At 44.1% G+C, this 1153433-nt stretch overlaps 1 protein-coding gene and 1 non-coding gene across 2 annotated transcripts; both read right to left on the reverse strand.

The window, feature by feature from the left end:
* Nucleotides 1-143382: 143382 nt before the first annotated feature.
* DDAH1 (dimethylarginine dimethylaminohydrolase 1) lies at nucleotides 143383-772994 on the reverse strand. Its single transcript, XM_086954084.1, has 6 exons — nucleotides 772577-772994; nucleotides 424629-424728; nucleotides 359662-359735; nucleotides 327647-327766; nucleotides 224956-225099; nucleotides 143383-145592 (listed from the first exon to the last, which is right to left on the reverse strand). Exons 1-6 carry the CDS (start codon nucleotides 772874-772876, stop codon nucleotides 145476-145478), a joined length of 855 nt encoding a protein of 284 aa, XP_086810210.1. The 5' UTR covers nucleotides 772877-772994; the 3' UTR covers nucleotides 143383-145475.
* TRNAH-AUG (transfer RNA histidin (anticodon AUG)) lies at nucleotides 479070-479142 on the reverse strand. Its single transcript has one exon. It is a non-coding gene; the product is annotated as a tRNA-His (tRNA).
* Nucleotides 772995-1153433: the final 380439 nt, after the last annotated feature.

Below are 1153433 nucleotides of genomic sequence, written 5' to 3' on the forward strand. Positions count from 1 at the left end.
GAATATCCAATCTGACTTGCCCGCTCACACTAATGACAACAGGAGGCCATTGATTTCAACAGGCCACAGAAGGAATTCTGCATCGTTTAGAGACACCGTGGTAGCAGCATTGTTTTACTCAAGGCCACCTTGAAACCGGTAGCATGTTCCAGAACCGTATGGAAGCACTTATATTGTCTATAATCTGGCCCATATTGAGGTCATATTAAGGGCCTGGGTCGTGTGCAACTTGTATACCCAGATGCCGGAACTTCTCAGTTTCCCAGGGTAGTGACACACTCAGGGAGATCAGTTTTCAGTGAAGCCGCATTGTCTGCCAAGGAAAAGAGGACCGTATTATGAGTATAGACACGCAGTCCAGACACCCAGCTGAAGTCCTCCATTATCGCCATCATCACCGACAATGAGCTTTTTTTGTCAAATTAAGTAAAGGAGGGTGTCATGGCATACATCAACCGGCAGCTCCATTGCCAAAGCAAAGAGGAACCCTGTTTCATACCGCTCTCTGTATAAAGAACTTCAGATACCATGCTCCCAGTCCATCCCCTTGCACTGGGCGCTGTGTACAACAGTCACACCCAGGATAAGAAACCTGGTCCCAATCCCATACATCTCAATACTTCCCACAGGTATTCCCAGCCTTGGGTGTCAAAAGGCATTTATAAATATCTTCTGCCACTAGTGCCACTTCTATGTCCATCCCCTGAACGAGCGCATCTCATGAGACAGCCATCGGAGGATCCTATCCAGCTATAAATCCACATGGGTCATCACCTACTAGGTGCATCATGACACTACTCAATCGCATCACAAGCAAATAAAAAAGTTTCTTCAAATCCACATTCAGCATGAACAGCAGCCTGAAGGATCCCTGGTCTCTCGGGTCCTTGCATGGCTTAGGGATCATCACAATTGGGCTTTGCACATAGGCGGTGGTAGTGTACTTCAGTGTTCGGCCTCCAAAAACCTGAAGCCAGAAAATATTTCTTTGGGAGACCATCAGGACCTGGGCACTTACCATGGTCCATATTGCATATGGCTGTTAGTATTTCATCCGTCCGTAGCTCCACCTCTCATTCCTCCCTCTGGGCCTCTGTAAACCTGTACACATCAACTCAATCCAGGAAGGCCAACACTCCATTCATCATGTCCTCTACACCCCGCTAAGTGATCACCCAATAACGTATTTATTGCAAGTTGGCCCTCTCTAAAAGTTCTGTCCGCATGGGTCAAGGAGACAATAGTGGAGGGGGGGGAGGTCTCTCCTTTTTAAGCAGCCATGCCAATAGCACCCAACTTGCCTCCCTCCCTGTGAAGCCGCTGTCTATGCTCTCACCCCGTGTAGCAATCCAATCTGCCCCATAGGGTTGCTACCCTAGTAGTTCCAGGTTCACTATCTGCTGGTCCCTACCTATGTCAATAGCTCCTCGCCCTCTACCCTGTCCTGTTCAAGTCTCGTGCAAAAAGACCCTAGAGAGGCACTCCCCCCTTACCACCAACTTCTGGGCACCCCACTATGTTCTCCCCAGCATTGCAGAGTTCCAGTTGGCCTCAAATTACCCCTTTTTGACTGTCCAGATTTCCTCCTTAGATAGTGTGTCTCGGAGCAGCTCTGGTCAAAGTATAAGAACTATATATTACCTTTCCAAATAATATTATATTTTAAAACTTAGACTTTTAATGAAAAAAATTATAAAACATATAAAACGTGCAAATGTAAAAACGATATAATTTGAAACAATCACAAACAATAAACCTAATACCTAAATATAGAATTAATGTTTAAATATAAATGAAAAGAAAAAGTTTTGAACACTAGGGAAAGTGTTGGACTTTGAAGGGGCCAGATTTGCTATTACAACTAATATTAGGGGGCAGTGTTGGACTTAGGAGGGGTTACATTTTTTATTGCACCTCCAAACTGAGCAACAGTAGAGAAAATATTGGACTTTGGAGGGGTCAGATTTACTATTGCTACTCCAAAGTAAGCAAAAGCATGGAAAATGTTGGACTTTGGAGGCGTTAGATTTACTATTCCCACTCTAACCTGAGCAAAAGTAGGGAAAATGTGTTGGGCTTTAGATGAATCAGGTTTACTGTTCCAATTCCAATTTAATGAACAGTAGGCAAGGTGATTGACTTTGGAGAGGTTAGATTTACTATTTCCACTCTGATGTAAGGTACAGTACGGATTTTCTACTCCTACTCTTTTACTTGGACAACCGTAGGGAAAATGTTTCGCTCTTTGGATGCGTTATGTTTTTTACTGCCCCTTTAAACAGAGCAACAGCAGAGAAAGTATTGAACTTTGGAGGCATTAGATATACCATTGCCACTTCAATGTAAGCAAAAATATAGCAAGTGCTGGACTTTCGCGGGGTTAGATTTATTATTCCCACTCCAATTTAATAAACTGTAGGGAAAATGTTGCACTTTACTATCTCCACTCTAATCCGAGCAACAGTAGGGAAACTGTTGGACTTTCGAGGGTCAGATCTGACTATTCCCACTCCAGCATAATCAATGGTAGGAAAAGTACTGGATTTTTTAATAGCCATTACTACTATTCCTACAGCAGCACAAGCAGCCGTGGGGAAAATTGTTGAACTATGTAAACCATGTAAACATAAAATACATTGCTACAAACATTTGAAAAATTATACTTTTTAACATGATATAATTTATATAAATAATTAAAAACTAAAAGCACCAAATTAACATAGAAAATAAAACATAAAAATAGATTTTAGAATTGTGAATCTAAATGTTAAACAATAAATTTAACACACTGCCAACCATATTGCCCTAAAATGTAAACAACCTCAAAAATAAATTAAATAAAAATTAGAAAATACAAATATACAGTATTTAAAAAAACTAAAATTAAACAAAATATCTAAAACTTAGTATAGCTAATTTATAGCCAGATTATTAAAAACAATTAAATAGTGTACAAAAGAACCCAACAACTTATCAAAACAAACTACTTAATATATATTACCAAAGAAAAAAAATACATTAACAAATAATTAAACATAGATAAACATTAAAATATTACCAACTTATAACACAGAAAATAATAAAAAGCAACACACCAAATGATATTATGTAGTATTAAAACCGTATTTAAAAAAGATAAAAAACACTTAAATATTCTGATCCACATGTACAAAGCCTGTTTGTGGTCGCAAATGGCCGATACGCAGAATCAGGCCATTTGTGAATGCAAAAATGCATGTTTGTATGTGCCAAGTCCAAATTGCGATTTGGGAATCTGTTACCAAATCTCAATTTGGGAATGCGAATCAGTATTTGGAAGGGGCGTCTTCCTAATACTTATTCGCAGTGGTGTGCACAAATGTTTTGTGACTGAAATGCTGTTGCAAAACATTTGCATTTTACCTCCAACACAAACTTGTTGATAACCATTTTTCAGTTGTGAAGGAGTTCCCAAGGACCCCTTTCCCCTTTAAGAATGTTTTATAACAGAAGACTATGGTCCCATGGACCACTGACTACTCTACCAAATGAAAAGAAAACTTTTTTTTTTAAAAACGAATCCTGTTTTTCTTTATGGAAAACGAGCTGCTTAAAAAGAGATTGCTTTATTTAAAAGCAATCACAGGCACATCCCATTTATTTTTGCGATTCCCAATAGGTCACAAACTGAGACCTATCTCTTTAATATTCATGAGTTAGGTCTATTTGGGACCCACTGGGAATCACAAATAGTGTTAAACATAATTTAATACATTAGTGTTTGCGATTACCAAATGGTGCAGTACCAAAATTTGCTATTTGGTTATCGTAAACACTAATGTTAGTACATATGCCCTATATTCTTTCCTTAAATAGCATGTCCCGCAATATTGTTGACACCACAATACTAAGGACACAAGATTAGTGTCAGTCGATATTTTGTCAAAATATTTTGGTTGAACGTCCTTGGTGTAGGCACAAAAGGCAATTTTAAATGTTTTACTTAGTGTATTCAGCAGTTGCCATTCACACAATATAAATATAATCTGTGCTAGAAAGCAAATAATAACAATAGTGTTTTTTAATGAGGCCACTATTTAGCGGTGCCATTGCCTGCGTCTAGAGTGTGGATCGACATGAGGAATTACTACTTTGGCATTTTCTTCTTTTTGAGGCTAATTGATTTTATGTATTTTGAATTTTTTCTTTCAAGGGCCTGGTTTATAGTTAGACATACAGTACTACATCCATCAAGAAAGTCCACAATAAGACTTGTGTCCTGAGGATTTCGGGAGATTGCTCAGGACTCAGGATAAACTTGCCAGTAGACTTCAGTGTTTTTGTGGATATAGTTGTTTTCTCTATATGCACTATAAGGCGGCTGTGGGCTGTATCTTTACACAGGAAGTTTCAAGCACCATCTGAGGCTGTGATTTTTGTGATCAATAATTTGCCTGCCTTTCCGTTATCTACCTTTAAATAAAACGTATACCCGTTAAAATATAGTGTCCTGACTTGACATTGGATTTAGTGTATGTGAGTACTGTTTGTGAATATTATGAGTAACTGGCATAGCTGGCTTATCTAATTGGAGGTCAATAGTACCTGTTGTCGTGGAGCATTGGTGTTAAATACGATATGTATCATGGATAATACTCAGTACCACTAATTTGGCCATGTCCCAAATTAAAGTTATCACTCCTGAGTAATGATCTGCCTGGGGATAAAATGTCAAAAAATGCATGTGGAACATCCTTGAATATGTGATCGCAGGTTATATTGTAGCATTTGCTGACAGTACCTGTACCTACATGGTTGCACATTGATGTATGAGTGTTCTCTTTGGAAATATATACTAATGCCCATAAGGCATAAGTGGGTGATTTTTGAGAGTGATATGAAAGAATTTAGCCAGGGAAGGATAGTACTTGATCATCTAAGAATGCTCTTGGAATGTAATGCTCCGCTCAAGCAGAAAAATAGTTATGCTGGACCTATGATTACTGTATCTTGTCACAGGGGACTGTGGCTATGCCTATGGTATTATCTGGTTACACAGTTGAAGCACATGATATCATGCATTAGGAAAACAATGAATGGGAGTAGTGGGACATACATTTTGAGTACCTAGACATTTGAGTCAGTACCTTCACATGTGATGCAGTAGAAGGACATGCAAAGATGTGTGAGAAAGTGGTTCTATATTTACTGGACCAGAATAAGGTACAGTGTGTATAGAGTCCACAAACACAAGAGGGAGGTAGAGCGAAGGGTTGGATTCTTGCTCCATTAGGATACTTAAATAAACACAAAGAATCCAACACAGAGGGAGGGAAGGGGGAGGAGTGATCAACAAATGTTGAAGCACTCAGTGTTCTGTAAAATACCCCTCACACACCAAAAGGCCCCTTGGTGTCATGCTTCATCATCGGGGTCTTCGCACCCCTCTATCGGGATGCGGTGTGCTGCGACCTACGACTACGCGGGAGCACTTATAGAAATGACTATGTGTGGTGTGAGGTGTGTGGGGTATGTTTTTATAAGTGAGTGGTGGGATGTGGTGAGAGACTAAAAAGTACCTGGCACATGAGTATAAAAGAAAAAAAGTTTTTATTCTGAACTCTGGCTGGTACTGTTAAAAGAAGTGCAGTGTGAGATTGAATCTGTTATATTAAAGAACAGGACCTCTGGTATGCATTGTCGACATGTTTCGGAGACAAGCTCCTTCTTCAGGACGGGGGCACGACCTCCCCACCTTACTCACGTCTTTTTAATTAATAAAAAAATGTGTATTTACAAAAAAGTGAAATATATAGGCTAAATGTGCCTACAGCGGTCTGCTACAAGTACAATGACCTGTAGAAAGACAAAAAAGAAGAACAAGAGGTCCGGTCCTGGGGTGTCCAAGCTACAACCCTGCATACACTCTGTCTGACACCTGGCGTTGCCGCTATCACGCTGCGAGGGGGACGCGGGCGCCATTTTCTACGCATGGCCTATCTGAATCCTTGCTGGTGCTAGAATCGAGACACTCCCTAGACGGTAACCCATCGGTCCCTTGACGTGATCTACCAACGTTGGCCCACCCCTGTCACTTAGGAGCAGTGAGAGTATGGTGTCTACCCTGATTGCGCCGCTGCCCTGTCTTCACCACATTACTGCTGCACTGTGTAGTTACTGGTGTGTCTTGGAGCGCGTTGGTGTGTGATACCTCGGTTGGTCCCGTGGTCTCGGCTGGGGGCCCGGAGGGTGGCACTGACCACTAGGAAGACCTCAGAACCTTGATGCTTGATGTGCGTTCTAGTTTACGAAACATAGACGCGAAGCTGAACGCACTCACTACCCAGATGGACCAGGTCAGAAAGCAGGTCTCCACCCACGAAACTAGGCTAGATGGGCTTGAGAACAGGGACACCGAGGACGTGGAGTGTCAACGCGATACGGAAGAACAACTACTCCAAATGGACAAGATGCTTATGATTATAAGGGCGAAGAATGATGATTTGGAGGCACGTTCTCGAAGGAACAACCTCCGAATCACTGGAATTCCGGAGACGACCAACACTGTAAAGATGGAGGACTATGTCACTAACCTACTCCACACACTGTTTGATCCAAGCCTATCCCCGGTCTTTGTGGTGGAACGCGCCCATAGAGCACTGGGCCCGAAACCGCCAGTTGGAGGTACGCCGAGGCCTATTCTGGCGAAACTCCTGAACTATCAGGACAGAGACTTAATTCTGAAGATGGCGCGTGAGGAAGGTCAAATAACCCACGACGGTAATAAACTGTCATTCTACCCGGACTTTACGCCTTTGGTGCAGGCTGCAAGGAAGGAGTTCATGCCTGCCAAACGTCTGTTGCAGCAGGAGCAGATTCCCTATGCGCTCCTATATCCCTCCAAGCTAAGGGTCACTCACAAGGGGTCGGCGCACTTCTTCACGGACCCTAAGTCCGCCCTTAAATTTGCAATACACATCTGTGGCACCAAGAAAAGGACTGCACGTTGTCGCCGAGACCAAGACGGAGATCAGCTAAGTGATAATGACTAAGACTCTATTCTGCCTCACTTATGTGCATTGCTAAATGTGACTGTTGTGGTTGCTCTGCTGGGTGCGGGGTTGGTGTCCGTGGTCGGAATGTCTCGCAGCTCAAGGGTCAACCTCAGGTAACTAAATACAGTAAGATGCCTGCTACAGGGGGCTGGCTGGGGCTACTGGTGCTGCCGACTTTACCCCATGGCCACCCTGTGCAAACAGGGGTGTATGCCTGGGGATCCTAGCCCACCAGGGTTTTTTTCCCAATGTTCGTATGTTTCCAGGGTATATTGCTCAACCTGTTTGGGGGGTTGGAGCAGGCGGGGGTTGGAGAGTTTTAGTTGGGGTTTGTTGTGGCTTCAGTCATTGTGCCAGTATATCTAGCCTAATATGTATCACAGGTCATCAGTTTCTTCACAGGGCTATTGATATGCGGATTTGTTGGGGAAAATATGGGAATGTCAAGAGATGCTGTCAGAATACTAACTTGGAACGTACAGGGGTTGAATGAAAATAGAAAGGCTAGACTGATGCATGCACAATTACTACGACACAAGATAGATATATGTTTCCTACAGGAAACCCACCTTAATTCCTCGCCTTCATCCAGACTTAAGCATGGTAGATGGGGATGTGTTTACTCTGCTATCTACTCCAACTATGCCAGAGGAGTTGCGATCCTAGTGCGTCGTGGGTTGGATTGGAGGGAATGCTCGGTGAACATAGACCCAGAGGGCAGATATATACTAGTTCATGGGAGATTGTACGACAGATCTGTGGTGCTGGTTAACATGTATGGTCCAAACTCGGATGTGTCTGAGTTTTTCAGAAAGGTTTGGGCGCACATTGGTCAGTTTGATTGTCCTACTGTTGTCGGGGGTGGAGATTTTAACGTGGTACTAAATGATGAATTAGATAGGAAGGGCTCATCTAGACAGCTGCATCCTCTTGCTCGCCAAGCTCTTACAGACATCATAGCGGAGGGCTGCCTGTCCGACATTTGGAGACTTAGACACCCGGAGGATAGGGAGGGCACCTGTATCTCTAGCCACCACACTGCCTGGTCTAGACTAGATTTCTGGCTGGTATCCCCGGAGGTGGCCACTTGGGCGGTGGATGTTCGACACCTTGCCGGATCACTGTCAGACCATGCGCTGTGCCTTCTTGAACTGACCCCACCAGACTCCCCGACACGTGCTTTTAGTTGGAGACTTCGCCTTATTAGATGGTGCCTTCAAAGAAGACATTTGGAACGACATCTCAGAATATTTCTCACTGAACTCTGGTGTCAAGGTGGTTATTCGGGGGCAATGCATCGCCAGACAAGCTGGCGTTCTAAAAGCTATCAGAGGTACACTGAGCACATTGGAGGGGCAATTGGTGGCTCTTGACCGCGCATTCTGCACTGAACGTAGCCCTGCAATTGCAGCCGAGATAAAAGAGAAGCTGCTGACCTTTGATGAAGAGGCCCAGCATGAATTGAAATTCTTAGGTAAACAGGCTGAGGCCCGGCGATACGGAGAGGGTGACAGACCAAGTCACACTGGCAAGCCTACTTAGAAAATCACCCGCAGCCCAGTTTATCCACACTTTTCAGCGGCCCGACGGCACTACCGTCATAGGTAAGAGTGAGATACTGCAGGAATTCAAATCTTTTTATTACCACCTCTACACCAACGCCCAGCCCGAGATCCCAGAGCACTTCGACGACTTCTTGGACTCCATAGAGCTGGTGTGGTTTAACAACACACATCGCAAGTATATGGACATTCCCGTAACGGTCGAGGACATCCAGAAAACAATTCAGAGTCTCCCGCTCAACAAGGCTCCTGGACCAGACGGCCTCACCACTGCCTTTTACAAGGCATACTCGGAAGAGCTGGCACCGCGATTACATGCAGTCTATGCGGAGTCTCTGGAGGCAGGCATTTTGCCGGCATCTATGAGAGAGGCACTTATTATGACGCTTCTGAAGCCGGACAAGGACGAAACATCACTAGACTCCTATAGACCCTTATAGTTAATAAATGTTGACATCAAAATTTATGCCAAAATCGCAGCCGACCGGCTACAGCCCCTTCTCCCGATAGTGGCGTTGCCAGATCAGTCAGGCTTCATACCCGGTAGATCTACTGCGCATATCCTGCAGACACTCTTTTCGGTGCTGCATTATCTCCACCCTACGGTGCAGGCCGCTGCCGTATTCTTTGATGCCACAAAGGCGTTTGATTCCCTAGAGTGGCCATATCTATTTCGCATCTTGGTGCGTATGGGCTTCAGCCCTATTTTCCTTGCCCAGATAAAACTTTTGTACACTGGCCCGCTGGCTCGGGTGAGAGTCAACGGTATGATTTCTGAGCCATTTGAAGTTACCCGTGCCACGAGGCAGGGCTGTCCCCTGTCCCCCCTACTGTTCGCTATCGTGATGGAACCACTTGCAGCCCGTATTAGACAGCACCACATGGCGAGGGGGATTGGTTTCAGTTCTTGCAGCTTGTTGATATCCATTTATGCTGACAACGTAACACTGTATGTACTTAACCCTTCGATCAATCTGGACCCCCTGCTGCGAGAATTCGTTAAATTTTGTGGATTGTCTTGCATAGCTATAAACTGGGCGAAGTCAGTTGTGTTTCCTCTGACTGACGGCAACCCTGAGGTGCGATCCGAGTTTCCATTGTGCTGGTCAGCTGATGAGATCAAGTATTTGGGGATTTGGTTTAGCCGCAATCTGCAGGACATCTGGTCCCTAAACTTCGGGCGTGCTATCGACTGGCTAGAGAGCAAAGTTGCGATTTGGTCCAGTTTGCCGCTCTCCCTTGCAGGCCGGATTGCCCTGACCAAGATGGTAATCCTCCCCAAGTTTCTCTACCTTTTTAATAATATACGATCCCGCTCACCAGTCATTTCTTCACTTGCCTTCGCTCCCATTTGATCTCTTTGGTGTGGGCTGGTGGTCAGGCCAGGGTCTCTTGGGCATTCCTAACTCTACCATTGTGCCAGGGAGGGCTGGGAGCTCCTGATAAGCACCTCTATGCACTCAGCTCGCAGGCTCAGTTTCTGCACTTCTGGGTGTACCCGACGCCCTATCAACCGCATGTTGCAGTAGAGCAGGATTCATTGTCACCTACTCCCCTGGCAGTTGCACTCTATCAAAAACATGTTCGCCCCTCATCGGGAACCCCGTTTCAGGAGATGTCCCTTTATCACCAGTTAAAACTAGCATGCCGCTCCCTTTGGGAAGATTTCCCTGAGGCGCCTCCCACACTTAATGCCTTGCAAAATATTCTGGCCCGTGCCTCACACAAGAAACTGGTGACACGCCTATACAACGAAATGCAGGCCCAATCCCCAGTGGTGCAGCCTCGGTCTATGGCTCACTGGAATGCTGAGCTGGACCCCCCTCTTACTGAGGAACAATGGTCGTTCTGTTGCAAGCAGTTAATGGAGCTTTCGCCCAATTACAGATTACACCTCATTCACTTCAAATTCTAGCATCGCTACTACCGCACCCCGATCAGCCTCCACCGTATGCGCCAACGTGAGTATGCCAGATGTTGGAGATGCGGTCTAATAATGCTAGTTTCTTACATGTTGCATGGTTCTGCCCTAAGCTCATTGACGTCTGGCATGAGATATTTGTTTGTGTGAATCAAATAGTTGGCAGAACTGACGAACCATCCCCACATCTGGGCCTGCTGGGGTTAGTAAATGAAACATTGCCTAACAGGAGGAAATTGCACGCTCTACTCTTGCTGTATGCTAGAAGACAGATTGCACTCAAAGGGGGAAGACGCAGGCTGCCCAAGATCTCAGACTGGCTCTCGGATGTTATCTATGGGCATACTCAGCTGCGTGTCTACTGGGAGTCTATGTCTGCTGCCTCTCGGCCTCGAGACATCTGGAGCCCTTCATACAGTGGGCGGCGACCAGGGCGACCTCCCCTGCCCCATAGGCTGGGTCCTCGGCACAAGATGATAGGGCGGAGCGGCCCGCTTAGATTGCTAATATTTATGATTAACGTGTTGATACCTAGATTAGATCTGTCCTTCCACCCCCTGACACGTGATCATGGGCTGAGCACCTTCCTGAACCTGGCCTCCGATGCCCCCCGGCTGTAGGTGACCCCTGTGTGTTCACATCCATGGTGCTTCCCTGTCCAACTTCAACGTGTTCTGATTATATGTAGACGCCCTGTGCCTTTTATACGCTATCCATGTTAGATACTGCTTGACCCAATGTCTTCAAATACTGATATCTATGCACTGACTGATGTTAAGTTGCTTGGTTTTCTCTTAATGTTTTTGCTCTAAGGGATCGTTGATTTCCCTTCTATTTTTGGGTATTCAGCGTATATGATAGGCCCAGTTCATACTCGATGCAATTTGTGTGCTTTACATAACCTATTCTTTAGGACCCCTTTAATCTTGTTTGGACTCATGCCACATAGTGTTCATTTTGCGTGAATGGGATGCATAGCTCCTTAATGGTCCACAGCAACTGCCTGCTATCATGTAATTCTGTTGTTTATTTCACCATTTGTTATTTTTAGTGCCGTCCAAATGCCTGATGTTGCTCTATAATTACCCTATACTATTTGCGGCCGGCCCTTTGTGGTTGTAGGCGGCTTGCTGTGTATAGATACAATCCTCTTTGCTTTTACTACTGTTGTTATGTATCGAACTCATATCGCTGCCGGCCACTGTGTGGTTGTAGGCACTAAACTGTGTCCATGGTTCTTACCCACAATAAAAACCTTTTAAAAAAAAAACTTTGTAAGCACCATGGGACAGATTTACAAGCCCATTGCGCCACTTTTGCGTCACTTTTAACATGGGAAAAGTGACGAAAAAGTGGCACAAGGGGCGTATAAATCTGCCCCCATAGGTACAGGGGTTGCAGTAGGCAACACAATTCTACACACAATTTAGCATTGAGCTCAATGGGTTTTTCTATATAAACACAGTTGATTACTTTGTAGATTACTTTGGTAGTTCCAGGACTGGATCCTAGATTCAGTCCTGGGGTCTAAGCTGAAAACAATTTAGTAAAAGCGTTTTAGTTATTGAAGTGATTTTTCAGGAATATAAAGCTATTTTAAAAGTTCAAGATGGCAATGTTATCCAATAGGAGAAAATTCAGGTTGCAGGTAAAGTACGATCTCGTTACTTTTGTAAGCCAGTTCTGGGCTCCTAGGTCCAGCACTGGGGTCACAGCTTAAAACAGGTAAGTAATTACGTTTCAGAAGTTGGTATGATTTTTAAGGAATATTTAAAGTTTTCAAAAGTAGACAGAAGAAATTTCACAGAAAAGCACACAATGGATTTCTATGGAGAAAATTCAAGTTACTAGTAAACCCGACTAGGATTACTTTTGCGGTTCAGTGCTGGGCGACAAGATGCAGTACTGGCTTTTCTCCTGATCACAGGTGAGTACTTCGGAATTCGGTTGATTTTATGTGAATATTTTAATTTTTCAAAAGAAGGCACTTAGAAGATTTTTCGAGTCATACCAGTCAATGTTATCCAATGGCAGGTAAGTGAGTTATTGGTTGCCGGGTGAGTACTTGGCTGGGGAACTTAGGGTTCTGGGCATAGACTCAGCGTTCCCCCAGGGTCAGGTAGGTACAGTTGGTTCACCCTCAGCGGCACATGGGCGGCCAGGTGCAGAGGTAGTTAGGCCCAATGTTATCCAATGAGGGGCAGGGGGCCTCCGGTTGGTGGCTGCTGGCTAGCAGGCCACCCGGCGGTGGGAGCTTGGCTCCTGGTCACTTGCTCAGGGCAAATGGAGAAGTAGGATAGGGCACAGGTTGTGCTGCCAGGGGCACTCGGGCGGCTGACTGCAGGGTGTCTTTGAGCCGTCGGGCGCTCAATGTTATTCAATGGTAAAGGTAAAAAGGGAACAAATGCTGCAGACTCGGGGACGGTGATTCTTCTGGTGCGATCACCACTTCGAGAGATAAGTTGGGATCCTGGAGAAGAGGTAGGTACCCCAAAGGGAGGCACAGGGGATCGCTGGGCGCCGGGTGCAGGGGTGTCTTTGGGTGTCGGGAAATCTTACCCTCCGCTGGTCGCGGTTGGAGTGGTCCCTAGTTCTGAGGCTGCAGGCGTCGTCTGGTTCATCGAGGAGGGTCTTTGGGCACTGAACTTCGGGTCCCAGTCGCCAGGGGGACGTCCTCGTTATCTTGGATCACTCGGGTGGTCTTGGCGGGTGCAGAGTGGGCAGGTCTTGAGCTTCCTGGCTGGCACCAGGGGTTGGTTGTTGAAGCAGAGCCTCTGCTTATGGGAGTCCCAGTCTTTAAGAGGGTCAAGGAGAGCAGGTCCTCTGGGTGTCCCAAGGTTGCTGTCCGCAGGAGTCGCCGGGATTAGGCAGGAGCAGGTTCCAGGATCGACAGGCCGGTAAGGCTGGGGCCAAGTCAGTGGGTGTTGTCCTGTCCTTAGCAGCTGCACGGCGGGTCTTCTTCTTCTTGATCTTCTTTCTTCTTTTCTTATCAGGATCTGAAGAAGGAAGGTTCAGCGTGCCCCTAAATACTACATTTAGGGGTGTTACAGGTAAGCAAGGGCAGGGACCAATAGGTCCCTGTCCTGGGGTGGGTACACCCCCTAGCCTGCTCCTCTCCTGTGGGCGGGGGGCAGGAGCCTAGCTGTGATTGGGCAGGGCTGCCCATATTCAAGATGGCCGGAGCCCGGGGTCGTGCTTCACCTCGCCTCTCCCACCTGAGGGGTGGGGTTGGCACAGGCTGGCACACCCCCCTTCCTGACGTAGGGTTTCCCGCCAGTGTTTCCACCAGAGTGGGGGTTAGAACTGGTGGGGACCAGTTGCTGAGTACAGCAAATGGTCTGGAGACGCTCACAGAGGTGGCATGCCTTTGAAGCTTCCCCTACCCATCCTGAGGAAGGAGACCTAGCTAAGTATGGGCGAAATTTGCAAACTCACGGTATGCAAATTCATGCAAAAGGGAATTCTCGGTCCCCAAAATCCACGAATTTGTGCAAATTTGCGGATTTTAAATTTTTGCGTGTGTTCGCGGGGCGCTTTGCGTGTTCTCTGTTTTTTTTCAGTGCGCCGACCGCAAAGTTACCCATGCGGTCGTACATGGGCGCGGCCATCTTGTTTTCAGTGCTCGCGTTGCGTATTTCCATTTCCGGGCGCCAGTTGCATGCTCGCATTGTGCATTTCCTATGTGCGGGCCGCAATTACATGTTCGCGTCCGTTTTTGCGTGTTCGCGGGGGAAATATCGCGCAAACTTACCCACGCAGTCGTAATTGCCGTGGCCATCTTGTTTTCCATTCACTGCTATGGTACTGGGCATGCTTTTTCCATCCTCTTTTAATCTCTGCAATCCTTTGCTTTTTTGAACTTAAAAAAAATATATTTTTTAATCATTATCTAGCACTTTATTTTTCTACATCTATATTTTGTGTTTTTTTCTACTTTTTCTTACTTAATTACTACTTTTAACTCTTTCTCTCTCTCTCTTTTCTTTTCTTTTCATTTGACCTTTTTCCTATTCCTTTTTTTGTTTTCCAGAACCATGGCAAAGGGAGTCGGCGCTAGCAAGGGGAAGAGTCCCGCACCCTGCAGCCAGCTCCCTTGCGGGCGCTTAAGGTTGGAGGATAGCACAGCCAGGGACATCTTTAATGCTGTGGAGGTAGCCTCACTTATCTTTTATGTGCAGCGCCACCTCCCGAAGACTATAGCAGCAGGCGGCAGGCCCGGTACAGGGTTTGGCATCCAGGAGCGTCACTAGCTCTGGGCTAAGGTATGCCGGGCCATGTTTAGGGAGTCGGGGGTCCGGCGCACCTACAAGCAGGCGATGCACCGGTGGTCGTACCTCCTTGACCGGGAGCAGGACCTGCTCGACATGCTAGGCGTTAAGATCGCTGGGCTTGGTGAGTAGCTATTTAATAACTACTTTGTTTTCTTCTGCTCTGTGTTATATTGCTAATATATGTTTTTCCTGAAGAGCAATACTGCTGCCGATTCGATTACATTGCAGGTAAATTAATGTTAAATAGCTTCTGTGATTGCAGGTGCTCGCCTGATCAGTGGCGTTGCTACTATGCCTACTTGTTTGCAACTTTGTGCTCATTTGGCCTGATTATGTATGAGTGTAGTATTTTACAGAACTACGTAATGCTAGAGAGACTAGAGACTCAAGTCTAGACCTTCCTTTGTGCTGCTGCTGCCACTAAGAAGAGATAGTGGTGGATTGATAGGTTGAGTATATTATGACTTGTTATTTAGTAGTACATTTTTTAGTGGTCTGCAATCATGATGACGGATTGTGTCTGTCACGTCGCGTGCTGCTGAGTGCTGGCTGTCGTAGTAGAACCTTTTTGTTGTTGGTTTAGTTAGTGATTTACATAACTTTCCAAGTAGACGGTCTGAGAATCCAGCAATACTGTACTAACCTCCTAGTTGACTAGATGAGATAGGTCAATACATGTAGTGCAATTGTTGGTAAGTTGTTTCCCCGTGATAATTTTCGATTGTGGTCAAAGAAATCAAATATTTAAAAAAAACAATCATCCATGTTTGTGTTTATTTCATGATCATCAGCACCTCCCAGGGGCAAGATGACGACAGAGACGCCGGCGGAACAAGGTGGGCAGAATCGGTCCTCCGAGATCTCTTCTGCTGGCCCCAGTAAGTTGTTCTGTTGTTAATATTAATAATTATACTTCCCTAACTTTTACAGCACCTATTCATTCCAAACTGTTTCCTAATTCTATTTTTTACAAAATAGTCTTTGATCTTCTTGTAGACTGTTTCTACATTCTTATCCTGCCTCTACTATCACTCTCTGTGCTACTACTATTTACTATTATTATGAGTCAGTCTGTGTAGGTAGCTAAGCTTGCCCAGTCGGCAAACGGTGTTAAACAAAACTCTGATCCAGCAATAGCTCTAGGCACTGAGTGCAGTCCTCTGGGTTGCCCTTGCTGTCTTTTCCAGTCTTGTCCACCAAGAATAAACTAGTAGTTGGCTTTTTGATTTGATAGGAGCACATACCATACCGCTAGTATTTCAGGGACTATTCTGCACATACAGAAGTATGGACAAGAGAAGTAGGACATTGTTGATGATAGGTGCAGTTCGACTTTCCACATACCTCAGTCAGAACAGAAGTTGAACCCCCAATCCCCTGACCGACTATCTAGTGTGTCTGACCAATGATTATACGACCCAGAAGAACAGAAGAAGACTACCGAGTCCCGACCTATCAGAGTCACGGAAGCATGCTTGCAAAGTGCAGTAGTGCAACTGCAAACCCTTCCGCTCACTCACTCGTGAACAAAAACCACACAGTGTTTTTTAGTTTTAAAGTTTTAATTTCAAACAAGAAATAAAAAAACTATTTCTTTATTTTTAATATCTCAGTATTCCCAGCGAGCCGTGGTGATAGATGACATTAAAGTTTAAACACCCTTCCCTAGAATGTACTTCAACTTAACACCTCTAATTATTATAATAACTGTGCGGGAGCCCTCACCTTGTTTGAACTTCATGTACTGGTGGTGATGAGGAGTAGGTGGTGAAAATTGAAAAGCTCTTGTTGGCAGAAGGGCAATGGAATCTTCTCTCTGTAATTAGAAAAATGATGCATGTTAAAAAGCAAGCATTCATCAGTTGTGCCAAAAAGTGTAGCATGTTATGGCTAAGCATATAAAAAGTTAACACCCTCCCCAAAACCGTCACTTTTTTTCAGTCCCTATAATTTAAAATTGTTTTTGTATTAACATTTTCTTCCATTACGAGACGAAATAGGGGGTGGTGTATGGCATCTAAAAATATGACATGTTTTTTCTAGGTGTCACAACATCGGATGCGGCACCTACCACTACCAGTGCCGGGGCCAGCAGCGCGGAGGCGTCCACTCCAGGGGCTGATGCGGTGGCGCCACAAGTGCCACCAGGAGGAGCTGCTGTGGGGGCTGGCTCAGCAGCGGTGGACGGTGGTAATTTATTATACTCCTTACTTATTGATATTTTAGAGTAGGCTCGCAAAGGGGTGTATGATGTACTGTACAGGAGACAGTACACTAGTACAAGTAGACTGTACTGTTCAGAACAGTCACTAATTTAGAACTACATCTTTGCCAATCACGGAGAAGACAGCCACCCTTGACTAAGCAATAGCATTAGCGGCGGTAGTTCTCGAGTAAGCAATGGCCCCCTCTATTTGACTTCAATTCAGCTGTGAAACTTTTATCGTGAAGCCAAGTCAGATGAACTTGAGGGATGTGATGGACTAAAAGGGAAAGAAGGGTGTAAGGAAGGACAAACGAGTTGTTACATTTATGACTGTAAGGAATGATACGTGTTTTTGAATGCATGCAGAGGTGGCTGATAGGAAGGAATCAGATGCATGGCTGCTTGAAGCAAGGACGGTTGGAGGAGAAAGAAAAGATGACTGCCTGTGTGGATGAATCAGAAAATACATGTTTGGTGTGCATTGCAATATATCATTTGGGTGAAACTCAAATGCAAGTCAAAACGGTGGTTTACCAAATAAAATAAAAGGGTGTTAGTTGGTTGTTGAGAAAAAGTAAAGTGGGTCCAGTTGAGACATTAAGAACAATGATAGACTTTTACTTTGGAAGCCTGAATGGTATCTTCTTCCTCATAGATAGCAGAGGTGTATGTAGAGCAGACGCTCAGTGGATGAAGAGTGTTACTTTGAACAGCATGTCCGTGCCAGAGTAGCAAAGCAGAGGAAATCCAAATACTAGAAGTTGTGATTGTTCAGAATACTCCCTTGACTAACAGTACAGTAGTCTACTTTGCAAGCACAGCATATAATGTGTATGTATTGTGTAGTTCACATTATATCAAGTCAAGTCCCTTCCTCCGGCAATTATGGGTACCACACTCACTCCCTATGTCAATAATTTTCTTTCAGCTGTGTCAATCATGGGTGGCCTATCGCTATTGTTCACTCAGTCTATCAAAACAAAGCACCTAAAGTCATCCATCATATAAACAAAGATCATGTGATTGGCTGGATATATGATCAGAAATGAATAATCTTCATTTTCCTTTTGTAGTAGTCAGTGTAGGCAGTGCGAAATATAAATTACATTGAGCAGTAGCCCTTGATGTGACCGAGTATGGCCAGTGCCACCCCTATACAAAAGTAAGAGCTTACCTATCCCCACCTCATGTACTGCTTAAAGTAATGCGAGTCTGCGTCATCGTGGCTTGTGTCTGTGTTTCTTGGGTGCAAGCTGACTGAGCTGGCATTATGCTGGCTACCACAAGTTCACGTACAAGTATTTTTTTTTCGCAAAACAAGAGAAAAAAGAGAAGACTAGTGTACGCTCTGACTCTCTGACTATGTAGTGAGTCCATGGTGCTGCTAGTAGAATTCCTGAAACTCCCACTAATGTTACAGGCCTACAAAGACGGCAGAAAGATACATGTCAAAATTTTATACTGTGCTTGCAAGTTGCTAGTGTTACTGTGAGACAACTTTCTGTTGAATTATTTTGTGTTATTTGTAAAGAGTATTGGTTACAGTATTTTTCTTTCTTTCTTCATATAGATGCTCCACAAAAACTCAGCCGAAAGGAGATGGCTGTCCGGGCCAAGGCCCGGAATCTGGAGGCCGTTTGTGCCGAATATCGGCGGCTGGTGGCTCAGGAGCAGGAGGAGGAGGCGGCAACAGCTGCATCCTCCTCCAGTGCCCCTAGGTCCACTAGCCAGCAGCCTCCAGTGGTACAGCTCCGTGGTCCGACAGCCTCCCGCCGCCGCCCGGAGCAGCAAAAAAAACAGCAGCTGCCCCCCCCCCCCCCAGAGCCTGGATGGCAAGTCAGCGCCGTCTCCGCCGGAGAGTGGACTACCTGGAGCACACGGTTGAGAAGCTGAAGCGCCAGCTCCAGGACCTCCATAAAGAGATGCGGGACCACCTGTCCACAGGACACCGCCGAAAGTGACTGTCTCTTGCCCCTTTTTTAAAGATTGTTGGGGGGTGGTGGGAATTGGGCGTTGGGGATTCAGAGGGACTTTTTGAGGGACATTTCTATGGACATTGGTTGGGGTTAGAGAGGGGGGTGGGTTGGGTCTTTTCGAATAGTTTATTTTTGTTAGGGTAAATATAATTATTTATTTTACATATTTCAGCATAGTGTACGCATTCAAATTATTTTGTGGGGTGGTGGGCGGGGGTTACTGTACGTTTGGTTTCCTCAAACTTACCAGAATGAATTATCTAAAACGTTCCAAAATATACAAAAATGCTACTAACAGAGTTAATGAATTCAATTGCCCTACTAGTACTTTCTTAGTACTACTGTCAGTCTCTCCTCTGAGTCCTAGCCCATTATTCTACCTCTTCAAAATGCTTATCTTACCTGTGATTCGTGTTTGAGAATAGAGCTAGGCACAGCGCTGGCTGCATGGCAAATGGCGATTACGGTTGCCCATGAAATCCATCCAGGACAGAAATTCATTGTTGTGGTGGTAGTAGGAGTGGTACCACACTAGCAGTAGCAGCATATGAAAAAAAAGGAAATGAGACATTGAGTGGCCTGAGAGGAGTATTAGAAGGAACAGTATATTTATAGCCTAAGCAATGCTGAAGATAAGTATGGGAAAAAAATATTTGCATGGATGATTATGGCTACAACAAGAACAGTGACACAGCAGCGTAAGCTTTCTTCACGTGTAGGAGGATGCGGTTAACGATGGATCCAATCGATGGTGGGCATGAAATTCAGAATTGATTTGAAAAAATACTCATTGGTGTTTTTTAAGCAGAATTCCAAAATCCTAGGATATATCTAGCTGCCTTAAAATTGATTTGAAGAGGATGCTTGCACCTTATCCTCCCCAGCAAGTGTGTGAAATTATTGGTGTCATTTAGTCACACCTCAATAAAACCACACAGCCCGGGGGAAGAGGGTTAGGGTTGGAAAAATGGATGGGAAAGGGGGTTTTTGGGAACGTTTTTTGAAGAAAAAAAAACAGTACGCATGGACAAGCAAAAAAAGAAGAAAAGAGAAACCCCAATCTTTGCAGACGAACGAGCCATAAATCTTTGAAGGGACATAAAGGAAATGCATGCATGAAGTGGTTTGCTAACTGGATGGGTTAGGTTACTGAAGTAGTACACTACTTACTAATAATAATAACTAGTGCTAAACAATTAGACAGTACAGGGCAGCAGTAATATTTACAGAATTTAACTTGCCTATCTGCCCTTAGAGAGAATACAAACTTAGGGCCTCATTAGGATGGCTGTGCATCCTCCCGGCCGGGGGAAGCCACCGCCGGCCCAGAGGATGCAGATTCACCGCCGCGGCCACATAAAACACCAACCGCCAGATTAGGATGGTGGTGGGATTGCGGTGGGCCCAGATGCGGATGGCAGGTCCGTCCGCCGCTGATCCGCGGGTTTTGGAGGGCTATTTGGTGGCGGTGTCTGCAAGACACCATCAGCCAAATTAGGAAGCATGTGTAAACATGCTTTTCGCAGCGTTTTTTCCCCCGTGGAAAAGCATGCGGACCTTTGGGTGAAGGGGGCGTGGGGGTGCACAAGGTGGGTACCTATGGTACCCCCCTGCATTTGCATGCACAAAGCGCCAGGCACCGCACGGTGCCTGCCAGGGTGGCGGTCACATCCTAATTGGCATGGAGGGTCCGCCGCTGCCCTTGCGGACGGTCCCTCCACCTCGGGGGTGGCGGACAGACGCAGGTCCGTCTGCCATCCTAATGAGGCCCTTAGTACATTAGTTTTAAAAATAGCAAATAAACATTAAATAGCTGCAGGGATGAATTAGAAGCAGAGAGCTAACACACCCAGTCGGGGTCATTGAATTTAAAAAACAATAACATTATTTAAAAGGTAATGAAATTGTTGTAGTTGTCCTGGTGAAATTGGTAATTTGCATGCCTCCATTCCTCTTATTCCAGGTACTCCTCCATTCAATCGGGCGCTCCGTCGATCAATCTTGGGTGACCATTGACACACTGTCCAGTCCAGTGCCTGCCTGGCGGTTGCGGAATTGTGGATTGCTATGTAAAGTGTGAGGTAATGTTTTCACATCGCAAAGGGTAAGGGACGGCCTGTAATGGAAAACAAAAAGAGATCTCAACACCCTGGATGAAAAAAATAAGGTACAGTGTGTAGTGCAAAACAAACACTTTCATGGGGAAACAGTATTACATACATACAAATACATGCATCATGTTGTCAGTGCCTACTCTGAGTCTCTCTTTCCAGGATACTTAGCACAGAGCAGGCCAAGAGACCATACGGTTGTGGTCGGCAGCATTGAGAGAACCAAGCTCAATGTAGCTTACCTTCTCTTTCTATAAGACAGACAAAGCAAGCAGATTTATTATTATTACTATTCGACAGCATAAATAGCACCAACTTCCCAAATTAAGTGACAAGGTTAATGCACCGCTGTCACTCATACCACTGCAGTAGGTCGACCACTCCATCTCACCACTGCACAGACACGACAACATGTAGGTCAGCAGTGCACTATGCTGTGGTTGTTGTTGACTTGTTTCTTTACCTGTTTGCCAGCCACTCATGAAACGGGCACGGCCATAGTTGGTTGGTTCTTCCTTCATTCACCCACGATACATCCAAGTGATTGACTGTGAAGATAATTAGTAACAGGGTAAGGTCCGGCCTGTAATTGTAAATGGGAAAACATAAAGGGATAATTAGATAAACACAGTAACATACCAAGGAGGAAACATTAAATATACGGTAGGGTGTGCAGTGCAAAAAGAACACTTTCAGAGGTGACACAACCACATACATGCATCGTAATTTCTAAAGTGCCTGCCTACTTGGAGTATCTGTTTTCAGGATAATTCTTAGCACAGAGCAGGCCAGGGCCATGCAGACGGTCATGGCAGGCACCAGTGAGTGAAGTGAATCAACCTCCATGTCTGTAGCATACCTCTTTCACAGAGACAGAGTCAGTGGTGGTGTCAGTACTAGATACCCTCAGAGAGGGTATGGACGTAGGCAAATCTCAGGCGCTGGTCCTCCTTGACTTGTCTGCCGCTTTTGACACAGTGGACCATTCCATCTTACTTTCCCGTGTCAGGGCGGCGGGCATAGGAGGCTCAGCCCTTATTTGGCTCTCGTCCTTTTTGAGGGACCGGACCCAGGCGGTTCATCTTGGGGAGTTTTCAGCTACCCCCTGCCAGGTCCAGTGCGGTGTTCCCCAGGGTTCTTCTCTGTCTCCTTTACTGTTCAACCTTTACATCTCGCCTCTTATCTTTGCTCTACAGCAGCTGGAGGTCACGGTATATAACTATGCCGATGACCTCCAGCTCATCTTTAACCTATCCTCTTCCTCTGACTCCATCTCTAACTTCCAATCTATTCTATCTTTCATCAGGGACTGGATGAACTTCAACCACCTGAAGCTCAATCCCGATAAGACGGAACTTGTGGTTATGGGTGGTTGTTCCAGTCCCTGGAATTCTCTATTTTGGCCCCCCTCCTTTGGTTCTCCTCCTACCCCAGTTTCCTCTGTTAATACTCTTGGCATCAAGCTAAATGACAAACTCTCCGTACTATCCGGTCTATTTCTCGTTTTTTTTCCTTCTCTGCACTTAAACTAATTATGTCCGCACTGGTCCTGTCCCGCCTGGACTACGGGAACATCTTGTTCAATGGCATCCCTCAGTACAGCCTGCGCAAACTGCAACTGGTGCAGAACCAGGCGGCCCGCCTTGCCTTCGGTCTTCCCAAATTCCATCATACCTCTCCCCTCCTGAAGACCCTTCACTGGCTCCCCGTTCGGGAACGCGCCTTGTTTAAATTAGGCTGCATGGCGTTTCAGGCCAGGACGGGCCTGGCCCCTCTTTTTATATCTTCAGCCATCAAAGCTTATGTCCCTGGCAGAGACCTTCGCTCCTCGGCACAACATCTTTTAGCAGTCCCTCACTACCGGAAAAAAAAACAGGGGGGCTCGAAATTTTCCACTCTTGCCCCCATGTTCTGGAATTCTCTCCCCTTCCACCTTAGGTCTCTCACCCAATATTCCATTTTCCGTAAAGCATTGAAAACATTTTTATTCACTCAGGCTTTTCTGTCTTAAACTCTGTTCCCCTTTTCAGTCTATGTCTTAGCGACTGACTCTGCCTAGCTGGCTGTTTGCTATCTCAGCGCCAAGAAACCGCTCAGGTGTATGTTGCGCTTAATAAATATTTTAAACTTAAACTTAAACTTACAGACAAAGCAGTTATATTTTTATACAGCAAGCAACATAGCAGAATTTTTGGAAATTCGGTGACTAAATGAACCGCTGTCTGGCAAAACTTTACACTGGCTCGACTATTCCTCCACACCACCACTAGACACTGACAGATAGACATCTCTGTCTGCTGTGGTTGTTGTTGACTTTTTTACCTGTTTGCCACTCAGGAAATGGCCAGACTTCTTCCGTTACTCATCGATGGTGATCCATCACAGTGAAATGCAATGTAGTAGTCACAGTGGCCCCTGCGGTAGAAGTAGAATTTGCATTAAACAAGGTAAACAGAGTAGACTTGAGTAACATTTAGTGTACAGAAGAGTAAATAATAATAGAACACATAGATTTCATTCCAGGCACAACAAACAAACAGCATTTGCTCAGAGCCAGACTGCCAGTGTCCAATGCATGGCATCTCAACATTCATTACCTGTTCCACTTCCGTGTCAGCATCATATTCTTAAGTAAAGGGCCACTGTGTGCAGCCACTTATTGTCAATTTCAGCAGTTGTCCTCAGCATAGTCATCATCATTCATCAACCATCCTGTCCCACTTCTTTTGTGGGGACTCGTTGAGAAGCAAACAGTTCGATTTCTTGATTCTTTGCAATCCGGCCAGCAACCTTGAGGGAAATTGATCAGGGAGGAGGATGGAGGAACTGGAGCATGACTGAGTTGTGAACTTGTGAAGGTCAGGATGCAGACAGCTGCACCTTCAATATGGATGGAAATAATAGGACGAAGACAGTGCTGCAGATGGATTTGTTGTGATTAGAGTTTTGTTGTGGTAAAAGTTGCAAAACAAAGAAAGACACCCAGAAATAAAAGTGAATAAGGATGAAAAAAAAGGAAGTAAGTTTCAGGCCTAGGTGTCAGGGAAGTCGAGCTCGTCCTCAAACTCTGTAAATTGAGACTGGAGTAGGTCAGCTAACAGAGAAGAACGTCTGTCACCTAAGTCGGTGTCCTCTTCTTCCTGGGTGGATTCACGTATTTTGTAATCTGGTGGTATGAAGTGCTGATTCACCTTGATGATTGTTAACCTCTCCACATTTTTGGGCGAGAGGCGGGTCCTTTTTGAAGTTACAATGGCACCAGCAGCACTGAAAACACATTCAGAAGACATGCTTGCGAGTGGGCAAGACAAATAATTTAGAGCCAGCTTGGTGATCAGTGGCCATTGACCCCTTTTCCCATACCAATACAGCAATGGGTTCTTATCAATGAAGACCTCTGTTGGGTCATCCAGATAGGCCTGCACCATCCACTCAAGGTCATCCAGGGGTACTGAACTTTGCGTACCATCTGAGGCATTTGCATCCACACTGGAACGAGCAAACCCTTGATGAGTTATCCAATCCGCTTCCGACAATATTATGGCTGGGCCTGTTGCAGGTGAGGATGATTATACAGTTGCTGGTGTCGGTAACAGCTGTGAGGGGAAGTAACTGCCTTCGGCCACAGAAGTGGACCTTGACGCCGGATGGCCTGCTGATTCAGTAGTACTTATGCTGGTTCCTTCAATTTCCTGATGCTCTTTTTTGAACCGCGTGGCTGACCGAGCTAGCCAATGTTTGTACTTTGAAACATCTTCTTCATAAAAGGAATGAATGCATTGCTGGCCACTGCCTTTTTGTACCGTGGATCCAGAATAGTGGCAAAAATGTAATGTTGTTCTGTATGTATTTTTTTAAGCCTTTCGTTGTCAACTAGGCGGATTAATAAGCTCTCCGCCAACTGATATGCGTCTTGCTTGTCAGTATCATATTTGAACGTTGAAGACGCCGCCTTCAGTTGGTGCTCTAGCATGTGCAACAATGGGATAGCTTTGCCCAAAGTACAGTCCTCCCTGCTGACTTCACGCGTGAAGACCTCAAAAGGACGAAGCATGTCTGTCAGGCTTTTAACTAGATTCCATTCCTCTAACTCTAGCCTCATGTCTTTCATAGAAAAACCACGTGAAAAGACATACTCATTGATTACCAAGCACTGCTCAAACAGACGCTCAAGCATGTAGAAGGTTGAGTTCCAACGTGTTGCCACCTCCTGGATGAGTCCTCTGACTGGCACTCTACGTTCACATTGAATGCTCCTCAGCTGCTTCCGGGCCTTAAAAGAATGGTTGAAGTGTGTGCAGGTGGTCAGTAACTGGCTGACTTTGTTTTATTTTTTCAAGAAATCTTGTACAACTATGTTAATACCGTGCTCCAAACACGGCACTCTGAAATAGCCACCATCATTCATGGCCCTAACTATATTACTTCCATTATCCGTGGAAACATAACCAATCATGCGCTTTTCCTTACTGTTAAACTCCTCCAAAATGTTTGCTGCAGTATGAGATTTCTCCATGGCAAACATGGCTACTGTTGCATGTTTCCGACTAGCTTGAAAAATTGTGTCACTGTGAAAACCTGCACACATCTTGTCTCTAACCCCTGCAAAAGATACCCAGTGTGCAGTGATGCACATGTAATCAAGGGCTTGGCAACTGGTCCACATGTCTGTTGTCAGGTGGATAGTGTGAGCAGCACTCTTCTGCAAAGCTGCCCCAATCCCTCCAGCACATCTTGATGTAGTGCTGGAACCGCAACTCTGGCAAAATAGGACCGGCTAGGAGCCTTCCATTTAGGGCAGACTGTTGCCACAAATTCTCGAAAACCCACCCCTTCCACGAAAGAAAAAGGGAGAAGGTCCAGCGCTAACATTTTAGCCAGCATTGCATTATAAAGACGTGTCGTTGGGTGGTTGCGTTCAAATGGCTCCTCCGACCAAAACATGCTTTTAATGGTGGTCTGGACCGTTTTACGTGATGATGATGATCCAGACTTCTTCAACCCAGTTAGGCTCATTGATGTACTTTTTCACATTGGTGTCTCTCCCAGACTCTTAGGGCCAGATGTAGGTAATCCTAGATTACCGATTCTTAAATACTGAATCATACCGATTCGGTATTTAAGAACTGGCAATCGGGATGTAGGTATTTTTACTGATTCAATTACCGAATCGGTAAGATTCGGTAATTACTGAATCGGTATTTACGATTCGGTAATTGCCATTGATTCCTATGGGCTTTGAGGCCCACAGGAATCAATGTGAATTACCGAATCGGTAAATACCGATTCGGTAAAATTACTGAATTTACAAGGGGGACAGGGTGTCACTTTGACACCCTGTTGCACCCCTGATTCTGGCTTGTGTGCAATGTGACACACATACATGCCGTTAGGGCATGTATGTGTGCCACATGGCACCGGTGTACATGTACAGATGTGCATGTACACAGAAATTCATTATTTACCACCAAGTATTATTTGGTGGTAAATAACGCATTCCTAAGGGCCTGTGGGACTGTTTTCAGTGCCACCTACATCTGGATTTACAGAATCTGTAAATTTACCGATTCGGTATTTGACCAAATTGGTAAATATACCGAATCTGTAACTTTACAGATTCTGTAAATTCAGGCCCCCTACATCTCAATATCCTAATACCGGTCGGTAACGGCCGAAATCGGCCGTTACTGACCGGTATTTGGCGACCTACATCTGGCCCTTAGTGTGCTCATAGATGTTGCTGGGGTAGAGGGTGTGGGCGCTACCACTGCAGTGCTGCTGCCAGGGGTACTGAGTGTACCAGAAAAAATGTCGCTCGCTTCGGAATCTTCACCTCCCCCATGCACGATCTGCTCATCGTCATCAAAATCAGATGCAATATCAATGGATACATTTGGATTTGTACTTTTGGCTTTCCGGATGTTACTTAGGTGCGCCTCCCACTGAATGATGTGGTGTTGTTGGAGATGACCTCTCTGGGCTCCGGTACTATAGTTGGTACCAAGCTCACCCCGACTACTGCTTTACAAATCGAACAAATTACTAGGTTTTCCACCTTTTTGATAATACTAAAGAAGTCCCAAACTGGGGAGTTGAAATTTTTTGCTGGTGGTGGCGGAGGTGTTACTTGTTTCAATGCCAGATGAAGTGGAGGATGGGCTTGGCCGAATTTGCCTCTGGTGTGCCCTTACAGTTACAGCACCCCTACTTGAGGTAATGGAGGTCGAGCTGGATGGAGGTCTCTGTCGGCCCTTCTGAAGAGAAAATATGGCAGCTGTAGGTCGTGTTGGTGTAGTAGTTACCTGTGTTGGTGGTGGTACCAGTGCCAAGCCACCCACATCCCGCTCAGCAGCAATTTGGGATAGGGTAAAAATGTCTGTCTGCTGCATGCCCGCTGGGGCTGGAGTGACGACTGTGATGACTGGGTCGTTGTCAGACTGTTCATCATCAGCAGAATACACCACTTCTACTTCTTGTTCGTGGCCATCACCCATAAGTGAAAGCCTTGCGGGAACCTTCCTTTTAGGCTTAGCTACCCTTGTCGGCTCATGGCATGCCTCACTCTCAGACTGCATTGGTGGTGGGTTCCAATCAAGATCTAGATCATCTGAAGGAAGGGGGCTTGAAGAAGAACTTGTAGTAGCCCTCCTTGACCTTTTTCTTGCTGGGGATCTGGAAGACAATGGAGGAGGAGGAGTGGCTTCCTCGGATGATACCTCCGCTTGAATCTCGATTTTCTGACGTGCCCCTATTTGTGGAGGAACAAGCATTGTAGGCAGCTGTGTCTCTCCAAACGCGCTATACTTGTGCCTCTCCTTGTGCCTCTCCTTGCACCTCTCCTTGCTCTCCCCCTTGTTGCACCCGTGGTTGTCGTTGCGGCTGTGGTTGAACACTCGTCAGATGAGTTACACTCTGCGTTGATTGGATGCAACTTTCTTGCGATGAGTCAACGCCAACATCACTGTTCGATGGTAATTGAGCAATTAAAGTGGCTGCCTCTGCGGCACTCATGGCCTAGGGCCTAACTTGGCGTGGTGGCACTGAGCCCAATGAAGCGGAGGTGCTGCTCCCAGCTTGGTCCCCGGCGGACCCCGCTGCTGCAGGTGTAGTTTTGTTTTCCCAAAAAAGTGTCTGTGGGCACACCAGTCTCCTTGGTAAGTGGAACCACTTGCTTTTTCTGCTCCTTCTTACTGGCAGTGCCACTGGCAACTTTCTTGGTAGAGGAGCTACGGCCACCTTTCTTTGGGCCCATCTTCTTCAGATGTCAGAACAGCAGGCCGCAGTTGCACGAGTTGCAGAGTTGTCTGTGGCCACACGTGACGTCACGTGACGTTGTGCTCCACACGCCGCAGCAGGACTTCATCTTGGCACTGATGATGAACGATGAGGCTGAATCGTGGTTCTCTTTGTGCACCTAAAAGCAAAGGAAGCCAGAGGAACATCAGTTAAATAAAAATGTTGCATATGCCGTGCTTCAATTAATATTTGCAACTAGGCATTTATTATCAAAACACACCCAAAAACCGAAAGACCAAAAATAAAAATTGCAATTATTTCTAATAAAAAATGGATGCTTACATTAATAGAAGAGAGAGAGACCACACAGAGAGAGTTGTTTCATGCACCACTGAGTACCCCTGTGCATAATGGATGAAAGCAAGGCATGCTGGGTGCAGGCCTATGGCACAAAGCACACTGCCTGGCTTCAAAATGGCCCCTTGACCCCACCCACATGGCCAGGCCCTGCCTGGACCAGGCCTCAAAATGGCCCGCAGCCACATGGCCAGGCTCCAACAACACCCCACAAAAGCGAAAAACACACAAAAATCACCCCAATCCAATGCCATCCATGCCCTAAATGATGTTTAAATTCAAGACACCCCACAGAAAGACTTGGTCCATGCACCACTGAATACCCCTGGGCATAATGGATGAAAGCAAGGCATACTGGGTGCAGGCCTATGGCACAAAGCATACGGCCTGGCTTCAAAACGGCCCCTTGACACCCACCCAATTGCCAGGCCAGGCCCTGCCTGGATCAGGCCTCAACATGGCCCCCACCCACATGGCCAGGCCCCAAAGACACCCCAAAAAAGTGAAAAACATACATAAATAATCCCAATCCAATGCCATCCATGCCCTAAATTATGTTTAAATTCAAGACACCTCTTGGAAAGAATTGGTCCATGCACCACTGACTACCCCCGGGCATAATGGATAAAAGCAAGGCATACTGGGTGCAGGCCTATGGCACAAAGCACACTGCCTGGCTTCAAAATGGCCCCTTGACCCCCACCCACATTGCCAGGCCCTGCCTTTCCAGGTCTCAAAATGGCCCCCACCCACATGGCCAGGCCCCAACAACGCCCCAAAAAAGCGAAAAACACACAAAAATCACCACAATCCAATGCCACCCATGCCCTAAATTAAGTTTAAATTCAAGACACCCCACAGAAAGACTTGGTCCATGCACCACTGACTACCCCTAGCCATAATGGATGAAAGCAAGGCATACTGGGTGTAGACCTATGGCACAAAACACACTGCCTGGCTTCAAAACGGCCCCTTGACCCCCACCACCATGACAAGGCCCTGCCTGGACCAGGCCTCAAAATGGCCCCCACCCACATGGCCAGGCCCCAAAAACACCCCAAAAAAGCAAAAAACAAACAAAAATCACCACAATCCAATGCCATCCATGCCCTAAATGATGTTTAAATTCAAGACACCCTACAGAAAGACTTAGTCCATGCACCACTGAATACCCCTGGGCATAATGGATGAAAGCAAGGCATACTGGGTGTAGGCCTATGGCACAAAGCACACTGCCTGGCTTCAAAATAGCCCCTTGACCCCCACCCACATGGCCAGGCCCTGCCTGGACCATGCCTCAAAATGGCCCCCACCCGCATGGCCAGGCCCCAACAACACCCCAAAAAAGCGAAAAGCACACAAAAATCACCCCAATCCAATGCCATCCATATCCCTAAATGATGCTTAAATTCAAGACACCCCACAGAAAGACTTGGTCCATGCACCACTGACTACCCCTGGGCATAATGGATGAAAGCAAGGCATACTGGGTGCAGGCCTATGGCACAAAACACACTGCCTGGCTTCAAAATGGCCTCTTGACCCCCACCCACATGGCCAGGCCCTGCGTGGACCAGGCCTCAAAATGCACCCAACCCACATGGCCAGGCCCCAACAACACCCCTAAAAAGCGAAAAACACACAAAAATCACCACAATCCAATGCCATCCATGCCCTAAATGATGTTTAAGTTCAAGACACCCCACAGAAAGACTTGGTCCATGCACCACTGTCTACCCCTGGGCCTACTGGGCTTTACACGCGCCCCAAAATTAAAAAAAAAATCCACATATAACAGTGAGCTAATCAATTCCATGACATAAATGATATTTAAGTTCAACAAAACTCACAGAAACAGTTGTATCATGCACCCATGACTAACCCTGGGCCTAATGGATACTGTGCCTACCCTGAATATATTTTTTTTAAGTTGTGAAAAAGTTTAAAAATTGTAGTTGCAGCAACTTCAATGCCCCAAACAAACAACACCAACTTACTTGTAAAGTCTCAAATCCAAAAGTAATCCAAAAGTGATCCAAACAAAAAGTCCTCAGATACAAATATCCAGCAGCAGCCACAAAAAGTAATCCTTCAAGCTCCAGATCCAAATGAAAAGTGACCAGGACATAGACAAAGCACTGGGAGGAGCCTGCTGGACAGGAACAGGAAGATGGAGACTCTGGGGCTCTTCGTTCCTCTCCCACCCCCCCAAAAATGGACTCCTTGCACAAAAAAGTGCAGCCAAATGTCAATCTGGGGACTTATTCTGATCCAAATCATCATTTTCAGAAGGTTTATGCTGCTTGCGGTACATTTCTTGTGCAGAATTGCAATTTTTGCAAGTACGGGAAAGCGAGCTGTTCAAATCTCCCGCCGGAAGTCAGCTGCACGTCGCATCTGCGTGTTTGCAATTGTTTACTCCCGCAATGCGTGATCGCGTGCCTTTATGACGTAGTCGCGTTCTCAAACTCTCGTAGTGCAAGATGGCGGGCCGCTATGTTGTTGGTATGAATTTGTAGAGCGCACGTTCACCACATGGTTTCTTGGTGCTGTGTGCCGCTGGGGAACCCATCCTGGCTTTCCCTGTGAGATGGTCCCTATTGGGCTGCCCCAAGGTGAAGCCGTTGACGTACTCGCGGTCGGAAAATCTTGCGAGATCACGCAGCTCGATCCAAAATGGCGCAGCGCACGCAAACCGGGAGGAAAAACAACTCGGCGAACTCAGAATCCCAGTAAGTCAACACCGCACGTGCGAGATTGTATTTTTGAAGCGCGACCAAGCAAAAAAATCTGCTAGCTTGTGAAGTGTGAATTTTTTTGACAAGTTCGCGCGATTTCCGGACCGCGAAAGTGCCCAAATTTTGCATATTCTTCGAGCGTAACGAATTTTCAGCCCATACTTTAGACCTAGCACCTCGCTCAGGATGTGCATTGTTGCAGGCCCAGGAGAGCAGGGGCTCTCCACCCAGGGGTACAGCAACATGTCTGCTGTGTGGCAGCCTCTGCAACCACTCAGCCCAGATGTGGATTATAGGTTAGGTTTTCTGGGGGCATCTCTAAGATGCCCTCTGGTGCATTTTACACTAAATCCCACACTGGCATCAGTGTGGGTTTAATGTGTTGAGAAGTTTGGTACCAAACTTGTCAGTCTTCAGTGTAGCCATTATGGTGCTGTGGAGTTCGTAATGACAACACCCCAGCATCATTTACTCTTAATGGCATCACTGCATTTACAGTGCCCAGGAATGGCCATGGGTAGTGTAGGGACACAGGGCTCCTGCACCTGTGCCCACACCTATGGCATAGGGCACCCAGCTAGAGGGGTGACTGAAGTATGCCAGGGCAGTGGGTTCTGCAGGCATGGCACACAGGGATGTGTGTCATGTCGACTATTTGTTTAGTTCTGCACTTAGACACTCAGCCTGCAAAGGCTGTGTGTGGGTGTCAGAGTACAGGGCCTCTGAGGGTGGCACAATAAGTGCTGCAGCCCTCAGGGGTCTTCTCTGGTCACCATGCCCTGGGTACCTAGGGTACCATTTGTTAGGGGCTGACAGGTGGCCAGAGATGCCAATTGGGTTTTAGTTTTAACACAGTTTTAGGGAAGGAAAACAGGCCATGGGTACCTGGTTGGCAGGAGCCCAGGGCACACGCAGTCAAAGCACATCAGCAGTTCAGAAAAAAGTGGGGGCATACCAATGCAAGAAAGGTGGTACTTTCTCACAAGATGTACCTGAGATAATGATGCTGTTTCTTAGCCTGTGCTTAACCCTCTGGTAGCCTGGCACAAAAGTGGTCAGGCTTAACTTAGAGCCAATGTATAAAGTATTTATGCAGCGCTTGAGCAGTAAGAAAGTGATAACGCAACATAAGAAAAATAACTCACCGGAAAAAATTGGAAAATAGAGTATAATTCAATAAATAATTTGACACCAAAATAATAATAATCCAACCAGTAAAACCTGAGTTATGCAATTTCAAAGAACTAAAGTAAGTACAGTGTCTAAAAGCACAAAGTTTCACTCGCAGTTATCTGGCTGTGCTTGACTGGGTGAACGTCACAAGTTCTTGCCAACTGTGAAAGAGTGCAGGCCTGATACAGGGACTAGGTTAGTCCTGCTGAAAAAGTTACCTTCTAAAGTCCAGCGTGAAGATTCGTGTTCATGGTGGAGGAGGCCGGGAGGAGATAGGAGAGTGACCCGGATGGTCAATGTAGTGAGAAGAGGAGACAGGGCATTGTGGATGATCGCAGCTGTATCTTGAAAACCTTGTTGGGCTTTACGGACTGTCGTTGGTGCTTCACATTGCCAAACTGCAGGCCGCGATGTGGGCCCGTCAAGTGCAGATCTCCCAATGCTGGTCATTGCTAGCGGTTGCTGCAGCGCGAAGAGTCAGGTTCACCAGAGCTTTGCGCTGGCAAGCAGCATGGGCGACAAGATCATGGCAGGAACAGGCCTGTTTGCTGCCGTGAAGAGGCTAAATCTTAAGGATTTCTCCTTTTCTTCTAGGAGGAGCTCATCTGATACAGCACCAAGGGTCCAGTACCTGGGAGGCACCTCTTGGGGATCAGGAACTCCATTCAGCAAAGGCCCGAAGGCAGGTCCAGTGCAGCAGGTCAGATGAGAAGTTGTAGAGAGGCCTCTGGAGCTCGTTATGTCCCTGTAGCTCAGAACAAGAGGTCAGTCAGCTGACCCTTGGAGTCACTTCAGCCTGGGATAAAGGGTGCAGGTTCAGTCTTCCTTTTCAGACAGCAGGGAAGGCTTCAGCAGCAGGGCAGTCCTCTAGCAGAAAGGCGGTTCTTCCTCTGTACTATCCACATGTCAAGTAGTGTACTGAAGAGTGGGTCTGAAAGTCCCATTTTTAGGTCTTGCGATAGGCAGCGCTTGCGCTGCCTCTCTCCGAGGCATCAAGTAATCTGTATGTTACCTGAAACCCCGGGTACTTTTTCCTACCGCTTGCCTTTTGTTTAAATTGGCATGTCTCCTGTTAGCTCGCTTTTAAGTAGCTGTTGATCGGATACAGCGTTTAAGCCAAACCAGTGCAAAAGTACAGTGGCATCCTAGAGTGAGACACCACAAAGATGAGTCTCAGAAAGCAAGTGGTCAAGGAATGGGAGAAATTAGCACACAGCAGGCGGGAGTATGAGTGGCTGGCTTGTCTGGGTACCAATGTAGCTCTTATGTGAGCTAGTTAAATGTATGGCTTAAAAACAGAATATGTGAGTACACCATGGTTTCCTATTGCAATGTTATACATAAAACACCTGACAGGAGTACACGGCACGTGTTTTAATTAGTGATGCCATATTTTACTGTATATGTTGCCCTATATTACTTTGTTGTGTTAATTCTTGTTTTATTAAGCTGCTTTCCTCCCGTCGCTGCTTCCGTCCTCCCACGGATAAAAATGCAGTGTTTAAACGTTGCGGTGTAATTTCTATTTTGCCGCTCAATACTGTGGTTTATGTGTGGGTAAACATGCTCACTTTAATGTGTTTGTTTTCTCCAACTTTGAATGTTAGGCATATTGTGCTCCTACGTGGCAACAAGCTCCTGGCTCCTCATATTGCTAGTTTACTGCCCAGTAAATGAAAGCTTTGAATGAGCTCTGGCAGAGGCACTGGGCTTTGTTTACTGTTTGAGGAGTGGAGAGCCTGGGTTGCTGTGCTCCTGTCCGCAGCGCAGAACGCTATAAGAATAGCATCTGCGGGGGGCGTGGCCACGCGGCAGCAAGATGGCCGCCTAGAAGGGGAGCTCCACCTGGACCAAGTCTCTCCCCCTTGCCAGCCGTCACCAATCCGCCCCGAGGCACACTACGAAGTGTTCCCATAGGAGCCCAGGTGACCCGCTGCAGACAGCAGCAATTTTGGGGGCCAACCGCGCTTCGGCCGACGAGGAGAGGCTCCCACAGGGCGGGGCCCGGCCGGCAGACAGAGGCGAAGGAATCGCACGGGCAGACGGGCTGACTACATGAGCTCCAGGCTTGAGGCCTGCCCGCAAGTGGATGGCGGGTGCCGGGGGCCTGCCTGGAGGGCCCACAAGGGAAAGTGGCCCCTGGGAGCTCTCTTGACCCTCATGTGAACCGGTCCGCGGCCTGGTGGCGGTGGCGCTACTCTGGCGGTGGGGGTCCCCATATCCCCGGAGAGACGGACTGAGGATCCTGATTGCCTGAAAAGGAGGCAGGGACTGCACACCTGTGGGGCCAGGCTCTGGGAAAACTGGTGCACTGCAGCAATAGCAGACCCAGTGATTAAGGGACATAACCGGTAGGCATGGCGAAAGGCCTTAACGCGGCAATTTGAGTGCGGGTACAGAGCGGCGCACCTGAACTGGCGGAGCATAGTGCCGGGGCAGACAGAACTACGTGGGGTGAATCGCAGCAGCTGGGCCCTTCCCCTGCAGTGAGGATGGGCTGTCTTTCATTGGGATAGTGGAGAAGAGGGAAAGCCGTGGGGAGACTGCCTGAGACTGAGATCGGAGGGCCGCATGAAGACCGGGGAGAGATAGAGGCGGTACAGGACGCCTTGGTGGAGATTGCACACGAAAAGCCCGGGACGATATTGGTCGTGGCGGACTCTTCGAAAAGACCGTGGAGGATATTCAGGGTGCGATATAAACAGGGATCGCCTCACTGCTATACCCAACTAGGAGATAGCTGTAAATAGCACTGCATCCCTCCTGGGCTCGGAGAGGGGCCTCCAGGGAAGTGAGACCCGACTGCTCTACCGCACTGGCACGGACCTGAGAGGGGTAAAGCCCGCAGGGTGACTCTCAACTCGGACGGACGAGCTACCGCCATGAGGCCCAAAACAAATATGGCTGCCCTGTTCCCATGATGCACTGGGCCAGGGACAGACTAATTTGCATGTAGCCAGGTTCTGAGCTGGGATGGTGCAGTGAGCTAAAAAACGGTGATGGATCAAGCCTTGATCTGTTGATTGGGTAGGAGTGTTCTGCTTAATTCAGATACTCTGTCCATCATCACCCTCTTTTCTGAATCAAAACAAATATGGCGGCCCAAACAAATAAGTTGGACAAGTATGCGGTCCCAGTGGGACAGGCCCACGCCGGTGAAGTATCCGAAGAACTTGCAGGCCCGAAGGAACTGTCCCTGGCCTCCATTATGTCGGCAATACAAACATTAGGCACCAACCTGGAGACTAAAATGGACAAAATATCTATTGAGGTCAAACTACTCCGAACGGATCGGGGAAAGACCACAGAAAGATCAAAGGCGAACAAGTCAAACATCCATGAGTTGCAGTCCTCTTCCAAAGCGTTGGAAAAACAGGTCAACTAACTGGTCTACCAACACAAACAGATGGCCCTCAAGCTGGAGGATCAGGAAGGGAGAGCTCGCAGGAGCAATATTTGTGTGGTGGTAGTACTGGAAGGAATGAAGGGGCCCAGTGTTGAGCTTTTCCTGCAGGACCTCATCTTTGTCCATCTCAAGCCAAAGCGTCTGTCCACCATATTTACGATTGAACAAGCACAACGCGCACCGGTCCCGAAACCCAAACCAGGTGCGCCACCAAGGACAATCATTGCAAAGCTTCTGAACTACAGGGATAGAGACACTTTCCTCCAGACAGCGAGACAGATGGGGACCTGCATCACGAAAATGCCACTATTCGTTTCTTCCCTGACTTCACGCTTCAGGTCCAGCGGGAGAGGCGTTCATTTGCAGGTGTGAAAGCAGCACTTCGAGAGCGGGGACTCAAATACATGATGTTGTTTCCGGCCAAATTGAAGGTCATCGCAGGGGGGGAAGTCCCTGTTTTTCACTACGCCGACTGCCGTCCAGGACTGGCTGGAGAGGGAGTCGTCGCAGCCGGGCAGAGGCTGGAAGTTGGAGAGATAATCAGGTGGCGTCGCCGGGATCTATGGATGGAGGATCGGGAGTGGACGCCCAGAGTCAGCGCTCCTGGCGATCAAGGTCGAATAGCCCAAAGTGGAGGTCTGTTCGAGAAGCTGCTGGTAGTTAGAGACTGCAGACATTGTCCTAGACCTCAACAAACAGTAAGATGTAACGTAATGGGTCTATAGATTTGTGGCCTGTCTTATATGGGTTGCTTGGGTACTCCGGCGGGAGGGGTGCCCTGAACAGCTCTCGGCGGGACACTAATTGTTGTGACTGCAACCACATTATGCATGAGTGTGACTTGGGTTGAAGAGACTCGTGCATTGGGGGGTGGGCTTTAGTGGCGGCTGGAGCTGGGGCTGGTGCACTCTTCCCCCCTTTAAGGAGTTCTTTGGGAGGGGGAAGTTTCCTCACTCCCGGGTTGGGTTTGGGCGAAAGGCGCTCTGCTAATTGCGATGTGGGTAGTTTGAAACCTACAGAGCAGGGAAGCAGGGAGGACAGGCTGGGGGGGGGGGGGCGATTGCCATGTTCGGGATGGGGAGGGTTGGGGGGTCTGGAGTTGGGGTGTGGGGGCCGGGGGAGGGGAATGGGGGAATGAATGTTTGGAGTGGTAACATCAGATTTGTACGAATATAATTGTGCATTGTACCAGGAACCTCAGGGCTGTTCTTGCAGTTAAGAGCGGGTGTCACTGTAAGGTGGGATAAAAGCCTCAAGATTCTGAGCTGGAATGTCAACAGGCTGAGAGATAAGCTTAAGAGGACCATCGTAGTGCAATTTGTTAAACGACACCTCCCGGGCGTGGTGCTCTTGCAGGAGACCCACTTATTGGGAAACACGTGCCACGCGCTGAACAGATGGGGTACTCTCTTGCGATACATGCCGGCTTCACCTCAGGTTCCTGCGGGGTGGGAATCCTGGTACGTCATAACTTTTCCCTAGTTATAGATCACACAGACTCTCACCCTCTCGGGCGCTATGCTGCTATCTCGGGAAAATGGGAGGGTCGCAGAATAAACGTAGTCACAAGTTACATCCCGCTTGGTCTTCAAACTCAGTCATATCAAGACCTGGGCAAGTTGCTTCTTTCCCTTCCGGAGGGGCAACTCCTAGTGGGGGGAGATTTTAATGCTGTTGTGTCGGGGAACCTCGACAGACACCCACCTAGGGACATACCACCGGGTCACATGTGGCTAGCTGATTTCACCAAGGTGTTTGGCCTTACTGGTCTCTGGAGTCTTTGACACCCAATGGACAAACAATACACTTTTTTCTCAGGCCCACACCGCTCCTTCTCACGTATAGATTACATATTAGCGCCTATACAGCAGGGCACCACCATTTAGGAAGCCACACACTTAGCAAGGGGCATCTCGGACCACTCCCCGCTGCTGGCCCACCTCACAATCGGAGATAGGCAGGAAGGATTAATAGCACCGATCAATGCTTGGTAGGTCTGCAACGAAAACACGAGGAAGACATTGACACTATTGATTGACCGCTCCTTCTCACGTATAGATTACATATTAGCGCCTATACAGCAGGGCACTACCATTTAGGAAGCCACACACTTAGCAAGGGGCATCTCGGACCACTCCCCGCTGCTGGCCCACCTCACAATCGGAGATAGGCAGGAAGGATTAATAGCACCGATCAATGCTTGGTAGGTCTGCAACGAAAACACGAGGAAGACATTGATACTATTGATTGACTGATATATATTTTTTTTTAAAAGTTTTATTGTTTTATTGCAAGGAAATACAGCAAGGCATTATACTAAACAATACACACAAAAAAACAAAAAAACACGTAGAAAATAAAGCAGAGTATCATCAGGAAAGAGCAAAAATTTTGGCAGAAAACAGATTGAAGGTAACAACTATAAAATACATAGAGTTAAATCAAATCCACTCGGCAATTGGTGCCCATATTTTTTCCCTCATGATTCTTTTTTTTGCCCCCTTGAGCTTATAGATAGCCGATTCCATATTAAACATAAATAATAATTTTTCCTTCCACATAAAGAACGTAGGGGGATCCTGGCTAATCCATTCTTTGGTGATACAGATCTAATTGCGGCCATACATAGAAAAAGAAAATAAGAAATTGATCTAGGCCGAGTAGTAGTATGATCTATACCAAGCAGTACTAATTCATTAGTTACCTTTATATTACATTTCAAAATAATAGACAAAAAAATTTCAATTTGTTGAAACAGCGATGATAATTTAGGACAAAAGAAAAACATATGCAATTCATCGGCTGCATACAATCCACATCGGCTACAATTCGTACCTGCCGACGTACTCCATTTAGCTACTTTTTTAGGAGTATAATAAAGGTTGTGAATACACATGAAGTGTTGGGATTTCATCATCCCAGTTATAAGACATTCTGCAGCCATTCTTATTGACAATAAAATATCAACATCTATTATGCCTAGACTGTTGGCCCATTTAGTCTGACATTGACCTAAATCATCACCAAATTCCTGCATTAGGCTTAGATATATAGGACCTATCCGAGGTTTTCTTTGTAAAAGCTCTAATAAAGAATTTTTAATCGGTGGAATAGCAGGATGGCCCTGTAGAAAGCTACAAAGTTGTAAGTATTTTAAAAAATCATTTCTTCCCACGGAAAAATTGGTCATTAGGTCCTGAAACAAAATCAATTGCCCATTACAAAATAAGTCACCCAGGTGCTTTATTCCTTTTTGCTGCCACCTATGCACAGTTAAATCATGAAAAACTTCTGGAAGCTCCGTTGATGTAAGAGGAGTGTAGAAATTTAATTTCGCTAATTTAATATGTTTTCGAATTTTCTGCCAGACTCCAAAAGCCGATTTCAAAGTCTTATATTTAGTTTTTTTGTGGTAACTGGGCTCTACTATTCTCAAAAAGCTACCCTTAACTTTCTCGCCCAAACACATTTGGTAGATTGATGGGGTCTGGCATTCTGCAAGTTCCGTTCTTTCACCCAAAATGAGAGGACCGATATATTGTAGGACAGCAGAAAAGTAATTAAAAAAAAATACGGTACATTCCAACCGCCACATTCCTTGCTAAGAATCATTTTTTAGCAGCTTTTCTATGGCGTTTATAACCCCAAAGGAAGCGAAATGTGGTTCTTTCTAAAATTTTGAGGGAATGTAGTTGAAAATCCAGAGGAATTGTGCGAAATAAGTATAAGACCTTCGGTAGAACCAACATTTTTAAGATGTTGGTGCGACCAAAGAGGGACAACCGCAGATGATCAAGACGCTGTAATAAAGTGTTAATTTGAGTGATAATAGGATTTAAGTTACGCTCTGGAATCTTTTCTATAGGTAACGAAATTTTAATTCCTAAATAAGTAACTTCTAAAGTAGTGGGGATGTTAGCTGGTGGGTTTTCTCCGGAACACAAAACTTGGGTCTTTTCTAAATTAAGTTTGTAGCCCGAAAAGTATCCGAACTGTTTAGCAATCTGATCAATAATGGGTAAAGCTGTTTGGACATCTGTAGTAGTGATCACAATGTCATCGGCATAAGCAAGGACTCGATAATTAATATTGGCTAAATGTATGGGTCTAATATCGGTTTCCAAAAAAAAACGATTGATTAAGGGATCAATATAAAAAGCAAAAAGTAAAGGAGAGCAGGGACATCCTTGACGGGTACCTCTAGAAATTAGTAAAGGTGAAGATAATTGTCCATTGATTCGAATATATGCTTTTGGGGTAATATACAAAGTTTTCAAAGCTTTAATAATACCCTGACCTAATCCCTTCCTGAGCAAAATTTCCCAAAGATAATCCCAAGCAACCCGGTCAAAAGCTTTTTCAGCATCTAAGAATACGAGTCCAATATTAGACCGAGTTGCTTGGGACAAATCCAAGAAAGAAATCACCCGTCGAATGTGATCGGCGGTGTCTCTAGCTGGGATAAACCCATGTTGGTATTTAGAGACTAAAGGGGAAATAATATTAGAAAGTCTACCCGCTAGGATTTTAGAAAAGATTTTGCTATCAGAATTTATAAGTGAAATAGGGCGAAAAGATGAGGGCAATAGAGGAGGTTTACCTTTTTTAAGGAACACCGTAATAATAGAATCGTGCCAAGATTGAGGGGAGTTACCTTGCTGTGCATTTAAACATAAATCCAATAATTCTGTTTTTAATACATTCCTAAAGAATTTATAAAATTCTAACGGAATGGCGTCAGGTCCTGCGGCTTTTCCTGAGGCTAGGGACATTAAAGAGAGTTCAATCTCTTCCCAAATAAATGGCAAGTCTTGTTTCTCCTTTTCTTCAGTAGACAGGATAGTATTCAATACTGGATCGACAAACTGATTGATCTGATCTGAGCACTCAGGACGAACTTCATCCGTATACAATTGGGAATAGAAATCTCTAAAGACTCTCAAAATATCTTCCGCTTTGCTAACTGTTATCCCTAGATGGTTATCTATTTTATTGATACTAGCAAAAGCTGCTTTCTGCCTTGCCCTCTTTGCCAAAATTTTGCCCGAGTTTTCTCCCACTTCATATAGCTCTGTCCTAAATGCAGAGATTTGTTGTGCAAATTTCATAGCATATCGTTGGTAAATCGTGTTTTTTAGAGCTACTAGTTTCTTTGTAATGATTTCCGTAGATAACCCTTGCTTACATAGCTGCATAAGTTGAATCTCTAAATCTCTAAGATTTTTAAGTTCAGAGGTTACCTGGCTTCGGGTCTCTTTTTGTTTGTTCAATGAATAACTAAGTGTTTCACCCCGAACCCCACATTTGAAAGCATCCCAAACTATTTCTAGTGATGTAGTACCTTTATTGTTAAAAAAATTCTGGAATCCAAATATTCATACGCTCAACATAACCTGGGTTATACAATAGTTTGCGATCGAAAGTCCATGTGCGGGTAGTATTAGCCATATTCAGGGCGAACTTAAGTATTAGAGGGTTGTGATCTGAGATAACTTTTGGAAGGACATCAAATTCTATTTGTGCTAAATCATCGTATAATCCCTTATAAACAAAAAAGTAATCTAATCTAAAAAATCTTTGGTGCGGTGCAGAGAAAAAGGTGTGCCCAAACATGCTTCCTCGCTTCTCATGCCCTACATCAGTTAATCTATACTCTTCGATGATCCCTTTAAGTGCTGCAAATACCTTCTTCTTCCTCCCCTTGTATGGAATTCTACTATGAATATCAAATGTTTCTTCCAAATGCAAATTAAAATCTCCACAGAAAATAATATTGGGTGACCATTGTGCCAACTCTATACTCAAAAAATCCAGTGCACTAGAATCATCCAATATAGATCCATACAAGGAGCATATAGTAACTATCAAGCCTCCAACTTTAAGTTCCGCAATTACCCACCGCCCAATTGGATCCTCTTTAACTCTTTTAACTTCACCCATTCCACGTCTCTTAAGTATTGCAACCCCGCGTGTAGTGGAACCCTGGCGAGTACATCCTACCACTTCCAGCCCAAGATCTTTTAGGGTCCCTCTATTGGACCAAGCAATATGGGTCTCTTGAATGCAAACTACATCCACCCGCATAGTTGATAGCATCTGGGCCATTATACCTCTTTTTCTTTTATCATTCAGCCCACATACATTAATGGAATATATTAACAGTTTAGCCATTATAAAGTATTTTTGAGTAGACTAGAATAAACACAAACATATGAGCAACACCTGCCAAAGTTCGATATCTGCCAAAAATAAACCTTAAACAAAAGTCAAATAGATATTCCAGCTGTATGACCTTGCACCCCCCAAAAAAAAATTCTTCCCACCCTCCCACCCCGTTGTTCCCCCCCACCCCTCCCTTCCCACACCACCCCCCCCACCAGAAGCGTAAGGGCTAGTGCCCTCATTGATGGAATGTGAGTAACAGCTGTGAGTTCCACCCGGATCTGACCCTCCTGGTAAAAATAGCCAAAGAAAATACAATTCAGAAAAAAGAAAATAGATCAGAAAGTATCTAGGCCCAGTACAACTAAGGGGATCAGCCTATTCGAAGTAACTGAATTAAAGCTAATTAGAACATAGCCTTGTTCCTATAGCATTTACTACATGTTCTCTAAGTATTGTTGAGCTTTTATCTCTGATACAAAAAAATGGTTCTCCCTTTATGCACAACTTTGAGTTTAGCAGGATTAAGTAGGATTGACCGATATTTTGAGAGTAATGACGGCACAGTAGACTCCTCAGTGGTACTGCGGGAGGCCTTCAAGACTGTACTTAGAGGGGAGGCCCTTTCGGCGATCGCGGGCCGTCGCAAGGAACGGGACGCGCAAATGGTCAATATGGAGATAGATCTCCAGGAGCTGTAAGTTGCAGCGCAGAATGATGGTGACGCAGGGGCAGCCCACCAGATGCAACTCAAAGTGGCAGAATATAAGGACTTAGCCACGGATACCGCTAAGACTATAGTGAGAGATAGGGAGGGCAGAATATATGACCAAGGAGATAAGGCAGGCAAGCTCATAGCATGGCTGGATAAAAAACAACAGGCACAGAAAGTGGTGGTGGAGCTTAGGACTGAGTCAGGGGCCGTGGTCACTGAACCCCGTGAGATAGTCAAGGAATTTGCGCTGCACTACCAGAAGGTCTATAGTAAAGGGTCTGAACGGTCGGAGGAGGACTCTGTCGATTTGTTAACGGATATCCATCTATCTACCCTCTCGGAGGCAGAACGGGAGACCTTGGAGGTGCCACTCACCGCTGAAGAGTTGGGCCGGGCTATGAGGGATCTCCGTCCGGGAAAAACCCTAGGGCCTAACGGACTACCGATCGAGCTGTACAAGCTAAAACCAGACGACCTTAGCCCATACTTAAAACGTATGTTTGAGGAGAGCAGGGAGAGGGGTTTTTTACCACGAGACCAGCGCATAGCCACAATTGTGGCCATCCCTAAGGAAGGAAAACCTAGAGACTCATGTGCCTCCTATAGGCCCATATCCTTATTTAACGCGGAGCCCAAGATCCTATCCAAGGTCCTTGCCAATAGGCTCAAACCAGTCCTACCGACACTGGTCCATCCGGATCAATCGGGCTTCATGCCCCACCGCAACACGGCGCTCAATCTCCGCCTTCTTCACGGAGTAATGAGGCGCTGTCACACTATCCAGGAAGATGCGGTTGTGGTGTTGCTTGACGCCGCAATGGCATTCGATACGCTGGAATGGCCCTACATGATGGCATTCCTTCAGAAACTGGGCTTTGCCCCTGGCTTCATTGGGTGGGTACGTCTCCTCTACTCTGAGCCTTTAGCCCAGGTTACGGTTAATAACAAAACCTCTGAGGTCTTTGCTCTAGAGAGAGGGACACGACAGGGGTGTCCCCTCTCACCCTTGCTTTTTGCCCTGTCTTTGGAACCACTCGCTGCCTGGATCAGACAAGACCTCTCCCTGAAGGAAATCCTGTGGGCTGATGGTTGGGAGGACAGGATTTCGCTTTATGCGGACGACATCCTCCTTTATCTCACAAGACCTTGTAAGTCCCTTATAGTGGCCATGGATATCTTCACTAGCTTTGGGAGAAACTCAGGGTATAGTATCAATTGGGGCAAGCCTTTAATGTATGTCCTGCATGGAGATCCTCCGGCGGTCCCCCGGGACTGCCCGATTAAGGTGGCCACGGATAGGTTCAGATACCTGAGGATTTTCATCTACAAAGAGAGGGCCACTAGATATGAGAGGAATCTCCTGCCACCTTTACAGCAGTTCAAAAGGGACTCTGCCTCCTGGCGGAAGCTCCCGCTGTCCCTATTAGGTAGGGTGGCACTCTTTAATATGATGGCGCTGCCAAGATTCTTGTATGCCCTACAAAACTATCCAGAACTGATTCCACAGTCCTACTTTACGTCTATCGAAGCCACAAAGAGAGAACTACTATGGTCCGGGACGCCCCGCATTTCCCTTCAGAAACTTACCATGGGATGGTTCGACGGAGGCATAGCGCTCCCGGACATTCGAAAGTACTACTGGGCTGCACATCTCTCGGCCATCAATCAGTGCACCTACTGCGACGGTAACGACCCGGGGATATGGAATGGATCGGTGGCTCCTTCTGGGCGGGAATTTTGAGGCGGTGCTCTACTCCAGGCCTGGCAGGTACCCACTCACTGGGCCCACCCAGCACTCAGTTGAATTGTGGCACATTGTACAGCATAAGTTGGGATGGGCCAACACCCTCACAATGGCTACCCCGCTATGGATCTCAGAGAGGTTGGGCACTCTGGGTCGCACCAAAGGATTCCGCAACTGGGACCTAATTGGAATCTCCCACATTAAAGACTTATAGGGTCCAGATGGCGTAGTGTCCTTTGCCTCACTTATTATCTCGCCCAAACAGAACACTTCCGATACCTGCAGGTCAGGCACTCCCTTTAGACAAACATCCCCTCAGGGACCCAGCCCCCAGGGTCCTCCCCCCTGGAGGATAGACTGTTAGATGGCCACCTCCCTGAGGATGCCATTTCACTCACATACAAAAAAATTATTAACAACTCTCCAGACCTTTACTACATCCTAAAGGGAAATGGGAGGCTGACGGGTTAGACATAGACGAGGAGGAGTGGAGAAGTGCACTTGCATCCCTAAGGAAGCAGCTATATCGGCCAGACTTAGGCTGATTCAGCTCAAAATTCTCCACTGAGTATATGTCTCCGGGACTAGACTGCAGCGGATGGGCCGAAGTGAGGATGGGCTCTGCAGGAGGGGGTGCGGAGAGGTAGGGACTTACTTTCACATAATATGGGAGTGCCCAGTGCTTCAGGCTTATTGGCACCGGTTGCATCGCTGTATGCAAGAGGTGTGCGATATGTAAACAGGATGCTGCTTTCATGTTTCCTTATTCTAATCTTGCTGTTGCTAATTATGCCATTGCCTGACGTGAAGGACAACACAGGGCGTAAACGTGTCTTTCTCCGTATTTCCCTTTGGAGTGGAGTTTTTGCACTTGTATATACCCATTATGAATTTTTGGGAGTAACGCTGTATTTTAGAATGGGTGCCTGCCCTCCCTCCTGCGCCCTCTCACGGCATGTTCTGTGCAGTCACTTCCTGAACACTGAGTGCTCTGAGACCACAGCCTCGCAGGGCCCTCAAGCATACCAGACGTGGCCTTTATAGGACCAGATGCACACAAGTTGTTTTCTGTTGTAACACAGAGGTTTAGTCTTAGCTTTGATCTATTGTATTAGCCTTTATTCATTTCTTCATAGCCCGACACTGTTTCGAAGCGCTTATGTGGGTGAATAACAGGTAGTCCCGGACGAAATTTCAGGAATGTCGAGTTGAGCTTTTTAAGTGAAATTAATAAAATCATGCCATCTCGACGCAGAAGCATTTGCTGCAAAATTGTACTGAGGGAGCATGGGAACACATTGTACGACCAAAACGCACACATCTATTAAAGCAGGCTCATCTTTAGCATTCCACGGTATGTGCAATCATTGTTTCTGATTGAATGTATGCCATGAGTCGTAATGCAAGCAAGAATAAGCAATGGCAAATTCAAAAGCTCATGCTACAGATTCTCTGGTCGGTGGCAGGAATAGGCTTATCACATAAAGTCAAGGGTTAAAAGCAGTGTACTAAAAGCCTCTTATGTATATTGTTAACAATAGTTCTTCAATAGTTTATTCTTTCATATGTGCTATCAATCAATCAATCAAAGCATTTATATAGCGCACTACTCACCCGGAGGGTCTCAAGGCGCTAGGGGAGGGGGGGGTCCGCTACTGCTCGAACAGCCAGGTCTTGAGCTGCTTCCTGAAGGCAAGGGGGTCCTGGGTCAGGCGGAGGTGGGTCGGGAGGGAGTTCCAAGTCTTGGCGGCCAGGTAGGAGAAGGACCTTCCTCCTGTGGTGGCTCTTCGGATGCGGGGGACGGCGGCGAGGGCGTGGCCGGTCGATCGAAGCTGGTGTGTGGGAGGGTAGAAGTTGAGGCGGCTGTTGAGGTATCCTGGGCCTTGGTTGTGTAGGGCTTTGTGTGCGTGGGTGAGGAGACGGAAGGTGATTCTCTTGTTGACAGGGATCTCTCAGGTGTCCGGAGATGTGGCTGCGACGGGGGATGTCCAGGATGAGTCGTGCTGAGGCGTTCTGAATCCGCTGGAGTCTCTTCTGGAGTTTGGCGGTGGTTCCGGCATAGAGGGAGTTACCGTAGTCCAGACGGCTGGTGACGAGGGCCTGGGTGACCGTCTTCCTGGATCCCGGTGGGGATCCACCGGAAGATCTTACGTAGCATGTGCAGGATGTTGAAGCACGACGAGGAGACGGCGTTGACTTGTCTGGTCATGGAGAGGGAGGAGTCCAGGATGAAGCCCAGGTTGCGTGCGTGGTCTGTTGGTTTGGGTGCGCTGCCCAGGGCGGGGGGCCACCAGGAGTTTTCCCAGGTGGAGGGTGAAGGTCCCAGGATGAGGACTTCCGTCTTGTCCGAGTTCAGTTTCAGGCGGCTGTTCATCATCCACTTGGCTACGTCTGTCATCCCTTCGTGTAGGTTGGCTCTGGCGGTGGCAGGGTCGTTGGTGAGGGAGAGGATCAGCTGGGTGTCGTCGGCGTAGGAGATGATGTTGAGGTTGTGTTGGCGTGCGATGGCTGCAAGGGGGCTCATGTAGACGTTGAAGAGGGTTGGGCTGAGCAAGGAGCCTTGAGGAACGCCGCAGATGACTTCGGTGGCTTCTGATCTGAACGGCGGGAGGCGGACTCTCTGCGTCCTTCCGGCGAGGAACGAGATGATCCATTCCAGTGCCTTCTCCTGGATTCCAACGTTGCTGAGGCGCTGCACTAGGGTATGGTGGCAGACAGTGTCGAAGGCCGCGGAGAGGTCTAGGAGGATGAGGGCTGCTGTATCTCCGTTGTCGAGCAGGGCTCTGATGTTGTCGGTGGCTGCAATCAGGGCGGTATCGGTGCTGTGGTTGGCCCGGAAGCCAGACTGCGAGAGGTCGAGGGATCCGGTCGTCTCGAGGAAGGCGGCCAGCTGCTTGTTGACGGTCTTCTCGATGACTTTTGCAGGAAACGGGAGCAGCGAGATGGGGCGGTAGTTTTTGAGGTTGGTGGGGTCGGCTGATGGCTTCATCAGCAGAGCGCTGAGTTCGGCGTGCTTCCAGCTCTCCGGGAAGGTGGCGGTGTCGAAGGAGGTGTTGATGATGTCCCGCAGGTGGGGTGCGATGACAGCGTCGGCCTTGTTGAAGACGTGGTGAGGGCAGGGGTCGGTCGGAGATCCGGAGTGGATGGAGTACATCGTGCGATGGTGTCTTCGGTGCTGATCGGAGTCCAGGCGCGGAGGGTGGTGGGGGGGCCGGTGGTTCAGTCGTGGCGTGCGTCGGTTGAGTGCTAAAGCTGTTGTGTATGTCCGCGATCTTGTTGTGGAAGTAGGAGGCGAGGGAGTTGCAGAGGTCTTGCGAAGGGGTGATGTTGTTGTTTCCGGCGTTGGGTTGGGAGAGCTCTTTAACAATGTTGAAGAGTTCCTTGCTGTTGTTTAGTTGTTGTCCAGTCGTTCCTTGAAAGCAGTTTTCTTGGTGGCGTGGATCAGTTGGTGGTGTTTTCGGGTGGCGAGCTTGAGGACAGTCATGTTTTTCGGTGTTGGGTCTCTGCGCCAGGCTTTTTCGAGTGCTCGGCAGTTCTTCTTGGAGCTCTTGAGTTCGTTGGTGAACCATGGGTCTTTCTTGCTGCTGGGTCTGCTAGGCGGGGTCTTCACAGGGGCGAGGTCGTCTGTGCAGTTGCTGATCCACTTTGCGAGGTTGGTGGCCGCCCGGCTTGGGTTCGTTGCGCTGGTGGGGGGGTTCATGCTCAGGGAAGTCGCGAGCTGGTCGGCTGTGATCTTGCTCCAGCTTCTGCGTGCATTCTGTTGCTGGTGGTGGTGGATCGTGGTCCTTCTGAAGCTGAAGTGGACGCAGCTGTGGTTCGTCCAGTGGAGTCCGGTGGCGTGGCTGAAGGTGATGTCCTTGCTGGATGAGAACACGGGGTCGAGTGTGTGTCCGGCGTAGTGGGTGGGGGTGGTCACCAGCTGCTTGAGACCGAGGTTGGCGAGGTTGTCCAGCAGGGTGGTGGTGTTGTGTTCTCCGGTTGGAAGTTGAGGTCCCCGAGGAGGATGTAGTCAGCGGAGAGGAGGGCGTGCGGGCTGATGAAGTCGGCGATGTCTTCGCTGAATTGTGTGCGTGGTCCCGGGGGTCTGTAGATGAGGGTGCCTCTGAGGGTGGTCTTGGGTTGATGTGGATCTAGAAGTGCAGGAGTTCGGCGGGTGCTAGGGTGTCGTCGGTGTTGGTCGTGATGCGGATGGTGTTCCTGTGGATGATGGCGATGCCTCCTCCTGTCTGGTTGACGCGGTCCCTCCGGATGATCTTGTAGCCGTCCGGTATGGCGATGGCGATGTCGGGCGCTGAGGAGGCGTTCATCCAGGTTTCCGTGAGGAAGGTGACGTCTGGGGCTGTGGTGTCGAGCAGGTTCCAGAGCTCGACGGCGTGTCTGTGGATGGAGCGGGTGTTGAGCAGAATGCACTTGAGGTGGTTGCTGCTGGTGCTCAGCTTGGATGGTGCTGGTGTAGTGCAGGTCCGAATGCAGGTGAACTTGCAGGAGTGGCAGCAGAAGGGTCCGTGGGTGCGTTGCGGGGTAGCTCGATAGCAGCCCTGGATTCGACCGGCGTTGAGTGCGTAGAGTTCGGTGGCGTCGTAGGTCCGGCGGGTGGGCTGGTGTCGGCGGGAGCCAGGGGTCCTGGCACTGAGCGCGGTCCAGGCACGGACGGGCGCAGACGGGCTGGCCTTTGGCGCGGCTTCGGCGCACAATCGGCGAGCCCGCTGCGTGTCAACGCTGCACGTACGCACGGTCGCCATTTATGGCGATGTGCAGGTAGGGAGGAGCAGCTGGGAGGCGGGAGCGGGGAGGGCACCGAGGGAAGGGGGCGTGTCCACACTCCCGGTGGCAGGAAACGGGAAGCGGGGAGCGGGGAGCGGGGCGGGCAGGGAAAAATAGCACAGGGGGAAAGCAACAATGCAAGCAGAAGGAAAACAATCAAAGGCTTTAAATACAAAATACAGTACAATTTAAACTAGACAACAGAATGGCACAAATGCAGGAGCACTAGGATCGGCGGCGGGGGGCGTGGCTAGAAGGAGGGAAGGCTCAGCGAGGCTGAGAGAAGCGGCAGGCGGGGGGCACACGCGACAGCTGGTGGCCGTGCGGCGCGGGGGTGTCCTACGACTAGGTCACACTCACCTGCGCCGCATGGTCGCCATTTATGGCCAAGTGCAGGGAGGAAGGAGCAGCTGGGAGGCGGGAGCGGGGAGGGCACCGAGGGAAGGGGGCGTGTCCACACTCCCGGCGGCGGGAAGCGGGAAGCGTGGAGCAGGGCGGGCAGGGAAAAACAGCACAGGGGGGAAGCAACAATGCAAGCAGAAGGAAAACAATCAAAGGCTTTAAATACAAAATACAGTACAATTTAAACTAGACAACAGAATGGCACAAATGCGGGAGCACTACGATCGGCGGCGGGGGGCGTGGCCAGAAGGAGGGAAGGCTCAGCGAGGCTGAGAGCAGCGGCAGGCGGGGGGCACACGCCACAGCTGGTGGCTGTGCGGCGCGGGGGTGTCCTACGACTAGGCTATCGAAACTAGACCCTGACCTCTGATTCGTATAATTAGGCTAAATGGAGGGCCCTCAAAATCTTGCACCACAGTTCAACTCCACATGCTTCCCTCATAATAACAACACCCTGGACTTTACCACCAGCAGGGGCGGCCTTAGGCATGTGCAAGCTGTGCACCTGCACAGGGCCGCCAAGCCCCAGGCGCCGCCACACCAATATATATCCTTAATATAATAATCCTCTGAGGATCGATACATATGTGCGTGGCGGCCCCTGGCAGGTATTTGGCGTCGTCCGGCTCTGTTCCACTTCCAAACACCCTGACCCCGGTCCCCCCCCTCTTCACTGGCCTCCGCGCCTGCGTTCCTTCTCTTCCGGGGCCCCCTAACTACGCTCCCTGCCCAGGGCCGCCATGAGCCTAGAGCCACCCCTGCCACCAGAAAAGGTAATAACTGTATGGTATGTCTTGCAAAGCCTTTATTTATAAGGTGTTCTCAAAAATTACCCTTTGACCAGTGTGAAAAAGTGACTTTCTTGAGGAGGAGTAAAATACTCAATCTGTCATTTCTTCAGAGCAATCTTTTATTTATATTTATTTTTATTTTGCTCAGTCAATCTTCAACTCTTGCTTGTGAGTGTAGTTAGCTTGTTTATTGATCCCAAAGTGGTGTTAATAATTTAGAAGCTTAGGAATGTACTCTTAGCCTGGTTTGTTAATTAAAGCATTGCAGCCGAATTTATGAAATTTCTTTTTTACAAGCATGACCAAGAGAACATTATCAGAGATCGAAGTTGTGAACAAGTTGCTCATGGACACCTTTGAGTAAATAAATGATTAGGGAAATAAATAGCCATTCCCCTTTCTCCCTCTACAAATGTAGAAGTTGTTTTTCTGTTCCCATTGGCAATTCCTTATTCTTAGTCCTATACACAGTGCTGCAGCTGTGTCTCCAGTCATAGTGGTATTTCCAAATTTGTAATCCTCTACTCAGTGCTGCAGCTGTGTCTCCGGTCATTGTGGTAATTCCTCATATTTAGCCCTCTAGGCAGTGCTGCAGCTGTCTCCGGTCATTGCGGTAATTCCTCATATTTAGCCCTCTAGGCAGTGCTGCAGCTGTGTCTCCAGTCATAGTGGTATTTTCAAATTTGTAATCCTCTACTCAGTGCTGCAGCTGTGTCTCCGGTCATTGCGGTAATTCCTCATATTTAGCCCTCTAATCAGTGCTGCTAGCTGTTTCTCTGGTTTGATCGGTAATTCCTCATTCTAAGTCCAAAGGCAATGCTGCAGCTGCATCTTTAGTCCTATCAGTAATTCCACATTTTAAGTCCTCTAGACAGTACTGCAGCTGACTCTATTCATACATCCACTACACTGCAAACCAAAACACATAGATAGCAGACATTGTCATTTACAACGGCAATAGCTCTAACTCTGACAAATGCGAGACCTATTGCATTGCAAATGCTTGTTATACTTGATGCCCCCTTTGAAGTTTGTGAAGCTTCTGGAGTTTTCTTCATACATAAGTGTCTGCAATTTCCTGCCTCCCTGCCCTGGTCCCAGTCTGTCTGGAAGCAAAATAGGCTAATGTGAAGTTCTTTATGTGTGAGCTGAGCCAGTGCCTTTGAAATGTAAGTTCGGTAGGTGACAGCTCCGCTCCCCTCTCCCCCATCAAGTGAGGATGCCCGATCCTGCCAACACTCAGACACTTTATAGTGATACTGCCTGAGAGTAATACACAAAGGCCAACTGGTAACTACACCTAGTCATGTGTCCCAGGATACAGGCTGCAGGCACCAAACGGTTAGGACAACAAAATGCCAACTTTCTAAAAGTAGCATTTTCAGAATTGTGACTTACAATTCAACTGTACCATTAAAGGGGCATGTAAATTACAAACCCTCAGACACAAAACATGACTTATTAAATGTAATAAGATAACTCAATGTTACTAGGGACTTATGAGTAAATTAAATATGCAATTTGAGGGTAAGCCAATTTTACCATGTTTATAGTAGTGAGCACTAGTACTTTAGCACTGATTAGCAGTGGAAAACTGTGCGGAGTCCTAGAGTCAACAAAAATGAATTCTGAAAAACAGGAGGAGTGAAGGCAACATTTTTTGGGGGAAAACCCCACCAAGGATGTTAGGGGCTAACAGTGATGCAGTTTTGTTGTATGTTGTTGAGTTTTACTGTGGTTAGTGTGTTGTATTCTGTTGTGTTTTGCGGTGCTGTATTTGTGTTGTGTTGTTATTTTGCTTTGCAGTATACTATTGTGTTGTATTATGTTGTGCGCTATAATTGCTTTAGAGAGGTTAAAAAATGCTGGTACGTTTCATTCCAAAACCAGCACATTTCTTTAAAATTTCAGATACAGACAACCGTTTACTATTAAGGAGGTGAAATAATGCTGATCAGTTCTGCAGCTTTTCGAGTCACCAGTCATCCTAAAACTATGCCAGCGACCGGTCCTATATTACCGCTACCACAATATTCATTTTATGTGATATTGCCCACATGCTGTCCATATGCGTCTGAATAACAGGTATTTACCATTTCCAGTAGATGGCGCAAAGCTTCCACATTATGATCTGCAAAAGGAAGAAAGTAAACAATTAAGAAGAATTCGATATAAGATTTTTCAACGCACTAAATAAAGCAAGATACATTCGCTTAGTTTGTATTACTCCCTCAATTGAGTACTGCATGGGCAGTGTGTGGGCGTGGCTTGTGATGAACAATGCTTATATTTGAATGCTCTACATAATGTGTGCTTTATGATCTATTTATTTCACTCAGTGCATCATTACATGTGCATTTCGTTCACGACATGCACTCTTTGAAAAGAAGGAACTAGTAATAATACGAAAAATATTAATTAGTTGCTTTACACCTTTTCGTGCGTGGTGTTCGGATGACATTTCATTGTTTTTGCTGTCTTGCACCGGTTTTCGAATGTTGACATTTATTTTCTCTGTAGTTGTGTTATCCTTGTAGCATTGAGACAGAGTCTTGAAGGAGAAAACATCGGCTGACTACATATGTGTGAAAAGTGACTGTAAACAAAGTACCTTTAAGAACATCGAAAATGCGCTTTAAGCGTGTGGTCCTGCTTTGTTGATAGGTAACTGCAGAAGAGGACAGCCAAGGTATGCATTATTCACATTTCACCACCATCTTTGGCCAAACCTAGATCCAGGGCGATGCTATCGATGGTGCAGGAGGTGCAGTGACTCTAGGGTCCTGGGATTTGAGGGCCCCTGTGCACCCACAATTATTGATGTTTTTACTAAAGAAGATCAGAATAGGGAGGCCTTTTAATTTTTCCATGACGGCCTACACCAGAGGCACCACTGGTACTTTTCTCTGGCTGTTTATTTAGGTTTGCTTCTTGTTACTTGTCCAGGAACATGGGCACAATAATCCAGATGTCAATTACCAAGTAACCTATGCAGTTGTAATGATATTATAACGTCTTACTGTCTCGTGCACCGAGTTGTCCTTCATCACATTACTTCTCTGAAGGATCCTTTACAGAGGTCTCGGCTATAGACGGCCTTAGCTACCAATAAACAGACCCAGGCGCGCAACACCCATTGGACTCGAAGGGCTACAACCCCCTCCCATCCCCGTCGTGTGTGGAAGCCTGGAATGAGACAGCTTTCCGGGCACGCACACAGCCGCCTAAGCAATTTACAAGTCTTTAAAAGACCATTAGCATGGTAATGAGGCCTTGCTGTTGTTTCACCCCTTCTAAGAGCCCCTGCAGCTCCACTGTGCATGTTGATTAAAGATTCAACTCCCCACCCCCAATGTATTTTTGCTGGTTCTGGATGCTTTGGGCACTGTGCCACTGCGATTCAGTGCCACAGTGCAAGTGCTCCCTATAGTAAATTGATGTACTAATCAGTGGTTCCATGTTTGGCTATTTGGTTTACTTGTCAGACCCTAGTCTAGTGCACTGAGTGTGCCCAGGGCGTGTAAATCCAAATGCTGCTGGGGGGCTTGCAGCACTGGTTGTGCCACCCACAGAAGCAGCCTGGTAAAATGACTCCAAGGTCTCCATTGCAGAGCCTGCGTGCAGTCTGGTACTGTCATACTGACTGGGCAAGTGCACCCACTTGCCAGTCCCTAAACCTTCCCTTTTCTTCATATCAGTCACACCTATGGTAGGCCCAAGGGCAGGGTGCATTGTAAGTATAAGGTAGGACCAGCCCTGATGTGTGTGGCATGTCCTAATAGTGAATTACAGCCATATTCGTTTTTCACTATTGCAAGGTTACCTGTTCTCCATAGGCCAGAATGGGCTGTTAGGTATTACATTTTATAATCCTAACTGTCTCAAACAACATGGTAGAAATTCGAGTTTAGTATGCCTGAACTCAGAATAATAAAACACTTCTTTTAGTAAAGTTTTTTTTACTATTCTGTGTTTGCAAATACCACTTTTAGAAAGTAGGTATTTGCTTGTCTAACCCTTCAAACCTGCCTCTGCTAGGTTGAGTATTCCTATGTCTGGTTTTGAGAGTGACAGGGCTGGGGAAGTCCAGGAGACAGGCTGAGTCACCCAGTGGTGAATAGAGAGAGCTGCCTCTAGATGGGAGGGAGAAGTTGCACCTGAACCTTGAATAGGGCTGTGCCTGCCTTCCCCATTGCTGGGTCCACTCCCTGGGGAGCGCCTGATGTCTCTGCCCTGCACACTGAAAGAAGAGAAGGAGTCCTGTAAACAAAGTGCTCCAGGACTGTACTTGCCTTCCACAATGCTGGCTCCAACTCCTGTGGGGCGTCTGAAGTGCATGCCCTGCACTGTGAAAGGAAAGGAGAAGTCTGGTAAACAGAGTACTTCAGAACTGGTTTGGACTGGGCAAAGGCCCCTCTCCCCTCAGAGAACAAAGGATTTTGGGGTATAAATATTGGGACCTTGATCCCCAGAAATTAGATCACTTTGGACTTCAAGAATAAACCTTTACTGAGGAGAGGAACCTGAAGAAAACTGAGGAGAGACTATTCCCAAGCTGAAGTGCTGCTTGGGGGATTGGCCTGCAGTGGTTGCCTTACTGCCAAAGGAAGTAGAAAGGAACTTTGTGTACTTTTCTTTTAACTAGTTAAGGATCTCCAAAGGCTTGGAAAAGAGCGTGCCTCCAGCTGAAGTCTCAGGGACAACAGACGTCACCCCCCCCCCCCAGCTCCCCAGAGTTCTTGTGGAAGTGCCTGCTGCTGTTTTGGGCCTTCTGAGGAACTGCGTGTCGCAAGGAGCTGGAAGCGCGACTCAACGAGAAGAAGTGTTTCGCTGTCGCTGTGCCTGCCTTTGCAACTCCGAAGGAGGATGTCGCTGCTGAAACTGTTGCACTGCACTGCATCGGAGAGAAGCCTGCCGCAACAAAGAGGAAGCGTGTCGCCGTCGCTGCTGCTGCCATCGCAGCTCCGAAGAAGGAGGGTGTCGCCGCTGTAGTTGTTGCACTGCACCGCATCAGGAGAAGAATCTTGCAACAAGGTCAGAGCATCGATCAAGAGCACCTCGCATCCCAGAGAAGCGTGCCTCTGCTGGAGCTGCTGCCGTCGCATCTTGGATGTTGCCGTTGTAGTTGTCGCATTGAGTGGAAGATTCACGAATCGTGGAGAAGAGCCTCGCCGCTGGAGCTGTTGCTGCCGCATCGTAAGGGTTTCACCGCTGCAGTCCACGCATCGAACCGAGGACTTCTCGCATACCAGAGAAGGGTGCCGCATCTGGAAGATCTTCACGTCTTTATTTCTTTGTATCTGAACTTTGCCGCATTTCCCATCACTGCGACATTGCTTGTCGTGGAAGCGCAACACAAATTAAGGTACATTGATGCAGAGTGTCGCATCTAAGAACTGAACTGAACTAAGCTTAAATCTACCATCTTAAAGTAATCACAGTGTGTATTTTTGTCCTTTATGGTCTTGTGGTAACTCTATATAAAGACTGCTTATTTTTTATATAAAACCTGTGTGGTGTCCATTTATAGTGTTGCCACTGGGTTACTGTATGTGGTCACAACTGCTTAACTTACAACGCCTCTGAAATAAGATTGGACTGCTCACGCCACGCAGCCTAGAGGGTGAGCAGGGGTTATTTTAGGAGTGTTATACCCCTTGTCCTGACTAGAGGAGCGGGTCCCTACTTGTCACAAGTACCTACCTGTGCCAACTAGAGACCGCCAAATTTAACATTGGTAGCCAGCGGTGAGGATTCTGGATTGGCATTTGTGACTCATGTACAGTGACTGGTGAACACTACTTAGTGAGTGCAGACCATAACGATACCACATACTTTTTGGGAGATTCCTTTTGGAATTTTTTGTTCTATTTTTTAAAGATGCCTGATTCAGTGGAGAGAGCAGAATCGGTGGCCTTCCTTCATTGCGAATGGGAAGAAGAGAGGCTGGAATGCTACACAGTAAAGCAGTTGAAGTACTTTTGCAAGAAATTCAAGGTTTCCACTGTTGGGTGCACCAAGATAGAAGAATTCTACGAGGCACTCTGGGCCTGGGTAGAAGCAAGAAAAACTCCTGAGATTGAGGAGGATGATGATGCAAGTACAACAGGAAGAGCAATTGGGCTTTGGAAGGAAGATAATACCTTCCCCTGCAGGTAGCAATGCTTCTAACAAAAATCTGCCTCCAGAGGAGCTGAAGGACAGAGAGAGATCAAGAAGGCATGAAATGGAGATGACCAGGTTCAAGGTGGATAGGCAGCTGGAATTATAAAATAGAGAGTTAGATCTTGAGGGAAAGAAAATGCAGTTTGAGCATGAAAAAGTTTTGAGGGAGTTGGAGTTTAAAACCAAAAGTTTAAAAGTTACTCCCTCTGGAAGCAGCATACCATCAGTACATACAGAATGTAGAGTGTATATTCCCAAGGATGTGATGAAGGAGTTTAACAAAAATAATGATATTGTTCAGTGGTTTAGAGCCTATGAGGTAGCCATGTCTTCCCACCGGGTCCCCGAGAGAGATGGGGGAGCGGGGTTGTGGGGAAGGTTCCTTACTGAGGGGTGGGATACATTGTTAGACTTGCCTTCTGAAGTCCACAATTCATACAGCCACCTGAAAGATGCATTGATGTCTAGATATGGTTTGACACCTGAGCTCTATAGGCAGAGGTTCAGGAAATGCAAAAAGGTAGAAAACAGTACTTGGGTTGAATATGTCACTTTCTTTTGCAGAGCATTGGATGGGTGGGTAAAGGGCAGCAATGTTCATGATTTTCAAGGTCATTTTGATTTGATTGCATGGGAGCATTTGTCTGATAATTGTTTTCCAGAGCTGCGCCAGCATCTAATAGATAGCAAGCTGACTAACCCTAGGAAGCTTGCTGAGGAGGCGGACCGCTGGGTGAGTACCCGGGTCCACAAGGGTCACATGGGAGACTCAGCCAATGGTGGGCAGGGTCCGCAGCAGAAGAGTGGGGGGACAAGGGTAAACAGAAGGAGTTCCGCAAAGAGCCCCAAAGTAGTTCCCAAGGAACCCGGTGAAAGGTTCCCAGCCTCCCCCTGAGAGAAAGCAAGTTTATTGTTTATAATTATTAGGAATTATTACAAAATGCATTAAAAAATTCTTCGGTAAAAAGAATACAAATAATGTGCTTAAGTTTTATCTTGTTGGTTTGATTAGTCCATACAATTATTAAGTTCTCACTTATTTCATTTCAGTTGTATTCTTCTTACTTGGCTGAACTTTTCAAAGTATGCACATTCTCTTCTCTGGACTACCCTGGCTCCGCTTGTCATAGGAGAGATTGTGCTTCCCTCATGTATTTGACCCCCCTACAGGCCAACATGGGCGACGATCCATCTACCCATCGAATTACAGCTTGCCTGCATGTTCTAATGTTCATTTTATTAAAAATGTTCTTTAAAAGCCGTCTCCTTAAGTCCATAAGAGCTGGGCAAACACATAGCAGGTGGGTTAATGTTTCATTTTGATACCCGCACAGACGACAACGAGGGTCCATGTGACTACCTTTCCAGGATGGAAACAAGTCCTTTGAAAATTGTAAGCCCAGCCGATGTTCTATATATCTTTGTTTTAGTGACATATTAAAGTGACTTTCTAAATAAGGCTGCGGCTTTATCCCGGAGTATGAATTTATCACTGTTCACCCGTGTTGTCGCTTTGAGATTCTTGATTTGTCTTCCAGATAGGATTTCCATTTGACAGCATTGTTTGTTATTTTGTCAAAACTAGTTCTATCTGGCATTGAGTCCCATGTTGATTCGATTCCTATACAACTCAAGGATTGGGTCAAGAAATCTCCCCAACTGCGAGGTGTATGCTGTTTCTGCTGGATTTCGATTTCTTTCCAACACAGGTTGTCCAGTGAGTCTTCTTCTGACAGACGTACTTTATGACAGAGTTTCGCAAAAGTACCCATACTGCGAAACTTCTGATTCAGCAGGCTAAATTCTAGCCGAACCTGCCCCGGTGATGCTGATTTTGGGAGGTTTAAAGCCGCCTTGTATAACTTTGTTTGTAGGCTATTTAACAACCCCGCCTCTTTGCCACACCAGGTCACCAATGCGTATGACAAGGTGGGTAATGTTTGCGATTTTATCACGTTCAGCAGGTGTATATAGTTTGGACAACGTAGTTTTTTCTGTAGTTGCCGGTGTGCGTAGATCAAGGAATGTGCTTTTGCCTTTAGATCTATTTTGTGTTCCTTGTTCGTTGGGCCTCGCCCAAGTTTCAGACCTAGGTACTTGTATGATACTTCCTCCTTTATTGGGGTGCTGTTTACGTACCATTTAAATGTTGTTTTTTTCGTGTCTACTATACGGACCACTTTGGTTTTGTCTTTATTTAGTTCTAAACTTTTGTGATCCAAGTAGGTTACCAGATTGTTGATCATCCTTTGGAGGCCTATTGGGGTTTGACTCAAAACCACAATGTCGTCAGCATACTGCAGGAAGGGGATTGGGGTTTTTGACAAGTACGGTGGGTGACCTTCACCGACCTGCATGTGACTGACGATATCTGCCATGTACAGATTAAATAAGCTGGGGGCCAAGACACAGCCTTGTTTTAAGCCCTGTTGTGTTCTAATTTCGGCCGTAATACTGCTACCGTCTCCCAATTTAACTCGTGCCCAGGTGTCACTATACAGGCTTATTATTGCCTCCAGTAGGTTCTTCGGAAGTCCCATGATCTTAATTTTTCCCATAATCAGGTTCGATTCACCCTGTCAAAAGCAGCTCGCAGGTCTATAAACATGTATACAATCTGGTCTTCTTTGTTTCTGCTTTTTCCTTCAGGAGAGCTAGGGTTATCAGATTTGTTAGTGTACCCATCCTTGGCCGGAAACAGGTTTGGAATATAGGTATTATCTTTTTGTCTTCCATCCAGTCTTGAAGGTGTGACAGTAAGCACGACCCATATAGTTTCACCTCCACGTCCATCAGCGATATCAGCTTATAGTTCCCCGGCTTATTATGGTCGCCTTGCTTGAAAATGGGGTGTATTATGCTCCCGTTCCAGGACTTTGTAAATTGAATTAAAAAGTGGTGTTAAGTATTCTGCCCAGAACTCGGGGGAGTATTTAAAAATGGCGTTTGGGAGCCCATTGGGACCTGCTGCACCCTCTTTTTTCAGGTGTTTTATTATTCCTTTAAGCTGTTTAGTTGTTACGAGGGTGTCTGGGACTGGGACTGTATCTCCGGCTTTTTCTGGTATTATAACGGGCCTGTTGCCAGTGTTCTCTTTTTCCAATTTTCGCAGACCAAAAATGGCTTCCTCATATCTTCCTTCAGAATTTTCAGTGTTCCAAGGATATTTTCCACGTGTTCAGAGTTTCTGGTGCAAATTTCGCACTCTATTTTGCAATGCCGCTTTTGGCCATCCTCCCTGTCAATAAGCATGTTTTGACATGTTGGATACACTTGCTTTCTCCAATGCCTGCCTCCTGTCTTAGTTAGTTGCCTTTGGTCAGTTTATTAATAATGCCCCAAAATGTCCGGCCATTTTTGTATTTACCGGCAATTAATAGTTTTGTCCAGATTTCTTCTTGGTATGATTTTTTTGCATTACCCAACAGGATCCTGTATCTTTTTCGCATGACTTCTAATTTCGCCTTATCCGTTTTTTTTCCATTTTTCATCGTTATTACCTGCTTCCGAACTTCGCGTGTGATTTTCCTTTTTTCCTCCCTCAGGGTAATGCTGTACCATGGCTTCTTCCCAGTATTGATTCTTCCATCGTTCTGTTTTATGGTTGGGGTGTTTCTGGTTAGGGCCTCACATAAATATTCCCATGTTTTTATAGGGTTTTCTTTTCTTCCAATGTGAGTGTGAGCAATTCTTTTTTGAATTTGTCCATTGTTGATTTTATATCCTTTACACCCCATTTCAGGTTACGTAGATTGAATTTTTCAGTATACTGAATGATGGTATTTAATTTTTCGTTTTTTTGGGCCTAGATTTTTATTTTGGTGATTAATGGGAAATGATCGCTTTCTGTGCGTTGCCCAACCAAGAACGAGCTTACCATCGGTGTCAGGTTATTGCTCATTATTGTGAAATCTATCGAAGACTTCCGAATACCGCTTAAGAAGGTTATCGGTATAACTCTGTCACCATTTTCATTCCTATTCAAAATTGAAAGGCCCAGGTCTCTGAGATATTTAGTTATATTGTCGCCTTTTGTTAAGTTGCTATTAAAATCTCCTGAGATGATCATGGAATGTAATTCATGAGAGCTTTGTAGTGCCCGGATCAAGGTCATTAGAGTTATCAGTTTTTCATTTTTCTGTTTCTTTTCCGGATGTATATAGACATTAAGCACTAATAGATTATGAATGCAAAAATTTGAGTCCAGTCTCTCTGTGAGTTTTATTGCTTGTAGCCAGTTTACCCCAGTATCTACTTCTTCCGCTTGCCATCTATACTGCTGGGTGATGTATGTTGTTAAACCTCCTCTCGGGTGTCCACATTTTGAGAATTGTAGAATATTAGGTCATGTTGTTCCAAGAAATTTGCGGTTTCGTGGTCTTTGCCCATACTGTTAAAGCCATGGACCTTCCAAGAACAGATGCTGATCGTATGTAGGTTCGAAGCGATGGATTGGTCCTTACATGTTAGTTTTTCTCCCAATTCCTTTTGGTTACCGAATGTTATTCGTAGCTGTAATTTATTATTCTCGCTTGTTTTTTTGGACTGGCTAGGAACATTATTACTCAAAACCTTTGCAACTCAGGACCAGTCAGTGCTCTGTTCCTGCATGCATCCTTGTTCCGCGACTTTTACCTGTCTCCTTGTAGTTTGTGATGCGTTTTGTGGGGTTACTGAACATGCACTCTTTAGGCATGATTTCTGGGTGTTTCACTCTTCCATTTCCGTTTTTTCTTTTATGATGTTTTTTTTTAAAAGGGGAAATGGATATTTATCCCGCTGATGACGCCTAAGCTCAATGCCCCATGCTTCAAAGGAAATGCTCATAGCAAATATTCTGTCTACTATGGCCTTTGACGACCAGGTAGTTAAGGACTCCTCTACCTCTGGATTGTTTTTAGAGATTTTAAATTCTACAGACAGAAGATCTTGGGATAATATGTTGTCTAATTCTGGAATTTCTCTCAGAAGCCGCATTATGTTCCCTCCGTTCAAGAAGTCTTGTCCCCCAGTTGACTGGTATTCCGGTACAAAAGACAATTTTTCAGTAGTTTCTCCTTGTGTTTGGGGTGCCAATTTTGTATCTTTTTCTTCTTGCCGTTGAGTATGTTTTATTGTTTCTCCCTTTGCGTTTATTGTTCTACCTAGCCCCTGAGTATTTATTGTTCTTTCTCCAATTGCGTCAGCTGTTCTTTTTGGATGAGAGGTGGGTACAATGGCCCTACCTGTACTCAGCTTATTCCCTTTATTGTTTTTATTCCTCGCCTTTGTCATCCTTTGTATATTTGGGTATCTGTGTTGGTCTGTTTGTTGAAGGCTGCAGGTTCGTCCATGATCATTTGAGCTTATTGTTATCGGCGCTCTGGTATTTTCCTGTTTGTCAGCTTTTTTAATGAAATGCCTTTGGATAGTTTTGTCGCTTACATTTTGTTTTGTACCCTCGTTCTTCGGGGAATTTTGGGTCCGCATGACTCGTTTTGCGTTTGTGACCTCAGGTATTTGGGTTTCATCTGTCTGGTGAATCCTAACTACCCGATTTACACCGTCCTCTTGGCTTGATACCCTATCATCACCCTCAACTTGAGTCCAGTCTTTATCCTGTATAGTTTTATCTTTTTGAATGATCACATTTTTGTCTCCTTGGTCCGATTTGACTTTGCGACGATTGGGTAGATTGATGATTCATTAATCGAGCTACACCCATTTTCTGCGCATGACTGAGATGATTGGTCTAGGGCCTTGTCTATATGCTTTGAAACTTTTTCTTTACTGGGTAGTTTCTCTTTCTTTGAGGTGATACGGTAGAAAATAGGATACGTATGAATGTTTGTCGAAGGTGGGTCCTTGAGCTGGGCTCTCCCTTTCCTGGCGCGCTTTCTTTGTCTTTTTGATAACTTTGTTTTTATATTGTCCGTTGCGCTCTGTGTCTCATTGATTTGGCGAGCTATATGATCCGAATGTTCCTCATTTGTCTTGCTTGTCTCTTGTTCCAGGTCGTTGTTTTGGTTAAGGACTCTGTCTTTATTTGGACTCCCAATTTCCTCTTCGACCTTCTTTACCCCGCTGGTGCTCATGTTTTTTTTTTTTATTACGACTGATGACTGAACTGCCCCTAGTATATCTTTTAGTATGTCTGGTAGATTTGACAAATTGTCCACTAGTTTGCCACATACACAACTTGGCTGGATGATCTCAGTATGGAGTCCCCGATCTGCCCTCCTCGGGAGCAGGGTTGCCATATGGTCCAGCCTGGTGTTTATACCTGAAATGTGACCAGCAATAAGGTTTATTAGATCGATTTGGACATCCATTTTGTCAGACTGGAAATTCAAGGCCTTAATTGCCTGGTCCAAGGTGTTTAATAGTGTTTCGCTCCGTGGGGCCTTATGGACCTCTATGGCCGGTATTTCCAGGACATCTGACTCTTCTTCTGACCTACTCATGGAGGATATCGTGATTGGAGACGTTAATTTTAGTTTTTTTGACCATCCTTTAATTTTTCTTGCTTCTTATCCCATTTATCGGGGTTTCTGTCCGAATGTAATGGTGTAGATTCCAACATTTCTATACCACTCATTCCCTTTTCCTGGTCTTGTACTGGTCTGTGTCTTGCTTGCGGACCCTGTTTGTTCCTAAGATCTTCTTCTAACTGGGATTGGTTGTGTTTTTCTATTTCTATTTGTCTGTCCCAACTTATGTCGTCAGGTAGGGAAAAGGAGTTTGACCATGTGTCCTCTTGTGTGGCTATGTGCTCAGCCCCCATTTTGTTTTCCATTATTGTTGATTTGTCCTTGCCCCTGTCCTTATCCATGATCTTTCTTTCCATATCTTTTTCCAGAATTTTGGAATTGATCTTGTGTATTTGGGCTAATACCACAAATGACTTACATGTGCCAGTATTACTTTTTAACTTGGCAAACGTCTGAGAAGTTTGTAACTGGTCTGTTGGATTATTTGTTGGATCGTTCTCAGTATAGGTTTTTCTCACTTCTTTTTTTTCCTCCTTCTTGCTATTTGGTTGCAGCTGCTCATTCTCTTTTATCCTTAGTGCTGGTATGATTGGGCTGGGTAGGTGGACTTGTTCCTGTGTTTGCCCGTAAATGGCCGCCATGGGGTCCTTTAGAAAAAAGAATTTTTGATTCCCAATATTGTTTTGTTTTGGACTAGTTTTTGATAGTTCAGGTGCAGACACTAGTCTATATATTTGTTGTACAACCTTCTTCCTTTTTCTTCCAGTCTTTTGTGTGCCCTAGTTATCTTCTTCGTTTCTTTGTGTCTCTTTGCTTTTCTCCTGCCGCACTTTCCCGGATCTCATTCTTACCAGCTTAATTAATAAGAGCCGTCGCGGTTACGTATTCCTGGCTCTCCGAATTTACCTCTTTCGGTTTGAAGGCTAGTCGTGTTTTTATTATTATTTTTCCTTTTTTCGTGCTGCTCCTCCGGTCTGCTTTAATTACCGGCCTTCCCAAGGCCCTCCACTGCGGCCGGAATCCTGTAACTTCCACTCCGTGCCATGCGGGTCCTGCGCGCCCTGATCTTCCCGCTCTTTGCCACTTGTACCTGTGAACACAGATCCGCACAGCCTCCCGCACAACCTCCCAAGCCTGTCTGCTCCCTCTGTGACCTGCCGTGTAACCACACATGCACAAGGTGGTGTGGGGCGGCTGGGACACGACACAGAGAGTTGAAGCAGCTGCCGTCAGGGAGGGACAGCAATGTGGCGTTAAGGAATGTGGCGATGTGTCGGCTCTATCCTACTCAGAGTTCAGTACTCTGTATTCTGTGGTCTGTGTTATGCTTTTATGCCGGTCAGATACAACTTCATACAACTACATGCGGCAGACTGTTTGTGGCAAGCGCCGCATATGCTGGGGGCTTACCATCCAGGCAGGCAAAGATGTTACCACCCCTTTATTCTGCTCGTGGCACCTGGTCACCAGGTCACCTGATCTCGTGTGCCTGCTCACTCTCACAAGTGCCTGCTAGTTCCCAGTAAGTAAGCTCCGAGCTCCGAGCTCTGCTGCTCCTCTCTGCTCCTGCTCCTCTCACCTGGTTTCAGGTGCTCTGATCTCCTGGACGCTCTGCAGATGCCACTAGTGCAGATCAAACTCTTCGGCGCTCCCACCGCAACTGGAAGCTTTTGCGGATCCTATAACTGCTGCTGACAGTCTTTTGCCTTTCGTGGCTCCAGCCGCTGCTGAAGGCTTTTGCGGCTCCGGCCGCTGCAAGGTGGTGTTTTTTTTTCTTCAGGAGACTCTTGCGGCTCCGGTCGCTGCTGGGAGGTTTTCGCGCGGCTCCGGCCGCTGCAAGACAGCTCTTGCAGCTCCGAACGCTGCAGACCGCTGTAGAATGCTTTTGCGGCTTTCGTGGCTCCGTCCCTTTCGTGGCTCCTGTGTTAGACAGCGATCAGCGCTCAGAGCTCGGCAGCTCGGCGGCTCCTGCTGCGGAAACTGCGGAAACTGCGGAAACGGCCTCACAGACGCGGACCCGACCACGTGACAACAACCAACTCGTGACCTCGAAAACCTGACAGAATTTCCATACAGTTTAGAGTTCAGATCTGTAGCCGTGACCCCGCGGGGCGGGAAATGTGCACAGTAAACAAAAGAGGTACCCAGTAGTACCGGCTGTGGCAAAGAGAAAGAGAGAAAGCAAGGGGCCCGACAGGTAGTCCTGTTCCTCAGGGCCCCCTGAAATGTTACAAGTGTGGTGACCTGGGTCATAAGGCAAATGATACCAGGTGCCACCTGTTCAATAAACAAGCACCCACTGGTGCTCCGCCCCGGCAGATGGCTAGTGTAGTCTTGAGGGAGGAGATTGATGTCCAAGGTGGGTGGGGTCCCGCACAGATGACCCCTGTCTCTTTAGGAGATTGTGAGACAGTCTCAGAAGCTCAGCTACCCAGGAACACTAAGAAATATGGGCAGCGAGTGACCGTCAATGGCCAAAAGGTGGAGGCTCTTAGAGACACAGGAGCCAGTGTTACAGCTGTCAGGTGTCACCTGGTGTCTCAAAAGCAGATTGTAACTCATGCATTTTGCTGAGCTGTTAACGCCGACAACACAGAGAGCCATTGTCCAATGGCTCAGGTTCCCTTTGATAGGGGGGGGTGTCTCTGGTTATCTTCAGGTAGCTGTGAGGCCCGCCATGCCTGTTGACTGTTTGTTAGGAAATTATTTGGAGCGCTCCCCTTTGGGAAAAGGTGGAGAAGACAACTCACTTGAAGATGGTTGGACTGCCTGACTGGGCGTGCGTGACCACCCGGTCAATGTCAGCCAGTAGGGGTTCTCATGAGGACGTGGAGCCTGAGAGGGAGACCCAGTACCCTGCCGGAGAGAGAAGTGGTGAGTGGTGCGGGAAACCGCCCGAAGTTCCCACGGCCCAGGAGGAGGTAGACCCTGAGGGGGATGCCCTGGAGCCTACCGGGGAGTAAGTAGCTGAACTGGGGGACCTGCCTGAGCTGACCCATTGGAAGCAAGAAGGAGGCCCCTCCAGGGAGGAATTTTGCAAGGAACAGAGAGAGTGCCCTTCTCTTGTGGGCTTGCGGCAACAGGCTGCAAGCCAGGCAGCAAGTAATCAGTCAGGGTCACACTTGATTTATTGGGAGAATGGTCTCCTGTATTGTGAGCTCAAGGTTGCTGAACCTGGGTCAGCCCGTGTGCTGGTGGTACCCCAGACGTTCAGAGCCTTCAGAATGAGGCTGGCTCATAATGTGCCGTTAGCAGGACATTTGGGGCAGGACAAGACCTTTGAAAGGCTTGTCACCTACTTTCATTGGCCCCAAATCCACAAGAGGTCTGATGCTCATTGCAGGACTTGTCAGACTTGCCAGGCAAGTGGAAAGAGTGGGAGGAAGCACAAGGCTCCTCTCCAGCCCTTCCCTGTGGTCAGTACCCCCCTTGAGCGGGTGGGGATTGACATTGTGGGGCCACTGGTCCCCAAGACAGCCATGGGCAGCAGGTTCATCCTGGTCTTGGTGGACCATGCCACCCGGTACGCGGAAATTGCAAACAAAACAAGTGATGGATAGAATGTGGATCAATGTCACACATTCACCCCAGTCCAAAGATCTGGGCCCAAATCCATTGTTTTTTTGCACTCCACACCACCCTGGGTTAGACAATGGCGATATGCAAATCAGCTCTGACCCTGTGCCCCATGGGAACAGTCCAGTCCGAACTACAAAAGCCATGTCCTTCCCAGAACGGAATCAAGCATCCGAGGACCGGACCGGTTTCGAGGTAACACCTCTCATCAGCCTGGCTAGCTTGACTCCAGTGGTGTGGAGTGCCTGGGACCCACGTCTGAGCATCCCCAGCACACTTATGGCGGCAATTGCAAACAAAAAAGTGATGGACAGAATGTGGATCAATGTCACACACTCACCCTAGTCCAAAGATCTGGGCCCAAATCCATCGTTTTTTTTGCACTCCACACCACCCTGGTTAGACAATGGTGATATGCAAATCAGCTCTGACCCTGTGCCCCATGGGAACAGTCCAGTCCGAACTACAAATGCCATGTCCTTCCCAGAAGCCATACCTCCTAGGACAGTGACGGCCCCCGTGATGGGATGAGCACTGATAGTAATTTTCCCCTGAGTGGGATTCCCTCGTGAGGTAGTGTCTGACCGGGGGACCAACTTCATTTCCAAGTATATGAAGTCACTGTGGTAGTAGTGTGGTGTAACCTATAAGTCCACCACTCCTTACCACCCCCAAAGGAAATGGGCTGGTTGAAAGGTATGATAATGGGTCTTGAGGAACCCATGAGGCGTAAGTGGGACGTCCTCCTACCATGCCTACTCTTTGAATACCGTGAGGTGCCACAGAAATCTCTAGGGTCCAGTCCCTTTGAGCTTCTCTATGGACACCCAGTTAGAGGACCTCTGAGTTTGGTTAAAGAAGGCTGGGAGCAATCTCCCAGGAAACCTCCCCAGGATGTACATAGCAACATGTTGGACTTCAGGAACCAGACTAGGCATTTCAGGCAACTCGATGAGGCAAGTCTGGAAGCCAGACAGGAGGAAATGAAGTGCTGGTATGACCAGAATGCCACTCTGGTAGAGCTTCAACCTGGCCAGAAAGTGTGGGTCATGGCCCCAGTGGAGCCCTGCGCGCTCCAGGATAAGTGGTGCGGACCATTTGGAGTTGTGGAGCGCAAGAGTCCAGTTACCTACTTGGTGGACTTGCGGTCTCCTAGGAACCCCCTGAGGGTCCAACATGTCAACCGCCTAAAGCTCCATTTAGAGAGGTCTGAAGTGGGCATGCTCTTGGCAACAGATGCTGGGATGGAGGAGGAGACCGAACCTCTTCCTGACCTCCTGTCAGCCTCAGAGCAAAATGGGTCGGTGGATGGTGCTAACCTCTCTTCCACCCTGACCTCTGAGCAACAGAATGACTGCCGCCAGTTGCTGGGACAGTTTTTTGATCTGTTCTCCCTGGTTCCTAGTGTCACAGATTGGTGCGTCCATGATGTGGACACAGGAGACAGCTTACCTGTGAAGCACAAGTCTTACAGGGTAACTGACAGGGTAAAGGCTTGCATTAAAGAGAAGGTCTAAAGAATGCTTGCACTTGGGGTGATTGAGTCATCTAGCATTCCTTGGGTCAGCCCAGTGGTCTTGGTCCCGAAGGCTGCAGCACTGGGTGCCACACCCGAACTCCGGTTCTGTGTGGACTACAGAGGGCTCAATTCAGTCACGAAGACTGATGCGCACCCCATCCTCAGAGCGGATGAGCTCATAGATCGGCTAGGAGCTGGACGGTACCTCAGCACATTTGACTTAACGTCTGGGTACTGGCAGATTGCCTTGACTGATGGGGCAAAGGAGAGGTCAGCATTCTCCACACCAGATGGGCATTTCCAGTTCGGTGTTATGCCCTTTGGGATGAGGAATGCCTCTGCCACCTTTCAGAGGTTGGTCAACCGGGTGTTGGTTGGACTGGAGGAATTCAGTGCCGCCTACCTGGATGACATTGCAGTGTTCAGTGCCAGTTGGGAGGAACATCTGTGCCACCTCTGGCGCTGTGGAAAGGAGGCCTTATGATCAAGGCGAGTAAGTGCCAGATTGGGCAGGGTTCCGTGGTGTACTTGGGATACCAAGTTGGGAGCGGCCAGGTGGCGCCCCTACAACCCAAGATTGAAACCATCCTGGCTTGGGAGCCACCCAAAACCCAGACAGAGGTGAGAGCCTTCTTAGATCTCACATGGTATTACAGGAGGTTTGTCAAGGGGTATGGCAACATTGTTGCACCCTTGACAGAGCTGACTTCCAAGAAGCAGCCCAAGAAGGTGATCTGGACTGACACCTGTCAGAAAGCTTTTGAGGCCCTGAAAGCTGCCATGTGCATGGCGCCCGTGCTCCTGGCACCCAACTTCTCAAGAGAGTTTATCGTCCAAACAGACAATTCAGAGCATGGTGTGGGGGCTGTTCTGTCACAGATGAATGAGGAGGGCCTAGATCAACCTGTAGCCTTTATCAGTAGAAGGTTACTTCCACGGGAACATAGGAGGAGTGCTATTGAGCGTGAGGCATTTGATGTGGTCTGGGCACTGAAGAAGCTGAGACTATACTTGTTTGGGACTCACTTCTGGGTTCAGTCAGACTATAGGCCCCTCAGATGGTTGATACAGATGAGGGGTCAGAATCCAAAGCTGTTGAGGTGGTCTATTTCCCTACAGGGTATGGACTTTGCGGTGGAACACCACCCTGGTACATAACATGCCAACGCTGATGGTCTGTCCAGATTTTTTCGTCTTAGTGAAGAGAACTCCCAGGAGTTAGAGTAGTTCTCCCCACTTTTCAGCTGCAGGGGACACATGTTAGACCTGGCACCATTGGCGTAGGTCTCCCTTCCATTTTTGCTGTTGCCTCATGTATTTTTGCTGGTGCTAGATGCTTTGGGCACTGTGCCACTGCTATTCAGTGCCACAGTGCAAGTGCTCCCCATTGTAAATTGATGTACTAATCAGTGGTTTGATGTTTGGCTATTTGGTTTACTTGTCAGACCCTAGTAACAGTGCACTGAGTGTGCCCAGGGCGTGTAAATCCAAATGCTGCTGGGGGGCTTGCAGCACTGGTTGTGGCACCCACAGAAGAAACCTGGTAAAATGTGTCTAAGGTCTGCCATTGCAGAGCCTACGTGCAGTCTGGTATTGTCATGCTGACTGGGCAAGTGCACCCACTTGCCAGTCCCTAAACCTTCCCTTTTCTTCATATCAGTCACCCCTATGGTAGGCCCAAGGGCAGGGTGCATTGTAAGAATAAGGTAGGAAAAGCCCTGATGTGTGTGGCATGTCCTAATAGTGAATTACAGTCATTTTCGTTTTGCACTATTGCAAGGTTACCTGTTCTCCATAGGCCAGAATGGGCTGGTATTTATTACATTTTGTAATCCTAACTGTCTCCGAGAACATGGCAGAAATTCGAGTTTAGTATGCCTGAACTCAGAATCATAAAATACCTCTTTTAGTAAAGTTTATTTTAATATTCTGTGTTTGCAAAAACCACTTTTAGAAAGTAGGTATTTGCTTGTCTAACCATTCAAACCTGCCTCTGCTAGGTTGAGTATTCCTATGTCTGGTTTTGAGAGTGACAGGGCTGGGGAATTCCAGGAGACAGGCTGAGTCACCCAGTGGTGAATAGAGAGAGCTGCATCTAGATTGGAGGGAGAAGTTGCACCTGAATCTTGAATAGGGCTGTGCCTGCCTTCCCCATTGCTGGCTCCACCCCCTGGGGAGCGGCTGATGTCTCTGCCCTGCACACTAAAAGACGGGAAGGAATCCTGTAAACAAAGTGCTCCAGGACTGTACTTGCCTTCCACAATGGTGGCTCCACCTCCTGTGGGGCGTCTGATGTTCATGCCCTGCACTGTGAAAGGAAAGGAGAAGTCTGGTAAACAGAGTACTTCAGAACTGGTTTGGACTGGGCAAAGGCCCCTCTCCCCTCAGAAAACAAAGGATTTTGGGGTATAAATATTGGGACCCTGATCCCCAGAAATTAGATCACTTTGGACTACAAGAAGAACCCTTTACTGAGGAGAGGAACCTGAAGAAAACTGAGTAGAGACTATTCCCAAGCTGAAGTGCTGCTTGGGGGATTGGCCTGCAGTGGTTGCCTTACTGCCAAAGGAAGGAGAAAGGAACTTTGTGTACTTTGCTTTCAACTTGTTAAGGATCTCCAAGGGCTTGGAAAAGAGCTTGCCTTCTGCTGAAGTCTCAGGGACAACAGACTTCAACCCCAGCTCCCCAGAGTTCGTGTGGAAGTGCCTGCTGCTGTTTTGGGACTTCGGAGGAACTTCGTGCCGCAAGAAGATGGAAGCGCGACTCAACGGGAAGAAGCGTGTCACCGTCGCTGCTGCTGCCGTTGCAACTCTGAAGAAGGAGGTTGTTGCAGCTGTAGTTGTCGCACTGCACCGCATCAGGAGAAGAATCTTGTGTCGCCGTCGCAACTCCGAAGGAGTGTGGCGCCGTTGGAACTGTCGCACTGCACCGCATCGATCAAGAGCACCTTACATCCCCGAGAAGCACGCCGCCGTCGGAGCTGCTGCCGTAGCATCTTGGATGTCGCAGCTGTAGTTGTTGCATTGAGCGCATTTTGGAGAAGAGCGTCGCCGCTGGAGCTGGTGCCGTAGCATCGTAAGGGTGTCGCTGCTGCAGTCCACGCATCGAAGCGAGGACTTCTCGCATCCCCGAGAAGCGTGCCGCATCTGGACGATATTCACGCCTATATTTCTTTGTATGTGAACTTTGCGGCACTTCCCATCGCTGCGACATTGCTTGTCTTGGAAGCGCAACGCAACTTAAGCTACATTGATGCAGAGTGTCGCATCTAAGAACTGAACTGAACTAAGCTTAAATCTACCATCTTAGAGTAATCATAGTGTGTATTTTTGTCGTTTATGGTCCTGCGGTAACTCTATATAAAGTCTACTTATTTTTTATATAGAACCTGTGTGTTGTCCATTTGTGGTGCTGTCACTGGGTTACTGTATTTGGTCACAACTGCTTAACTTACAACGCCTCTGAAATAAGTCTAGACTGCTCGTGCCACCTAGCTTAGAGGGTGAGCAGGGGTTATTTTAGGAGTGTAATCCCCCTTGTCCTGACTAGAGGAGAGGGTCCCTACTTGTCACAAGTACCTACCTGTGCCAACTAGACACCCCCAAATCTAACACAAACCATCAAACAGCAGCTGCAGCCACCAGACTCAGACACTGGTCTCTCAGCCTTGGAAGAGTGATGTTCTTTTTTGCATTTTACATTTGACTTGTTCTTGAATTCTCTTGCAGTGCGTAATATGAGCCTATGAGCTGGTGTTTGTGGGTGGGAAGCAGTGGCACCTATGTTTTGGAACTCGCAATTATTTTTCCTTATCAGACATTTCCGGAGAGCAAAAGAGGACAAACACACAATGGGAAAAAAGGAGGAAGAGAATGACGGACAAACCATCAACAAGCGAGAAAGCAAGAACTTGCAAGAGTGAGATAAAGGAGCAGGCATTTCCTGGCAAGGGTGAATAGAGGCCCGAAAGACAATGCTGCTGTAGTATTCGGTACACTGACATTCATTAGCGCTGATCGCAGGCTTCTGAGTAGCATGCTGGGCATCAGCACCTATTCCTTTATAAGCCAAGCACTGCCTAAGAGTATTTCATTTTTCCAAGATATGATTCTTTAGTTTTTTTATGCAACATTTTATTCTCGAATAGTACATACTCGAAAAAGAGTTCCCTCTATATGTTTGTTTGAGTTCTGGTTGTGGGTATTTGTTCACAACAGATAAAGATTAGGAGCTGTGGAGTTGAGGCCGAAGGCTGTGTGAATTTCTCAGAGTGCCCATCAGTACATCATAAAGGGCTTCAGAATAAATGCACATCCAATCCTTTTCCTCTCTGTAGAGCGCATTGAGTAATGGGCAGGGTGCCAATAGAAAATGTAATTCTGTGTAAAGCAGAGGCACAGATGTCAAAAAACTCAATTGAAATATATACATTGGAATGAAAAACTGATTAATATGTTAGATAGTGACTGCTGTTCCCAATTCAATTTTATTCCAATGTGTGTGGCCAACTCTTGTCCACTGTTCAAGCCATTGGGTATCCTGGTATTGAGATCAATATTGTATTATGATTCAGAATACACAATTGCTTTTCTCTGTCCCCTCCTCTGTTGTGTTTCATAACTCAGTCAATCCTAAAGAAACGCAGCACATTACAGTTGCTGTTCTGTGTTGAAGAAAAGTGTCTTGCCGAAGAATAATTAAAATCCCGATCAGGAGCTACGCGCGGGACCAAGATGGCCGCGTGAGACCTTAGTTCCGTAGAGCCCGCTCCTCCTTTAAGTCTATCTTGTCTTGATCCTGCCACCCGAGAGTGAACTTCGACGGTTGAGTCAAAAAGATAACAGTAGCTTAAAATTGGGACGAAAACAGACGTTTCTACCCCTCCGGAGCGACATCGGAAGATTTGGGCCTGACACCTTTGGAGTCCGGGAGCTGTGGTGTGCATCTGAGCCGGACGTTAATGCAACAACAGCGGCCTGCGACACCGGAAGCTCCGACTCGGTACGAGCGTGGACCTCCTTACCACCCATTGAAGCTGTGATATCGGAGTCGACCGATGCTGCACCACAGACACAGGCTGTGTATTGTATGCACGATTGAGGTGTGATACAAAGTCCAAGGTGTGAAGTCCTGCTTCGGTACTCGCAAGTGGAGGCCATCACGATCCCGCGCATGGCGTCAAAACCGGACAACGAAAAGCCCCCCTCGCGGGGTGAAAGATGGTCGAAGGCTGTACAATCCAACAAGATGGACAGATATGCACAGGCCAGGGGTTTGCCAGTGGAATGAAGGAAATCTCCGTCACTTGGGGGAGACTCCTTGGGAGAGGCAATTCGGGGCTACCCCAGGAGACTGGTAAAGACTGCATCCAAAAGGGCCTGGTATTGCCCCCGAGAGGTCCTCCTTACACCTAAGACACAGGACAAAACAGAGAGAATAGCCTCTGTGTTGGACCTAGAGTTGTCAGGTCACCTAGGGTAGCCTGGCCTAGGATAAGACTGTCATCTATTAGAGGTACATGTGTAAAGGTTGCACACCACCCAGCAGTAACTCCAAGCAATTCCACTAAAAAATGACACTACACCAATCTTTGTGTAAAAATACGAGCTGGTTTATAAAAATATTTTTGTTGACTTCTCTCTCTCTCAGTAGTTTACAATTAGGTACACTGTGCAATTTTTATCAGTTCTTTCCACATATCCAGTAAAATTAGGAGAACCCAGTTCAGCAGTGTTTAATCCTCCAACATAGACTCTAATAGCACCTTTTACAGTGATGGATTGTCCACCCAAGCTGAGGTTTTCTGGTTACACCAAAAGAACAATTACACTTTTATATTTTACCCACTTCAGCCTATTGCTTTGGGAATATCAAGGTCATAGGTCTCTGGTAGATTTCCTTTTCCCCCACTGTGTGACACCTTCCTCCCAATCAGTGAGTAACCCCAGTATTTCAGTTCTCAACTACTACATAAACAGCTCTGTTATCACTTATTCGCAAGAAAGCACAGGTTGAGGTCACAACGTCTTCTTCCCTTCCTCCCCTGTAAGAAAATTCCAAAATATACACCACTCTCAATTCTCGGTATCCTCAGTGCCTCAGGTTACTTTCCCAACACCGAGGTGATTCTCTGCTTTACTTATCCCTCTGAGCCTTTATCCCAACAGGACTTGCAAACAGACCTCCTTTTCCCTGACAGGGTAAGTCACAAAGTTAACCGGTGAATACAAAGGTGTGGGGAACCTCCAACAGTTTTTCTTGAGGGAAGTGACATGACAGAACTCCTTCCCAGTGTCTTAGCAGTTCCCCCGGACACCTGTTATTCTTCCCCCTCTTTCTGCACCTTACTTGGGATTAACAGAAGGCCGCTGAATCAAAACTCCAGCTCTCCCTTCCTCCAGCTACTCCTTATTCGGTAACCGACCCTTCGCTCCAGAGCCCACCAGGAGACGATTTCGGACTGGGGTGACTGGAGTCGTAGTCACCCGCGGGAGCCTCGCTGCTCTCTCCCAGACCAAGCGGCAGCGCAGGCGCGGGTGAGCAGTGTTCCCGCTAGGCGCCGCCTCCCTCGTGTGGAGATCCGCTTACCGCTACAGAGCCTGCGCGGGAGATCAGTGCTTCGCCGGCTCCCCGCCTCTCCTACAGCCGCACCACTGGGCCTGCGCAGGGATTAGCGCTTCCTTCCCTAAGTCGCTCAGCCCAGCAACACCTACGCCAACACACGCCTCCGTTTCAGTGGCTCTTCGGTGGCGTAGGGCGACGGATCTCGCCCTGGTCTTCTCTCCGGAAATACTGGTAGGATGGGTCCACGAAGGGAAATGAAGGGAGCAAGTTCCCAGATATTAGCTAGGAAAGTAAGGGAGAGGAGCAAAGGGGGTTCAGGGGGGCAACCGCCACAGCTGGACCGGTTCCCACAGAAAGTGAAGTCTGATGGGAGGGTTTGGTCAGGGGCCAGAGGGGGAACGTCTTCCTGAAGAGGTTGTCTATCCCTCAGACAAACTAACTGCTTCCAGTGCGTCCTCCTCCTCACACCACTGTCTCTCTCCTCCAACTCCCTGTACTGCACAAAATGGCCTCCTGACCTCTGCCCTTATATAGCCTGTCCACACAGGGACCAGTAGGGTCCAGAAGGTTCTGGAAGGCCTTAATGTTAACCTATGGGGCATTCAAGGATATGACATTTGTGGCAGTTAGTAGCCACCATTTTGTGGAACTGGGTGAATTCCAGTCATGAAAGGCACCTAGGCCTGAGGTGAAAAATCATGAGGGCAAAAGAACATCTATCCCCCAGGCCAACACCATAAAAATCTAGTGAACCCAAAAAAGATATGAAGGGGTTTGAGGGGCAAAAAGGGGACAAAATAAATAATGAATAGGAGGGGCTACGCAAAAGGCCAGACAGGTCTAACACGCGTCCCCCCCAGCTGAAAGTGGGGAGAGCTACCCAACCCCTTGGGAGTCCTCATCACTAAGGCGGAAATACCTAGAGAGACCGTCTGCATTAGCGTGGTCCACTCCAGGCCGGTGTTCCACCCGGAAGCCCATTCCCTGTAGGGAGATGGACCATCTCAGCAACTTGGGATTCTCCCCCTTCATCTGCATCAGCCAACGAAGGGGTCGGTGGTCAGTCTGAACCAGGAAGTGCGAGCCAAACAGGTATGGCCGCAGCTTCTTCAGAGCCCACACCACCGCGAAAGCTTCCCTCTCAATTGCACTCCACTTCTGTTCCCGGGGAAGCAGTCCCCTGGATAGGTTGCGATAACATTGCCCCAATGCCATGTTCTGATGCATCTGTCTGGACAATGAACTCCTTGGAGAAGTCTGGGGCCCTCAGGACCGGTGCTGCACACATTGCCTGCTTCAACTTTTCAAAGCCTTGCTGACAAGCCTCCGTCCAAACTACCCGTCGAGGTTGTTTCTTTGAGGTGAGCTCTGTGAGAGGCGCTACAATAGTGCCATACCCCTTCACAAAGTGACGGTAGTAGCCTGTGAGGCCCAGGAAAGCTCGGACCTCAGTCTGGGTCTTGGGGGGTTCCCAGGCCATGATTGCCTCAATCTTTGCCTGAAGGGGCTGCACTGTCCCCCTACCCACCAAGTGTCCAAGGTACACAACCGACCCCTGCCCAATCTGACATTTGCAGGCCTTGATTGTCAATCCAGCTTGCTTCAGGGCCTGGAGAACTGCTTGAAAATGTTGCAAATGGTCCTCCCAACTGCTACTGAAGACAGCAATGTCATCCAGATAAGCAGCGGAGAAACCCTCCATTCCGGAGAGGACCTGATTCACCAGCTGCTGAAAAGTGTCAGGGGCATTTTTGAGCCCAAAGGGCATCACACAAAATTGGAAGTGTCCCTCGGGTGTGGAGAAGGCTGACCTTTCCTTTGCTCCATCTGTCAGGGAGATCAGCCAGTACCCCGAAGTGAGGTCAAAGGTACTTAGATATTGGGCAGCTCCCAGCCGGTCAATTAATTCATCCGCCCTAGGGATCGGATGAGCATCAGTTTTTGTAACTGAGTTCAGTCCCCGGTAATCCACACAGAACCTCAGTTCTGGAGTGGTGCCTGGTGGAGCGGCTTTTGTCACTAGAACCACCGGACTGGACCAGGGGCTGCTGGAAGGTTCTATAACTCCTAGCTCCAGCATCTTGGTAACCTCACCATGGATACTAGCCTTCACCTTGTCGGACAGCCGGTAGGTCTTTGACTTCACTGGTGGGCTGTCCCCTGTGTCCACATCATGGGTACACAGGTGAGTCCTTCCCGGGACAAGGGAGAACAACGTAGAATACTGCTCCAGTATCTGGCGGCAGTCCTCCCGCTGTTCAGGAGTTAGGGATGGGGAGAGAATAACTCCCTCCACTGACCCATTCTTTTCTTGAGACGAGAACAAGTCTGAGAGAGGTTCGCTTTCCACTTCCTCTCCCCCATCAGTCACCATCATTAAGATGACCTCGGGCCTCTCATGGTGGGGTTTGAGTCGGTTAGCATGTAGCACCCGTAGGGGCTGTCGAGGGGTCTTAAGGTCTACAAGGTAGGTGGCCTTACCCTTCTTTTCTAACACCTCAAAGGGGCCTGTCCAGCGATCCTGGAGGGCAATTAGTTCTCCAGGCTCCAACTCCACCGGGTGAGCGTTGTGGTCATACCACTCCTTCATTACTGCCTGGCTGTCCTCCAAGTTGTCAGAAGCTTGCTTCCACAACTTCGCCATTTGGCTCCTGAAGGCCAGCATATAGCTCACCACATCCTGGGGGGGTTTCCTGGGAGACTTTTCCCATCCATCCTTCACCAGGCTGAGAGGACCGCGTACAGGATGCCCATACAGAAGCTCAAAGGGGCTGAAGCCCACTCCCTTCTGTGGCACTTCCCTGTAGGAAAATAGCAAACAGGGTAGGAGGACGTCCCACTTCCTCTACAGGCTTTCAGGCAGACTCCTGATCATGCCCTTCAAGGTCTTGTTGAACCTTTCTACCAGTCCATTGGACTGGGGGATGATAGGGAGTGGTGAACCGGTGGGTCACTCCACACTCCTTCCACATTGCCCGCATGTACGCTGACATAAAGTTGGTCCCCCTGTCGGACACAACTTCTTTGGGGAAACCCACTCGGGTAAAGATCCCCATTAGGGCCCTAGCCACCACAGGTGCAGTGACAGTCCTCAGAGGAATTGCCTCTGGGTACCGTGTGGCATGATCCACCAGAACCAGGATAAACCTGTGACCAGCTGTTGTTGGTGGATCCAATGGCCCTACAATGTCGATGCCCACCCTTTCAAAGGGGGTGCTAACGACAGGAAGTGGTTCCAGGGCAGCTTTCAGCTGCACCCCTGTTTTTCCACTGGCCTGGCATTATACACATGTCCGACAGGAGGTGTTGGACGCCACTTTCATCTGAGGCCAGTAAAAGTGGGGGACAAGCCGAGCAAAGGTCTTGTCCTGACCTAAGTGTCCTGCCAAGGGTATTGCATGAGCCAATTCCAGCAGAAAGGCTCGGTATCGTTGCAGGACTACCAAGGCCCTTGATGAACCAGGTAAGGGTAACTTGGGTTCACTGTAGAGGAGTCCATCCTCCCAGTAAATGTGGTAGTGTCCTGCAACGTCCCCTGCTGCCTGGGCTTCAGCCTGTCGCCTCAGTCCCTCAAGGGTAGGGCACTCCTTCTGGCCCTCACAGAACTCTTCTCTGGTAGGTCCTCCCTCCACATGCCACTCAGCAGGGATGGGTAGGTCCTCCAGAGAGACTACCTCCCCCTTCACGGACTCCTGGTCCATCACAGCAGGTGGCCGATCTGTCACATGGGGTGTGGAAGCCGAAGCAGGCTTCTCCTGTCTTCGGGTCTGTCCCTTTTTGGCAGAGGGTTGGGCCATTGTTCCAGGCTCCAACCCAGGTGAACTCCCTCTCCGGGCAGTCGCAGACCTTGTGCTTACACAGGCCCAGCCAGATGTACCCAGCATCGCTGAATGCGTCCGGTATTCCACCTCTCTCCAAGCATTGTGCTCCATGTCATTCCCCAGCAAACAATCAACTGGCACGGCAGGGCTTACGGCAACTCGAAGTGAACCTGCAACCCCTTCCCACTCAAAGGGAACCTCAGCCACGGGATAGTGGCCCATTCTGCCGTCAGCCATCGCGGCGGGGTGGAGTACATTGGGAACCACCTGCTCTGGAGACACCAGTTGACTTCTCACCATAGTCATACTGGCTCCTGTATCTCTCAGAGCCTCCCCTCTCTGGACATTGATGGTGATCCATTGCCCATACTTAGCAGTATTTGGGGCACCTGGATCTTAGGAACCATCTCCCGTTCTCCCAGGGACACTAAGGTGACACCCGCCCACTCACCCCCCTTATCTAAGGGCAACTCCTCCCTGAGCGCTACACTAGCTACTCCTGGGGTTTTTCCTCCAGTGGGAGGGGGTGGTCTCTTTGGGCATCTGACATCTGCCTTATAAAGTCCAACACCACCACACTCGAAGCAGTGGACAACCCTTGGCTGCTGGCTTTGGCCAGGATGAGGGTTTCTGGGCGGGTTAGCCTTAGGGGTGAAACCTGTTCCCTTTCCCTGGAAATTGTTTTGGGGACCTTTAGAGAACTCCCGCTTTTTATCTCCCCCTCCTTCTTCTGAGGGGCGCCCTGTCCTGCCTTTTGGGAATCCCCTCCAGTCCCCTTTGAGGACACCCAGGTACTTGCCCAGATGTCAGCCTCCTCTGCAAGCTTCTGGGGGTTGGTCAGCTTGCTGTCCACCAGGTGTTGGCGCAGCTTGGGAAAGCATTTCTCGAGTAGATGCTCTTTCAAAAAAAGATCATACAACCCCTCATAATCCTTCACCTCACTGCCCTATACCCAGCCCTCCAATGCCTTCCTCGCATAATCCAGGAAATCCACCCAGTTCTGGGTGCTTAACTTGTGGCTCCCCCTGAACTTTTGGCGATACTTTTCTGGGGTTAGCCCAAACTTCCTGATCAATGCTAGCTTCATGGTGGGGTAGTTGGTCTGCTCCTCCGGCTCTAAGGCTAACAAGGTGTCTCGACCAGTAGGAGGCATATACTTTTACAACCCCCCCCACCCCCCCAGTGCTTCTCCTGGATCCCATGGGCTCTTAAGGAGACCTCATAGGCAGCCTAGCATTTGGCTATATCATCCCCCTGACTATAGCTGGCAACTATGTCCTTAGGCAAGTAGGGTCTGGTCTCCCTGGTTGGTTCTCTAGATTCGCTGCCACCATTCGGAGTAGGAGAGGGTCCCCGTTGCAGGGCCTGGAGTTCTAACTCTTTTAGTTTGAATTCATGAGCCATCCTCCGCTCTTCCCTCTCCTGTTCTAGCCTGGCCAACTCCCATTTCAGGTGCCTCATTTCCCTCCTGTCAGTGAGTTCCGCTTCGGTCAAACTTCCCCCGGAGACACTACTGCCCCTCCTAGAGTAGGTCATTGGTCGTGGGAGTAGGTTTTCCACCTCAGGGTGGAATAATCCCTCTACCTCTATGACCGTGTCCCGGTCTGTCCCCTCATCCTCCTCCTTCCCTTCCCTGTGTGCTTCCACCCAAGCCCTCAAACTGGTCTGAAGTTCCCCCTTCTTGGCACCACGCTTAAAGAACACCCCCATTTGTTGGCAGAAGTCCTTTAGCTAAGGCCACAGAATAAGTGTCCAGTTCTTCCAGTGCAAATTCCATTTTGCTAAAGGCAATTCAAGGTCAAATACACAAAAAGAATAGAGTTACAAGGGCAACCTGAAGCTACCGCCACCCCACCACCAGGAATAAATTTGGAAAAAGCAAAAGTAAAAATTAGGAAGTCCGCCAGGAGAAAACTCCAGGTGTAGGTTAGTGGATTCCACTTAGTTACTGCAGAGTAGTCGCAACCACAGTTTTCATCCCACCGCTAGACACCAATATGTTGGACCTAGAGTTGTCAGGTCACCTAGGGTAGCCTGGCCTAGGGTAAGACTGTCATCTATTAGAGGTACATGTGTAAAGGTTGCACACCACCCAGCAGCAGTAACTCCAAGCAATTCCACTAAAAAATGACACTACACCCATCTTTGTGTAAAAATACGAGCTGGTTTATAAAAATATTTTTGTTGACTTCTCTCTCTCTCTCAGTAGTTTACAATTAGGTACACTGTGCAATTTTTATCAGTTCTTTCCACATATCCAGTAAAATTAGGAGAACCCAGTTCAGCAGTGTTTAATCCTCCAACATAGAATTATTCTTAGGAAATACTTTCTTAACAGACTCTAATAGCACCTTTTACAGTGATGGATTGTCCACCCAAGCTGAGGTTTCCTGGTTACACCAAAAGAACAATTACACTTTTATATTTTACCCACTTCAGCCTATTGCTTTGGGAATATCAAGGTCATAGGTCTCTGGTAGATTTCCTTTTCCCCCACCTTCCTCTCAATCAGTGAGTAGCCCCAGTATTTCAGTTCTCAACTACTACATAAACAGCTCTGTTATCACTTATTCGTAAGAAAGCACAGGTTGAGGTCACGACGTCTTCTTCCCTTCCTCCCCTGTAAGAAAATTCCAAAATATACACCACTCTCTATTCTCGGTATCCTCAGTGTCTCAGGTTACTTTCCCAACACCGAGGTGATTCTCTGCTTTACTTATCCCTCTGAGCCTTTATCCCAACAGGACTTCCAAACAGACCTCCTTTTCCCTGACAGGGTTAGTCACAAAGTTAACCGGTGAATACAAAGGTGTGGGGAACCTCCAACAGTTATTCTTGAGGGAAGTGACGTGACAGAACTCCTTCCCAGTGTCTTAGCAGTTCCCCCGGACACTTGTTATTCTTCCCCCTCTTTCTGCACCTTACTTGGGATTAACAGAAGGCCGCTGAATCAAAACTCCAGCTCTCCCTTCCTCCAGCTACTCCTTATTCGGTAACCGACCCCTCGCTCCAGAGCCCACCAGGAGACGGTATCGGACTGGGGTGACTGGAGTCGTAGTCATCCGCCGGAGCCTCGCTGCTCTCTCCCAGACCAAGCGGCAGCGCAGGCGCGGGTGAGCTGTGTTCCCGCTAGGTGCCGCCTCCCTCGTGTGGAGATCCGCTTACCGCTACAGAGCCTGCGCGGGAGATCAGTGCTTCGCCGGCTCCCCGCCTCTCCTACAGCCGCACCACTGGGCCTGCGCAGGGATTAGCGCTTACTTCCCTCAGTCGCTCAGCTCAGCAACACCTACGCCAACACATGCCTCCGTTTCAGTGGCTCTTCGATGGCGTAGGGCGACGGATCTCGCCCTGGTCTTCTCTCCGGAAGTACTGGTAGGATGGGTCCATGAAGGGAAATGAAGGGAGCAAGTTCCCAGATATTAGCTAGGAAAGTAAGGGAGAGGAGCAAAGGGGGTTCAGGGGGGCAACCGCCACAGCCGGACCGGTTCCCACAGAAAGCGAAGTCTGATGGGAGGGTTTGGTCAGGGGCCAGAGGAAGAACGTCTTCCTGAAGAGGTTGTCTATCCCTCAGACAAACTAACTGCTTCCAGTGCGTCCTCCTCCTCACACCACTGCCTCTCTCCTCCAACTCCCTGTACTGCACAAAATGGCCTCCTGACCTCTGCCCTTATATAGCCTGTCCACACAGGGTCCAGTAGGGTCCTCTAGGGTCCAGAAGGTTCTGGAAGGCCTTAATGTTAACCTATGGGGCATTCAAGGATATGACAGTTGTGGCAGTTAGTAGCCACCATTTTGTGGAACTGGGTGAATTCCAGTCATGAAAGGCACCTAGGCCTGAGGTGAAAAATCATGAGGGCAAAAGAACATCTATCCCCCAGGCCAACACCATAAAAATCTAGTGGACCCAAAAAGATATAAAGGGGTATGAGGGGCAAAAAGGGGACAAATAAATAATGAATAGGAGGGGCTACGCATAAGGCCAGACAGGTCTAACACTGTGTAACTACTTTCTCCCCTGTCTCTAACAAAATTCGTAAGTCTATCCTCAAAAATTGGCCAAGGTTAAACGCAGGCCCAATACACTTAGAGAGACCACTCTTTGCTTTCAAGAAAAGCAAGAACCTAAGGGACCACTTGGTCAAGCGGCCTTACCTGCCCCCACTACTAGGACAACCATTGAATCTAACTGGGGCCTTCCACCAATCTTGGGGCACGTTAAGTGTGGCTGCTGCACTGTATGTGAGTTCACGATTGAGGCCCGCAATTTTAGCCATAATGGTGTGACTGTAGCAATGAAAAGCTTTACCAACTGCAACAGCTGCAATATCATTTAAGCAATCCTTTCCCCTCGCTCCAAAATGTACGTGGGCCAGACCACCCAAAAAGCAAAGACTCGCATATGTCAGCACAGAAGTCGCATCAGATATGGGACCCCTAACGCACCTCTTGTTGAACATTTCTCTGAACTCAACCATACCGCTGACGACATCAAATGGACAATTTTGAAAGCGGTAAAGCTTCCACAAAGAGGAGGCATCCTGGGCCAACTACTAAATCGAGAGGAACTAAAGACAATCATCCAATTCAACACCATCCACACAGGACTGAACAGAAGTGAGGATTGGACAACTCTCCTGTAACATCAAACCTAGTAAAACAGTGGTTGCATTAGAATCACACACCTCTGATTAGTGCAATGAGGACTATGGACCCAGACGCAGTTTTGACATCTTAAATGTTTTATGATATATTTTATGTCACGTCCCAAACACTTCCTCCCCAGCACAAGTCACATCGTGTTACTAGAGACCTCACTCCCCAATCGGGAGCACTTGCGTCATACCCAGGTTTTTTTCTAATAATTATCAGGAAATGTACACAGTCGTAATTCCTAACCCTTACCAAATGCACCAGCACTAAACTGCACAGCCACTACAGCTTTACTGGCTTCCTTGTAATTGTGGACCGTTCCAAGATGGCGGCCATAAGAAACTGAAGCAGCACTGGCTCCCCTAGGGCTCATGTCACGTAATTGCCGGATGCCCAATAAGACGCCAGCATTTCATTTGTGTGGTAGCGATCCGGTAAGGCACAGCTCGCAATCGGCGTCCCGACATCTTTTCAACACTCGGTAAGTCTCTCTGCCACTGACCCCTTAGTAAACAGACTCGAAATCCGTTTTAACCAGTCTGTCATTTCCCCTAGCGATTAGTCATTAAACTGACCGCGCCTCCACAGACGATGCCAACGCTCACGCTGCCACCTTGGAACTCTGTTACTTGAACAGCAAATTGAAGCAAGAAACTTAACGGTAAAGCTGCCCACCCTATCTTTCGTGCTTTATTATAATCACTCCTAAGCTGGTATTAACTACCTCCTCTGCCCCCACAGCGGTGCAATTTCCGGATCTCAAACCATGCTAACTGAAGTCTGCACGGAACCGTATCCCCGGCTGTGCCCCCACAACGTCAACGTATCGGAACTCCGCCTATCCAGATGCCCCGAAGAAAATAACGGTAAAATTAGAGGCCCCATCTCTATCGATATTTAAATCCCTTCTCCCTTGGTTTTAAATATCTCCTCCTTTCCAACAGGGGCTCCCAACTTGCACCACAACCTGTGCGATTGGAACCATAATTCCGGCCACCCCGCCTCCCCGCCAGTACCCAGCCAGCACTGATGCAAACTTATCGGAAGTCCTCCAATTCGACAGCAATTGGTAGGGCCACTCCCCCCTGATATTACTTCCTTCCAAGAGAAACATGTAACACCACCGGACTAAAAGTCTCCACCGGTTTTGTTTCTGCACGGTCCTAAGTTGAGCCTGTGGCAACGTTTTATCGCCGCCCCCCTGGCTACAACAACTCCGCCCTGGCACCGTAATCGAAACACAGTTCCGGCTCACTTTCAACACCACGGTGTCACGCCAAATCGCCACTATGCCCCCCAGCAGATCACCATCATCGGCACATAACGACCATTCTTCTAGCACTGCGGTCAACTCACAATTTTTAAATATGTGTGCACTGAATGCCCACGCCATCAGGCAACACCTCTCACTGCGGATCCTAATACTGTAAGTAAATGGCTTGAGCTGATTGTCATTTCTAATCCTTCAAAAACTGACTGTATGTGTCTACCTTTTGCTTCCTTTCCTGTTTTTCCTCAACAGGCGTTTAATTCCCATTGAGGCAAAACCATTCTTTAAGTCCTGAAGATGATCCCTTTATAAATTGAGTGCGGGATCGAAACGTCGACTCCTTTGAGTAAACATATGTTTCATCCTATTATATTATTGTATGTATGGTTTACTCCAGGACACACTGCTAATTCAGATTCATGACTGTGGCCTGTAAGCTCACCCTGTTTGCCTGATATTCTTTCACTCTATTACTTCCTCACTTTCCCCTCCCTTGTACGGTACAGGACTGTGCCCTACTGTAACCATAATGCTTGTCGCTAATATGTACCCTTACCTTGAACGATTTGTTTGATCATTAAATTCCCTGTCCGGCTGGACAAGGGACTGAGAAATATATAGCAGCCTACTGTGGTCTATATAATATTGTTTGCATTTATTCCTTTATGCTGAGGACCGCTTGTTTCCTTCATAATAAGTAATGCTTCAGGCGGGACGTTCAGCGGACCCGCTTCGCTTTGAGAACACGACTTTGTCCTTCTTTCCGGACTTCACCCAGGCGGTACAACGGCAAAGACTAAGGGCCCGATTCACAGAATGAACTTAACACTCAATCCTAAACTTACTACTATTTTGGTATTCACAGAATGAACTTACTACTTTTGGTATTCACAGAAGTTAGGATTTTGTCTTAAGTTTGTCTTAAGACAGACTTAAGACAAACTTAAGACAGACTTAAGACAAAATCCTAACTTCTGTGAATATCAAAAGTAGTAAGTTCATTCCGTGAATTCCAAAAGTAGTAAGTGCATTCTGTGAATACCAAAATAGTAGTAAGTTTAGGATTGAGTCTTAAGTTCATTCTGTGAATCAGGCCCAGAGCTTTCTTCCTGTTAAAAGGAGACTGAGGGAAAAGGGACTGTGCTACTCAATGCTTTTTCCAGCGAAGCTTCGGGTGGAGGTGGATGGGAGGGCATGGTTTTTTGATCATCTGGAGGCGGCATCGGACTGGTTGGACAGCACCACACTGCCTCAAACTGAGGAAAGACAGGAGGAGGCGGCAGAGTAATAGTGAAACGGGATTTAACTGATCCGTAAATGTCGCAGAGGGAGAAGGGTTTTCAAATGGAACTTATCTATGACTGTGAATCGGGTGGTTTCATTTGGAGGGGGGGTGTAGGGGCCGGGGTCTGAGTTCCCCCTCGTACTAACTTTAGTTAACTTGTTGGGGTAGGGCGACGGGCACGCTGCGAGTTGGGGTTGGTACAGAAAGGAGGGGTCCCCGCAAAGGAGGTGTATTGTACATTACACACACAAGAAATTATTTATGAAATTGAATGAAAATACACAATTTTTCAGCGGTGTTGTAATTTATTAAACAAGACCGCGTGTTTGCCAAAAATTGCGAAGGAAAATCACATAAGATAAGTGCCCCAAAGTTGGGAAAGAAAGGGAGGGGTAGTGCTCGAGGGAGTGTCAGATCAAAAGGAAAATCAACACAGTTCCAAAAGAGATAAATCACAGTATTGCAAACAACATTACAAAATTCATAACACAAAAGCCTAAATTCAAGGCATGAAATAGAATTGATTCAATAAATATCATTCTACGGTCACATCCAGAATTCTGCAATATTGGGGCCATGTGCCGGAAAAGTCATAAAGGGAAAAACCGTTGACGTTTCGACCCCTATTTACAGGCTTCTTTAAGTCCTTTCACGGGGTCTTCATCAGGACGTGTGTAAGGGGTAATGGGGGCAAGGCTGTAAAAAAGTAAAAAGGGAAATTTTAATTTTACTGGGGACGGAGTTCATTATATCTATCGTCTGCGAAAATTAGATGATGAATTACCATGGAATACGGCCTGAAGAGGCTCTGTATATGGAGAGAAGGTGTGCCACGCAGGTAGTCGTGGTCAGTCTTTAAAAAAAATAAATAAGGAAGAGGGAGTAGGAGAGCTGTTTTGGGGTCTAACATAGCCGGATGGCAGAGCGACGTGGGGTGCTTTCTCGAAGCTCAAGGAGTTTGGAGCTTTGTTTGCTCATATATATATATATATATATATATATATATATATATATATATATATATATATATATATACAGCTCCACGGGGTGTCCATATTTCAAGCAGCACACAGACGCGGTTCAGCTCTTCCCCTTAAAGCTTTATTTGGTATGCAGGCAGCTTTCCTCGGTATTTTAAAGCACACGACCAAAGCCTGACGCGTTTCGTTATCCAACTTCTTCAGAGGCAAAGTCGAAAGAAGCATAGCGGGCCACACCCCCCTCCATTTAACCACATCATGCGCTGATATGCAGCTGCGCTAGATGAGCAAACATGTAGGTTTTCGTGTGCTCCAGCGTGTCTTTTAAAGAGGGACACTTTGTTTAGTGATATATATATATATATATATATATATATATATATATATTTATATATATATATATATATATATATATACATATATATATTCACTGAAAAAAACACAGGTTTCAGGCACGTTATAGATAGAAATTAAATTAGCATTTAAAAAACCTTAGAAATTCACTGAAAAAAACAAGTTTCAGGGACATTATAGTTAGTTGGACATTTCACTCATGCAAAACCATATAACTTGTGCCTCCGCAATGCACTGCTGATGATGTCACATATTACATCATTCATGACATGGTCAGTGACATCACTGATGACATCACTGATGACATCTCAAATGACAGCACTGATGACATCATCCAGTGACTGTGAGTTTGTTTAAAGTTTAAATATGCTTTATATATATGCCAAGGTGTATTGAAGAATGAGTGGGTGTATGGTTGGATGGAGGATTTAGGAGGTGCGTGATTGACTGTATAAGTGAGCGATTAAAAGTGTGTTACTGAATGCATGGGTTAGTGACTAAAATGTGTGAATATCTGTATCAGTCTGTCTGTTGTTTTATAAGCTGCTGCATGGGTTGGTAAGTAGCTACATGAGTATTTATATGGGTTATTGATTGTTTGCCTGAGTATTTGTAAGGGAGACTGAGTGTGTGTTTGGGTGGGTGGAAGGTGTGTGACTCTGTACATAAATGTGTGAGTGATTGATTCACTGGGTGTATGGGTTCAAGAGTGCAAACAGCTGTATGGGTGGATGAGTGTGTATATGGGTGTATTGGTGAGTGAATGGATGTCTCAGTGGTAACTACATTTGTAAAAGGCAGTGTGTATGAGAGTTGGAGTATATAAATGTCTGTACATGAGAGTCAGTGATTGTGAGAGTAGCTGTAAAGATGAGTTTCTACTTGTATCGGTGATTATATGTGAGTAAGTATGCATTAGTATCAGTATTTATGAATGAGTGAGGTGGTGTGTGTGTATAACTGTACAGGTGAGTAAATGGGAGTGTCTGTCGGGACCTTGAATCCTCGGAGTCGTATGATACTCAATGGGTTCCACCTCCTGATAGCCCCAAGGTCTGAGTGAAACAAAAGACACTTTGGGGAGGTCAAGTTAGGGAAGGAAAGGATGGGGACAGCAGGGAGGGAAACCTGTAACAAGAGTAACTCACTATTAGTACACAACTACCAATACCAAGATTGTACAGGAATGTTTTACATATATTTGCCACCCCTCGCGCCATTACCTGTAAAGGAAAATAACAATTCATAGATTCATGAACAGATGTTCATCGTGGAGCGCGGCCACTAGTAACCTATGGGTGGCACACATAAATCATATAACAATGCTCAAAAATGATCACTCAAGCTCTGTGATTCATGAAACAAGCACAAAATACCAATAGAACTCATTAGTGGCTTTAAACAGGGGGTAGGTGAAGAGCTGCCATCTGGAATGCTCAACAATCCCCTGTTATGGAAACAAAAGAAAACAAGCCAAGGCAATGGCACAGTCACTTAAAGGCATCAATGTGTTACTCACATTTCATGAAATATAAAAGGCTCCAATACTTCTTGAACCCTTTGTTATAGCAAGTAATTCCTTATAGTACAAAGTTTAGTTGTGTAAAAAAAATATGATCCCTAATAGCCCTATATGGTTCAAAAGAAAAGATTCCACTGGAAGTGCAGGGTTAATGTTCCCAACCCAGCTACTTGCCGATGCACATTCTCGGCAGACTTGGGAAGCAGAAATTACACCTCAAGAAAAGATATGTAGAGTTTTGCCGGCAGCCCCCTCCATGCGGACAACCGGTTCAGAGAAGAACAGAGTGTGCAGTGATTATCCTAACATTGTGCTGTAACAAACCCAACTGTTTGGAAGAAACGGGACATATGAGTCCCTCTGCAAGCCCCGCAAGAGCCGTAGGATAGCTCAAACAAAGGGGCTACACAAGAACGGAGTCCGGTCCCCACTGCTCAGCGGGGGATACAGAACTCACAACAAGGAATAGTAAAGGAAGAAAACGTGTTTGGTGCCCAAGGCACCCCTACCAGCCCTCCTGGCGTCTTCACAAGGATTTGGCGATGATACGGGAATCAATGGCACCCGACGGGCGCCCTAGAAGCCCTCATAAGCTTGCTTCTGGAAGCGTGGTGATTTCACATGCGTCACCTGCTCAGTGCCTCATGGGAAGTGTAGTTCTTCCTGAGACCGTCACAGATACTTGGCTGGTTGTTCTCAACAGTGTTCTCCGGCGGCCACCGTGATGCGCCACAACAGTACATCCCTCTCCCGAAGAACACTGGCAGAGACATGGTTTTAGAGGGAAACGTTTATGGAAGAGTCTTGTGTATCGAGGAGCATGAACCACTGTGGCTGGTTCCCAAGAGTTCTCCTAGTTTCCGTACCCCTTCCAGGCCACCAAATACCAAAGTCTAGTTTGGTATATCTTAGAGTCTACAATACCCCTCACCTCATACTATACCACCTTGTTTCCCAAGACCGGCAGAGGGCCCCTTCTTTTCCACGTATGAGCAAGTTTAACTAGGAACACATGGAAGGCAGGGTGTAGCCTCAAGGTGGAGGGCAAAGCTAGCTTAACCACCATCAGGTCGTCTACGAATGATTTAGCACCAGGTGCCCCACGTACATGCGGTACACTAAGGGCGATTGAGGCGGCCCCCTTCCGTCCGCGCTCCGGTCTCCAAGCGAGCGGCTCTATGCACCGGCCCCCTGAGGGAGGCGGGCTATCCCAGGCCAACCGAGTCTCCACGGCACTGTGGTATTGATTAGCTTGACCAATCTGTAGGGTCCAATGTACTTGGGATTAAAGATACTATATTTCTCAAACCTGATGTTTCTGGTCGATAACCATACGTAATCTCCCTCCCTGTTCACCGCCCCAGGCACCTGTTTTTGTCATAATATGCTTAATAATACGTCTTGGTGGCTCTCAAGCTTTTCTGCGCCTCCCACATGGTTTTCTGAATGTGGGCTATTCTATCATGTACCTCGGGGACCTGTATAGACTGTACTGGATGTAAGATGGGGGTGAAAACTGGATGAAATCCATATGTGCAGTAAAAGAGGGAGAACTTTGATGAAGTGTGTGTAGTGCTGTTATATGCTATCTCAGCTAGCCATAGTCTTTCAACCCAGGCTTCAGTAGAAACATCCATGTAACATCTAAGGTACTGCTTTAGAGTTTGGTTCTCCCTTTCCGTCTGGCCATCTGTCTGGGGTTGAAAACTAGTGGACGTATGTGACGCTATGCCCAACGCCGAACGACACACCCTCCAGAAATTGGCTGTAAACTGTCCCCCCCATCGGGGACTATAACTCTGGGTAACCCATGCAACCTTACTATGTGTGTCAATAGTAACTGGGCTAAAATACTGGCTGAGGGCATTTATTTACATGCAATGAAATTAGCCATCTTAGTTAAGTAGTTCACAACAACTAAAATAATCGTATGCCCTTTGTCAGCGGGCATCCCCACCACAAAGTCGATCGAGATGCTTTCCCAGGGTTGTTCTGGAGTGGGAAGCGGTTGTAGAAGACCCGCCGGTCGACCATGCGCTGGTTTCATTTGGCTAAAAATCGTATATTTGGTAACCCAGTTGGCTATATCTTTCTTTATGGTGGGCCACCAGAACTGACGCAGCACTCTGTCCAGAGTTTTTTCCCTGCACAGGGTAAGACGTGGCATCACCGAAAGGCTTGTTTACGCAGAGAACCAATAGGTAGCAAAAGCTGATTTCCCTGTACCCGTAGCCCCTTGATCACCTTCCAGTCCGTGTTCTTCCCCAACCATTCCTTCCACTTTTCAATGTGGATGTTATGAGCGATACTCAGATTTCGTGGGTCGATAATGGCATTTTTTGGACCTTCTTCAGGACACACAGGAGTGGATTGGCGAGTTAGAGCGTCTGCCTTCTTATTCTCGCTTCCTGGTCGATAAGTTACCACAGAGTGGAATCCCACAAAGAACAGCATCCATCACAATTGACGTGGAGTTAGATGCCTTGCAGCAGTCATGAACTGGAGGTCACGATAGTCGGTAAACACTGTTAATACATGCTTTGCCCCATCAGAAAGTATCTCTAATCCCGAAACGCTCTTTTTCAGCTATCGTATAATTCTTTTCCGCAGGATTGAGTTTCTTTTACATATATGCCATGAGGTGCAACTGGCCAGTTGCCACATGAAGTTGAGAGATAACCGCTCCCACCGCGGAGTCAGAAGCGTCTGCTTCAACGATATAAGGTTGTTCACGATCGGCATGTACTAGCACAGGGGCTGATACAAAGGGGTGCTTCAAAGCCTCAAACCCTCTTTGAGCCTCTTCCATCCACCGAAAGATGACCTTCTTTTTCAACAAGCGTGTAAGGGGAGCCACCAGGTCTGAGAAGTGATCAATAAACCGACGGTAAAAATTGGCAAACCTGATAAAACACTGAATGTCAGAGACGTTCACCCGTGTAGGCCAATCCTTCACGGCACAGATTTTCCGTTCGGACATTTCCGGTCCCCAGGGGTTTAATATCACTCCTAAGAATTCGCCTGAGGTTACGCTGAACTCACATTTGCTGCTCTTGCAGTACAAATGGTGTTCTTGCAGTGTTCGTAGAATTTTGCATACATGTTGAGTGTGTATCTCCAGGTTGGACGAATAAATCAGAATGTCATTGATATATACAACTACGAAGTGGACCAAATATTCTTGCAGGACATTGTTGAGAAAAACTGAAATTCCGCCAGGGCGTTGCACAAGCCGTATGGCATCACAAGGTATTTACACAACCCATATCGGGTTTTAAACATCGTCTTCCATTCATCCCCACTGCACAAATGGACCAAGTGATAGGCTCCTTTCAGATCCAGCCGGGTGTATATTACGGCCTTTTTAACTTGTTCTACTAACAAGTTGATCAGAGGGAGCGGATACCTGTTTTTTATGGTAATGGCGTTCAATGCTCTGAAGTCCACATAGGCGCGTAATTCCATGTTAGCCGTGGGAATAAAAAATAACGGAGAAGTGGCAGGGGACTTGGAGACACGTATGAACCCCAACGCCAAATGCTTATCCAGGTAGGCACGGATATGAACATTCTCAGGTTCTGTCAGGGGGTTTACTCTCCCAGCTGGTATAACCGCTCTTGGTACTAAATCTATCTGGCAGTCGTAGGGACGGTGGGGTGGCAAGACTTCCACTTTTACTTTGTTGAATACCTCTGCGTATTCTTGGTACTCTTCTAGTAACGTCACACCATGCTCAACTGCTGTTGCAACATGATGAATTAATGCCAAAGCAGCAGCCGGGTTAGTACGAGGTGGAATGCAATGGTACTGGCAGTAGTCAGACGTAAACCAAAGGGAGTGGCGCTCCCAATCCACCTTGGGATTGTGTAGTGTGAGCCAAGGAAGTCCTAAAATCACACTGTATTGGGGCGCTTGAATGATGTTAAAGGTTGTCTTTCCCAGTCATTGCACCTTGTAACATTACTAGGGCTCCGGTTTTGAGGCGGACGGGTCCTGAATTCAAACGCTTTCCATCTACTGAGAATACCACCTCTGGTGTTTCCTTCTCATGCAGGGCAATGCCCAAAGATAAAGTCTGTTCCTGGTCCATAAAGCAACCAGTGGCTCAGGAATCCAGCATGGCCCAAACAAGGTCCCACTCATCTTGGATCAGTAGATGTAGATCCATGTAAAAATTATGTTTTTCCTTCTTGGCTTCGCCTTCCAGTGAAGGGATGTAGACATGGCTTGAAGTGGTCCCGTCCTCCATCTTCAAGCTTGCTTGTTTCCTGTCGGAGGCTCAGATGTAACCGTAGACACCTTTTTTAAGTCCACCCTTGGATACTTTGGTCTTAGAGAGCATTCCTTTATGAAATTACCTTTTTCCCCCCGTGGTAAATGCACAATCCTTTCTTTTGCCGATTATCCCTTTCTTCCGAAGTGAGAGACGAGCATTCTGTCCCAATCTCCATCATGCTTCGGGGCCTGGCTGTTATTGGATGGACGAGTTTGATAAAAAGTGAGGAGTGTATCTATCCTTCTTCTTATGTTCTCCCTTTCGTTCACTGATACGATGATCCAACCGTAGTACCAGGCTTATGAGACCTTCACAGGAAGCAGATTGGGGATCAATCTGAGCCAAGACATCCTTCACCTCCTCACGTAATCCCTGGTGAAATATTGCTGCTTATTTAGCCTCTGGCCATTCCCTTTTCCGTAAGCAGTCCTTGAAAGTCATTGATGTAGGCAATCAGGTCCCGATTCCCTTGCTTCAGCTCTGGCAAGTCTCGATCGGCTGAGAGGGTGACAGCTCTGCGATTGAATGTTCTTTCGAATTCTTTAAGAAAAGAGCCCCAATCACACAATAAGGGATCGTCCCTTTTCACCAATAGCACCGCCCATTGGGCTGCATCCCCTGCTGAAGAAAGCAAGAAACCTTCTCAGGGGTCCCACTGATACTTGGTCCTTTTAAACCAACAAAGAAGAAATTGGCACAGAAGCTGTAATATAAAATAGATATTTATTAAACCTCAGATGAGGGAGACTACGTCACACAGAAGCCTTAGCAAATGAATGAGGCAGTCTAAGGAGTACAGCCAACTGGGGCCTTATATATGCTTAGGGTTACATAGTCAGCACAAGACCAAGGGGCAGTCCTGTCTCATGTGAGCATGCAAAATGCCTAAGATGGGCATGCAAGATCTGCTTGCTCAACAAAGTGGGAGGAGCTAACAGTGGCTGTTTTTGGCAAACACATCCTGACATTTACATAATAGGAACAGTTGCAAGGACAGCTGCAAGCTCAACTGAGCATGTGCGAAGGTGGAAGATGCTGAATATAGTTCGTTTCTAGGCAGATTACAAGAGTAGTCTGAGGGAGAACAGAGCACATGGCAAGCACGTGGCAGCACATGGCAAACAAGATGGCTGCCAGAATTACAAAATGGCTTTCAGCTCATGCTAACAAATTCATGCAATATTTAACACTGCCAGATAGTATATCAGAAATGCCACTCTGGCATGATCGGTGTTGAGTGCCTGAAGCTTACTTGTGTAATGTAGTAATACCTGTGTGAGAAACACCTGCACCTTACTACTATCCCCATAAAATATTTCTGGTTTTGGGACCTGTACTACCACTGGAGCAACATGGGAAGCGTGAGACGCCCGCACATCAAACAAGCTTCTAGCCATCCTATCTTTTGAGGCAAGACAAATTGTGGTCCAGGGACTGATACTTGCGAGGCTGGACTTTGGAAATGCACTTTATCTTGGGGCTCCAGATTCCACACTAAAAAAGTTGCAGGTAATTCAGAATTGTGCGGCCCGGACCCTGCTCCAGCTCCCTCGCAGGACCTCTGTGAGAACCGGATTGATAAAACTACATTGGCTTCCGGTGAAAGAGAGGGTCAGTTTTAAATCTCTTTGTGATGCCCATCAATCCTTTTGGGAAACTGGCCCACTGATCAGTCGCCCGTTAATTACTCCCTATCTTCCTAGCAGACAGCTCCGGTCTACTAATGCTTTATTGGCTGTTGTGCCAAAGGTTAAGAGGTCTAGATCGGGAGGTCGTTCCTTCTCTCTGAATGTGTCTAAACTGTGGAACAGTTTACCTTTCCATCTCAGGTCCAATCCGGACCTCACCTCTTTCAGAAAAAACCTAAAAACCTTTTTGTTCAATAAATAGCTGTCACCCAGTTTCCAGCCCCACTGAGAACATCTGTTAGCTTTCAGCGCTAGGACGCCTCAGGGCAGCTATTATGCGCTTTATAAAACACATTTTCATTTCATTTCATTCATTTCTACTGAGCCTCCAAGGTAGTGGTTTCAGCCCTGGAGGACACTAGTTTTGCCTCTACCAGAACTAAAGCCGCCATCACATCCTCTAAGGTGGCCATATCACCGTACGACCAGGAGGATAGCAATTCATGGGCCGTTGATTCTGTCAGGGCCTTGAATTCTCAGAGTCATACGATGCTCAATGGGTTCCACCTCCTGATAGCCCCAAGGTCTGAGTGAAACAACAGACTCGTTTGGGAGATCAAGTGAGGGAAGGAAAGGATGGGTACAGGAGGGAGGGAGACCTGTAACAAGAGTAACTCACTATTAGTACACAACTACCAATACCAAGATTGTACAGGAATGTTATATATTATATTGCTACGTCTGGCGCCATTACCTGTAAAGGAAAATAATGATTCATTGATTCATGATCAGGTGTTCAGCGTGGAGTGCGGTCACTAGTAACCTATGGTTGGAACACATAAATCAGATAACAATGCTCAAAAATGCTCACTCAAGCCCTGTGATTCATGAAACAAGCACAACATACCGATAGAAATCATAAGTGGCTTTAAAAAGGGCGTAGGTGAAGAGCTGCCATCTAAAACCTTGAATTTGTAAAACGCACAGCTACCTCCAAAGTGGTTTCCCAGCGCTGGGGGCCCTCGGGAAGATTAAGCTAGCTATTGCCCAGAGTCACATGGTGCTGGGCTGACCTGCCACCGGCGCCAGGGATCAAACCTTAAACCCTGTGGTCCAGAATCAAGCACCCTGCCCGCTGAGCCACACCTCTTCCATACCATTCCATTCCAGTTTGGACCCAGCCATATGCAAATCAGTCTTGACCCTGCACCCATTGGGAACAGTCCAGCCCGAACTGCCAGGCCAGGTCCTTTCTGGATTTGAAACAAGCATCCTAGGACCGGTTTAGGGCTTTCAGCCCTCATCAGCAAGTCAGCCAGGATCTGGAATGCTCAACAATCCCCTGGTAGGAAAACAAAATGAAACAAGCCAAGGCAATGGCACAGTCACTTACGGCATCAATGTGTTACTCACATTTCATGAAATATAAAAGGCTCCAATGCTTCTTGAACCCTTTGTTATAGCAAGTAATTCCTTATAGTACAAAGTTTAGTTGTGTAAAACAAATAGGATCCCTAAGAGCCCTATATCGTTCAAAAGAAAAGATTGCACTGGAAGTGCAGGGTTAATGTTCCCAGCCCGGCTACTTGCCGATACACATTCTCGGCAGACTCGGGAAGCAGGAATTACACCTCAAGAAAAGATATGTCGAGTTTTGCCGGCAGCCCCCTCCATGCGGACAACCAGTTCCGAGAAGAACAGAGTGTGCAGTGATTATCCTAACACTGTGCAGCAACAAACTCACCTGTTAAGATGAAACGAGACATATAAGTCCCTCTGCAAGCCCCGCAAGAGCTGGAAGAAAGCTCAACCAACGGAGCTACACAAGGACGGAGTCCAGACCCACTGCTCAGAGGGGGATACGGAACTCCCAACAAGGAATAGTAAAGCAAGAAAACGTGTTTGGTGGCCAAGGCAAACCTACCAACCCTCCTGGCATCTTCACAAGGATCGGGCGATGATACGAGAGTCAACGGCACCCGACCGGCGCCCTAGAAGCCCTAATAAGCTTGCTTCCCGAAGCGTGGTGCAGTCATGCGGGTCACCTGCTCAGAGCCTCATAGGAAGTATAGTTCTTCCTGAGGCAGTCATTGATACTCTGCTGTTTTTTCTCGACAGTGTTCTCTGGCGGCCCTAGTGATGCGCCACAACATTGTGATTGATTCTTTGCATGACTGACTAGGTGTGTGAGTAACTCCATGGATGAGTGGCGGTGTGTCAGAGTCTGTATAGGTGTATGAGCGCATATGATAGTGCTGTATTGAAGAGTGACTGCATGCATGAGTGTTTGTATTGGTGAATGAGTGGATGTGTGTGTAGACCTGGGAATCAGTGAGTGCATATATAGTAACTGGCATTGGTGTGTTGATGGTTTCGAAAACGATAAATCTGTATTTTAAAGTGGGTGTATCAAAGGTTATATTATAGTGTGAGATGGTGCATCAGCTTTTCACATGGATATTGTCATCAGTTTTTGTCATTTGAGATGTCATCAGGGATGTCACTGACCATGTCATAAATGATGTAATATGTGACGTCATCAGCAGTGTATTGCGGGGTCGCAAGTTATAGTTAGCTGAACTAACTATAACAGCGGAATTTCTCTGGTTTTGTACGAGTGAAATGTTCAGCGAATTTCTAACTATAACGTCCCTGAAACCTATGGTTTTTTCAGTGAATTTCAAAGGTTTTTTAAATGCTAATTTCTAACTATAACAAAGTAGTCGCGTTTGCAGAGTGATGGAGAAAGGTGAGCGTGGCCTTCAAACACCTCTTAGCAAACCTACTGTATGGGATTTACTGGAGGTAACAGGAGGAGTAGTTCGCCCCAAAGTCAACCTTTGGGACCAACTACCCGTTTTATTACCACCAGTAAGTCCGACAGCAGGATTGCTAACTTCTCATATCAGGCCCGCCCCCTTCCTGCACCACTGTGCAAACGCACCCCCTAGAACATTGTAAGTTGGGGCATAAAGTCCCTTGAATCCTGAGGGTCTCTGTGGGCCAACTAGCACACCAGGTACCTCCTGTGCGCCACAGAGCTGCTTTCCAGAGAGGTGGTCCAATGCCATGGCCCTTTTTACACCTCTCTGCAATGCAGCTCTGTGGTACTTACTGGAGGTACCTGGTGGGCTAGTTGGACCCCAGGGGCACTCAGGTTTCAAAGGGAGTTAATCCCCCAACTTACAACTTACAACTTGCCAGAGGGTCCGTTTGCACAGTGGTAAAGGGAGGGGGCGGGACCTGATGTGACAAGTGTGCAAACACGCCTGTGGCATGTTTTAAATTGGGGGATTAAGTCCCCTTGAATCCTAAGGGTCCCTGGGGGCCAACTAGCCCATCGGGTACCTCCAGTAAGTTTGAAGAGAGGTTGTCCAATGCCACACCCTTTTTTACACCTCTCTGCAACGCAACTCTGTTGCACTTATTGGAGGTACCTGGTGGATGAGTTGGCCCCCAGGGAGCATCAGGATTAAACACCTGAAGATTGGACTCTACCAAAGGGAGGAGGAGGAGACGCTTTGAAGGAGAGAGGTTTCTGTTTGCACAGCGCACTTTTGGCGGCATTTGAGGCTTCGAGGCTTCCAGCTAACGACTCGCCGCACCCGCTTCGCGGGTGCCGCTTCGCTGGGGAGCCTTACCTCCAGCATTCTTGAGGGCGGATTCCAGAGGCTGCTAGCAGGAAGGCGGTAAGGGGCGCGAGGCACCAGCGGGGCTGCGAGCGTGCAGGGACTTCATTTCCCAGAAGTCCCTGCGAGACCAAGGAAGAGCTTCCGGTCCGCTCTCCCTGCTGGCCCGCCCACCCGCCCATCTAATGACCATTTAAGCGCACCTGCAACCCTTGTACCGTGGGTCACTCACCAGAGGAGACGCTTTGAAGGAGAGAGGTTTCTGTTTGCACAGCGCACTTTTGGCGGCATTTGAGGCTTCGAGGCTTCCAGCTAACGACTCGCCGCACCCGCTTCGCGGGTGCCGCTTCGCTGGGGAGCCTTACCTCCAGCATTCTTGAGGGCGGATTCCAGAGGCTGCTAGCAGGAAGGCGGTAAGGGGCGCGAGGCACCAGCGGGGCTGCGAGCGTGCAGGGACTTCATTTCCCAGAAGTCCCTGCGAGACCAAGGAAGAGCTTCCGGTCCGCTCTCCCTGCTGGCCCGCCCACCCGCCCATCTAATGACCATTTAAGCGCACCTGCAACCCTTGTACCGTGGGTCACTCACCAGAGGAGACGCTTTGAAGGAGAGAGGTTTCTGTTTGCACAGCGCACTTTTGGCGGCATTTGAGGCTTCGAGGCTTCCAGCTAACAACTCGCCGCACCCGCTTCGCGGGTGCCGCTTCGCTGGGGAGCCTTACCTCCAGCATTCTTGAGGGCGGATTCCAGAGGCTGCTAGCAGGAAGGCGTTAAGGGGCGCGAGGCACCAGCGGGGCTGCGAGCGTGCAGGGACTTCATTTCCCAGAAGTCCCTGCGAGACCAAGGAAGAGCTTCCGGTCCGCTCTCCCTGCTGGCCCGCCCACCCGCCCAAACCGCCACCTACATAATTTCACCTCACTCCCGCAGCGCGGGACGCAGCGTGGGCGAAGACGGGGCAAAGACTGGGCCGTTTCAGGCCGTTCCAGACCGAATAAGACCGGACCGGGCCATCCCCCTTGGTTGTGGTTTATTCCAACACGTAGCAAAACTTGTCTATATTTTAATTTCTTAAGGGCAACATTGGAATCCTTCATCATGTCTGTTCGAGCCACACGAAGCAAAACCACAAAAAATGGCAAAAAGGTTACTGGGACACTTGATGATTTTATTACACGGACAAGCCTGTCTATAGATAACGAGATCACTAAACTCCAGCACAGAGTTTCCTTAGAGCTGGAGTCTGCTAGGAAATTGTCAATAGAACTGGCACTGAAAAAGAAATCATCCTTGGGTCATATTGCAACCTCTAAAACGCCAGAGCGCGTTACTGGCCCTGTCCCCATAATCGCCTTGGCTGAAATACACTCTATTAATGAGGGGGCAGCTTCTGCTGACATCCTAGAAGTAAGCAGTAATGATGTAACTGATAGCATAGTTCCAGAAAACACCTTACCCCCTGAACCCTCTATTGAATCCAACCAGGGGGTTGTAGTACTGGAGGGAACTGGCCCAAATGCTACTTGTGACAATGCTAAACCACCACCTAAACGCAAACGCAAAAACCTTTCAGTCTATGCTAGAAAGAAGGCCAAGGTAGCATCAAATCAAACTTTTTCGGGGGGTCTTGAACAGCCGACCATTAGCACAACTGCAGGGACTGATCCTATTGCCCCTATTAACCAATGTAGCACGGACAATACAGGGCTGTCCAACCCGATACAAAGCACGGATACCCAAATAGAAGAGGGTGAGAATATCTCTACATCTAGGTATTCTACACAAGGGGACAGGGAAGAATTTTTGAAAATAGTGTGGGAAACGCTTAAAGTATTGTTGAGGCCATTAGAAGTCAGGTTAGCTGGTATTGAAAATCAACTACTTGAGGTAGAGAAGAGGGTTATTACGTTAGCAAGTATAAGCCTTAATGGCAATGGTAATGACGGGCCCATACATGTTCAAACTTTACCAGTGGCTGCTACCCCAAATACTAACCCATTTAGTGTTCTAAAACAAAAAGAAGGGGTAGCCAAAAATAAAAATTCTAACTTGAAAGCCACCACCCAAGCAGCACCTATTTCTATAGTTCTGAATGGGCCACTGGCAAACAACACTGCATCTCAGTCTTCTGGGATTGCTCAAAGTAATAAACCACAGCCAGCAAATGCCTCCACAACTAATCCTCTGGCCACTAAATCTTCTGCCCCCCAGAAGCCAGTGGAGATAACCAGACCCCACCAGGGCTCTAAGAAACCCACGCACGATAGGTCCCAAGCACATAGAACTGACTCATACAACCATCAGACAGCGTACCCCAAAAATAACTTCAGGGGAGGATATATTGATTTGCCACCAGATGCCAGTCCATTTGTTATAGTCCTCACTGGTGTCCCCGAATTACAAAGTCACAATGAAGAGAACTTTGCTTCACTAAAAAATAAGGTGATTTATTGGTTAAATTCAAATAAACCGATTCCAAATTACATGAGAAGCAAAATTCTGATGGTACGCAGGGTACCATGGGTTGGACAAATGACTAAGTCAGTTCCGGGGGACTGTATAGTTGTCTCGTTTGAGGAACCGCATAGTGCGGAACAAATCTGTGCATGGAAATCTTATGGAGACACATTCCCTATTACAGCTAGACCCCTTTCTTTTTTCTACCCTCCTCCCAGAATCCAAAAGCAAGGCCCTGGTTGGAACACCCCTAATCTGTTTCATGGTTATGCACCAAATACAGCCAGACAAGCAGAGCTTAATGCGTGGTCTGGGGTCCCAACGTTCAATAGGTTTAGCTGTTTGGACGCGGTGGACTGACTGGAAACCATGCCTAACTGTATTCCTATGCTCTATGACTTGTATTGCACATTGGGAGTGGGGCAGGATCTTCATAGATCAGGGATAATTAATCCTCATAACCAAATTAGTTCTGAAGGAACTTCAGCCATGCCGATGGAACGTCATGGTGAAATTCCTACTCGCACAATAAGGGCAGTGGAATCCAATGTTGAGAACAAAATAAATAATACACACTTTACTACTGCTACACCATCCCTAGTAGTGCCCACAGCTAACTGTGACCCTTCCAATAAACCATTAATTCCTGAACTGAAATTTTTATCCTGGAATATTGCTGGAGTTGGAAAAAACTTGAAGGACCCTGATTGGGCGGATTACATTGACTCTGGTGAAATCTGCCTTTTGCAGGAAACATGGGCCATGGAAACCCCACATAGGATGGGTTTTAAAACTTTCGATAAAGTGGCAACTCAGTCAGAGAGGGGAAGACCTGCGGGGGGTCTTATCATCTGGATTAAAATCACACTATCTATAAAAGCTGAAAGCATAGATACAGGAACTCCGGATATACTAGCCTTAAAGATCACTACTGCAATGGGGCACCAATACTATATTATTAACATTTACAATAGACCCATAGGTCACTCTAGAGTTTCACCCACGCTGGAAATTTTGGATTCATTCCTTAAAACAGTAGTCGGTGATGTTCCCGTAATAATGGGGGGTGACTTGAATTGTAATTATGAACCGATTCTTGGCATTACTGAGGCTCTTGAGGATGAAGATCATGCCTATAACATCCCCCAGCTCGAGACTGCTATACACGTCAAGTGCACTACGTTAGCCGCTCAAATTCTAAGGCTAACAGTTGAACATGGTTTACGAGCTTGCAATGGCCGCCTTCCATCTGACCTATCCAAACAACCAACCTTTGTAAAATCTGTAAGTAGGCTTGATTTTATTCTTGTATCACTAAGCATTTGGCACTTTATGATGGACTTCAGAGTATCTAACAGGGTTGAGAGTGACCATTTTCCCCTGGAACTGCACATTGAAGCACGTATGTTTAGTGACTCTATGCCCACTGAAGTTGCAGATGCTCCATGCAAATCTGTTCACGTTAATAATAATAGACGTGCTCTAAAATGGCCGCATCTACTATCAGATGGCACAACTCTTGCAGCTGTCTATTCTCTCTTTGATTCAACCTTTAGCCCCATAGCTGGCACTCCCCTCCTATCTGAGAACTATGCACATTTTGTTGAATTGCACAAAACCTTCTTTGACAAACTCAAGATTCACATGTCTAAAATGCCAAAGAAGAACCAGCAAAATATAAGGATGGGCTGCCATGGGAAGCTTTGGTTTAATCGCTCGTGTAAGATGGCCAAAAGGAGTCTTCTAACTGCAATAAAAGAGGGCTCTAAATTGGATGTCAAACTTGCAAGGGAAGAATACAAGCACGTCTTAAAGGATTCCAAAAAAGCATGGGAAGAGCTTCTTTGGGCAAATATGCTGGCTGCTGCCAAAACAAACGACAATGTTGGTTTTTGGAGGTTGGTTGCTAATGGGGGGCATGCAGGAAGAGCAGTTAATGACACTTTCTTGGATGAACTAACATGGGTAAACCACTTCACATCCCTGTACAAACAATATGACAGTGCTGCTGCTGAGGACACTTGGTCACCTCCACCCCCTGAATGCCTTGATTTCACCTTGGAAGAAACCACGAAGGCAATTAATGACCTAAAAAGCAGTAAAGCCCCCGGTCCGGACAAAATACCTGGCGACCTTTACAAACATGCAATCGAAGTCTGGGCTCCTTACATCAATTATTTATTTAATGTTTTATCTATTGATTGCTCCTTTCCTGAAAGCTGGCGTGCAGCAGAAGTTGTGCTAATTTTTAAAAAGGGTAGTAAATCCGATCCCTCTAATTATAGACCCATTAGCTTAATGGACACCCTGCAGAAACTCTATGCCAAACATTTATTATTTAGAATGAATGATTGGCTGGAGGAGTCAAAAATATTCACTAAATTTCAGGCAGGCTTTAGGTCTAAGACCAGTACACTAGACCAGGTCTTCAGATTCTGTTGTATTTACTGGAAGTACGTACATGTTAGGAAGGGTCATTTGTATGTAGCATTTGTTGACCTTAGAGCTGCATTTGATCTTGTTCCTAGAAAACTGCTCTGGAGTTCCTTAAACAAAGCCGGGATGCCAGGGTGCCTGTTAAGCCAGATAATTGAGTTACATGCTAGAAACCACGCCAACATTAGATGGGGACCAAATGGCGAACTGTCCCGCGATATTCCAATCGAGCGCGGAGTTCGTCAGGGTTGTGTCCTGGCCCCCACTCTATTTTCCATATTTGTTAATGATGTTCCTGAACATCTAAATGCCTGTAACAACGATTCACCTCAGCTGAATGGAGAGAGAGTACCTGCGTTGCTCTTCGCAGATGATACCATCCTCATCTCCCAGACTAAGAGGGGCCTCCAGATACTCTTAAACTCATTCAGTGGTTACTGTGAAAAAAAAGGCCTGGAAATAAACACTAACAAAACTAAATGTATGGCATTAAACCCTAGCAGACCAGATAGAGGGATTTTAACTCTTAATGGACAAACTCTTGGGGTCGTTGATAACTTTTCTTACTTGGGGGTGGTAATTGACTCAAAGTTAACATGGAAGGCCCAACTTGAGAAGAGTAGGGTGGTATATGCTCAAAATGTAAAACCCATTATGAGTAAATTGAATGCCAGTGTAAGCAAGAGTGCAACACCTGCTCTTGAACTCTTCAAATTTAAAATCCAATCTGCCACTCTATACGGGGCTGAAATATGGGGTCCCTGGGCCAGAGAGTGTTTCCAAGGATTGGATAATAAATTCATGAGATCTATTGTAAGAGTTCCTACTAGCACCCCCCTAATCTCACTCCAATGTGACCTAAATTTTAAACGAACTGATCACTTTACAATTCTAAGACCCTTGATGTTCTGGATTAGAGTTTGGTCTACCCCAGAATTGTTGGACTATAGGAACTGTCTCCAAGAGGTACTAAACCCCGACACTTTTAATTCCATCCCATGGTATGGGCACATACAAAAATGGTTTAGACTGCTGGGGTTGCATTCCTTTTGGGAACACCCGGAGAACTTGCCACCATCTGCAAAAACCATGGTGAAGAGAGTTTTTTGGTCCTATATGAATAACAAGGTTGTATATGAGAGTAGAACTGGTACTTTAATCAACGAATTTTTATTGTTTAAAGCTGAACCTTGTTTTGAAACATTTCTGGACGAAATTGAGGCTCCTGTGGCTAAGACCCTTTACCTGAAATTCAGATACGGGACTCTTATGCTAACCTCTAACCTTGAACGATGGTCAAAGAAAAATGCTGAATGTACAACTGACAATAACAGAATATGTCCTATGTGCTCTGCTTCCTGTTTGGAGAATGAAATTCACATGCTCTTTGTATGTAACGCTTACACAAAAGCACGGAAAAAATGGTTAAAACCCATGTGTGCTCTCCTAGGAACTAGAAGCTGTCATATTGCATATAGGATTGTCAAAACAAATTCTGATCAGTTCATTGTGTTCAGTATTAGCAGGTTTTTAACTTCAGTTTTCTTTATTCGAAAAAAATTGGGTCAAATGCTTTGAAAATTATGATAGATTGTCCAAAGAGGTATACTCTGTGTGCATTTCTGCTGCTAAATTGAATCGTGCTAAATGAAATATTTTTGGTGACCCTTTTTAAGGAAAAAGCCTATGCATGTTTTTTATGAATTGTTAATTGGAATTCAAATTCTTTTAAATTCGTGTATGTATATTCATGTGTCTTTTATGGCTATTTTTGCCGAAATAAAGATTTTATAAATAAAAATTAAAGGGGACTTAATCCCCCAACTTAAAACACACCATGGAGCGCGTTTACACACTTGTTACATCAGGCCCCGCCACCTGCATTCACCACTGTGCAAGGTCAGAAGCTAAGTGATTTGTAAATGTCACCAGAACCCAAATGGCGCTAAAGGAAAAATGTTCACATATTATCCATTATGTACTTTTATGTTAGTTGCTTATTTTGTGGCGGCTAATTTTAAAAAAAAAACAGTTTTCTTCAAAGTGCTGCTAACAATGGGCACTTTGTCATTAGAATGTTAAGTTTTCTTGACCTTTCATAAATTGTTGATAAAACAATGGATAATTGTGAGGGCCAGTGGATTTTTGCAAAACTGCGGGTACAGTGTTTACTGTGTAATCATGCATTTATGGCATTTGCCACATAATTTGCCACCCAAGTTGCATACTTTGCAGATTTTCCTACAATTGTGATGAAACTAATACTGCAAGAGAATGTGCTGCATAATTTGCAGTTTACCTATAAAATTTAGATAACCTTATAGCATAATTTGGTCCTCCTTACTGCATATTTCTGTGAGTCTTGACAATGATAGAGCTCAGCAGAGTGGTTTGGGGGATGTCACTGTTTAGATGAAATCCATATTTCACAGGGAACAGTGACATATTTCAGAGTTCCCTGTGACAAATGAGTTTTTATATACCTCTAAATTGTATATAGATTTGACCAAGGTGAAAGCCAAACAGCATTGAGGATTCTGTATGTCACATTGGATTCAATTTGTCACAACCAAGCAGAATATTTAGTTATATATTTTTTCATTTAAAAAACAAAGGTGAAAGTGAACTTATGGTTACCTTTGGAATGGGCCATTTCTGTAGGGTCACCACTAATTTGTTTGCATTCTCTTACTTAACCAACTTTTGCTGGCATTCCATTTAATACTTATAACTCACCCCTAATGTCACCCCTGGAGGATAATAGGGCATGGTGCATAGTATTTAAAAAGTAGGACATGTATCCTTCAGATTTGCATGTTTTGACAGTGAAAAAAATCCCAAAGTCATTTTTCACTGTAGCACGGATAGCTTTCCCATAGATTAACACTGGGTTACCATATTACGACTTAGTATGAGATAACTTCAGTTTGCAAACAGATAGAAAAATGCTTTATCCACTCATTTGAATAGTAATTTAAAAGCCTCTTTAAAGGTAAGAGTTTCAGTTACTATTCTGAAAATGCCAATTCTTAGAAAGCTGACATTTTTCTATCTAAAACAAATGTGCCTTTCTGCCAGTGTTTAGGGTCACATGACTGTGAATGGCTCTCCTGTGGTGTGATGTACATTCCTTCCCTACATGGGCGAATATGACCTTGGGCATGGGGCATGGTGTTCCTCTCCTGAGCAGGATGTCCAGGTAGGATTTTACTCAGACCTTACTGAACTTTAAATAGTAGCCTAACCCTATTCCTGACTTCTAAGGGCTGTCTGACATACCACTGACAAATGCAGCTGGCACCTAGGCCTGCCTGCTTTTGTCACCTCAGACAGATTGGAGCCAAACTCAGGAAATGGGGAAGGTTAGGCAAAGAGGGCATCTTACACCCACAGACTGGCACTGGATATATGAATTGCACCATCAGAACCTCTCATCAGAACACTATTTTCACCTGAACATTTAAAAATGAATAACTCTTATTCTATTGACTGGATTTTTGTCATTTTTATGTTTTTTAATGCATTCAATTTTATTCAAGTTTTTTAAACTGGTTTGGTTTTATTTGTGTTGAGCGTTATATAATACTTTACACATTGCCGTAAGTTAAGTCTGACTGCTTTTGTTTGAGTGCTGCATAAATACTTTACACATTGGTTCTGAGTTAAGCCTGACTGATTTAGTGCCAAGTTACAAGAGGGTTAGGCACAAGTTTATTTAAAGACTTTAGTGGTTCACCCTGGCTAGGATTGTGTTTATTTCTTGACCACTGTCTTCAACTAAAAAGCCAGGGGCAGTTTTACAAGCCCCTTGCGACACATTTACGCCGCCGTTGTGTCACTTCTGTGATGCAGTGGCGGCATAAACCACGCGTCATGTTGTGCTGTATTTACAATGTGACGCATCTAGGCAGATGCATCACGCAGGGTGTGCGTTCCCTCACAGGTACGCCTCGTAAAAGTGACGCAGTGAAATCTACAAGATTTCACAGAGTCACTTTTACGGCCATACTGCGTCAAAACCCTGCGCCTGCTTGAAACAGGTGTAAGGAGTAATGCAACATGTTAGGCATAGGGCACCACCGAGCCTTGCTGGAGCCGCGTCACGCTTGTGACATGACTCCAGCAATGCAACTACTTTATGCCGGGGGATGCGACACGCATCTGCCCATCCGTGCTCCATGGCGCGCCGCATTCTAAATGCGGCGCATCAGTAGTGGCGCACAGGTGGTTTTTCGTGTCGCAAGTGTTCTGGCGCAACCCTGCTGATTTGCAAAGATGCCAGACCTTGTAAATCTGCCCCCACATTTCTTACAGTTACACATTAAAAACCACTGAAATTCACAAGTAATGTTAGGGCCATAATTCATAAATCACATAACAGCAATGAAAACCATGACAGGCACACTGAATGTAATTCTCATTCTCTCACCCTAAATGAAATGGAGGAGATTGCAAGTGTTGTAAATCATCTTACAGATGAGATTACATATCACATTACTCTTACCACTTTTACAGAGACTACTCTGAATGTAGTAGAATTTATTTGTTTGAGTATGTGTTGGTATTTATTTAAAGTTTGCTTTTAGGGGTCATTATCTATTAGTTTCAATACTGTGACGTTATAAGCATTGCATTTGGTGTGCGAGCTATGGTTTGCATGGCTATTGTCTGAGTTATAGCTTGTGGTACTAATCATAATATGCAAGTTTCAGTGGTAATTCCAGTTTCATTTTACCATAACTGCCCTTTAACTTTGTTTTTAAGTGAATTTCTGAAAAATGAAACTCTGGTAGGATCTTCTCATAGCCCACTCAACAAACCTCTTCTACCACAGATCTTACCTTTCTGTCTTTTCATTTATAGATACACCTGATTCGGAAGTGCCTATGAACCCCACCATAGGGATGTATGATGTCTGCAACTGCACCTTTCCCTTTGATCAAATCCCTGGAATACTCTGAGTCCCCTTCCCTTGGGCATTCTAAGGGTATGCCCTAAGTAACTGCATCTCCATAAGGAACTCCTGACCCTGCTATTATATGGAATCGTTAAAGAAGAGGGTATACCCAAAATCACAGGGACTTGGGTGTAAAGCAGTAGAGAACGTGGTGGTCCCAGTACTATTACATCCACACAGTGTAAAAGAAAAACAATACAGTTACATAACAAACAATGAATCAAAAAAAGGGAGAGTTAAATAGTGCTCAAGTGTTATTTAATCACACTGAACACATGATGCCATTGTACACTGTGTGGATGTAATAGTACTGGGACCCCTACGTTCTATACTCCTTCTATTATATGAACACAAAGATGGGTGCAAATTGCTGCACACTTTTGGTGAAAATACCCTGCACCATAAAACCCTCACACCCTGAGATTCATCTGTAGCCTTTGTGAATTGCAGAAGTAGCTCTACAATCATATGCTGCCACTTTCATAAAATGGACATTCCCCAGGATCTCAGAAACTGGGTACTAATGCCCACTGCACTGCTTAGGAACTCATGTAATATTATACATAGAATCTAAGCTGAACATCATTTGGCAGGACCTCCTAATAGCTCTAGATTGAAACAATCGAACATTCCTTATCCATCATATTAGTTCAGGAGACTATTAACATTCTAGAGCAAGCAGTGTAAGGGTCTTGTCTTTGCCACTCTCCCTTTAATGGAGTCCCAGGCACCATTTCGTAGCACACCCAAGGAGGTTCAGTACAGTAACAGCATCCCAGACATAACAATTGGCTGCCTCTTCTATAATTCAGCTGCCCCCTGGGATCGCATATGTTGGTGTAGATGCCACAATGCTCCTTTAGCACTTCCATAATATGACCCATTAAATCCTAGCTTAACAGTGTCCATGAAACTATCCTAGTAACCCTAGATAAAAACAGCAATCCTTCTCAAACATGATTTATGAGCAGCCTGTGGGTTTCAGAAGAGTTTCAGACAAGGCAGTTAAAGCATCTTTTAACTATATATATTAATAGGGTCATACCCTTGAATCACAAAGAGTGGGTGCACATGCCTTTTGCTCTTCCAAGGCATTTCTATTTCATGGCCCATGGGATCACAGGTGAATAAGATTCTGGAGAAAACTCTCATATTCATAGGAAAACATCTCTCACCAACCCTATGAGAAATTGGGGGGCAAAACCCTCTCAAGCAGCAATCACAATCCTTGTCAGAGTGAAGTCACAAGCAAATCCAAAAATTAACCTGTTCTCAATCCACAGGCTAACTTGGCAGAGAACAGTCAGGTTTAACTTTGAGGCAATGTGTAAAGTATTTATACAGCACTTCAAACAGTAATACGGTGAAAACACAACACAAGAAAGCACGCATATCAATTAGAGAGTAATTTTAATAAATAAATGAAGACCAAAACTACAACAATCCAATCAGTAGAATCAGAGATTGCAATTTTAAAGCTTTTAGTGAAAATAGTGCCAAAAAAGCACAAAGTGCCAACTGTGGTTATCTGGTTGCACCTGACTGGGATAAAGTCATAACTTCAGGCTGACCGCGATGGTGTGAAGGCTCGCTACATGGACCCACTTAGGTCCGCTGAACACAGGACCTTAATCCTGGTTGTGAAGAGATGCACAGTCCAGCGGTGAGGATGCGTAGCACAGCAGAGGCGATGCAAATTCCGGCAAATGGGATGAATCAAGCACCAGCGGTACCAGCGGCACCAGCAGCACCAGCGGTACCAGCGGCTGCGCGGACAAGGCAATGTCTTTGTGTGGAGAGGCGTCATGCCCCAGTGGTTCCAATAAGCTGCGTTGGGCGATGCCATGTCTTGCCTGGAAATACGTTATGCAGTGGCTGTTCTAATGGGCTGTGATGGGCGATGCAAAGCTTTTGCTTCAATAATGTTTGCACAGCAGAGGCGATGCATCAGTCCAAGGGCGATGCATCAAGCTGCAAAGGTGATGTGCCAGTTCTGTGGGGGATGTGCCGCACTGTGGCGGAGATGTGTTGGTTCTGCTGAATCCACAAATGGGCTAGCAGAGAACCTCTAGGCCCACCTCCAAGAGTCCTGAGCTGGGGTGGCAACTCTTGGGAGGGTAGGATTCACAGATGACAGAGTCCAGGTGCTGGGTTCAAGGTTGTTGTAAGCCTGTTCCGTCCCTGAGTCTTCTGGGCAGCATACCAGGAGAGTTGCCGTCCTTTTAGCAGCAGAGCAGTCCTTCTTCCTCGCAGAGTTTGCAGTTCCAGAAGCGTACTGAAGAGTTGGGTCTAAGGGTCTAATATGTAAACCTGGTGCCCACTTTAATGTAGGGAAAACCTCATGAGGTTTCCACTCCCCTGAGTTGCCAAGCCTCAACGCCTCCGTGTAGCACCTGGGATCCGGCCCTTTGCTCCTCCCCCTGCGAGGATGATGGCAGCGGCAGGCAGCGGCAGGTAACTGGCGTTTCACTGCCTCCCGCGCTCTTCCTGAATCCAGTGTTTGCAGCGTTTGCAGTTCCCCTGATGGACGGACGGAATCGGATGAAAACGGACGGGAAAATATAGGGGCTCTCTCCAGCACGCCTTAACACTGCGTTACACTGCTCGCAGGGAGCAAAAATATCTTCGAGATAACTCTCCTGGACGTTACCCCGCTTGCAGCTCGAGGCTCGTGATTTTTGTTTGGCCTACACCGGGTCCTCTGATCATGGACCCAAGCATTCGGTGCTGACACATACTCTACTCTTATTTTTCCTGTTCTGTGAGGATTTTTGGCAGGAGGCTTCTTCACAAGTAGTGACGGGTGAGTCACTTTTTTTCCCTTTTTGGTGCTACGAGCTATGAGTGGATAATAAGAGACAGTCTGAGGTCCACAGCAGGGCCTGATGTTAAAAAACGTTTATTCAAACAGAAACAGACAGCGCAGCACGCCCTTCCCTGCAGTTCTTAGGTTCCACAGTCAGACGGGCTGTGGAACCTGTTCTTCGTCTGTGGTGCGAGGGAACTCTTTTTCGCCACTAGAGCTGCCTCAATTGCTGACATCTGTTGCTCTAGGGCTATACAAACTTGGAGGTACAGAATTTTCAGTATGGGGAAACTACTAAATACTCTTTTGCAAGCCAAAGAAGCAAAAAATGCCGCTAAATTATTAAACAAAGGAGAAAAAGGTGATGAAGGCGATAAAGGCGATTTCAATGAGGACGTTACGTCAGGGAGCTCAGATGAGCTGAAGGGCTGTCTAATGGAACCTTCTATTCAGATCATCCCAAGGGAGGAGACAGAGTCAGCGAATATGGACTCAGTGGTCTCCCAAGTCACTACACCGGCTCATTCCCAAGAAGATGTAAATACAGAAAAGCAGACTATGCAGATTAAGATCCCTGGTGTGGTAAAGGGTGCAAAACAGTTCCCATTGTTTGAAAGAAAACTGGAGCGCACTCTACCTGTAGCACTACTCAAGCCGCTGTTACCCTTGTAACAAGCCAATCCTCTGACCCACTGGTTGTGACTGAAGCTTCAGGGAGTCTGCTTCCAACTATCAATACTAACGTTAATACTAACGTCATAGTTCCTGCACCCACCATGATTTCCCCCGCCGGGAAAAATCGGCCAGCACCCTCTGCTCAAACAGAAGATGTCTCTTTCATGGAAGTGCTGAACGTGGGGAACATGGCATCATTACAAGTTGAAGCTGAAGGAAACAACATAAGGGGGGCTTCACAGAGGCTGGGACTGGATACTATGGTTACTCCTCGAAGTGATGACATGCGCCGTAGGGCGAAGGAAAATGCAATTCTCAAAGATTATGTACCCCAGCCTAAAATTAATCTCCCCCCGGAAGCAACGCCTTTCGTTGCAGTACTGGTTAACGTCCCTCCCCTAGTAGCAGGAGATCGGGAATCTACAGACAGTCTGCTTATTAATATCAAACGCTGGTGTACTTCAAATTGTATTGGGGATGAGAATATCTCTTCCAGTATAAATATGGGCAGAAGAGTGGGATGGATAGGGCACACTAGAAAACGCCTGAAAGGGGATTGTATCGTAGTCAATTTTAACAATCCTGTGGCAGCCTCCCGTCTCTTTTGGGACGCGTCGGAAGTAAAAAATGATGAGGTCATGAGAGCTATCCCATTAGGTTTTTTCTATCCCCCCCAGAACTCGAACCCTAGAGGTAAAGGCCCCCTGGGAAGGGAGGGACAGGGTCCCAGGAAGATCTACAGAAATTATCCCCTTACCACCATCCCGAGAGCATCAGGCTACGTGGGTCACGCAGAAACCGGGTTCGTTATCAAAGCCATTTAGTTGTGATCCAAAAATGAACCAGGGGGGGTTGATCCTATCTAATCGTTTTTCCCCTCTATCACAGTTAGGGGAGATCGACTGACTGATAGACTCTCCCACCATCCCTCCAAATACAGAATCTAGTACTACAACGGTGACTGAGACATGCAGAGACATGCAGAGGGAATGCCAAGCTATTAATCTGGAACATCGCAGGGCTGATAGACTCTCCCACCATCCCACCATCCCTCCATTTACAGAATCTAGTACTACAACGGTGACTGAGACATGCAGAGACATGCAGAGGGAATGCCAAGCTATTAATCTGGAACATCGCAGGGCTTCGTTCAAAAAGGGATGACGAGTCCTGGCTTGGGATAGTTAAGGAGTATGATATCGTTGCTCTGCAGGAGACCTGGGACAGAGAGAGCAACTTCTGGGTTGATGGTTTTACATCTTATTTTCTCCCAGCTCGTAGCTCATTGGTGGAGAGGGACAGAGGAGGGCTTATGCTGCTTATCTCAGTAAAAATATCAGGAAAAGCTGTTGAGATAGAGACACCCTCTCCAAATTATTTAATAGTCGGAATTAACCATGATAAATAATTTCAAAATCCTGCTTATAAACTTCTAGAATTTCATGCAAAGTGTGCCCCTAATGAGCACCTCATATCATTGTCTAATTTTCTAAAATCCTATAAGGAGAACCAAACCACCTTCGCATATTTTGTTCTGATGGGAGATTTTAATATTCATCTCTGTAACTTAAATTGTCACCTGGGAGAATGTTGGAGTACTGAAAACTTAGAGATATCTAGAGAGAGGGTACCCCACTAACACCAGGGAACAGGGTACAGTGACAATCAGTCAAAGGGAAATCCCTGGGTACACACTCGGGTATGGACTACTATACTTCCGTACCTATCTGTCTAAGCATTCAATCATCAAAATTAGAGAACTCAATTAGTAAAGAATCAACAAAAGGGATTTAAATTTCCACACTAAAATTCGAATGTTCACAGTCTTTTTAATTAAAACATAGAAAATTTTACACCAATTGACAAATTAAAATTTCAAAGAGCGATCTTTGAAAGAATTATTTAAAACAAAAAGCAAATAATCATAACAATTCATTACAATTCATCACATATATTAAAAAATCGAAGTTAAGTATTAAACATCCAAGACATACAAGGTAAAAAAGGTCACAGGCAAAAATTACATTTTAGTCACAATAAGGAACATAAACAACCCCCTACAGAATGTGGTTAGCTGATATCTTTACCACCAATAATTACTGGATCCAGAGGTCATTAAGTGATCAAGGAGTGACGTCAAAAGTACCACTTATATGTGCATATCAGTTGCTCACTAGACCTTTCTTGGATTCTACTTCAAACAAAGTGCGTCGACGCATTTCGGTGCAAGGAACACAAAATACTGTAGCACCTTCCTCAGGACTGCCGTTTCTTTGGGGTCACCGGCTTCGAAGAATATTGCTTGACACCCTTTCTGTGGATGTATGGGGAAAAGCAAGATATAACTATTTTTGCATAGTTCATGGTACAATGACAAAATCTAGCGTTCTTACTACACAGTTGTATTCTTTCCACAAGTATTATAGTTCTACACATTCTTGTTTGTGCATTGATATTATCTTTTTATCTCCCTTTCTGTCTCCTATGTGATCTTTAGAGAGCATTCACTTGTTCCATACATAGAGCCATGCTCGACACGGGTGTTCTATTTTCCCAATTAGATCATATTAACAACCTCCCCATGAGTCATATAGATTAACTCTGTCAAGCATTTCTTAGTATCAAGTCCCTCCGTTTCCATTTTAGTGTGGAAAATAGAGGGGGATTAGGGGCTAAGGGGACCGTTGTGTGTCCTGTTTAGTATATTCCCGCCCTATACTCCATACCCCTTAACTCTTTTCAATTATTCAAGTTCTTACCGTAAGGGTTTAAAGCAGGGCACCACTTTTGGTGTGGTATATCGGTTCTGGTCCTGGCTTCTGAAAATGGGTTACCAGTTTTCCTAAATAGGGGCATAGGTGATATTCTCAATATCTTTATTTCATAAGAGCCGTCCCTGTCATACTTGTAAGAATCAGGTTTATTTACCTTTTTAATGTAAAGGGGAACGGTGATGGAAGGCCTCTTCTCTTCCTTGTTTGTCAGTAATAGTGCCACAACTTTCCTTATGACAGCTGTGTAAAAGTCTAATGCAAACAGAAACACATAATACTATTTAGGACTAATTCCCCCCTCTTGTTATGCCATTCTATCATCTTAAGTTTTCTTTCTTTTTGGCACATAGACCCCTTCTTTAGATCTATGTATTTGGACTATTTACCTTTAGGCAACTATCGGGTGTGTAGATGGTAGACCTCTCCGATCTTTGTTTAATATGTGGGGAACTTCCAGTTTCCTTGGTCAGTGTGCGTATTTATCTGTTTAAACGGGGAATCTCATATTAGAGGCATTGTGTTATTTGAGGACTAAACCCCCCTTAAGTTTGTACAAGTTAGGTTTAATCTTTTAAACCGCCATTGAGAGGTTGTCTCGTCTTACCTTAAAAAGTTAAAAACATATCTTGAACGGGCATACATCCACGCAGTATCGTCATTGAACTGGATATGTTCTGTTGGAGTAGATAAGTAAACATATCGGTATATGCGACTCACATGTAGTTCAGAATATCCCTTGTAAATGTACGTCTGCGTTTTGCTTTCTGTGGTTACTCTGGCTTTCTTTTATTTCCCGAGTATCTGGGTTAACGTGTATTGGGCTGCGTGTTTTTTTCTTATTGACATCACCCATGCCTTGCTGCGTGTTGTTATACTGCCTAGCGCGGTATAACCCTCCAGATTACGGGTAAGTATTCTGGGCACCCTTTACCTTCTCTGTTGGTATGCCGTCCCTCCTTCTCCCGGGGCTATTAGGATTTATCTTTCAATATTTCCTGGTCCACCCTATCTCACTACGGAGCAAGGGGTCCCCCCGCATAATGCGTCTATCTAGGTCCTGGATTCTCACCGTTTGCAGCGTAGATCCTGCTTCTGCCTCGTTCTCTCGCCTTGGGTACCGGAGATCTTAGAACGCGGTATTTGTATGGGTTTTTAATTGGGTTAATTAGTTACACCTGAATCACGCGCATGTGCATATTATCGGGAATCCTTGACAGATCGTGGCGCCATCTTGAGATGGTGTACTCTTTGTTTTATATAGTGGTTGCACACAATATAACAATGCAACCGGTACTTTTTTATCGGGACCTTTTCTAATGTTTCTTCACTGTAAGAGTTATAGGAGAGATTTCTATATTTGATTTTAATTTTATTTTAGACGTATTTCCGATCTATTTCCGATTATCCTTTAACCTATTACTACCCCCTCCCTTTGTTTACGGCGTTTTATTAGGATTCGATGACATTTGGAGTATATTGCATCTCGTCATGTGAGGGTTATTGTGGGCGGTGCCCCTTTCTTAGATCCCGGAGAACTTGTTTTCCCTATTTAACCCTGATTTTATTCCTTCCAAGTGACTTATCAATGGTCCCTTTACAGTTTCTGGCAAGAATGGACTATTGTCTACCGGAAAACTTGTTTTCTTTATTTAACCCTGATTTTATTCCTTCCAAGTGACCTATCAATGGTCCCTTTACAGTTTGTGGCAAGAATGGACTATTGTATACCTAGTATCAGTGTACTTATGGTACTAATTTTATTTTTATATTTAAAGGCGCATTCAGGAATTATTCTTTCTCTGTAATGTAGCCCCCAATCTGGCAATGATATTATTGCTTTTTCCAAAAGACTTAAGCGTTATAATATTAATTCTAAGATCTTTTATTTGTCCCATTTATGTCTGTTAACTATTTCATCAGACTAAACTTCTCTACTGTCTTTATATGTCATTTTTAGACGTCTCAAATTACCTCTCATTCTATAGCTTTTCTCTAGTTTCTTTCTTTTATATGAGCGCTTCCCACTCTTCTCTTGAGTTTAGGCCGCATTTGATGGTATTAAATTTTACCATAAACCATTGTTCCTGCTGTTTCCTCCTATTTTTGCTGTTTCCTAATCTGGTTTGTTCCCTAATCCTCTCTAAGATGACCCATCTCAAGTCCTTCTCAGTGTGTCCTTTCTCCTTCCAATGTGTCACCAACGGCGCATTCTCCTTGTTATTTTTGAATGCGGATTTATGTTCTCCTATTCGTAACCTCAGCTCTCTACCTGTCTCTCCTATATATGCCTGGTTGCATGGGCACAGGATCATATATATTACGTTCTTGGTTTTACAGTTGTTCAGCGTGGCAATTTCTTGTATGGCTCCATTGTGCTCTACCTTTTTGGTGACCATACATAGTTCACATATGCAGCAATTGCCACACTTGTGATTCCCTACTGCCTTGGTTCCTGTAAGGGTGGTTTGGATTTCTACTACATCGTCCCTGTATGTGTGAACAAGGGTCGACCTCAAGTTTTTATTTTTTCTTTATGCATACATAGGACGCTGTAGTGTAGTTTCAGTACCGTCATTCAGTATTTTCCAATTGTGGTTTATTATATTTTTCACCTGGTTGGCTATCACTGAGTATTGGCTCACCATTACTATTTTCTCTTGTGTTTTATTTTTTTCTTTCTTAGTCAGCAGGCAATCCCTGTCATAGTATCTGGCTCTTTTTAGAGAATAGTCAATCAATTTTTTTGGGTAGCCTCTGTCTTGGAATTTTTGCTTCATCTCTTCAGCGTGTCTATAGAAGTCCTCTATTTCGGCACAGTTTCTCCTAAGGCGGAGGAATTCTCCGAATGGGATGGAGTCTTTTTGACTTTTTGGATGATAGCTTCCATAGTGCAACAGTGTGTTGCGATCAGATTCCTTTTTATATAGCTCTACCTTCAGTTGTTTATCTTGGGTCTTTATACAGATATCCAGAAAGTTTACTTTGGTTCTACTATAGGCTGCTGTGAATCTTAAGTTCACATCCCCCAAGTTTAACCAAGAAAGAAATTCTTCTAAAAGTTCTGCTGTTCCGAGCCAAATAAAGAAAATATCATCTATGAAGCGAGCCCAACCTCGAATATTTTCGTAGTATGGGCTTACTTCGTTGTAAATGTGTTTGTTTTCAAACACACTCACATAGATGCAGGCCAGGCTCGGCGCACAGGTTGCGCCCCATGCTCGTCCCTTTACGTTGGATGTATAGGTCCTTTTTAAATAGAAAAATATTGTTAAGAAGTACCATGGAGACACACTGTACTATGAACTCCTTGTTACCTCCTACGATGTCAGTTTCTTCTATGAGGGTCTTGATCACCTTGATCGTATCTCGTTGAGGTATATTCGTGTAGAGTGACTCTACATCGAGAGTCACCATGAGTTCATTATCTTCATCAAATTCCATTCCTTCCACTTTGGCTATCATGTCAGCAGTGTCCCTAATATAAGATTTCTGATTCTCTACTAGTGGTTTAAGGAACCTATCAGCATATATGCTTAACGGTTCTAGCAGTGAGTCAATAGATACGACTAGAGGTCTGAGGGGAGGATTATCTATGCTTTTATGGACTTTTGGAAGTCCATAAAATGCTGGTGTCTTTGGATTTGTGTTGTGTAGAAATTTCCATTCCCCCTCCGTGATATCTCCTTTCATAAGTGCTTGTTGGAGCAGTGTCTCCACATCTTTTTTTAGAGTATTGAGTTTGTTCTGGGGTACTCTAGTGTAGTGTAGTTCATTTGATAAAAGGGTCATCACTCTTCGGTCATAGTCCTCAGTGCTGAGGACTACTACTCCTCCACCCTTATCCGTGGGTTTTATTGTTATCCGCGTATCTTTAGAAAGGGAGTCTATAGCATCTCTTTGGGCTCTGGTAATATTGTGATCCTGAAAATATTTTTTATTCAGTAGTGTCCCTATCTCTAATTTGACAATTGATTCAAAGATCTCAAGATTTTTGTCCACCATCCCTAAACTTGGGGTGAACGTGGACTTGGTCCTAAGACCTGAGTCCTGGGGTGTTCCCTGGTTGGTCTGTTCTCAAAGAAACGACGAAGGCGGATTTTCCGAAAAAAGGATCTCAGATCTTTTTCTAGTTGAAATTTATTAATACCTGCTGTGGGTACAAAATTAAAACCCATCCCTAGGACTTGTTGTTCAACCCTAGTTAGCGTTCTATGAGACAGATTTATGATAGGTGTTTTTTCTAGCGCCAGTACACCTTGTTGCTGGTGCGTTTGTATTCTTGAGGTGCCTGGTTTTGTTGGTACTCCTGTTCCTGTTCTCTTTGGGCTGGTCTTTTTGTATATTGGCCTCTCCCTCTGCCTCGAAAACCCCCCTGTGTTCTCTGTGGGCGCTCGTCTAAAAAAGCTTTTTCGTACTCTCTGTTGGGTCCTACGTAATCATCATCTTCTCTAGTGTGTATCTCTTCTTCGCCACTACTTTCCGATGTGCCCGAGAAGTTTAAGTGTCTTGGTCTCCTTTGCTGAAACCTTACTCTCGGGCCTTCGCTCTTGTTAGTGTCTGGCTTCTCTGTGTAATAGTCTTTTTTAAGAAAAGGATATACTACTTCCTGTGTAAATTTATTTATATCCTTCCTGAGTTTCTGTGTCTTACGGGTTGTTAGATTCTCGGAGTATCCGTTCATATCCTGGTTTATTTCTGCTATTTTCTTTTTCGCCTCCTCAACTACATTACTGTCTAATAGAGTTTTTTCTAGTTCTTCCATCTCTTGCATTTCTATGAGGATGGTGCTTTGGGCTGTTTCGATTATTAGAAGCATTAGATCTCTGCTCCACCTATTACAGATAAAGGTCCAAGTTTCTAAGAATTTTGGATTATCCACGAAGAGTCCTGGTTCGTTACGTATTTGGAGCCCTATAGGGATTGTGCCGGTCCTCACATACTGCGTCATAAACTCTGCATGTAGTTCAGTTCTAATTATTTTCTTTTTAAGGTTTACCAGTTGGTTCCATTTCTCACCCCCATTCGGGATTACTGTTATATTATTACCCCCTCTGTTGGAGCAGAGTATTTTGTTCAATTGTTCTTCACTGAAGCCAAAGGTCTTCAGTGTGTCCATTGTATGATTGGAAACTTGACTGGTAGTTTTATTTTGGGAGGAAAAACTGGTTCAGTCAACACAGCAAAAAAAACTAACTCTCCAGCACAAGGCTGTTCTTTAGAGATATCTAGAGAGAGGGTACCCCACTAACACCAGGGAACAGGGTACAGTGACAATCAGTCAAAGGGAAATCCCTGGGGGGTACACACTCGGGTATGGACTACTATACTTCCGTACCTATCTGTCTAAGCATTCAATCATCAAAATTAGAGAACTCAATTAGTAAAGAATCAACAAAAGGGATTTAAATTTCCACACTAAAATTCGAACGTTCACAGTCTTTTTAATTAAAACATAGAAAAATTTACACCAATTGACAAATTAAAATTTCAAAGAGCGATCTTTGAAAGAATTATTTAAAACAAAAAGCAAATAATCATAACAATTCATTACAATTCATCACATCGAAGTTAAGTATTAAACATCCAAGACATACAAGGTAAAAAAGGTCACAGGCAAAAAATACATTTTAGTCACAATAAGAAACATAAACAACCCCCTACAGAATGTGGTTAGCTGATATCTTTACCACCATTAATTACTGGATCCAGAGGTCATTAAGTGATCAAGGAGTGACGTCAAAAGTACCACTTATATGTGCATATCAGTTGCTCACTAGACCTTTCTTGGATTCTACTTCAAACAAAGTGCGTTTTAAATAATTCTTTCAAAGATCGCTCTTTGAAATTTTAATTTGTCAATTGGTGTAAATTTTTCTATGTTTTAATTAAAAAGACTGTGAACGTTCGAATTTTAGTACTGAAAACTTATCCCACCAACATTTCGAACATAGCATGAAGGGGGCAGCCCTAGAAGACCTTTTATCAAATATTGATCTTTATGAGCCAGGGTTCTTTGATAGGCAGGACAGGGTGGTGACATATAGAGCTAGGGACAGTGAAACTATAATTGATTACATCTTCTTATCCCAGGCACTTCTGAGTCATGTCCACTTTTATAATGCAGTTTTTTCGATAGTTAGTGACCATAACCCGGTCGTGCTGGAACTGAATAATGGTCAAAATTTCTTTAATAAGACAGTCCCTGCAGATCCTATAATTGGACAGAAAACCAAAGACCAAGGTTAAAATGGAGTCAAGTTATCCCGGAAGACCTCCTAGAGTCCCTGAATAGAAGTGTTACAAAAGAATTAAAACTATGTGCAGATCGCCCTAAATTGGGTCAGGACGTGATTACATCTGATGAAAAGATATGCGATCAGGTATCTAAGGAGCTTACAATTAAAGTTAGCACCAAAGTAAGACCCGTAAAGAGGTGGTTTGATCAAAAATGCTTTAGAGCACCTAACTTACTTTTAAAAGCCATTAAAAAGAAACCTAGAGACAGAAGTCAAGTTACGAAACTAAGGAAGGAGTATAAACACGCAGTACAGACCCGTAAAAATGAATAAAAAAGGGAGGCCGGGGAAACTTTCATAAATAAAGACAAATTGAGAGATAGCTCAAAATTTTGGACCACCGTCAACAATCCGTTGTTCAGTGACACTGAGAACTGGAGTTTAGAGGTCAACATCTCGGAGAAGGACTGGCTAGGCCATTTTGAAAAAATCTATGGTAGCCACGAGGTATATGAACCTTTTATGATCCAGGCCATTGATTACTCACCATCTAAACTCACATTCTCTGAGCAAGAGGTGGAGAAGGCAATACTGGGCACGGCTGGCCAGTAGGCTCCGGGCCCGGATGGAGTTCCATCCGATTTATATAAGGCCAAGCCAAAATATTGGGCCAAAATACTCACCAATTTATTTAATTCGACTGTTGCTACTGGGTTCCCGAAGTCATGGAAATTTTCAATCATTATCCCAGTGTTTAAAAAGGGTCAAAGAGGGGATCCAAGGTGCTATAGGCCCATATTGCTGTCAGACTCCTCGGTTAAAATCTTAGGAAAGGCCATATTAGCAAGAATTTCAGATTGGGTATCTCAGAAAGAAATACTGTCAAATGCACAGTATGGGTTCAGGACTGGCCGAGGTACGGAGGACCAATGTCTTAACCTCTACCTATTAATAAATAAGTATACCACTGTAACAAAAGGCTCCCTATACCTGGGTTTTATGTATCTGTCCACAGCCTTTGATCTAGTTAATAGATCAAGGCTGTGGACGGTCCTCTTGGACCTAGGGTGGACCCAGCCCTGGTGTACTTCCGGGCTGATCTACACCGGGACCTGCACGCTGTAATTAGGATGACACAGGAGGGCAATTGCACTAAAGGGTTCAAATAAGGCAGAGGGGTGTGCCAAGGGTGCATATTGGCCCCTATGTTGTTCACCCTACATATAAACTCTTTGGATAAAACTTTGGAAAAGGCATCACTGGATATCCCGCTTGTAGGAGATACAAACATCCCAGTACTCCTATACGCAGATGATACCGTGCTAGTGGCTCGAACTCCTTTAGGGCTCCAGAGACTACTTAATTCCTTTGGGGATTATATGAAATCTTTGGATCTTGTGGTGAATAACAATAAATCGCACGTTACTAAACAGAAGCTACCTTTTCCCTCCTGAGGCGGAAGCCGGGAGGTCTCTTGTCTTTACTTTACCTTGGCACTTCAGAATCTTTCTTTTTAGCAATTTTAATCGTGTTCAGACTATGCTTGACTAAGAAGCATTTTAAATAGCTATTGTGTATTTGACTTGTTTGCTTTACCTTGGCACTTCAGAATCTTTCTTTTTAGCAATTTTAATCGTGTTCAGACTATGCTTGACTAAGAAGCATTTTAAATAGCTATTGTGTATTTGACTTGTTTGCTTGACAGCGCTTGATTAAAAAGCGCCCGAGATTAGAGACTCCCTTAGCGCTCCTAAGCGCTTTGTGCTCCTTCCCCCCTCCCCTACCTCTGGACCGCCCTTGGCCGAGCATCGACGCTGAGGGCTGGGATTCGATCTTGGCGGCCATATTGGGTGTGGGCCAGGCGAATCGCGCGCTCTAGCAGAGCTATAAATAGAACGGTCATGACTCCGCGCAGCGGACGCGTACTGCCAACATTGTCCTTTTAGTGCAACTGAGGTGCCTCCTAAAACAAGACAGAGTCCTAAAACAAGAAAAGCGGAGGTTGCTTTAAAAATGGCATTGGTCAACTGCCGCTCCCTACCAAAACATGCTATCGAAATTTCCTTACTAATCGAAGATTTGGACTTGGATATTCTTTTCTTAACAGAAACGTGGCATGGATCCACTTCTGGCCCCGATATTGTCCGAGCTCTCCCCTCTGGATACCTGATCCAACACAGGGATAGAGGACCTAAGGTTGGAGGAGGGATTGCTATTCTCTATAGGGAACATCTAATTTGCCGTATGACTGACAGTTCTATCCCAGACTGTGGGAGTACACAATTCTCTATCACACTATCATCAGAACTGTCACTCTCTGGCCTTCTAATTTACCGTCCACCTGGCCCGATAGGACAATTTGTGGAAGGGCTAATCGAAACCACTTTGGAACTAGCCAGCACGGTCTCTAACTTCATAGTGTTAGGAGACCTCAATCTTCATTTTAATAACCCTTCGGATACCATTGCAATAGAATTAACTAAAGATTAAGCCGCCTGTGAACTAAACTTGATAGTTCTGCATCCCACTCATTCCAAAGGGAAGCTTTTAGACCCCATATTCTCAAACATTGTAGAACTGACCTCAGCTGAACCATACTCAATTCCCTGGTCAGACCATATGGTAATCCCTTTTACATGGAAGATAAATAGATCCAGCTCCATTAAACCTTCTTATAAAGCCTTAGGCAGGCGCTGGACGAAACTAGAACTGAATGGCTGGATAGAAACATTGAAGCAGAGCGAGCCTCTGGCCAACCAGAACATCGATAGGGCGAATAAAGACTTTAACCAATGGATTGAACAATCACTGGATAGTGTGCTCCCAAAAAAATGTATCACAAATAAAAAAGGTCCTAATAAACAGCCCTGGTTTAATTCAGACCTAAGATCCCTTAAACAGGAATGCAAACGGGAGGAAAGGCAGTGGCGAAAACACTTTGACGAGGAGAAGAAAAATAAATACAGATCTACTATAAAGAAATATAAAGCTGCCCTCAACATAGCCAAATCTACCTTCTATGCAGATAAAATTGAGAATTCTGCTAATGCTTCTAGAGAGATGTTCAAGATAGTTAAAACTCTCGTAAAAGCCCCGGACTCGCCATCATCAGTACTATCCCCCGAGGAATCTGGTATTCGTTGCAATAAACTAGAAAGCTTTTTTGCCACAAAAATCCAAAACATCCTTCTCTCTCTTCCTCCCCTATCTGTGGCTGAACTAATCCCTTCTCCGGTAGGTGATACTGATTTTATTCCACCTCGCCTCTCATTTTTCTCTCCGCTCAGTGCAGAACTTTTACCCCCTCTCTTTAGCTCCATAAAAAGCGGTTATCCGCTTGATCCTGCCCCAATGACCATTCTAAAACTGGCCCTACTCCATATCAGCAAGCATATTATCAACTTAGTCAACACCTCGCTGGAATTAGGTATAGTACCGCAAGACTGGAAGTTGGCCATGGTCAGGGCCCTGTTGAAAAAAACAAATCTCGACCCTGACGATTTCTCCAACTACCGCCCCATTTCCCTTCTTCCTGGCATCAGTAAGCTTACCGAAAAATGGGTGAATAAACAGCTGGCATTTTATTTGGAGACCCATGATCTGCTACACCCTACTCAAACAGGATTCCGGAGAGGACAGGGAACCGAGACAGCTCTGTTGAGGGTGGTTGAGGATTCCAGGAGGATTCTGGACGCAGGTGGCAGCCCATTATCCTCCTGGACCTCAGCGCCGCCTTCGACACGGATAACCACTGTGTCCTTCTATCTCGCCTTGAAAGGATTGGAGTCACGGGCAAGGCCCTTATGTGGCTCGAGTCTTTCCTCAGCGACAGAGTTTTTAAGGTTTTCTCAGAGACCAGCTGCTCCCTTCCAGTGCCATTACAGTGCGGGGTACCACAGGGTTCTTCCCTTAGCCCCACACTGTTTAATGTGTACATGGCGCCCCTGGCAGAGGTAGTGGCCCCCTTTGGAATCCAGTTAGTAAGTTATGCTGATGACACTCAGCTAGTTGTCTCCCTAAATCAGGTGGAACCCCTTCCGGCCAACCTCTGCAGCTGCCTGGAGGTGGTTGCGAAATGGATGGATGCGTCCCATCTGAAGCTGAATGGGGGGAAAACTGAGCTGATGCTACTAGGAAAAAAAGCCACATTTAACAACTCCACACTGTGGCCCTCTTGCATGGGGCTTGGGCCTACCCCAAAGTCCGAGATAAAAAGCCTCGGTTTCTGGCTGGATATGGAGTTGTCTTTTAAAACCAAGGCAAGAAAGACAGTGGCCACCTGCTTTGGCCTGCTGAAGACAATTCGTAAAATCCTTCCTCAGCTACCCAAAGCAGCCAAGAAAACCATAGTCCAATCCCTTATTTAATCTAGGCTGGACTACGGAAATGCGCTCTATCTAGGAGCCCCTGCTTCGGCTACTCGGCAACTCCAGATTGCCCAGAACTCCGCAGCAAGGTTACTTACTGGTACCAGCCGCCACACATCAGCCGCACCCTCGTTGAGGACCTTGCATTGGCTTCCAATAAGGGAGCGGGTTCACTTCTAAACCCTCTGTCTGGTCCATAAAACTCTTAATGGGATGGGCCCCCCCATTCTAAATGACATGATCAGGCCATATAAACCACTTAGGAATCTTCGCTTGTAGTGTAGTTCCTAGTTTCCCACTAGGCCCTGCGCATTGGAATAACATAAACAGTAGTATCGACGTAGAAGTGCGGATCTTCCAGGCCTCTACTGACTATGCTAAACTTAATTGGGTGTGTTACCAACTAGCTCAGAGGTCACTGGAAACTTTCTTGACTGAATAGGAAGTGATCAGCTTCCCTGGCACAGACAAGAAGGGATTCAGTTTTCCAACAACCGTGCAACATGACAACTTTGCTCCTCAGATCAAGAGTCAATCTCTAGGGTCGTGTGAAACAATAGACAGGTATTTCACTCAGTCAGATTAGTGCAGATTACTTTCACAATATGTAGAGAATAGAGAGACGGGCGTTTGTCAATAAAGGGTTAACATTTATTGAACAGTCTTTCTTCTCGTACAAGAGAAATGAATTGCCACAATTGCAAGACTTGTTATTATAAAAAGTACGTACAGTAAGATAAGTATTGAGAGATAATACTGTAAAAGCATTGATATGGTTTCTTAGCCATACAATGGTTTAAAAGTAATAAAACATATATACAGTCACATATACATTAGGCTAAAATACTCAACTGGTGCTTCTAACTAAGCCTACCCCGGTGTGCCTGACCTAAGCCTAACACGTGGAAGGGGAGTAAGTAAGTAGCTTTAAGTTAAGTTGGTTTTGCCAAGGTTTGCTTCAAGAATTCTCTTCTAAGGGTTTAGTCAACACCATACCTCTGAATAGAATGATGGAGGTCTGGTATCTCCTTCAGGGGGTCTCGGTATTCCAGTCACCCGCAAGGCTACACCAGAAACGCTGGAGCTGGATTTCTCAGCAGGAGAAAGGCAGCGTCTCTCTTCAGCGCGTCGAGGAGGAGGAGGGGGGACAGCGTCCGCGGGTAGCTGGCATCTGCTGGGCTTCTTCGCAGAGGGACAGCTGTTCAGCTCCTAAGCTCACCACACCATTGTTCGGACTTTAGCAGCGATAATGGTATCAGTAGCTTCACCACCAGCAACGGGACAGCAGCAGCATCAGCGTACTGCATACAGCATACAACAGCAATGGGACACCAGCAATTGCTTAAGGCAACGTTGGTAGTATTTATACCTGAAAGGTGCCTTGTTTGACGCAAGTTTGCTGGACATAAGACGTCAATTAAAGATGTCACTAGGAAGTGATAGCTATCAGTTGCTCATTAGAGTTCCATTACTAATCAAAACACAGCAAGCGGGGATTTCCAGGTTTGCTGAGTTTGTATCTTGTTGAAGAACTCGGAGTGTTAATCTAGGAATATCAGATAGTGACTTCTGCTCTGTCATTGCACTAATTGGTTGCAAAGGAAGTGGCAGAGAACTATTCTGGAATGTGGCTCTGTTCGTGTGAGGCCAGAGATGACTTTCTGAATATCGCACTTGAACGGTTATGCTAATATAGGGAATAAATGGATTTATAGCCGAATAGGGGCATAAGGTCACAGTATCGATCAGGAACCTAGATAAACACGCAACACGCTCAAACCAGCAAAACCTTTTAATAATTCCCAGGACCAACAGGGCCCGAACTGGGGGCCGCCTCTTTTCGCGAAATGCGGCCAAGTTATGGAATGCTCTCCCTCCACCACTCCGCCAAGAGCCTAACCTGCTCGCATTTCGCAAAAAGCTAAAAACTGTACTGTTCCCTAAGATCTAGATAAGTTAGGCCTCTGTATTTCGGTGGCCTGATATCTATTTTCCTCTGTTTAATATCAAGCGCTGGGATGCTATCGAGTAGCCATGCGCTATAGAAGAACCTTTACAATTACAATTACAAAACAATTATGTCCGTAGGACAGAAGAAGAGCAAAACTAGTGCTTTTTACTGTAATGGGACAGTGATAACCAGTGTAAAAGTTTTCACCTATCTGGGGGTCATCTTTGACGACAAAGGCACGTGGGAGCCCCAACTTACCGTCAAAGTCAATGCTATCAAAAGATCTTCTGCTGCGACACTTGGTGTTGCAAAACGTTTAGGCGGGAAACCGAGTGCAGCAATTTTAGCAATATATAAAGGGAAATCTATATCTACGGTCAGGTATGGGGCAGGAATCTGGGGTTACACACAAACTGACCGCATCCAGATAGAAGAAAATAAATTCCTTTGCTGCATCCTTGCCCTCCCTCAGTCGACACCTATGCGGTTCACCTTGAATTAGGTATGGGCTATGTGTGTGACATAACAAGCATGGGCCCTATTGTGCTGTGGATTAAAACATGGTTGAACCCTCAGCTTACCCTCGTTCATAAAATACTGAGGGACTGTATGTCACTTGAGAAAGCAAAAGAAATAAAGTGGCTATCTTACATAAGAGTAACCGCTGAGAAGCTGTGGCGCCCAGAAATATTTTCAAACCCAGAGGGTCTTTGGAGGGCTGATATAAATTGGGTAAAGTCCAACTTCCCTAGGTTTAGAGAGCAGGAGCGGGAAGCTGAACAGTTGAGGAAACCAATAGTAAGGGCCCACTACTTGTTAATCTCATGTTTATCAATTCAACTTTACCTTTGTATAGTGACCAAACCATTCCATCGATGGTTACTATCTAAATTTCGATTTAATCAGATGCACTTTATCATGAGTGAAACTGCTGGGTGGTGTAGACCAGAGGCTGCGGCCCGTGTAAATGTGATGGATTCTCTATCACATGTAAAATTAAAAATAGACAGAGACCCATCACCTTTGTTAGTTTTTACGGACCATTAAATGACAACGTCGAAGTGTACGAAGATCTGTTTCAGTCTTTGCTGATGGTGGCAGGAGATATAGTTATTGGCGGCGATTTCAATGTCGTTATGAATCCTAGGCTAGACTCAACTACTCAATTGAGAAAGCAGCATAAACCAAAAGTTATGCAAACTATTCTCAACTATAAAACAATACTTGAACTCTATAACCCTTGACGTATACAAAACCCAGCCAAAAGAGAATATTCATGTTGGTCAGGGAAATTCCCGGATTGACTTTTTTCTCGCTTCCCGAAAACTTAGTCTGCATCACCAAAGGTCCGTGCATAATGGGTTCTCTGATCACGTTATGCTGGTCATTGAATTCGTTCTAGGGCAAAATCTAAGGACTCCCAAACGTTGGGTATTTAATAAATCATACTTGAATGATGAAATATGGGTCTTTTCATTAAAATTAGAGATTAAAGAATTTATCTCTCATAATATTAAAACAGCCCCACTTCACATCGTTTGGGACGCTTTAAAGGCCTTTATCCGCGGTATGGTCATAGGGAAAGACGCGGCCGCACTGATTGCTGCTAGGTCTATGAAAAATGCATTGGAACATCGTATACAGGATCTAAGTATTCATAGGCAATATAACCCTTCGAAGAACATTAGAGAAGAACTGAATAAAGCTTAACGGGAATTCAGTACATATTTATATGATCAGAGTGAGGAGTTTTTTCGAAGTCAATCTCAAAGAATATATGAAGAGAGTAACTTCACGGGGAAATTCTTAGCCTGGCAGGTCAGAGAACAAGCTGCCACAAATTTGATTTGCGGTTTAAAGTGCCCAGTGACTCATGAGAACACAGTAGATCCGGAGGGGATATGGAAGATAATGCTCACTCACTTCAACAATATTTATAGTCTTCAACATACAATAAATCAACAAAAATTAACTGATTTCTTAGAAAAATCTGCTATGCCTTCCCTCTCCCATATTAAACAATCGGCAATGGTGGGCCCATTCTCACTTGACGAAATTGGGGTGGTAGTGAAGGATCTTCCGCAATTACTCAGTTCTATGCTGGAAGGAGGGCCTATTCCAGATTCTTTCCGGGAGGGCACGGTGGTTAGCTCTTTGAAGAAGGGGAAAGACGCTAAAGATCCTAACTCCTACCGATCAATTACTTTATTAAATTCTGATTATAAGATTGCCACAAAATTATTGTCAATTCGGTTTAACCATATATCACCCGACCTGATACACCCTGATCAGAACAGATTCATTGCAGGCAGACAATTGATAACAAACACTCATTATTTAATTGAAGCCTTAGAATATTTTGAGACATGGGGGATTTCGGCTTTAACTGTGTTAATAGACGCGGAAAAAGCTTTTGACGGGGTGGTTTGGGAGACACTTTTTATCATTTTGCAATATTTTAGTATTCCGGATATAATTATCAACTTAATTCGTAATCTATATACCGGTGTGAAAGCCAATGCCATTATAAACACAGCAAATGTAGGGTCAGTTTTAGTTAAACGTGGTACGAGACAAGGCTGTCCTTTATCCCCTGTTCTTTTTGCTTTTTTTATTGAGCCCCTTGCAATTGCAATTCGGGATTGCGCTGACATCTCCCCTCCTGTCCCGTCAATGTCTAAGATCAAGCTTTACGCTGATGACATTATGCTGTTAATTAAAATCGATTTACAATCTCAAGCTCGAGTACTCCTGCTTTTAGAAAAATTCAAGACTTTTGGAGGATATCGGATCAATAAAAAGAAAACAGAAATATTGGTCTGTGGAGGTAGAAATTCTGAAATGCATCCTGATTTAAGTGGTTGTATCAATGATAAACCGAAGAGATGCCTCAGGGGTTTTTTTCAGTTTCAGTTAAAGACCTGTTCAGTCTCAATTTTGATCCCCTTCTTCGAAAGGTTCATACAATGCTCACCCGGTGGAATTCTCTGCCATTATCAATTCTTGGACGTGTGGCCTTGATAAAAATATCAATTCTACATTTATTTAATTTTTTGTGGTAATGTAATGTAAGGTGGATTTGTAGAGTGCTGCTTGTCACCTCTAAGGGTATCCAGATGCTGTAGATAGGAGATAGCTTCACCCCCTCATCATCTCAGAATGCCCCATCCTGCCAACACCTAGCTTCCCTTTGTCTCACTGTTTGGGAGCAATACGCAAAGGCCAATACTGGCTATTCCTAGTTATGTAACCCAGGAACAGGCTGCAGGCACCAAATGATTTAGTCAAGAAAATGACCACTTTCAAAAAGTGGCATTTCCAGAATTGTGAATAAAAATCCGACTTTACCATTTAAGAGTGTTTTTAATTACAATTCTTTACACACCAAACTAAACTTGTCTACCAGCTCACAATTTAAATGTATCACTTAATAAATGAAATAAGGTAACCCAATGTTATCCTATTGGAGAGGCAGGCTTCACACCAGTGAAAAAAGAATTTAGGAGGTTTTAACTACCAGGACATGTAAAACTTAAACATACATGTCCAACATTTTAAATACATTGTACTCTGCCCTCTGGGCTGTTCATGGCCTATCCTAGGGGGAATTATAAGTATTAAAAAGAAAGGTTCGGACCTGGCAAAAGGTTTAATGAGCCAGGACTAAATGGCAGTTTAAAAGTGCACACAAAGACTACAATGACATTCCTGAGATATGTTCAAAGGACTACTTAAGTGGGTGGCACAATCAGTGCTACAGGCCCACTAATAGCATTTAATTTACAGGCCCTTGGTACACAAATGACCTCTTAACTAGGGACTTTCAAATAAAGTAAATAGTTCTATTGTGTATAAGCTAATTCTACAATGCTTTGAGGAGAGAGCACAAGCACTTTAGCACAGGTTATTGTTTGTGCCTTAATACCCCGTTTCCTTGTTTATTGGAGCGGGTGCCACCCCGTGATCTTGCCAAGTTTGCCACCCCTGACGGGTGCCCACCCCGCCAGGGACTTGATATTTAACCGTAACAGAAGCCTACCCAGTGTTTTCTTTGCTTAAGAATATCCCCCACCGTGGACACCGCAGGAGCCCCAAGGAGCGGGAGCTCCCGTGCAGCGACACAGCTGATGAGTCGTATTGTAGAGGGGGGGCGTCGGAGCTGATTGCCGGTGCCTGCCCCTCCCCTCCGGCCGGTGCTGTGGTTAAAGCTGAAGAGGCTCCACTGGTGCGACGGCAGTTCCCTTGAGGTAGAGCGGCCCCTGTTGGCAGCAGCCCTCCCCCCCCCCTCCCCCCCCCCTTCCAGTTAGCAGCAGCATTTTTATTCTGAGCCTGAAAAAGGCTCCTACGTGATTGGGGGCCATTTTAGTCAGAGCCCGAGAGGCTCCACCTGAAAGGGGACATTTTGTTATTTCGAGTCCCTCGAGCGGGACTCCAACAAAGGGGGCAGTTCTTTAAAGCCCCCGAAGGAGAGCCAGGAGGCACGCTGGTGCCAGGCGCGGTCCCTACAGCTGCCCAGAACTTAGTGGGCAGCTGCTTTGTTTAGGCCTGATCATTTGCACAATCTTCTGTGGCTGCCTGTGCAGCCTGCCCTGACATTTTGGACACAGGGCGTTTCAGCCCCTGAGAGGCCAGATTGGCCTGGGGGACAGTTTACATGTTTTTGCTCCATGTGATTTCCTGCCTAATGTGATTGTAATGTCATATGCAATGCTTTTATGCCTATACTCCTAAATTTATTTTTATGCATAGGAGGGTGTTTTCCTAGTATAGGTGATGCTAGTGAGTTCATGGTTCCCTGCGTGATATTTTCCTAAGGTGTTCAGGGTTGCATAGGTGGTACTTACCTTTTACCAGTAGTTACTGGTTGTGTGCTACATTTGTTATTTGGTGCTACAGTTATTATATGTTCTATGTGCTAAGCTTTATTCCTACAAAGTGCTTATTCCTGACAGTGGCCCATGTGACCCTATCCCCTGTACATAATCCCCTGTAAATTCTGCCCGTACCTATGGCACATTGTAAAGTGTGCGTTTATTATCTAATGACTTTGGTATAATACAAAGGCTATTTTTATATATAACCTTGTGTGGAGTTTCCTTTGTGGTGGGCCTTGGGTGTTGTTGCTGGGTGTGCGCGCAAACGTTTTACACATCACCTCCGAGTTAAGCATGACTGCTCATGCCAAGCCACCAAGGGGGTGAGCAGGGGTTATCTTGGTGGGTGACTTCCTTGCCCTGACTAGAGTGGTGGTTTCTGCCTGGCTTTGGCGCAAGCCTCAGCCAACCATAAATCCCATTTCTAACATTGTTGGTCAGCGGTGGGAAAATGACTTGCGTTTGCGCTGTACCGCAGCAGCAACTGGCTGCACCACAAAACTCTGCATTTTAGAAAATTACATTTTGGGGATTATTGTTCTTTGAAGTTCCATTATTTCTTCTCCTAAGAGTGTCATTTTTAGATTGTGTACCCTTGCTTCAGCTCAGACTGTCAGGCCCCCTGTGTTGCACGTGTCCCTGAGCGTACTGCCAAGATAGAGTCTGCTTTTAATTTCTGTGGTCTGTTTAGTTACAGTGTGGATGAGTTGGTAGAGTTCTGTGAAGAAAGAGATATAGCAGTGAATGGGTCAGACACTCCATCCAAACTGAGGGACAACCTGATCCTATGGCAGAATTATGAATGAGAAAGTGAGCGCAGTGAGGAAGATAGGGCCCGGGCCGCACGCCATGAGTGTGGTGGGTCTGAGGGGAGCCCTGAAGAGTCTGAAGAGGAGGAAGAAGATGACAGTGCCTGAACGTCGGTAGATAGTGAATACCCCATAGATAGGGAGTCCCTGCTGGGTCCAGTGTCAGGTGCAGCATCCCATCCCTTTCCCCAGAGGAGTGGGTAGATAGGAGGGAATAAAGGAAGCACCAGCTGGCTTTGGAAAAGCTCAGGTTAGAGCATGCCAAGGAGATAGCACAGCTGGATGTGCAGGAGAGGATTGCAGAGGCTGAGAGGGCCTTTGCCAGGGAGAAATTAGCCCTAGAGGGCAGATTATCCCCTGAGCGCAGTTATAGTTTTCTGGATTCCCCAGGGAGGGTTGAGTCCAGTGGTGGCAGCAATATAGAGTTCAGTGCAGGAAGTCCCATTCCCAGTCCCCAAAGTATGGTACCTTGTTCCCGAGAGGAGAAGTACAGGTTGAAGTTCATGGACAGTAAGAAGCTGTCTTACCAGGATTGGGGGGATTTTGCAGATGATTGTAATGATGCACTGATTGATTGGACAAGGGTTAACATGACGCAGGATTTTGAAGGACTGTTCAATCTGGTTATCAAAGAGCTGCTGCTCAGTTGTTGTTTTCTGGGGCTGCGCCAACACCTGTTGGAGTGTGGGTTTGCTAGTCCATGGGCCCTTGCAAAAGAAGCAGACCTCTGGGAATGTGCCAGAGGTTCTGAAGAGTCATTGGTGAGTGATCCCAAAAGTAGTGGTTCAGGTATCTTCCAGCCCAGAGTGGTGGAAGAGGTTCAGAGTAGCCCGGCTAGGTCCCAGTGTATCGAGAGGAGTGTAGGGGCTCACGTCTTGTCTCAGTGGAGTAGGAGTGAGTGTGGGACTGTGTGTTCCCAGGTGCCCGAAACCCCGTCTCAGAACCTGGATGGTTTCTTAAGAGAACACCAGGTTGGGGACCTAGGCTGTCCTGTTAGTCCATTTGAGGAGGATCTCCTAGTGTCTAGAGAACCTGGAGTGTCTGTAAATGGTGCTCTAGTGGTTCTAGTGTCCGGCAATGCCACTCCAGTTGGGAGGGCACAGAAGTCCGAAGTGAGGAGTGAATGGGGGTTGTGTTTCCCAGTGGCAGAACCAATGGGTCAGGGATTAGCCAGTTGGGCTACGTTCCCTTGTAGTGACCATGGTGACACCACTTCTGTTCTGGGGGATCTTCACGCACTGTCAGGTGGACAGAGGACGGGAGATCTGCGCCACACAGACAGTCACACAACATATGAGTCATTTGTTAGCCTCAGGGGGATGGTGTGTAAGTACCCAGAAGTCCTGGAGTGCCAGGCAATTATTCCACCGAAGGTTTTAGACCAGAGGTTGGGAGGCCAGGTTCAGGATCAGCCTGACCTGAAGGGTAGGACGTCTGTAACCAGCGTCCTGACCGGTTCATCTTCCAGGGGTACCACTCCAGTTGGGAGGGTGCAGAACTCTGGAAGGGGGTACAGAGGATGGGAGTGCCTGCCTCTGACCCCGATGCAACCTGAGGGGTTAAACCCTAGGTTGGGAGAGTGGTGTTCTAAGGGTACCCCTCGCAGGAGGAGGAGGGACCCTAGAAGGAGAGGTAGAGGGAGGAGAGCCTCCCCTGTGACTCCTGGTCCGCCTGAGGGTGTAGACCCTATGCTGGAGAACCAGTGGCAGTCTCGCCCTGTCCTACAGACAGGAAGAGTGGAGAATGGCTACTTTGTACCAGGGTTTACTACACCCTACTCAGTGAATAGGCAAGGACCAGTGGCACCTGGGTGGCCTAGGGCCTGGTCCTGGCCGGAGACAGCTTGGGTGTACCAGTGGGGTAGCCCAGTTGTTCCAGACAGTGGTTTTAGAAGGAATCCCATGGGTTCACCGTGGCGTAGAACAGGAGGGTGTGCCGGCAGTGGCGGGCCTGCGTCCGTGTTCTATCACCCAAAGCAAGGAAGCCCATCACAGTGGTGATTGGTTTACCCTGTGATTTGGCTGAAAGGGGGTTGTGTTGGACTTGGCCCTTCTGTCAGGTTCACCCCTAAACTTTTTGCTTTTAATTGTGACATGGTGTTAGTGATTTTTGGCTTCTGCGCACTTTACCACTGTGTCCCAGGGTAAGGTGTGTGCGTGTAGTGAGGTTGACCTGCCCTCCCATAGGAATGCATGGGGAATGTATGTGTCCATGTTAGTTCCTGATGCATGTGGAGTACAGGCTCGAGTTTGGTATGTGTGGATGAGGTGTGCGGCGTTATTGTGTCTAGTGTGGAAGTGCCACTTCTAGAAGTTGGCTTGTCTGTGTAATTTATGTGAATTGGCTGTTTGGCTTGTGATTGGCTGGAGCTGGCTGGTGAGCCTGGCTCCAGGAGTCAGGATGGGTCTGCCCCGGCGGTGAGTGGAGAGATCTGCATGATTAATGAGAGGTAGGGGTGCACCTGGGACCTGAATAGGGCTGGGCTTTCCCTACACAATGCTGGCTCTGCCCCCTGTGGTGCGACTGATGACCCTAGCCTGACTAGTGAATGGGAAGAGTGGCTGAGCACAACAGAGTGCTCCAGAACCAGCTGTGACTAGTTTTTCCCTTCACCCTGAAGCCTAAACATAGGGATTTGGTGTATAAAAGAGGGGCTGTGACCCCATGTAAATGTTCTCTTGCTGATCCTAATTTGGAGGGGGGCCTGCTGCTGCTGGGGGCCAGGAGGACCGCCACTGGGGACTGCCTCCATGACTGGAGGGTCCTGTGAGCTAGCCCCTGGGCCCAGCCTTTGCCCCCCCTGCCTGCATTCTTGTTTCAGACAAAGTCCCTGGACCCTTGGGACTGGGGTGGCCCACCAGCCTACCGAAGGCGCTGGCCTCCCCCTCACAAACAGCGCATTGGCGCCGCTGGAGCTGTGCTCCCTACCTCGAGGGATTCCCCGGCGTGGGGATCCCCCCTTTTTGGCTTTTGATTCAGCACAGGTGTCCACCCTGCGACTTGGGTATTGTTTGTGCCTTGATACGGGTGCCCACCCCGTTTCCTCGTTTTTTTTGGAGTGGGTACGACCCCGCAATCTTGCCAGGTTTGCCCCCCCCTGATGGGTGCCCACCCCGCCAGGGACTTCATATTTAACCGTAACGGGAGCCTACCCCGTGTTTCTTTGCTTAAGAAGATCCCCGGCTGGCTGCAGGAAGTCAGGCAGCCCCGCCGAGAACGTGGGCGGGGCCGCCATGAGACCGGAAACAGAGGAAAACCGGCCTGAGCTCTGGGGGAGAGAACCGAGGCTCGCGAGCAGAACGGAAGCGAAGGGGGGCTCTCATAAGGTGAGGAGAGCCCTGCACCCAGCAGAGATGCCGCAGCAGACACCGCAGGAGCCCCGAGGAGCGGGAGCTCCCGTGCAGCGACACAGCTGGTGAGTCGTGTTGTAGAGGGGGGCGTCGGGCTCATTGCCGGTGCCCGCCCCTCCCCTCCAGCCGGTGTTGTGGTTAAAGCTTAAGAGGCTCCACTGGTGCAAGGGCAGTTCCTTTGAGGTAGAGCGGCCCGGTTGGCGGCGGGCCGCTCCCCCCCCTCCCAGTTAGCAGCGGCATTTTTATTCCAAGACTGAAAAAGGCTCTGACGCGATTGGGGGACATTTATGTCAGAGCCCGAGAGGTTCCACCTGAAAGGGGGCATTTTGTTATTTGGAGTCCCCAGAGCGGGACTCCAATGAAGGGGGCAGTTCTTTAAAGCCCTCGAAGGTGACCCTGGAGGCACGCTGGTGCCAGGCGCAGTCTCTACAGCTGCCCAGCACTTAGTGGGCAGCTGCTTCATTTAGGCCTGATCTTTTGTGCAATCTTCTGTGGCTGCCTGCGCAGCCTGCCCTGACATTTTGGACACAGGGTGTTTCAGCCCCTGAGAGGCCAGGTTGGCCTGGGGGACAGTTTACATGTTTTTGCTCCATGTGATTTTTGCGCAGATGTGATTTCCTGCCTAATGTGATTGTAATGTCATATGCAATGCCTATACCCCTAAATATATTTTGATGCTTAGGAGGGTGTTTTCCTAGTATAGGTGATGCTAGTGAGTTCATGGTTCCCTGCGTGATATTTTCCTAAGGTGTTCAGGGTTGCATAGGTGGTACTTACCTTTTACCAGTAGTTATTGGTTGTGTGCTACATTTGTTATTTGGTGCTACAGTTATTATATGTTCTATGTGCTAAGCGTTATTCCTACAAAATGCTTATTCCTGACAGTGGCCCATGTGACCCTATCCCCTGTACATAATCCCCTGTAAATTCAGCCCGTACCTATGGCACATTGTAAAGTGTGCGTTTATTATCTAATGTGTTTGGTATAATACAAAGGCTATTTTTATATATAACCTTGTGTGGAGTTTCCTTTGTGGTGGGCCTTGGGTGTTGTTGCATCGCCTCCGAGTTAAGCCTGACTGCTCTTGCCAAGCTACCAAGGGGGTGAGCAGGGGTTATCTTGGCTGGTGACTTCCTTGCCCTGACTAGAGTGGTGGTTTCTGCCTGGCTTTGGCGCAAGCTTCAGCCAAACAGAGTTTAAATAAATGGTAGTGTTAGTTGATTATTATTCCAAATGGGTTTCTTATGATTTTTTTTATGTGAGGTCAGTATCCAAGCAGCTATAGATTTTCTGAGTAAGGTATTTGCTTTGAAGGCAATCCTTTAAAATTAGTCACGGATAATGGAGTACAACTTGTGTCACCAATAAATTGAGTTATTTTTAAAGAACAAAGGCATTAAGCATTAAACCGTGGCTCTTTACAGTCCCAGTGTCAATGGGGCTGTTAGGAGAATCAACAGATTGCTTAAAGAAGGAATCCAAACTGCTCTTACTTATGGAGTAAATGTAGAGGAATTTTTAAGAAATAAGGTTTGGGCCTATCACAATACACCCCACTCTGTCACAGGTGTTACCCTGTTTTTTCTACTCAGAGATTGAAATCAAGGTGGGCAATTGGCTTATGTTGCGTAACATGAATGCCAAGAAATCTAAGGTGGATTTTTGTTTTAATGGTCCATTTAAAGTTTGCAAGGTTGAAAGTACGTCAGTACAGTTGAGGGATGGGCGCTGGTGGTCTAAAAGAATTTGATTGTGTTGCAAAGATTTTTGAAAGAACATTATCTCGAAGAAGTTAACTATGAATAATGATGCTCTACTTCCTGTAGGAGTTCTGCAAGAGTGTGAACCTTTTAAGCAAATTAGTATTTCTCATTTGGAAGATCATAATTTGCAAATGACTTCTTTGACTGTGGCCACAGGTTTTGGAAAAAATCATGATGGCATATTTCAAACTTGTTCTCGTAATGATGAGTGTCCTGTTGATCAAGATAATGCCGTTATTACTACAAGATATGAACGTGTGTCAAGGAAACAGAGTTATGTGCAAGAATTTGATGTATAATGTTTAATTATTTTCACTTTTATCTTTGTTTCATGCAATTTCAATTATCAATTTTAGTTGTTGCTACATATGCTATAAATTAATGTTAGCTCTATTGTTTTTTCTTTGTTAATTGTAATGGGGGAGAAGTGGTAACCTTAGAATGTAAGTGCTCGTGCACTCTCTGCTCGAGACTGTTTTTATGACATTTGCTTTCTGGTGTTCTGGTTCCTGCATTTGGCATTTAGCTAGTTGACCGTTGGCGCCAGCCTTCCAGGAAGCAAAGTAGTGTCCTGCCTCCTCAACCCATGTACTATCTTGAATAAAAGTCTTTCTCACCTATTCGAAGGGTCCTGACCTCTTTCTACACAGTGCCTGCCGAAAATTGTTTGGAGGGCCATATATAAGATTCTGAGTTTTGCAGCTTGGTATTGATAAAAATGTTGTACTACAGCATAATAACTCGTTCTAACCTGTGGAAGAGATAATGGGAAGATTGTATTACTGAATATCAAACCCCAGAATATTGTGGTACAAGAATATTGAGGACAGAATATTGATGGACAAAATATCAAAAGGTTAGTGTATATAGGAAAGAATAGATGTATTAGCCCTACCAACACATCTAACAACAACTTGAAAACATACATATATGTGGAGTTAGGCATAGAAAGTTTTGACTTGCTTACCTGACAATATTATTTTTAGATATGTTTGTTCTCAATACTGTTTCCCATCAATTTTCAGGGGTCGATGTTCAGAGTGCACACCAATAGAAAGGTAATACTGCACTGGGGAAAACCAGAATCTCGCTCTTGTTAGTTCCCTTGGTGGTATTGTCTCCCAATACTATCTGACCCTAGAAATGAGCCCCAAAATTCAACCTCACATTTGTGGTTCCCATGTGCTGTGACCTGGGGTGCTGTAGCCTCCCCCGTTCATTCTGCATACTCCCAGTTCCAAACCTAAATATCCATTCTAGGCTGATTTGTGCAACTGCATGATCTACATTGACCCAACCGTGGATTCAAATCACCGTAAATCATTCAACTGTTTCATTGTGACCCAACTGGAATTAAAGAATTGTGCTCATTAATCCAGTATCGACAATCTTTGTCCGTCACACCATCGTTCATCATGTTATAATAAGGTACTGTATGTTATAACCTCTTTGGATAGATGCACATAGAATGCCTTTGTTTAACGCATGTCTGATGCTTCTGTTTACACACATTCCTAAACTCATGTTCTTTCTTTCATGCTCTGCAACAAGAAACAATTTCACAAAATTAGTATTGGGTCTCCTTACAACTGAAGCTTTATTTCACAATATTGTGGCACAAATATAAGGCCAGTGTACATTCACAGTAAACATATTCCAGTGTAAAAGGCGTTGACAGAGGATGCATTGGCACAAAAGTGAACGACAACGAACATTACATGGTCAGCATAAGTGTAAGAGAATAGAATAAAAGGTCTTTGTACATGGGGTGACCATCCATTAAGTGAAAGGTACTTATTACATGCATTTTAATATACATTACACCATTTGTCTTGACAAACACCCATTGGCGAGTCATAAATTTGCGATGGACATTTTATCACACAGTATACATTTCAGAAGGTGTCTTCTAAGGTTTAAGGTTAGCTTAATTATCAGAAGGAAAGGATAGTAAAAAATCAGAAAATTCCCGCCTTTATTCTTATGGTGCTGCAGTGCATCACAGGTCCCAGAATTCTTGCTTTAAGAATTAAGGCAAATAATATACAAGCCCTTTAATCTTTTGACTTTAGACATGTGGGTTGACACCTTGGGGACAATGAAATGGCTTTGATTTATTCAGAGTCAAAGCAATGGAACAAATAAAGAACGATTCATGACTTTTGTCAAAAGAGATCTTTGTTCCATCTCTCTTGTGAAGGCAGGTTGGGGAGGTTTCGTGAGGAATGGAAGAATCAGTTTATAGTACATCACTGAGAAATAAAAAAAATCTATTTGAAAAGAGAAATGCAGAGATCATTGCCGCTGAACATTAGCACTCAATGTTTATAGCATAAATGTAATTTTGCACACTTGAAACTCTGAGATGAAGGTCTGGATATTTGTTTTAGGATAGGGATTTTTTTTTTTTACAAATGCGCATGTAAATTACATACAAGTGTTAGGTTAGGTAGTTGGCATGGCACTTCGTTGATAACCTTCTAAGTTTGTGAATACCCACAAATGTGTCCTTTGGTGGGATTTCACAAACTGCCATCCACCAGTTTACAATCCTAAAAATGGGCAGAAATGTATTTCAGTAAATGGTTACAGAAAATTTTCTTCCAGTGTGGACAAGGGACTGGACCAACCTCAGTCTGTTTGCATGTGTAGCATGGAGGGGTTTACTCTGTGGAAGAAATGTTTTCCCTATAGAGAAAAAAAACAATATGTGCTGTGCTGCCTTTTCCATATATGGATTTGCACACAAGATAATTCTGCATTAGGCAAATAGCATTACTGTAAAAGTGGCAAAACTGCTCCAGTAGTATGCCTGGAAAGCTGTGGCTGCTGCTTTCCAGGTGTACTGCATAAAAGGTTTATGAGGAGGAATTGTGTATCTGCACACATCCAAGTGTTTTTTTCGGGTGTAAAATTTAGAATCCCTTTGTGACTCAGGTTTTTGGTGTGGGGTCTGGTACAAGAGCAAGATAGGCGAGACAGAACATTGCTTCATTCTTTTGATAAAAAAGTTTACTCCGGTATTTGTTGACTAATTAATTAATTTGTTACATTTTTTATAACCTGATTCTTTTCATTGGGAGAGAAGTGTGAAGACATGAATAAAGAATTCTTAGGTAAGATTGCTGACCCGATTTTGCTATGAGTAGGCCCTATGACTTTGAAGTTCCCATTGAGAGAGCATTTGCAAATTAACTTATTGTGCAAATATAGGTTTTGTTGTTGGAGTATAGGCATGAATCCTCTCACTCCAGAGGGGTTATGTGAGGTCGTTGATGAATAGGAAGAGAATATTGGGCCAGATGTTCTAAGCATTTTAATAGTTGAAAACGCTCTAACCAATCATTTGCGACCATTAAAACACTTTTTTATGTGTACTAATACCATTAGAGAAGATAAAAATTATTTTCTGCCTCCTATATTGGGATTTGTGATTGATACCGATTCAGTGTCTATAACGGGAGTGTTGTAGGCATCCATTCCAGATACTGAATCACTATCATATGTACAAATGTTTTGCAATTGAAACCTAATCGTAAAACATTGAGAGCCTCATTTATGAAAAGTGTTGCATCGTTGGGGAAAAACAGCGATGCAACACTTTTCACTGCACCCTTCTTTCAACACCATTGATGTGCCATATTTACACTATGGCAGTCCATGTCACAAGGATTGACCAGATACATGAGGAACTCGTAGAAGTGGCACACTGAAATCTCATAGATTTCACTGCGCCACTTTTACAAGCCTTTTTTATGGGGGAACGCCCACCCTGCATAGATTATACCTGAAGCAGGTATAATGTGGCGTAGAGGTTTACAAAGTGATGCATCTGCCTAGATGCGTCACTTTGTATAGATGGCGCATGGTGGCTAATTTTTTACGCTGCCACAGCGTCACAAATAGTGGCACAACTGCAGCGTAAGGGCTTCAGAAATAAGTCCCTGAAATGTTGCTGACACCTCAAAGAAGATTGTAATGCATTCACAAACGGAATGGGGTCCCTTTGGAACCACTTCCTATTTGTTTGTGAATGTAAAAAAAACATATTTTTTAAGAGTAGGCAGTTAGAGGACCACTGCAAACTCATAAACAAACTTTAGAAAAACACACTTTAAATGCAGCTTAATTTCCTTTTATGAAAATGGGCTGCTATAAAAATCTTGCTTTATTTAACGCTCATAACAGACATGGTAGTTTGCTGACTCCAGCAGGCCAACATCCTGTTATGACCTCCGTTCGTAGGGACTCACAATTTGTGATCTACCTCTTTAATTTCATAAGGAAGTGCAGATTGTATACCACTGCAATTCACAATTTTAAGAACAAACTTATTAGTATAAAAGTTGTTCCCTAACATTCTATAATAGTTGCAAAAGTACTGGACCCAAATTGCAACCTTATTTTTCAGTCAATAAAAAAGTGCATCTGGCCCACTGAGATGTTTTTGAATAGAAATGCAGTCAGTTGGAAAAAAGGTGGATTTTGCCAGACAAATTATGATAATGTACAAAGTTTTATGTATGCACTTTTTCAATATTTGATCATTTTGGACCCGCACGTGGGAAGAAGATGACAGAAGTGCACTCTCAAAGCTGTGAGAAAATGCTAATTTATTCTTTTGTATCAATTTGCTGCTCCATAACACAAAAATGCTGCACTGACCATAAGTGCTCCAACTTCTTCCCTTAACTATCTGGAAAATATTTGGATGTGAGCTTTAGAAAAAGTATTGATGGGTTTGTAATGCATGTGCCATGGCATTTTTTCTCATTAACGACACCTGCTACCCGTAGAGTTTAAATGTATTCTCAGCCTTTCTTCTCCTGTTGGAATTTTCAAAGAACTATAGGCTGAAATGCAATTTTTCACTATGCTTCACCAAATCTGCATTCATTGTATTCAGCTTCGCAAATAGACTAGTTTTATTAATATCTCGTAGGCAGTGGTTTAATGGTAGACTGTCTTTGATTATAAGGCTGCAGTCTGATTAGTATGCTTCTTGTTGTTGAAAGTCGCTAGCCTACTTGGCATGCATGTAATATAAAAATAAAAGAACACTTTTCAAAACGTAGTCTTATACAGAGCTACGTAGGAAAAGATGCATCACTTCAGCTTTGTATGAAACAAAATTGTTTCTTAATAGAAGACATAATCCATTTTAAACAAATTGGTCAATTGTGTTCGCTCAATAATATCCTCAATACATAACACTGTAATGATTGAGGTTACTGACTTTATGTAAAAAAATATTCATAGAGGGCAACAATAGCCTATTTATTTTTTCAAAATCTTCTGTATGCTTCTCTGTTCTCTATTAGGTGTTCTACACAATGACTAAGTTAATTCAATCTCAGCCCCCCAAAAACATCTATTACAAACATGAAGGTCAAAGCATCATTGCAAGTACAATATAACAAACAATAAAGCATGCAATTACAAAAATGAAAATATGAGGGTTTGGGCCACGGCTAGATTAAAAAAGAAATTTGTGTGTCAGCATTAAGGTTAGGCTAGGGTGATGATCACGCTCAGAGTTGGGGTTACGTTAGGATCTAGTAAGGATTATTGTTGGGTATATGTTGTGGTGTTTGGTGTTAGAATCAGATTTAGGATCAGGTTATAGATTAGGATCGATTACAGATTATTGTATTCTTTTTCTGAAATAATTATAACTGTAGTCAGGGGCATGTTCCTACGAGTTTATTAGTTTATAATTTCGACCTTTTATTATAAATGGGATGGCCTTTTCTATGTACAGTGTGAACATTAAAATAGTTTGCAATGTAGTTTTTGCCACAAGTTGAAATTTCTGTGCAAAACCGGCTGGTTGCTAAGTCATGAATGCCGTGTACACTTAAAGACCAACATGCAAAGTCTCACTGAGTTTACGGGAATCACACTGATTCGTCTCCTTATGCGCAAACCAGAAATTCACCCCAACGCACTATAAAAACCAAAATAATCACTGAAACTTCACCCAACATGCAACCATTGGGATATCAATATTTTTTTAAGTGGTTAACATATCAGAGGTTTGGGGCTTGTGAAAAGCAATGCCTCACCAAAGCCGTAAGTATTATGGAAGAATACTGTACACCTGCATGAAAGTGATAATGCTAATACTGGTTATAAAACTGACACTAGGGTGAATACAATAGATATGTTCAGCACGGAGTCTCCTTAGACCCAGGACTATACCCTGAATACTGTGGCCCGATTCACACAGGTAAAGTTAGACCAAAAGGCTCACTTAGACCAACCGTCTAACTTTACTAATTTATTGTATTCACAAAGGTAAGTTACTACTAGTAAATTTAAACTAGAAAAGTAAAGTTGCTAGTAGTACAATTACTAGTAGTATAGTTACTAGTAGTAAAGCTATTAGTAGTAACTTACCTTTGTGAATACCGAAAAGTAGTAAAGTTACATTTTTGGTCTAAGTTAGACCTTTGGTCTACATTTACCTTTGTGAATCGAGCCCTTAGACTTCAGGTCTGAATTTAGACTTTCAGGTGTAAAGTAAGACTTCAGGTGTAAAGGTAGACTTAAGGTGTAAAGTTAGACAGTATGTCTAAACTTAGACTTCAGGTCTAAAATTAGACTTCAGGTCCAAGTTTACCTTTGTGGATCGGGCCCTTAATCTTCAGGACTAAACTTAGACTTCAGGTCTAAAGTTAAACATTAAGCATAAACATAGGGCCTGATTCACAAATGTAACGTTAGACTAAAAGTCTAACTTAGACAAAAAGTCTAGCTATACTAATTTTCGGTATTCACAAATGTAAGTTATAACTAGTAACTTCACTAGTAGTAACTTTACTAGTTGTACGTTTACAAGCATTCCACCATTTTACTTCATAATGGTGGATGATGCACAAGTCTTAGGCGATTCTTCGACACTTAGGAGCAGATTTATTAATTTCTCACACAACGCACGGCAGCAAGCAAAGCTACGGTGCTGCGTTGAATGAAATTGAGATGACAGAAATGTGCCAAATCCACTAAGATATGGTGCATTTCTATTGTCTCCTAGTGCTAGCACATTGTGTGCTTCCTAGCCTTAATGCAGGAACCTTTGCACCGTGATGCAAAGGCGCCAGCATTGCAGGCAGGATTGTTTTTGTGCAGGAAGGAGTACCTTCCTGCACAAGATAATCTATAAAGGCAGAATTCAGCAAACATAGAAAAAGATAATAACAAGGAGATATAAAGATATTTCTCCTTGCCACATCTGCTTCAGGAAGGCGTAGCTTTTTGACACATTCCCAGGTTTACTGGCTTTAGTAAATCTGTGAATGCTGGAAAATAAAATCCACAAGTGGATGCATGAGAACACCACTGCTCCACCCATAGAACACCTTCCTAATGCCTTTTGGCACAAACTCACACAAAGCCGCTCAAATCTGAATTGTGTGGCTTTGTAAATCACAAATAACATTTTGTGCTGTGGCTGCGCCAAAGAAGTGGACATCCACAATGCAAATTATTAGTAAATGTGCCCCTTAGACTGGGTATTCTGCATCAAATTCTGGAGGGTTTATGGTGCCACATCTCCTGAGTAAGAGTACATATGCTTGTAATAATATTTTCTGACACACAATTAGAGCCTGGACCTATATTGTATATAGAAAGACTTGAAGCACAGTGGTAGATTGTCAACTATTCATTGCAATTGCAACTGGTAGCCACAGATTCTGCAGCCTTGCATGTATTTATTGCCAGTTACAGAGGGCAATTCTGCAAACTCATAGGCCAGACGTTTTATTAATCAGAACAGAGCAGCAGGTAAGTAAGCCGTCCACTTTATCCAGCTCTGTTGCAGCCACAGGAATCAGCATGTAGTCTTTCAGTTTTTCAAAAATCTAGAAAACAAAAACAGTTGACATCATGTTATCCCCATCAAGTATATTTCGCACCAAAGAGTATGTTATTATAATAAGCAAGATTTTTATCTGAAAAGGATCCATTACACAACATATTGAGAAACCAGCACTAAAAAAGTATTTTATACAAATCAAGTAAAGTTACATTTCTGAAGCATAATATAAACAGACTGACATCCACAAGACACTGTTTGAGTAAGATTTGTATCCCTTTTGATTTTTCGAACTTCATACTGCAAGTGTTAATACAGGCTCTAGAATGTAAGAATTTTCAAAATAAGAAACAATGCCTTAGAAATGTAATATGCTCATATCATCAGTGCATGACAAGTGTGAGATAACCAATCACTTTTATCATGCATCCTCCACGTTTATCTGCCTGGAGTGGATTTTTTAAGTGGGGGTGCTGCTCAATAACTTCACCTCAGTAAAGGCAGGGGGTATTTTCTACAGTGTTTCATTTAAAACACAAAAGTGATACCAGAAGAAAAGCCTTTGAAGGACCTCTGAACTACTCATTCTCCATCTAAATTCTCTCAGGTTTTATGGGTGTGATGGGGCACTTTCCACATCCAAAAATCCAGAGACACTACTGAAGTGAATATGCATACACGTCTTAGTACTGCCAAAGTGTTTATTTAACAAGCCCAAGTCACGTCTACTCCCACAAGGGCTCAAAGATCAACAGCCAAGCCTAGAATCCCATGATTTCAATGGGCAATCTTTGACATTACATCACCACACTTCTCCCGTTTTTCCAACAAAATACAGTTTTTAATATAAAATAAACAACTTGTACTTCTCTATCTAAATACATCCTTTTAACTGTGCCCTACTAGAAAGCACCGATATATAATGCATAATAACACTGCACCCTACATATACCCCTGTAAAAAACTACTGAAAAAGGGAGGAGAGGGTGTAAAAGAAACATAAACTACATACATCTATATATATATATGTCTATACAAAACAGTATCTCGATGTTACTGTGAGAGCATAAATCACTTACTAACAAAGTCTTGCCATTGTTTGTGCATCCCTATAGCAAGAACTTCTTTTCACACAGTTGTCCATTCGCTTTCAAAGGTATAAAGGAGGAAACAGTTATCCTCTGCTTTGGCCAACCTGACTCTACCAGTTGTAAGACTTCTTTTAACACTGCATATTCATCAACAACTCTTTCGCAATCCTTTTCCTACTTACAGATACCTACATCTCTATTGTGTGCTTTAAAATACTTGTCTCTTTCAGACACTCCCACTCATAATCACCAGAATCTTCACTGAGTAACCTCAAAAGGCAGTCTGCTCTGCTACTTTTCCCCTAGGAATACATCGCACTGAAAATGTGAATTCTAACAGTCTAGCAGATAATCTGCCAATCCTAGCAGTTAAGCATTTCAACGTTCTTTCGGACAAAATATCTACCAAGGGACAATTAATACAAATGGCCTTCCCCAAAGATACAATCTTAAATTATCCACACACAGGCTAGAAGTTCCTTTTCTATAGCTGAGTTTTGGCATTCCACCTGATTTAAAGTCCTACAAGCAAAACCTACTGGGTTTTCATGATTGCCATTCAGCGGGGTCAATGCTGCTCCCAATCCATAATCACATGCATCCACTGTGGCAATTGTTTTTATGCTTTCTACAAATGATTGCAGTATATGTACTGTAACTATCACCTGTTTGATTCTTTCAAAAGTGTTCTGGCATTGCTCAGACCATACAAACTCCACACCCCTTTTCAACAATACTGCAAAGCTCTTCATGACATTCGCAAAGTTTTTCATAGACTTTGCATAGAACTCGCAGAGTCCTAGAAAAGATAGCAACTGCTCTCAATGTTTTGGAGCTGGGGCATCTGCTATACTCTTAACCAGACTAGGTCTGGGTTTTGCCCCATGTTCCGATAAAACATGTCCAAGATATTCAAGCTTCCTTGTCTTAAATATGCACTTCTCTTTCCGCAGGGTAGCCCCTTTTCTCTAACACTCCCAAAACTTCACAAAAAATACAATAATGTTCCCATTTACTAAACCCTAGACTCTTGCCTCATAATACGTTGCTGGGCCTTTAGTTGGCTTTGTATTTTTACCCATAACTTTGCTTGGGGTGGTCCTAAGAGGATGGGACCACCACAATATTCGAGCATGATATGCTCTTTCTTTGCAAGGCACATGCTTGGTCCTCCCCCTGGGTTAGGGGGACGGGCAAAAATCATCACCTCTCTCATTGAATGATATTTTTCAAAGCTCAGTTTTGTGAATTGGTTAAATGCTTTGTAGCATGTAAAGGTACAATTGTTTTGTCAATGGAATTTGGATGCAGTAGTTCATTCCAGAATTTTTGCAAAAACTCAGTTGTCCTGTATTAATGAAAGTTTTAAACAGAAAGCACACATACCTGTAGTCAAAATAAAAAATAATTACCTTTGCATGCTAATATACATATAACCATCTCATGAAAATATAGAAAGCAGTGTCTTTAAATAAACATTAAATAAGAACACATCATGCTTAAATGATTCAGTGGTGGTCCTATCCTCCTAGGACCACCCCAAGCACAGGTATGGGTAAAAATACCATCCCAAACAAAGGCCCTGCAAAGCATTATGGGACGATATTCTACAGTGCAGTGAATATTATAGTATCCAATATCAACATTCCTCAAGGGGTAGGCTCTGGGGCTCAGCTGAGAGCTAATACTATAATATTCACTAAACTCTTGAATCTTACCCCATAATGCTTTTCTGGGCCTTTGGATGGCATTGTATGTTTGCCCATAACATTGCTTGGGGTGGTCCTAGGAGGATGGGACCACCACCAAATTGTTCAGCATGATATGCTCTTTGTGTTCAAGGCATCTGCTTGCCCTCCCCCTAGGTAAGGGGTGACCCCAAAACTATCACCTCTCTCATTGCCTGATGTTTTTCAAAGTTTACTTTAGTGAATTGGTTATATGCTTTTTAGCATGTAAAGGTAACGTTAATTTACCAAAGGGTTGTGGGTACAGTAAATAACTCCATTGTGTAACAGAGTGGGAATTCTTGTATGAATTCCGTGTTTTTAATGAAATACGTAGTTATCAAATCTCCGCAACTTCCGCTAGCGGAGTAGAATTCATTGCTCAGGTTTAATACACATATACATATATACATTCATACTTATGAACACACACACACACACACACACACACACACACACACATATATATATATATATATATATATATATATATATATATATATATATATATATATATATATGTATATATATATATTCTTCGGTTTGTCTCCTTGACACATACATACACATATGTGTGTGTGTATATATATATATATATATATATATATATATATATATATAAATATATATATATATATATATATATATATATATATATTCTTCGGTTTGTCTCCTTGACACATACATACACATATGTGTGTGTGTATATATATATATATTCACAGAAAAAACCATAGGTTATAGTGGATATATAGTTAGGAATTTGCATTTACAAAACCTTGAAAATTCAATGAAAAAACCATTGGTTTTAGGCCATATATAGTTAGGGATTTGCATTTACAAAACCTTATTTTACTCGCATAAAACCATTGAAATTCCATATATAGTTATAAGCGCTAACTATATATCGCGCACCCGCAATCCACTGCTGATGATGTCACATATTACATCATTCATGACATGGTTAGTGACATCACTGATGACATCACTGATGACATCTCAAATGACATCATCCAGTAACTGTATGTTTCTGTAAAGTTAAAATATCTCTTACATATTGAAGAATGAGTGGATATATAAGTGTCTGGATGAAGGATTTAGTAGGTGCATGACTGACTATATGAGTGAGTGATTAAATGTGTCTCACTGAGTGCATGGGTTAATGACTAAACTGTCTCAATTTGTGCATCATTATGTCTGTTGTTCTGTAAACTGTTCCATGTGTTGATAAGTAGCTATATGAGTAACTATATGGGTTATTGATTGGTTGCCCAAGTATTTGTATGGGATACTGAGTGAGTGTGTGTGGGTAGCTGGGAGGTGTGTGACTCTGTGCATAGATGTGTGAGCAGTTGATTCACTAGATGTATGGTTTCAAAAGTGCATGTGGAAACAGCTGTATGGGCGGTTGACTGTGTGCATGAGTGTATTGGTGAGTGAATGGATATCTCAGTGCTACATGTCAAAGTAAGTACATATGTAAAACACAGTACATGTGAGAGTTGACATATATAAATAACTGTGCATAAGAGCCAGTGAATGTGTGAGTGGCTGTATGGATCATTGTGAACTTGTATCAGGGATTGTATAAGAGAGTAAATATGTGTTAGTATATGTTTGAATAAGTAAAGTTTGTATAACTGTATATTTGAGGAAATGGAGGTGTGATTGATTCTTTGCATGACTGACTAGGTGTGTGAGTAACTCCATGGATGAGTGACAGTCTGTGAGTGTCTGTTTACACTGATTGTATCTAAGGTTATATTAGAGTCTGAAGAGGTTCATCGTATTATCACATGAATGATATCATCAGTGATGTTATCAGTCATGTCAAATGAGATGTTTTCAGTGATGTCATCAGTGATGTCATTTGAGATGTCATCAGTGATGTCATCAGTGATGTCACTAACCATGTCATGAATGATGTAATATGTGACATCATCAGCAGTGGATTGCGGGTGCGCGATATATAGTTAGCGCTTATAACTATATATGGAATTTCAATGGTTTTATGCGAGTAAAATAAGGTTTTGTAAATGCAAATCCCTAACTATATATGGCCTAAAACCAATGGTTTTTTCATTGAATTTTCAAGGTTTTGTAAATGCAAATTCCTAACTATATATCCACTATAACCTATGTTTTTTTCTGTGAATTTCATTGGTTTTTTAATAGCAAATATGAAAAGCTTAAAAATGTCAAGTACGTGATAAATAAAAACATTTTCGTATTTATGCACGCTGATGTGCTTTGAACGCTGCACCCCCCCCCCCTCCCCTCTTTTGTCTTAGTAGTACTCTCTCTTTGCAGATACTGAAGGGTAGTTAACGCAGGCCTTTACCCCCGTTGTAATCCGTCGTGGCTGCTTGTCTCTCCATTTGATTGATTGTTGTCCAAGCATTTACTGTTTTACAATTGGTTCTCTTTGGATCATTCTCTATTTACAAACAAGCACAAAGTCGCAATACTCTGTTTAGTCTTTGCAGATAGTGAAAAATCGTGTAAAAAAAATCAAAGTAATCGAGCAAAATCAGTAGGCCACTAATTGGATCTCTTTTTGACCTCGCTAAAATAGAAATATTAGGAACAACCCTTCATGAGAAATACAAAAATAGTGAGATGAACTGAGCTCCACACCATGAGGGCTGCAAGACAGCTCGGCTCCGTCACCCACCCCGCCCAAAATAACGACAAACCCTATGCAAATATTAAAAATATAGACAACACACCAGCAAAGAAACAGGGTAAAACATTTTATTAAAAAACTATTTACATAACGTTGGTTTATAAGATGATGTCAGTAGTGGACCGATGTGTGAATAGATCGAAAGCAGCACAAGGCTCCAAGATCCGGATGGCAAGCTCCTGGATGTTGGGTGCCATAGTTTAGAGTTCTGAATTTGAGCCTTTTTCAATGTCTGTGCTTTGTTGAATCAAATTTGCGGCTTGACACAAAGCTGACTCAAGCGTTGCTACTGATGCTATGCAGACCAAAACTGGTTTTCAGTTTGTACATTTTTCTAGATTTTTAATCCAAGTTTGGTTGACTTTGTAGAACGATGGCTTCAAATTTTCAACATACGGTGTGGTGGCGCTGACTGGGAGGGGGCGCTTCGCTCCTGCCCCCTCCCCAAGTAAGATTTTCATACGTGAAAGTACGTTAATGGTTTTGGTCCCTGAGATGCTTCGATGTCACTGCCATTCTCAAATAGCATAAGTTCTGGATGTTGGGTGCCATAGTTAAGAGTTCTGAGCAGCGCTTGTAACACTGTCTGAAGCTTATTTCCACCTACTGCAGCTTCACTATTCTCAAAGTAAGTGAGTGTCGTTTGTGGACCTGACAGCATTAGAAAACAATGTGATATGTTACCTTCCTAAACAGCTTGACGGAGGCCCCTGAGGGGCGGTGTGATGGCCATGGACTCGGAGAAGACGCTTGGCTCCGACACCCTCCCCAAGTCTTATAGCACTGGTGTAGCCTGAGATCGCCCCCGACATAGGCGGCCGGCTCCCGGGATCCGGCGGAACTTTTTGCCTTTTGATGACTCTTCAATTCTGAACCTTGTCCCATCTAGCTGAGTTGCGCCCACTCTTGCGGCTACAGCGTCTTGCCCACCATCCAGCTGAATTACGCCCACTCTTGCGGTGCAGCGATAGGCGGCTGCCACAGGACTCTCAAAATGGCGGCCGGCTCTTCGGTTTTGGGCCTGGTCCACTAAAATGGCCCTGGGACACCTTTGAACTCGGACGCTTCCCTGATAGGGCTTGGGTCCCATTCTCGAAAAGCCTCTCCTCAGCCGTGAAGATTCTACAAAAGTCTTGGGGGCCTCCGACTCCCGCAGGCTTCTGGTGGGGAGCGGCTGCCATGATTGCTCGTGGAATGGCCACGACGGAGCTACGAGATGGTAGTGGTCTCATGCTGACGCCAGCTTTAGTCTGAAACATCCAGAAACACTGTAGACTACCAATTCGATCAGTTCCGGTAGCGCCCCAACATGACCCGGAAGAGAAGAACTTGCCCTCCCCTCTTTGACTGATGGTTCTTGTTGCCTGTCCCCTCTGTTGTCATTTAACAGAACTTTTTGGACTGCTGAAAGGAGTTGTGTTCCGAACGCTGGTTGGTGGAGACATTTTGACTATATTCTTGACCTACGTTGTCGCGTAATGCGTTATATGACACGCCGCGTTACCGCACCCGGAAGTGATCCGAGGCGCGGCGCGCAGCGCGTAACGTCAGCATAACAGGACATGTGACTTGTTAATAAAACTTTTCATTGATTCATTTTACTTTTGTTAATTTAATGATGAAAAGCTTGGTCATATGACCTAAACATTACGCTTTTTATTGTTTTCGAACAATATATTTTTTTCAAACATATGTTATAATATTCCAGGCTAATGTACTTTCCCGGAAAATTTACAACTATCTTGTAAGTAAAATATATTCCTTTTTCGAGAAAAAGGGCGTTTCTTCCTTCCATGACGGAGCCGTTGAGTAAAAGAGATTCGGCCTGCTATCTTAGTCGCCGATACGCCTGATTATCAGATTCTTATCGATCACTTTATATTGCAGACATGAAAAACACAACTGCCCTTAAGCATTTATCTTTACTGCGTTCCTACATATTATACCTTTTATCCGTCATGTAATTGGACTGCTTTATTTCACTTGCCTTTACTGATTCGAAAACAGTGACTAAAAGTAAAAACTTTACCAATGTAAATACTACTACCGTGTTTTGTTTTAAAAACCTTTATTGGGAAAATGTCAGTATACAAATACGGGCCTATAACCACGTGGGCCGGCCACGGAGCAAACTGTATTCGTATATGATGAGGAGACATTTACACTGTAGAGGAACGTAACGAGCGGGCCATTAGGTTGCAAGAACAAAGGTGTCTAACAGTTGTGGAATCGGTGGACGTACATTTTGTAATTAAAATACGACACGGCCACTTACAATAACATTTTCTAGATATACATTTGCGGGCAAGGAGTTACGAGTCCCATTTATACCGGCGCCATTTTGGGCGAGGCCGGGCAGGTCCAAGATATAGTCAAAATGTCTCCACCAACCATCGGCCAGACCAGAACCCCTTTCGTCCCTTTATGCTACAAGATGGTGTCTTCCATTCAGAAAATATTGTTGGCAGCATTTTGAAAGGAAACAGAAACAGCCATTGTCCTAGTGAATTTCACATTGTTACATTTAGGAAGAATGTTGAAGAGTAGTATGTGGAAAATCTGAAGCCATTTTTCTACAAACTCTCAATCAGACTTGGATGGAAAAAAAAATCCTGAAGAATGTACAAACTGAAAACCAATTTTTGTCTGTATAGCATCAACAGTAACGCTTGAGTCAGCTTTGTGTCAAGCCGCCATTTTCATTCAATCAATAGCGTCCCCCTGCACACATTCAGGGACCTGGTCGTGTCTTCAGATGAAACGGATTGTAGGAAAAGAAGCAGAAAGGAAAAGGCAAAAAGTTCCGCCGGACCTCGGGAGCCGGCCGCCTATGTCATGTGCCACCTTTGGCCACACCAGGGCAATAGTGAAGCTGCAGCAGGTGCAAATAAGCTTCAGACAGTCTTACAAGCACTGCTCAGAAATCTCAACTGAGGCACTCAACATCCAGGACTTGCCATTCGGATCTTGGCGCCTTGTGCTGGTTCCGACCTATTCACACATCAGTCCACTACTGACATCACCTCATAAGCCAACGGGGCACCCCACGCCGACTTTCGGCGCAGCATTGTAGGATGGCCACACCAGTGCGGCCACTTGCTGGACACCACCTCGGTGCCATCCGGATCTCGGCGCGTTCGAGTCACTGTGCCGGAAGAGTGACCGGAACTCAGCTGAACACGCCGTCTTTCGGCGCAGCATTGTAGGATGGCCACACCAGTACGGCAATTTGCTGGACACCACCTCGGTGCCATCCGGATCTCGGCGCGTTCGAGTCACTGTACCGCAAGAGTGACCGCAACTCAGCTGGACACGCCATCTTTCGGCGCAGCATTGTAGGATGGCCACACCAGTGCGGCAATTTGCTGGACACCACCTCGGTGCCATCCGGATCTCGGCGCGTTCGAGTCACTGTACCGCAACAGTGACCGCAACTCAGCTGGACACGCCGTCTTTCGGCGCAGCATTGTAGGATGGCCACACCAGTGCGGCAATTTGCTGGACACCACCTCGGTGCCATCCGGATCTCGGCGCGTTGTGCTGCCTTCGGCCTATTCGCACATCGGTCCGCTACTGATGCCGCCTCACGTGCCAACGGATTTTCTACGCTTTTTGTAGCCCTATGCCGCATAACAGGTCATGTGACTTGTTTATAAAACTTTTCATTGGTTCATTTTACTTTTGGTTTCCTAAAGATGGAAGGCTTGGTCATATGACCTAAAAATAACACTTTTCATTGGTTTAGAACATTTTTTTTTCCCAAACGATGAAAGCCCCACCTTGTTTCTGGATCATTCAGACTGAAGCTGGCGTCAGCATGAGAGCACCACCATCTCGTGGCTCCGTCGTGGTCATTCCGCGAGCAATCATGGCAGCCGCTCCCCACCGGAAGCCTGCGGGAGTCGGGGGCCCCCAAGACTTTTGTAGAATCTTCACGGCTGAGGGGACGCTTTTCGAGAATGGAGCCCAAGCCCTAGCAGGCAAGCGTCCGAGTTCCAAGGTGTCCCAGGGCCATTTCAGTGGACCAGGCCCAAAACCGAGGAGCCATCCGCCATTTTAAGAGCCATGTGGCAGCCGCCTATCGCTGCACTGCAAGAGTGGGAGCAACTCAACAACATGGTGAGCGAGACGCTGTAGCCGCAAGAGCGGGCGCAACTCAGCTAGATGGCCGCCACCTGGGGAGGCCCGTTCACGCCGCCTCCCCCACCCCCGGGCCGCCGCACGCCAATTTTCGGAGCAGCATTGTAGGATACCAAAACCAGTGCGGCAGTTTACTGAACATCACCTGGGTGCCTGTCGTACATGTTGTGTCAGCCATGTGACACTGGACACAGTCCCATCAACATCTCAACGCGTTCTGCTGCCTTGGGACTATTCGCACAACAGACCGCTACTGACGAGGCCTCCCCCCGCACCACCCGGGACGCCCCACGCTGTTTTTCTGTGCTGCATTGTAGGATCCCAAAACCAGTGCGGCACCCAGGCGACATCACCTGGGTGCCGTCCAGAACTCTGCACGTTGTGCTGCCTTGGGACTATTCGCACAAAAGACAGCTTCTAACCATTGTTGCTTTTTGTGTTGAAAAATGTTTAAATGTTTTTAGTTTTTGTTCCGTTCGTTATAGTTAATAGTTAATAAAGTTTTATAATCTTACTTTGTTGGAGTGTTATCTATTTTTTTAAAAACGGGTGAATGGGGCCTTGAATCGGGTTATTGTCATGTGTGGGCTTTGGAAGTGTGCTGCTGCAGGATCGGACATTTCAAACTCAAATGCACGTTCTTTTTCTTACCTTTCCGAAGCATGGAGCGCAATAGCAGGCAGAGAAAGGGTGATGCACGTGTTGAACACTACCTGACCTGGCAAGTTGCTGGCAGTGCCCCCCCGCCCGCTCCTAAAAGAGGGCACACACACACCGCCGCCCCGAGTACTTCACAAATCTTTAAAAGACCATGCGCTTGTTCATGAGGCTTAAATGGTTTATCACCTCTTCTAGAACCCCTGCATCAACCCTCTGACGTTTCCTGGAAAAATTACCATGTAACACAATACCAAGCCCTGTCAGCTGAAACCCCCAAGGAATCGTGGGGCATATTATCAAGGGGGTTTATCTCCGCTTTTTTGGCTTTAAAAGCCATGAAAGCGGAGATAAAATTATCTCCCTATTACCAAGCTGTCGCTAACACCAGTTAGTGACAGCTAAAAGGAGATAGCGACCATCTTGGGCCCCGCTTTGCATGTCAGTGATACTTATCACTAATGACATGCAAAGTGGCGTACCAAGATGTTAGCGACTGGAAACAGTCCCTAACATCGCTATCTTCTATTACCAACTTTTGGAGATATTCACGCTAAGCGCGAATATCTCCAAAATCTAACACCTGCCCTGAGCAGTTCTTAGCCATGTTATCCAATGGGAGGTGGATAACATGGCTAAGAGCATTTGCTCGATAATACATGAATATCGCTGACTTTTCTGCGATAATAGCAAGGTTTATCTGCGATAAAAATCGCCGATGTGCGGCGATAATTTTTGTCTCTAAACAAGTTAGAGACAAAAATTATCGCTAGTTGTTCGTAATATGCCCCCGGGTTTTTGCTTGCAGAAATCGGGAGGCGGGAGACTAGCACTGAAATCAGTAGTCACACGCCTGAATCAGGAGGGTTGGCATGTCTGAATTCTCTACAGCTGGGGCCATAAACTACATCCGCAGGGGTAGGTGATAGCCTGGGACCAGCCTGGCATCTAAAATGGCTGCCGTGCACGACAAAATTGTGGCATTGGAAAAAAGGCAAGATGGCGCAGCCGCTGGAAGAGATGTATCAACATATATGAGCCTCCTCAGCCACCCTCAGGAAACATAGGGGATTAGGATACGTCTCCCGCACCCCCTTATACCTAGTAATTTAATTAACGAAACACAAAATGGCGAATTCCCGTTTCGCTACCAGTTTGCGGCCCAGTTCGCGGCCCGTGAAGCGCTTCTACCGTGAAAAATCATTTTTTTTTTCTTTTCCCCACGGGACCCTTTAATAACCCCAACAACATTCCTAGGGGGTCAAGAGGGGGATACCTTGCCCCCTTTCAATAAATTCCCCCTTAGTTTTTCACCTCTTCTTCTCTCTCGATCCTACCGAGAGACAAGATGGCGGCCGCTCCGGACTGTCACGCAGCAAAATAAAAAAAAGCTCACGCACAGCCGCTGGAAGAGATGTATCAACATATATCAGCCTCCTCAGCCACCCTCAGGAAACATAGGGGATTAGGATACGTCTCCCGCACCCCCTTATACCTAGTAATTTAATTAACGAAGCACAAAATGGCGAATTCCCGTTTCGCTACCAGTTTGCGGCCCAGTTCGCGGCCCGTGAAGCGCTTCTACCGTGAAAAATCATTTTTTTTTCCTTTTCCCCACGGGACCCTTTAATAACCCCAACAACATTCCTAGGGGGTCAAGAGGGGGATACCTTGCCCCCTTTCATTAAATTCCCCTTTCGTTTTTCACCTCTTCTTCTCTCTCGATCCTACCGAGAGACAAGATGGCGGCCGCTCCGGACTGTTTAGAATGTTGACAGACACCGGAGAGCCAATCAGCTTTCTGCGCGCAAAGTTCCGATAAGCGAAAAGTAAGCGGACCGGATCGCTGCCCGGAGCGCTGTTACAGATATATATCTTGATTTAAACGTTAATTTCTCAAAATCCACTGAAGCACATATATTGAGACCTAGCAAAGGCACATCGGGCTACCAGTCCCTACAATTTTGCCAAGTTTCGTGCAAATCCATTCAGCCGTTCGAGCTAAAAGTGAGGCCAAAGGCCCCATGGAAAAATGAATGGGAAAAACGCGTTTTGGGACCCCCCTTTTTTCTCGGCCCCCCCTTGACGAAACCCCACCAAATTTTCAGGGGCTGCTCAGAAACAAAATGTGCCATTTTCCTGAAAATTTCAGCCGATTCCGTCCACAAACGCCAAAGTTATTAGACATAGAATTTTCAAAAATCCCATAGGGAATTAATCCTAACTATATATACCTACTGGCGATAGCCAGTAGGTAATATATATATATTCACTCAAAAAAACATAGTTTTCAGGCCTTATATAGTTAGAAATTAGCATTTTAAAAACCATTGAAATTGCTCCTATATAGTTGTACTAACTATATTTCGCGCACCCGCAATCCACTGCTGATGATGTCACATATTACATCATTCATGACATGGTCAGTGACATCACTGATGACATCACTGATGACATCTCAAATGAAATCACTGATGACATCACTGATGACATCTCATTTGACATCACTGGTAAAGTAGTTAACTTGCAATCTGATAGACGCAAAAGCAATACTCCCAGTAGGACCTTTGAGGAAAATGCCCATTTGGGTATCATTATGAATTATCCCATGGCATGAAATCCTTAATGAGTTATGCTATATGCTATGACCTTATGCCGAGTTAAGATTGTCCATATAACGACAAACACAATTTACCCAAAAGGAAGCTCTTTGTGGCGATCTGCATTGCCCACTAGGGCAGTTTTATATGCCGCATAATCTTGTATATATGTATATATTTGTATATGTGTACATTTATCTATTGATATGCATTTGGGCAGAAATTGGACACAGGTCGTGAATATTTTCAATCGTGTGTTTAGCTCGGCAAGATAAAGACAAAATTAGTCTAAAACCATGTGGCTTGAAGGCTCGACATAGCAATGGCAGGAGTGACAATTATTGCAATTGGGCGCTTCATGGTAATTTATGTAAATATTGTAGATAGAATTATTTGCGATATTTAATTCTGAATTGAATAAGGGACAATGTATTAATACAATTAATTTGTGGAATTGATGCATTACGAAGGATTGAATATTGCACAAGTCTAAATTGTAATATAGTCTTTTTTCACTATCTACACTTGGGTGGTAGTCACATGACACAGAAATTGAATTATTTTTAAATGGCGTTTTTGTGAAGCTCACTTGTCGGTGAGCAGGGAGCCAAGAGCTCCAAAAAGCGTTCGACAGAAGCCAATTAAAAGATTCTGAATACACCCCACATGGCGTCGTCCTTTCCTGCCGGGAAACGCTGTATATATATATATACCTATATATATATATATATATTCAATGAAAAAAACATTGGTTATAGAACATATATAGTTAGGAATTTGCATTTACAAAACCTTATTTTACTCGCATAAAACCATTGAAATTCCATATATAGTTAGATGCGCTAACTATATATCGCGCACCCGCAATCCACTGCTGATGATGTCACAAATTACATCATTCATGACATGGTCAGTGACATCACTGATGACATCACTGATGACATCTCAAATGACATCACTGATGACATCACTGATGACAACACCCAGTGACTGTATGTTTCTGTAAAGTTAAAATATGTCTCACATATTGAAGAATGAGTGGATGTATAAATGTCTGGATGAAGGATTTAGTAGGTGCATGACTGATTGTATGAGGGAGTGATTAAATGTGTCTCACTGAGTGCATGGGTTAGTGATTAAACTGTATTAATTTGTGCATCATTATATCTGTTGTTCTGTAAAGTGCTGCATGTGTTGATCAGTAGCTATATGAGTAACTATATGGGTTATTGATTGGTTGCCCAAATATTTGAATGGGAGAGTGAGTGTGTGTGTGAGTGGCTGGGAGGTGTGTGACTCTGTGCATAGATGTGTGAACAGCTGATTCACTAGATGTATGGGTTCAAAACTGCATGTGGAAACAACTGTATGGGTGGTTGACTGTGTGTATGAGTGTATTGGTGAGTGAATGGATATCTCAGTGCTACATGTCAAAGTAAGTACACATGTAAAACACAGTACATGTGAGAGTTGACATATATAAATAACTGTGCATAAGAGCCAGTGAATGTGTGAGTGGCTGTATGGATCATTGTGAACTTGTATCAGGGATTGTATAAGAGAGAAAATATGTGTTAGTATATATTTGAATAAGTAAAGTTTGTATAACTGTATAGTTCAGGAAATGGAGGTGTGATTGATTGTTTGCATGACTGACTAGTTGTGTGAGTAACTCCATGGATGAGTGACAGTCTGTGAGTGTCTGTTTACACTGATTGTATCTAAGGTTATATTAGAGTCTGAAGAGGTTCATTGTATTATCACATGAATGATATCATGAGTGATGTCACCAGTGATGTCATTTGAGATATCATCAGTGATGTCATTTGATATGTCATCAGTGATGTCATCAGTGATGTCATTTGAGATGTCATCAGTGATGTCATCAGTGATGTCACTGACCATGTCATGAATGATGTAATATGTGACATCATCAGCAGTGGATTGCGGGTGCGCGATATATAGTTAGCGCATCTAACTATATATGGAATTTCAATGGTTTTATGCGAGTAAAATAAGGTTTTGTAAATGCAAATTCCTAACTATATATGTTCTATAACCAATGGTTTTTTCATTGAATTTTCAAGGTTTTGTAAATGCAAATTCCTAACTATATATGGACTATAACCTATGGTTTTTTCTGTGAATTTCAATGGTTTTTTTAATAGCAAATATCAAAAGCTGTCAAATGTGAAGTACGTGATAGGTAAAAACGTTTTCGTGTTTATGCACGCTGATGTGCTTTGAACGCTGCCCCCCCCTCCCTTCTTTTCTCTTAGTAGTACTCTCTCTTTGCAGATAGTGAACGGTAGTTAACGCAGACCTTTACCCCCGTTGTAATCCATCGTACCTGCTTGTCTCTCCATGTGATTGATTGTTATCCAAGCATTTACTGTTTTAGAATTGGTTCTCTTTGGATCATTCTCTATTTACAAACAAGCACAAAGTCGCAATACTCTGTTTAGTCTTTGCAGATAGTGAAAAATCGTGTAAAAAAATAAAAGTAATCGAGCAAAATCAGTAGACCACTAATTCGATCTCTTTTTGACCTCGGTAAAATACAAACATTAGGAACAACCCTTCATGAGAAATACGAAAATAGTGAAATGAACTGAGCTCCACACCATGAGGGCTGCAAGACAGCTCGACTCCGCCACCCACCCCGCCCAAAATAACGACAAACCCTATGCAAATATTATAAATATAGACAACACACCAGCAAAGAAACAGGGTAAAACATTTTATTAAATAACTATTTACATAACTATTTTATACTTTTTATTGCCCGATCCGGCTAGCTCAATCGATCGAGCATGAAACTCATGCACTGATAGCAAGCATTGAGAGTTTGTAGAACGATGGCTTCAGATTTTCCACATACGGTGTAGTAGCGCGAACTGGGAGGGGGCGTTTGGATCCTGCCCCTTCCCCAAATAAGATTTTCATACGTGAATGTTCGTTCATGCTTTTTGTCCCTGAGTTGCTTCAATGTCACTGCCTTACACAAATGGCATAAGTCCTGGATGTTGAGTGCCATACTTCAGAGTTCTAAGCAGCGCTTGTAACACTGTTTAAACCTTATTTGCACCTGCTGCAGCTTCACTATTCAAAGTAAGTGGGGTCCGTTTGTGGACCTGACTGCATTGGAAAACAATGTGATACGGTGCCTCCCTAAACCGCTTGACGGAGGCCCCCGAGGGGCGGTGAGATGGCGCGGACTGAGAGGGGGCGCTTGGCCCCTGCCCCCTCCCCAAGTCGTGTTGCCCTGGTGTGGCCTGAGATCGCCCCCGACATAGGCGGCCGGCTCCCGGGGTCCGGCGGAATTTTTTCCCTTTTGATGACTCTTCCATTCTGGACCTTGTCCCACAATCCGTTTGACCTGAAGACACGCTGTAGTGGGGCGCCCCTTTACCGTTTTAGTTGCCATTCCGCCCGCTTTTGGTACTCTGTGCCTCTTCCGCCATTCAGCTGTTTACCGCCCGCTCTTGCGACTACAGCGTCTCGCTCACCATGTAGTTGAGTTGCTCCCGCTCTTAAAATTTAACCGAACTTTTTGGACTGCTGAAAGCGGTTGTATTCCGACCGCTGGTTGGTGGAGACATTTTGACTATATTTTGGACCTGCGTTCTCGCGTAATGCGTCATATGACGCGCCGCGTTAGCGCACCCGGAAGTGCTCCGGTGCGCAAGGCACAGCTTCCCGGAAACGATCCAGAGCGCGCCGCGCACCGCGTAACGTAAGCATAACAGGTCATGTGACTTGTTAATAAAACTTTTCATTGGTTCATTTTACTTTTGTTTTCCTAACGATGTAAGACTAGGTCATGCGACCTAAAAATAACACTTTTCATTGGATTAAAACATTTTTTTTCCCAAACGATGAAAGCCCCACCTTGTTTCTGGATGTTTCAGACTGAAGCTGGCGTCACCATGAGAGCACCACCATCTCGTAGCTCCGTCGTGGCCATTCCGCAAGCAATCATGGCAGCCGCTCCCCACCGGAAGCCTGCGGGAGTCGAGGGCCCCCAAGACTTTTGTACAATCTTCAAGGCTGAGGGGACGCTTTCGAGAATGGAACCCAAGCCCTGGCAGACAAGCGTCCGAGTTCCAAGGTGTCCCAGGGCCATTTTACTGGACCAGGCCCAAATCCGAAGAGCCGGCCGCCATTTTAAGAGTCCTGTGGCAGCCGCCTATCGCTGCACCGCAAGAGTGGGAGCAACTCAACTACATGGTGAGCGAGACGCTGTAGCCGTAAAAGCGGGCGGTAAACAGCTGAATGGCGGAAAAGGCACAGTGTAGCAAAAGCGGGCGGAATGGCGAAACGATAAAGGGGCGCCCCACTACAGCAGACGAGCCTCCGCCATGTGCTTCAAAACTGCATACGTATCTCGTGATATCAAGGTTGGGCAATCAGTACACAACAAGCAGTTACGAGTCCCATTTACACCGGCGCATTTTTGGGCGCGGCCGGGCAGGTCCAGGATCTAGTCAAACATAACAAATGTAGCTGACGTCTCTGAAGCAGTTGACGCACAGCAGGACATAGCAAATAAACATGAAGTCTCTAAAGCTGTTAACTCACTGCAGGACAAAACAAGTGAACCTGAAACCTCTGGAATAATTGTCGCTCAAAAGAACAACACACAAAACTCTATAGAGCCTGAAGAAAGAAAAACAAAAGGGCACTGTAGTTTCAGACACACTTAACACTAATGACTAAACAAAGATATTGTCTGTTTATGAAGCAGTTATCATGTTCACAGAATTGACAAAGAAGTGTGCAGACACCAATGCTATTAAGAAACACAAGGAAATCCCTAACGCATCAGCATTCTCGGAAGAGGTTGACACAGATAACATCTTAAGGAACAAAAAAAGACAAAATAAGGATGAGGAAGTTATCACTTTAGTTTTTCTCATCAGCTAGCGACAGCAAGAAACATATTGTAATGGAGATTAGAGAGGCTACGGATGGATAAATAAATTATCAAAAGAAATAGCGACTCCCCCCTTTAGCAAATTAGCTAAATCTTTGCGTAATTTGGACATTAAAGTTATATTATTGTTGTTGTTGTTGTTATGGTTATAGTTTCCTTTTAAGTATAATTCACCAATAGTTTTGTTTGTAGATGTTTTCCCATTAACAATCCCAGTTCCATCACCCGCCCAGGATATCACCACTGTTCCCCATGTCATAAAACCTTAGGATGTTCAATAACTGAAACAGCTAATATGGGTTTACTTACAGGGGACATCTTTTGTTCTGTTTTGTAAAGTAAAACTATTGTGAACGCAAGTATTATACATAGTAAGTGTTTAATATAGCATTTGTCAGTCATTGATTAAGCAGCTAGGACCTGTTCACTCTTGACACCCCAGGTGCTGTGTATGTTGCACTATAGTGCTGCATCGGGAATACGGACAACTCTATTGATGTTGATTTTTCATTATTGATTATTGTAAAGAAATGGCGACTCCCCCCTTTAGCAGATTAGCTAAATGTTTGCGTAATTTAGGCATAAAAGTTATATTATTGTTGTTGTTGTTGTTGTTATTGTTATAGTTCTAGTTAATTTCCATTCAGAGTGTCCTACACAGCACCACTCTAGGTAAACACTACTTTATGTAAAACCTGGGACATAGCACTCATTGAAACTATAGTTGGTCACCATGGGGTTTAAAGAAGGGATGGTTCTTCACCTGGGTGCCTTCCACAACTCAGCACGTTGTGCTGCCTTGGGACTATTCGCACAAAAGACAGCTTCTGACCATTGTTGTTTTTTTTAATCAAAAAATGTTTAAATATATTTACAGTTTTTGTTGCGTTCGTTATATTTAAAAGTTAATAAAGTTTTATAATCCAACTGTCTTGGAGTACTATATATTTTTTTAAAATCGGGTGAATGGGGCCTTGAATCGGGTTATTGTCATGTGTGGGCTTTGCAAGTGTACTGCTACAGGATCGGACATTTCAAACTCAAATGCACGTTCTTTTTCTTACCTTTCCGAAGCATGGAGCGCAATAGCAGGCAGAGAAAGGGTGATGCACGTGTTGAACACTGCCTGGCCTGGCAAGTTGCTGGCAGTGCCCCCCCCGCCCGCTCTTGAAAGAGGGCACACACACACCGCCGCCCCGAGTACTTCACAAATCTTTAAAAGACCATGCGCTTGTTCATGAGGCTTAAATGGTTTATCACCCCTTCTAGAACCCCTGCATCGACCCTCTGACGTTTCCTGGAAGAATTAGCACGTAACACAATACCAAACCCTGTCAGCTGAAACCCCCGAGGAATCGTGGGGCATATTATCAAGGGGGTTTATTTCCGCTTTTTTGGCTTTAAAAGCCAAAAAAAGGAGATAAAATTATCTCCCTATTACCAAGCTGTCGCTAACACCAGTTAGTGACAGCTAAAAGGAGATAGCGACCATCTTGGGCCCCGCTTTGCATGTCAGTGATATTTATCACTAATGACATGCAAAGTGGGCGTGCCAAGATGTTAGCGACTGGAAACAGTCCCTAACCATCGCTATCTCCTATTACCAACTTTTGGAGATATTTGCGCTAAGCGCGAATATATCCAAAAGCTAACACCTGCCCTGAGCAGTTTTTAGCCATGTTATCCAATGGGAGGTGGATAACATGGCTAAGAGCATTTGCTGGATAATGCATGAATATCGCTGACTTTTCAGCGATATTCATGCATTGCGGCCGTTTTTTATTGCATTTGCGATAAACCTTGCTAATAGCAAGGTTTATCTGCGATAAAAATCGCCGATGAGCGGCGATAATTTTTGTCTCTAAACAAGTTAGAGACAAAAAATTATCGCTAGTTGTTGGTAATATGCCCCCGGGTTTTTGCTTGCAGGAATCGGGAGGCGGGAGACTAGCACTGAAATCAGTAGTCTCACGCCTAAATCGGGAGGGTTGGCATGTCTGGATTCTCTACAGCTGGGGCCATAAACTACATCCGCAGGGCTAGGTGATAGCCTGGGTCCGGCCTGGACAATCGGACACAGAGGAAGAGGAGTGTCAGAGGGTGCGATAGTGAATAGGGTGAAAGGGAGGTGTCGGGCGGGCACAGAGTGTGATTCTCAGGGAAGAGCAGCGCAGATGGGGGGAAGTATATGGCCGATGCATGAGAGAGAGAGCGGGGGTGACCAGTGCGTGGGGGAGATGCTTCCGAGGGTGGGGAGCTGTGCTGAGAATCGACGGCGTGCAGAGAGTGGGTCTGGTCAAGGCATCTAAAATGGCTGCCGTGCACGACAAAATTGTGGCATTGGACAAAAAGGGAAGATGGCGCAGACAATGTTTATCAATAAGGATTCATTTATAACAAAATATTTACTCGCAGTGACAAAATGGTGGTCAACACTTCCTGATTTCCATCGAATCGAACGTTAACAGACGTCACGCAGCAAAAAAAAAAAAAAAAAAAGCTCACGCACAGAGCAGTTTTTAGCCATGTTATCCAATGGAAGGTGGATAACATGGCTAAGAGCATTTGCTGGATAATGCATGAATATCGCTGACTTTTCAGCGATATTCATGCATTGCGGCCGTTTTTTATCGCATTTGCGATAAACCTTGCTAATAGCAAGGTTTATCTGCGATAAAATTCGCCGATGTGCGGCGATAATTTTTGTCTCTAAACAAGTTAGAGACAAAAATTATCGCTAGTTGTTGGTAATATGCCCCCGGGTTTTTCCTTGCAGGAATCGGGAGGAGGAAGACTAGCACTGAAATCAGTAGTCTAACGCCTGAATCGGGAGGATTGGTATGTCTGGATTCTCTACAGCTGGAGCCATAAACTACATCCGCAGGGCTAGGTGATAGCCTGGGTCCGGCCTGGACAATCGGACACAGAGGAAGAGGAGTGTCAGAGGGTGCGGTAGTGAATAGGGTGAAAGGGAGGTGTCGGGCGGGCACAGGGTGTGATTCTCAGGGAAGAGCAGCGCAGATGGGGGGAAGAATATGGCCCATGCATGAGAGAGAGAGCGGGGGTGACCAGTGCGTGGGGGAGATGCTTGCGAGGGTGGGGAGCCGTGCTGAGAATCGACGGCGTGCAGAGAGTGGGTCTGGTCAAGGCATCTAAAATGGCTGCCGTGCACGACAAAATTGTGGCATTGGACAAAAAGGCAAGATGGCGCAGACAATGTTTATCAATAAGGATTCATTTATAACAAAATATTTACTCGCAGTGACAAAATGGTGGTCAACACTTCCTGATTTCCATCGAATCGAACGTTAACAGACGTCACGCAGCAAAAAAAAAAAAAAAAGCTCACGCACAGCCGCTGGAAGACATGTATCAACATATTCAGAAAACATAAGGGGTCAGGATACGTCTCCCGCACCCCCTGATACCTAGTAATTTAATTAAACAAAACACAAAATGGCGAATTCCCGTTTCGCTACCAGTTTGCGGCCCAGTTCGTGGCTCGGGAAGCGCTTCTACCGTGAAAAATATATATTTTTTTATTTTCCCCACGAGACCCTTTAATAACCCCAACATCATTCCTAGGGGGTCAAGAGAGGTATACCTTGCCCCCTTTCATTAAATTCCCCCTTCGTTTTTCACCTCTTCTTCTCTCTCGATCCTACCGAGAGATAAGATGGCGGCCGCTCCGGACTGTTTAGAATGTTGACAGATACCGGAGGGCCAATCAGCTTCGCATCGCAAAGTTCCGATACGCGAAAAGTTCGCTAACCGGATCGCTGCCCGGAGCGCTGTTACAGATATATATCTTGATTTAAACGTTAATTTCTCAAAATCCACTGAAGCACATATATTGAGACCTAGCAAAGGCACATCGGGCTAACAGTCCCTACAATTTTGCCAAGTTTCGTGGAAATCCATTCAGCCGTTCGAGCTAAAAGTGAGGCCAACCGCCCTATGGAAATTAACATGGGAAAAACGCGTTTTGGGACCCCCTTTTTTCTCGGCCCCCCCTTGACAAACTCCCCCCAAATTTTCAAGGGCTGCTCAGAAACAAAATGTGCCATTTTCCTGAAAATTTCAGCCGATTCCGTCCACAAACGCCAAAGTTATTAGACATAGAATTTTCAAAAGTCCCATAGAGAATTAATCCTAACTATATATTCCTACTGGCGAGACGCCAGTAGGTAATATACCTATATATATATACCTATATATATATCTATATATATATACCTATATATATATATACCTATACATATATATATATATTCACTGAAAAAACCATAGGTTTCACACCAGTTATAGTTAGGAATTAGCATTTAAAAAACCTATTAAATTCACTGAAAAAACCATAGGTTTCACACCAGTTATAGTTAGCTTGAAATTTTACTGATATAAAACCATTGAAATTCTCACGTTATAGTTAGATGGACTCACTATAACTTGCGCGTGCAATGCACTGCTGATGACATCACATATTACATCACTCATGACATGGTGAGTGACATCACTCATGACATCACTGATGACACCATCCAGTGAATGTGTGTCTTTCTGAAAAATAAATATATTTTATATATGTATATGTAAAAGTTGATGGAAGAATAAATGTTTAAATAAGTGTCTAAATGGATGGTTTTTAAAAATTGATTGGTTAACTGGCTTAATAAGACATCATCAGCAGTGCATTGCACGCGCAAGTTATAGTGAGTCCATCTAACTATAACGTGAGAATTTCAATGGTTTTATATCAGTAAAATTTCAAGCTAACTATAACTGGTGTGAAACCTATGGTTTTTTCAGTGAATTTAATAGGTTTTTTAAATGCTAATTCCTAACTATAACTGGTGTGAAACCTATGGTTTTTTCAGTGAATTTCATAGGTTTTTTAAATGCTAATTCCTAACTATAACTGGTGTGAAACCTATGGTTTTTTCAGTGAATTTCATAGGTTTTTTAAATGCTAATTCCTTTGTATATCGAGTTTCTAACCTTTTTTTTTTTTTACAATTTGCTGTTTTTTTTTAAGTATTCATTTTTTTTATATAATTTTTTTCTTTTGCGCTCTGGGTGCGCGCTCCGGGAAGCTTTCAGCTAAGCTCTCCTGTAAGCTTCTCCGAGAGCTCATCTGAAAGCGCACCCAGAGCGCAACTGTCGTTCGTGAAAAAAAAATATGAATGAAAAGTTAATAATAATGCAAAACATTTCGTACCATACAAATAAAATTTGTTTTTTTTAATATGGAAAATGATTATGCATTTCTATAAAAGATTGATGACGTCACTTCGGCGCGCAACGTAAGTGCCCTCGGAAGCGCCTACGTGCGCGGCGCCTAAACGCACGCAAAAGCGCCTACGATCGCGCCACGTTTGCGCCCCGGAAGCGCCTACGATCGCGCTGCGTAAACGCACCGGAAGTGCTCCGGAGCGCGCAGCGTAAACGCGTCGGGTCATGTGACCCTAAAATAACACTTTTTATTGGTTGCTAACAGTTTTTTTTTACAATGAATGAAATCCCCACCCATTTCCTTCACTTCTTCTTTCACTTTTGTGACTGAAAGACCTGCCTTTTTTGCTGCTCCATATTCCTGGATTCATCATGGCTGCCAGACCATCCAGCAGTGAAGATGACTCCAATGATTTCATTGATGAAGAGCCTCCTCAGCCGAAGGTCAAAGAACATTTCATCTGGAAATTTTTTAAGTTTCCAGCAGACCAGAAGAAGGTGAATGCACCAAAAGTAGAGTGCAGGATCTGCAAACAGGTCCTGTCACGGGGTAACCCCCAAAAAAAATACTCTTTTGGCAACTTCACCATGATTCGTCATGTGGAGAGGAGGCACCCCCAGAATTTTGCCCGGGAAAGTGTCAGGGCTCTGGCACAAGAGGTTCCCAGAGATGGGGCCTCTACATCAACAGGAGGAGCAACTTCTTCTGGAAGAGAACAATCGCAGGGGCAGGTAGCAAACATTCAACCTGCATTTAACCATGGGGTCGTCAGATGCAGATACTGCAATCAACTCCTCACCTATGGGGAGCAAAGTGTCCTGCTCATGGTTCGGGCATTGGAGAACCATCACTGCCCTTCCCACCCCTAATTTTTTTCTTTTCTTTTTGCTCCTGTTGAGCAGTTTCTATTCCCTGTTTTTGTTCCTGTTCAGTTAAAAGAAGAAAACCAAAAGTTCTTTTCAGAACTACCTCCAATTCTCATCAAAGAGCTATAATCTTAAAAAATGAAGAGTAAGTGAAATATAGTGCATTGATAATTGAAAGGAGAATGAGTAAGAAAGAACAGAAATGTATGAGAGGTGAAAGGAAGTGAAGTAGGAGGAATGAAAGAAGGTGAGTGTTAGAAAAGAAAGTTATGACACAGTGAATAAACTGGAGGCCTCATTTCTGAAAAGTGACGCATCGCTACGTGAAAACAGCGATGCGTCACTTTTCTGGACGCACTCCTTATGACATTCCAGATATGTCATATTTAATATATGACTAATCAATTCGCAAGGAGTTACAGATATGTCAGTATTTCTGACATATCTGTAAACACAAAATTAACGCATTGCAGGAGTGCGTCACAAAAGTGACGCAACTCCAGTAATGTGTCCTTTCACATGGAAAAAGCACCATGTGAAAGGTTTGCTGTGAAGCAGGCGCAAGATTTTGGCGCAACTGCATCCTAAAAGTGACGCACTGCGTCATTATTACCAAGCTTTTTGCAAGGAACACCCCCTCTGCATGCATTATACCTGACACTATTTTTTAAAAAGTGACGCATCTAGGTACATGGGTCACTTTTTAAAACTCTGCGCCATATTGTATCTGCATCAGGTATAATGTATGCAGAGGGGGCAATCCCTCGCAAAAAGCTTGGTAATAACGACGTACTGAAATCTATGAGATTTCTCTGCGTCACTTTTAGGATGCTGTTGCGTCAAAATCTTGCGCCGGCCTCGCATCACTTTTATGTTTACAGATATGTCAGAAATACTGACGTATCTGTAACTCCTTGCAACATGATTCGTCATACATTAAATATGACACATCTGGAATGTCATAAGGACTGTGGACAGAAAAGTGACGCATCACACCAGCAGTGTAATAAAATGTGCCTCGTTGCACTATATTTAAAGGATGCAACAGCATCCTAAAAGTGACGCAGTGAAATCTCAAACATTTCACTGCGTCGCTATTACAAAGCTTTTAGTGGGGGAACACCCCCTCTGCATGCATTATACCTCACGCAGATATAATGTGGCGCTTGATTTTAAAAAGTGACCCATCTACCTAGATACCTCACTTTTTAAATATAACGCAACGAGGCACATTTTTTTACACCACTGGTGCGATGCGTCACTTTTCTGTGCGCACTCCTTATGACATTCCAAGTAACGCATTGCTGGAGTGCGTCACAAAAGTGACACAACTCCAGTAATGTGTCCTTTCAAATGTGGAAAGCAGCATGTGAAAGGTCTTGCCTCAGTCTAACACCTGCTGTAAAGCAGGCACAAGATTTTGACGCAACAGCATCCTAAAACTGACGCAGTGAAATCTCAAAGATTTCACTGCGTCGCTATTACAAAGCTTTTTGCGGGAGAACACCCCCTCTGCATGCATTATACCTGACGCTATTTTTAAAAAGTGACGCATCTAGGTACATGGGTCACTTTTTAAAACTCTGCGCCACATTATATCTGCGTCAGGTATAATGTATGCAAAGGGGGCATTCCCCCGCAAAAAGCTTGGTAATAACGACGTACTGAAATCTATAAGATTTCTCTGCGTCACTTTTAGGATGCTGTTGCGTCAAAATCTTGCACCTGCCTCGCATCACTTTTATGTTTACAGATATGTCAGAAATACTGACGTATCTGTAACTCCTTGCAACATGATTCGTCATACATTAAATATGACACATCTGGAATGTCATAAGGAGTGCGCACAGAAAAGTGACGCATAACACCAGCAGTGTAATAAAATGTACCTCGTTGCACTATATTTAAAAAGTGACGCATCTAGATAGATGCGTCACTTTTTAAATATTGCATAACAATGCGCATTTTTTTACACCGCTGGTGCGTCACAAAAATTGACGCACAAGAAGCGCAAAACTAACAGCGCAAGGCCTTCATAAATATGGTCCTGGATTTTCCCCGTGCTTCGCCGGTGCGCGTACCATGCGCTTCCCCCGCGCAAAACGAAAAATTTTTTTTAATGCCCTGCAGGACCCTATTTTAGTCCCTACATCAAACCTAGGGGGTCAGAGGGGGTCTACTCTTCCCCCTTATGGTCATTTGCCCCTTTTTTTTTCAAACCCCTTGTGTCTCGATTTTACCGAGACACAAGATGGCGGCCGCTCCGGACTGTTTAGAATGTTTACAGACAACTGAGAGCCAATCAGCTTCCTGCGCGCAAGTCGCGTGTCGCGCCTGGAGCGCACTCCGGTGCGCGCACGGGAGAGCGCCTATAGATATATATATTTTTTTGAACCTAAATTACTCAAAATCCACTGGAGCACATATCTTGAGACATAGCAAAGGCACATCGGGCTACCAGTCCCTACAATTTTGCCAAGTTTGGTGGAAATCCATTCAGCCGTTCGGGCTAAAAGTGAAATTGACCGCCCTATGGAAATTAACATGGGGAAAATGCGTTTTGGGACCCCCCTTTTATCTCGGCCCCCGCTTGACGTATCCCCCCCAAACTTTCAGGGAAGGACCGGAGCTCGACGAGGCCATTTTCAGGAAATTTTCAGGCAGATTCGTCAACCGGCGCCAAAGTTATTCCAAATAGAATTTTGAGATTTAACATTGAAAAAAATCCTAACTATAACTACCTACTGGCGACCGCCAGTAGGTAATATATATATATATATATATATATATATATATATATATATATATTACCTACTGGCGGTCGCCAGTAGGTATATATAGTTAGGATTTTTTCCCTATGGGATTTCTACTTATAAGTATCGGAACTTTGCGATGCGAAGCTGATTGGCCCTCCGGTGTCTGTCAACATTCTAAACAGTCCGGAGCGGCCGCCATCTTGTCTCTCGGTAGGATCGAGAGACAAGAGGAGGCCAAAACAAAGGGGGAAATTACCATAAGGGTGCATAGTAGATCCTCGTTGACCCCCTAGGTTTTATGTGGAGGTTTTAAAAGGGCCTAGGAGGGTCCAAAAAAAAAAATTTTTTTTTTTTTGCGTGGTAAGCGCCAAGTTCGCGAACCGGAAAGCGTTCTGGGCAGCGTACTATAAGGATAAAAGAATGATAGACTTTTCTAATACTGTATGTTAATTATTTGTTGTTTTTGTTCGTTTTTTTTAAATTTATTTATTTATTTTGATTTAAAAAAAATGTACTTATTATTTTCATAGTTCATTAAAACTTCCAGCATTACATCATCTGGAATCTCGTCAAACATGGATGTTTCTGTGTCTTGTAAGCTTTCAATAAATTGTTCATCAAAAGATTCATCCATAAAATCTTCATCCACATTTTCTTCAGTTAAAATGTCTTCTGTTGTAATGTCGAAGGAAACATTGGTTTTTTCGTGCTCCCCTTCCATTTTTTTGCTGTAAATTGCATAAAAAAATAATTATATTAGAAGAGTTAGGGCACTGTTGGGTTTAAGTTCAGACATGTAGTTCTGTTTTTTTAACAGTGAAGTTAAAGTAAGTAAATTCATAATTATAGCAGAGAAGTGTAAGTCAATCAATAAATGTAACAGAGGAGCTTATCTGTATCTATAACTATAGCAGGGGGACAGTAAATAATTATCAATAAACGTTTTTACAAATTAATTTAAAGTGCCACTTACAAATTATCAATTTACTTTACAGGGAGGTGAAAAGGCTCTTGAAATGTAGTTCAGGAAGTAGCAGTGAAAATGGCTGTGTTTCCTTCTCTTCCTTTATATATATTCAGGTATATAACCAATCAAATGTCAGGTAATAAAAATTGTAAATGAAAGTAAAGTTTTCATTGGTTGTCAATTCCAATATTTTAGATGTGTTTTGTGAAGTAATTTACCTCAGGGTATTTAGATAGGTCTACAGGCTAAATGGCTAAATGAAATTTCAATCAAATTTGTGAGAATGAAAGGGATTGTTATGTAGTATGAGCTAATCTATATTTGGTGAGAGTGTCTCTAGTCGTTTTTCTGTAAATTACTTTCCCACCTTTTTTTAGGACCGCTTTCTGGAAAGCGGCCCGGTTAGCGAACCTTAAGCGTCACGGGAGTCCACCATTTTGTGTTTCGGTCGCTTTAAGATACAAGATGGAGGGCAAATAATGTTCAGAATGGGTAGAAGGGGGCACGGTAGACTTATCTTGACCCCCTAGGTTTTCTGAGGGTGGCTGAGGAGGCTTATATATATTTTTTTTTTAAATTCCGCGAGGTTAGCTTTCGGTTAGCGAACCGGGGAGCGTATTTTGTGGAAAATTAGTGAAAAAAGTTAGAAAAAAATAATAATTGTGAGTGATTAGATGAAGGGTAGCTCTGAGAAGAGCTTTTAGGTTTATGGTACATTTAGGTACTTATAAGTAGGTACCAATGCACATTCTTAAATTCAGAATGAAAATTCTGTTGCCCTCATCTGAGAAGTGAACTCCATCTCCTCTGTAGATATCTTGCATGTAGTAACGCAAGTTATTGTTGTACAGGGAGCCCATTCCATGGTCTCTCATGAAAGCTGAAACAGATTTGTTTACATGCTTCCTCGACTTCTCAATTTGTGGACAAAATTGGTTGGACCACCTCCATTTCTGTCTTTGGCATATATTGGAATATACCAAGGCAGTTTGAGGAAAAAGTGCCATTAATTGCTCAAAGGTGTCCTTTAAAAGCATTTCCAGACCTACCCCTGTCAAAGTGCCCAAATCATTACCTCCACAGTGCACTATTAACAGGTCAGGTTTTGGCAAATGCATAAAGGTTTTCACCAATGGTATCAATTGGTGACATTTTAATCCTCTTTGGCCCAACCACTTAATTTCCACATCTTGTAAATTGCGGTTGTGTAAATTTCTGCTCTCAGCATACCTTTGAGCCCAGTGGATGTAACTATGTCCAACAATCCAGACGTTAAACATGGTGGGAGAAGGTTGTGCTGCAGTCAGATGAAGTGTGGTAATGAAAGGGCAGTTGAAACAGTAGGAGTTTGTAAAGAAAAAAAAACTGTGGATTTCCAATGCTAATGATTCATTAGCAGTGATTGGTGTATTTCCATTTCTGAAAACAGAAAGTTAGGGTGCATGGATGTGTTCTTTGAAAGATGTAATTTGAATGGTCAAGGAAGAAACTTTTAATGAAAGATTGCACTGGATACGCAGGTGCACTGAGAGTTCAGAGTTCAATTGAAACATTGTTGTGTGAATTTGCAAACATGAGAGGTCTTCCAGGAGGTCGTTGCTATGGAAAAAAGGCAGAGAGGGCAGAGGGGGGAAGGGTTTTGATTTGAAAAAAGTGAGGGAAGAGTTATGATTGGCTAATATGAGAGATATGTGAAATGAATATCTGTATTTCTGTGCTTTCAATAGCTGCAGACTCTGGAGTGCATCCTTTTTCTTCTGCTGAAGACAATTTGGTGTATTTCTGAGACTGTTTTCAAAACTCAAAAAGTATTTGCTAAGGTGAGAAAAGATTTATTTATTTTAGATAGAGAATAGTATGAATTAAGGAGAAAATGATGAAGAAAGCTGTGTTTTTAAACTGTGGCTTTGTCTGTAGTGATATAGAAATAGATTTTGTTACTTTGAGAAATTGTAATTGCATATTCGGTGTAGCATTCTGGAATGCAGTTATACAAGTTATTGTTGTATATGAAGCCCATTCCATGGTCTCTTATGTAAGCTGAAACAGATATGTTGTTTATAGAAATAATTTTTGAAATCAATTACATTTCTGCATATGTACTGCTAGAGCTTCATAGGTTGTTTTGGGTCATATTTATAAGGCATTTGAGTGTCTTTGATGTTATTTTTCCTTTTTAAATGGAAAGCATTCCTCATGGGGCAAGTGTCTTGTAAATACGCTCCCACCTGCGCTTGGCAAATTTAGATTTTGATTATGGGAGTTACATAGCCATGTTAATAATGTCGAAAAAATGGTGCTAGGGCATTCCAGAAAACGCTTTCATGTGTCTCAAGGACATTTTCAGTCATTTCCTCTTGAATGCAGGTATACAATTGATTTATATGCTGTGTTTAAAAACGATTCTTTTCTATGATGTTATTTTTTCCTTTTTAAATGGAAAGCGTTCCTCATGGGGCCCTGAGCAGTTCTTAGCCATGTTATTTAATGGGAAGTGGATAACATGGCTAAGAGCATTTGCTGGAAAATGCATGAATATCGCTGACTTTTCAGCGATATTCATGCATTGCGGCCGTTTTTTTTCGCATTTGCGAGCAGTTCTTAGCCATGTTATCCAATGGGAGGTGGATAACATGGCTAAGAGCATTTGCTGGATAATGCATGAATATCGTTGACTTTTCAGCGATATTCATGCATTGCGGCCGTTTTTTATCGCATTTGCGATAAACCTTGCTAAGGAGAAAATGATGAAGAAAGCTGTGTTTTTAAACTGTGGCTTTGTCTGTAGTGATATAGAAATAGATTTTGTTACTTTGAGAAATTGTAATTGCATATTCGGTGTAGCATTCTGGCATGCAGTAACACAAGTTATTGTTGTATATGAAGCCCATTCCATGGTCTCTTATGTAAGCTGAAACAGATATGTTGTTTTTAAAAACCATTTTTGAAATCAATTACATTTCTGGATATGTACTGCTAGAGCTTCATAGGTTGTTTTGGGTCATATTTATAAGGCATCTGAGTGTATTTGATGTTATTTTTTCCTTTTTAAATGGAAAGCATTCCTCATGGGGCAAGTGTCTTGTAAATACGCTCCCACCTGCGCTTGGCAAATTTAGATTTTGATTATGGGAGTTACATAGCCATGTTAATAATGTCCAAAAAATGGTGCTAGGGCATTCCAGAAAACGCTTTCATGTGTCTCAAGGACATTTTCAGTCATTTCCTCTTGAATGCAGGTATACAATTGATTTATATGTTGTGTTTAAAAACGATTCTTTTCTATAATGTTATTTTTTCCTTTTTAAATGGAAAGCGTTCCTCATGGGGCCATGAGCAGTTCTTAGCCATGTTATCCAATGGGAGGTGGATAACATGGCTAAGAGCATATGCTGGATAATGCATGAATATCGCTGACTTTTCAGCGATATTGATGCATTGCGGCCGCTTCTTATCGCATTTGCGAGCAGTTCTTAGCCATGTTATCCAATGAGAGGTGGATAACATGGCTAAGAGCATTTGCTGGATAATGCATGAATATTGCTGACTTTTCAGCGATATTCATGCATTGCGGCCGTTTTTTATCGCATTTGCGATAAACCTTGCTAATAGCAAGGTTTATCTGCGATAAAAATCGCCGATGTGCGGCGATAATTTTTGTCTCTAAACAAGTTATCGCTAGTGGTTGGTAATATGCCCCCGGGTTTTTGTTTGCAGGAATCGGGAGGCGGGAGAGTAGCACTGAAATCAGTAGTCTGACGCCTGAATCGGGAGGGTTGGCATGTCTGGATTCTCTACAGCTGGGGCTAGGTGATAGCCTGGGACCGGCCTGGCATCTAAAATGGCTGCCGTGCACGACAAAATTGTGGCATTGTAAAAAAGACAAGATGGCGCAGACAATGTTCATCAATAAGGATTCATTTATAACGAAATATTTTATCGCACTGACAAATTGGTGGTCAACACTTCCTGATTTCCTTCGAATCGAACGTTAACAGACGTCACGCAGCAAAAAAAAAAAAAAAAGCTCACGCACAGCCGCTGGAACACATGTATCAACATATATGAGCCTTCTCAGCCACCCTCAGAAAATATAAGGGATTAGGATACATCTCCCGCACCCCCTTATACTTAGTAATTTAATTAAAACGAAGCACAAAATGGTCTCCCGCACCCCCTTATACCTATTCCCGTTTCGCCAGCAGTTTGCGGCCCAGTTCGGTGTTCGGAAAGCGCTTCTACCGTGAAAAATATATTTTTTTTATTTTCCCCACGGGACCCTTTAAAAACCCCAACAACATTCCTAGGGGGTCAAGAGGGGTATACCTTGCCCCCTTTCATTAAATTCCCCCTTCGTTTTTCACCTCATCTTCTCTCTCGATCCTACCGAGAGATAAGATGGCGGCCGCTCCGGTCTGTTTAGAATGTTGACAGACACCGGGGAGGCAATCAGCTTCGCATCGCAAAGTTCCGTTTCGCAGGTGGGAGCGTATTTACAAGAAACTTGCACCATGAAGAACGCTTTCCATTTAAAAAGGAAAAATAACATTATAGACACTCATATGCCTTATAAATATGACCCAAAGCAACCTATGAAGCTCTAGCAGTACATATCCAGAAATGTAATTGATTTCAAAAAATCGTTTTTAAACACAGCACATAAATCAATTGTATACCTGCATTCAAGAGGAAATGACTGAAAATGTCCTTGTGATGCAGTGCTGGTGCAAAAGATTTTCTATGTTAAATAATAAGTAGGGCGTTAAGTTTTTGATGACTGTTATTCATTTACTGTTTGGTAATAGTGGTTAATAACATTTTTTATTATATTTTTCCACAGATTCAACTGCAGATCTTTTTTAAATTTGAAAAATGCCAACGAAAAATCGTATTAGAAAGGCTAGAAAACGTCAAAGACAGCAGGATGATGTTTTATTGCAGCAGTCCTCTTCCCCAAATACTTATCAAAACACCAAGAAAGCTCCGGGTAAGAGCACAAAATCATTCTTAAAAAATATTTTTAGTAAAAAAAGTATTTTTCGCCAAAATGTTTCAGTTCAGAAAAAGAAGAGTAATTTAAATGGAAAGGAAAGACCCATCAAAAATGTTACTGGTAGAGGAAGAGATAACTCTGTGCATGATAGTAGAAGGAAACAACAGTTTAGGGACATTCGAAAACGAATGTTCCGTAACAGGATAATAGTTAATTTATTAAGAAATATTAAAAAAGGCCAACAGAAAGCGGCATTTTATAAGAAGAAGAAAAATGTAGAGAAAATTATTGATCATGCTTTTGAAATTAAGCGAAAGTTGTTTATTTTGGTAATCAATAGAATTAGGAAACTAAGCAAGGTAATTTCTGATTTCAAAACAAACAGTAGATGGAAGAGAGTAGTAAATCGTAGTAACTTTTGTGAAGTTTTTTCCGGAGAATGGATGCATAGTTCAAGTTCTGAGGCATTTTTTAATGAGGAGAGTTATTTTCAGGATAATGATTTGATGTTTGCAGTTGACTCCAGTGGTCGAGCTTATGAAGTGAAGGATGGTTGTCCAGTTGAAAAGAAAAACTTGTGACAACAGAGACAGAAGAGGTGCTAAGTGATGAGGTTTTAGGAAGACGTCCTAAGGGTCCTGTGTACATTTGGAAGTGTAGTTCTATTTGCAGTGTGCGACAGGTTTTCATCAATTTGCTTTGTGATTTTATACGGACATTTAATAAGAAAAGTTTGAAGCAGAAAATGAAGTTGTTGCAAGATTTAGATCCTTGCAGAGTGAGACAAATGACAGGTTTGCCTGGTCATTCACTGGCTTGTCTTTCCAGGAGAGTATGCCAGAGTGTTTTTCATCATTTCAGGATGGTAGCAGTGCATCACAATAAAGTGAGAAAATTAGTGAGAATGTTGTATTATGCTAAGAGTCCAGCAATTATGCTTAAACAATTATGTGCTGCTCTTTTGCGTGGTTCTGAAATAGATGTGAAGAATATTTGTGAAGAAATTGAGTTTTGTTACTTTAGTAGTAAAGATGAGAATGTTCAAATTGACCCTGAAGTAGAGGGTAATGTTGAAGATAATGTACAGGTTTCCAGTACAGATAATTTTCAGAAGGAAATTGCCACGTTTCAGATGAAATCAAGTGAGAGGCCTAATTTCACTTGTGTATGTTGTCGACGCACTTATTATAAGAATCAGACTAAGGTAGTGGATTTATATGCAAAAAGTGAAAGGGAAAATAATAGTGAATGGAAGGATTTTGCCACATACTTGATGGTAGAAAATTATTTTGATTTAGGATCGGATCAACGTGTGTGTACTTATTGTTGTAATAAATTAAACCAAAACCAGATGCCTGCTAGGGCAGTTCATAATAATCTGGAATTGGTTGAGATTCCTTCTGAATTGAAGGATTTAAATACTTATGAATGTATTTTGATTCAAAGTATCCATCCCTTTCAGGCTATTGTAAGAATGGAGCCAAAGACAGGGAAGTTGCCTCCAGCAGATTTACAGAGAGGATTAAAGGGAAGAGTTGTTTATTTGCCTCTAGATTTGAACAAAAACATTAACACAATTGGAATAGAAAAAGTGGAAGAGGAACCTCTGGTTATCTTGGTTAATGGGGTTCCGACAAAGAATAAGAAAATATGGCAAGATTTAGTGGATGTTAGGAAAGTCAAAAAGGCAACAGTGTATTTGAAGAAAAATAATAAGTACTATAAGAATGTATATGTTGCAGAAGAGGAAGTAAGTGATGAAGAGGATAGCCATTTGTGTGCTGGCCAAATTGAGAAAGTAGAGGCCTCTAAAAGTGAAGAAATATATGAACATTATAGTGTTCATCCTTTGCATTCCAAGGAAGTCATGGGGAATGCTATTGAGCTGTTTCAAATGAAACAAGCCAAAGGGAGTCCCATTAGTGTTTGGGAGGAAAGTTTGGAAGCTCGGTGTTTCCCACAGCTATTTCCCACAGGTCGAGGAGGAAGATATGATGAGCGACCTCATCAAATTCCTGCGTCTGAATACCGGACTTTACGATTGTATGCAGAAGATCCTAGGTTTCGTCAATTCATTCCCTATTTGTTTCATCTCCTGTTTGAAAGCGATCTGTCTGGACTGTCATATGCAGTGAACCACATCTTAAAAAGTGGTATACAGATGCGAAATATCTCGGCAAGGGACTTTATGCATAAAGTCAATGTCCAAGACAGTATTTTGGATTCTCACTTAATTAATCTCATGGTGTGTCAGCGTGGTACTAATGAGTACTGGTACCGTCGTCATGGTGATTTAAAATGTATGCTGAGGAACTTAGGAACTCCGACATGGTTCCTCACTCTCAGCTGTGCCGAGTATGGCTGGGAAGACTTACTTGAATTTCTACGAGAGGCAAATGGAAATATTGAAAACATTGAATTCAAGACACCTGGAGAACTGTGTTCTTTGGATCCTGTGAATGTATGCAGGTACTTCAATCATAGATTTGAAGCTATGATGTCTTTCATCACAAATAAGAAGAATCCACCTCTTGGAGAGGTGTTGGATTTCTTCTGGAGAAAGGAGTACCAAGCAAGAGGTGCTCCTCATATACATATGTTGTTGTGGATCAAGGATGCACCTAAATTTGGAACAGATCCGGATGACTTAGTGATGAATTTCATAGAACAGTATTCTACGTGTGCTGTTCCAAATGCAACGGAGAAGAAAAGCCTAAGAGAACAAGTTCTACGTTTCCAAAGCCATCGTTGTGGAAAGTACTGTCGTCGTAAATTCAGAAACAAGGACAAGTTCTACACCAAATGTCGTTTCAACTTTCCACGACCGGTGATTTCTAAAGGAAAAGTGAACAGTTTGATGTCTTCACTGCGACATAATGTGACGAGAAATCACCCAAAAATACATACAATTTGAAAAGGAATGAAGAGTCCAAGTACATCAACGACTACAACCCAGTGATTTTGTCCATGTGGAATGCTAACATGGATATACAGTTTGTGGGTGACAACTGTATGGCTGTGGCTCGGTATGTGACATCTTACATCACCAAAAAAGAAAAGACAGAACTGAAGGATATGTGGGAGGACATTTCCCATGAAAAGAGCCTCAGCAAGAAGTTGTACAGTTTCAGTCTGAAGATGTTGTCGCATCGAGAAATCGGAGCTTACGAATGTTCAGATCGATTGTCTTCAGCAAGTCTCTATGCCAAATCCAGGAGTATTGTTTGGGCGAGTCTTGGTCTTGCTGCAACGCGAAATGGGGTTCTAAAACCTGTCTGGGAAATTGAATATTTGGCAGAAAAGGAACCAAACAGTACCGACATTTTGAAGACCAACATGTTGGATACATATTATCCAAATCGAAGCAGTCACCTTGAGAATGTTTGTCTATATGAGGTTCTACAAAATTATATATTCAAGAGAAACATCAAAGAAGATATTGAGAAAGGAGTGTATGCTGTAATTGGAAGTGAGGGATGCCTGGTCAAGCAAAGAAAATGCCAATTAGTAAACCATCGAAAATTGAGTGGCGAATCTTCAGAAAAAAAGGAGTTTTTCTATTTAGCACTTTTGCAACTTTTCAAGCCTTGGCGTGCAGAAGAGGAACTGCTTGGAGATTTCCTCTGTTATGAAGACTCTTTCACTGCTGCTAAGGATAGCATAGAATATCCTGCTTTTCCCAAATATCAAGAAATGCTAACTTTGGAAATTGAGCAGGAAGCAACGATTGCAGCCGAGATTGCCAGAGACAGTTCTCAGGACAGTCAGAGTTCTGTTTCATTGAGTCAAGATCCACTTGGAGGACCTATTATCGAAAATGAAGCTGCCACTGCTATGAATGAAGTGGAAAGAGCCATGGCACATGCTCAGGAGGATTCAGTTAACTTAGAAGACTTGGAAAAACAACTCAACGTTGAGCAGAGGAAAATATATGATGAAGTTACCAAGCAAATTGAGCATGGATTAAGTCATGAGAAGAAAGAGTGCTCATGTACATCGTTGAAGCCTGTCCTACTGTATGTGAGTGGAGAAGCGGGAACTGGAAAAAGTTTCCTCATTAAAGCAATTTCATGCTATCTGCAGGAAAGGACTGAGTCATCGCTGTCTTGTGTTGTCACCGCTCCTACTGGACTTGCAGCACATAACATTAAAGGTATTACTTTGCATCGTCTACTGATGCTGCCGGTGGAGCATGACAACAAATTACAATATCACAAGTTATCTGGGGATGCTTGCTGTGAAGTTTCAAGAGTCTTGAGGAAAATGAAACTACTTATCATTGACGAAGTAAGCATGGTTTCCAATGTCATGCTTGCCTTTGTGCATTTGAGAATGCAAGAAGTACTTAAAACTGAATATGATGTGTTATTTGGTGGCAAACACATCATTGTTTTCGGAGATCTTCTGCAGCTGACACCAGTAAAAGGAGAACCTGTGTTCAAAATACTCACGCATGAAGATACCAGGAAGTGCCTAGGGAGCATTGGCAACGTCAATATATGGTTAAACTTCAATTATGCTGAACTGCATGAAAATATGCGTCAGGCAAAAGATGAAGATTACAAGAATATTCTACAAGATATTAGAATTGGAAAAGTGACCGAGCATGGAAAAGAAGCTTTAAATGCACGATTACTTTCAAATTTATATCCCGAACAAGAGATTGTGGCTGAGAATATTTTTCAGAAAATTACTGAGAAGAAATCCGGAATATGTTTGATGCCAACTCTTGCAGAATGTGCCATCTTCAACAACAAAATGTTGAATTTAGAAAAGCAAGAGATTGTGAAACTTGAAGCTATTGACAAAATAGAGCACATGGGATCAACAATTATTTTGTCAGAAAATTTGAAATCAAAATTGGATTCATTAGAGAAGACTATATCTAAAACAGCGGGTTTTGAAAAGACTTTGAATGTGTGTTTAAATTGCCGAATCATTTTGAGAAGAAATTTACATGTTGAAAGAGGTCTGGTAAATGGATCAATGGGTAATGTTGTTGATTTTGAGAAGTACAGAAATAGAGATGGAATAGAATTTTTAAAAATTAAATTTGATGGCATTGAGGAAGTACAGCTAATTGGTCGTTGTTCTGCTAGGTTTTTGCTTGTTAAAGACTTATATGTTCGCCGTAAACAGTTTCCTGTTTGCTTGGCATATGCGGTAACAATTCATAAATCGCAAGGTTTAAGTGTAGACAGTGCATTGGTGAATATTGGCAGTTCTGTGTTCAAGGAGGGTATGGCATATGTGGCATTGACACGAGTTAGAACTTTATCAGGATTGTACTTGATTGACTGTGATGTCACAAACATTTGTGCGGATCTAGATTGTGTTAAGGAATACAATAGGTTAAGAAGAGAGTATGCGCCACATTTGCCTCAATATCCTTTGTTTGAGAAACGTGTGGTAGGCCGGAAACGTAGAAATATCAGTAATAGTAGGGAGGTTGTTGCAAAAAGACTAAAAGTCAATGAACCGAAAATTGTTAGCAGAAAGAAAGTGGATTCTGTTGAAGATGTTGTCAGTTTTCAATTTGAAAACAGTTCTGGTGTCAACTGCTATGCAAATGTAGTGGTTAATGTTCTCTTTTCACTAGAGAGTTTAAAAGAACAGATTCTGTTGAATTCAGAACAAATTTTATGCTGTTTGTTGAATTCTGTTTTCGAGAAATGTAGCACTGATCGAACAAAAGTAGAAAGTGTGTCTGAAGTTCGTTATCTGTTAGATGAATGTTCAGGTCAAACAGACTTCTCTGAAAATAATCAGCAAGATTGTCAGGAGTTTTTAATGTATATGCTTGATGTATTGCAAGATGAGGGTGTAGATGTAGATCACCTGTTTGGGCTTTCTTATCAATGGCAGCATGACTGCGAGAATTGTAGGGTATCAAGTACTACTAGTGTAGACTCAGAAAGATTTATATATTTAACTTTGCCAGACAGTAAATCAGTCTCCTTTAATAAGCTAGTAAATGCAGCGGATCACAACATGGAGTGTAGCCAATGTAAATCTGAAATGATGTCAACATTATTTATACGTAGATATGGACAGTATGTCATTTTAATGATTCAACGATGTAGGCCTGATGGATCAAAATTGTCAACTTTAATAAAAAAATTAGTGGCTTCTCAGCTTTCAATATCAGGAAGGACTTTTGTAACTGTAGCAATTATCTATCACGATGGTCCTTCAACAACATCAGGACATTATACAGCTTATTTAAAGTCTCGAAACGGCTGGTCATTCTGCAATGATTCCGTTGTAACTTTAAAAAAAAAATTGCCGTTTGACCTTAAAAATTCTTACCTGGTGTTTTTAAAACCAAAATTTTAATGAAAGAATCTCGGGATTTCCTGTGAAGAATTGCAAAAGGTTCATGAAGTAGAGGGAATGTAAGTCTGCAATGCTGTCTAGATTATTGGTCCAAAACTTTTAATTATAATGTCAATTTAAAAATCCAACCATATAAACCTGATGCAAGTAAGTCTGCTTCATAGTAAGCAGTATCAGTGTCATAGGAAAAGGAGAACATGAGTGACAAAGAAGGGTAAGATATTAGTAGTCCAGGATTGTGAAAATAATCTTAAATGTATTCTTTTTGAAAGTTGCGAAAATAGAAAATGTCGGGATTTGATTGAAAGAATTACAAGAGTTGCGAATCGCGGCAACATGATTTGGCCTAGTGGAAACATGTGATAGAATGAGAGAAGTCTTTTCTTCTATGTAACATATTTTTCGTATCGATGGAGGTTTTCTTTCAGAAAGTGGCGGGCTGAAAATATTTATAGCACAACAGAGTGGATGCTGTTCATAGGAGATCCTTCGACGTCATTGAAAGTAAGTTAATTTTAAGGAGTTTTGAAATCAGATTTCTTAGGTTGTATGGGTTTTTTAAACACAGTCATTTTGATTGTGTTTTTTTTTCCCCGCTGTTACATGATGAATACCTTCAAGTCACTGATTTAAGTGAAATTTGATACATTCTGAGAACAGCAAAAATAAACCATATAACATGTATAATTAATGTTCTTCTGTTTGTACTTATGATATACATTTAGAAATGTGAGGTAGATATGGAGAAACTGAGTCTTCTGTAAGTGTCAATTTTAATGCTTACAGTGCTGTACTTCTGGGTACTGTTTTTTTTAAAAAAAGGAATAGGCCTCACCTCAAAGAAAGCTCTTCGAAGCACACACCTTATTTGCATCCTGAAACTATCATTTAAAATATTAGACACAATTTTATGATGGCTTTACATCTTTTTTGCGCTGCTATTGCATCACTATTGTGAGACATCAGCAGTGCAAAAGAAGTACCATGTTCCAAAATAGGTCTCAGTTCATCAGCATGAAGATACTGTTTGTTTAAAATATATATCTTTAGGATTGTGTAGGGGACGTAGAGAAGCAGAGGCTTCTGTAAATGTCAAAATTGTTGAAAAAGTGTTTCTTCTTGAACCTTTTCCCTTTTCTTTTGTAATTTTTAAATACATGTTGTAATATTTTTGGAAATGTTTGTTCTCTCTTTTACAGATTGAAAGTATGAAAAAATATTTAAAAAAGGTAACAAGAATTATAAGGTAAATGTTTTCTACTCTTTTTACCCGCAATGCACTGCTGATGATGTCACTGACCATGTCATGAATGATGTAATAAGAGGACATGATTTACTTCATTGGTAGGCCTTCACATGCTTTATCTGCTCTGTATTCTTCAACAAGTGTAAAATTGATCTGTAACCCTGAGTAGGTCTCACCTTAAACAAACCTCAGGAGACATCACACCTTATCGTCATCCTGAATTAATAAATAGATCTATTAAACACTATCTCTGATTTACTCCCTATAGCTGTCTTTCTTTTTACATTACTCTCTGTTTACTTCCCTTATACTAACTCTTCTTTTTTTTTTTTTAAATATTTTTTTGGTTCGCTTCAAGTTCGCGAACCGGGCAGCGAACTTGAAGCGAACCAAAAGAAATAGAGCTTGCCAGAGTGCTAAACATTCTAGCAATTTTATTTGAAAGGGGAGGTAGTTCTGAAAAGAACTTTTTTTAATGTTTTTGTTGTTTTATTTTTTTTTTTTTTTTTCTGAACATTTTTTATTTTTTTTTATTTTTAGAACAGTTTTATGTTTTTTTTGTGTTTTTCATGGAGGGGAAACAACAAAAAAACAGGCATTGAAAAGGGCTCAACAGGAGCAAAGAAAAAATTACTGCTTGGGTGGGTTAGGGCAGTTATGGTTATCAAACACCAAGTTGATTAAGTTTACGCTCATGTTGCCACATGAGAGCATAGCACCACAATGTATGCACGTAAACTTCATGTGCTTGAAGTTTGGCTGTATGTTTGGCACAGTTTCCTGTGCCTCTCTTGCAGTCAAAGATATATTTGAAGTTGATTTGGCCACAGGAGTTGTCGGGGGATTATCTTGCAGGTCCCTTAACTCTGCCCGGCTGTAATTTAATGGATGCCACCTGACCATATGGCGATGCATAGTATAGTTGCCCATACTATACTTTTTCTCTGTGCCTCGAGATAATCTTTTTTTGCAAATTAGGCAGGTGGCATATTTGGCATTAACCTTCTTCTCCCCTCGAGGAATTGAGAAAAACTGCCAAATAAAACTTGTTTTCCTTCGGGAAACACGGGGCAACTCCTGAATAAATTCAGGTTCATCAGTGTCCTCTTCTTCTAAGTCGTCCTCTTCCTCCTCTCTGTTGGAGATGAATTGTGATGGTGGTCCTCTCTTGTCATGAGGAGGTTGAGGTGGTGGTGGGGGTCCACCAGCTGAAGCAAAGATAGAAGCCATTGCAATCAAAATGGAAAATGGTCTTTCTCTCACCAAGATGAAAGTCAGAGTGAGGAAAGAAGAAGGGGTTTACATGATTTGGGAAAAGCAAAAGTTCTGAACCAATGAAAAGTGTTATTTTTAGGTCACATGACCTAGTCATACATCATTTGGAAACCAAAAGTGAAATGAACCAATGAAAACTTTGATAAACAAGTCACATGACTTGTTCCGCTTACGTTACGCGGTGCGTGCCGTGTCCCGCATCGTTTCCGGTTCGCGGTCCCGAGCACTTTCGGGAGCGCTAAAGCGGCGCGTCATAAGACGCATTACGCGACAATGATACGTCGCGCTTCCGCGACGCGTCACAGTTCCGCTAACGTAACGTTTACCGGTTCGCGTACTAGATCGCGGCATCAAGATGAGCTAACGGAAAGCTTCCCGGTTCGCTTACCGGAAGCGAAGAAAAAAAATATTTCAATAAAAATTATCAATAAACATCTAAAATATATTTTGGGTTTTAAAGAAGAATACATTTTACAGCTACAGATGTTAGCTTTTAAAAAACCAATGAAATTCACAGAAAAAACCATAGGTTATAGTCCATATATAGTTAGGAATTTGCATTTACAAAACCTTGAAAATTCAATGAAAAAACCATTGGTTATAGAACATATATAGTTAGGAATTTGCATTTACAAAACCTTATTTTACTCGCATAAAACCATTGAAATTCCATATATAGTTAGATGCGCTAACTATATATCGCGCACCCGCAATCCACTGCTGATGATGTCACATATTACATCATTCATGACATGGTCAGTGACAACACTGATGACATCACTCATCTCGTTTGACATGACTGATCATATCACTGATGATATCATTCATGTGATAATACCATGAACCTCTTCAGACTCTAATATAACCTTAGATACAATCAGTGTAAACAGACAGTCACAGACTGTCACTCATCCATGGAGTTACTCACACACCTAGTCAGTTATGCAAAAAATCTATCACACCTCCATTTTCTCAACTATACAGTTATACACACCTTACTAATTCAAACATATAATAACACATATTTACTCTCTTATACAATCCCTGATACATATTCACAATGATCCATACAGCCACTCACACATTCACTGGCTCTTATGTACAGTTATTTATATATGTCAACTCTCACATGTACTGTGTTTTACATATGTACTTACTTTGACATGTAGCACTGAGATATCCATTCACTCACTAATACTCTCATGCACAGTCAACCGCCCATACAGCTGTTTCCACATGCACTTTTGAACCCATACATATAGTGAATCAACTACTCACACATCTATGTACAGAGTCACACACCTCCCAGCCACCCATACACACACACTCAGTTTCCCATACAAATATGGCTGAGATACCCGCCACCCCCTCTCGACGCAATCCCCAAGGATGGGAAAACGGAAACGGTTCTGAACTTTTGGAAGGCGGGAGGGAGTGACCCTCCCGGCCGTATTTAATAAAATATGAAACAAAAAACAAAACATTAAAATAACAGTTTCATATTATGTACAATTTCATTTCCACATTACGATGTTTGGCTAACCTTAACATATTTCTAATACAAAGGTTCTCCTAGCCGAACTAACATCCTGCAAAACATTTAACTTGAAATTGTTCATCCTAACGTTAAGGGCCAACGGCAAGGTCGTAACCGGTGTCAGATCCCTAAACCATAATTACCCCCCCCACTTGGGAGGGGCGACCGCACAGAGGCTGTACCTCAAATGCATCTACCAATTTCCCTTGACTTGACGGGGGCCCCAATGAACTCGACGCCATTTAAAGGTCGTCCGAGGACTCGTGTGAGGTGTCTAGAAGGTAGCGTAAACCCCCTCCCCACCCCACACAACTTACCACATCTGCCGTCGCAGGTGTCCTGGCCCCGGGAAATTCCCCAGGAGGGGCCCATAGCCCCTCCTATCAAGGAAGGGGCCTTGACCGCCTTTCCTTTTCTTTCGGCGGCCCATCCTTAGAAGGGACCGCCTCCCCGTTGAGGGGCCAATGGCCACCTCCCCCGGGCGCTCCAATCCGTAATGGGTGACGCCCCCACCATAGGGATCTTCCAATTACTGCTCACCGATCATGACCTTACCGCCCGACCAAAATAAATACGACAATTAACTAAATTACTAAATTAAAGACAACCATAACTACTTCACGTATGATTACTGATCGATACTAGTGCAAAACTTTATTTGAAAAAACTTAATCTAGATGATCATTCTCTTTATTGCATACACAAATAACACATCCATCATCGCAACCTGTAAGAAATAGAGTTACCACATCAAAACTTTATTTAAAAACCACTTGCTGTCTTCAGGGGCTGGTGGGTGGGTCAAAATTGGCTCTTCGTTCCGTCTCGAGCTCACGTGCAGCGGGGAGGTGCAGCTTCAGAGCACAGGAACAAGAGGATGCTTTCTTGGCTTGTTGCTCCTTTTATCCGTCTTCGGGCGGGCGTAAACCCGCCTCCGCCTGCCCCCCGGGGGCGTGGTCGGCGGCGTCAGCGTCTAGGACAACCCACTCCAGGGCGGGAAAAGGCGCGCCCCGGCTACGCCGCTTCGGGCATACCAGCCGAGACTCGCCTCCCGCCCAAGATGGCCTCCCGGGGGGATCGGGGTACTCCACCATACATTCGGGGGGACCGAGTGGTCGCCCCTTTCCATATGGCTGAGATACCCGCCACCCCCTCTCGACGCAATCCCCAAGGATGGGAAAACGGAAACGGTTCTGAACTTTTGGAAGGCGGGAGGGAGTGACCCTCCCGGCCGTATTTATTAAAATATGAAACAAAAATCAAAACATTAAAATAACAGTTTCATATTATGTACAATTTCATTTCCACATTACGATGTTTGGCTAACCTTAACATATTTCTAATACAAAGGTTCTCCTAGCCGAACTAACATCCTGCAAAACATTTAACTTGAAATTGTACATCCTAACGTTAAGGGCCAACGGCAAGGTCGTAACCGGTGTCAGATCCCTAAACCATAATTACCCCCCCCACTTGGGAGGGGCGACCGCACAGAGGCTGTACCTCAAATGCATCTACCAATTTCCCTTGACTTGACGGGGGCCCCAATGAACTAGACGCCATTTAAAGGTCGACCGAGGACTCGTGTGAGGTGTCTAGAAGGTAGCGTAAACCCCCTCCCCACCCCACACAACTTACCACATCTGCCGTCGCAGGTGTCCTGGCCCCGGGAAATTCCCCAGGAGGGGCCCGTAGCCCCTCCTATCAAGGAAGGGGCCTTGACCGCCTTTCCTTTTCTTTCGGCGGCCCATCCTTAGAAGGGACCGCCTCCCCGTTGAGGGGCCAATGGCCACCTCCCCCGGGCGCTCCAATCCGTAATGGGTGACGCCCCCACCATAGGGATCTTCCAATTACTGCTCACCGATCATGACCTTACCGCCCGACCAAAATAAATACGACAATTAACTAAATTACTAAATTAAAGACAACCATAACTACTTCACGTATGATTACTGATCGATACTAGTGCAAAACTTTATTTGAAAAAACATACTCTAGATGATCATTCTCTTTATTGCATACACAAATAACACATCCATCATCGCAACCTGTAAGAAATAGAGTTACCACATCAAAACTTTATTTAAAAACCACTTGCTGTCTTCAGGGGCTGGTGGGTGGGTCAAAATTGGCTCTTCGTTCCGTCTCGAGCTCACGTGCAGCGGGGAGGTGCAGCTTCAGAGCACAGGAACAAGAGGATGCTTTCTTGGCTTGTTGCTCCTTTTATCCGTCTTCGGGCGGGCGTAAACCCGCCTCCGCCTGCCCCCCGGGGGCGTGGTCGGCGGCGTCAGCGTCTAGGACAACCCACTCCAGGGCGGGAAAAGGCGCGCCCCGGCTACGCCGCTTCGGGCATACCAGCCGAGACTCGCCTCCCGCCCAAGATGGCCTCCCGGGGGGATCGGGGTACTCCACCATACATTCGGGGGGACCGAGTGGTCGCCCCTTTCCATATGGCTGAGATACCCACCACCCCCTCTCGACGCAATCCCCAAGGATGGGAAAACGGAAACGGTTCTGAACTTTTGGAAGGCGGGAGGGAGTGACCCTCCCGGCCGTATTTATTAAAATATGAAACAAAAATCAAAACATTAAAATAACAGTTTCATATTATGTACAATTTCATTTCCACATTACGATGTTTGGCTAACCTTAACATATTTCTAATACAAAGGTTCTCCTAGCCGAACTAACATCCTGCAAAACATTTAACTTGAAATTGTACATCCTAACGTTAAGGGCCAACGGCAAGGTCGTAACCGGTGTCAGATCCCTAAACCATAATTACCCCCCCCACTTGGGAGGGGCGACCGCACAGAGGCTGTACCTCAAATGCATCTACCAATTTCCCTTGACTTGACGGGGGCCCCAATGAACTAGACGCCATTTAAAGGTCGACCGAGGACTCGTGTGAGGTGTCTAGAAGGTAGCGTAAACCCCCTCCCCACCCCACACAACTTACCACATCTGCCGTCGCAGGTGTCCTGGCCCCGGGAAATTCCCCAGGAGGGGCCCGTAGCCCCTCCTATCAAGGAAGGGGCCTTGACCGCCTTTCCTTTTCTTTCGGCGGCCCATCCTTAGAAGGGACCGCCTCCCCGTTGAGGGGCCAATGGCCACCTCCCCCGGGCGCTCCCATCCGTAATGGGTGACGCCCCCACCATAGGGATCTTCCAATTACTGCTCACCGATCATGACCTTACCGCCACAGGCCGGATAGTTGACCGGCTATCCGGACCCCCCACAACAACTCCTGCCTAAAGGTCATGTTCTAAACTCTTTAGCCAAGCTATGAGGTCTCCTATGAGTAACTCATTCCCCACCCGGGACAAATGGACCCCATCTCCCAAATACATACTGTCCCCCTTGATACAACCATGCGGAATAGAATGCAGTGTACTCGACTGAAACAATCTACCCAACTTGTTATTTACTTTCTTCACTGAGTGATTCAGAGCAGAAACCGAAATCGCCCCCCGCCACACTTTTCGTGGAATCATATGGGACCATGCAATTGTGCACCCTGGAACTCTTCTCGCCAACCAACTTACAGTGGAAAGCATTGCCTCGAGAAGCAGTCGTCTACCATTGGTCACCAAATCATTACCCCCAAGATGGACTATGATTATAGACGGCGGTGACCTTGTCCGCCCTAACAAACCCTCCATAAAATTTTGAAACTGGTCAATACAGAGCCCGCCCCTTCCGTAGAAGGTCACCCTGTACCCGTATTCCCCAGCCACGTGAATCATGTCACCTGCTTTGAATACGTCCGCGGCACGCCTCACGTATGAGTGGCCCACGACCCACACCACTTTTTCCGCAGCCGGTGATGTTTGACCGCTGGTTCCCAGGTGTCGGGTCGACTGCACAGTCCGTCCCGCCTCGTAAGTTTGCGAAACTGTAAACCAAACAAAAACAGGAAGCGTGAGTACATGATAGCAGCTTCACAACATGTGCAACCGCACATACCTTTTGTAACAATTCGAGGACCAACGCCCCAAACGTTTCACTTTTTCTATACTCAGACCCCTGGCTGTAGCCTCAGTAGCAGCCCCTATCCGAAAGGAATGGGTCCCAAACTCGCCGGGGTTCAAGCCCTCGGCCGAAAGCGCCATTGCAAGCACCCACTGGAACTGAAACCTCGTCAGTGGGGTGGCGTCAGCGTGCCTCAACAAGGTCCCCCCCCATGATGACGCCCTCTGCGCTAAATATTCCTCTAAGCAAACAACAGGGCACATGGGAGATCCGGGAATCCGATGTATTACTACACAATCCCCTATCGCACCCTGATCGGCCTTGGACCTGACAAACGAGACAGTCATTGTCTCCCTCTTTACCTGAATGTGCTCTCGGCACAGTCCCCCCACCGTATCCCGCTTGTTCTTCGCCACTAGTTCGCTTACCCGCATTGCCCCATGGAATGCTAACGCAAAGGCGGCCCGGAATAACACTGTTTCATACCGGGATGAACATGTCGCAGGGAGTACGGATAATAACAGGGCCAACCTATCCAGACCTATCGGGTGCCTCTCATCTACTCTGCGACCCTCAAGGCGTTGCCACCCCCGTAGCGCTTTCTGTACCACAAAAGACGCTTTCGGGTCCTGGATCCCATGAGCCCTTGCCATAAAGGAAATGGCGGCCCGATGCCTCTGGGCCGTAGCTACTGATTTGCCTGCCTGATGTAAAGACAGCAAGAATTTTACAACAAGCTCTTCCTGGCCCCAAAGCTCCCCCCTAGCAGAACCCAAAAAGGACCAATAGGAACGGAACGCCCCTTCATATGCCTTCCTTGTCCTGGGTGCTAAACTCTCTCCCACGAGGTTTTGTAGTTCGGGGCACCGAGAGACCAGAGAGCTTCGGGAAAGGGTGCCGCCACCGGGTCCGCTGTGGGCAGAAAACCCCAGAAGGCCTGCATATGGAAACGAGAAAGCGCATCAGCCGCTTGGTTCAGCACCCCTGGGACATGTCGCGCCCTAAAGATCACATTCAACTGCATACACAACAATACAATTTCTTTAAGCAGTCTCAGAATCCATTTGCAACGTGCTGCCTGACTATTGATACACTCAACCACGGTCATGTTATCAGACCAGAACACCACAGAGTGATCTCGGAACCCCTCAGGCCATGTTTTCAGGGCCACCAAAATAGGGAAGAGTTCGAGGAAAGCAATGTTACTTGTCAGCCCGCACTCGTGCCACCATGTCGGCCATTTCCGAGCCGACCATTGCGTACCGAATATGGCGCCAAAACCTATACTCCCCGCCGAATCAGTCCACAGCCCCAGCTCCTCGGAGGACACCACCGGCTTGTTCCAGACAATTCGACCATTGAAATCCGCCAGGAATGCCAACCAAATGCGCATGTCCTGGCGAATCTCTGCCGAGAGCCTCGTGCGGTGATGTCCCTCCTTAAGGCCGACCATGGCTTGTGCAATCGAGCGGGAAAAGGGGCGGGCCATTGGGATTACTCTAAGGGCAAAATTCAACTGGCCCACTGTTTGTTGCAATTGATGCAGGTTCACCTTAGTCTCTCGAATACATGTTTCAAGGGATGCCCTGAATTTCAACACCTTCTCTTTGGGCAACCGAAAACAACCTTCCTCCGAGTCGAGCTCGATCCCCAGAAACTCGAGTGAAGTCGAGGGACCCACAGTCTTACCTGGTGCCAATGGCACGCCGAAGTGATTCATTAAGACACAAAACTCTGATAAAGCCTGCCCACATTCTGGATCCCCGGCTGCCCCCAGGAACAGAAAGTCATCGAGATAATGCATCACATGCTGAAAACCCGTCTTTCTTGTGAATACCCATTGCAGAAAACAACTGAACTTCTCAAAATAAGCACAAGATATGGAGCAACCCATTGGCATACATTTATCCATGTAATAGCGACCCTGAAATGTGAAACCAAGGAGACGCTGATCGTCTGGGTGTACCGGGAGCAACCGGAACGCTGACTCGATGTCTGATTTGGCCATCAGCGCTCCGGGCCCCAGGCGATTCAACATGGTGACAGCCTCATCGAAAGATGCGTACCGCACCGAACACACTTCCGGGTCTATCGCATCATTCACGGAAAGACCTCGTGGAGCTGACAAATTATGTATTAGCCTAAACTCACCCGGGTCCTGCTTGGGGACCACCCCTAAGGGGGAACAAACAAAGTTAGCAACCGGCGGTAAATCGAATGGACCGGCAACCCGCCCTCGAGTCACCTCTTTCCCAATCTTTACCTGTACCACCGCCGTATGCTGCAGGACCGACAGTTGGTTCTTACAACTTGTTTTACCCTGAAAATCCCCCACTGGAATGCGGAAACCATACGAAAACCCGTCTCGCAACACCCCTGCGGAGACATGATCCGGGTATTCATTGAGCCAAGGAATCATTGCCATGGTATCAACCGGGGTAGGTAAAGGCGCCCCTCGGACTATTTCAGACCTGTTTGGCGCTTCCCCTACCACCGTTATCACCCGTTTTGGCTCTGCACATGGTCTCGGGATGAGAGGACTGTCCACAACCCCCACATTCGTGTCTAAACTTGCATGACCCCTGAGGCCTTGTACATTTTCCCCTGTTAAAATTCCAACAAATCCCCCTTTTCCCTGCGTTGCCACTCGACTTCGAGTGATGCTCGTTACCTGCACCCGTCCGAAAGGGTGTCCCAGAGGTTTGGCGGGAAGACTCACCCCCGCTACCCCCCGACAATGGTACCTTTAACATGCCTGAGTTCTCCATTTTTTGCCAAGAAATGGAGTCATAACAATCCCAAGTTAGAGCTGGGTCGTGCTCCTTAGCCTTCCTAAAAATATTGTCATAACAAAACCACTGATTGCCCTCGTACGCTAGAGAATACTCCATAATACGTGTCTGATAAATAGGCAATTCCGTCAACAACTCAGGCCTTCGCTCACCCATAATAGAGGTGAAAATGCCAAATGCTCTGCCCCAAGTACCTATGTTCTCATCGACTTTAAAGGCGGCCATTTTTGCGCGCCAAACACTCGGATGCATAAGCTCTTTTTGGGCCTTCACATGCTCGATCTCGTAATGGTCAGTAAGCAAAGAAAACATGTTCACATACTTATTAGCCCAAATCTTTTCCTTAATTTCGAGTGGAACATGCTGGGCCACTTTCTCCCTTCGCGAGGGTACAGACCCCTCCCCGCAAACGGCAGTAGCCGCTTACCTGAACTAGGTGCTGTACTTGCTGCCGAACTTGCGCCTGCTGCGATCTCAGCCACCGGAACCTGCGGGGGAACAGAAGATGGTGCCTTCGCAGCCTGTCTAGATTCCTGCAATTGCCTCATTACTGCCCTGGCGTCGTCCGCCGTGGCGCCCTCGCTATCCTTTCCCAACCACGCTGCCAGTTGTGCAGCCAACTCGGGAGGCATATCTTCTCCGTTCACGGGGGTGACTACCACGGGGATCGGATGCCCCTCCTTCGGAACCAGGATTGGCTCCTCTATCGGTGTATCGGGAACCGGGGCCTCCCCCCCAGGTGCCCCCCTCTTGGACCTCTTGCCTCTCCCGCTAGGGACTACTCCCGGCAATGCTGGTCCGACGATTCGCTTCGGGCCTCCCTCCCCGTTCTTTACCGCCATCTGTTTCTTCAACTCGGCTACCTCCTTTATGAGCATGCGGAGCATCTGATCGGTACCGACCCGCTTTCCGACCTTCTTGCCCGGCATTCTCCAACGAAGATATCTGTAAAAACAAGAACAAAATTACAACGCTCAAAATTGGCTCTTCGTTCCGTCTCGAGCTCACGTGCACCGGGGAGGTGCAGCTTCAGAGCACAGGAACAAGAGGATGCTTTCTTGGCTTGTTGCTCCTTTTATCCGTCTTCGGGCGGGCGTAAACCCGCCTCCGCCTGCCCCCCGGGGGCGTGGTCGGCGGCGTCAGCGTCTAGGACAACCCACTCCAGGGCGTGAAAAGGCGCGCCCCGGCTACGCCGCTTCGGGCATACCAGCTGAGACTCGCCTCCCGCCCAAGATGGCCTCCCGGGGGGATCGGGGTACTCCACCATACGTTCGGGGGGACCGAGTGGTCGCCCCTTTCCATACTTGGACAACCAATGAATAACCCATACAGTTACTCATATAGCTACTGATCAACATATGCAGCAGTTTGTAGAACAACAGATATAATGATGCACAAATTAAAACCCAGTCACTAACCCATGCACTTAGTGAGACACATTTAATCACTCACTCATACAGTCAGTCATGCACCTACTAAATCCTTCATCCAGACACTTATACATCCACTCATTCTTCAAAATGTAAGACATATTTTAACTTTACAGAAACATACAGTCACTGGATGTTGTCATCAGTGATGTCATTTGAGTTGTCATCAGTGATGTCATCAGTGATGTCATTTGAGATGTCATCAGTGATGTCATTTGAGTTGTCATCAGTGATGTCATCAGTGATGTCACTGACCATGTCATGAATGATGTAATATGTGACATCATCAGCAGTGGATTGCGGGTGCGCGATATATAGTTAGCGCATCTAACTATATATGGAATTTCAATGGTTTTATGCGAGTAAAATAAGGTTTTGTAAATGCAAATTCCTAACTATATATGTTCTATAACCAATGGTTTTTTCATTGAATATATATATATATATATATATATATATATATATATATATATATATATATATATATATATATATATATATATATTCACTGAAAAAAACCATAGGTTATAGACCATATATAGTTAGGAATTAGCATTTACAAAACCTTGAAAATTCACTGAAAATACCATGGGTTATAGACCATATATAGTTAGGAATTAGCATTTACAAAACCTTATTTTACTCACACAAAACCATTGAAATTTCATATATAGTTAGTTGCACTAACTATATATCGCACACCCGCAATCCACTGCTGATCATGTCACATATTACATCATTCATGACATGATCAGTGACATCACTGATGACATCACTGATGACATCACTGATGACATCTCAAATGACATCACTGATGACATCACTGATGACATCTCAAATGACATCACTGATGACATCACTGATGGCAACATCCAGTGACTGTATGTTTCTGAAAAGTCAAAATATGTCTTACATATTGAAGAATGAGTGGATGTATAAGTGTCTGGATGAAGGATTTAGTTGGTGCATGACTGACTGTATGAGTGAGTGATCAAATGTGTCTCACTGAGTGCATGGGTTAGTGACTAAACTGTCTTAATTTGTGCATCATTATATCTGTTGTTCTGTAAACTGCTGTATGTGCTGATCAGTAGCTCTATGATTAAGTATATGGGTTATTGATTGGTTGCCCAAGTATTTGTATGGGAGAGTGAGTGTGTGTGTGGGTGGCTGCGAGGTGTTTGACTATGTGCATAGATGTGTGAGCAGTTGATTCACTAGATGTATGGGTTGAAAAGTGCATGTGGAAACAGCTGTATGGGCGGTTGACTGTGTGCATGAGTGTATTAGTGAGTGAATGGATATCTCAGTGCTACATGTCAAAGTAAGTACATATGTAAAACACAGTACATGTGAGAGTTGACATATATAAATAACTGTGCATAAGAGCCAGTGAATGTGTGAGTGGCTGTATGGATCATTGTGAACTTGTATCAGGGATTGTATAACAGAGTAAATATGTGTTAGTATATGTTTGAATAAGTAAGGTGTGTATAACTGTATAGTTGAGGAAATGGAAGTGTGATTGATTCTTTGCATGACTGACTAGGTGTGTGAGTAACTCCATGGATGAGTGACAGTCTGTGAGTGTCTGTTTACTCTGAGTGTATCTAAGATTATATTAGAGTCTGAAGAGGTTCACCGTACTATCACATGAATGATGTCATCAGTGATGTGATCAGTAATGTCAAATGAGATGTCATCAGTGATGTCATCAGTGATGTCATTTGAGATGTCATCAGTGATGTCATCAGTGATGTCATTTGAGATGTAATCAGTGATGTCATTTGAGATGTCATCAGTGATGTCATCAGTGATGTCATCAGTGATGTCTGTCACTGATCATGCCATGAATGATGTAATATGTGACATGATCAGCAGTGGATTGCGGGTGCGCGATATATAGTTAGTGCAACTAACTATATATGACATTTCAATGGTTTTGTGTGAGTAAAATAAGGTTTTGTAAATGCTAATTCCTAACTATATATGGTCTAAAACCCATGGTTTTTTCAGTGAATTTTCAAGGTTTTGTAAATGCTAATTCCTAACTATATATGGTCTATAACCTATGGTTTTTTCAGTGAATTTCAATGGTTTTTTAATAGCAAATATCAAAAGCTTTAAAATGTTAAGTACGTGGTAGGTAAAAACATTTTCGTGTTTATGCACGCTGATGTGTTTTGAACGCTGCCCCCCCCCCTCTTTTCTTTTAGGAGTATTCTCTCTTTGCAGATAGTGAAGGGTAGGTAACGCAGGCCTTTGCCCCCGTTGTAATCCGTCGAGCCTGCTTCCCTCTCCATTTGATTGATTGTTATCCTAGCATTTATTGTTTTGGAATTGGTTCTCTTTGGTTCATTCTCTATTTACAAATAAACAAAGAGTCGCAATACTCTGTTTAGTCTTTGCAGATAGTGAAAAATCGTTAAAAAAACAAAAGGAATCAAGCAAAATCAGTAGGCCACTAATGGGATCTCTTTTTGACCTCGCAAAAATAGAAACATTATGAACAACCCCTCATGAGAAATACGAAAAAAGGGAGAGAAACTGAGCTCGACACCATGATGGCTGCAAGACAGCTCGGCTCCGCCGCCCACCCCACCCAAAATAACGACAAACCCTATGCAAATATTATAAATATATACAACACACCAGCAAAGTAACAGGGTAAAACGTTTTATTAAATAACTATTTACATGACAGCCTGCTGCAACATCGATCCAAACAAGCCTTTGTATTTGGGGCTCAAAATCAACAAGTAACAGGGTAAAACGTTTTATTAAATAACTATTTACATGGCAGCCTGCTGCAACATCGATCCAAACAAGCCTTTGTATTTGGGGCTCCAAATCAACCATCAATAGATTTTCTTGGTGAGTGTAGGCTCATGGTTTTCCATCCACAGACTAAAAGCCTGGAGTGGGAGTGAAAGAACAATAACTAGGTAAGAAGGAAGGCAGAGGCTGTGGGAAGGACTCTGGATATGGTATGTTGCTTGGTCCCTGAGATGCTTCGATGTCACTGCCTTGCACAAATGGCATAAGTCCTGGATGTTGGGTGCCATAGTTGAGGGTTCCGAGCAGCGCTTGTAACACTGTCTGAAGCTTATTTGCACCTGCTGCAGCTTCACTATTCTCAAAGTAAGTGGGGGCTGTTTGTGGACCTGACTGCATTGGAAGCAATGTGATGCGGTGCCTCCCTGAACCGCTTGACAGAGGCCCCCGAGGGGCGGTGTGATGGCGCGGACTCGGAGGGGGCGCTTGGCTCCTGCCCCCTCCCCAAGTCTTGTTGCCCTGGTGTGGCCTAAGATCGCCCCCGACATAGGCGGCCGGCTCCCGGGGTCAAGCGGAACTTTTTGCCTTTTGGTGACTCTTCCATTATGGACCTTGTCCCACAATCCGTTCGACCTGCAGACACGTCCTGCGGCCTGGTCCCTGAATGTGTGCAAGGGGACGGTATTGATTGAATCAAGATGGCGGCTTCACACAAAGCTGACTCAAGTGTTGCTGCTGATGTTATGCAAACAAAAACTGGTTTTCAGTTTGTACATTCTTCAGAATTTTTCCATCCAAGGCTGGTTGAGAGTTTGTAGAACGATGGCTTCAGATTTTCAACATACGGTGTGGTGACGCGGACTGGGAGGGGGCGCTTGGCTCCTGCCCCCTCCCCAAGTCTTGTTGCCCTGGTGTGGCCTAAGATCGCCCCCGACATAGGCGGCCGGCTCCCGGGGTCCGGTGGAACTTTTTTCCTCTTCCTTTCTGCATCTTGTCCCACAATCCGTTTGACCTGAAGACACGACCAGGTCCCTGAATGTGTGCAGGGGGACGCTAATGATTGAATCAAGATGGCGGCTTCACACAAAGCTGACTCAAGTGTTGCTGCTGATGCTATGCAGACAAAAACTGGTTTTCAGTTTGTACATTCTTCAGGATTTTTCCATCCAAGGCTGGTTGAGAGTTTGTAGAACAATGGCTTCAGATTTTCAACATACTACTCTTCAACATTCTTCCTAAATGTAACAATGTGAGACTCACTAGGAGAACGGCCGTTTATCTTTCCTTTCAAAATGCTGCCAACAATATTTTCTGAATGGAAGACACCATCTTGTAGCATAAAGAGCTGCGTCAAGGGTGGTATTGCCCAGAATGTCTTGTTTTCTAGTGCTCGTAATGACGAAGCCAGAACTGCCGAAAGGGATTCTGGTCCTGCCGCTACTTATTGGAGACATTGAACTATACTCTGCACCTGCCTGGCCTCGACCAAAATGGCGCCAGTATGGGAGCGACTTGCAACTCCTTATGACATTCTAGTTACTTAGCCTTGACGTAATGGGGGATGTATGAAGTCTTTGTGCCCATGGCGGGCGGGGAAGGGTACTGACTGGGAATACGAACAACCCTATTGATGTCGATTTTTCATTATTGATTTTTGTATTAATAAAGCTTCGAAGTAATGTTACCCATGATACTCGCCCATGGTGTGCGTATGGACGATTTTATTGTAACTGATCCTGTTATACTTTCAATTATAAAATCAACATTCAATGATCCTGCAACCGTTTGGCACGTTTAGTTTTTTCAATTAAATGGCTCGCTTGTTACATTCTCCTATAACCCTGGCTTTTGACCCTTTCCTACGCACGGTCTGTACTACCGCCCTCGGGCGATCTATGTAATGAACAGACTACCATTGCCGAAACACAAGGGAATGCATCTCAGAGAGATAGGTCAAGTACGTGGTAGATAAAAACATTTTCGTGTTTATGCACGCTGATGTGCTTTGAACGCTGCCCCCCCCCCTCTCCTCATCATTTAGATTACCATCGCCCATTGCACAAAAGCATACCGGGCGCTCCCCACGCAAAAAAAACGATTTTTACAGATTCTTTACAGTTGGGGCCATAAACTACATCCGCAGGGCTAGGTGATAGCCTGGGACCGACCTGGACAATCGGACACAGAGGGAGAGGAGTGTCATGGGTGCAGTAGTGAATAGGGTGAAAGGGAGGTGTCGGGCGGACACGGGGTGTGATTCTCAGGGAAGAGCAGCGCAGATGGGGGGAGGTTTATGGCCCATGCATGAGAGAGAGAGCGTGGGTGACCAGTGCATGGGGGAGATGCTTGCGAGGGTGGGGAGCCATGCTGAGGATCGGCGGCGTGCAGAGAGTGGGTCTGGTCAAGGCATCTAAAATGGCTGCCGTGCACGACAAAAGTGTGGCATTGGAAAAAAGGCAAGATGGCGCAGACAATGTTTATCAATACGGATTCATTTATAACAATTATTTTTAACAATATATTTACTCGCAGTGACAAAATGGCGGTCAACACTTCCTGATTTCCTTTGAATCGAACGTTAACAGACGTCACGCAGCAAAAAAAAAAAATCCGCTCACGCGCAGCCGCTGGAAGACATGTATCAACATATATGAGCATCCTCAGCCACCCTCAGAAAACATAGGGGGTCAGGATACATCTCCCGTACCCCCTTATACCCATTTCCCACATTGTTTTTCCTCCATCTTGTAATTTAATTAAAACGAAACACAAAATGGCGAATTCCCGTTTCGCTACCGGTTCGCGAACCGGGAAGCGCTTCTACCGTGAAAAATCAATTTTTTTTAATTTGCCCCACGGGACCCTTTAATAACCCCAACATCATTCCTAGGGGATCAAGAGGGGTCTACCTTGCCCCCTTTCATTAAATTCCCCCTTCGTTTTTCTCCTCCTCTTGTCGCTCGATCCTACCGAGAGACAAGATGGCGTCCGTTCCGGACTGTTTAGAATGTTGACAGACACCGGAGAGCCAATCAGCTTCGCTTCGCAAAGTTCCGTTACGCGAAAAGTACGCGAACCGGAGCGCTACCCGGGACGCTGTCACAGATATATCTGTTTTTTAAAACGTTAATTTCTCAAAATCCACTGGAGCACATATATTGAGACCTAGCAAAGGCACATCGGGCTAACAGTCCCTACAATTTTGCCAAGTTTCGTGCAAATCCATTCAGCCGTTCGAGCTAAAAGTGAGGCCAACCGCCCTATGGAAAAATGAATGGGAAAAACGCGTTTTGGGACCCCCCCTTTTTTCTCGGCCCCCCCCTTGACGAAACCCCCCCAAATTTTCAGGGGCTGCTCAGAAACAAAATGTGCCATTTTCCTGAAAATGTCAGTTGATTCCGTCCACAAACGCCAAAGTTATTAGACATAGAATTTTCAAAAGTCCCATAGAGAAAAAATCAATCCTAACTATATATACCTACTGGCGACTGCCAGTAGGTAATATATATATATATCCGCCAGTAGGTAATATATATATATATATATATATATATAATATATATATATATATATATATATATATATATATATATATATATATATATATATATATATATATATATATATATTACCTACTGGCGGTCGCCAGTAGGTATATATAGTTAGGATTTTTTCCCTATGGGATTTCTGAAAATTCTATGCCTAATAACTTTGGCGTTTGTGGACGGAATCGGCTGAAATTTTCAGGAAAATGGCACATTTTGTTTCTGAGCAGCCCCTGAAAATTTGGGGGGGTTTCGTCAAGGGGGGCCTGAGAAAAAAGGGGGGTCCCAAAACGCGTTTTTAACATTGAGTTTTCCATAGGGCGGTTGGACTCACTTTTAGCTCGAACGGCTGAATGGATTTGCACGAAACTTGGCAAAATTGTAGGGACTGTTAGCCCGATGTGCCTTTGCTAGGTCTCAATATATGTGCTTCAGTGGATTTTGAGAAATTAACGTTTAAATCAAGATATATATCTGTAACAGCGCTCCGGGCAGCGATCCGGTTCGCGTACTTTTCGCTTATCGGAACTATGCGAAGCGAAGCTGATTGGGTCTCCGGTGTCTGTCAACATTCTAAACAGTCCGGTGCGGCCGCCATCTTGTCTCTCGGTAGGATCGAGAGATAAGAGGAGGCCAAAACAAAGGGGGAAATTTCGATAAGGGGGCATAGTAGATCCTCCCTGACCTCCTAGGTTTTATGTGGAGGTTGTAAAAGGTTTCTGCAGGGCAAAAAAAAAAAAAAAAAAAAAAAAATTATTTATGCGTGGTGAGCTCCTAGTACGCGAACCGGGTAGCGCTCTGGGCAGCGTACTATAAGGATAAAAGAATGATAGATTTTTTTAATACTGTATGTTAAATATTTGTTGTTTTTGTTAGTTTTTTTTTGTTTTCTTTATTTATTTATTTATTTTTATTATGATTGTGTTTCATACTTTATTAAATTTTCTAACATTTCATTGTCAGAAATGTCATAATTTATTATAGGGTGTAATTGTTTTTCATTTTGAAGCAAGTTGTCTACTGCTTCAACACATTGTAGAAGTTCGTGGTCTCTACTGTCATCCATAAAGTCATCAAGTTTGTCTTGGCTGCTCTCCTTCAGTTCAATCGAAAATGAAACTTGTTGTTCGCCTTCCATTTTGCCTGAAATTTTGAATAAGAAAATATATATTAGTAGAGATTGGGCACTGTTGGGATTAATTTTAGATAGGTAGTTTTTATCAGTGAATTTTTCTTTTGGCAGTGTATAGTATCAGAGTGGAAATAGGACTATAAAAAAAGTGTATCTAATTTAACGAAGAGAAGCCTAACTCCATTCCTAACTATAACAGAGAAGTCTATCTAAATCCATTACTACTACAGAGGGATAGTGTATATGTATCAGAAAAAGTCTACCATATCAAGTTATAGTGTTCAATATACAACTTACCTTCAGAAACAAGTTGAAGTCTTAGGTAAGTATTGAAATGTGATGTACAACAAGAAGTAGCAGTCAAAATGGCTGTGTTTTCTTCTCTTCCTTTATATATATTTAGGTATATAACCAATCAAATATCAGGTAATAAAAGTAGAAAATGAAAGTAAGATTTTTATTGGTTGTCAATTCCAACACTTCAGATGTGTTTTGTGAAGTAATTTACCTCAAGGTATTTAGAGAGGTCTACAGGCTTAATGGCTAAATGGAATTTCAATCAAATTTGTGAAAATGAAAGGGATTGTTATGTAGTATGAGTTAATCTATATTTGGTGAGAGTGTCTCCAGTCCTTTTTCTTTGAATTACTTTCCCACCTTTTCTTTGGGCCGCTTCCCGGGAAGCAGTTTAGTCCGCGAACTAGAAGCGTAACGGGAGTCCACCATTTTGTGTTTCGGTCGAATTAACATATAAAATGGAGGTTAAATAATGTTCAGAAAGGGTAGAAGGGGACACGGTACAAGTATTTTGACCCCCCAGGTTTTCTGAGGGTGGCTGAGGAGGACCATATGTGCGGAGAAAAAACATTTTTAAAATAATTTTGGGTGGTTAGCTTCCAGTTCGCGTACCGGGTAGCGCTCTTTGAGCGTAGTTTGTTGAAAATTACAGAAATAAGTTAGAGAAAAGTATTAATTGTGAGTGATCAGATGAAGGGTAGCTCTGAGAAGAGCTTTTGGGTTTATGTTCCATTTAGGTACTTATAAGTAGGTACCAATGCACATTCTTAAATTCAGAATGAAAATTCTGTTGCCCTCATCTGAGAAGTGAACTCCATCTCCTCTGTAGATATCTTGCATGTAGTAACGCAAGTTATTATTGTACAGGGAGCCCATTCCATGGTCTCTCATGAAAGCTGAAACAGATTTGTTTACATGCTTCCTCGCTTTCTCAATTTGTGGACCAAATTGGTTGGACCACCTCCATTTCTGTCTTTGGCATATATTGGAATATACCAAGGCAGTTTGAGGAAAAAGTGCCATTAATTGCTCAAAGGTGTCCTTTAAAAGCATTTCCAGACCAACCCCAGTCATAGTGCCTAAATCATTTCCTCCACAGTGCACTATTAAGAGGTCAGGTTTTGGCAAATGCATAAAGGTTTTCACCAATGGTATCAATTGGTGACATTTTAATCCTCTTTGGCCCAACCATTTAATTTCCACATCCTGTAAATTGAGGTTGTGTAAATTTCTGTTGTCAGCATACCTTTGAGCCCAGTGGATGTAACTATGTCCAACAATCCAGACGTTAAACATGGTGGGAGAAGGTTGTGCTGCAGTCAGATGAAGTGTGGTAATGAAAGGGCAGTTGAAACAGTAGGAGTTTGTAAAGAAAAAAAACTGTGGATTTCCAATGCTAATTATTCATTAGCAGTGATTGGCGCATTTCCATTTCTGAAAACAGAAAGTTAGGGTGCATGGATGTGTTCTTGAAACATGTAATTTCAATGGTCAAGGAAGAAACTTTTAATGAAAGATTGCACTGGATACGCAGGTGCACTGAGAGTTCAGAGTTCAATTGAAACATTGTTGTGTGAACTTGCAAACATGAGAGGTCTTTCAGGAGGTCGTTGCTAAGCAAAAAAAAGGCAGAGAGGGCAGAGGGGGGGAAGGGTTTTGATTTGAAAAAAGTGAGGGAAGAGTTATGATTGGCTAATATGAGAGATATGTGAAATGAATATCTGTATTTCTGTGCTTTCAATAGCTGCAGCCTCTGGAGTGCATCGTTTTTCTTCTGCTGAAGACAATTTGGTGTATTTCTGAGACTGTTTTCAAAACTCAAAAAGTATTTGCTAAGGTGAGAAAAGATTTATTTATTTTAGATATAGAATAGAATGATTTAAGGAGAAAATGATGAAGAAAGCTGTGTTTTTAAAACTGTGGCTTTGTCTATAGTGATATAGAAATAGATTTTGTTTCTTTGAGAAATTGTATTTGCATATTCGGTGTAGGATTCCGGCATGTAGTAACTCAAGGTATTGTTGTATATGAAGCGCATTCCATGGTCTTTTATGTAAGCTGAAACAGATATGTTGTTTTTAAAAACCATTTTGAAAACAATTAAATTTTGGATATGTACTGTTAGAGTTTCATAGGTTGTTTTGGGTCATATTTATAAGGCATTTGAGTGTCTTTGATGTTATTTTTTCATTTTTAAATGGAAAGCATTCCTCATGGGGCAAGTGTCTTGTAAATACGTTCTCACCTGCGCTTGGCAAATTTAGATTTTGATTATGGGAGTTACATAGCCATGTTAATAATGTCGGAAAAATGGTGCAAGGGTATTCCAGAAAACGCTTTTGTGTGTCTCAAGGACATTTTCAGTCATTTCCTCTTGAATGCAGGTATACAATTGATTTATATGCTGTGTTTAAAAACGATTCTTTTCTATGATGATATGTTTTCTCTTTTAAATGGAAAGCGTTCCTCATGGGGCTCTGAGCAGTATTTAGTCATGTTATTCAATGGGTGGTGGATAACATGGCTAAGAGCATTTGCAGGATAATGCATGAATATCGCTGACTTTTCAGCGTGATATTCATGCATTGCGACCGTTTTTTTTCGCATTTGCGAGCAGTTCTTAGCCATGTTATCCAATAGGAGGTGGATAACATGGCTAAGAGCATTTGCAGGATAATGCATGAATATCGCTGACTTTTCAGCGTGATATTCATGCATTGCTACCGCTTTTTATCGCTAAGGAGAAAATGATGAAGAAAGCTGTGTTTTTAAATTGTGGCTTTGTCTGTAGTGATATAGAATGGAAAGGGGCGACCACTCGGTCCCCCCGAACGTATGGCAGAGTGCCTCGATCCCCCCGGGAAGCCATTTTGGGCGGGAGGCGCGTCTCGGCTGGTATGCCCGAAGCGGCGTAGCCGGGGCGCGCTTTTTCCCGCCCTAGAGTGGGCTGGCCTAGACACTGACGCGGCCGGCCACGCCCTCGGGGCAGGCAGGGGCGGGTTTACGCCCGGCCTGAAGATGGATAAAAAGGGACGCAAGACCAGAAGACATCCTCTTGTTCCTGTGCTCTGAAGCTGCACCTCCTCGCTGCACGTGAGCTCGAGACGGAACGAAGAGCCAATTTTGAGCGTTTTAATCGTTCTTGTTTGTTTTACAGTTACTTTGTTGGAGAATGCCGAAGAAAGTGGGAAAGCGCATGACTACTGACCAGATGCTGCGTGTTCTCATGAAGGAGATGTCCGAGCTAAAGAAGCGGGTGGACAAGAATGAGGAAGGGGGTCCAAAACGTCCTTTGGCGGGAGCAGCCCCGGGAGGGAAAAACAAGAGGCCCAGGAGGGGGGCAGCGGGTGAAGACATCCCGGGTCCCAGTGCCCCGCTCGAGGCTCCAACTCCCGTGCCGGAGGAGGGGAATCCGATTCCCGTTGTGGTCACCCCCATGTCCGAGGATGATATGCCGCCCGAGCTGGCAGCACAATTGGCAGCGTGGTTGGGTAAAGGTAACGAGGGCGCCACGGCTGTCGAGGCGCAGGCGCTGATAAAGCAATTGCGTGAGAAACGGGAAGCAGCCAAGGTGCCCGTGCCGGCTGCAGTAGGGGACAAGACACCAGGGACGATTGCGACCACAGAGGCAGCGTCAGGTGCAGGTAAGCGGCCATTGCCGATCGCGAGGGATGAGTCAACACCCTCTCGGAGAGATAAGTTGGGGCAACATGTTCCTTTGGCAATTAAGGAAAAGATTTGGGCGGGGGAGTATGTGAACATTTTCTCATTGCTTGTTGATCATTATGAGGTAGAGCATGTAAAGAGTCAGAAGGATCTCATGCATCCGAGTGTTTGGCGCGCAAAAATGGCCGCCTTTAAAGTGAATGAGAATATCGGCAATTGGGGCAATGCTTGGGGAATCTTTACATCAATCTTGGGGGAACGTAGACCTGAGTTGCTTTCCGAGTTCCCAATCTATCAATCACGAATCATGGGGTACTCGACATCGCACCAGGGTAATCATTGGTTCTGTTACGATAATCTGTTCAGAAAGGAAAAGGAGCATAATAAAAGTTTAACCTGGGATTGTTATGATTCCTTGACTTGGGATAAAATGAAGGAGTCAGGAATGTTGAAAATGCCGTTGGTGGGAAGTAATGTTGGCGAATCCTCCCGGCAATATGCGGGGACGCCCTTTCGATCAGGTACGGGTGCCGACGATTACTCGAAACCTGCCGGCAATACCGGAAAAAGGGGTTTCTGCTTTAATTTCAACAGAGGTAAATGTACTAGACCCCAGGGATCATGTAAATTCAAACATGAATGTAGTGGTTGTGGGTCGTCCCATCCTGAGTCCTCGTGCAGAGCCAGAACGGGTGATAATGGGGGGAGAGGAGGTGCCAAACAGGTCTAATATAGTCCGAGGGGCGCCTTTACCTACCCCGATTGATACCCTGGCGATGATTCCCTGGCTCAGTGAATACCCGGATCGTACTTCTGCTGGGGTGCTGCGGAACGGTTTTTCGTATGGTTTCCGCATCCCGGTAGGGGACTTTCAGGGTGTGGAAAAGTGTAAAAATCAACTTTCCGTCCTGCAGCATACGACCGTAGTACAGGATAAGATCCGGAAAGAAGTGACTCGAGGTCGGGTCGCCGGCCCGTTTAGTGTACCCCCGGTCCAGAATTTTGTTTGTTCTCCCTTAGGGGTAGTCCCCAAGAAAGACCCCGGTGAGTTCCGACTGATTCATAATTTATCAGCTCCACGAGGTCTTTCCGTAAATGATGCAATCGATCCAGAAGTGTGTTCGGTGCGGTACGCATCCTTCGATGAGGCCGTAGCCATTTTGAATCGCCTGGGGCCCGGGGCGCTGATGGCGAAGTCAGATATCGAGTCAGCGTTCCGATTGCTCCCGGTACACCCAGACGACCAGCGTCTCCTAGGATTCATGTTTCAGGGTTGTTATTACATGGATAGGTGTATGCCAATGGGGTGCTCTATATCCTGTGCTTATTTCGAGAATTTCAGTAGTTTTCTACAATGGGTCTTCACAAAGAAAACAGGTTTCCAAGATGTAATGCACTACCTTGATGATTTTCTGTTTCTTGGGGCAGCCGGGGATCTTGAATGTGGCCGGGCCTTGGCCGAATTTTGTGTGTTAATGAAACAGTTTGGTGTGCCATTGGCGCCGGGTAAAACAGTGGGTCCTACGACTTGCCTCGAGTTTCTGGGGATCGAGTTGGACTCCATTGAAGGGTGTTTCCGTTTGCCAGCTGAGAAAGTGTTGAAGTTCAGGGCTGCGCTGCAAGTGTGTATAAATGCATCAAAAGTTACGCTGCAACAATTACAGCAGTTGGTGGGACAGTTGAATTTTGCCCTGAGGGTAATACCAATGGCCCGCCCCTTTTCCCGTTCAATTGCCCAAGCGATGGTCGGCCTTAAAGAGTGCCATCATCGCACGAGACTATCGGCCGAGATCCGCCAGGACATGCGTATTTGGTTAGCATTTCTGGCGGACTTCAATGGTAGAATCGTCTGGAATGAACCAGCCGTGTCTTCTGAAGAGCTGGGGCTATGGACAGACTCGGCAGGAAGCATAGGTTTTGGCGCCATCTTCGGCACGAAATGGTCGGCACAAAGATGGCCGACATGGTGGCATGAGAATGGTCTGACGAGTAATATTGCTTTCCTGGAACTGTTTCCCATCTTGGTGGCCTTGAGAACATGGCCCGATGGGTTCAAAGATCACTCGGTCATATTTTGGTCTGACAATATGACCGTGGTCGAGTGCATCAATAGTCAGGCAGCACGTTGTAAACTGATTTTAAGACTGCTTAAGGAAATTGTTTTACTATGTATGCAATTGCACGTGCTATTCAGAGCAAAGCATGTTCCAGGGGTGATGAATCAGGCGGCTGACGCACTGTCTCGTTTTCAAATGCAGGCTTTTTCGGGTTTCCTCCCCTCAGCGGACCCAGAGCCGGCACCCTTTCCCGAAGCTCTCTGGTCTCTCGGTGCCCCGAACTTCGTCACCTCGTCGGAGAGAGTCTAGCACCAAGGACGAGGAAGGCATACGAAGGGGCGTTTCGGGCCTATTTAGCCTTTTTGGGGAGTGATAGAGAGCGACTTTGGGGTCACGAGGAATGGGTAGTGAATTTCCTGATGTCCTTACGTAGGGCTGGGAAATCGGTGGCTACGGCCCAGAGGCATCGTGCTGCCATTTCCTTTGTTGCCAGGGCACACGCTATCCAGGACCCAACAGCGTCTTTCGTCGTACAGAAAGCGCTGCGTGGGTGGCAACGCCTTGAGGGTCGCAGAGTAGATGAAAGGCGCCCGATAGGTTTGGATAGATTGTCCCAGTTGTTGGCCACACTCCCGGCCACATGTTCATCTCAGTTTGAGGCGGTGCTGTTCCGAGCCGCTTTTACGCTAGCATTTCACGGAGCAATGCGGGTAAGCGAACTAGTTGCAAGGAACAAACTGGATGTGGCAGGGGGTTTGTGCCAGGAACACGTTCAGATCAGGGGAGAAACAATGACTGTCTCCTTTGTAAAGTCCAAGACTGATCAAGATGGGATGGGTGACTGCGTCATCATACGCAGGATTCCTGGGTCCTCCATATGTCCGGTAAAGTGTTTAGAGGATTACCTAGCACGAAGGGTGGCATCATGGGGGGGGACTTTGTTAAGACACGCTGACGCCACCCCACTGACGAAATTTCAGTTTCAGCGGGTGCTTGCGATGTCAATTGCCGCTGCGGGCTTGAACCCGGGCGAATTTGGGACCCATTCCTTTCGGATAGGGGCTGCTACGGAAGCTACAGCCAGGGGTCTGAATGTTGAGCAAGTGAAACGAGTGGGGCGTTGGTCCTCCAATTGTTATAAAAGATACGTGCGGTTGCACATGTTGTGAAGCTGTAATAATGTACTCACGCTTCTTGTTTTTGTTTGGTTTTCAGTTACGCAAGCCTACGAGGCGGGGCGGACTATGCAGTCGACCCTACACCGGGCCAGCGGTCAGACATCACCGGCTGTGAAAAAGGAGGTGTGGGTCGTGGGCCACTCATACGTGAGGCGTGCCGCAGACGTATTCAAAGCAGGTGACATGATTCACGTAGCTGGGGAATACGGGTACAGGATGTCCTTCTACGGAAGGGGCGGTCTCTGTATTGACCAGTTTCAAACATTTTTCGAGGGTTTGTTAGGGCGGACAAGGTCACCGCCGTCTATAGTTATAGTGCATGTTGGGGGCAATGATTTGGTCACCATCGGTAGACGACTACTCCTGGAGGCAATGCTTTCCACTGTAAGTTGGTTGGCGAGGAGAGTTCCGGGGTGCACGATTGCATGGTCCCATTTGATTCCACGAAAGGTGTGGCGGGGGGCTATCTCTATTCCTGCTTTGAACCATTCTGTTAGAAAGCTTAACAATAAAGTGAGTAGGTTGTTCCGTTCCAGGACATTGCATTCTATTTCTCATAGCTGCATTAATGATGACAGTATGTATTTGGGGGATGGTGTGCATTTGTCTTGGGTGGGGAATGAGTTACTCTTAGGAGACTTCTTAGCATGGTTAAAATCGTTGAAACATGACCTTTAGGTAGGAGTTTTGTGGGGGGTCCGGATAGCCGGTCAACTATCCGGCCTGTGGCGGTAAGGTCATGATCGGTGAGCACTAATTGGAAGATCCCTATGAGTGGGCGTCACCCAACACGGATGGGAGCGCTCGGGGGAGGTGGCCTTTGGCCCCTCAACGGGGAGGCGGTCCCTTCTAAGGATGGGTCGCCGAAAGAAGAGGAAAGGCGGTCAAGGCCCCTTCCTGTGTAGGAGGGGTTACAGCCCCCTCCTGGGGAATTTCCCGGGGCCAGTGACATCTGCGACGGCAGATGCGGTAAGTTGTGTGGGGTTGGGGGGAGGTCTACGATACCTTCTAGATACCTCACACGAGTCTTCGAACGACCTTTAACTGGCGTCGAGTTGATAAGTGCCCCCGTCAAGTCAAGGGAAATTGGTAGTAGTTGCACTTGAGTACGCCTCAGTGCTGTCGCCCCTCCCAAGTGGGGGGGTTATGTCTGGTTAGGGATCTTGACACCGGTTACGACCTTGCCGTTGGCCCTTAAACGTTAGGATGTACAATTTCAATATTTCAAGTAAATGTTTTGTAGGATGATAGTTCGGCTAGGAGAACCTCTGTATTAGAGAATCTGTTAAGGTTAGCCAAACATCGCAATGTGGTATGAAATTGTACATTAATGTTTAAATGTTTTAATTTTTTGTTTTAATAAATACGGCCGGGAGGGTCACTCCCTCCCACTTCCAAAAACTTCAAGAACTGTTTCCGGTTTCCCTCCTTTGGGGATTGTGTTGAGAGGGGGTGGCGGGTATCTCAGCCATAATAGATTTTAGTGTACAGGTTTGATAATATTTCCCTACATTCGCTTTGCTAGGTGATAGGCTGAGACCAGCCTGGCATGTAAAATGGCTGCCGTGCACGACAAAATTGTGGCATTGTAAAAAAGGCAAATTGGCGCAGACATTGTGTCTCAATAAGGATTCATTTATAACAATGTGGTATTTTATCAAGCCTGTGCGCTTCAATTATCGCCGCTTTATCAGCCGAAAACGACCGATAAAGCGGCGATAATGGGCTTGATAATATGCTCTATGGATTTCCAATCGAAGTACATGCTAGATGTGAAGACATCTAAAATGGGCTTCGATTGGAATTTCACAGAGTATATTATCAAGCCCATTGTCGCCGCTTTATCGGCGATAATTTTAGCGCACAGGCTTGATAATATATCTCGAAAGATTTTATCGTACTGAGAAATTGGTGGTCAACAGTTCCTGATTTCCTTCGAATCGAACGTTAACAGACGTCACGCAGCAAGAATTTAAAAAAAGCTCACGCACAGTCGCTGGAACACATGTATCAACATATATGAGACTCCTCAGCCACTCTCAGAAAATATAAGGAAATAGGATACGTCTCCCGCACCTCCTTATTCCTAGTAATTTAATTAAAACGACGCACAAAATGGCGTATTCTCGTGCAGTTTGCGGACCAGTTCGGTGTTTGGGAAGCGGTTCTATCGTGAAAAATGTATATTTCTTTATTTTCCTCAGGGGACCCTTTAAAAAATTCCAACAACATTCCTAGGGGGTTAACTGGGGTATACTTTACCCCATTTTATTAAATTTCCCCTTCGTTTTTCACCTTTTCTTCTCTCTCGATCCTACCGAGAGATAAGATGGCGGCCGCTCCGGACTGTTTAGAATGTTGACAGACACTGGGGACCCAAGCAGCTTTGCATTGCTAAGTTCCTTTTCGCAGGTGGGAGCGTATTTACAAGAAACTTGCACCATGAAGAACGCTTTCCATTTAAAAAAGAAAAATAACATTATACTCAGTCATATGCCTTGATTTGCTATGTTAAATAATAAGAAGGGCATTAAGTTTTTGATGACTGTTATTCATTTACTGTTTGGTAATAGTGGTTAATAACATTTTTTAATACATTTTTCCACAGATTCAACTGCAGATTCTTTCATAGTTTGGAAAATGCCTACAAAAAACAGAATGAGAAAGGCGAGAAAACGTCAAAGACAGCAGGATGATGTTTTATTGCAGCAGTCCTCTTCCCCAAATACTTGTCAAAACACCAAGAAAGGTCCGGGTAAGAGCACGAAATCATTCTTAAGAAATATTTGTCATAAAAAAAGTATTTCTCCAAAAAATGTTTCAGTCCTCAAAAAGAAAAGCAATTTAAATGGAAAGGAGAGACCCATCAAAAATGTTACTGGTAGAGGAAGAGATAACTCTGTGCATGATAGTAGAAGGAAAGAACAGTTTAGGGACATTCGACATCGAATGTTCCGTAATAGGATAATAGTTAATTTATTGAAAAATATTTAAAAAAAAGGCCAACAGAAAGCGGCATTTTATAAGAAGAAGAAAAATGTAGAGAAAATTATTGATCATGCTTTTGAAATTAAGCGAAAGTTGTTTATTTTGGTAATCAATAGAATTAGGAAACTAAGCAAGGTAATTTCTGATTTCAAAACTAAAAGTAGATGGAAGAGAGTAGTAAATCGTACTAACTTTTGTGAAGTTTTTTCCGGAGAATGGATGCATAGTTCTAGTTGTGAGGCATTTTTTAATGAGGAGAGTTATTTTCAGGATAATGATTTGGTGTTTGCAGTTGACACCAGTGGTCGAGCTTATGAAGTGAAGGATGGTTCTCCAGTTGAAAAAGAACAACTTGTGACAACAGAGACAGAAGAGGCGCTAAGTGATGAGGTTTTAGGAAGACGTCCTAAGGGTCCTGTGTACAGTTGGAAGTGTAGTTCTATTTGCAGTGTGCGACAGGTTTCCATCAATTTGCTTTGTGATTTTATACGGACATTTAATAAGAAAAGTTTGAAGCAGAAAATGAAGTTGTTGCAAGATTTAGATCCTTGCAGAGTGAGACAAATAACAGGTTTGCGTGGTCATTCACAGGCTTGTCTTTCCAGGAGAGTATGCCAGAGTGTTTTTCATCATTTCAGGATGCTAGCAGTGCATCATAATAAAGTGAGAAAATTAGTGAGAATGTTGTATTATGCAAAGAGTCCAGCAATTATGCTTAAACAATTATGTGCTGCTCTTTTGCATGGTTCTGAAATAGATGTGAAGAATATTTGTGAAGAAATTGAGTTTTGTTACTTTAGTAGTAAAGATGAGAATGTTCAAATTGACCCTGAAGTAGAGAGTAATGTGGAAGATAATGTACAGGTTTACAGTACAGATAATTTTCAGAAGGAAATTGCCACGTTTCAGATGAAATCAAGTGAGAGGCCTAATTTCACTTGTGTTTGTTGTCGACGTACTTATTATAAGAATCAGACTAAGGTAGTGGATTTATATGCAAAAAGTGAAAGGGAAAATAATAGTGAATGGAAGGATTTTGCCACATACTTGATGGTAGAAAATTATTTTGATTTGGGATCGGATCAACGTGTGTGTACTTATTGTTGTAATAAATTAAACCAAAACCAGATGCCTGCTAGGGCAGTTCATAATAATCTTGAATTGGTTGAGATTCCTTCTGAATTGAAGGATTTAAATACTTATGAATCTATTTTGATTCAAAGTATTCATCCCTTTCAGGCTATTGTAAGAATGGAGCCAAAGACAGGGAAGTTGCCTCCAGCAGATTTACAGAGAGGATTAAAGGGAAGAGTTGTTTATTTGCCTTTAGATTTGAATAAAAACATTAACACAATTGGAGTAGAAGAAGTGGAAGAGGAACCTCTGGTTATCTTGGTTAATGGGGTTCCGACAAAGAATAAGAAAATATGGCAAGATTTAGTGGATGTTAGGAAAGTCAAAAAGGCAACAGTGTATTTGAAGAAAAATAATAAGTATTATAAGAATGTGTATGTTGCAGAAGAGGAAGTAAGTGATGAAGAGGATAGCGATTTGTGTGCTGGGCAAATTGAGAAAGTAGAGGCCTCTAAAAGTGAAGAAATATATGAACATTATAGTGTTCATCCATTGCATTCCAAGGAAGTCATGGGGAATGCTATTGAGTTGTTTCAAATGAAACAAGCCAAAGGGAGTCCCATTAGTGTTTGGGAGGAAAGTTTGGAAGCTCGGTGTTTCCCACAGCTATTTCCCACAGGTCGAGGAGGAAGATATGATGAGCGATCTCATCAAATTCCTGCGTCTGAATACCGGACTTTACGATTGTATGGAGAAGATCCTAGGTTTCGTCAATGCATTCCCTATTTGTTTCATCTCCTGTTTGAAAGCGATCTGTCTGGACTGTCATATGCAGTGAACCACATCTTGAAAAGTGGTATACAGATGCGAAATATCTCGGCAAGAGACTTTATGCATAAAGTTAATGTCCAAGATAGTATTTTGGATTCTCACTTAATTAATCTCATGGCGTGTCAGCGTGGTACTAATGAGTATTGGTATCGTCGTCATGGTGATTTAAAATGTATGCTGAGGAACTTAGGAACTCCGACATGGTTCCTCACTCTGAGCTGTGCTGAGTATGGCTGGGAAGACTTACTTGAATTTCTACGAGAAGCAAATGGAAATATTGAAAACATTGAATTCAAGACACCTGGAGAACTGTGTTCTTTGGATCCTGTGAATGTATGCAGGTACTTCAATCATAAATTTGAAGCTATGATGTCTTTCATCACAAATAAGAAGAATCCACCTCTTGGAGAGGTGTTGGATTTCTTTTGGAGAAAGGAGTACCAAGCAAGAGGTGCTCCTCATATACATATGTTGTTGTGGATCAAGGATGCTCCTAAATTTGGAACAGATCCCGATGACTTAGTGATGAATTTCATAGAACAGTATTCTACGTGTGCTGTTCCAAATGCAAGGGAGAAGAAAAGCCTAAGAGAACAAGTTCTACGTTTCCAAAGCCATCGTTGTGGAAAGTACTGTCGTCGTAAATTCAGAAACAAGGACAAGTTCTACACCAAATGTCGTTTCAACTTTCCACGGCCGGTGATTTCTAAAGGAAAAGTGAACAGTTTGATGTCTTCACTACGACATAATGTGACGAGGAAATCACCCAAAAATACATACAATTTGAAAAGGAACGAAGAGTCCAAGTACATCAATGACTACAACCCAGTGATTTTGTCCATGTGGAATGCTAACATGGATATACAGTTTGTGGGTGACAACTGCATGGCTGTGGCTCGGTATGTGACATCTTACATCACCAAAAAAGAAAAGACAGAACTGAAGGATATGTGGGAGGACATATCCCATGAAAAGAGCCTCAGCAAGAAATTGTATAGTTTCAGTCTGAAGATGTTGTCGCATCGAGAAATCGGAGCTTACGAATGTTCAGATCGATTGTCTTCAGCAAGTCTCTATGCCAAATCTAGGAGTATCGTTTGGGCCAGTCTTGGTCTTGCTGCAACGCGAAATCGAGTTCTAAAACCTGTCCGGGAAATTGAGTATTTGGCGGAAAAGGAGCCAAACAGTACCGACATTTTGAAGACCAACATGTTGGATACATATTATCCAAATCGAAGCAGTCACCTTGAGAATGTTTGTCTATATGAGGTTCTCCAAAATTATATATTCAAGAGGAACATCAAAGAAGATATTGAGAAAGGAGTGTATGCTGTAATTGGAAGTGAGGGATGCCTGGTCAAGCAAAGAAAATGCCAATTAGTAAACCATCGAAAATTGAGTGGTGAATCTCCAGAAAGAAAGGAGTTTTTCTATTTAGCACTTTTGCAACTTTTCAAGCCTTGGCGTGCAGAAGAGGAACTGCTTGGAGATTTCCTCTGTTACGAAGACTCTTTTAATGCAGCCAAGGAGTCCATAGAATGTCCTGCTTTTCCTAAATATCAAGAAATGCTAACTTTGGAAATTGAGCAGGAAGCAACGATTGCAGCCGAGATTGCCAGAGACAGTTCTCAGGACAGTCAGAGTTCTGTTTCATTGAGTCAAGATCCACTTGGAGGACCTATTATCGAAAATGAAGCTGCCACTGCTATGAATGAAGTGGAAAGAGCCATGGCACATGCTCAGGAGGATTCAGTTAACTTAGAAGACTTGGAAAAACAACTCAACGTTGAGCAGAGGAAAATATATGATGAAGTTACCAAGGAAATTGAGCACGGATTAAGTCATGAGAAGAAAGAGTGCTCATGTACGTCGTTGAAGCCTGTCCGACTGTACGTGAGTGGAGAAGCGGGAACTGGAAAGAGTTTCCTCATTAAAGCAATTTCTTGTTATTTGCAGGAAAGGACTAAGTCATCGCTGTCTTGTGTTGTCACCGCTCCTACTGGACTGGCAGCACATAACATTAAAGGTATTACTTTGCATCGTCTACTGATGCTGCCGGTGGAGCATGACAACAAATTACAATACAACAAGTTATCTGGAGATGCTTGCTGTGAAGTTTCAAGAGTCTTGAGGAAAATGAAACTACTTATCATTGACGAAGTAAGCATGGTTTCCAATCTCATGCTTGCCTTTGTGCATTTGAGAATGCAAGAAGTACTTAAAACTGAATATGATGTGTTATTTGGTGGCAAACACATCATTGTTTTTGGAGATCTTCTGCAGCTGACACCAGTAAAAGGTCAACCTGTGTTCAAAATACTCACACATGAAGATACCAGGAAGTGCCTAGGGAGCATTGGCAACGTCAATATATGGTTAAACTTCAATTATGCAGAACTGCATGAAAATATGCGTCAGGCAAAGGATGAAGATTACAAGAATATTCTACAAGACATTAGAATTGGAAAAGTGACCGAGCATGGGAGAGAAGCTTTAAATGCACGATTACTGTCAAATTTATATCCCAAACAAGAGATTGTGCCTGAGAATATTTTTCAGAAAATTACTGAGAAGAAGTCCGGGATATGTCTCATGCCAACTCTTGCAGAATGTGCCATCTTCAACAATAAAATGTTGAATTTAGAAAAGCAAGAGATTGTGAAACTTGAAGCTATCGACAAATTAGAGCACATGGGATCAACAATTATTTTGTCAGACAATTTGAAATCAAAATTGGATTCATTAGAGAAGACTATATCTAAAACAGCGGGTTTTGAAAAGACTTTGAATGTGTGTTTAAATTGCCGAATCATTTTGAGAAGGAATTTACATGTAGAAAGAGGTCTAGTAAATGGATCAATGGGTAATGTTGTTGATTTGGAGAAATACAAAAATAGAGATGGAATCGAATTTTTAAGAATTAAATTTGATGGCATTGAGGAAGTACAGCAAATTGGTCGTTGTTCTGCTAGGTTTTTGCTTGTTAAAGACTTATATGTTCGCCGTAAACAGTTTCCTGTTTGCTTGGCATATGCGGTGACAATCCATAAATCGCAAGGTTTAAGTGTAGACTGTGCATTGGTGAATATTGGCAGTTCTGTGTTCAAGGAGGGTATGGCATATGTGGCATTGTCACGAGTTAGAACTTTATCGGGATTGTACTTGATTGACTGTGATGTCACAAACATTTGTGCGGATCTAGATTGTGTTAAGGAATACAATAGGTTAAGAAGAGAGTATGCGCCACATTTGCCTCAATATCCTTTGTTTGAGAAACGTGTGGTAGGCCAGAAACGTAGAAATATCAGTAATAGTAGGGAGGTTGTTGCAAAAAGACTAAAAGTCAATGAACCGAAAGTTGTTAGCAGAAAGAAAGTGGATTCTGTTGAAGATGTTGTCGGTTTTCAATTTGAAAACAGTTCTGGTGTCAACTGCTATGCAAATGTAGTGGTTAATGTTCTCTTTTCACTAGAGAGTTTAAAAGAACAGATTGTGTTCAATTCGGAGCAAAGTTTATGCTGCTTGTTGAATTCTGTGTTAGAGAAATGTAGCACTGATCGAACAAAAGTAGAAAGTGTGTCTGAAGTTCGTTATCTGTTAGATGAATGTTCAGGTCAAACAGACTTCTCTGAAAATAATCAGCAAGATTGTCAGGAGTTTTTAATGTATATGCTTGATGTATTGCAAGATGAGGGTGTAGATGTAGATCACCTGTTTGGGCTTTCTTATCAATGGCAGCATGACTGCTAGAACTGTATGGTATCAAGTACTACTAGTGTAGACTCAGAAAGATTTATATATTTAACTTTGCCAGACAGTAAATCAGTCTCCTTTAATAAGCTAGTAAATGCAGCGGATCACAACATGGAGTGTAGCCAATGTAAATGTGATATGATGTCAACATTATTTATACGTAGATATAGCCAGTATGTCATTTTAATGATCCAACGATGTAGGCCTGATGGATCAAAATTGTCAACTTTAATAAAAAATTTTGTGGCTTCTCAGCTGTCAATATCAGGGAGGACTTTTGTAACTGTAGCAATTATCTATCATGAAGGTCCATCAACAACATCAGGACATTATACAGCTTACTTAAAGTCTGGAAACGGCTGGTCATTCTGTAATGATTCCGTTGTAACTTTCAAAAAAAAATTGCCGTTTGACCTTAAAAATTCTTACCTGGTGTTTTTAAAACCAAAATTTTAAGTAGAGGGAATGTAAGTCTGCAATGCTGTCTAGATTAAAAATCCAACTATATAAACCTGATGCAAGTAGGTCTGCTTCATAGTAAGCAGTATCAGTGTCATAGGAAAAGGAGAACATGAGTGACAAAGAAGAGTAAGATATTAGTAGTCCAGGATTGTGAAAATAATCTCAAATATTTTATTTTTGAAAGTTGCGTAAATAGAAAATGTCGGGATTTGATTTGAAGAAATATAAGACTTGCGAATCGCGGCAACATGATTTGGCCTAGTGGAAACATGTGATAGAATGAGAGAAGTTTTTTTTTCTATGTAACATATTTTACGTATCGATGGAGGTTTTCTTTCAGAAAGTAGCGGGCTGAAAATATTTATAGCACAACAGAGTGGATGCTGTTTATAGGAGATCATTCGACGTCATTGAAAGTAAGTCAATTTTAAGGAGTTTTGAAATCAGATTTCTTAGGTTGTATGGGTTTTTTAAACACAGTCATTTTGATTGTGTTTTTTTTTCCCCGCTGTTATATGATGAATACCTTCAAGTCACTGATTTAAGTGAAATTTGATACATTCTGAGAACAGCAAAAATAAACCATTTAACATGTATAATTAATGTTATCGTTTTTGTACTTATGATATACATTTAGAAATGTGAGGTACATATGGGTAAGCTGAGTCTTCTGTAAGTGTCAATTTTAATGCTTATAGTGCTGTACTTCTGGGTACTGTTTTTTTTAAAAAAAAAGAAAAGAGGCCTCACCTCAAAGAAAGCTCTTGAAAGCACACATCTTATTTGCATCCTAAAATAATCATTTTAAATGTTAGACACAATTTTATGATGGTTTCACATCTCTTTTGCGCTGTTATGGCATCACAATTGTGAGACATAAGCAATGCAAAAGAAGCATCATATTTCAAAATAGGCCTCATTTCATCAGCATGAAGATACTGTTTGTTGAAAATAAATATATTTAGGATTGTGTAGGGGTCGTAGAGAAGTAGAGGTTTATATAAGTGTCAAAGTTGTTTAAAAAGTGTTTCTTCTTGAACCTTTTCCCTTCTTTTTTCTAATTTTTAAATACATGTTTTAATATTTTTGGAAATGTTTGTTCTCTCTTTTACAGATTGAATGTATGAAAAATTTTCGATAAAAATTAACAAGAATTATAAGGTAAATGTTTTCTACTTTTTTAACCTGCATTCCACTGCTGATGATGTCACTGACTATGTTATGAATGATGTAATAATTGGGCATATCTGTTATCTCGTTAAAAAAACGAACAGTAAGTTTAAGGATAGGAAACAGACAGTTATGTTACAAAAAAGAGAGCTATAGGACGTAAACAAAAAAAACTGTTACTCGCAATCCACTGCTGATGATGTCACTGACTATGTGAAAAATAGTGTAATATATGACATGATCAGAAGTGAATTGCGGGTCACAGTATCTTTTCTTTACTCACTATAGCTATCTTTATAGTAACATAGCTGTCTGTTTTCTTTCCTTATACTTACTGTTCCTTTTTTTAAAAAAAATTTTTTTGGTGCGCTCAAAGTTCGCGTACCGGATAGCGAACTGGGAGCGAACTAATAGAAATAGAGCTTGGCAGAGTTCAAAGAATTCTACCAATTTTTTTTAATAATGGGGAGGTAGTTCTGAAAAGAACTTTTTTTTTGTTTTTGTTGTTTTAAATTTTTTTATTAGTTTTCTGAACATTTTTTATATTTTTTTGTTTTTTTCTGAACATTTTGTATTTTTTTTTATTTTTTGGGGGGAGGGGGGGAAACAAAAATGATTCATCGAAGAGGGCTCAACAGGAGCAACAAAAAAAAGAAGAATTTATTTTTGGGGGCGTTTTGGACATACATGATTTTTGATGGCTCTAATGATAAGAGTTATACTACTTTCGCGGTAGCATAATGTTTGATTGCACCTCATACAAACTTGTTTGACTTCCCCCATGTCCATTTGAATATTTGGGATCAGCTCCCTTGCTTCAGGTCCCGTTATTTCTGGCACAACCGATCTTCTGGCTATTGCTGGTGAATTCTGTTGTTCGTCTCGAAGCTGAGCTGCACTGTAGTTATTTGGGTGCCACCTGCTCATGTGTCTGTGCATAGTGAAATTCCCATAACTATATTTTTTATCCGTGCCTCTAGAAAGACGTTCGTCACAGATTCGGCAAAAGACATACCTGGCGTTCACTTTCTTTTGCCCTGGTGGAAATTTGAAAAATTGCCAAATGAAATTTTCCTTCCTGTTGTATTTCCTGGGCTCCTCAGGCAAATATTCAGACTCTTCCTCCTCTTCCCGCTCTTCCTCTTCTTGAAAGATTGGTTGAGTTGGTGGTCCTTTCTTTCCATGAGGAGGTGGAGGTGGTGGTGGGGGAACACTACCAGAAGCTACAACAGAAGCCATTTCCCTGGATTGTGCAAAGGTCTTTCTCTCATCAAGATGAAAGTCAGAGTGAGGAAAGAAGGAGGGGTTTTCATCATTTGGGAAAAGCCAAAGTTCTAAACCAATGAAAAGTGTTAATTTTAGATCACATGACTTAGTATTACATCATTAGGAAACCAAAAGTGAAATGAACTAATGAAAAGTGTTATTATCGAGTCACATGACCTGCTGTCTTTACGTTTCGCGCTTTGCGCCGCTATCCAATCCGCTTTCGAGTCCGCTAACTTGGCGCGTCGGATAACGTATTACGCGACAACGCAAAACGTCATGATAACGTAACAGTCACGCTTAAGGAGCGATTACCGGCTCGCGCACCAAGTCGCGGCTTTGAATTCAGCTAACGGGAAGCTGACTAGTTCGCGGACTAGGAGCGGAACAATTTTTTTTAAAAAAAAATTGTATAAAAAAATGTACAATATATTTTTTGATTTAAAGAAAAATACATTTTAGAGATAGAAATATTTGCTTTCAAAAAACCATTGAAATTCAATGAAAAAACCATAGGTTATACTCCATATATAGTTAGGAATTAGCATTTACAAAACCTTATTTTACTCGCATAAAACCATTGAAATTCCATATATAGTTAGATGCGCTAACTATATATCGCGCACCCGCAATCCACTGCTGATGATGTCACATATTACATCATTCATGACATGGTCAGTGACATCACTGATGACATCACTGATGACATCTCAAATGACATCTCAAATGACATCACTGATGACATCTCAAATGACATCACTGATGACATCACTGATGACATCTCATTTGACATGACTGATGACATCACTGATGATATCATTCATGTGATAATACGATGAACCTCTTCAGACTCTAATATAACCTTAGATACAATCAGTGTAAACAGACACTCACAGACTGTCACTCATCCATGGAGTTACTCACACACCTAGTCAGTTATGCAAAGAATCAATCACACCTCCATTTCCTCAACTATACAGTTATACAAACTTTACTTATTCAAACATATACTAACACATATTTACTCTCTTATACAATCCCTGATACAAGTTCACAATGATCCATACAGCCACTCACACATTCACTGGCTCTTATGCACAGTTATTTATATATGTCAACTCTCACATGTACTGTGTTTTACATATGTACTTACTTTGACATGTAGCACTGAGATATCCATTCACTCACCAATACACTCATGCACACAGTCAACCGCCCATACAGCTTTTTCCACATGCACTTTTGAAACCATACATCTAGTGAATCAACTGCTCACACATCTATGCACAGAGTCATACACCTCCCAGCCACCCACACACACACTCAGTCTCCCATACAAATACTTGGGCAACCAATCAATAACCCATATAGTTACTCATATAGCTACTTATCAACACATGCAACAGTTTACAGAACAACAGACATAATGATGCGCAAATTAAGACAGTTTAGTCACTAACCCATGCACTCAGTGAGACACATTTAATCACTCACTCATACAGTCAGTCATGCACCTACTAAATCCTTCATCCAGACACTTATACATCCACTCATTCTTCAATATGTAAGACATATTTTAACTTTACAGAAACATACAGTCACTGGATGTTGTCATCAGTGATGTCATCAGTGATGTCACTGACCATGTCATGAATGATGTAATATGTGACATCATCAGCAGTGGATTGCGGGTGCGCGATATATAGTTAGCGCATCTAACTATATATGGAATTTCAATGGTTTTATGCGAGTAAAATAAGGTTTTGTAAATGCTAATTCCTAACTATATATGGAGTATAACCTATGGTTTTTTCATTGAATATATATATATATATATATATACATACACACACACACACACCTTTGCTTGCATGACCATAAAATAGAAAGTTTTGAAGATTTACGAGGATCTTTTTTCTTTCAAAAGGGTGATATTTCACACAAGTGGTGCTGAACAGTTAGTAGCCATTTGCATTTACCTTCACACTTTCAGGAAACTCCTCAGGAGATCGGTGCAGTAGCACATGCCCTTTATTAGGGATATTCAAGTATATGCAGTTTGCTGCATGGTCATCAGGTACGGTCAGTTTATCATACCGATGGTCACTCATCTGCTGCATGGTCTGCAAGAGATAAAATATCAATGTTAACACACATCTGATGAATACTTGGCCAATTGTGCTTATATAAGCATAAGTTACAAAGGGCCTAATTTCGGCTTTGGCAGAGCTGATCAAGAGTTCAACTAATGCAGGCGGACGATCCTTTTGCCTTTCCCACCACGGTGCCCTTAAAAAAAGGCACCAAAATGGGAACAGCAAAAATCTTCCAGCACGGCATGGACTGTGAAGTCCATGCCGTGCTGGGACTGGGGGTGCAAGCAGACAGGAGGCACATGTTGTACCCCCCGAATGGATCCCAATGATAGGAGGGGCCAACTAGAAATATGCTATGCGGGGCTGCGGCAGTCCCACTCAGCATATTTCGTTGCCCCTCCGCTGCACCAACACCAGTGGTTCAACTCAGAGAGACGTAATCCGGTAGTTGACCACCGCCATAGCATATCTGGCCGTCCATGGACCGCCAGACTCGTAATCAGACCCAAAGTTAATACTAGCATACCAAATGCTAAGACTGCTTGCAGCCCATAAAGCACCCGATTCTCAAAGCCATTTGTGCACACAAGTTCAATTTATGTAAGCAATAGATTTAGTTTTTAATGTAAATCACTGCTGACAAGTCTTAACACATAGATTTTCACTCGCAAAAAGATTTAATCTTATGTACTTCTAAGGGCCCGATTCCGATACGGTTAGGAAAGCATTCCCACCTAAGGCCAGATTACGATGCGGTTAGGAAGGCCTCCTAACGGCATTTGCTCCTTCCAAATTGGATCGGGAACGTGTCTTCCAGACCGAGGGCCAGATTATGATGTGGCTAGAAACATAGGCTCCCATAGAAGTCAATGGGAGTCAACCAAATCGTATCTGGAAGCATCCAGATGCATCATACTCAGTCGGTCGTTCTCTCCCAATCCGAGTTGGTCGGAAACCATTTCCAAACAGATGAGATCGGGAAGATTTCCTAACCGCATCAGAATCGAGCCCTAAATGTGAGTAAATCTTCCAGGGAGAGCGTGCTTTATAGGATGGATATACCATGGAAGGTTTCTAAAAACTCACAAAGTCACTTGTTGGTACGTATTCACAAAATGTTCTATGGATTATTCCCACCATGGACATGTTTAGAAATTTAGGCCCACATGCATCAATATCGGCTTTTGCGATTTCTAAATTGCGATAAATAGCGATTCGCAATTTAGAAATCGCAAAAACCTATGCATGATTATTTTTTTCATTTTTTATGCAATTCTGTAAAAATCGCTATTTTTACCGAATCGCATAAAAAATGCGATTTTCAAATTGCGAATTCGCAATTCCCATTCATTCCATTGGGCCAAAAGGCCCATAGGAATGAATGGGAATTGCGAATTCGCAATTTGAAAATCGCAAATCCTGATTGCATTTCAAGCGTGGTGAGGGGAGTTTAAAATGAACCCCCCCTGCACCCATGAAATGTTGTTTCCGCATCATGTTGCACACACACATGTCCTAAGGACATGTGTGTCCGTAACATGAATGTTTAAAAAATGCTTTTGCTGCGTTTTTAACACTTTTTGCAAATTTACCGAGTGGTTTAACCACTCGGTAAATTTGACACCCTAATTGCGAATTCGCAATTTTAAAACTAATCATGCATTGCTTTTAAGAAATCGCAAATTTGCGATTTCTTAAAAGCAATCGCGATTTTAGAAATCGCAAAAATGTTGCGATTTCTAAAATTGCTTGATGCATCTCAAAAAGCATTTTTGGAATCGCAAACGGCCGATTATAAGGAATCACACCGTTTGCGACTCCAAAAATGCTTGATGCATGTGGGCCTAGGTCCTGTCAAGGGCAGGAGTATATCCCTATCCAGGTTGTAAAACGGGAGGAAACATCCACAGATTTTGTGGCGTCAGGCGGATGAGGCATAGAAAATATTCTCCTCATAGAGAAAGCATTGTTTTGAAGTTCAAATGCATAGGAGTCTTAACATATTTCAATGTTTAAATGTACACTATCTTCAAATATACAAGCAAAATGATTTTTGCATTCATGTACAAAAAGAATTTTAAATATTATTTTTAGTGTACTGCAGGGAAACTGTGACTGTTGCAGCTTCCCAGATGCACTCCTCTACTCGGTTGTGAATGCCAATAAAGTGAGACATTTAGCCAAATAGTAGGATGATCTGTAAATGCGTACTTGGCTTTATTCTCATATTTTCATTTCTAACAATACATTTAGTAAGTTATATAGTACTCATTCCTGTACTACTGCTCGAGTAAAGGGTAATATGCATTTGTTTGGCCTTAATGTGATACTTAACACACAGACTTGATTCACAGGTTTGGTTAGTTATCATTTGTTGGGTCAGAAAAGTCCTCTGTATGGTAAAAGACATGTAGCCCTGACCTGAGTACCAACTGTACTATCTGGATCTCTAATGCTGATTTTGTTTATTTATTTTATTTGTTTTTATTGATTGAAATAAGTAACAGTACAGAATTCACAATTATTGCAGCAGTCAATTCGCCAGAATCATTGATGCGGAACCCATGGGTCAGTTTCATTAAGTAATCTCTGCCTTATGCTGATTTTTGTTGTAATAGGCAAACACGTATATTGTGTATGTGTTATTAAACAGGCCTGTCTCATGGATTGCAGTCTTGTTGGAGCCGGAATGATGCCCTAAAAGCTACCCTAGAGTGGTGGAATGCTACCACTTTCAACACTAGAGCAAGTATGTGTTAGTATCTGTATGAATAAGTGAAGTGGTGTGTGTATAACTGTATAGGTGAGTAAATGAAAGTGTGATTGATTCCTTGCATGTCTGACTATGTGTGTGAGTAACTCTATGGGCGGGCGGTGGTGTGTGAGTGTCTGTATAGGTGTATGAGTGCATATGCGGTATTGATGAGTGACTGCGTGTATGAGTAACTGTATGGATGAATGAGTGGACATGTATGTAGACCTAGGAATCAGTGAGTGGGTATGTAGTAACTGCTATTGGTGTGTCTATGGTTTTGAAAATGGTAGTCTGCATTTAAGAGTGGTGTATCAAAGGTTATATTAGGGTGGGAGGAGATGCATCAGATTATCACACTGATGATGTCATCAGTGATTTCATTTGAGATGTCATCAGTGATGTCACTAACCATGTCATGAATGATGTAATATGTGACAACATCAGCAGTGGCACGAATTATAGTTAGCTCAACTAACTATAACGGCCAAATTTCTCTGTTTTTGTGCAAGTGAAATGTCCAACTAACTATAACGTCCCTGAAACTAGGGGTGGGAGGAATGTACGTAGTAATGTTAGGCAAAGTTCCGCAAAACGGTTAAATATCTCTGCGAGCCAAGCACAATTCTACGAGCACACAGAATTGCTTGTTCCGCCCGTTCAGGATGCATTTTTCCTGTTCTGGGACGCTGTTTGCGTGCTCGGGGGGAAATATCTTGCGAACTTGTCCATGCAGTCGCCAATTGGCACGGCTATCTTGTTTCACTTGTCTCGCCAGCTCGCGATGCACTTTTCCTGTTCGCGACCAGAGATGTCCGATGGCGTGCCCAAATGATGTGTTCGTGATCGCACACGCTCGCAGGATCACGCGGCCAGCTACCAAAATCTCGTGGCGCACGCAAATGGATAGGAAAACTTGTCGGCGAAAGCAGGGATCCGGTAAGTCACTAATGCGCGTGCGAAAACATTTTGAAAGCGCAAACAAGGAAAAAATTCTGCTACGCCACGGATCGCGGAATTTTCGGCAAACTATAATGTCCCTGAAACCTATGGTTTTTTCAGTGAATTTCAAAGGTTTTTTTAAATGATAATTTCTAACTATAATGTCCCTGAAACCTATGGGTTTTTCATATATATATATATATATATTACCTACTGGCGGTCGCCAGTAGGTAGTTATAGTTAGGATTATTTTCAATAGGGAAATCGCAACATTCTATTAGTAATAACTTTGGCGCCGGTTGAGGAATCTGCCTGACAATTTCCTCAAATTTGCCTCGCGGCGCTCCGGTCCTTGCCTGAAAGTTTGGGGGGGGATTCGTCAAGCGGGGGCCGAGAAAAAAGGGGGGTCCCAAAACGTGTTTTCGCCATGTTAATTTCCATAGGGCGGTCGACCTCACTTTTAGCCCGAACGGCTGAATGGATTTCCACGAAACTTGGCAAAATTGTAGGGACTGGTAGCCCGATTTGCCTTTGCTATGTCTCAAGATATGTGCTCCAGTGGATTTTTAGTAATTTAGGTTAAAAAAAATATATATATCTATAAGCGCGCCCCGGTACGCGCACAGGGGCACGAACCAGTGCGCTACGCGAGTTCGCGCACGGAAAGCTGATTGACTCTCGGGTGTCTGTACACATTCCAAACAGTCTGGAGCGGCCGCCATCTTGTGTCTCGGTAGGATCGAGACACAAAAGGTGGCAAAAACAGAGAGGGAAATGACCAAAAGGGGGCAGGATAGACCCCCACTGACCCCCTAGGTTTTATGCGGGGGCCATAAAAGGGCCCAGCGGGGCAAAAAAAAAAATTTTTTTTCCGATTTGCGCGGGAGGAGCGCCCGGTAAACGCACCGGGGAGCGGACCGGGGAGCGTACCATGGGGAAAAAAGAATGACAGAGTTTTAAAAAAATGTAGCCTTTTTTTTATAAATTGGAGGTAGTTCTAAAACGAACAGTTTTTTTTCTTCTTTTTGTTGTTTTATATTTTTGTTGTTTTTTGGAACATTTTATACTTTTTTTGGCTTTTATGAACAGTTTTATATATTTTTTGTATTTTTTATGGGGACAAACAAAAAACAGGGAATTGTAAACAGCTCAACTGCAGCAAAAAAAAACAGGAAAAAATTAAGGCTTCTTTCGGCACCGGTGGTTGTCTCCAGCACGGTTTATAAGTTTTATGCTCTGCTCCCCATAAGAAATGGTGGTCCCACAAAATATACAAGTAATCTTGTAGTCTCCAAACTGGCGTTGGATGCATGGGACCATCTCTCTAGTTTCACGACCCGATGGAGTGGGTTGTTTAGAACCAATGAAAAGTGTTATTTTCAGGTCACATGAGCCGGGCTTTCATCATTTGGAAACCAAAACTGTTCTGAACCAATGAAAAGTGTTATTTTCAGGTCACATGACCCGACGCGCTTACTCTACGCGTCCCGGTGCGCACCTGGGGGCGCGCCCGACGGTACTTACGTAGTGCGTTTGTATGCGCGTGGATGCTTCCGGGTGCGCTTACGCCGTGCGTATCACGCGGACGCGGCTACGCGATACGTCACGATGATGGTTTTGTTTGCGGCAATAGCGCTAACGGGACATTCACTTGTACGCACCCTGGGGCGCGCCGCAAGACTGCGCTTACCGGTGCGCTCACCGGGACGCGCACCGGGAGCGCTCCAGGGCAAAAAAAATTAAAATGAAGAATATACATATAAAAAAGAGTATTACATATATATATACAATATAGGATTCATAAAAAAAATATTATAGTTCATAGCTATAGAAATTTGATATATCAAAAAACCTATGAAATTCACTGAAAAAAACATAGGTTTCACATCAGTTATAGTTAGGAATTAGCATTTAAAAAACCTATGAAATTCACTGAACAAACCATAGGTTTCACACCAGTTATAGTTAGCTGGAAATTTTACTGACATAAAACCATTGAAATTCCCACGTTATAGTTAGTTGGACTCACTATAACTTGCGTGCCTGCAATGCACTGCTGATGACGTCACATATTACATCACTTAAGACATGGTCAGTGACATCACTCATGACATCACTGATGACACCATCCTTGTGACAGAGTGACAGACCTCCTTTCAGTGTAATGTAACCCTTGAAACACATATTCAAAAATAGAAAAAAACATTTTCAAAAAAATGGAGATACCCATACCAGTTACAACAACCAATTCAGTAATACCACCATCTATATACACATCCACTCATTCACCAACAGTTCTATATAGTCACTCATACATATATTCACTCATCATATGTAGTGAAACACCTATACATCCTGTTACACACGACAATCATCCAAAAGTTACTCACACACATACTCACACATGCAAATAAACTTTTGAACATCCATTTATTTGCATATACAGCTATACACACACTACCACCTTACTTCTAAGGAAACTTACACATACTTACTCTCTTAAACAATCACTTATAGAAACGCATACTTGTCATGATTGATGTAATATGTGACATCATCAGCAGTGGATTGCGGGTGCGCGATATATAGTTATTGCAACTAACTATATATGCGAATTTCTATGGTTTTGTGCGAGTAAAATAAGGTTTTGTAAATGCTAATCCCTAACTATATATGGTCTATAACCTATGGTTTTTTCAGTGAATTTTCAATGTTTTTGTAAATGCAAATTCCTAACTATATATGGTCTATAACCTATGGTTTTTTCAGTGAATATATATATATATATATATATATATATATATATATATATATATATATATATATATATATATATATATAGATATAGATATAGATATAGATATAGATATAGTTACCAGTCTTTCTCCCTCCAAAAGGAAAAAGTATGACCATGCTCTGGGGGACTTTAAAAGCGGTTTTGTTCTCAGTGCACAAGCATAAAAAGGGTTTCTAAAATGCTCGGCAGACGCGTTTCTTCCTTAAAATGGATTCATCAGTGCCCGTTTCAGTTGACTCACTGAACACCAAGTGATGCCTCTAACTCCGGTTGGTCGGCGTACCACAACCGCTGCAGTGCGGAAGACAGGTAACAAAGTCCTCCTGGGTCCCCCTTATCAGGCAGATACGTGCTGCCTCCTCTCTCCCCATGCACTGAAACAACACTGGGGGGGCGACGCGAATGCTGTATCCAACAATTTGCCAAGAGGTTTGCAGGGAAATCGCGTAGCACCAGACCGAGAGGGCGGTCACATAGCCAGCACCTGCTAGTTGGTGTAACATAGTTACCAGTCTTTCTCCCTCCAAAAGGAAAAAGTGTGACCATGCTCTGGGGGACTTTAAAAGCGGCTTTATTTGTTCTCAGTGCACAGGCATAAAAAGGGTTCCTGAAACGCTCCGCAGACGAGTTTCTTCCTTAAAATGGATTCATCAGTGTCCGTTTCAGTTGTAAAGATGTCAGGGGTCCATTACTGTGGTGTTTTAACAGCGGTGACCACTCCCAGTCATGTGGTCACACCCCTCCTCTGCCTCACAGGTGCGAAGCTCCTTGTGCTGTGCCTGCTCCCCCAGTGCATTCTGGTCATCGTAGTTCGCTGCAGTGACCCATGCAGTGAAGGGATTTAAAACATGTGTTGATGTGGCTTCGCTACATCGACGGTCTGTTTATCATATGGAAAGGATCAGAGTTGGAAGCCCAAAGTTTTATTGAGAAACTCAACATCAATGATCAGAACATTGTTCTCAGCCGTACCATGAGCAGAACGGAAATTGATTATCTTGATGTAAAGCTGGAGATCAAGGAGAGTAAGATCCATACTTCTTTACATCGTAAGTCCACCACTGGCAACAGTGTCCTACATGCCCTTAGCAGTCACCCCGATATTCTTAAGTAGAGTATTCCATATGGGGAACTGCTGAGGGCAAAAAGGAACTGTAATACCGATGAGGCGTACCTGCTTGAAAGCAAGATCATTACAGAAAGATTCATGGAGAGGGGCTATCCTAATTGGGTGCTGAAGACGGCACTCATGAGAGCAGGAAAGGTAGAAAGGATACAGACCATCTCCCACAATCCACCTACTAAAGACAGGGATGATAAGGAAACCAGAATAATATTGACCTTCAGCTCTGATGCGCAGGCTATCAAAAAGATTGTTACCAAGAATTGGGGGATTCTTAAAAATAACACAGTGATTGGTGACAGTATCCAAGAGAGACCAAGTATCACGTATCGTAGGGGGAGAAATATCAGGGACATGCTTGTAAATAGTGACATTTTGACTTATCCACCAAGTGGCGTGCATGGTCTTGAGGGTTTTCATCCCTGCGGCCGATGTAAGGCTTGCATGTATAGTAAATGCCACAAACAGGTGAGCCACAATCGAGTAAACAAGAGCATTACCCAATTTCTAACTTGTAGCTCCATGTCATAGAGTGCACATGCAATCTGTGGTATATAGGAAGCACTACTTGTATGGCCAAAAAACGCATTTTGGAGCACAGCCGTGCCATAACGAATTATGGGTTAAATGACAGGACAGAATTTACTTGTTATCTGTAATGATACAGTAGAGCATGTAAAAGTTGGACGTTTTCACTCTACACGCCAATTAAGGCAGCGGGTAAAATGATAGGCAGGAGCTTGTTCTGCCACAATGACCATGGGAACATAGTGTAGCGTTCGTAGGTTACACCCTTATTTAAGACACTTTAAGACACTCTTTGTATTGTGAAGGCAGGTTAAGTAAGTTAATATTAATCGCAAATAATATGAAGGGAGAGAAATACAGCGAGCGACGGACATTCCTATAGATACATGTAACATGGAGAGGAATAGTTAATAAAGTTAGCTCTGATCGTAAATACAAAAAAACCACTGTTTACGCGTACGACATCAGCGTCATACGCTTTTCTGCGCATGCGCATGATATCACGTAACATTTTAAACCCGGAAACGAAAGCAGCGCGTAAACTGAATTGCATCAAGGAGCCACCGGACGAGCTTATGAAGGTGAGAGCACTAGAATGCATATAGAACAGAGCGTAGGGTTCATATCAGCGGCCAATGAACTTTTTAAATGCAGCGCGCAGGTGAATAAGAGGGGCAAGAAACCCAATGGTTATACTAACTTAAACAAGAAGGTTTCGCACAGAGTTGTTTATGGAAGTCAGCATACCCTAGACCACAGTGATAGCTCATGCACAGATAGCGTGTCTTTTAACAGTTCACCCTGTATCATGAAGTAATTTCGTCTCCCAATATACAATCGTGAGAACAGCACATCTAGCCCATTTTATCAACGAAACAGTGTTTCTCTTAAGAATTTATCATGTAACATAGAGGAAGATGTCTCCCAAGTTAGCGTCAGTTAGAACAGCCATTCTTATTAACTTTGTTAATGATACAACAATACAATGAAGGTAGACTCATAGTTAGCGAAGCTTACCATACAGAATATTGGTTATTTAACATGTAGATTGTGATGATTGAAGATGTCATAATGTTGTATGCTTAGCGATTATTGTTTGTTATTTGCAGATGGTTTCCCTGATGAAGGTGGTTTAACCACCGAAATGCATTGGATAAAATGTATTCTTTGGATGAAATTTAAACTCCTATAAATGAATATATGATGTGGATTGAACACGCAAATTCAATGAAATAAAATTGAATATATGAAACTGATTGTGAGGAAAGCATCACTTATAAGGAAAGCTGGATTTTTTTCAGCAACATACCCAGTGCCTAGGGGGACAGTTGTATATGTGTATATGACTGCTACCGACCAATTAATTGAATACACTCCTGGCGGGGAGTGATACCCCGGAGCACGGAATAGACAAGTAATTGCAGATTAAATAGGCTGTGCACAACCATAGACTTTAGCGAAATTGCCACATGTGTAACTGTGTCATGAGCCCTGAATGACACTGACCCCAAATCCATGATACAACCACAGCAGCAGACTCCCTTCGATCAGTGAGGCATATTTCCATATGCAACGTCGGTGACACGTGGTGCCACTAACCCTCTTTAACACAAGCGGATCCCACAAGTGTAACTGTGTACTGAGTCCTGAATAGCAGTGACCCCAAGTCTGTGGCAGCGACCAAAACACCAGACTCCCTTCGATCAGTGAGGCTTATTTCGATATGCAAGATCGGCGACACGTTGTGCCACTAACTCTGTTCAACTCAAGTCAATCCCACATGTATAACTGAGTCCTGAATGGCAGTGACCCCAAGTCCGTAGCAACGACCACAGCACAATACTCCCTTTGATTTGTGAGGCATATTTCGATATGCAAGCTGTCGACACGCAGTCCGACTAACCCTCTTTAACACAAGCCAATCCCACATGTGTAACTGTGTCCTGAGTCCTGAATGGCAGTGACCCCACTTCGTGACAGCGATCACAGCACCTGACACCCTTCAATTAGTGAGGGGTATTTGCATATTGAAGGCTGGCGACAAGTGGTGCCACTGAACCTGTACTACGCAGGCCGTGGGGGCACCAATGCATGCACATGGCTGTGGGCCCTTACTCACCACTACCTCTGGCCTACACTGTGGAAGACCGGCGACACATGGTGGCACTAACCGTCTTCAACAGAAGCCGATCCCACATGTGTAACTGTGGCCTGAGTCCTGACTAGCAGGGACCCCAAATCCATGGCAGCGACCACAGCACCAGAGACCCTTCGATCAGTGAGGCTTATTTCGATATGCAAGACCGGCGACACGTGGTACCACTAACTCTGTTCAACTCAAGCCGATCCCACATGTGTAACTGTGTACTGAGTCCTGAATGGCAGTCACCCCAAGTCCGTGGCACCGACCTCAGCACCATACTCCCTTCGATTTGTGAGGCATTTTTCGATATGCAAGCCATCGACACGTAGTCCCACTAACCCTCTTTAACACAAGCCGATCCCACATGTGTAACTGTGTCCTGAGTCCTGAATGACAGTGACCCCAAGTCCGTAGCACCGATCACAACACCATACTCCCTTTGATTTGTGAGGCATATTTCGATATGCAAGCCGGCGACACGTAGTTCCACTAACCCTCTTTAACACAAGCCGATCCCACATATGTAACTGTGTCCTGAGTTCTGAATGGCAGTGACCCCAACTTTGTGACAGTAACCACAGCACCTGACTCCCTTCGATTAGGGAGGAATATTTGCATATTGAAGGCTGATGACAAGTAGTGCCACTGAACCTGCACTACGCAGGCCGGTGGCGCCACCAACCTATGCACATGGCTTTGGGCCCTTCCTCATTGCTACCTCTGGCCCACACTATGGTCAGCAGGCCTCATAATTTTGATACAGCCCCGATTCCACATGATGCAGTCCTGTAGGACACACACATTACTCCCAGTTAAGCTGTCCACACCAAGCACCATCACAGGCTCAAACAGTTTCAATGATCCTGGTGCCACTAACCCTATTTAACACAAACCAATCCCACATGTGTAACTGTGTCCTGAGTCCTGAATGGCAGTGATCCCAACTTTACGGCAGCGACCACAGCACCAGACTCCCTTCAGTCTTATTTGTTATTCTTTTCTTTAAATAATTCTTTTAATATGTAAATCTATACATGACTAAGATTATTCCTTGTCCAACTACACAGGGAGACTTCCAGGGCCAAGAAGATTGTTGGTGGTATGTTGGTAATGTGGGAAGAGGGTGCATTACCTGCTAATGTGGGGAGAGGGAGCGTCAAAGGGGTATCTATCACAGAAAGAACTCCGATATGTTTTCACAAATGCCTCGTACAGATGCCAACTGACTAACTGAATCACAAAATGATTCTCCAATACTTATGTAGTGTTAGTTATGAACAGTTTGCACCCAGGCGTGCAGAGGGACAGCTGCGGCCCGTCTGCTCAACTTACAGACACAGTACTACGAGCCATCCGTGTCATTGTGACTATCCCTGCCCTGTTCCGTAGTACGCCACACCACTCCACTCCGATTACGTTTTGACGTTGGCCCCACATAGCTACCTGTCGCAGGCGTACTTGCTGTTGGTATGCAGGTCAGTGGTCTAATTCTCAACATCTCACTGCCAATCCCTGAGGGCAGGTTTGAACACACACCACACCCATCCGGCACATGGGTCACATGCCATGTGACCACGCAAATATTATAGATCCACAACCTCACAACCTTTATTGCCGGTGCTGACTGAATGGCGTACGCTCCACGGGTCTCAACAATAAAGAGTCCATGAAAAGTTGTGCAGAAGGTTAGTCACACCCTCAGCTTTAAGGCCGTCAGGGGCCTACCATCTCTTGGGGCGGACTTCGTATGCATAGGGTTAGTGCTACACAAAACTCATGTGGTCATCAGGGGCCTACCACCACGTGGCACGGACTTGAGTTCCACAGGCTTAGCGGCACCAAAGCCTTTGGTGGTCTCCACCATTGATGACTCAGGACTCAGCGACATGTGTGAGATCTGCCGGGCTGCGGAGAAGCTGATGTGGTCTCCGCCATTCGGGACTCAGCAATATCTGAGACATCCGCGGAGAAGCTGATGTGGTCTCCGCCATTCATGACTCAGGACTCAGCAACATCTGTGAGATCCGCAGAGAATCTGATGTGGTCTCCACCATTCATGACTCAGGACTCAGCAGCACCTCTGAGATCAACGGAGTTTTGAGGTGCACGTAGAGTTCCCACTGCTGCACACTCCGGTGGCACCAGGTAATTATTTGCTCATGGATGCGTTGAGGCGACAGTCTCTCTCTCTCTCTCTCTCTCTCTCTCTCTCTCTCTCTTCTCTCTCTCTCATCATTCCTTTCCTTCTATCTCTCTCTCCCATCTCCCTTTCTTTCCTTCCCTCTCTTTTTCTCTCTGGCTTTTTTTTCTTTCTCGGTTTCTCTCTCTCAGTCCTTTGATATGCGCATTACACACTTCCTTATTTTGTGCTCTATTTTAAAGGCTTTGTCGTCGACATCCATGGTCCCCACATGAGTCTTCCGCATTGTTGTTTTGTGTTATTTTTGTTAAATTTTGTTTATTCGTTTATTGTTTATATATATACTAGTAGCCCGTCCCGACGTTGTCCGGGTATGAATTGCTACCGGCCAGTAGTATATTGTTTTGAAGAATTTTGTTTTGATAGCATTTCTTATCTGTGACAGGCCTGTGAAACGCTCCGATTCACAGTGCACTGCTGATACACTTAAGAGTGCGCGTTCAGTAGTGTGTGAATTTGAGTTTCCCTACTTTATTTTTCCTTGCAATATTATATAGCACGAACTCGACAACATGGCATGAGCACAATTTACATTACAGAAGAACACATTCATTTGTGGTAGGCACGAGGGGACAAACGATTAGCCTGGAATCACAGGATGTTGAGCTGATGCTGAGATTGGAACGTAGCTCCCCAGCTCTAAAGTTCACAATTCTTGAACTTTTGGCAGGAGGTGTGTCTAAAAGTGTATGTCGGTGCTGGCCATCAATGAGAGAGACCTGTGCATTTTTCAAATCGGTGGTGAAAAAATATGAGTATGTTGCTGGAGATGTGGGCCGCCGTGCCACCAATGTACTTACCGGGGGAGGGTAAACACCCATTATTCCGCAACTTTCTTTCCGCATACCATCACTCCGCATACTTTCATTACGAAAGTACCATGACTCGGCAATGCCATTATAACGCATGGCATTACATTTTATATGCTTTTACCACGCATACATTTACAACGAAATTCGTTGTAAATGCATGAATGGTAAAAGCATGTTTTTTTTAATGTTTGGATAAGGTAAGTATGGGTATAGGGGTATATGTTTTGGGGTACTGAGGTATATGTTTTGAGGTGTTCGGGTACTTTAAGGGTTCAGATATAGTTTTGGGTTATGGGGTACAGGGGTAGTTTTAGGGTTTAGGGATAGGTATGGGTTTTGGGGTACAGGGGTATTTTTAGGGTTCAGGGCTAGGTTTGGGTTTTGGGGTATAGGGGTATTTTTAGGGTTCAGGGGTAGGTTTGGGTTTTGGGGTACAAGGGTATTTTAAGGGTTCAGGTCTAGGTTTGGGTTTTGGGGTACAGGGGTATTTTTAGGGTTTAGGGATAGGTTTGGGTTTTGGGGTTTCTTAACCAATCACAAAGATGCTTTTCCACAAAACAAATGTGCACCCTACTTTTAAAAAACATTTTTCATCTCCCAATCAGGTATCGTTTTGTAAGGCAAAAATAAAGTAGTTCCCCATCTTTAAACATATCTCTTATTCTAGGAAGGAACTGCATGAGCTACAGACATCTTTCCATACCTTCCAGCCATATCTTCAAAATGCTAGTGTGTATCGTAGGACATAGCTATAAATTCTGGTGCAAGAGGTATGCAGAACAGAGACGTATTGACTTAGATCTAGGTTTACAAAATGTGGATATTAAATGGTTTGCACAGAGAGGATTAAAGTGGCACCAATTGTTGCCTTTGGTTAAAACCTCTTTGCATCTTCCACACCCTGTCCTCATGATTGTACATTGTGGTGGAAATGATCTAGGCACATTGACTGGAGTAGGTTTAGAAATGCTTATGGACACCTTTGGACAACAGATGTTACCTTTGCCTCAAACTGTTTTTGTATATTCCAATATATGCCAAAGACAGAAGTGGAAATGGTCAAATCAAGTTTGTCCTCAGATTGAAAAATTTAGGAAGAAAGTCAACAAAGCTGTGTCTGCATACCTCAGAGAACATAGAATGGGGTCAATCTACAACAACAGCATACGTTTTGATATGGCTGATATCTACGGAAGTGATGGAGTACACTTTATAGATCAGGGAAATCTAGTTTTTTCGAATAACTTGAAGCTGTACATCCGCACGTATATGTAGCTCCAACTAATGAACATAAGGGCTCTTTTTAGAGCCACCCAATAACTGACAACTCAGGCCCGCTATTTTAGGACCAGGTAACAGCAATTCCCGGACGCTCGCAAAAATGTATTCTCCACACAGCTGAGGTGCAGCGGCCAGACCATCTGACTTTGCAGCACGGAGCTCTCGCTGTGATCTAGGGCTCTAGCGATTGCTCAGGATAGCTCCATGTGACTCTGGGCAATAGCTCACTCAATTTCTACGCCGGCTGCTAGGGCTCTACAGACCGAACGAGTAAGTAGTTTGCACTTTACAAAAACCGTATTGATTCGATACGGCACAATTGAACTCCACACTCCCTCTGTAGCACCCCCCAATCGCCTTACAGACGTCACACTGTTTAAAACAAAAGTTCCTCCTAGTACGTGCTGACACTACTTGGACAGGTGTGCCACAACGTCCAGAAAACATGAGTTTAGCGCACAGAGCTCACAATTTAATCCCCTGCTCCTGCAGCACCTCAGCTCAGCACAATGTAACTCTGGGCAATAGCTCACTTAATAGCTCACATAATTTCCACGCCAGCCTCAAAGCCCTTCAGACCCATACAGGTGAGTAGTTTGCGCTTTACAAATACTGTATTGATTTACCTTCGCACTCCCTATATAACACCACCTAAGCACCATATTCAAGTTGGAAAAGTGTGGCACAGCGCCAGAGCACTTGACTTCACAGCATAGGACACAGAGTTTGGGCTCACGCTTTCATCCCCGAGTCCAGCAGCAGCTCAGCTTAGCAGCATGAGACTCTAGATAATACCTCACATATTTTTCGTACCCCAGGACTTTCAGACCAGTACGGGTCAGTACTTCGTCCTAGTAGGTATAAACACATGGTGACACTACTTCCACTGCTGTAGTGCAGCAGCCAGGGCACAGGACTTCACAGCATAAGACACACAGTTTGGGCTCACTCTTTAATCCCCGAGTCCCACAGCAACTCACCTTAGCATCATCAGACTCTACGCAATACCTCACTACATTTCCGTAGCCCAGAACTTTCACACTGGTAGGGGTGAATACTTAGATTCGCACCCACTCTATAGCACACCCTAAACACCCCACAGAGGTTACAGTGCTCCTACCCTCCTCTTTCCTACTTTTTTTGCCCTTTGTTCCCCTTACTCGCTTCAACTGAATCACAAAATGGCAGCCAACACTTCCTAGTTGCAACCGCTTGCACCGCTCGCAGCCGATAAGCAGCAAGCTCATGCTCATAACGCCTCAGCCAATCAGATGGCAGAAGTCCCAAATATCGATATCTGTAAATTTCGATATTTCTCAAAAACTACAGAAATGATTTACACCAAATAAACAAAAGAGTCCTTTGTAGACCAATACCCTTCTCCTTGCCAAATTTGGAGTAATTCTGTGCACCCGTTCGACCTGTAGCCTTGTCTAAAGTTTCCTATGGAAATTAACATGGAGAAAACACGTTTTGGGACCCCCCCTTTTTTCTCGGCCCCCCTCAACCAATCACCCCCAAACTTACAACATAGGAGCTAATATGAACAAAGAATTAGTTTGGAAAACTTCATTCATCAACGACGAAAAGTTATAAGCAAAACAAAAAATGCCCTTCCTATGGAAACTTGGTCCTAACTATAATTACCTACTGGCGACTGCACTACGCTTTTAAAAAGACATTTGACTGCTGAGCATACTCGAAGGACAAAGTGCATCAGGGAATTGAGCGGAGTACAATCTTTCTGCCAGTACAACGAGTATTTTCTCAATGTCCACCCTTACCTGCAAAGAATGATGCACTGTGGGAGATGCCGGCTACAATCTGTCAAGTGCTGTGAAAAGAACTATAAAAACGTAAGCACAGATACACTTTGCTTAACTTCGTGTCCGTGAGCAAGGCTGCATGGTTGAAACCGGTCGGACTGTAGGAAGTGCTGTGCTGAATTCCCCAATTAAAAGCTTCATGTCTCTCATGTGTATATTCACGGGGAGTGGAATTTGGCGGTCTGCTCCATGCCCGTCTTTGAAGAGGCCGCCCTGCATGGTTGGTGGCTCCCTATTCGGAGTCTTTTCTTTGAGGAACAGAGAAATGGACACTCCTTTTTCTTTCAGTTGCAGGTATTTTTATTTTATTTTCTTAAGTGAATCGCATGTGCAAAAACAAGACGCGTTTCGGCGAACCCAAAAATTTTAAACACCAATACCCAATCATGTGCTAGGATGTCACCTGACAGGTAAAAAACATGGTGAAAAGACTTTGGACACCAAGCTTATACTACTCAGGGCACTAGCGATTACATATCATATTAGACACATTTGTATTATCGGTAAAATAAACCTGAGAAAGGGATAGTCTAAAGACACAAATTTGGACAATTACTATCTGTACAAATACATTAACAATATTTAATATTTAACAAAATTTAAAAAAATAAAATTTCCGTGTCCCTGAGAAAGTAAATCACAGCATAATACATATTAACTTCTCCTCCTTAAACTTAAATTATTGAACGATTTTGTCCATTCACATTGCATTAAAATTCACAATAATATGTGAATGACCCCAGTCATTCTATACCACAACCTACATATGATAATTGCCCTACAAATTTAGGTGACAACCAAAAGTGCAAGTGCTAACATGCTTATATCAAAATAAAAAAACATATTTTTAGAGTTAAAAAAAAAAACAATATTTTCAAAATATATATACATATTTTAAATTATCAAAAAAATTCCATCCGGGAAAAGTTTTTCGATGTTGGGCAGGGAGAAAGCGTTAGGAGCAATTTCTATTTAGGATGTTTCTACTATATATATAGAATTAGATAAGTAGTTGATATCCATTTTCATATTTCATAATCTGAATATAGAATGTAAGTGTAGTGACTAAAGGACTCCAAAAAACATATGCAAATTGGCCTTTCAGAAAGCAAATCTAATGTGGATCCAACCTCACCCCCGATTTAACATGCTAATATTTTTTGTTAATTCATAAGGTCAATAGATCTGTGCAAGTGCGCAAATAAATAGTATAAAACCACTCATTCATAAAATGTTATAAATAAATGGTAAACCACACATCAACTGAACACACATCAAAGATCTAAAAACAATCCTTATAAAAAAGCTAAAAGCATGATCTGTGGAATTAAAAATCAGATAAAACCAAAGTGCCACTGTGCTCTAAACTAGTTCTTCTTTTACTCTATGCATTGTCTAATGGAAGGTCTAGAGATAATAGTGCAAGTCTTCCCAAATATTAAGCCCCCTCAAATTTTTTGTGTCGAGCTCAATAATGTATTTATTTTCAAGTTGTCTGAGGGTTCTTTCCCTGTTGCCACTCCTTTTATTCGGGACACTGTCAATAACATAATATTGTAGAACATTAAGATTCTTATTGTTTTCTGCTTTGACATGTCTGGCGACAGGATAAGACGGATCCAAGTTAACTGTGGCCCTCAGATGTGGGTCCCGAGCTCACTGTGCCACTGGAATCAAGCTATCCTGGCTGTAGAGGGGTAAAACCACGAAACCGGTCCTAGGATGCTTATTTCAGCCCAGGGAGGACCTGGCTTGGCAGTTCGGACTGGACTGTTCCCATGGGGCACAGGGTCAAGACTGATTTGCATATGGCTGGGTTCAAACTGGAATGGCATGGTGAGCAAAAGAAATATGGATTTAGGCCCAGATTTCTGTACTGGGGTGAATGTATAACATTGTTCTGCATTCTGTCCATCAACTGTTGTTTTGCACTAGCACATATTAGGGCAGGGGGATTACAACTACATCTTAAAGCACGCTATGGGCATGTTTGCACAGTGGTGAAGGGAGGGGAGACTGAGGTGACGTGTGCAAAGACGCCCTGTGGCCATTTTAAGTTGGGAGATTAAGTCCCTTTTAATCCTGACGGTCCCTGGGGTCCAACTAGCCAACCAGGTACCACCAGTAAGCGCCACAGCGCTGTGTTGCAGAGAGGTGTAAAAAGAGGCATGGCCTGGCCTACTTCTCTGCAACGCAGATCTGTGGCGCTTACTAGAGGTACCTGGTGGGGTTTTTGGCCCCGATGGACCCTCAGAATTGAAGAGGAATTTATTCCCCAACTTAAAACGCACCACAGAGTATGTTTGCACACATGTCACTTCAGGCCCTGCCCCCTCCCTTCACCACTGTGCAAACGCGCCCTGTGGCGCGCTTTAAGGTGGGAGATTAAGTCCCCTTAAATCCTGAGGGTCCCTGGGGTCCAACTAGCCCACAAGGTATCTCCAGTAAGCATCTCCAGTAAGCACCACAGAGCTGCGTTGCAGAGAGGTGTAAAACGGGGCATGGCCTCTGAACACCTCTCTGCAACGCACCTTCCTGGCGCATACTGGAGGTACCTGGTGGGCTAGTTGGCCCCCAGAGACTCTCAGTATTCAAGGGGAATTAATTCCCCAATTTACAATGCGCCAGGGGGCGCGTTTGCACAGTGGTGAAGCGAGGGGGCGGGCCTGAGGTGAAATGTCTGCAAACATGCCCTGTTGCACGTTTTAAGTTGGGGAATGAATTCCTCTTCAATCCTGACGGGTCCCTGGGGGCCAACCAGCCACCAGGGACCTCCAGTATGCGCCAGGGAGCTGCGTTCCAGAGAGGTGTTTTGTTATTATTGTTTTCACCATAATGCACATTCATTTGGTAATGCAATTTAAATAATTGTAAATGAAAGGTAAATTTGCTACATTCACAATACTATTGTTGTTTTTCATGTGGATAAAAACGTTTGAGTTCTGGCATACCGTGACCTTTGTAATAAAATAATATGTACGTGCTGTATATACAGTGTGCTTTACATGATTAAAACATAAAAAAGACAAATAATGCCTTTATCAGTTTGTGTTAACTTGCGTTGTTGTCCCGTAATTTTCGAGTACATGCCCCAAGTTGGTCCTTGTCTGCTATGCTAAGATTAGGGTAGGACCATGTATTAATTACTTGTGTGATGCTCTTGACTTGTGTTTGCTGCTTAGTGCATTCATTGTTGGATAGATCACCTGTAGGCTTGTTCGACCTATGTTGCCCAAGTGGGCATGTGGGGTGCAGGTATCCAGCAGGTCAAAGACAATTCGGACCTAGCAGCTGTTGGATCTTTGGGCCACATATGATTTGTTGTGAGTGTGTGCTACAAAATGTGAGAACAAAGGTTTCTAGTATAACAGAATTAAGGTATAAATGTGTGTTAATGTGTGTTTGCTTCTGGCACTAAACCAAAGAAAAAATGTTACTAAAAGGTCTGCGTTAGGCACATGTGTTAAAAAATGTTAAGAGGAGTTAGTTCAGGAAAGGAGAGTCAAACTAGACTAATTACATCATACCAGTGTCAAGTGTGTTGCATGCGGTGTCAGAGATGCACACTCATTGCTTCGTCTGCATTCAGGCCATTTGGGGTCTTGGAGTCCAGTAGGAGAATATATCTGGATTCCAATTTCCTGAGCGCTAACTGTCTGTTGCCGCCCCCGGCATTTTTCTTCACACTGTCAATTACAAAGTACTTCAAATCTTCTGCTCTGCCCCCATGTTGAGCATTGATGTGGCGTGCCACAGGATATGCAGGATCATTGTTATTGATCGCACGTAGATGTTGCAAAATCCTAACATGTACAGGGTGTATGGTGACCCCTACGTATCTTTTGTTGCACGTACACTGTAAGACATAAATCGCAAAATCTGTTTTGCATGTAAAGTTCTATTTTATGTCTAAAGGAGTCTTTCTGAGTGTAAGCTGTACTTTGCTTGTGTTTATGCCATATCTGCAGGCTTTGCACTTGGTGCATTTATGAAAGCCATCCGCGCTCTTGAGCCCAAGAGTATTCTTCTCTTTGTGCGGTGTGTTGGACACTAATTCTTCTTTCATTGAATTTGCCCTTCTGAACGTAATCTTGGGCAACTTGGCACATGAGGGTCCTACTGTGGGGTTGCTACGTACCACTGGCCAGTGTCTGTATAGAATTTTACGTAACTTTTTTTAAAATTAGGTTCTCTCTACTCTTAGTGGTGCATTTTATCTCAGCTTTCATTTTGTTCTTATAAACTCTAGCGTGCAGTCTGCTAAATAGCTCCTGTTTGGATTTTTTGTAACCTTCTTGTGTGCTACAGTTGCGCTTCATTCTGAGATATTCTGTGTAGGGGATGCTAGTGATGAGGCTTGTGGGATGAAAGCTGTCAGCGTGTAAAATAGTGTTTCCTGAAGTTGGTTTCCTATATGTTCTGGACTGTATTTTGTTATTGTAGATAAATAGTTCCAGATCTAGGAAAACAATGGACTTTTTACTGGTTGTACACGTAAACTGCAAATTCAAGATGTTCTGGTTCAATTCTTCCGTGAACTTACTCGCACTTTCTTCACTATATATATATATATATACATATGTAATGTAATCAGAGTTTCTAACGCGCACTATCACCCCACGGGTATCCGGGCTCTGAATGACAGAGGTTCCTCTACAGACACTTGTTTACTCACCGGATGAATAGCCTGCACTACATCATTGGGGAAGAGATATGTTTCAAGTTTTTTCCTAAACTGAAGGTATTCTTCTATTTGTCTGATATACATATATATACATACACACACAACCACACATAAAAATGTGTTGCCAGTAGGTATTATAGTTAGGACCATGTTTCCATAAAAAAGCGTTTTATGACATGCCTATATCTTTGGCGCAAGTTGATGTACCAAAATGTTCCAAAAAAGTGTGCTGTGATTCTAGTTGTACATGGAAAGTGTTGGGGCGATCCATCAGGCAGGGGCAGAGAAAAAGGGGGTGTGAGAAGTGCATTTCCCATGTTAATTCTCAAAGAGATTTTATACACACCTACAGCCCGAACCGCTGGACTGAATTACACCAAATTTGGCAAAAATGTAGCTTTTGGCACAGAAAGCAAGCTTTTTGTTGTTTGGTGTTAATCCGTTCAGTAGTTTTTGAGCTATTAAATTAAATTCAAATGTGTATTTGAAGGGTCACAAAGTATTTACAAATAATGAAAAGCTTGTGCAAAGATCTGCAGAGCTCTGATTGGCTGCCTACACTTCTACCAGGAAATGTTGGCAGCCATTTTGGGACTCTGTGTTCACTGAGTCCCCGAAAAAACGTTTTTTTTAAAAAAGGGGCAAGGTACGAATACCCTAACCCTCTAGCCTTGGTCTTGGGTTTCACGTAGACCTTGGCACAGCAAAAAAGCATTTGTTTAAATTCACTGTGATTTTTGTGAATATTGCAGTGATTTCAAAAAATAAAACAAGTGCAGTCTGCTGCGCTTGTTAATATTGTAGCCTCTGGGTGGGCAGGTCCCGGTGGCATGCAGAGTTTATTTTTGAAAAAATTAAGGGAGGTGCACAGGACCTTGCTCCAGGGGCTTAATAATGCCCCAGGAACCACCACCTCTCTGGGGATGATGCCAATATTAATTGGGGGCTGCGCAGAACTCCAGGCCCCGGGAACCACCACCTACATGGGGCTATAAAGAAAAAATATTAAGGGGGGGCACGTGAAACCCCTGGTTACCGGGGAACACCACCACCCCAGGGCTAAAATAAACATTAAAGAGGCGGTCCCTGTGGACCCCTAGCCTGAGGGGCACCACATCCTCGGGCCAATTACTTTTTTAAAAAGGACGGTCCGTGCGTTCCCCCACCATGACCATATACAGCCCCTGGTACAGCCACCTTCCCGGGATCTTGGCCGGGCCCGTGCAGAACAAAGGCGGGGGCTAGGTGGCCCCCTTTTTGGAGCCATATATGACCCTGGGGACTGCCATCCCCCAGGGTCGGCTCCTGCTATCTCCCAAGGTGCCCACCCTGGGGAGATAGCTATTTGCTTTTGCTTGGCAGGAGCTGTGACAGCTCCCACCAAGTCAAAGCAAACACTCAGCTTCCAGCAAGTGGGAGGTGTCAAAATGCTCCTGCATGCATGGAGCTGTATTTCCAGCAGTTCCCTGCATGTGGGAGCAATGCAGGCTCCAGCAGGAGGTGGGGATTGGCTGGGCCAGTGAGGGACTTGAGGCTTCCCCTCAGTCCCCAACATGCACACTGGGTGCCCCGGGTGGTGCAGAGCACACAGGGAGATGGGGCTAGGCCCTGGGGGATGGGGTCCCCAGGGCCAAATCTCCAACTGTAGGATTATTCAGAAAGATAATCCATCACAGACTGAAAGAAAACACAGAGTAAGTGGGTTATCAAAGACTGAGACCAGACCACCATGACAAAAAATCTCATATAACAAAAACTAGAAGTAGTAACTAAGCAATTTGGGGAGCTAGTAACTATTTAATGTATGTAACAAAACAAAACTAAACTTACAACATCGTAAAGCCAGGTATTAGATCTCAGAAGGCTGAGTTACTCTATGTTGCATAGATTTTGTAAGCAACACAGGGCCTGACTCAAAAAGGTAAAGTTATACTTTGGGTGTTAGTTTTTTTACTCTTGCAGTTTAAGTTTACGACAAGCAACTTTTACATCAGTAACTGTACAAGTAGTAACTTTATGAGTAGTAAGTAATCCCTTTAAGTAAGTAATCACTTTAAAAGAAGTTTCTAATTCTATCAGCTAATGACTAATCGAAACGTAAAGTTTGTGGTAGTTCAGTTCAACTGCAAGAGTGAACTTACATCAAAAATGTAACTTTGCCTTTGTGAGCCAGGCCAGATAGTGCACACTAGTACTACCTATCCTGGGACAGACATTGTTTTGACTCTGCAATATGATGATATTATCCCTCTCATGTCGGGGTGGGTAAGCTTTCACCACATCTGCCCCACCAAGTGGATGAACCATTTAGTGTGTAAATTTGTAAGTCACACCGGAGTATATCACACAGCCTGGAGGAAGAGGCTTAGGGGTTTGATTGATGAAAGGGAATGGAGATTTGGGGAATAGTGTGAGAAATACAAACTCAAAATTCATCATGGCGATAAGCAGCACATCATCATCATGTTTGTTCTAGGAGGATCATCATATTTGTTCTAGGAGGAAACTAATGAATTTCATAGTTCGGGTAATAAAAGCGATGTGAACAGTTCTTCAGCCCAGTCCCAAGTCATTTAATTACTCTGTTGCTTAGGCTTGACCAAAAACAAATTAGGAAGGAGACCCACACAGTTCTAAAAATTGTGATTGTTAAAAAAAGAAGAATTATACTGTTTGTAAATGTCAAAATGGATGGTGCATCTGTATTTTTCTTCTTGGAATGTCCGTCTTGGGTGCAGGACTGAACCGGTCCAGTAATTAAGAAGGAGTGTTATTCATGCAGAAGAAAAAGAGGCCTGTAGATTGCAAAAAAGTAAGTGTTGCCGATATTAGAGAATCAAGGACATAGCAAGCTTCATGGTGGATGAGGACCAAGAGGGCAGAGCAAGAGGATAGACTAGTGCAGTCATGTACAGTTAGCTGAGAAGTGAGAACAATTCTGCAACCATACCAAGACAAGTAGGCGCATGTACCTGACTGATCAAACTCACAACTGTTAACTGTCATAACAGCTGAGTGCGTCCATCATCTGTCATGTCTACAGTTTCAGCCCCCTCACCACAACCACTTAATTAGAGGAGTTTGACATTTGAGCCAACACATATACTGTGACTGCTGTGCCATTTGCACTGAACACATGCTCGGAAGACACACTGGCTTCCAGACAAGCCAGATACTTTTTGCCAGCCTGTTGAGCTCTGGCCATTTGGGCATCTTCCCATACCAATAGACCAATGGGTTTTGATACAGGTCAAACTCTTTTTGGTCATTCTGATAGTCTTGGACCATCCTCTGAATGGTCCTTGGTGCTGCCATGTGCTCAACCTCTGATGCCTTCAGCTCTGCACTTGAAACCAAGCCATTGTAAAGGTTGTGTCATATTCTTCTGTTGATGGTGCTGTTGCTGGTGATGGCTGCTGTGAAACAACAGCACTGCCCTCTCTGAAGGTTGAAGGCTGAAAACTGGAACTTCTGTCTAGGCCTATAACATCCAACCATTTCTTTTCCAGTTCTCTTGCTTGGTCAACAATCCAAGTCTTGTATTGTGAAACATCCCCTTCTGAAAAAGGAATGAAAGTGCCTAATATTTTTTGCATAGATTAAGTTTTGTGGCACAGACATACTCTTCGGAGGACACAGTCTCTCTTTGAAGCCTTGCATGAACAGCCAAGCTCAGTATAAAGCACTGAACCAACTCGTATGCTTCTTCGTTCACACCAATGAACCTTTGCAACACCTTTTTAATTGGTCCTGTAGCAGAAACAACAACAACATCGCTTGGCTCATCGTACTGTCCTCCATGCTGAATTCCCATATGAAGACCTCAAAAGGAAGTAGCATTTGTATTAGGCATTTGATTAGCCCCTATTTTTCCATCTCCATGGTCATGCTTTTCCTAGTTGCATTCCTTCTTCTTTTAAGAACATAATCAGTGATCGGTTTGTACTGCTCAGACAGACATTGCAACATGTGATAGGTTGTGTTCCAATGTGTTGGTACCTCTTGTATGAGGGCTATGACTAGTATTCTGGTAGCATAGTGAATGATCCTCAGCTGCTTCTGGGCTTTGAAAGAATAACTGAAATGAGTGCAGATCCATCTGCATGTGGCCAATATGTTGCTGACTAAGTCTTTTTTTAAAAAAAAAGTCCTGCACAATCAGGTTGATGCAATGCACCAAACACAGGACCCTGAAACATATCCACCAAATGGCCTTGACTATATTACAGCTATTGTCCGTGGCAACAAATCAAATTCTGAAACCTCTGGGTCAAAGCTATTCAAACACCTTGCTGTTAAAGTCTTCCAAGATATTTGCAGCTGTCTTGGATTTCTCTATGTAATCATTGCGACTGTTGCAAGCTGCCGAATGCCCTCAAAACTTTCTTCAGTGCTGAGACCTGCAGATAGCTGTTGCCTAACCCGCACAGAAGAGATCCAGTGTGCAGTGATAAACATGTATTCAGTTACTTGACAACTGGTTCACAAGTCTGTCATCAGGTTTTTAGTGTGAACATCACTCTGCTGCATAGCTTGGCAAGCCAATTGCAGGACATCGCGATGAAGAGCTGGAATAGTAGCTCTGGCAAAATAGGCCTGGCTGAGAACCTACTATTTCAGGCATATGGCCACCAGAAATTCAAAAAATTCCACTCTTTCCACAAAAGAAAAAGAAAGGACATCCAGTGCTATCATTTTAGTCAATTTCTCGTTGTGCAAGCAAACCATTGGGTGGTTGTATTCGTAGGGCCCCTCCTGCCTAAACATGCCCATAATAGTACCTTGGATTTTTTTCATTTGTGATACCAGTGACATTGGAAACTTCCAGAGAGAACCAGGAGATAGTAGACTCAATGTGAATCTTGGGGGAATCATTGTATGCGGTGGTTTGTGCATCAGAGTCTTGTGACATTTGAAGGTTCCTGATGCGCATGATACTGGCACACTGCAGGGGATAGGGCTGCTTTGTGTAAAGCTTTCATCCTCTTCTTCCTCATCACCTCCTTCTGTCACTGTTACTGGAGATGCTTCCCCTCTCTCATAACCACTAGCAGCTAACTTATTAAGGTGTTCTTCTCGTTGGATTGAGTGATGTGTTTTCAGAAGGGAAGTTTGTCCTCTAGTACCATATTGGGAATCTGGTTAAAATCGATGAACATGTGCTGCAAATTAAACATATTGCAATGTTTCCCTCCTGCTTGCTAATCATAAAGAAGTCCCAAACTGGGGAGGATAACTTTTTTAGTGTGCCAATGCCTGGAGAACTGGAGGTAAGCTGGTCTATTGTTTGCCTCACTTTAGCGCGTACTTTGACTGAGGTAGTGGTGGATGCAGGTCTCATTGGGGCATTACAACTATTGAACCTGGTGGTGGTGATAGAACCAGTGGCATATCCATCTGAGCAGGGTGAACAGGAGGGGTAATTTTGGTGTCCTCTGAGCTGCTCTCCATACTGACAATCACTGGCTCATCCTCATCACTGTCTCATTCAATAATTCTAAGTCCACAAGGACCTTTCCTTTTCCCATGTCTCTTATGGCAGGTCTCGGACACATCTGTGGTCCAATCCATGTCCAGATCATCAAAAGGGGGGCATGGAGAAGATGGTGTATTAACCTTTCCTGTTTTCCTGTTCTTGCTGGATATTGTGAAGCCAATGGTTCAAGGGCTACATCTTGCTCAGCAGGAAGCTTAACCTGTTCTGCTCTTACGTCAGGAAGAACTGTTGCTGGCTGAAACTCCTATTACCCACTTTGATCAGTTTCCTGAGACAATTGTGTACTTTGCAACTGACACATATCCAATTCAGACTCACTGCTCACCGCCATGATTGCAGTGGCTGCCTTGCTTAGAGACATGGGATTGGGCTTAGGTTGGGGTGGTGCAAGTGCTGCTCCCAGCTTGCTGCCATGAGGACGGCATGGCAGGCACACCATGTTTCCTGAAAAAATGGAGGGCGGCATGTCAGTGGACGCAGTCTGCTTCTTCTTGTCCTCACTGCCTACTTTCTTTGCAGGAACACCTTTCTTTGGGGCCAGCTTCAAGCTCTGTCAGTTGGCATTAGTGACACAAGAGGAAGCAGAGGAGGACTCAGGTGGTGTTACTTTGTGCCGACCTTCTGTCATACAGTACTGTGGGTGATGTCTCTTGGCACCTAAAAGCAAACAAACAAGAAAAACATTCAGTGAAACGTGCCATTTTTGCAGTTTGAATTATTTATACAGACCATATAATTTAGTTAGGTTATCCCAAATAATTAAAAATACTGTATCAATTGTGGAGTGGTGTGGCTCACTGGTTAGAGGCGGCAGACCCGGAAGCAGAGGACGGCCTGGGACCAGGGTTCAATCCCCGACGCGGCAGGGTCGTGAACCAGGGTCAGCAGAGTCGATAATTCTCGCCTCGGTGCCTACTCTAATCAGGGATCACATTCGGCAACTCTGGGCATTAGCTTGCCTCATCTCCACAAAGGCCCCCCACAAAGGCCGGGGATGCCTGGTTTCACCTTGGAGATACCCAGGAGGGAACATCTCAAAGGGAAAGCCAGGACAGGTTCGCCAGCTGTCTATAGTGCCAGGACAACTCCGGGTAGCAGTGCGCTTTACAAGACACACACATTTACATTTACAATTCCAATCCAAACCATAACATAATATTTCAATGACAACATGCAGATTTAAAAGCTTATTTATGCACCTCTAAGATCTATGAGACAACTATGGCAGGCAGAGAGTGAAGTCGAAAATTGAATAATCCTTATAAAAAGTAATGCTGTTGTTTGACTTTGACAGGCGAGGTGCAGGAGGAAAGGAAATAATATTTTTTTTAAAAGGAATGATGGTGTGCGCCTATGGTAGAAAAGGGGGGGGCAGGGAAAAATGAAATAATCATTAAAAAATGTAATGCTGATGTGTACTCATGGTTTAAGAGACCTATGGCAGACAGGAGGTGCAGGGAAAAATCAAATAATGTGCAAAAGCAATTGCTGGTGTCTCACTAGGGACTATGAGAAATCATCTGTGAGGCAAGGAAGTGCAGAGGAAAATCGAACAAATGCATATATTATATAAACACTCTACATACATACTACAGTCATCCTGAAGCACATTAAACTGATATCAGGGAACAAATAAAAAATGAACAAAAAACAAAAAACAAAAAGGCTTAGCCCTTTTCTAATAATGTCCCTAGAAAGGGCTTTGAAAACTGTAAAAAAGGATTCAACACACTGGCTGGCTACACAAAATGGCCACCGGCCACACGGTCAAACAACAAGAAGCAAGATGGCGTGGACAACAAAGAACCCATGCTGGCCTATGGCAAAAGCACACTTGCTGACTACACAAAATGATTGCTGGCCACATGTTGAATCAACAACAAGCAAGAAGGCATAGACAACAAAGAACACATCCAGGACTATGGCAAAAGCACAATGGCTGGCTACAAAAAATGGCCGCCAGCCACATGTTCAAGCAACAACAGGCAAGGAGGCACGGGCAACAAAGAATAACATATGCAGAGCTAAGGAAACTGACTACACAAAATGGCAGGTGGCCACATAACATCGAGAACAAAGACAAAATGGTGGCCTACTGCAATAACACACACACACACTGGGAAGACAAAAAAATGGCCACTTGGTGGGCAAAGAAAGGTGGCATGGTAAACAAAGAAGAAACACTGCCATTCATTTTGCAATGCCAAAATGAAAATTAAGTCAGGTACAATTTTCCAACAACTCTCATCCTCTCAAGGCATCATAACATATTACCCCGCCAGAAGGCACTTTTTGCAGAAAAAAATGAAATACAAAAAAAACATATTTTGCATTAAATGCCATCTCTAAATCATGGATGTTTTAAAAGAACATATACCACAGAAGCAGGTGTTTCATTATCCAATGCCTACTATAACTGGCTGGATGGCCCGTAGGCAGACTAGGGCACATAGTAAAATAAATGACTAGTGCAAATTTCCCAAACATGGAGAAAAGGTGCTTAACGGTGCAAACATTTTCCCTTATAAAATCAAAAAAATGAATGCAAAAAATAGGCCCCTAACACAACTCCAGGCCACCCACCACTACCACAATCACATTTCAAAATTGACTAAAAGGTACAAATATATACTAATACATGCCCTCTATCAAACACCATCTTTATACAAAAGTTTTTTTACTTATTTTTTGAGTCCTTTAATTCCAATGGTATAAGCAGCAGAAATCGCACACAAAGAGAGGGATCCTTTCACCTTGAATTCCAAATGAAACGTGGCCAGGAGATGACAAAGTTGTGGGAGAAGCCTTCTGGACAGAAAGAGGAAGTTGGAGCCCCTGTAGCACATCCTTCCTGTTGAAAAAAAGTAAAATAAAAAAAATGCTTTTCGCATTAAAAACTATTTAAACTGTTCATTCAGGTAGAATATTTACTCAAATGTATTTGGAGTTGATTTAGCTGCTTCTCAAGTACAAAATCTACACTAGCTTTGAACTGTGGCCCCAGTAGGTCATTGTTTGAACAAGTGTGGGCCTGGCTGCTGTGGAAAGCAAGGCCAAATTTAGGGTAGTGTGACCTGTATTGTGCCAGTATTTGTCCCCTCTCGTCCTCCGCTGTGCCCCTGATTGAGTTAGTGTGACCCCATCGCCGTTTTCTCCCCCGCTCCCCGCTCCAAGCCGCTGCTCCCCGCGGCCCCACCCCGTCCCCTCCAGCATCCCAGCACCGCTCCCCTCCCCACTCGCCACCCCGCTCCCGCCTCCCAGCTCCTCCTCCCTCCCACAGGCTACTTAGGGTGGGTCCGCGAGGCGGGGAGCAGTGACCTGACCTGACCTGGTCAGATGCGGTCGCTCCACCCGCCGCGTGGCCCACCCTCAGTGTGCCCGGTATCCTTGCTGCCGCTGCTACCCGTGAGTTCTGCCTCACTGTTGCCCCTGATCTCGCCGTATCTGTATTTCGTAAGTTTGCCAGTATCCGCATTGTACTGTATTGTGCCAGTATCTGTATTGTCTTGTGCCTGCTCTCGCCCTCTGTCTCGCCTCACTGTTGTGCCCGTATCTGCCCGTATTGTGCCAGTATCTGTATTGTTTTGTGCCTGCTCTCGCCCTCTGTCGCGCCTCTGCCCGTTCCTACCCGTATTAGTTTGCCAGGACCTGTATTGTGCCAGTATTTGTCCCCTCTCATCCTCCGCTGTGCCCCTGATTGAGTTAGTGTGAACCCATCGCCGTTTCCTCCCCCGCTCCCCGCTCCAAGCCGCTGCTCCCCCGCGGCCCCACCCCCGTCCCCTCCAGCATCCCTACACCGCTCCCCTCCCCACTCGCCACCCCGCTCCCGCCTCCCAGCTGCTCCTCCCTCGCTCCGCCCCCCCACTCTCCATTTATGGCAGAGTCTGCGGGTGCGCGCCAATGCCGCGCCGAAGGCGCGCCAAAGGTAAGCCCGTCTGCGCCCGTCCACGCCTGGACCGCGCCCAGCATCAGACCCCCTGACCCCCGCCGATGCCAGCCCACCCGCCGGATGTACGACGCCGCCGCCCTCATCGCACTCAACACCGGACGCATCCCCGGCTGCCACCAAGCCACCCACGGACCCTTCACCTGCCAATCCTGCAAGTTCTCCTGCATCCGCACCTGCAACTCACCCGCACCGACCAAGCCGAGCAACAACAGCAACCACCTGAAGTGCATCCTGCTCAACACCCGCTCCATCCACAGACACGCCGCGGAACTATGGAACCTGCTCGACACCACCTCCCCGGACATGGCCTTCCTCATGGAGACCTGGATGAACGCCTCCTCGGCACTCGACATCGCAATAGCCATCCCAGACGGCTACAAGATCATCCGAAGGGACCGCGTCAACCAGACGGGAGGAGGCATCGCCATCGTCCACAAGAACACCATCCGCATCAAGACCAACTCCGGCGACACCCTCGCAGCCGCCGAACATCTTCACTTCCAGATACACACCGACCCCAAGGCACCCTCATCTACAGACCCCCAGGACCCCGCACAAAATTCAGCGAAGACATTGCAGACTTCATCAGCCCACACGCCCTCCCCTCCACCGACTACATCCTCCTAGGGGACCTTAACTTCCACCTGGAGAACAACAACGACAAGAACACCTCTAACCTACTGGACAATCTCGCCAACCTTGGACTCAAGCAACTGGTGAACACCCCCACCCACTACGCCGGACACACGCTTGACCCAATCTTCTCCTCCAGCAAGCACATCTCCTTCAGCCACTCCACCGGACTCCACTGGACAGACCACAGCTGCATCCACTTCAGCTTCAGAAAGACCACAACTCACCACCTCTCACAACAGGTTCCCCGCAGGAACTGGATCAGGATCACCACCGACCAGCTCACCACATCACTGAACCAGAACACTCACGCCAGATCAACGGACCCCAACCTAGCAGCCTTCAACCTGACACAGTGGATCACCAACTGCGCCGACGACCTCGCACCCCTGAAAACCAATCCCGGCAGGACCGGAAGCAAAAAAGCACCATGGTTCAACGTCGACCTCAAGAACTCCAAGAAGAACTGCTGCACCCTAAAGAAAGCTTGGCGAAAGAACCCAACCACAGAAAACATGACCACCCTCAAGCACGCCACCCGCAAACACCACCAGCTAATCCACACCACCAAAAAGTCAGCATTTAAGGAACGACTTGACAACAACGCACACAACAGCAAGGAGCTCTTCAGCATCGTCAAAGAGCTCTCCAACCCCAGCGCCGGAAACAACAACATCACTCCATCACAAGACCTCTGCGACTCACTCACCTCGTTCTTCCACAGCAAGATCGCAGACATACACAACAGCTTCGATGAACAAACATCGCACCCAACCACAGAACCAACGCCCCCCACCACCACCCTCCGCACCTGGACCCCGGTCAGCATCGAAGACACCATCCACACAATGAACACCATCCACTCCGGATCGCCAACCGATCCATGCCCCCACGACGTCTTCAACAAGGCCGACTCCGTCATCACACCCCAACTCCGAGACATCATTAACTGCTCCTTCAACACCGCCACCTTCCCGGAGAGCTGGAAGCATGCCGAATTGGGCGCCCTCTTTAAGAAACCATCAGCATACCCCACCGACCTCAAGAACTACCGCCCCATCTCGCTCTTACCATTCCCGGCCAAAGTCATCGAGAAGACCGTCAACAGACAGCTTTCTGCCTTCCTCGAGACGAACGGATCCCTCGACCACTCACAGTCCGGCTTCCGAGCCAACCACAGCACCGAGACCGCCCTCATCGCAGCCACTGACGACATCCTAAGCACCATATTCAAGTTGGAAAAGTGTGGCACAGCGCCAGAGCACTTGACTTCACAGCATAGGACACAGAGTTTGGGCTCACGCTTTCATCCCCGAGTCCAGCAGCAGCTCAGCTTAGCAGCATGAGACTCTAGATAATACCTCACATATTTTTCGTACCCCAGGACTTTCAGACCAGTACGGGTCAGTACTTCGTCCTAGTAGGTATAAACACATGGTGACACTACTTCCACTGCTGTAGTGCAGCAGCCAGGGCACAGGACTTCACAGCATAAGACACACAGTTTGGGCTCACTCTTTAATCCCCGAGTCCCACAGCAACTCACCTTAGCATCATCAGACTCTACGCAATACCTCACTACATTTCCGTAGCCCAGAACTTTCACACTGGTAGGGGTGAATACTTAGATTCGCACCCACTCTATAGCACACCCTAAACACCCCACAGAGGTTACAGTGCTCCTACCCTCCTCTTTCCTACTTTTTTTGCCCTTTGTTCCCCTTACTCGCTTCAACTGAATCACAAAATGGCAGCCAACACTTCCTAGTTGCAACCGCTTGCACCGCTCGCAGCCGATAAGCAGCAAGCTCATGCTCATAACGCCTCAGCCAATCAGATGGCAGAAGTCCCAAATATCGATATCTGTAAATTTCGATATTTCTCAAAAACTACAGAAATGATTTACACCAAATAAACAAAAGAGTCCTTTGTAGACCAATACCCTTCTCCTTGCCAAATTTGGAGTAATTCTGTGCACCCGTTCGACCTGTAGCCTTGTCTAAAGTTTCCTATGGAAATTAACATGGAGAAAACACGTTTTGGGACCCCCCCTTTTTTCTCGGCCCCCCTCAACCAATCACCCCCAAACTTACAACATAGGAGCTAATATGAACAAAGAATTAGTTTGGAAAACTTCATTCATCAACGACGAAAAGTTATAAGCAAAACAAAAAATGCCCTTCCTATGGAAACTTGGTCCTAACTATAATTACCTACTGGCGACTGCACTACGCTTTTAAAAAGACATTTGACTGCTGAGCATACTCGAAGGACAAAGTGCATCAGGGAATTGAGCGGAGTACAATCTTTCTGCCAGTACAACGAGTATTTTCTCAATGTCCACCCTTACCTGCAAAGAATGATGCACTGTGGGAGATGCCGGCTACAATCTGTCAAGTGCTGTGAAAAGAACTATAAAAACGTAAGCACAGATACACTTTGCTTAACTTCGTGTCCGTGAGCAAGGCTGCATGGTTGAAACCGGTCGGACTGTAGGAAGTGCTGTGCTGAATTCCCCAATTAAAAGCTTCATGTCTCTCATGTGTATATTCACGGGGAGTGGAATTTGGCGGTCTGCTCCATGCCCGTCTTTGAAGAGGCCGCCCTGCATGGCTGGTGGCTCCCTATTCGGAGTCTTTTCTTTGAGGAACAGAGAAATGGACACTCCTTTTTCTTTCAGTTGCAGGTATTTTTATTTTATTTTCTTAAGTGAATCGCATGTGCAAAAACAAGACGCGTTTCGGCGAACCCAAAAATTTTAAACACCAATACCCAATCATGTGCTAGGATGTCACCTGACAGGTAAAAAACATGGTGAAAAGACTTTGGACACCAAGCTTATACTACTCAGGGCACTAGCGATTACATATCATATTAGACACATTTGTATTATCGGTAAAATAAACCTGAGAAAGGGATAGTCTAAAGACACAAATTTGGACAATTACTATCTGTACAAATACATTAACAATATTTAATATTTAACAAAATTTAAAAAAATAAAATTTCCGTGTCCCTGAGAAAGTAAATCACAGCATAATACATATTAACTTCTCCTCCTTAAACTTAAATTATTGAACGATTTTGTCCATTCACATTGCATTAAAATTCACAATAATATGTGAATGACCCCAGTCATTCTATACCACAACCTACATATGATAATTGCCCTACAAATTTAGGTGACAACCAAAAGTGCAAGTGCTAACATGCTTATATCAAAATAAAAAAACATATTTTTAGAGTTAAAAAAAAAAACAATATTTTCAAAATATATATACATATTTTAAATTATCAAAAAAATTCCATCCGGGAAAAGTTTTTCGATGTTGGGCAGGGAGAAAGCGTTAGGAGCAATTTCTATTTAGGATGTTTCTACTATATATATAGAATTAGATAAGTAGTTGATATCCATTTTCATATTTCATAATCTGAATATAGAATGTAAGTGTAGTGACTAAAGGACTCCAAAAAACATATGCAAATTGGCCTTTCAGAAAGCAAATCTAATGTGGATCCAACCTCACCCCCGATTTAACATGCTAATATTTTTTGTTAATTCATAAGGTCAATAGATCTGTGCAAGTGCGCAAATAAATAGTATAAAACCACTCATTCATAAAATGTTATAAATAAATGGTAAACCACACATCAACTGAACACACATCAAAGATCTAAAAACAATCCTTATAAAAAAGCTAAAAGCATGATCTGTGGAATTAAAAATCAGATAAAACCAAAGTGCCACTGTGCTCTAAACTAGTTCTTCTTTTACTCTATGCATTGTCTAATGGAAGGTCTAGAGATAATAGTGCAAGTCTTCCCAAATATTAAGCCCCCTCAAATTTTTTGTGTCGAGCTCAATAATGTATTTATTTTCAAGTTGTCTGAGGGTTCTTTCCCTGTTGCCACTCCTTTTATTCGGGACACTGTCAATAACATAATATTGTAGAACATTAAGATTCTTATTGTTTTCTGCTTTGACATGTCTGGCGACAGGATAAGACGGATCCAAGTTAACTGTGGCCCTCAGATGTGGGTCCCGAGCTCACTGTGCCACTGGAATCAAGCTATCCTGGCTGTAGAGGGGTAAAACCACGAAACCGGTCCTAGGATGCTTATTTCAGCCCAGGGAGGACCTGGCTTGGCAGTTCGGACTGGACTGTTCCCATGGGGCACAGGGTCAAGACTGATTTGCATATGGCTGGGTTCAAACTGGAATGGCATGGTGAGCAAAAGAAATATGGATTTAGGCCCAGATTTCTGTACTGGGGTGAATGTATAACATTGTTCTGCATTCTGTCCATCAACTGTTGTTTTGCACTAGCACATATTAGGGCAGGGGGATTACAACTACATCTTAAAGCACGCTATGGGCATGTTTGCACAGTGGTGAAGGGAGGGGAGACTGAGGTGACGTGTGCAAAGACGCCCTGTGGCCATTTTAAGTTGGGAGATTAAGTCCCTTTTAATCCTGACGGTCCCTGGGGTCCAACTAGCCAACCAGGTACCACCAGTAAGCGCCACAGCGCTGTGTTGCAGAGAGGTGTAAAAAGAGGCATGGCCTGGCCTACTTCTCTGCAACGCAGATCTGTGGCGCTTACTAGAGGTACCTGGTGGGGTTTTTGGCCCCGATGGACCCTCAGAATTGAAGAGGAATTTATTCCCCAACTTAAAACGCACCACAGAGTATGTTTGCACACATGTCACTTCAGGCCCTGCCCCCTCCCTTCACCACTGTGCAAACGCGCCCTGTGGCGCGCTTTAAGGTGGGAGATTAAGTCCCCTTAAATCCTGAGGGTCCCTGGGGTCCAACTAGCCCACAAGGTATCTCCAGTAAGCACCACAGAGCTGCGTTGCAGAGAGGTGTAAAACGGGGCATGGCCTCTGAACACCTCTCTGCAACGCACCTTCCTGGCGCATACTGGAGGTACCTGGTGGGCTAGTTGGCCCCCAGAGACTCTCAGTATTCAAGGGGAATTAATTCCCCAATTTACAATGCGCCAGGGGGCGCGTTTGCACAGTGGTGAAGCGAGGGGGCGGGCCTGAGGTGAAATGTCTGCAAACATGCCCTGTTGCACGTTTTAAGTTGGGGAATGAATTCCTCTTCAATCCTGACGGGTCCCTGGGGGCCAACCAGCCACCAGGGACCTCCAGTATGCGCCAGGGAGCTGCGTTCCAGAGAGGTGTTTTGTTATTATTGTTTTCACCATAATGCACATTCATTTGGTAATGCAATTTAAATAATTGTAAATGAAAGGTAAATTTGCTACATTCACAATACTATTGTTGTTTTTCATGTGGATAAAAACGTTTGAGTTCTGGCATACCGTGACCTTTGTAATAAAATAATATGTACGTGCTGTATATACAGTGTGCTTTACATGATTAAAACATAAAAAAGACAAATAATGCCTTTATCAGTTTGTGTTAACTTGCGTTGTTGTCCCGTAATTTTCGAGTACATGCCCCAAGTTGGTCCTTGTCTGCTATGCATCTAAGATTAGGGTAGGACCATGTATTAATTACTTGTGTGATGCTCTTGACTTGTGTTTGCTGCTTAGTGCATTCATTGTTGGATAGATCGCCTGTAGGCTTGTTCGACCTATGTTGCCCAAGTGGGCATGTGGGGTGCAGGTATCCAGCAGGTCAAAGACAATTCGGACCTAGCAGCTGTTGGATCTTTGGGCCACATATGATTTGTTGTGAGTGTGTGCTACAAAATGTGAGAACAAAGGTTTCTAGTATAACAGAATTAAGGTATAAATGTGTGTTAATGTGTGTTTGCTTCTGGCACTAAACCAAAGAAAAAATGTTACTAAAAGGTCTGCGTTAGGCACATGTGTTAAAAAATGTTAAGAGGAGTTAGTTCAGGAAAGGAGAGTCAAACTAGACTAATTACATCATACCAGTGTCAAGTGTGTTGCATGCGGTGTCAGAGATGCACACTCATTGCTTCGTCTGCATTCAGGCCATTTGGGGTCTTGGAGTCCAGTAGGAGAATATATCTGGATTCCAATTTCCTGAGCGCTAACTGTCTGTTGCCGCCCCCGGCATTTTTCTTCACACTGTCAATTACAAAGTACTTCAAATCTTCTGCTCTGCCCCCATGTTGAGCATTGATGTGGCGTGCCACAGGATATGCAGGATCATTGTTATTGATCGCACGTAGATGTTGCAAAATCCTAACATGTACAGGGTGTATGGTGACCCCTACGTATCTTTTGTTGCACGTACACTGTAAGACATAAATCGCAAAATCTGTTTTGCATGTAAAGTTCTATTTTATGTCTAAAGGAGTCTTTCTGAGTGTAAGCTGTACTTTGCTTGTGTTTATGCCATATCTGCAGGCTTTGCACTTGGTGCATTTATGAAAGCCATCCGCGCTCTTGAGCCCAAGAGTATTCTTCTCTTTGTGCGGTGTGTTGGACACTAATTCTTCTTTCATTGAATTTGCCCTTCTGAACGTAATCTTGGGCAACTTGGCACATGAGGGTCCTACTGTGGGGTTGCTACGTACCACTGGCCAGTGTCTGTATAGAATTTTACGTAACTTTTTTTAAAATTAGGTTCTCTCTACTCTTAGTGGTGCATTTTATCTCAGCTTTCATTTTGTTCTTATAAACTCTAGCGTGCAGTCTGCTAAATAGCTCCTGTTTGGATTTTTTGTAACCTTCTTGTGTGCTACAGTTGCGCTTCATTCTGAGATATTCTGTGTAGGGGATGCTAGTGATGAGGCTTGTGGGATGAAAGCTGTCAGCGTGTAAAATAGTGTTTCCTGAAGTTGGTTTCCTATATGTTCTGGACTGTATTTTGTTATTGTAGATAAATAGTTCCAGATCTAGGAAAACAATGGACTTTTTACTGGTTGTACACGTAAACTGCAAATTCAAGATGTTCTGGTTCAATTCTTCCGTGAACTTACTCGCACTTTCTTCACTATATATATATATATATACATATGTAATGTAATCAGAGTTTCTAACGCGCACTATCACCCCACGGGTATCCGGGCTCTGAATGACAGAGGTTCCTCTACAGACACTTGTTTACTCACCGGATGAATAGCCTGCACTACATCATTGGGGAAGAGATATGTTTCAAGTTTTTTCCTAAACTGAAGGTATTCTTCTATTTGTCTGATATACATATATATACATACACACACAACCACACATAAAAATGTGTTGCCAGTAGGTATTATAGTTAGGACCATGTTTCCATAAAAAAAGCGTTTTATGACATGCCTATATCTTTGGCGCAAGTTGATGTACCAAAATGTTCCAAAAAAGTTTGCTGTGATTCTAGTTGTACATGGAAAGTGTTGGGGCGATCCATCAGGCAGGGCAGAGAAAAGGGGGTGTGAGAAGTGCATTTCCCATGTTAATTTCTCAAAGAGATTTTATACACACCTACAGCCCGAACCGCTGGACTGAATTACACCAAATTTGGCAAAAATGTAGCTTTTGGCACAGAAAGCAAGCTTTTTGTTGTTTGGTGTTAATCCGTTTCAGTAGTTTTTGAGCTATTAAATTAAATTCAAATGTGTATTTGAAGGGTCACAAAGTATTTACAAATAATGAAAAGCTTGTGCAAAGATCTGCAGAGCTCTGATTGGCTGCCTACACTTCTACCAGGAAATGTTGGCAGCCATTTTGGGACTCTGTGTTCACTGAGTCCCCGAAAAAACGTTTTTTTTAAAAAAGGGGCAAGGTACGAATACCCTAACCCTCTAGCCTTGGTCTTGGGTTTCACGTAGACCTTGGCACAGCAAAAAGCATTTGTTTAAATTCACTGTGATTTTTGTGAATATTGCAGTGATTTCAAAAAAATAAAACAAGTGCAGTCTGCTGCGCTTGTTAATATTGTAGCCTCTGGGTGGGCAGGTCCCGGTGGCATGCAGAGTTTATTTTTGAAAAAATTAAGGGAGGTGCACAGGACCTTGCTCCAGGGGCTTAATAATGCCCCAGGAACCACCACCTCTCTGGGGATGATGCCAATATTAATTGGGGGGCTGCGCAGAACTCCAGGCCCCGGGAACCACCACCTACATGGGGCTATAAAGAAAAAAATATTAAGGGGGGCACGTGAAACCCCTGGTTACCGGGGAACACCACCACCCCAGGGCTAAAATAAACATTAAAGAGGCGGTCCCTGTGGACCCCTAGCCTGAGGGGCACCACATCCTCGGGCCAATTACTTTTTTAAAAAGGACGGTCCGTGCGTTCCCCCACCATGACCATATACAGCCCCTGGTACAGCCACCTTCCCGGGATCTTGGCCGGGCCCGTGCAGAACAAAGGCGGGGGCTAGGTGGCCCCCTTTTTGGAGCCATATATGACCCTGGGGACTGCCATCCCCCAGGGTCGGCTCCTGCTATCTCCCAAGGTGCCCACCCTGGGGAGATAGCTATTTGCTTTTGCTTGGCAGGAGCTGTGACAGCTCCCACCAAGTCAAAGCAAACACTCAGCTTCCAGCAAGTGGGAGGTGTCAAAATGCTCCTGCATGCATGGAGCTGTATTTCCAGCAGTTCCCTGCATGTGGGAGCAATGCAGGCTCCAGCAGGAGGTGGGGATTGGCTGGGCCAGTGAGGGACTTGAGGCTTCCCCTCAGTCCCCAACATGCACACTGGGTTCCCCGGGTGGTGCAGAGCACACAGGGAGATGGGGCTAGGCCCTGGGGGATGGGGTCCCCCAGGGCCAAATCTCCAACTGTAGGATTATTCAGAAAGTAATCCATCACAGACTGAAAGAAAACACAGAGTAAGTGGGTTATCAAAGACTGAGACCAGACCACCATGACAAAAAATCTCATATAACAAAAACTAGAAGTAGTAACTAAGCAATTTGGGGAGCTAGTAACTATTTAATGTATGTAACAAAACAAAACTAAACTTACAACATCGTAAAGCCAGGTATTAGATCTCAGAAGGCTGAGTTACTCTATGTTGCATAGATTTTGTAAGCAACACAGGGCCTGACTCAAAAAGGTAAAGTTATACTTTGGGTGTTAGTTTTTTTACTCTTGCAGTTTAAGTTTACGACAAGCAACTTTTACATCAGTAACTGTACAAGTAGTAACTTTATGAGTAGTAAGTAATCCCTTTAAGTAAGTAATCACTTTAAAAGAAGTTTCTAATTCTATCAGCTAATGACTAATCGAAACGTAAAGTTTGTGGTAGTTCAGTTCAACTGCAAGAGTGAACTTACATCAAAAATGTAACTTTGCCTTTGTGAGCCAGGCCAGATAGTGCACACTAGTACTACCTATCCTGGGACAGACATTGTTTTGACTCTGCAATATGATGATATTATCCCTCTCATGTCGGGGTGGGTAAGCTTTCACCACATCTGCCCCACCAAGTGGATGAACCATTTAGTGTGTAAATTTGTAAGTCACACCGGAGTATATCACACAGCCTGGAGGAAGAGGCTTAGGGGTTTGATTGATGAAAGGGAATGGAGATTTGGGGAATAGTGTGAGAAATACAAACTCAAAATTCATCATGGCGATAAGCAGCACATCATCATCATGTTTGTTCTAGGAGGATCATCATATTTGTTCTAGGAGGAAACTAATGAATTTCATAGTTCGGGTAATAAAAGCGATGTGAACAGTTCTTCAGCCCAGTCCCAAGTCATTTAATTACTCTGTTGCTTAGGCTTGACCAAAAACAAATTAGGAAGGAGACCCACACAGTTCTAAAAATTGTGATTGTTAAAAAAAGAAGAATTATACTGTTTGTAAATGTCAAAATGGATGGTGCATCTGTATTTTTCTTCTTGGAATGTCCGTCTTGGGTGCAGGACTGAACCGGTCCAGTAATTAAGAAGGAGTGTTATTCATGCAGAAGAAAAAGAGGCCTGTAGATTGCAAAAAAGTAAGTGTTGCCGATATTAGAGAATCAAGGACATAGCAAGCTTCATGGTGGATGAGGACCAAGAGGGCAGAGCAAGAGGATAGACTAGTGCAGTCATGTACAGTTAGCTGAGAAGTGAGAACAATTCTGCAACCATACCAAGACAAGTAGGCGCATGTACCTGACTGATCAAACTCACAACTGTTAACTGTCATAACAGCTGAGTGCGTCCATCATCTGTCATGTCTACAGTTTCAGCCCCCTCACCACAACCACTTAATTAGAGGAGTTTGACATTTGAGCCAACACATATACTGTGACTGCTGTGCCATTTGCACTGAACACATGCTCGGAAGACACACTGGCTTCCAGACAAGCCAGATACTTTTTGCCAGCCTGTTGAGCTCTGGCCATTTGGGCATCTTCCCATACCAATAGACCAATGGGTTTTGATACAGGTCAAACTCTTTTTGGTCATTCTGATAGTCTTGGACCATCCTCTGAATGGTCCTTGGTGCTGCCATGTGCTCAACCTCTGATGCCTTCAGCTCTGCACTTGAAACCAAGCCATTGTAAAGGTTGTGTCATATTCTTCTGTTGATGGTGCTGTTGCTGGTGATGGCTGCTGTGAAACAACAGCACTGCCCTCTCTGAAGGTTGAAGGCTGAAAACTGGAACTTCTGTCTAGGCCTATAACATCCAACCATTTCTTTTCCAGTTCTCTTGCTTGGTCAACAATCCAAGTCTTGTATTGTGAAACATCCCCTTCTGAAAAAGGAATGAAAGTGCCTAATATTTTTTGCATAGATTAAGTTTTGTGGCACAGACATACTCTTCGGAGGACACAGTCTCTCTTTGAAGCCTTGCATGAACAGCCAAGCTCAGTATAAAGCACTGAACCAACTCGTATGCTTCTTCGTTCACACCAATGAACCTTTGCAACACCTTTTTAATTGGTCCTGTAGCAGAAACAACAACAACATCGCTTGGCTCATCGTACTGTCCTCCATGCTGAATTCCCATATGAAGACCTCAAAAGGAAGTAGCATTTGTATTAGGCATTTGATTAGCCCCTATTTTTCCATCTCCATGGTCATGCTTTTCCTAGTTGCATTCCTTCTTCTTTTAAGAACATAATCAGTGATCGGTTTGTACTGCTCAGACAGACATTGCAACATGTGATAGGTTGTGTTCCAATGTGTTGGTACCTCTTGTATGAGGGCTATGACTAGTATTCTGGTAGCATAGTGAATGATCCTCAGCTGCTTCTGGGCTTTGAAAGAATAACTGAAATGAGTGCAGATCCATCTGCATGTGGCCAATATGTTGCTGACTAAGTCTTTTTTTAAAAAAAAAGTCCTGCACAATCAGGTTGATGCAATGCACCAAACACAGGACCCTGAAACATATCCACCAAATGGCCTTGACTATATTACAGCTATTGTCCGTGGCAACAAATCAAATTCTGAAACCTCTGGGTCAAAGCTATTCAAACACCTTGCTGTTAAAGTCTTCCAAGATATTTGCAGCTGTCTTGGATTTCTCTATGTAATCATTGCGACTGTTGCAAGCTGCCGAATGCCCTCAAAACTTTCTTCAGTGCTGAGACCTGCAGATAGCTGTTGCCTAACCCGCACAGAAGAGATCCAGTGTGCAGTGATAAACATGTATTCAGTTACTTGACAACTGGTTCACAAGTCTGTCATCAGGTTTTTAGTGTGAACATCACTCTGCTGCATAGCTTGGCAAGCCAATTGCAGGACATCGCGATGAAGAGCTGGAATAGTAGCTCTGGCAAAATAGGCCTGGCTGAGAACCTACTATTTCAGGCATATGGCCACCAGAAATTCAAAAAATTCCACTCTTTCCACAAAAGAAAAAGAAAGGACATCCAGTGCTATCATTTTAGTCAATTTCTCGTTGTGCAAGCAAACCATTGGGTGGTTGTATTCGTAGGGCCCCTCCTGCCTAAACATGCCCATAATAGTACCTTGGATTTTTTTCATTTGTGATACCAGTGACATTGGAAACTTCCAGAGAGAACCAGGAGATAGTAGACTCAATGTGAATCTTGGGGGAATCATTGTATGCGGTGGTTTGTGCATCAGAGTCTTGTGACATTTGAAGGTTCCTGATGCGCATGATACTGGCACACTGCAGGGGATAGGGCTGCTTTGTGTAAAGCTTTCATCCTCTTCTTCCTCATCACCTCCTTCTGTCACTGTTACTGGAGATGCTTCCCCTCTCTCATAACCACTAGCAGCTAACTTATTAAGGTGTTCTTCTCGTTGGATTGAGTGATGTGTTTTCAGAAGGGAAGTTTGTCCTCTAGTACCATATTGGGAATCTGGTTAAAATCGATGAACATGTGCTGCAAATTAAACATATTGCAATGTTTCCCTCCTGCTTGCTAATCATAAAGAAGTCCCAAACTGGGGAGGATAACTTTTTTAGTGTGCCAATGCCTGGAGAACTGGAGGTAAGCTGGTCTATTGTTTGCCTCACTTTAGCGCGTACTTTGACTGAGGTAGTGGTGGATGCAGGTCTCATTGGGGCATTACAACTATTGAACCTGGTGGTGGTGATAGAACCAGTGGCATATCCATCTGAGCAGGGTGAACAGGAGGGGTAATTTTGGTGTCCTCTGAGCTGCTCTCCATACTGACAATCACTGGCTCATCCTCATCACTGTCTCATTCAATAATTCTAAGTCCACAAGGACCTTTCCTTTTCCCATGTCTCTTATGGCAGGTCTCGGACACATCTGTGGTCCAATCCATGTCCAGATCATCAAAAGGGGGGCATGGAGAAGATGGTGTATTAACCTTTCCTGTTTTCCTGTTCTTGCTGGATATTGTGAAGCCAATGGTTCAAGGGCTACATCTTGCTCAGCAGGAAGCTTAACCTGTTCTGCTCTTACGTCAGGAAGAACTGTTGCTGGCTGAAACTCCTATTACCCACTTTGATCAGTTTCCTGAGACAATTGTGTACTTTGCAACTGACACATATCCAATTCAGACTCACTGCTCACCGCCATGATTGCAGTGGCTGCCTTGCTTAGAGACATGGGATTGGGCTTAGGTTGGGGTGGTGCAAGTGCTGCTCCCAGCTTGCTGCCATGAGGACGGCATGGCAGGCACACCATGTTTCCTGAAAAAATGGAGGGCGGCATGTCAGTGGACGCAGTCTGCTTCTTCTTGTCCTCACTGCCTACTTTCTTTGCAGGAACACCTTTCTTTGGGGCCAGCTTCAAGCTCTGTCAGTTGGCATTAGTGACACAAGAGGAAGCAGAGGAGGACTCAGGTGGTGTTACTTTGTGCCGACCTTCTGTCATACAGTACTGTGGGTGATGTCTCTTGGCACCTAAAAGCAAACAAACAAGAAAAACATTCAGTGAAACGTGCCATTTTTGCAGTTTGAATTATTTATACAGACCATATAATTTAGTTAGGTTATCCCAAATAATTAAAAATACTGTATCAATTGTGGAGTGGTGTGGCTCACTGGTTAGAGGCGGCAGACCCGGAAGCAGAGGACGGCCTGGGACCAGGGTTCAATCCCCGACGCGGCAGGGTCGTGAACCAGGGTCAGCAGAGTCGATAATTCTCGCCTCGGTGCCTACTCTAATCAGGGATCACATTCGGCAACTCTGGGCATTAGCTTGCCTCATCTCCACAAAGGCCCCCCACAAAGGCCGGGGATGCCTGGTTTCACCTTGGAGATACCCAGGAGGGAACATCTCAAAGGGAAAGCCAGGACAGGTTCGCCAGCTGTCTATAGTGCCAGGACAACTCCGGGTAGCAGTGCGCTTTACAAGACACACACATTTACATTTACAATTCCAATCCAAACCATAACATAATATTTCAATGACAACATGCAGATTTAAAAGCTTATTTATGCACCTCTAAGATCTATGAGACAACTATGGCAGGCAGAGAGTGAAGTCGAAAATTGAATAATCCTTATAAAAAGTAATGCTGTTGTTTGACTTTGACAGGCGAGGTGCAGGAGGAAAGGAAATAATATTTTTTTTAAAAGGAATGATGGTGTGCGCCTATGGTAGAAAAGGGGGGGGCAGGGAAAAATGAAATAATCATTAAAAAATGTAATGCTGATGTGTACTCATGGTTTAAGAGACCTATGGCAGACAGGAGGTGCAGGGAAAAATCAAATAATGTGCAAAAGCAATTGCTGGTGTCTCACTAGGGACTATGAGAAATCATCTGTGAGGCAAGGAAGTGCAGAGGAAAATCGAACAAATGCATATATTATATAAACACTCTACATACATACTACAGTCATCCTGAAGCACATTAAACTGATATCAGGGAACAAATAAAAAATGAACAAAAAACAAAAAACAAAAAGGCTTAGCCCTTTTCTAATAATGTCCCTAGAAAGGGCTTTGAAAACTGTAAAAAAGGATTCAACACACTGGCTGGCTACACAAAATGGCCACCGGCCACACGGTCAAACAACAAGAAGCAAGATGGCGTGGACAACAAAGAACCCATGCTGGCCTATGGCAAAAGCACACTTGCTGACTACACAAAATGATTGCTGGCCACATGTTGAATCAACAACAAGCAAGAAGGCATAGACAACAAAGAACACATCCAGGACTATGGCAAAAGCACAATGGCTGGCTACAAAAAATGGCCGCCAGCCACATGTTCAAGCAACAACAGGCAAGGAGGCACGGGCAACAAAGAATAACATATGCAGAGCTAAGGAAACTGACTACACAAAATGGCAGGTGGCCACATAACATCGAGAACAAAGACAAAATGGTGGCCTACTGCAATAACACACACACACACTGGGAAGACAAAAAAATGGCCACTTGGTGGGCAAAGAAAGGTGGCATGGTAAACAAAGAAGAAACACTGCCATTCATTTTGCAATGCCAAAATGAAAATTAAGTCAGGTACAATTTTCCAACAACTCTCATCCTCTCAAGGCATCATAACATATTACCCCGCCAGAAGGCACTTTTTGCAGAAAAAAATGAAATACAAAAAAAACATATTTTGCATTAAATGCCATCTCTAAATCATGGATGTTTTAAAAGAACATATACCACAGAAGCAGGTGTTTCATTATCCAATGCCTACTATAACTGGCTGGATGGCCCGTAGGCAGACTAGGGCACATAGTAAAATAAATGACTAGTGCAAATTTCCCAAACATGGAGAAAAGGTGCTTAACGGTGCAAACATTTTCCCTTATAAAATCAAAAAAATGAATGCAAAAAATAGGCCCCTAACACAACTCCAGGCCACCCACCACTACCACAATCACATTTCAAAATTGACTAAAAGGTACAAATATATACTAATACATGCCCTCTATCAAACACCATCTTTATACAAAAGTTTTTTTACTTATTTTTTGAGTCCTTTAATTCCAATGGTATAAGCAGCAGAAATCGCACACAAAGAGAGGGATCCTTTCACCTTGAATTCCAAATGAAACGTGGCCAGGAGATGACAAAGTTGTGGGAGAAGCCTTCTGGACAGAAAGAGGAAGTTGGAGCCCCTGTAGCACATCCTTCCTGTTGAAAAAAAGTAAAATAAAAAAAATGCTTTTCGCATTAAAAACTATTTAAACTGTTCATTCAGGTAGAATATTTACTCAAATGTATTTGGAGTTGATTTAGCTGCTTCTCAAGTACAAAATCTACACTAGCTTTGAACTGTGGCCCCAGTAGGTCATTGTTTGAACAAGTGTGGGCCTGGCTGCTGTGGAAAGCAAGGCCAAATTTAGGGTAGTGTGACCTGTATTGTGCCAGTATTTGTCCCCTCTCGTCCTCCGCTGTGCCCCTGATTGAGTTAGTGTGACCCCATCGCCGTTTTCTCCCCCGCTCCCCGCTCCAAGCCGCTGCTCCCCGCGGCCCCACCCCGTCCCCTCCAGCATCCCAGCACCGCTCCCCTCCCCACTCGCCACCCCGCTCCCGCCTCCCAGCTCCTCCTCCCTCCCACAGGCTACTTAGGGTGGGTCCGCGAGGCGGGGAGCAGTGACCTGACCTGACCTGGTCAGATGCGGTCGCTCCACCCGCCGCGTGGCCCACCCTCAGTGTGCCCGGTATCCTTGCTGCCGCTGCTACCCGTGAGTTCTGCCTCACTGTTGCCCCTGATCTCGCCGTATCTGTATTTCGTAAGTTTGCCAGTATCCGCATTGTACTGTATTGTGCCAGTATCTGTATTGTCTTGTGCCTGCTCTCGCCCTCTGTCTCGCCTCACTGTTGTGCCCGTATCTGCCCGTATTGTGCCAGTATCTGTATTGTTTTGTGCCTGCTCTCGCCCTCTGTCGCGCCTCTGCCCGTTCCTACCCGTATTAGTTTGCCAGGACCTGTATTGTGCCAGTATTTGTCCCCTCTCATCCTCCGCTGTGCCCCTGATTGAGTTAGTGTGAACCCATCGCCGTTTCCTCCCCCGCTCCCCGCTCCAAGCCGCTGCTCCCCCGCGGCCCCACCCCCGTCCCCTCCAGCATCCCTACACCGCTCCCCTCCCCACTCGCCACCCCGCTCCCGCCTCCCAGCTGCTCCTCCCTCGCTCCGCCCCCCCACTCTCCATTTATGGCAGAGTCTGCGGGTGCGCGCCAATGCCGCGCCGAAGGCGCGCCAAAGGTAAGCCCGTCTGCGCCCGTCCACGCCTGGACCGCGCCCAGCATCAGACCCCCTGACCCCCGCCGATGCCAGCCCACCCGCCGGATGTACGACGCCGCCGCCCTCATCGCACTCAACACCGGACGCATCCCCGGCTGCCACCAAGCCACCCACGGACCCTTCACCTGCCAATCCTGCAAGTTCTCCTGCATCCGCACCTGCAACTCACCCGCACCGACCAAGCCGAGCAACAACAGCAACCACCTGAAGTGCATCCTGCTCAACACCCGCTCCATCCACAGACACGCCGCGGAACTATGGAACCTGCTCGACACCACCTCCCCGGACATGGCCTTCCTCATGGAGACCTGGATGAACGCCTCCTCGGCACTCGACATCGCAATAGCCATCCCAGACGGCTACAAGATCATCCGAAGGGACCGCGTCAACCAGACGGGAGGAGGCATCGCCATCGTCCACAAGAACACCATCCGCATCAAGACCAACTCCGGCGACACCCTCGCAGCCGCCGAACATCTTCACTTCCAGATACACACCGACCCCAAGGCACCCTCATCTACAGACCCCCAGGACCCCGCACAAAATTCAGCGAAGACATTGCAGACTTCATCAGTCCACACGCCCTCCCCTCCACCGACTACATCCTCCTAGGGGACCTTAACTTCCACCTGGAGAACAACAACGACAAGAACACCTCTAACCTACTGGACAATCTCGCCAACCTTGGACTCAAGCAACTGGTGAACACCCCCACCCACTACGCCGGACACACGCTTGACCCAATCTTCTCCTCCAGCAAGCACATCTCCTTCAGCCACTCCACCGGACTCCACTGGACAGACCACAGCTGCATCCACTTCAGCTTCAGAAAGACCACAACTCACCACCTCTCACAACAGGTTCCCCGCAGGAACTGGATCAGGATCACCACCGACCAGCTCACCACATCACTGAACCAGAACACTCACGCCAGATCAACGGACCCCAACCTAGCAGCCTTCAACCTGACACAGTGGATCACCAACTGCGCCGACGACCTCGCACCCCTGAAAACCAATCCCGGCAGGACCGGAAGCAAAAAAGCACCATGGTTCAACGTCGACCTCAAGAACTCCAAGAAGAACTGCTGCACCCTAAAGAAAGCTTGGCGAAAGAACCCAACCACAGAAAACATGACCACCCTCAAGCACGCCACCCGCAAACACCACCAGCTAATCCACACCACCAAAAAGTCAGCATTTAAGGAACGACTTGACAACAACGCACACAACAGCAAGGAGCTCTTCAGCATCGTCAAAGAGCTCTCCAACCCCAGCGCCGGAAACAACAACATCACTCCATCACAAGACCTCTGCGACTCACTCACCTCGTTCTTCCACAGCAAGATCGCAGACATACACAACAGCTTCGATGAACAAACATCGCACCCAACCACAGAACCAACGCCCCCCACCACCACCCTCCGCACCTGGACCCCGGTCAGCATCGAAGACACCATCCACACAATGAACACCATCCACTCCGGATCGCCAACCGATCCATGCCCCCACGACGTCTTCAACAAGGCCGACTCCGTCATCACACCCCAACTCCGAGACATCATTAACTGCTCCTTCAACACCGCCACCTTCCCGGAGAGCTGGAAGCATGCCGAATTGGGCGCCCTCTTTAAGAAACCATCAGCATACCCCACCGACCTCAAGAACTACCGCCCCATCTCGCTCTTACCATTCCCGGCCAAAGTCATCGAGAAGACCGTCAACAGACAGCTTTCTGCCTTCCTCGAGACGAACGGATCCCTCGACCACTCACAGTCCGGCTTCCGAGCCAACCACAGCACCGAGACCGCCCTCATCGCAGCCACTGACGACATCCGAGCCATGCTCGACAACGGGGAAACAGCGGCCCTCATCCTCCTGGACCTCTCCGCAGCGTTCGATACTGTCTGCCACCGTACCCTAGTACAATGCCTCAGCAACGTCGGAATCCAAGAGAAGGCACTGGAGTGGATCATCTGGTTCCTCGTCGGAAGAACCCAGAGAGTCCGCCTCCCCCCGTTTAGATCCGAGTCCACCGAAGTCATCTGCGGCGTACCACAAGGATCATCACTCAGCCTCACCCTCTTCAATGTTTACATGAGCCCCCTCGCGGCCATCGCACGCCAACACAACCTCAACATCATCTCCTACGCCGACGACACCCAGCTGATCCTCTCCTTCACCAAAGACCCCGCCACAGCCAGATCCAACCTACATGAAGGGATGAAAGACGTAGCCGAGTGGATTAAGAACAGCTGCCTGTAACTGAACTCAGACAAGACGGAAGTCCTCATCCTGGGATCATCACCCTCTGCCTGGGACGACTCCTGGTGGCCCCCGGCCCTGGGCAGCGCACCCAAACTAACGGACCACGCGCGCAACCTGGGATTCATCCTGGACTGCTCCCTCTCGATGACCAGACAAGTCAACGCCGTCTCATCATTGTGTTTCAACATCCTACGCATGCTCCGAAAGATCTTCCGTTGGATCCCCACCGAAACCAGGAAGACGGTCACCCAGGCACTCGTTACCAGCCGACTGGACTACAGAAACACTCTCTACACCGGAACCACAGCCAAACTGCAGAAAAGACTCCAACGCATCCAGAACACCTCCGCACGACTCATCCTGGACATCCCCCGACACAGCCACATCTCCGGACACCTGAGAGACCTGCACTGGCTCCCCATCAGCAAGAGAATCACGTTCAAACTCCTCACCCACGCACACAAGGCTCTCCATGACCTGGGCCCAAGGTACCTCAACAACCGCCTGACCTTCTACACTCCCACCCGCCAACTACGATCAACCAGCCACGCCCTCACCGCCGTTCCACGCATTCGAAGAGCCACCATGGGAGGAAGATCCTTCTTCTACCTGGCATCCAAGACCTGGAACTCCCTCCCCATCCACCTCCATCTTACCCAAGACCACCTCTCCTTCAGGAAGCAACTCAAGACCTGGCTGTTCGAGCAGTAGTGGACCCCCCCCAAGCGCCTTGAGACCTTCCGTGTGAGTAGTGCGCTATACACATTTCTTGATTGATTGATTGATTGATTGCAGCTGCACTGTGCACTGACCTGGAAGTGGGGCACCGACCTCAGGGGGCCATTGTGTTTAACAATAACTTATAAATAAATAACACCTGCTGCAGAGTTCCTTGGGCGTTCAGCTTTCAGGCAGCAATAAAAATGTCAAGATAGCTCTTGTGATTAATGTTCCTGCTAGAGAGAGAGAGAGATTGAAGTTGTGCATAGTGGCAGTTTTGACTCACCATAATGTAGCACAGAGGATTAAAATGCCTGCTACAGATATGTATTTTATGTGGATAGCTGAGTGGATTAGTAAAGCGAGCACTTTAAAACGAATGAAATGTATGTGAGAGAGAATACGGCACACTGAAGGGCACATTTGCTGGGTGGTATAGAGGGAATCGAGGAGGAGGCCATGGGAAGGAGGGGCCAAAAAATATTGTTGAATCAGGTACCAGGTGCCACCAGTTCCAAAGTCGGCTCTGGTGGAAAACAACATTTTAAAGTGGTAATAGAACCACTGATTGCATTTTGAAAACAGCTCCACTAGTCAAATAGCAATATTTTACTAAAAAGAGTAAATGTTGTAGTCTAATACCCATGAAATGCTTCATAACCTGAAACACACGGCTACAGGTAGAAGGGTGTGCAGCTGGTCTAATGTCTGGATTTCCAAAATGCAATCAAAAGGGCATTATCAACATTGTTTTAAAGAAATCTAAAGTGGATGCTATCCATTTTTAGTAGTTGATCCATCATGTAGGATAAGACAATTCGATAAGTCTTCAAAAGACTGGAATAGATTCTTATCAGACAGACCCAAACATAATGTATGTTGGACCTCAGAAAACCAGACTCTGCTTTTATCGGACTGGGACATAATGCAGGTCCCTCCCAGGATCTGATATTTTCTGGATGTCCAAGAAACAGAAGGAGGCCTAGAAAACGATACAGTTCACCTGATACAAAACTGCTAAAAATAACACATCATATTGAGGAAATGCAGTTGTATGAAGCAATATCTGAATTGTCCAAATTTGCAACACTGAATTAAGTCTTCGGTTCTTTCCCTCATAGGAAAGAAAGAAGAAGTAGAAAAAAACAATTTCTACCATTAGATATGTTTAGCTTTCGAGTTTGAGTTCTCCTGGAAATGTTTGAATAATGGTAGCTTTTAACTAGTACTCCAACTTCTCAAAATATACTCATGCACATTTTCCATTAGGTTCATAGTCAGTATAAAAGAATGATGCAACGATGTGCATTTTCACATTTAATTTTTGTTTTTTTCCGCAGGGAAAATAGGATCTCTGTGGAGAAACTCTTCTCTCTAACGCCCAAGAAGCATGGTTTCCTCAGCTCCCTTTTCAACTCTGGAAAGACACTGACTGACACATGTGTGTATTTCCAGGGATTGAACATGCATGCAAATGCTTGTTATTGCCCACAAATGTACAACTTTGTAAATGTTTGCTGCATTTTATGTGGCCAAAATTCCCACAGCCACCAGAACACTGTCTCTTCCATCCATAACCCTCAAGGTATCATACCGCAGAGCCCGAGTTTTACCCAGAGATTCTGACTGTTAAAACCAGCAGAAATGTCTGAGGAAGTTTGGTGGGAGAATGAGGCTGAACTGTTGAACAATTTGGGGATAGCAGCAATATTCAGAACGAAATTCATCCTAGTAGGCACATCTAGTAGCAAAGTCTGAACTATTGCACAAAACTGTGAACAGGAGCCAAAAAAGAGGAAAACCAATGATTGCAGAACAAGGACATTCAGAGTTTCAGCGGTTTGGTGGTGCTCACTTGAACACTTACAGATAAGATTAGTGATTGCTTAGAAGTGAATGTCCCATACTGTGTAGAATAATTTCATTGGAAACTAAAATTATTAAAGTGAAAGAATATCTGGCCTTTACTTGATTGGGCGTCAGCAGCCATCTGTGCGCACATGGCGTCTTGGCTTCCACGTTGGTCGAGTGTCCTTTCGGATGTGTATCAACCTGCAGTGTGCGTTTGTTCATAAACCTCAGGAATGGGTGGGGCAGATTTGCAGTCATTGGAATGTCTTGAAATGTAGCTGATGATCAGGGCAGGCAGGCTGTGCTTAATATGGTGTTTGGTTGTTGTTAACAGCCATGTATGATACCAATTTGATAATATCACTTATTTTAAACCTCATGAATAAAATACTGGCTCTGTTTCAAATAATGAAAGTTAGACTCTAAGTGACATTTATTAAAATAGTTTTCATTTCTTTCTTTCTTAAAAGCACACTTTAGGCCAGCCCGCTCTCATTGGAAGCAACATTTTTTGTAGGGAAGATTGCATAGCTATTAATGGAGTCTTTGTGTGAGTCAAACATATTATCACCCGCAGAAGGATAAATGGTGATTGCCCGATAGGATTCAACACCATGACCATGGGACTAGGCATAGATCCCGACAGTTGATGCATTAATCCACTGAATCCCTGGGTTCTAGGTAAATGAGTTTCATCTAGAATCATTGTGTGTACATTTATTTATGTAGATATCATGAAAATCGGTCAAGGGCCCACCTCACCTGGCCCTTCCTATTCTGCCTGATAAAGTGTTAAGTGAACATGTTAGTGGGAATGAGTACAATGACGGCATGGTTGTAAAAAGCAGGAGAGAGTGGAAGATGTCTTTTCAGTTCTGAAGGAATAACATGATTTTCAAGTATCCATTTGCATGGACTAGTTATCTGGACTAATGAATCTACATCAGGGATCTGTGATTGCCCTCATGGGCAGAGTTTGAAGTACTTGTGGATCCCCTCAGACCTTTATCCACTGCAGATTTATGAAATGAGTACCATTGGGTAATAAAATAAGTCTATTTTTAAGCCCCAAGATACTCAGTGATGAGCATACAAATATATATGTATTGGTACTGCTATAGCACCAACCTAATTATAAAGTGATGGAGTAATGTTCACAAGTTTACATTGCAATATCAATGTCCTTGAAGCACAGTGAGATGTCAGTTTTATGGAAGTGTTTGAATAAAGTGCCGGTCTGCACTTTATCTTTTTGCTGAGTGGCCAGGTTTACAAAGATTTTTCCAGACCCCACATGGATTGGCGACTTGAGTGACACAAGTTGGGGCAGCCCAGCAGCTCATATCCCTTCACTGGAAGCAGACTTCCTTCCCTCCGGTAGCCACGTGGTTCATGCGGCTATAGTACATCATGTCCTTGTGAACTCCAAATACACAGACTCACCCTTACTGATTCCAAGTTTGCCTGGATTTGACTATTTCACACGCCTGGAATATACATGCTTTAATCCCCCACCCCGGAAACTCAAGGTGCTACAACTTTTTGATTGAAGTATTTGGCAGGGCCCCTTCATGAGGACGCTGAACTGGACCCTTTACCCAATACCCCTTCGTAACTTCCCTCTAACTTACCCCGTTGGATATTCTACAAGCTCTCCCTCATTTATGCGGGCACGGACTGAAGAAATAAACCACAATTCGACCTGCTTAATGGTTGTTATGTTATTGTTTGAGTTTCATAACGTTGCTTGAACTGCACCTCTATGACGCATTGCTGAAACACAAGACACTCCCCCCTTCTGTACTACCCATTGGGCATACATTGAGCCTATTCTTAGTCACCTATTGGCATGGTACAGGACCTACCCAGCCTTATAGGCTGATCCATGATGTTTTTGCACCTACTTGCTATATATTGAGCTAATGTTTTGAATGATTTATAGCCATATGGAAAATTATCTTTATAAATAGAGTTTGTGCCAACTAGAGAACGCTACTTTTATGTAGTGATTTAGTCCGACTCCAAGATGGAAGTCACTGGCTTCTATGCAAGTGGTAAACGATACTGGTAGGAACTGTTTGATTGTTATAAAAATGAAGCATTCCTCAATGCATCTGTTGTTGCTCATCGTTTTTCCGAATTGGCCATCAATACTTGAATCCTGCATTTATGACACACTGTGACATATTATGTGATGGTTACTGTGTTACTTGGTTGATTGGAAAGCCTGAAAATTGTCCATGCCTCTGGACTATCTCTCTTATTAGGTATTACTTTACTTGTCTGCTCACACCAATCTGTATTATTGGCTTCAATTATGCAAGGTGAGTGGTTTTATGTAGTGTCCATAGGATTTGCTAAAACAAACAATGAAGAATCAATATACTCACTTCCGGCGTGCTCATCCCTTGTCGGATTTCTGAATCTGCAAACATCATTTCCCACTGGCGAAACATATATGGTCTTCCTCTCTTCCCTTTGAGAACCTACACCTCCATGTTTCACTTCCCGCTATCACCCTCTTAAGATTTTTCGCGCCCAGCAGACTGACAGTGTTTCTTGAGAGAGACGGGTGCCTCCTTTACTCCCATATAGTAATTCGACCTTTAATTGGCACCATATAGGGTGTCCCAAAAGTCCCTGATGGTCTTTTGTGCAATATCTGACACATGCCATTAGCCATTCTCGTAAATGAGCATGTGGTCACGCCTCACTCACTTCTGCCCTTCGTCTGTGGCCAGATGGGTATGATTTTGCGGAGACAGAATCTCACACAGGCACCACATTCCTTGCACGCTTTCCTGTTAAATGGTAGCCAGTATGTAGCAAGGCCTAGGATGTAGCTATTGCTCTGACATTCACCGCAGTCTACTTTTGTATTTTCATACGTTTATGCTGTTTTAAAAAGTATGAAAATCAATACAAATATATCTATTAAAAAAAAGAGAATTGACAAAATAATTACTTTTAAAGCTCACGCCATCAGTCATAAGGTAATTTAAGGCCCTGAAGCTACATTTGTCAAGATTTCTTCACTCCAGCTCGGAATCTGTGATCTTCTCATGCATGTCTCCTTAACCTCCCTAAAGTTAGAAGGGTTCGACAAGGAGGACTTTCCTTTTCTTATGCAGGGTCTCAGCTGTGAAATGAACTTTGTATGCGCCTATGCTTAACGAGTAACCATCTTTCTTTTAGGAGATTATTAAAAACTCATCTGTACATATATTTAAATAGGAAACCAGAACTAACTCCAGGTCATTTTCTGGGGGCAATTACGTGCAGATACAAATTTTATCATAAGAGAAAAGCATGCTTTGTTTGTTGCAATTAAAATCAGCCTTTATTGCAACACGCTTTAAAGTGGCTTACCAAAAAAAACTTAAGACTCCATAGAGCTAAAATTCTGCTGTACAGGCAATCACAATGACAAAAAATAAAGAACATTATTCATCTGCTCTTGGCTTCCCCCATTGGCACCCACAGCGGAGCACATTCTCTTTTACACGTGGTCTGTCTGACCTACGCATGCATTATCTACCTGGACCTAGGGCACCTGATACCATCAGTTTTCGTCTACACATTCCAGCGTACACTACATCCCTTGAGCGAGTTCCCTCTCAATGTTCCTGCCTTCAACCTCGTCACCAGCGGTGGAGGACTTTTTCTCCAATGGAAGTTAAGTGGAAGGTGTTTTGAAAGAAGCTCATAACTCAACTGTTTGGATAGATTATGCACTTCGATCAGCAGCAAGGGACCCCCACAGGATAGGCACTATACAAGGGCGCCATGTCACTCAGGCAGCCGGCCTGCGTCATCCACAGGTTTGCTTGTAATATATGTATGAGTACTGCAAGCTATTTATGTAGGTACAATTGTCATTGGGGTGGGAATCGATCTCTGAAGGAAAAACTCAGTTAGTAGAGATATTCTGGACTTCCGATATGTAAAACTGGTGAACCAATAACTGCTCTTTTTTAATTAGTTTCACAGATGTTAAGCATGCAACAATGTTTCATTTGTTAAATCAAATAAATAAATAAGGGTAGGGGGTCTGGAGCAGAACCCAGCCGTTGCAGAATACCATCTACCTACTTTTGATTCAACCTCAGGCCTCTTTAATCCTCTACCCTACACTTCCTGTCACTGTATCTCACACTTGTAGGTTCATTTTCTGTCCTGATTTCCCTCTTTGTCACTGTGTCCCTACAATTCTCTTCCTTCTACCTTTTATTTCTTCCTCTCCCTTGCCCTGGGTGAAGGTCTGATGATGGAAAATAGGTCCTGGTTCCCAACAACGAATGTTGGTGCCTGGCTCCTGCAACTACCAGCACAAATTAAGCACTGCATTGCTGCACTTCAACCATCACTATCTCTGTTGGCAGCAGGGCACAAGTCCTAAAAAATGAAGGGGGGGACTTACCTAGTTTGGCAGTATGCAAGTGACATCACGGCGTGAAACATCACGGCGCAAGACATCATGGGGGACATCATGGGGCACAGCATCATGGCGCATGACATCACAGTCCATGACATCACGGCACACGACGTACCGCACACATCACACATGGGATCACAGGAATGGACATCATAGAAAGTCGCATCACAAGCCACAACTTTACAGGAAGTGGCATCACAAGAAGTGACATCAGATCTAAAGCCCTCACATGTATGTTTAGCAGGTCTATCATATGTATGTTTGAGCGCATTGCGAGCATAGTAGCACAGTGAGCTATGGAACATGATATGTGACTTCTACACCTTGCAACCCTCCAGTTTTATGTAACACATCCTGTACATTCATTTACAAACTTATATAATTTATGGCACATGTAATATGCACCTGTTGATGTAAAGCCCTCTGACACCCTGAATTGGAATGAGTAGGGATATAAAAGAAAAAATAGTGGTAGGTCCGTCCCCGCCTGCACGTTGATGCTTGTTGCAAATGGAAAGCAGACAGCATGCAGGCGCTACTGAAAGTGTCCTGGTGTTTGGAAATTACACAGGGACGAGTTCAGCACATTATTCAGTGGGGCCCAAATTCTTGGCAGGGTGGATGGCGTTCACCCTGTGAAAAAAGTGGGTGGACACCGTCCACCCACGTGTAGCCCCAACTCGTGCCCTGGTCGGTAGCCTTTGCCTAACCTCTTCACCCACGGCGCTCTTTCTTCAAATAGATCCTGGCTGAGGTTAGAACTGAAAAGAGAGGGTTTCAGCACTCAAGATGTCAGTTTGCTGTGTGAACCCTGCACTCTATCTCTGATTACACACACAGAGCTCCCATGCGGTTTTCTTATTGAACTCTCCATCATGGCATGGGTGGCTAACATTCATTTTTGTCAGACTTTATTGATAGACAGAGAAACAAAGTATGCCTGGTCTGCAGACGGCTGCCAAGTCCTGTCAGACATTGTTTCACATGTTACAATGTGTTGCCTCGCGAATGCCAGAGACTCAAAAATGTGATGTGAAGTTCTGGGGATTACACTAACATGTCACAGCATCACTAGAGGAAGCCTGACATGTGGCACCGTTACCAGACAGCTCTTACCCTACTACATATCTGTGTTTGTTCAAATGGACCTTTCTCAGCCCCCCCCCGTGCTTATTATGAGGTTTTGGCGCTTCATAGTTCGCGTGGGGATTGCATTACCTTGAGCCGCCTTTGGTGGCGCAAGGGCACCACAAGGCCTTACTAAATCTGGTCCCCGGTTTTTAAAAAACTCTTTTCCATCCATGATTTCTCCATTTCTCTCTGTTTTCTTGTCCTTCTCTTCCCTTCCTTACTGCCTTCCTCCCTGTTGACCTGGTCCAAACCCAGTGATGAAAAACTGCGTCCATGAGCCGCCCACTTGAAGCCACAAGCGCGCATTCAGCAAGGCACGCGAAGTATTGAACTATTGGGTCTGGTAATTCTGGGAATGCATCAAAATCAATGGGAGTAGCATGGGAACATCCACTCAGCGCCCATGAAACGCCTTCCCAAGCAACTCAAGGCAGCGATCTGCTCCAGATCCATGAAGCCATGCAGGGCCACACAGAGTGGCCTTCCATGGCCTAATAAATGTCATTTTTGAGGAGCGTCGCACAAGCACCACATTGCGGGTGCAAGTGCGACTCAACTGGCCCCATGAATGTGGTCCTTAGTGTTTCAGTTTTATATATCAAAACCCGCGGTCTGGTAACGGTTGAACCTAAATCAATGAGCAAACAAAAGCAAGTAAAAGGATTGGCAACGCTTAATTAGTTTCAGAAAATACATGTTTTAATGTTTATAAATCAAAATCAAGTCATGATAGTGTCTTGGGACCTCCGCTTTATTCTTTACATGCAGCCTCACAATGATGGACGTCTTGTAAACTGTGAAATGGAAACCAACCGCAGGGCCAATCAGCAGAACCATATGGATGGGGGTCGCTGCTTTGAGGTGGCCTAGACTGAGCTCATTACATCACTCATGCTGGTGCTTTTAGAGTTAGTGAATGATGGCACAGAATGTTTGCCGCTTCAGGCATTTCAATCAAATGGATTTTAATTTAGCTAACGGAGTCTTATCAGCTATGGTCATTCCCACCCAACGAAAATCAATTAAATATTCACCCTAAATTAGAACCCGACCACTGGACACTTCATCTGCGAAAGTCGTCCATTGCAGGCTCTGTTTGATGGAGTTTGGAGGCGTTATTTTAGAAATGACTTCCTGTTTAAGCATGAACTGTAATTAGTTTTGAATATCCTGCCATTGCTGGAGGCATTCATGCATGTCAGACCCACCAACTTAATTACCTACTTATTAATTTAGAACGTCCATAAAATGAAAAGATATAAAGTTCTGTGGTCAGCTATAAGAACAGTTTCAGAAATAGAGAGATTATTTCTTTCCTGAGATAACATGAAACGTGCTTTTGGTGTTACTAGTTGAGGTCAGAATGTGCTACCGCAGGGAAGTGGCAGCAGCCCAAAGGTGTCAGGTGAGGTCTGCCTAGGGGCGATATTTATTGCAACTAATAAACAACAAATCGACAGGGGACGTCGTTTATCGGGTGAAACAACTGTAAATGTAAATGTATAGGCATTTATATAGCGCACTACTTACCCGTAGGGTCCCAAGGCGCTTCGACCGCTGCGAAACCCTTCCTGGCTTCCCTGAGAGTTGGTCCCTTAATGGGTATCTCCAGGGTGAGACCAGGCATCCCCAGCGGTCTGGTGGGGCCGTTAGTGCAGATGAGGCAAGCTAATGCCCAGAGTTGCCGAGTGTGATCGCTGATCAGAGTGGGCACCGAGGCGAGAGAATTATCGAGTCCGCTGACCCTGGTCCAGAAACCTGCCGCGTCGGGAATCGAACCCTGGTCCCGGGCCGTCCTCTGCTCTCGGGTCTGCCGCCTCTAACCAGTGAGCCACACTACTTCACTGGAGACTAGCACTTATTAGATGTTTTTCCCCTAATTAGGGGCATCACAAGTGGCTTTTGGTGCATACCTAACCAAACTCTGCATGTCCTTGTATTTTCTAGGTCTTGTCTTATCTCTTTTAATCCCGTCACATTTCACCAGCTGAAATTGGAAGTCAGTGGAGTTGAACTGTTTATTTTCAGGTGAAATATACTACCATTTGTAATTTTTGAATTCTGTAGGCCATAATGTCATGTACCAAATGCAGTTGTACTTCATGAATACCACAACACAAACCATTATAGTAGTCCAGACATCTACATATGGAGAAGGAGAAGCACGTGAACATGGTAAATAATCTTGGCACAGAAATGAGCAGGTTTTACTCCCTCTGAAAGGCCTACCCAGACTTTCTCAGATTCCTTTATTTTCCCTAATCACAGCTTTGGGAACTCCTTTTCCTTCAGCCTCCTTCCTACTCCATGTCTTCCCACCCTTTAAAAAGCGCAAAGCACCTGTTCTGTTTCAATAGCATATTCAGGGACAGAGTGTTTTTTCCCTCTATGCCATGAAACCTGATGGTCTCGCCAGCACTCAACAAGAAAATTAATCATTCCATTGCAATATAATGGACCAGTATTGGCATAATATCTACTTAGGGACGACCAGTTCTCCGATGGATACAATTATTTTAAATACAATGCTCAAAATTAACTTTAAATTGTGAGGTGAAAGGCATATTTTGGAAGCATGGTGTTTACTACATATTGGCTGGGTATTAAGAGCCTTTGCATTGTTTGGAATTCGCAAGACAACAATTATCTAGCCTCATGGTAGTCACATTTGCTCAGGTTTGGTATCATGTCCATTCAGAGAAAGAGAACACACTAAGTTACAGCCTCATTGCGTTGAACTCTCTTCCACAGTATGGCAGGAAATGGAATGTCTGCTTCAGTCTCTAACCAGATTTGTTTCTGATGCAAGAGAGGTGGGATTTGAACCAAGATGTGGGAGGTATTAATAAGGAAACAGAAGAGAGTCAATTGCTTTAAATGTATTTAGAATTGCATGAAGTATGCTTTGAATTTGAAAGTTTGGTGAAGCACAGTGTGCACTCTGGGGTGTTTTTGAAAATGGTCAGTACGTCAGCAGTAGGAGATATAAATCCTTCAGGTTGACTAAGATAAAAATAATAATGTGATGAACAGGTTTTAGCACTTTTGTCTGAACAAGGATTTGATTTAGGTGAGTATATTCGAGTCCCCTCCAGTGCAATGGTCTATTATTACTAAAGATTCATCAGGGCAACAGTTGATGGGTCCTAGATCCAGGGATTCTTGGCACAATATGGGATCCCTTTCAGATAGATTCCCTTGTCTATTACCTTAAGCGTAAACTTCTGAAGTTCTTCACTGGAGGCCGCACCCCTCGATGGCTTTCATAATCTGGATTTGAACATAGATTGGAATGTTCTCACCAGCCTTTTTGTATTCTATTAAGCTGATCTTGACAAAAAAAACTAGCTTTTTTTGGTTCTGGTAACTCAGTCTTGCCGACCCAAGGTTGGCTCCATTTCCTTCTGGAAGTAGGTGTAGATATTTCTAGGATGATCATGTGCACACCCCTCCTATTGATGGATCAGATTGGCAACCTATTCAACTTTAGTTTCTAAGTATCATATGGCACTGATAGCTTAGAGGATATCTTGGGGTCCTGAGATCTCGCAGGACAAGGCAAGCAACTCTCTTAGGTGGTCAGACATTCAACTCAATTTACTAATGTAATCATACATATGTCTCGTAAGTCTGCATTATTTGGTGTCTTGAACACTTTCATTCTGTGCTTTCCTCTACTGTGTTGCTAGTGGAATTCTTATTTCGCCTGGTCAGCGAGCGCAGAATCTCCTTCACTAGAGTGTGTGAAGGTTTAGATTCTGTTAAAGATACAGTGATTCATTTTCTTCGTCCCGGATCATTCATTATCTCAGTGGTTCCCAGAGAGATTACAGATTTTGGATGGCATGGCTGATCCTTTTTAAAATCAAAGATGGCACACATGCCTTTTGTAATTGTCTTAAACGTGGCTTAAAAGTGATCTTCGAGTTTGATCATTTCTGGATACACTTCATAGTTGTATTTGGTTGTGGATTCTTCTGGGCCAGTTCTAGGATCCACATTCTTTTTACAGGCTTGGGAGAAGTTTGGTATCAAGGACGACAAATCAAGATGGAGCCATTAGAAAAGGGCAACGTAACAGAGGGTTGGGCAAGTGAGGTAAGATTTGGAGTTAATAGCAATTTGCATTTTAAATGGAGCTATCACACAGACGAGCGGTGTGCAGAATATAAAAGCTGCCAAATCCAAGAATTCAAAGGTGTGATTCAAATGGTCAGCACAGTGGTAGTGGGGCAGTGGGGCCTGGTGGAGAAGGGGGTCTGCCTACCCTTCACCAGCTATAATTTAATTAACAGATCACCCCCTCGGAATATGCTATGCAAGTGAATCCATGTGGCCTAGTTCTCCTGGACGGCGCATGTGCCCTGGGCAGGCACAGGCACACACAGAGGCTGCGTCAGAGGATGTAAAACAGGCTCCTAATGACGATAGTTGCTTTGTCTGAAGTCCATTAATGAAGCAGCTCAGCTTAAGCCAGAGTCTTGTGTTTAAAACGATGGTGTTAAAATGTCAGCCAATGTCAAATTAGCCTCTTGTAGAATTGTTAGGGAGGGTGAGAAAAGGAATATGAAGAAAAGGAATTAAGGAAGAGTTTAACGAGGGAAAGCCATGATAAAGGAGGAGGGAAAACGAAGGGAAATAGAGAAGTGGCGGGATAGGAAAGGAGAAATGATCAGAAGGACACAAATAATTGGAAGAAACAGATGAGAAGGAGATATGTAGCGTCTTCCCCAGCCCAGGAGAAGGTAACAGAAACACAGCGCTCTGGTTTGCATGTCTTCATTGTTCAGCATGCAACCATTAATTGAACACACGGCATCACAAACTTTATTAACCACACCCAACCACGCCTACCAGATTACATAATACTTGTAAGAAGTCTGAGGAGGACCTCTAGAGGCCTCAAACACACAAAGGACACAACATCGCCCCCTTTTTTAAATAAAAAGTACAAATATATACACATAAACACATTATAACTCCTCGATGAGTCGTCGAGGTGCTCGCACCAGTCTTACAGATCAAGTTGTATGAGATAGAGGAGGGGAGCTTTCATCTGGCACATCTGGAGCAGAATGAGATGCTAAACTTGGGCACTCAAGGGGGATTGAGGTCTGGAGCTGATGAACATTGAGGCAAAGGCTTAAAGTTTGACGAGTCGTAGGTTATGGATTTTCCAGGTTGTTGGGCTGTTACCATATGTCCTTTGCTCGTCACAACTCTTAGCGGTTCAGCATCAAACAGAGCATCAGTCCTGCGTGTCCGATTTTGCTTGACAAGAATTAGGTGTCTCGGGCGCATCAGCAATGATTGGTGTAGGCCTTCATGATGCATTTGTGAATGTTTGATGTTCAAAGATTGAGAAAGTCTTTGAACTATCTTCTATTGAAGAGTGGACCATTGTCAAATTTGAGAAGGGAAGGAACAGTGCATGCAGTGAAAATATCATCTAGCCTCTAGATAACTCTGTCGTGTGTGACTGATGATACATCTTGCACTGGAGGAAAATGTGATCACTCATCGACAACGACCATGACATGATGATCATTATTTACAGGTCCCAATTAGGTCAACTGCAATCCTCTCCCAAGCTTGTTTAGGAAGATCAGACATGCCACAATGTCCTTCGTGTGCCTGTTCAATAAGTTGTTGCCTCAGGCTTTCAGGGATAACTATTCTGGCCACTCTTACTATGCTGCCATCACATGTAATGTAAATGTAAATGTATAGGCATTTATATAGCGCACTACTTACCCGTAGGGTCCCAAGGTGCTTCGACCGCTGCGAAACCCTTCCTGGCTTCCCTGAGAGATGGTCCCTTAATGGGTATCTCCAGGGTGAGACCAGGCATCCCCGGCGGTCTGGTGGGGCCGTTAGTGAAGATGAGACAAGCTAATGCCCAGAGTTGCCGAGTGTGATCGCTGATCAGAGTGGGCACCGAGGCGAGAGAATTATCGAGTCCGCTGACCCTGGTCCAGAAACCTGCCGCGCCGCGAATCGAACCCTGGTCCCGGGCCGTCCTCTGCTCTCGGGTCTGCCGCCTCTAACCAGTGAGCCACACTACTTCACTTGTAACATAAAGTTCTGCCTAAATATTCTTGAATTTCTGGTACAACACAAATGCGCACTAAACATTCATTGCCCTTTTTTACGACCACCAGAACGGGTAAACCCCACAATGTCTGACCAGCAGAACACTCTGTGGTGTCTAACTTTACCAGTCTTTCTAGTTCTTTTTCAATGGCTTCTTTTAAGTGGAAACTAATTTGAGAGGGTCACGGTGCAAAAGGATGAATATCTTCATTGATGTGAAGCTGCACCTTTACTGTCTTAAATTTCCCAAGCCCATGAAACAATGCTGGAAACTGACACTATTTCAGAATGGCCATTCAAGTTGTAATTATTAGAAATCAGTCCCATGAAAGCAACAGCAATATCAAAAATCGTTATCTTTTGCCGCATGGTCAACCCAAAGGATCCTTTACTCTACAAGGGCTTAGAAGCTGCCAGGTGCACACCTATGTTTTCGTAGGTGTAAGATGTGGTACTGGAGACAGTTCTTTGTACTTTTCCGCTGGCATACTTTTTAGCGACGCACCACTTTCTATAATAAAATTTGTGGGGTAACCATTCACCTTTTTTAGGATATTGTCACAATGACAATTTTCAATTTTCTATGTGTGCAGCACACACAGAAACAGCAAAAACGAGAAGTTAAACATTTCTCCTCTTTTCGCCATTTTAAGACTAGGTTTTCCCTGGTCTTAATTTTGGCGCTGCTCCATAGTTACGCCACCCTTGCAATTTGGTGGCAGCGCCAAAATCAATGAGTGTTGAGGCGGCATGCCCACGTAATACCCATTGCCCGCCTCTTTCACGCTAAGTGTAGCGTGAAAGTGTGCCTTATTTACAAGGCGGCGTTAGGCCACATTAAGTGGCTTAACGCTGCCTTGTAAATAAGGCAAAGGGATCACTGCCACAGGAACGTCGCACAAAGTGATGTTGCTGTGGCGATAGGCGCTTGTAAATATGCCCCATAGTCGTACGTGTATGTATAAATGTAAGTCAAAGACCGGATGAGACATGACAATGAACCAATGTAGCTTATAAAGAAAGCGGGGAGGCCTAAGGAACCCAGCAGACCTGCTTCACAAGTCAAGCACTAATGTTGGCTATGAACCAGGAGTACAAATCAAGAGCAAAATTCTCACCACAGGGTTTTTTGCCACATGATTTTCACAATGTACAACCGGATACTATTGGGGGGACAAATAGGACAGAGTTGGTATTTGTGCAACTTCGAACATGGCACATGTTTTAGCACATTATCGCCCGTTCTATGGTTCAGGACTTGGAGTGGTGCAATATTTATGCATATACAAAGACAACATGTTGTATTATCTAAAATGTCATAGTACGTCAGACACAAAGGTTTTAGTTGTAAATAGCAACAATGCAACACCGAGTCTAACAAACTATAGTGTGCAATGCTATATGTCTTGTATTATACAATTATTTCCAATCACAAATTATGTTTTAGGTGTGGTTTCTTAAATATGCGTTTGTGATTAAAAAAAACGCTACACGCATAATCATATGCTTATTGTTTTCGTACGATGAGATGAATATATCCCAGAATTACATAGATTTTGTATACTTCATGCAAGTTTTATTTTACAATGTCGGGTAAGGAATTTGCAGCGAAATATGTGGGCGGTTTTCATATATGATTGGTCCCAGTTTATTCCTTCCCATCTAGCATGCACTACAGAAAACCATCCATCTGTGCAACCCAAAAAGCAAACTCAGGGGTAGATTATTACACGTTTCTTGTCAGCACTTGGATTTTATATTCTTTTATAGAGACATTTTATATATCTACATTAATCTGACAAGTGTGGGATTATGTGGGGCTGATATTCCAGGGAGGGAGGCGATTGACTTTTCTGTGAACTCAAAAGCTTGCTTACTTTTGGGTAGATATTGGTCTCTTAGACATCGACATATTTCTTCACATGCCACACAAAGGAGCAAGATTAGGCCCCGCACAAAGCACAGGGACTTGGCTTAACTGTGGCCCCAGGGGAGACACATTCCTCAGGCGAACGATGCAATCAAGGCTTCTCATAACCAGAAGTGTTGGGACATTTACTAGTGTGCGGATATCATTAGTAGACATTGATGGTCTAAAATAACAGTTTCTGGTTTCTTCTCAATAATCAATTTGGGAAAGTGGAGAAGTTCATGCTCAAAAGAGACTGTCTGGGTTATTACTTCTAGGTTTTTATATACATTTTTCAGCCTTTCACCATGTAAATGCAGACATGGTGAAACATTAAACATTGAAAAGTTATTCGTCTGTTTCTCAAGTGATGATTTTCATTTGCTGGTTCTATCCACCTTTACCTCATCTGAATTTATGAAGACAGTCATTAAATTCCACATGTATATGTTATGACTATCAAAGCCTGTATCTTGAGGATTGCGGAAGAAACCACATTGATAATACTGCACTTGGAATTACCAATACTGCAGGGTATTCTATATCCTCATTGCAGTATTACCAGATTTTACCACTCGGGAAGGTTGTATTTTGCATTGATTTCTTTATGTATTTCCCTTACCTTTGGCCCTTTTGGAAATGTTGATTCCAACGCATCATGCAATCCTGAGTGGGTTTAGGTCAGAATTTCTAATGTGGGCCATTGTGCTAATTGTACAATTGTTTGTATGCCAGCAGACATTTCTCTCAGACCCTTGCATAGAATGTGCATGACGTAGCCTCCATCTATAACTGTATAGTGCTCAAAAGACAGGTAATTCGTATTCATAGTCCTAAGAGTAGGCCCTGACTCCAAGTTGTGTGGAATAGGGAAATTTAAGAAACAGAATTACTATTTGGAGTTGGTGACTACCCACACCAAGGAAAAACCACAACCCTTGGCAGGGTGAATACTCGAAGTCACTAAATTAACCTGAGCTCAACCCCTCTGTAGCCCTTGCAGAGCATATAGGCCTAATTTAGGGCATTGTGTAATGTATTTATGCAGTGCCAACACATTAATAAAATACAATGGCTAACAATAAAAAGCCCAAAGAAAATGAAAATAAAAGAGTAAAATGTAATAAACAAAATGATAAAACTCCAAGAAGGGGACGCAGATGTATGATTTACATTTTTTTAAAATATTTGCAATTATCACAAAGCACCGACTACAGTCAATGGTCGTGGTAAATTGGTGCCTAGGTGAGATTTAAGACCTAGGTGATGGAGCCTCGGGTCAGATGCACCAACCAGCTTCGACCTGGTCAAAGATTTTACCTTATTGCTTAGGACTGAAACAAGTTCAAGGCTAAATTAAGATCCCTCTGCATATAATTTGATCAATCGATCATAAATTCTTTATTGTTGTGGTTAATTAAAACCATAACAATGTTGCTTATGGAAACTTACAAATAGTTGGTATGTTGAATAAAATACATAAATATTAAGCAAAGTTTTATAAAATGTAAAAATTCTGATTTGTTAATAGAAGATAAAATCAGCACAAATTTAGATCCGTTAATAGACAATACAGTTTACTGATAAACTACAATAGTGCTATTGTCATACCACCATCTAATTAGTGCAAGTACTTATTATGAAGTTCTAACTAAAATTGACCCCAACGGTTAACTGGGTAATTGAGGTTAACCCTTTTAAACTTTTGACTAGCAGTTGTTAAAACTTCTTTTCACTGTCCGATCCATAGAAGTTGACCAGTCACCAAGATGGGATGTATGACGTTACAACGCAGGCTATTACAACGCCTGCCTTTACAACGCAGTTTTTACATCGCAATCCATTACAACGCATAGCGCTTTGGGGTGCTGGATAGTGAAAAGTTTAATTTACTATTCCAACACCAGTCCCCGTGGACACTAGGGAAGGTGTTGGATAGTAAATTAAACTTATTCCCTATCCTAGAGCGCCCCCCAGCGCAATGAGTTGTAATGGTTTGCGTTGTAATGACTGCGTTGTAATGGTAGTGCGTTGTAATAGTTTCGTTGTAAAGGTTGTTCACCCCAAGATGCATTTGAGTTCATTCCAATTTAAATTGTACTTATTTTTGTGTAGTAACAATATTTCATCTGCTTGCATGCGAGCACCATCTGGGGCTATTTTTGTCATCCAGATACAAGTGCATTTTTGTGGTTTTATTTACCACTTGCATCAAAGTCGAAAAGGGCAGATTCTTATTCCAGAACTCTGCTATATTCGTCAGTTTTAATGGCATATAGAGATGTTTATGATAAGTGTATTGAGGATCTTTTTCAAGGGATGACCATAATGAATTGTTTTAAAAGCTTCCATAATGTGACCTAATTTTGTGCCAGCACTTTATGGTGGTGTACATTCGCCCAAGTACCTGATTTGTGAGCCTAAATTCCAATCTGACTTGCACCAGATAGGCGAATTTAGGAAGCGTGGACACCCGCCTAAATCGAAGACTTGCAGTCTGTCCAAAAGGAATGCATCTTTCCCATGCATAGCAACACTTGCATATGCCATGTCGGTAGCAATGTGGTCGCTATTACAGACAGTAATGGCTTAAAAGAGGGCCCATTACATTTCCTGGCAGGTATGCAAAATGCAGTGTCTATATATACACGCCCAGATATTTATAACTGTTAACCTCTTCCAGCATTGTCTTGTCCAGTCGGATCTTGCACGAGGGCATCGATTGGTTCTAAATAGTCATTGTTTTCGTTTTAAATTTTCAGTTAAGAGACTGATCTTTGCAGTCCAACTTTTGTTAGACTAAGCAATACAACATCATCTGCTTAGGATAGGTGTGACAGATTTACGGGGCCCAGGCACAGTGGATACGAGTTTAACTTGTGACAGATCTGCCCTGAACAGGTTAAAAAGATGTGGCTCCAGCACGCAGCCCTGCCTCAGCCCTTTTTCCATAGCGATCTTCCTTGAAAGCCTTGCGCCACCTCCCAATTTGACTTGAATCCAGGTTTGCATGTATAATTGTTCAGTGGCGCATGGCATCTTGGCGGGGATGTTCTACTCACTTAATTTCTACACAGTTTAATGCTGCTTTGACATCCATAAAACAAAGGTGTAACTTTTTTTGCATTCATCTGCATTTACGAGCTATTGAAGAAACTGCTAAGATGTTTGTAGTTGTGCCAAACCTTCTTCTGAATCATGTCTGGTTGACTAGGACCATGTTGGTCTTGTTAGACCACGCAATGAGGTCTGCTAGGATTAGAGATGCATAGTACTTCGCTTCTGAGTCCATGTCTGAGTCTGTAGTTAGCTGGACTGGATTGATCTTCACCTTAGAAAACCAGATATATTATTGAGCCTCGCCAGATCATAAGGATGGCGCCTGTTAATTTGACTTCTTTAAATAAAGCAGATAGCGGATTTGCCCAGTACTGAGGGTCTAGTTTACAGATGGCTTGTGGGGTACCATTTGGTCCAGGCGCGCCATCTCTCCACTCGCTACATTTACTTTTTTAACCTCAATGACGGAATAAGACTTTTGCACTCAAGCAAACATACATTTAACTGGTTGTTTCCCATACTTATTGTATTACTGATATCATTTGATGTTATTTTTCTTCTTTTTTTGAGTACCTCATCAAACAACAGTGCTTCAGGGTTCTTGTGCATTTCACTTCCATGAATTACAATGGTATAGCCCCTTTTATTGCTTCAACATTCACCTGAGTCCGATGCCTCAAGATAGGGACCATGGTCGAACATCTTGGGCAGATACACAATCCATTCTTCCTCAGGCTCATTTGAGTTAATAATTGCATTAACAGCAGTGGTGGCTGGCACCAGTGTGGTGGGGCGGGGTGAGGGGGGATTTGGAGGGGAAAAGAAATCACTTATCTCATCACCGCATCTCTCTACAATCTCTCCCACTTCTTGTCTCTTCTGCTTGTCTTCCAGGAAGCACCCAGGCACCCCTGAACCAATCACAATGCTGCAATGTAGCTTTGTCATTGGTAAGCACCAATGCTCCTCAAAGCCAATCACAAAGTTGCAATGCAGAGTTGTGATTGGTCTGAGTGCCGTAGTTCAGTGCTCAGATGAGGAATGGGAGCCTAGACATGTTCTCCACCCAGGCTGTAAGGCAGCCTGGGTGGAGAACATGCAAAGTGCGCAGGATGTTTTGGCCGGCCTGATAGGAACAGCCAAAGGGTCATGCCCACTTTTGAGCACAGCGACCACTCCTACTCCTCGGCGTCAGGGGAGCCAAGCCCCGGCCCACTCTACCCTGACAATACTAAAAGTAAAATGATAATACCTTCAGTTATCATTTTAATTTTTCTTTTACACTGCTCGGGAGTAGTGGGGCAATGCTCCTCCGCCTTAGTGGGAGGAGCCGCCACTGGGTATCAGGTCTGCCTGCCTGTTAAGAATCACCCAGAATGACCTGGAGTTATTTGCTTTGCACTAAAAATTAGCTTTACCCAGAACACGTCTATCTTTGATTAACAATCATCTTCCCAGGGCTACTTTTTGTATTGCTTTCTCAATATTTTCACTTTTTCCCATGAAGTAGCTTGGGTTTTCATTTTCCTCAGTTTTCTGATTGACTTTCTTAGTTCCCTTTTTAAGGCTTGGCATTTGAGAGAGAGGGCTCTGGACCGCTTACCCACTTGCCACATATTGTTTTTAACTGGGGGTGCATGCGATATCAAGCGAGCTGTAAATTCCCTCCATGCATCCCTTTGATTGCTTACAGTCATAAGGATTGCCTCCAATAGCCTTTTTTGCTAAGGGAGACGGCTCGGTTAAGGAGTTATTCATCCACCTCAAGTGCCTTAAGTTAATTTTAATAGGCCAACACCCATTAGGGCACAGATGTGCATTGGAAGACTTATACCCAATGTAAGTAACTGATAAGAATGATCTCTTAGTGTTATATATTTAGTTGAATGTTGCCTTAAATATGGAATTAATGTAGGGGATATAATTGTGTAGTCTATAATGGATCATGACTTTGCACCATGATATGTGTTTTTTGGAGGGGTGACATTGTATAACCTTTCGATTTATGACTCTAATTCCTAGATATTCCAAGGCTGTTCCTAGCCTTTGTCCTTTAACAATGTGACACTTTAAAAGGGGGCACATCTGTGGTTGCATGTTCCAAAATTCATTTTCTTCTGGTAATTTTATATCTTCATCTGGACTATATATTAGGTTCCCATGATCGATATGCAGTTCTGGTTTCCGTTATCTTGGAGATTAGCATTGCATAAAGCGCTTGCTTTTTCTTTAGATTGGGAGGCACATAAACATTAAACTGCAGGACTGGATTTATTGCATGCTTGCTCCACTTGCTAAACTTAATTATTTGTAGGCCAGGATCCGAAGATGGGAGCAGTTCAAGAGGTGATGTTAGAGTTATTGATAGACAAGCAACTGCAGGCCCCCTTTTGGGTTTCCCATTACACTGCAATGTTATGGCCTTAACATGGTGAAGTATATAGCCTTCAAGTGGTAGAGTTTTAATTGGCCTGGTCTCTGCAATGCGATAATTTCATATTTCTCCTAATTCTGTTGAAGGAATCCGGCTTGCAGTATAGTTTTTGACCGTGCGATGTTCCATGGCTGGAGATATAGTATGTCTCCCGAGGTCTCCCTTGCTGTTGGTGGGGGAGTCACAATTTTCTTGGGACATTTACTGCAGGTGATAGCCAATTCCACTGATCCAGGCTCAAATTACTTGCCTGTTCGTTTTTTGTGTTAGCACCAAACTGGTCGTTGGTCCTCGAGCACTCTGCAGGACTGAGTGCACAAGGGCTGTTTCCAAGACAGCTTTTAAGCCGATTGTCCGCAACAAAAGAAAGAGGGGAGTGGGGCTTTGTATATTTTGAAAGTGTAATGCCTCATATTTCAAATTGTTCGAAATTCCTATTTGAAAGTGCTATATCTTCAGTTCTCCATGTGGAAAGGGTTTGCTCCTGTTGTTTAAGGGCTTAGTTAAAAATAAATTCGATTGATAGCAGGTATGATGATTTGAGATGCTCCAAACCAGGAATTTTTGTGAGTAGTCTCATTATGTTTCCTCTATTGAGGGTATCCTGTATGCCTTGTGAGTCATATTCTGGATTTAGAAGAATTTCCTGATTTTTTTTCTCCTTTAGAGGGGAGGAATTCTTTCCTTGAGAGAGGTTTTGGTGATTCTTTAGACTGGCTTTTGCTGATTTAAATTTTGATCCAGTCTTCCTGAGTGGGGACTCGTTATATGAGTGTTAATGTTAACCACTATTCTTTCAACTTCCATATTACCGTTTGAGTGGCCATCCTGCTCGCATGGTGGTGGAAATGATGCAGATTCATTTCTTGCTTCTTATTAACAATTATAACTTTCCGTCCTCAGCCTGTACTTGCTAATCGCAAGGAATGGGGCTGTCTGGTTTCTGGCGCCAATGGATTAGTTTGACCAGTGTCCTCTCACATCTAACACTACATTTTAGTTTGGAGCAGTTACTGACCTTACAACAACCACTGAGACAGTAATTTGGTAGGAAAAAAGCAGGGTTCTTCAGTAAGCAGAAAGGGGATCCACAAGAACTGTACAGGCATCCTGTTCTATCCCTTTCAAGTACATGACATGTGTTACATGTGGCTCAACTTACCTGCCAAGCAGCATTTGACAGTCTGGCATCAAAGGACACCTATTTAAGGCTCATCATAGGCTGAGAGCTGGCAGAGGCTTATGATAATTAGCCTTCTGACAATTCGAGAAAGTAAAAGGTAACCTTATAAAAGTTACTTTTCCTTAATATTTATTAGCATTCCAACTTCACCATTAATTTGGATTTCCAATAAGTATTAAATTATGATTAGATTATTTTTCTAGCTGGTCCCATTCCTGAGATACAGAACTAGTATTTTTATCTCAACTATGTTCTTCTACAATGGACAGCTAGGCCTGCCACAGTACAAATAACTTTTTTGACCATGTCATTGTAGGGACATGGTAATATTAATTTTTACATGTTCCACTGTTACATACCATGCACTCTACCATGTGGGTTTGAAGGCCTATTTAGGGTTGACTTACTAAAATTTAAAAGGGTTATTTTAACAGGTCGCATTGCAGGTTTTAGACTGCACCAGTCAGGCTTCAATAGTGGGCCTGCAGCCATGTTTTCTTTTGTCACTATAGGGGATGGCACAGGAAGTGATACAGTCCACAGGTGGCAGCTAACGTTTCATTATTTGAGTGTATCTCCACACCATATACTACTATGACTATAGAAAAGTTGAACATGCCTCTCAGGGATTAACCAGTCTTTACATGTTTTAGGGATTAGAGCACATACACTGAGTAATGGGCAGAAGTGCCTCAGTGTGCAGAAACTAAAAATCAGCAATAAAATAGGATTATCAAAAGGTGAAAATACAGTAGTAATCACACAAAAAATACAGATTTCCTATAGGAAGAATTTAGCACTCACGTTTAATATTGTTAACCCGGGGTTAAGTATTTACCAGGTGTGGTAAATACTGGCTTTTTCTGAGATTTTAACTTGGAAATGAGGCATAGCATGCATAATATGTATTTAACACTCTGAATTCCACATTTGTTGACTTTCTTCTGGACCTTTTCCTTTGTGAATGAAATCACATTTGATCTGGTGATATCTATTTAGGAAAAACAGAATGGGTGTAATAATGACTTCTGTTTGTAGAAAAAAAAGTATTTTCTATTCACATTTATTCTCCATTAATAAATCAGATTACAATACAGACCATCCCTTCATATAATTCCTGTGAAGCCTTCAGAGTTTGCTACACTTTTCATTACTGCTACAATTTAAATGTGTTTTATTAATGTGTAATTAGAAGCTTAGCTAAGAGCAGTGGATGCATGCCAGAAACTTTGTAAATACCTCAAAGGTATGAATTTCATTGCATGTCCTTAGGCAGACCTCTGTTACTGGTACAATCAGACCCTGTACAAATCTTTAATGGAACCACATTGCCGGAGAGGAAATTTATGCAAGCAGCGTTTCATGACCCAGCCCTTCTCCTTCTTCCAAAGGCTCTGAAAACTGGATGATCATCAGCCTTTGCTGAATTGTTCCTGATGCTCATGCTCAGCGAAACGCTGGTAGCCTACATATGCCAGGGTAAAACTCCACACTTTTGGCCAGTGACCCAAGCCTAATGCCCTTAAACCCTTCCCTAATTTCCTTATAGATCAAAAATGTTAAGTTAGATAATGGAGGATTTGCTGTGTTATATGTAACAATATGTTACCACTTATTTTCACTTTTAATTAAGACATTACATACTTAATAGGCAGCATTTGTTGTTACAGTGGGACATCTTACCTTTCAATTGGTTTTACACAATATAAACATTGTATGGGATTTTATGTAAAAGTTTAGAATGGTGGGTTTTGCAAACAAAATTCAAAATTTTCCTGAGGTGGCAAGTTTTGTAGCTAATTCCAAAACCAACTCACCCATTTGAAACCAAGAGCCTAACCACACTCCCCCAATGGCCCTCATTTCGCTGTTATGTTTCTTAATGAAGTAGGACATGACATTTAACTCTTATTGGCACCATTGTCAGTCAGTCAGTCAAATATCTTTATTTCGGTTAATTAAAACCATAAAAGCAACACACAGTTCATTATTAAACATACATACATTATACAAGTAAAATTTACAAATATACAAATATACACATGATTGCAATTCATACGTTCATTGTTTAAAACAATTAAAATCTTTGATACAAAGAGTAGATACTAAGCAGTACAGATTCAAAGAGGCCATCCCCGTTTCCCACTGTTCTTAATACATTTTCCCAAAACGTAGTTGACAGAATATCAACCTAGTTAATTGTTCGTCTGGGTGAGTCTTATTTTGTTTATTCGCGCTGCCGCTACCAAAAAACTGGCTACACTATATGTGACCTGCACAGAATTAAGCATTTGCAAATGTAAAAGTGCAGGCCTCACCTGGACAAAGTTAAGATCTTTCAAAATTGGATATAAGAATTTTTTGCGGGCCACCAGATAGTGTTCACAAAACATCACTAGATGAAGCGTGTCCTGTGTAGAAAAACTATCACAGGTACAAAGTGGGGTATTTTCTGGGGTCCCTCACTTTGTATAGGCGCCAAGCACAAGGTGAATGAGGTTGAACCTGAACCTAAGTAAAAGAAAACAATGGTATGGTTTAGTCACGTATTTTAAGTAAGGTCCCATGACTGGGGAGATTGATAATTGATATATTGATCTCACCATTGGTTTACTAAGTTCGACCTCCTCCCTTTCTGTCTCCAACAGATTTCGGAAATGCAACTTAACCGACCCTACATCCTCTTTCCTGAGGCCCTGTGGTAATGAATACATGTCCGGACGAACCCAGCCTCACGCATGCCGCTCTAACATACGCAAGCCGGGGTATACTATCCGCTTTATCCAAGACCATACAGTCTTTAAGTATGAGGTGGTTCAGCGTAATCTCCTCATTTGTCCAGGTTTTAACCCATCGTAGCAGAGGGGTCATTTTTAGGAGATCAGTAATATATCCCAAGCCTACTTCACAGTGAATTGAAAATGTAGGCGATGACTGTGGGAGTGACAAAAGAGATCGTATACATTTGTTTTCTATAGTTTGAATGCCTGGTGATGGTACATAGCCCCAAATATCCGCCCCATAGGATGCAATTGCTAAGCATTTTGATTTATAGATACGGATCATAGCCTCCATGGGTCTTGAGCCAAGTCTTTTAGAGAAATTCATAAGACCTGTGGTGGATCTTACAACCCCATTGCCCTTGAGTTTCAACTGAGGACCCCAGGTTCCCCTTTCATCAAAAGAAACACCTAAGTAACAGAAGAAAGGTACCCTGGAGATTGGTGTTTCATTACATCTAAAAGTTTTGATCTTCATAGTTTTCCTGCGTGGACCAGTTACCATGACGTGGGATTTTGATGTATTAATTTTTAAATCCAAGGCTTCCATAAAGGAGCCAAAATGGTCTAGCAGTCTTTGTAAGCCCGTGCCTGTACGTGCAAGTAGGACGGCGTTGTCCGCGTACAGGAGGACCCTCCCATACGCGGAACGTCCAGGGTGGCTAGGTTCAGAGATTTACCCTGGGAATTAATATAGAGTGTAAATAGGAGAGGGGCCAGAATACAACCTTGTCTGACCCCTCTCCCTGATCTGAATTGCTCAGTACACCTGCCTTCCCTTGTTACCCTAACAGAAGCGGACAAATTCTGATGAAGATCATGGAGAAAATTAACCAAAGTAATGTCCAGACCCATGTCCCGCAAAATAAGCCATAGTTTAGAGCGATTAACCAAATCAAATGCGGAGGATAAATCCATGAAACCTAAATATAACAGCCCCTCCTTCACCACTGTGTATTTACTAATAATAAGGTGAAGATTTAAACATTGGTCCATGGTCCCCCTAGGTGCTCTAAAACCATACTGGAGGTCAGAGAGAACCCCACTCCCCTCAAGCCAATCCCCAAGTCTTTGGAGAATGACTCTGCCCAAGATTTTAACAGCAGAGTCCAACAAGGAGATTGGCCTGTAGCAGGCAGGATCCCCCCTGTTCCCCTTCTTGAAAATCGGGACAATAATGGAGGTAGACCAGGAGGATGGGAAGCCTGCTGAAGGTATTGCATTAAAGACGTTAGTTAATATTTTGGACCGAAATTGTGGGTACTGAATATAAAGATCAGCAGGGACCCCATCAGGTCCAGGGGCCTTATGTTTGCTTGTATCTTTAATCGCCCTTTCCACCTCGGAGATATTAAACTTCATGGTCATGGTGTTTCGAGGAGCCGCTATAACTGGGGAAGTTGGAACCCCTGACTCAATTTCATAGATTTGTTTAAAATGGTTAAGCCATCTTTCGTCTTCGATCACACAGTCCATATCTGTTTTCCCATCCTCGGTGAAAAATGACTGATTAATAATGGCCCAAAATGCTTTGCTGTCTCTCAGTACGTCTGTGGATAATAGTTTATCCCAGGCTTCCTCCTTGATTTATTTCTTACGATTAGCAAGTGCAAATTTATATTCCTTACGAAGGCTCGCCACAAGTGCCTTATCTCTAGGTCTGTGTTTAAGTGCTTTCAGTAAGGCACTATGGGTGAGCGAGCATTCCTTATCAAACCATTTATGTGTCTTCTTAATACCTTGTGAGACATTCCTGGACTCCAAGTTCTTGGAGATCCTTGAGCATATCTCAACATAGGCAGCCACAACGTCAAGCCCTAGTGAAGTGGAATCAAGGCAGACTGCCATCTTTGCCTCGGTTTCCTGCGCTAATGTTATGAAGAAGTTTTCGGGGACAATCTTCTCCCATTTTATCCTCCTACCCTGCTCCTTAGTTGAAAGATCTCTTGGGGCAACCACACCTGTGTCTCTTCCGGTCAGGAAACAATCCAGGTCCACGGCCAGTAAGACAGGGTTGTGATCGCTAAAAAAAGCGGTCACTACCCTGTATTCCCGTGCTTTTGCTAGCACCCCAGATGATACAAAGATGTAGTCAATGATGGTATTTGCGTCTCTCCCAATAAATGTGGGCGCTCTGGTCTCATTATTGCCAAGGCCTAGTTCGAATAAATTTAAGTAGGCAAGAAGGCTCTCAAGCCCCTCACCCTCCTTAGTGTGTTCAAAGTGGGGAATCCCCTCAACCGGTGATCCTCCGTATATGTCATTACAACAGTCCCCCTCACAGGGGTGAATATTAAAATCGCCCAGGATAACCATCTCTGGGACGGAAGTGCAATTGTGTTTATAGACTGACAAAAAATCTGACAGGGCAATCAGGTGCTCATTCACAAAAGAGCCCTCCCTGGAATTGTAAAAGGTAATAAATATAAAGGTTTGATGGTCCGAAATAGCCCACTCGATTATTAGCGTATTCATAGGAGCAGGTTCTATTTTTTTTAAAACCCCAACCAGATTAAGTGAAAACAGTATGAGCAGGCCTCCCTTAGCTCTCCCTCTTAAACCCGATACTGCTGCGGTGGAAAAACTGTGAAAGCCACTCAGTGAGAAACAGGTTGATATATCCCATGTTTCTTGGAAGGCCAATATATCGTATTGTTTAACAAACCCCTGCCCGATAGGATCTAGAGCCTTAGCGGTTATTCCCGCCACATTCCAAGTAAGGATTTTACAGAACGTTTTTTGAGAGTTATGCACCCCCCTGACCTCAGCCACTACAGGACCCTTATCAAAAGTTGAAGTTAGATTTAACTTCTGCATGTCCAAAATACTATTTTCCTTTTGCAGAGGGGTGGGGGAGATATTAGGCCTCTGTCTAAATGGTGAGCCCTGTGTTTGTCAGTCGACCCAGTCCATGGTTGACAGACATTCATAGCGATTAGCAGTTGGAAAGTTGTGGTAATTATCATACCCATTTGCAGTCTGGTGGTAATAATATGGGTGACTATTTTGTGGCCCTGCGACAAACCCACCTTGAAGCGGTCTGCCTCTTCTTCTCCTGACCAAGTTCCATTCCTCATCTCCACCCTCATCCCAGCCATAAGGTTGCACCTCCCATGGGGGGTTAAACCTCTGTCTGGCTTTTTGGTCGTGTGGGCCCCTTAGCCAACTCCATCTTTTATCTACTTGATTCCAGGTAGGTAGAAATAGGAGAGGGGCCTAGCAGTAACAGTACTTGCTTGATATCTAGAGGATCCTCTACATATATATTCTACCACCTGTGTGTTCTCGAAAGTGACCACAACGCAGTCCCCTTGTAAGTTTTTTCTATTCCCTCCCACCCATGGGGTTCTCTCCACCATTAGAATGTTACTTGGAATATTCGGCGGTAGGGGATGGTTTTTGGAGAGCCAGTGGCACACTTTATTTTTCAGGGCCTGGTAGGATTCTACTTCAGATGGTAAAATTTCAGTGACTCCAGTAAGAATCACTACATAGGGGCAGGCATCTGGGGGAAGATGGATGTTTCTACGGGCCGCTACCTTAACTCTTGGGGCCGGGTCAGGATTTGGGGTCGGTGGAGTGGGATCATTAGATTTAACTTGGGGAGTTGTCTTAGATTTAGTTGAATTCTCTGGTTGTTTTAGATCCGGGGTCTTTGCTTTAGTGCCTCCCAGGTTTGGAGTGTTACTAGGGTTCTTGGGAACATTGTTTTTAGCCACAGTGACGCTTTTGCCAGCCAAAGATGACTTATTAGCTGTATTCGCGACGTGGGATGTCTTAGCATTCAAGGTAAAGCTTGGGGCACTTATGTCCTTATGAATGTTTTTCAAAATGGTTTCTAAGCAACGTAATCTAACCTCTATAGGTTCGAGTAGGCCTTTTAACATATTAAAAATATTATTATTAGCCGTGCTTGACCCACTCCCATCCTGGCTATGTTTGGCTAGATTAGTGACTTCACCACTAAGTTCCAGGATTTCCTCCAGACTATTGTCGATAATGGTGTTGTCTGGAAGACTTAGAGGCAAGCCAATTTTTGTCGAGTGCACCCCCCTGTATCAATTGCACAGACTGCCAAGTTATTATTCACAATTGCCGTGTCTAAGATGGTGTTGTCTCGGTTGTGGGCAGTTTGTGCTTTCTTCCCTATAAGGGTGGTGGATTTATTGGTCTTTTGTTTAGGGATTGCCCCTTCTTTCAAACCCCTTTGATTTGTGGCACTTGCCAAGGGTGGATAGTCTAACTCATTTCTGTCTAAGCCACTCTCTGTCAGAAGATTAAGATTAGGGGTAGCTTCCAAATCCTGTTGTGAACTTAAGACATCAAAATCCCCAGTATCCCCAGTGTTGTGTACCATGGCGAGAGTGTTGGGGCGGGACTCGGTGTTGGGCGTACATGCCTCTTGGCCATAGCTAGATCTTGGGACACCCTCCTGTCCATTAATACTATCCCCTCATCAATTAATGCATTGGTGCGAACAATAAAGTCGTCCAGAGTCCCGGTTAACTTTTTCGCTCCTGCCACAGCCATGCTTCTGGTCTCCCGACAATTCATGACAATCCCCAGTGCTAATCTCAAATGACCGTTAGAAATGTTCACAGTGTGATGACAGGCCCATGTACTTAGGGCTTAGCAATGAAAGGCAACTAACAACCCTGTATCATGTAATGAAAGATTAGCAGACTTACAGTTTCTGAGACCAATAGTTACTTGGGCTGAAGGAGATCGGGCAGGGGTAGTGGCCCAGGCCAGGCTCCTCAGGCCTCTGAGGGCCACAGAGGGCCCGCCCTTTGCCCGGGCTTCGCCCCGCGCTTGGTCCCGCTCGCGTCCCGCTACGCGGAGGGGGCGTTGTTGTTTTAAGCGCCTCCGGGCGCCTACTTGCGTGTCACTGCTGCGCGCCCCCGCAAAGCCTCCTGGGGGTTGGAGTCCCCCCGCTCTGCGTCCGCGTTGGTGATGAGAGGCGGCGGCAGGGGGGACTCGGCTCCTGCAGCCGTGGCTGTCCCGCTGGCAGACTCGTTCTCTGCTTTCAAAAGGTAGCGTTTCCTCCTTTAGTTACATGTAGCTTAATAAAGGGCTCCATTGTGTTGTGTTTGTGTGTAGAGCAGGAGCAGTCGACATAGCTCGCGGGTGGGGCGGTGGGTGTTGCTGGGGTGTCACGCAAGGGGGACCAGGGTTTAGAAATTTGCACACAAAAAATTTACCTCGAGGTTGGGACCCGAATTTTCTGTGCTCCTGCTCTCCTGAACCGCTTCCAGGAACAGGAATCAGGCAGCCAGGCTCCCTCCACTAAGCCAATCATAACGCTGCAGTGCAGCCTTGTGACTAGTCTGCATGCTGTGACATGGTGCTCAGCAAGTGGCTGTAGGGGGCTGTAGACCACTGGGCTGGCCCATGGACTGATAGAGGATTCAATCACCCCTAACACAAGCATCTTGGAGACCTCCTCCTTGATGCATGCACTCACCCTGTCAGTCACCCTGTAAGTTGTGTGCTTCACAGGAGGACTATCTCCAGTGTCCACATCATGGACGCACCAATCAGTGACACTGGGAATCAGGGAGAACAGATCAGAAAACTGTCCCAGCAACTGGTGAAAGTCATTCTGTTGCTCAGGGGTCAGGGTGGAAGAGAGGTTCACACCATCCACAGACCCATCTTGCTCTGTCGCCGACAGGTCAGGGAGAGGCTCAGTCTGCTCCTCCATTCCAGCATCTGTCGCTAACAGCATGCCCACTTCAGACCTCTCCAAGCGGGGCTTCAGGCGGTGGACATGCAGGACTCGCAAGGGGTTCCCGGGAGACTGCAAGTCCACCAAGTAGGTAACAGGACTTTTGCGCCCCACCACCTCAAATGGTCCGGTCCACTTATCTTGGAGCGCATAAGGCTCCACCTGGGCCATGACTTACACTTTCTGACCAGGCTGAAGCTCTACCAGAGTGGCATTCTGGCCGTACCATCGTTTTATCTCCTCATGGCTGGCTTCCAGATTCACCACAGCGAGTTGCCTGAAATGCCTAGTCTGGTTCCTGAAGGCCAGCATGTAGCTATATACTTCCTGGGGAGGCTTCCTGGGAGATTGCTCCCAGCCTTCTTTGACCAGACTCAGAGGTCTTCTCACTGGCTGACCATAGAGAAGCTCAAAAGGGCTGAACCCTAGAGATTTCTGTGGCCCCTTACGGTATGCAAAGAGCAGGCATGGTAAGAGGATGTCCCACTTATGCCTCATAGGTTCCTCAAGACTCATAATCATGCCTTTTAGGGTCTGGTTGAATGTCTCAACCAACCCATTGCCTTGGGGGTGGTAAGGAGGGGGGAACTTATAAGTTATCCCACACTCCTGCCACAGGGACTTCATATACTTGGAAATGAAGTAAGTACCTGGGCCAGACACCACCTGTCTAGGGAACCCTACACTGGAGTGCCCATCCCACCACAGGGGCCGTCACTGTCCTGAGAGGGATGTCTTCCGGGTACCAGGTGGCATGGTCCACCAAGACCAGAATGAGCATGTTGCCCATGGCTGTCTTTGGGTCCAGTGGATCCACAATGTCAATACCCACCCATTCAAAGGGGGTGCTGACCACAAGGAATGGCTGGAGAGGAGCCTTCTGCTTCCTCCAACTCTTTCCACTTGTCTGGCAGGTCTGACAGGTCCTGCAATGAGTGCCTGAACTCTTGCGTAGTTGGAGACAATAAAAGTGGGTGACGAGCCTCTCAAAGGTCTTGTCCTGTCCCGAATGTCCTGCTAAAGGCACATCATGAGCCAGCCCCAGTAGGAAGGCTCTGAAGCGCTGGGGTACCACTAGCACACGAGATGAACCAGGCTCAGCAACCTTAGGCTCACTATACAGGAGGCCATTCTCCCAGTAGATCCAGTATCATCCAGACTGATCAACTGCTGCCTGGTTTGCAGCCTGCTGCCACAAACCCACAAGAGAAGGGCATTTCTTCTGCTCCGCTCAGAACTCTTCCCTGGAGGGTCCTCCTTCCTGTTGCCAATGGGTCAGCTCAGGCAGGCCCTCCGGTTCAGCTACTTGTTCCCCTCTAGACTCCAGGGCATCCCCCTCAAGGTCTGCCTCCTCCTGGACCGTGGGAACTTCGGGCCGGTTTCCCGTGTCCCCCTGCCTCTTCTCTTTAAGACAGGCACCTGGGCCTCCCTCTCAGGCTCCAGGTCCTCTTGAACACCCTTATTGGCCTCCATTGATGGTGTGGTCACACACGCCCACCCAGGCAGGCCCAACATCTCCAAATGAGCACTTCACTCTCCCTTAGCCCAAGGGGATCTCTCCAAATCATTCCCCAAGAAACAGTCAACAGCCATGGTGGGCCTCACACTACTTGAAGAGTCTCAGAGACCCCCCACTCAAAGGGAACCTGAGCCACCTTGCAATGGCTCTGTGTTGTCAGCGGGAACAACTGGGTAAAATGCATTGGGACCACCTGCTCTTCAGACACCAGGTGACACTTGACAGCTGTCACACTGGCTCCTGTGTCTCGAAGAGTCTCCACTCTATGGCCATTGATGGTCAACTACTGCCTGTATGTTGTAGTGTCATCAGGCAGTTGGGTCCTGGGGACCACCTCACAGTCTCCTAAAGAGACAAGGGACATCTCTGTGGGACCCTACCCACCATGGGCACCCATCTCCTCCCCCAAGCCTACACTCGCAATCTGCCGGGGTGGAGCACCAGTTGGTGCTGTCTTTCAAAACTGTGGGCATTGGGGATCAACAGACTTATGGCCTACTTCACCATACTTGAAGCACCTTAGGGGTCCCCTGTGAACAGGCCTACCTGTTGGGGCCCCGGGCTCCTTCTCAGGGGGAGGCTGGGAACCCTTCCCTTGGTTCCCTTGGGGATTACTTTGGGGCCCTTTCTGGAACTGCCTCTGTTTACCCTTGTCCCCCCACTCTTCTGCTGCGGACCCTGCCCACTGTTGGGGGAGTCTCCCACGTGACCTTGGTGGACCAAGGTACTCCCCCAGCGGTCCTCCTCCTTAACAGGCTTCCTAGGGTCAGTCAGCCTGCTATGAATAAGGTGCTGGCATAGTTCTGGAAAACAATTACTTGACAAGTGCTCTCATGCAATTAAATCAAAGAGCCCATCAAAATCATTCACTTTGCTACCCTTTACCTAACCATTCAATGCTCTGCAAAAGAAAGTTACATATTCTACCCATGTGCTTGACTCCATCTTCTTGCAATTTCTAAACCTCTGTCTGTACAATTCAGGAGTCAACCCATACCTGGACATCAATGCTTCTTTCACATGGCTATAAGAATTATGAACTTCAGAAGGCAAGTCTAACAATGTATCGCGCCTCACTACGGAACGATCCCCACAACCCCGCTCTCCAATCCTTCTCGCGGACCCGGTGTGAGGACATGGCTACCTCATAGGCCTTGAACCACTGCCCAATGTCATCATTCTTATAAAACTCTTTAACCACATCCTTAGGAATATACACCCTAGCTTCCACAGGCATTGATGGTGTGCTGCCACCAGCGGGAGAAATTTCTAAGCTCCTGGCTTTCAACACCATCTCCCTCAAACTTTTTTCATGATCCAGGTGCATCCTCTTTTCCTCTAGGTCCAATTTCCTAGTTTGCAACTCCAATTCTCAACTTGAGCTTGGTCAGCTCCGTCTCATGCATCCTACACTCCTGCCTGTCCTCCAGCTCTTCTGGTGACAGGCCCTTGGCAGAAACACTGCTACCTACTGGGGAAGTTGCTCTCCTCCCCCAGACCCAATGGCCCTTCCAGCTGCTCCTCTGCATTTTCAGTCCTCTCCTTATTCTGGTGTATTCCTTGCTTCGACCCAGGACCTCAGCGCCTTTTGGAACTCCTCCTTCTTGGAGAGACCGGTCATAGCAACTTTAAATCTCCTGCAGAAGTGCTTCAGCTGTTTCACATTGTAGCATTCTAGTTTCTCCTCTTCCCAATCAAAATCAACAGATGCTATACATGCTGCTTTATCCATGGTGGTTAAACTTGGCAGTTCTTAGTAAAAATAGAAAATCCCAGGAAAAACAATCTACCAAAATGTATGTGGTCGCATTTGGTCTGCATTCACTAGTAGTGTTCACCCATCACTGTATATGAGTCACAAATGCAAGTCCGGAATCCTCACTGCTGACCACCAATATTAGATTTGGGGGTCTCTAGTTGGCAGAGGTAAGTACCTTTGACCAAATAGGGACCCTTGCGTCAAGTCAGGGTAAGGGGGTACACTCCTCAAATAACCCCTGCTCACCCCCGTGGTAGCTTGGCACAAGCAGGCAGGCTTATCTCAGAGGCAGTGTGTAAAGCATTTGTGAACACGTACAGTAACCCAGTGACAACACCACAGATGGACGCCACACAAGTTATAGTCCAAAAATAAGCATTTTCATATAGACTTAAAACAAGACCACGAACATAAATCCACAATACTGTACGTAAAAATGGTAGAAATAGCTTAGTTCTCTTTAGATGTAAAATGCGACATTTTGAGTTCAATGTACCTTTTGATGGGTAACGCTATACAACAAAAGTGTTGCAGGGAAGGTGATGCGTTGGTTCCTTACACGCAAGAACGGTGATGCATCTGGTCCCTAATGCTGGGTAGGAGATGCGTTGGTTCTTCTCTGCGTGGGGAGGTGATGCGTCGGTTTCTTACTGTGCTTCTGTGGCGATGCGTCCAGCAGCGCCGTGATGCGATCAAGATCCAGTGCAATGAAACAAAATGGCGTCTTCTTCTTATTGCGACACGATGTGTGCACGCCCAACGGCCGAGCGGCGACTCAACGAATCTTTTGAGCTGCGACTGACCCTGCAACACGCTTCTCCGGTGACGCGACGGCATCTGCTGCAACGGTGACACTCTTCTCTGGTGATGCGAGGCACTTCGGATGATGCAATGATGCCATCAGCAGCAGCGGCACGCTTCTCTAGTGATGCGAAGGCATCTGCTGTGACGGCGACACTCTTCTGCGGTGATCCGACAACAACGGCTGCAGTGGCGACACACTTCTCCATCTTGAGTTGCGATCCCAGTGACACACAGTCTCTCAGAAGGTCCAGCTCAACAGCAGGCACTTCAATTCCCAGCAAGGGAAGGCAGGGGTGCTGGTTGGTGAAGTCTGTTGTCCCTGAGACTTCAGCAGGAGGCAAGCTCTACCTCAAGCCCTTGGAGATCCTTTACAAGTTGATTTGAAAGTAGTCCTTTCTCCTTTCTTTGGCAGTCAGGCAACCACTGCAGGCAAATCCCCCAAACAGCACTCAGCTTAGGGATAGTCTCCTTATAAGTTTCTCTGGTTCCTCTCCTCAGCAAAGGTTCTTCTTCTTTCCCAAAAGTGATCTAAAGTTCTTGGGAATAGGTCCCAATATTTATACTAGCAAATCCTTTGTCCTCTGAAGGCAGAGGGTCCTGTACCCAGTCCGAACCAGTTCTCTGCAGTCCTGGAGCACTTTGTTGACAAGACTCCTTTTTTTCCATGAGAGTGTGGGCCAGGGACAACCGACGCACCACAGGAGGTGGAGCCAGCATTGTGGAAGGCAGGCACAGCCCTATTCAGGTCCCAGGTGCACTCCTCCCACCCATCTACATGCAGATAGCTCTATTCAGCCCTGTGCTGACTGACCCTGTCTCCTGGAATCCCCTAGCCCCTGTCAGTCATATTCTAGACAAGGAATACGCAACCTAGCAGAGGCAGGCTTGGATAGTTAGGCAAGAAAATACCTACTTTCTAAAAGTGGTATTTTCAAACACAGAATGTTAAAACCACCTTCACTAAAATATGTATTTTATCATTCTGAGTTCAGGCATACTAAACTCGAATTTCTACCTGGTTCCCTGAGTCAGTTAGGATTATAAAATGTTATAATCAAACTGCCCATTCTGGCCTATCGGGAACAGGTAGCCTTGCAATAGTGAAAAACAAAAATGGCTGTAATTCACTATTAGGACATGCCACACACACTAGGGCATGTCCTACCTTTTACCTACAATGCACCCTGCACCTGGGCCTACCATAGGGGTTACTAATATGCAGAAGAGGGAAAGTTTAGGGACTGGCAAGTGGGTGCACTTGCCCAGTCAACATGGCAGTACCAGACTGCACACAGGCTCTGCAGTGGCAGACCTGAGACACATTTTACAGGCTGCTTCTGTGGGTGGCACAACCACTACTGCAAGCCCACAAACAGCATTTGATTTACAAACCCTGGGCACACTCAGTGCACAGTACTAGGGTGTGACAAGTAAACCAAACCAGCCAATCATGGAGTCTCTAATCCATAAACCAATTTACCATAGGGAGCACTTGCACTGTAGAACTGGATAGCAGTGGCACATTGCCCAAAGCATCTATAACCAGCAAAAAAACATGAGGCAACAGCAAAAAATGGAAGTGAGACCCACGCCAAGGAGCCAGGTCTAACATGCATTACTACCCTCATGCCGTCCCCTACTAGGGAAGAAAACAGACATTTGAAATGCAATAGGTCTCGCATTTACATGAGTTTAAGCTATTGTTATTTACAATGACAAAAGCTCAAACTCTTGTAAATGCAAGACCTATTTTACTTCAAAGAAGCGGCCGCCATTAACCGGGGCTGCTTGATAGTGAAAGCCCCATGGTGAGGAAAGCACATCATGCCTGCAGTAGAAGAAATCCATTAAAGAAACAAGTGCTCACAGACTAAATAATAAATACTGTGTTGCAACCAAAGTAAAAGTGTCAGATGCCATGGGAGGTTACAAATGCAGACAAGGGGTACCAAGGAGGGACAAGCCTAATAACGACTTGCAAGCCAGCATTTACAAAGGTCAATGACACAAGCCAATGACAGATAGGGGCAGAGTGGGCGGGACTTCAAAGCCATAACCCAATAATGAATGCCTCGCAGCAGGGCATGCGCTGCCCAGGCTCGCCCTAAAAACTTCTGAGACTGCCATTTGACGTTCTGGGGAGGTTTTCACAGCCCATTATGTACGTCAGCTGTACAGAGCCTCCAAACACGAGCTGGAAACCCGCTCCTAAGGGTGGTTACAGCATACCTTGTGTTCCGTCATGTGATATTTGTACTCCAGCAAGTGATGGTTGTGCTACACACTGTGGCACTGTATGAGCTAGAAGGGCTGTTTCTTGTGCGTGTTTTTGTGTGTATATTTTGTGTCTTTTTTTCTCTGTATGATAGAAGATAACGGTTGTCAGATGTCACAGGCCAGAAGATCTCTATGGTACTTACGGAGGTTAAAATATGCTATTTTTTCAAATATCTTTTAAACCAAAACTAATATCCATCAGCCAAAGATATGCAACGCCTACAATTTACTACGGTATGAGTTAATGCTATTACATCATCTTCGACTGGCTGGTTTAATTATGCGAGACGGAAGAGAATGTTTCTTTATAAACATTAGACCAAAAGAAGTTCACATTTTTCAAGTTATATTCGGTCTTGTGACGGTTGCCAGAATCAATCTAAGGATTGTTTAGGCTTTTCGTGTTTATTGCATGTGTTCATCATTTTCATGTTCCTGTAAAATGTCCAGGCGGTTTCCAGATACAAGTTTGCTTTCTAACTCACTGATATATAGTTGCTCTGCAGTGGTTTTGTGAGCGCGCATCATTCATCATGTGAAAAAACGAATACGCAGAAATATAATGCCTGCACATGGTGCAGTATAAAATCACATTTATTTCACAACTCAGAAGTGAAACCCATAGTCTTCGTGGAGTCAGGAAAACCCTGCTCCCAGGGCTTGAATGAATCTATGAATTAATGTGTGTGTGTATATCAATATATAAAATACCCCATCTTATTTCAAAAGGTTATAAGTCAGATGACCCTCTCATAAATGTTGAACCCTTTGAGAAATTTGTACCAAATCTAGCACTATGGATGGTTCAGTTTTGGATGCAGTTTCCTTTAGGTTCAGTACAAATTCATAAAGGTGAGCCTAAGTTACTAAAGAGTACAAAATAACACATACACACACACACATATATATATATATATATATATATATATCATATATATATATATATATATATATATATACATATATATATATATATATATATATATATATATATATATATATATATATATATATATATATATATATATATATATATATATATATATATATTTTGAATTTCAAGGCTTTATTCGAGGAATATACTCATAACAGCACAAACATACATTTAAATTACATCACATTAAAAACATTTCCTTATTTATACAGACTTTTTAAAAACATTTGTACATACATAAACAATAAAATAAAATATGTAGTGTACATTTGCACATTTGCACAAATATCCCTTGATACCCTAATTATATTACATTGGTAGAGATTGTCCTCCGTCTAATGGACCAATTCCACCCCAGATACTTTGCTGTTCCTAGAACGATAGGCATATCAGTGGTGGTACAAATGATTCGTAGTGCCTCAACACCCCTGGATGTCCCTAGGTTTCTGCAAACGGGAGCTAGCCAAACTCTTCTTGGGGTGGCATAAGCTTTGCACACGAATAAAAAGTGACCTATGCTTTCCTTAATTGCACCACAAACCGGGCAGGACGAGGTAGTTACACTCCTCCACCTACCCGTCAATGGTCTCAAAGGGAGGGCACCTGATCTCAACTGGAAGAAAAGCTTCCTATCCTCTGGGTTAGTAATACTGTCCCAATATAGTTCCAGTATAGGACACAGTTTGATTTCTAGGAAGCGCCCCGCCATTGTATCTGACCTCGTTCTACTCCAAAGTTTACCATCTATCCAATCCCAATATAAACTTTTTTTTTTTAAATATATTTATTAAATTTTCAAATAATTTTTCCAAATATTCCAACATATGTTTACAGCACATTCCAATTTCTCTGGTGATTATATATACATTTCATTACTTTATAACATAAAAAATTCATCCAACAAACAGATGTAAAATACATGCTACCCAACCCAAAACAGCATTCAGAACAGCTAAAAGAAGAAAAGAAACAGACAGCTGCAATAATTATATATCACACTTTCTTGTGCTATTTAAGGTTTATCCTACTGTTTTTCCACCTCGTGATAGGTTGCCATATTGTATTGCCTAATGCCTTAGCCCTTCTGCCTTTCCTCTCGTATATTGCTTTTTCTAGATTGTATATAGTGAGAAGGCTGGCAATCCAATCTGAGAATAGTGGGGGAGCCTTGTTCAGCCAATTCCTTGCTATGCAGATGCGATACACTGCAATTGAAACAAAAATAAACTCTACTGGCATAGCTTCTACCGTGTCTACCACCCCTAAAATAATTAGTTCGTCTATGAGTTTAATCTTAATCCTAAGTGTTTTATCAAAAAATTCTTCGATGGCCATTTTCAAAGTAAACAGTTGTGGGCATTGCGAAAACATATGTACAATGTCTGCCCCGTTCGCATTGCATCGTGGGCATGTTGTTCCCGTCGTCCCACCCCACTGGGCAATTCTAGCCGGGGTATGATAAAGTGAGAACACTGTTTTGAAATGCTGTGATTGGAGGGTTGCCGAACATAACACTGTTCTGCCCAAATCCAATGACTCCTGAAAGGTTTCTGAGTCTGACCCCAGTTTTTCCATCCATTTTTGCGAATATTTCGCCCTTTCATCTGTTTTGTTTTCTTTCAGTTCAGCATATAGTTGTCTTATCGTACATTTACTAGTTGTTTCTATATATTCCATAATTTTGCATTGTCCCATCCCTGCCGTGCCACCTTGTTTTTGTGTTAGAAAGCTCCTGGTTTGAAGATATTTATAAAAACTATTATGCTCTAATCCAAATTTCGTTTTGAGCAACCCAAACTGTAACATATTACCCTGACTATCCAGCAAATTCCCTATCTTCACTATGCCCTTATTATACCAATCATACATAGTGGCATCCTTAAAGATCTCCCTCGGCAGTGAGCAGTTTGTATACAATCTTGTGTAATTGTTATATCTACCTAAACCAAATTTTTTAGCCACTCCTTTCCACACCCTATATGCCGCTTCCAAGGTCTTGAATCTCGTGTGTTTAAAATATGTGAAGTCAGTTGTATTTAAAAACCCATTCTCAGCCTCCTCACCCAATAGTGTAGTATAAACATTGGCTAATCCTACATCAGTTCCCGCTATATATTCTGAACCTCCCCCACCTATTAATACCCTACTATACTGTAATGCAGCAGCCCAATAATAAAGCCTGAAATCCGGTGCTCCCCAACCCCCTTTTTCCCTATCTACAGTTAAGTGTCTATAGGCTCTCCTTGTTTTCCCTTTAACCCAAATAAATTTATTCAGAATCGCTTCCAACTTGTTGAACCATATGTTATCAAAAAAAAGGGTATGGATCTAAATAAATACAAAACTTTAGGGAATGTTACCATTTTGATAACGTTAATTCGGCCCATTAAGGTCAGGTGTAGATTATTCATTCTTTCTGTATTTGTTTTAATTTTTTCTAACAGCGGGCTCATATTGATTTCTACTAGTCTATCTAAATCAGCTGTAATCTTCACCCCTAAGTATGTAACTTCGGGTGCTGTTCTTATATCATGATAGTTTACCCAATTATTTTTTATTATTTGTGTTTTTCCTTTGTTTAATGAATAACCTGCAAATGTGCCAAAGAATGCGGCCTCCTGTTCAATTTCTATAATAGCCGACCCTGGATCTGGTGTAACAACTGCCACGTCATCTGCGTATGCAAGAGTCTTATACTCATGTCCATATAATCCAATCGGGAGAATATTTGGGTTCCCTTCTAATCTTCGCAAAAGGGGATCTAGATATAAAGCGAATAACAATGGTGAGGCCGGGCAACCCTGTCTTGTACCCCGCTTTATGCGTATGCCCTCCGTATACCCTCTGTTTATCCTCACCTTAGCTGTTGGATCTAAATATAACGCCTTTATGGCCTTTATATAGCCTGTTCCTATCCCAAACCATTCCAAGACTTTCCACAGATAGCTCCAGGAGACCCTGTCAAAGGCCTTCTCTGCATCCAAAAAGATGGCCGAGGCAGGATCTCCTGCAGCACCCGCAGCGTCCAAAATGGTAACCATCCTACTTGTGTGTTCCGTAGTCCCTTTACCCGGTATGAAGCCGTGCTGTGTTGTGTATACCAGCCCCTCAATTACCCTGCTAAGCCTTTGTGAAAGGGCCTTGGAGTATATTTTTGCATCCGCGTTCATGAGCGTAATTGGCCTATATGAGCCAGGATCCAGATGCGATTTGTTCTTTTTCAGAATAACTATAATACTTGCGCCGGCCCATGATTGTGGTATGTTTTCCCCCATCTGTGCATGCCTTAAAATTTCTAGCATATCAATCCCCAAAGTGTCCCAGAAAGTCCTATAAAATTCCACCGGTATTTGGTCAGGTCCTGCGGCCTTCCCTGAGGGGAGTTTCATTACCGCATTATGTATTTCACCCAGTGTTAGTGGCAACTCCAAAGCCTCTTTATCCTCCAAAATCAATTCTTTGTGAGGAATGCCAGCCAAGTAATCCTCTATCTCCTCCTCCCCAATTCTCAAGTCTTGATCATAAAGTTCTGAGTAGAACTCCCTAAACACCTCCCTCACATCTTCCACCTTAGTTACAACATTCCCCCCTTTATTCTTAATTTCTTTAATTTCCCCGGCTGCCAGGTCTTGCCTAGTACGAACTGCTAACATATGCCCAACCCTCTCATTGAATTCGTAACATTTTTCCTTTTTTGCTAAATAATTACTCGCTGCTTTGTTAGCCAATCTTTCACCAGTCTCTGCCTTTTTCAACTCTATTTCTAATAAGATCTGCTCAAGAGGTTCTTGATTTATGACCGACTGAATAAGCTGTTGTTCTAAGTTCATTAGATCCTGTAGCCTACTAGTTAATTCCAATTTCTCTTTCTTACTCCTATGTAGAGTATAAGCCAGTGTTTCCCCCCTTACCCCTGACTTGAATGCGTCCCAAACCATGCCTGTAGCTGCCGTACCTTTATTTACCTCCCAGAATTGTCTAATCCATGCCTTCATTCTGCTGACATAGTCAGCTTCTTTGAGTAACCCCCTTTCGAATGTCCAATTATATTCTTTGTGACTGGCATTGCAATTCTGGGAGATAGTCAACACCAGTGGGTTGTGGTCTGAGAAGACTCGAGGTAGCGTTTCTATTTTCACTTCTGGTACTAAGGGACTAGAAACTAAGAAATAATCCAGTCTGGCTATACTTTTGTGGGGAGCAGAGTAGAAAGTGTTACCTGTCCCCGTAGGATTATATGCCAACCAAACATCTATCAACGCATTATTATTCATTAAATTAGCAATAGCCCTTCTTGTTCTCTTCTTGCGGTCTCCCTTCATCCCCCCTCCCGTCATACCCAACCCTGATAAACCATTGATATTAAAATCTCTACAGAAGATTACTGGTTCTGACCATAGTGCCAATTCGGTGTCTAGAAAATCAAATAAGTCAGAATCGTCTTCATTCGAGCCATAAACAGAAACAATTGCATATCTGCCTCCAGCTGTTTCTCCTTCTACCATTACCCATCTACCTTCAGCGTCTTCCTTCTTTCTCTTTACTAACATAAATCCTTTTTTTGCAAGTATGGCCACTCCTTTTGTTTTAACATCTTGCTGTGTGTGTGCTAAAACTTCATACCCTAACTGGTCCATAAGATATTTATCTTTTCCTCTCATATGTGTCTCCTGAAGACATATAACATCCAGTTTTAATAATCTACACATGGTCGCTACTTTCTGCCTTTTCCCGCCATCATTCAGACCACAAATGTTAATGGTAGCAAGTCTTATTGCCATTTGGTTTTGAAATAAAGCCCACAATCACTTTCCTCTAGATTTTTTATTGCCACCTGTTTGTGCCTACATATCTTCTTACTTTGTGCTGTACATACCCTTAATTCTTCGCCACCACCTTCCCACCCCCCCTCCCTCAGCCCCCCTATGCCCCCTCTCCCCTTGCTAACCCCCCCTGTTACAGGCAAATAGGTCAATCTTGACCTATGTGTGGCTGCTCTCTACTGTAGTGTCGCCTCCTTCTCCCACCCAAGTTACTCGCATTAACATACTCAATACTCTTGGTATCTTCGTATGCATCTTATGCTGGTTCTGATTCCCTACTCTTCCTGCCTTTCTGAGTCTCTGTAATCTCTGCGAGATATTCACCTGCCTTTATTTCCGAAAAGAACATTCTGGTGCGTCCCCCTGTGATAACTTTTAGCTTAGATGGATACATCAAGTATGCTTCAGAACCCTGGCGTTGGAAAGGAGTGATAAGCTGCCTGAGTTTCCATCTCCTTTCCACAGTCGTATGACAAAAGTCAGGCCTAGTAAAAAATGTAATCCCTTCAACTGACTTTTTCCTATCTGGTCTCGCAGTCTCCATAATTTCCTGCCTAGCCAAGAAATTCCCAAAAAAACTAACATTGCCCTGGGTAGGCCATTCTGATTAGTGCCTCTTCCTCCCTTCTGCATCAGTGGGAATCTATGCGCTCTCTGTACTTCAAGTTCCCACTGCCACTGCGCCTCTGGGTATGCGTCTTTTAGTAATTTAATCATAAACCCCCTTGGGTCCTTCCCTTCCAGTCCTTCCTCTAGGCCCAAAAAGCGTAGGTTGTTCCGCCTTTGGCGGTTCTCGAAATCTTCCAGCTTCCACTGTAAGTCCTCAATCACCTTTCCTTGCTCTGTTCTTACATTCTGCCAGTCTGTGACTTCATCCTCCAGTCTTCCAGTTCTCTCTTCAACTTGTTCCACCCTGCCTTCCACCTCCACATATTTCCTATTCATTTTCCTAATGCTCGCTTGTATTTTCTTAGTGTCTTGTCTCGCTCTTCTGCTTTCTAAGCGAGCCTCTAGGTGCATTTGTTTCAGCATGGAGAACATTCCATCCAAAGTCGCTTGAGGTGGAATATCAGTTGCGTCTTGAGAAGCATTTAAGGGGTAGCTCTCAGGTGCGTCACCCAAGTCTTGTTCCTGATACATTTTGGCGGTGCTACCATAGTCCCAGAGCAGCTTTCTATTTGTGCTTGACGCTGCTCTGTCTATATCTCTTTCTCGCCTTATCATAGTTCTTCTTCTTTTCTTTTGTGTTTCCTTGCTTCTATGTTCACTAGAGAGGGATCCTTCTGACTCGGTTCCTGATGAGAGATCTGTGGTAGTGCCCTCCTCCTCTGACCCCAACAGAGAAGAATCTGAGCCCTCAGTCACTGAGTAAAATTTTTCCACCTCCGGGGAACGTACTCTCCTTCCTTTAGCCCCCTTTGTTGTGCGGCTCTCTAAGCTTTTCATACTTCCCCAGTTAGACTGTGCCATGACATTCTTATCAGCACCGACTCCTTCAGCTGCCCATTGCTAAGCTTACCGGTACTGTTCGTCGTCTCTGTATCAGCATCTCCGCCTCTGTTCACGTCCTCGCCAGCCTTCGCAGTAATCTCCTCTCTCTGCGCGGCTCCCGCTTGAGGCGTACACGTCTGCAACCCCGGTTGCCTAGCAACCGCCGCGCTTGCGTCCTCGCGGTCGGCGAGAACAGTTTCCGCGTTTGCCTTCGTGTTTGGCTCTGAGGTGCATCCAGTGACCACAATTGAAGGCTGGCTTCTCCCCGCAAATGCCTCCGTGACAGTGGACTGCCGCAGATCTCTACTGGAGGCAGGTACAGTGCTCGTATGTTTTGGCGCTCCGCTGTCCGATTGAGAGCGCCTCTGTTGTTGTGCCTGTCCTTTGGCTCCAGGAGTTCCCGCTTGTGCCGCTTGTAACGCTGCTTTAGACTCGGCCTTAGACTCGGCCTTTTCCTTTTCTTTCGTAGATTTCTCTCCTTTTTTAGCCTGCATCTTTTGGGCAGCGTTGCTTGGTATAGTAGCTGCTGTGGCTCGTTTGCTCAGCGTGGATTTTGGGATTGCACCAGTGCGTTGCGACATCCTTAAAACTGTAGTGATACCATGAGCGAGCGCTTTCTTAAAATGTTCACCATAATAGAGTCTCAGGGTTGTAATCACCTTCTGCAATACCTTGATACCAGTAGCTCCTTTAGTACCTCCTTTAATGCAGAAAAATCTTCGGAAACTCAGCATATTTTACTCATACATCCAGCCTCATAATCCATGGGTCCAGGAGAAGGAGTGAGTGCGACTGCTCTCTACAGCAGCATAGCGGCCATCTTGCCCCCGACTCTGATTTCCCCCAATATAAACTTTTGATTGTATTTTTACTTGGAAAGGGTTCTCCAGATCGATTGTCACATAGATTAGAGAGGCCGAGGTCCCCTAAAGCTGCTCTAAGATTTTTTAACCACACTATTTTGTGGAAGGTGTCAGCTTTGATTATGGCAAGGAACCCCTCTGCGTAGTGCCTTATCTCCGGGGTAGTCCAGAGGCGTCTCCAGTAAAGGATCGGGCGCAATCGCGCTCGGTCACTAACTGATCTTCTCCCTAGATCAAGACCAAGCGGGATCAGTGGTGTACTCTGGGGGAGACCTGTGATTCCCCTTAGGAACCTATTCTCCGATATCTGCAGAGGGAGAAGCCTATTGAAGCCCCATAGCTCCGCCCCATATAGAGCAGACCCAATAGCCTTGGCGTCATATACTGCTAGGACTGGTTTTATGGGCTTTGATTTTGACTTTTTATGTTCCACCCGGAGTGCCCCCGAAATCTGTTGATGCCTCAAGACCGCCATTTCCACATGTTTGGACCATTTTAGATTATTTGCTATCTGCACCCCTAAATATGTAAATACAGAACAGCCTCTAACTCACAGTTATTCAAAAGTATTTTGGGCCGGGGTCTACGCTTAGATGAGAAGGCCATCAGCTTGGTCTTACCCACGTTAACTTCCAGGCCATGTTCCCCACAGAAGAGATCAAAGATGTTTAAGGCTCGCTGCAAGCCTGCCGGTGTTTTAGATAAGATCAACGTATCATCGGCGAACATCAGGATCGGAACCCTGACGCCCGCCAACGAAGGTGCATCGACACTGGCATCCAGCATCCTAGCCACAATTCCGTTAATAAATAGGGAAAAAAGCAGGGGGGCCATAGCACACCCCTGTCGTACTCCGCGTCCAATTGGGAAATCGGCAGATGATTCGTGCCCCACTGGACTTTGGCGAAGTTACATTCATGTAGCCTCATTATCAGGGTGAGCAACTCGGCTGGAAGGCCTATATCACTCAGAACTGCCCAGAGCTTTCTCCTTGGGACCAGGTCGAAGGCAGCCCGCAAGTCAACAAAAGCGACATACAGGCTGCCCTCGCCAAGCACCACCGTCCCCCACTGCAGCAGAGCAAAACGAAACACCTGATCGACGGTGCGTGTTGCCCGCCGGAATCCAGCCTGATATGGGGACAGGGCATTTTCCTCATCCACCCAGTCCATTAGCCTGTTTACCACCATTCTCCCCACCACTTTTTGGATAGTGGCAATCAAGCTTATCGGCCTATAATTGGCCGGAAGGGACTGATCTCCTTTTTTATATATGGGTATAATAGTTGCTCCCTTCCATAATTCCGGGACTGCTGTTCCCTTTGCAATTGCATTTCCTAGGAGAAATATATACCTAGCCCACCTCGCCTTGTCGTTTGTAAAAACATCAGAGGGTATATATATATATATATATATATATATATATATATATATATATATATATATATATATATATATATATATATATATTCCAAATGAAGCGCTCAAAAAGCGAATGAGCCACACACGTCGTGGATTCTATCCTCTTATTTAGGCAGGCAGCAGATTACAAAGTATCCTCTGAGCTTTGCACATCCTCATGTTTTCGCCATAAGCGTTTCGAGTGAATAACCTTGGTCACTGGTTCCACAATGAAAATAACCGGCTCAGCGGTGGTTATACTTGCTTTTAAAGTTCCGCCTCAGTGGGCGTATGCAGGCTAAGCATTATGGTATTTGTAGTTCTTTAGCGAAATCACAACCCTTAGTAGGTGCCGTAATTAATTTTCCAAGTATTTATCGCACATTTCTTACAGCAGCTGTTACAGGTAACATTGAAATTGCTAACTTTCTGACTTACCCAAAGAGGACCCGTCCATAGAAGTGTGTCCACAAATTACTGGACCTATCTTGGCTTTGAGCAGTGGTACCTACCTATAGCAGGGAACGCAGAGCTAAACATCAGGTAAGTTGCTGGTCAAGCAGCACAGTGGGGCGTTTGCAAGACTGAAATATCCAATCAGGCACAGACTGAAATGCGCTGTGATACCCCTTCACATCTTCCTGCTTTCAGTTAAGCAGTGGGCATGTCACAAGCTTTGCTCGACTGACTGACTAGATAAAGAAGGCACGTAGACTATAATCACCTGCGTTCGGCATATTTGCTGCCATTCGTTCCAGGAAGACCCAGGAAGCTGTCATTCGGATCCTTATCTGCTCCCACCCCGGTCGGTTGATTATTACATGCTTTTTATTACTTCCTTCATCCTCGAGTTAAAGGCATTTAGCCTTTCTGGATCAGAATTCCAAAACTCCAAAGCATGCAGTTACTTTGCGCCACTGTCTCAGATTGGGGAGATTAGGAATGATGCCACTAATCAGAAACTTTACAAATCTGTGATGGGTTGTCCTGATGACTGGCCGCATACTCTCCTCCTACGTCATGTTCAACTTCAGATAGCTAGAGGAAGAGGTCAGCATTGTCTTGGAGAGATGTAACTCAAGAATGTCTCCGGGTGCTTTCATAGTATCTGGACTTTGTGCTGCCTTTTTTTTGCTGACAGACATTTTGAAGCTTGCACTACAATGCCTACCTAAACATCGCTACTGTTGGAAAAATTACCGGGGGCAGTGCAGGGAGGGCTGTGCAGGCAGATGCGCAGCACAGGAAGGGTCTTTCTTTAGTGTGTGCTTGTGTGAACAGTAGGTTTTGAAATGTTTCTTACCCTGGCTTGACTCCTTGCCCTGCCAGATTGATCAGAGGCGATTTCTAAAGAAATATATATTTTGACTTAAATTTAGGACTAAGGGACTGAGATAGATCTTGGCGGACGGTTTACTCCACCACAAAGGTGATGGAAATGCCATTACCCGAATTTAAATCCCCTTATATCCTGTGAGATTTATATTTCAGCAGACAGGATATCTGTCACTGCTGTGATGGATTAACCAATTGCCAAGATCTAAATCAGGCCCTAAGTGTATAAAGGGGTTGCCAATGGAGCTGAGTGGTTGTGTAGGGGTACATACTTCACTTGCTTTGTAAGTAGAATTAGACAGATCCATTTTCTCTCTGGATTTTACAGTGTAACTGTGTACACTTCAGAACTCTTTATACATGATCTTTTACATTAAGTATAACAGATGTTGACTCTATAATGAACTCGGGCTTAGACTTACGGATTTTCATGCGAGTGGTGCATGACAAACAGCGCAGAATCAGATTTAACAAGTTACCTTGCAATATCATCATCAATGCCATTTTACTAAATATCGCCATTATGAAAATGGAGTGCTCTGGTGTGGGAAGGGTGAATAGAATTCAGACAATGTGGTAAAGGGAATAGTTAAAAATGTTCATTCATTAGACTGATCAAGAATTCTCAGTCTCTTTTCTACCTGGCCACATTCTTATAATTCCAAAGCAAATTACATTCAATTTTGAAATACACAATTCAATTCTTGTGTGGCACGTTTACAATAAGGGACTCGTGGAATGTAAACGTTTACAATCAGGGTCTCGTGGTCCAAGTTAGATGTATATGGGCGTTGCCCCTATACATCTAACCTGGACCCTGAGTCCCTGATTGCAAATGTGCCACACAAGAATTGAATTGTGTATTTCAAAATCGAATGTAAATTGGCATGATTGTTGGCTCTCACTGCCCCTGCTCAGCACAAGTGTTGACTTTCAGTGCAAAATAGATTTTGGGATTTAAAGCTCCTCGTCAGTCCGTTTTGGCTATGTAGCACATTGTGTCATAATGCATAGTACAAGCCTCAGCGCAAAACCATAGTAAATATGGCCCCTGATTCCATTATTCTTTGGAACTAACGTTACTTTGTTGAGACTTTGGTATCATGGCCTCAGCTCTTCAGATTAGGCCACTCTACCATACTGATTAAACTGTTTACACATCTTTCCTTACAGCAGACCATACTGACATGCTGACTAGCGGGTTTTATCAGGGCCATATGGAGCCCAATTATGAGGCAGGGCTAACTAAATATTGTGCCATGAAAGGCAAATCATGCAGAAAAAAAATCCAATTTTTGGGGATATTATCTGATTAAAGAAAACTTGTATCACAAGTTCAGTGACAATATTATTACCTTCTTTGACAGCGAAATATTGATCGAATTGATCTTGATGGCATTAAAAATACACTGGCTTCTTAATAAAGAAAACAATGCACCTTAAAATGTTTTACTAACATGGATAGTGTATGACATCCAAGCCCCAGAGTCCTACTTTGGTATTGATCTTTATCCTTCGCAGAAATAATATAAATATTGCTAATTTTAGAATATAACCCTACAGGTACACACTTCTTCTAATAAAAAGTGTCTTATGGATTTAGTACATTGCGAAAAAATACCTTCTGAATGTATTCTGTATTTACTCTGCCTGGCTTCTACAAATACATGTTGAACAGTACATTGCAGTGCATTTCATATTTGAGCCTTGGGATTCCTCTACAAGTAAAGTTCCTCATAGCTTATTACTATAAGTGTCCACAGGATACGTTCATCACATAATTACATATTAGGGTATGGGACTGGGTTGAGGATGGTCTTATTTTTACAAGAAACAAGCACTAGGAAAACATGTCAATTGTGCCTTGTAATCCTAGTACTGAGCTATTGGTGTTGCCAAACGCTTGTTTGCTTGATTGTAACCCACTGTTAAAATACTAAAATGAAGGAATAATTAAAAAAAAACAACGAACGAAAAGCAAACCCGTCATCAGATATGTAATTTACAAAAAGAGACTGAGGCAGCAACACTAAGCACCTTTCCCTCCAGCGGGAAAATATTAAAACTTGATTCTTGAACATGAGTCAGAAAGGCCAAGTCTCTTAGCCTTCAACCAGGATATGCTACTTACAGAATTAACAAAACTATTCACTCAGCCCAACTACTTGTATTGCTTATGACAGTTAGTAAGTCCATTCAAAGTATTAACATTAGTATATCACATAATGCACAGACTCCATCTTCATCAGTAGTGGAAATCACTTCTTTATTGATAATCATTTAAAATCATCTTCTTGTCTCTGGTCGTAGCCAATGCGTTTCGTCTACCCAGCCCTAAATATCAACCGATTACAACAGCTCATCCATTTGAAATCAATTAAAGTGATGCCGAGAGCGACCATGCTCATTAGATCAGAAGAATCCTGCCTGAAGTAAGGTAAATTGGATGGAAGATTGAAGTCATTGGTGCAATCACTTGTGGGACTGGTGGAGCAGTAGCTGGGACTTACAGGACCAAACGCCTCATATTTTGATTCACATACGGGCCTTCTCCAACCACCACGGACTGAAAGGAACGTTGTTATAATAGGTCAATATTTCAGGCCGGGTAGATGAAATACTGGAAGATGTAACATCTCTCGCTGTACAACCTTCTTGAAACCGTATCTTCTTTGTGCCATAAAGTGGGAACATATTATAAAGCTCTGAAGAAGTCCTTTTGAATGAAACACATTGGCTATAACCAGACACAGGAAGATAATGTTAAAAGATTAGAATAAAGAAGTGAATTCCACTAATGAAGAAGATGAAGTCACTGCATTATGTGATATACTGATGTTGATACTTTGATTGGACTTACTAATTGTCATAAGTGATACAAGTAGTTGTGCTGAGTCAATAGTTTTGGTAAACATCTTAAGATATCTCAAACACTGGACATTGATTTCAATAATTTCATTTTGTATATGTATATATATCATGGTATACTTTTGAATTATTCTCAAATGGAAACTTTGCCCAAGAATTTAAGAGCCTGTGGGACATGATCGAGTTTAAAAACAACACAGAGGACTAGTTCCAGATACTAAAAAGAACATATCCACGGTGCAAGCGTGTCATCGCTGCAGGCAGGATTGTTTTTGTGCAGGAAGGGACACCTTCCTGCAAAGAAAGAATCCTTAGTGGCGTTTTTCACTTTCTATGTATGCTGCAAAATACAGCACATGTAGAGTGAGGAAAAAACAAGGAGAAATAAAGTTATTTTCCCTAGCTGTGCCTTGCCTGGGAAGGCATACCTTTGTTGCACAGTCCCATGTGTACTACTTGCAGTATATCTGGGAATGTGCCAAATTCCATGGGTGGATGTGTGCAATAACCACGCTCCACCCATGGAACACCTTCCTAGGGCAGAGCAAAGCAAAGCAGTGATTTGCACTGCATTACACTAGATTAACTACGCCACGCAAGGTGGCTCTTCGTGGCATAGTACATGTCCCTCGAGTCTCGCCTTGCCCTTGAGTCACCTTGTGTGACAGAAGGGCACACAATCCTTTATTAAAGGCCCGTATTGGTTTACAGATTAAGCACTGATCTGCTACCCCTATTCTATGTTCATGTGTTAATGCACGCAAAAGTTCAAAGAGCAAAGAACACACTGTCTGGACGTCGTTAATAGCAGCGCATTACACGACACTATAAATCACGCACAGCAAGTTCCAGACAAACACAAAAATAATGAAGCAAGCTGCAAACGTTGCCATTCACAACAGCAACGCAACACGTTATAGTCGAAACTCCTGAAAAGTACACAATTGGAACCAAGCTTTTCAAGAAAAGTCCTTTACGAAACTGTTTTATGTTATCCTCTGGGACGATAATGGTATGGGAAATTGATTTTTATGACCTTAATTGTAAAAAGTAAATAACATTTCAGAGAACACAGCAGCCGGCCTCAGTGACCTTTCCTCTTTAAATGCTGGTGAAACATTCCGAAGATTCCATTCGGAACACGTCCTACCTCCCACGAGCCATTAGCAATGTCAGAGGCGCCGCGAGGAGGTGCATGCAGCCCTTCATGTTACCTTGAGGGCCTTCTGAGCGGCGTCGCTCGAGCCAATCGCAATCAGGTCGGGTCCGGCCATGCTGCAGAAGCTCTTCAGGTGCAGATAGTCTTGCACTGGGACTGTGGAGACGGCGTAGTCCTGCATGGAAGAAGAAACAGCGTGGCGTCAGAGAGACAATGGCTGCAGGTGCTGCAGAGTAGAAAGGAATCTGGTTTAAGAATAACGGCAGTACCTCTCGTCCTACTTGTTTTTGTTGTGAGCGTTTGCAAAAGTAAAAGTTTGTTAGAACCAAACTGCCAGGAATGTGAGGTGTGATTAAATCATTCAAACAGATGTCTGAATAATAAAAAGCCATGTGTGTAAGGTGCAAGCAATTAAATTGTATTCTAAGAAATAATGTGAAATAACTGTACAAAGGCTTACACGGTAATCTTCTTTGCTGCAACAGCTCTGTTGTTAGTGGTTTTGCAAACATTCTCTGCATGATTACTGCCATGAGAATTAAGCCATACAGTATTTAGTCACTGCTCAGTTGCCAGCATCAAATGGAAATCTAGCTGATGTGTACAGTGTCTGATTTTTGGTCTCACAAAGCTTACCTTCTTTTTCAATCACCACAAGCAGGCTTTGGTTTTGCATCCTTTTAACCACTAGCTTAATTGGGTGAGCCCCTTCATCCATTGACATGAAGTGAAATGAATAAAATGGCGTAGATTTATAAAGCGCACAAATACCATAGGGTATCAAGGCACTAAACAAGGGAGAGCTGCAGAGAGAAAGACAGAGGAAAAAGCTACTATCCTTAAGACAATCACTGACCAGGAATTAAAGAGTGAAACGCCAGGTCTTCATAAAACTGTTGTGTTCCTGAAGATCTCTGATACTGCATTGAAGAGAATTCCAAAGTTTTGATGCAGCCACTGAAAAAGCCTACCGCCACCTGGTCTTCCTAAATTTAGGCACAACTACAAAGTTGTAGCTAGATGAGCGAAGATGTCTAGTGGGGGTATATCTCTGGAACATTTTAGTCAGTCCTTAGGGACTGACATTTTTCACCACCCTATGAACAAAGCAGAAGACCTTAAAGATAATGTGCTTGTTAACAGGTAGCCAATGAAATTGGAGATCCCTGCTGAGATGCTTTGGTATTTAGGAATTTCATGTATTAGTCTTGCGGCCACATTTTATATTAACTGTAGTTTAGCAGTTGCTGATTTATTGATACCCAAATAGAGTGCACTGCAGTAGTCTAGCCTAGAGCAGATCAAGGCCAGAACTACCAGCTTGCAGGCTTCCAGAGAGAAAAATGGAAACCCTTCCTCAGGGTATTTATAATCCAGAAACAAGTGGATACTGTACGGTTAACCTGAAGGTCAAACAATATCTTGGTATCCACTAGAACGCCAATATTTTTGGCAGAGTTTGCCAGGATTGGCAATACCCCATGTGTTTCTGACATCTGGAACTATTCCAGATGGAGGGCTGGTTGCCAAAGATTGTGACGTCAGTCTTGCCCCTATTCAGTCTGAAATAGTTGTTACCCATCCAAGTCACTACTGCCTGCATACATTTCTTAAAGTTGGCAGCCGTGGCCTCCAGTTCTTGGTGATAGACACGAAAATGTGTGTGTCATCAGCATTGGATAGGGCCAGCAGCTCAAAGGACCACATCAACTTAGCCAGTGGGGAGACGTAAAGATTAAAAAGAATCAGGCTGAGGGAGGAACCCTGAGGCACCCCGCATTGGCAGAAGGATGGGATCAGAACTGAATAGGTTCATGATAACCATTTGGGCTCTATCCTTCAAGAAGGAAGTTACCAGATCTAATACTGACCCAGAAACCCCAGGTTCCACAGCTGGTCCACCAGCAAAACAGGAGAAATGGTATAGAAGGCTGAGGAGAGATCCAAAAGGATCAGTGTGGCAGCCTGGGCAGCATCAACCACCAAATGGATATTATCGACAGCCGATACTAAAGTAGTTTCTGTCCCATGGCTGGTTCTGAAACGAAATTGAGAGGGATCAAGCAGCTCATACTCCGCCAAATAAGCCACCAGTTGTAAACTGAGGTGCTTCTCCAAGATTTTAGACAGAGTAGGCAGAAGAGAGATGGGCGTATCATGTCTCAGATCTGTAGTATCCAAGTTTGTTTTGTTTTAAAAGAGTATTAACAGCTGCTCTTTTCCACAGATGAAGGTGAATTCAAGAGCTGATAGATTTATTGATCGTAATTGTCAACTGAGGAGCAACTGTCTTGGCAACCAGCTACAGGACTTTAGGAGGCCATGGTCCATAGGGAGAGCCCACCTTCAGAATGAGGAGATAAACCTCAACTAGGTCAGGACTCAAAGAAGAAAAACTCGAAAGTCCTACTATCAGATTGACACTTGATTCTCCAGGCTCTAAAAAGGAATTCTCCACATGCACATTCTCACAAATTGAATACCAGAGTCTGTGTTAAGTGAATCCCATTCTCTAAAGATATTTAGAATTTTGGACTGAAAAAAGCTCGCCAGTCTATTACAGAATTCTTGGGTACCTCCTATGCTGGTGGAGGGAGGTGGGGTAGAGAGCAGAATGATCAGATTAATTAGAGTCCGCTTGAAGATTTGCCAGACTTTAGTTTGTAAGTGAAGAAGCATGTTTTTTTGTTGTTTGATAACTGCTTAATATTCTACAATAACGGTCCTATAAAGATGTTCATCATGCAGGCCATAGCATTTACGTCATACCCTTTCTTGGCACCAACAGGCCAGTCTTAAAACTCTGAGCTTCTCAGAGAATCATGGGGAGGTAGGTAACTTCCTTCGAATGAAATGGGTAGTGCAGCGGCCAGAGCGGTTAACTACAGATCACGGGGCTCCCGGTTTGATCCCCGGTGGCAGCTCAGCACCCTGTGACTCATGGCAATAGCTCACGTAATCTCCCCCACTTTCCTCCAGCGCCTTGAGACCCCTGGGGGTGATTAATTCACGCTTTACAAATTCCAGATATATACATATTCTCCTTAATGGGTGAAACAAGATCAACAGCTGACATTAGCCACGACGCAGATTTAGCTGCCACTAAGTTGGCGTCATAATGGTTTGTCCAGTTACAATCATTCAGAGTTTGAAGGAGAGTTTCTTCTCGCAGCCCCTTCCAATTCCTAGTAGAATGACATTTGGGATTCACTTGAAAGTGGTGTCCATCCAGCAAAAGAGGGACAGCATAATGGTCAGACCAGGTTAATGGTAGCACCGACAACACCTTAAGTAGAGTGACCGACAACACCTTAAGTAGAGTGTCTTTGGAAGTGTAGTGTAGTTCCTATATTCCCAATAGGCTCTGCGCATTGGAATATTATACTCAGCAGTGTAGACGTAGGACTGAGGTTGACTAGGTCTCTACTGACTATATTAGACTTAAGGTTTGCCAGCTAGCTCAGAGGTCACTAGAAACTTTCTCGAATAAACGAGGAGGAGTTTAACCTCCCTGGATAAACAAGAAGGGATTAGCTCCTGACAACCATATAACATGACAACTTTGCTCTCTCAGAATAAGAGTGTATCTCTAGAGTCGTGTGAAAACAATAGACAGCTATTTCACTCAGTCATTGTGCATACTTAGTTTCACCAGAGTGCAGAGAAAAGAGAGACTGGCGTTTTCAATAAAAAGGTGTTATTTATTGAACAGTCTTCTTTCTCATGCAAGAGAAATGAATTGCCATTATTGCAATACTTAGTATAAAGTAAAGTGCGTACAGTAAAAAGAGTATTATGAAATAGTACTGTAAAAGCATTGATATGGTTTCTTAGACATAAGATACTTTAAAATGGATAAAATATATACATACATATATACATTGACTAACGTACTCAACTAGTGCTTCTAAAATACGCCTACCCCGGTGTACCTGACCTAAGCCTAATACGTGGGAAGAGTAAGTAAGTAGCAGTTTAAGTTAAGTTGATTTTGCCAAGAATCTGATTCAAGAATTCTCTGTAAGGGTTTAGTCAGCTCCGTACCTGGGTAATAGAATGCAGGAGGTCTGGTAACTCTCTTTCAGGACTCGATATCCCAGCAGCCCGCGAAGGCAGCTGAGCACACCGGAGCTGGATTTTCTCGGCAGGAGAAAAAGACAGCGTCTCTCTCAGTGCGTCAAAAGGAGGGGCAGCGTCCGTGGGCTCTCGCATCAGCTGGGCTCTCGGGCAAGTAGATAGCTGCTCTGCTCCAAAACCACGACCGTGTGTTTGCTTAAGGCAATGTTGGTATATTTATACCTGAAAGGTGCCGGGTTTGACGTAAGGGTGGACATAAGACGTCAATAAAGATGTCACTAAGAACTGACTGTTCCTTTAGTGTTCGCAGGAGTTTTAATGACAAATCAAAACAAAAGCAAATGGGGATTTCCCAGGTTGCTGGAGGTTTGGTGTGTCGAAAGAACTCGTTGTGCTTTCTAGGAATCCAAGGAAGTAGCTTCTGCCGTGCTTTGGACTGCAAGGGCTATTTACTTAAATATAGATCTGATTATTATGCCATTATAGGGAAATTATTGATTATAGCCGTACAAGGGCATAAAATAGCAATATTGATTCAGGTTCCTAGATAAAAACACAATACCCACTCCACGATCTAATGTCCATCATTACTAAAAACTAAGCAATAGTAAACATTTAAAGGTGCATGTGTATTCCAACCCACCCAAAAATACATTTTATGCATTTGAAATGGTGTATGCGAAATACACGAAAAATGATTATTGGTACTGTCCGCTTTTCAAGTGGTGTAATCATTCAGTTAAACATGCTTATATATATTAGCTGAACGATTTGCGAAAATTACACATGAAATGGCTCTTAATACAGAAAAGAAGGCCGAGACCATTCCATCACATATAAATATATTTGCTGTAAATGTGCCAGAGGCTGATGTAATATATTGTCTCTAGAGTTCCTAAAAATAGAAGCTCTGTTCTTTAAGAATAGTTCTATTTTAAGCAGAGTACATGTGCCAGAAAAAGGTAAATATTTTGGAAGTTGAAAAAAAAGAATTTCGCTTTCAGGGGAGAAAAATAGTTCCAAATGTTTTCAGTGGCTTTTGTTTATCAAAGCTGAAGGCCGAATTCAGAGTTCATGGGAACGCTGTGTGCTCGTTGCTTAAAAAGTTATTCTTTCTGTTCAGGGGAGAACATCATTTCAGACAGACTTGCAAAAATTTGGTCTACGTTTTCAGGTGAAAGTTCGACCAAGTTTGAAAGTGCTGCAATAGTGCAGTTGTGAGAATGATTGCTATCATCGATGTCAGGATCAGCAATGCTCACAGAAGGTCGTACCTGGGTGATGCTGCTCTCATCTCGTACTTCACTGCCACCTAATCGTAGTGGTGAAGTCTCAACGAATTCCGTCATCAGAATGGGTAGCCGCTGGGGACAACACAATGCATGAGCCGTTACAGGACTTAGCAAAGTATCTGTATCCAATGGTACTGCTGATGGTGGTGTAAGACAGACGTCCAACACGCATTCTTCTCCGCATAGCAAACATCGAAGCACAGCTGGATGCAATTTTGCCAGATAGGTCTGAATGAAAGAATCCAGGTCATATTCAGATCTCTTAGCCGGGATAATCCAAGGACTCTAGTTATGCGGTCCCGATAGCGTATAGCTAGGATCGTTTCTTCCATTGTTGCTGGAGTCTTGTCTGCGACTTGGCTTGCCATATCGAAGCAGAAGGACCAAAAATAAAATTCCTGCTACGAGTCCCAAAAGTAGTGGTAGGCCGCCAAAGACAGAATGGACAAAATTGGGAAAAATGCCCAGAACTGTTTCGAAGAGTGTTAACAGTCCCGAAAAAATTGTCTTAAATATATGTGGGATACCACTGGTATCAGACATATTTAGGATTTGGCTTAGCATTTCTCCGAAATGCACAGGGCAATTTGTTGATAAAAGGGTATGTATCTCTAATGTTGTCCTTGCAACTAGAAGATCATACGTTTCTTTTGATGACGTTAAAGGCACGGTTGTCTGTAAAAGAACAGACTTCATTCTGCTTAAAGTATCAATTTGAATAGAAGAGATATTCAAAGAAGGCCAAATTGTCGCCTCTGTGTCTGGAGTGCTGTTTGGATATAATACTTGCATACAGCAAGTGACCATGGAATTAACGCTTACGAGATAGGCTTTTCCTGGCACCATGCCACAACAGCTGTGGTCCACTATTAGAATGTAGCTCCCGTTAGAAAGCCGTCTAAAGAATGGCTCTTTTTGTGTTGCAGGTGTGCCGTGCTGGTGACATGAAAGGTTATTTGAGGTCCCCTCACAGGCCCCATGCAGATTAATACCTTGGCACAGAAGTATACCGCTTAGTGATTGTTTACAATTGTTACCACTAAGAAATACATTCTGTTTCTTTTCACTATAGCATGTGTGTGTGTAAGGCAATTTCCATGATGACTTAATGTACCCTTTACCCAACCTTTCATACTGGCCTGCTCGTATATACTCTTGGCAGTATTTAAATTGGAAAGTTGTTATCGGAATTGTAATTATTCTGTGTATTATCCATTCAAGGACAGGTCTTTCTGACATTGTCAATGGTAATCTCTCAAGTTTTTCAATGCTCAGAATCGTACAGGCTGCTCCTTTTTGTGCCAAACTGATTTGTTTATCAGTAAGGTTAAAGATAGAGAATAATGACGTTGTGTTTATCAAACGCCATGGCACGTTGCCTGAACGCAGATTTTGCAACGTCCAGCCTAGCTGTACAATAGAACGTAATTGCGACTGACCGTGTTGTAACATTAGTAAGTCCTGATCTAATATATCGATAGCAGATGATACAATACTGTCCAGTGAATATATTCTGAAGGACAGAGTCATTAACCCATTTTCCACAACAGAAAGTGATTTTTCCAAATTAATACGATCAATTTCTCGTATTTTTTCAACTGTTTCAATTTGCATTACTTTCCATGCTTCGTTGTACGCCGCGTATATACTGGCCGCTATGAAACGTTTTTGATGCTGTTTACGTGGTCCCATGATGAAATCACGCAAGTCAGCACCGTCTTTAAGTAAAGTCAAGTGTTGCTTAATTTCAGCCAGTGTGGATGTCTGTAGCCATCAAGGCATAGTTTCCCTACACTGTATGTTGTTATTATCCCTGGTTGTTGTCTCTGGGAGTATCTAGGGTCTGGTCTGGTCATTTTGAACCCCTGTATTTTGTTCAGGAATCTATCTTGACAGTTATTTGTGTCTGTTGGCCAGATCAACCAATGTTTCCAATCAGGATGTGTTCTGTTTTGGTGTAAAATATGGGATACGTCTATCTCAACATCTGTAGTGGTATTACTATCAGGTATTGGCTTTGGAATAGACGGTTTGTTTAAGTCTTTAATCTTAGCTAGGCCAAGACAAGTAGTCTGTTGAATGGTGTCATTCAAGAATATTATTTGCTCTGGGATCATGCAGGCTCTAAGTAATGCTTCTAAACCTTGGACCTGCCATTCTTTTGTACCCCAGATGGTTTTTGTTTCAATGTTGTTTTTCCAGAATTCAAAACCAAATGTAATCATTTTTTCATCAAATGTTTCAGAATAAATTAATTTAGTATTTGTCAACATTGTTTTTATCCCTGTCTTATTTAACAGTTTAAAGTAAAACGTTTCTGCATCACTTGTGTTAAACCCTGGGAAGTATGGGAATTTCTCATAAAATGTTTTCGAACTGCTTTTAGGTGGAGTTGCACAATGTTCCCATAGATTATACTTAAAATCATTTCTAGGTTGAGCTGATTTATGCAAATCGTGATGTGCATAGTGGTTGTAACAGTACATCTGTTCATAATTTGACGAACCCTGTAAGTAATCATGTTCTGTAAATTTTGCTGACATTACTAAATCTGATATCATATTATTTATGCTTTCAAAGTCCCAATCATCAGAGAATGTACTTGGTTTTACAAACTCACTTAATGAAACCTAGAACTGATGTGGATATTTCAAGAGTTCAACCGGGCCAAAGATTTCACAATCCGTTTTGTCCCAAGCTACCCCACCGGGTATTGGAATAGCTGTGACATTCACTGATGATAGTTCTCTTTTCTCAATGTGAGATGACTTGTGTGGCTTTAGGACCAAGTTGATGTTCTGACTTGCTGTGTCCATTGTACTGTATTTTCCCTCAATGAATTTCCCCAAACAAAGTACCATGATGAGCCAAAGCAGGAGGAAAAGTACACCTAACACAATCCAAAATTCAATCCATGGAGAAATCAGATAGGTTTCTTTGAGTTGATGAAAGAGTTCAGTTACTTTATCTTTGAAAGTTTTTGTTGTTGGCTTTTCTTCAGGTTTGCTTGGATCTTCAGAAAAGTTATCGAAATTGATGAAGTAGCCAGATGCAGTTCTGTCAATTGTTCGAATAGCTTCTGAATTTTCTTTTGCTTTTTCATTTTTTCTTTCATTAGCCTAGTCTGAGGCTACATCGTTGTAGACAGGTGTTTCTTGACGAACTGTTTCAATTTGGGTTTCCAGAGGCACAAGTTCCATGGCATTGTTGCATCGTCCTTTTTTATTCACTGCAGGTTTATCAAATGTGATTAGTCTCTAAGTTTGAACCTCTTGGATTGTAGCAAATTTTGGTATTCTGCTATTTCTTGGGAGTCCACTGGGCCTACTACTTATTATTGGCCACATGATTGTGGTTTTACCAGGTCGATGGATACAACTCGGTTCTCCTTTTTACCAGCAAGGGACGGTAGTACGACTGATCTTGTTCCACTGACGGCTAAGACAGGTACTGCTTTTCTGTAAGAAGGCCCAAATTCCTTCTTCACCGCGATCTTCTCTCTGATCAGATCCCCGATCTTTGGAATCCAGACAGGCCTTGCTGGGACAGGTGGTTTATCTTCAGTGGCTGTTGGCTGCTGTTTTAACTTTATGTTGCTCAGGGCTTTTCTTGTTTCATTTAAGTCCTGTAAAACTACCAAACGATCTTTGATGTCAAAGCTTTTTTTCTTATCTTCTACCACTGAAGTCTGACTATCTAAGTCCTGAATATACATTCTAGTGCTGAACAATAGTTCGTACGGGCTGAAACCTTTTAGAGAATTTCTTGGCAGATTGTTAAGACTACGTTGGACACTTGTTAATGTTAGACCCACCCATCACACGGACCTAATACCCTCGCCGTTATAGATTGCTTTATGTCCCGGTTTTTTCTTTCCACAATCCCAATTCCCTCAGGATGGAAGGGACAAGAGTACCGCAATGCAATGCCCATGCTGGTCATGGCCTCCTTTTAAGCTCAAGAGCTAAAAGCAGGACCCTGGTCAGAATGTAGCATGCCAATTGCGTATGTGCCGATAAAGACTCGCAAATCTTTTATAACAGTTCTGGCGTCAGCCGAACGCTGGGGTCTGCATTTTTAAGTGAATCTAGTCTTAAAAAGAAATTAATGGGACGCTGGAATTATAGATAGCCTTATGCTAACTACAATAATGGCCATGGCAATACTCCGGTCGGTTCACTACTGCGAACTCTGTTGCAGTTCGGACAGCTCTTTGCAAATTTGTAATGTTGCAGGCTCATCCCCGGCCACCAGTATTCTGATTGTAATTCTTTCAGAGATTCCTTAATCCATTGGTGCCTTAGACCCAATCCCATGTGTGCATCCGCTATTAAAAATATTCTCCTGTTCGTGTTTGGAATTGCTCTATCCCCCACTCCAGGGATTCGAGCAAAAAGAACGGAGTTTGCATCAATTATGTATGTATAATTGAGTGGATAGTTCACGGGTAGTGCTGCACAGTCGCCTTTTGAAGACGTTTTTACCGCCAGCATGGTTTCCCCGTCTATGTATTTTTCTGAACGCTTTTTTCCGGCTATGGAAGCCAGTTGAGTTGCTTCCGCTGTGGCTGTATTAGCCAATGAATTCCCTGCAACGTGAACGCCATCACTTGATGACTCAGTTTATGTATCACGTGAGTCTTTCGTAGTTCTTTCTGCAAAAGAACTACCTGTTCCCAAAGCTTCTTATGCTTTATTGTGGCACCTGTGTCATCTTTGTAATCGTTTTGAACCCAGCTCTGCAAGTCATTATAGTACGATTTGATGCAGAAATGCGAATCGCACACTATTAGTGTCGGGAATTCACGATCAGCATTTTCAAGCGCCATTTTTAAAGATCTGATTTCAGCTCGCAGAGCCGAACAGTTTCTTAATGATTCTGTTTTTGTTATTTTCGGTCTGAATTTTCCACAGCGCCAGCGACCTTTAACAATCGCTCGCGCTGCATTGTAGGATTTATTATCCACATCGTAATGTTGTGCAAATCTGTCCATATAGATTACACAAGAGTACTGTTGGAGAGGCAGAATTTCGATTGGCAGAGGATATTCTTCTTCATATTTTAGATCTTTCCAATTTTTCATGTTCGGGTCAAAATAGTATGTCACGTCTTCTGCAGCAAGAGAATTTTCCCATTGCATCCATTTTGGATATAATGCCACTGTTTTTAGATTAACTGGGCTTAATAATGCCTCAAGGGCTGATTCTGCTGTAAAAACAGTTATTCTTTTGCCTTGGGCTTGGGCTCTTTCTTTTGCTACAGCAGTCTGAACCGGAGTTAGAATTTTTTCAGTTGAACTGAATTTCATTTCAGCTTTTGTGTACAAATGTGATTTGTAAGCTATTGGTACCATTTCTCCCTCATTAGAGGTCAGGCACGTGAATCTGCATCTTCCTGGGATGATTCGTATTACAAGGTTGAGTGTGTTGTCGCGAGTTTGTAATTTTGTTTTAGCTAACATGTCTGTTTGCAATGATCTCAAAATTTCTGTGTGTTTCTGAGTCCAATTGATTGGTTTAAAATCAGGTTTTATTAATTCATAGAGAGGTTTAACCCTCTGTGCATAATTTAGAATGTAAGTTCTTCCGAAATTCAGGAAACCTAGTATTGATTGTAAGTTCTTCAGCGTTTTTGGTGCTTGGAGTACAGCGCACTTCTCTAAAAAGTTGTCTGCTAGGCTTTTGCTAGGCTTTTGCCTTCACTTGATAATTCATATCCTAAAAATAGGACAGTTAGATGGGCAATTCGTGATTTTTTAAAGTTGAATTTGTAACCCTCTGCTGCGAACCCAAGTACCCAAGTATTATGGTGTTCACTCTTTTCAAGTGGGTATCCAAGTCATCATCTGTGAGATAGATGTCGTTGACATAAGATAATGCCTCATCATCATATATTTGTAGTAACTCTGTTACCCATGCTGAGAATAATCCTGGGCTATTCTTGAATCCCTGTGGGAGTCGCAGAAATTTTCTGTGACCCCATTATTGAGAAAGCAGTTAAATACCTGCTTTCAGGTGCAATGTTTTGACAAAAGAAACCATTAGAGATGTCTAATGTTGTTTTGTATTTTTTGCGAACGATGTTATTCATTAGTGCTGAGTTTTGAACAGCAAATGTCTTGTAACATGAGTTAAGGTGTCTGTAGTCCAAGACTAGACGATATGAATCGTCTGGTTTGGAGACAGGAAACAAAGGATTGTTCATTTGAGAGGTGCATGTTTCGATCACCCCTTGGTATTCAAGTTGATCTAAGATCTCCCTGACCTGTTTTTTAGCTTCTTGCTTAATTGGGTACTGCCTTTGTGCAGTGGGTTGACATTTTAACTGGATTTTGTGAGGAGGAGAGTCCTCATCCCATCCTACATGATTTTTATATAATGCAGGAGCTTGGGCTACTGCCCATTTTATTGCATATATGTATTTTCTATGAATTGGAATATGATTTGTGAAGGCAGGCATAATCATTTCTTTGCCATGAGGGCACTCCCTGACAAACTCTGGTGGCCAGTCTTTCTCAGCTAATAGGATGTCATAGCCTTTTGAGAGGTTATCCCAAAACAGACCCCTTACCTTCCTAGTCTTATCTCCCTCTATACGCAATGTTATTTCGTATATTTTATGAGGTTTGCTAACTCTGGTATCTGCAGTTTCCACCTGAATGTATTCATTCGTGTCCACTGTCTCCAGATGATTCATCAGGATCTTGCGAGCTATTGTCACTTCTGCTGCGCTGTCTAGCATTTCTGGTCCCACTCCCCGTTTTTCAGCTGTGTCCTCAGTATCCTCGGCATGTTTGACTATTTTAATACTGGCTACCTTCTTTCTTGGAATTTGTAATTTTTTACTTTGATGAGCAGGTTCCTTGTCCTTGGACTTGACCTGCTCTTCTCTTTGTTCTGACCGTCTTTCTTTTTTCTGATTTCTGTGAGGAAGATCGAGAAAGATTGTATGAGAAGGATCTAGAGGGACGAGTATCAGTATCTTGATATCTGTCTGTTTTTCTTACTTTATCCCTATCTCTAAGGTTGTATCTTTTTTCAGAGGGCTCCCTTTGGGGAGACTTGTCTTCTCGGTCCGGAGATCTTTCTCTCCGTCGAGGAGACCTTCCTCTGGACTGGAATCTTTTCTCTTTGGGAGTGGATTGTTTATTTCCATCCCAGCTCTTTTTTGGAGTGTTTAGATTATTTTTAATAAATATCTTTTTAGGATTTTCAGTTAGTTGGGGTTTTACCGGTTTCCCACCCAAACTATCTCTACCTAGTTCTTCATAGGATTTTTCTATGATTCTGGCAAGTTCAATTGGTTGGTCTGTTATATCTGTTTCCTTTAATTTCTGGAGGTCTTCTATATCATTCCTTGCCATTTGAACTAATTCCCTATATGCCTTTGTTAATTCTTTTAGTTTGACTAGGAGTTGTTCGCTTGACATTATTTCGTAGTCTGGGTGTGTTGCATAGTTGCATAGGACCGGCCCCGTTTCTTCTGGTCTACCTAGTGGACTTAGCCTGGTGATGAGATTATTATGTTTTAGGGCGCCTTTAAACCAGAGCAGGTGCTCTTGGTATTTTAATGGGATCTCAATCTCCTCGAAAGGAGTGTATTCATCCAGAGGTTCCTCTATTTTGTAATAGTGGAAATCTTTTGTCGTAGCGTGTGCTGCTGGAAATTGTATCAATGAATAGAATACCTCTGTCTGCCGATATTCGTGTGCCTCTATCATGAATATGACTGTACCACCTTGTGGTGTCAGGCCATTTTCCTATAAGTTTTAGAGTTATAGTTCTTCTTAGATTGACCGCAATGAGTATTGCATTCGGTTCGGTTTCATGAAGACTTGTGTCTTCCTCTAAGAGTTGAGCTACTAGTTTTACTTGCTCCCTTTCCTCATCACTTTCTGTCATTTTACTGATTGAAAGTTTTCGGTTTCAGATTTAGTTTCAATGAGACAAAGATTAGGTGCACAATATTTTGGAACACTGTATCCTTCAACGTTGACTAGACCAAAACTCTACATAGGAATCTCTTCCTACTAAGTTCCGGCGGATTTTAACCTCTTACCCACTCCAGACGTCTTTTGGAGTATTTACGGGAAGAAGGGTCTGTGTGAAAAAGCACGACTGAGTTACTCTAACGTCTTGCGTTAGTTTTATCACCAAACGTTGGGCGCCATGTAGTGTAGTTCCTATATTCCCAATATGCTCTGCGCATTGGAATAATATACTCAGCAGTGTAGATGTAGGACTGAGGTCGACTAGGTCTCTACTGACTATATTAGACTTAAGGTTTGCCAACTAGCTCAGGTCACTAGAAACTTTCTAGAATAAACGAGGAGGAGTTTAACCTCCCAGGATAAACAAGAAGGTATTAGCTTCTGACAACCATATAACATGACAACTTTGCTCCCTCAGAATAAGAGTGTATCTCTAGAGTTGTGTGAAAACAATAGACAGCTTTTTCACTCAGTCATTGTGCATACTTAGTTTCACCAGAGTGCAGAGAAAAGAGAGACGGGCGTTTTCAATAAAAAGGTGTTATTTATTAAACAGTCTTCTTTCTCATGCAAGAGAAATGAATTGCCATTATTGCAATACTTAGTATAAAGTAAAGTGCGTACAGTAAAAAGAGTATTTTGAAATAATACTGTAAAAGCATTGATATGGTTTCTTAGCCATAAGATACTTTCAAATGTATAAAATATATACATACATATATACATTGACTAACGTACTCAACTGGTGCTTCTAAAATACGCCTACCCCGGTGTACCTGACCTAAGCCTAATACGTGGGAAGGAGTAAGTAAGTAGCAGTTTAAGTTAAATTGGTTTTGCCAAGAATCTGATTCAAGAACTCTCTTTAAGGGTTTAGTCAGCTCCGTACCTGGGTAATAGAATGCAGGAGGTCTGATATCTCTCTTTCAGGACTCGATATCCCAGCAGCCCGCGAAGGCGGCTGAGTACACCGGAGCTGGATTTTCTCGGCAGGAGAAAAAGACAGCGTCTCTCTCAGTGCGTCAAAAGGAGGGGCAGCGTCCGTGGGCTCTCGCATCAGCTGGGCTCTCGGGCAAGTAGATTGCTGCTCTGCTCCAAAACCACCACCGTGGTTTGACGTAAGAGTGGACATAAGACGTCAATATAGATGTCATTAAGAACTGACTGTTCCTTTAGTGTTCGCAGGAGTTTTAATGACAAATCAAAACAAAAGCAAATGTGGATTTCCCAGGTTGCTGGAGGTTTGGTGTGTCGAAAGAACTTGTTGTGCTTTCTAGGAATCCAAGGAAGTAACTTCTGCCGTGCTTTGGACTGCAAGGGCTATTTACTTAAATATGGATCTGATTCTTATGCCATTATAGGGATATTATTGATTATAGCTGTACAAGGGCATAAAATAGCAATATTGATTCAGGTTCCTAGATAAAAACACAATAGAAGTACCATCCAATGTATGGCCTTTCTTATGAGTAGAGTCATTGACCAATTACGAAAGGCCACAGCTTGACATCCCATCCCTAAATTCTCGTGAATCTTTACACTTCTTGCCCTTCAGGTGGACATTAAGGTCCCTAAGTCTAAAATAGATTCCCTTTGGGATACCTCAATAGCATACCAGAATCTTCTTTCACCACATTCAAAAACAACCGATCACCTAGAGAGTATACCAGTAGCCAAAGATCCCAATATGGAAATGTTTATTTAATAAAATAATACAGTATTTTAAAACGAATTAAAAAAATATTTTCAAAAGGTACCACTCAGAATGTTAAAATTACAATTTCATCAAAGATTTTTCATAGTGCAAAACAAAATATTAAACAACATATATAGAAGACAGTGCAAGTCACTTTGTATGACTCCAAGACCAACAATAATGAGAAATGTAACATCTGGTAATATTCTTCTCTTAATATATCCAAAAAGAAACCAAGCGGTTTACACAGAATAATTTTTTAAGTAGACCAAGCAGTGATGCGTTTCGGTGGTATAAGCAGGTCCATTCACCTTCTTCAGGCTTTAGTAAAAAAATATCCCTGCAATTTTATCTATATAAAAAAATTATTAAAAACAATCACATTTCAAATGTATTCAGACATATTTGCTTTAAAGATTTTTTCATTGTTTCTATATAGCAATGATTTAGTGCATCGACCTAAGAAAACACCCATATTAGACTATTGGCTCTGTCCGGTGATTCTCTACCATCTCACGACTCATACATATTCATTCACCAAAGTGTGGTTCTACACAGTACCATAAATGATACACATTCAATAAGAAAAGTAGCATATCTCTCATTAATCTCCAGGCTATAAGAAAAGCTCTGACCAAATAGGTATCTCCAGTGCATACAAACTCGCACTTGTCATTTCACAGTCCTAATAACCTCTTAACCAGACTATAAAAATTGTTGTGGAAAGAGTACCCACAGCAATCTGAACGTATAGGCTGTCTAACGGGGAATAATTTCCTCCAGATATGGTAATGGTATGCGTACTAAAAGTATGCGTGCTAACATCATATATCCCTATTCTCCACAGGCATAACATCAAAGAGTTGAAAGGGGAATCTCACCACTCTTTTAAAATAAACAAAAATAACGCCACTGTGGAACAGTTATAAACTTATGTTCAAATTATCTTATCGCTATAAACATACCAAGAGAAAACTACATACCCAAAATTGTGACAATAAATATCTGTCATGGCATATTGCTGCTCATCCCTTCAAATCATAAATCTGGTACGGGATATGGTCTACATGCTATATTTGAAAAGATAGCAAAAACCATCCAAACAATAATGTCCTAAAGTGAACAATAAAACAAGTATCTATCAATGCATGGTGATTATGCCATATTCAATCATATCTGGCCTTAAAAAAGAGTCCATCATTTGTATTAATTAGAACAATTTTACAAATTTTACAAAATTTCCTTTGTTGATGATCACAGGCACTTTGTTTTGTTTGGATGGTCTGCTTGATTAGGAAGGCAGGCTCGTTCCTATACTGCGCTACTATATCCACCTTTATTGTCAATTTTGCCACTACAATCGATTATGGGGCCCAGATGCCTACAAATAAAAGCGTAGTACATGTTTATGTTATCCTATCCATTCTTACTATATTTTTTCATTACTTTTAGAAACTATTGTTATCGCCTTCACTTCAAATCAAGCTCTATGCCGATATTAAATATATATGCAATGGTTGCAATGCATTGATTTGAAAATAGGGTGGGGAGAGACAATATCGCATGGACTGTTACTTAATGTAAAGAAGTCCTGTGGGATAAATCTTTGGGACCTATGCGGGCCTTCGGGGTGACTGTAATATCGTTGCCTGCTTTATATAAAAGTACAGAGGATCACATCTTGATAACCGGAGAGACGAAGCAGTCCTATTTAATATCGGCATAGAGCTTGATTTGAAGTGAGAGGGATTAAAATAGTTTCTAAAACTAATAAAAAAATTAATAGTAAGAATTGATAGGATAACATAAACGTGTACTACTCTTTTATTTGTAGGCATCTGGGTTCGATAATCGATTGTAGTGGCAAAAACCACAATAAAGGTGGCTATAGTAGCACAGTATATGAACAAAACAAAACAAGGTGCCTGTGATTATCAACAAAGGTAATTTCATAAAATTGTTCTAATTAATACAAAGGATAGACTCTTTTTTAAAGCCAGATATGATTGAATATGGCATAATCACCACGCATATCGATAGATACTTGTTTTATTGTTCACTTTAGGACATTATTGTTCAGATGGTTGGGATACTTTTTTACTTAAGCCTGAAGAAGGTGGTTGGACCACCTTATACCACCGAAACGCGTTGCTTCTTAGTCTTCTTAAAAAATAATTCTGTGTAACCCACATGGTTTCTTTTTGGATATATTAAGAGAAGAATATCACTTAATGTTGAATTGATCATTATTGGTGGTCTTGGAGTCATATAAAGTGATTTGCACTGTCTTCTATATATGTTGTTTTATAGTGTGTTTTGCATTATGAAAAATCTTTGATGAAAATGTAATTTTAGCATTCTGAGTGATACCTTTTGAAAAATATTTTTAAAATTGTTTTTAAACTACTGTATAAGTTTATTAAATAAACATTTCCATATTGGGCTTTTTGGCTACTGTTATACTCTTTAGCCAATAGGTTGTTTTTGAATGTGGTGAGTGATGATTCTGTTATGCTATTGAGGTATCCCAAAGGGAATCTATTTTAGAATTAGTGTCATTTTGGTGTCCTGTTCTTTTGGCGAGTAGGACCCCTCTCTTCTCATGAGGATATTAAAGTCCCCCAAAAGGGTAGTACTGCGCTTACCTGTATGAGGTTCTACCAGATATAAGAACTCCATTGGTTTGAGACATTAAACAGCCCTTACTACGAACCTGTCACCCCGCATTCAATTACAACGTGGTTGTTACAACAACCGCATTGTAACAACGTACACCATTACCCTGCAAGGCATAACAACGACTTGGGGAGGGAGGAGAAGGTGTTGGATTTAAAATCCAACACTTTCCCTACTGTCCACATAGACTGTAGTTAGAATAGTAAATTACACTATTCCAACATCCAGCGCCCCCCCTCCGCAAGTCGTTGTTATGACTTGAAGGATAAAGGTATTCGTTGTTACAATGCGGTCATTGTAGCCACCACATTGTAATCGCATGCAGGGTGACGGCATGCGCAATAAGGAGGCATATTCATCTGAGACATTGTAAATCGCCTCTTGGATCAGCCCAGAGGACTATTTTAGTCTCACCATCATGTTATTTCTTGTTTGGAATTATCCTTTTACCACCTATGAAAGGTTTCTAATGGAATTCCTGAGAGGCTATATTACTTCTGAAAAGCACACTCAATCACCATATTTTCATGTCACATTCAATTCTTAATCTCAAATTCATTGTATAAACAAATTAATCATTTTAAGGTCTGGCCTGAGAGTGCAGCTGTTTGCTGACCTATTGTTATAGATCCTAATGTGTCCCTAGCAACCAGTGAGCTGCTCCGCTTTGGATAGGAATCAGTATGCCTGACAGCACACCTGTTCTTGACACAGGACCACTGGTGAAATACAAATTCAGCATGCCAGGATACTTTGGCTAAGTCAATTGGTTTGATTTATAACTGAAAATGTAAGCCAGACATATTGATTTTGTCAATGCTTGTTTTTATATGTTCTCGTAGTGGTAATTTAACAGCAATACTGGGACTTGGATAGTATTACAGGGGATTTTTCAAGATATGGACCTAAGGGAATGAAGGTAGAAGAAGCTTCACATGTTATGCCGCTTCTAAGTAGCAAATCCGATTGTTTTGTCTATTTGTCGAAGCACACCTGGGTGTAAGCTTGGTGGAGTGATTATTTTTTTACAAATTGCTGCTTTGCCGCCTTCAACCGGAAGCCACTATGTTTGGCAACACAGCAGGTAAATGAGCTGTTCCCTTACAGTTCTTACATAATGAGGGCTATTTGCAGAGTGTGGTCATACACAATGGTCTCAGAAGGTAGGTGTAAGAAGCAGTGAGAAGCAGAGGAGGACATGCTACAACAAGCTGCCTATCCTCATGGCCATCTATGCTTTGCCTAACCTGTTTTTTATTTTTAAATAATTAATCTGTAAAGAAACCCGAAAAGAAACACTGACGCACATTTAAATCAGTAGCTGTCGACCTTCACTGTGTTTCAGACGCCCCCCCCCCCCCCCCAGTGGCAAGCATTCCGAAGGCCCTTTGCCAATCAGGTACTCCATCTATTTATGTCACTAGTCACTCTACTATTCAATGCAAGTCTCATACTGATACAGATGAGAAAAATACTAGAGATGTTTTGCAAGCAAGCAGCTGTGAACTAGCCTGAAAAGGAGCAGATACCAGCAATCTTACATGATAGCCTCTGTGCTGTATCAGTGGGTGCAGCAGATGAGGTGTCAACAATAATCGAGACAACAAGGAGAAAGTATTTTAATAACTCCTTCAAGAAGCTCTCTTTTGGCATGTCACTTATTTTTTAACCTCACCTTAACCACATCTCAAACTTACCGTTACCTCAGTTTATCAATCTTCACCTCATCTCCGCTCAATTTCATGTCACCTCATTCTCACCCATCTGACTTTAACCATACATCAAATTATTCTTTTATGAGCATAGTCACTTTTCAACTCAACCTCACATCAACATCAGTAGAGCCCCATCTCCTCTGCACATCACCTCAAACTTACTGAACGTCAACCTAACCACAGCTCATCTAAATCTAAATTCACCTTAACTTCTCAAAAACAAAATTAGTAGTAGTTGTTACTGTAGCCGATGAGTCAAGATCAAAAGCCTTTAATGAAGCAAGTATAGAATGATGCATTGAAGAGTGTAAGAGGTTTATCTACTGGAGTTCTTCTTGTTCAACCTCAATGTCACCTCATTTCAACCTTATCTCATCCTCATTTCACTGCAAATTAACCACAATGTAACTTAATTCTAAACTGATTCTCACCCCATCCTTATATCTTCCTGATCTCAACAGAACCTGATGTCACATTATCTTCACATCATTCCCAACCTCTTCCCAAATTCAAACTCCTATTACCTCATCGATACCTCAGCTCACTTCAAGTTCACCACAACCTCTTCATCTCAGCCTTACCCATGCTCACCTTAACTTGACATCACCCCAACTGCACTTTATCCGTTATCTCAACTTCAGCTTTGTCACAGCTCAATTTCTCCTAATTCTCACCCCCACTTCATCAGCTTCAATACATCCTCAACTCATTGCACAATAATCTCACCTTATTCTAAACCTCATTGTAACCTTAGCTCAACTTCAATTTATCTCAACCTTGGTCCATCTCAACCACATCTAATCTGGAATCCCCCATCAACCGACCCCACATTCACCTCACCCAAATCTCATCTCCAACCCCACTCAACTCAAGCTCACCTTAATATCATTACTTTGAAAGTACCTCAACTTCAGCTCGATCTCAAACCTCATCCTCTCCTTCAGCTCACACCTTTCTTACCCCACTTTCACCTCTACCTCAAAATCACTTTAACCTGACTTTAACTTTGCAACCTGATCTCAACTTCAAGTTCTCCCCGCTCCACCTAAACTTCAGTTCATTCTGACTCAATCTCATTTTAATCAAAGCTTGCTACAAATTTGTCTCAAAAGTAAAGTCGCTCACTTCAACAAATCAACCTCAAAGGCATCTGACTTTAAACTCATCTCAGCCTCGATATTACCTCAACGTCAAACTCTACATGCTCTCTTTCTTGCATCAAACTTGCCAAAACCTCAAACTTCCCTTATCACAAAGTTATCTTGAACTTCAAACTCACCTCAAATGACCAAACTTCGAACTTACCTCAACCTGGTCTCAAAATCGACTTCTGGATTTATTGAGGACGTTGTTTGGATAATGCAGACAGGCATTTGGGATATGTTCCCTCCGAAGCATTGCAAGTCCAAACTGTGACAATGTAAAACTTTTAAAATATATTTGTATTTTCTGATGAGTTTATTTTTTTTCTTATTCCACTTATTATTACTAATCTCAGGGAATGGATATTTTGATTATAAAATGTAATCTTAGGACAAGCCAGTTTTGATATTGAAATTTTATTAAATCAATATTTCTGAATTGCACACATTGAGCTTACACATTTTATAACCATTGTTTTCATTTCTTCAGGGTTCAGTTGTTCAAATGACTCTGATAATTTATAAGACATGCTTGAGTTGTACAGTGACATATTCATGAGTTAGATCATTGTATAATCCAGATGATGCACAGTAAAAACATCTATTCTCTGTTCCTGTCTTCAAATTTTATTTAAGGCTGTGTAGACTTAGACCAAGAGAACAACATCACTTCAATGTATAAAACACTGGCTCATCCTAACCTCAACCTATCTTTAACATCAGTGAAATCCAATATCGCTTCAACCTCACCTTGACCTAACCGCATCTCAACTTCACCTTAACATCAACATTGAGAGAAATGCCTACAAACCTCAAGCCCAACTCAATCTCACTTCACCTTCACCTTAATGTCACCTTACTTCAATCCCACATCAATCACTCATCAACCTTACCTCAGTCTAGCCTCAACATCAGGTTAACATCACCCAACATTTCCCCTTCCTCACCTCAACCTCACACTCAGCCTGTTATCAAGGTCACCAAATCTCATTCTCTCTTAAACCTCACCTCAACCTTCATTACACCCTTTCTGCAATGCCCTACCGCACTCCTTTACATCTCACCGCTCCACCTCAATCACATATATTAATATCTGTATGTTTACAGTGTTGTGCGTGAAGAGCTTACCACTGATTTGCCATACTGTTATTATCTTTTTTCATTTATGACACTTTAGGTGAGCCGCTCTTAGGTGAAAATTACGTCTTGAGACGACAATTTTCAGATTAGATCAGTATTTCGGAGTGTGGCATGTTGCTGCACCTAGGTCGCAACAAACAATCCTCAAATATCCAGGCATATCCGGGCTTCATATGTAAGGCTGCTTTGCATCTGTAGTAGACCCAGTTTATAGATTTGGATGTCAAGCCTCTTCTCCACACTCTCACATAATAGTTAAACATGAATATCTGTGATTCAACCAAAGTTTTTACAACCTTAGATAGAACTACATGTGAAGCTTGAAGGACTTCAAGCATCTCTCAACTGCGACCCACAAAGACGAACATATTGTATAGAAGGTGATCTTCAAACCTGCATACATTGCTTCATATAGGACCCCCAGCAATTAATACAATACATCAGAGAGGGCAACCCTTCTGGGATGCAGTGTCTCAGCGGTGGCCTCTGAAAGTTCTAGCAGGGCGCTAGGCGAGGCATTTAATTGCAGCAATTTTCTAGTTGGGGAATCAAGCATGTGACATGATACTCCCAGATGAGCTCTCCAGAACTGGACACAACACCCCCGATATGGGGTGCAATACGCCATAAATGTAGCAACAATGTTCGGCGTGAGGCATTGTGAAATTGGCACAATATTAGAAATAAACCCTTCAGAAATGCACACAATACTGTGGATAAAGCCTTATCACAGTTGTTCACACGATACACTTGTAACAAAAGCACCCTTTTCTGGTGGTCTTTATGGTACACTGACGCCTGCCTTCCGTTTACTCTTCCCACAGCACTGTTGTAGTGTTCATCCACTCTGAGGTAATCTGCTGCCCTTGCTGTAACTGTTCTGTGTATGTGAGGGAAGCTTGTACTGCTGCTGCACACAGTGGTGAATTTGTTTGTTCCCATTCCCACTGGGTCGGCAAATCAAAATGCTATGACGTTTTCCTTCTTGCTTCAACATATCAAATGGACACAGCAATCTTACTTGACTTTAGAATAGGGCTACAAAATGTCAGTCAAACTCTTGTCCCAGACTGCGCCCACTAAAACCTCCTTGAACGATCTCACATTCCGACTTAATGACGATGTTGAATAAGGCATACCTAACAAATCCTGCTGATATTTTAACAAAAACATTTTTAAAAATGGGTTACGAATGCCCGATCAAATTGTGCAAAGAAAAGCCAAGAGAGGTGTGGATGCACATTTTTCATTATGATCTTGGACTTCACCTGAGCTACAAAAAGCATGTAAAACACTTGTGCGAAAAGGGAGAAAATCGTATCACAATCAATAGGTAATTGGCACTCATATCCACAAAAATATTGCAGCACGTCATGCGGTAACACACAACTCAGTCTAGGGTAATTTCTTCGAGGTACTCAAGCGACTCTATCATAGATTTCTTTTTACATAAAACCTTTAAGATCTTTGGCAAATCGAACTGAAACTCCTATAAAAACACTTTTCACATGACAAAATGCACTGAAACGTGTCTTCTAGGGAACGTAAAATATACCTATCACTGTTTATTAAAATAAAGTGGGCGCAAACACCCAGGTAAGTAGCACTTTCATAGCACTCAGGGTGCTTATAGTTCTGTCCTGTTATCAAATACTCAGTGAAGGAAATCTATCCGGTGGTGCAAGGTGAGAAAGTCGCTTGACAGTTTGTGGGTGCTTCTCCTGAGTTTCCACAACATCTTTACCATGAACGTTCCAAAGAGACAAGACAAAGTTCTCCTTAAAGATTCCTTATTCATTATTTAGCAGTGTGGGCCAGAATTGTGACAAAAATATTATTTCCAATGGAAATTGCAAAACAAGGGGCCGATTTATCAAGGTCTTGCGTTGCCCTTGTGTCACACACATGGTGTCGCAAGAGCAACACAGTACCTTTACCAAGCAACGCAAGGTCACTTTAGTGCCCTCCTTTGCTTTGTAAATCTGGAGTAACGTAAGTCAGTGCAAATCACTGCTTGGTGTTATTCTGCCCTGGGAAGGCATTTCATGGGTGAAGTGTGGATGTTTCCACGTATCCACCCAAGGATTTTGGCGCATTCCCAGATTTGCCATTTCTATGCCTTCCCAGAGGACGTGCAATGAGGAGAAATATCTTTATTTCTTCTTGTCATTTCAAATTGATAAGTTGCAGCACACTTAGCAACAGGAAAAAGCCTCAGAGGATTGTTTTTGTGCAGGAAAGTGTGCCTTCTTGCACAAAAACAATCCTGCCGGCACCCTTGGAAGGCGCCAACCCCCATCGGGGAATGGCATCGTTAGTGGCAGCCAAAGGGCCGACCCGGAGCCGGGTCACTTCCGGGTTGCGTGACCCGGAAGTGAGCGTCGCGTCAGGACCAATGGGAACAAAGGACGAGGTACGCCCCGGAAGTGTTAGTAGGGCGCGAGGCTTAAAAGCCCGCGACCAGCCTAGATGCCCCCTCTTTGTCCGCTGATCATCCAGGAGTCGGACGTCTCCAAGAGAAGACATCGTGGGAGCATCGCGTTGGAGTATACAGCGAGAGTTACCCCGACTCGTGGTTTAGGTTAGCGGGTCTTGCAGTGTGTGCTAGATTTCCTTACAGCCTTTCGTGCTTAGTTTCTGGATTTAAATGTTGTTGGCAGGGGGGGGGTTTGCAGCGGTAAATCCTCGTGTCCGGGGGGGAGGGCGAGCGCTGGCGCTCGATCATCCGATTTCCTGGGGCCCGGGCACATCCGTGGCGCGGTGGGCCTAAAAAGCCGTTTGCGTCTCTCGATAAGTTTTTTAACGTTGTTTTCTTTAAGTGCAGGATGCCGTCGAAGAAGGTACCGAAGGGTAAACAACCTGCAGCCAAGAAGGAGGAATTCCTTGCCTTTACGGAGCTGCTGGAGTTCACAAGAGAGAAGGGCATGGATTGGGTACTTAAGAATATGAGAGATGGGGCTAAAGCAGATGCGAACTCTCAGGAGGAGAGGGGGAGAGGCAAAAGAACGAAGCAGACCCCAGAAAAGCTTAGAAGCTCGGCAAGATGCAAGCGATCTAGGCCAACGGATTCACGACCAGTATCACCAGGTGAGGAGGAGGCGCCAGAGGCAATTGATTCGAACTCAGGTGCAGAAAACGACACAGATGACGCCGATGGGCAGTATGAGGCAACTAGGCCTACGCAGATAGGAGGGTTCCCCGTCACTTCTGTGGGGGGGTCCGGTCCGCACGGTATGTTACCGCCAGTAGTGGCACAGCCGGGTAGCGGAGTGTCGCAAGTCTGGGTTCAGCCCGGGGGGGTCGCTCAGTTACCAGGGATGCAATTATATGGGTCAGATGGTCAGGCGATAGGTAGCAGCCCGGTAAGCTCAATGTTTCCTGCTTACTCAGCTCACGGGTCCCCCTTAGCGATGACCGCTTTCTCCAATCTAGGGTGTCCAAGTCAGGGCTCAAGGGCGAATGCAGTGGGTGAGGTTCCGGGTCCCTCTAATGGCCAGATGCATGGAGGGTTGGGGGGGCAACCAGCTGGTTCCCCATTATTAGCTTTCAGCCCTCTAATGTTTGGTTCTTCCTCGATGACCTTATCGCCATCCGCGGGGATAACTTGGCATGTGCCAGCAGATATGAAGGACAGGATACTCAGAGGCGAATACATAGAAGTGTTCGACCTTATCAACGCGGGGGTGGCGGCCGGAAAGCCCAAAGCCGGAAAGGAGGGAGATTACAATCAGAAGAAATCATGGGTAGAATGGTCCATGAAGAATTGGATCACGGGATTTGCAATATATGCCGCTGTTATGCTTGAAAAATATCCTGTTTTAGGCCCACAAATGATGAGTTATATATCATTGATACATGGAGCGGCAACGGAGTTTCCAGGCCAGGTTGTGGCTGAAATACGATAAAATGTTCAGGCAGATGAAGGCAGTTCACCCGGGTATAGCATGGGACCAACAGGAGATTAATTTGTGGCATACAGTCTTTTATTCCACCCCTTCAACGCCTACCCCAGTCCCCTCAACTCAGAGCCAGTCCTTTCGGACTGACAAAGGGGTCGTGAGAAAAAACAGGCCTGCTGGCAGTTTAATAGAAATGAGTGTACCAGGGGGGTCTCGTGTAAATTCAAACACTGCTGTTCCTACTGCGGGGGTACCTCTCATCCCGAGATTAGGTGTTTTAAGAAAACCAGTAACCCCAAAGAACAAGCCAGCCACAGTGCCCCAAAAGGAAAGCCAGCTAAGACCCATGAAAAAACTACCAACTCCAATTAAACGGCATGTCCTGACACACCTCCTCAGTAAATACGATAATCTTGGGGAGGCTCAATTCCTACTGCAGGGTTTTACAATTGGCTTTCGCATCCCGTCTTCAGCCCCACCTTCCATTGTCCCACCTCGCAATCAGAGCTCAGTGTTGCGAAATATGGAGGCAGCTCGAGAAAAGATCATGAAGGAGGTAGCGTTGGGGCGGGTTGGGGGACCTTTCACAGAACCACCTACCCATAATCTGGTTTGCTCCCCTTTGGGTCTAGTTCCGAAAAGGGAGGAGGGTAAATTCCGTCTGATCCATAATCTGTCGAGTCCCCCAGGGCTTTCAGTCAACGATAAGTTAGACCCGGATCTGTGCTCAGTGAAGTATACCAAATTTGACACGGCTATTGAGAAATTGCAGGCATTAGGGGAGGGAGCTCTAATGGCTAAAGCCGATATTGAATCAGCCTTTCGATTACTGCCCGTGCACCCGGACGACACCAGGTTCTTGGGCTTCACATTCGACGGTAACTGTTTTCTGGATTTGTGCATGCCTATGGGGTGTTCTATTGCCTGTGCAGTTTTCGAGACTTTCGCAAGGTTCCTAGAATGGGCGGTTGAGCAGTTTCTGGCCTCGGACAACTCACATGCGGTAGTCCACTACCTGGACGATTTTCTGTTCATGGGTCCCGAGGGTTCCCAGTCGTGCAGGAAGGCCCTGCTGGGCTTCCAGCGCTTGTCTGAGGCGCTCGGAGTACCTTTGGCGGCGGAAAAAACCGAAGGCCCGACCACGTGTTTGACCTTCCTGGGCATAGAGATTGATACGACAGCAGGAGTGTGCAGGCTGCCAAAAGTCAAGGTCGATGCCTTTAGGGCCGCTATTGATGGCTGCCTGGGGGCAAGGAAGGTAACCTTACATCAGCTACAAGTTCTTTTGGGTCAACTAAACTTTGCTCTGCGGGTCATTCCTATGGGCAGGGCCTTCTCCAGGAGTATAGCGAGGGCGATGTCTGGACTGCGGGCCAAACACCACAGAGTGAGGCTCTCAGCCACAGTTAGAGAGGATCTTATGATTTGGAAAAGTTTTTTGAGGGACTTCAATGGCACGGTATTGTGGCGAGCAGCCTGTTCTTCTAATACGGATCTTGAGCTGTTCACCGACGCTGCAGGTAGTATTGGTTTCGGAGCTATATTCGGTCAAAAATGGTGTATGCAGTGCTGGCCAGATGACTGGATCGAGCGAGGCCTGACTACTAACATTTCCTTCCTTGAACTTTTCCCCATAGTGGTGGCTTTGCACTTGTGGGGAGATCTGCTGGCAAACAAGAGTATAGTATTCTGGTCAGACAATATGTCCGTAGTCATGGTGATTAATAGCCAGAGGGCCACCTGTACTTGGGTACTCAGGTTGTTGAAGGAATTGGTTTTGCAATGCCTGAGCCATAATGTCCAATTCGCTGCTAAACATGTTCCAGGTGTCGAAAACAAAGCGGCTGATGCATTGTCTCGTTTTAAGTTAACAGAGTTCCGGGAGCATTGGCCCCAGGCGGAGACGTCAATGTCAGCCTTCCCAGCGGAGCTATGGAAGTTTGGTGCCCCACAGCCCCCGAGTTGATAGCTGCATCCTTGGCTCCAAGGACTATGAGTATGTATCAGAGGTCATGGGAGTCGTATATGGCATACCTGAGGGGTGTGGGTGTAGCGGACATCTTTGCCCCCCAGAGTGTATTAGGCTTCATCGTGCAGCAGAAAGAGCAAGCGAAGTCGGTAGCATTCATGAAAAGGCAGCTGTCGGCTTTAGCATTTTCTGCGGGTCTACGGGGGGTGTCTGATCCGACTAAAGACCAGAGACTTAGAAGAGCAATGAGAGGTTGGGAGCGCCTAGCGCCCGGGGAGAAAGATTGTAGGAGGCCGATAAACGTAGAAAAACTGATAAAAATCTTAGGAGCTCTCCCTTTCGTATGTTTCTCCCAGTATGAGACACAGTTGTTCCGGGTGGCCTATACCTTAGCCTTTTGTGGGGCTCTGAGAATTTCAGAATTACTCCCGGCGTCTAAATCAGATAGGGAAGGGGGTCTGAGGTGCTCTGATATAATCGAGTCCAAAGGTGTCCTACGGCTAAGGGTGCGGAGATCGAAAACGGATCCGCTGGGTAGAGGTACCTGGTTACAACTGGGTAGAGTAGAGGGTGAGCCCTTCTGTCCGGTCAATTTGCTGAGGGTATTTCTCCAAGTTAGGCCCCAGGGAACTGATGATAGACTCTTGATTCATGAGAATGGGTTACCCCATTACCAGGTTCCAGTTCACTCGGGTAGTAAAAATGGCCTTGGCACGGATCGGAGTGGATCCGGCCAAATTTACATCACATTCGTTTAGAATTGGAGCAGCGACAACGGCTGCTGGCCTAGGCCTACCCGAACAGGTAATCAAAAGGTTGGGTCGCTGGAAATCATCTTGTTATGAACGTTATATCCGCCCGCAATTAGTCTGACGTATCTTTCGCTTGCGTTCCTTTTTGTGAGAATCGACTGCCTGTATCTCTTCACATTTACTCTTCATATTTACTTTAGGTACCTCCCCTAAGAGAACCCAAATCTGTTGGTGCGGCCACTCCTTCATTCGCAGGGCCGGGGCGCACTTCGAAAAGACACTCAGGGACAGGGTGACCATGATGCGAGGTTGTGACCATCATTGGGTGGGAATAGGCGGGCAGCGCCTAGCGGACGTCCCGAGGGATGTAAAAGCGGCTCTGGCAAAAGGCATGCCTTCGCCAGACGTATTCGTGTTGCACTGCGGAGGCAACGACATGATTCCAGGCGGGAGGAGAGAAGTGAAGGAATCCCTGTTTTCTACCCTAGCAGCAATCAAAAACATTTTCCCAGAAGCTATAGTACTGTGGTCGGAAGTCATCCCGAGACTCGTGTGGGCTCGGGGCGCACCCATGAAGGCAATAAACAGATCTGTCAAAAGACTGAACCAATCGGTGGCGGACATCCTGAAACAATCGAGTATTAAAGCGATTCGCCATAAATTAATTCAGGCAGAAAGGCCGGAGTTATATGCAAAGGACGGAGTCCACTTGTCGGAGGCGGGTATGGAGATATTTATAGAAACAGTCCTAGGAGCCGTCTCCGAAGCTCTTGAGCGCAGGGGGGGGAGGTCGAGTCCGCCAGTAAGCTCCTCGTCCTGTGGCGGGGTTCCGGACAAGAATACCACGGGAACTTCTTGTCTAGAGACAGTTAACTCTGAACAGGTTTGCTAAATCAGTATGGACTCTGGGCTGGCGGGAGAGTTGGGGCCGACCTGCTGGTGGCCTTGGCTTTTCAGCCCTACCCCAGAGGCCGCTGGTTGCCCAAGTGGGCGCTTTCCTCACCTGCGGCTCTGTTGACCAGAAGGGGGTTAACGTATGGGGCAGGTGATCTGGATTGTGGCCTGCTGGCGCAACCCTGAAGTCAAATAAAAGGCCCAGTGGAATGGGTGGTGAATGTATATATTGTATTATAAGTGCAAGTTTATTCCTAAATACTGTATTTGAATATGTACGAATAAATAAAGAGATTGGTGGGTCAATGAGGTAATTGACCAGAGAACTTAAATTTTAATAAACAAGCAGCACACTGCAGAAAATCAAGTACGACTCCCGAGTTTGATGTGGGGTTGGGTCCTTGTAAAGCATGCAGTGTGGCGGGGGGAGAATGCACTTTGTCTGCCATCTATGGAAGGCGCCAACCCCCATCGGGGAATGGCGTCGTTAGTGGCAGCCAAAGGGCCGACCCGGAGCCGGGTCACTTCCGGGTTGCGTGACCCGGAAGTGAGCGTCGCGTCAGGACCAATGGGAACAAAGGACGAGGTACGCCCCGGAAGTGTTAGTAGGGCGCGAGGCTTAAAAGCCCGCGACCAGCCTAGAGGCCCCCTCTTTGTCCGCTGATCATCCAGGAGTCGGACGTCTCCAAGAGAAGACACCCACCCACCCATCCCTATTAATAAGGATTCGATTAGGGCAGTAGCGGGGTTCCGGACAAGAATACCACGGGAACTTCTTGTCTAGAGACAGTTAACTCTGAACAGGTTTGCTAAATCAGTATGGACTCTGGGCTGGCGGGAGAGTTGGGGCCGACCTGCTGGTGGCCTTGGCTTTTCAGCCCTACCCCAGAGGCCGCTGGTTGCCCAAGTGGGCGCTTTCCTCACCTGCGGCTCTGTTGACCAGAAGGGGGTTAACGTATGGGGCAGGTGATCTGGATTGTGGCCTGCTGGCGCAACCCTGAAGTCAAATAAAAGGCCCAGTGGAATGGGCGGTGAATGTATATATTGTATTATAAGTGCAAGTTTATTCCTAAATACTGTATTTGAATATGTACGAATAAATAAAGAGATTGGTGGGTCAATGAGGTAATTGACCAGAGAACTTAAATTTTAATAAACAAGCAGCACACTGCAGAAAATCAAGTACGACTCCCGAGTTTGATGTGGGGTTGGGTCCTTGTAAAGCATGCAGTGTGGCGGGGGGAGAATGCACTTTGTCTGCCATCTATGCACCATGGTGCAACAGTGACTGCACCATATTGTGATAGATATGGTGCATTCCTACCCTCTCCCTTTCACGCAGCGCAATGCAGCAAGTTGTCTTGCTGCGTTGCGTAGAAGAATGATAAATCTGCCACCAGTTTATAAACATTGAAATGTATTCATTATTGGGCACACAAAACTAAGGATAAATAAAATTAAGAAAACTTGAAACTAAACAGCTTCAACAATTTTCAGTACAGCATGTGGGGTCAATTGTTATTATGAACCGGGCTCAATATGAGAAGTTATCAGAATTCGCCACAATCAAGAAAAAAATCTCAGGGTTGATATTAAGGGGAATGGGTCAAAAGTTACTGGCCTGCTACATTTTCATAAAGTTAGGTCTATTAGTGACTTTTTAACCATGTGCAGCAGCAAGCCACTTATGCAGGGCAGTTGACCCCATCCTGCAACCACTCTAACGTGTTACCCTATCAGAGCCTTTCTAAACCTTCCTCCCCCACAAGCCTCCTCTAATCTCAAATTGCCCAACAAGGGCACAGGGCACTTTTGCAATGCCTCATAAACCCGTGTGCAATGGTCATGTGAACCCTTAAAAAGCCCCTCTAGCCAAAAAGAGCGCCCCAAGGACACCTACACACCGGCCTCCTCAAGTTTCCCAACCAGAACACAGCTCACTCTAAAGGTTTGACATAAAGCAACACAGAGAAATCACGTAACACCCCACTGCAACCTGCTGCAACCTGCTGACACCCAGTGCCGGTCAATCCGAGGTTACCACACAGACCTCCTCAAATTGTCAATTAGACCACAGCCCTCTATGGCAGTACATGGAAGCTTGGATGTGCAGGTCACATGATTTCCAAAGCAACCTTTCAAAAATCACCAGCCATTCGGGAACCTCCCTCATCTTCCTAGCATCCTGCAAGGGATCTGTCATCCATGCATCCTTGCCTCAACTCAACGTGCCTAGGACAAGGGTGATTCCTGTTGAGAGCTTAGAGCAAGAATGCCTGCTACCTGCACCTCTTTCTTCACTATCCCATCATAGTTTCAGTCATACCTGATGAAATGGCCCCAGTTACTCTACAGTTGTTCTTCAGGTGCGAAGCTCACATCACACACAAGACTAAGAGTGCCTGACATCAACTGACCTTACTTCATAAACTAGTAATGCGGCAATGCACTTGGTCTATGGGGAGCATGCCATAGATCCATTTGACTTCTGTAGAAGGTGTTTTCCTTGCAGAACTTTGGAAACTGCACAAGCTGATTGCTATTTCCAGAGACCTCAACTGGCTCCATCTACCCACCTACATTACCTTCAAGACATGCACAACCTAGAATGCAGTACACAATAGCTTCCCATTTTACCTGGCTTCTATGATCAATATCTCTGGAGGGCTATGCAAGGTCAAAACAGTGCCAAATTTGAGGCCACGAAATACAAAAAAGAGAAAATGTGACGCTAAACAAGGGCCTGCCATATGCCATCAGACCTGACTCATGCATCAATAAAAACAATTCATGTAAAAAATATAATTTAGACACAAATAGCTACAAACCTTAAATGTATCTGCCAAAATTTCAGCACCTCGCTGGTTTGTTCTTTTAGACAAGCCCACAAAAAATTCTTTGCCTGGAATATAACAAAAGTGGCAAATATTCAATAACAACCAATATATGGGTTCTGTAAAGTGAATGCACACAATATCAACAATGATTTACACACATTTTATTATCGCATAGTTCTTTACATTTAGAATTTTTCAACACTCACAAATTCACATGTGAAAACTCTGTTGTACTCCAAAAACCCAATAATAATATATATTGTTGTAAATCACAGAATTTAAAATAAATGATTTGCAGAAATGGATCATGGAAACACCACTGGATCTTGGAATGGCTATCTGTTGATGTGATTTAAATGGTTTACATGCAGTTGAACAACTTCATAAAGAAAGACCTTATTTGAGCAGCCCAATGTAATATGTCCCAGTGACAACCTACATTTTGGGAATAAAGTGTTTCAAATTTCTAATATGGTGATTCATTTTCGCACCATATGTTAAACGATTTTGAAAGCCAAACTGGAGTTAGTGTGCTCTATAATAGAACTTTGAACGACCTCGTATTTTTTTAATACATAGGTTTATTACTTTTATGAAGACATTTTTCTAGATGGGAAGAGACACATTCAGGCTACGCAAAACTTGATTGTGTACGGTGCTAAACAACATTTACACAAAAATGTGCTTACGCTTCCTATTAACTATGTCACCTAGCCGAAAATGTCCATCCACCCTTCAATTTCTGTCTTGTACATTTATGACAAGTAATTTTGATGACCCCATAAGTCTATATAGATGTACCTATGGCTGTCTTGGATTTTTTAGGTCTGAAGCTAGCCAGTACCTTTTAAACTTAATTATAAAGACTAGTCAAAAAGGACTGGCTAAAGGCAGACCTAAAAAAACCAAGGCAACCATAAGTACATTTATTAATGTTAAAGACTTTCAGCTAGCCCTCTTCATCCAGTCGGCTGTATCTTTCACATTTTTCTTATGTCCACTACAGCATTCAGCATGGCGCAATGGGTCAGCGACATGCACCATTGGCTAACTTCACTGTGAGTGATGTCATGCAGCTATTTCACAAAGAGCACAGCCGTCAAAGTAGTTTCTTTTGTGATAGTCACAGTGACAAACATCTTTCCTTTTATCTATCAAATGATATATTAGTTATGCTGAATCCAAATTAAGAAGGTAGTCCAGATATATATGCTTGACATTCTAGTATTGCAGCATCATTTTGACATTCATCTGCAATCTCACTAGAGTGAATGAGGGTACATGTTGGGTCACCATTACCTATTACTAAAAGAAACACATTTCAGGTAATTTGTGATATTTATTTATTATATAGGCTAACTTGATGATCCAAGGAAGAATTATACCCCACACACATCAGTGTGTCACATACTAGTGTATAACGTGGTTACTTCCCAACTCACTAATACATTTGTAAGATGTAAAACAATATTAATATAGATGGACAAGCAAGACCGTTCAGGCGCCAGATGTTTTAACTTTAAATTCTTATGTATGCTGCATCAAATACATTGCTAATAAGCGTTCTGGCATATTCTGGGACTTGACACGTATTTTTGAGTCAGGATTCTGCCGCCCAGACTGCTGAATTACTTTCTTATAATGACTACTTTGTTTTTGATGGCAGTTCTTTTTTACACACCAATGATGCAACCAGATCATGTTTTTCTCTGCCTTATGTCATTATAAAGATGGACTTTTGGACGTAAACTGAAGCTTTGGCCAACAAATTGAAGCAGTGGGCTGGGTGTGTGATTCCGTGGTTATATTTCACTGGTGACATCCTAATGATTGGGGAATGATATGCAGAGATCTAATGTCTTTAAGCATTGAACAATTGAAATATGATCAATTCTGCATATGGCAACAATAATATATTTTTCAGATATTAGTGTTGCGCACATTGGTAACAGTTTACAAAAAATATTGTGTAGGAAACAATCCTACACTAATTCCATACTTCATGCTTTCTGTTCAAAATCATGAAGTGATCCTAGCTATGTCTCCGCAAGAGAACCCCTTAAACAGCTCCATTGGCTCCCAATTGAGGCAAGGATTAAGTTTAAATCCCTCTGTATTGCTCATAGGGCCATAAATAACAAGGCCCCAGTAAAGCTCAGAGAGTTGGAAACCATTTAAGGTCCAACTAGACACCTGAGATCCTCGCATTTACTCAGAACTACCAGGGTAAAAAGGATGAGACGGGGAAGGAGATTGTTTGCACACATAGGAATGAACTTCCACCCAGTCTCAGAGCACTGGAAAATGAACTTTCCTTCAGGAAGAAGGTTATGACATGGCTGGTTCCCCATTAATGTACCAGAGGCCCTACTCTCAGCACAGTACTCACCAGTGCGGGGAACCCTTAGGGTAGATTTGCGCTTTACAAAACATAAACATGTCAATAGCATTCCTAATGGGTAGATATTATGTGATGTATGGAACTGCTCTAGAAACTGTGATTTTCAGAAAATAATATATTCATCAATTGTGAACAGCATCCTTCTGTTGTACATTTCGCAACAAAGATATGGTGGAACACATGAACACAATCTGACATCTACAAGGTGTAATGGAAAACACAGTTTGAAGTAGTTAATAAACCACTAGCCCCTACAATCCGCTTTTATAGCTGCAGACCCTGAAAGGAAATCTGCCGACACAAGACACATTCAAAGCTTTTCTTAAGGTACCCTCCAACAGACCTGAATAAACTTAACAACTTCTGAACTATCTCTGACTTCCTTGTCCTTGATAAAATCAAGTTGCGGTACCAATCAACTAAAATAATTATTGATGAAAGTATTCTCCTAAATGACTCATAAATAGGTTTCAGAGCCGACTGAAACAGCCATGCTCCAAATTGTTTTGACATTACGAAGGGCAGTGGCACAGCAACCTTTGAAATCATAATATGGCACTACTGTGAAGGAGGGGAATAAATAACAAAACAAGGACATAGTAGGGACTGAAAAAGGCAGCTTGCACAAAGGCACAGCATACACACCCAGTGATTCCCAGGTTGGACTACGGAAGTACAAGCCTCTGGGGTCTCCCAGATGTAAGCTGGCTCCTCTAAGTGCCTCTCTTAACTCTGCTGCCAGACTCATCACAAGATCTAAAAGAAACAATCTTGAAACTGGATCCGGTATGAGGCAAGAATTAATTTAAAAATTGCATGCATTACCCACAAAGTCACACACTTCAACACCCTGAGGTACCTTGCAGAACAATTGGAACTATCGGGTGGTTGAAGAGCTTCTTGAGGCACCTGCACCCTACTGCTTACATCACCGAAATTCCACAAAAAGAAAACAGAGCATTCTCAGGCATTGCCCAACAATTATGGAATGTCCTACCTCCTGAAATCAGACTGAACGCCACAACTGCATCATTCAAACAAGCATTTTCAATGCAATAGGTCTCGCATTTGGGAGAGTTTGAGCTATTGGCATTGTAAATAACAATGCCTTTTATTTATGTGTTCTGAAAATCTGCAAGCGGTACGTAAATAGAAGAATGGCTGGCAGTAACTTGCTTCTTTTACTGACAGCCTTGATTTTGGTAAGCGTGTTTACGCACTGCTTGCCAGTTTTTAAAACATATAAATGACAGGCATTGTCATTTACAATGCCAATAGGTCAAACTCTCGCAAATATGAGACCTATTGCATTGCATGTTATGTGATAAGTGTCAGGGGACGTCTTGAGTGTGCCTGTTTGTGATTTGGGGGAAATGGTACCTGGTGTGTATGATGCACAATGGAGTCATGGTTCTGAAAGGGCAGAGCTGTAGTCTTCCTGTGAGTACATGGGATAGGGAGTGAGAGGAGAAGCAGGTGCTTCTGTTAGGGTGAGAGCTCATTGTGTGTGTGTGTGTGTGTGTGTATGTGGGATGGAAGAGAAAAGGAGGGGTGTGTGTGTAATAGGAAGAGGAGGAAATGGTGGGTGTGCTCGCAATGGGAAGAGGAGGGCAGGTGTGTGTGAGAGAGAAAGAGAAATGTAGTGTGTAGACACAATAGCAGTGATGTACAGTTGACCAAGCACAAATGTATATGTAGTGAGAGTGAGGAAAAAGGAGAAAAACAATTTGATTGAGAAGTGACCTGAGTGCTTGTGAGGGTGCGTTGGGGGAGCATGTATATGTGATGGAGAGTGGAAGAGCCGGGTGTGTCTGATGACCTGGTCTGTGTTCTGTGATGGAGAGTAAGTCAAGACGGCATGTGTGTGGGTGTTTCTTTGAGAGGATGAGAGGCAGACTGTGCGTGTGAAGGCAGGTTGTGGAGATAAATATACTTTGTTACCAAATTAGTAGTATTTTAAGTAATTCTGAGACTGAGGGCCTGAGAGGACCAGATTCATTCATGCCACAAGGACTGATGAGATGGATGGGTGGTTGGTGGAAAAGAAGGTCTGAGAGAAGGCAGCATCTTTCAGGTGATGAGGGTTTGGGAGGCAGGGGGCACGCGATTGGGTTGAGGTACAAAGAGAGAACAAGGTAGGGTAGCAAGATTATGTATGTAGGGTGGACGCCGTGGAAGAGGTGGAGGCAGGGAGCCTGACTAGCACAGGCAGCCTCTTAATGTATTGAGGGCTGAGGAAGGCGCAGGGTGGAGGGGTCACGATAGAGAGGCAGAAGCTGAGACCATGGGGGGGCAACATCCGCAAGGCAAGTAGAGCTGAGGGCGCTGCGTGGGCTGGACAAAGGTACAGAGGAGAGCTGAAGGCTGGCGCCCTTACATGAACAGCTTCCTTAAGGTTTTTTTTTAAATGGTCAGTACAGCACAACCCAAATTCGAACTATTAAAGAATCTTGTACATTTCAAGACTGTATACACAATAGAGCTGTAGTATCCATATAATGAATCAACAAATTTCCAATTATAACAAGACAAGATGAACCAATTGGAGTATTGGTACATGTAGTTTTCTTTATTCTTGTATTCAAATTCAAGCGTGTGAGTCAGCCAACACGTGTTTCGTTTGTATAAAGTTGTAATTTCATACTTTTTCAAGGCTAAGACAAGCGGTTGTCACTAACCTCAACAATTCAGCTCACTATCTTGACGTAGGGTAGATAGCCCCAAAAATAATATCATATAGATGGGTCAAAAGTAGGATTACCCAAATTGTAACGTGCAGCGAGGAAACAAAAATCCCAATATCCCCTGTAGAATGAATTAAATATGACGTCCTCTCATATATCCATATCTCATTAGAAGAGTAAATCTCAACAGTTCAAAAAGGAAACCTGTAATGCTGCGGTCACAGGTGAGGTGTAGAAAGCACGCCCCAAAATGTACGGGAATATATATGAGAATGGTTGAGGAACCCCGTCCGTCGTAATCTGAATGTAACAGGATCCCCCATGCCTGATAACGCGGCAGAGCTTTTAGGGGACACCACTACCAAATTGTCTTAGCTTCCTTAAGGTAACTAGAGACAGGTATCAGAGCGTGGTGTTTATGAGGGAGAGATGGAGGGGCAGTTTTGAGAGACAATGGGCCCGTTCTGGATTAAAACGCTCTTTTGCTCTTCCATGTTATTAGCTGCGTGAGGAATGTGCAGAGCAGAGTGCAGCTGCAGGGTTATGAGGGGGACACAAGAGCAGTGCTTAATGAGTATAAAAAACAAGCATCCTGCTGGGGGTCAGAGGCTGTGTGCCTGGGGCTGGTGGGGGTTGAAGAATGTACTGTGGGGGTGGCATGGATGCCACTCTTTGTGGCAGGCTGACAAGGCAGGACAGGAGACTGATGGGGCATTGTTGCTGCAGCCTACGGAGGCCAAGCTGGCAAACCCCAAGGCAGGACCAGCCCAGGATTAGCCTGAGGCCCACCTGGAGGTATGGTGAGGCTCCGAGTGTTATCCATCAGTGCAGACTTCACTGCAGCACAAGGGGAATCTCCCTGCACCTACAGATGAAAATTAAAGCAGACTGGAACGGCGCTTGTCGCTCCTCCTCCTCTCTGTCCCCTCTCCCCACCGAAGCGGAGATGTTGGCATAGAGTTGGGTAAGCCAGGATTACATGCAGCATTAGTAGTGTAAAAAAGATAATATATATATATTAACAGTAATTAACTCCAAAGAAAAACGGGCGGCTGCTAAACTATTACATGTGGCGCCTGTGTTTTTAATGCTCAAAACCTAGCGCAAAGTGCTGTGCCTGTGTTGTGAAAATAAAAGAGGAGCTGTGGACATAGAGTTCAGCGAGCAGTGCAGCCACCATTGTTTGCTTAGTTTCCCGGTCAGCTGTGATTACATGCGGCGCAGCGTACTGTAAAAAAACTAGTCTGGGGCCGGTTTAACCAGTGGTGCGCACGCACCACAGAGGAGCGGGGGCCTGGGAGCCTGTCGTCTGTGCCGCGCTGATGCGCGTCCTAGCCACTGGTGGGAATGGGCAGAGCAAAGGCGGGACATGCGCCCACCTTTGCCCAATTGTGTGCTTTTTTTTTTTTTAAAGCACGCTAACCCCGTACAAGAGGACTCGCGCTGCGCGGGCATTGCTGTGCACTGCAACGCTAGGCGCGAGACCTAAAAAGACGTTAAAGTGATCCTGATGAACAAGGTAATTCCACAGAACCCATGATCTTCACTCTGGTACATTATGTGCCCCCTTAGTCCTGCACACATGCTTATTCCTTCACTCTGGATTTTTGCATGTCTTGGACTCTGCTGTTCTCTCTTGAGTGTTCTATCATAACGTGTTCCATCCCTGATTCTGATGTTGTTCTTTATAGTCCCTATCTTATTAAACAATGTAAAGTGCTCTGATTACCTCAAGGGTCATGTTTACGCAATATAAAACTTTAGAAATTAATTATAAATAAACAGACATATGCCTTTGTTCATGGCAGTGTTTACATGCATTAGCACTGTAGTGTAGTTCCTAGTTTCCCACTAGGCCCTGCGCATTGGAATAACATAAACAGTAGTATCGACGTGGAACTGCGGATATTCCAGGCCTCCACTGGCTATGCTAAACTTAATTGGGTTGTGTTACCAACTAGCTCAGAGGTCACTGGAAACTTTCTTCTCTGCATGGGAAGTGATCAGCTTCCTTGGCACAGACAAGAAGGGATTCAGCTTTCCAACAACCGTGCAACATGACAACTTTGCTCCTCAGATCAAGAGTCAATCTCTAGGGTCGTGTGAAACAATAGACATGTATTTCACTCAGTCAGTCTAGTGCAGTTTACTTTCACGAGATGTAGAGAATAGAGAGACGGGCGTTTGTCAATAAAGGGTTAACATTTATTGAACAGTCTTTCTTCTCGTACAAGAGAAATGTATTGCCACAATTGCAATAATTGTTATTATAAAAAGTACGTACAGTAAGATAAGTATTGCGAAATAGAACTGTAAAAGCATTGATAGGGTTTCTTAGACATACAATGGTTTAAAAGTAATAAAACATATATACAGTCATATATACATTAGGCTAACATACTCAACTGGTGCTTCTAACTAAGCCTACCCCAGTGTGCCTGACCTAAGCCTAACACGTGGAAGGGGAGTAAGTAAGTAGCTTTAAGTTAAGTTGGTTTTGCCAAGGTTTGTTTCAAGAATTCTCGTCTAAGGGTTTAGTCAACACCATACCTCTGAATAGAATGATGGAGGATTGGTATCTCCTTCAGGGGTCACTCTCGATATCCCAGTCACCCGCGAGGGTAGACCGGAAACGCCGGAGCTGGATTTCTCTGCACGAGAAAGGCAGCGGCTTCTCTTCAGCGCGTCGAGGAAGGAGGGGGGACAGCGTCCGCGGGCAGCTGGAATCTGCTGGATGTCTTCGCAGAGGACGGCTGTTCAGCTCCTTAAGCGTACTGCACCATAGTTCGCGCTTTAGCAGCGATAATGGTATCAGCAGCTTCACCACCACAGGGACAGCAGGCTGCAGCGACAGAGTGCTAGATTTACCAACACGGGGTCTTGCAGGCAGCTGGCATCAGCAACAGTAGCTCGCATTGCTTACGGCAACGTTGGTAATATTTATACCTGACAGGTGCCGGGTTTGACGCAAGTTTGCTGGACATAAGACGTCAATTAAAGATGTCACTAGGAAGTGATAGTTATCAGTTGCTCATTAGAGTTCCATTACTAATCAAAACATAGCAAGCGGGGATTTCCAGGTTTGCTGAGTTTTTATCTTGTTGAAGAACTCGGAGTGTTATCTAGGAATATCAGATAGTGACTACTGCTCTGTCATTGCACTAATTGGTCGCAAAGGAAGTGGCAGAGAGAACTATGCTGGAATGTGGCTCTGTTCGTGTGAGGCCAGAGATGACTTTTCAGAAAATCGCACTTGAACGGTTATTCCAATATAGGGAATAAATGGATTTATAGCCGAATAGGGGCATAAGGTCACAGTATCGATCAGGAACCTAGATAAACACGCAACACCCACTCCACGGGTTAATGTCCATCAAAATTACTAAAACTAAAGCAATTAGATGCATGTGTAACATTGCCCACCCCAAAATACATAAATGCATTCGAAATAGGCGTACTTGTAATACATGAATTTAGGTACTGTACGTTTCTTAAAGCATAGTAATCATTCAAAAAATTATTGCATATGAAATCAATGAACGATTATGCAAAAGGAATTACACATGAAGTATCTCTGACAGAAGAAAGGCGAGATAAATTATCACATAAAAATGCATTGTAATAACATGTGTGCTAGAGGCTGGTGTTGTTATGTCTCTAGATGTGTATAGAAATAGAAGTGTGAAGCTTCTGTTCTCTAAGAATAGTTTTTACGTTAAGCAAAGAATTGTTCGTGCCAAAAAAGGTCAATATTAGAAAAATTGTCCAATTCAAAGAAAATAGATTTCCAAAGCTCTTGGCAGTTTTTGTTGATCAAAACTGAAGGCCGAATTCAGAGTTCATGGGAACGCTGTGTGTCGGAAAGCTTCTCAAAAAGTTATTGTTTCTCTATGGGTGAGAACATCGTATCAGACAGGCTCTCAAAGAATTGGTCTACAAATTCAGGTGATAGTTCAACCAAATTAGATAGCGCTGTAACTTGGCAGGTGTGAGAATGATTGCTGTCATCATAGTCGGGACCAGCAATGCTCACAGAACGTTGTACCTGGATGATGTTGCTTTTGTCACTCGCTCCACTGTTACCACTTGGCTGTAGTACAGGAGTCTCCACGAATGCCGTCCTCAGGATTGGTAGCCGCTGGGGACAACACAATGCGTGAGCCGTTATTGGACTGAGCAAAGTATCGACGTCCATTGGTACTGCTGATGGAAGTGAAAGACAGATGTCCAACACGCATTCATCGCCGCAAAGCATACACCGTAGCACAGGTAAAATGCAATTTTGCCATATCGGTCTGAATGAAAGGAACCAGGTCATGTTTAGATCTCTCAGCCTGGCCAATCCAAGGACGTTAGTTATCCTGTCCCGGTAGCGCATTGCTAGGATTGTCTCTTCCATTCCCATGGGAGCTATGTCTGAGCCGAGGCTTGCCATAACGTAGCAGGAGGGTCAAAAATAGAATCCCTGCGACGAGTCCCAAAAATAATGGTATGCCGCCAAAAATGGAGTGCACAAAATTAGGAAAGATTCCCAAAATTGCCTGGAAGGGTGTTAGCAGTCCCGTAAAGACTGTCTTAAATATGCCTGGGATGCTTGTTGCACTAGACATGTTAAGGAGTTGGCTGAACATTTCTACGAAATGCACGGGGCAATTTGTTGATAAAAGGTCATGAACTTCAGTAGCTGTCCTTGCAACTAGAAGATCATACGTCTCTTTAGATGACGTTATAGGCACTGTTGTCTGTAAAAGTACAGATTTCATTTTGCTTAATGTATCAATTCGTATAGAATAGAGATTCAGACGAGGCCAGATGGGAGTCACTATGTCTGGAGGCCCACTCGGAAACAATGCTTGCATACAGCATTTGACCATGGATGTTACTTCTACTAGATAACTTTTCCCTGGCACGAGGCCACAACATCTGTGATCCGTTCTAAGAATGTAACTCCCGTTCGAAAGTTGCATAAAGAAGGGCTCTATCTGAGTTGCAGGTGTGACTAGCTGGTGGCATGAAAGGTTGTTTGAATTTCCATCACATGCTCCGTGTAAATTAATACCCTGACACAAAAGTATACCGCTTAGTGAATGTTTACAATTTTCACCACTAAGAAATACATTTTTGTCACTGTCACTATAGCAAGAATGAGTGTATGGTAATTTCCATTCGGATTTTACATATCCTTTACCCAATTGTTCATATTGGCCAGCAGGTATGTACTCAAGGCACTTTTTAAATCGGAAAGTTGTTATCGGAATTGTGATAATTCCGTGTATTATCCATTCATTGACAGCACTCTCTGACATTGTCAATGGTAATCTCTCGAGTTTTTCGATGCTCAGGATTGTATAGTCTGCTCCTTTCTGTGCCAAACTGATCTGTTTATCAGTAAGGTTAAAACTGGAAAATAATGACGTTGTGTTGATTAAACGCCAAGGCACATAGCCTGAACGAAGATTTTGCAGCGTCCAGCCTAGTTCTATAATAGAGCGTAATTGAGACTGGCCATGTTGTAACATTAGCAAATCTCTGTCTATCACATCAACGGCAGAGGATACAATATTGTCCAACGAATATATTCTGGAAGACAGAGTCATTAACCCATTGTCTACCACAGAAAGTGATTTCTCCAAATTAATACGATCAATTTCTCGTATTTTTTCAGCAGTTTCAATTTGCTTTACTTTCCAAGCCTCGTTGTAAGCAGCATAGATACTGGTCGCTATGAAACGCTTTTGACGCTGTTTGCGTGGTCCAAGAATGAAATCGCGCAAATCAGCACCATCTTTTAGTAAAGACAAGTGTTGCTTAATTTCAGCCAGTGTGGACGAGGTTAGCCATTCAAGGCAGAGTTTCCCTACACTGTATGTTGTTATAATCCCTGGATGCTGTCTCTGGGAATAACTCGAGTCTAATCTGGTCATTTTTAACCCCTGTGTTTTATTCAGGAATCTATATTGACAGCTATTTGTGTCTGTAGGCCAGATTAACCACTTTTTCCAATCAGGATTTGTTCTGTTGAAATGTAAAATTTGTGACACGTCTAACTCAATATCAGCAGTTGCATTTTCTGGTATTGGCTTTGGAATAGACGGTGTTTTAAGGTCTTTGATCTTAGCTAGGCCAAGACAAGATGTTTGGTGTATTGTGTCATTTAAAAATAACATTTGTTCTGGTATCATGCAGGTTCTAAATAGTGCTTCTATGCCTTGCACCTGCCAATCTTTTGTACCCCAAATTGTTTTCGTTTCAATATTATTTTTCCAATAATCAAAACCAAATGTCATCATTTTGTCATAAAATGCTTCTGAATATATCAATTTAGAATTTGTCAGCATTGTTTTCATTCCTGTTTTATCTAACAGTTTGTAATAAAACGTTTCTGCATCACTGGTGTTAAACCCTGAGAAGTATTTGAATTTCTCAAAAAATGCTTTAGAACTGCTTTTAGGTGGTGTAGAACAATGTTCCCATTGATTATACATAAAAACATTTCTAGGCTGTGCAGATTTATGCAAGTAGTGATCCCCATAGTGGGTGTAACAGAATAACTGCTCATAACTCGATGAACCTTGTAAATAATCATGATCTGTGAATCTAGCTGACATTACTAAATCAGACATCATGTCATTAATACTGTTAAAGTCCCAATCATCAGAGAATGTACTAGGTGTCACAAAGTCACTTAAGGAAACCTTTAGTTGATGAGGATACTTCAGGATTTCGACCGGACCATGGATCTCATAGTCTGTTTTCTCCCATACTACCCCACCAGGTATTGGAATTGCTGTGACATTTACTGTTGACAGTTCTCTTTTCTTCACGTGGGATGATCTGTGTGGTTTCAGAACTAGGTTGATGTTCTGGCTTGCTGTGTCCATTCAATTGTCATGAACTTTCCTAAAATTAAAACTAAAATTAGGCATAGTAGGAGTATGAATACCCCTGAGATAATCCAATGCTCAATCAACGGTGAATCCAGATATAGTTCTTTGATTTGTTGAAGGAGTCCTGTTGTACTTTCTTTAGAAATCTTTTTTGTTTCTGGCATCACTTCGGGGTCGTTTAAATCTTCAGAGAAGTTGTCGAAGTTGATGAAATAACCAGAGGCAGTTCTGTCAATTGATTGGATTGTTCTTTCAATCTGTCTCTCGGTAGCACTTTCTGATGCCACATCATTGTAGACTGGTGTTGTTTCTTGACGAACTGTTTCAATCTGTGTTTCAAGAGGCACGAGTTCCATGGCATTATTGCATAGTCCTTCATTGTGCACTGCAGGCTGATCGAATGTGATTAGTCTTTCAGTTTGAACCTCTTGGTTTGTTGCAAGTTTGGGTATTCTGTTGTTTCTTGGGAGTCCACTGGGCCTACTGTTGATTATAGGCCACATGCTTGTGGTTTTACCAGATCGATAGACACGACTCTGTTCTCCTTTTTACCAGCAAGGGGCGGTAGCACAACTGATCTTGTTCCGGTGACTGCTAAGACAGGTACTGCTTTTCTGTAAGAAGGCCCAAATTCCTTCTTAACCGCGGTCTTTTCTCTGACTAGATCCCCAATCTTTGGAATCCAGACAGGCCTTGCTGGGGCTGTTGCGGGTGGTGCCTCGTCAGTGGTACTTGGCTGTTGCTTTAACTTTATGTTGCTTAATGATTTTCTTGTTTCATTCAGTTCCTGTAAAACAGCCAAACGATCTTTTACATCAAAGTGCGTTGTTTCTTCTTGTACCACTGACATCTGACTATCGAGGTCCTGAACTCGCATTCTAATTCCGAACAATAGTTCGTATGGGCTGAAACCTTTTAGAGAATTTCTTGGCATGTTGTTAAGACTAGTCTGGACACTTATTAAATGTTTGACCCACCCAGCGCCTGAACCTAATACCTTCGCTGTTATAGATTGCTTTATGTCACGTTTTTTTCTTTCTACCACACTATTCCCTTCGGGGTGCGACGGACAAGAATGCCGCAACCCAATTCCCATGCTAGCCATGGCCTCCTTATAGGCTCGAGAGCTGAAAGCAGGACCCTGGTCAGAATGGAACGTGGTAATTGCGTATGTGCCGATAAAGACTCGCAAATCTTTTATAACCGTTCTAGCGTCAGCCGAGCGCTGGGGGCCTCATTTTTTAAGTGCTTTTCGTCTTAACGGTGTACACTGGGACGCGCTTCTCTTCTTTGATTGCGCAGATAGACCGCCTTATGCTGTCTAGAAGGGATCCTGAAACTACACTGGCCTGTTCATTTCTGCGATCTCGGTTGCAGTTTTCACAATTTTGAGCAAAACATTGAATATCTATACTCATTCCTGGCCACCAGTACTCTGATTGTAATTCTTTCAGAGATGCTTTGATTGTTTGGTGTCTCAGACCCAACCCCATGTGTGCTTCCAGTAAGAGGAAGCCCCTCCTGCTCCTGTTTGGAATTACTCTGTCCCCCACTCCAGGGATTCGAGCAAAAGGAACGGAGTTTGCATCGATTATGTATGCATAATTGAGTGGATAGTTTACGGGTAGTGCTGCACAGTCGCCTTTTACGGTCGTTTTTACTGCCAGCATTGTTTCCCCGTCTATGTATTTATCTGTACGCTTTTTTGTGGCTACGGAAGCCGGTTTAGTTGCTTCCGCTTTGGCTGTATTAGCCAATGAATTCCCTGCAACGTGAACGCCATCACGCTGAAGACTCTGTGCGTGAATCACGTGAGTCTTTTGTAGTTCTTTGTATAAAAGAGCTACCTCGTTCCAGAGCAATTTATGCTTTATTGTGGCACCTGTGTCATCTTTGTAGTCGTTTTCGATCCAACTCTGCAGTTTGTTATTGTAGGAGTTGACGCAAAAATGAGAATCGCACACTATAAGTGTCGGGAATTCACGTTCTGCATTTTCGAGCACCATCTTTAAAGATCTGATTTCAGTTCTTTGAACCGAACAGTTTCTTACAGATTCAGTTTTTGTTACTTTCGGTCTGAATTTACCGCACAGCCAACGACCTTTAATGATCGCACATGCTGCATCGTAGGATTTTCTCTCTACGTTGAAATGCTGTACAAAGCTATCTGTATAGATTATACAGGCGTATTGTGGGAGAGGCAGAATTTCGATTGGCAGAGGATATTCTTCTTCATATTCTAAATCATTCAGTTCTTCAAATTGCGGAGCGAAATAGTATTTCACATCTTCCGCTCCTAGAGAATCTATGCACTGTATCCATTTCGGATCCAGTGACATTTCGGATCAGCAAGTTTACTGGGCTGAATAGCGCCTCGAAGGCGGATTCCGCTGTAAGGATATTCATCCGTTTGCCGTGTGCTAGTTCTCGTTCATTTGCTAATGCGATTTGCACTGCTTTCACAGTTCTTTCTGTGTGACTGAATGTTTTTTCTGCTTGTGTGTACAAGTGAGATTTAATTGAAATTGGTACTTTTTCTCCCTCATTAGAGGTTAGGTACGTGAATCCGCATCTTCCTGGGATGACTCGGATTACAAGATCACGTGTGTTGTCACGTGTATCTAATTTAGTTTTTGCTAACATGTCTGTTTGCAGTGATCTCAAAATTTCTGTGTGTTTTTGAGTCCAATTGATTTGTTTAAAATCAGGTTTAATTAGTTCGTAGAGTGGTTTAACCCTCTCTGCGTAATTTAGGATGTAAGTTCTTCCGAAATTCAGAAAACCTAGTATGGATTGTAAATTCTTCAGCGTTTTTGGAGCTTGGAGTACAGCGCACTTCTCTAAGAAGTTGTCCGCTAGGCTTTTCCCTTCACTTGATAATTCGTACCCTAAGAACAGTACTGTCAGATGGGCAATTCGAGACTTTTTAAAGTTGAATTTGTAACCCTCTGCTGCGAACCCAAGTATAATGGTGTTCACTCTTTTCAAGTGAGTATCCAAGTCGTCGTCTGTGAGATAAATATCATCTACGTAAGATAATGCTTCATCATCATAGATTTGTAGTAACTCTGTTACCCTAGCTGAGAATAATCCTGGGCTGTTCTTGAACCCCTGTGGGAGTCGACAGAATTTTTTCTGCGACCCAAATGCGGAGAAAGCGGTCAAATATCTGCTTTCTGGTGCAATGTTTTGACAAAAGAAACCATTAGAAATGTCTAATGTCGTTTTATATTTTTTCCTAACTATGTTATTCATTAGGGCTGCACTATGCGAGTTTTGTACTGCAAAAGTTTTGCAACATGTATTAAGATGTCTGTAGTCCAAAACCAGATGATATGAATTGTCTGGCTTGGAGACAGGAAACAAAGGATTGTTCATTTGAGAGGTGCATGTTTCAATCACCCCCTGGTACTCAAGTTGATCTAAGATCTCCCTGACTTGTTTTTTAGCTTCTTGCTTTATGGGATACTGCCGTTGGGCAGTTGGTTCACTTTTTAGTTGGATTTTGTGAGGAGGTGAATCCTCATCCCATCCTACATGATTTTTATATAATGCAGGTGCCTGTGCTACTGCCCATTTCCTTGCATATGTATATTTTTTGTGAATCGGAATGTGATTCGAGAAGGCAGGCATAATCACTTCTTCGCCACGAGGGCACTCCCTGACAAACTCCGGGGGCCAATCTTTTTCAGCTAACAGAATATCATAGCCTTTTGAGAGCTTATCCCAAAATAGACCCTTAATTTTCCTAGTCTTATCACCCTCTATACGCAATGTTATTTCGTATATTTTATGGGGCTCGCTAAGTCTGGCGTCGGCAGTTTCAACTTGAATGTATTCATTCGTGTCCACTGTCTCCAGATGACTCATCAAGATCTTGCGCGCTATACTGATTTCTGCTGCACTGTCCAACATTGTCAATGCCCACTCCCCGTTTTTCAACTGTGTCCTCAGTATTCTCGGCATGGTTGATTACTCTAATACTGGCTACCTTCTTTTTCTGAAATTGAGATTTCTTATTTTGAGCAGGTTCCTTGTCTTTGGACTTGGTGTGCTCTCCTGGGTCTGACCGTCCTTCTTTCCGAATTCTGTGGAAAAGATCGAGAGGGACGTGTATCAATACTTTGATATCTGTCAGGTTTTTTCAGATTATCCCTATTTCTAAGGTTATATCTTTTCTCAGAGGGCTCCCTCTGGGGAGACTGGCGTTCTCGAGTCGGAGTTCTTTCCCTCCGTCGAGGAGACCTTCCTCTGGACTGGAAAACTTTTTCCTTGGGAGTGGATTGTTTATTTCCATCCCAGCTCTTTTTAGGAGTGTTTAAATTATTTTTAATAAATAATTTTTCAGGATTTTCGAGCAGTTGGGGCTTAACTGGTTTTCCACCCAAGCTGTCTCTACCTAATTCTTCATAGCATTTTTCTATGAGTTTTGCAAGCTCAACAGGATCTTTTATATCTGTTTCCTTCAACTTCTGGCGGATCGCCACAGATGCTGCTTCTCCTTTTATGTTGGCTAATAATATAGCCGAGACCTGCTTGAAGTCTTTCAGTAATTTCATACCTAGATTTAAAGCGGGCTCTGGACCGAATTCATTTTGAATCTGTTTTAGCACCTCTGGTATTACCGCCATAGACGGAACACCGTGTGTTTTTGTGTAAATGGAAGCAAAGACTGTACCCCAAGTGTCACAGTCCTCCACGTGTGGTGCGATTCCCATAGGAAGGCAGATGGTCAAGATTCTGTGTTTCTCAATAGGGGTAGTATCAGGAAATACTGCCTCTATTTGAGTGATTTTCTGTGCTAACCAGAAAGGAATTTGTTCCCGTTTTACGGGTGTTTTACCAAGACATGACTGTATGTTCTGTGGTGTAATTTTATTTGTGTTCCCCTGATGAGGGGTCAGCTGTGGTATATTGACAGCTGGTTGGACTGTTGCAGTCCGCATTACATATTGGACTAATTGCCTATGTATTTTTATTAATGTGTTTAGCTGTACTAACAGCTCTTCCTTAGACATTTTTACAATGTCAGGATGTGGTGTGTAGCTGGCTAGAACCGGCCACGTTGCTCCTGTTCTACCTAGTGGACCGAGCCTTGTTATGTGATCATTATGTTTTAGGGCGCCATTAAACCAGAGCAGGTGCTCTTGAAATTTAAGTGGAATTTCAATCTCCTCGAAAGGAGCGTACTCTTCCGGAGGTTTCTCTACTTTGTAATAGTGAAACTCTTTTGTTCTAGCGTTTACCGCTGGAAAGTTTATCCATGAATAGAATACCTCTGTCTGCCGATACTCGTGAGCCTCTATCACGAAAATTACTGTACCACCTTGAGGTGTCAGTCCGTTTTCTATAAGTTTTAAAGTTATAGATCTTCTTAAGTGGACCGGGATGATAATAGCATCCGGGTCTGTGTATTCGGGACCTTGCTGAGTCGCATCTGCTGCGGCCCCAGGGGTTCCGTTTTCTGGCATTGTAAAAATGCGAGGTTTGCAGAGTAGGTCTCCAAGGAGACAAAGATTAGGTGCACAATATTTTGGAACACTGTATCCTTCAACGTTGAATAAACCAGAGCTTTACATAGGAATCTCTTCCTACTAAGGTCGGGCGGATTTTAACCTTTCACCCACTCCAGACGTCTATTGGAGTATTTACGGGAGAAAGGGGTGTGAAATATGCACGACTGAGTTACTCTAAAAGTCTTGCGTTAGTTTATCGCCTTACCAAACGTTGGGCGCCATGTAGTGTAGTTCCTAGTTTCCCACTAGGCCCTGCGCATTGGAATAACATAAACAGTAGTATCGACGTGGAACTGCGGATATTCCAGGCCTCCACTGACTATGCTAAACTTAATTGGGTTGTGTTACCAACTAGCTCAGAGGTCACTGGAAACTTTCTTCTCTGCATGGGAAGTGATCAGCTTCCTTGGCACAGACAAGAAGGGATTCAGCTTTCCAACAACCGTGCAACATGACAACTTTGCTCCTCAGATCAAGAGTCAATCTCTAGGGTCGTGTGAAACAATAGACATGTATTTCACTCAGTCAGTCTAGTGCAGTTTACTTTCACGAGATGTAGAGAATAGAGAGATGGGCGTTTGTCAATAAAGGGTTAACATTTATTGAACAGTCTTTCTTCTCGTACAAGAGAAATGTATTGCCACAATTGCAATAATTGTTGTTATAAAAAGTACGTACAGTAAGATAAGTATTGCGAAATAGAACTGTAAAAGCATTGATATGGTTTCTTAGCCATACAATGGTTTAAAATTAATAAAACATATATACAGTCATATATACATTAGGCTAACATACTCAACTGGTGCTTCTAACTAAGCCTACCCCAGTGTGCCTGACCTAAGCCTAACACGTGGAAGGGGAGTAAGTAAGTAGCTTTAAGTTAAGTTGGTTTTGCCAAGGTTTGTTTCAAGAATTCTCGTCTAAGGGTTTAGTCAACACCATACCTCTGAATAGAATGATGGAGGATTGGTATCTCCTTCAGGGGTCACTCTCGATATCCCAGTCACCCGCGAGGGTAGACCGGAAACGCCGGAGCTGGATTTCTCTGCACGAGAAAGGCAGCGGCTTCTCTTCAGCGCGTCGAGGAAGGAGGGGGGACAGCGTCCGCGGGCAGCTGGAATCTGCTGGATGTCTTCGCAGAGGACGGCTGTTCAGCTCCTTAAGCGTACTGCACCATAGTTCGCGCTTTAGCAGCGATAATGGTATCAGCAGCTTCACCACCACAGGGACAGCAGGCTGCAGCGACAGAGTGCTAGATTTACCAACACGGGGTCTTGCAGGCAGCTGGCATCAGCAACAGTAGCTCGCATTGCTTAAGGCAACGTTGGTAATATTTATACCTGACAGGTGCCGGGTTTGACGCAAGTTTGCTGGACATAAGACGTCAATTAAAGATGTCACTAGGAAGTGATAGTTATCAGTTGCTCATTAGAGTTCCATTACTAATCAAAACATAGCAAGCGGGGATTTCCAGGTTTGCTGAGTTTTTATCTTGTTGAAGAACTCGGAGTGTTATCTAGGAATATCAGATAGTGACTACTGCTCTGTCATTGCACTAATTGGTCGCAAAGGAAGTGGCAGAGAGAACTATGCTGGAATGTGGCTCTGTTCGTGTGAGGCCAGAGATGAATTTTCAGAAAATCGCACTTGAACGGTTATGCCAATATAGGGAATAAATGGATTTATAGCCGAATAGGGGCATAAGGTCACAGTATCGATCAGGAACCTAGATAAACACGCAACAGCACATTAAAACCCGATACCAAATATTAGCATGCTTGATACACTGTAAATTGTATAAGGTATACTGATGCTGTTATGTAAATTAAAACATAGCTAGTTTTCTTGCTGTGTTATATTAAAGTAATGTAACATATATAGCTGTCTTTTACATTAGCAGTGCAAAGATAAAGTATGTTGAAAGTAGTAATAATGTATGTAGTTGGGAAAAAACTAGGGTCATTTTAATAGAACATGGTACGGGAATTTGTTGAATTTTTAAAGAGATGATGTAAAGAGATGGGTGAACCAGAGACATGCCAGAATTGATACTCCTGTATTCCTAGATGAGTTTACACTTCCTGGCTTTGATGACAAGGTTGCATGTAACTACAGTTTGCTTTACTTTAACAAGTGGTGCCTGAGTATCAATACAATCTGGACTGGAAGGATTATAGCAGCACATAGGAGGTGTGACCAGCTAGTAAAGTGAGTCAATGGTATTGACTTAAGTTTAATAAAGATGGATCTGGACACGCTTTAACACAGATTAGAATATCTACTTGAGAGGCATGTGCACATACTAGAAAAAGCTTGATTAGTCGGCTTTTACTCTTTGGCTCATTCATGACACTTTTCACATGTTTCAGGCCAGTTTTCTTACCATAGAACCAAATCTGGCATGCATGTGCTACTATGATAGAATTGAATTAGGCTGCTACTTTTAAGACTATTATGTATCTTGAAGGGCAACATAATATCCTTCTGCAGCTTCAAACCTACCTTTCAGAAACTGAGAAGCACCTCCTTCAAATCCTTCCATTCCAGACTCATTCCACCGTAGGCAATGTTAGCACATTAGAAATACTTGCAACATATTAAAACCATACTCTCCGATACAGAAAAAACAGATGAACAGAATAACACTACAATTGGCAAAAGTTGTACTTTACCCTAGAAGCGTACATTTTGTGAATTTGGTATAAATCAGTTCAACCATTTTTGAGAAATGATTGTTTAAAGAAGGGCTTGGGCTGGGCATAAATGGTTAACCCTTAGAAAAAGTTATGTATAGTTGGTCAATTGCTGGACTCTCATAGTACCAAATTAAAAAAAATAGTCCATTCTATATGACTGAAGGACCTTTTTCTCTTCCACCGCCAAATTATCTGATTACCTGGCTTAAACACCGAAAACATTGGCAGCCATCAATACAGGACATGAGGACATGGTCCCGAGTCCTGGAAATAAAAATGAAAGGCCACATGAGGAGGTGGGGTGGCACACCCTGACCCGCAGGTCGATGGGGGTGGATAGCCCCAAATGGACTCTTCTTAAGGTCAAATTAAAAAATATATTTATTATTTAGGGTCACTCTACCACGGTATCAACACCTGGTACCTCAGTACCAAGCCGGGACTCCCTCTAGTACTGTAGTACCATACAACCATTAAAACCATTTCAATGGTCTGGTCATAGCCTGGACTTTGCCTTTCAACCACCATTGTGCTTTCCTTAGGCCATGCACAGTGGGAAATCGGTCATCTGCAGAGAGTTAGGTGCAGGGTCAGCCCGCCAATGCATACTGCTGAAGGTTGTGCCCAATGGGGAGCTAGGCACCAGTTGTAGTTGTAGTCATCGATGACATAATTTACCATGTCATTAGTGATGTCATATGTCAAGTCAAAGGTAGTGCATAACATGGGCGCAATTAATAGTTAGCTCAATAAGGCTGCTAACACTGAGTTCTGATTCCAATTAGAACATTTAAGTTTACATTTAGTGAATACATTGATAATAAAGTAATGCACAATTGTGAAGGTCAAAGGATCAAGAGATTCTGTGACTTCGGCTATTACAGCACAATTATGTAGTTACTCATGTTACCAAATACTTTACTGCATAATTATATTTATATGATGTGTGTTAGTGTGTGTATGTATCTATACATTTCCAGCAATCAAATCCACCCATTGAGGGGGCTTGAATCATTCAGCTTCTGCCGATCCACACTTACCCGGTTGATGCATTCTGGGCGCTGCAGTTGTGAGAGAGCTGCAGAGGGCAGGGCTTCTGGACATTTGAAATGTGCGGGTGGAGTCACACGCAGCCCAAACAGCAGCATCTGAGGAAGGCCGTCGGGCCGAAATGCATTATGCACACGCTGGCATTCAATAAAGGTGTTCCAACGATTTCCCCTGTGTGGCCTCTCTCTGCTCCTCATGGAGTGGATTGTTTTGGATGTTATCGCGCCAGTCAGAGGCGCGTGAGAGGAACCGTTACATCAAGAGGCTGGAGACTTACTGACAACCCGCTGCTCGCAGCTACAGACTTTTCAAGGTATTGAATTACCTCCAGTCCATCTCGTGACACACGCCTGCACCCTGAACTTTGGCGTGAAGCAGCCTGTCACTGACAGGGAGACGAGGACACTGTGCCGGAATCTCGAGGTTCAGTCGGTAAACATGCCACGAGTTTGTAACGTCGATGGGGACCGGAGGAAGACCGGCGAGGAATGAGGGCTGCAACTCGATATTGGACACTGCGCACATTTCCAGCAATCAAATCCACCCATTGAGGGGGCTTGAATCATTCAGCTTCTGCCGATCCACACTTACCCGGTTGATGCATTCTGGGCACTGCAGTTGTGAGAGAGCTGCAGAGGGCAGGGCTTCTGGACATTTGAAATGTGCGGGTGGAGTCACACGCAGCCCAAACAGCAGCATCTGAGGAAGGCCGTCGGGCCGAAATGCATTATGCACACGCTGGCATTCAATAAAGGTGTTCCAATGATTTCCCCTGTGTGGCCTCTCTCTGCTCCTCATGGAGTGGATTATTTTGGATGTGTATATATATATACACACACATACACACATATATATGAATATATTTATATATATTGATATACATCTATATATATATTCACTTAAAAAATCAAAAGTTACAAGGCAGTTGTAGTTAAGAACTAGAATTTAAAAAAAAACATAGAAATAATAAAGCAATACACAATAGTGAGGGTCAGAGGATATATGTGATTTTGTGACTGTGGAATTTACAGCATAATTACGTAACCACATACACACATCAGTGATGTCACTGACCATGTCATGAGTGAAGGGAAATGTGAGGTCATAAGCAGTCATAAGCAGTGCATTGTGGGGGTGTAAGTTATAGTTAGCTCAGGTAACTGTAACTGCTGAACTTCACTGGTTTTGTTCGTGTGAATTCTGAGCTTAACTATAATGTCCCTGTAAACTTTGCTTTTTTCTGTTAATAATGATCTCACCCCAAGATATTGGCATTAGATAAAAGTAACACTTTCCATCAAAACGTCTAGTGATTCATAAAAGTCTCCAGAAGTGACTGTGCAATAATCTTAAATTGAGTTTGCCTTCTGGATTCATTTCTCTGATGCAGACAGTGTAGAGCACAGTCCAGACACCAGCTTCTTTGTGGTATTCGTCATTGTCTAAATGCATTACACAGCTAATCCAAGAACTAGAACGTTTGCCAATGTGCCTCAGCCTATTCATACTAAGTGGTTAACATAACTAACAGAACGTCCGTCTTTGCTGCCACTCTGTTGTGAGATCATTTGTGCTTTGGCAGTAGTTGGAATCGAAGTTTGGCCAATGTTTGTTGCTAGTTTCATCTCTTTCAGAGAAACCACAACGTGTCTTTTTCAGTGCTTTTGAATAGAATCATACATGAGTGAGGTACTGCGCACAGAGATTTGCTCTACAAGTAGAATGAAAATGATGATAGCTAATTTTATATTTTTCTTCCTATCTTAAAGGTTACCTAAATTGCATGTCAGAAAAACTGTGACCTATCTTTATGATTGGCGATATAGCTAGCAATTACCTAATGAGTTCTGCATAAAAAGCCCTGTGGCATCTTCTCTTTAAAGTGACAAGGCCTCTCAAAAATCTTGGTATTATTGCCAGTGATTTTAGTAAATTTGAAAACCCTTTGGTAGACCTGCCTTATCTAGCGGGTATATCTCCAGAATTTTTGCTTTTGGGCTCTTGTTTTTGACCCTGTTTGTGTTAGTTTTATGACTCTGGGTACTTTACCACTGCTGATCAGTGCTAAAGTGTATATGATCTCCCTGTAAATTGTGTTGATAGATTGGTGCTTCCATGATTGGCTTATTTGACTTACTACTAAGTCTCTAGTACAGTGCTCTGTGTGTGTCCAGGGCCTGTAAGTCAAATGCTGCTAGTGGGACTGAATGACTGGCTGTGCCAACCACACAAGCAGCCTTTCACAGGCTTCTCATACCTGCCACAACAGTGTCTGCACGCAGTCTCTACTGCCATGTCAACCAGGCAAGTACACCCACTTGCCAGCCCCTAACCTTCCTTTTTATTACATGTGAGTCAGCCCTAAGTTAGGCCCAAGGTACCCTGTGGGCAGGGTCCAGTGTTTGTGAAAGGTAGGACACGTACTGACATGTCCTGATAGTGAAATACAGTGTATTTCGTTTTTCACTATTGAAAGTTTATCTGTCACATAGGATAGAATGGGAGTTTATTTATAACATCTTATAAATCTAACTTCCCATTGGGACAAGATGGAAAGTTGGACTTTAGAATGTCTGAACTCATAATATAAAAATGCATCTTTTAATGAAGATGTTTTTTATTGTATGTTTGAAAATACCACATTTAGAAAGTGTGTATTTTCTTGCTTAGCCATCCTGTGTGCCTCTGCTGGTTTGTGGCTTGACTGTCTGGCTTTGGAGTGACAGGGGCTATGGATGTGCATTCTCCCAGACAGAAACTGGGAGGTGGGGGTTGATATGTGTCCTGCCTTTCGTGAATGAGTCAGGGCTTGGCTGAATAGACATTGGTTGCATTTAGAGTAGGGGAGGAGATTTCCTAGCACCTGAATAGGCCTGGTCTACCTTACACAATTCTGTCTCCACCTCCTGCCGGGAAGCTGGTCCAGAGAGGACAGAACTGGTTTTGACAGAGCACAGGCTTCCCTGCCACCAGAGAACAAAGAGAATTGCTGTATAAATATTGGGGCCCAGACCCAAGAACTTTAGATTACTTCTGGAATTCAAGTGGAACCTTTGCCAAGGAGAAGAGCTGGGAAAACTGAAGGGGGGGGGGGGTACTGCCCCTTTGCTGTGTGCTGTCTGGGGTTGGCCTGCAGTGGCTGTGTCTGCCAAGGAGAGGATAAAAACTGTGCTGTGAGCTGTTTCTTCTGCTTGAGGAAGATCTCCAAGGGCTTGAAGTAGAGCTTGCCTCCTGTTGTGAAGTCTCAGGGATACAAAGACTTCACCACCAGCTCCCCTGAACTTTCTTGGTGGGAATTCTGACCTGCCAAGAGTTGACTGTTGCTGTATTGGGCCTCTGGAAGTTGTTCCTGGAGTTGGGAGCTGGAAAAGGTACGCAACTTCAAGAAGAGCGATGCATCCGGACCAGTTTCCGACGCATCTCCTTAGAACCCGACCCGCGACTGGAGAAATCTCTGCACGCCGAAACCCATGCACTCATTTCCGAAGTCTGAGATCACTGCACCGATTCTGATGTAGGCCCTGCTGTGCGTCTGCAAGGATCAATGCATAATGTGACCGTGGCTGAAGAAAGCAGCGCCGTTGCCGCCGCCACATTGAGAACCGAGGCATCCCGATCGTCAAGCATCACACCGTGGTGCCAAGTCTACAAGAATGCTGGGTCCGCAGTAAGAAACCAATGCATCACCTTCCCACTCAGTAAGAAACAAAGCATCACCTCCCCTTCCGTAAGGAACCGACTCATCACCTCCCCTGGAGTAAGGAACCAGCGCATCACCTTCCATGGGTGTAAGTAACCGACGCATCACCTTCCCTGCAGCTGTTTTTGTTTGCGACTGTGATGCATCCAAGGTACTTTGTGTGGAAAGAGTTGCAAATATAATATAATTTGCTATGGACAGAACTGTTTATAACTTTTGAAAGTCATATATTTTGATTACTGTATTGTGGATTTTTGTCATTTTGGTCTTGTTTGGTTTAAATAAACATTACGTATTTTTCTAAACTGGTGTGGTGTCTATTTGTTGTGTTTTCACTGTATAAAACCTCGGCCATCACACACAATCTGTATATTGTTAATAAGCCCTATTTTGGCTTGATTTAACATTCTCTCTTGTGGTTCAACCTACCTCTAAGCCTTGTTTACGTAATCCATGTCCATCTTGCTATGGAATACAATTTGCTGTTCTGTGTGAAACACTCTGTAGAAAAATGAGGAAAGTCACCCCAAACACAGATAAGGAAAAGCAAATGGGAAAAAATTAGGAAATAAAGAGGCCCGAATTTACTAAGAGCTTATGCCGGGGTTTCATCACCATTGTGGGGCAGCCATTATGCAAAATCCATGTTAGGATTTTGCAATCCACACAATTAAAGATTTGCATAGCTTTGAGTGGGATTTTATTCCAAAAGTAATGCAAGCTTTGTCTTGTGCCAGGGAGACCTTTCATGACTGGAGCATGGGCGTTCCCGTGCATCCACCCATGTATTTTGACAGAAACCCATATTTACTATGGCAGTAAACATGGGTTTGAGTTAAAATGGTGTTTATACCTGAGGCTAGCGGAACAAGGAGAAATATCTTTATTTCTCCTCGTTCTGCACTACATGTACAAAGAGAAATAAGCCACTAAGAATAGTTTTTGTGCAGGAAGGTATCCCTATTCTGACCGTAATGCAGTGCCAGTGCTACGAAAGAGCAGGACCGTGCCATATCTTAGCAGATATGGAGCATTGTTGCTCTCTCTCTCTGATGTAACACAGTACAGCAGCTTCCGTACAATCTGATGCATTACAATTTTGTAAATTCCGGCATAAGAATATTTAAAAATAGCAATAATACAGATATGGTCTTTGTCTACATAACAAGATTCATACTTTTTGCATACTTTCTCTTCTACTGAAACGGTGTGGATGGTCACTAAGGTAGATCTTATCAGACACCCCATTTACTGAAATTAATGGCTTTCAAAGTTCATATTCAAGACAATTTGACTATGGCTGAGGAACTGCCATTATGCCTCCTTGTTTTCATACTTTCTTTCAGGTACACATCCGTAGATATTTAAATATGGCTCTGAGTGTCAGCAAAGTGTAAGCATTAGCACAGCCAGGAGGCCTAGCACTGGCTGTCAGTCGTTTGGGTTTGTCAATGCTAGTTTTGTTTACATATGTTTTTTGATACATGGTGGGTTTATGTGGATGGGGAGTTCTGGGCTCTCACTCATAAAAAAATAAAAAGCAGACTTTGCCATACTAGCCTCTGGCACTGAATGGAACCTTGTCTGCAGATGCACTTTATGTGAAAAAGCAGATTGCTGTCACTCACAGAGGAGTTAGCCAATGGCCGAAGTGGGGTGACTCTTTCCACCATGCTATATACTGTAGCGGGGGAAAATGTGAATGACACAAAACAGACCAATTGTTAGACCTTCTACACAGCCACCAGACATCTCCGCTCTGCCCAACTTGCCCTTGCCACTATCCAACGGATCCGCAAGACCTAGGCTGGAGGAAGATCCTTCTCCTACCTTGCTGCGATGCACCTGGAACTCCCTGCCTCTACATCTCAGGCAATCACTGTCACTGCACCAATTCAGGAAGGACCTAAAGACCTTGCTCGCAATTGAAAAGCAGATACCCCTCACAGCGCCTTGAGACCCTAACGGGTGAGTACTCACTCTTTACAAGGAACCAGATTGATTGATTTACATCCTTTATGTTTTATTTCCCCAGTACTTTTACCTTCACCCCCCTATTTTCTGCTGAATTTGCTTGTATTGGCTTTAGGACTCTGAGCACGTTATCCCTGCTAACCAGAGGGAAAGTTCTTGTGCTCTCCCCCTCAAACATGGTAAAATTGGCACACACCTGAGTGGTACATTTAATTTACTTACAAATTCTTAGTAAATGGTACTGCATGTGTCCAGTACCTGTAAACTAAATGCTGCAAGTAGGTTGCGGTACAAAAGGGGGTGGTGATGGATGGAGCATCTGAATCAATCAAACACTCACACCCAGTCAAAAGATCTGGGTTTAATCCATCACCGTTCTTTAGCCCACTCTGCCACCCCAGTTCAGACATGGCTATATGCAAATCAGTCTGACCCTGTGCCTCATGGGAACAGTCCAGCCCGAACTGCCAAGCCATGTCTTCCCTGGACCGGAAACAAGCTTCCGAGGACCGGTTTCTGGCATTCCAGCCGTCTTCAGCCCGGCTTGCTTGAATCCAGTGGCAAAGTGAGCAAGGAAGATTGTTTCCGGTCCAGGGAAGACATGGCTTGGCAGTTCGGGCTGGACTGTTCCCATGAGGCACAGGGTCAGACTGATTTGTATATAGCCATGTCTGAACTGGGGTGGCAGAGTGGGCTAAAGAACGGTGATGGATTAAACCCAGATCTTTTGACTGGGTGTGAGTGTTTGATTGATTCAGATGCTCCGTTCATCACTACCCCCTTTTGTACCGCTTTTGGCCGCCATAAGTGTGGCAGAGTATGCTCAGACGTGAGTCCCTTGCTCACTTTGCCACTGGATTCAAGCAAGCCGGGCTGAAGACGGCTGGAATGCCAGAAACCGGTCCCCGGAAGCTTGTTTCCGGTCCAGGGAAGACATGGCTTGGCAGTTCGAGCTGGACTGTTTCCATGAGCCACAGGGTCAGACTGATTTGCATATAGCCATGTCTGAACTGGGGTGGCAGAGTGGGCTAAAGAACGGTGATGGATTAAACCCAGATCTTTTTACTCTGTGTGAGTGTTTGATTGATTCAGATGCTCCGTCCATCACTACCCCCTTTTGTACCACAAGTAGGTTGCAGCACCCATTCTGCCATTCACTACAGTAGCCCTGTAAAACATGTTCCAGGCCTACCACTGCAGCCTGTAGTGCACTTGTAAACTGCCACACCAACATGGCAAATTAAAGCTTTTTCAGGCATAGAATGTCTTTTTAATACTTACAGGTCATCCTTAAGTCAGGCCCTAAAGGCTGATAGTGCAGAGTGCATGGTACTTAAAATGTGGAACATGTGTGCTTAAGCTTTAGATATTCTGACAATGAAAAACATCTCAAATAGTTTTTCACTGTTGTGGAGTTATCACTCCCGTAGACTGATACTGGGTTACCTTATTACACACAATAAGTGATAACTTAAGCTTGGGAACAGACAGAGAAATGCTTCTTCCACTCGTTTTAATTGTAATTTAAACCCCTATTTATTGGTAAAGTCTGATTTTTAGTTACAATTCTGAAAATCCCACGGCCTGGGACTGGTTTCAGGGTAACATCCCCTCATCAGCCAGGCAAGCTTGAATCCAGTGGCAAAGTAAGCAAGGGACCCACGTCTGGGCATACATTGCCAACTTAGGGCGAACAAAGCAACCACAAGGAGATGATGGACGGAGCGCTGAAGCTTTACAGACACTCCCCCCAGTCACAGATCTGGGTTGAATCCATTATCATTCTTTAGCTCACTTCACCACCCCAGTTCAGACCTAGCCAAATGCAAATCAGTCTTGCCCCTGTCCCTAATGCGAACAGTCCAGCCCAAACTGCCAAGCCATGTCTTCACTGGACCAGAAACAAGCATCCTGGGACAGGTTTCGGGGAACAACCCTCATCAGCCAGGCTAGCTTGAAACAAGTGGGAAAGTAAGCAAGGGACCTACGTCTGGGCATACCCTGCAACGTAGGGCAAACAAAGCAGACACAAGGGGATGATGGACAGAGCACTGAAACTTTTCAGACACTCACCCCCATCACAGATCTGGGTTGAATCCATCATCGTTCTTTAGCTCACTTTGCCACTCCAGTTCAGACCTAGCCATATGCAAATCAGTCTCGACCTTGTCCCTCATGGGAACAGTCCAGTCTGAACTGCCAATCCAGGTCTTCCCTGGACCAGAAATAAGCATCCTGGGACCGGTTTCTGGGTAAAACCCCTTAGCAGCCAAGCTAGCTTGAATCCAGTGGCAAAGTAAGAAAGAGACCCACGTCTGGACATACCACGCTAACTTAGGGCAAACATAGCAAACACAAGGAGATGATGGACGCAGCACTGAAACCTTTCAGACATTCACTTGACTGCGAATGGCTCACTTGAGGTGTGTTGGGTATTCCTTCCAGACATGCAGACCAAAGGGGCCTGGTTGTAGAGTCGGTGAGTCTTCTTGGCAGGATGGCTGGGATGGAGTTGTGGCCTTATCTAAATTCACTTCAAAGTATCACACATAAAGGGACCTGACACAAGGCCTCCCCTTGCCTTTGTCAACCTAAACACTTTGGAGCCAAACACTGGGGAAGGGGAGTAACTGCCCAGAAGCAGTTTGGGAGTAAACCAGGGATTCCCCCACTACACTAAGGCTAGCACTAAGTATAGATGAGGAACTTTCAGAATCTCTCAACAGAACACTCCTGGACCTGTGGAACATTCTACTGTGTGAAGAAGGGAGACTGGACCTACTTGCCTTGAGCCTAGGATCTCCAGAGGTTACTCCCAGAGTCAGTCGGCTGACCTCTTGTTTGAGCTAAAGGGGCCCAACAAGCTTCCAGAGGGCTTCGCTTCTACTGCCATGCTGACCAGCAGCAATTGGAGCTGCCTGAGCCCTTCTGATGGCCTCTGCTGAAGGGAGTCTAGTTCCCCAAGAGGTGTCACCAGGTCCTGGACCCTGGCTGGCAGCAGAGTGTACTCCTTCTGTCTCACAACAGAACTTCAGGTGAAAATCCAAAAGTTTTGGCTCTTTGCACCTGTGAGCTGACTCTTCACACAAAGAAGCTACCATGTATGATTCCCATGAACACAAATCTCCGGCAATGACTTGGATTTTGTGTCAGTTACAACTATCCACGTAAGCAATGACCACCACGTCGCCCACCAACCTGCTCCTCACGCCGTCAACCGAATCCTCTGACACTCCTCAATGTGAAAATCCAGCTGTGTGAACTGTGAGAATGTAAAACTTCACCAAGAGAAACCACCAGGACCCTGCATCTGACCTGCTGTCTATTGTGGCTGGCATGAACTTGTGACTTTCACTTGGTCCAGAGTGACCAGATACCTGTGAGTGGTGCTCTGTCCTTTATTAACTATTTTCACATAGATATAACAACATTCATAACTCTGGTTCTGCTTATTTGAGTTTCGTTGGCTTGGTATCATTTTATTTATTAAGTTTTAATCTTTTTGTCTACATTTTTGGGGGGAATGTTCTTATGTTTTGTTTTTACTTTATTACTATTCAAATGCTGCATAAAAAGTTTACATATTGCCTCCAAGTTAAGCCTGACTGATTTGTGCCAATCTAACATAGGGTTAAGCACAGGTTTATTTTGTGTCTTTTGTGGTTCATTTTGAGAACTATTGTGTTTATTATTTTAGTAGGGCCCATCACCTCTCTCAACTAATAGCTCATTTTCTTACACCAATGGATGACAAGGGCTGGCTGAAAGTCCCTATAAGTAAGTAAATTGTGGAGCTCAGAGTATTCTCAATAGTAGCTTTCCACTAAAATCTCTGCTAGCCTCCTCTTTTATATACTTTAAGAGTTCAGGAACAGGATTGCAACATGTCGACTACTGAAGCTTCTACCAAGAATATTTGCTTTAGGCTGCCAATTGCTCAACATGGATGCTGTATATGAGTGGTTGTTTGATGACACCTTGTATTGTAATTCCGTTTGTCTTGCAGTAAGTAGCCCGCTCATGGGTCTGCCTAACCTCGAAGACTGATGTGAATATAAGTATAGTTGGGACTATTTATGATTACCGTTTAAAGCAGTTCTGTTGAAATACTACAAGTCAGAGACAGACATTATGGCATAGAATCCCCTGTTGTAAACCACAACGTGACAATTAAGTTGTCAGTTAAACTTCACCATGATTTAAGAAAAGGGCCTAAAACGTTCTTCCCTGGAAGTCTGAAAATGCCAAGTTGATACACTATGCATACTTTCGACCCAGTCTGGACACACAGACCCTTAATCTTCCAGCTTCACCGCTGAAGGGGTGGTGGGCGAGTTCATATTACCCAAACTATATTTAAAATCATCTTGCCAGCATAATACTGTTAATTGTAAATCTCGAGTTAATAAAGTACTCAGAAGAGCAAGCTATCACACAGTTGAGTTCTGTGAAGTGAACATTAACGTATTTACTGCAGTGGAAAATCAAAGTTTTTGTTACGATTTACAGAATACTTTTCTGCTTTGGCATATTCCTGTGAGTGCGTCTTGGAAAACTGACATTTTATTTCACTAATTCAGTCCTGACAAAGTACCTTAGCTTGGTTTTCTGAGCTTAGGTCGAATGTATTATTTATCTGAAATGTAAGACCCTTGGGTGGGAATAATGCAAATGATTCCATTGAATGATTTAGAGGGAATGTAGCATTAGGATACACAATAAGAAAGGAATGCCTTTCTTTTGTACTGGCTTGCTGACAATATTTGTGCGACGCAATTTAATGTTATGTGTATGTGTTAAGTGCACGATCACCCACAAGAGTATCCTGCAGTGCTTAATTTGTAAAAAAGAAAACAAGCATTTGCAATGCGCTAGTTTAAGCTATTGGCATTGGAAATGACAATGCCTTTCATTTACGGTTTAAAAACCAAGGGCCATATGTAGGTAAATGGCATTTACCGAATCGTAAATACCGATTTTTACCGATTCGGTATTTACAATTCGGTAAATGCCATGTAGGTAATTATTATTTAAATATTACCGAATCGGTAATATTCGGTAATTACCGAATCGGTATTTACCGATTCGGTAATTGCCATTGATTCCTATGGGCCTTGAGGCCCATAGGAATCAATGGCAATTACCGAATCGGTAAATACCGATTCGGTAATTTTACCGATTTGTTAAGGGGGACAGGGTGTCACTTTGACACCCTGTTGCACCCCTGATTCTGGCTTGTGTGCAATGTGACACACATACATGCCCTTAGGGCATGTATGTGTGCCACATGGCACAGGTGTACATGCACAGATGTGCATGTACACAGAAATTCGTTATTTACCATGCCATTGTATTTCATGGTAAATAACGAATTTCTAAGGGCCTGTGGCACTGTTTCCAGTGCCACCTACATCCCAAATTACCGATTCTGTAATTTACCGATTCGGTAATTTACCGATTCGGTAAAATTACCGATTCGGTAAATATACAGAATCGGTAATTTTCAGGCCCCCTACATCTGGAATTACAAATTATTTGTCGGTAACACCGAAAATGAGCCATTTTCGGTGTTACCGATCGGTATTTGGCCACCTACATATGGCCCTATAACATAAAATAAAAGGCATTGTCATTTACAATGCCAATAGATCAAACTTGTGTGAATGCGAGACGTATTGCATTGCAAATGCTTGTTATTTTTCAGAATCTGGCCCACAGCAAGAGTAAGAAGGAGGAAAAGACAGCTACCACATGTAAAAGAAGGGATGAAAAGAACCAGCAACACTGAGCTAAAGAGACTTATGCATACTACGGTAGAAGAAAGTAGCATGTATTGGAATCAAAACTAAGTCATCTTACTGAACCGCAACCGTGGTAGTATGCAGCAACGGTGGCAAGCTCCTAAGAAGCACTTTGGGGCCCTTCACTTATTATTTATACACATGAAGGACAGTGTGAGGCTACGGTGGCAGCAGGATTTGGAGAATCAGTAGGACAAGAACTGCAATGCTTTGTGTCCACTGCTCGCAAGCTAGCTTGGTATATGAAGCAGTTAAATGGGCTGACTCTGGAAGATCTACAGGTCTAGGATTCAGACAGACTTGGAGGTTCAGGAAAGTAAAAGAGCACTGATAGGTCCAGGAGGTAGAGGAAGACCACATATCGAATAGGCTGAACAGTGACAGGTAGGCAGGAGTGGACGAAGTTAAACACCATGTCTGTGAGGTTAAGCAGAGTTGGGGAACTTCATACTCTGCAAAGATGTGTAAAGACACTTAGTTTCACCCTGGACACCAACCTCGCCCTCAAGGAGCACACCTTCAAAATAAAAGATGCTCCGGTACCAGCTCTCTCTCCTTTAAAGAAAGTCATCCAATTTCATCCATAAAGGGACTTCAGAAGTGCTGTTCAAGCCTCCTTACTCTAACATCTGGATGGTGGTTCTGTCCTACTTCATGGACTCACAGACTCCACACTGGCACCCCTTAGTTCTATCCTACATGGTGCTAAGCATCTCATTCAAGACCTAAAGAAATATGATCACATCCCCTTCACCCTGATGGAACTCCATTGGCTCCTTTGCAGGCCCACACCATCTTCAAAACAAGCTGCATCTGAAATGTAGCAGGGAAACAAAATAGCTTTAGCTTGGTAACATCATTGTCTCCCTATTTCCCCACTGTGGCAGCTTCCATACTGGGACTTCTGGTAGACGATAAACGAGATGTGTCCACAAATGCTGCAGAAACAGTAAATGTCTGTTAAGTGGCATGCTTGCAGCAATACATACAGTGCTTAATTTAAATCTGTGGTTTCCCGTGCTCGGCACTGGCACTTAGCTCATAGCACCAGTGCTTTCTGACAGTATGCCAAAAGGTGGCGCTGTATGTCAAATTTGGATATGAGCACAACAACTGTTTATTAATTTAATATACATTAACAATCACTAATAAATGCCACCCAAGCGATTCTTATAGCATTGGTGGCCTTGAATAGTATGAATTGTGACACTTGTAGGAGTGTGATAGTTAGTAGTTGAGTTGGTACTGCAATGGCATCACCTGAGGGGCAAAGGGTGGTGCAAGCTGCCATGTCCTCCTGATGAGGGCTCTGGTACTTATTATTTTACAAATGAAACTCTGAAGACATAGCATCAGACAAGTTTCCCCTTAAGAGCATGTGCCCTTCCATGCTCCTGAATTGTGCCCGCTTTGCAAAGCTAGGTATTTTTTCTTTTTTTTTTACAGAGCCAAGTTACAATGTGTAGAACACAAACGTGCACATGCCTAGCTGGTAGGTGTGATGAAGGAAAGATGGACCATTAAGTATGGTAGCTTAAATGAGTACGTCAAAAGAGGCCTTGTAAGAGGGCGGGCTAGGGACTAGGTGGTTATCTTTCAATTGGCAAACGTATAAGAGGAAATGGGTGTGGTGAGGATTGTCCAGGTATTAGTTTGCTGGTTAGTGCAGTTTTGTAAGGTGACACTCCAAATGTATTAATTTTTGTGAGCTCAATGTGCCACATTAAAAGTGTCTTTTGTACACTACCTCGGTGTCCATGTTCGATAGTTTCTTCCCTCCTGTGATTTACCACAAATGAGGAAACAGGACAGGGCAGAGATCTGCATCCATATTCAACATCCAGCAAGGGTCAAAGATCAGCCAATATTAGACATGGTAGGTTGGAATTATAGCATGCTCTGTTTACCAACCGGATACACAACACAAGGTTTCACAGCTGAATCTGGGAGTAAGGAAGGCTGTGGCTGGAAAAAAGGCAGAAACAATGGGACCTTGTTGTAGGACCTGGAGAGGACCGTTAAAACAAGGACAGAGCTCATCTTCCCTGCTCTGTCCTAGACAGGAAGAAGAATGCAGGCTTCCGCAGCACACACAGCTGGGAGTGAGCGTCCGGTGACTGGATAGGACAACTCTTGGGAGCAGGGGCGTCCTACTCTTTACTTATCAACCCCTGGTAGTAGGGTGGTTGTTTGGGCCCAGAAATGGGTGGGTATCTCTCCAGGAAACTCCTCTCTGCACCTGCTGTTCATCGCCTCCAACTCCCAGCTGAACCGCTGTCTGCAAGAACAGGGAGTGGACACGAGCATGCACATCTGTCAGAGGGGAGGGGACAATCTGGAAATGTGCCCAGAGTCCTGGGAATGGCAGGACGAAACCAAGAATGTATCTGTGGGCTAATTGTATCAACAGACGTAGCTTCCTTTACTATAGCTCAGCTGTTTAACGAGGTTGTTGTTTAGGTGGTTCCAATGCCTTGTATTCTGGCTTACATTTGATCTGTTGGCTCCATTGCTGGCAGACCAAGTATTCTAATCCCAGCTCCAACATTTGGCCAAAACATTGTGTGATTATGGGCAAAGCACTCTATATATCGGTCCCTCAAGTTGTAAATAGTTGTAATGCAAATACAACATAAATTGCATTGTCTCCAGTACTGCCCCACCCAAGTGTATGCACCCCACCAACCAATCCCTCTTTGCTTTAGCCTGGCTCAACTAAACTTCTTATTCTTATTGGTACAGCATACTCCCGCTGCACTAAAGCACAAAATAATTTTCCCTCCATTTAATATAGGTTTACGCTATATCACAAGCCTAACGTATTCTGAAAATCGTTCACGTTCACATCATTTTGAGGGCGTCCTTATTCTGGTCATTCAGTTACTAAAGCAATAGTGACATTTTAAGGTTTTCATTGTTATTAGGTCTTTATTTCACTCCAGTATGTGAAAGCATTCGCTACTACGGACAGACTGCTCAGAAACAAGGATGCAACTTCAAACAATAAATCCTTCTTGTGATGTTAAAACCAGCTGAAGGTCGCTCTCATTGGAAATTGACTTGTAATGAACTAGGACATACCGGTACTGCCAACTCGGAAGCTGGGGTTCCGGGTACGCTTCCCTGCTTTGGCTCAATATCCTATGATTCTGGATAAAACATTAATCTCCCCATGCCCAGACTGCGCGTGGAAACCCTCACGTTGTGATAAGCCACGCTATATACATCTTCAAATTAATAAAAAAAATAATTTCACAGAGAACATGCCTGGCAGCAGTGAAACATTTTCTGACACAAAATGGAGCAGCAGTGTGGGCAACTGTACAAGCTTCCATGACTCACCTGACACCTGAAACAGGTAGCAGCACATACATGATATACGCATGCGATTTCCAACCTTAGAGATCAAGGAGAGAAGCAAGCAAAAAACGAAAGGAGGAGCGCGCGCCATCTCCTGCCCTGAAATGCCGAAAGAGGAGACGACATGCACGTGTACATCAACTGTCTGTGCGCGCACCTGAATTGTCTCCCTTTGGCAACAAACCGACAACAATAGAGGCTTGCAGGGTGAAGCATCGCATGCGCTGCGTTCGCTAGCGAGACCTACAAAGTAAGTGCCAGGGCCCTTCTCATGTTGCCTATGCAGCTTGCACCACCTGTTGTTCCTGACATTACTGCCAATGACAGTACTAACATAACTAATAACCATTTCACTTCTACAACTGTGAAAATTCTGACTACTCCAGGCCACCCAAAGCTATAAGAATGGTATTGGTGACAGATATTGTTCATTTTTGATGTATATTGAATTATTAAACACTGTTTGTCTGCTCATCTCAAAATGTGATAGAATGCGCCACCATGTTGTAGACTGTCAGAGAGTGGGAGCAAAGTGCTGGTGCGCGCACTGGAAACCACTGGCTCAAGTTAAGCACATGCATCCTGGCACAATAGTGAGGAATTATTATTCCGTGGTGCAATTTGTGATCCTGGTCTTTGGTGTCTATTACATTAAAATCCGTGAACAGTGAATTTTAGCTGAGATTTACAGTATTTCAGTTCTGGCACTGAATTCATGCGACGCAAAGTGTAGAAAAGTGCAGCATTTGTAGACAGTTGTCCGCAAAAGTTTTTTGGGCCAAAATTTGATTTGTTCAGACTGCAAAACAGCTTTGCAACTTGTAGCACCAAACCACAGCCAATGTACAGCAAAGGGGAAGTAACGGAGCAAAGACAATGCAAACACCCCTTGTATTCCACACAAAGCCAAATCTATTAATGATGTGCAAAATAGCTTTACGTGAACACCTAGTGCCAAATGTAGGCAGGCGAAAATCACAAGATTTCCCATTTGTTATTTTCCTAGGCATTTAATTTCCGCAAGATTAAATTTATGATAACATTTTGCCCATTTTGTCTGCACAGAGAATGTAGCAATGGAGGGTCTCTGTCAACCCTTTTATAGCACCAAGTTAAGCAAGACTCTGCTTGCTCAGCTGCGGCCCGTGCAGGGAGTTGCAGTGGGGCAGAAAGGCGGGACGGGGGAGGGGCAGGGTGGTGGGTGCTAAAAACCAGAATATGGATAATTGGAGGGAAGTAAACAATTTAATTAATAAAACGAATTTCGAAGCATGCGCTGCATCGCATTTTGCGATGCAGGCCGTGCAACGAACTTTGTTTTATTTATTCAATTGTTTACTTACTTACCTCTGAGAGAGCGCAATTTGAATAAAAAATATGTATGAACCATATTCACAAGCATATCGCATAACGTAGGATCTATAACGTAAAGTTAACACTTGTAGTGTAAAGTTAGCAGATGTAACCAATGTAATAGGAAATGTATCAATTCTATAAAGTGTATTAGAATTAGAAAGGCCCGTATATATAGTGGGCTAATATAGAAATGTATATTAATGCTTACGAACAGTAGAACGTGCAAAACTGAATATACATGTGTAATCATGAAACGGAGAAACGGCGAAACGTAAAGCAAAGTAATGTGTAGAACATGTATAGTACGATGTAAGCAAGAGAATATAAATGTTGCGTTATATTTAGAATGTATTCACTTATAAGCAAACGATTTGCTAAATACGATTATATATAAATGTGTGTTAAAGGTTATACTGTGTAGAAAGCTTTTGTAGGAATGTTAGAAAAGGTTTAGGTCATATGTGATTTTAACCTAACTGACCAAGAGTTCGCAGGAGTGTAGTCCGCTGTATGTAATTTAGTGGGCTCACAGGAGTCGTGAATAGCCTTGATCTGAATGTGCGAGACAAGAGTCAAAGGTCTTGCTAGATTTAAGGTGACAATGCTGGACGAAGTTTATGGCCTAAACGTGATAAGAGACGCTTGGAATTTGAGTCTTGTTTAGAAACGACCGTTCACAGGACCAACTAAGGTTACGAATACAGCCGTAAAGAACTAAAGATCTGCTGAGGTGATAGACTTTTGCTCCGAAAGTGTCAAATAAAATGTCAAATGAAGTCACCAGCAAGAAGACGAAGATGGCGTCTAAGGAGAAGGGTCAACTTAACGAACGACGCGGAGAGATGAAGCCATGGAAAGAGCAAAGAATGAGATCATGGGGAAAGTACGTGGTGGGCGTCGAAGGGGCGTTCCACCCATACTGTGATTGTGTATTTTAGGGACAGTACCCCGGGAAGAAGATAGCGCAGATGACTTGAGCAGATGTCCTGAGAAGTCAGAGGGAAAGAGCAGAGCGCAAGAGAGCAGTAGGCCGAGGACCCTTAGAGAGCGGATGGGTAGGCAGAGAGGGTACTGCTTCTCGACATAAGTTACCATTAGGGGTTAAGAGAGTTTGAACTTCTTTGGAAGTCAAACTGCTGACACCTTTTTTAGGTAAGGAACTTGCGAAGTAGGGATGTCACTTAGAACAGAGTAGGGACAGAATTAACTTGTCTATTCTTTTGTAGATGACGCAACAGGACCACATTGTATCTATGCTTTAATCTGGAGATTTGGAATTGATTTTAATTGTATTCTTTTGTATACTTATTGAACTTATCCTGAGAGGATTGTATATGCACTTAATTCTGATTTTATATAAAACTTTTAAAACTTCATCAGTCGTAAGTGGTCCTTCAGAGTTGTGTCAGTTTATGGGGTTTGTCTAACCTATGCGGGGTTTGTCTTTTACTCAATGACAGAAAATAACCGATCCAAATTGATGAATGAGATTAGTATCTAAGTGATCAAAAAGGGTATCAAAATCTCATTCCCCGCAGTTGGTAGCAGAGAAAGATGGTTTTCTTCTTGAAGAAGACAACCTAGGTCAGGTCTAGATTACCCCAAGGTCCCTAGTCATCGACGACCAGAAGAAGAATCCCTGCCGAAGACGGTGCTGACGGTGCGTCGAGAGAAAAACAGCAGAGTCGGTCGAGAGTGAGTATAAGGGTCATGCGTTGTAAGATTGCGGTATTTTATGTTGTACCTGTGTTGTAATGTCAAGCGGAGTTGAATGCCTGTAGTGTGATTGAGGGAAGGTTGTGAGCGCGCGCAACCGGATAAAATCTTAGGTTCAAGGAGAGCTTAAGTGGTTCGGGTGTATCGAACACCCAGAGTAATTGTTCACCATTGTAAAGGGGTCATGAGGTACCATTGATCGCCCGACAGACCGATGATAGGGGGAGCGTAAGAGTGAGTGTATGAGTAACGGACGCTGGTCGTACGTTTACTGTGTGTAAATAACCTATCAGTTAAGGCGAGCGTCTGACCGTGAGAGGAAAGACGTCTCGTCAGTTGAGGTGACAATTACAGTTAGACTGTGGCCGTACAGTCAGAGAAAAGTGATCGCTTGGACGGAAGTAGTCATTTTTCAGCGTATGAATGAAAACGCATGCAGGATCGTGAGACGAGTTGAGAAAGAAGGGGAACTGCTGCAGAGGGAACGAGTGACGTCAGCATAGAGCCGCGCTGAGATTGGTCGGTCAGCGTAGAGTCGCGCTGGGATAGGCTGTTCAGCGAAAGTCGCGTAGGGATTGGTTGGTTTGTCATCGGGACGTAAACAAGGAAGAGAATTAAGGAAAATCGTAGATTATCAAAAATGAAGTGTTTTAAACGTTTAAGGGCAATCTTTAGGAGAGATAGAAGAAATTTGTATGCCGGAGAAGAAGCTCCACCAGAAGGCACACCAGCTTATCATATGGCAGTGAATGTAGGCTTACACTCGATATTATGGATCTCCGAGTGGAATAAGCTAACGGAAGGGAATAAGGACCTGACGTTTCCGAGATACGGAACGTTTAAGTTGGAAGTATTGAACCAACTGAAAGCGGTAATGCTTGCAACAAGACCTCTACCGAGGCCAACACAGTTCGAAGCCCTTAGTGCATGGTTTAGAGCAGCACACGAAAAGAGCTTAAAGAGGCGCCAGGAAAGAGTGAGGCGATCGGTAAAAGCAGTGCAGGATGCTAAATGGGATGATGAAGCTAAAAAGTGGAGGGTGCAAAAGATAGAAGCAGACAAACTGTTCACAATGCTAGAAGCTACGGGAGAAAAGAAATCTCTAGAAGAAGATGAGGATAGCGGGCCAGATGAGGATCTGATAGAGAGACTATTAACAGATAGGCCACCTCCGTACAACACAGAAGCCGAAAGTCCTGTACTACAGCAAGGGGACGGAGCTAGATGGGGGGAATATAAACCGCTCCCAGTATCAGAATGGGATACCAAGAAAGGTGAGGAAGTACCTCAATCTAGTCCCGAACAGAGAGTAGTGGGAAGATTCGTGGTCCAGAAGGTGCCAGAAACACAGCATGCAAGGTCGTATCAAATGCCCGACGCTTTACAAGTACCTGTTACCATAGGCCCTATAGTGTCAATCTACAACCCAGAAGGGGTCCAGCAGGAGGAACAGGCACGATGGGACAGAGAAAGGGCAGAGATAGAGGGAAGAAATAATACGATCAATTCCCAGAGGCAGTTGCTAGGACCAATGAGTCGGAGTACCCCACTAGATTCCGCAACGGGTCCCTGGATAGAACAAGGGGGTCAAAGAGGACAGATGGATTTGAGGGGACCGAAACCGAAATCCTATAAGGAATTAAGGGAATATTTGAGAGAATGGGATGCTGCCGAAGAGACTCAGAATAAGAGATTAGAAACAGGAGCAGAATGGAGTGATCAGGATAACAGGATCCTCTCTCACTGCGGCGCTGGTGAAAGCAGCCCTGAGTGGGAGGGAGGGAGTCAAGGAAGCAGAGGAGATACTTGCCATACTACCAGTGGCAATAGGCAAATGTGCGACGACAGGAATACAGGGTGTGGGGGAGTGCCTCGCGTCATCCTTAGTGAGGGAGAACGAAGAACGCAAGAATACCGAAATAGTTTCAAGTGCACTCACCATGCCCCGGACAATAATGTGCGACATTGGAATCACGGGAACATGGAGAGTCGCGAAGCGTCTCGCCATGCATCCGGTGATCGCGGACAAAGTCAGGGGAATATGGAGAGTCGCGAAGCGTCTCGCCATGCATCCGGTGATCACGAACGAGATCGCGGGAACATGGAGGACCGTGGAGGACCCTTCATTCTATTGAGCGACACCAGACAGCAAGGGAGTTGCAGTGATACAGAACAGCACGGAGGATCCTATATTGTATCGAGAGAATCCAAGCCGAAAAGACGGAATGTAGTGATGGGGGATAGAACATTGTTCCACCATACCCCAAGGGAAGATGGAAAAGCTTGGGATCTAGAGAGGTGGGAACAAAGAGAAACAAGAAGAACTCCTCATAACTCACCTGTGCTTAGACGTAGGGCGCATAGTGGAGGTGAGAGGGGTGTGAGTGAACAACCTAGGACTGATGTACTGAGAGCTGAATTAAAAGCAAGACGGCTTGATGTAATGAGTTTAAAATCAGACTTGGATGAGATAATTGACGGCACAGTGGCGATAGAAAGGTTAGAGCTGTACGAACCGGATGAAATACTGTTTTTATCTAAGGATGTTACTCGGAAAGCAAGGGCAGCTCATGAAAAGCTATCTGAATTGGCAGACAGGTATATGATAGACATGTCACGGACTAAAGCTTTACAGGCTAACCACAGGCTAAATTGCACGGATCAGGATCTAGATGAGCGTAGGACGATTGGGCTAAGAGTACACATAAGGGAGCTAATCATGTGTATCAGAATATGGAGAGATCTGGATAGATGGGAGGAAAGATGGTCCAAGAGGGGCTCCGTCAGAAGGAGTACACTTGTGAAGTCCCAAGATGGAGACCTAATGCGAATGGAAGCTTTCCCTTTGCGAGAAATCGCGAACGGAAACTACGTTCATGTGCCCTGGAGCAGGGGGGATTTAGCGGCATTTACTAATTCTTTCCCCAAGTTAAGAGAGAACCCCGTAGAGTGGTATAGCAGGTAGAGAGGTTCGTAAAGATCTCTAAGGTACTGTGGATCGATTTGAACACTCTGTTTGATATCGTAGTACCAGGAGATTTGTGGACGGCATGCAAGCTTAGTATTGAATGGCCCGCTTGTGAGCCTCCGAGAGATACTCAGACAAACGGTCCATCAGAGAGAGTAATGGAAAAGTACGAGAGAGTAATTGCATGGCTAAAGGAGAAAGTGCCAGTACAAGACATAGACTGGGTTAAGATAGATCGAACAACTCAGGAGCCTAAAGAGACAGTTCACGAGTTCTACGAGAGATTGCTGAAAGCATTCAAACAGTATAGCGGGTTGGATGTCATGGATCCTAAAGACATAGGACAGTTTGTGTCGAAGTTTGTTCTAGGATTGAGGCCAGACATAAGCCTGATGATTCAACAGCATTTGATTTGTTGGCAGAACAAACCGTTAGATGAGATTCTGAGGTATGCGAGGTACTGTAGCGATGAAATAGACTCAAAAGCAAAGAAACTTAAGGAAAAACTGATGTTGGTACAGATGCAATCAGCTGGAAAGGGTGGACAGCGGCAACAGGGAACAGGAACCACAGTAAAGAAACAGAATAATCAAAGCAGAGATGAGGAAGAAAGACCGAGACCGAGGGTAGATATCGCAACACTGAAAAAGACAACGAGGTGCCATCAGTGTAAGGAGGTGGGACACTGGAGACGCGAGTGTCCTTATAATGTCGAGACGGGGGAATTAGAACAGGAGGAGGATGAGGTTCAACCCAGCATGGTAAAGGGAACAGCAGTCCCGAAGGGAAAGTTTATCAAAGGGGGGAATCAGACTCCTCGAGCGCCGTTCCCTCAACCGCCTCGTATTACAAATGGAGGAAAAACCTATAGACAAATGCCATTGTTCGTAGGAGGAGAAGAATGCTACTACGCTGATCCTCTTACAGGGCAACGAGTGAATAGGGAAGAAGATTGTACTCTAGGAGCAGCCCTGGAGGTAGACCAGAGAGGACCATACGTAGAGGCTGAAGTAGCTGGATGTCCTACGACCTTCTTGGTAGACACGGGGGCAACTCGATCCACTTTGAGATCGGCGGTAGTCCCAGGTTTGCCAATGACGGGAGAGACGATTCAGGTGGTAGGAGTCGCAAACAGGAGGATGACAAATCCTCTAACTGAACCAGTGTCAGTAAAGATAGGGAATTACAGTGACGAACATCAGTTTGTAATCTGTGATTCTAGCCCTGTGTGTCTGTTAGGAAGAGATCTGTTGTGCAAACTGAATTGCACAATACATTGCACACCTGAAGGAGTAGAAGTGCAGACCAACGATGAGGATGCCGATTTTAAAGTTGTAAACTCGCAGGAATGCGTGGAACTATATCCTACCTTGACAGTGGAGGAGCTTCCACAGGATTTGAGGGAGAAGGTGTCAGCTGAGGTGTGGGATTTTACTGGAGAGGAAATAGGACTGATCAAAGGGGTAGAACCAGTAAAGATCATGGTAAGACCCAATGCCGAGTATCCAAGGACACCACAATATAAGTTGACACCGGAGACGATTGCAGGAATAAAGCCTGTGATCGAATCCATGATTAAACAGGGAATACTGAAGGAGATCGTGGGAAGTCCATGTAACTCCCCGATTATGGGTTTGCAGAAGCCTAGTGGAAAATACAGAATAGTGCAGGATCTTCGAAAGATAAATAATATTGTTGTTTCATGTTGTCCAGTGGTACCGAATCCATCAGTGATATTATTTCAGATACCGTTCCAAGCTGAATGGTTCACCGTGATAGACTTATGCCAGGCTTTCTTTTCGATTCCTTTAGATGAGGAGAGCCAGTATCTTTTCGCTTTTAAGCTGGAAGATCGCTTTTTAACATGGTGTCGTATCCCTTAGGGGTATACAGAAAGCCCATCGATCTTTAACCAGCTGCTGAAGAAAAATCTTGAAAGTCTAGTACTGCCCAAGAACTCGGTTCTAGTCCAGTACATAGACAACCTCCTAGTTGCGTCAGAAACTGAGGAAGCTTGCAAGGTAGACACCATCACCTTGTTAAATCACTTGGCCGAGAACGGACACAAGGTGTCTCCAAGTAAATTGCAGTATTGTCTCACCGAAGTGCAATACTTGGGCCACAGGATTGAAAAGGGAAAACGGAAGGTGTCTCCAGACAGAATAGAGGCGATTATGAAAATGAACGCGCCTAAAACACAAAGAGAAGTCAGGATGTTTTTAGGCATGGTCGGTTATTGTCGACAGTGGATAGCCAACTTTTCACTGAAGGCAAAACCTTTACTACAACTGACGCACAAAGGAGTGAGTGATCCGGTACCATGGGACAAAGATTGTTTGATGGCGTTTTTGCAGCTGAGGGAGGACTTATGTCGTGCCCCGGCTTTAGGAATGCCTGATTACACAAAACCATTTTTGCTTTACTGCTGCGAAAGAGAGGGATGCGCTTTAGCAGTTTTGGCCCAGATACACGGAGATGCGCGTAGGCCAGTTGCTTATTTTTCGGCTACATTAGATCCAGTAGCCGCAGCGTTGCCCGGATGTCTCAAATCCGTAGCTGCAACGGGTGTCAGCATTGAACGATGTGAAAGTGTGGTAATGGGACATCAGTTAGTAGTGTACGTACCGCATTCTGTAGAATTGTTAATGACCAGGACTAAGACTCAGCATCTGACGAATAGCAGGCTCACACGCTACGAGCAAGTCATATTGGCTGCCGAGAATGTGACCCTAAAAAGATGCTCCGTCTTGAACCCTGCAACTTTGATGCCACTTCCAAATGAGATTGATGATGAAATTTGTACAGATCATGACTGCCTAGATGTGACTGAACTATGCACCAAACCGAGACCAGATATCGTAGATGAGCCATTGACTGACCCCGATGAAATATTCTTTGTTGATGGTTCATGCGTAAGAGACGATATTGGTCAGCTGAGAGCAGCATATGCAGTTTGTACAATTACCAGAGTTGTGGAAGCCGCTTGCCTGGAAGGAGTACATTCCGCTCAGGTAGCTGAAATTATTGCTTTGACGCGTGCCTGTCTAGCGGGTAACAAAATTCGAGTCACCATATACACCAATAGCCAGTATGGTTTAGGGGTAGTTCACGACTATGGGCAGTTATGGTCTCAAAGAGGTTACATGACCTCCTCGGGTTCTCCAATTAGGAATGGAGAATTCGTGAGATTATTGTTAGAGGCATTGCAAGGTCCGTCAGCCATAGCGGTCGTCAAATGTGCCGCGCACACGAAGAATGTAGACTTTGTGTCGCAAGGCAACCGTTATGCTGATGAGGTAGCACGTTATTGCGCAGAACAAGGTTATTCTCACACCAATGTAGAAGTGGGAGGAATACAGGAAAGAACTGAATTGACAATGTTGTTAGACACTGTAGATACATGGGATGAGTTAAAGTGTGTTCAGGAAAATGCACCAGATGATGAGAAAAAGAGCTGGGAAACAGCTGGATGTACAAAAAGTGAAATGAACTTTTGGATCTCTGCAGGTGGGAGAGCCGTTTTACCAAACGAACTTGTTAGTCCAATGGCAAGGAAATTGCATGGATCAGCACACATAGGTAGAGATGCCATGGTGAGAGTATTCAGACAAACGTGGTTTAATCCGAAATTTAGAGTAGCGGCAGAAGCAGTATGTCAGCGTTGTGCGATCTGTCAGCAACTAAACGTAGGAAAGAGAACACCAGTCACACTGAGTCACATTGGGAGGTCTGGGGGGCCTTTCAATAGGATGCAGCTTGATTTCATTGAAATGCCTCAATGCAATAGACTCAGATACGTTTTAGTGATTGTCTGTATATTTTCTAGATGGGTTGAAGCTTATAGGTTGCAGCTTGATTTCATTGAAATGCCTCAATGCAATAGACTCAGATACGTTTTAGTGATTGTCTGTATATTTACCTGTATACACTCACAGTAGCGAAATTGTTGCTTAGAGAGTTGATACCGAGGTTCGGGGTGCCATCCTCTTTGGAATCGGACAGAGGAACTCATTTCAATAGCGAAGTAGTGAAGATGCTATGTTCTGCTTTGAGTATTGATCAGAAGCTCCATTGCAGTTATCGACCAGAAGCTTCAGGGATCGTAGAACAAATCAACAGTACGATAAAGTCCAGACTTGCCAAAGTTTGTTCATCGACATCCCTGAATTGGCCTGATGCACTTCCATTGGTTCTGATGAGCATACGTAGCACGCCAGATAGGAAAACAGGTCTCTCTCCACACGAGGTGCTAATGGGAAGAGCTATGAGATTGCCATCGGTTCCGACTGCAGCGTTGTTGAACATCACAGACGATTTGATCTTGGACTACTGCAAGGGACTATCTGATGCCATTAATTCTGTGTCCCTCCAGGTCCAGGCTGCAGAGGTTCCATCAGCACAAGACTTGTGCCATGACTTGTGTCCAGGGGACTGGGTCCTGGTGAAGAAGCACGTAAGGAAGAACTGTCTAGACGTGCGCTGGAGAGGACCATTCCAAGTCATACTAGTTACGAACACTGCAGTAAAGTGTGGAGGTTTGCCCAACTGGATACACGCTTCACACACCCGAAGAGTGCCAGCACCTCTGGAAGAAACAGCTCCTCTCTCGGATGAGAACCCAGCGGAAAGCGGAGAAGCCACAGAGGGGGAAAGCCAAGCTGTAGAGGTGATCGAAGAGGCTGAGCCTGTGTCGGAGCAGGCTGACGATGGTCAGGACACCAGTGGGACCGAAGTCGTCTCAGAAGAAGAGAGTACATGGGAGTTCGAGTCAGATACCGAACAAGCTGTGAGTGACCAAGAGACAAGTCCAAGAACAAGGAGCGGGAGGACAAGGAGTGACGAAGCTAGTTGGCCGGAGAGAAGGAGAAGGCCAAGCTCGAAAGCGAATAAAGAAATAACCCTTGTCCCGATTTCTGAAGAGTCGGATCAAGAAGAAGAAACTACGGATTCAGGTTCTGAGAGTCCAAGAAGATCAAGAAGGGTACGTGTGCCCTGCCGAAGGTACGCCACCCCAGAGTGGACTTATCTAGCAGATGTATTGGGGACAGAAATCTGGGAGAGTGAAAGAAGTGAAGGTAATCGATCTCGATCCATTTGTGGCAGTGGAGATATGGATGTTGACGCCTGGACTCGAGACTGAGGGGTTACTGACTTTCACACTTCCCATACCCCCATACCTAAGTCGGATCAAAGATCTAGTGCTAAATCGATTACAGTTTCCAACTTTTGGTCATCAAATACCAGAACAAGAAGAAAAGGTCATTCGTTTGGAATTATTGGAACATGTTGTTAAAGCTGCAGGTACGAGAATAATTGTAGATGCATAAAGACTTTTGTGTTTAAGCTATAAAGAAGAAGATAACCTAGAGCCGAGTGGAAAGAAGAATAAAATTAGGGATTACATTTAGAGGACGGAGAAGGGTTAGGGTTATCTATTGTTGAAGAGAAAAAGACATTGTGGCGAAAAAGAGACTTTTGTTGATAAAGAGCAAACAGCAAACAAAGACCTGAAGGAGAAAACTTTCCTCGCTAAGGAAGGAGTGACGCTGTTTGATGACATGGAGAACGGCAACCCAAACCGAAAAGCTAAATGCATAATAGGTACACTTATAGCGGTAGTAATTTTTCTTATTATTATAGTAGTTACCACATCGTACATGGTAGGACATGCAATTGAAAAAGAGACAACAGATGTAAAGCCTGTAACGACTTTGAAACCTGCTCTTGGTGGGAAGAAGGAGGAGAGCAATGTCATTCGTGAAAAGGCGTTACTGGCAAATGAAGCTCGTAGGTTACACGTAGACGAGTCACAGGGAAATTTTAGATCAAATGCATATGCCAAGCTATTGTATGAGTATATTGATGCCATGGAGGCCAAAGAATGTTATGTATGTATGCAATTGCCGGCTTCCGTAGATGAAGGCATCAGATATCACCATCTCCCACTGACTTATGGGATAACATGTAGTTTACTGCTTAGTATATTTTATGGTAGAGAAGGATTTGAGTACTACTTTTCAAATTATGATTCGGTACTGCCTGAAGTCCCGAATTATAAACAAATGAATAAGTGGGACTATTACAAAAAGGAAGATAGGCTGGCCAAGTTCTTTCTTCCTTGGGATACACTAGATACTTCATATGCACGCAGAAATAATCTGACTTGCAAAGTGTCAGAGGTAGAGAAAAAGTTCATAGGACAAGTAGATGACAGATACAGAAGGCAGAAGATTCTGAAAATGTCAGGACAGTGGAAAACAGATTGGACCGAAGAAGAAAAAGCACACAAGAGGAAAGGTAGCAATGGTCCAATAGCTTTGGATAGAACGCAGAAAGGAAAGTTATGTTTAACTCGAAGCAAGACGTATTATGAGAGTGTATTTGTAGGTGAAGTAAATTGTGAACATGCTTTTAGGTTAGAGTACTATACGAAAGATTTCATGAAAGGGATGCAAGCGATTCCTAATGTATATTTTGTATGTGGAAGAAATGCCTATGTAAAACTGCCTGACAATTGGTATGGTTCGTGTTACTTGGCAATTGTCTTCCCCAAAATATATCATGCCAAGGATTTCGCGATCATTGAAGGAAAGGCTTCGACAAGAGCGAAAAGGGAAATAGGAGATGCAGAAGTAGTTGGAGACATTTTTGGAGCAATGTTTCCTATGTTAGGTTTAATACTTAACGATGTTAAGATCGGGAGACTAGCTACAGTTGTAGATAGATTATCTGCGAGTACTGCAAGGTCATTAATGCTAGTAGAAGGAGAGATGCAGTCGATTAGGGCAATGGTTCTTCAGAACCGACTTGCTTTAGATGTACTGCTAGCAAAAGAGGGCGGAGTCTGCAAGGCTTTGAAGGTCCAAGAATGTTGTACTTACATTCCAGACAATTCAAAACCACTTGAGAAAGTCATACAGAACATTACACAGATACATAACGAAATCGAAGATTTATCAAAAACAAATGTTTGGGAAAAAGTAGGTCATGGAGTAGGAAAGGTTGGAAGTTGGTTTGCCAACCTTGGTAAAAGCATTGTGTGGTATATACTAAAACCTGTATTGATAGTATTGATTGGCATAATCACATTATTAGGGTTAGTTAAATTGTATAAATGGTATAGGTCTAACCGGTTACAAAGGTCCATGAGAGAGCAGGAAAGGAGATTAGCTGCTTTACAAGATCAACAGTACAAAAGCTTAAGAGCTCTCGAAACGATAAAAAGAGGGAATATTGTAACTAGTTCTGTGTAAAGGTGTTATTCAAATTGCATTTAGTGATGACTCCTAGAGGTCATCAAAGGGGGGAACTGAGAGAGCGCAATTTGAATAAAAAATATGTATGAACCATATTCACAAGCATATCGCATAACGTAGGATCTATAACGTAAAGTTAACACTTGTAGTGTAAAGTTAGCAGATGTAACCAATGTAATAGGAAATGTATCGATTCTATAAAGTGTATTAGAATTAGAAAGGCCCGTATATATAGTGGGCTAATATAGAAATGTATATTAATGCTTACGAACAGTAGAACGTGCAAAACTGAATATGCATGTGTAATCATGAAACGGAGAAACGGCGAAACGTAAAGCAAAGTAATGTGTAGAACATGTATAGTACGATGTAAGCAAGAGAATATAAATGTTGCGTTATATTTAGAATGTATTCACTTATAAGCAAACGATTTGCTAAATACGATTATATATAAATGTGTGTTAAAGGTTATACTGTGTAGAAAGCTTTTGTAGGAATGTTAGAAAAGGTTTAGGTCATATGTGATTTTAACCTAACTGACCAAGAGTTCGCAGGAGTGTAGTCCGCTGTATGTAATTTAGTGGGCTCACAGGAGTCGTGAATAGCCTTGATCTGAATGTGCGAGACAAGAGTCAAAGGTCTTGCTAGATTTAAGGTGACAATGCTGGACGAAGTTTATGGCCTAAACGTGATAAGAGACGCTTGGAATTTGAGTCTTGTTTAGAAACGACCGTTCACAGGACCAACTAAGGTTACGAATACAGCCGTAAAGAACTAAAGATCTGCTGAGGTGATAGACTTTTGCTCCGAAAGTGTCAAATAAAATGTCAAATGAAGTCACCAGCAAGAAGACGAAGATGGCGTCTAAGGAGAAGGGTCAACTTAACGAACGACGCGGAGAGATGAAGCCATGGAAAGAGCAAAGAATGAGATCATGGGGAAAGTACGTGGTGGGCGTCGAAGGGGCGTTCCACCCATACTGTGATTGTGTATTTTAGGGACAGTACCCCGGGAAGAAGATAGCGCAGATGACTTGAGCAGATGTCCTGAGAAGTCAGAGGGAAAGAGCAGAGCGCAAGAGAGCAGTAGGCCGAGGACCCTTAGAGAGCGGATGGGTAGGCAGAGAGGGTACTGCTTCTCGACATAAGTTACCATTAGGGGTTAAGAGAGTTTGAACTTCTTTGGAAGTCAAACTGCTGACACCTTTTTTAGGTAAGGAACTTGCGAAGTAGGGATGTCACTTAGAACAGAGTAGGGACAGAATTAACTTGTCTATTCTTTTGTAGATGACGCAACAGGACCACATTGTATCTATGCTTTAATCTGGAGATTTGGAATTGATTTTAATTGTATTCTTTTGTATACTTATTGAACTTATCCTGAGAGGATTGTATATGCACTTAATTCTGATTTTATATAAAACTTTTAAAACTTCATCAGTCGTAAGTGGTCCTTCAGAGTTGTGTCAGTTTATGGGGTTTGTCTAACCTATGCGGGGTTTGTCTTTTACTCAATGACAGAAAATAACCGATCCAAATTGATGAATGAGATTAGTATCTAAGTGATCAAAAAGGGTATCAAAATCTCATTCCCCGCAGTTGGTAGCAGAGAAAGATGGTTTTCTTCTTGAAGAAGACAACCTAGGTCAGGTCTAGATTACCCCAAGGTCCCTAGTCATCGACGACCAGAAGAAGAATCCCTGCCGAAGACGGTGCTGACGGTGCGTCGAGAGAAAAACAGCAGAGTCGGTCGAGAGTGAGTATAAGGGTCATGCGTTGTAAGATTGCGGTATTTTATGTTGTACCTGTGTTGTAATGTCAAGCGGAGTTGAATGCCTGTAGTGTGATTGAGGGAAGGTTGTGAGCGCGCGCAACCGGATAAAATCTTAGGTTCAAGGAGAGCTTAAGTGGTTCGGGTGTATCGAACACCCAGAGTAATTGTTCACCATTGTAAAGGGGTCATGAGGTACCATTGATCGCCCGACAGACCGATGATAGGGGGAGCGTAAGAGTGAGTGTATGAGTAACGGACGCTGGTCGTACGTTTACTGTGTGTAAATAACCTATCAGTTAAGGCGAGCGTCTGACCGTGAGAGGAAAGACGTCTCGTCAGTTGAGGTGACAATTACAGTTAGACTGTGGCCGTACAGTCAGAGAAAAGTGATCGCTTGGACGGAAGTAGTCATTTTTCAGCGTATGAATGAAAACGCATGCAGGATCGTGAGACGAGTTGAGAAAGAAGGGGAACTGCTGCAGAGGGAACGAGTGACGTCAGCATAGAGCCGCGCTGAGATTGGTCGGTCAGCGTAGAGTCGCGCTGGGATAGGCTGTTCAGCGAAAGTCGCGTAGGGATTGGTTGGTTTGTCATCGGGACGTAAACAAGGAAGAGAATTAAGGAAAATCGTAGATTATCAAAAATGAAGTGTTTTAAACGTTTAAGGGCAATCTTTAGGAGAGATAGAAGAAATTTGTATGCCGGAGAAGAAGCTCCACCAGAAGGCACACCAGCTTATCATATGGCAGTGAATGTAGGCTTACACTCGATATTATGGATCTCCGAGTGGAATAAGCTAACGGAAGGGAATAAGGACCTGACGTTTCCGAGATACGGAACGTTTAAGTTGGAAGTATTGAACCAACTGAAAGCGGTAATGCTTGCAACAAGACCTCTACCGAGGCCAACACAGTTCGAAGCCCTTAGTGCATGGTTTAGAGCAGCACACGAAAAGAGCTTAAAGAGGCGCCAGGAAAGAGTGAGGCGATCGGTAAAAGCAGTGCAGGATGCTAAATGGGATGATGAAGCTAAAAAGTGGAGGGTGCAAAAGATAGAAGCAGACAAACTGTTCACAATGCTAGAAGCTACGGGAGAAAAGAAATCTCTAGAAGAAGATGAGGATAGCGGGCCAGATGAGGATCTGATAGAGAGACTATTAACAGATAGGCCACCTCCGTACAACACAGAAGCCGAAAGTCCTGTACTACAGCAAGGGGACGGAGCTAGATGGGGGGAATATAAACCGCTCCCAGTATCAGAATGGGATACCAAGAAAGGTGAGGAAGTACCTCAATCTAGTCCCGAACAGAGAGTAGTGGGAAGATTCGTGGTCCAGAAGGTGCCAGAAACACAGCATGCAAGGTCGTATCAAATGCCCGACGCTTTACAAGTACCTGTTACCATAGGCCCTATAGTGTCAATCTACAACCCAGAAGGGGTCCAGCAGGAGGAACAGGCACGATGGGACAGAGAAAGGGCAGAGATAGAGGGAAGAAATAATACGATCAATTCCCAGAGGCAGTTGCTAGGACCAATGAGTCGGAGTACCCCACTAGATTCCGCAACGGGTCCCTGGATAGAACAAGGGGGTCAAAGAGGACAGATGGATTTGAGGGGACCGAAACCGAAATCCTATAAGGAATTAAGGGAATATTTGAGAGAATGGGATGCTGCCGAAGAGACTCAGAATAAGAGATTAGAAACAGGAGCAGAATGGAGTGATCAGGATAACAGGATCCTCTCTCACTGCGGAGCTGGTGAAAGCAGCCCTGAGTGGGAGGGAGGGAGTCAAGGAAGCAGAGGAGATACTTGCCATACTACCAGTGGCAATAGGCAAATGTGCGACGACAGGAATACAGGGTGTGGGGGAGTGCCTCGCGTCATCCTTAGTGAGGGAGAACGAAGAACGCAAGAATACCGAAATAGTTTCAAGTGCACTCACCATGCCCCGGACAATAATGTGCGACATTGGAATCACGGGAACATGGAGAGTCGCGAAGCGTCTCGCCATGCATCCGGTGATCGCGGACAAAGTCAGGGGAATATGGAGAGTCGCGAAGCGTCTCGCCATGCATCCGGTGATCACGAACGAGATCGCGGGAACATGGAGGACCGTGGAGGACCCTTCATTCTATTGAGCGACACCAGACAGCAAGGGAGTTGCAGTGATACAGAACAGCACGGAGGATCCTATATTGTATCGAGAGAATCCAAGCCGAAAAGACGGAATGTAGTGATGGGGGATAGAACATTGTTCCACCATACCCCAAGGGAAGATGGAAAAGCTTGGGATCTAGAGAGGTGGGAACAAAGAGAAACAAGAAGAACTCCTCATAACTCACCTGTGCTTAGACGTAGGGCGCATAGTGGAGGTGAGAGGGGTGTGAGTGAACAACCTAGGACTGATGTACTGAGAGCTGAATTAAAAGCAAGACGGCTTGATGTAATGAGTTTAAAATCAGACTTGGATGAGATAATTGACGGCACAGTGGCGATAGAAAGGTTAGAGCTGTACGAACCGGATGAAATACTGTTTTTATCTAAGGATGTTACTCGGAAAGCAAGGGCAGCTCATGAAAAGCTATCTGAATTGGCAGACAGGTATATGATAGACATGTCACGGACTAAAGCTTTACAGGCTAACCACAGGCTAAATTGCACGGATCAGGATCTAGATGAGCGTAGGACGATTGGGCTAAGAGTACACATAAGGGAGCTAATCATGTGTATCAGAATATGGAGAGATCTGGATAGATGGGAGGAAAGATGGTCCAAGAGGGGCTCCGTCAGAAGGAGTACACTTGTGAAGTCCCAAGATGGAGACCTAATGCGAATGGAAGCTTTCCCTTTGCGAGAAATCGCGAACGGAAACTACGTTCATGTGCCCTGGAGCAGGGGGGATTTAGCGGCATTTACTAATTCTTTCCCCAAGTTAAGAGAGAACCCCGTAGAGTGGTATAGCAGGTAGAGAGGTTCGTAAAGATCTCTAAGGTACTGTGGATCGATTTGAACACTCTGTTTGATATCGTAGTACCAGGAGATTTGTGGACGGCATGCAAGCTTAGTATTGAATGGCCCGCTTGTGAGCCTCCGAGAGATACTCAGACAAACGGTCCATCAGAGAGAGTAATGGAAAAGTACGAGAGAGTAATTGCATGGCTAAAGGAGAAAGTGCCAGTACAAGACATAGACTGGGTTAAGATAGATCGAACAACTCAGGAGCCTAAAGAGACAGTTCACGAGTTCTACGAGAGATTGCTGAAAGCATTCAAACAGTATAGCGGGTTGGATGTCATGGATCCTAAAGACATAGGACAGTTTGTGTCGAAGTTTGTTCTAGGATTGAGGCCAGACATAAGCCTGATGATTCAACAGCATTTGATTTGTTGGCAGAACAAACCGTTAGATGAGATTCTGAGGTATGCGAGGTACTGTAGCGATGAAATAGACTCAAAAGCAAAGAAACTTAAGGAAAAACTGATGTTGGTACAGATGCAATCAGCTGGAAAGGGTGGACAGCGGCAACAGGGAACAGGAACCACAGTAAAGAAACAGAATAATCAAAGCAGAGATGAGGAAGAAAGACCGAGACCGAGGGTAGATATCGCAACACTGAAAAAGACAACGAGGTGCCATCAGTGTAAGGAGGTGGGACACTGGAGACGCGAGTGTCCTTATAATGTCGAGACGGGGGAATTAGAACAGGAGGAGGATGAGGTTCAACCCAGCATGGTAAAGGGAACAGCAGTCCCGAAGGGAAAGTTTATCAAAGGGGGGAATCAGACTCCTCGAGCGCCGTTCCCTCAACCGCCTCGTATTACAAATGGAGGAAAAACCTATAGACAAATGCCATTGTTCGTAGGAGGAGAAGAATGCTACTACGCTGATCCTCTTACAGGGCAACGAGTGAATAGGGAAGAAGATTGTACTCTAGGAGCAGCCCTGGAGGTAGACCAGAGAGGACCATACGTAGAGGCTGAAGTAGCTGGATGTCCTACGACCTTCTTGGTAGACACGGGGGCAACTCGATCCACTTTGAGATCGGCGGTAGTCCCAGGTTTGCCAATGACGGGAGAGACGATTCAGGTGGTAGGAGTCGCAAACAGGAGGATGACAAATCCTCTAACTGAACCAGTGTCAGTAAAGATAGGGAATTACAGTGACGAACATCAGTTTGTAATCTGTGATTCTAGCCCTGTGTGTCTGTTAGGAAGAGATCTGTTGTGCAAACTGAATTGCACAATACATTGCACACCTGAAGGAGTAGAAGTGCAGACCAACGATGAGGATGCCGATTTTAAAGTTGTAAACTCGCAGGAATGCGTGGAACTATATCCTACCTTGACAGTGGAGGAGCTTCCACAGGATTTGAGGGAGAAGGTGTCAGCTGAGGTGTGGGATTTTACTGGAGAGGAAATAGGACTGATCAAAGGGGTAGAACCAGTAAAGATCATGGTAAGACCCAATGCCGAGTATCCAAGGACACCACAATATAAGTTGACACCGGAGACGATTGCAGGAATAAAGCCTGTGATCGAATCCATGATTAAACAGGGAATACTGAAGGAGATCGTGGGAAGTCCATGTAACTCCCCGATTATGGGTTTGCAGAAGCCTAGTGGAAAATACAGAATAGTGCAGGATCTTCGAAAGATAAATAATATTGTTGTTTCATGTTGTCCAGTGGTACCGAATCCATCAGTGATATTATTTCAGATACCGTTCCAAGCTGAATGGTTCACCGTGATAGACTTATGCCAGGCTTTCTTTTCGATTCCTTTAGATGAGGAGAGCCAGTATCTTTTCGCTTTTAAGCTGGAAGATCGCTTTTTAACATGGTGTCGTATCCCTTAGGGGTATACAGAAAGCCCATCGATCTTTAACCAGCTGCTGAAGAAAAATCTTGAAAGTCTAGTACTGCCCAAGAACTCGGTTCTAGTCCAGTACATAGACAACCTCCTAGTTGCGTCAGAAACTGAGGAAGCTTGCAAGGTAGACACCATCACCTTGTTAAATCACTTGGCCGAGAACGGACACAAGGTGTCTCCAAGTAAATTGCAGTATTGTCTCACCGAAGTGCAATACTTGGGCCACAGGATTGAAAAGGGAAAACGGAAGGTGTCTCCAGACAGAATAGAGGCGATTATGAAAATGAACGCGCCTAAAACACAAAGAGAAGTCAGGATGTTTTTAGGCATGGTCGGTTATTGTCGACAGTGGATAGCCAACTTTTCACTGAAGGCAAAACCTTTACTACAACTGACGCACAAAGGAGTGAGTGATCCGGTACCATGGGACAAAGATTGTTTGATGGCGTTTTTGCAGCTGAGGGAGGACTTATGTCGTGCCCCGGCTTTAGGAATGCCTGATTACACAAAACCATTTTTGCTTTACTGCTGCGAAAGAGAGGGATGCGCTTTAGCAGTTTTGGCCCAGATACACGGAGATGCGCGTAGGCCAGTTGCTTATTTTTCGGCTACATTAGATCCAGTAGCCGCAGCGTTGCCCGGATGTCTCAAATCCGTAGCTGCAACGGGTGTCAGCATTGAACGATGTGAAAGTGTGGTAATGGGACATCAGTTAGTAGTGTACGTACCGCATTCTGTAGAATTGTTAATGACCAGGACTAAGACTCAGCATCTGACGAATAGCAGGCTCACACGCTACGAGCAAGTCATATTGGCTGCCGAGAATGTGACCCTAAAAAGATGCTCCGTCTTGAACCCTGCAACTTTGATGCCACTTCCAAATGAGATTGATGATGAAATTTGTACAGATCATGACTGCCTAGATGTGACTGAACTATGCACCAAACCGAGACCAGATATCGTAGATGAGCCATTGACTGACCCCGATGAAATATTCTTTGTTGATGGTTCATGCGTAAGAGACGATATTGGTCAGCTGAGAGCAGCATATGCAGTTTGTACAATTACCAGAGTTGTGGAAGCCGCTTGCCTGGAAGGAGTACATTCCGCTCAGGTAGCTGAAATTATTGCTTTGACGCGTGCCTGTCTAGCGGGTAACAAAATTCGAGTCACCATATACACCAATAGCCAGTATGGTTTAGGGGTAGTTCACGACTATGGGCAGTTATGGTCTCAAAGAGGTTACATGACCTCCTCGGGTTCTCCAATTAGGAATGGAGAATTCGTGAGATTATTGTTAGAGGCATTGCAAGGTCCGTCAGCCATAGCGGTCGTCAAATGTGCCGCGCACACGAAGAATGTAGACTTTGTGTCGCAAGGCAACCGTTATGCTGATGAGGTAGCACGTTATTGCGCAGAACAAGGTTATTCTCACACCAATGTAGAAGTGGGAGGAATACAGGAAAGAACTGAATTGACAATGTTGTTAGACACTGTAGATACATGGGATGAGTTAAAGTGTGTTCAGGAAAATGCACCAGATGATGAGAAAAAGAGCTGGGAAACAGCTGGATGTACAAAAAGTGAAATGAACTTTTGGATCTCTGCAGGTGGGAGAGCCGTTTTACCAAACGAACTTGTTAGTCCAATGGCAAGGAAATTGCATGGATCAGCACACATAGGTAGAGATGCCATGGTGAGAGTATTCAGACAAACGTGGTTTAATCCGAAATTTAGAGTAGCGGCAGAAGCAGTATGTCAGCGTTGTGCGATCTGTCAGCAACTAAACGTAGGAAAGAGAACACCAGTCACACTGAGTCACATTGGGAGGTCTGGGGGGCCTTTCAATAGGATGCAGCTTGATTTCATTGAAATGCCTCAATGCAATAGACTCAGATACGTTTTAGTGATTGTCTGTATATTTTCTAGATGGGTTGAAGCTTATAGGTTGCAGCTTGATTTCATTGAAATGCCTCAATGCAATAGACTCAGATACGTTTTAGTGATTGTCTGTATATTTACCTGTATACACTCACAGTAGCGAAATTGTTGCTTAGAGAGTTGATACCGAGGTTCGGGGTGCCATCCTCTTTGGAATCGGACAGAGGAACTCATTTCAATAGCGAAGTAGTGAAGATGCTATGTTCTGCTTTGAGTATTGATCAGAAGCTCCATTGCAGTTATCGACCAGAAGCTTCAGGGATCGTAGAACAAATCAACAGTACGATAAAGTCCAGACTTGCCAAAGTTTGTTCATCGACATCCCTGAATTGGCCTGATGCACTTCCATTGGTTCTGATGAGCATACGTAGCACGCCAGATAGGAAAACAGGTCTCTCTCCACACGAGGTGCTAATGGGAAGAGCTATGAGATTGCCATCGGTTCCGACTGCAGCGTTGTTGAACATCACAGACGATTTGATCTTGGACTACTGCAAGGGACTATCTGATGCCATTAATTCTGTGTCCCTCCAGGTCCAGGCTGCAGAGGTTCCATCAGCACAAGACTTGTGCCATGACTTGTGTCCAGGGGACTGGGTCCTGGTGAAGAAGCACGTAAGGAAGAACTGTCTAGACGTGCGCTGGAGAGGACCATTCCAAGTCATACTAGTTACGAACACTGCAGTAAAGTGTGGAGGTTTGCCCAACTGGATACACGCTTCACACACCCGAAGAGTGCCAGCACCTCTGGAAGAAACAGCTCCTCTCTCGGATGAGAACCCAGCGGAAAGCGGAGAAGCCACAGAGGGGGAAAGCCAAGCTGTAGAGGTGATCGAAGAGGCTGAGCCTGTGTCGGAGCAGGCTGACGATGGTCAGGACACCAGTGGGACCGAAGTCGTCTCAGAAGAAGAGAGTACATGGGAGTTCGAGTCAGATACCGAACAAGCTGTGAGTGACCAAGAGACAAGTCCAAGAACAAGGAGCGGGAGGACAAGGAGTGACGAAGCTAGTTGGCCGGAGAGAAGGAGAAGGCCAAGCTCGAAAGCGAATAAAGAAATAACCCTTGTCCCGATTTCTGAAGAGTCGGATCAAGAAGAAGAAACTACGGATTCAGGTTCTGAGAGTCCAAGAAGATCAAGAAGGGTACGTGTGCCCTGCCGAAGGTACGCCACCCCAGAGTGGACTTATCTAGCAGATGTATTGGGGACAGAAATCTGGGAGAGTGAAAGAAGTGAAGGTAATCGATCTCGATCCATTTGTGGCAGTGGAGATATGGATGTTGACGCCTGGACTCGAGACTGAGGGGTTACTGACTTTCACACTTCCCATACCCCCATACCTAAGTCGGATCAAAGATCTAGTGCTAAATCGATTACAGTTTCCAACTTTTGGTCATCAAATACCAGAACAAGAAGAAAAGGTCATTCGTTTGGAATTATTGGAACATGTTGTTAAAGCTGCAGGTACGAGAATAATTGTAGATGCATAAAGACTTTTGTGTTTAAGCTATAAAGAAGAAGATAACCTAGAGCCGAGTGGAAAGAAGAATAAAATTAGGGATTACATTTAGAGGACGGAGAAGGGTTAGGGTTATCTATTGTTGAAGAGAAAAAGACATTGTGGCGAAAAAGAGACTTTTGTTGATAAAGAGCAAACAGCAAACAAAGACCTGAAGGAGAAAACTTTCCTCGCTAAGGAAGGAGTGACGCTGTTTGATGACATGGAGAACGGCAACCCAAACCGAAAAGCTAAATGCATAATAGGTACACTTATAGCGGTAGTAATTTTTCTTATTATTATAGTAGTTACCACATCGTACATGGTAGGACATGCAATTGAAAAAGAGACAACAGATGTAAAGCCTGTAACGACTTTGAAACCTGCTCTTGGTGGGAAGAAGGAGGAGAGCAATGTCATTCGTGAAAAGGCGTTACTGGCAAATGAAGCTCGTAGGTTACACGTAGACGAGTCACAGGGAAATTTTAGATCAAATGCATATGCCAAGCTATTGTATGAGTATATTGATGCCATGGAGGCCAAAGAATGTTATGTATGTATGCAATTGCCGGCTTCCGTAGATGAAGGCATCAGATATCACCATCTCCCACTGACTTATGGGATAACATGTAGTTTACTGCTTAGTATATTTTATGGTAGAGAAGGATTTGAGTACTACTTTTCAAATTATGATTCGGTACTGCCTGAAGTCCCGAATTATAAACAAATGAATAAGTGGGACTATTACAAAAAGGAAGATAGGCTGGCCAAGTTCTTTCTTCCTTGGGATACACTAGATACTTCATATGCACGCAGAAATAATCTGACTTGCAAAGTGTCAGAGGTAGAGAAAAAGTTCATAGGACAAGTAGATGACAGATACAGAAGGCAGAAGATTCTGAAAATGTCAGGACAGTGGAAAACAGATTGGACCGAAGAAGAAAAAGCACACAAGAGGAAAGGTAGCAATGGTCCAATAGCTTTGGATAGAACGCAGAAAGGAAAGTTATGTTTAACTCGAAGCAAGACGTATTATGAGAGTGTATTTGTAGGTGAAGTAAATTGTGAACATGCTTTTAGGTTAGAGTACTATACGAAAGATTTCATGAAAGGGATGCAAGCGATTCCTAATGTATATTTTGTATGTGGAAGAAATGCCTATGTAAAACTGCCTGACAATTGGTATGGTTCGTGTTACTTGGCAATTGTCTTCCCCAAAATATATCATGCCAAGGATTTCGCGATCATTGAAGGAAAGGCTTCGACAAGAGCGAAAAGGGAAATAGGAGATGCAGAAGTAGTTGGAGACATTTTTGGAGCAATGTTTCCTATGTTAGGTTTAATACTTAACGATGTTAAGATCGGGAGACTAGCTACAGTTGTAGATAGATTATCTGCGAGTACTGCAAGGTCATTAATGCTAGTAGAAGGAGAGATGCAGTCGATTAGGGCAATGGTTCTTCAGAACCGACTTGCTTTAGATGTACTGCTAGCAAAAGAGGGCGGAGTCTGCAAGGCTTTGAAGGTCCAAGAATGTTGTACTTACATTCCAGACAATTCAAAACCACTTGAGAAAGTCATACAGAACATTACACAGATACATAACGAAATCGAAGATTTATCAAAAACAAATGTTTGGGAAAAAGTAGGTCATGGAGTAGGAAAGGTTGGAAGTTGGTTTGCCAACCTTGGTAAAAGCATTGTGTGGTATATACTAAAACCTGTATTGATAGTATTGATTGGCATAATCACATTATTAGGGTTAGTTAAATTGTATAAATGGTATAGGTCTAACCGGTTACAAAGGTCCATGAGAGAGCAGGAAAGGAGATTAGCTGCTTTACAAGATCAACAGTACAAAAGCTTAAGAGCTCTCGAAACGATAAAAAGAGGGAATATTGTAACTAGTTCTGTGTAAAGGTGTTATTCAAATTGCATTTAGTGATGACTCCTAGAGGTCATCAAAGGGGGGAACTGAGAGAGCGCAATTTGAATAAAAAATATGTATGAACCATATTCACAAGCATATCGCATAACGTAGGATCTATAACGTAAAGTTAACACTTGTAGTGTAAAGTTAGCAGATGTAACCAATGTAATAGGAAATGTATCGATTCTATAAAGTGTATTAGAATTAGAAAGGCCCGTATATATAGTGGGCTAATATAGAAATGTATATTAATGCTTACGAACAGTAGAACGTGCAAAACTGAATATGCATGTGTAATCATGAAACGGAGAAACGGCGAAACGTAAAGCAAAGTAATGTGTAGAACATGTATAGTACGATGTAAGCAAGAGAATATAAATGTTGCGTTATATTTAGAATGTATTCACTTATAAGCAAACGATTTGCTAAATACGATTATATATAAATGTGTGTTAAAGGTTATACTGTGTAGAAAGCTTTTGTAGGAATGTTAGAAAAGGTTTAGGTCATATGTGATTTTAACCTAACTGACCAAGAGTTCGCAGGAGTGTAGTCCGCTGTATGTAATTTAGTGGGCTCACAGGAGTCGTGAATAGCCTTGATCTGAATGTGCGAGACAAGAGTCAAAGGTCTTGCTAGATTTAAGGTGACAATGCTGGACGAAGTTTATGGCCTAAACGTGATAAGAGACGCTTGGAATTTGAGTCTTGTTTAGAAACGACCGTTCACAGGACCAACTAAGGTTACGAATACAGCCGTAAAGAACTAAAGATCTGCTGAGGTGATAGACTTTTGCTCCGAAAGTGTCAAATGAAATGTCAAATGAAGTCACCAGCAAGAAGACGAAGATGGCGTCTAAGGAGAAGGGTCAACTTAACGAACGACGCGGAGAGATGAAGCCACGGAAAGAGCAAAGAATGAGATCATGGGGAAAGTACGTGGTGGGCGTCGAAGGGGCGTTCCACCCATACTGTGATTGTGTATTTTAGGAACAGTACCCCGGGAAGAAGATAGCGCAGATGACTTGAGCAGATGTCCTGAGAAGTCAGAGAGAAAGAGCAGAGCGCAAGAGAGCAGTAGGCCGAGGACCCTTAGAGAGCGGATGGGTAGGCAGAGAGGGTACTGCTTCTCGACATAAGTTACCATTAGGGGTTAAGAGAGTTTGAACTTCTTTGGAAGTCAAACTGCTGACACCTTTTTTAGGTAAGGAACTTGCGAAGTAGGGATGTCACTTAGAACAGAGTAGGGACAGAATTAACTTGTCTATTCTTTTGTAGATGACGCAACAGGACCACATTGTATCTATGCTTTAATCTGGAGATTTGGAATTGATTTTAATTGTATTGTTTTGTATACTTATTGAACTTATCCTGAGAGGATTGTATATGCACTTAATTCTGATTTTATATAAAACTTTTAAAACTTCATCAGTCGTAAGTGGTCCTTCAGAGTTGTGTCAGTTTATGGGGTTTGTCTAACCCATGCGGGGTTTGTCTTTTACTCAATGACAGAAAATAACCGATCCAAATTGATGAATGAGATTAGTATCTAAGTGATCAAAAAGGGTATCAAAATCTCATTCCCCGCACCTCCAATTATCCATATTCTGGTTTTTAGCACCCCCCCACTATGTCCCTCCCCCGCCCCGCCTTTTGGCCCCACTGCAACTCCCTGCACGGGACGCAGCTGTGCTTGCTCATTATTCATGTGGTATACTGTCAGCAAAAGGCGCTCCAGTCCAGGTATTTTCTTTGCATTCTGGCACATGTTTTAAAACGGGATAAACAAGATTCAAGGCGTGAATGGAAGGAAATAAACAGAACGAGAGCAATACATCACGACTGACCTTGACTGAGGGTGAATGTTTGATTTTTTCTGCATTCCATCCATCGTTTGTGTATCTTTTACTTTCTAACCCTAAGTGTGGTGAGTACGCCAACAAATGGGTCCGGGCTCACTGTGCCACTGGATTCAAGCAAGCCTGGCAGATGAGGGGTGATACCCCGAAACCAGCCCCAGGATGCTTGCTTCTAGTCCAGGGAGGACTTGGCTTGGCAGTTCGGGCATGACTGTTCCCATGAGGAGCAGGGTCAAGACTGATTTGCATATCGCTGGGTTTAAACAGGGGTGGCATGGTGAGCAAAAGAATGATGGATATAACTAGGATCTCTTGACTGGAGATGAATGTTTGATTTATTCCGTATTCCATCCATCGTTTGTGTATCTTTTACCTTGGCAACTATGCAGGACTGTAACAGATACTAAGAACAAAGGGAAACACGCCAGCCTGCAGCCCTTGTGTAAACACCTGTACATTTTATAATGATTTCAGATGAGTACTCACATGCAATAAGAAAATGTCATCACATCTGTACTGTAAAAGCTGTACACCGTTCAGTTCTGACGTCACAACGCCTGATACCATAGCCAGTACATTGATGAAAAGCAGCCCACTGAGCAGAAACAGTTAAATACTTAATTCAATTGCTGTTGCCTTTCATTTAGATTATCTTTCTCCCACAGTTAACCATGATTAACCGAGGTGAAAACATTTACAGTTCTCTGTTTCGTTAGAGCCCCGATGGAAACCAGAACAGGCTGAACTTATCTGCTTGTAAACTGTAGGCCCAGAGCAAGATTTCAAAGAGGCTTACATAAATCTTCAGAAAAAAGATTCTAAACTGCTTACTTCCACAAACCTGATTCAACACTTTCTAACAAATCTGCAATAACAGCTCTTGCATCAGAGGGGACACAGAGAAGGAGTTAAGTGGTATGACGGCCCCAGGTATTATAAGAAAATAATATCCACCAACAACAGTGGAAACAATATTGCAAGCCACCTCTTAAGTTCATGACATTGTAAAAGAGCTTAGGGGCTAATTACGAGTTTGGCGCAGCTGCGCCGGCTCTCCGCCGGTATAGCTGCGCCAGACCCACGCATGGACCACCCGCCATATTACGAGTTGAACTTGTGTACGGCAGACAGCCCTTCGCCTTTCCCATGGCGGTGCCTGAAAAACAGGCACTGCAATGTGAACAGTAAACAAATTCCAGCATGGCATAGATGGTGACATCCATGTTGTGATGGAACTTTGGAGGTATACAGACAGGGGGATCACATGTGCTGCCCCCCTGGATGTATCCCCATGGCGGAAGGGCCATGGGAGCCCTGTAGGAGCCCCTCTGTTCCTTCACCGCCAGCCTTTTCAAATGCTGACAGTGGAAGAACTATTCCTGTGAGCACCTTACGGTGTGGTGTAGATGCGGCTCCGCCAGGGGACAACTGTTCTCTGGCACAGCTGGTGGTTCTCCGCCACACCGACTTTCAAAGTCGTAATGCGGCAGACATGGACTGCCACCGCGAGACGCTAGACTGGAAATCAGGCCCTTAGACTTCTACTTCCTTACTATGTACTATCATTAAACTCCCTGGTTCCTTGCAACACCCTTGTAAGGCACAATAGGAGAGACTTTACCATGTATATGAATGCAAGTGTTATCCCAATATGAGGACAACCAAGTGACAGGCATTCTGCTACTATTTTGCAAACACTGAAGAAGTAATCGAATCCATATTTTACCCGTAAATAACACGTCTCCGCCTTCCAATGTTGCATTTTCATCTGTCATTTCTACCACGTTGAGATTAAGTGTTTGGAGAGCTTTTTTCATTTCTTCAACCTGTTAATAAAAGTACAGAATTCATTAGATTAACACCGACATTGCAGAGACAGATTGTATGCCAGTACTAATGCCGGCCATAACCCTTTCTTCATTTCAAATATAATAGTAATGTTTACATTGTTGAAAGGAAATAAAATCTGTGAAAGAGACTAAGGAGAAGGTTTCACAAACGTGATCAAACAAATCCATATTTATGAAATTCATATATTCATACATTTTTGTACGGTGCTTCTTGGTCCTTGCAAGGTTGCTAATGCTCTCTACATATTTGGAAAAACGTATTATAAATAAAAAATTTGAAAATCCATAGTGAAAAATAGACATTGGCATTTATTATACCAGTTGCATCAAAATTAGAGGCCGTATATATCAATCTAATAGAGAAAACCACTCATGCGTGCTAACAAGGTTCTGGGCTAGCAAGAGGCTAATACATTTCTATTTAGGCTAATGATAACGTTTTTAAGAAAGTTGGTCAGGTGTATTCTTATTGGGAAGGAACTCCACATTTTTGGCGTGCTGCAGGAAAACAAACTCTTATCATTTTGGTGTATCGCATTTGGCGATACAGCGCAGGCAACAAAATTCGTTTTATTTATTTATATGATTACTTACATCTAATCGGCCGTAATCCGTAGTTTACTAACCCCCATCCTGCCCCTCCCCCGCCCCATGTCAGCGCCTGCCAGCACTCCCACCATTGGCCACAACTGCTGGGGCCCACAGTTTTGTTCAGAAGTCAGCGGCCGGTGCTCTTGAATGCCGGCATGCTGAGCACCAAGGCTGTGTAATCGTGATTCCACCCATGCCTCTTTAATCCACCATTAGACACTCTCTGCCTCTCTATGCTGGTCTCCAAAAATGGGTGCCACTGTTCCCCACCTACAACCACCGGCTCAAATTAAGCACTGGTATGTGGACATTTAAAGTAATAGACATAATTTGTCTGTCAGAGTTCTTTTTCCTCCTGACACAACACGTCTGTGTAGAAGATATTTGGTCGTGGCCATATCTAGAGACTTAAATGTAAAGCAGGCAGTCTGTAGGTGTTGCATGTCTCTAATTGCAACAAGTTTAATTATCAAAGTTCCTTGTTTTGGGGATGGGTCAGCCAGCAGAGTGTAGGGTTTCCAATCAGAGAAGTGAGGATCAAAGTTATAGTTCCCTTCGTCTGCTTTCAAAAAAACAGATGGAACTTCAGAACGTCTACAGTGTAAATTAAATATTGACAACTCCACTTTAATTTTAACAATCAGTAGTCACCTGGGATAATCTTAGATCACCATTGGGTATCTGTTAGGCTAGTGATTAAAACCAAACCATAGTAAACTCTGCCTTTTCAGAGGCATTTCCTGACAATTCTTCTACATTCCTATTTAAGCTTTTTAAATTATTTTGGTATAGGTAGATATATGTTAGAGCACACAATTTGGCACCTTTTGATGCTGTAGAAATGTATTCCAAAACCAACAAGCATTTACAATGCAACGGTCTCGCCTTTGCAAAAGTTAGAGCTGTTGGCATTGTAAATGACACATTTTTCTCTATGTGTTGTTTTTGAAAACAGATAAATAAATGGCATTGCCATTTACAATGACAATAGCTTAATCTCTCGCAAATGTGAGTAGTAGTGTTAGTAGTAGATAGAGCGAGTAGTATAGTGATTTGAGAGTAGGAGAGAGTGAGTAGTAGAGAATGAGTAGTAGAGTAGTGGTGGGTAGAGTAGCAGAGAGTAGTAGAGCGAGTAGTGTAGAGTTAGAAGAGTTGTAGATAGTGAGTAGTAGATAGTAGAGAGTGATTAGTAGAGTAGAGAGTAGTAGAATGTGAGTAGTAGAGTGAGTAGTAGAGTGAGTAATAGTGAGTAGTAGAGTGATTAGTAGAGAGCGTGTAGTAAAGGAGTAGAGAGTGTGTTGTAGAATATTAGAGTTAGTACTAGAGAGCAATAGAGTTCCTAATAGGGAGTGAGTAGTAGTGAGTAGTAGAGAGTTGTAGAGTACTATAGTGAGTAGTGAGTATAGTGAATAGTAGAGTGTGAGTAGAGAGTAGTAGAGTGAGTAGTAGAGAGTGAGTAGTAGAGGGAGTAGGGAGTATTAGAGAGTTGTAGAGTAAGTAGTAGTAGAGTACTAGAGGGAGTAGTAGAGAGAGCAGTAAAGAGAGTATTAGAGAGTGAGTAGTAAAGTGTGAGTAGTAAAGTGTGAGTAGTAAAGTGTGAGTAGTAAAGAGCGAGTAGTAAAGAGTGAGTATTAAAGAGTGAGTAGTAAAGAGTGAGTAGTTGAGTGAGTAATAGTGAGTAGTAGAGAGTGAGTAGTAGAGAGTGTGTAGTAGAGAGTGGGTAGTAGAGTATTAGAGTGAGTACTAGAGAGTAAGAGTTATTAAAAGAGTGAGTAGTAGAGAGTTGTAGAGAGTACTACAGTGAGTAGTAGTGAGTATTGTGAGTAGTAGAGAGTGGGTAGAGTGTAGGAGAGTGAGTACTAGAGAGTAGTCGAGATTGAGTAGTAGAGTGAGTAGGGAGTATTAGAGAGTTGTGGAGTAAGTAGTAGAGTAGTAGAGTGAGTAGTGAGAGTATTAGAGAGTGAGTAGTAAAGAGTGAGTAGTAGTGATTGAGTAGTAGAGTTGAGTAGTAGAGAGTGAGTAGTAGAGGGTAGAGGGTAGTAGAGAGTAGTAGCGAGAGTAGTAGAGAGTGAGTAGTAGAGAGTAATAGATAGTGAGTAGATAGTGAGTAGTAGAAAGTAGTAGAGAGAGTAGTAGAGTAGAGTAGTGGAGGGTGGAGTTTGAGTTGGAGGGTGGAGTTGGAGGTTGGAGTTGGAGGGTGGAGTTTGACTTGGAGGGTGGAGTTGGAGGGTGGAGTTTGAGTTGGAGGGTGGAGTTTAAGTTGGAAGGTTGAGTTTGAGTTGGAGGGTGGAGTTGGGGCTGGTGATGCGTCAGCACCGTACAGAGTTGCTTCTGGGGTGCAGGTGGCGCCGACATTGGTGGGGGCAGATGGAGCGGCTGACAAGGGGACTGCTGCCAAGTTATTTCTTTATATAGCACTGTTACCAGCTAGTGGGGTAACTGTTGAGGGCGGCATAGAAGGGTGCACATACAAGCAACAGTAGGTTTATGGCACGTTACTTAAGCTCTACGCATTGGAGCTGTCGGGTTTTGAAAGAGGTTAGACTGCGGGAGTTTGAGGCGTGCCTTAACCAGGAGAGTATAAACTGAACGCTGGGATCATGAGTCAGGAGTGCATGGGCAGAGACTCCGGCCGCCACGTTTACTCTTTAGGTGTCTCTGCCTCTTTACTCCTATTAAGAGTTTACACCTCTTGGAATGGGTGAAAAACAGTGCGGATATTAAATTACCCTGTGCTGTTCTGCGTGGTATTCTCTTTACCGAAGGTTTAACGCAGACATTTACCACCTGCTCAAGCTCCTCACAGTCTTTGTAACGCACGCGCCACAGGTCTGTAACTAAAGGTCTCACGCATTCTGTGCCAAAACACTCTTCACTGTCTAGCGCCTACGCTCACATGCATATGCACCACAAAGCTCCTCGTAGGCTGAGTGATCCGTCACGCAGTCTGTGTACCTGAAACAAACTTCTTAGTCTGCGTCCTTTAACTAGAAGTGCAGTCCGTGTCCCAACTCCTCGAAGTGTATATTCTCACGAGCCCATAAGCCCAAGCGGCGTACACTAAGATTCAGCCTGTTACCGATCCTATGTCGATGAAATTTGGAGCGTTGAGTTGAGGTGCGGGGTGCAAAGGGCTGGTGCTCGCGCCTCTGTGCAAATGGATGTTATTAATATCCCCGGCTCGCCTCTTCTCGGAAGCCATCACTGTGAATTATCCACAGACCGGAACGTGGACGCCCAGAACGTTATTTACATTTTACCATTCGCAGTTCTTTCCATTACATCTATTTCAAAACCAACTCGTGTCTGGCCTGAAAGCCCCCTTTGTATAATTGTGGAAGTAAAGGTCCCACTCCCACCTCAACCAACACACGTCCCGTGCCTGCTGCACACCTGGAGACGGGTGTCACGCCCAGACAGCCTCCTGCAGAAAACAAACATAGCATTTCAAAGTCCACAACCGAATGGTTGACAAGCTCTTTCTGAGCCCAAAAGGACAGCGCTTTCACAACAGCAACGTGTTCTGTATATAGATTTTACCTCAAATCTTTTGATTGCAGATCTACAAAAACATGTATTTATTTGCTGAGATTTAAAACTATGGAAGTTTAATCTCAGACGTCTGCAGACGATGCGTTATCTCATTCAGCAAGTGCCGTAAAACATCAACAAAGGTTGGAAAAGCTGCACGCCATGTCTTAGCGCCTACCTCTGATTCCCTCCAAACAGCGCTGAACGGTGGATGCCTGCACTGCGAGGACGCATTTCTTTCTCTCGAAGCCCCGTCCTTTTCAGACTGGGGGGCGTGTTTTTGGCTGTTGTTTACATTCCAGCCAATGGAGAAGAGGGGAGAAAAAAAGTCAAAAACACGCCCCCAATCCGAAAAGAACGGGGCTTAGATCTAAAGAAGAACGTCACTGGGGCCTCCTCTCCAATGGCTGGCCACCGTTTAGGAGGCCAGCCAATGGAGAAGAGGGGCGGGGCTTAACTTCGCTACTCCAAGTCATTAAATCTCACCAGCGAGACTGCGCATGTGCGCAACCTACGCTAGCCGAGACTTAAAAAGGGAAATAAAAGTGCCCCTTGGGGAGAGGCATACAAGATATGTCAGGTACCAGCATTATAAAGAGTGCCACATATTTATGATTTTTTTTGCCACTGGCAGTGAGAGATGGCCCATTGTAATCCTTTTCAGCTGGTCCTCATGATGCTTGTAACAATGTATTGCTCTACTAGATGGAAACTGTGTGTACTGTAAAGGGGTCCTCATGAGTCTTTTGTGTCTCTCAATAAAGATCCTCACACCTTTGCACAAGCAAATGAGTTCAAAGCCTGTGTGAAATAGCAATGGCAGTACAGAATGCTAAACAACAGAGGAAGCGGTAGGGACAAAGGATAATATAATGCAGATAAACACTGCCTTCTGAGAATGGAGTGATGCAAAGTAAAGCACAAAAATATGATCAGATCCTTTGTATCTCTTGGGAATATAGTAGGATACTGGGGACACTGTTTGACAAACAGTTGGAAATTTTCCCTCAGGCAGATCACATGTACACCAGCCATGTTGGGATGAACCCTTGCAATCTCTAAATCAAAAAGGCCAGCAATAATATTTACTAATCTGAAAAAACATCACCAGTTCTGTGGCCCAACATTTCAAACATCTTAAACCTTTACCTATCTGGTAGAGAAATAGCATGTTGATACTTTACTTTTACACCTGGCCAAAAGCATCTACAGGTACATGCATCAAGGTAGACTTTTGCGATTCCTTCATTGCAATTATTGCTGTGTAAAATGGAACTTTGAAAAATGCACTTTAGTGCATTTTTCAAAGGTTTTGCAAATTACCATCAAGTACAAATTGATGGTAATTTAATACTCCTATTAGAGAAATTGCTAATTTTTTTACTTTAATGCATTGCATTTAAGGAATCTTAATTTGCGATTCCTTAAATGCAATCGTTATTAAAGTTATCGCACTTTAGAGATTACTTAAATTGCTATTTTTGCATTTGGGATGATGCATCCCTAATGCAAAAATACCGGTTGCAAAAGGGCAGATTCTGTGAATCTGCCCGCTTGCAACCGTTTTTTCTTATGATGCATGTGCCTGCTAGTCATTAAGAATGAGTCAAGGTTTGGCGGTACAGTAGAAGGCCACCAAGTCTTTGATCACATTAAAAATAAGCAATCTTTTTCTTTACATGCAGCCAAAACTGACATTATTTTAAAAAGAAAAGATTTTTTCTTTTTTTTAAAGTTTACTTGAGAGTTTGCAGTGGATCTCTGCCTCCTCTACAACTTCCTTTTTCAACATTCACAAACAGGAAAGGGTCCCCAAGGGACCCCCTTGTGTTATGCGAATGTGTTATGATATGATATGTTATTTATATTGCGCACAGCAACTCCAAGGAGTGTCCCGGCGCAGTACTAGATGAAAGTGGGAGAGGAAGAAGTTAGGCCTAGATGAAGAACCAGGTTTTCAGTTTTTTTTCTCAAAGCCCTGGGTGACTTATGGAGCGTAATTCCAAGGGAGATAATTCCAGGTAGATGCACCCAAAAAAGTAAAGCGATCTACCTCCTGCTCTCTGTCTTTGGATCCTGGGGATGCATGCCAGATATTGTTTGTGGATCTTAGCTGTCTAGGAGGATTATAAAAGCTGAATCTGGTACTAAGATAAGTAGGTCCTTTACAATAGAGGGCTGTATGTACCAAAACCATAGCCTTGAATTTCACTCTCTCCCTGATGGGCAGCCAAAGGAGATACCAAAGGTGAGACCTAATACACGCCCACCTTGGTAGTCGATTCGGGACGTAATCAATGCCTGGATAACTGTTTTCTTTGCCTGGAAAGACAAGAAAGGCAGAAATTTCTTTAGGGATCTCATGATCCCAAAGCAGGTTTCAGCCAACCTAATAATTTGGGGACCAAATGACAGCGTATTATCAAACATATTCCCCAATTGTTTTACAAAACTACTTTTAAAATCAGGCACGGGTGCATCGTCTGGCCAAAACGTTTGCCAGAACTGTGACAAGAATTCCTCAAAGAGGAGAATTTCAGTTTTTTTTCCACATTACATTTCAATTGTGCCTTTGCTAGCCAAGGAAAAACTGCAATGAGACAAAATGTAATGAGAGAGCTAGTCAATTCTGTTCCCTTTTTTCCAGGAGAAGAGCAACGGTCTACCATCTGCATAGGAGATCAATTTTGCTCCTAATTTTTCTACTAACTGGATCAAAGGGGTGAGGCATATGTTGAAAAGTGTAGGGCTGACAGCCGACCCCAGGGGGACCCCTGTATCTACCTTTTTGGGGACTTGTGGAACAGGGGTAAATCCAAACCTGTTGGCTTCTATTTTCTAAGCTTCTATTTTTTAACCAGCTCCAAGCGTGTCCTGCCACTCCTATGTCCTTAAGACGATCTAAAAAGAGAGCAGGCGGGACCATGTTGAACGTTGCTGACAGGTCCAATAATATTAGTGCAGCTTCGCCCCCTGTGTCCAGGGTACCCCTAATGAATTCCAATGCTCTACCAAAGCTGTTTCTGTATTGAGCTGGTCTCTGATGCCTGATTGACTTGGGTGGAGAAGCCTGTTAGCCTCCACAATATTTGACAGCTGTCTATTCACCTGATTCTCTAGGATTTCGGAGAGAGCCGGTAATAGGGAGATAGGCCTATAGACATATGGGGCAGCTGGAACTGCTTCTGGCTTTTTTATGAGTGGCAAAATCATAGCCTGTTTCCTAATGCTGGGAACAGTAGCTGTTCTTAATGATGTATTGAGAATCTCATTGATCACTGGATTCATTATGTTTTTCTCGACAACTAGAAGTTTAGGGGGGCGTCGATCATTCCGGGAGCCTGACTTTATAGTTTTAAGTGCCCTAAGAAAACACTCCAGAGAAATAACTTTGAAGGAGCTCAGCTTTAAACTACTTTCAGTAATCTCCTTGCTTGGAGGTATAGGTCCTGAATCTACAGCCAGCGCCCTGTCTGCTTCTAGGCTAGTCTGAATACTTGTTATCTTAGAGGGAAAAAAACTTGCCAGCTTTTCACACCCTTTAAACAAGGCCTCTTGGGACTATGTGAAAGCTGATGGAGTCATAAAGCTCTTAACTATAACAAAGATCTCTTTAGACCTCTTACCTGCCTTTCCAAATCGATCCTCATAGTAGGTTTGTTTAGCTTTAATTATGGCCACATAGTATTCCTTGTTTTCTTTTTTTAAAGGACTCTTTGTCCACTGAATTATATTCTCTCCCCAAATTAAGTTCCAGTGCCTTACAATGCTCTTTGCCATTTTGAGGGTGGTCGAAAACCAGGGCTTGGAAGGTGTGCCTTTGTAAGCTCTGCACTGGAGGACAGGCGCCAACTCCTCGGTAGCATTTTTGATCCAATTATTGCATTTAAATACATCATCCTCCATCGTGCCTAAGAGTGCTGAAATGTTACGATTTAAGACCTTCGAAAAATTCAAGAGGATCTATCTTGTTAAAGGCCTTCACCTTATGAGTTAACCCACTTGGTATCTGAGCCAGCTATATTGGGAGCTGCCAATAAAATCTAATCAGATAATGGTCAGACCAAAAATAATGGTGTGGATCTTCCATAAGTAAAGCCACAATAGAGCAAACTTGCTCGAGAGTTTGCTGTGGAGCTCTGCCTCCTCCACAGTGTCCTTTTTAACATTCACAAACGGGAACCGCCACAACTTGAGGTTTAGTCATTATCAGTGGTTTATGACTGCTATTTCAGTCATAAACCATTGATACATATAGATAGAAATAGCAGTTTGGAAGGGATATGCCCACCGTGCCAGCTTTAGCACTGGCGGTGCCCGGTGCAATAATCTTTTTTGTCACCCTCCCCTCACCCAATGATCTTCTCCTCTCCACGAATTCCCTCACTACTACCTTCCAACAGGGCCCCTCATCTCTCCATAGCTCCTCTATACCATGCATTTAATTTGTTTTATAGCGCTAAATATACTAGTGTAGGGTGTCAGAGCACTTTACATCACACGTATATTATACAGAGACAATCATACGTGTGTAAATCAGTCTATAGAAAGACTATGAGGATTAAAAGGTGTAGGAATCACATGCCATTCATACTAGCTATATTTTAAGAGTGTCTGATCAGCAGAAGCACAAAGTTAGGATTACAAAAGAATCCCAGTGGTTGGGGCGGGCTTTAGTTTTTTAATTTTAATAGTTTTTAACAAGCAGAAGGATACAAATGAAATCGCAAAAGGCGCATTTCAATGTAAGTTTCGGGGGAGAATTCTTTAAAACTCCTAAATGCCAAACTGAATTATACACTCTGTGAGGCGTACACACACAAACTCCTTTTGGGATGAATCAGGCCCAGCTCAGACAGGACATGCTGCATGATCCGCTCACGCTCGATTGCGATCGACAGGCATCTTGAGATCTTGTGGCAGATACATCCAATCAAGACCGCTGCACGCTATACATGTAAGGGGTTGATTGGCGATGTTTCCATGACCAACGACCTGGAAAATTTCACTTAGAGATACGTATGCTGAAAATGTGGGAGCACTAATTGATGGGTGGACAGCACAGTAATCAGCGAACATAAAAGGGGCATGAAAGACACCGTGTGTAAACAGAGATTTCCTCAACCACCAGAGTAAGCACGACCCAGTAAACATGCTTTATCAGGGCTGACAGGTCTCCTGGGTCGTTTGACTGTGGCACGATGCAAATAATGTATACATTTTGGAACCGACATGTAGAAGGGTAACTCTAAAATGACATGTAGTAAAACAGCTAAGCCCGCAAAAAGGAAAACACATACAATCAAGGACGTTGATAGCTAAAAAACAGAAAATCTTTTCAGACTGATAATTTGGTAATGTGTCAAAAAGTGCTGTGAGATAGGAGGCTCGAGGGGCCATGTGTCCACAGCAGGGTGGGCCTGGGGCACCAAATGACTGACTGGCCTCAGCAGTGGCTTTCATAGCTTAAAATTGAGACCCACATATGTAAGTCAGGGCCGTTTCAAACTTGTAAAGACAAGCTTTATAAGAGTTTTGCAAAGTATGGCAGACTGCATGCATTTGTACTTTATGCGCGCAATGTTTGTGGAAATAGCAGAGAAATCAACAGTGGAAACCATCCCAACAGACCACAAAACAGGCCCTCAAGTGTCCAAAAAAACACAACACATACACTGATCTGTGAGAACAGCACTTCAGGTACTGCCAGCTTGTCCTACAGGCCAGTCTGACCCTGGTCCACAGCTTGTTCAGAACAGGTATCTCTGGTGAAGAAATACTTATCTAATGCTACAAGGAAGTTCATCGGAGTGTCACTGGTGCCAACATTTTATAAAATGTTTTATGCAAGATCTGTCGTCAATGATAATACACTTGAAAGAATATTGTCAACTATGCTGCCTTGATGGTCGCGAAACTATAGAACAGCTGGACGTCTTCACCAGAATGGCAGCTACTCAGCCTTAGCACCTGACTTGTGGTTCATCTGCATCCACTCTTTGACCTCTTGCACACAAGTGGATTTGACACATGATTACATCTAAGCAACAAATCAGGGTTCAAAACCAAGTCCTGGGCACACGTGTAGGGATACAGGGTCACATATTGTTGAAACAATATTTAAACAGTATAGATGTACCAGCCGAAACTCGGACCATTCAACAATCAAATGGAGTTGGTATAACCACGTACTGAATCACACCGTGGGTTTTAGGTCGAAGTGTACTGTCTCTCTTAGTTCTCTCAATTTTTGTTACCGCTTTGTTGATGGTATTTTCTTTGTAACCTCTTTTGGAAAATCTGTTTCTCATGTATGACAAGCAGTTGCAGAATTAAGCTTCTTCGCTGCAATTCCTTCTTGGTCTCACAAGTTCTCCGTAAAGAATGGACTTTATCTGACGTACAGGATGGGAACTTTCTGCATGAAGAAATGCATTGCAAGCAGTTTCTTTTCGATAGAGTCTGCTGTCTAAAATGTTTTCTTTTACCTAAAGTTCTATATCCATGAAAGTAATGAGCGACGTGCTGTGACCACAAGTAAACCTCACGGTCTATCGGTGAGTTATTTTAGCCTGTGCATCAAGTTTTGTTTCTTTATGTTTCTCACCTCACATTTCTTGTATTTACACTTGCCCTCTTCCCGGGCGCCACACTCTCCTGACATGCCATTTCTATTTCCCTTCACTTTAGATCCCATCCTCATAGCGCTGAATCAGGTAATGCGTTAAGCCCCTTATTTCTCCCCTGGCCTCCCTGCCGTGCCGCGTATCACATGCACTTTTCGTTCCTTCTCTCACCTCCTTGCACTTTCCTGCGATGGCTCCATTATGGCAGCCTTCACTCTTGGACACTCGTTCCCATGCGGTGTGATTCAGTATTGTACCACAACTTCAACCTGCTTGCGCGCCACTATCCTGCTTTTCCAAAAACCCTCGCAGAAAGCATACAACAAATCAGGGTGTCGGCCATAGCTCCAGAAATAATGGGGTACCATCACGGTAAAACGTCAGACCAAAAGGGCAGAAAAAAAGAGACAATGATGCCCTTGACACAGCCCCACTTCCCCCCACCACTACCCCTGCTTTGGCTTCCAAGCAAGATAACCAGGGAAGGTCAAAGTGTCTAATGTGCACACCCAAACACCAGATTTGAGGGTGTAGGACGTAAGAAGTGTACATGATATATCGTGCTCTTTGACCCATGCTTTTTCATTCATAGTAGATAACTATTTTTGGGAACCACGTATTTAAAATCAGCAGATATAATTGCATATCAAGGGCATGAGAAGTGTAAATGTACATAGAATATACTTCAGTTCAATTTATGATTTAAAAGCATAAGGAGCATGCGATAAAATAAAATAAAAAATAGCTTGTAATTGTTGAATACACAATGACCATGCATTACCAATTATTCCTGAGGCAAACATGTGAGTGTTCATGGAGCAAAATGGAGACTGGGAGTGGATTACCGGAAGACATGGAAATGTAAAATAATGTGTTTTATTTTGTTTTGAAAATGTAATATACCATAGAGCTGGGTGTCATATAGAAGTCTGTACAACATGGATGTAAATAATATTTAAAAGAATATAAACAGTATTTCATCACCAAAAAGAGATTTTGGAAGTGCAAGATCACATAATAAAACCAAAGGAGAACATTGTAAAAACTTCTTTTAAACACAGTTGTCAATTGCTTAGGATATGTTTTTCTTCTTGGTGACATTCTGAAAGCATCCCTGGGAATGCACTCCACCCCTTGTTTAACATTGGCTTTGTGTTTTGTAATTCAGAATTGCTTGCTTGCCCTCTATTTGCTGGCTTTATTTGTTTTAGGCTGTCCAGCTTCAATTAGTCCCACCCGTGGAGAATCGCATATGTACCACAGCCCCTTGTATTCTTCCACATGTGCTTGCTTTCAGTAAACAAGCCTTTAAATATAGCTCTTATTTTGTCACATTTTCTGTGCATTCATAGACAGAGGTCAAATGTCAGGCTCTGTCTTCCAAGGCAACCTAGAGTTTACTTTTCTTTCTCTGACTTCAAAGTGATGAGATTTAAGTGGCAATCTTCCAATGAAAGAAAAGGCTTTTTCTCTACCACACAACAAAATTGTAATGTCTGTAAATGAACTGTGCAGAAAGTTAAGAATATATCAGAATAAGGAAAGCACAAATAAAGCAAATTTTGGGGGAATTCATAAGTGTGGTGGAAACAAATATTTTGATATGATCAAAACAAATCAACACACTAGGTAATGTCATTTCCACAAAAAATTATTTTATCAGTAAAACTATGTCTGTGCAAATGTAATGGTCATTTCAACTGAAAATGTGCTGCCTCTAATGGCTGTACGCTACCACACCTCACATACTCCACACTACGCAACTCCACTCTACACAACTCTATGCCATTCCATGCCCCCACACTCTACGCCACTCAACTCCACTCTACTCCTGTCTACAACACATTACTCCGCTCAATTACACTCCATTCACTGTACAACACAGTCTATAACACATGGCTCCACTCTACGCTATGCCACGCCACCCTAAATCATGGCATTCCACTCTACAACATGCCACTCTATGACACACCACATTATGAAATGTCACTCCACTCTACAATATGCTACTCCACTCTATGCCACTTTACTCTACGCTACTCCACTCAATGCCACTCCACTGTAAGACAATAAGACACTCTGCTCTATAACACACCATTCCACTCTATGCCACTCTACTAAACTATATGCCCTCGTCCACTCTACAACACGTTACTCTACTCTATGCCACTCCACAACACTGTATTCCACTCTATAGCACTCTAAGGCACTCTTTGCAACTCCCTCTATGCCAATCCACTCTACTCTTTGACACAATGCTCCACTATATTCCACTACTCCACTCGGTCAATTCATTCTTCTCAACACCACTCTATGCCACTCAACTCTATGACACTCTACTCCACACTACACCACTCCACTCCACTCTATGACGCTCCACTCCACTCTACGCACTCCCTCTTCACCACTCCATGCCACTTTACTTCATTCTACGCCACTTAACTCAACGACACTCTATGCTACTCAATTCCATGACACTCTGCTCCACTCCCCTCCACTATATGCCACTCCATAACAGTCTACTCCACTCTATACCACTCTAAGACACTTTATGCATCTCCCTCTATCCCACTCCACTCCACGACACATTAATCCATCCTATTCCACTTATCTACTCTACACGTCTCCACTCTACTTTGTGACAGTCTATGCCACTCCACTCTATGACACTCTACTCCACTTGATGGGACACTCAACTCTATGACAGTACTCCACTCGATGACACTCCACTCTACGCACCTCCCTCTATGCCACACCATACCCCTTTACCACACTCCACGCCATAACCACTTAACTCTACAACATTCTATTCAACAACACTCTGCAACACTTCAATCTATGACTCTTGGTGCCAATCCATGACTCTCTACACCACTCCCCTCAACTCCACTCTATTGCACTCTATACCACTTCACTCTTTGACACTCTAATCCCCCCAATGCTAATCCACTCTACTACACTCTACCACCTCCATGAAACTCCACGACACTCTGTGCCACTCCACTCCTTTCTATGCCACTCCACGACACTCCAAAACATGCCACAACCCTCCACTCAACTTGGCTCTACTCTACTCCACTCTATGCCTCTCCACATCTCTCTATGAAACTCCACGACACTCAACGCCACTCCACTTTTCACCACTCCACCTCACTCTTGTCTATTCTACTAACTTTTAGCTTTGCTGAACAGCAGCCACGCTGGTGTAAAACATTGAGAAAAAACACATTGGTAGAGCCAATAGCTCTTGCATAGGCGAGACCTATTGACTTTGCTAGTGCTCGTTAGACTGTACTGTCCAGTATTCTTCATCATGCACTACTGCTTTATTGAAAATCAGAGACCAAAATCTTTTTGTCTATTCACTTTGCGACATGGACAAACTCTCTTTTACTTTATGTTAAAGGAGATTATTGCTGAAATATAATATGATGCATCCGGGGCTGACTTTGAAAGCGAGGGATATTTGTCTGCGAGTTGGCTTACGTTTTTACCATCACAATATATTTATCCTTAATATGAATGAATTGATTTATCTATGGCAAATTTGCATACTCTGCTCAATTTCATGACATAAAGAGCTCGTTAAATTCTTTCTTTTTAATTAGATATAATTAAATATGTCAACACGGCAATAAAAGTGGAAAAGTCAGGCTGCACCAGGCGAGACAGGAGGATAATTACCGTCTGTTAAAAGTGTTTTTGTACCTTACAAAATTGATTCAATCCACTTCAACAAACCTTCACTAATATACTATTCAGAAACCTTGTAAACACTAAGAAAGAAAACATGAGCAGCTGTGCCATGAAATGTTAATTGGAAAAGTCTACTGGAAACCCCCAAACATCTCCACATCCAAAGAGACTCTACAACATGCCTACGATTAGATGAAATGCACTGGAAAATCAATAGAATATATTAAAAAAAGAAATAACAATGACATTTTACAGCCATGTTGTATAATTAATAAACTAGGGGACTCATTCACAAGAAACTAACGCATTGGCATCAATGAATCAATTTCCTTGTGCCTCCATGAAATGCCCTTGCGAAACCATGGATGTGCTGTATTTATAATACAGGAATCCATGTCGCAAGGATTAACGGTTGCATCAGAAATTCTGACGCATCTGTTGCCGTAAAAGTGAAGCATTGCTGGAGTTGATTGTAAAAGCTGATGCAACTTCAGCAATGTGTCAGAACACATAGGGGAGTCCCATTGTAAAAGCCCTGCACCAATCCTTACGCCTGGTATGAGCAGACCTAACGATTTTGATGCTGTTAAGTCATAGAGTGATGCAGTGAAATGTAAATTTACGTGCCTTTTTGCGTGGGAGAGCCTAACCTGCATACATTATACCTGGAGCAGATATCATTTGACACAGGGCTCTACAAAATGACACATTGGATCCAATGTGTCAGTCTGTAGATGAGGAGCACTGTGGTGCACTGATTGTACAGCTGCTGCATCAAAAAAGTTATGCAGAGGCAGAGCAAGGAGTGTGTAAGTAAGGGGCTGAAATCTTATGTACAATATATACATGTTATTTACAATATATACATGTTATGCAGAACACAACTCAGGTTTACTATATTGGAAGTCATTGAACCACAGAGAGACTCAGACCCACATAAAAAAAGATGAAGAGCAGAATACTATTGGATCAGGAAAATGGGGAGTCTACACCCGAATGGACTAAATGACAGAATTTAACTATCATGTTTTTTGTAATCACTGTATAAGAATGTATTTGTGACGCTGCATAACATGTATATATTGTAAAAAACATCTATATATTGTACATACGATTTCAGATGGTGAACCTATCCTCACCCAACATGGCCGACACTATTTACATCTCCTCCTGTTTAATTCTGAAATCACTATGATACAGATTTCTTACCCGTAAATATTATTTATAATATTATCTTTTATAATATTATTATCAATTATTATTTTCTACACTAGAGTTATTAATTTCAATTCCATCTTCGTTTAACCCCGAACCATAGAAGTTTATAAATGGCAATGACGCACTTCAAATGCCTAACTGTTGAGTACATATTCTTTAGCGAGATACCTTGCATCTTATAGATTTTGGATATATGATATAGACCATCCATTTCAAATATTTTACGCTTTCAATTTTACCGCGATCACGTGATCGGCTCATATCCAAAAGCAAGAGATGATCTAATGACACCAGTGAATTTAAAACTAACACCAACTTTGATTGGGTATCCGACTTGTAGATCACGCACGACCGGAAAATGCTAAGAAATACTTCATGACCACAGAAGTTAGTTTACACCAGAATAGAACAGCTTTTTTTGATAATTAAATGGGCACTTTCACCTATTTTCCGACACCGGACGTATTTCTTAGATCACCATTGGTTACATCGGCACACGACAAGTGTTCGCTGACCCTCGATAAGCACTCGCACCAATGACTATACCGGCACGAGAAAAACTAGTTAAATCACTTATTATGCCGAAACTGTACTTATTTCTTAGTCCACCACTGTTCATATCGGTATCTCTATAAGCAAGAACGTAATGTTTGTTTGTTTATTTAATTATTAACAAATGTACCGGCACCATTTCACCACCAAACATCACTAACACCGAATTTACCACAGATTATCCTTGGTCACATTGGAACCATGGCGATTCTTTTAGTTAACAAGTTTCCATTCATATCTTATCTTTTGTAAACTCATAATAACTTTAAAAAATGTTGAAATTAGACATGCCATTAAGCTATATATGAGGCTAGCTCAAGTTTCCCTTTCTTTCCCATTATAGACCCCTGAGGAAGGGTCTCACTAAAGACCCGAAATGCATTGGGTAAAAGTGGAATTATGAAGTAAAAAGGAAATTGATGATATCAGTGAAAATAAATAATGATACTAATGGAAATATGAAATTAATATTATTCCTGATGAAAAATTGACTGGAATTGATCATTACAAAGAATAAATTGAGAAGACTTGAACGTTATGTAATATGTGCACACACCCACCAGGGCGGAACCTTCCAACCCTCCTTGTTACTATTGAATCAGAGTGTTTCTAGACAAAACACTGGGAAGTAGTCGCACAAAAGCTACAAAGAGAAATAGTTTGAAATAAGAACACATAGAGTGCACCGACGGATCTAGAAATCTTTAAGTGTATAAATATGTGTGTATAATGAGAGTGTATTCAAATTTGCCCCAGGAAACATTATTTGAAAGTGTTCCTTCCTGAGTGCCTCTCTTGGTACAGTTTTAGCACACAGCACAAAATATCGAGTACAAACCTTCCTGATGACATTTATGATTGCCACAGGATTCACGCGAGTTAATGAACCCCATTAAAAGTTTAGCTAAAAAAAATGTGGGCTATTTCCCCATATTGCACTGCCATTACTACATCCGAAATGCTGCTGGTCAGTGTATGTGAGTGAGCACAATTTTCTCTTCAGTTGTAAAAATTGCAAATACAAAAATGGTTAAAAATTAAATTAATGTCCATTCTAGCAATATCGATAATGTTTTAATGACTACATTTACGTATCTTGCTTGTGTGTATATCTTCTATTTTCAGTGGTTTGCTCAAGGGATTAGAACTCACCGGATGACTCAGAAAAGCGAGCGCTGTGGCTGTGAACACTGCAGGAATAAGATGGCTGCACGCATAAACCTAGAAGTAAAAATACTGTATACCAAGGACAATTAAAACCTGCTCACATATTAGGCACTGGCCAACAAGGTAATTAAACACGTGTATACTTTACTTGCTTAAATTTTTGGCATAGGCCCCTGATTGTAGACTTATTGGGACACCGGGATTATTTTCGGTGGCATAATAAACTCTTCACTTCAGCAGCTACATGGGGCAACCTATGGGCCGGATTTCTATTTAGCTCTTTACAGATCTTCTGTCTGTAGACAGAATTTCATAATAACACCTCTGGGGAATGCCATGACAGAGCTGTGAGGTGGGGTTCGCGGCTGGAAAAGGCGTTAAATACAAGTAGTGTCACTGGTGATAGAGAAAAAAATATATTGATATAAGAAAGAACGAAGAGAGACGAGAAAGAGACATATTGAGAGAGCAAGGGAGACGCAGAAAAAAATAGATGAAAAACTAAGAAAGAGAGCAAAAGTAAGTCAAGGAAAGGAGAAAAGAAAAGAAGAGTGAAAGTTAAAGAGAAAGAAAGAAGAAGCAAAGAAAGAAAAGAAGAAAGCCAAAAAGAATGAAAGCTGAAAAGAAAGAACAAAAGGGGAGAGAAAAAACAGAAGGAAAGGGAAAAATGGGGTTGAAAAAAGGAAGAAAGAGCGAGAGCACGGAAGGGGGATGTGTATGAGTGATCTGTTAAAACAACGTGGGGAAGGACAGACTCAGCAGCAGGCAGTAATTTATTATTTTGGATTGACTAATGAGCGCTCCTTTGAAAACACTTGGAATACATTTTACCTCGAGGAAAACGTAATGGGGACAACAACACTAGGAACAAACATGATGGTCAGTTGATCAACTAGACATTGGACACTCAGGCTATGCACAGGGAATGAGTTTGGAGTAGGGGGAAAGATAGGTGAACTTTAGGAAGTCTGAGCTCCTGCAGGATTCATTTGTCCCTTTAATCATGAGCAGGATCCATCCACACTGCTCTCTTTGTTCTACCTACATCATCAGAAAAAAAGATGAACATCTCCAGTCTCCAGTAGTTCCTGTAGTGATAGCTCCACACTATGACAAATGGTGATGAATCCATGATGGGCAGCGGTGGCCAACCACACTTGAAGTCAAAACTTGCTTCAAGATCTGTGAGTAGACTGCCTGCGCTAGGCAAGAGTCACTGCCTGTGGCCAGGAAGGCAGAAACCTATCAGCGAATTGACAGGCAGTGAGCACAGAGCCTGACTGCAAGGAGTGAAGAGCCTGAAGTGGCTCATCATGCTACAATGAAAGAGTTGGAACCCTTAGCTCTACAGCATCCCAAAAAGGAGATGCCCAGCAATAAGGCACATTCAAAACCAAGCATGATTGCAGTGTAAACAATAGATCTTCCACTAAAAGAAGCATTGCAAAGTATCAGGAGAACTCTGGGAGAGTGGTGTGGTGGCCATTTGGTAATGGCACAACAAGAAGCTAAGGAAAAAAATGCAGCGCACCTTCTAAACAACCATGCATGTGCTAAGAAAAAAAAAGAAACTGAAACAGAAAAGGCAGAAAGTAAAAGTGTGGTGGCCATTTTAAAGACAGAAACCCCAATCAAATGGATGAGAGTGGCCACCGCAAGGTCAGACTGTGCAAATAGCAGAGATAGTGAGAAAAACTAAAGGAGTAGCCATTTTGAAGTAGGCGCCTCCCTACAAATAAATGAGAGCCACAATCACAAAATCAGGCGGAGTAGACAAACAAAAGCCTAAGAGAAAATATAGGCAATTAATATCAAGTGAGACAACAGAGCTACACCACCAAAGAAAAACACCCAATTAAAAGCCCCTATTTCAGAGTATTAAGACAAAAGCAGCTTCACAAAGTTATGTCAACAGAAAATAAGACAAACAAAGGTTGAACTTCTTTTCTCAGACCCCCAGATGACACTCAATTAAATGTACCACTAATGTTGGGAGACGGACAAACAAGACTCAAGTCCATTCAATGTATGACATCTGTCGCTAAGTGGATGTCCCAAGATCATCTAAAGGTAAACTCTGATAAAATGGAGTTATTGATCTGTGGCCTGAATCCCCATCACTGGACAGGTGATTGTTGGCCAACGGAATTAGGTACACCTCCATGCCCAGTTGATTGTCTTTCTCTTTACAGGTTCAGTTGGACACCACTAAGTGTTTTGGCGTCCTAAAAAGCCTTCCTAAGGCTTTCCCATTCCTACTATTTCCCACCAGGAATACAGTGGTTCCGGCACTGGTTACTGCTAGGCTAGATTACTCCAATGCATTATATCTAGGTATGTCCAAACGAGTTATTAACAGACTGTAAATCAATCATAATGCTTCAGATAGAATATAACTTAACATCCTAAGGCACTTGTCAGTGTTCCTAAAGTTTAAGGATCTCTTCACAGCACCACAAGACAGTGTCCACCAACATTGATACTGGAATGAGATTGTATGTACTCCAGTACCGGCTTGAATGCCACCAAGCATGCTATTGAGCATCTGAGATGAGGCCATGTGCAGCAAGAACCAGTGAAAGAGAAAATTACGCAGTATGTGGACCAAAAAAAACGGGTGTATTCGTCCAACATCTAGGAAGGAGGCACAAAAGCAGAACAAGGAGTCTGACACACAGTGTGTCACTGAGCTGATGCACGTCACGTCCACAAAAAGGAATGCAAAAGCCAATGGCAGAGAATTAACCCTAAACATCTCACACCGCAGACCATGTCAATAAAGCATTCAATCTGTCTATGATAGATGATCTGAAAATGGACGAGGCAGTCAAGGCAGCCAAAGCAAGCTATTCTATGCAAAGTCAACAAGAAGTGACCACATCAACCTCAGTAGATCTCCAAGAGACGAATGACAGTCATTGAAATAATTTGATTGAACAAGGCTGAAAGGTTGAAAGAGATTTCTGTCCTTCATCGTGTTTTGCAAATGTGTTCACTATTTCATATCTTTGTTTTAATTTAGCGTGTGGGGGTAGGGTTGAGATACAATGGTGACCAATAATGGACAACAAGACTGGGAGCTAGCACACTAGTCAGCAGACAAGCTAGAAATCAGACACCAGGACTAGGAACAGGAAATGCCTGTGGGGCTAGTGTGAAAGAGTGGTGGGCTCCTGCAGGACTCACTTCTCCACTGACTCATGAGGTTAGATGCGATGCTTTTTGTTTTATTCGCTGCATCACATTAAAGCAAGATGAATATCTCCTGTCCCATGTAGTTCCTGAAGCAGTCGCTGCATGATACATCATAAAATTATTTTTAAAATATTGCTGTCAAATGCAACGTTTGGATGTTTTCTTTAATTTGACTTTCTAGCTTCTCTCCCTTATCACCTTACCTTAGAGGTTTTGTTCCAAGTAAATAGAAATTAAAATTTTCTGGCTACTGCCCTGATTATTTTCTAAAACATTTCAGCAAACTATGTTGTCTTAAGATAGAAAACATCCTAGGACACCCTTCTCCAACAAGTAACTTGTGAGTTACTTTTAGCTCTCCAGCTACCTGTATGTAGGTCTCCTGTGTACAACCCCACCCAATAAATTAGAAGCTTTTGCTCTGCTGAATTAACATATGTAAAACAAAATTGAAAGTGTATATTTTAGCCAAAAATATGTTTTTCAGAACTCTTTAGCTGATATTTAGAGAAAAACCACTGTATTTCCCAAATATACTTAAAGTTGCTATTTGAGTGACAAATCATGTGGCACTGGAGTTTGGGGATACATTTTAAAAATGTTATTACCTTGGTGTCAAATGCACTGCTGTTATGGCAGTTAAATATTACCCAAGTGGTGGCATTTCATATGACAAACCCTTTGTTATGTTTCTTCTGGCAACGATGCCTGATGCACTGAGGTGATAACCGGTAGTAATCTTGCATATAGACCCAGAAATGTAATCTTGCTTGATGTGGTCACTATTAAAACACTAGTAAAATTAGTTGCTCTCGATGAGTTTCATTGAACATAAGTAACTCTCATTACAGAACAGGCTGGGGACTCCTGACCTAGATCAAGAAAACAAAATGACTTGTGAACGATATCATAGTATTAAAAGCGAAAATGGAAACAAAATGTACTTCAAATATATCCTGAGGCTGAATTAGATATGGCTCCTCGCCTGCTTCAATGTAGTGTTGTCTACAGAACATGTTCTTTAAGAGGTTACATATTTGCCTATCCTACACACTCTTCAGTCAACCTTCTTAGCTGAAAAAATGTCCCTTTCCATTCCAATTTACAATTTACATTCAATGTAGCTAGTCACATTTTTATCAACTCGCTTGTTTTTATTTAATCGTGCATTAAAAATAGTAAGCATATTTAAAAGACTGTTAGGTATAGGATAAAATGTCCAATAGCTCAGTATTTCTATGCAAAGGAAGTAACTAAACAATTCCTGTTTGGCTTACTGAAGCTGCTGAATGAAATGTTATATTTCTCATGTTATATTGTTACCGCGGATTTGTAGCAACTACAATAATGCATCACATGTTTCTTTCATACCAAAGAGATGACGGGATGCCGCCGCAAGAAATATTCCCATAACTGTATTCCGTAATTGACCGTGAGTTGATCGTGCTGCGCAATTTATTGTAAATGGCTAATGCAATAGGGTGGAATGTGTCTAATCCGCCTTTAATCCGGTTAATGAAGAGGGTACTCCAGCCACCGTGGCTCTGTTTCAGGAAACGGACAACGTCTTTCTTTCATGGCATTTGTTAGGATCGAATTCTTTGACGTAAATGTATCCAGCATGATTGGTGCATCCCAGACTATTCTCCATATATCCCCTTGAAGTGTAATGTAAGGTCCCTGCCCAGTTTCTTGTGCAATCCAAACACATTGCCCCGAGGGCACCAAAACAGTGGCTGTCAAGGGAAAAAAGTATGGCATGAAATAGCATTGCAACTTCTTGTCAATTTTGTATTCTTACAATTGGATGTCTGTAAATATTGGAGGTTATAATGTGAGAAAGAAACACTCATGATTTTTCTTTTTGTAGTTGGACGGATTGTTTTCTAATTCCAAACATGTTAAAGTGAGTACGTTAATTTAATTTTGTAAACTTTGTGTAGCTGGAATGCTGTTTCCTTTTTCAGAAACAGGTCTTTCTTTTCAAAGAGAATTCAGAAAGCTGCAGAACACTTCAATTTTGAATTTCGGAACTTGGCACTCAGCAAAACTCTCAGTTTACTATAAGCGACCTATTTCTACATCCCACTCCACACCCTCGAGATAGCCTCCTGTAACATGATTTTCAGATCTAAAGTTACTATTGGTAATTTTCATAGGCAGGTGGAGAGCACTGCCACCAAGGCTGAGATCTTCCTATAGGAAAGGGCAGGGAACATATTAAAGTTAATTATTTAAAATATATACTAAAAATTGTTTAACATAACATATAAATGCAAACTAATTTAATTGATTTATTATATGTATAGAACTATTACAGTAACCTATTACAGCACATTAAAACATTAAATCAAATAATGAATAAATTAAAAGGTATATATATATATATATATATATATATATATATATATATATATTACCTACTGGCGGTCGCCAGTAGGTAGTTATAGTTAGGATAATTTTCAATGTTAAATCTCAACATTCTATTTTGAATAACTTTGGCGCCGGTTGACGAATCTGCCTGAAATTTTCAGGAAAATGGTCTCATGGCGGTCCGGTCCTTCCCTGAAAGTTTGGGGGGGATTCGTCAAGCGGGGGCCGAGATAAAAGGGGGGTCCCAAAACGCGTTTTCCCCATGTTAATTTCCATAGGGCGGTCGATTTCACTTTTAGCCCGAACGGCTGAATGGATTTACACCAAACTTGGCAAAATTGTAGGGACTGGTAGCCCGATGTGCCTTTGCTATGTCTCAAGATATGTGCTCCAGTGGATTTTGAGTAATTTAGGCCCAAAAAAATATATATATCTATAGCAGCGCACAGGTGCGCGCACCGGAGTGCGCTCCAGGCGCGACACGCGAGGTGCGCATGGAAAGCTGATTGGCTCTCGGGTGTCTGTAAACATTCCAAACAGTCCAGAGCGGTCGCCATCTTGTGTCTCGGTAAAATCGAGACATAAGAGGTGGCTAAAACAAAGTGGGAACTGACCATAAGGCGTCAGGGATAGACCCCTTTGACCCCCTAGGTTTGATGTGGGGGCTATAAAAGGGCCCCGCGGGGCATTTAAAATATTTTTTTTTTTTTCGTTTTGCGCGGGGGAAGCGCTCGGTGCGCGCACCAGGTAGCGCACCGGGGAGCGTAAAATGAGGGAAAAAGATGACAGAGTTTTAAAAAAATGAAGTTTTCATTTAGAAATTGGAGGTAGTTCTTAAAAGAACTTTTTTTTTTCTTCTTTTTGTTGTTTTATATTTTTTTTGTGTTTTTGGAACTTTTTAAACTTTTTTTGGCTTTTCAAAACAGTTTTATATTTTTTTTGTATTTTTTAGGGGGAGAAACAAAAAAAGGGAATTGAAACTGGCTCAACTGGAGCAAAAAAACAAAAAACCCAAAAAATTATTTCTTTTTGGGGCACTTGTGATTATCACCTGCAAGGACGATGAGCTTAATACTTTGTTCCCCATAGGAGATAAGCTTGCCACAAGCAGTGCAAGTAATTTTAAAATCAGCAAATCTCGGCTGAATGCAAGGCATCACCTCAGATGTTTCTGGTTGCGAGGAAGAGGGTTGTTTTCTTTGGGAGGGGGTCCTTGATGACTGGGGGAGGTTACTGGCCAGTTCCCGGAACTCTGCGCGAGAGTAGTTGTTTGGATGCTTTCTTGTCATGTGCCGAATCATGGTATAGTTACCAAAAGAATATTTCTTATTTGGGTTGCCCCGTGAAAGTTCATCATTGCAGATGAGGCAAGTGACTTTGGGCGCATTCACCTTTTTTTTCCCCTCTGGGATTGAAAAAAACTGCCAAATGAAGTGTGGTTTGGGTTTATAAGGTGTGTTTTCTTCAGGCAGCCATCTTCTTCTCCCCTCCTCCTCTTCCTCTTCCTCCTCCTCCTGTTCTTGACCACCAATATAATTTGGAGCTGGTCCTCTTGGTGGTGGTGGTGGTGGTGGTGGCTGAGATGCTCCTGCTGCTGCTGCTACTGAAGCCATTTTAAAGTACAAAAAGGTACAGAGAGTTCCAAACAGATCTTCCTCAGTCAAAGGACAAAGTCAGAATAAGGAAAAAAGGTGGGGGCTTTCATCATTTGGAAAACAAAACTGTCCTGAACCAATGAGAAGTGTTATTTTCAGGTCACAAGACCAGGGGCTTCATCATTATGAAACTAAAACTGTTATGAACCAATGAAAAGTGTTATTTTCTGCTCACATGACCCGACGCGCTTACGCTACGCGCACGGGGGCGCGCAGCGTAAGCGCGTCGGAAGTTTACGTTTTGCGATCGTATTCGTTCGAGTACTTCCGGGTGCGCTTACGCCGTGCGTATCACGCGGTCGCGGCTACGCGATACGTCATGTTTTCGTTTGCGATATTGGCGCTCACGAGACGCTCCCCGGAGCGCGCCCGGGGGCGCTTTTCAGAAATACGCTTTTCGGGGCGCACTCCGGGGCGCGCTCTGGGAGCGCTCCCCCCAAAAATTAAAAAAAAAAAAATGGGATAATTGTAGAGACAGGTAGCCCTATTCTGAAGTGGTTTGTAAAAAAATTAACTTTATAAAAATATGTATTGTGCTACATTGGGCTTAATATATGCTAGAGCCAAAATGTAGCCCAAATGTAGCCCAAAGTAGCCCAATGAAGCCCAAAGATGGCCACCAGAGATCAAAAATTGTAAATGTAGCCCAAAATTCAACTAGATGTAGCACAACTGTAGCCCAATGACAGAATGTACCAGAGTGTTAAAAAGAACAACTAGAGTGCTAACAGTCTTATTTATAAAGTGAAACTTATAGTAAGGAATTAGCATTTAAAAAACCTATGAAATTCACTGAAAAAAACCATAGGTTTCACACCAGTTATAGTTAGGAATTAGCATTTAAAAAACCTATTAAATTCACTGAAAAAACCATAGGTTTCACACCAGTTATAGTTAGCTGGAAATTTTACTGATATAAAACCATTGAAATTCCCACGTTATAGTTAGTCGGACTCACTATAACTTGCGCGTGCAATGCACTGCTGATGACATCACATATTACATCACTCATGACATGGTCAGTGACATCACTCATGACACCATCCTTGTGACATAGTGACAGACCTCCTTTCACTATAATGTAACCCTTGAGACACATATTCAAAAATAGAAACTGAAATTTTAAAAAAAATGGAGATACCTATATCAGTTACAACAAGCAATTCAGTAATTCCACTATCTATATACACATCCACTCATTCACCAACAGTTCTATATAGTCACTCATACATATACTCACTCATCATATGAAGTGATACACCTATACATCCTGTTACACACCGACATTCATCCAAAAGTTACTCACACACATATTCACACGTGCAAATAAACTATTGGACATCCATTTATTTGAATATAGAGTTATACACACACTTCCACCTTACTTCTATTTAAAATTACACATATTTATTCTCTTAAACAATCACTTATAGAAACACATACTTATTTAAACAGGAACTCTTACAATCTCTTACTCTCACATATACTCACTTATATACATCAATATTCATATATACTAGATTAAAACATATGTAGTTACTGATAAAGACACTAGTGAGACAGTCATTCACTCACTAACAAACACATATAGACACTCATCCACCCATACAGTCCTGTACATATGTTGTCTTCAAAACACATACAAACAAAGAGTCAGTCACTCATGCATCTATGTGCTAAGTAATACCCCCACCAAACCATATAGACACTCATACTGATACTAATAAAAATATCTAATAACCCATATACATACACATGAGTGGATGTGTATTAGATGGTGGTATTACTGAATTGGTTGTTGTAACTGGTATGGGTATATCCACTTTTTTGAAAATATTAGTTTCTATTTTTGAATATGTGTTTCATGGGTTACATTACACTGAAAGGAGGTCTGTCACTGTGTCACAAGGATGGTGTCATCAGTGATGTCATGAGTGATGTCACTGACCATGTCATGAGTGATGTAATATGTGATGTCATCAGCAGTGCATTGCACGCGCAAGTTATAGTGAGTCCGACTAACTATAACGTGGGAATTTCAATGGTTTTATATCAGTAAAATTTCCAGCTAACTATAACTGGTGTGAAACCTATGGTTTTTTCAGTGAATTTAATAGGTTTTTTAAATGCTAATTCCTAACTATAACTGGTGTGAAACCTATGGTTTTTTTCAGTGAATATATATATATATATATATATATATATATATATATATATATGCATATATGTGTGTGTATATATAGATATATGTGTGTGTGTATATATATATATATATATATATATATTTATCACTCTCCTCGGATCCTTTTTACCGGGAACTGCAGCACTCTTTTGCCAGATCGTAAATCCCCGAGGCAGAACCACGCCGCATTAACATCCAAGCATGAACTCCCGACAAGGAGAAAAACGGGACGAACTCACGCTTTTCTTTACTTTTGCATTTTTTTGAAATCAATCCTCACAGCATGGAATATTCAAGGCAGGCAGGCACAGATCTATGCATTTCAGGATAACCTATCCCTTGTTCACGATCAATCTGGCTACAGGCTGTATGCAATTTCCAGTTGGAACCTTTAACCGCTGCTACAGCCCGAACTGCTGAACAGAATTACACCAAAGTTGGAAAAAAGCTAGCCCTTGGTTCAGAGTTGTGCCTTTTCCTTAAATGGTGTAAATCCGTTCAGTAGTTCCTGAGAAAAACAAAATCAAAATCACATATATATCTATGGCCGTGCAGGATCCGCGCACCCTGCCGAGCACGAGCGGTATGCCAATTGGCTGTCAACACTCCAAACCAGGAAGTGTTGGCAGCCATCTTGTGCCTTGGTAGAATCGAGGCACAAGAAAGCAGAAAAACAAACGCACAGAATGCAAAAAGTGAGCAGAGTAGAAACACCCTGACCCCCTAGGCCTGCTCAGGGGGTTCCACAAGGACCCTCAGGGCCAAAAAAGCATTTTTTCTTAAAAAAAGGCGAGATTCGCGAACCCAGCGCGAATTTCGGCCGAAATTAAAAAAAAAAACAAAGCACGGGCTCCCGCACGTCGTTGTCAATTAGCCCCCAGGGGAGCAAATCTCGGGGGCAATACTTGTTATGTAAAGGGGGGTCCAGAGGGCTCCCTCAGCCCCGGGGAAAGCCACCTCCCAGGGCTTCTTTGAATTAGGTGGGGGGCTCTCAGGCCCCCCCAGCCCCAGGGACCGCCACCCCCAGGGCTTTCAGAAAATAATGGTGGGGGCTCATGGCCCCCGCACCACCGGAGACCGCCATCCCAAGGGCTTTTTAAAACAAATACCCTGTGTGGCGGGGCTCAGCCCCCCACACGCCCCGGGGACCGCCACCTCCCGGGGCTCTAAATATTTAGATTGGGGGGTCCGTGATGGACCCCCCAGCCCCGGGGACCACTACCCGCGGGGGCTTTGAAAATGTGACAAGGGGGGCCCCCCTCCTGGAGCCATTGATGGCCCTGGGGACAGCAAACCCCCAGGGCCGGCTCCTGCAGTGTCCCATGGTGCCTACCCCCGGGACTCTGCTGTTTGCAATGACAAGGTGGGAGCCTCGCGGCTCCCACCCTGTCATTGCAAACTGCTTTGATTCACTGAAGCAAAGCAGATTGCTTTTCCACATGGGGAGCAGCATGTGGAAAAGCAATACCGGCTTACGCCGGACACGGGGAGCCGGTTGGGACCATGGGGGCATTGGGGACCCTCCACGGTCCCCAATGAAGAGGGCCAGCCCTGGGGAATGGGGTCCCTTGGGCTAAGAGTGGCCGGGAGGGGGCCAAGCGCCCCCCCCATAGAAATAAAAAATGTTTAAAATAGGAAAAAAAAAAAAGGCCGTCCAGGGGGATGGGGTTCCCGGGGCCATAAGGGTCATAAGTGGCCTAAAGAGGGAGCAAAACAGTCCCCCTCCTAAAAGGAAAATAAAAAATGGCCATGCCCCGGGGAATGGGGTCCCTGGGGCCAAATATGGCCACTAGAGGGGGGCCACGTAGCCCCCTTCAAAACTAATATTTCAAAAAGGGGCAGGCCCTGCGGGATGGGGTCCCCAGGGCCAAATTATTAGGGAAAGAAGGGGGGCCACACATGCCCTCTTCTTAAAAGAAAAAAAAGAAAAAGACCGGCATTGCGCCAGAGGCCATGCCCCCTTCTTACAACACTCTGCAAACACGCCCCCTGGCACTTTTGCAGAGGGGGTACACATTCCCCTTGAATACTGGGTGTCCCTGGGGGCCAACTAGCCCACCAGGAACCTCCAGTATGCACCAGGGGCTGCGTTGTAGAGAGGTGTTCTGAGACCACGCCCCTTTTTACACCCCTCTACAACACAGCTCTGTGGCGCTTACTGGAGGTAGATGCTGGGTTAGTTGCACCCCAGGGACCCTTCAGTATTCAAGGGGAGTTAATCCCCCAACTTAAAACGCATCACGGGGTGCGTTTGCACAGTGGAGAAGGGCGGGGGCGGGGCCTGAGTTCACACGTGTCCAAACACACCCTGTGGCACGGTTTAAGTTGGGGAATTAAGTCCTTGTCAATCCTGAGGGTCCCTGGGGGCCAACTAGCCCACCAGGTACCTCCAGTAAGCTCCACGGAGCTGCATTGCAGAGTGTTGTAAAAAGCGTTGCCTCTGAACACCTCTCTGCAACGCAGCCCCCTGGCGCATACTGGAGGTACCTGGTGGGCTAGTTGGCCCCTAGGAACCCACAGGATTGAGGAGAAATTAATTCTCTAACTTAAAATGAGCCACAGGGCGGGTTTGCAGACATGTCACTCAGGCAACGCCCCCTTCCTTCAACACCGTGCAAACGAGCCCCATGGAGGGTGTTAAATTGGGGAATTAATTCTCTTTCAATACTGAGGATCCTTGAGGGCCAAATAGATCAACAGGTATCTCCAGTATGCGTCAGGGAGCAGCGTTGCAGACAGGTGTTCAGAGGCCACGCCCCTTTTTACACCTCTCTGCAACGCAGCTCTGTGGCGCTTTTTGGAGGTACCTAGTGGACTAGTTTGACCTTAGGGACCCTCAGGATTCAAGGGGACTTAATCTCCCAACTTAGAATGGCCACAGTGTGAGTTTACACAGTGGTGAAGGGAGGGGACGGGCCTGAGGTGACATGTGCAAACACGCCCTGTGTCGTGTTTTAAGTTTGGGAAATAATTCCCCTTCAATCCTGAGGGACCCTGGGGGCCAACTAGCCCACCAGGTGCTTCCAGTAAGCGCCACTGCGCTGCGTTGCAGAGAGGTGGTGCAGGCCGTGCCCCTTTTTACACCTCTCTGCAATGGTGCTTACTTGAGATACCTAGTGGGCTAATTTGCCCCTAGGGACCCTCAGGATTCAAGGGGACTTAATCTCCCAACTTAAAACGGCCACAGGGCATGTTTACACAGTGGGGAAGGGAGGGGATGGGGCCTGAGGTGACGCGTACAAACACGCCCTATGGCACGTTTTAAGTTGGGGAAATAATTCCCCTTGAATCCTGAGGGCCCCTGGGGGCTAACTTACCCACCAGGTGCTTCTAGTAAGCGTCACTGTGCTGCGTTGCAGAGAGGTGGTCCAGGCGGTGCCACTTTTAACACCTCTCTGCAACGCAACTCTGTGGCGCGTACTGGATGTAACTAGTGGCCAAGTTGGACCCTAGGGACCCTCAGGATTCAAATGAACGTAATCTCCCAAATTAAAACGGCCACAGGGCATGTTTACATAGTGGTGATGGGAGGGGACGGGCCTCAGGTGATGTGTGCAAACATGCCCTGTGGCACATTTTAAGTTGGGGAAATAATTCCCCTTCAATGCTGAGGGACCTTGGGGGCCAACTAGCCCACCAGGTGCTTCCAGTAAGCGCCACTGTGCTGCGTTGCAGAGAGGTGCTCTACGCCGAGCCTCTTTTTACATCTCTCTGCAACCAGCTCTGTGGCGCTTACTGGATGTAGCTAGTGGCATAGTTGGACCCTAGGGACACTCAGGATTAAAGGGGAATTATTTCCCCAACTTAAAACGCGCCACAGAGCATGTTTGCACAGTGGTGAAGGGAGCGGATGGTGTAGGAAAGTGGCTCTATTTTTACTTGACAGAAGTAAAATCATCCGAACTACGAATTCCGATTTACTCACCTGTTATCAGGAGAGACCTCAGTGCTGCATCTTTGAACCCAGTACTGATCCTGAAAAGTAATTCGAACCGTACTTACCAGTAACTTGAATTTCCTTCCATACACTAACATTGACTGGTTTCACTTGGAAATTCTTCTAAGTGTGAAGTTTTGGAATTTACAAATATTCTTCTAAAATCAGCCGAACTACGAATTCTGATATACTCACATGTTATCAGGGGAGACCTCAGTGCAGCATTTTTGAGCCCAGAACTGATCCTGAACAGTAATTCTAACTGTACTTACCAGTAAGTTGAATTTCCTTCCATAGGCTATCATTGACTGGTTTCACTTGGAAATTCGTCTAAGTGTGGAGTTTTGGAAATTTAAAATATTCCTCTAAAATCAGCCAAACTACGAATTCCTATTTACTCACCTGTTATCAAGAGAGACCTCAGTGCTGCATCTTTGAGCCCAGTACTGATCCTGAAAAGTAATTCTAGCCATACTTACCAGTAGCTTGAATTTCCTTCAATAGGATATCATTTCCTTCTTTTAGCTGAAAGGGTTTCTCTGTGTCGATTTTTAAAATTTACAAATATTCCTCTAAAATCAGCCGAACTACGAATTCCGATTTGCTCACCGGTTATAGGATATCATTTCCAGCTATATAAAATATATAACTATATTTAAAAACATATAAAATAAAAATAACAATTTTAGAATTTGATTTTTAAATATGTAATGTAATTTAAAAAATAAAATATCTAAAAATAAATTGTTTAAAAAAATGTAGTAAATCAGTATCAAAAAAATAAATATAACAATTAATACATTTAAAAATTGTCATTTACAAAACCTTTGAAATTCAATGAAAAAACTTAGGTTTCAGGGACGTTATAGTTAAAAATTTGCATTTAAAAAACCTTTGAAATTCACTGAAAAATATGAAGGTTTCAGATATGTTATAGTTAGGAATTAGCATTTAAAAAACCTTAGAAATTCACTGAAAAAAACATAGGTTTTAGGGGTGTTATAGTTAGCTGGACATTTCACTTGTACAAAACCATTGAAAGTCCTCCATTGAGATGTCATCAGTGATGTCACTGACCATGTCATGAATGATGTAATATGTGACATCACCAGTAGTGGATTGCGGGCGAGCGAGTTATAGTTAGTACAACTTACTATAACGGAGGAATTTCAATGGTTTTGTACGAGTGAAATGTCCAGATATCTATAACACCCCTAAAACCTATGGTTTTTCAGTGAATTTCTAAGGTTTTTTAAATGCTAATTCCTAACTGTAACATGTCTGAAACCTATGTTTTTTTCGGTGAATATATCTATCCATCTATCTATCTATCTATATATGTATATATAAATATATAATATATATATATATATATATATATATATATATATATATATATATATATATATATATATATATATATATATATATATATATCCGCACACTTCTCCAAAACGAAGAAAGAGGCCACACCAGGGAAAGGCTTGGAGGGAGCTTTAATCTCGAGCACATCACAACATGGCAAATGCATTTCGGCTTTTACTGCCTTCTTCAGCGCCAGGGTTAGTAGTAAGAAGATCGCAGCCCAACTACCTGCTGTAAATGTCCTGCTGCGTACTAATCAATGGACATCTGCTCTGCCCCTCTAGGTCCCAAATGCTAACGCCTCCTGTGTGTTGCCTGGTACACGGCAACTACAGTTCCCAGAATGCCCCATTCCATGTTGTGAGGCGTTGCAGTGGTGGAGCAGTCATTCAGAATCCAACCCCCAATTTCCTCAGTGCGCCAAATCAAGCCCTCTCCTCCAGTCCCTGACTGCAGCAACTCCCAAGTCTCCGGAAAGCAATCGGCGGTGGTCAAGCAGGGAATCCGCTTCTCCAACGTGCAGTTAATGACTAACACCCCGCCCCACATTTTTCCGAACCTGGAGGTGGACCAAGGATATCCAGGTGAGTGGAAACAAACAAATCCGCCGAAGCAGGTACCAGTAATCCAAGGTCAACTTGACGCTGCAGGGGCCCCCAGGCGTGGCACTGGAAAACCACGCAACAATGTCCGCACACTTCTCCAAAACGAAGAAAGAGACCACACCAGGGAAAGGCTTGGAGGGAGCTTTAATCTCGAGCACATCACAACATGGGGAATGCATTTCGGCTATTACTACCTTCTTTAGCGCCAGGGTTAGTAGTAAGAAGATCGCAGCCCAACTACCTGCTTTAAATGTCCTGCTGCGTCCTGATGAATGGACATCTGCTCCGCCCCTCTAGGTCCCAAATGCTAACGCCTCCTGTGTGTTGCCTGGTACACGGCAACTACAGTTCCCAGAATGCCCCATTCCATGTTGTGAGGCGTTGCAGTGGTGGAGCAGTCATTCAGAATCCAACCCCCAAGTTCCTCAGTGCGCCAAATCAAGCCCTCTCCTCCAGTCCCTGACTGCAGCAACTCCCAAGTCTCCGGAAAGCAATCGGCGGTGGTCAAGCAGGGAATCCGCTTCTCCAACGTGCAGTCAATGACTAACACCCCGCCCCACATTTTTCCGAACCTGGAGGTGGACCAAGGATATCCAGGTGAGTGGAAACAAACAAATCCGCCGAAGCAGGTACCAGTAATCCAAGGTCAACTTGACGCTGCAGGGGCCCCCAGGCGTGGCACTGGAAAACCACGCAACAATGTCCGCACACTTCTCCAAAACGAAGAAAGAGACCACACCAGGGAAAGGCTTGGAGGGAGCTTTAATCTCGAGCACATCACAACATGGGGAATGCATTTCGGCTATTACTACCTTCTTCAGCGCCAGGGTTAGTAGTAAGAAGATCGCAGCCCAACTACCTGCTTTAAATGTCCTGCTGCGTCCTGATGAATGGACATCTGCTCCGCCCCTCTAGGTCCCAAATGCTAACGCCTCCTGTGTGTTGCCTGGTACACGGCAACTACAGCTCCCAGAATGCCCCATTCCGTGTTGTGAGGCGTTGCGGTGGCGGAGCAGTCATTCCTAATCCAACCCCCAAGTTCCTCAGTGCGCCAAATCAAGCCCTCTCCTCCAGTCCCTGACAGCAGCAACCCCCAAGTCTCCGGAAAGCAATCAGCGGTGGTAAAGCAGGGAATCCACTTCTCCAACGTGCAGCCAATGACTAACACCCCGCCCCACATATATATATATATATATACCAGACTCCCTGTGTGTTTTAACTCGGCCGCATCTACCTTACGAGGCTGGTGCTGAGTTGCAGGGCAGAGAACCCTGTAATTAATCAAAAAAGCACTTGCGACTCAATTTCAAAGAGACACCAGTAAATCTCACACTCCAGAGAAAGTTTTAGGATATTAATTTATTTCACCTAGAAATGTATTAATATCCTGAAACTTTCTCTGGAGTGAAAGATTTACTGATTACTGGTTTACTGGTGTCTCTGAAATTGAGTCGCAAGTGCTGGTTTGATATGCATATATGTTTTTTTCAAAATGATATTATTTATTTAACACTATTTCCTATGTGACATTATTTTAAGGCTGAGTTGATTGGGCGTGGCGCACACCTTCCCGGAACCCACCACTCGGCTCCGCCACACCGGCAGACCTAGAGCGCTGAGCATACCGCAAGCTATCGATGCTCCTTGAGAAAGGACACCTTTGTCCGAAATGCATCGGAGCCATTCACAGTTTCTGACGGATTAAACTGATGGTCTGCTAATTCATATGAATTGAATATGAAACACTTCAAATGAAAGATTTTGATTAAAACTTTTGAAACCTTTCACCAATGGAACTTTATTTGAACTAACCGCCTGGAAACCCACTGTGTTGTTTTGTTACACACAGTTCCACACAAGTGTGCCCACCACAGGGATGCGCCTACACCCCAGTAGCGCACTCTACCCCTACACATTATTTTAAGGCACTACCTCTATTATTTTCTATGCACGTGTGTTGCAGTATATATGAGTGGCCATGTGGGTGCTTGACTTACTCTAAAGCTGGGCTGGAGTACATTTACTAATGCTTTGTTGCCTAAAGGTTTGTAACAACTTTAGAAGTTTACTTTGTGAATAGAAATGGTCTTACCATTTTGTGGGTGGGGGATTGTAGAAGCCATCCTTTCCTAACCCCCTATTTACTTTTCCCTAGACCACTCTCATTCTGTAATAAGTATTTCCCATTTTCCAACCACTGCCCTTGTTCCCTCCCACATGTACCACTAAAAGGTAGGCTTATGAGTGCAGCGATCTCTCCACCATGTTGGATATTTATGAACAGAAAAGATAGGACAGGCAGAGGAGATGGTCTCCACCCGTGAGTTAATAAATGCCATTTCGCTGTACATGAGTAGTATTACTGTACTACTACTTCAAGTACTAAAAAATGCAGTTTTTGAATTTGGCCTTCTGTTTAGTTGACATTTAATTATTTATGACTATATTACTTCTGTGCTCCAAACTCCACTCTTAAGTTACTGACCTATTTTCCATTGTATCCTTTTTTAATATTTCATTTTGTTTTCCAGAGATGCTTGTTAGAAAATCTCAGTCCTCTCATTAGTTTAGACATTCCATCACATCATCTTCTTAATGAGATAGTTATCCCCTTACAAAGTGTTATACCTGTTCTTTTTAATTATTTTTGTTTGTATATTTGTGCAAAGTCGCTAACGACTTGTGTCATTTTATCGATTGTTTTATCATGTCATTTTATGCTCTTTTTATGCTGACTCAAAGATGTTGATGTTTATCACATGGTGGTAAGATCCACCCTTTTATGATTTTTACAAATCAAATAAAGTATTATTATTACATCATCTTCTCATTCATCTTTCTCATAACCCTCTGTATGCAGTGAGATGCGCCCTCAAAGTTGAGATGGTCATAACGTTGTGCTACTCCAACCCCCAATTTTTTAATTTTCAGTATCCTATTTCAGTCATGCTGCGCCTTCTTCCATAACTGTAGGATCCATCTGGACACGTGTCCTACTCCAGTTCAAGAGGTATCTGAGGAATGTATTTATGTTGTTAAATGTGCAGTAAGTATCAGATACACTGGAGCCCAAAAATCTAGGAAATCTGAAACAGGTAATTACGAATATCTTGGGGGAGATGCCATCTGCCTGGTTAAGAAATCAGGCTTTGTGCATCTATATATTCCAGTACCTAATGAAAAAGCCCTGCAGACTAGACTTCAACCTCAAGACACAGATTTATGGTGTCTACCTCACTCAAGATGACAACTCTTCAGACAATAATTCAAAGTGTGAGCCAGTGAGGGGGTAGTTTGTGAGCACTAGAATTCTATCATGCTTAACTTCGCTAACAATCCAGGAATGTAACATGATTTTTTTTTACTTTTCAGTTGCCTCTCTCCACTTCCAGATTGAAATCCTGTCTTTCAAGTTATCTGCTTCTTCTAGGGTGCTAGCTGTCCCCGGGCAGACACGTGCTCCAGTAATTAGCAGACTCAATTAACACACTTTGCTGGCTGCAGCTGGTATTCTGAGAGGCTAACAAAGGAGCTATCTCGAACAGGAAATGACACCTGTTGGTAACCATGATTCGGTCAAAGGCCTTGTGCTAGAGGTGAGAGCAGGTCAATGGGGTGAGGTAAGAGAGAAGGAAAGGACCAGGCAGATATTAGAATGAAAAGTAATTTGTGGAGGTATACTTAAAGCTGCTTTTCACAAAGCACAGCTATCATAGACAGCTGGACTAAGGTTAAACAAGATGAGAAGTACCAAATGTATGCAACTCAGTTGTCCTAGCCAAAACCATGGAATCAAGTTAAATGTCCATTTACCATCTTGCCCCTTTTTATCAGGAAATGCCGTTTATTACTAATAATGAAAGTGCTAGTTGCCTCAAAAAACTCTAGAAGGGCAGGAAGATGCCTTCTCGTGTTGACTAGAAAGAGCTGAGGTCTCTGGGATATAAACAAAAGTATTGAGTTCACATGCAGAGGTGAGGATTGAGGGTAACAATGGGTACACTGGTTTATTATTGTCCTGTCAATGCAGCAATCTAATAAGTACTTCGCCTCTCACTCTTGCATAGGCAGGGTGCCAGTATGACGAGGGCCTGAGTCATTAGTTCTCACCTGACTAGTACTGTTCCATCTTTGGGAATCTTCAGGGGCATGGGGCTTGAACGCCTGCTCAAAAGTTTAGCTTCCTTTTGCCTAGCAGCAGTAGATGGAATATGAGATTTTAAAGATTATGTAGTTTCTGCTAAGTTTGCCAACCTTGATTCCTCTTCCACTTCATCCCTGTCCATGAGTATTTGTATAATAGTTGGCAGTATCCCTAACTTTTCGAAAGGTTCATGGCTACTGTTTGTGTGACCAGCTTCCATGTGCATCTATTTGGCTTCATTTTATTTATTTGAGAGCTCTCTGCCATGCTCATGTTGCCGTGTGGATTACTGGAGCTTTTCTGATTAGCCCTTCAGTGTTTTGGAATGTATAGGCACTCCGCTGCCCCTCTGGCTAGGTTGGTGTTATGTACTTCACTATATGTTTAGCTTTCTCTGCCCTTTCAGCAGGACTACCATCAACAGATAATAAAGGTACATTTGTGCCTCTTTCCCCAGTGTATATCACAACAGAAACAATGACAGAATAGGTCCATAACATTGGACCTATAGACAAAATTATAACCACCAACTAATTACAATTACATTTTACGGGCCCATCACTATCACCTCCTCCTTCATCACAGTGCTAGGAGCAGCACTCCAATTCAAGACAATAGAGCATGTCTACAAACACTCTTGCATGACACTAAAATACTTTCCTGATAGGATCGCAACAAATACAACACTCCCAAAGGATTCATTCCATGGTGTATGGTGCTACCCGTCCTAAAGTGTGCTTCAACATCCAACATCGGGGTTGGAGTCAATATATAAAGGCTAAAATCAATTAGGATTTGTATAGCGGTGCTGATTACCTGTGACGGTATCCAGTTACTGGATATCCTGCTGCGGTCAGTTTAAAAGACAAGTCTTGAGTTCCTTTATGAGAGAGGAAGTTGTTCCGAGGTGGATGGGCTGGTCATTCTAAGGCTTGGTGGTGAGGGAGGAGAAGGAGCGACCTCAGCTGCAGCATCAATGGATGCTGGGAATGTGCGCAAGGGCGAGGAAGGCAGAGTGCAGGTGTCTCGAGGGTTGGTCCTAGTATAAGCGGTGGTTGAGGTATGCAGGTCATTGGTCATCAAGGCCCTTTTAGGCGTGTGTCAGCATCTTGAATTGGTATCTTTGTTGGACAGGGAGCCAGTGGAGCTTCCTTAGGTGGGTGGTGATATGGGTCCATTTGGGGCATTTGAGGATGAGTCTGGCTGTTGAATTCTCTTCAGGAGTTGGGTGGTGATTCCTGCTTTGACAGCGTTGCCATAGTTGAGTCAGCTGGTGACTAGGGCTTGGGTGATGGTTGTCCTGGTGTTGATTGGGCGCCATCTGAAGATCTTTCGGAGCAGGCAAAGGATGTGGAAGCAGGCAGAGGCAACTGCGTTTATCTGGTGTTTCATGGTGAGTTTGCTGTCCAGGACAATGCCAAGGTTGCAGGTGTGCTCTGTCGGTGTGGGTCCATGTTGAGGGTCACTAAGTGCCGTTCCATGAGGAGGTGTTGTTTTCAAAGATCAGCACTTCAGTCTTGTCCATGTTGAGCTTTAGGCAGTTGGTCTTCATCCAGTCGGGGACGCTCGTCATGCAGTTGTGGCAGTTGGTCCTGGTGGTGGAGAGGTGTTCCCAGAGCATGAGCTGGGTGTTGTCTGTGTAATAAATTATGTTGATGCTGAGGTTTCTGATGATGTTGGCCAGGGGAGTCATGTGGGTCTTGAACAGGGTGGGGCGTAGCTATGGACCTTGCGGGACGCCACAGATGATGCTCTTGGGTTCTGACGTGAAGGCATGTGAAGGGAGGTAGAATTATTCTCTGGGTATGTCCGGTTAGGAAGGATGAAATCCAATTGAGATATGGTGCCGAGCACTGCTGAGAGGTCAAGGGGGGATCAGGTCTGCTGTGTCTCCCCAGTCGTCGAGGGTTCTGTTGTCATCGGTAACAGTGAGCAGGGCGGTCTCGGAAGCTGGTCTGGGAGGTGTCCAGCAGATTGTTTTTCTTCAGGTTTTCGGTGAGTTGTTGGTTGATGTCATTCACGAGGATTTTTGCAGGGAAGGGGAGCACAGAGTTGGGTTGTAGTTTTTGAGGCCGCGGAGAATTTCCATTGATTGGGGAAGGTTTGTATGGTACGCAATCCAGCATCGCTTGGTGCACCTCTCCTTGCAGCAGTGGAAAGCAGAAGTGCACAAGGCTACCCATATTTCAACCAAAACTCATGAGGCGGCCTGGGTAACTCATAGTGACACTTACTTACCCCATGTTCTCCTGCTTGGTTGACCTACAGTCATGTAGACACCCTAGCTCGGACCTGGTGAAATGCAGAGACATACCTTAATCTATATCCTTAATGGAAGTCTTGCTCTAGGACCCAAAGAGGAAATACCCGCATGAACCTCGTACTTGATCATACTTAAAGCAGCACAAGCTTCGTCAGCACTACACAGCACATACACATGTTAGAGGTGTATATAAGAACTGTCGGGCTTAATGATCCTGCACAAAACGAGCTGATCTGGTCAATGGTTGGACTCTCATGTGCATTTATTCATCCTGGTAGATAATGTTGAATTTCTTCGGACAAGCTTATCTGTGCTGAGCCATTATCCATTGTCCTTGCACTGGAACTACGAAGCACCCCTCCATACACCCTCCTTACATACATATTAGCACCTAGGTACTGGAAGAACATGTGGGAAGGGCCCTGGCCATCTAATTAATTTCCATCATATTGCCCTGGGAGTCTAGAATGAGACTCCAAAAAAAGACAGCAATCTATAATGCATAAAAAAATATATATGATTGTAATTTATTTGCAGTAAGCTAAATACTGTAATTTATTATAGCTTGATTATGTATTCACGATATGAATAAATCATCCAAGACGAAACATTTATAAATTCTTCATATCTGCACCAAACAAAATCAAATAATATTTACCAATGAGCGGGTCTAGTGGTAACAATCCCATTAGGCGTGCAGACTAAAATTTACATTGGTTGCCACGGGAGGCTTTCTGGCAAGATAAGATTGCTGCAAAATACCTGCACAGATTCTGTCTGATAGAGACGATGACATGAAATTCAAATCTTGCACAAGCATGCCGAGAAGGGAACATTCTAAATACCTTGCTGCTGCCGTTACAAAATGAGCGATTGTTGGATGTGGGGCCGCGGAACATTCTTTTCTGCCTGGACATGCACGGTGAGCCAAGAATGTTCCGGAATAAGCCGGGCATTCATTATCTCGTAGACACCCAATATCCCACAATGCCCCCGGGGGCGGCCAGGTTGCCAGCTCTCTGTCCCACCGTTGACCACACGCCATGAGTGCCATTTTGTAACTGGAAAGTATTTAAAATTCATGAAGCCTGTTGAAAGCTGGCCTGACACATTCTAGTCATTCCAAAGTGTATGGGAAAGAGCGCAGGGCAGACATTTCATCCCGGCTGTTACTGGCCCCGAATGCAAAATAATACATTAAATTGTTAATAAGCCCCACTTTAAGGGAACTCACTCGCGGTCGCGGGTATTGCAACATTAATAGGGGATTCCCGGCTCTATCTGGAATTACAGTCCCTAGTTAAAAGGGCCTATGAGGACACAAATATGTGGCTGTAATCTCGCAATTCAGAATGTAACATAATGCAGGAGTTTGCCTTCAGTGGGACTGCACAACTAAGGCGAACCTTCCAGCGATGTCTCACCTTGATTTACGATTACTCTAGAATTTCAATTTCCAGCACATTTTCAGCATATTGGCATTTCAATATTTAATATTCATTCTGACAACATCCTTACAAAATTAAACTTTAAAAAGGAATCCCAATTTAAATGGGCTTAAAGTATATGGACATTTACCAGAGTGCCCGTTTTGATCGTGCCCACATCTCTATGTGTGTGTTGAATCCATGGTTTCTGGGTGTAGTACGCGATGGAAGCTGATACTCGCAGAACTGATGATACATTCTTTTATTATAAAAAATCATTCAAAAATAGAGTTTGCTGGGCTAAGAGGGAAAACATTTAAACGAGCCGAACCACAAACCATTTTAGGTTGGCACTATTTCATGTCCTCGGCGGTAAGGCAGTGCAAAGCTCTTTTACCAACATATTACAAAAGCTGGTTTCTGGAAGTGGTGATGTGTAACTAAATGTGCATATTTGTTGTGTAGCATTTTGTTGTGGTAAAAAACTTGTTCAGTTGTTTTTGTACTGCTGTGTGTTTGTGCTGGATTATCGCAATACGATGTTGTGTTACACTGTTTTCTTATGCTTTGTTTTGTCTATTTTCTTGTGTTGGCTCTGTTATGCTTAAATTATGTTAAATTGTGTCTAGGGGACGCACAGCGAGCAGAAATACGTTTATTTCTCCTCATTTTTTCCTCTTTCAATGTGTGCTATACTCTGCAGCATGGAAAGAGGAAAATACCTCCCAGGATGGTTTTTGTGCAGGAATGCATTGCAGGAACCCTGCGTTACAAGGGTACCTGAGTTGGAGCTAGGGTGCTGAAACTGCACTAGCACACGACTCGCAATTTGCGACTCGCAATTAAGGAATTTTAAGAAATCGCAATTTTTTTAGTGATTTCTTCATGCATTGCGTTTTGCTATTCCTTAACCCGTTAACCGCGGCGGTTATTCCGCCGCGGTGTGGGCGTTTCTGTGCGCGGGTGGGGCCGTGTCGGCCATTGGCCGACGGCAGCACTGGGGAGGTAGTGCTGCCGTCGGCCAATGGCCGACGGCAGCAAGGAAAGGGTTAATAGCGAATTCTTATTTTTCTCTATTAAAGAATAGCAAAATAGGTTCTTGATGCATCTGGGGGTAAGTTTACTGTGGCTTCCTTTTCCAGGTGCCACTCTGTGCTGTTCTGCGAACTGAGCCTTGAACAGAATGACGCTCCTCACTGCAGGGTTGTCTCCACCTGGAGCATTCATTTCAGAGGCACAAAGAGGTGTGAACTATCTGCACCCAGAAAATGAACAAAAACAAATGAAAGAAGAGACAAAATGCTGGCCTCAATTTAATTACCCTTCTCACTCTGAACAAGTGACTGTAGCCTTACCCTTCACCCCCACCATCTTTAAAGTTGTCAGTGTTACCAGAAGAATGATTAGCAGCCTCTCTCAACAAAAGCATCTAATGAGATTTCTATAAGAGCTCCACTTTAGCGTTTAGGTCATCTTCAGGAATTTCACAAATTACACCGAGAATCACCAACTATTGCACAGGAACACGCCAGCAGGGTCGGGGGTTTTGGTTGGGAGGCTTCCAATATAGAACCCACAGACCACCTAGGGTGACCAACTGGCATAGGTGCAAATTCAGGATGGTGAGTGTAAAAATTCAGGACAAAGGGTCAAAATTCAGGACAAAACTTCGGGACAAAAGGTAAGTTTTACAGATACGTCAGAGGTGGTCACGCAATAGTATATATGTAAGTAAATAGACAACCATCTAAGTACAAGTCAAAATAAATTTATATTAGGTTGAGACAATCACGCACTTCACAGTTTTTCATTATGGCTGCAGCTTCAAAATTCACACCTCGCTCCAGCAGGTACATTAATTACCAGACAATGGTGAACCACACCTGAATATAAGTGAAGCCGCTTTTATTTTTGTTTGAAAACTACTGGATATATAAGGAACTTTAAAGTGCCAGCCCCCAATAACAAAACCGCTCCTCCCCCTTCCAGCCTCCCAGGGAAACACCAGATGCCCGGTCCGGCCAGTCCTGCCTTGCTATCACTCTTTAATGGTGCCCCTCATCTTCACTTAGACCGTCTGTCATGTGTATTTAATTTCTCTTATAGTGTTACTCATCCCAATTATGTAGGGCAGGGTGTCGGAGTGCGTTACATCACACACATTGTATAGAGACAATGACTCATATTAACGTGAAAGTCAATGTATAGGAAATGCTACTTAAGATAATGGGTGCTACAAGGTAGTTGTAATCATTCTTTTATCTATTATTCAGTCTTTCACCATTCATTCTGTCCTTTCATCTATGTGCCCATTTATATCCAAACATTTTCAACCATTTGCAAACCTATCCACCATGTATCCTTCCATCCATCATTTCACTCATGCATCCTTCCATCCACCCTTTCAGTCATCCATCCATTATTCATCTATCCACCCTTTCACCCCATCCATCCATACAGTCATCCATCCACTCTTTCACCCATCCATCTATTCACTCATCCATGCAGCCATTTACCCTTTCACCCATCCAGCCATTCATTCATTCACTTACTCATCCATCCACCCAGTCACTTATCCTTCCACCCATTCACCCTTTCAGTCATTCATCCTCCCATTTCTCTCTCCATTCCCCTTTCACTTATTCATCCATCCATCCATCCATCATCCACCCATCCATCTACTCATCCATTCATGTATTCCATCCATTGATCCTATTGCTCATCCATCCTTTCACTCATCCATCCATCCATTCTCTCATCCATCCACCCTTTCACTTCTTCACTCATCTATTCATCCTTTATCCATCTACCCCTTCCACTCATCCATCCATACATTCACCATTTCACTTATCAATTCAATCCATCCATCCTTTCACTCATCTATCCACCCATTCACTCGCCCATCATCTAAGCTTTCACTCACCCATCCATCCTTTCATACACCCATCCACCCTTTTACCCATCCATCTACCCTTCCACCCATACATCCATCTATTTACCTTTTCCCTCATCCATACTTCCACTCATCCACCCATCCTTTCTTTTATCTATCCATTCACCCTTTCATTCATCCATTCATCTTTTCAGTCATCCATCCAGCCATTCACACATTCCTTCACTTATTTACTCACCCACCTTTTCACATTATGAGCTGAGCCTTTGTCTACAGAGTTGCAGACAGAAGAGGCCCATGAAGAACTTCACCCTCGCTGTAGTTCCTAAAGCAAGGAGTGGGGTGGGGTGGGGGAAAGTTCACTATGCCCCTGCATATAGGAAGAATGGAAACGTAGAAGTCATGAGTCACACATGATGCACAGTGCCAGGATGTGAGGTGACTGACATGGTGTTGTTTTCAGGGCTTGATGTGGTGTAAAAAAACTGGTGGGTCTCTTCAAAGGGGGTGTTCGATGTAATTAACGTTGTAGTTTAAAACACCTAGGCTAAAAATCAGCGCTAGCGTAGTGTTCTGCCCGACTGGTATTATGTTGTTTCTGTCATTGCATCAAGATATATAATACAGCAAGTATCATTACACCAACAAAAACCAGGACTACTGGCTTTGTCAATGGTTGTTAGTTGCTTAAAATAAAAAAAAGCAGCAACCATGATTTTGTTGGATATGATATTGAAAATACTTCAGTTAAAAAACTTATGAGATAGTGAAAGAACGATAACCCGTTCTTTTTAACTTATTTTACAGGCTTCTTTATATAAACTGTTTTCTTACGTTGCTAAAGTTGCAGCATTATCGTTTTGCCTTTTATTTTACAGAACGCCCTGCTGTTCACCTTGGCATGAGGAGGCCACCACATGATTTACCAGCCCAGACTGCTCCATTGACATTCTGTATATGGCAATCATCAGCCCCATACAGCATGACAATGGGCGGGGAGGGGCTGCTCTTTTGCTCAAGGAGAAGCGCGAGGCGCCCCATTAGGAAGGTGAGGCCTCTCACAGGGGAGCAGTGCTGCTCCCTGTGATGGCCAAAATTACGGACAAAAGGCGTCCATAAAAGGTTTCCTCACGGACAACGGATGTGAGGTCCAAATTACGGACTGTCCGTGAAATTTACGGACGGTTGGTCACCCTAAGACCACCATTACTGTGCTTTACTTACATACAATGCATATATCACACTGGCCACATACACAAACACATACTATATACATTTGGGATATTAGTGCTAGGCAACTTTCATTCCAGCGGTTGCTCCGCTGTGCCATAGAAACAATTTAGAATTATTTTGTGAGTAAAACTCCCTTTAATGCACAATGCGTTTGGAAGATCATTAAATCAGACTTTATGTGAAGACATCGTCCTAAAGAAGGCATCTACACCACCTCCCCATAGGTAGTGCACAGACCCTGAGCCAAGTTTGGGATAATATCGACTATGTTTTAAGGATATACTATAAGCTCGACACACAGCAGGCTTGGGCTCCTAATGTTTAAACGGGGTGTACACTTGGACTTGCATACTTAAGCTTCCTAACCACAGACATGGAGCACTGTATGTAATGTTGTTTCTTTCTACAGCTTACATCCGCAGATGGTTCTCTCAGAAAGCATCCCACAATACTTCTAAACCTGTACATGAAAAATTGACCTAGACTTCATTCAGCTTGATTCCTCTCCTTTCTTTCTTCAGAGTGACTCTCTTCTTACCTTTACCTCTACATGCCTTCTATTTCTAGTATAGTATAGTATAGTGTCCTCTCAGGCTCATGCCTGTATGCCGTAATCTCTTCTATTGCAATTCTCTCTCATTTCATAGATCTCAACCTTTCCTCTTTATTACCCTAACCCTGTATTCTAACATTATCTAATCTTTGCCATTCACCTGAAATCAATCAATCAATCAATCAGAGTACTTGTAAAGCGCGCTACTTACCTGTGAGGGTCCCAAGGCGCTGAGGGGAGGGGGGGGGGGTGCTGCTACTGCTCGAAGAGCCAGGTCTTGAGGAGCCTTCTGAAGATGAGTAGGTCTTGGGTCTGCCGTATGTGGGTAGGGAGGGTGTTCCAGGTTTTGGCGGCGAGGTAGGAGAAGGATCTGCCGCCGGAGGTTGTCCGTTGGATGCGGGGGACAGCAGCGAGGGCAAAGCTGGCGGAGCTGAGCTGGCGGGTGGGGGTGTGGAAGCTGAGTCTGCTGTTCAGGTAGGCTGGTCCGCCGTTGTGGAGTGCTTTGTGTGCGTGGGTGAGGAGCTTGAAGATGATCCTCTTGTCGACGGGGAGCCTGTGTAGGTCTCTCAGGTGGGGGGGGGGGGTGATGTGGTTGCGGTGGCGGACGTTGACGATCAGTCGGGCCGAGGCGTTTATGATGCGTTGTAGTCGTCGTAGGTGTTTGGCTGAGATTCCTGCATAGAGTGCGTTGCCGTAGTCCAGTCTGCTGCTGACGAGGACCTGTGTCACCGTTCTTCTTGTTTCGGTCGGGATCCACTTGTAGATCCTGCGGAGCATGCAGAGGGTGTTGTAGCAGGAGGAGGAGACGGCGTTGACCTGTTTAGACATGGAGAGGGAGGAGTGAGGATGAATCCTAGGTGGTGTGTGTGGTCGGTGGGTGTTGGTGCTGTTCCCAGTGTGGTCCGCCACCAGGAGTCGTCCCAGGCTGAGGGGGTGGGTCCGAGGATGAGTACCTCCTTCTTGTCCGAGTTCAGCTTCAGACGGCTGCTCCTCATCCAGTCGGCGACAACCTTCTTTCCCTCGTGGAGGTTGGTTTTGGCGGTGTGTGGGTCCTTGGTGAGGGAGAGGATGAGCTGGGTGTCATCGGCGTAGGAGATGATGTTGAGGTCGTGATGGCGGCCCACTTGTGCGAGGGGGGCCATGTAGACGTTGAACAGCGTTGGGCTGAGGGATGAGCCTTGGGGGACGCCGCAGATGATGTTGGTGGCTTCAGATCGGAAGGGTGGGAGGTGGACGCTCTGGGTTCTGCAGGTGAGGAAGGACGTGGTCCAGTCGAGAGCCTTCTCTTGGATTCTGGCTTCTAGGAGGCGTGTCTTTAGAGTGCGATGGCAGACCGTGTCGATGGCGGCTGACAGGTCAAGGAGGATGAGGGCTGATGTTTAGCCATTGTCTAGTTGGTGCCTGATGTCGTCTGTGGCGGCGATGAGGGCTGTCTCGGTGCTGTGGTTTCGTCTGAATCCGGACTGGGATGGGTCCAAGATGTTATTGTCTTTCAGGTGGCGGGCCAGTTGCATGTTGACGATTTTCTCGATGACCTTTGCCGGGAAGGGGAGCAGGGAGATGGGCCGGTCCTTGGAGTCCGCTTTGGGCTTCTTGAGAAAGGCGTTGATTTCGGCATGCTTTCAGCTTTCCGGGAATGTCGCTGTTTCAAAGGAGATGTTGATGACCTTTCGTAGTTGGGATGCGATGACTGCATCTGCTTTGTTGAATACGTGGTGAGGGCACGGTTCTGTTGGAGATCCTGAGTGGATGGAGTTCATGACCTTGCGTGTCTCGTCGTCGTTGACGTTGGACCAGGAGGTCAGCCGGTTGACACTGGTGGTGTTCACAGGGGGGGTGGAGTCTGGTGTAGTCGGGGCAGTCGATGTTTTGAAGCTGTCGTAGATGTCAGTGATCTTGAGGTGGAAGAAGATGGCTAGTGAGTTGCACAGTTCTTGTGAGGGCGGGATGTCGTTGGCGTTGGCGCTGGGATTGGAGAGTTCCTTTACGATGCTGAAGAGCTCTTTGCTGTTGTGTGCTTTGTTGTCCAAACGGTCTTTGAAGGAGGATCTCTTGGCTAGTCTGATGAGGTGGTGGTATCTGCGGATGGCGTCCCTGTGGGCTGCGTGACTGTCCGGTGTGCGTTCGTGGAACCATGTCTTCTCCAGTTTGCGGCATGCGCGTTTGGAGGCCTGGAGCTCGTTGGTGAACCAGGTGGCTCTCTTGTTGGTGTGGCTGTTGGAGGGTTTCTTGAGCAGGGCGAGGGTGTTGGCGCAGTCGTCGATCCACTGTCTGAGGATGCGGTCTGCGGTGTCTGAGTTGGTGGTGTCGGTGGGTGGATTCTTGGCGAGGGAGGTGATCAGCTGGTCTTCGGTGACTTCGCTCCAGCAGCGGGGAGGCACCTGTTGGGTGCGTGGTTGGTTTCTTGAAGGTGAAATGGATGCAGTGGTGGTCGGTCCAGTGGAGTTCGGTGGTGTGATAGAAGGCCACGTGGGAGCCTGTGGGGAAGATGGGGTCAAGCGTGTGGCTGGTGGCGTGGGTGGGTATGGTGACGAGTTGTCTGAGGCCGAGGTGGGCGAGGTTGTCGATCAGGGTGGTGGAGTTGGCATTGTTGTTCTTCTTGAGGTGGAAGTTCAGGTCCCGGAGGAGGATGTAGTCCATGGAGGCGAGTGCGTGGGTGCTGGCGAGGTCGGCGATGGTGTTGCTGAACTGAGCCCGGGGTCCGGGGGGTCTGTAGATGAGGGTTCCTGTGAGGGTGGTGTTGGGGTCGGTGTGTATCCGGAAGTGCAGGTGTTCGGCGGTGTTGAGGGTGTCGTCTGCGTGGGTGGCTACTTTGAGGGTGGACTTGTGGACGATGGCTATTCCTCCTCCGATTCTGTTGACGGGATCCCTGTGGGTGATGTTGTAGCCGTCTGGGATGGCTATGGTTATGTTGGGCGCCGAGGCGTCATTCCACCAGGTCTCGGTCAGGAAGGCCACGTCTCAGGCGGGGGTGTCGAGCAGATCCCAGAGCTCGATGGCGTGTTTGCGTGCGGAGCAGGTGTTGAGGAGTATGCAGCGGAGGTGGTTGGGTCCAGTCCTTGGAGGTTTGGTGTTTCGGTCGCAGGTGAAGCTGCAGGTGCGGCAGGAGAAGGATCCGTGGGTCCGTTTCGGGTCGGCATGGAAGAAGGTATGGTTTCGGCCAGCATTGAGTGCGTGGAGGGTGCTGCCGTTGTAGTGGATTCTGGTGTTGTGGCGTTCGTGGGGCCCAGGAGTTCTGGTGCTGGGCGTGGTCCAGGTGCGGATGGGAGCAGAAGGGCTTGCCTTGGGCGCGCCTTCAGTGCGCCAGCAACGAGCCTGCTGCACCGGCCGCTTCTCGGCCTGCATTTGAGAAGGCTTGGATGGGAGGAGCTGCTGGGAAGCGGGAGCGGGGAGGCCAATGGGTGTGCTGGGGGGCGGGGCCGCAGGGAGGCAGCTGCGGGAAGGGCTGGTTCGAGAGCGTTGGGGGGGGCGGGGGAACTGGCGCGCAGGGCGAATGGGAGGGAAAAAGAGCCCAGGAACATGGAGGCAGGCAGCAAGGAGGCAGGAACCAGGCAATCCGGCAGACAGGTGATGAGTAGCGGTGTGGGGGCGACCTGCCTGCAAGCAGGGTCAAAGGTCGCCCCAACACTGCTACTCGTCAAAACCTCACTAATGATCACACATAAGTGGCATCAATATAATATATAAAAAAGTAGCTGCAGTAAATGCAAGTAATTTATTGTTGAGCACGCATGACTAATCACAATATTTAACAATAACCACTGGACTAATAACTAACTTTGGGTGCTGGAGGAGCATGCTACTTGCTGTACATTGCTTCAGTGCCTTGTCAGGGGTATTGAGCACTGCATAAAAACAGTATTACCACACCTGAATCAGCTCCACTTGCTCTCCATACACAAACACAACTCAAACTCCTCACCCACACTTTGAAGGTGCTACATAACACTGGCACAGTATACCTGAACAATTGCATCTGCTTTCATAAACTTTCCAGATACCGCAACTCGTCTGAACGCCTATTTGCACACATGCCACACATACAGAAAACCAGATCTGGTGGCCGAAATTTCTACTCACCCTCCTCATCATTCCGAAAGAGTGGAACAACCTGCTGCTACACTTGAGAGCCTCCTGCTATACTCACATAGTGACATATTACAACAAGCATTGGAAATGCAATAGGGCTCGTATTAGGAAAGTTTGAGCTATTGGTCTTATGAATGAATTTATTTTTATTTATGTGTTATTTTTTAAACTAGCTAAATTAATAGCTTTGTCATTTACAATGCCAATAGTTATAACTTTCGCAAACACCTATAGCATTTGTAATGCAACATGTTTTGTATTTACGTGACTTAGATGTATTGATATTACAAATAACAATGGCTTTTAATTTTTTTAAATAATTAATACTTAAATAAGTTATTTAATTTGTAATGGCAATAGCTTAAACTTTTGTAAATAACTTTTGTCAAGATTATGTTCAGTGTTTTATATTGTGACGAAAATTTGTGATTTGTAATAAAGCATGAAAGCTTGAAAACAGCTTGAAACATTGAAAGAACATATTTGAACCAGTGATGCTGTGGTTGGGCTGAGTGATGCTGTGGTTGCGCTGAGTGATGCTGTGGTTGCGCTGAGTGATGCTGTGGTTGCGCTGAGTGATGCTGTTGTTGCGCTGAGTGATGCTGTTGTTGCGCTGAGTGATGCTGTGGTGCTGAGTGATGCTGTGGTTGCGCTGAGCGATGCTGTGGTTTCGCTGAGTGGTGTGTGCATCGGTGGAGCTTAGTGGGTGCATTGGTGGAGCTGTGTGGTGGGTGCATTGGTGGAGCCTAGTTGGAGCATCGGTGGAGCTGTGTGGTGGGTGCATCGGTGGAGCTGTGTGGTGGGTGCCTCGGCAGAGCTGTGTGGTGGGTGCATCGGTGGAGCTGGGTGCATCTGTGGAGCTGTGTGGTGGGTGCATCTGTGGAGCTGTGTCGTGGGTGCATCTGTGGAGCTGTGTGGTGGGTGCCTCGGTGGAGCTGTGTGGTGGGTGCATCGGTGGAGCTGTGTAGTGGGTGCATCGGTGGAGCTGTGTGGTGGGTGCCTTGGTGGAGCTGGATGGTGGGTGCCTCGGTGGAGCTGTGTGGTGGGTGCATCGGTGGAGCTTTGTGGTGGGTGCATCGGTGGAGCTGTGTCGGTGGAGCTGTGTGGTGGGTGCATCGGTGGAGCTGGGTGGTGGGTGCATAGGTGGAGCTATGTCAGTGGAGCTGTGTGGTGGCTGCATCGGTGCAGCTGTGTGGTGGGTGCATCGGTGGAGCTATGTGGTGGGTGCATCAGTGTAGCTGTGTGGTGGGTGCCTCGGTGGAGCTGTGTGGTGGGTGCATCGGTGGAGCTGTGTAGGTGGAGCTGTGTGGTGGGTGCATTGGTGGAGCTGGGTGCATCAGTGGAGCTGTGTGGTGGGTGCATCGGTGGAGCTGTGTGGTGGGTGCATCGGTGGAGCTGTGTGGTGGGTCGTTTGGTGGAGCTGTGTGGTGGGTGCCTCGGTGGAGCTGTGTGGTGGGTGCATCTGTGGAGCTGTGTGGTGGGTGCATCTGTGGAGCTTTGTGGTGGGTGCCTCGGTAGAGCTGTGTGGTCGGTGCATCAGTGGAGCTGTGTGGTGGGTACATCTGTGGAGCTTTGTGTTGGGTGCCTCGGTAGAGCTGTGTGGTGGGTGCATCGGTGGAGCTGTGTGGTGGGTGCCTTGGTGGAGCTGTATGGTGTGTGGCTCGGTGGAGCTGTGTGTTGGGTGCATCGGTGGAGCTGTGTCGGTGGAGCCGTGTGGTGGGTGCATCGGTGGAGCTGGGTGGTGGGTGCATCGGTGGAGCTGTGTCGGTTGAGCTGTGTGGTGGCTGCATCGGTGGAGCTGTGTGGTGGGTGCATCGGTGGAGCTGTGTGGTGGGTGCATCGGTGGAGCTGTGTGGTGGGTCGTTCGGTGGAGCTGTGTGGTGGGTGCATCGGTGGAGCTGTGTGGTGGGTGCATCAGTGGAGCTGTGTAGGTGGGTGCATCGGTGGAGCTGTGTGGTGGGTGCATCTGTGGAGCTGTGTAGGTGGAGCTGTGTGGTGGGTGCATCGGTGGAGCTGTGTGGTGGGTGCATTGGTGGTGGTGGGTGCATCGAGGGAGCTGTGTCGGTGGAGCTGTGTGGTGGCTGCATGTGTGGAGCTGTGTAGTGGGTGCATCGGTGGAGCTGTGTAGGTGGAGCTGTGTGGTGGGTGCATCGGTGGAGCTGTGTGGTGGGTGCATCGGTGGAGCTGTGTTGGTGGAGCTGTGTGGTGGGTGCATCGGTGGAACTGGGTGGTGGGTGCATCGGTGGAGCTATGTTGGTGGAGCTGTGTGGTGGCTGCATCGGTGGAGCTGTGTGGTGGCTGCATCGGTGGAGCTGTGTGGTGGGTGCATCAGTGTAGCTGTGTGGTGGGTGCCTCGGTGGAGCTGTGTGGTGGGTGCATCGGTGGAGCTGTGTAGGTGGAGCTGTGTGGTAGGTGCATTGGTGGAGCTGTGTGGTGGGTGCATTGGTGGAGCTGGGTGCATCGGTGGAGCTGTGTGGTGGCTGCATCGGTGGAGCTGTGTGGTGGGTGCATCGGTGGAGATGTGTGGTGGGTCGTTCGGTGGAGCTGTGTGGTGGGGGCCTCGGTGGAGCCGTGTGGTGGGTGCATCTGTGGAGCTGTGTGGTGGGTGCATCTGTGGAGCTTTGTGGTGGGTGCCTCGGTAGAGCTGTGTGGTGGGTGCATTGGTGGAGCTGTGTGGTGGGTGCCTTGGTAGAGCTGTATGGTGGGTGGCTCGGTGGAGCTGTGTGTTGGGTGCATCGGTGGACCTCTGTGGTGGCTGCATCGGTGGACCTGTGTGGTGGCTGCATCGGTGGAGCTGTGTGGTGGGTGCATCAGTGTAGCTGTGTGGTGGGTGCCTCGGTGGAGCTGTGTGGTGGGTGCATCGGTGGAGCTGTGTAGGTGGAGCTGTGTGGTGGGTGCATCGGTGGAGCTGTGTGGTGGGTGCTTTGGTGGAGCTGGGTGCATCGGTGGAGCTGCGTGGTGGCTGCATCGGTGGAGCTGTGTGGTGGGTGCATCGGTGGAGATGTGTGGTGGGTCGTTCGGTGGAGCTGTGTGGCGGGGGCCTCGGTGGAGCTGTGTGGTGGGTGCATCTGTGGAGCTGTGTGGTGGGTGCATCTGTGGAGCTTTGTGGTGGGTGCCTCGGTAGAGCTGTGTGGTTGGTGCATTGGTGGAGCTGTGTGGTGGGTGCCTTGGTGGAGCTGTATGGTGGGTGGCTCGGTGGAGCTGTGTGTTGGGTGCATCGGTGGAGCTGTGTGGTGGGTGCATCGGTGGAGCTGGGTGGTGGGTGCATCGGGTGAGCTGTGTCTGTGGAGCTGTGTGGTGGCTGCATCGGTGGAGCTGTGTGGTGGGTGCATCGGTGGAGCTGTGTGGTGGGTGCATCGGTGGAGCTGTGTGGTGGGTCGTTCGGTGGAGCTGTGTGGTGGGTGCATCGGTGGAGCTGTGTGGTGGGTGCATCGGTGGAGCTGTGTAGGTGGAGCTGTGTGGTGTGTGCATCGGTGGTGGTGGGTGCATCGGGTGAGCTGTGTGGTGGGTGCATCAATGGAGCTGTGTGGTGGGTGCATCGGTGGAGCTGTGTAGGTGGAGCTGTGTGGTGGGTGCATCGGTGAAGCTGTGTGGTGGGTGCATTGTTGGAGCTGGGTGGTGGGTGCATCGGTGGAGCTGGGTGGTGGGTGCATCGGTGGAGCTTAGTGGGTGCATTGGTGGAGCTGTGTGGTGGGTGCATTGGTGGAGCTTAGTTGGAGCATCGGTGGAGCTGTGTGGTGGGTGCATCGGTGGAGCTGTGTGGTTGGTGCATCGGTGGAGCTGCGTGCTGGGTGCACCGGTGGAGCTGTGTGGTGGGTGCATCGGTGGAGCTGTGTAGGTGGAGCTGTCTGGTGGGTGCATCTGTAGAGCTGTGTGGGGGTGCCTCGGTGGAGCTGTGTGGTGGGTGCATAGGTGGAGCTGTGTGGTGGGTGCATCGGTGGAGCTGTGTGGTAGGTGCCTCGGTGGAGCTGTGTGGTGGGTGCCTCGGTGGAGCTGCGTGGTGGGTGCATCTGTTGAGCTCTGTGGTGGGTGCATCGGTGCATTCTGGGTATTGATGAATTTCACTGAACGCAAAACACCTGAGACCCAATAGAAAAAGTCTAAGGTACATTCCAAGCTAGGTATGTTTTTTAAAACCGAGGTCTGAAGGTTGAAAGTAATGCCTGCAAAAGGAGCAAAAGCTGGCTCCATTTTAAGTAAGCACTACGTCCATGAAACCTGCAATTTTGCAATTACAGTACTTTCCCAGTTCGCAAGATACCTCGAGCCATTTTCACATGCGCCGCTAATGATGTTTTTGATGTTAGATGTGCTAATTCGACTGTTCCCGAAGAGTACATGCATTTGTCCATTAAACACAACCTTGATCTCTTTTAGGAAACTGATGTTAATACATCTTAGTGGCAGCAAGCAGAGAAAAGTATTTCTATAAACAAGTAGAGGCCTAGTCCAATGCATATGGAGATGGGTTTAAAATACAATTAATTAATCAAATCTGGCATTATAGGCATAAAAGTATTTTTTAAAATAAAACCACACGATGTATTGCATCAAGGAGCAGCCGTCGGGCCTGCGTTGACACACAGCTTTCTTAGTCATGTTTCAAGAAAAAAAAGAAAAGCACACACTCCTTCCTCCCCCCACCCCCCCCCCCCCCCCCTCCCCGATCACCCGGTGTTCCTCTAAGAGACGGTTAGATTTGGTTCAACTATAATAGTGCGCTATATGTGTATGTCACAATAATTTATTTTACCATAAAAAATAAGTTCTTTGTCAAGACGACTGTAACCTTTCTTTTCTTTACAATTAAAACAGAGCATCCGGGAATGCATCTTTTGTTTTACGCTATTAAATAAAAAAATGATATTTTTGTCCATTTCCCCTCTATATGTTTTAATTAAAATGCCGCGATTTTGGCAAAGTATAGTAGAGTTACTCTTTAACACTCGTCTAATTTCATGCTGTCCTTAATAATTGCACTTCTTAACAAAGGGATGAAAAGAGCACTTTGCAGCGTGGAGTCGAGCCAGCCAGGAGTCGAACCTGGAATCTTCTGCTCCATAGGCAGACGCATTATCCATTGCGCCACTGGCCCACTGCTATCTGGAAACGGCGGGGCGGAGTACTAGACCAGTGCATATGCGCTCTGGTATATGGTCGGTAGTGTGCACGCTACAAAGGTTGAATAAGCTGGAAAAATTATAGCTCTTTCACATTAAGTAGTGAAGATTCAAATACTGAGGTGTTTGAAGGGATCACTTAAGGGACTCACCGAATGTACAGGCAATAAAAGTCACAACAACTTTAACAGCCACTGCTCTCTTGGGCAAAGAGTAGTCATGTCACTTTTTATATTTTGTCCCTTGCTCTGATTAGATCAAAGTCTTTTCGATTTGGTCAGGCAGCCATTCAGAACTCGCGACTTAACTAGTTCTTTTCCGCTGCAGTGCAAGTGCAGAGGGCGGTGTGGCGGGACATACAACTGTTTGCACACATTATACATCGCAACTGGAAAGAACGACTGTTCCGCAGACACAATACATTTGTTATTTATTTTTCTAGAACCGTGGCCAATGGCCATGCACTAGTAGCGCAGATGCCACGTTATTTTGATCAGTTTAAATGGAAAAAGTCACTAGCAGCTGCATCCGTGACAGCCATTATGAAGGTCCGTGCCTTCGAGACCACGCTTGTAAAGGTGCTTTTTTTAAAAATTCCCTAGCATTTATTGTTCGATGAAAATATTGGAAAAATTGAATATTGTCGTTAAATTCCTAGTATGTAACTTAATTCAAATGCGTAGCTGTTTATGTAACGAAGTTTACAGATCAATTTATTATAAAATCCCACAGGACGGAACTTCATGGTCTAACAGGCGTGATGTAAAGTACGGCCGGCCGGCCGGCCGGCCGTGAATAATTAGAGAAGCTGTGGGAGGGAGGCTGGGCTGCCTTTGATGTGGTAATACGAGGCAGGCAGGCAGGTGGCTGGTGGCATTGTGCACGCGCTTTTTAGGGCTTGCGCTTGCGCAATCACCTAAAAAGCACATGCACTACATGCAATCGCCAGTGGAATCACCATAGAGGTTCGCCAGCTATGCGCATGCGCACAGCAGGCGAGCCCTAAAAATGAAGCCCCCCTTGCAGAATGTGATGAGGGTCCCCGAAGTCCTCCATATCTTACAGGTATTCATTGGCCTTGGGGTGAATGGTGCCCCCTGGATGGCTGGCAGCAGCCAGTTTTATATCCCTAGACTCACACCTACTCAGTGATAATATACACTCCTGGGTTAAGGTGCAATCTACAAATCTGCATAACGTAGCATAACATAACATATAAATGATAAATGTGATTGTCTTATAAGAGAAGCAAAAATTTACCATGGTATAAAGTGGTAAAATATGTCTGCTCAAGCACCTTAACTTTTCAAAACTCTAGACAGCCCAAAGCGGTGGCAGATACCATGAGTAGAATCACAAAACATTTTTGACTGGGCAACATTCTTATCCTTGATGGTAAGTTAAGGCAGTGTTTGATCCAAATAACTTTTACAACTGTATTATGAAAAGAGGATTCTGGAGGTAGTCATGTGTGAAAAGAAAGTATGTGCATATGTGTTGTGTAGTATTGTCATGTTATGTGTTTTTGTGCTACATTATTGCAAAATGGGATTTTGTTGTCTAGCTCTGCAGTCATTTTGTTGCATTCTGTTTTGTTTTGATAGAGCTGTTAGGTTTAAAACGTTCTGTTATGCCAGTTTATTATCTTTTGTTTACCTTAAATGTAAGGGCTGCTACATTTCCAGCCAAAAGCCGCACATTACTTTAAAGTTCCAGTGACAAGCAACCATTTACCACTGTTTAAGGTGGAAAATAGTGTTGTCATCGCTGTTCAACTACTTGAGACACCAGTCAGACTAAAACAAATAGAGACTGCCTATTAATTTAGCAGTGCTCACTCCAGGGGATATGGCGCCATGTCTTAAAATAGCACTTTGTATGAATATTTCACGCCATTCAATATTATTTTGATATTTATTCCATGCAGCCCTACACGAACTGCAACATGTTTATTCGTTAAATCGCCTTTGTTAAAGTGCCTTTGTGGTGGTACATGTTGTGTTTCTTGCACTTGATACAATCTTTCACCTCAGGGTTTGAAATTTATCAGGTGAGATAAATAGCATCTATTCCCGTACTGGGAGATAACATGCCGATTTTGATGCCTCCAGCTCCAAAATCTGTGTGTCTCTGTAATTACTGAGACTCTTCCCCACTTAAATCCTGGCCGCCTTGACCAGCCACCTTCATTGCAATTGGTAATTAATGGGTGTGATAAATATTGTACCACGTATAATAGTGATTGATACCTGGACAAACAGAGGCTCATGCTGGGGTCGCGGGTCAGCAGGTCAGCTTTAATAAGGCCCTTGGTGTGTGAAAAGAATGAAGGCCCAGGCGGCAAGCACCACATGCGCTCACAACCCTAATCAGGTGGATGCTTCGAGGAAGTGAGATTACACATCCTTGACAACTGGCAAAATGTCTTGAAGAGAAATATTTTAATCCTTGTCACCCGTATGAAGGTCACAAAAGCTCTGGAATGATAACAGCCGCGAATTACATACTCACTGAGGAATGGAGTATTTTGGTCTACATGTTTACCGTCCGGGAACATACCATTTGTTCCAGTTAGGGGTTTGAAATGCAAACAATTACAAAGGCTGCGATCAAGGATGCAAAGTGAAGATGAACGAACACGCAGAAATGAGCACTGGGCCACGCCCTCTGCGAGCTTCGCAGAGTGGGGGTTTAAGCGTCACTTTTTAAAGTGCATCAAGCAGTGCACGAGACGACGTCTGTACGAGCCTCTGCCATTTTAAAACCGGCCCGTCCACCCACCAAGGAAACAATGTCAAGTATTGCGCGGCATGGCGATAGCAGGGCAGCATCCTCGGCGTTTAATGGCCCAACACCATTTCCATTGGGCACAAACGCACGCAGAGGACTGTCCTTGTGGTTTCCTCTATTAGACTTTAAGCAACAGACTCTTGAAATCGTTTTTTTTGGTCTGGATTGACAAAGCACCTATCTGAAAGACCTACTGCTACCAAATCTTTATCGAATTAATTAGTTTTGGCTCCGTTTTGGGGAATATTGGCCTCTCACTATATGCTACTCGAAGTTTATGTATCATTCTGCCTATTATGAAGGGCTTCCAGAGACTATTTACACCTCACAAGTACACTGACTCATCACACATGAAATTTACTATCTGACCGATGCATTAAACATATAAAAACAATACTGTTTAGGCCTTTGATTTTACAAAAAGTATAAATTCAAGATATTGACTCATGTGGGCTTTCAGCCAGCCTTCTATTGTTGTGCCATTCACATTTGTTTTCTGCCCACTGCAGCATACAGTGTGGGGGATTTGGGTCAGCCCACTTGAACCACTGGCTAACTTCACTCTGAGTGACACAATTCTGCTCTTACACATGGAGCCCATCCCCTAACAAAGTAGTTCACTTCAGTGCCAAGGACTACTATAGCAATATTCCATTGTGAGACGAAAACACATATTGTTGATTCTAGCCAATTTTTTTATATATTGATGCTGGTCCACAAGTTACTAAAACAATAAAATTTTACAAAACCTTGACAAAACAAGCATCATTATAGCCAGATGTCAGCAGTCAGCACCGCAGCCATCAGCTTTGCCATTGCTTGTTTGTTTCGTATTTTGTTCTTTATCTGCAGCAAACTTATGTAATGTTTTAGTTACGTTTCAGACTGCATTCCAGAGCTACTGGCTTTGCCAATGCTTGCTTTAATTTTGGCACAGGGGCAAGTAGCTACTAAGCTTTGAACTACAGCAACGCATCCAAAACTTTAAGAAAATGTCCAAGTCTGAGCCAATAAAACACATTTACAATTACTTCACTGATTACTGGTAAAATACAAGATTAATTCAAAAGAACTAGAACTACGAATAACTATCAGTTATGCAAGAAATGCACAACGTACTGTAAGCAATGCAGTTATATAGAGCAAAAACCCATTATCTATTCTGGAGTTTCAGGCAAATAGACATGTACAATAAAGGGAGAAATAATATTTGCTTTCAACAATCTTAAATATTTTTTCTAACTTTTTCAGACTTAAAATGTATAGCAAGTTTCCATCTACATAACACTCTCAACCTTTTAATATTTTCTGACGTTTTGGTCCTGGATTTAGAATAGCTCAATCCATTACAGTGAAAAACATAAATAGGGGTGGTCCTGGTTATCAACCTTCTTGTAATGGTAAACACGTAATTTGCATTTTTCTCTATGATAAAGGTCCTATTATGATTTTCCTCAACAGTAAAGAGAGTCCTTTTATTTCAAGCTAATTTGTGTAATTCAATCCGACTTTGGCATTTTCTGGCCTACCCTGAATGCTCGACAGTCAGCAACCCCATAGAGGGGCTAATTTTTATACGCCAATATTCCAGCAAAGCACAGGTGCACTTGAACAGGGAGTACTTACAGGGGGATATTCACAAGGAAGTGGCGGAGAGAGGCGTAAGCCTTCTTGGCTTTAAGCCTCTCTCCGCCAGGCTGCACCATATTCACAAGGATATGGTGCAGCCTTGCGTTTCCCCCTGCGATGGTGCTAAGTTTAACAACTTAGCGCCAGCACAGGCACCCTTGCACCACAGTGCAAGGGTTTCTGTGTGCAGGGGAGGATTGTGTATGTGTAGGAATGTGTCTCTTCCTGCACATAAACAATCCTAAAAGCAATTCTCACGCCCAAGATTGGAATGTCCCAGCACTGTGCGGAATTCGCATCGCAGCGAATGTGATAATCCGTCTATGTTTGTGACTGATTCAAGAACTGGTTCAGAAAGTATTGCCCACTGCATTCACCTGAAGATAACCCCACAGAACACACACCATGTTCAGCAGAATGGATGTGTCCACGGTCACCTTCCACTTCTAGCATGCACCCTGCCTCATAGTGTGTAGGGCCCAGCGCTTAGACATAAGCAACGCAATCTGGACCTTTTTCCTTACAGCTATTCTTTGATTATTTAAACTTTACATACTGTTGGTGAAGATGTGACTGTTTTACCTTTTTGGCTTCCTGAAACTAGGTAATTCGCGCTTCTACGCGGACTCGATTCTACAGGCAGAACAGTCCAGTAAACAAGTCTTTAAAGTTGTACAGTCCTTCCTCAAACCTCAATGCATTGAAAGAGAGGTTGTTCCCACACCATTACTATGCGAGCAAATTTCAGAATACTTCGATCATAAAATTAAGAAAGTGTATGACTCCTTTGGCCCAGTAATAAATACTGTGAAGCAGGACACAATGAACAATGGCGAGCCTGGAGAAACCCTCACCCAGTTCATGCATATCCCTCTGAATGAGGTGAGGCAGGAACTCAGCCGCTGTAAATCCGGCTCCCCTGATGACCCCTGTCCAGCTAAACTATGGAGCGCCATAGCGGACTCGGTAGCGCCCACACTTCAAAGTATCTGGAATTCTTCCATCACGTCAGGAATCTTCCCAGACGTTTGGAAGCATGCTACTCTCCTTCCCCTAAAGAAAAAACCAAACGGGGACCCAGACGACCTCACGAATCTCCGCCCAATATCCCTCCTAGCCGCCCCGGGAAAAATGCTGGAAAAAGTGATACAACGCCAACTGAGTAAATTTGTGGAAACCAGCAACATTCTACATGAAACTCAATCTGGCTTTCGGCCCGGCTTTAGCACTGAAACAGCGCTCCTAGAGGTAGCCGAGCCAGTGAGGTGGTCGATGGATGCAGGAAGTTCAGCTATGCTGGTACTCCTGGATCTGTCGGCCGCCTTCGATACGGTGGACCACGCTAGATTACTCAGCCGGCTGGCAGAGATAGGCATTCAAGACAAAGCGTTGAGGTGGATAAACTCCTATCTATCTCAGAGAACGCAGAAGGTGGCACTTGGGACGATTTCTTCCACACCTAAAACCCTCAGCTGTGGAGTCCCGCAGGGCTCGGCCCTCAGCCCTCTCTTGTTCAACATCTATCTGGCCCCCCTCTTTACGCTAATTGCCAACTGGGGTGTCAAGGCAATTTCTTATGCCGACGACACCCAGTTGGTATTTCCATACTCTGAGATGACGCAGGAATCTTTCTCAAACTTTAAAGGCTGTCTCCAGGACATTGCTCACTGGATGAACACTAACAAATTAAAACTAAATGCCAATAAAACCGAAGTTATCTTTTTCGGTAAGGGTCCCACCCCCGCCCCAGAGCTCTGGTGGCCTTTGGAGATGGGCCCCCCCCCCCTCGCCCAGTCACTCGGCCAAAAACCTTGGAGTGAGATGGGATGATAAAATGTCCTTTACCTCCCATATCCAACAAGTGGCTGGTTGCTGTTTGAGTAAACTAAGAAACCTCCGAAAAATTCTTAAACTTCTACCAGAGAGCTGCAGGAAAATGGTAGTCCATGCAACTGTCACCTCACGGCTGGACTATGCCAATGGTCTATACCTGGGCCTCCCAAAATTCCTAACCCATAAACTTCAGGTAGTCCAAAATGCGGCTGCGAGACTGTTACTGCGAATCCCTTTCAGGCAGTCAGTCTCTCCGCATCTTCGAACCCTGCATTGGCTCCCTGTGGCCAACCGGATAAAATTCAAAGCTCTGACGCTTGCGTTCAGATCTTTGCATGGCTCCTGCCCACTTTACCTAAAAAAACGCCTTCCAAGATATTCCCAAAGCCGTGCACTACGGTCAAATGACCGTGTCCAGCTGGTCGTCCCACGAGCAAAAAAGGCCCGCCTCGGCGGCCGTACCTTTTCAGCAAACGTCTCCGCTCTGTGGAACTCCTTACCTCAAGCAATCCAGCAGGCTCCATCTGAACCCTGCTTTAAGAAGATGCTAAAGACCTGGCTCTTCACCCAGCCACGCTAGCTCTCCTATCCTTGCCCCAGGACTTCTGTGGTCTTCTAGCGCCGGGACACCTCCTCGTGAGGTAGCTGTTCGCGCTCTATAAAATCCAGTATTATTGTTATTATTATTATTAAAGCATCTGAAAAGTAATTGAACTCGCCTCAAGGCACTTATTCTTAAAGTAGTTTCTCTCTTTAAAATATGTTATGAGAATCATTGTATTTTTCAAGGAGCTTCTCACTTTAAAATATGTTATGAGAATAATTATTACACCATTTTCTTCCACAAATACATATGTGGCTCATGAAATCCTAGCCTTCAAAGTAATAATATCAACCCTCATTTTTTACTAAGATGACTTTTGCAGCCAATCACTAGATGGCAGCATGTTATTGAATTCCTAACCTGAAGTCTCAACAATATTTCTCCATCATTCTTCTTTTTGCTATAGCTCCACTTTACATTCAATGCTACACACAGTCAGCCATTGCTCGAGATTGGATGCCTTGTCATTCTTAGCACCCTGATTTTTATGGGTGACTTTCCTCCGTATTCTGCAAGGTTCGTTTTTTCTTACTTTGAATTGGTTAGGTTGTAGCCTACCAGTTCTGCTTTCATGGAACTCACTTTCCTCTATTATTGCTGGAGTTTTTTTCTATGTCATTTCTTGTTTAGCAGTCCATAGGAGTGCATATCCTGGTTTTCAGAGCAGTCTTGCTCTTTACTTTATCCCTCCCTAATGGCCCCATCTCTCCAATCCTGCCTTCCCTCCTGATGGTCCTTGGAAGAGCGCCTGGTGGAAGATGGCGGTCTGGGTAATGCCCGGATGTTCTCCATTTCGTGTTTTTCTCCAAAGAGCCTCCCTCTCCAAGCATCTTTGAAGCGTGCCAAGCACCAGATCGCAGCCTTGGAGATGTCCTGGATCCCATTGCATTACCCAATGCTCTCTCCATGGTGGTAGCCTCCATTGGCAATGCCAGTGCCAGAGGCTTTTAAACATTTCTAGCATTGACAAAGGTGGATTGTTAAAAGTATAGAAAACAATGCTTTCAAGATGCCCACCGCACTGTATAACACAACGTGCATTGCATCATAACATTGCTGCAACATATGTGACGCACTTGCAGATGTAAGTACTTTGCATCACTCAACTCTGAGGTGATCTTGAAACTATGGAAAGCAATATTTGTATTGCTTTCTATACTTTTAGTATGGCTGGTCGGGCATTGGCAAAGTGGTTTCGTTGGCTGTCCTACATCGGCAAAGTCTGAGCCATTGCCACTGCCAGTGCTTGTTCGTTTGGTTTTTGTGGTTTATTGTGGAAACACCTGGCCTCATTCTTAGCCATTGGCCGTCCCTTTTGTGGCTCGTGTAACATGCACCCAAAGCTCCCAGTGTTGTTGACATTCTGAAATGCAGCTACCTTTGGCTGGCTGGAGAGATATTTCGAGCTTGAAGATATATTCTCAAGATCACAGTTCTTCAAATAGACTTAAAAGACTGAAATTCAAGCCTCCTTCTAGGTATACATCACCGAGCCGTGCCAATGTTTCTGCACCAAATCTGACACTGTCATCCCAAATGTAAACATATAGGTTATTTTTAAAAACATGTGCACGATTTTGGTGAATGAATTACATTTGAATGTCATCCCCACCTACAGCAGCAGTTTTTCAAAAAGGCCTATTCATGTTCACACGAACAACATGAAGCGAGAGGATGAATGTTTCCAATTTAGGATTTTGGATAATTCCACAGTTTTAAGGGCGAGTGGATGATGAAACTGCAAACAGAAGATGTATGTTCAATGTCAAATCGTCATATGTTCTTTGCCAAATATCTAGGGCCTGCTTTAAAGATGGTCGGCAACGGTACAGGTATCCAGCTATGAATTGAGAGCCACGTTACCTTTAACTTCAGTGATGCACATTTACTCCCTCCGACGTGCCCACAAAGGAGCCCTCATAATAAGCTCCTTGATATTTTGCTGTAAATAGTAAAAGAAACCCTGTAAGTGAATCGTCTTTTGGTGATCATTAAGCAGCAGCAGTAATATATGCCTCCCTTGAGCTACACTGGGAAATATGTCATTTAGGTTCCTCAACAAGCATTCCCTAGAAAGTCCCCGTGTAACATTGGGTCCGAGGTTTGTAAAAGAGGAATTGTTTAGTCAAGAAACATTACAGGCCTGTTTATTGACACCATCTCAAGTAGTTCACATCTGGAATAAGGGTTAGCAGCCCTGTCTCTGAACCTGCAGTGAATGCCACCTGGGCATCTATCATCTAAAGGCTGATACCTTTACAGGGGCTGTGGTGTGATGCAGGAGGCAAATCCACTATCAATCTCAACAGGCCTTCTTTTTCATATTTATATATGGATTTATTTAGTCTTTCTTGTATACCTATAATGATTTGGTAATCGCAGGCCTGTTTTGGAGCTCAGAACACCAAAACCAGAGCGTGCATCTGGGATTTATAGGTTGTGCCTCACATGTTGTCTGGATGTGCCATTAAATTACTTACTTGTGCTTGATGTTTTGCAGTGACCTTGTGTCTTGTTAAGAGTAAGGATAACCATGTGCAAATTACACCCTCAGCTGAATCCATCAGTCTCATATAACACTCCATCAAACATTTATATGAATGTGCATAAAGCGTTGCACTGTCTAGGCCCCCTATTAATGGCATATATGTGTGTATAAGTCGTGAAAATTTCACACATTTTATCCTAGGTATATTCATCCATACAGATCTTCCTTATAATCAATTTTGCATTAAAAGGGCTGAAAGTATAGTCTATTATTTTGCACACACTATCCAGGGATAGGCAGCAAAGAAGTTTGCTTATTGCACTGTCTACATTACATTAAGCATCTGAACTTCAGTCTAACTACCTCCACATTGGTTTGATGTCGGAATAACATTTTCAGAAATATTATCTGACATAAATATTGTGTCCTACATATCATTTACAAGAATGTCATCCCACTGGGTGTAGAGTTTCTGCTATGAACTGCAATATGTCTTTTAGAAACCTTTCATACTACCAACATCGCCTAAGAAGAGTTCTGTCTGCAGCTGGAGGTAATTTTGAGAAGGGAAAAGTGGATCGCATAGTAAAGTCTTTTGCTACCATACACCATTGCAAAGACACATAATAAAGTGTAAGAGGAACCAGCAGAAAGAAGACGAAACACAAACGTAAGAATGGAGAAGAATCATGAGAGAGTTTTGTAGTGGAAGAAAACAAAAGTATGTCAGTGTTAGTACCAATAGATGAGAGAAGTATGATCATAAAGGAACTAATGTTTTGAATATCCCTTTTTTCTTCCATAAGTCCTCTAAGCGTTGCTAAACAAAATCCACTTTGGAGAAAAGGGCAGGGTGAACAAAAATACAAACAGTTTCAATACACGACCACAACAGCATATCACACTACTTGAATCGAGAACTCTAATGAGGTTCTTGCAGAAAGCATTTTGTCAATGAGTCTGCAGAAGCTGGACTGTGAAACAACATTGGGTTGTCCAAACCAAAAACAGACTCAAAAATCCCATTAGTGTCCGAAAAATGTTCACCTGTAGATTCCTAAATTTCAAGTATTAGGAAAGATTACTAAACTCCCAAAATGTCTTTCCTGACAGGTGCAAGCCCTCCTCCCCACCCCCTCCCTCAAGATCAGGAGCAAATCAAATGTCTGGTTACTGAAAGGATTTTGCAAATAGTTTGAGGACATAGTCTGACCATTGACTCAGGACTGACATGTGTGTGATACATTTACATGGATTTTGCAGCAAAATATGTTTCCACATGGCTTGGATTCTTCCCTTTCTCTGGGTAAGGGATAATAAATTATTCTTAGACTTTCACTTCCATGTAGTGCTTAGTTGCCTTTGTTGGTCAACACTTATTTGCCTTTATAAGTCTTTAGTACTTAATAAGAATGACAATAAAGAAGATGTAAGAAATGTGAGTATTAGTTGGGGGATGAGATCCTCAAATATTAATCACAATACTTGTCAAGGAGAACCACTAAAGTTATTAAATAAACCTGTGCTTAACACTCTGGTAGCTTGGCACAAAGCAGTAAAGTATTTATGGAGTACCAAAACAGTAAGAAAGTGAAAACACAACACAAGAAAAATCCCAAACTAATTTATAGAAAAGAGCACATTTTAATAAGTAAAATGACACCAAACTGACAAAAATTACTTCAAAACCAATTCTGGGGCAGCCCTCCCCTCCTACTGGGCTGGAGGCAAGCTGACTAGCAAGAGAAAAGGAAGGTAGTCACAGGTGAGAGCAACACCTGCCAATGACAGAGTAGGTACACTTATGAAGTGATTGGGCACAACTCCCTAGGCCCCCCTACAAGGAAGAAAAACACCTATCCACATCCAATCATTTTGTCCACTGTCTTGTAGTAATCCACATATCACCACAGGGGATCCATCAGCAGTCAGATGATACTGGACACTGGCAGAATGTCCCCTTTTGTCATAGGTAGGAAAATGACAACTTTCTAAAAGTGTCATTTGAAAAATAGTAATATAAAATCCGACTTGACCATTAAGTTGGATTTTAACAATAAGTCCTTGAACCATTTTTCTAGCTGCTGCCAAACTGAAACTAAGCATTATAATTTGTTATAGTGTAACCCAGTGTTTTCCAACGGGGAGCCAGACTTGATACAGTGGAAAACAACTTTGGAGTTGGTGCACTGTTAGGGCATGTGAAAATTACATTTCCATAACCTACTTTTGAAAGGCGAAGCACCCCCCTGTGCTACGGGCATTTAGGAACTACTATAGGAGTGACTTTTCAGCATTAAAAATTGAGGTTCAGGTCTAACAAAAGGTTTATTTTGCCATGTTGAAATGGCTGTTTTTAAACTGCATTCCCAGGCTGCAGGGGCAGGCCTGCAGACAGCCGTGGCCCGTGGAGGGAGTTGCGGTGGGGCAGAAAGGCAGGGCGGGGGAGGGGCAGTGTGGGGGTGCTAAAAACGGAATATGGATAATTCGAGGTAAGTAAACATTTTAATTAATAAAACGAGCCTTGGCTGCCTGCAGACATATTCAACACTGGTACTTTAGTGGGACAATGAGTGCTGTAACCCGCTTGTAGTATTTCATTTACAGGTACTGGAAACAGGTAATACCATATACTAGAGACTTATAAGTATAATAAACATGCTGATCAGGTACCTGTCAATTTTGCCAGGTTGAAGAGTGAGAGTATACGCACTTTACAACTGCATAGCAGAAATAAAGTGTCCTATGGCCAGCAAAAAATGGTTGGAGCTAAAGAAGGTAAAAATCTGGGGGAATACCATGCATAAAATGGTAATTTCCAACAGATGAGGACTGTGCAAACAGTGCACCATGTAAGCGGCATGCATACTTTATCAGTGTTACCATATTGTGGCCAGTTAGTACACCTAGAAAGCACTTCTAGATACAGAGAATTTAAGGATTGATTACTTTTCTGTTGACATAACAACATGTTATCTTGCCCCATTGTTGCTGCAGTTGCAACAATCAGTGATTTTTCTTCCAGCTGACTCCTGTTAGTCTAATATGATAAGCAGGGGTGATTGGTGTTATTTTCTTCCTGTTCCCCTTCTACGCTCAAATTGGACCTCTTCTCAAAGGAGCTTTCACACCCTTGATATACCTAAAATGCCTCACAAACATGTTCTTTTGGGGTTTACCTTATTGTGAGGGCTCTAGTTGCTAATGTTCCTCTACTGACACACAAGGGTGCCGGAAAGTAGAAATCTTCCTAGTTAGATTCTGGGTAATTTGCAGTGATGTCCAGAGGGGGTATATCCCTGACACTAATAGCCAATGGGGCAACTACAGTTACCGTAGATCTGATAGGTAGCGGTGAGTGAATTAATCAAGTTGGTTCTTCAATAAAATCCGATTCGAGTTCGGTGAATGAGTAAGTTTATTACTGCACTTTAGGCCGTCAGGAATTTGATTCCTTCTGACTGCGTGGCACTTCCGTGATATGTCCTTCACCTGGTAGCTATGGTTGCTGTGAATTACACCAACAGCCCCATTGGCTAGCCGTGTCAGGGATGTACTCCCTCTGGACATCACTGGAAATTACCTAGAATCTAACTAAGAAGATTTCTACTTTCCGGCACCCTTGTGTGCTAACTGTCTCCAGAATCCCTGTCCTGAAAAGACCCTGAATCACAAGACGGTCGAAACGTCGTCAGCTAGTAGAAAGAGAGAGCCTAAGAAAATCAAAATACTTATAACAATTGATGGTATTATAATTGCCAGGAGCTCCTCTTTGTGTAAATACCAATAACCAGCACCTCCCCCTTCTTTAGCACTAGATTTATATCACTGTCTTGTTATGGTCACTTCACTGGACTTCACAAAATCACGTTGGAATGTGAAAATCTATATAGTGTAAATACATAACTGAATATTTCTGCTATTACTTTTTTGTACTTTGAATACTATAAATGCTAAATAAATTATACTCATTTCGGCTGAAGTGAGTACAGTTTTGATACCTGTCCTGTGGGCTTCTATATCTATACATCTATACAATATTGATTGTTTTTTGTCTCTGATTGATTCAAGCAAGTCATACCATTTCTTGCAGAAACTGTATTAACTAGGTAAATGAGTTCCTTGTGAACATTGTTTTTGCTTATTCTTGACTTTCAGAGTGTTTCTATCCTCCTTTGTCCAGGGGAGGGTTATGGTGGGTTGTGACATCACTGTGCTTCACTGTGGTCTTCTATGGGATAATCAGAAGCAGATGTCAGAGAAGTCTTTTTAAGCCACCACCCACATACCAGTGGACCTTAAAAAGAATGAGTGATCTAGTTTCATCTTCTTACAGATGGATGGTATTTTAGTTAGATGGTGTGTTGTTTTTTTCACCTGGAGACACCAATGGAAATATTATTGAATTGGCGCTGTGAACACAGTGATGAAACCTCTGAGGAGAAAGAGATCGCTAAATTAACAAAACTCATGTTCCTTGAAGGTGCTGCATTAAAAAAAAAAGACTTTCTGTGAATGTCACTTGAGAAGTATGCAGCAGTCACTTGGACCACTGTCTCCCCCTCGTAATGATGAGTACCCACACTCACATGATGTAAGGTGTCGCTTCGGAACATCTTCAGCTTTGAAAATGGATACTCCCTAGTTTAACTGCTCCAGGCTACAGTTGTGGTTGCAGATCATTGATAAATGGCATTGTGGTTCAGTAAGAAGAGGGGACGCTCCATTCAGCCCCCTCCAGCTACTGAGTCACACTGAGTTGCAAAGTGTACTTTGCGAGTCAGAAAGACATTTCTTGCAAAATTCCGTTTGCACATTGCGACTTGTTGTTTTGTAACTGACAGGGCTTTAAGTGAGCCGGGTCTTGCCGGTGCTCAGCAACAGTAGTTCTAAGAAACAGGGGTTGAGATGGGTCACTATTGGGCTTTCCATTTTTTCCCTCATCCTCAGAATGCAAAAAAATAAATAGTAACTGTTTTGTAACTGACAGGGCTTTAAGCGGGCCGGGTCTTGCCGGTGCTCCGCATCAGCAGTTCTAAAAAGCAGGGATTGAGATGGGTCTCTATCAAGCTCTACATTTTTGCCCTCACCCTCATAATGCAAAAAATAAATCTTAACTGTTTTGTAACTGACAGGGCTTTAAGTGGGCCGGGTCTTGCTGGTGCTCAGCCTCAGCAGTTCTAAAAAGCAGGGGCTGAGACAGGTCTCTATCGGGCTCTCCATTTTTGCCCTCACCCTCAGAATGCAAAAAATAAATCTTAACTGTTTTGTAACTGACAGGGCTTTAAATGGGCCAGGTCTTGCTGGTGCTCAGAATCAGCAGTTCTAAAAAGCAGAGGTTGAGACGGGTCTCTATCAGGCTCTCCATTTTTACCCTCACCCCCAGAATGCAAAAAATAATTCTTTACTGTTTTGTAACTGACAGGGCTTTAAGTGGGCCGGGTCTTGCCGGAGATCAGCATCAGTGTAGTATTGTGGGATGTAGTCTAGTGGTTGGGGGGTGGAGTCAGAGGGAGGAGCAGGAACAGGAGGAGCCGGAGAACAGGAACAAGGGACAGTTAGAGTAGGGACAGGGACAAGGATGGATGTGTAATAATAAAGCTCCAGTACTAGCAATCCATAGTGTCTGTGATTATTGTAGCAGGATGCTACAACTGGCGACGAAGGTGGGAAGGGCTTAACCCTAGCCCACAGAACCCCACAAGAGAGCCCTGTCCCCAGGCAGCCTCGAGGAGAAGGAAACGCTGACCAAGGAAAACGAAGTTGCTACCTGAAACAAGAAGCCAGTAGCAGGTGACCCTGTTCCCCCAGCAGTTGAGAGGGATCCAAGAGGGAGCCGAGGCACCGAGCGTTAAAACGCTCGAAGAAGAAGAGACCCCTTCGTGCCAAAACGCGACTCACGCAGGAAGCGTGCAAAGACTAGTAAGTGCTGCACGAGCAGAAGTCAGGAGCCCACTCTGACTCTGCCAAGCCCCAAAAGAGAAGAGAAAGTGCCTCAGCGTGGAGGACGGTGCCCCACGAAGACCGCCTGCCAAGCGCTGCTGAAAGCGCTGAACGCGGAGCCCGAGGGAGATCTGAGGTCGGAAAACCTCACGCCCGATGCGTGAGGTTTGGCACGGTGCCGGCGAAGGAAAGCGAGAATTTAAAGTAAGGAGGAATCGGGAGCCCACCCCGATCCTGCCTAATGCCCTGGTTGCAAGAGGGCGCCTGGAGCACTGCGGAAGCCCCGTGGGTGAGCCCAGAAGTGAGAGCGCTGTTCGCGCCAAAACGGAAGAAAAGCTCATCCCTGATGCGTGAGACATCGCCTGCGAGCCACGAAGTGGAATCGGGAGCTCACCTGGATCGTGTCTGACTGCTCCGGTGCCCGAGGAGCGTCTGGAGAGGTGCAGAGGGTGAGCTGCCTGAAGAAATCGGCTGCCGGTGAGTGCCGAGTGAAGAGACGTGAGTCTGGAGGCTTGAATGAGACTGCGATCTCGTGGGAAACGAGATTCCCATAGCGGCGGCCATCTTTGAGTCAGGCGGATTTCAAGGACATACCCTGTGTGATTCATAGGCGGCCATCTTGGAGTCAGGCAACAGCCAGAAAGTGAACAAACATTGGCAAGAACAAAGTAAACAAACATTAGTAAAAGGAAGTCAACAAGCATTGGTGCCTGCAAGGACAAGTATTGGCTAAGAGTAAACAAGCATTGATACATGCAAACAAACAAGCAGTGATACATGCAATTAGACAAACATTGATACATGCAAATCAACAAGCATTGGTACGTGCAAAGAAACAAGCATTGATCCATGCAAAGAGACACAAGCATTGATACACGCAGATCAACAAGCATTGGCAAACAAAACAGAATCAAGCATTAGCGAAGACCAAACGAGTACTGGCGAAGGCCAAACAAGCATTGCCAACGTCCCAGCACATGACCAGACCGCAGGTTTCGACTAAAGAAGATCAACTACGAAGACGAGTGAACAGCCCGCGCCCTGCGAATATGATCCATCAAAATCCTCCTCTTATGGCGGGGGAAGAAATAACACAACGGTTCGATCCCTGCATTAAAGTACCACCCCCAGGGGTGCTGACGGACACCTGGAGTCTGTGTCTCAAACGAAACCAATGGCTGGCCACATTGAGTGATTTCCTGGACGCCAATGGTGAACAAAGAGAGAGGAAATGTCTAATGCTGCTCCTCCATTTGGTGGGTCCAGAGGGCCGATGCCCAATCGAAACATTTTCCGAAGAAGACACAGACATATATAAAAGACTCCAAGAGAAGCTATGTGCCCGCCTCTCCGCACAAGCGGAAGTGGATCGAGAGCGCATCGCTTTCAACACAGCTCGGCAGGAACCAGGTGAACCACTGCCTACTTTCATCACTCGGTTGAAAAACCTGGTACAAGGCTGCCACTTCAACACCTTTACGGATGAGGACGCAGTTCGACTCCGGATAATTGAAGGCTGCGCAAACCCCGACACAAAGCTCAAGATCTTGCGAGGAAAGTGGTCGCTAGAAGAAATCATCAGGAAGGCTGAAATTGGAATGCACGTCAAGGCAAGAGACAAATCAAAGGACCCGAATCTGAAGGCAAATTATCAAGACGCCCGGACAGATGAAACTCGGAAAACAGACAAAACAAAAAATAGAGAGAGGGAAGGCAGACCAATGAAAAGACAACGGGAGAGACACAATGACAAGGAGTACTCTGAGTCAATCAGTCAAAGGACAACCTCAAGGAGTTCTTCACCCTCAAGGTGCCATTCAAAGTCTGGCCAACGGGAGAGACACAGTGACAAGAAATACTCCGAGTCAATCAGTCAAAGGACAACCTCAAGGAGTTTTTCACCCTCAGGATGTCATTCAAAGTCTGACGAGGAGGGAGCGTCCAGTGGGACAGATCGCACCCCTGGACAAGATGGCAACTTACACAACAAGAGAGTAAGGAAAACGAACTATAGAAGGAGAGCTCCAAATGGTCAAAACTGGAAGTCGGCGAAGGAACATCATCCAGTAGGAGAACACATCACACCCACATCATGGGTATCCGAGCACCAAGTAAGTGTGAAGAAGAAATAGGTCGCATAAGACGAACTGACCCTCCCCAACAACGAACAGGAAAAGACCAACACATCAATGACACCGGGGACAACGAAGAAACTGAGAAGACGTCGTTGACATGTGAAAAAGGCAAAGATGGAAAATCTCAAGAGCAAACACAAAGAACAAGCACGTGGATGTTGAGCAACTTCTCAAATGAAACAATGCCAAAGACAAGTCGACGAAGGCGCCCGGAGAATCGCTTTAAAGACAACCCTGAGCCAACGAACAATGTGTCACGGCCCACTCATTCCAGACATCCATTACCCGATACACCCTCAAAGGAACGCTTCAAAAGGAGTATGGCCAGGAACTCCTCTGATTCAGAAAGCGCGTCCGTTCGATCCTGGAGGTCGACAAAAGACTTCTCTGACCCAGAAAGCACGTCCATGGCCAGGAACTCCTCTGGTTCAGAGAGCACGTCTGTCCGATCCAGGAAGTCGACAAGAGACTTCTCTGACCCAGAGTGCTCATCTGTTCAATCCCGTGAATTGACCGAGTCATGGTCCCAACAACAGTCATGGCGTCAACCACTCAAACGCACCATGGAACCAAAAGACACCCTTCATGTCAAGAGCAACACGTCACACACTAAGGACTCTGAACACTCAGTCATGCCACAAGACAACCTGTCATGTCAGTCACAAGTATATCTGGACACAGATCAGACACCGTCACCCCTGAAGGGGTCCGCGAGGCTGACTCAAAGGACCTACAGAGGGAAAACAGAGACAGTGGACCCTGGTCACCGGACGGGAAGGGACCAGCCAGTCACTCCGCAAGGAAAACCGGACGTGTCAGTAGAGAGTGATCATCAGATAAGAGAGAAACATGCCTATGCACAGACGGCTCACGAGTCTGCCAGACAACCCGAGGCTGTGAATGAGTCATCGAATCAAACCAAGATAGTCTCGTCAGATAGCACCGTACTGTCTGATATACATGACCCTGAATTGGAGGACAATGTTGCCCTCAGTCGGACTCGACAAAAGGAAGTAAAAGTAAATGCGGTGAATGAGTTACTGAACCAAGCCAAGACAGTCTCATCAGATAGCACCATACTGTCTGGTATACATGACCCTGAATTGGAGGACAGTGTTGCCCTCAACCGGACAAGACAAACGGAAGTAAAAGCAGATGCGGGTGCTCGGAATCGGACCAGAACATTATTCACTCATGAAAGAGATCGAGCATCTGAACCAACAGTAGCTACACCACTGGAAGGAGACATGCTGACTGCGGAATGTGAGAGCAGACAGTTCACACGCAACGTGATCAAGAATGCCCCGACTAAGACAACAGAAAGATTGACCAAAGTCAAGCCCACCGCGGATTCGACACTACTGAGGCTTGAAGAACAGGCTGTCCGCCGACCCGTGTGGTGGATTGAAGAACTACGAACACTGAGGACATTAAGCTCATTTTGTTAAGAAAAGGGGAGATGTAGAATTGTGGGATGTAGTATAGTGGTTGGGGGGTGGAGTCAGAGGGAGGAGCAGGAACAGGAGGAGCCGGAGAACAGGAACCAGGGACAGTTAGAGTAGGGACAGGGACAAGGATGGATGTGTAATAATAAAGCTCCAGTACTAGCAATCCATAGTGTCTGTGATTATTGTAGCAGGATGCTACAATCAGCAGTTCTAAACAGCAAGGGCTGAGACGGGTTTCTATCGGGCTCTCCATTTTTGCCCTCACCCTCAGAATGCAAAACATAAATCTTAACTCTGCAGCAGTACCACCCTTCACTACAAATTTAAAGAGACTGGTTACAGTTCTTTCACAATCTCAGCATTTCAGAATGGAAGCATTTTCAATATGCTTTACAACGAAGCCATAGCTGTTGCTTATTTATCTCATGCAACTACCAAGCATTGACAAAGTCATTAGTACTGGCTTGTTGTCGGTTTAATGTTAATTATTTGTCGTATTATATCTGGATGCAATGACAGAAGTAGCAAACTATCAGTCCTGCAGCACAAGCTCAGCACAGATATTTTTAGCTTAAAGTTTTTTTTAAGACTAGCGCCCTTAATTACATTGGACACGCCCTTTTGTGATACACCCCAATTTTTTCATCCCACTTAAACTCCTGGTAACTTGAAAATTCCATGAAATTGTGAATTGCAGACTTTGTGACATTAAATAGTATTTGAGCATCAGGGCACAGTTTCTGGGTTCACTGTCCGATTTACACACAATTTAGGCATAATCACCTCTGACCCACCTTGCACTCTTGGTTGCTCGAGGGTTTGTATTATGTAGAACGAAAAACCCATATTAGCTACCCGGCAAAGAGGCTCAGAAGATTGTGCAGACATAGTGTGCACTCCCTGCCTTTGTGGGCCAGAGCACCCTCTCCTATGTGTTCATATTTAATCTAATCTTATTTTGTATATTACGTGCCTCTTTTGAAAATTAACTGGTATTAAAGGTTTTTAAACCAAAAAGGAGCCACTCTAGCTCCGGAATTGGCAACGGTCCCAAATTTATAAGCACGGGATCACTTTGATTTCAAACCTTTTCCACGTCACTGCAAGTGCAAAACAGTGGCATTACTGGGCCATGAAACTCGGCTCGGAACCCGAGCTCCAGGGACGTGCATCATGGCGCAGGGGCCAGGACGTCAAAGCCACCTCTTAGACAAAGGCTGTTTGTTTTTTCCTCTTTGGGCATTAATCGGTTGCCATGGAAATGCACAGGCGAGTTTTCAAAATGATCTCATTAAGTTAATTTCTCCTCGTTTCCCCTCGTGATCTCGTAAATTATTTTCTAAGTGCATTTGTGGACATTGCGCGCATTTTTTACTCATCCTAAGTGTCCATCTAGATATGAAATGCAAAGATCAAACGATGCTCTAAGTTTCTGGAAAGGCAAAAATCATGTAAGAATCTGGCGGAGTCCACACACGCATTTAAGTGAAAGAATGTCAGCCTGCAACACTGGTATCCATTTATCAATGAGCAGTCCGGGGGTAAAAAATATGGATTTTTCAAATGATAAATGGTAAAATAAAGATTAACAGCATACATGATTTAGATGGCATTATCTCAGATCTAGCGTGGCCAGGTACCTAGGAGCATACATGTCCTGATTACTTACCAGTGATCTTTATTACTCTGAGTCCGGGTTCTCCTTGTCCCCTCTGTTAGACTTGACAGCCTTAGGGTGATCTGCTCCCAGGGTTTTGCCTGCCCCCTTGCATTTTCAGACCTAGTTTTTGCTGGTTTTGGGGCTCTTTGCCCTTTACCACTGCTGACCTGTGCTAAAGGGCATGCGCTCTCTCCCCTAAACATGGTGATACTGGCTTAACCCCAATTGGCATATTTAATTCACTTACAAGACCCTAGTAAAGTGCACTTCATGTGCCTAGGGCCTAGAAATTAAAAGTTTACTAGTGGGCCTGGAGCACTCATTGTGCCACTCGCTTAAAGGGCCCTCTAACCATGACTCAGTCCTGCCATTGCAGAGCCTATTTGTGTAGTTTAACACTGCCAAATCGACCTGGCAATAAAAACCTCCTGCCAGGCCTAAACCTTCCATCTTTATACATATATGTCACCCTTAAGGTAGGCCCTGTATGGCCCACAGGGCAGAGTGTGATGTATTAGAAAGGCAGGACATATACTTTTACGTTTTACATGTCTTGGTAGTGAAAAACTCCCAACTTTGTTTTTCACTACTGCAAGGTCTATCACTCCCATAGGATAACATTGGAATTATCTTATTATATCTTTTAAGTGTAATTTTCAATTGCGAAGGGATGTACTTTTCAAGTTTGGTGTCACTGAACTCACAATTTATGGTGAAGTTGGATTTGAACTTACGGTTTAGCAAATGTCACTTTTAGAAAGTTGTCATTTACTTACTTTAGCCATTCTGTGCCAGCTGCCTGTCTCTGAATACAAGTCTTGGGTGAGTAACAGCTGGGCTTTGTGCATTCCCTCTAGGTAGCCACACACAAAGGGAGCTTAGGTGTGACTGATGAGCCATATACATGCTGATGGGAGGGAGGGGCTGATACCTCCACCTGAATGGGCTATCTCCTGACCCCATGCAAAGGGCTGCATACCTCCTGTAGTGAGTCTGGATTCAGAGCAGGAAAGTAGGACCTCTGTGCTGCTGAAAGGACTGCCCCTCTACTGGACTGCTGCTTTGCTGGACTCTTTCCTTGCTGTGCTCTAGCCTTGCTGAGCTGCCCTGCTTCCTGCTGTTCTCATGCCTGGGTGAGAACGACTGGACCTGCAGCATTTGAACCCAGAGGGTTTCCAAGGGCTTGCTGGATTGCCACCTGTTTTAAGTCCAGGGATATCAAAGACTTAAACATCCTGTATCTGCATCTGAACTCTACAAACTGCGAGTCTGTCCTACCAAGTAGTGCCACCTCAGTCCAGAACCCTTATAAATGAGGCCTAAAATGCATCTACATCCAGAACCCATGCATCCTCCTCCGAACCAGTGCATCGTTGTCATTGCATGGAGCGGTTCTTGCGCATCACTTTCTGAATTGGCACATCGCCTTTGCAATCAATGCTTCACCTACTGCGGGAGCAGTAGTCACTTATCGCACCCAGAACCAGCGTAACTGTAACCGACACGTCACCACAGTTGCAAGGAGAAAATCGACACATCTCGTGCACTGCGCGGCTCAACACCAACGCATCACTTTGGCTACACCTCACATCTTTGACGATGAGAGCGTATCCCAGATCAAGGTACGCTGGTTCCGTTGGCACAATTTGGGTCCCTTTATCTGGCCCGTGCTCCATCAGAGTCGACCTGAACTTTTGACTTTGTCCCGGTTCAGTGCGACCAGTTAATCCAATTATGCGCTTACTGCTTCAAAGCGCTATGTGGCATTTATTCTTTAAAAAATCATATTTTGAGTACTACTTGTTGAATATTTGTTTCTTTTCTTCTTGTTTTATGTGAATATTATAATCTATTTTTCTAACCTCGTGTGGAGTCTTTTGTGGTGTTTTCGCTGTGTTACTGTTTGAAGTGCTGCACAAATATTTTACACATTGGCTCTTTACCCTTTCCATGCTTATGATGAGCTCAGCTTGTCATAAGCCGCAGTACGCCACATAATTTGGTGTGTGGTCTGCTGCGGCCCTCCAAAGCGCAGCTAATTCCCCGCCTGTGCGGGTATTCTATTGGAGTGGGCGACTCATGACGAGTCCAGCTCGTCATGAGCACAGCTCTACTGTGCAGCATGAGGAGCTGGAACCATCAAGAGTACCGCAGCGCTGCGCGCGGCCCCTCCACCACTGGGGAATTAGCCCCGCGTGGAAGGGGTTAAGTTAAGCCTGACTGCTCAAAGCAAGGTATCTGAGGGTGAGCATGGGATAATTTAGGATGTGTTGTGACTTACCCTGACTAGGAGTGTGTTTCTTGTTTGGACAGGGTACATACCTCAGCCAATCAGAAATCCAATTTCTAACCCTCTTTCCTGTGACCTCCTCTGTTGGCACCATCTGTCTGGATTTTGAGCTGCGCTATTGTATCCACGATGGTTGAGGCTTGGTATATGACAGGGTTAGTCCAAAGCAAAATTTCTGTCACAAAGAAGCAATCTCAGGTAGTCATGATAATTTAAAATTGCTCTTGTTATGCATAATTATGTGCCATTCACAGCAAACATTTAGCACAAGTGCACTGTGGACTGTGAGTGGATGCTGTTTGCAGAGCTTGCTTTTTGGACCTTTTTTTGTGTGCAAAATATGCCCTTACTTTTAGCTTAGACATGAGAATGTATCTAACAGTAATATACAGTACCAAATGCCAGTTTTGCATAGTGCATAATTTTGTGTAATTTTGCATGTTATTCCCAAAATGTCTTGTAATAACGCAAATACAAACTATGCAAATTCCACACACACCTAGAGAGGATGTGCCTTGGGACACTGGGTTAGTATGGGCAGTGGAAAGGGAAGAAGTTCTTCTGCTAGTTGGAAAACAAAAAATAGCCAGGGCCACTGAAATGATGTGATCGTGCAGCTGCAACTTTTTTTGCATAACTATGCACAGTACCGGTCGGTGGTGGAAGTAGCTGCCGGGCAGTGACGTGGGGAGAGGGAGGGGCAGGGTGGGGGTAGTAATCTATGGATTATGGACGATTACTGGTAAGTAAACATATAAATAAATAAAACGAATTTTGTTATGTGCACTGCATCGCATTTGGGGATGCAGTGTACGCAAAGAAATGTGTTTTATTTATTTATATGTTTACTTACCTGCAATCCTCTGTAATCCTTAGATTACTACCCCCCACCCTGCCCCTCCCCCTTCCTACGTCACCGCCCGGCAGCTACTCCCACCCCGACCGCTACTGACTATGCATTAGCCACATAATCCATCATCTGCTGCATAGTCCGCAGACTTTAACAAAATAATTGCTTCTTGCTCAAATGGTTCAAAAAGCACTAAAACGCAGTAACACGTGTATCTGGGCATTGCAAGGTCCTTTGCAAACTTGACTGGTCACCTTTCTGTTGCTAATTGCTGTATTTGGATATTAAACTGGTACAATGTCCAGACACTGTTAACATGTCTAAAACTAGCAAAATAAGGAAGTAATACTATGACAAAAGGTGCCGCAGTTCGCCACATAATTTGGTGTTTCTAACTGCATAATTTACTCAACTCTGCCGTATAATTTGTCCTCTCCTGCTGTATAATTCCAGTGGCCCTGAAAATAAAGAGTCATCTGTCTCAATGTAAGGACTCACCTCACGTATGCAAGGACGAGGGAGAAAGAGGGGGAACAATATTTATTAAGACTCTGCAAAGTTTTTTTTTTTCGTAAGCAATCTTCAACATTTCCAAATTATCGGGCTTCCATTAGTTTGAAGAGTTTTCCCAAGTCTTATTACATTTAGGCACTGGAGTAGCTATTCCCAAAAACTGCTAATATTTCTCATGAGTGTCCCTTAGCGCTGAAAAGCGTTGTGCCATTTTCTCATGAGTTAAAATATAAAATCGTATTTCGCGCGGTTTTGTCACTGGATGGATGACACCGATTTTTCTCGCATAAAAAGGCATTAACATAAAGATTCTCAGTTGGACATCCGCCTGCGGTGAAATTCATGGGCGATGGGTAATAATCAGTGTATTCCCGAAAATTACTGACGTTTGTGTGAGGAAATCTTAGCACATCCTAGGAAGCTAAGTAGAATTGTGAAGTCAAAAAGGCACGTGCTCTGCATAGAGACTATCTGAGAAGACTGCGTACAATTAGAGTGAAGTCATAATTCACGTCCTTGGACAGTGTACATTACTGTGTGTTTTCTTGGAGAGTGATAACCAAGCCCTGGCTTTCCATCCATGTTTATTAAATACGTACATATTTTTCAAATGGCAGCATATTTTGGAAATATTCACAATTCTAAATAATGACAATCGCAGATTCCGAGGAACAGTTTGTTAAACAACTGATAATACTTCAAGTGAATGTAGCATCCCCACAGGCCGCATCTTGGCCTGCCCAGCAAGAATAATACAATAAAAAAGCGAGCGCTGCTCTGTGACACACAGGCAAGCAGGGGACAGCGGCCTTGACAGTGAAATACAGCCTCTTCTTGAAACCAAATCAGGGAATTCCCATGGCAGAAATGATAAGAAAGGGTAAACCTTGAACAGCTGAAATGGGTTGTAATTCACAACAGTGGGAATGGAAAGGCACCTGCGACTGGTTACATTCTCACTAGAGTGTTCTAGTTCAGGAGGGTGACACAAAGGCTGTAGGATTTGCGTTATTAAATTAGCATGTTCAATATTACGTCAATAATTGTAATTGTTGTTCACTTTTCCCTTTTTAGGTACTATTGTTTGATTTATACAAAAAATTACAAATTTTCATCCATGGGTCTACTCCTGTCTGTAGGTGTAGACTTACATGTTGTAATTCTCACAGATTTCAAGGAGTACTCATGAAAAGATGTAATAGTTGCAACTTTTTAGGAGTACTCACAAATGGAAGCAGTTACACGAGAACTGGTACATAATGTGCAAATATGGAGATTTATATGCTTACCAAAATTACATTGCACACTCGATTTTTTTTATTTAATAGGGAATTTTCCACACACACACAAACACACACACACACACCTTACACCACGTTTACTATCCCTCATCCATTTCCAGGGTGGAAATGGGCTAAGGAAAAAGTTTCCCTGTTCTGGAAAGCTCACTCCTTATCTGTGGGAGCGTATGCGCCTCCAGGAAATATTACAGCATAGTCGTGTAATATGACATGTTAGTAAACAGATTTGCTACCGTAGATTCACAGTTGACTACAAACCATAGATCTGCTCTGATAAGGCAAGCCTGCATGTGTAACTTGCACTTACATGTGCAAATGGATGTGTGACAGGTGACAAGACACTGTGGGGTTGATTCATAGAAAAAGTTCTAAATCTTCACCTAATTTTGTTGACATTTTCAAAACTTTTCCAAGTTACACATGGAAACCTGCGCCAGGCAGAAATTTACAGGTATACTTCAGGAAGATTTGCAAGTTCCATTTTCTCAGGCAAAAAGATCAGATTTTTGCATGCTAACTTTTTTTCCCCCTTTTGTCTTCTCTATGGAAGCATATCTTTCCCCAAGGAGTATCCACTACCATTCCACCCACTGCCATTTTGAAGGTATTCCATTTCCAATTTTTTCATAGAAAGTGATTTACGCTTGTCTTTGGAAAGCGTAAAACTACACCATTTCCAGGGTGACAATGGTTTGGGAAGAGTTTGTAAATACCCCAAAATATGTTTGTTTGTGGTAATTTAAAACATCCAGGGCATTTCACCCCTGGAACACCCACCCTCTCTCCAAAAGAGGGCATTTAATCATATGGGAACCTTTGTCTAAGTAAATATTTTCTTTAGTGCATAAATTGTTTTTGAATTACAAAGTTGTTTACACTTGTTAATGTAGCTATTTATACGTGCATGTAAACTAAAACACACAAGTAGTATTCAGAACGAGGTCCTTAATGTTCTTCAAAAAGGGCAGTCAAAAGCTCTGTTGTTGACTATTATTACAACGCCATTTATTTCAGAGTTCTTGCTATGGTACGCAGGGGCAGATGTATCAAAATACCTATTTGCGATTCTCAAATAGCGATTTTTTGCGAATCGCTATTTGAGAATTGCAAAATGGTATGTATATAAAAAATCTCAATTTTTAGCGATTTCTTAAAATTCCTTAATTGCAATTAGCAAATTGCTAATCGCAATTAATGAATAATTCCCCATTCATTTCTATGGGCCAGGAGGCCCATAGGAATGAATGTGAAGTTATTCTCAATTTGCGATTCGCAATTTGAGAATCGCAAATTGAGAATAATTTCAAGGGTGCAAGGGTGTCATAAGGACACCCTGATGCACCCATGAAATTTACATGTGTGCGCATATGGCGCACATACATGCCCTCAGGGCATGTATGAGCGGCACATGGCACCTTCACAAATGCCAAAAAGTGCATTTGTGAAAGAAATCGTATATTAACACCAACTTGAAGTTGGTGGTAATTTGTGATTTCTTAAGGTGAATTTGCAAAACTTAAATGTTTCTTACATAGCATTTAAGAAATCGCTTTTTGCGATTCCTTAAATGCTTGCGCAAAGTTAAGGAATCGCAAATTTTGCGATTCCTTAATTTTGCGATGCCATTTCCTTCATTCATCCCGTTTTCCAGATTTTTAGTCGCAAACGCTGCTTTTTTGCGAATCGCAGCGTTTGCGACTAAAAACCCCGTTGATACATCTGCCCCGTAGTGCTTAAAAATTCGCTAGCACATTGGGCCTAAGTATTCCGCTAAAACCTTGACAACAGTATATGATTCAAATGACTATTAAATGATCAGCTGATTTGTTGTCAAAAGGAGAGTATTTCGCGAAAGATGGGACCATGTCTTGGCGGGTTCTTTTGCCCCCTCCCAAGCCGATCTACATCACTGCCACTGTTAAAAAGAGGCTGGCGCGATCAGCCTGTCGTGAGGCAGCAGAGGCCATTTGAATGAAATTAGCTAATTGTATTGGTCTGCCTGCAGTTACGCGGTGTGAACACTAGAGTGCGATGTTCAGCAATAAAAGACAAAGGACGCAGCCGCGGTGAACAATGGGGAGGACTGGAGGACTAGACCAATTGATTTCAGCGAGAGGTTCACATCGCCTGATGAATGAGCCTTTAACCATTCATTAATACATTTTTCACAAGTGGTGGGACAACAAACCATGGATTACAAAAGTAACGTTCGGACTCACAATGAAAAACAGCAAATCAACTTGAGAGAATGGGCTATAATTTACACAAAATAAGATTCCAGTACATACTGTTATCTCTGGATGCAGCAGGTTACGAATGTACACAATCGACAAGAGATTGTCTTTAGTGCAGCAGATTTAAGTGGGCCGGGTGCTGCCCGTGCTCAGGAGTATTTAAAAGTAGGTGCCGAGATGGGTCCCTATCAGGCTGTCCATTTTTACCATCCCCCACTCCTCCCTTAAAAAAAGAAAAAAAAATCTTAACTCTGCAATAGTGTCACTGTCTTGAATGTAACTTCAAAGAGACTCGTTTTTCAGTTTTATTTAGCGCAAACTTGGAGGCTTTACATGAGCACCAGTTACATTACACAAAGGCATATTCATTTTTTTAATCACAGTAAGTCAGACTCGAACCTGTTTTCTCAGCTTCAAGCTCAGCTGCACCCTTACGCCACAACCTCACCCACAAGAGCAAATAGCATTTTCAATATTACATACAACGAAATATTAGTTGTTGCTTATTTATATTATGTAATTACAACCATTGACAAAGCCAATAGTCCTGGCTTCTTGTAGGTGTAATATTACTTAGTGTTATATATCTGGATGTATTGACAGAAGCAGCAAAATACCAGTGGGGCAGCACACTATGCTAAGTACAGTTTTTTTTAGCTTAAGTGTTTTGAGTCAAGTCTTTAATTACAGAGGCCACGCCCCTATAAGAGACCCCCCAGCTTTTTCATCCCACTTACTAGCCTGCAGCCTGCTCGAAGGAGGTAAGAGGCCTAGCCTGAAGCTAATATTCAGTGTTCTGATGTCAGAGGAAGAGAGGTCGAAGGAATGCGGGACAGGAGATATTTATTTAAAATAGGGGGGCATATTATCAAGGAGGATTATCTCCGCTTTTTTGGCTTTAAAAGCCAAGAAAGCGGAGATAAAATTATCTCCCTATTACCTAGCTGTCGCTAACACCAGTTAGCGACAGCTAGTAGGAGATAGCGACCATCTTGGGCCCGCTTTGCATGTCAGTGATATTTATCACTAATGACATGCAAAGTGGGCGTGCCAAGATGTTAGCGACTGGAGACAGTCGCTAACATCGCTATCTCCTATTACCAACTTTTGGAGATATTTGCGCTAAGCGCGAATATCTCCAAAAGCTAACACCTGCCCTGAGCAGTTCTTAGCCATGTTATCCAATGGGAGGTGGATAACATGGCTAAGAGCATTAGCTCAGTAATGCATGAATATCACTGACTTTTCAGCGATATTCACGCATTTCAGCCGATTTTTATCGCTTAGGAGATATACCTTGATAATAGCAAGGTTCCTAAGCGATAAAAATCACCTCAGCTGGGCGATAAAAATATCGCCGCTAAACCAACATAGCGATAATTATCGCTAGTTGTTGGTAATATGCCCAAGGAATCTTTACCCTATATTCACTAGAGCTCAAAGTAAACACTTTTGAGTATTTTGAAAAAACACCAGTTTAACAAGTGGGATATCTAGAGTGCTAAAATTATTACACATGTTCCCAATGCACAGAAATTCTGTATACAAGTGTATTTGTGCAGGGCACAGCTGTACCTCTGTTAATATGCAATTACAGCGCACAGATGTTAGCTCTGAAACAGTGAGCAGGTTGCCTCACTCTGGTTCCGAGATGTGCTGTCTGCAGCTCATGCATCAACAAAGAGAAATTCCACATTAAAAGAATTACAAAGATTTTCCGTCGGGTTTGCATTACTTTTTTAACACAGACTCGATACAAAATGCAGGTTGGTATTTGCAAGCCAATGCAAATATTGATTATTTGCGTTGGTGTGTAACCAAAGGTAACACAAATTTGTAAACTTTGTAAAAGTAACGTTACTTTGCATCAAGGGGGCCTTCTTGTGCACCCATCCATGGAGTTTAACGTACATTTATATCCACAAAGAGTTTTAGACATGGATTTGACCCAAAAACCTGTGCCTCCCTGAGGCTTACCTAATTAGGAGAAATATTTTAATTCTTTTAGCTTTTTCCTCATTCTGCAGCACACATACAAAGAGGAAATTGTCATAAAGCATAGTTTTGTGTAGGAATGGACCCCTTCCTGCCCGAAAACTATGCTGGCTACAACACAAAGACAATTCTACTGTGGTGCAAGGGTGCCTGCATTGGTGCATGGCTGCTGAGAGTGCGTCAGCACAGGGAGCAAGCAGAGGTTTTCTACTGCCGTGCATTGCATCAACTCTTTGTAAATCTAAATCTGAAATGCATGCACTTTAGACAGAGTAAAAACAGACCTGCAATTCTGGGCCAGTGAAGGTTCATAATATGTCACTGGTGTGAAAGTGAGAAAATTAGAGTATGTATAAAGAGTTCTCTGTAGGAAGCTGGCTCTTTATATAGCGGACCAAAATGAGGTACACTGTGTTTAAAGTCCACACATTTGGCTGACAGAGGCACAAATGATAACCCAAATGCTCTCTTTTGAGGTACTGTGGGCAAGCGGTTGGCATATCAGCGGGTAGTGCTAAGCATCTAGTGCACACACAAAGGCAGTAAGTGAGACCCACACTCAATAAAGAAATCGGACACCAAATTATAAAAATAATGCATACGTTATGTATGAATTTAGATACCAAGATCATTGGAACTGGGTAAGTACTATTTGAGTAATGAATGTTTACAGATTTCAAAAGTTGACACTGCAAATTTTGGGAGTGGTAATGTTATCCTATGGGGAAAAACATGTATTGCATTTGGGTACTTAACCGTGACTTATGGACTTTTCTCTGGGACTTATGGTGAGTATGGGACAAGGTCCAAAGCCATACAAACAAGTCACCTCAGGAGACTCTGGGGCAGCTGCAGCTGCTGCAGGTAAAAGCAGGGGGGGCGGCTGGGAGCAGATTTCGAGAGATGACCACAAGGGAAAATTAAATAAATGGTTAATTTTCCCTTGTGGTTGTCTCTGGAAAACCCCCAGCCGACCCCACCGCTTTTACCTATAGTGGGCACGGCTGCTCTGGGGTATCCTGGTGCAGAGGTATGTTACTGCGTCGGGTATTTCATTTACTTCAATGGGGAACAGTACGGTCAGAGAGCGGCTGTAAGCTGGAACTGTGGGCCAGTCTGAGGGAACCCAGAGGGGGTCAAGTCCCTTGAGATACTTGGGCATGTAGGGGCACTGTTGGTTCATTTCTCTTTGGCCTGTGGGGCTCGGGTGTAGTGGTGTCTTTTGGCACTGAGTTAGGTGCTGGAGTCACTAGCAGTGGAGGGGGCATGCCGAAAGAGGCTACAGGGGTCGACTGGAAGTCCAGTCTGGCCAGATGAAAGGATGGGTTTGGCTGCTCTGGGTCTCAGGAACCTGTCGGTAACCTCACACCCTTGGACTTAGGTTGTGAGGCGTGGGTGCAGAGGCACTTTGAGGTGTCAGGTGATGGCAGTCGGAGACTCACTCTTTATACAACAGGTACTGGGCACACGTGTGATAAAGACAAAGTTAGTAGTACAGTAGTATTGAGACAAAAAAACACGATGAACACCAGTTGTAAGATGAAGACAGTATATGATACTTTATACAAGTCTTCTTTTCTCTCTGTTGTTTACAAACGCTAGTCGACACGTGTTTCATCAACAGGGCAATGCCTGTGAGTCATCAGGGCGGGAATCCGGCGAAACTGAATATTACAGGACGAGGTAGTAGTCAGCAAGGGTGAAGATAAAAACAAAGATGTGTGCGATGCAGTCGGGTACGACTGATGCGGGGTGTCCTTCGGACAGTGTGCTTGCTCCGGGCTGTAGTCTGGCTAAATGTTCCTGTCTTCAACTTACAACCAGTGGTCATCGTGTTTTTTTGTCTCAATACTACTGTACTACTAACTTTGTCTTTATCACACGTGTGCCCAGTACCTGTTGTATATTTTGTATGGTGTTTAGTCATCCTGTGCCTGACCACCTTTGAGAGGTTACAGGGGTTTCCTCTATACTGGCAGCACCGTCCAACGCAATTTACATCGTATCCATCATTATATACTATAACTGCACTGTGTGAGCACCCTATTCTGTACAACTCAAACCCTTAGCCGAACCCTCAGGAGACTCACTCTTTGTCTTTGGTTATGCAGAAGGTAGGCAAACAGGACATCTGGGCAACTCTTGATGTGGGTTTCACTGTCCCTGAAGTCCCTCGACATACAGGTTGGCTTTCTTCAGCTTTGGTTCCAGAATGGACACAAAAAGCCTTGGTTGCTGCAAGGCATCCGGTACCCCAGGTGTTGGTACTTCACAGTTCTGGTCGGACTTGGCGTCCCCACACTTGGAGGAAGGATGGATCTGAACTCTTTCTGGGTGGCTGCAGCATTGGTAGTCCTGTCAGGCAGCATGACAGTGAACTGGATATTTGTTCTTTGGTGCCTGCAGCTGCAGGGGAGTAGCTCCTCTACTCCAAGGGAGTTTCTTTGGGAATTTGCACAGGCAGCCCTCTGAGTTTCTTGGAGTCTGCACAGTGGCAGGATGAATCGGTTTTTCCACAAGGGCCGGGTACAGCAGGCAGGCTGGCAGGTTTGTGCCAAGTCAGTCGTGCTACTCTGTTCTCGGGTTGGAAAACTTCTCAGTTCACTTCTTCTTTTGATCTGTCGAATGTGAAGTCCTGGTATGAAGGGGTCCCCTAAATACTTAATTTAGGGGTGTTAAGGGGAGTGAGGGTTAGTAGCCAATGAGCTACATAACCCTGGGGTCACTACACCGCCTAGATGACCACTTCCTTTGGGAGAATTCCTAATGCTACCAAACACAAGATGGTGGAATTCCTAATTTTGTGTTCACTTCAGGCTGGTCACTCTAAAGTTGTGTCCAGCCTGGCAATGCAACACACCGCCTATATAGCTAATGTTCCTATCTGTCCTGGTGCCAAATGGGCCCTGGACAGGAGGAGGCATCTCCTCTGTCTGGAGAAGCCTTGGATTGCTTATCAAAGGTGGCAACAGCCTTTTAAACCTCCTTCCTTGATATGCTTATTTAGTAGCCTTCCTGGAGGAGGAGGTGTAAACACTTCTCTCCAGAACAGGCACTGTTTCTGGCCTCTGAGAGTGGGGCTCTCACCTCCTAGGTGGTCAGAAACTCATCTGCATTGACAGGCTGGATTGGACCAGTCAGCCAGCAGGCTAGAGGGCTTGTTGTGTTCAGGAGCGCTAAGGTACCCTCTGGTTGCATGCATTAATAAATCCAGCACTGGAATCAGCGTGGGTTTATTAATACTATGTGTTTGATACCAAACACCATAGATTTCAGTGAGGCAAAAAAAAGATGATTTCCCTGTTCACTTGTACTGTCAGTAATTGAGCTGGTCAGCACAGGAGCATATTTGCTCATGTAGTTATGTCCTCACATGTTGCATCTTGCCTTGGGGCTGTAAGGCCTGCCATTGGGATGAAGCACAAATATTACATGCAGTGTTAGGGGACATGGCACACAAGATGTGTACCATGGCACACACCATGCACAAGTGGGTGCCATGTCATGTTTTTACTTTTTAGAGAACATTGTCACGCAGCCTGCAGTGGCAGTCTGCGTGTGATGCTGGGTCCCTTAGAATGCCAAAATATATGCTGCAGCTCTTAGGGACGCTCTTCAGTACCTATGCCCTAGGTACCAGGGGTACCACTTATTAGGGACTTACAGAGGTGCTACAGACCTGGTCAATTGGGGATCAATTGACCAGTGAACTCGTTTTGGGGAAAGAACACTGGCACTGGGGACCTGATTAGCAGGAACCCAGTGCAATTCAGTCAACGATGCATCAAATACCAGGCAATAAGTGGGGGGACTACTGGAACAAAACCCAGTTTCCTACAGACTCCCTCAAGTGTTGCTTGTATAATGTCTCCTGTGGATTTGATCATTGTCTAATTTGAAACAATTTAGGTTTCAAGGTCATTAATTGCCATATCAAGGAGTTCTGCTTTTAAAGGAAGGATCAGTGAGATATATTAAAGTGACTGAGCGGTCAAATGAAAATATTTTCAATGGTCACAAATTGTGCAACACAATTCATTCACTCCACACTGCACACCCACCTGACTGTAACATGTTGTGCTTGTGCAATTGAACAGTGTGGGCTGTGGTGCAGCTGTGCCATGTGCCATAGACGCTGCCTATCAATAGTCTTCCTTCTCCACAACCTTGGATATGATCAAGTGCAAGATGCAACACACACCGTCCAATCACGATTCTCCTTACATTTATCGTGATTACTGAATTTAGCAATTTCAACTTAGTGCCTTTTATGAGAAAGGAAGTCATATCATGCTCATGACTTAATATTTGGTACAATATTACCAAAATCACTGACAAGAAAATATAACAATAACAATAGTTATAATAGTAATAATAGTAATATTGCCGTATAAAGTTTGATACAGTTTTTCAATCATTCCACTAAGTGCTTTTTATGACAAGACATATTTTACAAAATCAACTTCACTGTATCACACTCAGGAATACAAAATATTTTAAAGACTAAGCACAATTTAAACTTAGGTCTTACACGTTTTACATAGGTTTATATAGTAGGCACATGAATTCACAGAGCTACGTTACTGTCAATGGAGTTAAAACAGTTCCATTCTGTATGCACCAAAATATATTTTTTGGTGTTTCCCTCTATACACAATTACAGTTAGGAAGCAACGATTGGCAAAGCCAATAGCTCAGATGTTGGCTGCCTGCCTTTTGGCTCTGTTAAGGCACAATTTGTATTGTCATAGTTTATTTTTTTTAAACCTTTTTATTGGGGAAGCTAAAAGAACCTTCCCAATATTAAAAAAAATGACTAAAAGAAAAATATGTTTATCTTTTCAGAAACACATGTTGCAAAAACAACTCCTATCCCTGAAGGGAACTACTTTGTGTAAAGATGTTTTCCCTGTGGAAGTGAAGATTGCAGTTACCCACATAGAAATTAGCCAGTGGCTTAAGTGGGCGGACCCCTGGCCCCATGATGTACGCTGTAATGGGCGGAAGCAAAACACCAGACACAGGACAAATAAATGAAGAGAGGTGGCTGAAAGCCCATATATGTAAGTATATTATACATATTTTAGTAAAATCAAATAGTCTTGGCTAACACCAGACCTAAAAATCAGAGGGGTTGAATAGATGACCACAAGGAAGGCAATTTTCCCCCTGTGTGTCCCTCACACAAAAAGATCACATGGATTGGGGCCTCAGGTAGAGCAGACACGAATCTTAACCCCTTCCTGATTTACAAGGGAATGTGGTGGGATGCTTGTTTCACTTAGGCACATGGTAGGTGCAGAGGAATGGGTAATCCTGATAGGGATGGAAATAGCCAATGCCAGCATTGCATGCTCCATGTTCTCTGCAGGAGTAAGGTCTTGCATTTCTAATTCTATCCTAGGGGTAGACATGCAGTTCAACATGTAACAGACAAGAGTGAGAGGTTGCCAAAGTCTGCATGCCAAGGCCCTTCCTCAAAGTCGCTCATGGGACTGAATGCATATTATAGCAGCAGCTACATTCCCATTGCTCTAACATCTACAAAAAGCTGGTGTAACTCGGGGAGCGCAGCCTCCAGAGAACTCAGGGGCATATTTACAAGCCCCTATCGCCAACACAGCGTCACTTTTAGTGACGTTGTGGTGGCAATAGGGGCTTTGCCTCATTCACAAGGCAGTGCTAAGCCACTTAATGTGGCTTACCGCTGGCTTGTAAATATGGCCCCCTTTCTTGCTGTACTTACGGTAAAAGGGTAGAGCAATGGGTGTTGTGGTAGGCGTTCCACCACAACACCCATTGATTTTTATGCTGCTCCCTATTTACACGGATGGCATAAATAGTAGGCAGTGCCAAAATTAAGACCAAGGAAAACCTTATCTCAAAACAGGCGAAACGAGGAGAAATGCTTTATTTCTCCTTGTTTTTGCTGTTTCCATGTGTGCAGCGTTGTGCAGCACACTTAGAAACAGCAAATTGCCATTCATTATTAATATTCAGGAAGGTGACCTTCTTGCACATGAACACATTTTTTTTTAAATGACGTTTTGCAACTTCTATGTGTGCTGCATTAATCAAGGGTGCCTGCGAGAGCGCTAGGCTGCTAAGTTTAACACCCGTGCAGGGGGTAATGCAGGGCTGCACCATATTGTTGTAAATATGGTCCAGCTCTGTGTTTCTGAAGTGGCCGAGTGCGGGGTTAAGCCAAGAAGGCTAACACCGCACTCCATCACTTTGTTGTAAATATGCCCCTCAGTTCCCAACTGCGAATCAAAATTGAGAACGTCCACGCATCTGCAGGGAGTTATTTACTCCCGCGCAAATGGCCAGAAATATTTTGGTGAATTAGCGCCCCCGAGTCCTATGTTAAAGATACCCTTATAACAGACCAAAGCAGAAACATACATCTGTTAGCTTTGCCGCAAATTTAAACAACATATTTTACCGGATTCTTTTTGCATAAAAACTTTTCGTCTCAGTACTCACACCATGTAAAGCCATCTGAATATGTGGCAACCACACATCTCTAAAGCTTCACAGAATGTATAAGCGTATCCAAATACAATCTACATAATTGCACTCAGAATCCATGTTCCTGGAAACTGGTTCTCTCGCAAATATATATCACTGATGAACGACAAACGCAGAGGAAATAGGTGACTAGAATTTGGCAGCACTAAACGCTTGGAAATGCAAAAATATTCAACATCACATAAAAAAAGGTTTTGAAGCACTGTTCTGGAAACATGCATAAATTAAGCCCCTGTATTTCTTTTTCTAAATCATTAATTTCTAAAAGAAAAGACTTAGAAATATACACTGTTAATGTAATGAAAACCTATTCCAACGTCTGTAGGGAAGTGCACTAAAATGTAAGCGAACGCTAAAACAACAAAAGTAATTAAATTGAAATGTAGTGTGGCGCTCAGTTGTAAGAAATTCTATCTGCCCCTAGCGTTCCCTCAGTGAGTTTCAGTTGTTCACAATTTTAGATTGCTGTGTACTGAGGCCATCTGACCAGCCCTCGGCCACTATCTGCTCCTTCTATGATGGATTTCTCTTCGCTCTGTGAAGAGCAGCTTTAAGAATAAGTTATCCCTGGGAGATGTTAAATATCAATAATATACACATTTTATGTTCACTTTAGTAGTAAAGTTTCCTTGTCCACTTCCAAGTGCTATCCACTTGTATAATTTAGCTCCACTCCACGCCTCAAGTAGCCTAATATGCTATTCAGAAATCCCAGTTTTGTTACAGCACCTTCTTCCTAAACCAATTTGGCCATAAATTATTGCCTTATGGTGGCAGCTAGTGAGTTCATATACACTGCATGCATGTAGTTTTGTCTGACATGTCAATATTTGAAACAGGAATAACACATCTATTTCCACTTCTGAGGTGAAGAGCAAACCAATCACTTAATGCAAATGTCCCTGACCAACCAACCATTCGTGCTGGCTCTTAATTCAAACGATTCTAATACAATTGAATAATATTGTGGTGTTTGTTTCACAGAATGAACTCTGTTTCTCACAAAGGTATATATTAGTGACTACCACCTGGTTAGCTCAACTTATGCAGTGGCGGCAGGTACACACAGTGTATACAGGTATATGCAGTGAGGCGAGGTGGATGTGAGGGGAAGTAGACAGACGACAGAATAGGTATAATTAAATAAATAACACCTATTCGGTCATCTGTCGGCCCCCCTCCCGCACCCTGCCCCACCTCACCGTGTTTACCTGTGCCGGCTGCCGCTGAACTTATGACTCTTCTCCAGGCTCACTAGATCCTCCTGCTCTAGTAAACTTTGCTTTGAATTATAAAGTAATGCTCCTGTAATGAAAAGTGCTGATGTAGTTACCAAGTCATGCGGGTGGAAGGCAGGAGTGAATTCTGTAAGATAACAAAACATATTTCCTTGTTAGATTTAGATTTTACAAAACAGGGATTTCCTTTCCCATAAGACACTCTTCTAGAGCAGGAAAGGTATCATGAGTGGGAGTAGGACTTTTGGAAACCAGGTATGAACTGGTTTATTGTCACCTACCCATGACAAGCTAGTTTTACAATTACCAGCTGTTGAAAAGACAAGAACAAGATTTGCTGGGGAGAAAAAGAGAAACTTTGCTGCCAATGATTCGAGGAAATCCTGCTTTGCCACTTTTCTAAGATATAGAAGTGTCTGCTATGCTCTGTCCTGGTGTGGACCGTAAATATTGACTACAAAATATCGATAGAGACTAATATCATCGACAGAAATCAATGAATAAAATGTTGAAAGGCATGTATGTATAAGTTATATATATATATATATATATATATATATATATATATATATATATATATATATATATATATATATATATATATATATTACCTACTGGCGTTCGCCAGTAGGTATATATAGTTAGAATTTTTTCCCTATGGGACTTTTGAAAATTCTATGTCTAATAACTTTGGCGTTTGTGGATGGAATCGGCTGAAATTTTCAGGAAAATGGCACATTTTGTTTCTGAGCAGCTCCTGAAAATTTGGTGGGGTTTCGTCAAGGGGGGGCTGAGAAAAAAGGGGGGTCCCAAAACGCGTTTTTTGCATTGAGTTTTCCATAGGGCGGTTGGACTCACTTTTAGCTCGAACGGCTGAATGGATTTGCACGAAACTTGGCAAAATTGTAGGGACTGTTAGCCCGATGTGCCTTTGCTAGGTCTCAATATATGTGCTCCAGTAGTTTTTGAGAAATTAACGTTCAAACCAAGATATATATCTGTAACAGCGCTCTGGGCAGCGATCCGGTCCGCTTACTTTTCGCTTATCGGAACTTTGCGCGCAGAAAGCTGATTGGCTCTCCGGTGTCTGTCAACATTCTAAACAGTCCGGAGCGGACGCCATCTTGTCTCTCGGTAGGATCGAGAGAGAAGAAGAGGTGGAAAACGAAGGGGGAATTTAATGAAAGGGGGCAAGGTATCCCCCTCTTGACCTCCTAGGAATGTTGTTGGGGTTATTAAAGGGTCCCGTGGGGAAAATAAAAAAAAAATGATTTTTCACGGTAGAAGCGCGGCCGCGAACTGGTAGCGAAACGGGAATTCGCCATTTTGTGCTTCGTAAATTAAATTACTAGTTATAAGTGGGTACGGGAGACGTATCCTAATCCCCTATGTTTCCTGAGGGTGGGTGAGGAGGCTGATATATGTTGATACATCTCTTCCAGCGGCTGTGCGTGAGCTTTTTTTTTTTTTTTGCTGCGTGACAGTCCGGAGCGGCCGCCATCTTGTCTCTCGGTAGGATCGAGAGAGAAGAAAAGGTGAAAAACTAAGGGGGAATTTAATGAAAGGGGGCAAGGTATCCCCCTCTTGACCCCCTAGGAATGTTGTTGGGGTTATTAAAGGGTCCCGTGGGGAAAATAAAAAAAAAATGATTTTTCACGGTAGAAGCGCTTCACGGGCCGCGAACTGGGCCGCAAACTGGTAGCGAAACGGGAATTCGCCATTTTGTGCTTCGTTAATTAAAGTACTAGGTATAAGGGGGTGCGGGAGACATATCCTAATCCCCTATGTTTCCTGAGGGTGGCTGAGGAGGCTGATATATGTTGATATATCTCTTCCAGCGGCTGCGCCATCTTGCCTTTTTTCGAATGCCACAATTTTGTCGTGCACGGCAGCCATTTTAGATGCCAGGCTGGTCCCAGGCTATCACCTACCCCTGCGGATGTAGTTTATGGCCCCAGCTGTAGAGAATTCAGACATGCCAATTCTCCTGATTCAGGCGTGTGAGTACTGATTTCAGTGCTAGTCTCCCGCCTCCCGATTTCTGCAAGCAAAAACCCGGGGGCATATTACTAACAACTAGCGATAATTTTTGTCTATAACTTGTTTAGAGACAAAAATTATCGCCGCACATCGGCGATTTTTATCGCAGATAAACCTTGCTATTATCGCAGAAAAGTCAGCGATATTCATGTATTATCGACCTAATGCTCTTAGCCATGTTATCCACCTCCCATTGGATAACATGGCTAAGAACTGCTCAGGGCAGGTGTTAGCTTTTGGAGATATTCGCGCTTAGTGCGAATATCTCCAAAAGTTGGTAATAGAAGGTAGCGATGTTAGGGACTGTTTCCAGTCGCTAACATCTTGGCACGCCACTTTGCATGTCATTAGTGATAAGTATCACTGACATGCAAAGCCGGGCCCAAGATGGTCGCTATCTCCTTTTAGGTGTCACTAACTGGTGTTAGCGACAGCTTGATAATAGGGAAATAATTTTATCTCCGCTTTCATGGTTTTTAAAGCCAAAAAAGCGGAGATAAACCCCCTTGATAATATGCCCCACGATTCCTTGGGGGTTTCAGCTGATAGGGCTTGGTATTGTGTTACATGGTAATTTTTCCATGAAACGTCAGAGGGTCGATGTAGGGGTTCTAGAAGAGGTGATAAACCATTTAAGCCTCATGAACAAGCGCATGGTCTTTTAAAGATTTCTGAAGTACTCGGGGCGGCGGTGTGTGTGTGCCCTCTTTCAGGAGCGGGCGGGGGGGCACTGCCAGCAACTTGCCAGGTCAGGTAGTGTTCAACACGTGCATCACCCTTTCTCTGCCTGCTATTGCGCTCCATGCTTCGGAAAGGTAAGAAAAAGAACGTGCATTTGAGTTTGAAATGTCCGATCCTGCAGCAGCACACTTCCAAAGCCCACACATGACAATAACCCGATTCAAGGCCCCATTCACCCGTTTTTCAAAAAATAGATAACACTCCAACAAAGTAAGGTTATAAAACTTTATTAACTTTTAACGATAATGAACAGAACAAAAACTAAAAACATTTAAACATTTATTAACACAAAAAGCAACAATGGTTAGAAGCTGTCTTTTGTGCGAATAGTCCCAAGGCAGCACAACGTGCAGAGTTCTGGACGGCACCCAGGTGATGTCGCCTGGGTGCCGCACTGGTTTAGGGATCCTACAATGCTGCTCTGAAAATTGGCGTGGGGCGTCCCGGGTGGGGCGGGGGGAGGCCTCGTCAGTAGCGGTCTGTTGTGCGAATAGTCCCAAGGCAGCACAACGTGCAGAGTTCTGGACGGCACCCAGGTGATGTCGCCTGGGTGCCGCACTGGTTTAGGGATCCTACAATGCAGCACAGAAAAACAGCGTGGGGCGTCCCGGGTGGTGCGGGGGGAGGCCTCGTCAGTAGCGGTCTGTGTCCAGTGTCACATGGCTGACACAACATGTACGACAGGCACCCAGGTGATGTCCAGTAAACTGCCGCACTGGTTTTGGTATCCTACAATGCTGCTCCGAAAATTGGCGTGCGGCGGCCCGGGGGGCGGGGGGGGAGGCGGCGTGAACGGGCCTCCCCAGGTGGCGGCCATTCAGCTGTTTACCGCCCGCTCTTGCGACTACAGCGTCTCGCTCACCATGTAGTTGAGTTGTTCCCACTCTTGCGGTGCAGCGATAGGCGGCTGCCACATGACTCTTAAAATGGCGGACGGCTCTTCGGTTTTGGGCCTGGTCCACTGAAATGGCCCTGGGACACCTTGGAAGTCGGATGCTTGCCTGCTAGGGCTTGGGCTCCATTCTCGAAAAGCGTCCCCTCAGCCGTGAAGATTGTATAAAAGTCTTGGGGGCTCCCGACTCCCGCAGGCTTTCGGTGGGGAGCGGCTGCCATGATTGCTCGCGGAATGACCACGACGGAGCCACGAGATGGTGGTGCTCTCATGCTGACGCCAGCTTCAGTCTGAATGATCCAGAAACAAGGTGGGGCTTTCATCGTTTGGGAAAAAAAAATGTTCTAAACCAATGAAAAGTGTTATTTTTAGGTCATATGACCAAGCCTTCCATCTTTAGGAAACCAAAAGTAAAATGAACCAATGAAAAGTTTTATAAACAAGTCACATGACCTGTTATGCGACATAGGGCTACAAAAAGCGTAGAAAATCCGTTGGCACGTGAGGCGGCGTCAGTAGCGGACCGATGTGCGAATAGGCCGAAGGCAGCACAACGCGCCGAGATCCGGATGGCACCGAGGTGGTGTCCAGCAAATTGCCGCACTGGTGTGGCCATCCTACAATGCTGCGCCGAAAGACGGCGTGTCCAGCTGAATTGCGGTCACTGTTGCGGTACAGTGACTCGAACGCGCCGAGATCCGGATGGCGCCGAGGTGGTGTCCAGCAAATTGCCGTACTGGTGTGGCCATCCTACAATGCTGCGCCGAAAGACGGCGTGTTCAGCTGAGTTCCGGTCACTCTTCCGGCACAGTGACTCGAACGCGCTGAGATCCGGATGGCACCGAGGTGGTGTCCAGCAAGTGGCTGCACTGGTGTGGCCATCCTACAATGCTGCGCCGGAAGTCGGCGTGGGGTGCCCCGTTGGCTTATGAGGTGATGTCAGTAGTGGACTGATGTGTGAATAGGTCGGAACCAGCACAAGGCGCCAAGATCCGAATGGCAAGTCCTGGATGTTGAGTGCCTCAGTTGAGATTTCTGAGCAGTGCTTGTAGAACTGTCTGAAGCTTATTTGCACCTGCTGCAGCTTCACTAGGTCCGGCGGAACTTGTTGCTTTTTCCTTTCTGCTTCTTTTCCTACAATGCGTTTCTTCTGAAGACACGACCAGGTCCCTGAATGTGTGCAGGGGGACGCTATTGAATGAATGAACGCGCCGAGATCTGGATGGCACCGAGGTGGTATCCATCAAATTGCCGCACTGGTGTGTCCATCCTACAATGCTGCGCCGAAAGTCGGCGTGGGGTGCCCCGTTGGTTTATGAGGTGATGTCAGTAGCGGACCGATGTGTGAATAGGTCGGAACCAGCACAAGGCGCCCTGCACTGTTGAGCCTTTTTCAATGTCTGTTTTTTGTTCTTTCCCTTCCATCAAAAACAAAACAAAAATACAAGGCGCCAAGATCCGAATGGCAAGTCCTGGATGTTGAGTGCCTCAGTTGAGAGTTCTGAGCAGTGCTTGTAAGACTGTCTGAAGCTTATTTGCACCTGCTGCAGCTTCACTAGGTCCGGCGGAACTTTTTTCCTTTTCCTTTCTGCTTCTTTTCCTACAATGCGTTTCATCTGAAGACACGACCAGGTCCCTGAATGTGTGCAGGGGGACGCTATTGATTGAATGAAAATGGCGGCTTGACACAAAGCTGACTCAAGCGTTACTGTTGGTGCTATACAGACAAAAATTGGTTTTCAGTTTGTACATTCTTCAGGTTTTTTTTTCCATCCAAGTCTGATTGAGAGTTTGTAGAAAAATGGCTTCAGATTTTCCACATACTACTCTTCAACATTCTTCCTAAATGTAACAATGTGAAACTCACTAGGAGAACGGCTGTTTCTGTTTCCTTTCAAAATGCTGCCACCAATATTTTCTGAATGGAAGACATCATCTTGTAACATAAAGGGCCGAAAGGGGTTCTGGTCTGGCCGATGGTTGGTGGAGACATTTTGACTATATCTTGGACCTGCCCGGCCTCGCCCAAAATGGCGCCGGTATAAATGGGACTCGTAACTCTTTGCCCGCAAATGTATATCTAGAAAATGTTATTGTAAGTGGCCCTGTCGTATTTTAATTACAAAATGTACGTCCACCGATACCGCAACTGTTAGACACCTTTGTTCTTGTCACCTAATGGCCCGCTCGTTACGTTCTTCTACAGTGTAAATGTCTCCTCATCATATACGATTTGAGTTTGCTCCGTGGCCGGCCCACGTGGTTATAGGCCCGTATTTGTATACTGACATTTTCACAATAAAGGTTTTTAAAACAAAACACGGTAGTAGTATTTTCATTTGTAAAGTTTTTACTTTTAGTGACTGTTTTCGAATCAGTAAAAGGCAAGTGAAATAAAGCAGTCCAATTACATGACGGATAAAAGGTATAATATGTAGGAACGCAGTAAAGATAAATGGTCAAGGGCAGTTGTGTTTTTCATGTCTGCAACATAAAGTGATCGATAAGAATCTGATAATCAGGCGTATCGGCGACTAAGACAGCAGGCCGAATCTCTTTTACTCAACGGCTCCGTCATGGAAGGAAGAAACGCCCTTTTTCTCGAAAAAGGAATATATTTTACTTGCCAGACAGTTGTAAATTTTCCGGGAAAGTACATTAGCCTGGAATATTATAACATATGTTTGAAAAAAAAATATTGTTCGAAAATAATAAAAAGCGTAATTTTTAGGTCATATGACCAAGCTTTTCATCATTAAATTAACAAAAGTAAAATGAACCAATGAAAAGTTTTATTAACAAGTCACATGACCTGTTATGCTTACGTTACGCGCTGCGCGCCGCGCCTCGGATCACTTCCGGGTGCGCTAACGCGGCGTGTCATAAAACGCATTACGCGACAACGTAGGTCAAGAATATAGTCTAAATGTCTCCACCAACCAGCGTTCAGAACACAACCCCTTTCAGCAGTCCAAAAAGTTCTGTTAAATGACAACAGAGGGGACAGGCAACAAGAACCATCAGTCAAAGAGGGGAGGGCAAGTTCTTCTCTTCCGGGTCATGTTGGGGCGCTACCGGAACTGATCGAATTGGTAGTCTACAGTGTTTCTGGATGTTTCAGACTAAAGCTGGCGTCAGCATGAGACCACTACCATCTCGTAGCTCCGTCGTGGCCATTCCACGAGCAATCATGGCAGCCGCTCCCCACCAGAAGCCTGCGGGAGTCGGAGGCCCCCAAGACTTTTGTAGAATCTTCACGGCTGAGGGGACGCTTTTCGAGAATGGGATCCAAGCCCTAGCAGACAAGCGTCCGACTTCCAAGGTGTCCCAGGGCCATTTCAGTGGACCAGGCCCAAAACCGAAGAGCCGGCCGCCATTTTGAGAGTCCTGTGGCAGCCGCCTATCGCTGCACCGCTAGAGCGGGCGCATCTCAACTACATGGTGAGCGAGACGCTGTAGTCGCAAGAGCGGGCGGAAAACAGCTGAATGGCGGAAGAGGCACAGTGTAGCAAAAGCGGGCGGAATGGCAACTAAAACGATAAAGGGGCGCCTCACTACAGCTTGTCTTCAGGTCAAACGGATTGTGGGACAAGGTCCAGAATTGAAGAGTCATCAAAAGGCAAAAAGTACCGCCGGACCCCGGGAGCCGGCCGCCTATGTCGGGGGCGATCTCAGGCTACACCAGTGCTATAAGACTTGGGGAGGGTGTCGGAGCCAAGCGTCTTCTCCGAGTCCATGGCCATCACAGCGCCCCTCAGGGGCCTCCGTCAAGCTGTTTAGGAAGGTAACATATCATATTGTTTTCTAATGCAGTCAGGTCCACAAACGACACTCACTTACTTTGAGAATAGTGAAGCTGCAGTAGGAGGAAATAAGCTTCAGACAGTGTTACAAGCGCTGCTCAGAACTCTTAACTATGGCACCCAACATCCAGAACTTATGCTATTTGAGAATGGTAGTGACATCGAAGCATCTCGGGGACCAAAACCATTAACGTACTTTCACGTATGAAAATCTTACTTGGGGAGGGGGCAGGAGCGAAGCGCCCCCTCCCAGTCAGCGCCACCACACCGTATGTTGAAAATCTGAAGCCATCGTTCTACAAAGTCAACCAAACTTGGATTGAAAAATCTAGAAAAATGTACAAACTGAAAACCAGTTTTGGTCTGCATAGCATCAGTAACAACGCTTGAGTCAGCTTTGTGTCAAGCCGCCATTTTGATTCAACAAAGCACAGGCATTGAAAAAGGCTGAAATTCAGAACTCTAAACTATGGCACCCAACATCCAGGAGCTTGCTATCCGGATCTTGGAGCCTTGTGCTGTTTTCGATCTATTCACACATCGGTCCACTACTGACATCATCTTATAAACCAACGTTATGTAAATAGTTTTTTAATAAAATGTTTTACCCTATTTCTTTGCTGGTGTGTTGTCTATATTTTTAATATTTGCATAGGGTTTGTCATTATTTTGTGCGGGATGGGTGATGGAGCCGAGCTGTCTTGCAGCCCTCATGGTGTGGAGCTCAGTTCATCTCACTATTTTCGTATTTCTCAAGAAGGGTTGTTCCTAATATTTCTATTTTAGCGAGGTCAAAAAGAGATCCAATTAGTGGCCTACTGATTTTGCTCGATTACTTTTATTTTTTTACACGATTTTTCACTATCTGCAAAGACTAAACAGAGTATTGCGACTTTGTGCTTGTTTGTAAATAGAGAATGATCCAAAGAGAACCAATTCTAAAACAGTAAATGCTTGGACAACAATCAATCAAATGGAGAGACAAGGAGGTACGACGGATTACAACGGGGGTAAAGGCCTGCGTTAACTACCCTTCTGTATCTGCAAAGAGAGAGTACTAACAAAGGCAAAAGAGGGGAGGGGGGGGGGGCAGCGTTCAAAGCACATCAGCGTGCATAAATACGAAAATGTTTTTATCTATCACGTACTTGACATTTTAAAGCTTTTCATATTTGCTATTAAAAAACCAATGAAATTCACAGAAAAAACCATAGGTTATAGTGGATATATAGTTAGGAATTTGCATTTACAAAACCTTGAAAATTCAATGAAAAAACCATAGGTTATAGGCCATATATAGTTAGGAATTAGCATTTACAAAACCTTATTTTACTCGCATAAAACCATTGAAATTCCATATATAGTTAGCTAACTATAAGCGCTAACTATATATCGCGCACCCGCAATCCACTGCTGATGATGTCACATATTACATCATTCATGACATGGTCAGTGACATCACTGATGACATCACTGATGACATCTCAAATGACATCACTGATGACAACTCAAATGATATCAATGATGACATCTCAAATGACATCACTGATGACAACTCAAATGACATCACTGATGACATCTCATTTGTCATCACTGATCACATCACTCATGTGATAATACAATGAACCTCTTCAGACTCTAATATAACCTTACATACACTCAGTATAAACAGACACTCACAGACTGTCACTCATCCATGGACTTACTCACACACCTAGTCAGTCATGCAAAGAATCAATCACACCTCCATTTCCTCAACTATACAGTTATACACATCTTACTTATTCAAACATATAATAACACATATTTACTCTCTTATATAATCCCTGATACAAGCTCACAGTGATCGATACAGCCACTCACACATTCACTGGCTCTTATGTTCAGTTATTTATATATCTCAACTCTCACATGTATTGTGTTTTACATACGTACTTACTTGCACATGTAGCAATGAGAAATCCATTCACTCACCAACACACCCATGCACAGTCAACCGCTCATATAGCTGTTTCCACATGCACTCTTGAACTCATACTCCTAGTGAATCAACTGCTTACACATCTATGCACAGAGTCACGCACCTCCCAGCCACCCACACACACACTCAGCCTCCCATTCAAATATTTGGGCAACCAATCAATAACCCATATGGCTACTCTTATAGCTACTGATCAACACATGCAGCAGCTTACACAACAACAAACATACTGATGCACGAATTAAGACAGTTTAGTCACTAACCCATGTACTCAGTGAGACACATTTAATCACTCACTCATACAGTCAGTCATGCACCTACTAAATTCTTCATCCAGACACTTATACATCCACTCATTCTTCAATATGTGAAACATATTTTAACTTTACAGAAACATACAGTCACTGGATGTTGTAATCAGTGATGTCATCAGTGATGTCACTGACCATGTCATGAATGATGTAATATGTGACATCATCAGCAGTGGATTGCGGGTGCGCGATATATAGTTAGCGCTTATAGTTAGCTAACTATATATGGAATTTCAATGGTTTTATGCGAGTAAAATAAGGTTTTGTAAATGCTAATTCCTAACTATATATGGCCTATAACCTATGGTTTTTTCATTGAATATATATATATATATATATATATATATATATATATATATATATATATATATATATATATATATTCACAGAAAAAACCATAGGTTATAGTGGATATATAGTTAGGAATTTGCATTTACAAAACCTTGAAAATTCAATGAAAAAACCATTGGTTTTAGGCCATATATAGTTAGGGATTTGCATTTACAAAACCTTATTTTACTCGCATAAAACCATTGAAATTCCATATATAGTTATAAGCGCTAACTATATATCGCGCACCCGCAATCCACTGCTGATGATGTCACATATTACATCATTCATGACATGGTTAGTGACATCACTGATGACATCACTGATGACATCTCAAATGACATCACTGATGACATCACTGATGACATCATCCAGTGACTGTATGTTTCTGTAAAGTTAAAATATCTCTTACATATTGAAGAATGAGTGGATATATAAGTGTCTGGATGAAGGATTTAGTAGGTGCATGACTGACTGTATGAGTGAGTGATTAAATGTGTCTCACTGAGTGCATGGGTTAGTGACTAAACTGTCTTAATTTGTGCATCATTATGTCTGTTGTTCTGTAAACTGTTGCATGTGTTGATAAGTAGCTATATGAGTAACTATATGGGTTATTGATTGGTTGCCCAAGTATTTGTATGGGATACTGAGTGTGTGTGTGGGTGGCTGGGAGGTGTGTGACTCTGTGCATAGATGTGTGAGCAGTTGATTCACTAGATGTATGGTTTCAAAAGTGCATGTGGAAACAGCTGTATGGGCGGTTGACTGTGTGCATGAGTGTATTGGTGAGTGAATGGATATCTCAGTGCTACATGTCAAAGTAAGTACATATGTAAAACACAGTACATGTGAGAGTTGACATATATAAATAACTGTGCATAAGAGCCAGTGAATGTGTGAGTGGCTGTATGGATCATTGTGAACTTGTATCAGGGATTGTATAATAGAGTAAATATGTGTTAGTATATGTTTGAATAAGTAAAGTTTGTATAACTGTATAGTTGAGGAAATGGAGGTGTGATTGATTCTTTGCATGACTGACTAGGTGTGTGAGTAACTCCATGGATGAGTGACAGTCTGTGAGTGTCTGTTTACACTGATTGTATCTAAGGTTATATTAGAGTCTGAAGAGGTTCATCGTATTATCACATGAATGATATCATCAGTGATGTTATCAGTCATGTCAAATGAGATGTTTTTAGTGATGTCATCAGTGATGTCATTTGAGATGTCATCAGTGATGTCATCAGTGATGTCACTAACCATGTCATGAATGATGTAATATGTGACATCATCAGCAGTGGATTGCGGGTGCGCGATATATAGTTAGCGCTTATAACTATATATGGAATTTCAATGGTTTTATGCGAGTAAAATAAGGTTTTGTAAATGCAAATCCCTAACTATATATGGCCTAAAACCAATGGTTTTTTCATTGAATTTTCAAGGTTTTTAAATGCAAATTCCTAACTATATATCCACTATAACCTATGGTTTTTTCTGTGAATTTCATTGGTTTTTTAATAGCAAATATGAAAAGCTTTAAAATGTCAAGTACGTGATAGATAAAAACATTTTCGTATTTATGCACGCTGATGTGCTTTGAACGCTGCACCCCCCCCTCCCCTCTTTTGTCTTAGTAGTACTCTCTCTTTGCAGATACTGAAGGGTAGTTAACGCAGGCCTTTACCCCCGTTGTAATCCGTCGTGGCTGCTTGTCTCTCCATTTGATTGATTGTTGTCCAAGCATTTACTGTTTTAGAATTGGTTCTCTTTGGATCATTCTCTATTTACAAACAAGCACAAAGTCGCAATACTCTGTTTAGTCTTTGCAGATAGTGAAAAATCGTGTAAAAAAAATAAAAGTAATCGAGCAAAATCAGTAGGCCACTAATTGGATCTCTTTTTGACCTCGCTAAAATAGAAATATTCGGAACAACCCTTCATGAGAAATACGAAAATAGTGAGATGAACTGAGCTCCACACCATGAGGGCTGCAAGACAGCTCGGCTCCATCACCCATCCCGCACAAAATAACGACAAACCCTATGCAAATATTAAAAATATAGACAACACACCAGCAAAGAAACAGGGTAAAACATTTTATTAAAAAACTATTTACATAACGTTGGTTTATAAGATGATGTCAGTAGTGGACCGATGTGTGAATAGATCGAAAGCAGCACAAGGCTCCAAGATCCGGATGGCAAGCTCCTGGATGTTGGGTGCCATAGTTTAGAGTTCTGAATTTGAGCCTTTTTCAATGTCTGTGCTTTGTTGAATCAAATTTGCGGCTTGACACAAAGCTGACTCAAGCGTTGCTACTGATGCTATGCAGACCAAAACTGGTTTTCAGTTTGTACATTTTTCTAGATTTTTAATCCAAGTTTGGTTGACTTTGTAGAACGATGGCTTCAAATTTTCAACATACGGTGTGGTGGCGCTGACTGGGAGGGGGCGCTTAGCTCCTGCCCCCTCCCCAAGTAAGATTTTCATACGTGAAAGTACGTTAATGGTTTTGGTCCCTGAGATGCTTCGATGTCACTGCCATTCTCAAATAGCATAAGTTCTGGATGTTGGGTGCCATAGTTAAGAGTTCTGAGCAGCGCTTGTAACACTGTCTGAAGCTTATTTCCACCTACTGCAGCTTCACTATTCTCAAAGTAAGTGAGTGTCGTTTGTGGACCTGACTGCATTAGAAAACAATGTGATATGTTACCTTCCTAAACAGCTTGACGGAGGCCCCTGAGGGGCGGTGTGATGGCCATGGACTCGGAGAAGACGCTTGGCTCCGACACCCTCCCCAAGTCTTATAGCACTGGTGTAGCCTGAGATCGCCCCCGACATAGGCGGCCGGCTCCCGGGATCCGGCGGAACTTTTTGCCTTTTGATGACTCTTCAATTCTGAACCTTGTCCCATCTAGCTGAGTTGCGTCCACTCTTGCGGCTACAGGGTCTTGCCCACCATCCAGCTGAATTGCGCCCACTCTTGCGGTGCAGCGATAGGCGGCTGCCACAGGACTCTCAAAATGGCGGCCGGCTCTTCGGTTTTGGGCCTGGTCCACTAAAATGGCCCTGGGACACCTTTGAACTCGGACGCTTCCCTGATAGGGCTTGGGTCCCATTCTCGAAAAGCGTCCCCTCAGCCGTGAAGATTCTACAAAAGTCTTGGGGGCCTCCGACTCCCGCAGGCTTCTGGTGGGGAGCGGCTGCCATGATTGCTCGTGGAATGGCCACGACGGAGCTACGAGATGGTAGTGGTCTCATGCTGACGCCAACTTTAATCTGAAACATCCAGAAACACTGTAGACTACCAATTCGATCAGTTCTGGTAGCGCCCCAACAACACCCGGAAGAGAAGAACTTGCCCTCCCCTCTTTGACTGATGGTTCTTGTTGCCTGTCGCCTCTGTTGTCATTTAACAGAACTTTTTGGACTGCTGAAAGGAGTTGTGTTCCGAACGCTGGTTGGTGGAGACATTTTGACTATATTCTTGACCTACGTTGTCGCGTAATGCGTTATATGACACGCCGCGTTACCGCACCCGGAAGTGATCCGAGGCGCGGCGCGCAGAGCGTAACGTAAGCATAACAGGACATGTGACTTGTTAATAAAACTTTTCATTGATTCATTTTACTTTTGTTAATTTAATGATGAAAAGCTTGGTCATATGACCTAAAAATTACGCTTTTTATTGTTTTCGAACAATATTTTTTTTTCAAACATATGTTATAATATTTCAGGCTAATGTACTTTCCCGGAAAATTTACAACTGTCTTGTAAGTAAAATATATTCCTTTTTCGAGAAAAAGGGCGTTTCTTCCTTCCATGACGGAGCCGTTGAGTAAAAGAGATTCGGCCTGCTATCTTAGTCGCCGATACGCCTGATTATCAGATTCTTATCGATCACTTTATATTGCAGACATGAAAAACACAACTGCTATTAAGCATTTATCTTTACTGCGTTCCTACATATTATACTTTTTATCCGTCATGTAATTGGACTGCTTTATTTCACTTGCCTTTACTGATTCGAAAACAGTGACTAAAAGTAAAAACTTTACCAATGTAAATACTATTACCGTGTTTTGTTTTAAAAACCTTTATTGTGAAAATGTCAGTATACAAATACGGGCCTATAACCACGTGGGCCGGCCACGGAGCAAACTGAAATCGTATATGATGAGGAGACATTTACACTGTAGAAGAACGTAACGAGCGGGCCATTAGGTTGCAAGAACAAAGGTGTCTAACAGTTGCGGAATCGGTGGACGTACATTTTGTAATTAAAATACGACACGGCCACTTACAATAACATTTTCTAGATATACATTTGCGGGCAAGGAGTTACGAGTCCCATTTATACCGGCGCCATTTTGGGCGAGGCCGGGCAGGTCCAAGATATAGTCAAAATGTCTCCACCAACCATCGGCCAGACCAGAACCCCTTTCGTCCCTTTATGCTAAAAGATGGTGTCTTCCATTCAGAAAATATTGTTGGCAGCATTTTGAAAGGAAACAGAAACAGCCATTCTCCTAGTGAGTTTCACATTGTTACATTTAGGAAGAATGTTGAAGAGTAGTATGTGGAAAATCTGAAGCCATTTTTCTACAAACTCTCAATCAGACTTGGATGGAAAAAAAAAACCTGAAGAATGTACAAACTGAAAACCAATTTTTGTCTGTATAGCATCAACAGTAACGCTTGAGTCAGCTTTGTGTCAAGCCGCCATTTTCATTCAATCAATAGCGTCCCGCTGCACACATTCAGGGACCTGGTCGTGTCTTCAGATGAAACGGATTGTAGGAAAAGAAGCAGAAAGGAAAAGGAAAAAAGTTCCGCCGGACCTCGGGAGCCGGCCGCCTATGTCATGTGCCACCTTTGGCCACACCAGGGCAATAGTGAAGCTGCAGCAGGTGCAAATAAGCTTCAGACAGTCTTACAAGCACTGCTCAGAACTCTCAACTGAGGCACTCAACATCCAGGACTTGCCATTCGGATCTTGGCGCCTTGTGCTGGTTCCGACCTATTCACACATCAGTCCACTACTGACATCACCTCATAAGCCAACGGGGCACCCCACGCCGACTTTCGGCGCAGCATTGTAGGATGGCCACACCAGTGCGGCAACTTGCTGGACACAACATCGGGGCCATCCAGATCTCGGCGCGTTCGACTCACTGTACCGCAAGAGTGACCGCAACTCAGCTGGACACGCCATCTTTCGGCGCAGCATTGTAGGATGGCCACACCAGTGCGGCAATTTGCTGGACACCACCTCGGTGCCATCCGGATCTCGGCGCGTTCGAGTCACTGTACCGCAACAGTGACCGCAACTCAGCTGGACACGCCGTCTTTCGGCGCAGCATTGTAGGATGGCCACACCAGTGCGGCAATTTGCTGGACACCACCTCGGTGCCATCCGAATCTCGGCGCGTTCGAGTCACTGTACCGCAACAGTGACCGCAACTCAGCTGGACACGCCGTCTTTCGGCGCAGCATTGTAGGATGGCCACACCAGTGCGGCAATTTGCTGGACACCACCTCGGTGCCATCCGAATCTCGGCGCGTTGTGCTGCCTTCGGCCTATTCGCACATCGGTCCGCTACTGACGCCGCCTCACGTGCCAACGGATTTTCTACACTTTTTGTAGCCCTATGCCGCATAACAGGTCATGTGACTTGTTTATAAAACTTTTCATTGGTTCATTTTACTTTTGGTTTCCTAAAGATGGAAGGCTTGGTCATATGACCTAAAAATAACACTTTTCATTGGTTTAGAACATTTTTTTTCCCAAACGATGAAAGCCCCACCTTGTTTCTGGATCATTCAGACTGAAGCTGGCGTCAGCATGAGAGCACCACCATCTCGTGGCTCCGTCGTGGTCATTCCGCGAGCAATCATGGCAGCCGCTCCCCACCGGAAGCCTGCGGGAGTCGGGGGCCCCCAAGACTTTTGTAGAATCTTCACGGCTGAGGGGACGCTTTTCGAGAATGGAGCCCAAGCCCTAGCAGGCAAGCGTCCGAGTTCCAAGGTGTCCCAGGGCCATTTCAGTGGACCAGGCCCAAAACCGAGGACCCGTCCGCCATTTTAAGAGCCATGTGGCAGCCGCCTATCGCTGCACTGCAAGAGTGGGAGCAACTCAACAACATGGTGAGCGAGACGCTGTAGCCGCAAGAGCGGGCGCAACTCAGCTAGATGGCCGCCACCTGGGGAGGCCCATTCACGCCGCCTCCCCCACCCCCGGGCCGCCGCACGCCAATTTTCGGAGCAGCATTGTAGGATACCAAAACCAGTGCAGCAGTTTACTGGACATCACCTGGGTGCCTGTCGTACATGTTGTGTCAGCCATGTGACACTGGACACAGTCCCATCAACATCTCAACGCGTTCTGCTGCCTTGGGACTATTCGCACAACAGACCGCTACTGACGAGGCCTCCCCCCGCACCACCCGGGACGCCCCACGCTGTTTTTCTGTGCTGCATTGTAGGATCCCAAAACCAGTGCGGCACCCAGGCGACATCACCTGGGTGCCGTCCAGAACTCTGCACGTTGTGCTGCCTTGGGACTATTCGCACAAAAGACAGCTTCTAACCATTGTTGCTTTTTGTGTTGAAAAATGTTTAAATGTTTTTAGTTTTTGTTCCGTTCGTTATAGTTAATAGTTGATAAAGTTTTATAATCTTACTTTGTTGGAGTGTTATCTATTTTTTTAAAAACGGGTGAATGGGGCCTTGAATCGGGTTATTGTCATGTGTGGGCTTTGGAAGTGTGCTGCTGCAGGATCGGACATTTCAAACTCAAATGCACGTTCTTTTTCTTACCTTTCCGAAGCATGGAGCGCAATAGCAGGCAGAGAAAGGGTGATGCACGTGTTGAACACTACCTGACCTGGCAAGTTGATGGCAGTGCCCCCCCGCCCGCTCCTAAAAGAGGGCACACACACACCGCCGCCCCGAGTACTTCACAAATCTTTAAAAGACCTAGCGCTTGTTCATGAGGCTTAAATGGTTTATCACCTCTTCTAGAACCCCTGCATCGACCCTCTGACGTTTCCTGGAAAAATTACCATGTAACACAATACCAAGCCCTGTCAGCTGAAACCCCCAAGGAATCGTGGGGCATATTATCAAGGGGGTTTATCTCCGCTTTTTTGGCTTTAAAAGCCATGAAAGCGGAGATAAAATTATCTCCCTATTACCAAGCTGTCGCTAACACCAGTTAGTGACAGCTAAAAGGAGATAGCGACCATCTTGGGCCCCGCTTTGCATGTCAGTGATACTTATCACTAATGACATGCAAAGTGGCGTACCAAGATGTTAGCGACTGGAAACAGTCCCTAACATCGCTATCTTCTATTACCAACTTTTGGAGATATTTGCGCTAAGCGCGAATATCTCCAAAATCTAACACCTGCCCTGAGCAGTTCTTAGCCATGTTATCCAATGGGAGATGGATAACATGGCTAAGAGCATTTGCTCGATAATACATGAATATCGCTGACTTTTCTGCGATAATAGCAAGGTTTATCTGCGATAAAAATCGCCGATGTGCGGCGATAATTTTTGTCTCTAAACAAGTTAGAGACAAAAATTATCGCTAGTTGTTCGTAATATGCCCCCGGGTTTTTGCTTGCAGAAATCGGGAGGCGGGAGACTAGCACTGAAATCAGTAGTCACATGTCTGAATTCTCTACAGCTGGGGCCATAAACTACATCCGCAGGGGTAGGTGATAGCCTGGGACCAGCCTGGCATCTAAAATGGCTGCCGTGCACGACAAAATTGTGGCATTGGAAAAAAGGCAAGATGGCGCAGCCGCTGGAAGAGATGTATCAACATATATGAGCCTCCTCAGCCACCCTCAGGAAACATAGGGGATTAGGATACGTCTCCCGCACCCCCTTATACCTAGTAATTTAATTAACGAAGCACAAAATGGCGAATTCCCGTTTCGCTACCAGTTTGCGGCCCAGTTCGCGGCCCGTGAAGCGCTTCTACCGTGAAAAATCATTTTTTTTTCTTTTCCCCACGGGACCCTTTAATAACCCCAACAACATTCCTAGGGGGTCAAGAGGGGGATACCTTGCCCCCTTTCATTAAATTCCCCCTTAGTTTTTCACCTCTTCTTCTCTCTCGATCCTACCGAGAGACAAGATGGCGGCCGCTCCGGACTGTCACGCAGCAAAATAAAAAAAAGCTCACGCACAGCTGCTGGAAGAGATGTATCAACATATATCAGCCTCCTCAGCCACCCTCAGGAAACATAGGGGATTAGGATACGTCTCCCGCACCCCCTTATACCTAGTAATTTAATTAACGAAGCACAAAATGGCGAATTCCCGTTTCGCTACCAGTTTGCGGCCCAGTTCGCGGCCCGTGAAGCGCTTCTACCGTGAAAAATCATTTTTTTTCCTTTTCCCCACGGGACCCTTTAATAACCCCCACAACATTCCTAGGGGGTCAAGAGGGGGATACCTTGCCCCCTTTCATTAAATTCCCCTTTCGTTTTTCACCTCTTCTTCTCTCTCGATCCTACCGAGAGACAAGATGGCGGCCGCTCTGGACTGTTTAGAATGTTGACAGACACCGGAGAGCCAATCAGCTTTCTGCGCGCAAAGTTCCGAAACGCGAAAAGTAAGCGGACCGGATCGCTGCCCGGAGCGCTGTTACAGATATATATCTTGATTTAAACGTTAATTTCTCAAAATCCACTGAAGCACATATATTGAGACCTAGCAAAGGCACATCGGGCTACCAGTCCCTACAATTTTGCAAAGTTTCGTGCAAATCCATTCAGCCGTTCGAGCTAAAAGTGAGGCCAACCGCCCTATGGAAAACTCAATGTAAAAAACGCGTTTTGGGACCCCCCTTTTTTCTCAGCCCCCCCCTGACGAAACCCCACCAAATTTTCAGGGGCTGCTCAGAAACAAAATGTGCCATTTTCCTGAAAATTTCCGCCGATTCCGTCCACAAACACCAAAGTTATTAGACATAGAATTTTCAGAAATCCCATAGGGAAAAAATCCTAACTATATATACCTACTGGCGATAGCCAGTAGGTAATATATATATATATATATATATATATATATATATATATATATATATATATATATATGTATATTCACTGAAAAACCCATAGGTTTCAGGCCTTATATAGTTAGGAATTAGCATTTAAAAAACCTTTAAAATTCACTCAAAAAACTATAAGTTTTAGGGGTGTTAGAGTTAGCTGGACATTTCACTCATACAAATCCATTGAAATTGCTCCTATATAGTTAGTTGTACTAACTATATTTCGCGCACCCGCAATCCACTGCTGATGATGTCACATATTACATCATTCATGACATGGTCAGTGACATCACTGATGACATCTCAAATGACATCACCGATGACATCACTGATGACATCATCCAGTGAATGTGGTTTGCTTCGTTATTTAAATATGCATTATATATAGCAATTTGCATTGAAGAATGAGTGGATATATAAAAATAAATATTTGGATGGAGGATTTAGTAGCAGTGTAATTGACTGTTTACTTGACCAATTTATAGTGTCTCACTAAATATAGTGGATAGTGACTAAACTGTTTGAATATCTGTATCACTTTGTCAGTTGTTGTGTAAACTGGTTCTCCAGTTAGTTACTAGCTATGTGAAAGTCTATATTAGTTATTGATTAGTTAACTGAGTATTTGTATGGGAGAGTGAATGTGTGTGTGGTTCGGTGGGGGGGGGGGTGACTGCCCAAAGATGTGTGAATAGTTGATTCACTAGATATATGAAGTTAAAACTACATGTTCTAACAGTTGTTTGGGTGAGTGAATATCTTTATGGGTGTGGTGATGAGCAAATATATTTCTCAATGGTACGATGTCCAACAAACTAGAAAAATAAAAGGTGGTGTATGTGTCAGTTGTATATAAATAAGTATACATAAGACTCAATGATTGTGTGAGTGACTGTATGGATAACTTTATACTTGTAATAATGATTTTTATAATTCACTAAGTATGACTTACTATATAAATGAATAGATGAAGTTGTGTTTGTATAAGTGTGTAGCTAAGTAAATATGTAAGTATGATCCATTGTTTGCATAAGTGAGTAGGATGACTTCATATGTGAATAGGATGTGTGCTGGTGTGTAATGTCGATTTAGGTGTATAAGTATTTTTGATAGTGTTCTATTGTTCATTGACAGCATGTATGAGTGAATCTACAGGTAAGTGATTAGATGTGTGTATACATCTATGAATCACTGAGTGGGTTTTTAGATACTTGTATTGCTGTAACAATGGATTCAAATATGATACTCTGTATTTTACAAAGAGTGATGACAGATTTTACTAGTGTACGAAAAGGTGTATGTGATTGTCACGTGGATGATGTCATCAGTGATGTCATTTGAGATGTCATCAGTGATGTCACTGACCATGTCATGAATGATGTAATATGTGACATCATCAGCAGTGGATTGCGGGTGCGCGAAATATAGTTAGTACAACTAACTATATAGGTACAATTTCAATGGGTTTGTATGAGTGAAATGTCCAGCTAACTCTAACACCCCTAAAACTTATAGTTTTTTGAGTGAATTTTAAAGGTTTTTTTAAAATGCTAATTCTTAACTATATAAGGCCTGAAACCTATGGGTTTTTCAGTGAATTTCAAAGGTTTTTTTGATGCTAATTCCTAACTATATAAGACATGAAAGCCCACCAGGAATCTCCAGTATGTGCCAGGGGACTGCACTGCAGAGAGGTGTAATGAAGCCACGTCCCTTTTTACACCTCTCTGCAACGTAGCCCCCGTGCATGTTTGAAGAGGAGGAACTAATTCCTCTTGCATACTGGGGGCCCCTGGGGGCCAACTAGCCCACCTGGGACCTCCAGTATGCGCCGGGGGCTGCATTGCAGAGGTGTAATGAGGCAATGCCCCTTGTTAAACCTCTCTGCAATGCAGCCCCCTGGCGCGTTTGCGTAGGGGGAACTAATTCCCGTTGCATACTGGGGGTCCATGGGGGCCAACTAGCCCACCAGGAGCCTCCAGTATGCGCCAGGGGGCTGCATTGCAGAGAGGTGTAATGAGGCCACACCCTTTTTTACACCTCTCTGCAACGCAGCCCCCGTGCATGTTTGAAGAGGGGGAACTAATTCTCCTTGCATACTAGGGGTCCCTGGAGGCCGACTAGCCCACCTGGAGCCTCCAGTATGCGCCAGGGGGCTGCATTTCACAGAGGTATAATGAGGCTAAGCCCCTTTTTATACCTCTCTGCAACGCAGGCCACTGGCGCGTTTGCAGAGGGGGGACTAATTCCCCTTGCATACTGGGGGTCCCTGGATCATACCTGCCCAAACGCCGATATTCCGAATGATTGAAAATGACTTTTCTTGAGAAACATTTGGATTTGGATTATCATGTCCTATACTTTGGATTTTTTGAAAGACTGACTTTGAGGATGCTATAAATTACTCAAGTCTGCCCGAATTGTGTGGGTAAAATTGATACCTAGTCACTTTGAATAAGAATGTACTTACGTCTAGTCTAACATTTGGAAGAAATATCTAGTTATATGACAACAGGATACCAACATAACTTGAAGGAAATAACAACGCCCTGAAGAAGTTCTGTTGTACAGAACGAAACGCGTCGGCTGGCTGTGGTACATAAACTTAAGGAAAATAAAAGCATTTGAATTTACACCAAGATTCAGCGCTTTAATAAGGACTCTAAGTGATATGATTTGATTGGACGTATTGTGCAAGTGGTGCTGTGCCAAACTTTGGAATATTCTCCACTACTTTCTACTACCTACTCTCTACTACTCCACTACTCTCTAATACTCACTCTCTACTACTCATTCTCTACTACTCTACTACTCTCTACTACTCTCTCTCTATTACTCACTATCTACTACTCTCTACTAATCACTCTCTACTGCTCTCTACTCTCTACTACTCACTCTCTACTACTCTCTCTCTACTACTCACTCTTTATTACTCACTCTCTACTACTCTCTACTACTCACTCTCTACTTCTCACTCTCTACTACTCTCTACTACTCACCCTCTACTACTCTCTACTACTCACTCTACTACTCACTCTCTACTACTCTCTACTACTCACTCTCTACTACTCTGTACTCCTCACTCTCTACTACGCTCTACTATTCTCTCTCTCTGCTACTCACTCTCTACTACTCACTCTCTACTACTCACTCTCTACTACTCACTCTTTACTACTCTCTACTACTCACTCTTTACTACTCTCTACTACTCATTCTCTACTGCTCTCGACTACTCACTCTACTACTTACTCTCTACTACTCTCTACTACTCACTCTCTATACTCACTCTCTACTACTCTCTACTATTCACTCTACTACTCACTCTTTGCTACTCTCTCTACTGCTCTCTACTACTCTCTACTACTCACTCTCAACTCTATTACTCACTCTCTACTCTCTATCTCTCTACCTCTCTCTACTTCTCTCTCTACTAGTCTCTACCTCTCTATCTCTACCTCTCTCTACACGCACACATATACACATATATATATATGCATATATATGCATATGCATTTAAATATATGTATGTGCATATATATACATACATATATAAACATATATAATCAGCATATCTATATAAATACAAATATAAATGCATGCATACATATAAATATGCATACATATGCATGTTTTTTACATGAAAGTTTTAAAAACACTAATAAAAGCAAAGCTAAAAAGCCACCTCATTACAAACAGAATGGCTTTAACTTAAACGAGGGCGAGATCTATTGCATTTTCATTGCTTGTTTACTTTGGTTCCATCAAGAAGGCATTCAGATGTGTCACACATTTGCCATAAATTCTAAATGTTAGCACTCTAGTTGCTCATTAGATCACTGTAGTAAAGCTACTGCTCACCAGGGAAGTCTGCTGCTGGTATTCAAAGTGCATGTTTCAGTCTGCATGTCAGAATTGTTTTAATGAAATAGAAGAGGATTTGAGAAGTCACTCAAAATGTGCCCTAATTTTTCTTTCTGAAGCACTAATCATACTTTCTATGGCAAAATGAACCCCCTCATTTTGTTCCTTTTTAAATGTTTTCAGACTTACCACTTCATTCCAATCAAGATGGCTTCTGGTGTGCCATACTTTTGTCATGAGTAAGACTGTTAGCGCTCTAGTTGTTCATTAGAACACTCTGGGACATTCTGTCATTGGGCTATACATGGGCTACATCTGGGTGATATTTGGGCTACATTTGGTCTCTTATGTCTCTGGTGGCCATCTTGGGAGACTGCATGTCAGAATTCTTTCATGAAATTGAAGAGGATTTGAGAAGTCACTCAAAATGTGCCCTAATTTTTCTTTCTGCAGCACTAATCATACTTTCTATGGCAAAATATACCCCCTCATTTTGTTCCTTTTTAAATTAAATGTTTTAAGAGTTACCACTTTATTCCAATCAAGATGGCTTCAGGTGTGCCATACCTTTGTAATAAGTAGGACTGTTAGCGCTCTAGTTGTTCTTTAGAACACTCTAGGACATTCTGTCATTGGGCTATACTTGGGCTACATCTGGGTAATATTTGGGCTACATTTGCGCTCTTTTGTCTCTGGTGGCCATCTTGGGAGACTGCATGTCAGATTTTTTAATGAAATAGAAGAGGATTTGAGAAGTCACTCAAAATGTGCCCTAATTTTTCTTTCTAAAGCACTAATCAGACTTTCTATGCCAACATGAACCCCCTCATTTTGTTCCTTTTTTAATTAAATACTTTCAGACTTACCACTTCATTCCAATCAAGATGGCTTCTGGTGTGCCATATTTTTGTCATAAGTAAGACTGTTAGCGCTCTAGTTGTTCTTTAGAACACTCTGGGACATTCTGTCATTGGGCTATACTTGGGCTGCATTTGGGTGATATTTGGGCTACATTTGGGCTCTTTTGTCTCTGGTGGCCATCTTGGGAGACTGCATGTCAGAATTTTTTTATGAAATAGAAGAGGATTTGAGAAGTCACTCAAAATGTGCCCTAATTTTTCTTTCTGCAGCACTAATCATACTTTCTATGGCAAAATGAACCCCCTCATTTTGGTACTTTTTAAATTAAATGTTTTTAGACTTACCACTTCATTCCAATCAAGATGGCTTCTGGTGTGCCATACTTTTGTCATAAGTAAGACTTTTAGCGCTCTAGTTGTTATTTAGAACACTCTGGGACATTCTGTCACTGGGCTATACTTGAACTACATCTAGGTGATATTTGGGCTACATTTGGGCTCTTTTGTCTCTGGTGGCCATCTTGGGAGACTGCATGTCAGAATTTTTTAATTAATTATGTCAGCGCCAAGATGCCCACGGGCAATTGTGCGCTCTATAAATCCTATAATCAAATCAAATCAAATCAAATAGAAGAGGATTTGAGAAGTCACTCAAAATGTGCCCTAATTTTTCTTTCTGAAGCACTAATGGCAAAATGAAACCCCTCATTTTGTTCCTTTTTAAATTAAATGTTTTCAGACTTACCCCTTCATTCCAATCAAGATGGCTTCTGGTGTGCCATACTTTTGTCATAAGTAAGACTGTTAGCGCTCTAGTTGTTCTTTAGAACACTCTGGGACATTCTGTCATTGGGCTATACTTGGGCTACATCTGGGTGATATTTGGGCTACATTTGAGCTCTTTTGTCTCTGGTGGCCATCTTGGGAGACTGCATGTCAGAATTTTTAATGAAATAGAAGAGGATTTGAGAAGTCACTCAAAATGTGCCCTAATTTTTCTTTCTGCAGCACTAATGATACTTCCTATGGCAAAATATACCCCCTCATTTTGTTCCTTTTTAAATTAAATGTTTCAAGAGCTACCACTTTATTCAAATCAAGATGGCTTCAGGTGTGCCACACCTTTGTGATAAGTAGGACTGTTGGCACTCTAGCTGTTCTTTAGAACACTCTAGGAGGCTGCAGTAGAACACAAAGAAATCAACTGACAGTCTCTGTCCTTGTTGGATGTACATGTTTTACTGAGAATGTCAGACTTCATTCTCACTTGACTGAGAAAGATAATGTTAATTTACAGAAAATATGCTTTCAGTTTATCCTATAGATCCCCTTCCAAACCACTGTGGGAAAAGCATGAGATAATAGTTTTCTTTCAAACATGATTCATGATATCCCAGCAGAAGGCTTTTTCACATGGTAAAATCACCTTAGAACATACCACAATTCCTAAAATGAGTATGGTACCATCAACAAATGATTTATAATGTAACTAAAGTCCTAAAACCCTCTATTAACTACAATGCTTTTTAATGAGGTGCTATCATGTGTATTGGTCCCAAGATGACTGCCAACACTTCTTGGATGAAGTGCTGACAGCCAATCAGATCTCACGATGAGATGTATGGTTAGACTCCGCCCAGATATATATGTGTTTTTGAAGTTAATTTTTGAAAAAACCACTGGAGCAATTTTCACCAAATATAGCAAAGGCACATCTGCGTACCAGTCCCTACAATTTTGCAAAGTTTGGCATAATTCCGTTCAGCGGTTCGGGCTGTAGCCCTGTCAGAACGTCCTATGGAAATTAACTGGGGAAAACACGTTTTGGGACCCCCCTTTTTTCTCAGCCCCCACTTCACGAATCCCCCCGAAATTTTCAGGGAAGGAGCGGAGCGGAGCTGGCCAAAAGTTTGGAAAATTACACGTGAATTCCTCAACCAGCGCCAAAGTTATTCTCAATAGAATGTTGCAGGTTTCCTATGGTAGCTAGGTCCTAACTATATATTCCTACTGGCTATTGCCAGTAGGTAATATATCTATCTATCTATCTATCTATCTATCTATCTATCTATCTATCTATCTATCTATCTATATATGTATGTATGTATGTATGTATGTATGTATATATATATATATATATGTGTATGTATGTATGTATATATATATATATATATATATATATATATATATATATATCCAAGAAAAACTGCTTTGATAAGCAAAAACACGCACTCGGAAAGGTGCAGCTAGTAAGGGTTTATTCACGAGGTAACGCTACGCGTTTCAGCACAAGGGTGCCTTGATCACACAGGGTGAATAAACCCTTACTAGCTGCACCTTTCCGAGTGCGTGTTTTTGCTTATCAAAGCAGTTTTTCTTGGACATTGTCATTACTCGGCGGTGGGATTGGCCGAGCGCAACACGCCACCTGACCATGGGATATGGATCCCGGCAACTAATCCTCTGCTCAAGTCATTGATATATATATATATATATATATATATATATATATATATATATATATATATGTATATATATATATATCCTGTACTCCGTTTGTCTCCTAGCTCGCGCACTCGAACAGCCAGCAAGCAGACTCCGGACACGGACCTCGAGGTGCATAAAAGATCTTTATTCAGCAGAAAGAGTCACCGACGTTTCGGCTCAACGGAGCCTTGATCACATGACAGCGTTTTCTGTGCAAGGTACACCCATTTAAAGTGAAAGCAAGTGGTCAACTCAAATCACCTGTGCAAACTTATTGATAGACATAGAAAATATACTATGTAATGCACCCTACTTCGTTATACATTTCAAGTTTTCTGAATAGATGTAAAATACATTTATATCCAGATCGTATTTACAATGTTTCATACAGATTCAATAACAGGTGTGACTACCATTGTGAATAAAATTCCTTATAACAGAATATCATAGTAAAATACACAAATCGATTATACCGTCTGTTTAAAAGCCTTATTTACAAATATATATATCCCCTGACCTTTGTCTTTCAATATTTGTAAACATAATTTTAAATTTTACTTTTCCATTTCGGGACCTCGGTATGATGGCTAAATCCATATAAAGTGCTGTGTGCTGACTTTTTTTTATATAAAGTGCAAATTGTGCTTTAAAGTGCATCAGAATGTGCAAAATTGTCAAAATTAGTGCAAATACGCATATTACAATGTACCTCGGTCCTAGTCTGTTTCATTCACAAACAGTGTATATTTACAAATATATCGGTTTTTGTAGAGGAGGAGAGTTTCTATATCATTTCTTGTTGTACTTCCACAATATTGTATTTAGACTTCTAATCTTAGACGGATAAAACCTCATTAACAAGAGTCACACAAATCTGTATTGAAACTGGCTGTACGGGTGCCATAATTCCTGTGTCTCTAAAAAAGTTCTTGTGATGGAATGAGTGAAAATAATAAATCAGGTCCACACGGGGCCTGAAACCCAAAACCAAACTGTCCAAAATAATAATAAACACACAACCTTATGTTAAAAAACCATTACAATTCATTTCATTTTGTTGGTTATTAACCTGGTTGTAAAAAACAGTGCACAGTGAAAAATAATAATAAAACACACATTGTCTGTTCTCATAGCAGCATAGTTTCTTTCAGTAATTATTATGATTTGTGAATGCTCGCAGCCCCCACGGGATCTGTCCCAGCCATCTCCCAGCCGGGTGAGTGCCGTGGACATTATCCACGAGGGGGAGAGCTCACATTGCTGATACATTAAGTCATTTAGAGTAAGCAAGTGTGGAGATCTTCAGTCACATTCAACCCATGGGGCACCTTTGTATTGAGCAGGAGGATGTATTTTGTTTCCAGCTTTCTGAGTCCGGTTTCCCTATCTCCGCCTCTTTTGGTGTTGATGACAGAATCAATAACCCAGTATCTAAGACCACTGTTGTTACTCTGGTGATGGTCCTTGAAATGGCGCGCAACAGGGTATGTGCTGTCCATATTAGTTATTGCTCGCAGATGTTGCAAAATGCGTTTATGGACAGCATTTCTGGTGCTGCCCACATACTGCAAGCCGCAAGGACAACGCAAAACATATATAGCGTATTCTGTCTTGCATGTTAGTACTTGGGTTATTTGATGTTCCTTTCCTGTGAATCCATCCTTGTATGTTTTGGTGTTTTCACCGTGAGTACACGCTTTACAGATTTTACAGTTATAAAACCCTTTATTTCTTTGCCACCCCTCTGTTCTTATAAAGGGATCCGGATTGGTTTTAACTATATGATCCCTTAAGGAGGGGGCTTTGCTGTAGGTTAAAGAAATAGACTTTGGTAAACTTTTGCCTATCACATTATCCTTCAGCACAATGGGCCAGTGTTTGTTCACTATTTTTCTTATTTGATGGTGTTGTCTAGTGAATCCAGTTATTAATCTGAAGCATTCAGGCTCAACTTTATCTGGTTTAGATGTGTCTTGCCCGGACGGCTCCCTGTCCGCTTTCCTGATTAGGAGCTCCTCTCTACTCATTAACATGGATTTTTGCACAGCCTTGTCAATCACTTTTACGGAGTATCCTCTTTCAAGGAATCTCTCCCTGCTCTCCTTTTGTGCCTGTTCCAGTTCCACTGGGTTGCTGCATATGCGTCTTAACATACATACATACATATCGACGAATACTCCACAAAACCTCCGGCAAGCAGCTCAGCAACGCCGGCGAAAAAGGAGACGGACCTCAGGCGCGATGATTTATTTCTTGCACAACAGAACAGCTACTCGTTTCAGGCTACACGAGCCATTGTTCACACTGCAAGTTAATAACGTTTTGTCGCTTTTTTGACATGCATAGTTGTGCTCACCCTCATTAGTGACATCATTAATCACGTGATCATAAAAAGTGAAAACATACTTCATTTTGTGTTTTCACTTATAAAATTATGTCAAAAAAGTTTTATATCTTACTGCATAAAAGCAAAAAGTATATATAATATTTAATCCAGTGTAACACAACATTATATCCATTCATGATATTATATCTTAAACATTGTATGCACTGTGTTTCTAATTCATTATGTCTGTATAAATACATCTAATGAAACCAAATAAACATATAAATATCTATATATTCATTTATATACATCCTAATATCCTTGATTATTTTATACAAAGATAAAGGATGTGACATATATACATTGTATTGTATGATCAAAGTAGTGCAAAACTTAGCAAAGCAGCAACCAATTTTAAGTGCAGAAAACCGTGCAAATTTTGTGCAAAGAAGAAGCATATGTAAATTGCAAAAAACTTTTGATTCACGAAGTGTATCAATATTTATAACAATAAACCAAATCAGAGCCCTGAGATGGGTTTGTTAAAATCATATAAATAACCTTCTAAAATTCTTCAAAACAGTAGTAATAGTGCTAAAAAGGAAGGATCATAATATAAATAGGGACAATAAATATATACAAAAAGTTTTCTATATATAAAAAAGGGAGACTCATTTCATACTATATACAAGTTGTTTATCAAAAAGACATCCTATTTATAAAGGCACAGTATATGGATATATTCAAAATAGATAAATTAAAAAAGTCAGACTAATAATCTTGATTAAGCCATCCTACTATTTTCGTCCATACATGATATTAAACCACAATATTAGGGAACCTATATATTGGGAATTTATTTAGATGAAAGATAATTATACATGCAAATTTCGCGAAAAGTAGGATAATTATAAAAATTGTTATATAAGTGGATTGATGTAGACTATATCAAGATATTCGATTTGCATAGATTAAAACATTATAAGAAGCTATGCATTTCTTCAGTATTATTCAAACCATTTGCCCATTTGCTATCGAATTCTAAAATAATTTTGGTCTCATGTTGTCTTAATAAGCACTCACTATTGCCTCCTCTTTTAAGTTTAGGAATAGCTCCAACAACATAGTATTTTAGACAGGCCACATCGTTGTTATGAACATTTTTAAAATGCCGGGCCATCGGATAAGCCGGATCACTATGCAGTATTGCTCTTAAGTGTTGTAGTATTCTCACATGCACCTGTAGCTTGGTGCTCCCAACATAATTCAAGCCACACGTGTATGTGAGAACGTACACTGAAAATTCTGCTTTGCAGTTGAAGTTACCGGTAATGGGCACCTCATGTGTACTGAATGGAGTAGAGTAATGAGTCGCATTGAGACCAAATTTACATGCTCGACAACTTGTGCATTTTCTGAATCCATTATAAGATTGCAACCAAGATCATTTTTGTTTCATTTCTGGTGCTGCCTTGTCCAAGACAGACCCCATATTCTTTGTTCGTCTAAAAGTAATAGTCGGATTCTCCGGAAGTTTGCCATTGAGTACTATGTCAGATAGGACAATTGGCCAATTTTTCTTGATAATAGCTTTTAGTTTTCTTTCCTCACTGCTAAAGGTTGTTATTAGTCGTGGGCGTTCATTAGCAGTGTTGGAATTAGCTACAACATCAGGAGTTTCTATTTCAACATTTACCACGTTATTCTTTTTAAACAAGCTATCCCTTGATCTAAGTTTAGCTTTATTGATAGCTTTTTGTAGAATTATATCCGTATAGCCTTGTGCCTTAAATTGTAAAATCATAGCATTAAGACAGAGATCAAAATCTTGAGACGAACTGCAGATCCTTTTTAATCTCAAAATCTCACCGTATGGAATGCTCGATATAAGATGCTTAGGATGCATACTGTTGCATGCAAAGTGCCATTTCCAGCGGTGGATTTTCTGTGTAAGGTCGACTTGCTAATTTCATTTTCTATATATATTTCTACATTCAAGAACTCTATTCTCTTTTTGTTCATGTGAGATGTGAAATGTAAGTTGAGGGAATTTTGGTTGATGTCTTTCACAAAATTTAGAGCTTGCTGTTTTCTCCACTCCACAGAAAAAATGTCATCTATGTATCGGAGGTAACAGCAGATATTGCTATCTACCCAATGTTTCTGTTCAGCAGCTAGGACCTGTGCCTCCCACCAGCCAACGTGTAAACACGCATAGCTGGGGGAGTAAAAGGATCCCATTGCGACTCCCCTAAATTGTTTAAACAAGTCTTTACCAAATACAAAGAAATTGTTATTTAGGCACCAGTCAATTAGATGGACAATCCTTTTGTTATGTTCATAGTATTCAATACTCCTACTCGATAAAAAGTGCTTGACAGCTTCAAGCCCTTGGGAGTGATTGATACTTGTGTAGAGTGACTCTACATCTAATGTTATTAAAGACATGTTGGAATTCCATTTTAAGTTTTGAATTTTACTTAAAAAATCACTTGTGTCACGTACATAGCTAAGTAATGCCTTAACAAAATCTTGAAGAAAATAATCTACATATTCTACCCACGTGTTCTCCCATACTATTGATGGCAGATATGATTGGTCTGCCGGGAGTTGGATTTATTAGCTTACATATATTTATATCCTCAAGATACATAGATGTGGAGTTAAGAATATTAGAATGTACACATCCTTATATGCACTAAAGCTTTGATATGTTTTCCTTCGATAATTTATTCATGATATTAGTGTGCAACAATATTCCTGTACTTTATTCCAGAATGAAATCCTCTAGTCTGAATCTCCCCTTTATGAAGTTGCTCCCAGAACTTTTACAGTCAGTTTCCCGATTTGACTTTGAGGAATATTTAAAACTTGGTTTGCTGTGTACAGTCTATCTCACTGGAAGGGAAATTGCCTCCTAGAGGCTGATATAGTTGGGAACTGAGAAGACACTGATCAAGCTGTCGACCGCGAATCTGGGGAACTGGGTTCAAGTTGTGGCAATGACGCTGAACATCCCGTGATTCTAGGAAAATCACTTAATCTCCCTGCACCTAACAAAAATGAATGTGTCCTCATGTAAATGCAACTGGTGCTATGTAAAGCACTCTGATACCCAATTCGGGTCAGGTTTGCGCTATATAAAACTCTGTAAAAAAACAAAAAACAAAGAGGTAACTAACTAGTTAGAAGACTTCCCAGTTCGATTAAATAATACTGGAGAAATTTGAGGACCTCTGTCTTATGTGCAGAGTATTCTGAACGCATTTCCATATGAATGCATTCAGCAGACAGTATTGAATTACCAGAATTTAGTTAGTTAAGCTTTATTTTGATATGAAAACATATCATAAAAGCAACACAACACATCAATTAAAAGACATTTTTAACACAGTCAATACAATGGCCAACAGAAACAATAGTGATTATTAAAAAACGATTAGTTAACAATTATAAGGGAAGCCAAAAAAGGGAAGGGGGATGTTACTGGATCAACAGTTTTTTTGCAGATCTTATACGCCAAGCCCAGCCTAGAAATTTTGCCATACAGCAGGCGAAGAAAGGTCTTGCATCTGTGCGTAGTATGCGCAGGGCTTCCAAATGAGATCTCGTTCCCAGGCTTCTACATAAGGGCTTCAGCCACAACCTTCTCGGTAAAGCATAGGTGTTACACTCAAACAGCAGGTGCGCAACAGACTCGACCCTCGTATCACAAAAGGGACAAAATGGTACAGTTTGTAAGGGTGGTTTCCAGGTAGAGGTAAACTGACCCAGAGGGAGTACCCCGACCCTGAATTTGATGTACAAAGATCTGTCGCCAGAATTATGGATTAAATCCAAATAGGGTTCCCTGAAGGGGAGCTCTTTGACTAACAAAAACTGGGCAACAGATTTGCAGTGATTTGGATTGCACATTCTTTCATTGTCCACCCAAGACCAGTACACCTTTTTTAGCAGTTGTTTTGAGGGTGCTGATTTGTTGGCCCAAGCATCTCCTAGACCAAGTTTATAAAGGAGGCACTTGACTTCCCTAAGCCAGGTGATCTTATAGCAGCCCGGAAGGGACAGGAGATCTTCTAGAGCATCTGCGTAACTGCGGAGTTCAGGGACATTCCATATTCTGGACCATAATAAGAGGGGACGTAATTTTGCTTGGTCACATATTGGGTGGGAGCCCGCATCTAGCAAAAGGGGGATTGTGGGAGTACTGTGGGGTAGCCTCATAAGGTCTTTATGAAAGTTGTTATCGAGGGAGGCCAAGGTGTCAACTCTCTGAGTACCCCACAGTTCTGCACCGTATAGAGCTGCACTTACAACCCTTGCCCTATAAATATCTAGAAGTGCCCCAATAGGTTTTAATGATGAGGCACGCTGTTCTTTGAGCAGGGCTCCTGCTACCCTCTTATGAGCAAGAAACACCTTCTGATGGTGTGCCTTCCAGCTCATAGAGTCGGAAAGTCGTATGCCCAAGTAATCGAATTCCTTGACTCTCTCCAAGGGGACGGAGTCTAGAACGGGGGGAGCAACAGATTTCTTGGGGGGGTTGAGGACCAGAAACTTGGTCTTACCTATATTTATAGCCAGACCTTTGTCGTCACAAAAGGTCTTGAAGCTAGAGAGCAGTTTTTGGATGCCCGCTGGTGACTTTGAAATTAGAAGGGTATCATCCGCAAATAGGAGCGTCGGGATTTTCTTCCCCGCCAGGGAGGGTGCATCAGATGGATGTTGAAGGAGATGCTCCACCACTCCGTTGACATAGAGAGAAAACAGAGTGGGGGCAAGCACACAACCCTGGCGGACGCCCCTATTTACCGGGATGCGAGGTGTTTTTTCTCCCTGGGAACCCCATCTAATTTGGGCAAAATTGCTATTGTGAAATTTTATAAGTAAGGCCAGCAAATAAGGCGGTAAGCCTAACCCATTGAGGACATTCCACAGCAATGCTCGTGGGACCAGGTCGAAGGCTGTGTACGCAGGTCCATAAAGACCAAGTACAAACTGCCCCCTCCCAGCACCACTACCTTCCAATAAATCATTAGAAGGCGAAATGTCTGCTCAATGGTGCCAGTCCCCGTTCTAAAACCTGCTTGAAGATCAGACAAAATCTGGTTTTCATCTGCCCACTGCAAAATCCTGGTCAGTACTACTTTGCCCGCGACCTTTTGGGTTGAATCCAGCAAACTAATGAGGCGATAGTTTGCCGGATCATCCCTGGAACCTTTCTTAAAGATAGGGACCACTTCTGCACCCCTCCAGGAATCAGGGAAAGAGCCTCCCAGCAAGACCTCATTAAGAAGAGAAGCGATCAATCTGCTCCACCATGCTGGATAGGACTTTAGCAAATCGCCCGGAATCCCATCAGGGCCTGCAGCTTTGTTGGGTACAATACCCTTAATTGCCCTTTCTACCTCCTGGCAGGAGAATAAACCATCGCTATTTGTAAGATCAGCTGTGGGGCAAGGTAAAGAAGCCAGAGTATGGTGAGGTACCCCCAGTGGAGCAGAGTACAGCTTTGCGAAATGATCCAACCATACATCACCGGGGATATTACAGGTTAGCTGCTGGTCGATAGGCTTGTCCCTGGCTCTTAATAGATCCCAAAACTCCTTGGCATTTTTCCTTGTGCTTGCTTCTGCTAAGTCCCGCCAGAAGTTTAGATCGTGAGCCTCTTTTGCTTCTGCCACAGCTTTTTTGTAGAGTTTCCTCGCAGTTTTTATTCTGATTGGTTCTTGGTTCTTTACTGCAGAGATTAGTGCCCCCTTCGCTGCTCGACATTTGGAGGAGTACCACTTATCTCTGGCCCTGGAGACACCTTTCAGACACACCCTAGTACTGGGTTGGGAAATAATAAACAAATCACTCAAAGCCGCTATAGTCTCTGTAAATAGTGGTAAGGTTTTTTTTCTTGTGGGGCTTAAGGCATCAAGCCTTAAATCCGCATCTAGCAGGATGGACCCAGCTTGTGCCATCTTTGCTTCATCCGCCGAGACTTTTGCCCACTTCAGGCGCCTGCCGCAGTTTGAGGGAATGATTTCATGCGATGATTTCCACTTATGGTCTGAACTGTCTTGGGACCCACCCTGCCAAGGAGATGTAATGGATAAGGAGAGTGGGTTATGATCACTGTCACAAGACACGATGACCTCCATATCTTGGTGGAAAGACCAAAGATTGTAATTGAGCATAATGAAATCGATTCTGGAAGATCGCCCCGTCCTATTATATGTGTGGGCTCCCATAAGGTCCGATTTAGAGCGGCCATTGGCTGGTCTCAAGTTGTGTTCAAGACAAAGGGCGTTTATATCTATCGCGCTTTGTGACCATTTGGGGATCGGGTCAAGGGTTAGGATAGGGATTCCTCTCCTTGAGTCTTCTTCAAAGGTATCCAAAATATCCTCCCTAGCCAATGGCTCAAAGCAGCAGTTGAAATCGCCAGCAAGAAGAACATAGGAGTCAATGTTAACAGAAGCTAGATCGCTGCCTAGGCCTGTTGAGATTAAACGTGATGAGCCGCCACTCGAACCCCTCAGATAAATATTAAAGACTTCCAGATTCCTCCCTCCTTTACGATGTATGGTTATCCATTGAAGGTCAGGAGATTTGGTGGACCTTTGGGTAACACTTAACCCTCGAGTGATGCTGATCCAAATCAAAAGACCGCCGGACGGGCGACCTTTAGAGCCAGGTTGTTGAACGGCTGGAACAAAGTAGGTTGAAAAACCTACTCATGTCTGGGAGCTTGGCACCAAGTTTCCTGTAGGAGGCAGATACTGTAGGGTTCTAGGAAGGCAATCCATTCAGGACTATCAAAATTGCGTGCAAGCCCAGCCACATTCCAGCTTAAGATCTTTATCAGCGGCGGACCCGGGGTAAGGAGAGAAGGTGGCAAAGTAGGTGAGGGAGAATTAGACACAGCCCCTCTGAGGATCCTTACACGGGGTTCAGACTGCCGTTGATTGGGAGCCATGGTTGTAACAGTCATCTTCCTCTCTGCTGGGACCATTTGGGTTAGAGGCCGAGGAGGCGTGCTGAGTGGATCCGGCCGGCCTGCCAAATCTTGGGGGTCTGAAGTGATTGGAGCCATCATCTCTTCATCAATAGCTAAACTGTTAGCACACCCTACTGAACCTAACAGTGGGTCAGAGGGTAAGTTTTCGGTTAGCCCTGGCGTAAGTAGTGGTAAAGGTTTTTCCAGTTGGTAATGGACATGCTGGCTAGCGAGTCAATCTACCTCTTCCAGGCCACCATATCTATTTAAAGTTGGGAGGCCATTCCAGTGTGGAAGAGTATGATTGTGGGTATTAAGGTGGCTCTTCCATGGTTGATGCTGCACCAAAGTCCAATCATCCGCCAGGGTGTGTCGGGGGCGCAGTGGATAGAAAAAGGACAGAGGCCTAGGTATAATCGGGGACCCTTCACTCCCAGGCCAGGAGCAGATGAACTGTGCCGTATGTGGATCCTCGAAGGTCACCACTATACAGTCCCCGGGACTAGTTTTCTTTGATGGGCCCACCCAGGGAGTTCTTCGAACCATCAGGACTCTGCTTCTCCGGCCATTGGGGATAGGTCTGTTTACATTAAGCCAATACATTATCTTGTTTTTAAGCGACCAGTGATTCTCGTATTGGCCTGCGCCAATCTGGGGGACACCCGTTAAAACTACCACATAGTCTTTGGCTTCTGGGGGAAGGTCAATATACCCTCCTCTAAAGTTGTCCTTTATGGGGGGGATTCTGTACTTCACTCGGGATGGGTTTAGGGTTCGCGCCCGGTTTAGGCTTTCCTGTTTGGGGCTTGGGAACCCGTTGGGGAGGCTTAGGTTTAGTGGTAATGGCAATTTGGTCTACGGCCACAGTCCTCGGCTTAGGAATCGGCCGTATAGTGGCTGGGACTGAGGGCGGGACCATCTGGGCTTGGGTAGTAGGGGTTAATGAAGTTGGGGCAGCTGCAGGGTAGCCCTGATTTTCAAGACTTCTCAATCCGAGAGTGGCCAGGGCAATAATGCTCTTTTCCATCTCGAGTAAATTATTTTCTATTCTTGAGAGTCTGAGATCAAGAGGGGAAAGAAGTTTTTTTAAGGTTTCCCAGACCACATCTATAAATTCCCTTTCGTTCTTACCCAACCCTTCAGCCTGGGAGCCCTCGTCCTTTTGGGTGGTGGTAGAGGACGTGGCCTCTAACTCCACAGTCCCTCCCTCACTTAAGGGCTGCAACGTGGGGTTTTGCTCTAATTTAGCGATAGGTGGCGATATTCTTGTGAAGGATAGATGTTGTGGAACTGCAATTTTCGCCTTTTTGCGGGAATAGGCAGAACGAGAGCGGCGCTTTCTTTTAGGTAGTTTGCCACTAATGATGGTCGGGGATGCCTGGGGATTAGGAATTGGATTCGGAGCGCAGAAATCAACCGATAGATTAACTTCGTCAACATTAGAGAGGAGCTCTACCGGTGAGGCAGGGATAGAGCAAATCGAAGTCCGATGGACATCTGCCTGTGTAACTACACATTGGGGGATGGAAGGGCGCTCCGGGGTGACGGAAGCAGCTATGTGGCCTAGGGAGGATTTTTTTGAAAGCGCTATAACTTGGGACAGTCTTCTAGCGGCTACCAATTCTAAGGAGACCCGAGTTTGAAGTTTGGATATTTCATGGTCGATAGCTATATTAGTTCGGGTAATGAAATCGTCCATGGGGCCGCTAATTTGCGGGCCAGCCTTGGAGGCCTTACTCCGAGTTACCCTGGTACTCATGTCTTGAGGGACCGGGTGTGATCGCCTATCAAACAGCCTGGTTGGAATAGTGTTAAGAACTGTTTAACGGGTGCGTACTTAGTGAAGGGAGCGTGTAAAATGGCGAAAGAGGGTGGGCCAGTCCAGTCCGCTCAGTCCTCGAACGGCCTCAAACGGCCCGCTCTTAGCCCGGTCTTCGCCCCGAGCTGCGTCCCGCGCTGCGGGAGTCCTATGGTGTAATATAGGGGACGTGGAGGCGGGGGGCGGGCCAACGGGGAGAGCGGACCGGATGCTGAGTCCGTGGTCTTGCAGGGACTCCTGGTCACTGGAGTCCCCGCACGCTCGCAGCCCCGCCGAGCCTCTGCCCCTTACCTCTGCCTTCCTCCCTGTTGCTGGCCAAGGATATGCAGCGCACTCCCGTGCGAAGCGGCACCCGCGAAGCGGGTGCGGCGAGGAGTTGGTCCGAGTGTAGCCTCTGGATGCGGCCTCAGAAAACGGCAATGTCTCTAGCAGCCTTCTGCCCAGCAAGGTGTCAGCCCCGACAGGTAAGCGTTGGAGGAGGTTTTAAATGGCGCTAGGAAGGCGGGGGGCGGGACAGCGGCGAGAGCGGACCGGATGCTGAGTCCGTGGTCTCGCAGGGACTCCTGGTCACTGGAGTCCCCGCACGCTCGCAGCCCCGCTGAGCCTCTGCCCCTTACCTCTGCCTTCCTCCTTGTTGCTGGCCAAGGATATGCAGCGCACTCCCGTACGATGCGGCACCCGCGAAGCGGGTGCGGCGAGGAGTTGGTCCGAGTGTAGCCTCTGGATGCGGCCTCAGAAAACGGCAATGTCTCTAGCAGCCTTCTGCCCAGCAAGGTGTCAGCCCCAACAGGTAAGCGTTGGAGGAGGTTTTAAATAGCGCTAGGAAGGCGGGGGGCGGGCCAGCGGGGAGAGCGGACCGGATGCTGAGTCCGTGGTCTCGCAGGGACTCCTGGTCACTGGAGTCCCCGCACGCTCGCAGCCCCGCCGAGCCTCTGCCCCTTACCTCTGCCTTCCTCCCTGTTGCTGGCCAAGGATATGCAGCGCACTCCCGTGCGATGCGGCACCCGCGAAGCGGGTGCGGCGAGGAGTTGGTCCGAGTGTAGCCTCTGGATGCGGCCTCAGAAAACGGCAATGTCTCTAGCAGCCTTCTGCCCAGCAAGGTGTCAGCCCCGACAGGTAAGCGTTGGAGGAGGTTTTAAATGGCGCTAGGAAGGCGGGGGGCGGGCCAGCGGGGAGAGCGGACCGGATGCTGAGTCCGTGGTCTCGCAGGGACTCCTGGTCACTGGAGTCCCCGCACGCTCGCAGCCCCGCCGAGCCTCTGCCCCTTACCTCTGCCTTCCTCCCTGTTGCTGGCCAAGGATATGCAGCGCACTCCCGTGCGATGCGGCACCCGCGAAGCGGGTGCGGCGAGGAGTTGGTCCGAGTGTAGCCTCTGGATGCGGCCTCAGAAAACGGCAATGTCTCTAGCAGCCTTCTGCCCAGCAAGGTGTCAGCCCCAACAGGTAAGCGTTGGAGGAGGTTTTAAATGGCGCTAGGAAGGCGGGGGCGGGCCAGCGGGGAGAGCGGACCGGATACTGAGCCCGTGGTCTCGCAGGGACTCCTGGTCACTGGAGTCCCCGCGCGCTCGCAGCCCCGCCGAGCCTCTGCCCCTTACCTCTGCCTTCCTCCCTGTTGCTGGCCAAGGATATGCAGCGCACTCCCGTGCGATGCGGCACCCGCGAAGCGGGTGCGGCGAGGAGTTGGTCCGAGTGTAGCCTCTGGATGCGGCCTCAGAAAACGGCAATGTCTCTAGCAGCCTTCTGCCCAGCAAGGTGTCAGCCCCCAGAATCAATCAATCGATCAGGAAGCTACTGCTTCACCTGTGAGGGTTACGAGGCGCTGTGGGATCACACTGCTGGGTCATGCTGCCTGTACCTATTGAATGAAGATACCATTTGAAAAAGAACCTCTAACTTCTTTTCTGTCTATTACCACATAACTGGTCAAGTACTGAAAGATCTTGGTTGATTGGAAGCAGTCCTAAAAAGTTTGACATTTAATGTCTAGATTTCTTTATCGATATTGTTGTTCGGTTGGCTTTTTCAACATTGCTCCTTGTATATTTTCTCTGGCCATTCTCTTGAGGCGCATTCCAAACTACCAAATGTGAGTGAGTATAAAGTCCATTCAAAATTGTTTGCTTTTGAGAATCACTGTGTGTGTGCAGTGTGGGAGATTGTGGCCTTTGTATCACAGTCCACACTTCAGAGTATCTCCAAAAGCCTTAACCTTCTCACGAGGTTTTCTCACCTGATGACACCACACGATGCATGGGTGGGGCTATTGAAGGTGACATTTTGTACATGCATTTTGTATATAATACTTTTCACAGTGAAAATCTGGGGGAGGCTCTACTCTCCCTCAGCGGAAGATGAAGATTTTTCCCACAAACATGTCGCCGGGGAAAGTCAAGAAATTAAGCCCTTGCATCGTCGAGCTGATTTTCCTAATTTTCCTTTGCTGAGGTGAGACTTAAAGCCCAACCTGCCTCTGATGAGGATCTCCTGCTCAAGGATGATCTTTGGGTGAGAAATCCTAGACCAGAAAATAATAGCTGCTTGCAACCCACCAGGATCATGTGGTGAGAGCTGACTGGATGGTTCCCATGGGAAAGAGAATAGTGAGAGGAAGGTAGGGGTGAATGATGTGAGGGAGGGGAGTGTAGGTTGTGAGGGCGAGACGCAGAACAAACTGGGCTGGACACAAAATCTGGCCAGGATTGGCGCGTGACAGGTAGGATGGGACATTGGCAATGGAAGGAGAAGGATAGCAGCAGCAAATGGGAAACAAATGCCCAATGGTACCATACTGCCCATCACAGTGAGCAGCTACTCATGTGGTGGGATGTTTCACGTTGTTGCAGAAGGTTACTGAAGTTGTCCTTTTTTTAAACTACAGAAAGTTTTCACTGCACAAATCTTGCAAAGTTTAGAAAAATAGTTTGCAGATGTGCAAGACAGACAGTTCACAAGTTCCCTCACCTCTAGTCTCTATATATTTTGTGTGCATGGCTGATCAGATCACCGGAGCACAACATACAAGGCACTTCACGTTTATTGGGGCTCATTTACAGAGATGGATACTTAGATGTGCAATGCATAATATATGCTTAGCATTGCACGAAGTTTATAACTTGTGGGTATTTGTGTAGATTCACTTGATTCTCGGTCTTAAATATTGCATGTCAAAATATATGCGGTATATGTATGCTGTTGACGTCCAGTGACGATTCCGAACAGGTTTCCCTTAATTCACATGTGTTTCATGAACACAGTCCATTGAGTGGACATTTGTATGTTGTCACTGAGATCGTCCACTTTCCTAATCCCAATCACGTTACTTTGACATCATGTATGCATTTTTCCTTAGATTAAATACGGGAATATATGACATTTTTGTGAATCATGCTTAGTGCGTGCATGTCCACATTTTGAACTTTCACATATATGAGCTTGACTTGTGACTTCAAATTGGATTGTGTGTGTGTGAGTGATTGAACATAAATGCAGCACATTAGCACGCTTCATAGTAGAAAGACCACCCACTGCTCATGTGTAATCTAATCTTTGATAGCGTATGAGATTCTATGGCACTTCAGCTAGACATTTTCTAATTTAATTTACATAAATGTTGTTGTTTAATTACAATGATTAATCGGGAAATGTGATAGTGAATGGTTGTGTTTCAAGGAAAAAAAACATTCTTTTTAGAAATAATGATTGCAAGCAGAACAAGGCAGAGGCAGAGCCATGATTTTATCTAGTTTCTAAGATGCTTTAAACGGTGAATGCAACTAAGGCCTCTTGGTTCCAGAACTAAACATTAACCATAAGGTTGAATGTGCACCTTAGCAAACCTCTACCTCGCCTAAGCATTTTTCATAACTGATTAAGGATGGTGCCTGGGACCGCTGGGCAAATGTAAGCAGTATGATTCTGTTCATATCCTGGAAAGCAACTTGTATAACTTCATAGGGTGTCAGTTTCATCCTTCCCTCTGCGAAAGTGAACAGGGAGACCCACACTGATTTTTAGGGACTACACCCCATGCGTGTGTGGGCCATTCTGAATGCAACAACCTATGTGGGGGGCCACAGGCCCTACCCCAACCTGGATATGCAGGGTTGCCATGGGACAGAGCTAGGGTGTGTAACCTTGGACACACAGGATCGGACTGGGACAGAAAATAGTCCAGGGCACCAAAATAAAAGTGGCCTTCAATAGTGAATTATACAGCTAAAAAAGTGGCACATGTTTGCAAATTGGGACTGTTTTGAACTTGTAAATACAAGCTGTGTAATTGTTTTGAAAGGTATGGAAGACTGCATGGATTTGAGCTTGCTGTAGACCATAAAACAGCCCTACAAACAGGCAGAAAACAGTCCCACACACCGACCTGCCACAACAGACCGTAGGACACTGCGTCATTGCCTACTAGGCTAGCCCGACCCTGTGGATACACAGCCTTGCTCTCCATCAAGCTATCACTGGCCACTCTGACACTTCACCTGCCCATGGAGGGTGTCCAAGATAGGGCTGGAGGGGCTATCCTTTCACACAGAACAGCCCTCCTGTTCTGAGGGAGAGGTGCAAATTGCACACCACACAGGGCACAAGTCCTATAAACAGAAGTGGGGGACTGACCAAATAAGACAATATCCAAATGACCTCATGACGTCACGTGCTGAACGTGTCCTGGGGTCTGAAAATTACACCGGGACACGTTCAGCATATTTCTGTGGGGCCCAACTTCTTGGCAGGGGGACAGCGTCCATCCTGTGAAAAGAGTGGGAGGGCACCGTGTACCTGCGTGTACCCCCGACTCGAGCCCTGACACCACATCTAAATTGTCTTCCCCGATGATTGTTTTGGCTCGGTGCATTCTCCCCAATGATAACATTCTACCCAATAATAAAGGGCACATGCATTCTTTAGTTTCATAAGTGGTTTCATAAGTGGAGCCCCTTGTCAATCCATCTGACTTTGAACATTGTGCATTCAGTAGTTCAGAAGCGACTTTGTAGTCTGCTGTGCAAACCAAATGCTTGGAGAACTGCATAATCATGCCCCCCTCGATCAAATGTCCCAATTTTTAACAATACAGGCATGCTGCAGACATAGAAGCACAATATAGCAGGAGAGGATGACTATATGCATGTGTGCTGTATTCTACTCGGGTACCATGGTACATGAATTTGTCACCCATAGACCAGGCTTATCTTCAATGCACACCAGGAGTCCCCTGCAATGAATGATTGAAAATAAATTTGGAGCTGATTCACAAAGGCCTCCGCACTCGTGGCAGAGACCCCACCGTCGTGGGGGAGTCTCCGCTCTCGGGCGGTATATCCACAAAAAGAATTCTCATTGCGAAGATTCCGCTCCGAGGACCTCACTAACAATTAATTGACGTGTCGCAGTGCAGCAAGTCTTTTTTCTGTGCTGCCCTATCCCAAATTCGAAAGGGCAGGAATGCACCATATTTACAAGATACAGTGCATTCCTGTCCTTTCTGCCTGCACACAATTTGGTGCCTAGTGCCAATGCAGGAAACATTGCACCATGGTGCAAGGGTGTCTGCTTTGATGGCAGGATACTTTTGTGCAGGAAGGGACACCTTACTGCACAAAAGCAATCCATGGAGGCTTTTTCCTCTTTCTATGTGTGCTGCAGAATGCATCAAACATAGAAAGAGACAATAAAACGACGAGAAATACAAATATTTCTCTTCGTTATGCCACCCCTAGGGAGGTGTACAGTTTTGACACATTCCCAGGTTCTTGTGTATCTGAGAATGTGTCTAAACTCATGGGTGTTGCGTGGGAAAAACCCACAGCAACTCCCATGCAATGCCCCCCTGACACACTGTAAGGCAATGCAGCGACTTGCACTGCGCTGCCATACATCATTTCTACGAGGCCATGAAAAGACATGCAAAGAGGCTTTGCAAAAGCCACGCAAAGTGGCTTTGCGTGGCCTCGTAGATGTGGGTCCGCCCTCTTAGCCGCTGGAGCATCATAATAAGTGACACACCTCAATGCGGAGACTCCCCCACAACTGCAGGGCCTCTGTTCTTCTATTTTGCCATTTGTATTTTGTTATCAATATACACTATCAGTCACTACGATATTACTTATATTTGTAGATACATATTTTTATAATGAAATCTTCGCCCATAGACCTGTAGATTGACAGACAACGTTTTGAAAATAAAAAAGAAGCTCAGTCTGAACCAATATACAATTACGCAGAGACCCGACACCAGACAACATGACCACCCTCAAGCTCGCCACTCGAAAACACCACCAGCTGATCCACAACACCAAGAAAACAGAATTCAAGGAACGACTGGACAACAACGCCCACAACAGCAAGGAACTCTTCAACATCGTCAAAGAGCTCTCCAACCCCAGCGCCGGAAACAACGACATCTCCCCATCGCAAGACCTCTGCAACTCACTCGCATCGTACTTCCACAACAAGATCGCAGACATACACAACAGCTTCAGCACACAGCCGACGCACCCCACGACCGCACCAGCACCCCCCACCACCACCCTGCGCGCCTGGACCCCAATCATCACTGAAGAGACCATACGCACGATGAACTCCATCCACTCCGGATCCCCAACCGACCCCTGCCCTCATCACGTCTTCAACAAGGCCGACTCCGTCATCGCACCCCATCTCCGAGACATCATCAACGCCTCCTTCGACACCGCTACCTTCCCGGAGAGCTGGAAGCACGCCGAACTCAGCGCCCTCCTAAAGAAACCATCAGCCGACCCCACCGACCTCAAGAACTACCGCCCCATCTCGCTGCTCCCGTTCCCTGCCAAAGTCATCGAGAAGACCGTCAACAGACAGCTGGCCACCTTCCTCGAGACGAATGGATCCCTCGACCCCTCGCAGTCCGGCTTCAGGGCGAACCACAGTACAGAGACCGCCCTCATCGCAGCCACTGACGACATCCGAGACCTGCTCGACAACGGCGAAACAGCAGCCCTCATCCTCCTGGACCTCTCCGCGGCATTCGACACTGTCTGCCACCACACCCTCAGCAAGGTCGGAATCCAAGAGAAAGCACTGGACTGGATCGTCTCCTTCCTCGCCGGAAGGACACAGAGAGTCCGCCTCCTCCCGTTCAGATCAGAAGCCACCGAAGTCATCTGCGGTGTACCACAAGGATCGTCACTCAGCCCCACGCTGTTCAACATCTACATGAGCCCCCTTGCGGCCATCGCACGCCAACACAACCTTAACATCATCTCCTACGCCGACGACACCCAGTTGATCCTCTCCCTCACCAACGACACCGCTACTGCCAGAACCAACCTTCACGAAGGGATGAAAGACGTAGCCGAGTGGATGAGGAACAGCCGCCTGAAACTGAATTCGGATAAGACGGAAGTCCTCATCCTGGGATCATCGCCATCCGCCTGGGACGACTCCTGGTGGCCCCCTGCCCTGGGCAGAGCACCCAAACCAACAGACCACGCACGCAACCTGGGCTTCATCCTGGACTCCTCCCTCTCCATGACCAGGCAAGTCAACGCCGTCTCCTCGTCATGCTTCAACAGCCTACGCATGCTACGGAAGATCTTCCGGTGGATCCCCACCGAAACCAGGAAGACGGTCACCCAGGCCCTCGTCACCAGCCGATTGGACTATGGCAACTCCCTCTACGCTGGAACCACTGCCAAACTCCAGAAAAGACTTCAGCGGGTTCAGAACGCCTCAGCACGACTCATCCTGGACATCCCCCGACGCAGCCACATTTCCGCACACCTAAGAAATCTGCACTGGCTCCCCGTCAACAAAAGAATCACGTTCCGACTCCTCACCCACGCACACAAAGCTCTCCACAACCAAGGACCAAGATACCTCAACGACCGTCTCAACTTCTACACTCCCACCCGCCAGCTTCAATCAACCAGCCATGCCCTCGCCGCCGTGACCCGCATCCGAAGAGCCACAACGGGATAACGATCCTTCTCCTACCTGCCCGCCAAGACGTGGAACTCCCTCCCCACCCACCTCCGCCTGACCCAAGACCACCTCGCCTTCAGGAAGCAACTCAAAACCTGGCTGTTCGAGCAATAGCAGGCCCCCCCTCCACAAGCGCCTTGAGACCCTCCGGGTGAGTAGCGCGCTATACAAATGCCTTGATTGATTGATTGATTGATTGATTACGCACAAAACACATTTTTAAAATCCTTTGCAGTGTAGTGCCAGCCATGTCCATGGCCCACAGGTGAGTAAAACCAATCAATGAACACCTATGAAATATATTCTGCACCCATCTGTACGACCTTTAGAGGGCTGCACACTCCTTAAAATAATAATCTGAATCTGAAAGCAGGCCTTCAAATTCCACCTGAATTGGGAAAAATATACACAAGTCACAGATAACTCACACAGTCGACTTTAACACAGAAACGTGCCTATAGCCCTCACTATGTAGTCACTACAAGGAGCTACATAACACTACTGAATGAACCAAGTACCAAATGATAGCTTAAGGATAATATTTGCATATTCGACAAAGTTCAATCATTTTTTTATTCATAACAATAGCAGGCTCCTAATTCTGCTAGCAAACCACTCTCCCCTGCTTACCATGCCGTAAACAATCACACCATGTTAGTTAGGCCACGATTTCCCCCTGTGTAACTCTTTGCATAAGTCACTTTTTAACAGCATGATTCGGTTTTATTGGAGCAAAAGTACAAGCAAGAGATAGAAAAAAAAGCAGCTGCACCAGGTTTGCATTATCCTGCACTGTGTGACGTCAACACACAAACAGTACAAAATACAATGATTGCCAATTCGCTGAGGTTGGTCCTCTCCCTCGGAATGATGGGCACATTTAACAGAGCCAATAACAACTTTGGATTTAAACAATCACTACTTAAAGCTATTTACTCTAAACATACGCTTTCAATCACACTCACCCACTCAAGACTCTTTGTGTCTGGAATGGGAGGGCTCACATCAGTTCGCCCAAGTGCATTCTGGTTGTTGCAGTTCATAGTAGTTAAGGCACTCAGGAGAAGGACGTGTTAGCTGTCTGTAGTAGCGACCTGTGCTTGGCATTCCTGGAGACCTGTGGTGCTTGGTCATCGCCAGTCATCAGCAGTCTAGCCATCATGATCAGGCAGTGTTTAAAGAGCTGCTTATAGTTTCTATGGCACACACTCCAAGCAGGCAGGCGCATCCAATAACTCGTCAGCTCCAGGAAGAGACTGACTATTACAAGGGCGAGGGGTCATCTGATCTCTAATATGTACTCCTATCACCTGCAGGCCAAAATGTTATATTGGATTAGTGCAGCATGATATGTATGACATGTAAGGACACACCCCTTCCATGCCCATTGTCGTCACACCAAATATAAGTGCATGTTTTTGGATGGGTTCTAGTGCTTTGGAGCTACATTTTGTAATTTCACTTCTGTCTAGAGAATGGTAGTTGCATAAGTAATCGTATTGTAATGCCTATTTAACCTTGTGCTCACACTTCACAGGACAGTGACATCATTTTAGTGGGTCCAGGAGGGGGTTTTGCAACCATATGTTGCTGCTTGCTCCTCCAGTCAGAGGCATTTCTTTCTCTCAGGGTAATAGCCAGTCATTGAGTGGCAATGTGATATCGCTTTTTATCAGTGTTGGAAAGGGACAGAAATATGTCTGGGAACCAAATAAAAATTGCCCCCCACTCGTGCATTAGAAACTAGAATACTGGCCTGATGGTAGGGAGGCTAGAGTCAGGATATACCTTAGATTATTGATACAGTGCCTAATGTAAATACGATGCCTATATGTGATGTTAATACGATTCAGGCCGCAGTAACATTTTGGGGAATGTTTTCCTTTTCCCAGTGTCAAAGCTTTCTATGTGATAATGTGAGGTGCAGGCCCCAGGCGAGGAACACTAAGGTACTCCTGCTATGTAACACTATGGAATAAGGGGACTGTTTTCAGGTCTGTCGTTATACTGATCATGTACATGGACTTATCACGACGTGTCTCTGTATTTTGTGTTCGTTTATGTATTTGCAGCATTGTATTGCAATCCTGAATAAAAATATTAATAAAAAAAAGAAAAGAAACTAGAACACTGGTGCATGTTAGCAAATTTGGGCAATTTTTAAATTGTAAATCCACGCTGTATAAGTGTTTTGCAAGGTATGGAGGACTGCATGGATCTGAGGTTGCTGCAGGAAGTTCTTTTTTAATATCAGGGAAATCAACCGTAAAACCGGCCCAGCAGACCATATAACAGGACTGCTAATAGCTAAAAACCTGGTCCACACCCTGACCTGTCAGACCAGTCCGTCGGACATTGCTTGATTGAACTATAGGCCAGTCTGACTTTCCTCCCATGAAATGTGTGTGCGCCACAGAGGTTGGCATATGTTTGAAAACCCACCAAGGATTAAAACTGAGACAGTGCTAAAAAATACCATAAGTGTAAGATATGAAAGTTTTCCTTATGAACCCTCCTTCGACTTTGCCAAATTCCGGATTATCCAAACACCAACACTCCTGCGTCTTGATTTCATCTAATTCCCTTTTCTATCACTACTCTAGAATTCCTGCATTATTATTTCACTTTTGCAGGTTCTCTTTCGTCCCTGCTTTTTCCTTTGTTTGCTGTTTCACTATCTTTCTCTTCCTCCATTTTAGGTCTCTGCCTGCGAAAGACTGCGCACATGCGCAGACTCGCTGGGAGACTTAATGGGATAGAGTGAGTGTCTCTAGCGAGGTTAAGCCCCGCCCCTCTTCTCCATTGGCTGGCCTCCTAAACGGTGGCCAGCCATTGGAGAAGAGGTCCCAGTGACATTCTTCTTTCGAACTAAGCCCCGTCCTTTTCAGATTGGGGGCGTGTTTTTGACTTTCTTTCTACATTCTTTGATGTTTTTAGGTCTCCACCTACGAAAGACTTTGCACATGCGCAGTCAAGATGGGCTTACGGACAAAATGTCTGTACAGACAGATGTCTGCTGTGTTCGGGGTTTTCCAGCAATTCCATTTGAGGTTTGCAGATAAAGTGACTTTAAAGAAGCATGCATGCACAGTTATGTGCATTTTAAGAATAAACTTTTCTAGAGATTACGTTCGTGTTTCGACCATGCACTTTTAATTACTATAGGAATTAGAAACTATCGTACCTTCCACATAAGTACACGTAGGAGTGACATGCAGTGCCTTGAAGTGGTTAATAAGCTGGCTTGTAATACAATGCCCTCTTTATCGCTTTTCCATCGCACATTTGGAAGTTTATATATACGACACTCTAAAGCAGAGGCTATGCATGACAGGCGCTCACACAGCTTACACCGTTTTACACAGAAAGGTTATGTGGGGGGGGGGAGTGAAACACAGAAGTCCAGGCAGCTCCCGAAGCAATATCTTGCTTTTACGGCTCTTCCCGAATATGTGGGCTGAGGCGATTGCGTCCTGCAGCAGTTCCTTCACCGAAGTTGCCTGAATGCATCTGCAAGCGGGTTTTCCTGTTAAAAAAAAATGCATGGGTGGGACAGCAGCCCCAGACGATTAACGTCTCTGTGTCAGCCAGACTGGGTTTCCAGCGCGGATCTTTGTGCGAGTCTGATAGCTTATAGGAATGCCTTCTGCAGGTGGAATTCCAGTCAGGAGCGAGGAGGATGAAGCACACGAGAGACGAGCAGCAGCTTGAAGAGAGGGGGACATCAAAGTAGAACTGATCAACTCTTAACTGACTTTCGAGCATTTGTTTGCTAAACGACATCGATGTGTCGGTTTATTGCGACCGGCTCTGTAACAGGACGTTTAGTTTTATTTTCTTCCTATATTGTATTTTTGCATTGTGTGACATTCATGCAAATAAATGGGGATCCTTTTAGCTTCCTATAGATGAGTTTGCTTAAATGTGTGCACGCGCTCTTGTTTTTTTTTGTACATGTACCAATTAATGTAAGACAGGATCAGCCAGGCCCATATGCCTCCCCACTGCTGGAAGTACACACAAACAGGAGGCTTGGAATGCGCCATTATCCCGTTGCCCTTGGGGGGAAGACTGGGCAGGCAGCCTGGGGGCAAAGGTGAAGGAGGTCATTCGCATTTCCAGAGCAATGTGTGCCCTTTGGCATCTGAAAATGGACAAAGATGTGGGATGTGTCATAACAGGAACCACCTTTGTGGCTGACAGCCAAGATAGATTTGCGGCTTAAGTGAAGTGATGGCAGCCTTTGTAAGTAACGGTCGGGTAGGCCAGCACTGACGTAGTAAACCTGCCACGTGCATTTTTCATTGAAGGGCGGGCAGGAAACTACAAAGGTAAAACACACACATGCTAATGTGTCTCAAAACATTGCTTAAAGCTGATCCACTTATGTATTTACGAAAAGTGGTATTTATGTTTTTTTAACATAGTTGGCCCTCACTCGCAAAAAGTAGTTTTCCAAATCAGTTACTCATAAAAAGCAACCACAGACAAAGCTAAACACATCCCCTTGTATTAAGATGACTAAGGAGTCTGCGGGTGCTTGAATGTGACAGGAGGTGAAGATCACATAAGCAGAAGACAGAAACTGAACCATGCTGTTCCTTCTGAACATGAGGAGGGAACCGTGGGAATATTGACCAACATGCACTAGAGTCGCATGTCAGTTTTAGGACCCATACCCTTCAATGCCACTTTTCAGAACCAGCTGACAGTCTAAAGCGGAAAGAGAAGGCATTTTCCAATTCGTGGTGTCGGACGTCAGGCACCTCCTGCCCGTGACAATGGTGGGGCCTGTAATCGTCCGGAAGTGCAGGAGACGGCAGCTGGGAGCCTCGCTGGCTTCACACTAAGTCCCGGTCCTGAGATGTACCGGGTGAAACAGGGCCCTGGTGAGGTGGGGCTCCCATGAGTAGGGAGAGCCCCGCAAGTGCAGCAGCCGGTGGAGAGGTAACGCGGAGGGGGCACGAGCCACATTGTCGGTGCCTTCCCCGCCGCATGTCAGCCCGCGTGCTGCCACCCAAGAGCCCAGAAAGTGATTGCAACCCCCACCGGAGGAGCAACTTGATGAGAGCCGGTGAGTGGGGTTCAACATAGTCCGTGTTGGGGAGGAAGAGTCAGAGCGGCCCGTCTGGCAGCGGGCTGCTCCACGGTTGTTGGGCAGTTCCTGGAGTGCTCCACAGTCCTGTGTGGCCGGTTCTGTTCTTGTGTTGTGTGTGGCTCTGTCTGTGTGGCTCTGTGTGTGTGGCTCTGTGTGTGTATGTGTGGCTCTGTGTATGTGTGGCTCTGTGTGTGTGTGGCTCTGTGTGTGTTTCTGTGTGTGTGTGTGGCTCTGTGTGTGTGGCTCTGTGTTTGTGTGTGTCTGTGTGTTTGTGTATGTGTGGCTGTGTGTGTGTGTGTGTGTGGCTCTATGTGTGTGTGGCTCTGTGTGTGGCTCTGTGTGTGTTTGTGTGGCGCTCTGTGTGTGTGTGTGGCTCTCTGTGTGTGGGTGCAAATGCAATTGGTCTCGCATTTGCGAGAGATTAAGCTATTGGCATTGTAAATGACAATGCCATTTATTTATCTGTTTTCAAAATCAACACATAAAAATGTTGTCATTTACAATGCCATTAACTCTAACTTTGCAAAGGCGAGACCGTTACATTGTAAATGCTTGTTCTCCTTTCTGCCTTTCTCTCTCGTCCTTGGGCCAATTTCTGACGATACAAATTATATTCTGTTCCGGATAAATGAGTGCCCGTGCACAACATCTGCAACCACCTGCACAAATTAAGCACTGATTACAGTTTACCAGTTCATCACGGATTTTGGGAACCGTCCCAGAAGGCAACTCTTGGCCCGGACTGTCCTGTGCCCCTGAACGTGTTCCATATTTTGTCTGTGATAGCGCTCACTTTTAAAATAGAAGAATGATACTGAAATCTTAAAATAAGTCCCCAAAAATGAGCACTAGCAACATGCATAAAATGGGGAAATCATTATGCCTCTAGCCCCAAACTTTGCCTAATAATATTTTTCCTCCACCCTTACAAGATATTTGGGAGCGAAGAATTAAGGACGTTCTACCAATGCTTCCCCAGAGTTCATGAAACTGCAAGGTTTACAGCTGAAATCTGAGCAGGTACAACATAACACAACAGTTGGAGTCATGTAGTGCAGCCATGCTGCATTTGGAGTCATGCAGCACACCCATGCATGCAGTTGGAGTCATGCAGGGGACTCATGAATGCATTTGGAGTCATGCAGCTCACCCATCCATGCAGTTGGAGTCATGCAGGGCACCCGTGCATGCATTTGGAGTCATGCAGCACAACCACACATGCAGTTGGAGTCACTTAGTGCACCTATGCATGCAGCGCACCCCTGCATGCAGTTGGAGTCATGCAGTGCAGCCATGCAGGCATTTGGAGTCATGCAGCACACCCATGCATGACATTCACAGTTGGGTTATAAATTCCATACTTTTCCTGGCGGACACGGATTTCAGAATAAAAATCGAAGTAAAAAAACACACATCCGGTACATCAAGTGCAAATAAAAACCTCATACCAGTTTTAACAGTAGACACAGAATATTTATTTAAAAGGGGTTTAAGGTAAGCAATACGGAGATACAAATACAAAGGGCAAATAAGCAAAAAGTGCACAGTGCTCTGCTTAGAAGTTCCGTCGCATGGACAGGGGATTGACGTATGCTTTTTTATCAGGGGGAAAGCCACCAGATTATGAACAATGCCTAATCTTAATCTTGTAAGGACATACTGGTGAGATTGCTTAGTGACCACTTTTAGATACTTCGAAAAGCCATGGCCTGCCAAGTTATTTGAATGGTAAAATTGATGTGTTACAAACTGGCGGCTCACTTCACTACGCAATTTTGCTTTAACCCCCAGATAGACATTTTTCAGCTCCTGTTTGGAAATATTAATGGCGCTGGCTGGATCCGCAAAAACATCCAAATCAAACACGTCTCTATATGATGTTAAAACATATTTAAGCCATGGGATCAGACTATGTTTATCCAGATGGAGGCAATCATTAATGATTCTCCTAGTGAAACCAGTTTCATCCTTGGCCCAGATAGATCTCCAGGCCATTAAAGGTTTCAATCCTATTAGATCAGTCAAAAATTTCAACCCAACCTCTTGATGAACCAGCTCATTAGAAGCTGAGGTTGGGAGGCAAAGAAGCCTCTATAAAAAGTCATTTTCCGCCACTTGCAGATCCCCATGATGACAGTGACCCCAAACACCCGAACCATAGAGAGCCACCGGAGCACATCTATGTCGGTATACATTTAACATATCATTTATACGACGACTTCCTATTTTAGAAGCAACAGCGATTATCAGCAGAGCTGTTAGTCGATTTTGCTCCATTGTGGATTTTTTTCCATTCAACAAAGTACTGCCACACCTGTCATGAAGATCCTATAAAATGCAGAGGGAGGTGTATTCTAGAATACAGTATTCTCATAAACTGGGTCTTAAAATAATCCTTAATCAACAGCAATGGTCTGTTTAATCAGTAAGGCGTTGTAAAACTGGGAGATCAGCCACGACCCCCTATCCCACCCCCCCCCCCCCACCCCCTCCCCCGAAGCACTTCATCTTAGGAGCACATCTGAAACTGTGATATGTGTCAATGTATATTTTGTTGTTTGTAGTCGCAGCCCTGTTATACCTTGCCAATAAACCTTGAGGTGAGGCTTTTGCCCAGTTGTTTGCAGGTGAGTGCTAAAATATAACAGTGTGAGGGGAAATCCTTTGAAGATGTATGCCAGCTGAGGGTGAGTGAGGATTTACTTCCAAAGAAAAACAAATTATCCTGCAGGAAGTGTGCTCACTTAGATCTCCGATAACCTGGTGGTTGTTTGTAGTAGACTGTCCTTCTCTAACCCTTTCCTTATTTTTCCATAAATGGCTCCCGGTTTATAGTAGACTCTTCCCATTTTCCCACAACTCACACATTTATGACTAAGTAGTAAGCTTATATGTGTGGAGATCACCCATATGATTGATAGGTATGATGAAGGTCTACACCTTTAATTTTCCTAACTGCATTTTGTAGCAAGTATTCCTGCTATGGTAGAACTACTTTAAATTCAGTTTGTGAATTGGACGCCAAGTTTAGAGATGACTGGTAACTAATAGGGTAGTAAGAAGTTTTATTTTCCAATTATGACAAAGGTTAGAAAATTCTGAGGTGTCACCCGTCACAAAGTTTGCACTGTTGCCCTGTTTGACTACACCTTCTACCATGCAAAGTGTTTCAGTGTATTCCAACATCTGTTTCACCCTACTTGCTGCCAAAATGAACAAGCATTAGATCTCACCTATATGAGAACTATTGGCTTTGTCAATTTCTTTTAACCATATTGTACAGAAGAGTGGAGTACAGTGACGTGGAGTGGCATAGAGAGGTGTAGAGTGGAGTGGCATAGAGTGGAGTGGTGGACAGTTGATGAGCATAAAGTAGAGTGACACAGAGTAGAGTGGAGTGGCGTGCAGCAGTGTGGTGTGGAGCGCTGTAAAGTGCCATGGAATATAGCAAATCATGGTGGAGTGGAGCATAACGGAATGGAGTGGCCTAGAGTAGAGTGGTCTACAGTGAAGTGCCATAGAGTAGAGTGGAGTGGTGTAGAGTTGATTGGATTGGATTGGTGTAGAGTGGAATGGAGTGGCAGACAGTAGAGTGGGTTGGTGTGGAGTGGAATGGAGTGGCATACTCTACAATGGAGGGGCATGAAGTGGCGAGGCATGGAGTGGATTGGTGTAGCGTAGAATGGATTGGCGTGGAATAGGATTGCATAAAGTAAATTGGCATAGAGTGAAGTGGCATAGAGTGGAGTACAGTGCCATAAAGTGGAGTGACCTGTTCGCATGCAAGGATTGGTAAAAAATAACACTGCGAAGGAATATTAGACTTAAAAATAACCTAAGTGTAGTGGTTTGTGAGATTACCACTCATTGCAGAAAAATAATATAGAAATTCATCCCAGATATTTACCTGTGGAGGTGGTGATATATCCTTATAACTAGCCAGAAGGATTTATATCAAACAATTATTTTAGTGATTTAAGTGATGTTTCTATATAGAGGCAAGACATATCAATCAGGCTGCATCACTGTCCTCCAAAGTAAAATGTCTTTGGTTCAACATATCTTTCTAGACACCGGTGGCCAAGGAGTGTCCAATGTTGTCCACAAGTACCAGATTCAGGCTAGATTTTCATGATGTTCATTAAAAATATATTTAAAGACATATACATAAAATAAACTGAAAACTGAAAATCTGTAACATATGTTGCCTTCCTTGCTGAAACCCATACTGAGAGAGACTGGAAAGGTTGATGACAGTTTGGTTTCACACCATCTTTTGGGGCCCTCTTAAACAATGGCATAAATTATGAATTGGAAGCCGCATGAGAAATCGACAATAAACAGTCGGTCATGCACAGTGGGATATGCAGTGCACCAATACCGTTAGATCATGGAGGAAACTGTTCTCTTAACACCATCACTGCTGCAGCAATTCCCCTCCTGTGCTGGTATTTGCTGAATCCCCTTTTACATGACGAGCTCAGCTCGTCATGAGCACACGAGAGGTGTACCTCATGATGAGCTGAGCTCGTCATGAGAATCGAAGGGGTTATAAGATGTTAAGAAAAGTAATTTTATCTTTTGTCTTTGCAATTTACAGACAAGCAATGCAATTTCTATGTTGAACTTTTAAATTACCCTTCAGCTTCACCTTGGTTTACCCAATGCATTCCAAAGTTATGTACCCCATGGACACTGATGCGATTCTAAATTTGACATCAGAATTATTAATGGCATCACCAATCAATAAAGTGTTATTCAAATAAATATGCACGTTATGCTGAAACATATACCACTTTCTTCTCATCTACAACATATTTTCAGTGTTTGTAACCAGATTACACCCAAAGGCATTGTTAGTATTTATATCTTATCTTAATGGGATCAAATGAAACTGATAACGTTTCTTCATATTGAACAGTACTCAGAACACTGTTTCCTTAAATAGGTTGTGACCAAAATGTCGCAGAGGATTTAAGTTCTAGGATGCTTGGGGTTGCTTTTTGAGAAATGGGACCTCGCTAAATTCACCCTACTGCTAAGAGTTTTTTTGTGTCAGCACAAAAAAATAAACCGTCCTTACATAACTAGTGGTTCTTGTTTTCTCAGCTTTGGATGAGACAATGGTGTGGTTCACCTTGCACACACAGGTTTAAGTGGACAGTTTAAGTGGACAAAAGGCTGTGCATAATTACAGAGGAAAACAATAAATAAACTAATAGTCTGAATATGGATTGAATCATTTATTTTCCAGATGATCTGGACTTTGTTGCCAAGGACAGAATCCTATTTAGAGCATGAATAATATACGACATGAAAAGAAAAACAAACAAATCCAGATGAGGTAGCTTGAAACGTGCCCTCTTTGGCGTTGCGTGTGTGATGGCTTCACCTACACCTAGCTTTGCTTATTGTGAACAACAGTCAACATGCTGGATGCTGTACTGTTGGTAATGTCACAGAGAAAGCCTCTGTTTTTTATGCACAACTTGAGTGGAGGAGTAGGTGGAAGTGGGGAAGAAAGATGTGGCACTACGGTCAGAGCAGCCAACCTGGGAACCCAAGTTCTAATCTCTGCGTCACCTCAACAACATCCTGTGATTCTGGGCAAATCACTTAATCTCCGGCTTCAAAAAAAATGTATCTGAACTTGTGTAAAGTAACTGTTGAAAAAAACACACCAGAACAGAGGGGTGAGAGGAACAAAACCCCCTTCGACCTCCCACTCAGACTTATATCACAAAAAAGAAGAGGGATGAAGATAAATCATTATAGTTTCTAAGAGTAAGTAGAGGAAAAAGCACCTTATTCTTAAAACTGCCCTCACACACAGTAAGCTGTGTCATGCTTCATCATAGGGCTGCTAACACACCTCCGTGTTCACCCATCACTGGAGGTGGAGCAATAGGGAGGGGAAGACAATACATCATACACTCATGGCCACAGTGTTGGAACCTGCCCCCTCCCCAGTTGGTACTGTTGGTAGTGCTTTGATCATTGTGGATCAGACTGTACAGCCCGGAGAGGACTCCTTGGACTCCTCCGTTAATGGGAGACTGCAAGTTGTCAACCTGGCAATCAGGTGTGATGAAACCTGTGCAGATAGGGAAAACGGCATATGCAAGGTGCTCAATGGCAGCGGGACCAATGATGTATTAACCCCCGGTTGCAGGACTCTCAATATAGTCCTGATTGTGCTACAGGGACCTTCACCAGCCCCAAATCTATCACCCCGGAGGAGGAGAGAGCAGTTAAAGGGAAAGTCCCTAAATCAATCCGGGCTGGCAAAGGTGGTAGAGGTCGGGGGTAGGAGTTGGAGCCAAGATTCAGCTGACAGAGGCAGTGGGAAGACTCAAGGGATCTGCAAAGGCTATAAAAGCTGGTGCAGTGCCGGTGTGAGCCCACTGCGGAAGTGGGTCACATCAAAAGGCTAAATCTATTATCTTTAGGTTATCTAACTCAGGCGATCCCGGCAATTTGTCAGGTGCTACTATACAATCTGCCCACCTAGATTTAGCGGCAAATAACATTCCCAAAGCCCCTATTGTTGCTATTGCTGGTGCTGAAGCCCCTGTTGGTCAGTGCTGCTCGCAGATTGAGCCTGAGATCATTACTTCGGTGGCCTCTTCATCAGTATCTCCTTTAATTTCACCTCTCAAAGAGACAGGAATAGAGAGCGGTGTAAGCCACCTCCAGTATGAGGATGTAGAACCCTCACTCTCTACGATTATGCAGGCACTCGCAATTCAGAGGGCGGAAGCGCAGAGTTATTACCAGCAGGCTAAGGCTGATAATATTGAGATAAAGCAGGCTTTGTCAGAAGTGACTGTTAAAGTTTCACATTTAACGTCTGAGGTCTCTGACCTCAACAACAGTTGGCAGCAGTCGAGGAGGTCAATACTCATACAGTAAACTTGGTTAAACTCAAGGTTCTCAAATGATAGCTATGCAACTTAAGATCGAAGACTTGGAAAACCAGCAGCGACGTCAGAACCTAAGGATTTTTGGAATCCCAGAAGGCAGGGAAGGATCGGAGCCACTTAATTTTTCGTCAACTTGTTACAAAAGGCTTTTTCTGACCTAACAGACTGGGACATGGACACACAGGTTCAAAGTGCGCATAGACTGCCTATATTTCTTGCACAAAGTAGTCAAGCTAAACCTAATTTTGCTAGACCTATTCTTGTGTTTCTGGGCATCTTTGTACTGCGTCAGTCATTTTTTTTTAAGGCACGGCCTACAGCTCCTGTTAAAGTCGATTCTATGTCCATATTTGTGTGCTCAGATTTGTGCAAATCAACCATGGACAAACAATGGCAACTTAGACAACTCATGGATCCCTTTAAAGCTGTGTGTACGCAAGTCTTTTTACAGGAGCCAGCCCGTTTAAAAATTATAAAGGATGGTCGTACACATTTTTTTTTTCAATGAGCAGGAAGCTAAAAAGGCACTTTTCAGGTGGCAGCCCACTGACAAAGATTGACTTAATGTTTAAAGTTTGACTGCAACTTAAAAAAGAAAAAAAGAAAGGGGGATAGGAGTCAACTGACAAATGGCTTTAAATTATGCTTGCTTCAAATCTTTTCTGCAGGTTTCTTTTTGTTTTTGTTTTGACACAGGTAAAATGTGCCTCCTTTTGAAGGTTTTTTTGCTCATCTCCTCCACTCTTGTTTTGGCATTGAGAATTGGTCAGTTGTGTGGGCTGGGGTCCGGTAGTTCATGAGGGTTCCTGGTGGGAGGGGTGGAGGCGTCCACCAAATGCTGTCACTCAAGGACTGCAAGGAAGGGGATGATTCCTTTTCCAAGAGACGGAGTGGGGTGTGTGTGTGGTGTATGGGTTAGTTGGGGGGGTCGTCAGGGAGGGAGGGAGTTAAATAGCCAAGATGTGAGTAAAAATGCAGAAAATGAGTACATGATTAAGGAACCTTTAGCTCTGGGGATGGGGATTTGTCAGAAGCTGGAAATACTACACAATGCAGTGCGTTAAATTTATGAGATGGAATGTCTCTGGGCTAAATCATACCAGTAAAAGACACTTGGTAGCGGAAAAACTCAAGGTCTTCAAGCCTCAAATAGTTGGGCTTGCTTAAACGCACTTGGCTTTTAAGGATAAAGCTCTTTTTAAACAACTCGGCTATAAATTAATTGTGTGTACTTTGCAGACAGTGTCTATCCGAGGGGTGGCCCTTTTAAAGTCTAAATTCTGCACCGTTTTGGTGTTATGCACCTGGGCCGACTATGAGAGAAGATGGGCAATTGCCCAACACTTGATTTTTGGTCGGAAGTTGATGATCTGTATGGTTTATGGCCCTAATGTTGACTGTCCTGAGGTTATCTCATTCTTGAGTACTGAATTATTGGATTTGGATGGCGATCTTATAGTAATGGGAGATTTTAACTGCATTTTGGATAAAAAGATTGATACTACGAACACGGTTGCACAGGTCTGAATGGTTCAGACAAGGGCAGCTATAGTTGACTTACTCTGTATACATTAAATAGAGGATGAAGAGGAGAAAACTTTTCCCCTCATCACCAGGCTACACTTTTTTTCAAATCCACATAAACAATACTCCACAATTGATATGATGTTTACCAATAAAAATATGCTAGAAAACTCATACATGGCTATCTGTCCGAAATTCACTTTGGACCACAATCCCATTATGCTCACTGTACACTTTCGGTTGGAGGAGAAAAAGCCAATAAAGGAATTTTCATTTTCCAGGCACCTTCTTAGCAATTTGTACTATTTTACTTTCTATCAAGTAACACTGAGGGAACATATTGAGAATAATCAACTTTCAGCGATATTGGCAATAGACTGGGATTATTTTAATCTATATGTGAGAGGGGCAACACTTCAATATATTATCAAGCAGAATCCTTCTAATATAAGTTTGGTAGAAGAGGAGCATAGGCAATATTCTGAGTTGGAGCAGCTGCATGCTAGAGCAATTGTTTTAATGGACTCTGGTGTATCGCAGATTTTTTGTATTAGCTTATCCAAGTGAGAGCGAAGCTCAGCAGAAGATTGAGGGATAGCATAGCTAATAATTTTCATAAGCATAAACTGAGGCAATACGAGTATAGCAAATGGGCTGGACGAGTGTTGGCCTATCAGTTAGAAGACCAGCGGGCTAAGTCATACATTAAACAAATGAAAGATGGTGATGGGTTAGTTTATATGAAATCCCTAGACAAATTAGAGCAATTTAGGCTATTTTACGCAGATATTTACAGTGACCCAGACAGTTTTAATCAACATGCAGCTACAGAGTACATCCAAGACAGGGCAATACCGGTCTTGGATTCAGCTCAGTCTGATCAACTGGACACAGGGGCGGATTCTTTGGAAATTAACTTAGCGAATAATGCTTTACCCTCTGGTAAAGCGGTTGGTGAAGATACCATTCCTCTAGAGTTTTATAAAACTTTCAAGGACATATTGGTCCCGGTCCTCCTAGAGTTGGTTAACGATATACTTCAGGGCGGGGATGTGCCCGCCTCTTGGAATAGAACTAACATTATTATTTTTCCAAAAAAAGGGAAACCTGTGGAGGATAGGAGCTCATATCGTCTAATATCTTTAATTAATGCGGATGCAAACATTTTTTCAAAGCTCCTTGCTTCTCGTTTAGCTTCCATGATTCATTTACTGGTTTCTGAACAACAGCATGATTTTATCCCGGGGCGTGACACAGCGGCACACATAAATACAGCTATTGCTGCATTTGATGTAGCAGGCCAGTTAAATCAGCAAATTGGGATGTTGATGCTTGACACTGAGAAGGCCTTCAACCGAGTGGCTTGGGGGCCTTTATGGCTGACAATGTCTTCTCTAGGTCTCGGTCGGAGGTTTATCTTAGCAGTGCAGAAACTATATAGCAACCCAACTGCAGCTATTAGGCTGAATGGTCTATCTTCCACTCTTTTTAATATTCAAAGGGGCACGCGGCAGAGATGTCCGCTCTCCCCATTATTTTTTGCTCTCTATATTGAGCCTTTTATTAGGCATTTGCTTTAAAATACTCTTATTTCTCCAGTGTCCTTTAACAATATGGTTTTAAAAGTTACTGCATATGCAGACGACATTGCCATATACACTACAGACCCAGTGGACACTATGGCTGTGATAACAGTAGAGGCTCAACGTTTTGGGTCTTTCTCCAGCTATAAGTTAAACTTAAATAAAACCCAGTCAATCCTGAATTTTGAACACGAGGCAGCCCCACTCTCGCTAGGAGTCACTAGAACTGTTACTTATCTGGGAGTTTGCCTTAGTTGTCATGTGGATGATGTTATTGCTTTAAATTACAAGCCTTTGCTTAAAAAGGTTATTGCTGATATGCGTAGATGGCACAAGTTACCACTTACTATTTTGGGGAGGTGTAACACAATTTAAATGAATATTTTACTGAAATTTCTTCATTTGTTGCACACAATTCCATTAAGGTTTCCCACGTCATTCTTTAAGCGGCTAGATAGTGCGGTAGGCAGCTTTATTTGGGGCTATCAGAGGGCTAGGAGAGCTCTTAGATATATCAAGTTAACATACGAACAAGGCGGATTTAAACTTCCAGATTTTAAAGGCTATTTCTTGGCAGCTTTTGTCAATCGCATTCAGAGTTTACTCAAGGGCCCAGAAGTGGGTAAGATTTGGTTCGCGTATCAGCTGGCTTGTGGCCCTAATACCGGTTTCTTACTATATAAAATGGCGGATCCAAACTATTATAAAAAGGTCCGACTTAAGATAGTTAGACATACAACGCGGATCAGGCAAGATATTTCTAAAGCATATGCATGATTTCACTATACTGTGGGGTAACCCGAGACTGCCTGATATATTCTTCGACTCTGCGGGGAGAGGGTGGTAACGATGCGGCATAACACGACTTGGGCAGCTCTACGACGATCAAGGTTTCAGATCATTCGCATCACTTATAGAAGAATTCGGGGTAGCACGCAATGCGTTTTTTACATATCTACAAGTTAGGGATTATTTTATTCGAGGAGAGGGCATATCAGCCCTACCTAGCATAACTGAGGTAGTATATGCAATTTTTCAGATTTCTGGCCAGGGGTGTATAGGGAAAGTTTACCAGAGATTCTTATCAGCCGCTAAGGGTGATGGTTTACAGGTAGTAGGTAAATTAAATCGCATATTTGTAATTGATATTTTAAATGAGGATTTACATGAATCATTGACTACAATTGATATTGCTGTTACTTCAGTTAATTTGAAATTACAGCAGCATTGGATTATGTTTATGTTGTACTACACCTCAGAAGTTATCTGTAAGTGGACATCGACAAATGTCTCTTCAAAGACAAGCTGCCCGAAGTGTCAGGAATATGCAGCTGATCTTTGACACATGTTTATTACTTGTTAAAAGTTAAATATGTTTTGGGTTGGGTTGAGGTTACCCGTGTTTTGAGTAATTTAGCATGTATGGATATTCAACTAACTGGGAAATAAATTTTATTGGGGATAATGGATGATCCGGGCAACATATCGAAGTCACTGGTTTAAATTATTATTGCTTTTTCCCATTTGTGCATTGACAGGGCATGGATTCAAACCACCAGCCAGAAAATTACTGAATTTTGGGCACTACTGAGGGGGATTTATTAATTAGAATTGGCCTTAGCAAAAGCCAGGGGTCCTCGGTCAAGAGCTAAATTTGAAAGGATCTCGTTAAGCCTTCATTGGGACTAGTATAGATAATGCCTACACTATTTAAGTCTGTGTCTATTCTTCTAATCATGTTATACTTTCTAATATTGTTATGTCACCTTGTAACCGGACCTTTTACTTTTATTTGGGTTATGAAGATTGCATATATGCTATTTCTTCATGCAATGTTCTGCATTTATTTTGTAAATAACTGATGGCTAATAAAATAAAATAAAAAAAGAATGGGTTGCATGGTGGGATTGGAGAAAAAGGTTTGCATATGTTTTTTCTCTGTGTCATATTGCATCTCAGTTCTCTTCTACTAGAAAAGAAATTAAAATATCTGCTGATGATGGTGGTTTAGTTTGTTAATGGAATTAAAATGGTTGTGGTCATAGGGCCAATGACATTTGGGCATTTTGAGATTACATTATTGATTTTCAATAGTAATATATATATAATTGCAACAAATTACTAACTGCTTTTTGGTATGTTTCACACTAGATTCTGCATGTATTCTTCATGTCTGCAACTATACTTTTTCTTTCATATAAAAGAATAAGATATCCAGATTTAAAAAGGTTGTAGGAAGATTGATGGTGTGAGCCTGTATTATAAGGAATAAAATACCCTGTGCAATATATTTTAGGGATATTGAAAATCACCTCAGAGTTCCTTGACCTTATAAACAAATTCTGCCTTAAGGCTCTTTGCTTTACACGTTCATGGAACTCTCCTGTGACTTGCAATATTCTTATAATTTTTCACAGAGGGTACTTTATCCAATAAATAGTTTTAAAAGTGTGACTATTGTGTTGTCGCTGAAAACTATTGAATAATTTGTGAAACTGAAGTGAAATTGACTTGGACTCTTTTTTTCTTTTTGCAGTTTTATATAGTGTGAACTCAATCTGAGGTTATCAGAGCACTTTACATGAGCACTACTTACATTATAGACAGACACATTCATTTCTAGGCACAGAGCAATTAAGTTATTTGCCCAGAATCACAGGATGTTTGAGCCTCTAGCCAGGCTCGAACATGGTTCCCTAGCTTCAAAGTCAGTCACTCTACCCATAGAGTCACATCGAACATGGTTCCCTAGCTTCAAAGTCAGTCACTCTACCCATAGAGTCACATCCTCTCCTATCTTTTCAATCTACTTTCTTGAAAGTCTACTCCAGGTCGAGCAGGGTGTAAACCAACTGCTGTTGTGTAACAGGAACCTTCTAAACCCTTACATGATCCAATTTGGTTCAGGCGAACAAACGTTTTATTTAGAAAACATGAAAAACGATTTTCATCACATGTATAATGAAGTGAGTGGTGGAAAGATTTAGAAAAACACCCCAAGTAAAACATTTGGGTTGATAAGAAATACATTTAATGTCCATGGTTACTTCTTTAACACTCTGCTGGGTACACCCACCTTTCCAATACTGCTATCAATCCATGTATTCCATGAATGCATTGTGTACAGTTTGAACTTTCAGGCACTACTTTGGTGTTGCATTTGCTCTTCCATTTTCTTTGGTTTACCATATCTTTCTTATGCTGTCTACATGATTTAATTCCTTTGATATCAGGATAGGAAGTATAGTATATGCAAGGAAGAGCAAGAAGACCTCCCTCCCACCTCCGACCCCCCCTTCACTCGCCTACTTCAGAGAGGGTCTCAAGACCTGGCTCTTCGACTGAGGCTCCCCATACCTTCGGCGCCTGGACACCCCCAGAGGGATAAACCGCTCTATACAGATATCGATTGAAAGAGGATGGAGAAGATGGGTTTGACATAACCGAGTGACGAGATGACCAGGGATCCGAAATGTTGCGGAAGTCTGCGGCCTGTGGAGAAAACCTGTAGATGTTATTCAGAGACTAGGTTGATGGCAAGACCGGATAGATAACCGCAGGGAGGGGTGGTGTAGAGTAAAGAGACATTCTATTTTTGGTGTGTTTAATAGAGGGGTTCGTTTCGTGAAATTCAGGGACATCCATCACTTAGTTTGGTTGAGACAGCAACTAGACATTTCTAATTAAAGATTATTAGCATAAAAGCATCATGGACTGTAGAGCCATCAATAACTCTAGATTTGTCTTTGGAAACGGGTTGGGTAAATTACCTTTCTGGTAGCAATTACAGGGTTAAAACCGTCGTTCCAACCCAAATATTTACATGCCAGATGTACCACAGCTTTGATCTGACGTATACATACTATGCAGGAATCGGATGCTGTGCGCAGGGAAGGGGGAGAAGAAATCCTTTCTTCTCAAGTTTGCTTTTGCTCTGCCTTTCGTTCGAATAATACATGCAGCTGGATCTGCACATTTACCCAGGTGCTCACTGCTGAAATTAGTAATGGGACCTCCAAGTCACCATTTAAAAAAAAACATCTGGTATAAACACAAGATACAACAAAAAAATGTTAAAGGACAAATGAGAGATCAAAACAACAGCAAACAGAATTATTCAGGTGGGATGTGAAAGATTAAGGAAACCTAATTCACAAGAGATCTTAAAGAGAGGGCTCTATTCCTACACAAAGGACTGTGAGTACACACATTGCCTTTGCTCAGTTCAGGAGGTCTGCAGAAGATGCTGCCCTCTGTACCAATGACTGGCATGTTACTCTGGGGTTTTGGTAGCTAGGTGACTTAGAGTCAAGTCCTCTTCCCAGTGTCTAAAGTACTGGAAAGTTCTGCGCTTCTGAACTGCGATAGTGGGTAACACTAGAATGTCTTACCTTTACTTTATTACACCAGAAACTGAAAGTGGCAGCTTTTCGTAAGGATGTTGGTCAAGAAGGATGGTGCATATGTGTGTCTTGAGTTGGCTACTTGCAACTCAGGAAAGGAGGGGCCTCCTTGCGCAAATGTGCCGAGCGCTGAGGACCTCTTGAGGAGGTACCCCTTTATGTGTCTGGTAGGTACAGGCCACTGAGATACCATTACTAGTCAGAATGATGTATCAGGGAATTGAAAACAAGTCCAGTTCTCTGTGTCCACTTAAGAATAGGGAGTAACCTCAGGGCATCGGATTTAACAAATGACTGGCACGGTGGTTCCTCATTCTTGGCAGCGTTTTCACCTGGGAGCAGCCTGGTGGAAACAGCACTGGCCCATGGTTTTCCCACACAACTCATAATTGTGAGGGCCCAGTGAGACAATTACTCACTGGTTATTACGGTTTACACGTAAATAGATTAACACTATAAATGTCTAGAAAACAGCATGTTCAATACTCAACTATCTAGACGAGCGACTTACTTTCAGAAGAACTCATTTCTCGCGCTTGTCTTGCTGTGTAGCTGGCATCTAATGCAGAATTGGAACTTGGCTTGTGTTTGGATTCAGCTTTTCACCTTGTAATGAATGAGTTGATTAAACATCAAGAGGTTATTTTCTTGGGTTTCTTCGTGATTGCAGAATCCTCCATCCTAATGATGAAGGCCATACTTTTTAGATTTATACCACTGCAGTTTGCAATCACTCTTAGAAGAATGTATTTGAAACGAAGCCAGGAGATCTTTTTTTCAGATTGATTTGTTTACCTGTTGGTGAGATGTAAATCTATGAGACATTCGCATAGGACTAAAGGTCTGATTTTCTTTTAATCAGATGAATCAAAAAATCATATAGATAATAAAAACGACAGGGGATAAAGACAGCGATTACAGGTCACAATAAAAAAAAATCATGATAGATGTTTTGTCCCCCTCACAGTAAAACGCCTGGAAGGTTTCCAGGGTTATTTTCGTACATGTTGCGCAGATGTATACCTTTGCAACATCTGCATAAGACTACATGGCAGTTGTTTTCTTTAATTAGATGAATCAATGGCATCATATAGATAACAGAAAAAGACAGGGAAAACAATGTTTATTTATGGTTCTGATAAAGGAATCCATAATTTATGATGTGCTTCGCTGGCACTAAAAAGTCTTTGTGATAACTATTCATGGTCAGCAGTATCAAACACTTGAAAACCATTAAGGAGGTTGGGAAAATTCCTTCTAACAAGGAAGATTTGACAATCTGATAAACAGTTGAAGGTATTATCATATGACAACAAGAGTCAAGTCTCAATAAGTTAAGCTTTTGCTTTACATGTATCTAAAATGATGATAAAACCCTCCATAAAGTGAGTCTCGAGGGACTGTAGTACCCTTGTTGTCATTTAAAAGTAGCTGTCAAACTGTTTAACTTTGAGATCCTTTACCCTATTCCCAGAGCTTCTGAGATGGGGACTCAATGGCAACACATCTGAGGAGCAGTATTCACTGTTGTCTAAATTGCCTCACATCACAGAATTATTTCTCTAATAAGAAACTTCCTTAACTTTGTGCAGAGGTGTCTTGAATGATCTCGCTTGACGATGAAATATCCAGGGAAGATTAGAATATAAATGGTTGTTAACAAATCTTTTATATTTTTTTAAATAAATATTTTATTGGATTCATCATCAACAGATACCAAACTACTTGCCACAGTCCATCATGTCACAGTAAATGTTAACATCTCGCAGTGAAATCAATTTAACATCACAAAGATGACATCTAAACAGGCCCATCAAAGTACTATCCCACCCTTACCCTTTCCCAGCCTCCCATCACACACAAAGAACATAATAGGATCATTGTATTAGTGTCCGACGTGGAGAAAGAACGTACTCACTCTGGATGAATAAACCTGTCCAATAGTCCCACCCACTTCAATGTCCTCCTCAGCCCTCTCATCACGCGCACACCTTCTCAAACGAACCTTCTCAGTTGCAGCTCATTCAACCACATCCATTACCCACCGTTCTCCACTCTGATCAACATGAGCTATCCAATTAATCGCGACTAGTCTCTTGCCAATAACAACATAAAATGCAGGAACCTAAAGGCCATTTTTAGGTCCTTAGGTGGACAGACATCCCCCAACAAGCAAACACGTGGGTCCATAGTCACAGGAATCTGTACTACAGTGCGGACATGTATTAACACATTTCCCCAGTAGTCCTACACCTCAGGACATGACCATGCTAAGTGCAGGAAGGAAGCCATTGGGGCTCAACACAACTCAGTCCTACCAGATCTACTCTATGCAGCAACACTGGTGTGAAATATGAACGATGAAGGAAATGGAAATGCAGGAGTTTGAATGGTGTATTATTCAACACCATCATCACCAGTGCACACATCTAGTACCAAAAGACATAATCAAAAGAAACCCTTCGCTCCCCCACCCAGTCTCTCCGGGCGAGGAATGGGTCTCGCATAGAGTCCACTGTCAATGCCTTATAAAGGTGTGAAATCCAGTGATGGCTCCCACCCAACTCCAACAGGCATCTAAAAGTATGTGAGGTAGTTGGAGCCCTGGGAAGAGTGGGCCTTATGACCCACACATGTGCAGCAATGCTGGTCTGGCTCTACACTGAAGCACTCCTGTGCTGCCTCAAAATCTGTAAATTACTCATTAGGAAACAGGTCCCCTAGCACTTCACAACAACCTGTCCTCCATGCAGTCAAGTCCACAGAAGCCCCCAAGAGTCTAATAGTAGGGAGATCCCAGAAGACCAAGTCACAAGCAAACAATCTCTAATCAGAACACTTTTAACATTACATTTCCACAGTGAAACAGTATGTCTGACTAAATAAGAGCCATTATCTACATCCCTGTACCCTGCCATCAAGAGCTGAGGTAGGGTCGACCACCCCCCGAAATCTCCCAACAGTGACTTCTCCCAGTTGCCCTCCTCGACCAACCAATGCGCTGTGTGTTGTATTTGGGGAGACAAGTAGTCTTTCTCTTGGCCAGGTGCTGCCAGACCTCCCTCCTCCAATTGCAGCACCATATGGACCCTAACCACTCTACTCCGCCCCATGCCCAGACAAGAGACATCAGAAGAGAGGTCAGCCTACGTCAGACATCGCAGGACTACATGTCAAAGGAACGTTAGATAAAATAGAGGGACCGGGGCAGAAACACCATCTTCATGACAGCCACGCGGCCCCTAAGGGGCTGCGGAAGGGAAGTCCAGAATCGTAGGAACGAGTGCAGTACCTCAATTACCTTCTCTATGTGGCATTGTTTGTGCCTTTGTGGGATTTGGTACTAGAACAGAGCCACCCAATAGTCCCACCAGGACTGGGTAATGTAAATAGGGTAATGTATCCTTTGTGGGATTTGGGCAATAACCATCCCCAGACAGTGGAAGGAGTCCATCTCCCATCGAAGGGGTACCACCAGCAATTTCTCCTCTATGCAGGTAGCCAGAGAACCTAATGGGAACACAAGGGACTTACCATGATTAAGGTGGAGGGCTGATAGTTCCCTAAAAGCAGTTAAATAAAACAACAGGATGGACAGAGACCGCAGAGGAGATTATAGGCAAAAAAGGGTATAGTCCGCATATAAAGACACCAAGTGGATTACCCCCTCACCCCACACCAAACCCCCACTTCACCATATGGTGCCAGACCTGAACTGCAAGAGGCTCTATTGCAAAAGTAAAGATGGGAGACAACACCCCTGTTGCATGCCCCTCTCCACCTTCCAGAGTGCAGAGCACCTCTGTCCCACCTTTTTCCCAGCAGTGGGATTTGTATACAATAGATGTAACCAGGATCAGAATTGAGATCCAGACCCGTAGCCTCCATGACCTGCATGAGATATTGCCACCTAACTACATCAAACACTTTAGCTATGTCTATTGAATCCATAGTTAGTTCTTCATCACAGTCCTCCACCTCATGTAAAAGATGGATCAGTTGCCGCAGGTTCATAGAGATTCTGCAACCAGGCACAAATCTGCATTCGTCTGTGTCAGTCAGTCTAAAAAATGACTGGGTGCAGCCTAAGAGCAAGCACTTTACACAAAGCTTCTTGGTGTCTGTATTAATCATCGTAAGTGGCCTATATGCCAATGTACCTGACGGGTCCTCTCGAGGCTTCGGCAGTTTGGTAATGAAGCCCTCTCTCATAGACTCTGGAAGCAAGCCCCTGTCCCTTGCCTCTAGGTACACCTCCAATAAATGCTGTGTAACCGCTGATGTTTACACCTGTTCCAAGTAGGTGTGCATTATACCTTTCTTGTTTGTAAACCTCCCTACCTTGAGAACTACGGAGGTGCAAAATGACAGAGGGCTGCACCTCCCTTCGAAGGAGCCAGGCAAGGAGGTGCCCGGATCTGTCCTGCTACCTATGGAAAAGCTGACAATGCGATCTAAGTGTGAATCACTATAGTCTATCCCTATCCTCTGTGACTGCTCGCAAGAGTTGCAGTTCATCCTGGCACCCCTCGCTGCTGTCCTTTGTCCACTGTTGGGCCTGAGTCAGGGAATCCTCCTTCTGAATGAGATCAGACTGCAAAGTGCACTCCACCCCACACAACTGACAAATAAAGCAGCCTCAGAGCACTGCCTTCATGGCCTCCCATTCAGTGGCCCGAGACTGCATCATGGATCCATTGAGTTCGAAAAAATCTTTCCAAGCCCCAGAAAAGGTTTCCCTTCTCTCGAGGGACAACCGGGACAGCCTCCATGTTTCTGGTGTCTGTCTACCCCCCCCTATTCAAATTCACAGTAAAGCGGAGCATGATCCGACAACTAGTGGGTGAGGTGCGACAACTCTATAACATCATTGCCCTGCAAAGCTGACATAAGAATGTGGTCAAGCCAGCTATAAGTTCCTTGCAAAGGTGAATATCAAGTTTAATCCTTGAGGTTCAGGCCACCAAACAGCGCAGAAACTCATGTGTACCATGGTCTGACTGAGGGAAGCTGTCATTCTAGGTATAGTGCCCTGTCTATGTGGGTAGTACAGAAGAAACAAGAGAAACCCAATATGTTCATGTGAACTTGGGTATAAATGTAGTAGCTATGTACTGGTGTTTACTTGGAACTTATTTTCATAAAAAAATATGTGATTACACAGATTTCCTGTGTAGACTTAATCTGTATGGAATAAGCAATAATAGAGCAGACATATATTCGGTAAAGACTTAGGGGTCGATTATGAATACGGGGAATCCGCATCCTCCGGGCCGGTGGAAGCCACCACCGGCCCGGAGGATGCGGATTCACCGCCGCAGTCAGAGAAAACACCCACTGCCAGATTATGATAGCGGTGGGAACAGCGGCGGACGGCAGGTCCGTCCGCCGCTGATCCACTGGGTGTTGACTGCAATTTAGTGGCGGTGTCTGCAAGACACAGTCAGCCAAATTAGGATGTGTGTGTAAACATGCTTTTCCATGGCGGCTTTTCCGCCGCGGAAAAAGCATGTGGACCTTTGCTTCTCGGGGCCCCTTGCAGGCCCCCAGGGTGAAGGAGGGGGTGGGTGTGCACATGGGGGGTACCTATGGTACCCCCCTGCATTTGCATGCACAAAGCGGCAGGCACCGCGCGGTGCCTGCCGCTTTGTGCGTGCAAATGCAAAGCATGCATTTTTGACCTTGCAGCGGTTGCTGCTTCAAGCAGCACCCGCCGCAAAGTTTAAGATACGGGATGTGACCGCCAGGGTGGCGGTCACATCCTAATTGGTATGGAGGGAAAGCCGCTGCCCCTGCAGACGGTCCCTCCACCTCGTGGTGGCGGACGGACGCAGGTCTGTCCGCCATCATAATCGACCACCTAATCTTTTTGGAAGCTTGAGTAAAATTCTGACAACCAGTATTCCATAATTACATTATCCAATTTGGATCAGGCGAACAAACGTTTTATTTAGAAAACATGAAAAAAACGATTTTCATCACATTTATAATGAAGTGAGTGGTGGAAAGATTTAGAAAAACACCCCAAGTAAAAAAAACAGAACCAGACAACGAAAAAGTGACCAAGGAATGAGTTGGAAGAATAAACTGGTATCTCTCATGAGACAGACACTCCTTCTTTAAATCATGAGACACAAAAGGTAAATACAAAATGTGTTAATTGCTTACAAAGCAGGTCTATCTCCGTTAGATTTCAATGACGTTTCGACCCTTCCAGGCAATGCTATATTGGCGCTTCCCCGGCCATGGAGCAGGCCGCTCGAAAGGCCGCACTCTGCCCGCAGCCCTTTTCCGGGGTCACCTCTTTGGGACTGGCGATACCAAAGGGGGATGCCAAAGGGGATGATGGACGGAGCATTTGAGCAAATCAAACACTCACCCCCAGTCAACTGATCTGGGTTTAATCCATCATCATTCTTTAGCTCACTCTACCACCCCAATTCAGACATGGCCATATGCAAATCAGTCTGACCCTTGCTCACTTTGCCACTGGATTCAAGCTAGCCTGGCTGATGACGGCTGATTAGACAGAAACCGGTCCCAGGATGCTTGTTTCCAGTCCAGGGAAGACATGGCTTGGCAGTTCGGGCTGGACTGTTTCCATGAGGCACAGGGTCAGACTGATTTGCATATAGCCATGTCTGAACTGGGGTGTTGGAGTGAGCTATGGAATGATGATGGATGAAACCCAGAACAGTTGACTGGGGGTGAGTGTTTGATTTGTTCCAGCGCTCCGTCCATTATCCCCTTTGGTATCGCTCTTTGGGACTGGCAGCACCGCTCCCGCAGTCCATTGCCAGCAGTATGGGCAAGCTGCTCTCCTGGGGCCCCAACTCTTGGCTGCACAGGCCGCCAAGACACTCCTTGGACAGCTGCCATAACTCCGCAGATCAGCAATGCAGCCATGCCTCACAGGCAGCAACCATAACACTCTGGATAGCTGGGGATGTTCAGCTACAAAGCAGCATGCAGCCGCAGCCCAGACGCGGGGATGCAGGATTATGGAAGATTTAAAAAAGGGTGAAGCCCCCTAAGGGTACATCCGAGGGCGAAGTACCTTGTTAACAATTCTTTAATGATATTTTGGGGATTCACAATCAGGGCCGGACTGGCTACCGGGCAGTTTGGAATGCTGCTGAGCTGGGGGCTGATTTCGTTCATGGAGACCTGCATGTGCTAAACGAAATTCGTTTTGCTTTAATTATTTCGGAGGACACGCAGGTCTCCATGAACGAAATCAGCCCCCGCCGCAGTAAAATCAGCCCTCTGCTCGGTAGCATTTCAAACTGCCCAGCAGTCAGTCCTGCCCTGTTCACAATAATTTTGTCATAAATAGCCTTCTAAATTTCAAAAGTGGCCTACACCTCAATCTGCTTTACACTCCATTTTGAATGGGGAGTAATGCATTTGTTTTTTCACTTTCCTAATCAGTGCCTCTCAGTCAACAATATTCAATATCTTGTAGTGAAGAGGTCTCGTTTTTTGTATAAAATCCAAGCACAATAAACACTTGGATATCTATGGCCATATCTTATGTTGTAAAAAAACCATTGAAAGGCTAACACTACTTGTATCAAGGAAATCCATTAAAGAGTCTTTATATCCAAAACAAAGTTGAGTTTGGTGAAATTGAGTTTTCTCCGTCTAAAAGAATGTCAACATAGGTATTGGAAAATATGTGAAAAGTATAATTGAAAAATGATTTAATATTTCCTATTCAATTAGTTCTTTGATCTGAAGATATTTCTAGGCCCTCATTAGCTATATTTGCTGAATGTACCAATCACAGGAAATGAAACCAAATGTGACTTAATTTTGGAGCAAGCCCCAATGGTTCAAAGACACCAAGGGCCATATTTATTACCAAGTCACACAGTACATCAGGTCACCTTGCTACATTTCACTGTATGACAGGAAAGTGCAGAAATTTGCGGTATTGAAGTCAACATCATGCATTCCTGCCTTTTCCCCTGCGCTGGCGTCCTATTGGCTGCCTAACGTCAACGCAGGCACCATTGCACGATAGTGCAAGGGTGCCTGCATAGTAAGGAGGATTGGTATTGTGCAGGAAGGGGCACCTTCCTGTACAAAAACAATCCACTGAGGCTTTTATGTGTGCTGCAGAATGCAGTAAACAGGAAAAAACAAGGAGATGTAAAGATATTTCTCCTCCTTACTCCTCAACTGGGGTGGGGTAGGTTTTTAGCACATTCCCTGGTCTATTCTGGTAAATCTGGAAATTAATCAAAATCCTTCGATGTGGCATGGGCACACCGACGCAACACCCATGGAAATGCCTACCTGGTGCTGAGTAATGCAACTCAGTGATTTGACTGCCCTGCATTACACAAGATTTATGAAGCCACTCAGCCTCGCAACTCCTTGTATCCGATGCATCACCCCAACTGCGTGCCACATCCTTGAATTTGGACTTCACATTACAAGCCCTGGTCAACAGGATCCTCAATGACGACACAGGACCTCGCATTGCAGCATTGTCGCATCCCAGAGCCAAGGGATCGCTGCAGCTGCAAGACACATTTTCTGTGCGGATCCTCACAGTGCTCCACAAACCAGGATTTAAGGTGCTCTGTTCAGGGGGCCTACCTGAGTCCCTGTAGCCAGCCCGTTCTCCATTGCCGTCGGACCAAACTCGTAACTTTGCCCCAATCCAGTGTGACCACATATCCCCAGTTGGGGCTTCATGGCTTTTGCCACGAATTTTTCTGAAATCTTTACAAATGAATATCTCTGGTCCCTACCGATTGGAATTTTGTAATTTTCGTCTTGTTTCATTTTTCTAAACTGTTGTGGGATCCTTTTGTAATGTGTATTCACTGTGTTACTGTTTGAAGTGTTGCATAAATACTTTAAACATTGCCTCTGAGTTAAGCCAGACTGCTCTGTGCTGAGCTACCTGAGGGGCGGCACAGGTTAAAATTAGGATTTGCTTGTGACTTCACCTTGAGAAGAATTATGGTTGATGCTTGGGAAGGGTTTCACCCCCCTCAATGAGTAAACCAATTTCCTACACCCTCCAAACATCTGATTGCAAAATTGATGATTTATACTTGCCATTGGGGAGTTACACCTCTATTCAGTATGGAATAAAGAATCCACATTTCAGAACTTCAAAGAGTGATTTCAAAATAATAGTATAAAGTTCACCCTAAAGCACTGGCATGTGGGTACTTGGGTGGTTGAGCACCGTAGAAGTGACACAGGCCTCAAAAGGGAAACAAATTGTCAAAGGATGAGAGAATGTCATAATGTGTACCTTTGGTGAGACTGTTTGGATAACATGTTAAGCAGAAAGGTTTTTGGAAAAGGTATAACGTCTGTAGAAAGAACAGTGTGAGCTCATTTAACCCGTTTACCCCAGCGACAATTTCGCTGCAGTTCGGGGGGTTCTAGTATGTGGGCCGGGGCGCGTCGGCCAACGGACTTGCGCAGCACTACTAAGGTAGTGCTCGTGACAGCAGCAAGAAAAGGGTTAATTCACACTGTGCTACAGTAATAAAAAATGTTGATCTTGTGTTTTTTTGTGGGGGTATTCAAGCGACAAGATATAGGTGTAACAGACTTGCTAGCTACAAATAATGCTTTACTAATCAAATTTCAAAAGCAGTCATTGTGAATTGGAAAGAAGACGTCCCAACAAAGAATGTTGCTTTCAGTAATCCATGACGCTAGTTACTGATGGACTAAAGGCATCCTTTACAGTTTAGCAACATGTTGTGGAAACTGCTTTTGAAGCTAAGATGGTATGTCCATCACAATGACTACATGCATTGCAGTAGCCGATTTGAGATCAATAAATGATACCAGTTTATCCATGCCATGCAGACATGTCAAAAAGGCTATCACTTCTATGATTTCAAAATAGAAATCTAAAGTAAGGGTGAGTCTTGTAAGGAGGAAAGAAAAAGTAGCATTACCTTCTTTAGCTTCTGAAGCAGCAGTGTTAGATATTTTAGTAACAAAGCAAGAAATGAGCACGAAAGACCTGTCCTCACTCTATAAGACATCATTGCATTTGGAGAAGCAGCGTGCGCAACAAAATGTGTTTTATTTATTTATATGTTTACTTACCTCTAATCGGCCATAATCCGTGGTTTACTATCCCCCACTCTGCCCCTTCCTGCCCCACGTCAGCGCTGGCAGCACTCCCACTATGGGCCGCTACTACCTTGTATGTAGGCCCCACTTCAAATATTTTCTGTCTGTATGATGTCGGTCAGCATGACCTGGGTGTGGTCAGATTTAATTGCACACACTGCACCAATGCATTTCTCATCTCTTTCAAAACCTCTAAAAGGTGTCCTCAGAGGTGGCACTGGTGGTGGTACTGCTGCTACGAACACCACCTTCACCCGCACACCAATAAGAGTGGAATGCAGAGGTGTGTGGTTGGGACGTCTAATGTTTTTTTGGTAAGGGTCCCTCACCACCCACCTCTAAATGATCTCCTAAATATTCAAACCATCCATTCCTGCTTCTACCAGCACTCTCATGCTTCATGAAAGTGGCAGACTACAGATATTCAAACAGATATTCAAACAGGCTGAAAAAAATAAAATGGGAATACTAGCAAATGGTAAACATAAAAATGAAATCTCTGAATTCCATTTGGCTGCTGACATGGGGGCATATTACCAAGCAATAGCGATAATTATCGCTATTGCTTGGTTAGAGACAAAAATTTACCGCTGAGCTGCGGCGATTTTTATCGCAGATAAACCTTGGTATTACTAAGGTTTATCGCAAATGCGATAAAAATCGTCCGCAATGCATGAATATCGCTGAAAAGTCAGCGATATTCATGCATTATCGAGCTAATGCTCTTAGCCATGATATCCACCTCCCATTGGATAACATGGCTAAGAACTGCTCAGGGCAGGTGTTAGCTTTTGGAGATATTCGCGCTTAGCGCGAATATCTCCAAAAGTTGGTAATAGGAGATAGCGATGTTAGCGACTGTTTCCAGTCGCTAACATCTTGGCACGCCCACTTTGCATGTCATTAGTGATAAATATCACTGACATGCAAAGTGGGGCCCAAGATGGTCGCTATCTCCTACTAGCTGTCGCTACCTGGTGTTAGCGACAGCTAGGTAATAGGGAGATAATTTTATCTCCGCTTTCTTGGCTTCTAAAGCCAAAAAAGCGGAGATAAACCCCCTTGATAATATTCCCCATGATTCCCAAAGGGGAAAGGGTCTGTTAAACGTAATGCTCCCACCTCTCCCGCCCTCAAAATCAGGTAACAATAACTGACCATTGGTTTACAACTGCGGTCATAAACCAGCAATACATTCCTTTTGAAATTGAAAATTGGGGGACGCCCCTTTCACACCCCTTCCTATATGCAAGTCGAAAACAAAATTGCACAAGTCCTTTTCCCAGTCCGAAATAATCTTTCCACTAGTAAAAAGGCATTTGTACATAAATAAAAACACTTTCGTGGTCGCAAACAATGTGATGTTGCAAATCACAGTTGGTTTGCGTTTCCAAAAGGGCTTCGTATACAAGGCCCCATATGGCTTCCATATGCATAGCATGTGTCACCGGCTTGGAAAGAGAAGTATTAGCCCTAGAAATCAACTTGTATTCACATCCTCTGATTTCGTCCCAAGAGTTAGTAATCGTCATTCCTGGCTCTACAACGGGGCACAAAAACTGACAGGATCAACATGTAAAAAACATTCTGTCCACTTTACCTTTTCATTTTATTGAATTAAAATCCATCTGACATGGAAAACAATACACCAAGCAACATGTTAGTGTGAAAAATTACAGGTGAAACTAAAACCACGCACTCATTTTTGTGCATTGGGAATAATCCATATGCCAAGAGATTTTGGCATCTGGCTACATCAGTGCCAGCAGCGCTTCTCAGATGCGCTTCTATAAAGGTTTATACCTATTTATTTTACGGCCTCGGTCCTATCACTCTCATGGAACCCCTTCTTGTCCATTTGTTCCCTTTTACAATTCCTGGAAAACAACGTCATTGGCTACTTGTCTCAGCTAAAAAAAATGAATTGAAAGGAAGGCCTATAAATCAACTGACTGACGTGGGCACTCACTGTTTAAAATTCAAAGTTGACAATGCATTGTGCAGGGCTGCAGAAAAACAAACATGGTGACATTTTGAAAAGCTTAATTTAGATTGATTTCCGAGTTTTTTACCACACTATTTAACATCTTGACATTTATGGGAAATGTTAGTATGAATGGGTGGTGTCTACATCAAGTGTCTATGAAAATCCTTGTTTTTGTTGATTTAACTTTTAAACGTTTTACTTTTTGTTAAACTATTGAGCTGGAATGTAAAGCATTCAAAAATCTTTACATGCGCTTCGCACTTTGGTATTAGGCTACACATGACACTAGTAATGACAACGGGTTTCAGATCACTGACAGCAGGTACATAACTGTTGATGGTGGAAGGATGGGATGTCAAATCATGGATTATCTATGGCTTATGTTGTTATGAAGCAAATGTAGGTAGGCATGTTACTAATACACAAAATCCCTCCTCATTGCTTTACTTTTACATTTTTTGGCAATTTGTATATAGATAAGGCACAACCTATCATAGATGCCTTAAGGCGTCTCTAGAGGGCGTGGTCAATAAGTGGCGTTGAAAGTGAAATATGAGAAACAAAACTGAATGACTAGCATTTTAGTTGTGCACGTCCACAAAGAGACAGGAGGCATAAAGGGGTGGAATGTCCCTTAGGGTCATGTCTGAAAAACACAACAGTCCCCCGGTCCAGTGAGGAGTGAAAAGATTAGATGTGTTCTTGGATGCCCTTTGTCTAGTAATATATAAATAAGTCTCCTTGTTTTCCGTTTTTACGGATTTTTACAGATAAAGACAGAAAACAATGTATTTGTTATCTGCATTTATTTTTAAAAATGGATAAATAAAGAAAATTGTGCTGCTTTTAAGTGACTCTCCGTGCTGTCTTTCATGAATTATAGCCCAACAGAGAGCACATGGTCAGCATGGGTAATCAAACAACAGGATGAAATTTCTTTAAATAACGGCATGTGTCAATATACTTTTGTGGTATAATGCTAGTATTTACCAGTGCATGTATTGTTTTTTCTCTTATGAAAAATATTTTTATTTGCTTTTAAACGTGGATACATAAAAACAATTAAGTAATGAGTGCATGATGCCGAGCAGTCTACAGACAGTGACAATAGATGGGAGACAGAAAGCAGTACTGCACTCCCTCCAAGAGAGATCACCATCCAATTTCGCAATGTAACAAAAATCCATTTGCTGAAGATCATATCACAGTTAATCATCTTTTCCCACAATAGGTTAGGTGGTACAGAGTTTAAGGCTCTTTTCCCAATCATTCCATTACCCGATCTAGTGCCGCCTTCTCTGAAGTAGTGTGGCTCACTGGTTAGAGGCGGCAGACCCGAGAGCAGAGGACGGCCCGGGACCAGGGTTCGATTCCTGGCGCGGCAGGTTTCTGGACCAGGGTCAGCGGACTCGATAATTCTCTCGCCTCGGTGCCCACTCTGATCAGCGATCACACTCGGCAACTCTGGGCATTAGCTTGCCTCATCTTCACTAACGGCCCCCACCAGACCGCCGGGGATGCCTGGTCTCACCCTGGAGATACCCATTAAGGGACCATCTCTCAGGGAAGCCAGGAAGGGTTTCGCAGCGGTCGAAGCGCCTTGGGACCCTCCGGGTAAGTAGTGCGCTATATAAATGCCTATACATTACATTACGTACATTACATTACATTCTGTTCCTAACTCCAAACCATAATATCGTAGCCATGGAGTCCATATCTTACAGAACTTTTGAGGACACCCCCTTGCCGCATATGTTACTTTCTATCCTACCATATACAGATTTAGACTGTTTCTCCACTCCTGTAGTGTAGGGAGTTGGGATGCACCCCAGTAGTGAGCAATACCTCTTTTAGCGACAACCAGTCCCAGGTTAACCAGAAGCAGCTTATACCGTGTGTGGTCCACCTCAGTGGGAATTCCCAGCAAAAGGTGTTGAGGTTCCAACTCAATTTGAGCCCCCAGTATATTATTTAATTCTTGCACCACAATATTCCAATATGTCTGAATCCTGGCACATTCCCAGAGGGTGTGTATGAAAGTACCACGTTTTGCATGGCATCTAAGGCAATCCGGGTTATCTGCCCTACCCATAGCGTGCAGTCTCGCTCTATCAAAATATGTCCTATGTAGGATTTTGTATTGTATGAGCCGGAGCCGTAATTTGATCACCACCTCACGTGAGTGCATAAGGGCAGCCTCCCAGTCAAGATCCTCTAACAGACCAGTAGTGCGTTCTCATTAGGTTCTGAGTGGGCTGAGGTTGTCAGGGATATTGTGTCTTATATGTTAATGAGATAGCTTGGCTTGGGATCTCCTCCTGGAGGAGTCTACATTCGAGGGGGGCATATTCCGGCAGTGTCCCCACATCCAATCCTTCAGCTCACCAGGCATGGTGCAGCTGAAGGTAAGCATAGGACTGGGTCCGATGAAGTTGGTATGTAGCTTGGAGCGAGGTGAACGGGCCAATGTGCCTCTTTCCATAATGTCTCCCACCTTGGAGATTCCTATTAAATCCCATTGCCTAAAACCCCTCAGTTTTCCAATTTCCTTCAATTTAGTTCCCTCCCATAGAGGAGTTTCCCTTGTGTTTTTCTTGTCCCATTTCATTTGCTTCTCAGCCTGTTTCCACGCCTCTACTGTTCGTTACGTAGCCGGGAGGAGCCGGATACAGCCTTTTACACCATAGAGATAGGGTAAATGTGTGCGGTCTCTAAATTGTAGTCATTCTAAATTATAGGTTGGGTGACTCCTGGTGCGTGTGTCCATTCATTAATTATAATGAGGTGTGCCACCCCACAGTAAGCCCTGATATCTGGTAGGGCCAAACCCTCATTATACAGGTTTCGCTGTAGTGTTTGTAGCACTATACGAAGTTGAGCCCCATCCCACAGAAGTAAGCGAAGTTCACTATTAAGGGTTGTAAATATGGTGTCTGGTAGTTTGCAGTATGAGTTCTGCAAAATGTAGAGCAGCTGTGGAAGGGTGATCATTTTGTAAAGAGCTACACGGCCCATAATCGCTAGAGGGAGTTTCCTCCATCGCTTGACATCGTTTTGAAAATTGACAAGGATACGCAGGACATTGTGCTCCAAATTAGCCACAGTGTTAGTAGTGATATATAGCCCAAGGTATGTAAACCCGTCTAGGGATAGTCTGAGGCAACTCGGGTAGGACTGGGGTTCCACCACACCTGCCACTGGGTACAAGGTAGATTTAGTCCAGTTAATCCTATACCCTGCATGCTGGCCATACTCCTCAACAATTTGCAAGAGTTTGGGAAGCGTCTCACCGGGTCTGTCACATACAGTAAAATATCATCAGCAAACAACGATATGTGTACGGCCTCTAGGTGATGAGAATCATCTATAAAACCGCCCAGTCCTTGGCTGGATCAGACTATACAGACTAGGGGTTCCAATATGAGCGCAAATAGTAAGGGAGATAGAGAACAGCCCCGCCAAGTACCCCGGTGAATCGACCAACTCAATGACATTGTCTCGTTGACTCAAACTCTGGCCTCGGGCGCGGTATAGAGAAGTGCCACCCATTCCCTAAACTTAGTGCCAAATCCAAACATTGAGCAATGATATGGGCAAATAAGACCCACAGTATTCTGGGGGCTTCTCGGTTTTATGGATTACCACTACAGTGGCCATCCAGAGATCTTGAAGAGGTGCCCTTGCTCTTTTGATGCCTGATACATCTGCTGTAAATGAGGGGCCAGTAGACCACTATTTAACTTAACAAACTCCCCCCGGGGTCCATTTCGGCAAGGGGTTTTCCCTGACCTTTGATGGCTAATGTCCTCAGTCACTTCTTCAAGAGTTAAGTCATCCTCCAGCCTATCTCTATCCTCTGGGGACAGTGCGGGCAACGGAGTTGTGTCCAAGTATTGAGTGATTTGCTCCAAGCTTGTCTGTGTTTTAGCTGTATAAAGGTCTTTATAGAATCTGGCAAAGGCCCCAGCTATGTCCACTGGTGTGGTGTATGTGTGTTAGTGTTCCTGGATAGAGAGTACTCATAGTGCCTCCATTACCTTTCTGCTCAACCAAGCAAGTAGTTTTTCCGCCCTGTCCCATGTTTCGTATAGGCGATGTTGGACTGCCAGTTGCTAAGATCGGACCTCCCCAGTCGCTTGTGCCTGATACTCTTTCCAGGATATCTGAAGTTGACTCACTGTGTGGCTATCTGGTGTAGCGGTCGCCTTAGTTTCTTGGATCAGTAGGGTGTCCTCTAGGGCCTCCAATTCCTGAGCTTTCCGTTTCTTTTTATGGGCAACAATATTCTGTGCCCTGTCCCTGAGGACTGCCTTATAGGCCTCCCACAAAGTAACCGCTGAGTGCACGGAGCCAGTGTTTTCTTTAAAATACAGCTTGGATTCCACGCAGAGCTCATCGGCAACCAGTTTATCCCACAAGACCCAAGAGCTTAGTCTCCAGTTCGCCACCTGGTTGCCGCACCTCCCTCCCACCGTCAATAGGAGTGGTGAGTGATCAGAAATGCCCCAGACAAGGTATTCTATTGACTCCACCTTTGTGACCTCTCATGCCGAAGCAAAGAGGTAGTCTAACACCCTATGGTCCCCTTAGAAATAGGAGTAAGCCTGTCGCTTTCGATGATGTCGAGCCACAGATCAGTCAGCACCAGGCTGTTTTGAAACTGTGCCAATGCCATAATACCCTGGGGTCCCGCTCGTGCTTGTGTTCGATCTGCGGGTTCGATTATGTTGTTAAAATACCTCCTACAATATGTGTGGTGGGGCCGGATTGTAACAGAAGCCCTGTGAGTTTATCCAGTGTGCGTTGTTGCAAGAGTGGTGAGGCGTAGACACTTGCTAAGAAGAACAGACAATGTTTCCAACTGCCCTGCACTGCTACATGAGTCCCATCTGGGTCCGCCCATTGTTGAGCGACATGAAATGGGGGAGATTTTTTAATACGAATCTCCACCCCTCTCCAAGCCTTCGTAAAGCCTGCATGCGCCAGGGTAGTGTAGTGTCCCATACCCAGGAAAGAACAGCTAAATCCCAACAGGTGCGTCTCCTGTAGGAAGATGATGTCAGGTTCAAGTCGCTTAAGATAAGTGGAAACCAAGCCCCGTTTAATTTTGTTTCCTAACCCATTGACATTCCACGTCAATACCTTGAACCTTTCCTCAGCCATTATATCCTGTCAAAGAGTCACCATAATACCGGCTCCCACCTCCAGGAGTGTCCCTGTCCATACCTCCCTCTCTAATGCTAGGCACTCTCACACTTGAACAAAAAGAAGAAAAACCTAATAACTCACCCCTCGGAATGACCACATCCCACAACAGTTGGCCACAACCAGCATGCCCCCCACCCTACACTCTGCATTCTCCGGCGCTGCTCCCCAATTCATCAACATGACAACTCTGGCACAGGTACTCAACAAGAGGTCTGTCACCCCCGCTTCCCCCCTCCACTACAAATAACTACCACAAATGATAATGTCTCCGCACAGTATACTTTCCTCTAACAGGCCCAGTGGATGTATTGTTGTATAAAATTTGGCAGCTTAAATAGCTGAAACACCACAACCATCAAAGTATGAGTGTGTGTCTATCAGTTAAATAAAAATGGAACTGTACAATTTTACAACTTCATTTACATGCAAAACAAATAAGGATAGATACAGATAAAATGGCCTAAAAAAATTATGGATGAGTACATATGGAAACGTTAAAAAAAATAATACCATAAAACCGGGAGCCCTTTATATAAATCAGTGCAAAAACTTTGACTTGGCAGCTTTTGTGGACAGAAGTATGACTTAGGGCCTTCAAGAGAGTTTGCATTTTCGCTCCCCAGTCTTGGTCAGAGATGGGTCAAGCTACAAATTTCTATAGGTCTGGATGAGTTCTGAGAAGGGAGTAGTTCATTCATTTGATGAGAGAATTGTAAAATTCAGGTTTGGTTGGGGAGCGATCTGAAATTTTGCGATGGTTGTGAGTGAGATAGGAGGTGTTTCATTTTGTAGCAGGTGAATGCCACGGTGGGATCCAAAAGGTTGCTTGTTCTACATTGGGAGGTGGGCTAGGTTAGCTATCCCCAGATTAGCTTGTCTGCGCTTGTCCATCGGGAACAGGGTCTGCCTTTATTATGTTGAATAGTAGACAAGGGTGAAATTGAGGTTTGTAATAACTTATATAATTTCAGAGGTTTGAGTCTGGCATGCTGGGTCATGGGTACTGTGATTAGGAAGTGGAATTCTTGATTTAATTCTGAGTTAGCTTGTGCTTGGTAAGTAATTGGGAATGATCTGCAGAGTGGTGCTTGTGGGTAAGGTGATCTTTCCACAAGATATGCTCTCTTTCCAGTGTGTTGGAACTTCTGTATAATACAGAAGAAACTATATTTGGCAGAGAGCCAATGAAGCTGGCAGAGAGTGGGTGAGATGTGGTCACATTTTGGGACTTTCCACAAAGCACTGGCTGAGTGCCATGTTTGGGTTAGTAGTAGAGTGTGAATATTACTCTCTGAGCCTAAGGAAGGTGAAATACAGACTCCAGTCGTGGTAAATGCAATCAATAGTTGACCATTTATAAAAATGCAAAAGCCTTACTTGCGATCGCAGCAGGCACGAGTCTTACGGAATCCTAGAGATGTCACCCATTGTTTTCTGACCCACATTTACATGCAGACCTAAAAGTCTTATCTCTAAAAAAAAACGTAATTTCTCATACTGTACAGTGTAGGCAGCTTTTTAGGTTTGATGAGTTGATGCTATCAACTAAAGACACAAAAATGTGTATCCTAAGCAATCAAACTGTTTTGCTAGTGAATACATCACCCAGGCATCTTCCTTAAGCATGACTCTTTTAAAATGGCCGCCTGACAAAAGGTTTTCGGTTCTTGCAGAATTTACACACTTTGTATTTGTGGAAACACAGCTTGAAATGTATTCTGTTTTCAACAATAGATATCCACTAGGCATTCTGTAAAACATAACTTGTGTGAATATAAAAAAGTGCTTATATGCAAATTGATAAAGCAATATAATTCTGAAAATTGGACTAGGTCGGGTCACTAACTGGTCCCGAAGCCGAATGTGAAGAGCATGCTAAATATGAGACATTAAAGCATACACACTTGCGTCAATAGTGACGCCTACATTTAAATATCTGTGAGAATATGCAATGTGCCAAGACATTACTATTCACTTTCGTAAACAATTTTAACTGCCCAAATCTGAATGGAGGTTGTACAAGAATTACCCAAATTGCATGGAACACTCCAAAATTGTCATAGTATGCTCTCCTCCTGCAGTGAAATTCTCCCATGAAAACACCCTTTATTTTTGCAACCCATTCTTTAATAGATGACGACTAATCAAACTCAAATTTATGTTAATAAGTAATCTAGTTATGAAAGGTGCCTCCAGTAAGCAGCCACTTCATACCAAATTGATTACCTCTGTTATCACTGCGGAATTGATATTCAATATTGGATTATTATAATATTGACAGATTAATAATTGAGAAAGTCGTCATCTAAAAAAATATTTCAATTGATTCCTCCCACAGTGCTATTTAAGAAAAGAGAACACATTTCCTAAAAATTTTTAAAAACATGTAAACTCCCACACCAGATTTTCTTGAAGAGTAACACCGGATTTCGTTTTCTGGAGTACCTTGATCCCAAAAGCTGTCCAGATGCAATAACCTTTAAAGACATTGCAGACGAGTTTTAATACTGTCACGGAGAAAGGGCCCCTAAATAATCTCGAACCCCTTCTTAACGAAATGATTAATCAATAACCAGTTTTGTAAAGCAATGCTAATCAAATGTAAGGATATTCAGGTGCTGTGTGTCGTGCTGCAGGGACTCAGTTGAATAGCCATTTATTTATTTGTTTGTTTGTATAGCGAAACAAATGACTCCCTAAGGAGTATCTCTACGCTTCAGACGGGCATCCTGGATATATGTGAGTGCAGTTGAAATCAGAAACAGAAAAGGGTAGTCTTAAGCAGTTTCCAAAGCTAAGATGATTAGAACATTGTCTTAAATGTAAAGGAAGCTCATTCCAATACCGTGGGCCAAGGCAGGAGAGGGCTTTTCCCCCCTAATCTTGCTCTCCTAATTCGGGGGACATCCAGCAAATGTTTGGGGCTGGAACGGAGAGACCTTGAGAGTCGATATGGAGTAAATTCTCCGAAAGATAAATAGGGCCAAGATTGAAAAGTGCCTTATGAATGGTATAGCAAATTAAAAATGTTATTCATTGGCATATGGGGAGTCAAAAGAAGAGGGCGAGAGGCTGTCCTGAAAGGCAAATTAAGAACTAGTTGCGCCGTCGTGTTCTGGACGGTCTGAAGTTTACTGATCGAGGTATCATTAGCAGATATCAGCAGGCCGTTACAGTAGTCCAGACAGCCTAATATGAGAACCTGGGTCAGAGTCTTCCGAGTAGAATCCAGAAGGAGAGGGAAGACTCGACGAAGTAGGCTCAGAGTATGAAAACACCATCTGAGCAACGTGCTCCTTAAAAGAAAGGGCTTGGTCCAAACGGACGCCTAAGTTCTTAACGTAGCGAACCTGATTTTATTTTATGGATTAAAGTTATTATATCATCTATCGCCCTCCCTCTATCTATCTATCATCCTCCCTCTAACGACGAAGATTGAGGTAAAGCTCATATCAAAGACTCCATCATTGCCTCTAATAGTTGCCTCTCCGTCGACGACGACATCGTCGACGCCGGTTACATCGATGGCAGCATTGACCATTGCAAAAGCGACGACAGCGGTGTAAATGACGGGATCGTCATTGACGATCCCGTGGACGGCGATTCCGTCATCGACATTGTCGTCCCGTGACATTGCCCCCGTCACTATCTATCTATCGCCCTCACTTTATCTATCGCCCTCTCTCTATCTATCTATCTATCTATCTATCTATCTATCTATCTATCTATCTATCTATCTATCTATCTATCTATCTATCTATCTATCTATCTATCTATCTATCTATCTATCGCCCTCACTCTTATCTATCTATAATGTCCTGATTTGTTGCCTTTGCCTCCAATGGTAAAGCGCTCTGATATCCTTCGGGATCAAGTTTGCGCTATATAAAACTTTATAAATAAAATGTTGTGGTTAATGGAGGAAAGCTTTCGAGCATCAGGGGATGAGCTAATTCTGGAGAGTCCAACATTAGAGGAGCCAGATACTGGCTTACGAACAAAACAATTCTTTCATGTCTTGAGTCCTCTCCTGAATTCCAGAAGTGAAGGTGAGTTCTGGAGGTAAAAAGGGAGGTTGTTCCTGGCCCTGGCAGCGAGGTAGGAGAAGGAGCAACCTCCACTGAGGCTTTGGTGTATGCAAGTGGTGTGAGTGAGGTAAAAGAAGGTGGAGCACCAGTGTCTTGAGGGTTTCTGGAAGTTCAGGCGGTGGCAGATGTATGCTGGTCCTTGGTTGTGCAGTGCTTTGTATGTGTGGGTCAGCATCTTGAAGTGGCATCTCTTCTGAATGGGGAGCCAGTGGAGCTTCCTGAGGTCGGGGGTGATGTGGGTCTGCTTGGGGAGGTAGAGGATGAATATGGCTGTGGAGTTCTGTATGGTCTGCAGTTTCTTCAGCAGGTGCAAGTTGGTTTCTGCGGAGAGTGCAATGCGTAGCCCAGCCAGCCGGGGCCATGGTTTGGGTGATGGTATGTTTGGTGTTGACCGGGAGCCATCTGAAAATGTTACGGGGCATGCGAAGAGTGAAGAAGCAGGCGGAGGAGACTGCATTGATCTGGTTTTTCATGGTGAGCTTGCTGTCTAAGATGATGCAGAGATTGTGGGCAGTCTGTGGTTGTGGGTGAGGGTCCTAATTCTGAATGAAGACTACAAAGAGTTGCTCCATGGGGAGGTGCTGTTCCTGAAGAGCAGAACCTCCGTATTATCGGTGTTGAGTTTCAAGCAGTTGAATTTCTTCCAATCAGCGATGTCCGTCATACACCTGTGGAAGTTGGACCTCATGGAGGAGGGCTCTTCTGATAGCAAGAATATGTGCTGGGTGTTGTCGGCATAGGAGATGATGTTTAGTCTATGAGTTGGAGGTGTGGGTATGAAGAAACATTCTCTGTGTTCTCCTGGTGAGGAAGGATGCGATCCACCTGAGAGAATGTCGCTGAATTCTGATGTGGTGAGCTCTTTCGATGAGGATGTGTGGGTATACGGTGTTGAAAGCCGCCAAAAGGTCAAGGAAGATCAGGGTCACTGTTTCCCCTTGGTCCAGGAGGGCTGTGATGTCGTCTGTGACTGCGATGAGTGCTGTTTTGGTGCTGTGGTTGGCACGGAAACCAGACTGGGAGACTGGGCTTGACCTCAGCATGTGTTCATTCATCAGGGAAGATGGCTATGGTGATGGATGCCCTGGAGATGGCGGTGAGTTATATGCTGATGATCTTGCTCCCAAGGTTGAAAATGTGGTGGGGGCAGGGATCCGTTGGTGCTCCTGAGTGGACGTAGTTCATATCAGTGGTGCTTTGAGTGGTGAGACGTTCCCAGTATTAGTAGGTGGTCATGGTTTGCCTCTGTGGAAGCAATGAGGCTGAGGATGTCGGTGGAGGTAGGTTGGGGGACGAAGATCTTGTATATGTTAGAGTTTTACCGGGTTGAAGACTTTTTTCTCGTGGTAGTTGCTGGCCTTGATGCGGTTAGCAAGGGCGCTCCTCTTCATCTATTTCAGGAGTTGATGGTTTTGGCTGGGCTATATATTGTAAGCAGTTTGGTTTGTGGATATCTTGCTGCTGCACCACCTGCTCTTAATATGCTTACAATCACACTTAATGGTTCTTAGTTCTGTGGTGTACCAGCTGGCCTGCTAGGAGGGTGTCTTTCTTTTGGTGGGCTGAGAGGGGTAACCCTCTCTGTCGATGCAATCAGTGATCCAGGCCGAGAAATTCATGACAGCCTGTTCGAGGTTCATACAGGTGTTCTGGAGACAGGTGTTGAGGGTATCGGTCAATTGGTTTTCTGAAACTTTATTTCAGTTTCAGGGAGTGGTGCTGGGCTGTCTGGTGGTGGTGCAAAGGAGCCCTGTGATGGTGAAATGTACAATGGAGTGCTCTGTCCAAGTAAGTTTGGTGGTGTGGCAGTACTCAACTCTTGCTGGCTGTGAAAATGGGGTTGAGTGTGTGTCCTGTGATGTGCATGAGGTCGGTGACTAGTTGAGTGAGGCTGAGGGTGTTCATGCTTTCGAGGAGGTTGGCAGTGTCGGTGTAGTCTGGGTCGTCAAGGGGAAGTTGATGTGTCAGAGGAAGATGTAATATCTGGAGTCAAAGGCGAGCACAGAGATGAAGTCTGGGAGGGTGTCACAGAAGCTGGGTCGGGGTCCTGGAGGTCTGTAGGTGAGTTAGTCATTTAGAGTAATTGTAATTGTAATTGTAATTGTAACAATATTTATTGAGCGCGGTTGCTGCCCGCAGGCGTCCAAGCGCTGGATTGAAGGGAAAGTGACTGAAGGAGCTAAGGTACATAGGATTGAACAAACAGCAGTGTCTTTAGATTTTTCCGGAATGCAAGAAGGTCAGGGTTGGAGCGGAGTGTGATGGGAAGAGCATTCCATAGTCTAGCGGTGTTCAAGGAAAACAGCCTGCCTCCAGACCTAGCTCGCTTCACTCTAGGCACAACGGCGAGGAAAGCCTCCGACGACCGAAGGTTCCTCTTAGGGTGGTAGGGGGTAACCAGGCCAGTGTTTATGGCAGGTCCCGTTTTCCAAAAGGTGCGGTGTGCCAAGCATAGCGCTTTGAAGGACACTCTCTGCTTCACTGGCAGCCAGTGGAGACTCTTTAGAGCAGGTCTGGCCGACAGGGTCCGTGGAATTTTCAGCAGGGTGCGTGCTGCGCAGTTTTGAACAATTTGCAATTTCCTGAGGGTCATCTCCGGGGCCCCCAAGTATAGAGCATTGTTTGAGTCCAGGCGGGATTGAATCAAACCTTGGACTGCCACCTTTTTGGCCTCTAGGGGAAGTAACGGGAGCACCTTCCTCAGAATTCTGAGTAGGCCAAAGCAGGTGGCGGACAACTTTTTGGCCTGGGTGGAAAAGGAAAGTTTGTTGTCTAGCCATACTCCCAGGCTTTTAACACTTTCTTTGTGAGTGGGCGGGGGACCCAGAGCACTGGGCCACAGGGAGGTGAAAGACACAGGAGAGGTTGGGCCCAGGAGCATGAGCTCCGTCTTTTCTCCATTTAGCTTAAGGGAGGAGTTGGTCATCCATCCCTTCACGTCCTCTAGGCAGTTTAACAGGTCTGCTGGGGAGTGAGTATTGTTCTCCGTTGCCAGCGAGACCACAAGCTGGGTGTCGTCGGCATATGACACGATTTTAATGCCATATGGTTCGACAACACCCGCCAGTGGCCTCATGTACACGTTGAACAATACAGGGCTCAAAGAAGAGCCCTGTGGCACTCCGCAGCTCAAGGGTTTCCTGGAGGATACTGTCTTTCCATCGAAGATCTGAAACGACCTCCCAGACAGAAAGGAGTCGAACCACCTTAAAGCGTCACCTGAAACTCCGATGTTATAGAGACGGTCTAGCAAGGTGGTATAGCTGACCGTATCGAAGGCGGCACTTAGGTCAAGGAGGATCACTGCCACTGATCCTCCCTGGTCTAGTATCCTTCTAGTTTCTTCGGTGACTGCTAATAAGGCGGTTTCCGTACCGTGCTTCGGTCTGAAGCCTGTCTGGGAAGTATGTAGTAGAGAGTGGTCCTCCAGGAACTGGACCAGCTGCACATTTATGTGCTTCTCTAGCACCTTGCTCGCCCAAGGGAGAAGTGAAATGGGGCGATAACTGGAGTGATCGTCTGGGTCTAGGCTGGGTTTTTTTAACAGTGCCCGTACCATGGCCTGTTTCCAAGCCATGGGGACTAAACAAGCAGATATGGAGGTGTTAAGGAGGTCTAGAATTTCGGGCAGGGTGGTTTTACTGGCTTGCATCAGGATCTCTGGGGGGGCAGGATCACAGGGGGAGCCCGACTTGACTTGTTGTGCCACCTTGCTTAAGGTGTCCAGGTCTAGGGGATGGAAGTGCTCAAGGGAGGGCTGGTCTGGGTGAAGGGGTGGTCTAGGGGGGAGTGAGTTGCTCGAGTCCAGGGATGTGGCTGCAATAGGGAATGTAGAGTAAATTTTTTGAACCTTTTCGTAGAAGAAGTCCGCGAGCTCGTTGCATTGGTCCTGGGTTTTGTTAGGTGGAGGGACCATATTGACATTGGAGCACTGTTTTATAATTTGGAAGATTTCTTTTGGCTTGGATTTTGCTTCTAGTATTTTCTCGGAGTAATGGGTTGCCTGGGCTGATCTGATCGCTTCTTTGTAGGATCTGATCGCCTCTTTGTAGGCAGCCTTCTTGTCTGGGAGGAAGTCTAGGCGCCAAGCTCTCTCTCGTTGTCTGCAAAGGCGTTTTAATTGTCTTAGAGAGTCGGAAAACCAGGGGGCGGATTTCTGTAGTCTCTTCGCGGAGGACCTACGATGCGGAAGGATCGCGTCTAGCGAATGAGTGATCCAGCTCTCATAGTGGGCGTTTGCCACGTTAGGGTCTGGACAGGGTAGCGGGCGAGTGGAGTCTAGGTTGTTCATCCAGAGCTCCAGTGGGAGTTTTGACCAGTTCCTCCTGGTGGTGGTTTGGGGAGGTAGCTGGGGGGTCTTGTATTTTACCCAGGAAAAAGGGATTAAAAAATGGTCCGACCATGGGAGGGGGATGGGTGGATCCACAGTTAGATTCAGACAATTACTGAATATAGGGTCGAGTAAATTGCCTTTATCATGGGTCGGGGCGGCAACCAGTTGGAGCAGTTGGAGAGCTTCCAGGTCCTCTTGTAGTTCATGAGCAATGTGGTCTGAGGGGGAGTTAAAGTGAAGGTTGAAATCACCCAAAATTGTATGATTGGCAGAGGAAAGGATTCTTTGCGCTGTAATTTCTGGAAGAGACCTGTGAAACTCTTTTGCAGGCTCGGGGGGCGATAGATTAGGGTGCCAGAAAAAGTGCTGTTGGCATTAAACTCTATACAGAATTCTGCACTCTCGCACTCAGGGATAGTTCCTGCTGTAAAACGGCATCGGTACTGGTCTTTTAAGATGATCGCCAGACCTCCGCCTCTCCCTAGCGGTCTATCCACTCTGAGAATATAGTAACCTACGGGTAAGGCTTTTACCACGTCTGGCTCGGAGTGGGCAGTGAGCCACGTTTCTGTTAGGAATACCACGTCTGCTCTTTCCTCCTCCAACAGCATGGAGATCTGTGTGCTGTGTTTAGGTAGGGAACGGCAGTTTAGCGCGTACATACGGTGCGTTTGAGCCGCGGTCGAGGGGGTTTTGCAGAAGGAGTGTTTGCACCCTGAACACCGGTCAGGTAGCTCTGTGGGTCTAAAGGTATGAGGGCACTGGGGAATAATAGTCCTGCCTATGCTATGTAAGGTCGTCGAGCTGTAAGTTCTGCTCTGGATAGGGTAGGAGCCAAGGGTCGTGGCCCCGGGTCCCGGCTGGTCGCAGACGGGCTTGCCTTAGGCGCGCCTTCGGCGCGCAAACGGCGCTCCCGCTGCGCTCGTCTGCTGCGCTTCCTGTAGATGCACATATTTGACCAGAGGGGGGGGTGTGGCCTAAAGTGGGCGTGGTCAGCGTGCACGCCTCGTCTGATGGCGGCCGCTGGGGCTGGTGAGGAGCGTCAACAGCGTTTAGAGCAGCTGTGCGCTAAGTTCAATCAAGTCCTGGCGTTGGTGCAGTTTAAAAACAGCACGTTATGTGACACCACGCAAGTTATAAAAAGTAAACTTTATATTTTAAAATCAAGTATTTGCCAACACTCGTACCTCCAGCTCCCGGCTTTCCGCCTCAGGAACTGGGTCAACAGTCTGCCGGTGCGCTGGAGCTCAGCGTTTTTATAGTGCGATCGAGGGGGGCGTGGCCTAAGTGGGCGTGGTCAGCGTGCACGCCTCGTCTGATGGCGGCCGCTGGGGCTGGTGAGGAGCGTCAACAGCGTTTAGAGCAGCTGTGCGCTAAGTTCAATCAAGTCCTGGCGTTGGTGCAGTTTAAAAACAGCACGTTATGTGACACCACGCAAGTTATAAAAAGTCTGATGATATATTCTACACCAATTTTAGGGATACGGGATTCAGCAATTAGCACACTATGGGGCATCTCCCTCTGTCATTCTGTTCGTAAATGTGATGTACTAATAATAGTAATAATAATAAAAGAGCTTGTAAAGCCCCTGGTTACACTAGCTAGTGTGTCCCCGCGCTGTGGCCAAAAGATGCTAAAGGAAGTGCAATAAGAAACAGGCTGAAACATACATGGCTCTATGTCTGGAAGAGCCATGTCTTCAATTTTTTCCGAATTTTTATTTCAGATTGTTCCATCCTAAGATCCTGTGGCAGAGCGTTCCACTGTTTCGCAGCCATTGCAACATTCAACATAAATTTATTGACAATGGCCTGAGCCTTACAGTATATACTTTATGAGCATATTGCAATAAGTGGCAGGTGCATATTTATCTATATATAAGTTAATTACACTGACTTGTAACCATAAAAAATGTACCACAATATAAGTGTGGACATAAAACCACGCAAATATTGCAGCCTTAATGTGCATGTGGGTATTGAAATACAGAGTCTTAATCAAGCTTAACTTTACCAGGCATCATGTGGATTTATATGTGAATGTTTAAAATCATTGGGCAATATCTGTATTACTTTCGCCATGGCCAATTTCCTTGTGGCAGCAACCAGAGCCAGAAGGAGTATGAATTTGGAAAACTGATGTACATAGCGTGTTTTTAAATATTTTAATGCACACATTTTGCCAAATTAACTTGTTTACAAATGAAACTGTTTAATTCTTTTTTAATTGTAAATAATACCGTTTTAATGTACTTTGTATGATTTTATAAAATCGAATAAAGTTAATTTGACTGATTGACTATATGTCAATGTATACATTATTTATATAATGCTATTTAAAAAAGTTCTATCCCTCTCCCTCATTCTCATCGCTAACCTTTCTGACTACTAAGAATACCCAAAATCCTTCTCAAGCGTTCACCCCTCCTTTAGCCATCCCATTCAAACAACAAGCACACATGACCACTGCTTACAAAAAACCTCCTACTTCCCCATTACAAATCCATTCCCATCATGCTATCCCTTCTCTGAAATGTACTAAACACATATGAAATCAAAAACATAAGCCCAACACAAACATTACAACTACTAATCTTGGGTAACAGACTAGCATGCTACTCAATGAAAAAATGCTTCAATGACTCGTGAGGGGTGGTAAGTGTGATATAAATACATTTGCAAGTACAATTTACATTTACTTTTTTCCAGTACGCATTGGATGCAAATGGTTGCACGTTGGAGATCTGCATATGAGCATACATCAGCAGCAACCATCTTTAAATGGGATTGTAGAACATAACAAAATGCATTCAAAGATGGCTGCAGCATGTGTAGCTACACAGACATTGTATTTTATACATTTTGTTATGATTTAACAAATGCTTTCCAAAATTGCCTACTGCTGATGTGCACATATCTACAGGGGCCATCTATTAATGTATTAACCTTTAATAATTTGTCCCATTCAAAGATGGGCACTATGGCTGTGTATGAAAACAGGGCAGCCATATCTGAATGGGATTTGTTAAAAGGAACAAAACCTTTTTTGATACCAGTTGCATGTGCATGTACATGCCTAGGAGCAGGAAGCTCTCTTGTAATTGTGAAAACCATACTTTAATTTGGCCATCACCTGTGCGGCAATGGTTGAAAAAAAGTCAAATAAACAGCAGGGCTTGGGGAAATATATCACTAAGTGAGGTTTGAGAAAGATGTGTAAGAAAGGAAGATGGGAAGGAGGGGAGCAGAGGAAACAGCGCAAGAGGGGGGAACAAATAGACCCTTCCATGCTCTGTAAGGAGGGTCTGAATCAGCAGTGGAAGGATACATCTTCCAATTAAAGCATTGTGAGACCAAAATGTTCCTAGGAAGGAAAAACACAAAAATAAGGATGCAAGCCTTTGAATCCAGGAGTAGGGATGTGAGTTTGATAACAAAGCTATTTAAACATGAGCAAGAGTCAGACCCAAAGTCAACCCTTAGTATAGGTAGTCATATTTAAACACCCTAAGATGCTACCACCAGCAGATATGGAACACCAAGTACACAGCTCTTGCAAATCACATCAACACCGGCACTAACAGCAGCAAGGAAATCTTCACCATCATGAAAGATTTCACTGCACCTCCTGTCGCCTCCAGTAACATCACCTCCTGAAAAATCCTTCGCAACATGCTCTCAGAATTCTTCTGTAACAAAATCACGTCAATATATAGCATTTTCAACACTCAACCGGACCTCATCACTGTTGCAACTCAACTTTTTATGACGGCCGAAGATCAAAGCCTTACCTCGTGGCCCTCCATCGTCACTGTCGAAATCGCTGCTACCATGAAGACTATCTACTTGATTGCTGACATTTAGCCCCAGCACGCCTTCACCAAATGACTCTTATCGATCACTGGAGCACTAACACCAATCCTCAATGCATCCATTGACTCACCTACATTCAAGGACCCTGGAAACATGCCACTATCACATATCTGCTCAAGAACCCATTCACTGACCCTGCCACGCTTTCTAACTACAGACCCATCTCCCTCCTGCCACAACTGGCAAACATCTTAGAGAAAATACTCAATGAACACCTCATTCCTCACCTGATCCTTTTTGAGCGGAAGGACCTTCCAAGTCTTTGAGGGAGACTCCTCCTCCGCTAGCAGGCCTCTGAACTGCGGGGTACCACAGGGCTCGTCACTAAGCCCCACGCTGTTCAACATGTACATGGAGCCGCTGGCTGAGATCGTCCGCCCGTATGATATCAAGATCATTTCATACGCGGACGATACTCAGTTAGTGGTATCCCTTGCACAGAAGAACAGCGTACCCACACAGACCAACCTAGCGGCATGCATGGAGGAGGTAAGGGCATGGATGATTACTTCCTCCCTAAAACTTAACGGGGACAAAACCGAGCTTATGTTACTTGGTCCCCCAACGCTGCCAACCTTCGATCACCTTTGGCCCATCAGCTTGGGCACTCCACCGACCCCGAAAGACAATGTCAAAAGTCTAGGGGTCTGGCTGGATAAATCTCTAACTCTCAATACCCAAGCTACCAAAACATCCGCAACTTGTTTTGGCCTTATCAGGATGCTCAAAAAAATCCTCCCAGTCCTTCCTTTTGAAGCAAAACAGATTGTGATACAGGGGTTAATACAATCTCGACTCGACTTCAGCAATGCATTATATATAGGGGCACCCGAATACGTGCTGCAAAAATTCCAGCGAGTCCAGAATTGTGCTGCACGCACGCTGCTTCAGATCTCACGCAGAACCTCAATAGAAACTGGACTAAGAACTCTTCACTGGCTCCCAGTTAGGGAGAGAATAAAATTTAAGGCTATGTGCTTGTCTCATCAAGCCTTCTGGAGAACCGGACCCAAGATCAACCACTCCCTTCTCTCCCCTTATGGCCCCAACAGGCAGCTCAGCTTCACTCAAGCTTTCTTGGAGGTAGTCCCAGGATCAAAAGGTCAAGAGCAGGAGGTAGATCCTTCATGTTCAACGCGGCCAAGTTATGGAACTCACTCCCTATACACCTAAGATCCAATCCCAACCTGTCATCCTTCGCAAACAGCTTAAAACCTTCCTCTGTACCACTTAAACTCTTCTCTAAGCAGTGACCTCATGAGGCACTATCCTTCTTTTTAGCGCTTGGATGCCTTAGGGCAGCAGTCACGCTCAACAAAACCCCTTTTCATATTATTTCATTCATTTCACTGACTACCTCAGCAATCACCAGCTCCTCAACGCCACGCAGTCTGGATTCAGGTCCAATCTCAGTACAGACACAGCACTCATCGCAACCACAGACAACATCCGCATGATCCTTGACAGACGATGCATGGCAGCCCTCATTCTACTTGACATCTCTTCAACATTTAATATATGTTTTCACATGCCATCCTTATCAGGTGCCTGTACAAGATTCGCATAAAAGGACCCACTACTTGTATCTGCTGTTTCTTAACAGATAGAACACAAGCTGCCGGTATGGCACTGTACTACTCAGAAGCCTGCAAACTCATATGTGGAGTGCATCAAGGTTAATCGCTCAACCCCATGCTCTTCAATGCATACATGATCCCTCTGACTGTCATATGCACACACATCAACATTCCTAAGCCGACAACCTGCAACTCATACTCTCCCTCTCATAAAAGAATCAAGTTCATTGCCTGTATGACCTAAGGATGAAAGCCAACAGACTCAAGCTCAACATTGACAAGACGGAGGTAGCGATCTTTGGCAAGAACACCTCACTCATGTGACTCATCCTGACAGCTGGCTGAACTCAAAACCATACCCGGCACCCACACCAGGAACCTCAGAATAGTCATCTACAGCGAACTGGACATAACCGCACAAGTCGACTCCATCATTGCATCCTGTTTTCACACCCTGAAGATGCTGAGAGAGATCGTCAAATGGTTCCCAAGCAACACTACAAAAAAGTCCTCAATCCCTAGTCAGCGGCAAGTTGGAATAACGGAAAACCCACTATACCTGTATTACCATGTAGCTCAGTAGAAGACTACAAACCATCCAGAACTCTGCAGCCAGATTCAGCCTCAATCTACCACACAGAACTCATGACACCACACCTCAGGGAGCTCCATTGGGTCCTGATACACAAATTAGCTAATTTCAAACTCCTCATACACACATTCAAGACACTACAAAACTTAGGCCCCACCTACCTGAATATTCGCTTCTCCTTCCACCAACCACCCAGGCACCGCTGCTCTGCTGGACTCCTACTCACACACATCCCATGCCTACCCAGAATCAGATCAGGAGGACGGGCGTTCATTTACATCACTCTTAAAGCGTGGAATAGCCTCCCACTCCACATCAGAGCCTCATCTTCTCTTCTTCAATTCCGCAAGAATTTGAAGACCTGGCTTTTCAATTAGCCAACCTACCATAGGCAGGGGAGGCACACAAACATGCTAAGCACCAGGATACGCTTGTGGATGATAGCACACTTTACAAATGTACATAACATGTTGTGTATAGGAAGCAATATGTCTACCTACAGATTTCTAAAACTGTCTGTAGCTGAGCCCTAAAAACTAAAGGATGAGTAAAAAAAAGGAAGAAATGATAAAGTATGTAAAGAAAAAAGCATCAGTATAGCAAAATATTGGCCCACTAGCCATGGCACCAAAGTGCACCTCTTTGTAGGCAGACTCGTGCTCAAGTAAAACTGTCATCACTCACAGTGCAGAACAGCTATTGTCAAATGCTGTACGTTGTGGGGCTGAGTGTGCAGAAGAAAAATGTGAATGACATTTCACCATAGTAATGGATAGAAACACTGATATGTATATATGCAAGATTTGTTTGTTACATGAGGCTGTTAGACAGCTAATGCTATGTCTAGGCAAGAACTAAAAGAGACCTGGCAAGAGAGAGATAAAGATACAAAGTGTAGGGTGGTTGAAGAAAGAGTCACAAGGTAGCATTAAAACTAAACAGGATGGGTATTCAACAACCTCGAGAGCCAGAAGCACCACCGGTGTGCTCCGAAGACATCTTTGAGCCCCTGCACTTTTTTCTTCAAATGAAGTACTTGTCCATTCATGTTAAAATCAAATAGAAATTTGTAAAGTCACAGATTAATATTCTTTCCTTATTTCTAATGGTTTGCGTTGGCTGTTTTCACGAAGGTTAATGAGCAGCAAAAGAGAATATTTTGGGCACATTAGTAAGGGAACATTCACAAGGTAACAGATTTCACTAAATTTAGTTTATATCTGATCGGCATTAAATTCCTTTTCAGGAATATCTTGCAGATGCATATTTTTCCACGCGTATAATTGTTAATGGTCTACTATTTCTACAGAGGTCTATTTGGACCTGCATAAATCTTCTACCGAGAAATGCCTAATTGTGCCTCCAGACGGCAGGCAAAGGAAGTACATTTTCCAGACACTGTGGGAATACAGAATGTGTCGGTTGAAACTTAACCCAACAAAACAGATTGTGCTCTGGTTTTTTCAACACGTGGAACTGCCTAATTACTTTTCCATTCGCAGCAGCTTGTCATACAACAAATTGAAATTAAAGGATTCATGTTGAATTCTACATTAGCTTTCCTAAATTGCAAACTATAAGACATTTCTAAAGCTCTATAAAGCTACCGAGATGTTCCACATATTTTCTGGTTACATGGCAGATTAAGGGTCTAAATAGATGACATTTATTTAAAAGACAAACGTGCATTAGATGACCTGGAAGCACGCGCAGGAATGCTTGGAAGACGGGGGAACGCCTCAGCCAATCGGCGTTCCTCGTTTGCAGTCATTACTTATCATTACACTCCCATCACCTTTACCAGTTGTCAAATATGGTTTTCTTTGTTAGGCTGCCTCTTCTGCCTCTCACGATACTTTTACCACAAGTATATTATAAGGGAATTCTGAGTGACCGAGTGTATTGAGATGTTTTACGCTATCTCCTTAGGGTAAATGTCCCTGTGGTTAGTAGTGCTTGATTCACACATAATGAATGCCTTGGCAGCAGCTGCATACACACAGAGAGGAATGTGATACAAATCAATCAGATACAAGAAATATTCTCTTGAATGTTTCGCTTCTGTGTCTACCTCACTTTTGCTTACCAGAATCTCTCTTCAGCCAGTGACTCCATCTTTTCAGATTCTATGCATATAAATTACATTTGTGGATGCGTTATTTTATAGGAACTTTACAATACTACAGTATAGAATGTATACCTCACTCATAATCAGAGACAAAGTGATCTTTCAGGTTGTGTCCCGCAATCGAGGACACAGAGCTCAGATCAAGCAGGAAGTCTATCCCTGCAATCCACTGGTTCAAACCGATAGATGTGCCTGTTGAGGCGAAGAGGAATCTGGGCACCTTTAGCTCACAGCCGCAGAGACCCAGCCATGCAGGTTGTGCATCTCCAGCTGGAAGGAGTTGTACCGCTGTCTTGAAGAAGTAAAAGAATCTGGCTCGAATGATCCCTGCCAGCTGTTGGTCCTGCAGATTAGGCAAGTTGGAGCTGATTTGAAAATTAGTGACACCTTTACCAGGCCCTAACTTGTTTTTAGGTCTTCAGAACTGTTTCTATAAAACTCAATTGCTTTTGAGTGGTCCACACTCCTTCTGATTCCAGGACTATTGCAGCTTTTCAGCCCACATCTTCTTGAAGTAGGCACCATTAGAAGGCATTCTTCCCAACAGTATAATTTCCAAATTGTGAGAAGTTGGCGTGACATATGATGTCCACTATTCTAGTGGGCACCTTGCACCAGTCCAAACAACCCATATTGATGGTAGGTTTAGACAACCTTTATAGAAAGCTATCCTAGTGGTAGCCGTGGAGAGCAGCCTTCAGGCTAAGTCTTGAAGGAATGTAAAGCAGCTTGTTTTACCAGTCTATAATCTCTTGAATGATCAAATGAAAGCAGAACCACACCAGGTATATATCTAAAATATATGTACTTATTCTAAACACACCCCTCTAGTCTCTTAATGAGGCTAGAGGCAAAAGTACAATACAAGAACTTAAATAGCACACAGTAAGTTAGCACAGTATACGTTTTGCCCTAGGGACCTCACAAACCATATACTAAGAAAGTGGTATAAGTACTGCTCTCAACATAGAGACAAGGCCTAGGGCCTCTAGAACTGCTGGGGCAAGCATGAACCATCCAAGGTAGGGACGCAGGAGTCCCACGGGGGACGCGTGCAGAATAAGAACACTTAGGAGTGCACTACGGTAAAACCTTTTCAGTAGTGGACACTTGGAGAGTCAAGACCCACGGGAGCACCGAAATACTCGTGTTACCTCACCCAGGTGCATAGGTGTCTTTTCGTGTCGGGTTTTGTCGTCGTTTCCAATGGAGAACTGCAAAGAAGTGCTGCAGGCGACCAGAAGAAGAGTGTCCGGATGGATCCAAGGGTGGATCGAAGATCTGAAGAACCTGAAAGCAGAGGGGACAGAGTCTGGGTCACTAGCCAGTGACCAGGAGAGTGACAAGACGATGCCAGCTGATGTCGGGTGATTTCAGGTGATGTAAGTGAAGCTTGACTCTTCAGCCATGAGGACGAAGAGGCGTCGACAACAACCAGGGATTCGAGCTGTCCCACGTCGGATGTCGAGTGCTGCAGCTTCGGTATCCAGATTGGACCCAACAAGCCTTGGCAACAGCAACCCACGCAAGATGACAAGATTAGTTTTGGAGCAGACCCGCAAAGTCTGAAGGACTCACCCTTTGGAGAGGAGTCAGGGCAAGCCTGAAGCAATCAGGGAAGCCCAAGAAACAAAGTAGATTCCTCCGTGGGGACCCACCAGTTGACGGACCAGGGATCACGAAGGGGCCTCGAGCCGAAATGCAGGAAGCGGGCCCACGGAACACTCGTGGAGTGTAGGCCTCTAAGCTTCGGTGCGAAAGGTGCTCAGGGCTTGGACTACAAGTAGCCGAATGCACAACTTCGGGAAAGCTCGGGAAGTAGATGACCTAGCAAATGTGGTGGATGTCCAGGAGATCCGGTCCCACGTCTCTCATGATGGCTACAGGTTCTCAGCTTTGCTGGGGACTCATGTCGGCCTCAGAGATGTCTGGAAGTCCATGTCCTGTGTTGCAGATTCTTCGGGAACCGGCGGGAGCCTCGAATATGCAGACCGGCAAGATGCTTCTTTGGTGCCTGTTTGAACAGGGGAGTCACTCCTTGACCCCAAGGGAGATTTCTTCCATCTTCCAGTCGAAATGGAATGTTGAAGGTCCAAGATATATGTTTCAGAGTTTCAACCGGGGTAATCTAAAGTCCTAAGCACTGGGTTCCTATACTTATTCTAAGTTTAGGGGTTGGACTAACTCTAAGGTCCCACCTATGGGAAGACCTGGGGAGAGGATGGTTACACCCCTTCACCTTTGTCCAGTTTCGCACCAGAGCTGTGGCTGAGTGCCCCAGCATCCGTTTTGAACTGGGAAATGCACAGGGACACCTTGTGTGCCCCAGGCACTGTCTGGAAAGTATTCTCTGAATGCACCCACCCTGCCCCAATACACTAAAGTCTGTCTGGAGAGGTGCTGGCACCTCCCTGGACAGGAAACCTATTGTCCAAGCCTCCCCTGCCGCAGTTTTGTCCAGCAGCAGGAGGTCAGACTCGTGTCTGTGGCAGCAGCATCCATTTTGTGATGCTGGGGCTCTGTTTAACTTCTACAGGGTATACCAGTGTGTACATGTCTTCTCCCTCTAGGAGGGTGGAATGCTGCCCCCGCCACCAGAACTGGCGGCGGGGGTAGTATTCCAAAGTGTTTGACATCAAACACACCATGTTATGATGCAGCCATTCCAAAGTTGGCATTAACCGTGAGGTTATAATGCACTTAAGAGTATATGGTATGGCTGTATCATAGAGCAGCTATAAGGACGGGATTCCGAAAGCTGCAGAGGGACTCAGCTCATGCTTGGACACCCTCTCACACAAAACCAAGCACTCTGCCTTCAGGATTGTCAAGGCCTGCCATAGGAGTGACTTATAGATTTTATATGTGTCTATATATATAGGTAGATATAGGTATACTATATATAAGTAAGGGGTACAAGTACCACCTTACCCAAGCTGCAGTAGCAGACCGGAGGTGCCATTTTGGAATGCTTCACAGGGGTGGTATAATACATGCTTCAGCCCCTGGTAGGCCTCTGTGGTACCTATGCACTTGGTACTTAAGGTACCATATACTAGGGACTCACAAGGGTAACCCAGTAACCAATTTGGAGTGTACCTAATGTACATGAAATCAATTTAGAGAGGGATCAGCTAGGCTGGGGTCCTGGTTAGCAGGGCCAAGCCAGACTAAAGTCGATAAATCAGTGAATCACAGCAAAAAGTGGGGGTAACCATAGTAAGCAGATTCTACTCTCCTACACAAATATTCCTCTGAACAAGCACAGAAAATGTGTTGTGAAACAAAATTGTGACAGAGATTGAAATCACGTTGAGGAATAGTGCTTCAATATTCCCATTTGAGGCAATAGAAAGTGTTCTTGCTGTAATCACGAAGGCCTCTCCTTCTAAGTTCCAAGCTAGTTCCAAAGTGCCAGGAGGCCTTCTAAAGGTTTTGAAAAGGGGCCTTAAATCAATCTGAAGGTGTCTGTACATCTTAGGTTCAACCTTGGGATTCATTAACGCCCCAACGTTATCAGATTGAGAGGGGCTGCGTGCCATGGGATATTTCAGTGCTATATGAAACGTTTAAGATGTGTTTATGACTCTTTTGACATTGACCAGAAATCTGGTCTGCAAGAGGCTACTAAACAGATCTCTTGCAGTGAAATGAAAGAAGGGAGGTAAGGTTAGAGACAAGGCAACAGATGAAAGCAGAGACTATTGAAGAGGAGGATGGATGGATGATAAAGAGAAGGATGGAGAGAGAATAGATGAGAGATGGATGGATGGAGAGAAGGGTGAAGGGATGATTGGAGAGATGGATGATGGATAGATACAAAAAAGAATGAATGTTGGAGTAGAAAAGAGGTATGGTTGTAGGGAAGAATGAAGGTAAGAGGATGGATGGATGCACAGAAGTAATAATGGAGAGGCGGAACAACAGAAGGCTAGAAAGAAGGATGTAAGATGGATGAAAAGTGAACAAGAAAAGAGAAGGATAGAGATAAGGATGGATAGATGAAAATGTAGAGGAAGGATTGAATAAGAAGGACAGAAGACTGCAAGAAGGATGGTAAAAAGGAAGGAAGGGAATTAAATACATTCAGAATTTCCACGGCAGCAATTACCTAAACTACTGCAGGGTTTGTTTACCGCACTCATTCACTCAGGGCTATTTGAAAAAAGGTTCAAAGTTTTTGTTTTTTCTGGCTACTCCATTGAACCCAACTCCCACTATCACTTCAATGTAATTAATTCCCTGTCCATAGTTACATCAAAGCTGACAAGGAACACCGTCGATGCTAAGGAGTTCTTTCACATCTACTGACTCCACCACATGCATTAACCAGCTCAGTCAACTCTACTTTGAGAGATGATACCAGCAGCATCTGCCAACAACAATTTCCTAGGATATCATAGTTGATTGTACAGACTCTGGGTAGGTCGTGGCCCTTAAAATGTAACTAAAAAATTATAATCAGGGATATTCTGTCATATATGTATAACCAGAACAGGAAAGTATACAGGCTTCTGTATTCCCTGTTCAGCTTAAAAAGTAAGTGCATGAGGTGAACTCTCCATGCAGATGAATGGACGACTGTATAATGGCCTCAACTAATCCATACATAGAATTAGACCAATGCAGTTGAATACAGCCCCAAAACCATTGTTTCAAAACGTTCAAGGTCTGATTACAGTTGTAACTTGTCAGGTAAAATTGCACTTTAGACATATTTTTTAGGATAAACGTGTCTACCAAATATGGGGTCCAAATTAAAATTGACGTGTTAATTAAAAGAGGCATAACATCGGCCCAAAAAGATTTACAGTGCGCGCTATGCAACCTGAATGAAAGGTAGAAACTGTGAACATTATATAGCTTGCACAAGTTTTCGTAAAATGACAAATCAGCAGTAGCTGCATTGTTCAAATAACAAAGATTTACAGGGGGGTGAATGGAGACACCGACATTAAGAAGGAATTGAGGAGCACATTATGTGACAGGAGTGACAACATTTTGAGGCAAAAGGGGAAATTGTGCAACATAATGCAGCACATCAATTGCCGTTTTATCTCACTCTTTTGCAATTTTGAGTCAACACAAAGCAAAATACAAACAAAGAAAAGTATACACGTTATTTACCAATAAATAATTATTTTGACCTGTATAGAAGAACAGGAATACTAAACAGTTTATTTCAAATATAAAATGCAACACTGAGAGAAAAACAAGTTTACATGTGCACCCTTCTTGTATTCTGCAGTCTTCTGTTCCTTATATCCCAGTTACATTTCAGTAATGATCTTCACTTTTAAATAAATGAGGTAACGACACTATCTACCTCCATTAGAATCGAATTCAATCAATACACAGGCTGTACATTAATGTAAAAGAGAAGACACTAGACCTGAAAAAGAGAAGTCAAATATATGGGATCTTTATGTATTTTGAGAACCCTCTTGTCTTGACATAATAGGTTTTGAAATAACTTTAGTCACTATAAATACTACACTACATTATCTAGTAAAACAATGCACCTAAACCAGATAAAGAGGATAAATATAAGTGGGAAAGCCTGCTTATTGGGAATGCTGAATGAACAACAATAATTGAGAGTTACTTATGCCTGAAATGTCTGAGTTTGGTGGCAGCCAAGCCCGGGCCCAAATATCAAGCTAACCACATTGCCAGAATAGGTAAATTTTCAAGGTGAAGTTTTGATGTCTCCATGATACGTTTTGGGGCTTAACCTATCACAAACATTTGGCCCAGCCACACAATTGGGGTATCATTTTTATCTGGAGATGAGTGGGCTTGCTGGGTGGTAGATATTTTACAGATCCCTTTTGATTCTGAAACTTTCCCTCACAGAAATCTGAGACAAATGTGTGAACATAGCAAACATGTGAAGTTTGCAGGGCATTCTGAGTAAGGATAAGTATTGGGATCAACGATAGTCACACCGCCCTTGGCTCAGAAATGTCTAAATTGGAAAGTTTCCTTGAATGACTTTTGATCCTGGGCCCAAACATTGCAGCTACCCACATCACCAAAAGGGGTCAAAAGTCAAGGGAAAAACTTGATGTCTCCATGTTGGAGACATTCCTGTTGCGGTAGATGGTAACAGCCACACAACTGTGGATGCCATTTTCATTTGGAGAGTGTGAGATCACAGAATAACATAACAATTGTTATTACCTATCAACATTGTCTCTTATTGTGGTTTTCAATGTAAGACAAGATGTGGAGAAGTGTGGCTCACTGGTTAGAGGTCAGACCAGGGTTCAATTCCCAACGCGGCAGGGTCTTGAGCTCAAAATGTCCACAGACTCGATAATTCTCGCCTCGGTGCCTACTCAAATCATGGGTTCACACTCTGCAACTCTGGGCAATAGCTAGCTTAATCTCCACTACGGCCCCACCACGATGGGATGCCTGGTCTTCACCTTGGGGATGCCCAGTAGGGGTTATCTCGCAGGGAAAGCCAGGACATGTTCCCAAAGCAAGCGCTAAGACACCTGTTGGTGATTTGGCGCTATATAAATCGAAATTAACATAACAATGAGCAAGAAAGAACATATCTTGCAAAATGCATGAACCTCAAATCTGAATCACATGATAGTGTGGGTAACCCCAAATTCAGAGTTGTACATATAAACACTCTTCCTAGACTCAATATCAATACACAGTTAAAAAATGTAGGGATGTCCTTAAAACTAATTTTTCATTCATTGAATTTTACCATATGTTTTGATGCATTCGTGTTAAATCATGAGTGTACTGCTGTTCAAGTGAGACAAATCTATTTGCATTGAAACTCTGCATGATCGCGCAGTTGTGTTACTGTTTAAAATATAATAAATATTTCTAACAAAAAAAAACAATGAACAATTATTGTAAGCTGCAGCTCAGTTATTGACTCTGGGTATCATGTGTTGTTGGGAACTCAACAGACATTACATATGCCTGCAACTAAAAGAGTCTGATTGCCTGACAGACGTAAAGGTATATATCTTTTGTAAATTGGTCATCTGGACAAATAAAATATATATGAAAAAATGGTCATGTTTTTCAATTTTTTTTAAACCTACTTTCATAATTGTTTTAAGTCGATAATCAGTTTGTTAGGGAAAAACAGTGAGAAATATACACAAATGTCCCATTGCTGGATTGGATTGTTGTCAGAAGTACATAGCTGTTCTGGATCATTCATGGGTTTCACACCAGTTTTATTCACAACTTTTAAGTGGGTTTAAACCATAAAAATTAGAAGAAAGGATTAACATTTACAAAAATGCCAAAACCACTGTAAAAAATGTTTTTTTATTTACAACTTTACAACTCTGCTTGTTCTTGAAAGGTGGGTAAGATGGTGAGCAGCACAAAACACTATTTGATGCAATGTTTAGGGAAAACACACTTTCTGGCACAGCATTTTTCAAATGTTTCCACGAAAAAACAAATATTGCGCTAGTAAGGGTATTTACTCTGCTCCCTCAAAGGGAATGCACTAACTCTGGGAACCTATAAAATCTCCAACATATCGAAAAAAGGAATCAAATTTGTCTTGTATACCTTTTGTTGAAAGAAAGTTATGACGGTTTAAGCACGTAGTGGTCCATACACCAAAAGAGGGCACAGCAACTGGGGGAGTCTCAGGAGCTAAGGGATTAATAAGATTCTTCCAATATCAAATGAGAATGCTGTAGAGCAGCCTTTGCTTGACTTGCCACAGTGCTGTTATTTATCTAAGCATTGAGTCCAATTGCACTGACTGGCAATTTCCAAGCGATTTGCCTTTAAAATCCAATGTATCTTTCCTAAAGCTCTTTATGATCACGAAGACGTGAGTTCATTAAGAACCTTTACTTTCTACACCATCCTTCCATAGTCTTTGATCTGTATTTAGGTTCCTTCCTATAGTGACAAAAATTCAAAGAACAAGTAAATGTGGCAGCTCATTTGCTTTCTTGGCTGCGATACATTCAAATTCTCCTCAACTAATCACTAGTCCCACTGTCACCCCTTTGTCCTTCTTAAAACTGTTCAAGACATAGCAGTGGTGCTACTACAATATTACATTAGTAATACTGAAATAGTTAGGCATATATTTACTAAACCTTTGCATCGCCCTTGCATCGCACAAGGCAATGCAAAGGCTTATCTGAAGTTTACAAAGCGTTGCAAGGCCTGATTTGCTTGGCCTTGTGTGGCACTGTAAAGAAATGTAACAATACACAGCTGCGTGTGCTGCGTTTCGTTACATTTCAACTTTGGAGTTATCCATGGGTGGAGCATGGACATTACCTTGCATTCACCCATGGATTTTGAGCATTCCCAGATTTGCTAAAGCTACGGCAAAATGATATGCCCTCCTCAGTGAGGCGCAACGAGGAGAAATTACTTCTCCTCATTATTTCTTTTTTCTACGTGTAGAAAGAGGAAAATGCCACTAATGATTGTTTTTGTGCAGGAAGGTATTCCTTCCTGCACAAAAAAATCCTGCCTGTAACGCATTCATGCTTGCACTATGGTACAAGGGCCTGCATTGTCTGTATGCAGCACACAGTGTGCCGGCGCAAGGACAGAGCAGAAGTGCTCCATGAGGCATATTTAGAAGCCTCTTGTGACACTGGTGAGTCACTTTTTTTGACGCACCGGCAGCACAATGTGGTGCTACCTATTTACAAGGCCACACAAAGCCACCCAGCATGGCTTTTCTGGCCTTGTAGATACAGCCCCTTTTCACACAGCACTTTACATGAAAGGGGTGTGCCATGGTCGCTCCTGCACAACACCCATGGATTCTGCTGTATTTCCAGATCCTCACATGATTGTTTTTGTGCAGGACGGCATCCCTTCCTGCACAAAAACAATCTCCCCTACAACGCAGACACCCTTGCACAATAGCGCAAGGGTGTGTGCCTAGGCTCATGGAAACCAATTGTGAGCCAGCACAGGGGAAAGCACAGAGATGCAACATATGGTTTTAAATGTGATGCATCCCTGTGCTTTGAAAGTCATGCAGTGCTGCACAGTCATGGCTTTTGGTGAAGCGCTGCGTTACTTTCTTGTAAATGTCCAATATCTTTATAAAGAGGGAGCCTTTCTGCTCTCTCCTTTTCACTCCACACAACGCAGCAGCTTTGCTTGCTCCCCTCCATTGCGTGAACTATTGGTAAATATGACCCTCAATTTTCTTCGGCTTTGCCTTCTGCTAATCCATCCAGCACCAGTCCACCTTAACAGATATTTTCTCACTTAATAAAAATAAAAAAATAAAAAATAACTAAAGCTAATATAATGTTCAAGAAGATGGCAAAGAGGTGTACAGCAGTGCAAATAACAAGCAGATCACCATCATATGATAAAAGTTTCAAACTATGCAATTCTGAAATATTAGTTTCATGATAGACCATACAAAACAGGTAACATAGCCTATGCAATTCCTCAGTTTTCTCTAAAGAGATGAAAAACACACCAACCCCTCCCAAAAGTAGTTATGACATGAGCATACAACATGAGACGTGAACTGCCATTTGCATGCCACATGATCTACTGAAAGATGTAAGATGCTTGTAATACCAAAGGCTTCAAGTTTCTTGTCAATAGACAATTAATGTGTAGTTCTGTCAACATAAATTTCTAATATAAATAATAGGTTTCTCTAACAGAGAAAGTTTAACTATCACCAAAGATATCAAATTTGTTTGGTGAAGCAGAATTAGTAGATCCACAGGGAAACCATGTGACTATAGCAGGACTGACAGGAACAAGACAAGTTCATAAAATGTCCACCTACCAATCACCAGGGATTAGACTGTTTTACAGTTATAGGGCACCATCTCTGCCAGGTGGGTAAAAACAATTGTAATACTTGAGCACATTGTAACTACCTTTTCACCTGTACTGCTGATTCATCTTGTTGGTGGAAGGAGTTAACTTAATTTGAGAACACAATCAGTCTTGAATTGGTAGAAAACTATAGTATGCTGTTTCTAATATCATCAACCAAATGCTGTACTAGGTCTCATAGATATTTTGGCTAATCTGGTGTAATCTTGTAGGGTTCCTAAAGTTCGCTATCTATAAAATGTGCAAAACTTTGCATTTGACTTAATGTGAAATTTTGCATAATTCTTTCATACGCCAGACTGTTCTAGTGTTCCAGACTGATCTAGTGTTGTGTTGTGTCTACCTTTCCCTGCGCCAGGACGCTCCTTCGCTGGAGCAGCTGTGCGCATTAAAATGCAAATAACATAACATAACATAACTGTTTCAAGGAACAAAATTCTTGCAGAGAGATATTGTCTCCTTGAGTGATATAATTAATGAACCAAGCTCCTGCCGGTATCTTAACTGACTTTTAAGTGAGAGGTATAGCTTGATGGAGAAAATGTACTTAAGATACCAGAGGAATTTACTAAGTGTTTTATCTTCTCCCTTCCTGCTTGCTGAAATTTGTTGTTATTGTTGGGCATAGGACTTTACCATGGCTAACTAGTGCCAAAGTGCTTGTGTTCATTGCTTTAGATATGGTAAAGCTGGCTAACACCAAACTGGCACATTTTATGTACTTGTAAATCTCTGGTGAAGTGGTACTGCATGTACCCAACTGCTACTAGTGGGCCAGCAGCACTTACTGTGTCCCCTACTTAAGCAGCTCTTTAAAACACGTCTCAGGTGTGCCCTCGTAGCTGGTGAGCTGTTTTAAAATGTCAATTTCACTTGGCATAATCAATCTTTTGCCAGGATTAAACCTCCCATTGTAATTTATATAAGTCATCCCAATGTTAGGCCCAAACAGTACATAGGACAGGGTGCATTGTATTTAAAAAGTTGGACGTGGGATAAAGTTTTACGTGTTTTGGTAATGAAAAACTCCTACATTTGTTTTTTACTACTGTGAGGACTACCTCTCTCACAAGAATAACATTTGGTTACATTGTTACATCTTATAAGTGCTAACTTTTGATTGGGAACAGGAAGAATTATCATGTTTGGTAACAAAAGAATTGTAATTTAAAATCCTCTTTAGTAGCAAAGTTGGATTTTAAGTCACAATTGTGAAAATATCTCTTTTAGATAGTTGGCAATTTCTTGTCCAAACCATTTGGTGCCTGCAGCCTGTGTCTCGGATCATATGACTGTGAATAGTTCGCAGTAGACCTCTGTGTATTCCTCCCAGATAGAGAGACAAAGGAGGGCTAGGTGTTGGTAGGACAGGCCATCCTGCCAGGATTGGAGGGTTGGAGCTGTTCCCTGTCTAACTTATGTTTCAATAGGGCTGCCCCCAGCTCACCCAAAAAGAACTTGACACCAGTAATTTGTCACCCTAGACATCTTGGAGCCTGGGCAGGGGACGGGGGAAATTTCCAAAACCAGATATAGAAAATGCAAGATGTTGTTCCTGCTTGAAAGGCGGGTGCCACGTGTAAATATTGAATACTCAGACCAACTCTTCATTTCACTCTTGAACCTGCAGAGGACCTCTAGAAGTGCTGCCTTGGAGTTCAGAGGACTGCAGTGCCACTTAAGTACCTCAGAGGGCTGCTCTTTTGCTAGCAGAGGACTGCCTGCTGCTTGAAGCCTGTGTTGTACCCCCAGAGGCCTGCACTGCTGCTTGAGGACTGCCTTGCTGCTGGATCCCAGGACTACCAAGTGACTTCAAGGGCTGGTTGTCTGGCCTACTGTTCTGAGCTACAGGGACAAGGTGACCTGCCTGAAGTGAGTACTGCCCTCCCAGTGGTATCCCGCCAGTGCTGGATGCTTGAGTTTGGTGCTAAAGGTGCCCAAACAGCCAAAACTAAAAATTGGGACTTACAAAATGTTCTACCAAAAAGTGACCTGAGAAACAATAGGAGTCTGGGACCTACCTGCTCACTGATCCACACAAGGTTAATTGCTGGTCGGCCTGACTTTGCTGTAACTCCCGCATTTTTCTCCTCAGCAGCAATTCTTGTTCAGCAATTCCTCATGAAGAGTATACAGCCCTGTGAAGCCCTCGTCAGCTAGAGCTTTCAGCATTGTCCCACTGTAGATTTTAGACTTCCAAAAAAAGCGACAAAGTCTAAACACAGAAATCTTCACAGCGACTTCGTCCAGCTTTTTTCCGCTGAACTTTACCTTCTCAGACATATTTCTTAAAAAGAAAATGTAAGTGTGAAAATAAGCCAAGATCGGGCCCAATTCACTGCATGTATCCAAACCACTCTCCAATGCAGTCACTCATAACATCTGATTTTGTTCCGGTCTCACAACACTAGATGTCCACGGTTAGGCGCTTTGATCTTTTATGTGCTATTTTATACTAAAAAATAAGAATTCATAACTCTGGTTCGACTGATTGGTTTTAATTTGCTTTGGTGTCAAATTATTTATTAAATTTTTCTCTATTTTTCTAAATTGGTGTTTTTTTCTTGTGCTGTGTTTCCACTTTGTGTGTTTCATAAATACTTAACACATTGCTTCTAAATTGAGCCTGACTGCTTTACTTTTAATTTTGATTGAGCAATACTATAGAAATGTAGGAGGAGATCAGAGAAGAGGACATAATGGCAGGAGGTTAATCCATCACCCTCTCGAGAGGTTTTCGAAAACACCACTGAGGAGAGCTATAGAACCAAAAGGTGCATGAATACTGAACCATTATGGGTGAAATTTGGACGGGTAAAATAGAGTGGGGTATGAATTAATCTAAGCTGTAACTTGTGTGCTGTGATCATAGAGCTCTAGTTAGTTTCACATGTCTAGCTGCATCCTTTTATTTTATTTAAACAGGAAATAAAAATGAGATAAAAACGAAAAGAAATGTATATAAAACAGTTTACTCCTGTAAATTGTGTTTGATTTGTTCTCTCCTTGCAAAAATATTTTTATGTTCAATAAATGCTAAACAGAGCCATGTCAAGCTACTTGATGAGGCATTGCTAAAAAATGCCACCTAAACTACCATTAAACAAAATCCACCAGATATTTGTTATCTTTAAAACACACTATATAAAGCTAACACGGGTAACACTTAAAGAAGAGTTGCTGGAAGTACTAAACCTGTCGGAGCTAAGAGAGAACTATTGATTTAATTTTACTTGCTAGACTAAAGTTGTCTGTGCTGATAAAAACCCTTCATATAATTTTGAGAGGATTCTCCTAAGAATACAAGCTTTAGAAGTTGTATGGATGGAAGGTACTTTATCTTCAGCTTCCTAGCAGTATAAGATAGCTTTATTTGTCCAGGACACCCAAATTGTAATAACTTCAATTTATTACACATCAAAATAGTCTCTATTATTACAGTCAGTAGAGCTAAAACTGGATTTGTGGGACATGTAGCAAAAACAAAAGACAAAGAAAAATAGGTCAGCACAATAGCTCATCTCACAAAGAATGATGGAATGGGAAGTGGAACTTTAATTACGTTTGCATTTTATTTATCCTAATCTCCCACCCCTCCTCAACCTTCTCCCTTGGGCCTCTTCTCTCTCCTCACAGCGTCACGTCTCCTTTACACCCTCGATCACTCCCCAGTATCTTTACAATAACCTTCGAACCACTGATTTCTCCTCGGTTCTTTTCCTTTTAAACTCTACAATTCCCCACCACTTTAAATGATCTCACTACTGTCCACTGCCCTCCACTTCACCTCTATCATCACTTCGCTGCACCTTCCTATTTTTCCCGATACGTACATCCCCTACATTTGACCTTTTCCCTGTCACTCCCCCTCTTAATCCAGCTTTTATTTTTCTACATTCTTTCCTTGTGCCTATCTCTGGGATGTACCATGTTACAACGCATACCATTACAACTACCTACTATTACAACGCGACCATTACAACGCATACCATTACAACTAATAGCGCTTTGAGGTGCTGGATAGTGGTAAGTATAATTTACTATTCTAACTCCAGTCCCCGTGGACATTAGGGAAGGTGTTGGATAGTAAATTATACTTATTCCCTATCCTAGAGCGCCCCAGAGCGCAATGCGTTGTGATGGTATGCGTTGTAAAAGTTGCGTTGTAATAGTAGGTAGTTGTAAAAGTTGCGTTGTAACAGGTGTATACCCTATCTCTGCCACCTTTGCGCTACATCAGTTTCTCCTGTATCTCTTTTACCTGTAAACTGTACTTCTCCTCTTCACCTCCCTGTCACACGTCTTTGGTCTTCCCTGCTCCTTTCATCCCACCTGCCCTTCCTACTAGCCTAGCTCGAACATACCCCATTGACTTTGCTCTATTCACCGCAGAACAAGACAACAGGCATAGTCGTGTAAGGCAGGAGCACACTACACTTCTTCCAAGCTCCAAGTGCCAAATAGCTGAAAACTGGACCATTCCATGACTTCCACCTTCAGCCAGGTCTGGCATTTTTCATAAAGGCTTCATGGCAATTGTTTCACTACCTCCATTTTCACTTTGAGACTACATGTCCCACAATGCAAAATACTATCTGAGTAAAAGGGAAAGGCTTAATGTGACCACGTTCACGTGCAGCTACTTGCATTTAAGGGCTTAACCAAAGACATCAATTTAATTTCAACACCTCTGTGCCAATAACAGATTTACAAACACAATATTAGTGCCTATTTTTACTATGTGCGTTATTCAATTTACCTGAATATTATTTCTATACATTTTTCAATTTTTCAGAGATTTTTCTGTTTCATACTTTACACGTATTTTTAGGTAAGTGCGCCATTTCTCTGCTCTCGCGTCATCCCAAAAAGGCATCACGTGCTGCTTTCATCCCTGTTCTGCCCAAAATGGATGCCATCATTTCATATCTGCATTCTTTCATTGCAAAATGAAGGACGTCTCTAACCATTGATGAGGAGTGAAATGAAGGCTATCCTTTATCAATCCAAGGAGTCCTCCATTTCAACCCCTCTTACTCAACTAAATCAAATGTTAAATAATTGTGCTAATTGTATAATCATGAGATTGTCCATTCTGTGTGATATTTATTTATTATTATCTATAATAGGATATGTAATCCGTGGTCTGCATATACTTGTTGTGAGTGGTTGTCACAATATCGACTTTTAAACGTTACCCTATCCAAAATGTTCCATTCAGAATATCGACTACCATAATATTGTTAAGGTAGGTATACATTTACTATTCTTAACTCAACATCTATGTACCCTGATGGCATATAAACTGAAAACATGTTTGCAAGATAAGTCTCAGAATGAACAGCATATGAGTGAAAATGTACAAATCAGAAATTAAAACCTATGAATGATCAAAAGTGAGGTTGCTATTTGTATGTATGTAAAGGCAAAAATGATTAGGAGAATAAACTAAAACCGAGAAAAATATGTTTTTCTTATAGTGAGAACAAAGAGAGAGATTGATCAAGATGGAGAAATGACAATGTAGCGAATGAAATCTCAGATAATTGTGAGTCAAGTTTGGTCCCCTTACATGCACATATGATTGTAAAGAGATATAGTGAGGAAGAGAGAACATCCCTAGATGGAGAATAGAAATAGCAAAATCAGTCCTATATGGATAAGGGATAGTGGCAGGGGACACCCTAGGTATTCTTGGATTATTTGACATGGAAATGTAGTGATCTACATATTCACAGAGGTTGTACTGTTTCTATTTAAAAGTTTTAAAAACAAATTGAAAAAATGAAAACATTTGAAAAAATGAACCATATTTGAAAATCTTTTTACAATTTTTATATATGTAATGCACTGATTCCTATATATGTACAAAATCTTTTTAGGCCCTGTTAAAGTTTCTTTAATTGATGAAACGCGCTGGCGGGGTCAGTTAACAAACGATGTTTGGCATTGAATAAAGGACTTGTTTGTGAACTTCAACGTTCTATACTTAATTTTAAAAAGAAATGGAAAATAAAACTTTATTTACAGATACTCAAAATAAGGGTGACTACTGCTACAAAAAAATTGAGGGATGAGTGTAACATAACAAGGATATATTGTTGCCCTCCTTTTGTGTAAAACATTTGCTTGAGATTGAGTTCAGGGATCAGTCAGAGCTCTAAGAGTGGGCACAGTACCTGGGGAAACAGTGAAACTTTGGCCTGTGCAATCCAAGAATCACTACTGCTATTCTTGTGACAATTCATTATTTTGAATTATTGTATATATATGACACAGATGAAGTTATCTGCTTTGGTTGATACCTTTCTTTCTTTTGTTTTTATTGTAGGAAGAATAGAAAAGGACTCTCACCTAGCTTTGCTGGGACATGAAAGGAGGCCCTGGCTGTGCACCCTGCCCTAGTCTTCCGTGGCACCATGAATGGTGGTGATACTGGGTGATACAGTTTTGTTGTTTATTTTTGCTTTATGTTTTTTTTTTTTAAATTGAAGTCGGTTGCGGCTAGTTTGACCTTTAATAAAAGCAAAACCTACAGTGTGTGTGTGTGTCTCACACACCCTGAATATGTTGCCCAAAGTCATTATGTTTATTTAATGAGTGTTGATGCTTTTTCCTAGGCAAAACAGGTTTGTGCTGGGTGTTGAGGTGCAATGTTTATCAATTTTTACACATTTGGTTTTGAGATTAATGTTTTTGTGGTATTTACAAGATGTAGCCCACTGGGGCTCGCTCAGCATGTCTGGCACACTGATACTCCAACCCTACCTCACAGTCCCCCTTCCCTTTTTAATGTCACCTGTATGCTTGGTCAGCCCACTTGGGCTTTATTTTTTCTTATTTTTCCTCATAGGATTTATGTACTGTGGTTCATTTATAGTTACTATCCTGTATAGATTATTTGTCTCACACTTACACCTCTTTGAAATGTATGATGCCTTGATATGTTGGCTTGTGCATTTACGGTGGTGCATTAGTGTTATAAGTATACTGTTTGGACTACATTCCAAAATGGCCAAAACCTTGCTTTATTATTCATGCTCGCTGTCCTTCTTCTTCTACGTTTACATTTACAGTATAACGTTTTGTATAATTATTGGTTGGTATCATGTGACCCTTATGCGTGAGCAAGGCCATAGGCTGAAATGTGTTGCAGGGGCTGGATCACCTTTGAATAAATTGTTTTCATTCTTTAATCTCCTGAGTGCATGTGACTCTATTTTAAAGAGTTTTTAACTATTTTAATTCCCATATTCCCAGTATGCCATATATATAAAAATATATATTTGAGTGAGTGTGTGTATATTGCAGCTTCTGAATTAAGAATAGACAATTTAGATCTATCTATATATACTCTTACCATCTCAATATTGTTCGAGTCGAAATTAGCAAAACTATATTTTGGCACAATTATATTGTATTGCTTGATATTATGATACACGTCTTTGTTGTTAAATAAGTCAAAATTGTATTTTACTATGAGTCTTTCAAAATGGTTTCTGTATATGTCCTAACAAATGTTAGTGAAGATATGCTAATTCATTTTATTTGTATTTAGTACCTCAAAATGAGCTAAGTGTGGTATGTGCTATATCACTGACATTATTGTTATACCAACTCAGGCAATCCAAACATTTGTTTGGAATTGTGTTCAATAAAAGTCATTAGTCAGCACTGAAGGATTAAGTATGAAATTCTAATCAACAGTTCAATGTTAATTTATGACATATGAGTTAAGTGTGTATGTTTGACTGCTGAGCAGACCTCTCAATGCCTGGAGAGAAACATCAGTATGACTATCGCAAAATGTAACAAATCTAAACATTACATACCATAATGTAACATAACAGTACTTAATATAATGTAATTTCATGCAGTGCAGCACAATACAGTGCCTAATGTCTGTAATGAATAACTGGCTCAGAAGAAGAGTTGGATTTGCCACCTACAAGTGCAAGACCTGGCAGATTAGGACTATGCATGCTAGACAAAATTCCTCAAATTATGCCAAACATGTAGTTACATTGTCTTTCATGGTAAACATATCGTACAGAGGACGGGAAAAAGCAAACATTCAGAACATGAGCGGATTTTATTCAGAGCATTTTTGTTTTTTTTGCGATATTTGTTTTCATAACATGTGTTCTTGGGTCAAAAATTTCCATCAGAAATACAGCGCTAAATAACAGATTTGCATTATGTGTAATTAGGCATAAATTCACATTATCTTCCTAAAATGTGATGTAATTATGTGAAAGCAAATTATGCAAATTTCCCACACCCCAAATTAGATCGTACTCAGGTCTTTTGAATATGACTAAGAGCCTCATTAGGATGGAGGATTTTCCGCATCCTCCGGGCCGGCGGAAGCCACCGCCGGCCCGGAGGATGCGGAAAATCCTCTGCAGACCCACCAAAGACCCACCGCCACATTAGGATGGCTGGTGGGTCCTGGTTTCCGTCCGCAGTTGGCTTACAACCGCGGCGGAAAAGCACTAATATGGTGACGTGTCTCTCAGACACCGTCAGCCAGATTAGGATGTGCTCGGAAACATGCTTTTCTGCGGCGGCTTTTCCGCCATGGAAAAGCATGTGTAACTTCACTGCAGGTGCCCGTTGCGTACCCCCCTGCATTTGTATGCAGTAAGCGGCAGGCACCGCACGGTGCCTGCCACTTTCTACATACAAATGCAATGCGTGCATTTTTAACATTGCTGCGGGTCAGCTTGAAGCTCCACCCGCCGCAATGTTAAAAATAGAGGATGTGACCGCCACCCTGGCGGTCACATCCTAATCTGCACAGAGGGAACGCCGCAGCCCATGCGGACGTTCCCTCCTACTCAGGGGTCGCGGATGGACTCAAGTCCGTCCACGATCCTAATGACCCCAAGTTGGCACAAGAGGTAAGCCTTTTCCATCTCTCCAGAAAACTTTCATTTACATTTAGGACTAGCATCAGATGTAGTCTGTTTGGCTGTATTGCTGTATCTAAAAGAAGAATGTGCTGCTATTAGTTTGGAATATGTCCACAATTCTTTTTTTCTTCTTAAGTCATGGTCTGGTGTGAATCTTGGTGTCCTGGCTCTCAGGATGCTGGTTTAGTAATGACATTACATACCCACAGGAATATAAAGAGGAAGCTAGAACAACTGCCTGAGTTAATGATCATTTGTATAGTAGAATTTCTATTGGTCATGTAATGCTTCTTATAACCAGATGACCTGCAGCATTATCTACATTTGAATCATTTAGTGTCAGGTCTGTGAGGCCTTACTAAGGTAATATGAAACAGTTTTAATTCTTGTTTTGCAAGAGTTTAAATGGCAATGAGGAACTCCATAAGGTTCTTAAATCACAAGCTCTGTCCCGGTGTAAAAGCTAAGTTCAACTGTTTGATTAATATCAAGCAGAAAAGGAATTCTCGAATAACATTATAAAGCTACAGTCAGTGTTGATAAATAAATCTATCTGGAAGCTCATTATTGAAGTTACAGAAATGAGAATGATGATCTCACTAATTTAATTGGGGCTCTCAATTTCAGCCCAGCATATAGCTATCTATTAGGAATCACTGAAAACAATACAAAGATTTGATCTCGTAGATGCAGTCATGGCTTTAATTACAGGCAATCAGGCATAGACCCTGAGCTTTGTCATATTGGCTTCTATAAACGCGATCCTGGATTTTGCAGCCTATTTCTTATCAGAATTTTAATATTACAGCTAAAAAAGCTACAATTCTGCTACCATGGAGGTATAGGCAGCTGGCTCTGTATATACCATACCAAATAGATGTATAGTGTGCACAGAGTCTAGGGAGTCCCCAAAGCAATAGCAGAGGATTAAGTAGATACACCCTTACTCTCAATTTAATGGTAGATGGGCTGAGCAGTTAGGCTTATCGGAGGGTAGCGTGAATACCTTTGTTATACATACTCATACAAGGCAGGAACACACACTCGCTGACTAACTCAAGGCCAGTGTTTGTAAAAATATTACCTTAGTTACTTTTAAGTTAGGAACCATAGAAAACTCAGTTACAGGTAAGTCAACTTTTTAGAATTCTAATACTTTCAATTACAATTGGCAAAGGTTTGTGTAAGCATTAAAAATACTTTACATGTGCAGGGTCAAATAGATACTTGTACCTTTCTCAGAATCAACAAGTACAATACAGAAAGAAACCAAAACAATCTTATGGGAGGAAAACAGGTAAGTAAATTCAGGCAAGCGCTCAACTTACAAGTTCAGTCTTCAGGGGGATTGACCAGCACAGGGCAAGGGTCGGTCCCAGGTAGGTACTGCACCACCAGCAGCACTGGAGCGGTCAGGTGCACAGGTCACTGGGCTCAATGTTTTGTTTATGGGAGAAGGTGGTACTTTGGAAAGGCACTAGTTGCAGGTAAGTACCCGCGGTTCAGGTACACAGTTCCTGGGGGTTGAGATGAGCACAGGGGAGGCCACAAGGCAGCATCAAAGCTACACCATCAGCAGCACAGGGGCGGCCGGGTGCACGGTGCACAATAAGTGTCGGGTTACCAAAGCTTTTCAATGGGGAATCTCGGTTGCACAAAGAGGCTACAGGCTAGGTCCAGGAGGCTGTTGGAAGGTGACCACCAGCTGGAGATGTAAGTTGGGATGCAGGTCAAGATTTGGGCACTGTCGGCTGGACTTCCCAAGGTTGGGGGCTTAGGATGCAGGGGTGCCTTTTGGTGTCAAATTATCTTTGCCGGAGATGGTCGTGGTTGGGGGGACCCTTCGTGATGAGGCTGCAGGTGATTTCGTGGGGTCCAGAAGAGGTCAGCCACCAATGGATTTGGGGTCTGGATCATTGGGGAGACATCACTGGACTGGTAAGGCACTCAGCCTTGGGCATCAGGTGAGGAGTGGGCTGAGGTTGCGGATCTGCCTGGCTCCAGAGTCCTTGGGGTTGTATCTTTCTGGACAAATCCTGTGTCCACAGGAGAAAAGAGTCTTTGTGGAAGGGAGCTCAGGTCTCTAGAGGTGGCTTGCTGCAGGACACGCCAGTTTCTTGGAGCAGGGTCGCGTGGAGAAGGAGACAGGCCAGTAGGACTGGGGCCAAGTCACTTTCCCACTGTTGCACAGCTCTTCGGCCAGTCTTCTGCATAGGTCATCAAATCTGAGGAACAAGGTTCAGGGGAGGCCTTAAATACTAAGGGCAGTACTGAGGTTGAAGGGCAGTACCCAATGGCTACTGTCTTCTAGGGTGACCACACCCACCGGGTGCCCCTCCCTTTGGGGAAAGGGGCACATCCCTCTTCTTATTGGGCTTAATTCTCCAAACCAAGATGGAGAATTTTCAAGAGAGGGGTTAACCTCAGCTAGGGGTGTGCCAAGCTAAGGTGGACACTCCTACTCTGCTTATTCATTTTCCCACCTGTTCTACCACCAAAAATCAGGCTGGAACAGGGGGCAGGCAACTCCACTAGTTGGAACTGCCCAAATCAGTATAAAACAGGGTCAGAGCCTTTGAGTCTCACCAACAAGTGTTGCTGTTCCTGCAAGGAGAGGTGTGGGAAGCACCTCCACCCAGAGCAGAAGAACAACGTTTGACCTCCTAAGGTCAGAAACCTGTCTGGTGGTGGCTGGCTGGAAAGGACCAGTCAGCCAATACATTAGTAGTTGGTTGTTTTTAAGAGGTCATCTCTAAGATGCCCTCTGAGTGCATTTTATAATACATCCAACACTGGCACCAGTGTGGGTTTATTATACTGAACTTCTCAGTCTTCAGTAAAGTCATCATGGAGATGTGGAGTTTGTAATGACAAACACCAAGCTCCTGTACTCAAAATGGCTTTACTGCTTTTACAGTGTCGAAAATGGACTCAGACACTGTAGGGGCATACTGCTCATGCAGCTATGTCCTCATATAAGGTATAGTGCACTTTGCTTTAGGCGTGACTTACCTCTGCCACATGCTCAGGTTGGTGTGCCATGTCATATCTTTTAGTTTAGTCACACCACAACACATAGCCTGCAATGGCAGTGTTTATGTATTTGGGTGTGGGTCCCCTTAGGGTAGTAGAATATATGGCCCTTGGTACCACTGGTACCTTTCACAAGGGACTTATCTGTGGCCCAGAGCTGTGGCAATGGTGAGAGCAATGATACAGTTTTGGGAAAGAACACAGGTGCTGGGGCTTGGTTAGCAGGGTCCCAGCACACACTCAGTCAAGTTAGCATCAGGTATCTGGCAAAAAGTTAGGGGGTAACCATGCAAAATGGGGCACTTTCCTATAAAAGGCAATTATCAACTTGTTCAAGAAGAAGCTTCTGTCTAAGCTCAGTAATGTTAAAGCAGTATCCTTGCTAGACATCACGCCCAAAGTTTAACCTTAAATCTGACTTAATGAAAATAATATTTAGTTACCAATTAAGGTAAGTTTATGTTGAGGGCAGGGCACTAGTGCACAATGCATTTTTTTGGGCGCTAGAATGTCAGTGTGTGTCACACTGAGGAAGAGTGTCTGTTCCTGGTGGTAGAAATCATCATTTGATGGCGCAGGCAGGATAAAAATGATTAGTGCTCTACTTGGTGTGGATTTGGTGATCCTGTGAATTTTATGTATAATGAATCTTATTACATTTAATGGAGACATCAAAGAGGCAATTTGTGCTGGTAAAAGAGTTAAGCAGGTATTGGCCCTACCGTGACTCACTTTTAAGTTTATATCATAGATCTAAATGTGAGATTGAAATTACACTGATATCTTTAATCCACATTTACTTGATTGTGGATGATATTATTTTAATTTCCATGACTGCAGTATACTCTTTGGTATTTTTAAATGTTTTTGTAAGCAAAGAGCCCTATTAGTAAATGGTTCTAAATTAAATGCTTTAATTATTGAAACCAAAAGGGATCACTGGGTGTTTGGTTTCTTAGAATTCTTTAGTCACGTTTTTCTTTCACTAGGGATCAGCTTTATTGAAATACGAGTCTGGGAGTCTATTAGTATGTGTAGCAAATTCCCCTGGGACTTCCTCAAGATTTGTTCAGCATTTGTCAGAATGTTAATAGCAAGAAAGAGTACTATGAGCTGAAAGTTCAACAGCAAGTTGCGAGTGGGGTCTGATATTCCTAATCAAATATGTCTAGTTAGTTTTGTGTGGAGTACCTATTTTTCAAACAAAGGATTTTTGACCTCTACCATGAGAAATCACTTTTTTTTATTTACCTTTATTATTAAGTACATTTTTTTGTCATATTCATTCACCAAGTGCCGTGCAAAATGGAAACCTGTGGGGATGGTGTCTAGTTAAGCAGTGTGTTGGAACTGCCCCTTTTTGCAGGGTTAAACCAAAATCTTTTGTCTGCCTCCTGTATTGTTCTAACCTATTTTTGTTGGCTTTAGGACTCTGGGCACTTTACCATTGCTTATCAGTGCTAAAGTGCATGTGCTCTCTCCTGTAAACATGGAATGATAGGTCTACACCTGCTCGGCATACCTAAAGTATCTGTAGGATCCTTGCACAGTGGTATCCTTTATACCGAGGGCCTGTAAATTAAATGCTACTGGTAGACTGCAGCGCTGCTTGCACCACCCACAGAAGTAGCCTTTCAAGCCTGTCTCAGGCCTCTGCCACTGCAGGGCCTGCATACGCAGTTTACTGCTACAGTAACTTGGCATTTAAAGTGCTTGCCAAGTCTGGAACTCGTCTTTTACTACATATAGGTAACCCCTAAGGTAGGCCCTGGGTAGCGCTATGGGCAGGGTGCAGTGTGGGTAAAAGGTAGAACATGTGCCTTTGTTGAGAGGCATGTCCTAGTAATGAGAAACAGCCTAATTGGCTTCTCACTGCTGTGAGGCTGCTCCTCTCATAGGTTTTCATTCGGAATTCCCTGATATGTGTTTCAGTGGTAATTTCTAATCTGGAAGGAGTAGCGTTGCCATGTTTGGTATGTTTTGAATAGTGGTATCCTGATTATTTGTGAAAGCTGATTTTTTATTACTATTTTAGATATGCCACTTTTAGAAGTGGGCATTTCTGTGTGCTTATGACTCTTTGTGCTTTGCAGCCTGACGCCAATCAACGTGTGGCTTAGACTGACAGGAGCCTGTTTTTGTGCATTTACTCTAGACAGTCACAAAGGGAGCTGAGGTGTGCTCATCATATTCTGATGGGTCTTCTTGGGCTAGAGTGCTGGGAGGAGTTCTCACCTGAACCTGAATAGGGCTGTGCCTGCCTTTCACAATGCTGTCTATGCCCCCTGTAGTGTGTCTGGAGCCAGGCTGGGGATTGATTAGAGATGTTGTGCACCTCTAAAGCTGTATTGAGGTTACCTCCACATCAAAGGCATTTTGAGTGTAAGTACAGAGGCACTGAGCCCATCACTGGAGACACTGCGTGGGTCTTGTAGCCAGACCCTGCTGGCTCTACATTCTGCACATTGCCAGGAGGAACTGTTGAGCTGCCATGGGGAACCACCATCGGGACTACTTGCTTTGTTGTGCAATCCTGTGCCTGCTGGGGGAACTGCCACTCTGCCCAAGGAAACTAGTGTGCTGGCTGGCTGCCAACCTGCCTGTCCTTTGTGCCCTTGGTTCTCTCCAGGGACGGGTGGGATCACTCTGGCTGCTCAGCTGGGAACTCTGTGGAATCTCTTAAGTTAACGTTCACTATAAATTCTCCAGTTGAACGAGCATATCCTCTGAGCCAGCGTGCTCACTTCTGTTGCATTGGAACCAGTGTAGTCCTGAGGCGGACTGCACAGGTAGTTGCAAGCTGGCGAGTCTCCTTTACGGGGTAACAGGCAGAAGCCCCAAGGCACCAATGTTGCCAAATCCCACCCCAGGTTGTCTGCTGGCCCCAGGAAGAAGATACAGCACTCTGGGAAGCCCGTGCTTCAGATCCACAAGCGAGCTTAGAGAGAACACTGCGCTCCTTTCAGATGTTTGCTGGCTCCAATTGCCTGGCTTATTGGACGACAGTCAGAGAGACCCCGGAGGGTCTCTGACAAGCCACGGTGTTGCCCATTCTTTTGGGATGTGCCATCAATCCCCAGTGAACGACTGCATTGGTTACAGCAGCTGCGCCGCATGTCCATGCATAGCTGCCTTTTTAATCCTTTGGTATGCAGGGGACCTAGAAAGTCTACACCAACGTTGGTAGTGTGTGCCCATCCATTCCCCCTATTCCTGTTACATACCATTGGGGGTACTCATTGGGGATAATTGTGGGGAGCCAATGGAGGACCCCCGTTTTGATGATCCAGGCTTCTGGTGACTACGGAAGTTTCCAGATTAACTGTAGTAGGCATGCAGAAGCTCCTGTGCCCTACAGTTGGCCGGGATTGCCATACTCTAAGTAGGCGATTCAGGCAATTCTGTGGACAAAGTGTTTATGTACTACAGTTATGTCTGGTGATTTCTATGTTTTTTCCTAATTACTTAACCTGCATTTAATGCCCTGATGTGATGAGTTATGTAGTTGTACGCCTTCTAATGACAGGATAACGGGTATCATTTCAGGGTCTGCATATTATGTAGTGATGGTATTTTTATGACATGTGCAGCCTATAAGAATTTACTTTATTGCACTAACTGTGATATTATGACAATTAACTAGTTGGTTTATATTTCAAAAGAAGGGAGGTCAGCGGACACTATTTACCACTCAGGATGGTGGAAGGTCCAGTAGCAGCAGGGTGTCCGTACACTGTAATGGAGTTGCAAAAAGGGGGGGTGCTGCACTGTTCCTATTGAGAGATAAGGTAGGGGGGAAGGATTTATCTGGCGTGACCAAGGGTGTTCCAATGATACCCTGGGGCATCCATTATGTTGGACGTGATTGCCTCACACACCCAGAAGGGTGTCATGCTTCATCATCGGCGGTTGCTCCTCGTCGGGGAGGCGGTGCAATCCCCGACGGGCTCACCTCAAAGAGGGGCTCTTTAGCGGAGATCTTTTTTCCAACAGCCTTGTGGTGAGGTGGGGGTGTGTGGGCAGATGGTATACTCCTGTGATGGGATGATTAAAATGTAGCAAAGGGTACCGGAATTGACTTTATTCTGGGGGTCCCTTGGCTGCAATTAAAAGGTGGGGCTAGCTCGCTAGGTGTCAACTATTTAAGGTTGTGTGACCCTAGAGGAGACTAGTAGTGAGTGTGGTCGACATGTTTCTCGCTATGGGTGGATTACCCGCGATTCTTCAGGACCTATATACAAAAAGTGAAGTGCAAAGACAACAACGACATGCTAGTATCATATGTGTTGTGTTACCTCAGTGGATTCTCCTATGCCTGTACATAGAGAAGGAACAAGGAAACAACAGTAATTCACATTCAGTACAAATATGCAAGTCACAACATTTGCCAGAGGAAGTAAAAATATTACCATGCTGGTGGTACTAGGAGTGATTCTATATAACCACTGAGGTAACACAACACATATGATACTAGCATGTCGTTGTTGTCTTTGCACTTCACTTTTTGTATATAGGTCCTGAAGAATCGCGGGTAATCCACCCATAGCGAGAAACATGTCGACCACACTCACTACTAGTCTCCTCTAGGGTCACACAACCTTAAATAGTTGACACCTAGCGAGCTAGCCCCACCTTTTAATTGCAGCCAAGGGACCCCCAGAATAAAGTCAATTCCGGTACCCTTTGCTACATTTTAATCATCCCATCACAGGAGTATACCATCTGCCCACACACCCCCACCTCACCACAAGGCTGTTGGAAAAAAGATCTCCGCTAAAGAGCCCCTCTTTGAATTAACTAGTTGGCAAAGTGATTTATGGTTGAACATGGTTTATGTTGTTTCAGTGTATGTGCAATATACAAAATGTAAGATATTTTATATACTTTTGTGTGGAATCTCTTTTGTGCTGTGTTTATTGTGTCACTGGTGGGTGTTTGTGTGAGTAAACGCTTTACACATTGCCTCTGGGATAAGCCTAATTGATGGTGCCAACCTACTAAGGGGGTGAGGAGGGGTTATATTGGGTATGTAACTCCCTTACCCTGACTAGAGTAGTGTGATCTGCCTGGCTTAGGTGCATACCCATAGCCAACCAGTAACCCAATTTCTAACACGTCATCAGTTTATTGTACTATGTGTACATTCCAACCCTCTAGTTTGGGATGGAAGCTTCTCTTCTTCTCTTGACTTTCAGCCATTTCCACTATGTACAGATTAAACAATAAGTGGCACAGCAAGTTTTTTGTCCATCCTTTGCTACAATCCTTTACGTTTTCCTTCTGAAATCAGCGTATTTTTCACAGATCCAGGAATTCCAATGGAGGAGTTGAGCTGTTCTTAGAAGAGTGTTAGAGATTTCCCATATTACTAACCTTCTCAAGAAAGTGTCTCTCTCAACCTTTGAGCTTGTGAGTCGTCCATGTAGATGCAATACAGTCTTCGTCCTGGACTCTCAGCTGTCCTCTTAAGGATCTCTATGTTTTACAACGATCCCCCATATATACAGAAAGGTAGGGGAGAACCTTTGATTCTTTGAGTCAATTGCTTCCAAAAACATCTAGGCATACACCTTCAGAACCAAGTAAGCCTTTGAGGTAATAATCCTTCTTAACTAAGCCAAGACCTATATGACAATAAAAGCAAACATTTCATTTGTTTAAGGATCAACCTCTCAGTCCATTTCAGGTAATTTTGTTTGTGAAGCAAAATGGACCACTAAGAATAATTACAAGATATTGTATCTGTGTATTATGGTGTCTGAGCTCCAAGATTATTACTACCAAGCTCTTCTTTTGAAAGCTCTACACAAGCATAGAGAAATGACTGGATCAGAGGTAGGAAACTTGTCTGCTTGTGCACCACCCTCGCCCAAAACCCGCCCACCGACCCCACCAACCCAGACACTGCAGCCCGCAACCTCAGACAGTGGATCGACGACTGTACCAACACCCTCGCCCCACTCAAGAAACCCTCCAACAACCACGCCAGCAATAGAGCCACCTGGTTCACTAACGAGCAGCAGACCTCCAAACGCGCCGGCCGGAAACTGGAGAAGATATGGCTCCATGAACGCACTCCGGACAACCAGGCAGCCCACAAGGACGCCACCCGCAGACATCACCACCTCATCAGATTAGCCAAGAGATCCTCCTTCAAAGACTGCCTGGATAACAATGCACACAACAGCAAAGAGCACTTCAGCATCGTAAAGGAACTCTCCAACCCGAGCGCCAACCACTTATCGCCCTCACAAGAACTGTGCAACTCACTAGCCATCTTCTTCCACCGCAAGATCGCTGACATCCATGACAGCTTCAATACCATGACCGCCCGACCACGCCAGACCCCACCTCGCCGGTGAACACCACAAGCGCCAACCGCCTGACCTCTGGTCCAACATCAACAACGACGAGACACGCAAGGTCATGAACTCCATCCACTGAGGATCTCCGTCAGACCCGTGCCGACACCACGTATTCAACAAAGCAGACGCTGCCATCGCACCCCAACTACGGACGGTCATCAATATCTCCTTCGAAACAGCGGTATTCCCGGAAAGCTGGAAACACACTGAAATCAACGCCCTCCTCAAGAAGCCCAAGGCGGACCCCAAGGACCTCAAGAACTTCTGGCCCATCTCCCTGCTCCCGTTCCCGGCGAAGATCGTCGAGAAAATTGTCAACATGCAACTGGCCCGCCACCTGGAAGACAACAACATCTGGGACCCGTCCCAGTTCGGGTTCAGACGAAACCACAGCACCGAGACAGCCCTCATCACCCCCACAGACGACATCAGGCACCAACAAGAGAACGGCAATACATCAGCCCTCATCCTCCTGGACCCGTCAGCCGCCTTCGACACGGTCTGCAATCGCACTCTAAAGACACGCCTCCTAGAAGCCAGGAATCCAAGAGAAGGCCCTTGACTGGACCACGTCCTTCCTCTCCGGCAGAACCTAGAGCATACGGCTTCCCAACTTCCGATCCGAGGCCACCGACATCATCTGTGGCGTCCCCCAGGGCTCATCCCTCAGCCCGACGCTGTTCAATGTGTACATGGCCGCCCTCGCACAAGTGGCCCGCCAACACGACCTCAACATCATCTCCTACGCAGACGACACCCAGCTCATCCTCTCCCTCACCAAGGACCCGCACACCGCCAAAACCAACCTCCGCGAGGGAATGAAGGCTGTTGCCCACTGGATGAGGAACAGCCGTCTGAAGCTGAACTCGGACAAGACGGAGGTACTCATCCTCGGACCCACCCCCTCAGCCTGGGACGACTCCTGGTGGCCGACCACACTGGGAACAGCACCAACACCCACCGACCATGCACGCAACCTAGGATTCATCCTCAACTCCTCCCTCTCCATGTCTAAACAGGTCAACACCATCTCCTCCTCCTGCTACAACAGTTTCCGCATGCTTCGCAGGATCTACAAGTGGATCCTGACCGAAACAAGAAGAAAGGTGACACAGGCCCCCGTCAGCAGCAGACAAGACTATGGCAACGCACTCTATGCAAGAATCCCAGCCAAACACCTACGACGACTACAACGCATCCAAAACGCCTCCGCCCGACTGATCAACAATGTTCCCCACCTGAGAGACCTACACTGGCTCCCCGTCGACAAGAGGATCACCTTCAAGCTCCTCACCCACGCACACAAAGCACTCCACAACGCCGGACCAGCCTACCTGAACAGCAGACTCAGCTTCTACACCTAGACTCGCCAGCTCCGGTCCGCCAGCCCCGCCCTCGCCGCTGTCCCCCGCATCCAATGAACAACCTCCAGCTGCAGATCCTTCTCCTACCTCGCCGCCAAGACCTGGAACACCCTCCCTACCCACCTACGGCAAACCCAAGACCTACTCGCCTTCAGAAGACTCCTCAAGACCTGGCTCTTTGAGCAGTAGCGGCACCCCCTCCCCTCAGCGCCTTGAGACCCTCACGGGTAAGTAGCGCGCTTTACAAGTACTCTGATCGTTGGATTGATTGATTGATTGATTGATTAGAGTAGGAATCAAACTTAAGGACTGAGGACAAAGACTTACTTTTCCTGTGATATGAAGGGAGAAGGTGGCAGACAAACTTGCATTCTTGGAACCTGTATTAATCAGCTCATGAACAATAAGTTTCATCTGCTTTAAATACTTCAATTAAGACCCGAATCTGAAGGAGAAAATCTTGACACGATTGTTGCGTTCCCTGTCCAACGTGACATAAGGTTCTTCTTAAACAGAGAGGAGAGCATTTTCAACACTCCATATTTGCTTAAAAAAGAGAGAAATCTGTGCACGTGTGCCAAGCCATCAAGTGTGTACAGATGTTAAAGAATTCATTGAGGGACCTGCTTGCAAGTGAGAAGTGCAATATACATTTCACCCAACCCCGTGTGCTGACTTTATCTTACAGGCATTTTGGGGAACTTTGATCTCAGCTGGGCACGCTTGCCAGATTTCTAGATAGTTATACTGTTAGACCTGGCACCTTGGCGTGAGTCTCCCTTCCACTTTTTGCTGATGTGCCTCCGATGTTTTGCTGGTTTTCCGATACTCAGGGCACTGCGCCACGGCTGATCCGTGCCGCAGTGCAAGTGCTCCCTACTGTAAATTGTATATACGATTGGTATTCCTGATTGGTGCATTGGATTTGCTGTCAGTCCCTAGTAGAGTGCACGAGAGAGTGCCGGGGCTTGTAAATGCCAATACTGCTGGTGGGCCTGCAGCGCTGGTTGCGCCACCCACCGAAGCAGCCGTAAAGATGTGTCTGGGAACTGCGACCGCAGAACCCGCGTGCGGTCTCGTACTGTCACGCTAGCTGGGCAAGTGTCCCCACTTGCCCGCACCGACCCTTCCCTTGACTGCATATTAGTCACCCCTATGGTAGGCCTGCGGGCAGGGTGCGTTGTAGGTGTAAGGTAGGACAAGCCCTGATGTGCGTGGCATGTCCTGGTAGTGACTTACAACGAAGACCGTATTTCACTGCTGAAGGCTACCTGCTCCGTTAGGCCAGACTGAGCTGCGAGGATTATTACCCCCTATAATCCCCGCAGGCTCAAGGAGCATGGTAGTGAGTCATGTTTAGTATGCCTGAACTCAGGATGATGAGATATTTCTTGTAGGCAAGTTTATTTCAATATCCCGGGTTTGCAAATGCTACTTTTAGAAAGTTAGCATTTGCTTGCCTAACCATTTCAGTTGCCTCTGCCAGTATGTGTATCCGACTGTCTGGGATGTGTGAGTGACAGGGCTGGAGGGATGACAGGTGGTGAATGCGCAGATTACACCTTAGTGGGAGGTAGGAGTGCCTCTTGACTCGAGCTGTCACTGTGCTCGGCCACCACAATGCTGGCTCCACCCTCCTGGGGAGCGGCGGATGACTCTGCCGGCACCTGGCCCAGGAAGGGCGAAGCCCCCATCAACAAGGTACTCTGGCCACCCCTGTCCGGACAATGCTGGCTCCACCTCCTGTGGGGCGTCTGATGCGCCTGCCCCTCACACTGAAAGCAGAAGCCGGAGCACACCCACCGGGGTACTCCAGAACTGAGAGTGGCTATGCAAAGGCCCCCCTGGCCTGCGAGAACAAAAGAATTGGCCTATAAAAGACGGAGCCCTGCTCCTTGAAAATTTGATCCGGTTTGGGCCACAGAAAGACTCTGCCCGACGAGAAGGACCGCGAGAGACAAGGAGGGGTGCTGACTCTTGCCTGTGTCTGGTGCCTTGCTGCTGAAGGAGAGACTAGAGGAAAGACTACGAGAAGACTTTTGCTTTACTTGGTGCCAAAATCTGCTGAAGAGATCTCCAAGGGCTGGCAACTGAACTTGCCCCCTGACCAGCGTCCCAGGACCAGTGGACGCTAACCCCTTGGAAGAAAGCGACTGCGGGTGCTGACCATCGCCGCAGTATCGACAAAGAGGAATCTCCTCTAAGGCATCAACGTCATCCCGACCACCGTGACCGGGGCCCACAGCAACAGCGGAAGCAAAGCAAGGACCAGCCGCCGCTGGCCCGAACACCGTGACCGCAACTGCACAGGGAACCCGAGAGCAAAGGGAAGGAGGACCCGTCCGGTCTGAGCTCTCGAGGAGACTGCACAGCGAGTAGTCACTCACCTGCAAGGACGGGCAGTTGCCCTACGAGAATCCACAAGGTCGGTAACCTGCCCGACAGCCCAGCTGTGAGCCCACAGCTGCATCGACATTTGGCTGGGTACGTCCTGCACTTGGGGACCGTACTGCCGCTTGTCACCGCCGCACAGCCGCCGTCTCCAAGGTCGGAGCGGACGACGAGGAGAGGACCGTGCCGCCACAGAGCACCGCTGCCCCGGACGACCAGTGACCTGCTCGGCAGAAGAGCCGCAACGATCAGCGACCCCGGGAAGGCAACGCGACGTGGGACAGATCCCCTGGAAGCCGCCGGCTCCACAAAGAACTTTGGTTAACCCCGGCCTACGGGCCTCAAGAGAACTGCTATAAGAACTGTGGTAACCTGAATCAAGTATCCTGCAACCGTTTTCATAAAGCATATCGACTGTAATCACAAGCCTGCTTAAAATCTATATAAAGATATATATTTTTACAGAATACAGTCTGGTCTCGTTGTGTGGTGGGTTGGTTGTGAAGGTGTACTGTTGCAAGTGTTTAACCCTATGTGCCCCAAAGATTAGCCTGCGACTGCTTAAGCCACACTACCTAGAGGGTAAGCAGAGGTTGTCTGGAAGGTAACCCTCAGCCCTGACGAGGAAGAGAGAGTCCCTGCTTGTCGCTAGTGTTGCACTGCGCCAACTAGAGCCTCCCCCTTCCTACATATACTATCTGACACATCCAATTTGTTATGGGCTCATTTTCCAAACAAAGGATAGGATTGTTGCCTCTACCACGAGAAATCACCTTTTTCTACTTATCGTTATTACTAGGTCAATTAAGTCAGTATATTCATGCACCGAGTGCAGTGTACACTGGAGACCAGCGGGGATGGTGTCTAGTTATACAGTGCCATAAGCGTATTGTAACATGTTACATTCCAACCCTCCAGTTTGGAAGGAAAGGTGGGTATATTTTCCACCCTACATCTGTGTCATGACAAACCTATAGTGACCCTAGGATGGTCCAGTCAGTGCTTAATTTGAGCTGGTGGTTTCTGGTGCTCCACACAGGCACTTAATTGTCAACACCTGCACTTATTACAGTCTGTCACATGGCGGTGCAGTTTGTGCAATTTACAGATAAGCAGAGGAACAGTTGATTATTGTTTCAATATACATTAAAAAAAACTAATATCCGCTGCCAAGCCATTCTTATAGCTTTGGGTGCATCACACAGTCTGAGTTGTCAGCGTGATGGGTAGCAGTTGTGTAAGTACCGTCATTGGCAGCACTGGCAGAGGCAATGGGTGGTGCAAGCTGTGGTGGCCTCTAGGACAGGGCCCTGGAACTTTTTAATTTTGTTTTACAAATTAAGCTCTGGCTCCAGTGTCCCTGTTGCAGTGGCATTGTTGGCCCTCTCTGACCACAAATACTACACCATATCACTAGAATTTGAACCCTCAGCCTGTTTCTGCACACATCCCAGACAGACAAGCTAAAAACGGAACATACAGCAGTATTTTCTGTCGGACTAATCCACTGTGAACATACAAATACACAGGGAAATGCACCAAAGATGAAAGAAACAAAAACTTCTGAAATCAAATACAGTGAAAAACAATTATTCCCAATATCAGCCAAAGTGTGCCTAATAGATAGATTATTAATATGCTTGTCAGAGAAGCAGTCATAGACTGACTATGCTATAAGATTTCGAATCAACAAAAAGCACAGTGTTTTGGTTTTTGGAAACAACAAATTAGCTGCAAATGAATTGCACATTAGCATAATTAAAATGTTACTCATTTTAATCGGTCCCAAACAAAACAACCTATATTATTTGTAAGTAAAACAGGATAGTAATCCCTTGGTTTTTAGTAAGAGGGACCTACTTCAAGAACACATGGCCCATTTATAAAGAAAAAGATACCTTTTTGCTTTTAGGTATATGCCAATGATATTTGTACAGTTACTCATTTCGTTGCATGCACAAATACTCCGTGACTTTGGGCAGAAAGCTAGAAAAAATCATAGAGGTCAAGTCTATACTTATAATCGTATATATACAGTTGTCTGGCCCGGGGCAACAGCACTTTATTTATATTTCTCAACCTTGAAAATATACAGGCGAAGGCACTACCCACCGCCGATTCCACCCCCACCCGTTACCCCCTTGAAGTGTAAGAATATTTATCTATTTTCATGACCCTTTTTCCAACTTTTTTGGCACAAAGTATGGGGAGGGGGGGAAATAGGGCGTGAAAGTCATTGATGAGTAAAAATATCTGAACCAATTTTATTCTGTGATTTACGATCTGTACCTGCAGGTGGCACTTTTTGATCACTTGCAGGAAGTGTGCAAAGCTATCCAGTATTCCATGATGAGGTAGCAATAGTCTATGATGCCCTAGTGATGTACCAACAACTCCTGACTGCTGTAAGGTATTGTCCATTGTCTGAAATGCAATAAACTAACTCTCAGCTCTCTGGGACCTTCGACTTTGTGACATTTTTCCTCTTTGGTGAAGTTCCTCTTTTCCACACAGGTACGTCCCAAAAGAGATCTGTGCACTATTTTGAGGCACCTCAATGATTCCTATGCAGAATAATTTAAAGTATATTTATTTCAAGTGGATATCATGAAACCTTGATATAAGCCAGACAACATAGGCCATCATATACATAGATTCCTTAGAAACATTGCTTCCTGCACCCTGGCTATTCGGGTAGTCACTCATTTTGATGGTAGTGGGACGCTGATAGATTGATTCCAGATAAAATATATTTTTTTGTAGTTTACACCTCAATAATAATTATGTACCTTGCTGAAAAGATTCCATTCCCAGATTGCTTGGCAACATTTACCCACCATTACTTAATTTTGGAACAACTTATGGACCAAAATCTGACACGTCAATTAAAAAATCCATTGCATTTAGTAATATATATATATATATATTTTCCATTGCCGGTTCCTTTTGCCACTTAGACAGCGCTCAAGACGGGTGCGGCGCCCTGCAGCTGAACCACGCTGCTAATATATTATCCACAGCTCCCTCACAAAGGAAACAAATGGGTCGCACTCCACGGGTTATCTTTTGCAGTTTTTTTTTATTTTTCCATTACATTCCACAGGCAGATGTTACGATCTACGCGTTTCGGTATTTCAAATACCTTGCTCACGATCAACCGCTCACTTGACTCCCCCTCCCTGATATACTGCATTACATTGTATTCAATACATCACTTCCTGTTAGGGGTTTGTCAGTGCCTCTAAGCTTTATGGGACATGTAGTTTTTTACCATGGTGTTAACATTTCTCCATATTTGCCCAATTTTTACCACATTGCACATCACATTAATTGCGAGTTAAATTGTGACAGTCCCACTAGAGGGAAAATATCAGGAGTAGATATCGCAACTGCTTATGTACTAATTGAACTAAATCAGTTACCAAATTTACATAAAATACCATCAACTAATCCCACTAGAGGGATCCTAGCATCACCAGTGGAGTGCGACCCATTTGTTTCCTTTGTGATGGAGCTGTGGATAATATATATATATATATATATATATATATATATATATATATATATACATATATATATATATATATATTTTAAACAGTTTTATTGAAAAAGATTGGCACTGAAATACACAGCAACACCCCTACAACCCTGGGGCCAGCAGCTTATAAATAGAAGGCACTATACACAGCTTTGCAGCCAACATCCCGGAGGAAAGGCAGCGTCACGTATTCAGGGTTACCGCGCCTGTTACTCTGCGGTACGTGTCTTTTGCGTATCAGCAATCATGAACATTTCACAAAATTTAAAACAAACAAAGAGATGTCAACATAGCTTGCTACTGTCAGGAAATCCTACATCTCAATCGAATTTTAGCCACTAAGCCCGTAGCCGGCTACCAATCAACGCCTTCTCTCTCCCTCCGTCAGATTTCCCACTTATGCCAACTACACTGTTTATGAGTCTTATCTCTGCTATGTGCCCTAAGTTCGTATATGTGTGTCCGAGTTCGTGCTCCGCAACTTTCCTCTATGGAGTGGGGGTGTTGGTGCTTACTCCGGGCTCTGTTGTTGTCTCACTAGTAGGACCCTCCCCTTTATTAAGCAATTATGTTGTGTATAGCCCCCAAAAATTCTTCGGCCTGCTCTGAGGAGGAAGCAGTTCACTGAAGTTTTCCGATTGTGTGCAACAATAAAGCACATCGTGTGACCACTGTGCCAACATAGGCAGGAGACCCCTCATCCAACACATTGCTACTCTACGCTTTGCCATTAGTAAACCCATGTCCACTAGTCTGCGCATTGCCTTAGGCAGTGGTTTAGAATATCCCAACAGTGCCACAGCTAGGTCGGGAGTAATCTCCGAGCCTACTATGGTGCTCAGTTTCAGGAAGACCTTTTCCCAATACTTAGATACACCCGGGCAACTCCACGTTAAGTGATGAAATCAGTAGCTGGAGAGTGACATCTGTCACAGGTTGCTTCCTCCCTCCGCCCATACCTTTGCAATCTCTCCGGTGTACAGTACACTCTGTTTATGTACTTAAAGTGTATAAGTCTATGTTTGCCATGTAATGATGTGCGTTTCGTGTTGTTGCAGGAGTAAGACCACATGGCATCTGACTATTGTCACGTCCAGATCTCGTTGCCAGGCCAGCCTGGCCATTGAATACTGGTTTGCTCTGTGAGACATCGCCAGCTTGTATATGTTAGAGACGATTTTGCGGGGTGACTTAGTTTTTATAATATACAACAGTTCTTGTACCTCTGGGGGTTCATTCAAGTCATCCCCTAACTGTTGGTGTAGCGCCCTACACACTCTATGGAATTGAAAGCATTGCAGTAGGGTGGGAGCTTCTGCAGTGTCCGTGGCCTCATCCCATGACTTTGCAACTCTGCCTAAGAACAGGTCCCCCGCTTTGGTTATGTTTAATGCATGCAATGCTCGTGTGTCCCCTTTGTCTCCGCAGGGGGCCAGCCAGACCCTCCATTCTATTGGCGTCTCCGGGGAATATAACAGTGCCCCCGCTTGCAGCTGTAACAGGCTGTGCCATGTGTGTCACGTCAAGTTGAGGGAGTCCAGTATCCCCATCCTGTGATCTAATGGTTCGAAAATCGTGGCTGTGAGGGGGAGAGGATCGGCAAAGAGCTTTTCCAGCCAGAGATACGGTATGTCCTCTGCACCATGGATCCAACTGTGAGCTTGCACCCCTTGCGCCGCTCTAAAATATAACTCAAGCTTAGGCGCGCCAAGTCCTCCCAGATGATATGGTAGAGTGAGCACTCGTCATTGTACCCGTGCCTGTTTGCCTGCCCAAGCCAGTGTTATCAATGATTTATTAATTCTGACAAAAAAGGAGCGTGGCAACACTATTGGGATATTTACAAACAAGAACAGGAACCTGGGCAATATCACCATTTTCATAATGGAGACCCTGCCAATTAAAGACAGTGGTAATCCAATCTAAGTTTCAATGTCATCTTCCAATTTAGCGACTGCCGTACCATAATTCTCTCGGAACACAATCTTCGAGTCTGTATGCAGTCTGATATCAAGGTACCTAATCGAGTCATCAGACCATTGTAGGGGGTAATCCATCTCGAATTGTGTAGTTACCGGGGTGAGCGGGAAGACTATGGATTTTGTCCAGTTGACCTTCAGACCTGAAAGTGCTCCAAAGTGCACCACCTCTCTGAGGACCGGGGAGAGGGTGTTTTCTGGGTCCCTCATGTACAGCAATGTGTCATCTGCGTACGTAGCCACCACTATTTCATAGGTAGGGAATCAAACACCTCTATGTCCGTGATATTCTCTAAGCGCACATGCCAATGGTTCAGTAATTAAGGCGTATAACGTCGATGACAAGAGGCATCCCAGCCTAGTTTCCCTGGAGATAACGATGGTGCCTGTGACTAGATTCCCCAGTCATGTGCGCGCGCTCTGAGGGGGCGTTGTACAACACACCTATCAGCTGTAGAAAGGCGGAGCCGAGTTCCATTCTAGTCAGCACTTGCCGCATAAAGGGCCAATCTACCGATTCAAAGGCCTTCTCCATATCAAGGAAGACCTAGTGTCTTGTCGGACGTGTTGCATTGCTCCGAATACCGTTCGCAGATTGTAAGTGAGGTTTCTATCTGGTATAAACCCTGCCTGTTCCGGAGCAACCAGTTGCTTGGCTCTAGAGTCAACAGAGCCAAGCGATTGGTCAAAATTTTGGCAAACAACTTGGTGTCTACATTTAACAAAGAAAGCGGCCGATAAGAGCCGCATTCCTCAGGGGGCTTACCTGGTTTGGGGATAGCGCCTATAATCGCTTCCCTCATAGATTGTGACTTCACTTCAGCCGCTTCCTGATATTCAGCTAACAAATCCTTCATTACTCCTGCAACTTTCTCACTGTCCCCAGCCAACTGGCATGTCTCCAGCTCCCCCAAATTCTGCTTCAGGGCCGACAACCTATGACGTATGGAGAGAAGAACCCCGGAGTGTTTAGCCATGGCCACACTCCAAATGTACACTTTAAAAGCCTCCCATACCATTTGGAAGCTATCTACCGATCCAATGTTAGTATTAGTAGCGTATAATGTGTCTATAGCTTCTGCCATCTATTCTTTGAAGAGAGGATCTAGCAACGAGTTAGAGGGAAAACGCCATGTAAATGGTGGTATTGTTTTCTTAGGTGTGGCCAGGGCCAGCAAAAGTGGTGAGTGATCGGACAAAGTTTGTGACAGAACCTGACAGGTACGGATCTGGGACATGAGAGACGTCAAAGCCAACCAGTAGCCTATACGAGTGTGTAGGTTATAGTAGGCTGAATAGTGTTTGAAACCTCCAGTATTCGGATGCAGCTCTCTTCATACATCGCTAAGGTCTTTACTAATCATAACGCTTTCTATAGTTCTGGCTGCCGCTTCGGGCCTCCTCATCAGGCCCCCGGATCTGTCCAGCTCAGGGTTTCTAACCAGATTAAAGTCTCTGCCCCAGAGGATTTGTGATGTCGCACAACTGCTTATCATGTTAGCCAATGCTGTAAAGAACTCCAAGCAGTCATAGTTGGGGCCATAGATGTTCACTATAATCAGATCTAATCCCCTACCCTGGCATTTGGAAATCACAAATCGGCCTTCCACGTCCACCATTAACTGTTTTATCGTGTAATCATTTCAGGGGTTGACCCAGGTCAATACTCCTCGAGCGTGAGTTGTGAATCCCGAGGCGTTGACATTACCCAAAAGTCCCAAGCTGAGCAGCAGAACTAGTAAGTGGAAGGTGAGTCTCCTGGAGTAAGGCAACATCTATATTATGTCTTGTTAGATAATTCATGAAAGCGTGGGTAAGTGCACACCTATTTGAACTTTTCTCTTAATGTTATTTGCTATTTATTTTTATTTTATGGCGTGCTATGTTTGCTTATGCCTCCCTGGCACGTATTATAACCTCAAAGTGGTCGGGCCCTTATCTGGCGACCTGAAGCATGCACTGCCTATTCTGGTTAAATACTAACTGTATTGTCCAATCATCTATACATTAATAAACCATTTCACAGTCTGATTATTCTTCCTTATTATGACAATGTATTCTTCATTGCATAATTATTATGAAACCCACTTTGTGTTTCTCTATTTAAATGTATATCAATTTGTTAATACATTTCAAAACATAATACTTTGTTGCGGTGATTAAGGGTTTTAGATTCAGTCCAATGCATTTCGGAACTGATGGTCCCTTTGTCAGGGGCAAGGCTGTTGAAATAAACCCATTAAATTATGTCATCCCCAACACAACTCCTCCCTCCCCACACCCGCCATGCCCCCGTAATTCTCATTGGCTGAATAGTGAATAAGTTAGTCTGATTCTTGCTCCTCAAGCAATCCTCCTGCCGCTTCCTCCAGTAGTTGTCATTCCGGGCTCTGTTGCTGTTTTCTGGACCAGTCTTTTAGCGCCTTCTGTAAGACCTTCGGTCCGTGAAGATGTGGGAGCGGCCTTGTTTGTTCACCCATAGCTTAGCAGGATACAGCATGGCATAGTCCAGGCCAAGTTCACACAGCTGCTTCTTCATGGGTACAAATTGTTTATTTGCCTCCTGAACCCGTGCGGTGAAAAGAGAAATGGTCAATCCTTCGTATGCCAGTGTTTGTTTTTCCTGCGCCGACCACAAGGCAGCATCTCTGTCCCTGTAATTTAACAGTTTTGCTATGATTGGACGCGGCGGGGCACCCGGTGGTGGACGAGGTCCCAGGGAACGATGCGCTCTCTCCACCCCAAACATATTGGAGATTACATCTTACCCCAGAGAGCTTACCAATAACTTCTCTACGAAGGGTTCCATGTTACCAGTTGGTGTCAACTCCGGCAGACCAGCAATTCATAGATTGCAGTGCCTCGAGCGAGCCTTCAAATCCTCTATTTTGTCTTGCAGGACATGTATGGCCCTCCCAAGCTGTTTGTGATCCGTGACCAGTTTAGTGTGCGCCTCTTCCACTTCCGTGAGTCTCCGTTCAGACATATCCAACCGCTCTGTGTGTTTATCCAGACGTTCCACCTTCCAGTCCATCCGGTATGAAAGGGCGTCCATTTTTGTGACCAGAGAGGTAATGCCATTCTGCAAGCTTTTTTCCATCGACAGGAACATACTCCGGATGTCTGGGTTGTCCTCTGCAGGGGTTAAGGTTCTAGTGTTCTCCTCAGTCACGGTGTTGTGTGACTTAGAATGTTTCTGATCAAAAGTGAGCTTGGGTTGCGTTCTGTCAGTTCTGCCCATTGTCTCCACCGTGTGAGTCCGTTGTTCTAGGGCCCGCGTTTCTGCCCCCTCAAGTCCTTATCTGGCAGAGGCTATTAATTTCAGTCATTCTCCGCACTGGTGCCAACAGTGATCAGGCAAGACGCCCCTTGGAGCTAGTTTGATTGTTCCAGCGAATAGGTACCTCGTCTGTCGCTAGTCTTGTCGCCACTGACCTCCAGACTGCCAAGTGCAAGTGTCCGTCCTGCCGTGCTGTGCTGCCTCCAGTCGCTCCTCTGGCCTCCAACTCCTCTCAGGTATTCTCTACCAGAGCTACACTCTGCTCGCTCTCCTCAGCACAGCTGTGACTCTACGCTTTTTTATGCCAGGCCTGGCCTGGTGTCTCCTGTGGCCGTAGTCTCTCTGCGAGTGTGAGCCCCTATTCAGTGTCGCCTTGATGTAGCTACTTTGCAGCATTCCTGGGGGTTCACCTGAACTGGATAGGAGCCTCTTGCCGGGGTGCAGATCCGATCAACGCTGCACACTTCACTCTTTGCAGCCCATTGTCATGCCACAGATGCAGGCATACCCCTGCGCACCCTCTATTGACCGTGGGGCTCCTGAGGCCGGTGTCACCCTGCAAAATGGCAGTTCCCCGTAGTGGCTAGGCCTTGCCCGTCTTCACCACCTGAGGCTGCTGCAGTTACTTCCCCAGATCCTCTCGGCGGGTATTCTCAGTGCCTGTCGCCATGTTCAGCTTCCGCAGCTTGTCCACAGACTCCTCAGCCCCAGCAGCCGCTCATACACCGGGGTCATCAAGCTATTACCAGCGCTGGATTACATAGCGCCATTCCCGCTTGGTCCTGCCTGCGTGATGGCCCAGTGCACTCCTCCGCGCAGCTGGAGTTTTCGTGGTCCGATGTGCGAAGTTTGTGGGACCGGACCCCTAGAGATGAGAGGTCCGGTCGGATCCTGCAGTTGTTCGCGGCACGTATGCTGATGCTGCTCCGCCCCCTGAGCTACTCGGGGACGGGGGTTACGAACCTTGTGGGTCGCCTGCTGAGAGCGACAGTATCTCCGGATTTAAGGGGATAAGGGAGGTCGGAGTTGAATCTCCGTATTGCGGGTGTACTCCGATGTCTGAGTTTCAACTGGGTGGTTGTTGGGCCGTAGTAGGCTGTCGAACATTTTCAGGATATTTCGTCGGCGTAATGGAGCTCGAGATTCAAGTGGACATCTTGGTCGCGAGCAAACTCCACCCCCCCCCCCCTAGTAATTTTATAGTTGTGAGTTCACTATTTGGGACCCATTGGAAGGAGAGAGAACCCACTGTGCAACCTAGAAGGTATGAAAAAATTTAAACATGCTCATCAGATAGTAAATTCTGTGCGGGAGAATGGTCACAAACAAGAACCAGATTTTCTTATTGGAAGGACGCAAACGTCTTGACACATTATCCAGTCAATGCCTAAACATGACAATTTAACATATATTATATGAAATATAGGGAACTTTTGAAGATTGGTGTTTGTAATCTTGGCCAAATTATACAGCATATATAAAACAACGCTTTGCATTCTGCCACCTAATAATTGTTATTGCTAACTGCTCAACTCAATTGCACTCTTTTAAGTTTAGCGGAAGAAAGATTGAGAAAAACTTTTCAATGATTGCAACGTATATCTTGAAAGGTACACATAACCCACTGAGCTACTTTAAGAGGATGTGAACATGCAGTTCCCACAAGGAACACTGCAAATAAATATATTGTGACCGACTGAGGACAAGGATAGAAATCTATGAGCTTCAGGTTACCAGAGGTGGTCTACATCAGGCACAAATTATCGTATAAAATGTTTCAAGATGATCAAAACGTTTGACCAGCAGGGTACATGCAGATCTCTGCAGTAAGTGCATTAACCAAGTGTCTTACCAGTCTTAAACCTTGAGATTTGCAATAGAAACATAAATCTCATAACTGGCTCATTCTGCTACTATTCTAAAATGACAGTGGTTTGTTTGTGACTAATAAAGTAAGCCAGAGCAGCAGTTTTGTTGCTTGTTTGCTTAACGGTAGGAAATATAATTTTGAGCATCACAGTAAGTTACTAAGGGGCGGACTTACAAGAAGGTTTTGCAGCGTGGCACTGCAATCCCTTCGGCTGTGCCAAGGTGCGACACCTTCAGAGCTCAGGAGTGCAACATATTTACAATGATATGTTGCATTCCTGTGCTCTCCCCTGCGCTGGCGCACAAACAGCTGCCAAGCGGCGGCACAGGCACCTTTGCATCAGGATGCAAGGATGCTTGCATAATTGGAAGATTGTTTATGTGCAGGAAGGGGCACCTTCCTGTACGAAAACAATGACAACAGGCATTTTCCTGGTTCAATGTGTGCTGTAGAATGCCGCACGCATTGAAAGAGGAATAAAACAAACAGAAATTGAAACGTTGTGTGCCTCGTTAGACCCCCCTAGGGTGGCGTAGAATACTGACGCATTTCCGTAATTACCTTCGTAAATAGGCCCCAATCTCTTTCAGTACAATAACTCAAGCTCCTCTTTACTGTAAATAAGGAGATGATATATTGTATACTCAGTAATCACGTGCAAGGTAAATGTAAATGTACAAGTATTTATATAGCGCAAATCACTGACCGAGGTCTGCATCTAAGCTCTAAGCGCTTGCTTAGGGAACCCGTCCTGGTATTCCCCTGTGAGATAACCCGGCAGGGTATCCACAAGGTGAAAGCCAGGCATCCCGCCGCGAGGGGCCGTTGTGGAGATTAAGCAAGCTATTGCCCAGAGTCGCAGAGTGTGAACCCGTTAGTCGAGAAGGCACCGGAGCGAGAATTATCGAGTCCGTGGAATTTTTTAGCCCAAGACCCGCCGAGGCGGGGAATTGAACCCTGGTCCAGGGCCGATCTCAGCTTCCGGGTCTGCCGTCTCTAACCCCAGAGCCACACTTCTCCAGGTAAAATCCTATACTGATACAAACTCAAAGGTGTACATTGAAACAGTGGATTGATCATGCAGGGGTGTAGCTTCAGGTGGGATGTTTGGGGTGTAACACCCCACAAATAATTGCATTCATGGGTTGGTAGGTGGGTCTGGGGACTCAAGTTGGCTCTGCTATGTCTGTGTCATTTTTTCTCGTCATCCAGATTTCACTTTAGAATTCACAAACATTGGCAGTATTTGGTTTGGAAAGGTGAGCTTGCCTATTTCCAGGAACACTACTGCCAATCAAACACCCAAAGTTGATATAACAAATACATGCAAACTCTCTAATTAATGGCAATACCTCAGGGTACACTTTCCAACCATGATTTTTCATCCACTGTGCAACTCTAGTCCGAGGGTCTAATTCAAGATTTGGGAGAAGGAGTAAAGGCAGACAAAATGGCGGAGGTTTTTACTGTTTGCCTGGCAAATTAAGGGATGTCTGCCAAACCTGTGCACATCTCTATACGTTGGCAGGAACCGCTGTGGTTCCTGTCAGTGTGGGAAACATTTGACGTACAGCTCTGTCAAGCATGATGGTTGGCTGTCAAACTTGTCCAAAGATTTTTATTTACTCAAACAAACTCCCAGTTTGTTTTTGAAAAATAAAAGAAACTAATGACTAACACACCATGGTACATTTCTTCCATGGTTCACTCCCTCTGAATTTCACTGACTACGCTACACCCCTGTCGTCATACCTACAAAAGCCTTCGCCATGGATCAAAATGATGATACTAAAAAAAAACACATCAGTCATGATTCTCAGCAACCTCGGAGACCTGTTAAATGAACATATTAGTAATACCCTATTTTTTTTCTTCACAGCACATGAATTTGAAAAGCGCAAAACCCCTGACTAGTGACCGACCTTTCCCCAGCCATTGCAGCCTGTCATAAGTATTTAGTAGGCAAGCCCCTCTCTGTTTAAAAAAACATGGTTGACCTACTTTGGTTTGCTTTTAAAAATAATGTACGAATTTCCTTTGCCAGCAATTTATAACAGTCGACGTTTTTACCATTTTTAACTTCAAGTTCTTACAATATTTACTTAGCATGCTACCTAATTTAAGCGACATCACCCAAACTATTTAGTCTGTGAAAAATACGTATTTTAAGAGACATTCGTGTGACCAACAATATGCCTCTTTCCTCTCCGCCAGGCCTTCTTCCTCGCTTGTTTGGTTGAATAAATTGAGTCTTTTGAGAACATATGTAGACGTCAGCCCCAGTGTGCTCAACAGATTATTTGGAAAGTGCAGTGGAATGGAGACAACAATCGGCCCTCTGTGCGGCTGGAATGTGTAATGGTGTCTGCCAAGGGGACAGTATGGTCGAATGCGCCATCTACAAACAGCCGCTCAGACTGGAAACGTCATGTTACAGCCTGTCTTGCACTTCCACGGAACCTGGAAATAAAATTAAGCGAAGTATGTGGCAGCACATGGTAAAAAAATCATTGTCTCTAAACATGACAGTAATTTAAAAACAGTACATTTGTCATTAAATAACTATTTCTTTGGTCATCCAGTTCTTTCAGATGAATATAAATAGAGTGGCCCTAATACAGCCATTAAAAAGGGAGTTGTGAGCCTGTGAATCAGTGGCAGCTCTTCCATTATGGCGGAGGAGCGTCGCCCCACTGAGTTTGAGCAGTGCAAAGTAATGAAAATATAAAATGATAATAACTTTGAGTTATTATCACTTTATGTATACTTTGCTGGCGGGCGGGTCTGCTCTGCTCTCGGAGCAGGGCAAGGAAGGAGTGATTTGCCCACTCCTAGTGCGCAATGTCTGTTTGGTGGGCCACCCAAACCAGTCATGCACACTTTTTCCCCGTGCTCCATGCAGGCTGCATTAGAGCCTGCGTAAACATGTCCCAGCCCCCATTCCCTGGTTGAGTGTCGAACCAGGATGCTCAAAACCAATCACAACGCTGCATTGCAGTGTTGTGATTAGTCAGGGGAGCCTGGCTGTTGTTCCTGGTTTCCTGTTCCTGGAGTCCCACTAGGAGAGCAGGAGCAAGGAGCAACGGCGCAAGACCTGCAGCAAGTTAAGTGTATTTTTTTTGTTCTTTTTTTTTCATTGTGCGACCCCATGCCCCTGCACCACTCAGCCCCCCATGCCCGCCTCACCACCCGCAAGTCATGCCGGCCGCCACTGCTATGAATGTATTGAATATAACTTCAAACATCTCATTGTATGACGTCGCTACAGACAAGAGTTTTTTTTAGCTTCTGGGTAATTAATGTTGGTCAAGGCCGGACTAGCCGTTCTACCATTCGGACATCAGCCAGATGAGCTACAAGCGAGAGGGCTGCTCCCAGGGCAGCTTGGGTGGAAAGCGCCTATCACCCCGTGGAACTGGTTCTCTCTTTTATGACATAACTAATTTTGGTTTCCAGTCCAACCCTGATGTTAGCGATTGAACAACTGAACTGGTTGAAAAGCTACAGGAAACATTAGACCCTCACATACCAGGACTAGAACTCTGAATCATTTTCTCTGCATATAATTCACATCTTTATCATGTTATAATGTTGGTTCAAAAATGTCTGACTATAATACTTTGAGCGCCGGGAATTGTGTGACTATTCCATTATTAAAACAGCAGATGAACAGAATCTATCTCATTGACATGGGGCTAAAGACAGAGGCCCCCATTAAGAGATGCTTGTTATATTCAGAAACATGTATAAACCTCTATTTACGCACGGTTCAAATGACAAGTTTGAAGTTATTTAATGCATCTGATAATTAACAGATGTGTTAAAGAAATTCAACCTTCGTTAAATTTCGGCAGGCAAGATTTAACGGAGGAAAATCATGCAGTATTTACTATACATTGAGGATTTTGGTTTATAAAACACCAAAATCTGCATATTATTCCCTAAAAACTTGTAATAAGTGATATTTATCACACTCCATAAAAAATGTACCCCATAGTATCAATATTTATCATGTGCAACAAATACCACAAATACTCGTAATCAGGCCCAGAGACTTTTAACATGGCTGGGCAATAAGTACCTATTCTCAGATGTCTTATAGACTGTCCAGTGCCTAATCCATGAAGAGGACACCTCCTTCCGCAGATTTTAGAGCAAGAATAGCTGAGCACTGCAGGCAGACACCAGAATCAACCCCAGAGATTCAGACCGCAAGGGGCACAGGGAGCAGAATGCATTAGAGGAAGAGAAGCGCAACTAAGGTTAGCACCTAATGAAAATCTGAGTGAAAGTGAGGAACAGCAAATAATGGGAATGCAGAGTGTGAAAAGTCAGGGTAGAAGTGTTTATAATCCCTCGTCATAGCTAAAGGAAGGATGTCTGTGACCTATCCATATTTTGAACATACTTTAAGAAACTGTGTTTCCCCATCATTAGTTGCCTTAGTGGTTAGGTCTTACAGTATTTAGTTTTACATTAAAATGAAATATATTATTCTATTTGAAATACCATATTAGCTGAAAGTAAGCAGAAAAGGAGGATTTCCAGTAAAATCTTTCCCCAGTACTCTTTGTTCTCCCCTAGAAGACGTATGACTGCTACAGAACCCTCAAACTTCTCAGGCCGCTCCATTCAAATCATGTTTTAGGAATTTGGAATTATCAGCTTTAGTTTAAGGGTGCACTTCTTCTTATGCAGCGCTCACTGCTCAGTAGGCCACCTGGGTGGATTAAGGGAATCTACATTCATATTCTGCGATGCCGAAGAACAAAGTATCAGATACCAGGGTATCTCTTCCTCTGTGTCTGGTAGGCACTGAGTTATCACTACTTGGTATACTAATAGTACAGGGAGATACCGCGAAACTGCCCCCAAGATGCTTGTTTTCCTGTCCAGGGAGAAACTGACCTGGCAGTTTGGGCTCAACTGTTCCCAAGGGGAGCAGGGTCAAGACTGATTTGCATATTGCATGGTCCAACCTAGGCTGGCACGGTGAGCAAAAAACCGAGGGATTGAACCCAGATCTGTGACAAGGGGGTGACTGTTTGACAATGTTCAGCATTCTGCCCATCATCCTTTTGTGTTGCTTTGATCAATCGGGCCTGTCCCTCCCCTCTGTTACTGAAATTGTTTGAAAATGTTGCCTTGCGCAAATTGCTTAGATCCCAAGATTTTGAATCTAAATGGCTCACTCCTTTTGATTAGCCCTTGATTCTCACAACGCCTACTGAACTAGATAAGAAATTGGATAGGGAGCCAACTAGTCGTCTGCACCAGAATAAGGACAACTTATGTTGCTCTTTTCCATCCAGGGATAAGATAACCCCTAAGGACCTGGAGAAGCATTGTTGCCATCGGTTTGGGGGAAGAGCTGAAGGACTGCCTACGAGAGAGGAAAGACATTGTCTTTTCTGAATGACAACTTCAAGGCCCAGAAGGCTGGGATTTCTATAACGGACATCTCTACAAATTGAGCCTGCTCTGAAGACCCAAGTGTCTGTAGCCAGTTGGAGATGATTAAACCTGCTAACATCTGTGACATCTCGGGTTTAAGAAAATACTGCAGCTGTTGACGGATTGCAAATGTTCATGATCTTGCACAGCCCCTCGATGTATTTGGCTCTGAGGAGTACTTATTACCATTCTCAAATCTCATGGGAGACATGAAGTGATTTATCTTTCACATTCAGATTCAGTGATATTGATATTTAACAGTGCAGCAGGACCAAAACACTAAAACAGTGCATTGATGTGAAGAACTAAAGTACTGAGCACAATAAGTGTCACTCATCATGAAGTGCCCTGCTAACAAAAACCTTTGAGCATGACTAGCAGTGAACTAGATTTTGGGTTCTAAAGTGCAGCTTCCACATAAGCCTTTAAGAACCTTGGCCCAAAGAAAAGAAACAGCGACCCAAAGATACTTAGAGTGACATAGACTTTCTAATAAACTCTAATGTAAGTTGTATTTAAGTGCCTTATTCATTAAGCACTATAAAATACGTTGGGGTCATATTTTGAACTAAGAAGGTGGCAATAGGTTGCATTTTTTGGGATTATATCTTTCTTTAACAAGACCCCTTTAATTATCTAAAACTATTTTTTGTTTTCAGATTTTCAAAGTGAGAGTTCTGTTTTGAAATTGAATTAAATAAGTATGAATACTGGGTCAAACTGTATGATTTCCAAATCAATCAAGGTGTTGAGGAGCACGTCATCACTATTTAACTGCCTTCTGGAGACGTCTTGACTAATCCGTCCATCTATTCTTCGACAGTCAAGTAATAAAGTGAGGTGAATGACTGTGTAATATCTCTGTAGTTTAATATATCATATACATCCGGGCCATTAGTGATAAGCAACATAATGAACCATGGACAAGGCACTTTATCCACTGACTACCCTTTGGCAAAGAGAATAAACCACACAGGCATTTACTTCCCTTAATGTTTCGTAGATTTACTCTCTACTTGATAACCCGTCAATATCAGTTTACTGTTGGTCAAATAGCAAGCAACATCAACTGCAATTGTCATTGTCCTGGTCACTATTAAGTGTGAGTTGTAGTATTAAATTATTCTACTCGTATTCATTTACTTTTATGTAGGGGCACTTGATGATAAAGATATGGCATATTTAGGGTATCTGGTCTTCCTTTTCGTTTGTTCACAAATTCTCTTCAAAATATTTTTATAAATGTCAGATACATTGAAGCAAAAACATGCTAGTGGAAATGTGACTGCACCACTCTACTCACATAATAATCATTATGGGTTGAACAAGACAGTGCATTCATTCAAAGACCTCACCTTATACCTCTCACAACTACTCCTTAGTTTATATTTGGCATATTCATGAAGGTAAGTAAGCATGTCTGATATTGCAAGACAGATCGATCACCATATTTTGAGGATTAACTTGAGTTTTACAATACTTGAGATTTCACACAGATGCCTAGCAAAAACAGGTTTTCACAATACAAATCTGCAACATTTGCTACTATGGAACATTGCCACAATATTTACCTTGAAATGTGAAATTGTACTGCACAAAACATGCCTACCTGGTTTCAAGCATGATGTATTATGTAAAAGTAAAGGGTGCAGAATTAAGACTAGAGTTCACTATAACAACTGAAATGTACTTAATTCTAATCTTTAAATTACATTAGCTCTGGTTAACCAATTAAATATGAATCTATTCAAATATACATGCAGTTAGTTCAAAGAATATTCAATACTTGTGCGAACTCACAAGGAACCCTAGTTGTGTTTCTATTTTGATGTTTAAATATTAAAGGCATATTTCTCAACCTTGGAGACAAGTTGTTTTAATCTTTTGCAGGGGGTCTCAACTCCTTCCCGTATATCAAAATGTCTTTGAAACTGGTGGGATAATCACATGTGGAACCATGGTTTACCACACTAGAACTCCCTTATTTTAATAAAGCACCCAAAAATGTAATTTGTTCCTCCTTACAGCTGCGAAGTATAAAACCTGAGTGATGATACATTTGCGACTCTTCTTTAAGGGTGCTTGCTACAGAATGTATAAGAAAACGAAATTAGTAAGCCTCATTGCATAAGATTTTCTATTTAAGGACTTCTTAAGGTTGTGAAAAGAGACCCAAATAAATGTATATCAGCTGATTCATTGGCTGAGAGCCCTCCTTATGACAGCTTCCTCAATACATCTCGGACTTCTTATTGGAAAGGACCTGACAATGAAGAGAAATCTAACTCAGATGATTCCTTGCTGTCGAAAGTGAAATAGCCAAAGAAAACATATAATATGATTCAAAAATATTTCGCTGTAAATTACTTTTGCAGTACTCCTGTCTTACTCCTGAACGATAGGCGTAAGCAAGGAGTAGTGCAAGAGTAAGTTGCACTTACCCGTATCAAAATCTTAGCGAAATGGATTTAGTGTCAAATGGCGTATGTGAAACCTACAAAGAAATTTTAGAGATAATTCCCATAACTACAACCAAATGATTATTATATTTGGTTACCCCTCAGTCAGTCAGACAAATATCTTTATTCGGCTGACTTGGTTACGATTCACTTGAGATGAACTCAGATCGAAGACCCACACTGTTATAAATATATTGAGCCATCTAGTTCTCATGTATGGGATATGCATGTGATTTGAGTTCAGAAAAGCTAACTGGTTTGAATACAATACAAAGAATGAAAGACAGTCTCAATAGAGGACCACAAGTACTTGATTGCGGTATTCGAGCATTTACGCATTATTACGAAGAACGTTATCTTCCACATTGTAGAAGAAGCTTAGTTAAGGGATGAAATTAGTGGATAATTTGGAAGCACTTTGAGTTTGGTACACTGTTTAAAACCCCATTACATCCTGGACATATTTGAGTATAGTTGGAGACAAGATAACCAAAAATCACCGCCTATATAATTCTCTTGAATGGACCACCTTGATTCTTGTTTCGATTAGGCAAATTGAAACCCTAAGTTTTGTCAAATTATCATTGGCACTGACAGCCAAGGGAAGAAAAAACGGATGCTTATGTGTATAAAATTGTACTTATCTGTGGGATATGTGCAGAGCAGAGGAACGCGGCATACATGCAATGGACTTTGGGTCAGTGCATAATTTCCCAGTAATACTCTTCCTTGTAAGTGGTTCTGCACATAACGGTCGCTCCCTCTCCCACTCCCTGGGCCCACGCTTTAAGACTGCTACTGACCGCATTTGGGTATCGTTGCTAGCGCTGTGAATTACTGTGTTAGCGCTGTGTGCACATTTAAGGCTATCTCTCTCTATATACCGCTGTGTATCAATGTGATAGCGCTGTGTGGGCATTCATCGTAACTCGCTCTGTATAGCTCTGTGTGTTGTCTGTGGTGGTGCAGTGTTTTGCATCACATCGTGGCTCTTTCTGAAGACACTGTAACTGACCTGTATTGGCATTTAGCGCTGCTCGCTCCGCTCCGCATTGCTGTAGGCGCTCTGATCCCATTTGCTGCCCCTGCCTCAGTTTCACTTCCACCCTCCATCTTGTCTGTGTTGGTGCTCCCTGGGCCGCCCCTCCTCCCCGCTACCGCCTCCCAGCTGCTGCCCCTCCCACGCTCCGCCCCCTTCACCATCCATTTATGACCAATGACCTAACGCGCAGCGTTCACGTGCAGCGACCGCGCCCAATTCGCGCCGAAGGTGCGCCAAAGGTAAGCCCGTCTACGCCCGTCTGCGCCTGGACCGCGCCCAGCGCCAGAGCCCCTGGTCCTCGTAAAGTCCACCCCTCCCGCATTACTTACGATGCCACCACCCTCCTAGCCCTCAACCCCGGCCGCTCCCTCAACTGCGTCCAAGCTGCTCCTGGACACACCCATGGACCCTTTTCCTGCTACTCCTGCAAGTTCGACGGCACCAAGAACAACTCCTCATCTACGAACTCACAACAGATATCCGATCCCAACCACCTACAATGCATCCTGCTCAACACCCGCTCGGTCCACAGACACGCCATTGACCTCTGGAATCTACTCGACACCATCTCTCCGGACGTCGCCTTCCTAACAGAAACATGGATGAATGCCTCTTCAGCCCCAGACATCGCCATTGCCATCCCGGAAGGCTATAAGATCATTTGCAAGGACCGTACCGGCCACACAGGAGGAGGCATCGCTATCGTCCATAAGAAATCCATCCGCATCTCAACCAGCTCAGACGTCAATCTCGCCAACTCTGAACACCTTCACTTCCAGATCCACATCGACCCCAAGACCACACTCAGAGGCACCCTCCTTTACAGGCCACCAGGACCCCGCGCACAATTTAGTGAAGACATCACGGACTTCATCACTCCACACGCGCTCCCCTCCGAGGACTACATCCTTTTGGGTGACCTCAACTTTCACCTTGAAAAGAACAACGACCGCAACAACACCACCCTTTTGGACAACCTCGCAAACCTCTGACTTAAACAACTTGTCACTACCCCCACCCACATCGCAGGTCACACACTCGACCCTATCTTCACCTCCAGCAAGCATGTTTCCTTCAGCCACACCACAGCTCTCCTTTGGACTGACCACAGCTGCGTCCACTTCACCTACAACAAGCCCACATCCAACAACCACCCCCAACCCACTCTGCAAAGAAACTGGAACAAAATCACCATCGACCAGATCTCCTCATCGCTTCTTCAAAAGCCCCCCGCCCACTCCTCAAACGCAGACCAAGCAGCCACCAACCTCACCCAATGGTTATCCAACAGCGCCGACATCCTAGCACCACTGAAAAAACGACAAATCAAACTAAGCAGCAAAAAGGCCTCCTGGTTCAACGATGACCTTAAGAAATCGAAGAAACTCTGTCGCTCCCTCGAGAAGGCCTGGAAAAAAGACCCAACCACCAGCACCAAGGACGCCTTCAAAAACACCACCCGCATACACCACCAACTAATCCGAAATGCCAAGAAAGCAGCCTTCAAGGACCGTCTAGATAACAACGCCCACAACAGCAAGGAATTATTCAACATCGTCAAGGAATGTACCAACCCCTCAGCCAACTCCAACGACATCACCCCCTCTCAAGCCCTCTGCGACTCCCTAGCCTCATTCTTCCACAACAAAATTGCAGACATCCACAACAGCTTCGACAACCAACCCGGAGACCAACCCACCCAATCCCCTGCAGGACCCCCACCCCCCCTGATCATCCTCAATGACTGGAAGCCAATCTCCACTGAGGACACCATCCGTCTGATGAACTCTATCCACTCAGGATTCCCCCACTGACCCTTGCCCTCACCACATCTTTAACAAAGCAGACTCCATTATTGCACCGCACCTCCGAGACGTCATCAACTGCTCCCTCAACTCCGCAACCTTCCCGGAAAGCTGGAAACATGCCGAACTCAGCGCCCTCCTGAAGAAACCCACAGCTGACCCCACCGAACTCAAAAACTATCGCCCTATCTCACTCCTTCCATTCCCGGCCAAAGTCATCGAGAAAGCTGTCAACAACCAGCTCGCCGCATTCCTCGAAACCAACAAATCCCTCGACTCCTCACAGTCCGGCTTCCGAGCCAAGCACAGCACCGAAACCGCCCTCATCGCAGCAACAGACGACATTCGAACTCTACTGGACAATGGAGACACAGTCGCCCTCATCCTCCTCGACCTCTCCGCAGCCTTCGACACAGTCTGCCATAGCACCCTTCTACAGCGCCTCAAAAACATCGGAATCCAAGGAAAAGCACTGGAATGGATCACCTCGTTCCTCTCCGGAAGAACCCAGAGAGTCCGCCTTCCACCATTCAAGTCAGAGGCTACTGAAGTCATCTGCGGCGTACCTCAAGGGTCCTCACTCAGTCCCACCCTCTTCAACGTTTACATGAGCCCCCTCGCGGCCATCGCACGCCAACATAACCTCAACATCATCTCCTACGCCGACGACACTCAACTGATCCTATCACTCACCAGAGACCCTAACATGGCCAAAACCAACCTACACAAAGGAATGAAAGAAGTAGCCGAATGGATGAAGCACAGCCGTCTGAAACTGAACTCAGACAAAACAGAAGTCCTCATCTTAGGTACCTCCCCCTCCGCCTGGGACGACTCTTGGTGGCCAGAGGCCCTTGGAAAAGCACCCATCCCGACGGACCACGCACGGAACCTGGGCGTCATCCTGGATTCCTCACTCTCGATGAACAGACAAGTCAACGCCGTTTCTTCATCTTGCTTCAACATTCTTCGCATGCTCAAAAAAACATTTCGCTGGATCCCTACCGAAACTAGAAAAACAGTCACCCACGCTCTGGTCACGAGCCGTCTGGACTACGGAAACACCCTCTACGCCGGCACCACCGCAAAACTCCAGAAAAAACTACAACGCATCCAGAACGCCTCAGCCAGGCTCATATTAGACATCCCGCGTAAAGAACACATCTCTGATCACCTGAAAAACCTCCACTGGCTCCCCGTCAATAAGAGGATCACTTTCCGGCTCCTAACCCACGCACACAAAGCACTCTACGAAATCGGACCCGAATGCCTCAACACACGACTATCCTTCTACACCCCCTCCCGCCAGCTACGATCCTCCAACCAAGCCCATGCCAATGTACCTCGCATCAACAAAACCACCATGGGAGGTAGATCCTTCTCCTACCTAGCAGCTAAAACTTGGAACTCACTTCCCACTCACCTTCGCCTTACTCAGAACCACCTAGCATTCAGAAAGCAACTCAAAACGTGGATATTCGACAAGTAACTCCCTACCCTTCTTCAAGCGCCTTGAGACCCTCTGGGTATGTAGCGCGCTATACAAATCTTTTGACTTGACTTGAATTGACTATGTACACACACACACGTTTGGTACAGTCAACAAAAAAATAATGCAGCATGTTTTGGGTTTCAATTATTTCTTCAGTAACTCATAAATACAAAGTGAACAATTACAAAAATACAAGCAATTGACCTCCTAGAATAAGGACATTCAAAGTCAAGCGAACGTTTGTTAGCTGGACCTAACATGATAAATAGAGAGGACAGTAGAAGAAAGAATAGCATCTGGTAGAGTTTTGCGAACTGTGGCTAAAACCTCGTCTGTGATTGGTCATGAATGATCAGTGTTTACTCTTAGAAAAGCATCAAATCATATTCCTCCAAGAATCACGACCGTATTTCAAAATGTTATTGCGCCTTCGTAAGAGTGAAAATTAAAAGGGTAGCTTTACTTCGGCTGTGTTTATTAAAACATGAGTGGCACGAATCACAGAGTAAACAGGGAACAGCAGTGGGACTCTACTCACTCTTTTTCCGTAAAAGGACCTAGGGAGATGACTCCTTGAACCTGCGCCTTCACACATATTTTTTGCAGCTGCTAAGAAGTTTAGAGGCCAAACACTCAACATTGAAAGCTTGGATTCCACAGTGTTATGATCAACTGAGGTTTCGAAAATCCTTTAGAATTTTCCAACTTCTGGCAAACTAAATAGGCTCCTGAAAAAATAACAATTTGACATCTGGAATGAAATATTTTAAGGAAGTCCAAACCGACAAAGAACAGAACCTTTTATTCCTTCAGTAACTGATACAGTAGTCATTTTAGTGTGTCCTGATATAGTAACACACCATTCGTTTTAAAATAGGAATTTGAGAATATAAGAGTCATTCTTAAAATATGTATGAATCCTATAACCTTTGGTTAGATTAAACGTCCATTAATTAAACGGTTCTTTTTATATACCACCAGTACTTCAATACCCCAAATAAGGATTACAGAAACAGCAGTTAACTGAATATAAAGCAGAAAAAGTGTGTTCCACTTTTATTCATACCACGGGTTGATATTAACTAGTTAACTAGATCCAGAAAGTTCTCATGTTGTATATACTGGATGCAAAAGCAAGTAACACATTTCTAAGAGCTTATTAGTGGTGCATGCAGGTGCGTGTATACACACACACAAACGCACCTCTCAGGATTGTACAGGTGCAAAAAAAAGATAAAACTATTTAGAATTGTTTGTTGTTGCTTGCATTAACATGAGTGATAGTATTTGCTCCGTTATACATATTGTAATGTGGTTTTCTATGTGTGAAATAATTTGTGACTTTATTATTAAGAGCGTGTTTTGGTGGTGGCACTTCGTATCACATTATTACCATCACTTGGTGAATTTCTAGTCTATTTAGTTATTGTATTTAGAGACCATAGCACCCTGGCAACCTTAGCTAAGGTTTGTCTTTAATTTTCCAGTGAATCTCGAGGATTTTGTAAAATTAAAATACTGTCTCCAGCATGAGCACCATCTTTCAAAGACCCACTTAGAATGAGAGAATACCCGGGCATATTACAAGTATGCCAAATTTTCTTTCGTGCTGGCTAAAAAAGAAGGGTTTCTGTAAGCATCTGCGGCACCTTGTGCAATAAGGATGTGGCGGGGCGGGGGGGGGGGGGGGGGTCAAAAGCAGGCACAAAGGCATGCTGATCACACAAACTACTTCTGTTGCCAGACCTAGATGTTACTATTACCCTTTTTAAAGGGCCAGAATGTCCTTACCTCATGAGGATGGAGGACTGAGTGTCTTGGAACAATATCATTCTGCAATTGGAAGTCATGCTCGGTATATTTTTAATAAAATACAGAAAGGACAAAATGATGAGTGAAGCTTCCTCTTCTCACAGAACAATAGAAAGTAAAAAAAATGATTCGATTTCTATTGCTGTTCATAATCACCAGGAGAGGTTAAAAAATGCATCGCTGTTGAGAGGGCTTAAACTATGGTGATTTCAGAATCACAACACATACAGGTAGGGTAGGGTCCAAGGGAAATATTTAGAGACCCAATTACAGTTATAGCCCCTTAAACAAGATACTGTATTCAAAAATAATAACTGTGGGTCTAGAGAAACTCAAAACTCTGTGTTCACAAAATATCGTGTCCACCACCTGATACGCTTGGACCCATCACTCTGTGGTACGAAGTCCCATAAGTTACACAATCTGGACCGCCCTGTATGTCATCATTTGGGTCAGACTCAGCAAGTGGTATGTCCACAGCGTACCGTCAGTACACTCAAATACAAGTAACTGAAAAGCAGTGCACAAAAGATAAGTGAAAATGAGTGATAAAAAATGGATAGTGGGTGCAAAAATGACTTTAATGAGGAGCAAACCACTTCCAAGATTAGAAACGTGGAGTGCAAAATAACAGTAGTTCAAACAAATATCTACTGCCTGTTATATAAAGGTCGACATGTTTCTGCAGTTACAGATACTGTGTGTATCACCTGCTTCTTCAGGACCAAAGGTTAAATTCTGCTACTGCTGCAAATAGTGAGTGTGTGTGTTACATAAATCAAACAAACATACAGGATATCACCTGGTTAGGCCTTCTCAATGCTCCTGTTTAGTAGAAGCTGTTTATCTTAGGCAAAAGGAATCAAGTGCGGAGGACATATATGAAAGAAAACAGAGAAAAACACTTTAGTGAATGTTATCCATCATGAGTTCCAATGATTAAAATTTTTTGTGTTCTTGCATATTGCAAACACAATACCCAACCATTACTAATTAACAAGCGCCTCTCACTCACCTAGAGTATGAGAGGCCGGCGCCGCCCCTTGCCTGGCCACAGCTCAGGAAAAGTAGGGGCACCGCTCTAATATTTAAGGAAAATAAACCACAAAGACAACAGTGAGAAAACCTCACAGCGACCTTGATCAAGAGGTTTTACCTCGAAACGCGTTGAGTAGGAGCTAAGAATAAAAGCTCTTGGATAACTGCAAAGCTGGCCTGGACATTCCTTTCTTTATTGTGTGGAATCGATTTTGGATACCTGGGAAGTGGCTGCCCCGTCCAGGCCCTCCGCTGCAAGGGGCAGGGGTTCAGAGCACGAAATTACCTTCGGATATGTATGTATATATATATATATATATATATATATATATATATATATATATATATATATATATATATATATATATATATATTCAAAGATAGATCTGCTACACAGATTAATTAGATAGATATATTAGAGATAATGAAAATGTGAATGTTCGGTAAAGTCATTGTTGAAAGTCTTTAATCATATATTTTTTGCTCTCTCCTTCTATAAAATTGCATGTTTTGGCCAAAACTGTTAGTTTGTGAGGTGGAACAAATTGTTTGGGGGATATGAGGGACGTGATCTCCATTACTTAACTTTAAGGGATATGTGCAGTCCCCACAGAGGTGCAAAAAGTGATTTGGGAGCAAGAAAAATATTTGAAACAAAACGTGGATGTTCAAATTAGAATTTTAGATAAAATCGTGATTTTAAATGTGTAAAGGATCTGGTTAAGTTGAAATGTGCATTTAAAAGAAGAAAGCGAACTTTGCTCTCTGCTGTAGCAAAAAACACTGAATGGAAGCACTGACAAAGACAAACATTTATTTATATGTGCAGCTTGCAAGCAGTTGAAAAGAAATTGGGAGACTGTGATGTTGCCTTTTTCTGGATAACAATATGCATGAGCTAAAACGAGCAGGTGGAACATTTACCAAAAGAGGGAAGAAGGTGTTGGCTTACATATGATCTCTTACACACACTGTGCTACAAACCATGACAAATTAAGGCGTGATGCTATTACCCTACAGGGTAGCTTGCGAGAATTTCATTACTGCTATAATTACAGTTACTGGTAAGTTAGGGGAAATGACCATTACCACATAGTCTTAACCAAGCAATACCTTTTACCACGCAGACATTACTATGCATGAGTCTTAATCATGCATTTCACAAAGACACATGATATTTCTACGGATTATAGGTATACACACTTGCCGCGCTTTTCTTTACCATGCATTACCGGATAAGAATAAAGTTAAGTATATGATATATTTATAGAATGGTAATATTTATTTAATACCCGAGTATTAATGTTAGCATTTTATGATATATGATTTTAAGTAATTTGAATATTTATTTAAAATACTTTTAGTACTGTAACAGAAAACTTTAGGGATGGGATGCAAGGAATATAGGGGCATCGGGCGGAATGTGTATTAATACTCAGGTATGCATTTTAATACCCAACTATTATTATTCAAACACAATATAGTATATGTAATTATAATGTACTTTTAATAAAATATTTCTAGGGCAGTAACGCAAACCTTTAGGGACAGGATGCATGGTTATAGGGGCATGAAATGAGGAAGCATAATAATACTCAGGCATTCATTTTAATACTTGAGTATTCATATTTAAACATTATAATATTTAATTATAATATAAATTAAGTCAAATATTTCTAGGACTGTAACGCAAACCTTTAGTGACAGGATGCAAGGTATATAGGGGTATTGGCCAGGGAAGCGTAATAATGCTCAGGTATTAATTTCAATATTTGAGTATTAATTACCGAATACAAATTAATTAAATAGAAATTATCATGGAACAAATATATATAGTGGAATTAATCTGTAAAATGCCAAAAAACTATTTTTTATAATTGTAATATAAAAACAAATAATCACAACATGTTTAAGATTTACATTATTTATAAATAGTTTAAAAATAGCAACAATATTTTATTAATTAACAGCATATATAACTTAATTGAAGAACAAAAAAAACATTCTTTTTTACATAGTATTACATATTTAATTATAACTGTTAAAGTATTTTCCCACTCTTTTCCATAGACTTTATTGGGGTAAGCTATCCTTTTTTAGGTCTCGCCTTGGCAACGCATGCGCTGCCTGCACTGTCTCAGCGACACATAAAGTAATCTCTATGTTGGGTGAAAAACAAGTATAATTTGTCATACCGCTTGCGATTCGTTTAACTGTGGAATTGCTGTTCTGAACTTGCTTTCTGTTGGCTGTTGATCTGATAATAACTTCCGTGTAGTCCAGAAGCAGCGGCACCTAACTACAGCTTTCGTCTGCTCGCACTTGTTTTTGTAGTTCCTTATGGGCAAGGAGCAGCTCCTTTGTACCAGTCACATAATATTTAAAATAGTGCGCATTAACATGCGCGCGCTACCTTACATATCGATTATACGCATGCGTCAAAAGTTTGACGTGCATGCATGCAGCAACAAAGTCCACAAACCCATTGACAAAGCCTATATACCTAACCCTTTGTAAGTATGATGTTGCTTGTTTAAATTATGCTTTTAATTTTATTTATGCTGTGACGCCCTGTTTGCTGCTCACAGCTTTTCTTCTGCAACTCTCAGCCATAGATAAACTCATCTAGATCACAGTGGTGTCACTTGGGAAAGCTCCTGCACTCTTCTGCAGCTTGCACACGGATAAGCCTCTCTGAGGCACTTCCATTTCTGCTGTCTCCACCATCTAGTCTTGGTGGTTGGTTTTGGGGGTCCCTGTGCGTAGGAACAGTGGTACGATATGGAGTTTTACTTTCCCCCTCCATTTCTGAAATATCTGCGCTTGAAAGTTTGAATAAATGTAACACGTAGTAGTACCTTCGCTTTTTCCATGGCTGTTGTTCAGAATGAGTCTATTTAAGTATTTGTGTAAAAATAGGCTGTCTCTTCTACGAGTTCCCTGCTGCCCTTGAAATACAAATACTGGTTTAGCAGCCTTTGGATTCTGAATACGAACAGAGGATACAAATTAGGAAGAGCAGGATTGTAAAATCCGTGATTGGTTAGCAGTCTGCTTACGAAGGCTTTAAAAATGCATTTATAAAATGTGCAGTTCTTTTCCTGCTGAGGCGAAGTGTGGAGCTCCATGTGTGGTGGCACAAGGCGAGGATCTGGTTTGCTGTCCTTCACTGCCATGCTGCCGCCGCCCTCTCGCTCTCAGTGGACCACTTGTTTCACATTTCGAGCACCCTACAGCTCGCTGCCATTTTGCTGGCGTCTCTAACGCCTAGCCAATCACCCCTCTGTGGTGTGGCCGCTGCCTCCTCATGTCTGCGGGCCACGCACATGCAGAGAGCCCGGAGACTACTCGGCCATGCTGAGCTGCTGAACAGTGTTTGTTAGTCCAGAAATATAGAGCTGCGCCTTTTTGTGTGCTTTTGATTAAAAGCATGTGAAGTACTTTCTAAGAGGCTTATTTTGCTCTTGCCTTTCACAAGTGCAGCTGCAGCCTGTGATCGGAGGTAAATCTGCCTCGGACCTTTGTCACTCATACTGCTACACGGGCTGGGGTGACTTGCATTCAGCAGCTTCCTTGCTCCCCTAGCAGACCGCAAAAAGGGACCTTCTCTTTAATTTCCATTTGTGCACAAGCCGATGTCGCAAACAAATTGGTGTTAGTGTGAAAACCACTCCCACCCCCCTCCTCCTGCGTTCCCCCCCATTTCTGCAAAATCGTGAGTCTATGGAGCTCTCCCATACCATATTGCTTATTTTAAATGTTTTTACTCTTTGCTATTATTTGTGTGTCAAACTAGGGACCTATATATTCATATCTCTGACTCGAATGCGCTAACGCATGCAAATAGGTTGTGTGCATGCCTTTCTTTACCTGCATTATCACATGGCCAGACATATGCTAGCTTTTTAATGGACTTAAAAAATAGAATTTGCAATGCAATGGGTCTCGCATTTATGCAAGTTTAAGCTAATGGCATTGTAAATAACAATGTCTTTTATTCATGTTTTGGTTTCTAAAACATAAATAAAAGGCATCGTCATTTACAATGCCAATAACTTAAACTCGCTTCAATGTGAGACCTATTGCATTGCAAATGCTTGTTCTTTTTACTTTCAGGCTCATTGTTCACAGTTGTGTATCTATTTCTACAATCATTGAAGCATCATGTTCAAGGCGGAAGCAAGGATGTGCTGTGCTCAGGTAAGAACTATTTACTTTACATTTTTATACATATAGGTGACTAAGCTTATTGTAAGGAGACGGGAAAAAGTACTGTATGTTTTTGTGTTTTTACCACTTAAACATTCCTATGCAGGTTGTGTTCATATCCCCACGTCAAGATGTTTTTTTTTTTAAGTTGGTTTAAAAAAGTTACCTAATAAAATGGTGATTGTTTTTTAAACCTATTTGAAATAAAAACATTTCAAATTTTTGCATTGTGTTATCACTTTGGTGACTTTTCTGGACAGAGACCATGTAGTTGCCAGAGAAACTCCGGATTCGTCAATGGATTACTACTAAATTTCTTTGGGGGAATTCCACTTTGGAGGATGGATTTTCTTTTTTTTCAAATATTGTTTTCCTTCTGGATTTTAATTTTGAGAAATGCTTTTTTACGTGGATGGATTACTACTGGTTTTCTTTCTTGGAATTTTGTTTTGCAGAATGGATTTTACTTTTTGCTGTACGAGATGGATTTTTTTTTCGGAAAAGGATTGTTCAGGAGTTGGCCTTTTCTTTGAATTTTGGTGTCCCTGTTTGGATTATAGGAGTACTAAATAATCTTAGTGGCAGGTGGTTTGAAAACTCACCAAGAGTTGAAAAAAAGACAACAAAAGACAACAAAAGGTAGGAACTCCAAAATTCCTTTACTTTGTTAAATAAAAAGATTAAAAAATTCAAATTAATTTGAAGGTGTTGAAAAAACAGGCAAATCCTTTTGTAGGTTGTTAGTGTTTGTTAGAAGTGTTTGATGTACGCAATATTGTCCAGCTCCCTTCAATATAAATTGATGAATTCAAGCCAATAATCTCTCAGACATGTCTTTCTTTTTTTATATAAACACAAGCATTCAGGCTACCTGACAATGAGCGTGCCATTCTCATTTTTTTGGAAAGTTTGTTCCTTCTTCAAAATTTCCAAAAAATGATTAAGGTTAAGGTGAGGTCTGCCAATTGATTTGTTGAAGCAATTTTGTCACCCATCTATACCATTGTTTGTCTTTGCATCTCCCTCTAAGCAGGTAGAGTAACACTTCCACCGGTCAAACCTTGGCTTCCTCCTGTGACCCGGCCTGCTTAGACGGCAAATCAATGTGTCCTCAAAGTGATTTAGCAGTGGTGCCAATTAATCCTCGTTTTCGGTACAATTGTCTGGTTCTGTAATTGATGTGTAGAATTTATACACAAAGGTGGAACGGAACAAAGCGTTAGCTCTTTTAACTGATGCTGCAGTTTCCTGTTTTTATTAACAACAACAAGGGACCCCAAATCAGTCAGCAGGGGACCTCGGGGAACTTACTTTTTCGAACAACAGCGGTCCCATGCATTCAGGAATATATGAGACAATGAATATAGACAGAATCAGTTCTATATTTTGCGCGACATGTCCAGCCGGACAGAGGTCTTTAAGTTTACTCAATAAACAAATGATCCGTACAATTGGAATACCTTCAACTAATCACCAGTGTGGTACACAAGCCTGTGCCCAACCACTAACAGATCAAATACAGAAGGTAGGTTACGAACATAGAAGGGCTTTTAAGGCAAACAAACATTTTCTGTATAAAATTAAGTTGTACAGAGAAATCAACACAGCACCATTACATTACATAGCAATCACGTTTTGTATAGGGTGCTATACAATATAGTATTGGCACTGATATATAATACTGAATTTGCAACAATACTAAGTAAAGCACATACAGGATCAAAGTGCCTGGTAAACAATGGACTGGTGCTTCCTCTTTCCTGGTGAGAAGAGAAGAAACCATCTGGCAATTCATGTTGTCTGCAAATATTTCTAAAGAGGGTAATTTTCTCTTATATACAACAAAGACGAGTATAAGGTTGTGCAATTGAGCAGATGATATTAACTGTTGCCGACTACCCACTACCAATATTTCTCATGTGACTGACTCCCTCCACTGTTTATGCTGCTGGCTCCCTGTGACCCCTAGTTACTTCGGTACCTATCTTTGTAAGGTCCAAAGTCTTCCCAGTGATAAGATTCCTTCAGCCCTACAATCATCCCAGTGTTAGCTTCTCACCCTTCCATACTTTATATGCAGCAAGTCCAAAACATTCCTGTAGCTTTCCTGTTTCTTCATCTAAACAGAATTCCCAAATGACTCATAACATATGTTCAGTGTGGAGAATTTCTCAGATTTTGTTTTCAATCTCTTGTACACCAGAGGCACCATCCTTCTTATTAAACAGGAAGCACTATCATTTGCTCCTCCCTATGCGGTGCCTCTTCCCAATCCCAAAAGGTAGGAAATCACTTCCAAATGAAGCTGGATAGTCAGAATTCTAAAAAAAAATGATATTGCAGTGCAGATTGACAAGCCCCCTGTGCCACCAGTACGTCACTTTTTTGTGATGTACTGGTGGCATATTTTGCTGCTCCATATTTACAAGAATAGGAAATGCAACCCTGCGTGGCTTTTCCTGTCCTTGTAAATATGGCCCCTTTACACGCAGCACTTTGCATGAAAGGGCCATTCCATGGGTGTTGCTGTGGGTGTTCCCACGCAACAACACCCATGGAACAGACACATTTCCATATTTAAGAGGAATAATAAATCTGGAAATGCATGTGAATGCAATGCCTCCCCAGGGGAGGCTTAGAGAGGCACAACAAGGATAAATATTTTCATTTCTCGCTTTTTTCTCTTTCAATGCGTACTGCATTCTACAGCACGCATGGAAAGAGGAAAATGCATGTAGTGATTGTTTTTGTGCAGGAAGGTCACCCTTTCTACACAAAAATAATCTCACCATGACGCAGGTAGCCTTGCACCATGATGCAAGGGTGACTGCGCTAGCGCATGGCAGCTGTTTGTGCGCCAGCGCAGGGGAAAGCATAGGAATGCGACATATCATTGTAAATATGACCATTCCTGTACTATGGAACAGCCGCAGCATGGCGCAGCCAAAGGGCTTGCGTTGCCACGCTATGGTACTTCCTCGTAAATCTGCCCCTGCATTTCTTTTTACCGCATCTCAACTTACACCTGCTTGTTTCCATTTTTGATCCTTTCTTGCTTGGCTCATTACCTACAGACCCTTCTTCTCTACTGGTTTCCCCTCTGGATTCCCCATTACCTCCACAATTATGTTGACATTCTACCATCTTTCATATTGAGAGTTCTTCCCAAATTATTTTTTGTGGTTTACCTCGGCTGGATCTGTTTTGGCATCTATTTCCAAATGCTTAATGTATTAAGGAATTTTGCCTTCTATGTGTTACCTCCCGACACCACCTCTATGTTTTTTCTGTGTATTTTTTTTACAGTGGACCATAGTAGCGGATGTCCCTTCTTCTGTCGCAAGAAGGGTGAAATATAGCAGATAAATCCTGAAATTGGCAGAATACCAATTTTTTTACAGCCACAAACAACATGGGATGAATATGCAATCATCCAATGAGGCTGTAACGACAGCTAGGCACCTAGAAGACTCAAAGCTCGAGTTTGGAGGTGATTGCCTGATTCTTGAAATGTTCAATGATCATTCCAGAGTGAAGCAGACCCAATTGAAACAGATGAGGGCTTTTCGGCAGGAATCTTCAGGAAATAAATATCCTGGTGTACATTATTGCAAGGGACAGGTCACTAGAAAGGGAATCTTACAAAATTCTGTAAGAATAGGGTCAAAGGGAGTCAGGGGATGAGGGTAGTTACAAGTGGAGTAATGGGTCTGACCTGGTCCCATGACCACAGAGGAATTGCTCTTCTTAACTCAAGAAAACAAATAGAACACATGCATTTTCAAAAACAAAATAAACTAGGTAAAGAACGTAGATGAAAACACCAACTAGGAATATCATTGGATATGTTATGAAAATCGACTACTATTTGCTAGAGGCATTTTACATGGTATCTGTTGTACGAAGTTATGACTATTGCAAAAGAGATGAAGAGTGTCATTAGGACCCTGGTAGACTGTCCATCAAATGGCTGTGTCATGCTCACTCGAGTGGGAGAATGCTGCAGTGTCAGCAGGTACTTTTCTGCTGAAATTGCTCCTGTTGCCATGGTCGGGGCAGTCGTCTTAAGGACTTTTGAGGCCCTGGGGAACACCTGTTTTGGTGGCCAGGGCCATACTGGGAACCACAACTGGCCCTGGCAAAGTGCTCGGCCACCCTCCCCACTCAGAGGTGTTGGAGGTGCCGCCGAGCTCTTTGCGGGGCCAGTTTTCAGCCGATTTTGGTATAGGGCTGATTTTGCAGCTATGCTACGGCCCCCACCCGTGCGCCGCACCGGGGTATTGCCCGTTGCCCGCTAGGGCCAGTCCGGCCCTGTTGGTGGCCCTTTTTGGAACAACTTTGAATTTTGTTACCCATGTTTTGGTAATTCAAGCCTGGATGATGCCATAGTTTCAGAAATTGGGTAAATTAAAAAAAAGTGTTCATAAAACTTGCCTGTATAAGAACGACAATGTTTACAGGTTGTATTGCCAATATTTTAAAACCAATAAAAAGTGTTACAAAATATATGTCATACCCCCGCCCCAAAAGTCATTAAGATGACCCTGATCAGAGACATAGAGAATGAGAGAAGTTGGGAGGCATAAATAGACAGAGGTGAGACAGAGGAAGTTCACTTTACTGGGAGTCCGTTGGACCTCTGTGCGAATACCCAATTTGCCTATGTCTTAAAGCGACTCAGGTGGGGGCACTTTTGCCAAAAATTCAAGTGACAGCGAGCCCACCTACTTTAGTGGTATGCTGGTTCAGTCAGTGTACATCTTATTTACACCCCCACCCCCTAAAATAAAAGTGTGATGTCTTTGGAAAGTGAAAACACATTATCCCTGAGGTTCTGAGACTTTTCTCCTAGTGGTTGGAGTACATTTTTCTATCCTGGACTGGTCAAAATCGTAGAAATGGTGTGTAACTTTCGCCTCACTTAGCTGTGTCTGCTGTCACTATTTACTCCAGTGCTTCTGTGGCTCTGATGGTTTTGTCAGACAGCAAAGCTGGCTGGAAAACTGGCAATCATTGCCATCAGGGAAACTGGCATCCCACTTTCTCTATATGAGGAAGGCAATGCTAGAGGTTGGCTGGCGAGGCATTCCCTATTTTTGCTGCATTACAGCCATCTTCTAAATAAGGTAACAGATGCTGAGTGTTTTAAGACGGTGGTTTCCGGAGCTCGGCACCGGCATTTCATGTCACCACCGGTACTTATGACAGTCTGCCATATGATGGCGCTGTTTGTCAACTATAGAGACGAGCGCAACGACAACTGGTTATTAGTGCAATATACCTTAGAAAGGCTATTGTTGATTACCACTGTTCTAGGTATTAAAGTGTTGTCTTGCTAGCTAAAGGTACGTCACTGTTTCCTGACACAGGGTGGTTGAGAGTAAGTACTCTGTTTATGCACATGAGGGTTATGTTTGGTAGGTAAGTGAGCACTGTGTGGTTGCAGGGCAAAAACATATACATTATGGAAATATGTATGTAACAAAGCATTGGTTCAATAACGAATGTTGTCTATCATAGATTGGAATTTTGGAAATCTCAGGGTGAGAAGGAGCTGTATCTATTCAATAAAAACCAAAATAGCATTATTCGTAAGCAGAGCAACACTAGTTAACTTGCCTTTTGGTGAACTTTAAAATCTTACATGCTTGAATTCAGGGATTTGATTTAAGTTTCCTTGAGCAAATTAGCGAATGTAAATGTAACTGTTACAAGCAACCAGCAGTACAGATGGATTGGTGTCAGTACAACGCGTTGTATTACAACGCATTCCGTTACAACGCAGATTTTACAACGCGGGATCCATTACATCGGATGTCATTACAATGCATGGCATTACATCGCAGATGCAATTACAACGCATGGCATTACATCGTAAGTATAGGTAAGTATACCTTTTTTTTAAAATGTAATTTAGTTTATTGAAATTAATTTTTTTTAAATGATTTAATTAAAAGACATTTAAAAATTGTCATTAATTTAATTTAATAAAATAATAAATATTTAATAAATGTAATTATATTTAAAATTTTAATTAATTCAATTTAATAAAAAAATAATTCGTTCAATGTACATATTTTTTTATAATTAAATTAAATTAATAATAATATTTAATTTAATTTAATTAATTTAATTAAAAAATGTAATTAATGTAAAATAATTAATTTAATGTATTAAATATATTTCAATTAATTTTAAAATGGTAAATATAATTTAATTATCCCTAAACCCAAACCCTGCCCTAATAAATATTTAATAAATGTAATTATATTTAAAATTTTAATTAATTCAATTTAATAAAAAAATAATTAGTTTAATGTACATATTTTTTTAAAATTAAATTAAATTAATAATAATATTTTATTTAATTTAATTAATTTAATTAAAAAATGTAATTAATGTAAAATAATTAATTTAATTTATTAAATATATTTCAATTAAGTTAAAAAAGGTAAATATAATTTAATTATCCCTAAACCCAAACCCTGCCCTAAAACCTAAAAACACCCCTGTACCCCAAAACCCAAAACCCTGCCCTAAAACCTAAAAACACCCCTGTACCCCAAAACCCAAAACCCTGCCCTAAAACCTAAAAACACCCCTGTACCCCAAAACCCAAACCCTGCCCTAAAACCTAAAAACACCCCTGTACCCCAAAACCCAAAACCCTGCCCTAAAACCTAAAAACACCCCTGTACCCCAAAACCCTGCCCTAAAACCTAAAAACACCCCTGTACCCCAAAACCCAAAACCCTGCCCTAAAACCTAAAAACACCCCTGTACCCCAAAACCCAAAACCCTGCCCTAAAACCTAAAAACACCCCTGTACCCCAAAACCCAAAACCCTGCCCTAAAACCTAAAAACACCCCTGTACCCCAAAACCCAAAACCCTGCCCTAAAACCTAAAAACACCCCTGTACCCCAAAACCCAAAACCCTGCCCTAAAACCTAAAAACACCCCTGTACCCCAAAACCCAAACCCTGCCCTAAAACCTAAAAACACCCCTGTACCCCAAAACCCAAACCCTGCCCTAAAACCTAAAAACACCCCTGTACCCCAAAACCCAAAACCCTGCCCTAAAACCTAAAAACACCCCTGTACCCCAAAACCCAAACCCTGCCCTAAAACCTAAAAACACCCCTGTACCCCAAAACCCAAACCCTGCCCTAAAACCTAAAAACACCCCTGTACCCCAAAACACATACTCCTATACTCACACTTATTTAAAAAAAATCACTTAAATTAATATATTTAATTTATAATAATTAGAAACAAAAATAAATATTTTTTTAAATAATTAATAATAATTAAATGAATTAAATAATATTAAATAAAATAAAAAATAAATAAAATACTTACCAATACTTACGATGTAATAGTATGCGTTGTAATAGCATCTGCGATGTAATGCCATGCATTGTAATGACATCCGATGTAATGGATCCTGCGTTGTAAAATCTGCGTTGTAACGGAATGCGACGTAAAAGATGCGTTGTAAGAGTAACACACCGTACAGGGATATTGTTTTAAGCTGTGTCGTGTTATTGCTTATGAGTTTTCCCCACCTTAACACGTTTCGCAACCTTTCATGTTTTTAGTGTGTTCTTATTCTCTTCCCCGTTTCCATATTCCTTCAGCATTAGTGAAAGTGGTTCACAGATGTGTCAATAGGTGTCGCTCTGCAATAATATTTTGCATGTATCCGCACCACTTCAACTTAACTTCACTTAAACAAAACAAGCGTTCTCAAATGCGAAGTCAAAAACTAAACAGTTTGTATTATTATGAGAACAGCTTCTTACTGAGCACGTGCAGATGTTTTTGTTCTAGAATATTTTCTGTTAACCATAATCAGTGTGAATGCATCATTTCGAATTCCCTGGCCTCTGTATTTCAACATACATCTCCCCCCCTCCCCGATTTTACAGCTGCTTTTACACTTTGTCTTGACCCCATAACTTTGAACTACGTAGGACATTTAGACTTGGAAATGCATTTTAAACATGCTATGTTTTGTTTTTCTTTCTTCCCTCTGAGACACCGCGGGATGAACAGCTGTACATATGCTGCAACGATGGTTTTGCAGGCTAAATAAACAGCGCTGCGATTGGCCACAGGGTTAGAATGCCTTTTATCTTGGCCATCAGCTGGAATAAAACACGGACCAGTTGCGGATGAAGGTCACTCCTGCTGCATTCCGAGGCCTGCCTAATCGAGTACATCACACAACCGACGTTCGCATGCATGAGCGCGGCGACACGTTTCCATACTTTTGGACATATAGGCTGCCAGCGGAGAAAGCGAACGTTGTATCAAAATAAAAACAGAGGCACCTGACGAGCTCGAGCTTTCATGACGCGGTCAAGGATGACGCATTTAGCATGATGCATTGACAGTCCTGGTGAATTGTCAGTGGGCATCACTGCTTTTTATTTATAGCGCCGCTTTAAGGTGTGCAAACCTACCAGAGACTGCAAGTGAGTCCTTACGGTTAGGAAAATTACAAAGAGCTCTATTGCTACAGATTTAAAAAACAAACAGCCTGATTCATCAAGCCGAAATCGGCTCGCAAAGGGCCAGAATCTGAGAATCTGGCCCTTTGCGAGCGCTATTTTTGCATTTGGGATTCATCATCCCAAATGAAAAAATCGGTAACAGCGATTTCGCTATTTTGCGAGGAATTACATTTAAGGAATCTCTATTTGAGATTCCTTAAATGCAATTCATCATCCATTTAAAAATTGCGAATTCGCAATTTCGGCCCGCTATTTACCGCGAGGTCAAACCTCCTGGTAAATAGCGAAAACTTAGAAAAATGCTTTTAAAAGCATTTTTCTAAGTTGCATGTTGCACACACATATGTCCTTTGGACATGTGTGTGCGCAACACCTGTGTCAATTTGCATTTAAGGGGTGCTACAGGGTGTCATTTGGACACCCCTGGCACCCTTTAATTCGCTATCTTATTTGCGATTAGCTAATTGCTAATCGCAAATAAGGAATACTTCCCATTCATTCCTATGGGCCAAAAGGCCCATAGGAATGAATGGGGAGTATTCCTTATTTGCGATTAGCAATTTGCTAATCGCAAATAAGGATTGTGTAGGAATTGCAATTCTTTTTGCGATTCCTACATGAATCCCGTTTTGCGAGTCTGTAATAGCGATTCCTTATGAATCACTATTACGGACTCGCAAAACGGGTCTATGATGAATCAGGCTGTAAGTGTCAGACAAATCTATACTACTATAATAAAGTAAGAACTTTCAGGCTTTGAGGCGGGTAAACTCAGGAACCACAGCGCCAATTTACACACCCGATACACCGTTGAAATCGTCAGGGTGTGTAGATGGTTATAGGCTATATAAATGACAAAATAAAACGTTATCTATACTACTATAATAAAGTAAGAACTTTCAGGCTTTGAGGCGGGTAAACTCGGGAACCACAGCGCCAATCTACACACCCGATACACTGTTGAAATCATCAGGGTGTGTAGATGGTTATAGGCTATATAAATGACAAAATAAAACGTTATTTACAATATTTATATTTTTTTAAAAGTAGTCCCCCCCAAAGTAGCGCAGGCAGCGACGTGCGTGCTCACATCAGCACGGGGAGGAGAGGCATCCGAGGAGCAGCGTACATGGCGCGGGGGAGGAGCGGTGACGTGAGGCCAGCGGCGGTATGAGCAGCGGAGAGGCGGACATGGAGCGGGGGAGGAGCGACGCAGGACAGGCGGTGAGGAGCAGAGCAGCGGAGCGGAAAAATGAGGACCGGCGGCTGAGGCGCGAGGAGCGGTGAAATGAGGACCTGCGGCTCAGGTAAGGCTCCGGGGACAATGTCGGGGCAGGTGGGTGTCGGGCCAGGCAAAGGACGGGACATTACTAAGACAATGATCGGGTGGGGGCGGGCGGGGGCACGGGCTGCTGGCGGGGCGGATGGGGGCACGGGCTGCTGGGCAATGTCGGGAAAGGTGGGGGTAGGGGAAGCCTAAATGCTCCCGGACAAGGTCGGGACGGACTGCTAGTTGTATTATAAACTACTGCTAAATTGCACAGGGTGATAGAAGTAGACCAGTGTCCCCACCCACCCTAAGGCAGAACTTTTGGCGGTAAATGATGCATTTTACTGAATAATTTGCCAAAGAAACTAACTTAAAGGTTTTTGTTTTTACATTCAAATATTACAGTCTGTGATTTGACACAGCCGTTAACAATTTTATAATGTGCATGAGGCACCCACTTTCAATTTCTATAATTCACTTTTCTTCTTTTTCCAATCCTGCATTCTGCAGCAAATTACATGTCATATAGTTTACAGGTCAATAAAAAAATTTCCGAGCTAACGTAATAGAAAGTTTCAATTCTATTAAGGACTCGGAGGTGAGGATTATCCCTTCTTTCTTCACTTTAATAAACAGCAGCGAAGATACAAGAAGATTACCTTTCCCATGAAACAAAGGGAATGTGTAGTCAAAACAAAACACATGGTAACAACCAATCACAACACTTAGAACCAGTGTCTAATCAGGGCATGGGCAGCCCCCACATAGTCCATCAACAGTGTCCTCTCTTCCTCTTTCTGAGCGCCAGTCAGACACTCCTCACTCTTCAGGAATCCTGTTTGTTGGAGTCTGAGCCTGAGGACAAGGGAAACAAATTACCAGAGGAGCACTGAGCAATAATCACAAGCAAGTCAACAGTGCAACATAAGACACATTTTCAACAGTGGAGAGAACCATATTACTTACTGTCATACGGGGAGGGATCTTCTCCAGGAATGAAGGGCGGGATAATTCTCGCCTCCGAGCCCTTAATAGAATTGAAACTTTCTGTAGGCGAGGACTATGCTTGTTTAAAGCTTGCCAACAACCAAATGAGTCATGTTCAAAATTGGTTTAAAATAAAACATTTTGAACGTGGGATCTGAGGACCAGCCTGCCGTGTTGAGGATATCCTCTAGACGCGCTCCTAGACTGAAGGCTTTCAAAGCCATGGCTCCTCTCGCGGAGTGAGCCCCAAGCTGATTAATGCTAAAACCTGCTTCTTGCATCACCCAACGGACCCATCTGGCAATGGTGGGTGAGGAAACCACCTTAAAGGGCTTCGGAAGTAAAATGAGGAGTTGTCTTTCCCCAGGGGGGCGAAACTCCTCAGTCATCTCATAAGCCTTGAGGCAACGAACCACACAAAGTTTCGGGGAATCCGGAAACTCAGGATAAGAAATAGACCAGGTATGGCATTTAGTGCGTCTAAGCAGAGTTAATGTAACTCTATCCGGAGTAAAAATTCTGTTGGAAACGTCTAGAGCCCGCAGGTCTGACACTCTTCTACAAGAGACAAGGCACAGAAGCATGGCCAATTTTGAAGACAACTCCTTTCTGGAGAGGTATCTATTCAGTTGCCAGGACAGGAACAGGTTAAGGACTTGATTAACATCCCATAGAGCGGCGTAGGGTGGCTCCGGAGGAAGGGAAGAGGCGTATGCCCTGCAACAGACGACAAACCAAAGGTGTTCGCCCACGAGGAGCCATCCACGGGGACGTGACCCGAAGACACAGCCGACCTGAAGGTATTAACCGACCGATGAGCCAGCCAGTCAGAGGCAAATTGTGCCACACACCAACAGGTCTATCTGTTCCATGCAGATCTGTACCTCTTGTCCGCCCATCCCTTTGAGATAAAGGACTCAGTCTCTTTTGAAAGGCCAGAAGCTTCCCATCTACCCCTGAAATCCGCCACACCATGAGCTTCAGTGAGTTCTTGACCACTAGTGGGTGAGGAGACCCGCCAGGACTTACCAGGAGAGTCGGAAACTGGGGGAGTAGGATTGAAAAATCCCAAGAAAGTTCCAGAAGAACCGGAAACCACACTTGAGACCTCCACAACGGCGTGAGCACCACCAGGTCTGCCGCTTGCCTGCAAACCTGCGCCGTTACTCTCGTGATCATTGCAAAGGGCGGGAACGCATATCCCTGTTCCACCCTCCAATTCTAGAGGAATGCATCCGTAGCTACTGCAAGAGGATCTGGCCGCCAGCTGAAAAAACACGGGATATGATGATCCAGCCTGGACGCAAACAGGTCCACCGAAAATGGGCCCCAAAGGTCGCTCAATCTCGCGAAGACTGACTGGTCCAAACGCCAGAGACTGGAATCTCGAAAGTGGTGAGACTGGAAATCGGCTTCCAGGTTGTCCCTGCCCGGGAGGTACTCCGCCATGACAGAGATCTGATTCTCGAGGCAATACTGCCAGAAACTTGTCACCAGATCCGACAGGGCTTTTGATTTTGTGCCTCCCAGATGATTCACATAGCAAACTGCTGAGATGTTGTACCGTTAAGGACCCTGCCAAAAGCTCCAAACAGCTCCAAACAGTTTCTGTGTAATCCTTGTTCGTCGGGTGACCACAACCCTCCTGTAGAGAAGTCTCCGCATCTGGCACCCCAACTGAGCCGACTGGCATTCAACTCTATCACCACGTCCGGAGCGGAGCCGAAGATCGCTCTTCCTTTCCACGCTTCCATGTGGTCCAACCACCACTGAATCGCGGACTTTGCCTCGTCGGACAAGTAAACTTTGTGTGAATAGGGATGGCCTTTGAGAAGGAAGAATCCTTTGAGACGCTGGGAGGCCTCTGTAATGGAGCGGGCCCAGGAAGATGGCTTGGATGGAAGAGGACAAGAGACCTACCACCCGAGCTAGCTGGCGGAGAGTAATCCTTTGTCTGGTAAGAACATGATGCAGTTTGTGACAGATCTTGGACACTTTTCAGCCCGGGAGGCTGAGCGTGGAGACCTTGGAGTCTACAATGATTCCCAAGAATGTAATGTTCTGGGTGGGTTGCAACAGGGATTTTTTTCTTGTTGATCACAAACCCTAGCTCCTGAAGGAGCGAGACCGCCATCTGCAGATGCTGCAGCAGGCGCCTGGGACAAGTCGCCATTAACAGTAGGTCGTCGAGGTAAACAATCATCTGAACCCCTCTGGCCCGTAGGAATTCCTCTACTGACTTGAGAACCTTGGTAAAACACCAAGGGGCTGAAGAGAGGCCGAACGGGACAGATGTGAACTCGTACGTGTGATGACCCCAGTGGAATTGGAGAAAAAACACTGATGCTGTGGGAAAACTGGAACCACCAGATAAGCATCTTTGAGGTCCAACCGGACCATCCAGTCGAGCGGCCGGAGGACGTCCCTGAGAAGATTCCCTCCATCTTGAAATGGTGGTAAGCCAGCCATTGATTGAAATTAATTGATTGTCGACCAGAAAGATATTGTTCAAGAACCCCGGGTTATGGTGGGTAGTGAGTGTGATAGTGCCCTTCCTGAATAGAGAGGAAACCTCTTCGTTCACCAGGAGGGTGTCCTGAACCGAAAACTGGATAGGACGGGGAGGGGAAGTTTGCACCGGGGTGCCGTCGAATTCTATGTGAAAACCCCTCACTGTTTGGAGAAGCCAAGAATCTTGTGTGATGGTCAATAAAGCCTGAACATATCGTGCCAACCGCCCGCCTATTTCGTGTGGGGAAGAAGGGACAACTCTCACCTGGGCTAGAGGCTGCAGCTCCTCCATGGTATCCTCTCCCTTTACCCCTTCTTCCTCTTGTGAGGTAAAAGTTTCCAAACCTGGATTGGTCCTGGTACTGGTGGGAGCCGCTTTGGTTGCTCTGATGTTGCTGGCGACTGGCCGAGCGGCCCCTACCTCGGCCGGCCCCGCGAAAAACACGAGGGAACACCTTCTTGATGGTAGACTGGGCCCGGTCCAGGGAAGTAAAGATGTTTACAAATTTGCCGAGCTCCCTTACAATGGGCTCGCCAAAGAGGCCACCTTGGGCGACAGCGCCCGCCTCCGAATCGTCCAGGCCCCCCAACTTTGGGCCAATTTTGATAAGAAGGGACTGGCTGCGTTCTGTAGAAAGCACACAACTCGCATTTCCCATACAAATGACCAGATAAGAAGGGACTGGCTGCGTTCTGTAGAAAGCGCACAACTCGCATTTCCCATACAAATGACCACTCGCTGCTCCAGCTGGAGAGGATCTTGGGGAAATAATGGAGCCTGACTCTTTGGCCTCCTCAGCCATATCTGGGATGTTTGTAATCGGGCCAAGGGCGTCCAGGAGTTTATCCTGGCAGGTCCTCCAGGATCTATCAATCTCCTTCTTGGGGTCCCTTATCAATTTCTGGAGAAAGGTGCCCATCCGCGGGTCAATATCTGACCTCAAGGCTACCTTACCATCAAGGGTGGGGCGGGGGCATTCTGCCCGCAAACAATTGCAAACCTCCTTTTCTAGGGGGCGTCGTATGTGGGTGGCTGGTGTCCATTAAGACGACCGCAGTACTAAGGGAATCCTGAGATGTCCCAGGAAGAGCTTGAGGAACAGGAACAGCTGAGAGGGGAGCCTGACCTGAAGCGTTACCTGTGACTGGAGCAGGGGGAACTGTGGCCGGAACCGCGGGGCGACTAGCCATAAAGGCCTGCCTAAGGCAGTCGAAAGCATCCCCTTCCACACCCATTTAGGTGGTGGGGGCTGAGAGGGTCCTGGGCAGAAGTAGACGGCCCCAGGGGGACAGGAGGAGTTATCTGCTGGGAGATTTTGGTGAAGGCTTGCTCTATCTGGCGTGAAAGCCTATCCTCAAGAGAGGAGATAGCCTGGTCAACAGCCTTGTAAATAGAGGTATCTACCGCCTCATAGAAAACCTCACCCCATGGCATGTCAGCGAGGGGATCCTCTTTCTCCTGATAATCATCATAATATTCCATAGTGACGCTTTGTCAAACGTCGCACCTTAGCAAAGTGCCTAGACACTGGCCCCGCAAGCTGAGGCTCTAACAGGCTGGGAGGCAGCCCCAATAAATTTATTATGCTTGCGGTTGAACCACAAAATTTGAAAGGGTCCAAGCCCAGGCACAATGCTGGCCAAGTAAATTAAACAACCCCTTCATAGGGTAAACAGGTCTGGGTGATGTCCCTCACCAGTGCCCTTAATCAATACAGGACCTTAATAAGGCGTCAGATAAACGCTCTGGCTCTGCCTTCAAATGGAGGCTTGTGGGTCAAGGAAAAAACAGCAGTCGCTAACTCCCTACTGCAGTTGTACACCTCCGAGGCGTCTCCTCAGACACGGTTCCTCTGCAAAAACGCGCGCTCGATGTTGAAAAACTCCTCAAGAGAGCTCAAATGCCGCTGTGCAGCACGGCCTGCCCTGCCCTTTGGCGGCCGGAGGCCAGGGAACCACACCACGAGAGAACCGTGTAGGGACGGGAGACCGTGCCCGCAGTTACCAGACTCCACAGCGTTGCCCACAAGCAGAAGGAAAAGCACATAAACAACATTCGAAAGTTACCGCTGAGCTAACAAGCAACACCTGTGCACCGCCAATCAAAGCTGACAAAGCCGCTAATGAGCCCGTACAAACCGGGATGCAGCGCAAAGGGGAGAAATCTTTGAAACAACATATGCCCCATAAAAACACGTATTGCATAATCACTTAATGAGCATAAGAAACACAGCGCGACATGAAACATCATTATAATAATAACATAGCACTAAGCAAACTTCATCAATACAATAAAGCACTAGACAGAACCTGAAGAGCACTTAACTTGCTGCGTAGCAGCGAAGAAAGAGGAAGAGAGGACACTGTTGATGGACTATGTGGGGGCTGCCTATGCCCTGATTGGACACTAGTTCTAAGTGTTGTGATTGGTTGTTACCATGTGTTTTGTTTTGACTACACATTCCCTTTGTTTTATGGGAAAGGTAGTCTTCTTGTATCTTCGCTGCTGTTCATTAAAGTGAAGAAAGAAGGCATAACCCTCGCCTCCAGTCCTGACATAGAATTCAGAGTTTGGTCGATGGTATTTTACTTTGTTACCCTGCCGTCAACGTGAGGTAGCCGCAGGGCAAACTAACAATATTTTTTGTTTATTTTCCAAAACAAAAACCTACAGTTGGATTTTGTTTTGAAAAAGGTAAAAAACAATGCCCTTTCCCCCTCCATGGGAGATTTCTACCATGACACAAGGGGTATTTTGCAGGTTGGACCTGGCAGTGACAGACAGTGAAAACAGGCCATGTGTTCACCCACTGTAAATCAGGTAGGTCAAACCTCCAATGGCCCTTGCTTCATCATTTCATTGAGGGTTTGTCAGTGATATAGATGGAGTAGTCTCTGCCATCAACATAGTGAAGGCCCACCCCTCTCTGAAAGAGCTGGGTGGACCTTCAGTTTGGTGTACTGTCGCTGTTATAAAAATGTACCCTCTCTGCCAAACTCAAAATCAGCCCCAAGTGTCATCTGAGACCAAGGAAGATATGCCATAATATCAATAATTTCCATCATGAGACCACCAAATTCCTATTCTCCAGTAATAAATACCACAATGTGTTCAGGTATTATGCATCATATTCCACTCAGTGGCATTATGTCGTCCAGGTGCCACCCATAGGCAAGTAAATAGCATGATGTGTGAGGCATAGCACACATCTATCAATGCCTCAGATGACCTCACTGACCAGTCACGTTCATGATGTAGCCTAAGAATCCTGTCATAGCACTTTAAATGCCTTCGTGATTTAAATTCCCTGATAGATGTCACTCAATGCTAAGGTTTTTCCCAAGGTATCGCGCATATTCTTGAATCTGTTTCAGTTGCCACTCATAAGACATTCGATGTCCTTGATGTGCCGTAGAGGTCAGGCATGCCATATTGTACTACGGGCAACCTCCTCATAAGACTAAGAATGCCATGATGTGGAGCCTTCTGTGGTGCTTCTTAAGTGTGTAGCTGGATGCTGTGCATTTCCTGTAGGCTAGGGTTAAGCCTAAAGACCTGATCAATTTCTGCTGGCCTGTCTTGCTGCTGCTGTAGACCTTGCCTGTGTTGAAGCCATAGCTAGCCACAGAAGTTCAGCTATAAGAACAAAGACATCAACAAGCCATGCCTGCCCATCACCAGTGACCAGATCTTCAGAGAAGTCCAATACCTAAAACTAGTTAGTTGATCAGTGACTTTGCATGGGAAACACACACGGCCAGTAGTGTATATTTGCACAGTTGCCACTAAGTTTTTCATGGATTCCATTTGACCCTTGCTGTGCATAGCATTTAATTCACAATTAAGTCGCACTCCTATATCAAAGAAAATACTTTTATTTTTATATTGAACACGTAACTTGCACATAATCTTTAATTTAAAAACACTTCCTTTTTTATTTTAAAATCCAGCCACTTTGGAGACTGTACATGATTCCCAAAGCATTTCAACAAGATATCTTCTTCAGGGCAAATGAGTACATCTGTCAATACAAACATAAGTATATTGCTAACAATTAGTCCCAGAGTTAGATTATAATTGTATCATTTCATACATAAAATCGTCAGTTACTTCCCAGTACACAGCATTACACCCTAAATCCACAACTTCTCTTTCAAATTAAGTTAGTGCAGTAATAGATTATTTGAATACTGGGCGATTAATTTAACACACTTGTAGCCTTAGTTTGTTGCTGATCCTACATATACTGGCATTTGTTGGACTGTCATTATACATGGTTTGGACTGGCATTGTACATGAAAGGTGAATCCCGATTTGCCTCAATGTTGCATGTATCTTCAATGTGGCTGTGAGGCGTGTTGCGCGAGTTCTATGAACATGTAGAGTCACATGGCAGATTTCTTTTTGAATTCATGAAACTCCGATGTGACTTTCAATATCTGTATTTTTTTTAATGTTTTTTTTTAAATTGTATGTAGCGCGAACGCGACTTGAAGGTATCAGAGCACTTTACATGAGCACCAGTTACGTTACAGATGGACACGTTCATTTTGTTAGGCTGGGGGAGATTAAGTGATGTGACCAGAATCACAGGATGTTGAGTGTCCCTGCAGAGACTTGAATCCGGTTACCTAGCTTTGAGGTCGACTGCTCTAGAAAGATAGGGAGTACTTTATTCCTTATAATATGTACTTTTGACCAGTTATATACGTTTTTCAAATATAGTTTTAAAATGTTAATAAACATTTGGTGGTGGGTGCTCTTTGCTTTCTGATACTTCTAGATCCCAATTAACCATGGAATCAACAGGTCGTCTACAGATCCCCAATGCAAAGAAAAATCCTCTGCTTAATGTTGGTGTTTATGTACTTCATCACCTACAAAGTATACATCATCATGCCAACTCACTTCTGCTCATCCACTCCATATTTTGATGCCACTTTTCCAAGACCCTTGCCATCATTGCACCAGTGTTCCTTCTACTCCACAGGATATCCCGGTCTCTACACTAGGACAGGCCCCTTCAGTGTCACTCACTCCTTCAGTGTGGCCAATAAACTACTTTGCTTTTCAGGACTGCTTGACTGGGACACAGCTCTTCACTTCACTTGGTTTGGAGTCCTTGCGATGGTGAAGGTTACGCCTGAAATGTTTTGGGGTATGTGTCTGCTTGGGTGCGCAGATTCAGTGGGAGAAGAGCCTCTCAAAAGCACATTAGGTAAGGCTGCCAAACTGCTGTCATAGAAATACACAAGTGTAATACATTGTACTGCCATGTTTGGAATGAGCAGTTTCTGCATTTCCCTGGGACTGTCTTACTTTTAGTAGCCAGGGACAGCAACTCTAAGAAGGGTTTGTGGGCTGGGGAAACGTTTACACATCAGGTATGGTGTGATCCTTTAATGAGGGAAATGCCAGTAAGCCAGGTTGTGGTGATCTGTAATCTGTACTTAATACTGCCTGTTGTCATGCCATCACAGAATACTGTGATGTCACCTATGGGGTCGCTGGGGATTCCACTCTAGTGTTCCTTGTGTGGCAGTTGCAGCTGCTGTGTCTCCTCTACAAGCTGGACGGCTCTCTTCTCTGCAATAAACCTACAACTTCCATCATCTGTCTCTGCCTCATCTTTACACTGGCGACAAGGATGGTCAGCTGTTCTTCAGCTGTTTTCAACCTTCAAAAGGACATCCTCGTTTGAATCGTTTCGAAGCTCAGGACCCTTTTATCTCGTTTGTCCCTACAAAACTCGACACTCATGTGAGTAAATGTATAACTTTTATTGCTTGCTGTACATGTAGAGAGCCGTCACAGCAGCCGGACTTTCATTCATCTTTCTCGCTGTTTTATTGTTACACTTCAAATAAGTTTAAGCAGCGCTCTTCATGACTTTTTCATATGCCAGCCAGAGGAATTTAACTAAACATTATCTGGGCCAGCTGATTTAAACGAGGCTGTCTCTCCGCTTTTGAAGCCTTTCTTACCTCCCGTTCTGCTCTTCCAGCGCTACGTGTTTTCTCTACCGCTTATTCCTCTCGTCTTGACTTGCTCTCCATTGTGATGACGTTGTAGAATTTTCAACGTACTTCAGTCAAGCGCCGTGACGTCTCTACGCATGCTGGTTGTCATGGCAACTTGCAATCGTCACGACGTTCACGCTGTATGCCAGCTGTCATAACTACTAAGAATTCTCACTACGTTCACGCTTGCAGCTTGTACGTCACAAAGAGTTGCTCGTCACAAAGACTTCACTAATCTTCATTCCTGCTGTTCGCAACCAAGTGCTCATTCTTCCTGACGTGCACAGCTGATCAATCCAAAAGCGCTTGTCTTCGCTGATGCACACAGCTATTAATTCTCAGCACTCTTCATTTACACGCTGATGTGCACAGCTTTGGCACGCAGAAAACGGCATTTTCACGCTGATGTGCACAGCTTTGGCACACAGAAAACGGCATTTTCACGCTGATGTGCACAGCCTTGGCACACAAAAAGAGCATTTACACGCTGGTGTGCACAGTTTTAGCGCACAGCAAAGAGCATTTACACGCTGGTGTGCACAACTTTAATTACTTTGTATCTTGATAGATGCAGCTCTTATTTTGAAATTTCTCTACATTATTGATTTTTATTTCCTCTTTAGGTTTTAGTTGTACACTTTTCAAAGATAGTTTCTTCAATAGTTTTTCTTATTTCAACTAAAAAAAAAAGGGGATTCACAATGCAAAGTGTCACTCCGCCAGCACCTTTTCTTCAGACACCTGGTGATCCGCCTCTTGAATGGAAACTCTGGTTAAGATCTTTCATGGCTTCCTTGGGTGCAATTGATGGTTTGAGATATCGTGCTGAAAGAAAAAAAAGTCTTATGTACTATCACCTTGGTGTTGAAGGTCAAAATGTGTTTGACCATTTACCCCCTTTTGTTCCGCCTCCTGGTGAAGATCCAGATGAATTCGACATAGCTATAGCAAAATTGGACAAGTATTTCGTTAAAACTAAAAACATGGTTGTCCATAGTTACAAATTCTTCACCAGGGCTCAAAAACCTGAAGAAAGCATTGATACTTTTGTCACAGCTTTAAAAATGCTTGCTTCCAAATGCGAATTTGATAATTTCACCTCACAACTTATTAGGGATCAACTTGTTGCACGTTGTTCGTGTAAGCAAATTCAAGGGAAATTACTAACTTGCAAAGATCCTACTCTGGATAAGGCTATTGACATAGCTAAGAGTATAGAGACATCTTTGGAGGATTCTAGACAATTGGAAGTTGCTCTCTCCAATACCTCCATTTCAAGTGCAGTTTCTACTAAATCACCTGTTTCCACTAAGACACCTAATTTTATTCCTCGTGACACACGTGGCTATTTTAGAAGGATGGGAACTACTGGTACTAGAAGACCTTTTATGCCTATAGACAATTCAGTCAAAGTACTTTTTGTTTCAGATGTGGCTCTTCTTAACATGTACCCAACTTCAAAAATTGTCCTGCTGCCAACCAACAATGCAGCCAGTGTGGCAAAAATGGTCATTTCTCAAGAGTTTGTATGAGAGGTAGAAGAGGCAGTGTGCGGTGTGTTATGAATGAGAGCGATTCTTCTCCTGATTTAAATTCTCCAGAAAACTCAACTGAATATTTAGAATGTGATGTAACTAATCAAGAGTATGTAGTCGTTGTGAAAGACAGTAACAATGCCAATCAAACATTTCATGTCCCTGATCCCGAAGTTGACACTATTATTGAAAAACATCATGTTCAATTACTTGTAGATACTGGGGCTCGTATCACCATTGTTTCCCACGAAAAATACACTCGTTTTTGGCAAGATAAGTGTTTACTTCCTCCGGATGTTCTCACTGTGGCTTTTGAAGGGAGCAGAATTAATCTTTTAGGTTATTTTTGGGCTGAAATTGGTATTTTTGGAAAATCTATTAAGGGGAAGGTTTATGTTGCCAAGCGAGGTATTAATGTTCTTGGTCTCCTGCATCAAGCTGAATTTGGCATTACCATCAAACCTGGTATACCCAATCCTGTATCCATTGAAGGGTGCAATCTCTCTTGTTCTACTTCTTCGATTTCTGTTCCTGTATGCAACATTTTGGATGGTAAAGTGTGGGAATGCAAGTATGAGAAAATTTTTGAAGATCGTCTTTGTAAAATCACCAATTTTCAGCATTTTATTAAAGTCAAAGATAACATTATCCCTGTTAAACACAAGCTGAGAAATGTCCCACTCAGTATTAGAGAGGATTTGTTGAAACACCTAAAATCACTATGTGAACAAGGAATTATTGAAAAAGTAGAATCCACATTATGGCTTTCCCCCATTGTGCTTGCCAGGAAGAGGTCCGGTGACCTTAGGATGTGTGTGGATTTGCGCAGTCTTAACAAGGCCATCTGGGTCGATGGCTTTCCTCTTCCCCGTATTGAAGACTTGATAGCAAAAGTAAGTTCTTCCACTTGGTTTTCGAAACTTGATCTCAAGGCAGCTTATCACCAGATTGAATTGCATCCTCTTTCGCGACATCTCACTGCTTTTGTTACACCTGATGGCGTATTCCAATTTTGTCGCCTTCCTTTTGGCCTGGATTCTGCCGCTGCTGTCTTTCAGCGAATCATGTCTGAAATGTTTGAGGAACTTTCAAATGTAGTCGTCTTTCAAGATGATATTCTTATTTTTACTCAAACTGAGGCCGAGCATGAGAAAGCCATTGACCATGTCTTTAACATTTTGGAACAAAGAGGTGTAACTTTACAGAAGAGCAAGTGTGTATTCAAAACTAGAGAGGTAGAGTATCTTGGTCACATCATTTCTGAGAGTGGCATCAAACCTAGACCAGGTTTAGTTAAAAGCATTATTGAAGCTCCTGCACCCTCAAACAAAGAACAGCTTTTGTCCTTTCTTGGTCTTTGTGAGTTTTACTCAAAATTTATGAAAGACTATGCTAAGACTACTGAATGTTTCAGACTTTTACTAAAAAAGGGCGCCACCTTCAGCTGGTCTGATGAGTGTGAAAAGGGCTTTCAGCTCATTAAAGAGCATATCACTAAAGCTCCTGCTCTTCAGCCTTTTAATGGTAATAGAGAAACTGTGATCACTGTTGACGCTTGCGAATATGGTTTAGGAGCTGTCCTTTTACAATTGGCCTATGGCAAGGAATCAACAGTGGGGTTTGCCAACAGGACTCTTCGTCCTGTTGAAAGAAAATATTCCGTCATAGAAAAAGAGCTCCTAGCTTGTGCTTGGAGCGTTGAGAAATTCAAATCTTACTTGTGGGGTAGACCGTTTATCCTTCAAACCGACCATCGACCACTGGTCGACATTTTGTCAGGCAGAAATATCAAACGTACAACCGCATGGTTGGCTAGGCTTTCCACTAAATTATTGGAGTTTAACTTCAAAGTCATTTATATTCCTGGTGGTAAAAACAAACGGGCAGACTGTTTGTCCAGGCTACCCATACAAGATCCTGATGAAAATGAGTGGGAAACTGAAATTGAAGAATGTTTTGTGGCCAATATTTCTCAAGATTTTATTTCTTTTGCTGAAAATGATTGGATTAAAGCAGTTGAAAATGACGATGTCCTTAAAGAAGTAATTTCTTTCATACAAAAAGGGTGGCCAAAGGAAAAATCTCTTTCCCCCGAACTTCAGATCTATTGGAAAATTAACTCAGAACTTTCTTTGGAAAATGGTAAAATTGTTAGAGGTGACAAATTCATTCCTCCTTCTGTTTATCGAGAAAAAATAGTTGCAGATGCCCATTCTGGACATCTAGGAGCTACTATTACCAAGAGAAATGTTAGAGCAAATTTTTGGTGGCCAAAAATGGACAATCAGATTGTGGACGCTATTAAACATTGTACACGTTGCAACACTAGTGACAAGGTTCTTGTCTTAGAAGGTGTTTGTGATTCCATTGTTCCTTCACCTGTCAGAGCTTGGCAGAAAATTGGCTTGGACTTTCTAGGTCCATTTCATGTTCTTCCCAATACTTCCAAATACTTCCTGGTTCTTGTTGATCACCTCTCTAGATGGGTTGAGGTTGAACCTATTAATGTTCCCAACTCTAAAAGTGTCATTGATTGCTTAAGTAAAATTTTCTTGAGGGAAGGTTGTCCGGAAGAAATTCTCACTGACAACGGAGTACAGTTTGTTTCTAAGTAAATGAGTGTTTTTTTTTAATAACTGCTGCATTAAACATACTAGAACTCCTTTATACCATCCCCAGAGCAATGGCAAAACCGAGAGGTTCAATAGGGTTGTTGTTGAATGTGTGCAAGCTGCTTTTAGGTCTAACAGCTGCATTTTTTAAGCTGTAAAAGACCTTATATGGTCTTATCGGATTTCCCCTCATGTTGCCACGGGTTTCTCTCCCTTCGAACTTATGAGAGGAAGAAAAGCTTGCTCCCAAGCATTCCCTTTTTGAATGGTTAAAAGTTTCCACCGGGGGTGTGATTTAGAAGAAGTATGGGAATGTGCAAATAAGAAGTCTTCCAATTCATTGCCTAGTAATGTGAAATTAGGAAAGAAGTCTCTACACAATATTTGTGCGGGTGATTGGGTTAGAATTAAGAATCCTGTCACTGTTAAGAAGGGTTTTTCGAAATTTCTTGAATCTCAGCAAGTTGTGGAAGTTCGCAAAAATGCTGTTAAATTGTCAAACGGCAACTGGTGGAGCACATCTCGTGTTGCTAAAGATCCTTCTTCCCAAGCAACTGCACTTTCCCCTAAAATTGTTAATGTTGGGAATGGTTTCAGGAAAAGCTCTCGAGTAACTGTTAGGCCTAACAGATTTCGTGATTATATCTAATTTGCTTATCCTAGTTGTTAAACTCTGAATATTTAGTGTTTTTTTGGGGGGAATGTTTTTTTTTTGTTGTTGTTGTTTTTTGAAAAAGGGGGGAGGTGTGTGGTGATCTGTAATCTGTACTTTATACTGCCTGTTGTCATGCCATCACAGAATACTGTGATGTCACCTATGGGGTCGCTGGGGATTCCACTCTAGTGTTCCTTGTGTGGCAGTTGCAGCTGCTGTGTCTCCTCTACAAGCTGGACGGCTCTCTTCTCTGCAATAAACCTACAACTTCCATCATCTGTCTCTGCCTCATCTTTACACAGGTATTGCTAATTTAGACCACAGTAAACATTATCTTCAATGCATTTCAAAATTATTTCTAAGCACTAAGAAACTCTGCCCTTAATTTCTGTTTAAAAATAAAGCTGATAAATGCTGAATGATAATGGGTTTATGATGCCAGAAAGATTGATGTAGTCCAATAGCTTTTCTCTCCAGAAAATACTGATTATTTTAAATACTTAATGCCAGAATTCCATTGGAATCTCTATGTTTATGTATGATTAGTCTTATTATCATGGAGTGGGACTCTGCTGACATCACTCTTCCATACCCACTGGGCCTTTTGCCGGGATCTGTTCACCAATCAATCAATCAATCAATCAATAATGACATTTATAAAGCTCACTACATACCCATGAGGGTCTCAAGGCGCAGTTCTAATACAGCAATAAGGCTTTTGCTCATTCCTGTAAGATGGGGCTAGACACAAAACTAACATCTGATGTGTGCCAATATAGCCGTCTATTTTTTGAGTATGTTTCAATAGGTCATTTATGTTGTGTTGCTTTACCAGTCATTTGCCCATCTTTACACCCCCTCCTTGTCTAGTGACATTAACTCCCAAGCTGAACTCTTTGTTGATTGGCCCAGAGAAGCCTAATGGCTTGGCTTTGAAAAAAGCCAAATTTGTTTCTCTTGAATTCTTCTTTCTATTGTCATTGATTTGAATCGCCTTATCTGTTAAGTAAATGACTATGTTTGTCTCATATTTCCACAATTATATCCCCTTACACATTTATTAACCTAAATATGCGTGTCTCATGTTGTATTGTTTTTCTTATGAACGACGTTAATAAAACGTTGTCTATCTTTCCAAAATATACCGTAGTAGAAAGCATATCAGTTAAAGTGTGTGCCCAAAGTACAGCCACATAATGTGCATTAACTCTGAGTGCCGGATAAAGCGTCTGGTAATTTTCCCTCTCTCCAGAGGTTTTCAAGAATTACAGGCCAATTATATGTGGAGGCCTCAGGTCCTTTTTAGGTCTAGCCTAGCAAACGCAGCGCATGCGCTGTTTCGCCTCGGCAAGACTATTTTTGAAGGTTTTGCTAGCGAAGGAAGACAAACCATGTGCGCGCATGGACAGGCGACGTGCACGCGCATGACGTCTCCTTTCTAGCTCTCACGCTCCAATCGCGCATTCACACACTCCCATTGCTTGCTTCATCACTCTGCCATCGCGGGCTTTATTATTTCTTATTTTTGTGGCTTGTTTTACTACTTTCCATGTTGCGAGAGGGGCTGTAGAGTCCTGATTAGAATGCTGAAGAACTATACTATGTGTATTATGCCCTTTATTAGTTTTAATGCCATCCCTGTGCACTGCCGTCCTGCACAGGGGAGGGGCAGCTCACGGTAGCCGCGCGCTTTAGTATATCGCCTAGGTGACCCTCATTTCGGATGATCGGCCTTCTTTAAAGTGTAAACGACCAGCTTCCTTCTGTGTCCCTCCAAGGCATGCATGCAGCCCAGCGCGTTTGAATTGAAGGTTCAAGATGGGCCAGCACGTGCACTTTGGAGAACCTTGAGGCTTGAACGCAGTATGACCGGCTGCTTTCGTGTATGGTTCACTGTGTTCCATCCCCCTCTTTTTTCACGACAGTTGTCACATGAATTTGCCAGCAGATTTACTTTCTACAAGATGCCTAGTGCTACTGCCCTTGGTACTGGGGAACCGGTGTCTGTTCAACATCCTGGGCAAATCAGTGCATAAAAATGAATCTGAGCTCTTGCAATAAGATACAATGCCATTTGGCCAAGTTCGCACTTTAAAATAAGTGCAAAAATACATTTTGTGTTATTGTTTACACAGCAGGGCGCAGGAAGCTGCCTTGAGGAGCCCAGGCTGGAATGCAGACAATGGGGAAGGGGGACTGGTCCCGTTTCTCGGGGTTCTAAGGCTGGCCGGCCTGTTTTTTATTTTATTTTTTATTTTATTTAGAGAGTTTTATATAGCACGAACGTGACACTTGCATATCAGCACGCTTCACAGTTACATGGGTTACATTTGGAATATAGTGGGAATAGCTATATACAATTATATACAATATACAATGTATAATGGGTACATTTGAATATAGCGGGTAAGGAAGTATTACTATATATATTAATCCGGTACATAATTCTCCTAGCAGTTGCGGCAATACACTTATACAATAAAATATAATATGCAATATACACTGGGGTATATTTGGACTATAACAGTTATAGCAGCATTTTTTCTTCTTTCTATGAACTTCTTATGGAACAAGGTGTAACAGTATTTCTATACATATTGTTCTGATGTGCTTTCCGCTGGTTCAACATCATACACAGCTCACAATCTACGTTTAGGTATTAAACATGATACTTAATCATGTTGCTGATGAAGAACAGTCTAGCGTAAGGAAGGAATTTGCTCATTAGGAAGAGCTTTGCTTCCTTCTTGAATGTTGCTGTGTTTGGAATGTTTCTATTGTTTGGAGGTAGTGAGTTCCAGATTCTGGGGGCTGCTCTGTCATATGTTTTCTTCTTCTGAAAGATGGGAGGTTTCAGCAACAGCTCTCTGGCACTCCTAGCTGGTCTGCTTCCTCCTGATAGTTCTATTTTCCTAGCTAAGTACCTTGGTGTTTTGTAGTGGAGCGCTTTGTGGGTAGTACATGCCAGTTTTAGTTGAATTCTGGCTTCATAAGGTAACCAGTTTAATGCTTTCAGAGGAGGGGAGATATGGTCATATTTTCTAGATCCAGTAATGAGTCTTGCGGCTGCATTAAGACATGCTTTTAGTAAGTGCTGTGGAAATTTTTGATAGACCTGCTAGAGTAGTACATCCATATTCAATCCTTGAAATAACTAAGGATTGGACTGACATTTTGAGGTCTGCCGTAGAAATGAGTGGTTTCACTTTTCTAATATAGTTCAGGTGAAACAGGGCATTTTTTGCCAATGATTTGATGTGGGCTTTCATGTCTAGGTTCTTGTTAAGCGTGATTCCTAGTGATTTTGTAGATTCAACTAGAGTAGGGGTGCAGTTTAGCGCTGTCATTAGTTTGGTCCATAGTAATTCCGTTTTTTGTGCATTTATTTTCAGGTGGTTGTTAGTTAACCAGTATACTGACACTTTTAAGACCTCATTCATTATCTTGATGTCTTGCATTGACGCGATCTTTATGTAGATCTGAGTGTCATCCGCGTACATGTGATAAGATATGTTTGTGTTTCGGAGGATTTCTGTAAGGGGTTCGAAATAAAGATTGAAAAGTGATGGTGTTTGTGTTGATCCTTGAGGGACTCCAATTGAATTTGGGCATGATGGTGATAGCGTCTGGTTGACCAGGAATCCATGTGTTCTGTTTTGAAAGAAGGATCCAAACCATTTCAGAACAATTCCAGTTAGTCCCATCCTGTCTTGAAGCCTGGCTAGCAATTTTTCGTGATTTACTGTGTCAAACGCAGACGATAGGTCAAGCAAGACAAGTAGGCAAGTTTGATTGAGCTCTAGGGCTTTTAGTGCATCATCCACTATATTTAAGATTGCTGTTTCCGTATTGTGTGTTGAGTTTTTATGGGGTTAAGCCCAAATAAAAACCACCCGGCCCGGGCCGTCAATACAGTAAGTGTAAATGGGTTGTTAAGGTAGTTTAGGGTATATACACATAAAAATTTCTCATAACAGAAGAGAGAACAAAAACAGTTCACTACTCAAGAGTATTTCAAATGTAAACTATGGAAATTTTTAATTCACAAAAATATTATCCGCATTAAATGCGATTCAAAATCAAGGCATTAATAAGTCTGAATTAATAAGCTTCACAACAATACTGTTTTCAGTGCTCTTGTGAAATAGGTAAGGATGAGGATGGGGGAAGTGGCAGTGAATTGGTTGGTGAGGGACAAGGTAAAGGTGTTTGTGACATAGAAATTATACACAATATGTACAAGTAATCCTTTCCGGCCTTTCAAAGGTCACTATGTTCCCATTAATACATTGCTCATATGTATTCTCAATTGTCAATAGTTCTGTCAGATGAGAATGTAGGTGTTTAGATAGGAAAAGTCTACGTTTCGACCCAAGTAAGTTGGAGAGTGATTCAAGTCCTATTTTGTGTCAGGCATTAGTGCGTTCAAAGGACTGATGCAGTCTTTGCAGGTTGGACTGTTTGGAGTTCTGTTAATCTGTTTGGACACGTTCTGCAAAGAAAGAGGAGGAGCCCTCGTGGGTTGTCCATGATATAGGGGTTGATGGCCCCTGAGTGGCTGATGGATTTATGGGAAATGTAGTTTGTGTTTTTACTGCCTGCTGAAAGTTTTGCAGTAAAGAGAGAGCAGCATAATCCTCTCCTCGGTGAGCTCAACAGAATTGAAAATGTATTTATTTTATACATCAGAATGCAAATTATGCCGCATATTCACTGGCAGTTTTAATCAATCCATTATAGCTAGAAGCAAATTTTTGTTAAAACAGCAAATTATGCCAAATTGTTGGCAATTTATATGCCAAAGGCAATAAATCCATAACTATAGCTGAACGCTCAAGCCTTAAAATCGCATAATTCCACAGACAATCACCATTGTTTTATCAACCATTTATTTATGAAAGTAAGCAACCCCTAAGCATTTTAATTCATCCTGGTGCCTATAGTTAGCATAGAGAACTGCTTCTTGAAAGTAGCGGACCAGATAAACTTACTGATACGAAAAACAATGTAATGGATGAGGTGTATTTTTGTCCAATATTGGCATCTCCATTTACCTTCAGCCTCTGGGTTTATGATCTCACCAGAACCCCGAGATGGCAGTATTGTACCATAGTACATAGTTACCTATTATGTATCTTTTGTACATGCATACAGAAGCGGTTACAGTCACCTCACCTAATCTATTAGTCTTAGTAGTGTTTTTTACATTTTGCTTCTGCCCAAGACCGCATACAGCAAGGGGCAATGTGTCAACCCATGTTAGCTATTGTCTGTCTCCTTTTTAGGTCAAGCCTGAGCCAGCACGCATGCACTGCTCTGGCGATCTGCTGTTGTGGAGTAGGGGATGGAAGCCCCACCCACTCTCCGCCCATATTTGCCGTTGGCTTGTCATTGTCTGTCCTAAATACTGGCTTCTGATTCGTAAATAGGCTTGTTAGCCCTCCTTAGTACCGCCTCCTCTTAATTTGTCACCTCCCATGGCGACTGCCCCCTGTACTTCAGTTGTTACACGTTACTGTTATTTGGACTGTGAGCACTATTATATTTATCCAGTTTCTCTTACTGCAGGCACGATGTGCTTTGGTGCCTTCTTTACAACAAAGCCCTCCCTCCCTTTGTCCTTGCCTTCTTTACAACCCCGCCCTCCATCCCGTTGTCGTGCCTTCTTTAGCCCCGTACCCCTCCCTCACTCCCGTTGTCCGTGCCTTCTTCCCTCCTCACCCGGTTGTCCATGATGCCTACCATTTGCAATAGGTCTCTCATTTACGTGAGTTTGAGCTTTTGGCATTGTAAATGACAATGCCTTTTATTAATGTTTTGGTTTTTAAAACACAAATAAAACGCATTGACATTGGCTTAAACTCTCGTAAATGCGAGACCTGTTGCATTGCAAATGCTTGTTAGAAATGGGACAAATTAGTAATTCCTGTATGTAATTCCACAATTGAGCAAGTGCAGATTCCTTTCGAGAGAACCAGCATCTATGGAGCTACAGTGAGACCCATATTGCCAATTGGCCTGCTTACTACAGTTACCAGCCCCACCAGAATTAAAAGGTCCCTCAGACTGAGGACCTCAGTGTTTTAGGACACCACGTTTTGCATTTCACTTATTAAAATGGAGACTACAGTTGTTACTGGTCACCCGTGCTCCTTGCTAAAAAAAAATCTCTGTGCCATCTTTTGAGAGACAGTTGTCTCTTATTCTATACTGAACCAATGCATATCTTTAGCACAGTGAGCAAGCAGTTGGTTCATGATATCTATCTGCAATTTTTTAAAAAAAAATAAAAAAGTGGAGCTGTTTGCCCATGAAACAAAGATTGGGAAGCCAATAGGTCTGGTTCAATGTACTAACACATGCAGTGTTAGCACATTGGACGAAGGAGCCTCGTATGCAGCTAGCAGCATTGGACAGAGAGGGATGTAAAGTAGTCACTCATACAGTTCAATGGAAACAGGAGGGCGGAGGCAGAAAAATTCACTCAAACAGCCAACAGAGGATAATAATACCCTGGGTTAAGCTAAGATGTGAATTAAAGTCTCAAGAAAATGGCTGAAAGAGGCTGGGCAAAGATAGCCAATGGTTGAAAAGGGAGGACCCAAAGCCCACTCTATGAATATGGTTAGCAATAGGTTTGTTTGACAGCAAAAATCAGACCTAAAAAACGATATGTACTTAAGGCAAGAACAACAAAAGTACACTTGCATTAAATTCTAAACTGCAATTTTTTTAAATTCTAAAAAGCATGTGCAATTGTATCCATACTATTTTTAAAAGTCAGTGAAACAGTATGGCATGTGGCTATACAATGGTTTTGGTGATTTTATGCAAGTTCTGTTTACACTTTAATGTTTTTAGTGACTTTATGTAAGTTTTATTTACACTACAAGGGCCAGCAATGTTGTATTTTAAAAAATTAAGAAAAACATTATAAGGGCGCCGGTTTATAGGTAAAAAACATCGGCTGATTATCTCTTCTTAGAGCACGGCTGGCAGAATCTACTGGGACAGGTGCTGTTTCACGGAGTAGCTTTCGGACATAAATCTGATTTCCTTTTTACCTCTGTTTTGATTTTACTTTTAAATAAAAAGTTCCCGAAGACACGCCCAGCGTTACACCATGATGGAACAAAAAAAAGACATTAATTAATGTCTGAAAACGCCATTCAAATGAATATAGTTTCCCAAGTGAAAAAACACAGTGCTGCAGTGAAAGATTAATAGACATCACTGCTAAGATGTTCCATAGGCTCCAGGGATAGTGATTCTTAGGTATTTCACATGGTGCTGTTTCAACAGATACAAGTCACTCATATTTGTCCTCACTGTAGTATCCGGCTGGATACGTTCTAGTGTTTTGCCCTGCTGTGCCACACACTAAACACCCACCCACCACAGGTGTCACCAGTCAAGTGACCCTAACAATAAAAGGGGCCGAACGCACGTGCTCTGGGCCAGTTACTGCCCCAGTATCCTATGTGTCTGTGTCCCTCATTTATCCGGATGTGGGCTTGAGGTCCAAATACCACACTCACGTATACTATCTGCCTAAAATAATCCTCAAACTGTATTCTTGGCCTAGAGCAGTCTGACGGTTGGCTTTGAAAAACACACAGATTCGTTCCTTTTTAATTTGGCTTTCTAATTGTCATTCATTTGAACTGAATTATCTGTGAATTACAAAAGAAAACTACAGTATCTGTCTTTTATTTCCAATATTTGAGCCACTTAATGATTTATTTGCTAATTTATTTGCTAATTATATGTATATATATTTTTTACCTTTATTTATGTACATTATTTAATATATTAGCTAGGATAAAATATGGAGCACTCTACAATATCAGGTTTTATTAAACAGCGCCCGAGTCCTTGATATTCCGCAACACCCGGACTTATTTTATGTGACGTCATATGTTTACCTTAGGAGTCTCATACAAACTGGCATTTCACAGTTATGTAATCCTTATCCCGCGTTTATTATATGCACGGATATCAGAAAATATGAGGCGCCCTGGGAATATATTCGCGAATATTACCCAAAACGCTAGCGTGACTGTTTTGGACTCGTGAGACAATTTCTGGCTTCAGGCTACGTATGAATTTAAAATTGGCACGTATTATTCATGCCTAACCACATGCTGCAAAGGGTTGGCCTGACACACTTAAAGAGCCATCGTACATAATTTTTGGTTCTGATCTAATAAATGCTATGTTAATTATGATTGAATAAATCCGCTGTTAATCCTTCTGAACTCAGTGCCCTTGCTCCTTCTCTGACCTCATAGATGACATCACCAGGGCCTATGCACAGCAGGTGATTACGTCTGTAGCCAGGAAAGGAGGATCATGGGTTATTGGGCTGCAATGGCTGCAATCTGAGCCATGCTGAATAGCCAGGTTTTCAGGTTCTGTGTTAAAAAAAAACCTGCACATTGTGACAGCTGCATTCCATACAGCCCAGTGACGTAAGCAGTCTTAGCTCAGGGTTATCCATGGACTCTCATGAAAACAAATCATTTCTCGTAAATGCTTAATGCAAATAGTTTAACAGAGCAAGCTATATGTTTAATTGATTACGTTTAAATATTTTAATAGAGCAAGCTATATGTTTAATTAATTACGTATGGGACAATGTACGCTTTCTGTACATTAAGGATATTAGATGTCACTGATGAGTTCAATCAGCATGCAGAGTCACAATCCAGAAGGCCGGGTTGAGTAATGCACGAGGGAAGATGACAACGTTCTGTTGAAGCTCTTTGACGAGTCATGCCATATAGCTCATTTTGGGGTTTCAACTGCACTAAGGGGTCACCCAAATGTCTCAATATAGCGAGCTTTAACCGCAGCGGACTGAGAGGGACGCCATCCCTGCAAAGAGCCAGAGCATGGAGAGGGAGTGTTGCGGCAGGAGGTGCTTCAGTCGACCTGATTACATGGAGCCAAGGGTGCAGACCCACTTACCTGACCACACGTAGCTCCACCACTAAGTAGCTGCCGCCTGAGCGCGCTCTTCCCCTTCCGGGTCGGGTGTTCAGGGCCTTCCTCCACCCACAGGCTCCTGCCTGCTCCTCATCCCAGGCGGTCCAATAGGAGAGCATTCTGCTGCCTGTCCCTCTGTTCTTGTCTTTTCTTTGCTCTGTCTTTTTCATTCCTCCTACTCTTTATGCCTTCATTCTCTTCTTGCCTTTTTCTCAGTCTTGCCTCTTTTTCTTGAACTCTAGTGCTTTCTCATTTTCCCGCTGCTGCTGACCCCGCGGCCCCTCCTGCTCCAGCGCACTGTTTTTCCCACTCCCTGCCTCCCAGCTGACCAGCCCTCCCACACACTACTTAATGGCAGCTGCAGTGCGGCAAAGGAGAGCAAGCCCACCACAGACCTGGTCAGTGCCACCGCTCTCCCCTGCGCAGCTCAAGCGCTAAGTTGCTGACCCCCTAAGTGTGTTCTGACCTTTCTGGGTTGGGTCTTTGAGGCCCTCCTGCACCCGCAGGCTCCTCCCTGCGCCTCATCCCTGGTGGTCCAGTGGGAGAGCATTCTGATCTTCTGCTGTTCTTCCCTCTGTCTCACGTCTGCTTCTGTCTTTTGTTTGCTCTCTCTTTTCCTTTCCTCCTACTATTTGCGCCTTTTTTCTCTTCCAGTCGTTTTCTGTTTTTTTCCTTTGCCTCTTTACTCCTGTTGCCTCTTTTACTTGCCCTCCAGCTCTTTCCAGTTTTCCCGCCACTGCTGACTCCCGCGGCGCCTCCCTCCTCTAGTGTGCCATTTTTCCCGCTGCCTGCTTCCTGCCTCCTGACCAGCCCTTCCCCTCACACTACTTAATAGTGGGCACCACACGGACGTGCCTCTGGCGTACCAAAGGCATGTTGGTCTGCGCCCGTCCACGCCCAGAGCCCTGGTCCTCTGACCCGACACCGCTGGGATTCCAGCATCCTTCACAATCTGAACCCCAGACGCAACAACAACTGCCAGCTCTTGACGCCGACCAACACCCATGGCCCACTCTCCTGCCTTCACTACTGCCTTACCTTCACCCATCTCCGTACCACAGCTCACTCACATAACCTATCGACCCTCACTGCACCCAAGCCTCTCAAGTGTATCCTGCTCAACTTACAAACACGCCACAGAGATCTGGGACCTCCTTGATGCCGCCTTGCCTGACATCACCTTCCTGACGGAAACCTACACAAACTCAGCTCAATGACAGACAACGCCACCGCCATCCCCAACAACTACAATATCACCTGCAAGAACTATCCCATCCAGCCAGGAAGAAGCATCGCCGTCGTCCACAAAAACTCCCTCTGCCCGACCACCCACTCAGATAAACCAACGATCCACATGGAACACCTACACTTCCAGATCCAAACCAACCCGAAAACTACCCTTCATGGCACCCTCGTCTACAGACTGCCTGGTTCCCGCGCCTCTTTCACCGGAGCAATTGTTGAACTCATCACACCCCAGGCCCTTGCATCCACCGACTAAATCCTAGTCAGAGACCTCAACTTCCACCTGGACAACCAAAACTATCTCAAGAACCTCCTCCCTCCTTGAGAACATCACTAACGTAGGACTGAAACAACTAGTCACCTCTCCCATGCAAACAGGACACACACTTGACCTCGCAGGAAACAGCATCTCTTACAGCCACACATCCGAACACTTTGGACTGACCACCACTGCATCAACTGCTCTTTCAAGAAACCCACTGCACACTAGCACTCCCACCAGTTACTCTGCAGAAGCTGCAACAGAGTCACAGAGGATCAACTCACAACCTTCCTCAATGACAAATCACCACTGACATCCTCAGACGTCAACACCACTGCATGCAACCTCCACCAATGGATCGTAAACTACGCCAACACCATTGCTCCCTCAAAAGAGCCACTGGCAAACAACAAGTCAAAAAAGCAAGCTGGTTCACCCTGCACTTCAAGAGTCAAGACGCACCTGTAGACTTGTGTGTGTGCGTCAGTGCGCATATGAGAGTGTTTGATCACATTTGTGTGTGCTAGTGCATGTCTGTGCGTGTGATGGTGTGTGCATGTTGTATTTGTTATAGTATGGCGACCGCTGTCCTGGATATTGACTTAAACTGCCAGATGCCTGAACTTAGACTGGCCACCAGTGTACCAGTGTACAATACAGTCCCCTGTCTAACCCCAAGATGGCTTCCATAGTGGCCCCTACACGTTTTTTACTTCCCTGGGACAACAATTGGACATTGACCAGATCTTGAACCTATCCCTTAACCTACCTACACATCAGGACTTGTAACCTGCGGAACTTACCTCAGACTATAGAGGCCTAGCAATTTGGCTGATGCCTGGTGGAGCTAACATATAGCTTAAGAGGAGATGGGTTGTGGACTCCCCCCCTGCCGTCACCTACCCAGCCGAACCTTGGGCAGATTTTCCCCTCGTCTCTACGTCCTATCTTCCTCCTACCTCTTTGTCTACCTCCCTAGCTCCTATCCCCTGAATCTCTCATCTTGCTTGCTAGTCTGCCTAGCCCCCTGCCTTTTGTGCCCTTTGACTAAGCACTCCTTCTCCCCTTGTTGGGGAAAAGATCTAATATCTATACTCTGGAGTCTCAGCAAACCCACTGAGAGAGTTCACTGCGTCAGGGGAGCCACTCACAGCTGAGGTATGGTATGGCACCCCTTGCCAAAGCACTCCCTTTCCCCTTTTTGAGGAAGGATCCAGTATGTAGGCCTTGGAGTCTCTGAGACCCCTCTGAGAGAGTCCACTGCGTAAAGGGAGCCTCCCGCAACTGAGATAGGGAAGTGATACCACATCCCCTGGGATCACAGCTTACTGGACTTTGGACGTTGCTTTGACTCGTCTACCGGTTTGTGTCCCCGTTGCCCTTCCCCATCTCTTTCCATGCGGTGTCCTTCACCCTCCCCTCCTCTTTTCCCGCCTTCATTACCTGTCTACTTCCCCAGCTCCTTCCCCCTCCCCTGAATTTTTCCCCCTGCCTGCTTTTCCCCTTACGTATTTGTGCTTATTGTTTATCTCTACCTTACAAGTAACTAACTATGTTGCCATGCTCTAATAACTGTGTCACCTTTGTAACAATGTAACCTGTAACTATGATCTGATGCTCATGTAAAGCGCTCTGATACCTTCGGGTATAGCCAGCACTAAATAAAACCTTTAAAATAAAAACATGGAGGAACAAAAAAACCCCGGAAGCCCACACCGCCTTTAAAGCAGCCACCACAGCACACCACCACCTCTCCAAAAATACAAGGAAGAAGGCCCTCCAAGACAGAGGGCCATATGTATCAAGGCCAAATGGGTTCGCAAACGCCGAAATTCGCAGAATTTCAGCGTTTGCGAACTCATTTTCGCAAAATGGTATGTATGAAAGAATTTGGGTGCAAAATAAGGAATCGCAAAATTTGTGATTCCTTATTTTGCGATTGCATTTAAGGAATTACAAATTTTGCGATTCCTTAAATGCAATGTATTAAGCAAAAAAAAATCCAAAATGCCCTTAAGGAATCGCAAATTACCACCAACTTCTAGTTGGTGGTAAGTTGCGATATCCTTGAAAAATGCACATTTCAGCATTTTTAAAAGTGCCATGTGACGCACATACATGCCCTTAGGGCATGTATGTGCACCACATGTGCACCCATACTTATTTCAGGGGCGCAACAGGGTGTCCTTTGGAAACCCCTACACCCATGAAATTATTCTCAATTTGCGATTTGCAAATTGCGAATCGCAAATTGAGAATAAATTCCCATTCCTTCCTATGGGTCAGGAGGCCCATAGAAATGAATGGGAAAGTATTCCTTAATTGCGAATTAGCAATTTGCGAATTCGCAATTAAGGAATATCAAGAAATCGCAAAAGAATTGCGATTTTCTTGATACATACCAATTAGCGATTCTGAAATAGCGATTTAAAAAAAATCTCAACTACAGAATCGCTAATTCGTATCTTGATACATATGGCCCAGAATCACCAATAATGCACACAATAGCAAAGAACTCTTCAGCATCATCAAGGAGTTCACCAAACCTAACAGCAAGGCCATAGACGTCCCATCCTCCCAAGACCTCTACAACAGACTTGGCACCTTCTTCTACAACAAGATAAAGACTATCTCCTACAACTTCGACACCCCACTCCACCCTCCAACTCTGCACAGCTGGTCCCCATTCACCACAGATGACACCATAAAGACCCCAGAGCACCTTCAGAATCCTGCCTGCACTGCCTCACCCAAGCTATGCCAAACCATCAACTGCCTGCTCAAGACTGACACCTTCCCTGACAACTGGAAACACACCAAGATCAACCCCCTGCTGAAGAAACACTCTGTGGACCCGACAGACTTTACGAACTTCAGATCCATCTCCCTGCTTCCCTTCCCAGCCAAAGTCATCGAAAAACCCATCAACGCATCGGTAGCTGACTTTTTGTCGAAACCAACCAAGTCATGGAAATCTTTCAATCCGGATTCTGAAGCAATCATAGCACCAAGACCACCCTTCTCGCCACCACTGATGACATCTGCTCCCTCCTCGATGAGGGCTGAACTACGGCGATCGTCCTACTGGACCTCTCTGCATCCTTCAACTCCGTCTCGCAACGCATGGTAGCCTCAAGACTCCATGACGCTGGTATACGATACAAGGTCCTCAACTGGATCCGCTCCTTTGCACCAGCAGAACACAACAGGTTAGACTCACATCATACCTCTTAAAACTGACTGAGATCAGCAGATCCTCTCCCTCATCAAAGAACCCACCGAACCCACTGAATGAAGAACAGTTACCTGAAGCTCAACTCGGAAAACACAGTGTGTTTTCATCCTGGAAACTTGACCTTTCACTTGGAACGACTCCTGGTGGCCTTCTTCTCTAAGAAGTCTCCCTACCCCACGAACCACGAACAAAACCTCAGCATCATACTGGACTCCTCGCTCAAAATGGCCCACCAGATAAATGTCGTCTCTTCAGCCTGCTTCAACACACTCCACCTGCTTCGAAAGACTTTTAGATGAATCCCCACCAAATCCAGGAAGACAGTCATCCATGTCCTCATCAGCAGAAGACTCATCTACGGCAACACATTCTACACCAGCATCACCCAGAAACTCCTCCAAAGACTCCAAAATGTCCAAAACAAAGACTAATCCTCAACCCCCTCCATCGCAGCCTCATCACTCTACACCGTCACGACCTCCACTGGTTCCCAGTCGACAGAAAAATAACCTTCAAACTCCTCACCAATGCATACAAGACTCTTCACATCACCGGACCTCCTTACCTGAATCACCACTTCACATTCCACATACCCAACAGTCACCTCTGCTCCTCCCAGCTTTCCCTGGCTACCATTGCACGAATCTGTAAGACCAGAACTAGAGGAATATCCTTCTCCTACCTCGCCTCAACGACATAGAACACCCTGCCCACCCAGCTCAAGAAAATCCCCCTCTCTGACGCAATTCAGGAAGGACCTCAAGTCCTGGCTCTTCGGATGAAATCAGCACTTAGTCTGATCTGCTGTGCACCCGCCCCTCCCCCCCACGGCACCCTGAGACCCACACAGGTGAGTAGCTGTGCTTTACAAACCCTGATTGATTGATTGAAGGGTGAGCAGGTGAGGGCGCAGAGTAGGTGGCCTCGAGGGGGTGAGCCATAGGCCCACCACCACCTTTAATGCTATAATGCTGCATCTTGACCTACACTACAACAGAGACAGGGCATAGCACCAGCCTGGATGCAGCTAGCTGGATCATGGGATGTTTGGTGAAGTCAGAGTAGGGAGACCTGGAGGGTCCTAGCGTGCTTGATTGAGCTGCGCCAGATGTAAGCGCAGGCGCAGAGACAGCAGACTCGCTGCTAACCTGCAATGCACCTCCAGGCTACATAGACTCTCCATCCCCACAGAAGCCACCCTGCCTAGAGACGTCTCATCATTGTGAGAAGGGCATCAAGGCACACTCCCACTTAATAACGTACAGTGATGATTTTACCAGTTAGATGGATACTTTCTGCACACAGTTAACAGACCCTCTTTTGACCTTAATCGTCACTGGCTGTGACGCAGGCATAAAGAAAGCAAACTGCAGGTGGAGGGGAGAAGAGAAAGCCCCCTCCATATCAACTAGGCTTCTCCCAGAACCAATGAGTAAAAGCCACTTAAGTTCTATATCCCTTACATCTCCATTAGGATAATTTCAGGCACCAAAAAAGAGGAAAATTCATGGCACCTTGACAGCTATACATCATACCAGAACATACAGAGTCCAATTAGAGACTCCTAGAATAAGATCAGCAAAAAATAGCAGGATAAACTTCATTCAGATCTACCATCAATGAACCAATGATAACGGGCATCAATTTGCATCTCACTAAGCATACTATGTGGACCACATAACCACCCAGATCAATCAATTAGCAAAGTGAAGGCGTTATAGCACAAATTACCAAGATGATCTCATGGTGGGCGCCAATAAGAAATCTCCTAATATTCTTGAATACAACTGATGTTGATTCATCTTTCATTGGGGGTGAGAGGACTCCTGCCATTGGTAATACAGATACATCAAGGAAGGCTACCGTACAAAAGTCCTCTACCAACCACACTAATAGCTGAAGACTCAGTCTTACTGACAGCACAACAGATGAAACAACAGAGACAGACCAAATGAGGAACACATCCTCATGATAATGCAGTAAGATCATCGGCACCATCCGATACACTGAGCAGAGGGGAACTAGAAAAAAAATTAAGGCAAGACTGGACATACTGCCCTTTCCTCTATATATATTATCAAAGGTAGACAGACAGGCTATGTCCTAACTGGCCAGACAACAACTAGTTACAGAAGTAGTAACTCTGAAGCACACCAGTAGGCAATTGGAACAACCCATGAGAAACACTAACCCTGCTATAGAAGCAATACTGAAAGAACCAACTACTCTGAGGATGAGTATGGCAATAGTGCAAGACACCACAAAGAAAACATCGACTGACATCCTTTCCATTTGCACCGGTAGCACATCCTTCCATACTCATATACACCAAATGGAAAATAGGCAGAAACTGGTGGAACAGAAAACTGCAGCCTGAGTAGACTGGGAGCAAGACAAAACAGAGTGACAAAGCTAGAAGGCAGAAGCTAAAGTGGAATGTTCCATTCTCAACGGTATATGAGAAGTTGGAAGGCAACGACATGATTATCTTCATGACCAAACTTCACAGAACATAGCTCCCTCATGTTCGACCCTCCTCTAGAGTTCCAGTAGGCTCACAGGCTCAAAAGCAGGAGAACAACTTCCACAGAAGGACCACATCAAATCATTGCATGCTTTCTTCACTACTAACTATCAAGGCAAAATATACTCATGGCAAAGAAGCCCACTCCTTATCTAGTTCAAGGAAAAAGGAGGAGCACCCCGGCAGAGCGGGGGAGACCACTCTAAAATCGCCGCCACCGCCGAGAGTCATATTCACTCACCTCTTACACGCTCAAAGAGGAAGGCTGAAGCCATTGCCCACGCCGCCACCACCGCCAAGAGTCAAGGGACACTGGACTTCGCGCCGCCGCTCCGGGAGACTCCAAATCCCGGCAGGCAACGCGGCGGCGCGTCTGAGTGACGCGGCAGCGCCCAGTGAGCGCGAAAAGAGACGCAGAAAAGGAGGAGCACCCCGGCAGAGCGGGGGAGACCACTCTAAAATCGCCGCCACCGCCGAGAGTCATATTCACTCACCTCTTACACGCTCAAAGAGGAAGGCTGAAGCCATTGCTCACGCCGCCACCACCGCCAAGAGTCAAGGGACACCGGACTCCGCGCCGCCGCTCCGGGAGACTCCAAATCCCGGCAGGCAACGCGGCGGCGCGTCTGAGTGACGCGGCAGCGCCCAGTGAGTGCGAAAAGAGACGCAGAAAAGGAGGAGCACCCCGGCAGAGCGGGGGAGACCACTCTAAAATCGCCGCCACCGCCGAGAGTCATATTCACTCACCTCTTACACGCTCAAAGAGGAAGGCTGAAGCCATTGCCCACGCCGCCACCACCGCCAAGAGTCAAGGGACACCGGACTCCGCGCCGCCGCTCCGGGAGACTCCAAATCCCGGCAGGCAACGCGGCGGCGCGTCTGAGTGACGCGGCAGCGCCCAGTGAGCGCGAAAAGAGACGCAGAAAAGGAGGAGCACCCCCGCGTCGCGGGACGCGAGCGGGACGCCCGGAGCGAAGCCCGGGCAAAGGGCAGGCCCTCTACGGCCCTCATCGGCAGGAGGAGGCAGGGGCAGGGCCAGAAACCCTGCTAGAGGCACACGAGGCATTCTACGAACCAAGTAAGACTGTTTTGTTTGTTTCAGCCCTTTGTGTACCCACAGGAGCCCAGGCACCTTGCTATATTTCCCATAATGTCAAAAAAGGGTTCAGTACCACAAGCTAACAACATGAAGAACTATTTGGTGCAAACAGTGGAAAAAATTAACTCACAAAGGAGAGAATCTTTGGGACTTAGTCAGTCACCTGACTTACGCTGCTTGTCCCCCTCTTTAACCCCTTCACCTGAGGATTCAGTGTCCTTGCAGACTTTCCCTGACGCTTGTTTTAACTGTCCTACAACACAGGAATCCGGCCCTTTGATTGGCAATGTACCATCTGGATCTGGTACTGAGGTTCTTATAGTGGACCTTGGAAATAAATCGGACAGTGACGAGGACCAGGGAATTCTTGCATCCCCTACAGATGAAGATACTTCAATCACTGAATTACCTTCCCGCCCGGATTCTGGGAAAACTAAAAACCCGCCTAGGCGGGGGGGACTAAGATCCGGGACTAGGAGGAAGAGGGTAAACACCCCAAAAGCTCCTCTTAAAGAAGCTGGAGAGGGAAGTGCCAAGCCTATCATCAGTTTTGATGAGGACTTATTCGACAGATTTGCTGAGTTAATAGATATGAAAATTAAATCCATTGTTAAGCCTTTGCTCTCTAAGATTGACAAACTTCAATCTGAAGTTAAAAAATTGGGAGGGCAGATGAGCAAACTAACTGAGGGTGTTGACAGTGTAATGACAATAGTGTCAAACATGGGTAATAACAGTAGGCAGGATGACGATCAAGAGGGGGAGAACACAGTTGCTGCCCCAAATATTCCACCACCCCAGCTTCCTGACCAAACAATTAGCGGTTCTGGTATTAACAGAGGGGACGGTCCTTTAATGGTTAAGATACCCCCTGTGCATGCTCAGCCAACCGACCCTCTTCAATTTATAGTTGAAGCTTCTCCTGTTGTCCTAGTTCTGGCTAATGTTCCACCATTAGAAGCCGGTATTGAGGAATCTTCTTCCTCCCTGTCTAACAAAGCCCTACAGTGGCTCACAACAAATATGAGATTAGCTCCAGGGGGTGGTCAGCAGTTAGCTCAAGAGATCAAAACCGCTAAGAGGGTTTCATGGCTGGGCAATCGCCCCAAAAAATTCAAGGGGGAATTTGTGGCAGTAAGCTTTACACACACAGGTGTGTTACCTAATATCCTTATTAACTTACTCCCACCACAACGTAGGCAGGGCTCTGTTGTACCATTAACCTTAAAATTCTTTTATGGTGAACAACAGAATGTTACATACCCTAAAACACCAGCCTTTGGTTGGGATTCTAACTCTGATTTACACCACAGATGGGGTTTTGAACATACTCGCAATACTGTGAATCAACCAGTACCCCAAGGGTTCCAGAATCCTTTTGCTCAACCCCTCTTACTGTCCAATCGTTTTGCACCCCTATCCTTTTTAGACCACAATGATTGACTTCAGTCAGAACATTCTGTACAGTCTGGGAATAATGTGCCTGTTTTTAGCTTTCTTACCTGGAACATCGCTGGCATTAAGACAAAAGCAGATAATGTAATATGGTTAAATTTTATATCCAAGTATGACATTATCGCTTTGCAGGAAACTTGGGACACTAACAATAGTTTTTCTCTTGATGGCTATAGTTACTTCAGTATCCCTGCTGTGGCTAGCTCAGCAGGAAGAGCGAAGGGGGGCCTGATCAGCCTCTTCAAACTTGACATCAAGGGTTGCCTCAAGATACTTGACTCAGGATCTGAGCATTGTCTTATTGTTGAATTGTCTCGAGCTGATTCTCCTAATATTTTGTTTATTAATTTTTATAACTCCAATGCTGCCGATTGCACGTCATATAGTCTCGGTAGATTGGATGATTTTCTGTCAGTCTATAGTGAAGATGTTAACACATTTGAAATCTTCTTAGGGGATTTTAATATACACCCTTGTTTACTTTCATGTGTGTGTGATGACGTAGATTCCCCCCCAAACAGTGCAATGGTCCATCTGGTGCACAACAAACAGGGGGATTGTCTTGAAAACTTTCTCGCTAGATGGAACCTATACGAATCTAGTTGTGGGGAGGGGGGGGGGGGGGCAGGGCCCCTACTTTTAAGGGCTCAGACAATGGCTCTATCATTGATTATATTTTTATTTCTGCATGTTTTTTATCTAAGGTTTTAATGTATAGAACTGTGGTATCCGCCTTTAGCGACCATAACCCAGTTTCTTTGGACCTAGTAGAGGGTGAATTTTTAGGACGTAACCATGGTCCAATATATATAGATGGACCACTTAAAGTTAAGGACCAAAGACGTAGACTGAAATGGGACAGTATAATCCCAGAACCCTTCATTCAAGAAATTCTGTTAGAGGCAGAGGAAGAGGTTGGAGTGTGCCTATCTAATGAAGCTAACGATGGGGATGTAATTCTTGCATTTAGCAGTATATGCTGCAGGATAAACGGTAGGCTCTCTGTGATCAGTAAACCCAAAATAAAACCTCTTAAAAGATGGTTTGATCACAGTTGCTCCCTAGCACACTCTGCGCTGCTTGATGCTCTTAAAACCGATCCAAAAGATCGTGACCTCATCAGGACTAGCAGGGCTTTATATAAAAAAGCCATTGCAGTTAGAAAGAAACAGCTTAAAGATGAAGCTTGGGCACAACTCACAGATCCAGCCATAATAAAAAACAGTGGTGAGTTCTGGAGGATTGTTAACCAACCCCTTCTTACAGGCGAGGATAACTCTCCCCTAGAAACCAATATCCCAGATGAGGTTTGGATTAAACATTTCAGAGACATATACTCAGACCATCTTCATGCCGAGAATTGTGCACAGGAAGTGTCTACTACCATACCAGGAAATTTCTTGCACTTTGAAGTTGAGGAAGTTTTAGTTGCTATTGATCGCACTTTAACCAAAAAGGCACCGGGACCAGATGGTGTTCCTGCTGACGCCTTTAAATGCTTCCCCAACTTCTGGTCAAGACTGCTCTGCAGGGTTTTCAATGTCTTAAATCGTGACAATATTCCTGAGTCATGGAAAACATCAACAATTATTCCTGTTTTCAAAAAAGGTAATAGGCAGGACCCCGCATGCTACAGGCCCATTTCATTGATAGACTCCTCAGTTAAGATTCTAGGGAGAGTCTTATTAGCGAAATTGAATGAATGGGCCTCTGAGAATAATATCCTGAGCAATGTGCAATATGGGTTTAGACCCAAGAGAAGTACCCTGGACCAGTGTCTCAACCTCCATCTATTAACTGAGAAATATACCAGAGCCAAGGATGGGTCCATGTACCTAGGGTTCATGGACCTCTCCTCTGCATTCGATATGGTTAATAGATCTAAGCTCTGGGGTAAACTAGTTGACATGGGCCTGGACAGATCCATAGTCAATCTATTGTCTGACCTCCACTCTGGTCTTTCTGCCAAAATTAGAGTTTCCACTAACGGAAGGTGTACTGATGTGTTTGCTTCTGAAAAGGGGAGTCCGACAGGGATGTATTTTGGCACCACTACTGTTCACGCTGTATGTGAACGCTCTAGAGCCCGCCCTAAGGGGCGTTACAAGCGACATCCCACGTGCAGGGGAACAGGGTATACCAGTTCTTCTGTACGCGGATGACACGGTTCTACTTGCCCGAACAGGGGTGGGGCTTCAACGGCTTTTGGACGCTTTTGAATCCTTTATGGGTTCTTTAGACCTGAAAATAAATGCGAAAAAATCTCAGGTTATGCTCATGGGCCGGGCCTCAAGGAAATCGTTCCACAAAACCTTTTTCTGTGGCCAGGAAAAACTTGTTCGTGTCACCTCTTTCCCCTACCTGGGGATCACCTTTGATGAGAAAGGTAGTTGGGGTCCCCATGTAAAAAGCAGAGTAGCCACGCTGGCCAGAACTTCCGCTGCCCTCCATGGGTTTTCAAAAAAATTGGGGGGTAGGCCAATTGCAGCTATTAGTAAAATATATAAAGCTAAATGCATCTCAGTAGCTTCATATGGTGGCTCATTGTGGGGTTATAAAAGAGTTGATCCCATCCAGACTGCGGAAAACAAATTTTTTAGAGCTGTTTTGGGTGTTCCGCAGTCAACCCCGTCCTATACCGTCCATCAGGAATTAGGGGAAGGCTACATCGCTGATTTGATTAAAACAGCACCATTAATCGCCTGGCTTAAGATGTGGCTTAAATCTGAAATTCCCCTAAACCATACTATAATAAGGGATTGTCTGACTCTAGACAATGTACATAGAATTGGATGGTTGATGTACATTAAGGACAGCTTTTCAAGGTTGGGGAGGCCTGAACTATACTCGGTCACTGACTCTATAACATCCAATGACGTCGTTTATACCAAGGTGGCTATGAAGGAGCTCCTTTCCTTGGAGAGGGAAGAATCTGAGCTAAAGAAACCCTGTGTTAGGGCCAGTCTTTTGCTGGCTATACCTAGTGGTCCTGACAATTACCTTAACGTGGTGACTCATCCCTACCACAGGTTCATTTTAACCCGTTTTCGACTTAATTTGATTAATTTTAACCTGGGTTCTTTTCCTGTGTGGAGCACCCCTGAAAAAGCCCCGCCCTGTTCTTGTGATCTCTTCTCGGAGCAGAGTACAATGCATTTTATAATGTTCTGCAGTTATTATAACGATGCCCGGAAGTTGTTTCTTGTTCCTATACTCAAGGATGCAGGATTTATCTTAGTCAGACCTGCTCTTATTTACTTACAAATGTTGCAAACTCCCAGGATCATGTTTTATGTGGCAAGTTTCCTGTGAGAGCTATAAGAAGCAGGAACATCAGACTTAAAAATGCGCCTACCTCCTTTTGTAGCCCAGACTCGTTTAGTAACTAGTCTGCCTGCTGGCAATTTTTGGTCAAGAATCCTAGATTATAGTGTGTCAGGGCTTGTAGTTACCTTACTTTAATATCTATGTGGGGACCCATCTATGGAAAATTAGCACCTTTTTCCGCACTTTAGCACTTTGCACTTTAGTACCTTGTACTAACATTTTATTAATGAAATATAACATGGTGTACAATGATTTTAACTAAAATGCTTCTTTTTAAATGTTTTTTAACTGTTTTTAAATGTTTTTACTTATGGTTTTTGTTGTTTGTGATTTTATGCCATTGTCTTTGTATGATATTAAGTTATCGCAATAAAGAATCTTGACTGACTGACTGACTAGTTCAAGGCATGAGGATCACAAAAATACCAGTCCTCCTATTCAATGTAGGAAAAGGCCAAAAACTACAAAAATCCAACATACACAAATCAAGATGTGAATCGCGTAGGCAGTTGCTGCATCAGTTCCTTACTGCTATGCAGATTGTTGGCACGTTGGAGCTCGGGGACGATGCATTGCACAAAGGAGGTGAAGTGTCACTATAGCAAAGTGATGCATTGGTTCCTGGAGGTGGTGCAGGTTTCGTTGGGCCGCTAATGTCCGGGGACGAACCGCAGTACAGGAGAGGTGATTGTGTTGGTTGCAGGTGCAAAAACCTCAGGTCCTAAAGGCAACGCAGTTTTGATGATTTATCGATGTCACAGCACACTGCGTCAATTCCACAGCATCAATTTTGAACCACCAGGCCCTAGGTACTGCGTCAGTCGGGGCAGTGCAACATGGACGGAAAAGTGTAGCTGGTGGCTCATGCAGGGGTGGTACGTCAGAGGCGCTGCAGCAAAGTTGGGATTGTAAAGAAATTGTTTACCCGACAGAACCATTTGTACTATACTTTCAAAACGCCCAGGTTCTGAGGGATCCTGCGTCCCCCCATTATATCTTGAGTATCTTGAAAATATTAAACATATTGTCGAAATATAATGCAGTAATCCAAGTTACCTTGTTTATTTTTGCTAAGGGCTGGACAAACATGTAGATTATGATGGAATCTTAATTCAGTGAGCACAATTATCAGTTATATTTGTTTTCTAAAATGACTTCTTTTTTTTTAGACAAGTTCATCTCTTGGTTCTCAGTGTAATTATTCTTTGTGTTTGTTTTGGAGCAGCAAAGCTATGCAGCTCAAGCTTTCTGAATTAGGTAGGACTATAAAGCGGTACATATGAGTAGACCTGTCTGCTACATATTTACTATTCAGGACAAATGAGCACTTCCTCTCAAAATGATGGTAAAAACTAGAACAACTGGAAAATGTCCTTTAATACTGGAAATCTGCCTAAGTGCACGGGTTCAATACACAAAACATGTCAGAAATTTACCGCTGCATGTTTCGTCCAACATTTTAGGCAAAATTTAGATTTTTTCAAATTACACAGCCAGGTCCAGGAGTATTTATTCTGTGACAGTTGCAGATTCCTAGATTCACTCCTACAATTATTTTGTGAATTCCATTTATGAAGACTAGGAGAGCATGTATGTGTACATTAAATAAATACATCTGGTGTACATTAAATAAATTCAACACTGTGGGGCAGTTGTGCTTGAAATTCCTTTTTTCCTCTATTTTTCAAAGTTAAACTGTTTTTCCTTTAAAAAAATGCCTTCCCTTTCCAGTTCCCACCCTGGACACAGATTTGCGCAGCAGCAGCCGGCATAGCTCGCGTGTGGGTGGGTGCGGGGGTCGCAAGAGGGGCTTAGGAGGGTGTAGCACAGGGGGAGGGGACAATATAAAAAAAAGCTTACCGTGAGGCTGGCCCCGTGTCGCTGCTTCTGCTCTCCAGTCTCCGACTACAAGAACACGAAGCAGCCAGCCAGGCTCCCGATTCCAAGCCAATCACAATGCTGCAATGCAGAGGGGTGGGCATGTTCTCCTGCTTGGAGAACAGGGAAGTACACATGACTGATTTGGGCGGCCCGAGAGGGCCAACCAAACAGTCATTCTCTCCCTGCGCAGAGCAGCCCCAACGCCCAAACCAGTAGGACACGTCACAAAGAATAAAATGATATTAACTTAAAGTTATTATCATTTTATGTTTCTCCTCTTCACATTGCTCAAAAGCAGTGGGGGGAAGCTCCTCTGCCCCAGCCGAGGAGCCACCCCTGGATTTGCGCCTACCCTGGACGGAAGCAATTATCTGACCATGCTACTCGGGATTAAAATGGGACATGGAAAAGTTTGTGATCATTCCAGAACACTTCAGTTTTTCAGAGTGCACAAACTTTTGCTTCTTTCATGGAACAACCTCTGTCCTCACCACGACAATACAATGAAAGGCAAGTGAAAAAACATATTAAAAAAAAAGTTAATTCATATTTTGAGAAAACTAGTTATAAATGTGCACTCCTAAATCTAACCATTTTCACACATAAATGTTATTTGTCTGTGGAAATGGCTGTTTGAGTTTGGCTTGAACTATATTTTATATTCTACTACACTATGCTGATTACTGTTGTCCATTTGCTGTGAAAAAATTATTTGTGCCCGATTCATAAAAGCATTTTGAAATTCTGTTGCACCAAGTCTAGGCTTATGCATGGCTCTATAATGATCATGATTTTTATGCATACACTGTTTCAACTCGTACGTCTTTTCATCTATAAGTACTATAGCTACAAAGTACTACAATTATCCACTTTTATGGAGTGCAAGGGTGTTTAGTGAACCTTTCTGATTTATCCATGCAACAATTTGAGTCAGTTAATAACTACATCAGACAAGGTTATACTAGTGGGCACAATATGAACGATTACCATCAGTAACCACCTCTGCAGATCGGGCAGGATTGCCTCCAGTTATTTAAAAAAGGATTTTTCAAAGCTAAATGCCTATACACGGATAATTCATAACATTCATCATTACAATACTCCTGGCACCAAGACAATAATAATATTAAGTATCTCCAAGGCTGCATGATTTATCACTCGGATGTCAGCTTTTTGAAATTTCAACCATCTTCCTCCAAATATTAGCTTATGAGTTCGGAAATTACCTATCTTTATTTAACCAAGCAAAAGCTTATGAGTAGACTGGGCTGCATACAGGGGAGCTACTTACGTCTAGCTGGAGAGCTACTATTAGCTCACTAACTACTCACTGGAGAAGCCTGACTTAAGAGAGAGATGGGTTTCCAGTATCTAAATCTCTGGGTATAATCCTTAACCCCTTCCATGCTCATGACGGAACGGTTCCGTCATGAGCGTCGGTTGAGCTGTGCTGAAGGGGTTAAATAACCCCCGCCACTGGTTGTATGGGCCTTTGATGGTCGACGAAGAGAAAGGAGGAGCAATCAGCTAGTTAAACAATACATTGTCAACATTTATATTGAGTCAATAACAAGAGTTAAGACCTGATTACAATCTTGGTGGACAGGGTTACTCCGTCACAAAAGTGACAGATATCCCGTCCACCATATTACAAGTCCATTATAGCCTATGGAACTACGGCAGACGGATATCACATTTGTGGTGCAGTATGCCATCCTCCAAAATCGCAATCAGGCCCATAATGTTTTTTTCATCTTTTAATATTTTACCTGTGTATTAAAATTAGACATTAATTTCTAGATTTCTACATTAAAGGTAATATAACCCATCAATCAATATTTGATTATATAATAAAATAGAATGTTCGTGAAGCTCACCAGTCAAAATCGTAATAATACAACAAGCGTGTTCCAAAAAGGAAACTCCCTATTCTAAATAGAATTTTTGATTAAGACAAGAAAGGTGCCTGTACAGAAACGCATAAAGAGTTCTAGTGAGAGAAAGATCAACGCATAAACCACAGGCATTTGCATTATAGGTGGAAAGTATTCTCAGCCCAAAAAAACACAGCCTCACATGTAGAAAGGCAGCAGAAACTCAAAAGATGAGTCTCCAGTCAGTGAATCAGTGAGGGAATTTGTAAGATCTGCCTTTCAGAGGTCTGAAGTCTATGCTCTGCGCTCCTCACTACTCTAAAAACATGCACTAATATAAACACACAAATTGTATGTTGCAACATTATTTTCGTTTATCTTCTTCCTCCATCAATTGAATATCAACAGACTCAGGTTCACTCTCTTTGCTCTCACCAGAGCATTAAAGACTTTCAGACAATGGGCATGCAAATGCCCTCATCCCTTAGCTAAGACCCTAATAATAAGTGTTTCGGCCCCCGATCTGCCACACAGGGGGCAGAAAGCCCACTAGGAACAAGGGATTCTTTTGGGGGGGAAAGGAATGTGTAGGGGTGGGGGCTGCCCAAAATGGGCATGCTAATTCCACAGCCCCCAAACATAAAAGGGTGTAGTCTTTCTGTCCCGAGGGCAGATGGGGGTTATTACAATCTCCAGAAAGCCCCCTAGAAGCCATGGATTTTTTTTTAAATAAAAGAGGGTGGGGGTTGCTCAGAATGGGCATGCCAATGTCCCCATCGCCCCCAAAAAGGGGCACCGTCTTTTTGCCCCGGGGGGCATATGGGGTAACAGCCCCAATCTGCCCCCTGGGGGGTGGGGGGAAGAGGCCCACATGGCATGCCAATGCTCCCACCCCTCTATAAAAATGTGCAAGGTCTTTCTGTCTCCCTGGTGGCCAGATATGGGCAACAGCCCTAGATTTGCCCCCCTTGGGGGGCAGAAAGCCCACTACATCCCATTACCCCAAAAAATGGGCACAGTCTTTCTGCCTCCCTGATGTATAGATGGTGGTTATTACACCCAATCAGTTTCTGTGTGTGTGTGTGTGTGTGTGTGTGTGTGTGTGTGTGTGTGTGTGTGTGTGCGCGCGTGCATGTGTGTGTGTGAACTGGAGTTTGGCTGACGGTCTTCATGTACTGGCATTTGCCTGGTGGTGTGTGGAGTTTCGCTAGGCTGGCGGTGTGTGTGGACTAGTATTTGGTAGCGATGTGTGTGGACAAGTGCTTGCCTGGCAGTGTGTGTGGACTGGCGCTTGGCTGGCGGTGTGCGTTGGATGGTGCTTGACTGGCTGTGTGCACTGATGGCACTAGGCTGGGGGTGTGTGGACTGGCACTTCGCTGGAGGTGTGGACAGACTGTTGCTTGGCTGGAGGTGTGGCTTGTGTGGACCCCCTAGCGTTTTCTTACCAAGAATCCACTGCAAACCTCAAACTTAGCTAAAAAGTCACATTTTTCTCACATGTCTGTGTGGGAAAGTCGAAGGATCACTACACCTGCACAAATGTCCTACCATCCAGCATTCCCCTCGATATCCTGATAAAAATGAAAACTAATTTGTATGGGTGCCCAAAGCAGAGTCAGCCTAAAAACTTATAAACAAAACTGCCCTTATGGACACGCTTTGGTTCCACCTAAGTTTTTCATTTTATAAATTTTTAGGCAGACTGCTTTGGGTACCCACAGGAGTGAGGTATCATTTTTAGCATGAAACAGAAGGGATCGCTGGGTGAAAGGAAATTTGTGCCGGCATGCTGATCTCACACAGAAATGTGAGGAAAATATGATTTTTTTAGCTACATTTGAGGTTTGCTGGGGATATTGGTTAAGAAAGCATTGGGGGATCCACGCAAGCAACACCTCCCTGGAGTCCCCGCAGGTCTAGGTTTCAGAATTGTCTGGGTTAGGTAGGTTTATCTGGATGGCCACCGAGCTCAGGAACAAAAACTCAGGGCTCCCTATCTATTACAAAACAACTTTTGCAAAGGAGGCTCCTGCATTTTACTACCGGGCTCGGCATTCATCAAGAGAAACCTATCAAACCCAGACATTTCTGAAAAATAGACACCTGGTGGAGTCCAGTAAGTTGAGGCTTGCATATATCCCCTAATGTTTTCTTACCCAGAATCGCCTGCAAACATATAATTTAGCTAAAATCATCACATTTTTCTCACATTTTGTATGGGACTGTTATGGGATCACAAGGCTGACACAAATTTCCTACCAGCCAGCTTTTCCAGAGATCTACCATTTTTATTGCGGGACTTAGGGAAACACAGTAGAACAAGTGTTATTACCAATTGATATTCTATTCATTTTTGCTTTCCAATTGTAAGACAATGTGTAAAAAAATTCATTTTGAAAAATGCCCTCAAATCCGCATTCTAGTTTTGGTACCCACAAATTCAGACTTGTGCAAATAACCACTGTTTCTAAACTCCATATTTTGTTCCAATTTCAAAAATACATAGGTTTCCTTGATACCTATTTTTCACTCATTATATTTTACTAAATGAATTGCTGTATACCCGGTAGACAATGAAAAACCAATGCAAGTCGCACCTCAGATTTTGGCTCTGGGTACTGCGGTTTTTAGGTGAACCTATAAGTCCTATATATCCCCACAACCAGAAGAGTATTCTATAGGACATTTTTTAAGGATCTACACAATGACCTCTTGCTAAATTCAGAATTCAGTCCACTTTTCAGAAATGTATAGCTTTCCTTGACCCATTATTGTAATCATACACACTTCAACCACTAACTAGAAGGAAGTTGAAAGCACAAAAAATTGGAAAAATAGGCTATGCTCCAGTAAATTATCAAAACTGTTTACAACATTTTTGTTTTCTGGCAAAAGTCTGCCTATTCCTGAAAGCAGGGAAGGTGGTGATTTTAGCACCGCAAACCCTTCGTTGATACGATTTGCATGGGAAAAACAGGCGGTTTCTTCCGCAGCACTTTTTTTCCATCCCCTCCCCCACAAAAAAATATATATTTTGCTGTATTTTGGTACATTTCTCAGTCTTCTCTAGGGGAATCCACAAACCCTGGTTACCGTTAGAATCCTCAGGATGTTGGAATAAAAGGACACAAATTTGACGAAGATACCTTATGTGGACAAAACGTTACAGTGGCCTAAGCGCAAACTACCACAAATAGCCAAAAAAAGGCTTAGAACAGGGGGAAAAGGCATGGCAGCAAAGGGGTTAAAAAAGCATCTGTTAACATAGTGCTTGGATACAACAGGCTTTCAACACTAGATAACAGAAATTATTAGTAGGAGCTTTTAAAGAAATACTACTGTTCTCAGAATTCTCCTCTACAAGATCATTTCAAAAGAATCAATGGAAGGACAGTATTAATGGATCTAGAGTCTCCTTCCCTAAAATATCATCCAACTAGCATAGATTTTAAGATTTAACAAAACAGACAACAAATGTCTCAGAAGTCGAATTTTGCGAACTTTTAATTCGCCTGCAAGGCTTTGTAAAGATTCCAATTTTCGCCTTAGTTGGAACTTGAAAACTTTCCAGATTTGATGTGTTTTCTTTTAGCAAGCAGAGTTTTCTTAAAACTGCAGGATCTTAATCACCATCACGAGTTAAAATACATCCCGTCTTAGTATGGAAAATGAATGCAGACGTGTCTCAGCAAGTTTACTTTTTGGGACATAAATTGCTGCAAAAGTCACATTTATCACACTAAAGTGGGAAAGCGTAATCACTTGCAGCATTCCCAGAGCAGCGATTTTTTTTCATAAATCTTTATGATGGTTATAAACATTCTTCACAGCTTTGGAAACCCATATTCTGAAGTGAATCTTCATTTCCCAATCTAAAAAATACACTGTGTAAAGAAACGGACTTTCTTCGAGCCGTACACTATAGAAATATCATTTTTATAGAGCAAACATTTCACTCAAGTGCAAGAACCATATTATTTCAATGCAATTAAAAAATCTGACGACTTTGACACTAAGAATAAAACAGAGCTACCACAGAGGAAATGATTTATTTGAATATTTAATGAAAAACACAGTTGGTGGGGAGATGGTAATGGCTTAAAATGATACAAAACAAACAATATGCCCTTACTATAAATAAGTTGTTTTCCTAGTGAAGCATTGTAAACATGCATAAGACTGCCCCACTCTCATTTCAGAAGAAGTCCCTGTATCCTACAGAAATCCAGCATTGTGGACTTCTAGGATGGAAATTTATGATATATGCTGCAAAGCTGTTTAAAGGGGCCACTGGAGAAGAATGGGTTAAAATGAAGGCAGAGTTAGTGCTGTAGGTGGTCTTCTCATTGAAAAGTGACATAGGTGGTCTGCAGCTATGTTTATCCTTGGGGTCAAACTGCGGCGTAATGCCATCTGCAAAAGGATCAGGATTAATATGGTGATACAGAAGTTTCAACAAGAGTGGTATTTAGATTTTTTTTAATTTTAATATAAAATATTTTTATTATTTTTCCAACAACATACACATATACATTTAACATTTATGACATTTCGCTGTTAGCTTTGGTATCTATATATTACATTAAAAAAAGCGTTTTGTGGTACATGTCTTTCTCGGATTCTGCCTGATTTGCTATGTTATTGGCAGTAGCATGTTACATGAATATATGCTGAACTCACCTTGGACTTGCTTTGTGGTCGGACACTCCCAATATGGAGCTGGATCCCTCCAAATTCCACACAGTGGGCTTCAACTGGTTGGCCCTTTATATAACATATCTTCCATTTCAATTCAACATGCAGGTAGGGTATACCTTAGCATGTGCTTTGGGTCATTTCTCTAATAAATCCTGAAACCACCTAACTGTTTCCCTGTAGCACCTGGGATTAAAAAGCAATTATTCACAAGTTCTTTCTTGAAAGAAATTGATGAGCGCTTTTCGGCATTACGTTTAGCCTTTTTTCGCTTGTCAAATTAAACCTCTATCACCCCTCATGGATGCTTTCTCCTCTTAATAAACATTTCAGTCATTTAATATACTTCCTAATAAAGAGTGGTATTTTTAATGGTCTCCAGGTTTGGAGTACCGGATAGTAAAATGCCTTGCTAAATTCTAAAATCAAAGGTCGACAAAAGAGCAGACACTACTAATTAATCGTTTGCAAACAAATATCAAGAAACACCATGTGATTTCCAACGATGGTAGTGCCAGGGCCGAACCACATGGCACCCACACTAAGAAAGCACTATGGTGCTATTGCCATAGGAGAAAGTTCGATACAAATACCAATAAGCTAAAAAACATGGGGCAGATTTACAAGCCCCTTGGGCCAGTTTTACGCCGCTGTTGCGTCACTTTTGTGACGCAGCGGCGGTGCAAAGCGAGCGCCATGTTGCAGGGTATTTACAATGTGACACATCTGGGAGATGCGTCACGTTGTAAAGCCCTGCGCCACATTGAGGCATCTCGGTGCAGGTGGGGGGCGTTCTGGCACAGGAACGCCTCCTAAATGTGGCTGAGTGAAATCTACAAGATTTCACTCAGATTTCACTCAGTCACTTTTAAGGCCATGCTGCGTCAAAACCCTGCGCCTGCTTGAAGCAGGCGTAAGGATAGACGCAGCATGTTAGAGATAGGGCACCCCGGAGCATTGCTGGAGCTGCGTTGCGCTTGCGACACAAAGCCAGCTATGAGCTGCCTTTCCAATGGGGGATGCGACACGCATCTGCCCATCTGTGCGCCACAGGTGCCCCGCATTGTAAATGCGGCGCATCAGTGGTGGCGCCAGGTGGGCAGATGCATCGCAACTCTTCTGGCGCATCCCTGCTGATTAGCAGTGATGCGCCAGAAGTAGTAAATCTCCCCCCAAATGAGATTGAAGCAGCTAAATTATGTCCACCATGAAAGGCATTATAGCAGCAAGCTAGCCCAGTGAACAAACTTGACCACGAGAAATTAGGCACAAATCTGGAAAAATGATAGTCGGGCTGTTGAAATATACAGCTGTTCTGTTCAAAGATGTGCATGTCGAGAAATGTAACCGCCACAGTGCATGAAAGAGCATCCCAGGGACAAACATGTTTGCAAATTGATTGCACATATGCATATGTGGATTAATCGGCAAGAAAACAAGCACGTGGACAAATATCAGTGCGTTTTCAGACCAGAATTAAGGGTCAGGACAAAAGCACACATTGTGACACGGTGTGAGGTGGGTGTCAGAAATGTGATTATTAGATAATGATAGAAGTGAGCACAAATTAAATTGGAGATGATAAGCAACGAATTTATGGAGCATGGCTGCAGACATTATGCAACAAAGAAATGTATATTATGCAACCCTCTTTCCATTTTGCAGAAGAACACAGTCCAATTTATATTTATTATTATATGTGTCTGACTTAGAGGGACTTTAGGATTCAAGGTATGTTATCTCATGCAAAATATTTGTGATTTCTCTAAAACCTCGAAGCCCTTTTGAAATAATTGCAGCTTTGACAACAGAGTCTATTATGTGAACACACACATTTGGTGAAATAAAAAAGAAATCATGACACAGGAGAAATTGTTATTTTTGTCTACAAATTTAATTTACAAATTACCAAATTGGATCTGATTTAAAAACTGTCAGGAGGCTCACCATATCTCAGGGTGGCAGAGGACATTACGTCTGCCATCCTGACAGACTACCGCCTACCATATCTGGACATCACCATTGGCCCAGTGGGGAATCTGCGCCTTCAGAGGAGCCACCAATACGACTGTTCCTCATAAGTAAGGCTCCCAGTTTTCCATTTTTACAGATAATTAAAGACTAAAAACAATGTGTTTCCTGTATGTATTTTTTTTAAAGCCGAAAAATACAGAAAATTGTGCTTCTGGTGAGTGACTCTCCATGCTTTCCTTCATGACTTCCAGGCCAACAGCTAAGCAGACAGACACAACGGGTTAAAAAACTGGATGCAATGTCCTTTAATACTGGTATTTGTTAACATATATTTATATGTTATGCTAATATTTACCTGTAGGTATGGTGTTTTGTTATATTTTGCTGCTTAATTTTATGAAACGAAACAGGCATGAACGTTTAAGTGCGTGTTTATCAGTTAAATACATTTGTAAATATACCATTTTACAACTCCATTTACTCTCAAAACACAAAATAAATATTGATAAATAGCAATACGAAGGCCAAAAAATAAATATGTATAAAATCAGGCAGAAATCTTGAAGAAAATAACATAAAACCGGGAACTCTACTCATAAGGGACTTCTGGTTTTGTGAGCAACCGCCATCTATAAGGTGTTTGAGCACCAAACTTTTTTGTTAATCAAAAACAAACTCCAAAAGTGGGAGTTTCTTATTGAAAAATAATAAACTAATGACCCCCCACACCACAGGAATTTTCCCCGTTTGAGACAATCAGACTTTTCCTGGCGGTGAAGATCAGAGAAAAAATACATCAGACTGTCCACTCTAAATAGGGCGGGAGGTCCGATGTCCTTACCCCATAGTCCTCCTACAACACTGGTCTGTCAAAATAAGCTTTCCAATGGCCGAGCCAGCGGGGACTGAGCCTTAAAAAAAGATGCCGTTACACTCAACTCTAAATAGATTGGGAGAACCATGAGATTGATGGACAGGATACAACACAACGTATATGGGGGCATATTCTCAAGGACACATCGCCGAGTTATCGGCACTTTATCGCAGCCAAAGTAGCGATAAATGTATTGCCCCATTCATAAGCTGGTGCTAACACTACTAGATTTCCTTGCCACAAGAAACACTGTAATTTTAATTGGTCTTATGAAATCTAATAGAATGTATTGATGTTTGCACATATTGATATCTGAGATAAAAAAAACACTGGCTCTAATAAAATCATGTTTTAACTTGAAAAATTTTATTGTTATACTTCAGTTGTTTATTCATTTTTATTTGCATTAATGACAAGCATTGAAATATAAAGATCTTTGACATATGTATGTTGTAAGATTGTCTAGGGATATACCTTTGACTTGCATAGTCCCTGCCCTAGGAATTGCCCTATCAATTCTACAGGGGTCTCAGTTATTTTTCAAAGGCTAACAGCCCATATCACCAGTTTACCTGCGATAGCAGCCGCACAAAACATCGCCACAGATGACCCCGGCAACTTACGCTAATGAGATGCTGAGTAGGCGTTCCTGAGCAAAAAGCCGCAACAACACCACTCCGCAACATTCTCAACGACCAGCCAGATTGGCGATAAGATCACAAAACAGGCCATAAGGTGAGTTAGCCGCAGGAATTTAACACCTGCTCTGACCTGGTGTAAAGTTGGACGAGAACCTGCACCAGAAAAGGGAGCCCAGCCCAGAGCCACATCTGAAGATCAACAGATGCCATGGAGCTAATGATTATGCAGCTCTGAGCCCCAGGAGAGCCACAGCACCCACCGCCACCACTCCAGGCCCGCCACCCCCACCCAGGCCCCCCCGCAATCCTCCCCGGACTACCACTTAGGCAGCGCAGACAAAGACAGCAGACCATCAGAAAACGCACCAGCCTCACAGACCTAACACCAGAGGATATTATTACCCACTACAGGCTCAAAAAGACAACCATCCTCCGCATACTGAACATCATTGCCTTAGGCTGAAGGTACCCACACAGTGGACAACTAACATCCCTCTGCAGACAAAGCTGTTGGCTGTGCTGCATCTGTTGGCCTCTGGTACCTACCAGCCAATAACTGCCAGAGTCGGAGGTGTCTCACAGCCAGCACTACCAAACTTCTTCACAACTGTCTTGGATGCCACCATCAGCTTGGTACCCCAGCACCTTCACTTCCCCCACACTGCGCAGGAACAGCTGGAGACCAAGCAAGGCTTCTACGCCATATCTGGCTTCCCACACGTGTTGGGTGCAATTGACTGCACACATGTTCTACTTGGGCCCCTACCGACACTGCACACAATTTCCTGCTACAGAAAGCACACGCATTCCATCAATGTGCAGGCAACAGTGGACTGCAGGGGACTCTTTACCAATCTTGTCGCCAACTACCCAGGCAGTGTGCATGAATCCTACATCATCAACCGGTGCTTCCAGGATGGCACTTACGGAAATGCGCTGACAGTTGGTAAGTGCTAAATGAACACACCACACACCCCAACTCCACAATCGTGCAACTCACAACTCTGGTAATGTGCACGTTACAAACTCACATACAACATGCCAAACAATATGCCCACCGACCAGACACAACAGCACAACTTACTGTGGTAGCCTGGGCTAGCCATGTACATGAGCCAGCAATTGAATAGCACCTCAGCGGCACAATAGCAAAATGTGGGGAGTGGCAACTGACCCATGAATGAGAATGTACACAATGCCAAGTGTGGTGTGGATGTGCTGGACAGATTGCAGGATGCAGACCACAGACATATCCATGTCGACATACACTGCTGGTGTTTGGAGTGTAGTGGACAGAGGACGCAACCATGTCACCCCAGCCAGTCTTGGCAGCCCCTGCACACCCAGGCCTCACTGCTCACCTGCTGACACCAGCGTGTGTCAAAGAGGGTCCACCACATGGCGGTGCAAGCTCCAAGCCTGAGGCCCGCGACCTTGGCCGCCTCCTCCGACCATCACGGGTTCCGCAACACAGGCCGCCAGTACTCCTTTCTCGTTGACGTACTCCACCGCTGCGTCCGGCCTAGACTACGGTCAAGTGGGTCACACATTTGGAACTGAGTCTTGATATCATGATGGGCAAGTTCATATGTTCATGGGACGTTTGATATCACTGTACTCCCTTCGATGTGGTGCCACCAAGTCGGTGTATAGCATTCCAACCACACTTGTCTGAGGTCCTTCGCTGACTACTGCCTTCAGCCCACACTGCGGTCGAATAGGTCACACATTTGGAACTGAGTCTTGATTTCAATGCGTTACAGTCTGGAGGAAAAAAGGATCATTGTTAGGGAGGTGAACAAACACTGCCAACAACTGCTCTGGTGTCACTAACTCTGTGCATTGCAAGCCAACGACACTTGGCTGTGGGCCCCTGCTGACTGCTGCCTCCGGCCTACACTGCGCTCCAGTAAGTCACACATTTGGAACTTAGTCTTAATTTATTCATGGCAGAGTTTATATCATTGTACCGGCCTCATCGCAGACTGCATCCCCTTTCAGCTCCAGTGCCACTAAGTCTGTTCCGCGACATTCATGGACACTCTCTGGTTGAACTTTGGTGGCATCTGAGTCTATGGACTGGGGGTTGTCTTCATCATCATGTAGAGGACGCAGGCTTGGTGGTAATAACGAGGCTGTAGCATTCCGCTCCTCCATTTGCTGCTTCCTGACGTCTTCTGCCCTCTGCATCATGAACTGGAGGACACCTTCCACTGTCCCCCGCAACCCTCCACTTCATTCACCTTCGACATCCACGAGGACCCGCTCAGTGCACCACAAGTCACCGTCCCATGGCGGTATGCCTGTGCCGGACGCAGTGCATCCGGGGCCACTAACTCTGTGCAGCTCAGCCTGTCTGATAAAATATTGGATGGCCTCTGGGTCGATGGTCTTGGGGTTATCAACACCATGTGTCTGTGGCCCTCCGCTGTCCGCTACCTCTGGTCTCAACTGCGGTCCACCAGGGCTCACAAATCAAATAAGGTCATGACCGGCCGGGACGTCGCATCACCGCATGAGGCACACACCACCACCGCTAGGACCACCTCCAAAGAACAACTGCAAGAGTCGAAACAGTCTTACTGCCAGAATATCAGAGTTGATCACACCCGTTGTGGATGCCATCATCTGCTTGATACCCTGCTCAGCTCTTCAGGTGCCAATAACTCAGTGCGCTACAACTCATGGACCATTTCTGATTGAGTTTAGTGCTGTGCAGATCTCAGGCAGCAATGTCACCTCCGGCAGTGTGGGAGAACTTGGACGATTTTGAGGAAGATGATGCAGGTGTAATACACCCCACTGCAGCTGCATCAGGAATATCCCGAAGGGACATAATCCTAGTCAATTTATTCACATGAGCATGCTCAGCTCCAGTGCCCCAACCTCAGTGCACTGCAACTCATGGCCACTTCTGTTTGCATATTGGGTGACCTTTGTACTTGCTCCGGCTAACACCATGATGCTTCACAGTTGTTTCTGTTCTGCCGTTGTTTTCCGTTTCCATTTTATTAGTGATCTCTGTTCAAGTTGTTGCCAGCACCAACCACTCCATGAGGGCTGGCTTACACTCACCCCACACAAATCCAGCACACGCATCACTGTACAGGTGACCCTGCAATAAAGGTGCCGGGCACATGTGCCGGTAGCTAGTTCCACATACCTTCTGAGTGTGTCCGAGTGGTCATATTGTATGCATGAGAACCCTGGGACCCAAAAACATTACATTGTGATGTGTACAGCGAACGCAACCATGTCACCGCAGGCAGAGGGTAAGACCTTGGACATGTAGCTTTGTCGTCACCCACTCAATACAAAAGAAGAGGGACTAGTTCGTTGTACGCAGGTCCAGCATGGGTGTGTGAATGATTATTCCGGGGCTCTGGACGTGGTTCTGTACAGGAAATATACAAATGCATGTGTCTCTGTCACAGTGTGGGTCTCCGTTAGGGAGTGTAGGTGGTCCCTGATGGGACTTAGACATCCACTTATGTGATCTAGTTCAGCTTCCATGAGGTTGGACCCGACCGCACCTGCTCGGCCAACACCTACTAGCATTTTAACACCTGGCATTGGAATGCGATGTGTGCTTCAGTGAAGTGTTGGGAGCCAGCCGTGGTGCCGGGTGCTTCCTGCTGTGTGGTCTGTGCAGGGGGTGGGGTCTCCTCTATGTAGCTGGGCTGCCCTGCTCCTGGAGGAGGGTTGCCTAAGATGTCCATAAGCTGTTGTAGGTCGTCCGTGTCCAAGGGGTGGAGGTCCTCTTCAGCATCACTGATGAGTTGTCTGGTCTGCTCTGCTGGAGGTGTTGTTTGTCCCTCTGCAATGTGAAGGGAGATGCATTTTGACATTGTGTTGACATGTATGTTGGCGCATTGTTCAAGTTTACATACAGACTGTATGACAATGTACATTGTGACTGTTTGGGAGGTGCTGAACATTTGATGTTGGACAGTGGACATTTGGACTACATGGCGGTTGTGAAGTTGTACACGCACATTGTCGTTTCACAGTTTACTGCTAAGTCAGATGTGATTGGACAGTTTCACCGCATGAGTGGACCCCGTTGTGTCCTCTGGTCTGCAGTGTAAGTGTTGCACTTTGTATCACATTGTCGTCAATGTGGATGTGTTGTTATTGCTATGTGTGTGTGCAGCATTGGGGGAGAGTCGCCCCTGCAGCTGTGATTTTGCTGCCCCTTACCCCTTTGAGGAGGTGTGCCTTTGACTTATGTGCTTTTACGGTTCTGAAATGTTGGCGACTTGGGTCATTTGTGCTCTTGAACCGTTATTGTACTTTTGTCTGCAGATGTCTTGTTGATGTCAGGGGTTGATGGTGCACATGGATGTGTCAGAGTGTGACCTGCTCCTTTCCAGATGTGGTCCATATGCTGCCACCTCAGTGTTGCAACAAGCACACTGTCATGATGATTGTACTGCAGCCATGCTGATCGTCATGTAGTGTCAGTTGCATTGTCAGTGTGGCTCACAAATACGCATCTGTGCAGGGTTTCGCACGTGTGCATGTGTTGGTTGTGGGATTATTGATGTGTGGGGTGGAACCCCTTCGGGCACATGGTGGACGGGCCTACTTGGTGTTTGTATGTGCGCTGCAGTGTGCCACGGCGATCAGGGACAAGCTCCAGGGTTATTGTGGGTGTGCAGTATTCTACACATCATTGCACATGTGCCATTGTGCCCATCTCCCCACGTCCCTCCAGTCCCTGGTCGTTCATCACCCTGTTAATATTGTGTCAGGTCCTATTGAGCTGTGTCCAGACTCCCATCTCCTTGCACCATCTCCACACTGATGACTGTGGCCACCATTTCCTCCAGCTCCTCCCATGGCGCACGACTCCCACCTCCAGTCACCGTTGCTGCCTTACTGTTGGCAGCGGGTTTGTGCTTGGTATGGCTTTTCACATCATGCCAGCACCTCTTGGCCTCCTCCATTGACCTCCTGGACACTCCGACTGCATTCACGTTTGTCAAATTGAAGTTCAGTTCATGGTAGTGTTCTGCCACCTCTCTGACGCCGATCCGGTTTTCCTGCGGACTGCACCCCGTCCTCCTCTTCCCTCTCCTCCTTGGCCCCCTCCTACCGGAGGTTCCTTGCTGGTGGTCTATGGGGCTTGTGGGGTTCGTGTTACCCTCAGCATCCGGTCTGGGTGCATCCATGGTGCTACGCAGTTTATTTTTGTTTCCCTTTGTTTTTGTTCTGCTTTTATGGTGCCTTTTCCCGCTTGACGCATGTGAATTGCAGGCCTGTCGCTGGTTTTCGCTGATTTTTATGTCGCGATTGGCCTCATCGCAACTATTTTGCATTTGTGTTTTGCATTTTTGCAGCGTCTTGTTGACTTTATCGCTGACATTTGATGCATTATCGTGAGCCTATCGCATGGTACCGCTGTGTTGAGAATACAACGTTAAAATAGTGTTATTTTCCCACGATAGACTGCGATGCGAAGAGTTGCATTAAGCTAATTTTGCAGTAGTTATCGCACGTTCTTGAGAATATCCCCCATGGTGTAGTACCCTGTGTGCCACACTCTACATCGGAACCCTAGTCTGTAAGGGTTTGTATCCTATAACTGATCAAAGCCATTCTTACCAACCAAGAAGGTTTAATCTGTCTTGGCATCATTGTTACCTCTTTATTGGTTAACTATAGCAATCAATACGAGATGGTGACCGGTTACTTAAAAACAATTGTTTAGTGGACGCATTACACAAAGTGTGCAGTAATTTAACTCAAATGAGCTACAACGTCTGTAAAAGAGAAAATACCTTCTTATCAAACATGAATGTTTACTATATGCTGCCAACACTCTCACCTCTTTTATTGGCAAATGACATCAATTAATACAGAAGGAAACTAGTTACCTTTTAAAAAAGTGCCTAGCAACGCACTACACTAACAGGCACATGCATCAAAATCTTTTGCGATTACAAACGGTGCGATTCGCAAAAATTGTCCGTTTGCGATCTTAAAATTAGCTTTTGCGTTGCATCAAGGGTCAAGGCCCTCGCACTTTGAGAATTCGCAATTAATTGCGAGTTCTCAAATTGCGATTGCATTTAAGGAATCACATTTTGCGATTCCTTAAATGCAATACATAAAAGTTAAAAAATCAGCGATTTCTCTAATAAGGGGAGCAAATTACAATGAAGTTGACCTTCATGGTAGTTTGCAAAAACTTTGAAAAATGCACTTTTTTGCATTTTTCAAACTTTCATGTTGCGCACACACATGCCCTTAGGGCATGTGTGTTCAACATATGTCCACAGATCAATTACAGGGGTGCAACAGGGTATCCTTTTGACACCCTGGCACCCTTGAAATTGCATTCTCAATTTGCGATTCTCTTATTGAGAATCGCAAATTGAGAATGTCTTCCCATTCATTCCTATGGGCCTCTAGGCCCATAGGAATGAATGGGGAGGTATTCCTTAATTGCGACTCGGAATTTGAGAGTCGCAGTTAAGGAATGTTTAGAAATCGCTATTTTTTAAGCAATTTCTACATGCATAGGCTTTTGCGATTCCTTAATTGCGATTCCTTAAAAATCGCAATCAAGGAATTGCAAAAGCCAACATTGCATGTGCCTGTAAGTGTGCAGCAATTTCTATAACTCTTAATTCATGTGAGGTTCAATGCCCTTTGTTAACACCAGCAGGTATGCAGTAAATGATAAATTACCTGGCAAATACGACAAACAAACAATGATTGCTGTTGAAAAGCACTGAAATGACCGTATGCATTTTTGTTAAACAAGATCCATTCTGCACTTATCAAGCATAATAATGAGGCCCTTTCACCTTTTCAGAAAAATATGGGGGGGGGGGGAGGAGATTCTGCCTTCTTACCACATACCAAGGAAATTCCGTACAATCTGTGTGCCTCTGTTTAATTTTGAACTTTCCACTATGAGTTTGATTGCTTCAGAGTTCCTAAGTAAGCACTACCTGTGGTACCTTCTTTTGTTAGCAGCAGAGGCATTTTAAATACTCAGAAGCAGGAATGTGTACAATGTTACCCACGAGCACAATTAGTTCCCATTTGCGTAAGAGACATTTTTTGGGTGTCATTTTCAGATGTGGCATTTCTTTGCCTTTCTTGAACATTACACCACCTGTCATGCTCTGGTTGAACTGTGAAATCATTTGAGGCATGCAGAGCAGCTCTGGAGTTGAAGGAATTCCTGACAACAACATGCTGCTCTGTTCAAGCAACCCTCATTTTCTTTTTGAGGCTCATTTTAAAAATGCTTGCTACTCAAGGCAATGAGCAGCTCTCTATTTGTGTCTGCACCAGGGTGTCTACAATTGGTGCCTTTTATCCTGGATACATGCCACCTTTTCCTGATATTGACACGAGCAACATAAAATGCATTTTATTTTCACAGAAATTATTTACATAGCAATTAGCAGGCAGAAATCCTGGAACTTGTTCCTCATACACACACTGCACACTCTGGGTCAAGACTATCAGTTAGATTTGAACACAAATTACGTAATGAAAAATTACAAATATAAAACAAATACTCCTAATGAACTTAAAATAGTACATGCAATGTGTGTGCTTAAAATAACTTTGTTGTGAGTAACTGAGCACATTGACCCGAGAAAGTGAAAATGTTGGTGCGCAGCATATTCTGGTGTACCTCTTGCTGGTATTACATGACAAACAACCTTTATTACGAGCGATTTTACCAAACCTCAGGAAATCTTTAGGCATAAAAATAAATGAAAAGTGAAATTGATTTAACAGCTGTCACTAGAGCTATCCAGAGCAAGGCCCCAGACCCCGATAGAGTCCCCATTGACAGTCATGTTAAAATCCCATTTGGAAATTTGGGACCCATTAGTAGCTAATGCATTTAAAGCAGTTGTGAAGGGGGCCCCAAATTAACACATGGAGGGAATCCATTTTAGTACCTATATTCAAGAAAGGGAATAGGAATTGCCCTATGTGTTACCCAATTTCTTTGTTAGATGCCACAGTGAAAACTCCAGGATAGGTGATCCTGGAAAAATTGGAAATTTGGGAAGAATATTGTTGCCACCCAGGCCTGGGGACCATCGAGCAGGCACTGAACTTATCCCTTACCTCTGGAAAATCCATCAAGGCCAGGAGAGAATAATTACATATGGCTGGGCTTTTGACTAGGTGGACAGGGGAAAGTTAAGGACTCTAATGTAGGCAGCGGGGGTGGACTCACCATTTTTTAACCTTATAAGGCGGTTACACTGGGATACCACTCTCAAGGTCTGATACACTGAATAATGTGTTTGTTACCCAACCTATAAAGTTAGCCAGAGGGTGCAGGCAGGGCTGTACAATGGCACCTTTTCTGGATTTATTTAATATTAATTCCCTAGACAAAGCTCTTAGTTTATGTACCAATGACGCCCCTAGAATTGCCTCTCGACTAGTCCCAGTTCTTTTATATGCAGATGACACAGTTTAATCTCACAAATAGCAACTGGCCTCCAGAAACTTTGGAAATGGTTTTAACTGTTTTATGAAAAACCGGAGTTTAAAAGTAAATCATCAGAAATCGTTTATTTTGACATGAGGTCTAAAAAAATACCAAAACCACATCTTTCATTATTGGTGAGACACCAATCACTAAGGTTTTACATTTTAATTATATCGGTGTCCTGTTTGAAGCAATCTGTCATGGGGTGGCATGACTAGCCAGATAATCCAGAAAATGGGAATAGTGTGTGAATCTATATTTAGATTTGCAAAGAAACTGGGGCATGAGCCAATTAAAGAGATGGTTAAGCTATATAAATATAAATGTCTGGGTGTGGGAACATATGGAGCGCGTTTGTGGGGTCTTGAAATACCACCTAGAATGCAGGCTTTTGAAAACAAGTTCCTCTGTCGGTTACTGGTCATCCCGAAATCAACCCCAAGTTTTTTCTCCTACAGTGAATTGGGTATGGGCAATTTGGAAGACAAAGTAAAAATGGCCCTCCTCTTACTCTTGGTTAAAATTTGGTGTACCCCACAAGTGGGTTTCTCGAGAGACATTCTGAGCAACTGTTTGAATTTGGACAATAGATGCTTTATCCCATGGATGACATATGTCAAGAAAAGCTTTAATGATATGGACCTGATAAATATCTTTCCAGATAGCATTGGGCCCCAAACTAAGGCCATAGTTAAGGAAAATGTTATTATGATAAATGGAGAAATTAGTATTGAACGGTCAAGGCATTTAACCTCAATTCGTAACTATTTCCTTTTTCCACAATGCCTGGGATAGAGCAGTATTTAACCTGAGTGGGAAAACCAGAACATAGATGTTACCTAACGAGGTTCAAATTACATACAATTCATTATTTAGGGCTAGAAGTAGGGAGCCTAATACCGGTCGGTAACGGCCGAAATTACCGAATTTCGGCCGTTTACGACCGGTATTAGGCATTTGAGATGTAGGGGCCTAATTTAAGGATTCGATAATTTACAGAATCAGTAATTTAAGGAATCGGTAAATTACCGAATTCTTAAATACCGATTCAGTAAATTACAGAATCCTTAATGTAAGAAGCACTCAAGTGAGGGCTTTTCACTTCTAAGGATTTATTTACCACCAATAACGAAAACCTTAAAAAAAGCAATTTTGTGTTTTTTTCAACTGTGCCTTGTGGCAGACATACATGTCCTTAGGGCATGTATGTGTGCCACATGTGCACCCATGCACTATACAGGGGTGCAACAGGGTGTCAATGTGACACCCTGCCACCCTTGTAGGTCTACCCCCTATTACCGATTCGGTATTTACCAAATCAATAACTCTCATTCATTCCTATGGGCCTCCAGGCCCATAGGAATGAATGGGGAATACCGAATCGGTAAATACTGAATCGGTATTTACCGAATTTGACCGATTCTGTGATAATTCTTTACCTTTACAGCATTGTTTTAAGAGTAATTTACATAAGGTTCATTTCTAGTTTGTAATTCAGTTATCAGATTACTGGTCTTCAATGGATGATTGTTGGGACCCTTTTATATACAAACCCTCTCGGCATAAAACAAGGTCCATCAGTAGACCAAGTGAGTGGTACAAAATATAAGGTAGTAGAGAAGAAAAATTCATGGGTCCAGAAACGCTACAACAACTCTCAGGAAACTGCATAAAGTTGTGTCCTCCCCGCCCATAGCCCATTGGGTGCATTTGGTGATGCCAGAAGCATGGATAGATATTAGTATCTTTGGTGCTCATTCTTCTCGTGGTGCAATGGTGTCTTAAAACTTTTCTTTAGAAGCCCGCCTGGAAGATATCATGAACGCACCTGATTGGTCCTCTGATTTGACCTTTACATGGTTCAACTTTAAGCCAGTGTTGGATATGGCAAGTAAGTAAGCTTTGAACTAGCATAATCCTTGCCTCCTGTCATGACATGGAATAAAAAAAATCCTGGATATCGTAACGGAAAGTTTAAATTCTATCAAGGACTCGGAGGTGAGGATTATCCCACCCACAGATTATTCATCTGGACAACCCTCCTCGTGTCTCGTAAGTAAAGATTTCGATTCTCTGATATAAATTGTACAATGTTGATGATCCAGTACAGGGTACTGATACATACCATGTGTATATTCTAGATCTATTAAGGGTTTAGTCGACTGATATTGTCTCTCCCATTCTCAGGAGTGAAGAACGGCAAGTCGGATTCCTAGAAACAGAGTTGTGGTATGACAGACTCGACGAATGAGGAGTTGGTGACAGAGACAAAGCACTATGGGGCCCATTAGGATGTCGGGTGGATCGCCACTGCCATGCAGGCAGTGGCGATCCACCCAACATCCAGGTCCGACCGCCACCCATTTCCCCCGCCATATTAGCATGGCGGGGGGACCGCGGCGGATGGAAAGACCTTCCTCCGCTTTTCCGCTAGCCTTGCGACCAGGGCGGAAAAAGTTTAATATGGTGGCAGTGTCTATCAGACACCGACAGCCATATTAGGATGGGCTTAAACAGATGCCGAAAGGTATGCAGTGTTCAATTCGGGGGCCCCCTGCGGGCCTCCATGGTGAAGAGGCAGATGGGGGGTGCACATGGGGGGTACCTGTGGTACCCCCCGGCATTTGCATATACAATGCGGCAGGCACCACGCGGTGCCTGCCGCTTTGTGTATGCAAATGCATATATGCATTTTTAGCATTGTGGCGGGCGGTGCTGAGAGCACCGCCCGCCACAATGTTAAAAATGCATGATGCGCCCGCCACTGGGTCGGACGCATCCTAATATGCAGTGCGGGACTGCCGCTCAGCTCGCGGACAGTCCTAATCTCCGCAAGGGTGGCGGGCAGACAAAGTCCACCCGCCATCCTAATGAGCCCCTAAATTTGGGATACTAGGCTCTGATTGGACACCTGCTGGATTGTGGGACTGTTAGACATGATTTGCTTCTATCCTTTCCAGTTTTCCATAGGAAATTTACTTTTGTTTGATGAATAAGAAGGGCTGCTATTCAATAAAGTGGAAGAGGTAAAGCATAATCCTCACCTCTGAGTCCCTAATAGAATTGAAACTTTCCATTACGATAGCTAGGAAAGTTTTAATTCTCTGGACTACTCATTACAAGCTTACACTGTCTACTATATCGAAATATGAAAGACAGTATTGGCATCATAGCACTATAACACAATAGTGCCCTTAAATAAGAAGGTTAATGGAATGGACTGTTCACATTACTTTCTGATTTCTTTATTACACACAGTAGAAAAACATTTTGAGAAAATTCTGGTTACTAGACTTCAGACATATATTAAAAGGAAGCAATGTTAAATATTTGGAAGGCAGACTTCTTAAGAAAAGACTGGAGCGTTTGACCTGGAACTACTCCTTTACTGTCCGACAACGAATTACCGTCCCTTTAGAAGAGAGAGACTCTTCTCGGCCTTTCCCAATCTCAAGGCATCATTTGGAGCAAGAATTGTATTTGGGAGAGGGGGGCATATTAAAATATCCAATCCCAGCAGGCCTACTCAAGATAGTCCGTATTTTATACACAGTATGATAAGGTACCCAAGGAGACACAACTGATTATTTTATGATTGACATGGCTGAGAAGCAATATTGCTTATTACCTGCTTTTTTGTTTAATATTTTCAACTTGTGTTAATATAAGGAGCAAGGGAAGCAGACTGCCCAAAGGTTACTAATGTCAAGACCCCTAGGCTTTAATATGCAGATGATATGGCCCTGATGGCAGCACAAAAAATGTTATACATAAACTCTTCCTTCAGTTTGAAAGATGTGGCATACTCAGGAAACTGGAGGTGAATGCTATTGTAGACAATGTTTTGACTGTCTGTAAGTAATATGTTCAAATGAAAATATTTTGTGCAAATGAGAGGAGATTGTAAATAATCCCCATTTTGATTATCTATTTGCTAGAAATAGATATCCCAAATTCAGGACAAAAAAGGTGAAGCTATCTATTCCAAAATAGAATAAGTTGGGACCAGGCCCTTATGTGCCAGGTCCTTCTGTGCCCCACTTACGCCCTACCGTCTGATATAGGGCAGGAACTGGAACCAAACAACCTCTTGACTTTGGTTCCAAACCTGCAAGTAGGATGCGACTGAAACCTGTTCAGTCTCATGCCTATGCCTTTAAATGGGAGCATGCATTCCGATCGGAGGTGCAGTTCATCCCTGCACCCGGTGGCAGGCACCCCAAGGTGCCTGCTACCTGATGCAGGGATCAATAGAGGGGCACCATAGGTGCCCCCTAGGCGGCCATTCGGAAGCCTTGCACCCATGGGGCCCTGCGGGTGGACCCCCCCCCAAAGCTGTTTCCCACTGCCTTTTTGTGCCGGAAAGGCCGGCACAAAAAGGCAGTTGGAAACTGCCATTGTACTCCCTCGGCCTGAAAGAGCAGGCTGGGGGCGTACTGAAGGGGAAAACCGAATGGCTCGGTCAGACTGCATCGGAATCGGTGCCTTGGAGTTAAAACAATGACAAGTGCCATATACATGGCTGGATTATTGGAGCATTTATACTTGAATTGTTAATCTAATGCCCAAGGCTCTTTCATATAGAAGATTTGTCAATCAGCAGGATTGAAACTTTTAAGACTGGAACTGGAATTGAGGATGTGGGAGTAGAGGCTGCATTAAAACAGCCCTATTGTGGGCCAGGTGAGCTAATAACCAGGCAAAAGAGTGTGATGCTGTTTTGACGTATTGGCAGGTGTTCTAACATCATAAAGCACTACATCATCATCATGGTTTAAGCATGGGTAATTAGACAAAATATTGAGTTGGAAATGTCACCCTGCACAATAATCGAGTTGTAAATATTGTGACAGAAATATTAACAGCAAGAATATTGTCGTCAATAATATAGACTTTAAGGTAAGAAATGTAATTTTTTTAAATACAGTAGTCATTAATATCATTTGCAAAATGGCTGTTTTTTAAAGTATCGTTTTTTTAATTAGTGTTATGTAAATTAGTATATATTTTAAATGTATCTAATATATTTTTTGTATAAGTATTGTTTATGTTTTTTAATATATGTGTTAAATTTTTATTGGTTATCAATTTTATTTTAATTTAATTTTGTGTTTCTTAGTTCCATACTAGGTTATGTGTTTATAGGAGAATAGGATGGGGAATAATGTAATTATAATAAATTAATGATTATTTTTTATTTACTAATATTTAATTAATTTGGATTTTATAGCGTTAATTGTGCTATTTTTTGTAGTCAATTTTATGTGTGGGTTGTGGGGTTTATAGGGGTATAAGGTGGGAAGATATGTTTTAAATTAATTATTAATTCTTTGTTAAATAATTTTTATTAATTAATTGGTAATTATTTTGGGCAATTAAGGTTTTTTTCAGGTGCCAGTTGTGGGATTTATAGGGGTAAAGGGTGGGAAATAATGTATGTTTAATTAATTAATAATTAGTTGATATATAATAATTGATTGATAATTTATTAGGGTAATTGCTTAATTTTCTGTGAGGGTGCTTTGGTTTCATAGGGGTAAATGCTTGGGAGTAAATTAATTTTACTTACTTTACAATTAGTTGTTAAATACTAATAGTTTTTTTAATTGTTTAATTCTTTACAGTTTTATTGTAGGTGTGGGTTGTGGGGATTATAGGGGTAAAGGGTGCGAAGCTAATTAATTTGTTTGTGTTTTAATTTGTTTTTTAATTACTAATATTTCTTTAGTTGATACTTAAGTTAATTATGGAAGTACATTTTGTTTTAATTTAGAGTTGGGTTGTGAATTGTGTGGTGTTATAGGGTAGGAAGTAAATTAACTAAATGCATGTAATAATTAATATTTTTGTTTATAAATAATTTCTAACTACAAATATATATTTGTTTGACTTTTTTATTTTTATTTAATAGAATATTTGCAGGCATTTGTGATATGTATTTAACATTATATATATATTTTTTTATTTTTTATATTCAATATATTTGTATTTTCATTTGTAACATTTATATATTGTTTAATATATTTAGTTTAGAAAAATTCTTATTGATATTTTGTTTATTTTTAATTTTGAAGTAACTGGCATAGGAATAGTAATTTTTACTCCTCGGCAATCCAACACTTTCCCTACTGTTGCACTGACTGGAGTGGGAATAGTAAATGTTAACCTTCGGCTAGCTAACACTTTCCCCACTGTTGCACTGACTGAGTGGGAATAGTAATTTTTACCCCTCCGCTATCCAACACTTTCCCTACTGTTGCACTCACTGAAGTGGGAATAGTAATTTTCACACCTCTGCTATCCAACACTTTCCCTACTAATTCACTGACTGGAGTGGGAATAGTAAATGCTATTCCTCTGCTATCCAACATTTTCCATACAGTTGCACTCATTGGAGTGGGAATAGGAATTTGTACCCCTCCGCTATCCAACACTTTCCCTACTGTTGCACTGACTGGAGTGGGAATAGTCAATTTTAACCCTTAGCTATCCAACTCTTTGACTACTGTCTGGAGTGGGAATAGTAAATGGTATTCCTCCGCTATCCAACACTTTCCATGCAGTTGCACTCATTGGAGAGGGAATAGTAATTTTTACCCCTCCGCTATTCACCACTTTCCCTACTGTTGCACTCATTGGATTGGGAATACTAATTTTTACTTCTTCGATATGCAACACTCTCTCTACTGTTGCAATCATTGGAGTGGAAATAGTAATTTTTACCTCAGCGCTATCCAACACTTTCCCTACTGTTGCACTCATTGGAGTGGGATTAGTAATTTTTACCCCTCCGCTATCCAACACTTTCCCTATTGTTGCACTCTTTGGAGTGGGAATAGTAGAGTGTACCCTTCTGCTATCCAACACTTTCCCTACTCTTGCACTGACTGGAGTGGGAATAGTACATTTTAACCTTTGCCTATACAACACTTTCCCCACTGTTGCACTGACTGGAGTGGGAATATTTATTTATTTATTTACGTAATTTTTATAGCGCAACAAATACCCTGGGGTGTCTCGGCGCTGAATAGTAATTTTTACCCCTCCGCTATCCAACACTTTTCCTACTGTTGCACTCACTGAAGTGGGAATAGTAACTTTCACACCTCTGCTATCTATCCAACACTTTCCCTACTATTGCACTGACTGGAGTGGAAATAGTGTTATTCCTCCGCTATCCAACACTTCCCATACAGTTGCACTCATTGGAGTGTGAATAGGAATTTGTACCCCTCCGCTATCCAACACCTTCCCTACTGTGGCACTGACTGGAGTGGAAATAGTCAATTTTAACCCTTAGCTATCCAACTCTTTGACTACTGTCTGGAGTGGACACTCTCTCTACTGTTGCAATCATTGGAGTGGAAATAGTCATTTTTACCTCTTAGCTATCCAACACTTTCCCTACTGTTGAACTCATTGAAGTGGGATGAGTAATTTTTATCCCTCGGCTATCCAACACTTTCCCTACTGTTGCACTGACTGGAGCGGGAACAGTAATTTTTACCCCTCTGCTATCCAACACTTTCCCTATTGTTGCACTAACTGTAGTGGGAATAGTAATGTTTACACCTATGCCATACAACACTTTCCCTACTGTTGCACTGACTTGAGTGGGAATAGTAAATTGTATTACTCCGCTATCCAACACTTTCCCTACTGTTGCACTGACTAGAGCGGGAATAGTAATTTTTTCCCCTCCGCTATTCAACTCTTTCCATACTGGTGCACTAATTTGAGTGGGAATAGTAATTTTTACCACTCCCTATCCAACACTTTCCCTACTATTGCACTCATTGCAGTGGGAATAGTCATTTTTTTTCCTCTCCGTTAACGAACACTTTCCCTACTGTTGCACTGATTGGAGTGGGAATAGTAAAATATAACCCTCCGCTATCCATCATTTTCCCTACTGTTGGACTCACTGAAGAGGGAATAGTAATTTATGTCTGTCCGCTATCTAACACTTTCCTTACTGTTGCACTCAATGGAGTGCAAATAACCATTTTTACACCTCCGCCAGTGGTTCCCAAACTGTGTGCCATGGCTGCCTGGGGAGCTGCCAAACCTAGCCAGTGGAGCTGCGCACCAAGCACTTTAATGTATTTAATGTTGAAGGGTCTGTGGGTTTTAGTTAAACTAATTAGACTTAAACACATTATGTCGACGATTTGTAGGTAACATGCCTAAAGCTGTAAACATAGTGCTTAATTGATGGCATGTCGAGGGAGAGGATCTATGTATTTCACTGGATCCCCACGGTCCAACACTACCAAAGTAAGCAGAAGATGTCTGATTAATTTTGTTAGACTCATTAATAGTTTTGTTTTTTTCCAAATGCATTTACGCCAATGCAAGTTATCAGGAAAGTACTGTTGTCCTTTCTATTAAACACACTAGGGGCCTGATTCCGATGTGGAGCCGTAACCGACGGACCTGCTGTCGTCGGGTATGGCCCTGGTAGTACTAAGCGACCGAACAGGGTTCGGTCGCACTCGTATACCTCACAATGCAAGCATGCATTCCGAGCGGAATGCATGCCTGCATTGTGTCGAGCAGGGGTGCAGTTCATCACTGCACCATGTGGCCGGCACCCCAAGGTGCCTGCCACTGGATGCAGGGATCAACAGAGGAGCACCAAAGGTGCCCCCAGGCCACCATTTGGCAGCTTCGCACCCATGGTAGCCTTGCTGGGAGCACCCAGACACAGTTTTCCAACTGCCTTTTCCTGCCGGACGCACCGGCACAAAAAGCCAGTGAAAAACTGCCATTGTACTCCCTCGGTCGTAAAGAGGCGACCGGGGGAGTATTGAAGGATTTCCTGACGGCAGATGGGCTCTCCGAACCCACCTTAGGCCATCTGGAAATCCAAGTCGGATTCCATTCTGACCGCGGCCCATCGGAATGGCTCGGTCGGAAAGCAATCCGGAAAGGAATCCGGCTGGCACTGACCGATGTGTATGCCGGAATCAGAATCGGCCACTAAGTATTATTTAAGTATTGACATTTGTACTTGAATCATATCAGGACTGCCCTAAAACTGGCAAATGAACGTAATAAAACTTTGGAGAAGAACACTACAAAACAAGCGCAAGGGTGTTGAGGTGGCCTAGACCGTGCATTGATGCTTGTCTGCACTTCCAACATCCCGTCCAGGAATCTCCTCTAAATGTTAATGGTCTGGAGGCCAAGGGGAATGAATCATAGCCTGATAATACCACCCATAGAACAACAAGGGAGTCCAGGCCGCCTTAAAAGTCACACCTCCATAAACACAAACTCTGGGGAAGATTGAATTTGGTGGAACTTGGGGAGGGGAGTCAAACTTTTCTTATCAAAACATATTTTAAACCCCTGTTACAAATAACAGTTTTAAATTATTTGTTCTAGCTGCAATATGAGGAGCACCTTTTACTGTAATGATTTTAATTCATTGTACAGTTAGTAATACAAATTTACTTGAATCATAGGTACTTCCAGTGCATATTTCATTCAGTACACACACATTTCCAGACAGGCCTGCTCTCTCCTTTGAGCACCAGTTGATAAACTCACTATTGGAGTCTTTGCCCTAGTGTTGCGCTGCTGTAGCTGGGTTAATTAAGTTAATTTTTCACTTTTGTTAAAATGTATATTAAATCTAATATATGTTTTAAATTAATTGTATATATATATATATATATATATATATATATATATATATATATATATTCCAAGAATAATCCGATGGAGCGCAGAGCTTTCCAGACAGCTGCAAAAACGGACTCGAACCCAAAATTTTGTGCAAGTTGGTGATTTATTTAGCAGATGGTGTTCCCATAGACATCACATATATATATATATACATATATATATAGCGAAACCTGAAACACGCCAACATTCCTCAGCGTGACAAGAACAGGTGCGGACCACTCGAGGGACTCAGTTGAAGTTTCTCAGTGCTTCATTAATTCAATAGCTGGCATCCAGTCAGTCCTGGCCAGTGCCCCAGCATGACGCGTTTCGACAGACAAGGGCTGTCTTGATCACTTGACACGCCACAAACCTTGTGATCCTTAAATAGTGCAACTATAGATGTAATGGCCAAATACATTGCACCTGAGTCACCTTTTGAATTTGCAATCACATGATCATAGATAATGAAAACATACGGTTCATGTTAATACAATGATGTTTCACAGCTAAGCTTCATAAATAGGTAAATAAATATTGTAGATAATGGCAATAAATATTGACTCACATATATTTTAAAAACACGAAAGGACATCATAATAAATAGTGAAAGTAAAAAACTTTTCTACTATAGTGTTAAATGACATTTGATAAATCTTCATGTTTAAATATGTGCAAATGAAGCGAAATATCTGTCTGTAAACATATGTCACATGTGCATAAAGTTTATTCAAAGATCCTAAATGGATCAAACTCGTGTGCAAAATTTGCCCAGAATAAAAAACTGCTCAAGTGCTATCTTATAAAAAAAAGTGCAAAATGTGCAATACAAACATCTGTTCTGTTCACCGACAAATATAGGGATTAGCAACAGTGGTAAATGTCTCCCGGAGCCCCGGGAGCTTAACCTTATTAAAAAATGAGTGATTCAATAGCAGCAGTAACCCAATCATGAGTAGAGAAAACAATAATTACATAATTGAGAATGAAAAACAATTTAAGGTAAGTTACGTTGTATCGGGCCAGTTCCCAAATACTAAAATCAATCACCACATTGGGGAAATCTCTTATAAGTAATAATTATGGAACTGGAGAATAAGGTGACTGGGGAAATATCTTTAAAACAAAAAGCTTTAAAAACTAAATGGAATCAGCGATAAGCAAAAAATCACAGATGTTATATAATTGCAGAGAAATATGTACATGTATACAATAGTCAAGGGGAAGACAAATCGACTGTTATTATAGAAAGTTGTGTAGGTTCTCCCCCATATTTGAGCCCATTCGGCATTTTTGTATCGAGCTCTAGGATGAACCTACTTTCCAATTGTCTTAGTTGACGCTTGCGGTTTCCTCCTCTAATGCTTTTAGGAACCGCCCCTATTACAAAATAATCCAGGTATTTTAAATTGTTGTTGTGGGTTAACTTAACATGCCTGGCCATAGGATAACTTGGATCCGAATTGACTACTGCCCAAAGGTGTTGGAGTATGCGGTTAGAGACTTGCAATTTAGTGCTGCCAACATATCTTACATTGCAAGTGCAGCGTAATGCCTAAACCGCTTAATTTATGCGGCATGTGTAAAATCCATCAATTTAAGTTGGCATGACGCAAAAGGGAGTCAAATATTCAGTAGTACTGGTTCCAAATTTACAGGCCCTGCATGAATTGCATTTCACAAAGCAATTCTTGTGTGTCAGCCAAGAACGTGAAATCTTAACTTCGGGACTGGTTCTTACCAGACTATCTCGCATGGCCCATGACTTTCTAAAGGTTAATACAGGTGCATTGGGTAATAACTGAGAAAGTGTGAAATTCGCCTGTATAATGGGACAATTTTTCTGCATTATTCATCTAATCTGTTTATGTTTTTTAGAATAAGTCGTAATAAGCCTTAAAGATTGTGTTTGTGTGTTGGTTGAATTACTAGTTTCAGTGGATATCTCAGTGCATGGACTTATACTAAATGATTTACTTTCGTAAACCGAAGCATTGGCTCTATCACGTGCCTGAATGAGGTCTTTTTTATTGTAGCCTCTACTCTGAAATCTGCCTCTGTGGATAAAAAGCCTAGACTAGAACTGATCAAGGACAGTGCTCCAAGCACCAGTAAGGAGAAGAAAGATAAATCGAATAACTTTAGGGTGATCAAGGAGTATTCTAGTGATGCTTCGGACATCAGAAAGGCATTTGTAAAGTACTGGCACGTCTTGAAATCAGACCCAATAATCGGCAAAGATTTGCCAAAAGCCCCTTTTATGACATTTAGAAAGGCGAGAACACTGCGGAACAGTCTAGTTCAGAGTCACTGCATTCAGAAAAAACAAACCAGCTTTTTAGAGGTGAGCTGGGTTCTTTCCTTGTTTAAAATGCAGGGGAAGCAAAAACAGTAAAAAGGTTTCAGACTATCCTGTGCCCGGTCTGGAGAAACCCAGGAAAATCAAGAAGCTCATGAACTGTAACACAAGCTACACGGTATACTGTTTAGTGTGTCCGCGTGGCCTGCGTTACATTGGAAGCACTATACATCCAACAAAAGTGCGTATCTTAGATAATCTTAGAGTCATCAATAACAAAGATGTGACTTATCCGGTGGCCAGGAACTTTGAGGCATTCCATCAGAGTAACAGAGACCTGTTGAGCTTTTTCTGTATGGATCACGTACACACCAATGTGAGAGGTGGGGATAGACAGTTACAACTGCGCAGATCAGAGTCGAGATATATCATCGACAATCAAACAAAGAAGCCAGGAGGCCTCAATAGCGGGGAATAGAAGGCAGTTCACGTACAGATGTTCAGAGAGTAGTAATGATACATCTACTTCAGGGAATCTGAAATTGAATGTAACAGTATCATGCCATGTAAATAGAATGCTTTTTTGTCCAACAAGTTTTGGGTGTGGAGTTATAGGATCCGATTAACCCATACAGGGTGAAATTGGACAACTTAGCGAATCGGGCCCATTCAGGGCTGGATTTGCATAACCATATGGGTATCAAACAAGGCTGTATATAACATGAAAAATGCCCATCCAGGGCAAGATTATTTTGTTATGAAGCTGGGTATGTATTTGTTGAACTAAGCTATTGCATATTTACAAATGGCAGACACCGTGGGACCAAAGGAAGTCCGGTATCCTTTGTTTATGTTCATAATTCAAATGCATTTAATGCTTGCCTCATGTCAGTGCTGGCCACTATTGAAAAAGGTGACAGCCGAAAAGCGTCTGGTCGTGTTCGAGAAATCCCAATAAAATCTGGTAGAAAATGTTTCCCTGAGTGCTGTTATCATTATTTACCCCGAGCCTGATATATATATACGCCGTCTCCTCCACCTGCTACAACACCCTCCGCATGCTCCGCAGGATCTGCAAGTGGATCCCGGCCAAAACAAGAAGAACGGTGACACAGGCCAACATCAGAAACAGACTGGACTACGGCAACGCACTCTACGCAGGAATCCCATCCAAACACCTACGACGACTACAACACATCCAAAACGCCTCCGCCTGGCTGATCGTCAACGTCCCCCGCCGCAGCCATATCACCCCCCACCTGAGGGACCTACACTGGCTCCCCATTAACAAGAGGATCACCTTCAAGCTCCTCATCCACGCACACAAAGCACTCCGCAACGCCGGACCAGCGTACCTGAACAGCAGACTCAACTTCTATACCCCCACCCATCAGCTCTGCTCCGCCAGCCTCGCCGCTGTCCCCCGCATCCAACGAACAACCTCCGGCAGCAGATCCCTCTCCTACCTCACCGCCAAGAACTGGAACAACCTCTAAACCAACCTACAGCAGACCAAAAACCTACTCGCCTTCAGAAGACTCCTCAAGACCTGGCTCTTTGAGCAGTAGCGGCACCCCCCTACCCTCAGCGCCTTGAGACCCTCACAGGTAAGTAGCGCGCTTTACAAGTACTCTGATTGATTGATTGATTGATATAAAACGATATTTTGTAGAGCTATATTTATGACATCGACATTTTTGGGGGATATTTTTGTACTTACCATTATAAATATAGGATGTTGAGTTTTTGACATTGATATTTATAACTCGATATTGTAGTATGGGGATAATTTAGGTGTTGATTTTGTGTCTGTGAACCTTAGGCATGTAAAGAACACTCTGTGTGATATCACCACAACCCAAATTTTTGAAAGATGGTTTTCGGAACTCAAGAGATGTACTCTAACAACTGTTTGTATATGGCATTTGTAAGTTTAAAAAATCGTCAAGTAATAACCAATTACTTTGATATGATGATGCTCCCTTATACAAGATCCTTATATCTAAAAAGATGTGTAGTAATATTACAACTGAGAATATTTACTGCAAAATTGGTACCTACTACTGTACCTTGTGTGGCCGTGACTTGGGGGGGAGGTAAAATATGAGTTATGCTTTTTTACGAGCTTCTTTTATAATACAATGAGACATACATTCCTAAACCCTATAGAGAGATATGAAGGTGAAATCAAGAAAGCAGGAGCCATTGATATACCACTATACTGTATACAAATAGGTTCATATTTTATTACGGTACAGAGAATACAGAGAATGTGTTTGGAGAAGTAGGGTGCAGGTACTGAAGAATAGCTCATTTGTTTCTCCTAGACAAATCTCAAAGTGCAAGGGCTATTTTAATACAATTTAAAAATACTTCCCTAGGTGAATTGCTGTGACCATGCACGTTTATAATTGTATTTCAAACTTTTATGTAGTGATGGATGTAGTGTTTTGGATGTAAAAGTTGATGGGAAATTGTGTTTTGTGTGTGTGTGTGTGTGTGTGTGTGTGTGTGTGTGTGTGTGCGGGTGTGGGTGTGTGTGTGTGTGTGTTTTTGCGTATGTGTATTTGGGTGTGAGTGCCAGCAAGAGAAAGGGCCTTTCTTGTTAGTTTCCTTGACTCATGGTTGCATTACATGATATTTGTGATCTGCATGTGTAAGACTGGTATAACGTTAAATTTCAAGTGAGTTGAGGGGGGCAAGTGCAGAGAACTTGGTGGATTCCCACTGGGTGCAAGATGAACGTCCAGCTGACAGATTATGACACAAATCTATCTATCTATCTATTGGGGTGTATTTCCTGAGTGACGCAAGCTACCTTCTGGCCACACCAGATTGCTAGCCTGTTGAGTGAACAATGAGCATGGGCGATTATTTTCACATTTCAGCATTTTCTCACGTTTCTCTGTTGAGGGTTCAGCCCCTCTACAAAGAGAGATTGGTATTGTTCAAGTCTTCCAGACTGTTGGGACTGTTTCTCTCTGTATGATCTTGAAGTGCTCAGAAGAGTCTACACTATCAGTATGAAATGTAACATAAAAGCTGGGGCCTTCTATAAAATCAAAGGAAGACACAAGCAAGGTTGGATCCCTCCTTTTGCTGGTCACATTCACATATATAAGCACCCTTACTTTGAACAGCTAGGTTCTGAATAGAGGTGTTGTAGAGCCACTGAGCCCATTTACTTTAATCTTAATTTTTCTTGGCACTACACCTCAGAGTCATTTACTTGTTCCTGCGGTGTATCTTGAACGGTGCCAAGAGGGGTGGGATATATGGGATCCAATCCAGTTATCCAATGAGGGCCAGGTATTAGGTAACTGACTCACAAGCTTGTAATTAGATTCATGTGTATGACTCTCAATACTACACTATATAGGTACAGGATTATTACTGCTAAACCAAATCTGTAGAAATTCAGATAGGCTCGGATCATACAAACCAGTAATTGATTTAAAGCTATGCTAAATAGTAGCATTATGACCAGTTATCTTGAGACCTCTCTAATAGAATTTCCATCCCTCATCAATACTATAGGAATGCACAATCAATTACTGGAGACAAGTCATACGGAGACAAAAATAGGATTTATGAATGATTAGAATTTATCAGTAAATTCAAGAGATAAATGCCTCCATATCAGGCATTTGAATTTAAGAGCACAGGATAATCAAATGTATCGCTTTCTAGCCTTAAATTAACAATGTTCTAAAAAGAGAATTCAGGAAGGGACAATGGATCATATCAGCTCAAAGATTCTCTCCCAAAGGGGAAAGAAGTCCGCGAATAGCGCATAAAACAAATGCACCAGCCAAGACAGTCAGCAAGTCAGAAGCTGTCTCTCGGTCCAAAAGGAAGCAATCCTCATTGTAAAGGTGGCAAAGTGTTTAAAAGAGTGGCAAACTGAATATGTGTCCAATCATGAATACAACGTATAATATATTTTTACACTTCATCTGATCAGACCACTCAGTCCATTGGTTAGTTCATATAGGGTGATTGCCATGCAGCATAAAGAAGACACATTTTATGGCAAAAAGGTGGAGATCATCACTTAAGCTGTCCAAGATGTCAAAATGTATAAATATAAATAATTGGCTTTCAGCAAAGGCACGTGAGTGAATTGAAAGGACAATTACTCATGGCAGAGGTTCCCAAAGTAGCAAAATAGTTGTGAATACTCATGGTTAGTGAATAGGAATCCTTCTCAGCAACATTGTTTTATTCCACATTGCAAATGTAAGAAGCTTTCTCATGAGAAAAAAATTGAGCAAGAGAAAGAAAATGCAGGCTTAAAATTAATTTTAGTTCATGAAATACACAATGTAGTTAATTGTATTGTATTGTGTATTGTGGCATACTTGTATAGCGCGACCTGTCACCACCAAGGGCATCCTGGCGCTTTGACCCATAATCCAGCGAAAACAGTAGCTCAGCCTATCCTGGGAAAAAGGTGAGTTTTCAGAGCCTTTCTAAAAGCTAGGAGATCTTCAAGGCTTCTCAAGGATATTGGCAGAGAGTTCCAGAGTTTGGCTGCCGCTACTCTGAACGAGCGGCCGCCCATCCACACTCTCTGGAATCGCGGGACTACCAGTAGCCTGGACGACGAGGAGCGTAGAGCTCGAGATGGACGATACCAGGCAAACATTCGCCGCAAAGGGATGGGGCCCAGGCCATGAATAGCCCTGAACACAATACACGCTGCTTTGTAGCGCACCCGCAGATGGACCGGCAGCCAATGAAGTTCTCGCAGCGCTGCCGTAGAAGAGCTATGGTAGGGGCGAGAGAGGGCGAGTTTGGCAGCAATATTTTGCACCCTTTGCAGCTTGCCCAGAAGTGTTACCGGGGCCTCCAGAAGTAGTGCGTTACAATAGTCAAGTCGACTTAGGATGGTACAACGCACTACTTCTGGTCTGGCTTGCTCAGGGAGGAGAGGTAGAACCTTACGCAGCATACGAATCAGCATCATACATGTGGAGGTGGTCTTGTTTACATGTAGATACAGCTGCAAGTTGGGCCCAAAAGTAACGCCTAGATTTCGCGCTGATTGTGCAGCTGACACCGTCTCTGAGGAGGCCAGAAGTCAGCTGGGAGATCTCGAGGAACTCGATCGGTGGAGCAGTGTAAGGCCTCTGTCTTTGTTCCGTTGAACTGTAACGAGTTCAAACGGAGCCATTCCGCTGTCGCCTGCATGCACCGGTGAAAAGTCTCCAGTGTGACTGCATCCTGTCCCTCCAGGGAGAAGACCAGCTGGGTATCATCCGCATAATTAAATGCGGAGATACCAAAGGATTTAATAAGCTGGACTAGAGGGCGGAGGTAGATATTAAAGAGTATAGGGCTGATGGCTGAGCCCTGGGGTACTCCTTGTCCCACTCTCCGCTCCTCTGAACTGAAGGGGGGTAACGAAACCCGTTGTTGACGGCAGTCCAAATAGGAGATTAACCAATCCCTGGCCTTGTCTTTGACCCCGCATTCTTCCAGCCTAGAGATCAAGGTGGGATGGCTGACCGTGTCGAACGCTGCCGACATGTCGAGCAGCACCAAGAATGCTGCCCGACCACTGTCGACTCGCGCCCGCAGATTGTCCAGCACGGTCACCAGCGCGGATTCCGTCCCATGCGCTGGGCGAAAGCCGAAATGGAAATACAATTGCATTCTAAAGGTTCTAAGACTGTATATTCTTTTTTAACTCTTTGACACTTATAAAGAATTTTAATGCAATTACATTATAGGTGTCTTTGTGCACCATGTATAATTGAAAACGAGAGTCCATTGAAAATGTATGAATGTTAAGGTTTCAAAGTAAACTTCCAGAGGTAGCAAGAGACAGCTCAATGTAACATAATTTGTAATTTTTGAAGCTCATGCTCACCCCTTGGGATTAAATACCAAGTCTCAAATTTAACAAAAAGTCAGACAATGCAGTGCAGCAAGCGTAGATGCTGTTATGCATTGCATGGCAGGGCCGCATGACAGAGAGTGCCTGGGGTCACAACAGGTATTTGCGCCCACTTTGCACACCCCCCAGGGCACTTTGGTATTACAGAAGGGGCCTGTAATACTGATTGTGCTGGCACACAATAAGCGCCAGCACTATCTGCAGGGGGTGCACCCTCATTTGCATGAGGGCATGCCCCATGCAAATGAGGGAATCCCTTTGCCTCTACACCCATATTACAGATGCGGACGCAGAGGTAAAGAAGCTGTAAGGAGGCACACTGGCAGAGCACCAACTAGAAGGTGTAGCACTGTCAGTATGCCCCATGGAGCAGCCCTCTGCTGGGGGAAAAGAGGGTCCTATGAACAGTCACTGGCTGCACCCGCCTGCAAGAGGATCTCTAATCACCATTAAAAGTGCAGGAAGCTTGCTGCTTCCACTGTGAAACATGGAGCGGCTGCTTTAAAGCTGCCCCGTATTTCACTTAAATGCACTGCCCCCAGGGCAGCACAAGTTTGCTGCTGCCCAGGGGGCAGCGCATTCTGTGTAATAGCTTGCACTTTCTTTGTTTGTGCTCGGCGCACCTGTTTTTTGGTGCGCCAGGCGCAAACAGGGACAGTGCGCCTTCATTAATAATATGGCCCCATGTCTACAGAGATATGGGACTCTGCTCCTCTCTTCCTAGCGAAAGCATAGTACTTTGCTGCCAAGCACATACCTTTGTGCCATAATGCTAAGGTGGCTGTGTGAGTCTAGCATAGGTTTTATACTTGCAGGGTGTCCTTTCAGTACAAAAAACTATACTTAGACTGAATTTAAAACTTTTCCTACTTTTATGCATGCTGTACAGTGCAGCAGACATACAAAGTTGGAAAAGAAACAAGAAATGGAAGCATTTCTCAAATGTAATGCCTGTTTTAAGCGGTGTTAAGTTTTGGCTTTCAAGTGGTGTTAAGTTTTGGCACAAATCCTTCTCTACTATTGGTAATAGATAGGCTTTTATGTCAAATACTATTGGTGGTTGCACAAAAAGGCCCATGTACCACCCATGTAATGCCCCCATGAAGCAAAGTAATGCAAAGCAGTGCTTTACGCTTGTCTGAAAATCCCACTGCATAGGATCTGCATTAAAAACGTGACACAATACCAATGCCAGTAAAGAAAATTTAAAGGAGAAACCCTTTCGAAGAAAAGGGATGGGGTTTTAGGTACTCTAAAAAAACGACAGTTCCCTTTTCTCAAGTTTTGAAGAGGTATCAAAGCCTTTGAGGGATTTTGTACCAGCAAGTCAAGGATGAGCCATATATTGTATCCAGAGTTGCAGAGAGATTGCCAAATTTACAAATATAACAATTTTCAAAAGCAATATATCAAAGAATATTAAAAACAAAAACAATACATCCAAGATTATTACGCAACGGTGGACTGATGAGAATATGCACACTCACAGGAATATTTCATACAAAGATTTCTTTATTTAGGTGATTTGACCGACCATTTGATTAAAAGAAGAATTATTCACATTTATTCATTAGAAACATTAAAAACTTTTAAAAGAACAAAATAACGAAATGTGTAGACGCGGCGTTTCGGTGATGTGAGTTGTCACCTTCTTTAGGACAAGATTTCAATTTTAAAATCACTATAGAATTAAAAAAATACAAGATTTACAGTTACTTCATATTTCCAAAACAACAGATTATTTAAACAAACATTTTCAAACTTAGTGGTACGGCAATTCCTGTGAGAATCACATATGATCTATTAAGTTTTTGACATGTGCATACTCATCAGATTCTCGGCTATTCTCTAAGGGGTCTTAATCTAAAAAGAACAGATATTTTGGGGACAAACACATTTCTAAATCAAATGACAAGCATATAAAACATTTGTGAATCTCGCAACCTGCTATGATCAAACCTTACTTTGGTATCCCTCTACGCAACAATTTATAAATCCTTGGCACCTTTTTAGGTTGAGCTATCTTTTTTTAAAAGAAACTCCCATTTTAATTGGGTGGCTTTTCTGGGCTGTTGATTTTTACTGGATATAAAAAACCTCCTGCCCTGGATGACTATCAATTTTCTTCTAATCCCCCGTTTTTATGTGGTAGGTCTTGATTATTCAGAACTTATTTTTGTTGTACATACCTACACAGTAGTTCAGCAATTGCTTTTATCAATGGGCGATTTCCGGAGTTTTACAACTTAAGTACAGTTTCTGAAAGTAAAACACGGGTGTCATGAGTTTATTGGACTTTTCATCATGTCTGTCAAACTGTTTTTTTACTCGCATATTGTATATACCTTATTTCTGTGACTTTTCGAGTAAAGGAAGGGTTTCAATTATTTTTCCCCTGAAGTTCTTTGGATCGGAAAGTCATTTTTCCTGTATAACAAAAAGGATTTGTTCTGTTACTGTTTTAATGAGTGCCTAATTTCTTAGCTCCTTTGTAGTAAACAAATAATTCCTGGTTAAAGATTACACATCGAAAGGACGTTTGAGCGTGGTTTTATTAACCCCTTTTGCTTCCATTTGGAAATAAGACAAAAAGGGAGGGGTTTGGGGCGGGGGGGCTTCCATTTGGAAGCGAAAGGGGTTAATAAAACCACGCTCAAACGTCCTTTCGATGTGTAATCTTTAACCAAGAATTATTTGTTTACTACAAAGTAGCTAAGAAATTAGGCACATCTTTAAAACAGTAACAGAACAAATCCTTTTTGTTATACAGGAAAAATGACTTTCCGATCCAAAGAACTTCAGGGTAAAATAATTGAAACCCTTCCTTTACTCGAAAAGTCACAGAAATAAGGTATATACAATATGCGAGTAAAAAAACAGTTTGACAGACATGATGAAAAGTCCAATAAACTCATGACACCCGTGTTTTACTTTCAGAAACTGTACTTAAGTTGTAAAACTCCGGAAATTGCCCATTGATAAAAGCGATTGCTGAACTACCGTGTAGGTATGTACAACAAAAATAAGTTCTGAATAATCAAGACCTACCACATAAAAACGGGGGGTTAGAAGAAAATTGATAGTCATCCAGGGCAGGAGGTTTATTATATCCAGTAAAAATCAACAGCCCAGAAAAGCCACCCAATTAAAATGGGAGTTTCTTTTAAAAAAAGATAGCTCAACCTGAAAAGGGGCCAAGGATTTATAAATTGTTGCGTAGAGGGATACCAAAGTAAGGTTTGATCATAGCAGGTTGCGAGATTCACAAATGTTTTATATGCTTGTCATTTGATTTAGAAATGTGTTTGTCCCCAAAATATCTGTTCTTTTTAGATTAAGACCCCTTAGAGAATAGCCGAGAATCTGATGAGTATGCACATGTCAAAAACGTAATAGATCATGTGATTCTCACAGGAATTGCCGTACAACTAAGTTTGAAAATGTTTGTTTAAATAATCTGTTGTTTTGGAAATATGAAGTAACTGTAAATCTTGTATTTTTTTAATTCTATAGTGATTTTAAAATGGAAATCTTGTCCTGAAGAAGGTGACAACTCACATCACCGAAACGCCGCGTCGACACATTTTGTTATTTTGTTCTTTTGAAAGTTTTTAATGTTTCTAATGAATAAATGTGAATAATTTTTCTTTTAATCAAATGGTCGGTCAAATCACTAAATAAAGAAATCTTTGTATGACATATTCCTGTGAGTGTGCATATTCTCATCAGTCCACCGTTGCGTAATAATCTTGGATGTATTGTTTTTGTTTTTAATATTCTTTGATATATTGCTTTTGAAAATTGTTATATTTGTAAATTTGTCAATCTCGCTGCAACTCTGGATACAATATATGGCTCATCCTTGACTTGCTGGTACAAAATCCCTCAGAGGCTTTGATACCTCTTCAAAACTTGAGAAAAGGGAACTGTCGTTTTTTTAGTTTACAATACCAATGCCATACATCTCTAAATCTGGGCCCAAATCATTTACTGTTACCAAACTCAATGATAATCATTTCATCGATTTCGAAACGATGGAAGGCTGAGTGAGCCTGCCAGGATTCACATTTGTAACATCAGTTCAACCAGAGATTCAGAAGTAGATATAGAAGTTAACATAAACGTTATTAATACTAATCGCAAAAGTCAAATGCCAACTTTCCCATCAATGTACTGTTGGTGAGTTCTGCATGATATGAAATGTGGCCGCTCAAAAGATTAGCATTAACAGTGACATAACACTGACATTAGAATTTAATGAGTCAAGAGTGAGTAAAGTTGTTTAAATATTGTTAGAAATGGTTGGCTAAGGCTTGCACCAAAGCCAGGCACAAACCACCATTCTAGTCAGGGCAAGGAAGTCACCCGCCAAGATAACCCCTGCTCACCCTCTTGCTAGCTTGGCACGAGCAGTCAGGCTTATCCCAGGGGCGATGTGTAAAGCATTTGCACACACACCCACCAGCAACAACACCCCAGGCCCATCACAAAAGGAACTCCACACAAGGTTATATAAAACAATAGCCTTTGTATTCTCAGAACACATCAGAATCAGAGTCACAGGATGTACATTGTGCCAACTAGCACGGGCAATATTTACAAGGGATTATATACACAGGACAGGGCCACATGGACCACTGTCAGAAATAAGCACTTGGTACAACTAGCACTTTGTAGAAATAGCACTTTGTAGAAATAGCACTTAGAGCAAAGCAATTGTAGCACCAAATAGCAAATGTCGCACACAACCAGTAACCACTGGTAAAAGGTAAGCACCACCTACGCAAACCTAAACACCTTAGGCATATATCACGCAGGGAACCATAAACTCACTAGCATAACTATACTAGGAAAAACAACCTCCTAAGCATGAAAACACATTCAGAGGTATAGGCCAGAAGCTTCACACATAATGCATAAAAACACATTCAGATGAATAGGCCAGAAGCTTCACACATGATGCATAAAAACACATTCAAAGGTATAGGACAGAAGCTTCACACATGATGCATAAAAACACATTCAGAGGTATAGGCCAGAAGTGTTACACATGATGCATAGAAACACATTCAGAGGTATAGGCCAGAAGCTTCACACATGATGCATGAAAACACATTCAGAGGTATCAAAGCACAGGGTGCGCAAAACATACTACACACAGTACATTTCCTAACACCCAAAAGCATCAGCACATAAATCAGCATAGCACATGAATGACATTAGGGTCCAGGTTGCGCCACTGCGGCAAAACCGAAACGTAGCAGCTGCCCACTACTTGCTGGGCAGGTAAGGGACAAGAACAGGGCCTAAACGCTGCAGCTGGCACTAAGTGCTGCGCAGCTGGGGAAGGCCATGTAGGGGCGAAGGAGTGCGACTCACTCCTGAGTCCAAAGAATAAGTCCCTAGAAAGAAAGACCTAAACAGTGCAGCTGCCCGCTACTTGCTGGGCAGCTTGGAACTCAAAACTGCGACAGGGGGCCCTCACTGGCCCTTAGGAACAAAGGCTGCGCAATAGGTTGGAACCCTCTGGCTCTGAATGAACAATAGTGCCCTTAGGAGCCTCGTGGGCTCTTCAACAATAATGCCACCACACTAGGGAGCGGCCTGATGCCAACCGGGGACGCTCTACCCTCTAAAATGCCCCCCAACAATGTGGGTGCGGGAGCCTCTCGGGCTCTAAACAACAATGTGCCCGGGAAGAACAATGCCCCCGTTGGTGAAGCCTCGTGGGCTCTAGAAATAAAATGCCCCCAAAACAATGATGGAGCCTCCTGGGGCTCTGAATGCTCACGACATGCCCCCGAGGGCCTTCTGTAGGCCTGCCTGGGCTCGGTACAAACGGTGCGGCAGCCCACTGTCATCCGGGGCCGCCCTAAATGCACTCCTGATGCTGTGCCTTACACGGGCACAAACACACGCCCGGAGCCCCCAGGACACTCACCAGGTCGGGGCTTGATTGCAGGCGGCGGTCTCTCATCTCCTCAGGTGCGGCGGTAGCGCTTTGCGGGGCTCTCTCACCACATGAGAGCCCCGCATTATCAAGGCGCCCGGCCCGCTTACCTCGGTCCACCATCTCGGGACCGGGACTCTTCACCTGGAGCCGCAAGGCTCCGGGACACCTTGCAGCCACTTTGGGAGGCGGAGTAGGCTCCCGGCCTCCCCACGGAGCACCAGCTTCATCCCAGCGGCGGCGGCGGCATCTCCGGTCTCCCTCTAGGCACGGGAGACCGGCAAGGTGGCCAATCACAGCGCGGCAGCGGGCGGGGCTTCCTTGCAAAACCGGATGTCCCGCCCCGAGTCAGGCCCTATTTTTGCAGCGCGAGGGCCGCAGCAGTGGTTTAACGAGGCACAGAGAGGGGTAGGCACCCTCAAAATTCAAAACAAACGTAGAAGTGGGGTGGGCACCTGCTAAGGAACACATAAACGGGGTGGGTACCCGTAATTAAGAATTAAGTAAAAAATGAAGACGCAGGGTGAGCACCTGCGCACTCGGGCATACAAAGGGCAGGAGCGCTTCCCTCCGAGGGAAAACGACAGCGCTCTGCCCAGAATTGGAAAATAAAGCGCTCTCAGGGTGCTGGGGGCACAGGCAGCACCAGGGCCCTAAGGAATGACCCCTTAAGCAACCCAGTGCCCCAGCAACAAGGTCCTCCTAGGAGCAGGGGGCAGGGGGGTCAAAAAGAAGTCCTCCAGCATCCAGGGAATCCAGGGGCTGGGCAGGGCCCAGGCAGGCAAGCCTTCCCCTGGGCCCCAGCAGCAGCATGCCCCTGGTAGATTCAAGTCAGAAAACAAGAACATTTAACATGAGGTCACAGCCTCTTTTTATACACAAAATCCCTTTGTCTCTAGGGTGCAGGGTGGGGGAAAACCCAGATGCAGCTGGTTCTAGAGCACTCTGTTGCTCAGCCCCTCTCCCCATTCACTGAACAGGTTAGGGTCATCAGTCACACCACAGGGGGTGGGGCCAGCATTGTGGAGGGAAAGCCCAGCCCTATTCAGGTCCCAGGTACAGCCCCTCCCTGCTATCAACATGCAGATCTCCCCATTCACCACCGGGGCAGACCCATCCTGACTTCTGGAGCCAGGCACACCTGCCAGCTCCAGCCAATCATTTAATGCACAGGCAGACCAACTTCGAGAAGTGGCACTTCCACACTAGACACATTAAAGCCGCATACATTATCGCGCAGCATTTAATCACACGAGTCCGCACATACCAAACTCAATCTTGCACTCCCCACACATCAGGAATTACCATGGACACACACATTTCCCATGCATTCCTATGGGAGGGCAGGCCAATCTCACACACGCACTCAGAGAGCACACGCACTTTACACTGCGCCACAGTACTAAAGTGCGCAGAGACCAGAAATCACTATAATGATGTAACATTAAAAAGGCAAAAAAGTTCAGGGGTGAACCTGCCAGAAGGGCCAAGTACAACAAATATCATAAATGGATTGTAGTCAACATGTTTTTGGTATGACAGCAAAGCAACCTGCACCTCCAGGTTACTAATATTTAAATAGGTACATAGAGCTTCTCCACAGATGAGTTTTGTTCTGTAAGTTGAAGGAGCTTTTGTGCATTAATCAATAATGTGCATTTTTAACAGGGGCAGAGTACTGATTAACACTTGGATTCAAATGTCTACATTAATAGGATACTATTGCAGTTGAAACTAATTGTCTATCACTTGTTAAAGTGTTTTTGCTAGACTCTAATAACTATGGCTCAATTAATTCTCAATGCCATCTTGTTCGAAATGGCTGACACAGCATCATATTTAGTCATCATTTTTGTGTCTGCTGAACGTACTTCCTCACGATATATTTCCAAGTGACATTCGGCCAGATGTATCAAAGGGTTTTGCCCATTCTGTGTCTATGGGGAAATGTGTTGATACATATGGCCTATTGTTTTGAGGGGTTTGCTAGAGAGAGAGCTCATTGGGACATGTTTTCAAGGATCTTCAGCTGGCACACATAATACATTCATTCACAAAGTTTCACTGTTGGTCATGCAACTAATTTGTTCTGACACCTTCAGATGACATTAGGTTTTGATTTGATAAAAATATATTTCTTTGCTCACACCAGAGTAAATTTGCAGTTTCCATACCCCTTTTTGGAGAAATTTGCTATATAAAACCTTGAATATGGGGCTAAGCCACATTTTTTGGGTTTTGCTAGGGATGCGGTCTGATTTATTGTTGATTTTACTGCACATTTGGTACTTAGCATTCCTCCCATTTGTTCACTATTCTATACAATTCTGAATTGATTGCATTTAAGGCAATTGAATTCAATGGAACTCAGCAATTGCTGCATCCCAATAGACTGTATTGTACTTTTGGATGTATTTTTGTAGTAAACATTCATAGTTTCTCAAAATTACACTCTAGAACTCACTTCTTGAATCAGTTCTTTGTTATTTGACTGTATTTTTAAATTGTGTTTTGTACCTTGTCTCTGGGACTTATTGCCTAATGAAATTTGGAATAACACCATCCCCAATCCACCCAACTGTTATGTGTGTTATTGAGCTGTAAAATGAAGGGGTATAGCACCCCCACACACCTCATGCTATTGCTTCCTTGATGTATCATTCTTATGCACTGCTTGCATTCCAAGGCATGAGGAACTATTTTACATCATAAAGTACACGCAATCATCACATATTAAAGTATTTATTAACTACATGCATTGTATACAAACAGAAAATATGGCCCCTGGAAGGGAATGTTAAGAGACACACAGAGATTGAATAAATTACCTCTTAATGTGTTGGGAAGGGTCACTTACTTGCTTTTGTTTTTCTCCTGACCAAATCCTCCAATAATAGAGATTGTGTTCAAAGTGAGTTCTGATTGTGGATTGACCTGTTCTGGCTCCTTATCAGGGGTTTTATGGTGCAGCCCTGCCTCCTGTGAGGTGCCACCTACTCTCCCTTGCTTCTGCTGCTATTGATTTTAACTAAGCAATGTTCGTGAAAACACAACTTTTGTGAATTCATGAACAATGCCAGTGCACACTTCAGCCACTCAGTCAAGTCTCCAGGCTTCTGATGACAGGAGGATGGTGGTGTGGCGGGGGGGGGGGTGGGGGGGGGGCTGAGGCACAACCAAGCTACAAGGTTGATCCAGTGAGATTTTAATAATCATGACATATGACACATTTATAAATAAAGAACACAAAAAGTCGAACGTATACATTGCATACGATGGATACAGTGATACATCTCACAGAGACAGGTGTAGTAGGACCATCGTAAAAGTGTGATTTAAAATAAATTAGAGGTGAATATATTATAAATATGGTAATATTAATACACATAAACAAAGTTGGCTACTGATTTACTTATGCTTATTAATCTATATTAGCAGGGTTGTATGCTAAATTAAGTGGCCTAGTGTTTTGATGCTTTTTGCTAATATGCATCAGTTAGAAAAGACTGTGCAAAAATGTGTAAGCACTGAAGTAGAAACTCGACATTTTCTAGAAAGATATTAAAGACATAGTTTATCAAAACTTTGGAATGGCATATGTGTCTCTTTTTTGATTGCAGATTTAAACCACAGATATAAATTATGCTGCAGGAATTTTGCGTGCATCTAGGACAACAGGGGGCCACACCCAATGCTTTCCCCGAGGGGCACTCAGGTGAGGTGAAAATCATTGCATTCAAGCTTTGCAATCTTTAGAACTGAATATTTTAGGCTGTGGAATGGGACATACTGTGAACATATATGGCATGTATAGTAAAAATTACATATTTAGAAGAAACAACGTGATAACATTAAAGTACAAAATAGTTGGTATCTGGTTTTGCAAATGTTTATGTGTTTGCTAATTGTGAGGGTATGTATTAAGCTTTTTTGCATGTCTGTGATTTTGTGCGTATGCTTGAGCACGCATGTTAACTGCCTGCTTTGTATGGCTTTTACCTGTGAGTGTATGCGTGGGCGTTTATGTGCATCTTTTTTTATACGTACGTGGGTGCACGTGGGACTATGTATATGTGTTTACGTGTATGTTTGTGCATTTCTGTGCGCTTGTATGTCCGCTTGTGTGTATGAGTGTTTTCAATGACTTTCCGAATAAGGTAATTCTTTATAATGAAAACATTGACAGATATATGAATTCTGATGGCTCTGTTGTGAAGTCAGCAGGTGTCACTTCTGCGAAAGCGCACGAGAAACTATAAAAAAAATGAAAACTCAGTTCACATCCGCGTGTTTCCAGGAGCCGCAGCTTATTGTTAAATACCAGGGTAGTGCTATCATTAAATAAACACCTGTCATCTATACAAACCACAAAAGGCGTCTGCAGAGTTAAAAAAAAATCCGAATATGATTTACAGCTTAATTGAAAAAAAATACATTCAGACATGGTTTTTAACATGCAAATTCTAAAGTGTTTACTGCTCGATTCAAATAACATATTACGAAGATTCAAATCTGTGTGCCGATACATATTTCAATTGTGAAAGTGGACGCCTGGGCGAAGCAGTGCGGTCTGCTTGGCAAGGGCCAGACACTCCCTTTTCCTCTTGCTGTGAATGGGTGTTCACAAATACGGTACCTCTTTCCTTCGGCTGGGCGCTCCCGGTCTGGTGATGAGGGCTGTTTCTCCGCACACCACAGCCACATCTTCCACAAACGTGCAGTCTGGGAGGCTTTCGTCCGCCGGCAGGTTTATCACTTGCAGCCCCAGTTTATTTTTCAACACTCCCACATAGAAATCGTGCTGGCGCTTAGCAGTCGCAATGTCCACCACTTCCCCCTTTTCCGTCCTCAGGGCTTCCTCGCACAGGGATTCAGGGATAGCCCGGACGACGGCATGTGTGCATGCTCCAAACCTTGACACGCGTAAACCTGCCATGGTACTACTGGTATTTAAACCTCGTGAGCAAGTACTGGGATGACTGACAGATGGAGTCAAGGGAACGTCTGCTGCGCGCTGCCAGCTAGCTACAAGGAACACGACTCAATATTTATACCGGATAAATTCTATATACATGTTCTTTGCTCCTCGGTAACTATGAAAGCTATTTTCTCATTGGTCCCTCACACTAGCTCCTCATTGGACATTCGGAAGGCTGTAATGACTGACTGACAGTGGTATCCTCTGCCCAGTTCTGTTTAATAATTTCTGGGTGAAGCGAACAATGACGAGGCGGTCTGCTTGGAGGCACGCGAACACTGACCGCTCGTTAGAGGAAAAAAAACAGCCAAAGGTCGTGCCTGCAATGAAAAGCGCAGCACGTTTTAAAAATGTTTCCTCGCAGTTCAAAGAGAGGATCGGGGTGAGATTTCAAAAGGGAACTCATTTTCATAGCTTCCAAGTTGCCAGCTAGCTTATAGCTAACAAGCTTTCAGATTGCTTATGTGTGACATTTTCATAATCTCAGTGTAGTTATGAGTGACATTCAACGACTATGAGTGACACTTTCTCGTGAGCAAATTCAAGCAATGAAGACGAGGGAAACCTATAAATATCAGAAATTACACCCATTTGAGCAACTAGAGAAATAGGGTGACCAACTGGCATTGGTGCAAATTCAGGACCGTGAATGTAAAAATTCAGGACAAAGGGACAAAATTCAGGACAAAAATTCAGTACAAAGGGTCAAAATTCAGGACAAAACTTCGGGACAAATCCGGATTGCCATACCCGCAGCAGTGCTGTTGCACTTATGCAGTAGCCATTGTGCTCCTTGCGGCATTGTTTCGTCCGAGTCATGATCACCCGCCCGGTTAATTAAGATACCGAAGGAACTACAGTCGAGGTTTATACCCGACCCATCAGATCAATCAATCAATCAATCAAAGACATTTATAGAGCGCACTACTTACCCGTAGGGTCTCAAGGCGCTATGGGGGGGGGGGGCGTTACTGCTCGAACAGCCAGGTCTTGAGCTTCTTCCTGAAGGAGAGGTGGTCTTGGGTCAAGCGCAGGTCGGTCGGGAGGGAGTTCCAGGTCTTGGCGACCAGGTAGGAGAAGGACCTTCCACCTGTTGTCGCTCTTCGGATGCGGGGAACAGTGGCGAGGGCGTGGTTGGCTGATCGGAGGTGGCGTTTGGGAGCGTAGAAGTTGACTCGGTTGTTGAGGTAGCTCGGGCCTTGATCGTATAGGGCTTTGTGTGCGTGGGTGAGGAGACGGAAGGTGATTCTTTTGTTGACGGGGAGCCAGTGCAGGTCTCTCAGATGTCCGGAGATGTGGCTGGTTCGTGGGATGTCGAGGATGAGTCTGGCTGAGGCGTTCTGGATCCGCTGGAGTCTCTTCTGGAGCTTGGCGGTGGTACCGGCGTAGAGGGCGTTGCCATAGTCCAGTCGGCTGGTGACGAGGGCCTGGGTGACGGTCTTCCTGGTCTCGGTGGGGATCCACCAGAAGATCTTCCGTAGCATGCGTAGGATGTTGAAGCATGACGAGGAGACGGCGTTGACTTGCCTGGTCATGGAGAGGGAGGAGTCCAGGATGAAACCCAGGTTCCGTGTGTGGTCCGTCAGTTTGGGTGCGGTGCCCAGGGCGGAGGGCCACCAGGAGTCGTCCCAGGCGGAGGGCGAGGAGCTCAGGATGAGGACCTCCGTCTTGTCTGAGTTCAGTTTCAGGCGGCTGGTTGTCATCCACTCGGCTACATCTTTCATCCCTTCGTGCAGATTGGCTCTGGCGGCGGCGGGGTCGTTGGTCAGGGAGAGGATCAGCTGGGTGTCGTCGGCGTAGGAGATTATATTGAGGTTGTGTTGGCGTGTGATGGCCGCGAGGGGGCTCATGTAGACGTTGAAGAGGGTGGGGCTCAGCGAGGATCCTTGAGGGACGCCGCAGATGACTTCGGTGGCCTCTGACTTGAACGGAGGTAGGCGGACTCTCTGTGTTCTTCCGTCGAGGAAGGAGATGATCCATTCCAGTGCCTTCTCCTGGATTCCGACGTTGCTGAGGCGCTGCACTAGGGTGCGGTGGCAGACAGTGTCGAAGGCCGCGGAGAGGTCTAGGAGGATGAGGGCCGCTGTTTCTCCGTTGTCCATCAGGGCTCGGATGTCGTCGGTGGCGGCGATGAGGGCGGTCTCGGTGCTATGGTTGGCTCGGAAACCAGACTGTGAGGGGTCGAGGGATCCGTTCGTCTCGAGGAAGGCGGCAAGCTGTCTGTTGACGGTCTTCTCGATGACTTTGGCTGGAAACGGGAGGAGCGAGATGGGGCGGTAATTCTTGAGTTCGGTGGGGTCCGCTGTGGGTTTCTTGAGTAGAGCGCTGAGTTCGGCGTGCTTCCAGCTCTCAGGGAAGGTGGCGGTGTCGAAGGAGGTGTTGATAATGTCCCGCAGGTGGGGTGCGATGACAGCGTCCGCCTTGTTGAAGACGTGGTGAGGGCAGGGGTCGGTCGGAGATCCGGAGTGGACGGAGTTCATCATGCGGACGGTATCTTCGGTGTTGACCGGAGTCCAGGCGCGGAGGGTGGTGGTGGGCGGCGTTGCTGCGGTCGTGGCGTGCGTCGGTTGAGTGCTGAAGCTGTTGTGTATGTCCGCGATCTTGTTGTGGAAGTAGGAGGCGAGGGAGTTGCAGAGGTCTTGCGAAGGGGTGATGTCGTTGCTTCCTGCGTTGGGTTTGGAGAGCTCTTTCACGATGTTGAAGAGTTCCTTGCAGTTGTGTGCGTTGTTGTCCAGCCGGTCCTTGAATGCAGTTTTCTTGGCGGTGCGGATCAGTTGGTGGTGCTTCCGGGTGGCGAGCTTGAGGGTGGTCATGTTGTCCGGTGTTGGTTCCCTTCTCCAGGCTTTCTCGAGGGCTCAGCAGTTCTTCTTGGAGCTCTTGAGTTCGTCGGTGAACCATGGGGCTTTCTTGCTGCCGGGTCTGCTGGGCGGGGTCCTAAGAGGGGCGAGTTCGTCCGCGCAGTTGCTGATCCACTTCGCGAGGTTGTCGGCGGCCTGGCTGGGGTTCGCTGAGCTGGCAGGAGGGTGCTGGCTCAGGGAGGCGGCGAGCTGGTCGGCCGTGATCTTGTTCCAGCTTCTTCGAGCGGCCTGTTGCTGGTGGTGGTGGATCGTCGTTCTATCGAAGGTGAAGTGGACACAGCTGTGGTCCGTCCAGTGGAGTTCTGTGGCGTGGCTGAAGGCAATGTCTTTGCTGGATGAGAAGACGGCGTCGAGTGGGTGTCCGGCGAGGTGGGTGGGGGTGCTCACCAGTTGCTTGAGTCCAAGGTTGGCGAGGTTGTCGAGCAGGGTGGTGGTGTTGTGGTCGTTGTTGTTCTCCAGGTGGAAGTTGAGGTCCCCCAGGAGGATGTAGTCAGCGGAGGGGAGGGCATGCGGGCTGACGAAGTCGGCGATGTCCTCGCTGAATTGTGTGCGTGGTCCCGGGGGTCGGTAGATCAGGGTGCCTCTGAGGGTGGTCTTCGGGTCGGTGCGGATCTGGAAGTGCAGGTGTTTGGCGGTGGTGAGGGTGTCGTCGGTGCTGGTCGTGATGCGGATGGTGTTCCTGTGGATGATGGCGATGCCTCCTCCCATCTGGTTGGCGGTGCGGTCCCCCTGGGTGATCTTGTAGCCCTCTGGGATGGCGATGGCGATGTCGGGAGCTGAAGAGGCGTTCATCCAGGTCTCCGTGAGGAAGGCAACGTCTGGGGCTGTGGTGTCGAGGAGGTTCCAGAGTTCGATGGCGTGTCTGTGGACGGAGCGGGTGTTGAGCAGGATGCACTTGAGGTGGTTGCTGCTGGAGTTCGGTTTGGCAGGTGCTGGTGGCGGGCAGGTCCGGACGCAGGTGAACTTGCAGGCGAGGCAGCTGAAGGGTCCCTGGGAGCGTTGTGGGGTGGCTCGGTAGCATCCTGGGATTCGGCCGGTGTTGAGTGCGATGAGGGTGGCGGCGGGGTACGTCAGGCGGGTGGGCGGGGGTCCTCGAGGGCCAGGGGTCCTGGCACTGGGCGCGGTCCAGGCGCGGATGGGCGCAGACAGGCTTACCTTTGGCGCGCCTTCGGCGCACAATCGGCGCGCCCGCTGCGCGTGACCGCTGCGCGTTCGCACGGTCGCCATATATGGCGAAGTGCGCGGGGGGCGGAGCAGCTGGGAGGCGGGAGCGGGGAGGGTACAGAAGGAAAAAAGGGGCGGGGTTAGCGGCGGTGGCGGGGAGCGGGGAGGGATGACGAAGGGGGCTAACAAAACAGGAAATACAGAAGAAATAAACAATATACAGAAACCAGGCAATACACAGACTAATCACAGTTCTAAAACAACAAATACAACAGGGGCAGGTCGGGCGGCCACGGACCACGCTGCTCGAAGGCAGGGGGCGTGGTCACTCGGCGGCAGCCGGGGCAGCGAGGCAGTATAGGCAGGGAGGCACACGCAGCAGCTGGTGGCCGTGCGGCACGGGGGTGTCCTAGAACTAGGTCACACTCACCTGCGTCGCACGGTCGCCATATATGGCCAAGTGCGCGGGGGGGTGGAGCAGCTGGGAGGCGGGAGCAGGGAGGGTACAGAAGGAAAAAAGGGGCGGGGTTAGTGGCGGTGGCGGGAAGCGGGGAGCGGGGAGGGATGACGAAGGGGGCTAACAAAACAGGAAATACAGAAGAAATAAACAATATACAGAAACCAGGCAATACAGAGACTAATCACAGTTCTAAAACAACAAATACAACAGGGGCAGGTCGGGCGGCCACGGACCACGTTGCTCGAAGGCAGGGGGTGTGGTCACTCGGCGGCAGCCGGGGCAGCGAGGCAGTATAGGCGAGGAGGCACACGCAGCAGCTGGTGGCCGTGCGGCGCGGGGGTGTCCTAGAACTAACTTGATATAGCAGTCTCCATGTAGAACATCCTACGGATAGCCACATTGTTACGACTAAATGTAACGAAAAGGCTTTAAAAATTACTCATGTTCAAGACAACAATAATGTCAACTCTTGTCCTGATGATGATGCCTTCATTTTTATACCCGGTAGCTTGTCTCCTTTCTGGTGAAGAATTGGCTTGGTAGTTTAGTCTGCCCTGTTCCCATGATGCACTGGGCCAGGGACAGACTGATTTGCATATAGCCAGGTTCTGAACTGGGATGGTGCAGTGAGATAATTAACGGTGATGGATCAAGCCCTGATCTTTGGACTGGGTAAGAGTGGTCTGCTTAATTCAGACATTCTGTTCATCACCACCCCCTTTTCTGAATCGTTTTTGGCCACTATAGGTGTGGCAGGGTATACTCAGACATGATTCCCTTTCTCACTGCACCATCAGGATTCAAGCAAGCCGGGACTACGATGACGGCTGAAATGCCAGAAACCGGTCCCCGGTAGCTTGTCTCCTTTCTGGTGAAGAATTGGCTTGGTAGTTTAGTCTGCCCTGTTCCCATGATGCACTGGGCCAGGGACAGACTGATTTGCATATAGCCAGGTTCTGAACTGGGATGGTGCAGTGAGATAAATAACGGTGATGGATCAAGCCCTGATCTTTGGACTGGGTAAGAGTGGTCTGCTTAATTCAGACACTCTGTTCATCACCACCCCCTTTTCTGAATTGCAATGAAAAGCGCAGCATGTTTTAAAAATGTTTCCTCGCAGTTCAAAGAGAGGATCGGGGTGAGATTTCAAAAGGGAACACATTTTCATAGCTTCCAAGTTGCCAGCTAGCTTATAGCTAACAAGCTTTCAGATTGCTTATGTGTGACATTTTCATAATCTCAGTGTAGTTATGAGTGACATTCAACGACTATGAGTGACACTTTTCTCGTGAGCAAATTCAAGCAATGAAGACGAGGGAAACCTATAAATATCAGAAATGACACCCATTTGAGCAACTAGAGAAATAGGGTGACCAACTGGCATTGGTGCAAATTCAGGACCGTGAATGTAAAAATTCAGGACAAAGGGACAAAATTCAGGACAAAAATTCAGGACAAAGGGTCAAAATTCAGGACAAAACTTCGGGACAAATCCGGATTGCCATACCCGCAGCAGTGCTGTTGCACTTATGCAGTAGCCATTGTGCTCCTTGCGGCATTGTTTCGTCCGAGTCATGATCACCCGCCCGGTTAATTAAGATTCCGAAGGAACTACAGTCGAGGTTTATACCCGACCCATCAGATAACTTGATATAGCAGTCTCCACGTAGAACATCCTACGGATAGCCACATTGTTGCGACTAAATGTAACGAAAAGGCTTTAAAAATTACTCATGTTCAAGACAACAATAATGTCAACTCTTGTCCTGATGATGATGCCTTTATTTTTATAGGCATCGAAACGTCGTCGACTTTTAACCCCATATGCAAACTATTTATGTAAAACTTAATACTGCAATGGAGTGCTTTTTTCTACACTTTATGTCTGCTTTACTGAGGTACAAGTGTGCAGACTGATTTTCTTGCCTTGTTTACACTGTTTCTTTGTTGTTATGTCTTGTATGTTGAGGGTCACGGCTGTGCCCGTTTGACATTCTTTCTAAGAAACACTTTATTTTGCATTTAATGAAAAATAAAAATCCTGTCCGGACGGACAGAAGACATACTACTTATTAAGTATATGGTCTTTTTTCTTTGTATACCACTGTCATATAGGGACCATTGTTCTTTGTAATATGTAATGCCCAAGGTCCCTATGCTATACCTTAAGGGTTCCCTTGTTTTGTTGAAACAGTTTTTCAGTATGGCAGCAGCTTGATACCTTAGACGATTCAAAATTTGCATCTCACTCCAGCAGGTACATTAGTCACCAGACAATGGTGAACCACACCTGAATATAAGTGAGGCCGCTTTTATTGTTGATTGAAAACTACTGGATATACAAGGAACTTTGCAGTGACAGCCCCCAGTAACGAAAACGCTCTCCCCCCCCCTTTCTGCCTCCCAGTGAAACACCCAATGCCCGGTCCCGCCAGTCCGCCTTGCTACCACCCTCCATTGGTTCCCCTCATCTTCACTTAGACCGTCTCTCATGTGTATTTAATTTCTTTTATAGTGTTACTCATCCCAAGTATGTAGGGCAGGGTGTCGGAGTACGTTACATCACGCACACATTATATAGAGACAATGACTCATATTAACGTGACAGTCATTGTATAGGAAATGTTACTTAAGATAATGGGTGCTACAAGGTGTAATCATTCTTTCATCCATCATTCAGTCTTTCACCATTCATTCTGTCCTTCCATCTGTGTGCCCATTTATATCCAAACATATTCAACCATTTGCAAACCTATCCACCATATATCCTTCCATCCATTATTTCACCCATCCATCCCTTCATCCACCCTTTCACTCATCCATCATTCATCTACCCATGCTTTCACCCCACCCAGTCATCCATCCACTCTTCCACCCATCCATCTATTCACTCACCCGTCCAGCCATTTACCCTTTCACCCGTCCATTCACTTACTCATCCATACACCCATTCACTTGCCCATCATCTACCCTTCCAACCATACATCCATCTATTTACCTTTTCGCATCCATACTTCCACTCATTCACTCATCCACCCATCCTTTCTTTCATTACCTATCCATTCACCCTTTCATTCATCCATTCATCCTTTCCTTTCAGTAATCCATCCAGCCATTCACACATTCCTTTACTTATTAACTTTCCCACCTTTTAACGTTATGAGCTGAGCCTTTGTCTGCAGAGTCGCAGACAGAAGAGGCCTATCAAGAACTTCACCTCGCTGTAGTTCCTAAAGAAAGGGGTGGGGGAGGGTTCATTATGCCCCTGCACATAGGCAATCTGAAAACGTAGAAGTCATGAGTCATGCATGATGCACAGTGCCAGGATGTGAGGTGACTGTGACATGGTGTTGTTTCCACGGCTTTAAGTGGTGTAAAAAAACATGGGAGTCTCTTCAAAGTGTGTGTTCGATGTAATTAAGGGAGTGATTTAAAACACCTAGGCAAAAAATCTGCGCTTAGCATAGTCTTCCGCCCGACTGGTATTATGTTGTTTCTGTCATTGCATCCAGATGTATAATACAGCAAGTATCATTACACCAACAAGAAGCCAGGACTATTAGCTTTGTCAATGGGTGTTAGTTGCTTAAAATGAAAAAGCAGTAACCAGGGCTCTGTTGAATAAAATATTGAAAATACCTCACTCTAAAATGATGGGACAGTAAAAGAACGATAACCTCTTCTTTTTAACTTGTTTTTCAGGTTTCTTTAATTAAACGGTTTTTTTCACGTTGCAGCAAGGGCATTTTACCTTTTTTTTAGCAGATTGCCCTGCTGTACACTAAGGTAGGAGGAGGCCGCCACATGTGTTAACACTCCCAGACTGCCACATTGTCATTCTGTATGTGGCAATCAGCCGCATATAGAATTTCAATGGGCGGGTGAGGCTGCTCTTGTGCTCCAGGAGGAGCGCGAGGCGGAAGGGGGTGGTGAGGCCTCTAGCAGAGGAGCAGTGCTGCTGTCAGTGATGGCCAAAATTATGGACAAAAGGCGTCCGTAAAAGGGATCCTTCACGGACAACGGACGTGAGGTCCAAATTACGGACGGTCCGTGAAATTTACGGACGGTTGGTCACCCTATAGAGAAACTCTAAGAAGATCTTAAAACTGCTTCAAAGCACCAGAAATAGAAGGGCCCGTGGGACCTTCGAAATAGAAGGGCTCTGTGGGACCCGACTGTACTAAACAGGGTGTGGGAGGCCCCAGCGCGGATGATCTTAGCTGCCTGCTGATAAATAATCATGAGTACTCAGAGTCACTACAGTCAACTGACTCGACGGCATGGAGCGCTGTCAAACCAGCTCCAGCACAACAACCCCCAGGAGAGTGACATTGACATAGGTGCCACGTTTTTGGATTTCTTATGTGCCACATTTCTATGGTTTTAGAGTGTGAATGAGTGGCATTCTACTGCTGAACTAGTGACCCAGTTCCTCGTGAGTAAATCAGAGCAATATCTAGTATTTGTATGCATGTGATTGTTCTATTATTGGATCCAGACATATAACACAATAAGCAATATACCCCTAAAACAAGCCAGACCTGTGATTTAAACATTACTAATGTCAGTCAAAGGGAAGCGGCCTTCAAAGGGTTTCAATCTGTCATGTTCTATCATTCAGGCAGTCCTCTACGGGAAACACCCATTACAACACATGCATTACAACGCATGCTTTTGCCCCGCATGCCATTACAACGAAATGGCTTGCTGTAGGGGGTATAAGGTGTTGGATTTAGCTCCAACACCTTCCCTACTGTTGCACAGGCTGGAGTAGGAATAGTAAATTATACTGTTCCAAACTCCAACACACCCCCAAGAGCAAGTCAGGATAAAAAATTGTGTTGTAACGTCATACATTGCAAGTATCTCCCCGTGTCACCCTCAGCCCTCCTTCACCATGCTCTCGCTAACACCCACATGAGCCACTCTTTCCTCACAAATAAGCACATTTTCTTTCCATTGGAGCTTTCAATATTTTAACAGCTGTGTATCTCCTTCCCACACCTCCAAATAAAAACTTAGTGATAATATTTAACCGGTTTGCGCACTCTTCAGAGAGACAAACAATTAGACAAGCAGGAAGTCTACCATTATTATGCACTGGTCGGCAAGCTGAGAAACTCATACTGCCTGGAGGGCACACTCATGCCCTATCATAATTTACACCAACTGTTGTGTTCTAATCTAGGACCCCGATCAATACTGTGACCTGATGCCCCTATACGGCTATAATCCATTCATACCCCTATAATGGCATAAACGATCAAGAGCAATATTTCAGAAACTCGTCTCTGGCCTAAAACGATCAGGGCCACATTTCAGAATCTCTTCCTCTGCAGCTCATTACAGCAGATGACACAGCAGAAGCCACTATCTTAGATTCCTAGATTACACTCCGAGTTCTTCAACAAGATAAAACTCAGCAACCTGGGAAAGCCCTGCTTGCTATGTTTTGATTAGTAATAGAACTCTAATGAGCATTGAGAGACGATCACTTCCTAGTGGCATCTTTATTAACGTCTTATGTCCAAAAACGTACGTCAAACAAGGCACCTTTCAGGTATAAATATTACCAACGTTGCCTTAAGCAAGCGCGACGACATCGATGATAGCGATGGTGTGGTGAATACAGGAGCAGAACAGCTGTCCCTTGCAGAGCCCAGCAGATGCAAGCAGCCCACGGACGCTGCCCCTCCTCCTCCTTGACGCGCTGAGAGAGACGCTGTCTTTTCTCCTGCCGAGAAAATCCAGCTCTGGCGTTTCCAGCCTACTCTTGCAAGTGACTGGGATATCGAGTCCTGGAAGGAGATACAAGACCTCCAACATTCTATTTCAGAGGTATGGTGTTGACTAAACCCTTAGAGAGAATTCTTGAAGCAAACCTTGGCAAAACCAACTTAACTAAAACTGCTACTTACTTACTCCCTCCCAAGTATTAGGCTTAGGTCAGGTACACTGGGGTAGGCGTAGTTAGAAAGACCAGTTGAGTACATTAGTCAAATGTATATATGAATGTATATATTTTATTCATTTTAACCATTGTATGGCTAAGAAACCATATCAATGCTTTTACAGTATTATTTCGCAATCCTCATTTTACTGTAAGCACTTTTTATAATAACAAGTCTTGCAATTGTGGCAATTCATTTCTCTTGCATGAGAAGAAAGACTGTTCAATAAATAATACCTTTTTATTGAAAATGCCCGTCTCTCTATTCTCTGCATCTTGGTGAAAGTAATCTGCACAACTGACTGAGTAAAATAACTGTCTATTGTTTCGCCCGACTCTAGAGATTGACTCTTATTCTAAGGAGCAAAGTTGTCATGTTTATGCGGTTGTTGGAAAACTGAATCCCTTCTTGTCTGTACCAGGGAAGCTGATCACTTCCTATTCAGTCAAGAATGTTTCCATTGTCTTCTGAGCTAGTTGGTACAAACCCAATTAAGTTTAGCATAGTCAGTAGAGACCTGGAAGGCCGCACTTCTACGTCTACACTGCTGTTTATGTTATTCCAATGCGCAGGGCCTATAGGGCCTGAACTCAGTAAAACATCCAGAAACCACAAAGGTCACAGAACGGACTGTTTGTTGCTTTAAAACCAAGTTCAGAAACAACACATTTGGCAAAAGAAAATAGCCTTTTGGATTAGAAAATTAAGTTGAACACGTGAAATGTAAGCATGGGCTGCATGCTGACTTGGATTACTTTTCTGGAGGTAGCAGAGATTCTTTAGAAATTGTACAACACTTCTTGGGAACTTTAACTTCTTACCAGTCACTGTGTCGGGCCAGCTGGGTTTACTGTGGAGTGGACTGGCCTCAGTGTACATCCGTCTGCGCTCTGAGTCCTTCTCAGATTCTGTTGATGGTAATTCTATGGCAAGCCCAGCCGTCTGGGACCTAAATTTTGCCTGGGGGACTCAATCGGCTACCGAGGTGGACAGGCAGTTGCGGCTGGTGACGATTCAATGTTGTGGGGCAAGCTAACTTCCACTAACAGAAACCAGCAATGCCTTCAGGCTCAGAATCAAAGTTCTCAGATATGGCTCATTAGAAACTGGGTTAATAATGAGTGTAGGAAAGAAAGATCTGCTTCTATGGTTATCCCCACTTTTTGCTTGATATAATGCTGTTTCTGACTTACCTGACTGGGATCCTGCTAATCAGCACCACAATCTCTCTGCTCTCTCCCCTAAAAGTATTATGGTAAGTACTTAGGTACATCCCAGATTGGATACTTGGGTACCCCATAAGTGCCTCATATATGGTACTACGGTACCCACGGTATAGGTACCCCAAAAGTCCCTCATAGAATGAAACATGCATTATGCAATGGGAGACCATTCAAACTATCACTACAGACCTGTTATTGCAACCTGTGTAAGCTAGTACTAGCAACACTTACGAAAGATATAGGTTTCCCTATATCTAGGGCAGGGTTCTTCAAACTGTGAGGCGCGCCCCCCTGGGGGGGTGCGGCACCATCCTAGGGGGGGGGGGCGCACTCTCCACTCCGATCTTCCCTTTGTGCCCGTTCCTTTGTCTGGGTGATTCTCCCAGGAGGGGGCCAATTCATGGAGTCGCTTGGGCTGCAGTGCAGGCAAGGAGTCTCCTCTGCTAAAACCGAAAGCAAACAAACAGACATGCTTTCAGCTTTAGCAGAGGAGACCCCTTGCCTCCCACTGCAGCTGAAGCTGTCGACTCCGTGAATTGGTCCCCTCCTGCGAGAGTTAGCTCTTCCCACCCTTTGTATTTAGTTGATTTTCTGTGCCCGGGCGAAGCTGAGTTGTATAGTTCACAATGTCCAGGGTTTAAGATTTCTCGAGCTGCTCACCAAAAGAGCCAAACACAGGCAGAGCAGAGGTCAAGTGAGCATCAAGCACTTCTTGCATTTCCAAAAGAGCCACGAAGAAATAGATTGGTGGCTGATGTTGTTTTAAAGTGGTGGGGCGTAAAAGTTGAGGCTGAGTTTTTATGTAGTGAGGAAACAAAGTGACCAATCCCGACTAACATAAGAAGGGTTCAGGGGTTTTCTCCCACAGAGAACATTTTGAAAAAAGTGGTGAAAATGATGCATTTTATATAACAAATTTCATGGAAAAGCTAGAAGGTTTATGAAGCAATATTTAAGCATCCACTCTGGTCTGCGGTCATCAACTCATGAGGATCTTTGTGTGGGGCACCGAAGTGTCTGTGTTCAGGGATGTTGGTCTTCAGATTCGAATTTGAATCATCAAATGTGTGAGGGATGTCGGGTGGAGCCGGCCACCAGACGTCCGTTATGTTGCCATGTGGGTGAATAGATGTATGGGTGGAGTGGTGGATGTATGGGTGGAGTGATGGTTGGAATGGTGGATGTGTGGGTGACATGGTGGATGTATGGGTGGGGGGTGGATGGATGAGTGAGGGGATGGATGGATGGGTGAAGGGGTGGATGGATGGTGGGAGAGAGGATGGATGCATGAGTGGAGGGATGGATGGGAGTGGATGGATGTGTGTATGGTTGGAAGGGTAGATGGATGGGCGGAGGGATGGATGGATCAGTGAAATGGTGGATGGATCCATGGGGGGGTGGATGATGGACGAGTCGGTGGGTGGATGGATGAGAGAGGTGATGGATGGATTGATGTCTTGATGGGTGAAGATATGAATGAATGGATGGATGGATGAGTAAAGGGGTGGATGTGGGAATGGATGGGTGATTGAGGAGGGTGGATGGACAGGGGGATGGGTGGAGGAGTGAAGGGGTGGGTGAGAGGTCAATGGATGGATTCATGAGTGGATGAGTGGATGGATGAGTGGGTGGATGGGTGAAGGGTGGATGGAGGGATGGGTGGCTGGGTGAGGGGGGAATGGAGAGAGAGAGGGAGGATGGATGGATGGATGAGTGAGGACATGGATGAATGATTGGCAGAGTGGATGGGCAGGTGTGTGCATGGATGGGTGAGGAGAGGAGCATGGAGATGGATGGGTCAGAGAGTGCATGCATGAGTGAGGGGATGGGTGGGTGGATGGATGAGTGGGGGGTTGAGTGGGTGGACGGATGAGTGACTGGGTGGATGGATGAATGGGTGGGGGGATGGCTGGATGGGTGAGAGGGTGGGTGGTTGGATGGATGAGTGAGTGGATGGATGGGTGGAGGAGTGGATGGACGGGTGGAAGAGTGGATGGATGAATGGAGGAGTGGATGGATGAGTGGGAGGATAGCTTGGGTGAAGGGGTGAGTGGTTGGATGGATGAGCGGGTGGATGGATGGGTGGACGAGTGGATGGATTGGTGAGGGGATGGATTGGGTGAAGGGATGGATGGATGATGGATGGATGGGTGAAGGGGTGGATGGAGGGATGGATGGGTGAGATGATGGATGGAGGGATGGATGGTGGATGGGTTTGCAAGTGGCTGAAGGGGTTTGGATGTGGATGGGGCACAGATGGAGGGACGGAATGAATGGTGTGGGAGTTGGTGGATGACAAGGTGTACATGATGGATGGAGAGGGTTGTGATGACTTCCTTTGCCTTGGAGGATTGTGTTTTGAGCTGTATGGTACACCTCTGTCGTTTTGCCACACCCACTCACAGGCCTGTAGTTTGCTAGGCACTCTTGTTGTGTTGAGCATTGTTTGCCGGATATGGCCCGTGGTGTGCGCGTTGCAGTCGATCATGTGGTGTGCCGGATTCCCGAGGTTTCGGTCGGGTGGTGGGGGGGCCCAACATCTGGGGGAATTCAGCTGGGGGGGTTCAACCTGGAAAAGTTTGAATACCTCTGATCTAGGGTCACTATACTTAAAGCCTATAAGTCATGCCTACAGCAGGCCTTTTCAATCCTGAAGGCACATTGCTTGGTTCTAAGTGTGAGGGTGCCCCTGCATGAGCAGGACACCCCTACATCCTTTGGAGTCCATTCTCTCAGGTTGTAAGTGATCTAGCCATAGAACATATAGAGGGGCACCACGTCATTAACCGATGACCATCCAGAAACTGGCTGTAATGAACCCTTACAACGCAAACTTTAATCATGCATAGAACTTAACAACACAAGCCTTTACAACAAATTTTGATGTAAAAGCATGTTTTGTAAAAGTATATGCGTGGTTAAACTCTTCATAAAACTGGTGAATTTGAACACTAGCAATGTATTAACTTTTAGGTATGTTCTTAGTAACAACATGTTGGTTGTCAGGTGTGAGAATAACAAATATATGATGGGCATTGCTTGAACTACTATGTGAATTTTAGTGGGGAAATATTGTTCACTTTATGGGGTGATTAATACGTTTAAATGTTGATAGAGCGCCTTGCTATTCTGAAAATTGTAGGGGTGGGTCATAATCATGGGTAGTCAGCACCTGCATATTTAGAGTATTGTACTAATGTGAAGCTTAGTAATTAACCAAAATTATGTTTTAGTAAGGAGTGTTCATATCGTTTGGAAACTAATGTAGTGTTAACATGAGAAAGTGCCTTAAGTAATGTAGAAATTATTGCTACATGTATAAGATGTTGTATTAGGTTAAACGTGCACCATGCTAATAGTTGCACGTGTAAGTTGTTTACTCATGAGTGAAATTGTAATGCATTAACATGATTTTGAATCTAACGTTATAATGTAGTTAGAAATGTGTTTAAAATGTGTAAAGGTCTAACTGTATGAAGGCATTAGTAAGATGCCTAACTGTGGTTCTTAGCTTGTCGAGAGACTGTAGGCCTGAAAATGTATTTTTCCTTCGGACGGCTCCTTTCTTAGTCGAATTTTACATTGCAGATCTGTGTGTGTACAAGGCCAATTTGTTCACAAGCTTTCTGTTGCAGGTGCAAGGACACATGTCTAGTTAGACAGAATAACTCTTTGTTTTAGGAGTTAGGATGGTAGGAGCAAGAGATGTGGGAAGGTATTGGAATATGAAGAAGATACTTTTGGTGGAGAGGGTGCCTAGGACCCAAGGACACACCAACGGGCTTTTGGATGGAACTGAAGTTTCGGTGGAAAAGCACAGCCTGAAGACCTGCCGAAGAGGTGTGGTTAGGGCGTGTTTAACGTTTTGGGATTTTTTATTAGGGAAAGTGTCTTGAGGGATTAGAGTCAGATCTTAGATTTAGCGGGAGCAGGGCAGGAGGATAGAAGGAGCATCTAAGAACAAGCTCAGAAGCTTAGGCTACTTAGCTATGGAAAGTGAGTGTACTTCTAAAGAAGTCTTCACTGCTGACACCTTATTCTCTTGCCTGGGAGGGATGTTAAGTAGCGATGCCACTTTAGTGTTAGTGTAGGGACAGACTAACTTTCTTTTTTCCTTTGAACGAATGCAGTCAAAGCTTCAAGCAGGGACTGTTGTCATCTGTCTAATGCTTTTAGAGATTACTTTGATCATCATCTTAAGTCGAATGAGACTTTTGCGTACGATTATGTTTGTATTAGTGCCCGTATATTTTCTCAACCTCTTACTGAGGTGTCTGTATGTTTAAATATTTTTGGTTTTGTAATAAAACTCCAAAAACTTTATTCAGTAGTCAATGGTTCTTGCGTTGGATTGAATTGGTTGTTTCTAAAGTTATCATGACCCTGTGATTCTTCCCTTCACACTTCTTAGCAGACCAGACGGCCCAGTCGACCAAGGATTCTTAAGATTGGTAGGAGAAAAACCTGAATAAGAATCCTGCTGCAACAATGTTTTGATAGCCCAATTGATGACATAATAATAAAGTTTAAATCACAGTTGTCCTAGTTAATTATATATTAAGTCAGTAACACATGAGATTGATATTAATATAATGTTTTTGTTGTTTAGAAAACTGTCCTGAAGAAGGTGTACAATTAACCACACACCGAAACGCAGCGTCGACTACTCTGTTTTCTAGTGAGATTGTGACTATTTTCCTTGTGATATTGTAATTGGTTTTCAATATGAAATGTTTTTAAATTTTTCCTTGAAAATCTATTTGTAAATAAATTTTTATATGCTTTAATTTTTGTGTTATGCTGACCTATTATTGTTATATACTTTATGACTGTACAGATTTGTTTGTCTCACTCTTTACATCAACAACGAGTAGAAACTTATTAGCAAAGTAGTTGCAAGTAGGGTCCTTTTTGTTTTCTATATGCAAGTACCCTGTCCCTGATCCGATTGTAAGAGTATCATCCCTGTTATTTTTGTACTTGAAATATATAAAACCATACATATCCATATATATGTATACATTTTATGTAAAGTTGTGTGTATATATATATATATATATATATATATATATATATATATATATATATATATATATATATATATATATAACGCTCCAATTCCTCTTTTCCTTCAAAAGAAGACGACAGCACTCGAGAGGTACTTTTCAGACATGCAAGTTTATTTCAGGTAGGCACTCTCCACAGACGCGTTTCGGCGTGTAGCCTTCGTCAGTGTGGTAACAATGATTTTTTACTTGTTGATGGAATAAAAACACCATTATCACTTTTTTGCTCTGTGCATAGAGATAGACAGAGGACAACCCCACTATGGACACTATGGGCGCCATCTTAAAGTGTGAAATGTACAACCAAAGAGTTATTACAGATTGGACAATAAAGCCCATAGATGGGCAAATCCAAACAGGTAGTGGGTATAAACAGTAAATCATAAGTTTTTGATATAAACAGCAAAAATAAAGCCGTGGATCGGCTAGGGTCCTCTATCTAGTAAACAATGGTCCACCAATGTCTGCAGACAATCATCATATGCTCTTGCCATATAAGTCACAAAGCAGTACAACTCACAATGTTTGAATCTCAGTTCATCAATGATTATATAAAAGATATAAAATTCCAAGATCCTCAGAACACATCATGTTAAGTGCTAAGACATGTAAAGGTTCTAAGTTGGGGGAAAAACCCAAGAAGAATGATCGAGGTCCATTCAGCAATAAATCATGATTCTATCTAGTGAGTTGTCTGCCAATTGAACGGCAATGATATGCAAAGGTATGTGCTAAATAAACAAGTATAAATGCCTTCACAAAACAAAAACAAAAACAAACAGCAATCCACTTCAGTGATCATCGGATTCAACATCGCATTACAGCTATATATAGAAATCAATTATAGGCCATTCGATTTGTCCAAAGTTCTTACTACTATACCCCTCAGGTAATTCTTGCAGATGGGGAAGTAATATGGACGTTACGGGCCAATGGTGGTACACTGTATTCCTATTTCATTTACCCAGATGAAAAGCCATCTCCTCCCCTGCGTTTAATCCCCTGGGGTACTTTGTGGAAAGGTCTATTATAAACCTTGATTCAAGTCTACGGAGTCGTCTAAGGCGATCTCCGCCCCTCACATTAGGTGGTATGGTGTCAAGACCGAAATATTGTAGTAATTTTCGGTCTCGTCCATGGACCTCCGCAAAGTGGCGAGCCACTGGGTAACTGGGGTCTGCCTTGTCGATGGCCCTCAAGTGCTCCATAACCCTTAGCTTCAGTTCTTTAATAGTGCTGCCTATGTAGCGGAGGCCACACGGGCAGAGTAAACAGTAAACAGCATATGGTGTGCTACAGGTGATGAATTTTCTAATGGGTATACTCCTTCCTGTATCTGGTATAGTGTACGAGAGAACTCTCTTACTGCTCGCACAAGCCTTGCATCTCCCACAGGGAAAAAATCCTTTCTGGTCTTTCAAGGTATTTGCCCTAGGGGGAGGTTTTTCCAGATGGCTCCTGACGAGTATGTCACCCACAGACCTGGCTTTGCTGAATGTAACTAATGGGTTGGGTGGGAGATCATCCTTTAATACAGTGTCCGTTTGCAAAATATGCCAGTTCTTTTTAAGCATCCTTTTCAAGTCATTAGCTCCTGTGGAATAAGGAGTAATCAACCTAGATTTATTGATGGTGGTGGTTGTGTTTCTTTCACGGCCAGATCCATCTGGTCTGGCAGTGAGTAAACTCCCTCTTGATTTCTTTTTTACCCTTTTCAGCGTGTCATGTAGAAGTTCTTCACCATATCCCCTCACCATAAAGCGGGATATGCATTCGGAGGCAGCCGCCTCGAAATCACAATCTCTAGAACAGTTTCTACGGATTCTCAATAGCTCACCGTAGGGTATGCTATTGACAAGTTGCGGTGGGTGACTGCTGCTGGCAAAAAGGGTGGAATTGCCAGCCGTTGCTTTTCTAAACAGGCTAGTGTGCAGTTGCCCATCTTCAACAAACACCTTCAGGTCCAAATACTCCGCTGCCACAGGAGAAATGGAACCTGAAAAGTGTAAGTTGAGAGTGTTATTGTTGAGCAGTTTAATGTATTCGGTGGCTGTTGTAACACTGCCGTCCCAAACGATGAAAAGGTCATCGATATATCGATGCCAACACACTATGGAACCCACCTCCTGTCCAACCTTACAGCTCCTGGGTACTTGCTCCTCCCACCAGCCCACGAAAAGGTTCGCGTAGCTGGGAGCGAAGCAAGTACCCATCGCCGTCCCTGACTTTTGTACATACAATTGTTCTTCGAACAGGAATACATTGTTGTATAGACAGAATTCAACAAATTCCAATATCATGAGATTGTGTCTTGCGAAGCGCATCTGGCGCTGTTCTAAAGCATGTCTTATTGCTTTCAAGCCCTGTTGGTGTTCAATAATTGTATATAAGCTTGTGATGTCAAGCACCACAAGCAGATATCCTGGATTCCACTGTAGATCTTGTATTTTCGTCAGGAAATCCTTTGTATCCCTGAGGTATGATTTTAGATTTAACACCAAAGGGAAAAGGGTATTGTCAATGAAGCGTGACATATTCTCCGTCAAGCTGCCAATTGAGGAGATAATGGGGCGTCCAGGTGGACTCTCTTTGCTTTTGTGCAGCTTGGGTAGATGGTAAAAGGTGGGAATCATTGGACAGTTAATTCGTAGGAATAAGTGTTCATCTTTACCCAGCATCTGCAGATCGTACCATTTTTTGATAAGAATATCATATTCTTCTATGCTTTGTTGGTATGTATTCATGGTACACTTAGTATAGAAGTTAACATCCGAGAGCTGTCTCAATGCCTCGTTCTTGTAGTAATCCCTGCTCATAAGAACAACGTTCCCACCTTTATCAGAAGGTTTCACCACAATGTTAGTGTCTTTTTTTAGCTTCAGTAATGCCTCATATTGCTGTTCAGTGATGTTGAAGTTGTGATTGGTATGGTCAGACTTGCGGTATCTCATAAGGTCATTGATCATGGCTTCGCTAAACGCATCCACAGCGTCCCACGGAGACTGGGGAACGAATACGGAAGGAGGTTTGAAGTTGCTCTCCTCTCTCTCTTGGTCGATCCCTTGCATCTCTGCCCTCTGAGCAGTATCCAAGTGTTGCACATCTAGTGTCTCATCTCTTTCAAGATCATCCAGAGCTTCTACTATATATATACAGTTCATGCTCTCTTCCAAGTAAGTAGACAGCGCGACAGAACTCCGGGGAACAAATAAATGGCTTTAATGGTTTTCCATGTGCAAAGAGATTCTTTCTTTGAAACGCTCGGCATATGCGTTTCAGCCTTCAAACGGCTTCATACCTACATATAGTAAAGAAAGTGGAAAGATGATGGAAAAGATCAAACAATATTGGCACTTAGTTGAAAAAGATCCTGATATAGTACAACTTATTGGACCAAAACCAACTGTGATTTCTAGGAAAACAAAATCTCTAAAAGACATGCTGGTAAAAAGTCATTTCAAACAGCGATTAGACACCAACTGGCTAATGGAACAACAAAATGGCTTTACAAAATTCAATGCATGCAAGGCATGTAAGATTGGTAAAAACAAAAAAACCATTGTGGAACCCAACGGAAACACGATTATCCTAAACCCAAAAATTACGTGCACCTCACAATATGTAATATATATTATTGAATGCAACTGTGGCAGTAAATACATCGGCAGCACAAACTGAACCTTGCGGAAGCACATTCTGGAGCACATCAGAGCGGTTAAGAACAAAGATCTCTCATATGCAACTGTCAAACATATAATATTATGCCAAAAAGGAGACTGGAGAGCAATGTACTACTATGGCATCAAGGTGATCACATTGGATGAACGTGGTGGGAACAGAATTAAAAAACTATGTCAGATGGAATCACGTTATATTGTCAGACTTAAAACAAAGATCCTGAGGGGGATGAACAATGATAAAGAGCTTTATACACATTTGGAATGAACATTAAATAAAATACTTAGAATTTTACTGTAATTATCTCCGAAATGCCAAGACATCACTGCTCGGTAAAAAATTACAGGATACTATCTGCCGTTAAAAAAATCAGTAGAATATGCTTCTAAAAAAGTAAATGCTGAGTACTAAACTCAGAAATTCAGTACATTTTGCCTAAACATCATACAAATTAATGAAGTATTGAATTGGTGAAATTATAATGTTGCAGGATACTATATCATGAGATAATATAAGTATGCCTCGAAGGACAAATTGTCCTCTATTGAAAATAACAATAACAGTTATTTTTCCTTTCTGTAAATAGTGTATTGTTGAATGTAACGCACTACATGTCCCAGAAAGCCACATTGAGGCCAGCTGGTTTTAAATAGTGCAATATAGGAATGACTCACTAACCGTGAGCAAAGCCGTGAGAGGGCTGAAATACGTTGGTTGAGTTGTGTCAATAAACTCATTTGAATAATCTTCACTCCAGAGTGCTGTGTCCTTTGTGTGTAAAAACAATAGAAACAAATTACATATAATATATACTACCTACTGGCATTCGCCAGTAGGTAGTTATAGTTAGGACCTAGTTACCATAGGAAAATCGCAACATTCTATTCCCAATAACTTTGGTGCCGATTGACGAATCTTCGTGAAATTTTAAAATTTATGACCCGCTTCGGTCCGCTCCTATCTTGAACGTTTTGGGATGATTCAGCAAGTGGGGGCCGAGAAAAAAGGGGGATCTCAAAACGTGTTTTCTCTATTCAATTTTCCATCGGAAACTTTAGACACGGCTACAGTCCGAACTGCTGAATGGAATTGCACCAAATTTGGCCAAAAGATAGCCCTTGGTTCAGAAAGAGCCCTTTTTGTTAAATGGTGTAAATCCATTCAGTAGTTTTTTAAATATTAATGGAAAAAGAAATATATATATCTGGGCGGAGCCTAACCACACATCTCATCTTGAGATCTGATTGGCTGTCAGCACTTCATCCAAGAAGTGTTGGCAGCCATTCTGGGACCAATATACATGATAGCACCTCATTAAAAAGCATTGCAGTTAATAGAAGGTTTTACGACTTTAGTTACATTATAAATCATTTGTTGATGGTACCATACTCATTTTAGGAATTGTGGTGTGTTCTAAGGTGATTTTACCATGTGAAAAAGCCTTCTACTGGGATATCATAATTCATGTTTGAGAGAAAACTATGTTCTCGTGCTTTTCCCACAGAGGTTTTGAAGGTGATCTATAAGCTAAACTGAGAGCATACTTTCTGTAACTTCACATTATCTTTCTCAGTCATGTGAGAATGAAATCTGACATTCTCAGTAAAACATGTACATCCAACAAGGGCAGAGACTGTCAGTTGATTACTTTGTGCTCTACTGCAGCTTCCCAGATTGTTCTAAAGAACAACTAGAGCACTAACAGTCCTACTTATACAAACGAATTGCACACCTGAAGCCATCTTGATTGGAATAAAGTAGTAACTCTTAAAACTTTTAATTTAAAAAGGAACAACATAAGGGGGTTCATTTTGCCATAGAAAGTATGATTAGTGCTGCAGAAAGAAAAATTGCAGACTGACTGAAACATGCACTTTCAATACCAGCAGCAAAATTTCCTGGGTGAGCAATAGCTTTACTACAGTGATCTAATAAGCAACTAGAATGCTACCATTCTGACTTTATGGCAAACGTGTGACACATCTGAATGCCTTCTTGATGGAATCAAAGTAAAAAACTGAAGGTATTTTCTACTGAGGAGACTGTAGTAAATGAGGAAATTAGGAAACTTCATAACAAATAAGTCTCCCAAGAGGGCCACCAGAGACAAAAGAGCCCAAATGTAGCACAAATATCACCCAGATGTAGCCCAAGTATAGCCCAATGACAGAATGTCCCAGAGTGTTCTAAAGAACAACTAGGGAGCTAACAGTCTTACCTATGACAAAAGTATGGCAAACCTGAAGTCATCTTGATTGGAATGCAGTGGTAACACTTAAAACATTTTATTTGCAAAGGAACAAAATGAGGGGGTTCATTTTGCCATAGAAAGTATGATTAGTGCTGCAGAAAGAAAAATTAGGGCACATTTTGACTTCTCAAATCCTCTTCTATTTCATTAAAAAATTCTGACATGCAGACTGAAACATGCACTTTGAATACCAGCAGCAGACTTACCTGGTGAGCAGTAGCTTTACTACAGTGATCTAATGAGCAACTAGAGTGCTAACATTCAGAATTTATGGCAAATGTGTGACACATCTGAATGCCGTCTTGATGGAACCAAAGTAAAAAACTGAAAGTATTTTCTACTGAGGAGACTGCAGTAAATGAGGAAATTACGAAACTTCATAACAAATAAGTCTCCCAAGATGGCCACCAGAGACAATAGAGCCCAAATGTAGCACAAATATCATCCAGATGTAGTCCACATGTAGCCCAATAACAGAAGTGGGCAAAACACGTTTTATTTTGTGTGTTTTTGCAGTTTTATATAGTGCAGACTTGTCAGGTATTGGAGTGCTTTACATGAGCATTGGTTACATCACTGAAGAACAAATTAATTTTGGTTTCAGACATGGGGAGAATACCTGATTTGGCCAGAATCACAGAATGTCGAGCTGAAGCAGAAACTCCAACCTGGTTCCCGAGTGCAAAGTCTGCAGCTCTGGAAGTAACACCACATCCTCTATCCTAAGTGCAACATTTAATCAAGTGGTCAACTGGATAAAAAAATAAAGATAACAAATAATTTCAAAAGTGCTTTTTCGCTATTTGAAAACTCAGAAAATATGTCCTTATTTTAGTTTTTTAGAGCACTAACCATAATTTTGATGCAAATAAGACCCTCTCATATATGTAATTTCTAAAGGAAATCCTCTAGGTATTACAGTTTTGATTACATCAAGATGACGTCAGGCATTCCAACTTTTGTAATAAATATAGAATGTTAGCAATCTGGTTGTTCATTAGGATACTGTTGAGAGGCAGAGGCCAGGGGCACAGACTCTGAAGGCAGGTAGGAGGGTGCAGAGGCAACAATTCGACCACACTGGGCAGGCAGGAAGGGCAGTGGCAGCACAACAGACTATGGAGGGCAGTGGAAAGGGGGACAGGGGCAACAAACCACAATACAGGACTGGCAAGAGAGGCCGTGGCAATATATTAGACCATTGTGGGCAGAAGGAAGAGGCAGTGGTAGTACAACTACACAGACCCGATTCAGCCAGGAAACGTCCAATGTTTTTAAACCCAAATGGGTTTTATTTGATCTGTCTCATGTCTACAATCCCCTCTTTTTCAATGTAAGTCAAAGGGGAAAATCAGTACCCCACTTTTTTTTCAAAATCTCCCTCTTATCAAGTTCAAAATGTTAGCAAGTATGGTACATTGGATCATGGAAAGCAGGAGGAGTTGGGGTAGGGACATGGACTTGGATAACAGAGGACAGGAGGGACATGGAGGGGTCACCAAACTGCCCTACAGGCCAGGCATCAGGGTTTGCAGCAGCACAATACACCACACAGGGCATGCGGGGTGGGAGTGCAGCACAACAATCCATAGAAAGCAATAGGGAGGGGACAGGACCATGCACATGGTAAACAGAGAACAGAGGGGAAAGAGGCAATGGTAGCTAGCTGACCATAATGGACAGACAGGAGAGAAAGCTGCAGCATAACAGATCATAAAGGACAGGAGGGATGGATAAGGGGCATTACAATGGAACAAACAAGCCAGGAGGGAGGGAATAGGGGATTGCACATGGAAACAGAGGGCTGGGGGCAAGGGGTTAGGGCAGGAGCAGCAATATGACCAGGGAGGTCGGGCAGGATGGGCAGTAGAAGCAAGACACACCATGGAGAGCAACAGTGAGACTATAATGGTATACACACAGACCATGGAGGGAAGGTGGGAGGGGGTCAGGGGCAGCTAGCTGACCACAGAGGGAAGGTGGGAGGGGCAGTGGTAGCACAGAAGACCATGCATGGCAAGTGGGAGGGTTAGTGGCAGCACAATGGTTATGGTGGGCAAGAAGGAGCGTGCAGGGGCATGCACAAAGGACCATGGAGGAAAGAATGGGAGGGTCAGGACCTGGGCACAGACAAGAGAGTTCACGGGAAGGGCCTCACAACAGACTACACGGGGCAGGTAAGAGGATCAGTTGCAGCACAACAGACCAGGGAGAGCAGAAGGGTGTGGTAGTAAAATGGACCATGGGGGACAGGAGGAAGGGGATAGGGGCATGGAATGTGGGCAGGCAGGATGGAGGTGGCAGGGACAGGTTACAGTCATCTGACAATGCTAGGCAGGTGTAGGGGAGTGGCAGCTCAACAGAACACTCAGAGTAGATAGGAGTGGCAGGTCCATGGAACATGGTGGGCAGAAAGGATGGAGCAGGGGCATGCACACAGACATCGGAAGGGCAAGTGGAAGGAGAATAGGGGCAGCAAGCTACGCACAGAGGCTAAGCAAGAGGTCAATGATGGGGCATGGAATTGGGCAATGGGGGGCAGGAGGGGTGGACTTGTACATCATGTGAAATGGAGGGCTGTGGCAGCACATCAGACCATGCATGGCAGGAGGGAGGAGGCTAGTCCCTGGATTCAGAAACCAGAGGATAGGGAGGAGGTGGATGGGGCAGCAAGCTAACTGTTCAGAGAAGGCGGGAAGGCCAGTGACAGAACAACGGCCACACAGGGCTGTAATAAGGGAGCATGGACTTGGACAATGGATGGCTAGGAGGAGGGAATGCAGTAGCAGCAAGCTTGGGTGGGGGAAGCACAATGCCAGGCCCTGCTTCCAACCCCCCACCATCCATTGTGATATGCATCTTACTTAACGTTAAAAAAAAACTAGAAATTTGCTGAAAAAAAAGATTACGGGGACGGTATAGTTAGACTCGAATTTCACTCATACACAACCAGTAAAATTCAGCAGTTATATTTACCTGAGCTAACTATAACTTACGCCCCCACAATGTACTGCTAGTGTCAGTTCAATCACTCATAACATCACTCATGACATCTCAAATGAGCTGTGAATGGAATGGAACTATAATCGCTAGAACTTAATTTAGGCATAGTGTGTCTATATTAACACCCCTTTTTTTCTTTTCTTTCGTATAAGAACCATTATAATACTCAACATTATAACAGTTATAGTTACCTGAACTAACTATAACTTACGCCCCTGCAATGTACTGCTAATGTCAGTTTTCATCACTCATGACATCACTCATGACATCTCAAATGAGCTGTGAATGGAATGGAACTATAATCGCTAGAACTTTATTTAGGGGTAGTGTGTGTATATTAACACCCATTTTTTTTCTTTTCTTTCGTGTAAGAACCATTATAATACGCAACATGCCCAGATTAATATGGCCGATAGCCTTTCACTTTAAAGTAATGTGTAGTCCATTGTTTTTGTTGATGTTTGCAATCCTAAGTATGTTTATTATAAATAAGTCACATTGACGAACATACAGGTATGGCGGTCACTGGGCAAGATATGCTGAAATGACATTGTGTGCATATTAACACTTGTTTTCTTTTCTTTATTGTACAATTCCTGAATTTTCACATCGTAACCAGGCCAATATGTCCACCAGCTTTTTGGTTTAAAGTAATAATTAGTCCTTTGTTAATGTTGGCAACTTTAGGCATTTGTACATTTAAATAAGGATACTACAATGACGTCTTTTATCGTTATCAAGGTTCGGACAAGCCGAAACGCCTGCATCACGTCATTTGCAGATTAAATACTTCCAAACTACAACCTGAGTGCTGATTCCTTCCTTATAAGAGTGAGAAGAAATGAAATACATATATATAAAATTCACTGAAAAAAAACAAGTTTCAGGGACATTATAGTTAGAAATTAGCATTTAAAAAACCTCAGAAATTCACTGAAAAAAACACGGGTTTCATGGACGTCATAGTTAGTTGGAAATTTCACTCGTACAAAACAAGAGAAATTTGGCTGTTATAGTTAGTTGTGCTAACTATAACTCGCGCCCCCGCAATGCACTGCTGATGACGTCACATATGACATCACTAATGACATGGCCAGTGACATCACTGATGACATCTCAAATGACATCACTGATGACATCATCCACAAGATCACCTGATGCACCTCCTCACACCCTAAAATACAGACTACCATTCTCAAAACCATAGACACACCAATACTAGCACAGCTACAATATTCTGTGCACTATGCATGCAGACCTCTAACCAGCTACATACTATTGATACGCTCTTCTAAATATCTAGTTAGTACCTATGCAGTTTAGGAATCCTTCTGTCTGTCTCATGCAATTCTTCAATCACCCATCCAGCACTATGCTCTTATTGTATCAGTCGGCCAATACCTAAGCACTTATGGGGCAGATTTACAAGCACCCTGCAGCACCAGTACGTCACTTTTTGTAATGTAGTGATGGCGCCAGGCACTCCTTCATATTTACAAGGAGAGGAAAAGCCACCCTGCATGATTTTTCCTCTCCTTGTAAATATGGCCTCTTCATACACAGAACTTTGCATTGGAGGGGCGTTCCATAGGTGTTGCAGTGGGTGTTCTCACGCAACACCCATAGAACAAGACACATCTCCAGATTTATGAGAAATCGTAAATCTGGAGATGTGTGAATGCTGCTCCATACTAGAGTTGGTGTAGCAAGGCGCAACAAGGAGAATTGTATTAATTTCTCCTAATTCTTTCCTCTTTCAATGCATGCTGCATTCCACAGCATACATTGAAAGAGAAAAATGCCTTTACTGATTGTTTTTGTGGAGGAAGGTGTCCCTTCCTGCACAAAAACAATCTCCGCACAACACAGACATCCTTGTACCATGGTGCAAGGGTGCCTGTGTCACAGCATGGCTGCAGTTTGTGCAGCAGTGCAAAGGAAAGCACCGAGTTGCAACATATTCATGTACATATGTCACATCCCTGTGCTTCAGAAGTGCCACAGTGCAGCTAAAGAGCTTGCAGTGTCACGCTCCAGTACTTCCTCATAAATCTTCACCTATAAATTCACCATAAACTACTAATGCTTTCTTGCAGTCAATCATGCTGTATACATATATTCAACCAAACGTTCACACATTATCTTGCAATTATAGTTCTTTCTTTAACCAGATAAGGTAGTTCTGATAAGAACTTTTTTTTCCAACATTTTTTCTTTTGTACTTTATTTGTATTTTTTGGTGTTTTTTCAAAACAATTAACAAAAAAAGAACAAATAAAACAGGAAACTTTTGAAATTACTTATCATTCCAAAAACAAAAACAACAAAAAATTAGCAACGATGGGTGGGTTCACGCAGCACAAACTGCATCCACCGACTGCTCACCGAAGCATATACGTTTCTTACACTTCACGCAATGCTGCTCGAGAAAGGCGAATTCTGGCCTAATGTCCATTGCAGGTGTTCCTGAGGATGCTCCAGATGTACTTGCCACAGCAGGTGAAGGGTTCAAAGCAACTCGCCTCATTTCCTCCCGAGCAAGACTGAGAGGGTGTGTGGTCCGGAGATGCTTTTACATAGAAGTAGTGCCACAAGAGTATTTTTTTTTACTGCCTCTTGACAGGACTTGGTCACAAATTTTGCACGCCACCTTTCTCGCATTTACTTTCTTCTCTCCAGGTGGAAAAGTGAAGAAATTTCCACATGAAAGATTCCGGCCTCTTTAGACGTGGTGCCTCGGTCAAGAATTCTTCTTCAGAATATAATTCTTCCTGCTGCTGCTGTCCAGATGCAATTTTGTTTTATATTTTTTGAAAAACACCAAAAAAAACTAGTAAAATGGGTTCTTGTAGGAAAAGAGATGTCTCTCTAAAGATGCTCTAACAAGAATGATTAAAATGGGTGGGGTCCTTCAATAGTTACAGTGGGAAATGTTAGGAACCAATTAAATATTTTTTTTGAGGTCACATAAGATCCGCGCACTCTGCGCTCACAAAGCACGCACCCGACCCAACTTTGCAAAAATATATTTAAAAATAATATAAGTTTAATATAAGTACAAATATATTATTTTTATGAATATCTTAGATAATCTTGTGCCCTAATATGTATATTAAAGACACATTCTAATCATTTTAGAACAGAATTTGTTTTTGTGGGAGTCGCACACCCATCGCGCCTCAGCACATATATGACATCACACGGGATCCACCGCCGCGCAACCGTTGCATACCGTAATGCACATATGTCACAAATTCGCAGGAACAGGAGTTGCACATCACGTAATATTAAATGTATATGATGTAACTGAAAAACACGCAGCTGTTGCACACCGTACACGGATCCTTCACGACTTTTCTAAAATGGCAGATAGAATCCGTGCACCCACCGTGATGTGTAGGCTTTAGTTGCGCAACTCCGAAAAAAAATTGGAAAATAATATAAATATACTAAAATAAAAAATAAAACAAAAAAAGTAAACAATATTTCAGTTTGAATTTTTTTAAAAAAAACTTAGCAATTTTCAGAAAAATATAATGTTATTTAATGAATAAAATATATATAAATAAATAGTTAAAAAACTGTAGAAAATCAGTACAACAAAATAGGTATAACTACTATTGCACTTAAAAATTTGCATTTAAAAAGCCTTTGAAATTCACTGAAAAAACCATAGGTTTCAGAGATGTTATAGTTTGAAATTAGCATTTAAAAAAGCTTTGAAATTCACTGAAAAGAACATAGGTTTCAGAGACTTTCTAGTTAGAAATTAGCATTTAAAAAACCTTAGAAATTCACAGAAAGAAACATAGGTTTCAGGGGTGGTACAGTTAGCTGGAAATTTCACTCGTACAAAGCCATTAAAATTCCTCTGTTATAGTTAGTTCTGCTAACTATAACTCCCGCACCTGCAAGGCACTGCTGATGATGTCTCATATTACATCATTCAGGACATGGTCAGTGACATCACTGATGACATCTCAAATGAAATCACTGATGACATCATCCATGTGACAATCTGATACACCTCATCATGCACTAGTATAAACTTTCATCACTCACAGTAAAATACAGAGTACCATATTTGAAACCGTTCACACACCAATACCAGTTACTACATACCCATTCACTGATTCCTAAGTCTACACACACAACTACCCATTCAACAACAGAATCACTTATATATGCAGTCACTAATTAATAGAAAACTATGAAATTCACTTATACATATATAGACATTGACACATCAGCAGTCATCTTAGTCGGTTATGCAGTCATCCTACTCACTCCTAAAAAAAATTAATCACACTTACATTTACTCACTTACACAATTATACACAAACCACCTCATTTATTCAAACACATAGTAACTCATAATTAATATGTTAAAAAATCACCATTACACTTACACACTCATTCATATAGTTACTTTCACAATCACTGACTCTTACATATACTTATTTATGTACACCAACTCTCACACACAATGCCATTTATTTTTTTACTTTGTTGAAGATGTACAACTAAAACATATATTTGCTCACCAACACACAAATAAATACACTCAGACACCCAAACAACTGTTTCCACATGCACTCTTAAACCTATACACCTAGTCAATCAACCATTCACACATCTATGCATAGAGTTACACACACCCCATCCAACCACACACAAACTCAGTGTCCCATACAAATACTCACCCTACTAATCAATAACTAATATACACACTCATGTAGGTAGTGACCAACTGATGCAGCATGTTACACAACAACAGAGACAGTGATGCACACATTCACATGGTTTAGTTACTAATCATCGTATTAAGTGAGACACTTTTAACTACTCACTTAAACAGACAGTCAGAAAGCTACTAAATCCTCCATCCAGACAGTAATATATCCACTCAATCTTCAAAACAGATTGGTATATATATATAATGCATAGTTAAATTTCAAACTAAACCACATTCACTGGATGATGTCAAAATCCATACCCACCCTAAACCCTAAATTTACCCATACCACCCCAAAACCCATATCCAGCCTAAGCCCTAAAATTGCCCATGCCACCCCAAAACCCATACCGACCCTAAATCCTAAAATTACCCATGCCACCCCAAGACCCATACCCACCATAAATCCTAAAATTTCTCATACCACTCAAGACCCATAACAACCCTAAACCCAAAAATTGCCCATGCCACCTCAAAACCCATACCCACCCTTAACCCTAAAATTACCCTTAACACCCCCAAACCCATACCCACCCTGAAATTACCCTTGCCACCCCAAAACCCATACCCACCCTAAGCCATAGAATTACCCATCATCTCAAAGCCCACACCCACCCTAAACCCTAAAATTGCCCATGCCACCTAAAAACTCATACCCACTGTAAACCCTAAAATTACCCATGCTACCCCAAACCATACCCGCCCTAAACCCTAAAATTGCTCATAGCACTTCAAAACCCATACCCACCCTTAAACCTGAAATTACCTTGCCACCCCAAACTCTAAAGCTACTTACGCCACCCCAAAACCTATACCCACCCTAAAATTACCAATACAACCCCAAAACCCATACTCACCCTAAACCCTAAAGTTACCCATGCCACCCCAAAATCCCATACCCAGCCTAAATGCTAAAACTACTCATGCCACCCCAAAACCCATACCCACCCTAAACCCTAATATCACCCTTGCCACCCAAAAACCCATACCCACCATAAAATTACCCTTGCCATCCCAAAACCCATTCCCACCTGAAACCCTAAACTTGCCCATTCCACCCCAAAACCCATACCCACCCTAAACCCTAAATTTACCCGTGCCACCCCAAGACCCATACCCACCATAAATCCTAAAATTTCTCATACCACTCAAGACCCATAACAACCCTAAACCCAAAAATTGCCCATGCCACCTCAAAACCCATACCCACCCTTAACCCTAAAATTACCCTTAACACCCCCAAACCCATACCCACCCTGAAATTACCCTTGCCACCCCAAAACCCATACCCACCCTAAGCCATAAAATTACCCGTCATCTCAAAGCCCACACCCACCCTAAACCCTAAAATTGCCCATGCCACCTAAAAACTCATACCCACTGTAAACCCTAAAATTACCCATGCTACCCCAAACCATACCCGCCCTAAACCCTAAAATTGCTCATAGCACTTCAAAACCCATACCCACCCTTAAACCTGAAATTACCTTGCCACCCCAAACTCTAAAGCTACTTACGCCACCCCAAAACCTATACCCACCCTAAAATTACCAATACAACCCCAAAACCCATACTCACCCTAAACCCTAAAGTTACCCATGCCACCCCAAAATCCCATACCCACCCTAAATGCTAAAACTACTCATGCCACCCCAAAACCCATACCCACCCTAAACCCTAATATTACCCTTGCCACCCAAAAACCCATACCCACCATAAAATTACCCTTGCCATCCCAAAACCCATACCCACCTGAAACCCTAAACTTGCCCATTCCACCCCAAAACCCATTCCCACCCTAAACCCTAAATTTACCCGTGCCACCCCAAAACCCATATCCAGCCTAAACCCTAAAATTGCCCATGCCACCCCAAAACGCATACCAACCCTAAATCCTAAAATTACCCATGCCACGCCAAGACCCAAACTCACCCTAAATCCTAACATTTCTCATGCCCCCCAAGACCCATAAACACCCTAAACCCTATAATTGCCCATGCCACCCCAAAACCCATACCCACCCTAAAGCCTAAAATTACCCTTGACACCCCCAAACCCATACCCACCCTGAAATTACCCTTAACACCCCAAAACCCACACCCACCCTAAACCCTAAAATTGCCCATGCCACCTAAAATCCCATACCCACCGTAAACCCTAAAATTACCCATGCCACCCCAAAACCATACCCACCCTTAACCCTAAAATTGCCCATGGCACCCCAAAACCCATACCCACACTAAACCCTAAAATTACCCTTCCCACCCCAAACTCCTACCCACCCTAAACCCTAAAATCACCTATGCCACTCCAAAACCTTTACCTACCCTAAACCCCAAATATTACCCTTGCCACCTCAAAACCAATACCCACCCTTAAACCTAAAGTTACCTTGCCAACCCCAACTAGACAATTACTTATGCCACCCCAAAACCCATACCCACCCTAACCCCTAAAATTACCCTTGCCACCCCAAAACCCATACCCACTCTAAACCCTAAAACTAACCATGCCACCCTAAAACCCCTACCTACCCTAAACCATGTCTGGGACTGCTTTTCAAATAAAGATTTTTTTTTAAAAAAATGAAGCCCGTTTTCCTTAAAGGAAAACGGGATGCATTTAAAAAAAGAAAAATGAAACTTTTCAGTTACATTTTTTAAATATTTTCTCAGACACTCACAAAAGGGAAGGGGTCCAGCGTATTGCGGCCGCAAGTGTAGTAACAAAACAATAGTACATGGCAGTGAGTCTCGCTTTTAGGAAGGGACGCCCCAACCTAATAGCGAGAGTCGCACACACTATTTTGCGGGTCAGTGACTCGCAAAATAGTGTTTGTACATGCCATTACTCTTTTTTGTGGTCACAAACTGGCCGATCTCCCGTTTGTGAGCACAAAAAAGTTTTGTACATCTGGCCCTCAGATTCTTGCCAGACCAGTATTCTTTCACCTTTCCTGTTGGCCATAGAATCCATGCCAGTAACATTTCTTGGGGGTATGGAAGCCACACCTATCATCAGGTTACTTGTGCACTTTGAGACCCTGCCTCAATTCATTAAGGTTCTCTCGCTGTCCAAACAAGCTCTAAATATTTTTACTTTTTTTAATGATACTAAGCTGGATTGTACATTTCTAATACAAACATTGATTAGTGAATCTTCTAATCAAGATATTTTGTTAGCTATACCCCCTGGATTCTGCACTATTTATCAAAACAGATTAGAGTAAAAAGGTGGGGGGTTGATGATTATTTTTTGTGACTCTTACCAAAGTGCTGTTTTCGAACTCAGTAATCTAGTAGAAGCTAAATGGATTAGGTTTAATATTAAAACATCCTCAAATTTCTCCATCTCTGGGACCCTTATTTATCTCCCTTTGGAGATAAACCTACCCAGGTGATGTTACAGCACCCATCTATGTGAAATTCTGTAAGTTTTCTGTATTAGGGCATTTCAATTTACGCACTGAAGACACTAACAAAATCCTAGAGCAAGCCTTATTGGATATTATTTATGCCTTAACTTCTGAACAACTTGGGTCATTTGCCCACTTACGGAGTAGGACACACCACTGATCTGATCTTCTCACCACTGGTTAGGTCAGACCACTTGCTTATTCCTTTCAGTTAAACTATTCCTAAAGTCAGTGTCACAGGAATGGAAGCGGCAAAAGAAATCATGGTTATGGGACAAGATAAGAAAACAGGACCTCACCAACCTTTTGGCTGATTCCAGGCCCTCACAGAGTTGAGTACATGGAATAAATAGCCAATGGCTGAAATAGACCAGTTAGCCCCTCTTAAAACATCTCACTCCACGAGGCTCTCTCCTAACTCCCTGGTTTTCATTAGTTCCCGTATGGACATAAAGCTTTGTAAACACCTAGGCCCTGATGTAGGTAATTTTATTTTACCACTTCTTAAATACCGAATTTTACCGATTCGGTATTTAAGAAGTGGTAAAATAGAGGGGGGGGATGTAGGTATTACAGAATCGGTAAATACAGAATCGTTAAAATTCGGTATTTACCGATTCTGTAAATACCGATTCGGTAATGCCCATTGATTCCTATGGGCATTGAAGCCCATAGGAATCAATGGGCATTACCGAATCGGTATTTACCGATTCGGTAAATACTGATTCCAGCAAGGGTACAGGGGAAGTCACTTTGACACCCTCTAGCACCCCAAATACAGGCATGTGTGCCATGTGGCACACAGACATGCCCTAAGGGCATGTCTGTGTGTCACATTGCACAGGTGTGCATGCACAGATGTGCATGCACACCTGAATTCGGTATTTTACCACACAATAGGATTGTGTGGTAAAATACCGACTCTTAAGGGCCTGTGGCACTCTCAGGAGGGTCATCTACATATGGATTTACCGATTCGGTAAATATACCGATTCGGTATTTTACAGAATCGGTGTATTTATCGAATCGGTAAAATGACCGATTCTTAAAATAACATGCCCCTACATATGAAAACCCTAATACCGGTCGGAAACGGCTGAAATCGGCCGTTTCCGACCGGTATTAGGGCTCCGACATCTGGCCCCTAGAAAGAAAATGGAGAAGGGACTATGCCTCAGTGGATAAAGAGAATTGCGAAACACCACAAACAATAATCACAAAGCAATTAAAGCTGCTCAAGCTGACTTCTACATTCAGAAAATCACTGCAGCAACAAGCACATCACGTGAAATATTTCAAATTGAAAAATATTTTTCCTCTTGAGCCTGTACTGTGAAGATCCCCCCCCTCCAAAGACCTTTGCGATAATCCTTCCACATTCTTTGCGAAAAAATGAAAATACCACGTGGTTGTACCCATCAAACCATTTCGTGACTAATATAGGCTATTAAGCCGGGACTCTTGCTCCTCACTATAATCTCCTGCAAGCTCAACAGACGTAGAATGCATATATTTACGGTTCAACAGGTAATTGACTGTACCATCAGACTCTTGTAGTTAATGAATGGTTGACAAATTGTTGGTGGTATCCTACCTACACCAAGATGGTGTGTTAGTTTGATGATGACGTCCGGATGTGACCACCCAAACATTTTGGGGGCGAAATATGGACAAACTCCCCCAATTAGTTGACATCTACAATTAATAAGAAGGGATTGCAAGTTCATTGGCACTTCCCTATGTTTACTTGAACTTGAAAGATTGCACAACCATTGGGGCTAGTACTGTGTCTTTGTGAGCACTGTGTTGTCTGCACTACATATTGACATTTGCACACCTTGTTTGTGTATGTATGAATACATGTATGATGGAAATTCTTACTTTGGTAAGCACAGTACTTTCTATAGTAATGTTCCTGTAAAACCAAGTTAAAATTGAACGAGGTTGCGTAAATTAGAGATCCCTATACCTACAGATGAGCTCTTATGCTGAATTTGTCATACGCAACATTTTACGCATTAGATAAAAGCCTCATCTGTTAATCATGGGCTTAGTTGTTATTTATCCTGCTTTAAATCTGGGTATTCAATACATATTTAGATACACCTATTTCTAGAAACAGGCCAAGATAATACCAGTTGAAAATTGGGGAACTGGTTGAGAAGGACAAAACCCCACACAAACAGCAACCACAATTTCTGTCAGGGTGAAGTCACAGGCAAACCCCAAAATAACCTGTGCTTGACCCTCTGGTAGCTTGGCACAGAGCAGTCAGGCTTGATTTAGAGGCAATGTGTAAAGTATTCAAGCAGCACTTCAAACGGTAATAAAGCGAAAGCACCAGAACCATATCAAACCAATTTAGGAAAATAGAGTAACGTTTAGTAAATTATTTGACTCCAAAACAACAAAAATCTGTGATAAGAAATTTGAAAGGTTTAGGTAAAAGTAGTGCTTAAAGCACAAAGTGCCAACTGTGATTATATGGTTTCACCAGACCAGGACAAAGGCAGACGTACAGGTCTACCACGATGGAGCGTGGGCTGGATACCTGGACAAAGTTAGGCCTCCTGAACAAAGTACCTTAAATGCTGGTTGTGGAGTGCTGCATCGATTTGGAAGGCTTTGATTCGTATGGCGACGCTTCCAATGAAGCAGTGCAATGAGGCTTTCTGGGGCTACCTCGCTTTTCGTAGGTTCCGATGGAGAAACAAGCAAGGCTTTATGGAGTTTTTCATCACATGACATTGATTCAAATGGGGACCACAGTTCGGCTGGCAGAGTACCTTCAGGCCCATTTCCAAGGGCCCAGAGCTGGGATGGCACCACATAGTGTGACAGGACTCACAGCTGGCAGAGTCCAAGTGCCTGGTTCAAAATTGTTGGAGCCTATTCTTTTCCTAATGCTCTCAGCAAGAGCCCAGACAGCTAGCCCTTGGAGTCATTCTGGTGGTCCTGAGTTCAAAATGCAGGTTCGGTCCTTCTCTCAGATAGTAGAGCAGCAGGTAGTAGGGCAGCAGAGCTTCAGGTCTTCTTGCAGAGCAGCACAAAGGTCCTGAGTCTTCCACAGGTCCGAAGTTGTACTGAAGAGTTCTGCTTGAGGGTCCAAGGGTCCAATATTTATACCTGGGGCCCACTTTGAAGTAGGAGATGGTTATGGAGCTTTTCACCTGCAGAGGTGCTTGACATTTCTTGCCTCCCTGCCCTGGCCCAGATTGCCTGGGCTTACAAAAAATAGTGTCACATCCTATGTGAGTGTACTCAGTAAGAGACTTTGTGATGAGCAAGTGTGGTAAGGGACACCGCCTCTCCTTACTGAGTCATAGATGTCCCATCCTGCAAAAAACAATCTTCCCTTCATCTCACTTTCTGGGAGCAATACACAGAGAGCAACTGCCAGCTACATCTAGTCATGAGACCCAGGATGACTTTACCATTAAAAAGGGCTTTAAATCACAATTCTTTAGACACCAAACTCAAATTTCCCGACCTTCTAACAATTGGAAGGTGTCCCTTATTAAATGTTATAAGGAAACCCAAAGTTGTCCAATGGGAGAGGTAGGCCTTACACTAGTGAAAAACGAATTTAAGAGTTTTTTACTACCAAGAAATGTAAACGTTAAAAGTACATGTCAAACTTTTTAAATACACTGCACCCTGTGCCACAGGCTGTTTAGGGCTTACCCTATGGGTGACTTACATGTTTTTAAAGAGAAGGCTTAAGCCTGGAAAAAGGTTTATATTTCCAGATCAAATGGCAGACCCACTTGTAGCATTTAATTTACTGGTCCTGGGTGCATGTAGTACCACTGTACTAGGGACTTACAAGTAAATTAAATGTGACAATTAGGTATAAGCCAATTAAACAATGTTTAATGGAAGAGAGCACAAGCTAAATGCAAATAACGCTGGCTCATAAAATAGGAGGGTAAAGGTAAACCATTTGGGGATGACCCTGCAGGAAGGGTCGAATCCAGCACGACCGCCTCCAGCCAAAATACAGGGTAGGTTAGTCAATACCTTAATGGGCTTCTCTGCTTAGGCGATAGAACATGGACGAAGGACCTGGTATGCAGTGGCATTTGTCAGTGCTACGTCTCTCTTGACTCAGTTGGATTTCTCTGTCTACACTCTCCTGAACACCTGGACTGGCCCATGGGAAACTACTCCCCTCACTTGTGGACCCCCATCTGGGAAGCACCTAAACTTAACTTGCTCACAGATTCATCCCGGTAAGCAGACAGTAACACCATGGTAAACAAAGTTTTGTGGCCCATTCCACCTCTTGGATCAGATGTCCCTCTCTAAATGCCAAGAGCCAGGAACCAGACAATCGACTGCCAGGGGGAAGCTCCAAGCAGGTACATTGGCTAGGCCTCTCATCCAACCTGGGGTGGCAAAGAGTTCACTATGTTCTCCTGACAATGCTCACTGACTGTGGTTGCTCAGAGTGGGGGGCAACAACCCACCACTCTGTTAAGCACCCTACATCCACTCTACTTCTCCCTAGTCCAAGGGTGGTATCGTGAGGAGCCAGAGTTTTCAATGCAGGTTCTATACCCTGAGACTCAATAGGGCTAATTCCTTCCTCTCCCTCCCCCGCCATCTGGGCATCCATACCCTTCGCTTTGGAATGGTACCCTCAGAAAACTGAGCTTTCCGGGTGCTCCCTGCTGCCACCTCTCCCAGCTCTTCTGACACTGTGGATCTCCCTCTAGTGGATGGCCTCTTGGTACAGACCAGGTCCTATTGCTTGTGCCCCAACTGGGAGTAATCAATCCACTAGGGTTGGAAATGGGGCACCCTGGGTCTCCAGGCACCAGAACCTCCCCCCTATTGCAAGGAGTTTGGCAACTCTTCACCCCAACACTATTCTGGGACCTGTCTGAGTAACAGAGTACTTCCCCTCAATCTGTTGGGGGGAACCTGAACCACCCTCCTCAGAATCATTCCTGGGGCCTTTTCAGACACTCTGTGACTAACCTAGAGGTCTTCCTCCTGTGCAAGCTCCCTGTAGCTAGAATGGTTTTCTTCCTATTATGGCCTCTCAGGAATACACTGGACTTCATTCCAATAGAGATTCATGAAATCTCAGGTCATGCAATGGTTACATTGAGTATTGACTAAGTGAATATCCTTTACCTGAGCCTTTCAAATCAATTGACTGATAGGTCTTCCAGGACACTGCTGGCCGGTTATCAACAGAACATCTATAATACGGATCCTATGTATTTCAGGGTAAGACTTATTCATTACTGTCCTTCTAGATCATTGAGATCATTTGATGGTCACCTCCTCAACACCTAGAGCTATCCATCTGTCCTCTAAGGCTTTAAACAATATGCCTAGTCCTTTGGCACACTGCCAACTAAGCAAAAGACACACACGGAATGCAAAACAAATCAAAACATTCACCTCCAGTCCAGAGATCTTACCATGCCACCTCAGGTCAGTTCGGGCTGGACTGTTCCCATTGGGCACAGGGTCAAGACTGATTTGCATATGGCTGAGTCCAAACTGGAATGGCATAGTGAGCAAAGAAATTATGGATTTAGGCCCAGATCTCTGTACTTGGGTGAATGTATGACATTGTGTCCATCAATTGTTCTTTTTACACTGCCAACTAAGATCAGTACAGAAGACATATGAAGACGTGGTTGTTCAATTTGCACTAATCTCCTTTATTACCCTCTTCTCTAATCCCTTGCATTTTGCACCAGGATGCATCTTGGGCGGCTGTGCTTTCTAGAAATTTGCTGTTAATAATATTATTAGCATGAAGACATTTTGTGGGTGTAGCACCACAAAGGGGAACCATTATTATGATCACTGCCCTTTATACTAGATTGAATTGTGTATTATGTAATACTGCTGTGAGACTGAGTACTTTCTTTTTGTAATAAAAACAGCATGGAGCTGAATATAAAATTGTTCATTGCTTACTGAGTTCTAAGCATGTGTACCCCACACTACATCCAAGAAAAGTATGTGGCTGCTTGAACTTGCTCCTCTGAGGGGAGAGTCAGAAAATGTTTTACTTGGCCTTGTTGTAGAGCCATAATAGTACGGGCCAGAGGACACCAGTTTCAAACAACATCATCCACCACATTTGGGCCCTAGTATCCCCTTTTGAACCTATGTCTCCCCCAAACAGGGACTGGCATGCCCCCCCCCACATTATGTCTCTGTATGGCAATTATGCACATTCTGATACTTGTTGAGCTACTGTAATGTTTTCTTCGTATACCCATCAACATACCTTGAGTGGTCTTGAAATGGTTAAAATGTCTCCTGATATATTTAGCTTGGACGGGCAATCTGCCTAGGGTAATTTGGAACAAAATCAACATGCCTAATGAAGCTTGAGGTTTCTTGGCAACTGATGTTTAACTATATTACCACTTTGCACAGTTTGCATATTTCTGATTTCACAGTTCCAGGAGCTGCATCGCTGGCTGTAAGAAAGCAAGATGGCTTTGCTGTATCCTCTGAAGATGGCTCTGCTACATCCAACCAGAATGCCCAGATGCAGAGTAGATCTGCTGATAACGACTACATATGCTTGGAATTATAAGTCCACTGACATGGTCTTGTGGGCGTTTGCAAGCTTCCTTTTACTTTGATAGGCATGTACATCAACAACTGGCCAGCCTTGGGATTTTCTGCCAGGGGGGCGTTTTTGCAGGTGGCACAATTGAAGAGAACCTTTGAAGGGTAATTAATAGAGCATGTTAACTACATTTCAGGATACAATGTATCCCGAAAGAGTTACTCCAGAGGAACCAACTCCTGTGTGACACTAACCTTATTAGTTGAATCCCTAGGTGACTGAGTTAGAGTTTGGTAGACGAGTACTCCATCACAAATGTGACAAATATCCCATCCCCTTTAATACAAGTATATTATCTCCTAATGCACTTACTATACCAATGGACTTGTAGTAAGGTGGCCAGATTATACATAATAGTTGTGAATGAGTGTCTATCCAACAAACTCTAGATCAGGCCCTACTTTTGCAACACATAATATCTAGATTGTATAAAGTGGTACTTATGATACCAGTTCTAGCTTCTTGTGGGTCTAGGTGATCATTATTGGGATGAAGTTCTGAGCCAGAGACCATTGGATGAGCAGGGGACAATCTGTTGTGCCCAAGTACAGACTGTTTCAATAAATAGCTGACAAAGAATACTCCAGTTTAAATATAATCAACGCTTCAACTTTATGCTGGGTACATACATGCATTTGTACTGACAGCAGGGGCCAGATGTGCTAAATGCTCCTGTGACATTGAAAACTTAATTAATATGGCTTGATGGCGTCTTGGAATGCAGGCATTCTGCAAATGTTATTGTGGGTGGGTTTTATCAAACTCGAAAAAATAATTAAACATAGCCTTGATCCCTGTTCATGGATAACCCTGCTGAATTATATGAAGTCCCTTTCCCTGTGAAATGGTTTTTGGCAATGCATGGTATAGATCATACGTACAAAAGTCGAGGAGTGGACCAATGACCTAATCTGCTGTAATAATACATCAGACACCTACTGCTCACTCCTTTGATCCAGATCAAGGCCCTTAGCCATTTGGTTCCCTCTCAGACAATATCTACTTACACTGACAGTTTGGGGCCAATTTAAAAACTGTATTGTGTACTACATATTATAACATATAATTCTGAAAACTATAGGTGTAGATCTCCTTCTCCAGCTCTCTTACTTTTCCCAGGGGATGATGACGATTAAGAGCGTCGGGAAAATGAGGAATTTCTCCTATAAACTGGGATCAATTTAGGCAAACGTAGAGACAGGTTTAGAGAGGGACAAGCTACTACAAATATTAATCTAGAAAAGATTAAGCCCTGTGATGTTCACAAAATACACTTGACAAAACAGTAGTAATAGTTTGTATAACATTTTAGCACCCTAGTGTAATTTTCCAGATTCATGCCCTTATATAGGTATAAATCACCATATCCTTATATAGGCATAGAATTCATAACTATATTTAGACAGAGCTCATGGAGTCCAAATACGTCATGGCTACTACCACTAGTTCTGAAAATCCACAACGATTTCTTGGAAAACTTAGCTTCAGCAGCTAGGGACTTCCCCTTGCTTGAATACTGACTTGTCGAAGAACTTATGGACTTTTCAAAGAACTGAGACTCTTTAATGACGTTATTATGTCCAACTTTACGTCAAACTCGGCACCTTCAAGGTATAAATATGCCCACACTTGCACTAGCGAACACACAGTGGTTTGGAGCAATTCGACTATCTACTTGCCCGATGCATCCTGCTACAGCAAGTGCCGAAGGAAGCCAACCCTCCAGGAGACGCACTGAGAGAGACGCTGTCTTTTCTCTTGCTGAGAAATCCAGCTCCAGTGTTTCCAAGCTCCCCTGCGGGGTGTTGGGAAATCGAGCCCTGAGACAGAGAGATACCAGACCTCCTTCATTCTAATTACAAAAGGGGGTGGTGATGAACAGAGTGTCTGAATTGAGCAGACCACTCTTACCCAGTCCAAAGATCAGGGCTTGATCCATCACCGTTATTTATCTCACTGCCCCATCCCAGCTCAGAACCTGGCTATATGCAAATCAGTCTGTCCCTGGCCCAGTGCATCATGGGAACAGGGCAGACTAAACTACCAAGCCAATTCTTTACCAGAAAGGAGACAAGCTACCGGGGACCGGTTTCTGGCATTTCAGCCTCTTCGGCCCGGCTTGCTTGAATCCTGATGGAGCAGTGAGAAAGGGACTCATGTCTGAGTATACCCTGCCACACCTATAGTGGCCAAAATCGATTTACAAAAGGGGGTGGTGATGAACAGAGTGTCTGAATTGAGCAGACCACTCTTACCCAGTCCAAAGATCAGGGCTTGATCCATCACCGTTATTTATCTCACTGCCCCATCCCAGCTCAGAACCTGGCTATATGCAAATCAGTCTGTCCCTGGCCCAGTGCATCATGGGAACAGGGCAGACTAAACTACCAAGCCAATTCTTTACCAGAAAGGAGACAAGCTACCGGGGACCGGTTTCTGGCATTTCAGCCTCTTCGGCCCGGCTTGCTTGAATCCTGATGGAGCAGTGAGAAAGGGACTCATGTCTGAGTATACCCTGCCACACCTATAGTGGCCAAAATCGAGCTTGGCCCCGGGAGCTTGTTTCCTTCCCAGTGTAAGAATTGGCTTTTGTAGTTTGGTTTGCCCTGTTCCCATCATGCACTGGGACAGGAACAGACTAATTTGCATACAGCCTGGTTCTGAAACTGGGATGGTGCAGTGAGCTAAAAAACGGTGTTGGATCTAGCCCTGATCTCTTGACTGGGTGAGAGCTTTCTGCTTAATTCAGAGACTCTGTCCCTCACCACCCCTTGTTGTAAATATTTTTGTCCACCCTAAGCGTGGAAGGGTATTCTCAGATGTGAGACCCTTGCTCATTGCACCATCAGGATTCAAGCAAACCGGGCCGAAGACGGCTGTAATGCCAGAAACCGGTCCCCGGGAGCTTGTTTCCTTCCCAGTGTAAGAATTGGCTTTTGTAGTTTGGTTTGCCCTGTTCCCATCATGCACTGGGACAGGAACAGACTAATTTGCATACAGCCAGGTTCTGAAACTGGGATGGTGCAGTGAGCTAAAAAACGGTGTTGGATCTAGCCCTGATCTCTTGACTGGGTGAGAGCTTTCTGCTTAATTCAGAGACTCTGTCCCTCACCACCCCTTGTTGTAAATATTTTTGTCCACCCTAAGCGTGGAAGGGTATTCTCAGATGTGAGACCCTTGCTCATTGCACCATCAGGATTCAAGCAAACCGGGCCGAAGACGGCTGTAATGCCAGAAACCGGTCCCCGGGAGCTTGTTTCCTTCCCAGTGTAAGAATTGGCTTTTGTAGTTTGGTTTGCCCTGTTCCCATCATGCACTGGGACAGGAACAGACTAATTTGCATACAGCCAGGTTCTGAAACTGGGATGGTGCAGTGAGCTAAAAAACGGTGTTGGATCTAGCCCTGATCTCTTGACTGGGTGAGAGCTTTCTGCTTAATTCAGAGACTCTGTCCCTCACCACCCCTTGTTGTAAATATTTTTGTCCACCCTAAGCGTGGAAGGGTATTCTCAGATGTGAGACCCTTGCTCATTGCACCATCAGGATTCAAGCAAACCGGGCCGAAGACGGCTGTAATGCCAGAAACCGGTCCCCGGGAGCTTGTTTCCTTCCCAGTGTAAGAATTGGCTTTTGTAGTTTGGTTTGCCCTGTTCCCATCATGCACTGGGACAGGAACAGACTAATTTGCATACAGCCAGGTTCTGAAACTGGGATGGTGCAGTGAGCTAAAAAACGGTGTTGGATCTAGCCCTGATCTCTTGACTGGGTGAGAGCTTTCTGCTTAATTCAGAGACTCTGTCCCTCACCACCCCTTGTTGTAAATATTTTTGTCCACCCTAAGCGTGGAAGGGTATTCTCAGATGTGAGACCCTTGCTCATTGCACCATCAGGATTCAAGCAAACCGGGCCGAAGACGGCTGTAATGCCAGAAACCGGTCCCCGGGAGCTTGTTTCCTTCCCAGTGTAAGAATTGGCTTTTGTAGTTTGGTTTGCCCTGTTCCCATCATGCACTGGGACAGGAACAGACTAATTTGCATACAGCCAGGTTCTGAAACTGGGATGGTGCAGTGAGCTAAAAAACGGTGTTGGATCTAGCCCTGATCTCTTGACTGGGTGAGAGCTTTCTGCTTAATTCAGAGACTCTGTCCCTCACCACCCCTTGTTGTAAATACTCCTTCATTCTAAACCAAAGTACGGAGCTGATTAGACCCTAAGAGAAATCTTGGATAGATTCTTGGAAAAAAGAAACTAAACTTATGCTACACCTTACTTACTTCTTCCCTCGTACTAGACTTAGGTTAGGTATATCAGGGTAGGCGAATTTAGAAGCACCAGTTGAGTACTTTTTGTCTTTATTTATTAATGTATGTATTTTATGGCTTAGAAACCATACAATGCTTTTACAGTATTATTTCATAATACTCTTCTAACTGTACGCATTATACTTTGCAACCAGTATTACGATTGTAGCAGTTAATTTCCTCTGCATGAGAAAGAAGACTGTTCAATAAATACTCTTTTATTGAAAACGCCCGTCTATCTATTTCTCTGCACCTCTGGTGAAACGAAGCATGCACAAATGACTGAGTAAAATATCTATCAATTGTTTCCACGACTCCGAAGATCAGTTTTATCTTGGGGAAACAAAGTTGTCATGTTTATGCGGTTGTCAGAAACTAAATCCTTTCTTGTGGATTCTAGAAAGTTTCTAGTGACCTCTGAGCTAGCTGGCACTCACAATTAAGTCAAATATATTCGATAGCGACCCAGTAGACATAAGTCCTACGTCACATCTATAGGACATATTATTCCAATGCGCAGAGCCTATTGGGAATATAGGAACTACACTACATGGCGCCCAACGTTTGGTGAGGCACTAATTTAACGCTAGATACTAGAGTAACTCAGTCGTACTTTTCACAGAGACCTCTTTTTCCCGTAAAATACTCCAATAGACGTCTGAGTGGGTTAAAGGATAAAATATCCACCATAACTAAGTAGGCCAAAAAATCCTATGTATTAGTTTTTTGGTTTTGTTCAACGTTAAAGGATACAGTGTTCCAAAATATTGTGCACCTTATCTTTGTTTCCTTGAAACTTGCTCTGCAAGACTTGCAACAAAATGTCGGACACCGACGAAGAGAACGGTAAATCCGCAAGCAATAATACCTGACCGGGTGCAAACGTTACAGGTCTCCAACAAGATGACCCGGATGCTATAGTCATCCCGGAAAACAATAGCTATAAAGCTCATAGAAAATGCATGAATATCGCAAGACAGAGGTATTCTATTCATGGATTATCTTTCCACAAGCAAATCCAACATCACATGTATTCCACTTCTATAAGATAGAGGAACATCCAGCAGAATACGTTCCTTTCGAGGACGGCTATAAATTCCACTAACTTACCAAGAGCATCAGCTCTGGTTTAAAGGCACCCTACAACATCAAAATCATATTACCAGGCTCGGTCCACTAGGTAGACCAGGAGCAACATGGCTGGTACTAGCCAGCTATACACCACATCCTGCTATTGAACACATGACAGGTCCAGAATTGTTAGCTCAGCTAAAACAATTAATTAAAATACATAGATAATTGGTTCAATATGTCATGCGGACTCTAACAGCCCAACCTGCTATAAGGATTCCACAGCACACCCCTCATCAGGGGAACGCAAACAAAATTACACCACAGACTATACAATCAGTCATTGGTAAATTGTCCACAAAAAGGGAACAAATTTGATTCTGGTTAGTTCAAAAAATTACTCAGATTGAGGTAGTATCTCCCGAAAGTACACCTCATGAGAAACACATCATTCTTATAATCTGATTCTTACAATCTGTTTACCAATGGGGATTGCACCCCACTTGGTGGACTGTGACACTTGGGGTACAGTCATTGATGTAATCTACACCAAAACACAAGGTGTTCCGTCCATGGCGGTAATACCAGACGTCCTGAAACAGATTCAAAACGAATACGGGGCAGAGCCTGCTTTAAATCTCAGTATGAAGTTGCTGAAGGATTTCAAACAGGTCTCAGCTAGAATATTAGCTAATATTAAAGGTGAAGCAGCATCATTGCCAATCCACCAAAAACTAAAAGAACTTGATTTAACTGAGCAACCGTATGAACTTGCCAGAATAATAGAAAAATCCAATGAAGAACTAGGTAGAGATAGTTTGGGGGGGAAACCAATAAAACCCGAACTGACAGAAAATCCTGAAAATGTTTTTATCAAAAACACACTCACTACTGCTAAAAAAAAGTGGGAAAATACTAGACAGACACTTCCTAAAGAGAAGCGTTCCCAATCCAGAGGAAGTTCTCCTCAAAAGGGGCCCTCTGAAAAGAGATATAACCTCAGAAATAGGGATAATTTGAGAAAACCTGATAGATATCAAGATACTGATACACGTTAAGCATGGGCGAATTTTGCGGATCTCGCGTTCGCGAATTTTGCGGATTTGCGAACTCGCAATCCGCAAAATCCGCGAATTCCCGCGAATTTGCGGATTTTTTTTTTTTGTGTGTTCGCAATTGTTTCTGCCAGTTCGCGAGGATTTGGTACTAGTTCGCAATTGCGAACTTACTTGTCGGCTCGCAACGGTCGCGACTATGTTGTTTCTACGTCTGGTTCATCATCACAGCCTCCCAGCACCCTCTGTTTTACCACTGGCACCCTCTCTTTGACCCATGCCACCCTCTGTTACATCAATGCCACCCTCTGGTTCATCATCACTGTAGAAGATGGGGGGGAAAAGCAAGCCCACCTGCCCTGCTTGAACTGACATGAATTAATTTGGGGTTAGTTTATTAACAACACCTGCCCTGCCCCAACTGACAATAATGAATTAGGGGCTAATTAATGTGTCACTGAAAGAATTTAAAGTTCCAGCCTGGCACCTGCTTGTCTGCTCCTTTAGCTGTAAATCAGGACCTTTGTGGCATACAGTTAAGGTCAGAGCAGGGTCACACAATAGTTGCAAGCAGGCAATCGAATTCTGGAGGGCCCCCTCAGGAAGCACTACAAAGAATCGTTACAAATCATGAGGTTGACCTTTTGCACCTGCTCATTGCTTTTGCTTTTGCTGAAATCGTTTTTCGGTTTTTTTCGCGCTATTCGCGGGGCGCGGCGTCGTGCGAAACCGACCGCGGAAGCCGCCAATTCGTGCGAATGAGCATTTTATTTTTTTGCGGCTTGTTGTTTCGCGAGTTTTTTTGCAGTATTTGCGAGCCGCTTGCAGCGCAACACGCGAATTTACCCCAAGGTCGAGTACGGGCGCGGCCATTTTGTTTGCGTGACGTATTTCCGTTTCCGCCCGCTATGTATAATCTCGCGCAGTAAGCGCATTGCGAGTAGAGGTTCGCACGAGATCGCGCGGGAAATCTAGAGGTTCGCACGAGATCGCGAGGAAAATCTCGCGCGAACTTACTTTCGCGCTCGTGAACGGGCGCCGGCCATCTTGTTTTTCATTCATTTCCTGTGTCTGGGCATGGTGTTTAATCCTCTTGGTATCTTTGCCATCCTTTGCTTGTTTTCAGTTTTTTTTTTACGATTTTGCTTCTTATCTATCCCTCTCTTTTCCTAGCTGTATATTTTTGTCTTTTCTGCTATTTTTCTTTACTTTTAAACTACTTTTTTAAACTCTTTTCTTTTCTTCTTCCCTATCCTATTCTTTCTTAATTTTCTACTTCTTCCTACCTTACCTGCCCAGACCATGGTCAAGCCAGGCGCCGTGAAGCTGCCCAGGCACTTGAGGGCCGCAGCGGCGGCGGGGAGTAGTGCTGGACCCAGTGGCAGGACAGCATGCGGGAGATTGAGGGGGGAGCAGGTGACGCGACGGGAGATATTCAGCCCGGAGGAAGTGGGCGCGCTGGTCTACTTCGTCCAGCGCCGCCTGCCCAGGACCATCGCGGGAGGCGGAAGGATCGCGGCCGGCGGCTACAACATGCGGGAGCGCCGGAAGCGGTGGGAGAAGGTGTGCTGGGCCATATCCCACCTCTACGGGGTCCAGCGCACCTACAGCCAGGTCACCCATCGCTGGACGGACCTCCTGGACCGCGAGCGCGACCTGCTGGACCAGCTCGGCTTGGAGATCCCCGGGCTTGGTGAGTAGTAGTAGCCATTTAATCACTCACTACTATGATGTTTTCTCCTGCTCTGTGTTGTTGTATTGCAAATATTTGTTTTTTACATGGAGCAAGCCAATAATGCAGCTGATGACGATTACATTGTAGTTAAATTATATTTCAAAATCTTCTGTGCATTTCAGGTGCACTGCTCTCCTTCTCAGTGGCGTTGCTACTATGCTTATTTGTTTTCTATTTCGTGGTCTCATTGGCCTGAGTAACTATTATGTATGAGTGTACTTTACAGAACTGCGTAATGCTAGACACTAGGGGGCAGATTACATTTACAAGCCCCTTGCGCCACGTTTACGTTGCCTTGCGTGACGCAACAGCGGCGTAAACGTGCCGCATCCCTGCGAGTCATTTACAGCATGACGCATCTAGGGAGATGCGTCACGTTATAAAGCCATGGGCCTGCACCACAATGGGTGCGTTCCTAGTACGCAGGGTGGGCGGTCCAGCGGCTGTGCGCCTCGCAAAATTGCCTGCGTGAAATGTACAAGATTTAACGCAGGCACTTCTGCGACGCTGCTACGTCAATTCAATTCCTTATGTCTGCTCGAAGCAGGCGAAAGGACTGACACAGCATGTTAAGTATTGGGTGGCCCTGAGCATTACTGGAGTTGCATTGCGTTGGCGACGTGACTCCAGCGATGCGCCGCTCTTACGTGACGAGATGCGTCACGCAAGTGCTTACCCTTGCGCCAGGGCGCGCCGCATTGTAAATGAGGTACATCTGCCGTGTCGCAAGGGTAGTTTTGCGTGACGCATTTGATCTGGCGCATCTCTGGAGATGCGCCAGAACGCGTAAGTAAGTATGCCCCTAAGTAAAGTAGCAGGGATGCGCCATTAATTGTGCGGCCCGCTACCACCACCAAACATGGTGCGCCGTATTTGCAATGCGGCGCACCATGGGCCCAAAACGTCACCGAAGCTTTACTGCTGGAGTTGCGTCGCAACGATGGCGCAGCTCCATCAATGCTCTGGGGTACCCTATCTCCCCAATGCTGGGTCAAGCCGTACGTCTGCTTCAAGCAGGTGCAGGGTTTGTGTGACGCATCATTGTCCTAAAGGTGACTGATTGATATTTTGTAGATTTCCCTCAGCCACTATTAGGATGTGTTCCAGCGCAGGAATGCCCTCCCTTGCGCCGGAACGCCCCCTGATGGCGCAGGGCTTTATAACGGGATGCATCTCCCAAATGCGTCACGTTGTTATAATATTATACGCCGCACCATGGCGCCCTTTTTTGTTTAGCTGCTGCGTCACAAAAGTCACGCAAGAACGGCGCAAAAGAGCCGCAAGGGCTTAAATCTGCCCCTTCCTTTGTACCCCTGACAATAAGAAAAATAGTGGCGGTGGATTGATAGTTTGACTATTTAAATGACTGGTAATGTAGCAGGCAACTGTTAGTGTTGTCACTGATCTGACTGAAATCACAATGGAGTTTGTCTGTCACTTTGCGTCTTGCCTGCGGACTGCTGCCTGCCAGTCCTAGGTGAACGTTTCAGTACTTTGTTTAGTGAGTTACGTGACTTTCGAAGTCACAGGTCCGCAAATAAATGAAAAGTAACCATAATCAATATAATTTCGCGGAAATATTTTGTTATTGTTCTTTTGAAATGTTTGATTTGGTTGACATTGACAAGCAACAATCATCCATGTTTTCTGTTCTTTCTTTCATGTTGTACGTCAGCTCCCCCCAGGGGCGAGAGGAGGACACAGGAGCAGCAGGCGGCGGATGCTGTTCAACAGGGCCAGGATCGGGCAGGCGAGGGCTCCTCTGCTGGCCCCAGTAAGTTTTCATTTTAGACTAGTACCTATTTTTCCTAGCGTTCCTCATTTGACTTTTTTCAAAATTGTCCTTGCTCTTCTTGTAGACTGTATCTAAATTCTTATCCTGCCTCTACTATGACTCCCTGTGGTATTACTAGATTATTCTTATTAGTCTGTCTGTGTAGCTAACTAAGATTGCACGGTTGGCGAAACTCCCATGATTCTAGTCAGCAATAGCTCTATCAACTTAGTGCAGTCCTCTGGGATTGTCCATAATGTCTTTTGAAGTGTTCTATCTGGACTCATGCTTGCAAAAATTGCAAAACCTTTCGCTCAGTCACTCTAGTCTGGACCAAAAAACACAGATTGTATTTAAGTTTAAAAGCTTTATTAAAAGTAAACACATTTATTAAAATGAAGTCATAATAAAACTAAACGTTTAACTGATAATGGAAAAGTGGTTAGTGCTGACGATTAATTGAAGACATTTCTTGTGGTCGAGCCGAGCTCTCACCTGGTTTCAACTTGATCTTGTTGTTAGAAGTCCATCTTCTGTCTGTGTGGAGAAAAATGGTGCGTGTTAAAAAAACAGCCTTCATCAGTTGTGCCAAAAAGTGCAGCAAGACAACCTTCCCTGGAAAAAGGGACATTTTTTTTAACTTTAACGTAGACAGTCACAAATTACATTGTTTTCACATGTCTTCATTCCTAGACCAAAGACTAGTGAGTGCTTTATTCTAACATTCTTAAATGTACTTTGTAGGTGGAACATCTGGTGGCGGGGCTAGTGTGGAGGTGGTGGTGCTCGACACGGAGGCGGAGGGCGATTCTTCAGGGGAGGAGGCGGCGGCTGTGAGAGTTGAGACGGTGGTGGTGGCGGCCAGAGGTAAGCTCTTATATATTCCTTACTTATTGAGATTGAAGACTAGCTGGGAAGGCAAGAATATGAGATGCATGGCTGGGTGAATGATGAAGCAATGATGGGTGGAAGGACAACAGCCTGGGTGGGTGACACAGAAACTGTATGTGTCCATATACCTGGATCATGCTACTATCTGACTCTTAGATAGCATATGTGTATCTAGAGCAGGGGTACTCCTAGTACGGCCCGCGGGCCGGTGGTGGCCCGGCAAGCCTTCCTTGGCGGTGCGCAGACCTTGCAGACAATCACTGCTCCCCCGGCCCCCACAGAGCAGAGGCTTTTTTGTATTTCACCTGTTAGCGCCCCTGCATCTCCACTCTGACAATCACTGCTCCCCCGGCCCCCACAGAGCAGAGTGGAGATGCAAGGCCACAAAGAGGTGAAATAGAACAAAGCCTCTGCTCTGTGGGGCCGGGCAAGCAGTGATTGTCAGGGTGGAGAAGCAGGGGCGCTACAACAAACAAAGCCTCAATAATATGTTAATGGTCTTTTAAAGACCTGTTAAGTACTTTGGTGTTGTTTTCTGTGTGTGCGCGTTGAGGAAGCGGTCTCAACCCGGGCTGAAGGCTGACACAGATAGACACACACACAGTGAGATGACAGAGGGGGAGGGAGAGGGAGGGCAGGAGGGAGAGAGAGATGGAGGGAGGGCAGGAGGGAGAGCAGGAGGGAGAGAGATGTATGTAAATGCTGGGTCTGGTGGCTCAGTGGATGAGGGCATCTGCTGCAGGGACCTGTGTGCAACCTCATGGTCACAAGTTATCGTTTTGCTTTAGCCCCGCCCCCTCTGACTCCGCCCCCACCAGTGCGGCCCTCGGCCCCAAACTACACTGTAAATGTAGCCCCTGAGAGAAAGTTTGTGAGTACCCATGATCTAGAGAGAGTAGACGGTCAGTGGATGAACTAAGTGTAACTTTGAAGAGCATGTAACACTGCACCCGCACGTCCGTTCCAGTGTAGGAAAGGCAAGGAAAAGAACTTTTAATTTTGTCCAAATACTACCATAAATAGTAGCAGTAGTTTGTATTGCAAGCACTGCATAGATCCGGTTATTATGGTGGCCACTCCCTACCTCTCTTAATAAGTTTAGTAGTACTCAGTCATTCATGTGTGGATGTATCACTGGTCACTCAATAAAAAGCAAAGCACCTAAAGTCATCCCATATATAAGCAAAAACATCCCATGTGAAGTGATAGATAATCAGATTATTTATCTTCTTCAATTTTCCATTTCTAGTACTCATTTCCACTGTAGGGTGAAAGTTAAATTAATTAAGCAGTAGCCCTTGAGTTGTAACAGAGTATTCTCAGTGCCACCCGTAATAGAAAAGTAAGAGCTTCACCACCTGCATGTACTGGACGGGTACAGTAACGCAACGGCAACGCAAGTCTAGGTCACTCCTCATGGCGTGCGTCTCTTTTTCTCGGGTGCAAGTTTACTGCGCTGGCATTATGCCGGCTTGCAGAAAATAACGTACCAATTTTCCAAAACAAGAGATAAGAAGAAGAATAAGACTGGTGTACTTTCATAGTCGACTCCAATGGAAGTCCACAGTGCTCGTAGAATTTGTTCCTTAAACTCCCACTAATGTTAGAGCAAGGATGAAGAAGTGTGAGGTTAGATAGATACTGGCCTCAATAGTTATGTAATGCGCTTGCAAGTTGCTAGTTGTACTGCAACACAAATTTCTGCTGAATGATTGAGTTAATCTTAAAGAGCATTGGTTACAGACTATGTCTTTCTTTCTTCATATAGGTTCTCCTTCCAAACGAACAAGGAGGAAGGAGCTGGCTAGAGCGGCCCGGCAACGGAGGATCGAGGCCACTGTTGCGGAATATCGGCGGCTGGTGGCCCTGGAGGACGAGGAAAGTGTGCAGTCGACAACAACAACAACGTCGTCTGCATCGGCCTCCGTGGCCCCACGGGCTGCCACCCAGCACAGTGGTCCACCCAGACTGAGCCGGGCTGCCAAAGGCAAACGCCACCGCCGAGCAGCAAGGCCAACAGCTGCCTCTCACAGGCATTGCACCTGCAAGGCAGTGAAGGCACGCCTGCGCCGCACTACCCTGATGGTGTCCCGCCTTCAGCAGGAGCTCGCCTTGCTCCGCGAGGAGCATGATGCCCTGGCCCAAAAAGTTAACAGCATCCACCCATAGTGTCCCTTGCCCCTTTTTTAGAGACTTTTGGGGGGTGGGAATTGGGAGTTGGGTTTTTGGGGACTTTTGAAGGACAATCGTTGGGGTTAGGGAGGGTCTTGCGGGAGATTATTTTGTTAGGGATATAAATATACTTTTTCAAACTTTATCTGAGCATACCTGTTTTTTACTGCTTGCCTGGTGGGTGGGGGTTTAACGTTGACTGTTTTCCTGAAAGTTTAGTTCCATTTTCTTCCTTTAAGTGTAAATGCCCAAATGTTTTCAACACTAAGTGCCTCTCACAGACTAAGTGAAGTGAATCCAAGAGTCCTAGGACTTTAGTAGTACTACCTTCAGTCTCTCGTCTCTCGTACTAATACTCCATTATACCCCCAAACCACCAAACGCTTATCTTACCTGTAATTTGTGTTTGAAAGTAGGGCTAGACCCAGGGCTGGCTCCACGGGAAACACCGAATAAGGTTGGCAATCTTGGTCGGATAAAATTTCCTCATAGCGGTGGTACTAGTGGTGTGACACAGTGGCAGTTGCATGCCTATGAAAAAAAAGAAAATGAAATCTGGTTTGTCCTCCTGAGCAATTCAACGGTACAACTGAGAATATAGCAGGTGACAGAAGTACAGTAGAGCAGTGCCACATTGTAGCCTAACAAATGGTAAAGTATAACTACTAATTCGGTTGAAGTTCTTTCACATTAGCAATGGTTCTTTGTCAAGCAGAGTAAGAATATATCCTCGGATTTCTTCACCAGCCTGTTGCTATCACCTTATCCTCCCCAGCAAGTGTGTGGATTTATTGCTGTAATAATAATTTAGTCACACATCAATCAAAACCACACAGCCCGGGGGAAGAGGGTTAGGGTTTGAAAAATGGATGGGTACGGGGGTTTTTGGGAAAGGTTTTGGGAGACAAGAAAAAATAGCACAGCATAGACAAACTATTGTGAACATAAACAAATCTTTGGGTACAAACCTATCCATCAATCTTTGAAAGTGCATGCACTACTGCATGCATGTCAGTGAAAAGTAAGTAGTACATTCGACAACTGTGGAAAGAAAGAATGCGACAGTACAGGGCCTGTGTGGAATTATTGATAACGATATTCAACATAAGGTCTCTGTAGCCAGATACCCGAGAGCCTTGCTGGTCACTATAAATCCATTCACAACAACACTCAATGGGGTTGGTCTGGAAGGTGTCAGGTTTACTCCCCGTGATCCAGTCGATGCAAATATGGTTCCACCTCCAAATGTCACCAACACCCAGAAGTGTAAACACAGGGTGTTCGAGCCATTAGGCGGGGGAGAAAAATAACAAACTAAAATAAAAAATGTGGGATGGGTAAAGGTAGGGTCAGCAGGGAAAGGATACCTGTAACAGAAGACAAGACAGGCATCAGTGAAGTGCTGTCCTAACATACAAGGGTACTCTCATATAGTCTCACTAAATAACCAAGGAAGTAGACAAGTACCTGAGCACCAAGAAAACATGACCTTGGATAGGAAATACTATAGCCCTTCTGCCACAATCTGTCAGGAAGGCCTAAGAAACACATAAACATATAGTTAACGAACACACTCCTGTCGCACCAAACACACTCGCGTTATACTAAGACATCAAACCCACTACTCACAACATACCACAAACATGGTAGAGGACTCAATGTACAAAGGGGGTTCCAAATAGTCAAAGCAAAGATGTATGGTCCAACAAAAAGGAAGAGGGAAACGGTAGTGTGTAGGAAGCAAGAACTACAACACTGCGCTCTCTAAGTAATGACCCAGTAGAGAATCTTTGGTGAAGGTCAAACAGAAAAACGTAGTTGCGACCACCACTGAATTCTGCCAACAACACACCCCACGGTGCACTACACAAAGAGAACTGGGGTAGCCGGTAGTTACCTCACTACATGCCCAGTTATGGAGGTCCTTTGAAATACACAGTTATACAACGGAGACGCGTAGTTGTCCTTACTACCGCGCTCCATTTTAATAGTACAAAAACGATCCCCGATGTGAACGCTAACACGTGGTATAGACCTCCACTGTGCTCCGCCACACACAATTCAACCAAACAGGAATTCATCAAAGGTAGAATTCTGTTAGAAAACAGTCACAGAACCTCCCTTAACAATCCGTTCAGGCAGTAATCAGCTGACCGCACGGGCGGCCGAAGAGTTTAGAGCGGCTTTACCTGAAGACGCGTGAAGTCCGTCTACCGCCAAGGACAGAACACGGAAGCGCTCCCCACTGAGCCTCAGGGGGGGGGGAAGGTGATAGTCCACAGGAGACACGATAGAAAAGCATGCAGAGCGTCCGCTCTCATGCCGGTGCAGAACAGAAACCAGAATAACGCGCAACAGGAAGCGCGTCTGTTCCCCAGATAAACTTCCTGCAAGTCTCCCGCCTACTCATGGGAAATGTAGTTTCATAGTACGGTAGGCGCTTAGGGGCTGCGTAACCTGACAGAAGGTATAGTAGATAGAAAAGGAGAAATTGCTTTTTTTCTAGGTGTCCCCTCACTCACCAGGGTTGCCCCTTGGTGACATGCTTCATCATTGGGGCCATCCCAGTCCTCTACGGCCTGGGGCGTGCTGCGACTTGCGAATTACGTAGGAGCACTTACAAATGACTATGTGTGGTGCAGATGTGATAGTGGAGTGGACTAAGTGATGTGTTAAGGGATCAATTTAGAAGCCTAGAGAGAGCCAAGAAATGCAGTCACAGTCAGAGAAAAAGGCAAGGGATACTGTATCTATGTGGTTGTAGTGGTCCTGTTGGAAGTGGTAAGTAAGTTGCCTGCAGAAAAAAAATCCTCCTATTAGCGGCACTCCTCCATTGCAGCCGACGCTTCGTCCATCGATGTTGGTCACCAGAAGACACCCTGTAAAAAAAAGCACAGCATAGACAAACAATTGAACATAAACCATTCTTTGGGTACAAACCTATCCATCAATCTTTGAAAGTGCATGCACTACTGCATGCATGTCAGTGAAAAGTAAGTAGTACATTCGACAACTGTGGAAGAAAGAATGCAACAGTAAAGGGCCTATGTGTAAATTATTGATAACGATATTCAACATAAGGTCTCTGTAGCCAGATACCCGAGAGCCTTGCTGGTCACTATAAATCCATTCACAACAACACTCAGTGGGGTTGGTCTGGAAGGTATAGTAGATAGAAAAGGAGAAATTGCTTTTTTTCTAGGTGTCCCCTCACTCACCAGGGTTGCCCCTTGGTGACATGCTTCATCATTGGGGCCATCCCAGTCCTCTACGGCCTGGGGCGTGCTGCGACTTGCGAATTACGTAGGAGCACTTACAAATGACTATGTGTGGTGCAGATGTGATAGTGGAGTGGACTAAGTGATGTGTTAAGGGATCAATGTAGAAGCCGAGAGAGAGCCAAGAAATGCAGTCACAGTCAGAGAAAAAGGCAAGGGATACTGTATCTATGTGGTTGTAGTGGTCCTGTTGGAAGTGGTAAGTAAGTTGCCTGCAGAAAAAAAATCCTCCTATTAGCGGCACTCCTCCATTGCAGCCGACGCTTCGTCCATCGATGTTGGTCACCAGAAGACACCCTGTCCACTGCCTGCCTGATGCTGAATTGTGGCTCGCTACTGTGAAGCCTGACTCCATCCTTTTTTCCCCATTGCAGAGACTGAAACCCGGCCTGTAATTATTCAACGAAAAACAGGAAGTGATATAATATTACAACACCACTGATAAATAAATATAAGGTATGTAGGCTGTGGAGTGCAAAAAGTCACAATTTGATTTTCCTAGTAGACAGTACAATATTTTTGAAAGTGCGTACTCTGAGTCACCTTTTGAAGGATAAATAAGTATGGGCAAATTAATGTAGCGGATCTTGCCCCTCAAGCTAGGTGTACTGTAAACTGTGTTTTAGAACAAAATTAGATCTTCCTAGCAGTGCTCCCACCCAGACCCTTACTAAAGCCAGTCGCAAAAATGTAGAAGACCCCCAATCAAATCTCAAAAAACGAGGCCTAGCAGAAAACTGGTGACAAAACTTACTTTGAAAGTAAAAGTAGGCCGAAGTACCCCCTTCCTAATTACCCATTACCCACCGTGGATTGCATTCAAACCACTTGCAAGCAACCAAGCAAAAGTAGCCATAGCCAGCATCGCTCCAAGACTCGAAATCCCCCCCACTCAAACACATGCAATAGAAATACTGCTAACCCTAACGAACCCTAAGTTAAGAATAGTGGCAAAGGCTTTCTTTAACTATGCCAAATCCCCCCTTTCCCACCATGGATTTTCTTCAAATGACTTGCAACCAAAATTACACATTCTCACGAGTGCTCTAAGCCCCCAGAACTCAGTTGGAAAAATCTAGAACACCCCGAAACACATGCAATCCTGCTGCTAGGGCTAACCCTAACGAACCCTAAGTTACAAAAAGTGCCAAAACTAAAGGCTTTTCCGCGCGGATTTTGTCCCAACCACTTCTACCCGGTATTAGACCTTCCCAGGAATGCCCCAAGACCCGGCAACCCACCCGCCAAGAAGCGTAACACCCCCAAACAGGCCAAAAGCAAAATCTCATACTTGCAATATTTCTGGGCCTTCGGTCCAAACGCGCTGCGTAGCTAGGCCATAAGTCGGGGTTGGCACGACGGATTTCCTGAAAAGCAAATGCAATCAAGATTAGAGTGTCCCAGCAGTGCTCCCAGACCACGAAACTCACCCACAAACACCAGGAAGCCCCCCAAACAGGCCCCCGAAAACGCTACATAGAGCAAAATGTCAGAAATAGCCAAAAAAAAAATCGGCCTGGATTTTGTCCCAACCACTTCTACCCGGTATTAGACCTTCCCAGGAATGCCCCAACACCCGTCAAGAAGCATAACACCCCCAAACAGGCCAAAAGCAAAATCTCATACTTGCAATATTTCTGGGCCTTCGGTCCAAACGCGCTGCGTAGCTAGGCCATAATTCGGGGTTGGCACGACAGATTTCCTGAAAAGCAAATGCAATCAAGATTAGAGTGTCCCAGCAATGCTCCCAGACCACGAAACTCACCCACAAACAGACGGAACCCCCCCTAAGAGCACCTCAAAGGCAAGCAAGTCATCAAAAACACAAAAAAAATTCCGCCTGGGATTTGGTCCAAAACACTTTTATCCGGTATTAGAGCTTCCCAGCAATGGCCCCAGAGCCGTCAACCCAGGAGAAAACGAGTAGAAGACCCCCAAACAGCCAAAGAGCAAAAGTACAAAAATGGGGACTTAGTCAATTTTTCACAAATTTCCCAAATCACTCCGCGCGCGCTCTGCAGCTAGGCCCTAAGTCCCCTCTGCCACCATGGATTTGCTTCAAACCTCTTGCAAAGTAAAGTATATATAGCCAGCAGTGCTCCCAGACCACGAAACTCACCCACAAACACCAGGAAGCCCCCCAAACAGGCCCCCGAAAACGCTACATAGAGCAAAATGTCAGAAATAGCCAAAAAAAAAATCGGCCTGGATTTTGTCCCAACCACTTCTACCCGGTATTAGACCTTCCCAGGAATGCCCCAAGACCCGGCAACCCACCCGCCAAGAAGCATAACACCCCCAAACAGGCCAAAAGCAAAATCTCATACTTGCAATATTTCTGGGCCTTCGGTCCAAACGCGCTGCGTAGCTAGGCCATAAGTCGGGGTTGGCACGACGGATTTCCTGAAAAGCAAATGCAATCAAGATTAGAGTGTCCCAGCAGTGCTCCCAGACCACGAAACTCACCCACAAACACCAGGAAGCCCCCCAAACAGGCCCCCGAAAACGCTACATAGAGCAAAATGTCAGAAATAGCCAAAAAAAAAATCGGCCTGGATTTTGTCCCAACCACTTCTACCCGGTATTAGACCTTCCCAGGAATGCCCCAAGACCCGTCAACCCACCCGCCAAGAAGCATAACACCCCCAAACAGGCCAAAAGCAAAATCTCATACTTGCAATATTTCTGGGCCTTCGGTCCAAACGCACTGCGTAGCTAGGCCATAAGTCGGGGTTGGCACGACGGATTTCCTGAAAAGCAAATGCAATCAAGATTAGAGTGTCCCAGCAGTGCTCCCAGACCACGAAACTCACCCACAAACACCAGGAAGCCACCCAAACAGGCCCCCGAAAACGCTACATAGAGCAAAATGTCAGAAATAGCAAAAAAAAATATCGGCCTGGATTTTGTCCCAACCACTTCTACCCGGTATTAGACCTTCCCAGGAATGCCCCAAGACCCGTCAACCCACCCGCCAAGAAGCATAACACCCCCAAACAGGCCAAAAGCAAAATCTCATACTTGCAATATTTCTGGGCCTTCGGTCCAAACGCGCTGCGTAGCTAGGCCATAAGTCGGGGTTGCCACGACGGATTTCCTGAAAAGCAAATGCAATCAAGATTAGAGTGTCCCAGCAGTGCTCCCAGACCACGAAACTCACCCACAAACACCAGGAAGCCCCCCAAACAGGACCCCCGAAAACGCTACATAGAGCAAAATGTCAGAAATAGCCACAAAAAAAAATCGGCCTGGATTTTGTCCCAACCACTTCTACCCGGTATTAGACCTTCCCAGGAATGCCCCAAGACCCGGCAACCCACCCGCCAAGAAGCATAACACCCCCAAAAAGGCCAAAAGCAAAATCTCATACTTGCAATATTTCTGGGCCTTCGGTCCAAACGCGCTGCGTAGCTAGGCCATAAGTCGGGGTTGGCACGACGGATTTCCTGAAAAGCAAATGCAATCAAGATTAGAGTGTCCCAGCAATGCTCCCAGACCACGAAACTCACCCACAAACAGACGGAACCCCCCCTAAGAGCACCTCAAAGGCAAGCAAGTCATCAAAAACACAAAAAATTTTCCGCCTCGGATTTGGTCCAAACCACTTTTAGTGCTTCCCAGCAATGGCCCCAGACCCGTCAACTCACCTGCAAAGAGGTAGAACAACACCCCCACAAGTGATGAGTCTTTCTTCATTGGGCGTAAACCAGCCCTCTGCTTTGATGGAAATAGGAGTCTGGAGGAGGAGGATAGAGGAGCATGTTCTTCTGAACTTGTGAACCTGAGGAATGCAGACTGCGGCACCTTCAAATAAATTAGCAAACAAGTGAAGACAGTTCTGCTGATGGGCTTGTTTTTGTGATTATCTGATTAAAGTTTGAATTATATTAACTGTGCACAACAAAGAAAGACAGACACACAGGAATAAAAGTGAATAAGGATGAAAAAGAAAGTTATTGATTCGTTGTCTCATTTTCAGGGCTCGAAGTCGGTATCACGGTCCAGGAATAAGAATAAGGCTTCGTCATCATACTCTGCGAATTCAGGCAGGGAGAGCTCAGTGTCACCTGACAGAGTAGAAATTCCCTCATCTATGTTTCTGGCCACCTCCTCTTCATCCCGCACGCTCTCTCGTACTCTGAAATCTGGTGGTATGAGGTGCTGATTCATCTTGATCATTGTTAACCTCTCCACATTTTTGGGCGAGAGGCGGCTCCGTTTGGGAGTTACAATCCCACCAGCCGCACTGAAAACCCGTTCAGAAGACACGCTTGCGAGTGGGCATGACAAGTAGTTTAAAGCCAGGTTGGTGAGCTGTGGCCACAATTCTTTTTTCCCATGCCAATACGCCAATGGGTCAGAATTAACATAGACCTCTGTTGAGTCATTCAGATAGTCCTTCACCATCGACTCAAGGTCCTCATCCAAGGTTCCTCCACTTTGCTTAGCTCTTGCTGTGCCTCTGACCTTTTGAGAACCAAACCCTCGCAGAGCTAGCCAATCCTCTTCAGCCTCCAATGTTTCTGTTGTCTTTCGTGCAGATGATCCGGTTGCCGGTGTCTTTAACGGCTGAGAGGTCACTTGTGCCACAGCCACAGGTGCAGAAGTGGATTGTTTTGACTGGGGATGGCCTGCTGATGTACTGCCATTTCCTTCAATTTCCAGCCGTTCTGCTTCAAACTTCTTGGCTGACAAGGCTAGCCAACGTTTGTACTTTAGAACATGTTCATCATCAAAAGGAAAGAATGCTTGGCCTGCCAGCGCCTTTTTGTAGCGTGGATCCAGAATAGTAGCACAAATGTAATGCTGTTCTGAGTGGATCTTTTTAAGACGTTCATCACCTTGTAGGAGCTCTAATAATTGCTCAGCCAGAAGCAAAGAGTCTTGGTTTTTGTCATCTTTTCCAAACACAGAACACACCTCCTTCAGTTGGTCCTCCAGCATGTACAACAATGGGATAGCTTTTCCCAAATTAGAGTCCTCCTTGCTGACTGCACGCGTGAAGAACTCAAAAGGACGAAGCATGCGTGTCAGGCTTTCAACTATGTTCCATTGCGGCCCACCCATCCTCAGCTCCTCTATACCCTCTTTCAAGAAATATTGATCGAGTTCCGTATACTGCTCATACAGACGCTCAAGCATGTAGAAGGTTGAGTTCCAACGTGTTACCACCTCCTGGATGAGTGCTTTCACTGGCATTTGACGTTGATATAGCAGGCTCCTCAGCTGCTTCCGGGCCTTAAAAGAATGCCTGAAATGCTTGCACATTTTTCGGCAGGTCTCCAATACACTGTACGCTGCACTGCCTTTATTACCCAAGAATTTTTGGACAACCAGGTTTATACAGTGCGCCAAACACGGCACTCTGAAATAGTAACCGTCCCTCATGGCCTTAACTATATTGGCGCCATTGTCCGTGGAAACATAACCAACCTTGCGTTTTAGTGGGGACAGACAGTTAAGGACCTTTGTGTTAAAGACATCCAAAATGTTTTCTGCTGTGTGACGTTTCTCCAAACCAAACATGGCTAGTGTTGCATGTTTCCGAGCACCTTTAAAAACAATGTTAGTGTCAACACCTGAGTTTAGCTTTGCTTTAGCCCCTGAAAAAGAGACCCAGTGTGCAGTGATGCACATGTAATCAGCGCCTGCGCCACTGGTCCACATGTCTGTTGTCAGATGTATAGTGTGAACAGCACTCTTCTGCAAAGCTACCCCAATCACCTTCAGAACATCTTCATGTAGTGCTGGAACCGCAACTCGGGCAAAATAGAACCGGCTAGGAACCTTCCATTTAGGGCAGAGCGCTGTCACTAATTCTAGAAAACCAACCCCTTCTACAAAAGAAAAAGGGAGAAGGTCTAGAGCTAGCATTTTAGCCAGCTTAGTGTTATACAGACGGGCCATTGGGTGGTTGCGTTCATATTGCGCTTCTGTAAACAACATCTTTTTAATGTTGCCCTGGACCAAGGATTTACGGGATGATGATGATCTCTTCGACCCAGTTACGCTCGCTGATGAACTTTTCCGCATTGATGTCTCACTCTCTCCCACACTCTTAGTGTGGCTCCCATGGGGTGTGCTGCTGACAGGGGAACTGGGTGTAAGTGAAGTGTTTGAATCGTCTACCTCCTCGTCATCACCAGATGAAAAAACAACGTTTTCATTGCGTGCAATTGCGGCTTCCTTGATCGTGTGTAGGTGCGCAAACCATTGGACATCGTGCGTTCTCCTAAGATGACCTCTCTGGCCTCCGGTACCATAGTTGGAACCCAACTTACCACGACTAACTCGAAGCTTACAAATGCTACAAATGGCTACGTTTTCATTTTTTGGGCAAACACTAAAGAAGTCCCAAACTGGAGACTTGAAATGTCTTCGGGGGCCGGAGGAGGCGGCGATACTGGTGGTGGTGGTCCTGCTGCTAATGCCAGATGAAGTGGAGGATGTGGATTGCCGAACTTCAGTACGTTTTGCACTTTCACCACCACGAATTGAGGTCGAGGACGAGGTGGGTACCTTCTTGCGAGGAAGAAATATGGAAGCGGTAGGTTTTGGTGTACTACTTAACTCCAAATCTAATGATTCCATTTCCATTGCCTCCTCGCCGACATCATCATCACGCTCAGCAGCTTCTCGGGATAGGGTCAAAATGTCTCTTTGCTGCATGCCCGGTGGGGCTGCAGTGACCTTTGTGATGACTGGCTCGTCGTCATCGTGAGAGGCTTCATCACCAGCAGTAGCTGTCACTTCTTGTTGAGCCTCATCACACTCCATAGGTTTGAGTTTTTGGACGACCTTCCTTTTACGCTTAGGTACTGGTGTCAGATCATGGTGTGCCTCACTGTCAGACCGCAGTTGTGGTTCCCAAGACAGATCACTTGCATCAGAACGAGGTGGGCTTGAAGAAGATGTAGACACCCCCCTTGATCTTTTCCTTGCTAGGGATGTGGAAGACAATGAATGATCATCAGGAGGAGTGGCTTCCAATGATACCTCGGCTTCATTGTCGATTTCCAAATGTGCCCCTACTTCGGGAGGAACAACTATTGTGGGCACTTGTGAACCTCCATGCACCTTTGCTTGCGCATCTCCTTTTGCTGCCTCTCCTTCCACATGTACTTGGGCGTGTACTTGCACATGGTGTTGTTGTTGCGGCTGTGGTTGTTCAACACTTGTCAGATGAGTTACAACAACCTGTGTTGATTCAGGGACATTGCTGCTACTTTCTTGCGATGAGCCAACATCACTGGTTGATGGTGATTGGAGAAGTACACTGACTGCCTCTGAAGCACTCAAGGGCTTTGACTTAAGTTGGCGTGGTGGTGGAGGCACTGAACCCAATGGAGCAGGGGTGCTGCTCCCAGCTTGGTCCCCAGCAGATCCTGCTGCTGCAGGCGTACTTTTTTTTTTGCTCCCAAAAAAAGTGGCGGGTGGCACACCAGCCTCCTTGGTAACTTGCTTCTTCTGCTCCTTACTAGCAACTTTCTTGCTAGAGGAGCTACGGAGAACTTTCTTTGGGGGCGGGGCCATCTTCTTCAGAGCAGGTCAGACAGCAGGCCGCAGTTGCACGAATTGTAGAGTTGTCTGAGGCCAGACGTGACGTCGCGTGACGTTATGCTGCACACACACACCGCTGCAGGACTTCTTCCTGGCACTGGTGGTTCTCTTGAGTCTTGTGCACCTAAAAAAATGGAAGACAGAGGAACATCAGTTCAGTTATAGAGCACAAAAAAATCGAAAAACACTGCAAAATCAGCACAATCCCAATCCATCCATGCCCTCCATAATGTTTAAATTCAAGACAACCCACAGAAAGACTAGGCCCATGCAAGACTCACTACCCCTGGGCATAAATAAAGGTTGAAAAGTAGGCAAAATGGTTGGAGGCCTAACAACAAAGCCTGCATTCAAAATGGCCACTTGCCTGCCAGCACATGGCCAGTGCCTGTAGCTGCACTCAAAATGGCCACCAGCCACATGGCATGTCCCTCCCCATGAACACCCCCAAAAATCGAAAAACACTGCAAAATCAGCACAATCCCATTCCATCCATGGCCTCCATGATGTTTAAATTCAAGACAACCCACAGAAAGACTAGGCCCATGCAAGACTCACTACCCCTGGGCATAAATAAAGGTTGAAAAGTAGGCAAAATGGTTGGAGGCCTAACAACAAAGCCTGCATTCAAAATGGCCACTTGCCTGCCAGCACATGGCCAGTGCCTGTAGCTGCACTCAAAATGGCCACCAGCCACATGGCATGTCCCTCCCCATGAACACCCCCAAAAATCGAAAAACACTGCAAAATCAGCACAATCCCATTCCATCCATGGCCTCCATGATGTTTAAATTCAAGACAGCCCACAGAAAGACTAGGCCCATGCTAGACTCAAATACCCCTGGTGAAAAGGCCACAAGTACAGGCCCAAAAAACGAAAATCACTGAAAAATCTGCACAATCCCATTCCATCCATGGCCTCCATGATGTTTAAATTCAAGACAACCCACAGAAAGACTAGGCCCATGCAAGACTCACTACCCCTGGGCATAAATAAAGGTTGAAAAGTAGGCAAAATGGTTGGAGGCCTAACAACAAAGCCTGCATTCAAAATGGCCACTTGCCTGCCAGCACATGGCCAGTGCCTGTAGCTGCACTCAAAATGGCCACCAGCCACATGGCATGTCCCTCCCCATGAACACCCCCAAAAATCGAAAAACACTGCAAAATCAGCACAATCCCATTCAATCCATGGCCTCCATGATGTTTAAATTCAAGACAACCCACAGAAAGACTAGGCCCATGCAAGACTCACTACCCCTGGGCATAAATAAAGGTTGAAAAGTAGGCAAAATGGTTGGAGACCTAACAACAAAGCCTGCATTCAAAATGGCCACTTGCCTGCCAGCACATGGCCAGTGCCTGTAGCTGCACTCAAAATGGCCACCAGCCACATGGCATGTCCCTCCCCATGAACACCCCCAAAAATCGAAAAACACTGCAAAATCAGTACAATCCCATTCCATCCATGGCCTCCATGATGTTTAAATTCAAGACAGCCCACAGAAAGACTAGGCCCATGCTAGACTCAAATACCCCTGGTGAAAAGGCCACAAGTACAGGCCCAAAAAACGAAAATCACTGAAAATCTGCACAATCCCATTCCATCCATGGCCTCCATGATGTTTAAATTCAAGACAACCCACAGAAAGACTAGGCCCATGCAAGACTCACTACCCCTGGGCATAAATAAAGGTTGAAAAGTAGGCAAAATGGTTGGAGGCCTAACAACAAAGCCTGCATTCAAAATGGCCACTTGCCTGCCAGCACATGGCCAGTGCCTGTAGCTGCACTCAAAATGGCCACCAGCCACATGGCATGTCCCTCCCCATGAACACCCCCAAAAATCGAAAAACACTGCAAAATCAGCACAATCCCATTCCATCCATGGCCTCCATGATGTTTAAATTCAAGACAACCCACAGAAAGACTAGGCCCATGCAAGACTCACTACCCCTGGGCATAAATAAAGGTTGAAAAGTAGGCAAAATGGTTGGAGGCCTAACAACAAAGCCTGCATTCAAAATGGCCACTTGCCTGCCAGCACATGGCCAGTGCCTGTAGCTGCACTCAAAATGGCCACCAGCCACATGGCATGTCCCTCCCCATGAACACCCCCAAAAATCGAAAAACACTGCAAAATCAGCACAATCCCATTCCATCCATGGCCTCCATGATGTTTAAATTCAAGACAGCCCACAGAAAGACTAGGCCCATGCTAGACTCAAATACCCCTGGTGAAAAGGCCACAAGTACAGGCCCAAAAAACGAAAATCACTGAAAAATCTGCACAATCCCATTCCATCCATGGCCTCCATGATGTTTAAATTCAAGACAACCCACAGAAAGACTAGGCCCATGCAAGACTCACTACCCCTGGGCATAAATAAAGGTTGAAAAGTAGGCAAAATGGTTGGAGGCCTAACAACAAAGCCTGCATTCAAAATGGCCACTTGCCTGCCAGCACATGGCCAGTGCCTGTAGCTGCACTCAAAATGGCCACCAGCCACATGGCATGTCCCTCCCCATGAACACCCCCAAAAATCGAAAATCACTGCAAAATCAGCACAATCCCATTCCATCCATGCCCTCCATGATGTTTAAATTCAAGACACCCCACAGAAAGACTAGGCCCATGCACCACTCACTACCCCTGGTCAAGGCCCCAACAACAGGTCAAAAATCGAAAAACACAGAAAAATCAGCACAATCCCATTCCATCTATGCCCTCCATGATGTTTAAGTTCAAGACAGCCCACAGAAAGACTAGGCCCATGCACCACTCACTACCCCTGGTCAAGGCCCCAACAACAGGTCAAAAATCGAAAAACACAGAAAAATCAGCACAATCCCAATTCATCTATGGCCTCCATGATGTTTAAGTTCAAGACAACCCACAGAAAGACTCAGTCCACCCACCACTGAGTACCCCTGGGCAAAAGGCCCCAAAACAGCCCAAAAATCGAAAATTCAAAAATTTTAGTTGCAGCAACTGTAATGCCCCAAACAAACTTACTTGTAAAATTTCTAATCCAACAGTGATCCAAAGAAAGTCAAAAAGGCCTCAAATCCAAAGATCCAGCAGCATCCACAAAAAGTAATCCTTCCAGCTCCACATCCAAATGAAAAGTGACCAGGAGATGGACAAAGCACTGGGAGGAGCCTGCTGAACAGGAACAGGAAGTTGAAGACTGTGGGGCACTTCCTTCCTCCCACCCCCCTGCCCCCCTCCCCAAAATGGACTCCTCGCTAAAAAAGTGCAGGCAAATGTCAAACTAAGGAGTTATTCACATAAAAATCATCATTTCTAGAAGGTTTATGCTGCTTGCTGGTGGATTTCTTGTGCAGAATTGCAAATTTATATTTTCGCTCGCCGCATCTCAAATCTCGCAATTGCGAAGTACCGCGAGACGTGATCTCGCCGTACTCGCGTTGACAAACTATCGCTGGCAAGCCGCGATGACGTAATCGCGCTCGCCAATTCCCGCGGGATCACACAGCAAGATCCAAAATGGCGCAGCACTCGCAAACTATCGAAAAAAACAACTCGGCAAACGATGATAAACGCCGCGCGCCGCAAAAATTGTATCACCAACGCCGCTCCGCCAAAAAAATTCCGCTGCGTGCGAATTTGCGGATTTTGCGGGAAATTCGCAAATCTCGCGGATTGCGAATTTCCCAAAAATCCGCGAGCGTAACGGATTTTCCGCCCACACCTAATACACGTTCCTCTCGTACCTTTCAGACTTCGTCGCAGAAATCCAAAAGAAGAGGACAATCAGAACACAAGGAAGAACGTGTGAAGACGATCAACACATTCCAAAAAATAAGAAAAATCAATTTACCAAAAAGAAGGTAGCAAGTCTTAAAATCAGATATGCTGGCGATCTTGAGGACACAACTCAAGAATGGGCCCAGACAATGCTGGACAGCGCAGCAGAGCTTACCATAGCTCGTAGGATCCTGAAGGATCATCTTGAGACAGTGGACTTGAATGAATGCATTCAGGTTGAAACTGCAGATACCAGGGTTAGTGTACCACATAAGTTATATGAAGTAACACTCCGAATAGAGGGGGACATAACTAGGAAAATAAAAACACTCTTTTGGGAAAAACTATCTAAGGGTTATGACATTCTTCTAGCTGAAAAAGACTGGCCACCTGAATTTGTCAGGGAGTGCCCACATAACGAAAATATCATTATGCTAGCCTTCTCAAATCATATTCCTATTCATAAAAAATTCACCTATGCCAGAAAATGGGCTGTAGCCCAGGCTCCAGCATAATATAAAAATCATGTGGAATGGGATGAGGTCTCTCCTCAACATAAGATCCAGTTAAAAAATCAACCTGCTGCTCAGAGGCAGTATCCAGTTAAGCAAGAAGCTAAAAAACAGGTCAGGGGGATCCTAGATCAACTTGAATACCATGGGGTGATTGAATCATGCACCTCGTCAATGAACAATCCTTTGTTTCCTGTTTCCAAACCGGACAATACATATCGTCTAGTTTTGGACTACAGACATTTAAGCTCTGGTTGCAAAACCTTTGCAGTACAAAATGCACACAGTGCAGCACTGATGAATAACATTGTGGCAAAAAATATAAAACGACATTAGATATTTCAAATGGTTTCTTCTTTCAAAACATTGCACCTGAAAGCAGGTATTTGACCGCTTTCTATACAATGGGGACACAACAACACTTCTGTCATCTCCCCCAGGGATTCAAGAATAGTCCAGGGTTATTTTCAGCCAGAGTGATAGAGTTACTACAAATGTATGATGATAAGGCATTATCTTATGTTGATGGCATCTATTTTACAGATAATGACTTGGACAGGCACTTGAACAGGGTGAACACCATAATACTTGGCTTTGCCTCTGAAGGGTATAAATTCAATTTTAAGAAATCAAGAAGTGCCCACCTCAACATCCTATTCTTAGGATACGAACTTTCAATTGAAGGCAAAAGCCTGGCAGCAAACTTTTTAGAGAAATGTGCACTGCTCCAACCTCCAAAAACGCTGAAAAAAGTACAGTCAGTTCTAAGATTCCTGAATTTCGGAAGAATTTACATTCTAAACTACGCAGAAAGGGTTAAACCTCTCTACGAATTAACCTGATTTCAAACATACTAATTGGACTAAAAAACACACAGAAATTTTGTGTTCAGTGCAAACAGACATGTTAGCAACAACACATTTACAGACACGCCTAAATGTACGAAACCTTGTAATCGGAATCATCCCAGGGAGATGCGGATTCACATACCTAACCTTTAATGAAGGTGAAAAGGTACCAATAGCTTATAAATCACACTTGTGCACACAAGCTGCAATGAAATTCACTTCAACAGGAAAAAATTCTGATGGCAGTTCAAACTGCGGTAGCAAAAGAGAGAGCCCTCGCGCAGGGAAAACGCATTAAGGTCGTTACTCCTGTACCTGCCTTAGAGGCAGTGACAAAAGCGAGCATTCCAAATGCAAAAGCTTTACATCCAAGATGGATACAATGGGTTATTTCTCTTGCTGCAACAGACGTAGAATACGTTTTTGAACAACTACTTGAAAACTCAAGAATTTTTCCAATACGAACAAGAATATCCTCTGCCCACTGAGATTCTGCCTCTAGAACATTACGGATGTATAATTTAGACAGACGGGGCAGCACAGCTCGCAATTGGGGGTAAACAAGCTTATAGTGCAGCGGGCGCGATTGTTAAAGGTCGCTGGCGCAATGGTAAATTCAGACCTATGGTCACAAAAACTTGATCACTAGGAGACTGTACAGCTCAGCGAGCTGAACTACAGGCTTTCAAGATGGCGCTTGAAAATACCGATCGCGAATTCCCACACTCATAGTGTGCGATTCGTATTACTGCATCCAGTCTTACAATGAATACTTGCAGAACTGGGTTCAAAACGGTTTCAAAGACGCAAAAGGTGGCACAATCAAGCATAAATTGATTTGGGAACAAGTAGTTCTATCACAGAAAGAACTACAAAAGACTCACGTGATCCATAAACTGAGTCATCAGCGTGATGGCGTTCACTTTGAAGGGAATTCATTGGCTGATGAAGCAGAGAAGGCAGCTGTGCAAACCGCTTCCGTAGCTGCAATCACGCGTTCAAAAACAAAAATAGACAGCGAAATATTGCAGGCTGTCATCGCTTCCAACAAAAATAGCTGTAAAACATTACCAAAAGGCTTTCCACTCAAGTACTCATATATAGCTGATGCAAATAATGTTCCTTTTGCTCGAATCCCTGGAGTGGGGGATAGAGTAATTCCAAACATGGAACACAGATTAGGACTAATCTTAGCAGCACACGAAGGGCTCGCCTCTACACACGCAGGTGTTTCTGCCACAGTGTCATTAATAAAGCAAAGATACTGGTGGCCACGCAATAGGAAACAGACTGGAAACTATGTTTTGGAATGTGAAATCTGCCAGAAAATGAAAATTTCAACAGTGAAACGTCCTGCGCAGACGCCTCTTCTTATTTCAGTTAAATCACTAGCGTGCGTTTACCTGGACCATTGTGGTCCCTTACAGAGGGATGGCAAATATAAATATATCATGGTCCCAGTGGATTCATGCTCAAGATTCATTTGGATGTCGCCTCAGTGCTCGGCTGACGCCCGAACTGTTATAAAAGATTTGCGAGTCTTTATCGGCACATACGAAATCGGCACGCTACATTCTGACAATGGTCCTGCGTTTAGCTCTCGAGCTTACAAGGAGGCCATGGCCAATCTGGGCGTTGCTTTGTGGTACTCAAGTCCATTCCATCCTGAGGAAAATTCGGTTGTGGAAAGAAAAAACCGCGACATAAAGCAATCTATAACAGCCAGGGTCTTAGGTTCGGGTGACAGGTGGGTCAAACATCTAATAAATGTCCAAAGTAGCCTTAATGCCCTGCCAAGAAATTCTCTGGGTGGAATCACTCCATATGAAATCCTTTTTGGTACTAGAATGATAGTCGAAGACCTCGATCGTCATACTTCAGTGGTAGAACAAAAACCCTTTGATATAAAAGATCGTTTGGCTGTTTTACAGGACTTAAATGAAACAAGAAAAAGTCTAAGCAACACAATACAAAAGCCAATGACCACTGAAGAAAAACCACCTGTCACAGCAAGACCTGTCTGGATTCCAAAGATTGGGGATCTGGTCAGAGAGAAAATAGCGGAATTTGGGCCTTCTTACAGAAAACTAGTACCTGTACTAGCAGTTAACGGATCAAGAGCAGTGGTACTGCCGCCCCTTGCTGGAAGAGAAGAGAACCGATCTGTATCAATTGACCTGGTAAAACCACACCATGTGGCCGATAATAAGTAGTAGGCCCAGTGGACTCCAAAGATGTAGCAGAAGACCAACTCTTGCTACAATCCAAGAGGTTCAAACCGAGAGACTCATCACCTTTGAAGAATCTGCAGTGAGAAAAGAAGGACTATGCAACAAAGCCATGGAACTTTGTGCCTCTTGAAACCCAAATAACAGTTCGTCAAGGCAACCCTGTCTACAATGATGTAGCATCTGACTATACCAATATGTCAAAGGGAACAAGCAGCTCCAGCGATTTCAAATAATCTGGATGCAATACCAACAATTGACAGAACTGCCTCTGGCTATTTCATCAACTTTGATACGTTTTCTGAGGATCCAAGTGAGCCTGAAACAACACCAACAAACAAAACTTTCAAGGAACAAGTAAAATAACTCTTTCATCAACTTGCAAATACATATCTGGTTTCACCATGGGTTGAATTTTGGATTGTGTTAGGTGTATTGTTTCTCCTACTGTGGCTCATTCTTGTTTTAAGTTTGGGAAATCTGATAGATGGAAAATATAGTAAAATGGACACAGCAAGTAAGAGCATCAACTTGCTCCTGAAGCCACACAAATTATCTCATCGTGAACAAAGAGATCTGTCATCAGTGAACATCTCAGCCGTTCCTCTACCTGGTGGTATAGCATGGGACAGAACTGATTATGACATTTATGGTCCAATAGAGCTGTTGAAGATTCCACACCAATTTAAGGTTTCCTTGAGTGACTTTGTTTCACCCAGCACATTTTCTGATGATTGGGACTTTGAAACTGTTAATAACATGATGGCAGACTTAGAAATGTCAGCAAAATTTGCGAAACATGAATACTTAGAAGGTTCATCAAATTATGAAGAAATGTATTGTTTTAATCATTTTGGTCATCATTATTTGCACATATCAGCAAACCATAGAAATGTTTTAACTTATAATCAATGAGAACATTGTCCAACACCACCAAAAGGTAGGTCAAAAACATTTTATGAAAAATGTCAATACTTCTCAGGCTTTACTGTCACAAATCCAGACACATTTTACTTTAAAAATGTTAATAAGACAGGAATGAAAAGTAGGTTGACTAATACGAAGCAAATTTATTCTGCAGCCTTCTATGCTCACTTGTCCATATTAGGTTTTGACTTTTGGAAAGACAACATTGAGACAAAAACTGTCTGAGGCACAAAAGACTGGCAGGTGCAAGGTTTAGAAGCCTTATTTAGAGCATGCATCATCCCAGAATAAATAATGTTCTTAAATGAAACTGTTCAACAGACATCTTGTCTTGGCCTGGCTAAGATAAAAGATTTAAACAAACCGTCCATACCTAAACCCACACCTGATAGTAATCAAACTACAGATGAGGAGGTAGACGTAAACTACATTTTACAACAAAATAAAACTAATCATGAATGGAAAAAATGGTTAATCTGGCCCACAGACACAAATAACTGTCAAGATAGTTTCCTGAACAAGACACAAGGGTTTACAGTACCTAGGCCAGCTCCAAGATATGTCCAGCGACAACATCCAGGGATAATGACAACTTACAGTGTAGGAAAACTGTGCCTTGAGTGGCTACAAAAATCTATACTCCCAGATATTAAACAACACTTAACTTTACTTAAAGATGGCATTGATTTGAGAGAATTCTTAATGAGACCTCGCAAATCACGTCATAAACATTTCATATACGCCGGTATATACGTTGCTAATAATGGAGCATGGAAAGTCACGCAAATGGAAACTGCAGAACGAATACGAAAAATTGATCGTATTAATTTAGAGAAAGCTCTCTCTGTAGTTGACAATGGTTTAACAACTCTGTCATCCAGAATGTATTCTTTGGACAGCATTGTATCCTCTGCCATAGACATAATGGTGTATAAAAACACAGGAGTGATAACCCATCAACCTCGTCGGGATTGGGGTAGAGAACTGTATATATAAAAAACAATATCCCAACTGGTATTGCTGTATTTCTATCTAGGACCCTAATTTGAAATTCCCGATTCATGCCCTTATGTGGTTATAACTAATAATATCCTTATAAAGGCATAAGAATCATATCCATATTTAGTAATAGCCCATGCAGTCCAAAACACGGCAAGGCTACTCCCATAGACTCCTAGAAAGGACAACGCGTTCTTTAAACAAACCAAGCCTCCAGCAGCCCGGGAAAACCCCCTGCTTTTCTTTTGATTTGCACAAGAACTCCTAGAGTCCAGAAAGAACTGTTAGTTCTTAGTGACGTCTTATGTCCAACCTTACGTCAAACCCGGCACCTTGCTGGTATAAATATACCAACGTTGCCTTAAGCAAACACACGGTGGTTGGGAGCAGAGCGCCGTTCTACTTGCCCGGGAGCCCAGCTGTTATGAGAGCCGACGGAAACCGCCCCTCCCCTTGACGCACTGAGAGAGACGCTGTCTTTTTCTCCAGCCGAGAAAATCCAGCTCCGGGTTTCCCAAGTCACTCTCGTGGGTTGCTGGGAGATCGAGTCCTGAGAAGCGAGATACAAGACCTCCTTCATTCTATACCCAAGGTACGGAGCTGATTAAAACCTTACAGAGAATTCTTGATTCCGATACTTGGCAAAAACTTAACTTAACTTAAAAACTGCAAACTTACTTACTCCTTCCCACGTATTAGGCTTAGGTCAGGTACACTGGGGTAAGCGTATTTAGAAGCACGAGTTGAGTTCGTTAGTCAATGTTTTTAGGTATGTATATATTTTATCCATTTTAAAGTATCATATGGCTAAGAAACCATATCAATGCTTTTTCAGTATTATTTCATAATACTACTTTTACTGTACGCACTTTACTTTATAATAAGTATTGCAATTGTGGCAATTCATTTCTCTTGCATGAGAAAGAAGACTGCTCAATAAAATGACACCTTTTTATTGAAAACGCCCGTCTCTCTCTTTCTCTGCACTCTGGTGGAACTAAGCATGAACGATTGACTGAGTGAAATAGCTGTCTTATTGTTTTCACAGGACTCTAGAGATGCACTCTTTATTCTGGGGGAGCAAAGTTGTCATGTTTATGCGGTTGTCAGAAGCTAATCCCTTCTTGTCTAAATCAGGACGGTTAACCCTTTCCTGAACATTCGAGAAAGTTTCTAGTGACCTCTGAGCTAGCTGGCAAAACTAATTAAGTCTAACATAGTCAGTAGAGACCTAGATGACCTCAGTCCTACTTCTACACTGCTGTTTATGTTATTCCAATGCGCAGAGCCTATTGGGAATTAGGAACTACACTACAGTATAATTTGTAGACAATTAATAAAGATATGCATGCAGCATTATCAAGAGAGAAACAAGGAGACTCTATATATTTATCATATGTGCTCAAGGCATCATTTACTTCAAATTCATCTCAGAGGATTGGGCAAATACAATTACAGTTAATATCAGCACTGCAATTTTCAATTTACAATTCAAACAGAACAACCCAAAGTTGTACAAGGTGCACGAGTGAAGAGGTGAATATCACTACGGCGACACATGTGACAAAGTGATCAGTGTGAGCAGCGCAAGGTGTTTGTGCATGATTATATACAGTAAATAAAAACAGAGTGGTTGCGAGATAATTTAAATGAATCAATTTTCGTTTTTGTCAAACTTGACGAAAACCACTATGCAAGGGGCGCCTAAAGTCTTGCTGATAAGTCGACTGCGTTTCGATCCGTGGAAATTGGAATCAGGACAGGGTGGGTTGGTGGCAGTGCATTTATAGCAGTTGGTAGGCCATGAGGGGGAGGCCGGTACGAGGGAGTATTCCTCTTTGACTAGGAAAGATGCAGGATTCCTCCAACGTTGAAGGCAGTAGAGTAGCGTGTCACTCTGAGGGTCTTTAGTATGATATGAATCCAGCGAGGTGTGGTACCAAGGAATCGGGACAATTCAGATTACAGGGAGATCTGCGGTATTGAATGTGGCGTGATCCGTGTGGAATGGAGAATTAATCTTTTCTCAAGGACTGGCTTACGCGAGTGAATCGCTTTAGCGATTCACTCGCGTAAGCCAGTCCAATTATTATTTTGTAGGAATTATAAATTAATTTTAATTAATTGGTAATTATTTTTAATTAATTGGTAATTAATTTTAATTAATTGATTAGTTGATAATTATGTTCTGCAGCAGATTGTGGGTTTATAGGGGAATAGGGTGGGAAGTAATTTAATTATGTTAAATTAATTATTAATTAGTAGGAATTATAAATTAATTTTAATTAATTGATAATGAATTTTAATTAATTGGTACTTAATTTTAATTAATTGATTAATTGATAATTATGTTCTGTAGCGCGTTGTAGGTTTATAGGGAAATAGGGTGGGAAGTAATTTAATTATGTTAAATTAATTATTAATTAGTAGGAATTATAAATGAATTTTAATTAATGGATAATTAACTTTAATTAATTGGTAATTTATTTTAATTAATTGAATAATTGATCATTATTTTCTGCAGCGGGTTGTGGGTTTATAGGGGAATAGGGTGGGAAGTAATTTAAATGTAATTACGGAAGTTTTTTTTAATTAATTGTTTTGTTAATTATATAATTGTTAATTAATTATTAATTGGTAATTAAATATTATTAAATGGTATTTTTAATAATTTTTTATTTAAATATATTTTGCTAATCATGTTTTTAATTATTATGTATTGGTATTTGTAAATAGTTTATATTTATTTAATAGTTACGTTTTTTATTATTTAAAAAAATACATTTATTTATAAGTATGCTATTTTTACCCCTACGCTATCCAACACTTTCCCTACAGTTGAAACTCTCTGGAGTTGGAATAGTAATTGTTACCCCTACGCTATCCAACACTTTCCCTACTGTTACACTCTCTGGAGTTGGAATAGTAATTGTTACCCCTACGCTATCCAACACTTTCCCTACTGTTGTATCTCTGGAGTGGGAATAGTAATTGTTACCCCTACGCTATCTGACACTTTCCCTACTGTTGCACTCTCTGGAGTTGGAATCTTAATTTTTACCCCTACGCCATCCAACACTTTCCCTACTGTTGCACTCTCTGGAGTGGGAATAGTAATTCTTACCCCTACGCTATCCAACGCTCTCCCTATTGTTGCACTCTCTGGGGTGGGATTAGTAATTGTTACCCCTACGCTATCCAACACTTTCCCTACTGTTGCACTCTCTGGAGTGGGAAAAGTAATTTTTACCCCTACGCTATCCAACGCTTTCCCTACTGTTGCACTCTCTAGGGTGGGAATAGTAATTGTTACCCCTACGCTATCCAACATTTTCCCTACTGTTGCACTCTCTGGAGTTGGAATAGTAATTTTTACCCCTACGCTATCCAACGCTTTCCCTACTGTTGCACTCTCTGGAGTTGGAATAGTAATTGTTACCCCTACGCTATCCAACACTTTCCCTACTGTTGCACTCTCTGGAGTGGAAATAGTAATTTTTCCCCCTACGCTGTTCAACACTTTCCCTACTGTTGCACTCTCTGGAGTTGGAATAGTAATTTTTACCCCTACGCTATCCAACACTTTCCCTACTTTCGCACTCTCTGGGGTGGGAATAGTAATTGTTACCCCTACGCTATCCGACACTTTCCCTACTGTTGCACTCTCTGGAGTTGGAATAGTCATTTTTACCCCTACGCTATCCAACACTTTCCCTACTGTTGCACTTTCTGGGGTGGGAATAGTAATTGTTATCCCTACGCTATCCAACACTTTCCCTACTGTTGCACTCTCTGGAGTTGGAATAGTAATTTTTACCCCTACGCTATCCAACGCTTTCCCTACTGTTGCACTCTCTGGAGTTGGAATAGTAATTGTTACCCCTACGCTATCCAACACTTTCCCTACTGGTCCACTCTCTGGAGTGGGAATAGTAATTTTTACCCCTATGCTATCCAACGCTTTCCCTACTGTTGCACTCTCTGGAATTGGGATAGTAATTGTTACCCCTACGCTATCCAACACTTTCCCTACTGTTGCACTCTCTGGAGTTGGAATAGTAATTTTTACCCCTATGCTATCCAACACTTTCCCTACTGTTGCACTCTCTGGAGTTGGAATTGTAATTGTTACCCCTACGCTATCCAACACTTTCCCTACTGTTGCACTCTCTGGAGTGGGAATAGTAATTTGTACCCTTACGCTATCCAAAATGTATTTAATTTTTTTTATTTATTTTACGTTATTATTATTTGATGTATATAAATGTATTTGTAATTTATTATATTTTAGTTTATTTATAAGTTATTAAAATAATTTATTAGAGGTATTATTAATGAAGTATATACTATGTATTATATCTTTATTTGTATTAGTTTGTATTACATTATTAATTAATTTCAAATATTATAATATATATTTAACTATGTTTATTAAATTTTTAAGTATTATTTTGTTATTATTCCATGTTTTTTTAATTTAAAAAAACCCGATATTTAAAAAAAAAACAATATTTATGACATCGATATTATTTTTTCGATATTTTTGTACTTACCTTGTTAGAGATAGGATCTCGATCTTAATGTAATCGATATTTTTGTTGTGATATTTTGGTAGGTAGATATTTTTGTAGTCGATATTTTGTCATCGATTCAGGCTGGATGTTACAAAATCTTCGTTCAGGCTATGTGCCTTGGCGTCTAATCAACACCACTTCCTTGTTTACTGGATTTAACCTTACAGATAAACAAATCTGTTTGGCACAGAGGGGAGCAGACTATATGGTGCTGGGCATAGAAAAACTGGAAAGATTACCATTAACTGCTTCTGAGAAACTAGCCGTTGAATGGATAATACATGGCACCATCACAATATCAGTGATGATTTTCCAGTTTCAGTATTGCTTAAAACACATACCAGCAGGCCTGTATGAAAGGTTGGGTAAAGAATACATAAAGTCAACCTTGGATTTACCATACACACACAAATGTTGGAGTGGGGAAAAGGAGGTATTTCTTAGTGGGAAAAATTGCAAAACCACATTAAGTGGTACACTTCTATGTCAAGGCAAAAATGTACATGGAGCCTGTGATGGTTCTTCAAACAACTTATCATGCCACCTGCAGGGTTCCCCGGCAGCAGTGATAGATCCAATTTTTAGGCAGGTCCCAATAGAGATACATAATGCTGAATTATCACAGCTGTTGTGGAATGATGCCAGGAACAGCCTATCTCGTTAGTGTGTCAGCCAGGGTCACTTGTTGTATTGCTTCCAAAAACTAAGACAGACGAGGAGTTGCCGCTATGGCCTTCACTGAACATCTCTTCTATACCAATTGATACTTTAAGCAGAATGAAAGCCATTCTTTTACAAAAAACTGTGCCACTGACCGCGTCCAGAGAGACGTAAGTATCTACAAGTTGCAAGGTTCTCTGCGGAGATACATGCATTATTATCAACAAACTGCGCAATACATTTCTCAGAAATGTTAGGTCGCATCTTAAACATGTCTGATACCAGTGGTATTGGAGGGGACGGAACTGTCAGCACCCTTTGAAGCAGTCCTAGGCATTTTTCCAAACTTCGTGCACTCTGTGTTCAGCGGCCCTCCTCTCATCTTGGGACTCGTAGCAGGGATACTCTTTTTGTTCCTTCTGCTCCGTTATGGTAAGTCCAGTTACCAGCGATACCCAGATTACCATGGAGAACGCTCTTCTGGCAATGCAGTATCGTGAACGCATAACACAGATTCTTGGCTTGGCTCGTTTGAGAGATCTGGATACCACGTGGCTCCTGTCATTCAGACCAATCTGGCAAGATTGCATCTTACCTGTCCGCAATGCCTGCTTTGTGGAGAGGAATGCGTGTTGGATATATGTCTGACACTTCCATCAGCAATGCCAACGGATGTGGATGCATTACTGAGTCCGATAACGGCCCATGTATTGTGTTGCCTCCAACGGCTACCAGACCTGATGATGGCATTTATAGAGATCTCACTGGAAATTCCAGCTGAAGGTGAGGTACGTGGACCAACAGGCACACAGGTGCCATCGAATGCGAACATTGCTAATGCGACTGATGCTGACGGTGATGCTTCTCATCTGTGTACAATTGATCTACTTAAGGAAGTGGTTCAACTTTCATCTACTGTGGTAGACGATTTATTTGCCAGCCTAGACGATTTAATGGTTTCTCCTGACACCAAGAATAACTTTTGAAATTATGAATTCGTCCTTCGCTTTTCAAATTAAAACTTCTAACTGGGAAACTCTATTTTTCTACGATTTATTTAGACTTTTTTTTCCAAAAATGAACTTTGGCACGAAGTAATCTGCTTAAAGTAGATCTATTCTTAGAGAACAAGAATTCTTTGAATACTGCCTAAGAACAATATTGACTTTATCTACCAACCAAAACAGTTTATATATTCTGCTTTGGGATGGTCTCGACTTTTTCTTCTGTAATTAAGAGCCATTTCATAGATGTAATTTCATGATTCATTCAGTTAGCATTGCCAATATCACACTATATGATTACAATGAGATCATTGCTTTTAAATACGTACTGTACAAATGCTCATTTTTTGTATGCAACCATTTTTAAGAATGCATTTTATGTATTTTTGAGTGGGATTGTAAACACATGCTTTAGATATGTTTTAGTGCTTAGAATTTAGTAATGTCGAACATAATAAAGTGGAGTGGGTGTTGTATAGTATTTTAGGACCCTAGTGTAATTTTCCCGATTCATGCCCTTATATATGTAAAAATCACCATTTCCTTATAAAGGCATAGAAATCATAACCATATTTAGACATAGCTCATGCAGTCCAAATACGGCATGGCTACTTTCACTAGTTCCGAAAATCCACAACGATTTCTTGGAAAACTTGGCTTCAGCAGGGACTTCCCCTTGCTTGAATACTGACTTGTCCAAGAACTCATGGTGTTTTCAAAGAACTGAGACTTGTTAATGACGTTATTATGTCCAACTCTTCGTCAAACTCGGCACCTTCAAGGTATAAATATGCCCACACTTGCCCTAGCAAACACACAGTGGTTTGGAGCAGTTCGACTATCTACTTGCCCGATGCATCCTGCTACAGCAAGTGCCAAAGGAAGCTGAGCCTCTAGGAGAAGCACTGAGAGAGACGCTGTCTTTTCTCTTGCCATGAAATCCAGCTCCAGTCTTTCCAAGCTCCCCTTGCAGGGTGTTGGGAAATTGAGTCCTGAGACAAAGAGATACCAGACCTCCTTCATTCTAAACCAAGGTATGGAGCTGATTAGACCCTAAGAGAAATCTTGGATAGATTCTTGGCAAAAAGAAACTACACTTATGCTACACCGTACTTACTTCTTCACTCGTACTAGGCATATTTTAGAAGCACCGGTTGAGTACTTTTAGTCTTTATTTATTAATGTATGTATTTTATGGCTTAGAAACCATACAATGCTTTTACAATATTATTTCATAATGCTCTTCTTACTGTACACATTACACTTTGCAACCAGTATTACGATTGTAGCAGTTCATTTCTTCTGCATGAGAAAGAAGACTGTTCAATAAATACTCTTTTATTGAAAACGCCCGTCTATTTCTCTGGACGAATGACTGGGTAAAATATGTATCTATTGTTTCCACGACTCTGAAGATCAGTTTTATCTTGGGGAAACAAAGTTGTCATGTTTATGCGGTTGTCAGAAACTAAATCCCTCTTGTGAATTTCTAGTGACCTCTGAGCTAGCTGGCAATCACAATTAAGTCTAATATATTCAATAGCGACCTAATAGACATAAGTCTTACATCACATCTATAGGATATATTATTCCAATGCGCAGAGCTTATTGGGAATATAGGAACTATACTACAATAGTACTCCAGCCTAACCTTGGAGTAAGTCACATGGCCACTCACAGGTACTAAAACACAATATGCAACACACTCCCTGAAAAATATTGAAGGGAGGGACTTAATATTAACAAAATAACACCCACAGCATGTATAGCAAATAATCTCAAAGAAATAATATTATTTTATTTAATTATTAATATTTTCCTATTACATTTTAAAATATTAAATAATAATGTACTAGATAAATAAATAGTTTTAATACTAAATAACTGCATACATATTTATTTATATCTATATATATATATATCTATATATATCTATATATATATATTCACTGAAAAAACCATAGGTTTCACACCAGTTATAGTTAGGAATTAGCATTTAAAAAACCTATGAAATTCACTGAAAAAACCATAGGTTTCACACCAGTTATAGTTAGGAATTAGCATTTAAAAAACCTATTAAATTCACTGAAAAAACCATAGGTTTCACACCAGTTATAGTTAGCTGGAAATTTTACTGATATAAAACCATTGAAATTCCCACGTTATAGTTAGATGGACTCACTATAACTTGCGCGTGCAATGCACTGCTGATGACATCACATATTACATCACTCATGACATGGTCAGTGACATCACTCATGACATCACTGATGACACCATCCAGTGAATGTGTGTCTTTCTGAAAAATAAATATATTTTATATATGTATATGTAAAAGTTGATGGAAGAATAAATGTTTAAATAAGTGTCTAAATGGATGGTTTTTAAAAATTGATTGGTTAACTGGCTTAATAAGACATCATCAGCAGTGCATTGCACGCGCAAGTTATAGTGAGTCCATCTAACTATAACGTGGGAATTTCAATGGTTTTATATCAGTAAAATTTCCAGCTAACTATAACTGGTGTGAAACCTATGGTTTTTTCAGTGAATTTAATAGGTTTTTTAAATGCTAATTCCTAACTATAACTGGTGTGAAACCTATGGTTTTTTCAGTGAATTTCATAGGTTTTTTAAATGCTAATTCCTAACTATAACTGGTGTGAAACCTATGGTTTTTTCAGTGAATTTCATAGGTTTTTTAAATGCTAATTCCTTTGTATATCGAGTTTCTAACCTTTTTTTTTTTTTCAATTTGCTGTTTTTTTTTAAGTATTCATTTTTTTTATATAATTTTTTTCTTTTGCGCTCTGGGTGCGCGCTCCGGGAAGCTTTCAGCTAAGCTCTCCGGTAAGCTTTTCCGAGAGCTCATCTGAAAGCGCACCCAGAGCGCAACTGTCGTTCGTGAAAAAAAATATGAATGAAAAGTTAATAATAATGCAAAACATTTCGTACCATACAAATAAAATTTGTTTTTTTTAATAAGGAAAATGATTATGCATTTCTATAAAAGATTGATGACGTCACTTCGGCGCGCAACGTAAGTGCCCTCGGAAGCGCCTACGTTCGCGGCGCATAAACGCACGCAAAAGCGCCTACGATCGCGCCACGTTTGCGCCCCGGAAGCGCCTACGATCGCGCTGCGTAAACGCACCGGAAGTGCTCCGGAGCGCGCAGCGTAAACGCGTCGGGTCATGTGACCCTAAAATAACACTTTTCATTGGTTGCTAACAGTTTTTTTTTACAATGAATGAAATCCCCACCCATTTCCTTCACTTCTTCTTTCACTTTTGTGACTGAAAGACCTGCCTTTTTTGCTGCTCCATATTCCTGGATTCATCATGGCTGCCAGACCATCCAGCAGTGAAGATGACTCCAATGATTTCATTGATGAAGAGCCTCCTCAGCCGAAGGTCAAAGAACATTTCATCTGGAAATTTTTTAAGTTTCCAGCAGACCAGAAGAAGGTGAATGCACCAAAAGTAGAGTGCAGGATCTGCAAACAGGTCCTGTCACGGGGTAACCCCCCAAAAAAATACTCTTTTGGCAACTTCACCATGATTCGCCATGTGGAGAGGAGGCACCCCCAGAATTTTGCCCGGGAAAGTGTCAGGGCTCTGGCACAAGAGGTTCCCAGAGATGGGGCCTCTACATCAACAGGAGGAGCAACTTCTTCTGGAAGAGAACAATCACAGGAGCAGGTAGCAAACATACAACCTGCATTTAACCATGGGGTCGTCAAATGCAGATACTGCAATCAACTCCTCACCTATGGGGAGCAAAGTGTCCTGCTCATGGTTCGAGCATTGGAGAACCATCGCTGCCCTTCCCACCCCTAATTTTTTTCTTTTCTTTTTGCTCCTGTTGAGCAGTTTCCATTCCCTGTTTTTGTTCCTGTTCAGTTAAAAGAAGAAAACCAAAAGTTCTTTTCAGAACTACCTCCAATTCTCATCAAAGAGCTATATTCTTAAAAAATGAAGAGTAAGTGAAATATAGTGCATTGATAATTGAAAGGAGAATGAGTAAGAAAGAACAGAAAGGTATGAGAGGTGAAAGGAAGTGAAGTAGGAGGAATGAAAGAAGGTGAGTGTTAGAAAAGAAAGTTATGACACAGTGAATAAACTGGAGGCCTCATTTCTGAAAAGTGACGCATCGCTACGTGAAAACAGCGATGCGTCACTTTTCTGGACGCACTCCTTATGACATTCCAGATATGTCATATTTAATATATAACTAATCAATTCGCAAGGAGTTACAGATATGTCAGTATTTCTGACATATCTGTAAACACAAAAGTAACGCATTGCAGGAGTGCGTCACAAAAGTGACGCAACTCCAGTAATGTGTCCTTTCACATGGAAAAAGCACCATGTGAAAGGTTTGCTGTGAAGCAGGCGCAAGATTTTGGCGCAACAGCATCCTAAAAGTGACGCACTGCGTCATTATTACCAAGCTTTTTGCAAGGAACACCCCCTCTGCATGCATTATACCTGACACTATTTTTTAAAAAGTGACGCATCTAGGTACATGGGTCACTTTTTAAAACTCTGCGCCATATTGTATCTGCATCAGGTATAATGTATGCAGAGGGGGCAATCCCTCGCAAAAAGCTTGGTAATAACGACGTACTGAAATCTATGAGATTTCTCTGCGTCACTTTTAGGATGCTGTTGCGTCAAAATCTTGCGCCTGCCTCGCATCACTTTTATGTTTACAGATATGTCAGAAATACTGACGTATCTGTAACTCCTTGAACATGATTCGTCATACATTAAATATGACACATCTGGAATGTCATAAGGACTGTGGACAGAAAAGTGACGCATCACACCAGCAGTGTAGTAAAATGTGCCTCGTTGCACTATATTTAAAGGATGCAACAGCATCCTAAAAGTGACGCAGTGAAATCTCAAACATTTCACTGCGTCGCTATTACAAAGCTTTTAGTGGGGGAACACCCCCTCTGCATGCATTATACCTCACGCAGATATAATGTGGCGCTTGATTTTAAAAAGTGACCCATCTACCTAGATACGTCACTTTTTAAATATAACGCAACGAGGCACATTTTTTTACACCACTGGTGCGATGCGTCACTTTTCTGTGCGCACTCCTTATGACATTCCAAGTAACGCATTGCTGGAGTAAGCTTTTTGCAAGGAACACCCCCTCTGCATGCATTATACCTGACACTATTTTTTAAAAAGTGACGCATCTAGGTACATGGGTCACTTTTTAAAACTCTGCGCCATATTGTATCTGCATCAGGTATAATGTATGCAGAGGGGGCAATCCCTCGCAAAAAGCTTGGTAATAACGACGTACTGAAATCTATGAGATTTCTCTGCGTCACTTTTAGGATGCTGTTGCGTCAAAATCTTGCGCCTGCCTCGCATCACTTTTATGTTTACAGATATGTCAGAAATACTGACGTATCTGTAACTCCTTGCAACATGATTCGTCATACATTAAATATGACACATCTGGAATGTCATAAGGACTGTGGACAGAAAAGTGACGCATCACACCAGCAGTGTAATAAAATGTGCCTCGTTGCACTATATTTAAAGGATGCAACAGCATCCTAAAAGTGACGCAGTGAAATCTCAAACATTTCACTGCGTCGCTATTACAAAGCTTTTAGTGGGGGAACACCCCCTCTGCATGCATTATACCTCACGCAGATATAATGTGGCGCTTGATTTTAAAAAGTGACCCATCTACCTAGATACGTCACTTTTTAAATATAACGCAACGAGGCACATTTTTTTACACCACTGGTGCGATGCGTCACTTTTCTGTGCGCACTCCTTATGACATTCCAAGTAACGCATTGCTGGAGTGCGTCACAAAAGTGACGCAACTCCAGTAATGTGTCCTTTCAAATGGGGAAAGCAGCATGTGAAAGGTCTTGCCTCAGTCTAACACCTGCTGTAAAGCAGGCACAAGATTTTGACGCAACAGCATCCTAAAACTGACGCAGTGAAATCTCAAAGATTTCACTGCGTCGCTATTACAAAGCTTTTTGCGGGAGAACACCCCCTCTGCATGCATTATACCTGACGCTATTTTTAAAAAGTGACGCATCTAGGTACATGGGTCACTTTTTAAAACTCTGCGCCACATTATATCTGCGTCAGGTATAATGTATGCAAAGGGGGCATTCCCCCGCAAAAAGCTTGGTAATAACGACGTACTGAAATCTATAAGATTTCTCTGCGTCACTTTTAGGATGCTGTTGCGTCAAAATCTTGCACCTGCCTCGCATCACTTTTATGTTTACAGATATGTCAGAAATACTGACGTATCTGTAACTCCTTGCAACATGATTCGTCATACATTAAATATGACACATCTGGAATGTCATAAGGAGTGCGCACAGAAAAGTGACGCATAACACCAGCAGTGTAATAAAATGTGCCTCGTTGCACTATATTTAAAAAGTGACGCATCTAGATAGATGCGTCACTTTTTAAATATTGCATAACAATGCGCATTTTTTTACACCGCTGGTGCGTCACAAAAATTGACGCACAGGAGGCGCAAAACTAACAGCGCAAGGCCTTCATAAATATGGTCCTGGATTTTCCCCGTGCTTCGCCGGTGCGCGTACCATGCGCTTCCCCCGCGCAAAACGAAAAAATTTTTTTAATGCCCTGCAGGACCCTATTTTAGTCCCTACATCAAACCTAGGGGGTCAGAGGGGGTCTACTCTTCCCCCTTATGGTCATTTGCCCCTTTTTTTTTCAAACCCCTTGTGTCTCGATTTTACCGAGACACAAGATGGCGGCCGCTCCAGACTGTTTAGAATGTTTACAGACACCCAAGAGCCAATCAGCTTTCTGCGCGCAAGTCGCGTGTCGCGCCGGGAGCGCACTCAAGTGCGCGCACCGGAGAGCGCCTATAGATATATATATTTTTTTGAACCTAAATTACTCAAAATCCACTGGAGCACATATCTTGAGACATAGCAAAGGCACATCGGGCTACCAGTCCCTACAATTTTGCCAAGTTTGGTGTAAATCCATTCAGCCGTTCGGGCTAAAAGTGAAATCGACCGCCCTATGGAAATTAACATGGGGAAAATGCGTTTTGGGACCCCCCTTTTATCTCGGCCCCCGCATGACGTATCCCCCCCAAACTTTCAGGGAAGGACCGGAGCTCCGCGAGGCCATTTTCAGGAAATTTTCAGGCAGATTCGTCAACCGGTGCCAAAGTTATTCCAAATAGAATTTTGAGATTTAACATTGAAAAAAATCCTAACTATAACTACCTACTGGCGACCGCCAGTAGGTAATATATATTACCTACTGGCGGTCGCCAGTAGGTAGTTATAGTTAGGATTTTTTTCAATGTTAAATCTCAAAATTCTATTTGGAATAACTTTGGCACCGGTTGACGAATCTGCCTGAAAATTTCCTGAAAATGGCCTCGCGGCGCCCCGGTCCTTCCCTGAAAGTTTGGGGGGGATTCGTCAAGCGGGGGCCAAGATAAAAGGGGGGTCCCAAAACGCGTTTTCCCCATGTTAATTTCCATAGGGCGGTCGATTTCACTTTTAGCCCGAACGGCTGAATGGATTTCCACCAAACTTGGCAAAATTGTAGGGACTGGTAGCCCGATGTGCCTTTGCTATGTCTCAAGATATGTGCTCCACTGGATTTTGAGTAATTTACGTTCAAAAAAATATATATATCTATAGCAGCGCTCCAGTACGCGCACCGGTACGCGTACCGTGCACGCCACGCGACTTGCGTGAGGAAAGCTGATTGGCTCTCGGGTGTCTGTAAACATTCTAAACAGTCCGGAGCGGCCGCCATCTTGTGTCTCGGTAAAATCGAGACACAAGAGGTGGCCAAAACAAAAAGGGAAATGACCATAAGGGGGCAGAGTAGACCCCCCCTTGACCCCCTAGGTTTGATGTGGGGGCCATAAAAGGGCCCCGCGGGGCAAAAAAAAAAAAAAAAATTTTGATTTTCGCGGGGGGAGCGCCCGGTACGCGCACCGGTGCGCGTACCGGGGAGTGTACCATGGGGAAAAAGAATGACAGTTTTGTAAGTAGCTGTTTAAAAAAAAAATGTTTTGTTGTTTTTTTATACATACACATACATATATAAATGCATATGCATATATATATGCATATATGTGTATATGTGTGCGTGTAGAGAGAGGTAGAGAGGTAGAGGTGTAGAGGTAGAGAGGTAGAGAGGTAGCGGTAGAGAGGTAGAGATTAGTAGAGAGAGAAGAAGAGAGAGGTAGAGAGGTAGAGAGTAGAGAGTGAGTAATAGAGAGTAGAGAGTGAGTAGTAGAGAGTAGTAGAGAGCAGTAGAGAGAGTAGCAGAGAGTGAGTAGTAGAGAGTAGTAGAGTGAAGAGTAGAGTGAGTAGTAGAGAGTAGTAGAGAGTGAGTAGTAGAGAGTGAGTAGTAGAGAGTAGTAGTGAGTAGTAAAGAGTGAGTAGTAGGGAGAGAGTAGTAGAGAGTGAGTAGTAGAGAGTAGTAGATAGTGAGTAGTAGGGAGTAGCGAGTAGCGAGTAGTAGGGAGTGAGTAGTAGAGAGAGAGTAGTAGAGAGTAGTAGAGTAGTAGAGAATGAGTAGTAGACAGTGAGTATTTGAGAGTAGTGGTGTCGGAGAGAGTAAGTAGTAGAGAGTAGTGGAGAATATTCCAAAGTTTGGCACAGCACCACTTTCACAATGAGTCCAATGAAATCATATCACTTAGAGTCCTTATTGAAGCGCTGAATCTTGGTGTATATTCAAATGCTTTTATTTTCCTTAAGTTTATGTACCACAGCCAGCCGAAAGGTTTCGTTCTGTACAACAGAACTTCTTCAGGGCGTTCTTATTTCCTTCAAGTTATGTCGGTATCCCGTTGTCATATAACTAGATATTTCTTCCAAATGTTAGACGAGACATAAGTATATTCTTATTAAAAGTGACTAGGTATCAATTTTACCCGCACAATTCGGGCAGACTTGAGTAATTTATAGCATCCTCAAAGTCAGTCTTTCAAAAATTCCAAAGTATAGGACATGATAATCCAAATCCAAATGTTTCTCAAGAAAAGTCATTTACAATTGTTCGGAATATCGGTGTTTGGGCAGATATGATCCAGGGACCCCCAGTATGCAAGGGGAATTAGTCCCCCCTCTGCAAAGGCGCCAGTGGCCTGCATTGCAGAGAGGTGTAACAAGGGTGTGGCCTCATTACACTTCTCTGCAATGCAGCTCCCTCGCGCATACTGGAGGCTCCTGGTGGACTAGTTGACCCCAGGGACCCTCAGTATGCAAGGGGAATTAGTTCCCCCTCTGCAAATGCGGCAGTGGGCTGCGTTGCAGAGAGGTGTAACAAGGGGCATAGTCTCATTACACCTCTGCAATGCAGCCCCAGGCGCATACTGGAGGTTCCAGGTGGGCTAATTGGCCCCCAGGGGCCCCCAGTATGCAAGGGGAATTAGTTTCCCCTCTTCAAACATGCACGGGGGCTGCGTTGCAGAGAGGTGTAAAAAGGGTTGTGGCTTCATTACACCTCTCTGCAATGCAGTCCCCTGGCGCATACTGGAGATTCCTGGTGGGCTTTCAGGTCTTATATAGTTAGGAATTAGCATTAAAAAAACCTTTGAACTTCACTGAAAAAACCACAGGTTTCACACCAGTTATAGTTAGGAATTAGCATTTAAAAAACCTTTGAAATTCACTGAAAAAACCATAGGTTTCACACCAGTTATAGTTAGGAATTAGCATTTAAAAAACCTATTAAATTCACTGACAAAACCAGTTATAGTTAGCTGGAAATTTTACTGATATAAAACCAATGAAATTCCACGTTATAGTTAGTTGGACTCACTATAACTTGCGCGTGCAATGCACTGCTGATGACGTCACATATTACATCACTCATGACATGGTCAGTGACATCACTCATGACATCACTGATGACACCATCCTTGTGACATAGTGACAGACCTCCTTTCACTGTAATGTAACCCTTGAAACACATATTCAAAAATAGAAACTGAAATTTAAAAAAAAATTGAGATACCCATATCAGTTACAACAAGCAATTCAGTAATTCCACCATCTATATGCACATCCAGTCATTCACCAACAGTTCTATATAGTCACTCATACATATACTCACTCATCATATGAAGTGATACACCTATACATCCTGTTACACACCGACAGTCATCCAAAAGTTACTCACACACATACTCACACGTGCAAATAAACTATTGAACATCCATTTATTTGAATATAGAGTTATACACACACTTCCACCTTACTTGTATTGAAAATTACACATATTTATTCTCTTAAACAATCACTTATAGAAACACATACTTATTTAAACAGGAACTCTTACAATCTCTTACTCTCACATATACTCACTTATATACATCAATATTCACATATACTAGATTAAAACATATGTAGTTACTGATAAAGACACTAGTGAGACAGTCATTCACTCACTAACAAACACATATACACACTCATCCACCCATACAGTCCTGCACATATGCTGTCTTCAAAACACATACAAACAGAGAGTCAGTCACTCATGCATCTATGTGCTAAGTAATACCCCCACCAAACCATATAGACACTCATACTGATACTAAGAGAAACACCTAATAACCCATATACATACGCATGTAGCTACTTACCAACACATGTAGCCACTTATACACAAAGTGAAACACTAATATATATATTTAAATATTTAAACATTACTCACTAATATTTATTTTTCAGAAAGACACATATTCACTGGATGGTGTCATCAGTGATGTCATGAGTGATGTCACTGACCATGTCATGAGTGATGTAATATGTGACGTCATCAGCAGTGCATTGCACGCGCAAGTTATAGTGAGTCCAACTAACTATAACGTGGAATTTCATTGGTTTTATATCAGTAAAATTTCCAGCTAACTATAACTGGTTTTGTCAGTGAATTTAATAGGTTTTTTAAATGCTAATTCCTAACTATAACTGGTGTGAAACCTATGGTTTTTTCAGTGAATTTCAAAGGTTTTTTAAATGCTAATTCCTAACTATAACTGGTGTGAAACCTGTGGTTTTTTCAGTGAATATATATATATAATATATATATATATATATATATATATATATATATATATATATATATATATATATATATAGAGAGAGAGAGAGAGAGAAAGTGGGAGATAGATAGATAGATAGATAGATAGATAGATAGATAGATAGATAGATAGATAGATAGATAGATATAGATATGATATTGCAAATATGTACCTAATGTAATTATTAAATTACAAACATGATATTTTGCCCAGATCAGGTGGGGAGACCAGGGCCAAAAAACACCTCGTATCCCTGTGAATAGGGGAGTCCGCCAGGGCTGTGTGCTAGCCCCCACTCTATTTTCCCCATACGTTAATGGAGTGGTGGAGCATCTTCTTAAACATCCGGCAGACGCACCCTCCCTGGCAGGTAGAAAAATCTCTACTCTCCTATTCGCAGACGATATCCTCCTGATCTCAAAAACGCCAACAGGTCTGCAAAGCCTACTTACTAGCTTCAAGGACTTCTGTGACGCTAGGGGTCTTACAATCAATGTGAGCAAAACCAAGTTCCTGGTCCTGAACGCCCAGAAGAAAACTGTCATCCCACCTTCTCTGGATTCTGTTCAACTCGAAAGGGTAAAGGAGTTCGACTATTTGGGCATTCGTCTTAGTGACTCAATGAGCTGGCAACCCCACCTACAAAAGGCATTGTTGGCCCACAAGAAGGTGGCAGGGGCACTTTTGAAAGAACAACGGGCCTTGGCACTTAAACCCATTGGTCCTGTATTGGACATCTACAGGGCAAGGGGGGTGAGTGCAGCCCTTTATGGATCCGAATTATGGGGTATTCAGAACACAGACCTTTTGACTAGATCGGAAAACAAATTCCACAAAGACCTCATGGGCCTGCCGTACAGCACACCTGCCCTCCCAAGTTTGCTAGACGCAGGCACTTGTCCAATAGGGGATCAGGCGAGGTTGCGCCCCCTCCTCCTCTGGGCACGAATATGGAGAGTACCAGAATTGTCTAGCTATGCTGAAGGCTTAAGGGAGCTGCTTTTAACACCTGGTTGGTGTAAAATCCGTTGGCTAAAGGAAGTCAAGTGTCTTCTTACTAAACTGGGCCTCGAGGATGCATGGACTAATAGATCTGCCCCGCCTAAACAGTCACTAAAGACGCTTTATTGGTCATGGGTGACGGACACCAGAAATTGCAACTCAAAACTTTGTAGAACTTCTGTTGAATTTCTGATGATTAAGGATGTCCCTTATTGTGAACCATATATGGATCTGATTACCAAATCTTGGGATAGGGCGCTATATATTAAATTTAGGTTGGGGTTACTGCCAGTGGGAAAATTGATTGCCAGCTGGAGGGCATTTTCGCAATCATCATCATTTTGTCCTTTTTGCAATAATAGGCCAGAGTCTGTCCCCCACTTACTTTTCGAGTGCCCAGCCTACACTGCCCCGCGCCGCATCTGGCTAAAGCCTTTGTGTAGGAGCCTCGGCACTAGATCCCACCTTGAGGCTCTACGAATCTTAAGATCTGACCCCCGCCCCCTGTTTGCTTTCTGCCTTGCTAAATGTTTGGCCTGGGCATGGCGGACTCGATCGCTGAGGCTATCAACAGTGCCCCAATAACCAGCCCCCTATTCTGCACTAATGCCCAATCGTCTTTTTGTAAATAATGAACTGAATTGAAATGTTTTATCATTGTACTGAGTTTTTTTATCTTTTATCGTATTGTAATGCTTTTTAAGATATGTGCAATATATCGAAATAAAGCTTGTTTAAAAAAAAAATAATAAATAAATTACAACCATGATATTAGTCTTTTAACTTTTGTTTAAAAATGTTAAATAATTTTAATTAATTCAACAGATAACGCTTTGTTAAATTTAATGCATATTAAATGAAAACAAACATTTTATTGTGGGTGGATTTTTTATTATTCTTTAAGAAATAATATAAATAAATTATATAAATATCTTTTAGATCGATTATTTATTTACTATACATTTAAATTCAAGTGCTTATGTGATGTGTCAATATATTGGATTGATTCTTATCTATACTACTATTATAAAGAGAGAACTGTGTCTTTTGAGCCAGGTAAACTTGAAAAGTACACCACCAATCGCAACACCCAATACAGCGTTGGAAAGGGGAGGTCCAGTAGATGGACATATGCTATATAAAAAAAATATATGTACGTTATTTAAAAAATTTACAATAAAAAAAGTAGTCCCTTTGAAGTAGCGCCGGCTGTGTGCGCTAACCACATACATGCTGACATCATCATCGGAGGACGGGAGCGCGAGGAGGAGCGGCGTACAGGACCGCGGGGAGGAGCGGTGGACAACAGCGCAGGGAGGAGCAGAGAACTTAGCCACATTAGAACGACCTGAGGTACGTGAACCGCGGGGAGGAGCGGTGAAGTAAGGAGGACTGGACTGCAGCGGCGGCGGACAACAGAGCGGGGAGGAGCAGAGAACTTAGCCACACTGGAGCGGCCTGAGGTACCTGAACCGCGGGGAGGAGCGGTGAAGTAAGACAGACTGGAGCGGGATGACAGTTAAACTTTAGCGCTGCAGCGGGGCGTGTATACTGGCTTTGTTCGTTTGCAGCGTCGGATGCGTGGCCACAGTGTTAGGGAGCAGGGCGTGTGCGGATGATTGGGGGCATTGAAGGTGGCGGTGAACTTGGGCTGAGGAGGTGGTTGAGGGCCTGGGTTTTGGCGACTGGGAGCAAGCCTGATTGCCCCGGACAACGTGGGAATGGAAGTGAGCCTGGGGTTAAGCAGAGTTAAGAATAAGTACCAGTGCCCAAAACTCTGCTTAAAAGTACGGGACCAGTGCAATTACATGTCGGCGGGTGGAATACCAGCAAGCCTGATTGCCCCCGGACAACGTCGTGGCGGGCTGCTAGTTACTGATTAAAAGTAATATCATGTATATTTCTTATTTAAACATTATTAATACATTTTAAAAATATTATTAAACAATAATTTTCCCTACATATACCTTCAGAGAGATCTCTGCCATGACAACAGAGATCTCCATATATGTGTGAAAAGTTACAAGTAGTTACTTTACACTTGTAAATGCAGTCTCCGCCCCTGACATGTAAGCCTACACTTAAATGTAAATTTACCCCAACGCTGCTGGCCTATTCCCCTGCTGTGCTGGGGGGGGGGGCGCGCACTGCGCCCCAGTGCTCATGACGAGCTGAGGTATATATCTACACTTTAGATCTATTCACCATTTCTGAGTTTAACCCCTCCCACGCTCATGACGAGCTGAGCTCATCATGGCCACGCCCGTTTCAATAGAACGCCCAGCACAGCAGGGGAATTATCCCTGTGTGTGAGCATTCTAACGCCCGTGACGAGCTCAGCTCGTCATGAGCACACGAGAACCGTGACTCATGACGAGCTGAGCTAGTCATGAGCGTGGGAGGGGTTAAACTCAGAAATGGTGAATAGCTCAAAAGTGTAGATTTATACCTAGGTGCAGGAGTAGATTACACATGAGTAAAATAACGTGTAAATTTACCTTTATACGTAAAGATTGTAGAGCTGTGTGAATGTGGCTCTGGATCAGGCTGCTAACAAGTGCAATGTTTTTTTCTGCTTTCTTATTTGTATATAGCCCTGTTGATGAATATTTGAATGTATGCAGGTGAATAATTTCACTCTAATGTTGGCATTGCCTATCCTAATTATTTATATTAATGTGTAACAACAACTCTCCACTTAATGTAAACTTGGGTGTTGTAAAAGGTTGGAAAAGATTAACTAAACTTAAAAATACTCCCTAAGATAATTGATATCATGTGACAATGTTGCCCACATTGTCTATAGTTTAGGGGTAAGTATTTATAGAGCTCACATTCTCCTAAGCATCATGGTGCTGGAAAAACTATTCACACATATCACATCAAAGCCTGACTCTCGAAACAAATTAAAGTAAAACATGTTTTTAAGCATTTCCTGAATTGGTAAATATTGGAGTCTGAATGAAGTGATAATGGAGGGAGTTTCAGATATTTGCAGCTGCAATTGAGAACGGTCTGTCCCCACACATGCGTGTGCAGTTTTTGGAGCTGCTGGCGAGTGATGAATAACCCACTGAAAAGCTCTATTTGCTCCTTAAAATCATAATATCAGGTTAAAAAAATCCCGTGAACCTTGGTCCACTGCTTTAGGTACAAAGACCACAGATTAAAAAACACCTCTGCTTTTCACTGGTAATCAATGGAGCTGCAAGTTATATGGCCCCCTTTTGAGGTCTGAGTAATAAATTGTGCAGCCGAATTTTAAATCAGTCAGAGACAAATATTGAGCATTCATGAATTGTGATGACTGATACTTTCCGAAATGTTTTTCCTGTTTTGCCGTGACCTTAGCATTAGCAGTTGTCCTTCCTTGTTCACCTTCCCATAGACTGGCAGGCATATTTACTATCACAGACCCTTTGCCCCAAAACAATGAAAAAGGCTGGACTCATTCTGAATTCCTCAGCTATTGTCTCCACTCTGCAGCCAATAAGTGCACTTTAAAAACATATTTTCATTGGTCGCATGCAATTGCGCATTAACCAGAGGTCAGAAGAAAGGGCTAAGGGGCACCAGATTTTGGATATCACCAACCTTTCCTTAGTAAATCTTATCTAGGGGCAGATTCGCTTTCTCACTAACCACATTAAGAAAAAAAATGCATCAAATAAAAATACATAGAGTGGCTTTTGCTCAGCTATCTTTATGCATTGACCTGATCAACTGACATCCATGTTTTGCTTCTGCCTACTACAACATGGGGGAAGGGGTTAGTCCACTGCAGCTACTGCCTCTCACATGTGCACACCCACCTAATATGGCTGAGATACCCGCCACCCCCTCTCAACACAATCCCCAAGGATGGGAAACCGGAAACAGTTCTGAACTTTTGGAAGACGGGAGGGAGTGACCCTCCCGGCCGTATTTATTAAAATATGAAACAAAATTAAAACATTAAAATAACAGTTTCATATTATGTACAATTTCATTACCACATTGCGATGTTTGGCTAACCTTAACATATTCTCTAATACAAAGGTTCTCCTAGCCGAACTAACATCCTACAAAACATCTAACTTGAAATTTTGAAATTGTACATCCTAACGTTTAAGGGCCAACGGCAAGGTCGTAACCGGTGTCAAGATCCCTAACCAGAAATATCCCCCTCACTTGTGAGGGGCGACCGCACAGAGGTGTACCTCGAGTGCAACTACCAATTTCCCTTGACTTGACGGGGGCCCCAATAAACTCGACGCCACTTAAAGGTCGTCCGAGGACTCGTGTGAGGAATCTAGAAGGTAGCGTAGACCCCCCCCCAAACCCCACACAACTTACCACATCTGCCGTCGCAGATGTCCTGGCCCCGGGAAATTCTCCGGGAGGGGGCTGTAGCCCCTCCTACCCAGGAAGGGGCCTTGACCGCCTTTCCTTTCCTTTCGGCGTCCCATCCTTAGAAGGGACCGCCTTCCCCGTTGAGGGGCCAATGGCCACCTCCCTCGAGCGCTCCCATCCGTAATGGGTGACGCCCACTCATAGGGATCTTCCAATTAGTGCTCACCGATCATGACCTTACCGCCCGACCAAAATAATTACGACAGTTCTAAACTAAATGATTTCTAAACTAAATGACTAAATTACTTAAAAGACAGTTAAAAGCAACAATTGTATTAAAAACATGCTATTGATCAACACTAGAGCAGGATTACTTTATTTGCAAAACATACCACAAATTGACCATTACTTTATTGCATATTCAAGGTTATCACGATAATAATCCGGACCTGCAAAAAAAGAGTTACTACATCAAACTTTATTCAAAACCACTTGCTGTCCTCAGGGGCTGGTGGGTGGGTCAAAATTGGCTCTTCGTTCCGTCTCGAGCTCACGTGCAGCGAGGTGGTGCAGCTTCAGAGCACAGGAACAAGAGGATGCTTCCTTGGCTTGTTGCTCCTTTTATCCGTCTTCAGGGCGGGCGTAAACCCGCCCCGGCCTGCCCCGAGGGCGTGGCCCGGCCGCGTCAGTGTCTAGGCCAGCCCACTCCAGGGCGGGAAAAAGGCGCGCCCCGGCTACGCCGCTTCGGGCATACCAGCCGAGACTCGCCTCCCGCCCAAGATGGCTTCCCGGGGGGATCGTGGTACTCCGCCATACGTTCGGGGGGACCGAATGGTCGCCCCTTTCCATATGGCTGAGATACCCGCCACCCCCTCTCAACACAATCCCCAAGGATGGGAAACCGGAAACAGTTCTGAACTTTTGGAAGACGGGAGGGAGTGACCCTCCCGGCCGTATTTATTAAAATATGAAACAAAATTAAAACATTAAAATAACAGTTTCATATTATGTACAATTTCATTACCACATTGCGATGTTTGGCTAACCTTAACATATTCTCTAATACAAAGGTTCTCCTAGCCGAACTAACATCCTACAAAACATCTAACTTGAAATTTTGAAATTGTACATCCTAACGTTTAAGGGCCAACGGCAAGGTCGTAACCGGTGTCAAGATCCCTAACCAGAAATATCCCCCTCACTTGTGAGGGGCGACTGCACAGAGGTGTACCTCGAGTGCAACTACCAATTTCCCTTGACTTGACGGGGGCCCCAATAAACTCGACGCCACTTAAAGGTCGTCCGAGGACTCGTGTGAGGAATCTAGAAGGTAGCGTAGACCCCCCCCCAAACCCCACACAACTTACCACATCTGCCGTCGCAGATGTCCTGGCCCCGGGAAATTCTCCGGGAGGGGGCTGTAGCCCCTCCTACCCAGGAAGGGGCCTTGACCGCCTTTCCTTTCCTTTCGGCGTCCCATCCTTAGAAGGGACCGCCTTCCCCGTTGAGGGGCCAATGGCCACCTCCATCGAGCGCTCCCATCCGTAATGGGTGACGCCCACTCATAGGGATCTTCCAATTAGTGCTCACCGATCATGACCTTACCGCCACAGGCCGGATAGTTGACCGGCTATCCGGACCCCCCACAAGACTCCTACCTAAAGGTCATGTCTTAAAGTCTTTAGCCAAGCTATACAGTCTCCTATGAGTAACTCGTTCCCCACCCGGGACAAATGAACACCATCCCCCAAATACATACTGTCACCAGTAATACAACCATGCGAAATAGAATGCAGTGTATTGGAACGGAACAATCTACTCACTTTGTTATTAATTTTTCTTACTGAATGATTCAGAGCAGAAACAGAAATAGCCCCCGCCATACTTTTCGTGGGATCATATGTGACCATGCAATCGTGCACCCTGGAACTCTCCTCGCCAACCAACTTACAGTGGAAAGCATCGCCTCAAGAAGAAGTCGTCTACCAGTGGTGACCAAATCATTGCCCCCAAGATGTACTATGACTATAGACGGCGGTGACCTCGTCCGCCCTAGCAAACCCTCAAAAAATGATTGAAACTGGTCAATACAGAGTCCGCCCTTTCCGTAGAAGGACACACTGTACCCGTATTCCCCAGCCACGTGATACATGTCACCTGCTTTGAATACGTCCGCGGCTCGCCTCACGTATGAGTGGCCCACGACCCACACCTCCTTTTTCACAGCCGGTGAAGTCTGACCGCTGGCCCGGTGTTGGGTCGACTGCATAGTCCGCCCCGCCTCGTAGGCTTGCGCAACTGAAACCAAACAAAAACAAGAAGCATGAGTACATCGTTACAGCTTCACAACATGTGCAACCGCACATACCTCTTATAACAATTGGAGGACCAACGCCCCACACGTTTAATTTGTTCAACATTCAGACCCTTGGCTGTAGCCTCTGTAGCAGCCCCTATCCGAAAGGAATGGGTCCCAAACTCGCCCGGGTTCAAGCCCGCAGCAGTAATCGACATCGCAAGCACCCGCTGAAACTGAAACCTCGTCAGTGGGGTGGCGTCAGCGTGTCTCAACAAGGTCCCCCCCCATGATGCCACCCTTTGTGCTAAATACTCCTCTACACAACTCACCGGGCACATGGAGGACCCGGGGATCCTTTGTATGATCATGCAATCACCCATCGCACCCTGATCGGTCTTGGACCTGACGAACGAGACAGTCATTGTCTCCCCTCTGATCTGAACGTGCTCTTGGCACAATCCCCCCATCACGTCCTGCTTGTTCCTCGCCACTAGTTCGCTTACCCGCATAGCCCCATGGAATGCCAGCGTAAAAGCGGCTCGGAATAACACTGTTTCATACCGGGATGAACATGTTGCAGGGAGTCTAGATAATAACAGGGCCAACCTATCCAAACCTATCGGGCGCCTTTCATCTACTCTGCGACCCTCAAGGCGTTGCCACCCACGTAGCGCTTTTTGCACAACGAAAGACGCTGTCGGGTCCTGGATCCCATGAGCCCTAGCCACAAAGGAAATGGCGGCCCGATGCCTCTGGGCCGTAGCCACTGATTTGCCTGCCTGACGTAAAGACAGCAGGAATTTCACTACCAACTCCTCCTGGCCCCAAAGCTCCCCTCTAGCTGCCCCCAAAAAGGCCCAATAGGAACGGAACGCCCCTTCATATGCCTTCCTCGTCCTGGGTGCTAAACTCTCTCCCACGAGGTTCTGTAGTTCGGGGCACCGAGAGACCAGAGAGCTTCGGGAAAGGGTGCTGCCACCGGGTCCGCTGTGGGCAGAAAACCCCAGAAGGCCTGCATACGAAAACGAGAAAGCGCGTCAGCCGCCTGGTTCATCACCCCCGGGACATGTCTTGCCTTAAATAGTACATTCAGTTGCATACATAATAACACAATTTCCTTGAGCAATCTCAGAATCCATTTGCATTGTGCTGCCTGGCTATTGATACACTCAACCACGGTCATGTTATCAGACCAGAATACCACAGAGTGATCTCTGAACCCCTCGGGCCAAGTTCTCAGGGCCACCAGAATGGGAAAAAGTTCTAGGAAAGCAATGTTACTTGTCAGACCACTCTCATGCCACCATGACGGCCATTTTTGTGCCGACCACTGAGTGCCGAATATGGCACCAAAACCAATGCTCCCTGCCGAATCCGTCCACAGCCCCAGCTCCTCAGAGGACACGGCCGGTTTGTTCCAGACAATTCGGCCATTGAAATCCGCCAGAAATGCCAACCAAATGCGCATGTCCTGGCGAACCTCTGCCGAGAGCCTTGTGCGATGATGACCCTCCTTCAGGCCGACCATGGCTTGAGCGATCGAGCGAGAAAAGGGGCGGGCCATCGGTATAACTCTTAGGGCAAAATTCAACTGTCCCACCAATTGCTGTAATTGATGTAGCCTAACTTTAGACTCACTTATACGCATTTGCAGAGATGCCCTGAATCTTAACACTTTGTCACCTGGTAGACGAAAACAACCTTCCTCAGAATAGAGCTCGATCCCCAGAAACTCGAGGCAAGTCGAGGGACCCACAGTCTTACCTGGTGCCAATGGCACGCCAAACTGATTCATCAAGACACAAAATGCAGTCAAAGCCTGTCCACATTCCGGATCCCCGGCTGCCCCCAGAAACAAAAAGTCATCGAGATAATGCATAACATGTTGAAACCCCGTTTTCCTTGTGAAGACCCATTGCAGGAAGCAACTGAACTTTTCGAAATAGGCACAAGATATAGAGCACCCCATCGGCATACACTTATCCATGTAATAATGACCCTGAAACATGAAACCAAGGAGACGCTGATCGTCTGGATGTACCGGGAGCAACCGGAACGCTGACTCGATATCCGATTTTGCCATCAGCGCCCCGGGCCCCAGGCGATTCAATGTGGCTACGGCCTCATCGAAGGATGCGTACCGCACCGAACACACTTCCGGGTCTATCGCATCGTTTACGGAAAGACCACGTGGGGCTGATAAATTATGTATCAGCCGAAACTCCCCTGGGTCCTTCTTGGGGACCACCCCTAAAGGGGAACAAACAAAGTTAGCAACTGGTGGCACATTAAATGGACCGGCGACTCGACCTCGAGCCACCTCCTTCCCGATCTTTTCCTGTACCACGGTCGTATGCTGTAAGACCGATATCTGGTTTTTACATTTTGCTATACCCTGAAACTCCCCCACGGGGATGCGGAAACCATATGAAAATCCGTTCCGCAACACCCCAGCGGAAGCGTGATCCGGGTATTCGCTGAGCCAGGGAATCATTGCCATGGTATCAATCGGGGTAGGTAAAGGCGCCCCTCGGACTATGTCAGACCTGTTTGGCGCCTCCTCTACCCCCGTTATCACCCGTTTTGGCTCTGCACATGGACTCAGGATGGGATGATTGCCCACACCCCCCACATTCGTGTCTAAATTTGCATGACCCCTGGGGCCTAGTACATTTCCCCCTGTTAAAGTTCCAACAAACCCCCCTTTTACCTGCGTTGCCGGTTGGCCTCGAGTGATTGTCGTTAATCGTACCTGATCGAAAGGGCGTCCCCGCATATTGGCGGGAGGATTCACCAACGTTACTCCCTACCAACGGCACCTTCAACATACCAGAGTCCTCCATTTTGGACCAGGACACAGAATCATAACAATCCCAAGTTAAGTTTTTATCATGCTCTTTCGCTTTTCTGAAAATATTATCGTAACAAAACCAATGATTGCCCTCGTGAGATACTGAATACCCCATGATCCGTGACTGATAAATCGGCAATTCGGGCAGCAATTCGGGCCTACGTTCACCCAAGATGGATGTAAAGACCCCCCATGCTTTGCCCCAATTACCAATGTTTTCATTTACCTTAAAGGCGGCCATCTTTGCGCGCCAAACACTCGGATGCATGAGCTCCTTCTGGCTCTTAACATGCTCCATTTCATAATGATCGGTAAGCAACGAGAAGATGTTTATATATTCCCCTGCCCATATCTTCTCTTTGATAGCCAGAGGGACATGTTGACCCAATTTTTCCCTTCGAGAGGGTGCCGACTCATCCCTCGCAATCGGCAATGGCCGCTTACCTGAACCGGAAGCTGCATCTGCGACTGGAACTGATGGCGATGGTGCCTTCGTCGCTTCCCTTGTTTCCCGCAGCTGCCTCATCAACACCTGCGCGTCGTCAGCCGTGGCGCCCTTGCTACCTTTACCCAACCACGCTGCTAATTGTGCTGCCAGCTCGGGCGGCATATCCTCCCCGGACACGGGGGTGACCACTACGGGAATCGGATTCCCTTCCTCCGGCACAGGAGTGGGTGCTTCGAGTGGGGTACAGGGAACTGGGACGTCTCCCCCAGCTGCTCCCCTTCTGGGCCTCTTGCCTTTTCCTCCTGGCGCTGCTCCTGCCAGAGGACGTTTCGGCCCCCCTTCCTCGTCTTTCTCCGCCATTCGCTTCTTTAGGTCGGTCACCTCCTTCATGAGAACACGCAGCATCTGGTCGGTAGTCATTCGCTTTCCCGCCTTCTTAGGCATTCTCCGACAGAGTATCTGCAAAACAAACAAGAAAGATTACAACGCTCAAAATTGGCTCTTCGTTCCGTCTCGAGCTCACGTGCAGCGAGGTGGTGCAGCTTCAGAGCACAGGAACAAGAGGATGCTTCCTTGGCTTGTTGATCCTTTTATCCGTCTTCAGGGCGGGCGTAAACCCGCCCCGGCCTGCCCCGAGGGCGTGGCCCGGCCGCGTCAGTGTCTAGGCCAGCCCACTCCAGGGCGGGAAAAAGGCGCGCCCCGGCTACGCCGCTTCGGGCATACCAGCCGAGACTCGCCTCCCGCCCAAGATGGCTTCCCGGGGGGATCGTGGTACTCCGCCATACGTTCGGGGGGACCGAATGGTCGCCCCTTTCCAAAAGAAGTGCACTTCAATATCATGGCTGATAGGCCAATATTTCACAGTGTCAATTGTTTTCTCCATTTTTTAGTTCATTCTTATCTTTTCAGGTTACAGTCATTCAAAGCCAATAGGAACTATATCCTGTGATGTGGATCAAAACTAAAACAGCGACAGTTTTCCTTGATGACACCTTGAGCAGCGCTGGACTGGTGCAACCAAATGGAACTCTAGCAAAATTCTGAAGTCAGCCACGGTCTCTTTGTCTCCTTGTGCAATCCCACACTTTCCATCCATACATTCCCCCTCTCCTTCTCTCTTCTCTCAATTCCCCGTCTCTGATGACTTTCTCTCCACCTTCCCCTCCCTCCCTCTCTCTTTCCCTCTATTGAAGCCCTCCCTGCTAAAATTGACCTAGGGAGATGTGGAAAGTATCAGAGGCACAAGGAGCACCCAGGGCTGTCAAAGCTGGCTTCCAAGGTCTCCAGCCCACTGGTGAAATAGAAGGCCTGCCCGGCCTTGACCCGGCATCAACTGTTTGGCTTATAGACGTATTTCCAATAACAACTCCATAACTCGTACCTGTAAAGGCTACGTAGCTCCACTATGGTCAAATCCAAAAACAACTGCACAGTCAACGAGATCCCATGTGTGCCTGGGATTAACTGTGTGTAAAAGCTTACCCTTGCTAGTCTGTGAATTGTAGATTGCTTTGTTATTATTCCTTTTCTATTTTCAATGTTTAATTCTCATCACAATTTCCAGTAACACTCATACCTATCAAATAAAATCACCCATTAATATAATGCAGTCCCCATCCCGCAGTACAATATTGTTTTTATTTTGCACCACAATATCCATGACCAGAACTTCACTTAGTTCCCTTCATACTAGTTCAGTATTTCATATTGTCTCATGAAAAAAATCCCAAAGCCAGTGATTACTAACACATTTTAAGTCGTCTCCCACCTCATCTTGTTCCATTTTTTTAGAGTTATCTCATGCTCTTCATCACTCTGTTCTCATATACTGATAATCTGGGCGCACCCCTCTCCATCATTGCCTTTTCACTGTTAATGGTGGATATGTTGTTGTTTTCGACTAGGTACTGTTTAACAGTGACAAACTGACTGCAATCTAGCCCAGATACATGGAGCTTTCCTATAACTTCATGGGAACATGTTAAACATTATCCCATAACGCAGCATTAACAGACCTAGGGTCAAACGAAAATTACGTTAGGTTGAATCATGTAAACAAAGCAATGAGAGTGAGCAACGAGAAAGGTCATTAACACATGATAAAGCCAGTAAGGAAGGTGATTATTTTATGTAAACAGTGCCAGAAATCCACGAAGGGAGCCTGCCCTTCCCCCTCTCTCCTCTAGCCAACCCAATCCCAAAGGAAGGTTGAAATCATATCTCCACTATACGCCGTACTTCTGAAACTTCAGCCACAACTTCCAAGTTGTCACAAAACATTAATGGGTGTTGGCCAACTTGATACTACTCTGGGATGAATTAGATTCACAAACACAAATACTGAAGGCTGCCATCCTACAAAAAGTGATGTTTAACCATGTCTCCGAAGTGTCAATTAGACAGCAAAGGCAATGGGTGGATATTAATGTTAAACATCTTGGCTAAAGTCTTCTGTTTAGATAAATTTATGTGGAAATTAGACCCAAATTTTTGCTTGATGATAACTTACCAATCACAAAGGACAAACACAAATGTCTTCTGCCCGTGCTGTAATACTTGTGCCCCAGAGGCGCGCAAAGAGGGCACAAATGCTCATTGCACCCATGGGGCATGTTCTGTGATACAGCGCCAGGTGGTCTTTAACTAACATTACAGTGGACTTCATCAGCCCGCACACCCTCATCTCCTCTGACTACATCCTTCTAGGGGACCTCAACTTCCACTTGGAAAACAACAACGACAACAACACCACCACCCTGCTGGACAACCTCGGCAACCTCGGACTCAAGCAACTGGTGAACACCCCCACCCACTACGCCGGCCACACGTTTGACCCGGTCTTCTCCTACAGCAAGCACATCTCCTTCAGCCACTCCACCGGACTTCACTGGACAGATCACAGCTGCGTCCACTTCAACTTCAGGAGACCAACGAGCCACCACCACCCGCAACAGGCTCCCCGAAGAAGCTGAAGCAAGATAACCGCAGACCAGCTCACCACCTTCCTTAGCCAGAACCCTTCCACCAACACGACGGACCCCAACAAAGCAACCCGCAACCTCACACAGTGGCTCACCAACTGCGCCAATGACCTTGCACCACTGAAGAATCCCCCCAGCAGACCCGGCAGCAAGAAAGCCTCATGGTTCACCAACGACCTCAAAAACTCCAAGCAATCCTGCCGTGCCCTCGAGAAAGTCTGGCGCCATGACCAATCAACAGAAAACATGACAGCCCTCAAGAACGCCATCCCCAAATACCGACAGCTGATCCGAACCACCAAAAGGACTACATTCAGAGAACGACTAGACAACAACAACCACAACAGCAAGGAACTCTTCAGCATCGTCAGAGAGCTCTCCAACCCCAGCGCCTGCAACAACGAAATCAAACCTTCTCAAGACCTCTGCGACTCACTCGCCTAGTTCTTCCACCACAAGATCAACGACATACTCAACAGCTTCGGCGCACAGACCACGCACCCAACCACCGAACCAGAGCCCCCCACCGCCACCCTGTGCACCTGGACCCCTGTCAGCACTGAAGACACCACCCGCATGATGAACACCATCCACTCCGGCTCCCCAACAGACCGCTGTCCACACCACATCATCAACAAAGCCGACTCCATCATCGCACCCCAACTCCGGGACATCATTAACAGCTCCTTCACATCTGCCACCTTCCCGGGGAGCTGGAAACATGCCGATCTCAGTGCCCTCCTGAAGAAACCCACCGCGGACCCCCAGTGACCTCAAGAACCTCCGCCCCATCACGCTCCACCCTTTTCCTGCCAAAGTCATCAAGAAGACCGCCAACAAATAACTCTCCGCCTTCCTCGAGACTAACGGATCCCTCAACCCCTCGCAGTCCAGTTTCTGAGCAAACCACAGCACCGAGACCGCCCTCATTGCAGCTACCGACGGCTTCAGGTCCCTGCTCGACAACGGGGAAACAGATGCCCTCATCCTCCTGGAGCTCTCAGCAGCTTTCGACACCGTATGCCACCGCACACTAATACAGCGCCTCAGCAACACCGGAATCAAGGGAAAGGCCCTGGAGTGGATCATCTCGTTCCTCTCCGGAAGAACCCAGAGAGTCCGCCTCCCCCCCTTCCGATCCGCGCCCACCGAAATCATCTGCGGCGTACCTCAAGGATCCTTGCTCAGCCCCACCCTCTTCAACGTCTACATGAGCCCCCTCGCAGCCATCGCACGCCAACACAACCTAAACATCATTTCCTACGCTGAAGACACCCAGCTGATCCTCTCCCTCATCAACGACCCAGTCACCGCCAGAGCCAGCCTCCAGGAAGGAATGAAAGACGTCGCGGAATGGATGAAGCTCAGCTGTCTGAAACTGAACTCAGACAAGACTGAAGTCCTCATCCTAGGACTATCCCCCTCTGCCTGGGACGACTCCTGGTGGTCCCCTGCACTGGGCACCGCCCCCAAGCCCACGGACCATGCATGCAACCTGGGCTTCATCCTGGACTCCTCTCTCACGATGACCAAACAAGTCAACACCGTCTCGTCATCCTGTTTCAACACCCTGCGCATGCTCCGAAAGATCTTCCGGTGGATCCCCACCGATACCAGAAAGACGGTCACCCAGGCCCTCGTCACCAGCCGACTGGACTAGGGGAACACCCTCTACGCTGGAACCACAGCCAAACTTCAGAAAAGACTCCAGCGCATACAGAACGCCTCTGCACGACTCATCCTGGACATCCCCCGTCACGGCCACATCTCCGCCCATCTGAGAGACCTGCACTGGCTCCCCATCAGCAAGAGAATCACGTTCAGACACCTCACCCACGCACACAAGGCTCTCCACGACATGGGCCCCCAATACCTCAACAACAGCCTCACATTCTACACACCCACCCGCCAGCTCCGCTCCACCAGCCTCGTCCTCGCCACCGTCCCATGAATTCGCAGAGCCACCGCCGGAGGAAGATCCTTCTCCTACCTGGCGGCCAAGACATGGAACTCCCTCCCCACCCACCTACGGTTGACCCAGGACCACCTCTCCTTCAGGAACCAACTCAAGACCTGGCTGTTCAAGCAGTAGCGGCTCCCCCCTCTTCCCCCCGGCGCCTTGAGACCCTAACGGTTGAGTAGCGCGCTATACAAATGTGTTTGATTGATTGATTGATTGATTGATTGTTTACAGTATATCAGCTATGTGATACACTTTCACCCGAATATATATAGGACCTATCTATATTTAGAGCTAAAATTGTCTCAATTTAAAACTAACAGCTATGTAAAAAAAGATATCAGTCTAGCATGAATTGTGTTTCTACTGCATAGTGGTGAGCCATAAATACATACAATTACATAGCAGTAAACCCACATTAGGGGTCTAAGGTTCAGTTTGCCATGAGAGTTTGTGAACACTCAGAAACATGACATTGTTGCTATTTACAAACTCCTCTTTGAACGCTCCCTACTCTGCAAATGATTGCAAATGTACTCCAGCCGACGGCCAAAGCAACTCTGCATCCAGGGTGGGAAAGGGAATGGAACATTTGGAAACTTCCCTACAGAGAAAAAAAAATAAAAGCTTTGTTTTGACATCACCTGCATTATTCAAAACCTTCAGTCACTCCCTAAATAAAACATCAAATGATGGATATAGTAGATGTCACTTGACATCCCAATTAGTATGCATGAAAAACTCTCCCGGGTTCAGATTTCTAGGCATACTTCTGAAAATGTTTATTATTTCCTCAATATTGTACATCTAAACCTGTATGCAGGAGTAGGTCTATGGGACAGATTTATCAATATTTGACACAGCGCAACGCAGCAAGACAACTTTGTACGTAGCGTCAAATGGAGACAGAAGGAATGCTCCATATTTACTAACATATGACGCATTTCTGCTCTCCATCTGCGCTGGTGCACTGTGTGCTGCCTAGCGTCAATAAAGCCACCCTTGCTTCATGGTGCAAGAGGGCCTGCAGGCAGGACTGTTTTACTGCACGAAGGGATACTTTCTTGCACAAAAACAATCTTTAGATGTGTTGTCCTTTTTCTAAGTATGCTGCAGAATGCAGAACACTTAGAAAGAGGAATAAACAAGGAAAATACAAATATTTCTCCTCATCGCACCTCTATCAGGAAGGCATACAATTTTGACTCATAGCCAGATTTAGTTGTCTTGGTAAATCTGGGAATGCACCAATATACATGGTTGGATGTGTGGGCACACCCACTGTTCACTCATAAAATGTCTTCCCAGTGCAGAGTCACACAAGGCAAAGACTTGCTCTGCCTTGCGTTACTCCAGTAACACAAGCTGACTTCGCATGATTGGTAAATTTGACTTAAAGATTGCTTTGCCCTTGTGTCACCATGTGTGATACAAGCACAACACAATCCTATACAAATCTAGCCCTATGTATGTAAATGAATTATTTCTTTTATTATAATTTAGGCCCACAATTTCTAGTGTTCCATAGCGGTAAGAGCCAACTCATCAATTTTGCTTATTTGCTTATATTTGGATATTGTAATTATGATGCATGGAAATCTCTGAGAAAATGTTAAATACATTTTAACACTACATTCCCTACTGTGCACACTTACTGCGGATTTATGTGCTCCATCATTTTCACAAATCAGGCTAGGATATATTTTTCAATTGCTTTTATGTGATCACGCCTTCAATTTATTAAGTGAATCAATTTAATATATTGGATTAAAAACAATATGAAGAGTAGGCTTATGCATATTTTATTTTTATTTCATGGATCACAGTACCATCAAATGCAACATTGTTAGAATACTAACATTTTATAAATGAGCAAGGATCACAATGTGCTTTAATTAGATTATTTTATTTTAGAAACTTCATTAAGGAAATCTAGCATAATATAAATAAAATAAAGGTAGGACTATCTTTTACTTTTTGTTTTGTAGTTTATGTTGGTAAACTATAGTTGCATATTCTGAACCAGATTCAATTCCCGGCATTAGATAGAACATTGCCTTCATTGTGATAAGCGCCTATTGGGCAAGTTATAGAAAATTGTATTAACCATTTATTATCTCCACTTTAGAAAAAAGTACTGCCCTCTGATTTTAACACATTTTTAAAAAGGTGTAATTTTCAACAGTAGACAACCAGGCCATATTCAACCACAGAACAAAACCATGCTTTTATGCATGCACGCGCATTAATCCTGTTTTTACACATAGTAGAGTAATATTTTAGGATCGTTCTGCCTTTTGACCTATCATTGATACTTGGCAAAGAAGCTAGACATCCTCCTTTTGGTCCCCACCAAATGGGCGTTGGAATTACCCGATCATGCACTAAAATTTTTCAACATTTTTGAGTATTAAAATAAAAACAAAAGACTTGAAAAACAACTGGATAATATGAATATGTATGCCTCCATAATTCAGCTAAAAGCAGCATAATGTTGCTGGATGAAACAAATGACCCCTGCACTGGTGACTTGGCGCATTAACTCCAGAGAGATTGCAAGTGTAGTCTCACTTAAATAACTAGGATAAAACTTGACTCTACAGCTCAGGTGTGATGTGCATGTTGCTTCAGAAGTTATTTAATATTAACAATTTCATCGTCTAATCTTAACATTTTAATGTCTAATGTGTACATATGACAATGTTTTTAGCAGCTTATTAATGATTCCAATTTTGAATGTCTTTGGAGCTGAAAACCGGATTTTTGAATGACTTATTCTGACTTAGTTGCTTGAATACGAGAGGAGAACATGACCATATTGACAACCTCTTTTTAAAAGAAAGTTTAGAAATGCTTTATTAAGAAGAACAAAGAACAAAAAGCATTTACAACAGATGAAAAGAAACATCCTTATGTCAATCCAAGCAAATATTGAAAAATATAATAATATGGACTAATACACAAATCGAATCAATAGAAGGAAGAACATTTATAAAAACCATGTGAAGTAAACATAGCATAAAAAAATAAACTATGAGCTTAAGAATTTGAATTGAAATAGATAACTATAATGCTGAAAACAGCTGTATTTTAATAATATTTATAAGGAAAGAAAGAAGAAATCAGTAAAAAAGAAAGGGGAAAGAAGAAGGAGAGAGAAGAAAAAGGGGAAAGAAGAAAACAAAGAAAAAAAGATATAATGCAATATTTAGATTATAGAGCGAACAGTTAACAACTATGCAATAATAAAAATAAATGTGCAATAAACATTCTAATATTTAAGGGGGTCATAATTAATAACCCTAGACATGGATCGAGCCAATTGCCTGGAAAGGAATGAGGTAAGGGGTGACCATAATAAATCTTTTTTGATCATTAAAGGAAGAGAAGTAGCATGAGCTCGATCCAGTCTATGGTGATGACATCACTGATTCCACCTCCAATATAGGTAGTTTTAGTAGCATCCTTCCAATTAGTTGTAATTAATTGTAAAGCCAGAGCAACCAATGGATTTCCGGACCATACATTGTGAATTCCAAAGGGGAGAAGAACCCCCCAGAAAAACATGCAGGATATCAAAAGGATTGCTTGTAGATAAAATTTCATTAAGCGCATCCCATATACGTATCCAAAGCTTATCGACTAAAGGTCATTAAAAAAAATCTATGAAGGAGATCACTATTATCATGAGCACAAGACCAACATTTAGCAATATTAGAAAATTTGAATTTATAGAAACTCATAGGGGTTACATATTATCTGTTATACAAATAATATAATGTTTGGGTCGTGCCTGCTGAACGAGAAGAGGTATGGCATTTTGGCCACACTAATTTCCAGGTATGAGCTGAAAACTCATGTTGAAGATCTGTTTCCCAAATTAGCCCTGTTTTTGTGGCGGACTTAGAGGAACCGATCAAGAATCTATATATGCCAGAGGCCTTCATTTGGGCAGAAAAATCTAACAGGGAAGAAGGAGGCTGTGTGCTTGAAGCTATTTCAGATAGTTGTGAAATATAAAGGAGAAGAAGAGGTTTACGGCATTGGAAATGAGAGGCATAATAAATGGATATATTGTATTTTTCCTGGATGCCAGAGAAATGTAGCAGAGAACAATTAGGGAGCAGATGTCCTATGACTATAATTCCCTTATTGATCCAATCTTTCCACCTAAGAATTCTATTGTTTAATTTAATGTGTTTATTATACCAAATTGGGGCTTGTAAAATATTTTCGGCGCAGGAATTGGAAGAGATAATTAAAGATTTAACAATAGTTACAGAATGAGCAAGTATTGGAGAAAGAAACACCTTTGGGGGTTGAGTGATGCGGACTATCTCTTTGAAAGCAAAGAGTGTGAATTGCGCATGTTCTAGTTGCCCCAAACTGTTGATGGATCTTCATGGATTTCCGAAAAGGAAGTCCAGATATGTTTCAATGAGAAGGCCGAATGATATAATTTAAAGATGGGAAAGTTAACCCCACTAGTATCTTTGGATTGCTGGAGGAGGGCCAAAGAGATTCAAGGTTTGTGTGTATGATTGGTAGGTAGCAACATCATTTTAATTGTAGCTAGCCTTCCCCACCACAACAGAAATAAATGGGACCAACACTCTATCAGCGAAGTGATTTTTGTCATAATCTCGTAAAAGTTAATTTTAATATTTTCTTTAATATTATTGGAGTAGAAGATGCCTAACATTTAATATATTTTGAATTCCACGTGAACCCGGAGTCTTTTAACATATCTTGAATGCAAAATTCATTTAGAGGTAGGACCTCTGATTTATCTATATTAAGTTTGTATCCCGAAACAGCAGAATATGTATGTAATAGTGAAAAAAGCTCCGGCAGAGATGTATTAGGGTTTGATATATATCACAAAATATCATCGGAATATACTGATATTTTATATTAAGATTTTTAAATTGGAAGACTGAAAAGGCGGGAGATAGGCAAATTGTTTCAAGGAAGGGTTCTAATGATAAAATGAATAAATGGGGAGATAAAGGGCAATCCTATCTAGTCTCTCTATGAAGTGGAAAGTAGTGGGATTGTTTACCATTGACCCGATTAGAAGTAGAGGGTTCAGAATACAATAGCTGAACAGATTGGAGAAAATGGGGACTAAAACTATGCCATTTCAATGCACCAAACATAGATTCCTAATTCATCCGATCGAAAGCCTTCTCAGCATCGAGAGATATGGCAGCTAAGAGAAAATTAAGTGAATGATGTTAAAGAAGGTTCTAGAATTATCTGAAATATATCTTCCCTTCACATTGTTGTGAATGTATCTAGGACCCTAATTAGATATTCTCGATTTATGCCCTTCTGTGGTTATAACAAATCATCTGTACTACTATTATAAAGAGAGAACTGTGTCCTTTGAGCCAGGTAAACTCGAAAAGTACATCACCAATAACAACACCCAATACAGCGTTGGAAAAGGGAGGTCCAGGAGATGGACATAGGCTATACATCAACACACCATATACATTGGGGGGGAAGAACGTTAGGGGAAAAGTAGTCCGTATGGGCATATGCATACAGTGATTAGACGCGCGGCGTTCCATGTCACAACGCTTGCGAGAGGTGCAATGGCGTGTGGGTGTCGCGTTACGTAAACGCGGCGTTCGGTGTCGGACAGGAGCGCTGGAAGGAGCAAGGGACCGACACCCGATATGCAGAAGTGCCTAGCTGATGGAGTGCCCAGCGTGGGGAGGAGCCATCGCACAATGCAAATATTGTGAGTAAGTAACACGGCGTTCGGTGTCGGACAGGAGCGCTGGAGGGAGCAAGGGACCGACACCCGACATGCGGAAGTGCCCAGCTGATGGAGTGCCCAGCGCGGGGAGGAGCCATCGCACAATGCAAATATTGTGAGTAAGTAGTATAGATTCACACTTTAAATGTTTAACGGCGTGTAAGGAATCACACTTGACCGTGTTAGCAAAATGCTCTTTCGCGCTGAATGTGTAAATACAGCGGGCTGTGAGTGCAGACGGTGCTATTTGCTTCTCAATCTTAGCTGGGGGGGGGCTCAGACATGTAGACCCCGGCGCGCCCCACCGCAGCTTGCACCTCTTCACATTATCCGGGGGAATGTCTCCCATTCCAGTAAAATGTGCACCCCCGCCACCTTAGGATCTGGCATCCTCTGACTGTCGCATGGCAATATCTTCCAAAAACGATAACACCCGCACCCGCCGCAGGATCGCCACATCAACAGTCAAGTGAGTCCTCCTTCAGACAGCGCGGTACACTCCAACTGCACTTCGCCAACACCTGCAGGGTCAGAACAACAGGGGGGGCAAGGGTGCCGAGCCACTTCAGCTGACCTCAGTAAAGTATGGGTTCGGACAGGCACTTCAGAAGAGCACAGCAGATGAAGTGCCCAGCGCGGGGAGGAGCGGTGGGGAGGAGCGGCGATGCTGGTGGAGGAGGAGCGGCGATGCTGGTCAGTACTCTTGAAAATCCTACCCGGACAACGAGGGGACGGGCTGCTAGTATCCTTATAAAGGCTTAAGAATCATATCCATATTAAGTCATAGCCAATGCAGTCCAAATACGGCAAGGCTACTCCCATAGACTCCTAGAAAGTACAACGTGTTCTTAAACAAACCAAGCCTCCAGCAGCCCGGGAATTCCCCCTGCTTCTGTTTTGATTTGTCCTAGAACTCCTGAGAGTCCTGAAAGAACTGCCAGTTCTTAGTGACGTCTTATGTCCAACCTTACGTCAAACTCGGCACCTTCCAGGTATGAATATACCAACATCTGCCTTAAGCAAGACACAGTGGTTTGGAGCAGATCGGCTATCTACTTGCCCGACGCCCGACTGATGCGAGTGCTGAAGGAAGCCGTCCCTCCCTGCTGACGCACTGAGAGAGACGCTGTCTTTTCTCCTGCCGAGAAATCCAGCTCCAGTGTTTCCCTAATACCCTCGCGGGTTACTGGGAGATCGAGTCCTGAGAGAGAGATACAAGACCTCCTTCATTCTATACCCAAGGTATGGAGCTGATTAGACCCATAGAGAATTCTTGATTCAGATTCTTGGCAAAAACTGTAACTCATCTACTCCTTCCTTGTACTAGGCTTAGGTTAGGTACACTGGTGTAGGCGTATCTTAGAAACACCAGTTGAGTACGTTTAGTCATAATTTTATCATTGTATGTATTTTATCCATGTTAAGTATCTTATGGCTTAGAAACCATATAAATGCTTTTACAGCATTATTTCATAATACTCCTTTAACTGTACTCACTTTACTTTATGACAAGTATTGCAATTCTGGCAATTCATTTCTCTTGCATGAGAAAGAAGACTGCTCAATAAATAACCCTTTTTTATTGAAAATTTCTCTGCATTTCTGGTGAAACGAAGCATGCACGATTGACTGAGAAAAATAGCTATCTATTGTTTCCGCGACTCTAGAGATATATTCCTTATTGCAGGGGGAACAAAGTTGTCATGTGATATGGTTGTCAGAAGCTAATCCCTTCTTGTCTATTCAGGAAAGCTAAACACTTTCTTATTTTCTCGAGATAGTTTCTAGTGACCCCTTAGCTAGCTGGCATACACAATTAAGTCTGACATATTCAATAGAGACCCAGTCGACCTCAGTCCTACGTCTAAACTATCGTTTATGTTATTCCAATTCGTAGAGCCTATTGGGAATACAGGAACTACACTACATGGCGCCCAACGTTTGGTAAGGCGATAATTTAACGCTAGATACTAGAGTAACTCATTTGTGCTTTTCACACAGACCCCTTTTCCCGTAAAAACTCCAATAGACGTCTGGAGTGGGTAAAAGGTTAATATCCGCCAAAACGTAGTAGGAAGAGATTCCTATGTATTAGTTTTCGGTTTAGTCAACGTTGAAGGATACAGTGTTACAAAACATTGTGCACCTAATCTTTGTTTCCTTGGAACTTGCTCTGCAATCTTTCATTAAACAATGTCAACCAACGGCGACAACAACGAAACTGGTGGAGCTGCAGTAGATGCAAATCAACCGGGTTTTGACGTTACAGGGTTTAATGAAAATGATCTGGATGCGAAAAACATCCCGGTAAATGCAAGAAAAACCTTAACTATAAAACTTATAGAAAATTCAGTATCATCAAGAGGTGGCACAGTCATATTTGTTGTTGAGGCACATGAATATCGGCAGACAGAGATATTCTATTCATGGATAACTTTTCCAGCAGCAAATGCTGTGACACGCGAGGTCCACTACTACAAAGCAGGGGAACCTCCAGCGGAATACTTTCCTTTTGAGGAAGTTGAAATTCCAATAACTTACCAGGAGCATGAGCTCTGGTTTAATGGTGCCCTAAAACATCAAAATCACATTACCAGGATCGGTGCAGTAGGTAGACCAGGAGCCACATGACCGGTTCTAGCCAGCTATACACCACATCCTGACGTTGAAGAAATGTCAGACAGAGAACTTTTAGTTCAACTAAAACAATTAATTAAAATACATAGACAATTGGTACAATATGTCATGCGGACTTTAACAGTCCAACCAGCAATAAAAATTCCGCAGCACACCCCTCACCAGGGGAACACAAATAAAATTACACCACTGACTATTCAATCAGTCATTGGTAAAATACCCGCAAAACGGGAACAAATTCCGTTCTGGTTAGCTAAAAAAATTACTCAGATAGAGGCAGTATTTCCTTATACTACCCCTCACGAAAAACACAGAATTCTGAGAATCTGCCTGCCAATGGGGATTGCACCACATGTGGAGGACTGTGAAACTTGGGGAACAGTCTTTGCATCAATATACACAAAAGCACATGGTGTTCCGTCTATGGAACGGTAGCAAGACTGAGGTGCTCGTGGTGGGGGGAGGGTCATCTGCTTGGTCGTCGGCGTGGTGGCCGCCCTGCCTGGGTGAAGTCCCCGTCCCCTGCCGGGAGGCCAGGAACCTCGGTGTGTGGCTGGATATGGATCTTGCCTTTGGTCCCCAGGTCAGCCGGTTGACGGGGGTGTGTTTTGGTGTTCTGAGAGCCTTAAGGAAAGTTTTAGACCTCCTCCCTATTTCTGCTCGAAGGACGCTGGTGCACGCCCTGGTCACCTCGCGACTTGACTATGGGAACTTGTTATATCTGGGGGCCACTGGCAGGGTCATGGGCCGCCTGCAAGTGCTCCAAAATGCCGCGGCGCGGCTTGTACTCAGGCTCCCCAGGAGATCACCCTCCAAACCAGCTCTCCAAACCCTCCACTGGCTCCCTGTGGAGAACTGGGTGGAGTTCAAAGCCCTCTTCACATGCCACCGCATTCTGAGCGGTAAAGCCCCTGTTCCGCTCCAGAGTCTGGTGACCTGCTATGAGCCCACACGCAATCTACGGTCCTCGCAGACTGGACTGCTAAAGGTTCCCAGAGTAAGGAAGGCGCGTATGGGAGGAAGATCTTTTAGATACCTCGCTCCCAGATGCTGGAATGCCCTTCCTTTAGAACTGAGACTAGAACCATCTGAAGTCCTGTTCAGGAAGAAGCTTAAAACCCACCTTTTTAGCAGGTAGCCTTCTGTGGGAGGGGGGGGGCAGCCACTCCACTTATCATAGCGCGGGGACACGCCAGTGGCGTAACCAGGCGCTTTACAAATGCCCAAATAAATAAATAAATAAAATGGCGGTTATACCAGATGTACTAAGACAGATTCAAAATGAATATGGTCCAGAACCTGCTTTAACTCTAGATATGAAATTACTGAAAGACTTTAAGCAAGTCTTGGCTATACTACTAGCCAACATAAAAGGAGAAGCAGCATCTGTGGCAATCCGCCAAAAACTAAAAGAAACAGATATAGCAGACCAACCTTTTGAACTTGCCAGAATAATTGAAAAATCCTATGAAGAATTAGGTAGAGACAGTTTAGGTGGTAAACCACTAAAACCACAACTAACTGAAAATCCTGAAAAGACTTTTATTAAAAATAATCTCAATTCTCAAAAGAAGAAGTGGGAGGGTAATAAGCAAACCTCTCCCAGAGAAAAACATGTTCAGACCAGAGGAAGGTCTCCCCAACGAAGAGATAGATCTCCAGAAGGGGGGCAAGTCTCCACAACAGGAGTCCTCTGAAAAAAGATATAACCTTAGAAATAGGGAAAATTTGAGAAACCCTGACAGATATCAAGATATTGATACACGTCCCTCATGATCTTTTCAGACTTCCTCACAGAAATCGGAAAGAAGAGGACGGTCAGAACATAAAAAAGAGCGCGTCAAGTCCAAAGATAAAGAACCTGCTCATCAAAGTAAAAAATTACAATTTCCCAAAAAGAAGGTAGCTAGTATTAAAATAAAACATGCTGAGGATCCTGAGGACACAACTCAAGAACGGAAAGTGGCCCCAAACAATGCTAGACAGCGCAGCAGAAGTGACCATAGCTCGCAAGATCCTGATGATTCTTCTCGAGACAGTGGACACGAATGAATGCATTTAGGTGGAAACTGCAGACACCAGAGTTAGCGTGCCCCATAAACTATATGAAATAACATTACGAATAGAGGGAGATAAAACTAGGAAAATAAAGGCTATGATATCCTTCTAGCAGAGAAAGACTGGCCACCAGAGTTTGTTAGGGAGTGCCCACATGGCGAAGAAATGATTATGCCTGCCTTCTCGAATCACATTCCAATTCATAAAAAATACACATATGCAAAAAAACGGGCAGTGGCCCAGGCCCCTGCATTATATAAAAATCATGTAGGATGGGATGAGGATTCTCCTCACCATAAAATCCAGTAAAAAGATCAACCTACTGCACAGAGGTAGTATCCTCTTAAGCAAGAAGCTAAAAAAACAAGTCAGGGAGATCTTAGATCAACTTGAGTACCAGGGGGTGATTGAAACATGCACCTCACAAATGAACAATCCTTTGTTTCCTGTCTCCAAGCCAGACGATTCATATTGTCTACTTTTGGACTGCAGACACCTAAACTCTTGTTGCAAAATATTTGCTTTACAAAATTCACACAGTGCAGCACTAATGAATAATATCATGCGCAAAAAATATAAAACAACATTAGATATTTCAAATGTTTTTTTCTGTCAAAACATTGCACCAGAACGCAGGTATTTGACCGCTTTCTCCAGCATGGGGGCCCAAAAGCAATTTTGTTGTTTACCACAGGGATTCAAGAGCAGCCCAGGATTATTTTCAGCCAGGGTAACAGAGTTACTATAAATGTATGATGAAGAGGCATTATCCTATATCAATTACATCTATCTTACAGACAATGACCTGGAGACACACTTGAAAAGAGTGAACACCATCATACTTGGGTGCGCATCTGAAGGGTACACATTTAACTTTAAAAAGTCACAAATTGCCTACCAGACAGTCCTATTTTTAGGATATGAATTATCAAGTGAAGGCAAAGCCTAGCAGACAACTTCTTAGAGAAGTGTGCAGTACTCCAAGCTCCAAAAACGCTGAAAAACTTGCAATCAATTCTAGGTTTCCGCAACTTTGGAAGAACGTACATTCTAAAATATGCAGAGAGGGTTAAACCACTCTACGAATTAATAAAACCTAATTTCAAACCAATTAATTGGACTCAAAAACACACAGAAATTTTACAATCATTACAAACAGACATGTTAACTAAAACAAAACTGCAAACATGCGCAAACGAACGCAACCTTATAATCCGAGTCATCCCAGGAAGATGCAGATTCACATACCTGACCTCTAATGAGGGAGAAACGGTACCAATAGCTTATAAATCACACTTGTACACACAAGCTGAAATGAAATTCAGTTCTACTGAAAAAATTCTAACTGCGGTACAAACTGCGGTAGCAAAAGAAAGAGCCCTCGCACAAGGTAAACGTATAATAATCGTTACACCAGTACCTGCTTTAGAAGCAGTAACAAAAGCAAGCATTCCAAATGCTAAAGCGTTACATCCGAGATGGATACAATGGGTTAATTCTCTTGCTGCACCAGACGTCGTATACAAATTTGATCCTAACTTAAAAATGCAAGAATTTCTCCAATAGGAATACGATTGTCCTGAGCCGACTGAGATTCTGCCTCTGGAACATTACGGCTGTATAATATATACAGACAGCTCAGCACAGCCCGCAGTTGGGGGTAAACAAGCATATAGTGCTGCATGCGCGATTGTTAAACGCACAAAGGAAAATTTAGACCATTGGTCACTAAAACTCAATCACTAGGAGATTGTACAGCTTAGCGATCTGAACTACGAACTTTGAAGATGGCGCTTGAAAATGCAGATCGCGAATTCCCCACACCAATAGAGTGCGATTCCCATTACTGCGTCAAATCTTATAATAATTCCATGCAGACCTGTATTAAAAATGGTTACAAAGATGAAAGAGGTTACACAATCAAGCATACAAAACTATGGGAACAGGTAGTTCTTTTACAGAAAGAACTACAAAAGACTCATGTGATACATATGCAGAGTCTTCAACGTGATGGCCTTCACGTTGCAGGGAATTCATTGGCTAACAGAGCCACGGCGGCAGCTGGTCAACCGGCTTCCGTAGCAACAAAAAAGCGTTCTGAAAAACAAATAGATGGAGAACGCTACTAGCAGTAAGATCCTCAATGGAAGGCAATTATGCAGCGTTACCTCTAAACTAACCACTCGGAAATACATACATAATTGATGCGAACTCCGTTCCATTTGCTCAAATCCCTGGAGTGGGGGATAGAGTTATGTTATGTCTCTTTTATAGCGCACGGCTACCCCGAGGGGTGTCCCGGCGCTTTGGCAAAGAGAAATGCACTAAAGAGAACACAACACAGCAGCTACACAGAAGGCCAACATGGAATCATGCAGAATAGAACCAAGTTTTAAGCTCCTTTCTGACAGCAAGAAGACTGTTTGACTTTCTTAAAGAGACAGGTAGCTCATTCCAGCAACGCGAGGCCCAGTAACGGAAGGAACGTCCTCTGATCCGAACCAATTTAACCGGGGGAACGACAGCTTTGGCCAACAGGGCCGACCGAAGCGTCCTCCTCGGGACATAGAAAGCCAGGCGCTTCTCCATATACTTTGGGCCGATGGAATGGAGGGCCTTGAAAGCAAGGGTCAGCAGCTTAAAGGTGATTCTTTTAGCAATAGGCAGCCAGTGCAGTCTCTTAAGTAGTTCCGAGGCTTTAGCCCTGCGTGGGAGACCAAAAATGGCTCTTGCAGCTGAATTCTGCACAATCTGCAAACGGGCCAGCAGGTATTTAGGCAGCCCGATATACAGGGCATTCGCGTAATCCAAACGCGAGCCAATTAGAGACTGCACTATGATTTTTTTGTGCTGCAGAGACAGCAGGGGAAGAAACTTCCTAAGCATTTTCAAAATGCCGAAGCATTTTCCAGACAGGCCGATGATCTGGGGTCTGAAAGAAAGGCTGTCATCACATTGCACACCAAGGTTTTTGGCCTTTGTAGAGACCACCTCAGGAGGAAACATATCCTGGGGCCACAAGGTCTTCCATCTGGGATCCGGCAGGCAGCCGAAAAAAAGCAGCTCCGACTTGTCGGAGTTGCACCTCAGACTGTGACGCTGAAACCAGTCGAAGACTGCACCCAGGCATTCCCTGATCCGATCACCATCAAAAGCCTCTCCCTTTTTAAATGTAAAAAGGAGCTGGGTGTCATCAGCATAGGATATGATCCGGGCACCAAAGGACTCCACTACCGCCGCCAGAGGGGTCATGTAGATATTAAAAAGGGTAGGGCTCAAGATAGAACCCTGTGGAACCCCCACCTCTAGCGGTGGCATTTCCACGGAGAACGGCGGTGCCCAGACCACCTGTCGACGGCCGGTCAGAAAGGATTTAAACCAGTTCCACACCGTCCCACGAAAACCGATCTCCCAGAGTCTAGAAAGGAGACCGACATGGGGGACGGTGTCGAACACCGCCGACAAGTCCAGCATCACCAGAATGGCCTTCCCCCCCAGATCGAGCTCCTCTCTGATGGCATCGGTGATCCCGAGCAAAGCTGTCTCCGTGCTATAGTTAGCACGGAAGCCCGATTGAGAATCATGCAAGATGTTGTTGCTCTCTATAAAGTTGGAAATAGAGAGCTGTACATGTTTCTCGACCACCTTTGCCAGAGCAGGGAGAAGGGAGATCGGCCTGTAGTTAGCATGGACAAGAGGATCCAGAGTAGGCTTTTTGAGTAGTGGCAGGATCAGGGCATGTTTCCAGGCTGAGGGAACTTCGCCCGTGGTCGAGGAAAGATTGAGCAGCGGATTATGCAAGCTGTTGATAGCAGGCGCTATTTTTCCTAGACATTTCGCTGGGCAAGGATCCAACGGCGAGCCAGACTGCAGCCGAGAAAGAAGGTCAAGGGAGGAAGTTACGGATAAAGAAGGAAACTCCGAAAAGACGATACTCCTCTCATCCGAGGGCGAAGGGGGAATGACCAGTTGGCTCACAGATGAACCAATCCCGGCCCCTAGGAAAGTGTCCTGAATGGACTTGATTTTATTTATGAAAAAGTCCCCCATCTGACTAATCCAGAGCTCGGAGTGCGAGTGGGTGGCCGAAATCGAGGGAGGAGAGATAAACTCCTTAACAATCCTAAAGAGTTCTTTACTCCTGTTTTCTGTCTCGTCAATTCTGTGCTCCAGGTAGACTTTTTTTCCCTCCGAGATTTGTTTATGATAGCTCCTAATTACTTCCCGGTAATAAGATTTATCAACCGGGTCATACTTGCGTCGCCATATTCTCTCTACTTTCTTGCAGTCCTGACGCATCTTTCGCAGAGAGGGAGTAAACCACGGGGCCGAAATATGTCTGGCCACCGATTTAGCTGGTTTCCCCGGGGCGAGCTCATCAAATCTAGCGGCCAGCCACTTCTGGACAGCATGTAAGTCTTCCTCCAGGTTGCCCGAGAGTTGACAGGGGTGGCGGCACAGAGCATCAGACAGCATTTCCACCGTCACTTGATGAAAGGGCCGCCCCCTCTGAGTCTCCTCCCTGAGCACTCTAGGACCAGTCGTGGTGGGAGAGAGGATCCAAAAATCTATTAGGAAGTGGTCAGACCAAGACACAGGATGCGGCAAGGACACTTCAATAATCTTGGTCGAAAAGATCTGATCGATAGTATGGCCTTTGATGTGTGTGGGGCTAGTAATATAAGAAAACAGCCCCAACTGGGCCACCGTATCCTGTAATTTAATGGTATCAGGATCCGTAATATTATCCATGTGGATATTCAGATCCCCCAGCAAAATACAGTGCTCCGATCTGAGGCACGGCACTGATAGTGCTGCCTGCAGATCATCAAACAACGAGCCCAGAGGGCCAGGAGCTCTGTAGACAAGGATCCCAGTGCATGTTTGACAGGGAGAGAGCCCTAAGGTAAAACCTAAGGCTTCACACCCAGAGATATTGTCGACGGCAAAAATCGAGCAAGGGATGTTCTTCTCCACAATCAGAGCCACCCCGCCTCTGCCTTTGCCTTCCAAACACGAACCGGAGAGTCTTCTTGATTCAAGAAGCACACATGGGATTGGGTCTGAGGCACCAAGAGATCCTGAAATCTCTAATAGAATTGCAATCAAAATACTGGTGGCCGGGAATGAGCGTGCAAGTTTATAACTTTGCAATGGATTGTCAAGACTGCAATAGAAATCGCAGTTATGAACCGGACCAAATATCTGACTCTAGCACAGTGATACCAGCCCAGACACCTCCATTAGACAGCATTAGACTATCTACATGCAGGCGTCCGACCAGACAAATGCGATCCCATAAATATTAAGACGAGATTCATTTGGATGTGGCCCCAGCGCTCGGTTGACGCCAGAACTGTTATAAAAGATATGCGAGTCTTTATCGGCACATACGCAATTGGCATGCTACATTCTGACCAGGGTCCTGCGTTTAGCTCTCGAGCTTACAAGGAGGCCATGGCCAGCATGGGCATTGCATTGCGGTACTCTAGTCCATTCCATCCTGACGGAAATGTGGTAGCGGAGAGAAAAAAACTTGACATAAAGCAATCTATAACAGCGAGGGTATTAGGTTCGGGTGATGGGTGGGTCAAACATCTAATAAGTAGTAGTCTTAACAATCTGCCAAGAAATTCTCTGGGTGGAATCACTCCGTATGAACTTTTGTTTGGTACAAGAATGATAATCGAAGATCTCGATTGTCAGCCTTAAGTGGTGAAACAAAAAGCTTTTGATATCAAAGATTGTTTGACTGTTTTACAGGACTTAAATGAAACAAGAAGAAGTCTAAGTAACACAAAACTAAAGACAACACCACTGAAGAGAAACCACCTGTCCCAGCAAGACCTGTCTGGATTCCAAAGATTGGGGATCTGGTCAGAGAAAAAATCGCGGTGAAGAAGGAATTTGGGCCTTCTTACAGAAAAGCAGTACCTGTCTTAGCTATCAGCGGAACAAGATCAGTCGTAAGCATGGGCGAATTTTGCGAATTCGCGATCCGCGAATTTGCGGATTTGCGAATTCGCGATCCGCAAAATTCGCGAATTTGTGCGAATTTGCGGATTTTTGTTTTTTTGCGTGTTCGCAGGTTTTTTTGCGTGTTCACTGGGTTTTTTGCGTGTTCGCGGGGCTTTTTGCGTCTTCGCGAGCTGCTTGCATAGCGAAGTTACCCATGCAGTCGTTTATGGGAGAGGGAGGGAGAGATAGATAGATAGATAGATAGAAAGAGAGAGAAAGAGAGGGAAAGAGAGAGGGAGAGAGAGAACGAGAGAAAGAAAGAGAGGCCGGATCTCTGAAGGGCCAGATTCCTGAGTTGCCCCTACAGAACATACAGCTTTTTATTTTTAGCAAAATGCATATGAAAATTGTGCTGTAAAGGTCTCTTTTAGTTTAACCCCTCCTGACAACTCAAAATGGGTGTATTTGCCATCCTCTCCCTTCTTCCTGTTTTTTATATCTGTAAGTGCTTCCTGATGAGGTTTAATTCCTTGGACAGGTGCCTCGTTGTCTAGTTGTAACTATTCTCTGACCCTGCTTCAAGGGTCAGAGCAGGGTCAGAGAATAGTTGCAAGTAGGCAATGAGGCGCCAGGAAGCAATTAGCAACAGGTGTCCAAGTTGAAGTTAATTTGTTTGTAACCCTTTTGTAAAAGGTTACAAAGAAATTAGGTTCAACTTTTGCACCTGCTGTTGTAACCCTTGCTTGGCTGAAAATTCGTCCCCGCTGATTCGCGGATTTTACCACGATTTCGCAAGATTCGCGGATCGCAAAATCGCGGAAAATCCGCAAATTTGCCCGCGAAACAGATTTTACGCCCACCCTTAATCAGTCGTACTACCGCCCCTTGCTGGTAAAAAGGAAAACCGAGTTGTATCAATCGACCTGGTAAAACCACAACCATGTGGCCAATAATAAGTAGTAGGCCCAGTGGGCTCCCAAGAAGTGGCAGAAGACCAAACCTTGCTACTATCCAAGAGGTTCAAACTGAGAGACTAATCACATTTGATAAACTTGCAGTGAATAAAAAAGGACTATGCAACAAAGCCATGGAACTTGTGCCTCTTGAAACCCAAATTGCAACAGTTCGTCAAGAAACACTTGTCTACAATGATGTAGCCTCGGACTATACCAATATGAAAAAGGAAGAAGCAACTACAAAGATTAATAACAATCCTGATGCCATCCAAACAATTGACAGAACTGCATCCGGCTACTTTATCAATTTCAATGTCTTTTCCGATGATCCAAGTGAACATGGAGATAAGCCAGCAAACAAAACTTTCAAAGACAAAATGACAGAACTCTTTCATCAACTTGGAGAAACATATTTGATTTTACTGTGGATCGAACTGTGGATTATGTTAGGTGTACTTTTCCTCCTGCTCTGGCTCATCTTAGTTTTAAGCTTAGGAAGAATGATTGATGGAAAATACAGTACAATGGACACAGCAAGTCAGAACATCAACTTGGTTCTAAAACCTCACAGATCCTTTCACGTTGAAAAAAGAGAATTATCATCAGTGAACATCACAGCCATACCTATACCTGGTGGTGTGGCATGGGACAATATTGATTATGAAATCTATGGCCCGGTTGAACTCTTGAAATATCCACACCAGTTCAAGATTTCTTTGAGTGACTTTGTATAACCTAGTACTTTCTCTGATGATTGGGACGTTGAAAATACTAATAATATGATTTCAGATTTAGAAATGTCAGCAAAATTTACAGAACATGATTATTTACAGGGTTCATCGAATTATGAAGAAATGTATTGCTTCAATCATTTTGGGCATCATTATTTGCCTAAATCTGCTAATCATAGAAATGTGTTCAGTTACAATCAGTGGGAACATTGTCCAACTCCGCCAAAAGGCAGTTCGAAAACATTTAATGAAAAATTCCCATACTTCTCAGGGTTTAATACCACTGATCCAGAAACGTTTTATTTTAAAATTGTGAATAAGACTGGAATGAAAAAAAATGTTGACAAACACTAAACTGATTTATTCTGAAAAGTTTTATGAAAAAATGTCTACATTTGGTTTTGAATTTTGGAAAAACAACATTGAGACAAAAACTGTCTGAGGTACAAAAGAATGGCAGGTACAAGGGTTAGAATCATTTTTCAGAGCCTGCATGATCCCAAAACAAATAATGTTCCTGAATGATACCATTCAACAAACAACCTGTTTGGCCTAGCCAAGATAAAAGATTTAAACAACCCGTTTATACCAAAGCCTATGCCTGATAGAAATAACACTACAGATGAGGGGTTAGACGTGTCCTATATTTTAAAACAAAGCAGAACAAATCCTGTTTGGAGATAATGGTTGATCTGGCCCACAGACACTAATAACTGTCAAGATAGATTCCTGAACAAAGTACGGGGGTTCGAACAGAATAGGCCAGACCCAAGATATTCCCGGAGACAACATCCAGGGATAATTACAACATACAGTGTAGGAAAACTATGCCTCGAATGGCTACAGAAATCCACACTACCCGAAATTAAGCAACACTTGACTTAACTTAAAGAAGGTGCTGAATTGCGAGATTTCTTACTGGGACCTTGCAAACAGCGTCAAAAACGTTCCATATACGCCGGTATATACGCAGCTTACAATGAAGCTTGGAAAATAACACAAATTGAAACTGCAGAAAAAATACGAGAAATTGATCGTATTAATTTAGAAAAATCACTTTCTGTAGTGGACAATGGGTTAACGACTCTGTCCTCCAGAATTTATTTACTGGACAGCATTGTATCATCTGCTATTGATATAATAGAACAGGATATGCTAATGTTACAACATGGCCAGTCCCAATTACGTTCTATTGTACAGTTAGGCTGGACGTTACAAAATTTGCGTTCAGGCAACGTGCCATGACGTCTAATCAACACAACGTCATTATTTTCAATCTTTAACCTTACTGATAAACAAATCTCTTTGGAACAAAGAGGGGCAGACTATAAGGTGCTGAGCATTGAAAAACTCGAACAATTGCCATTGACAATGTCAGAACGACCGGTCATTGAATGGATAATACATGGCAGCATTACAATCCCGATAACAACGTTTCAGTTTCAATACTGCCAAAAGTATATACCAGCAGGCCTGTATGAAAGGTTGGGTAAAGCATACATCAAGTCAACCTGATTATACACATTAATCTTGCAGTGGGGGCAAGAAAGAAGTATTTCTTAGTGGTAACAACTGTAAAAAATCAGTTAGCGGTACACTTCTGTGTCAAGGAATTAACTTGCATGGAGCCTGCGAAGGTTCTTCAAATAACCTTTCATGTCACCTGCACGGCACCCCTGCTACACAGATAGAGCCTTTTTTCAGACAGCTTTCCAACGGCAGCTAAGTTCTAATAAATGACCACAGCTGTTGTGGCATGGTACCAGGAAAAGCCTATCTCGTGAGCGTTACTTCCATGGGCACTTGTTGTATGCAAGTATTGTATCCAAACAGCAAACCAGACATGGAGGCTGCAATATGGCCTTCTTTGAATATCTCTTCTATTCAAATTGATACTTTAAGCAGAATGAAGTCTATTCTTTTACAAACAACTGTGCCTTTAACCTCGTCTAGAGAAACGTATGATCTGCAAGTTGCAAAGACAGCAGCAGAGATACATGCATTACTATCAACAAATTGCCCCGTACATTTGGTAGAAATGTTAAGCCAAATCTTAAACATGTCTGATACCAGCGGCATCGCACATGTATTTAAGACAATTTTTTCGGGACTGCTAGCACCCTTTGAAGCAGTTCTTGGCATCTTCCCGAATTTCGTGCATTCTGTGTTTGGCGGCCTGCCTTTCATCTTGGGACTCATAGCAGGAATCTTATTTTTGTTCCTTCTGCTCCGATATGGCAAGTCAAGTCACAGACAAAACTCAGGCTACAATGGAAGACATGAGCCTAGCAATGCAATACCGAGAGCGGATCACTGAAGTTCTCGGCTTGGCTCGGCTAAGAGATCTGAATACTACCTGGTTTCTTTCATGCAGACCAATCTGGCAAGATTGCATCTTACCTGTTCTACGATGCTTACTTTGCGGAGAAGAATGTGTGTTAGACGTCTGTCTCACACTCCCATCAGCAGTACCTATGGATGTCGATACTTTGCTTGGTTCGGTAACGGCTCATGCAACGTGTTCCCCCCAGCGGCTACCAATTCTGATGACGGCATTCGTTGAGACCTCACCATTACGATTATGTGGCGGTGAGGTACGAGATGAAAGTAGCACACAGGTACAACCTTCCGTGACCATTGCTGATCTAAACACCGATGATGGCAATGCACCGCACATATGCACTATTTCCACGTTCTCAAATCTGGCCCAACTTTCACCTACTGTTGTAGACGAATTTTTTGCCGGCCTATCTGAGTTAATGTTCTCTCCTAACAACAGGAATATTATTTGAAATAGCGAGCACACAAAGTTCCCTGAACTTTGAATTCGGCCTTCAGTTTTGATAAACCGAACTTCTAAAATACATTGGAACTATTTTTCTTCCCGAAAGCGAAAATTATTTTTCTCCAGTTCCCAAAATATTTACCTTTTTTTTGGCATATGATACTCTGCTTAAAGTAGAACTGTTCTTAGAGAACAAGATTTCTATTTTTAAAATACCTAGAGACAATATTTTGATTTAGCCTCTAGCACATGTACAGTCTTGTATAAATATGTGATGAAATGGTCTCGACCTTCTCTTCTGTATCAAGAGCCATTTCATAAATGTAAATTTCGTGATTCATTCAGTCAACATTCTAAAATTTACAAAATATGCATTATCTGAATGACACCACTGCTTACTGAAAGCGTACAGTATTATACTCATTTTTCGTGTATACACCATTTCAAATGCAAACTATGTATTTTGGGGAGGGCTGGAAAACACATGCATCAATATATGTTTAGTATTGCTTAGTATTTAGTAATGATGGTCATTACACGTGGAGTGGGTGTTGTGAATGTATCTAGGACCCTAATTAGATATTCCCGATTTATGCCTTTATGTGGTTATAACAAATCATATCCTTATAAAGGCATAAGAATCATATCCATATTAAGTCATAGCCAATGCAGTCCAAATACGGCAAGGCTACTCCCATAGACTCCTAGAAAGTACAACACGTTCTTAAACAAACCAAGCCTCCAGCAGCCCGGGAATTCCCCCTGCTTCTGTTTTGATTTGTCCTAGAACTCCTGAAAGTCCTGAAAGAACTGCCAGTTCTTAGTGACGTCTTATGTCCAACCTTACGTCAAACTCGGCACCTTCCAGGTATAAATATACCAACATCTGCCTTAAGCAAGACACAGTGGTTTGGAGCAGATCGGCTCTCTACTTGCCCGACGCCCGACTGATGTGAGTGCCGAATGAAGCCGACCCTCCCTGCTGACGCACTGAGAGAGACGCTGTCTTTTCTCCTGCCAGGAAATCCAGCTCCAGTGTTTCCCTGATACCCTCGCTGGTTACTGGGAGAACGAGTCCTGAGAGAGAGATACAAGACCTCCTTCATTCTATACCCAAGGTACGGAGCTGATTAGACCCATTGAGAATTCTTGATTCAGATTCTTGGCAAAAACTGTAACTCATCTACTCCTTCCCTGTACTAGGCTTAGGTTTGTTACACTTGGGTAGGCGTGTCTTAGAATCACCAGTTGAGTATGTTTAGTCATTATTTTATCATTGTATGTATTTTATCCATTTTAAGTATCTTATGGCTTAGAAACCATATATATGCTTTTACAGTAATATTTCATAATACTCCTTTAACTGTACGCACCTTACTTTATGACAAGTATTGCAATTGTGGCAATTCATTTCTCTTGCTTGAGAAAGAAGAATGCTGAATAAATAACCCTTTTAGTGAAAATGCCCGTCTCTCTATTTCTCTGTATTTCTGGTGAAACGAAGCATGCACGATTGACTGAGTAAAATAGCTATCTATTTTTCCCGCGACTCTAGAGATATATTCCTTATTGCAGGGGGAACAAAGTTGTCATGTGATATGGTTGTCAGAAGCTAATCCCTTCTTGTCTATTCAGGAAAGCTTAAAACCTTCTTGTTTACTCAAGGAAGTTTCTAGTGACCTCTGAGCTAGCTGGCACACACAATTAAGTCTAACATATTCAATAGAGACCTAGTAGACCTCAGTCCTACATCTAAACTATCGTTTATGTTATTCCAATGCGCAGAGCCTATTGGGAATATAGGAACTACACTACAACATATCCTGACTGATGCATATCGACTAAATCAGGAATGACTGAATTAATAAGGAGTGCAATAATTTAGCAAAGGTTTTATAGTCCGTATTAATCAAAGAAATAGGCCTATAGTTACACTGAGATAGATCTTTATCTTTCTTAGGGGGTAAGCAGAGCATAGCATGAGAGGTGGTCAACAAATGAGTAATAAGAATGAGTAATTTAGGAATTAAAAGATGTCTGAAATGTAAGTAAAAGTATACAGTAAAGCCATCTGGCCCGGGTCTTTTATCTTTTGGAAGCTGATTAATGGCATTTAAAATTTCTTGCTCGGACAGTGGAATAGCAAGAGAAGACAAATCTATAGGACAATCAGGAGTTTTAGGCATTGACTGAAAAAAGTATCTAATTGTGCAGTTGAAGCAGATGATTCTGTAGTATAGAGCTTTGTGTAGAATTCAGAAAAGCACTCTAATATTTTGGAGTCACTAATGTGCCTGACCCCAACTGAGTCTGTTATAGCAACAATCTAATATTTCTGCTTTCTAATTTTAAGGTAATTTGCAAAAGTTTTTCTGGTCTTCTTCCTATCACCTTACATTTTTGCATTAAAACTAAGTAGACTACCACAGGCATTATCCCAGGATTGTTTTTTGTATTTCAACTTGGCCTTAATAAGTTTAGAAAATGTGTCATTGCGATTAGAGGAGAAATATTTGTGTTCTAAAACCTTAATCTGATCTAAAAGTTGCACAGAGTCCTTAAGAGCCTTCCTATTCTTTTTTGCTACAAAATCAATTATAAAGCCCCTTGCAGTTGTTTAAATGCATCCCATATAAATTCATTTGTGAGTCTGAGGTAAGATTTTTCGCAAAAAATTCCTGTAGAAATATTGTACATTGTTCCATAATTTGCTGGTCCAATAGAAAGGTGCTGTTAAATCTCCATCTACTAGTGAGAGGGACGGTGTTAGGGTAGTCAAGGTCTGCAATAACGGGAGCATAGTTTAAAATGAGAATCGAACCTATCTCAGCATGCTTTAGAAGTTGAAGGGTATGCTGGTTAAAAAATCTATAATCTCTTCTGAAGTGCAAATTATGAACAGGAGAAAAGAAAGGGAATTCCAAGAAATCGGGGTGTGATGCCCTCCAAACATCAACCAACCCTCTTGAGGATATGCATGGGAAGATAATAGTGAGGAAAAGTAATTCCAGAATAACAAATCTACTCCATTTGGAGCATAGACATTACAAATCGAAGCTTGAGCATTAATTCTAACAAAAGCCACCTTCCAGGATCATCTTTAAATTCATTCAACAATTGAATACTTAGCGACTTACAAAACAATATAAGGGCACCATTTTCGTTATTTATAACTAAAAACATTCCCAACCCATTGGATTCTTATGGAAACTATATCTTGTTCTTTATGGTGAGTTTCTTGTAATAAAGCAATTTAACAATTTAATTTTGATTAACGAGACAATACCTGTTGCTTTTTAACCGGGTTACAAAGACCTTTAACATTCCATGACACAATAAATAAATTACTCATGGAGAAGAAAATAAGGAATAATTAGACAACAAACAATAAAAAGACTTACAATAAAAATGAGATTTAACCATCCATGAAGAATCCGGTGGAAAATGTTGGAATACCACAAGAAAAAAATTACATAAAGAAAATGCGCAACATAATAGAGAAAAGGGAAAGGAGAAAGTTAAAGAAAGAAGCTAGAGAGAAGAAGATGAAGAGAAGAAGGGAATTAAGGAAGAACAACGTCTCCCCTGTTGTAAATAGAAAAGAGAGATGACAGAAAGCTATAGGACTTTAGTCATAAGAATGAAGCACAAAAAAGACATTAATGTTGAGGGGGGGAACGATGAGAAAAAAGAAGCAGATGCTGCTCAATAGATCGATACACCGAGATTAAATGAACATAATGTCAACAAGTGAGGAGGGAACAATATAAAACGAAAAGACATAACAGTCACAGTGCTAATCGAACTTACCAAACAGTAAGGGGACAGCATAGCTGAACAAAACGGAGACATTGGTCTAGGAAACACTAGTCAATGAAGACACCGACATTAAAACAGGAGGGAGCCAGGGACCTGTAAAAGAAAATAAAAAAGATAAAAGAAATAAAATTGGCAACATTTTAAGAGTTACTAAGTTCCATGACTTCACCCTTGTGCGTATGTATGAATTTCTTAAGCTCTGCGGGGTCTGCAAAAGTAACAGTCCTGTAAGTGACCTTGAAAAGCAAGGATGAAGAAGGCCGTAGCGACCATTCATGGATCTCAACATAGGTCTAAGATCTAAAAATTCCTTCCGGCGGTGAGCTGTAGCTCTGGAGACATCCTGACTGAAAAAAATCTTCTGACCAGACCACAGCATTTGTTTGCATTGTTTAGCAATTGTGAGTATCATCATTAGGTCTGAGTATTGAAGAAAATAGGCAATGATCCCTCGTGGTCTATGTGAGGTTGAAGCACCAAGAGGACCAATCCTGTGTGCCCTTTGGATATTGAGATCTGCAAGAGTTAGTAGCCCAAATATTTTCGGTATGAGGATCTTCAAGAAGTTCATCATGTCGGTACATAGATTATTGTGCCTGTTTTGGTTCTCCAGGTCCTCTGTTATTTCTTTAGTTGGGTCACTTCTTTGGATAGATTATCAACCTTGGCAGTCACATCTTGAGCGTCTCTACCCCTCTGTTTGACCTCTGTAAGCCTAGAATCCAGATGAGACCAATTCTTCTCAATCCTCTGAAGTGCCACACTGTTATCTACCATAAAAGGTTTTGTGTTTTTTAACTCATCCATGATGTCTTCCAGAGTCAAAGGCAAAGGTGATTTATTAGGAGAAGAAGGATTCTTTTTAGCCCGTTTTATTATTGCAACTATTAGCATTGGAGTTGCTGGTCGACTGAGATTTAGTTGACTGCGCCACTTCTATATTTTATTGAGCAGAATGAGAAGGGCAAGATGGGGTATGTAATCTTTCAACACCCACAAAGAACAGATTAGAGACTGCGTTACTTCAATGAAGAGGACCAGTAAAACAGACCACTAGAATGACAGACGAAAAAGTCTCTTTCAAGGATAACAATTCAAAAATACCAGTATGCTTCTGTCAGGACCACACTGTAGGAACTAATAATTGTCATGCTGCCCATATAGCTTGCTCACAAAATATTAAACATGGGAAAGTAAATATAAAAAGAGACTCTTCATTTTAGAAAATAAATCCCATGGTTTTCCAGCCAATATTACCGTGCAAGTAAGAAAAAAACAGTAGGCGCGCAAACACCTGAGGTGAATACGAGCCGAAAAGCTCATAAAATGGAGGCCGTTAAATGGAGCGAGCTGGGAGTGGCAACGGAAAAGCTAATAACAAGGTAATCAGACCAATTTGAGGTCTATAAATCTACCCTGCCGCTTCCGAGTACTTCTGACGCCTTCCGATGAGTTAATGAGTCCCCACTGTGCCGGATAAACTTCCCTACGAAGGAAAAAGACCTTCGGCGTTATGGAGTGAAATTATTCAGCAGCCATCTTGCGTCGCTGTCGCTGTGCACCTGTCCTATTGACAACCTCTTGTGCCATTCTCTGGGAGATGAGCTTACTCCCAAAATAACTATTTGCCACAATGTCTTTCATTCCATTTAGTAGATAGTTAGTTAACTAAACAAGGGTATTCAACATTTTTTGGAACAACTGGCAGCCCATGATAATGACTCTTGGTTTTTTGCAAGAATCTTAAGGTTGTTGTTTGCTTCATCTGAGTTCCTACTTAAGAGTAGTGTTAAATCTGACTTCTCTACAGTTCAGATTGAGACAAGCTGTTAATCAGCCCAATGATCACTCTTTTTCAAGACAAGACAACACATGTTTAAACCTCTAATTTGGAAATAGAATCTAGTATTTATTTGATTAGATAGAACCTTCTTTGTGATCCTCAAACCATTTTAAAGACAAGAAGAGGCTTTTATTAGAGGTGGATATTTTCATGATGTAAATGGTATTTGTTCTCAAGGGCATCAAGTGCAGAGATGCTGAACTGTAGATTTTTTCTAATATATGTATTTTGATTACGTGTCAAGATCAACCACTGTTGTGATTCAATTTGTTATTGTGCTTTACAGCATATTGTGACTGTTTAAAATGATATAATCAAAAGATTAAAAAGCATAAGATTATTCTCTGTCAACTGGCCAAATTGCCTTGGAAAGTACCTCAACTTCAGCACATCGTCCATCATAATCATTGTCTGTATCACCACTCTCATATACACATAGTTATGCTTTGAAAAGCATTCCATTCCTTTGTATATGATACTCAGCCCTATGTGAAACCAGCTGAAAATAAGAAAAGAAATTGTACACCCTAGAAGAAGTGATGTTGGTACTTTATCTGAATTCTATATTTGGAAGTTTCCTAAAATGGAAAGCTGCAGTTTAAAAATGACCCTTTATTGATGCCAAACGCTCCTTATGCAAGGGCTGTTTTAATCTCACTTCTTCAACCAATTCTAAGTAATATCTACATGCAGATCAACTGTAAAGCTATGGTTCTTTCTTGACAAGTATCACCTCTTATAACATACAAAAAGATGGTTCTTTGAAACAAGGAAACCTGAAGGTCATTACTCTGAGTAAAATAGTACCATTCAACCCTTACAAAAACAGAAAGATAATTGTATGCTCCTTGGCCAATAGTTACTTTGACTTCAGTGAACCTCTTCATCGGACATCACTATCAATCTATAGCACACCTATAAAAGTTACAGAAATCAAAGCTGAAATTAGGAATGCCTCTAAGAAACTCTGAGAACATACAAGTAACCAGAGTCAAACTTTGCCCTCCAAAGTAAGACAGTAAGGCACTGATTATGAGTGGGCCAGTAAATTCCTACCTGTGCATAAACTCCTGTTTACGAACAGGTCAGAATTACAACTTTGACTTGTATTTTAGGTATCCGATAATTATCAGATACGTTAAATACCTCTGCTGTCATTAAAGTTTGGCAGGTTAAACTGGCTGAAATTTGACAGGGGAAATTGCACTGTATTTAACGTACTATGCAGATTTTGTTGTATTAAACACCAAAATCTGCATGTTATTTCCCACAAACTTTTGATAGGTGTTATTTATCACACCTGATAAATAACTTAACCCGTCATATTGTAATTTTTTAGGTGCACTAAAGAACACCTAAACTCGTAATCAGTGCCTTTGTATAGTCACAAATACTTTGCTTGTCCAGCCAACTCTTGCTTATATATGAAAGGAAGTTACAAATAACAAACCTTATACTTTGCTTCTCTCTTCTCCAGCTCCAATAGATGTCTTCAAAGCCTATTTGTTTATTGAGAGTGAATGTTCCTTCTCCATTACAAGTCGTGAATTGTCTTATTACTTACTGGTAGTCTTCATTACTCCTGGTCCTGTGGTCCTCGTCCCATTAATAACTAATGGAGATGTAGTATCTCCTAGACAGAAAGAAGTACAAAGAGCTGCTGGGTCCACCTACCCAACCACCTATCACCGGGAGTACATAAACTGTACTTACCCAGCAAACATTATGTTCCTTTTTTCTGACTTGTTAGAAACAGGATGAGTGCTGGGATGCTCCTGCTGGGCGGGAGTGGTGGAGTTCCTGCGCAGCCATTTTTTGACATTGACGGTTTCCTGTCCCTTGCAGGCTGGGTTGCTTCCGGGTTTCAGTAGCATCTGCCTGCGGGCCGGGCCCGCTTGGCAGACGCCGGTGGTGTTGGGTATGTCGGAGCTGGATTGGGTGTGCTCCGGAGGTGCCTGTTTCCCTGACAATACAGGAAAAGCTGCTGGAAGTGTTGTGGGCATGTTTGGCATGTCGGAGCTGGACAGAGTATTCTTTGGCGGTGCCTGGCTTCTGATTTTCACAGTGGAGGACCATTGGGTTGGGTCCAGGCATGAAAGTTGTGGAGGGCATGCCTGGGCAGGGGGCAGGTTGCCTTCTGAGTTTTGATGATGGAAGAGTATTTTTGTGTGGGGTGAGTACCACATGGCAGGTATATGTTCTTGTAATCCAGTTGTGTTTCCTGCTGTGGCTCTACTCATCTTGGAAGATGGGAAAGGATAACGGAAAGAGGAAGCAAGGTGCAGAGTCTTTCTCTTAGGTCTCTAGTTCCTCAAGCTCTTCATCTTCTCCTCCTAAACATAGGAAGGGGGATGCTTAATTGAAGAGGTTGATCCAGGAGGCGCTGTGAATCGTGATTTATTCGTCCAAACCTTTGTGGACTCTACAATCTCTGTTTACAACTTACATTTTTATTTCAGTCTAAATTATAAAGTGTGACAATACTTTTTGTGCTATAACACTTGTATTCATGGTTTAATTGTACACCAATAAGGGACTTGCTTTTGGGCACGGCTGCCAGAAGAACAGTTGCTTGGTTACTTTTACGGACTCAGTCCGTACCAATTTCTTGTTCTCATTTACTGTCAATCATGGCCAGTTGCAGTGGTTCTGGAAAACTTTACAGTTACCAGGGGCTCATTTCAGGAGTGAATTCACACTCCGTTCAGGCCAAATCACGCAGCCATTCCTCGCAATTTGTGCTGCTGGAAAATGGGTGTTTATGTCAAGTACCAGAGTAAAAAAAAGGTTAACATGAGTTAAGTTATGATTACGCAAACGTGTATATAGGCATGCCAACCCACGGCTGAGACCTTTAAAGAATACCTCGAAAATGCTTCCAAAATGTCTTACTCTTCAACTATAGTTCATCCGGACAGTGGCACCTCAAGGGAGCTCTGTGAACCTGTCATGAAGTTCAACCCCGCCTCGTAGTTTTGCCTGCTCGCTTGTTTTTTACAGGGTGTTCATTACCTTTTCGTCTTTCCTATCATTGTGATGACCATCGTGTGTTGAGTTCATACTGCATTTCGTTCTTTGTACCCATCCCCTTATCAAGTTTGAAGAACACAAACACAGCTTCTTTAGATTAAGGATTAACTCCTCTGTTCGGAAAAATGACCTACTCCACCAGTTCCAAGAATTGTCTATCGTTTTCAGTAGATCATTACAACCTAGACGAGCATAATGTCAAATGCAAAACTTCTGGAAATAACCTAGACGCAGGGATCAGGTTTAAGATATCAGGTCCTCCAGCACTTTGTGGGGACGAGAAAGGAAGTTCGTTCCGATAGTTACAAGGATGATGTAATTACGTGCAGAGGTCCATAAAGGAAGATTTGACTGGACTCCCCGGTAGGGTGACCTGGCATCCCGGATTTCCCGGGACAGTCCCTGTTTTTTCAACTGGCGTCCCAGCCTATTTGGAAAATTTGGGTCATGTCCCCGTTTTTAGAGAGGGTCAACTTAAAAGAATGAGAGCTTTTTTTAAGGTGTTCCAAATCAGGGCTAGTTAGCAGCTGTTATAAGTGAGCAATTTAATTAACAGGTCTGAACCAAAATATTTATTTATTTTCTTAGTGCTTCTTCTGTGTGTCTCTGTTGATGAGGGTTGTCATTCTTTGCCCCTTCGTTGATGTAAAATTGTAGTCCTTCCTCTATTTTTGTGAAATGAACTGGTTTTTGGGTCGCATGATCTAGTCACCCTACTCCCAGGTTTGTTGCTAGCTATATTAATACATCGACATCTCTAGCAAAGATTGAAGAGAAATTGATAATTTATCTCCGAATGTAGCTGACATTAAAAAATGGTATTGCACAATGTGACCTAAATGACAAGCTCTCCAAATATGATATATTTGTAGTAAAAGGGATCATGGAATCTGACTGTAATAACTTGCTTTTTTCACGTGCTGGTAAAGGCCCTGCAGGTATACCCGAGGGAGATTGATGATTGTTTCTTTTCTGTCAAAACCACTTACATAAAAAAGTACACGAATAAATTGTTCAAACAAAACCCTGACAGATTACATTTCTGATGGCCTAGCCAAGAAAGAACGATTAGTAACATATGAGGCATATTTACAATAAAATGTCGGAGCGCTGAGCTGTGCCAAATTTGGCTGCAATGCGCGCTGACATTGTCAAAACTCAGGGAAGCACAGTATTCACAACAATGCAGCGTGCCCCTGTGTTTCCTCTAGCGCAGGCTCAAAAAAAGCTGATTAGCGCCAGAGCAGACACTGTGCCACGTTTTGCAAGGGTGCCTGCCCTGCAGGGATAATTGTTTATGTGCAAGAAAGGACACCTTCCCGCACATAAACAATCAATAATGGCAATTTGCACTTTCTATGTGAATGCAGCACACATGGAAAGAACAAAAAATTAGGCGAAATTAATAATTTCTCCACATTGTGCATTCTAGCACCTGGTAGTCTATGGCATTCGTTTTTGGAGCTGCCTCAGCCTTGTAAATTAGAGGCAGCAGCAAAAAGGAGTGGGTATTGTGGTGTGTGAGAAGTTGGCCTGATATGTGGTGTTTCCAATTCTGGAACCACCTTGTATCAGTCCAAACAATCCCTTATGGTGTCTGGTTGTAAGTCAACCTTGTTAGACAAGCTATCCTAGGGGTAGCATGGACTAAGCAGCCTTAAAGGCTTAACTTAAGAGGTCGTGTTAAGCGAGCTGTTTTACCACATACAATCCTGTAATACCAAATGAAAGGACACCACATAAGTATATATTATAAAAATATATGTGTTTATTTCTAAATTAATCCCCAGTACTCTTTATGAGCAAAGGGGCACAAGCGTTAAATCAAAAGCACAGTATAACATATAAAGTTGCACAATTATGGATGAGGGCGGGTGGCCACTCAAACCATATATTAAAAAAGTGGTATAAGAGATACCAATCGAACTGTGGTTAGGCCTAGGGCCTAGAGAATCGCTGGGAGCAGTCAGGACTAGCAATGCTGAAGTCGGGAGAAGCCCTCAGAATTCGGGTGCAGCACGTAAAGTGCGGCTTGCACCAATGCAATGTCAATGGTGCGTAAAAGTTACACAAAGTTAGTTTAAAGATACTTCCGCTGAACCTAGAGGAACAAAACTTAAGACACAGACCCTAGAGGTATGTACCAATGTGGGCACACCGGCGTTGCAATGTTACCTCACCCACAGGAAGTGGGTGCACAGGGTCGAAGTGGCGTCAGGTTTTGACACGCAGGCTCTTGGTGCTTGGAGCAGGAGATGCTGCAGGCGATGGGAAGCAGAAGTGTCCGGTGTGATCCAAGGGTGGATCGAAGTCGAGATGAATCTGAAAGCAGAGGGGACAGAGTCTGGGTCACTCAGCAGTGACCAGGGTGGAACCAGGACAGAACCAGGCAATGTCGGGCGCAATCAGATGGTTGTCGAGAGGCTTCTCTCCGCTGTCACGTGGGTGCTGGGGCATCTGCGATGTCCAGGAGCAGGTCACAATCTGTCCCACGCAGGCTCTCGCGGTCAGCACCGTTGGCTTCAAGATTGCAGCAAACAGCACTTGGCAAAAGCAATCCACGCGGAACCGGGAGATTGCTTCTCACTCAGGCCAGGAGGGTCAGAGTGGGGGCTCCGTTTCACAGGAGCTGTTGCAGATCTGGAGCAACCAGAAAAGCAAGTCGGTTTTGGGTTTTCGTCGGCACAGGGGCCACAAGCCAGCTGGCAAGTGACCGGCCAACGCGTCTAGCCAACACAAGCAGAAGGGCTCGATGCAGCACTCGTCGAGTGTGGAGGGGGTAGCTTTGGTGCAAGTGTAGCTCAGGGTTGGGACTTCTCAAACCCCGGTGTACAGCTTCGAGGGTCACTCGTGGGCTGCACGGTCAGCGTCTCGTGGCCTTTTCAAGATGGCGTGCCCCACGCTTCCGGTCACTTCCACGGGTCTCAGCTCTGCAGGGACTGTGGATCGTCGATCTCTGTCGCTCGAGTTCCGGCAGGAACAGCAACAAAGCAAGGGTCGAGGTGCTGGGTGGTACCTGTTTGCACAGGATGGTCACTCCTTGACCACAAGGGAGATTCTTCAGTCTTCTACGTTGAGTAGGATGTCGAAGGGTCCAGAGTTTCATTTCTTATGTTTCATCAGGATTATCTGAGTTGCATTGGCACTGCTCCCACTCTTATTCGAATCTGGTGGGCTGGACATCCTGCTAGGTCCCCTCCTATGGGTGGGACCCAGGAAGGGGGTGGTTACACCCCTTTCCTTTGATCCAGGCCGCGCTGGGACTGGGGCTGGTGTGCCCCAGAACCGGTTTGGCCGGATTATGCAAGGGTCACCTTTGTGCTCCCCAGGCAGTGTCTGGTTTCTTTGAAACCTCCCTGCTACAATCCACTATCTCCTGTCTGGGGTGGTTTAACACCGCCCTGCGACAGGAAGCCTTTTGTCCAGGCCACCATTTGCTGAGTTTCGGTCATCAGCAGGAGGCCAGACCCGTGTCTGTGGCAGAGGCATCCATTTTGTGGATCTGAGGCTCTTTTAAAATCAACCGCGTTTCAGTAAAGCAACATGTCTTCTCCCTCTAGAAGGGTGGAATGCTACCCCCGTCGCCAGAACTGGCGAGGGGGTAGTATTCCAATTCGTATGACACCTTACACGACATGTTTTGATAAAGCCAACCAAAGTTGCTATATAACTGCGAGGATTATAAGGCACTTAATAGTATATGGTATGGCATTATCCCGGATCAGTTTAGGGAGTTGTTCCCGACAGCTGCAGACAGGCTCAGCTCATGCCAGAGCTCCATCTCACATAAAACAACGCACTCTGCCTCCAGGATTGATAAGCCTTCCATAGGAGTGACTCACAGGTTTATATGTGTCCAGATATAGGTTTAGATATAGGTATACTATATCTAAGCAAGGGGTGATTACACCCACTTGCCCCAGCTGAGTGACCAGCCAGTTGTGTCAATTTAAGAACCAGCCAGGGGTGGCAAAAGCTATGCTTCAGCCCCTGGTAGGCCTTGGTGGCACCTATGCCCTGAGCACCTATAGTGCATGGTACAGGGGCTGACAAGGAGTCCATTTTCCAATTGTGGTATGTACCTATAGCACATGTATTATAAATTTAGAGAGAGAACAGCAGGCTGGGGGTCTGATTAGCAGGCCCACAGCCTCAGTAAGTCGAAAACCAGTGAAGCAAAAAGCAAAAATTGGGGTGACCATAGGATAGCAGACCCTACTCTCCTGGAATGCCCACAGCGACACCTATTACACGCCCATTTGATACAGAAGACTACGGCGGAAAGGGGCATATTTACACGGTGACGTTAAGCCATGTAAAGTGGCTTAGTGCTACCTCGTACATATGGAAAATGGTGCTGCACCACCTGCGCGTCAACAAAAGTTACGCTACTGTGGTGGTGAAGGATTGTAAATATGCCCCTATGCATTTAACCTTGGTACACAGGGAAGCTGGCAGTAATGATGAAGCAGGTGCTGCCTCACTGCTTCATAACCTTGGAATTTCATCAGATCAATATGCAATAAAGAGGTTTTTGACAGTGTTTAAGTATTCAGCGAACGTTCACAAGTGGTAAAAAGTGAACAGCATCCATTTGATTCATCAGATAAGTCCACTTATAGACATCCTGAGCATGTAGTATCTTTTTTCAAAAGCACAAAATGTGTAAGTATTGTGTGAAATAATGTGTGTGAGTATTGATGATTTTAGTGATGCATTGAGTCATAACTGGTGAAGTAATGAGGTTGCACTTGAAATGAATTTGCTGTGGTACTTAGGAGTGAAAATAATACTGTAGAGTAGTTATGCCATATTTTTTGTGTGAAAATCAAAATGAGCAAATGATGGACGGAATGCTGAAAAAATTAAACATTCACCCCCAGTCACAGATCTGGGTTTAATACATCATTTGTTTTTTCACAATGCCACCTCATATTTGGAACCCGCAGTATCCAAATCAGTCTTGAACCTGCTCCCCATAGGAACAGTCCAGCCCGAACTCTGTCCATTTGTTTTAGACTTCCTTATTGGGATGCTGTCAGTACTCTTTATGAATTTGGCTCTTAGATTTTTGCCTCGACTTGTCTAATTAGGGATTTTGCTAAATTTTGTGATTCTGTTTTTCTGTGTCAGAGCCCTAGGGTGGTTCATGCATTTTTCGCTGTACCGCTTTTATGAATAATGCTGTTATGAACATATTTTTCCCTATTTTTGGTCTGGAAATCAATTGTTAATGCTTCCATTATTTATTCCATTTTACTCCTCTACATTAATGTGTTTTTGGTGAGGATTGAAGTCTCTACCCACTAGATAGACTAGAAACATTGGAAACAAATTGATCTGGTAAAAATCTGTGTTCAAAATATTGGAGTTCAGATGAATAATGGGGTTTCGCTCCCACAAGCACACCTGGAGAACTATTGGCATACAATGTTAATACTATGCTGTTATACCCCGTTTGGCAGGCTAGAGTTTAGTCAGGCTACCGGGCCTCAACCGTGTAGGGGTAATTTGGTTCGGATGTTGCAGGGTCCCTCCTACTATGACTTTGCCAAAAGGTCCTAGTACCCCCCATCAGTACTTGCCTCTCAATAGTGGTGATGTCGAGCTGCCACAGGATTCTCAGGGAGGTAATGTAGGGTGCCCATGCTCATAACTCAAAAATCACACAACACTGAAATAAATGATGGAACAGACCCATTTTTTCACTTTTAAAAGGAAAGCTACCTCGATACACATCAAAACTGAATACTCCAGCTGGAATAATGCCTGGCACACTTCAATGAACTGGATCCTGGGTTTAGTATTCTCATGCAGACATTCAATTCTTCATCCCTGTGTTCCCCTTTGTTCTGATCTAGGTCGATTCCCACCTTGCAGGAATAGGGGTAATTGCTTGAATTTTGGCTCAGGTCCAGATTACCCACCTCGTCAATTGTCAGTGTGCTCAGTCGTTCAAATTTCATGGAGTCTTCCTCTCACCACAGTAAGTCCTCAAGATGTTAGACTGTTTGGCAGCAGCCAGCCTGTGTCGTGGCACAGACCCTCTCCTGCAGTGTGCATGCTACGGTTCTGATCAGTGGCGAATGGTAAATTTACCAGGGAGTAGGTCTCAAATGCACACATACACACTTGCTTACACCCATGCATTAACACACACACACATCACAGCATTCACTAACAAATACACATTCATTCATACATACACACATGCATGCAACAAAATTACAAAAAACCATAAAACTTACCTTCACTGAAGAGAGGGAAGCCTTGGACGTCCCAGAAGGGTTGCGACTGTTGCCTTCCCTCATTGGCTGACATATTGTTGTCCAATGAGAAAAGGCAGCAGTCACTCACTCATCACAGAGTGGGATTGGTTCAATGAGACTGCTGACCCACCCTACTCTGTGACAAGGTGTCACTGATAGAAACTTGGCCCTGAACACTTCAGGGCTTAAAACTGAAGCATCCAGGTCTAAGGCAATCAGTGGCGCTCCCCCTCATCACAAGGGGAAGGGCCTTGAGGCATTTTTGACAGGCTGAAGAGCTCATGCCCACAAGGCTGTGAAATCCTCAGCTTGACGAAGTTCAGCTGAGAAAACCAGGAGCATGTGCATTTGGCGCATGTCTAGCTGCCTGACCTGACCTGAACAATAACAGGGTGTGTCAGGCTGACCTTCTTCTTGCTGGAAAAAAAGATGGGGGCATGGCCCCTCAGCCATCAAGGACGGGCCACTGCTTGTTCTGATGGCGCCTCCTCCAACTTAAGCAAGGTCATGACTGAAGAGCAGCAGTGGAAGAAAATTACAGAGAGGCCTTGCAGTCCGCAAAGCTAGGCTTCTCAGAGACACCACTTCAGAGCACTAGGCTTCCCAACAAAGATGGCTCAGGCCAGGCCTTAGTCTCTTTAGCCCAATAAAACACAACCAATTCTCAGTGTTCTTATGAGGTGTAGCGGTACAGGGCAGCCTGAACAGTTCTTTAGGTCACAGAATCAGCATCTGCCAGTGCCATAGTGAATGTTCTTTGGCATCACAGCGGCACAGGTCAGCATTGCTCCCAATTATTGTTGCAGTTGCGGGTGGAACTTGTCTGGATCCAAGATGGCCACAAGCCTGGTAACAATCCTGTACAATCCTGCTTCCCAATCGGGAATAACTCACCCAGAAATATCTAAGCAGATGTTCCTGCCGCCCCTGCAATGCCTGACAAGTTGTTTACTGTCTGCCTTGCCAGAGGGAGTCCGGCAATCGGGGTGGCGAAAAGGCGGCGAAGGGGCGAGTGCGGAGCCCGGCGCATGGTGGGCGGATTGACTACGGGCTCTCCGAACGACAGCACGGCCTAGTCTGGAGAAGGTGTGCTTGCGTCGTCGAAGCAGATGCCGAAGATCATTGACCCTGACTGGAGAAGAGGGCCAATCGCAGTGCACAGAGTGCAGCCCTCGGAGTGAGCCGCTGGGTGCCAGGGCACCCCCTGCTGGGTGACCCGAGCCGCTGCACCCTTGAGGTGGTGGGTGATCTGGGAGCGACGGGGGCCACGCAGCTGTTTAGGCTGGGGAGCTCCCCTGTTGCTATTTTTTGGATACGAGGGGCAAGGCCGGGAGAGAGCAGCCTGCCGCGTGACTTTGGGTCTCACACACTGCATAATCAGGCCTCGGGACGGCTGATTGCTCGCACATCATCAACTGGAAACGGGGAAGAGTATGTGCTAGTAATCTGGCAAATAGTGGGTCTTAGCAAAGAACAGATAGTATAACGACCAAACTGGGCCTTCCCAGGCCACACAATATTGGTGGTGAAGTGCCCAGAATGTAGCCAGATGTATCCTGGATGAGAAACTATGGGGAAAATAGTGGCAGAGTCGGAGACCCTAGGCGAGACTAAGGTTTCACTGCAAGAGATGCACAGCTAAGCAGGCACAACGATCAGAGCACCACCCAGGTAGACGGTGGGTGGCATCAGAGGTGCCTCTTAAAGATGTGGGCCTGAGTTAGGCGCTCCTGGTCAGTACCCTCCACCCTCCATTGGTGTTCGCACCCCCTCTACATTGGAACAGCAAGCAACAGAAATAACCTTCAGGAATACATTTGTGCTGGACAGTGCAGTCCTACATACAAACTCGCAGACCAACACTCAGATAGCAAGGTTTGGTGCAAGCCCGAAGGAACGACAATGGGCAGAACTGAAAAATCGTAGTCTCTGCTGAATTTTGAACCGAGGAAAACACCCAGACATCAAGACTCTGATAAAAACCCAGTCAGGTTCAGAAGCTGGCGACTCGCCAGGTGACATGGACCGGAAGCAAATTCTAGCTACCATGCAACATAGCCTTAATAAAATAGACAGGAAAATCGATGCTCTCTCATACCTCATGGACAGGATGTCTGAGTGACTTGACAAACATGCAGAGCGCTTGGACGCAGTCAAAGAAAGATTGTCTGAGGCCGAGGATGCTCTCGGAGCGAGCTCACTGGCACATGCTAAAATGGAGAAACTACTATGGAACGTCCAAGCTAAGGCAGAGGACCTGGAGGCTCGCTTCGGGTGAAATAATCTCCAAATTGTTGGGGTACCCAAGTCCACAAACATCACAAATATGGAGCAGATCCTCACCGCATTGCTGGGCAGGGAAAACTTTTCAAACATGTTTGCAGTGGAGCATGCACATAAATCGCTCATTCTGACATCGGCCCCCGTGTGCCCCTCCATGCCCCGTCATTGTAAAGCTCCTTAATCACAGGGACCGAGATATAGCCCTCTGTTGAGGCAGTAAACTACAAAAATTATGACATGAAGGTATGCACATCTCTATTTACCCCAAATTCACCTAGCAAGTACATGAGGCCTGGAGCTTGTTTGCACCAGCGAAGAAAAGACTGGGCGAGTTGCACTTAGACTATAATATGCTGTATCCTGCAAAGCTCTGAGTTATAGTGGAGGGAACACCACATGTCTTCTCAGACCCTTAACAGGTATTTGCACTTTATCAAAAAGCTTGTTGGTGCGACACAAAAGAAGGGCTTACCTAAATCGCAACACGAAAAGGAGGGCGGCACATCAGAACACGAAGATTAGCACTGCGTCAGGAACTGACTGAGAGTTCAAGTAATAACAGATCTCAATAAAATGTGGTGTCGGAATTTGACACGACCATGCCACATATGGCGGGCTCTTCAGTGAATTCATGACAAGATCTTGAAAAAGGACATGATTATTGTAAACATTGAGCAGGGCAAATATACTCAAAGGTCAACTGTCCCCCGCCTAAAATGTAAAACAGAACGAAAAATTCAAGTACCTGAGGAATCAGGTGAAAGGGGGCCTCGGATGGTGCCCTTCTGCTTAAGCAGGGGTCAATCCTATCCCAGACAGAAACAGCTGGGTACCAAGTAGGTTTAGGGCGGGTGTGTTGCCTGCCTCATGTAGGGTGGGAAGCATTTTATGGCTTTCGGCATATGGTTGGACCGGGTGGCAAAATCGGCCCTAGAGTGTGATCCACACTGGGTCAGTTATGAACCTTTTGCTGAATGTGTTGAGAGATGGTTTGATTTGGGATGGGGTGGGCAAATAGTCGATCACGCAAAGTTTGAGGCTACATAGTGTGGCGGGGAGGAGGGCGTTGTGTTGTGTTGCAGTTTATGTTTTTGCACGAAAGGCATTTACAAGGTGGCAAGTCCAGATGCGCATATGGACACATAGCAAGAGACAAGTGAATAATAGCAAACGTGGAGGAGAAAAGTAAGAAGTGTAATAGAGTACGATTCATGATCTGGAATGTTAAAGGACTAAATGAGCATAGAAAAACACAGAAAGTGGTAGCATATCTAAAACGCCACAAGATTGATATTGCTATGCTTCAAGAGTCTCGCCTTGCCTCAAATAGTAAAATCCTTACACATAGAAACTTTCAAGGTATAGTATACTTGGCAGGCTTCACATCGCATGCTAGGGGAGTTCTTATATGGGTAAATCTGAAAGCAGGCGTAATGTCGCAGTGCTTACAAATAGACCCTAACAAAGGGTACATTATAGCTAAATGTCATAAAGTGGGACAAGAAGCCATACTAGTTAACGTATACGGTCCTAACTGTGATGACCCAAAATTCTATGAGGCACTAGGCTCGCTATTAGTGCGAGTTGAATGTACGTCAATAATATGGGGGGGGGTTTGATTTTAATTGCATATTAAACCCTGGCAAAGATAGATCAAAAGGTCCCCCTTGCCGCTCTTCGGCTACTGCTGGCACGATTGCAGAGATAATGGACCAACTAGGACTAGTCGATGTTTGGAGGCAGCGTTTTCCATACACTGCAGGATACACACATTACTCTGCCAGTTACGACACGCACACCCGCATAGATTTCTGGTGGATCTCCAGAAGCCTGTTCCCTCAAGTTGCTGTATGCAGCACACTGCCCAGAACATACTCTGATCACTTGCCGGTTATATTTGAGATAGACTTTTGTGTTGGGGCAGCTGCGCCTTTCCTATGGAGATTGCTCCCATATTCCCTGATGGACCCGGATTTTGAATCAGAAATGCCACAGCTGATTGAAACATTATTTTTAAATAAATATAGGCTCTGTAGATAGCTCCACAACGGATTGGGAAACCTTCAAGTATACATCAGAGGTATGACAATCTCCAAACATGCTGGGCTTCTCTGGGCATTAAGAGACAGGTTAAAAAGACTTGAAAGGGAAATAGCCAGTCCAGAACAAGCCAACCAGCAAACCGGCAACACTAAACTCCTGGAAGATATTAAAAAGGTTTTAGAGAAATTCCATGATACAGCGGGAGAAGTAAAACATTTGGGTAAATATGCATCAGCCAGGGTCTACGGGGAGGGAGAATGCCGGGGGCAATGCTAGCACGACTTACTTGACCTAGAAGCGCCGCAGTACTGATTCTAGAAGTCATAGATGAGGAAGGACAAAAACTCACCACTCCCAGGCTCCATAGATATTACTCTGAATTATATTCCACAAAGGCGACTGCGATGAAGAGTCGATCTAACACTATTTAGAACACGTACAAATGATCTGGCTCTCCAATGCCCAACGGGAACACCTTATGGCACCTCTTCACCCCGGTGAAATTCAGGCCGCACTGATGGCCTCACAGTAACTTTATACAAGGCTTTTCAGGAATTACTGACTCCACACTTAATGACCCTATATGAGTAGATGGTGCAGAATGGGAAGATGCCCCCCTCCTTGAGGGAGGCAGTGATCATTACACTCTTGAAGCCTGGGAAGTCCCCAAAGCCTGGGAAGCCCCCGGACGCTTGCTCCTCATACAGGCCATTGACACTTTTAAACGTGGACACTAAGATTTTTGCAAAAATCCTGGTGAATCGACTCTCTCTCCTGATCCTACTAGTAGTTAAACCAGAGCAAGCTGGACTTGTCCCTGAATGAAATAATACTTTGAATCTCCGCACGGTTTTTGGAACAATTCAAAGGATAGACCCAGCAGTCCAAGCCACGGCGGTCTTTCTAGATCCAGAAAAGGCGTTTGAATGGGTAGAGTGAGCGTTCATGAAGGGAGTCCTCAATAGGGATGGGGAGGTGTTCCCTTGACTTGTTAAGGTACTTTACACACTGCCGTAAGCCAGAGTTCAGGTGGGCAGCACCATCTCTAGCCTTATAGATATATACAGCGAGGATCCCGCCAGGGGTGTCCACTATCCCCATTGTGATATGCTCTAGTTGCGGAACCACTACTAAGTACAGTAAGAGAATATCACGGTCACAGGGCAGTACGATTTCCCGGATATAAACTTTGTTGGCATATGCTGATGATACCTTAATATATGTCCTGGAGCCAGAGAGAAATATCAGCCTTTGCTGTCGGAAGTTTCAAAGTTTGGGCAGGTCTCGGGGCTCCGCATCAATTGGTCTAAATCCATTATCTTCCCCCTAACCCCTTGCACCACCTCGAGACAGCTTGATCTTTCATACAATGGTCCACTGACTCAATACGCTACTTGGGAATACAAATTCACACAAACTCCAATATAGTTCTTACTGAGAACTATGGGAAGGGTATTTCCAGACTCGAGGATGACATTGACAGGTGGATTAAACTACCCTTCTCTCTGCTGGAACGTATCTGGATTATGAAAATGGTCGTCCTGGCTAGATTCCTTTTCCTTTTTTTAAATATACTCATTACCTTACCGAGGCATATACCAACAACACTAAGATCCCATATGGTCTAGTTGGGGGATTTCTTTTGTAACGGCATGGTCCATAAGTGGGACGATTTACCTAAAAAAGCAATAGTCACATCATCACTTGACATATTCTAATACCTAAGGACTAAACATGCGTGATGTGTGATACTAGGAGACGACCTGCAGGAGCCTGAAGAGATGCTAATACTTACATACATTAAACATGCAACTACCCCCCAAGGTACCCCAAGGATCATCGCTCAGCCCCACGCTCTTCAACATCAACAGGGCCCCCCTTGCTGCCATCGTCAGACAGCATGGGCTCAGCATATTATCCTACGCCGATGACACCCAGCTCATCCTCTCGCTCACGAAGAATCCCAAGGACACCAGACTCTGCTTCCAGGAAGGAATGAAGGACGTCGCAGCCTGGATGAAAGATAGCTGCTTGAAGCTCAACTCAGAGAAAACCGAGGTCCTCATCCTCGGACCCTGCACCTCTGCCTGGGACAACACCTGGTGGCCCTCCACCCTCGGGAGTCCACCTACCCCTACAGACCACGCACGTAACCTCGGCATAATCCTCGACTCCTCCCTCTCCACGATCGGCCATATCAATGCCGTCACTTCCACCAGTTTCAACTGCCTGCACATCCTCCGCAAGACCTTCAAATGGATCCCCCTCTGATTGTAGAAGGACCATCACCCACACGCTCATCACCAGCAGACTGGACTATGGCAACGCACTCCATGCCGGAATCAACAGAACTCTTCTACACAAACTCCAAACCATCCAGAACACCACAGCCAGACTTGTCCTTTAGACACCGCGTCATGAACACATGACTCAACACCTACGAGACCTCCACTGACTCCCCGCCAAGAAGAGAGTTACCTTCAAACTCCTCACCCATTCCTACAAATCCCTCCACAACATCAGATCCAAATCCCTTATTGAGAGAGTCTCCTTCCACATACCCCAGAGGAACCTCCGCTACGCCGACCTCGCCCTGGCAGAGGTCCCTCGCATCCACAGAAACAGAGCAGGCAGGAGAGCGTTCTCCTACATCACAGCCAAGACCTGGAATGAGATCCTTCTGAACATCAGATGCTCCCCGACCCTGCACACAGCCAGGAAAGACCTGACTCTTCGACTGATCCGGAGCTGCACCCCCCGAGAACCTTGAGACCCCCATGGGTGAGTAGCGCGCTTTACAAACCCCTGATTGATTAAAAAAATGGTAACTAGAATGTATGGTAGAGCACAGGATCGTAGGAAAACGCTACTACTGAAAACTCCTCAGGACTAGCAAAAAAACTTGGAGATCACAAGTCACCAAGCGTATTTCCCTATGTAGTATGCACAGACTGATACACTTTAAATATATAAATAGAGTGTATTAAACAATGAGAAAACCTTTGCAAGTACAGACTGCAGTACACTGCTGCTTGCCACAGATGCCCATCGCAGACTGCTGTATTCATACACATTGCATGGTATTGTCCAAGAGTCCAGAGCTTTTGGGAGGTAATTTTTCATAAACTAAGTGCGATTACTGGTCCTACGTTTGTGCCTACCCCTTCACTGGCACTGCTAAGGTTAGATAGGAAATAGATAAAGCCATTAAGAAATGGGTAGCTATTGGGCTACTATTAGCCAAACAGATAGTTGCAATGACATCGGTGAAGGGCCCTTTACCATTGATAGATGAATGGGTCACTGATCTGCTTTATTGTAATACCCAATCAGACTTATATAGTGAGCTTTTACCACCTCCGATCGGCCCAAAAGTTTCGAGGGATTCTACCAACATTACTTGGTGAGCAAAGAAACGGGGGATCCAGAGGTCGACAAGTAGCAGGATGATGGGACCTCTCTGAAACCAAGTATTATTAATATGCGGGTTAAGTACATGGCAATGAATAATTTATGTCAACTAAATTCCTCAATGCATGATATGTTTGACCGATTTTGTATGTTGTATTTCCAGAGAACACGTAACGACGCAGTTGGTTTTCCGAACACGGAGCTCTTTACTGAAATACCCACATCCCTACTATGGATCAGCTTAAAGGAGGCAGTATTTTGTTCCCTTCTAACTCTGGGACCACCTCTTATACTATTTTGAGAGGTTTTCCTCATATTTCATCTGTCCTGACACGAACTTGCGTAAGAAAATACGAGAACCTACGACAACAAACACTTTACAACAAACAAACACTTGCTTTGCCCTGAAGAAGCCCATGTCTGGGCGTAACACATTGGCTGTGTTGAAAACCAAGTGCATCTTGAATAAAAGCACCTAAAGATCACCAACAACGACGTGGACTTACTCGTTATTTTACTTCATGTACATACTCAAGATTTTCTATCGTATATATATATTGCCTCTCACACCCCTGTATAATAATGTATTTTTTTGTGGATTGAAATCGCAGTGTCCATATGCAAAACAAGATTTAATCTGTAATCATTGTATTAGAAGATTCTCACATGTGAATTTAATCCTGCAAGAGTGTTTGTCATGCTGTTGTTAAAACCATTAAAATAAATTAAAAACAATATTGTTGCAGTGGCACAGAGCAACCGTAATTCAGAAGTTCCCATCTGCAATCACTGGATTCTTGCTGCACCTGGCCCTTCCTGGGCAGTCACTCGTTCTACAGTGTTCTCAGACTCATTCCCTGACTCAGCAGACAGACTAGAGTCTGCTGAGACCAGTGAAAGATCAGTAGGTCAGTAGTCCCAGTTTTAAAGGAACAAAGCAGCCATGAGTTTAGGATCCATCTCCACCAATGTTAGTGGTTCTCCTTTCAAACGTCCCGTCCTTTCCAATCTGCTCCTCAGATACAGCCTTTGTGTAGAGTGATATTATTTACAACAGGGTGGTCTCCAGCCTGCAGCATGCATAACAGTCACAAAGATGTGTGAGCTTTATGCACCTGTCTGTCATTTGCCACTCGGAAGTGTGTCCAGTCGAAGACAAAAGTGGTTCCTTTCACCATATCAATGCTATAGGAAGAATGGCTGCACAGCACTTGTTTATGCATGTTTTGAACCTGCAAAGAATAATGTTTTTAAGGATTTGTAAATTGTGACAGATTGGGAAAAAGATGAGATATTTATCAGATTGCTATCATAGTATTATGTAAAAGATACTATAGAAATAAATCAACTAAACTGTTCCTTTTTCTGAGCTGTTTTTATTAATCGTTGATATGACTAAATTATTAGTCACAAAGAGCCTCATAACAAGTTTGGCGGTCCTCCTGTTGGTCTGCCACCATAGTGCCGACAGGAGGACCACCAAGCCTATAGTGCACTCACCCGCTGGATTATGAGTGTATTCCATGGCGGGCGGGTGGTGCTGCTGTGGTCTCACGATGATGGCCTGGTATGTGAGAGCACTGACTGCTCTTTCCTACATGGTTTGGGATGCACCATGTGGTGAATTCCACACCATGCAGGAACAGGGGTGCAATTCCAGGGGGCACAACATGTGCCCCCCTGCATGCACCCCCTAGGCCCAGGAGCAGCAGGGGGCACTCTTAGGTACCCCTTTGTTGCCTCTCCACCACCCTTTTAATGGTAGACTCATCACCATGAAAAGGACGGTGCAAAGATAACTCCTTATTTGATCGGCCGTGCTGCAGTGCCACCGCCAGCATATTAGTGCTCCTGACGTTGCTCTTCCACCGTAGGATTCTGGATCCTATGCGGACGGAGCGGTCCTGTGGCAGTCTGACGCCACACTCCTAATACTGGGACAGTTCAGGGTCTAATTAGTGACTGCCCAGGTAATCACACCTCATGTGTGTAATGCGGGCCCATGCCAGCCACATCTCTGACAAGCAGGAAATCATGAGAATCACATGATGAGTGTGACTATTTGTGGCAAGGGAAAGGTGGCACTGTTGCATCTAAAGGCTGTAAAAGTGCATTTTTAATTCATGTTATTGTGAGATTAATCAAACTCATTGAAAAACAAGGTCAGGCAATCATGTAGTATACAAGTGTTAAAACCACTGCATGGTGTCTTACAACAACCAATATTCAACTTTTTTGATCCCTTCTAATGTACTGTGTTGGCTACAAAAGTAAGTGTAACTAGTAGTAGCTGGCATCTATAGGGAGAGGGGTTGGGGGACGCGTGTGCAAAAAAAACTAAATAAAACAATGAAAAAACCTGCCGGGAGAATGCCACAGGCTCCGCTCCAGACCTCCAGAGAAACTGGAAGCTGGAACTCCCTTGACCAACCAGGGCGCTTCTCTCATGCTGTGAGAGCAGTGCCCTGATTGGAGGGAGAGGTCTCACTCGGTGGTCCACAGCGCCCAGGAGGCCTGCACTGACTCTAACATAGCTGTCTTAAGACTGCTGAGTTATAGATATTTAAAGTGCACATGTGTGGCTGGCCATCTCAAGATGGCTGAGCAAAAAGACATGCACACTTTAAACATAAGTGAATACACGGCCAATCACTCCTCCCTGCTGCTGTCAGTCAGTAGCAACCCCACCCATATCCTGATGCTTGGCTCGGCACGGGGATGAAAAATAAAATGGTAATAAACGACCATGTTATTTTTCATGGGGTTTTGGGGGATTATAAGAGAGGAGATGTTCCTCTGCTCCAAAGGAGGAGCGCTCTTGAGTTAAACTCGAGAGGGCACTGGGGAGCGAACAACAGCTGCAGTTCTCTGCCAGCCAGGTTGTATTTATTACTAAAATATATACAAAGCAGATGTATCAGATGTTTTGCAAGCATGAGCATTTGAGGGTCTGAGAGCCTGTACTGTGTGTGCTTGCATGCGTGAGGTGACTGTGTGAAAGCATGGCTCTGTGCGGTGTTCACCACTGGCAAAATACTACCAGTGATACCACCCAGCCCCACATGACCTGCATCAGCTTCTGTAGACCACAGCCTGAAAGGTAAGAAAACTGTGGGGCTTGTCAGGAGCAGGTAAATCAGTGCAGTTCAATGGTCGTGACAAGCAACTGGAGTGGGAGGGTCCATGCTGTAAATGTGGGCAGGTAGATCAGCGCAGTTTAATGGTCGTGACCAGCAACTGGAGTGGGAGGGTCCATGCTGTAATCGTGGAGCACACTGGGATCATTATCATGTGCAAGAGTTGTCACTGGATTGCCAATTTGTTTGGATGAATGAATTTGAAACTTTAAAATAAAGTGCAGGACCTAGAATGGAAATTGATGAGCTAGAGGGAAATGACATGAAAATGAGGTTATGGTTGGGATTTAAAGAATAGGAGGGCATTTTGCCTTATGGCCTGGCAGGCATTACACTTATCCTGTGGAAAAAAACTTGCCAGTGGCCAGTTGTCGCCCTACGCCTCTCTTTGCCTTTCTTCCACCGGCCTGTCAATCATTTAGTGCATACTAACTGGCAGTACTCAATTTGTAAAAAAATCTGTGCTAGGGCTCTCGTGGGTAGGCCAATGCAGCGTGCACTACACATTGCCACTGCCATGCTGCCAATGATAACACAACTACTGACCATCATGCTCTTACAGGTATGATATTTTGGACTATTCCAGCCCCCCAAAGCTATAAGAATGGCTTGGGCAGCAGGTACTAGTAATTTTTAATGTATATTGAATTCATGATTGGCTGTTGTTGTGGTCATCTAAAAATTAGCCAGACAGCGCCATCACTACCAGCATTCTCCAGCACATAGGGGGTGGATACCTAGTCCTCAATCCATGGGGGGGATGCTTTCACCATCAGCAGTCCCAGCCCAGAGGTGGTGGATGCCTATCACTATCAGCAAACTCCACCTGCAGGGGGGTATTGCAGGGATTCTGCTCAGACACTGAACTGTGCACAGAGCCCTAGGACCTCAGTGAATTGTGGTGGACCAAAAAACTCACCTCAGTAACTAGAAACCCTAACCGACTAGCATCAGTGTCACATTAGCTCTTCGTCCTATAGCAAAGGAACCGATGATTAGACAACCCAGAACATGCCACTTAGGTTATACTCAGGAATGGTGGGAAGCAAGAACACTCTTTCGTTTGTTATTCTCATACCAGTCCGCAACAGGAGTAAAAAGAGACACGGGAAAGGTTAAAATATTTATTTTAAAGACGTGCTCTAAGATGCAGTATCTTTGCAAACACAAGCAGACATATGATAAGAAATAATATGATCAGCATTGTTACAATTCCATAAAACACAAAAGGAGAAACCATATTAGAATGATGGTGAAAACAGGTCCTATAGCGCCTAGTATATCCCCTTCCGTAGGTAGGAACAATGTTTTATAAAATATAGAAGGTCTCCTAGGCTTGTGTGGGGGAACCCATACCTCCAAGATCAGCAGGAGTGTATCACATCAGGATCTGCAAAAGATCTCTGTCTCTCTGGAAATGGAATTCTTCCAAGTGCCTGAAATCATGCCAACAGTTCAATATTTAAGGCCCCAGAATCTTCGTTGGCTGCAGCTTGTACAAGCGCCTTGAGACCCTTGCGGGTGAGTAGTGCGCTATACAAGTATCAATTTACAGCTGCATGTATGTTATGTCTAAAACTTGAGCCGATCAGCCCGAACAAAGGCTACCTTGTTATGATAACCTTGGAGGCTTTAACACTCACTGTGCCGACTAGGGTCCCGATGTAAGTCTAGGGATGCCGAAAACAAGCCTTTCTCATGTGAAGTAATTCACGCAACCTAACTTACAACAACAACTATATGCAGTGTCGTATACAAAAATCAGCAAAAGGTAAAATGGCGTTTGAACTTCTAATAAGCCTATGCTAACATAGCAATGTGCGCAACAAGGCCCAGCCCTCACTACACCCTCCCTTGATCGGGGAATGCACAAGAAGTGGGGGCAATGTTTAGAACGCAGAGTTCAAGTTCGAATGAGACAGTACCAATTTAAAAATGTTGCCAAACTCGATAATTAGGAGTAAATTCCGAATTAGTAACCACAAAAAATTCTAAAACCCAACAGGGGTGTATAGTTTCAAACACATGTAATGCATAGAAGAAAAAATGAAGGAATTTCTTTTTCATGAGTGCTGTAGGTGTCTATGAAGCAGAAAACATTGTCACTTCAATCCAACAGCGTATAGGCACAGTACGTTGCAACCGCCTCCAATAGGAAGTCGTTGTTATCGTCAGTGAACATTTCAGCCATCCAATTCAGAAATGGAAAAGAACACATATGTTCTTCAACAGCCGGAGCCTCTAGCACCATCAGAGGACAACTCGGATGTTCTTCGCGATAACTGCTTGTCAGAAAGTCACAGGCTGTAGTCCATATATTCCAATTGCCTAGGACTCCATGCGCCGCTGCACAGGCCATAATCCCGACACCAAAACAGTCTAGTTATGAGCAACTAAGGGACTCATTAGTAGATCATAATCCGGGTTCGAAGACACCATATTGCAGAGACACAAATCCAGAGCCCATTCAAAACTGCAATCCAGGCAGTGAAAAACTGGCTGCATGCATGTAAAGTACGAAAACCAGAAAGATAAACCATACGCCACACTCAAAGTAGCCAAAGGCAGCGATCCATAGTATTCAAGCATCTGGTCATGAAGTTGGAGCAGCCCGGGCAGGTAGTCGTGGGGCACTGAATGTGCAACCATTTTGGAGCAAGCAAATTAACAGCAGTACACCGGCAGCCAAGGCGAGAGTTAACGGTAAACCACTGAAGAGGCTGGAAAAAATAGAATGAAAAAATGCCGGTATCACACGAATATAGTTTGGAATGAAGTCCCAAGGCCAGAACTTACTACTTTAAAAAAGTGTGCCATGCCCGAAGTCGACAAGGCATTGAATATAGTGTGAATCAATGCTCCAAAATGCAGGGGGAGTTCTGTATTTAGTAGGGCATGTATATCGGTACGAGTATTAGCCACGTGAAGGATGAATGTTTCATGCGCAGATGTAAGGGCAACGTCTTTTTGAGACAAAAGAGCCCTTATTCGACTCAGCTTGTTGAACTTTGCTTTCAAGGTCAGAATGGAAGGTCAGATGGGTATATCGAGCTTCCCATGTGGAGGAGGAAACAGCACATTCTGACAACAGACAACACGTTGGGAGACAGTCACTATGTACGGTATCCCAGCCAGCATACCACAGCAACCTTCATTATTCAATATTAAATACCTACTGTTCGCTAACAATGTGAAAGTAGGTTTAATAGCCGGGGCGGGTGTATCTTTTAAAATACAGGCCAAATTCGGGGCTTCTGAATTACACGAGCCGTGCAATTGTATATTCCTACAGCCCAACGAGTGATCAGGTGTGGAATTGCAATCTTCACCTTTCAAATAAACTTCTTTACCCTCCCTCAGACACCTATAGGTGAACGGAAGAGACCAAACCTCATGGAGATATGCGCTACCCAATGGTTCATATCTGCCTATGGCATAGTGCTTCATACACGCTTCGAATTTAAACAGTGGATAAGGTAGCGTTATTAACCCATGAATGAGCCAAACTGCAGAATCTGTTTCGGCCACAGAAAATGGTAAAAGCTCTAACTTTCAACATGCAATAGTGAAAATGTAGCATCTTTCATTGAGATAAATTGTTGTTTAACAGTCAAATTAAAAGGCAGAAATAGCGAAGAAGAGTTCATGTAGTCCCAAGGCACCTGCCCAGCCTTTAACATTTGTAAAGTCCATGCAAACTGCAAAATAGAACGCAATTGATTTTGACCATGGTACAAAACTGAGACATCATCTTGCACAATATCAACGACAGAAGAAAAAATATTATCTGATGTGTAAATTCGGGAAGAAAGTGTGTTAATGCTATTATCTACAACTGCAAGCACTTTTACTAAATTTGTTGGATCAATCGCTCTTAACCTAGAAGCAGCTTCAATTTGGGACAGTTTCCAAACTTTGTTGTAAACAGTATGAATCCATCTTTGGGACCTGACTGCTGCAGGACCTTTCACAAAGTCATTCGAATCAACATTGCCAGTCAATTTAGACAAATGAAGCTTAACTGACGCCAAATTGGAGTGTTTGAGCCAGTTCTGACATAACTTGCCTACAGAATAGTTGTTACAGAAAGGTCACTCTCAAAACGGGGATCCACCCTAACTTGTGTATAGCCAGGGGTTAAACCCAGAAAACGATGCTGGCATGAATCTGCACTTTTTTGCCACAACAACCAGCCTTGGGGATTCAAACTGGAAATGTTAAAGGATGAATTTTGTAACAGAGTCTGTAAATCACTAAAGGATCTACTGGTGTGAGTGTTCCATTTGGAGTATTCTCCCAAATCAGGAATAGAAGGAGTATTTCATTTGTTAGAATTCGCCAATCCAAAGCAGGTGGTTTGTGAAATAGTCAAATTCAGAAACAACATATGGTTCAGGATGAGACATGCACGATGCAAAGCCTCAGTGCCTTGCACTTGCCAACTTTTTGAACCCCAAACAGATCTAAGATCAATCGTATCTTTCCACAGCTCATAGCCTTCTATTGCCAACTGGTCGATAAAGGACTTTGAATATAATAATTTAGTGTGGGTAAGTCTAAGTTCGGAAAAGGACTTCTCAGTCATCTTGAAACAAAATGCATCAGGGTTAGATGGATTAAAATCAGTAAAGTAAGAAAACTTCTTCAAAAGAGTTTTGGAGCTGCCTTCAACAGGAGCGGGACAATGTTCACATTGTGTATAATTAATCACATTTCTAAATGTGTTTGCTTTGTGTAGAAAATGATTGCCATAGTGTTGGTAACAAAACAAGTCAGCATAATATGCTGAATCTAAATACAAATCGTCAGCATCAAAGACAGCATAATATTTCAAATCAGAAAACAGAGTCTCATGGGCTTGGACATCCCAATCATCAGAGCGTATATTTTGTTTAATCACATCCCCCATTGAAAGAGAAAGTACATTAGGGACGTTTATAACCTCTGTGGGACCATGTATCTGAAATTTAACAGCATCCCATACAATCCCATATAAGATAGGCCAAGCAGTGATATTCACAAACGTCTGGTCCCTCTTCATTCTGTGTGATGAGGAGTGGGGTGCCAAAGTTCCATCAATTTGTCTATTTGTAGTTCTTTCTTTAACATAGTGTCCATTCACAAGACAGAAAAAATACACCACAAATCCAATGGACATGAATAAAAAAAATTGAGAAAAGCACCAGCCAAATATAAGTCCAAGGGGGAATTAAAAAATGTTATTTAAACCGAACAGCAAAAATCAAAACTTTTGAGGGAGACTTTGATGTGGTCATTGTCAAATGAAAAACGTGATTGTTAGCGACATAGGTCTCTAAATCGGGCATAGATAAGTCTGTGAGATAAGTGTACTCAGTATCATCAAGAAGATCACCAGTCGGTGTATTCAATAAAGGATTCGTAACTGTATTCATCTCAATGGCAACATCAGGCCTGGTGGTAGGTGCCGGAGCAAAAACAGAGTTTCTCAGCATTGCTGGACAAGAGACTGCAGGTGCCATACTAAGATGAATCGGCCACTCTGTGTAGTTTGACATTGTCAATGGAGATTTACCTGTTTTCATTTCGACCAGGAAGTGGAGGTAAAATGACTGTTCTTGTACCCTGCACGCCAAGCACACGAACTGGAGCACGATATGAGGGGCCTAATTCCTTCTTGTTCTTGACCTTCTCTCGGAACAGTTCACCAACTTGGGGTAGCCAGCCAACTACCGGAATCTGCATCGCAGCATCAGATGTGGATGGCAAGTGTTCCTTTGAAAGACTGTCACGGGTCGTTTGTAGATTCTGGAAAACAGCACAATGTTCATCTATGTTAAAGGGAGCGGCAGACGCTGCCTGGTCTACACTCTCAATGTCCGTAACAAACATTTTGATGCCAAAAAGCAATTCGTATGGGGTGCGCCCACCCAGAGACCTTCTACGGAGATTATTAAGTGCACGCTGAATGCTACTGAGGTGGGCTAACCAGTTACGGCCTGTACCTAAAACCATAGCTGTCAAGTATTGCTTTAAGTCACGGTTCATCCGCTCCACAACACTATTGCCCTCAGGCCGGTATGGAGACGAAATTTTGACTTGGACCCCCAATGAACGCATGACATCCTTGTACGCCTTAGAGATGAACGCTGGACCCTGGTCCGAGTGGAAGGTACCACATACAAAAATTCCCACAACACGCAAACCCTTTACGACACTTCGAGATTCAGCACTACTTTGGGGCCACACCCACACAAAGCGTGTACAAGAATCAACTGCATCTAAGATGCACTTTTACACAGTATCAGAAGAGAAAGGGCAGGAGCGATCTAAGTAAACACAACCCAGTAGTTTATTAGATATATACAACTGTGTCTGGGGCAGACGTGCAGAAGTTGAAGGTTTAATATGCTGGCAAATGTCACAATGAAGGACATAATCACACATTTTTTTATACAATCCGCACCACCAGTAACGCTGTTGTAAAAGTGATACAGTCGCAGAGACGCCGGCATGAGCAGAGGCCATACCCTCGTGAGCGGCTGTAATGAGTGGGGACCTGCGATCCGCGTTGGGAATCAATCTGTCACCATCGTCGTTGATGCTCCCATGAGGAACTTTATCAGGACTTAAATGATAAGAGTATCTGGAAGGGAAACCTCTAGGGAAACCTCTAGGGTTGCGGCAATAGCTACCAAGATGTCATCATCAATCTTACTTTTGGAACGTGTAACTGCTGCAACTACATATGTCGGTACTGCGGTCTTTGCTGCTTCATCAGCGAGACTAATGCCAACAGCGCAAACTCCAACACGCTGGTGACCAAGAGTATGAATCACAAACACGAGTGGCAGCCTTTTATTTAATGTCGAGCCACTCGAACCCAGATCATTTTATGTTTTATAGTGCTACCTTTGGAATCACAATTGTCATTTTGAGTCCAAAAGAACAAATTGTCATTGTAAGACTGAACACAGTAGTAAGAGTCACTTACGGTAAGAGTAGACACTCTAGGATCAGCGTACTCCAATGCAAGCATCAGAGCACGAAGCTCTGCCAATTGGGTGGTACAGTCCCCTAATGTTTGTGTATGCACAACATCAGACTTGAATTCTCCATTCACCATAGTACCAACCACTGTTGCGCATGCCGAAGAATAAACACCGAACCATCAGTGTATATGATACAATGGAAATCCTAGAGTGGGCGCATGGTCAGAGGAGCCGGATGAACAAATTCATACTGCAAATACTCCTGATTCTGCAAAGAGGAGTCGAAAATGAATGTGACATCCGGAGATGTCAAGGACGTAGCCCATTGTATGCACCATGGGTGCAAAGCTTTTGAATTTGTTACACTGGCTTTCATCACTGCCTCCAGGGCAGTAACAACCAAATGCGTTTTCCCTGCGACAGTGCACGTTCTTTCAGAATCGCCGTTTGCACTGCTGTCAAAACTTTTTCCACAGTGGAAAACCGCAGCTCAGCTGAACTGTGGCTTGTAAGCAATAGAGACTGTGTCACCCTCATTAAAAGTCAGGTACTTGAAACCCACCGCCCCAGGTACGATTATTATCACCATGTTGGTGTGGTTATCATGATTTAATACGAATTTAGATTCTAGAAGATCAGCCTGCAAATATTGCAAGATGGCTAAATGAGCAGGCAGCCAGCAAGATTTGGAGAATGTAGGTTGTACCAAAGCGTAAAGAGGCTTGATACACTGGGCATATTCGGAAATGTAAGTACGCCTGAAATTCATAATGCCCAGTAAAGATTGCAGTTTCTTCAGCGTTGTAGGAGCGTGCAGCTGTGAGCATTTCTCCAAGAAGTGAGATGCTTCATTGTTGAGCTCATAGCCCAAGAACAACACTGTGAACTCTGCAATATGTGATTTTGCAAAGTTGAATTTGTAACCGAAGTCCGCAAACCGTCAAATTATGCGACACAGATGCGGCCATGATTTGTCGTCTGTGAAATAAATGTCATCCACATATGAACATGCATCTGGGTCGAGCCTCTCTAAAAGAGAGACAATGCGGGCATCAAAGACCCCTGGACTGTTTTATAGCCCATATCCAATCTTCTGAACTGGCGTTGTTTGTTTGCTACCACTGGTGAAAGCTGTCCATTGACTACTAATAGAGGACAGGTTATGGCCAAAAAAGCCATTGGATATGTCAAGTGTGGTCTTAAACCGTTTACGCACAAGACTATCCACAAGGCAGAACTATGAGTGTTTTGTACCGAGCAGGTCCGACAATGACAGTTCAAATGCCGGTAATCCAATACCAAACGTTACGAGCCATGAGACTTGGTCACAGTAAAAAGATGGTTATTCATCGGAGACACAGGCGTTTCAATCACACCTTGATATTCCAATTGTTCAAGGATTTCTCCTACGGGAGCTTTTGCTTCACTCCGCATGGGGTTTTGGGATTGAGGCTGTGACATAGACCGCAATGGTATCTCATGTTGGGGGAAAATTTGTCCCAGCCACAGTGAGTACGTTACAAAGCTGGTGAAAGCACCTTAGCCCAATCTTCTGCAAAATCCAGAGCCTGCTCCTTTGGCACTGTGTGCGCGAAACTAGGGAGGATTACCTTCTCCCCTTGTGGAGCTGCGAGCATAAAGGGTGGGGGCCAATTGGCCTCCGCTAAAAAAATGTCATAGGTAGTAGTTAGATTCTCCCAAAATACTCCTTTTATAGTACGTTGTATGTCACCTTCAATTAAAAGGACAATTTCAAAAAGTCTTTCATGGGATGCCACGCTAGTGTCAGCTGTCTCAACAACAACAAACGTGTCAGTTGCTGTCACCTTCAGAAGTGGACGCAATGCAGACTTCGTGCCGTTTGACGGCGCCATCTTTGATAGGTCGGCGTTCTAGTCGCCCGGGAGACGACAGACGTTACAAAAGGGAGGTAATCTGCTACCCGCCCCCTTCTAGCACTCAGGATCTCGCTTTGTGCAGTGCGCTGTGCTTACTGAGCCTAAGCTCTCTTAAAATACCCTGTTTTTGTATTTAATTTAGTTTTAGGTTAGTTGTACCCTGTTTTTACTGGCCCTCACTCGCATTTAAAATATTACCAACCCCACCGCTGTTTGGCGGGTCCGCTTCCCGGCGCAGGATTGTATCGAGACACCTTTTTGGACAGACTTCGTTCTGTTTGACGGCGCCATCTTTGATAGGTCGGCGTTCTAGTCGCCCGGGAGACGACAGACGCTACAAAAGGGAGTCATGCCTACGCGCAGCGTAAACGTGCAGCGGGGACGCCGAACTGACGCCGGAGTTACGCCAGAGTTCAGCCCGTCTGTGTCCGTCCACGTTGAGGACGCGCTGCAGGACGGGCTGGACTCGGCCTACACTCCCCCTTCTTTTTCCGATGTACATAGGCAATACTCCATCTCTGAGCTGCTGGCTTTTAAACCTTCAGCGCACTCTTGCTCTCATTGCTTTACGCCTGAGGGGATATTACATTCCCATTTCTGTCCTACATGTAGAGCTCCCCTTCGCCTCCCCGCTCCCGTTCCTATGAGATCTCATTCTCGTTATGGAAAACACCTTACCATCCCACATAGAACGGGCTTTCTAATAAACGCGCGTTCGCTCATTAAAATAATGTGGCCTTCCACAAGTTCGTGGAGGAGAGACAGCCAGACTGGGTCTTTGTGACGGAAACCTGGGCCTCGGACTCCTCCGGTCATGATTTGCTTCTGGCCATTCCTGACGGCTATCTGCTCCATAGGCAGGACAGATTTCTCGGCAGAGGTGGAGGACTTGCCATCCTCTATAAAACCTCCCTCTCTTGCATCATTAAACCCCTATCGATGCCCCAAGACCGTTTTGAAGCACTATACTTCTGCATCCTGCATGCCCCCTCTGTTTCATTCACCGGAATACTTATATATAGACCGCCTGGTTCTAGAGCCAGTTTCTGTGTAGATCTACTCAGAATCTTAGAACCCTATTTCGGAAAATCTTGTCTTTCTATTCTGGGCGATTTCAATTTCCATCTTGATGAATTGGGTTCAAAGGACACCTCAACACTAATTGAGTCACTTGAAGCCTGTGACCTCGTTCAAATGGTGAACAGCCCTACACATAAGGCTGGCCATATTCTGGACGGGGTATTTTCCAGTGACTCGAGATTATCTACTGGTCCCCCCTTGCCGCTGGTCTGGTCAGACCATCTTGCAGTGCCACTAGAACTTGCTCTCCCTGCCTCTGCATCGGCTAACCAGGTTGCCACCACATATGCTCTTAGGAGAAATTATAAAAACATCACAGACGAAGCTCTTGCCCCTTACGTTTGGCCCACAGAGCTCCTCTCCTCAAGAGAGGCTGGTGAGGCAGCTCAAGAACTTGCTGACTCCATCGCTACTGCAGTTGAAAAGCTTGCCCCCGCCTCTCTCCGCTATGTGGCGTGGCAGAAGCCCACAGCTCCCTGGTTCTCTGAACATCTTAGACTCTTGAGGCAGAGCTGTAGGAGTAAAGAGAGAAGTTGGCGGAAATCTTGGGATCTTAAGGACCGGGAGGAACACAAGTCCGCTTTGCGGGAATATAAACAGAGAGTGATCATGGAAAAGCAGGAGTACTTCTCCAATCTTACAAGTTCTCTAACTTCATCTAGAGAACTTTTCAAAATCGCTAACTCCCTTTGCTCTCTCCAACTTCCAGATCCAGTGGTGAGATCACAAGATCTCTGCAACAACATCTCGGATTTCTTTTATAGTAAAATTGCGGATATCTACATCTCCTTAGAAGCTCAACGTAATTCCCTGGATGATGATGTTCCTCTCACCATTTCCAATCTTGAAATTGTGGTTGGAGGCCCTCCCAAATCCTTAACCCATTTTCCAGCACTCTCATTAGAAGGTCTCAATCTCCTGCTAGACAGGACCAAATCCTCCTCCCCATTGGATCCTATACCGCTGAAAAAGCTAAAGGAATGTAGAATTAGCATTCTTCCGCCTCTGCTTGAAATTATGAACGGGGCTATTGACCAGGGTTCCTTTCTGCCGGTCTGGAAGAAGGCTATAGTGAAACCCCTCCTCAAAAAACCGTCTCTGGACCCGGGCCTTCTGAAGAATTTCAGACCGATTTCTCTACTTCCAGCCCCGGCAAAGGTGTTAGAAGCGCACCTGAATACACATCTCTCCACCTTTCTGGATTCTAGTGAGTATCTTGATAGCTCGCAGCACGGATTCAGAAAACACCATAGCACTGAATCCGCACTCACTGTCGTGGTGGATAACATTCGCCGCAAGGTTGACCTCGGCCAAACTACAGTGCTGGTCCTATTAGACCTCACGGCTGCGTTCGATACTCTGTCTCCCGCCACTTTAACATCTCGGCTTAGGGAGGCAGGGGTTACTGGACCAGCCCTGAGTCTTCTCAACTCCTTTCTCCATGACAGATAACAGAGAGTCATGCTCGGAGATTTCCTCTCCCCTGCCAAGTCATTGCAATGTGGGGTGCCACAGGGGTCGGCCCTTAGTCCGACCATATTCAACATCTACGTGGCCCCCCTTGCTAGATTAGTAAGATCGCAGGGGATGGAGGTGGTGTCTTACGCCGACGACACCCAGATCATGGTGTCGCTGGCCCATTCTGTCAATACATCCGAATTCAGCTTTAGGTCATGCATGCAACACGTGGCAGAGTGGATGATCCTAAACTCCCTAAAGCTGAATGGCGACAAGACAGAGGTCTTGGTCTTCGGTAAAGACCAACACGCTTGGTCGAGTGATTGGTGGCCTTCATCTCTTGGCACCTGCCCCACTCCCTCCCAATCGGCCAGAAATCTCGGCGTCATCTTTGACACTTCACTCGCCATGACTCTCCAAGTGAATAGGACCGTGGCCACATACTGGGGTGTTATCAAGATCTTAAAAAGAATACTCCACTATCTCACCTTCCAGGCGCGCAAGCAGATTGCGATTGCTCTTGTTGGCTCCAGGCTTGATTATTGTAACTCTCTCTATGTGGAGTCAAACAAGGGACTCATTCATTGACTGCAGACAGTACAGAATGCCGCAGGGTGCTTTGTTCTGGCCCTTCCCATAGCATCTTCTGCCACCACTGCTAGGAGAAATCTCCACTGGTTCCCATTCAACTCAGAATCTCCTTTAAGCTCCTATGTCTTACATAGAGAGCACTTGCGGCTGGTCCGACGGATGCCCTTGGTGCTCTGCTTACCCGCTATGCACCTACTAGATGCCTACGATCGGCCGGGCTACACCAATTGGTAGTGCCTTGTGCTAGGAGGTCCAGATGGGCAGCGAGAGCTTTTTCTGTTGCCGCCCCTCAGCTCTGGAACTCCCTCCCGGTGGAGATCAAAATTCTACCCTCCATCGATCTGTTTAAAAAGGGCCTCAAAACCTGGTGCTTCATCAGAGCTTATCAATGAGATACTGTTGCTTGACCTGGCTAGTTCCTTTTTGGTATAGGCGCCTTGACGCCCATTGGGTTAAGTTTGCGCGTTACAAGATCCAATTCATTCATTCATTCATTCAATGCTTCCTTAACTACGGTAATTTCCGCTGTGCTGTCTAGTAGTGTCAGCGCCCACGTCAGGTTCCAAAGCTGTGTTCTCACTATCCGTGGCATATTTCGCTGTTAAAGCAGCAACTATCTTTTTCTGAAACTGGGGCCTTTGACGGGTAGAGTCGTCCTGCTTGCCTTTACCGTCTGTCTTGTGGGGTTGCTCTTGTTTCGCACCCCGTCCTCTGCTGCCGTCTCCTCCACCGTTGGGAGAGACCGATGTTTCCTGCAAAGAGCAAGGAGAACGTTGATTATGAACCTGAAAACGATCAGGTGACTTAATAGTAGCGCGGTCGCGCAATTCATATGTGCTCTCAGTAGACGCAGGTATTGACGAAGCGGGACGGGACCCCTGTTTCAGTTGCTGTTTCCCGTGTTTTTTATTCTTATCCCAATACTGCTTAGGAACAAAGGGGCGATCATCTTTGTCAGACCTCGCTGCCTGAGTTTGCTTTTGCGTTGTTTTAGCAAAAGGCTTAACACCTAAACTATTCTGGCCAATGGTCTTATAAGCCGCCGTAATAATTTCTGGTAACTGACAGGGTTTCTCGGCATCGGGGACATTGCGCAAAGCATTTGACACCTGGAAGCTTACTGCATCTCCCTTAACATTAGAAAGGACGAGATCGAAAACAAAGTCAAACACTCCAAAGAGTCTCATTCCTAATTCAACAGCCGCTTCCGGTCCGTGCTTATCTTGAACACTCTTAATGACGGAGGGCAGGAAAGCCTGGACGGAGTGCCAAAGCACTTAGCATAGACTGCCGCAAAAATCATACCCCATGTCTTACAATCAGTCACTTCAGGCACTAAGTCTTTCTGCAAACTAATAGTAAGACTCCTGTGTTTTTCCACAGGAGTGATATTAGGAAATACTGCTTCCAGCTGGTCAAATTTCTCATCAAGCCAAAAATGTATATCATCCTTATCCTGGGGGCGCTTGCCCATAACCGCATTAACCATGACGGGACTAAGCTTCAAACTGCCAAATCCAACCGGATGCGCCGCAACACCAGGCACCCCACCCTGGATGTTGCGGGATATGTATTGAACCAAGGCCCTATAACCCCTACAGTAGAGGTATGAAGCGGCCTCAATTCAGCACGCCGCGTCAACACACCACAAAAACAACTGCCATGACCTCCAAGGGGACGGAGTAAGTCTGCAAATGGTTGCGGACCGCCATCCAGCAATGCGGCTATGCTGGGGTATTTCAACATCACCCAAAACGACACAGCAGAGATAAGTAACGTAGCACAACTGGGTAGTAACTCAATAGAAACCGTTTTAAATGATCAAGCTTGAAAATACCTATTTAACTATAGGTAGGTTTATCCGTCACCACTGTCAATCGAAAACAACGGTGGTATAAGCACTGCTCAAGAGTTACAAAATAAGGCCACTAAGTTGGGTGCGCCATGTTGCACGGATTCTGCTCAGGCGCAGAACTGTGCACAGAGACCCAGGACCTCAGTGAATTGTGGTAGACCAAAAAACTCACCTCAGTACCTAGAAACCCTAACCGACTAGCATCAGTGTCACATTAGCTCTTCGTCCAATGCAAAGGAACCGATGATTAGACAACCCAGAACATGCGACTTAGGTTATACTCAGGAATGGTGGGAAGCAAAAACTCCCTTGCATTTGTTATTCTCATATCAGTCCACAACAGGAGTAAAAATAGAGACAGGAAAGGTTAAAATATTTATTTTAACAACGTGCTCTAAGATGCAGTATCTTTGCTAACACAAGCAGACATATGATTAGAAATAATATAATCAGCATTGTTACAATTCCATAAAACACAAAAGGAGCAATCATATTACAATGATGGTGAAAACAGGTCCTATAGCACCTAGTATATCACCCTCCCAAGGTAGGAACTATGTTTTACAAACTATAGAAGGTCTCCTAGGCTTGTGTGGGAGACCCCATACCTCCAAGATCAGCAGGAGTGTATCACATCAGGATCTGCAAAAGCTCTCTGTCTCTCTGGAAACTGAATTCTTCCTAGTGCCTGAACTCATGCCTACAGTACAATATTAAAGGCGCCAGAATCTCCATTGGCTTGCAGCTGCATGTATATTATGTCTAAAACGTGATACGATCAGCCCGAACAACAGCTACCTTGTTATGATAACCTTGGAGGCTTTAGCACTCACTGTGCAGACTAGGGTCGCGATGTAAGTCTAATTCACGCAGCCTAACTTACCACAACAGCTATATGCAGTGTTGTGTGCAAAAAGCAGCAAAGGTAAAATGGGGTTTAAACTTCTAATAAGCCTATGCTAACATATCAATGTGCGCAACAAGGCCCAGTCCTCACTACAGGGGTGAGTGCCTATCACTACCAGCATCAGCATACTCCACCTGCATGGGGGTGAGTGCCTATCACTATCCGCATTCTCCAGCACACAGGGGGTGGATGCCTAGTGCTCAATCCATAGGGGGGATGCCCATCACCACCAGCAGTCCCAGCCCAGAGGGGGTGGATGCATATCACTATCAGCATACTCCACCTGCATGGGGGTGAGTGCCTATCACTACTAGCATTCTCCAGCACATAGGGGGTGGATGCCCAGACCTCAACCCAAAGTGGGGATGCCCATCACCACTAGCAGTCCCAATCTACATGGGAGTGGATGCCTATCACTACCAGCATTCTCCAGGTCATAGGGGGTGGATGCTCAGGCCTCAACCCATAGGGGGGATGCCTACCACCACCAGCAGTCCCAGCCCAGAGGGGGTGGATGCCTATCACTATCAGCATACTCCACCTGCATGGGGGTGAGTGCATATAACTACCAGCATTCTCCAGCTCATAGAGGTTGATGCCCAGTCCTCAAGCCATAGGGCGATGCCCATCACCACCAGTAGTCCCAATCTTCCTGGGGGTGGATGCCTATCACTACCAGCATTTTTTAGCACATAGGGGGTGGATGCTTAGGCCTCAGCCCATGGGGGATGCATATCACCACCAGCAGTCACCAGCACAGAGGTGGTGGATGCCTATTACTATCAGCATACTCCACAAGCATGGGGTGAGTGCCTATCACTGCCAGAATTCTCCAGCACATAGGGTGTGGATGCCCAGTCCTCAACCCATAGGGAGGATGCCCATCACCACCAGCAGTCCCAATCTACATGGGGGTGGATGCCTATCACTACCAGCATTCTCCAGCACATAGGGGGTGTATGCCTAGTCCTCAACCCATAGGGAGAATGCAAATCACCACCAGCAGTCCCAGCCCAGAGGGGGTGGATGCCTATCACTATCAGCATACTCCACCTGCAGGGGGTGAGTGCCTATCACTACCAGCATTCTCCAGCACATTAGGGGGTGGCTGCCTAGTCCTCAACACATGGGGGGATACCTATCACCACCAGCAGTCCCAACCATATGTCTTGTAGGCCACACACCCCTCGCCATACCATCATGACAAGATTGTGTATTGTGTGTGAAGTTCTTGCAACTGTGACACCAAAAGAGAACACATACTGTAACTCACATCACATTTGTGAGCAAAAGGTGTATGTGGGGTCAAAGACACCACCAAATGTGGTACATTGTGCCAATGGGGCCTGATCCCTCCCACCCTGCTGTGACCAAAAGCTGATTCTGGCATCCTAAATCCATGCATATCGTGAACATAGCATCAATGGTGCAAAACCCCACCCCACCACAGGGATCCAAATGTGAGTGCTTGTCCAAAATTGACAGCCAATGCAATTCTGCATATCAAATTCCTGGTTGTAACACCACAAGCAATGTAGTGGCAAAGTAGTGGGTGTGTAGCAAACAAACATAGATCTGTGGAGTGGAAGTGACCTGCGTCGACTAACATTCCTCTGACATGTGCAGAGTAGCAATGCACACGGGGCTTACAATGCCTCCAATGTACAATTACACAATGTAAGTAGTGCCCACCAGAATGCATACACACATATGCACACAAAGAGACACACATACTGTGGAAACTCAATACGGTTTGGTGAACATTATCTGCGCCATCTTCCCTTTTGCCCCGATGCCACACTCTTCGTCGCACACGCCCACCACATTAGCTGCCTTGACCAGAACCACCCTCTGCACACCCCTGACCCCCAGCACGGCTCTCCACCTACACAAGCACCCCCACGCACTGATCACTCCCGCTTTCACATGCCTTGCGCGTAAGCGGCAGTCATTTTGAGCACCATGGCCCCTCTGCCCCTCGCTGATAGCCAGCGCGTCTCTCTCTCTCTCTCTCTCTCTCTCTCTCTCTCTCTCTCTCTCTCTCTTAACCTCACAGGCATCCCCCGCACGCTGACGACCCCCTCACTCTCACATGCCTTGGGTCATAAACCCCTCTTCAGCGCAGACCTGCCTCAGAATCCCATCCTGTTCCCAGCGCGACACCTCCCTTCGTTCCTTTCATAGTCTCAGGCCCTTTGATGCGAACCTCCCTTTTCTGTGTGCCCGTCTGTCTTCCTTGTTCCCAAGCCACCACCTGGCCCTGCGAATACTGTTTATTACCCCGTACAGTAGGAAGCCTCCCCTCCCCATCAAAAGACCCTTGAGCCGATCAAAGCCCCCACCCTACGAGATCCGATCAAACTTCACACATTCCGTGAATCGGCGGAATGTCCTGCTGCGCGATAATCATCACCTGTTGCGACCGGGGTGGGGAATTCAACTGTAAATGTATGTGGGAACGGGCCTGAAGGGGAGATTCCGAGGATGTTCTTTCACATATCAAAGTGTTGCAAGAATGTGTTACGTGCAATAAAGATCATAAACCTGAGTATAAGAGGCCAGGCCTCAGAGATGTGGCTAGAGCACCTCGTGACGATACTTGCTGTCTCAATTGATGTGTTCTCCTCCGGAGAGAATAAACCCTCGTTTCCTGCCTTTCAGTCTCCAGCGCCTGCTTCTTCATTGATTAAATATTGGTGGGTCATAGAGGCGACACCGCCGGGCAACACAAAAAGGGTCTTTGGTCACTGGTTGTCTACGACCCCTTTTACAATTGGCGTCCCAAGCGTGGGGCCCATCAGCGACTCGTGGATCCAGTGGGAGAGGTCCTGACGACAGAGTGAACGACTGCAACGATCGGAAGGTACCCTGTCCGATAGACCCTCGTCTGACAGCCGATCATCCGAACTTCACTGGTTCCGAACGGACCTCTCTCGAGTGATCTACGGTCCTGACTGGGAACCATCAGGAGTGCCACGAGGAGTACGAAGGGAAGAGGACGATCGGGCGCTGGATTCGGAAGACAAGAAACTGTCCATACGGTCCGGGTAAGGTCGTGTAAACACGACGAATTGCGGAATGATTGATGATTGATGGAAAATACTAGTATTTATTCTGTGTTAATTTATTTGGAGTTTCGCTGTCGGCAAACGGAGAAACAACCGGCTCTCTCTTTGCAAGCAGTGAAGGATAGGTAACGCACCCGTCGTGCCTATCTTTCTCCCCCACTGATCAATTGCCCCTCCCCATTGATTAACTGTTACGGATTGTTTTCTGGAGATTCTCTGTCTGCAAACAGGAAAAAAATAGGTCCCCCTCTTTGCAGATAGTGAAAGGGTAGGTGACGCAGACCTTTGCGGGCCTACTTATTCTCCCCATTGACCATTTTTATTTTTATTTATTGACCAAACACTGATTGCCCGATATTGGTTCTTGAGGTATTCACTGCCTGCAAACAACGTAGAATAGAAATATTCTGTCTAGTCTTTGCACGCAGTGATAAGATAGGTAGTGCTGACTATTATCCCCATTGTGATCCGTCATGCCTGTCTTCTCCCCACTGATGGATAGCTGGTTCAACCCGGACCGTTTATTAGAGGTGGACCATCTAGCCCCGCTGGAAGGCACCCCTAATAAAGACATGTTCACAAAGTATGGATTAATTACCATAGCCTATAGTAAGCTATGGCACAAGTATACCAAAACAAACCAAGAGAAACAGTGGCCACTGATAGGATCCTTCGATTTAGACAAAATAGAAATGGTGGAAATAGCCCTTCGTAATAATAAGACAACGCCTATTATGCTCGATAGTCTCGGTATGTGGCGCAAGGAGGCTACGCAACGAAAAGAAAGAGACGAAGTCAAAGTAGTTAAAGAAACGCGACAGGCAATCCTCCAAACGTCTGGTAGGCAAAAGGAAGGGCCAAAGACGACACAGTTCCGAGGATTAGACACAAAAAGAGAACGGTGTAAAGGGATGTGCCGACGGGACAACCCCGAGACACAACGACCCAAAAGTAATCCCCCGACACTATGCACAGGACGAACAGATTTAAGGCAAAACCAATGTGCTTTCTGTAAATGTCTCGGACACTGGAAAGCCCAATGCCCGACTCTACAGAACATAAGTAAGAGCAGAGGGTCGACAGAAATAACAGGCCGGCAGAAAGGGAAAAGGCGCGAGACAAAAACAAATCAGACTAACACGGACAGGACGGATAGAACCACCACGTTCGATTATGCTCGATGGCACAAATTTCGTCAGACCAATTTTAACGACATGTTAGAGTTCTGGGACTGATTGCCCCCCTGTTGCCCCCCCCACTCTGAAAAACAAAAGCAAATACAGGCTTGCGTAGACAACCTCCCGTTAGAAAAAGGACTCAGGGAAACCAAGCATCTGTTATATAATTTAGGATTTAATTACGGTAAAGATAACACACAACCAACGATAAATAGAAAAACTAGTAAAACATTCTTTAAAGCAAACTGTACTAATAGGAACAATACAAAACATATTACGCTCACTCCGGAAGTTCTCAAAATGTAACAGGTCAACGGTCCCGCCCATCCGGAAGGTGAAACACACAACACGTGTGGGGCGGGGCCTGTCACCAGCCATAGACCAAAAGAAATCGCCGACGAGAAGGTACAGGAGGCTCCATGGGCCGACATGAAATGGTCTCCCCATACTCTCCTTCCTGGGGTGACGTCCCCCGGGCCACGAGTAGGGAGGGGGGCGGATGCAGGTGACCCCCTCCCTCGTATCTCCTGGTCCGGCCATCACGAATTCCTCCATCGAACTGATGCAGGGTGGGCTGGGAGAGAGAGGCGACGCGGACGAACCTCTCCCACCTCCACAGGTAGGAGGTTTCCCAGCCCCGACCCGGCGCCGATGTCCTCCAGCCGGGCGACGGCCATATACCTGCGCAGCACAGAACTTACAATGTCCGACGCACATATATTTGCGCAGCACAGAACGTACAATGTCCGACGGACCTATTTCCGCAGCACGGAACATACAATGTCCGACGGGCATACTTGTGCAGCACCGGACATACAATGGTCCCCCAAGAGTCGGAGTCAGGGGTGTAGGGTGGTCATCATGTGCACCCCTGATTCAAAGGGACGGCGTGGGATGCGCCGGGAGAGGGAGGCGGCACGGACGAGCCTCCCTCACCTCCCCAGATGAAGGCTCCACAGCTGCACCCTGGCGCCCCGAACCAAAATGTCCTGCTCCAACAGCATGATGTTCTGTCTTTGTCGCCACAAGAAGTTTTCTTCCACTCCTGAAAGACACGACGAAGGGCGGCGGCTGCAGGGTCTAAAAATGGCGTCTGGGCCCTCTGGAAGGCGGGTCTAGGCCGCTGGAGTAACTTTGTCCGGAATTGCAACTCGGGCACTTGCCCACCTGGGCACGAGCCCCCACCTCCGACAGCATCCCCACAGCTTTGAAGATTCTACCAGAGTCCCAGAAGCCCTCGGCCCCTACAGGCTTCCGGTAGGGAACAACTGGAACGACCACGACATAGCCGCAAGATGGTGGCGCTCTCGTGTCTGCACCAGCTTCAGTCTGAACCACCCAGGAACATTGTGGGCTAACGAATTCGAGTGAGTTCCGGCTGAACCTCAACGTGACCTGGTAGGGAAGATTCTACCTCCCTCCCCTCTTGATTGACGGTCCACATTACCAGCCCCTCTGTTAGCACAGGTTTTTTTGAACTGCCGAAAGGGATTCTGGTGCAACCAACCCGGCATCGCCCAAAATGGCGCCGGTATCAATAGGAACTTACAGACACCTCGTGGTGTTCTTTGACTAACAAGACTTGATGTTCTGAGTTATGTATGTGAACCTTTGTACACTTGACGAAGAGGGGAGGAGGGTTCACTTGGCGAACATTTGAAAGGATCCCGTTAATATGTTGATTTCAATGTACGATTTATTATGATATTTATTGTAACCAATACATAACGTAGCTTGCGACGCACGCCCACGGTATACATCTAGGAAATGTGATTGCAATTAGTCTGACTGTGTTTCAATTTATGAAATAAATACCCTATGATCCCTCAATTATTAACGACGTTTTCAGTTTCTTGCAAATAACTAAGTAGACGTTTTTCAATGTTTTTAAATACTGCAAAATAGCCCCCTACTGTATGTGCTTCAGCCATCGCCGTGTCCGACCAAATACGATTGCATACACATATTTACTTACTAAACGATTACGCAAATAAAGGTTTTCCAAAATATGAACAGGTATCGCATACTTTTGTAAATGTGGGAATTGGCGGGAGGGCTATTCTGTGCGCAACAGTTTTGCTCTCTTTTCAAGGTTATTAGAAAATGATTGTTCGGCCCTGGATTGATGATCGAATCAAAAGGTACGATACGCTGCCTCCAAATATGCGACTAGGCTCAGGAACTAACGCATGAAGAAGGACCTCGACTTCTGAGAATGGGTAAAGTAAAGCGGTGTGAATGATAGAATGTTATAAAGGTATGGTGGTCGAAGGTACTAAGGGACAGGGTTGACCGAAGAACTGATATGCCTTAGAACATCACAGCTTTGGGAATGATTTAAGGATTCCGATGGCTAGATACATCTACAAAACCAGGTACCTCGCGCTAGGCGCCTCTGATTCCTCTTTTTAGCGTTTCCCTACACACGATCTATAATGCCACCCTCGAACCCCCCCATGAACAACCTATCACACTGCCCGCTCCCTTGACTTCAGAAACCAAGACCCTAGGGATTATATCCCGAGGAGATAAGTACGAGTATATGGTAAGTAAATAACTTTCGTGCCCGTACATTTGATATGCTCGAATGTTGCCCCCCCCCCTCCCTTTCTTCCTTTTTCTCCCTCTACAGGTTACATTGGAATAACGACTAGGGTATAGTAAAAGATCTGGAGCCATGCCATGTCCGATACATGAAGCGGACCTACGCTGCAAGATGGCACCTAAAGACACCCGACTCAATGCATGTCCTTATGTACCTGGCCTAATGCTCTTCCGTCCCAAACTGCATGCTTTCTACATTCTAACACAAACCCAACATGTTTCATGTTGGGTAATGCACTGAATAGCCTAAATAGTACATGGCCACTCTCCAGGTCACACGTGTACTATTTAGCCTATTGTCGATCTCTCTCTCTCCCCCTCTATCTGTCTCTCTCTATCTCTCTCTCTCTATCTTTCTCTCTCTATCTGTCTCTCTCTCTCTCTCTCTCTCTCTCTCTCTCTATCTCTCTCTCTCTCTCTCTCTCTCCTCCACTCTTTCGCTCTTCCTAGCAACTGGCACCTAATTGGCGAACCACTACCCCTGGTGCACCACCTGATTGGCTCCAAATACCACAAGTATTTGCACAAATTTGTCTTAAATATAAATTGCATCGATACCACGTTACTACCTCTCCTTTTCTGCTAAATATTGATGAAACCTAGATTGACCGAAAAGAAAGGGACAGGTAAGACGGCTAAGGTTCTCTAATCTGACCCATTTTGAGGGAACTACTTGTCAGTGGCATCCATGATAAAATGTTTCTGGTAACGCGACCTTCCCCGTCCCAAAATTGTATCAATGCCCCAATCAGCAAAGGCGATCGAGGTATACCCGCCTTCCCAGGACACCATCAGTTTTGTATCGGCTTCCCCAGACGAGAATTTGAAAAATGTCCCTTGCTCCAATTCACTGTGTTCCTAGTTGTTTTCCATAAGACCCCACTCGCCTCAAAGATGAGTTTAATAGTTATCGCAAGCCCCCCCCCCTGAGTTTTTAATGAAGTAGCCAGGTTGTAGGAAACGATGTAGAGATTAGAATGTTTACAAAGTTAAAATTAGATCGAAAAATGAAAGAACTTGTTGTATTAAACCTTGTTGAAAATGAGATGTTTAGCCAAAGGATAAGACGCATTGATGTAATGGGGAATAGTTTAGCCTATGTTCATTCCTCAGAAGGATGCCTATCAGACTATGGTGAATAACACGTTACCCTTTTCCGTAAAATACAAAGCCCTGAAGACCGGTCTAGCCTTGCAAGACTCGTACTAGGGAAATGGGTCACTACCAGGAGAACTGACATGACTGTAATAAACGAATGCAATGAATGGGTATCAGACCTCGTACCACGACAAAATGAATGTAATAAACCGACAAAACGCCAAAGAAATAACCACAAAGGGAAGTTGTTGGGAATCCAGCAAACCCATCATCAATTGTTTATACGTTGGCCGCAGACCTCAATGAAGCGGATGTTTACCCCAGTTGCTTGGTGTTGGGAGAGAAATAGATTAACGTAATTACCTACCTCTGCAAAATCTCTAAAGACTGTCTTTTCAAACTCATTTAAGGGTACCACCGTCGGAGGAGAAAGAGACCGGATGTGGGAGCACGCGGCCTGACTGCAGATCGTGGAACCTCAGCAACGGAGGCCAAGGCGAGACCACAACAGTAAGGAGTCGCAGGACAAGGCACTGTTTCCGACAAAACTAAAGGAAAGGGCTGACCTGAGGCCCCTGCTCTATGATCGACGCGTGCCGAAAGGTCCCCGCTCTCTGAACGTGATTATGGACCCGCCTGTCTAAAATTTTCCGTCTCCCTGGTCTGTTCCCGACCTGGCCCTGCTCCATCCCCTCCTCCTCCGACCTGCCATAAGGACTATCCACCCACACACCCTCCCTCCACCTGAACTTTCAAAATCCTCTAAATCCTACTGTGCCATCCGGAGAAGGGTATTTCCTGCGTCAAAGAAGAGGGAGCCCTGACTAAGTAGACCACAAACTGTGTTAAATCTCAGAACGGTGACCTAAAAAAAAAACACCACCAAGGGTCACCCCAAAGAGAAGCTAAACGAAGTATGTGGTTCTGCCCGGTACCGAGCACCTTGAAGATGATGGAAGCAACAGGAAATACCCACCACAGAAACCCAAGAACAGACAGACTCCACAACTCAAAGACAATTGCACCCTTCACCACAATCCTTTCCTGTCTCCTTCTAATGACCACTCTCTGGATTATGAAAGAAAATGCATCTGCTCCAAAACCATAACGCATTTCTCCCATGAGGTCTGGCGAAACAGTACAAAGGCACTCTCCTGCCCGCAGACCTCCAACGGCTCGACCCACATGGACATTCCTGCTAACGAACGAATTGTAATACAGGTGTTCAACAGTGCCAACAGAAGACGACAAAGAATGCCGAGAACTGACTAATAATGGTCCACAACCATAAGACACTGGGAACACTGATTATTGTTTTTAGTATGTCTCATTTCTCTCCCAACCACCATTGAATTGACTATGCTCCAACCGAGTACAAAAAGAACCTACTTACGTGGTAACCTATCGGCTCCTATTCCGAATGACTACAAGCATCTATGATCTGTACCCAACGCTCTCACTGCATAATTTTTGTCTGATGTTGCATTACTATGACTTTCCTGCAACAAAGCTTAACGATGAGCCCGCCCACTGGATGAAAAGATTTTAAAAATGTGATGTTTATGTACAGTTCCTTCACCTGGGTTATCACTGCCTTACTTATGACCACAACAGTAGACATAGATAGGAAATAGGCCAGCAAGATGTCTTAGAAATGTTAAAGGGAGGACCGTGGAAACTCAATACGGTTTGGTGAACATTATCTGCGCCATTTTCCCTTTTGCCCCGATGCCACACTCTTCGTCGCACACGCCCACCACATTAGCTGCCTTGACCAGAACCACCCTCTGCACACCCCTGACCCCCAGCACGGCTCTCCACCTACACAAGCACCCCCACGCACTGATCACTCCCGCTTTCACATGCCTTGCGCGTAAGCGGCAGTCATTTTGAGCACCATGGCCCCTCTGCCCCTCGCTGATAGCCAGCGCGTCTCTCTCTCTCTCTCTCTCTCTCTCTCTCTCTCTCTCTCTCTCTCTCTCTCTCTCTTAACCTCACAGGCATCCCCCGCACGCTGACGACCCCCTCACTCTCACATGCCTTGGGTCATAAACCCCTCTTCAGCGCAGACCTGCCTCAGAATCCCATCCTGTTCCCAGCGCGACACCTCCCTTCGTTCCTTTCATAGTCTCAGGCCCTTTGATGCGAACCTCCCTTTTCTGTGTGCCCGTCTGTCTTCCTTGTTCCCAAGCCACCACCTGGCCCTGCGAATACTGTTTATTACCCCGTACAGTAGGAAGCCTCCCCTCCCCATCAAAAGACCCTCGAGCCGATCAAAGCCCCCACCCTACGAGATCCGATCAAACTTCACACATTCCGTGAATCGGCGGAATGTCCTGCTGCGCGATAATCATCACCTGTTGCGACCGGGGTGGGGAATTCAACTGTAAATGTATGTGGGAACGGGCCTGAAGGGGAGATTCCGAGGATGTTCTTTCACATATCAAAGTGTTGCAAGAATGTGTTACGTGCAATAAAGATCATAAACCTGAGTATAAGAGGCCAGGCCTCAGAGATGTGGCTAGAGCACCTCGTGACGATACTTGCTGTCTGAATTGATGTGTTCTCCTCCGGAGAGAATAAACCCTCGTTTCCTGCCTTTCAGTCTCCAGCGCCTGCTTCTTCATTGATTAAATATTGGTGGGTCATAGAGGCGACACCGCCGGGCAACACAAAAAGGGTCTTTGGTCACTGGTTGTCTACGACCCCTTTTACAATACCAAGGAATCCTGTGTGGATTGCAGCCATCAGGTGATCAAGACCCATACCATGGCAGCATTGGAACATAATAACCATGAAGAATGCGCTGAATGATGAGGTAGGAATCCCAGGGACAGTACGGCCATACCTACACCCGACTTGCAGGCAATGTCCAAAAAAGCCATACCAATGCATGGGTGCAGGTGAACAAACACAACCAGCCAGCCCCACACTGCAAATTGAACACCCCATGTGTGTGTGTCTTAGTGTACCCAGCCTAGTACGACACACATCCTGTGGTGTTTAACTCAAAACAGATATATGTGTACACACTGCCATCAAAAAGTCACACAGGAACTGGGTACCTCTATGTGAACAATCAGCCATTGTGACATTAGTGGTCACCCAACACAGTCATGTGACATAAGCTTGTCTGCACAGCAACAAACAGCAAGAGACATACCCACTCCATCAATACCCACAAGGAGCCCACATTGTGGCGACAGTAGCCTGTATGATGAGCCCTCTGCGTTTACAAATTCGGATGTACACCCTACTGTTGAGCACAGTCACATGTGCGCACTGTAGCATGTAGTGACAGCCAAACTGCCGTCACTCTTACTCAGAAAACGAAATGGCCATGGGCTGTGATGTCTGCCCTCTATGTATGTAGGGTCCTAGACATGAGAACACTCACATATGCCCACTCCAAATGCCACACACCTTGATCTGCACCAATGAGCAGCAGCCAATCCCACATGGACTGCTGACATTGCACATGCACCAATGACAATCCCAGGGGTGGAGGGGGATCTAAGGTGTACAAACACTGCACACATGGCCAGGCAACATTCCTTGCAAATGACTCACACACCGTATAATATGAGGTACATGGGCATGACGTGACACTTATCTAACACATTGGTATCCTTGGAACAGTCCCCGAACAGTGGAGAGCACATGGATACCCACAAAGAACACATTTCCACAGCATCAGGCATTGAAGGCTAGATTCTAATGAGTGTGAGCACTCACACACACACATACAAGTTACCCAGTCACATGAAGCCACCACAATGTGAAAACAACCTGATGTCTGTAACACCAAAGTACAGGGCTGAATCCTGATTTTGTCCCATGTGAGTTTGCACACCTACCAGGGACATTACATCACACACACACACCGATGACTCCCATATGATCAGTATTTCCCATGCACCCACATCCCAGGAAACTTAGTCTTAACAACTATGGCAAACACAGGTTAACTCAGCAAGAATCACAGTCAGGAACAACTTCAGGGAATGTAGGCTATGTTTAAAAAACAAGGTGACCAACTGAGACATGCACACAGAACACAACACAGGGGCCCAGTCAATGAAACGGGATTACATACTGCTATGAGGTTGTGGTAAATAAAGTATTACCCTGTCATAATTTCTATACTTAAACAAAGGGTCATGCATTAAAGGAGAGGCAGAGTCCGTGGTGTCCGATTCAAAAGGGCTTTATTTCAATAACTCGAGTTAAGGGAGAATCGGTTCCATCACCACTAAGGTTCAGGAAGGGTCTTCTAAACTTTATTCAAGGAGTACAATATTTATACATTCAATTGCATAGAGAAGGAGGAGCGCTCCAGGCAGAGCAAGAGAAAGAAAGAGATAAGAGCATGTGGGCGTGCATGAGGGCGTACACTTGAGGAGTCATAGGTGAGTCATAGGTGGGTGGATACATGGAGGGGGTCGCATGGCCAGCTGGAACCTTTGCCCTACTTGTGTGCGCAACTTGATCATGACGTGCAATTGACGTGTAACTGGGGGGAAGCTGACTTTCGGTCTAGTAGGGAAGCCTTCACTGTCAGGACGACCTGCACGTCTGGTATTATCTGATATCTTAGGTCCGGGGATGTATTATCTGAAGTAAAGGTCGCTCATCACCAAGAGCCGGTGTGGGCATATATTTATTCGTTCATTGCGTGGGGGCTTTGGGCTTTCTATGGATGCGAGTTCTGCAAATCACTTAAACGGAGACAGAAAGGCTAGGCCCTATCTCTGCAGACGGGTTCTGTTTACCTTCTTCACCAGGCAGGAATGTGATTCTGTGGAGCAAGCAGATAACTGTTGTGCAAAATACTGTCTTGGCACCCCGGGCAGGGCCCCTCTCGGCTTAGACAAAAGTATGCGAGGTCAGGGATACGTAGCTGCAGCCCTCAGAGTGTCTGGAGGCCTGAAACCTTAATTCGGAGACTGACTCAGGCTGAGCCACAAAATGGGTTCATCTCGATTTTAAAAGTGCACAATGCAAACACATGGGCAACATGGGCCTCAGTGCAGAATTAACGTTTCTTTCATAAAAGACTTGGTGACTGACATTCTAATGTGGGACGTAAATGCAGAGGCCTCATTATTCAGGCCACAAAGGGAAAATGCATGGGCGACATGCACATACACTAAACGTGGGGTACACGCAGGGGACACATTGGTCATGTAAAATGTCATTTTCCTCATTCCCTCCTTGTCCCCTACTGTACCCTTCAGGACACATCTATATTCATGAGACCGTATATCTGATCATACAGCATCATTTGTTCATCTTTGATCTTTTGTATACGTGGATGTGGAACACAGGCAGTGGCACACAGGCCACAAATCGCCGGGCCACACTGCAGACAGAGACAGCAGCCGAATATCATAAGCAGTATCATTCCTAGGAACGACAACCCTTTCCATCCCCAGGCCGATATTACACTCCAGAGCCAACTGGACCAAGTCCATGTGCCTGGGTCTTGATGTATATCATGAGCAATTTTGTGGAGCTTTGTTATTGCTGCGTACACAGATGGTGCGTTATTAGGAATGAAAACGCAACAACTGGAGCCGATCACTCTACAAGCCCCGCCCCTATCCGCCAGGATGACGTCAAGAACAAGGCGGTTCTGAAGAACAACAAGTCTCATGGCAGACTGCTCCTGGGTCAAGTTCGCCAGGGCAGATGCAGTCTCATTCACTACTGCTTCCAGAGTTCTTGTTAACCTGCGTATGAGTTTACTGTTTTGGACGGGACCTATGAAGAAAAAGAATCCTCTGATAAATCACTGGGGAATCGGTCTCTCTCCTGTGTCTAACATGCTCTAGTCGTGAATCTCGATGATAATGGGATGGGGCCATAAAGACGGGTGGCAGCAGGAACGCTATATAGCATGTCCCAGCCCAGTTTAAGGGCAGATGTACATAGGCTGTCTGACCGCAAATAAAATAGGTATGGCGAGATGTTTTGAAAGAAGACTTTCCTTTATCATTAAACTCGGCTACAGCATTACACTCGCTGTGTCCCATATGTACTGATCCTTTCTTTCTAACGCACAAATCACCTTTCACTGGTAGGACTGAAATAGTCGGTGGACCTACATTTTGCATGGGCTGAACATTCAGAATCATAAAGCTGAGGGAAGCATTTCCTTGCTCGTACTCTTCATTTTCTAGATCGGTCCCCTTCCTTTGGGGGAGTCCGTCTTCGTCTGGAAAACATGCCTCATTCATTACTTTATTCAAATTTCCCCATATCCAGTCACCCTGGTAAACTATGGACTTTCTGTCTAGTGATGACATTAAAGCAAACCATGCTCCGCACGAACCATTGTGGGAGAACGGAAAAGGGACGAGGGGCAGAACTCCCTTCGTCTTCTGATAAGGTGGCAGTCGGCCACATACCCAGCAATCTGTTGCATTGCTGGTCTGATGAGAACGGTGCAACATCCGAATAAAAGTATTGTTGCGCAGGGCCAGTCGATATGACAGTTCATGGGGTGGCAGATCACTAAATGTATGCTCTATGGTGTCATTAATGGAACAGTGTATACGTGAGGCAATAGGAGGAAAGAAAACATGTAGCATTAAGCTGATACAGATTATAGTGATGCACAGAAGAGACAGAAAAATCAGAGTTACTATACATCTACTACGTAATATCTTGCAGTATTTTTCTTTCATTTTACTCTTTTTACTATTCTGGTCCGCGATCCTATACATGTCAGAAAACCTGTCTAACCGATTCACCACCTAGTGGACTTAAACAATTAAACGCTGTCTGACTTTCTAGATCGTAATTTGGACCTGTACTCTTGCTGTGGAGTCTTTTCTAGCAAAGGGGGCTCAAAGTCTGTAATGTCATTGTTCTTTATCAAAGTTCCAGAGTCTCCAAAGTATTTTCTGCAATGATGGGCATGGATCCATCCTTTTCTCCCTTTGACCTTGATCGCTGTCCTCGTGGTCAGTAACACTAATTTCGGCGTCTTCCAACGCGGCTCAAGGGGACTTGATCGATCAAAATTCCGCACGAGGACGAAATCACCAGGTACTATGGCGTGCTCCTTGACCTGGGTATTGTCAGGGAAGGCGGCGGCAACCTGTGAACGACAAGAGAGTAGTGCAGACATCAAGGAAGCCAGGTAATCTGTCAGCATGTTACTGTCAACATCAGTTATTTTCTTAGGCATAGGCGTACCCCACATATTCGGCGGTCTACCGAAAACCACTTCATATGGTGATAGGCCTGTTCTGGAATGAGCTACCATACGCATGTAAAAGAGGGCAACCGGCAAGGCTACCATCCAATCCACGCCTTTTTCTGCACAGATCTTTGCTAATTTCGTCTTTATCGTCTGATTATGCCTTTCTACAAGGCCTGCTGCTTCAGGGTGTCGTACACAATGAAACTTCCAAATATATCCTAACAGAAGGGACACTTGTTTCATTAATTCAGAAGAAAAAGGCTGACCATTGTCTGAGTACACGACACGGGGCAATCCGTATCTAGGGAAGAATTCACGCACCAATTGCCTGGCTGTTGTCACAGCAGTATAATCTGGGACTGGATACGCTTCTGTCCATCTAGTCAGTGCACACACAACTACCAGGACATACTTGTAACCTCTACATCTGTCCATTTGGATATAATCTATCTGGAGGACCTCAAAAGGATGGTCAGGAGGATGAAATCCGCCTTGTTCCACCGGAATGCCTTTACCTGGATTGAACTGGCAACAGATCATACATGTTCGTACTTTCTGTTTCGCTGCTGCACGCAGGTGCTTGTTAAACCAGATATTCTGTAAGCTGTCTAACATTGCCTTCTCTCCCAAGTGTGCTGGACTATGTGCTGTGTTTATGATCACTTGTACCATGGAATCAGGGAGAAACCATGTAGCTTTGCCCTTAGTCATCCAACCTTGGTCAGTCTGGACCCCTCCTTGTTCAGTCCATGTCTTTATTTCATCTGAAGTGGCATGTGTCTGTATGTCGAGTACATCTTGAGAAGGATCCCTGACTGTCATACTTTTTGTCAGTAATGGTACCTCTGTCCTTGTCGTGTCTGTTGGTGTCTGGGCTGTAAGTTTAGCAGTTCAGTCTGCCAGGTCATTACCCTGGGAAATGGTGTCTGTAACTTTGGTGTGTGCTTTGCATTTCAGGATGGCTATGGCTGTAGGTAAATGTATTGCTTCTAACAGGGCCTGAATAAGCGGACCTTGCTGAATTTTGGCACCATGAGAGGTCAAGAAACCTCTCTCCCTCCACAGAACTCCGAAGTCATGAACTACGCCAAAAGCATACTGTGAGTCCGTATAAATGTTCACTTTCAAGTTCTTAGCTCTTATGCAGGCTTGTGTCAGAGCGATGAGCTCTGCTGCTTGTGCTGACAGTGTAGCTATTCTTTGTGTCTCTATGACTTCAGTAGCAGTGGTCACGGCATATGCTGCCACTAACTCTCCCGTACTCGTCCTCATGCATGATCCATCTACATAGAGTGTCAGGTCAGGGTCTGGCAGTGCAATATCTGTCAGGTCTTGTCTTGGTTTCGTCACTGTGTTCATTACTTCCACACAGTCATGTGGTGCGGTGTCTACTGTACTTGAGGGCAAAAGTGTAGCAGGGTTCAGAATGTTACATCGTCTGATCTCTATGTGTGGCTGAAATAACGTCAGTTCATATCCTGTCAGTCTCGCTACAGTCAAGTGTTGTGTCTGTGTCCTGTTCAAGAGAACTTCCACTGCATGTGGTACCTGTACTATCAGGGGGTGTCCCAACACTATCGAATCACTTTGTCTTATGGCCAGGGCTGTTGCTGCAACTGATTTCAGGCACGCAGGCAGAGCCTGGGCCACTGGATCCAGTGTACTAGAAAAGTAAGCACAAGGCTTGTGTTTACCTGCTTGATCTTGTGTGAGGACAGATAGTGCTGTTCCATCCCGTTCAGTTACGAAAAGCATAAAAAGTTTGCTGTAACTAGGAGTCGCTAAAACTGGTGCTTGACATAAGGCTCTTTTTAATTCTTCAAATGCCAAGGTATGTTCTTGTGTCCAAGGGAGGACAGTCGAAGACGCTGCCTCCTGTGTTGTCAACTGTATGAGCGGTTTGGCTAGATAGGCATACTGGGGAATCCACTGTCTGCTGTATGAAGTGAGGCCAATGAAGGCCCGTACTTCCTTTTGTGTCTTGGGCTGTGAAAGGTTAGCAATTAACTGAATACGTTCTTGTGTCAGCTGTCTACCCCTCTTGGACAGCAAGTGTCCAAGGTACACCACTTGCTGTGCACAGAATTGTAACTTTGAAGGAGACACTTTGTGCCCCTTGTCTGCCAGAAAGTGTAAAACTGCCAGTGATGCATGTTCGCAGTCTGTTTCTGAACGTGCTGTAATTAGGATGTCGTCTACGTACTGGAGCAGTGCAGTGTTGGTAGGCATATTAATACTGTCCAGTTGTCTTTTTAATGCTTGACTGTAAATGCTAGGACTCTCTGTAAAACCTTGGGGAGCTCTCGCAAATTTAAAACTGCGTCCTTTTAGACTGAATCCGAAAAGATACTGGCTGTCTGGATGAATTGGAACGCTGAAGAAAGCATTCTTCAAGTCAATGACTGTAAAGAACGTTGCCTCAGAATCAATAGCAGTCAGTAATGAAGAAATGTCTGGGACCACTGGGTATTGAGGGACTACACATTTATTCAATTCTCGAAGGTCGACAACTAGTCTGTAAACTGATGGTGCATTAGGGTCTGATCGTTTAAGGATAGGAATGACAGGTGAGTTACATACATTCGAGTCAGTCTCCACTACCACCCCTTGTGCAATGAGTTCGTCAATAATTTTCAATAAGGCCTCTTCGGCCTCAGGTGGTAACTTGTATTGTCGTATACGTGGTAGTACTACTCCTGCTTTGAGAGTAACACAGTGTGGTGTTATGTTCATGTAACCTACGTCAGTCGGACCTTGTGCCCATAGGTGCTGTGGTACATTCTGGAGTCTGTGGTCAAAATCTTTCAACACATAATGTCCCTTAAAATCACGTAAGAACAGTCGTACTCCTTCCGGAGAACAACATATAACTGCTCCTAATTTCAATTTTTTTTTTTTTCAAATTTCAAATTTATTTATTATGTTTTGGCTCTCAAAGAGGGCCACATAAACATATACAAGCAAAGCAACACAATCACAAAAAATACAAGAATTATAAAAACATAATATTCGAACCGTAATAGCTACACTGCAAACCATCAGTCCAACAAGGCCGGGCAGACACAGTTTTCCAGAGAAATTAATAAATAGCTAAAAATCCTTTAAAAAAGTTAAAAACATAAGCACAAAACATTTCATTTGGTGGGCAATAAAGTGCATGAAGAAAATCTTGTAAAGTGACAATGCTGAGGCGGAGACAGATTACTTTAAGCCATCGATTGCGCAAGTTACGTAACATAGGACAAATCAAAAGTACATGCATACAGTCCTGGTTATTCAATTTACATAAATTGCACAAAGGTGAAGTGCCATGCCATTTGGACAACAACACGTTAAGAGGGATTAAGTCATAACGTAATAAAAACCAAAACCTACGTATCCCATGTGGTAAGTTCCATAGGGCATAAGGTTGAGGCTGTTTCAACCTATAGGAGGAGATGAGCGGCTCCACATTCCTTTTATCTCCAACTGTTTTTTTGTCGGATAGAAAACAATACTCCCACGAAGCCTCCTTAAGGACCTGCTTTAACTGCGTGGGAGAGTAGGAGAAAAGAGCGCTTTCATCCAGTTTAAGGATTTTCACCGCCCCTCTAAAATTACTAACGAGTTTAGAGAACTCCTTAAAATTGCCCAAAAGTTCATTTTTGAGTAAAACACGCAGGGTTCCCTCTCTCGCTCTGGCCAAACTGGCTACCCACCTTATTAGGGCGCACAGCCCCTGAACCCAGGCACTCCTGAGTCCAAAATCCAGCCTGCAGGCGGCCAGTGGACAGGCATTGTTAAGAGTCGAGAGGGATCTTAGGAGTTTTCCCTCAGTCTTGTGGCAAAAGTCCCAATATTTTATCTCTATTATTTCTATACCGTACAAGATGGTTGCGGGGATTTTAGCTCTAAATACTTCTAGAAGGCTAGAAAAATGTCTTTTCCCCGTTGCCAGGTATAGGGACTTTAACCCATTGCCATGGGCAAGAGCTTTGCGAGAGCAGTGCTCTATATGGAGATTCTCGCTCATATTGGCCGAGAATATTTTCCCTAAAAAGGTATAACAAGTTACAACCTCCAATCTATGCCCTCCAATAGCCCAACCAAAATTTATCGAACGGCATTTCTTCCTACCAGCAATACACATCACTTTACTTTTGTCAATATTGATCTTCATATGATGCTCCCCGGCAAAGTCCTGAAGGGCCTGAAGCCGGTTTGCCAGACCCGTGGGAGTCAAGTCGAGCAACAACACATCGTCGGCATACATCAGACAGGATATTGGCGCCCCTCCTATCAACGGCGCGATCCCCTCACTGTGAGACACAGCAGCAGGGAGGTCAGTTGTAAATAGGGAAAACAAAAGGGGTGCCAATAAGCAGCCTTGTTTAAGGCCATTCTGAGATGGTATTTTGGCCGAAAGCCCCCTTTCGCCCCCCATTAAGACCCTGCACCAGGTCTCAGTGTGCAGAGCCCGCACCAATTCCAACAGGGGAGTAGGGACACCCAGCGTCGCCAGTTTTCTCCACAGCGTTCCACGATCTACTTTATCGAACGCTGTGGAGAAATCAATGAAGGCGGCGTATACAACACCCCCTCTCACCTGGACATATTTATCAGTAATCACCTGAAGGGCAGTCAGGTTATCCAGAGTGCCATGCTCCCTTCGGAAACCAGTCTGTTCCAACGGCAAAATGTTGCGCTCCTCGACCCAATCAGAAAGAGAACTGAGGAGACATTTCGCAAAGACCTTTCCGATGGAGTCGAGGAGCGCAATCAAGCGATAATTACTGGGGCTGTCCCTTGCCCCCTTTTTGAAGATAGGGACCAGGATGCTTCCTCTCCAAGAAGCAGGAACACAATTGGAAAGATGGCATGCCCTAAACAGGGGGTACAAGATTTTGCTCCAGCTTAAGGGGTCTTGTTTTAGGACCGTCATCGGGAGCTCATCCGGTCCCATGGCCCCAGAGGATCGCATATTTTTTATAGCCGTCTCGATTTCTTTCTCAGAGGGAAAGAAAACCAGGTCATCAGGGGCAGCATACATGAAGTTATCCACACCTGTGGTCCCGTTCCCTGCATATAGTTCTCGGATATGAGAGGACCATAGAGCTTCTGGTATAGATATGGGGGTAGGGGAGTGGCGTGTACCACATCCTTTCCCGATTATTGCCCAGAAATCTTTAATGTTGCCATATGCAGCAGATTCCCTTAATTTAATCCATACTTCATCCTCCCTGTCCCTTTTAATTTTTAGCTTAAGTCTGCTTCTCTTTCTTTTTAACCTAGCGATATCTTTCCCACGTTCCAGTACCCTTTCAACGTACTGTTCACGGATTAGTTTATTTAATTCCCTATTCAGATTACGCAGTGTCAGAGGAACTACCTCTCCTTTTTTCCTAGGGGGGACAGTTTTTTTAGCATTCAATAAAATCTTTAACATAAATTCCTCAAAACAAACTATTTCATTTCCGTTCCACTCTTCTATTCTCCTAAGGGTATCGGTCAGTAGATCCTGCACCCCATTGATGGCAGCATTATTCCAGAAGCATCTTCCAGATGTAGAGTGGAAAGTAGCCTCCTTGCCATTTAGCATCCAGGACGCCGTATTCAGAGAGTTTAAAGAAACTGATAGTAACAATATACTATGGTCGCTCAGAGTCGTGGGTATGATCTTTAAGTCAAGAATATGGGGAAACAGACCATAGCAGGCGATAGCATAGTCCAAGATTGATGACCCAAAGGGGGATTTGTGGGTATAATTTGCGGGGACGTCAGATGGAAGTCTTCCATTTAAGATAATACCATCCCCGATCGATAGTTCTTTTAGCAAGATCTTCCCCCTTTTATTTGTCCTTAAGTCTTCCGGGAAAAGCGTCTGGGGGATGCAATGTACTTCCTCCTTAACTTTATCCCTGAAGAGTTTTAGACTAGCGTTTGAAATTTTACAATTCAAATCACCTATAAGCAAAATTACAGGAAAAGGAGGGGAATTTTTTATCTTTTCCATATACTGGAGAACCCGCTGCAATTTATCATTAAAACATTCCTCAGGCGGAATATACACATTAAAAATTACCATGGAGTATTTTACATTATCATGGAACAAATTTTCTAATGTTATTGCGTGGAAAAGTCTACTGGGATCAATATAATGGGAAAATCTCCATTGAAACTTATTTGACAGTAAACAGGCGAGCCCCCCCCTAGCATGCCCTTTCTTAGAGGGCGCAGCCGGAACTTCCAAAACATAAAAATCTTTTAAAGGCATTAACCTATCTATGCACCATGTTTCCTGAATGCACACTATATCAGCCTCCAGAGTGGATAGAAAGGCCATTTTCTCCGGGCTGCTGTGGAATCCGGCCGCGTTCCAGGAGATTATGTTTAATGCTGGGTTAAAAATGGTGGAACAATTTGGGGTTATCCTTAGTTTTTGTTGATAATGCACTATGGAGCCAATTCCACCGGTTATTATCATCATTGAGTGTGGAATTCTCAATTAGTGGAAGAGGCTTCACGTGCGATACTGAGCGTTTTCCCCTGGAAACCCAAATTTTCAGGTCTCTCAGAGGAGAGGTTACCCCGTTTTGCTCACCACCCCTTAACCCCTGCTTACCGAAAGAGTTTGGCTTGCCTGGGGTAGAGATAGGGAGAATATCAATACCTAAACGTTGAAAATTTTCAGCCTGTTCTAGTATCAAATTTGTTATGATTGGGGAATAAAATTTCACCCGAATACTCAAAACCCGACTTCCACCCAACAGAGACACCAGTTCTATGTCTCTAGACTGAATGTGATAGAGACTTTCAACCTCACTGAAACGCTTAAGAAGCCAGGCTCTATTTAACAAAAGGTCAGTATCGAATAATGGAACAAAATCTAGTACCCGCACATCCACAGGGGCCTTTGACATATTTACAGGCCGGGCCAGAGGGCAAGAATTTTCAGAATCAATTGTTACCACAAAGGGGGGGGCCAAAGGGTTTAAAGTCCCGGATGGATAAGAAATTGGTCCTCCTAGTGCACTCCGTGAGGGAGAGCCTGGGAGAGAGCCCCCAATTTGTGGTAAATCTTCCTGGGTAAGCAGGCTACATTGTTCATTTTCCTCCTCCACTGAGGTTGAAGCGGTTAAGTTCACATCCATGTCTACTTTTAAGGAAGTAGATAAGGATTCCCCATTCCTTATTTCATTCTCCCTTGCCTCTGTGCATTTTTGGAAAATGATCCTCCGTTGCTTCTTCTTTCTATATTTTCGAATTGGTTTCCTCTTACTGGCTTTGGTACTTTTTTGTTTACCATATTTTCTCTTTTCTTCATTGACCTCAGATTTGTCGGCCGGGAGATCTTTTCCGCATTCCGGGACAAAGATAGGAAATAACTCCTGGACCGTTTTGGGGCCAGGCAAGACTTTATCCTCCTCCTCTATCTCCAGGACTATATTTTTGATACAGTTAGATGCTGCAGTATGAGGCACCTCCTTATGAGGGACCATAGAAGGCACTTCATTTTTCCGATCTAGTTCGCTTCTAATGTCTGTGTATTTCCCCTCAGATACAAATTGTTCAGGCTTAGGGGGAGAGGCCTTACTCATATCCGGCGCTTTCTGCAGCAATAACTTTAGGATTTGGGTAACTGATTCAAGAATACAGTCCGAGCTGCCTACAAATTTCCCTAGAAGCAGCAAAATTGAAGCAAGAAGTTATTCCAGCGCGATCATGGACTCAGAGATCGGCTTTTCTCGTGCTTCCGCAGTGCAAATATTATCCAGGAGATTAAGGTCGGGGCTCTTGGAGGAGATTAGCAAGTCAGATATTTCATGTCTATTTAGCGACGGGGTGCTACTATACAGCATTAACCCTGAAGGGGTGGCTCCCCCCGGAACTTTAAATTGCTCCAGAGATTCCACTTTAGCAGGGCTTACGTAGCGTCCCCATAGTTCCAGATCAATGGATAGTGCAGACAGGTCATCCCCCGGCCTGTCATTCATAGGTAACTGAGGAATCGATGGTATGTGCACTGGCTCACTTACAATCATCAGCTTCCCGTCTGTGGGGTCCCGAAAGGGAGACCCCCCTACCGTAGTTTGGGGGGCCCCCTGCTGAGCCTGGGGAGATCGGGGGTCAGTGGTCGTTGGTAAGTGTACTTCCAGGGCTTTAGTATCTGGTTTATCTAGAGTCGCACATTTGATTGTTTTTATACCAGATAGATCCCAGAGTTCAGATAACTGACATTGTCCTTTCAATGGTGGGTTGTTTACTGACTTGTTTCTTGTGCGGATGGTAGTTAATTTTCGGGCAGGTTTTTCTCCCACTACCCTTCCTGATCGTAAAGTTTTAGACATTTTCCACAGTAATAAGTTTAAAAAGAAATGTAGAAATATAAAACGTATAAAAGTCTGGACTAACGTCAGTCCCTGTCGGACCAGGTAGGACCAGGGTGCAGTATAGCTATCACAGTATTTGCATCAATTTACCCTCCTACTCAAGTGGGCACAAATGCAAACAGGTAATAACAATGAATAAAATGAAATATAAGGGACCGGGCCCAGCCCGGCCAACCTCGGTCACTGAGGGCCCGCCCTTTGCCCGGGCTTAGCCCGGCGACGCCCGTGCGCGTCCCGCGATGCGCGGGCCTCCAGCAGAATTAAAGGCAGGTGAGGGGGGCGTGGCAATGAGGTGCTCCAAGCCCAACTGGCTTGTGGGCAATAATGTTTCCACAGGTCGCCTGCAGCCCCACAATAGCGAGTGTTTCCCGCGAAGCGGGAAACACGAGAAGTTAATCACCAGCGCTGTTGGAATTCGCCTTCAGGGCAGCGTTTTACCGCTACAACATCCGAGCACCAGGCTGCAAGATAGCGCTTACAGGGTAGCGTCCTCTCCACAAACAGCGTTCTCAGCCAAACGAACACAGCAGCAGTCAGCGTGAGTCACCCTTTCACAGCGGGCCTCCAGCAGAATTAAAGGCAGGTGAGGGGGGCGTGGCGATGAGGTGCTTCAAGCCCAACTGGCTTGTGGGCAATGATGTTTCCACAGGTCGCCTGCAGCCCCACAATAGCGAGTGTTTCCCGCGAAGCGGGAAACACGAGAAGTTAATCACCAGCGCTGTTGGAATTCGCCTTCAGAGCAGCGTTTTACCGCTACAACATCCGAGCACCAGGCTGCAAGATAGCGCTTACAGGGTAGCGTCCTCTCCACAAACAGCGTTAACTGCTCCTACTTCTTTTAATGTCTTTATATCAAGTAAGTTTTCTGGACATGATTTAGTAAGTAGCAAGTCTGTGGTACGTGACAGTGGACCGACCCCAAGGGAGACTGGTTTCGATACTTCATTAACAATAGGCTTTCCTGAAAATCCCAGGGAAACATTCTGTGAGCCCGAGAGGGGTGCCCCTGGAACCTCGTCATGGCTGATGGTAGTTCTGCTCGCCCCTGTGTCAATCAGAAATTTTCTGTCTTGTCCCAGTACACGACTATGTACATACGGACCCTCTTGATCTACAGGAACCTCAATAAGGGGCAAGCCAACTTCCCTCTCTAGGCTGTTTCATGAGAACGATTGGTATTCTGGATAGTCTGACTGTGTGTACTGATACATTTGCTGTGTGGCATGAACAGGCGGTGGTGGGGGTGGAAAAGTCGCTACTGTCTGTTGGGTGTTCTGTTGGGTGCTATTTTGCGTACTATTCTGCCTAGGAATGTGTGGTCGTTCTTTTGTCTTGCCTGTAGCTATATTGTGTTTCAGGACACCACAATCCTTTACAGAGTGACCTTGTTGTTTGCAATAATTACAGTTCCCTTTGACAGGTATCGTGCCATTTTTGTTCGTGTTTGCCGGTACCGTTTGGGCAACCAGCACCTTCATTTTTGTCTCTTTCATGCGTCTCTTTTCCTGATCCTGTTCTTCTCTAATCCTATTCTGGTGATATTGTAGCATTTGCAACATTTGTGCAGGGCTGTTTGCTTGCCAAGTACTCTCAACCTTCAGTACTCTATTCTTGATCTGGGGTAAGGAATTCTCTACTAATTTGCTCATGAAAAGATGAGGATACGATTCGCTACCTGGCTTAAGGCCACTATTAATAGCAAAGCATTTCTCGAATCTAGAATAGAAATCACTTGTGTCCTCGTCTTGTTTTTGTTTACAGGCTGAAACAGCATCCCAATCTTCCTTTTTAGTAATCAATAATCTCGGCAAAACCTGTATTAGGAGTTCAGGTAGTTCTTTAGCTTTGTCCCCAAGACCAACCCCCGGGAGCCTGGCTTTATCTTCTGTTTCCAATTCTGTCCAACTTAACTTTTTCTCTCCCACCTCCCAATCTTTTTCCTTAAGCTTTTCGTAAATACCTGCAGGCAACAGTACTTTCAATAGTTTCAGAATGTCAGCATACGTGTAATCTCCGATGCGGAGAATGTCTTTTAATTCTCGGTGAAACCCCCCCGGGTCTTTATCATGGCAGGGCAACATCTTTTTCATTTTCAGTATTTCTAATTTCGTCAAGTGGGTGTAAACATACACTCGTTGAAGCTCACCGTTTGCATTTTTGACGGGATGTACCTCTCGTAGGGGGTTCTGTCTGTCTATGTATAGGCGCTTTCTGTCGTGGTGTGGGGCGGGAAGCATGCATGTGGTCATAGAATTTAAGTACTTATGTCGTTGATCCAAGATGACGTTAATTAAGTCAGTACCCAGGCCTGTCCATCTTTCTAGAAGTATGTCGTCCAGTAATTTATACAATGGACCATGATCAGAATATTGATGCTCATACAACGTTATTAAAGGTTGGACCATGTAAATACCGGCCAAACGCTGTTCGTTCGGCGGGAGGCTCAAGTAAGTCTGGGCCACTATGTCATTGCTAAATATGTTAGAATTGGACACCCACTGGGTGGCTGACCGGGCCAATTCCATTTCGTGTGGGGTCTGAGATCGCTCGCTCTCTATCCGTCTTTTCAGGGCTTTCTCAGTAGCTTGAAATAGATTCTCAAGGGAATATCTTTCTTTTATAGCCGACCCTTGTTTACGGTAGTCGAGGCACTTGGGCCTGTCAAACTGTCGTGCTTTGCCTACATAATTCATTTTGTCCTTCGCCTCGTTTTCCATTTCTAACTCTTCCGTTGATGACCCACTCTTCTCGTCAGACTCTACTCTGTGTATTGCTAATATTTCCTTTCGTACTTTCTTGTACATGCTATCTGTCTGTCCCTGTTTATCATGCCGACCGGCATCTTTGTTATCACTCCATTCTAACAAACCAGGCTTTACATCTCCGTCTCCTGGGTCTTGTTCCCTGATCAGACAGTTAATCATAAAACGTAGAATGTAGTTCTTAACCCCTACTTTTCTGTGTTCCATGGCCTGTGCTATACTCTCGGGTCCCTCCCCCGTCCTAATGAAACGGTATATTTTATCTAGGTGCTCTTTCATGTCTGGTAGTGTGTCCAAATAATCGACGGCCTGTCTTAGTCTTAGTGAAATCACGAGCATTGAGCTCTTTCCTGGTTCTGGATCGTATCTACAGTGAGGGATTGCTACATCTACAGTAGGCGTTGGCCCCCCTCCCCCTACGGCCCCTTGTCCTACGTCGTCTTTCACGAGCTGCTGGAGCTGTTGGAGCTGATCCGCTGACGGGGGCGGAGGGAAATCTGCGTTTACGTAGTCCGGTGCGGACTCTTCTAGATAGGAGGAAATAAAAGCCTCAGATGCTGTCGGCTTTGTTCTACGTACTCTATAGGGTACAGGTGGTGGCGTTCGCGACCTTCGGGGTGTTTCTGAGGGGGTCACTCTGGCTAGTTCTTCTGAGAGGACAGGATAAATACCAGCAACGACGGCATTTCTTTCTCTATCAGCCTGTTCTGCCTTGACCCGTTCCCCCTCCTCCCGCAGTTCTTTTTCTTTGGCTTTTTCCGCTGTTTGTTTACTTCTCTCTGCTTGGTGGAATTCTTTCTCTGTTCTCCTATGTGACTCTTTTCGCCATAACTCAATGGCATCTTTCTGAGAGGGTCTTGATTTCTTTTTCCATAGCGCTTCCTCTACTCTCATAATGCATTCAGAATCCCATGTTCCTGAAGCAGGCCATCTGTACTTCTCTTCTAAATCCTTTGTGTAATCTACCCATAAGTCTAAAAACAATATGGCATCTAGCCCGTGCTTATTATACATATAATGGCCAGGTGTGTCTCTAGGCGGGATGTTAACTGACTCTTCTAATATTCCTTTCCTGGTCCCTATCTGATGTAACTTTGAAAACAGTGGCATGTTGAAACCAACAGAATGAAAACACAAAAAGCAGGGGAAAGCAGGAAAACACAATACACACAAAAATAGACTGACTGAAACAATCATTAACACTAAAACATTACACACTAAAACAGATACAGTTTAACCTGATACATGTACTTGAAAACAGTTAACTTTATGCACTGGAATACAGTACAACCATACCGGTCTCGTAAAGAGACACGTCTTTACCGTGCCCACGTTTACCGTGAACCCGTCTTTACCGTGTTCGAGTGAACGGACACGTCTTTACCGAGTTCAAATAAATGAACCCGTCTTGAACTTTATGCATTCCCAATAGTGGTACTCACCGGGAAGCAGAACTTGAAGGCCTCGGAAACTTGATACTGCACAAACTTGATACTGCGCATGCGCCACTGAACAGGTGGACCTTCAGAAACCTCGGACCTTGCTCTCTCACGGGTTGGGCTCTGGTTGGGATGATCCGCAATCCTCACCGCCTCGTGTGGATGCCTGGTCGCAGTCCGTCCTCCTCGTGGGCCTGAGGGAGTAAGCAGGAAGTCCCGCTGGCGTGTACACTTTGAAGTCCGTCACGGCTGTAGCAGGGGGCAAGGGCTGGACCTACATCTCCGGCGCGTGGGGAAGGGGATTAGTCCCTGTTCGGGCGCCAGATTTATGTGGTAAATAAAGTATTACCCTGTCATAATTTCTATACTTAAACAAAGGGTCATGCATTAAATGAGAGGCAGAGTCCGTGGTGTCCGATTCAAAAGGGCTTTATTTCAATAACTCGAGTTAAGGGAGAATCGGTTCCATCACCACTAAGGTTCAGGAAGGGTCTTCTAAACTTTATTCACAGAGTACAATATTTATACATTCAATTGCATAGAGAAGGAGGAGCGATCCAGGCAGAGCAAGAGAAAGAAAGAGATAAGAGCATGTGGGCGTGCATGAGGGCGTACACTTGAGGAGTCATAGGTGAGTCATAGGTGGGTGGATACATGGAGGGGGTCGCATGGCCAGCTGGAACCTTTGCCCTACTTGTGTGCGCAACTTGATCATGACGTGCAATTGACGTGTAACTGGGGGGAAGCTGACTTTCGGTCTAGTAGGGAAGCCTTCAGTGTCAGGACGACCTGCACGTCTGGTATTATCTGATATCTTAGGTCCGGGGATGTATTATCTGAAGTAAAGGTCGCTCATCACCAAGAGCCGGTGTGGGCATATATTTATTCGTTCATTGCGTGGGGGCTTTGGGCTTTCTATGGATGCGAGTTCTGCAAATCACTTAAACGGAGACAGAAAGGCTAGGCCCTATCTCTGCAGACGGGTTCTGTTTACCTTCTTCACCAGGCAGGAATGTGATTCTGTAGAGCAAGCAGATAACTGTTGTGCAAAATACTGTCTTGGCACCCCGGGCTGGGCCCCTCTCGGCTTAGACAAAAGTATGCGAGGTCAGGGATACGTAGCTGCAGCCCTCAGAGTGTCTGGAGGCCTGAAACCTTAATTCGGAGACTGGCTCAGGCAGAGCCACAAAATGGGTTCATCTCGATTTTAAAAGTGCACAATGCAAACACATGGGCAACTTGGGCCTCAGTGCAGAATTAACGTTTCTTTCATAAAAGACTTGGTGACTGACATTCTAATGTGGGACGTAAATTCAGAGGCCTCATTATTCAGGCCACAAAGGGAAAATGCATGGGCGACATGCACATACACTAAACGTGGGGTACACGCAGGGGACACATTGGTCATGTAAAATTTTATTTTCCTCAGGGTGACTCCACTCATGTGTAACCTCAGCTGTGCCAACAGTTGTCTATGCAGGGCCAAGTCATGTCAGAGTAGATGCCTGCCAGTGAGCCACCTATTCTTCCTGAAGGTTCTGGTAACATCAGCCTGTGTCCTACAGTGTCCCTTAAGTCACCAACACATGCTCCAAACATAGTTTTTAGCAAGTTGCACCGATGACACAGATAACTTGTTCATCACCCATGCATAAAAAAATGCATGTCCAGTGCTGACGGGCCGAGTCAGTAAGAAGTAAGATGTGCACACATGTCAGCGCAAAAGCTCTGCAACAGTGGAAAACAAAGATGTGACATACTTCAAAGGCTGTCCCAATCCCTGTGCAAAAGCAGTTGTGATCAAGAGAATCTGAATTGACACCCAGTGATGATTTGGAGATATACTGCAATATAACTCATGTACCATGGCACACATGAGACACATCACAACATCATATCACACATTGGCAAATGACAATAGCGTAACAGCAACTTATTTAGACTCCTTAGCAACATTGTGTACATGAGATGCAAATCAAAGCAATAACAAAACATTACTTTATTCAGCAACGTAAAGGGGAAATATCCAGCCCGAAGCCAAAAGGGCCAATGGCCAGTCAATGAAATTAGTCCATGATGGGGGATAACTGACAACATGTCAGCCGTAGCTTGCCTGCACTGACACACAGTAGGGGACATCACCCTTTGGCGGGGCATCTATGGTGGCAGGCCAGACACCGCAGGGACAGGATCAAGGTGCACAAGAATGGGGTAGGGGAGTGGTGGTGGGTACAGGGGTCACATGAGCAACTGCAGTGGATGGGTCAGGATCATTGTGTGGGGTCTCCACTGCAGTGACCATGTCCGATGGAGTGTGCTGTGGTTCCACTGCAGTGTCCAGGACAGTTGTGGGGACGCGGGCTCCACTGCAGTTGCTGGACCAGGCTGAGGGCTGGGTGTTGTTTAAGTGTTTGTGTTTGTGGCACATCCCCTAATGACTTTGGGGATGTGCCACCGGTGGGTGGGTGAACCTGGGGCAGGGTGTGGCAGGAGAACACAAGGTGTGGCGGCATGGGAGCTTGAGCATGGAGTGTGTGTGGTGGGAGTGTGTGAATGTCGTGGGGTCTTCCTGGCTCTTGGTGATTTCCAGGTGGGGGCCTCAGTGTCCCTGCTTTTGGATGAGGATGTGTGTGGTTTGCGTGGTATAACCTCCTTGCGAGATGACTTCCTCTTCCCCTTGTGAGTTGGCACAGGTGTATCAGAGGGGAAGAGGCCAAGCTAACAGAGGAAGAGCTTCTTGGAAGGGGGCTTTGCAAGGGAGTCACAGGAAGAGGTCTTGGCGGGATAGGTGTCTGAGGACGGCAGGGTTGTTGTAGATGGTTGGCTGTTTGTCTGTACCCTATCTCCTGTGTGTGTGTCATCAGTCCCCTGTGTGTGCGTGCTGGTGCGTTTAGATTTAGAGTTTCCTGTGTGTGTGCTTGTCGGGTCTGTTGTGCTTGATGGTGCAGGTGTGAGTGTGGTCGGTTTGAGGAAGGTTGTAGTGGGGACTGTGGATGGGGCCAAGGTAGGTGAGGTGAGGGACTGCTGGAGGAGAGACACTGCTGCCGTCAGTGAGGAGGCCATGGGCAGGCATGGTTGCTGACATGCCTTCCACAAATTTGGCTACGCATCAGGCACCGACCGAGCAGCACTCGAGAGACGCGCCCACCCACATCCAGACGCGCGTCCCTAACGCCACATTGTTGGCTCCCGACATGCATGGCCATTGTTGCCTGCATTGTTAAAACTACTCCGCGTTCACAAACAGAGTGAACTAAGAGCTGCTACCCCTTGCAGTCGAAAACGGACCTCGAGATACCTTTTAACGCAGTAACTTCCCCTGGACCCCCCTTAATGCTCTTCATCACGCCTATCTACGTGCACCATTGCCATATTTTGAAGAGAAGGACCGTTAACTACTAGAGATTATATTCTCCGCCTCACTGAGGCGTTATTGACCACATTCAGGCATGGTTTTGTCTATTACAAAGTCCTGATGATGATCCCGTGTTTTTATTTGAGCTAAGGGATCGAAACGTCGACACCCATGAGTGGGGTGACACGTGTATTATTTTCAATTGTGACTGTGTACACCCAACTCCAGGCGATACTGAGATTAATTTCTAACTCTTTACAGTACCCTGTCCTTGCTCCTTTTCCTTTGCCTGAAAAACACCCCTTTCACCTTTACGCTATCCTTGTTTTTTTCCTCTGGTTTGTACGGCACAGGCTTGTGTCAAGTTATACTGTTTATATTGTAAGATTGGATATTGCTTCCAGAAAATAAACTCCTTTCCCGGCTGGGTCTGGAAATTTGATACTCGTATAGCTTCCATTGTGTACCTATACTGCATCAGTTCGAATTTTAAATACGCTAAGTGTCCTTTTGTTCCTTATAACATGCCTTCCACAAATGACACCAATTGTGTGAAGAGATTAATGTGAGCATGGAGGACACTCAGCATTGATGTCTGCCCAACATGGATCTGCTTCAGCAGGTCCACCGGCTCCACACTCAGGGCAGCAGGGGAGACAGATGCAGGGGGTGCGGTGCCTGGACTGAAGGAGACTCTTGCTCTAACACAGGGGGCTCCACGGACATCTGGGATGGGAGCAACTGGGAGGGTGGAGATGGTGGAGGTGGCGGGGACAGACTCCCTGTCAGTGTTCTCTGGTGTTGAAACACCTGCACCCTCCTGGGAATCATCCCTTGAGCCTTCGTCGTCTGCAGCAGATGCAGTGGCTGTTTACTCACCTTCAGTGTGGCTCCCCTCATCCTCCGTGCCACTGGCTCCATCAGACTACTCCACAGCGAAACCAGTCTGGCTGCGCCCTCCTCACGGTCAGTGGAGCTGTCCCCTACAGTGTCTGCCGATGATGCTGATGAACAAGGAGAAGAAACAGATTCACATCAGTCACCTGTATTTACTGGACAAATGACTTTAAATGCAATACATCACTGAGCAAACACTGGCATCATTTAAAAACCAAATCACAATTTAACATACATAGGTGAACCTGGCACCTATGACCCTGGCAGGGAACCATGCCTTCAGTACCTATGATGACAATGGACCCATCAGCCCATAGTATGTATGTTGTCAGACAACACATGTGCAGGCATTACCAGACTACCCAGTACTCTGATCTGCTCTGAACATAACTGCCATGTGTTCTGACACACATGTCACATTCCTGGCCACTGACTCAGGTTTTGGAACAGCATTTGTGATGACATGACCCCATTGTTGATATGATGAACATACTTCCATTACCAGAATCCATTACAGCCCATGACTTGAAATGTAAAGCTAACACACTGTGGCTGCAGTACAAGACACACTTCACAATACAGCATGCCCCAGATATTAGTGTGTAACATGATGCAACATGCCGGTCTGGCCCATCAGTCAGTACTGACTACTGTCACAGGCTCAGTGCATGGCTAGTCCACATTCAGCAACGTGTCACACCAATGTTTGCACTGTGAATGGAACTCCGGTAGTGGTCATGTACAATGGTCACCACATGCTACATACATTTGATAGAATATGATACAGCCACAGAAGCAACATGACACATCACAGTTTGGGGGTCTACAACTCTGTATACCTGATCATAGAGGAAATCACAAGAACATAGTAAAGCAGATAACACAAATCTGTTGAATACATCAAAATGCACAGTATAGTGACTACACAAATATGTATTGCCCTGTGTGCAGAACCAATAGCCACATGTCAGATGTGTATTCATGTCAAACATATAGCAAATCTCTGAAAGACAAAAAGCTATGGCAGGCCAACTTGACACAGAGTCAGATACATGTTAATAAACGTTCACAATGGTCGGAGTGTTGGCTGACACACAAGAATAGGAGGCCAAAGTATCTCACGGGACCGGAGAGGCAGACCTGTCCATGGACCATGTGCTACATGGGATTACCAGGAGTACAATGCAGGTGACCAAGCATTTGCAGGAACTCACATACATCAAATGTCTGAGGTGTCACAATTGTGCATGCCTGCTACATGGGTGTGTGGTCAATACCTCACACTCCTATGCTGACCCACAACATCAATTAGTTCAGAGATGTTGATCACACACAGAGCACATGTTAACAATCCATAAATAATCTGACACAAGTCCCAGATTAGCATCACCCATGTAGCTCAAGTCAATGAACACTTTGCTGATGTTGGTGTCAACATTCCCTTGGACAACAGTAAATGCACACAACCCAAGTGACACATGTAAAAGAGTGGAAGGGACACACTGGGCATCAGATGTGAATGGGGCATCACCAGATATAGCCATATGGGACTCGCCTGAGCTGACAGACTAACTGTGTGAGTGTAACTTGTCTGAAGGAGTTCAAATTGCAGGTTAAACCAAATACGCCTACAAGGCATGGACTAACCCCCTCCTTGCTGTTGTATGGCCTTCAACTGCCCATCCAGGTCTGGAAAGACCACCGCCTGGATCCATAGCATGTGGGGGGTCAGGTTCTGGCATCCACCCCTCCTGCGAGGAGGCCACAGCTTCAGCTGAACCCTTGCTATCCTCCAGGTCCAGCCACGAAGGTCCTGCCACCTCTTCCGGCAGTTGCGGATGCAGCGCCTGTAGACCCCCACCGACGTAACTGCCCGGGCGATGGTCAGCCATATTTCATTCTTCTCATGGGCAGTGACCTGTGAGGATAACAATGTGAGACAACATCACTACACATGCTCCATGTTACCAAAGACACAGTTGTACACACATGTTCAAATTTGCAGTGCAAATCATGTATACACTTATTGCAACTATGGTAATGGCCAGTTGTCCTGTGTGCAAGCCCAAATCTATGACATGGCAATGCCGGCAGAGCGATGGCCTCAGGGTAGACACCCACTCACTGCTCAGACCGGACACTGTGAGGCACAGAGTTGCACAGGAATTGTACCTACACGTGGAGACCAAACACATGGCCCACTCCACTTACACCCCCTCACCAGCCTCTCCCTAGTTGCATGAGCCGCATTGATCAGTGAACACTGGCAACAACAACATATCAATTGAGTCAGCATATTTGCTACCGGGGAGGGAGGGTTACAGGTGTTTGCTTAACTTTAGCAGCTAAGCATACAGCTCTGTATCTGCAACACAGCTGATGAGGAGAGCCGAGGTCTAGGGTTTGTAGCTGTGGTGCAACTCTCCACCAACTATCTCACTGCAATGGATTGTCAATTTCTTATTCCCAAACCACCATGATGCCCTCCTGTAGATTGCTACCCTTACATGTCTGGTGTATTGCAGCAGTTCATGGTTGCCCTTACAGTTATTTGTTGCTGAGATGGCTGGAATGGTACACATTGTCACATTACCCTCTTCATCAATGCTAGCTATTGCATGTCAGGAAATGTCACTATTAGTCACTTGCATGTCACACATCAACACATTTAAATAAAGGAAAAAGGACAGTAAGTTAATCAGAAACATTGCCAGCTGTGTGCATACATCAGCACACTCTGAAACGTAAACTTACTCAGTGTGCATGCTTGCCCTTTGTGAGCACAATGGTAGTAGTGCCAGTCAGACTACATGTACACTTGCCAAGGCAGTGGACTCCACACTCACCTGCTTCCCTGGTTTCCCATACAGCTTCCAGTACTGTGGGAGGACCTGTCCAGCAGGGCCTGGTTCTCCTCCTCAGTGAATGCTTGGGCCCTCTCCATCGTACGTGCCATTGCAGGAAACAGAGTGTTAAACCTAGCATCAATGGCGTGAGTCTCCCTTCCGTTTTTACTGATTGCCTCCTCTGTTTTTGATATGTTTTTGCTGGTTATATGCTTTGGGCACTGTGCCACTTCTATTCAGTGCCACAGTGGAAGTGCTCTCCATGTAAAATTGATGTACTAATTAGTGATTCCATGATTGGGTTATTGGATTTACTTGTCAGACCTTAGTACAGTCCACCATGTTTGCCCAGGGATTGTAAATCAAATGCTGCTGGCGGGCTTGCAGCGCTGGTTGTGCCACCCACAGAAGCAGCTTGAAAAGTGTGTCTCAGGCCTGCCATTGCAAGGCCTGTGTGCGGCTGTGACTGCCATGTCGACTTGGCAAGTGCACCTACTTGCCATTCCTTAAACCTTCCTTTTTTTCATATCAGACACCCCTATTGTAGGCCCAAGGGCAGGGTGCATAGTAAGGATAAGGTAGGACATACCCTGGTATGTGTAGCATGTCTTAATAGGGAATTACAGCCATTTTCATTTTTTTCACTATTGCAAGGCTACCTGTTCTCCATAGGCCAGAATGGGCAGTTAGATTATTACATTTTATAATCCTAAATGACTCAGGGAACATGATAGAAATTCGAATTTAGTATGCCTGAACTTAGAATGATAAAATACATCTTTTAGTAAAGTTGGTTTTAACATTCTGTATTTGAAAATACCACTTTTAGAAAGTAGGTATTTTCTTGTCTAACTAGCCAAAGCCTTCCTCTGCTAGGTTGTTATTCCTTGTCTGGAGTTTGAGTGACAGGGGATACCTGGGACCCCAGTAGACTGAATGAGTCAGCCCAGTGGTGAATAGGGAGATCTGCATCTAGATGGGAGGGAGGAGTTGTACCTAGGACCTGAAAAGGGCTGGGCCTTCCCTCCACAATGCTGGCTCCACCCCCTAGGGGTGCGGCTGATGTCTCTGCCCTGCACTGTGAAAGAAGAGAATGAATCATGTCAACAAAGTGCTCCAGGGCTGTGCTTTCCCTAAACAATGCTAGCTCCACCTCCTGTGGGGCGTCTGATTTTTCTGCCCTGCACTGTGAAAGGAAAGAAGGAGTCCTGTAAACAGAGTGCTCAGGAACTGAGCTGGACTAGGCAGAGTCCTCTCTGCCTTCAGAGAACAAAGGATTTTGGGGTATAAATATTGGGACTCAGACCCAAGAACTTTAGATCACTTCTGGAAACAAGGAACATTTTGCCAAGGAGAAAAACCAAGGAAGCTGCAGGAGTTGGACTGCCCCTCTGCCAGTGTGGTGTTTTCTGGGTTGGCCTGCAGTTGTTTCTTTATTGACAAGAGAAAGGAGAAGGAACTTTTTAAGGACTTTCATCATCTACAGGATATTCTCCAAGGGCTTTAACTGTGCAGGCCGAGAATCTACGCACCGGTAAGGATCACAACGCATCCCCTACTCTGCACAAGCATTGAAGCACGAAGCATCCTTTCCCCCGGATCAAGGCACTGACGCATCTCCCCTTTTGCAAGCCTTTTGTTCACTTTGCGTTATGCATCCAGGTACTTTGTTGAGAACTGTGTCGCTTTTATCATCAACTTGAACTAAGCAACATTTATCATCTTTAAGTCAACTTTAAGTATAGTTTTGTGGATTTTTGTCGTTTATGGTCTTGTGTTAAGTCTATATAAAGAATACTTATTTTTTATAAAACCTGTGTTGTGTCCATCTATAATGTTTTCACTGTATTGCTGTGTATATTCACAAATGCTTAAAACACTGCCTATGAGATAAGACTGTCTTCTAGGCGTGAGCGCAAAATCCGTTCCGCTCATGGATTTCGTGGATTTTCGGTAAATCCGCAATCCGCGAACTCCCGCGAATTTACCGAAACTCCGCGAATCCGAGAGCGGCGGATTCGGGGGGCAAAAGTTCAAGCCTTCAAACTTGAAGTTGTTGTAACTATTTTAGGATGGCGCCGGCAAGCTGCCAGCGCCATCCTAAAATAGTTACAAAGTTAGCTGCAACAGGAAGCACAGGAAGCACTAATAGATCAAATAAAGCAGGTGCTCGAGCACCTGCTTTATTTTATCTATTAGTGAAGCTAATTTAGTAACTATTTTAGGATGGCGCTGGTAGCTTGCCGGCGCCATCCTAAAATAGTTACAGGAAGATGATGGATGGACAGGTCAGTCAAGGGACCCCTGCGCACATCGGTGCGATTGCATAGTAACACACACATGGTCGCTGGAACTAGTTGAAGCTCAAATTCAGTGAGTCATTCATCAGCCCAAAAACAATCGTGAGCGTCGTCGAGGCTGGGCAGTTGTGCCTTCTTCCCAAATCTACCATCGAAAATCAGCTGTGATACTGGATAGAGGCCTTTGTATCCTTGACTTTCACGAGCGCAATCCTCGTGCTGTTCCTGTGACCAGGAGCTTCTTTCTCTTCATCTGCTGCTCTGATCGGTCTGTGACCATTTATACACACAAGAGGCACTTGAACTCGCACAGATGACCCGCCCCATTAAAAAAATCCGCAAAATCTGCGAATCCGCAAATTCGCGGATTTTGCGGATCCGCGAATCTGCAAATCCGCAAATTCGCGGATGGTGGATCCGCGAAATCCGCCCACCCCTACTGTCTTCTCGTGCCAAGCTACCAAGGGGGTGAGCAGGGGTTTTTAAGGAGTGTAATCCCCTTATCCTGATTTAGAAGTCAGGGTCCCTATTTGGACAAAGGTGAATACCATTACCAACTAGAAACCCCCAGATCTAACATTGGTGGTCAGCGGTGAGAATTTGGACCTGCATATGTGTTTCATATACAGTAATTGGTGTACACTACTAGTGAGTGCAGACCAAACACGGCCAAATACTTTTTTTGGTAGAATTTTCTTCCTTGGACTGTTACTTTTTCCTGAAAACTCCCAATTCTTACTACAATGAGTAGACCAGCATCTGTTGTATCTATAGATCTTGAATTTGAGGAAGAGAGGTTGGAAACCTCCACTTTGAAATAGCTCAAGCATCTCTGCAAGAAATTGAAAGTTGCTACACCAGGCATCTCTAAAAGGATGACTACCAAAAGGCGCTGAGGGCCTGGGTAGAAGCAAGAAATGCCCCTGATCTTGTGGTGGAGCCAGTAGGGGATGCAGATGGGCAACTGGATAGGCCAGTGTTTCCAGCCAGGGGAGGGGTACCATCCCCACCTGGCAGCAGTATCTCTTCCCAAGACCTGTCCCCCAGAGAGTTGGAAGACAGGGAGAGAAATAGGGCACACAAGCTGGAGATGGCTAAGCTTAAGATGGAGAGTCAGAGGGAAGTAGAAAATAACAGATTGTCCTTGGAGAGAGACAGAATAAGAATGGAACATGAGAGGATGTTGAGGGAGTTAGAGGTTAAGGCCAAGGGCTTAGAAATCAATCCTTCTGGTGGCAGCACACCATCTAAGCCTTTAGAAGGCAGAGTATATATTTCCAAGGATGTCATCATGGATTTCCATAAAAGAGAAGATATTGGGCAGTGGTTTGCAGCTAAGCATGGGCGAATTTTGCGAATTGGCAATTCGCGAATTTGCGGATTTGCGAATTGGCAATCCGCAAAATTTGCAAATTCGCGCGAATTTGCGGATTTTTTAATTTTTGCGTGTTCGCGAGGTGCTTTGCGTGTTCGCGGCTGTTCGTGAGGCGCTTTGCAATTTCGCGGTGGGGGGGTTTTGCCTGCTTAATCACTGCCACCCTCTCGTTTTTTATGCCCATCTGCCCTCTGTACCACTCGTTTCTGTGCCCTTGTGCCCTCTGCCCCACTCATTTTTTGTCCACTTCTGCCCTCTGTCCCACTTTTGTGCCCTTCTGCCCTCAGCCCCACTTAGAATGGCGCCGGCAAGCTGACAGCGCCATTCTAAAATAGCTAGAAATAGCTTCAACAGGAAGCACTAATAGATAAAGTAAAGCAGGTGCTCCAGTTGAAGGTCAAATTAAGTTACACAATCATTAATCACCCCAAGTTTGGGGTGATTAATGATTGTGTAACTGAATTTGAGCAGCACCTGCTTTACTTTATCTATTAGAGCTTCCTGTTGAAGCTGACTTTTGTAACTATTTTAGAATGGCCCTGGCAGCTTGCGGGCGCCATTCTAAAAGAGTTACAAAAGTCAGCTTGAACTTTTGACCCAATCCGTTCCGTTCGCGGATTTTGCGGGAAATTCGCGAATCTCGCGGATTGCGAATTTACTGAAAATCCGCAAAATCCGCGAGCGGAACGGATTTGCCCATGCGTATTTGCAGCCTATGAGACAGCTATGTTGGCCCACCGGGTCCCTGAGAAGGATTGGGGAGCGGGTTTGTGGAGCCGCTTTGTGAATGAGGGGAGGGATACTTTTTTGACCTGCCCAGTGAGAATAGGCTGTCCCAATCCCTGTGCAAAAGCAGTTGTGATCAAGAGAATCTGAATTGACACCCAGTGATGATTTGGAGATATACTGCAATATAACTCATGTACCATGGCACACATGAGACACATCACAACATCATATCACACATTGGCAAATGACAATAGCGTAACAGCAACTTATTTAGACTCCTTAGCAACATTGTGTACATGAGATGCAAATCAAAGCAATAACAAAACATTACTTTATTCAGCAACGTAAAGGGGAAATATCCAGCCCGAAGCCAAAAGGGCCAATGGCCAGTCAATGAAATTAGTCCATGATGGGGGATAACTGACAACATGTCAGCCGTAGCTTGCCTGCACTGACACACAGTAGGGGACATCACCCTTTGGCGGGGCATCTATGGTGGCAGGCCAGACACCGCAGGGACAGGATCAAGGCGCACAAGAATGGGGCAGGGGAGTGGTGGTGGGTACAGGGGTCACATGAGCAACTGCAGTGGATGGGTCAGGATCAGTGTGTGGGGTCTCCACTGCAGTGACCATGTCCGATGGAGTGTGCTGTGGTTCCACTGCAGTGTCCAAGACAATTGTGGGGACGCGGGCTCCACTGCAGTTGCTGGACCAGGCTGAGGGCTGGGTGTTGTTTAAGTGTTTGTGGAAGGGGGAGGCCCTAATGACTTTGGGGATGTGCCACCGGTGGGTGGGTGAACCTGGGGCAGGGTGTGGCAGGAGAACACAAGGTGTGGCGGCATGGGAGCTTGAGCATGGAGTGTGTGTGGTGGGAGTATGTGAATGTCGTGGGGTCTGCCTGGCTCTTGGTGATTTCCAGGTGGGGGCCTCAGTGTCCCTGCTTTTGGATGAGGATGCGTGTGGTTTGCGTGGTATAACCTCCTGGCGAGATGACTTCCTCTTCCCCTTGTGAGTTGGCACAGGTGTATCAGAGGGGAAGAGGCCAAGCTAACAGAGGAAGAGCTTCTTGGAAGGGGGCTTTGCAAGGGAGTCACAGGAAGAGGTCTTGGCGGGATAGGTGTCTGAGGACGGCAGGGTTGTTGTAGATGGTTGGCTGTTTGTCTGTACCCTATCTCCTGTGTGTGTGTCATCAGTCCCCTGTGTGTGCGTGCTGGTGCGTTTAGATTTAGAGTTTCCTGTGTGTGTGCTTGTCGGGTCTGTTGTGCTTGATGGTGCAGGTGTGAGTGTGGTCGGTTTGAGGAAGGTTGTAGTGGGGACTGTGGATGGGGCCAAGGTAGGTGAGGTGAGGGACTGCTGGAGGAGAGACACTGCTGCCGTCAGTGAGGAGGCCATGGGCAGGCATGGTTGCTGACATGCCTTCCACAAATGACACCAATTGTATGAAGAGATTAATGCGAGCATGGAGGACACTCAGCATTGATGTCTGCCCAACATGGATCTGCTTCAGCAGGTCCACCGGCTCCACACTCAGGGCAGCAGGGGAGACAGATGCAGGGGGTGCGGTGCCTGGACTGAAGGAGACTCTTGCTCTAACACAGGGGGCTCCACGGACATCTGGGATGGGAGCAACTGGGAGGGTGGAGATGGTGGAGGTGGCGGGGACAGACTCCCTGTCAGTGTTCTCTGGTGTTGAAACACCTGCACCCTCCTGGGAATCATCCCTTGAGCCTTCGTCGTCTGCAGCAGATGCAGTGGCTGTTTACTCACCTTCAGTGTGGCTCCCCTCATCCTCCGTGCCACTGGCTCCATCAGACTACTCCACAGCGAAACCAGTCTGGCTGCGCCCTCCTCACGGTCAGTGGAGCTGTCCCCTACAGTGTCTGCCGATGATGCTGATGAACAAGGAGAAGAAACAGATTCACATCAGTCACCTGTATTTACTGGACAAATGACTTTAAATGCAACACATCACTGAGCAAACACTGGCATCATTTAAAAACCAAATCACAATTTAACATCCATAGGTGAACCTGGCACCTATGACCCTGGCAGGGAACCATGCCTTCAGTACCTATGATGACAATGGACCCATCAGCCCATAGTATGTATGTTGTCGGACAACACATGTGCAGGCATTACCAGACTACCCAGTACTCTTATCTGCTCTGAACATAACTGCCATGTGTTCTGACACACATGTCACATTCCTGGCCACTGACTCAGGTTTTGGAACAGCATTTGTGATGACATGACCCCATTGTTGATATGATGAACATACTTCCATTACCAGACTCCATTACAGCCCATGACTTGAAATGTAAAGCTAACACACTGTGGCTGCAGTACAAGACACACTTCACAATACAGCATGCCCCAGATATTAGTGTGTAACATGATGCAACATGCCGTTCTGGCCCATCAGTCAGTACTGACTACTGTCACAGGCTCAGTGCATGGCTAGTCCACATTCAGCAACGTGTCACACCAATGTTTGCACTGTGAATGGAACTCCGGTAGTGGTCATGTACAATGGTCACCACATGCTACATACATTTGATAGAATATGATACAGCCACAGAAGCAACATGACACATCACAGTTTTGGGGTCTACAACTCTGTATACCTGATCATAGAGGAAATCACAAGTACATAGTAAAGCAGATAACACAAATCTGTTGAATACATCAAAATGCACAGTATAGTGACTACACACATATGTATTGCCCTGTGTGCAGAACCAATAGCCACATGTCAGATGTGTATTCATGTCAAACATATAGCAAATCTCTGAAAGACAAAAAGCTATGGCAGGCCAACTTGACACAGAGTCAGATACATGTTAATAAACGTTCACAATGGTCGGAGTGTTGGCTGACACACAAGAATAGGAGGCCAAAGTATCTCACGGGACCGGAGAGGCAGACCTGTCCATGGACCATGTGCTACATGGGATTACCAGGAGTACAATGCAGGTGACCAAGCATTTGCAGGAACTCACATACATCAAATGTCTGAGGTGTCACAATTGTGCATGCCTGCTACATGGGTGTGTGGTCAATACCTCACACTCCTATGCTGACCCACAACATCAATTAGTTCAGAGATGTTGATCACACACAGAGCACATGTTAACAATCCATAAATAATCTGACACAAGTCCCAGATTAGCATCACCCATGTAGCTCAAGTCAATGAACACTTTGCTGATGTTGGTGTCAACATTCCCTTGGACAACAGTAAATGCACACAACCCAAGTGACACATGTAAAAGAGTGGAAGGGACACACTGGGCATCAGATGTGAATGGGGCATCACCAGATATAGCCATATGGGACTTGCCTGAGCTGACAGACTAACTGTGTGAGTGTAACTTGTCTGAAGGAGTTCAAATTGCAGGTTAAACCAAATACGCCTACAAGGCATGGACTAACCCCCTCCTTGCTGTTGTATGGCCTTCAACTGCCCATCCAGGTCTGGAAAGACCACCGCCTGGATCCATAGCATGTGGGGGGTCAGGTTCCAGCATCCACCCCTCCTGCGAGGAGGCCACAGCTTCAGCTGAACCATTGCTATCCTCCAGGTCCAGCCACGAAGGTCCTGCCACCTCTTCCGGCAGTTGCGGATGCAGCGCCTGTAGACCCCCACCGACGTAACTGCCCGGGCGATGGTCAGCCATATTTCATTCTTCTCATGGGCAGTGACCTGTGAGGATAACAATGTGAGACAACATCACTACACATGCTCCATGTTACCAAAGACACAGTTGTACACACATGTTCAAATTTGCAGTGCAAATCATGTATACACTTATTGCAACTATGGTAATGGCCAGTTGTCCTGTGTGCAAACCCAAATCTACGACATGGCAATGCCGGCAGAGCGATGGCCTCAGGGTAGACACCCACTCACTGCTCAGACCGGACACTGTGAGGCACAGAGTTGCACAGGAAGTGTACCTACACGGGGAGACCAAACACATGGCCCACTCCACTTACACCCCCTCACCAGCCTCTCCCTAGTTGCATGAGCCGCATTGATCAGTGAACACTGGCAACAGCAACATATCAATTGAGTCAGCATATTTGCTACCGGGGAGGGAGGGTTACAGGTGTTTGCTTAACTTTAGCAGCTAAGCATACAGCTCTGTATCTGCAACACAGCTGATGAGGAGAGCCGAGGTCTAGGGTTTGTAGTTGTGGTGCAACTCTCCACCAACTATCTCACTGCAATGGATTGTCAATTTCTTATTACCAAACCACCATGATGCCCTCCTGTAGATTGCTACCCTTACATGTCTGGTGTATTGCAGCAGTTCATGGTTGCCCTTACAGTTATTTGTTGCTGAGATGGCTGGAATGGTACACATTGTCACATTACCCTCTTCATCAATGCTAGCTATTGCATGTCAGGAAATGTCACTATTAGTCACTTGCATGTCACACATCAACACATTTAAATAAAGGAAAAAGGACAGTAAGTTAATCAGAAACATTGCCAGCTGTGTGCATACATCAGCACACTCTGAAACGTAAACTTACTCAGTGTGCATGCTTGCCCTTTGTGAGCACAATGGTAGTAGTGCCAGTCAGACTACATGTACACTTGCCAAGGCAGTGGACTCCACACTCACCTGCTTCCCTGGTTTCCCATACAGCTTCCAGTCAGTACTGTGGGAGGACCTGTCCAGCAGGGCCTGGTTCTCCTCCTCAGTGAATGCTTGGGCCCTCTCCATCGTATGTGCCATTGCAGGAAACAGAGTGTTAAACCTGGCATCAATGGCGTGAGTCTCCCTTCCGTTTTTACTGATTGCCTCCTCTGTTTTTGATATGTTTTTGCTGGTTATATGCTTTGGGCACTGTGCCACTTCTATTCAGTGCCACAGTGGAAGTGCTCTCCATGTAAAATTGATGTACTAATTAGTGATTCCATGATTGGGTTATTGGATTTACTTGTCAGACCTTAGTACAGTCCACCATGTTTGCCCAGGGATTGTAAATCAAATGCTGCTGGCGGGCTTGCAGCGCTGGTTGTGCCACCTACAGAAGCAGCTTGAAAAGTGTGTCTCAGCCCTGCCATTGCAAGGTCTGTGTGCGGCTGTGACTGCCATGTCGACTTGGCAAGTGCACCTACTTGCCATTCCTTAAACCTTCCTTTTTTTCATATCAGACACCCCTATTGTAGGCCCAAGGGCAGGGTGCATTGTAAGGATAAGGTAGGACATACCCTGGTATGTGTAGCATATCTTAATAGGGAATTACAGCCATTTTCGTTTTTTTCACTATTGCAAGGCTACCTGTTCTCCATAGGCCAGAATGGGCAGTTAGATTATTACATTTTATAATCCTAAATGACTCAGGGAACATGATAGAAATTCGAATTTAGTATGCCTGAACTTAGAATGATAAAATAAATCTTTTAGTAAAGTTGGTTTTAACATTCTGTATTTGAAAATACCACTTTTAGAAAGTAGGTATTTTCTTGTCTAACTAGCCAAAGCCTTCCTCTGCTAGGTTGTTATTCCTTGTCTGGAGTTTGAGTGACAGGGGATACCTGGGACCCCAGTAGACTGAATGAGTCAGCCCAGTGGTGAATAGGGAGATCTGCATCTAGATGGGAGGGAGGAGTTGTACCTAGGACCTGAATAGGGCTGGGCCTTCCCTCCACAATGCTGGCTCCACCCCCTAGGGGTGCGGCTGATGTCTCTGCCCTGCACTGTGAAAGAAGAGAATGAATCATGTCAACAAAGTGCTCCAGGGCTGTGCTTTCCCTAAACAATGCTAGCTCCACCTCCTGTGGGGAGTCTGATTTTTCTGCCCTGCACTGTGAAAGGAAAGAAGGAGTCCTGTAAACAGAGTGCTCAGGAACTGAGCTGGACTAGGCAGAGTCCTCTCTGCCTTCAGAGAACAAAGGATTTTGGGGTATAAATATTGGGACTCAGACCCAAGAACTTTAGATCACTTCTGGAAACAAGGAACATTTTGCCAAGGAGAAAAACCAAGGAAGCTGCAGGAGTTGGACTGCCCCTCTGCCAGTGTGGTGTTTTCTGGGTTGGCCTGCAGTTGTTTCTTTATTGACAAGAGAAAGGAGAAGGAACTTTTTAAGGACTTTCATCATCTACAGGATATTGAGGTAATTGAAATTTTTATGGTCAAGTATGTCCCCTAACGTGTACCCCAACGTCTCCATATACGTGCTTCAAGTACATGTAATTTCCCTCCATGACCGAATATGAAGACGCAAATACATTTGCGTCCAACGTTAACATGTCCTCTTTCAGATCCACCATGAATGGATCGATAATTCAGTTCCTAACCATACCATGCCAACGTCTTTACATGGTACACTTTTACGTTTTTCCTGGCTCTGCCGAGCTAGGCCCTGATTTCTGTCTCCGAGCCCTTTCTGCTTTCTGCCTCTGAAAGCTGCAGCATGGACACGTATCCCTGACCTCTGCCTTACTTCCTGCCAAGCGAAGCGGTGCCTGGCTCAACCTGGCCTGCCTGCCAAGACAGTATTTTGCCTTCAAGTTATCTGTTCAGCCTCCTCGAAAATACATTCCTGTCTAGTGATTTAGGTAAACATCTCCCCGGCTGCAGAGCAAAGAGCAAGCCTTCCTGTCTCCATGCAAGTAATTTACAGATCCCGTTGCCATAGTAGGCCCATGGCCCCTGCACGTAGACACGTAGACATATATGCACGCACTAGTATTCAGTATAGATTAGCCTCTGCCCGAGAGACCTTTTACTTCAGATAATACATCCTCCAAACATAAGATACTAGATATGTTATAGGTCCAGGTCGTTCTGACATCCCAGACTTCTGTCTCCTCTACTAGTGTTAAAGTTCTCCCCAGTTGCACGTCTATGTCACGTCATGCTAGCTGCGCGCGCATCCTCACTTCCTGCTGACTCTGCAGATTACCTCTGTGCACACACCCACTTATGACACTTTCTGTGACGTCTACATTACGTTCACATTATACGCCTCCGTGTACGCCTATTACACGCCTTCTTTCACGCCCCTTGTTACGCACATGTGTTCTTATCTTCTTCTTTTCACCTGTTACGCCTACTATATTGGATTCAATGATGTTACTTTACTATATATAATGTGTACTGTTAATAAAACGTTGACTGTCCCTTCCCGAACCCTAGTGGTGACGGAACATGATCTCCAACCTCGAGGTTCGGTTTTTTCATTAAAACCCGTATGACTCAGATACCACGGACTCTGCCTCTCATTTGAATGAGCTGTCTTGTAATGATAATTATACGGAAAAACTGACTGGGTAAATTTATTTACCACATAATTTGGCGCCCGAATAGGGACCCCTCCCCCACCCCACGCGCCGGCGATGCGTCGCAGGCCTTGTCCCCTGCCACAGCCGTGACGGACACCTATGCGCATCTGCAGGTTTTCCTGCATCTCCCTCAGGCCTACGGAGGTGACGAAGACTGCGGTCGACATCCAGACGAGGCGGTGAGGAGTGCGGAGGATCCCGACCAGAGCCCAGCCGAGAGTAGCCGTGTCCGAGGTATCCAGAGGCCCACCTGTTCCGAAGTACCGAGGCGCATGCGTAGTAGCAGTAGCGGTCCAGTCCAAAGTCCAGTCCAGTCCAGTCCGAGGCCTTCAAGTTCAAGTTCAAGTATTGCTCCCGGTGAGTACCGTTGCTAGGGAAGCATCTAGACGGGTGCATTAGTTTGTGTCCGGTCAAGACAGGTCTGGGTACAAAGTCCTGGTCCGTACGTGTTCACCTAGGTGAGCGCGGTATGACGTGTCTCTTTATGGGACCGGTCTGTACTGTTTAGCAGTGCATCTAGTAATTCAGTGATTCAGTGATTCAGTATTCAAGCCTTCAAGCATCATTTCTCGTGATTCCAAGTATTGTGTTTTATGTACTAGACAGTATCTATTCAAACTGTTTTAATGTGTTTCATGTCGTGGTATGAATGACTGTTTGCTTTCCATTACTGTGTTTATTGAGTTCGAGTCAAAGAAATAATGCCGTTATTTACAAAGTTACGTCAGATAGGAACTAGAAAAGGGATACTCGAAGAAGCAGTGCCTGTTCCGCCTAGGGACACTCCAGGGCACTTTATGTACCACAAGCATGGCTTAGATGCCATACTGTACTTAGACTTGTGGGTCGATTACACTAAGCACTTGGAAGAGAAGTATAGATGGCCTGTTTCAGGAACATGGGATGCTGAATGCATCATGAGAGTAGAAGAAGCATTATGGAAAAAGAAAGCCAGACAATCTCAGAAAGATGCCATAGAATTGTGGCGTAAAGAATCGCATAGAAGAACAGAAAAAGAATTTAGAAAAGCAGAGAGAAGTAGAGAAGAGTCCGAAAAAGCCAAAGAAAAAGAGTTACTAGGAGAAGGAGAACAGGTCAGATCAGAACAATTAGACCGTCAAAGAAACGCACTCATTACAGGCATGTATCCAGTTCTTGCCGAGGGCCTGCCTAAGGCGACCCCGGAAGTACCCTGTAACTTGCCACCACCATTGGTTCCGACTAAAGTACGTCACCATAAGACCGCAGCAGATATTTTCCTTTCTTCCTATTTAGATGATGTAGCTCCCGCATATACCAATATACCCGTACATCCTGCTAATAATAATCTGCCACAGCATATTCCTGCTGATCAAGTCACGACCCCTCCACGTCCAGGATTACTTCCTGCACCTGCTGTCACTTCCCCTTCTGCTGCTGTTACTGGTCCCCCTACTTCTGGTCCTCTTAACCCTTTTGCTACAGACACGGCTCAGTCGTCCCCGTTAAATGTGTCTTTCCCACACGTAATGACGTCAAGTCATGCTCATGGTTCTGCCTCAGGGGGTGCTTCAGGAGGTCCATATCACACCCCGCCACAATTACATCGAGTGACAATGAGAGAGTTAGCTACACAACGTACTCCGGCAGCGATGCCGCATGAAAAACTTAAACAGTATCTTACGGATTGTAGATATGATCCAGTACCTGGCAAGGCAGGAGAGATGATGTTAGCCTCTTTACGTCTAAGACGTGTTACAGATTATCTAATGTTATTACCAGAAATGCCAGAGCATCTAGACAACATATATCATTTTATTAGGACAGGAGAGAGGCCAGAATGTGTTCGAGAAGCCATGGCCTATCAGAAAGTTGAGACACAAGGTTTACTTTTACGATTCTTGATTAATTGTTTGATAAGGGAACAAGATCAGACAGGTGTTGTTAAGGAAGAGATGAAAGTACTGACAAAATGGAGTCAAAATATTGAGGATGGTAAACATGATAAACAGAATTGTATAGATGCCATGTCCAGAAAGATCCGTAAAGAAATAGTAGCCATACATGCCCGACACAAGGCTGATAGGACAGCCGAGTCAGATGAAAAAGACTCCTCAGAGGAGGAAGCGTCAGAGAATCCGGACCCTTCTCAAGATATAATAGCGTACGTAGGTAGAGCGAAACCTCCTAGACAGTATCCTTTAAGTAGTCCTTTCGACAAACCCATTCGTCCAGAAAGCAAGAAACGTTACCTTTCCCCGATACCAGAGCAATGTTCTCTTGAACATATATTCCAAGTTACTGACAAAATCCTGAAAGAAAGAATAGGCTATCATGAACTTACTACCTTACGTGATCAGGAACTAGCCCGTTCAGCAGTCCAATGGGCCGGGGATGACAGTATATATAAAGATGATCTAGTTGTGCAAACGTTTTCAAGTCTTACTCCAGAAGAACAGCGACTAGCTGGTATATATATGACCCAACATCTCATTACACAGTATGAAAACCAACAATCTGATCCAGGTCCATTGTACAATCTATTGCAAGACTTACTGCTGAGAAGATGGAGAGGTCTAGGTACCGATTTAATTGATATCATTCTAGAACAACGTCATGAATATAGAACGTTCCTGACTCCACGTCTTGTTTCCGTTCCACCTCCAGTTAGACAGCCATATCACCTAGACAGACAGAATCCCTTACGAGAAGTACACCCAATCCGGAAGCCAGATGATACGCTTGAACGAGTGTTTGTATACACTCCTTTGACTAAAATGGAATTATTGGAAATGAAGAAAATTGTACCTTGTCACGATAAAGATCCTGCAGGTTTTCACCGTGAATTAAAAGACATGTTACTCATGGGTGATTACACATATTCAGACATTCTTAAAATGTTGAAAGTATTGTTGCCAGGAGGGATTTACGAAAAACTGAAAGTGAAGGATTGGGAGGTGGGAGATAAAAAGATTAATTGGACCGAATTAGAAGACGAAGAAAAAGGACGTACCCCAGGTTTAGGTCTTGGGGAGAAAACTAAAGCGTTACCAGGATTATTAGTACAGGTTTTGCCTAGATTATTAACAGTTAAAAAGGAAGATTGGGATGCAATCTCAGCCTGCAAACAGAAACCAGACGAAGACGCTAGTGATTTTTATTCAAGATTCGAGAAATGTTTTATTATTAATAGTGGCCTGAAAACAAGTAGTGAGTCGTTCCCACATCTATTCGTGACCAAATTAGTTGAGAATTCCTTACCCCAGGTTAAGAACAGAGTATTGAAAGTCGAGAGTACATGGCAAGCTAATACGCCTTCCCAAATGTTACAAATGTTACAGTACCACCAGAATAGAATCAGAGAGGAACACGATCATGAACAGAGACGCATGAAAGATACTAAAATGAAAGTATTAGTTGCCCAGTCTGTTCCAGCAGATGGTCAGAAGAGGGGTAACATGCAGAATACACAGACTAGTCGTCCTATAGGTCCTGTTAAAGGAAATTGTAATTATTGCAAGCAGCCAGGTCACTTTATAAATGAGTGTGCCGTTCTGAAACACAATATTGCTACAGGCAAAACGAAAGAAAGACCACGTCAGCCTAGACCAGAATATGTTCAACAGAATATTCAACAGAATCCGCAACCTGCTCCACAACATGCACAGCAAGAGACCGTAGCTGTTCCCCAACCTCAACCCATTGCCGCAACACAACACGTCACACAACAGATGTATCAGTATGCACAATCCGAGTATCCAGATTACCAACAGTATTCATGAAATAGCCTAGAGAGGGAAGTAGGTTTGCCTCTCATCGAGATTCCTGTAGATCAAGAGGGTCCTTATGTACATAGTCAGGTATTAGGAAAAGACAGAAAATTTTTGATTGACACAGGGGCAAGCAGAACTACCATTAGTCATGACGAGGTTCCAGGGGCACCCCTCTCAGGCTCACAGAATGTTTCCCTTGGATTTTCAGGAAAACCTATTGTTAATGAAGTATCGAAACCAGTTCCCCTTGCAGTTGGTCCATTGTCCCGTACTACAGATTTATTGCTTACGAAATCATGTCCAGAAAACCTGCTTGGTATTAAAACACTGAAGGCTCTAGGAGCTGTAATTTGTTGTTCCCCGGAAGGAGTGAGATTGTTTTTATGTGACTTTAAGGGTCACTATGTGTTGAGAGATTTTGATCCCCGATTACAGAACGTACCACAGCATTTATGGGCACAAGGTCCGACTGATGTAGGTTGTATGCATATCACTCCATATCGCGTTACTCTTAGAAAAGGTGTTGTTTTGCCCAGAATCCGACAATACAAATTGCCACCTGAGGCTGTAGCAGCCTTATTGAAAATCATTGACGAGCTTATTGCTCAAGGAGTAGTTGTAGAAACTGACTCCAATATTTGTAATTCTCCAATCATTCCAATTCTTAAACGTACTGATCCAAATGCACCTCCTGTTTATCGATTAGTGATTGACCTTAGAGAGCTTAACAAGTGTATCATACCTCAGTTTCCAGTGGTCCCAGATATTTCATCCCTATTGACTGCTATTGATTCCGAAGCGGTGTTCTTTACTGTAATCGATCTCAAGAATGCCTTCTTTAGTGTTCCTGTTGATCCGGAAAGCCAGTACCTTTTCGGATTCAGTTTAAATGGCCGAAGCTTTAAATTTGCACGTGCACCTCAAGGGTTCACGGAAAGTCCGAGTATCTATAGCCAAGCCTTGAAAAGACAACTTGACGGTATCCACATGCCTGCTAACACTGCCCTGCTTCAGTACGTCGATGATCTATTGATCACCGCCCGAAGTGAACAAGAATGTGAACATGCATCTCTGACAGTCCTATATTTTCTGGCCGACAAGGGACACAAGGTGTCTCCTTCGAAGCTGCAATTCTGTGTTCAGCAAGTTGTGTACCTTGGTCACTTGCTGTCCAAGAGGGGGAGACAGCTTACACCTGACCGCATCCAGTTAATTGTACATATGCCACAACCCAAGACACAAAAGGAAGTACGGGCCTTTATAGGCCTCACCTCTTACTGTAGACAATGGATTCCTCAGTACGCATATCTAGCCAAGCCCCTTATACAGTTGACAACCCAGGAGGCAGCGTCATCGACTGTCCTCCCTTGGACTCAGGAACATACACAAGCTTTTGACGACTTGAAGAAAGCCTTATGTCAAGCACCTGTTTTAGCGACACCATGTTACAACAAGCCTTTTACACTTTTTGTCACAGAACACGAAGGTACTGCATTGTCAGTACTCACCCAAGATCAAGCTGGTTCACACAAACCATGTGCTTATTTTTCCAGTACATTAGATCCAGTAGCCCAGGCTCTGCCTGCGTGTTTGAAATCTGTAACAGCAACAGCTCTAGCAATCAGACAAAGTGATTCCATAGTATTAGGACACCAATTGACAGTACAAGTTCCACATTCCGTGGAAGTTCTTTTAAATCGAACACAGACTCAGCACTTGTTGTTTAAATAGATATTGTGCGCAATCGCTTGATTGCAAGGGTCTCCTTGTTCCCTTCCACTTCACCTAAGTGGGTCCTCCCCTTCCTACCCTCCCACCTCCCTGTGGCTCACCTCACTGCCCACCTCTCCTTGTTATGTCTGACGACGCCCCCCTTTATTCGGTAGAGTATATTAAAAAAATCTGTGAAGGCCCCTCCCTATTCACTGATCTAGAGGAACCGACAACGGTTGCTAGTACTAATCTCAGTGAGGATTTGGAAAAACAGAAAAAGAAATATGTCCGATTGGAACTCATGACTATTATGCTGACAGACTACTTAAGGTCCAATACAATTCCGTTAGGTCTTCAGGTTAGAAACATACCAGGGGTGTTTACTGACAACCCGAAGTATATCCAAGGATTTAGCAATATAGGGACCACTTGTTCCCGACATTGGTTAGTCCTAGGGATTGAAACTGCCTCCGAAGAACTTAAGAAACTAGATGAGATAATCAAAGATTTAGAGAAGCAAATATCTGATAAGAACACCAATACTGAAGCTAAAAAACTCCTTGAAAAAATTGAAAAGACGGTACAGGAGTTCCATAGAATAGAACAAAACAAGAAGGCCAACAAAGTAAAGAAGGACATTAAATCCTTCACCTCTGAGCGGGCATATCCCTACCTGCAGAAGGATTTTTATACTAACCGTAACCTCAATCAACCCCAATTTACACCCAGGCCTTGGGGTCGTTACAACAGAAGAAATACTATTGTTGGGTTCACAGACTCCTCAGCCGATTCTTCAGATAACTCAGATAGTGGGGAAGGCACAAGTGGCGGACCACAAAGACATCAAAATCATTTTTTAGCCAGAGGCCAGCAAGAACCCCCCAAAAGAGGTCGTGTGAAACAATCAACATGATGGCAAAATCCCCCGGGAGAACGACAGACCCGGAACAGATTTTACCAATGGTGACAGACGCAGTAAACACAGAACTTACCATTCCTCTGTTTAATCTGTCAAGCCACATATTGTCCTATCATGAAATCTCTGTCCTTAGTAAGGGCCTATCTTTTGTCCCTAGCACTTACCCAAATTTTCTAGACCTACAGTCTGAACTTATGACATTCTTTAGGAAAATCAGACTGCGGGCCTTTTTTGAGCTCAACCCAACTGACCCAAAACCTGTGTCTACACCGTTTAGACCACCTTCCAAATTCTCCCCCACGGCGGGTATGATTCCCAAGGAAATTCTAACATTTGAGAGGGTGATTCTTAAAGAAACTACTGATTTGGCAAAATCTCACATTTTTGTACCGTATAATATCTCTGCAGATGAGAAATCAGCCATCTCTACCCTTAAGAATAATCCCAGTCTAATCATTAAGCCAGCCAATAAGGGTGGAGGAATTGTATTGCAAGATATTGATAATTATAAAAGTGAGTTACTTCGTCAAGTATCCAATACAGATCATTACTGTAGACTATCCACGAACTCTACTAAAGAAATCCAAGCCCTAATCAGAACCATTACTACTGGGGCTTTGGATAATGGATACTTGAGCAAACATGAATATGACTTTCTAAACACTCCAAATCCCAGAACACCAGTAATTTACACTTTGCCAAAAGTGCATAAGAGCCTTAACCAACCCCCAGGTCGCCCCATTGTATCGGGTTGCGGATCGGTCCTGGAACCCTTGGGCCATTATGTGAATTTCTTCTTAAAGGACTTTGTCCCAACTACCCAATGTTATATAAAAGATAGTACTCACATGATCAACCTTGTTGAAAATTCTCCATTCAATCCTGATACTGAGACACTCTGTACCCTTGATGTCGAATCATTATATACTAACATTCCCCAGAGAGAATCTTTGTTTGTAATGGAAACCATTCTTGACCGAAGAACTCGTCCTCATAGGGTCCCTACACTTTTCATAGTTCAGCTCCTAGAAATCTGCCTTACACAGAACTTTTTTGTGTATGAGAACCAGTATTTCCAGCAGGTTCGTGGAACCTCCATGGGAGCCATTTTTGCTCCAACGTTGGCGATCCTTTACATGGACTGGTTGGAGAGTAATACGATTCTTGTTGATAGTAACCCATTCCATCAGGGCATCCTAACGTGGAGACACTATATAGACGATGTCTTCATGATATGGGGGAATAACACCAATGCCTTCCCAGCCCTAGTACATTGGCTCAATAACAACTGCAGTGGCCTAACATTCACATTGACTCATAGCAAGACCTCCATCCCTTTTCTGGACTTGACTATCCAACATGAGAATGGCCTACTCTATACTTCTTTATATCATAAACCCACTGAGAGAAACACGCTCTTAAGCTATGATAGTTGCCACCCCAGGGCGCTAAAAGATAGCTTACCCTATTCACAGTTTCTTCGGTTGCGAAGGAACAATTTCCATAAAGAAAATTATTTTCTTGAAGCTGGTTTACTGGCAACCAAATTGAGACAAAGAGGTTATCCTCGCCGCCTCATAAAAAATTCTATGAAGCGGGCCTGGTATTGCCCACGTGAGACCCTCCTGACAAATAAACCAAAACCCACCTCAAACAAACTGGTCTGTGTCACAACCTTTTCCAGCGTGTCCAATAAAGTCACGAAAACCATTAAACATAACTGGCACATTCTGAATTCAAGTCAATTGAACTGGGAACGCCCATTGTTTGCTTTCAGAAAAAACAAAAACATCAAAGATCATTTAGTGAGGGCTGCATTACCGTCCCCCACCCCACTCAAAAGAACGATTAATGACCATTGGACTGCAACACCCCTCAGAGGTCATGCGAAATGTGGAACATGTGTGGTATGTGAATACACTATTGAAAGTAAAGAATTTGTTTATAAAGAATCCAAAAATGTTCTGAAGACTTTTACAAACTGTAATAGTTGTAATGTTGTATATGCGATTCTATGTCCATGTGACCTGCTTTATGTCGGTCAAACCAAACAAAAGGTTAAGTTGCGGATCTCACAGCACAGGAGCAGAATACGCTGCAAGACCCCCAATGCCCCGTTGGTTGAACATTTCATTTCCAAGCAACACACGGAAAATGACATCCACTGGACCATCATAAACCAAGTGACACTACCACCAAGAGGAGGCGATTTGAGTCTCCTTCTCAATAAAGAGGAATTGAAATGGATAATAAGGACGGATAGCCTGAATTCTGGTCTCAACCTACAAGAGGACTGGACTACACTAATCTGACCTTTTTCCCAAGTGGAAAGACTTAAGCACATGAACCTTAAAAAACATTGTGGCCTTCGCTAATACTCCCATGAGCAACCTATGTACTCTATTTTTTTAATAATGGTTCTGTAAATTCCACACCTGTATGTTTCACAAATGTCACTGCGCCGCAACCCTCCCCTTACGGGTTGTCCATCTGTGTATAAACCTCACTCACTCTCCTCACTCAAAATGGCCGCTAACATTGTCCCTTCTCTATGCCTATGGCCCCCCGGCCACCAATAGCTGAGCACAATAAAACTGCTGTGCTCACGTGAGACGCCGAACCAGGAACTCAATCCCTGCCGACTGATCCGGTAAGCCCCATTCCTCTCCCTCGCTCGACTTCTTATTAATTTAACAAAACCAGCCTGAATGCGCCCTCTGATATTCCCTTCTCTTACTGACAGGCCCCCTGGTTTCAGGACCCCAGCGCGACTCGGCGCTCCCGATAATATTCGGCTCCGAAGGTAAGCCCCAGCCCGATTTTTCAGGAACGCGTCTCTGACTCAATTCCCTTAGATTCCTGCTTTTTTAAAAATACAAATTCTGCATACAGGTACAAGCGGACAAGAGACACTACTCGTCTGCCGCCACTGGACCCTCGAGAATCCCTTACTGATGTACTGGTAAGCCTACCTGTGAAATGTACAATATAAAACATTGTAATGGTACCTATAAGTAATCTCTCTGTCCAAAAATTGGAACCCTACAGAGATTGTTGATTTTGCCTTGTAAAGCCCTTTTGTGTATGTTTCTGTCTGTGCACAGTCGTGGTTGGGTACAGGCTTGTGCCCCACGCACGTGAACTGTTGAAGGTGTTATTTTGTTTTGTATGTCTTCATTTCAATATAAAACTTTGAAGACCACTGCCCGGCTGGGTATGTCTTCATTAATATAGAACTGACTGAGTCTATATTCATTCTCAACCATTCATCTCCCTGCCAGGGACCACTGTTGTTTCTACATCAGCACTTGACTATAGCACGACTGACAGGTTATGAATTGACATTATTCCAGCCACACATAGAAATCAGACGCTGCAATACATTAAATCCTGCTACACTTTTACCGTTAAGTACAACAGACCCTATGTCACATGACTGTGTGGAAGTCATTAACACTATGACGAAGCCCAGACAAGACTTGACAGATATCGCATTACCAGATCCAGACCTGACACTTTATGTGGATGGTTCATGTATGAGAACAAGTACAGGAGAGTTAGTGGCCGCATATGCAGTGACCACTGAAACTGAAGTCATAGAAACACATCGTATTGACACACTGTCTGCCCAGGCAGCAGAACTCATTGCTCTGACCCAAGCCTGTATTCGAGCCAAGAACTTGAAAGTTAACATATACACAGATTCCCGTTATGCATTCGGAGTTGTACACGACTTCGGAGTCCTCTGGCAAGAGAGAGGTTTTTTAACTTCCCACGGTGCCAAGATACAGCACGGTCCCCTCATTCAAGCTCTGTTAGAAGCAATGCATTTGCCTACAGCCATAGCCATCATGAAGTGTAAGGCACATACGAAAGTCACAGATACCATTTCCCAGGGTAACGACCTGGCAGATCGAACAGCCAAGCATACAGCTCAGACTCACACTCAGATTGATATGACAAAGACAGTAGTTCCGACACATTGCATGACAGTTAGGGATCCCGCACTAGATGTAATTGACATACAGACACATGCCACTCCAGACCAAATCAAGAAATGGACAGAACTAGGAGGGATCCAGACAGAACAGGGATGGATGACGAAGGGAAAAGCCACATGGTTTCTCCCCGACTCTATGGTTCAAGTTATCATTAACACAGCACATAGTCCTGCACATTTAGGAGAAAAAGCTATGTTAGACAGTATTCAAAACCTATGGTTCAATAAGCATTTACGAGCAGCCGCAAAACAGAAAGTGCGTACTTGCATGATCTGTTGTCAGTTCAACCCAGGTAAAGGCATTCCCGTAGAGCAAGGTGGATTCCATCCTCCTGATCACCCTTTTGAAGTCGTCCAGATGGATTATATCCAGATGGAACGTTGTCGAGGATTCAAGTATGTCCTCGTAGTTGTATGTGCACTTTCCCGATGGACAGAAGCATATCCAGTCCCAGATTACACTGCCGTGACCACTGCCAAGCAGTTGGTTCGCGAATTTTTCCCGAGGTTTGGTTTGCCTCGTGTCGTGTATTCAGACAACGGACAGCCATTCTCGTCCGAGCTAATGAAACAAGTTTCCCTTTTGCTAGGTTACCAATGGAAGTTCCACTGTGTTCGGCATCCCGAAGCAGCTGGTTTAGTAGAGAGACACAATCAGACTCTGAAAACACGTCTTGCCAAGGTCTGTGCAGAAAAAGGAGTGGACTGGATTGTTGCCCTTCCAGTTGCCCTCTTCTATATGCGAATGGTAGCCCATTCTAGGACAGGGCTATCCCCGTATGAGGTGGTTTTTGGCCGGCCACCGAATATGTGGGGGACGCCTCTGCCCCGTAAATTAACCGATGTTGACAGTAATATGCTGACAGATTACCTTGCTTCCTTGATGTCTGCACTACAATCATGTCGTTCACAGGTCGCAGCAGCTTTTCCAGACAGCACCGAGGTGAAGCCACACAAGATCGTCCCTGGTGATTACGTGTATGTTCGTAATTTTGACCGGTCGAGCCCTCTGGAGCCCCGCTGGAAGGAACCCAAGATCGTTTTGATGACCACAAGGACTGCAGTGAAACTTGAAGGGAGAAAAAATTGGCTCCACTCGAGCCACATCAAAAAATGTTATGGACTTCCGCCAAAAACTGTTTCCCAGGACTGCCGCATTCCAATCGTTGATACTAAACTCCCCCTGGTAGAGAAAACTCCGTCCCAGGAGTACAAATTAAAGTTGAGGTCTAGTAAGTCAGACAGTTTAATTGTTTAAGTCCCCCCCTGGGTGAAGCGGTTAGACAGGTTCCTGACATGTACAAGATAGACCCACATAGTGAGAGAGATAGACAGGAGATCAAGAAACAGAAATATTGCAAGAATCTCCGTAGCCAATGTATTGTATTTTTACTTGTCATGTTTTTTCTGAGTCTTATGATTACATGCCTAAGCTATGTGTTACACGTATATGTTCCTATACAAGCACATTCTTCCTTTAATGACACTGCAGATCACACCTTTAGTGATCTGCCCCCGCACGAACTTTCTTATCGACTTGCACTGCGTAACAATTCTTTCATCCGTATGTTACATCATTCTCACCAGACCAGCAATGCCACTAATTGCTGGGTATGTGGCCGACTCCCTCCCTACCAGAAAATGACGGGAGCCCTGCCTCTTTTTCCTTACCCGTTTACACATAATGGTTCATGTGGTGCATGGTTTACATTAATGTCCTCGTTAGATAGTAAGTCCAAAGTTTCCCAAGGTAATTGGATATGGGGAGACCTGAATACAGTTATGAATAAGGCATGTTTCCCTGACAAGGAGGGTTTTCCCCAAATGACAGGTACCGATCTAGAAAACGAAGTATATGGATTAGGAAATTTTACACTTAGCCTCATGATTTTGAATATCCAGTCAGAAACTAGTTCGAACTTACCCTCAATATCAGTTTTGCCAGTGAAGGGTGACCTATGCGTTAGAAAGAAAGGTTCAGTACAACTAGGACACAGCGATTGTAATACAGTTATTGAATTCAGTGATAAAGGCAAGTCTACATTCAAAGCTTCCCGACATTCCTATTTCATTTGTGGCCATACAGCTTATATACGTTTACCTCTAGACTGGGATGGTACTTGTTACATTGCATTCCTACTACCACCTGTTTTTCTAGCACCACCTGACTACCATAGAAATTCTCATCTCATTCATGTTAGACCCAAGAGAGATCTCCCGATTGTCGATTACACTGAAACGACATGGGAACAATACACAGATTTCAATAAAGGATTCTTTCCTTATTTAGGAACTGTCTCAAATAGTAAACTGATACGTAAATTGACCAGAACCCTTGAAGCAGTAGTAAATGAAACTACTTTTGCCCTAGGAAACTTAACAGAAGAGCAGTCTGCTATGAGACTTGTCGTTCTTCAAAATCGTCTCGTCCTTGACGTCATCCTGGCAGATAGGGGCGGGGCTTATAGAGTCATCGGATCCAGTTGTTGTGTTTTCATTCCAAATAACGCACCGTCAGTATATAGAGCCATAACTCGGCTCCACAAGATTGCAAGTCAGATACACCAGAATCCATGCACCTGGACATGGTCCGGTTGGCTCTGGAGCATCATATCAGCCTGGGGATGGAAAGTCCTATCCTTCCTTGGAATAGCCCTACTCATAGTATTTAGTTGTTGTCTGTGTCTACAATGTGGGCCAGCGATTTGCGGCTTGTGCGCCACATCATGTATTCCCCATCCAAGTCCACATTCTCATGCCCGAATGAAAAAAGATGAACAAATGATGTTATATGAACAGATAGATGGACTCATGAAGATTGATATCTCCTGAAGGGAACGTAGGGGACAAGGAGGGAATGAGGTAATTGAAATTGTTATGGTCAAGTATGTCCCCTAACGTGTACCCCAACGTCTCCATGTACGTGCTTCAAGTACATGTAATTTCCCTCCATGACCGAATATGAAGGCGCAAATACATTTGCGTCCAACGTTAACATGTCCTCTTTCAGATCCACCATGAATGGATCGATAATTCAGTTCCTAACCATACCATGCCAACGTCTTTACATGGTACACTTTTACGTTTTTCCTGGCTCTGCCGAGCTAGGCCCTGATTTCTGTCTCCGAGCCCTTTCTGCTTTCTGCCTCTGAAAGCTGCAGCATGGACACGTATCCCTGACCTCTGCCTTACTTCCTGACAAGCGAAGCGGTGCCTGGCTCAACCTGGCCTGCCTGCCAAGACAGTATTTTGCCTTCAAGTTATCTGTTCAGCCTCCTCGAAAATACATTCCTGTCTAGTGATTTAGGTAAACATCTCCCCGGCTGCAGAGCAAAGAGCAAGCCTTCCTGTCTCCATGCAAGTAATTTACAGATCCCGTTGCCATAGTAGGCCCATGGCCCCTGCACGTAGACACGTAGACATATATGCACGCACTAGTATTCAGTATAGATTAGCCTCTGCCCGAGAGACCTTTTACTTCAGATAATACATCCTCCAAACATAAGATACTAGATATGTTATAGGTCCAGGTCGTTCTGACATCCCAGACTTCTGTCTCCTCTACTAGTGTTAAAGTTCTCCCCAGTTACACGCCTATGTCACGTCATGCTAGCTGCGCGTGCATCCTCACTTCCTGCTGACTCTGCAGATTACCTCTGTGCACACACCCACTTATGACACTTTCTGTGACGTCTACATTACGTTCACATTATACGCCTCCGTGTACGCCTATTACACGCCTTCTTTCACGCCCCTTGTTACGCACATGTGTTCTTATCTTCTTCTTTTCACCTGTTACGCCTACTATATTGGATTCAATGATGTTACTTTACTATATATAATGTGTACTGTTAATAAAACGTTGACTGTCCCTTCCCGAACCCTAGTGGTGACGGAACATGATCTCCAACCTCGAGGTTCGGTTTTTTCATTAAAACCCGTATGACTCAGATACCACGGACTCTGCCTCTCATTTGAATGAGCTGTCTTGTAATGATAATTATACGGAAAAACTGACTGGGTAAATTTATTTACCACAATATTCTCCAAGGGCTTTAACTGTGCAGGCCGAGAATCTACGCACCGGTAAGGATCACAACACATCCCCTACTCTGCACAAGCATTGAAGCACGAAGCATCCTTTCCCCCGGATCAAGGCACTGACGCATCTCCCCTTTTGCAAGCCTTTTGTTCACTTTGCGTTATGCATCCAGGTACTTTGTTGAGAACTGTGTCGCTTTTATCATCAACTTGAACTAAGCAACATTTATCATCTTTAAGTCAACTTTAAGTATAGTTTTGTGGATTTTTGTCGTTTATGGTCTTGTGCTAAGTCTATATAAAGAATACTTATTTTTTATAAAACCTGTGTTGTGTCCATCTATAATGTTTTCACTGTATTGCTGTGTATATTCACAAATGCTTAAAACACTGCTTATGAGATAAGACTGTCTTCTAGGCGTGAGCGCAAAATCCGTTCCGCTCACGGATTTCGTGGATTTTCGGTAAATCCGCAATCTGCGAACTCCCGCGAATTTACCGAAACTCCGCGAATCCGAGAGCGGCGGATTCGGGGGCAAAAGTTCAAGCCTTCAAACTTGAAGTTGTTGTTGTAACTATTTTAGGATGGCGCCCGCAAGCTGCCAGCGCCATCCTAAAATAGTTACAAAGTTAGCTGCAACAGAAAGCACAGGAAGCACTAATAGATCAAATAAAGCAGGTGCTCGAGCACCTGCTTTATTTTATCTATTAGTGAAGCTAATTTAGTAACTATTTTAGGATGGCGCTGGTAGCTTGCCGGCGCCATCCTAAAATAGTTACAGGAAGATGATGGATGGACAGGTCAGTCAAGGGACCCCTGCGCACATCGGTGCGATTGCATAGTAACACACACATGGTCGCTGGAACTAGTTGAAGCTCAAATTCAGTGAGTCATTTATCAGCCCAAAACAATCGTGAGCGGCGTCGAGGCTGGGCAGTTGTGCCTTCTTCCCAAATCTACCGTCGAAAATCAGCTGTGATGCTGGATAGAGGCCTTTGTATCCTTGACTTTCACGAGCGCAATCCTCGTGCTGTTCCTGTGACCAGGAGCTTCTTTCTCTTCATCTGCTGCTCCGATCGGTCTCTGACCATTTATACACACAAGAGGCACTTGAACTCGCACAGATGACCCGCCCCATTAAAAAAATCCGCAAAATCCGCGAATCTGCAAATTCGCGGATTTTGCGAATCCGCGAATCCGCAAATCCGCAAATTCGCGGATGGTGGATCCGCGAAATCCGCCCACCCCTACTGTCTTCTCGTGCCAAGCTACCAAGGGGGTGAGCAGGGGTTTTTAAGGAGTGTAATCCCCTTATCCTGATTTAGAAGTCAGGGTCCCTATTTGGACAAAGGTGAATACAATTACCAACTAGAAACCCCCAGATCTAACATTGGTGGTCAGCGGTGAGGATTTGGACCTGCATATGTGTTTCATATACAGTAATTGGTGTACACTACTAGTGAGTGCAGACCAAACACGGCCAAATACTTTTTTTGGTAGAATTTTCTTCCTTGGACTGTTACTTTTTCTTGAAAACTCCCAATTCTTACTACAATGAGTAGACCAGCATCTGTTGTATCTATGGATCTTGAATTTGAGGAAGAGAGGTTGGAAACCTCCACTTTGAAATAGCTCAAGCATCTCTGCAAGAAATTGAAAGTTGCTACACCAGGCATCTCTAAAAGGATGACTACCAAAAGGCGCTGAGGGCCTGGGTAGAAGCAAGAAATGCCCCTGATCTTGTGGTGGAGCCAGTAGGGGATGCAGATGGGCAACTGGATAGGCCAGTGTTTCCAGCCAGGGGAGGGGTACCATCCCCACCTGGCAGCAGTATCTCTTCCCAAGACCTGTCCCCCAGAGAGTTGGAAGACAGGGAGAGAAATAGGGCACACAAGCTGGAGATGGCTAAGCTTAAGATGGAGAGTCAGAGGGAAGTAGAAAATAACAGATTGTCCTTGGAGAGAGAGAGAATAAGAATGGAACATGAGAGGATGTTGAGGGAGTTAGAGGTTAAGGCCAAGGGCTTAGAAATCAATCCTTCTGGTGGCAGCACACCATCTATGCCTTTAGAAGGCAGGGTATATATTTCCAAGGATGTCATCATGGATTTCCATAAAAGAGAAGATATTGGGCAGTGGTTTGCAGCTAAGCATGGGCGAATTTTGCGAATTGGCAATTCGCGAATTTGCGGATTTGCGAATTGGCAATCCGCAAAATTTGAAAATTCGCGCAAATTTTACGGATTATTTTATTTTTGCGTATTCGCGAGGTGCTTTGCGTGTTCGCGGCTGTTCGTGAGGCGCTTTGCAATTTCGCGGTGGGGGGGTTTTGCCTGCTTAATCACTGCCACCCTCTCGTTTTTTATGCCCATCTGCCCTCTGTACCACTCGTTTCTGTGCCCTTGTGCCCTCTGCCCCACTCATTTTTTGTCCACTTCTGCCCTCTGTCCCACTTTTGTGCCCTTCTGCCCTCAGCCCCACTTAGAATGGCGCCGGCAAGCTGCCAGCGCCATTCTAAAATAGCTAGAAATAGCTTCAACAGGAAGCACTAATAGATAAAGTAAAGCAGGTGCTCCAGTTGAAGGTCAAATTAAGTTACACAATCATTAATCACCCCAAGTTTGGGGTGATTAATGATTGTGTAACTGAATTTGAGCAACACCTGCTTTACTTTATCTATTAGAGCTTCCTGTTGAAGCTGACTTTTGTAACTATTTTAGAATGGCCCTGGCAGCTTGCCAGCGCCATTCTAAAAGAGTTACAAAAGTCAGCTTGAACTTTTGACCCAATCCGTTCCGTTCGCGGATTTTGCGGGAAATTCGCGAATCTCGCGGATTGCGAATTTACTGAAAATCCGCAAAATCCGCGAGCGGAACGGATTTGCCCATGCGTATTTGCAGCCTATGAGACAGCTATGTTGGCCCACCGGGTCCCTGAGAAGGATTGGGGAGCGGGTTTGTGGAGCCGCTTTGTGAATGAGGGGAGGGATACTTTTTTGACCTGCCCAGTGAGAATAGAATGTCTTATGCCCACATGAAGGAAGCACTGATGACAAGGTATGGTTTGAGCCCAGAACTCTATAGACAGAGGTTCAGGAATTGTAAGAAGCTGGAGGGAACTACTTGGGTAGAATATGTATCTTACTTTTGCAGAGCAATGGATGGTTGGGTGAGGGGTAGCAATGTGTATGATTTGCAAGCGCTCTATGATTTGACTGCCAGTGAGCACTTGTCTCCTTATTGTTTTCCAGAGCTACACCAGCACCTTATTGACTGCAAGTTAACTAACCCTAGGAAGCTTGCTGAGGAGGCGGACCGCTGGATCAGTACCAGGGTCCACAAGGGTCTTGTGGGAGATCCGCCAAAGGCGGGCAGGGTCCCCAGCAAAAGAGTGGGAGGGACAAGTGTAAACAGAGGGAGTTCCAGAAAGGGCCCAAAGTAATTCCCAAGGGAACCAAGGTAAGGGTTCTCAGCCTCCCCCTGAGAAGAAGTCAGGACCCCCTACAGGTAAACCTGTTCATAGGGGGCCTGTTACCTGCTTTCAGTGTAAGCAGGGGGGACAACATTGGTATGATCCCCAGTGTTCCCAAAAGAGTCAGTATGTGCCACCCTGTGCACCACCCCGTCAGATGGCCAGTGTAGCCCTGGGTGGGGAGGAGACGATTGCCAAGGTGGGTGGGGTTCCGCAGAAATGTCCCTTGTCTCATTAGGAGACTTAAACTCAGCTGCCTGATAACACTAAAAACTACAGGCAGTGGGTGACCATCAATGGCCATAGAATGGAGGCTCTTAGGGACACCGGAGCCAGTGTGACAGCTGTCAAGTGTCACATGGTGTCTGAGGAGCAGGTGGTCCCAATGCATTCTTCCCAGTTGTTGCCGCTGACAACACTGAGAGCCATTGCAAGGTGGCTCAAGTTCCCTTTGAGTGGGGGGGGGGTCTCTGATACACTTCAAGTAGCTGTAAGGCCAGCCATGCCTGTTGGTTTGGAAAGCTCCCCTTGGGCTAAGGTAGAGAAGAAGGCTCATTTGGAGATGTTGGGTCTGCCTGAGTGAGCTTGTGTGACCACTTAGTCTATGGCAGCTAAGGGTGTTCAAGAGATCCTGGAACCTGAAAGTATGGCCCAGGAACCTGCCTTAAAGAGAAGAGGTAGGGGGCGTGGGAAACCATCCCCCATTGTTCCCACAGTCCAGGAGGAGGCAGACCTTGAGGGGGATGCCCTGGAACCTACAGGGGAACACGTTTCTGAACTTGGGAACCTACCTGAGCTGACCCATTGGCAGCAAGAAGGGGGGCCCTCCAGTGAGGAATTTTGTGAAGAGCAGAAGAAGTGCCCCTCTCTTGTGGGTTTGAGGCAACAGGCCACAAACCAAGCAGCAGGTGATCAGTCTGGATCACATTGGAGAACTGTCTCTTGTATAGCGAGCCTAGGGTTGCTGAGCCTGGGTCAGCCTGTGTGCTGGTGGTACCCCACCGCTTCAGAGCCTTCCTACTGGGGTTGGCTCATGACTTTCCTTTAGCTGGACATCTGGGGCAGAACAAGACCTTTGAAAGGCCTGTTTCCCACTTTTATTGGCCCCAGATGCGTAAGAGTTCAGATAGTCATTGTAAAACTTGTCAAACTTACCAGGCAAGTGGGAAAAGTGGAAGGAAGTACAAGGCTCCTCTCCAACCTTTCCCTGTAGTCAGTACCCCCTTTGAACGGGTGGAGATTGACATTGTGGGGACACTGGACCCCAAGAGAGCCATGGGCAACAGGTTTATCCTGGTCTTGGTGGACCATGCTACCCGGTACCCGGAAGCCATTCCGCTCAGGACAGTGACGGCCCCCGTGGTAGGACGTGCACTGATGGGGATTTTCTCCTGTGTGGGGTTCCCCAGAGAGGTGGTGTCTGACTGAGGTACAAACTTCATTTCCAATTATATGAAGTCTCTGTGGAAGGAGTGTGGTGTTACCTACAAGTTCACAACTCCTTATCACCCACAAGGTAATGGGCTGGTTGAGAGATTCAACCGGACCCTCAAAGGCATGATCATGGGTCTTGAGGAACCAATGAGGGGTAAGTGGGATGTCCTCTTGCCATGCCTTCTGTTTGCTTACTGTGAGGTGCCACAAAAGTCCCTAGGGTTTTTTGAACTGTTGTATGGACACCCGGCAAGGGGACCTTTGAGTCTGGTCAAGGAAGGCTGGGAGCAATCTCCCAGGAAACCTCCCCAGGATGTATACAGTTACATGCTGGCCTTCAGGAACCAGACTCGGGGATTCAGAGATCTTGCTCAGGCAAATCTGGAATCCAGCCAGGAAGTTATGAAGCAGTGGTCAGAATGCCACTCTGATTGAGCATCAACCTGGGCAGAAAGTTTGGGTCATGGCCCCTGTAGAGCCTTGTGTGGTCCAGGACAGGTGGACCAGTCCAATCGAGGTGGTAGAACCCTTTGAGGGTTCTGCATGTCAACCGCCTGAAGCCCCACTTAGAAAGGTCTGAAGTGGGCATGCTCCTAGCGAAAGATGATGGAATGGAAGAGGAGACAGGGCCTCTTCCTGACCTCCTGTCTGTAACAGAGCAAGATGGGTCAGTGGATGGTGTCAGCCCCTCTGCCACACCGACCCCTTATCAGCAGCAAGATTGTCCCCAACTGTTGGGACAATTCCCTGATTTATTTTCCTTGGTTAATGGTGTCACTGAGTGGTGCGTCCATGATGTGGACACTGGGGACAGTTCTCATGTGAAGCACAAGGCTTACAGAGTGACTGACAAGGTCAGGGCTTACATCAAAGAGAAAGTCTCCAAAATGTTTGCCTTAGGAGTGATTGAGTTCTCTTGCAGTCCTTGGGCCAGCCCAGTGGTTTTGGTCCCAAAGACTGCAGCGCCTGGTGCCACACCCAAACTCCAGTACTGTGTGGACAACCGAGGACTCACTTCAGTCACCATGACTGTTGTGCACCCCATCCCCATAGCTGATGAGCTCATTGATCAGTTAGGGGCTGCTTGGTACCTCAGCACGTTTGATTTGACGTCTGAGTACTGGCAGATCGCCTTGACTGATGGGGTCAAAGAGAGGTCAGCATTCTCCACACCAGATGGGCACTACCTGTTCCGGGTTATGCCCTTTGGGATCAAGAATGTCCCTGCCACCTTTCAGAGGTTGGTCAACCAGGTGTTGGCTGGACTAGAGGATTTCAGTGTCACCTACCTGGATGACATTGCAGTGTTCTGCGCCAGTTGGGAAGAACTTCTGCGCCACCTCTGGGAAGTGTTGATGGCACTGCGAAAGGCAGGCCTCACGATCAAGGTGAGTAAGTGTCAGATCGAGCAAGGTTCAGTGGTGTACTTAGGTCACTAGGTAGGAAGCGGCTAGGTGGCGCCCCTACAAATAAAGATTGATAACATCCTGGCATGGAATCCCCCAAAGACTCAGACACAGGTGAGAGCCTTGTTAGGAATCACACGGTACTACAGGAGGGTTGTCAAGGGGTATGGTAACATTGTTGCACCCTTGACTGAGCTAACTTCCAGGAAGCAGCCCAAGAAAGTGAACTTGACTGACACCTGTCAGAAGGCTTTTGACGCCCTGAAGACTGCCATGTGCCCAGCACCCGTGCTTCAGGTGCCCAAGTTCTCAAAAGAACTCATTGTTCAGACAGACGCTTCAGAGCATGGTGTGGGGGCTGTTCTATCACAGATTATTGAAGAGGGATGTGAGAAGTTAGCCTGGCATATGTTGTCCACTAGGTCTAGGGGGCACCTTGCACCAGTCTAATCGACCCTTATTGATGGTGGTTGTAAAGACAACCTTCTAGAAAACTATCCTAGTGGTAGCATGGACCAGCAGTCATCAGGCTAAGACTTCAGAGAGCATATTAAGCTAGTTGTTTTACCAATTAAAATCCATTAAGTACCAAATGAAAGGACACCACACAAGGTATATATCAAATATCTATGTATTTATTCTAAACACAACCCCTCTGTACTCTTTATGAGGTCAGAGGTAAAAGTACAATACAAGTTACTCAATTACTATACGATAAGTTGCACAGTATACGTTATGTCCTAGGGGCCTCACAAACCATATGAAAATAGTCGTAAATGAACCACAAGAGAATTAGAAAGCAGGCCTGGGACCTGTGGAATCGCTGGGGCTACTCTAAGCAACCAAAGGTTAGGAAGTAGGAGGCCCACGGGAGACGCGTGCAGTGTCTAAACACAGCCGCGGGTTACCATTGACTTTCTATGGGAAACGTGGAAGTTACAAATATACAATTAAAGGACATTTCCAGATGTACTACGATGGAACCCTTTTAAACTAGGACACTTTGAGAGTCAAGACCCATGGGAGCACCGGAGTACTCATGTTACCTCACCCAGGAAAGCCGGGTGCATAGGTGTCTTTTCGTGTTGGGTTTCCTCATTGTTTTCAATGGAGAGCTGCAAAGAAGTGCTGCAGGCGACCAGAGGAAAAGTGTCAGGGTGGATCCAAGGGTGGATCTGTAGAACCTGAAAGCAGAAGGGACAGAGTCTGGGTCACTTGCCAGTGACCAGGGCGGCGATTCAAAGATGCCACCAGATGTCGGGTGATTTCAGGTGAAAATGTGAAGTTTGTCTCTTCAGCCACGAGAACCAGGAGGCTTCGATGACAACCAGGAGCTGGATTTGAGTTATTCTACAAAGGATCTAGTTGATTGCGGTGTCGGTATCCAGACTGAACCCAACAAGCCTTGGCAAACGCAACCCACGCAGGATATCAAGATTAGCTTCGGTGCAGACCAGCAAGGTCTGAGGAATTTCTCCTTTGCAGAAAAGTTGGAGCAAGTCTGGAGAAACCAGGAAAGCAAGTTAGGTTCAAAAGGAAGTCTTCGGGGGCTCACAACCCAATGGACTAGGAACCGCAAAGACATGTCAAGCTGAAATGCAAAAGTGGGTCCCAAGGGTCACTCGTGGAGTGGGGGCCTCTGAGCTTCAGTGCAAATGGTGCTCGGGTCTGGGACTTCAAGCACCCCAATGCACAACTTCAAGTTACCTCGTGAAGTGAGTGCACTTTACAAAATGCAGGATGTCCAGGAGTTCCGGTCCTACGTCTCTCGTGTCTGCTATGGGTCTCAGCTTTGCTGTGAGCGAAGGTCGGGTTCAGAGATGTCTGGAAGTCTATGTCCTGTGTTGCAGATTCTTTGGGATCCGTTGGGAGCCTCAAAAATGCAGACTGGCAAAGTTGCTGTTGGTGCCTGTTTGAACAGGGTGGTCACTCCTTGACCACAAGGGAGATGTCTTCCATCTTGCAGTCGAAATGGAATGTCGAAGGTCCAGGATCTATGTTTCAACGTTTTGTCCAGGGTAATCTAAAGTCCTAGTGACTGGGCTCCTATACTTACAGTAAGGTTAGGGGCTGGACTACCCTTTAGGTCCCTCCTATGGGTGGACCTGGGAAGGGGGTGGTTACACCCCTTTCCCTTTGTCCAGTTTCACGCGAGAGCTGAGGCAGAGTGCCCCAGCAACCGGTTTGAACTGGGAAATGCATAGAGCACCTTGTGTGCCCCAGGCAGTGTCTGGAAAGCATTCACTGAATGCAGCCCTCCCTGCCCCAATACACAAAAGCTTGTCTGGGGAGGTGCTGGCACCTCCCTGGACAGGAAACCTATTGTCCAGGCCTCCCTTGTCGGAGTTTCGTCCAGCAACAGGAGGTCAGACTCGTGTCTGTGGCAGCAGCATCCATTTTGTGATGCTGAGGCTCTTTTAACTTTAATTGGGTAAAACAGTAACTACATGTCTTCTCCCTCTCGAAGGGTGGAATGCTACCCCCACCGCCAGGACTGGTGAGGGGGGGTAGTATTCCAAAGTGTTTGACACCTTACACAACATGTTTTGATAAAGTGAAACCAAAGTTAGCTTTAACTGCGAGGATTATAATGCACTTAAGAGTATATGGTATGGCTATATCATAGAACAGCTATAAGGAGATGGTTCCGAAAGCTGCAGAGGGGCTCAGCTCACGTTAGGGCACCCTCTCACCTAAAACCAAGCACTCTGCCGCCAGGATTGTTAAGGCCTGCCATAGGAGTGCTTATAGGTGTATATGTGTCTATATGTATATTTAGATATAGGTATACTATATCTAAGGAAGGGGTGATTACACCACCTTACCCAGGCTGTATGAACAGATCGGTGGTGTCAGTTTGGAAGGCAAACCAGGAGAGGCACAATACATGCGGCAGTCCCTAGTAGGCCTAGGGTGCACCTATGCCCTTGGTACTGGGTCACAAGGGTGACCCAGTAACCAATCTGGTATGTACCTAAAGTGCATGGTATCAATTTAGAGAGAGAACAGCTGGGCTGTGGACCTGATTAGCAGGTCCACAGCCACACCAAAGTCGAAAAACCAGAGAACCACAGCAAACAGTGGAGGTAACCATAGGAAACAGACCCTACTCTCCTACAAGGGCCTAGACCAACCTGTAGCCTTCCTCAGTAGGAGGTTACTTCCACGGGAACAGAGGTGGAATGCAATTGAGCGTTAGGCATTTTCTGTGGTCTGGGAGCTGAAGAAGTTGAGACCATACTTGTTTGGGACTCACTTCCTGGTTCAGACCAACCACAGGCCCCTCAGATGGTTAATGCAGATGAGGGGTGAGAACCCAAAGTTGTTGAGGTGGTCCATTTCCCTACAGGGTATGGACTTTACGGTGGAACACCGCCCTGGTACAGAACACGCTAACGCTGATGGTCTGTCCAGATTTTTCTGCCTTAGTAAAGAGAACTCCCAAGGGGAAGGGTAGTTCTCCCCACATTTAAGCTGGAGGGGACATGTATTAGACCTGGCATCATTGACGTGAGTCTCCCTTCCGTTTTTACTGATCGCCTCCTCTCTTTTTGATATGTTTTTGCTGGTAACATGCTTTGGGCACTGTACCACTGCTATTCAGTGCCACAGTGCAAGTGCTCCCTATGTTAAATGGAAGTACTAATTAGTGAGTCCATGATTGTGTTATGTGATTTACTTGTCAGACCCTAGTACAGTGCACCATGTGTGCCCAGGGCTTGTAAATCAAATGCTGCTGATGGGCTTGCAGCACTGGTTGTGCCACCCACAGAAGCAGCTTGTAAAGGGTGTCTCAGGCCTGCCATTGCAAGGCCTGTCTGCAGTCTGTGACTGCCATGGTGACTTGGCAAGTGCACCCACTTGCCAGTCCCTAAACCTTCCCATTTCTTTATATCAGACACCCCTATAGTAGGCCCAAGGGCAGGGTGCATTATAAGTATAAGGTAGGACATGCCCTGGTGTGTGTAGCATGTCCTAATAGTGAATTACAGCCATTTTTGTTTTTCACTATTGCAAGGCTACCTGTTCTCCATAGGCCAGAATGGGCAGTTAGATTATTAGATTTTATAATCCTTACTGACTCAGGGAACATGATAGAAATTTGAATTTAATATACCTGAACTCAGAATGATAAAATACATCTTTTAGTAATGTTGGTTTTAACATTCTGTGTTTGAAAATACCACTTTTAGAAGGTAGGCATTTTCTTGTCTAAACTATCCAAAGCCTGCCTCTGCTAGGTTGTGTATTCCTTGTCTGGAGTTTGAGTGACAGGGCTGGGGGATTCCAGGAGACTGAATGAGTCAGCCCACTGGTGAATTGGGAGATCGGCATCTAGATGGGGGGGGGGGAGGGGAGTTGTCCTGGGACTTGAATAGGGCTGAGCCTTCCCTCCACAATGCTGGCTCCACACCCTGGGGGGCGGCTGATGTCTCTGCCCTGCGCCGTGGAAAGAAGAGAAGGAATCATGTCAACAAAGTGCTCCAGACCTCTGCTTTCCCTCCACAATGCTGGCTCCACCTCGTGTGGGGCGTCTGATGTTTTTGCCCTGCACTGTAAAAGGAAAGAAGGAGTCCTGTAAACAGAGTGCTCAGGAACTGGTTTGAAATAGGCAGAGGCCTCTCTGCCTTCAGAGAACAAAGGATTTTGAGGTATAAATATTGGGACTCAGACCCAATTCTAGAAACAAGGAACCTTTTGCCAAGGAGAAGAACCAAGGAAGCTGCAGTAGTTGGACTGCCCTTCTGCCAGTGTGCTGTTTGCTTGGTTGGCCTGCAGTGGTTTCTTTATTGCCAGGGGAAAGAGGAAGGAACTTTTTAAGGACTTTCATCATCTACAGGATATTCACAAAAGGGCTTGAACTGTGCTTGCCTCCTGCTGAAGTCTCAGGGACAAAAGACTTCACTACCAGCTCCCCCAGTGAATTTCCTAGCTGGGAATTCTATTTACAGACATTTGCGTTTTGCTGGGAGCTGGAAGTGCGACGCATCGAGTGGAAGCATGTCGCCGCTGCAGCTAAGATTGTCGCATTGCCGGAGAAGGGTGCCTTCGCCGCATCTCCCTGGAAGCGTGTCTTCGTCAAAGCGCCTGCTGTCGCAACACCAAAGAAGCGTGACGCCATTGAGAGAGTCGCCATCGCATCACCAGAGAAGCGTGTAGCAGGGCCTGTCGCGGCTCCAAAGTGCAGAGTTGTCGCAAGGCTGCCAGGGCGCCAACGCATTTTCATCGCAGCGTCATCGCAGCGTCGCTTCAAGGGCACCATCTTCTTGCATCGCACCCGGATCATCGCATCGAGGTGCCATCTTGTGCAGCACAACTGGCCCGCAGGCCGAAAATCTACGCATCACCTGCTCACCGGCAAGAATCACGACGCATCCCCTACTCTGCGCAAGCATTGAGGCACAACGCATCCTTTCCTCCGGATTACGGAACCAACGCATCTCCCCTTTTGCGAGCCTTTTATTCACTTTGCGTTACGCATCCAGGTGCTTTGTTGAGAACTGTGTCGCATTTATCATCAAATTAAACTAAGCAACATTTATCATCTTAAAGTCAACTTTAAGTATAGTATTGTAGATTTTTGTCGTTTGTGGTCTTGTGTTAAGTCTATATAAAGCATACTTATGTTTATAAAACCTGTGTTGTGTCCATCTGTAGTGTTTATTTTATTTATTTATTTATTTATTATTAATCTTATAGAGCGCGACAGCTACCCGTAAGGGTTTCCCGGCGCTGATTGACAGTGATAGCAGAATAAATCCGAGGGGGAAGTTATTGGGCAAAAAGCCAGGTCTTTACGGCTTTACGGAAGCGGTAGTGACAGTGCTCCACACGTAAGTCCAGGGGAAGGGAATTCCAGAGTTTGGGTCCTAAAGTGGCAAAAGAGCGACCACCCACTCTGGAAAGCCTGAACTTAGGCACACAGAACAGGTGTTGGGAAGAAGAACGGAGAGAGCGTGCAGGTACATAAGGTTTAACAAGGGATTGAAGATAGATGGGGGCGGCTCCGATTTTATTCTTATGCATAAAGCATAATGCCTTAAATTTTACCCGGTTGTCAATATTGAGCCAATGCAGTTCCTTGAGGCGTTCAGTAATTGGATCGTATTTCCGACAACCACAGAGAAGCCGTGCGGCGGCATTCTGAACTAGTTGGAGACGGCGCATGACCGCCCTGGTAGCCCCCAGATAGAGCACGTTCCCGTAGTCCAATCTAGAGGTCACCAGGGCCGTCACAACAGATCTCTGGGTGTCGGAAGGCAGAATCCAGAAGATATTTCTCAGCCATCTTAGAATAGTAAAACAGGTGGCTGCAACTTTATTGGCCTGATCTTTCATCGATAGATCCCTATCGATAAGGATCCCAAGATTTCGTGCTCGCTCAGAAGGAATGGGTAAGTCGCCCATGGTCGAAGGCCAGTGTCTCGAACTCCATAGATCAGGCTTATTACCAAAGACAAGCACCTCCGTCTTGTCGCTGTTTAGTTTGAGAAAATTGCGGCTCATCCAGCGAGAGATATCGCTGAGACCTGTTTGCAAAGATGAAGGCGAGGAAGGATCAGCTTGGGATAGGGAAAACACAATCTGGGAGTCATCAGCGTAAGTAAAGAGATTAAGACCAGAGTGATGTGCAATATGGGCCAGAGGAACAACATAAAGATTGAAAAGAAGAGGACTAAGGATAGAACCCTGGGGCACACCATGTGGAGAAAGGTAGGTGTTGGAAGTAGATGTGTTTGAAAAGATTTGAAAAGACCGGTCAGTGAGAAAAGACGAGAACCAGTGTAAGGCTTTATCACAGATGCCAAAAGAGGCAAGGTTACTGAGAAGGATACTGTGCGAGACAGTATCAAAGGCTGCACTGAGGTCAAGCAATATCAGTGCAGCTGTTTCACCTCGATCTAGTAGTAGGCGAAGATTCTCAGTTACTCCTAATAGAGTGGTTTCAGTGGAGAAGCCCTGACGGAAGCCTGACTGGGAGGGATGAAGAAGATTGTTAGTGGTGACAAAGCGTGATAGATGTAAATGAATGTGCCTTTCCAAAATTTTAGAAAAAGCAGGCAACAGCGAAATAGGACGAAAATTGGAAGCAACATTGGGATCCGCAGTAGGTTTCTTCAGTAGCGGAGTCACCATTGCATGCTTCCAGCAGTTGGGAACCGTGGCTGAGTCAAGAGAAGAATTAAGTAAGGTACAGATCACGCTGAGTTGAGGGAGCTCTAGCTTACGTAGAATAGAGATTGGTAGGGGGTCCATGGGGGAACCCGATTTAATATTGTTTAGAATCTCCAATAGGGTAGCAGGTAAGAGATCAGGCCAAGTCGTCAATGGGGCCGAGGGTGGACAAGAAGTAGTGGGGGACGGACAAAGAATGGCATTAGATTTATCATGGGCTGCTATGTCTTGGTAGATTTTGTCAATTTTGGACGTGAAGTACTGGGCAAGTTTGTCACATTTCTTACTAGAAAGAAGTGGGGGTATAGCAGTGGTCTGTGAACCAGCAAGATCTTTTACTACATTAAATAAAACATTGGACTTGTTCATGGCTTCAGTGATCAGGTTGTTGACATAGGCGGCTCTGGTATGAGCACAAGCCTTGTGATAAAGTTTCAATTCTGTTCTATACGTGAGTCCAGCGGTGACGGAGTAGTCCTTCCTCCAGGCACGTTTTAGTCTTTAACATTGGGATTTATGTGAACGAAGGGTTTCATTGTACCAGGGGGCAGGAGATTTGTGAACATTAGTCTTCTTATTAGTGAGAGGGAGGCAAGTGTTTATAGCCTCAAGGAGCCAGGAATTCACAGAGTTGGCAGCCGCATCCATGTCATCCAGGTTGAGTGGAAACTTAGGCATGAGATCGCACAGGCTTTTATTAAAAGCTGCAATGTCCAAATTTTTCCAAACTCGCTTCTTGGTATTCATAGAAGGATTGGATTTGGTCTGTATTTTATTATTTGTTACAGTAAATTTAACAAGGTAATGATCAGACCAAGAGACTGGCAAGGCAGGAAAACATATTATTTGTAGGGAGTTAGAAAAAATAGGATCTAAAAGATGCCCACCTTTGTGAGTGGGACCCTTGTTGTGTAAAATTACATTCATAGCGGTAAGATCAGCAATGCAATTTCCTGCCAGATTATCATTTGGGTCATCTAAGTGTAAATTTAGGTCTCCAATGATAAAAAAATTGCTGGATGAAATGAGCACCGATGCAATATAATCCAAAAATTGGGTATACCAAGAGTTTACAATGCCCGGGGGGCGATACACTAGGAGCCCTGTAAGGGTGTTTTTGGGATTTAGAGTAAGCTTGAAATGCAGTGCATCACATCCGCTCAAAATGACAGGGTCCGACTGACATTGATATTTTTTATTAAATATAATCGCCACACCACCCCCCGTCCTTCTAGGACGGTCATTTCTAACGATAGCATAATCAGTAGGCAAAGCTTCGGCGATATCAGGGCTGGAGCTGTCATGAAGCCAGGATTCTGTGATGAAGAGCGCATCCGGCGCTTCATCAATAAGCAAGTCAAAGATGTTACGTTTGTGTTTAGGCAAGGAACGACAATTGTGACTTAAAAATACAAATCCAGGAGGAGAAGGAATAGTAGTTTGTTGTTGTTGGCTGTTGCAAAGTTGAGGAATACCCAACGAAAATGGGCAGTCAGGGCAGTGCTGAGGAAAACGATCGAGCATGTCAAGAGAAGGCATGACATGTGTGCCAGTCGGTCTTAAATCAAGTAATTGTTTGGCAGTGTATAAGCGAGGTACCGTAGGGGAAGAACCAGGGGTTGTGGCCCCTGGGCCCGTTTGGGCGCGGACGGGTGTGTTCTCACTGTAATGCTGTGTATATTCACAAAAGCTTAACACACTGCCTCTGAGATAAGCCTGTCTGCTCGTGCCAGTCTACCAAGGGGGAATGCAGGGGTTATTAAGGAGTGTAATCCCCTTATCCTGACTTAGAAGTAAGGGTCCCTATTTGGACAAAGGTGAATACCATTGCCAACTAGAGACCCTTAGATCTAACCCAGAGGATGCAGAGACAGCAGCAGTGGTGTGAAGAAATGCAGTCCGGCGGCATATAGTGCAAGCAAGTGCAGTCTCTGGGAAATAGCAGCCTTATAACTGTGCTACAGAGTCAGTATCTGTTAGATGAGGCCAAAGGGATAGGTCAGACTTGTTCGCATTATCCAATTTTGCCCAATCCATTACTTTGAATGTATCGGACATGCCTTCCACCTCGTTCAAACTTTCTGCATCATGACACCATTAAATTTGCAACATTGTTGTATTGGCCCAACTGAATCTGGCAGCACAAGTGTCGTACAAGTAGCAAAACACAAGGCTCGGCTCCATGACAGCCAATAGCCAATGGGTGTGTAAGCCTTGGCCCCTAGGTGTCCGACGTGTCTTTCAGAATTGCACCCGCATATTGAGCCATTACAGTCTATGACCAAGGCATGCGTACGCCTTGCGCCCCAAGTGTCCGACACGTGTTACGGAATCATACCCGCATATATAAACCGTAAAGTGTATGACCAAGGCGTGCATATGCCTTGGTACCCAAGTGTCCGACGCGTCTTTCATACTCGCACCCGCATGTAGAGTCTGTGCAGTCTATGACCAAGGCCTACGTATGCCTTGGTCCCCAAGTGTCCGACACGTCTTTCGGAATCACACCCACATATAGAGCCTGTACAATCTATGACCAAGGTGTGGGTACGCCTTGGTCACCAGGTGTCTGACACATCTTTCGGAATCGCACCTTTAAATAGAGCCTGTACAGTTTATGACCAAGGCCTGCGTGCGCCTTGGTCCCCAAGTTTCTGATGTATGTTACGGAATTGCACCCGCATATGGAGCCTGTACAGTCTATGACCAAGGCGTGTGTACGCCTTGGACCCCCGGTGTCCGACACATCATTCAGAATCACACCCGCCAGTTGTGACCATTGCATCCAATGGTCAAAGCCTGTCAACCTAAATGTTTTGACGTGGACTGAGGGGCTCGACAACACAGTGATAGCCTGTCACACAGTACAGGCATTCACTAATCATGCTTCATTACATGTGTGTGTACATGTGTTCACATGTCATGTTTGATGTGGACAATGTGGCACACACTACCAGGATGTGCCATGTCACATGGTCACAAAAAGGCATTGTGTCTGATTCACCTCCCTACTGTACTTGAGGACTTTGCAGGTCAACACATGTGGCCTGTGCACAGTTACTGGGGCACATTGTTTATTGTCATGTCACATGAACCTTACATTGCATATGATGTGTAATGTGTCACTGGGCTTGCTGTGTGTGGTACATCATGGGTATTTGCGTATCATGCTAGGGACATGGACATATTTGTATCTGGGAGTTGTTAATCCCCCCAACCTTCATCAGATTTGTACCTGTGATTTGGTGTTGTGTCTGTGTTGAGACATCCATGTTTGCCATGCAGACAAGCCTGTTTGCACATCCTGTGTGTATAATGCTTATGTTGGGATGTGTACATCAGATGTTACATGGTGACTGTGTCCATGTCGCAATACATGTTCCCCGTGTGTGACTGCCAGTCACCTGTCATTTTGACAACACAACTATCCTCACTAGTCATTGAGGTGTGTATTTGCTATGTGACAAATGTTCAGATGTACTGTCACAGGGCCCACAGTTTGTCGACAGCAGAGCATGGCACTTGTTCTGTCACCATGTGGAGGTGACATGTTAGGTGATTGCTGGCATATGTGTTCATTCTGAATTGCACACACCGCACTCAATTGTGTCCTGATGTGATTTAGCATGTGGTATTTGGCCTGGTCATAGACACAGATGTGGGGGAACTGAAATACTTTATTTGATTCCCTATGTACTGCAGGAGACTTAACGTCCACAGACCCTTCCCAGACCTTGCAACCATTGTTGAAGGTGACTGCATCCGACGGTACCGCTTCACACGCCAGATGATAGAGGATTTGGAGGAGCAGTTGTCCCCACATTTACAACCTGGACGTGCGTATCCAACTGCGCTTACACCCAAGGTGAAGGTGATGGCAGCCCTACATTTCTTTGCCACCAGAACATTCCAGTACACAGTAGCTGGTGATGGTGGGATGTCACTGACTATGTTCAGTTGTGTTCTCTGTGATGTTTTGGAGGCAATGTTGTTGTATCTGGACTGATAAATCCGATTTCCAAGCCAACAACAAAAGCCAGGCATAAAGGGAGATTTCTATGCCTTGGGAGGGATGCCAAATGTCATTGCCTCAATTGATGGGACAAATGTGGCTTTGGTGCAACCACAGGCACAGGAGCAGATTTACCGTAACCGTTAACATTTTCACTCTATTAGGGCACTAGTGGTATGTCTTGCGGACATGTCAATTTCACATCTCTGCGTCCGTTTCCCTGGTTCAGCACACAAAGCCTACATCATGCGGAATAGCAGGATACCACATATGATGTCACAGCTGCAGAAACAGCATGCATGGCTTGTCGGTGAATGATTGCACTTTACCTTACGTGTCATAAGTATCTTTGGATTGCACGCTTATTCCTGATCCATGACATGTTTGGCTGTTTGTGTGCAGGTGACTCTGGGTACCCCAACATGCCTTGGTTGCTGACACCTCTTAGGAATCCTGTCACGCCTGCGCAGATACGTTTCAATGAGGCAAATGGTTGGACCAAGCGAGTGATAGAGCGGACATTTGGACTCCTGAAATGCCGATTCCGCTGCCTGGACCGGGCAGGAGGTGCCCTCCAATATGCACCTGTAAAGGAGCGCAAGATATTTATTGTGTGTTGCATGCTACAAAACATGGCAGTGAGGGAGGAGGTGCCTCTCATTGAAGATGATGACGGACAGCGACCACCAGCATGGGAGTATCTGGGCCTGGGACATGTTGCGAGTGACGATGAGGGTAAGGGGAATGTCCGGACTCAGCTCATCAACAACTTCTTCTCCTAATTGTGAGTATACAGTGATGTGTGGTCAAGAATTCTTGCATCACCTGATATGTGTCTTTGTTGTGCACTGTGAGAGAATATGTGTCTCTGCATGCTACGTGTCATGATTGTTGCATTTATGTGTCCCTTGAGTTACTATGTCCTCCCAAACAGTGTTGCCATAAATCTTTGGATCTTTTCACAAATCTTTGGAATTGTGTATGTAATGTGCATTGTAGATGTATGCAGTGATTTAGTGATGTCAATACTGTTGCATGTCTGTCATTCACAGGGTCCATTGGCTGTTGTCTGGTGACATGTAACCTCTGAAACGCACAATACGGTCACAGAGTGCAACCTTGCATGGTTACCAGAAGCATCATCCCACACACCCCGGTGCTGGCATGTCTGCCATTCTTAGTAATTTTTTGGTCACTGTTATGTGAGGGTACCTTGCATCTGATGTTTAGTTTACTTGTTGTGTATGTGTAATAAAGGTGTGCACCAGTTTGTGGTGTGCTTCCTCTGTGTCCAAACATCAGTAAATCCTTGGCATGCTGTACCTGTGGGCTGATTGGCTCTGCTTCAGCATTTGTGTGTACTTGCAGTTCACAATGTCTGAGACAAGACATGTGATGGGCATGGTGGTTTTGTGTTGTGTTGACGTAGGAGTGTGAACCTCTCATATGTATCACATCAACCTGAATCAAATTTCAGTGTTTGGAATGTTCTAGTGTTTCTGCTGCACAGTCTTTATTTAGCTTTTCATCACCCATATGTGACAAACCCAGTCACATGTATCACAGAGGCTACAATTGTGATTTGAAGTGTTTATTTACATAGATATGTGTGGATGATATAGGTGACATGAAGTGCTATACAGTGCAATGGGAATCCAAAGTTCACAGGGGAGATGGTAGGGTTGGTAGATTAAATTAGCAGAGTAAAGTCCACAGTCATTAGATCCATTGGTTCAGATCAGACCCTCCATCACATGTGGGAGAGTTGGGGAGAGTCGACAAGGTGAAGGAGTTGCACACAATGGTGGACATCAGGAACAGGTGCTTACTTCATGGGGGATGTGCAGGGCCAGCTGCCTCTCACTTGTCCTTCTTTGGACGACCCGCCTCTTCTTGGACGGGGTCCCTCAGGTGCAGGCTGTGACGGTGCGCTGGAGTTTGCGTCTGAGTCCACCTCCCTACCTGTGGTAGTTGCAGATGATTGAAGCAGCTAATGTAGGGGGCAGGCATGGAGGTGGGCCATGTTGTTTGCAATCTGACGTAGGCATCCAAGTATGCCTCTTGTGCACCGCCGTAACATCATCCAACTTGACCATCATGGACTTCATGTGGGCCATGTGTGTCTCCACCTGCAACATGTGTGCGTCCAATCTGGCATGATGTTCAGCCTGCTGTTCTTCAATGTCCCTGAAGTGCCCCACAACCTGCCCAAAGTCTCCGGTGGATTGCTGATATGCATTTATGAGACGTCCCAATTGGGGATTAGTTTGGGGTGCAGCACCATGGGCATGAGGTGGCCTCAGTCTGCCCCCACTCCCACCCCCACCACCCATACCCACACAAGCAGGTGCTGCTGTTGCAGGCACAGACGACACTGGGCCTCCCCCGGTGATGACACTGGTGGAATTGGCAGCTACCTTCAGGGTTCCCTGTGTTGCTGTGCCCTTGGTGTTCTGTTGGCTTGGTCTCTCTGTGTTAGTAGGGGTCATCTGGGTGTTGTCAGATGGAGCAGGAGTGGTGGCAGGGGGTGCAGATGTTACTGCTGCACGCAGATCCACACCGGAGGGGCAAGGTTGTTCATGGTCGTCGTCAGAGGAGTGAGAGGCATCCACATCGCCAGCTCAGTGTCACCCAGAGTCTGGGACTGGGAATCTTCGGTATCTTAATATTGAAATAAACAAATTAGTAAGGGAACAGTACCTGATTTACACTCCCGAAAGATATCACAGAATAACCTTACTAAGAAGAAGGAGGAGCAGGGTGAAGGCTAATTGAAAAGAGAGAGTGAAGACACCTTATGGATTAAACTGCGGGAAACAGCATGCAAGGGTCAAGCTAGAGCATTTTGGTCACTCATTGGGAAGGGTTGTGGAGTAAGATCTAGACCACTGCCAATACCCATTGAAGAGCAAGCTTGGGTTAGGTATATTGAGAACTTATATGCCAGTAATGGACAGATGTTTGAATGTGGTAGAACATATGTGGATAGCTCTCCATATAGACCGCCATCCGAAAAGGACATTGAACTGGCTATTAAGGGCATGCGCTCTTCCGGAGCAATGGGTCCGGATGAGCTTCCCATTTCGGTCATAAAACAAAACAGTGAGATGTGGAGCAAAATTCTCTTCCCGGTTTTTAGTTTTTGTTTTTCCCGCAAATCCGTTCTCCCCTCTTGGAGGGGGAGCATATTGGTCCCCCTACACAAGAAGGGAGACCGTGATGCTCCACACAATTACCGTCAAATTGCCCTTTTAGTCGCCATAGGCAAAGTCTTCCCAAAATGTCTTCTTAAGTTGATTAATGATTGGGTGGTCAAGGATGAAATCTTACCCTTTGAGCAGACTGGGTTCAAGCAAAGGCATGGTACTATGGACAACTTAACGGCATTGCAAGTCATAACTGAAAAATATATCAAGGTCCGAGGAGGGAGAGTCTATGGAACTTTTATAGACTTCTCCACAGCATTTGACAAAGTAGATCGCTCTTTGCTGTAGAGGAAATTATCAGACCTTGGCATGCCGTCCACCCTCCTGGAGCTAGTCCGGGCTCTCCACTCTGACACCTGGTGTAGAGTCTTGTTAGGTTGGGAAAGGGGACTCTCTCAAGTAATTTCTTCAGCCAATGGGTGAAAACAAGGCTGTCTATTGGCCCCTTTATTATTTTCCCTTTATATATCTGATCTCCCTCATGTTTTGTCCTTAAGTGAAGGAATTGCACCCGTTCTGGGGGGTACACCGATCATCTGTCTGCTGTATGCAGACGATATATTAATCCTGGACTTAACACCAAAAGGATTAAATAACCGTCTACAGGTACTTTATGAATATGCAGAGGCTCACCATCTGAAGATAAATGTGTCAAAAAGTAAAGTAATGTGCATGACGGGAAGGAAAAAGTTGAAATATGTGAGCTTTCCTTGGTCTGTAGGAGGACAAAGATTGAAAGTGGTAAAATCTTATGCCTTCCTCAGAAAAATTATTGTTGGTAATCTAAGTGAAAAGGCTCACATAGCAAACAACACCCGGAAAGCAATTGCCCAAGGTAAAAGTTTATTCTCCCTTTATAATTCCACAGGTAGAAGACACTTCGCCATATTGCTAGAGGTTTATCGTGCTAAAATCCCAGCTTCGTTACTCTATGGTATTGAATTACTTGATATAAGAAACTGGGGTTTCTTAAATACTACAGAAGGCAAAATCTTGCGGTATCTAACCACAGTTAGCACAGCGTGCTCTATAGCCGCTTTTAGGTTGGAATTTGGCCTGCGTAGTAGTTGGGTTCAGGGCCTAGCTGGGATAGTGCGCTGGGTCTTTAGCCTTGCAAGGGGAGAACCTGGTACTTTAAGACACCTCATTCAAAAAGAATTGCTAGGAACTTTCAAAGAGCATTCTTTAATTGTAAAAAACTTTAGATCTGCAGTTGATCTCTTACAACTTGATGAATCAGTTCTTTTTACTTTATCTGCATACCAGCTGAAGTCCATTCTGAAGCTGGCATCCTGGAAATTAAGCTTTAAGATGGATAGGGAAGCCCGTATCATGATGAAAAGTGTCTCTCTGGCCATTGATGCCTGCCTTATAAGAAAAGCGCAATTATCTGTTACCTGGAATCTTCCACATGGTGTACGCCGGTTTTTGTTTGTATTAAGGCAGGATCTACTTCCTTTGAATAATCTATTGTCCAGATGGTATGGTTCCTCAGGTATGTGTAATTTTTGTAATGATTCAACTCAGGATATCACCCATGTGCTCTTTGTGTGCCCGGCTCTACTTTTGAATAGGCGTAAGTGGCTGAAACCAATTTGCCTTCAATTAAGTATTCTCTCCGCCACAGCATTTTTAGACGCTATTTATAATCCCCCCAATGAAATGTTTTGTCATAAAATGTTTAACTTTTAAAAAAGTTTTCTAGATATATATTAGAGGGTCTCAAATGTTTACTTTCCTTTGTATTTTCCTTTCTGATTGTATGAAAATGTATTTGTCCTTGTCAATCCTTTTATGTGGATCTCATTTGAGTTCCAAAATCATAAATAAATAAACTTTGAACTTTGACTGGGAATCTTCCTCGTCTGTTCTTGCAGTTTCCCCAGCTGCACTTGTGGGTGGAAGAGACGCACAATGTATGTTGTGGTTCAGCACACATAAACGTATCACACACATTTCAGTCTGTACAATGCTTCATGATGAGTGTATGTGCATAGCATTGTCATCTTTATCACAGGCAGATGCCGATGTAGGTTTGGAACAATGTCCTGATGCGTTTTACGTGCACGTAGAGCTGTGTGCATGGACAGCTCATGTATAGTTTAAGTGACTTACATGAGCATAGCGAAACGTACACTCCTGTGCCTCACACAGGTGTGGTGTTTGTTGTTGGTGGGAGGGCTGTGTGTGGCAGAGCCTGCTGGGAGATGTAGGCTGAGGTTGCACTCCTCCCCAATGGACCAGACAGGCCACCATAGGCCATGCTTTCATGACAGTGAGTCTGAGTACATGTTCAAGTTGCCTGACAGTGGTGTCCTGGTGTCTGTTGAGGCTCACGTCCACAGCAGAGCCCAGTATCTGTAATCATGGCTGTACCTTGACGCTCCCTGTGAGGTGAGTATTATGCATGGTGCTATATACAGGGACATGTGGGATGGGGACTATGGGCTGGGACTCCAACTCCCATCATGCATTTCACCCCACCCCCTTCCCAGCAAACCTATACTTCCTTCCTGTGGCTCAGCTTTCCTGGTATAAGATGTGTACAGACAAGATGGCTGCTGCATGTGACTGGTGTTTGGATCACATTGCCTTGCTGTGAGTGACTTTTGTGAATGGGGATATTTCCAGTTACAGTGCAGGTATGTTTGTAGTTACAATCTGCATTGGCACACACATACCACCATGGATTGCAGCTCCTCCCCCAGGGCCCAGTGTCAGGCGGACAGTAGATTTACCTTGAGTCTCAGGTTGTGTTCCGTCCCAGGTGTGGTGCTTGTTGTTGGTGGGAGGGGTGTGTGTGACAGGGACTGCTGGGAGATGTATTCTAAGGTTGCATTCTTTCTCCCCCATGAACCAGATAGGCCACCATGGGCCATGCTTCCATGACAGTGAGTCTGAGTACAGGTGTCCTGGTGTTTGTTAGGGCCCAAGTGCCAGCGAGGCTCGCCACACCAGAGCCCAGTGTCTGCAATCTTGGCTGTACTTTGACACTCCCTGTGAGGTGAGCATGGGGCATGGGGTTATTCCTGGGTCAAGTGGGACGGGACAATGGGCTGGGACTACATATCTCATCCTGCTTTCAGCTACACCCACCTTTCCGGCACATCAAACCTTCCTTCCTGTTACTCTGCTTCCCTGGGAGTGTGTGTAACTGTGGTAGATTGATGGCTGACAGTGTTTGGTGGTGTATGGGGTCAAATCCCTGGGGTATTTGTCAGTGGGTTTGCACATCTATTGCCCTAGGTACAGGTTATTGGGAAATTGCAGGTATTGTGTTTCTCTAGGTGGCATACACATGAGAGGATAGTTATGTTTAGGTTGATGTGGCTTGATGACAGTAAATGTTTTCTCTGTCCGCCTGACATTTTTGTCTGTGGGTGCGGATTGCTATTACATCCCAGTTTAGAATAGTTGTTTGTGTACTCACAAGGCTCTGGTAATCCAGGCAATCCATGGAGGCCAACTGGTGTGACCCTGGCCCGCACCTTCTCCTCCCAGGAAGTTAAATGCATCGGTTTTGCAGGAGGACCACCACCAGTGGGCTGGCTCAGGGCATGGTCTTTGCTGATGAGTTTCTTAACCCTCCTGCGTATGTCATACCACCGGTTCCTGGTGTCATCCATTGTCCGCATGGTAGGTGCTAGTGCATTCACCTTGTCGACAATCCTCACCCACATCTTGTTTTTCTGGGATAGAGGGGTCTGTTGCACCAAGGAGCCAAATTGCTGTGGCTCTACTCTGATAATTTCATCTACCATGACTTCCAACTCACTGTCTGTGAACTTTGGATTCTTCTTTGGGGGCATGGTGATGGGTGGTGGTGGAGTTGGATGGGTGGGTGGGTGTGCGTGGTAGTAAGGGTTGGTGAGTATGTGTATGGCTGGGTGTCTGTGAGTGTACCTATTGTGTGGTGCTAGTGTTGTGTAGAGTGTAGGTAGTGGCTGTATGTCTCAGTGTGGTGGTGGTGTCTTTTTGCAGGTCTGTAAGATTTGCAAAGGATCATGGACTGGATTTTTGGCTTTTTTATTGGTGTAGTTGTGGGTGTGTCTTGGTTTGAATATTGATTTTTTTGGTTTTCTAACTGCCTGTTTGGCCTTTTACTGTGTCAATTCCATAATTTCTTTAGGCCTGATGGGGACGTTCAGTAGCCCAGGTCCTACACCTGTGGTGTCACTTGCGGGGTGATCCGAGTCAGTCACACTGACATTGTGCTATGTTGCATGTTTCACATTCGCGCTTGTCGCGACGGGCTCTTTTTCGTGCCAATCTCTCTGGTCCGTGCAAATCGGTTGTGCGGCTTGGACTCCGTGCGACTTGCTTTTGTCCATGACACATTGCCTTGTACTTGGCTGGTTGTACGTGCGTGTGTGTGTCGGTCGGAACAGTAACTGTTCCGTGTCGGTCGGAAGGTTTCGAGCGGGGGCACTGTTTTCTGTACATTTTGGTCAGTCCGGATTGATTCCGTGCGAGTCGGTTGGATTTTGACCAGGACGCATCGTACTTGCAAGGTCGGACGGCGCCTGTACGAGTAGGTCAGACCTCAGTCCCGGTCCGTGTCGGATGGAATGCTTGATGACCCGGATCGGAATCAGGCCCTAACTAGTGCAACGGTGAGAGGGGCTTTCTATTTGCATAGTTAAGGGCCCAAGTTAGCCCTGGTTGTGTTTGCTCTTGTGTACCTAAGTAGAAAGCAGCCTGCACTGCATCTTGTGGATTAAAAAAGAGCACTCCACCACCCTGATTGACAACCCAGCCAACCTCGGACTCAGACAACTCGTCACAAAACCCACCCACTCCACCGGTCACATGCTTGACCACATCTATTCCGCAAGCCCCCACGTCTCCTTCAACCACACCAACGAACTCCACTGGACCGACCATCGCTGCAACCACTTCACCTTCAAGAAACCCAACAGATGCCTAGCCGCTGCTAGAGCAAAGCCACGGAAGACCAGCTAACCACCACCCTCGCCTAGAGCCCACCTGCCGACCGAACCAACCCCGCCACCGCCACCCGCAACCTCAGATAGTGGATCAACGACTGCGCCAATACCCTGCCCCGATCAAGAAACCCTCCAACAGTCACACCAACAAAAAGCCAGCTGGTTCACTGAAGACCTCTGGGCCTCCAAGCAAACCTGCTGAAAGCTGGAGAAGATCAGACTCCGTGAACAAACACCGGACAGACACGCAGCCCACAAGAACCCCACCCGCAGACACCATCAACTTATCAGATCCACCAAATGGGCCTCTTTCAAAGACCTCCTAGACAACAACGCGCACAACAGCAAAGAGCTCTTCAACATCGTGAAGGAACTCTCCAACCCAAGCTCCAACACCAATGACGTCCCACCCACGCAAGACATGTGCGACTCGCTGGCCACCTTCTTCCACCGCAAGATCGCAGACATCCAAGACAGCTTCAACGCCACGACTGCCTCGACAACCACTGAGCCCTCCACCCCCACGACCACCATCCGCACCAACCGCCTGCTCTCCTGGACCAACATCAACGATGACAACACCATCAAGATCATGAACACCATTCACTCCAGATCTACGTCAGACCCATGACAACACCACATCTTCAACAAAGCCAGCACAGCTATCACACCCCATCTCCGGAAAGTCATCAACACCTCCTTCGAGACAGCAACCTTCCCGGACAGCTGGAAGCACGCCGAGATCAACCCCTTACTCAAGAAACCCAAGAGGGACCCCAAGGACCTCAAGAACGTTCTGCCCATCTCCGGCAAATGTCATCGAGAAGACCGTCAACGAACAACTTACCCGCTACCTCAAGAAATACATCTTAGACCCTTCCCAGTCTGGGTTCTGCATCAACCTCAGCACCGAGACTGCCCTCATCGCAGCCACTGATGACATCAAGTCTCAGCTGGACAACAGAGAAACAGTGGCCCTTATCCTCCTGGACCTGTCAGCCGCCTTCGACACGGTCTGAGACCACACACTACAAACATGCCTCCAAAACGCCGGGATCCAAGAGAAGACAGTAGACTGGACCATCTCCTTCCTCTCTGGCAGAACACAGAGCATCCGCCTTGCCCCCTTCCACTCCGAAAGCCGCCAAGATCATCCGCGGCGTACCCCAGGGCTCATCACTCAGCCCAACTCTGTCTAACATCTACATGGCACCGCTCGCCCACGTCACTTGTCGGCACAACCCCAACATCATCTCCTATGCTGATGACACCCAGCTGATTCTCTCCCTCACCAAGGACCCCCACACCGCCAAAACCAACCATCATGAAGGAATGAAGGCCGTCGCTGAATGGATGAGGAACAGTCGACTGAAGCTGATCTCGGAGAAGACGGAGGTCCTCATCCTCGGATCCACCCCTTCGGCCTGGGACGACTCCTGGTGGCCGACCGCACTGGCAACCGCCCCAACACCCACTGACCACGCATGCAACCTAGGGGTCATCCTCAACTCTATCCTTTCCATGACTAAACAGGTCAACACCCTCTCCTTCTCCTGCTTCAACACCCTCCGCATGCCCTAAAGGATCTACAAGTGGATCCCCACTGAAACGAGAAGAACGGTCACCCAGGCCCTTGTCAGCAGCAGGTTGGACTACAGAAACACCCTCTTTGCAGGAGCTTCGGCCAAACTCCTGAGACGGCTCCAACGCATCCAGAACGCATCTGCACACCTGATCCTCGACACCCCTCACCACAGCCACATCACACTCCACCTGAGAGACCTGCACTGGCTCCCGGTCAACAAGAGGATAACCTTCAAGCTCCTCACCCACAAGGCACTCAACAACACCGGACCAACGTACCTCAACAGACGACTCAGCTTCTACACCTCCACCCACCAGCTCCGCTTCTCCGACCTTGCCCTCGCCATAGTCCCCCACTTCCGAAGAGCGACCTCCGGAGGCAGATCATTCTCTCACCTCGCCACCAAGACCTGGAACACCCTCCCCATCCACCTACGGCAGACCCAAGACCTGCTGACCTTCAGAAAACTCCTCAAGACCTGGCTTTTTGAGCAGTAGCAGCATTCCCCACCCCAGCGCCTTGAGACCCTCACAGGTGAGTAGTGCGCTTTACAAATTATATGATTGATTGATTGATTGATTGACAGTTCTGTCCCGTTAGGAATTACCTGGTCTTAAACATGATGCTAACACACTTGTATAGAAATTGAACAGACCCAAATCACCTCGGCAAGCTCAACTACACCATATATCTCCTGCTACTGCAGCTAGGAGCACCAAGGAGACCACTACGACCACCAGCACCACCACAGAGGCAACACCGGGGAAGGTAGTGTATATACCGTCAGAGGAATCCCCACATGGACCTTAGGCAAGATGGGGTCATTGCCCATTACAGGCTCAAGAGGGGGTCCATTGTCTGCTTCCTGAACCAGATTGGGCCAAGGCTTCAGCCCACATCCCAGAGCTGCGCCAACATCCCTCCGCAAGCCAATCTACTCGCCGTCCTCCACATGCTGAGAACTTTTCAACCCACCACTACCAGAATGCAGTAGTATCCCAGGCATCCTTTTCCAGGTTCTTCTGCATCGTCCTGGATGGCATCATTAGGCTCACGCCACAGTACCTCTACTTTCCAAACACTGTGCAGTAACAACAGGACAACAAGCAAGGCTTCTATACCATTGCTGGGATCCTGCAAGTGTTGGGGCTATGGACTGCAGACATGTGCAACTTGTGCCACCTGCAGAAACATCACACATCTACAGCAATAGGAAGCAAACCTATTCAAGGAAGGTGCAGGCAATCGTGAACCAACCGGGCCTATTTATTAATGTAGCCGCAAAGTACTTTGGCAGTGCGCATGACTCCTACATCTTCCAGCAATCTATCATCAATCAGTGTTTCGAGAATGGTACCTATGGGGATGGCCTGCTTATTAATAAGGACATCTCAAACACACAACAGACCACAAGGCACTCAATCATGTAGGAAAGCAATGTCAAATAGGTCTTGAGTTGAATTCTACTGTGCATACATTATAGCAGTGTCCCCATAAATATGCTCACAAATAAAAAGGCAAAAGTACACAATAAATGTTACAAGTTGCACATGTTGCCACTAATTAAGCCAGTCTGGGCCACAATAACTCAATCAATCAATCAATCAGTATTCTTGTATAGTGTTACTACTCACCCTTGAGGGTCACATGGTGCTGGGGGTCGGGGATGGATCTGCAGTTCAGTGGAAGAGCCAGGTCTTGAAGTCCTTCCTCAATTGTGACAGCGATGGTGATTGCCTGATGTGCAAAGGTAAGGAGGAATTCCAGGTCTTTGCAGTGAGGTAGGAGAAGGTTCTTCCTCCAGCTGTAGTCTTGTAAATCTGTGGAATCGTGGCCAGGGCAAGTTGGGTGGATCGGAGATATCAAGTGGGAGGGTAGGCGGAGAGGCGGTGGTTAAGCAAAGCTGGTATGACATTGTTAAGGGCTTAGTAGGCATGTGTGAGGAACTTGAAGGTGTTCCCTATGTTGATAGGTAGCAAGTGAAGGTCTCTTAGGTGGCTGTGATGTGGCTGGTGGAGGCTTTCTGGATGGTCTGCAGTTACTTTTGATGCTCCTCCGTGGTGGTGCATTGCAGTAGTTGAGTCTATTGCTGATGAGTGCATGGGTGAAAGTTTTCCAGGATTGGGTGGGGATACATTTAAAGATATTGTGAAGCAGGTGGAGTGTGTGGAACCATAGTATAATGGTAAATATGGCGCTTTGCCTATCACGCAGCTTGCTTTTTTTTTATAAATGTGCTTGTGCGTATAGAGGCATATTATAGCTAGAGAATCAGTAAAGGTCATAAATGGCAAATGAGGAATCATATATTGCAGTTCAGATAGAGTCCTTCATCAGGAGTCACTGATGATAACACAGGCTCAGGAAGTGCACCTTTAGCACCCCACAGGTGAGGTGGGCAGCACCTGCACATGTCTAAAAATGAACCATGGCAATCTTAAAGTCACAGATGAAAATAATGGAAGCAGAAGGAGGAAAAAGCAGTGTAGTGGCACTGAACTGAAGATCACTTTTGAGGAGTGTGTTGTACAGAATGGCAAGCTGTTTCTTAACACCTCTCAAATTGTCACATAAGTCACAAAAACAGATAAAGTGATGCCTCTGCCAGTGGAACAATGCTGTTTATGTCATAAGCCACATGGTTGATGGAATTAATGAAATTCATAAGAAGCGGCATTACCAACAGTTGCAAAGGCAGCAGAAGACAAAAGGCAGCTTCAACAGGTGGGGGACCCTACTAAGAACCAGCGAGTGCAGCACTGATGCATTCACTACAGCAACAACCATGTTAGATCAAGCATATAGCAGACTTTAGAAAAGCATAGCCCAAACTACACACGAACTTGCACAACTGAATGTAATACCACATAGGAAATATCAACAATGACCACGCACCAAGTAATTCATAACAGTCACACTTATTGAAACATCGAATACGTAGTCCAAACAGTTTTAGCTGCACTGATTAAATAGCCATGACCCAATGCATCTACCCATAAGTTCGACTTGCAAAATCAAAGTTAGAATTGCACCTGATGAAGCGGACTTCAGAAATTTGTTTTGAAAGTGTCTGCAGATTTAAACTCCCATAATTTATAATACATTAACGAGTGTTGCATGCTTTTGTATTAATTCAACCTAGAATAATGTGCACCTACACGAACATGTGGGTCTAATAATATGTGCTCTTGTCATGTTTGTCATTACGTTTTAAATAATATATTAACTTTGTCTTCTGTTTTGTCAAACATTAACTGCAGCTGTTTTAAATAATAGCATGTGCATTTTCTTAAATGTGCTCTTGTTTATGTCGTGTCTTTTATGTGACTGTGTTTTGTTCGTCTTTTGTGCATAAAGCTAGGTAACATAGACTAATGGGTTAACATTAGTAAAGGGGGTGGGTAACAGAATAATTATCATTTCTTGAATTAATTGATGTCTTGTGTTTCCTTGCATACTAGAGTCTTGCTAAAGAGGCCTGTGGCCTATTTCTAACATGGATGTCCGAAGTCCTGTCGAGTTGGGCCTTGCACAGCAGAGAATGAAAGAAAATATTTTCTTCATATTTCTTTGAAAAACACACGCGGAATCTGAGCTGTGCTGACCGTTGAGATAATCATTGTATAAACTTTTAATGCCAAGGACAGGACATAGCGGCGGAAAAGCTTGGGCAGAGGAAGCAACGAACGGTTTCATTTAATGTTGCAAGCCTCGGAAGAGCTTGTGACACACGTAGTCAAAGGACAATGCCGCTCTTAAGGAATATGGTTTTTGCAATGTGAAAGGCGAATGACTTCATGGACTGACATTTCTCGACCAATCACGCTTTGAGTTGGTCATCTTTTTGTATTCTTTTAGTTAGTCTTAGATAGAGAAAAGGTATAAAAATTGCCCCCTTGGAAAGGCAAAACTAACAGGATTATTGAGCATAAACCAGAGTTCCACCAGGACAGATCTGTTGGTGATTTTTCTACTAATTCCTTTTCAAGACTCTTGACAGAGTATGTTAGAGTCATGGATGTCAAAGATTGTTATGTATGCGTTAAGCTTCCTACTTTGGTTTCTGAAGGGGTCAAGTATAATATGCTTCCTCTTACTTATGGAATAACATGCAGTGTTATATCTAGCTTGTTCTATCAGACAGGTCGTCTGGAGTACTATTACTCAGATTTTGATGAAATATTTGCTAACTTGAATGTTGTACATAGTCTTAACAAAGTCAGACCTGTCAAACAGATGAGGGAATTCTTTCTGGTAACTCATGAACTCACCTATAAGTATGCTTACAAAAATAATCTAACCTGCAAAATGAGAGATGAAGAAAGATCTTTTCTCAATTTTGTTGAGGAGAGGAGGGCGATTTACAAAAGAAATGAGATGCTGAAACAGACTAAATCCAAGTTTTGGCAGCTCGAAGACGAGAAGCTTAATGGTGAAAATAGATACGCTGCTATTCATATAAATGATCCAGTTAGTGGAAAATTCTGCATTAGAAGAGACAACACGCTTTACGACAATTATTTTGTTGGTGCAAGCCAGTGTGAGGACACTTATCGAATTGTAGGGGGTTGGGGATTTAAAGGTGGTAAGGACCCAATTTTCCTTTGGAATTTATTTTGTTTGTGGAAACAAGGCATATTTTAGTCTACCGGACCACTGGTATGGTACATGTTACCTTGGTCTAGTTTTTCCTAAAATTTTCCATGTGGACAGAAATGGGGAAGGTTCATTTGAAAATGGCAAACACCTGAATAGGTACAAGAGAGAAAGCTTCTCTGAGATCATGGGAGATAAATTTGGTGCAATAATTCCTATGGTGGGAATAACTCTGAATGCAATCAAAATCAGAAAGGTTTCCACAATTGTTGAAAGATTGTCCACTGATACTGCAAGTGGTTTCCAATTGGTCAATACTGAGCTCATTGCCACCAGAAGCATGGTTATGCAGAACAGGCTTGCTTTAGACATTCTCCTAGCAAAAGAGGGAGGAGTTTGTGGGATTTTGCATGTTCAGCACTGCTGCACATATATCCCAGATAAAAGTCAGAACATAGAATTGCTGATAAAGAATACCACTGAATTTCACTCAGAAATAGAACCCATGGAAAGTGACAATTTTTCAGAACGTTTGGTTAAAAGATTTGGGGCAATTAGGGAATGGTTTGCTGAAATTGGCAGTTCAATCATTGGCAAAGTGCTTAACCCTGTTATAATCATTGCTATAGTGACACTTTTGTTAAAAATCAGTTGCATGATTCACAAGAGAAAGAAGCATGTGAGGGAAAAGAAGAGGATATACAAACTCAGAAAAGCTCAGGAGAAGGAGATAGAAATGGAAGAATTTCACAGGGCTCAATATGAGAGCTCCAGACAAACTGATGAAACAGGAGTTTAGATTTACTAACACAGAGAGAGATCATTATATGACATTTCTAAAAAGTAAAATTTTGGATAACATTTTTGAGTTTTGTTTGGTGATTTAAAAATTACCAGATGAGGGAGTTGATGAAGCGGACTTCAGAAATTTGTTTAGAAAGTGTCTGCAGATTTAAACTCCCACAATTTATAATACATTAATGAGTGTTGCATGCTTTTGTATTAATTCAACCTAGAATAATGTGCACCTACACGAACATGTGGGTCTAATAATATGTGCTCTTGTCATGTTTGTCATTACGTTTTAAATAATATATTAACTTTGTATTTTGTTTTGTCAAACATTAACTGCGACTGTTTTAAATAATAGCATGTGCATTTTCTTAAATGTGCTCTTGTTTATGTCGTGTCTTTGTTGTGACTGTGTTTTGTTCGTCTTTTGTGCATAAAGCTAGGTAACATAGACTAATGGGTTAACATTAGTAAGGGGGTGGGTAACAGAATAATTATCAATTTTCGAATTAATTGATGTCTTGTGTTTCCTTGCATACTAGAGTCTTGCTAAAAAGGCCTGTGGCCTATTTCTAAAATGGATGTCCGAAGTCCTGTCGAGTTGGGCCTTGCACAGCAGAGAATGAAAGAAAATATTTTCTTCATATTTCTTTGAAAAATACACGCGGAAGCTGAGTTGTGCTGACCGTTGAGATAATCATTGTATAAACTTTCAATGCCAAGGACAGGACATAGCGGGTCTTGATTGTTTCGTTTGAGTTACCATTAGTTAATCCATTGCCTATGATTTTGACTTAATTAAATACTTTTGAAGGTGTTTAATTAATTAGGTCATATGATTCAGTTGGCCAATTCATGTCTCAGTCATCTATGGGCCTAGTGATAATTTATAAATAATGGTGAGTAATGTGGTATAGAGTTGTACATATGAGACCGAATTTCTTTTGGCCCGCTGGATCACACCTTAGAATGCATTTTAAATAGTTGCAGAAATGTTTTTACATAGAAAATGACACATAGGAAAAATGTGTTTGCGTAATAATGTGAAAAAATCCCTTTCAAATGCATTATTAATGTTGCAAAATAATTAATTATTTAATCACATGTAGGAGAAATGTAGTTGCAAAAGGAACAATTGATGTACAGAATACAGAGCAATGTCATACATTCACCCCAGTACAGAGATCTGGGCCTAAAATCCATCATTTTTTTGCTCACCATGCCATTCCAGTTTGGGAACTTCCAGGCCAGGTCCTCCCTGGACTGGAGCCAAGCATCCTAGAACCGGTTTTGGGCTTTCAGAGGCTGGATATTGTACCCTTGCCTCTCAGAGCGTCAGGAGGACGTGTATTCGCTAGCGCTGTACTGTAGGTCCTGTAGGCGCGCCGCGCCGTGCTTTTAACCACCTGTTTATCTTATCTCAGTTGTTATTATTTTATTTTCCCTCGTTTTTAAACTTTGTGCATTATCTCCCCATACCTGCATCTTAATGGTGGAATCACCAATGCTTTAGCGGGTCTGGTCCTGGGGTTTCCGATGCCTGGGGGAATCGGCCGCCATCTTGGATGTGGCTGTGACGCTTCTGGGCACCTTTGGGAGCGGTCTAGTTGTTTGTAGTCACGCGCTCTCCCTTCATAAACCAGTTCTCCGCGCGCAGCGGGAGTGGCCTCATCACGCCTGAGTCAAGCCAGAGTCCTGCCCGTCTGCGCCCGTCAGCGCTAAGGCGGCGTCAGGCGTGGCGGCACTCTGCTTGGCGGGATTATTTCCTGGTAATGTCGCCGTTATATGTATATACCCGGGATGAGTTGTTCGGGTGCAGGCGTAGTGTTCCATGCTGTATATACGGGCCTGTCAGTCCTCTCTGCGGCCCTTATACCTGTGCCTGTGGGGTCTGGTCTCTTTCAGCCCCCTCTTCGATCTCTACCCTAGCCGGGTCTTCCTCGGTAAAGCCCCGTCGTAGTAGATCGCTGGTCCCACGAGACATTACTGTCTGGAATCTAAATATTAGATCCCTTCCGAAGCATTATGCGGAATTGTATGATCTTATAAGTGATGAGCTACCAGATGTCTTTTTTATGACAGAAACATGGCTTCAAGAAGTCGACTCAGAAGTTGTGAACCTTGCACTCCCCCCGCAATATTCTATTTTCACACACAATCGGGCATCTAGGGGCGGTGGCATTGCTGTTGCCGTTAAATCTTGCTACCCATGTGAATGGAGGGTCGTGGATCTTGCGGGGTGTGAAAGTGCTTTTTTTAGAATCTCCATCAGCCATCAGTTTACGTTGTCTTGTCTTTTAATTTATCGCCCTCTTGGCTGTGACACGGCTTTTAGAAAGGCTCTTCCGGAGTGTGTTAGCTCTTTTGCCCTGGGCTGTGCCAATTTTTGTATCCTGGGCGATCTTAATTTGCACTTTGACTGTGGCCATTTGCCCGCTGTCAGCAGTACCTTTGCTGATTTGGAGGCTCTTCAGCCTAATCAACTGGTCACCTCCCCCACTCATGTAGGGGGTCATATTCTTGATCCTTTTTTTACAAATTTAATGGAGGCCAAGGTGGCTAGGCCCAGTCCAGTTGCTTGGACTGATCACTTTCTAGTGAAAATCTCTCTCGCGACTAAAGAACATCCATTCAAGCCTGTGGATAGACTAGTGCTTAAGCGCCATTGGCAGAAACTTAATGTGGAGGACCGTCACCATCTCCTGGAGGTTAACCCAATAGGCTCCTACCTCGGCGTAAAATCGGGGTACGATGCATTTTGTGATTGGGTCTCTGGCGCCCTTGATGCTTGGATCCCTGCGACCTGGACTAAATGCCGCTCTAGAGAACCCAGCCCTTGGTGCGACAGTTCCCTGGTGCTGTTAAAAAAAAGCTTGTAAACAGGCTGAAAGGGACTGGCGGAAATCTTATGATGCTGCGAAAAAATCTGTTTACTTCTCTAAAGTTTAACTCTATCATAGAGCAGTATGTAGAGCTCGGGCAGCCCATTACTCCAAGGAATTTCGAAAAAGTTCTAATCCGTCCAAGCTTATTTTTAAAGTCCTCAAGGACCTAACGGATAAAAAAGCTATTGCGGCAGAAATCTGCTCTGCTGAGCAATGTGAAAAGCTGGCTGGTTTCTTTATTGAAAAAGTCCTAACGATTTATCGTGCTTTTCCCATCGTTAAGCAGGTAGTTGAGCTTTCTAGTTCTACCTTAGTCTCTGATGTAGTCTTAGACTCACTGCCTAGCCTGTCAATGGAGTCATTTTACAAGCTGGCTTCTAAAATTAAATCAGGCTCGCCGGATGATCCCCTTAGGCCTACTCAGTTTAGGGAATCCGCTGCTGTCTGCCTCCCTTCAGTGTGCCATCTTATCAATCTTTCTCTCGCCACGGGTGTTGTTCCTACCAAGTGGAAACAGGCAGTTGTGACACCTATTCTTAAAAAGGCGATTTTGGACCCCTCTAAACTGGAGAGCTATTGTCCGATTTCTCTCCTTTCTTGGCCCGCCAAAATCGTGGAATGGGAACAGTCCAGCCCGAACTGCCAGGCCAGTTCCTCCCTGGACTGGAGATAAGCATCCTAGGACCGGTTTCCGGCTTTCAGCCTTCATCAGCCAGGATAACTTGACTCCAGTGGCATAGAGACCACGGGACTCACGTCTGACCATACCCGTCTCACTTGGAGTGACAAATGCAAAAAGAACAATTTATGGACAGAATGCAGAGCAATCTCATACATTCCCCCAAGTACAGAGATCTAGGCCTAAAGCCATCGTTTTTTTGCTCACCATGCAATTCCAGTTTGGACCCAGTCATATGCAAGTCAGTCTTGACCCTGTTCCCAATGGGAACAGTCCAGCCAGAACTGTCGGTCCAGGTCCTCCCTGGACTGGAGACAAGCATCCTAGGACCAGTTTTGGGCTTGCAGCCTTCATCAGCCAGGTTAGCTTGACTCCAGTGGCATGGAGACCACGGTACTCACGTCTGAGTATACCCGACTCATTCGGAGTGACAAATGCAATAAGAACAATTGATGGACAGAATGCAGAGCAATGTCATACATTCACTCCAGCACAGAGATCTGGGCCTAAATCCATTGTTTTTTTGCTCACCATGCCATTCCAGTTCGGACCCAGCCATATGCAAATCAGTCTTGACCCTATGCCCAATGGGAACAGTCCAGCCTGAACTGCCAGGCCAGGTCCTCCCTGGACTGGAGACAAGCATCCTAGGACCGGTTTCGGGCTTTCAGCCTTCATCAGCCAGGATAGCTTGACTCCAGTGGCATGGTGAGCACTGGACTCACGTCTGAGCATACCCGTCTCACTCGGAGTGACAAATGCAAAAAGAACAATTGATGGACAGAATGCAGAGCAATGTCATACATCCACCCCAGTACAGAGATCTGAGCCTAAAGCCATATTTTTTTTTGCTCACCATGCCATTCCAGTTTGGACCCAGTCATATGGAAATCAGTCTTGACCCTGCGCCCAATGGGAACAGTCCAGCCCGAACTGCCAGGCCAGGTCCTCCCTGGACTGGAGACAAGCATCCTAGGACCGGTTTCAGGCTTTCAGCCTTTATCAGCCAGGATAGCTTGACTCCAGTGGTGTGGAGAGCACGGGACGCACGTCTGAGTATACCCGTCTCACTCGGAGTGATAAATGCAAAAAGAACAATTGATGGACAGAATACAGAGCAATGTCATACATTCACTCCAGTACAGAGATCTGGGCCTAAATCCATCTTTTATTTTCTCCCCATGTCATTCCAGTTTGGACCCAGCCATATGCAAATCAGTCTTGACCCTGCGCCCAATGGGAACAGTCCAGCCCGAACTGCCAGGCCAGTTCCTCCCTGGACTGGAGATAAGCATCCTAGGACTGGTTTCCGGCTTTCAGCCTTCATCAGCCAGGATAACTTGACTCCAGTGGCATGGAGACCACGGAACTCACGTCTGACCATACCCGTCTCACTTGGAGTGACAAATGCAAAAAGAACAATTTATGGACAGAATGCAGAGCAATCTCATACATTCCCCCAAGTACAGAGATCTAGGCCTAAAGCCATCGTTTTTTTGCTCACCATGCAATTCCAGTTTGGACCCAGTCATATGCAAGTCAGTCTTGACCCTGTGCCCAATGGGATCAGTCCTGCCAGAACTGCCGGTCCAGGTCCTCCCTGGACTGGAGACAAGCATCCTAGGACCGGTTTTGGGCTTTCAGCCTTCATCAGCCAGGTTAGCTGGACTCCAGTGGCATGGAGACCACGGTACTCACGTCTGAGTATACCCGACTCACTCGGAGTGACAAATGCAGAAAGAACAATTGATGGACAGAATGCAGAGCATTGTCATGCATTCACCCCAGTACAGAGATCTGGGCCTAAATCCATCGTTTTTTTGCTCTCCATCCCATTCCAGTTTGGACCCAGCCATATGCAAATCAGTCTTGACCCTGCGCCCAATGGGAACAGTCCAGCCCGAACTGCCAGGCCAGGTCCTCCCTGGACTGGAGACTAGCATCCTAGGACCGGTTTCGGGCTTTCAACCTTTATCAGCCAGGATAGCTTGACTCCAGTGGTATGGAGAGCACGGGACGCACGTCTGAGTATACCCGTCTCACTCGGAGTGACAAATGCAAAAAGAACAATTGATTGACAGAATGCAGAGCAATGTCATACATTCACTCCAGTACAGAGATCTGGGCCTAAATCCATCTTTTATTTACTCCCCATGTCATTCCAGTTTGGACCCAGCCATATGCAAATCAGTCTTGACCCTGCGCCCAATGGGAACAGTCCAGCCCGAACTGCCAGGCCAGGTCATCCCTGGACTGGAGACAAGCTCCAGTCCTGCATCTTTTTTATTAACCATTTTCGATGGGGAGGTGCATAGAATACCAGAGTGGCCAGGCCTGTAGCACACCGCGGCATTCATCACTCACCATCACTCCACATTACTCCACATTATGTCTGGTGTAGGGTAATATGGGGAAGCACATTGGTCGCACCCTGAGCAAGTCACATCTGGCTGCGTCAAGGCTTCAAGACCCCCACCATGTGCAACCCAAAACCTCTCTCCCAAGGCTTTTCGCAGCTTTTCTTGTTCGTAAAAAACAATGTAAAGACGAGTAGTATTGGCTATTACAGATCATTGCATGTGCTTACACTCCGGAGCCGTGTACATTGATTGGAATGTCGGCAGCTCAAGGGTGTCCTCCAGGCGCTCTGCTCGAGCACCGGGAGTCGTCAGTGCACCTGCACAGGGAGTGGTCAGTGCACCTGTTCCGCGGCGGAGATCATGGCCATGCAGGTTGCCCTCTGAGGTGACTCCAGGCCTCCGGCACTGGCCGCACTGCTCGTCTGGTCTCCAGCAGGGGAGGAGAACGGGTGAGCATCAGACCCCCGGCCCAGTGCTTAATTTGAGCAAGTGCTTTCAGGTGCTCAGCACTGGCACTTCTTTCACGGGGCTATGATTTCTGGTCCTGCAGGTGGTGGTCTCAATATTAATTGCCCAATTTAAAATAAAAAGAACCACATACCTTGCATGGTGACGGTCTGGTATGTTTTCATAGGCAGGCATACATCTGTTTAGGCAGGCATGATTGTGTATTATCACTTTAGTGAAGATGTCTTCAGGCCTGTCATGATACCAAGAAGTCATCATTAACAAATGGCTTGCATTCTATTCCTGGAGTCTGCTGCACCCTGCAACTGCCTGAGCCTAAGCCTCCCATTGGATAATTGTAGTGCCCTGCATTGCTACTATCCTCAACGTGCTTGATGTGGCGGTGGCCCACCACAACTTTTGTGCGCTATGGAGTCACCTGTAGTTTCCGTATGCTGCCTCCAAGCAGGCTAATTGCTGAGTGTGCTTGAGCCTAGTAGGTGCAACAGCCATACTCACGTCTCACAGGCATTGCTACAATGCGGCTGGGGACAGTGCTTGTGCTGTGGCAGGCATGGTCACAGCAAGCTGAGCAGTGGATGCCTATGCCGTTGTCATAAATGGACCAAACTAATTACAGGCAGCACTAGCAGTGACATGACCTGCTGTGCTCAAGCAGCCTCCTGACCTGCAACAATCCCAGTCAGACCACACTGATTAATATGTTCAAAAAAAGCATTTTCATTTGGTGTACAGTTTGTTTTCACACTCATCTGTCGGTGTAGGTAAAGAAGTAGGTAAAGAAGTAAAAGGCACGTCTTAGGGGACAGACAGCAGAGCAAGGTTACAGGGTAGAAACTGAGGCAGTGCGGTTTTTGAAAGTTGGGCACAACGGAGGTAGAAGTGGGTTGCAGCCTCCTTGGCAGCATTTACAGCCCCAGCACTTCATTTTTTACAAATTAAGCACTGCCCCGGCCGTGTATCTTGGTTGTATCGCCAAGGTCACTGTAGTCCACCGGAGAGGGGCCCCTTCCGTGCAGTACTCACCACCAGCGGGGCCTCCGGGTTGACGGTGTAGTCTCCTCATGTGTCCCACCAGTCACCGGCCAGGTCGGATCCTCGTAAGAGCTCCGAGAAGGTTCTGATGTCGTGAAACTGCACTTCTGGGAGTCTGGTCCTCAATAGAGTGCCTGGATCAAGCAGGATTCCCGGGGCAGGTAGAGCGCTTTTCTATCTGTGGCCAAGCATCATGGTGGCTAGCCCTGCCACCTCCTTCTCTGCTTAGTTATTGAACTCCAATATGCATTTTATGCAGAAAGACATCCTAATCTTGTGTACTACCTTTCCAGTGTTGACAAAGTCCGATGGGCATGCTTTAATATGATAAACGTCGTTGGTGCATGCAACAAATGTGAACAGCATTTATGTTTTTTCACACTTTGGCAGGTTACAGATGGACCTAAATGACTTTGCTAATGCATGTTTGTTTCTGTTACTTCCTTTATGAACTCGGAGTTCCAAGGTAGTAAGGACCGTGCTAGAGGTGCCTAAGGCGGAAACCAGCTGCTGTCCCTGGTGACCCCTAATTGACTTCCATGTAAACAATTAAAGAGGTTACTATTGACTGTCACTCAAAATAGATTATTGTCAAAGTGCTTCAGTGATGACCCACTGATCCGTAAACATGCCAAATGTTTGTGTTTCCTTTGCTTACACCGTGACTTTTAATGTAACTGCTTTTCCATCAATATTGTTTGAAATCTTTATTTGACTAACTAACTCACTCTCTCAATGTCTCTCTCACTGCCTCACTAACTAACTCACTCTATCTCTCACTAACTCACTGACTCTAACTAACTCTCTCTCTCTCTCAATACCTGAATTACTGACTACCTTACTCTCACTAACTTTCTCACTTACTTACTAACTAACAAACTAACTAATTCTCTAATTCACTAACTCACTCACTCTCTCCCTCTCTCACATACTTACTGACTCACTCACTCTGTCACTAACTAACAAAATGAATCTCTCACTCTTTCCCTAACTGCCTTACTCTCTCACTAACTCTCTCACTCTCTCTCTCACTGACTAAATAACTAACTAACTCTCTCACTTACTGAATAACTAACTAACTGACTAGCTCACTCTCTCTCACTAACTAACTGACTAACTCTATCACTCTTTCTCACTAACTGACTCTCACTCACTCGCTAAATCTATGACCCTCACTCTCTCTCTCACTAACTAACTCTCTCTCTCTCACTAACTAACTCTCTCTCTCTCACTAACTAACTCTCTCTCTCTCCCTAACTCACTCTCGCTCTCTTACTAACTCTCTCTCAATAACTCTCTCACTCTCTCTCTCACTAACTAACTCACTTATTCTCTCTCTAACTAACTGACTGACTGATTAACTAAATAACTCTCTCACTAACTGTTATACTGGTACTATTTCACAACCTTCACTCTCCTGTTATTTATGCTGCCCCATACCCAAAAATACCATAACAAGCAACCATTCGGACAGGCATATAAAAGTTGCACGCATTAAAAGACCAAAAAAAAAACACAGCACATTATTTATTTTGAATACTTTTTTAATATAGACGTTCAGTTAGTCATAATGCTTTCTTGATCATATCTACAGTAACAAAAATGCTTCTAACACTTCTTTATTATAACTTTTCCGCATGCTGCACATTTCTACACAGCACAGAATAAACACACAGGCAAAGTCAATTTCACTAGCTAAACACTTATAAGGTCCCAAAGGCAAGACCTATTGGCTATGCCAGTGCTTGTTGACTCTGTAGAGAGTCACTTCCTATTCTAGTGATTTGTTACAGACAGCCATTGCTGAAGGTGACTTTGGGCACATGCATCAAGGTAGGCAATTGCGATTCCTTAATTGCGATTATTAAGGAATCGCAATTATGGAATCGCAGTTGCTTATGCATGTAGGTTTCGCTAAAATATTAGCGATTCCTGCATATTCCTTAATTGTGAATAGCAAACTGAGATGTGCTATTAAGTAATAGCTTACCATTCATTCCTATGGGCCTGGGGGCTCATAGAAATTAATGGGATTTGCATGCGCAATTTGCGAGGACCAAATAGGTACTCACAAATTGTGCATGCAATTTCAATGGTGCAAGGGGGCCAAATGGCATTTGTGCACATGTTTGTGCGTCACATGGCACTTTGAAAAATGCACTTTTGTGCATTTTTCCAAATGTATGCAAAATTTATGCAAATTACCATGAACTTGGTAATTAGCGGTTCCTAAATGCGAAGGCGCATTTAGGAAAGGCTTGTTGCACCCAAGTGGGGAATCTCAATTTGTGATTCCCTAAATGCATTTGCAATTTAGGTAATCACAAATTTTGCGATTACCTATTTTGGGAATTTGCATTTGAGTGGATGCATCCCAATGGCAAAATACTGGTCGCAAAGGGGCTGATTCTGAGTATTTTGTTTGAAGCATGTGCCCCTTTATTCCTTACCATATCCAAACTCTTTCCTGATCAATGCTACTGCAACAATCATCTCTTCTTAACTGTTATTTTTGACAGTTGTTACTTCGGCTATATGGAACATAGCTGAGTTTCCAAAACAACTCTTTATGAGAAGTTCTATCTTGCTCTTTTCTGAAAGTAACTCTTCAAGAGTTCAATTTAGGGTGGATTAGTGACAATATTCCTTGTATTGATTTATGCTGTCACTAATCAATCTTTTATTTGTCGTTTGTGTAAACTGAATTAATCTGAAGAAAGATGACAAAAACCATACTAATGCCGTAAGATAAAGAAAGGTTTTGAAAACTCTATCAACCTCTGATCACTGATTAAACATTAAGGAGCAGCCATTTGTTGATATATGCACAGTTTGTATTCTCCTTCCAGCTCCATTCGAAAATGGTGGGAAAGGTCCATTGATCTGTCAGGATGCCATCAAGATTACCAAAGGACGAGATGTGTTAGTTGGGGTGTTAGGTCTTAGAGACCCTTTGAAAACCCTCCTAGGATTTCCCACACCTCTGAATATACATGCATAATGTACTATTGTATCACTAACGAATATCTATTGAGTAATATTTAATGTAGTCACCATGGGAAGCCTGTGCCCTCTGAACACTTGCAGAATGTATATGTGAAAAGTGATTTTATTGCCACTGCCTTGAAAACTTCTCTTCCTCTTCAAAGATCATTCATGACTGACAATGAAATACTAATGTAATATAGCCAGAAGAGGATGACAGTTCAACAACGGGTTCAAGTGCTAGTGCAGAATAACTTATGTCTGCTACTGAATACAGGGTGTTGGAGTGGTAATACAGTGATTGGAGGAAAATAACGTAAGAGCAATTTCATTGTTAGGCCAGATGGTGGGTGTGTAAAATGTGTCAGTGCTGGTGGACTCTAATGCACACAAGCACCACCAATGCCATACTGACAGTCAGCTACAAAGTGTTGGAAGATCTGTTAACAGACTAGCTACTACACCAGCACTACTCTTGAGTAGATGCAGCGGGAACGTACAGATTGAGTTGGTTATTATAAGAGAGACTTCTTGATGGACCTACTGTAAGGTGCAAATGCATGTGAAGAGTTCCAAACCTCTAATGCTGTAATATGGACTGATCTTCCACTGTTAGAAAGTGAGGAGACATTAAATCTCAGAAATACATCTTTGACAGGGGTCAAACTGTCAATACATTCGAAGACAGGGTGCCATGGGCAAGAACCTTCATGAGTGTGAGGCCTGAAATAGACAGAAAGAGAAGGGGAAGAACAGTGGAGCCAAAGTAAACTCCGGAGTGGAGAATGAGCCTTCTCTCTTGATCTAAAAGTTGAGACGTATATCAACATGCCCTCTTTATAGCTACATTCAGATAGAGTGCCTTATACTTGGGAACCATCCTCCGTACAAGTGAAATCTCCTAGCTTTGTATCAATTTCAATTAAAAGACCTTTATATTGGGAAGGACTAGTTAAATCCATAGAGCTCTAGTTCAAAGAAAACGGTCATCGGTGGAGTCTTCTCAAATTCTTTTTGGAATCTTACAAAACCGTCATTAAAGGGCGGGCGCTCTCTCTGACTGTTGGACATAGGAAAGAAGAAAGGCACGCGATAGACACACTTGAACCCGATATTCTTGACCTTGAGGCTGGCCTGGTAGTAGAGGCGATCAGGAACACTAGACACACCTTTGGCCTTAAACACCAGGAATACAGAGATCCAGTGTCAGAGGCAGCTAAACCAGACACTGTGCGTAGGAAACTGTTTGCATGGCTGGACAGGCACAAGAAGGCAAACCGCTGGGTAACTGGCATTTGCTCTTATGACCAGAAACACTTGAGAGATCCACAGGATATCGCCAACACCTTTACAGACTACTATTCCAATGTATATTCTCCTGCAGGTACGGCTACCGTGGTAGAATCTCACAATCTCTTAGTTGATTTACAGTTTCTGACCATCTCCACCAAAGACAAACACTTATGGAGAGTGATCCTACTGATGATGAAGTAGCCCTGGTGATTCGAAACATACAGTCGGGCAAGGTGATGGGGCCTAACAGTCTTCCGAATGAGCTTTAAATACTCGATTATCCACTATAGCGCCATATTTGCTACAAATGTATATGGAGAGCTGACAGAAATTTACACTCCGCAAGGACCAGCGATAGGCCTCAGTAGTGGTTATACATAAAGACGGCAGACCAGCAGAGAAGTGTGCTTCCTTGAGACCTATTTTGTTTCTCAACACAGAAGCTAAAATCCTTGCCAAGCTTCTGGCATCACAACTTATTCAAATCAGTTCCAAATTGGTGCATCCCAACCAGTCCGGCTTTATGCCTGGCTGGAACACATTGTTGTATTCTAATAAATCCTGGAAACTGGTGAATCTTGAGCTGAGTTTATTGTAGAGATAGATATCTACACAGCTTGTCATCTGCTGGTCATCTCCCCACAGTAAGTTAACTTCCCAGCATTGAAAACATAATATTCCACAAGCAATGACATCATAAACCCAAAGTAAGCAGTAATGAAATGCTTATCAGTGTTAAACTAGCCAACATTGCATTTAACATAATATGAAACATAGTGCCTAGAATATAACATAACTCCCTTTCTAAAAAAAAATGAATAAAAGAAGTCATAACTCAAACTTCTGAGAAATATAATAAACAAAGGAACTAAAGAAAAGAAAATGTTAATCACGAAATCTACAAGGCACATTAGAAACTCTTGAGCTTTTCCTCCTAGGTATAGAAGAGGTGGAAGGATATATGTCATTGGTGTCATTACTGTCCAGTTCCTTTGCATCAATACAGTCAGAACTAGAACTAGAACAAGATCTAACTTTAGCAATCTTTGACACATTCCACCAAAAACCACCTTCTACTTGAACAGAATTGTTACCAAGTCTGACAACCTTGACAGGATCACCAAATTTTCCCTTTCCTTTCTTAGTATGCACAGGATCTTTGATTCTTACAAAATCACCAACACATAGAGGCACAATTTTGACATTTCTCCTTCTATCAAGCCATTCCTTCTCTTTTCTCTGCATGAGATCAACATTAGTTTTAACACTTTCCATAACAGTTTCAACATCAACCAAAGAATCAAACCATTTGTTCATCCATCCTGGACGAAAACTAGTGTTCGCTTTCCTGCCTCTTAAAACTTCGAAAGGACAGCACTTTGTGGTTGAATGTGGTGTAGTCCTGTAGAACCACAACATACTTTCCAGAGAAACCAACACATCAAACTTTCCCTTGACAGCCCATTTGATACATTCCCCCACCACTCTGTTCATTCTCTCTACCAGATCATTTGCCTGTGGATAATACAGAGAGCTCTTGAGGTGTTTTATCCCACTAGACTTAAGAAAACCTTGAGACTCATGACTCACAAATTGACTACCATTATCTGAAACAAGAATCTGAGGAAAACCATCCTTCAAAAACACCTCCTTCAAAAATTGGATGACACTAGCTGAACTAGCCTCTCAACAACTTTGACCTCAGGCCACTTGGAAGCATAATCCATCAAAACAATGATAAATCTCATGTTCAAAGGTAAGACTTCATATGGACCCATAATATCAAAACCTACTTTGATCCATGGCCCAGCTGGACACTCAATGGGAGATAAAGGTGGTGTATTCACTACAATAAACTCAACTCAAGCCAATTATGACATAGTGGTTGGCAGATAAAACTCCTTGAAGAGCGTGATTGGCAGCGCAAAATGACACTCTGAGTGTTCAAACAAACATCGTTGAAGCGTGGTTGGTAGCACTGAATGACGATGTGGTTGGTAAAGCAAGCATTGTTGAAATGTGGTAGCCAGCTCCCTGGTTGGCAAATAAACGTCGTTGACAAACACGCATGCGCGAGAAAATGATTGTCAAAATCTCGCGGTGACTTCACGGTGCATTCGGAGCATCCGGAGCTTAATGCGCGAGGAAAAGAGGCGCGCGTTGATTCAAACAGTCAGGTAGGCGAGCTGCCTTCAAATAAAAACAAATACGAAGGCAAGACTGTAGTTCAACAAAAATAAATAACAAAGTTCAGCACAATATTAGATGCGGGCAGTAGTGTAATGGTAGTACATCTTTGGGAATATATAGTAGAACTGCGCTGTGCTTGAGGATGAAAAAGGCTCAACAGCCGCAGCAACGATAAAACATTTCCAAGATACAGAAAGCACTTGTCATAACTAGCTCGCTTAACAAGAATACTCGCGCTGGCCAACTCGTGTCAAAATAAAAATAAATAGTATCTAATAAATAGTGGCAAATCGAAGAAATAGCAGGAGAGGCAAAAAAATATGACAAAAAAACCTTAGCTTATAGGGTCCAATTGAATGTGGTCGATATCCACTAGATGTTGAAGGGTAGTCGATGTCCACTAGGTGGTGTAGATAGAGATGTCCAGTAAATGATGATCTGGAGTACTTTGATCACAGCAATGATGTCTGGAAGATTTTAGCAGCAGATGAAAACAATCTTGAAAAAGATTCTGCGTGAGTTCAGCTGTGTAGAGTCCTCATCGCCGATATTTGGTTGTATTCTCAATAAATACTGGAAACTGGTGAAGCTTGAGTTGAGTTTATTGAAGAGATAGATATCTACACAGCTTGTCATCTGCTGGTCATCTCCCCACAGTACAGTTAACTTCCCAGTATTGAAAACATAACATTCCATAGGCAACGACATCATAAACTCATAAGCAATGACATCATACACCCAAACCCAGGAGTAATGAAATGCCTATCAGGGTTAAACTAGCCAACATTGCATTTAACATAATATGAAACATAGTGCCTAGAATATAACATAACTCCCTTTCTAAAAAAAATGAATAAAAGAAGTCATAACTCAAACTTCTGAGAAATATAATAAACAAAGGAACTAAAGAAAAGAAAATGTTAATCACGAAATCTACAAGGCACATTAGAAACTCTTGAGCTTTTCCTCCTAGGTATAGAAGAGGTGGAAGGATATATGTCATTGGTGTCATTACTGTCCAGTTCCTTTGCATCAATACAGTCAGAACTAGAACTAGAACAAGATCTAACTTTAACAATCTTTGACACATTCCACCAAAAACAACCTTCTACTTGAACAAAATTGTTACCAATTCTCACAACCTTGACAGGATCACCAAATTTTCCCTTCCCTTTCTTAGTATGCACAGGATCTTTGATTCTTACAAAATCACCAACACATAGAGGCACAATTTTGACATTTCTCCTTCTATCAAGCCATTCCTTCTCTTTTCTCTGCATGAGATCAACATTAGTTTTAACACTTTCCATAACAGTTTCAACATCAACCAAAGAATCAAACCATTTGTTCATCCATCCTGGACGAAAACTAGTGTTCGCTTTCCTGCCTCTTAAAACTTCGAAAGGACAGCACTTTGTGGTTGAATGTGGTGTAGTCCTGTAGAACCACAACATACTTTCCAGAGAAACCAACACATCAAACTCTCCCTTGACAGCCCATTTGATACATTCCCCCACCACTCTGTTCATTCTCTCTACCAGACCATTTGCTTGTGGATAATACAGAGAGCTCTTGAGGTGTTTTATCCCACTAGACTTAAGAAAACCTTGAGACTCATGACTCACAAATTGACTACCATTATCTGAAACAAGAATTTGAGGAAAACCTTCCTTCAAAAACACCTCCTTCAAAAATTGGATGACACTAGCTGAACTAGCCTCTCAACAACTTTGACCTCAGGCCACTTGGAAGCATAATCCATCAAAACAATGATAAATCTCATGTTCAAAGGTAAGACTTCATATGGACCCATAATGTCAATACCTACTTTGATCCATGGCCCAGCTGGACACTCAATGGGAGATAAAGGTGGTGTATTCACTACAATAAACTCAACTCAAGCCAATTATGACATAGTGGTTGGCAGATAAAACTCCTTGAAGAGCGTGATTGGTGGCGCAAAATGACACTCTGAGTGTTCAAACAAACATCGTTGAAGCGTGGTTGGTAGCACTGAATGACGATGTGGTTGGTAAAGCAAGCATTGTTGAAATGTGGTAGCCAGCTCCCTGGTTGGCAAATAAACGTCGTTGACAAGCACGCATGCGCGAGAAAATGATTGTCAAGATCTCGCGGTGACTTCACGGTGCATTCGGAGCATCCGGAGCTTAATGCGCGAGGAAAAGAGGCGCGCGTTGATTCAAACAGTCAGGTAGGCGAGCTGCCTTCAAATAAAAACAAATACGAAGGCAAGACTGTAGTTCAACAAAAATAAATAACAAAGTTCAGCACAATATTAGATGCGGGCAGTAGTGTAATGGTAGTACATCTTTGGGAATATATAGTTGAACTGCGCTGTGCTTGAGGATGAAAAAGGCTCAACAGCCGCAGCAACGATAAAACATTTCCAAGATACAGAAAGCCCTTCTCATAACTAGCTCGCTTAACAAGAATACTCGCGCTGGCCAACTTGTGTCAAAATAAAAATAAATAGTATCTAATAAATAGTGGCAAATCGAAGAAATAGCAGGAGAGGCAAAAAAATATGACAAAAAAAACCTTAGCTTATAGGGTCCAATTGAATGTGGTTGATATCCACTAGATGTTGAAGGGTAGTCGATGCCCACTAGATGGTGTAGATAGAGATGTCCAGTAAATGATGATCTGGAGTACTTTGATCACAGCAATGATGTCTGGAAGATTTTAGCAGCAGATGAAAACAATCTTGAAAAAGATTCTGCGTGAATTCAGCTGTGTAGAGTCCTCATCGCCGATATTTGGTTGTATTCTCAATAAATACTGGAAACTGGTGAAGCTTGAGTTGAGTTTATTGAAGAGATAGATATCTACACAGCTTGTCATCTGCTGGTCATCTCCCTCCCCACAGTACAGTTAACTTCCCAGTATTGAAAACATAACATTCCATAAGCAATGACATCATAAACCCATAAGCAATGACATCATAAACCCAAAGCCAGGAGTAATGAAATGCCTATCAGGGTTAAACTAGCCAATATTGCATTTAACATAATATGAAACATAGTGCCTAGAATATAACATACCTCCCTTTACAAAGACAGCAGTAATGAGACTCCAACGGATCCAGAACGCCTCAGCCAGACTCATCCTCGACATCCCACGACACAGCCACATCTCCGGACACCTAAAAGACCTGCACTGGCCGGTCAACAAGAGAATCGCCTTCCGTCTCCTTACCCACGCACACAAAGCTCTTCACGACCAAGGCCCGAGCTACCTCAACAACCGCATCAACTTCTACGCTCCCAAACGACACCTCCGATCAGCCAGTCACGCCCTCGCCGCCGTCCCCCGCATCCGAAGAACGACAACAGGAGGAAGGTCCTTCTCCTACCTGGCCGCCAAGACCTGGAACTCCCTCCCGACCGACCTGCGCCTGACCCAAGACCACCTCGCCTTCAGGAAGAAGCTCAAGACCTGGCTGTTCGGGTAGCAGCAGCACACCCCCCCCTAGCGCCTTGAGACCCTCCGGGTAAGTAGAGCGCTCTATAAATGCCTATGATTGATTGATTGATTGATTGAAATGCCTATCAGGGTTAAACTAGCCAACATTGCATTTAACATAATATGAAACATAGTGCCTAGAATATAACACACATCCCTTAAATTGCGGCACCTCCATAGAGTGCTGGGTAGAGTTGGTAGGATACAAGAAGACTCAGTGGCCTTGTCCCTTGATGCTCACAATGCCCTCGACACGGTTGAATAACCATACCTTTTTGCCATGTTGGAGTGTATGGGCTTCAGCCCCAAGTTTATGTTTTGGCTGCAATTTCTTTACTCAAAACCCCTACATTAGCTAGTGGTGAATGGGAAGACATTTTGGTCTTCCCCCACCAGCGAAGGACCAGGCAGGGCTGCCCTCTCTCGACACTCATTTTTTGCTCTGATCCTTGAACCTTTGGCGCCTGGTTATTAATGGACCTGTTGTTCTGCGGATTGCACTGGACAGAGGAATCAGAGGTTAGGATATCTCTCTATGCTGACAATATCCTGTTGTATGTCGCAGCTCCGCAATCCTCCATCTACAGAATATTGGATATATATACACCAACTTTGGTAAATATTCCAGGTACTCTATTAATTGATCCAAATCCATGATGTATGCCCTCTACGGCCAAATGCCAAACCTACCACCAGACTATGAGACGGACATAGTGACAAATGGCTACTGCTATCTTGGCACTTATGTTACCACTGATCCTGTCCTATTCAACACCAGAAACCTCCAAGACCCTTTGATGTGCCTTAAAAGTGATGTCCAGCATTGCAGGTCACTCTCACTCTCACTGCTTGGAAGAGCGGCTTTGTTTAAAATGATGGCACTGGCGTGTTTTCTTTTTTATGTGCTGCATAACATGCCATTCCCTGTTCCTGCAACCTATTTTAAAACCATAGAAGGTGAAGTTAGAACCTTGCTGTGGGATAGAGGGGCCCCTCATATAGCTCAAGTTAAATTAAGACAGGGTTGGTATGACAGGGGGATAGCCCTTCATGATATTTAAAAATACTACAGGGTGGCACAACTGGCAGTTCATTAATCAATGGGTTCATCACCCAGCGGATGAGCCAACATACTGTATGGACCATCATATCTTACACCTGGGGGGATATTTGCGAGCACATCAACCTGACATGTTTAACACTTATGGGACTGACAGCATTCACAGTCTGAAAATGACACACACCACTTAGTACATTGGGCTAGGGAAGTAAAGTTGCCCAGGTCACACCACTGAGGGAGTCTGAGGGGTTGGGCACGCTGGGGGCAAGACCTGGCTTTGATAAATGGGCTCTATAGGAATATTTATGGTGGGAAATCTCTGGTTGCGTTGGGGGGTTCCATTCTTCAAATTACAGAGAGAGTATGAGTTGGCGAATGCAGAGACCTTCCGGAATTGTCTCCACTAGAGGATAGATTGTTAGACGATCACATAAACTGTAAAGCGATCTTCCTTTCCTATATAAAACTGATTATCAACTCCCCAGATGCACTCCTTCACCTGCAAGACCTCTGATGAGGATGGGCCAGAGGCCTTAGCCTCGCTCAGGAAGGTGGCCATTAGAGCAAGGTCTAGGCTGGTTTTGCGTAAAATGCTTCATATGTCCTACCTAACTTGCAACACAATGGGTAAAATGGGCAGGGGGTCTCATCAAACCTGTTGCAGACAGTGTGGTCAGGAAGGGTCCTTCTTCCACATCATTTGGGATTGTACAGCGATACAGGCCTTTTGGGAATCTGTTGTAACATGCATGAAAAGTGTATGTGGTAGGGATTTGCCACTCCCAGCTAAGTGATGCCTACCTAATGTGAGGGATGCTACAGACTTGAGTCACATTGCGCAAACCTGGATGACCCAGGGCATGGTGATTGCTAAACATAACTTAGCCCAAATATGGCCGGAAGTGGCTTTACCACATCTCAGAGACTGGAAAAGAGGCATGGACTAGTGCACGGTAGCTGAGAATGTGATTATGAAAGCAAGGGCTGCCCCAAAAAGTGGTAGAGAGTCTCGGGCAAATGGAATGATTTAGGGAGCTACCCCCATTGTAATGACCTCTGAGGCCGGAATTCCCAGCTAGACTATATTTGATGTGCACTGAGGTGGGGGTGTACTGGTAAACAGGGAGTGAAACTGTCAATGGCAGGACTGCACTATGTATTTTCATTAGTTCTATGTACAAATGCTGAGGTAAACTTACTTATCTCTGCTTTGCTGTGTGCCTAATAAAAATATATATTTTTTGTTTAAAAAAGCCCTTTACTGTGCTTGTGCACCAATGACCAATTGGTGCATAATCATCACTAATCAAGCAAATGATACCTACTTTTTGTCCAGTTTGATAACTCTATTGAATGAAGAGATGAAGCGTCCTCTTTGGCATTTTAGAACAGTTTGCATATTTTTGGTATTGACCCCAGAGCATTTTGCACTTTGTTCTGACTGATTGGCCAGGTCCTGTGTCAGACCCCCGACTGAACTACTAATGGGCCACAGTTATTTTCCACTGGTGGCCTGGGGTCCAGCCTGCTATGTCATTGCAAAAGTGACCAAGTACAGCCTTTCATTAGTTGACTCTCAGAGTAGCAAGGATGAGGAGTGAAAGCTTTATTAAGGAGGGAGTGTGGAGAAGTAAGAACTCAGAACAAAATAATCAACCAACAGATCCAAAGATGCTGTCCATCCAGTGCTTTTCTTACAAAATAAAAAGTACTTTAACAGCTAGAGGAAATGTAATACTGAACACAGTAATGGAGCTCATGTATATGGTTCTTTTACTTCCTATGGACTATAACCAATAAGTCAGGGCCTGTGCTCACCGGAGCCCTACAACAGTGATATCCCACTATGTAGAATACAGAATGTGTATACAGAACTATTCAAAGGGAAATGTTGACCAATATGAAGATTAGACCTAAATTTGCTCATGGGTTGCACTATACTGCATCATAAAACCATTGGCCCACAGGTTCGCTCAACCTCATACCTTGCTAAATGTTAAGGCAGACCATAGACGGGGGGGGGGTATGAAGTTCTATGTCAAGATACAGTCTCTCAGCGTACCTTTTTGGGGTGAAGTATTGTAGGAAGGTTTATTGGTGTGCCAAAGCTGTTCATGGGGAAAGCAGTTTTTCAAGTTGCCAGTGTCCAGAAATAGACCCATTTTAAACCTTTTTGTCCTCTAAAGTCCTACTTCTAAACAACATGATCATTTTTCCTGACAGCTCCCCTGATTACTATGCAAATGATTTAATAAGCAACGGGTGCATATTTGGCATCACCAATAATTCTTCTCTCTACCCCACTACTCTAGCTTACAGCTTTGTCTCCTTGATTTGTTTTCTAAATTTTTTCTCCAGATAACATCCCAGCAATATGCTTTATAGATTCCCTGACACTAAGGACTTTGGACATTATTATGAGTTTGGTGGCCTTCCTCTGAAACCACCACCACAGTAGTCCCAGGAAGACCTCCAAGCCAGTGGGGAACCTGCCCACTGGATTATAAATTAAATCCAGGGTGGGTAGGCGTGTGGTGGCAGTGTCCCGACAGCGGGTATGTTAGGCTCATAGAAGAGTCTAATCAGCATACCCCCTGTGAGAGAGTATCCAGTGCTTACATGCACAGTGTGGCATGCACCATGACATGCATGCTGCACATTGTGCGCACAAAGGTGAAATTCTAGGGGAGCACAATATGTACCCCTCACACGTACCCCCATGGTCAGATTCACCCAGTGGCCTTGTTAGGGCCCCCTTACCTTAATTTCTAACACCCTTTTCATGGCTTGGTCTCCGCCATGTAATGGACGGTAGTAATGCATGCTGTAATATGCTCTGCTGTGCTGGCATTGGCACCCTCCAGCCTATTCGGCCCCTTCCCGCCCGCAGCGGGACAGAAAACTTGTTTCTGAAAAACAGAAGACAGTGACTCTGGACTATTTTAAATCGACCCCCTATGTGCTCCCATTTGGGTTCCCTCAAGGCTTCTTGCTGAGCTCTTTCTTATTTAATATATATGTATCTGAACTGGTTCCATTAGTCTGAAACTTTGGTTTCAATTTAACGTACGCAGACGATACTCAGATCGTGATTGCGACTCATAAAAATCTCCCTTCCCCAGCAATACAGTTTTAAAAATGCATGAGGGAAATCAGTGGCTGGATGAGAAGACACTGTCTCAAGCTGAATTCGGATAGAACCGAAGTGGTAATCTTCGGTAACCTCCAGCCTGGATGGGATGCTCACTAGTGGCTGGCAGAATTTGGAGAAACACCAAAACCAGAAGAAAAGCCAAAAACCTAGGGGTTCTGATAGACAGTAAACTCGCCTTCACCCAACTGACAAATGCTACAGTGTCAGCCTCTTCCTACTTGATGAAAAAATTAAAGAAGGTCCTTCCCTATATTTCCCCTGAATCCAGGAGAACAGTAGTTACTACTTTGGTGTTATCAAAATTGGACTACTGTAATGGTCTTTATCTTGAATTACAGATACAACATTTGACAAAGCTTCAGATGGTGCAAAATGCGGCTGCCAGGCTCCTATTGAACATACCAAAATATGCATCAGTTAAGGAAGAAATCAGAAGACTCCATAGTCTGCCAGTGATAAACTGCATTAGGTTCAAAGCTCCTTGCTTAGCCTACAAAGCCCAGAATAACATAGGACCGGCATCTCTGAAAACCCTCTATTCATGGTACAACCCGGGCAGACAATACAGGTCTTCCAATGCCGGGTTGATGGTAATTCCTAGGATTCAAACTTCGAGCTGGGGAGGCCGAAGCATAGCCTACGGCACGGCTAAAATATGGAATACACTACCAAAGGAACTGAGAGCCTGGTCGCCTCTAGGAAAAATATAAAGACATGGCTATTTCAGAATTAAGATGCTTCTGCTTTACGGGGTTGTGTTTCAGTCCAGCGGCAAGACACCTCTGGGTAATCGTGCACTATAGAAGTTATAATAACATAACATTGGAGATCAGCCAACCTGCAACCCACTGAGCACTATTAGAGTCAGATGCATTCTAAGTAACAAACCCTATGAGGTATTGACATTCAATACAACCAGCTTTTGCAAGAGGGGTTACCTGGGTTTTTGGCCCCGTGCTAGACGGCCATCTAGGGAAACCTACCAAACCCATACATTTCTGAAAAGTAGACACCCGGGGGCTTTCAAGGAGGTATGGCTTGTGTGGATCCTCCAATGTTCCTTTACCCAGAATCGCTTGCAAACCTCAATTTTAGCTAAAAAAAATCATTTTTTTCACACTTTTTTGCATGGGAAAGCGTGGCATCACTGGGCTCACACAAATTTCCTCCCACCCAGCGTTACCCCAGGTCTCCCGATAAAAATGGTACCTCACTTGCATGGGTAGGCATAGTGGCAGCAACAGGAAACGGTCCAAATCGTACAGTGGAGAATTAAGTTTTCAATTTGAGAGCGTGTGATTCAAGGAAATTGTGACAGACAATTTCAAGTTTGCAGGAGATTCTGAATAAAAATCAACAATAGAATTCACCAGAAAGACATGACCATATACTTCCATGGTTTAACAATAATAACTAAATTTAGTAAGTTATTTATATCTATACTGTACACCGTAACAGAGTTACTCAAAAGTCAAACATTCAAGGCACGGCTAACTATTCCTCAAAGACACACACATACAGGTTGGATTTGGCACGAGGGCGAGTGATGGTTCAGTACATAAAATTTTATTAACAAGGTATTTCAAAAAATGAAATGCTCTGTCAATAAATAAATGCATAAAAACCGAACCAGTGACTCGCAACTCGTGAGCTGTAAAGCCACGACAAGGCACCAACCGTTTTACAGGCCATTCACGTGCCTTTCATACCTGATACAAACCAGACCATTGACACCATCCGGAAAGAACAGCAACACATTACAACAATCACAATAAGAGTCAAGGTACACCCTACTTCAGAAAGAGATAAAAGACAAACATTACTGCACAGCCATCTAATCCGCAAGCACACACACATTCTGGTTGGATTTGGCACGAGGGTGAGTGATGATTCAGTACATACAATTGTATTCGCAAGTAATTTCAAAAAAATGAAATACACTGTGTATAATTGAAAGTATGATAAACTGAACCACTGACTCACAGCTCGTGAGCTGTAAAGCCACGTCAAGGCACCAACCTCTTTACAGGCCATTCATACACCTTTCGTACGTGTGACACATACAAAACATTCACACCGCCAGCCGCGGACCCATCACATTTCAACACTCACACCAGCAGACAGCGCCATTCAAGTGCCCATCACTTTCAAACGCCCACATTTCTGACATTGCAACAACACAAAATGATGGACTGCGTGGAGTGTCACTCACCTAGCAGTGTGTGTAGTGACCAACAGAAAGTAACTACTCACACACCGCCAGCCGAGCACCAGTCCACCGACACCACCATCCAAGCACCAGACCATGCACACCACTAGCCAAAAACACCACTCAGCGCACACCGACAGCCAAGTACCACTCCACACACACCACCAGCCAAGCAACACTCCACGCACACTGCAAGCCAAGCGGCACTCCGCACACAACGCCAGCCAAGCGCCACTCCACGCGCACCACCATCCAAGCACCGGACCATGCACACCGCCAGCCAAACACCACTCAGCGCACACCGACAGGCAAGTACCACTCCACACACACCACCAGCCAAGCGCCACTCCACGCACACCCCAAGCCAAGTGCCACTCCACAAACACCGCCAGGCAAGCACCACTCCGTGCACAGACAGCCAAGTAGCACTCCACGCACACCACCAGCCAAGCGCCACTCCACACACACCACCAGCCAAGCGCCACTCCACACACACCACTAGCCAAGCGCCACTCCACACACACCACCACGCAAGCGCCACTCCACACACACCACCAGCCAAGCGCCACTCCACACACACCACCAGCCAAGCGCCACTCCACACACACCACCAGCCAAGCGCCACTCCACACACACCACCAGCCAAGCGCCACTCCACACACACCACCAGCCAAGCGCAACTCTACACACACCGCCAGCCAAGCACCACTTCGTGCACAGACAGCCAAGTATCACTCCACGCACACCACCAGCCAAGCGCCACTCAACGCACACCACCAGCCAAGGACAAATCCAAACACAACACCAGGCAAGCGCAAGAGCACGCACACGGCCAACAAAACACCAGACCACGCACACGGCCAGCCAAGCACCAGTCCACAGACACCGCCAGACAAGCACCAGTCCACAGACACCGCCAGCCAAGCGCCAAACCATGCACACCGTCAGACAATGGACACTACACGCAAACCAACATCATACTTTAGTTTTTTTTAAAAATAAAACAAAAACAAAAACAAATTGCAAATTGATACAAATCTACTAACTCAACAACTACACTAAAAAGACTACACAAATGCAAACTTTGAAACTGAACAATAAGACCAACCAGTTCACTTTACCACTCATTGATACTCCCAAAAATTATTTTGCGTGTGGTACAATCTATAACAAGCAGGTACACACAGCCCGGGGTTTGAAGGGCAGTCAGGGCAGTACACACGAACCTCCTTCCGCAAACCTCTTCGCCAACAGACTCTACATCTCCGACTGGGAAAGTCTTTTGAGGTTGTAGGAGGAATTTGACCAGGAAAATGGCGATCTTTCAATCTGGCAATATCCTCCACTACTCCAACTCTAGGAACACTTGCCTGTTCAACTAAAACAAGGCTGCCTATTACAGACTCCTGAAACTTTTCAAAAGTAATCTTTGACTGGGGACAAGATTTCTGGAACACAACAAAAGCATTAAAGGTTGCCAAGTGGAAAAGATGGATAGCCAACTTCTTGTACCAAATGTAAGCCTTACGAAGAGCAGCATACGGTTCCAACCTCTGATCGACTCTGTCAACACCACCCATGTACTTATTGTAGTGCATTATGCACACAGGTTTGCGCACTTCTGCAACCTGACCCCAAACAGTCACCGGTTCAGTGCTTTCATCATGTATTGTAGTCAACATGTAGACATCTCTCCTGTCTGAAAACTTCACAGCTAGAAGCTCCTCACAACGCAATGCACTACACTGTCCCCAAGCAAGCTTCTGACACACAAGTTCTTTTGGGAAACCTTTACGGTTTGAGCGGATTGTGCCACAAGCAACAGTGTCCACTTTGCCCAATTCCCTGAACAACCGCACACCAGTGTAGAAGTTATCGACATACAAATGATGGCCTTTGTTAAAAAATCCACGACCAAGTTCCCACACAATTTTCTCAGTCACTCCAAAAGTCGACGGACAACCAGGGGGGTTAATCCTGGATTCCTTACCAGTGTACACCCTGAAATTAGAGACATATCCAGTCTCACTGTCACACAGCATATACAGTTTGATTCCATAGCGTGCACTCTTTCTAGGAATGTATTGCCGAAATACCAAGCGGCCTTTGAACAACAGCAAAGACTCGTCCACTGCAATTTCTTTCCCAGGATAAAAGATCTCAGAAAATCGATCAACGAAATGATCAATGACAGGCCGAACCTTGAAAAGACGGTCACAATCAGGGTGATCTCGTGGCAAAGCAAGACTATTGTCAACAAAATGCATCATCCGAAGCAGAAGCAAATACCGATCACGACTCATGACTGCCGGAAATATAGCTGTTGCCATCAAGGGACTAGTAGACCAATATGAAGCCATTGATGGTTTCCTAAGCAAGCCCATCAAAAAAGTTAAACCCAAAAACTTTTTCATCTCCAAATTTGTGGGAGTCCACCGGGTAGCTCTAGCGTGGGGCTTAAGGCTGGCACTGTTCACCCTCAAAAAATTTTCAGCATACAAATTAGTCTGCTCTACAATCTCTGCCACAAACACATCATCCATAAACAACTTGAAAAAATCAATAGGCAAAAAGTTTTCTGTGTTCACCCTACACCCTGGAACACCAGTAAATTCAGGCAATGCCGGCTGCACCATGCCTGGTGCAACCCAGAGGTCAGAACTTTCAACATCAAGTCTTGCAGCCGCAGGCTGCCGCCCAGCTGCCTCTCGTCTCACTGCACCAACTGGAAGACTAGCAACCCCAGGCTGCAGCCCAGATGTCTCTTGCCGCACTATTGGCACAGGAATGTCCTCCGCAACCACAGGCACAACAATGTCCTCTGCAACCACAGGCGCAGCAATGTCCTCCGCAACCACAGGCACATCATCCACACCAAAAGTAGCTTCATCAGCACTCAGAGTGTCTTCATCATCAGATGAAGCCATGTGTAGAGAAAACTCACTACCTGAATCTTCACCTCCCACCTCTGGTTCAGAATCAGAGTCAGACTCTGGACCATGGTCAGAGGAAGAATCAAAAAGCAATCCAACAACTTGCTGAGCAGTAATCCGGCGGCTAGCCATTATCCTTACAAATAAAGGAGTCTGCACAAACAACTCAACAACCCCAACACTGCGCAAAGTAAGATAAAAAATGTAAGCCTTTTTAAAAAAAAACTAATTTAGAAAATATATACAATTCACTTACAAGACACAACTACACTCACCAGCACCTACTCTGCAAAGACACAGCAAAGAGGCAACGATATCCCACTAGAAAGAAGAAGAAAAAAAACTTACATCTACAGAAGGACACATCAAAAACAAATGCAAAACATGTTTTACAATCACAACAAACAGAAACCAAACATACTCGTATTTTACTACACACTTTGCAAACAAATACAATTACAGTACAATTGAACAAAAAAGAGGTCTCTTACCAAACACATACAACTACAGAAACAGCAGAACAACAGAACCACCAGTAACAGAACCGCACACTGCAACACTCTAAAGAGAAAAAAAAAACAATACACATTAGAAGAAACAAAAACAACACACATTACAACAGGCTATGTCACAAATGGGGGGTCTGTCCCCAAGGGGGGAAGATTATAAATCATTATAAACGTGGGCCCCCTGGAAGCAACCCTACGGAGGGCAGAGAGCCCAAATACAGACACGGCAGAACATACTTTTGAAATGGGCACAAGGAAGCAACCCTTGGCCAAGGGGTCGCTCCCTATAAAAAAAAAACCCTGAAGTCTAGTGGGCTTTTCTATCCCCCCCTGGGTCCAGAAACAGTAAAAAACAGTCGAGGGGGGGCAGAACAGTCTACAATATTTATAATGCCCCCTGTAAGCGACCCTTCCCCAAGGGGTCACTTCCTTTTCAAAACACAAACAAATCCCTGGTGACTAGTGGGCTTTTCTGCCCCCCCCCCCCTGGGTGCAGATCGGCCCAAAAACGGCCAATCTGCCCCAGGGGGGGGGGGGGCAGAAAAGTCTGAAAAAATATGTTATCCCCTAAGGAAGCGACCCTTGCCCAAGGGGTCGCTTCCTTTATAAATATAACCCAATCCCTGGTGTCTAGTGGGCTTTTCTGCCCTCCCTGGGTCCAGATGCGGCCCAAAAAACGGCCAATCTGCACCCAGGGGGGGCAGAAAAGTCTACAAAAATATTAGGGCCACTAGGAAGCGACCCTTCCCCAAGGGGTCACTTCCTTTTCAAATCAAAACAAATCCCTGGTGACTAGTGGGCTTTTCTGCTCCCCCTGGGTGCAGATCGGCCGAAAAAACGGCCGATCTGCCCCAGGGGGGGCAGAAAAGTCTGAAAATGCCCCTAAGGAAGCGACCCTTGCCCAAGGGGTCGCTTCCTTTATAAATAAAAATCAATCCTTGGTGTCTAGTGGGCTTTTCTGCCCCCCCCCCTGGGTCCAGATGCGGCCCAAAAAATGGCCGATCTGCCCCAGGGGGGGGCAGAAAAGTCTGAAACATTATTTGCCCCCAAAGGAAGCGACCCTTGCCCAAGGGGTCGCTTCCGATTTCAAACAAAAAGTAATCCCTGGCTCTAGTGGGCTTTTCTGCCCACCCTGGGTGTAGATCGGCCAAAAAAAACGGCCGATCTGCCCCAGGGGGGGGCAGAAAAGTCTGACAAATGATTTGGCCCCAAAAGGAAGCGACCCTTGCCCAAGGGGTCGCTTCCTGCACAGTATTACTTCGCCAAAATAAATCCCTGGTGTCTAGTGGGGCATTCCTGGTGCACGATCGCGACGCTGTGCGCGATCGTGCACCAGGAATGCCCTGCATTGGGACATCAGGGGAGAGGAAACACAGTTTCCTCCCCCCCCGATACCTCAAGGCACTGAAAACCGCCCCCCCCCGCCCCACCGGAGCACCAAACACGCACCTTGCTCCTGGACGCGCTGGAAACAAATGGCTTCCAGCGCGTCCAGCGCTTCCTGATGACGTCGGCGCGCGCTGACGTCACCAGGAAGCGTGGGGGGGCCAGGGGTGGCAGCGGAAAGTCTTCCGCTGCCACCCCTGCAAAAATATGTAAGATCGCTGCACAGGGGGGGGGAGCGCCAGCGCTCGCCCCCAGGGCTGTACTGATGACGGAGCGGTTCCGTCATCAGCACAGCCCAACCGATGCTGATGACGGAACCGCTCCGTCATCAGCATCGAAGGGGTTAAGGAATGTTGAACTGCTCTTGTGCCATCACTATGGTTGATGCTTGTATAGAGTGCAGTAATGTCCATTGTTATTAAAAGGAAGTCTTCTTGCCACTCCAAATCCTGAATTTTTGACTTGCAAATAATAGTCTATATATTGTGAGGTCTTCTCTGTTAGACTATAATATGTCAACATAATGGGCCGCCCTGAGGGCTTAGTGGTGTTCTTATGTAGTTCAGGGATGAAATAAATTACTGGGGTCGTTGGAGTTTCATTTTTTAAGAATTTATATTCATCCATTGTCAGTAATCCGGCACTCTTCCATGCTAAAAGTTTGCTGTAAAATATATTATATGTTGCTTTTAGGGATAACATGTCAGTTTTGCGGTAACATTTGCGATCTGACAATTGCCTGTTTGCCTCTTCCACATACTCCTTTTTTCAAAAGATAACCAAATTGCCTCCTTTATCTGCGTTCCTTATTATTAGCTGTGGGTCTTTCTTCAGTTTTTCCATTAGTTGATGGTATAAGACGTCTTGTCTGTTGTATTCGGATTTTTTCTCCGATCTTATTTTCCGATTTAGTTCTTTTATTCCAACAATGACTTGCTCATGGAAAATGTCTATCGAGTCTCTGACCGCAATCGGGGTAAATGTAGATTTTTGTTTGAATCTAACCTTTGACAATGGCTCATATTTCTCTGTGCTTGTGGTTTGTTCAGTCAACATTATTGGCGTGGATTGTGGCACTGAATTTTCTTTTGCCAATGTTTCTAAATCTCTTAATACTGGTAAATATGAGGCTGTCAGGTTGAAAGGAGGTGAGGTTTGTGAGTCTTCTATTGCCACCCTTCTTTGTATTTCCTCATTTGTTGTTTGTTTTAGCGTGTGAAATTTCTTAAGTTTCACTTTGCATATTCCCTTAAATATTTCCATCCTGGTTGATGAATAGTTAAAGGTCTTTTTGGGGCAATAAGACAAGCCCAAAATCAGAATGTGTTTCTCTTTTTCACTTAATGCCACATTAGCTAAGTTGACCACTGTGTTGTTAGCACTTGCCGACATTATTGTCTGCATTTCCATTTTCATGTGTTTGGTCGTTTTTGTTCTGTGTCTGATGGCTTGTCTCCTTTCCCTTCTTCTGACTGTGCCATTCTTCCTTGTTTTTTTGTTGGGGTCGAGACCTTAAGGACTGTCTGCTTTGTTTGCATAAAAAATCCAATTCCAGCTCTAATGATAGTTTCAATGGTACCGCAACTCCCCTGCCACTTCTCCCCTCAGGTTCTGTCTCACTTTCTATGGCTGAGCTTAGATCTGATGTTGAAGAGTTGGCATGAGTCCCTCTATATTTTGTGTTTTAGCCACACTGGCACCACTGTATTTGGATATTTTCAAAGAATCATATTTTTTCGCAAAGGTAAAGATACGCCTGCAGTCATAATCCATTTTGTCTCTGTGAAACTTAAAGGTTTTACGCTCTCTAATTTTATCTTCTTCCATTTTCAATCTTTTACTCATTTCTTCTCGCAATTTGACTTCTCCCTCCTGATTAATTTTACTGATGTCCTCATTTAGTTGGTCAATTTGTTATTGTATTTTCAAACGATCAGCCTCTGCTTATTTTACCAGTATTATAACAAGTTTCCTGGACGACTCTAAATTTTTCTCAGCCCATTCTTTCATCATTATGGGATCAGGAGCCTCGTAACTGGAGGCTATTAAAATTTGTAAACCACTTGGTATGCGTCCCACATTCAGATACCTTTGGAGGAATTTACCCTCCCACCACTTGCTTTGCTAATTTTTCATTAACATCTCTAGTTGCCGTAATTTTTCCTTTAGGCTGGTTGTATTGCCTCCCACCGGTGCATTCTGGACCACTGAGTCTGTTCCTGGACAGCGTGCGTCATCAAACATTTCAAACGCTGCCGCTTCTCTATCTCTGAGCATTTCGGCCGTCATTGTTGTGGAACTTAATGTAAAATGATTAGTGGATGTTTTTGCGGGGGATATTGCACCTTCGGTAGTGCCTATTCCTCCTCACTCTGCCCTGTGCAACTTCTCACCCAGCACTATGCAAAGGGAGGGATGGTGTCTTGAGATCCACGACACAAGTACCCTAATCCTTTCACTGTGGTCATACTGGAATACTGTTTGCACAAATTTGCATTGTTGGGGTTGTCACCTGTTTTCAAACTATCATTGGCCGAAATTGCATTCCATGGTTACATGAAGAGACTATAACTCAAAGAATATATAAATCAATTGCAAGAATCAGATGGAATGTAAATGTTTATGTAATCCGCTGTATCATGCAAAATATTATGGCAAACACACCAAACTATATGGGATAAAACCAGCCAGCTCAAAGGACATCAATTCCACTAACAAGGAATCAATTTGAACTCAGTCCCTGTATTAATGATATGACAAAGCGGTATGACTGTGAAAAATTCACATACCACGCCATTACGATGCCCCATGGGTACCATGGCAACCTCCGTACATACACGCCTCCATTTAACCCGTTACATGGGACTCGAGATGTGCGGTTCTGACTCGCATACAACCCGGCAGAACATCCAAAACGCATGTTTTTTATCCCTATAGCTCGGGTGTAAAATTCGGTATAACTCTAATGATTTAACTTTGAATGAATTGAAAAGTACGTAGAAATACGAATTTACATTTAAGTCTACATTAATGACAACAATATCAGTATAAGTGAGACAAACAAATAATGAACTACAAAGTAAGCACATTAGTACGAAAATGTAAAGTTTCTAATGCGTGTACAATTCAACTGTTCCAACATGGCGCACTAAAACACTCAGTCTGCTTTCCATGTTGATGACCGAGTAAACTTAAATAGTTTGTTATGGTGACAGCAACTTGTGTGATCAAGCGCTCTGTGGAGTGCGAAACGTGTCACGTTGATTTATGGAGTAATAAATTCAACTTTTGTGGACTGGTACGTGGACTGTGGTTTTGTTTAACAACGTCAGAGTGCTCGCTAAAGGAACGCCGTTTTAAAAGGATATTGTAAGCCGGTGGCTCCGCCGGAATGAGCCACCCCAGTTGAAGGCGAGGGGTTGTCAGAAGGAGCATTCTATTGGAAAGTATATATACATATATATATATTTACTGAAAAAAATCAAAGGTTACAGGGACATTATGGTTAGGCTGACATTTCACACGTGCAAAACCAGAGAAAATCAGCAGTTATACTTAGCTGAGCTACATATAGCATGCGTCCCTGCAATGCACTGCTTATGACCACACATATTATATAACTCATGACATGATCAGTGACGTGACATGACTGATGGCATCACTGATGACATCTCAAATGGTACCACTTTTGACATCTAAAATGACATCACTGAGGACATCTTCCAGAGAAACTCTGACACGGTCCAGTGACGACGTCCAAATGCCTCAAGTTCGGTGGTCTGACCGCTGTATTACGAGTTGTGTGGATTAGGTTCATGAAGACCACAGCTGAACTGTCGAGACTGCCAGCAGACCGCCAACAGCCGGGTTCACAGTCGGGTAAAGGCAGCTGGCATAGGGCAGTATAGGGGAGCTTAACCAAAGTCTATATTACAAGTTGTCTTTTCCACGAGCTGACTGCGGTGGTCCCACCTCCACCTTCAAGTCGGTGGAAACAAAGGATTTGGGGTGCGTACTCATCCCTTTCTTGTTCTTCCAGGAAGAGTTTGACAAAGATCCCTTACTTCAGGTCTCCCCTTAACAGCAGCATGTGAACGCAGAGGATTACAGGTGATTCCTTTCTGTAACATATACCCTTTGCCAGGACTGCACACATATGGCCCCAGCTCCAGCAGGTGGTATTTTTCTTGTGTGTCATTCATATATGTGCACCCGACACATATGCTGTCAAACTGCTCACATAGGCATCAATACATATGGAAAGATAATCACCACTGCTGCAAAATATCCACAGCCACACTGTGGCTTCCACTGTCAACTCGTAATACAGTGGTTTATAGACCACTGGCGCCGCAGTCTTCTGGTGGCTGTGGTCTTTGGGTGGTCGTACCGCCAATCTAGCAATAAGGGCCATAGTCACATGAGCTATACCTACAAACAAGAAAGTAAAAATCTGAAAATGTGATTCCGAAATATACTAAATATTTTTCTAATGTATACTATGGGAGAGCCACTACAAACCTTGACATTGTAATTCATGTAAGAGAACACAAAACCCCCTACCAAATGTAGCAGAAATAGAAGTAAAGGAGGTATTGCAGGTTATAAGAGAGGCAAGCACTACCTCCCAGGAACCCACAAACAAAGCCCTAAAGGATATACTTCCTAAAGTCCATGAACACATCACAGATCAACTACCAGCTGTACATACTTTAAAACCTTAAATTGGGAAAACTAAAAAAGTCACCAGTAATACTTCTCCTGTCTCTAGGAGATTCTAGGACGGGGTCTCCAAACTGGTCCTGGAGGGCCGGATCCATGCCAGATTTTTAAAATTACTACATGTATCTCAATGGGGATATCCAAAAAATCTGGCATGGATCCGTCCCTCCAGGACCGGTTTGGAGACCCCTGTTCTAGGACATAGAAATACCTGAACATTTAAGCAATTACACATTATAACTGTTATATGACAACCTAAACAATGATAAAGAAATCCTTACATTTTCCACAGCAGATATCTCACTAAAACTAAGCCATCATCATACCTGGATGGCGGATGGTACCTTCAAAATGTGTTGCACACCATTTACTCAGATATACACCATCCATGGTATCACAACACAAATATTCATTTGATATATGCCTTACTACCAATTGGACAAAGTATATTGCAAACTCCTAAACCACGTTAAACATAAAACAAATAACAAAAACAAGCCACAATTCAAACCATTAAAAAACAATTACCCCACACAGTCATATAAAGCTGTTACTAACATTTCAGTCAAAGCATATGGGGACACCTCCAACAAACTGAACTAAATGTAGAACATGCTACAAACAGCAATTTTTCTTTGAAATAAAAGAAATGATAGCACTAACATACGTACCTGTCATAGAGGTAGCTAACCATGACACTTAGGGCCAGATGTAGGTAAATCACATTTACCGATTTTGAAATACCGAATTTTACCGATTCGGTATTTCAAAATCGGTAAATGTGATGTAGGTACCAACATCTGGATTAGTTACCGATTCCTTAAGAATTCGGTATTTACCGATTCGGTAAATACCGAATCGGTATTTGCTATTGAATCCTATGGGCCTTGAAGCCCATAGGATTCAGTTCAAATACCGATTCGGTATTTACCGATCCGGTAAATACCGAATTTGTCAAGGGTGCAGGGGGTGTCACTTTGACACCCTCTAGCACCCCCAAAACGGGCATGTGTGCAATGTGGCACACAGACATGCCCTAAGGGCACGTCTGTCTGTCACATGGCACATGTGTACATGCACAGATGTGCATGTACACAGGAATCGGTATTTTACCATGGATTTGTATTCCATGGTAAAATACCGATTCTGAAAGCCATGTGCCAATGGAATATTGGCTACCCACATAGCATTTTCGGTAATTTTACCGAATCGGTAAATATTACCGAATCGGTAAATTTACCGATTCGGTAATAATAACGATTCGGTAAAATTACCGAATATATGCCCCTACATCTCCATAGCCCTTTACCGATCGGAAACAGCCGAAAATCGGTATTTTCGGCCGATTCCGATCAGTAAAGGGCTACCTACATCTGGCCCTTAGATTCTATCAACAAAACAAAGACACATTAATCACCTTAAGGGATTATTTCAAAGCTATTGGAGTTGGCTGACAGCATCTCTCTGGACAAAGATGCCAACCCAAATTAAAAATCCCATGGTGGAATGTTTATGATAGCACCTTGGCACAGGAAGCCAAAAGATATGACACACTGGAAGGATGGCACAATGTCTTCCAATTCACACTAGGCAGAACCCAACCTACTCTCTATACATTTATAAAAGCATTGTAAAAAAGAGGAAAGCTACCAACAACTATGAATTGAGCAATCTGTAACCCAACTTGCACCTAAACCTAGCAAACAAACCAAAAGAATGTACAGCATGTTACAATTTAAAGTAAATATCTTCATAAAAACCAAAGGAGTAGATGACTGGGGAATGATAGCCAACAGCATGTTATAAAATAAATACTTACCTACAACCATCCCATAAAGTATAGCGTAATCTTAAAAAACATTACAAATATTTATTCCTGTAAATAATAAACATAATATTTTATTATATCAGTCTAAACATTTTTTTTAAATCTAGCGTTAAATAAGACTGAGATAATAAAATAATATATAAATCATTTACATATAAAATCAAAACCTCACCAACCAAAAAGCTCAAAGAACAAATTCAGGCCATCAAATAAAATAAGTATAACACATAAATAATACACTTCCAGATAGCAATCTCATAATATTTACACAAACAATTAAATATATTTCCCACCCAAAACATTTAAAATGAATACGAGTTACTGTTCTGTAGCTGCAGATCTCACTCTGTAAACACGTTGTCAAAAATAATAAAAAGATTTTCCAAAAAGCCCCCCAAAAGTGCAAAAATAAAACAAATCCAATAGAGATCTTTCAAAGCAATCCAAAGTATCTAAGAACCATAAAAATTCTGAAAAATTGTTTAAATAAGTAACGCTCCTGGAAACACAGAAAAAAGGAAATCAAAATAAAGACTATTGGTGTAATGTAATCCAAAGTTATTTCCTTAACAAAAACATGGTAACTCTCAATGCCATCGGAGCCATCAGAGCCAAAAACCTTTAACGTAAATAAGAAAACCCACACACAAAATACATTACATTCTCAAAAATACATATCTATTGCACTTAATCATCATAAAATAAGTAACAGGACATCACACAAAATAACAATAAATAAACAACATGCTTCCACATATCAATCTAATAATATTTACACAAACGATAAAATATAACATTTCCCACTCCAAAAAATTAAACAAATTATGACTTCCTCTTCCGTAGCTGCAGAATTTCTCTGTAACCACGTTGTCAAAAAGAATAATCCATCAAAAATGGGAAAAAGATTCTCCAAAACACTCCCATAAAATGCCAAAAATAACTTGAATCTAATAGCGCTTGAAACAATCCAAAGTATCCAAGAACAATAACAAACCCAAAAAAGTGTTTAAAAAACAGACACACTCCTGGAAACCCCAAAAAAGATTGGTATATTATAAACCAAAAGTGACTTCCTTAGCAAAAACACAGTAAGTCCCAGTGCCCAGAGAAAACATTTGTAGATAAAAATCTGTAAAGTAAACAAGAAAACTCACCTGCAAAACACATTGCATTTCCAAAAATAACTATACATTTCACTTAATCATCATAAAATAAGTAACAGAACAAACACAATATCCCAAAACATAACAATACATTACTAAAACAGAGTACGAAACCCCAAAACTACCCACCAGTGAAAAATACTACTACTAATACAACTAATAGCCTAATTACGAGTTTGGCGGTGCGGGAGCAACCGCCAGGACAGCGTTCCACTCCTGCACTGCCAAACCTGTGGTTGCACCACCCGCCAGATTATGAATTGCCTCTGAAATAGGGCATGTATTGAATCTGCTTTTCACAAAAGGACAGATCCTAACTGCAACACTCACCTAGGCCAAGGCAAAACCCAGCACCTCCCCAAGGCGAATTAATAACACCAATCCAAATGTTTGATATATTACACATATAAATGTATTAATACACTACTTCAAAAAGGCTGGCCAAATGCATAAGTCATGGCAGACTCCCAAGTAGCAAATGGATAAGTTAAATAAACTGTCAAAATAGAATGCAATAAGTATACGTAGCAATGAATGGAAAAGAATAAGAAAATAATAGCAAAGAAATAGAATAGGTTTGGCTAGGAACACCTCACTGACTGATTCAGCAACATCCTGCCAGCCCAAGCTGATGGGAGTGTGGTACTGCTGCCTGGTAGGAATTCAGTCAGGACACAAGTTCCATCACGGTCCACAGCAATATGTCTAATCTGTGGTGAACTTCCACCTGGCCCATGCAGGCCCCTCACTTTAATACCATTTCTAACGTGAAACGAAGCTTCTAGAAAGCCTCGTCCCTTTCTCATTGGAGAAAACCGAGCTGGCTAGTACCAGTCCGCGTCAAGGTCGATACAGTGGCTGGCCAAGCCCCTGTATTTTGGCTTTGAGGGGGAGTTTGTACATTCAACAGATAATATCCAGTTCACTCTGATCAGTGAGGTATGAAAAACAAGTGAGGAGCAAAACATGTCCTCCCCACCTTGCGAAGCACAGAAAATGACAACAGTCGAGAAAACAGAGTCAGTTATGCAAGCGCTGTCATGCACATAAAGAAGCTTAAAGTAAAGCAAAATTAGAAAGCAAGGTGACATGAGGTCATGTCAAAGCCAATAGCAAGCACTGCCGTGAAGCAAGGTAAAGTCAGAGAGCAAGATTGACATGAAGCCATGTCAAAGTCAATAGTAAGAGCTCATATTGAAAGGTCATAATTCTTTTCACTAGCCAGGCATATATATAAGACCGTTCTACATTAAGGCTAGAATGAAATAACACGCTAAAGTCAGTTTAAGATGGTGATAGTTGATGGTCATCATCAGGTACTCAACCACAAGAGTGGCCCATTCATAACAGGGCACCACAATGACAACCCCAAAAACAGTTCCAGCATGGCTTGGACTTTAAATTCCATGGTGTGTAGGAATTTTGGTGCATGCACACAGGAGGACATGTTGTGCCCCTCATGCATCCCATTGTACTTGGGCAGCAGGTAGCCCTGTATGGCCTCTTTTTGTCTGGAAAGCCAGCCCTTTCATGGAGGAAAGACCTCCAGGACACTGCTGGCAGTCCTGAAACATCAGCACCAGGGAACATCAGTTCACTGGAGGCTGCAGTAGAGCAATGGTAGTCCGACCGCCTAATGGGGTGGTAGGACCGCTGGTGCGGCGGTGGCTGGAACACCACTGCCATGCCCCAGCGAGTCTGGTGGTCCTCGACCGCCAGACTCGTAATTAGCCCCTAAATGTACCAAAAAAACCACAACCACCACTATTCCCACTCCAATCCTAATCAATTTTAAAAAGGTGTTGGATACTAAATGGATGACAGTTACTACGCCCACTCCAATCTAAACCAGTTTGGGGAAGCTGTGTTAGGGTTTGTGCACAGCAAAGAGCATGTCCTCTTTCATTGCACTAGTGGTCTCTGTAATAGCTCTCTTTAAACATACTTCTGAAAGCCTTTCTTGTTATCTCAGCCCCTCCCTAAGACTTCTGTGTATGTTGCTCAATGTATTCACTTGTTTGCACATTGGACCTTGCTTTTACCAAGGCTTATTTAGAAAACATTGGACCTTGCTTTTACCAAGGCTTATTTAGAACACTCCTCCCTAGGCCATGTGTTACTTCAACTCATTAGCATAAAAACTGAAGCTCTGCACACCTGCTTGTGAGAACCACACCCAGTTCTTCGAACCACACCCAGCTCTTTGAACCACACCCAGCCCTGTCTATAAAAGGCAGCCCCTGAGCCTCACCCAGTGCTTGTGCTCGTCTACCTCCCACTTACCTGAGAACAGATCCTTCGGTGCTGACACTCCTGCTCTCTCCAGACCTTCATTGACTTCAGCAGGCGCGGCTTCTGGCTCTTCCTTCTTCTGGTTTCCGGCTACTTCTTGCCTCAGCCCCTCTTCTGTCCACTGCAATCGACCTGCAAAAGAGAAAGATGTCAAGGTTAAACTGATCAGTATCCCTTTTCAGCAACAAGTAAGTGCAAAACCTTTTATTACCTGAAAGAACTTTATCGGCGATTTCTGGATTCATGTAAAGACAATTTGGAACAAGATATCTCCATGAACTTTGTGGTTCAAACCCTTTGTTACAAGAATACTTTGTGGAACTTTGTGAAATAAACATTGTTTTACATGGAACTTTTTTAAGAATCGAACAGAGGAAACTATTGACAGCAAGGCAAACAGTAAATCAAGGACTTGCACAAATTACCTGCTGTATTTTGATGTAAAAGTACAGTATTTGTTTTATAAAAAGTCTGGAAATGTGTGAAAAGTGAGTTTGCTATTAAGAATTTAGGCTTTAGTTATATTAAGTTGATTGTTAGACGTTGATAATTCTGATAATGATATTCGTTTGATTTTACAGACGTTTTACAGTAATAGAAAGCACATCCCAGAACAGTAACACATTCCAAACCTGGAAGCTTGAGACCAGGATCCAAGAGGTACTTTTAGAAGAGAATTTCTAATAAGATTAATGTTTAGTCAGGAACACATTTAGGGATAGGTTGCACTTAACTGTTCTTTGTTTATGTTTCATTAGTCACCAGTTTCTACAGAAGTCAGAGAGGGCCGCAGATTTTAGCAGCTCTTCTACAGTGGAAACGCAAGAACGGTGCTGTCTCTCTTTTTTTATTTTATCCACTTACCCCCTTCCCTTGAGCTTCTGGTTCTTAGTGCACTGTTTTAAAACTAGTGTGCTGGAACAAGCAGTTTCAGGGTGGGGGTCGGACTGTCTTCAACCTCCATCAGAACTGAACAGAAACTCAAGTGAGCTGGGCTTGGACAAGCTGTTGGATACTAAAGGGATAACATTTACTATTCCATCACCAATCTACACCAAGAGACACATTTACAGGGAGCTAGTACTGCTACAGCATACTTTTTTTGTAATAGTGGTGGCTCAATCAGTGCTCTACACTGCTCTATATTTATAAACTGACACATTGGTCCCAATGTGTCAGTTTGTAGAGGTCTCCGTCACATTATACCTGCACTAGGTATAATGCCTGCAGCATAGGCGTTCCCATTTTAATTGCCACTCGGAACTATGCAGTGAAATTTACAACATTTTACTGCATCACTCTCCAACTTGACTGCATTAAAATCCCTATACCTTCTCAAACCAGGCTAAGGATTGACACATGGCTCTTAACATGGGACTCGCCTCTGTGTTCTTATGCATTGCTGGAGTTGCATCAGTCTTATGACCTACTCCAACAATGCATCACTTTAGCACCAATAGATGCATCAGAATTTTTGATGCATCCGTGAACCCTTGCGCCATCAAGCACTCTATTGTAAATGCAGAGCATCCATGGCATTGTTAGGATATTTGCGGCAGACAATTTGAGAATGTAAATAAAAGTATTTTGGGAAAGCAGGCAGTTGTCCCACAGACCAAGGCCTACTGTAAAAAAATTAAACTTAAAAAAGAAAAGGAGGTGCAGAAAGAAGCAACAGAGGTGCTGCAAGAGGCATGAAGGGTGCAGAAAGAGGGAAGAGAGGTGTAGAAAGAGGCAAGTGAGTTGCACAAATAGAGAATGAGGGGTGCAGAATGAGGCAGGAGGGGTGCAGAAAGTATTTACAGAGGTGCAGAAAGAGGTACAAGAGGTGCAGAAAGAAACAAGTGAAGTGCAAAAAGAGGCAACAGAGGTGCAAAAAGACGCAGAGAGGTGCAAAAACAAGCAAGAGAAATGCAGAAAGAGCTACGAGAATTGCTAAAAGAAGCAACAGAGGTTTAGAAAGAAGCAAGAGAAGTGCAGAAAGAGGCAAGTGAGGTGCAGAAAGAAGCAAGAGCAGTGCAGAAAGAATTAACAGGGGTGTAAAAAGAGGCATGAGAGGTGCATAGAGAGGTAGGAGATTTGCACAAAGAGGCAAGAGAGGGACAGAAAGAGGCAGGACGGGTACAAAAAGAAGGAGAAGTGCAGAAAGAGGCAAGACAATTGCTGAAAGAAGCAACAGAGGTGTAGAAAGAAGCAAGAGAAGTGCAGATAGAGGCAAGTGAGGTGCAGAAAGAAGCAACAGAGGTGCTGAAAGAGGCAACAGAGGTGCAGAAAGAGGCACGATGGGTGCAGAAGGAGGCACAAGGGCTGCAGAAAGAAGGAAGAAGAGTGCAGAAAGAAGCAACAGAGGTACTGAAAGAGGCACAAAGGGTGCAGAAAGAGGTAAAAGAACTGCAGTAAGAAGCAAAGGAGGTACAGAAAGGGGCAAGAGTGGTGCAGAAAGAGGGAAGAGAGGTGTAGAAAGAGGCAAGAGAGTAGCACAAATAGGGACGAGGGATGCAGAAAGAGGCAGGAGGGGTGCACAAAGAATTAACAGAGGTACAGAAAGAGACAAGAGTGGTGCAAAAGAGGGAAGATGGGTACTGAAAGAGGCAGCAAGGGTGCAGAAAAAGTTAACAGAGGTGCCGAAAGAGACAAGAGAGGTGCAGAAAGAAGCAAGTGAAATTCAGAAAGGGGCAACAGATGTGCAGAAAGATGCAAGAGAGGTACAGAAACCAGCAAGAGAAGTGCATAAAGAGATAAGAGAATTGCTGAAAGAAGCAACAGATGTTTAGGAAGAAGAAGTGCAGAAAGAGGCAAGTGAGGTACAGAAAGAAGCAAGAGTAGTGCAGAAAGAACCAATAGAGGTGCTGAAAGAGGCAAGTGAGGTGCAGAAAGAGGCAAGAGAATGGCAGAAAAAAGCAAGAGAGGTGCTGAAAAGGCAAGTGAGGTGCAGAAAGAAGCAAGAGAGGTGCAGAAAGAAGGAAGAGAAGTGCAGAAAGAAGTAACTGAGGTGCAGAAAGAGGGAAGAAAGGGTACAGAAAGATGTAAGAGGGATACAGAAAAAGGCTAGAGAGGTGCAGAAAGAGGGAATAACAGTGCAAAAAGAGGCAACAGACATGCAGAAAGAGGAAGCAAGAGATGTGCAGAAAAGGAAATGTGCAGAAAGAAGCAACAGAAATCCAGAAAGAGGCAAGAGAGGCGCAGAAGGAAGCAAGAGTGGCTTGCACACCATTATTACCAATTTCACACCCACATTTAGCAATAAGTAACAGGGGACCATTCTAGGTTTGCAAAGGGCCTTCCACCACAGTGTAACACTTGTGACTGCATTTTTGATAACGTTTGAGCTTTTTGACCTAGAAACAAGGCTTTTTTTGTTCAAATTTGCAGATTAGGGAGCAGGTGATGAATTGTGTGGCTAATGCAGAAAATGATTGTGCAAAAGTATATGCAGCCAAACAGTCACATAATTCCAGTGGTCCTGCTCATACCTCTGACTAGGTCCACAAGTGCTCCTCAGTGTTTCCTTCTTTTTTTCTCACTGAATTCATAATTGAGCTTCTACGGAAATGAGGAAGACTAAACCTGAGGTTACCGCTCCACAATACAGACTACCATTCTGCATAATTACTCTCCATAACACATAATCCCACTCTATATAATTCCTATACACTAAATCCACATACTTTCTAACCACATAATTCCACCACACGCAACGTACATCCAGTCCACTCCCCAAAATATTAGTAAAAAACATTTACATTTACACTGCCAATAGCTCTAACTCTCGCAAATGTGAAACCTATTACATTGCAAACACTTCTTTAACTAATAGTCACGTTAGCGGAGTGGTGGAGAAAGGGTGCTGGGCCTCCGATCAGTGCTCAGGAATTCCGCTGCGTAGGATTTACAGGATGTACAAGAAGGGCTCCTTGGCCCCCAAAGTCCCTCAGGAGCAAAGCGGACTTCATCCTCCAACCCATAGTCTGCCAGGAGGCACGTTTGCAGAGTGGTGGAGAAAGGGGACATGGCCCCCGAAGACTTTTTAGCAATCCTACATGTGGGACTTACTGGAGGTAACAAGAGGGGTACTTGGCCCCCAAGGACATCCTTGGGGGCCAACTACCCCTTCTATTACCTCCAGTAAGTACCACACAGCAGGATTGATAAGTTCTCATAACAGGCCACTCCCCTTTTGCCCACCAGTCTGCAAAAGGGCTCCCTGGCACGCTCATCGATGGAGATTAAAGTCCCCTTCACTGCTGGAGGTCCTGAGGAGCCAACTAGCCTACCTCTTACCTCCAGTAAGCCCCACACAGTGGTATTGCTGAGAGGTGGTCACAGGCCACCTCATCAAACGCGCTTCCCGGCATGTTCTAAGTGATGGGATTAAGTCCCCTTTCCTCCTAAGGGTCCGTAGGAGCCAACTAGCCCTCCTGTTACCTCCAGTAAGCCCCATAAAGCTCGATTACTGAGAGTGGTCCGAGGCCATGCCACCTTTATACACCACTCTGCAAACGTGCCTCTTGGTGCATTGCTGCTCAGGGGATTAAGTTCACTTGTGTCCTGGGGTCCTCATGGGACTTCTGGCCCGAGGACCCAAACACCCCCAGGGCTTAGGGGGCCCGCAAGGCTCCCCACCCTTATTTAATTAAAGCCACAGGGAGGTGGCGGTTCCCGGGGCTGCTGGGGGCTGCGTGCCCCTGTGCCTAAAATATAAAGCCCCTGGGAGGTGGCTGTCCCTGGGGCTGTGGGGTTCCCACGGGCCCCCACCATAGTTTACAATTGGCCCCGGGACCTGGCCCACCCGGGGGCTTTTTAACAAACAAAGAGCTGGAGTCTGAGCTTCATTTTTTATATAGTTTCGGCTGGATTCTCGCACCCAGCCCAAATTCGGCCGAAATTATTTTTTTTAAAGAATGCTTTTTTGGGGCCTGGGGAGCCTTGTGGGACCCCCTGAGCATGCCTAGGGGGTCAGGGTGATCTACCCTGCCCCCTTTTCCACATTTTCCTTTTACCTTTTGCTTGTGACTCAGTTACTGAGTCACAAGATGGCTGCCAACACTTTTTGACTTGGAGTGTTGGCAGCCAATTAGAATGAAGCTTGTGCCAGGGAGGGTTCCCAAATCGTCCTCGGTGCTCATATATATGAAGTTTTATTTCTCAGCAACTACTGAACACCATTTTTTTTAAAGTACGCTTCCTAGACCAAGACCTACCTTTTTGCTAAATTTGGTGTAATTCTGTTCAGCAGTTGAGCAGAGCTGTAGCCTGTTTCAAAATTCCTATGGAAATTAATATGGAGATTAATATGGAGAAAACTTGTTTTGGGACCCCCCTTTTTTCTCGGCCCCCGCTTGACGAATCACCCCCAAACTTTCAAGACAGGAGCTGACCTGAGTGAACCATTAGTTTAAAAATTTCACGAAGATTCGTCATACGGCACCAAAGATATTGGCAAATCAAAAAACGCTATTCTTATGGAAACTAGGTCCTAACTATAACTACCTACTGGCAACTGCCAATAGGTAGTATATATTATATATATATATATATATGCTGCAAGGCTCGTCTTCAAGGAGTGATGTCACTGACCATGTCATGAGTGATGTAATATGTGATGTCATCAGCAGTGCATTACACGCGCAAGTTATAGTGAGTCCAACTAACTATAACGTGGGAATTTCAATGGTTTTATGTCAGTAAAATTTCCAGTTAACTATAACTGGTGTGAAACCTATGGTTTTTTCAGTGAATTTAATAGGTTTTTTAAATGCTAATTCCTAACTATAACTAGTGTGAAACCTATGGTTTTTTCAGTGAATTTCAAAGGTTTTTTTAATGCTAATTCCTAACTAAAAGTCTCACTTTATAAGTAAGACTGTTGGCGCTCTAGTTGTTCTTTAGAACACTCTGGTACATACTATCATTGGGCTATACTTGCGTAACATCTGGCTGATATTTGGGCTACATTTGTATTTTTTTGTCTCTGGTGGCCATCTGGTGGCCATCTTTGGGCTACATTGGGCTACATTGGGCTACATTGGGCTACATTTAGGCTCTAACATATATAAAGCCCAAAGTAGGCCAATATATATTTTTTTAAAGTTAATTTTCTTAAAAACAACTGGAGCATATATCTTGAGACATAGCAAACGCACATCGGGCTACCAGTCCTTACAATTTTTCAATTATTTAAAAAAAAAAAAACATTTGTCTTGGAGCGCTCCCGGTGCGCGCCCCGGTGAGCGCCCCGGAAAGCGTAGTATTTTGAAGCACCCCGGTGCGTGAACCTTGAAGCGTCCCGTTAACGCCAATGTCGCGATCGAAAACAACATTGTGACGCGTCGCATAAGCGTGACGTATCGCATAGCCGCGTGATGTCTTAAGACGCGCTACGTAAACGCACCCGGGAGTGGGTAACGTAAGCGCGCCGGAGCGCGTAACGTAAGCGCATCGGGTCATGTGACTTGAAAATAACACTTTTCATTGGTTCTCATCATTTGTTTTCTCCAAATATTGAAAGCCCCCTCCTTTTTTCCTCATTCTTACTTTCTTCATTGAGAGAGCAAGAGCTATTTTGGAGGAAACAATGGCTTTACTTGTTGCTGCAGCTCGTGCACCCCCACCACCACCCCCACCACCAAGAAAAGAAGGTCCACCACCACAGTTTCTTGGAGGACAAGAAGAAGAGGAGGAAGAAGAGGAGGAGGATCAACAACGAAGGTGCTTCCTCCCAGAAGAACCCAGACAAAGGCACGTTAAAGTGCACTTCATTTGCCAATTTTTTTCTTTTCCAGATGACCAAAAAATAGGTGAACGCCCCCAAAGTCCCCTGTCTTATTTGTGACAAAGTTCTCTCCAGGGGCAATCCCTCAAATAAATATTCTTTTGGTAACTATACCATGATCCGCCACATGGAGAGGTGGCATCCCAATAATTTAGCTCAGGCTGAAGTCCAGGAACTTCATACCAACCCACCCCCTGTGGCCAGCACTTCCTCTTCAGTACCCTCACTTTCTGGTCCTGAAGAACGGCAAATGGTGCCAAATATTCAGCCAAAATTTGGCAAGGTCAAATTTCTTTGCATTTTCTGTGGCAAAACTTTATGCTATGGTGAACTTAGCGTCACCTTAATAAATAATGCTATAGACAACCACAAATGCAGCAAGGAAAGAAAACAGTAATTCTTTTCTTTTTTTTGCTCCTGTTGAGCTATTTCCAATTCCCTGTTTTTTTTTGTTCCCTTAAAAAAAACCAAAAAATATAAAATTGTTCAAAAACACAAAAAAATAAAAAAATGTTCAGAAAAATATTAAAAAGAATATAAAACAACAAAAAGAATTAAAAAAAGTTCTTTTCAGAACTACCTCCCATTTATAAAATATTGCCCAAAATTTTTTAACACTGGCATTCTTTTTTCTCTGTTGTGCGCTTCCCGGTGCGCTCCCCGGTGCGCGTACAGGGCGCTCCCCCGCGCAAATAAATTTTTTTTTTTTTTTCTTTTTGCCCCGCGAGGCCTTTTTATAGCCCCCACATCAAACCTAGGGGATCAGGGGGGTCTACCCATCCCCCTTATGGTCATTTCCCCCTTTGTTTTGGCCACCTCTTGTGTCTCGATCCTACCAAGACACAAGATGGCGGCCGCTCTGGACTGTTTCGAATGTTTACAGACACCCAAGAACCAATCAGCTTTCTGCGCGCAAGTCGCGTGGCGCGCCCAGTGCGCTCCCCGGTGCGCGTACCGGGGCGCGCTTCCAGATATATATATTTTTTTGAACCTAAATTACTCAAAATCCACTGAAGCACATATCTTGAGACATAGCAAAGGCACATCGGGCTACCAGTCCCTACAATTTTGCCAAGTTTGGTGGAAATCCATTAGGCTGTTCGGGCTAAAAGTGAGGTCGACCGCCCTATGGAAATTAACATGGGGAAAATGCGTTTTGGGACCCCCCTTTAATCTCGGCCCCCACTTGACACATCCCCCCCAAACTTTCAGGGAAGGACCGGAGCTCGACGAGGGCATTTTGAGGAAATTTTCAGGCAGATTCGTCAACCGGTGCCAAAGTTATTCCAAATAGAATTTTGAGATTTAACATTGAAAAAAATCCTAACTATAACTACCTATATATATATATATATTTCATTACTCTTCCTCCTCTGCTTGAGGAAATTGGAGTCGCACTTCACTGGGCTGAGGTAATTTCTTTATTCAAATTTTGCGGGCTTAGCAGTCCTGACGCGTTTCGTCGAACACTTCGACTTTCTCAAAGGTGTGACGCTCTGTTTGCATAGAGTTCCCGCAGTAGCAGCCTTTTCAAATGGTTGATGATTTATTTCATTTTTTCAATTCTCCCTCTGGTGGGCATGCTGGTTACTGTAGTTCTCCCTTGCGTTTTCAATTGCCTCCGGTGGGTTTTCATTCGCCTAGTGCCCCGCTTCAACCCCTCTTCAGGTGAGACCAGGAGTCATGCTGGAGCCGGTCTCCAGCGGCAGCCACTTTCCCTTTTGTTCCGCTTTCACAGTGCTGCAGATTTTGTCCTTGTCAGGGAAATGGTTGGCGCTCTGGCTGACTGTGCGGCGCTCCCACGGCTGAACCACGCCGTAATGAATTTCATTACTCTTCCTCCTCTGCTTGAGGAAATTGGAGTCGCACTTCACTAGGCTGAGGTAATTTCTTTATTCAAATTTTGCGGGCTTGGCAGTCCTGACGCGTTTTGTCGAACACTTCGACTTTCTCAAAGGTGTGCCGCTCTGTTTGCATAGAGTTCCCGCAGTGGCAGCCTTTTCAATTGGTTGATGCTTTATTTAATTTTTTCAATTCTCCCTCTGGTGGGCATGCTGGTCACTGTAGTTCTCCCTTGTGTTTTCAATTGCCTCCGGTGGGTTTTCATTCACCTAGTACCCCGCTTCAACCCCCCTTCAGGTGAGGCCAGGAGTCATGCTGGAGCCGGTCTCCAGCGGCAGCCACTTTCCCTTTTGTTCCGCTTTCAAGGTGCTGCAGATTTGGTCCTTGTCAGGGAAATGGTTGGCGCTCTGGCTGACTGTGCGGCGCTCCCACGGCTGAACCACGCCGTAATATATATATATATATATATATCACACACATATACTTCCTACTTTGTTTTCACAAAAATGATCTAGGCATTTATAGAGTAAATTGAGGATTATTATGCTTAATGATGTCCTTTGTGATGTCATCAATTATGTCATTTAACATGAGTGATGTAATATGTGAGGTCATAATCAATGCATGGCAGGAGCATATGTTATCTTTGGTATTTAAGCTTCTCAGCTATTTTTTTTTCATTATTTTAACACCTTAATATAACATCATATTAACCTTTGTTTTTTCAGTGAATATTTTTTTTAAACTAAGCTAAGATGTTATTACCATAGCTAACTATAACATCACTTTAGCCTTTGTTTTTTCAGTCAATTTCGGGTTTCTTTGATCATATTCACCTAATTGGTCCACTGAGCATGGCTTTTGGCTGTGCAAAGAGAGTTTTGGAAACCTTCAATGGCAAGCTCCTAGCTGTTCATGGTCTTCAGTCATGCGCAGCAAGGGGTTGGCCAGAGGTAATGTTATGTGTCCAAACCCAGAGATGGCCAACGCACATGGTCATTTGCTGCTCGCAGCATGAGATTAGTCTCAGACCCTGCTCCCATACCCCTACAGGTGGCCAACCCCCTTCTGCTTATGTCCTTTGGGCATGAGCAGAGGGAATTGCCCACAGACCTGGCCCTAAGAACATCCGCCCACGGATGCCAATCCCCATGGACCCCCACACCAAAATGTACATATTTATTTATTTATTTTCTCTGTACTGTTGGTGGCCAATCCCCAGCTGTGCATAGGTTTCAGCATTCAGGTATGCCACACTTTTGTTATAAATGCAGAATGTTAGCTCTGTAGTTCACTAGAACACAGTGGTAAAGCTGCAGTTGTTCATCATGGAATTAACTGACAGGCTGCTGGTGGTGTTGGAATTCTATGTTTGACTGCATGTCAGATTCTTGTACTGAAATGGAAGAGGAAGATATTTAAGAAGTCAACTGTTCAAACTTTGCATTCTACTGCACTAACCATTATGTCTATGACAAAAAGAACCCTCACACTGTATCATTTCTAAAGGAAATGCTTTAGGTTGTACAGCTTTGATTCAGCCAAGATGGCTACAGGTGTGCCACACTTTTGTCATAGACAAGAATGTTTGTTGTGAATTGGAACACTGTGGGATGCTGTAGTAGAACACTGGGGAATCAACTGACGGGCTGCTGCTGCTGTTGGAAGCACATGTTTTACTCAGTATGTCAGACATTATTCTCACAAAGCTGAGGGAGATAGTGTGGCTTTACTGACATTATAAGCTCTTGTTTTAGTTTCAGGATCTCCTTCCATAAGAGCTATGACAAAACCCATGTGAGAAAGCAGAACTGAAACATGGTTTATCAAATCCCAGCAGACAATGGCCTGAGGCTTCGTGGCTATTTTCTCGGAGGCTCTGGGTTCTGACTTTGCCTTCATTTGGTTGGGGGGCTGAAGAAAACCTGGTATGCAGGAGTTATGCTTTTGAAGGAATCTCCATTACCTTTATGCAAGGAGAGTGGGAGCAGTTATGTACAGGTTTTTTAGGGAGGGAAGATATTGCTTTTCCAAGATGGTGCAAGAAAGTGATTTATGTGATCAGTAGGGGTTGCGCCCAGTGAAGTATCCTATGGCAGCAATCCACAATTCTACTTATTTACTCTGCTGACATTATAATACCAGAATATCATTGTCGGAACATTGTCTTACTTAAATATTGTATCCTACATATTATCTACAATATTATTGTCCCACAGGAGTTAAGATTAGGAAATCCAACAGATGATCAACATTTTCCAAAAGTTAAATCACTTAAGAATACACTACAATTCTTAAAATAGGTATGGTACAACCAACAATTCATGTATATTGCAAATACAATCTCCCTTTATATATTCTTCTTTTTGATGCCCTAAAGGCATTTCAATTGGAGGCCATGTCTCAGAGTCCTCTGATGCTTACCGTAACATCTTGCCAATGTTGTAGGCAACCAAAAGCCAGGGTGTGCTAACCCTGGCCCATTAGCTACATATTTATATTAATTAATTTTCAGTATACAGGAACCATGTCCCTGAGTCCTATAATGTTTGGCAAAAGATAATGTTCAGGTTGTGACTACTCAATCAAGGTTGACTTGTCCCTTTTAAAATGGCCAATTAGAGCATATCTGGACACCAACTGTCAAGAAATCACACATTTGGAACTTACATTTTTCAAAAAATGCTGAATGGATATACACCAAATCACAAAAAGCATGCTCTCTGAGTTAAGGTCTCACGTTCTACCAAATTTGGTGTAATTGTGTTCAGTTGTTTTTCCAAAACACTGTCCAAAACTGGATGGGGAAAATGCATTTGAGATCCGCCCTTTTTCATCATGATTAGTCCCACAGCACCAACGTTTTTATAAAAAAAAAGCTGTTTCTATGGAAAGTCTGCCCCTAACTATACCATACACACATACATACATAAATTACATACATAACACATATGCATCAGTGTCATATGCATGTATCAGAATATATCTCATGATATTACCCAGCGGAGGTCTCCACTGGGTAATTATAGTTAGGACCACATTTCCATAGGAAATGTGGCATCATTTCACGAATCTTCACAAAACTTTCCAACTTTTTGGGGAAAGTTTTGTGGTAATCTGTAAAGTGGGAATGAGAAGAAGAGGAGGTCTCCAAATGTGTTTTCCCCATGCACTTTTCCATAGGAAAATTAGACACAGCTACAGCCAAAACAACTGAATGGAATTATACCAAATTTCACAGAAAGCTAGATCTTTAACTTAGAAAGTGTGTGTTTTGTGATTTTGGTTTTAATTCCTTTAGTAGTTTTGGAGAAATTAAGGTTTAAAACGTATGTATATTTCACATATTACATTTCCTCTAGAGTATTTCACTTGCTGAAAATTGTATAACCAATTCCCCACTGCAGGCGATGTTCCTACAGATACACTCCTAGCAGCATATTCAATAAATGCAGTTCAACATTGCGACTTTTTTATGAACGTGTCTTTTTTATCACCAGCGTATGATAATCTGATTTTCTTGGCCAAGAAAGTCCTCCAATTTCTCTAAAAGCCCACAAAAGCCTTAATGCTGGTATGTTGAACTGCATTTGTACTCTTACCTGCTTTTGTGTGCATTGTATTTTTAAGCTCACATTTTAAGGTCGTTCAGAGTGCTCTTAAGCTGCTATTGCCAGCATAGAGCGTCCTTAAAGAATATTTTGAATCGAAATAAAAATGTGCTGCTCTTCTGCAGGCAGAAGAAACTGGATCTCACAAATAGCCAATTGTCATCTTCATGTTCTTGTGTCAGGAATCGTCCTGGGAATCGCTACCTGTCATTTGGTTTCTAATCCTTTCAAGCTGTACAAAATATTTGGTGAACTTTCCTTTTGCGGGGCACGGGTGATTAATGATATTATTGAAAATGTTTGTTACCATAACAATGAGTGTGAGAGAAACAGAGATAGTTATTATATAAATTAAACATGTGCAGCCTCAGGCGGTAGAATAGGAGCTATTTGGTTGAAACAATTAAACAAAATCCCATTTCGCATCTCAAACATGTCCCATTTATTTGTGGGACGTGCACGTGCATATTTATGCCATGTAATTTGTGTGATAGGCTTGATTAATCTACCTCGTTGTAATTGACAAACAAAATGTACTGGTGTATGCTATCATTGGTTCATTTAGCGTAGCTCCGTGTGGCTGAGAAATGTATATTGTATTTGATTCCTTAATTGTGCATTTCTGCAGCTGGGAAACGTTGCATACTTTATTTGCTGTATTTAATATAACTATATGTGGCTCAGGAACAATATAGTCTACTTTTTTTAAATAGCTGAGAGAGTATATCTATTACATGTGAAACATTTAGGAGCATATTTACAAGCCCCTATCGCCACAGGAAAGTCACTTTTTACAGCGTTCCTGTGGCGATAGGGGCTTCGCCTTATTTACAGGGCAGTGTTGAGCGACTTAACGTGGCTTAACACTGGTGACTTAACGCTGTCTTGTAAATAAGGCCCTCTTTCACTCTATACTTAGCGTGAAAGGGGTGGGCTATGGGTGTTTCAGTGGGTGTTTAGCCGTAACACTCATTGATGTTGATGGTGACCCATATTTACAAGGGTTGAGTAAATATTGGGCAGCGCCAAAATAAAGACAAAAAAATCCTGGTCTTTACATGGCATCACAAGGAGAAATAAAGCTTTTCTCCTTATGGCGCCATGTTAGGACCAGGATATTTTGTGTCTTAATTTTGGTGCTGCCCAATATTTTCTCAACCTTTGTAAATATGGGTCAGCGTCAACATCAAAATGCTTCATTTCTCCTAGTTTTTGCTGTTTCTATGTGTGCTGCATGTTGAGTTAGCAAAAGTGAAATGCAGCGATTTTATGAAAATGCAGCACGGGGAAATCCAGGCCTTTAGAGTAAATATCAACTTAAGTTATTAAATCAATGTTGCACATTTAAAATGTGTCTGCACGAGGAGGTGCGCGACGCGGCAAACCAAGATGGCCGCACCCTGAGGAGCTCCAAGCCGACGAGCAGCGCTCGTGAAGAAAGGGCAGACTCCGCGATGGCTTTTCGCAGCAAAAATGGCTGAATCCGCTGTTGGAAGCGACCCTCCACCCATGGGCAAGCCTTCTTATCAAGATATGGTGTTTTGAGCGATTTTATGAGCTAATTTGTCTCCCTCCTACTAGCGGCCGCCATTTTGTCCTCCGTTTTTTTTTTTTTTTCATGCAGTGTTTTTCCCTAGCTGCTGTTTCTGGTCCTACTGCATGGCTTCTTTCTTCGCTGCTACCCATGTTGGACTTTATGCCTCTCCTCTGGACTTGCTATTTTACCTCAGGTACATATCTGCCACATGGTTTCAGGCTCTAGCTATGCTGTTTTTTAAATATTTTTTGCATTTTCTTTTGATAATGTGGTGATGAATTTCATTAATTCCTGTTGGGCATTCCATCTCATGGAGTTTGCACAGTTATTTTAAATGGCTTCCTTTGGCTCCTCAATTCAACGTCTTTTGCCTCTATTTTCTGTCAGAATTTTGTCCTACCGTCTGTTGCTCTGAATTAACTCCTTCTTTGTCACTATTGCTTGGTGCTGCTGGCGATTGGCTTCTCTTTGCATTTTGTCTTGCTTTTTTTGGGGGGGTGTTTTCCGTTACAATGGAACCCTCACATACCACTAAGGCTCATGGCGCCGCTTCTGGCACACTTAAGGTAAACGTCTTAAAAAGTGTCCTCCATCTCCTTCAAAATCTCCGCCTCCTATTACGTTGGAGGATATTATGGAGGAACTTCGTCTCATTCGTCCATTCATTACAGAAACCGCCGCAACTCTTCAGAGCCTGGATGACAAATGGTCCAATTTGGATATGCGACTGTCGGATGTGGAGCAAAAGGTTAGCGATGCTCAAGATGTTGTAGCCAGTGTTGCTAGCCTTACCAAGGAGGTTGATCAACTTAAGAAAACCTCAGAAGATTTGGAGAACCGCAACCGATGCAATAACCTGCGTATTTATGGATTTCCGGAGGGTACTGAAGGGTTCAGCATCATCCAATTTTTGAAGATCCAAGTTCCTCCTATCACTGGTCTCCCTAAACACATGGACGTTAATATCCAAAGGGCTCATCGCCTTGGACCAAAAAACTCTTCTTCTACTTCTAAACCCAGAGGTATGTTTGCTTACTTCCTCCAGTACTCTGACCTTATGACTATTCTCCATTCTGCTAAACAGCATAAGCAGATGCTCTGGTCTGGTCAAAAAGTATTCCTTACTCAAGATGTTTCCAAACCAACTGCTTCTCGACAAAAATAATTCCTGGACCTGAGACCTGCGCTTCGATCGATGAATGTTCGATACGGTCTACTAAAAAAGCATAAGATAGAGTTAGTTGGGATTTTATGTTCGGCACTCTCAGGTGGCATGGTTTCAGTCCCCATATTATTGAATTTATTTGTCTGTTATACTGAGCCCCTTCTACCTCTATTTGGGTTAACGGAGTTCAATCTTCTTACTTTCCCTTGCATAGAGGCACCAGACAAGGCTGTCCCCTATCCCCCCTTCATTTTATTTTAGCTTTAGAACTCTTTCTCGAACAAATTTGACGCTCCACATCTTATACTGGTTTTGTATATAAGAACAATGATATTAAATTCGCCGCTCATGCAGAAAATATATTACTCTATATATCTAACCCAGCTACCTCCTTACCTGCTCTTTTCTCTTTATAAAATGAATACTCCTCAGTCTCCGGATATAAGTTGAACATTGACAAATCTGAAGTATTACCCCTCAATAAATTCTGTTTCCCTCATATGTTTCATGGTTCTGGTTTTGAATGGAACTCTAAGAGTATTAAATGTTTGGGTATCCTTTACACTAATAACATCAAAGAGACTATCAAAATTAATCAAAAAGACATTCTTACTAAGCTTTCTTCACTTATAGACCGTTGGTCTCCATTATTTTTATCTTGGTGGCTAAGATTGGCAACTATTAAAATTATGCTTCTCCCCATTGTTAATTTTTATCTCTCAATGCTTCCCATCTCTCTTCCCATTTACTTTTTTACTCTTATCCATCGCACTCTCATCAAGTTCTTATGGAACAATTGCAAATCTAGGATTTCTCTTTCTCGCCTTCAACAACCAAAGAATTTGTGTGGGGTCAATTTTCCCAATCTTAGCCGCTTCCACTCTGCCTTTACTTTGAAACAAATATGGCCCTTTTTAGCAGACTCGTCCCCTCTTCCTGTAACAGCTTGGAGAACAATAGAACTGGCTCAAATTTCACCTTTCTTTTTCTCACGGCTACTTGTTTGTCTCAACCTCCCAAATGATATCTCACACCCATTTTCAAGCATTCAAGGATGCTTGCCCTATCAATATTTCGCTCTTTTTTCTCACAAGCGCGACTCCATTCTCTTACTCCGTTATGGTATAATCAATTCCTAAAGATCAACAATAAAGCACTCTTTTGGAAAGAATGGATTTATAAAGGCATTATATTTTATGATAAGCTTCTTATTGATGATTTTTTGATGGATTTTTCTGAAATTCGTACATCCTATAATTTATCCAACACATACTCTACTCAGTATCCCTCGCTTAAACTAGCCCAAAACACGTTCATATCTCAACGTGGCTCCTTACCCGATACTGACTCGTCAGATTCCCCTCCACCAGATTTCACTACTCCTCTCAAAGCTGCTGTTATTTACAAGATTCTTTCCCGCTCTGCTCCAGACCGTCCCAAATCTAAGCTTGAGCTTATTTGGGAAAGGGACCTATTGCAGGAATTTTCCTTCCCTATCTGGGATTCCATCTGGTCTAAAATTCACACTGTATCTCATTCAGCTAGCACCACACAGACTTTATATTTTTTTTATAATCGACTTTATCTTACCCCTTCTGATTTATTTAAATTTAAAACTTCAGGAACTAAACATTGTTGGTCTTGTCCTTATGCTGATAGCGATTTTTTTCACATGTTTTTTCACTGTCCACTGGTCAAGTCCCTCTGGTATCAAATATGGATTAAGTTAACTGATATTCTATGCTCAAAACACCCTTTTGACATTGTTCATATTTTACTAGGTGGTTCTTCCCCCATTTGGAATGTCTCATACAATGTACGTAACTTTATAGATTTGTTCATAGCTATTTCCTTGCAGGTAATCACAACAAACTGGAAGGGTACTTCAAAAATGTCATACAGTGCTTGGTGGAATTTGCTGTGTCATCACCATAGACTTGATCGCGCCTTTGCCACTACTACTCCCTTTTTGATCAAAAAGGATATGTTATGGCTACCTTTAACCGATTTCCTTTCTAGACATGCTCCCTAATCCTCATTTACAGTTTTATGAATTGTTTGCCTTTTCACTTTCTCTCTCCTCTCTTTCTCTCTCTACCCTTCCTTCTCCCCCCCCTCTTCTCCCCATATAAAAATACATTAAAAAAGCATTTTCCCTTAGTATAATTTCCTATTCCTCCTTTTTTGGGATGTATTTTTGATTCCACCTTTATATTGTGTAATTTCACTGACCTATTTTCATTGCTCGTTACATTGTAATGATGGGTTTTTTTAAAAATCTTTATTGCAGCATTCATAAGGTACAAGCACGGGCCTACAACCACAGGGGCCGGCCGCTAAACAGAAGTGAAACCTGATTCATCAGAATTTAACACAGCTCCTCAGCCGACAACCCTGAGGTACGGCAGCGATTCAGAATGGATCTTGTACTAGAACGCATTGATACATTATAGGAGATAATAAAGGTTCCATTATATATTATTTCAATGAGCGGATCAGGTGCCATACAATATGACAAATAGGATACGGGGGACAGGCCAAAAATCAGGATATGCAGATAAAAGAGCCATTCATGGGGCTCTGGCGTTAAGACTTACGATTCGGAGAACACAATAGTGCAATATACATTTCCCTAGACGCCAGTACTCAGGGCCTTCCCACCCAAGGTTCGACTGAACATAAAGCAAGGGCACTAAATACCAGATCTCGATGAGTCAAAATAAAGCACAAGCCATACTGATCCAAAGGAATAAAGGGAAGGGAGAAAAGAAAGGCCATAGAAAATAGGAAAGGCAAAATAAAAAACTCCCCCTCCAACCCCCCACCCTGCACCCCTGCCGATGGCTATAGCCTAACCCCACTAGCAGCGTGCCTGTCGCCCCACTAACCTAAACCCAAAAAGAAGGAAAAAGAGGAAGAAGAATGGAGGAGGGCATAATCATACCATGTTTCCGACCCCATTGTCCCCCCGCCCAACACAGATCCCCCCTGTCGCAAAGAACGGATGTAGAGGTACTCCTACAAAGGACCACAGGGGGTACCGTGATACACCGCCCAGCCTCATTAATCAAACGGTTGCAATTCAGGCGCCAATAACACTAGTTCCAAATCATCCCAATGCAATGGACTTAACCCTGACCCTTCTGAACCAGCACACGGACCCTCCCCAGCGAGACCCATGAGCACACATACAAGTCATAAATGAGACGGAAGCCATCGAAAGTCAAGCCATTACCACTTGTAGTTGATAACTCTACTAAAAGTTCAAGCACTGAAAGTGTCCTTCCCCGCGCTGGACCGTCTCGATGTTTCTCGCCCCGGGTTCGTAGAATCTCCAAAGGAGGAAGAGACCACCACACGATGAGGGGAGAGTCTATGGCACAGGTCTCCGGGGGGGGGGGGGGGGGGGGACCCCACACGATACTTTCAAAGTCAATGATGATGTAAGGTACAGTGACACACTCACGGCCTCGGGGACACAATCTTCCCGAGCGCCATCCGTTTGTTCTGATATTCGCTTCTCTACTCGTTCCCTCACGGGGTCCTCACACTAAGGCAAAATGGCCACTGCTTGAACGGCTGTAGATTGCTGATTCAACCGTAGGGCAGGGTCCGGGACCTCGAGCAGAATCCCAGTTAGGCATGCATCCATTTTAGTCAAGGACACATCCATTTGCAAGTGAAACGCTCAAAGTTCCAACAGTATTGATCGTAACATTAGCCCTGATGCCGTTTGATCCATATTATCAAGTTCGGTACCAGTCTCGATCAGCTCCCCGGGTGAAACTGGCATTTTCAGGAGGGGCGAACAGGATCACGAGAGGGCAGGCGTAAACGGTGACCCGCCGTTATCCACTGCCGCAGTGACCCAGCGGAACATCGCGGGCCGGGGTCCCGACCCACCGAGACCCCGCAGGAAACTATGCCGGGTCCGCGGGACGGGAATCCCCACCTTCAGTCAGCAAGCAGGTCACCTCTCTCTCGATGCTGGGATAGGGAAACAATCGCCACCAAATTCGGGCATAGATGAAGTTTCCACTGCGATCGACTGGACCCCGCCAAGGTCCCCAGTCGATGTTGTTGCACTACAGCCCGGCCTTGCGGATACTCGAGGCCCCGGCTTCACCGTCGGAACAGGCCACGATTTTCAACACGGTGTAAGTTCGTTAAATCAGCAGATAAAAACGTCGGGATTTCGCCATCGGAGTGAGGAACACTTCATACAAGCAGAGGCTGGGCGTAAGGTCAGGATATTGTACAGGATCTTGCTGCGGAATACGGAGATCGGCGGAGCCGGGAACCTAAGCAGCCATCTTGTTTGCAGTCGTAGCTCCTCCTCTCTGTAATGATGTTTTACATGGTATATTTGATTCAATAAAGCTTTCTAAACTTAAAAAAAAAATGTGTCTGCACATTTAAAGATATAGGAATATAATTTCTTTAGTACTTTTAGTCCGTATTGCATTAGATACATGGAATAATCAAATTATTCAATAAAAAGTATGACTAAGAACTACAATGGAAACACATACATGTAACATTGTAACCTACATTGCATGACTTTTATCATTTAACTTGCACTAACATTCTGCAAATATAAGGATGGATGGAAACTTGCAATTAAGTCACTAAAAGTTACACAGACACTGTAGCACACGTTTAGGACTCATGAATTCAGCATCAGCAGTGAAGCACAACAATGTGGAGAGGATGCGTCAGAGTAAGTTAAAAATGGCTAACGTTTATCCTTGCAATGTAGCAGACATTTATAAATCATAATTCTTTTAGTTGCAATGAAGGATAATACCACGAAGATAGTTATTAAATTCTTATACATTTTGTTATTACATGTCAGTCACTTTATTAATCATACATCAAAAGATTATTTCTAGGTCATTTATATTAAATGCTTATCTATTAAGTGAAGATGGTTCCTAAGTTAAATCCGAAACATTTCTTTTAACATTATTAAACACCCTATGTGAGTAAACCATAAAATTCAATAAAGACACTCTGCAATAGTATTGTCAGAGGAAATTTTTGCATAAATCATGTGCAAAGTGCACGTTCATTTTGTGTCAGACATCATTCTTGTTATGGTTTCTGGTGATGTGTAAAGAGTGGGCATCTTTGTGCTGCATCAAGGCAGAATTGTTTTTGTGCAGGAAGGGGCACGTCCCTGCACAAAAGCAATCATTTGTTTTTTTTCCCCTTTCTATGTGTGCTGCAGCACACATACAAAGGGGAAGAACCAAGGAAAAATAAAGATATTTCTCCTCATTACACCTCCTCTGGGTAGAAGTAGCATTTTTATGCATTACGAGATCTACCACTCATGGTAAACCTGGGAGCGCGTTAAAATCCATGGGTAGATGCATGGGAACACCCGCGGTTCTTCATGGAACCTCTCCCTGAGACAGAGTAAGGCAAGGCTGCTAGTTGCGCTGCCTTACATTATTCCTGATTTACCAAGCACTGCATGGCCATGCGTGGCTTTATAAATATCATCTAGGTTTTGTTTGCCATTGCATTATCTTGCGTGGCGCAAGGGTGACACAAAACCTTGTTAAATGTGCCCCTGAATTTGCTCAACTCTCTGCAAATGTACAGCTCTGGCTGCATGCACACTACTCTCCTCAACATTTGCACAGTCCTTTTTCCATTCACAGACCTCAGTACATGCACAATGATCACCTCTGATCAGAACATATACAGAACTCCCTACCTGCCCCACTTTCAGTACATACACAAAGATGAATTCCGACACAGCTTACATTTCATGTACACCGCTTTATACATACACTGTGCTCTGTATCTGCATATCTCATAGGGATATGAGAGTAGATAAGGATGGTATTTGGACTGCGCATACTTGTTGAAAACTCAACACTCTGCTATGGCCACTTTGATTGACCTTTATCTCGAAGTGAGACTGGAATCTCAAATTCAGTAATATTACAATGTCCTTGAGGCAGATTTTGACTCCCAGTATTGACAGAGAGGAGTAAGTTTGCAAACCATAAAGGTTTATTAGCAATTTAATAAAATTACTATATCATTTAAGTCAATCAAGCAAAAATCAAAATTCTGCTGAATACAGCATACATCAATATAATCCAAATATTTCAATTTAGTGAATGTGGGTTTTGCTTATTTAAGGCAAAATATGTAAATCAAATCAAAGCGAAGTCTTGCCTCCATGAAGTAACTGCCTAAGGCTAAGCTAAAGTTATGGGCAGGTCTGAGAAATTCAGACGCAGCAGGTGTCAGCAAATAGAGCATCAAAAGGAGAAGCAAATGAAGGTTCCGCTTAGGAGCAGAAGGAATGTATTTGCTCTTGGGAATATCTCCATGAGCAGCAAAATAAGGAGCATTGGTCTGAAGAGAAGGGAAAGAATGTCCGCCTTCAAAGGTGAGCAGGTTCTAATGATAAAAATACATAACAAGCTTCACACAATTAAAACATAAGTTCCATCCAAATGATACATTGTTCGGATTCCCACTGGGCAAGAACCAATCAAAACCTAGTGTCCTCTCCATACTTGGTGTCTCTTTAAAAAAAAATTTATTTAGCTTGTTATAGACATCACCATATACACAAGCACACACAATATATATCTGTACAGGGTTAATATGAAAAAAAAATGTAAGCCAACAAAGGAGAGAGGGAAAAAGAAGAGAAAATAAACAAAATCAAAGCATTACAGAAAGAAAAAAATAAGTAAACATAAAATGCAGTTGAGCCAGGCACTCGATTAACTAGTACACCAATGGAGCCCTGATCTTCTGACCAAGCTCCCGCTGCCTTCTTCCCCTGCTCTGAAAGACGGCAGATTCTAAATTATAGTGTGCCAAAATCCTCGCTCTCCAGTTTACAAAGGTAGGGGCATCCTGACTAATCCATTCTGTTATACAAAGCCGCACTAGTGACATAGCAATAAACAGAAGGGCAGATGCGTGTCTCTCGCAAAGACCATCACTATCACAGCCAAATATGACTAGCTCTGGTGACAGAGCAACCAAAATATTGAATCTAGAGTTAATAAACAATTCTGCATCCTGGAGAAATAAAGCAAGTTTGGGGCAGAAAAAGAACATATGTACATCGTTGGCAGCCACCAGGCCACATCTCGGACAGCAGATGCCCCCTATACCTCCCCATTTAGAAATTTTGGTCGGGTTGTAATAAAGATCAAATAATGCCATGTAACATTGGGATCTTAAGCTACCTGATATTAGCTCACTGTTTGCCATTTCTAGAGCCTGAGAGATATCCAGCCCTGTCTTACCCAGCTTTATTTCCCACTTAGCATTTTGGGAGGAGAGCTCGTCAGGAAGACCAGAAAGCAACTGTTGATAAATCACCCCTATTTTTGACCGTTTCAAACCAATTCCATTAACGTATTCCTATTAAACAAAGTTGTGGCTTGGGCCTTCGATATTTCCATATAGCTTCGAATCTGCAGGTATTTAAAAAACTCATGCGTGTTGAGAGATAACTTGTCCTTTAAAAATAAAAACGAAGCCATTGTTCCTTTGGACCCTAAGTCACCCAGAGTCTGTACTCCCTTCGCCATCCACCTAAATGTAACCTGATCTTGGAAGACAGAAGGGAGGAGTCTGGCAGCCGTAAGAGGTGTATAATAGTTGATATTGGAAATCGACCATTTACGACGGATCTTGTGCCAAACTGAGGACATTGCTAAGGTAACCTTGAACCTGGTCTTCTTGTAATACCTAGGTTCAAAAACCTGGAGCAATATCCCCTTAGCATCCTCCCTTAGTGCTATCTCGAAGATAGATGGTCTGCAACATGGTGGCAACACTGCTCTGTCCCCAAACAGTGGTATGGCCAAGTGTTGGAGAAGAGCTGACCAACAGTAAAGCACCAAATTCGGCACCGACCCGCCCCCCCGATCGTACGGAAGGTGCATCCACTTGGCTGCTCTTCGTGGTTGATGATATCCCCAAAGAAACCTGTTGCAACACCTTTCCTCCCTGGCAAGACTATATTGGGAAAATTCTAACGGGATAGTCCTAAACAGGTATGGGAACTTTAGCAGATCAACATTTTAAGGACATTCCCCTGCCGTACAAAGACAGATGCAGATTGTCCAGTCTTATCAGAGTAGAGTTGACAGAATCAATGATGGGCAGGATGTTGAGATCTACAATGTTATCGACTGCAGACGTAATTTCGACCCCAAGGTATGACGCACTTCGCACAACTGGCGCTTCAGAGGGACCCATAGCCGTTGATTGGATAACCTGAGTCTTGGTAACATTGAGTTTATAGCCAGAAAGCTGACCATATTGTTTTGCTAGATATTCAATAGCTGGGAAAGCTGAGGCTACGTTACTAGTCAGGACTATGATGTTGTCGGCATGCGCGAACAACTTATACTCTGATATATTGACCCTGGCTGGAAGTATGTTTCTAGAGCTCTCAATTTTGCTTAAAAAAGGGTCAATATATAGAGCAAACAGCAGGGGCGAGCAAGAGAAACCCTGCTTTGTGCCCCTACCTATGATAAAGGGTCTAGGTAATAGGCCTGAGACCGAAAGGGTTGCCTCTGGAGCTATATATAGTGATTGAACTGCTTGGGAGAACTCAGAGCATTACCACTTCCACTGAAGGACTGCCCATAGAAACCCCCAGGCGACCCTGTCAAACCCCTTTTCGGCGTTCAACAGGATCGCTCTGAGGGGAGATTTTGTAACTTGGGCCCAGCCCAAGAGTGCGATTACACGGCAAACATGATCAGCCGTGCCTCGCCCTGGGATGAAGCCATGCTGTCGCAGTGAGACTAAAGGAGAAATCACCAAGGCCAATCTGGTAGCTAAGATTTTGGAGTAGATCTTGCTGTCTGTATTAACTAAGGATATCGGACGGAACGACCAGTGGCACAGCTCCGGTTTGCCTTTCTTTTTACAGAGGATAATTGTGGTTTAGCGCCATGAGTCCGGTATACAGCCAAATTGGGCCCTGAGTAGGACTCTTAAAAATTCATGCCTAATCTCAGATCAAAATCGACTATAGAATTCCAAAGGGATAAAGTCAGGGAAATATCGCGGCCCTCCTTAATTGCACATACTAGTGGAAACTCTGCAACTCCCAGTTCCTCAATCCGCCTATTAAATTGATCTCGGATAGATCGCTGCCGGAAGGATGAGAAGCTCTTTGTTTCGCCCCAGACCGCCGCCTTTAACGTATCCCAAATGATGGAACAGGGGGCAATATCTCTATTGAAGCCCAGAAATTCTAGAATCCAATTACTCATATGATCAATATATGCTTGTTCTAATAGCAGCTTTCTCTCAAATGTCCAAGCCCTAGGCAACTGTGTGGTGTAAGCAAAAGGGCAGTCTACAATCAGCGGGTTATGGTCTGACAAAGTCCTGGGCGGGGTTGATATGGAAATTCCATCAGCCAATTGATCAGACATGAAACAATAATCTTGACGAACCATTTTGTTGTGGGGAGCAGAAAAATATGTGTAGCCATCAGGATGTTTATTGTGGTGGAACCAAAGGTCTATCAAGCAATGCTCGTGGACCAGTGCTTGAAGTGCCCTAAAGACTCTAGGTTTCTTACCAACACAATTTGGCCCCCAACTAAGTTAAAATTAGCCGGCAAGTTAATATTGAGGTCCCCGCAAAAGCAGATAGGGACGAGGCCAGAGGGCCAGTTCTACATTCAGATGATGCAGAGCTGCAGGGTCGTCTAGATTTGAGGCATATGCAGTGCAGATCATTAAGGATCTGCCGTTGATTAACAACTCAGAGATTAGCCATCTCCCACTTCTATCTTGGGTGGGTTTCCTACACGAGCCTGCACCACGTCTTAATAAAATTGCAACCCCTCTGATCATGGAGGTCTGACGAGAGTATCCAACTAGATCAAAGCCAGGAATTTTCAAACAGTTGTGATTGCTCCAGGGAACATGAGTTTCCTGCAAACACAATACCTCTAAACGAAAGGCCTGAACTACCCTGGAAAATAGTGCCCTTTTTGCCATTGTTCAGTCCACAAATATTCCAGGAGCCTATACCAATTTTACCCTGCGCCATTGATACAGAAAAGAAAAACTAAAGAGACCAAATCTGGTTAATGCAAGCAGAACAACACAAAACAACAGAGCAACATCAAACCCCCTTCAGAAACTGGAAGCATCCTAATAGTAGCCATATTGACCAATGAGTCGTGATTGCAATGTATATTCAAGCTTTTTTACATTTTTCTCCCCCTGCCCCCAACCCACCGCCCCCTTTACCACCACCACCACCCCCAAACCACCCTCCCGATCCATGCCCACCCTGAACCCACTATCGAGAACCACCCACCCCACCACCCCCTACAGAGGGCACCAGGACCTTGGTCCTTGTGATGGAGGAGCTGTCCCCAAAGCAGAAAATCCCCTGATGACCTCACCACCATAATCATTCTGGAGAGTACGATCTTTGGGAGGAAAGAGGGAAAAAAAAGGAAGGCAAAAAGCAAATGAAAAACATAATTCACAATCCTCTAAACTCCAAGACCGCGCCCCCTATCCCCTATCTCTTATAACCCTTAGAAACCCGGAAGAAAAAAAAAAAGAAGCCTGGCCATCACAAGCATTGCACTGACTAAAGTGAGTTAAAAAAATCTTTGGCCTGAATTTCAGAGGTAAAAAATCTGGTCTGGTCCTGAGCGATAATTTTTAATTTGGATGGAAAAAATAAAAAAGTTTGGGCCCCTTTTAACTGAAAGGGTGCTATTAGCTGGCGGAGCTGCCCCTCCGCTCAACAGTAGCAAGGCACAGGTCATGCCTAACAAAGAACTGGCAGCCCTTGCCAGACCGTTTCCTGTCCGGCCGCGCCAAGTCATAAATCTTTTCTCTGGCCCAAAAATTATTTAAGCATATAAGGATAGCACGGGGCTTGTCATTGGTATGGCCAGGTCGTTTCTTTAGCTTGAATGGGAAGCGATGGGCCTGCCGGATCTCAAGCTCCCAATCCCATTGTTTGTCCTCAAGGAATGCTTCTGTAAATAACTCAGCAACAAACTGCCTGACGTCTGACCCCTAGACCCCTTCCAGAACTCCTAGGACTCTTAGGTTGTTGTGGCGGGCTCTGTTTTCAAGGTCCGTTAGCTTCCATACAATGTCTTCGCTTTGAGCCTAAATTGAGTCTGTGATGCCCTTTTGGGTGGCCATATCGTCTTCAAGAGTAGAAATCCTCTCTTCCGCCTCCCCAATTCTAGAGGCGATGTCTGAACAGGTCTTAGCCACTCTCCGGATAGCATTCTGCACCCTAAGGCATGCCCCTTGGGAGCGAACGCTTTCTTGCCGAGTCTCCTCACGATGGGCCATGATGGTCTGATAAATCACCGCCAGGGTCATTTCGCCTGAGGGAGAAAAAGAGAGATTAGCCCGATGCTCATTCCCTACATTGGTAGCAGTGACGGCGCTGCCCTCCAGCCCAGGTTGTAGGGAAAACTAATAGTCCCAGGTCAGTGAACCTACATCATGACCAGATGCTGTGACCCCTTGGTCTCTAGCTGCCTTTCGGACTGTGCGGGCCCAGAATGTAAGCTCAATGCCTCACTTGTGCCCCAATCCCCCGTTTCACTATCAACATCAGTCCAGTCTTTTTCCTAACAAAAATCTTCCTCTGAGAAGCTTGTGTGGTCTGAAAGAGTATAATATCTATCACCCCCTGCCATATCCTCATTAGAGCTTGAGCCTGGTTTCCATAGGACTTTAGGACTAGTTGCTTCCGAAGTGGCTTCATTTGGCAATGATGTAGGCCCAGGGACGATGGGTGCTGGTGTAATCTCTGCGGTACCCCCTGTGATCTGAGTTAGGACTACAGGTCCCAGAGTTCCATTGGATTGTGGAGGATGAACCGTATTTTTGTTAGGAGCTGTTAATGCAGGAATAATGTTTAGCCCTCCTAAATGCGGTGCCTCAGCGCTATCTGACGGGACCATCCTAACTACTGGGGTTGATACAGGGGGAGAAGAAGAAGATAAGAGACCAGAGTCCATTTTACTCATAACCGATGCAGTGGTAATTACGGGCTTTGAGGATGCGACCGCTACAGCAGTTAATTGACTTTTTTTGCTTTTGAAGATCTGTTAAACCTGCTTAACCTTATCTGATGGCTTACTGAACATCCTTGGCACAGTCCTTTTCGCCCGCACCACAGCCACGACAGAGGATTCAGGCTCCGCAGGGGACTGTCGATCACTCGTGCTCATCTTCCTGTTCCGGCCCCCTGCTGTGGATGCCGACGCTGGTGCTGGCGCTACTTGCGCTGCTTGGTCCACCTCGGTAACAGCTTTCACAGGGCCGCCAGTCCGAGCGAGCGAGGTACGACCCAGGCCATTGATTGTATGCACGGCGGCCTTTCCCTTTGGCGGCATCCCTTCAGACAATATGATGGAGAGTTGAGGGGAGATCGTACTACAGCCAGAGCAGGGAAATGGAGAGCCAGCTCGCCACAAAGGGATCCAGCGGGCGAGTTGACAGCGGGTAAGTTGGCCTCGGATGATAGGAGAGCGCCAGAGCATCCCGATTCTTGCTAAATATGCAGTGTAGCTAAACGTGACCTTCGGGTTTCTTTCGGGATTGATCGGGTATCATATGCAAGATTTACGGCATAGTGGTGAGCCAGTCGGGAGAGAATGCCTTAGGCAGCTTGTCCGGCCGCCATCTTGCCCCGCAGGTACTTGGTGTCGACCTCCTTTTCATGGATAATACAATGACTACTTCTCTCATTTTGACCTTCATGATATTTCACAAAGGAGTTATCACTTCCTCAGTTTCCCATCCCAGCAGATGCTGAAGCCACTATCCAAACTAACTAATTGCTAGTTTACCATCTTCAAACAATAAGCTAATGAAAACTAACATTTGTAAATGAGCACACTGTGACACTGGTGCCTGAATCACAAAAGTGTTACACACAAGCAGAAATACTACGTTTATTTCAGGTGGAGTGTGGCACCTAGGCATACTCATGACAATGTTAAGATGCACATGGGCTAGCCAAAGTTAATCAAAAACATATGATTAATATAGTCTGCTAAACTTAAATACATAAAATCCTAAATATAAAACAACATGAAAAATAATATGGGAAATAATTTTGAAAAATAAAGAATAAGTCAGGTGTAAATCATGTGTAAATCATATGAATAGAGGTTATGTGGGTTACAGATTAAAATATCATTAAGCACAAATAATTGATGTGATACTGTAACATGCACAGTGTTCAGTACACTACTGTTGTCTGAGCAGCACTGAATGCATGGGCAGAATGTAGCCCCAGTACAGTGCTCATTCATTGGTGAGCATTGATCAGGTATAGCATACAGATGTCACATGCACCACATTATGAGCAGTTAATGTAGACATAACAATCTGAGTCCAAAGGCAGCCTTCAGTGCTTAGCGCCTTAACCACGGCAGCAATTCCGCCCTGGTGCGGGCGTTCTATTGAGTGGGCGGGGCTGCGACGGCCGTTGGCCATTCGCAGCACTGGGGAGGGAGTGCTCCCATCAGCCAACGGCCGACAGGAGCACAGAAGGGTTTCATTTCAAAAAGAAAAAGTGGCGGGCCCAACATTTTGCTCATACGCTCACAGCGATTGCCGGTACAAGACTGCCTATTCGTGATTACACTGTATGTGTATTTCCTCCACCATCAGGCACTCCCTACCCCTATATGTCACTCTTGGGGGTTCTTTTTGTCCATGCTCACTTTGTCTATGTTTTTCTGGTTTTATCTTCCTTCTTCTTTTCCACGTTTGCGTTATTCTCTCTATTGTTTTGAATAAAAGGCAAATGATGACAAATAGGTGCCGGTCCCCAAAAAAGAGGGCTGGGGGAGGGGGCATGTGCAACTGCAGTGCTCCAAATAAGCACTGGCAGCCTGCAGCATAATGTAATCCTTACAGTCATGACTGTCACTACAAAAAATAACTCCAAATGCTGTTCTCCAGTGCACTCTAAGTATAAGTGTGGGATGTGAAAATGATGTTCAAGATTTCAGAATTCTAGTATTGATGCCAAGGGCAGTTCAAGATTCCTGGTAATGATCTCATGTGCAGTGCAAGCTTTCCAAATGAACAGACTACATGCAGTGCTAATTCAGACCACAACTTGATTACAAGTTCCAGAATCATAAATACCACATCCCTCAAAAGATTGTTCATCCTTGCCACTCCCTCCATGATCTTCCCGGTCCCTGCTAGCCTATTTCAGGTAGTCCCCAATGGTAGAAAGCAGTGATCCACAGCTTGTGTGAGCCGTGATAGGCATGTAGGAACTCTCAAACTCACATTAACAACTTACAGCTATGCATAGGAAGTCAATCTCTTTTTTATGAGGTATTGCAAGGGGGAGTTTTAGCTGCCTGCCTGGCATTTCCCTAATGATATTGAAAAAGCAGAGAGAGGGTCAGTTGTTGAGCCCTGCTTACTCATAATGGTATAAAAGTTGCACTAACACTGTTTCTGTCCTTGCTACAACTATTCTGAGGTGTGACGTCAATCCTACAAACTGTGATTTTATTAATAGAGCAGGTGTAGCACCACTGGAGCATGTGGCCCCTGCTGACCGCAGGGGCTGCGGCGGCCTGTGTTACACCCCTGTGTAGCACACACTGGTAAAATTGGCTGTCTCCAAATGAAGCCAGATTTTCGGAAAACTGGTCCTACATAGATCTTTAAGATAATGAATCCCTATTTTGTTTATTAGAACATTGGAATGTTGGAAGCTCCATTAAACAATGGAGTAGCTCCGGGCTTGTAATGGCTGGTATTAGACCGGAGCTCCAACATTCCAATACTTCTTTGTTCACAGCTCTGGCTGTGAACAAAGGCTTCAGGGAGCCTGAGGGAATTGCAATCCCCTCGTGCTCCCTAAAGCCTTTGTTTAATTTGTTAGAGCATTCTGCCCCCTAGTGGCAGAATGTTCTAATAGCCTTGTAGCCCTTCGTAGCTGGGCTATATCGGCTATTAAAGTCCCGCTGCCTTGTTAAAGTCCCTCGCCTTCGACTCGGGCCGGCAGGTGAACCACTGTGAGCTACTTGGATTTTAACCCATGGTTACTGATGTGGTATGGAGACTCAGTCCCTACATTCTGTCGTCTTGTGATCCCAAGGCGCAGTTCTGTTTCTAAGCAGAATTCATGCAACAAGAGGTATTTGCAAAGTGTGGTATACTATGTCCTACACCAAATTTTTCACAAGAGAAGCATCATTCCTTTGTAGCCCCTAACAGCTCAGCTGCATGGTTCAATGTTATGTCATTGGTTGCGGTATGAAGTATAAAAGAGGTTGGACATATCTGCATTATGGCCACATGGTATGTGCAACACCCTATTCTGATGACGACTTTTTAGCCAGGTGTGCATGCCGGTGTATTTTTAGTCCATAAATGTAATGGGAAATATAAAATTATAAGCTGCGGGATGGGGAATGCTGCTGGCTGAAAAGCCCTTTATTTTAAGGTGACACACGTCATGGGGATAATTGGCAGCAAAGGGTGCACTAACAAAGAAACAATACTGCGTGGCTACTAATGACACACTCAAGTATCACCTGAATGTTGTCCTAATTTTAAAACAATATCACATCGGTGATCATACCTGGTGTAGAGAAATATAACCCACCATAAGCTCCGGGCACATACTATCAACTGAATCATTATACTACATATAATATACATGCCACATCAGCTAAAATAAATGTTGTCAATTAACATTTAATGCAGCACATGTTTACTAATAGAAACATTCACATAATTTTTAGTATGGTGCAAAGGTCAAAGATAACAAGATTACCACAATGTAGCTTAATGGTGGTAAGAAAACAATTCTCACTCTCTCATGGAATGTGTTCCCTGATGTCTTCACATAGAAAAAACACTCTCAATAGTCTGGATACATATTCAGTGTGTTTTTCTGTCAATGCATGGACTTAGCTCCTTGTATTCTCATTTTGCTATTCTTGAGTTTTATCCGGGATGCAGGTGGCACCTGAGGAGTGCTCCGCCTGTCTACAGGTGCTGTGTGCTGTGCTGAAACAGTGACAGCACTGCCTGCTCACAATTGGTGTATATAATAATGCAGAGTGTACAAGGCGATAGGTGCCTTTTATTTTCCTCTATAGTGCACCCAGAGTACACATGTCTCATCTCACTTAAAATAAGTACTTCCCTTTGACTGAGTTGGATCCTGGCTGGGAGCATTTATAGGATCCAGCAGGGCACTCACCCCCTGCCTCAAAGGCTCAGCAGCTCATTCAGGGAAATAAAGTTACATTTAGAGTGTAATTTCAAAAGCTACAAAGAGATAACCGGGATCTGAATGTATTTACATTTTCTGGCTTTCTCAGTCTTTGTATGATGTAGCTATATGTGCGATCGGCAGAGATCTCCGGTATGCAATGTAATGCCTTTGTGTAGGGCATTCCTGAAATTTGCATAATCCCAAACAAGTTTCACAATATGGATAGTGTTAGTAAATGGGCTGTAAACCAGAATCCACCTTAAGGACATACATAGGGGCATATTTACTAGAAACTGGAGGAGTGCAGTGTTATGTCAATATTGTTAACGCCATGCTTTGTTAGTTTCAAAACGCAGGGATGAGCAATATTTACAAGAATATGGCGCACAGTGCATTTTTCCTAGCAAAGGCACTAAAAAAGCTGCCTAGCGATAGCGAAGAACCCTTGCGCCATGTTGCAAGGTTGCCTGGGCTGCGCAGGGGTGATTGTTTATGTGCAAGTAGGAACACCTTCCTACACATAAACAAACTTTACAGGCGATTTACTGTTTCTGTGTGTGCTGCCGAATGCAGCACACATGTAAAGACTAAAATACGAGGAGAAATGAAACAGTTCTCCTCATATCGCCTGCTTAAGACCTGTAGTGCTAGAGGCACTCTTGTGGTTTGAAACCCTGTAATAACCTTTGACTACCAATATTTTAACTGACTTTAGTGTGTTATTTTATCGTAGCATGGGTGTACGATGGTCCTGCATATGCCTTGCTTCTCTTACAAGTTTCTTTCTTGTAATCTTGCTGTCTTTCAGTGGGAGCTGTCACGGAGTAGGACAGCCTTGCCAAGAACAGAAGGTGTGGGATGTGCATTTGAAAGCGTGAAAGGGAGAAAGAGTTGTGGAATGTACTTTTTTGACTCGCAGTGTTGTGGGCAGTGATGCACACATGTGCTCGGTGTTGTACATTGAGAGATGAAGTGTGTGAATCTATAAGAAGTTGTGCACAATTGTGCATTGTGTTGTACATTGATGAGAATTATGAAGTTCTTTCTATTGGCTTTGACATGGCCTCATGTCATCTTGTTTTCTGACTTTGCCTTGATTCAGCTCTTCTGTGTGCGCAGCGGTGCTTGCAAGTTGTTTTGGTTAATCACGTTCAAGGATTATTTTTTGTTTAATGTACTCTGAAAGGCTTTGTGAGCTTCATCAAGATAGAGGCTAGAACATGCGAGATTTGTAGAAGGGAATGTGAGAACTCCTTCCTGCCATGGGAATGCCTGCTTGGAACCTGGTCAGTTCTGGTAAGATTCCTCTGGCCCGGGGGGAGGTCTTTCCCGAACCATCTAGTTTGCTTTGAGATCATAAAGCTGATGGTTGTTGACTCAGAAAATGGGAGTTTGGAATCTGAGTGCAATTAGACAATGGGTGCAGGCTAAGGGTGGCGTAAAATCAATGGCGATGAGACTGTCTGGTAATAGCCCTAATGATCAAACTATTATTACCAAAGACTCAAAACAGATCAATGTACCATCCAGCCCCACTCAGTCTACTATTTCTAATATCACAAAGGCGAAGACCGATAGTCTGGATAAGCCTGGCCTGATTAAGGAATCTACAAAGTCTTCTGGGGAAAGTTTATTGGCCCATCCACACCCTTCTGTACCTCCTACGATACTTATGGAAGACAACTCTGCTTCTTTGTTAATTAGCTGTAGCAGTAGCAATAGCAGTAATAGCAGTAATAACAGCAGTAGCAGTATAACCCAAGAGTTGCCTAATACTCCGATGGCGTCTATATGCGATGCAGCAACAGCTTCAGTAGAAGAGACTATACAAGAAATACACCCGGAAAATATTGTTTCTTCTTTATCTAGCGGGTCAACAGAATGAATTCCGCAAGGGGAGGTATCTGCTTCTTTTCAGACAATACTTCATCTTCTAAATGAACAGAAACAAGAAGCTAAAAATCACTACCAGCAAATGAGGGAAGATAATAATAGAACTCAAACCTCTTTGCAAGAGATGGCTTGCAAACTGGGGGCGGTGTCTCAAGACATAGAGGAACTGCAGCAAAGAGTGGTGGTAACAGAGGAGAAATCACAACGCTCTGAAATAGCAGTGAATAAACATGCCTCTCAGCTTCTTCAGATGCAAGCTAAGCTGGAAGACTTAGAAAATAGACAAAGGAGACAGAATCTCCGCGTTTTTGGTATTGCTGAAGGAGCAGAGGGGGCAGACCCGAGAGCATATATTACTCAATTATTTCAAAAGGCCTTTCCCGACCTCTCAGATTGGGATTGGGACTCTCAGATTCAGCGGGCTCATCGATTACCCCTAGTTCAAAAGAATAAGAGTGGTAAATTCCCACGACCAATTTTGATTTACATAGGTAACTACTTGCTCCGACAAGCTATCTCTTTAAAAGCACAGCCTAACACTCCAGTCACCATTGATTCTACTATTTTTTTTGTGAGATCGGATCTAAGCAAACTTTCGCTAGAAAGAAGTTGGAAATTGAAGCAATTTATTGATCCGATTAAAGAACTTGGATATCAAGTTTATCTGCAGGAACCTGCAAAACTGAAAGTGATTAAAAACGGCCGATCCTATTTCTTTTTGGAAGTAAATGAGGTTGAAAATGCTATTGCCTCCTGGCGATTGGGGAAATGACTAAGTTAATGACTAATGCTTAGTATATATGGCTTTTTTGGATTCTTTGGTTTTTCTGGTTATATTTTTGTTAGCTCTAAAGTTTTGCGGTATTTAGGTGATTGGTCTTGTGGCTAAATCACAGTCGAGACAGAGAGCATTGTGTAGCACAGGTTTTTTCTTTTTCTTTTTCTTTTTTTTCGCTATGATTAGTATTGAATACCTGGACCCTATCAGTGCTCTATCCGCTCACCGACTGCCAGGGGAACGGCAGTCAACCAAACGGGGGGACCAACAGGTAGCTATTGGGGGGGAAATGGGGGAGGGGAATAATAAAAAAAATTAATTAAATGTATCAATTAAAGCTTCTAGTATGGAATGTAGCTGGTTTAAATAGTCGGACTAAGAGGAGTCTAGTATACGAAGAACTTAAGATGCACAACCCTCAGATAGTAGTTATAACTGAGACTCATATTGCATACAAGGATAGACGCTTACTGAATCAATTAGGCTATGATCTTTTGGTTAGCACAGAGTTTAATGCCTCAATCCGAGGTGTGGCTATATTGAAGCATAAACAGCTTAAAGTAGAAGTTAACAGAAAAATGACAGATAAAGCGGGCAGGTGGGCCATGGTACAAGTGATTTTGGAAGGTCTCCAATATATAATATGTGGGGTTTATGCCTCAAATCTGGACGAACCAAGAATAATTGATCAGGTTAACATGGAGTTACTCACTTGGGAGGGGGAGCGGATAGTGTTAGGTGATTTTAATTGCGTAATGGATTGCAATCTGGACACAACCAGAAAAGGTTCGTTTCAGAGGATGCGTAAGACGAGGGCAGCTATTTTAGACCTGGCCACTATACATGCAATCAAAGATGCTTGGAGGTATCTATATCCTCACATAGCAGGTTATACTTATTATTCATCTGCCCATAAACTCTGCTCACGCATCGATATGGTCTTTGCTTCCGACTCTATTCTGTCAACCAGTTCAATGTCAATATGCCCTAGGGTAACATCGGACCATAACCCGCTCTTATTCACAATAGAAATTGATACGGACATGCACCCACCCAGGCCTTTTTCCTTTCCTAGGTATTTATTTTCTGATACTAAGTTTGTGAGCTTGTTGAAAGGGCATATAAAGGATTTTATTGATATCAATAGGCTTTCTACATCTCCTTTGATGGTGTGGGATGCATGTAAGGCTAGCATCCGTGGGTTTACCCAACAGTTTGTCTGGCAACAAAACAAAGCTGGTAGGCTTCAAAATAAAAAACTACTAGATGATATATCTAATATTGAAGATAGGCTATCTAAGATGTTAGCTACTACTACAATGGCAAAAGAAATTGAAGAATTAAATTTAAAATTGATGGAATCAAGATTAGGTCTGAAAAATCTCTTTAGGGAGAAAAGCATCTCCAAACTAGCTAAATACAGGCTGAATCAATATGAAAGTGGGGAGAGGATAGGAAAAATTTTAGCATATAAAGTGGCAGAAGACCGAGCCCAAATGTTGATTAAGGAAATAAAAGGTGACGACGGACAACTACATCAAGATTCCAAATCAATCTTACTTCAGTTTGCCACATATTATCAAAAGCTATACACGCCTGAAACGACCCCAACAGGAGATAATATAACAGCTTATTTGACAGAAAATGTTGTACAGAATATAGAGGATGAGCAAGCTGATCATTTAGAAGCAGATATAACAGCAGGAGAAATTCAGGCAGCTATTAAATCCCTAGCACTGGGAAAAGCTGTAGGCGAAGACGCAATCCCCTTAGAACTTTACAGAAAATGCATGGAGGAACTAATCCCTCTCCTAATAATGGTCATCAAGGCTATGGGCAAAGGAGAACAAGCTCCAAAATCTTGGAACTACACTCAAATTATATTTTTTCTTAAAAAGGGGAAACCCCCACAAGAGAGAGGGTCTTATAGACCAATATCATTAATTAATTAATGCCGATGCAAAGATATTTGCAAAAACACTAGCAACAAGACTTGCGTCACTGATGTCACAGATGGTCTCACCATTTCAACACGGGTTTATCCCTAAACGGGATACTACCGCTCACATTAATACTGCTATAACAGCATTTGACGTTGCTAGGACGTGTCCCACCCCACTCGGTATGATCCTTTTAGATGCAGAAAAGGCATTTGATTGCGTGGGGTGGGACTTCCTTTGGGCAGCTTTGGCGGCATTCGGCATAAAAGGTCATTATTTGAAATGGGTTAAATCCCTGTATGATCAACCAAGGGGTAAGGTATGTTATTCAGGACGATGCTCACCTACCTTCCCAATCAAACGTGGTACACGACAAGGGTGTCCTTTATCTTCTCTGTTATTTGCTTTAGCAATAGAACCTTTCTTGATTGCACTGCATAAGCAAGAGATGATTATACCATTTAAAAATGGCCTTAATATATTAAAAATAACTGCTTATGCAGATGATGTAGCGGTCTTCTCTACAAATGTCCCTGATGCGATATTAGGTATAGGTACCGAAGCAGATAAATATGGTTTGGTATCAGGGTATCGGTTAAATATTAGCAAAACGCAAGTAATCATAAACTTTTCTCCAATCACACCAGTAGCTGGAGAATGTAACGTGGCAACATACCTTGGGGTAAAAATTTCTTCTAATCCTGAATCAATAATTGCACTTAACTATGAACCCCTGTTAAAAGAAACTTCTCTTCTCCTTAAGAAATGGCACAAACTTCCAATGGGGATTTTGGGGCGAATTAACTTAATTAAAATGAAGATCTTGCCCAAATTTTTATATCTTTTTCGGTCTATACCTTTAAGAGTGTGCAACACATATTTTAGCAGACTGGAGGGTATTATCAGCAGCTTCATATGGGGGTATAAAAAAGCACGACGGGCTTTATCTCTGCTTAAACTCCCCTATGACCAAGGTGGACTTGGGTTACCAGACTTTAAATTATATTATTGGGCTGCTTTTTTAACTCGATTTCGCAGCTTGCTTATCCCAGATAAATGTCTTTATTTTCATAGATTTATATTAGGGGGGGAGGCTATTATGTTTTTATATAGACTTAATGACCCTAATTACTTTAAACGAGTACGGTTTAAGACGATTCGAGACACGGTTAATATTTGGCAATCTATTCTTAATAGGAATAACATCTCCTTATTTCATGCCAAAACGCCCCTCTGGTATAATCCAGGGTTGCCACGAGTTTTTCATGACTCAGCTAGCACTATGTTTTCGGATAATAGCATAAGTAATCTTGGAGACCTGTATGAGCATATTGGATTTTTTACTTTTGAAAAGCTAAAGATGATACATAATCTACCAGAAGGGGCTTGGTTTAAATATAATCAGATCAAGGATTATATTATCCGTAGAACAGGCCTTGATAGCATAGCCGAATCTGAAATTTGGAGCTGTATGTATAGAGATTCTGACAAGGCACTGATCAGCTATGGTTATAAGACTTTTTCTATCTTACACAAGGATGATATCAGTAAGGTGGCAGAAAAGTGGAGTATAAAGTTAGAGGTGAATGTAACCCCAGATATGATAACCTCCTCACTAAACAGTCTAAATAACGCAGTTCAATCGTCAAGTCTGAAATTACAGCTGTTTAGAACTCTGTTTCAACTGTACTATTCTCCCGACAGGATTTTAAAATGGGCTTGCAATAATGAATTGAATGATTGTACTAAATGTCCTAAATTTGCACTCAAAGGGGCAGATATTGTTCATATGTTTTTTTCATGCCCTGAGCTATCAATTTTCTGGAAGGATGTTGCTGGTGTTATTTCAGCCAAAATGGCTAGGCCAATTGTACTCACGCAACTGGATATTATGATCGGGGTTGTTGGGGCAAATAATAGATTTCGGGACTTGATGAATATACTTTTGACATGTGCCAGATTAGCTATTGCTAGGGTTTGGATTCAAAGTCATCCCCCCACGGTTATGGAATGGTGGCTTTTGGTTAAAGACATTCATAATATGGAAAGCTCTTTGGCGATAACTAAGGGACAAAAGAAAAAACGAAAAGTGGAAAAAATTTGGGGATTAATTATGTCTTAATGTTTAAACTGAAATATAGATTTTTAGTACTGTTTTGATCGATACCTTATTTCACATGATTTGTTTGATACCCTCATTATTTTGAACCTTTTTTTTTTTTTCTTTGAGTTATCTGTATTTGATGTTACTCATGATACTAATAAAAAATATTAAAAAAAAAAAAAAAAAAGGAATCTGAGTGGGGATGGACGCTTCTACCTCGGAATGTGGGACCCTGGTTGCTTAGGCTCTCAATCATGGCTGTTTAACTTCCCCAGTCTGAGATGCAGTGTTTGCACCAGATGATGTATTTAGTTTTGGTTATTGCCATTGTGATGTTTGGTCAGTGGCTTTGATCATTTGATGTGTTTTCTTTGTGATGTGTGGGTGAGTCAAGGTGCACCTCCAAAGTAATCATTTGATGTGTATATATACATATATATATATATATATATATATATATATATATATATATATATATATATATATATATATATATATATATATATATATATATATATATATATATATATATATATATATATATATATTCACAAAAAAAAACCATAGGTTTTAGGCCTTATATAGTTAGGAATTAACATATAAAAAACCATTGAAATTCCTCCTATATAGTTAGCTGGACATTTTATTGACATAAAACCCAATGAAATTCCATATATAGTTAGTTGCAATAACTATATATCGCGCACCCGCAATCCACTGCTGATGATGTCACATATTACATCATTCATGACATGGTCAGTGACATCACTGATGACATCACTGATGACATCTCAAATGACATCACTGATGACATCTCAAATGACATCACTGATGACATAACTGATGACATCTCAAATGACATCACTGATGACATCATGACACACCAATACCAGTTACTACATACGCACTCACTGATTCCTACGTCTACGCACACATTCACTCATTCACCCATACAATCACTCGTACATACAGTCACTCATTATTACAACACTGTCATATGCACTCATACACCTATGCAGACACTCACACACTGCCACTCATCCATGGACTTACTCACACACATAGTCAGTCCTGTAAAGAATCAATCACACTTCGATTTCCTCATCTATACAGTTAAACACAGAACACCTTACTTTTTCAAACATATACTAACACATACTTACTCTCTTATACAATTACTGATACAAGTACACATTGATCTGCACAGAGTCACTCGCCTCCCAGCCAGTTACACACACACTCAGTCTTCCATACAAATACTTGGGCAACCAATCAATAAGCTATATAGCCACTCATATAGCTACTGATCAACACATGCAGCAGCTTGCACAACAACAGACATATTGATGCACACTTTCAGACAGTTTAGTTATTAACCCATGCATTCAGTAAGACACATTCATTCACTCGCTCAGTCAGTCACGCACCTACTAAATCCTTCATCCAGACACTTATACATCCACTCATTCTTCAATATGTAAAACATATTTAAACTTTACAGAAACACACAGTCACTGGATGATGTCATCAGTGATGTCATCAGTGATGTCACTGACCATGTCATGAATGATGTAATATGTGACATCATCAGCAGTGGATTGCGGGTGCGCGATATATAGTTATTGCAACTAACTATATATGGAATTTCATTGGGTTTTATGTCAATAAAATGTCCAGCTAACTATATAGGAGGAATTTCAATGGTTTTTTATATGTTAATTCCTAACTATATAAGGCCTAAAACCTATGGTTTTTTTAGTGAATTTCATTGGTTTTTTAAAGGCTAATTCCTAACTATATATAGTGTATAACCTATGGTTTTTTCAGTGAATATATATATATATATATATATATATATATATATATATATATATATATATATATATATATATATATATATATATATATATATATATATATATATATATATATATATATATTTGTTCCCAGTAAGAGTAATGGACCGTTTACATAAGCACCAATTTACATTCTTTTATGCTAGGCATGGAGTAGGTTAAGTAATTTGCCCAGAATCACAGGATGATGAGGCGACGCCGAGACTGGTTTCCCAGTTCCAGTCAGGATCGCAGGCCGGTCTACTAGGGCCCTTTTCGCGTCTTTTCTTCCTGGGACCATGAAATGTATAATGTAACTAATATGACATGGAAACTGAGTGCTGAACCGGCCCATGTAATTGCTCTGCCCGACTTCATCAGCCTGTTTTAGTTTATATTTTACTATTGGTGTGTGTGTGGGGGGAGGGGGGGCGTGCATGGGGTAGGGAGGAGCTGAGCTCTATCTTGGCGCAGACGAGGCTCCTTTTGAAGCTCAATGTATCGATCCCGCGTCTTCCTGGTGCGTGATTTATTTTAGAGCTCGTTCATTAATGCAGAAAAACCCCGGGCGCCGCTCCGGCTGCTTTTAAGCACTCGGTGGTGTCAGCGCCGCCGCCCGGGATGAGTGCAGGGCCCAGGGGGGTGATCTCGGCCTCGGAGCACACCATGTCAGACTGAGTACACGAGGCCCGGGTACACGGCACAGAAGCCGTGCAGCCAGAAGTCGGATTGTGGGTTTCTCTTGCACTGCGAGGTCAAATGTCGCAGAGATGCACAACCGTGGGTTTATCGCACAAACCTCGCGGCTTTCGGTCAAACGCGAGAGAGTTCACAATGCCTTTAAATGACCCATGCACATAATATGCCGACATTTCAGCTCGAAACACGAACGCTAACTGCGCAGATAACGTCCTCATTCTGCAAATGTAAGCGAACCCGCAAGGACATGCAATAACAAGCAATGACGAAGCCAATAAGTCTGGCTTACCCTTTCAGTAATGACTGAACATTAAAAAAAAGCCTTATGCAGTGTGGAAAAGTTTGCTTTTTGTATGTAGATTTAATTGGATTTATGTAGCGCTTACTACCCCTGACGAAGCTTGAAGCACTTTACAGCGAAATGCACCTGCGAGATAAACAATGTACCTCCGCTGCAAGAGCCCCAAGCATGGCAATGCAAGCACTGCACGGGAGTCAGCATAACATTGTAACAGTCCAACATATGCACGTGCGTTTGCATGTAAATAAACGCGACTCTTCGGGTCAGGGGTGAGTGTTATAACTTATCAGACAGACAGACGTACATGTCTCGGCTGAATTTCTGCTTCTCATTCAAATCAACGCTGTTTGATACATCATCACGTGTAGAAAGGAAGCCAGTAAAGTCCACTGTGCCTCGAGCAACAACGCAAAACCGTTCACGTGAGCACTTGCAAAGCTAGATACAAGAGTTTAGCCAAATTACACGTAGCTAGAGCAACCAATAACTCGAGGGAAGATGAAGCGATTTACCCAGGATCACACGATTTGGCAAAATGGAGTCGCAAGGATTACAGCTAGTGTTTCTTCGAAGCCGTAAACCTGCTATTGGACACGGGCCTTGAAGAAAACCCCATCCCCTCCATCGACCCCTCTGATTCCTAAATCCGCGGATTCGTCCCATGTGTGCTCCCAAGTGAGGTGTGCTGTGATTTGCAGATGTTGTCAGCAGTGCCTGGCGCTGCGCGGCCTCTAATTGAATCCGGTTAATTGGGCTCCGGGGCTGCTCCAGTGTTCACAGCCATCGACAGCTGTCGGTAGCGGCAGCCCCGCCGTCCTGCTCGGAGCGCGGCTCCTTCGCCGGCCCCGCCCACAACCAGGCGGCGGCCATCTTAAGGCAGCTCGGGCGGCGGCGGTGATCTCGGGGGCCAAAACGAGGGGTGGGCACCCTCGAAATTAAAATAAAAACATTAAAATGAAAGAGAGAAACCCCCCAAGCCCCCCCCCAAAAAAAAAAATCGCGAAAAATCGCGGGGTGCGCGCACGCGTTCGCGCTTATAGATATATAATTGATTTCTCTTCTAATTTTCTCAGGAACCACTGGAGGGATTTACACAATTTTACCAAAAGCGTGATCTGCATACCAGACACTACCATTTTGACAAGTTTGGTGTAATTCCCTTCAGCGGTTCAAGCTGTAGCTGAGTCTAAAGGTCCTATGGAAATTAACATGGGGAAAACACGTTTTGGGACCCCCCTTTTTTCTCAGCCCCCACTTGACGAATCCCCCCCAAACTTTCAGGGAAGGAGCGGAGCGGAGCGAGCCATCTTCTTTGAGAAATTTGCGAAGATTCATCAACCAGGGCCAAAGTTATTCCCAATAGAATGTTGGGGATTTCCTATGGGAAACCGTCCTAACTAACGTTTGCATGTAAATAAACGCGACTCTTCGGGTCAGGGGTGAGTGTTATAACTTATCAGACAGACAGACGTACATGTCTCGGCTGAATTTCTGCTTCTCATTCAAATCAACGCTGTTTGATACATCATCACGTGTAGAAAGGAAGCCAGTAAAGTCCACTGTGCCTCGAGCAACAACGCAAAACCGTTCACGTGAGCACTTGCAAAGCTAGATACAAGAGTTTAGCCAAATTACACGTAGCTAGAGCAACCAATAACTCGAGGGAAGATGAAGCGATTTACCCAGGATCACACGATTTGGCAAAATGGAGTCGCAAGAATTACAGCTAGTGTTTCTTCGAAGCCGTAAACCTGCTATTGGACACGGGCCTTGAAGAAAACCCCGTCCCCTCCATCGACCCCTCTGATTCCTAAATCCGCGGATTCGTCCCCTGTGTGCTCCCAAGTGAGGTGTGCTGTGATTTGCAGATGTTGTCAGCAGTGCCTGGCGCTGCGCGGCCTCTAATTGAATCCGGTTAATTGGGCTCCCGGGCTGCTCCAGTGTTCGCAGCCATCGACAGCTGTCGGTAGCGGCAGCCCCGCCGTCCTGCTCGGAGCGCGGCTCCTTCGCCGGCCCCGCCCACAACCAGGCGGCGGCCATCTTAAGGCAGCTCGGGCGGCGGCGGTGATCTCGGGGACCAAAACGAGGGGTGGGCACCCTCGAAATTAAAATAAAAACATTAAAATGAAAGAGAGAAACCCCCCAAGCCCCCCCCCAAGCCCCCCCCCCAAAAAAATCGCGAAAAATCGCGGGGTGCGCGCACGCGTTCGCGCTTATAGATATATAATTGATTTTTCTTCTAATTTTCTCAGGAACCACTGGAGGGATTTACACAATTTTACCAAAAGCGTGATCTGCATACCAGACACTACCATTTTGACAAGTTTGGTGTAATTCCCTTCAGCGGTTCAAGCTGTAGCTGAGTCTAAAGGTCCTATGGAAATTAACATGGGGAAAACACGTTTTGGGACCCCCCTTTTTTCTCAGCCCCCACTTGACGAATCCCCCCCAAACTTTCAGGGAAGGAGCGGAGCGGAGCGAGCCATCTTCTTTGAGAAATTTGCGAAGATTCATCAACCAGGGCCAAAGTTATTCCCAATAGAATGTTGGGGATTTCCTATGGGAAACCGTCCTAACTATATATACCTACTGGCTATCGCCAGTAGGTAATATATATATATATATATATATATATATATATATATATATATATACTGTCCGTTTTTTTGTGTCTCGTGTGGATGTGGGAACCCTCTCCGACCCCAGAGTGATCATCGGACAGTGTACGCTGACATCCTGTGGCTGAACAAACAAGAGAGACCTACCAAGCCAAGAATTATGAACTGATTTCATAAACATGAAGTTAAACACAATGATCCATTGAAATGCAAGAAGGCTGTGTGTCTTTCACACAGAAGGACATTATTCGTTTTGCAAATGCTGGTCAATGAGACAACAAAAAAAAGATGTTGTGAAATTTAAATCGAAATTGAAGATGTTTTTTGAGTTAAAGAAAATGATGATGTAGCCTTTACTTTTGAGCACAAAATATATACGTTTGGCTGATTCAACAGTAGAAATTCCAGTATTAGCCATTTGAGACAGTAGGCGCATTACTGAGTTCATATGCTTGATTCTATTTGCATCATTTATTTTGTGTATCCATCAAACATTTATTCTTGCTGAGTATCCAGATATGCATGAGCTATTTCAGCAAGCTTTGAAATGATTATTAGGTGCCTTTATAATTTCACTATTTTAATGTGTGTTTCAATTATACTTGTGCTTTCAGTTCAGCACATGAGTCTACAATGTTACTGCTTTAACATGTGTTTCAATCATAATTATGCTTTCAGTTAAGAAATGCAGTGTTTCAATCATAGTTGTGCTTTCAGTTCAGAAATGCACTTTTTCAATCATAGATGTGCTTTCAGTTAAGAGGTTCAGTTTTTGATATATGTAGGTGATGATAGTCAAAGAGCATGGGGTGGAATGTGATGCTAGAGGCACTCTTGTAGTTTGACACCATGTGATGACCTTTGAGTACCATTATTTTAACTGACTTTAGTGTATTATTTTATCCTTGCTTGGATGTAGGATGGTCCTGCATATGCCTTGCTTCTCTTACAAGTTTTTTTCTTGTAATCGTGCTATCTTTCAATGGGAGCTTTCACGGAGTAGGACAGGCTTGCCAAGAATAGAAGGTGTTGGATGTGCATTTGAAAGCGTGAAAGGGAGAGAGAGTTGTGGAATGTACTTTTTGGTCTCATAGTGCAGTGTTGTGGGCAATGATGCACACATGTGCTCGGTGTTGTACATTAAGAGATGAAGTGTGTGAATCTATAAGCAGTTGTGCACAATTGTGCATTGTGTTGTACATTGATGAGAATTATTAAGTTCTTACTATTGGCTTTGACATGGCCTCATGTCATCTTGTTTTCTAACTTTGACTTGCTTCAGCTTTTCTGCATGCACAGCGGTGTTTTCAAGTTGTTTGGGTTATTCTTATTCAAGGATTGTTTTTTGTTTAATGTACTCTGAAAGGCTTTGTGAGCTTCGTCAAGATAGAGGCTAGAACGTGCGAAATTTGGAGTAGGGGACGTGAGAACTCCTTTCTGCCATAGGAATGCTTGCTTAGAACATGGCCAGTTCTGGTAAGATTCCTCTGGCCCGTGGGGTGGTCTTTCCCAAACCTTCTAGCGTGCTTTGAGATCATAAAGCTGAGGGTTGTTGGCTCAGAAACTTGGAATTTGGAATCTGAGTGGGGATGGACGCTTCTACCTCGGAGTGTGTGAGTGAGTCAAGGTGCACCTCCAAAGTAATCATTTGATGTATATGTATATATATATATATATATATATATATATATATATATATATATATATATAGATATATATATATATATATATATATATATATATATATATATATATATATATATATATATATATATATATATATATATATATATATATATATATATATATATATATATATATATATATATATATATATATATATATATATTACCTACTGGCGGTCGCCAGTAGGTAGTTATAGTTAGGATTGTTTTCTATAGGAAATCCGCAACATTCTATTGGGAATAACTTTGGCGCCGGTTGAGGAATCTGCCTGTAATTTTCCTTAAATTTGCCTCGCTGCGCTCCGCTCCTTCCCTGAAAGTTTAGGGGGGATTCGTTTAGCGGGGGCCGAGATAAAAGGGGGGTACCAAAACGTGTTTTCCCCATGTTAATTTCCATAGGGTGGTTGGACTCACTTTTAGCCCGAACGGCTGAATGGATTTCCACAAAACTTGGCAAAATTGTAGGGACTGGTAGCCCGATGTGCCTTTGCTATGTCTCAAGATATGTGCTCCAGTGGATTATGAGTAATTTAGGTTCAAAAAAATATATATATCTGGGCGGAGCCTAACCACACATCTGATCTGATTGGCTGTCAGCACTTCATCCAAGAAGTGTTGGCAGCCATCTTGGGACCAATATACATAATAGCACCTCATTAAAAAGCATTGTAGTTAATAGAGGGTTTTAGGACTTTAGTTACATTATAAATAATTTGTTGATGGTACCATACTCATTTTAGGAATTGTGGTGTGTTCTAAGGTGATTTTACCATGTGAAAAAGCCTTCTGCTGTGATATCATGAATCATGTTTGAAAGAAAACTAATATCTCATGATTTTCCCACAGTGGTTTGGACGGGGATCTATAAGCTAAACGGAAAGCATATTTTCTGTAAATTCACATTATCTTTCTCAGTCATGTGAGAATGAAGTCTGACATTCTCAGTAAAACATGTACATCCAACAAGGACAGAGACTGTCAGTTGTTTCCTTTGTGTTCTACTGCAGCCTCCTAGAGTGTTCTAAAGAACAACTAGAGCGCTAACAGCTCTACTTATTACAAAGGTATAGCACACCTGAAGCCATCGTGATGGGAATAAAGTGGTAACTCTTAAAACATTTAATTTAAAAAGGAACAAAATGAGGGGGTATATTATGTCATAGAAAGTATTATTAGTGCTGCAGAAAGAAAAATTAGGGCACATTTTGAGTGACTTCTCAAATCCTCCTCTATTTCATTGAAAAATTCTGACATGCAGTCTCCCAAGATGGCCACCAGAGACAAAATAGCCCAAATGTAGCCCAAATATCACCCAGATGTAGCCCAAGTGTAGCCCAATGACAGAATGTCCCAGAGTGTTCTAAAGAACAACTAGAGCACTAACAGTCTTACTTATGACAAAAGTATGGCACACCAGAAGCCATCTTGATTGGAATGAAGTGGTAAGTCTGAAAACATTTAACTTAAAAAGGAACAAAATGAGGGGGTTCATTTTGCCATAGAAAGTATGATTAGTGCTTCAGAAAGAAAAATTAGGGACCATTTGGAGTGACTTCTCAAATCCTCTTCTATTTCATTAAAAAAAATTCTGACATGCAGACTGAAACATGCACTTTGAATACCAGCAGCAGACTTCCCTGGTGAGCAGTAGCTTTACTACAGTGATCTAATGAGCAACTAGAGTGCTAACATTCAGAATTTATGGCAAATGTGTGACACATCTGAATGCCTTCTTGATGGAACCAAAGTAAACAAGCTTTGAAAATGCAATAGATCTCGCCCTCGTTTAAGTTAAAGCCATTCTGTTTGTAATGAGGTGGCTTTTTAGCTTTGCTTTTATTAGTGCTTTTTAAACTTTCATGTAAATAACATGCATCTGTATGCATATATGTATATGTATGCATGCATTTATATTTGTATTTATATAGATATACAGATTATATATGTTTATTTATGTATGTATATATATATATATATATATATACATACACATACATATATAAATGCATATGCATATATATGCATATATATATATATGTGTATATGTGTGCGTGTAGAGAGAGGTAGAGAGGTAGAGGTGTAGAGGTAGAGAGGTAGAGGTAGAGAGGTAGCGGTAGAGAGGTAGAGACTAGTAGAGAGAGAAGTAGAGAGAGGTAGAGAGGTAGAGAGTAGAGAGTGAGTAATAGAGAGTAGGGAGTGAGTAGTAGAGAGTAGTAGAGAGCAGTAGAGAGAGTAGCAGAGAGTGAGTAGTAGAGAGTAGTAGAGTGAATAGTAGAGTGAGTAGTAGAGAGTAGTAGAGAGTGAGTAGTAGAGAGTGAGTAGTAGAGAGTAGTAGAGAGTAAGTAGTAGAGTGAGTAGTAGCGAGCAGTAGAGAGTGAGTAGTAGAGAGTAGTAAAGAGTGAGTAGTAGAGACTAGTAGAGAGTGAGTACTAGAGAGTGAGAAGTAGAGAGTAGTAGAGAGTGAGTAGCAGAGAGAGAATAGTAGAGAGTAGTAGAGAGTGAGTAGTAGAGTGAGTAGTAAAGAATAGTAGAGAGTGAGTAGTAGAGAGTAGTAGAGAGTGAGTAGTAGAGTGAGTAGTAGAGAGTGAGTAGTAGAGAGAGAGTAGTAGAGAGTGAGTAGTAGAGAGTAGTAGAGAGTGAGAAGTAGAGAGTGAGTAGTAGAGAGTAGTAGAGAGTGAGTAGTAAAGAGTGAGTAGTAGAGAGAGAGTAGTAGAGAGTGAGTAGTAGAGAGTAGTAGATAGTGAGTAGTAGGGAGTGAGTAGTAGAGAGTAGTAGAGAATGAGTAGTAGAGAGTGAGTATTTGAGGGTAGTGGAGTAGGAGAGAGTAAGTAGTAGAGAGTAGTGGAGAATATTCCAAAGTTTGGCACAGCACCACTTGCACAATAAGTCCAATCAAATCATATCACTTAGAGTCCTTATTGAAGCGTTGAATATTGGTGTATATTCAAATGCTTTTATTTTCCTTAAGTTTATGTACCACAGCCAGCCGAAATGTTTCGTTCTGTACAACAGAACTTCTTCAGGGCGTTCTTATTCAAAGTGACTAGGTATCAATTTTACCCACACAATTCGGGCAGACTTGAGTAATTTATCGCATCCTCAAAGTCAGTCTTTCAAAAATTCCAAAGTATAGGACATGATAATCCAAATCCAAATGCTTCTCAAGAAAAGTTTGGGCAGATATGACCCAGGGACCCCCAGTATGCAAGGGGAATTAGTCCCCCCTCTGCAAACGCACCAGTGGCCTGCGTTGCAGAGAGGTGTAAAAAGGGGCATAGCCTCATTACACCTCTGTGCAATGCAGCCCCCTGGCGCATACTGGAGGTTCCAGGTGGGCTAGTTGGCCCCCAGGGACCCCTAGTATGCAAGGGGAATTAGTTCCCCCTCTTCAAACATGCACGGGGGCTGTATTGCAGAGAGGTGTAAGAAAGGGTGTGAGCTCATTACACCTCTCTGCAATGCAGCCCCCTGGCGCATACTGGAGGCTCCTGGTAGGCTAGTTGGCCCCCAGGGACCCCCAGTATGCAAGGGGAATTAGTTCCCCCTCTGCAAATGCAGCAGGGGGCTGCGTTGTAGAGAGGTGTAACAAGGGGCATAGCCTCATTACACCTCTGCAATGCAGCCCCCTGGCGCATACTGGAGGTTCCAGGTGGGCTAGTTGGCCCCCAGGGGCCCCCAGTATGCAAGGGGAATTAATTCCCCCTCTTCAAACATGCACGGGGGCTGCGTTGCAGAGAGGTGTAAAAAGGGGCGTGGCTTAATTACACCTCTCTGCAATGCAGTCCCCTGGCGCATACTGGAGATTCCTGGTGGGCTTTCAGGTCTTATATAGTTAGGAATTAGCATTAAAAAAACCTTTGAAATTCACTGAAAAAAACATAGGTTTCAAGCCTTATATAGTTAGGAATTAGCATTTAAAAAACCTATGAAATTCACTGAAAAAACCATAGGTTTCACACCAGTTATAGATAGGAATTAGCATTTAAAAAACTTATTAAATTCACTGAAAAAACGATAGGTTTCACACCAGTTATAGTTAGCTGGAAATTTTACTGACATAAAACCATTGAAATTCCCACGTTATAGTTAGTAGGACTCACTATAACTTGCGCGCCTGCAATGCACTGCTGATGACGTCACATATTACATCACTCATGACATGGTCAGTGACATTACTCATGACATCACTGATGACACCATCCTTGTGACAGAGTGACAGACCTCCTTTCAGTGTAATGTAACCCTTGAAACACATATTCAAAAATAGAAACTAAAATTTTCAAAAAACATAGAGATACCCATACCAGTTACAACAACCAATTCAGTAATACCACCATCTATGTACACATCCACTCATTCACCAACAGTTCTATATAGTCACTCATACATATATTCACTCATCATATGTAGTGAAACACCTATACATCCTGTTACACACCGACAGTCATCCAAAAGTTACTCACACACATAATCACACATGCAAATAAACTATTGAACATCCATTTACTTGCATATACAGCTATACACACACTACTACCTTACTTCTAAGGAAACTTACACATACTTACTCTCTTAAACAATCACTTATAGAAACACATACTTATTTAAACAAGAACTCTTTCAATCTCTCACTCTCATATATACATATACTCACTTATATACATCAATACTCACATATACTAGATTAAAACATATGTAGTTACTGATAAAGACACTAGTAAGACAGTCATTCACTCACTAACACACACATATACACACTCATCCACCCATACAGTCCTGCACATATGCTGTCTTCAAAACACATACAAACAGTGAGTCAGTCATTGATGCATCTATGTGCTAAGTAACACCCCCACCAAACCATACAGACACTCATACTGATACTAAAAGAAACATCTAATAACCCATATACACACACATGTAGCTACTCACCAACCCATGCAGCCACTTATACACAAAGTGAAACACTGATACAAACATTTAAATATTTAAACAATACTCGCTAATATATGTATTCACTAAGATACACTTAATAAGCCAGTTAACCAATCAATTTTTTTTTTAAACATCCATTAAGACACTTATTTAAACATTTATTCTTCCATCAACATTTACATATACATATATAAAACATATTTATTTTTCAGAAAGACACACATTCACTGGATGGTGTCATCAGTGATGTCATGAGTGATTTCACTGGCCATGTCATGAGTGATGTAATATGTGACGTCATCAGCAGTGCATTGCAGGCGCGCAAGTTATAGTGAGTCCAACTAACTATAACGTGGGAATTTCAATGGTTTTATGTCAGTAAAATTTCCAGCTAACTATAACTGGTGTCAAACCTATGGTTTTTTCAGTGAATTTAATAGGTTTTTTAAATGCTAATTCCTAACTATAACTGGTGTGAAACCTATGGTTTTTTCAGTGAATATATATATATATATATATATATATTACCTACTGGCGGTCGCCAGTAGGTATATATAGTTAGGATTTTTTCTCTATGGGATTTTTGAAAATTCTATGTCTAATAACTTTGGCGTTTGTGGACGGAATTGGCTGAAATTTTCAGGAAAATGGAACATTTTGTTTCTGAGCAGCCCCTGACAATTTGGGGGGGTTTCATCAAGGGGGGGCCGAGAAAAAAGGGGGGTCCCAAAACACGTTTTTCCCATGTTAATTTCCATAGGGCGGTTGGCCTCACTTTTAGCTCAAACGGCTGAATGGATTTGCACGAAACTTGGCAAAATTGTAGGGACTGTTAGCCCGATGTGCCTTTGCTAGGTCTCAATATATGTGCTCCAGTGGATTTTGAGTAATTTAGGTTCAAAAAAAGATATATATCTGGGCGGAGCCTAACCACACATCTGATCTGATTGGCTGTCAGCACTTCATCCAAGAAGTGTTGGCAGCCATCTTGGGACCAATATACATGATAGCACTTCATTAAAAAGCATTGTAGTTAATAGAGGGTTTTAGGACTTTAGTTACATTATAAATCATTTGTTGATGGTACCATACTCGTTTTAGGAATTGTGGTGGGTTCTAAGGTGATTTTACCATGTGAAAAAACCTTCTGCTGTGATATCATGAATATTGTTTGAAAGAAAACTAATATCTCATGATTTTCCCACAGTGGTTTGGAAGGGGATCTATAAGCTAAACTGAAAGCATATTTTCTGTAAATTCACATTATCTTTCTCAGTCATGTGAAAATGAAGTCTGACATTCTCAGTAAAACATGTACATCCAACAAGGACAGAGACTGTCAGTTGATTCCTTTGTGTTCTACTGCAGCCTCCTAGAGTGTTCTAAAGAACAACTAGAGCGCTAACAGTCCTACTTATTACAAAGGTATGGCACACCTGAAACCATCTTGATTGGAATAAAGTGGTAACTCTTAAAACATTTAATTTAAAAAGAAACAACATGAGGGGGTATATTTTGCCATAGAAAGTATGATTAGTGCTGCAGAATGAAAAATTAGGGCACATTTTGAGTGACTTCTCAAATCCTTTTCTATTTCATTAAAACATTCTGACATGCAGTCTCCCAAAATGGCCACCAGAGACAAAAGAGCCCAAATGTAGCCCAAATATCACCCAGATGTAGCCCAAGTATAGCCCAATGACAGAATGTCCCAGAGTGTTCTAAAGAACAACTAGAGCGCTAACAGTCCTACTTATTACAAAGGTATGGCACACCTGAAGCCATCTTGATTGGAATAAAGTGGTAACTCTTAAAACATTTAATTTAAAAAGAAACAACATGAGGGGGTATATTTTGCCATAGAAAGGATGATTAGTGCTGCAGAATGAAAAATTAGGGCACATTTTGAGTGACTTCTCAAATCCTTTTCTATTTCATTAAAACATTCTGACATGCAGTCTCCCAAAATGGCCACCAGAGACAAAAGAGCCCAAATGTAGCCCAAATATCACCCAGATGTAGCCCAAGTATAGCCCAATGACAGAATGTCCCATAGTGTTCTAAAGAACAACTAGAGCGCTAACAGTCCTACTTATTACAAAGGTATAGCACACCTGGAGCCATCGTGATGGGAATAAAGTGGTAACTCTTAAAACATTTAATTTAAAAAGGAACAAAATGAGGGGGTATATTATGCAATAGAAGGTATTATTAGTGCTGCAGAAAGAAAAATTAGGGCACATTTTGAGTGACTTTTCAAATCCTCTTCTATTTCATTAAAAAATTCTGACATGCAGTCTCCCAAAATGGCCACCAGAGACAAAAGAGCCCAAATGTAGCCCAAATATCACCCAGATGTAGCCCAAGTATAGCCCAATGACAGAATGTCCCAGAGTGTTCTAAAGAACAACTAGAGCGCTAACAGTCCTACTTATTACAAAGGTATGGCACACCTGAAGCCATCTTGATTGGAATAAAGTGGTAACTCTTAAAACATTTAATTTAAAAAGGAACAACATGAGGGGGTATATTTTGCCATATGAATTATGATTAGTGCTGCAGAAAGAAAAATTAGGGCACATTTTGAGTGACTTCTCAAACCCTCTTCAATTTCATTAAAAAATTCTGACATACAGTCTCCCAAGATGGCCACCAGAGACAAAAGAGCCTAAATGTAGCCCAAATATCACCCAGATGTACCCCAAGTATAGCCCAATGACAGAATGTCCAGAGTGTTCTAAAGAACAACTAGAGCGCTAACAGTCTTACTTATGACAAAATTATGGCACACCAGAAGCCATCTTGATTGGAATGAAGTGGTAAGTCTGAAAACACTCAATTTAAAAAGGAACAACATGAGGGGGTTAATTTTGCCATAGAAAGTATGATTAGTGCTTCAGAAAGAAAAATTAGGGATCATTTTGAGTGACTTCTCAAATCCTCTTCTATTTCATTAAAAAAATTCTGACATGCAGACTGAAACATGCACTTTGAATACCAGCAGCAGACGTCCCTGGTGAGCAGTAGCTTTACTACAGTGATCTAATGTGCAACTAGAGTGCTAACATTCAGAATTTATGGCAAATGTGTGACACATCTGAATGCCTTCTTGATGGAACCAAAGTAAACAAGCATTGAAAATGCAATAGATCTCGCCCTCGTTTAAGTTAAAGCCATTCTGTTTGTAATGAGGTGGCTTTTTAGCTTTGCTTTTATTAGTGTTTTTTCAACTTTCATGTAAATAACATGCATCTGTATGCATATAAGTATATGTATGCATGCATTTATGTTTGTATTTATATAGATATACAGATGATATATGTTTATATATGTATGTATATATATATATTCACTGAAAAAACCATAGGCTATAGACCATATATAGTTAGGAATTAGCATTTACAAAACCTTGAAAATTCACTGAAAAAACCATAGGTTATAGACCATATATAGTTAGGAATTAGCATTTACAAAACCTTGAAAATTCACTGAAAAAACCATAGGTTATAGACCATATATAGTTAGGAATTCGCATTTACAAAACCTTATTTTACTCACACAAAACCATTGAAATTCCATATATAGTTAGTTGCACTAGCTATATATCGCGCACCCGCAATCCACTGCTGATGATATCATTCATGTGATAATACGATGAAAATCTTCAGACTCTAATATAACCTTAGATACAATCAGTGTAAACAGACACTCACAGACTGTCACTCATCCATGGAGTTACTCACACACCTAGTCAGTCATGCAAAGAATCAATCACACCTCCATTTCCTCAACTATACAGTTATACAAACTTTACTTATTCAAACATATACTAACACATATTTACTCTCTTATACAATCCCTGATACAAGTTCACAATGATCCATACAGCCACTCACACATTCACTGGCTCTTATGCACAGCTATTTATATATGTCAACTCTCACATGTACTGTGTTTTACATATGTACTTACTTTGACATGTAGCACTGAGATATCCATTCACTCACCAATACACTCATGCACACAGTCAACTGCCCATACAGCTGTTCCCACATGCACTTTTGAAACCATACATCTAGTGAATCAACTGCTCACACATCTATGCACAGAGTCATACACCTCCCAGCCACCCACACACACACTCAGTCTCCCATACAAATACTTGGGCAACCAATCAATAACCCATATAGTTACTCATATAGCTACTTATCAACACATGCAACAGTTTACAGAACAACAGACATAATGATGCACAAATTAAGACAGTTTAGTCACTAACCCATGCACTCAGTGAGACACATTTAATCACTCACTCATACAGTCAGTCATGCACCTACTAAATCCTTCATCCAGACACTTATACATCCACTCATTCTTCAATATGTAAGACATATTTTAACTTTATAGAAACATACAGTCACTGGATGTTGTCATCAGTGATGTCATCAGTGATGTCATTTGAGATGTCATCAGTGATGTCATCAGTGATGTCACTGACCATGTCATGAATGATGTAATATGTGACATCATCAGCAGTGGATTGCGGGTGCGCGATATATAGTTAGTGCAACTAACTATATATGGAATTTCAATGGTTTTGTGTGAGTAAAATAAGGTTTTGTAAATGCGAATTCCTAACTATATATGGTCTATAACCTATGGTTTTTTCAGTGAATATTTATATATATATATAACCTCTTTCTGATATCTTGCAGGACGTCCAGTATATTTGCTTGAGTCTTATTTCATATTATTTGCTCCTTGTTTATTCATCAGTATTATTCATGCATTATATTTACCATGTGTGTTATTATTGCTTGCATATAAACATACATATCTCTTTGTGTATTTGAATCTCGTGCATTTGGCACCTGGGAAAGCCTTTCTGTGAGAGAGCATTGTGTAAAATAAAACCCCAAGCCTTTTTGCAGAAGAGAGCGAGCCCTTGAATTTTGTAAAATAAAACCCTTTTCTAAAGGTGCTGTTTTTTTTTGTGTTAAAGTCTTTTGCTGTGCCGGGTGTTGAGCCATCGTGTGGTAGCTGTTTTATCTGATAGGCGCAAGCAAGACAGTCCAGGTATTACCAGGCGATATTTTTGACGCTGCCCCATACCTTGTAAATATGGGGCTGCGTCAAAAAGCAATGGGTGTTGTGGAGGAACGCCCACTACAACACCCATTACTCACCCTTTCACGCTAAGTGGTGCGTGAATAGGGGCATTATTCACAAGGCGGTGCTTAGCCACGTTAAGTGGCTAAATGTGAAGGAAATAACGCCATCATAAGATCGGAATAAGTGATGTTCTGGTGACGTTAACTCCTTGTAAATATGCCCCTTAATATTTTCAAATGCATACCTCACTTACCAATTACTGGGCTGCTTGCACCACCGAACCGATATTGTAGAGAGAAGTTAATGCAGGCCATTGAGCTCAGAATAACTCGTTTATATCATAGTATTTATCTCTTCTCGTACAATATCAGATCACAGTCATGATTCAACGTCATCTAATATGGTGAGTGTCAGGTGAAGGTATCTCTCTCTGATATAATCATCAAACCTGAGGTCATATTATGTCATCACAGGTAATGTAACGATCTGCTAGTTAACCATTTTTTGAGCAAAAAAAGAGAACCCATCTCTTTTTTGGTTACAGGATGGTGGGTGATTGCACACTCACTCTTACTCGCACAGAAATGTCTGGGTCTAAAAGGAGAACAAAAGCCAGCTGAACAGAAATATTCCTTTTTTAGGATGAATACCCTCACTCATCAGAGATGGCATGCTTCATGTAATGTAATGTCATACTTATACAGTGCAACTGTCGCTCCAAGGAGCATCTAGGCGCCACTACTTACCAGGAAGATCTAAACACTGGTCAGGCTGCTTACAATGATTCTTCCAGACTATCATACAAGTGCTCTAGCACATGTGTCAGGCAAATTAAAAATCCACGTTAATGTAATGTAATGTCGTATTTATACCGCGCAACTGTCGCACTGGGATTCTCCTTGCACAGTGACAGCTGATCATGGTGCGGACTAATTCCACACTCACACTAGACATTCTATCTTAAACACAGATCCTCAACATAACTAACCAGGCTTATTGGATTTGATATCCTCAACACCTCACCCCTTGTTTGGAGGAGGCATGTAACATACAATATCCATTTATTGCTCATTAGACTGTGACTTGAAGGGATAGAACAACTAGCAGGGTACATTGGAGGTACCATGATGTGGTGAGAAGATGGAAAACGAGGAGTCCAAGCCAAGAAACATCACAGCTGGTGATAAGAGCCAATAAGCAGATTTGAAAGGAGGAGTGTCATATCCCCAGGCACGGCAGAATTATTCTGTGCAAGGGTCACCATTTTTTCATCCTTGGCCAACAGCCAGCTGTGCATGATCGCATTTTTTAGAAAAACATTGATGATTGTTACCAAAACATTCATGAGTGTTTTATAACATATTGATTCTGAAAAAACCCTGGATGACCACTTTAGTATAAAAAACCCTCAATGTCCCCTACAAATTAGAGGAGAATTCCTTCCAAGCTGAGACAGGGTCCTTCATGCTGAATCTTCGACACGCAGTGGTCTGACCTCCCTTGTGGGCTGTCATGCTCAAAGCGGAGACTGGTCCTTCATTCCCAACCATCAGGTGAGGGGATTGGTACATCCCTAGGGGTTTCTTTACTACACACATATATACATATACATGCTACATATACAGATCTTGGCAAGGTACATTTAGGCAAATTACTTAGGGCACGCACTTTAGGAGTATGCAAGTGCTACTGTTTTTATCTGAACTGCTTATGTTCATCTTATTAGCACTATGGTAGAAATGTATCTACTATTCACTATATTGGTACTAGCAATCTCTTTTGAATGCTATTGTCTCCTGATTGTCGCAGAACATTTGTTTTACACAAGGCTATCGCTGGGCCAATAAATACTTATTGAAACTTTCTAATCGCCATCCTGTGTATTTTCTGAGAAACAGCATGCACGAGTGTCTGAGTGAAACATAATGTACTGTTTTCCACGATCCCTGAGGAATCGGGGTTGTCATGTTCAGTGGTTGCGAGAAGCTACCCTACACCCCTGTAGAATACAGGAGGTGGTAGTGGCACTGTAGATCTAGCTGGTCTAACGGCTGACATATCCTGTGGGGTTCTCCAGAAGCGGTTGGAACACCAAACCCTCACTTTAGGTCATCCAAAACATGCAGGTCCCGGGGGACTCCTAGGAACTACAGGACAGGAGGCAGAGGTCAGAAGAAAAGACAGAGAATATGATTTTAATTGTGAAAAACAGTAGGAGAATTGTCCTATTGCCCCTTCCCAAGTAGGATAGTATGTCACTTAACAACCAGGCTACCAACAACATCCTATAGTTTGAAAATATAAGCAAGGACTGGATCAAGCATGGGAAGCCATTCTTTCATCGCCATTGCAGCTTGATTAAGTTCTACTTTCCAATCTCTGTACAGAACAGACCTGAAAGAGGGGATCATCGAAAATGGCAGGTGCAGGCAAACGAGGAACCTATTGAAACAGCTCTGAGTGATGTTACACTAATATTAGCCATTTCCATAGCCCAATACTAAAACCTGTATTTATTACAAGACAAATGAATCAGATTTATTCACATAGACTTATGAAAGATTGAGAAAAAGCTACAATAATCCAATCTTCTGTCTTAAGCATCACATGTAGATGGTTGAACACCTCATTGAGATATTTTACCCAGATCGTAACTCGTGACTAACCAGTTACATGAGGATCACTGCAACAAAAGCATTAACATACTAATGTATCTAACTTATAATGCAAATTGTTAGACCTGGCATCCATGGTGCGGGTTTCCCCTGTATTTTTGCCTTTGCCTCCTATGTTTTTACTGTGTGTTGGACTCGTTTTTGCCGGTCTGGATGCTTTGGGCACTTTGCCACTGCTGTTCAGTGCAAAAGTGCAAGTGCTCCCTCTGTAAATTGTTGTCATGGAGTGGTGTTTCCATCAGTGGCTTAATTGGTTTACTGTTAAGTCCCTAGTACAGTGCACTGTGTGTGCCCAGGGCCTGTAAATCAAATGCTGCATGTGGGTGGCGCTGATTGTGCCACCCACACGAGCAGCCTGTGAATGTAACTCAGACCTTCCAATGAAGTGTCTGTGTACAGTTTGATAGTGCCATGCCGACTTGACAAATGCATCCAGTTCCTAGGCCCTAACCTCCCCTTTTCTTACATGTGAGGCACCCCTAAGGTAACCCCAAGATACCCCTGTGGGCAGGAAAAAGTGTCTGTGAAACGTGGGGCATGTTATGATGTGTGTAACATGTCCTGATAGTGAACTACAGTTAATTTTGTTTTTCTCTATTGAAAGGCTAGCTGTCCCATAGGATAGAATGGGAGTTTATTTATAACATCATATAAATATAACTTCCCATTGGGACAGAATGTGAAGTTAAAGTTTAGTATGCCTAAACATAAAGATGCATCTTTTGGTAAGGATGATTTTTACATTCTGCGTTTGAAAATACCACTTTTAGAAGGTAGCTATTTTCGTGCTTAGCCATCCTGTGTACCTCTGCTTGTTTATGTATTGACTGCCTGGCTTTAGAGTGGCAGGGTCTGGGGATGTGCATTCTGTTCAGACAGCCACTTGAGAGGAGTAGGGTATGTCCTGCTTTTACAAGCTGAGTCAGGGTTGGGCTGAATAGACCTGGGCTGCATTCAGAGTAGGGGAGGAGATTTCTTTCACACCTGAATTGGCCTGGTCTGCCTTGGACAAATGCTGTCTCCTCCTCCTGCCAGGACGCTGCACCAGAGAGGACTGAACTGGTTTTGCTGGGCAAAGGACTTTTCTACCACCAGAGAGCAAAGGAGTTGTGCTATAAAAAGTGGGGCTCAGACCTCACACTTTTAGATTACTTCTGGGATTCAATCGAAACCTTTGCCAAGGAGAAGAGCAGGAGAAACTGAGGAGAAGTATTGCCCCTTTGCTGGGTGCTGTCTAGGGTTGGCCTTCAGTGGCTGTTTCTGCCAAGGAAAGGACAAGGACTTTGATGAGTCCTGTGTCCCCTGCTTGAGGAAGATCTCCAAGGGCTTGAAGGTGTTGCATCTATAATTTGCTAAGAACAGACCTGTTTCTACCTTTTAGAATTCATATTTTGATTACTGTATTGTGGATTTTTGTCGTTTTGGTCTTGTTTGGTTTAGAAAAAGATTAATTATTTTTCTAAACTGGTGTGGTGTCCATTTGTAGTGTTTTCACTGCATTACAGTATATGTGCACAAATGCTTTACACACAGCCTCTGGGATAAGCCTGCCTGCTCATGCCAAGCTACGCAGAGGTTATTTTAAAAATGTATCCCCCTCGCTCTGACTATGAAGGAGGGTCCCTACTTGGACAAAGGTGCAAACCATTGCCAACTAGAGACCTCCATTTCTAACACAAATCAAAGCCCTAAGTCACATGCAATGGTCTGAAAGGCATATTAGCTTGGAGGGTGATTTTATGAGGATGCAAAAGTGTGGCCATCAATTAGAATAGAACACTGGCCAAGTGTGCCTTTAATTCTTACTCAAGGACCACCGCATGGCACACAATCCTGCTAATATACATTAAGTAATTGAAGAATGGAGTCATACTAAACAGCTCATCAAAGTTAGGGGGTGCTGGTGTGCATATGTAAATTAAAAACACACCTAGCCTCTGTGTGCCCTAACTGCTCATCTCACCCTCTCAAAACTCCCAGCCTGATTGTGATAAATAAAACTGATCATCACAGGCCAGACTAGAACTGTCATGACCCTACTCTGACACTTTATTGGGGGTGTTACATCCCATATTCCTTGCTTGAAGACATGCTCCATGGTTACACACATTATTGAAAATATTAGTAAGCAAAGGGCCCACAAATCTGTATTTGTTTTAAATAGGTCCATCGATACCCCATAGGTCCATAGAGCTTTCCCTGAAAGGGCTTTCTTGCAGGGCTAATAATATGATTTTGTAATGGCCGCAATATAGGATGTTAAGGACAACTCTGAATCCATCAGCGGAATAAATGTTTTAGGGACCCTGAGTGTAGGAGAGTATGGACTGCTTCCTATGGTTACCCCCACTTTTTGTTGTGATTCTCTGGTTTTTCGACTTTAGAGTGGCTGTGGACCTGCTAATCAGGCCCACAACCCAGCTGTTCTCTCTCTAAATTGATACCATGTACTTTAGGTACATACCAGATTGGTTACTGTGTCACCCTTGTGAGCCCCTGTATAGTGTAAAATAGGTACCCAGGGCATAGGTGCACCTAAGGCTGCAGCACGCATTGTGCCACCCCTGGTTTGCCTTCCAAACTGACACCACAGGTCTGTTCACACAGCCTGTGTGAGGTGGTGTAATCACCCCTTACTTAGATATAGTATACCTATATCTATATACATATATAGACACATATACACCTATAAGTCACTCCTATGGCAGGCCTGGACAATCCTGGAGGCAGTGTGCTTGGTTTTATGTGAGAGGGTGCCCTAGAATGAGCTGAGCCCCTCTGCAGTTTTCAGAACCATCTCCTTATAGCTGTTCTATGATATAGCCATACCATATACTCTTAAGTGCATTATAATGCTCGTGATTAATGCTAACTTGGGTTTGGCTTTATCAAATCATGTCGTGTAAGGTGTCAAACACTTTGGAATACTACCCCCGCCCCCCCCCCCCCGCGAGTCCTGGCGGTGGGGGTAGCATTCCACCCTTCTAGAGGGAGAACATATGTAATTACTGGTTTACCCGGTTAAAGTTAAACAGAGCCTCAGCATCACAAAATGGATGCTGCTGCCACAGACACAAGCCTGCCCTCCTGCTGCTGGACAAAACTCCGGCATGGACAATAGGTTTCCTGTCCAGGGAGGTGCTGGCACCTCCCCAGACAGGCTCTTTGTGTATTGGGGCAGGGAGGGCTGCATTCAGTGAATGCTTTTCAGATACTGACTGGGCCACACTAGGTGCTCCATGCATTTCCCAGTTCAAACCGGTTGCTGTGGCACTCAGCCCCAGCTCCGGCCCGAAACTGGACAAAGGGGAAGGGGTTTAACCACCCCCACCCCAGCTCCACCCATAGGAGGGACCTTAGAGTTACTCCAACCCCTAAACCTACTATAAGTATAGAACCCCAGTCTCTAGGACTTTAGATTAACCTGGACGAAACTCTGCAACATATATCCTGGACCTTCGACATTCCATATCGACTGGAAGACAGAAGAAATCTCCCTTGTGGCAAAGGAGTGACCACCCTGTTCAAACAGGCACCAACAGCATCTTTGCTGGTCTGCATTTTTTAGGCTCCCGCCGAATCCCAAAGAATCTGCAACACAAGACATGGACTTCTAGACATCTCTGATCCCGACCTTCGCTCACAGCAAAGCTGAGACCCATGGCAGACACGAGAGATGTGGGACCGGAACTCCTGGACATCCTGCATTTTGCTACCTGCATCAACTTCCCGAGACATCCTGAAGTTGTGCATTGGGGTGCTTGAAGCTCCAAACCCGAGCACCTTTTGCACCAAAGCTCAGAGCTTCACACTCCACAAGTGGCCCGGGGACCCACTTTGTGCATTTCCACTCAACGCGTCTTTGCAGTTCCTAGTCCGTTGGCTAGTGAGCCCCCAAGAAGACAATGTTTCAACTTACTTTTCTGGTTGCTCCAGGCTTGCTCCAACTTCACTGCACCAAGCCAATCTCGACATCATGTATGGGTTGCGTTTGTCAAGGATTGTTGGGTCCAATCCAGATACCAACACCCCAGTCAACTAGATTGTTTGTGGGACAGCTCGAACACAGCTCCTGGTTGTCGTCGACGCCTCCTGGTCCTCGTGGCTGAAGAGACAATCTTCACCTTTTTACCTGAAATCCCCCGACATCTGGTGACATCTTCCTATCGCCGCCCTGGTCACTGGTAAGTGGCCCAGACTCTGTCTCCTCTGCTTTCAGGCTCTTTAGATCTTTGATCCACCCTTGGATCCACCCGGACACTTTTCCTCTGGTCGCCTGCAGCACTTCTTTGCAGATCGCCATTGAAAATGACGACGAAACCTGACACCAAAAGAGACCTATGCACCCAGCTTCCGTGGGTGAGATAACGCGAGTACTCTGGTTGTCTCGAGGGTACTGACCCTCCTAGTGTCTAAATCTAAAAGGGTTCCATCGTAGTTCATTTAGAAGTTTCCTTAAATTGTGAAATTGTAACTTGTTTGTTTCCCATAGAAAGTCAATGGTAACCCGCGACTGAGCTTAGACACTGCACGCGTCTCCCGTGGGCCTCCTACATCCTAACCTTTGGTTGTCCTGAGTAGCCCCAGCGATTCCACAGGCCCCAGGCCTGCTTTCTATTTTTCACATGGTTCTTATACCACTATTTTAGTATATGGTTTGTGAGGCCCCTGTGGCAAAATGTATACTGTGCAACTTATCGTATGCTAATTAAGTTCCTTGTATTGTACTTTTACCTCTGACCTCATAAAGAGTGCAGAGGGGTTGTGTTTAGATTAAATACATATATATTTGATATATACCATGTGTGGTGTGCTTTCATTTGGTACTCAAGGGATTATAATTGGTAAAAACAACTAGCTTAATTCGCTCTCTGAATTCTTAGCCTGAAGACTGCTTGCCATTGCTACCCCTAGGATAGATTTCTATAAGGTTGACTTTACAACCACCATCAATAAGGGTCTATTAGACTGGTGCAAGGTGCCCACTAGAACTAGTGGACATCATATGCCAGGTTAACTTCTAACACTGAGTACCTCTCTCAAGTTTAGCGACCAAGAGTCCCTCTCCCTTGCGACATGTATAGGCACTTATATAGCGCACTACTTACCCGTAGGGTCCCAAGGCGCTTCGACCGCTGCGAAACCCTTCCTGGCTTCCCTGAGAGATGGTCCCTTAATGGGTATCTCCAGGGTGAGACCAGGCATCCCCGGCGGTCTGGTGGGGCCGTTAGTGAAGATGAGGCAAGCTAATGCCCAGAGTTGCCGAGTGTGATCGCTGATCAGAGTGGGCACCGATGCGAGAGAATTATCGAGTCCGCTGACCCTGGTCCAGGAACCTGCCGCGCCGGGAATCGAACCCTGGTCCCGGGCCGTCCTCTGCTCTCGGGTCTGCCGCCTCTAACCAGTGAGCCACACAGAGCATGAGGGTCATCTGCCTATGTGAATCGGGGAATTTCCCATTTTATGGAAGAGAAAGGCATGAAGAGATTAAATCAAGTGGGTCAGAGGATACAGTCACATTGAACTCCTTGATGGATGTAAGTGATCTACTACACCACTTGTGTTCTTAAAGATGTCAGTGCCCCTTTCAGAGGGCCACAGGACATGCAGAGGTTAATAGACCCAACTGTGGGGGTTCAGGCTTTTTAATCTTGATGTCTCAGGTCCCATCCTCGATCCTGACCAACAGGGCCAAGTACCCCTTCTACACTTGATTCTCAGTGGTAGACATAAATGAGCAGTCTAAATCTCCCTCGGATGGAGGGGGGCGTGGGAGGGGGGAGTGCATACAATTTTTTAACATGCATCAAAACTAAAATAGCACACAGCAGCGGATATAAAATGTGTCCAGCAAACACTACTTTTATAACTAAAATAAGTGTTTAATGTCTAACTTCTCATTCAAATGAAGGTTACAGCATTCACAGACAACAACACATTTCTCCCTTGAGGTCGGGCCTCTAGTGTTTCATTGGCAAGTCCCTGTTCCACCCATTCCTCACAATCTGCCCAGCCTTAACCCCATTCACTGATGACAACATCTATGACATTTTCACTAGTAGGCCTTATCTCAAGAGTTCATTAAGTCTTTGTATGCAGTCAAAAGTGCCTTTGCGCCATAGCGCTTTCAGCAGAGAGTAACCCAGGGTCTGGTAAGCCCCATAGCAAGTCTTACCCACGCCGGCAGGGAGGAAGTGTGCCCCGTCTTGGAGGGTGCCCCATCTGCGGGTCCTCTCAACAGCTCCGTACCTGCTTAGGTGAATCGGCTGCATGCAGACTTAAATAGTCAAGCACCAGAGGTCTTTCTATTCTCCTTCTGCTGGGTGGGTTTACGCACTCCCATAGGAGGTGACGTGATTCTGATGCTCTAGATCTTGCTGAGGTGATGATGTTCCCATTGCATCCTCTCTTGGTCTACAGGGTCATGTCAGTTACAGTTCTCGTTGCTCATGGCTCACACTTCACATGGTCCAGCCCGATCCACATGGCACAATTATTCCCAGCAGCCCTTCCTGGCATACAGGGTTTCCACACCACTGCCACACAAGGCCTCAACACTTACCACACCACAGTCCTTAACATGGCATACAGGGTCAACACTACAGTGTTGCTAAGGCTTTGGCCACGATCCCCATGTAGTCTTTTCCATGGTGGCCCCTTATGACTCACGGGGTCCACCGCAATGGTGCAGCACAGGCTTCGACTTTAACTCACAGCAATCATTTTGCCCTGCAATCTTCACATCGGCCCTCTCCTGACATAAGGGAGTCCCCGACTCAATAAGCAGATCGGCAACGACCCAATCGATGTCACAGTCATATCTGGCTGCTTGTCAGATGACAGTTTTGGGGGATTCAACCACCCCTTCTTATAGTCACCAAATGTGATTTAGGGTCTGGGTCTTTGAAGTTTTATGTTGGGGTTCTGTTTCCTTTGCAGAACATGCTTCTCCTCTCCCTCTTCCTCTTCTGTCACAGCCCGACTAAGAAGAAGAGAGAAAAGATACAAAACATTTGATCTGCTGCAACAAGAAAAGAAGGCTTGCTCCCAATAGAGAGGTGGTAACCATTGCAACACCATTTGATGGTTCGTTTCTCTAGTTTTCATGTATAATGTAGTACGTGTTAGCTCAGCTGCTGTTACATTAAATTCAAGAAAAGAATGGATAATACTTGTCCCCTTGTCTTGAATAAAACCAAGACTTTATTTCACTAAAGCTAAGATAATCTCCATTTACACTGATCCAATGCTTTCTCGCTGCCTAACAACTTTCAATTCTTTTTTTGTATTAAAATGAAGGTGACTTTTCTATTTATTGAGGTTCCCTAGATAACATTTTTGTTGGCCTTTATATAGATCTCTCCACAATATTTTTTTTTACCATTTTAAAGTATCAATGTTCTCCACATCCACAAGACATTGCTTTGCCATGTAAAAAAAGTTAAAGCATTTCGGGTTAGCTCTAAACGAAATCACGAGAGCCAAGTCTCTAAAAAAAAACAATGCCCTGCTGACCATGCTATGCTAATGAGACTATGCATTGGGGACACATGTGCGAGGTCTTCCTTTTAATGCATCAGGGCATTCCCGAGCCTAGCTGCCAGCAACTGCCACCCTACACAAACAATAAAATCGGCACCATACATTTTTTTCATATTAACTTTTTCATTTATATTTTTTGATCTCGAATTTAGTGCTTCGCTTGGCACCCTATGCAACAGTCTAGTTCACCCAAATTGATGCTCCGCCAGATTGTAGTTGCCGAAGCCTTGCGGAACTAATGCTCTTAATATGACTGGTGTTGGCACAGAATAAACTTTATACGAGCATCTCCTTAACCCCGTGGCATAGATAAGCGCTGAGCTTGTTTTTATTTTTAATTCTGCCTTTGAAGACGTTACTTTGACTTGTCATTTTAACGCCACGTGTGCATTCCAGTGAATATCCTCCGTAACAGAATTCTGCGAGGCTTCCAAAGAAATTATATCACAAGATGTTTGTAATTTCGATACTGCATGTGAATAAATAGCATTTCCAGAAATGAAGTTTGGCTGAGTTTTGTGTCCTCGGCACTTTTCACTTCGCATTAGCCGAAAATACCAGGAAATGCTTGACCCAGTTCTTATTGTGAAATGCACATCTGGTGCACAGCGCGTGACATCAAAGCGAGTGACTCGCGCTGCAGAGCTGCGGCGCACAGTCAGACTCTGCCCCCGTCGTTCTTACTACGCGCGCGCCATAGCGAGGAAGCCATTAAGAGACATTCCTGTGCTGAGTCCATACAACAGACCTCATGGGATTAGAGGGCTGCACTCAAAGAGCGCGCGACTTTGCTCTCCGGCTGCACATTCCTCCTCTCTTACCCCATTCCTTTATTAATTAATTAATTTATTTTCTGCAAATTTATATAGCGCGAACTCGACCCGAAGGTATTGGTGCGCTTTACATGAGCACCAGCTAACTTACACAAGGATACAATCATTGTTGGTAGGCATAGGGAGATAATGGGGCATAGTATCAAGAAACGGCGTTACATTTATCGCTGCTTTAGCGGCAGGATAATGGGCTTGATAATATGCCCTTGTGAATTCCCAAAGAAACCCATGTTCTGGTGTCAACATGGGCTTCTATTGGAATTCTCAAGGGTATATTATCAAGCCCATTATCACCGCTTTAGCGGCAGTTCCCTGCCGCTAAAGCGGCGATAATTTTAACACCGTTCTTTATAATATGCCCCTAAGTGATTTGCCCAGAATCACAGACTGTTGAGCAGACTCCGAGACTCAAACCTGGTTACCTAGCTCCAAAGTCGGCAGCTCTAGTTGTAAGACTACATCCTCTCCACCTAATTTTGAAAAATTTCTTTTTATTTAAACAAGAAAACACACAACAAGCAATCAACGAGTCAGTATACTTTCACAACAAGCAATCAGCGAGTCAATATACTTCCAGTATTTCATTACATATCCTGAAGGCAGCACCAAGCCGAGGCGTCTCAGCATCTAAAATATATATTTCCAGGGTATCAGTGGTCACAATCCCCCTACCCCACATCACAGTCCATTATCCTCTGATTCCTTTGCCTGGGTGGCTGTATTGGTGTATATAATGCCACTGTATTAATTCCATTTCCCCCAAACCTTATCTGGACAGCCCCTGCTTTCATATACAGTTTTTTCGGCTATCATACACCATTCCATATCTTTCTTCCAATCAATCAATTTCAGGGGGTGCTTGGGCACCCCATACCCATGTAATATTCTGCTTAGCCACCATACATCCCAACCCATTCCGTTTTTTATTCAGAATAGCACATCGTTTCCTCTAACAAAGAACTTGTAGCTCGCATGCGCCTGTTCCCGAGAGCTTTTATTTTCCAGAGCTCGTTCAAATCAAGTGCACGTTATTCTCTGGATGCTTCTCGCCAAAGCCACCAGGGTATTCAGGGGCACATCTAAAAAATAGTCATGCAGCGCAGGAAGTCACCTTGCTGTGCTGTGTGATAGGGAAAGGGCAGGAATGCGCCATACCTAATAATATATGGCGCATTCCTGTAATTTCTCACGTGCTGCCTAGCATCGATGCAGGCACCCTTGTACCATGGCGCAAGGGTGCCTGTGCTCTAAGCAGGATTGTTTTTGTGAAGGAAGAAACACCTAGCCGCACAAAAACAATCCCTGGAGGCACATTCCTCTTTCAATGTCTAATGCATTTGAACGAAGAAATAATGATGAGAAATAAAGATATTTCTACTAGTTACGCCTCACTTGGGGAGGCGTAGCATTTTTATGCATACCCAGGTCTACCAGTAATGGAAAATCTGGGAATTCTCCAGCATCCATGGGTGCATGTGTGGGAACACCCACGCTCTAGACATGGAATGCCTCCCTGCACGATTTACACTGTGTTATTCTAGAGTTATCAAGCTGCGTAAGGCCACGCAAGGTGGCCTTGTGTGGCTTGATAAATCAAACTTAAGATTTGCGTTGCTCCTGCACCCCATTGCATGGCGCAAGGGCGACGCAACTCTTTCATAAATATGCCCCTCCGTGCACAAATCTAGCATGGTTGCTCCATTTTGAGGTAGCAATAGTTTACATGGCCCTGACCACCAGCAGCACTATTATTGACATTTTAAGGTGGGTTTTGATATTGAGCATAGTTGATGACTGCCCTGACTTTTAGACATCTACTTGTATTCGTATCCACATGACCTGCAGCTTCATGCTCCGAGAGAAGTGTGAGGTGTAGACACAATATTAAAAAATATATATAATGCATATCAAGATATTAAACTTTAAAAAAACAAGCATTAGTAAAGCTAATAGGCCTTGTTTTATAGAGCAATTCATTATGACAATGGTTTTTGACAAAACTTTGAAGCATAGGCCAGAAAAAAAATGCAATGATATGGCCACTACTGCCATTCACATAATTTGCATACATTATGACATATGTGCGCATGCGTACTGACTCTTGAATTGTGTTGTATGCATGCACATGGATTATGATGTATCCAACCACGAGTCACCATACACACATGCTATTTTTGTAGCAGAGTGCCGACAGTAAATGACAGCTGCCAGGCTCTCCAAAAATGTTTTATTTTTAAAACATATGTAAATTCCCACTGCGGTGGGCATTTGAGGAGTCTACTAGTGGAGGAAATTGTGTGTTGGGGAGAAAAAAATAAAAATAAAGCCAGTTGGGGAAGGAGGAGAAAAGCAGCACGTGAGGGAGAGGAACTCAGAGCTTGGGGGTTAAAGGGGTTTTCAGTGGGTGAAGCACATAATGCAAGAACAGCACACAAAGGAGATATCAACATGGAGCACAGTGGAATTTTGCAGGGGGATAGGCATGTAAGATGGAGAGCTGGAAAACATACGCACTTTCATGGAGTGCTTAAGGAAAAAGAAAAAAGTAGTTCCCTAGAGGTGAGCTTTTGAAAGACACAAGGCAGTCCATCAAAAGGATGGCATAGAGACCGTGCTCTAGTTGTGGAACATACACAAAAAAGAGAAAGGAAAGCCATTGAATAAGAAGCAAGCAAATGAGATTGACAACAAAGATAACTGATGAAAGCAGTGGGCAGGCTCTAAATCCACTGAAAATTCTTAGAATAGCCCAGAAAAGGTACTTCACGACCAGATGGCTAACAGCTGCTTGGTAGGTGAGATCTACAGTAAAATCAGAAAAGGAGAATCAAAACAATTAAAAAACAGACATGTTCACAAATTTACCTGACTTCTGTAAACATTATTTTATGGCTGAAAAATACTTCCATTTACACCAGGCAGGAATGTTCTTTCTCTCTGGAGAAAAATGTTATCCCCTAGAGAAAAATAAAACAAAGGGGGTTACTGCATCATTCTAGGCCATGTAGAATTCCACACTGGTGAATAGGACACCACAGGAGGTGCCACATGACATTCCCAGAAGTATGCCTAGAAACCTGCTCCTGGGTCCTTTCCACTTTCCTATTTCTTCTAGGTACTCATGGCACAGACTTCCAAACGTACCTAAATGAACTTTTGTGAATAGAAAATAATGTACAAGTATGCTTAGGCAGCGTTTAGCAGATTCATACGGCCCTGCTTCAAGGCTCTGCTTTTATACTGATATTGGAGATAAAATGAGTTTTGATCAGAATCTCAATTTTCTTTAGGGCTGCCGTTCTTTTTCCCATCTTAATACTTTCTCACCTCTTTTGATGACTTCCCCTGTCACTTCAAAAGTACTTCGCTTTTTAGCATCTCCTGTTATCCCGTTCTTTCTTAATCCACATATTTTTTTAGATCACATACTTGAGTGTTTTGCTCATATACGCTGCTTTCACCTTATAAAACATTGAGTGTGTTGTGCTTACTTATGCTTGTTTAAGGTTCCATACAGAACCTTCATGTGTTGTCATGGTGTTCTGTGGTGCCAGTTCCAAGAAGAGTCAGTTGGTTGTACCCACGAATAAAGGCCTGTGACCTTACTACTGTGTCCTGTGGTCTAAAGTCAACCCTTGGGACACAACAGAGTGCCTGATTTATCAAGGGCTTTCACTGCCCTTCCGTCACTCAAGGCAATGCAAGCCCTTAAATCAGATTTACTATGCAACGCAGAGCCACCTTTTGTGGCCCTGTACGGCTCGATAAAACTGGAGCAACGCAAGGCAGCACAAGCCGCTGCCCTGGTTACTCTGCATTGGGAAGGAGCTCCACGTGCTCCCACACATCCACCCGTGTTTTTTGGCACATTTCCTGATTTACTAAGACTAGTAAACCTGAGAATGCATCAAAATGTGACGCCTTCCCAGGTGCGGCAAATTGAGGAGAAATATGTTTATTTCTCCTCGTTTTTTCCTCTTTCTACGTGTGCTGCATTCACAGCACACAGAGAGAGGAAATGATAAGAGGTTTGCTTTTGTGCAAGAGGTTCTGCCTTTCTGCACAAACACTATTCTGCTTGTAACACAGGCTCCCTTGCACCATTGCTGTGTGGGCTCTTGACAGCCACCAGTGTGCCAGCGCAGATAGAGAGCCGGAATGAGCCATATGTCAGTAGTTATGGCACATTCTTGTTCTCTCCATTTGACGCAGTGCAGCAAGTTGTCTTACTGTGCTGCATTACTCCAAATGTTGATAAATCTGTGCTTGAAGGAGGAAATCATATTTTTTTCAATTTCCTAATTGTTCATTACGTTCCTTTCCTTTATTTTTGCTGTTTTTCATTAAGACTACATGATCAAATTAATGTATTTTCTGTATCTCGTACTTATTGTGGTCAGACACAATCACACAATTGAAAGAAATGTCCAGAAGAATGTCATTTCCCGTGAGTGGAAAACACCTATTGTTCAAGGCTACCTACGATGGTGCATACCCAGCATGCATGTCGGTCTCCCTGTCACAGATTGCTGCTATTTTATTTCTGTCATATGTTCAAAAGGTTAACAGCGCTCTCTTCTGCACACAAGATGGTTTCCGAGCACTTAGTAATCATTTAAAATCCATTAGACTGTCCCAGAGGGACAGAGAGAGTGATGGGAAAACAAACTCACAGGAAAGCAAAGAACAAAGAGGTGGATTTTGTAATATGGCTGGAATGTAACGTGACTCGCTCCAGGCTGGGCATCCATAAACACACATTACCAGCAAGGGAGGGCAAAGGAAAACGCATGGTCACCAAAGATTTCAAAATATAAGCTGAGCCATGCAGGGGGTGCATTCCAGGGATACCAGAAACGCAGAGCTGCCTGGCCGGGCTCCAGCTGCGAGATTTGTGAAATCTTGAGGTTTGCAGGTGCTAATACCAGGGACATATGGATCCAACTCGTATCCCTCGGACCGCGAGATAAAACAGTGAGCAGATGTATATTAAGAACAATAAAATATGAAACACGACTCTAGTAATGCAGAACACACGAGTAACAAAGGCGTTGCGAAAAAGCTGACTATTCACATATGAGATTATTCAACAAAAGTTGTGTGAGGGGCCTTTTCCAAGTGTGCTCGTAAAACCAGCTGACCTTCAAAAACAATTATCTTAAAAGCTCTGGACAACGTTAGAGGATGGAAATAACAGCCACAAATCTAACAAAGCCACTGTTCTTAGCTGCCCAGTCATAATTTTCCAACGTCTCTAAAGGCGGATGTCAAGGGTTAACTTTATAACAGCGCCCATATTTTCAGCTTCCTGCCTAACAATGATTAGGAAAATGTTCTGAACATGATTGTATTATTTTGCATTGTAGAATTTATATAGCGCTTACCACCCCTATGTGGGGTGTTGAAGAGCTTACCTACACGGATAGCAAGCTACACTGTGTTATGCGTGTAGGTGGAAAGGTGTTGTTTTTGTTTTAAGCCTATATGGGGGTGTTTTTCTTCTTATGATAAAATGCCCACTAAGGTGTGGTTATCATGTTGCAGGAGGCAGACCCTGATGGTGTAATGGGTGAGGGTATGTAGGAGATAGATCTACTAATTATGATTGTAATAAGGTTAAATCAACATAGCCACCGCCACAGTACCGGAGTGGCGTAGAGTGGAGTGTTGTACATTGCAATGCGGTAGAGTGGAGTGGCAAATAGTGGAGTGCCATGGAGTGACATAGCGTAAAGTGCAGTGTTGTAGAGTGGAGTGACATACAGTAGAATGGCATACAGTGGGGTGGAGTAGCTTAGAGGGTAGTGTGGAGTGTGGAATAGCGTACAGCAGGGTGCGGTGGTGTAGAGTGGAGTGGCGTACAATGTATGTATAGGCATTTATATAGCGCACTACTTACCCGTAGGGTCCCAAGGCGCTTCGACCGCTGCGAAACCCTTCCTGGCTTCCCTGAGAGATGGTCCCTTAATGGGTATCTCCAGGGTGAGACCAGGCATCCCCGGCGGTCTGGTGGGGCCGTTAGTGAAGATGAGGCAAGCTAATGCCCAGAGTTGCCGAGTGTGATCGCTGATCAGAGTGGGCACCGAGGCGAGAGAATTATCGAGTCCGCTGACCCTGGTCCAGAAACCTGCCGCGCCGGGAATCGAACCCTGGTCCCAGGCCGTCCTCTGCTCTCGGGTCTGCCGCCTCTAACCAGTGAGCCACACTATGAAGTGAGCTACAGTGTAGTAGCATACAGAACAATAGCCTAAAGTGGAGTGAAATAGAATATAGTGGAATGTTGTACATTGGAGTGAGATAGAGGCTGGTGGCGTGGAGTGGAATAGTTATGGTGGAGTGGCGTCCTGTGAAGTGGTGTACAGTGGAGTGGCGTACAGTGGAATACCGTAGAGTGTAGTGGTTAAAGTAGCGTTGCGTTCAGTGAAATAGCAGAGTGGAGTAGCGCAGAGAGAGCTGCGTAGAGTGCAGTGGCTTTTATTGGAATGGTTTAGAGTACAGTGGCATTGAGTGGAGTGGCATAGAGTGGAGTAGAGGGGAGTGGGGTAGAGTGGAGTGGGGTAGAGTAGAGTGGCATATGGTGCAGTGGCGTACAGTAGAGTGGGTTAGAGTGGATTGGCTTACAGTGGAATAAGAAGAGTGGAGAGGAGCATAGTGAAGTGTTCAGGAGTTGACTGGCATTGAGCAGAGTGAGGTACATTGAGTGTTACTGGCATACAGTCTAGTGATGTAGAGTGGAGTGGCATTTAGTGGAGTAGCATACAGCAGAGTGGTATACAATGGAGTGTTGTTCTGTGGAATACAGTAGAGTGTAGTAGGGTAGATTGTATCAGCATAGATTAGAGTGGCATAGACTGGAGTGTCATACAGTTCAGCAGTATACAGTGTAATAGCATACAGTAGAGTTGGGTACAGTGAAGTGGCATACACTAGAGTGTGGTAGAATGGAATGGCATACAGTGAAATAGCATAGAGTAGAGTGCCATGCAGTAGAGAGGCATGGAATAGAGTGGCTTAGAATGGAGTGAAAGGTAAGTAAAGTTTATTCATGCATTTTTATTTAAAACCATAATATTTAAATTACATTTAGTAAAACATTATTATCATAAAATAATTCCAAATGTTGGCTTTAAAAGAAGGAAATGTAAAAATCTGTCTATGCAATTCATCATATCTTGCTTTGTGCAGGACTAAAAAAGACGCTATATCGAAACAATATAATATTGTTAAAATATAAGTCACTGTTCCGTGTATAAAAGACAGGACCAGTGCACTCATTTCAAGATTCTACCGTTCTGTATGTTTCCCTAAAGTGCATACGTGCCATGCTATATGTATATATATATATATATATTATTTAAAGTACAACAAATGTGCCCATATTATGTGGAAAAAAAGCAGGGGGTCATCCTTACTAATATAATAAAGAGAGAGCCCAAACCTTTGAGGCGGGTAATCTCAGGAACCACAGCTCCAATCACAACACCCAATACAGCGTTGGAAAGGACAGTTGCAGCAGAAGGACGTAGCATAAGCAGACGCCCACCATATACATTTAAAAGGTAAAAGAACCGTGCCAGCAAAGTAGTCCCTTGTGGGCGTGTCTGCGTTGTGCTGTGGGCGTGTGCTGGGGGGAGTGACAAACACTGGGGGCAGGTGGTACGTTCTGCCCTTCATGCCATGTCTCATATCGTGTGCTAACTCCACCCTGCTCCCTTTAAATACCCCTGCACCCCATAATCATAACCCACCCTTACTCCTTAAAATACTCAAACACCCTTAAACACTAACCCTTCTTAACCCTATAAATATACCCTGTACCCCAAAACCCAAACCTATGCCTAAACCCTAAAAATACCCCTGTACCCCAAAACCCAAACCTAGCACTGAACCCTATAAATACCCCTGTACCTCAAAACCCAAACCTACCCCTGAACCCTAAAAATACCCCTGTACCCCAAAACCCAAACCTAGCCCTGAACATTAAAAATACCACTGGACCCCAAAACCCTAACCTACCCATGAACCCTAAAATACCCCTGTACCCCAAAACTCAAACCTAGCCCTGAACCCTTGAAATACCCTTGTACCCCAAAACCCAAACCTACCCCTGAACCCTAAAAATACCCCTGTACCCCAAAACCCAAACCTAGCCCTGACTCCTAAAAATAACCCTGGATCCCAAAACCCAAACCTACCCCTGAACCCTAAAACACCCCTGTACTCCAAAACCCAAACCTAGCCCTGAACCCTAAAATACCCCTGTACCCCAAAACCCAAACCTAGCCCTGAATCCTAAAAATACCCCTGTACCCCAAAACCCAAACGTAGCCCTGAACCCTTAAAATACCCCTGTATACCAAAACCCAAACCTACCCCTGAACCCTAAAAATACCCCTGTACCCCAAAACCCAAAACTATATCTGTACCCTTAAAATACCCAAACACCCCAAAACATATACCTCAGTACCCCAAAACATATACCCCTATACCCATACTTACCTTCTCCAAACATTTAAAAAAAACATGCTTTTACCATTCATGCATTTACAACTAATTTCATTGTAAATGTCTGCGTGATAAAAGCATACAAAATGTAATGCCATGTGTTATAATGGCATTGCGGAGTCATGGTACTTTCGTAATGAAAGTATGCGGAGTGATGGTATGCGGAAAGAAAGTTGCGGAATAATGGGTGTTTACCCTCCCCCGGTAAGTACATTGGTGGCACGGCGGCCCACATCTCCAGCAACATACTCATATTTTTTCACCACCCATTTGAAAAATGCACAGGTCTCTCTCATTGATGGCCAGCACCGACATACACTTTTAGACACACCTCCCGCAAAAAGTTCTAGAATTGAGAACTTTAGAGCTGGGGAGCTACGTTCGAATCTCGGCATCAGCTCAACATCCTGCGATTGCAGGCAAATCGCTTTGTCTCCCCGTGCCTACCAAAAATGAATGTGTTCTTCTGTAATGGAAATTGTGCTCATGCCATGTTGTCGAGTTCGCGCTATATAATATTGCAAGGAAAAATAAAGTAGGGAAACTCTAGTTCACACACTACTAAACGCGCACTCTTAAGTGCATCAGCAGTGCACTGTGAATCCGAGCGTTTCACAGGCCTATCACAGATAAGAAATGCTATCAAAACGAACCCCCACATGCATCATTGTTTCATTTTGCACTTCCTAATTTGCGATTTTTAGGGAATCGCAAATTAGGAAATGCAAAATGGGATGCATGTACATTTTTGCAAAATATTTGAGAATCGGTAAAAATCGCAATTTTTACTGATTCTCAAATATTATGCGAATTCCAAAGTGCGAATTCGCACTTCCCATTGTTTCCTATGGGCCATAAGGCCCATAGGGAACAATGGGAAGGCTTTAACAAATTGCGATTTTCATTTTGAAAATCGCAATTTGTTAATGCATTTCATGGGTGCAGGGGGGGGGGTCCAATGGACCCCCCCTGCACCTCTGAAATGTATTTTTCGCATCATGTTACACACACACATGTCCTAAGGACATGTGTGTCCGTAACATGACTGCTTAAAAAAAGCATTTTTAAGCATTTTTACACCTTTTTCCAAATTTACCGAGTGGTTCAACCACTCGGTAAATTTAACCCCCTAATTGCGAATTCGCAATTTGAAAAATATTCATGCATTGCTTTTAAGAAATCGCATATTTGCGATTTCTTAAAAGCAAATGCAATTTTAGAAATCGCAAAAATGATGCAAATTCTAAAATTGAATGATGCATTCCAAAAAGCTGTTTTGGAATCGCAAACGGCCGATTTTAAGGAATCGCACCGTTTGCGATTCCAAAATACTTTGATGCATGTGGGGGGAAATCCTACAAAACAATATACTACTGGCCGGCAGCAATTCATACCTGGACAACGTCGGGACGGGCTGCTAGTATCAAATAAAATATGTACAAGGTCACTTTCTCGAGATATCAAAGTTTTCGCACGTCAAATAGTGATCAGGAGTAAAATAGTTTTTTCCCTGCACCTTTTAGAAATTTCGTGTTTCGACCGTTTATCATAGGATAAATGGAGCTTAAACCTGCAGTGACAGCCTGCCTACCGGTATGTATCCCTGCTCATTTAATATCAGCGATTGTCTTCTTTCTTGTAATAATCCTGGGCATACACGAGCGGTGTATGATATTTTTGACCCCTTATTACAGTGCCTACAAGGCACTATCGTGGATGCCTAATTCTATCGTTTCTCCTTTTTTTCCCCAGGGATAAAGGGTTGTGCATAAAAACTATTTTCAGGTTTCTTAACCATTCAGCTTCTAGATATGATTGACACGTGTGTATTTTATATTCGTTGGTCATGCAAACTACTGGCTAACTTCTCTTTTATCGTTGAGAAGTGATAATTTTTTTACTATAGCATTGACTATTTTTTTTTAAACTGTTGGTACTTCATTCCTTTGTATGTCCTGCCACTGAGCTTGCTTGGCATAATGACTTTCGAAGGCTGATCTTATTCTCTACCAGGTTTTTACGCAGGCCTCTTTCCTTGATGTTGGTTGATTAATGTGCCCAAACTCCCGTCTTATCTTTTCTGACGGTGCTTTCAAAGAAAAGTGGAACAGTGATCTGAATACTTTCGAAGAGATTAGATTTAAAACTGCTGCGTCTCTGCCCGAGGTACTTCACGACCGTATGTAACATTCGGAAAGAGTCTTACTGCAATGAATTTTCATAATGGTGACCAGCTTGGACCATCTGAAGTACTTTATAGGTTACGGAATATCTGGGTCAAGGAATCAGCCTTTCTCTTCAAATTCTTCTTATGCTGTTTTAAAGTGGCAAAATCGTCAAAAAGAACTCCCAGGTATTTGTAAGTTGTTGTCTGCTCCAGTTAGTCGCCTTCCAAGAAACATTTATGCATTTTATTTATTCTGCTGCTCACTTCCATGATCTTTGTTTTCTTTAAGTTAACTGTCATTCCATTTGTTGAAAAATGCCCCCCCCTCCCAGTTCACATAAATTGAGCGCCAAATCGCCAGCGCGTCAGTTACTTCTGAGAACACTCCTGAGGCGGAAGCCGGGAGAAGCCATTTCTTAAAACTTGTGACCATTTTTATTGTGTATTTGTGTGATTTTAAGACTCTTTTGCACTTTAAAACGATCGGCATCACCTGACTGCAGCTTAGCAACAGACAGCTTGTTGCTTCGCTCTGGGATCGCCATATCCTGGTCGAGGGACCCGCCAGACACGCCCACCGTGGCTGGCCACGCCCCCCCCCTACGTACCGACCTCACTATAAAATATGAATCAGAGCAGGAAGCGCAGCGGACGAGCGCAGCTGGCGCGACGATTGCGCGCCGAAGGCGCGCATAAGGCAAGCTCGTCTGCGCTCGTCCGCGCCTCGGTAGCAACTGGAGCGGTCTCCCAAGCTCTTGCCCCCCAGTCCACCACCACCCACCCGCATCTGACTCGTGAGTCCTTACTCCATCTCAGAGATTTTGCTCATGAAGGCCACTTCTCTTTCACAGACACTGCTTATCCTTTGCATGACTTCGCTTGTAAAGGCCTGCTGTCGGGTGGCCTGCTGAACTGCCCAAACATGCCAATGAAATCTCTCAGCTCATTGACAACCATCACCTCAACGCACTATTTCTTACCGAGACATGGACCCACTCCGACTGTAACATTGAATTAGACTGGGCTTGCCCACAAGACTTTAAAATTCTGCATCTTCCCAGACCCAAGGGTCGGGGTGGTGGAGTCGGCATTATCTATAGAGCTTCCTGGTCCATAAAAACCCTCGATATGGACCCAGCTGCCGGTACGGAAATACTTGGCCTCTCAATAAATTGTCACTCTGGAATAACCTTCACGGCCTTGATTTGCTACCGCCCTCCTGGAGCCTTCAACTCCATTCAGCAACAGTCGCTTCTTACCACCCTCACTAATATGGCTACCACCCATAATAAACTGATCATTCTGGGCGATTTCAATCTCTGGTCAAATGGCAGCCTGGACTCTGCCCTAAATAATCTTATACTCTCCTGTGAAGGTTTGGGACTCTCCCAACTGGTCAACAAACCTACACATTCTGCAGGGCACCAGCTCGATTTGATCTTCTCCTCCCCCCAGCTAGTATTCCTGAGCGACATATTGCCTATGTGCTGGACCGACCATGCACTTATAAAATTTCACATAGCTGGCAGCAGAGCCACAAGGACGCCACTCAGCACCTCCCCCGACTCTCTGTACAGAGATTGGAAAGTGCTGGACAAACTCAAATCGACCGCCCCCGTGTTCAATGTGGAAAACAGTTTTTCCGCCGATTATTCGGTGGAGGACAACTATAGGGCCCTCTGCACAAGGATTACTAACACCGCGGAACACCTTGTCCCCCAGAAAAAGTGCAAACCTAAGAGAAGAGCACCAGCTCCCTGGTTTGATGACTCATTGAGAGCCCTCAAATTAGCTTGCAGACAATCAGAGAGAAAATGGAGGCAAGGTTATTCGGATACCAACAAATCTCTCTGGAAAGACAACCTCCGGGCATATAAATCTGCCATTGTCCAAAGCAAGGCTAATTATTTCTGCACCACCATCGCCAACACCACTAATAGTTCGAAAAGTATCTTTCAAATACTCAAAAACGTAACCCACCCAGAATGTGCCACAATGACGCAGCCTCCCACTCAAGTCCTCTGTGACAATTTGGCAGCATTTTTTATAAATAAAATTAACACCATCATTCTTAATTTGAAACCCCCCCCCCCCGCTGGGATGTTCCAACTGCCCGGGAGCCAGCACCAGCATCCAGGACTTGACGCCCTTAGGCTCTACCCCCACGGCGAAGTTACGGGAATTTCCCCCTATCTCTGTATCCGAGTTTGAAAGATTGGCGCTCGGTATTACCTCGGGTTCCCCGCTTGACCCCCTGCCTCCAAAAATTTGGAAAAGCTTCGGAACAGAACTTTTTGGCACTTTGCGTCAAATATGCAACCAGACTCTGCACTGTGGATATGTTCCAACTTCTTGGAAACAGGCGCTCGTCACCCCGCTCCTGAAAAAGCCGTCCTTGAGCCCTGACTGTCTGTCAAACTATCGACCCATCTCCCTCCTGCCATTTCCAGCGAAAGTCGCCGAACGATGGGTCAGCTCCTGTCTCTCCACTCACCTGGAGCAGAACAACTTTCTGGATGATCTCCAATTCGGTTTCCGTCCAGCCCACGGTACCGAAACAGCTGTCTTGACAGCCATGGAAGATCTTCGCATGCGTGCAGACAGGGGCCAGCCAGTAGCATTGATACTGCTGGACTTGTCTGCCGCATTCGATACGGTCAATCACAGGACGCTGTTGGAGAGACTCGGTGAGGCAGGTGTGGATGGCACGGCTCTGCTATGGTTTCATTCCTACCTGCGGGACAGGAGACAGCCTGTCTCCCTCCCCCCATTCCAATCCGCATTCGCACCTGTTCCCCAAGGAGTTCCCCAGGGCTCCTCCATCAGTCTCATCCTCTTTAACGTGTATCTCAAACCTTTGGTCACGTTAATCAAGTCGTTCAGGATAAAAACAATCAACTACGCTGACGATACCCAGCTTATTCTCTCATGGGAGGGAGAAGACTCCATCCCCTTAACCTCCTTCCACGACTGTTTAAGAGAGACGGCTGGGTGGTTGCACAGGAACTCCCTACAATTTAACTCCTCCAAAACAGAGGTTCTGTTTTGCGCTGGCAACAACATACCTCGCCAGTTCCTGAGTGATTTCTGGCCTTCAGAGACTAGGGACAAACCCCAGCCAGTTACCTCGGTCCGCAACCTGGGAGCCATGCTCAATAACAAGCTGAGTATGGAAACCCAGGTTGCCAAAACAGTGGGGATCTGCTCAGCTCTTCTACGCTCCCTGCGTAAAATCAT

This window comes from Lissotriton vulgaris, chromosome 1_1 (assembly GCF_964263255.1).
Source record: "Lissotriton vulgaris chromosome 1_1, aLisVul1.2, whole genome shotgun sequence".
NCBI lineage: Eukaryota > Metazoa > Chordata > Amphibia > Caudata > Salamandridae > Lissotriton > Lissotriton vulgaris.

Excerpts from the sequence above, each read along its gene's own strand:
- DDAH1 (XM_086954084.1), bottom strand. The coding sequence starts at position 772,876 with ATGGCAGGTTTACGCGTGTCAAGGTTTGGAGCATGCACACATGCCGTC. Across the intron at positions 424,729-772,576 it reads CGCCCAGCCGAAGGAAAGAG|GTTGAAGAAATGAAAAAAGC; the intron begins GTACCGTATTTG and ends TTTTATTAACAG. Across the intron at positions 225,100-327,646 it reads CCGCTCAGAAGGCCCTCAAG|ACCATGCAGCAGATGAGTGA; the intron begins GTAACATGAAGG and ends TATCTCTTGCAG.